A 1,153,433-nucleotide genomic window follows, 5' to 3' on the forward strand; every position below is an offset into this window, starting at 1 on the left:
AGTCCCAGTGGAAGCATGGGAAGTGCAATTTTAGCTTACAGTGGATTTGTTTTGCTTTGTTAACATTAAGTGTTTACTTACATTTTAACCATTGCCTGGCAATACTTTATTTTGATATTTCTAAAAAAGTGCATTGAAAGTTTGCACTTTGTAAAATGAAATATTATGTAAGCTATAACCACCCTTTTACTGTGCAAAGTAGTAAAAACAACAACTACGAAAGATAAATCTACTATCTACTGTATATCGTAAAAAAATAGAATTCCTCTTGAGAAGTAAAATTACAGGTATATAATAAATAAGCACTTCAAGGTCGATAGGGCCCATAGGACAAAAATTGTTTAGTCCCCTTTAATTTTTCAGTAGGGGTGAAATAGAGAGTAGTGCTGTAATAATACAAGCAAACTGAATACTTTACCTAGTCCTAATGATACTGCCTAAGAAATGGCACTATATAGTGATTAAAAGCCGTATCATATTTTGCCCATATTAGGCAACTTGAAGAGGCCTGGTAGAGGCCCACAGGCAGACCTACATTCCCATGTTATTTAACAAGCAGAATGAATTTATTATACATTTTTTTGTTTCTTACATAGTATAATAGTAATATAGGTCACAGTATGCCTTGGTCTCCAATGAGTCTTAGGCTGGGTTAACACTATGTTTTTTTTAAGTTCATTTAACATATCCGTTTAATGAAAAAGTGCATCATGGGGAAATATATGAAAGTGATGATAAATAAAGGGAGGGGGGAGATCACATTGAGAAGGCTTCACATAGCAATAACAAGTACTTGCAGAAAGGACACCTCTTCAGAACTTTATGGGTGGTAAAAGATAAGAATAAAGCCTCAATTACTTGTCAGGCACAGTGTGGACCCTCTGGAGAAGGCAGACAGGCTCAGCTTGCAGACACAGTCCAAGATTTTTCCCATACATCAAAACATCTTTTAGCACCTTATATTTCCTTGATACAGCATTTTTTTTTACAAAAAAGGATTTGTATTTTTTTATGATGGAGATTGTCAGACTAACACAGACACAACCAGACAGTGGGCTCTATCTGAACCACCCACTGTCTCTGCCTAATTGCCTCAGCCGACCCTAGGCGGTCGCGGACAACCACGGAGACGTTCCCTGCGCTATATACGTGATACACAAAACAATACGGACAGACGAACACAATAAGGAATAGTAAACCAGGCCGGGTCAAACCACACGGGCAACGTAGTACAAAATCAGTAATCCAAAAGAGTAGTCACAAGTCAGGCAGGAGGTCAGAAAAACGAGTCGAGCAGTAGGAGGGATAGGACGGGGAGCGCAGGAATATACAAGGGAGAGCTGGGACCAGGAATACACCTAATTAGCCAGCGCTGGGACTCAGCCTGTGCTTAGCTTTTATGCTGACCAAGAGCCCGGTCTGGATCCTTATTGGACCGGCGCTCTGATCTTCCAGGTACAGACAGGCAGAGAAACCTGTCAATCACAGCAACAACACAGGTGTAAAATCAAGACCAGGAGCTTCTCAGCTTAACTCCTGCATAGCCAGAAGCTGAGAAGCAATCGGGTGTGGCACACAAAGGAAAAACACCAGGTCCAGTTCACACAGGCTACTGCAGATTCCTGACAGAGATATTGTGCCCTAGAACCAGTGCTATAACAGCAGTACATAGTGGAGTTTTTTTTTCCTTACAGATTCCATGGCAACCTTTTTTGCCCAATATGTTTTAAATATACTAAAATGTATTGTAGTATATAATTTTATATAAGTATACATTATTGTGTGTGATCTCAAATTTAAGTCATGCATATTAGTTCCAGCTGGGAAATGGCCTAGGCCACAGTTTTATGTCATGACAGTGTAATGTTGTTATGGATACAAGGATGTCTGTCAATGTTATTAGTCACAATGTCTATAATCAGTTAAAGAACAAACTTGATTTGCAATGTACTAACCTGAACATTTTTTTTATTAGTTCAGCTACTGCCTTACCTCTGTGTAGCAAATTTCATTCAGAACTAATGTCTGATGTAAAATTCATCACAGGCATGTTCTCGGTAGTGGAGTGCTCTGCAGACACTTCTCAGCTACAGTAATGCGGTATCTCTGGGCCTAGTGAAACTAGTCAACAGTGTGACGAACTCTTCTGTCCATAATGTTATGCAGAAATATCCCCAACTCTTCGAAGTCTTAGGTAAGCTGAAAGACTTTCAAGTGAAATGACACATTCTATGCAGATCTGTTCCCAAACAGGGAAGCCTGATGGTGCGTTTACACGAAACGATAATTGGCCCTATTCGTACGATTAACGATGTCGGAGTAACGATTTTTTTCATAACGATCAGCGTTTAGACGGTATGATATATCGAACGGAAAAATCGTTTTGCAATCGCGCGCCCGCAGCCCGTCACCCCGCCCGCAGCCCATCCCCCCGCTCGCAGCCCGGCCCTCCGCTCGAAGCCTGGTCCCCCGCTCATCTGCAGCCCGGACCCACGGTCAACTGCAGCCCCCTGTGGGGGTGGAGATTGAGCCGGCGCAGGGAGCTGCGGATGAGCGGGGGGCCGGGCTGCGAGCGGGAGGCCGGGCGGCGGGCGGCCGGACTTTCGCGCGACGACCGTTTACACGGAATGATCGGCGAATTTTTTGCCAATGACGAACGACGATCGTTCGCTGCATTTACACGTACGATTATTGTTTGAATTCGATCGTTATCGTGCAAATTCGCACAATAATCGTTTCGTGTAAACGCAGCATGAGAGGGAAGACTTTGCTGTTGTGTGGGAATGCCTTCATTTCCATCTTTACCTTTTTGGTTGTCTATTCACAGTAGAAAGTGGTAATAAATAGAGACGATCGAACATTGGAATATCGTAGGTTCGATCGAACTCGAACATTCTGGAACATTCCGCATTTGATTGCTGATGCCTTCCCGGTCCGTGAGGAAGCAGGAGTGTGCCCAGGAACTGCCTGGAATTCTGGGATTCAGCCTAGGTAGTAGGCTGAATCCCGGAGATCCAGGCGGTCCTCAGGCACTCTCCTCCTTCCCCACGGACCAGAAAGGCATCAGCAATCAAATGCAGCAGGTTCGAAAATGTTTGAGTTTGATCGAACCTACGATTTTCCGATGTTCGATCATCTCTAGTAATAAACCACTTATTGCAATCTTCATTAAACATTCTTCAATGCCACCCCAGCTGGCTACTCCGACTACAGAACTACTACTTTCATTTGAGATACGAGGCAGAAGCTGGGAACCCTGCAGATTACTTTTCAAGTCATCCTTCACCACAATCTGCCAAGGATGACTTGGCTGCCTGCAACTGTCTTAACTGAGGAGCATGTAAATTTTTTTGTTGCACATTCTGTACCAAAAGCAATGATCTTGAAGAAAATTAAGCAATGGAGTCTGATTCCCTACACCAGTTAGTTATTGACACTGTTTGGTCTAAGAACTGGAGCGCTTTTCTAGCTGAGGTTCACCTTCAACCATAGGATCAAATTGCAGATTCTCAGGCCTTCTTTAATGCAAGACATTCCCTCTCTGTTTCTGATTTTGAGTTGTTCTCTGTTTCTGTTTCTGAGTTGCTACTTCGTGACAATCATGACTCAGAAACTTCAAGCCAGAGTGCTTCACCTGGCTTATGAGGCTCATCAAAGCAACTGTTTAGAGAGAGAAAGTTTCCAAGACTAGATAAAAAAAAATAGAAGCACTCATTGAAACATGTATACCTTGTCAAGCAACTATAGTTGACCATAGTCACTCTCGGTAATGATTCCCGCTGTCTGCTCGCTCCGTTGAGAGGGTGGATACAGCGGGAGGACCGCCTGGAAAACTGGGATACAGCCATAGCCATAGGCTGTATCCCAGTTTTCCAGACGGTCCTCCTGCTGTATCCACCTGCTCCACGGTGCGGGCAGACAGCGGGAATCTGATGCCGAGCGTTTGGGTTTATACGAACCCGAACCTCTGCAGTTTCGGACCATCTCTAGTTTCCAGTCATCGAACCTGTTTCCACCACCTCTGCAAGAACTGTTATACAAAAACTGCACAAGATCTTCTCGGCATATGACATACCTGAAACAGTAAAGACTGACAATGGGCTGCCTTTTAATAGTGCAGACTTTAAGCCTTTTGCAACTTATCTTGGTTTCCCCTAACTTATCTTGGTTTCTCATGATTGCCACAATGGAACACAAGGATTTACAACAAGAATTGTACAGATTCCTACAAGCAAATGTGCTTTTCAATGGCCTGCTGCACATTAAACTTTTGGAAATCCCAGTATACAGTGTCAATATTAGGACATAGTCACAAGTCAGAGTGAAGAATCATTTTTACACAAGTGTGACACTTTACTCTGATAATCTGTGTATTGACACCTAAATTCTAATAACTGAGTCCTGATAACTGACTTCTGACTACTGACTTTGACTACTGACGTCTGACTTTGACTGTTGACTTCTGACTACTGACCATTGACACCTGACAACTGACCTCTGATGAAATAATTTGTAATATCTGGTCTCTGAAATGTCAGTAGTTAAGTATTAAGTAGTTAAGTCCCTATTCAGTTTGAGTTTCACTTTCACTTAAAGTGCCAGGCAGCCCCTAGCTTGCATTATTTAGGTAACAAAATGAAGTGATATCTGATATCTGATATCTGACTTGTCATAAGTGAGAAGTCCTATCTCATTTGCTCATTGCATACAGAGCTGAGTTTTGAAGCATTGTATTTGTTACAGTTTCACAAATAGCTGACTTAATGCATACTGACACCACTGCTCTGTCTGCAGCTGCGGGGATAATGCTGACAGGGATGGTTTGTGTGTGGCTGGACTTGCTATTCCACAGCTGGATGCTGCTGGCTGGAGGAAGAAAATGTTGTTAATCACTTAGTTTTAAAGTCAATCACTGCGACTGGCGACCCTTGCCCATCCGTTTTGGGTGTTAGCCTGAGACCTGAGCTTCTTGGGGGCCCATGGTTTCCTAACCAAATTTATGTTTTCAGTGGACAAACCAGGGCAAAACTGCAGCCAGGAGACAATTCAGTAACATTAGAGAACATATGGAAGGATCTTAACATGTGACTATGATCTCCTCACAGGTCCTTTACAGTCTGCACTTTGGAGGAGGAAGACTAAAGCTAGTGATGCCATAGTTACAGTGGGGTTGGGGGCCCAAGCTTAGTGAACAGCCCGGGGACCATGGTAAAGATAATCCGCCCCTGCCCATGCAGTCCCCAGACTTCCATGGTGGTAAAAATGGCCCTGCACAGACAGAAGTCAAAGTCAGAAGTCAGTAGTCAAAGTCAGTAGTCAAAGGTCAGTTATCAGAATTTAGTTGACAATACTCAGAGCATCAGAGTCAAGTGTCACGCTTGTGTCAAAATGATTCTTGACTTTGACTTTGTTGTAGTGATGAGCGAGCATGCTCGTCCGAGCTTGGTTCTCGTTCGACTATTAAGGTACTCGAAGGTGCTCGATGCTTGGACGAACATCTTGTAATACTCGACACGATGGCAACTTCCTTTTCCTGTATGTTTAGCATCATGCAGGAGAGATTTTGGGAGCTCATAGCATCACGTGGGAACCAAAGATGTCTATAGCAGTGATTGGCTGGTCAGATCAGATGACCTGGGCATGCAAGAATCTGGGCCGGTGGTGCTCGCCTCACATGCATGCTGGAAGAGATTAGGGAAAGAGCTGCTGATTGTCAGGGAGAGTGTTAGGGAGGGAATTAGTGTTCCTGTAGGCAGGAATACTAGACAAAGAACACAACAGACCTTATAAGGGCTTAAAATGTTTATTTTGTTTGAAGTACTCCAGGCTGCACACTGTGGTGATCGACTGCTGGCAGAAAGGGGACAGAAGGTGGTGCATACAGACCACAAAGAAGTCCTCAGTGCTATTATTTTTTTGTGGCTGGGGCTGCTGTTGTACATTGTATTGCTGTGATTTGTTGTACAGCTGCATAGAAACTCACTGCTTATTGTCCTGTTAAAGAGGGGGGATACCTGTGCCACGCCAGGATGAGCAGGGAAGCCCCCACTACCAGCATGTGCAGGCATATGAGTGCTAAACACCCCACTCAGTGGAACCAAGACTGTTCACTTACTGCATGTCACACCCCTGCTCCTTCCCCTGTGTCACATGGTGGGTCTGTTAGTCCCCTGCCCAGGCCCCAGACACAAGCGCCTCCCACCCCACACTAACCCCTTCCACTCCACTATGCTTCAAACCCTCCAGAAAGGTGTCCAAGCGCAGCGTTCAACTGTCCCAACAACAAACCTTTGAATGGAAGCGCAAATACAGTGACACTCACCCACATGCACAGGAGGAGGAAGAGGAGCAGACTGTTGCCGAGATTGAAGAGGGTACCTATGCTCAATCCTTATTATCTGTTGAGCGTATATGGGCTGAAGAGGAGGACTTGGTGGGGGAGGAGGATATGAAAAGTCAGCCTACTGAGAAATTCTTGCATGTTGGAAGTCTGGGGCACATGACTGAATTCATGTTAGCCTGCCTTTCCCGTGACCCTTGTGTGCGAAACCTTTTTGCCAACAATGATTACTGGGTATTCACCATCCTGGACCCCTGGTACAAGAAAAACTTTTTCACTCTCATTCCTGAAGAGGAAAGGAGTATGAGAGTCAAACAATATGAACAGGCCCTGGTGCAGAAGCCTAAACAATACTTCCAGTCTGACACCACTAGCGCCAGTGGACGTAGTTCTGTGGGCCAAAATGGGGGGGAGAGGAGGGGTGGAGCAGGCAGCTTTTCAAGCACTGGAAGGGGAACACTCTCCAAGGCCTTTGTCAGTGACTATGTCACCCATCCCCAGTCAAGACAGAGAAGGAGGGAGTTCTTCAGAAAGATGGTGAGGGAATACCTAGCTCACCATACCAACGTCCTTCGTGATCACTCTGCTCCATACACTGCTTGGTTGCAAAGCGGACATGTGGCCCAAACTGGTGCTTTACACCTTGGAGGTGCTTGCCTGCCCTGCCGCTAACGTGTTGTTAAAGGCGGGTCTTCAGTGCAGCTGGTGACATCATCACTGATAAGCGTACCTGACTGTCAACTGACAGCGCTGACAGGCTTAAAATAAATAAAGTCTTGATTTCACCAAAATTTAACTGTCCAACAGGGGAAAGCAGCTCCACATGAAAATTCTTTATGTATCCTCTCCTCCTCCTCCTGCAGTTTCTATTCTAAACCAAACACTGACCCACCATCCAATTTTTCTAAGGGCCAACTGTGTCAGTCTTAATTTTTGGCACATTCAACTGCTACTTTATCTACCTTGTTCACTGAGTTCTCACCGCCATGCTGTGTCAGGCATAATTTTTGGGAGGTTCAACTGTTGCCTCATCTACCTTGTTTACTGAGTTCTCACCGCAATGTTGTGTCAGGCCTAACTTTTGGGAGGTTGAACGCCTGCGTCATCTACCTTGCTCACTGATTTCTCACGGCCATGCTGTATCAGGCATAGATTATTATTAAGATACTTCTGTTGTCCATTTCGAACCATATCATTTATAGATATAAACTTGCTGTGGATGTTCTTTGTAGCTGTTTCAAAAGCAGAAGTCAGCAGCTCGGTAAAGGCCACTTAATCAGCTGTTTTTCTAATCTTCGATTTAAAATTTCAAATCAAATTGACTTCAATTCAACTACTATTTTGCAGGGTTGTCTGGTCATCTATTGTATCGCCAAGATACACGCCACAGCTAAAAGGAACAGACAGTGAAAATGGTGGAAAAAGTCACTGTTTAGCAGGCAGGATCAATCAGGATGGTAGAGGCGGTAGAATTGGGTGGTTTTTCGATCAAATTCAATTTAAATTTGCCTTCTCTTAGATACTCTTTAAAGGATTAAAAGTGTATTTGTTCAAATTCCGGTGCCTCTTAAGAAGATTGTATTGTTATTTCTCCGTCCCTACCTCCAATGATTTGCTTGTCATGCACAACTGCATGAGGGTGTGAGGCTAAATATAGCCATAATCCAGCTAATTTTATTGGATGATTGCATCGTCTATTTCATACCATGTTATTGCTGGATACAAACTTGAATAAATAAATAATATTAAAAAAAAAAAAAAAACTTCAAACTCTAAATTTAAACTAATTCGAATTCAAACTTAAATTTTAATTCAAACTCTAAATTTAAATTATAATTTAACCCTTAAAGGACCAGGCCAATTTAAATTTTTGCATTTTCGTTTTTCCCTCCTTGTGCTTAAAAGGCCATAGCACTTGAATTTTTTCATCTAGAAACCCACATGAACCCTTATTTTTTGTGTCCCTAATTGTACTTTGCAAAGACAGGCTGAAGTTTTTCATAAAGTACACTGTGAAACCAGAAAAAAATTTAATGTGTGGTGAAATAAAAAAAAACAAAAAACGCATTTCTTTTATTTGTTTTTTTTTTCCTTTATACGCCATTCGCCCTGGGGTAAAACTGACTTGTTATACATATTCCTCAAGTTGTTGCGATTACAATGATCTGTAATATGTATAACTTTTATTGTATCTGATAGCTTGTAAAAAATTCAAACCGTTGTTAACAAATATAAGTTCCTTAAAATCGCTCTATTCCCAGACTTATAGCGCTTTTAATCCTTTGGTCTATGGGGCTGTGTGAGGTTTGATTTTTTGCGCCATGATGTGTTCTTTTTATCGGTACCTTGATTGCACATATGCGACTTTTTGATCGCTTTTTATTACAACTTTTCTGAATTTGATGCAACCAAAAAAAGCGCAATTTTGCACTTTGGGATTCTTTTGCGCTTACGCCATTTATCGTGCGAGATCAGGAATGAGATTAATTAATATTTTTGGCGATTACGCATGCGGCAATACCTAACATGTTTATTTATTTTTATTTATAACATGGGAAAAGGGGTGTGATTCGAACTTTCATTAGGGGAGGGGGCTTTTTACTAATAGCAACACTTTTTTTTTTTTACTTTTTCACTTATACTAGAAGCCCCCCTGGGGGACTTCTAGTTTAAGTACTCTGATTTCTCATACAGATCTATGCTGCATAGATATGCAGCATAGATCGATGAGATAGGCACTTTGATTGCTTCCGGCTGCTGCAGCCTGAAGCAATCAAGTGCCGAGCTGGGATCAGCGCCATTACGGCGCAAAGCCCGTCCGGAAGAGGATGTGTGGATCGCTCCTCCGGGACAATGTCCCGGAGGAGCAATCCACCCCACTAGACACCAGGGATGGCTGCATACAAGTAATCGGATACAGCTGTCAACTTTGACAGCTGCATCCGATTATTTTTTTAGCGGGCACGGTGATTGGTCCCGGGCTACAAGCAGCACCCGAGAGCGCAGCGGTTCAGAGCGTGGCCACCACGCAGCCCCTCCCTGAACACATGGAGGCGGCCCTGGATGTACGGGTACGTCCAGGGTCGCCTAAGGGTTAAATAAATAAAAAAAATAATAATAATAATTTTAAATTCGGTCACCAGAGCGAACCAAACTTCCGGATTTTTTTTTAAAGGTTCAGTTCGACCGAATTTCAGATTTCTTCGGATTTCACAGTTTAAAGCATCTATATGATACGGGGGTAGTGTACTTGGTTGAATTTAGGGCTTTACATGTCAGTAACATCGTTATCTTTTCAATATCTCAAAGTCTTTTTTTTTTAAGACTTCAATATTCACCTTTTACAGGGACTATGCAGGAAATTCACCATTACAGGGTCTATGCAGGAAAAAAGTTTGATTCTACACACATGCACAAGGTATATATTTGTGCCTCAGGAAAACATCTATGTCATAAACACTCTCGCAAGGGTGCCACTATACTGTAGTACTTTTTTTTTATAGTTTTATGCTACACACATTCACCTGGTATATTTGTCTCTCAGGATAACACGTATGTGATAGACACTATCACAAGGGTCCAACTATAGGAATTGCCTATCTGTATAGCACTTTGTTTTATAGTTTTATGCTACACACAAGCACCAGGTATATTTGTCTCTCAGGATAACACGTATGTGATAGACACTATCACAAGGATCCAACTATAGGACTTGTCTATCTGTAGTGCACGCTTTGCTCTCCTTTATTGGGACATTTGTAGAAAAAGATGTGGTTTTTATTACTTTGTATGCCATTATTAAGGAAGCTTTTCCAAAACGCGTTGGCGTTCATGATACTGTCATGTACAGTTTTTAACATGCAACAATAAAGAAAAGATTTTATTATTTGGAGCCGGACAGCATCTACTTGATTTGATATATGCATCGGGAGTCGGCCCGACTTAAATCTTCCATGCATCATGTTTGTTGGTGCCTAAACTCATGGACTAAGGGTGAGCTGATACTATCCTCCTTTTTCATACTTTGCTCTCCTATGCCTAATATATCTATCTTTTGCCCTCTCTATATTTCTCTTTCAATCACTATACGTTTCTCCTCTCCGCTTTCCTAATCTTTTGGTCTTTGCTTTTCTACAATATCTTCTCAGTAGTCAGTAGTACAGCAGCACCAGCAGCGTTTTGACAATGACGAGCTCTGTGCACTGCTAGTCTCCTTTCTCTCTCTCTCTCTCTCTCTCTCTCTCTCTGCAGACTGCGGTCATGTGCCCGCTCCTATTAAAGCAATACCGAAGTCACACAGGGGGTGGGCTACTGCAAGATCCCTGCTGATTGGATTTGTTCCTGGCATCATGGGAAAGCACTTTTCCCGCCCGGAACACTTCCTCTCTCTAAAATGGTGGCTGCCATTTTAGAAAGCAAGAAAAAAAATCGTAGCAGACCGGTTTGCTCATCTCTAACCAGAACAGAAGAAGTGGGGAGAAGTGGGGAGTGACATGATACTGGGAAAATTACCCCAACTGCTAAAGTAGTCAGGGGGTGTCATGCCCCAGCCCTGGTCAGTCTAGTAACTTAAAAAGACAAGTGAATTATTAATGGGGAGGAGGGGCTTAGTCAGCTTGTAAAGCACTGGCAGGGGAACACTCTCCAAGGCCTTTGACCTTCAAAGTGACCTTCAGGCTATCGACCTTGGTTGCATGTGCCTTTACCATCTTGGTCTGGGTCAGCACTATTTTCTTGAGGTTGACCACCAGGCTGTTACCCAGAATTTGGAGTAATGGTGCGATTAGGCAGCCTCAGAGGCATCCATGCATGCTGTTCCTGCTGTTTCCTGTCCATTTCCATGGTGTTTCCATCATTTTCTGAGGTTGACAGGTTTTCACGCAACCTTCTCTGGGCCGAGCTTGGGTCCCCTGCAAAAATGCTCGAGTTTCCAATTGACTTTAATGGGGTTCATTACTCGAAAAGAGCACCCGAGCATTGGGAAATATTTGTCTGGAGTATCGAGCACCCGAGCATTTTAGTACTCGTTCATCTCTACTTCTATGTCCTAATCAGGGGTACAGGTGTCAGACTTGTGTATAAATGATTCTTCACTCTGACTTCTGACTATGTTCTAATATGGACACTGTACCAGTAGTTTCTTTCCAGACTCAATTAGTTCTTAATGATTCCACTGCTAAAGAAAATGTGAAGAAATATGTTGATAAGGGCAGTTATCACAGACAATAGCTGAAAGTAGGAGATTGGGTCCTTGTTAAAGACTAAGACCCAGTGACAAATTATCGTCCACATATCATTAAGACTACTTATTCTGCCCAGCAACAGTGATGTATTAACCCCTTCGGGACCAGGCAAATTTTCGTTTTTGCGTTTTTGTTTTTTCCTCCTTGTGCTTAAAAGGCCATAGCACTTGCATTTTTACACCTACAGACCCACATGAGCCCTTATTTTTTGCGTCACTAATTGTACTTTGCAATGACAGGCTGAATTTTTGCATAAAGTATACGAAACCAGATAAAAATTCAAAGTGTGGTGAAATTGAAAAAAAAAAAACGCATTTATTTTATTTGGGGGGGAATGTGTTTTTACGCCATTCGCCCTGGGGTAAAACTGACTTATTATGCATGTTCCTCAAGTCGTTACGATTAAAACGATATATAACATGTATAATTTGTATTGTATCTGATGGCCTGTAAAAAATTCAAACCATTGTTAACAAATATACGTTCCTTAAAATCGCTCTATTCCCAGGCTTATAGCGCTTTTATCCTTTGGTCTATGGGGCTGTATGAGGTGTCATTTTTTGACCCATGATTTGTTCTTTCTATCGGTACCTTGATTGCACATATACAACTTTTTGATCGCTTTTTATTATATTTTTTCTGGATTTGATGCGACCAAAAATGCACAATTTTGCACTTTGGGATTTTTTTGCGCTGACGCCGTTTACCGTGCGAGATCAGGAATGTGATTAATTAATAGTTTGGGCGAATCATGTTTATTTATTTATTTGTTTACTTTTATTTATAACCTGGGAAAAGGGGGGTGATTCAGACTTTTATTGGGGGAGGGGGCTTTTTACTAATGACAACACTTTTTTTTTTACACATATACTAGAAGCCCCCCTAGGGGACTTCTAGTATATACACTTTGATCTCTCATTGAGATCTTTGCTGTATAGATATACAGCAAAGATCAATGAGATCGGCACTTGTTTGCTTTCGGCTGCTGCAGCCGAATACAAACGAGTGCCGAGCCGGGGACGGCGCCATCTTGGACGAGTCTCCGGCCGGCATCAGACAGACGTTGTCCCGGAGGAGCGATCTTCGCCACTAGACACCAGGGAAATGCTGTATCCAGTAATTGGATGCAGCTGTCATGTTTGACAGCTGCATCTGATTACTCTATTAGCGGGCACAGCGATCGGACTGTGTCCGCTAATACCAGCGGTCCCGGGCTACAAGCGGCACCCGGGACCGCCGCGCGGCCCCACTCTGAAAGCCCGCACCCGCGCGAGGACGTACAGTTACGTCCTTGTGCGGGAAAGGGTTAAGGGAGGAGGAGCTGAGCTAGGGGAAGGAGATGCTAGACTGGAAGCCATAGTGGAAGCATGGAATAAAGTGTTCTGATCCATCAGATTCTTATCACAGAGTGGACTTATTTAATCCTTACCTGCATACTTACTACAGTATAACAGACAGCTTTTCTTTTTATTGAATTCATCAATTGATTTAATCCCATTCATTGTTGAACTACAGACATGAACAGGAGTGTGGGGCAACACATAGCAATGCATTGAATTCAATAAGCAGTGGAATGATTGTTTATAGAAATCCCATAGTGTGACTTAAAAGTTGTAAAAAAAATATTTTAATAACACATTTCCCCTTTTTACAGATAAAAATATATAAAAAAAGCTACATATATTTGGCATTGCCATGTGCATAATTACCTGAACTATTAAAATATAACATTATTGTTCCCACATGTTAAATGGCGCAAACAACAAAAAAGCCAAAAACAAACGGTAGAATTGGATGAAAAAGTCTCTTTTAAATTAAAAAGTACAAATCAGAGCATTTAGCAGTCTAAAGTCAGAAAATTTAGTCCCATAAGGTCAGAATAGAGCAATTTAAAAATATATATTTTTTTTTTTACAAAAATTTACATTTTAAGTACTTAAAGTGATTTTTTTTTTATGTGAATAGACCAGCTCCGGCATAGGTATGTCAGTGCTGCAGTCCTTTTTTTGAACTGCGACCTGGTTTCTGTGCTTGGCGCTGGTCTATTCCTAGGCACTAGCCAGTCTATTCTTGGGAAACGGCCCAGCCTGAAGCACTGGGCGGTCCCACCTCCAGTGCCTAAAGCTGTGCCGGTGCCCAGGAATAGACCAGTGCCATGCCCTGGGACCTGGGCTGCAGTTAAAAAAAAAGGGACTGCAGCACCAACATCCCTATTCCGGTGCTGGGCTATTCATATAAAAACTTAAAGCAATGTACCTGATGGTACATTCGCTTTAAAATTGTTTTTCAAATAGTAAAATATAACAAGGGATATATATGCCATTGTTGTTATCACATTGATCCACGGACTACAGATAACATGTCTTTTTTTATATCAACTTGAATAACATAAAACTGAATTTTCCTCTCCAGAATTCTTTTTTGTTTGTTTCAAAATTGCATTTTTTTTTCCACTTTGATCCCATGCATAAGAAAGAACACATTTCCATATGGCTCTGTAGACAGTATAAATGAAAAAGTTATGGCTTTTAGAAGGCAAAAAATTTAATTGGCTGAGAATTGAAAGGGTTAACAACTTGTTAAAAGCTAATAAAATCAAAGAAAACCACATACAGTATGTAAAAATAAAGACTTTTTTTTTTTAATATTGTTAATTGTTTCTTTTCTAAATTGCTCTGCTATCCATTTGAAGTCTGCACATACTTCCCATTACATTTTTACAAGTGGATGCTTCATGGTAACACATTTTCAGATTTTGTGATGTTTTGATTAGATGCCATGTGCTGCTCTTTATTGCCCAGCCCAAACAATTAACAGTATAATTTCACAACACATCTGACCTGACAGTCCATGGCTGCCAAATGATATTGGTGATTGGGTTTCCTAAATTAGAAACCACCTGCATGTTTATGGCACAGAGAGATTAATTTAACCACCTGGATGTTGCTTGTTAAATACCTTAAACCTCCATTGCTTTAGTTTGGCAAGAAATAGTGTATTTCACACAACATATTTACACAAGCTAATTGACTTATTATTGGACCGGTTTCTCCCTGAGTTTGTGGACTCTTTTATGATCTACTCAAATGTGAGGTTTTTCAAACAAAATTAAGTGTGTATTTTGCTAAATATGGATACAAATTATCCACCTACCTACCTATCAACCAATCAGAATACATGCAGATAGGTAGAATAGATTTAAGGAGTTACTACATTGTGCATTCTACATTGTATGATGGTTTTGGGACATCTATTTGATGTATTTTGTAATTTGCTTGCACAATTATTGAATCTAGTATGAGAACAGTAAAGAGGGGAAACTATATATATATATATATATATATATATATTAATAAAGAGCCTATATTTACTATGCTGCACTCCCCTGATGTTCTCCTACCAGTCTCCACGTCCGTTCGTCCGTCCCCCCCAATGGTAAATGTATGGTTATGTATCATATATATTCTAGATTACATTATCACACATTTCCAACTAACGCAACCTAGGGGGGTAACTGTCTGTTCTGGTCATCACAGGAACTGCTAAGTAGGGATGATCGAACCTTGGGATTTTGCAGGTTCGATTACCTAGGCTATATCCCGGAATTCCAGGCAGTACTCGGGCTGTCTCCTCCTTTCCCACGGACCAGGAAGGCATCGGGAATCAAATGCTATAGGTTCAAGAACGATCAAACTCGCAAAATCTCAACGTTCGATCATCTCTACTCCTGAGATGAACTCGCTATCCTCTCTTATACTTATATCCGACTAATATCCACCTTTCTTCTGATCGTATTTGTTGTACTTAACCCCTTAAGGATGATGATATGTTGTTTTTATTTCTACCATTTAAATGTAGATGGGACCCCTGATTGCTTTTTTTTATATTTTTGCTCTGACCAAAATACTCTGGCATTCTATTTTTTATTTTTACTTATACGCCTAACACCATATAGGATCAAAAACATTATTTAAAATAGTTTGAACAATACAACATGTTTATTTTTATTTAGTTTAAGGGTGCATTAACACTGCAGGATCCGCAGCAGATCTGCAGCAGATTTGATGGTGCAGATTTAATGCTGTGTTCAGTTATTTAGATCAAATCTTCTGCAGATCTACGATACTGTGTGTGTGAAGTTACTCTAAAAATGTTTGTACTATTGCTCATAAGGATCAATATAATACTATAGTAGTACATTGATCCATTACATCTACACTCTATTGCTACAGACTGGCTATGCCAGGCTGTAGCAAAAGATTGGTCTCGACAGCCATGGAGTCTTATTGCAGGCCCCGGGTTGTCATAGCAACTGATTGAGAGCCGATCCAACCCACTACACCACCAATGATATAATTTAAACAGTAGTGATGAGCGAACATGCTCGTCCGAGCTTGGTACTCGTTCGATAATTAGGGTACTCGATGGTACTCGTTATTTGGACGAGCATCTCGGGATACTCGAGAAAATCTCATCATTCATTTCCTGCAAGTTTCGGGGCAATTCTCAGCCTATCAACATGCAGGAGACTCTTTGGTACATCCTGCGATCATGTGGGACCCATACATGTCGATAGCAGCGATTGGTTGGCCAGATGAGATGACCCTGGCATATAAAAATCTCAGCCGCAGACACTCGGCTCTCATGCATGCTGGAAGAGATTAGGGACAGAGCTGCTACTTGTCAGGGAGAGCGTTAGGGAGGTAATTAGCATTCCAGTAGGCAGGGAATACTAGCAAAAGAACCAAACAGCCCTTGTAAGGGTTTAAAATAATTTTTTATTTGTATTACTCCAGACTGCTGGCTGGGACTTGCAGTGCAGCTACCACGATTTCAGCAGCACACTGTGGTGATCGGCTGCTGGCAGAAAGGAAACATTAGGTGTTGCATACAGAAGAAGTGCTCAGTACTCTTTTACTATTTTGTGGCTGGTGGTGCTGCTGTCATAGATTGTATTGCTGTCATTTGCAGTACACCTGCATAGAACTTCACTGCTCATTAATAATAATAATAATAATAATAATTTTTATTTATATAGCGCCAACAGATTCCGCAGCACTTTACAATTCTGGAGGTACATACATAGACAAAAAAATCGACATTACAGAGATACATATAATTATCCATACATGAGGAGTGAGGTCCCTGCTCGCATGCATGAGCTTACATACTATCAGGAGGGGGTGCGAGACAAAATGGCAGAGGGGCAAAGTGCATCGTTGTTCTTATGGTCCAGCCATCTTTATGAATAAGGCAGTGCGGGTAAGGGGGGGTGAACCTGTCACCAGCCAATGCCTGCATGCACAGGTCTAAGTGCTTAAATGCTTGGTGTGTGTGTGTGTGTGTGTGTGCGTGTATGTATGTGTCTGTGTGCGTGGTGGAGGTGTGTGTGTGTGTGTGTGTGGAGGGGGGGTTGAGGGTTGAGTCAAAATTAGGGAACCTGGTAAGCCTGTTTGAACAGATGTGTTTTGAGGGCACGTTTGAAGCTTTGGGTATTGGTGGTGAGTCTGACAGTCTTGGGTAATGCATTCCATAGAACTGGTGCAGCTTGGGTGAAGTCCTGGAGACGGGAGTGAGAGGTGCGGATCAAGGTGGATGTTAATCGTAAGTCATTAGAGGAGCGTAGGGCACGGGTAGGGCGGTAGACAGAGATGAGGGAGGAGATGTATGGAGGTGCAGCACTGTGGAGAGCCTTGTGGGTGAGCAGGAGGACTTTATATTGTATCCTGTGTTTAACAGGGAGCCAGTGTAGTGACTGGCACAGGGGGGAGGCATCAGTATAACGGCTGGACATGGGGATGAGCCTGGCCGCTGTATTGAGAATGGACTGGAGAGAGGAGAGTTTAGAGGAAGGAAGGCCGATTAGTAAGGAATTGCAGTAGTCAAGACGGGAATGAATCAGAGCGACAATGAGAGTTTTAGCAGATTCGACAGGAAGGAAGGGACGGATTTTAGAGATGTTTTTTAGATGCAGATTACAAGAACGTGAAAGAGATTTAATGTGAGGAGTGAAGGAAAGATCTGAGTCAAACATAACCCCAAGGCAGCGGGCTTGCTGTGTAGGGGCTATGGTCGCACCACAGACAGAGATGGAAATGTCAGGTGGAGGGTGTTTAGCAGAGGGAGGGAAGACAAGAAGCTCAGTCTTAGAAAGGTTTAGTTTTAGGAATAGGGAGGACATAGCGTTGGAGACGGCAGACAGACAGTTACTGGTGTTCTGTAGAAGTGCGGGGGTGATATCACGGGAGGAGGTATATAGCTGGGTATCATCAGCATAGAGATGGTACTGAAAACCAAACTTGCTGATGATTTGTCCGATGGGTAAAGTGTAAAGTGAGAAAAGGAGAGGGCCCAGGACTGATCCCTGAGGAACCCCAACTGTAAGGGGGAGAGAAGATGACGTGGAGCCAGAAAGTGATACACTAAAGGAGCGGTCGGAGAGATAGGAGGAGAACCAGGAAAGAGCAGAGTCCTTGAGGCCGATAGAGCGGAGCGTGGAGAGGAGGAGCTGGTGGTCTACTGTGTCAAAAGCTGCAGATAGGTCCAGGAGGATGAGAAATGAATGGTCACCTTTAGATTTGGCGGAGAGGAGATCGTTAGAGACTTTAGTAAGGGCAGTTTCTGTAGAGTGGTGAGGACGGAAACCGGACTGAAGGGGGTCAAGGAGAGAGTTGTCAGAGAGGTAGCAGGTTAGGCGGGAATAGACCAGACGTTCCAACAGTTTGGAGATAAAAGGAAGATTAGAGACAGGTCGATAGTTGGCAGCACAGGAGGGGTCTAGGGAGGTTTTTTTCAGTAAGGGAGTGATAATGGAGTGTTTGAAAGCCGAGGGGAAGATGCCAGAGGAGAGGGAGAGGTTGAAGATTTTAGTAAGGTAAGTAGTGACAACAGGAGAGAGAGACTGGACAAGGTGTGAGGGAATAGGGTCACTAGGGCAGGTGGTGGGACGAGATGAGGAGAGGAGTCTGAAGACTTCCTCTTCTGTTACAGGTTCAAATACTGAGAGGGAAGAGGAGGAAATACAAGAGGGAATGAGATCATTGTCCTGTGTAATAGACCACAGACCACCACTTACACCCAGACTCTATACGACGGCCTCCAAATACTAGTGTGACAGTGACCACCAGTATATTTACTTATTTCTGTTTTTCTTACTGAAGCCATACCAGAGCTCAATGCAAATTGCTCTGTGTTAGGGGGTGTGACTCAGTGTATAGGTGCAGCCACCAACAGATTGTTTTCCACAGCCTCCAAAGAACTAGTGGGACCACTAGTATATCTTCTGATTTCTGTATTTCTTAGTCAAGGCATATCTAAGCTCACTACTGATTGTCCAGTGTAAAGGGGTGTCACAGAGTATATAGGTGCAACCACCAACAGATTGTATACCACAGCCTCCAAAAAAACTAGTGGGACCACTACTATGTTTTCTGATTTCTGTATTTCTTACTCAAGGTATATCTAAGCTCACTTTTGATTGCCCAGTGTAAGGGGGTGTCACACAGTGTATAGCTGCAGCCACCACTAGCTTGTATACCACAGGCTCCAAAGAACTAGTGGGACCGCTAGTATATTTTCTGATTTCTGTATTTCTTACTGAGGGCATACCCGAGCTCACTGCAAATTGCCCTGTGTTAGGGGTTGTCATACATCGTATAGCTGCAGTCAGCAACAGATTGTATACCACAGCCTCCAAAAAAATAGTTTGACCTGACCACCAGAATATTTCAGAATTTCTTACTGAGGGCATATCCAAGCTCCCTGCTAATTGCCCTGTGTAAGTGCTGCTATACACCATATAGCAGCGCTTACACACAGACTCTATGCAACTACCTCCAAAAGTAGTCTGAGTAATATATTTTCTTGGCTTGCTGTGATCTGTAGTGCAGCTATTTCAGTCTTGACTGTGCAGTGTCCATAAAATAGTGAAGCCCAGGGGTAAGGGTCGAGGACGAGGGCGTGGAGTTCCAAGCGATGCAGTGGGCAAAGGCTGTGATTCTTGGCAGGGTTACACAGCAGCACCCGTTGAGGAAAAGCAGTGGCACACCGCAGACTTTCACTCCCTAGCTTTTTCTGGCAACTTATGGGGTCTCAGGGTACACCACTATTGAAAATGCAACAGTGTGAACAGGTGCTGACGTGGATAGCGCATACTGTGTCCAGTAACTTATCCACCACCCAGTCTTCCATGCAGTCCACCCACGCTAGCCAAGGGAGGGGAACCCTTGCTCCAGAAGCTCAGCCTTCTTCCCCACAGCCTGTCACCACCAGTATATTTTCTGATTTCTGTATTTCTTACATCTCCAAGCTCACTACTTAATGCCCTGTTTAAGGGGGTGTCACACAGTGTATAGGTGCAGCCACCAACCTCCAAGCGCAGCGTTCAACTGTCCCTACAACAGACCTTTGAACGTAAGCGCAAATACACTGCAACTCACCCACATGCCCAAGCCCTAAATGTGCACATAGGCAAAAGTGAGGGAGAGGAGGGGTGGAGCAGGCAGCTTGTCAATGGGCAGGGGAACACTCTCCAAGGCCTTTGACAGTTTCATGGCACCCCAGCAAGATTATGTCACCAGTCCCCAGTCTTGAGAAAGTAGGGGGTAGGACTTCAGAAAGATAGTGAGGGAGTACCTTGCTGATCATATCTGTGGGTAACTGCAGCTATATAGTATATGCCACCCTCTTACATAGGGCAATTAGCAGTGAGCTTGGATGTGACTGCAGTCATGAAGAAATAAGAAAATATACTGGTCACACTAGTTTCTGGAGGTTGTCGTATACAATCTGTGGGTAACTGCAGCTATATAGTATATGCCATCAGGGGCGTAGCTAATGTCTCCTGGGCCCTGGTGCGAGAGGTCAACTTGCCCCCCCCCCCCTTTTCACGACCAAGACCGATATTACCAATAACACCAGCCTATAGAAAGAGAACATTTTATCACCATACATATTACCGCCATACTGTTATTGACCAAATCCTGTACACTGAGACCAATATTACCAGTATATAGGAAGGAAATATTACCGCTACACCACACCCACTACCATCACCACCATATTGTTACTGACCAAATCCATACTGAGACCAATAAAACACAGTACCAGATAAAAGTAACAAATATTACCACCACATACTGACTAACACCACCGCTGCTACTGAATAATCCACTGTACACAGATCACTATCCCCTTATCCAGTCATATAGAGGCTGACCCAGCCCTACACAGGCTCTGTACACCATATACATTATAGTGCAGTTATATCAGGTGACTCACAAGGGGCGTCTTCTCTGATCAGAGTCGTTTTAATTTTCTCCTCCATCCGTCCTGGGCCGTTATGAGAACTTCTCCGAGCCATGAATCCACAGAATCTGCCAGACAAACATATTAGGCTCCTCACTCCATTAGGCACCATCCTTATCTCTCTACTAACTGCATATCTGTATTGGTCCCTATATGCCCTCATTTAGTGGGTAGGCTGACACTATGTGATCCCCCTTATAGTATATGCCCCCCTCTGTGTAGCCTCCTTATAGGCCCTCTCCCCCCTTACTTATACCCCCTTATAGATGGCTCCCCTCTCCCCCCTCCTTATAGATGGCTCCCTTTCCCCTCTGCTTACAGATGGCACCCAACTCCCCCATAGATGGCTTCCCTCTCCCCCCTCCCTTATAGATGACTTCCCTCTCCCTCCCCCTCCCTTATAGATGGCTTCCCTCTCCCCTCTTCTTAGATGGCTTCCCTCTCCCCCCATTATAGATGGCTTCCCTCTCCCCCATTATAGATGGCTTCCCTCTCTCCTCTCCCCCATTATAGATGGCTTCCCTCTCCCCCCTCCCCCATTATAGATGGCTTCCCTCTCCCTCCCCCCATTATAGATGGCTTTCCTCTCCCCCTTCTTATAGATGGCTTCCCTCCCCCCCCATTATAGATAGCTTCCCTCCCCCCCCCTCCCCCATTATAGATGGCTTCCCTCTCCCTCCCCCATTATAGATGGCTTCCCTCTCCCCCTTCTTATAGATGGCTTCCCTCTCCCTCCCCCCATTATAGATGGCTTCCCTCTCCCCCTTCTCATAGATGGCTTCCCTCTCCCCCTCCCCCATTATAGATGGCTTCCCTCTCCCCCCTCCCCCATTATAGATGGCCTCCCTCTCCCCCCTCCCCCATTATAGATGGCTTCCCTCTCCCCCCCCATTATAGATGGCTTCCCTCTCCCTCCCCCCATTATAGATGGCTTCCCCCTCCCCCCATTATAGATGGCTTCCCTCTCCCTCCCCCATTATAGATGGCTTCCCTCTCCCCCTTCTTATAGATGGCTTCCCTCTCCCTCCCCCCATTATAGATGGCTTCCCTCTCCCCCTTCTCATAGATGGCTTCCCTCTCCCCCTCCCCCATTATAGATGGCTTCCCTCTCCCCCCTCCCCCATTATAGATGGCCTCCCTCTCCCCCCTCCCCCATTATAGATGGCTTCCCTCTCCCCCCCCATTATAGATGGCTTCCCTCTCCCTCCCCCCATTATAGATGGCTTCCCCCTCCCCCCATTATAGATGGCTTCCCCCTCCCCCCATTATAGATGGCTTCCCTCTCCCTCCCCCCATTATAGATGGCTTCCCTCTCCCTCCCCCCATTATAGATGGCTTCCCTCCCCCTCCCCCCATTATAGATGGCTTCCCCCTCCCCCCTATTATAGATGGCTTCCCTCTCCCTCCCCCCATTATAGATGGCTTCCCTCTCCTCCCTTCTTATAGATTACCCCCCTCCTCTCCTCCCCCTGTGCACAGCAGATAACAAAAAAAAAAAACTCACCTGCCATCCGTTCCCACGTCGAACCTCTCGCCTCCTGGTCCGGTCCCCAACTGATGCGCGGCTGCCGGGGGTGTCCCGTCCTATCCCCGGCAGCGCCACGCATCAGTGAACTCCCTGTACGCCGGGGCTGGGACTTTCGGCACAGGAAGCGTCTCTGACGTGCGCTTCCTGTGCCGGAAGTCAGGGCCCCAGCCGGCATAGGGAGATTACTGATTCGCCGCGCTGCCGGGGATAGGACGGAACACCCCCGGCAGCCGCGCATCAGTCGGGGAACATAGAACTCTTGTGACCGCAAGCAAAATTATGCTTGCGGTCACAAGAGAGTGCAGTGGCGAGGGGAGGCCTCGCGGGCCCCCCCTAATGGCGGGCCGGATCGCAGCGGCGACCGCTGCGACCCTGGTAGCTACGCCACTGTATGCCATCATCTTTCACAGGGCAATTAGCAGTGAGCTTGGATGAGACTCACCACTTCTCCACCGCTGATTCGAGTTTGAGTTTGAGTTTGACTTGGAGGTGCTGGGCTTCCAATGCAGCTGGTGGCATCATAAGCTCACCCGCCTGCACCTGCGCTGACAGGCTGACGTTTATTAATTTTCTTATTTCTTTATTTCTAATTGCAGCCAAATCCAAGCTCACTGCTAATTACCCTGTGTAATTAGCAGTGAGCTTGGTTGCGTGTGACAACAGGTGGAACCTGGTGGCGGCTCAGCATCTCAGCAGCCTCACACATGTACCATGCCTGGCATACGTCTTCAACCTAGCGTTGCTGCGGTTTCTTAAAACCTACCCCAATTTGGCTTACTTGCTCACCAAGGTGCACTGCATCTGTGAACATTTCCGCAAGTCAACCAGGTAAAGTTACCCCAGTCAAATTCAAAGTCAAATTCAAACTCAAAACAGCGGTGGGGAGAAGTGTTGAGTCACATGATGCAGGGAATGTTACCCCAACTGCTACAGTCAAATTCAAAGTCAAATGTCATCTTACTGGTGTCCTCTGCCGTCCTTTCACCAGTACCTTCTACCTTCTTTGGATATTGTAGCCGTTTTGAAGGCAGGATTGAATACTGACCAGGTATTTTTAATAAAATTCCTTGGCCTCTTAAGAAGACTTTATTGTATTACCTTGTGTAAATAGCAGTGAGCTTGGTTGCATATGACAACAGGCGGAACCTGGTGGCGGCTCTGCAACATGGTAGCCTCACACATGTACCATGCCTGGCCCATTTCTTCAACCTAGTGTTGGTGCTGTGTTAGGCAAAATTTTGGGGTTGTTCATATGCTACCTCTGTTTTAATAATTTTCTGTGTCCTCCCCGCCATGCTGTGTCAGGCCTAATTTTTGGGAGGCTCACTTGCTACCTCACTTTTAATGGTTCTCTGTGTCCTCACCGCCATGCTGTGTCTGGCTAAATTTTAGGGTGGTTCAAATGCTACCTCTGCTTTAATGGAACTCTGTGTCCTCACCGCCATGCTGTGTAAGACCAAATTTTTGGGAGGCTCACTTGCTACCTCATTTTAATGGTTTTCTGTGTCCTCACCGACATGCTTTGTCAGGCTAAGTTTTTGGGGTGCTTCATATGCTACCACTGTTTTAATGGTTCCCTGTGTTCCCTCATATATATATATATATATATATATATATATATATATATATATATACATTTATACATAAATATATAAATACAGGTATATAAATATATAAATAATATAATATATATAATATATATAATATATTATAATAATAATATTATATATATACACTACCATTCAAAGGTTTGGGGTCACATTCAAATGTCCTTTTTTTTTTTTTTTTAAAGGAAAAGCACTGTATTTTTCAATAAAGCTTTAACTTTAAACTAGTCCCAACTTTAAACAAATACACTCTATACATTGCCAATGTGATAAATGACTATTCTAGCTGCAAATGTCTGGTTTTTGGTGCAATATTTACATAGGTGTATAGAGGCCCATTTCCAGCAACTATCACTCCAGTGTTCTCATGGTACAATGTGTTTGCTCATTGGCTCAGAAGGCTAATCGATTATTAGAAAACCCTTGTGCAATCATGTTCACACATCTGAAAACAGTCTAGCGCGTTACAGAAGCTACAAAACTGACCTTCCTTTGAGCAGATTGTGTTTCTGGAGCATCACATTTGTGAGGTCAATTAAACGCTGAAAATGGCCAGAAAAAGAGAACTTTCATCTGAAACTCGACAGTCTATTCTTGTTCTTAGAAATGAAGGCTATTCCATGAAAGAAATTGCTAAGAAATTAAAGATTTCCTACAACGGTGTGTACTACTCCCTTCAGAGGACAGCACAAACAGGCTCTAACCAGAGTAGAAAAAGAAGTGGGAGGCCGCGTTGCACAACTATGCAAGAAGATAAGCACATTAGAGTCTCTAGTTTGACAAACAGATGCCTCACAGGTCCCCAACTGGCATCTTCATTAAATAGTACCCGCAAAACACCAGTGTCAACATCTACAGTGAAGAGGCGGCTGTGGGATTTTGGGCTTCAGGGCAGAGTGGCAAAGAAAAAGCCATATCTGAGACTGGCCAATAAAAGAAAAAGATTAAGATGGGCAAAAGAACACAGACTTTGGACAGAGGAAGACTGGAAAAAAGTGTTGTGGACGGATGAATCCAAGTTTGAGGTGTTTGGATCACAAAGAAGAACGTTTGTGAGATGCAGAACAAATGAAAAGATGCTGGAAAAATGCCTGACGCCATCTGTTAAGCATGGTGGAGGTAATGTTATGGTCTGGGGTTGCTTTGGTGCTGGTAAGGTGGGAGATTTGTACAGGGTAAAAGGGATTCTGAATAAGGTAGGCTATCACTCAATTTTGCAATGCCATGCCATACCCAGTGGACAGTGCTTGATTTTATATTTAGTAATATATATACTGCCATGCTGTTTTAGGTTAAGTTTTTGGGTGGTTCATATGCTTTCTGTTTTAATGGTTTCCTGTGTTCTCACTGCCATGCTGTGTCAGGCTGAGTTTTTGGGTGGTCCATATGCCTACCTCTGTTTTAACCAGGCTGTTGCCCATAATTTCTGTTTCCTGTCCATTTCCTTGGTGTTTCCATCATTTTCTGAGGTTGATGTCAGGAATCTGCAGTAGCCTGTGTGAACTGGACCTGGTGTTTTTCCTTTGTGTGCCACACCCGATTGCTTCTCAGCTTCTGGCTATGCAGGAGTTAAGCTGAGAAACTCCTGGTCTTGATTTTACAGGTTTCTCTGCCTGTCTGTTCCTGGAAGATCAGAGCGCCGGTCCAATGAGGATCCAGACCGGGCTCTTGGTCAGCATAAAAGCTAAGCACAGACTGAGTCCCAGCGCTGGCTAATTAGGTGTATTCCTTGTCCCAGCTCTCCCTTGTATATTCCTGCGCTCCCCGTCCTATCCCTTCTACTGCTCGACTCGTTTTTCTGACCTCCTGCCTGACTTGTGACTACTCTTTTGGATTACTGATTTTGTACTACGTTGCCCGTGTGGTTTGACCCGGCCTGGTTTACTATTCCTTATTGTGTTCGTCTGTCCGTATTGTTTTGTGTATCATGTATATAGCGCAGGGAACGTCTCTGTGGTTGTCCGCGACCGCCTAGGGTCGGCTGAGGCAATTAGGCAGGGACAGTGGGTGGTTCAGATAGGGCCCACTGTCTGGTTGTGTCTGTGTTAGTCTGACATATTAGCCAGCCCTATATACTGCCATTGCCACATGGACAATAGGACCGCCATGTCGAACATCATGGACCAAATGCAGCGGCTCAACACCATGGTGCAGGAGCTTGCTGTAAGGGTTCAGGATCAGGAGACGACACCCCGACAAATCACGGTGACCCCTCTGCCACCTCCTGAGCCACCCGTTTAGCTCCCGGATAAGTTCTCGGGGGACAGGAGGAGGTTCCGTGTGTTCAAGGAGGGGTGCAAGCTGTTCTTTAGATTACGCCCCCGCTCATCGGGAGACGAGTCTCAGAGGGTCAGCATTATCATATCCCTTTTCCAAGGGGCACCTCAAGAGTGGGCATTTTCCTTACCACCTGCTTCACCAGAATTACTCTCAGTTGACCAGTTTTTTGGGGCCTTGGGTTTACTATATGATGACCATGACAGTGCCGCCAATGCTGAGCGTCAGCTGACAGGGTTAAGGCAGGGCAGGCGACCCGTAGAAGAATATTGTTCTGAGTTCAGACAGTGGAGCGTCCTCTCCACTTGGAATGACTCAGCCCTCCGATTCCAGTTCCCGGCAGGGTTAAGTGACCGACTAAAGGACATGCTGGTAGCTTATCCCACTCCTGACTCACTCGAGGAGAGTATGACGTTAGCCATCAGGGTTGACCGACGTCTGAGAGACAGGCAGAGAGAGAGAGGTACCCCAGACCTTCCCAGAACCCCAGTGACTCCAGGCTCCTACCCAAAACCTTCCCCTCCTGTTACGCCCACACCAGAAGAACCGATGCAGGTGGACTCCACTGACGCCAAGGCCAGACGAACACATCGGTTACAGAACAACCTATGTCTGTATTGTGGGAAGGCAGGACATCGCGTGCGGCAGTGTCCGTCCAGGCCCGGATCACCGCCGGAAAACTTCAGCGCCTGAGAGACTATCGAGGGGGTCTCTCAGGCGCACAGGTAACCTTCAAGAATAAATTGTTGTTACCTATTTCTTTGGTAATAGGGAATAGGAGTGTTTCAGGTTACGCCCAGATCGATTCTGGGTCGTCAGCGAACTTTGTTAACCCCATGTTTTTTTCCGGTTTAGAGGTATGTCCCCTCCGGCTCAGGTGCCCAGTGAATGTTACTGGGGCTGACTCGGCTCCTTTTGCCCAGGAGGACGTACGATACATAACCCCACGCTTGGAAGTCAAGGTGGGATCTGTTCATGTGGAGCATCTTGATTTTCTCCTTATGCATAATTTGTCATCAGATGTGATTCTGGGATTGCCTTGGCTAAAACTGTATAACCCTGTTTTTGATTGGTCTAGTAGGGAACTTACTCGGTGGGGTCCTGAAAGTAGTTCCCATTGTATCCCGGTGTCGCTGGCGGAATGTTCCCCTGGGGAGGGAGAGATTCCAGAATTCCTGTCTGACTACGCGGATGTGTTCGATGAAAAGGCAGTAGAAGTATTGCCTCCTCATAGACCGTATGATTGTCCTATCGATTTAATTCCTGGTGTAAAATATCCTAGAGGTCGTATTTTTAATTTATCATGTCCTGAGAGGGAGGCTATGCGAGAGTACATAAGGGATAGTTTACGTAAAGGCCATATTCGTCCTTCCTCCTCTCCTTTGGGGGCGGGCTTCTTTTTTGTCGGTAAAAAAGACGGTGGGCTTCGGCCTTGCATTGACTACCGGGAGTTGAACAAAATTACGGTTAAAAATCAACACCCGTTACCCCTCATTCCGGATTTGTTTAACCAAATTGTTGGTGCCAAATGGTTTTCTAAGGTGGATCTACGTGGAGCTTATAATCTTATAAGGATCCAGGAGGGGGATGAGTGGAAGACCGCCTTTAATACCCCAGAGGGACATTTCGAGTATCTTGTTATGCCCTTTGGGTTATGTAATGCTCCGGCGGTCTTCCAACACTTTGTGAACGATGTATTTCGTGAACATTTGGGACGATTCCTTGTTGTCTATTTGGATGATATTCTGATTTTTTCACCTGATTGGGCTTCTCACATATTACATGTACGTACAGTAATGGACCTTCTGAGGCAGAATAATCTGTATGCCAAGTTATCGAAATGCCAGTTTGGTATCCAGGAAGTCTCGTTTCTTGGTTACTACATTACCCCTAATTCGTTTGGTATGGACCCCCTTAAAGTTACTGCCATTGAAAACTGGGAGCGACCCAATAACCTGAAGGCCCTGCAAAGGTTCTTGGGATTTGCAAATTACTATCGAAAATCTTCTCACTGGTAGCCAAACCCCTTACGGATTTGACTAGGAAGGGGGCGGACTTAGTTAACTGGTCCCCAGAAGGAATCATGGCATTCGATAAACTTCGGCGATGTTTTACAGAAGCTCCAGTGCTGGCTCAGCCTGATTTTGAGCGCCCCTTCATAGTGGAGGTGGACGCATCTGAGGTGGGTGTGGGAGCAGTGTTATCCCAGGGATCTAGCACTTTTACCAACCTTCGTCCTGTTGCCTACTTCTCCAGGAAGTTCTCCCAGGCCGAATGTAATTATGATATTGGCAATAGAGAATTATTGGCTATCAAGGTGGCGTTTGATGAGTGGAGACACTTCCTGGAGGGTGCCAAAAATAAGGTGGTCGTGCTTACTGACTATAAGAACTTGATGTACTTAGACAGTGCTAAACGTCTCACCCCACGTCAAGCCAGGTGGGCCCTGTTTTTCTCAAGGTTTAACTTTGAGATCACGTACCGGCCTGGTTCCAAAAATGTCAAGGCTGACGTCCTGTCTCGTAGTTTTGACAAAGAAAATTCTCCCATGAACCAGCCCGATACGATTTTAAAACCCGGTGTGGCGGTGTCTGTCCTACAACAGGACCTGGTGACCCAGATCGCTGAGTCTCAGTCCTTGGCACCCCGAAATACTCCGGACTCCTGCTTGTTTGTACCTCCGGATCTTCGTCTCCGGGTCTTGGAGGAGATTCATAGCTCTGTGTTGGCTGGACACCCAGGGGTGGCAGGAACCAGGTTCTTGCTCTCGCGCCACTACTGGTGGCCTTCCTGGGCCCGAGATGTGAAAGCTTTTGTTGAGGCATGTGAGACTTGTGCTAGGTCCAAGGTCCCTCGAAGGCCACCTGAAGGATTATTACATCCGCTACCGGTGCCTACGAGACCATGGACACATATATCGATGGATTTCATTACTGACCTGCCCCTGTCCAGGGGAAAAACTGTCATTTGGGTAGTTGTGGATAGATTTTCCAAGATGTGCCATCTTATTCCTCTGTCTAAGCTACCTAATGCTCGTACTTTAGCTACGCTCTTTATTAATCATATTCTACGTTTGCATGGCATCCCTGAGAATGTTGTTTCCGATAGGGGTGTTCAGTTTGTGGCAAAGTTTTGGAGAGAATTCTGTGAAAAGTTGGGTATCTCGTTATCTTTCTTGTCTGCCTTCCATCCGCAGACGAATGGTCAGACCGAGAGAATTAACCAGTCCCTAGAGCAATTTCTGAGGTGTTTCGTGACTGATGCCCAGGACAAATGGAGAGACTTTATATCTCTAGCTGAATTTGCCTTAAATAATCATGAACAGCGCTCACTTGGTATGTCGCCATTCTTTTGTAATTTTGGTTTTAATCCTAGGTATTCCTCTACTCATGCTGCTGAATCAGTTAACCCTTCCGCTGAAGCCATATTCTCTAAACTGTGCACAGTTTGGGCCCAAGCTCATCAGAGCTTGGTTAAAGCCCAAGAGCAATACAAAAAACATGCTAATAAAAGACGCATACCTGGCCATCAATACATAGTAGGGGAAAAGGTCTGGTTGTCTACGAGAAATCTGAGGTTAAAGGTACAATCCGGTAAACTGGCACCTAAATATGTTGGACCATACACTATTGTGGAAGTGATTAACCCTGTTACCTTTAGATTAAAACTGCCGGCATCATTTCGCATACATAATGTGTTCCATAAAGCACTTCTGAAAAAGTATGTTCCTCCGGTTGCGCCGTCTTCTCCTCCTGCTCCCCTGGTCATCCAGGGGGAGTTGGAGTATGAGGTAGAAAAAATTCTAAATTCTCGCTGGGTACAAGGGTCTTTGCAGTACTTGGTCCACTGGAAGGGTTATGGCCCAGAAGAACGGACGTGGGTTTCGTGGAAAGACATGCATGCCCCACGTCTGGTTCGACAATTTCATGCACGTAATCCGTCTAAGCCAGGTCCGTTCAATAAGGGTCCTGAGGCCCCTCATAAGAGGAGGGGTACTGTCAGGAATCTGCAGTAGCCTGTGTGAACTGGACCTGGTATTTTTCCTTTGTGTGCCACACCCGATTGCTTCTCAGCTTCTGGCTATGCAGGAGTTAAGCTGAGAAGCTCCTGGATTTTACACCTGTGTTGTTGCTGTGATTGACAGGTTTCTCTGCCTGTCTGTTCCTGGAAGATCAAAGCGCCGGTCCAATGAGGATCCAGGCCGGGCTCTTGGTCAGCATAAAAGCTAAGCACAGACTGAGTCCCAACGCTGGCTAATTAGGTGTATTCCTGGTCCCAGCTCTCCCTTGTATATTCCTGCGCTCCCCGTCCTATCCCTTCTACTGCTCGACTCGTTTTTCTGACCTCCTGCCTGACTTGTGACTACTCTTTTGGATTACTGATTTTGTACTACTTTGCCCGTGTGGTTTGACCCGGCCTGGTTTACTATTCCTTATTGTGTTCGTCTGTCCGTATTGTTTTGTGTATCACGTATATAGCGCAGGGAACGTCTCTGTGGTTGTCCGCGACCGCCTAGGGTCGGCTGAGGCAATTAGGCAGGGACAGTGGGTGGTTCAGATAGGGCCCACTGTCTGGTTGTGTCTGTGTTAGTCTGACAGTTGACAGGTTTTCACACGACCTTCCCTCTACCGAACTTGGGTCCCCTTCAAAAATGCTCGAGTTTCCCATTAACTTCAATGGGGTTTTTACTCGAAACGAGCACTCGAGTATCAGGAAATATTTGTCTCTAGTAACGAGCACCCGAGCATTTTAGTACTCGCTCATCACTATTTAACAGTTAACTGACATCACAAAGCAATTGCTCCATGCAGGCTTTTAGCAATGATTCTTTGCTGCTACATAGAGCAGAAAGCCACAGAGAGCAGGCAGGACTCCCGAACATGATCCATACAGCATGCTCCATACACCCTTAGCAGCCCCATGACATACTCATGTAATGGTGGACTAAGAGGTTAAAGATTCTGAATATCATTTTTTATTAAAAAATATTGCAATCACAGTAAACACAGATTCTCTCTTCTATCTGAATATACCCAGTTTGGTCTGTTGCCTCTCCTGTCTATTTGTAAAGCTCCTAGTTATGAAGTATTGTGGGACAATGCAGTCCTAGAAGCAGGAGGAAGTATTATACTGTATCTGCACTCATCAGTAGACACTTTTCAGTGTTCCCAGACAGCTATCTCCTCATACCTTTAAGGTACATTTCCACTTTAACAGCTCAACATTCCACAGTTGCTATCCCTGTCTTTAATCTTGCTGTTTAGTTCTGCATTAAAGTATCAAAGAGCTGTGGCCTATATGATACTCCGATGTACTGCAGACCCCCAGGCCATGCCTTTTTGACACTTCCTAATCTGGAATTCAACAGCACCTGTGTATTCTTTACTTGCATTGGCTTGTCCTTTCTTTTTTAAATACAAATGACCACAGATTATAGAAATATCATTGTTAGGTTATGTTCCCAAAAACTGCATGAAAAACTGCAGTTATTTACATTATGACATTTGTTAATGAGAGTCATGATAATTATTTTACACCAACATTTTAAAATAACGGACATTATTTCACCTAAAAAGATGTTGTGGAAAGCTAAACCTTCTAGTGTAGAGTTTTTGTTGGGTCTATGTGAGAGTTCAAAAGGCCCTCTCAATATGCAGGATACTATGTGCCTATGCTTGTCAGTTTTCTCTGGCTCTAAATTAGGTAACAAGGTAAGTAGAGATGACTTTCACTTGAATTCTAACCGGAGGGCCATATTCTCAAAAAGAAGTTTCAAAGTTTTAATAATTTCTAAAGCTGGGGTTTGCTAATAGATAACATTGGCTGAATAGAGCTAAAATTGTAAACAGATGAATGAAAGGGATCTCTGAAAATAAAAATAAGTGAGCCTTTGTAATGTCACGCTTACAAACACAAACAGATAATTGGTAAAAGATATGTAACAAAATATAATCAATGTTTTGACATGAAGCTTGTGACCTACTGAGTACTGTGTGTTCATACAGACAACTTTGATGTTATGATAATTGCTTTGAATTATAGAACTATCAAAAAACATATCTACAAGGGGATATGCCACTAGAATTTTGATATTATTATCTGATTGCTGCAAAATATTGAACTTGAATAGGAATCACCACTTAAATTAGCATTTTTTTTCAGTGAATTATTTTGATGTGGTTAGTGTAATACCTATATAAAAGAATTACAATGACTATAATACCAATGTATGCAAACAACAAAAGTGCAACATTTTTTCACATTATTTTCCTAATATCTAGTGAAGCGCAATTTGAAAATCTGTTTGCATGATCCAGTTATTGATAGCTAATAAAGTGTTCTTGCTAACAAAAGCCTCTATTACACAGAGTGACGAGAGGGAGCAAGCGAGCGCTGACCTTCCCTACTTGCTGCCGTGTTGAAAGCCAGAGGGGGTCAGTGAAGATAGCAGCGTGCTAGCCTGATCGTTGATTTTTCTTTTTCTTTTTTTTTTTAAACTTTATTTTATTTTTAGATAAATACAATACAGAGTGATAGTTCACCTCACAAAGAAGAGTGAATTCAGCAATTATACAATTATACAACCTTATGTCACTAATAGGCTGGGTTCACACTATGTATATTTCAGTCAGTATTGTGGTCCTCATATTGCAACCAAAACCAGGAGTGGATTAAAAGCACAGAAAGGATCTGTCCACACAATGTTGAAATTGAGTGGATGGCCGCCATATAATGGCAAATATTTGCTGTTATTTTAGAACAACGGCTGTTGTATTGAAATAATGGCCGTTATTTACTGTTATATGATGGCCATCCACTCAATTTCACCATTGTGTGAACAGAGCCTTTCTGTGTTTTTAATCCACTCCTGGTTTTGGTTGCAATATGAGGACCACAATACTGACTGAAATATACGTAGTGTGAACCTGAACTCAAAGTGTGTTTACATATTCCATCATCCCTAGAATGTGCATAAGGTTTATTGTTATTTAGTAAAGTTAGAGGTGAAGAGAAAATAAGGGACGAATAGAGAGGAGGGGTAGAAGGAATGGAGGGGCTGGGAATAAGGGGAAGGAAGAAATAAGAGAGGCAGGTACATTTAAACTGTATGAGCTATAGTACGAAAACACACATAGAGAACTGAAAACTAAAACCATTCTCCAGGCAAGGAGATGTAACTTTATCGCAGAGTAAACTTGTGATTGCATGTAGTACAATCAAGAATCATTCCACCCTAGAGTTAACCAGTAGTCCAGGCCGTCCATTAACACATAAACTTGGCTTGGAGGAACTTAGGCGCCTAGCTATAAGGTCCTCTATAAAATGGTTTGCTTGTACTGTATTAAGGAACTGAGCCCACAAAGGAATTTCAGTTGTTCAGAAGGAAGTTCAAAACGTGTTGAAGGACAACGATCAGCTGACTTCGTGCATGGCTGATCGTTGTCTTCTATTACACAAATAGCCGTAACGGTCGGTGTCAGCCAAATACAGCTGATAATCGCTTTGTGTAATAGGGGCTTAATACAGTCCTGGGATCACAGCAGTCAGGGCTGCTTCTACCATGAGGCGAAGTGAGCACTTGGCCTCAGATGGCAGATTCTCTGATGTCTGAGGGGGCGGCAACTGGGCCTGACATAGTAAAGTCAGTCAGATCAACTATCTTAATGTTCCTTTAAGTTCCCCCGATGTGCACAGCGGGGCAGCAGCCTCCCAATGTTTATAGCATGTGCTCTTCTTCCTCCCTGCCCAAGCCACCCCTGCAGTTAGAATAATAAAGTTGAGGACCTGCTAAGTGTCACACACAGGTCCTGAACCTGATTTGTGGTTGGAGGCGGGGGCTGTGTTTGCTGGGCACTCTGGTCCGGCTCCTGATATGTCAGGACGTTCCTCACAGTGCAGAGCAGACTTGCTGGTATCCCCCTCCCCCTTACTGACCACACTGCTGCTGCTGTTGTCGTTGTCCTCCTCCTTGGCTTCTGATGCTACTGATGTCATCCTCCTCTGGGCTGGTGCTGGCTCTGGAGGCTGCTGTGAGGTGAGTGTTCACAAAGGTGTCAGGGAGGTCACAATTACTGCACATGAAACAGAAAGTGCTGATTCCCTGCTCTGCTCCTGGGACACAGTTTACACCCTGCAGCCCCATGACATTCATTCAGTGTGTGTTCCCCTCTTCATACTGTTTCACCATTACAGGGAAGCTCGTTGTGGTTAGGTACAAGTGAATGGAGCCATAATTTATTGTGAGACACTGCCCCATCTCAGTAGGGCACTTAACCTGATTTTGTTGGCTCCCATTTAACATTATCATTTTCTTAGGGCCCTAATATATTTTAAATTAGTAATGGGGGCACAGTAGTTTTCACTTTGCGTGTTACAGTATTGGTGTGTTACAGTTCAGGGGGCACATTGTGTCTGGCACTATTTAAATCAGAGGGCAGAGGTATGTGGCAGCAGTATTTTCAGTGGGCACAGCATGTGGCACTATTATTTTCAGTGAGCACAGCATGTGGTACTATTATTTTCAGTGAGCACAGCATATGGCACTATTATTTTCAGGGGATGTGGTAGGGGGCACAGCATATGGTCTTGTTCAGGGGAAAAGTTGTATGTGGCACTATTATAGTAAGAGGGCACGATATGTGGCTGCATTGTATTCAGGGGGTACAAAATGTGGCACTATTCATGGGGGACCATCAGGGGCATAGCTAGGATTCACGGGGCCCCATAGAAAAATTTGTAAGGGGGGGCCCCCCTACGCACAACACAAAGCACTGCACACCACACACACACACACACACACACACACATATATATATGCTTTACTGCTGGTGCACTGTTAACCCCTGACCTCTGCATGGAGCTCTGCACATTTTCCTTTCCTACTTGATTGCCAGCTGGAGAACAGAGGTCAGAGGTTATCAGTGAAGTGAAGCAGAGATCTTTGTCTACTGCTTGTTAACCCTTTTTTTTGTGTTGCAGCTTGTAAGTAAACATTGGATCACTTACACACTGCAGCACATAAGGGGATAAGCAGAAGTACACACACTCTTACCTTCTCCTCCAGGCCCCCCTCCTGCATGGGCCCCATAGCAACTGCCTACCCTGCCTCTATGGTAGCTACGCCACTGGGGACCATGTGTGGCAGCATAATATCCAGGAGGTGCAGTGTATGATAGTATATTTAGTGGGCACAGTGTGTGGCATTTCTAGAGTTCCATAAGTTCCATTGAAATGAATGGAGCTGCACTGTAATACCACACACAATCTGAGGACAGGGGTGGAACTATTTTGCAAGAAAGTAGCTGTGTTTAATTCTGGAAAACCCCTTTAAATTCATGATAGTTACCCACACATTCCTGTTCCCATGGGAAAAAGCACAAGCAACTACTGATTAATGCCCGCACAGAAGCTACTGTCAACTGAAAAACAAGAGGGGGAGAGGGGCGCCATTTCAATTCTCGCCTCAGGCAGCAGAAAAGCTAAAATCGGCCCTGACAGCAGTATTAGTACTGATAAGCTAAAAAGGTTATCCAATGTTAGAAAAACATAGCCACTTTCTTCCAGAGACAATTAAGCTCTATTCACTTCAGTGGAACTGAGTTTCTAAACCCCACCAAACTGGAGAAAAGAGTGGTGCTGTCTCTGAAAGAATGTGGCCCTGTTTTTCTAACAATGGATAACCCTTTAAGGGTGCCTTCACACATACCGGATTCACAGCGGATTTCACGCTGCGAGTTTGCAGTGAAATCCGCTGTTAATCCATGTAGTGTGAAGTTCAATGTTGTTTTATACCCGTCGTGGAATTTTCATTCCGCTGCAATTATGTAACCTTGCCCCTTTAACCCCCCGCAGCCCACAGCCTGGAGCATAAATTACCTGCTAGGCGCCGCGGCTGCATGTGAGGCTCCCGGCGGTCCCCATCAGCCAATCAGTGCTGCCCGTGCAGCTGTGGCGCCAAGCAGGTAATGTATGCTATGGCCTGCGGGCGGTGGACTGCGGGGGGTTAAAGGGGCTGGCATACATTCTCCTAGAGGAATGAAAATTCTGCAGCGGGTATGTAACCCCATTGAACTTCACATTACATGCATTTGCAGCGGATTTCATTATGTAGAATGATGCTCTTAATATCCTTTACAAAGTGTCAATGAGGCTTTCCAACCTCTTGAAATGCTGTAGGCTGGAATGTATTCTTGCTCTTCTCCCATATATTACCCTGCTTAGAACTCCACCTTAGAGCTTCCACCTCATTGTCAATCAGGCAAAGATAGGGATTGGAGGTGGAGAGAGTAGCCAATACAGCTTGCAGCATTTAAGGAACTTGAATAAGACTCTTTGACACTGCACAACAGAATAAAAGTATTTTTTTACATTCTGGAAGCACAGATAAATATAAAAAAGGTATCATGTGTCTCCATGACCTAACAGCTATCGAACAGTGTCAGCAGTTTTTAGAACCTGAATTGAAACTGATAGATTCCCTTTAATATGAGCTAGCAGGCTTGTAGAAAGTTGACCAGAGAATGGGGTTTAACTTCACTTACTTTGTAACAGTTTAAACCAGTGCTTCTCAATTCCATTCCTCAGGCCTCACCAACAGGTCATGTTTTGAGGATTCACTTAGCATTTCACAGGTGGTATAATTATCCTCAGTGCATCAGGTATTCTCACAGGTGTTCTTTGTATGGGATATCCTCAAAACATGACCTGTTGGTGAGGCCTGAGGACTGGAATTGAGAAGCACTAGTTTAAACAATGGCAACTTCCTGTTAGTGGATTAGTATAAAGCAGAGGCTTTAATGGAAATTCCTTAAATTACTGTTAATACACTTGTGTTATACCTAAAGGGGTACTCTGGCAAGTTTGTTTTTCTTTAACACCAACTGGTTTCAGAGATTCAGAGATTCAAGTTGTATATATTTGTAATTTACTTCTGTTTAAAAATCCTCCAGTACTTATCAGCTGATTTATGTTCTGCAGGAAATGGTGTTTTTTTTTTCCTGTCTGACTGTTCTCTGCTGCCAACTCTGTCTATGGGCGGGTTCAGAGTACAGAATTCACGCGGATAAAATTTAGTAGATTTTGTTGCCTGTACTCGCTCACGGCCTCACGCCTTTCCGCCGGCTCCATAGACACTATTCTATGGACCAGCCGATTTTGCTATCTGCTCAAAGAATTGACGTGTTAATTCTTTCAGCGAAATGCGGAATCCGCCCGTGCATAGAATGGTGTCTATGGCACAGGCGAAGAGGCGTGCGGCCGTGAGAGTGTACAAGCAACGGAATACGCCGGATTTTATCTGCACGAATTCCGTAGTCTGTACACACCCTCTGTCAGGAACTGTCCAAAGCATTGCCATATCCCCATAGAAAATCCCTCCTGCTTTGGGCAGTTCCTCGTGGAGTGGTGAATCTAGATCATTGTGTGCAGTTGAAAGTCTAGATCATTGTGTGCAGTTGAAACCCCGCCTGAAGGGATGAGTCAAATAGTTGCACAATGTAGCCACAGCGTTGGAGCTATTGGAAATTGTGTGCAGGTGAAACTTGCCCTTTTACACAAAATGATTATCGTCCGTGTTCGGCAGATACCGGCACCATGTCCCAAGGGTGCTATAAAAAAGATCATTTGGCTCCTATCTGCCCAGTTGTAGGCTTATTCAGCCCAGGAGAGGCCATTGCTAGTGTGAAAATGCTAGAGTAGGGACCATGTCTCGAGGACGCCTTAACGTGACGACATCGTACACTCTGATCAAATAGGTTACTAAGATGCTCACTTTTTAATATCTACAGGGCAGGTGTTTACTGTGTGTACGCTGGGATTAGTATATACAGTAAGCCCTTGCACCTCTCGGTTGATGTTGATGTTGTAACTTCTGTTTTTTTTGTCTGTACTTAAGTCACAAGCAGCGTGCAACCTGCAGTGTGAACAAAGTCATAGATGTGTGGCCAATTTTTTCTTTTTTTTTGTGTTATTTATTACGTCTTTTTCTCTTTTTTGACTCTGTTGAGTCAGATTTTGTCAAGATTTATTTAAGAGTTTACTTTTAAGGATATCTAAACAGTCCTGATTATACAATAATTGTATCAAGACAACAATAATTTACAATAGACATAAAACACAATGGTACTTATATTCAGGATTTGACATTTTGTATCAATGTCAGTTCACAATTCCAGTGATGACACATTGAGCCGCAATAGCCTTTAATTCGTTAAACTTTCTTTTTCACTCAGCAGAAGTGAATGAGAGAAAAGGAAACTAGCGACTTCATTTATAATTAGGTGCATTAAAAAATAGACAGCTGAACTCTATTAAGGAATCATTATATAGTTTCTGGTTCATGATTTTTTTTACCCTTGGTTTGGGTAACAGCTCCTGATGATAATAAGTTGAGTTCTAACTGCAGTCACAACATGATCATGCTGTGTAAGTTTAAAAATGCTCCATGCTTGCCTGCTTATTTTGCTGGCTGTATTACACAACAGGAGCACAAATGATTTAAAGCCCAGATGCTGTGCAATTTGAGATGCAGAAGCTCCCTACAGTGAAGCAATTATTGCCTTTGAGGGTCTTATTATCATCATCATGCATTGAATTCTGTAAAAAGTAAACAAGCATTTAATGTCATGTATTTATCTAACTTAACTCAAACTCCAAAAAAAAGCTATGTTTCTTTATCTAGTATGTATCCTTATGTCACTGCTTATGGCTTTTGATTTTCCAATGAAATATTTTACATGGTTTATTCTTAGGGGGAGGAGGGGGGAGCAATTGCTATTAAACATCCTGACATATAGTTCCTATTTTTCTTCTATTGTTAACGTATACAAAAGAAAGAGGCTTGGAAATGGACTCCATAAGTGCATATGCCATAAATAAAAAATGCTGTCAGTATACTAGGTCAAGGTATTTTAAACTGGTATAGAAACATATTGAATAATTGATGCATAGTGTATATTTTTTGCTAGTTTGGGATATAACCTTTTCATTCTATGTTAGAACATATTCAGAGTAAAGTATATTTGTTAATGGAAAACACATATTTGCCCTCTCAGGTCATGCAGCACTTTTAGTGTGAGATGAAATTGTCAGGTAAGCTTGGGTTAACTTCATTTTACATCTGCAAAGATAAAAGAATAACATTGGGGTTTGCATCAGGTACAGTATGTGTCCCTTTATTGTCAAGTTTTTTGTCTAATATTCCTGCAGAGCTTTTACAATTATTATCTTACAATTATCCATTTTATTTGAAGGAAAATTACTGTTTCAGAAAAGTACACTGACTACTTATATGTCTCCCAATTGAAAAATTCCATGTTTACTTCTAGTGGATGAAAATCCCTCCTAATCATGTGATCTTTTCATGACAGATCCCGTAGATACTCACTCGTATTTTATAGGGCACTGTTCCATCGCACTCTTCTTCTTCAGAGCTGGTCACTTACATGTACCAGATATCAGTAGAACAGGGCGGCAGATCTCTCTATATATTTAGCACAGGTTTTACTGGAACCGTTTTTACCCACCATATACATGTGCAGTACTCCCCCATGGTATCAGTGTGAAAAACGTTGAGAGGCGGTTTCTGATGTCGTATGTAAAATCATGTGACACTTTCCCGAAAGGTAAAGTGAGATGTAGTATCCACTCACCTTATCAGGTTGCGCTAATAGTAGGCACACAACTCTAAATAAACGCTTAAGGTCAGACCGCAACTTGCAGGGGGACAACCAAGGACGAACCCAAGTGTAGCAGATCAGGAGCCAAAGAAAGCTGGATCGGACCAAACTAGCAAGCAGAATTTCCCCAAAGGTCCACAATCACAGGTGTGGGGAAAGGAGCATTAAGATGTCCCATTTTTTTCCACAGAAGCTCAGAACAGCAGGGATATCCACTGTAAAATATGTATTTATTTAAAAATCAGCAACGTGCTTTGGCTCAGTATCACTTTTGAGCCTTTCTCAAGATGCTTATATGTTTTACTGTGGATATCAGTGAGTCCCTGCTGTTCTGATGATGAGCTTATATGGAAAATACAGCACATCTGACACACCTTTCTACACACCTGCGCTTGTGGACCTTTGGGGAATTCTGCTTGCTGTTTTGGTCCAATCCAGCTTTCTTTGGCTCACATGGTATCGGGGAAGTAAAAAAACACCCATTTTGGAAATTACATCCCTCATGGAATTAATGTTGAAGTGCAGTAAACATTAAGACCCCTATAGATGTTTGATGAAAGTTTTTGGAATTAGGCCATGAAAACGTAAATTAACTACTATGGCTTTCTTTTTTTTTTTTTAGAGTGGCGCGTGAAACGCCAAGCTTAATAGATGTGCCCCATAGTATTTAAAATGCAATAAATTTATTAGGAGATGCTTACCACTTAATATTCAAGATCTGTCTCTAGAGTATAAATTAATAAGCGTTAGGTTTCATCTAATGAGGACTTTCCCTTTTAAAACCAGATTAAGCTATCAAATAGGACCTGGCAGCTTTTCAAAGACATTTTCTGACCTTCTAGTATTCTGGCCCACATTAAATTTTAATAAGATGCTATATATCTGCAGGGTCTAATAGAAGTCCTCAGCAAAGTATGTAGTAGTATTATTTTATCTTATTTTTTCATTAAAGTACTGAAGCAGAAATCGGATGTATCCAAATTCATGGCATAGTTCAGTTATACAAAATGATGCTAAACAGCTATATGAGTATCAGATTTCAGTACATCTTTATTTATACAATGGGAGATTTATCACTGTTCTGTACCTTAAGTAATGCATATATTTGTCGCAAATCGTTTCCCAACCACTTGTATTGCTAAAGAAATTTGTGACTTTTTGAGATTTCTAACACATAAAACTGGAAGTTTCAGTGTCGTTCGTGGTTTCATGTGCCTCACACCTGATTTGTGATTTTTTTTTTTTTTTTTTGCAAAAAACATTTCAGTCTAAAAAGTTCATGATTCCAGAAGTTTAAGGCATGTGCCACAGAAGTTTAAGGTATAAATAAGAACTAGAGTAAGAACTAGTGTGAGAAATGCCACAGGTGATACATGCCACCCAAAGTTAAAGGGATACTGCAATATAAGGTAAAATAAAAAAAATAAATAAAAAAAAGGCATGTAGCATTGCGTACCTATCTGTCTGAACCAACCAAAAACCCATTTGTTTGGGGGGTCTTAGTTCTGTATTTTGTGGTTGTACTTCCTTGTTAAGAAGTTGTTTAATAGTACTCAATTTCTCAGAAGACATTGATCACCTTAAGTTCCTCATCACAGTCCTCCCACCCCACCTAATCTCTCCCCCAGCACTCCTATCAATTCCACGCCAAAAACATCTAATTTCAATGAACACTATTAGGCTAGGTTCACACTGCGTTTTCAGCATCCGTTTAACGGATCCGTTTTTTTTAACGTCCAGAAAAATAGGGTCAGCAACGTTTTTTGGTCCGTTTTGGTCCGCCAAAAAAAACGGATCCGTTTTTTTTTATAATGGAAGTCAATGGAAAAACGGATGCACACAAATGAATCCGTTTTTTGCAATCCGTTTTTCATGCGTTTTTTGCAAAAAAAACGGATGCGTTAAACGGATGCTGAAAACGCAGTGTGAACCTAGCCTTACTCAGTTAGTGAGCTTGCAGCCCCTGCTCATTATTTGACACACAGCAGTATGGTATAATCACTTCTCTCTCTACATAAGACTGTGTTCACAAACGTTGGCATCTCACTGCAGTACTATTGCGCCACTGTAGTGTTTTTACAGAAGTAATGCAGTACTACAATAAAATCATGCAGTACCACAATGAAATATTGCAGTACTGCAAATTTTGATGCGTTTTAGACAAAATCATGGCAAAAATGGCACTATTTTACAGCGGTAGTGTGATTTTTTTTTTTTGTCAAAATACCAGGAAAATCGCAGCGAAAAACACTTGTCATATACACATACATTATACATATATATCTTCTTTGTGACATTAAAGAGGTTGTCCAGGCCTAAAAACATGGCTGATTTCTTTCAGAGTTCCACTCTTGTCCTCAGTTTGGGTGGGGTTTGGAGTTCAGTTCCATTGAAATGAATAGAGCTAAATTGTAATACCACACACAGCTTGGGAAAAGAGGTAGAGCTGTTTTTGCAAGAAAGTAAAACAATGCCTGGAATGGATTTGAAAATGGGAGAAATGTCAGATTTTCCTTTATGACCAGTCCACCATTTTTATCTCTTTCAGGCTTTGGCTTCAAAAATTGCAACATGACTTTATAAACACATTCTATGGCTATGTTCACACACTGGCTAAGTGTCCGATTTTACTGGATTGCCGTTTTAAAAGAACAGGCATTATTCGTGCAATATCAGATTTTATTTGCTGTTAAATGTAATTTATCCTATAAAAACAGCTGTATGTGGGAATATAGCCTTAACCCCTTAGGGACCAAGCCTGTTCGGGCCTTAATGACCAGGCTCATTTTTCGAAATCTGACCTGTCTCACTTTTTGTGCTTATAGCTCAGTGATGCTTTAACGTATGCTAGCGATTCTGAGATTGTTTTTTTCGTAACATATGGTACTTTATGTTAGTGGCAAAATTTGGTCACTGTCTTGTGTGTTTTTTGTGACAAACATCAAAATATAATGAAAAATTTGAAAATTTTGCACTTTACGAACTTTGAAATTCTTTGCTTCTAAAAAAAAAAGGCACATGACAAAAATTAGTTAGTAAGTCACATTATGAATATGTCCTCTTTATTCTGGCTTCATATCGTAAACACATTTCACTCTTTTAGGGTGTTACAGGGCTTAGAAATGTATCAGCAAATTATCAAATTTTCATGAAATTTCCAAAACTGATTTTTTTAGGGACCAGTTCTTTTTTTAAGTTGATTTAGGAGGATTGAATACTAGAAACCCCCATAAGTAACCCCATTTTGGAAACAAGACACCTTAAAGAATTAATCAAGGGATATAATGAGCATTTTAACCCTACAGGGGCTGGAGGAAAGTATTCACAATTAGGCCGGAAAAAAATGGAAAATAGAAATTTTCCAATAATATATTTGTTAAGATTAAAGTATCTCATTTTCATAATAAACATGAGAGAAAATGCACCGCAAATTTTGTAACGCAGGTTCTCCTGAGTACAATGGTACCCCATATGTGGGCGTAAACCACTGTATGGGCACACAGCGGGGCTCAGAAGGGAAGGAAAGCCTATTAGCATTTCCAGTTTAGATTTTGCTGAAGAAGTTTCTGAGCGCCAGGTGCATTTGCAATGCCCCTGTAGTGTCAGCAGAATATAACCCCCCCAAAAGTCACCCCATTTTGGAAAATACATCCCTCAAAGAATACATCTTGGGGTGTGGTGACCATTTTGACCCCACAGGTATTAGGGGAAAGTATTTAAAAGAAGACAGTAAAAATAAAAAAAAAATAGAATTTTTCCAATAATATGTTTGTTTAGTTTGAAATTTCTCAATTTCACGAGGAACAGGGGAGAAACCTCACCGCAATATATGTAACGCAGGTTCTCCTGAGTAAAACGGTACCCAATATTTGGGCATAAACCACTGTATGGGCACACAGCAGGCCTCAGAAGGAAGGGAGCGCCAATTAGCATTTTCAGTGCATGATTTTTCTGAAGAAGTTTCTGAGCGCCAGGTGCGTTTGCAGAGCCCCTGTAGTGTCAGCAGAATAGAACCCCCCCAAAGTCACCCCATTTCGGAAAGTGCACCCCTCAAAGAATTCATCTTGGGGTTTGGTGACCATTTTGACCCCACAGGTATTAGAGGAAAGTATTCAAAAGAAGACAGTAAAAATGAAAAAATAGAATTTTTCCAATAACATGTTTGTTTAGTTTGAAATGTTTTTCAATTTCACGAGGAACAGGGGAGAAAACTCACCCCAATATATGTAACGCAGGTACTCCTGAGTAAAACGGTACCCCATATGTGGGCATAAACCACTGTATGGGCACGAAGCCGGGCTCAGAAGGAAGGGAGCGCCAATTAGCATTTTCAGTGCATGATTTTTCTGAAGAAGTTTCTGAGCACCAGGTGCGTTTGCAGAGCCCCTGTAATGTCTACAGAATAGAACCCCCCCAAAAGTCACCCCATTTTGGAAATTAAACCCCTCAAGGAATTCATCTTGGGGTGTGGTGAGCATTTTGACCCCACAGGTATTGGAGGAAAGTATTTAAAACTAGACCGTAAAAAATGAAAAAAATTGAATTTTTCCAATAACATGTTTGTTTAGTTTGAAATTTCTCAATTTCACTAGGAACAGGGGAAAAATAGCACCCCAAAATTTGTAACGGAGGTTCTCCTGAGTACAATGGTACCCCTTATGTGGGCATAAACCACTGTATGGGCACACAGCAGGGCTCAGAAGGGAAAGAGTGTCATTTTAGTTACAGGCAATATGTGGGTGTTTACTGGTTATCTGGGGTGGTAATGGACAATCTTGGGGTGTTTACTGGCTATCTGAGGTGGCAACAGGCAATCTGGTGGGGTTTTGGGCAATCTGGGGTGGTTACGAGCAGTCTGTGCCAATCTGGGGTGGTTACAATCAATCTGCGGTGGTCACGGGCAATCTGGGGTGGTTATGGGCAATCTTGGGGTGTTTACTGCTATGTGGGGTGGTTATGGGCAAACTTGGGGTGTTTACTGGCTATCTGGGGTGGTGATGGGCAATCTGGGGGTGTTCACTGGCTATCTGGGGTGGTGACAGGCAATTTGGTGGTGTTCACTGACTATCTGGGGTTGCAACGGGCAATCTGGGGTGGTGACGGGAAATCTGGGGTGGTTGCGAGCAATCTGGGGTGGTTTCAGGCAATTTGGGGTAGTTACAGGCAGTCTGTGGCAATCTGGGGTGGTTATGGGCAATCTGTGGTGGTTATGGGCTGTCTGGAATGGTTATGGGCTATCTTGGGGGGATAAGGGCAATCTGGGGAGATTAAGGGCAATCTGGGGAGATTACGGGCAATCTGGGGAAGTGACTGGCAATCTGGGGAGGTGACTGGCAATCTGGGGTGGTTATGGGCAATCTGGGGTGGTTATGGGCTGTCTGGGATGGTTATGGGCTATCTGGGGTGGATATGGGCAATCTGGGGAGATTACAGACAATCTAGGGAGATTACAGGCAATCTGGGGTGGTGACGGGCAATCTGGGGTGGTGACGGGCAATCTGGGGTGGTTAAAGGTAATCTGGGGTGGTTACAAGTAATCCAGGGAGGTTACAAGTAATCCAGGGTGGTTACGGGTAATCCAGGGCACTTGACTTTGGTGACAGGCGTAAAAAAGTGCCGGCACCATTTGGAACAAGCAATCAGTGGTATATAGTATATACCGCTGATCACTTGTACTGGGACCACACCCGGTGGTCACCGATCATTGCCCCATGCTCTCCACCACCGAAGCTTTGATCATTTTTAGGAATCCATCACTGTGAACAGAGTCTGTTCACAGTGATGGCGGCGGCCATCTTGGATCAGATGGCCACCCTGGGAGGGGAGGGTCAGTGACCAGGTCACTAGGGTTAATTCTGGGGACAGGGGGGGACATGTTCTTATCTCCTCTCACTGTGTATTCACGGTGAGAAGAGATGAAAGCGTTCAGCTGCGCTGGCAATGTCTGTTACCGGTGGCCGCCGTTATACTGATAATAACGGCAATCGCCGGTGAGGGGACTTGCCTGGACTGACCCCACACTATGCCCCAACCCCTCAGCTACCTCTGGTAGCTGAGAGGAGGGGGCTGCGGGCATTACCGGCGCCGCTGCACTATTCATAAAGAGCTAATGGCAGCAGAATAGAGCTCATTAGTGATCGCCGTAAAAATCCGTATTGGCGGTCACTAAAAACATAATACATGTATTCTCTGGGTCGCTACGGTTACGGCGATACCACATTTGTGTAGGTTTTTTTTAACTATTATCACTTTGGCGCAATAGAAACTATCTTCCTAGCAAAAACCCACAAAAACTGTCGCCGCATTGCAAGATCCATAGCGTTCTTATCTTTTGCGCGACAGAGCTGGTTTTGCGCTTATTTTTTGTGGGAAGATCTGTAGTTTCTATTGATACCAAGTTTTATATGTATATGACTTTTTGATCTCTTTTATGACGTATTTTCTAAAGTGGATTGATAAAATACAGATATTCTGGTACTGTTTTTTTTATTTATTTTTTTACAGCGTGTGTCTTGCGGTGTAATTATTGATACAGTTTTATAGATTGGGTCGTTACAGACATAACGATACCAAATATGTATATGATTTGTGTTTTTGATCACTTTTATGTCACGTTGGGTATAAGGAATGTAATGCATCTTTATTATTGGGGGGGCTGGGGGGGGGGGCTGTGTTGTGTTTGGTGCACATTTTTTTTTCACTTTTTTTTACTTTTACACTAGTGTACATTACTTTACACTAGTGTAAAATACTTAGATCATTGATACAATACATTGCAGTACCTGATGTACTGCAATGTATTGTATCATGCCTCATGCTGAAAGGCAATAGCCACGGCCACCCCTGTCAGCATCAGGCATCTCCATGGAGACCCTGGGGACATTCATTAGGACCCCCGGATCACCATGGAGACATCGGAGGACCGGACGGCGCCGCGGGACATCGCGATCACGTAAGTGACCCACGGCGCCGTCCGGGATCCACCGGGACCGTTAGATGCCACTGTCATGGTTTGACAGCGGCATTTAACGGGTTAAACTCCGCTCCGGGCAGTTACAGGAGGGTGTCAGCGGTCACACTGACCGCTGATCCCCCGTCCTGCAGCCGCTGCCGGGCGGTAATTTATTCCGATGCGCGCGCCGTTAAAAGCCGTACGCATCGGAATAAAGCCCATGGCCGCCGTGAAAAGGCAGCATGGCGGTCACTAAGGGGTTAATGTCCATAGCCTTATTGTACAATGTGCATATGGTGAACCTTATGTGATCAAGAGAGCTTTTTGACTCTTAAAAAAACAAGTTATATTTGTGCATCTTTAATAAACGCCTTCGCTTTTTTTCTGAACTACATCTGCGAATCCTGTGATCCTTTGACAGCACTGGCCTCTACAGAAGTTTTTACCTTTTTTTCTGCTTTTCCCAAGATCCAGCCAAGCCTCCTGTGACATCAAATGCATTGTCTACAAAGAGAGGGTAAAGCTGGCAAGCTGTAGACCAGGGGTCTCAAACTCAATTTACCCGGGGGCCGCTGGAGGTAGAGTCTGGGTGAGGGCCGCATCAGGTTTTCCACAAGAAAAGCTCTTACAAAAACATTCCAATGTCATCAAATGTTTTTATTTTTTCATCTGTTAAAACCACATATAGTTGCTGACTATAGAAATCTAATTATTATTATTCAGATTCAAATGTCTCTATTGACAGTTCCTTAACATTTAATGTATATAAGCCCCCCTGTGCAGCATCCCCCCCATGTATATAAGCCCCCCTGTGCAGCATCCCCCCATGTATATAAGCCCCTCTGTGCAGCATCCCCCCATGTATATTAGCCCCCCTGTGCAGCATCCCCCCATGTATATAAGCTCCTCTGTGCAGCATCCCCCCATGTATATAAGCCCCTCTGCGCAGCATCCCCCCATGTATACAAGCCCCTCTGTGCAGCATCCCCCCATGTATATAAGCCCGTCTGTGCAGCATCCCCCCCATGTATATAACCCCCCCTGTGCAGCATCCCCCCATGTATATAAGCCCCCCTGTGCAGCATCCCCCCATGTATATAAGCCCCCCTGTGCAGCATCCCCCCATGTATATAAGCCCCTCTGTGCAGCATCCCCCCATGTATACAAGCCCCCCCTTGTGCAGCATCCCCCCATGTATTTAAGCCCCCCTTTGCAGCATCCCCCCCTGTATATAAGCCCCTGTGCAGCATCCCCCCCTGTATGTAAGCCCCTCTGTGCAGCACCCCCCCCATGTATATTAGCCCCCCTGTGCAGCATCCCCCCCTGTATATAGGCCCCTCTGTGCAGCACCCCCCCATGTATATTAGCCCCCCTGTGCAGCATCCCCCCCATGTATATAAGCCCCCTGTGCAGCATCCCCCCCATGTATATTAGCCCCCCTGTGCAGCATCCCCCCTCATGTATATAAGCCCCCCTGTGCAGCATCCCCCCCATGTATATAAGCCCCTTTGTGCAGCAAACAAAATAATAAAAGCCTACTCACCTCTCACAGCGATCCTCAGCAGTGTCCCTCTCCATCCTGGAGCTCCGGTCCCATGCAGCTTCCTGGACTTCTTTCCTCTTCTGACCTCCTGGCCTCCACTCCTTGTTCCTCCGTGCCGGCGTGCATCCAGGAAGTGATGTCACTGGGAGGGGGATGCTCTAACAGAAGTGCCTGTGTGTGGTACGTCTGCTGCCATTGGAGGGCAATTTAAAGAGGCAGGGCGGCCGCGGTCCGTCCCGCACACAGACTGTCGGGCAGGGCTCCCAAACATTAATACAGTGCTGTTGTGTCTGACGCTTGGGTCTAGTCAGGTGGTGACAGCAGCACTGTATCACTGTCTGGGGCCCATCCACCAGACAGTCAGTATGCAGGGGAAGGGGCCGCACTTACAGTAAAATTAACATTGAGGTGGGGGCCGCAAACTAGTGTCCCGAGGGCCGCAGTTGGCCCGCTGGCCGCGAGTTTGGGACCCCTGCTGTAGACAATACTGTTTGTAGTCTACATATAAATTAGATTGTACATATAGATTATAGATTGTAAGCCCTTGCGGGCAGGATCCAGTCTTCCATTTGCTTTTATGTAATGTGTTTAGATTTTGTATTGTTCCTCTTTGTTACCCCTATCGCTTTTATAGCGCTCTGGAATTAAGGGAGCTTTATAAATAAACAATAATAATAGTCCTGCTATTTTCTATTTCCTGTTAGGGGTAAAGCATGCTGAAGCACATTAAAGTAAGTACTATTAGTCATAGCACTATGTTAGAAAGTTATATATTTTGCAATTATAGTTTTATTTAAATCCAATTTTTCTTATACCTGACAACCCCCTTTAAATGGTTTAACTGCCAGGACCCCTTTCTGCAGAATGCCAGATGAGAGGGTGACTGGGAAAAAAAAATAACATACACTTACCTCCCTGGCTCCCGCAAGCTGCTCTGGTCCTTGATGTGCCACCAAGTTCAGTGGGTTCTCTGGAAAAACATAAAACAGGTGAACTATGACTAGAAGAAATGAGGGACCTAAAGCCTGTGGTTGTACCTATGCTTTCCAGCTTTTCTTTAGCACTGCATCCATCTTCTTCAACCAAAATTGTTTAAATAGAGAGTTTTTAGGTTCACCCAAATCTGAACTTGCTATAAATTCTCTTACTTTTCTCTTACTTATGGATGCCTGGTTCATCTATTCTGCCTTTATATTATTTTCTTAATTATTATCTTAGGATAAATCTATGTTTATCCCAGGCATGTTTAAATTCAGTTATTGTGGATTTCCCTACCAGATCTGTTGTTACAACTTGAGCCGCATGACTCCTGGCTTTGCTGAAGCGCATGGCCGAGCTTGTGGTGACGTTGACGACGTCCCTGGTAACCATTAAGCCAGTTTCTGGGGGCGCGCTGATGGGGTCCTCAGCAACCAGCCTGCTTCTGTATAGCACTTCAGTGTTTCCCTTTGATGTAGCTGCGGCTGGGGTTTCACTGCCCCCGGCCAATAAGCATAAGGTGTTTGTTATATGTGTTGATTGACTGACAGCTGACACACTAGTCAGCTTTCAGCACCTGGGCCAGAGCTGTAGCCTTAGCCCCTATTGCTACTGCGGCTGGGACTCCAGGTGCCATAAATATTTTCCCCTCTGCCTCAGTCCTTGCCTGCGATAGTGCCTTGTTTACTAGTGTATGTTGAAGTAGCATTTATCCTGCATTGTATTTCTGGTTATCTGACTTCTGACTTTTGACTACCCGCTTGGACCTTTTTTTTGTACTGCACCGCTCGGTTGTTATTGTTTCGGATTTCTGACTTTGCTTTTATTGTGTGTTTGTCTTGTTTTGTTCTGTGTTGCAGTTTGATAAGATCAGGGATTGCCATCCAGTTTTCTGTTGCTGCTTAGAGCATCTGAAGCAAGTAGGTAGGGACAGAGGGGCAAGTGCCAGTGTCAGAGCTCACCTGTCCTTGTGTCTTTCTGTCCCTATCCTAACATCCACTGCGAGTTTGTTCCGAGCAATTCTTTCAGTAAAAATATATTTCCTCAGATTGTTCCTTATTTCGCAGCCAACTAACCTCATATTGTGGCTTCTTGTTTTAATGTTTTATTGCTAAAAACACTTCCCTCCTGAACTTTGTTTAAGTACATTTAGAGGTTAAAAAAAAAGAAACTTCTGCAGAAGCATAACGCATAACTTACCTGTCTATCCCAGTTTTAAAACTACCAAAAATCCATTTGTTTGGGGGTGTTTTGCTCTGTTTTGTGTTTCTGTTCTTCCTGGTTTGGCATTTCCCAGAATGCAATGCGTTTCCTCATGTGATCATCACAGCCCCCATCCATTACAATCAGTAAAATTAGTGCAGCAGCTGCTTCTGTTTGGTCAGAGATGGTGAATCAGCCAGGGGATTGGGGGATCCAGCCAAGCCTCCTGTGAAATCACACCCTGCCCCCCGTCTGCATCATCAGCAAACACACACAATGTGAGACAGAGGCATGTAAAGTTTGTCTCCTAGGGAGGGGGGATAGCAGGAGCAGGAGACAATGTGAATTGGCACAGGGGCCATTTTTTTTTCCACTTCCTGGATTTCTATCAGCTACCAGTGTGGCAGATCTGTACAGATACAGTAATAGGCTGGGTTCACACTACTAATGTTGAAATTGAGTGGATAGCCGCCATATAACAGTAAATAACTGCCATTATTTCAATATAACAGCCGTTGTTTTAAAATAACAGCAAATATTTGCCATTAAATGGCGGCCATCCACTCAATTTCAACATTGTGTGAACAGAGCCTTTCTGTGATTTTAATCCACCCCTGGTTCTGGTTGCAATATGAGGACCACAATACTGACTGAAATATACGTAGTGTGAACCCAGCCATACATTGTATAGACACATCTATATAACTTTTAATGTACTTTTAATAGAAAACAAGTTTTTCTTATCTGGAGTTCCCCTTTAAAGTTTTCGATCATTTCCCCCCTTCATTTCCTCCTGCAACACTGGACGACAAGGAGGTTTGGAGAACAACAAAAGGAGTATGTGAAGGACAAATAAGTCTAGGAGGGGAGAAAGGGTCTGGAAGGGATAGAGGTGTCTAGAGGGGAACAGAGGAGTCTGGAGGGGGACAGAGTGGGATGGAGAGAGACAGAAGTGTTGGGGGGGGGAGAGACTAAAGGGAACCCATCAGCCCAATCGGGCTGATATGGTTCCCTGAACTGCTGTATACAGCTCCTACAGCAGCTACGGCTGTTAGCTGTATACAAAAAAAAAGGACTTTAAAAGGGTTGTCCAGCGAAAATCTTTGTCTTTCAAATTAACTTTTGTCAGAAAGTTATATAGATTTGTAATTTACTTCAATTAAAAAATCTCATACTTATTAGGTACTAAATGTCATGCAGGAAATATTGTTTTATTTTCAGTCTGACACTGCTCTCTGCTGACATCTCTGGCCCAGACAGGGGGACACTGAGAGACAAAGGGCACTGGAGGGACACTGAGCATCCCTTTGCCATCATCCTTTCCAGCAGCCACAGCCTGCACAGCTCTGGGAGTCAGGTCGTGACATCATCATTTTATCCAGTAAATGAAGCCTTCATGCAGTAGTAAGTGCAGGGAAAAAGCACTTCATAAGCATTTCCCGTAATAAGTGTATTTTGATAATTTGTATAACTTTTGGGGGGCAATACAATACTTTAATAAAATTTTTCACCAGACTTTAAGATCAAACTTCAGCAATATGGCAAAATTGCAACTTTTCATTTGCACTGTGAAAATCTACATAATGGAAGTCATAGCTAGACTTCTGTAAGGCAGTGTGCTGAGTGCAATGTCATGAGGGAAAGCTGGTGAGTGTCACTGAGGGGAGGACTACAACTCACAGAACAGCACAGCTGTAGCAATTCCATTGTACACACAGCACTCACCATCAGATGTCTGATGAAGGTGTCCTTCCTCCATGTATGACAGCACCCTAGTGTTATTATTTTAGGTAACTGTTACTGCATCACCTCAAAGGCAGACTACAACTTCCAGCATCACATACTTACTATGCACATAGTACTGTAGCAGGTGCCCCCCTCCTCCCTCCATGACTGACAGCATCCTGCATAGTTGTGAGAGCAGGTTACCATAACATCTGCTGGAGCTCTGTATCTAATCCCAGTGTGTGTGTGTGTGTGTGTGTGTGTGTGTGTGTGTGTGTGTGTGTATGTATGTGTGTGTGAGAAACCATCTGCAGGGGTGCAGTATCTAATCCTACTCTGTGTGATACCATACGCTTAGGCACTGTATCTACTCCCACTGTGTGAGATACCATCTGCTAAGGCGTTGGTCAGCAGTCAGTGGATAGAGGGACTCAGCAAGGGAGATGAGGCCACGTCTACTTTCAGACAGTTAAGCCAAATAACTAGAGATATCTCAGCTAACACACAAGCTATCAACACAATATAGTGCTCTTTTCAAAGGGTAACATGTGGGGCTTTTTGTCATTTTTTGGTTACTTAACCCTTTAAGGACATGGCCCATTTTCGTTTTTACGTTTTCGGTTTTTCCTCCTTGTGTTTAAAAGGTCATAGCACTTGCAATTTTCCACCTAGAAACCCCCATGACCCCTTATTTTTTGCGTCACTAATTGTACTTTGCAATTACAGGCTGAATTTTTGCATAAAGTACACTGTGAAACCAGAAAAAAATTCGAAGTGTGGTGAAATTGAAAAAAAAAACGCATTTCTTTTATTTGGGGGAAATGTGTTTTTACGCCATTCACCCTGGGGTAAAACTGACTTGTTATGCATGTTCCTCAAGTCGTTACGATTAAAACGATATATAACATGTATAACTTATATTGTATCTGATGGCCTGTAAAAAATTCAAACCGTTGTTAACCAATATACGTTCCTTAAAATCGCTCCATTCCCAGGCTTATAGCGCTTTTATCCTTTGGTCTATGGGGCTGTGCGAGGTGTCATTTTTTGCGCCATGATTTGATCTTTCTATCGGTACCTTGATTGCCCATATACGTCTTTTTGATCGCTTTTTATTACATTTTTTCTGGATTTGATGCGACCAAAAATGCGCAATTTTGCACTTTGGGATTTTTTTGCGCTGACGCCGTTTTCCGTACGAGATCAGGAATGTGATTAATTAATAGTTCGGGCGATTACGCACGCGGCGATAGCAAACATGTTTATTTATTTATTTATTTGTTTACTTTTATTTAAAACCTGGGAAAAGGGGGGTGATTCAGACTTTTATTAGGGGAGGGGGCTTTTTACTATTAACAACACTTTTTTTTTTTTTTTTACACATATACTAGAAGCCCCCCTTGGGGACTTCTAGTATATACACTGTGATCTCTCATTGAGATCTCTGCAGCATAGATATGCTGCAGAGATCCATGAGATCGGCACTCGTTTGCTTTCGGCTGCTGCAGCCGGAAGTAAACGAGTGCCGAGCCGAGGACGGCGCCATCTTGGACGCGTCCCCGGCCGGCATCAGTAACGGAGATCGCTCCTCCGGGACAAGGTCCCGGAGGAGCGATCTCCCCCACTAGACACCAGGGAAACGTTGCCTCCGGTAATCGGAGGCAGCTGTCAACTTTGACAGCTGCCTCCGATTAGCTAATTAGCGGGCACGGCGATCAGACCGTGCCCGCTAATAGCGGCGGTCCCGGGCTACACGCGGCACCCGGGATCGCGGCACTTCAAAGCGGGGCCGCCGCGCGGCCCCGCTTTGAAGTGCAAGGGAGGACATAGGACGTACCGGTACGTCCTATGTCCTTAAGAGGTTAAATTATAGTTAGTTTGGCTTATTGGCATAGCGATTAAACGTATAATATATCTCTGTGATTGAAGGGTTAAATATTATTATAAAATTATGTACAGACTCAAATTCAGAAGGCCTATTAATCCATCTCCATAGTTTATACACCAAAAACATGCTTTGACATACTATACCTTCATTGATAGCTTGGCTTTGAAATATGATGCCAATGTAGCACAGTCAGATTTTATAGGCTACCATATTACGTGAAGGAGCCTCTTCTTGCCTTAGAAGCAGTATAGGGATGAGCAAACCAGCTGAGGTTCGGGTTTGTATGAACCTAAAATATCGGATTCTGATTCCCGCTGTCTGCCCGCTCCGTGGAGAGGGTGGATACGACCTTGAGGACCGCCTGAAAAACTGGGATACAGCCATAGGCTGTATCCCATTTTTCTAAGCGGTCCTTAGACTGTATCCACCCTCTCCACAGAGCGGGCAGACAGTGAGAATCAGAAGCCGATAGTTCAGGTTCATACGAACCCGAACCTCAGCCGGTTTGCTCATCCCTGAAGTAGTACTATCAAACATGAGCTGCATCTTTCACTTGGAAAGGTGGTTCAATTCAACCCAGTCTGTCTGAAACAAAAATCAGACACATTTCTGTCACAAATAGCAACCAATCACAGCTCAGCTTTCATTTCTCAACATAGAATATGATTGGTTGCTCTATGTAACAATGTAAATGTGAACACTTTTATTGTTGATAGTATTCTTCATCCACTTTTATTGTTGATAGGTATTCTCCATCCAGGAACCTAAGCAAATAGGGTAGAATACATTTGGCGTAAGCAGAGTCTTTCTCAGTTTAAGGGGAAAGTTGTACAGAGACCCTTGGACATTTCTAGTCACCATCTTTACTGGTTTCTGGCCTGGCCTAGGCCTATACAGGTTGAAGCTAAGTAAGACTTGCCAGCTTCTATTAGAAGAAATCTATCAAAACTTCAACCAGATGTCCTGCCCCATCCAAAATCTTCTACATTTGAGGGAGCTGTAAATTTCCCAAAATTCCTTGGAGTGGTAGATGAATAGCATGTGTGAATAATAAAAACAACCAAGGGTGGTTCAAACTTCTACAATTATAAAAAGTTCTGCTCAATAGTATTAATGGTCATAGCAAATGCAGAGTATACGTTTGTAGCTGTACACATCAATGCATTCAAAAAGGAATGATTCTCTACACTTTAAGGAATCCAATGTAGGCAAAGGCCTATACAAGAAACAATAGGTATATACTTATTCAAAACCCTTACTTGGAACACAAGGAGCATGTATAACATTAGTATTTGGAAGATATGAAGTGTTTCAAATGTGTGAGAACCTTTTGAAACAATATTCAAGCAGAACTTTCACACCAAAATGCAGAATATTGAATTATTGCCTCTGCTAGCCCAGAATGTCAGCTCCCATAGCAGACCACTATTTCGGTAATTAAGTAATCATCACTTTAGAGAGCCATGTAAATATTCATGAAGAAAGAGCTGGCAGGTGGGTGGATCAGTGCACTGAGGGGGAAAGAACTATCCCCAGTGCACCACACCCTAATGTATCAATAAAAAATTTGATCTTAAAAAAAATGGTGCAGTAAATAAAGACAATATTAACCCCTTAAGGACCGCGGCCGTATATTTACGCCCTACGGTCGGTAAGGGAGTTTAGAGCGGGGGCAGGCAGCAACCCTGCTCTGAACTGCGGCTATTAGCGGGCACGGTCCGATCGCCGTGCCCGCTAATCAGGTAATCAGATGCAGCTGTCAAAGTTGACAGCTGCATCCAAATACTTTATGCAGCCTTTCCCTGGTGTCTAGTGGGGTGGATCGCTCAGTTGTCCCGGAGGAGCGATCCACACATCCGGTTTGGGCCGGGGTCTGCGCCATAATGGCGCTGATCCCGGCTCGGCACTCAGTTGCTTTCAGCTGCAGCAGCCGGAAGCAATCGAGTGCCTATCTCATTGATCTATGCTGTACAGGTCCTTCTCAAAAAATTAGCATATAGTGCTAAAGTTCATTATTTTCCATAATGTAATGATAAAAATTAAACTTACATATAGTTTAGAATCATTGCACACCAACTGAAATATTTCAGGTCTTTTATTGTTTTAATACTGATAATTTTGGCATACAGCTCAACAGAAAACTCAAAAATCCTATCTCAAAAAATTTGCATATTTCATCCGACCAATAAAAGAAAAGTGTTTTTAATAAAAAAAAAAAAGTCAACCTTCAAATAATTATGTTCAGTTATGCACTCAATACTTGGTCGGGAATCCTTTTGCAGAAATGACAGCTTCAATGCGGCGTGGCATGGAGGCAATCAGCCTGTGGCACTGCTCAGGTGTTATGGAGGCCCAGGATGCTTTGATAGCGGCCTTTAACTCATCCAGAGTGTTGGGTCTTGCGTCTCTCAACTTTCTCTTCACAATATCCCACAGATTCTCTATGGGGTTCAGGTCAGGAGAGTTGGCAGGCCAATTGAGCACACTAACACCATGGTCAGTAAACCATTTACCAGTGGTTTTGGCACTGTAAACAGGTGCCAGGTCATGCTGAAAAATGAAATCTTCATCTCCATAAGGTTTTTCAGCCGATGGAAGCATGAAGTACTCCAAAATCTCCTGATAGCTAGCTGCATTGACCCTGCCCTTGATAAAACACAGTGGACCAACACCTGCAGCTGACAAGGCACCCCAGACCATCACTGACTGTGGGTACTTGACACTGAACTTCAGGCATTTTGGCATTTCCTTCACACCAGTTTTCCTCCAGACTCTGGCACCTTGATTTCCAAATGACAGGCAAAATTTGCTTTCATCAGAAAAAGTACTTGGGACCACTGAGCAACAGTCCAGTACTGCTTCTCTGTAGCCCAGGTCAGGCGCTTCTGCCGCTGTTTCTGGTTCAAAAGTGGCTTGACCTGGGGAATGCGGCACCTGTAGCCCATTTTATGCACACGCCTGTGCACAGTGGCTCTGGATGTTTCTACTCCAGACTCAGTCCACTGCTTCCGCAGGTCCATCAAGGTCTGGAATCGGTCCTTCTCCACAATCTTCCTCAGGGTCCGGTCACCTCTTCTTGTTGCGCAGCGTTTTCTGACACATTTTTTCCTTCCCACAGACTTCCCATTGAGGTGCCTTGATACAGCACTCTGGTAACAGCCTATTTGTTCAGAAATTTCTTTCTGGGTCTTACCCTCTTGCTTGAGGGTGTCAATGATGGCCTTCTGGACAGCAGTCAGGTCGGCAGTCTTACCCATGATGGCTGTTTGGAGTAATGAACCAGGCTGGTGGTTTTTAAAAGCCTCAGGTATCTTTTGCAGGTGTTTAGAGTTAATTAGTTCAGATGATTAGGTTAATAGCTCGTTTAGGGAACCTTTTCATGATATGCTAATTTTTTGAGATAGGATTTTTGGGTTGTCATGAGCTGTATGTCAAAATCATCAGGATTAAAACAATAAAAGACCTGAAATATTTCAGTTGGTGTGCAATGATTCTAAAATATAGGAAAGTTTAATTTTTATCATTACATTATGGAAAATAATGAACTTTAGCACTATATGCTAATTTTTTGAGAAGGACCTGTATATCTATACAGTATAGATCTCAATGAGAGATCAGTGTTCTTATACTAGAAGTCCCCCAGGGGGGCTTCTAGTATAAGCTTAAAAAAAAAAGTTTAAAAAAAAGTGTTGTTATTAATAAAAAAAAAAAAATCTCCCCTAATGAAATGGTTTTGCAGTGTACTTTATGAAAAAAATTCAGACAGTCATTGCGAAGTACAATTAGTGGTGCAAAAAATAAGGGCTCATGTGGGTTTCTAGGTGAAAAAATGCAAGTGCTATGGCCTTTTAAGCACAAGGAGGAAAAAATTAAAACGCAAAAATTGGCTCATCCTTAAGGGGTTAATATCTTCTAACTCAGTGCCCCTGTCTTGTAGAAACATACCAGCAGGTTTAATTCATGTATTATTCTAAGCAGTATTTTATAGTTCTATGCCACCTTAATTAAATAAATGAAAATATATATATATATAAATAAAAAAGGCTAATAAAAATTAATCTTTATTTAATAAAATACCCAGCACAAAGATAATTCACATAAATAACTAAATAGAGGTAATAAACACAATCACATTTGCAAAAAAAAATTAAATAAAAATCACAATATCACTTCATATATCATAGATCATTTACTTCAATTATAGAGGAAAAAAAACAGTAACTTTTATTGTATAAGGTCCACAACCAAACTATCACTTAAGTAGATATAACAATTCTAATACACAAATGCAGATTTCAACCATCATTTTCTAATTTTGAAAATAACTGCTAGAAATGGGTAATTAACTTAAGTAAAGGCAGTTCGGACACAAACTTACGTTAACCATAAAAGCTAATTTTCGCCAAAAATGTGTTTTAGATTTCAAGGCTTTGAGCTTGTTTTTGAAAATTTTAAGCAGTTTATTCTAAAAAAGAAAGCTGAGAATTGTGAAAACACAAATGGATTACTATCTGTCATAGACAAACATGGCTACAAATATAAACAACAGTTTTTAAAACTAGAGCTTCACAATGACTTTGCCTGCAAATATATGTGCATTGCACACTTGGGATTATACAGTATTGCAGCTAATATAGATGAGTGGGGTCACATTGTTGTTGTTGCAGTGACCTAACAGCCTCAAGAAATTGATCACGGATGGATTTCTTACAACTGTCGGGTCTCTAATGCGGCCACTTGTGACCCCATTCAAATACATTATCTATATTATCTGTAATGCAGCATGATCATTGGGATGTGACATTGTGATCTTTTATTGTGTAATCTATTTTATGGCCAAAGTTGTTACATAGCTCTAGCCTAAAAATAAAGTGACTGTCAGCTGCTATTCACGTTTCAAACTGCTGACACTATTAGATAGCTGTTTTAAGAGGCATAATTTACCTATTTTACATATCTGTCTGTGCTTCATGAACATAGAAAAATGATAAAGAGCTTTTCCTGAGCTTTTGATCTGCACCAAGCTGTAACACCTCCTCACGTCCCCCTCGCCATACTTGACCCTGCTTTGGCATTCAGGTGTTAATGAAGCAGGGGGGGGGGGGTGAGAGGAGGCATTCCAGCTTACCGTTATTCAGGAGCCTGGAAAAGCCTCGTTGACTCTTTATACCAGAGAATAAAAGCATATTCTACGCTCTGGAAACACAGACCAATATATGAAAGGCAACTTGTGTCACATTGACCAAACAGCTATTTAAAGGGGTACTCCGGGCCGGGGGGGTATTTTGGAGGATCGCCGGGGAGGGGGTGGAAATTGAAGCCGGAGGTCACTTACCTCAACCGTTCCAGCGCCGGTGTCCGGATCGCACCGCCTGGTACTCCCATCCCACGGCCGCTTCCTGGTCAGAGCTGCCGCATGAGAGGTGACTTCTCAAGGCAGCTCTGCCAATCAGCGGCCGTAGCAGAGTCCTGCCCGGAGTACCCCTTTAACACTGTCAGCAGTTTGGGACATGAATAACAGCTGAAAGATTCCCTTTAAAAAAAAAATAAACTACATGAAATTGAGATTTTATTTTTAATATGTCTTTTCCAACAGTGTGAACATGGCTGCAAAGCTACTGTATGTATGTAAACAAAATATTAAACATTAAATATTGACTGTGTGCATGGAGATAAGCTATTAAAAGAATGGTGAAGATGCTTAAGAGGAGCCTGGACACTTTATAGTAAAATAGTTCAGTGTACAGTATTAGTAACTGTACTCGCTGTATATACTCACAACAGCTCCCTGTGTACCTCATAGAGCTAATATCAGATTCCCCTCCTCCAGGCTGTGCTGTCCTGCTCTGACCGTAAGATGGCTGACGTAGAGGAGCATGTAAACATGCCCTGACCCCCAGTGTCCACCACTGAGCCTGTATATGCCTATGGAGGACACTGGGGCATGGTCACATGCTCCTCCATGTTGGCCATCTTATGGACAGAAACACCACAGAGCAGGACAGCACAGCCTGGAGGAAGGGGTGTCTGATTTTAGCTCTATGAGGTACACAGGGAGCTGCTGTCACTATACACAGTGAGTACACTCACTAATATTGCTTACTGGACAATTTCACTATTAAGTGGCCAACCCCTTTAAAGATTATGCTTAAAGCCTTGAATGTTCACAATACAACCACAATTGTACTGAGCCAAACTTAGATCAACATATGGTTATACAGGGATCTTAGCTTTCTTTAAGAGGCTTGAAGCCATGATACAGACCCTAAAATATTTCTGTCTGAAGCTTCTACTTTATGCACCTGAATAAGAATATCTGTAGACAGATTTGATTGTGTGATTTTCTTTGTCTTAAATAAACATTTAAATCATGGAGGTGTGATCCTTTCTTCTTTTTATTTCTTGTCTTATATCTATCCTTATAGTAGCGCAAAGCTGTTTTGGTGGCATGAGGGGGGGGCTATCACAGTATTCTGCAGGTGGTTTTAATTTCACAGTTGATCGGTGTAAGGATATTTTAGGAAATTAAGCAGAATGTTAGACTCTAAAACTATCATGATGTTAAAGGATAAACATTCGCTTTAACATAAACAGGCTATCCTATCCGGAATGAATTAAATTACACCATTTACTGTTGATTTAATAGAGTGAGAAATATTTCTATTTGAAATGATGACGCTTTGTACAAATAAACAAAATTATGCTTGTATCTTTGCAATCTTTATAGATTAAAAAGAAAAAAGAAATCACCTAACCAAGCCCCCAATTATTCTTTTGTGATTGAATTTTGGATTTTCATGCACTTCTGAAAACTGCTAGAAACCTCATCCACTCAGACATAAATAACACAAAAAAACAATAAAATTTATAAAAATACTTTTTTCCTGTTAATAAATCATTGGAAAGATGTCCCATTTCTTTACAAGGACTTATTAAAGGGGTTCTCTAGCAAAAATATTTTTCTTTCAAATTAACTGGTTCCTCAAAGTTACATAGATTTGTAATTTACGTCTATTTAAAAATCTCCTGTCTTTCAGTACTGTTTTTCTATGGACAGTTCCATGCTGCTCAGGACAGTTCGTGTCTCAGACAGAAATGTCAGCAGAGAGCACTGTGTCCAGGTAGGTTCACACCACGGAATCCACACAGATAAGTTCCAGCAGATTCCGTGACTTGTACCCGTTCATGTTGGCTTGCATATCCGCCCGTACCATTGACACCAGACACCGGCCATAGAATGGTGTCTATGGTACGGGCAGATATGAGCGTTACCGCGAACGGGTATGAGCAACGGAATCCACCTGAACTTATCCGCATGGATTTCGTAGTGGGAACCTACCCTCAGACTGAAAATAAAACAACATTTCCTGCAGGACATACAGCAGGTAAGTGTGGAAAGACTAGAGATTTTTAAATAGAACTAAATTACAAATTTATAAAATTTCTGACACCAGTTGATTAAAAAAAAAAAGAGTTTAGCTGGAATTCCCCTTTAATGATATATGCACAAAAACCCAAGAAAGCAGTTGAAATATTATTAATGTAGAGTTCTTCAGTTAGGAAAATATCAGTTGCTTTTCAATCTTTTGCTTTACTATATACTTATCAAATATCTCATCAGAAGAATAACCTACGATAGAAACCAATGCAAAGCAAATCTGTAGGACTGACTTTTAGATTATAACACCTACACAATTGCTTCACAAGTCATCAGGGAAGAAAAGTAAACTTGTCCAATTTTTAATGAAATTCAGACTCTGTTTCATCACATTGTATGAAATAACAGTCACCTGTGTGCAGGAATTTATATTAAGATAGAAACTCTGCGTGGGTTTACTGTTTGTGGTCTCATAGAAAATTTCATAGAGCTTTACCAGTTCATTAAATATGACCTTTACTGAATTTATTTAAAATAATATGTATGTGGTTATAGGCTAAAATAACCTGTTAGTCTTTTTCTTCTGAGTCAAACTCAAATAGGTGTAGACCTTCTTTGAGATATAACTGAGCAGAGTTAATACAGTTCAACACCTCTTGCAAAGCTGTCATAAAGGTTTCATTTGACTTTGTAATCTTGCTATGTTCTTGTGCTACTTGGAGTACTGAAAACTGAGTTGATGTTTCATCCAATCTATACAACAGATTTCTAAAAGTAAAAAAAAAAGAAATATGAAAATGTTAATACCATGTAATGTTCTGTAAATTTATAGGGAAATACTGGACTAGGAAACATTTATAAAAGGTGTCATAGCTACATAGACATTATAAATGCAGTAGATGCAAGAATATAAACCATGCAAATAAATGTGACGTTTTCTATGCTCAGTTCAAAATGACGTCCGTTATTTTGAGTCGTCACGGACGTCATTTAGCTATTTAGCCTTCCCTTAGTGCAATGACGGCTGTTGGCACATTATTCTAGTATGGGTTACTAATTGGCCTTTGGATGTGGCTTAATTGAAAAGTCCATTGAATTTAATAGTAAAAACGGAGAAAGAACAGTGAAAAAAGAAAAACTGTGTTAACTACTAATAAAAAATGTCCATGGTTTGCAAAAGACGTCCGAAAATAATGATCATGTTCATTATTTTGAAGTTTGCGGTAAAAACGTCCGTTATTCAATACACTGTGTGCATTGGACGTCCGTCTTCCCATTGACTTCAGTGTATTGCATTGCAGTCAGTTAAATAGCGGCAAAAACTGATGTTTTTTTAAATAGCGAAATTGGTCGCTTTTTCTCTATTTTTGACGTCGTGTGAACATAGCCTAACTCTGAAACATAATGGATGCTAATTTCAAGTGCTCTTTACAAGCGACTTATCAAGAATTTTAAGAGTGTTAAATATTGGGCAGAAAACCATTCCACTTTATAACTTTTTATAATGTTTCTATTTCTTGTGATATTTATGCCTATTGCACTTTATTTGGGAATATTCACCTATGCTGCTATTTTATTACATAGGAGTTGTATTTGAGAAAGAAATCTGCACTGCATCTGCATCTCTGTCTGGTGGCCATTTTGAAGATACTCCACAGATAAAAGACTTTTACTTGTTGTACTAAATGTTCAAGTAAAGTAACTGTTGAACCATAATAGCCTGTCTCCCTGTTAGTTGATTTCTACTGCACCTCATCAACACCAAAGAGTGCCACTGGGATGACCTCAGACAACAGTATCAGGAACTTGATCCATGGGGATTCTCTAAGATCCATAAATATTGTCAAGACTTAGGTGCAGTCCCCCTTCACCCTTTGTGGCCAATCTCCTCAGGAGAGAAATTAATAGGAACTGAACTGTAACAAGACTTTATTATTGGTTCAACACACTCCCTCCTTATTATTAGGGTTAACTTCACCAAGGAGAGTTGTTGACAAGTCAATGTGTGCCAGTTATCCACACATTGTCCACAGCTCTCTTTAGTGAAGTTAACCTAGTAAGTCACCTGTCAGGTTACTTCAGGTGGCCTGTTCTAACGCTGTGTCTGGCAGCAGAATAAGCGCCATCGACAATGACACTTATTTTGCTGGCAGACATGGTTTTAGGACAGGCCACCAGAAGTAGAAATGTACCTCATAGAAATTCTGGATATGGCATATGCTTTTACATTTGTACTGCTGAATGGCCGGATGGATCCCTGCCTATCTGGGGAGAGGAAGCCAGGAGTGAAGTTCTTCAGTCTGAAGTCATGAAGCTAAACAATGGGCTGCACTTCGATGGAACTGACTGCCTGAACTCGGAGGACCCTCTATCTTATTCTGCCCCTCCCCAATGCCCCTGGCAGCATGCACTGCATCCCCCTGTGTCTGACAACTGCTGTACTAAATATTATATATATATTATATAAGATATATAATTCATTATATATATTATATAAGACATATATACACATTTTTAAATACAAATAGTTCAGGTTCACACAACCCTAAAAGCTCGCTTTTTAAATGTTAATGGTTGGAGAAGATGGTTGCATAGGCTGCATCCATCTTCTCCAGCCACTAGGATTGTACTGTAATTATGCAACTCTGTGCTCCATATAGTAGTTAGGCCAACCCCTGTGCTCCCCTACATAGTCCCCACAAAGTGTATAATCCCCACACAGTATAGCCCCCACATAGTGTATTGACCCCACATAGTGTATAGTCCCAACACAGTATAGACCCCACATAGTGTCTCCACCCCCCCCCCCCCCACACACACACATTGTGTAGCCCCCATAGTGTATAACCCCCAAATACCAAATATAGTGTATATCTGGTCCGCGGGGAGCTGTTGCTGCTGGAGGATGACACTGTCTCTGCCCATGAGGAGAAGGTGGAGTGGAGGATCATACTGCCCATCTGTGTCTGGTCCGGGGGAGGACCATTGGGGTTGGCTTAGAATGGTGGAGTTGTAGTTCTAACACAGCCACACAGGAGCATGCTGGGAGTTGTAGTTCTACCACACCCACACAGGATCATTCTGGGAGTTGTAGTTCTACCACAGTCACACAGGATCATGCTGTGAGTTGTAGTTCTATCTCAGCCACACATGAGCACTAACACACACATACACAATCCATTAGCACACACACACACACACACACACACACACAGATACATACTTATACATATACTCACCCACACAGCAGTAGCAGTGGAGGATGACAGGAAGAGGCTGTGGGGGGCGGGGTATGGGGCCAGGCTGCAGTGTCCGGGGTGAGAAGCTTTCTCATTGCTGTCTCTCAGCAAGGCTGCTGCGCAGAGGCGGGGGCCATGTGAATGGCCTAAGGGGGCTACATGTGCCCCCTGTTTTGTACCCCCTGTAATTAACCACCAGATGGCACCCTATGCCATCACCTACCCCTGCCTACCCTTTGTCCGGCCCTGAGAGCAAGTATAAAAATGATTGAATTTTATTACTTGAGTTGAGTATTTTCAAAGGCTCAACTGCTCGATTTAAGTAATTAAAATCAATGGGATACTGAATTGACTTCAATGCACTGCCGCCCCTGCAGTATAGAACGGACGCTGAGGCCATTGCAATCAGTGTCCGTTTTCTACTAATAAAAGACGATGTGTGAACCTAGCCTTAGACTGTTGCACTATGACACTGGATTGACTGTATAATACTGACACTATACTGTATGGCAGAATATTTCTTCTAGTCCTTAAAAGGACTTTTGGTTAGTTGTGGATTACTGATTATTACGTGCTATATACCAGTATATACTATTCCTTAGAATGGTGATACAGTATGTTGTATAGAATAAGCTTTTTTTCAGGTGACAGACTACTAGTCCTGAAATTAGGGAGCACTTGAAAGTAGAACTTGTCCCGCAAAAATGAAAAAATATGTGGCTTGTGGAACACATGAATGAACACATTTATTGTATTTAAGTTATACAATCTATTCACAATATTGTATGCGTGCTTGTAGTTGAAAATATAATTGTATGTGAACTGGTATGAATAATACTCTGGAAATTCTAGACTTCTGAACACTGACTCATATTCATGGCTAAAACAGCACCCACAAACAATAGAAGATGTGGGTAGCTCAATTATTGTTAAACATCATAAAAACTGGGTAATTTGTGGTTCTCTGTCGGGCAAAACTTTTCCTAGAATTTTTTTTTTCTCTTTAGCAATGACTATGCTTTCCTAGTATTTACTGGTGTGAAAATTAGATACACTCACACTTAAGTGATGCGAAAATCAGGCTGTACTAGTTTGCATGCTAGTTTCCTCAATAGTCACTTAAAACAGAAATATGGAAAGACTATGGCAGATCATCTGGGACTTAACTAGTAAAATATTTGACACACCACGACAGGATGCCCATAAAGGGATTCCTATGCATATATAGTTTGACAGAAGGATGATGCTATATATATTAATTCTATTTCCAACAAGGGCTACCTTTATATAAATAGCCATAAGCTTTGCAAGTGCAGTTCTTTACTGTGTGTATTTCCTAGCCATAAGGGCGGTATCTTTTTCTTTTTTTTTCTCTGCTTATAATGACTACCTGTTCTATACATAAGCCAGATAATTACATTAAAAGAATCTCTTGAGCTTTGCTGTGTATGGCTATGTTCACACAACGTCAAAAATGGAGAAAAGGCGGACGATTTTGATATTTTAAAAAAAAAACAGTTTTTGCCGCGATATGCCTGGCTGCAATGGCAATGCAGTCAATGGGAAGACGGATGTCAAATGCACACAATGCATTGAATAACGGACGTTTTTACAGCAGACATCAAAATAATGAACATGATCATTATTTTCAGACATCTTTTGCAAACAGCCGATTTTTTTTTATTAGTTGTTTACACACAGTTTTTCTTTTATCTTTGTTCTTTCTCTGTTTTTACTATTAAGTTGAATGGACTTTTCAATGAAGCCACACCCAAAGTCCAATTACTAACCCCAAACTAGAATAATGTATAAACACAGGGGAGGTCAGACCGCTAAATGACATATGTTATTTTAGACTTAAAATGATGGGTGCAATTTTAAACAGACCTGATAAAACATTCTGTGAACATAGCCTATGTTTAATAAAAGTCACAATTTATACTCCAGATAAATTCACAATATTTACAATAGATAACAGTACTGTGTTTGGTTAATTTAAATGGGTTATTCTTGAATAAAGCATTAAATTATAAACAAATTATATGTTTAACTCCTGCCAGATATGGATGTCTGTACATTCATTTTGGCAGTATATTAAATGAACGTATGACTAAGATGCCATGATTACTTTTGGCCTCTTTACCCACCAGATGTTATGGTTATAGTAGCCACAATATCTAAGTGGTACACAGCATCCTTTCCTCAGAGATTTTCTGAAATCAGGTTTTTGGTAAGTTATCATCATCCAGGGGCCTCAAAAGGCCTGACTTAGCTGTATGTTTCGGTAACAAGCTATTAGATTATCTTTCGGTTTTAAAACAACAAGCTATAATGATCCTACAGTCATGGCCAAAAGTTTTGATAATGACACAAATATTATATTTTCACATGATCTGCTGCCCCCTGGTTTTTATGTGTGTTTGTCAGATGTTTTTATCACATACAGAAATATAATTGCAATCATATTATGAGTAAAAAAAGCTTATATTGACAGTTAGAATGAGTATATGCAGCAAGTCAATATTTGCAGTGTTGACCCTTCTTCTTCAGGACCTCTGCAATTCTCCCTGGCATGCTCTCAATCAACTTCTGGACCAAATCCTGACTGATAGCAGTCCATTCTTGCACAATCAATGCTTGTATTTTGTCAGAATTTGTTGTTTTTTGTTTGTCCACCCGTCTCTTGATGATTGACCACAAGTTCTCAATGGGATTAAGATCTGGGGAGTTTCCAGGCCATGGACCCAAAATCTCTATGTTTTGTTCCCTGAGACATTTAGTTATCACCTTTGCTTTATGGCAAGATGCTCCATCATGCTGGAAAAGGCATTGTTGGTCGCCAAACTGCTCTTGGACAGTTGGGAGAAGTTGCTCTTGGAGGACATTTTGGTACCATTCTTTATTCATGGCTGTGTTTTTAGGCAAGACTGTGAGAGAGACGATTCCCTTGGCTGAGAAGCAACCCCACACATGAATGGTTTAGGATGCTTTACAGTTGGCATGAGACAAGATTGGTGGTAGCGCTCACCTCGTCTTCTCCGAATAAGTTGTTTTCCAGATGTCCCAAACAATCGGAAAGGGGATTCTTCAGAGAAAATGACTTTACCCCAGTCCTCAGCAGTCCACTCGCTTTACTTTTTGCAGAATATCAGTCTGTCCCTGATGTTTTTTTCTGGAGAGAAGTGGCTTCTCTGCTGCCCTCCTTGAGACCAGGCCTTGTTCCAAGAGTCTCCCGCCTCACAGTGCATGCAGATGCTCTCACACCTGCCTGCTGCCATTCCTGAGCAAGCTCTGCACTGCTGGTAGCCAGATCTTGCAGCTGAAACACTTTTAAGAGACGGTCGTGGCGCTTGCTTGTCTTTCTTGGGCACCCTGGAGCCTTTTTGGCAACAATGGAACCTCTCTCCTTGAAGTTCTTGATGATGCGATAGATTGTTGACTGAGGTGAAATCTTTCTAGCTGCAATACTCTTCCCTGTTAGGCCATTTTTGTGCAGTGCAATGATGACTGCACACGTTTCTTTAGAGATAACCATGGTTAACAGAAGAGAAACAATGATGCCAAGCACCAGCCTCCTTTTAAGTGTCCAGTGGTCTCATTCTTACTTAATCATGACAGATTGCTCTCCAGCCCTGTCCTCATCAACACCCACACCTGTGTAAATGGAGCAATCACTGAAACAATGTTAGCTGGTCCTTTTAAGACAGGGCTGCAATGATGTTGAAATGTGTTTTGGGGGATAAAGTTCATTTTCTAGGCAAACATTGACTTTGTAAGTAATTGCTGTTAAGCTAATCACTCTTTATAACATTCTGGAGTATATACAAATTGCCATTTTAAAAACTGAAACAGTAGACTTTGTAAAAATTTATATTTTTATCATTCTCAAGACTTTTGGCCATAACTGTAGTACACTGAATATATGAAAGCTTTACATAAGCAATAAAATAATTGCAATGTAAATTATGTGTATCGCAAAGTCTTATTAAAAAAAGCTGCATATGGTACACATATGTAAACTAAAAACAGACAAAAAAAAAACAAAAACCTGCGTCCAGAAATTCTGTAACTTAAAGGGGTAAAAACAGGTAATATCATTCTTAAAGATTCCAGCTGTCTGTTTATATTGAGAAGCCCCAGTAATTATGTTGAATTCTACAATATAAACAGCAGCAGTCTGAGATGTCTTTATCACCACCATTAGTATGGAAATGGGCTACAATTTCCAGTCTTTTTTGCACTTTCAACTCCATTGACTGTATCACAGTGACTATGCAACAACTGTGATTGGTAATTGAAGATGTTCCTGATGATTAAATAATGACCAATGCTATACCCATCCACAAGAACTAAATTGCTTTTCTGTTCTTTTTAAAATGTTTGTAAGTGAGAAACCTCCTTGTAAAAAGCGCTCTGACATCAACAACAGAGACTGGCACCGTCCCTTGCAACAACAGAAAATGCAGCACATGTCCCCACATACTACAAACAAACACAATCTGCATCCCCAATACACAGCGGGACTATACAATCACCACTGCTTTCTCATGTACATCCTCCAATGTGGTCTACATGATAAAGTGTACACAATGCCCCACAGGGATTTACATTGGGGAAACAAAACAGAAATTACAAACTAGAATGAACTTACATTACATACAATAAAAAGAAGTCTCAACACCCCTGTAGGCAAACATTTCTCAGGACTGGACCATAGAATAACAGATTTAAAGGTTATGGTACTCATAGGTCACTTCCAGAGTGACAGAGAGAGGAAAGTGTGGGAATTCAAATTGATAAAAACATTCCAGTCATTAAAGGACAACTCCCATAACTTTGTAATGTGGTTAAATACCCGGTCTGGCCCCCTTCCCCCACTTTCGGACCCCCCCCCCCCCCCGGAAGTTAAAGAATGTATACATTACCTATTACGATCGTCACGGTCCTCTTCTCCCGGGCGGCATCTGGTGACGACGACGGCGTCTTCATTGAAAGTGAATGGGAGAGAAAAGGCTGCTGGTGCACATGCGCACCAGCAGCCTTTTCATTGGCTGGAGCGCATCACATGGCTTCCAGCTTGCTCAGCCCTGATTAGCTGAGCTTGCTGGAAGCCATATGATGCGCTCCAGCCAATGAAAAGGCTGCCGGCAGCCTTTTCTCTCCCATGGACCCGGAAGTAAGAGACATCACTGGACGGCGGACGCAGGTGACGGTGAGGCCGACGGCGGGCGAATGGAGTGGCGATTGTCACCGGAGGGATGGTTTCTGTGTGTGTCTGTTTTTTTATTTTTGGGGGTCCCGCCGGAGTTGTCCTTTAACACAAGGATTAAACCTGACACCTGGATTTTTTACCCACTACATGGACACACTCCACAGATAAGACTGAACTGACCAGGAATATTGGACTTCAAAATAAGCTTTAATTTACAACAAGTCCTTTTTATTGCCCTGGCTTATCTATAAGATGTATTTACCCCCCCCCCCACTCCCCAATTCACAGATGTCTCTCTTTTCTTGCTTGTAACATCCCTATAATGTTCTGCTGTTTCTGTAAGTTATTCATTTGTGAACTTGTCTGACGAAGGGATCTTGTGAATCCCGAAAGCCCACAGCTGTAACAATTTTTTGTTGGCCAATAAAGGTTCCACTCCTAAAATACTTTGATTACAAGTATTTACCTCGATATAAGTGACAAAAGAGAAGGTTTGATAAGTAAGGTTGATATTCTTGGAGGTGAGAGGTGTGATTAATATGGAACACAATTTAACTTTACTAGATAAGTAGTTCAATGATTTCAAATGTAAAATAAATTTTGGGGGAAATAATAATTATGTCCTACTAGAAAATGTACCCGGCGCTGCACGGGTATAAAGTGTCAGTGTGTTAATTAGATTTGTACTAAGGTGCCCAGGAGGCCAAGCTAAAGGTATTGTTTCATCTGAGTTAATCAGTGGAATTAGTGTATACCTGTAGTGCATAAGTGGAGGGGTTCTGTATACCCACAATGTATAGTTTTTAGGGGTCTCGCATATCTGTAGTGCATAGTTGGGGGGGCTGTATACCTATAGTGTATAGTTGAGGGAGGTCCTGTATACCTGCAGTGTACAGTTGGTGAAAGTCCTGTATACCTGTACTGTATAGTTCGGGAGTCCTGTATACCTGTAGTATATAGTTGGTGCTGTATACCTGTAATGTATAGTTGGTGAAGGTCTTGTATACCTGTAGTGTATAGTTTGAGGGTCCTGGATACCTGTAGTGTATAATTGGTGGAGGTCTTGTATACCTGTAGTATATAGTTCGGGGGTCCTTTATACCTGTAGTAAATAGTTTGAGGGTCCTGTATAACTATAGTATAGAGTTGGTGGAGGTCCTGTATACCTGTAGTGTATAGTTTGGGGTCCTATATACCTGTAGTATATAGCTGGTGGAGTTCCTGTATACCTGTAGTATATTTGGGGTCCTGTATACTTGTAGTATAGAGTTGGTGAAGGTGCTGTATACCTGTATTATAGAGTTGGTGTAGGTCCTGTATACCTGTAGTGTATGGTTTTGAGGTCCTGTATACCTGTAGTGTATAGTTTGGGGTTCTATAAACCTGTAGTATATAGTTGGTGGAGTTCCTGTATACCAGTAGTGTATAGTTTTGGGGTCCTGTATACCTGTAGTGTATAGATTGGGGTCCTGTATACCTGTAGTATATAGTTGGTGGAGGTCCTGTATACCTGAAGTATATAGTTGGTGGAGGTCCTGTATACCTGTAGTATATAGTTTTGGGGCCCTGTATACCTGTAGTATATAGTTTTGTGAAGGTCCCGTGCACTTGTAGTGTATAGTTTTGGGGTCCTGTATACCTGTAGTGTCCTGTATACCTGCAGGGTTGTATTTACCCGTATGGCAGTGTTATTCAGTCACAGTGTGTCGGTATTGGTCATGTCTGGTATGGGGGTGTTATCCAGTCACAGTATGGCGGTATTGGTCAAGTCTGGTGTGGCGGTGTTATCCAGTCACGGTATGGTGGTATTGGTCAGGTCTAGTATAGCGGTGTTATCCAGTCACAGTATGGCAGTATTGGTCAGGTCTGATATGATGGTGTTATCCAGTCACAGTATGGTGGTATTGGTCAGGACTGGTGTGGCAGTGTTACCCAGTCACAGTTTGCCGGTATTGGTCAGGTCTGGTATGGCAGTGTTATCCAGTCACAGTATGGCGGTATTGGTCAGGTCTGGTATGACAGTGTTATCCAACACAGTATGGCGGTATTGGTCAGGTCTGGTATGGCAGTGTTATCCAGTCACAGTATGGCGGTATTGGTCAGGTCTGGTATGACAGTGTTATCCAGCACAGTATAGCGGTATTGGTCAGGTCTGGTGTGGCGGTGTTATCCATTCACAGTATGGCGGTATTGGTCAGGTCTTATATGACAGTGTTATCCAGTCACAGTATGGCGGTATTGGTCAGGTCTGGTATGACAGTGTTATTCAGTCACAGTATGGCGGTATTGGTCAGGTCTGGTGTGGCGGTGTTACCCAGTCACAGTGTGGCGATATTGGTCAGGTCTAGTATGGAGGTGTTATCCAGTCACAGTATGGCGGTATTGGTAAGGTCTGGTATGGAGGTGTTATCCCGTCACAGTATGGCGGTATTGGTCAGGTCTGGTATGGCAGTGTTATCCAGTCACAGTATGGCGGTATTGGTCAGGTCTGGTATGACAGTGTTATCCAGCACAGTATGGCGGTATTGGTCAGGTCTGGTGTAGCAATGTTACCCAGAAACAGTTTGGTATACCTGTTGTGCCCTGTATATACTTGTACTGTATGGATGGAGTAGGGGGTCCTGTATATACATGTACTGTATAGATGGAGTAGGGGGTCCTGTATATACATGTACTGTATGGATGGAGTAGGGGGCCCTGTATATACATGTACTGTATAGATGGAGTAGGGGGTCCTGTATATACATGTACTGTATAGATGGAGTAGGGGGCCCTGTATATACATGTAATGTGTAGTTGGAGTAGGGGGTCCTGTATATACATGTACTGTATAGATGGAGTAGGGGGTCTACCAGTTATTACTGTGGATGTTGTGAGGCAGCTGCCCTAGCAACCATTGCTCCCTGTGAAAATGAAAGCAGTAATCCTATTGGTTGCTAAGGCTCCAACTGCAGTGTCTGCTGCAGCTAATTATATCACCTGTGTTTGCAGTGAGGAGATTTTCCCATTCATCTCTATGGGGCGCCTCTCTTTCCCCTCCCCCTCCCCTCCTGTACATCTGGCGGGGACGGGACCTTCGCAATAACCTTCCCGGGCACCCAATGTATCTGTGGGCCAAATTTGGGGTCAAACGGTTCAGGCGTTTGGAAGTCTATAGAGGACAGACAGACAGACAGAAGGACAGACAGACAGACTTTGATTTTTATGATATAGACTAGAAAATGTACCCGGCGTTGCACGGGTATAAAGTGTCAGTGTGTTAATTAGATTTGTTCTAAGGTGCCCAGGAGGCCAAGCTAAAGGTATTGTTTCATCTGAGTTAATCAGTGGAATTAGTGTATACCTGTAGTGCATAGTTAGAGGGGTTCTGTATACCCACAATGTATAGTTTTTAGGGGTCTTGCATATCTGTAGTGCATAGTTGGGGGGGCTGTATACCTATAGTGTATAGGTGGGGGGGTGGGTCCTGTATACCTGTAGTGTGTAGTTGGGGGGGCTGTATACCTGTAGTGTATAGTTGAGGGAGGTCCTGTATACCTGCAGTGTACAGTTGGTAAAGGTCCTGTATACCTGTACTGTATAGTTCGGGGGTCCTGTATACCTGTAGTATATAGTTGGTGCTGTATACCTGTAATGTATAGTTGGTGGAGGTCTTGTATACCTGTAGTTTATAGTTTGAGGGTCCTGGATACCTGTAGTGTATAATTGGTGGAGGTCTTGTATACCTGTAGTATACAGTTCGGGGGTCCTGTATACCTGTAGTGAATAGTTTGAGGGTCCTGTATAACTATAGTATAGAGTTGGTGGAGGTCCTGTATACCTGTAGTGTATAGTTTGGGGTCCTATACACGTGTAGTATATAGCTGGTGGAGTTCCTGTATACCTGTAGTATATAGCTTTGGGGTCCTGTATACCTGTATTATAGAGTTGGTGTAGGTCCTGTATACCTGTAGTGTATAGTTTTGAGGTCCTGTATACCTGTAGTGTATAGTTTGGGGACCTATATACCTGTAGTATATAGTTGGTGGAGATCCTGTATACCTGTAGTGTATAGTTTTAGGGTCCTGTAAACCTGTAGTGTATAGTTTGGGGTCCTGTATACCTGTAGTATATAGTTGGTGGAGGTCCAGTATACCTAAAGTATATAGTTGGTGGAGGTCCTGTATACCTGTAGTGTATAGTTTTGGGGTCCTGTATACCTGTAGTGTCCTGTATACCTGCAGGGTTGTATTTACCCGTATGGCAGTGTTATTCAGTCACAGTGTGTCGGTATTGGTCAGGTCTGGTGTGGCAGTGTTATCCAGTCACAGTACGGCGGTATTGGTCAGGTCTGGTGTGGCGGTGTGATCCAGTCACGGTATGGTGGTATTGGTCAGGTCTGGTATGGCGGTGTTATCCAGTCAAGGTATGGTGGTATTGGTCAGGTCTGGTATGGCGGTGTTATTCAGTCACAGTATGGCGGTATTGGTCAGGTCTGATATGATGGTGTTATCCAGTCACAGTATGGCGGTATTGGTCAGGTCTGGTATGGCGGTGTTATCCAGTCACAGTATGGCAGAATTGGTCAGGTCTGATATGATGGTGTTATCCAGTCACAGTATGGCGGTATTGGTCAGGTCTGGTATGGCGGTGTTATCCAGTCACAGTATGGCAGAATTGGTCAGGTCTGATATGATGGTGTTATCCAGTCACAGTATGGAGGTATTGGTCAGGTCTGGTGTGGCGATGTTACCCAGTCACAGTTTGCCGGTATTGGTCAGGTCTGGTGTGGCAGTGTTACCCAGTCACAGTATGGCGGTATTGGTCAGGTCTGGTATGACGGTGTTATCCAGCACAGTATAGCGGTATTGGTCAGGTCTGGTGTGGCGGTGTTACCCAGTCACAGTTTGGTATACCTATAGTGCCCTGTATATACATGTACTGTATAGATGGAGTAGGGGCTCCTGTATATACATGTACTGTATAGATGGAGTAGGGGCTCCTGTATATACATGTACTGTATAGATGGAGTAGGGGCTCCTGTATATACATGTACTGTATAGATGGAGTAGGGGCTCCTGTATATACATGTACTGTATAGATGGAGTAGGGGCTCCTGTATATACATGTACTGTATAGATGGAGTAGGGGGCCCTGTATATACATGTACTGTATAGATGGAGTAGGGGGTCCTGTATATACAGGTACTGTATAGATGGAGTAAGGGGTCCTGTATATACATGTACTGTATAGATGGAGTAGGGGGTCCTGTATATACATGTACTGTATGGATGGAGTAGGGGGCCCTGTATATACATGTACTGTATAAATGGAGTAGGGGGTCCTGTATATACATGTACTGTATAGATGGAGTAGGGGGCCCTGTATATACATGTAATGTGTAGTTGGAGTAGGGGGTCCTGTATATACATGTACTGTATAGATGGAGTAGGGGGTCTACCAGTTATTACTGTGGATGTTGTGAGGCAGCTGCCCTAGCAACCATTGCTCCCTGTGAAAATGAAAGCAGTAATCCTATTGGTTGCTAAGGCTCCAACTGCAGTGTCTGCTGCAGCTAATTATATCACCTGTGTTTGCAGTGAGGAGATTTTCCCATTCATCTCTATGGGGCGCCTCTCTTTCCCCTCCCCCTCCCCTCCTGTACATCTGGCGGGGACGGGACCTTCGCAATAACCTTCCCGGGCACCCAATGTATCTGTGGGCCAAATTTGGGGTCAAACGGTTCAGGCGTTTGGAAGTCTATAGAGGACAGACAGACAGACAGAAGGACAGACAGACAGACTTTGATTTTTATGATATAGATGAGTGTTGTATTGTCAGTTCTGTTCAAGCAAAGATTTCAGAAAAGAAGGATTTAGGGGTAGTGAGGATTCTGACAGCCTTATAGTGAGTAACGAGTGCAGCCAGATGGTAAGGAAAGTTAAGTAAATGTGGGGCTGTATAGCTCGAGGTACAACCAGTAGGCAGAGGGAGATTGTGATCCCGCTATATGGAACTGTAGTGAGCGCTCCAGTAGTCCTTTACTCTCTTCCCTGCACAACTATCATGTTGTTTCTACAATAAAGCTGTCATGCAAGATAAAATGTTAGTGCCGCAAGCTGTTTTTTCTAGAGCTCTAGTGAGACCATACCTGGAAAACATATCAGGAAAGAGTTAAAGGGAACCTGTCACTTACCCCATCTCGCCAAGTCCTGCTCCTGGAGCCAGTTCCGGGCACAGAGATATCCTCGACGGAAGCCCGGCGTGTGCGCTGCATAGAAGAGTCCGATGCACATAAGAGAATGAATGGAGCAATCATTTTCTATGGGCATTGGACTATGCAGTGCGCGCCGGGATATCCGGAGCTCTAGCGGAGGGTCGGGCAGCCTTCACCCAGGCATGGGGGTGACAGGTTCCCTTTAGGTTTAAATCTGTATAGTCTGTTGAAAAGATGGGAATAGAGGGAAACAAATTTGCCTCTTGGGGTGGGTGAACAATATTGTTAGTCTGTAAAATGGCATCCATGCATGCTTCACCTGCTGCGCCAGTTCCATTTCTGTGGCGTTTCCTTCACTTTGCAGTATTTTTTACACTTATACTGTCAAACATTTAAAAATTAAATGTAAATTTAGAATCCTTGGCCTCTTATAAAATGCTGTTGTCCAAAATGTAATCCTCTATGTACTCTGCAGCACTACAATGCTGTACTCTTTTAGCACTGGGGCGGTGTCATGATGTAAGGAGGTGCAGATAGAATTATATACAGAATAATGAACAGTGGAATGGGTCACTTAAAGGAATCTGGGTTGGTATTCTTTTGATTTTAAGTATGCTTCTTAATCTCACCACAGCCTTGCTCTATAAATTGTTGCTTTATTTAACTCTGTTCATTTTCTTCTACACAATCACAATTCAATAGTCAAGAATACGTGCATTCTGAAACGATAACATTAAAGCGCCGGTATGTAAAGGACACAAAGCAAAATGTCATGAATTGTGCGGTTAACACAATCATACCTCCACCTGCATAAAGTTCATACTTCTTATCTATTGTATGAAAAAGTAAGAAATATGGACTGTGTATCACAATGAATAATGTAACTCGTACAGCACAAAGTTTTATACAAAGTTAAACATGACTGAAATTCATAGAATGTGTCCTAGAAAAGTGATGGATCATTTTCAGTGATTAGGAGAAGCTGAAAATGGTTTAGAAACCAACTTTCACATTGATTTTGGTGGCACGGACACACAGTTAAAGGGGTTATCCAGCGCTACAAAAACATGCTCACTTTCCCCCTACTGTTGTCTGCAGATTGGGTGGGGTTTTGAAACTCAGTTCCATTGAAGTAAATGGAGCCTTATTGCAAACCACACCTGAACTGAAGACAACAGTAGGGGAAAAAGTGGCCATGTTTTTGTACCGCTCGATAACCCCTTTAAAGTGTACCTGTCATTTAAACAAATATCTGACATGTAATAGCCACATGTCAGAAGTTTGTATCGGTGGAGGTCCGGGTGCTGAGACTCCCAGTGATCGCTGAAATGAAGGGGCACTTAACCGTGCATGCTCTACTCCTTAACCCTTTGAGGACCAGGCCCAAAATGACCCAGTGGACCGAGCAAATTTTGATCTTAGTGTTTTTGTTTTTCTCTCCTCCCCTTCTAAGAGCTCTAGCACTTTTAGTTTTCTATCTACAAGGCCATGTAATGGCTTGTTTTTATAGCTGTACTGTGTAATGACACCTTTCATTTTACCATAACATGTATGACGGAATTCCAAAATTATTATTTATGAAGATATAAATAGGTGAATTCGTAAAAAAGAAGGCAATATGGTAACGTTTGGGGGGGGGGTCCTGTGTCTACATAATGCACTATATGGTAAAAGCGACATGATATCATTATTCTTTAGGTCAGCCCAAACACAATCATATGCAGGTTTACACAGATTATCTAATGTTATATATATTTTTTAATGAAATCCTTTTTTTGGGGCAATTAGCTATTAATAAAATGGGCCTATTGTGACACTTTCACCTACGGGGCTGTATGGGGTGTAATTTTTTCCGCCATGATCTCTAGTTTTTATTAATACCATATTTGTGAAGATCGGATATTTTGATCACTTTTTATTTAAATTTTTTTTATATATAATGTAACATCAATTCGGTAATTTGCGCACATTTTTCCCTCTTTTCGTGTACGCCGTTCACTGTTCGCAACGACGCTTGTTATATTTTAATAGATCGGACAATTACGCACGCTACGGTATATTATATGTTCATTTATTTATTTTTATATGTTTTATTTATATAATGGGAAAGGGGGGTGATTTAAACTTTTATTGGGGGAGGGTCTTTGGGGTAGTGTATTGGTGTTTTTAACTTTTTTTTACATATTTAAAGTCCCTTTGATCAGTGTAATAGGCGATCTGCTCATTGAGCCTGTCTGTGCAGGCTCAGTGAGCAGATCGCCGATCGGACCACACGGAGGAAGGTAAGAGACCTCCGGCAGTCCGATACAGCGATCGGGACCCCCGCAGTAACACTGCGGGGGTCCCGATTGGTAAGTGACAGGGGACTCCCCCCGTCACTCACACCTAAACGCCGCGGCCGCGCCACGATCGTGGCATTTAAGGAGTTAATGACACGCTGCAGCGTGATCGCTGCAGCCTGTCATTAACGATGAGGTGCCGGCTGCTCACTGCAGCCGGCCCCCACCTCCTATGAAGCGCGCTCCGCTCCGGATCGCACCCTCTATAGCAGGAGAAATACCCAGGATGTACAGTTACTTCCAGGGTCGTCTGGTGACAGGGGTTAATTCTGCTCCTTCATCTCTGCTCTTACTACTAAAGTAGCAGTGGATGGAATTATAATGGAGCCCATGAAACTTTCTGTAAACACGAGTGGCAAAAGTTTCATAGGCACCATTATAACTCCGCCCACTGCTACTTCAGCAGTGAAAGCGGAGATGAAGGCATAGGGCACAATGCTAAGTGATTTTGCCCCTTCGTTCTACCAATCAGCAGGGGTCTCAGCAGAGTTCTGGCAAGTGGCTATAACATGTCAGAAATTTGTTGAAATGACACGTACACTTTAAGTTACAGTTAAGTTCTGCCAATACTTAGACCCACTGTACCCTTTATATTAAAGACATTGATGCAGAAGTGTCAGAATGCAGCAGAAACATCATCATTCACACATTGTTGGAGAATTAATAGGGAACTTCAGCTATTTTCCTTTTTTTTTAAATTAACTAGTGCTAGAAAGTTGTATAGATTTGTAACTTACTTCAATTAAAAAATCTCAAGTCTTTCAGTACTTTTCAGCTGTTATTTGCCCTACAGGTAGTGGTTCTGTCTTTCCAGTCTGTGGTTCTGCTGCCACCTCTGTTCGTAACAGGAACTGTCCAAAACAGGAAAGATTTTCTATAGGGATTTGCTACTTCTCTGGACAGTTCCTATCTTGGACAGAGATGGCAGAAGGGAACACTGTGTCAGACTGGAAAGAAAACATGACTTCTTGCTGGACATACAACGGCTGATAAGTACTGGAAGACTTGAGATTTTTAGATAGAAGTAAAATATATATATATATATATATATATATATATACATAGAATATAATATATCAACATATTTTATATTTATATTTATATAAAAGATTTGTAAATTACTTCAATTTAAACATTTTAAGTCTTTCAGTACTTATCAGCTGTTATTTGCCTTAAGTAATGACTGGGCTCCACCATTTGCCCAGTCTACCCTTTATTTGACTATTAACTCTGTATCAAATTAAAATCAGTAAAAAAAAAGTCAAATTCTAGTCTGTTTAAGAGTCTAATAATGTGAACTGACAACTATCAGTTCAGGTCCTCAAACCTGCAGTCAGGCTGGGAAATGCAGAGACAAAAATGTGGCTGAGAGAATTTTTTTTTACTGCTCTTTTAACTTTTTATGGCTATGACTCTGTTTTTGCTTTGCCACAATTGCAAAAAAAAACAAAACAATTTTAATACATCCTTTCACTACTGTAGCTTTATAGGGGTGTGTTTTCTACATTGTAGTAAAATAGTATTACAATTATTTAAAAAAGTGATGCCGTCCTTAATTAAATAAAGGAATTTGCAAAAAACTGAAACTGCCTCCCCAGCTGCACCTCACCAGCATCTAGGGGGCACCTAACTAGTGAGGTCCGCCTCACAGTTTGTGGAGCCCTGCATTAATAGACATCTACTGTCAGTCTAATATACTTACTCTCGCATATAATAAATCTGGAGCTGTAAGTCATATTTCAATTAGAATGTCTGGGGTTAACCATGTCTAGTCACAAATTTCACTTTTTTGGTTTGATTGCATTTGTTGTTAATGTAATTGCCTTTCTTGATCAATTATCATAGAAATCAACCAAAAGCAAAAGCAAACTATAGTATGTGTATAGCAGTGCTCATTAGCCTTTTCTGTTGTTATAAATTTCTCCCCTTTGGAATCCACTGAATTTTCAGGAGTGTGTATTTGCTTCACTTACTGTGATATACCAATAGTCAGTTTCTATAGTCACTCATATTATGTGCAACCAGCTGGGCTATTATTGGTCAGTGTAACAACACAGTGCTTTAGGAGAAGCCCCAAGCAAACTGATCACAACACATCAGCCAGTCTTTCTTATGTCTTGTTTTTTTTACGGTTTGTGCACAAAGTATGACATTCCAAGCTAAAATGATATATATGTGCAAGCACATAATAACAAAACAGATTAAATAGTATCATATATGAGAAGCTAAATGTATTAGATTTTAAATGTTGAATTGTAATCCTGTATAATTTATTAACCTAAATCCTGTTTTATGAAATGTTCTCTAGTGTTCTGGTTTGTTCCATCATTACTAACAGCTAGGTGTTAATGTAAAAAGATGCTGCATTTCATAGAAATACTTTTGTTTAGCAGTGGCACTAGGGAAGTGTCTGGGAGGGGGTTTCCCAAGTTTCTTTCCATTAGGCTTCACATGATGAAAAGGGCTCTCTTTATGATCATACAATGAATATGTTAAAAAAAATGATTGCTGTCCTTGTCTCCTGTAATCTCTTTTCAAGGACATTTTAAAGACTGGGAGATGACCTAGTTTTAGGCTACAGATTACAGCTGCATATATGTGTCCATACTATGGTTGCAAATTCCAGTCTGTCCATGAGTCTGATAACATAAACTGACAGCTGTCAGTTCAGGCCCTCTAACCTGCAGTCAGGCTGGGACATACAGACAAAATTTGGCTGCAAAAGCCCTGTGAGGACCATTCATCACTTTTTATGGACACAACTTTTTGCCTTTGCTTCGCCATATCAGCAAAAAAACAAAACAAAAAAAAAACAAAACAACCCCCCCCCCAACTATTTTAGTACCTCTAACTACTGTAGCTGTATAAGGGTAAGGTTTCTGCATTGTAATAAAATACTATTAGAATTATATAAAAATAATTAAATTGAAGCTTAAGCTTTGACTTGTCTTTTTAATGCCCTTAATTGAGTGAAGTAATTTATCTAACTAGGGGGTTATACGAAGGTATTACAGTGAAACCTCCTAAAACCATTTTCCTCCCATTATAGTCTATGGAAGCTGCTCTTCTATAAGAAACTCAACCTTTAACCTAGCCATGATTGCTACTTATATTTTTTGGGACCAATAAGGCCCAGTACTGAAACATGGAGGAGAGAGGGGGGGGGGGCTTAACAATGAACAGTGCTTGTTATGCTGCCTTTACACAGAATGATTATTGTTATCGAATTTTTGCAATAGCGATCGCATTTGAGAGTTAATTGTTCCATGTAAACACAGCAAATGAAATAGTTCATTTTGATCTTTCAACATGCTCTCAAATTGTCGTTCATCGTTCACTAAATATTCGCAGATCGCTTTGTGTAAACAGTCTTTCAAAGATTCACCCTATGTGAAAGATGGGCCTAAGCGATCTTAAAAACAATCGCAATAACATTTTTTTTTACTAATTTTCTAACAATTTTTCTAATCATTTATTTGTCTAAACGCTGAACGTTATAAATCGTTGCTTCAAAATCATTAAATGATCGATTAGGCAAATAATCGCTTTGTGTAAATGCAGCATTAGAGTGTGATGCTTATTGACGACAGGCTGAAGCCTGCAATTCAAAGCAAACGCTGAGGGCAATTGTTGGAAGAAAATGTCTTGTTGCACGAGAATACTGCTGTCCATACTCTTAAAGCCCTTCAAAGAAAATTAAGTTTGATTTGCTCACCCTTTATATGGGCCCCATCTAATAACTCCAAACTAAAGATGAGCGAACCGGGTTCGGGTTCGAGTCCATCCGAACCCAAACGTTCAGCATTTGATTAGCTGTGGCTGCTGAAGTTGGATAAAGCCCTAAGGCTATGTGGAAAACATGGATATAGTCATTGGCTGTATTCATGTTTTCCAGACAACCTTAGAGTTTTATCCAAGTTCAGCAGCCACTGCTAATCAAATACCAAACAATCGAGTTCGGATGGACCCGAACCTGGTTCGCTCATCTCTACTCCAGACTATTACCCTACTGGTCGATTTAAGGAGACACTAAGGGGCCATTGATTAACTTCAGAACAAAAAGTCAAAAAAGTAGGGCCTGGAAGGCTTGATGCTTACCTGCTCAGTGCAACAATGGAAAGTATAAGCTTAAAAATAAGGACTATGTTGAAAATTAATATTACTGTATAAGTTCTCTGGGCCAAGCTAAAATAACTCTAAGTTGTTGAAATTTTTAAATCTGCTTTCAGTTAAAAAGACCCATCTACTGTATGTATTAATACCTCAAATATGACAAAAGTAATAATGTTGATAACAGATTAAGATGTCATGTGATCTCACGGGGACCCTCCAGAAAATGTGTTTCTGTGCACTCAATGGGGGTCTCCATCTCAACCAGAACATCCTACTGTAAATATTGGACTGTTTTACACAAGCTCTGTCACATAGTTATAATTTATTTATTGACATGTATAGCCTGACTCTATAGTTATGGTGCTTTAGCTGATTTAGAGAAATATAGAGATTATTACAATATCCTCCCAACAGATTGATAAGTACTGGCTCTAGCAGCCAATGTCATGCTGTGCTAATGCATTATGAAACTGAGAGCAGATTCGAAAGAGATGCTACAGTTTCCAATGAGAAAGTTAAGATGGTGGCTGTTGCGAGGTCAGATGTGTATTAACATGTATGGATGCTGCAGATCTGCAATGGAACAGATGAAAAAGCATAAATAGCAGTAGTGTAATTTGGGCCAAAAAAAATTGCAGGAGTGCATCTTTAAAGGGAACCAATCACCTCAAAAATGCATATAAAGCTAAGTACATGTGCTGTTAGACCACAGAGCATACTTCCCACACATGTTTTCATAGCCTCCTTGCCTCCCCCGTGTAAGCCACAAAGTCACTTTATAAAACTGGCGCCCTGTATGCAAATTACCTGAGGTAGTCATCAGGGCGGTGTGCGGATAGCAGGTAGTCACGGTCTGCTGGGCGTCTCCTATCGTCCTGGGCATTCTTCCGCTTTAATCACGCCCCTATGGGCGTGATTCAAATTGCCCAGTAGCTGTGACGTCACTCAAGAGCGCGCCGTGCCCGACTTCGGCTCGCCTACGTTGTGACGCCGCTGCGCATGCGCAGTACAGCCGATTCCAGACCGTGACTACCTGCTATCCGCACACCGCCCCGATGACTACCTCAGGTAATTTGCATACAGGGCGCCAGTTTTATAAAGTGACTTTGTGGCTTACACGGGGGAGGCAAGAAGGCTATGAAAACATGTGTGGGAAGTGTGCTGTGTGGTCTAACAGCACATTTACTTAGCTTTATATGCATTTTTGAGGTGATTGGTTCCCTTTAATTACGACAAAAAAATAAAAAAAAAATTTATTACACTTTTGAAAACGAAACATATGGTGAGCAGAAGAATCCTGTACAATGATGTGAAAAAGCAGCATGTGTGTTACTTTGCTCATTAAAAGTTCAGCTGCTATATTGAGATGTCAGAAAATAGCAATAAAGGAACAAGTACTGGGGCTGCTATGGTCACACAACATCAAAAATAGAGAAAAGGTTTGCTATTTAATATAACGTCTGTTTTTGCCACTATTTAACTGATTGCAAAGTAATGCATTGCAGTCAATGGGAAAATGGACAACCAATGCACACAATTAGGGAGATTTATCAAAGGGTGTAAAATTTAGACTGGTGCAAACTACCCACAGCAACCAATCACAGCTCAGCTTTAGGCAGTGCTGAAAGGAAAGCTGAGCTGTGATTGGTTGCTGTGGGCAGTTTGCACCAGTCTAAATTTTACACCCTTTGATAAATGTCCCCCAATGTATTGAATAACAGATGTTTTTACCATGTACGTCAAAATAATGATTATGACAATTATTTTCAGACATCTTTTGGAAACAGTGGACTTTTTTTTATTAGTTTTTCACACACACTTTTACTTTTGTCACCATTTTTTGGCTAAAATAGAGAAAAGGTGTCCACTTTTGCTATTTAAAATAACGTCCTTTATTGTCGTGATTTAACTGACTGCAATGCAATGCATTCAAGTCAATGGAAAGACTGACATCAAATGCACACAATGTATTGAATAACGGATGTTATCACCGCAGATGTCGAAATATCGATCATGACAAATTTTTTCAGACATCTTTTTCAAGCAGTGGACGTTTTTTATTAGTTGTTCACACACAGTTTTTCTTTTTTATCGTTCTTTCTCGGTTTTTACTATTAAATTCAATGGAATTTTCAATTAAGCCACACCCAAAGGCCAATTAGTCCACCTAAACTGAAATAATGTGCAAACACCAGTCATTGCATTTCTCTGGGATTCCAAGCTTGGGCAAGGTTGCCAGTTTGGTTATTTCTAGCAAAAAAATCATAGACAGCTAATCACTGGCCTATCAGTGATCAGTGTGAGCAATCCATTGTATGTATATAGTAGTCCACTAGGGGGACTAAAAAAAGTGTAAATTAAATAAATAAATGTTTTAAAAAATGTGCCAAAACTCCTCCCCTAATAAAAATCTAAATCAACCCCTTACAATTTTATAAATAAAACACACCAAAAATATAAAAATAAATAATTAAAATATTAAATAACATAACAATATTGTTCCCACATGGGGAACGGCATGAACAAAAATAGGTTAAAAAAAGCACCAGTATTGCAGATTTTTTACTACATTTTATATATAAAAAAATAATAAGTGATTAATACTTCCGATCTACAAAAATATATTAATAAAAAATGGCACAAAAAATGACACCCCATACAGCCCTATCGGTGATAAAAGCTCTACAGGAGTCACAATAGGGCCATTTTAAATATACCTATTTGTTTTACTGTTACTAAAAATAGTAAAACATTAGAAAAGCTGTAAACTTGCATATCACTGTATTCAGACCGATCTATAGAATAGAAATAAAATGTAATTTTAACTGTAAAGTGCATTATGTAAAAACGGAAACCCCCTAATAATTGCGGAATTGCATTTTTTTGGCCCAAATTCACCCCACAAATGATATTTTGCTAGTTACATAATTAATTTTATGGTAGATTGAAAGAAGCCATTACAAAGTACACCTGTTCCTGACAAAAAAAAAACTTACATTGCCCTGTAGATGGAAAAATAAGAGATTTATAGCTCCTAGAAGGTGGGGAGAAAAAAAATTAATTGACCCCCTCTTATTATTTTCCAAATAAAAACAAAAAATGAGCCTTCACACAGCCCTATAGACAAGAAAATAAAAAAGTTATAAGAATCAGAAGAGAAATTTTAAACATATTTTTAAAAATGTTTTAATTATTTTTTAAAAAGTAAAATAAAAATTATATAAATTTGGTATTGTTTTAATCATACTGACTTGAAAAATATAGATAACAAGTCAGTTTTATCACACCGTAAACATGAAACCCACCGGAAAGTTTTTTTTCAATTTCACCTCTCAAACCCTTTTCTTTTTTATGTTTCGCAACATAACTTTATGGAAAAATGAATCTTATTACAAAGTACAATTGATATTGCAGTGTTATGTGAAGAGGAATAAAAAAAAAAGTTCAGATATAAAAATTGGCAGTGACTGTAAGAGATTTATTTACTTGTTTGTTTTAAAGAAGAGTCTGCAGTCTGCACAACCCCTAATAAAATTTGCAGGGTTGGTACACTTTACACATACAGAATTTCAGTTAATCATTGATGTCCTTGAAGTTGTGAAGCCTCCTATAAAGAGTAATACTATTTTCAACGGCTAAAAATTGGAAACTACAATTTTCAGATAAATAAAGGCATAAAACAACTAGAAAGAATTTATTTGGACTTACTTGCCCTGTATTATGCCATTATGATTACTATGGCAACACATAGTACATTGTGAACATAAATGCAATAGTAATCATTGTTCGAGGTCTAGAAACACACTTCATAAATCAATACAGATGTAATTTTAGTACATAGAAAAACATATTTCTTACTCTCCAAGTTTATCATTTAATTATATTGCACTTGACAGGATTTATTACATATACAGACTTAGGCTATGTTCACACAACGTCAAAAATAGAGAAAAGGCGTCCGATTTTGATATTTAAAATAACGTCTGTTTTTGCCGCGATTTAACTGACTGCAATGGCAATGCATTGAAGTCAATGGAAAGAGAAACGTCCAATGCACATAATGTATTGAATAACAGACATTTAAACTACAGACGTCGAAATAATGAACATGATCATTAATTTCGAACACCTTTTGCATACACAGGACGTTTTTAATAGTTGTTCACACATAGTTTTTATTTTGTCACCGTTTTTTACCTGTACGTCCAGGGCCACACTCTTAACCGCCGCGGTCCCGGGTGCCACTTGTAGCCCGCTAATTAAGTAATCGGATGCAGCTGTCAAAGTTGACAGCTGCATCCGATTACCTTTTGCAGCCGTTCCCTGGTGTCTAGTGAGGTGGATCGCTGCTCCGGGACATTGTTCCAGAACAGCAATCCACACGTCCAGCTCGGGAAGGGGTCTGCGCCGTAATGGCGCTGATCCCGGCTTGGCACTCGATTGCTTCCGGCTGCAGCAGCCGGAAGCAATCGAGTGCCTATCTCATTGATCTTTGCTATGTAACTATACAAAACCAAAAAGAACAAAATTTAGTAATGTAGCAAGACACAAAACTCGCGTCGGGGTTGTGGCGCGTTGGGATGGTGGCGTCCTAGAGAGTGAACAGATTATTTGACCCTCTGATTCATATATGGGGTGGGACGGGATTGTATGGCAAGTATAGGATATTTTTCCAATGTGACAGTTATGCACTTAGCACTTTATATCCGGTCCCAGTGTTCTTTTTTATGAATTGCTCCTGTATAATCATGTTACATGTGACATCTCTCCAGGATTGCCACCCTGTTTTTATAGTGTTGATTCATTTCTTGGTATTTTTTTGTATTTTAAATATTATCTGAAATAAAATTCTTGCTACATTACTCAATTTTTTTCTTTTAGGTTTAGTTTGGCTATGTTGAGGTAGCATTACGGCTCAGGCATCACTTACCAATTTACATCCATTTAGGGATTTTACACATAACAGTGGTTGCCTATAGTTTATGTAGTTTTGGCTAATGTATAACTATACAGCATAGATCTCAATGAGAGATTAGTCTGCTTATACTAGAAGTCCCTCAGGGGGGCTTCTAGTATAAGTGTAAAAGAAAAAAAAAAGTGTTGTTAATAAAAAAAAAACCTCCCCTAATAAAATGTCGAATTACCCCCTTTTTCCATGTTATAAATAAAAATAAATAAATAAATAGACATATTTTGCATTGCCGCGTGAGTAATCGCACGAACTATTCATTTATCACATTCCTGATCTCGCATGGTAAACAGCGGAAGAGCAAAAAAATCCCAAAGTGCACAATTGCGCATTTTTGGTCGCATCAAATCCAGAAAAATTGTAATAAAAAACGATCAAAAAGTTGCATATGCGCAAACAAGAAACAGTTTGAAAGTAAACTTCATGACGCAAGAAATGACACCTCACACAGCTTCATAGACAAAAGGAAAAAAGCGCTATAAGCCTGGGAATGAAGCAATTTTAAGGAACATATATTTGTTAACAATGGTTTGAATTTTTTACAAGCCATCAGATAATATAAAAGTTATACATGTTACATATCGTTGTAATCGTAACAACTTGATGTATATATATATATATATATATATATATATATATATCAAGTCAGTTTTATCCCAGGGCAAACAGCGTTTAAAAAAATTTCCTCCAAATAAAAGAAATGTTTTTTTTTCACCACACCATGAATTTTTTCCTGCTTTTGCAGTGTACTTTATAAAAAAATTCAGCCTGTCATTGCAAAGTACTATTAGTGGCGCAAAAAATAAGGGCTCATGTCGGTTTCTAGGTGAAAAAATGGAGGAAAAAACGAAAACGCAAAAATTGAAATTGGCCCTCTCCTCTAAGGGCTAAATTCAATGGACTTTTTAATTAAGCCACACCCAAAGGCCAATTAGTAATCCCAAACTAGAAAAATGTACAAACACCAGTCATTGCAGTCAAGGGAAGACCAGAAAGCTAAATGACATCCATTATTTTAGACTCAAAATGATGGGTGTCATTTTAAACAGAGCTGAAAAAACGTTGTGTAAACATAGCCATACATACACTAAGGGCCCTATTCCACCGGACAATTATCGTTTGCATAATTGTTAACGATTAACAATCTCAAATGACCGCTATTGCGAAAGACCTGAAAACGTTCACTCATTTCCATGGAACGATAATCGTTACTTATGATCGTAATTGCGATAATTTTTCTTCGCTATTTATTCACTATTGCGTTCGTATCTATTGCAAACGACCGAACAATGTCTTATTCAATGCGAACGATTTGCGAACGTTTTGCGAACGAGCAACAATAAAAATAGGTCCAGATCTTATAAAGCGATCAACGGTTTCTCGTTCGGTCGTTAATCTTTAACTGCATTTCAACCGAACGATTTTTGTTTAGATTTAACGATAATCTGAACGATAATAATTCGGTGGAATAGGGCCCATACACCTTCAATTTTATTTGTCTGTTCTGTCTTGATGGCATTGTCAGCCATATTGATAGGTATTGTGAACTCAGGACAAATTTACACAGGTGCAAACCAACTCTACTGCCTGCCATAACATTGCCCACATACAAATCACAGCCACATACCTCACAACTTTTTTGTATGGCCGAGAAAAAGACACACTGTGAACGATCCAGTTTTGCATGCATGTATACTTACAATAATCATTTACATATTATTGCAAAAATCCCCTAATGGAGATATTTGTTTAATGCAATAGTATAACACCATTAATCCTGCTGTTCTGTTTGGTTCTACTATACACATATAATGTTCTGGTCATTTTTGACCAGGCCAACAGAAGTCTGGATTTTTAACTAATTTTAGTGTTTTATTTGAATTTCTTTTGCATTATTATACTGTTTGTGAACATGGTTGTTCATAAACAAATTTAGGCTGGGTTCACACTACGTATATTTCAGTCAGTATTGTGGTCCTCATATTGCAACCAAAACCAGGAGTGGATTAAAAACACAGAAAGGCTCTGTCCACACAATGGTGAAATTGAGTGGATGGCTGCCATATAACAGTAAATAACAGCCATTATTTCAATATAACAGCCGTTGTTTTAAAATAACAGCAAATATTTGCCATTAAATGGCGGCCATCCACTCAATTTCAACATTGTGTGAACAGAACCTTTCTGTTTTTTCAATCCACTCCTGGTTTTGGTTACAATATGAGGACCACAATACTGACTGAAATATACGTAGTGTGCACCCAGCCTAAAAATGAAATAAAAAAACTTAATTTTTTTTTTTGTGTCAAAAAATGTTACATGGCCTTATTGCATTATTCATGCATATTGCACATTTGCAAAAAAAAATTGGGTCTATTTCATGCCATAACACAAATGCATTGTACACCAACACATCAAGAATGTTATAAAAAAAAAAGAAACAGCAATTGGCCACCGATTAGTTGTGCGTTTACAGGTGTAAGTGCCTATGGGTTGATCGAGAGTATCAGCTGCCCCTTTTGTGGCATTGTAATGTAAAATCCTGTCTGGCTTTCTGCCGTCTCGGTTACTGGTTGCATTATCATCATTATCAGAATGACACGTTTGTGTTTTTTGGGAATGTAAGAAACTACTGTTGTATAATAAAACGTAGAACTATAAATGTCTCTCTTACTGAGGATACCTTGCAGCAGTTTTTGCTTATATTTTCTAACAGTACCCAGCATGGTCATTTTTCTTTTCAGCAACATTTGCCCCAGTTGGTGTGAGGTGAAAAAATGTCACATGTAACATTTTTTGATTGAACAGAACAGCAGGGTTAAATGTAACACAACTTAGAGTCTAATAGGAGCCTGTCAAATACATGAAGAGCTCTTATAAGATCAATAATGCAAATCTGTTTATGGCTATGTTCATGTTTCAGCTCCGTTTTTGAGGCTAAAATAATGGACGTCATTTAGCTGTCTTTCCTGCCCTTAGTGCAATGACTGCTGTTGGTACATTATTCTAGTTTGGGGTTACTAATTGGCCTTTGGGTGTGTCTTAATTGAAATGGAAAAGTCCATTGAAGTTAATAGTAAAAATGGAGAAAGAACATGAAAAAAAATAACTGTGTGTGAACAACTAATAAAAAAAAGTCCGCTGTTTGGAAAAGACATCCGAAAATAATTGACATGATCATTATTTTGACGTTCACGGTGAAAGCGCCTGTTATTCAAAACATTGTGTGCATTGGACGTCTGTCATTCCATTCATTTCAATGCATTGCATTGCAAAAACTGAAAATATTTTAAATTTCAAAATCGGACTCCTTGTCTCTATTTTTGATGTTGTGTGAACATCAGTTTTAAATTAAGGGATGTTTGAGGATAAAGGAGAGATAGGGGTATTTGGGTCAAAAGTAGACATTGTACCTAAAAAAAAAACAAACTTAGGCACTAAGGAAGTGTTTTTTTTTTTTTAATAATAAAATAAACATTTTTTTTTTTCAAATGGAGAAAACACCAATACCATAATTGTTTTTTGTTTAACAGTGCTCATTGTGTGGTATATAATACCACATAATGCTGCACTAGATTTATCACCGTGGCTTCTATCTATGTGCATCTCTTAGTAAATCTGGCATTTGGGTGGTGCATTTGGGTGGTTTCAGGTCTTAAAAATTGGCTGTATGAAGATACAGCCAGGGATGGATCACGGCAGCAGTGCAATCCACTTCCTGGATGCTCATTATTTCTGCCACTTTAGTCCAGAAATGGGGAACCTCCGGCCCTCCAGCTGTTGAAAAACTACAAATCCCATCATGCTTGGACAGCCAAAGTTTTGCTTTGGCTGTCCAAGCATGATGGGAATTGTAGTTTTGCAATAGGTGAAGGGCCAAAGATTCCCCATCCCTGCTTTAGCCAATTATAGACTGTAAGGGTAAAGTGTCAGAATAAGCAAATGGCCAGGGTGTGGATCGCACTGCCACAGTACTCTGTCCCTGGCTGTGTCTTCGTATTGCATCAGACCTCAGAAGAAAGACTTGTTGCAATCAATAACTTTTGATGTGCCTGATGACTTTTTAAAAGTTATTTATGATGACAGGTACTCTTTAAACATTGTTTCCCAATGATCCAGTAAACTTAGTGCATTTGCCACAAAAACAAATAATTACAGTGGTATAGGGCAGGTTCACCAATGGAGCTGTGGTGTATCTGTGGCGTGACTGTCATGACTGGATAGCCTAGGTTACTACTGTTCATTGGGGTTGAAAAGGATTATATTTTAGAAAATTTTATTATTTTACCTAATAAATATATGTTTACCTGCAAAATCCAGGAGGGGAGGAAGTGACCAGGAAGTTCTTTTCCATATTTTGTAGAATGTCATTCAGCATTCTCACTCTGATGGGATCTCTTTCTTTAGGGTCATTTGCTGGTCTCATTTCATTAGACTGGAACAACTCTGCTGTTTCTCTTAAATGCTTTGCCATTTGTATTAAATCCGTGGAAACATCAGCCCCTAAAATAGATGACAATATAAAAATCTCTTTTTATATTATTTGATTATTAAAACAATTTTAACTCAAGGTTTACTTGGTCAGAATGTTCAGATTTACACAAAGAATTCTTATTCCCAATGAAGATACTTGATTTATGTTTATTTTGTAAGAGAAATGTAGAGTTGCTGTTCAGGAAATATGAGAATGGAACATTTTTATGAGTTCTGAATTACATGGAGCAGTACAACCAGTGATAAAATTGTTGAATTTACACTGATAACAAAATGGAAACATGGTAGGATAACACCTATAAATTATGTTAACATGCTGTTTCATATTAAACAACTTTATTTATGGGTTAAAATGCCTTCAGTTTTAATAAGCAGGAAATAGGATCAGCATAAAGGTGATAAATATATTGTATCCCTAAACAATGAAGTCATTTTTTTTCCAAATAAATAAAAGCATAGTTAATAGCTGGCTTGACACAATACTAAATTTGTTCCCAAGGGTGTCCAGACTGTTATAGTATTTAATGGCACAGTCCTTGGAAGTTCTAAGATGGGATTTGAAGATTATTCTATTTTAAGAAACTTAAATCAAGGTAAAGGTAAAATAATAATAATAATAATAAATATATATATATAAATATATATATATATATATATATAAATATATATATATATATATATATATATATATATATATATATATAGCCAAAAAAGGCCAATGTCTCAGATATTCACCTGGCCAATACTGCAGTATTGGCTGGGTGAAAATCACTTCAGTTTAATGCGAGTGCAGGAGCATTTGGGTGCACCCGCACTCCAATTAGCCATAGAGCACAATGTAAGGTACATCCGGGAACTGCACTTTATATTGTGATCTTGTGCAGCTGCTGTTCAGTGAATACCGGCCCCACAACACAAACCTGTCAACAGTTTTGTGCAGCCGCATGGAACACCGGCCGCAGTGTATACAGCGTGTATACACTACAGCTAGTGTTCTATACATACTAGTGTGATATCACACTGTCAATAAACAAAATACAGTTACTGTGAACGTGGCCTTACACATGGATTGCTTATCTAAACTAATGCTTACATATTGTTTTACTTGTTCGCGCCTGCGTTTTACCTGTACATTCCAAGAAGTCAATATTCTCGTAGATACTCAGCTGCTATATTTCCATTATTATCTATATAAGTTTTAAAGCGACTCTGTACCCACAATCTGCCCACCCCAAACCACTTGTACCTTCAGATAGCTGCTTTTAATCCAAGATCTGTCCTGTGGTCCGTTCGGCAGGTGATGCAGTTATTGTCATAAAAAATAATTTTAAAATTGCAGCCCCGTGCCCTACAGGCGTATCTGTGCCCTAACTTTGCACCACCCCTCCGTCCCTCCTCCCCACCCTCTTCATCATTAGGAATGCCACTGGAACATTTACTTCTGTTTGAACATTACACAGGTGTCTTAATGATCCAGCCCATGTGCTGTGGTAACACAGATGGTGAATAATAGGCAATCTGCCTGGAGCATTCCTAATGATGAGGAGGGCGGGGAGGCGGAGAGGAGGGGTGGTGCAAAGTTAGGGCACAGATATGCCCGTAGGGCACGGAGCTGCAATTTTAAAAGTAATGTTTTATGACAATAACTGCATCACCTGCCGATCGGACCGCAGGACAGATCTTGGATTAAAAGCAGCTATCCGAAGATACAAGCGGTTTTGGGGGGGGGGGTCAGATTATGGGTACAGAGTCGCTTTAATAGTAACAGGGTGACATGGATAATTGTCATGCTACAAATTTATTTCAGACATTTCTGCAACTGCAAATAAGGTCTTTTCAAAATAATTGTAATATTGCGGAAGGCACAGTAATTTCTGTGAGCCCCATTCAGATAAGGATGTTAAATCAGGGATTTATTTTGACTGCCATAGTGGAGTCGGGAGGGAATTTTTCTCCCTGCAATGAAGCGATTGGCACCTGCCTCATGAAGGTTTTTGCTTTCCTCTGGATCAACACAGTAGGGTTATAGGTTAAACGTTATTAGCGTTTGTCTTTTTTCAACCATATTAACTATATAACTATGTAGAAGTCCTAGAAATGTCACTGTAGTCTTAACCACTGTTTATTTCTATTAACTGTCAGTGTCCTAATTTATCATAGAAAATAAGACCCTGCAATAGTTTATTGAGCAAATGACCCATACTTGAATGATTATATAGCAATATGCAAGATGTAATAGGATGCAACTGCATTTAGGTGTTAAATAAAGTGCCCCTCTTTTAAAAGTACCTATAATGGGCACATAAGCTTCAGAGCTGGACCATGTAGTTATAAAAAGGAGGCTAGGTCAGAAGAACTGCATTTAATTTAACATCATGTGGATGGTGGGGTGTATTTCTTACCTGGAGAAGAGATGGATGATCTAGATGTGCTATGAGAAGAAATACTGACAAAGCAGTGGGATATTCTGGGTGATATACTGCTGAGAAACCACAGGTCTCAGACAGCCACAGGGGTATAACTGTGACACTTTGCACCTTCTTTAACATTATTGCAGACTGAATACATTTAGAATTATGTGGTTTTCTATATGTTTACCCATGTGTTCTTTCTTTCAGACCTCTCAAGATCTATAAAATCAAGATGTTTGTATGTTGTTCTATTTAATACTCATCCTTTATTGATCTGATACTAACATATCTAGCTATTATTGTATCCTATATTATTTATGTGATACTTACCTTGTATCATTTTGCTACTAATTTTCTGATGCTGTTTATATTGTTACTATTTGAATTATATTATGTTTGATATGTCTACTCTACATATATCTGATGCAGGAGAAGGGATGGCAGGTGGTGCATGAGGTATGGATGGTATCCAGACAATAGTAAAGAAGGATCTTGGGGCACCAGCTCTTCTGTATGCTTATTTCTTTAGTGCAACAATAAGGCTATGTTCACACTACGTAAAAGTACGGCCATTGTTGCTATAGGCAACAACGGCCATACTTTGTACAGAGTGGAACACTGCCTATTCTTCTATGGGATCCCGGCCGGAGCGTATACACTTAATATACGCTCCGGACGGGATCCCATGCGGTGCCGCAAAGAACTGATATGTCAGTTCACACAATGAAGCGAGTGGCTCCGGCCGCTTGCTTCATTGTGTGCTATGAGAGTTCTGATGCGGACGCACGCTAATGCGCCCGCATCAGAACACTGTGGCCGGAAAGATCTTCCGGCTGGTACTGCAGTACCGGCCAGGATGATCTTTGCAGAGACTGGACGTTCCGTGACCTGGCCGGGTCACGGAACGGTCGGTCCTATACAACGTGTGAACATAGCCTAAGCAGGTACAAGGAGGATGCATTTTGAATACATTGCCTTCATCAGCTTTAGGAGCTGATAAAGGCAAAGTAAATAAGTATACAGAAATGCTGGTGAGCCTCCGAAACCTTCTTTACATACATCAGATGTCATACTCAAGCGCTACTGTGTATATACTGTAGATAGGAGAGCCATTTTCCATGTACAGTATTAGGCAGCTTAGGAAGGTGTAAGCCAAAAAATGTGCTCTACGTTCATTTGACTACAAAACAATGTGAATAAAGGACTATTTCATTAGCAAATTGTGATTTCCGAGACCTTTTTATTCTTGTGTTATATTGTCTGATCCAATGGACCACCAGCAGTGATGTGTTGACGCTTTTATTGGTTCATATTGAACACTGTTAGGGCACACACCTTAAAACACAGTTCTACCATGTTGGTTAGTGGACCCTAGTTATTTTGACCCACAGATGCTCCAGAATATCAGATAGAACTACAGATTATACCATAAAGCGAGGAGATTAGATTATTTAAACCTAGCTACTATCTGTCTGTCTCTCTGTCAGTTTTGCTCATCCTGACAAAACTGTCTTGGTGATATGCCACTCTTTGTGTAATTTACCTTTTATTTCCCTTTTTATTATTAATCCTGATATTTGTTTCTAAATTAAAAGTGTTGAAAATAGATGTGCACCAGAACCAGTGCATTAAAAATACCACAGAGTTATCATACTTTATGCAAGCACTGTCTCACTAAGCACTGCTAAACCAGAAAAGATCATGGCTCAGCCTTCCTACAAACACAGAGCGTTAACTAATCATTAAATTATATGCTGGAGACACCAGCAGATTCTGCTGACCTAATTACCTGCAGCATGATTACATAAGATTCTAAAATAGAAGAAATAAGTATATTAATGAGACTGGCCCTAAGCAAACTACTTGTGTGATCTGCATCATTGGCTGCGCATAACTTCTCACTACAGCATTTTTCATGCAGTTATAGCTTATCTGGCTGAGAGATAAAGAAGGGCTTGCATAGAAGTTAGAAAGAGGTGTCACAAAAATGCTATTACTATAAATGTTTCTTTGGGCTATATTCCGTAAACTTTAAAGATGTTATGCTTAATAAAGTCATTTGTAAGTTTTCCCCCTGAAGGGCACATTCAGTAGAATGTAACCCTCAATGTGCTGTCTAACTAGTATTTAAAATATGGCATCATTTCCCCCTGGTGAAAAGTGTAAGAAAAAACCCCAAGCATTCAATGTCCATATAAAGCGGAACTGTTCAACCTCAGTCACTCGGAATAATGTCAGCAATGATTTTAAAATAATTTGTGAATTTTAGGCAATAATCTCATATGATTATTTTTTATGTTTACAGCGTTAAGGAAGCAAGCGTTTACAGCGTTAAGGAGTTGTTGTTTTTTTATATCAAAATTGGCTGCCTTTTCTCTATGTTTGAGGTTGTATGAACATGGCCTTAACCCCTTAAGGTCAAAGCCAATTTTCGTTTTTGCGCTTTTTCCATTTTATGTTTAAAAGTCCATAGCGCTTGCATTTTTTCACCTAGAGACTTATATGAGCACTTATTTTTTGCGAAACCAAGTGTACTTTGTAATGACAGGCATTCTTTTTCCATAAAATATGCTGCGAAACCGGAAAAAAATCATTTGCGCTGTCAAATTGAAAAAAAAAAAATAATTTGTTTTGATTTCGGGGAGTTTTGCATTTACGCCGTTCGCCCTATGGTAAAACTGACCTGTTATGCATGTTCCTCAAGTTGTTACGATTACAATGATATGTAACATGTATAAATTTTATATTATTTGATGGCTTTTAAAAAATTTAAACCATTGTTAACAAATATATGTTCCTTAAAATCGCTCTATTCCCAGGAATATAGTGCTTTTATCCTTTGTTCTATGGGGCTTTGTCAGGTGTCATTTTTTGCGCCATGATGTGTTCTTTCTATCGGTACCTTAATTGCGCAAATACGATTTTTTGATCACTTTTTATTACATTTTTTTCTGGATTTGATGCGACCAAAAATGCGCAATTTTGCACTTTGGATTTTTTTTGCACTGACGCCGTTTACTGTGCGCGATCAGGAATGTGATTAATTAATAGTTTGGGCGTTTACGCACGAAGCGATAGCAAACATGGAAATCTATTGCCGAGCCGGGATCAGCGTCATTGCGACGCTGAGGCCCGGGCCGGCCAGAAGAACGGATCTCTCCCCCGCAATCGCATCGCGGGGGGGAGATCCGACCCACTAGACACCAGGGATGCTGTGTACAAAGCACTTCAATGCAGCTGTCAGGTTTGACTACTGCATTGAAGTGCTTAATTAGCCGGCGCGGCAACGGGACCCGCGCCGGCTAATAGAGGCACTGCCCGGCTGCAGATTGCAGCTGGGAGCGGTGCCGTTCAGAGCGGGGTTGCAGAGGTACGTCATGGGTCGCTAAGGGGTTAAAAAGAATTTTAGGGTGCAGGGACTGGGAGGGAAAATAATGAAAAAACTTACAGTCCAATTCTAATTATTACTAAATAATCATGGGGGCTTTGCTGCTATCCTGAAGAATCATACTGCCCAGTCTTTTAACTTGATAGTGAAGAAATTGTTTTAGCTGTATGGCTTTGTTCCCACAACGTGTGGTACTGGAAAAGACATCCATTTTTGCAGCATTTTATTCGACTTCAACGCAATGCATTGAAGTCAATTGGAGGACAGGCGTCCAATGCACACAATGTATTAAATAATGGATGTTATAACTGCGGACATCAAAATAATGATCATGACAATTATTTCCGGACGTTTTTGCAAACAGCGGACTTTTATTAGTTGTTCACACACAGTTATTTTGTGTCACTGTTCTTTCTCTGTTTTTACTATTAAATTTAATGGACTTTTCAACTAAGACACACCCAAAGTCCAATTAGTAACCCCAAACTAGAATAATGTACCAACAGCTGTCATTGCACTAAGGGGAGGCTAGACAACTAAATGACGTTCGTTATTTTAGACTTAAAATGACGGACGTCATTTTAAATGGAGCTGAAAAAAACGTTGTGTAAACATAGCCTATCCAAGGATTAGTAAAGTCCCAAAAGTGTGCAGGAAGATTTACTCCCCTTTACAAAAGATCCTGTGCCTTTAAAACTGCTCTCCCAAACTTGTAGTGACAAAGAAGCTCTCATTTTTACATTTAATTTTTAAGTGTCAACTCAGAAATAAGTGATGAAAATATATAGCTATAAGTGATATAAATAACTGATTTATACATATGTTTTACCTTAATGGAAGATACAGATTCAGGCTATGTTCACACTATGTAAAACTACGTCCGTTGTTGCGGATGCCGATGGCCGATGCCTTAGTTTCATAGGGATCCCGACCAGAGCATTTATACATTGCATATGCTCCGGCCGGGATCCCGTGCGGCCCCGCAAATAACTGACTATGTCAGTTTTCTGCGGCCGCAATTCAATGAATTGCGGCCGTAGAAAACCCTGTCAGTTCACACTATGAAGCGAGCGGCTCCAGCCGCTCGCTCCATAGTGTGCAGGGGGAAGCTTCGATGCAAGCGTGCGCTGATGCGCCTGCATCAGAGCTCTGCGGCCGGACAGATCATCTGGCCGGTACTTAAGTACCAGCCGCGATGATCCGGGCAGAGACCGGCCGTTCCGTGACCCGGCCGGGGTCACGGAACAGCCGGATGTTCACGTTGTGTGAACATAGCCTCACAGTACTACCCTGTACTATAACAGTGACACTAAATATAATATAAGCAGATAAGGAAAATGACAGCAAACAAATGTGTGGCTATGTTCCCACAATGTCTTTTTAGGTGAAAAACTGCCATTATTTGCGAATATTTACCATTTTTAATGATAATGATAATTAATAACGGTCAACATTAAAAAGATGTTATGAGAATATTGCCTATGTAAGGAATGAAATTTTGTTTTAAGGCTATGTTCATACTATGTTCTTTTTCAGTAAAGAATGGATGCTGATTGCGATGGAATTAGCGTCCATTCTTTACTGCAGGGGCGGCATTGCATTGAAGTAAATTCAATGCTGTCCCCTGTATGCACACATTGTTATTTTAATGCCTGTTCTTTAGATTGGGCGTTAAAATAATGTACATGCCTATTATTTCCAAAGACTGTCAATGAACAACGTCTTGAAATAATAGCTGTTCCCACAATATAAAGTGCAGCAGCGGCCGTACTTTACATTGAAGAGAATGGCTAATTGTCAATTTTTTTAAAACGTTTCTGCAGCCAATGCAGCCTGGCGGTTGGAAGTTTTAACAGCGTTCTTTGCTGTGCAACGGATGCTTTTAAACGTAGTGTGAACATAGCCAAATGAAGCAAACTTACTGAAAATAGTAGACTCCTGCCCAGTAACAACAAATCCTCAAATTTAAAAGTTGAATGCAATAGTTGTGAGAACAAGAGTAATAAATAGAACAATTTAAAGGTTGACAAATGGACTGCAGTTTGAGTTCATGTATGCTGGCAGAATACTCATTCCTGTTTTTTCCTTCATATTTGTCCTACAATATCAAGAGTGAAGACAGTTTTTATTTATTGCATCCTATTTCAGATACAGTATTGCCTTCTAGTCTACCAGGCAGGTTCTTGCTCTTATATCATTCAAGATTTGTAGCGCTATTTCCTGTGATTTAAAGTAGACTAGTACAAATGAGTACAAAGTGGCAGACTAACCATTTGTTTTCATCATAGTATAAGATATAATCTTTGCTTCTATCCAAAAATAATTTGTCCTTTTCTTAACCAAATACCTAGACCAAGGTCATTCATTTTCAGAACACAAAGCTTTCAAATATAGCCCAATAAATCAACTGCAACAAATTACTCAGCAGTAAATTATCTGTCCTTCCTGTAACTATAAGAATGGAGTGATCTGCCGCTGCAAGTCTTTGTAAAAAATATATGAAGGGGTGGTCACTTATCATATGTACTAAACTACAAGCTATAAACAGAATGGGTCCTCAGTGTACGAATACAGTATATATGTGGCGTGAAAAAAGAAAAAAAAAATTTTTACACTGAAACGTTGTTCTAGCCTTCAATTTTTCATTTTCACAAAGGGATATAAGGAAAAAAAACACAAAAAACATGTAGCGCAGTTTCTCCCGAGAAATACCCCACATGTGGACATAAAGTGCCAAGCGGGCGCAGGACGAGCCTCCAAAGGGAAGGAGCGCCAATTGGCATTTGGAAGCTGGATTTCACTGGAATGGATTTCAAGGGTCATGTCGCATTTACAGAGCCCTCATGCTGCCAAAACACTGGAAACCCCCCACAAGGGACCCCATTCTGGAAACTACACCCCTCAAGGAATCTAACAAGGGGTTCAGTAAGCATATGGACCCCACTGGTGACGGGCACAAATGTGGAACAATGTGATGTGAAAGTAAAAACATTCATTTTTTCACTTTCACGGTACAAATGTGCCTGTTATCAAGGGGTCCATATCCTCACTGCACCCCTTGTTAGGTTCCTTGAGGGGTGTAGTTTCCAGAATGGGGTCACTTGTGGGGGGGTTCCAGTGTTTTGGCAGCACGAGGGCTCTGTAAATGCGACATGGCCCATGAAATTCATTCCAGTGAAATCCAGCTTCCAAAATCCAAATGGCGCTCCTTCCCTTCGGAGGCTTGCCCTGCACCCACATGGCGCTTTATGTCCACATGTGGGGTATTTACGGACTCGGTGGAAATTGCTCTACACATTTTGTGTGTTTTTTTTCTCTTTTAACCCCTTGTGAAAATGAAAAATTCAAGGCTAAACCAACATTATAGTGTAAAAAATGTAATATTTCATTTTCACGCCACATTGTTCCACATTTGTGCCCGTCACCAGTGGGGTCCATATGCTCACTACACCCCTTGTTACATTCCCTGAGGGGTGTAGTTTTCATAATGGGGTCACTTGTGGGGGGGGTTAACTGCTTTGGCAACAAAGGGAGTTTTTAAATGCAACATGGCCCTTGAAATCCATTCTACCCAAATCCAGCCCCAAAAAGCTAAATGGCGCTCCTTCCCATTGGAGGCTTGTCTTGCGGCCGCATAAAGTCCACATGTGGGGTATTTCCGTATTCGGGGGAAATTTCTCTACATGTTTTGTTCTGTTTCTTCTCTTTTAACCCCTTGTGCAAATGAGAAATGTCAAGACTAGATCAATGATGTTGTGTAAAAATTTTTTACACTTAAACATTGGCCTAGCCGTGAATTTTTCATTTTCACAAGGGTTTAAAAGAGAAAAAAACCACAAACCACAGTGAAAAATTTCCTTTTTTCATTTTCACAGCACAAATGTGCCCGTCATCAAGCGCTCCATATCCTCACTGCACCCCTTGTTACATTCCTTGAGGGGTGCAGTTTCCAGAATGGGGTCACTTTTGGGGGGGCTCCACTCTCTTGGCAACACAGGGCCTTTGTAAATGCGACATGGCATTCACCATCCATTCTAGCCAAATGGCTCTTCCTCCCTGCGGAGGCTTACCCAGCATGTGGGGTATTTTCATACTTGGGGGAAGTTGCGCTACACATTTAATGTTTTTTCTTATCTTTTAACCCCTTGTGAAAAAGAAAAAAATAAAGACTAAATCAATGATTAAGTGTAAAAAATTTTTTTTTTTTTACACTAAATGTTGGTCTAGCCTAATTTTTTTTCATTTCCACAAGGGGTTAAAAGAGAAAATAAATGCAAAACGTGTAGGGTAATTTCCCCTGAGTACGAAAATATCCCACATGTGGATATAATGTGCCATATGGGCACAGGGCAAGCCACCAGAGGGACAGAGCGCCATTTAGAGGCTGGAATGGAGGATGGAGGCCATGTCACATTTACAAAGCTCCTGTGCTGCCAGGACAGTATAAACCCCCCACAAGTGACCCCATTTTGGAAACTACACCCCATAAGGAATCTAACAAGGGGTGCAGTGAGCATATGGACCCCACTGGTGACGGGCACATATGTAGAACATGTGCTGTGAAGATGAAAAATATATTTTTTTTTCATTTTCACGTCCCAAATGTGGCCGTCACCAGGGGTCCATATCCCCGCTGCCTCTTACGGGGTGTAGTTTCCAGAATGGGGTCACTTGTGGGGGGTTTGTACTGTTCTGGCCGCTCAGGGGCTTTCTAATTGCATCATGGCACGCCTCTAATGGGAATGGGGGCCATGCCTTTTTAGTTGGGGAAAAAGGACAATTTTAATTAATTTGGGGGTATTGGGACAATTATTAGTTTATAAGGTTGAAAATGACAGAAGTCCATCAAATTCAACCTGTGTTGATCCAGAGGAAGGCAAAAAACCCTCGTGAGACAGACAACTGTAGCCTTATCACAGGGGGAAAATTCCTTCCCGACTTCATAATGGCAATCAGAATAATCCCTGGACCAACGTGACCCCTGAAATAGGAATAAGGGACAGAATTTAGATAATTTAGAACTCCAATGACGTGTGGTACGCCTTGAAGCAATCCTTTATGTAGAGGCAGGTCAGGTCAGGACAGGTGTCACACTGGTAAATGGTGTCCTTCCTGATCCCCTTTTACGGCACACTCTGCACTTCTTTTGGGATCTCCCCTTTTTTCCAGTGTGGGGGACTTCACCTGGAAAATGTTGTCCCTGTATGATACGGGGTCCTTCATATCCAGAAGCGCTGGGGCCCACTCCGTGGCTGCCGAATATCAGGGCTTTGGTTACTGCTTCCTGGAAATCAAGGAATTTCCCTGGGTGGCCGGCATATCAGTACAGCACAAAAGCGTTGTACATCACTGTCTGTACCAGATATACGGCCACCTTTTTGTACCACCGTCTGGTTTTTCTTGTGGCGTTATATGGTTTCAGGACTTGATCTGAGAGATCAAAAGGACGCTGGTTCACCTCAGGGGGATCAACCAAAACACCGCAGAGACACCATCACGTGTCTCAACGTCAGTGTATTCTAGAACATTGCCCCCTGGGAAATCGAATATGCAAAAGAACACTGCAGAGACACCATCACATGTCTCGACGTCAGTGAACTAGCCAGACCTTCCCTCCGGGAAGGAACAACCAAGCCAAAGCGTTCTCCAGTCAAGGAAACCACCTCAGCAAGGTATCCATCCACAGACAGCTGTTTCGGGGTTTTAAACCCCGAAACAGCTGTCTGTGGATGGATACCTTGCTGAGGTGGTTTCCTTGACTGGAGAACGCTTTGGCTTGGTTGTTCCTTCCCGGAGGGAAGGTCTGGCTAGTTCACTGACGTCGAGACATGTGATGGTGTCTCTGCAGTGTTCTTTTGCATATTCGATTTCCCAGGGGGCAATGTTCTAGAATACACTGACGTTGAGACACGTGATGGTGTCTCTGCGGTGTTTTGGTTGATCTCCCTGAGGTGAACCAGCGTCCTTTTGCATGCACTTACTAGTCATTGCTCCCACTAGCCAGAAACCTACTCCACACTGATGAGGGGCAAAAACCCCGAAACAGCTGTCTGTGGATGGATACCTTGCTGAGGTGGTTTCCTTGACTGGAGAACGCTTTGGCTTGGTTGTTCCTTCCCGGAGGGAAGGTCTGGCTAGTTCACTGACGTCGAGACATGTGATGGTGTCTCTGCAGTGTTCTTTTGCATATTTGATCTGAGAGATCAACTCCTCCCATATACTGATTGTAGTCTAGAACACAATCAGGTTTGTTCACCACGTTTGTGGTACCACGTACAGTGACAGGGGTGACGCTATTCCTGTGAATTGTGGTCAGAATAAGGACATCGCGCTTGTCCTTATATTTGACCAACAACATATTTTTTACAGGTATAGGCCTTGCTCTCCCCCCTTTTCATTAGTTGTCTAACAGGGTGACTTGGGAGGCCTCTTTGATTTTTTCGGATCGTGCCGCAAGCTACAGTAGCTCAGGCAGCGAGGGACCGAAACAGGGGGATGCTGGTATAAAAGTTATCAACATACAGGTGATAACCTTTATCCAGCAGTGGGAAGATCAGTTCCCAAACGATCTTCCCACTAACTCCGAGGATGGGGGGGCATTCTGGGGGCTGAATTTGGGTGTCCCTACCCTCATATACTCTAAATCTGTAAGTGTACCCAGAGGTACTCTCACAGAGTTTGTATAGTTTCACGCCATACCGCAATCTTTTATTGGGAAGGTACTGGCGGAAATGAGCTTCCTTTCAAGCTCAGGAGGGACTCATCTACTGAGATGTATTTCTCTGGGATATACATCTCAGTAAATTTGGCTGAGAAGTGCTCTATGACCGGCTGTACAGTCGGTCATATGAGGGATCATCTCGTGGGGGGCACCTTGCATTGTCATTGTAATGCAAGAATTTTAGGAGGGCTTCAAATCGAAACCGTCCCATGGCCATACTGTAAAGTGGGGTATTATACATAATATCCCCACTCCAGTATTGCCGAATTGTGTTTTTTTTTTACTAGGCCCATGTGCAGCAGGAGCCCCCAAAATTTTGTCATTTCGGCTGCATCAGTAGGGGTCCACGCCATGGGCCTAGCAAAGAAGAGGAGGGGTTCTGGGCCAGGAATTTGTGCGCGTACAAGTTTGTTTGCGCCACCATCAAATTTACAAAGTCATCAGAGAAATAGAGCTTGAAAAAATCTATTTCTCTGAGACCTGTGGGGTTAATTTGGATTCCCGCCGTTGCCATAAAGCCAGGAATCCAGGGCTGATGATTTTGGGGGTCTGGGGTCCATATGGGGTCACCTATCTGGGGGGCGGGGGGCAGGATGGGGTCACCTGTCTGGGGGGCAGGGGGCAGGATGGGATGACGTGTCTGGGGGGCGGGGGTGGGTTGTGATGACGTGTCTGGGGAGCAGGGGACGGAATGGGGTCACCTGTCTGGGGGGCAGGTTGCGGGATGGGATGACGTGTCTAGCGGGCAGCCAGAGGCATCCTCCTTGGACGCCTAGGTGGAAAGTCATCATCACTGGATGATGATGATTCTAATGATAATGATGATGAGGATGAATGGAGGAAAGAAGGATTCCCCCATTCATCCTCACTGGCCGTTTCGGTGTCGGAGGTAATAAGCGCGTATGCCTCCTCCACCGAAAACACTCTCTGGGACATTATTCAGGGATTGGTGTATGGGAGGTATGTAAATGTGATGTAGTGTAGTGGTGTAGTGTAAAACTTTATTTCAAGTAGTGTAACGTGTAATGTGGGGTAGTGTAGTGTAATGGAGTTTTTTATATGTGTTTTTCACAGTAAGGGGGGGGGGGAAACCTACGCCAAAAAAAGAGTTGCTGATAAATGCCGCACTTATGTGCGGTACTTATCAGCTGACAGTGGCAGCAGGATATAGAAAAAAAAGGGGGGGGAGGGGGAAAAAACCCGCTACGCCAAAAGAGAGGAGTTGCTGATCAGCGGCGCATTTGCGTGCGATACTGGTCAGCACTCAGCGGCGGAAGGCCGCAAAAAAAAAAGAAAAAAGCTACTTCTTTACCCCAAAGCCACTGATTAGTGTATGATATACAATAGTCAGCCGCTAGGGGGCAGTACAAGTACCTGGACGAAGATCTCCGAAGAAAAACGACGAAAACCGACGGGAGCCGAGCGGAGCCGAGGGAAGACGACGAAGAACGACGTGGGACGCAGCGGGACCGCAGATCTTCTCTCCAGCGCCGGGATCCGGTGAGTATGGTGCTCACACACCACACACACTTTCTCTGCACCTCTTAGCTAACTAGCTGAGGGGTGCAGAGAAAAGTAATAATATTTATTTTTACTGTGATCGCCGCCAATGTCCGGCCGAGGCTGGCCGGCCAATAGCGGCGATCTGGGGGGTGGCACCATGGCCCCCTTCACTATACACAGTAATGGTGATTAGTGCTGTCTCGGACAGCACCAATCACCATTGATTTCCAGGGCCCCTGGTCACCGATGACCCGGGAACCGGAAAATCGCTGTAGTTGGCTGATTTGAATAAATCAGCCAATTACAGCGATCGTCAGCACAGGGGGTGTAATCCACCCCCCGTGCCAACAAGCTACGATGGTCTGCTGTGTATTACAGCAGTTATCGTTACCGGATCGCCGTGTGTTTACACACAGCGATCCGGTAAACATCAGGCGTAAGTGTACGCCCGTTTGCGTTAAGTACCACGCTGCGGGGGCGTACACTTACGCCCGATGTCGTTAAGGGTGCATTTACACGTACCGAGTTCGCAGCGGATTCCAGGCTACGAGTTCTGCAGTGAAATACACTGTGATACTCTGTACTGTCCTTATCTATGACTCTACATTCTTGCAGCGGATTTGCATTCAGCTGCAAGAATGCAGCCACTGCCCACTTAACCCATCAGCTGCCGGGCTAATACATTACCTGCACTCCTGCCTGCTCCTTTGCTCCCGGGTCCCTGGCGTCCCACTCAGCCAATTATTGCACTGTCCCACCGCAGCCACTAAATCGGTGAGCGCCATCCTTTGCAGAATGAGCAATGATTATTATCAAGGCTCGCTCTGCTAGTAACTTTAGCATAATTATCAGTTAAAGAAGCTATTCTATGTGGTATGTACACTACCATTTAATTTCCCATTGACTTCAATATTCACTTTTAGGCTATGTTCACACAACTTTTTTCAACTCCGTTAAAAATGACGTCCGTTATTTTGAGTAAAAAATAACTGACATCATTTAACAGTCTTGCCTCCCCTTAGTACAATGACTGGTGTTGGTACATTATTCTAGTATGGGGTTACTAATTTGAATTTGGGTGTGTCTTAATTAAAAAGTCCATTGCTTGCAAATAAATATTTTCTATAGAAGTAGTTCCAAAAATATATTTTGGAACACTTTTAGGCTATGTTCACACAACGCTTCTTCAGCTCCGTTAAAAATGACGTCTGGTGATATAAGAAAAACTGTGTGTGAACAACTAATAAAAACGTCCCCTGTTTGCAAAACACGTCTGAAAATAATGATCATGTTCATTATTTTGACACTGCAAAAACACCCGTTATTCAATGCATTGCGTGCATTGGACGTCTGTCTTCCCATTGACTTCAATGCATTGCTATTGCAGTCAGTTAAATCTTGGCAAAAATGGCCTTTTTTTAAAAAGTATGAAAATTGGCCGCATATTCCATATTTTTGACGTTGTGTGAACATAGCCATATGTAGAATACAGACATATTTTTACCTCAAAATTTGAACTATTTTACCTTTATTTTATAAGGCTACAAACCCACTTGGCGGGTCTGCAGCGAGTCCCCTTGCTGCAGATCCCGGCCCTATACTTTTAATGGCAGACAAAAACGCAGCCGGGATGTACATCCCTGCTGCGAGTTTGTCTGCAGCCCACCCCATTAACCCCCCGGCCGCCGGAGCTGATACTTCACCTGATCCTGGCTCCGGCGGTTCCCGATGTCTTCAGCAAGCCGGAGCGGGGACCAGGTGAAGTATATGCTCCAGCCAGCCGCCCGCAGCCCCGGCCGCCCGATCGCCCCCCCCCCCGGTGCGCCGATCGCACGCCCCCCCCAAATGCCCCCCCGCAGCACCGATCGCTCGTATGCCCCCCTGCAGCCCCGGCCACCCGATCGCCCCCCCCCCCGATGGGGGCTGCAGGGGGGCGATCGGTGCTGCGGGGGGGGGGGCGATCGGGTGGCCGGAACTGCGGGCAACTGGCTGGAGCATATACTTCACCTGGTCCTCGCTCCGGCTTGCTGAAGACATCGGGAACCGCCGGAGTCGGGATCAGGTGAAGTATCAGCTCCGGCGGCTGGGGGTTAATGGGGTGGGCTGCAGACAAACTCTGTCTGCCATTAAAAGTATAGTGCCGGGATCTGCAGTGAGTCTCGCTGCAAATACGCAGCAAGGGGACTCGCCAAGTGGGTTTGTAGCCTAAATGTTGAGATGATGATGATGATGATAAAGAAATTGCATAAATGTCTTTACAGACAGACCAACAAACATACACAAACATAAAAAAAGCTGGGATACTTCTGAAACTACCTGAGTTTGGAGAACTCTCAAAGTGCACTAAATGTAGCCTTATTAATATTTCAGCAATACTTTTAGCTTTTGAATTTCATAGGGTAGAATATAAAATTGCCTTTGCTTCTACAAGTACGTTCATTTTAACATTGTACTCAGAGATTTTGACATAATGACTCCAACAGAGTGTAACCTTTAGTTACCCTTTTATATGGAATTGTTGAAACCGTTCGATTGACAAACCATTTGTTTTTAGCGAGCCTAGGGAAAAAGGAATATGTGTTTAAACTACATAACAAAAATGCGCATCAGTTTCTTCTTCCTACACATTAAACAATCTATTTTAGCAAAGAAACAATAATGCATAACAGAGCACCTTGTGTATTACCTTCAATTTGCTTCTGAATTTCTAATGCTATATCCAGTGCATTAAAGGGCAAAACTGGATCACTTGCTATTCGCAGAACCATTTCTGAGGTTAGCTAAAAAACAAAAGAACAAAATACCAAGTTCAAAGAACAACTATTGTTGCTGTGCATAAACATACTTAGGAAATATCTCAAAACATATTCTTTTTAAACAAAACAGCTACAATCTAGCATCCTTTACAAAATATTAAGAATTTGGATTGTTAGATTTTTTTTTTAAATGCCAGTTCTATCAAAATGTCATAGAAATTACTTAACATTGTGGCTTTTGCAAAAAGTTTATTTATAGTTTGGGGGTGGGGGTGGCGGCTGGGGAGATGGAGGTCTGAAGTGTAAGTACACCCTAAGTAACTATATGTTTATTTCACAGCCTTGTGAATGATATATATAAAGCAAATGTACCATCAGGTACTGTACATCACTTTAAGATTTTTACATGAATAGACCGGCACCGATTCTAATGGAGGGGAGGGGATTTTGTCACACTGGCCGTGGGCCTGGGAGTGGGCATATTCTATAGTCTATTTATGTAAAAATCTAAAAGCAATGTACCTGATGGTACATTCACTTTAATCTAGTATATGGGACTCAAATAAATAGAGTTACTGTGTCATAATTTATGTAAAAGCACCATCGGTATAATACCTTGCATTCCTGGTTGTGTGGATGCTCCCAGGTTCCAGGGTCGTGAAGTTGGAGGCCTCATCTGCCAATCAGCAGAGGACACTGCTGTAGCCACTGACTGGCTGGGTGGGCCTGCAATTTCACAACCCCAGAACCTGGAAGTGGTGGGATATCCTGGAACCCCAGAACCTGGAAGTGGTGGGATATCCTGGAACCCCAGAACCTGGAAGTGGTGGGAAAACCTGGAACCCCAGAACCTAGAAGTGGTGGGAATAGTGTTATGATACAGGTGGCATTAAAGCCAGTAAAGAAGCTAAAGTTTATCATTTCCAATCAATATCGCCTACTACATACAGCTTGGAACTCCCTTGCTTGGACAGACCCTTTAAAACTAAACCCCGATTCCTTAACAAGTAAATATGAGATGTAAATTTGCCTACCATGTGCATGCTCTAAAAATAAATAATGCAATAATTAATGTGAAGTATAATATATTTACTGATATACAATATATTATAAGGTTATCAATGAGGCCTCTGACAATATAAATACACAGGAGCAAATGCTCAAGGGTTTTTATTTTAATGACAAACAACCAAGGCAAACTATGTAACCTCAGCTTACATGCATTTAGATTCACTTTTACTGTACAGAATCCATAGAATGTTTTTTGTTTAATTTTGTTTTGTTTACCTTCAAAATTGTTTGGATGACATAATTATTTATATTTTTATATATTTCTATAAAGATATCTCTGTAGGTGTTATTAATTCCACTGACTTTGCAATTTATATGGATATGGACATTATTGTCATTGTTTTATCATCAATATTTTGGCTAATTTGGCGTTTTTGTGTATGGCTAAAACTTTATGCAACATTTATAGAAACATACAAGATTGTCGGCAGAAGAAGGCGACTGGGTCCATCCAGTCTGCCCTTTTAGTATTTCCTTTCTTATTATCTTAAAATAGGTATATGTTTATCACAGGCACATTTCAATTCTGTTAGATTTACCAACCACATCTGCTGGAAGTTTGTTCCAAGTATCTATTACTCTTTCAGTAAAAAAATATTTTCTCACATTGCTTCTGATCTTTCCCCCAGATAACCTCTTATTGTGTCCTCTTGTTCTTGAGCTCATTTTTTTTTTGTTTTACTAAAAACACTTCCCTCCTAAATCTTATTTAGTCCTTTAACATACTTAAAGGTTTCAATCATGTCTGCCCTTTCCCTTCTTTCCTTCAGACTATACAGATTCAAATCCTTAAGTCTTTCCTGATATGGTTTATGCCTCACACCCTCCACCATTTTTGTAGCTCGTCTTTGGACCTGTTCTATTTTATCAATGTCCTTTTTTAGGTGAGGTCTCCAGAACTGGGACACAGAATTCCCGATGTGGTCTCACAAAAGCTCTATACAGTGGAATCACAATCTCCTCTTTCTACTGGTTATACCTCTAGCTTTACAGCCCAGCATATGATTTGCTTTCCTCACCGCCTGGTTGCACTGGTGACTCATTTTAAGGCTGTCAGAAATCACTACCCCAAAATCCTTCTCTTCTGAAGTTTTTTTTCCAACACAGAACTGCCGATGTGATACTTGAATAGAGGATTCCTCCTCCCCAAGTGCATTATTTTACATTTGGAAACATTGAACTTCAATTTCCAATGTTTGGACCACTTATCTAGCAAAGCAAAATCATTTTCCATATTACTGACTAGAGATGAGCGAGTAGTGAAATATCCGACTTTCGAGAATTCGAATCGAATAGGCACCGATAGTTGACTATTCGAACGAGTATTCGATCCCATTATAGTCTATGGGGAAAAAAAAAATTGGCACTTGGAAATCGAAATTCGACCACTTGGAGGTCACCAAGTCCTCCATGAAACCTCCCTAAACGATGCCAACACCTCCGGAATGACACTGGGACATTAGGGGGAGCATGCCTGGGTGCACCCAACACCCCAAAATTGCAGTATAGTGCCACTCTCTGCAGTTGCGAAGGAAAAATATTTGCGAATGCTTTATGAACATTTATAGCAGTGTTCACACATTTTGTTCGTATCTCTTGTGCAGTGTTACATACATGATTCCAATGTGTGTCCGCAGAGTGTCATGTTATTTGCGCGTGCCTTTTTCTGGGCTACTGGAACAATATGTATGACGTGCCTTTTACTGGGCTACTGAAACAGTATATATCAGGTGCCCTCAGTGGGCTACTGGAACAATATGTATAACATGCCCTTAGTGGTGTTAAACAGGGACACTATAAGACACTTGTACACACAGGGTACTGGAATGAATACACCTGCTGATACTGGTGCTGCTGCTGTTATATCATCTATTTCTTAGCACTGAGAAGTGCTTTTGATTCAGAGATGACTTTTTCGCTTGAACTTAGCCCTGAAAAGGACTTTTGGGTTCAGTAGTAATCCTGCCTAACCAAAAACCTATCTCTACCTGCTCCAAGAACTCTCCCTGACTAGGTTAAAAGCACATCTGTGGTCGAGAGGCGGGAGCCAAGTATTTACGATTCGAGGTCATGTGGTTCAGCTATCCAATGAGGGTAGATGCCATTTTCGCGCTGCGTGCGTACTCCCAGGATCCCTCACGGCCTCCCTGCATGGTGATTGGATTAAAAAAAGCGCCAACTGCAATGGGAGGGCTTTTGAATGTTTCCCCCGTATTTGCCTAAATTGAATTCAAATCTTTTGAATACCACAATATTCGATCGAATACCTACTCGATCGAATCATATTCGATCATCTCTATTACTGACACCTCCAGGAACATCAACCCTATTGCAGACTTTTGTGTCATCAGCAAACAGACAAACTTTACCTATCAAACCTTCTCCTATGTCACTTACAAACATATTAAAAAGAATAGGACCCAGAACAGACCCTTGTGGCACACCACTTGTAACTAATCTCTGCTCGGAATATACACCGTTAGCCACAACCCTCTTATATCTATCCTTCAGCCAATTCACTCCATTCAAACTGCATTTCGAAGCCCTCGGTGGTGAGAGATGTGCTATCTATTTTTGACTCTGATCGGATTTTTCATTTTTAAGAAATTTACTTTTAAAGACTGCTAATTTCCCATAGAAAATAATGGCCCATTGGAAATAATGGCCACACTCTAACCGCTAACAGCCAATAACAGCACATATGCAAATAGATGAAATATAGCAGACAATAGAAATTCTAAGGTCTTGTCAGGCAATGCCTCACAACATCCACACAGTCACATGTCCAATATTGGCCAATAGAAGATGTAGAAGATGGAAGGTCCTTAATGTGTTGGTCTCACTGACATGAGTAAGATTGTCATGGTAACCGAGCAATGATTTTTACCAATATAAGTAGCAGAGCCACTCTTAAAGAGACGGTACCCAAGCCGCTCTTAAAGGGGCGGTACCCAGGTCGCTCTTAAAGGGACGGGACCCAAGTTGCTCTTAAAGGGACCCAAGTCGCTCTTAAAGGGTCCTAAGTCGCTCTTAAAGGGATCCAAGTCTCTCTTAAAGGAATGGGACCCATTTTGCTCTTAAAAGGACGGGACCCATGTCCCTCTTGAAGGGACGGGACTCAAGTCGCTTCTAAAAGGATGGGACCCAAGTCACTCTTCAAGGAACCCAAGTCGCTCTAAAATGACCCAAGTCACTCTTAATGGGTTCAAAGTCGCTCTTAAAGAGATGGGACCCATTTCGCTCTTAAAGGGAAGGGACCATTGTCGCTCTTAAAGGGCTGGGACCCATGTCACTTTTAAAGGGACGGGACCCAAGTCATTCTTAAAGGGACCGGACCAAAGTAACTCTTAAAGGGACCCAAGTCGCTCTTAATAGGAACCAAGTCGCTCTTAAATGGACACAAGTTACTCTTAAAAAGACCCAAGTCACTCTTAAAGGAACCCAAGTCGCTCTTAAAAGGACCCAAGTCACTCTTAAAGGGGCGGAACCCATGTCACTCTTAAAGGGACGGAACCCAAGTCACTTCTAAAGGGATGGGACCCAAGTCGCTCTTAAAGGGACCCAAGTCGCTCTAAAAGAACCCAAGTCGCTCTTAAAGGGATCCAAGTCGCTCTTAAAGGGGCGGGACCCATGTCGCTCTTAAAAAGATGGGACCCAAGTCACTCTTAAAGGGGTAGTGCGGTGCTTAACAATTATTCACAACATAACACACATTACAAAGTTATACAACATTGTAATGTGTGTTATGTATGTGAATGGCCTCCTTCCCCATGTTTCCCCCCCAGCCACGCTAGACCCAGAAGTGTGGTGCATTATACTCACTGCATCTTGTGTCGACCCCCGTCCGCCATCTTGGGACAATGATGTAGTCTTCGGGAGGCCAGCCGAACTGCTCCATCCGTCCCTCATGCCGGCCCCCCTCTGCCGCATCATAACTGTGCTCAGCCGCGTGTGGCTGAGCACAGTTATGCTCAGCCAATCACGCCTAAGCTGCTGATGACGCGGCAGGGGGGGGCCGGCATGAGGGACAGATGGAGCGGTTTGGCCGGCCTCCCGAAGACTACATCATTGTCCCAAGACGGCAGACGGGGGTCGACACGAGATGCGGTAAGTATAATGCACCACACTTCCAGGTCTAGCGTGGGTGGGGGGAAATACGGGGAAGGGGAACATTCACTAACATAACATACATTACAAAGTGGCATAACTTTGTAATGTGTGTTATTTTGTGAATAATTGTTTAGCGCCGCACTACTCTTTTAAAGGGACCCAAGTCGCTCTTAAAAGGACATAAGTTGCTCTTAAAGGGACCCAAGTCGCTCTTAAAGGGATGAGACACATTTCATTCTTAAAGGGACGGGACCCATATCGCTCTTAACGGGATCGGACCCATATCGCTCTTAAAGAGATGGGACCCATGTCGCTCTTAAAGGGACGGAACCCATGTTGCTCTTAAAGGGACTGGACCCAAGTCGCTCTTAAAGGGACCCAAGTCGCTCTTAAAAGGACCCAAGCCGCTCTTAAAGGGACCTAAGCCACTCTTAAAGGGACCTAAGCCACTCTTAAAGGGACCTAAGCCACTCTTAAAGGGATCCAAGTCACTCTTAAAGGGACCCAAGTTGCTCTTAAAGGGACGGGACCAAAGCCGTTCTTAAAGGGACCCAAGCCTCTCCTAAAGGGACAGGACCCAAGTCGCTTCTAAAGGGACAGGACCCAAGTCGCTCTTAAAGGCACCCAAGTCGCTCTTAAAAGGAACCAAGTTGTTATTAAAGGGATGGGGCCCATGTCGCCCCTAAAGGGACGGGATCCAGGGTTAAAGTTTTTCTTAAAAGGAAGTCGCTGTTAAAGGGGCGCTCTTTTCAAGCACTATGTATTTCCCTGGAAATGCATATCTAGTTGTATATATAATGGGGGAGGGGATACATATTTGCCACACTGCTAATTTGGTGTGTGTGTGTGTGTGGGGGGGGGGCAACATTGATTTTCAGCTTCCTCCGAAGGTTTTCTATTGGGTTCAGATCCGGAGACTGGGTAGGCCACTCCAGGACCTTAAAATGCTTCTTACGGAGGCACTGCCTAGTTGCCCTGGCTCTGTGTTATGGGTCATTGTCGTGCTGGTAGACCCAGCTACTACCCAGCTTCAATGCTTTTACTGAGGGAGAGAAGTTGTTTGCCAAAATCTCAAAATACATAGCCCTATCAATGCTCTCTTCAATACAGTGCAGTTGTCCTTCTCTTTTTGCAGAAAAGGACCCTGAAAGTATTATGGTTGGAACTGTGTTCTTGAGGTTGTACTCATCCTTCTTTTTCCTCCAATTACAGCAAGGGTGGGTCATACCAAAATGTTTTATTTTGTTTGTCTTATTTGCCTAAATGACCTTCTCCCATGCCTCCTCAGCATCATCTAGATCGTCATTGGCAAATTTCAAACAGGCCTGGCATACCCCAGACCAAGGAAGATTGAAAGTCATTGTGTGTTTCTTCCATTTTCTAATAATGGCGCTAAAAAAAAAAAAATCTTTCTAACAAAGCTGATTGCCTATTGCCCATGGGAAGGTATACAATTTAGTCCCTGGTGTCCTCCCTATAAAAAAAATGTCTCCCGCTTTGGACAGTTCCTATCCTGGACAGAGTTGGTAGCAGAGAGCACTGTGTCAGACTAGAAAAATACACTAGTTCCTGCAGGACAAACAGCAGCTGATTAGAATTGGAAGACTTAAGATTTTTCAAATAGAAGTACATTACAAATATGTATAACTTTTTGATAGTTGAAAGTTGATTTGAAAGAGAGAAATGCTGGAGTACACCTTTAGTTAATGCACACTGGAAGTTTATAGCAAACAAACAAAATAAACTTCCAATTAAATTTATTTAAATGAATTTAACATCAAATTGAAATTGAATTATTAAAAAAAGTGATAAATTAAAATTAAAATAGAATTGAATGGAAATTGAATTTAAAAATTAAAGTTAAACTTCAAATTAAATTGAACTTGAATAAAAAAAAACTAAATGGATTCAAATTGAAATAAAATTGAAATTAAAATAAAATTGACACTTAAATTGATGCCACTTAAATTGTTGCCACTTAAATTGACTAGACAAAGGTTGCCACTAGAGATGAGCGAACCGGGTTCGGGTTTGAGTCGATCAGAACCCGATCGTTCGGCATTTGATTAGCTGGGGCTGCTGAACTTGGATAAAGCTCTAAGGTTGTCTGGAAAACATGGATACAGCCAATGACTATATCCATGATTTCCACATAGCCTTAGGGCTTTATCCAAGTTCAACAGCCACCGCTAATCAAATGCCGAAAGTTCGGGTTCGGATCAACTTGAGCATGCTTGAGGTTCGCTCATCTCTAGTTGCCACACAATGGGGAAATTAAAGGGTACTTGAAAGGGAATTGGAACGTGAGAAATGTTTTATTAGAAAGCTTGCCGATTTTATACAGCTGATACACCAATGTCCACTGCTGTTCATAGTGGAAATTGAATGATTGACATTTTTTTTTTTAATGGTCATTTTCTAATTTTTTTATACTGTAAAAACATCTGTTGAATAAAATTATTATTCTTTAATAGTCCCATTATAGTTACTCTGATTCGCGCATTCAAATTCTCGACCCTGGCAAAACTAATTTTCAGCTGCTACATAGACTTGACAGAAGGGCATGATTTATTGTAAAAAGCTTCTGTTTTTTTGGTTTTAGGCATTTCTCATACTATGTATTTTTTATTAAAAGAATGACCGTTGTTGCCGTTTAAAACAATGGCAGTCTTTGTCCTAGAAACATAAACAGCATTTAAATCAATTGAAACAATTTGCCGTTGTCCACAGTGTACTGAACAATGGTCGTGGAAATAATTGACCTCTGTTTTCACACAAGTGTGACTGAGAATCAATGCTAAAAGGGGTTGGCTACTTTATAAAAAAAATTGTTCAATGTACAGTTTTAGTAAGTGGACTCACTGTCTATACTGACAGCAGCTCCCTGTGTGCCTCATAGAGCTACCCTCCTCCAGGCTGTTGTGCCCTGCTCTGTTGTGAGTCTGTCAATAAGATGGCCGATATGAAGGAGCATGTGACCATTCCTCACTCCCCAGTGTCTGTCTCTGAGCCTGCATTTGCCTGCAGAGGACACTGGAGGTGAGGCATGTTCACATGCTCCTTCATGTCGGTCATCTTATGGAGAGCCTAACCAAACAGCAGGGCCACACAGCCTGGAGGAGAATCTGATTTTAGCTTTATGAGGTACACAGGGAGCTGCTGTCAGTCGTTACAGTGAGTCCACTTACTAATACTGTACACTGAGTAAAATAGTTGGAATTCCCTCCTGCTTTCTATGCCTCTGGGAGGGCCCCAGAGGGTGCATCCACACATACAGGATCCGCAGCAGATTTGATGGCGCAAATTTGATGCTGTGTTCAGTTGTTTAGTTAAATCTGTTGCACATCTGCCCCATCAAATCTACTGCGGATTATGTACATGTAAAGCTACCCTAAGGGTACAAACCCACTTGCCGGATCCGCAGCGAGTCCCCTTGCTGCGTATTTGCAGCGAGACTCGCTGCGGATCCGGCCCCTATTCTTTCAATGGAAGACAAAATCTGCAGATTTTGTCTGCAGCCCGCCCCATTAACCCCCTGGCTGCCAGACATTATACATTACCGGGTCCCCGTTCCTGCTTGCTTTGGGGCTCCTTGTGTCTTCACGGCCCGCCCGGCAAATCAGTGCGCTGCGGCAGGGCAGCGCACTGATTGGCCGGGCGGGACATGCCAGGAGCCGCCGAAGCAAGCAGGAACCGGAACCGGGATCAGGTAATGTATATCCTGCCCGCCCCCCTGCAGCCCCGATCGCCCGCAGCCCCGATCGCCTGCACCATTGCCCCCAGCCCCCGGCCACACAATCGCCACCAGCCCCCGGCCGCACGATTGCCCCCAGCCGCACGATCGCCTGCAGCCCCCGGCCGCCCCCCCTCACCAGGCGATCGTGCGGCCGGGGGCTGCGGGCGATCGTGCGGCCGGGGGCTGGTGGCAATGGTGCGGCTGGGGGCAATCGTGCGGCCGGGGGCAATGGTGCGGCCGGGGGCTGCGGGCGTTCGGGGCTGCAGGGGGGCGGGCAGGATACAGTATACATTACCAGGTCCCCGCTCCTGCTTGCCAAAGCAAGCAGGAATGGGGACCCGGTAATGTATAATGTCCGGCGGCCGGGGGGTTAATGGGGCCGGCTGCAGACAAAATCAAACAGGGAGGTACATCCCTGCTGCGATTTTGTCTTCCATTAAAAGAATAGGGGCCGGATGCGCAGGGAGTCTCGCTGCAAATACGCAGCAAGGGGACTCGCTGCGGATCCGGCAAGTGGGTTTGTACCCTAAAGGTCATGAAAGTGCAGATTTTGCTGTGCAGCGTTAAATCTTATGCGATCTGGTAAGTGTGAACTCAATCAAAGCCAAGAATGGACTTGAAAAATCTCAGTCTTTCCTTTATTACCTGTTCCCTGCTTAGTCTGTTTCTGGCAAAAATTTGTCAGATAAATCTCTCTGTGTAATGACACAAAGGCTATGTTCACACAATGTTGTTTTTATGTAAAGAAAGGAGGCCGATTGCTATGAGATCAGCGTCCGTTCTTTACTGCAGGGGCGTCATTGCATTGAAGTCAATGCAATGCCATCCGTTGTATGCCCACATCGTTATTTAAACATCTGTTCTTTAGAATGAGAGCTAAAATAATGTACATGCCTATTTTTTCCAGATGCTGTCCACTGAACAGTGTCCGCAAATAATAGCTGTTCACACAATGTAACATGTTTAATAACTGCAATTAATGCAATGAAATATTGCAGCATTGCAATGAAATGATCACATGCACTTTTATTGCATGTGTAAACACAGCCTTAGTAGGCTAGATAATCTTCCCCAAAGTTTCTTGTATTCACTGAAGTTTGCTGAACATTTAAATTTTTTTTCGATTATATATGTTGCATTTTAATTTTAAAAATTTTTAGCCTCAAAAAGTACCCCAACCACATAAGAACATATTTAATAATATAATTTGATCAGAGCACTTTACATGATAAATATATTAACCCCATGCTGCAAAATGATGTTCCCAAAACGTCATGTAAAGCAGGTAGTCCCTGCCTCCCTCTGCTATCCCTAGCGGCGATCAAGCAGCAGGAGGAGGTTGTGTCACACAGCCCACTCCCTCCAGGCAGTTAACTCCATAGGACCGCAGTGTCTATAGGACACCCCCTTTACCCTCCATGGAGCCGTGGCTCCTGGGGGAGTGTTTACCATAGCAACCCAAACGCTGCTTTATGCACTGGGAGGCTGGGACCTGATTGTATGAATGAGCTGTCAGCGTTCTGACAACTCATTCACTCTATAATACAGTACAGCACAGATCCTGTGCTGTAATGTATTACAGATGTACCTGTAAAGTGAAAGTTAAAAACACACACAATTACACACATAAATAAGTATATAAAAATTAAACAAAGAAGTTAAATAAATAAATAAAGTTAATAAATTTAAATAAATAAATTAAAAAATAAATAAATATTCACATTCTTTAATTCCCCCTCCCCTTTATAAATGATCCCCTATGAAGAAGATATACATATTTGGTATCACCACATCCGTAATGACTAGAGATAAGCAAAATTTTCAAAAGTGCGTTCCGACCGGACTTTCTGATTTTTTCGGAAATTTTGGTCCGACCAAATTTCGGATTTCTTCAGATTTCATAGTTTAAAGCATCTATATGATACGGGGGTAGTGTATTTGGTTGAATTTAGGGCTCTACATGTCAGTAACATCATTATCTTTTCAATATTTCAAAGTCATTTTTTTTTTTACTTCAATATTCACCATTACAGGGTCTATGCAGGAAACTCACCATTACAGGGTCTATGCAGGAAATTCACCATTACAGGGTCTATGCAGGAAAAAGGTAAAAAATGCAGTGAAGGAGCATCAGTAGTCATTGGAGGCCAGTGGAGGTCCAGCAATAGTCATTTGAGGCCAGTAGAGGAGCAGCAGTAGTCAACATGGAGGCCAGGCAGGAGCAGCAGTAGCCAACATAAAGAACAAGAAGGAGCAACAGTAGCCAACATGGAGGCAAGGCAGGAGCAGCAGTAGCCAACATGGAGGCCAGGCAGGAGCAACAGTAGTCAACATGGAGGGCAGGCAGGATCAGCAGTAGCCAACATGGAGGCCAGGAAGGATCAGCAGTAGCCAACATGGAGGCCAGGCAGAAGCAGCAGTAGCAATCATGGAGGACAGGCATGAGCAACAGTAGCCAACATGGAGGCCAGGCAGGAGCAGCAGTAGCCAACATAGAGGCCAGGCAGGAGCAACAGTAGTCAACATGGAGGGCAAGCAGGATCAGCATTAGCCAATATGGAGGTCAGGCAGAAGAAGTAGTAGCCAACATGGAGGCCAAGCAGGAGCAGCAGGAGCCAACATGGAGGCAAGGGCAGGAACACCAGTAGTCAACCTAGATGCCAGTTAAGGCCCATCAGTAGCCAACATGGAGGCAAGGGCAGGCACACCAGTAGTCAACCTAGATGCCAGTTAAGGCCCAGCAGTATCCAACATGGAGGCAAGGGCAGGCACACCAGTAGTCAACCTAGATGCCAGTTAAGGCCCAGCAGTAACCAACAAGGAGGCAAGGGCAGGCACACCAGTAGTCAACCTAGATGCCAGTTAAGGCCCAGCAGTATCCAACATGGAGGCAAGGGCAGGCACACCAGTATTCAACCTAGATGCCAGTTAAGGCCAAGCAGTAGCCAACAAGGAGGCAAGGGCAGGCAGAGCAGTACTCAACCTAGATGCCAGATAAGGCCCAGCAGTAGCCAACATGGAAGTAAGAGCAGGAACACCAGTAGTCAACCTAGATGCCAGTTAAGGCCCAGCGGTAGCCAACATGGAGGCAAGGGCAGGCACACCAGTAGTCAACCTAGATTCAAGTTAAGGCTCCCCAGTAGCCAACAAGGAGGCAAGGGCAGACACACCACTAGTCAACCTAGATGCCAGTTAAGGCCCAGCAGTAGCCAACAAGGAGGCAAGGGCAGGCACACCAGTAGTCAACCTAGATGCCAGTTAAGGCCCGTCAGTCCATGTGGCGTTCATTTTGATGAAGTCAGACGTTCCACACTATCACAGGACAATCTGGTTCTCCTGGGACTGACAATATGACCTGCTGCGCTGAAAACTCGCTCGGATGACACACTGCAGGCCGGACAAGAGAGTATGTCTAAAGCAAATTCAGCAAGTTGTGGTCAGACAACTAATTTTCCCATCCAGTAGTCCAGGGGCTCAGGGACATTAGGTGGCAAGGTAGAGTCCAAAAACACCTGGACTTGCTGTTTGAGGTTTCCCCTTATGTCCTGCTGCTGTGCGGGTGCTCCTGTTACCCTGGCCTATGGCTGCATGAAAGCGTGCATCATGGACATCAGGCTCAGACTGGTGCTCACGCCACCCAAGCTGCTAGAGGAGGAAGTGGAGGAGGCAGCACTGCTGGTGTGGCCCTGGTGGGAATGGCGTGAATGAGAGTTCCAAAGGCTGCCACTAACTGTGCACCCAGCTCCTCTCTATAATAATAAATTTTTTCCTCCCGTTGGGAAGGGTGAATGAATTCACACAGCTTGTTGCGATACCGTGGGTCCAGTAGTGTGGCCAGCCAGAACTCGTCCTGTTGACAAATCCTTTGAAAGCGCGGGTCAGCCCGAAAGCATATCAACATGCGCTTAGCCATTTCCACCAGGGAGCGGGAAGGAGCCCCCGCCTCCGTCTCCACAGCATACTGCCAATGGGTACTGCCTACATCCTCCTCATCCTCCTCATAGCCCTTCATATCCTCCTCTGGCCCCCCTCTGGTGTGGCAGGAAGGCTCATCTCCTTCTCCTCTACCCGTCTCCCCTAAGAGTTCCTTTGCGTTCAGGTCCTCCTCCTCCTCAACTTCCTCTCCCTAATCTTCTGCCAAGCTTTCCTCCAGCGACCCATGCTGCGACAGTGGTAAGACCTCTTCCCCCTCGCCACTGAGTCGCATCAGCTTCAGTACATGAAGCATGGGTATGATGGCTCTCAGTCCTGTGTCTTGCCCACTGACCAGAAAGGTGGCCTCCTCAAAGGGTCATAGCAAGTGGCAGGTGTCACGCATGAGCTGCCCCTGCCCGAGCTCCAGGTTACACAGGGGAGTCACCGTGTCTGCCTGCATCAAGAGGAAATCAGTCAAGGCCTTCCTCTGCTCATAGAGCCGGTCCAGCATGTGGCGGGTGGAGTTCCACTGCGTGGCTACATCGCAAATGAGACGATGGTTGGGAAGACCATTCCTCCGCTGCAGGTCGAGGAGGATGTGGTGAGAGACTTGAATGGCTGAAATGCTTACACAGCTTTCGAGCCATTGACAGGACAGTCTTTAAATGGGATGTAGACTTTAGAAAGTGTGTAACTATTAGGTTTAAAACATGTGCCATACATGGGGCATGCCTCATACCTCCTAGACGCAGCGCGGAGAGAATGTTGCTCCCATTGTCACTCACCACCGTCCCAACTTTAAGATAGCGGGGAGTCAGCCATGAGAGGATTTCCGTCTCAAGCAGGTGGTGCAGCTCTTCCCCTGTGTGTCTCCTTTCACCCAGGCAGGCTAGATTCAGCACAGCGTGACACCTCCGTGCTATACCCAAGTGGTACAAAGGAGGAACACTGGCGGTTGAGGAGGTTTTGGACCTACTGGAGGAGATGGAGGAGGACCGCGACAGAGGAACCCTGCTGTGACAACAGGGTGGTGTCATCGTCCTTCCCTGGCCAATTTGCTGGGGGTTCGCCGGCCATAATACATTTACCCACTGAGCAGTAATTTACAGATACTGCCCTTACCCATAATTACAGCTCCAGATGTCTGTGGTAAAAGGTACATGTCTGCTCACTGAATGGCTCAGCGAGTCAGCAACCTTTTCGCGAACATTGCTGTACATGGCCGGGATAGCTGTATTGAAAATGTAGTGTTGACTCGGACCCTTTCACCATGGCTCCGCACACGATATCAGTTCAGGGAAAGGTGCAGAGTTGACAAATTTAAACGGCAGAGCCTGGAGCACCAGCAGCTTGGCCAGGTGGGCGTTCAGCTTGACTGCTGCGGGATTGCTGGGTGCATATGTCTGCCTCTGGTATAGGGACTCCATGATGTCAGGCTGCCTACTGCTAGCAATACAGGGACCACCAGCCGAAGAAGGGAGTGAAGCCACACTCCCTTCCACAGAGGAGGTCTGACTCTGTGAAAGGCCCCCCTGACTACTGCTGCTTCCTGCTGCTGTTGACCACGGCTCTGCCTGGGCCTGCTGTGTTTCTCCCAGGCTGAAAGGTCATGGCGCTTCATATGTGCAGCCATGGCACTGGTACCAGGATGGCAACTCTTGCCTCTTTTAATGAGCCTGTCGCACAGGTGACAGATGACCACATAGGTATCCTCCGGGCACTTTTAAAAAAACTGCCACCCAGGCGAGGTGAAGAGTCTAGTACCAACAGGCTACGAGGATGGGCGCGCGCTGACGATACTAGGACCTGCAGTGGAGGAGGGTTCCACAGTGGTCATCTACTTGTCCCGGCTACGCTTCCGACTTGTTAGTTGATTGCTGCTGCCTGTCTGCTTTTTAGTTGTGGCGGGCCTGCTGGCGGACGGATTCCCGGTTGAAGAATCCGTCGAATAACCCAAATCCTGCCGTGAATCCCATGTAACATTCGATTGTAGCATCATCCTGTTCCACAATTATGCTATCATCCTCATTAGGCTCCTGCCCAGCCCTCTCTCGTCTACTGCCAACTGCTCTCCTGCCAGACCAAACATGGACCTTCTCTGATATCGCATCCGACACAGCTATGCCCTGCACTTGATTGTCCCCTGTCTCTTCCCCCATGTGCTCATCGTCATCAAAGAGCAGTTGGCTGCTCTTAGACGCCAACAGTTCCCTTGCAGGCGGCGGGTAAAAAGTTAGCGGGATGTTGCTGAGGATGTCAGATGGAGGACGTGGGGGAATTGCTGCGTGCCCGTGCCAAGTCAGGGTCGTGTACAAGGTACCCACAGATACCTGGCTGGCTGTCTCACTACTCATCCTTGTGGGCGACGAAGTGTGAGCCAGCCACTCCAGGACTGTGGAATTAGACGTGTGGACATGACCCTGGTGTGACAAAGGAAGCTCAGGCCTGCCACTGGACCCTCTTCCTGCGCTACTTCCTCCTCTGCCCCTTGAGCCAGACTCTCTGCCCTGCCCTCTGCCTGAAAAGCTTTGTGAGGTTTCCTGCTTTGCCATAACTTTATATTCAAATTCTGATTGCTACACTTGGTAGATGAGAACAGTATTTTCTGTAATATATAGGACTTGTGTGTGTGTATATATATATATATATATATATATATATATATATATATATATATATATAGGACAAGTATAGAAATTGTCTATATATATATATATATAGCACTTTTTTAAAGATATAATGCTATACACCTGCACCAGGTATTTTTGTCTCTCGGGATAAGACGGATGTGATATACACACTATCAATCAGAAGGGTCCAAGTACAGAAATTGTGTGTGTGTGTGTGTGTGTGTATATATATAGCTATAGCACTTTTTTAAGATATAATGCTTATACCTGCACCAGGTATTTTTGTCTCTCAGAATAAGACAGATGCGATATACACACTATCAATCAGAAGGGTCCAAGTATAGAAATTGTATATTTATATATATATATATATATATATATATATATATATATATATAGCAATTTTTTAAGATATAATGCTTACACCTGCACCAGGTATTTTTGTCTCTCAGTATAAGACGGATTTGATATACACACAGAAGTATAGGACTTGTATATCTGTACAGCACGTTTTGGTTCTGTGCACCCTTTGCTGTCCTATGCCTAATCTATCTATCTTTTGCCCTCTCTATATTTCTCTCTCAATCACTAGATGTTTCTCCTCTCCTCTTTCCTAATCTTTCCTTTCCCACAATATCTTCTCAGTAGTCTGTAGTACACAACAGCAGCTTTCTTCCTCCCTCTCTCTCTCTCTCTCTCTCTCTCTCTCTCTCTCTACAATGCGTAGTGCGGTCATGTGACCGCTCCTTTTAAAGCAATACCGACTTCACACAGGGGGTGGGCTAGTGCAAGATCCCTGCTGATTGGATGTGTTCCGGGCATCATGGGAAAGTGCTTTTCCCGCCCGGAACACTTCCTGCTTTCTAGAATGGCGGCTGCCATTTTAGAAAGCAAGGGGGAGGGGGACAGAGCGGATTTCCAAAAATTGTGTTTTTTATTCGTACCACCTCATAAAAAAATAAATAAAAATGATCAGGGTGTCACATGTCCCCCCGAATGGTACAGATGGAAACGTCAACTTGTCTTTCACAAATATTTTGCCACTGCAAGTCCTCTGTGACATGGTATAATGGCTAAAAAAAACCCTGAAATAAAAAAGGTCCCAAAATTCACCAGGCCTCTGTCATGTCTGAGGCCTGTGGTTGAGTCAGGTGACGCACTGCGGCCACATATTTTTATAAACATTGGAATAAGCGGAATAAATATTCAGTTCCATTTCTCAGTTAGTATTTGCTGTGTTAGAGGAAAAAAATGGATTAAAATAACATTTCTTCAAAAAAAAAAATTAAAAGTAAATTTTCTCCTCCAACCTGCTTAAATTTCTATGAAAGACCTAAAGGGTTAATAAACTTATGAAATGTTACTTTGAATGGTTTACAAATGCACTTCAGAACTGAACTGGTCCCTAATAAAATCAGAATTTGAAATCTTTCTGAAAATTAAAAAAATCGCTGCAAAATATCGAAGCCCTCTAACATCCTTACAAGTAAAAAGACATTCACCAAATGATGTCACCATAAAGTAGACATGTTGTAGATGTTGCAGTAATAATTAGTTCATGTGGCATGACTATTTTTCTTAGAACAAGATAATTTTGAATATAAAGAAACATACATTTTTCAAGTTTTTGCACAAATGTGTTTTAAAAAAAAAACTACTTAATGTAGTTAAGTATGCATACTACTAACTTAAAGAGGAATATGTCACGAAAAAACATTCTCAGAATAACCGCGGTAATTAAAAGCATCGCAGAGTTATCACTACATATAGAGAGACAGGTCAGATTTGAAAAATAGGCCCTGGGCGTTAAGGCCAAAACAGGCTGAAGAAGCAAGGGGTTAAACATATTGATCTCATTGGTCTCCCAGTAAGCAATATTATGTAATGATAAAACTAGAAACTGAAATTGGGAAAGAAAGTCTGCCTGTCCTTGTATTATATTTGCATAGCACCATACTGTACCTCTGGTAACAAGTTAATTGTAGTATTCATTGAGTCATGTATGTTGAGAGTTAACACAAAGCAATCAATCTAGGAGAAAGATTTCTGCATTGATTCAAGCAGAGTGACTAATAATGCCACAGAAACATACTTGAAATCTGTGTAATGCATTTGGACAGAAGAGTCTGCTGATTTCTTATTTATGGCTTTATTTTTTGATCCCTGGAGTGCAACATTGAATACACACACAAAATGAAGAAGCATTTCTCTCTCACTAATACATGAATGAGACTGACTGATAAATAATTAAATACAGACATATTAAGGTTATGGGGGAAAGGGAAGTTTCTATGACTCTGGTTTACTGCATTTATATTAGATAAATATCTATATTAAATTATCTATATATTTATATTTATATATAGACCGCAGCAAGTATGTAGTGTATGGGAACTGCCAGGACCTGCCGGGCTCGCAGCGAGAATCTCGCTGCGAGCCCATTCGTGTGAATATAACCTTAAAGAGTAAAACAAAAAAATTAGGTTATACTTGATTTAACACAGCAATAGGCTAGGTTCACACACTGTCTTTTTTTGGCAGTTTGACAGCCATCTCTGTGAACGTCGACCATGTTGAGGCCAAATAACATCCATTATTTTTAAAATAACAGACATTATTTGGCCTCAAAATGAGAGATGTCTAAATGGCCACAAAAAAAGAAGAAAAAGACCGTGTGTGAACCTAGCCACATGCTGTCAAATGTAATCATGGTAGATCATCATCTTAATTACCTTAAAAAAATGCTATTATTATTATTATTTTTACATGTTTATGTTGTTGATTGCTGTTTTCAATCTGGAACAGTAGAAAGAGCTACAAGTGATTATGAACACATACAGCACACTTGTAATTGCGTTTGGATTAATATTTTTTATGTTTGTTTCTTTCAACATTAAAACCCTTAAATTCTAAATCTGGCCACTCTTCAGAGATTCATCAAAGATGAATAGTCTGGATTTCAAAGTCATCTTTTAAAGCATTTTTCCAAAACTAGATATTCTTTGTAGTGCTTTAAGCCTCACAGCTATAGTGATTTGCTTTTATACTTTTATAAAACAAAGATATTCATAGCCTCCCAAAGAAACTCGAGATCAAAATTTTATCTTAAAGTACATAAAGTGTATTTGGGTCAGTAACAGGGCTTGATAATATGCAAATATTTTAATTAGGGAAGTATTAGTGTAAATGTTACTATTTTTGATTAGCAATACACTGTGTGTCAGATCTGACAGAATGTAAGAATAAATGCACAGGTAGCAGAAATGCTTAAGATTTTCCATACAAATTTGTAGACAGAAACCAGCAATGGATTACTGTACAGTAAATTCAGATTTCCTTCACAGTGCAGAATTGTATCACATATGCAGTGTTGGAGGTCATTGTTGTGAATTTACACTACAAATATAGATCTTTTAAGTGTAGAAGAATAAATTCAGCATAAAAAAATTAAAAAGTGTTACTGAATTACATTGTTTCAAAAATGTCTACTATCCTCTACTAATTTACAGCTAAAGTGTTTTCAGGCCAAGACAATATATTAACAAGGTTGGAAAGCAAAAATTGGAGGAAAACTACAGAAAGAGGACCTTGCATTGGGTTTGGCCTCCAACAGATTTATTCACATACATATGCACAACAAGACCTAGAAAAAATGTTTTTGTAGAAGAAAAATATTTTTATGTTCTTCAAAAACAAAAGTCTTTTTGCAGGCGTCCAATTCAAAGATTGCACCTGGGTCCTACGGACTGAGAGGCTGATTCTCACCCCAGCACTGTGACATAGCTACTGTATGCACATTTTCTTTTGGCTTTATTACTGTGCTCATATCACTGTGCACTATTTCTACTGTGACATCACTGTCAGAAAAATATGTTATGTTCACACAATGTGAAAAATAGAGAAAAGGCAGTCGATTTTGATATTTAAAAAAACGTCAGTTTTACTGACTGCAATGGCTATGCATTGAAGTCAATGGAAAGATGGACGTCCAATGCACACAATGTATTGAATAACGGACGCTTTTACCGCGGATGTCAAAATAATGATCATGACAATTATTTTCGGATGTCTTTTGCTAACAGCGGACATTTTTTATTAGTTGTTCACACACAGCTTTTCTTTTGTCACAGTTCTCTCTGTTTTTACTATTAAATTCAATGGACTTTTCAATTAGGCCACACCAAAAGTCCAATTAGTAACCCCAAAGGGGAGGCCAGACAGCTAAATGATGTCTGTTATTTTAGACTCAAAATAACAAACATCATTTTAAACAGAGCTGAAAAAACGTTGGGTGAACATAGCCTACGACTGTCTAATGTTTATTATTTCCTTGCTTCATTGTGGTTCTTAGCCACTATCCATTACATCAAGTTTATTATCTCAATTTCTTGTAAAAGTATTGTAATAAGTTGAAACAATTACCACATTGTGCATCATCCATGTACTGTACTCATGCACTGTTACTGTACTTTGTGTTATCTCTTTACTGGGTAAGTGTTACATCACTATATTTGTTATGCTTGTGGATTATTATTACATTGCTTGTTGGATTAATATGAGCTTATTCATGTCTGTGACATAGTTGTTAATGTAGCAAGAGCTTTTGAAGAGGTAGAAGTTACCCCTCAGATTATTGAAGGTGGGGGTATTAAGTAGGATGCTATGGAAAAAAAAATAAGTGAGAGTATTTACCGTAAAATCTAATGCCAGGAAATGTTAATGCTTTTAAACTGAATTATGAAAACTTTAAAAAATGATGGACTCTTCCTCTCGGTCATTGTGAAGGAGAGTTACTGTTACTAGCTTATATTATACTCTTGGTGGAAACCACAAATGAGAATGATATTAGCAGCCATATGATTTAAAGACCAGCTTTCTTGTAGGACAATATAATTCATTTGTAGCACACTCAGGGATTGTCACATTAAATACTGTTCTAAATACCTCACTTTGCAAGGCATTAATATAAATCAGTGGAATACAGCAACAATTATATAAAAAGGCCTATAACAAATCCCAGTTCTATTATTTTCTAATTTCTTATACACAAAAGTGTTTGAGATTTATGGAAATTCTTTGCATCACATTTCTAGTTTGTTTTCCTTGCATATATGGTACTGAGTAAAGCCAGAATAATGAAGATATGTATTAATATTAATGTATGATTATTACAGTAAACAGTCGGGCTCCAACTGTAACTGATTGTGTAGGTAAGTCTATTGAGCCCGCCTGATGTCACATGACACAGAGTCGGTAGAGGATTGCACTTAGGGCACTCTTCTGGTTCTTCAGATAAGTATAGATCTGAACACTTGTTTGCACCATAAGGCTATGTTCACGCAACGTATGTTTGCATAAATCACGGCCATTGTTGCACTTTGCAAGAAAGGCCATGACTTATACAAAACATACGTTGTATTGGAATGAATGGAATCCCGGCTGGAGTGTATACACATAGGGGGACATTTATTAAGTCCGGCGTTTTCTGTGCCGGGCTTAAAATGTCACTGCAACCCTGACAGTACGCTGATTTATGTAGGCACTGCTTCTACATAAATCCCATGCACACCAGTGTTGGCGTAGGTTTCCTTATCATTTTTCGGCGAGAAAAATGATAAATTAAGCCGACCCAGAGTCCAAACCACCTGTTGCAACCCCTCCGCACCCCCTCCCTGTCCCCCTGGTGAAGCTTGCGTAAAATGGCCATATGCAAAAATGTATTCATAAGACGCCCATTTGCAAATGAATTTATTCCCATCTGGCCATTTTCCGCAGAAAAATACACCCTTTTTAAGATGTAAAATGTCCCCCATAGTGTACGCTCCAGCCGGGATACCATTTGACCACACGAAAAACTGTCAGTTGTCGGCGGCCGCTATTCAATGGATATTGGCCGCACAAGACATTGGCCGCACAAGTCAGTTCACACAATGCAGCGTGCATCTCTGGCTGCATGCTCCATTGTGTGTAGCAGTGAATTGGGATGCGGGCACACATGGGTGCACCCGCATCCAAATTAACCAGAAATTAGAATCGTCCTGCAGTACCAGCCAGGATGATCTTCGTTAACACCATCCGCTCTGTGGCTCTGTGACTAAAAAGTCCCTGTGTAAAATGCCCCCTGACCGCTTACTTAATAATGCAGCAAAATGCTAATAAAGAATGTTAGCATATGATGGCATATTTGTAGGGGGCACAGTTTGGTGGCATATCTGCAGGAAGGTGAAGTGTGGTGCTATCATATCTGCAGGGGTGCAGTGGTGTAGCATATCTGCAGGAGATACTGTGTGGTGGCATATCTGCATGGAGAACAGTGCACTGGCATATCTACATGAGGGTACAGTAAGGTGGCATATAAATCAGTATGTGTCCTATTATCAGGTGGTCTTATAGTCCAAAAACTACAATATATAAGAAACATGAATACTGTGGATTATGATACTGTTTGACCTTTATAGAATGAACCCCCAAAGAATCCCCAATGTATGTTATAATCTTGCATTTTCTTAATATATAATACATGTTTACAATAAATTAAATTTTTCATTAAAAAGGCCATCACTTGAATCTTTGTGAAGTAGTTTTACCTAAAGAACTTGGCTGGCAAACATAAAAATAAACATAAAAATAATAAACATAGAATCCAGACGTAAACCAGGGGAGGTCCAGGATCTTTAGCGCAACAGCTGTGTAGGACAAGAGGATGTGAGTATAGCATGTTTATTACTTTTACACCAGACCTAAAGCTAATTTCGTTTTTTGCCCAGCCAACCCCATTAAATTACATATATAAGTACTAATGAGGCACATTTAAGATAAAGACATTTGCCCACATTTCGTAATATTTTTTTTTCTTAAAATTTGGGAAACAATGAGAATTTTGAGTAGTATGTCTTTTGCAAGACTGTGTCCACTGTTCGCATATCTTTTCACAGTTGACAAGGGAAAAAAAAACAAAAATATTAAAGTTATGCCAACAGGAATTAATAAATGTCAGCCAATATAGCAAGCATTACCAGAAAAGACTATTAACATAATGTTAAACTTTTGTCTACATTATTTGAAAGCTAAATGACAACTCTGGCAAAGAGATACATACAGTAATTCATTCTAGAGGAATTATTCAGGCTCTAAAATCAACCTTTTTTTTCTAACCATCACTTTACTTCATGTTTAGAGTTTTGCTTGTAATTTTTAAGTAAAGAACGGATGCTGACTGCAATGGAATCAGCGCCCGTTCTTTACTGCAGGGGCGACATTGCATCATAGTCAATGCAATGCCACCCGCTGTGTTCATACATTATCATTAGTGATGAGCGAGCATGCTCGTCTAAGCTTCGTACTCAATCGAGTATCAGGGTACTCGATGATACTCGGTACTCGGACGAGCATCTCACAATATTCGAGAAAATCTCATCATCCGTTTCCTGTAAGTTTGGGCGCTATTTCTCAGCCAATAAACATGCAGGAGACTCTTTGGTACATCCTGCAATCACGTGAGACCCATACATATCAATAGCAGCGATTGGTTGGCCAGATCAAATGACCCTGCCCTATAAAACGCGCAGCCGGCAGTGCTCACTTCAGACGTATGCTGTGAGAGATTAGGGACAGAGCTGCTGCTTTTCAGGGAGAGCGTCGATGTAGGATTTAGCGTTTCAGTAGGCAGGGAATACTAGCAATACAAACAAACAGCCCTTTTCAGGGCTTCAAATAGTTTTTTAATAGTATTACTACAGACTACTGGCTGGGACTTGCAGTGCTGCTACCACGATTTAACCAGCACACTGTGGTGATCGGCTGCTGGCAGAAAGGGGACATAAGGTGTTGCATACAGACCCCTAAGAAATGCTCAGTGTACTCTTTTTTGATTTTGGGGCTGGTGGTGCTGCTGTGCTACATTGGATTGCTGGGATTTGTAGTACACCTGCATACATCTTCCCTGCTCATTGTAAGGGGGTATCACAGAGTGTGTATCTAGGTTCAGCCATTAGACTCTAGGTCTATTCACTTATGAGAATAAAGGAATACTGTATATAAAGCAGCTTCTCATGTGTGCGCAGTGGATGCAGCCTGTCTCCAGCCTCCATGTCCTAAACTACTCACAACTAGACTAGATGGAGCAGGTGGTGACTAGATGGAGCTTTTCCTGGTGACATTCTTCTATGTTTCTAACTAAATATTCACCATACTTAAAGAAACACTGCTAACAATGCCAGATCCCTGTAATATAGAGGTCAGCTATAGTGATATACAGGGGGTCACACAGTGATATAGAGAGGGGTCACACATAGTGATATAGAAGTACCACAGTGATATAGAAGGTCACTGTGGGGGCACGCAATAGCACACACACACACACACACAGCCTGCTGCAGCCACAGCATACACACACAGCCTGCTGCAGCTATAGCACATACACAGCTTGCTGCAGCCATAGGGCACACCACACACACACACACACACGCTCGGCTTGCTGCGGCCATAGCACATATACACACAGCCTGCTGCAGCCATAGTGGACACACAGCTTGCTGCAGCCATAGCACACATACACACAGCCTGCTGCAGCTGTAGCACACACACAGCCTGCTGTAGCCATAGCATACACACACAGCCTGCTGCAGTCATAGCACACACACAACCTACTGCAGCCATAGCATGCACACACTAGGGATGATCGGACTGTCGGACTTTTGGTCCGATGGCATCGGCGCTCTACGCCTTTGATCCCGGCTGCATAGTTGCGATTCCACGAATATGCGGCCAGGATATTCCAGGGAATTCAACAGCGATTATGTTGAAGCGCAACTATGCGGCCGGGATCAAAGACATGATGAGAGAGCGAACTGCTTTCAGACCAAAAGTCCGAGCAGTTCGCTCATCTCTAGCGCACAAACACACACACTGCTGCAGCCATAGAACACTGAAGAAAAACACACAATCTTCTCCCAGAGAGAAAACACCAAACTGAGGACAGAGGTTACTGCTGCACGTCTTCTCCTCCTCTATATTACACAGGATATCTTAATATTACACTGCTGCTCATATACAGTCATCCAGCATCCAGGAAGAGAACAGCACAGATCTCCCCCCACACAACGGACTCTTCCACCTCAGAAACAAACTGCCAAATAGTGACCGACAACTTTTCCATGACCACCCTTATGTAATAGGGCCAGTGTCCTATTAGAATGTTGCTCATAATATATATTCATGAGCTAAACTTGTAAAATTTAGGGAGTCGGAGTCAGTACATTTTTTTCCGACTCCAACTCCGACTCCAGCCAAAACTAGCTCCGACTCCAGCTAAAACTAGCTCCGACTCCACAGCCCTGGTTAAACGCTGTCCATAATTTTAGACTCAAAATGACGGCCGTTAATTTAAACAGAGCATAGAAAACGTTGTTTGAACATGCCATTATTTTTATTTTTTATCCTATTTTTATTGTTGTTATATTATTAGGGTTATATTAATAATATGGTATTTATGTGGCTTAAAACAAAGAACCTTACTGTATTTAATTTTATAGTCTTTGATATATACAGTATATGTATCTGTTTGAAAAATATAATTATACAATAATTATAAACAATAAAATAATTATTGTTGTGGTTAAACAATACCAAATCTGACATAATCAACTGTTCAACTGCTTAAATTCCAGTGGTTGTATAAAACCGATATGATACATTTTAATTTTATAAATATTCTTATTTAGTTAATCACTATTTGGTTTATCATGAAAATTTTATTTTATGTTGCAAAGTTTAACATAAAAAAAGTTCTCTGACAAAATATACTGGACAGAAAAGAATTTTGTTTTATATTTTGGGTTTGTATGTATTGACTTTGACAGCACAGAGCGCATGGTATATTCTGACAACAATATTCTTGGCTTGAAATCAGAAGCAGCAATAAAAAATGTGGCAATGACCTTTTTCAGAACACAAATAATTCACTATTTGGGTACATGTGAATAAAAATCATAAATATAAATTTGGACCTTACATTTAATTCTCAACTTTTTTTTCTGAAGGCTGAGAGGAATCATTGTAGAATTTAAAAGAAATGTAATTAATATCTATGACTTAAACAACGCACATTTTTGTGTAATGCATTTTTAGACTTTTCTACATCAAAAGACGCCCTTTGTGCATCAGATACAAGTGACTGCTGGATGCAAGTGATATTTTACCATAAGACATGGAGGCTGTGGACATTTTTACAACTGATCCGTGTTAGGCTATGTTCTCCTAACGTCTTTTCTTATGTAAAAAATGTCCACCTCAGATCAGATCATGATCATTAATAATGTTTATCATTATCAGAAGGACATTTTTGATGTTGTTGGAACATAGCCATGTAGGCAAAATTATAGACAATTCTAAACAGCAAATATAAAAATGTTTACCTTTTTGCATTTTTAGTTTAATTTCATTAATTCAATATTTCAAGATAAAACAAGTTTAGTGTTTACCAAAAATAAGGCTTACCTAGTTTTATCATTACATAAGAAACAACATAAAAAGAACCTTTGAAGGCTCTGGTGCAAAACATAACAAACAACCCATTCTTACCTTTCTGCACTCCACAGGTGTCCTTCTATATAATCTTCAAGTCCCTGTCTCCAATCCCACCTCTACTTCCAACATGGACTCATCCGGCAGTGACAGCCCACTCAGCCGATCACTGGCTGCTGTGCTGTCCCTTCCAGACAAGTCTATCTTGGAAGTGAAGGTGGGATGTCTCAGCCAGGGACCTGAAGATGACATAGGAGGACATCTGTGGAGCGCAGAAAGGTATAAATAGGCTGTTTTTTATGTTTTGCACCAGGGCAACAACATATTAGAAATTTTCCTAGGGCAGAATACCCTTTTAACCGCTTAGTTATAAAGCTAATTTTTGTTTTTGCACACACACACATATACAGTATATATAATTTTTTTTTTTTTTTTTTTTTTTTTTTTTTTTTAGATTTTGGGGAGTTTTGTCTACACTGTTTGGCTATGTTCACACAACGTCAAAAATAGAATAAAGGTGCAGTTGCAGTTTAAAAAACGTCCATTTTTGCTGCGATTTAACTGACTGCAATGGCAATGCATTGAAGTCAATGGAAAGACTGATGTCTAATGTGCACATAATGCATTGAATAACAGATGTTTTTACCACGGACATAAAAATAATAAACATGATTTTTCATTATTTTCGGATGTCTTTTGCAAACAGCGGATGTTTTTTATTAGTTGTTCACACACAGTTTTTCTTTTGTCACCGTTTTTTCTTAGTTTTTACTATTAAATTCAATGGACTTTTTAATTAAGCCACACTCAGAGTCTAATCAGTAACCCCAAACTAGAATAATGTACCAACAGCTGTCATTGCACTAAGGGGAGGCCAGGCTGCTAAATGGCGTCCGTTATTTTAGACTTTTGAATGGAGCTGAAAAAATGTTGTGTGAACATAGCCTCAGCCATGTGGTAAAACTAAGATTTTTAGCATCTATATCTATATATGTACAATATCAAAAAAGTATATATATATATATTTTTTTTTAAATAAGAAAAGTGGGTGATTTAAACTTTAAACTAAACTTCTCATGTTTTTTTAATAATATTTAAAAATTTTGCTATAGTCCCATTTTAAAAGTCTCTCTAGGGGATAAGCAATGCATTGATTGCTTATAGGCATCAGTGCAGTACATGTGTACTGCATTGATCCAATTTTTTGTCACTCAATTGCTACAGGCTTCTTAAGGCAGCCTATAGTAATCACTGACTACTGGCAGGCTGGAAAGCCTATCAAAGGCCCTGGGCTGCCTGTAGAACAGGTTGGCTCCAAACGATCTCGGAGGAGGAAGCTAATCTATGCCACTGAACCACCAATGAGGTTTGGTCGTGCCTTTTAAATGCAGCTGTCAGTTTTAGGCTATGTGCACACAACGTCGAAAAAAGAAAAGGTGTCCGATTTTGATATATATATTTTTTTTAAAGTCAGTTTTTCCTGTGATTTAACTGACTGCAATGGCAATGCATTGAAGTCAATGGGAAGACGGACGTCCAATGCACGTAATGCATTGAATAACAGATGTTTTTACCGCGGACGTAAAAATAATTAACATGATCATTATTTTCGGAGGTCTTTTGCAAACAGCGGACGTTTTTTATTAGGTGTTCACACACAGTTTTTCTTTTGTCACTGTTCTTTCTTAGTTTTTACTATTAAATTCAATGGGCTTTTCAATTAAGCCACATCCAAAGGCCAATTAGTAACCCAAACTAGTATAATGTACCAACAGCCGTTATTGCACTAAGGGGAGGCCAGGCTGCTAAATGGCGTCCAATATTTTAGACTCAAAATCATGGACGTCATTTTGAACGGAGCTGAAAAAAAATGTTGTGTGAACATAGCCTCAGCCATGTGGTAAAACTGAGATTTTTAGCATCTACAGTATATGCTACAATATAAATAAAAAATATTTTTTTCTTTTTTTTTTTTATTCAAAAAATAAGAAAAGGGGGTGATTTAAACTTTTCTCATGCTTTTTTTAAAATAATATTTAAAACTTTTTTTTGCTATAGTCCCATTTTAAAAGTCTCTCCAGGGGACTTCTATAAGCAATGCATTGATTGCTCATAGGCATCAGTGCAGTACATGTGTACTGCATTGATCCATTATTTTGTCACTCAATAGCTACAGGCTTCTTAAGGCAGCCTATAGTAAACGCTGACTACTGGCAGTCTGTAAAGCCTATCAAAGGCTCTGGGCTGCCTGTAGAACAGGTTGGCTCCAAATGATCTTGCAGCAGGAAGCTAATCTATGCCACTGAACCACCAATGAGGTTTGGCCAGGCCTTTTAAATGCAGCTGTCAGTTTTAGGCTATGTTCACACAAGGTCAAAAAAAGAGAAAAGGTGTCCGATTTTGATATGAAAAAAAAAAAGTTAGTTTTTCCTGCGATTTAGCTGACTACAATGGCAATGCATTGAAATCAATGGGAAGACGGATGTCTAATGTGCACAATGCATTGAATAATGGACGTTCTTACTTCGGACGTCACACCCAAAGAGCAATTAGTAACCCCAAACTAGAATAATGTACCAACAGCCGTCAAGGGGAGGCCAGACAGTTAAATAACGTCCGTTATTTTAAACTCAAAATGATGGACGTAATTTTAAATGGAGCTGAAAAAACATTGTGTGAACATATCCTTAGAATGAACAATGCAATAGGTGTGCCAGGCACTGTACTCTCTTCCTCGAAGGCAGTGCCTGGTTAATTCTTGAGTCTTCCATTGAGTTGAGCACTTGAGAATTTTAATGCTCACTTAACACTAGTCTTCACTATTACTTGAATATTCATAAAATAAATTTGTACTTTGAAGAAATAAAACATCTTGTGCAGGGCTATTTACCATTCACTGCCATAGCCATTCACTATTTACCAGCACAGTACAAAATGCTAAACAAGGAACAGAAGAGAAAATTATACTCATACTTTATATGATTTGACATTTATTATGTTACTATGAACCATTGATTTACTGGAATTATAGGAGGAATACACTTTAGAAATAATGTATTAGTAGTCTTATAGCATTAGTGAATAATTAGAAAAATGTGCTGTAATGTCATCCAACATGCCAAGAGAAATGGTACCACTGAGACACAGGAGAGCATAGCATGTGCTTCAGGATGTTTAGGCATAAAAATGTTCTTTAACCTAGACATTGGAAAGTGTCATCTCTGTCTCAAGAGGAATGTAATTTGCATAAACACAGAATCCATTGAAGGATAAGTAAATTTAGTTGGCAAGATATGTAAACCATTGGTGAGTATCACAGTGGTCAAACTGTTTATTTCTAGCTTAATATCTTATCCATTCACTAACCATATATTCCATATTTTTATTCGCACATTTTACTGAAGATCTGTTTTGTTTTCATTACATGCTGCACACAGACATTCAATGGGTTTGAAATGGAAGCCCATGGCAGCTTCTAAAAGTGTTAATTAATTAGAACATCTTTTACAGCAATATTTCAGATCCACATGACAGATGTATCTCTGATAGTCTTTTGGCAGGCTTGGCTATAGGCAAATAATATGACAGGTGCAACCCTGTGCTTCGTGTCTTAAAAACTGGGGAAGGGGAAAAAAAACTGACTTCAATGCTGCAGTAAAGAACGGACACTGATTCCATTGCAATCAGCGTCCGTTATTTACTCAGAAATTACGTAGTGTGAACATAGCCTAGCAGAGGAACTGGTACATTTATGGTTACATTTTTTTTTAATCAGTCATTTTTTTAGTAATTAGTCATAACAGTAAAACACTGACAGAGCAGTAATAGAAAGGGGTGAGAAGACATGGGAGGAAATTAGGAAAGTTGCACAATGGTCACAAAGTAATTGTGCCTTTTTGTCTTTTTATGCCACCAACATTTCCAAAACAGTTGGTGGGGTTTAACCCCTTCACGTCAGCCATCTGTATATATACGTTCCTATTGCACATGCCCCGTGCAGTAGGAATGTACATATACGTTCCTGACTTGAGGGGGCTTTGTGATGAGAACGGGATTGCTGCAGGGACAGTGATCCCGCTCTCATCTGTGTACAGCACCGGAGATAATGAGGATCAGCTGCGATTCCGCAGCTGACCCCCATTAACCCCTTAGTGACCGCCGAAACGGTGGTCACTAATGGGCCGGTGCCACCGCTGTATTTCATCTCCCCCCACCGTGAATCCACGGTGGGGAGAGATGAAATAAGTAAAAATTAGACCCCAGATCAGCCCCCTAGTGCCCCAGTCACTAACCCCCCCTCCCGCGGCGGCCATCGGATCCAAGATGGCCGCCGCGATCACTGTGAACAGACTAATGTCTGTTCACAGTGATCAAAAAAGAAAAATGAATGAAAGCCCCATGCTCTCCGCCACCGGAGGTAGCGAAAAGCATGGGGCAGTCATCGTGACCCCCCCCCCTGTGGGGTCCCGGTACAAGCGATCAGCGGTATATACTATATACCGCTGATCGCTTGTGCCATGTGCCTTTTTATCCTGTCACCATGAATGATTGGTGACAGGGGATAAAAAGTGATGTCCCCCCCACCCCCCAAGTCGCCCCCCCACCCCCCCAGTCACCCCCGTCCCCGAGTCACCCTCCCCTACCCCATATACTCACCTGCTCCTGGAGCTCCTTCCTCTTCCGTGTCCTGGCTGGTTATGAAGTGCGCATGCGCTCCACAACCAGCCAAGCTCTGAAAATTTAAAGTGAAAGAGACCAATTTGGTCTCTGTCACTGAACTATGATTACTGTGATAGAAAATATCACAGTAATCATAGTAATACAGTGAACATGAATGTATAAAGTACAAAAAGTGACAAACATACAAAAAAATAAAACACACACTTTTTATTATAGTAATAATTGCAGTTTACTCCCAAATTACCCCTTAACCCCCCCCCAGATTACCCGTAACCACCGCAGGTTGCCCGTAACCAACGCACGTTGCCCATAACCACCCCAGGTTGTCCGTAATCACGTCAGATTGCACGTAACCCCCCAGATTACCCGCAACCACCGCACGTTGCCCATAAGCACCGCACGTTGCCCGTAACCACCGCACGTTGCCCGTAACCACCACACGTTGCCCGTAACCACCACACGTTGCCCGTAACCACCACACGTTGCCAGTGACCCCCTCCAGATTGTCCGTAATCACCCCAGATTGCCTGTAACCACCCCAAATTACATATAAGCACTTCACTCTATCCGTAACAATTCTAGATTGTCTGTAACCCCCCCAGGTTGCCCGTAACCACCCCAGGTTGCCCGTAACCACCCCAGGTTGCCCGTAATCATGCCAGATTACATGTAACCCCCCAGATTGCACGCAACCACCGCACGTCGCCTATGACCACCGCACGTCGCCTATGACCACCGCACGTCGCCTATGACCACCGCACCTTGCATCTGACCACTGCACCTTGCCTCTGAACACTGCACCTTGCCTCTAACCACCCCAAATTGCCAGTAACCCCCTCCAGATTGCCCGTAACCACGCCAGATTACAGGTACCCACCTCAGATTACCTATTAGCACTTCAGTTTATCCGTAACCAAAGCAGGTTGCCTGTAACCACCCCAGATTGTCTGTAACCACCCCAGATTGTCCGTAACCACCCCAGATTGTCCGTAACCACTCCACGTTGCCCGTAACCACAGCAGGTTGCCTGTAACCACCCTAGATTGTCTGTAACCACAGCAGGTTGCCCGTAACCACCCCAGGTTGCCCGTAACCACCCCAGATTGTCCGTAACCACCCCAGATTGTCCGCAACCACCCCAGATTGTCCGCAACCACCCCAGATTGTCCGTAACCACAGCAGGTTGCCTGTAACCATACCAGATTGTCTGTAACCACAGCAGGTTGTCCGTATTCACCCCACGTTGCCCGTAACCACCCCAGGTTGCCTCTAACCACCCCAGGTTGCCTCTAACCACACCAGATTGCCTGTAACCACCCCAGGTTGTCGTAACCACAGCAGGTTGCCTGTGACCACCCCATGTTGACCGTATCCACCCCAGATTATCCGTAACCACCCCAGATTACCCGTAACCACCTCAGACTGCCCATAACCACCCCAGATTACCCGTAACCACCTCAGACTGCCCGTAACCACCTCAGACTGCCCGGAACCACCTCTAGATTACCCGGAACCACCCCAGACTGTCCGTATCCACCCCACATTACCTGTAATCTAATTTTTTTTATTGTATTTTAGTAACTGCGCTATTCTAATAACTGTTACTAGCTGCGGTTTTGCTCCAGCAAATTGGCGCTCCTTCCCTTCTGAGCCCTGCTGTGTGCCCATACAGTGGTTTATGCCCACATATGGGGTACCGTTGTACTCAGGAGAACCTGCGCTACAGATTTTGGGGTACATTTTTTCTCCTGTTCCTTGTGAAATTTAGAAATTTCAAACTAAACCAACATATTTTTGGAAAAATTCAAGTTTTTCATTTTTACTGGCCAATTTTGAATACTTTCCTCTAATACCTGTGGGGCCAAAATGCTCATCCTACCCCAAGATGAATTCTTTGAGGGGTGTACTTTCCGAAATGGGGTGACTTTTGGGGGGATTCTATTCTGTAGACATTACAGGGGCGCTGCAAACGCACCTGGCGCTCAGAAACTTCTTCAGCAAAATCTGCATTGAAAAAGCCAATTGGCACTCCTTCCCTTCTGAGCCCTGATGTGTGCCCATACAGTGGTTTATACCGACATATGAGGTTTTTACTCAGGAGATCCTGCGTTACAAATTTTGGGGTACTTTTTTTCTCTTGTTCCTCGTGAAATTGAGAAATTTCAAACTAAAGGAACATATTATTGGAAAAATTCGAGTTTTTCATTTTTACTGTCTACTTTTGAATACTTTCCTCTAATACCTGTGGGGTCAAAATGCTCACCACACCCCAAAATGAATTCTTTGAGGGGTGCACTTTCCAAAATGGGGTGACTTATGGCGAGATTTTACTCCGCTGGCACTACAGGGGCTCTGCAAACACACCTGGCGCTCAGAAACTTCTTCAGCAAAATCTGCATTGAAAAAGCTAATTGGCGCTCCTTTCCTTCTGAGCCCTGCTGTGTGCCCATGCAGTGGTTTATGCTCACATATGAGGTATATTTTTACTCAGGAGAACCTGCGTTACAAATTTTGGGGTACTTTTTTTCTCTTTTTCCTCGTGAAATTGAAAAATTTCAAACTAAACGAACATATTATTGGAAAAAAAATTTCATTTTTACTGTCTAATTTTGAATACTTTCCTCTAACACCTGTGTGGTCAAATTGCTCATCCTACCCGAAGATGAATTCTTTGAGGGGTGTACTTTCCAAAATGGGGTGACTTATGGTTTTTTTTCTCTCTGCTGACACTACAGGGGCTCTGCAAATGCACCTGGCGCTCGGAAACTTCTTCAGCAAAATCTGCAATGGAAAAGCTAATTGGCGCTCCTTCCCTTCTGAGCCCCGCTGTGTGCCCATGCAGTGGTTTACGCCCACATATGGGGTACCGTAGTACTCAAGAGAACCCGTGTTACAAATTTTGGGGTGCTTTTTCTCTCATGTTCCTTTTGAAAATGAGAAACTTTAATCTAAATTTATATATTATTGGAAAATTTTAATTTTTCATTTTTTTACGGCCTAATGGTGAATACTTTCTTCCAGCCCCTGTAGGGTTAAAATGCTCATTATACCCCTAGATTAATTCTTTAAGGTGTCTAGTTTCCAAAATGGGGTCACTTATGGGGGTTTCCAGTATACAAACCTCCTAAATCAACTTAAAATAAGAACTGGTCCCTAAAAAAATCAGTTTTGGAAACTTTCACGAAAATGTGGTAATTTGCTGATAAATTTCTAAGCCCCGTAACACCCTAAAAAGTAAAATATGTTTATGAAATGAAGCCAGAATAAAGAGGACATATTGGTAATGTGACTTAGTAACTAATTTATGTAATACAACTTTCTTTTTTTAGAAGCAGAGAATTTCAAAGTTCATAAAATGCTATTTTTTAAAATTTTTCATGATATTTTGATGTTTTTCACAAAAAACACACAAAGTAGTGACCAAATTTTGCCACTAATATAAAGTGCCATATGTGACGAAAAAACAATCTCAGAATTGCTAGCATACGTTAAAGCATCACTGAGCTATAAGCGCATAAAGTGAGACAGGTCAGATTTTGAAAAATGAGCCTGGTCTTTTAGGTGCAAATAGGCTTGGTCTTGAAGGGGTTAATGATAAGCAGGGGGCTTCTGCAGCCAAAAGTGTATTAAAAAAACATGGCTTACAACAGAATATGGCCAGTTAAGCCAGAGATCTATTCCAGCTTACAACTCACATGCAATACAGTTATTATGCCTCTTAATTTTTTACATCTGGCATACCTTACACCAGAGAACTTTTATGTACTCACAGATTGTTGCACATGTAATGTGTTATAACTGATCAGTAAGAGTGCCCATGCTGATCTCTGATCCCTTTAAAAACAACTACAATGGCCATTTGAGCATTAGAACTGAACCATAAAGTGATGGAATAAGGTGAACAGGATGGATGAATCATGTTTTCCTTTAAATGGACACTGTCATTACGAATAAAAAATGTTGAATTAGTAGGGAAGGATTAGTACATATAGATATACTACATCTTTGGAATTTGCTTCATTTATTTTTTGCCAAGTTTCTATATGAAACACAATGCTTTAAATCAGGTCACTTGACATCTTACTGGAAAACTGCAGTTGAGGCTGTCACTAAAGCCATTTAGTCTTCAGTTAGCGCAAAAAAAAAAAAAAAATAACTAATGCAGGAAGGGATGTCACTTGTCCCTCTGATCAGCACAGACTGGCCCAGTGAATATTAATGCTGATTGGTCAGCAGCTGTACAAACCCCTGTAACGCCCTGTGCACTGCTGCAACAGAACAAGCTAACTGATCTCTGGTCTAGGTCGAAAGTCATTAAGAAAAAGTGTTTTGTTTTTTTGGCCTCCAAATTCTCCAGATTTGAATCCCTTGAAACATCTGTGGGATGTGCTAAAAAGCACTGACAATAAGTCAGGGCTGAATTAGCAAAAGAGGGACCTACACAATTTTAGGTAAGAAAATTTAGGACTTTTGCTCGACACGTTATACAGGATAGTTAGTAGTTTACCGAGTATCACTTGTATGATCTCATTGGTATAATGTAATCTTTTTTCTAAAGATTTCATTGACATGGTGCTTGCTAAACATCAGATTGATCTTTGTGACCTTGAGGTTCTTTTTTAAAAGATATCATTTAGGACATCATAATAAACCTAAATGTTAATATGGTGTGCCATTTGTAATTGTAGATCATCATTATATACAAAATACACTTTTGCACTCACTCATATTTTGTGTCACTTTCGTTCTTTACAGCTAAGTTTAGTTTATGTGTTTGTCATAAAACCATTGAGGTTTCCCTATGAATGTTGATGAATGGACAATGTTCTACTGATGGCACAGAAAATGAAAAATAAATTACAGGGCAGGCTATGATCTCTGAACAAATTAGTCTCACGGACTATGGTATATATCAACTAGCTTTGTCAGTATTAATGTACAGTCCTGTCAGTTGCATTTCTCCAATGATGAACACACAAGTTGAGAGGCTATAAAATGTTAAGGAATGCTTTCAAATTCTGTGTAATAAGCCACAGAGAAATGTAATGAAAACCAAGCCTGAAAATGTTAAGTTAAAATAGTAGACTCATTATATATATACACACTTTACTAATAATCTGATATAAATTATGCACATTAGAGTTAATTGAAGGGCACCTGTCTGCAGCACATTATTATTATTTAAAGTACACCTGTCTGCAGAACGTTATTTGGCTATATATATGTATATAAAAAAAAAAATATATATATATATATATATATATATATATACACACACACAAGAAAATGTACCCGACGCTGCCCGAGTATAAAGTGTCAGTGTGTTAATTAGATTTATTCTAAGGTGTCCAGGAGGCCAATCTATGTCCTTTTTTTTGTTTAAGGGGAATACCTGTAATATATAGTTGGTGAAGGTGCTGTATACCTGAAATGTATAGTTGGTGGAGGTCTTCTATACCTGTAGTTTATAGTTTGAGGGTCCTGGATACCTGTAGTGTATAGTTGGTGGAGGTCTTGTATTTTTTTTTTTTTTTATATATTTCTTTATTTCATTTTTTAAACTTTAACAAACTTTCAAGAAAAAACATAAAATGAATTCATCAGTCCAACATTTTGAACTACATTATTCACAAAATATCCTGCACTTATAAATATACAAATATAACAAACCCACCCTACAAAACCCCCCCTCCTCCCCCCACCCTACCCTTCGCCTGACGGGGAACAAAAAAAAAAAAAAAAAAACTACTATACAACAACCCATGTTATTAATCAATAAAATTTCTCATATATTGTCATAAGTCTTTCCCAACAATACACTGAAGGGGGTACCGGGGAAATCCAGCTCTTAACCAGGGCCAATTTCACATAAAACAGCATCCTAAGTATACTCTTTATTTTACCCTTAGGCATCCTCAATCCAGAGATGTCACCCAATAATGCTACCTGGGGGGTTCTAGGTATATCTACCGCATGCTTTACTTTAATTGTATCGAACACATAATTCCACAGTTCTGCTATTTTTTTACAGCTCCAAAGTAAGTGTATATACTCTGTTCCCTCCAGTCCACATCTGGGACATCTATCATGCGACCATCTTCCAATTTTACACAAGAAGACCGACGTATAATAAACTTGGTGTACAATATTAAATTGGATAATCCGATGGTGAGCTGCGGATGAAACCCTCCTTATATTTTTATATATGACCGACCAATTCAAAGACTTTTGTCCTATTAATTCGGATTCCCACTTCCTCCGACTTTTAAACACATGATCCCTCTGACTCATAATATAATTATATACAAATGCTATAGATTTTTTCTTAATTAACTGTCCTCTTAACCTACTTATCAATGGATCCGAACTACACAGCTGAACTTGACCAGTCTTTATCAATGGATTTAACGCATAACTTAATTTTGCATACTCAAACCATGCTTTATCTGAAACATTGTATTCCCTTTTCAATGTCTGCCAATCTTTCATTCCTCCCACCCCCATTACTTCTCGAATAACCGTAATTCCTGCTTTCTGTAGATATTTTAGGGTCCCTAATTCATATACGGGGTATAAGTTAGAGTTGTACCACAATGGAGGTCTTGTATACCTGAAGTAAAAAGTTTGGGCGTCCTGTATACCTTTAGTATAAAGTTGGTGGAGGTGCTGTATACCTGTAGTTTATAGTTAGAGGAGGTCCTGTATAACTGTAGTGTATAGTTTTGGGGTCCTGTATACCTGTAGCATATAGTTGATGGAGGTCCTGTATACCTGTAGTGTATAGTTTTGGGGTCCTGTATACCTGTAGTGTATAGTTGGTGGAGGTCCTGTATACCTGTAGCATATAGTTGATGGAGGTCCTGTATACCTGTAGTGTATAGTTTTGGGGTCCTGTATACCTGTAGTGTATAGTTGGTGGAGGTCCTGTATACCTATAGTGTATAGTTTTGGGGTCCCGTATACCTGTAGTGTATAGTTTGGGTTCCTGTATACCTGTAGTATATAGTTGGTGGAGGTCCTATATACCTGTAGTGTAGAGCTGGTGGAGGACCTGTATACCTATAGTGTATAGTTTTGGGGTCCTGTATACCTGTAGTGTAGAGTTTGGGGTCCGGTATACCTGTAGAATATAGTTGGTGGAGGTCCTGTATACCTGTAGTGTATAGTTTTGGGGTCCTGTTTACTTGTAGTGTATAGTTGGTGGAGGTCCTGTATACCTATAGTGTATAGTTTTTGGTTCCCGTATACCTGTAGTGTAGAGTTTGGGTTCCTGTATACCTGTAGTATATAGTTGGTGGAGGTCCTGTATACCTGTAGTGTAGAGTTGGTGGAGGACCTGTATACCTATAGTGTATAGTTTTGGGGTCCTGTATACCTGTTGTGTAGAGTTTGGGGTCCTGTATACCTGTAGAATATAGTTGGTGGAGGTCCTGTATACCTGTAGTGTATAGTTTTATGGTCCTGTATACCTGTAGTGTATAGTTTGAGGTCCTGTATACCTGTAGTATAGAGTTGGTGGAGGTGATGTATACCTGTAGTGTATAGTTATGGGGTCCTGTATACCTGTAGTATATAGTTGGTGGAGTTCCTGTATACCTGTAGTGTATAGTTTTAGGTCCTGTATACCTGTAGTATAGAGTTGTTGGGGGTGCTGTATACCTGTAGTATATAGCTGGTGGAGGTCCTGTGTACCTGTAGTGTATAGTTTGGGGTCCTGTATACCTATAGTATATAGTCGGTGGAGGTCCTGTATACCTGTAATATATAGTTGGTGGAGGTCCTGTATACCTGTAGTGTATAGTTTGGGGTCCTTTATAACTGTAGTATATAGTTAGTGGAGGTCCCGTGCACTTGTAGTGTATAGTTTTGGCATCCTGTATACCTGTAGTATCCTGTATACCTGCAGGGTCTTATTTACCATTAGACACTCGTGGTCGGCCTAGGGCAGCACCTTGCATGGGGGCAGCACCAGGGAGCAGGGGGAAGGAAACAACTTTTATTTTTTCTAGTCTTCCACCTCCTGTTCAGACTTGCCCGAAAGTCTAGTGTCTTTTCGAAGGGGGGTATGGAAGTATTGGTCAGGTCTGGTATGGCAGTGTTATCCATTCACAGTATGGCGATATTGGTCAGGTCTTGTATGGCAGTGTTATCCATTCACAGTATGGCGATATTGGTCAGGTCCTTTATGGCGGTGTTATCCAGTCACAGTATGGTGGTATTGGTCAGGTCTGGTATGGCGGTGATATCCAGTCACAGTATGGTGGTATTGGTGAGGTCTGGTATGGCAGTGTTATCCATTCCCAGTATGGCGGTATTGGTCAGGTCTGGTATGGCGGTGTTATCCAGTCACAGTGTGGCCGTATTGGTCAGGTCTGGTATGGCGGTGTTATCCAGTCACAGTGTGGCCGTATTGGTCAGGTCTGGTATGGTGGTGTTATCCAGTCACAGTATGGTGGTATCAGGTCTTGTGTGGTGGTGTTATCCAGTCACAGTATGGTGGTATCAGATATGGTATGGCAGTAATATCCAGTCACAGTATGGTGGTATTGGTCAGGTCTGGTGAGGCGGTGTTATCCAGTCACAGTGTGGCAGTCTTGTTCAGGTCTAGTTTGGCGGTGTTATCCAGTCACAGTGTGGCGGTATTGGTCAGGTCTGGTATGGAAGTGTTATCCAGTCACAGTGTGGTGGTATTGGTCAGGTCTCGTATGGCGGTGTTATCCAGTTACAGTATGGCGGTATTGGTAAGGTCTGGTATTACAGTGTTATCCAGTCACAGTATGGTGGTATTGGTCAGGTCTGATATGGTGGTGTTAGATGTGACCTCTGGAGCTATTACCTACCAATCTATCATGATGCTAATTAGTGAGTGAGGATGGGGTGTCATCAAGTTTAGTGCTTAGGGCAGCAGCAGTTGGTAATACGTCCCTGTATACATGTACTGTATAGATGGAGTAGGGGGTCTACCAGTTATTTCTGTGGATGTTGTGAGGCAGCTGGCCCTAGCAACCACAGCTCCCTGTGAAAATGAAAGTAGTAATCCTATTGGTTCCTAAGGTTCCCAACTGCAGTTTATTGGTGGGCAGAGCTGCAGCGCTAATTATATCACCTGTGCTCTACCCCCTCCCCTCCTGTACATCTGGCAGGGACAGGACCTTCGTTCTAACCTTCCCGGGCACCCAATGTATCTGTGTGTTCAAGCGGTTCAAGCGTTTGGAAGACTATATGGGACAGACGGACAGACGAACAGACTTTCATTTTTATGATATATATATATATATATATATATATATATATATATATATATATATATATATATATATCCAAATAACGTTCTGCAAACAGGTGCACCATAAATAATAATATTTTCATGATATATTAGTTATTTTGTAGTAAAGATTGAAAATAACTTTAAATTTATTAAATTTACTCTTTGGTCACATATGAGTCCAGTGGATGGTCTAGTAAAAATAATTGAAAGTTATTTTGTTATGTATGTTACATATTTAGGCTATGTTCACAAAACGTTTTTTTTCAGCTCTGTTTAAAATTACATCCGTCATTTTGAGTCTAAAATAACGGACGTCATCTAGCAGCTTTGCCTCCTCTTTGTGCAATCTCTGATGTTTGTACATTATTTTAGTTTGAAATTGTCCTTTGGGTGTGGCTTAATTGAAAAGTCTATTGAATTTAATAGTAAAAACGAAGAAAGAACGCAGACAAAATAAAAACTGTGTGTGATTGACAATTAAAAAACGTCCATTGTTTGCATAAGATGTCCGCCAATAATGATCATGTTCATTATTTTGACATCTGCGGTAAAAAACGTCCGTTATTCAATGCATTGTGTGCATTGGACGTCCGTCTTCCCATTGACTTCAATGCATTGCCATTGCAATCAGTTAAATCGCGGCAAAAACTGACTTTTTTAAATATCAAAATCGGACGCCTCTCTCTATTTTTGATGTTGTGTGAACATAGCCTTAGGTTTATATTGTTGAGTAAGGCTTGACTAAGATTTTTTTTCCCACTACGTTGGGACACTGACGCTGATTGCAGTGAAGTTGGCGTCCGTACTTTTCTGCAGTTTCAGTATTGCCTTAAATTCAATGTAATGCCGCCCACTGTGTTCCAACTTCTTTATTTTGACATCCGATCTTTAGAACAGACGTGAAAATAATGAACATGCCTATTATTTCTAGACACTGTTCCGTGAACAGCATTCAGAAACGAGAGCTGTTCACACAATTTTAAATACGGCTGACGCACTTTACATTTTAGTCAATGGTTAATTGAATTGCGTGCACACTCAACGGTGCCCACAATTCAGTTGTAAAAAGATAATTTTCCTGCCACAGATACAGCAGTATCAGCTGCAGGAACGTACCGAACGCTGCCCAGTGTCCAGCAGTATAACACCATTTGTTTATTATTATACTAAATGTGAACATAGCCTAGCTGCATTCTGCACTGAAAATAAAATAAAAAAAGCTATTTTTTTCATAAAAGGTTATTAACATGTTAAACAATAGTAACTTAAAGTATCCACTAAGGCCCCCTACACAAGTCCATGACTGTTTTTATGGTCAAAAAATACTGATCAGGAAGTCTTTCTGGAGGCTTCAGGAAATACTATTTTCTGACTGTAATATCCGAAAGGTGAAAAAAAAAGAAAACACATGCTTATCTGCAAGCAGCAACGGTGCTCTTCAGCTCATCTTCTCCTCTGGCGTGTCAGAGTGCTGGTCTACAGCAAGGAAAGTGAATAATGAGGTAGGGAGCCAAACACATGGCCCTATTTAACTGTATGAGCTTTTTAGTGCCTACAGTTAAAGTACCAGATGCAGCACTCAGTGACACGTGTCTGGGTGCTGAAACTGGGGCCTGCTGGCAGCACATCCGGAATCTGGAATTCCAGAATTCCGGATGCAGCCATATAGTGCTATGGGGCCAGATGGGACACATATATATGGGATATATAAAATCCTATCCTTTTTTCCAGAACATACACTCGTCAGGAAAAATTTTAAAGGGTGTTTATGCCTTATACAAACGTATGGGTCAGGAAAACTATCTGGATTTTCTGATAAGAAATCCAGATAGATTTTATATGAGATAAGCATTGGTCTATATCCCATTTGGAGGGCCGAAGAAATACTCTTAAGGCAATGTTCACACATACTATCTGGTCAGTATTTTGGCCAGTATTTTTAACCAAAACCAAGTTAGGGTTGAAAAGAAAGATGCAAATTCTATCCATTATAATTTTTCTCTGTTACACACCTAGTTTTGTCTAAAAATACTGACCAAAATACCATGTGTAAACACAACTTAAGGCTCATGGTATGAGAGATACAATTTTACATGCATTTCTATGGGCGTAAATAATTTTTCATTTATATAATAAATCACAGTTCATCTCCATATACCAATTTAAACATACAATGTGATGGAGTAATGGAGTAAGATGAGGCAGCACTTACCAATACAGCTTGTGCTCTTTATTGTAGCATAAACATACACCGATCAAACACACCTGGGAGATACAATGGATGCGGGAGCTTGCCACCAGTGGAACGCCCCCGCATCCATTGTTTCTCCCATGTGTGTTTATCGGTGTGTTTATGCTACAAAAAAGACCACAAGCTGTATTGGTGAGTGCTGTCTCATCTTCTGATGTTTATTATGCCATAATCTACATCTTACAAGGCAGAGCACCGTGACTGAAGGTCTCCCGATCTTTATTGCAGTGAGCTGGCTGCTAACTGTTTTACTGCTGTAAGGAGTAGAAGCATGTTACAATTGAGAAGGCTGCACCAGGATTTGTTTCTCACTGCTAGTATGTGATGGAATCATATGAAATCTGGGGTCTTACATACAGTTAGGTACCAGATAGACAGGGAGAGAGAAACTTTGGTGGCCAGTAGGGACTGTCCCTACAAACGAGGAACACTTATGCGTGTCTTTCATTATTACAGCCCGAGTCCCACCTTAAAAACAGGAATACAACCTATGGCCCAGGCTGAATTCCTGTTTTCCAGGTGGGACTCGGGCTGTCTCCACCTTCTCCTACGGAACGGGAAGACTGCGGTAGTCAAATACTGATGGTTTAAGTTCATTTGAACCTGAACATTAGCGCTATTCAATAATCTCTAATTGTAACCCCCCAGGTCCTGATCAGTCAGTGACAGGAGCTTATCCTGTCACTGACTTCCTTAAATGCCATGATCGCTATGCATCATAACGTTTAAAGGGAATGTACTATTAGTACATTGCTTTTTGTTATTTACATTAACAGACCAGCACCGGAATGGGGATGCTGGAGTCATGGTCCTTTTTTTTAACCACCTCCTGGTTTCAGGAGGTTGTATTCCTGTTTTCCAGACGGGACTCGGGCTGTCTCCACCTCCCCCATGGAACGCGAAGACTGTGGTAGTCAAATGCCGATGGTTCAAGTTTGTATGAACCTGAAAATTAGCGCTGTTCGATCATCTATAATCGTAACCCCCCCAGGTCCCGATCAGTCAGTTACAGGAGCTTATACTGTCACTGACTTCCTTAAATGCCATGATTTCTATGCATCACAGCGTTTAAAGCGAATGCACTATTAGTTCATTGCTTTTTGTTATTTACATTAACAGACCAGCAACCGGCGTGGGGATACTGGAGCCATGGTCCTTTTTTTAACCACCTCCTGGTTTTAGGGCATGGCACCGGTCTATTACCAAGCACCGGTGGGGCATGGGGGGAAGGGGTTTGTCACACTGGGGTACAGTGGGCCTGCCTCCAGAGCTTCCTGGCCAGTGGTTGGTAATAGACCAGTGCCATGCGCGGTTCAAAAAAAGGACTGCGGCACTGGCATTGCCACACCAGCACCAATCTGTTCATGTAAGAAAAAAAAAAAAAAGTGAACACAGTAAGGTTATATGTTGAACTTGATGGACTCTTTTTTTTCAACCCTTTTAACTATGTAACTATGTATTATAGTATTTTACTACAAATGTTTACTATTGTAATTGTTTATCACCAGAAATATAAATTATATCCAAAAGTATATACGACACACAGCTTTATCAACAGAATTATTCAAAGAACGAGCGTTTATACGGTTTTACGGATGAGGCAATAGAAGTTTGGGTTTCTTTTTAAAGGCACACCTGGTTGGCTGCCAAGTACTTTGTGGTCCTTACTGCAGCTCTCATTTGGCAAAAAGTATCATGAGGTGTCTCTTAGCCAATTATACTAAGAGGTGCCACTATTAACAATAATTGGCAATATAGCTTATTAGTACTAGCTGAAATACTTTTTAAAGAGTATTTTATGGCTAATCTTTTTATATTAATTGCAAAATCACTTTTAAGTAGTTACAAACTAGGGTTATACATTATGTGTTTGTTGATGTAGTATAACCCAAGTTTACCTCTTCCAAGGAACTTCTAAAATCTTCCACATTAAACTTCTACTCCCTGCTACAACCTTTAACAATGTAAAGAATTTTTATATTCTTTAGCAGGAGTATTTACTGGCTTACAGCCATTTGGATAATGGTATGACAGAAGATGAAGTCAGCTGAGTTTTCCTATCCATACCATTAAACCTCCATCCATCCGTTTACTCCCCATATCTTATAGTGTGAAGCACAAAGTTAACATTCTTTTTAGAGACTGCATTTTAATATTTTTATGATAGATCAACAGCAAGGAAAATAATAAAATTATGACAAATTATTATATCTCATATAATTGTATATAATCAAACCAGAAATCATGTTATAAAGAGCTCATATAGTTTTGAGCATTTCTGCTTTTTATTTAGCATTCATCTCTTCTCATATCACCTTACTTCAGCTCATAAAAATGTGATTGATCCTGAGCACATATAATCAGTGAATGAGGATTTCTATCAAGTTGGATACAGCTGACAATTGTTTTATTAGCCACATAAACAAATATGCAAAGTAATAGCTTTGCTGACAAGCAAATAAAAACAATGGAATAAAACTCTACATCTTCATTGTCCAATCCAATTTTACAGTGGACAACTATTCTCCATGGAACCAAGCTTTACACTTTGAGAAATTACTTTTTGTGCGTGTTTTGTTTAAAAACTATGCATTTAAGTTACCATCATTCGATTTGTAGAAAGTCATTTGGAAAAAAAAATAATTAAAAAGATAATTCCATGACTCTAGAAATAATCTGTGTAAGATGTTTATTTCTAAAACAGCACACAATTAAAATTCTGATGTTAATTGTCAGGACAGAATCAAAGTTAAGGCAGTGAGCGTGACTATTTTTTTTTTTTTAATTACTATTATTATTTTTAAGAAAGATGATAAGTTACAAGTCAAAGCAAATAATCACCGAAGGCTGGGAAAAACATTTTATTTGGATACTGTCTGAATTAAGTAGGTTCAGAAAAAGAAAGATTGATTATAGTGGCTGGTACATATAAGAGAATTTTTATTGACAGCATCTCCTTTACCTTTATTACCACTGTCTTCCATCATTTGTCTTTCAGTGTTTTATTCACTACCCAGTCCTGTCCATCTCTTTCAGCCTTCTGATGCAATTCACCACCACATCGAGCAGCTGTACAACCAGCAAATTAAAGCTCCTGGGTCCAAATGCAAATTCTGTAACATGCCCTGTAAGCTATCATGTGCTATTTAGAAAAATGTTGTATTTTATTTATTGCAGAGGATCATTTTAACCCAGGAACCAGGATGAGGAAGCAGCAATTATCTCTGGACCCCTTATAGCTATACCCTATAAACTGCAGTAAATATTTGTTGAAACTATAAGGCTATGTTCACACTTGCACACATAACACTGTCCGCTGGGGGAAAAAATATTACAGTTGAATTGAGTGCCTGCATTTCATTTTACTTGTAGTTGGGCGTACTTTACATTGCATGAACAGCTATTGTTTACGGACGCTGTTCGGCAAACAGCGTCGGGAAATAAAAGGCATGTTCATTATTTCAACACTGTTCTAAAGAATGGATGGCACATAGCGGGCAGCATTGAATTCAATGCAATGCTGCCACTGTAGAAAAAAACGGGAACTGATTTCATTACAATCAGTGTCTTTCCTTTTGTAAAAAAATAATAAAAAATCCTGTGTAAACTTAGCCTAAGGATATATTCACACGTTTTTTCAGCTCCGTTTAAATTAACGGTAATTTAACTGTCTAACCTTCCCTTAGTGCAATGATGGCTGTTGATACATTATTCTAGTTTGGGATTACTAATTGGCCTTTGGGTGCGGCTTAATTGAAAAGTCCATTGAATTTAATAGTAGAAACGGAGAAAGAACGGTGGCAAAAGAAAACTCTGTGTGAACAACTAATAAAAATCTCCACTGTTTGAAAAAGACATCTGAAAATAATGATCATGTTCATTATTTTGATGTCTGTGGTAAAAACGTCCATTATTCAATACGTTGTGTGCATTGGACATCCATCTTTACGTTGACTTCAATGCATTGCCATTGCAGTCAGTTAAAATTTCAAAATCATACATTTTCCAGACTGATTTGCTCTGGTAGTTATTTCTATATACAGATTAAAAAACAAAAAACAAACAAACATTATGAATATGGCTTAATTATTTATTTTCTTCTATATTCTTAGTATGCCACTTAGTCAAGATAGTCTGTTTACTATAGGACTTCATGTTGGCTGGAGTTTTCAAATGCCCACATATTGTAAACAAAACCTCAGATCTACTGTTTGGAATCCACTAGAAGGTATGAGTTACACATCGGAGGAATGTCTACTCATTCCTGTAGATGTAGAAATGTTCATCATTCTAAAGTGAAAATCTGAATTTGTTTTAAGGTTTAGGCAAAAAATCTGCCAATTCAGCTATAACAACATGTGAAGATATACTTGTTCATATGAAAGAGATTTAATCAAAATGTATTAAAACAGTAAAATTGAAAAGAATCAGGCACTGATTGAGGACCATAATACAATTTTGCAAAACAACAATCTTCAAGTCTACCTTCATTTCCCATTACTTTTATATAGTAAATAATATTATCAACATAGTATAAACATCTCTAATGCTGGTTTCACGCTGCCCTAAAAGCATGAAAAAAATATGACAATATAATTTTTTGTTGGTGTTTTTTTCTGATATTTCTTTGGAGGCCAGAAAAAAACACCACAAAAAATGTGTGAAGCCAGTTATGTGCTGCATGTTACTTCTAAAAGGTTTTTACATGTTTTTTTTAGTAGCAAGCCTCATTTTCCTCATTGAATCTTTTAAAAGCTAAGCCTTTTTATTTAGCTTTAGATTGTTTTTTTATTGGTAATATTTATTTTAAAAAATTTTTGATGTCCTGCTGATATACAATGGTCAGTAAAGTAGGTAATTGTTTGATCTTATGTCTTTGCTTAGACTTTGTATAGTTATTCTAATTGCTACTTTGCCTTTTTTTGCTATTTCTTTATCCCATATCTGTGGTTCCTTCATAATGTTTCTGCTGTTGTTTTCCCATGTCATCTTGATTCTGATATTTCTGCTTTGTCTGGTTGTACTTTAACCCCTTCCCCCAATATGACGTCCAGGGACGTCATGAAAAGCAGTGGCAGAATGCATCATGACGTCCCTGGACGTCATGCTTTCCCTGCCTCCCCCTTCTGTCCCTGGGTGAGATCGGGCAGAAGGAGGAGGCTGTGTCACACAGCATCCTCCTGCTGCCACTGCCCGGAGGGGAGCCGCGCTCCCCCCCGGGCAGTTAACCCCATAAACGCCGCGGTCAATGCGACCGCAGCGTCTATGGGGAGATGCAGTGTCCCCCGCCGATCGGGCGGCGGGGGGAGGCTGCAGAACGCTGCCTCCCCCCACCGCCACTCAGTCTTTGTCCCCCGGCCCCCTCCCCTCGTCCTCCGATACCGGCGGATCGCCGCTACTACCTCTTTAGCGGCGATCCGCCGGTACCGGGCATTACCGGCGCCGCCGATAGCTTTCATCTCCCCCCACCGTGAATCCACGGTGGGGGGAGATGAAAAATGTCCCCTCAGACCCCAGATCAGCCCCCCGATCAGACCCCAGATCCCCGTACCCGGGCGGCCATCAGATCCAAGATGGCCGCCCCCATCCCTGCGATGTTTGTTCGCAGGGATGGATATAAAATAATGATCAAAGCCCCATGCTCTCCGCCACCGGAGGTAGCGGAGAGCATGGGGCAGTGATCGGGGACCCCCCCGTGTGGTCCCGGAGCAGGCGATCGGCGGTATATACTATATACCGCCGATCGCCTGTTCCCAGTGCTGCCGGCACTTTTTATCCCCTGTCACCATAAATCATTGGTGACAGGGGATAAAAAGTGTCACCGTGCCCCCCCCCAAGTCGCCCCCCCCACCCCCCCAGTCACCCCCCCTTCCCCACATACGTTACCTGATCCACGGAGCTCCGTCCTCCTCGACGTCCAGGCTGATTCTGAAGTGCGCATGCGCTCCAGAAGCAGTTAGCTCTGAAAATTTAAAGTGACAGAGACCAATTTGGTCTCTGTCACTGAACTATGATTACTGTGATAGAAAATATCACAGTAACCATAGTAATACAGTGATAATTAATGTATAAAGTACAAAAAGTGAAAAACATACAAAAAAATAAAACACACACTTTTTATTATAGTAATAATTGCAGTTTACTCCCAGATTACCCCTAACCACCGCACGTTGCCCATAACCACCGCACATTGCCCATAACCACCGCACGTTGCCCATAACCACCGCACATTGCCCATAACCACCGCACGTTGCCCATAACCACCGCACATTGCCCATAACCACCGCACGTTGCCACTAACCACCGCACGTTGCCACTAACCACCGCACGTTGCCACTAACCACCGCACGTTGCCACTAACCACCGCACGTTGCCCATAACCACCGCACGTTGCCACTAACCACCGCACGTTGCCACTAACCACCGCACGTTGCCCAAAACCACCGCACGTTGCCACTAACCACCGCACGATGCCACTAACCACCGCACGTTGCCCATAACCACCGCACGTTGCCCATAACCACCGCACGTTGCCTGTAACCACTGCACGTTGCCTCTAACTCACACACGTTGCCAGTGACCCCCTCCAGATTGCCGTAACCACCCAAAATTACATGTACCCACCCCTGATTACCTATAAGCACTTCCGTTTATCCGTAACCACCCCAGATTGTCTGTAACCACCCCATGTTGCCCGTAACCACCGCAGATTGTCTGTAACCACCCCATGTTGCCCGTAACCACCGCAGATTGTCTGTAACCACCCCATGTTGCCCGTAACCACCGCAGATTGTCTGTAACCCCCCCAGGTTGCCCGTAACCACCGCAGATTGTCTGTAACCACCCCATGTTGCCCGTAACCACCGCAGATTGTCTGTAACCACCCCATGTTGCCCGTAACCACCGCAGATTGTCTGTAACCCCCCCAGGTTGCCCCTAATCACATGTAATTCCCCCCAGATTGCCTCTGACCACCGCACGTTGCCTCTGACCACCGCACGTTGCCCCCGACCACCGCACGTTGCCCCCGACCACCACACGTTGCCCCCGACCACCGCACGTTGCCTCCGACCACCGCACGTTGCCCCCGACCACCGCACGTTGCCCCCGACCACCGCACGTTGCCCCCGACCACCGCACGTTGCCCCCGACCACCGCACGTTGCCCCCGACCACCGCACGTTACAGGTTCCCATCCCAGATTATCTATAAGCACTTCAGTTTATCCGTAACCGACCCACGTTGCCCGTAACCACCCCACGTTGTCCGTAACCACCCCAGATTACCTGTAACCACCTCAGGTTGCCCGTAACCACCGCAGATTATCCGTAACCACCCCAGGTTGCCCGTGACCACCGCAGGTTGCCCATAACCACCCCAGATTATCCGTAACCACCCCACATTACCTGTTATCTCATTTTTTTTTGTATTTTAGTAACTGCGCTATTCTAATAACCATTACTAGCTGCGGTTTTGCTCCAGCAAATTGGCGCTCCCTTCCTTCTGAGCCCTGCTGTGTGCCCATACAGTGGTTTATGCCCACATATGGGGTACCGTTGTACTCAGGAGAACCTGCGTTACAGATTTTGGGGTACATTTTTTCTCCCATTCCTCGTGAAATTGAGAAATTTTAAACTAAACGAACATATATTGGAAAAATTCGAGTTTTTCATTTTTACTGTCTTATGTTGAATACTTTGCTCTAATACCTGTGCGGTCAAACCGCTCACTGCACCCCAAGATGAATTCTTTGAGGGGTGTACTTTCCTAAATGGGGTCACTTTTGGGGGGGTTCTCTTCTGCGGACACTACAGGGGCTCAGAAAACGCACCTGGCGCTCAGAAACTTCTTCGGAAAAATCTGCACTGAAAATGCTAATTGGCGCTCCTTCCCTTCTGAGCCCGGCTGGGTGCCCATACAGTGGTTTATGCCCACATATGGGGTACCGTTCTACTCAGGGGAACCTGCGTTACAGATTTGGGCATGCAGCTTCTCCCCTGTTCCTAGTGAAATTGAGAAATTTCAAACTAAACAAACATATTATTGGAAAAATTCAAGTTTTTCAATTTTACTGTCTTATTTTGAATACTTTCCTCTAATACCTGTGGGGTCAAAATGGTCACCACACCCCAAGATGAATTCTTTGAGGGTGCACTTTCCAAAATGGGGTGACTTATGGGGGGGTTCTCTTCTGCGGGCACTACAAACGCACCTGGCGCTCAGAAACTTCTTCAGCAAAATCTGAACTGAAAATGCTAATTGGCGCTCCCTTCCTTCTGAGCCCTCCTGTGTGCCCATACAGTGGTTTATGCCCCCATATGGGGTACCGTTGTACTCAGGAGAACCTGCGTTACAAATTTTGGGGTGCGGATTCTCTCATGTTCCTTGTGAAATTGAGAAATTTTAAACTAAACGAACATATTATTGGAAAAATTCGAGTTTTTCATTTTTACTGTCTAATTTTAAATACTTTCCTCAAATACCTGTGGGGTCAAAATGGTCACCACACCCCAAGATGAATTCTTTGAGGGGTGCACTTTCCAAAATGGGGTGACTTATGGGGGGGTTCTCTTCTGCGGACACTACAGGGGCACTACAAACGCACCTGGCGCTCAGAAACTTCTTCAGCAAAATCTGAACTGAAAATGCTAATTGGCGCTCCTTCCCTTCTGAGCCCCGCTGTGTGCCCATACAGTGGTTTACGCCCACATATGAGGTACCGTTGTACTCAAGAGAACCTGTGTTACAAATTGTGGGGTGCAGATTCTCTCATGTTCCTTTTGGAAAGGAGAAACTTTAATCTAAACATATATATTATTGGAAAATTAAAATTTTCGATTTCTTTAAGGCCTAATTGTGAATACTTTCCTCCAGCCCCTGTAGGGTTAAAATGCTCATTATACCCCTAGATTAATTCTTTAAGGTGTCTAGTTTCCAAAATGGGGTCACTTATGGGGTTTTACAGCATACAAGCCTCCTAAATCAACTTAAAAAAAGAACTGGTCCCTAAAAAAAAATCAGTTTTGGAAACTTTCACAAAATGTGATAATTTGCTAATAAATTTCTAAGCCCCATAACAGCCTAAAAAAGTAAAATATGTTTCCCAAATTATGCCAGAATAAAGAGGACATATTGGTAATGTGATTTAGTAACTAATTTATGTGCTATGACTTCCTTTTTTAGAAGCAGAGAATTTCAGAAGTTCATAAAATGCAAAATTTTCAAATTTTTCATGATATTTTGATGTTTTTCACAAAAAACACACAAAGTAGTGACCAAATTTTGCCACTAATATAAAGTGCCATATGTGACAAAAAAACAATCTCAGAATCGCTAGCATACGTTAAAGCATCACTGAGCTATAAGAGCATAAAGTGAGACAGGTCAGATTTTGAAAAATGAGCCTGGTCATTAAGGCCAAAACAGGCTGCGGAGGCAAGGGGTTAAATCAGAAAACATTCTGGTCTCAATATCCCTACTCAGTTCCTGTATCTTGTCCTTGTCAATGTGAGACTTCCAGCATACACTGACCTTGTTAGAGTTTATTTTTATTACTTAGCAAAAAATAATTATTTTTAATTTGCTGTAATGCCTAATCTCCTGCAGAGGTAACATTGTCTGGGCTTGAATTGCTGTCGTGGGTAGTAATTCTATAGTATTTGACTTTATCTTTTGTCAGCCAGTCTACTTGCTTCCATGCTGTCATGCTGTTGATGTGTGCAACGTCCTGTTTAACTGTGCAGGATCCTGATTTTCTACATGATAATGACTTGGTCTTATGCTACGTTTACACGGAACGATTATCGGGCGAATTTTTGCGATAACGATCGAATTTGAACGATAATCGTACGTGTAAATGCGGCGAACGATCAATAAATCGTTCATTTTGATCTTTCAACATGTTCTTAAATCGTCGTTCGCAAAAATTCGCCGATCGTTCCGTGTAAACAGTCGTTGCGCCACCCTCGCCGCCACCCCGATCACCCCCCCGCCGCCACCGCTCCGATCGCAAAAAAAATTTCCGTACGATATATCGTACCGTCTAAACGCTGATCGTTATTAAAAAAAAAAGGTTTTTCCAAATCGTTAATCGTACGATCGGGCCAATTATCGCTCCGTGTAAACTTAGCATTAAGGTTCATTTACACAGAAAGATTATCTGACAGATTATCTGCCAAAGATTTGAAGCCAAAGCCAGAAACAGACTATAAACAGAGATCAGGTCATAATAGAAAGCCTGAGATTTTTCCTTTTTTCAAATCCATTCCTGGTTTTGGCTTCAAATCTTTGACAGATTATCTGTCAGATAATCTTTCTGTGTAAATGGACCCTAAGGGGTGTTTATACAAACAAATTTATCTAACAGATATCTGACACATTATTTAAACCAAAACCAGGAATGGATTTGTACAGAGGAAAAATCTTAATCTTTCATTCATGACTAGAGATGAGCGAGTAGTGAAATATTCGAAAGCTCGAAATTTGATTTGAACAGACCACACTGTTCGACTATTCGATCGAATTTTGAACCCCATTAAAGTCTATAGGAGAAAAATATTTGTTTCTTGGCGACCTCCAAGTGGTGGAATTTAGGTTTCCAAGTCCACAATGACACGTCAAAAATTTAAGTGCACACACACACCTCTGGAATGAAACAGGGACAGCAGGGGAAGCATGCCTGGGTGCATTTAACATGCCCAAGTGACAGTATTACACCACTATCACAGGTTCTCAACGAAACACTCCAAACACAATATATCCAATACATATCCACAATATATCCAATAAATCCTCCCTCTCCCTGCTTCAATATGTCTCTTTGACTACCTTCAAGATGGCATCTGATGAGCAGGAAAAGCCAAATTCTTATACTCTGGAGGTCAGATGAGTAAGCCAGCCTATGAATGGAGACGATGTTCTTGCGATACCATCATAATCGTAGGGCCTGTCACACAACACCCCTTCATAGTTATTGGCTAGAAAAAGGTGCCAGGCAAGGTGGGAGGAGAAACAATTTTTACAGCATTTTTGGTTGGCTGTCCGATTAAAAGCAAGTATTTTAGTGTAGTATTCGATCGAATAGCTTGTCGATCGAGTACTACTTGCTCATGTCTATTTATAACCTTTTCTTTTTTATAGTCTGTTCCTGGCTTTGGCTTCAATAATGTGTCAGAAATCTGCCAGATAAATCTGTCTGTGTAAACACACCCTTTGAAAATGATTGACTGCTAATGATCTGTCAGGTGCAACAAATAACTGCAGTCAGGGTGCATATGTCATACACTAGTCAGACCCTGGATAAACAATATAATAGTTAAATCACAAAGGACCAACTGTGTGGAAGCCCCCACAAAACAGAAGTTCACAAACACCAGTGCTATGATAGTCTTGCAGCTGTCAGGCTGGGAGCCACCTATTTTTCTCCACAAATAAATAAGCTACTGATAAATACTAAAGTGCCAAGCGCAAGTAAACATGTGCTGTAGTACTACAAGTGCAACAATATGCCTCTTTTTCAATAATTGCACGCTGCATGTCACTGCAAAATAAATAAAAGTGGACTATTAAATAAATACTAAAAGTGTCAGGCGTACATAACATATGCTGCAATACTAGAAATGCAATAAGTGAACTCTTTTATAGTAGCACGGTAGATATCACTGTGGAATAGATGAAAGTACATGTATGAGTCGTGCAATAAAAGCTTCATAGGCGCAGTAGTCCTCCAATGTTGGTGGTAATGGCAGACCGAGATCCGGTAAGTTGGCTCCAAGGTCCAATTATGGTGCAAATATGTGCAATATCTTTCCCAGGCTGTTTGGATAGGGATGCCCTGCCCTGATGCTTATCCTTCTAAAAAAGAAACCGATGTGAGCACAAATCCAACTGGCAGGTTTATGGAAACATGTGACGTCACACTTTTCCTCTATGGGCCCCCGTAGAGGCTAAAAAACCAATTCAGCATTTCAGCAAAATAAAGCATTTGCCTTCATAAGTTTTTTACTAAACACATGGGGTATATTTACTAACAATTCTAAAAACTCGATTTTGTCAAAGATGTTTTGGCATAATTTACAATCTAATGTGTTTAGTCAAATTTATGTAAATTGTCTAATAGCATAGTAAATGTGTATTTTAAATGTGTCTTTTAAAAAATGTCTTTTAATTTGTCTAATAAATTCACCTGGTTCGGAACAGACGTAGCAATGCGATTTTTTAAAAGATTGCGCAGTTAATAAATTGAGCTAAAAAAGAATTCTGGCGCACTTTTGATTTAATTAACAACAAAAAATCTAATTCAAAAAGTCGCATCTAATTTGGATAGTCTTGTCTAAAAAAGCTTCATAAATTCATATTAGATTTATTTTGAGCTCAAACTAGATATATTAGACTAAAAACAGGCGCAATTAGTTTGATAAATGCCCCCCATTAATTCCAAACGGCCTGAATGCCGATTTAGAGCTTTTTGCTTTTTTAGAATAAAATAAAGTAATGGTCTTTTAGCTTGAGTTCTGTTACATTGTCAAGTAACTGATATAGTTTTTAATCTAATAAAGGTGAACAATATTTAGCTGCACAGTGTGTAACTAAAAGAGGATAGCTACTGTATGATACAAAAGTAGGTAAAATTTCATTGAACTCCAAGAAGGAACTGGGAGCGCTAGCGACATCTAGAGATATTAAACATTTTAGCTGATTTGTATAAAGTGATATTACACATTTTAGCTGATTTGCATATAGTGATATTGCACCATTTAGCTGATTTGCATATAGTGATATTGCACAATTTAGCTGATTTGTATATAGTGTGACGTGAAACACTGCAATGAAACCGCAGCATAAAGACAGAATTATAGAGTTAGATGGAGGATGCCAACAAGGAATAAGTTTTTATTACCAAGAAAGGCAGATTCCTAAAAGGTTTGAATAGGAACTCTCAATATGTAAGATGGAATGTGCTGAACCCATGAAGGATGGAACCCCTGTCCATAGCCTCAACCCTGATGAAGGTATTTTAGCCTCTACAGGGATCCATAGAGGGAGAGAGTGACGTCACTCGGTTCCGTGCTCACATCGGTTTCTTTTTTGGAGGGATTAACCACCGGTTGGGGCATCCCTATCCAAACAGCCTGGATAAGATACTTCACATATTTGCACCATAATTGGGCCTTGGAGCCACGCCAACTTACCGGATATCGGTCTGCCATTACCACCAACATTGTAGGACTACTACGCCTATGAAGCTTTTAATGCATGCTGACTCTTACTCATACAGATACTTTCATCTACTCCACAGTGATATCTAGCGTGCTACTATAAAAGAGTTCAATTATTGCATTTCTAGTATTACAGCATATGTTATTTATGTCTGGCAATTTTTTGTATATACAGTAAGGGTATCCCAGGAACAACTTTTTTTTTTAGCTTTTTTTGACCTCCAACAAAATGCCAGAAAAACTGCCAAAGATTATTTTGGGATTCTTTCTGGCATTTTTAACTTTAGGTGTGATTGTCTTTTTTTTAACGTTTTTGAGAAGGAAAGAAGAAAAATCCATTAAACTCTATTGTAGAGAAACACCAGCATTTGCAACAAAAAATGCAAAACCCTCACTATGTTGCGTTTCTAGTTGTAATGATTATATGAGAATACAAATTTGGCTTTGTTTACACAACCTTTTTGAGCTCTGTTTAAAATGACGTCAGTCAGAGTCTAAAATAACGGACGTCATTTAGCAGCCTGGCCTCCCCTTAGTGCAATGACTGGTGTTTGCACATTATTCTAGTTTGGGGTTACTAATTGGACTTTGGGTGTGGCTTAATTGAAAAGTCCATTGAATATAAAAGTAAAAATTGAGAAAAAACTGTGGAAAAAGAAAAACTGTGTGAACAACTAATAAAAATCATCTGCTGTTTGCAAAAGACGTCCGAAAATAATGATTAGTGATGCTCCGAACCTGCCGAGGTTCGCATTTGTATGAACCCGAACGCTCGGCAGCAAATTCCCGCTGTCTGCCCGCTCCGTGGAGCAGGCGGATACAGCGGGAGTAACGCCTGGAAAACTGGGTTACAGCCTATGGCTGTGGCTGTATCGCAGTTTTCCAGGCGGTCCTCCCGCTGGATCCGCCCACTCCACGGAGCGGGCAGACAGCGGGAATCATTACCGAGGGTTCGGGTTCGTACGAACCCGAACCGAACTCTTTTCGGACCATCACTAATAATGATCATGTCTATTATTTTGACGCCCACAGTTAAAATGTCAGTTATTCAATACATTGTGTGCATTGGACGTCCATCTTTCCATTGACTTCAATGTATTACCATTTTAGTCAGTTAAATCATGGTAAAAACGGACGTTATTTTAAATAGCAAAATCGTCTGCCTTTTCTCTATTTTTGACTTTGTTTGAACATAGCCTCTCTCTATGTAACAAAAACAGATCTCTGATGGAGCCTGAAAGGTCCTTTGTGATTCCAATTTTAAGTCTCATTTTAAGTTTATATAACAATTTAGCGTACAAGTAATCTGTTCACTCAACTTTAAAATACCCATTACATAAAATCTTCCAGGAGATTGTGCATAATTCAAGTCAAACCAGTCACCAAAAGTCAAGAACGTAATCTGAAATGTATTTTCTTCTACATAAGTGACTTTAAAAAGCTCGTTTTAAGGCGAATGTTAATCCGATGTGACATTTGGCCTTAAAAATTGTACTTAAATACAGAGAGATTGCTTTAATAATAATATATTGGGTGGAGGTCTTTGCTAGGGGACTTGTACATCATTAAAGAAGATAAAAATATTCATAGCTTTTCTCTGTCTTTAATTTATTATCGAGGAACTTTGTAAGTGGTTTCAAACCTCTAATCTTGAATATATATATATATATATATATATATATATATATATATATATGTACAGTACATTTTTATATCTTATGGCTGCTAGTTTGCTTAAAAATGTAATGTTCGACAGAAACCAAATCTAAATTACTGTATTTGTTATATTATTTAATATACAAAAGTTAAACCAATATTGCAATTTACTGTACATGAATTTGCTGACCTGTGTCTAAGCTAAAGACTCACAATGCGAGCCCTCTGTATACCTGGTGGCTCCCAGCTGCTATCAAGAGCAGGGGGACACCATTAATAGCCAGCACAGAGCAATCGTGCCTTGAATTTAAACAATTGGATGCAGCTGTCAAAATTGACAGCACCATTTAAATGGCCATAACATAAATGCATTGTTGGTCTGTTGGCCAAATCGGCTCCAGACAGCGAGATTCCAGGGAGCCGATCCAATGTCAGTGCAGCCCTTTAGTTCTTTAGCTTGCCTCCAGAAGGCTGAAGCAAACGAGCCCTGAAATAATTGAGCAAAGCAGTGCACATGTACTGCATTGATCTCTATGAGCAATAAAGGTATTGCTCATAGAAGTGAACTACAGCGACTACAAAAGTGTGCAGAAAAAAGTTTTTTCCATATTTAAATAAATCCATAGTTAAGTTAAGTTAAGTTAAAGGAGAACCCTGGAGACCGACACAGTTTTCCCCCCAAATACATTGGTTTAATAACGTTATATTACTTAGTAATACAACTTTATAAAAAAAAGTATACTTTTTTTATTTGCTAACACACTTCCGTTGCCAGAAAGGGCAACACAGCCCCTCTGCTGCAACCACTGTTTGTGTCAGGATTTCCTGAGCTATAATCCCTTCAATTCCTCATTATCTGTTCTATTCTGGTGAAGCATATACTATATATTCTTATATACTTTTAGGACTCGGGCCGTGTGTTCGGCTCGGCGTCCAATTCAGCCATAATTCTTTTTATGTTTTTTCACATACTCTGCTCTGCGGTTCTGTGATGTAGCAGAGGCCAGGGTTTTACTCCCCTGGCTGGTCAGCATAGGTGTTTTGAGTGTTCACTGATTGTTGACTGACAGCTGACTTACCAGTGAGCTGTCTTTATCTAGACAGGACCTGGAGCCTCAGCCCCAATCAAGTCTGGGGGGGGGGGGGGGGGGAACTCCAGGCTCCATAAGTATCAGCCCTGTGGTCTCATTTCTTGCCTGCAATAGAATCTGATTTCTCCTGTGTATCTTGACCTAGCATTACTCTGACTTTGTACTTCTGATACCTGACCTTTTGGCTTGGACCTCAACTATTCTTTGGATCACGATTTTGTACCTATACTGACCAGCTGTTACCGACTCGGACCTCTGACTTTCGTTTGCTTGTTTGTTAGTCTTGTCTCTGTTTTTTGTGTATTTACTTTGCCAGGTTAGGGAACGCCGCCCAGTTGTCCGCAGCTACTTAGGGCTGTTGTGGCAAGTAGGTAGGGCCAGCTGGGGTGGGGGCCAGTTCTAGGGCTGCACTTGTCTTGTTTTCCCAGACCCCCTACCTGACACAACACATAAAGGGGAAGCTGCCCAACACAATCCCGTTGTCCTGGAGCCTCTGCACTGTGATCAGTGAATTCTGTCAGCCAGGAGCGGATTAACTTTACCATAGGCCCTGGGCTGTTCAACAAGCCTGCCCCCCCCCCACATCCCACTGTAACTATGGCAGCGCTAACGTGGTGTTCAATGTCCAGGATAGATAATGTCATGATGCCCTGATTTGTGTAAAATTGAGGTAAAAAAGCAGCCATTGTTTGCAAATTATGGCAGATCTGTAGCCAGAAGACATTTCACCACTAAAAGTATGTCTGTTTGGGCAGCCATTGGCCCCCAGGAGCTCTGGGTCCTGGGCTCCTGCCCAAAAAGGACCTATTATAATCCCCTTCTGCTTTCATCACTCACTGGGCTTGAAGCAGATAGAACTGTCCCTTCACCATTTTTTCTGCAGAGGCCGCCAAACATGACGATCGTGTTGGGCAGCCTTCCCCTCGTGTACTGTGTATAATAATACACAGTACATGGGGAAATGAACCCTGCTTTGTTTAGAACTAGAACAGAGCCGGTAATCAGGAACTACAAGAATTATAGCCATGCAGTTCCCAATGCAAAGGGTGGTTGCAACAGAAGGACCCATTAAATCACCCCTCTTTTCCTATTTGTTTAATTAAAAAAATTTGGACATAAAATACACATATTTGGTATCCCTGCACGTGAAATTGCCTGAATTATTAAAGGGTTATATTCCTAATCTTGCACGGTAAATAGTACAAAAGGTCACCAAAGTGCAAAAAAGTTGATTTTTGGAATATTGATAACATTCCAGTTTCACAGTATTGCGGACAGCACAAAGCATAAAGAGTGTTGTTATAAACTACAATTACAAAGTACTGATATGGGTCTATACATAAAAAAATTTAAATTAGCTTGTTCACTAATCAACTAGTTATTACTTATCTTGTGGATTAGAGATGAGCAAACCTCAAGCATGCTCGAGTCGATCCGAACCCGAACTTTCGGCATTTGATTAGCGGTGGCTGCTGAACTTGGATAAAGCCCTGAGGCTATCTGTATCGCTCATCTCTATTGTGGATAGATAATAACTTTAAATCTTGGGCTAACCCTCAAAAAGGCTTCATTTTACCCTGAAATTATATGATCATATTTTGCCCATCTCCATAAACCACTAATAATAATCTAAAAATGACTGGGGAAGATGGCCGGCCAGAGCTGCTACTCAGAAAATGAAGTTTTTATACTGCGTATGTCCAGTTGAGTGGGAGCTACTATTTTCTAGTGGCCTTCCTCTGTTGGGTTAAGAAATTGTCCTGTTCTGACTCATTACAGGATATAAATACATGTTCTCCCAATAAGACAACCCCTTTATTCCTTCTTTTGGAAAGAGGATAACCTAGCTCAATTTACACAAAGAAATAGTATACCGGTGTAGCAGTTTAAGGAGCCACCGTTATCATCTTTTCCAGAATATGCACTTATGAGAAGAACTTATATAAATAATATAGCATTTTGAGTATATGGAATCTGGTATCTTAGTAAAAACATGAGACTAAACTGGCCAATGCATTATGTACGAATGAAAAATATATATTTGATATGTATAAAATACCTTCTGTTGTATATTCTATATGGATTGTGGATGTAAAATTTCATCATAGACTTTAATGCTATATGAAATTTGGTGCCAAATCCCATAGCAAATATCCTACATATTCTACAACAGTAATTCCACTGTGTTTTGAGACAGAGTGGCTTTCACAACTATATGTTAAGCACATTAAGGCCAGCTCTTAAATACAGGTCATATTAAGAAATTATACCTATAAACAGATTGCCATTAGTACTCCCTTTAGAATGAACAGATTGTTCACCTTTATGAAGTCAGGATATTATGATCACAGCTGTCCAGCATAAAGCAATACAGAAATCAAATAGTAAATCTCTTAGCACAAAAAATTGTTGCAAATAAATTGAGAATAGAATGGGTTTACTATGTTTTACTCCAAAGAAATAATGAATTCTTTGCACCTAAAATGCTCTCATTGAATCTTGTGAACTTTTATATTATTGTGATGCCTAGAATCGGGGTATTTCTTTTACAGTCAGAAACAATTAGCTAGATAACCCTGTGCACCCAAAAGAGTGTATAGAGCTCTAAACCCGCTTAAAATATATTTTTACATATAAAAGTCTTAAAATGTTGCAGAAATGCAGAAACATTTATTTGTGCAATTCTGCTCAAGATAGTGGTAAATTGGAAATTGTATATTCACCTTTCAGCCTACCCCCCCCCCTTCAGTATTACAGAGCCAACTTAAGTAAACATAAAATACAGAAGAATAAAAAAGTGTCCAGCTGCAAGTAAATAGTAACTGAAATCAGACTTTTAGATTGCAATTCGAGAGTTTGGCTATGTTCACACAACGTTCTTAGCTCCGTTTAAAATGAAGTCCGTCATTTTGAGTCTAAAATAACAGACGTCATTTAGCAGCCTGGCCTCCCCTTAGTGCAATGACTGGTGTTTGTACATTATTCTAGTTTAGGTGAACTAATTGGCCTTTGGGTGTGTCTTATTTGAAAAGTCCATTGAATTTAATAGTAAAAGTGGAGAAAGAACGGTGACAAAAGAAAAACTGTGTGAACAACTAATAAAAACAGTCGCTGTTTGCAAAAGACGTCCGAAAATAATGATCATGTTCATTATTTTGACATCCGAGGTAAAAACACCTGGTATTAAATACATTATGTGCATTCGACGTCCGTCTTTCCATTGACTTTAATGCATTGCAATTGCAGTCAGTTAAATCGCGGACGTTTTTTCAATATTTTTGATGTTGTGTGAACATAGCCTTTTGTAGAATTGTTTTTATTCAGTGATAAAAGAGTATGTCAATGAGGTCTACAATAGTTCGGCTCTTATACAACTGGGAAGCACAAAAGCTTTGATCTAAGGGTTGATTGTCATATTGTTTTTATTCAAGGAGCTGCAATAAAACTTAAGCTGCCCAAGATGCCCTGTAGGGAGGCCTCTCTGTAGTTAGTATCTCCCTCGTATGTAGTATCTGCTCTAAAGTTAGCTCCTATGGATAATATGCCACCTTTAGATAGATTTCACAGTCATCCTGTAGGTAGTAGTTCTCAGGTATGTATCCCCCTAGTAAGTAGTACACACATTCTTGATTAATAATAAATAAAACACCATACTCACCTTCCATTTAATTATTTGCTCTTTCAAGCTATGTGCTGTATTTATTTGTAGAATGATTACAGACCCAGATTTTTTAAATATGTGTGAAACAAAAACTAGTGTAATTTGGCCATAGCAACCAATCACCACTAAGCTCTTATATTCTTACACACTTTGGGGAAATGAAACCTGAGCTGTAAATGTTTTTTATTGCTTCCTCCCATCATTGCTCAGTTCTTGACATCTACTCTGGTTTGTACTGGTTTGCAAATTTGTACTGGTTTGCAAATTTCTAGGGTAGTGCACTAGAAGTGGGCCCAGCACCCCCAGTGCACTTATACCTTGCGATGCGACAGACTTGATTCTTAAGGAGATTCTGAAGATGGTGTGTCACTAAGTGGAAAATATATTGTTGTACTAAGTGTGCTGAACCTGCCTCCAGTGCAATAAACCAGATATTTGTATAAGTACAAACCGAAGGAGATCTCAGGAGCCAAGGAGCAATGGGACGATGGACAGTTCCATTACAATGTGCGTGGTGGAGACAATCTGGTATTATTGAGATCTTAACTGAATAGTTATAGTGGTACATTTGCTTTAACATTATGAAAATTCATAGTTTATTGGTAAGACGCCGTTGTACAGACTTTTCTTACCTTAGCAACATACTCATGAAGATGGAAGGAAGTATCCATTTGCTGGCTTGTTTTTTCCTCATTGTTTAACAATACATCTGGGAAAATGTGTGGGATCTGAAACAAAATATTGTTATTAGTATTATTACATAGTGCACATTTTAGTAGTAATTAAATAAGTGGCAATAGCAATAATAGTGCTATTAATGTACATATATAATATAGAGATACAGTTAAATAACTAAATTTGAACTATACGTGTGTATATATGAGTGTGCTAACACTTTGCAATTGTAACCTTCAAAACTGAGTAATTGGGTAGCACTACAAAAATATACATAGCTGTCCATGTTCTTGATTGTAATACAAATTGATCTAAGCCATATGGCTCAGTCATTAAAATGTATATCATAATCATTAAATTCTATAGAATCTATGATTACATGTAATCAATTAAAGGTTTTGTTCTTTCACATAAAATTAGTGTGAAATAGCAATCCATCATATTACTGCAGAGGAAAACGCCAGATGATTACATGATTGATGTTGACAGACCCAGAGATGGAGAAAATCAGGCTGTGATCTTAATGAGGAAGCAGCTTGTGACAGAAAGGAAAAAACTATTTATGTTTATTGCTAATTACTTTATCTTAAAGAGGTAATAACCTTTCCTAGCAGTGTTCCCAATCAATGGATTACTAAATTAACCAATAATGTTAGTAAACTACTTGGTTTCTTTGAATATGGCAATATCCTATGTTTTGTGTAGATTTTAGGCGATTGATACATTTCAAAAGGTGTTTTTGTATAGTTTTTAAATTAAATTAATAATACAAATTTCTATAGATTCGATTTGTTAGGTTTCTCTTTGCATTTTAATATCAGACATTCATTGTCAGTACTGTACTGCACCATGGTTCAATGTTTGCTCTGACTGTACATTGTTGCCATTGTGCTATATGTCTGCAAAGTTTCTACACGGCAGCTACTTATCAAATGAAGACTGTTCGCACAGACAAAAAGAATCATATATGTTAACCCCTTGCCCCTGCAGCCTTTTTGGCCTTAATGCTCCAGGCCTATTTCTGAAATCTGTCCTGTAGCTCTTTATGTAGCGATAACTCTGCGATGCTTTTAACCATTACAGTTCTTCTGAGATAGTTTTTTCGTGACATATTCCTCTTTATGTTTGTGGTATACTTTGGTTGATACACTTAGTAGTAGCCAACATTTGTGAAAAAACTTGAAAAATTTACATTTCTTTATATTCAAAATTATCTTGTTCCAAGAAAGACAGTCATGCCACATATACAAATTATTACTACAACATCTACAACATGTCTACTTTATGGTGACATCATTTGGTGAACATCCTTTTACTTGTTAGGATGAGGATGTTTAAATTTTGCAGCGATTTTTCAAATTTTCAGGAAAATTTCAAATTCTGATTTTATTAGGGACAATTTCAGTTCTGAAGTGGATTTGTGGGGCCTGAAGGTTAGGTTCCCCATAAATCTCTCTACTGTGAAAAAAAAGTTTATTAGCCATTTAGGTATTTCATAGAAATTTAAGCAAGTTGGAGAAGAATTTTTAAATTTTCTTTTTTATTTTTTTGCTGATATTCCATTTAAATCCATTTTTTCCTCTAAGGCTATGCTCACACAATGTCAAAAATATTGAAAAGGCGGCTGATTTTCATATTAAAAAAAAACATCAGTTTTTGCCACAGTTTAACTAACTGCAATGGAAATGCATTGAAGTCAATAGGAAGACAGAAGTCCAATGCACACAGTGTATTGAATAACGGAAGTTTTTGCTGTGGACATCAAAATAACATAATAATAACAAAAATAACATAATAATAACAAAAAGAACATAATCATTATTTTCGCATGTCTTTTGCAAACAGTGGACGTTTTTATTAGTAGTTCAAACACAGTTTATCTTTTGTCACTGTTCTTTCTCTGTTTTTACTATTAAATTCAATAGACTTTTCAATTAAGCCACACCCAAAGGGCAATTAGTAATCCCAAACTAGAATAATGTACAAACACCAGTCATTGCACTAAGGAGAGGCCAGACAGCTAAATGACGTCAGTTATTTTATGGGGGGGGGGGGGGGGGGGGGGGGAACAGACGTCATTTTAAACAGAGCTGAAAAAATATTGTGTGAACATAGCCTAACACAGCAAATACTAACTGAGAAATGGAACTCAATATTTATTCCCCTTATTCCAATGTTTCTAGAAATCCCCCATATGTGGCCACAGTGCGTCACCTGACTCACAGGCCACAGGCCGCAAACATGACTAGAGATGAGCGAACTTTTCCAAAGTTCGTTCCGACCGGACTTCCGTTTTTTTTTTTGAAAAGTTTGGTTCGACCGATTTTCGTATTTCTTCGTATTTCATAGTTTAAAGCATCTAGTGTATTTGGTTGAATTTAGGGCTCTACATGCCAGTAACATCATTATCTTTTCAATATCTCAAAGTCAATTTTTTTTTTTTAAACTTCAATATTCACCATTTCAGGGTGTATGCAGGAAATTCACCATTACAGGGTCTATGCAGGAAAAAGGTCACAAATGCAGTGAAGGAGCCGTCTCTCCACTACACTCTCTCAAGGGTCCAACTATAGTACTTGTATATCTGTATAGCACTTTTTTTTAGAGTTTTATTCTACACACATGCACAAGGTATATTTGTGTCTTAGGATAACACGCATGTCATATACACTCTCATAAGGATCCAACTATTGTACTTGGAATATCTGTAGAGCACTTTTTTAGAGTTTTATTCTACACACATGCACAAGGTATATTTGTGTCTTAGGATAACACGCATGTCATATACACTCTCACAAGGATCCATCTATTGTACTTGGAATGGATATCTGTAGAGCACTGTTTTTTAGAGTTTTATTCTACACACAAGCACAAGGTATATTTGTGCCTCAGGATAACACCTATGTCATATACACTTTCGCAAGGGTGACAGTATAGTACTTATATATGTGTATAGCACGTTTTTGTTCTGTGCACTCTTTGCTCTCCTATGCCTAATCTAACTATCTTTCACCCACTCTATTTTTCTCTCACAATCACTATATGTTTCTCCTCTCCGCTTTCCTAATAATCTTTTGACCTTTGCTTTTGTACAATATCTTCTCAGTAGTCAGTACAGCAGCGTACAGCAGCAGCAGCGTTTTGTCACTGATGAGCTCTGTGCACTGCTAACAGTCTCCTTCCTCTTTCTCTGCAGACTGCGTCGTGCGGTCATGTGACAGCTCCTCTTAAAGCAATACCGACGTCACACAGGGGGTGGGCTAGTGCAAGACCCCTGCTGATTGGCTGTGTTCCGGGCATCATGGGAAAGCGCTTTTCCCGCCCAGAACACGACTGCCATTTTAGAAAGCAAGAAGAAAAAAAAAATTGGAGCGGACTTCCAAAAATCCGAATCCGACCGGACTTTTGGAAAAATCCGAAATGGATCCCATACTGGCCGAACCAGTTCGCTCATCTCTAGACATGACATAGACCTGGGGAATTTTGGTGCCTTTTTTATCTCAGTTTTTATCTCAGTTTTATCTCAGGCCTTGGGGTGCCAAAATATTTGTGTACGCCAAGTCGTACCATCTGTACCATTCTGGAGGACATGTGACACCCTGTTCATTTTTATAAAAAAAATTTTATGAGGTGGTACAAATAAAAAACACAATTTAGCAGCTGTTTTTCCTAATTATTTTTGAACGTCGTTTTTTATACGTCACATATGACATGTTATCTTTATTTGTCAGGTCGGTACAATTACAGTGATATCCATTTTATACAGCTTTTGTTATAGTTTATGGCATTTATACTATAAATAATGTTTGTGTCTTGCATATTATAAGAGCAGTAATATTTTAAATTTTTCCACAAAGGAGTTATGTGAGGGCTTTTTTTGCAGAATAAGCTAGGGTTTTTTTAGTGGTACACCTTTTAGGTACATGTGATGTTTTAATAGCGTTTTTCTATATTTTTTTAGGGAGCGGTATTAATAAAACATTTTAATTTTGGTTAGGTTTTTTTTACGGCATTAATCAGGCGGGATAATTAATGTAACGGGTAATGGACAGGGTCATTACGGACGTAGTGATACCAAATATATGTATTTTATTAATGGGGGATCATTTCTAAAGGGGGGGATCGGAAATGTGTATATGTATTTATTTATTTATTTTATTAATTAATTTATTTATTTAATTAAGTATTTTTGTGTGTGTGCTTTTTTTTAAATTTTTCAGGTACATCTATAATACATGCATTATACAGTGTATGAACTGTAAGCATTACACTGACAGCTCATTCAAACAATCAGACCCCTGCCTCAGTGCAGGGGCCTGATCGTTCTCCCCATAGCAGCTCAAACGCATTGGGCAGCATCTGGGTTGCTATGGTTACCCCCGCGCAGCTTCGGCGTGGTGAAGGGGGGGTCGAAGGGAGTGGATCTCCTTTCCGATTCCCCATAGACCCTGTGGTCCCATGGACCGCGGCGCCTATGGGGTTAACTGTCCGGGGGGCAGTGCGGCTCCCCTCCGGGCAGTGGCAGCAGGGACAGCGTGGGGAGGCAGGGACACCATGACATTCCAGGAACGTCATGTTGCAGGAACTACCTGCATTACATTAATCTAACTTCTGATGACACTGCTAATCAAATGCCAGACCCTCAGGTTCAGATGGGCCCGAGCATGCTTGAGTTGCGCTTATCTCTTATCATGACGTTAAACTACAATAGCTTGTTTAAAATCTTCCGGGCCCCAATTTTTTTTTTTTTGCTGGGCCTGTGGCATACCATTTGCACTATTATTTGATTTAACTGACTGCAATGCAATGCATTGAAGTCAATGGAAAGACAGTTGTGCAATGCACACAATGTATTGAATAACAGATGTTATTGCCATGGATGTCAAAATAATGATCATGACAATTACCTTCGGACGTCTTTTGCAAACAGTGGACGTTTTTTATGAGTTGTTCAAACACAACTTTTTAGTTTTTCACCGTTCTTTCTCAGTTTTTACTATTAAATTCAATGGACTTTTCAATTAAACAGCACCCAAAGGCCAATTAGTAACAGCTAATTGATGTCCATTATTTCAGACTCAAAATGACGGACATCATTTTAAACGGAGCAGAAAAAAAAGTTGTGGGAACATAGCCTTTCTGTGTAAAACCCAAGGGTTTCTTGGCCCATCATGATTAAGGCCCAAATGTGAATGCCACCATACCATAATCTACGGGTATGTCCAAAATGTCCTTAAAAAAGAATAGTAAAGCCGACCATAATATTTAGTATATACTATTTAGTTCCCCATACTGAAATTCTGTGTATAAAAGTACAGTTTCTTAGATATAGTAAATTTAAGCAATAATGTAAAAAAGGTTTACTGCTATATCATAGAAGTACATACTGAATCTTTATTCTAAGTTAAAATACACAGTGATAAAAAAAAAATAATTGGTAGGTAGAATGGCGATCATTTTTTATGTTTCCTCAGATGAACTATTTCTCTAGAGAGCAACTGGAAAGCCAGACTATACAATATATTATTAGTTCATGTAAAACTATTGTTATGTGTTATTCATTAAAATTGAGGTTAATTTCTCTTCTCTTAATTATGCAGTTTTTCAGTTACAACTAAAACATAATGTGTAGATAGGTTACATTTAAAATATTTCCCATTTCAGGAAAACCTTCAGCCCGATGGTTAGTAATTCAGTTTGAAGACAACATTAAAAAGTCAAAACACATCATTATATTCCTGCATGCCTGAAACAATATAATAAAGGAGATTCTAATACTGCAGTGCAGAATAAGCAGGCTCCATTTTGTAAGCTGACAGCCAATAAATGTGAGTTAGTGATCCATAACAATATTTTTCATATTCTTTATATCAGGCTACACCAGAATTCCATAAGCAAATGTAATTTTCATGTATCTTAAATAGTATAGTAATTATATATGCACTTCTAATTTTGTCCCAGAATGCATCAGTACATATGTGTATATATATATATATATATATATATATATATATATATATATATATATATATATATTTGCATGATAAAATTAAAAGATATTAAAATGTAATATTTACTTGGTTTTATCTGTTTTAAATTAGAGGTGTTTACATATTTATTACCAGTAACTGTGTATGATACTAAAGACAGAAATTATATTCATCCTGGTGGAAATTAGCACAATGTTTTATAAACCTTGTATAGACTGAATTACTTGAAAATGTTTATATTACTCATTCAAGTTCTCTGTCCTTAAAACGCTTAATTCAAATAAAAATGATTTTTTTTGTGCTTCAGATATTGCTGCTTAGTTTTATACATTTTTTTCCAGAGCAGTCTTCATTTTTATTCTGCATATATGAAAAAAAAAAAAAGTTGAGAGAGAGAGAAAAGAAGAAGAAGAAGGGGAGGAAGGAGAAGAAGGAGAAGAAGAAGGAGAAGAAGAAGGAGGAGAAGAAAGAGGAGAAGAAGAAGGAGGAGAAGATTACTTTATCCAGACCCTAAAAACAGCTTGACATCATGGAAACAAAAAAGGCAGGTGTATGACAAATTTGTTATTGCCGCAATGTAAGTAACTTTAAAGCAATGCATTGACGACTAGAAAATGATAGCTGTCCAATGCACACAGTGCATAAAATGATGGAAATTGTCTGCATAAATGTCAAAATAATGATCATGACGACAGATAAGCAAAGCAGCCTGAATTTTGTTTCACTAGCTTAGTGAATTTGCGGTCAAACTCGATTTGCGAATCTTAACTGATTTCATTAAAAACAGCCAAAACTATAGTAGCTACAATACTGGGACTATTACAGAAGGGCATATTTGTTAAAGCATGTTGTTGTAAAAGTGTAAAAAAAAATCAGAAAATCACAATTTTAAATCCAATTTCCTCAATTTCTCTCCTCTCTGTCCATATATGACCCCGTCTTTTTTTTTTTGTTGTTGCAAATTTCCTTAAGTCAGCGTGACCCCATCAGTTTTACCATAGGGTGCATGGCGTAAATACAACCCCCCCTCCAAATAAGAAATATTGCAGTGTATTTTTAATTTCACCACACATAATCTTTTTCTGGTTTCGGAGCACATTTTATGCAAAAATTAAGTCTTCATTGCAAAGTACAATTAGTGGGGCAATAAATAAGGGCTCCATTGGGTCTGTAGGTGAAAAAATGCAAGTGTTGTGGCCTTTTAAACACTAGGAGAAAAAACAGAAACGCAAAAACAAAAATTGGCCTGGGAGGGAAGGGGTTTAGCAGGTGTGGATAATACATGCTGTGTTAGAAATGTTTTGGCATGGAAACAAAATTTATGATGAAGGATGAAGCTTTTTCAAAAGGTTGTAAAATAGAGCAGTTTCAGTTGCCCCCAGCAACCAATCAGATCCCACTTTTCATTCTTCACAGATAAGAAAAACTGGTTGCTAGGGGCAACTGGGCCAATTTTAATTTACATCAATTTCATCAATCTTCCCCAGGATTTTTAAAATATTTCCATTATATAATTTTATTATTTTCTTCTCCAATACAATAATAAAAAGAATAAAGGAGCATACCAATGTAGCACACCAATATACAATTTTTCCTTATTTCCTTGCCTCCATTACCCTAATCCCAACATTGGTAATTAGAAATTCCAGGTACATAATATTTATACACTGTTATCTTCCTTCAGAGGGGCGGCCCCTCCGGCACCCGAGCGCCCAAAGGTACATTAATACTCTATACTAATACCATACTCCCTTTCCCTATCTACCACCTGCTCTATCTACCCTAACTATCCTAGGCCAGGGTACCGGGCAATCCCCCCACCAGTGACGCACAGAGCTTATGTAACAGGAGAGCCCACCAGTACACAACTATGTTCTTCTTTCCCCTTTCCTCCTGTTTTCCTTTCCAAGAAGGATCAAACTTTATTATAGCAATTTGAGAAAATATTTCCAAATTGACTATGAGTATTTGTTACAGGGTTATCCTATTACTTTTAGTCGGTTAATATTTTATTGAGGACTTTACTTTGATGGAGACTGGCCTGTGCCCTGGAGGTCTCTGTTCTTCCAGTCAGTGGGGTAGTGGAGCTATATATATATATTCTGAACCATAAAAGTGGTGCCGGGGTTTGGACCCAAACTATGACCCACTTTATGGTCACAAATGTTACATGTGGCAGAATGGTCTTTTCCATCACCAAGACAGAAGAACTGCCATACTGCTGATGTCAGTGGGTGGTTCTTCCGAGTAGGCACACTGATAGCCTCTTATGGACTGCCGCTGCTGCCTTCTGGTAACCGTTGATGGCAAGGGCCTTCCTAACAGCTTTTGGCTGATGCTCATCATAATCTGGGACAACTTTGTCCTCTCCCAAGCTTAATTCCTCCATAGCCATGTAGTATGATCACTTACTGCATCCAGAAGCTTCCCCTGCCTGGCTCTTCTCACTGCTCTGTGATGTATCTACTCCGGGAATCTCAACGCTTCTTCCAAAGTTCTGCCTCTCAGGAGATTACTCCAATAGATTCACCAAATACAGTGCCAATCTGCTAGGCTTGCCAGCGTCGTACTTATGGTACTGGCAATTAAAACTGGGTTTCAGACACCCAATCACCACTCCTATAAGTCTGTCTTTGCCTGGGACAACCTTCTGTCCCTCCTTGACCGCTGACACTGGCTGTACCCCAAGAAGGGACAGATTTTTTTGCACACTTGAACATCTTTGGTTTATTTTTTAAATTGACCCGAACTTTTTTTTATTTTTTTTTATTGGAATGCAAAATATCTTAACAGCACCCAGTGACTTGGAAAAATGCACAACCAGCATTCAGTTATTGGTATGCGCACCCAGTGACTTTGTATAATGTAAAACCAGCGATTTGCTATAATGCACAAAAAGCACCCATTAACTTTGTATACTGGATACTGGCAGCACAGCTCCAACAGAAAACCACCCACAATCTACCCAAAATCAACCAACAATTCACCTTCCTATTCTCTCATCTCTGTCCCAGTCTTTCTGTATTTCTCCTAACTGCCTGCCACAACCTACTCTTCAGTACACATACAGCCGATACAGGGAGTAGCTAAACCTAAGTAGAGGGGGAAGTGCTGAAATCACAGAGTGGCTTGCAGGTGATTGGATGGGCACAAGGGATTATGGACAATTCCATAATCACACGATACAGGGAGTAGCTAAACATAAATAGAGGGGGAAGTGCTGAAATCACAGAGTGGCTTGCAGGTGATTGGATGGGCACAAGGGATTATGGACAATTCCTTGGTCCTGCCCAGTGATAGTACACAAATAAGCTTGACTTGATAACAGCTATTTGCTAATGTGCTATCCCTGCTGCTTTCTCTATAACTATGTAACTTAAAATTTCACATTCATGTCATTCTGATTGGAGAAGATGAGAAGATTGAGAAGTGAAAATATTTCTTTTTTTTTTACAGAAAGAGAGTGGATAGTGATGAGCAAACTTGGTGATTGGTAAGGCAGGACATGTGACTCCACTGTATTATAATGACAGTCATGCATCCCATCTCTATTATGCTGCTGGTTAGTGTAGGGAGAGGTTGGCACTGGTTGCATGGGATTAATAATAGCTAGGCAAATGGAAATGAGTTTGGAGCCAATAACATAGTCCTATGAAGTGTATTACAAAAAAAAGTCTATGCTGCATGAAAGTAACCATAGCTAGACTAATAAAAAAGAGTTTGTGGCCACAGTGTTGGCCAGTAGAAAAAGAGAGTTTTTCCTGAAAAAGAGGGAAGCAGAATGGACCTAATTTGGCCAGTGAACACAAACCTCTCTTAGTCTTGGCTAATCTTGGCAAATCTTTCTTGCATTTAAGGAACTGGAGTGGGTCTAATTTTGTCAGTGACCACAATTTTTTTTCAGTCTTTTCTAAATTGATGTATTATATCTACATATTTTTGTCTTTTTATTTAATGTATGCTGAAATGACTACCAGTGGACAGTATTGCCACATCAATTCCATAACTGTTCAAGCATTTTTTGTGCCACTTTTTGGGGCTTGCTTTTCTGCCTGCAATCTTCTATGTTTCTGGAAAGCAGTTTAACCCCTTCACGTCAGCCATCTGTATATATACGTTCCTATTGCACATGCCCCGTGCAGTAGGAATGTACATATACGTTCCTGCTTTGACGGGGGTTTGTGATGAGAACGGGATCGCTGCAGGGACAGCGATCCCGCTCTCATCTAAATGAGGCACCGGAGATAATGCGATCCCGCAGCTGACCCCCATTAACCCCTTAGTGACCGCCGAAACGGCGGTCACTAATGGGCCGGTGCCGCCGCTATATTTCATCTCCCCCCACCGTGAATCCACGGTGGGGGGAGATGAAATAGTTAAAATCAGACCCCAGACCAGCCCCCCTAGTGCCCCGGTATCTAACCCCCCTCCCCGCGGCGGCCATCAGATCCAAGATGGCCTCCGCGATCACTGTGAACAAACTATTGTCTGTTCACAGTGATCTCTTTGTAAAAATGAATGAAAACCCCATGCTCTCCGCCACCGGAGGTGTGGGGTCCCGGTACAAGCGATCAGCGGTATATACTATATACCGCTAATCGCTTGTGCCATGTGCCGCCGGAACATTTTATCCCCTGTCACCATGAATGATTGGTGACAGGGGATAAAAAGTGATGTCCCCCCACCCCCCCAGTCGCCCCCACCCCCCCAGTCACCCCCGTCCCCGAGTCACCCTCCCCTACCCCATATACTCACCTGATCCTGGAGCTCCTTCCTCCTCGGTGTCCTGGCTGGTTATGAAGTGCGCATGCGCTCCACAACCAGCCAGCTCTGAAAATTTAAAGTGACAGAGACCAATTTGGTCTCTGTCACTAAACTATGATTACTGTGATAGAAAATATCACAGTAATCATAGTAATACAGTGAAAAAGAATGTGAAAAGCACAAAAAGTGACAAACATACAAAAAAATAAAACACACACTTTCTATTATAGTAATAATTGCAGTTTACTCCCAAATTACCCCTAACCCCCTCAGATTACCCGTAACTACCGCAGCTAGCCCGTAACCACCCCAGGTTGTCCGTAATCACGTCAGATTGCACGTAACCCCCCAGATTACCCGTAACCACCGCACGTTGACCGCAACCACCGCACGTTGACCGTAACCACCGCACGTTGCCCGTAACCACCGCACGTTGCCCGTAACCACCGCACACTGCCCGTAACCACCGCACGTTGCCAGTGACCCCCTCCAGATTGTCCGTAATCACCCCAGATTGCCTGTAACCACCCCAAATTACATGTACCCACCCCAGATTACCTATAAGCACTTCAGTCTATCCGTAACAATTCTAGATTGTCTGTATCCCCTCCAGGTTGCCCGTAACCACCGCAGGTTGCGCATAACCACCCCAGGTTGCCCGTAATCATGCCAGATTACATGTAACCCCCCAGATTGCACGCAACCACCGCAGGTCGCGTCTGACCACCGCACGTCGCATCTGACCACCGTACGTCGCCTCTGACCACCGCACGTCGCCTCTGACCACCGCACGTCGCCTCTGACCACCGCACGTCGCCACTGACCACCGCACGTCGCCACTGACCACCGCACGTCGCCACTGACCACCGCACGTCGCCACTGACCACCACACGTCACCTATGACCACTGCACCTTGCCTCTGACCACCGCACCTTGCCTCTAACCACCCCAAATTGCCAGTGACCCCTTCCAGATTGCCCGCAACCACGCCAGATTACAGGTACCCACCTCAGATTACCTATTAGCACTTCAGTTTATCCATAACCACAGCAGGTTGCCTGTAACCACCCCAGATTGTCTGTAACCACCCCAGATTGTCTGTACCACCCCAGACTGTCTGTAACCACCCCACGTTGCCCGTAACCACAGCAGGTTGCCTGTAACCACCCTAGATTGTCTGTAACCACAGCAGGTTGTCCGTAACCACAGCAGGTTGTCCGTATTCACCCCAGGTTGCCTGTAACCACCCCAGGTTGCCTGTAACCACCCCAGGTTGCCGTAACCACAGCAGGTTGCCCGTGACCTCCCCATGTTGACGGTATCCACCCCAGATTACCCGTAACCACCCCAGATTACCCGTAACCACCCCAGATTACCCGTAACCACCTCAGACTGCCCGTAACCACCCCAGACTGCCCGTAACCACCTCCAAATTACCCGGAACCACCCCACATTACCTGTAATCTAATTTTTTTTTATTTTATTTTAGTAACTGCGCTATTCTAATAACTATTACTAGCTACTGTTTTGCTCCAGCAAATTGGCACTCCTTCCCTTCTGAGCTCTGCTGTGTGCCCATACAGTGGTTTATGCCCACATATGGGGTACCGTTGTACTCGGGAGAACCTGCGTTACAGATTTTGGGGTACGTTTTCTCTCATGTTCCTTGAGAAATTTAGAAATTTCAAACTAAACCAACATATTATTGGAAAAATTCAAGTTTTTCATTTTTACTGGCCAATTTTGAATACTTTCCTCTAATACCTGTGGGGCCAAAATGCTCATCCTACCCCAAGATGAATTCTTTGAGGGGTGTACTTTCCAAAATGGGGTGACTTTTGGGGGGGGGTTCTATTCTGTAGACATTACAGGGGCGCTGCAAATGCACCTGGCGCTCAGAAACTTCTTAAAAAAAATCTGCACGGAAAATGCTAATTGGCGCTCCTTCCCTTCTGAGCCCGGCTGTGTGCCCATACAGTGGTTTATACCCACATATGCGGTACCGTTCTACTCAGGAGAACCTGCGTTACAGATTTTGTGGTGAATTTTCTCTCCTGTTCCTTGTGAAATTGAGAAATTTTATACTAAAGGAACAAATTATTGGAAAAATTCGAGTTTTTCATTTTTACTGTCTACTTTTGAATACTTTCCTCTTATACCGATGGGGTCAAAATACTCACCACACCCCAAAATGAATTATTTGAGGGGTGCACTTTCCAAAATGGTGTGACATATGGCAAGATTTTACTCCGCTGGCACTACAGGGGCTCTGCAAATGCACCTGGCACTCAGAAACTTCTGCAGCAAAATCTGCATTGAAAAAGCTAATTGGCGCTCCTTCCCTTCTGAGCCCGGCTGTGTGCCCATACAGTGGTTTATACTGACATATGAGGTACCTTTTTACTCAGGAGAACCTGTGTTACAAATTTTGGGGTACTTTTTTTCTCTTGTTCCTAGTGAAATTGAGAAATTTTAAACTAAAGGAACATATTATTGGATAAATTCGAGTTTTTCATTTTTACTGTCTATCTTTGAATACCATTACTCTAATACCTGTGGGGTCAAAATGCTCACCATACCCCAAAATGAATTATTTGAGGGGTGTACTTTCCAAAATGGGGTGACTATGGGCGAGATTTTACTCCGCTGGCACTACAGGGGCACTGCAAACGCACCAGGCGCTCAGAAACTTCTTCAGCAAAATCTGCATTGAAAAAGCTAATTGGCACTCCTTCCGTTCTGAGCCCTGCTGTGTGCCCATACAGTGGTTTATGCCCACATATGAGGTACCTTTTTACTCAGGAGAACCTGCTTTACAGATTTTGGGGTGAATTTTCTCTCCTGTTCCTCGTGAAATGGAGAAAATTCTAACTAAAGGAACATATTATTGGAAAAATTCGAGTTTTTCATTTTTACTGTCTAATTTTGAATACTTTCCTCTAACACCTGTGGGGTCAAAATGCTCATCCTACCCCAAGATGAATTCTTTGAGGGGTGTACTTTCCAAAATGGGGTGACTTATGGGGTTTTTTCTCTCTGCTGACACTACAGGGGCACTGCAAATGCACCTGGCGCTCGGAAACTTCTTCAGCAAAATCTGCAATGGAAAAGCTAGATGGCGCTCCCTTCCTTCTGAGCCCCGCTGTGTGCCCATACAGTGGTTTACGCCCACATATGGGGTACCGTAGTACTCAAGAGAACCTGCGTTACAAATTTTGGGGTGCGTTTTCTCTCATTTTCCTTTTGAAAATGAGAAACTTTAATCTAAACATATATATTATTGGAAAATTGTAATTTTTCATTTTTTTACGGCCTAATGGTGAATACTTTCCTCCAGCCCCTGTAGGGTTAAAATGCTCATTATACCCCTAGATTAATTCTTTAAGGTGTCTAGTTTCCAAAATGGGGTCACTTATGGGGGTTTCCAGTATACAAGCCTCCTAAATCAACTTAAGAAAAGAACTGGTCCCTAAAAAAATCAGTTTTGAAAACTTTTACGAAAATGTGGTAATTTGCTGATAAATTTCTAAGCCCCATAACACCCTAAAAAAGTAAAATATGTTTATGAAATGAAGCCAGAATAAAGAGGACATATCGGTAATGTGATTTAGTAACTAATTTATGTGATACGACTTTCTTTTTTAGAAGCAGAGACTTTCAAAGTTCATAAAATGCTAATTTTTAAAATTGTTCATGATATTTTGATGTTTTTCACAAAAAACACACAAAGTAGTGACCAAAATTTTGCCACTAATATAAAGTGCCATATGTGACGAAAAAAAATCTCAGAATCGCTAGCACACGTTAAAGCATCACTGAGCTATAAGAGCATAAAGTGAGACAGGTCAGATTTTGAAAAATGAGCCTGGTCTTTTAGGTGCAAATAGGCTTGGTCTTAAAGGGGTTAATCTTTTTGCCAGTGTGAATCAAAGGCTAAAAATAATTTTTTCTAATGTAAAAATCTCTACATGTATAAATTTTTATTCTTATGCAAATTAGGATCAGCACTTTCTGTTTGTTCATCCTAGAATAACACCTCCAAATTCTGTAAATGTGTAATAAATAAAAAATGGCAACAAAATGTATCTTAAGCTTTCATTTTACAGTCACATCAACGCTTTGACAGAACTTACATACATAAAATTTAAATAAGCTAAGCTGAGAACTGTTGCTTTCATGTCACATTTACAAAAGAAACCTCCCGTTATTTTCCTTCAGATTTTTTGCTTCATGTTAACAAAGTGATTTTTTCATAAATACAACAATGAAACCCAAGAGTATAACAGAGAACAATGAAAGGTGGACAAATTCCCTATAGCATGAAAGAAAAACCCACAAATCAATTATGACTTAAGATGCCTTATGCATTTTATTTATTTTTGAGACAAAATGCCTTGCCTTTCGAGCTCAGCAATGTGACTTAAAAGTAACCTTCAAAAAGTTATGCAGATTTCAAGAGAAATAAAAACCACTCTGCATGTGCTTTAAAGATGATACAATGTCAAACTGTCAAAATCCAAACTGCCTGATATATATTACTTATGATATACCATTCTTTAAAAGTAAACTTCATCTTCTTTGAGGATTAGCTTCATGGGCCATATAATTATGCAATACTATTCAAGGCAAGCCAAAATATGGCAGGCGGAATTTACAGTTCTCTTCTACTGGTAACTTTCTTTCGAATATACACTAAACAACTTTTTATTGTTTAGATGGTAAAACCTAGTGTTCTGTAAGTTAGACTTAGTCATTCACTGGACGTAAAAGTGGAAAATTTATGTCAGTAGAAAATATTATAATATAATCTGACAAACGACAAAATTGTACAAAGGGCATAAAAAGGAATTTTGTTAAAAACCTTGCAAGTGTTTGATAAATTGCCATTGCTGTTAACCAAAGGCAATAAACTTATACTTGTCAGAAGCCATGGGAACCTGCTTTTTACCTTTAGCAACTATTTACAAAGTTTTACAGCGATTTTCTTTACATTTTTCACAACTTGAATTATATTTATTTATGTATTAGGTTATGTTCACACACCGTTTTTCAGCTCCATTTAAAATTACTTTTGTTATTTTGAGTGTAAACTAACGGATGTCATTTTGCAGCCTTGACTCCCCTACCCATTTAGGATGCATTCACACATAACGGATCCACAGCTGATTTCACACTGCGGATCCCTTAACTGTCATTTTACATACTCGCAACAGAATTGTCATCCCGCGCCAATTGTACTAGCAGTACATTCACTTTACGTTTCTCACATGGCTAGAATTGCGCCAGCACAGGAAAGCTGGTGACACTGTCCTTTTTCTGAACCATGGCCCGGTTCCCGCGTGCAGCAACATTCTATTCCCAGGCATCGGCAGGGAGTAAAACCATCTCCCCTCTATGACACGGCTCCATTAGAATCAATGGAGCCACATCAGAGAGGGGCAGGGGTTTCCTCCTACTGGTGTCGGGCTGGCCCGCCTCCAGTGCTTCAACCCCGGCCAGTGCCCGGGAATAGAATGGCACCTTACGCGGGAACCAGGACAAAGTTCAAAAAAGAAAGGTGGCACTGGCTTCCCTGCATCGGCGCTGTTCTATGCATGTGAGAAACTTAAAGTAAATGTACTGCTGGTACATTCGATTTAAATGCATTTGATTTCGCACATCAGTAAAACAAGTGAAAATTACACTGTTACAGGAATAGTTCATTGTGACATTTTTTATTCAGACAAGTTTAAAACTCTAGTTTCATTTAGCTCCTGCAAACAGAGATGTGAAAAAAGCTGAATTATTATTATTATTATTATTAATTAATTAATAAAGGTGATACCTTCAAACTGTGAGAACGCCTTGGAAATTTTGCAGGGCTTAATTATAATTAGACATAGGGTGCCAATAATGGTATTATGCTGCTCCGTCTTAAAAAAAAAATCTCTGGATGCAAAGTATTTTAAGTGATTCTTTTTAATACCAGTACTCTATTCTTTAATATAGTCATTTTTATATATATCTCAGCCTCATCTGTTCTGTCAATTTAAATTATCTATGCATATCACTTTTAAAAAGACAGATACAACCTACGAATGAACCAATGCATGTGTTATCCTACGGAGGAGTCCATTCATTTCTATTAATTATAGACTAGGTGGTAAATTTGAAGATCTGGAGCACAAACTGTTGAACAGCTGTTACATGACAGGAAAAATGTGCATTCAACCAAAAGCTTGTCTTAAACATTGCACTCTAATCAGCAAGCATCTGCTTTATCCTCTCAACCTCAGCATTATATTTCATTTAATGTAAATATTTATTTATTTCTTATTTTTTTCCGAACAGGTGCAGCAGCATATAGAAATTGAAAACCTCCTCATTAACTTAACACTTTCATGCATAGACATTTCTATTAACAATGCATCTTTCGGAAAAAAAAAAAAAAAATTGTTAGGGAAGTTGGCAAAGCCTAACTTGCTATTCATTTAAAAGAGTCAATTATTGGAAAATTAGCAATAAAGATGCCAAAAAATACTTGTTGTTCTAGCTATAATCTGCAAGGTTTACTTAGCTCATAAAAGAATGTTTTTTTTTTCTTTTTTTAGATCTTACCTAAATAGTAGTACATAAAATGAAGGCTTTATTGCAGCTTTGTAGGCTTTCAAACTAATTAAATGTTATACATTTTAAAAGGGAGCTATCAACGGGTTAGACGATATACATACATACATACATACATATATATGAGCTTCAGTGTTTATAGCCCTCTCAACGTTGCATGTAATATATCACTCATAGGCTATGTTCACACAACATCAAAAATTAAGAAAAGGCGCCCGATTTTGATATTTAAAAAAAATGACAGTTTTTGCCGCGATTTAACTGACTGCAATCGCAATGTATTGAAGTGAATGGGAAGACGAACATACAATGCACACAGTGTATGAAATAACTGACATTTTTACCGCGGACGTCAAAATAATGAACATGATCATTATTATTTTCAGACGTCTTTTGCAAATAGCAGGCGTTTTTTATTAGTTGTTCACACACAGTTTTTCTTTTTCCACCGTTCCTTCTCTGTTTTTACTATTAAATTCAATGGACTTTTAAATTAAGCCCCACCCAAAGGCCAATTAGTAATCCAAAGTAGCATAATGTACAAACACTAATTGCACTAAGGGAAGGCCAAGCTACTAATTGACGTCTGTTATTTTAGCCTCAAAATAACAGACTTCATTTTAAACGGAGCTAAAAAAAACGTTGTGTGAACATAGGCATGAGCTATGTTCACTCTAGGTTTTTTCCTCTCCATTCTCTCCATTTTTAGTTCAAAATTACGTCTGTCTTTTCGCTGTTTGGTCACCCTTAGTGCAGTGACTGCTGTTGGTATATTATTCTAGTTTTGGCTATGTTTACACAACGTTTTTTTCAGCTCCGTTTAAAATAACGTCTGTTTTTTTTAGTCTAAAATAACGGACAATTTTAGCAGCCTGGCCTCCCCTTAGTGCAATGACTGATGTTTGCACATTATTTTAGTTTGGGTTTACTAATTGGACTTTGGGTGTGTCTTAATTTAAAAGTCCATTGAATTTAATAGTAAAAACGAAGAAAGAACGGTGACAAAAGACGAACTGTGTGTGAACAACTAATAAAAAGCGTCCGCTGTTTGCAAAAGACGTCCGAAAATAATGTTCATGTTCATTATTTTGACGTCCGCGGCAAAAATGTCAGTTTTTCAATGCATTGTGTGCATTGGACGTCTGTCTTCCCATTGACTCCAATGCATTGCCATTGCAGTCGGTTGAATCGCGGCAAAAACTGATATTTTTTTAAATAGCGAAATGGGACTTTTTTCTCCATTTTTGATGTTGTGTGAACACAGCCTTAGGTGGACTAATTGGCCTTTGGGGGTGTCCTTAATTGAAAAACTCAGTGAATTTACTAGTAAAATTGGTGAAAGGGCAATGAAAAAAGAAAAACTGAGCAACTAAAAATAATGTCAGGTGTTTGCAAAATTAATTGTCATGATCAATATTTTGACGTCTGTTCTGACATCCGTTATTTAATACACTGTGCATTGGCCGTCCATAATTCCATTTACTTTAATGCATTGCATTGAAATCAATTACATCGCAGCAATAACGGACATATTTTAAATAGAAAAATAACATGGATAAAACATAACCATATGCTCCATACAAACTAAATTATGAATCATGATGAAAACTCTGCAATTTTATAGCACTTTCCTGTAAAATGTCTGTGGTATTAAAAAGAAATGAATGCAATGTAAGTATTCTTCTTAACCCTTAGAGGAGACTGCCAATTTCAATTTTTGCGTTTTTGTTTTTCTCTCGTTGTGCTTAAAAGGCCATAGCACTTGCATTTTTTCACCTAGAAACCCACATGATCCCTTATTTTTTGCGCCACTAATTGTACTTTGCAGTGACAGGCTGAATTTTTTCATAAAGTACACTGCGAAAGCAGGAAAAAATTCAAAGTGTGGTGAAATTGAAAAAAAAAAAAAAAAACGCATTTTCTCGTTTTTACGCCATTCACCCTGGGGTAAAACTGACTTGTTATATATGTTCCTCAAGTCATTACGATTCTGACCATATGTAACATGTGTAACTTTTCTTTTATCTGATGGCCTGTAAAAAATCCAAACCATTGTTAACAAATATATGTTCCAAAAAATCGCTCCATTCCCAGGCTTATAGCACTTTTATCCAAAAATGCACAATTTTGCACTTTGGGATTTTTTTGGCGCTTATGCCATTTACCGTGCAAGATCAGGAATGTGATTAATTAAGAGTTTGGGAGATTATGCACGCGGCAATAGCAAACATGTTTATTTATTTGTTTATTTTTATTTATAACACTCGAAAAGGGGGGTGATTCTGACTTTTATTAGGGGAGGGGGCTTTTTACTAATAACAATACTTTTTTTTAAACTTTTACACTTATACTAGAAGCCGTCCTGGGGGACTTCTAGTATAAGTGCACTGATCTCTCATTGGGATCTGTCCTGCGTAGATTTGCAGCACAGATCCATGAGATAGGCACATTGATTGCTTCCGGCTGCTGCAGCCGGAAGCAATCGAGTTTCGAGCCGGGATCAGCACCATTACGGCGCTGACCCCGGAAGGGGTAACATGCGTGGATCGCTCCTCTGGGACAACGCTCGGAGGAGCGATCCTCCCCACTAGACACCAGGGAACGGCTGCATTCGGTAATCGGATGCAGCTGTCAACTTTGACAGCTGCATCCAATTACTGTATTAGCGGGCACGGCGATCAGACCGTGCCCGCTAATACCTGCGGTCCACGGCGGGACCACGCCATGCGCCCCCCCTCTGTACGCGGTGAGGCGGCCCTGGACGTACGGGTACGTCCAGTGTCGCCTAAGGGTTAACTAGAGATGAGCGAATAGTATTCGATCGAATAGCTATTTGATTGAATACTGCAGTATTCGAAAGATTCGAGTTCGATCGAATATGTGATCGAATATTCGAATCTAAATTAACTTTTTACAATTATTTAGCTGTTTTAATAAAGTTTAATGCTCTATGGGAAAGCAAGGAAGCAATATAACAGAGATAGGTGTTACCGTGGTTAGCGATCCCCGGCAATAATGCCGATCCTGAAAAAGTTAATATTTAATTAATAAAAAAAAGTTCAGTTCTAAAAAAGTTATATTCATTGTTCAATAGCTTAATAAAACTGAATCCATGCTTTTGCAATTAAATATACTGTTAATAAAAAAATATTTATATAAATAAATAAATGTATATAACCCGAACTCGGTAATTATTCCCGCTGTCTGCCCGCTCCGTGCAGCGGGCGGATCCAGTGGGAGGACCGCCTGGAAAACTGGGATACAGCCATAGCCATAGGCTGTATCCCATTTTTCCAGGCGGTCCTCCCGCTGTATCCCCCGCTCAATGGAGCGGGCAGACAGCGGGAATCTGATGCCGAGTGTTCGGGTTCATATGAACCCGAACCTCGAAGGGTTCGGGCCATCCGTAATATATATATATATATATATATATATATATATATATATATATATATTTACAGTATATTTAATTGCAAAAGTATGTATTCTTTTTAATTAAGCTATTGAACAACAAAAAAAACGAAAATGTGTTTTATTAATAAAATATTAACTACTACAGTAAGCTCTATTGCCGGCAAAACCTATTGCTAGTAATATAGCTGAATGTAATAATTCATACTTTAATTAAAACAGCAAATGTTTCTTCTAATGATGCTATTTTTTTATCACAATAGCAACATTAGAAGAAACATTTAGATTTATATGTCCGCTCCGCTGATTGGCTGAGTGAACATATAAAGAGCCGTTCCCGTCTTACTAAGCTCAGTGTGTCGAGGACCGGCAAAGAGAGGATAGAAGAAAGAAAAAAGAAGATATAAGACATTGGAGGGTGAGAAGAAAAGCTCCCCCCTGCACTACACCCATCCCAGCAAGGAAGGGGGCTTACTTAACCCCTTCCTTGCTGGTATGGGTGCAGTCTGACATCAGTCTGACCCCGAAGGTGTTAAGTGGGGGCCATTACTTAGCCCCGTGGGGGTTAGATTGTTCAGTATGGCACCCAAAGGGTTAAAGGGGGATGCAATGGATCCTCCTTTAACCCCTTGGGTGCCACACTGTAAGCAGCGATTTGTAAACATGCTGCATACTGTAAGATGCACAACACCGCTCACAATGATGGGTGTTGTGCTCCTGTTTGTGTGGTTTTTTGTGTGTTTCTCGGTTTTTGTTTTTCAGATATTGGTATCCTGTGGATTGTAACGGATTCAATGGTCTACCTTGATGACCAGTGGTTGTTGGGATTTTTTAAAAATAAAATAGTCAAGGGGTGTGGGGGTGTTTTTATTCGAATAAAAATATTTTTCACTTGTGTCGTGTCTTTATTTCTTTACTATATAGACTTAGTAGTGGAAGCCGTCAAATAGACGGAATCCATTACTAAGTCAGGGCTTAGTGTTAGCTGGTATAAAATGGCTAACTCTAACCCCCCATTATTACCCCAGTACCCAATGCCACCAGGGGTACTGGGAAGAGCTGGGTGCCAGTGGTCCTGGAGCGTCAAAATTGGCACTCCTGGACTGGGCGGCAGCAGGCTGGTAATATTAAGGCTGGGGAGGGCCAAAAACAATGGCCCCTCACACCCTGGTGTTACTAGGCTGCTGTTGCTTGGTTTTTAACCCAGCTGGTTATGAAAATAGGGGGAACCCTATGCATATTTTTTTTATTTATTTATTTATAAAAAGAAAACGTGTAGGGTTCCCCAATTTTCATAACCAGCCGGGTTAAAAACCAAGCAATAGCAGCCTAGTAACACCAGGGTGGGAGGGGCCATTGTTTTTGGCCCTCCCCAGCCTTAATATTACCAGCCTGCTGCCGCCCAGTCCAGGAGTGCCAATTTTGATGCTCCAGGACCACTGGCGCCCAGCTCTTCCCAGTACTCCTGGTGGCATTGGGTACTGGGGTAATAATGGGGGGGTTAGTGTTAGCCATTATATACCGGCTAACACTAAGCCCTACGGATGATGGCAGGGGGACACTGAGGGACACAGAGCACTGGAGGGACACTAAGCATCCCCTGCCATCATCCTCTCCAGCAGCCACAGCCCGCACAGCTCTGGGAGTCGGGTCGTGACATCACCATTTTATCCAGGAAGCGAAGCCTTGATGCAGTAGTAAGTGCAGGGAAAAAAAGCACTTTATAAGCATTTCCCATAATAAGTTTATATTGGTGGCTTTTATAACTTTTGGGGGGCAGTATAATACTTTAATAAAAATTTTCGCCGGACTTCTCCTTTAATAGACTATGATTAGTGTAGGTGAAGTAGCCTGGAATCTACAAATTCTGAAGTGTACTGAGAATCTTAACCCCTTCCCCCAATATGACGTCCAGGGACGTCATGAAAAGCAGTGGCAGAATGCATCATGACGTCCCTGGACGTCATGCTTTCCCTGCCTCCCCCCTCTGTCCCTGGGTGAGATCGGGCAGCAGGAGGAGGCTGTGTCACACAGCATCCTCCTGCTGCCACTGCCCAGAGGGGAGCCGCGCTCCCCCCCGGGCAGTTAACCCCATAAACGCCGCGGTCAATGCGACCGCAGCGTCTATGGGGAGATTCAGTGTCCCCCGCCGATCGGGCGGCGGGGGGAGGCTGCAGAACGCTGCCTCCCCCCACCGCCACTAACAGTGTGTCCCCCGGCCCCCTCCCCTCGTCCTCCGATACCGGCGGATCGCCGCTCCTACCTCTTTAGCGGCGATCCGCCGGTACCGGGCATTACCGGCGCCGCCGATAGCTTTCATCTCCCCCCACCGTGAATCCACGGTGGGGGGAGATGAAAAATGTCCCCTCAGACCCCAGATCAGCCCCCCGATCACCCTACCCGGGCGGCCATCAGATCCAAGATGGCCGCCCCCATCCCTGTGAACAAACGATGTTTGTTCGCAGGGATGGAAATGAATAAGTGATCAAAGCCCCATGCTCTCCGCCACCGGAGGTAGCGGAGAGCATGGGGCAGTGATCGGGCACCCCCCCGTGTGGTCCCGGAGCCGGCGATCGGCGGTATATACTATATACCGCCGATCGCCTGTTCCCAGTGCTGCCGGCACTTTTTATCCCCTGTCACCATAAATCATTGGTGACAGGGGATAAAAAGTGTCACCGTGCCCCCCCCCAAGTCGCCCCCCCACCCCCCCAGTCACCCCCGTCCCCCAGTCACCCCCCCTTCCCCACATACGTTACCTGATCCACGGAGCTCCGTCCTCCTCGACGTCCAGGCTGATTCTGAAGTGCGCATGCGCTCCAGAAGCAGTTAGCTCTGAAAATTTAAAGTGACAGAGACCAATTTGGTCTCTGTCACTGAACTATGATTACTGTGATAGAAAATATCACAGTAATCATAGTAATACAGTGAAAATGAATGTATAAAGTACAAAAAGTGACAAACATACAAAAAAATAAAACACACACTTTTTATTATAGTAATAATTGCAGTTTACTCCCAGATTACCCCTAGCCCCCCCAAATTACCCGTAACCACCGCAGGTTGCCCATATCCGCCCCAGATTGCCCGAATCCACCCCAGATTGCCCGTAATCACCGCACGTTGCCTATAACCACCGCACGTTGCCCATAACCACCGCACGTTGCCACTAACCACCGCACGTTGCCACTAACCACCGCACGTTGCCACTAACCACCGCACGTTGCCACTAACCACCGCACGTTGCCACTAACCACCGCACGTTGCCCATAACCACCGCACGTTGCCTGTAACCACCCCAAATTGCCAGTGAGCCCCTCCAGATGGTCCGTAATCAGCCCCGATTGCCCGTAACCCCGCATATTGCACCCCTCCAGATTGCCGTAACCACCCAAAATTACATGTACCCACCCCTGATTACCTATAAGCACTTCCGTTTATCCGTAACCACCCCAGATTGTCTGTAACCACCCCATGTTGCCCGTAACCACCGCAGATTGTCTGTAACCCCCCCAGGTTGCCCCTAATCACATGTAATTCCCCCCAGATTGCCTCTGACCACCGCATGTTGCCTCTGACCACCGCACGTTGCCTCTGACCACCGCACGTTGCCTCTGACCACAGCACGTTGCCCCCGACCACCGCACGTTGCCCCCGACCACCACACGTTGCCTTCGACCACCGCACGTTGCCCCCGACCACCGCACGTTGCCCCCGACCACCGCACGTTGCCCCCGACCACCCCACGTTGCCCCCGACCACCACACGTTTCCCCCGACCACCGCACGTTGCCCCCGACCACCGCACGTTACAGGTTCCCATCCCAGATTACCTATAAGCACTTCAGTTTATCCGTAACCACCCCACGTTGCCCGTTACCACCCCTCGTTGCCCGTAACCACCGCAGGTTGCCCGTTACCACCGCAGATTATCCGTAACCACCAAACGTTGCCTGTAATCTCATTTTTTTTTTTTATTTTAGTAACTGCGCTATTCTAATAACCATTACTAGCTGCGGTTTTGCTCCAGCAAATTGGCGCTCCCTTCCTTCTGAGCCCCGCTGTGTGCCCATACAGTGGTTTATGCCCACATATGGGGTACCGTTGTACTCAGGAGAACCTGCGTTACAGATTTTGGGGTACATTTTTTCTCCCATTCCTCGTGAAATTGAGAAATTTTAAACTAAACGAACATATATTGGAAAAATTCGAGTTTTTCCTTTTTACTCTCTTATTTTGAATACTTTCCTCTAATACCTGTGGGGTCAAACCGCTCAATGCACACCAAGATGAATTCTTTGAACGGTGTACTTTCCTAAATGGGGTGACTTTTGGGGGGTTCTCTTCTGCTGACACTGCAGGGGCTCTGCAAACGCACCTGGCGCTCAGAAACTTCTTCGGAAAAATCTGCACTGAAAATGCTAATTGGCGCTCCTTCCCTTCTGAGCCCGGCTGGGTGCCCATACAGTGGTTTATGCCCACATATGGGGTACCGTTCTACTCAGGGGAACCTGCGTTACAGATTTGGGCATGCAGCTTCTCTCCTGTTCCTCGTGAAATTGAGAAATTTCAAACTAAACAAACATATTATTGGAAAAATTCAAGTTTTTCAATTTTACTGTCTTATTTTTAATACTTTCCTCTAATACCTGTGGGGTCAAAATGGTCAACACACCCCAAGATGAATTCTTTGAGGGGTGCACTTTCCAAAATGGGGTGACTTATGGGGGGGTTCTCTTCTGCGGACACTACAACGACACTGCAAACGCACCTGGGGCTCAGAAACTTCTTCAGCAAAATCTGAACTGAAAATGCTAATTGGCGCTCCCTTCCTTCTGAGCCCTCCTGTGTGCCCATACAGTGGTTTATGCCCCCATATGGGGTACCGTTGTACTCAGGAGAACCTGCGTTACAAATTTTGGGGTGCGGATTCTCTCATGTTCCTTGTGAAATTGAGAAATTTTAAACTAAACGAACATATTATTGGAAAAATTCGAGTTTTTCATTTTTACTGTCTAATTTTAAATACTTTCCTCTAATACCTGTGGGGTCAAAATGGTCACCACACCCCAAGATGAATTCTTTGAGGGGTGTACTTTCCAAAATGGGGTGACTTTTGGGGGGGGGTCCTCTTCTACGGACACTACAGGGGCTCTGCAAACGCACCTGGCGCTCAGAAACTTCTTCAGCAAAATCTGAACTGAAAATGCTAATTGGCGCTCCTTCCCTTCTGAGCCCCGCTGTGTGCCCATACAGTGGTTTATGCCCCCATATGGGGTACCGTTGTACTCAGGAGAACCTGCGTTACAAATTTTGGGGTGCGGATTCTCTCATGTTCCTTGTGAAATTGAGAAATTAAAACTAAACGAACATATTATTGGAAAAATTCGAGTTTTTCATTTTTACTGTCTAATTTTAAATACTTTGCTCTAATACCTGTGGGGTCAAAATGGTCACCACACCCCAAGATGAATTCTTTGAGGGGTGTACTTTCCAAAATGGGGTGACTTTTGGGGGGGTTCTCTTCTACGGGCACTACAGGGGTGCTGCAAACGCACCTGGCGCTCAGAAACTTCTTCAGCAAAATCTGCACTGAAAATGCTAATTGGCGCTCCTTCCCTTCTGAGCCCCGCTGTGTGCCCATACAGTGGTTTACGCCCACATATGGGGTACCGTTGTACTCAAGAGAACCTGTGTTACAAATTGTGGGGTGCAGATTCTCTCATGTTCCTTTTGAAAAGGAGAAACTTTAATCTAAACATATATATTATTGGAAAATTAAAATTTTCGATTTCTTTAAGGCCTAATTGTGAATACTTTCCTCCAGCCCCTGTAGGGTTAAATTGCTCATTATACCCCTAGATTAATTCTTTAAGGTGTCTAGTTTCCAAAATGGGGTCACTTATGGGGTTTTACAGCATACAAGCCTCCTAAATCAACTTAAAAAAAGAACTGGTCCCTAAAAAAAAATCAGTTTTGGAAACTTTCACAAAATGTGATAATTTGCTAATAAATTTCTAAGCCCCATAACAGCCTAAAAAAGTAAAATATGTTTCCCAAATTATGCCAGAATAAAGAGGACATATTGTTAATGTGATTTAGTAACTAATTTATGTGCTGTGACTTCCTTTTTTAGAAGCAGAGAATTTCAGAAGTTCATAAAATGCAAAATTTTCAAATTTTTCATGATATTTTGATGTTTTTCACAAAAAAACCACAAAGTAGTGACCAAATTTTGCCACTAATATAAAGTGCCATATGTGACAAAAAAACACTCTCAGAATCGCTAGCATACGTTAAAGCATCACTGAGCTATAAGCGCATAAAGTGAGACAGGTCAGATTTTGAAAAATGAGCTTGGTCATTAAGGCCAAAACAGGCTGCGGAGGCAAGGGGTTAATACTGTTGGATGTTTTGTAAGGAAAGTACAAAGTGGGAAAAGCCTCATTTTTTTTTTACATATATATATATATATATATATATATATATATATATATATATATATATATTTTTTTTTTTTTTTTTTTTTTTTAAAGATTTTTATATTTAACAGTTTCAGTGGAATGATTCTAGGTTTTAACAGCTTAGTTCTGAATTATCTTCCTTTGTGGGTATCCCCACCACTTTTACTAGTCCTACTATTGTGTACTCAACTAAACAGGCTATCTAACGATTTAGGCCCCCTTTACACTTTAGGAAAATCTGTCCAGATTTCATATCAGGAAATCTTGACAGATTTCCTGACCCATATGGTTTTACTGGGCACTGACACCCTTTAGGATTTTTCCTGAAGGGTGTCTGTTCTGGAAAATAGGTAAAAAAAAATTATAGAACTTAACCTATTTTGTCCAGATTTTATAAACAGATGCTCCCGTAGAAGTTTATAGGAGCAACAGGAATTACTGACTTTGGGTAGGTTCACACTACGGAATCCACCCAGATAAGTTCCAGTGGATTCCGTAGCTCGTACCCGTTTATGGCGGCGCACCTACCCGCACGTGCCATAGACAACATTCTATATCCGGGCAGATTCTGTATTCTGCCAAAAGAATTCTGCCACGGAATCCACCAGAACTTATCCGGGCGCATTCCGTAGTGTGAACCTAGCCTTTATAATTATCTGAAGCATCCAGAAATACTGACACTAGAATGCATTTTTAAGGAGAGAATGACCCTTGCTGCTGGATTACAGTATACCAGATCCTTTTTGGGACCATAGGCTGGTACTTGGGGGTTGTAAAGTTTTCTTCTAAATTGTAGATGTTACTATGGTCCAATGCAGTTTACTTTCCAAATGAAGATTATTGCAGCTTCACTTTAAGATACATGTAACAAATTATGATATACCTTAGCTTTGTTATCTTCAAAAACAAATTGTGCAGCTGGGATTCCAAGTTGGTTGATGAAAAAGTCAGCATCTCCTTGTACTTGTAAAGAACTAATATTGGCCTTGTAGCAGGCTTCCTTAGGAGCACAGCTTAATTGCATCTAAAATAATAATATAAAAAAACATAAGATGTAATTTAAAAACTAACCTTGTTTATAAAAGCTGATCTAGCTATATGTTGTTTAAAGTGACTCTATACCTACAATCTGCTTACCCCAAACCGCTTGTACCTTCAGATAGCTGTTTTTAATCCAAGATCTGTCCTGGGGTCCGTTCGGCAGGTGATGCAGTTATTGTCCTAAAAACAACTTTTAAACTTGCAGCCCTGTGCCCAATGGCCGTGGCCTAGAGTGACTATGCATTAGGCTGGCAAAGCCTTTTTGTCCTACCTCCCCACCCTCTTCATCATTAGGAATGCTCCAGGCAGGTATTTTCCTATTCATCAGCTGCGAGAACACAACACATGGGCTGGATCGTTAAGGCACCTGTGCAGTTTTCAATGCAGAGGAATAGCAAAAATCTTGCCAGTGGCATTCCTAATGATGAGGGTGGGGCGGAGGGGTGGTGCAAAGTTAGGCCACAGATAATCTATACCACAGCAGTTTAAAAGTAGTTTTTTTAGGACAATAACTGCATGACCTGCCAAACGGACTGCAGGACAGATCTTAGATTAAAAGCAGCTATCCTAAGGTACAAGTGGTTTGGGGGGACAGATTGTGGGTACAGATTTGCTTTAAACGTATATACAGTATACATGTACTGTATGTAGTTGAAAACTGCTTCTTGATTACACAGATGTCATTACTGGAAGTTTCTGGACAGAATGTTTGCTGCAAAGTAGCAAACTGTTTACATAACAATGTTATAAAACAATCCAGAAAAAGACAGTGTTGATTAGTAAAGAAACAAATTCCCTTGATTATCTAGGCATGCTTTAAAAGCAAATTGTAAAAGCGGTGTCAGGCTATGTTCACACGTTTTTTTCAGCTCCATTTAAAAGGACATCTGACATTTTGAGACCAAAATAACGGATGTCATTTCGCTGTATAGCCTTCAATTACTACATTGACGGCTGTTGGTACAATATTCTAGTTTAGGTGGACTAACTGGCCTTTGGGTGTGGCTTAATTGAAAAGTCCATTGAATTTAATAGTAAAAATGTGGAAAGAACGATGAAGAAAGAAAAACTGTGTGTGAACAACTAAAATAATGAACATGTTCATTATTTTGACGTCCGCGGTAATAACATCCGTTATTCAATACATTGTGTGCATTGGACGTCCTTCTTTCTATGGACTTCAATGCATTGTCATTGCTGTCGGTTAAACAGCGACAAAAACGGATGTTATTTTAAATTGCAAAAGTGGCCACCTTTTCTCTATTTTTGACATTGTGTGTAACATAGCCTCACAAATACATTTTTTGTGACCAGCATTGGATTGACAGTCCACTGTTTGGCTATATTCCCACAAAGTTTTTTCTTGTCCGTTCATAATTTTCAAAATGATGTCTGTCATTTTAAGTCCAGTTATTTTGAGGATTGGTCGTTTAGGCCTACGTTTTTATCTTTTGTAACTTTTTATATGCCTCATAATAAAGACAACAAAACTTTTTTTGGACGCTGTGGATCTTCTCCTCCTTTTTAATTGAAAAGTCCATTGAATTTAATAGTAAAAATGGAGAAAGGATGGTGAGAAAAGAAAAAGTGTTTGTGAACAACTAAAAAATAACATCCACTGTTTGCAAAAAAAGTCCGAAAATAATTAAGATGATCATTATTTTGACGTCTGCGCAGATAACGTCCGTCATTTATACATTGTGTGCATTGGATGTTCGTCATTCCATTGACTTCAATGCATTGCAGTCAGTTAAATCTCAGCAAAAACGGACAATGTCTTTTTATAGAAAAAGCGTATGCCTTCTCTTTTTTTGACATTCTGTTTACATAGCCTTTCAGTGTATTAAAAATGTTGTTGCCATAATTTCATACAAAGGATACGTAGGCCCAGATTTATTAATCTATGTTTCCTGTATGTAAAATTAAAATACAGTCAAGCTATGTTCACACAATGTTTTATCAGCTCCGTTTAAAATGACATCTGTCATTTTGAGTCTAAAATAACGGACTTCATTTAGCAGCCTGGCCTCCCCTTAGTGCAATGATGGCTGCTGGTACATTATTCTAGTTTGGGGTTACTAGTTGCTCATTGGATGTGGCTTAATTGAAAAGTTCATTGAATTTTATGGTAAAAACGGAGAAAGAACAGTGCCAAAAGGAAAACTGTATGTGAACAACTAATAAAAAACATCCGCTGTTTGCAAAAGACGTCCTTTATCCAATGCATTGGACATCCGTCTTTCCATTGACTTTAATGCATTGCCATTGCAGTCAGTTAAATCGTGACAAAAACTGACGGTTTTTTTAATATCAAATTGTCCGTCTTTTCTTTATTTTTGATGTTACGTGAACAAAGCCTCATAGTGTATTTGTGATCCTACTCCTATCTGAGTTGTTCAGTGATCACTGTCCCAGATATATTCTGCAATCACCTGCTATCTTTAGAATGGCTTAAAATTGGCTCTGAAATCCTAATTATACTGCATCCTAAGTGGTTGGGGGACCTGTTGAATACTATGGGCTACCTGGAGGTCATATGATATTCCTTCTTTTTTCTGCTACATGACTGACAGTATCTTAGCACACTTCTATATATGTTAATTTTCCTTATTTTCCTTTGCTTGTATAATGCCAATTTTTCACAAAATTGTTCAGAGACTGTCACCATTCACATTTGACATCAATGGGTGCAATATTTCCCTGTCTGAGATACACATTCTAGTGAGGACAGGGATGGATGTGAATGATAACAATTTGAATATCATAAGCCTTTGTCATTAGTGTTTGTATAAATCATAAGGTTTTCCATATGGCAACTATAAATGAAGCAATTGAATTTCTGTGCAGTGACAGATCATAACATTACTGGCTATATTAACAATAAAAGTAATTTAATATATTAGCCATTACAAGTAAAAGGTCAGTGTTACTTGTTGCTAAGTCGCCATTAACATGCTGTGTACTCTGTTTTTTCATGCTAGTTAATGATGCTCTTGCATCTAAGATCAAGGTGAGACAAAAATATTTATATAGATATTTTTGCATAATGCATGTTTCCTTTCTGCATGTTAATGAAGCCCTGAGCTCATTGTAGACATTCAACTCTTTCATTAGTCACCTTTACCATGTTCTGTGTGACATTTCTTTGAAACAATTCATGATCCCAGCATGTCCCTACAACCACAGATTCAGATAGGCCAATTAGGTTTTTCTTTTTAAAAAGAACAAATACTCAATATATTTAGTAATAAATTAGGCATAGGCAGCTCAGCATGAACTGGACGATATGTTCTGTTGTCCAAGAAGAAAAAAAAACCCTAAAGACTCACTAATTACAGAGCCATGAGATTACCTCCTAAAATAATGAAAAAGTGTCTGATTGAGCTTTGCCATTGTCAAGGATTTGTTTTCGGTTACATATTAAGAAAGGTCAGCACTAATAACTATCACGAGGTGCCACAGTATTTTTACAATGCAGAACCATTTGGAGCTTAATTTAGAACAGACAACCTTTTATCCAAGTTTATTTTTTGAATTTAATTATTGCTAAATTATTTTCTGATAATCATTTAAATAGCCTTTGCCCTAAAATTTATAATGGTAATAGCAATGTCTTGTTGATATCAACTGTTAGGCTATGTTGACACTGTGTAAAAAAAAAAAAAATCTTCTCTTTTCTTTTCTTTTTTTTCTTTTTTAAATAATATTCATTATTATGAAATTGTAATTAAAGTCAAAGGAATGCATTTAAGTCAATAGAATAATGGCGCCCAATAATACACGCAGGGGGAAATTTATCAAGGGTTTTACACCTGTTTTTAGGTGAATACTAAGATTTTTTTGGTTCTATTTATGAACCAGTATTTAACTTTTAAATATTTCTTAGATGTAACTTTTTTTTAACCCTTTAACAACCTGGGGTCATTGATTCCTCGTTTTAGGACCTTAGCTTATGGGTTCATAATGATCCCATAAACTGATGTCCCTGTGTCTGCCCCCTCTCCTCTGTCCCCTGCCGCTGTTACAATCTTGTGACAGCGGCAAGGCAAAGAGGGGAGGGGGCAGAGCTCAAAGGTGCATGCCCCGCGCCCAGCCTTCCCTCCTCCCGCCGGCCTCCGTAGCCAGGAAATCGGAATCCTGAGGCTTCCGGTTTCCATGGCTACAATTGTACCAGGGAGAGGGAGAATTCTCTGTCAGGAACCCTATAGATCTATAGGGTTAACTTTCATCACCGAAGCGCGGCTCCAGTGCTGAGAGTTGCGGCGGGTCTCCAGCTATCACTCAAGAAACCACAACAGCCATTAAAAAAAATTCACAAGTACCCTATCAGGAACCATTGTGCGAGCTCTAAATACCCTTGTGATATCTTGGTAAAATATACACCCAACAGCTTGCTATAATGCACAATCTGCACCCAGTCACTTGTTATGCATACCCAGTGGCTTGAAATAATGTACACCCAGTGATTTGTTATAATGAACAACCAGCACCCACTTACTTTGTATACTGGGCACTGGTTGCACAGCTCACACAGAAAACCACCCACAATCTACGCACAATCTACCCTTCTATCCTTTCCTCTCTGTCCATATCTCTCTGAACTTCTCGGAACTGCCTACTCCAGCCTACTCTCAACTACACACCCAGCCAACTGCCCACCTCCACAAAGCAAAACACCCTATATAGAGGGTGAGGAGGAGGTTCTGATATCACACAGGGCCTTGCAGGTGATTTGACAGGCGCAAGGGATTATGGATAATCCCTTGCTCCCGCAAGGGACAGTACTGTAAGCTACACATGTGCAGCCGCACATGTTAGCGAGTTTGGTAAATCATGTCAGCGAATTTGGCAAAGAATCACTGTGATTTCGCTTCACTCATCTCTACTCAATAGTGAAGGTCCCTCATAGTGTATTAAATAACTGATGTTGTTTGCACGGATGTCAAATGAATGTTCATGACAATTACTAGCTGAGGTAATTAAGCAAACAGTGGATGTTGTTTTTAGTTCTTTACACACATTTTTTTCACAGTTTTTACAACTTAACCCATAGCTGCACCAGGACGTTACTGAACGTCCTCGTGCCGCTATTGGAGTTCAGAGGGGGGTCTCCGCGATCCCGGGTGCCGCATGTAGCCCGGGATCGCGGCTATTAGCGGGCATGGTCCGATCGCCGTGCCCGCTAATTAAGTACTTAGAAGCAGCTGTCAAAGTTGACAGCTGCTTCTAAATACTTGCTCATCTCCATCCCTGGTGGTCTAGTGGGGGGATCGCCCCCCTGCGGCGCGATTGCGGGGGGGCGATCCCCGCATCCATCCCGGGCCGGGGTCTGCGCCGTAATGGCGCTGATCCCGGCTCGGCATTCTATTGCTTTTGGCTGCAGCAGCCAAAAGCAATAGAACACCGATATCATGGATTCATGCAGTATAACTATACTGCATGGATCTCTATGAGAGATCAGAGTGCATATACTAGAAGTCCCCCAAGGGGGCTTCTAGTATATGTGTAAGGTAAAAGAAAAATGTATTTTTAATAACACAAAATCCCCTCCCCTAATAAAAGTCTGAATCACCCCCCTTTCCCCATTTTATAAATAAAAATAAATAAATAAACAAACATGTTTGCTATCGCCGCATGCGTAATCGCCCGAACTAATAATTAATCACATTCCTGATCTCACACGGTAAACGGCGTCAGCGCAAAAAAAATCCCAAAGTGCAAAATTGCGCATTTTTGGTCGCATCAAATCCAGAATAATTGTAATAAAAAGCGATCAAAAAGTCGTATATGCGCAATCAAGGTACCGATAGAAAGATCACATCATGGCGCAAAAAATGACACCTCACACAGACCCATAGACCAAAGGATAAAAGCGCTATAAGCCTGGGAATAGAGCGATTTTAAGGAACATATATTTTCTTTAAAAGGTTTTAATTTTTTACAAGCCATCAAATCAAATAAAAGTTATACATGTTACATATCGTTGTAATTGTAACAACTTAAGGAACATATATAACAAGTCAGTTTTACCCTAGGGTGAACGGAGTAAAAACAAACCCCCTCAAATAAAAAAAAAAAAAACATTTTTTTTTTCAATTTCACCACACATATAATTTTTTTCTGGTTTCCCGGCACATTTTAGGCAAAAATTACATCTGCCATAGCAAAGTACAATTAGTTGCACAAAAAATAAGGGCTCATTTGGGTCTCTAGGTGGAAAAATGCAGGTGCTATGGCCTTATAGACACGAGGAGGGAAAAACGAAAACGCAAAAATGAAAACGGGCTGTGTCCCCTAAAGATTAATCCAATGGACCTTCAAAAAAGAAACCTACCTATAAAGGGTAATTGGTGACAGGGCATTTAAAAGGCTAAATGACAGGTGTGGCATTTGACAGAGTCCCACTCAGCACCCCACAACACAAACGCTAGGTGCGAAACTGCTACCATGGTACCCAGACGCATTCTGAAGATTTATTTGCTTGATACTGTATATAGACATTGCCTCAATCGGATGGAACTAACAGAGTGCCAACATCAGATTCTTCTGTACTATTATTCCATATGGCTATAGTTATGTACTGTACATATGAAACACTTTCCCAGCATTCCCCACACTTTTTGGCAGAGAATCAGAACAGCATATTCTATAATGTGACACATATATACCAATACAGATACATTTTAATAATAGGTTTATATTGTATAAAGAGAATCTCTAACTTATTGGTTTATCAATTTACATTTTATTTTAATGTTATGTATATTTACCTTTTTGGCTAATTCACTTGACAATTGCTGGAGAGATGGGGATGAGAATGAACGGAGGCTGGCATTACCACTAACTGGATTTTGCAAACCAATGTACGCAACTGCATTGCTGGCAAGGATTCTCTTAAGTTCCTATAACAAGAATTACATCATTTTATTTGCTTCAGAAATAGTGCCATTTGACCAAGATCCACACGTATACGGCTATTTTAAACACACCCATTTGCTTTTCAAGGGTTCTGAAGAGAATATAATTCACATTTACCTGTAACAAAATCAACGTATCCACTCAGCATTTACTTAAAAGCATAGAGTGCCAAACTATTACAATGCTCAGCCAGCTGAAAGGATTTTAAAATATGTTCTTGACACAAGGAACACATCAAGCGTGGTCATTGCTAATGCATTTTGTTCCTTTCTAGAAATCCACATTCCCACTCTCATTGTAATAGCAACTATAAATTCTTATTTTCAAAAAGACCTAACTAAGGAATCAGTTGTATGAATCATTTGATTTCACCATGCTAATCTCTTAGTACAACAATGAGACAATTTGCATGAAATAATCACAGTATAGTAGAGGCAGTACATCAGGGTTACATTTACCTTGAATAGGTGTCACAAAATGTCTGCTAAGATAGAAAATATACTGGGATTTGTTTTATTCATTTTTTTTATATATACAGGGAAATAATAGTGAACATAGTTTTTTAATTTAAAAGTGCTTCAATTTTTCTTTCCATGTTTTTTTCATCACTAAGCAGTGTGCACTTTTTAGTATATAATGTTGACAGTTTTTTTTTTTTTTTTTTTTTAGAAGTGTCCCTCCTTGACCAAAGTCAGATCTTAAAGCGACTCTGTACCCACAATCTGCCCACCCCAAACCACTTGTACCTTTGGATAGCTGCTTTTAATCCAAGATCTGTCCTGCTGTCCGTGATGCAGTTATTGTCCTAAAAAATAACTTTTAAACTTATAGCCCCATGCCCTACGGCCGGGGCTTAGAATATGTGCCCTAAATTTGCACCACCCCACTGTCCCTCCTCCCCACCCTCTTCATCATTAGGAATGCCACTGGAACATTTTCTCCATGCTGAACATTTGCACAGGTGTCTTAAAGATCCAGCCCATGTGCCGGGCTGACACAGCTGACAAATCGTAGGCAATCTGCCTGGAGCATTCCTAATGATGAAGAGGGACAGAGAGGGTGTGCCAACCTAATGCATACACAATCTAGGCCACTCACGTATGCATCACCTGCCAAATGGACAGATCTTGGATTAACACCAGCTATCTGAAGGTACAAGCGGTTTTGGGGGGGGGGGTCAGATTGTGGGTACAGAGTCACTTTAAATAATGTTGAGTGGACCTGCTAAATGGTTCAGGTTTGGCAACATTATCTGGACACGGATACTCAGCATTTGACTCCCAGAGGCTGGAAAACTTGGATGCTGCCCTGTATCTATGTTTTCAAGGCTTCCCTAGGGTGGCATCGAATTTTTCCTGCAGCTGGTAGTCAAATGCTGAGTGTTAGAATTTTACCAAACCCAAACAATTTGGCAAATCTGCTGAACATTTGTCATAAAGTGTTTTCTGACAGAAGATATTAAATTTCCCTAAAGTGCTATCACTGAGGAAAATAAGCATGACAAATCAATGGGCCAAGCAAATACTATAGGTCCAGATTTATCAAACTGTTTAAAATAGACGCGAGTGTAAGCTGCCCATATCAGCTTATCACAGGTTCACTTATTGCACCATAATTTTTTAATTTTTTGTTACCACACTGGTATAGGCTAGGTTCACTCTATGTAAGGCTATGTTCACACAGTGTCAAGAAAAGAGAAAAAGTGTCTGCTTTTTATATTTAAAAAGACATTTGTTATTGCCACAATGTTATTGACTTCAATGCAATACATTGAAGTCAATTGAATGACGGACTTTCAGTGTGCACAGTGTATAAAATGATGGACCTTGTCTGTGCGGGGACTGTTTTCTAGTTGTTCACACAGTTTTCAATTTTTCACCGTCCTTTCACCATTTTTACTATTAAATTGAATGGACGTTTCAATTAAAGATACACCCAAAGACCAGTAATTCTACCTAAACTAGAATAATGTACCAACAGCTGTCATTTCACTGACGGCGGCCAGACAGTGAAATGATGTAATGACGTAATTTTTTTCTTTTAAAAAACAGAGAAACATAGTTTAAAAATGACTGTTGTCTTTTATAACAACAGCTGTGATTGTGTAAATAACGTCCGCTATTTTCAAAACAACGTCTGTTATTTGCACAATTATGGCTGTTATTATAACAGATGGACTTAATTCTTACATAGTGTGAACCAGGCCATAGAAGGAAATTTTTGATCACTTTGCAGTCATCTTTTTCTGATAATGTGACAAAAAAGCAATTCTGATGTTGTTTTCTTTTTTCCTTTCTGTGTATGAAAAATATCTATATATTTTTGTGGTTTGGACAAATACACATTTTTGCATATTCTATTAACATATTTTTATTTGTAAAATGGAAAAACTTTTTTTTTTAATTTAACTTTAATGGCTTCTAAAAGTTGAGGAGGATAAAACAAAAACATATTCATGAAAATTGGTGCTGTCTACAAGACCAGAACCAACTGTGTCCTTAAGGAATTAAACATACACTTTTTTAAATTTATTTCTTTATACCCTAATAGGTCTTAATGTACTATATTACTGAGGGTGAAAGGAAGGTTCAAGATTTAGCTTATGTAGAGTATATTATAAAAGGACTGAAATGGTTTTATTTCATATAAGTTTATTTTTTTTTCCTAAGCTTTTTTTTTCTGTACAGATCACAGAACTCGCACATAATTACTTTCCTACCTTGCCCCATTTGTAAGAACCAAAGTTGCCAAATGGATTTCCTCCCCATGAGCAGAAAATTATTGTTCTGTGGGGTCGCCATCCATTCTTCACTTTTAACATTATAGAGCTGATAATGGAAGTCATTGCAGCTACACCACTGATCCACTCTTGAGTGTTTCTTCCAAAGACCTCAGGATGGGGGCCACCAAGTATGATGTACCTGTCTGAAGAAACACAGGTGAAAAGATATTAACTCACAATTACTGCTGCAGGAGGAAAATTGAAGACAAATCAAAAAGACGTATAATACAAATGGTAACAAAAGAGGCCGAAAAACTTCAAAAGAGATTAAAGGGGTACATCCATCTCAAGGAACATCAGTGTCAGATCACACCATCCGTCATTTGAGCTAAAGTGGACTTTATGGGAGATGACCAAGGAGGACACCATTGTTGTAAAAAATATCATAAAATAGCCAGACTGGAACTTGCCAAACTATATGCATCTTTGGAAGTAACCTTTTGAAAAAGGCACTCTTTAACCCCCTAGCGTCCCATGACGTACCTCATACATCATGGCGGTTCAAGGGGAGTTGAGAGAGGGGTCCCGTTGGGACCCCGCTCTAAATAGCGCCACTCCCGACTCCTGTGTGCAGCCAGGGAGCAGCTCTATTAGCTGACGCAGGTCCTGTGGTTGCACCAGCTAATTAAGCATCTAAATACAGCTGTCAAACCTGACAGCTGCATTTAAATGCTGTGCTCTCAGTCTCCCAGGTGTCTAGTGGGACAGATCTAGTGGGTGAGATCCATTCTTCTGGCTGGGCCTCATCGTCGCAATGACACTGATCCTGGCTCGGCAATACATTCCTCTGGTCTGCAACAGGCGAAAGCAATGTATCACTGATCTAATGGATCATTGCTGGGTATACACACAGCATCGATCTCTATGAGAGATCAGTGCTGTGTATATAGAAGTCCCCCAGAGGGCTTCTAGTTAAAGTGAAAATGTTTTTATATTAATAAAAAATCCCCTTTCCTAATAAAAGTCCAAGTCATCCCCCTTTTTCCCATTTTATAAATATAAATAAATAAGTAAATAAACAAACATGTTTGGTATCGCTGCGTGCATAATTGCCCGAACTATTGAATTAACTCATTCCTGATCTCGCATGGTAAACGGCGTATGCGTCAAAAATTCCAAAGTACAAAATTACTAATTTTTGGTGGCATCAAATCACAGAAAAAAATGCAATAAAAAGTGATCAAAAAGTCGCATATATGCAAACAAAGTACCGTTCATGGCGCAAAACACCTGACACAGCCCCATAGACCAAAAAATAATAGCGTTATAAGGATGGGAATAGTGCGATTTTGAACACATTTAGTTTTTTAAAAAAAGGTTTGATGGGAGGAACATACATAACATTTTCAATTTGACAGCACTAATGATTTTTTTTTTCAGTTTTGCAGCATATTTTATGGGAAAATAAAGTCTCTCATTGCAAAGTAAAATTGGTGTAGCAAAAAATAAGGGCTCATATGGGTCTCTAGGTGAAAAAATTCAAGCGCTATGGCCTTTTAAACTTAAAGTGGAAAAAGCAAAAGCAAAAAAACAAAAATTGGCTTTGACGTTAAGGAGTTAAACACAAGACAACTGGAGCAGTTTTCTTTTTGAGGAGTGGGCCAACATACCTGTCGAGAGGTGCAGAAGTCTCATTGATAATTACAGGAATTGTTTGTTTACAGTGATTGCAGAGAAGTTATTCCTGTTTTCATTGTGGGTTTTCTTTTCATTAAACGAGGGGTACCAACAGTTTTGACCACAAGTGTATGTATATAAAATATTAAAAAATTATACCATACAGAATGTACAAAGAAAAAAAATTGCACAGTTCTACCAACAAATAAATGAATAACACTTAAAAACAGTGTGTTGACTAGAAAATAATATCATTGCCTTATTTATAATCATAGAGCTGACGTTAGAAATAAGTCATGAACCACAGCATATCTAAGCTCTGTACTCAAGAACATGAGGAAGCCCAGCACAGGTTCGTTCAGCCATCAGTTATTGAAGGTGTTTGGCCACCTTGGACCACATGGGGCTCAGTTGAGCATTAAGCTTGATCAAGCACCCTAATGCTCAATCGAGTACTATGCTCACTCATCTCTAGTTTATACTAGTGACAAAGCAAATGTTTTCAAGTTTTGTTTTAAAAATTTGTGAAAAGAAAACCATCATATGCTCACCTGTCTGTAATCCCCCTGGTGTCCTCCTTTGTCTCCGATGTCTTCAGCCATCTCCAGCTCCCTCAGAAAGTTACTGACTGAGACAGGACAGCAGGACGGACAGTGATTGGTGGCCTGTCTCTCTCCAGACAAGAGTCATAACCTGCTAAGATAATCACTGGCCACTGTGCTGTTTTATCTTTGTCAGTCACTGATTGGCTGAGCGGGCTGTCACTCTCATCCTTGGTGAGTGGGCTGGAAGTGGCTGAGGATACTTGTGACACAGAGAAGGACACCAAGGAATCGTGGACAGGCAAGTATTTCACCAAAACTGCACAAAAACAGCTAAACAAATGTAATTCTTAAGGTTCGGTTAAGCTTAAAAAAAAAATTAAACTTGGCTAACTGAATTTTTGCAAACTTTGCTCATCTCTAGTGTGCACCCATGAAGACCTTTAATGATAACACTTGAAACAGTGCCTACAGAAATCAATCCAGCTTTTCCAGCACAAAACTGATATTTCTCTGATCGATCACTCGGTAAGTTCTTTGGTGGATTAAAGCAGTTTAGCCAATTAAAGGACCTTTTAATACATCATAGTGTTGTACCTCCAGTGGCACAACAGAAATAGGTGAGTGCATATAACCAGGGGGAAAAAAGCTCTGTTTCTTCGAGGATTATTTGAGGGAAAACTCTTAGCACATGCAACAACTGGACCCTTAGGGTCAGTTCACACGTACAGACTCGCAGCGTAAATCTCGCTGCGAGTCTGTCAGGTCCTGGAAGTTCACTGTCATTACATACTCACAGCTGTCTGAACGGCCGCTGCGTGTATGTAATTCTGCCGGCCCCTTAACCCCTTCTGCTGCCACCTGGCTCCCGCTCCGTTCCCTCTCTGTATACATTACCTCCCCTCGCTGCATAGGGTCCCGGCGTCCTGCTCTCCCGCCCGGCCAATCAGTGTGTTGCCCAGCCCCAGCCACTGATTGGCCGGGCGGGAGAGCAGTATGGCGGGACCCTGTGCAGCGAGGAGAGGTAATGTATACAGAGCGGGAGCCCGGCGGCAGCAGAAGGGGTTAAGGGGCCAGCAGAATTAATTACACACATCGGTCGTTCAGAAAGGGTCCAATTCCCATACACACAGTAAATGGGACCCATTCAGCTTCACACTACTGGATCTGCAGAGGATTTTGCTGCAAACTCGCAGTGTGAAATCCGCTGTGGATCCAGTACATGTGAAGCTACCCTAAAAGGGGTTTTCTGGAAACCAAAAAAAGGTCCTAACTGTTCTGTTCTCTGGCACTACGCTTTCCGTCTCTGATGATTGCTTCTGAAATAAGAGGTAGAAAAGTTGCATGTTGCAAGCCTTGCATGCAGGCAAAACCATGCCTGCACACAATGTCCAATAACTGTCTGATGTCATCTTGATATTGGTAACATCGGACAGCTATTGGGACAAAACATTGCCCACAATATGCTAATTCCCCCCTCTTGTTTCAAAGTTATCAGAGATGGCCAGATTAAGGAACTGTCATGTCGTTAAGCAAAACAGGTAGGACCTTTCTGCTCCACAGACATTTACATGGCACATGCCAAAATAGTATCCTTTTGACATGTTCCAAACCAAAAAAAATGTGTGCCTATATATTTTCTTTTACTGTATGTTATAGCTTAGCAGACCATGCTATTCTACTTTATAAAAAGAAATATAGTAAGAAATAGTATACTGCAATGTATAACTTTTTTTTTTTTTTTTTTTTTTTTTTACAATGGGAGCTTATTGGCTTCAAAAACTTTCCTGGTGTATACCTCCAATGGTAGGATCAAATACAATGTAGACAAAGCCCAATGCACAAATACAACCATTTTCTAAATAAACATAATGTTATTGTCATCATTTCAAAGTTTATTCTTCTGTCAATAGTAGCAGCCATAGAGCAGAAGGTTTTTACTTTAGGTAAATACTAATCGAAGGATAACGCCACCGCAGATTCACAATAGCTCAATAGTAATAAACAAGCTTGATAGAATTCTGCCTTTGCCTGCCTTTTTTATATTATGTCTTTGCAGTAAAGCTTCTGACATGTGTTTACTGTTATGTTTCTCTGCTCTAGCATTTGGCTTCTTAATTAATTGCCCCATTACTACAACAATTTTAAAGTGAAGTTCTCCAAGACAAAAAAGTTTTAGTTTTTAACCTTCATTGCCTAATTTAACATTTCTTTTTTCTTTTCCATCATTTAATTATAAGCCACAACAAGAATAATACAAATTTTAAACTCTTTAGTTTGTTTTAGCTGCTTAAAAGTAAACCAAAGAACTATAATTGCACAAGTAACATATTAAAATTAGGTCTCTAAAAAGAAAATATCATTTGGATTTCCAAACTTTTCCGGTTTTATAGTTTCATTTATATATTTATTTAATTTCTATAAACAAACAAGATTTCATTAAATTCTATATCAAGTTTGAAATTATAGCTGCTGCATACATTCGTAAACTAATTTACAAAGTAGACATTTAATTCAGAAGTGCTACATTGTCTGGTATTCTGATCCACAAAAGTAAAAAAAAAAAAATAATAATCTGAATTTATTAATCCAAGTAATAGATTCATTTAACATCACTTTTCAGTCAATTCAAAATCGATGGCACTTTTCAGTAGAACAACATGCCAGTGTGATTATAAGCCTTTTCGTTGTTGTACCTTGGCTGTGCTATGGATGTGTATGTCTCCCCTTAGAGATTGAGGAAGTTTGTTGCAGTATTTACTATGACTGTTCCATTTGAACGGAACTTGCAGAAGTCTATTCACATGGTGCAGACACAACCCCATTCAAGTATGGAAAATACCTGTAGTCTTTTCCATAGTTCCGCCTGTTCCATAGACTTAATGATATCCTCAAACTAAATCTGCCATCAGTGGATGGCGGATTTAATTTGAGAATATCATTGTTTCTATGGGACAGGCTGAACTTCCGCCCATATTTTGTAGTGTGCACATACCCTTATACAGTTAGATGCTTACCATGAGACCAATTGACAATCTTTCCTAAAGGCCCTATTGCATGAAATGATTATCAGCCGTATGCGGCTAATATCGGCCGATACGGCCAATGATCTGCTTGTGTAATAGAAGACAATAGAAGACTAATTGTTGCAGTCGTTTGTCTTTCAACATGTTGAAAGACAAATGACTTAGAGGCGATATGCTGCTGTAGCACCACGGCAGCAGACTGCTGTTATCTGCTACAGACTGCCTGGCCGATCTAGCGGTCACCCGACCAGCCCCCCCCCCCCCCCCCCCCCCCAACTTCCTGGGGAGACTGCTGGCATAATGTATACAATATTCTTATATTTTACAGGAATGTCATTTGAACTCTTGAACCCCAGAATTGTGAAATTCTTTGTGGTTATATGAAATTCCCAAATTGAACCAGAGGTCTTGAAGGACTCAGAAGAAGAAAAAAAAAATCGAGTAAAGTACTAATGTACACTGAAAGTTTACTAGTGACAACATAGAAAAAGACTGCCACTGCTTGGGGACTAAAGGAATACAATGATTTTCAGCCTAAGCATTGGGCTCACTGTACTCAGCATACCTGAGCCAAAAGTCCCATGTTTTCAATGCAATGCAAAAAAAATATATGAAGTTTTTTTTTCTGCATACTATGGATGCCCTGGGTATCACGTTGACCAATGATATAAGACAAAGATGTACTGCATTGTCATGATTGGACATTACGCAGAAGCCATTCTGCCATTACATAACTACAGTATCTCAAAATATAAAGGTTGGAAAGATATAACAAAATACTTTTATTAATGAAAACATTACTATATTCTTTTTATATGATTCATCTTTTTGTGGAAGTGTAATGGGCAGGTTCAAGCAGTAAATGGGCCAGAAATAGCACTGTCACTTATTTGCGCTGAGATTCTAAATAAAGATTAGTGGTGCAGCACAAACTGCTTAAATGAGTTTAAGATGATATAGATTGCCGTTTTAGTGGAGCATTCCAATTTTTCCAAATCACAGGCAATCTATCATGGAAAAATAACAGATTCATATCTATGAAATCAAATTAGTTGCCAGTTTATCCTTTCAACAGGAAGCTCTTTGCACTCCTCAGTCACAAATCATATGGAGAAGTGTGTTATTATGAATAAATACACCAATGAATACAACATATTAAGCAAAAAAGCCAGAGGTTGCTGTCAAGACTGATTGAAGATATAAAGTTTAATTATTAAAAGCAGGTGCTTAACATGGATTGCATTCAATACTGGAAAGTAATGATCTTTACTGGGAGACTGAGATGTACTGTATTGGGGAAAACGTTTGTAACATATACATCAGAGTAAAAATGCATATGTTCTTTTGCTATTACCTTCATCAATATGAGGTGTGACAACAAAAAAAATGATATTCAAATGTGAGGAGAATATGAGCATTCATTGGCTGATGGTACCCTAAATATTTCAAGTCTTCTCCATCTGTAAACAATCTTCCAGAAAGAGGAATATTTGATGGTTGATAATTATTAAGCTACTAGAAAATGTACCCGGGTGCCCGGGTATAAAGTGTCAGTGTGGTGATTATATTTGTTCCAAGGTCGCCCAGGAGGCAAATCTATGCCCTAATTTTTTTTTTGTTAAAGCGTAACTGTCATATTTTTTTTTTATTGCAGAAATCAGTAGTATAAGCGATTTTAAGAAACTCTGTAATAGGTTTTATAAGCCAAAAAAGCCTCTTTCTGTACTCAAAAAGCAATTTCCCAGCCTCCCCCCCCCCCCTGACTTCTTATCTGTGCATTATCAGGCAAACACGTCTTAATTACAGAGAAGCCAGTGTAGACGGGCTCTGCTCTCTCCATTCTATCCTTATGGAGGGGGGAGGGGCCGAAGGAGATGAGGGAGCAGGAAGAGGTGACATGAAGGTCAGCTGTTTCTAAACTGTCTGGGCATCTAAACCGCAGAATTCTGGGGTCAGAAAGGTCAATGCTTATCTATGAACTTACTGAGAGAAGATTGCAGGGTGTTGTGCTGTGCAAGACTGCTCCGTCACTCCTAACAGCCCCTTCCCTCTCCATTGCCACATAATGGAATCAAAAATCCTGCTTCTTCTTATGTGAGGGGGGAGGCTGGGAGATTGCTTTTTCAGTCCAGAAGGAAACTCTTTTGGTTTATAAAACCTATTACAGAGTTTCATAAAATCGCTTGCACTATTGATATTTAATGTTTTTAAAAAAATGACCCTAAAATGACAGTTACGCTTTAAGGGGAAATCACCAGGAGCCCTTTATACCCCTTTATACGCTATATACCCCAACAGTTCTGCACTGTTTATGTAAATTGTAGGTTAGAAATAAACTAAAAACTTTAAAGAAGAAGTTCGGCGAAAATTTTTATGAAAGTATTGTATTGCCCCCCAAAAGTTATACAAATTACCAATATACACTTATTATGGGAAATGCTTATAAAGTTCTTCTTTCCCTGAACTTACTACTACATCAAGGCTTCACTTCCTGGATAAAATGGTGATGTCACGACCCGACTCCCAGAGCTTTGCGGGCTGTGGCTGCTGGAGAGGATGATGGCAGGTGATGCTTAGTGTCCCTCCAGTGCCCTGTTTCCCTCAAGGTCCCCCTGCAATCATCCTCTCCAGCAGCCACAGCCTGCACAGCTCTGGAAGTCGGGTCGTGACATCCCCATTTTATCCAGGAAGTGAAACCTTGATGCAGCAGTAAGTGCAGGGAAAAAAGGACTTTCTAAGCATTTCCCGTAATAAGTGTATATTGGTGATTTGTATAACTTTTGGGGGGCAATATAATACTTTCATAAAATTTTTTGCTGGACTTCTCCTTTAAACATCCTAAATACCTAATAGCCAAACTGAGATGCCATCATGTGATCAGACTGTATACAAAGCCTGGTTATATACAACATTGGCAGTTTTATATACAGAGCCTGGTTATATACAGTACAACATTTTCAGTGTTATATACAGCCTGATTATATAGAAACATTGACACTGTTATACAGTACACAGCCTGGTATACAACATTAACAGTGTTATACTGAGCCTGGTTATATACAACATTGGCAGTGTTATTTACAGCCTGGTTATATACAACATTGGCAGTGATATCTACAGCCTGGTTATATACAACATTAGCAGTGTTATATACAGCCTGGTTATATACAACATTAGCAGTGTTATATACAGCCTGGTTATGTACAACATTGGTAGTGTTATGCTGAGCCTGGTTATATACAGTACAACATTGACAGTGTTAGTGGAGGTCCTGTATATCTGTAGTATATAGTTGGTGGAGGTCCTGTATACCTGTAGTGTATAATTCTGGGGTCCTGTATACTTGTAGTGTGTAGTTTGGGGGTCCCCCCGCCGACGGCAGATCGTGTGTGTGTGTGCAGAAAACCTGCAGCTTATAAAAATAAGTGCATACACAATCCTGCATCATCATAATCTGGCCCTCTTAGGCACTACCTTTCATCCTTGGTGAGGACAACACAGAAGAGGTTTTAAAGTTTCTAATACTGTATACACTCCCCCCCCCGCCTTGCAGGTAGCCCCTGTACTGTATACACTCTGCCCCCCCCTTGCAGGTACTCCTATACTGTATACACTACCTCCCTGCAGGTAGCCCCCATATTGCATACACTCCCCCCGCAGGTAGCCAAAATACTGTATACACCCCCACCCCTACGGGTAGACCCCATACTCTATACACTCTGCCCACTTGCAGGTAGCCCCCATACTCTATACCCCCCTGCAGGTAGTCCCTATACTGTATACACTCCACCCCTGCAGGTAGCCCCCATACTCTATACACTGCCCCCCTGCTTGCAGGTTGCCCCCATACTGTATACACTCCACAGGTAGCCCCCATACTGTATACACCCCCACCCCTGCAGGTAGCCCCCATACTCTATACACTCCCCCCACTTGAAGGTAGCCCCCATACTCTATACACCCCTACCTTGCAGGTAGCCCCTCCATAATCTATACACCCCCCCTTGCAGGTAGTCCCTATACTGTATACACTCCACCCTCCTGCAGGTAGCCCCCATACTGTATACACTCCCCCCTTCTTGCGGGTAGCCCCCATATTGTATACACTCCCTCCTGCAGGTATCCCCCATACTGTATACACTCCCTCCTGCAGGTATCCCCCATACTGTATACACTCCCTCCTGCAGGTATCCCCCATACTGTATACACTGCCCCCCTTGCAGCTAGCCCCAATAGTGTATACACTCCCTCCTGCAGGTATTCCCCATACTGTATACACTGCCCCCTTGCAGATAGCCCCCATACTATATACACTCCCCCTTCAGGTAGCCTCCATGCTGTACACACTCCCCCCTGCAGGTAGCCCCATACTGTATACACTCCCCCCCTGCAAGTAGCCCCCATGCTGTATACACCTCCCTAGGTAGCACCCATGCTGTATACACTCCCTAACACCCCCCTACTGTATACATTTCCCAACACCACCTACCGACAAGTAAGCCCCTTACTGTATATACACTGTATACTGTTAGGGTGCCTTCACACCTACCGGATCCGCAGCGTCCAGTGTCATTCAACCCTATGACACTACATACTCGCAGCGGGATTGACATCCCGCGGCGAGTATGTAAATTAACCCCCTTGGCGGCCGGAGCGTAACTTACACTGACAGAGGCCCCCATCATCCCGCCCACACAGACCGCTGTTCGTGCAGGCTCCCCTCCAGTGTGTTTAGCGCTGTGCTGCTGCTGCGGGGCACAGCTCTCTCCTCACGGCTCTTGGCATTTCCCCCCAAAGCAAGCTGGAGCAGTGTGTGCAGTGCCCAGAGCCGTGAGTAGAGAGCCATGCCCGGCAGCAGCAGCACAGTGCTGAACACACTGGAGGGGAGCCTGCACGATCTAACAGCGGTCTGTGCGGGCAGGGTGATGGGTGCCTCTGTCAGTGTAAGTTACGCTCTGGTCGCCAAGGGGCTTAATTTACATACCATCCCGCTGCGAGTATGTAGTGTCATAGGGTTAAATGACACTGGATCCTAAGCAGATTTCGCTGCAAATTCGCACTGGGAAATCCGCTGTGGATCCGGTAGGTTTGAAGGCACCCTTATTGTATTTATTTCTTTGGATCTGTTAAGAGGCAGCTGGCCCTAGCAACCAATCAGATTCCAGCTCCCTGTGAAAATGAAAGTAGTAAACCTATTGGTTGCTAAAGCCTCCAACTGTCTCTTCTGCTGTAGCTATTTATATCACCTGTGTGTGCAGTGTGGAGATTTTCCAATTCATCTCTATGGGACGGTCTTCCCCCTCCCCATCCCCTCCTGTAATCTGGCGGGGACGGGACCTTCGCTCTTACCTGCCCAGTCACCCAATGTATCTGCCTGCCAAATTTGGGGTCAAACGGTTCAGGTGTTTGGAAGTCTATACTGGACAGACAGACAGACAGACAGAGATACTTAAATTTTTATGATATAGATATGAATCTAGGTAGGATAGAATACATTTTAACAGCAAGAATAATAATAATTAAAAAAAAAACTTTAAAATAGGACATAGCCCACTAAGATCCTCTTTAACTCCTCACACAGTATTGAAATAGAAGTAAGTAGGTACCCCCTGCTCCACAATTAATTGCTACTCTGGAGAATGGGTGGCTCAACAGCTGTAGTCATGCCATTAGCTACTGGTGTCAGCTGTAACATACAGCTTACACCCTGCAGCAATGATCAGAATAAGGTTCTATGTTCTAACTACAGGATTAGAGCGGGGAAAGATGGCCAGCTTGTAACATTGATGAACGTAAATAATGATCATGGGGGTTATTTCTTATCCGAGATCAACTTGGGCACTCCACAGCCCCATATACAGCAACCTTTGATGCGCTGTGTGTTATGACACCTTGCTATGATTGCATTATGTTTGTCAGCTAATTGTGCCACAATAGTTATTTTAAAGCATCGCAACAGATGGGCTGGTCTTTGCTCTTCATAGACATTAACCCCTTCCCCCAATATGACGTCTAGGGACGTCATGAAAAGCAGTGGCAGAATGCATCATGACGTCCCTGGACGTCATGGTTTCCCTGCTTTCCCCCTCTGCCCCTCTCTGAGATCGGGCAGCCCCTGTACGGAGGGGATCCGCGCTCCCACTGGACAGTTAACCCCATAAACACCGCGGTCAGTGCAACCGCAGCGTAAAACTGTCTCAGAATAACTGCGATAGTTAAAAGCATCGCCGAGGTATTACTACATAAAGAGAGATAGGTCAGATTTGAAAAATAGGCCCTGGGCATTAAGGCCAAAACAGGCTGTGTAGGCAGGGGGTTAATGATCCTTTTATAGCTCTGGGATTGTTTACTGGTTGTCTTTACTGTGACGTGGGACCACTACATGCTGGAAACAGCCCAAACAAATCTTACACTTTGAGATATGATTTAGTTGTCGATCCGTTACAATTTGTCAATTTACAGTTGTCAGTGTGAAGGAGAGCAGTAGCACAGCAGGCATTAAAGGGGTACTCCCCCCAAAATTATTTTTGCATTAATACGCTGCCCACCCGTAGCTTTCCATCTTTCCAATATAAAGTTATTATGGATTCTGCACAGTTTTGCTGTTATCCAGCTGCATTCACCCCCACGGATTGCATAGAATCATCAGACCTCAGTCCAACCCGACACACTCCCTGCTCCTTGCCCCCACCCTCCGAGACGGCATCACGTGTCCTCAGTCCCAGCACAGTGAAGTGACTGAGAACACTGATGGGGTAGCTGCTGTTAGAGAGGGAGACAGTGATCAGCGCAGTTGTCACTGTCTCCCTCTCTAACAGCAGCCACCCGGTCACCCCCATCCCAGAGCTCACCCCCTGTATCCAAAGCCTCCCGGCGCACCGTCCAGCACTCACCCGCAACACACAGCCCCCCGCCCCACAACCAACCCCCCCCCATCACCTGTTGCATCCCTCACTCACCCGCAGCATAGCCTCCGCACTCACCCGCGGCACCCCCCCCTCGCCCGCGGAAAGATCCGCCCCCGCAATCGCCCGTGGCAAGCTCCGCCCCCGCAATCGCCCGTGGCAAGCTCCCCCCCCCCGCGGCAAGCTCCGTCCCCCCAGATCGCCCGCGGCAATCTCCGCCCCCCCAAGATCGCCCGCGACAAGCTCCGCCCCTTGCAATCGCCGCATCACCGCCAACTCAGCTCTGCTATGCCGTCACTGCCAACTCAGCTCTGCTACGCCGTCACCGCCAACTCAGCTCTGCTACGCCGTCACCGCCAACTCAGCTCTGCTACGCCGTCACCGCCAACTCAGCTCTGCTACGCCGTCACCGCCAACTTAGCTCTGCTACGCTGTCCCCTCAGCTCTGCTACGCCGTCCCCTCAGCTCTGCTACGCCGTCCCCCCAACTCAGCTTTGCTACGCCGTCACCGCCAACTCAGCTTTGCTACGCCATCACCGCTAACTCAGCTCTGCTACGCTGTCACCGCCAACGCAGCTCTGCTACACCGTCATCCCCAACTCAGCTCTGCTACACCGTCACTTCCAACTCAGCTTTGCTACACCGACACCGCCATCTCAGCTCTGCTACATCGCCATCATCAGGCAGAAGCATTGCATGATGGAAAATGTAGTTTCCTATCTTGGATATAGATTGGCTTTTAGAAAAACTTGTAACTCAGCAATGGCAGGAACGGCAGCAGCTAGAAAGATGGAAGACAACTCAAAATACTCAGAAGGACTTGGCGAGTAAGACCAGCTAGGTTTGGGAGCATTTCATTTTTTTAGCTCTTGGGGGGAATACCCCTTTAAGAGCTCAGTAGAGCAGGGAAATAAATAGAGAAAGATAGGGATAGAAAGGAGAGTATATTGTGGGTGGTTGTCTGTGGGAGCTTTAAAGACGGTGTTCAGTATACCGAGTGCAGGGTGTGCATTATACCAAGTCTCTGGGTGTGAATTATACCAAGTCCCTGGGTGCTGGCTGTGCATTATATCAAGTAGCTAGGTGTGCATTACACCTGGTCATTGGGTTCTGGGTGTACATTATACCAAGTGGCTTGGTTCTGCGTTTGCATTATACCAAGTCGCTGGGTGCTGGGTGTGCATTTTAGTAAATCCCTGGGTGCGCATTATACCAAGTCACTGGGTGCTGGTTGTGCATTATACCAAGTGAACTCTAGAGTTCCATGCTTAAGCCCCTATTACACAGGGCGACTATAAGGAGCAAACGAGCACTGTTATCGCTCGTTTTCCCCACTATTACACGCGGCAGCAGCGAGCGGGTGAAATCCCGGGGGACCACAGAGAGGTGCCGGGGGGAGAGTTACCCGGGGGATTGCTTGATCGTTCGGGCAACCCATAAGATATAGCATTGTTGCTGTATGAGTCGTTTGTCTTTCAACAATATTGAATGACAAATGACTGCAACAATCAGCCGACATCAGCTGATCATTGCCTTCTATTACATGGATTGATTATCTGCCGTAATGGCCAATATCGGCCGAATACGGCTGATAATTGTTCCGCATAATAGGGCCTTTAGGTGCACCCAATGTGAGACAGAGAGCCACATAGAGTTTCCAACCTTCTTCTGCTGGTATGCAGAGATTGAATAGTCTTGTTGGCAAAGAAATGCCCACTTGGCACTCTCTATCTCAGTTGTGCACAATCCATCAGGTTACTAAATGGCTTTGACTCCACTAACTGGAATGGGAGAGCCTGCAATAATCCTAGCCACGTGGGAGTTTATAGTAGTTTGTTGTATATTATAGTGGATATAGTTGATTAATATGTTATGGATTATGGTTAATAGTAGTTAAAGTTTTAATGAGATACATGGTAGATATACAGTGGGGAAAAAAGTATTTTGTCAGTCACCAATAGTGCAAGTTCTCCCACTTAAAAAGATGAGAGGCGTCTGTAATTTACATTATAGGTAAACCTCAACTATGAGAGACAAAATGAGAAAACAAATCCCGGAAATCACATGTCTGATTTAGTAAGAATTTATTTGCAAATTATGGTGGAAAATAAGTATTTGGTCACCTACAAACAATTAATATTTCTGTCTCTCACAGACCTGTAACTTCTTCTTTAAGAATCTCCTCTTTCCTCCACTTATTACCTGTAGTAATGGCACCTGTTTAAACTTGTTATCAGTATAAAAAGACACCTGTGCACACTCTCAAACAATCAGATTTCAAACTCCACTATGGTGAAGACCAAAGAGCTGTCAAATGACACCAGAAACAAAATTGTAGCCCTGCACCAGGCTAGTAAGACTGAATCTGCAATAGGCAACCAGCTTGGAGTGAAGAAATCAACTGTGGGAGCAATAATTAGAAAATGGAAGACATACAAGACTACTGATAATCTCCCTCGATCTGGGGCTCCATGCAAAATCTCACCCCGTGGGGTCAAAATGATCACAAGAACGGTGAGCAAAAATCCCAGAACCACACGGGGGACCTAGTGAATGAACTGCAGAGAGCTGGGACCAATGTAACAAAGCCTACCATCAGTAACACACTACGTCGCCAGGGACTCAGATCCTGCAGTGTCAGATGTGTCCCACTGCTTAAGCCAGTACATGTCTGGGCCAGTCTAAAGTTTGCTAGAGAGCATTTGGATGATCCAGAAGAGTATTGGGAGAATGTCCTATGGTCTGATGAAACCAAAGTGGAACTGTTTGGTAGAAACACAACTTGTCGTGTTTGGAGGAAAAAGAATACTGAGTTGCATCCATCAAACACCATACCTACTGTAAAGCATGGGGTGGAAATATCATGCTTTGGGGCTGTTTCTCTGCAAAGGGGCCAGGACGACTGATCCGGGTACATGAAAGAATGAATGGGGCCATGTATCGTGAGATTTTGAGTGCAAACCTCCTTCCATCAGCAAGGGCATTGAAAATGAAACGTGGCTGGGTCTTTCAACATGACAATGATCCAAAGCACACCACCAGGGCAACGAAGGAGTGGCTTCGTAAGAAGCATTTCAAGGTCCTGGAGTGGCCTAGCCATTCTCCAGATCTCAACCCTATAGAAAACCTTTGGAGGAAGTTGAAAGTCCGTGTTGCTAAGCAACAGCCCCAAAACATCATTGCTCTAGAGGAGATGTGCATGGAGGAATGGGCCAACATACCAACAACAGTGTGTGCCAACATTATGAAAACTTACAGAAAATGTTGACCTCTGTCATTGCCAACAAAGGATATATAACAAAGTATTGAGATTAAATTTTGTTACTGATCAAATACTTATTTTCCACCAAAATTGAAAATAAATTCCTACAAAATCAGACAATGTGATTTTCTGGATTTGTTTTCTCATTTTGTCGCCCATAGTTGAGGTCTACATATGGTGTCAATTACAGGCCTCTCTCATCTTTTTAAGTGGTGGAACTTGCACTATTTGTGACTGACTAAATACTTTTTTTCCCCATTGTAAATTGTATAGGTTGTTAGTGGGGAGAAATCTGGAATCGCCACTACAACAAGCCTGCAACATCCAATGCCAAGCAAACTCACCAGCACCATAAACTTGACTAGTGGGTGAGCTACGTTTTTCCTTAACCAATCAACCAATCAATTAATATAAAAGTTATACATGTTACATATGATTTTAATCGTACCGACTTATATATATAATAACAAATATAATATATATATAACATGTCAGTTTTACCATAGCACACATGGCGTAAAAACGAAGCGCCTTCCCAAAGAAAAAGAATTGAATTTCATTTTTCAATTTCACTGCGCATATAATTTTTTTCTGGTTTCGAAGCATATTTTATGCAAAAATTCAGACTGTCATTGCAAAGTACAATTAGTGACGCAAAAAATAAGGGCTCATGTGGGTCCGTAGGTGTAAAAATGCAACTGCTATGGCCTTATATACTCAACGAGGAGAAAACGCAAAAACGAAAATTAGCCCGGTCCTTAAGGGGTTAAGGCCATTAAAGAGCATGGTCCGTCAGTTGAACTGTTACCAGACTGCACCTCATGCTAGATCACTCTACACCTAAAACCTACTTAGAGAGGTAGAGTGAGTCCACGGATGTAACACCTTCTATGCCCCACTGTCGTCTTCTTCTTCCAACGGCCTTGAACTGAGTGCTAAATTATAGAAGTATGGTCTCATATCACATGTAACTAGATTGATTACTTCCTATATGGCAATTCCCTGCAAATAAACTGAGGGCGCTGAGGACCCTTCAGATGATTGCTGGCTCTGGCATCGACTACTGACTGTTGTGGAGCTGAAAATTTGAAGGATCCTTTCCACAGTACCAACCTGGCCAGTATTCACCTGATCACTAAGTCTTATTGGGAGATGCAACCTTTGTCCATTTCCTTGCAGAGGACAATTTATTTCAATCTAAATTAACTTCATAAACTTCCAAATTAAATAAATTGAAACAGAAATTAAATTGACACTTGCATTAGTGCATCTTAAACTAACAGGTTATACAAAGGGTGTCGAACAAGGGGAGGTGAAAGGGTACTTAACCCCTTGCCTCTAAAGCCTGTTTTGGCCTTAATGACCAGGCTCATTTTTCAAAATCTGACCTGTCTCACTTTATGCGCTTATAGCTCAGTGATGCTTTAACGTATGCTAGCGATTCTGAGATTGTTTTTTCGTCACATATGGCACTTTATATTAGTTGCAAAATTTGGTCACTACTTTGAGTATTTTTTGTGAAAAACATCAAAATATCAAGAAAAATTTGAAAATTTAGCATTTTATGAACTTCTGAAATTCTCTGCTTCTAAAAAAGGAAGTCATAGCACATAAATTAGTTACTAAATCACATTACTAATATGTCCTTTTTTATTCTGGCATAATTTGGGAAACATATTTTACTTTTTTAGGGTGTTACGGGGCTTAGAAATTTATGAGCAAATTATCACATTTTGTGAAAATTTCCAAAACTGATTTTTTTTAGGGACCAGTTCTTTTTTTAAATGGATTTAGAAGGCTTGTATACTGAAAACCCCCATAAGTGACCCCATTTTGGAAACTAGACACCTTAAAGAATTAATCTAGGGGTATAATGAGCATTTTAACCCTACAGGGGCTGGAGGAAAGTATTTACAATTAGGCCGTAAAAAAATCGAAAATTTAAATTTTCAAATAATATATACGTTTAGATTAAAGTTTCTCATTTTCAAAAGGAACATGAGAAAAAAAGCATGCCAAAATTTGTAACGCAGGTTCTCCTGAATACAACGGTACCCCAGATGTGGGCGTAAACCACTGTATGGGCACACAGCCGGGCACAGAAGTAAAGGAGCGCCAATTAGCTTTTTTAATGCAGATTTTGCTGAAGAAGTTTCTGAGCGCCAGGTGCATTTGCAGAGCCCCTGTAGTGTCCGCAGAATAGAATCCCCCCAAAAGTCACCCCATTTTCGAAAGTACACCCCTCAAAGAAATCATCTTGGAGTAGGATGAGCATTTTGACCCCACAGGTATTAGAGGAAAGTATTCAAAATTAGACAGTAAAAATGAAAAACACGAATTTTTCCAATAATATGTTTGTTTAGTTTGAAATTTCTCAATTTCACGAGGAACAAGAGAAAAAAAGTACCCCAAAATTTGTAAAGAAGGTTCTCCTGAATACAACGGTACCCCATATGTGGGCATAAACCACTGTATGGGCACACAGCCGGGCTCAGAAGAAAAGGAGCGCCAATTAGCTTTTTCAAAGCAGATTTTGCTGAAGAAGTTTCTGAGCGCCAGGTGCATTTGCAGCGCCCCTGTAGTGTCCGCAGAAGAGAAACCCCCCAAAAGTCACCCCATTTTGGAAAGAACACCCCTCAAAGAATTCATCTTGGGGTGTGGTGACCATTTTGACCCCACAGGTATTAGAGGAAAGTATTTAAAATTAGATAGTAAAAATGAAAAACTTGAATTTTTCCTATAATATGTTTGTTTAGTTTGAAATTTCTCAATTTCACGAGGAACAAGAGAAAAAAAGTACCCCCAAATTTGTAAAGAAGGTTCTCCTGAATACAACGGTACCCCATATGTGGGCATAAACCACTGCATGGCCACACAGGAGGGCTCAGAAAGAAGGGAGCGCCAATTAGCATTTTCAGTTCAGATTTTGCTGAAGAAATTTCTGAGCACCAGGTGCGTTTGCAGCGCCCCTGTAGTGTCCGCAGAAGAGAACCCCCCCAAAAGTCCCCCCATTTTGGAAAGTACACCCCTCAAAGAATTCATCTTGGGGTGTGGTGACCATTTTGACCCCAAAGGTATTAGAGGAAAGTATTCAAAATAAGACAGTAAAATTGAAAAACTAGAATTTTTCCAATAATATGTTCGTTTAGTTTGAAATTTCTCAATTTCACTAGGAACAGGGGAGAGGCTGCATGCCCAAATCTGTAACGCAGGTTCCCCTGAGTAGAACGGTACCCCATATGTGGGCATAAACCACTGTATGGGCACACAGCCGGGCTCAGAAGGGAAGGAGCGCCAATTAGCATTTTCAGTGCAGATTTTTCCGAAGAAGTTTCTGAGCGCCAGGTGCGTTTGCAGTGCCCTTGTAGTGTCAGAAGAATAGAACCCCAGCAAAAGTCACCCCATTTAGGAAAGTACACCCCTGAAAGAATTCATCTTGGGGTGCAGTGAGCGGTTTGACCCCACAGGTATTAGAGGAAAGTATTCAAAATAAGACAGTAAAAAGGAAAAACTCGAATTTTTCCAATAATATGTTCGTTTAGTTTAAAATTTCTTAATTTCACGAGGAACAGGAGAGAAAACGTACCCCAAAATCTGTAACGCAGCTTCTTCTAAGTAAAACGGTACCCCATATGTGGGCATAAACCACAGTATGGGCACACAGCCGGGCTCAGAAGGAAGGGAGCGCCAATTTGCTGGAGCAAAACCGCAGCTAGTAATAGTTATTAGAATAGCGCAGTTACTAAAATACAATAAAAAATTAGATTACAGGTAATGTGGGGTGGTTACGGGCAACCTGGGGTGGTCACAGGCAACCTGGGGTGGTCACGGGCAAACTGGGGTGGTCACGGGCAACCTGGGGTGGTTATGGGCAACCTGGGGTGGTTACAGAGAATCTGGGGTGGTTACAGGCAACATGGGGTGGTTACGGGCAACGCGGGGTGGTTACGGGCAACGTGGGGTGGTAACGGGCAACGTGGGGTGATAACGGATAAACTGAAGTGCTTATAGGTAATCTGGGATGGATACCTGTAATCTGGCGTGGTTACGGGCAATCTGGAGAGGGTCACTGGCAATTTGGGGTGGTTAGAGGCAACGTGCGGTGGTTATAGGCAACGTGCGGTGGTCAGGGGCAACGTGCGGTGGTCAGAGGCAACGTGCGGTGGTCAGCGGCAGCGTGCGGTGGTCAGAGGCAGCGTGCGGTGGTCAATGGCAACGTGCGGTGGTCAGAGGCAGCGTGCGGTGGTCAGGGGCAACGTGCTGTGGTCAGAGGCAACGTGCGGTGGTCAGCGGCAGCGTGCGGTAGTTACGGGCAATCTGGAGGGGGTCACTGGCAATTTGGGGTGGTTACGGTCAAGATGTGGTGGTTATGGGCAACGTGCGGTGGTTACATGTAATCTGGCGTGTTTACGGGCAACCTGCGGCGGTTACGGGCAAACTGGGGCGGATACGGGCAACCTGCGGTGGTTACGGGTAATCTGGGAGTAAAACGCAATTATTACTATAATAAAAAGTGTGTTTTATTTTTTTTGTATGTTTTTCACTTTTTCACATTTACACTTTTTCACTTGTACTTTTTTCACTTTCATTTTCACTGTATTACTATGATTACTGTGATATTTTCTATCACAGTAATCATAGTTTAGTGACAGAGACCAAATTGGTCTCTGTCACTTTAAATTTTCAGAGCTAACTGCTTCTGACGCGCATGCGCACATCAGAAGCAGTCAGGACGTCGAGGAGGACGGAGCTCCAGGATCCGGTAACGTATGTGGGGAAGGGGGGGTGACTGGGGGACGGGGGTGACTGGGGGGGTGGGGGGCGACTTGGGGGGGGGGGCACGGTGACACTTTTTATCCCCTGTCACCAATGATTTATGGTGACAGGGGATAAAAAGTGCCGGGCAGCACTGGGAACAGGCGATCGGCGGTATATAGTATATACCGCCGATCGCCTGCTCCGGGACCACACGGGGGGGTCCCCGATCACTGCCCCATGCTCTCCGCTACCTCCGGTGGCGGAGAGCATGGGGTTTTCATTCATTTTTTATTTCCATCGCTGCGAACAAACATCGTTTATTCGCAGCGATGGGGGCGGCCATCTTGGATTTGATGGCCGCCCGGGGAGGGGGGGGGTAGTGATCGGCCACAAGGGGGCTGATCTGAGGTCTGATTAATACAGCAGCGGCGGCGCCGGTACTGGCGGACCGCCGCTATAACGGTAATAGCGGCGATCCACCAGTACCGGAGGGGGAAAGGGAACTGCCGGGGGAGGATCTGTAGTGGCGGCGGGAGGAGGCAACATGCAACAGCCCCCTCCCGCCGCCCGATCGCCTCCCAATGCAAACATATCCCCATAGACGCTGCGGTCGCATTGACCGCGGCGTCTATGGGGTTAACTGCCCGGGGGGAGCGCGGCTCCCCTCCGAGCAGAGGCAGCGGGAGGAGGCTATGTGACATAGCCTCCTCCCGCTGCCCGATCTCGCCTCGGGACAGCGGGGGAGGCAGGGAACACATGACGTTTGGGAAACGTCATGTTGCGGGAACTACCTGCTTTACATGACGTTTCCCAAACGTCATTTTGCGGCAAGGGGTTAAAGGGGGATTGGAACGTGTTAAATGGTTATTTAGAAAGTTTATATATTTTATGCCGCTGATCAGGAGCTCTGGCCAACTAGTATATTGAATACTTCTTCTTTTTCTACTTGACCAGGACAACCACAGGATTTACAGAAGTTCATTTTTATAACATATTTTAGATATGGTTATATCCTAGAGTAAACTTATGGGTGAAATCAATCTAATCTAATGAGAGCTCAGCTTTTATTTCTCAATGGACACTGTGATTGGTTGTTATGAGAAAACCAGTTTTGCTGTTTTATCTATTCCCCCACTGTGTCACCTAACAAGATATTGGGCCTCATTTACTAACAATGTGTCAATTTTAAGCTGTTATGCTGTTATTTGTGTCTTTTTTTTTTTTTTTTACATCAAATTCATTAATGTAGGGCATTCCCCATGTAAATCTGGAAGGTTTTTCACTGGACAAAGTTTAAACTAGACCTCTAGAAGTATCTGATATTTAGCAAAGAAGACCCATAAAAAATAAAAAAAATAAAATTAAAATTAAAAAATTGGCTTGCTTAATAGATTTGTCGGTTGTGGCAGGTTTTAAAGGATAAACCCATGACACATCTATGACATGCCTACTTTTTGGACAAAAATGACGGGTATATCAGGTTTTTGGAAAAAAATGTGTTGCACACCATTAGTAAATATGTCCAAACACTAAACCTACAGGGAAAATGGACAAAAAAACTGCAATTTTAAGCCTGGAACATGTTAGTAAACCAGGCCTGCTATGTTTAAAGGAGACTTACCAGGAAGCAGTGATCCCCTTAGAAATCCAATAGAATTTGATATTTCTGTGTATTTCTTGACAGAATTAATACATAGCGTGATTCTTAATTGATCTTTAAACAAATAGAAAAATTACCAAATTAGAAATACAGAACATATTATTTTTTCATTGTTTCGTTTGAGAAAAAAAAAATCATCAGAAATTTGTGCTTGTGTGATTATGGTTAAATCTTTTTTATTAAACCAGGTAGTAGAAACAGAATAAAGACACAAAGGGCATTTACATAGAAGGCACATCAGGTGACAAGGATCCCATATGATAACATGGATACATCAACTGGTATATATAAATGCAAAGTAATAATGCAGACAATGGATTAAAGAAAAGTAGACAAGATGGTAAGAGTGCAAGTGTCCATCGGTAAAGGTTTAGTACAGCAAGGGCTAGCAAAAAGAAAACCCTTAAGGCAGAATAAATGAACTATTGGTTTTCTTGCCTCTACACTATGATGGAACAACACATTCATGTTGCCAATAACATTGGGAACATCTGGTTTCAATTATAAATATATTATAAAGAGGTGACATAAAGATCCAAGATCAAAAGGAAAGAAGTAGAGAAGGGGCAACAGAAGAAAGGGGGACCAGGAAAAGGTGAGACAGGAAAAGGAGGGAAGAGGGGGGGGGGGGAGGGGGAATAAGATTAGTCGAAGGAGAAGATGACCACCTATAGTATAGAGTGAAGAGAAAGGCCAGGCATTGAATGACCAGATCCTCTTCTGATGCCACGCCCTAAATTTCACCGTGTCCCTGTACAGGTCCTACTGTAACCAGGTCTGCTTAAATTGAGCTTGTTTATCAGTGTCATCGGAAACAATCTCCTCCATTCTGCGAACACTGTTCAGGGTTTCCACGAATTTCAGCTTAGAGGGTGGATAGGTTTGTCTCCAGAGGCGTGGGATGACGGCTCTGGCAGCGCCCATTAAGTGTCGGAGCAGTCCTTTCTTTACAAGGTGGGAAGGACCAGGCAGTAAAGAAAGGAGTGCTATCTTAGGATTCAAGGTAACCGAAGAGGCGGTGACCTTGTTAAATATCTGAGATACAGAGGCCCAAAACGGGGCGATTTTGGAGCAACTTCACCAAGTATGGAGGTAAGAACCAACAGCTCCTCTGCATCTCCAACATGTAGAGGGCACGGAGGGGAACATGGAATGCAATCAGTCAGGGCACCTGTACCATCTGCTAAGCAGTTTGTAGTTCCGTTCCTGAATTCTAGAAAAAAGGAAGCCTTGTGTGTTAACATAAAGATTTTTGACAGCTCCTACTCTGTGAAAGAGCAATTTAGGTCCTGCTCCCAGGAAAGAATAAACCCGGGTTTGGGTACCTCTTCCTCCACGTAGACTGAGGAACTCGTGTGGGTAGGAGGGTCAGATTGTGTACATAGTCATTCAAAAGAAGTAAGATATCTGTATATCTGGGTTTGGGGTGAGAGGGAATTCAGGTAATGGACCAAACAGCCTCAAAGGAGCCAAGCCCCTGGATGAGGCGGTGGATCATTGGGAAGGGGGCACACCTGTCCACCCGAGAGCACCTATCTTAAGTGTGGTCTGTCATGAAGTGGTATGTCTAGGATGGCTTGCGCATCTGAGTTTATAGGAAACTGGGGATTGCTAAAGAAAGGGGTGAGGGGACCGGGTCTGGAGGAGAGGCCCATCTTATTAACCCCTTAAGGACAGAGCCTGAAATGGCCTTAAGGACAGAGACAAATTTTATGAATATGACCTGTGTCACTTTAGTCATTAATAACTTCGGGATGCTTTTACCTATCTGGCTGATTCTGAGATTGTTTTCTCGTGACATATTGTACTTCACATTTCTAGTAAAATGGAGTCGATACTCATAACGAATCTTTATGAAAAAAAACCAAATAATGTGAAAAAATGCATTTTTCCAACTTTGAAACTTTTTTGCGTATACAGAAAGTGGTTATACCACATAAATTATATATTAAATAGCATTAGCAACATGTCTAATTTATGTTGGCAGCATTAATTAAACAATCTTTCATTTTTTTAGACAATAGGAAGCTTAACCCTTAGGGGACACAGCCAGTTTTCATTTTTGCGTTTTCGTTTTTCCCTCCTCGTGTATATAAGGCCATAGCGCCTGCATTTTTCCACCTAGAGACCCAAGTGAGCCCTTATTTTTTGCGCAACTAATTGTACTTTGCTATGGCAGATGTAATTTTTGCCTAAAATGTGCCGGGAAACCAGAAAAAAATTCAAAGTGTGGTGAAATTGAAAAAAAAAAACGCATTTCTTTTATTTGGGGGAAATGTGTTTTTACGCCATTCACCCTGGGGTAAAACTGACTTGTTATGCATGTTCCTCAAGTTGTTACGATTAAAACGATATGTAACATGTATAACTTATATTGTATCTGATGGCCTGTAAAAAATTCAAACCGTTGTTAACAAATATACGTCACTTAAAATGGCTCCATTCCCAGGCTTATAGCGCTTTTATCCTTTGGTCTATGGGTCTGTGTGAGGTGTCATTTTTTGCGCCATGATGTGATCTTTCTATCGGTACCTTGATTGCGCATATATGACTTTTTGATCGCTTTTTATTACAATTATTCTGGATTTGATGCGACAGAAATTGCGCAATTTTGCACTTTGGGATTTTTTTTGCGCTGACGCCGTTTACCGTGTGAGATCAGGAATGTGATTAATTAATAGTTTGGGCGATTACGTACGCGGCGATAGCAAACATGTTTGTTTATTAATTAATTAATTTATTTTTATTTATAAAATGGGGAAAGGGGGGTGATTCAGACTTTTATTAGGGGAGGGGGTTTTGTGTTATTAAAAATACATTTGTCTTTTACTTTACACATATACTAGAAGCGCCCCTGGGGGACTTCTAGTATATGTACTCTGATCTCTCATAGAGATCCATGCAGTATAGTTATACTGCATGAATCCATGAGATCGGTGTTCTATTACTTTTGGCTGCTGCAGCCAAAAGCAATAGAATGCCGAGCCGGGATCAGCGCCATTACGGAGCAGACCCCGGCCCGGGATGGATGCAGGGATCGCCCCCCCGCAATCGCGCCGCAGGGGGGCGATCCCCCCACTAGACCACCAGGTATGAATAAAAGCAAGTATTTAGAAGCAGCTGTCAACTTTGACAGCTGCTTCTAAGTACTTAATTAGCGGGCACGGCGATCGGACCGTGCCCGCTAATAGCCGCGAGCCCGGGCTACACGCGGCACCCGGGATCGCGGCAGTTCAGAGGGTGGTCGCCGCGCGACCCCCCTCTGAACTCCCATAGCGGCACGAGGACGTTCAATAACGTCCTGGTGCAGCTATGGGTTAAAACATTAGCAGCAAATTTCCAAATTTTCAGTAAAATTTTAAAATCAGATATTTTTAGGGACCTGTTCAGGTTGAAGCTGGGTTCACACACTGTATACTTCAGGCAGTATTTGGTCCTCAAGTCAGGTCCTCATAGCAACCAAAACCAGGAGTGGATTGAAAACACAGAAAGGCTCTGTTCACACAATGTTGAAATTGAGTGGATGGCCGTCATATAACGGTAAATAACTGCCATTATTTCAATATAACAGCCGTTGTTTTAAAATAACAGCAAAAATTTGCCATTAAATGACGGCCATCCACTCAATTACAACATTATGTGAACAGATCCTTTCTGTGTTTTCAATCCACTCCTGGTTTTGGTTGCTATACAGCCTCACAAATACAGCCTCAAATATACATAGTGTGAACCCAGCTTTATAAAAGTGTATTTGAGGGGCCTGTATGTTAGAAAGCCCCACAAAGCACCCCATTTCAGAAACTGCACCCCCAAACTCTGCAAAAGCATATCCAGAAAGTGTTTTATCCCTTTAGGGGAGTCACAGAAATAAAAGTCAAGTGTGTAAGAAATTTGAAAATTTTAATTTTCTGTGCAGAGATTTTATTGTAATCCAATATTTTTCATAATTATAAACCTATTACCAGAGAAATGCACCCCAATATTGATTGCCCCCTTTTCTGCAGTTTATAGAAATACCCCATATGTGGCCCTATTGCGCTATTTGACGCAACCACAAGCCTCAGATATAAGGGAGCGCCTAGTGAATTTCAATGCCTCAGTTATATTTGGTCATTTTTGACTGTACCACTTCAGGTTGGCAGAGGCTCTGGGGTGCCAAAACCTAAAAAACACCCCTAAAGGGACACCATTTAGAAAACTACACCCCTCAAGGAATGTAACAAGGGGTGCGGTGAGCATTTGGACCCCACAGGTGCTTCACAGATTTTCCGAACAATATGGCGTGAAAAAAGAAAAAAATATTTTTTACACTAAAACGTTGTTCTAGCCTTCAATTTTTCATTTTCTTAAAGGGATAAGAGGGGAAAAAAGACACAAAATGTGTAGCGCAGTTTCTCCCGAGTACGGAAATACCCCACATGTGGCGATAAAGTGCCAAGGGGGCGCAGGATGAGCCTCCAAAGGGAAGGAGCGCCAATTGGCTTTTGGAAGCTGAATTTCACTGGAAAGGATTTCAAGGGCCATGTCGCATTTACAGAGCCCTCGTGCTGCCAAGACACTGGAAACCCCCCAAAAGTGACCCCATTCTGGAAACTACACCCCTCAAGGAATCTAATAAGGGGTGCAGTGAGGATATGGACCCCACTGGTGACGGGCACAAATGTGGAACAATGTGACGTGAAAGGGAAAATTTTCATTTTTTTCACTTTCATGGCACAAATGTGCCCGTCATCAAGGGGTCCATATCCTCACTGCACCCCTTGTTAGATTCCTTGAGGGGTGTAGTTTCCAGAATGGGGTCACTTGTGGGGGTTTTCCAGTGTCTTGGCAGCACGAGGGCTCTGTAAATGTGACATGGCCCTTGAAATCCATTCCAGTGAAATCCAGCTTCCAAAATCCAAATGGTGCTCCTTCCCTTCGGAGGCTTGCCCTGCGCCCACATGGCGCTTTATGTCCACATGTCGGGTATTTTCGGACTCGGGGGAAATTGCTCTACACATTTTATGTGTTTTTTTCTCTTTTAACCCCTTGTCAAAATGAAAAATTCAAGGCTAAACCAACATTATAGTGTAAAAAAAATTTATATTTCATTTTCATGCCACATTGTTCCACATTTGTGCCAGTCACGAGTGGGGTCCATATGCTCACTACACCCCTTGTTACATTCCCTGAGGGGTGTAGTTTCCATAATGGGGTCACTTGTGGGAGGGTTTCACTGTTTTGGCAACACAGGGAGTTTTTAAATGCAACATGGCCCTCGAAATCCATTCTACTCAAATCCAGCCCCAAAAAGCTAAATGGCGCTCCTTCCCATTGGAGGCTTGTCTTGCGGCCGCATAGCGCCTTAGGTAAACATGTGGGGTATTTCCGTACTCGGGGGAAATTTCTCTACAAGTTTTGTTCTGTTTCTTCTCTTTTAACCCCTTGTGCAAATGAGAAATGTCAAGACTAGATCAACGATGTTGTGTAAAAATAAAATTTTTAACACTAAAACATTAGCCTAGCCGTGAATGTTTCATTTTCACAAGGGTTTAAAAGAGAAAAAAACCACAAAACGTGTAGAGCAGTTTGTCCCGAGTACAGAAATACCCCACATGTGCACATAAAGCGCCATGCGGCCGCAAGACGAGCCTCCAATGGGAAGGTGCACTATTTGGCTTTTGGAGGCTGGATTTGGCTGAAATGGATTTCAAGGGCCATGTTGCATTTACAGAGGCCCTATGCTACCAGGACAGTGGTAAACCGCCACAAGTGACCCCATTTTGGAAACTACACCGCTCAAGGAATCTAACAAGGGGTGCAGTGAGCATATGGACCCCACTGGTGACGGGCACAAATAGGGAACAATGTAACGTGAAAGTGAAAAATTTCCATTTTTCATTTTCACAGCACAAATGTGCCAGTCATCAAGCGGTCCATATGCTCACTGAACCCCTTTTTAGATTCCTTGAGGGGTGCAGTTTACAGAATGGGGTCACTTTTGGGGGGCCTCCACTGTCTTGGCAACACATGGCCTTTGTAAATGCGACATGGCATTCACCATCCATTCTAGCCAAATGGCGCTCCTTCCCTTCGGAGGCTTACCCTGCACCCGCCTGGCGCTTTATGTTCACATGTGGGGTATTTTCATACTTGGGGGACGTTGCGCTACACATTTAGTGTTTTTTTATCTTTTAACCCCTTGTGAAAAAGAAAAAATAAAGACTAGATCAATGATTTAGTGTAAATTATTTTTTTTTTTTACACTAAATGTTGGTCTAGCCTTAATTTTTTTCATTTCCACAAGGGGTTAAAAGAGAAAATAAATGCAAAACGTGTAGGGTAATTTCCCCTGAGTACGAAAATACCCCACATGTGGATATAATGTGCTATATGGGCACAGGGCAAGCTACCAGAGGGACAGAGCGCCATTTAGAGGCTGGAATGGAGGATGGAGGCCATGTCACATTTACAAAGCTCCTGTGCTTCCAGGACAGTAGAAACCCCCCACAATTGACCCCATTTTGGAAACTACACCCCATAAGGAATCTAACAAGGGGTGCAGTGAGCATATGGACCCCACTGGTGACGGGCACATATGTAGAACATGTGCTGTGAAGATGAAAAATACAATTTTTTTCATTTTCACGTCCCAAATGTGGCCGTCACCAGGGGGCCATATCCCCGCTGCCCCCTTGTTAGATTCCTTACGGGATGTAGTTTTCAGAATGGGGTCACTTGTGGGGGGTTTCTACTGTCCTGGCCGCACAGAGGCTTTCTAATTGCATCATGGCACGCCTCTAATGGGAATGAGGGCCATGCCTATTTAGTTGGGGAAAAGGGACAATTTTAATTAATTTGGGGGTATTAGGCCAATTATTAGTTTATAAGGTTGAAAATGACAGGTGTCCATCAAATTCAACCTGTGTTGATCCAGAGGAAGGCAAAAAACCCTTGTGAGGAAGACGACAGTAGCCTCATCACAGGGGAAAAATTCCTTCCCGACTCCATATTGGCAATCAGACTAATCCCTGGATCAACGTGACCCCTGAAATAGGAATAAGGGACAGAATTTAGAAAATTTAGAACTCCAATGACGTGTGGTATGTCTTGAAGCAATCCTTTATGCAGAGGCCGGGGTGATCAGGACAGGTGTCACACTGGTAAATGGTGTCCTTCCTGATCCCCCTTTTACGGCACACTCTGCATTTCTTTTGGGATCTCCCCTTTTTTCCAGTGTGGGGGACTTCACCTGGAAAATGTTGTCCCTGTACGATACGGGGTCCTTCATATCCAGAAGCGCTGGGGCCCGCTCCGTGGCTGCCGAATATCAGGGCTTTGATCACTGCTTCCTGGAAATCAAGGAATTTCCCCGGGTGGCCGGCATATCGGTACAGCACAAAAGCGTTGTACATTGCTGTCTGTACCAGATATACGGCCACCTTTTTATACCACGTTCTGGTTTTTCTCGTGGCGTTATATGGTTTCAGGACTTGATCTGAGAGATCAACTCCTCCCATATACTGATTGTACTCTAGAACACAATCAGGTTTGTTCACCACGTTTGTGGTACCACGTACAGTGACAGGGGTGACGCTATTCCTGTGAATTGTGGTCAAAATAAGGACATCGCGTTTGTCCTTATATTTGACTAACAACATATTGTCACAGGCATAGGCCTTGCTCTCCCCCCTTGGCATTACTTGTCTAACAGGGTGACTTGGGAGGCCTCTTTGATTTTTTCGGATCGTGCCGCAAGCTACAGTAGCTCGGGCAGCGAGTGACCGAAACAGGGGGATGCTGGTATAAAAGTTATCAACGTACAGGTGATAACCTTTATCCAGCAGTGGGAAGATCAGTTCCCAAACAATCTTCCCACTAACTCCGAGGATGGGGGGGGGCATTCTGGGGGCTGGATTTGGGTGTCCCTACCCTCATATACTCTAAATCTGTAAGTGTACCCTGAGGTACTCTCACAGAGTTTGTATAGTTTCAAGCCATACCGCGATCTTTTGTTAGGAAGGTACTGGCGGAAATGGAGTCTTCCTTTGAAGCTCAGGAGGGACTCATCTACTGAGATGTATTTCTCTGGGATATACATCTCAGTAAATTTGGCTGAGAAGTGCTCTATGACCGGCCATACTTTGTACAGTCGGTCATACGAGGGATCATCTCGTGGGGGGCACCTTGCATTGTCATTGTAATGCAAAAATTTTAGGAGGGCTTCGAATCGAAACCGTCCCATGGCCATACTGTAAAGTGGGGTACTATAAATAATATCCCCACTCCAGTATTGCCGAATTGTCGGTTTTTTTACTAGGCCCATGTGCAGCAGGAGCCCCCAAAATTTTGTCATTTCGGCTGCATCAGTAGGGGTCCACGCCATGGGCCTAGCAAAAGAAGAGGAGGGGTTCTGGGCCAGGAATTGATGCGCGTACAAGTTTGTTTGCGCCACCATCAAATTTACAAAGTCATCAGATAAATAGAGCTTGAAAAAGTCTATTTCTCTGAGACCTGTGGGGTTAATTTGGATTCCCGCCGTTGCCATAAAGCCAGGAATCCAGGGCTGATAATTTTGGGGGTCTGGGGTTCAGATGGGGTCACCTATCTGGGGGGCGGGGGGCAGGATGGGGTCACCTGTCTGGGGGGCATGGGGCGGTATGGGATGACGTGTCTGGGGGGCGGGGGGTGGGTTGGGATGACGTGTCTGGGGAGCAGGGGACGGGATGGGGTCACCTGTCTGGGGAGCAGGGGGCGGGATGGGATGACGTGTCTGGCGGGCAGCCCGAGGCGTCCTCCTTGGACGCCTAGGTGGAAAGTCATCATCACTGGATGATGATGATAATGATGATGAGGATGAATAGAGGAAAGAGGGATCCCCCCATTAATCCTCACTGGCTGTTTCGGTGTCGGAGGCAATAAGCGCGTATGCCTCCTCCACCGAAAACAGTCTATGTGACATTATTCGGGGATTGGTGTATGGGGGGTATGTAAATGTGATGTGGTGTAGTGTAAAACTTTATTTCAAGTAGTGTAATGTGTAATGTGGGGTAGTGTAGTGTAATGTAGTATTTTATACGTGTTTTTCACAGTAAGGGGGGAAAAAACCTACGCCAAAAAAGGAGTTGCTGATAAATGCTGCACTTATGTGCGGTACTTATCAGCAGACAGTGGCGGTAGGATATAGAAAAAAAAAGTGGGTGGGGGGAACCCTACGCCAAAAAAGAGGAGTTGCTGATCAGCGGCGCACTTACGTGCGATGCTGATCAGCACTCAGCGGCGGAAGGGCGTAAAAAAAAAATTGGGAAAAAAAAAAAAAAAGCTACCTCTTTACCCCAAAGCCACTGATTAGTGTATTATATACACTAGTCAGCCGCTAGGGGGCAGTACAAGTACCTGGACGAAAATCTACGAAGAAAAACGACGAAAGCCGACGAGAGCCGAGCGAAACCGACAGGAGCCGAGCGGAGACGACAAAGAATCACGTGAACGCCGCGGGACCGCAGATCTTCCGTCCGGGCGCCGGGATCCGGTGAGTATGGTCCTCACACACCACACACACCTTCTCTGCACCTCTTGGCTAACTAGCTGAGGGGTGTAGAGAAAAGTAATAATATTTATTTTTACTTTGATCGCCGCTATTGGCTGGCCGGGCTTGGCCAGCCAATAGCGGCGATCTGGGGGGTGGCACCATGGCCCCCTCCAGTATACACAGTAATGGTGATTGGTGCTGTCTCGTACAGCACCAATCACCATTAAATTACGGGGCCCCGGGTCACCGATGACCCGGGAACCGGAAAATTGCTGTAGTTGGCTGATTTGAATAAATCAGCCAATTACAGCGATCGTCAAGCTACGATGGTCTGCTGTGTATTACAGCAGCCATCGTTACCGGATCGCCGTGTGTTTACACACAGCGATCCGGTAAACATCGGGCGTATACACATACGCCCGATGTCGTTAAGGGGTTAAAGAAGCCATCCCAGATTGGAAGAAGAACCCTTGTCACATAAGGAACAGTGGTAGCCGCGGGACGATCAGAGAGCTGGATCCATGGGAGGGCAGAGGGATGGGCCTGGGAGAGAGCTGTCTCAAAAGCCACCCATCTTTTGGTAGCTCTGTGATGGCATAAGTCCAGGACACGAGTGCAAATAGCAGCCTGGTAGTAAAATTTAAAGTTTGGGAGGCCCACGCCACCCCTCTCCCTGGATCTGATGAGGACTAGGGATGGTCCGAACAGAGTTCGGTTTGGGTTCGTACGAACCTGAACTCTCGGTAATGATTCCTGCTGTCTGCCCGCTTCGTGGAGAGGGTGGATACAGCAGGAGATCCGCCTGGAAAACTGGGATACAGCCATAGCCATAGGCTGTATCCCAGTTTTCCAGGCGGTCCTACCGCAGACAGCGGGAATCTGATGCCGAGCGTTTGGGTTTATAGGAACCCGAACCTCGGAAGATTCGGACCATCCCTACTGAGGACTTTATGGGAAATGCGCAGGTTCATAGGATGCCACAGAAAGTGAGATGTTAGGGTCTTAAATTTAGCCAGAAATGTCCCCGGGATGGAGCAAGGTAGGGCCTGCATGAGATAGAGGATCTTAGGTAAAATGTCCATTTTCAGGGCTGCCATCTTACTGAACCACGACAGGGTGAGGGAGGTCCAAGATTGAAGCTCTGTCTCAGTAGACTTTAGGAGTGAGGGGAAATTGGCTCTGAAAAGGTCGTTCAGGTCACTAGTAATATTGATCCTAAGGTACCTCAGTTGCTTAGGTTGGACCTTAAAGGAAAACTGTTTGGCTATCCAGTCAAATTCCCCATGCAAGCAAGGAGACATTCAAAAGTTCAGATTTATGGGGGTTGACCTTGTAATTAATGAGGGAGCCAAATTCCTCAAACTCCGTGAGGATGGCGATCAAGGATGTACATGGGGAGGTTAGTTATAATAGCAGGTCATAGCCCATACCCATCTCCTCAAGAGATAATTTCATGAAGTCCCATCCTATTCTGTCAAATGCCTTTTCTGCGTCAATGGAGAGCAAGCATATGGGGATTTTATGTTGTTTGGCGGCAGCCATGAGAGAAAATGTCATGAAGGTATTGTCCTTGGCCTCCCTCCCAGGCACAAAACCAACTTGCCATCAATGTTGACTACTGGTGTGCCTGCCCTTGCCTCCTTTTGGCTCGGCATTAACTGGCATCCATGTTGACTAATGCTGGACCTACAGTTTACTGGCGTCCCTAATTTTGCCTCATTGTTTTGTTCATTTTGTACCAAATGATTTGTGGTCCATATGCCTACCTCTGGCATCCATGTAGACTACTATTGTGCCTGCCCTTGCCTCGTTGTTGCTGGGCCTTAGCTGGCATCCATGTAGACTAATGGTGTGCCTGCCCTTGCCTCGTTGTTGCTGGGCTTTAACTGGCATCCATGTAGACTACTGGTGTGCCTGCTCTTGCCTCGTTGCTGCTGGGCCTTAACTGGCATCCATCTTGACTACTGGTGTGCCTGCCCTTGCATCCTTGTTGCTGGGCCTTAACTGGCATCCATGTTGACTACTGGTGTGCCTGCCCTTGCATCCTTGTTGCTGAGCCTTAACTGGCATCCATGTTGACTATTGCTGGGCCTTAACTGGCATCCATGTTGACTACTGCTGTGCCTTAACTGGCATCCATGTTGACTACTGATGGGCCTCAACTGGCATCCATGTTGACTACTGCTGGGCCTTAACTGGCATCCATGTTGACTACTGCTGGGCCTTTACTGGCATCCATGTTGACTACTGCTGGGCCTGCCCTTTCATCCTTGTTGCTGGGCCTTAACTGGCATCCATGTTGACTACTGCTGGGCCTTAACTGACATCCATGTTGACTACTGGTTTTGGACAACACAGATTACTGGGTGTTCACTCTCCTGGACCCTTGGTAGAAACCGAACTTTTCCACTGTAATTCCTGCCGAGGAATGCAGTATGAGAGTGAATCAATATCAACAGGCCCTGGTGCAGAAGCTGAAAATGTACTTCCCATCTGACACCACTAGCGCTTGAGGACGTAGTTCTGTGGGCCAAAGAGACACCCCAGCAAGAGACACAGTTTCAAGGCACCCCAGCAAGACTATGTCAACCGTCCCCAGTCTAGACAGAGTAGGGGGGGAAGCCTTCAGGAAGATGGTGAGGGAGTACCTTGCTGACCATACCACCGTCCTTCCTGATCACTCTGTTGCCTACAACTACTGGGTTTCAAAGCTGGATACGTGGCCCCCAACTGGCGCTTTACGCCTTGGAGGTGCTGGCCTGCCCTGCCACTAGCGTGTTGTCAGAGCGGGTCTTCAGTGCAGCTGGTGCCATCATCAATGCTAAGCGCACCCGCCTGTCCACTGACAGCGTTGACAGGCTGATGTTTATAAAAATGAACAAAGCCTGGATTTCACCTGAATCAAACTGTCCACCCGGGGAAAGCAGCTGAATATGAAGATTCTTGGTATCTCCTCTCCTCCTCCTCCTCTTCCTACAATTCTCAGCCAACTGCCAAGTCTTCTTCCGCCATGCAGGGTCTGGCCTAATTATTGGGAGGCTCTATTGCTTCCTCACTCCTAATGGTTCTTTGTGTCCTCACTGCCATGCTCTGATATCACACTATGTCTGCGGAGGAGCGGGACTGGTTGCCCGCCAACCAGCCTGGTGTTTTATTTTATTTTTTTGTGTAGCCGTGGCCTCACCACCCCCGGTCGAGAGGCATCAAGTGTACCCTTGATGGTGAGTGCTGACTGACAACTGGCCTAGCCAGTAAGCTGTCAGCACCTGGGTTCATGTCCACTACATATTCTAGCCCCTACACTCACTCAAATTTTTGGGAGGCTCACTTGCTTCCTCACTGACTTGTAATGGTTATCTGTGTGTTCAAGGCCCTGCTGTGTCTGGCCTAATTTTTGGGAGGCTCACTTGCTGCCTCACTTACTTGTAATGGTTCTCTAGGTGCTCAATGCCATGCTGCTTCTGTCCTAATTTTTGGGAGGCTCACGTGCTTCCTCACTCACTTTTAAGGATTCTCTGTGTGCTCAATGCCATGCTAGGTCTGGTATAATTTTTGGAAGGCTAACTGGCTACCGCTTCTACCTTGTTCCCTCTGTTCTCACTGCCATGCTGTGTCAGGCTGAATTTTTGGGTGGTTCATGATATGCTACCTCTGTTTTAACCCTTTGAGGACCAGGCCCAAAATGACCCAGTGGACCGCGCAAATTTTGATTTTAGTGTTTCCGTTTTTCCCTCCTCCCCTTCTAAGAGCTCTAGCACTTTCAGTTTTTTATCTACAAGGCCATGTAATGTCTTATTTGTTACAGGAATAGTTGTACTTTGTAATGGCATCATTCATTTTACCATAACATGTATGATGGAATCCCAAATATATTATTTATGAAGATATAAATTGGTGAAATCGCAAAAAAGAATGCAATATGGTAACGTTTGGGGGGTTCCTGTGTCTACGTAATGCACTATATGGTAAAAGCGACATGATACAATTATTCTATAGGTCAGCCCGAACACAACCATATGCAGGTTTACACAGATTCTCTAATGTTATATATTTTTTTTTAAATGAAATCCTTTTTTTTGGCAATTGATTATAAATAAAATGGGACTATTGTGAAGCTTATAACGGTTTTATTTTTTCACCTACGGGGCTGTATGGGGTGTCATTTTTTCCACCATGATCTCTAGTTTTAATTAATACCATATTTGTGTAGATCGGACGTTTTGATCACTGTTTATTAATTTTTTTATATATATAATGTAACAAAATCGGTAATCCGTGCACTTTTTTCCCTCTTTTCGTGTACGCCGTTTACCGTTCGCAATGACGCTTGTTATATTTTAATAGATCGGACAATTACACACGCTACGGTATATTATATGTTTATTTGTTTATTTATTTTTATATGTTTTATTTATATAGTGGGAAAGGGGGGTGATTTCAACTTTTATTGGGGGAGGGGTTTTGGGGTTGTGTGTTAGTGTTTTAAACTTTTTTTACACATTTGAAGTCCCTTTGGGGGACTTTTACATCCAGTACTTGGAATTTTACACTGATCATTGCTATGCCATAGGCATAGCATTGATCAGTGTTATCGGCGATCTGCTCATTGAGCCTGCCTGTGCAGGCTTAGGGCAGCAGATCGCCGATCGGACCACACGGAGGCAGGTAGGAGACCTCCGGCAGTCTGTTTTACTGATCGGGACCCCCGCAGTCACACTGCGGGGGTCCCGATCGGTAAGTGACAGGGGACTCCCCCTGTCACTTACACTTAAACGGCGCGGTTGCGCCGCGATCGCGGCGTTTAAGGAGTTAATGACACGCGTGTCATTACCGGTGAGCTCCCGGCTGCTGATTGCAGCTGGCCCCCACCTGCTATAAAGGGCGCTCCGCTCCGGAGCACACTTCATAGTGGGAGAAACACCCAGGGCGTACAGTTACGCCCTAGGTCGTCTGGGGACAGACTTCCATGGCATAACTATACGCCCTGGGTCGTCTAAGGGTTAATGGTTCCCCGTGTTCTCAAATTCCAGGGCCTCTTTAGAAGACTGTATTGTTCTATGTTCTCTACGTCACACTACGTCTGCAGAGGAGCGGGACTGGTTGCCGGGGGCCCGCCGATCGCGCCCCTGCCAACCAGCTAGCTGTTTTATTTATTTATTTTTTTGTCTAGCCGTGGCCGTGGCCTCACCACCCCCGGTCGAGAGGCATCAAGTGTACTCTTGATGGTGAGTGGTGAGTGAGAGCAGGCCTAGCCAGTTATCTGTCAGCACCCGGGTTCATGTCCACTACATATCCCAGCCCCTGGACTCACTCCAATTTTTGGGTGCGTTCACTTGATTCCTCACTCACTTGTAATGGCTCTCTGTGTGCTTAATGCCATGCAGTGTCTGGCCTAATTTTTGGAAGGCTCACTAGCTTCCTCACTCACTTGTAATGGTTCTCTGTGTGTTCAAGGCCCTGCACTGTCTGACCTAGTTTTGGGGAGCCTCACTAGCTTCCTCACTCACTTGTAATGGTTCTCTGTGTGCTGAATGCCATGCTGTGTCTGGCCTAGTTTTGGGGAGCCTCACTAGCTTCCTCACTCACTTGTAATGGCTGTGTGTTCAAGGCCCTGCAGTGTCTGGCCTAGTTTTGGGGAGCCTTACTAGGTGTTCCTGCTCTTGCCTCCTTTTTGCTGGGCCTTAACTGGCATCCATGTTGACTACTGCTGGGCCTTCACTGACATCCATGTTGACTACTGCTGGGTCTGCCCTTGCCTCCTTTTTGCTAGGCCTTAACTGGCATCCATGTTGACTACTGTTGGGCCTTTACTGGCATCCATGTTGACTACTGCTGGGCCTGCCCTTGCCTGCTTTTTACTGGGCCTTAACTGACATCCATCTTGACTACTGCTGGGCCTTTACTGGCATCCATTTTGACTACTGGTGCGCCTTTACTAGCATCCATGTTGACTACTGCTGGGCCTTCACTGGCATCCATGTTGACTACTGCTGTGCCTGCCCTCTACCGAACTTGGGTCCCCTGAAAAAATGCTCGAGTCTCCCATTGACTTCAATGGGGTTCGTTACTCGAAACGAGCACTCAAGTATCGGGAAATACTCAGCTTGAGGAACGAGCACCCGAGCATTTAAGTACTCGCTCATCACTAGTGGACAAACAAAAAACAACAAATTCTGACAAAATGCAAGCGTTGATTGTGCAAGAATGGACTATCAGTCAGGATTTGGTCCAGAAGTTGATTGAGAGCATGCCAGGGAGAATTGCAGTGGTCCTGCAGAAGGGTCAACACTGCAAATATTGACTTGCTGCACTAACTCATTCTGTCAATATAAGCTTTTGTTACTCATAATATGATTGCAATATTTCTGTATGTGATAAAAACATCTGACAAACACACATAAAAACCAGAGGGCAGCAGATCATGTGAAAGTATAATATTTGTGTCATTCTCAAAACTTTTGGCCATGACTGTATGATGTCCTCATTTACTAATGTCCACTGCTTTCCCGGCAGAAAATTTATATTACGCCACTGATCCACCAAGGTCCACTACTGTCCGTGGTGGAAACTGAGTGACTGACTGATTGACATTTTTTTTTATTGTCATTTTCCAATTTTTGACACTGTAACAACAACGCCAGTTGAAAAATTTGCTCCTCTGTAATAGTCTCACTATTGTAGCTACTATAGTCTGGCTGTTTTAATGAGATTCTTTGTATTTATTATACAAATATTATCGAATCCACCCCAAAATTCACAAACTTCACCAAATGAAAACATTAAAGATATATATCAGGGAGCCTTTCAACATGTAATTCAGGGGCAATTTTTATTCCTAATCTGGCCTGATAAACAGACCAGTGGTTTTCTAAAATTAAATGCACTTTTACCTTAAACACTTTTTGATGCAGTTATATTTTTCTTTATTTATTTTTATACCACTAAATAACTAGAAACTTTTAAACTTATGCTTTAATTCAATTTCTTAACATCAATATATACTGTACTTAATTGGCAATCCGACCAGTTAATTTATATGTACACCTGATATATTTGTTTCATATGGTTCCTTGTGCCATGTTTCTATTGCACTATATGTCCTAGCAAACTTAATAATCTTATTACAACTTTGGGTTTGGATCATATTGTACAAAACCTTATTGCATTTAATGCCCCAGTAAACTACCACACAGGTGATAAATAATTCTTATATGTGCAAAGCAATAATTGCCCTGGTCTCAGTGCGGTGTCCATATGACGTTTGATCCTATGCATTTCCAAAGCCACTTGTCTTCAAGTGTCCTATTTGGCATCCATTTATTGCAAAGACAAACCTTTGTACAGCTCTGATGGTGCCACACCCTGAGCTCCTTGCCTTCACTATTTATAGTATACTTTAGCCCTGGCTCTTATCTATCACGTCACTACACAACCTTATTACTCTACATAACTCTCTTTGGATGGACCAATTAGATAGTGAAGAACAGACTATTCTCTCTGTTTACTAGGTAACCTTAGATACCTACATGCATTGCTATCACTATCTATCTACAATAGGAACTTATAAATGTCAGAACTAACTAAAAAGGTAGACATGACAGCCACTTATAAGTTCCCATTGTTTGCTATGGAAAGTTATAGTGAGGCTTAGTAGACATGTCAGTATCCAAGGTTGCTAAGTTAAAAGTAAACATAGAAAATAGTCTTTCTTCTGTGATCCAATAAGTCCATCCAAAAAGAGTTACATAGCTTAATCAGATAGGCTGTGTAGTGACGTGATAGGATTAGTGGCAGACTTAAAGTATAAAAAGTTAGGAGTTCAGAGTGTGGCCGTCATCAAAGCAGTTTGCATGTACAATGTTCGGCTTTGCAATGAATGGAAAAAATGGATGCCAAATAGGACCCCTAAAATAAGTGTCTTTGCAAATGCGTAAGATCAATAACGCTATATAGACTCTGCACCCAGGCAAGTATTGCTTTGCACATATAATTATTGTTTACCATTTTGTCTGAAGTTTACTAGGACATTGAATGTATTAAGTTTTTGGCACACTACGATCCAGAGCCAAAGTTGCAGTAAGACTTTTAAGTTTGCTGGGACATATAGTGCAATAGAAAGATTGCACAAGGAACCATATGAAACAAATATTACTGTGAACTGTTCACATTTTACGGTTTGTGTGAGATACAGCTAACTACACTTTAAAAATAGAGAAGGATGGCAGATGATTAAGTACAGTATTTCACTAGTATTGCAATTTCAATAGTATTGCAATATATCTATTTTAAAAGTTTGAATAAAAGCATTACATTTATTATTACTAGTTTTCTACTTATTCGTTACTATATCTTAACAAAAGTGAGAAAAACAATATTTAATTAAATATATATATACATATATATATATTTATATTATTTAACCCCTTAAGGTCAAAGCCAATTTTCGTTTTTGCACTTTTGCTTTTTCCAGTTTATGTTTAAAAGTCCATAGCGCTTGCATTTTTTCACCAAGAGACGTATATGAGCGCTTATTTTTTGCGAAACCAATTGTACTTTGCAATGACAGGCATTATTTTTTCATAACATATGCTGCAAAACCGGAAAAAAATCATTTGCGCTGTCAAATTGAAAAAAAAAAAAAAAGGAATTTGTTTTGATTTCGGGGAGTTTTGCATTTACGCCTTTCACTCTATGGTAAAACTGACTAGTTATGCATGTTCCTCAAGTCGTGACGATTACAACGATATGTAACATGTATAACTTTTATATTATCTGATGGCTTGTAAAAAATTCAAACCATTGTTAACAGATATATGTTCCTTAAAATCGCTCTATTCCCATGCTTACAGCGCTTTTATCCTTTGGTCTATGGGGCTGTGTGCAGTGCAATTTTTTGTGCCATGATGTGTTCTTTCTATCAGTACCTTGATTGAGCTTATACGACTTTTTGTTCACTTTTTATTACATTTTTTCTGGATTTGATGAGATAAAAATGCGCAATTTTGCACTTTGGAATTTTTTTGCGCTTACGCCGTTTACCGTGCGAGATCAGTAATGTAATTAATTAATAGTTCGGGCGATTACACGCGCGGTGATACTAAATATGTTTATTTGTTTATTTATTTATTTATAGTTATAAAATGGGAAAAGGGGGGTGATTTAGACTTTTATTGGGGGAGGGGATTTTTTATTAATAAAAATAAAAATTACTTTTATTTTTACTTTAACTAGAAGTCCCCCTGGGGGACTTGTATATAAACAGCAATGATCTCTCATAGAGATCAATGCTGTGTATATACACAGCAAAGATCGATTAGATCGGTCATAGATTGCTATGGCCTGCTGCAGGCAATAGCAATCTATTACCGAGCCGGGGTCAGCGTCATTCCGACGCTGAGGACTGGCACGGGCAGAAGAACGGATCTCCCCCCTGCAATCGCATCGCAGGGGGGAGATCCGTCCCACTAGACACCAGAGACGTGAGGTCTGAAGCCTCTTAGTGCAGCTGTCAGGTTTGACAGCTGCACTTAGAAGCTTAATTACGTCATGGTGCCGCGGGGGGTGTTCACATGTGCAGCCGGGCAGTGCCTCTATTAGCCGGCGCGGGTCCCGTTGCCGCGCCGGCTAATAGAGGCACTGCCCGGCTGCACATGTGAACACCCCCCGCGGCACCATGACGTATCAGATATGTCATGGGTCGCTTAGGGGTTAATATATATTATTTTTACTTAGATGTATATTAATTTTAAATTAATAGTTTTAAATTAGTAATATTTTTTAAAAAAATTGCTAAGGGTTTCTAAATAAAGTCTTGATAATTATTTTCATTAATTCAAATATTTGGCATTATGAAGAGGAGGAGCCAAAGCATACTCCTAAACTCATTGACCACGCTCCTGATGATGAAGGCCCTGAGGTGTGAAAGAGACTTTTGTTTGCCTTCTAATAAGGGCAGTTTTTCATTTTCGATTATTAGATATCATTTTTTTGGCCACTCATTTAAATTTATTGAGAAGTAGGGGAAAATTTGAACTTTTTAAATGAGTAGCGGCAGAGGCGGAAGGACAAAATGAGGATATGGGAATTGGAAGATAAAAAATGGGAGGCGTTCCATCAATAGGAATACAGACAAGAGCGTATAAAGAACTTAAGAAGTGAGGTCATCCCTAGATAGTACTCCCTTCTGGTATAAGAGAAACCTGATAGAAATAGTCAAACTTAAGGTGCTAAGATTATGTGATAACGCAGGAATAAAAAAAGTAACATATATTTGCCAACAAGGCCAGCTGAAAAGAAGGGATAGATTAAAGAGATAGTATTGAGTATTGGCTAGATGATAGGGCATGGCTGGAATACAAAGGCTTCCATCATGCACTTAGACATTCAGTGAATAAAGAGATATATGAAATAGTAAACACACAGGATATTATCAGAAGTCTAAGGGTTAACGCAAAGAGGAAGAGAGGACTATCAAGAATATAGAGGAGGATATGTAAAGGGAAAAGAACATTTGAGCAGAGGGAGTAGTAAGTCGGATGAAGATGTAGGTGAACTAAAAGAATGGAGAATAAATGGAATAGTAAGTGGGATGAAGATGTACACTACCGTTCAAAAGTTTGGGGTCACCCAAACAATTTTGTGTTTTCCATGAAAAGTCACACTTATTCACCACCATACGTTGTGAAATGAATAGAAAATAGAGTCAAGACATTGACAAGGTTAGAAATAATGATTTGTATTTGAAATAACATTGTTTTTACATCAAACTTTGCTTTTGTCAAAGAATCCTCCTTTTGCAGAAATTACAGCATTGCACACTTTCGGCATTCTAGCTGTTAATCTGTTGAGGTAAGCTAAAGAAATTGCACTCCACGCTTCTAGGAGCAGCTCCCACAAGTTGGATTGGTTGGATGGGCACTTCTGGCGTACCATACGGTCAAGCTGCTCCAACAACAGCACAATGGGGTTCAGATCTGGTGACTGCGCTGGCCACTCCATTACCGATAGAATACCAGCTGCCTGCTTCTGCTGTAAATAGTTCTTGCATAATTTGGAGGTGTGTTTAGGGTCATTGTCCTGTTGTAGGATGAAATTGGCTCCAATCAAGCGCTGTCCACTGGGTATGGCATGGCGTTGCAAAATTGAGTGATAGCCTTCCTTATTCAGAATCCCTTTTACCCTGTACAAATCTCCCACCTTACCAGCACCAAAGCAACCCCAGACCATCACATTACCTCCACCATGCTTAACAGATGGCGTCAGGCATTCTTTCAGCATCTTTTCATTTGTTCTGCGTCTCACAAACGTTCTTCTTTGTGATTCAAACACCTCAAACTTGGATTCATCCATCCACAACATTTTTTCCAGTCTTTCTCTGTCCAATATCTGTGTTCTTTTGCCCATCTTAATCTTTTTCTTTTATTGGCCAGTCTCAGATATGGCTTTTTCTGTGCCACTCTGCCCTGAAGCCCAAAATCCTGCAGCTGCCTCTTCACTGTAGATGTTGACACTGGTGTTTTGCGGGTACTATTTAATGAAGATGCCAGTTGGGGACCTGTGGGGACCTGTTTCTCAAACTAGAGACTCTAATGTGCTTATCTTCTTGCTTAGTTGTGCAACGCGGCCTCCCACTTCTTTTTCTACTCTGGTTAGAGCCTGTTTGTGCTGTCCTCTGATGGGAGTAGTGCACACCGTTGTAGGAAATCTTCAATTTCTTAGCAATTTCTCACATGGAATAGCCTTCATTTCTAAGAACAAGAATAGACTGTCGAGTTTCAGATGAAAGTTCTTTTTTTCTGGCCATTTTGAGCGTTTAATTGACCCCACAAATGTGATGCTCCAGAAACACAATCTGCTCAAAGGAAGGTCAGTTTTGTAGCTTCTGTAACGAGCTAGACTGTTTTCAGATGTGTGAACATGATTGCACAAGGGTTTTCTAATCATCAATTAGCCTTCTGAGCCAATGAGCAAACACATTGTACCATTAGAACACTGGAGTGATAGTTGCTGGAAATGGACCTCTATACACCTATGTAGATATTGCACCAAAAACCAGACATTTGCAGCTAGAATAGTCATTTACCACATTAGCAATGTATAGAGTGTATTTGTTTAAAGTTAGGACTAGTTTAAAGTTATCTTCATTGAAAAGTACAGTGCTTTTCCTTCAAAAATAAGGACATTTCAATGTGACCCCAAACTTTTGAACAGTAGTGTAGGTGAACTAAAAGAATGGAGAAAATGGAATAGAATATTGGAGAATATAAGAAAGGTCTAAATAAATATTAATCACCATGTAATACAATATAATATTGTTAGAAGAGTGTATTATACCTCAAAGTTCCTGTTTAAGAAAAATAGAAAGGAATGTCAAAATGTGTAAGATGTGGGAGAGAGCACAATTGATGGCTACATTTCATGTGGTCATGTCCACCATACTGGAAAAATGTTATTAAGGAAGTGGAATGGGAATAAAAGGGCCTTTCTCCTCTATGTTGTGTTTGTTGGGAGAGGATACAAGATATAAAAGGGTAAGAAAAGAAGAAAAATTAATTCATGGTTCTCTGTGGCAAGATTACAAATGATCAAAAAAAGGATACCACTGGCACAGTATCTTTAACGGTATACAGATGGAAAAAGTGATTAAATTTTATGAAAGATCTAAAGAATAAGAAGGATCAGTTACAATGGAGAGAAGAAAAGCAGGGGGAGAGATGGGTAGGATGGGGGTGAAAGTGAAAGAAAAAAGAAAAAGAGGGAAGTAGTAAAAAAAAAAAAAAAATCTCATTATTTGTTGTTTCTTGTCCTGTCAGATCAGGAAGGAGGGTGGAGAGAATGGGAAGGTACAATGAAGTATTGATAGTAGGAAATAATGGAATGCAAAATTTGGATAGTTATTAATAATATTAAATGTTGTGATGGGATTGAGGGGCGTAACTCTTTAAAACCAGCTGTATAGATATTTTTCTTGTTCCATAAGGGAATAGTATGGATGGGAAAGGTAAATGAGTATGCCCCCCTCCCCCCACTCAGAATAGGCACATAGAGAAGACACAATAAGGATTCTGGTTTGTCCCTTTCGAAGTATACCACTAGACCAGATATAACAGTGATATGAGGTGACCTTGAATATAATGAGATGCGGTTGTGTAACATAAAAAAAGATAAATAATATCTCTAATAGGAAAGAAAAGAAAATAGTTTGTGCTAATCCTGTGGTGAGTGAGGCTGGTGCACAGAAAGAAATGTGCCCAGTAAGGTGGTATGGACCTACATAATAGATGTGGGACAGATCACCAGAATAAATGATATAAAAAGACATCTCTGGGGTAAAAACCTGCTCACTTTCGGGCCTGGGTATCCCGGAGAGGAACTTGTTACAGTGTCGGTAAAGAATGTGGAGCAGGATTGGCAAAAGAAATTGAAGAGGTGTAAAAGTAAAATGTAAATATATAAATAGAGAATTAAAAAGGTGGCAATACAGAGAGCATAGCCACCCAGAAATGAGTTTTCAGGGCTCATGATGGGGTGAAAACTTGAATCATCAATCTTAAATATAAAAGAAGAATAGTCAAACAATATTGGGGAACAGAGTTGGGATCATGGGCTTTAAAGGGAACCTGTCATCCAGCATTACGGCGCAGACCCTGCCCGACCCCCCGGATGGAGCCCCGGATACTTACCCTTTGCTGCAAGTCCCGCTCCTGGACCCGGTCCCGGGACGGAGATTTTATGTTATGATAAATAAAAGTGTGTGGGAATTAGCTGTGGTATACGCAGGATTGACTCATTTGGCAGACAGAGACAGGGACACTCAGGCATAAAGTCCAATAATAAAAGTCCAGTTTATTGTGGTGCCGGCAAAATAAACAGCCTTTACACATCAGGCAGGTTCAATGGCAAAACACAAAACAAAACCCTGCTCGTCTGAGCACTAACTAAACAGTTAACTACTAACTCCAGCACCTTACTACCGGGCACTGGTACAGCTACTCACATAGCAGTGTGGCACCTTCAGGCATGACACAGGACTGAGGAGGAGGCTGAACACTCTGCCTGGCTTCTCTATATGCAGCGGCTGCAGGTGCAGCTGATTAGGCCTCAGCCTTGACCACTACCAGCAGTGGACTATGGATTGGGGAACCCGCCCAACTCTTTTTCCTAATCCAGAAAACTCCAGGCCCTATTTTGGCTTCCTTGCAAAGCTAGATAAGGTTTTACCTAAACACACACTGAGCACTCCCTGGAGCTATAACACATATGATAGGAATCTTGGAGAAACATACCTGCCATCTATTATTTTCCCCAGTCACTATCTCACATACCCTCCTCCTCTGTTCGAACCTGTGGGGTCGGACAACTTTAGCTACAAGACAGTGGGATCTGGACAGAGCATCTGCATTTCCTTGTAGCTTCCCTGCTCTACGTTCCACCGAAAAATAAAAATTTTGTAAAGTGAGGAACCACCTTGTGACCTGGGCATTTTTTTCTTTTGCTTGGCACATCCACGTAAGAGGAGAGTGGTCTGTGATAAGTTTGAAGTGACGACCCAATAAGTAGTATCTAAGTGATTCTAGGGCCCACTTGATTGCCAAGCACTCCCGCTCTACAATACTGGAATTTCTTTCAGCGGGAGTAAGCTTTCTGCTTAGATACGTCACAGGATGTTCCTCACCCCTAACCTCTTGTGACAGAACTGCACCTAGTCCCACATCAGACGCATCTGTCTGGACTATAAACTGCTTTTTGAAGTCTGGTGTGACTAGGACCGGCTGTTTACACAGAGCCCGTTTTAATTCCTGAAATGCTCTCTCTGCATCTGCATTCCACTTCACCATAGTAGACTTGCTGCCCTTGGTAAGGTCTGTTAATGGGGCTGCTATACTGGCAAAATGTGAGATGAATCTACGGTAGTACCCAACAATGCCCAAAAAAGCCCTTACCTGCTTTTTGGATACTGGACGCGGCTATTCCTGGATAGCCTCTATTTTATTTACCTGAGGCCTTACCACTCCCCTGCCAATTATGTACCCCAGGTAACGCGCTTCTTCCAGGCCCAAATAACACTTTTTAGGATTTGCTGTTAGGCTTGCTCTCCTTAGGGAGTCCAATACAGCTTGTACTTTTGGTAAGTGGCTTTCCCAGTCATCACTAAAGATAATGATATCGTCTAAATACGCAGAAGCATACCGACGATGGGGTTTGAGCACTATGTCCATTAACCTTTGGAAAGTAGCTGGGAATGTAACCCAAAAGGTAAGACAACATATTGGAATAGACCCTCTGGGGTAACAAATGCAGTTTTTTCTTTGGCGCTTTCTGTAAGGGGAACCTGCCAGTAGCCCTTGGTAAGGTCAAGGGTGGAAAAATATCTAGCATGTCCAAGTCTCTCAATAAGCTCATCCACCCTCGGCATCGGATAAGCATCGAATTTTGACACCTCATTCAACTTCCGGAAGTCATTACAGAAGCGTAATGTGCCATCAGGTTTAGGGATTAACACTATGGGACAGGCCCAGTCACTCTTTGACTCCTCGATGACTCCCAGGTCTAGCATTTTCTTCACTTCCCCTGATATGGCGTGTCTACGAGCTTCAGGGACCCGATAAGGTTTTAAATGGACCCGTACCTGTGGCTCAGTGACAATATCATGTTTAATGACATTAGTGCGACCTGGTAACTCTGAGAAGACGTCAGTGTTCCTCTGCACCAACTCCTTGGCCTCCTGTCTCTGTGACTTTGACAGGGAATCGGACACATACACTTCAGGAGTAGCACTGCAGGGGACACCCACAGCTGTCAGAGTTTCTCTGTCCTTCCAGGGCTTAATGAGGTTTACATGGTATAGTTGTTCTGGCTTTCTCTTGCCAGGCTGGTACATTTTATAGTTTACCTCACCCACTCGTTCTACAATCTCATATGGCCCCTGCCACCTAGCAAGAAATTTGCTCTCTACCGTGGGCACTAACACCAGCACACGATCCCCAGGGTTAAAAGTTCTTATTCTAGCAGACTTGTTATATGCTCGGCTTTGCGCCGTTTGAGCCTGTTCTAGATGTTCCTTAACAATAGGCATAACGGCGGTAATTCAGTTTTGCATCAGGGATATGTGCTCAATCACACTCCTGTATGGGATAGACTCTTGTTCCCAGGTTTCCTTCGCTACATCTAGGAGGCCCCTTGGATGTCTACCATACACAAGGTCAAAGGGTGAGAAACCTGTGGAGGATTGAGGAACTTCACGGATGGCAAACATCAGATATGGCAAGAGACAGTCCCAGTCCTTTCCATCCCTGCTGACTACCTTCTTCAACATACCCTTTAGCGTTTTATTAAAACGTTCGACCAGACCATCCGTTTGCGGGTGATATACAGAAGTGCGCAGATGTTTTATTTTCAATAGTTTACACAGTTCCTTCATGATTTTGGACATGAAGGGGGTACCCTGGTCAGTAAGTATTTCTTTGGGTATGCCAGTACGGGTAAACATGTTGAACAATTCTCGGGCAATGGTCTTGGAAGAGGTGTTTCTCAATGGGAATGCCTCAGGATAACGGGTGGCGTAATCCAACACCACCAGGATATACTGATGCCCCCTAGAGAACTTAATTAAAGGGCCAACTAGGTCCATGCCAATCCTCCCAAAAGGGACCTCTATAACGGGCAGAGGAACCAGAGGACTCTGGAAGTGTGGCATGGGAGCAGTCAGCTGACACTCAGGGCACGACTCACAGTACCTTTGCACTTCAGTATATACACCTGGCCAGAAAAAACGCTGTAGAATGCGTTCTCTGGTTTTGTTGCAACCTAGGTGTCCACCGAGCGCATGCTTATGAGCTAGGTCTAACACCATTTTACGATATGGCTGTGGAACTACAAGCTGTTCAACCATGCCCCCACGAATTTTATCGACTTGGTACAACAGCTCATGGTTAACAGCCATGTGGGGGAATGTTTTATCAGCCCCTGGAAATTGTGGCACCCCATTTATGACTTTTCACATTTTCCCTGGCTTTTATTAACGTGGGATCTCTGAGTTGGGCAGTACCAAAATTATCACGGGAGACCTCTAACTCAAGCATCTCCCTACTATCCTCTGTATCACCAGCAAGAACCTCTAGGGGAACATTATCAGGATCATTGGTCACCCCTACTGCTGGCACTTCTACATCTGTGTTAAAGGGTTCAGGGCTTATCACAGGGCACACATTGTCATCACAAGCACTTACAGTGGAGGTTACACTTTTAATTCCCCACAAGTTCCAGAACAGGGGAAAGTCTCTCCCCAGGATCACACTGTGCATTAAAGTCTTGACCACGCCCACTTCATGACATGCAGTTCCATAATTCGTCTCTAGGGTGACCAAGGCTGTAGGATATTCTTTAGTGTCCCCGTGTATGCACAAAACCCCTATGCAATGTCCTCTGATAGTGTCGGGGTCTATCAGACTGGCATGCACCAGAGTGACCAAACTTCCAGAGTCGAGTAGTGCATTTACCGTACATCCATTCACTTTTATTGTGCACAGATGCTGTTCAGTCTCAGTAACAGTCTCAGCAGTACACACAGGTCGTGCAAACAACGATAGTCGTCTGGCTGAATCACACTCCATAGGCTCAGTAGTCAGGGGACAGCAATATGACCATATCCACGACACCGCCAACACTGTATGCAGCCCTGGTCCCCAACCTGAGAACCTGGTCTGGACATCTGAGTCCCTTTGGAACCCCCATGCTGCTGCACCCCCTCTGAGCCACCTCTGTTAGCAGAGTTTTTCACCCCTTTAGTAAAAGGAACAGTCTTACCGGGTGATCCGGACGTTTTGCTATTCCTGGGGTTACTACGTCCAGGAGGCATTTCTTGGAGTAGATCCTCAGTCGCTCTGTACCTCTCAATCAGGTTGACCAGCTGATCAGCATCTTTTGGATCTCCTTGACCGACCCAGCGTTGGATCTTAGGGGGTAAGGAACGGATGTACTTGTCCATCACCACTCTCTCGATCATCTGTGCAGGAGTTGACTCCTCCGGCTGTAGCCATTTTCTCACCAGATGGATGAGGTCATACATCTGTGACCTAGCAGGTAGGTGCTCAGCAAAAGTCCAATTGGGCACCCGTCGTGCACGAAAATTTAAGTTGACACCCAGATGGACCAGAATCTCTGCTTTAAGCTTGGTGTAGTCCTTGGCATCCTGCTCACCCAGGTCAAAATAGGCTTTTTGAGACTCTCCAGTCAGGAAAGGTGCCACTACGTCAGCCCACTGATCTGCAGGTAACTTCTCCCGCTCCGCCACACGCTCAAAGACCATGAGGTAGGCCTCGACATCATCTGTGAGGGTCATTTTTTGCAGCGATGTCTGAACTGCAGCACAGACTGTAGGAAGCCCTGTTTGGGGCCTCTGAACTCTCTCAGCTTAAGTCTGCATTTGCTCCTGCAGTTGCTGATTAATCTGCTGCTGTTCCTTAACCCCTTCGTGCTGCAGCTAGTTTGGGCCTTAATGACCAGGCTAATTTTTCAAAATCTGACCTGTCTCACTTTATGCTCTTATAGCTCAGTGATGCTTTAACGTATGCTAGCGATTCTGAGATTGTTCTTTCGTCACATATGGCACTTTATGTTAGTGGCAAAATTTGGTCACTACTTTGTGTGTTTTTTGTAAAAAACATCAAAATATCATGAAAAATTAAAAAAATTTGCATTTTATGAACTTTGAAATTCTCTGCTTCTAAAAAAATAAAGTCGTAGCACATAAATTAGTTACTAAGTCATATTACCAATATGTCTTCTTTATTCTGGCATAATTTGGTAAACATATTTTACTTTTTTAGGGTGTTACGGGGCTTAGAAATTCATCAGCAAATTATCACATTTTCGTGAAAGTTTCCAAAACTGATTTTTTTAGGGACCAGTTTTTTTTTTTAAATGGATTTAGAAGTCTGGTATCCTGAAAACCCCCATAAGTGACCCCATTTTGGAAACTACACACCTTAAAGAATTAATCTAGGGGTATAATGAGCATTTTAACCCTACAGGGGCTGGAGGAAAGTATTTACAATTAGGCAGTAAAAAAAATGGAAAATTAAAATTTTCCAATAATATATACGTTTAGATTAAAGTTTCTCATTTTCAAAAGGAAAATTAGAGAAAAAGCCCCTCAAAATTTGTAACGCAGGTTCTCTTGAGTACAACGGTACCCCATATGTGGGCGTAAACCACTGTATGGGCACACAGCAGGGCTCAGAAGGAAGGGAGCGCCAATTAGCTTTTCCAATGCAGATTTTGCTGAAGAAGTTTCTGAGCGCCAGGTGCGTTTGCAGTGCCCCTGTAGTGTCAGCAGAGAGAAAAACCCCTATAAGTCACCCCATTTTGGAAAGTGCACCCCTCAAAGAATTCATCTTGGTGTGAGGTGAGCATTTTGACCCCACAGGTATTACAGGAAAGTATTTAAAAGAAAACAGTAAAAATGAAAAACTTGAATTCTTCCAATAATATGTTTGTTTAGTTTGAAATTTCTCAATTTCACGAGGAACAAGAGAAAAAATGTACCCCAAAATTTGTAACGCAGGTTCTCCTGAGTACAATGGTACCCCATGTGTGGACGTAAACTACTGTATGGGAACACAGGAGGGCTCAAAAGGGAAGGAGCGCCAATTAGCTTTTTCAATACAGATTTTGCTGCAGAAGTTTCCGAGCGCCAGGAGCGTTTGCAGCGCCCCTGTAGTGCCATCAAAGTAAAATCTCGCCATAAGTCACCCCATTTTGGAAAGTGCACCCCTCAAAGAATTCATTTTAGGGTGTGGTAAGCATTTTGACCCCATAGGTATTAGAGGAAAGTATTCAAAATTAGACAGTAAAAATGAAAAACTCAATTTTTTCCAATATTATGTTCTTTTAGTTTGAAATTTCTCAATTTTATGAGGAACAAGAGAAAAAAAGTGCCCCAAAATTTGTAACGCAGGTTCTCCTGAGTGAAAAGGTACCTCATATGTGGGCATAAACCACTGCATGGGCACACAGGAGGGCTCAGAAGGAAAGGAGCGCCAATTAGCTTTTTCAATGCAGATTTGGCTGAAGAAGTTTCTGAGCGCCACGTCCGTTTGCAGCGCCCCTGTAGTGCCAGCAGAGTAATATCTCCCAATAAGTCACTCCATTTTGGAAAGTACACCCCTCAGAGAATTCATTTTGGGGTGTGGTGATCATTTTTACCCCACAGGTATTAGAGAAAAGTATTCAAAATTGGCCAGTAAAAATAAAAAACTCAAATTTTTCCAATAATATGTTGGTTTAGTTTGAAATTTCTCAATTTGACGAGGAACAGGAGAGAAAACATACCCCAAAATCTGTAACTCAGGTTCTCCTGAGTAAAACGGTACCCCATATGTGGGCATAAACCACTGTATGGGCACACAGCCGGGCTCAGAAGGGAAGGAGCGCCAATTTACTGGAGCAAAACCGCAGCTAGTAATGGTTATTAGAATAGCGCAGTTACTAAAATAAAATAAAAAAAATGAGATTACAGGTAATGTGGGGTGGTTTCGGGCAACCTGGGGTGGTTATGGGCAACCTGAAGTAGTTACAGGTAATCTGGGGTGGTTACGGACAACATGGGGTGGTCACGGGCAACCTGCTGTGGTTAAGGCAACCTGGGGTGGTTACGGGCAACCTGCACTGCTTACAGACAATCTGGGGTGGTTACGGGCAACGTGGGGTGGTTACGGGCAATGTGGGGTGGTTACGGATAAACTGAAGTGCTTATAGGTAATCTCGGGTGGGTACCTGTAATCTGGCATGGTTACCGCAATCTGGAGAGGGTCATTGGCAATTTGGGGTGGTCAGAGGCAACCTGCAGTGGTCGGAGGAAACCTGCGGTGGTCAGAGGCAACCTGCGGTGGTCAGAGGCGACGTGGCGTGGTCAGAAGCGAAGTGAGGTGGTCAGAGGCAACGTGGGGTGGTTACAGGCAACATGGGCTGGTTACGGGCAACCTGCTGTGCCTACAGACAATCTGGGATGGTTACGGGCAACGTGGGGTGGTTACGGGCAACCTGCAGTGTTTACAGACAATCTGGGGATGATACGGGCAACGTGGGGTGGTTACGGATAAACTGAAGTTCTTATAGGCAATCTGGGGTGGATACCTGTAATCTGGCATGGGCACCGCAATCTGGAGGGGGTCATTGGCAATTTGGGGTGGTCAGAGGCAACGTGACGTGGTGAGAGGCAACGTGCGGTGGTCAGAGGCAACGTGCGGTGGTCAGAGGCAAAGTGCAGTGGTTACGTGCAATCTGGGGGGTTACATGTAATCTGGCGTGATTACGGGAAACCTGTGGGGGTTATGTGCAACCTGGAAGGGTTACAGACAATCTGGGATTGTTACTGCTAAACTGAAGTGCCTATAGGTAATCTGGGGTTGGTAAATGTAATTTGGGGTGGTTACGGGCAATCTGGAGGGGGTCACTGGCAATTTGGGGTGGTTACAGGCAATGTGCAGTGGTTACGGGCAACGTGCGGTGGTTACGGGCAACGTGCGGTGGTTACGGGCATCGTGCGGTGGTTACGGGCATCGTGCGGTGGTTACGGGCAACGTGCGGTGGTTACGGGCATCGTGCGGTGGTTACGGGTAATCTGGGGTAGGGTTAGGGGTAATTTGGGAGTAAACTGCAATTATTACTATAATAAAAAGTGTGTGTTTTATTTTTTTGTATGTGTCACTTTTTGAACACATTCATTTTCACTGTATTACTATGATTACTGTGATATTTTCTATCACAGTAATCATAGTTCAGTGACAGAGACCAGAGTTTGCTGGTTGTGAAGCGCATGCGCACTTCATAACCAGCCAGGACGTCGAGGAGGACGGAGCTCCAGGATCAGGTGAGTCTATGGGGAAGGGGGGGGGGGGGGGGTGACTGGGGGACGGGGGTGACAGGGGGGGTGGGGGGCGACATCACTTTTTATCCCCTGTCACCAATCATTTATGGTGACAGGGGATAAAAAGTGCCGGCGGCACATGGTACAAGCGATCAGCGGTCTATAGTATATACCGCTGATCGCTTGTACCGGGACTGATGACTGCCCCATGCTCTCCACTACCTCCGGTGGCGGAGAGCATGGGGCTTTCATTCATTTAAACTTTTCCATCCCTGCGAACAAACATCGTTTGTTCGCAGGGATGGCGCGGCCATCTTGGAAATGATGGCCGCCGGGGGAGGGGGGTTGGTGATTCCCTACTAGGGGGGCTGATCTGGGGTCTGAGGGGACACTTATTTCATCTCCCCCGCCGTGGGGAGATGAAAAGCAGCGGCGGCACCATTAATCCCCTTTACCGACGGCCGCCGCTATAACGTTAATAGCGGCGATCGTCGGTAAGGGGGGGGGGACAGACCCCACACACTGCCCCAACCCCTCAGCTACCTCCGGTAGCTGGGGGGATGGGGTGGGGGCCGTTCCGGCCCCGCAGCCTTATTCTCTGCCATCGCCCTAAAAAGCTGATGGCAGCAGAATAAGGACCTTTAGTGACCGCCGTAAAAAGCCGTATCGGCGGTCACTAAGGGGTTAAAGGCCAGTTTATTGGACTCGAGCAGCAAGGAATTGGTTTCCGCCTGGGCACGCATGGCTTCCTCATGTACCTCCCGCTGGGTAGCGTTGGCTTCTTGTAGGGCTGCACTGACCTGCATCTGGTTGGCAGCAGCCTGTTGGAGACTTGCATTAGCCTGCAGCAATTGCTTCAATATTTCCTCCATTTTTAGCATACTGCAGCAAAGTCTCTTAATGCTGTGCATGTCTCTTTAAGAGTCTGCCCACATCCGAAGCACCATATGTGGGAATTATCTGTGGTATACGCAGGATTGACTCATTTGGCAGACAGAGACAGGGACACTCAGGAATAAAGTCCAATAATAAAAGTCCAGTTTATTGTGGTGCCGGCAAAATAAACAGCCTTTACACATCAGGCAGGTTCAATGGCAAAACACAAAACAAAACCCTGCTCGTCTGAGCACTAACTAAACAGTTAACTACTAACTCCAGCACTTTACTACCAAGCACTGGTACAGCTACTCACATAGCAGTTTGGAACCTTCAGGCATGACACAGGACTGAGGAGGAGGCTGAACACTCTGCCTGGCTTCTCTATATGCAGCGGCTGCAGGTGCAGCTGATTAGGCCTCAGCCTTGACCACTACCAGCAGTGGACTATGGATTGGGGAACCCGCCCAACTCTTTTTCCTAATCCAGAAAACTCCAGGCCCTATTTTGGCTTCCTTGCAAAGCTAGATAAGGTTTTACCTAAACACACACTGAGCACTCCCTGGAGCTATAACACATATGATAGGAATCTGGGAGAAACATACCTGCCATCTATTATTTCCCCAGTCACTATCTCACAAGTGATACAAGTTGATTTGGGATTTTATTTCTAAAATACCAATGCTATAGTAAGGAAAAAAGACATGATTTTAAATATGCAATGTAATGGAATGAGATTTTTAATGTATTATCTTTAATGTAAAGAAAAAATATTAAATATTTTTGGTATTTGTTTTGAACTAATTACTTAGTAACTGCTACCAATACCATAGACTGCCACTAAATCAATAAACAGGAACAGGGACTCCTGTCAAGTGACAGTCCCTGTTCTTAAACCCTGACTGACGAGACACACACTGCTTGAATTGATCAAAACAGGCCTTGGTGAAGAAAATGGAAGAAATTTAATGTGGTTGTATGGTCAACTACAAGAAAACCTCCTAATGGGAAGCAAAAAGAAGCAGCCATTTTTTCTTTTGTTCTATTTTTTTTTTCTTTTTCTATTGTTTGGAACTCAATTTTAGCACATAGAGAAATAAATAATGTCTCAACAAGACAAACATAAGCAAACTAGTATGACAAGTAAATTGCAGAACAATGCTTTTATGTTGTTTATGAAAACTGTTATGTGGTAAACTGAATGCATGTATTACATAAGTTTTGGTAAACTACTTTATTCTGAGATATGTGGTGACAGCAAAGCAGAAATCTAAAAATTCTTCCTTTTTTTTACCTTTTTACATAGGAAAACTTAACAACAGAAGCTAAAATGACCTATCTATTTTTTGTAAACCAACCCTGATCACTAGGAGATTCAAGTGGAAACAGAGTTAGTGATGCAGAGTGCTGGCCAATCGCCGCATCGACTGCGGCATCTATGGGGTTAACTGCCCGGGGGGGAAGCGCGGCTCCCCTCCGGGCAGTGGCGGCAGGAGGAGGCTGTGTCGCATCTAGGGAAAGCATCTAGGGAAAGCATGTCGCATCTAGGGAAAGCATGACGTTTCTGGAACGTCATTTTGCGGCAAGGGGTTACCTGTTTTACATGACGTTCCAGGAACGTCATTTTGCGGCAAGGGGTTAAACAATGTATGGGCCAGCATTTTCAGGAAAAATCGGCCACTTCTTCCTATCTGATTTAAGATACTTCATTTTGATTCTTGTCTATTCACATCATTATTTTGTTGATTTGTCTGTTCCACAAAAATAAACCTCTTTTTTCATCTAGAAAATGAGTGTCCTAAGGCACAGATCTAGAAACGTTACAGATGTTTTGCAAGTAGAAAGCCAAGATCAAATTAAAGAGTACATAAAGACAGATCTCTGTAAAGAGAAGTAAATAAATGTATGCTGGAGGCACTAGTGCGGAGAGCCTGTGGCTTTAATTCTAGTAATGCCAGATGAAATGATTCAATCATAGCCTTAGTTGTCCAGCAATAAATCACTTTGCTGGTCTTCGGTCTGCCTATGGTGATTGCTAGTGCTGAGCGGGCACTAAACTGCTTGAGTGCTCATTATTGGAGTCGAGTTGGTGTATAGGGTGGGCTGTAGAACAACATCTCCCAGCATGATGTGTGGTAATATGCAGGACTACATCTCCCAGCTTGGTGTGCGGTAATATACAGGACTACAACTCCCAGCATGGTGTGTGGTAATAATATGCAGGACTACATCTCCCAGCATGGTGTATAGGGTAGGCTGTAGAACTACCTCTCCCAGCATGCTGTGGAGGGTAATATGCAGGACTACATCACATAATATGAGTTGTAGTCCTGCAACAGATAAGATGATGACAAGGTACATGAGGGGGTGATGGTGGCACAGTACAGTAGCGGCTATATGGGTACATGTGTACAGTACATATAGGGCTCACAACAGGTTGCTGGAGGCAGCGTTTCTTTCAGGAGTATATTGGGGAAGGGTGGGGGCATACAGTTTTTTTTGCTATGGGGACCCATGAATCCTAGTTACGCCCCCTGCCCGTCTCTTAAAAGTGGATGAGAACCTGGTGTAACTCTGTCAGATCTGTATTTTTGCAGAGCTTGATGCGACCCTCGGCCCACGCCCCATGATTTTCTTGTATTTCTACTTTTTCTGTGTTTTGTTTTGCATTTTTTTTTTTTTTTAAAGATTTGATTTATACTTTTGCATAGAGAAAATACACAGTAACATAAAAACATAAACGGGCACAGTCCGCCCTATTTAAACTTTGAGGGTGTACACCTTCAGGGAGCAGCAATGAACAAGTATGGTCATAATACTGGATAACCCAACCAAGATGGTAACATCAGGGATGTATCACCCAAGGACTACCGGCCGCACTAACACGTGACCGTATAGCTAGAGGCGGACAGAACATGTAGACCTCTCATACACTCATTCACACACACACAGAAACACAGCGGCACCCCCCCCTCTATGGGCCATAAAGAAGCTTAATCATCCACCGTCACATCGAGCATGAGCTAGTGAATCCAGATTTTCTTGAACTTCCTGGGACATTTACGATGCTCATAGAGGGCCTCATATAAGGAAGGAACATCGGTGCATTTCCATTCCATCGATATAATTTTCTTAGCCCAAAATAGAAGAAAACGTATGAACACCCTGTAGTATTTGTTTTGTGTAATCTCATTAATAATACCTAGTAAACAGACCTTGGGAGTGCAAACAAACGGAAAATCAAAGTGGTCGGACAGGAATTGCAGAACCGAGCGTCAAAAGGCCTGTAGCTTAGGGCATGACCACACTGCATGAATAAAGGTACCAACCTCTTGACATTTAAAACAAGTATCCGAGGTAGATACCCCCATCTTCCTGAGCCTCTCCGGGGTATAGTATGTTCTCATTAGGAAGCGAAACTGAATTAATCGGTCCCTAGCACTGACTACCGTAGGATAATAGGTGTTCACCACCTCCTTCCACTGCTGATCACTCAGGGAAGGGATATCTACCGCCCATCTCACATAGGCCTTCTGGAATGGGGAAGTATCTTCCTACACAACAGTAGATAACTATGCGTCAGAATTTTGTCAAGATCTGGTGAGCCCAGCAGCTTCTCAGCTGGTGTGAACTCCAGGGGAACCGTGAGACTACCAAACTGGGTCTGGACTGCATGCCGAAGTTGGAGGTAGTGAAAAAAAGCTGTACGAGGTACCCCATAGAGCTCACACACGGCAGAGAAGGGGTGGAATACACCATCTGAGGAAAAAAGATGAGATAGGTAGCGGACCCCATGTTTACCCCAAAGAGAAGCACCCGGAAGGCCGATGAGCTCCGGCAGATGAGGATTTAGCCACAAAGGGGTGCGGGGGGGAAAGAGCAGTGGAGGACACCTGTTTTTGCACCGTCGACCACACCCTCCAGAGGAGGAGTCCAGGACGCAGAGGGGGTATACCTATACAGAGTATTGGTTAAGCCTTCATAGGATCCCACCAATGCCCCAGCTAGTGCCACCGCCGCGTTGCTGAGATCCAGATCCAACCACCAGTTTGCATAGACCAACTGGGAGGCCAAAAAGTATTGATGCATATTAGGAGCTGCCAGGCCCCCCTGATGTTTGGGCGCTAGGAGGTGTGCATATCCAATTCTAGGTGACCTGCCCTGCCAGTAAAAGAATCTCAGAATCCTGTCCAGATCTGCAAAGGGGGAAGTACAGGGGAGGCATGAAACAGGTAGAGGAACTTAGGTAAGAAAATCATTTTGAAGATGTTGATTCTACCCAATAATGACAACGGAAGCGATCCCCATTTCTGTAAGCGGAGGTTGGTTGTTGTCAGGAGAGGTGTTAAGTTTAGGGGCACATAGCTATCAATCGAGGCCGTAACCTCCACACCCAGGTAACGGAACTGACGGGCCACCAACAGACTATCCGGGAGGCTAACGGGCAGGGGGAGGGAAAGCGCCAGGGGCATCAACACTGATTTGGACCAGTTAACAACTAAACCGTATATACGACCAAAGTCTTGTATGCAGGACATTAGGGCTAGGAGGGAGGGGCCCACATCCGCCAGGTACACTAGGGTATCATCCGCATAAAGCGACACCTTTTCAACTATTGATTCCCTCTGGAGGCCGCGGATGGAGGACGAGGCACGGATGGCCGCCGCCAACGACTCGATGGCAATGGCAAAGAGCAGGGGCGATAGCGGGCATCGCTGCCGGGTCCCCCGCCCCAGGGAGAAAGAGGTGGAAATATCCAAATTGGTGCGGATCCTGGCCGTGGGTTCAGTATACAGAAAGCGAACCCAAGCCTGGAACCGCGGGCCAAACCGCATTCTGCCAAGAAGAGACCACAAATACGGCCACTCGACAGAGTCGAATGCCTTATGTATGTCTAGGCTAAGGACATACCCTGGAGCCACATCAGACACGCTGGCAGCAATATTCATAAATAGGCGGGAGATGTTAACATCAGTGACTCTTCCCGGCATGAACCCGGTCTGGTCAGGATGGATCACTGAATGAGCAACTGCATTCAGCCGCACCGCCAGTACCTTAGCCAGGATTTTGACATCTATGGTAAGAAGCGAAATAGGCCTGTATGAGGATGGGGATAGCGGATCTTTACCCGGTTTTAAGAGCAAGACTATCAGGGCCTCTCGAAGGGAACTCGGAAGACGGCCCACCTCCAAAGAGTCATTATACATATTAAGGAGATGGGAGCCCACAGTCCCAGCGTTATTTTTGTACCAATCTATGACTAAACCGTCCGTACCTGGCGTTTTCCCCAAGGGCATGGATTTAATTGCCTCCATAATCTCCTCGACAGTGAGGGGGGCGTCTAGAAGTTCTGCCTGCGAGGAGGTCAGGCACGTTATGGGAACCTGATCTAAGAAGGCCGCCCTGGCTGAGGGGTCGTCCGGACAATGGGGAGAGTATAGGTCACAATAAAAGGCCCTAAAAACTGAGTTAATCAGAGCGGGATCGGCCACTATATCCCCGCGGTCATTAAGAACACCGGGAATGGAAGCCGTCGGGCGCTCCGCTCTCGCCAGGTATGCCAACAGTCTACCATTTTTGTCTCCAAACTCGAATATAGCCGCCTCCGTAGCAAAGAGTTTTTTCCTGGTGCTTTCTTTTTGCAGGATCAAGAGATCCCTCTGGGCCCTAATCCACTCCCTCCTTTTATCCTCTGCCCCAGTGCTAGCCACCACCGGTTCTAGGGATTCTATGAGGGAAGCCAGAGAAGCTTCCCTTGCTCGGAATATAGATTTTTGGGTGGTTACCCCAGTAATGTATGCCCCTCTGATAGTTGCCTTATAGGCGTCCCATTTAAGCAACGGGTCCGGGAAGTCAGCATTATGCTCCCAATAAGTGGAGTGGGCAGATGACAAAGCCTCCTGAACCAACTCTGAAGTCAACCATCCGGGTTGCATACGCCACAGTCTGGAAGTGAAAGGGGCAGAAAGTTTAAGGGAGACTAATAAGGCTGAGTGATCTGAGATTCCCCTACTGGTATAGGTCACCTCCCCTATGCGGGGTAGTAAATCAGGTGAGGCAAAGGCTAGGTCAATCCTAGAAAAGGTGCCATGTACTTGTGAGAAGTACGAGTATTTTACCATCTGAGGGAACCTCCAGCGCCAGACATCTGTTAAATGGAGGGCAGCACTCCAGGCATTGAGATGGGAAGAATCCGGATCTACACCACTCGTCCGGTCCACACGGGGGTCATGGACTGCATTGAAGTCTCCAACAACCATGACAGGATCTGCAGGGAAAGAGGACAGGTGAGCAGAGATACCGTCTAGGAGTGACTCAGAGAAGGGCGAGGGTACATACAGCGCAACCAGAGTAAATGACAGAGACGCACATGCACAATGGAGAATCACAAACCAACCAAACTGATCGCAAACCACCTGGGAAACAGACAGGGGCAGGGCCTTAGAGACTAGTACCACCTCTAGAGATTGTAGAGTACGTGGCATGAAACCCTTTGGCAATTCAGGCTCTCTTCAAGGCTAATGTTTTCTGTCCGACCACATGAGTCTCCTGTAAACAAATAATATGAGGGGAGTGTTGTTTCACAAAATTTAGTACAAGGGCTCTTTTAAACTTAGAATTGAGGCCCCGGACGTTCCAACTAAGAATTTTAAGGGATGCCATCATACAGACCAAGAGAGATGAGTGCCAACCAAGGGGGGAGACCGCACCGCCATTCACTCCACCAGACATTCCACACTCCCAACCGGACAAACAAAGGACAAACACAAAACGTGAAACAGGCAAAGAGAAAAAAGAACATCCTAGTCAACCTGACTGGGTACCCAACTCCCTGTCTAACACTATAAAACTAGCAGTGCAGACCTTAGACCCTAAATAGAACTACTTGCGGACCTGGCTACCGCCTTAGCCAAACTGTCTTGCTAACTCCCACAACTGACCCTCCTCCCCCCTGACCAAACATGTATACACAGGTAACTGTGTAACCACTATCTAGGGACCCAGCATTTATGCAGGTTGTAAGGACAATCCTAGATGAACAGGATACGGGACCGCCAGGAACCAACCGGGCCGGAGCCCTCAGTCCGGAGGATGAACATGCGGAGCAGCCTCCACCCACTCCAGAGCCGCAGATGTGGATGTGAAGAACTTTGTGGTATTGCCATCCACCACTCTAAGGCGAGCCGGATACATCATAGCATACTTGTAACCTTTAGCTCGAAGTTTGGTGCGAACCTCTGTGAATTGTGTGCGTTGTTTCCGTATTTCAACTGAGAAATACGGATAGAAGGATACTCTATTATTATCCACTATTACTTCACCCATGATCCGGGCTGCTCGCAGGATTGCATCCTGATCATGGAAATGCAGCAGTTTAACCAGGAAGGGACAAGGAGGGGCTCCCGGTTGCGGGGGCCTGGCAGGGAGACGGTGGGCGCGTTCAATTGTGAAAAATTCAGAGAAAGTCTCGGCAGGTAGAGTCTCTCGCAGCCAACTTTCAGTGAATGCCACAGGATCCGTGCCCTCTGTTTTCTCAGGAAGCCCCACAATGCGCACATTATTCCTACGCAGCCTGTTCTCAAAGTCATCAGCACGAGCCATGACAATCTTCACCTGCTTTTGTGGATCCACAATTTGTGTCGGAATGGGGCGGATAGTGTCTTCCGCCTCAGAGACGCTCCTCTCCACTTCTGAAGTTCTTTCTCTGATCTTTTGGGTTTCATGTCTGAGGATAACGAAGTCTTGGCGAAGCTCATCCACCTTTGAGACCAGCATTGATTGGCAGGTGTTAATCGCAGCCAGGATTTCAGAGAATTTCCCATCAATCGCCGTGGCCGAGTATTGAGACCTTTCCGGGGAATGCAATCTGGGTAGGCTGGGGGAGCCCTCAAAACAAGACTCACGGCTTTCAGGAGAGGCATCTCTGCGGTGTTCTGCAGGTCTGGAGAAGCGTTCAAGTTGTTTGGCCGCCTGGGTCTGCACCTGAGCAGCAAGCGGGCTGCGTGACCCCGAGGCCCCGTCCATGTCCTCAGACCCAGAGTCCACGTCCAATGGAGGGCGGGAGGGAATAACCTGGGACGCCTTCCCCTTTTTATTTTTATTGGAGTTGTTACCCCCCCTGGAGCCTCCCATATTTCACAAATGATGAAAAAGGGAACACAGTCACTGGTTGAGAGACAGGAGGCAGGAGTGTGAAGCGCAGGCCCCAGTATATGTACCACACAGTTCAGCAGCTAAGGGCTCTCCCCTCTAGATGTAAAAAGGAAACACAGTCACTGGATGAGAGGCAGGCAGGAGTGTGAAGCGCAGGCCCCAGTATATGTACCACACAGTTCAGCAGCTAAGGGCTCTCCCTCTAGATGTAAAAGGGAACACAGTCACTGGAGGAGAGGCAGGCAGGAGTGTGAAGCGCAGGCCTCAGTATATGTACCACACAGTTCAGAAGCTAAGGGCTCCCCTCTGTAGATGTATAAAAGAGCACAATCACCTAAAGAGAGGCAGGTAGGGATGTACAGTTCAAGCCCCAGTATACACCCCCTACAGTACCACAGCTAGAAAATTCTCCCCTGTTGGAGGGGGCAGGCAAAGGCTCTGCTAACAAGTGCAGGCAGGCAGGCAGGGGATCAGGACACACACCGGTGGAGACAGGTGGAGGGTCTCAGCTCCGTTTAGTCCAGCAGCTGCAGTGTGACTGGGGGGGAGGCTACCTCATATCCAAGATGGCGCCCACAGCGGAGAGAAGATGGCGGGAAGAGGAGGAGGCCGCACTGTCCGTGGCGCCCCCGGCCTGCGATCCGGTCCCGGAGGCAAAGAAGAGGGCCCGAGGGAGACTGCCGCCAGAAGCCTCCTAGTTCCACCAGGGTAAGAGGGGGCCGCCTGTTCCGGACAGCAGCAGCGGGCGGGATGCCGCGCGGTGTGCAGGAGGGGAGGGGGGCAGAGTCACGCTCACCCGTGCTGCCGCCCCCACCACCCCCGGGAGGCACCAGAGGAGGCTGAGAGGATGATCTGCCGCAGCCGGGCCGCCAACGGTGGTAAGTTGGAAGGGCCCGTGCACCCCGGCCACTCCGAGGCTCCGGGTCCCGACTTAGGCCTCAGGCATTGGGGGGGTCCCGATCCGGGTAATCACAGCACGAGACCTCCAAAAGGATCTCGGGGGTCTCCTGGCTCCTTGGGGGTCCGATGGGGTCAGGAGGGAAGCTGGTTCAGGATAGATGAACAGGGTAAAGAGCCAAGGGGTGCAGGAGCTCCTGTGAGGCACGTCTACCTCAGCCGGCCATTAAACCACACCCCCCGTTTTGTTTTGCATTTATCTGAACACTGGTTTATTTTGTCTGCTCACTTGATTTCATGGACACATGGACTATGCCTGCTCCAGAGCAGGAGCAGCTTTTCAGCATTATTTACTACTGCTAGCAGACATAAATCATGATAAATAAGGTGCAGGAGGAGGCCATGCCTTTTCCCAGTCTTGCCACACACCCTGCCTACCCTTTGGGTGAATGGGGCTGCTCCAGGTGAATGTTTTAAAAATAAGCACAGATTTCTGCGCAGAGCAGGTGCATTACAGGAAAATTTGAAAAAGTTAAAAGTATTTGCCTAGAGCAGTGCTGATTAATCTGGGCTAAATGTCCTTCATTATTTATATACAACATTTTATCTTTTTAATCATTTTATTTCGCTTTTTTTCAGTATTAAAGCTGTACTCTGGAGGAAAATAATTTTTTTTGCTATAAATTCGTGTCAGAAATAACACATATTTGTAAATTACTTTTATTTAAAAATCCCAACCCTTTAAGTACTTATCTCCACTGTAGGTCCTGCAGAAAGTTGTGTATTCTTTCTAGTTTTACACGGTGCTCGCTTCTGCCTCCTCTGTCTGTAACAGAGCAGTAGCAAATCCCCATAGAAAACCTCTACTGCTCTGGACAGTTCTAGCCAGAGATGGAGTTGGCAGCAAAGAGCACTGTGTGAGACTGGAAAGAAAACTCCACTTACTTCAGAACATCCAGCTGATCATATATACTGAAAACTGATAAGCACTTGAGATTTTTAAATAGAAGTCATTTACAAATCTTTATAATTTTCTAACACCATTTTTCTTTGGAGAACCCCTTTTAGGCTTCATTGTGTGAACTGACAGGTCTTTCTGACATGTCAGTTCTTTGCGCAGCCGCTTGGGATCCCGGCCGGAGCATATACTATGGGGAAGATGTATCAATGTAAAAAATGCATATTTTTTGTCAAAAATGGGCCCGATGCGAATAAATTTATTTGCAAATGGCTGTTTTGTGAATAAATTATTCGCATCGGGCCCATTTCCGACTGGTACGCCAGAGGGGCGGGAAGGGGGTGTGGAGTGAGCTGGGAGGGGGGCACGGACTCAGAATCCGCGGTATTCATCATTATTTTGGCGTAAAAATAAGCAGGAAACCTACTCCAGTTCTGAGCTGGCGTAGGTTTCCTGCCGCGCGCAACAGAATTTATGTAGAAGCGGTCCGCCTCTACATACATCTCCGTACCATCGAAGCTGCGGGGACATTTTTACGTTCGGCACAGAAAACGCTGGACTTAATAAATGTCCCCCTATGCTCCGGCCAGGATCCCCTAGAAGATAAGGCAGTGTGTTTCAATGTACAAAGTGCTTTTATGTGTGATGTGTGAACATAGGCTTACACTATGGACAAAAACACCTTTGCAGGCACCACAACAAAATGCAATGCAATTGGATGCTAGCCACTAGCTCAAACTACACAACATGAAAACAAAAACCAAGGGAAGCTAGAAAACAAAGTGCTGCACACTATACATTATAGAGAAATTAAATGACATATTTTTTTTTAATTAAACACAACTGCTGTATACAAACTTTTAAAAACACTTAAAACCAAACAAATGACAGCCACAGAAACAAATAAGATTCAATGTGCAACCACAAACCCTCCTAACCAAAATAGTACTGGGAGCTTCTATCTCCATTGGACCATGACAAATCAGGACAAAATATATTAAAATATAAGAAAAAATGATGGGTGTCCCAAATATTACATGTCAATATATGAGAGACAACAATTCAGGTCAAAAAGATGATAACCCATAACCATAGAAAGGATAAAAGTACAAAAAAGTCAAAATGCAAGAAATGTTGGAGTACAAAACTAAATCACATGTCCTAGCTCTCAGTGGGGTAAGTAAAACATAGTCCCCACGTGTTCCGTCCTTAAGATTTTATCAGGGGTAAATGACTATAGGGGTAGCCAGCAGCCACCAGCAGCTTGTGCCATCAATGTCTGGTTGTTCCCAAACACCGACATGGAAGGAAACAATAGGAATATACAATTAATAAGTATACGGTCCCACCATCTCCATGCCTCCGATCCACATTCACAAAATCAACGCCGCGCAGCATAAGGCGGAAGTGTTGCTGAGCCGTGTCACCTGGAGAATATGCAGCACCTCATCAATCACATGATAATATTACTGATCACGTGGTGTAGGGGCGAACACCAGAGTAGAACTGAAAGCAGATCGGAACTCTCTATGCGGCATATCGTTAATAACATGAAAGGGTTGCTAGTCACATGGTGTAGTGACGAGTAACCGAGTGAGACCGAGAGTGAATCGTAGACACTCTGTACGTCACCCATCACATGACAATATTCTTAATCACATGATATGGCGCTGAGTGCCCGAACCTTGCTGAAGGTTGATCAGACCACATACATCGGTATCGTATATGTGCATGCGCTGAGTGAATACAGCACTAAATAAGCCAAAATACGTAGTAACAAATGACGGCACATCAGGACACCCATCATTTTTTCTTATATTTTGATATGATTTGTTCTGAATTGTCATGGTCCAATGGATATAGAAGCTCCCAGTACCACAATTTTGTTTAGGAGGGGATGTGGTTGCACATTGAATCTTATTTGGTTCTGTGCCTGTCATTTGTATTTTTGTGTTTAAATGTTTGTATACAGCAGTTGTGTTTAATAAAAATGATGTCATGTAATTTCTCTATATTACATGGTGTGCAGCCCTTTGTTTTCTAGCTTCCCTTGGTTTTTGTTTTCAACATAGCCTTACAATTACATCTTTTACTTTTTACACTTACATCTATCTGAACACATGATTGGAATTATGAATTCAAGTCTTTAACCCCTTAACGACATCGGGCGTAAATTTACGCCCTCGCGCCCTGGTACTTAATGCATCAGGGCGTAAATTTACACCCGATGTTTCCTCGATCGCTGTGTGTTCGCACACAGCGATCGGGGAAGATGGCCTGCTATAAATCATAGCAGGCCATCTTAGCTTCTCGGCACGGGGGATGGTTAACACCCCCCGTGCTTACGATCGCCGCTATTGGCTGATCAATTCAGATCAGCCAATAGCGGCGATCGGAACCTTTCCGAGTCATCGGTGACCCGATGACCCGGAAAAAATGGTGGTCGGTGCTGTCCGAGGACGGCACCGACCGCCATTACTGTAAAAAGTAATGGTGGTCAGTCACGGTGCCACTAGGTAGCTGAGGGGTGCCACTAGGTAGCTGAGGGGTCCACTAGGTAGCTGAGGGGTCCACAGCAGGTATTTGTACATTGCTCACCTGTCCCGGGGTCCTGATCGGCGTCCTCCGTCTTTCCATCGGGTTTTCGGCTATTTCCGGCGGTCCCCATCGGCTTTTTTCGGCTTTTTTCGGCTCCAGCCTCGTCTTTTTCCGGATTTTGCGCTCTGCTGCCCTCTAGCGGCTGATATGTGTAATACACTTATCAGCAGCTACAGAGTTGTTCAGAATGTAGAAAAAGTTTTTAGTTTCTTTTCCAAATTTCTTTTTTTCTATTTTCCGCACCCTATCGTCGCTGAGTGTTGATCAGCATCGCATGAAAGTGCGCTGCTAATCAGCAACTCCTCCTTTTTGGCGTAGGGTGTTTTTTTTCTATATCCTACTGCCACGGTCTGCTGATAAGTGCCGCACATAAGTGCGGCATTTATCAGCAACTCCTTTGTTGGCGTAGGTTTTTTTTTTATACTTACTGTAAAAAAACACGTAAAAAACACTACATTACACCACACTACATTGAATAAAAATTGACACTACACCACTACATATCCCATATACCAATCACTGTATAAAGATGGCCCCCAGGGTGTTTTCGGCGTCGGACGCATACGTTATTATTGCCTCCGACACCGAAACAGCCAGTGAGGATGAATGGGGGGATCCTTCTTTCCTCCATTCATCCTCATCATCCTCATCATCCAGTGACGTGTCTGGGGGTAGCGTAGCGTACGCTGCCCCCCAGACACGTCTTTTCCGCCAGTACTGTCCCAATAAGAGATGACGGTATGAAATTCTACAAACTCTGTGAGAGTACCTCAGGGTACACTTACAGATTTAGGCCAGGTTCAGACTATGTAACTGTGCGGCTGTATTTGCGGCTGTAATTGTGCGGGGGTATTTTTGGTGGTTCATGCGTACGCTTGAAAGTATAGGATATACGGCTGCACAGTGCACACTATATATGAATCTACGGCCTGATCGTAAACGGACCCGTAAAAAATGAACAAGACCATTGTTTGCGGCTGGAAACGCGGCCGTGGATTGACAGGCGGTCCGTACGGAGTACTTCAAAAATAGCCGGCAATTATGCCGAATGCCGATGCCTCTAATAGTTAATATATTAAATTAATAAAACACATTTTCTTTGTAATAAAGTCCCTTTCGTTGGTCAATAATTTAATTCTAACGAATCCATCATTTGGCAATTAAATATACTGTTAAAATAAATAGATATATAAATAATTCGTTAGAATTAAATTATTGACCAACGAAACTGAATTTATTTAATCGAAAATGTGTTTTATTAATTAAATATTAATTAGTACAGGAAGCTCCATAAGCCGTTAATTCATATGCCGGCAATAGAGCTTTCTGTACTAATCATCACTTTACTTTAATGAAAACATCAAATGTTTCTTCTAATTTTGTTATCACAATAGCATTATTAGAAGAAACATTTAGAATTATATGTGCTCAGTTGATTGGCTGATCGGCTCAGCGCACATATAATTAGCGGGTCCGCAGTACAGTGACTTCATTGTGCTGCGGACCAGCGAAGAGGACACATCGGGGTGAGTATAGAGCTCTCCCCACCCCCTCCCCAGCACTGCACCCCTCCCAGCAAGGAAGGGGGGGTCAGTTAACCCCTTCCTTGCTGGGATGGGTGCAGTCTGACATCAGTCTGGCCCCCAAGGAGTTAAGGGGGGATGCAATACATCCTCCCTTAACCCCTTGGGGGCCAGACTGTAAGCAGCGATCTGTAAAGATGCTGCATACTGTAAGGTGCACAACACCGCTCACAATGATGGGTGTTGTGCTCCTGTTTGTGTGTTTTTTGTGTGTTTCTCCCTTTTTGTTTTTCAGATATCGGTATCCTGTGGATTACGTCGGATTCCGTGGACTACGTCGATGACCAGCATTTTTTTAATGTTTTTTTTTAATAAAATGGTCAATGAGGGGTGTGGGGGTGTTTTTATTTGAATAAAAAAAAAATTAACTTGTGTCTTGTCTTTATTTCTTTACTTTATAGACTTAGTAGTGGAAGCCGTCTAATAGACGGAATCCATTACTAAGTTGGGGCCTAGTGTTAGCCGGTATAAAATGGCTTACACTAACCCCCTATTATTACCCCAGTACCCAATGCCACCAGGGGTACTGGGAAGAGCCAGGTGCCAGTGGTCCCGGAGCGTCAAAATTGGCGCTCCTGGACCGGGCGGCAGCAGGCTGGTAAGATTTAGGCTCGGGAGGGCCTAAACCAATGGCTCTTCCCACCCTGGTGTTACCGGGCTGCTGTCGTTTGGTTTTTAACCCGGCTGGTTATAAAAATAGGGGGGACCCTATGCGTTTTTTTTTTATTATTTATTTATTTTTTTAAAAAAAACGCAGGATACCGCAGGATCCACAGGATACCGATATCTGAAAAACAGGGAGAAACACACAAGAAACACACAAACAGGAGCACAACACCCATCATTGTGAGCGGTGTTGTGCACCTTACAGTATGCAGCATCTTTACAGATCGCTGCTTACAGTCTGGCCCCCAAGGGGTTAAGGGAGGATGTATTGCATCCCCCTTAACCCCTTGGGGGCCAGACTGATGTCAGACTGCACCCATCCCAGCAAGGAAGGGGTTAACTGACCCCCCTTCCTTGCTGGGAGGGGTGCAGTGCTGGGGAGGGGGTGGGGAGAGCTCTATACTCACCCCGATGTGTCCTCTTCGCTGGTCCGCAGCACAATGAATTCACTGTGCTGCGGACCGGCTCATTATATGTGCGCTCAGCCGATCAGCCAATTAGCTGAGCGCACATATAATTCTAAATGTTTCTTCTAATAATGCTAATAATGATAACATAATTAGAAGAAACATTTGATGTTTTCATTAAAGTAAAGTGATGATTAGTACAGAATGGTCTTTTGCCGGCAATATGAATTAACGGCTTATGGAGCTTCCTGTACTAATTAATATTTAATTAATAAAACACATTTTCGATGAAATAAATTCAGTTTCGTTGGTCAATAATTTAATTCTAACGAATCCATCATTGTGCAATTAAATATACTGTCAAAAAATAAATATATATATATAAATATACATTTATTTATATATCTGTTTATTTTAACAGTATATTTAATTGCAAAATGATGGATTAGTTTAAATTTAATTATTGAACAACAAAAGGCACTTTATTACAACGAAAATTTGTTTTATTATTTTAATAGATTAACCATGAGAGACATCGGCATTAGTGCAGAGGATCGCAAACCCCGGTAATAGCAATTCATGTAAACTGTGTTCCCTGCTTTCCCAGATGCATCCAGAGGTGTTTGCATCACTTTCTTAAGATTTTATTTGTTATTTTTAGTTGAACCAGATTTCAAAGTAAATGACCGTATGTTTTGAGCCGCATGTCTATTTTTTCCCACTGCCGGAGTTTCATCCGCACATTTACAGCCGCATAAAAAATACAGCCGCACAGTTACATAGTGTGAACCTAGCCCCCGGGTACGTGCACACTGCGGAATGGCGAAGGAAAATCCTTCGTGCATTCCGCAGCTGGCACCCGCCGGCGGACTAATGCGGGCGCGTGTCTCCACCCGTGTAATAGACTCCAATCTATGCATGGGCGGATTCCATCGTCCATCCAAAGAATGAACACATTGGACGGAGAGCGGAATCCGCCCGTGCATAGAATGGAGTCTATGACACGGATGGAGACGTGCACCTGCATCAGTCCGCCGGTGGGTGCCAGCTGTGGAATGCACGAAGGGTTATCCTTCGCCATTCCGCAGTGTGCACGTACCCTTAGAGTGTATGTAGGAAGGGACACACGAATCCTGCATACCCCCCCCCCATCCTCGGAACAAGTGGGAAGATCGTTTGGGAGCTGATCTTCCCACTGCTGGATAAAGGTTACCACCTGTACGGGGATAACTTTTATACCAGCACCCCCTCTTCCTGTCCCTCGCTGCCTGAGCTACTGTAGCATGCGGCACGATTCGAACATATCAGAGGCAGTAATAGAGCCCTAATATTTAGCAGCCATGGAGCGCACCCAGCGCTTCTGGATATGAAGGACCCCGTATTGCACCAGGGTAACATTTTCCAGGTGAAGTTCCCCACACTAGAGAACGGGAGACCCCAGAAGAAGTTCAGAGTGTGGCGTAACAGGGGGATCAGGAAGGACACCATTTTCCAGTGTGACACCTGTCCTGATCACCCCGGCCTCTGCATACTGGATCGCTTCAAGGCGTACCACACGTCATTGGAGTTCTACATTATCTAAATTCTGTCCCTTATTCCTATTTCAGGGGTCACGTTGATCCAGGGATTATTCTGATTGCCATTATGGAGTCGGGAAGGAATTTTTCCACTGTGATGAGGCTACTGTTGTCTGCCTTACGAGGGGTTTTTGCCTTCCTCTGGATCAACACAGGTTGAATTTGATGGACACCTGTCATTTTCAACCTTATAAACTAATAATTGGCCTAATACTCCCAAATAAATTAGAATTGTCCCTTTTCCCCAGCTAAATAGGTATGGCCGCCATTCCCATTAGAGACTTGCCATGATGCAATTACAAAGCCTCTGTGCGGCCAGGACAGTAGAAACCCCCCACAAGGGACCGCATTCTGGAATCTACACCCCATAAGGAATCTAACAAGGGGGGCAGCGGGGATATGGCCCCCTGGTGACGGCCACATTTGGGACGTGAAAATGAAAAAAAAAATGGTATTTTTTATTTTCTCGGCACATGTTCTACGTAAGTGCCCGTTACCAGTGGGGTCCATATGCTCACTGCACCCCTTGTTAGATTCCTTATGGGGTGTAGTTTCCAGAATGGGGTCACTTGTCGGGGGTTTCTACTGTCCTGGTAGCACAGGAGCTTTGTAATTGCGACATGGCCTCCATCCTCCATTCCAGCCTCTAAATGGCGCTCTGTCCCTTTGGTGGCTTGCCCTGTGCCCATATGGCACATCATGCCCACATGTGGGGTATTTTCGTACTCAGGGGAAACTACCATACACGTTTTGTGTTCATTTTCTTTTTTAACCCCTTGTGGAAATGGAAAAAATCAAGGCTAGACCAACATTTAGTGTCATTTTTGTAAAATTTTTACTCTAAATCATTAATCTTGTCATGATTTTTTCATTTTCACAAGGGGCTAAAAGATAAAAAAAAACACACTAAATGTGTAGCGCAATTTCCCCTGAGTACGGAAATACCCCACATGTGGACATAAAGCGCCATGCGGGTGCAGGGTAAGCCTCCGAAGGGAAGGAGCGCCATTTGGTTTTTGAGGCTGGATTTGGATGGAATGGATTTCGAGGGGCCATGTTGCATTCAAAAGGCCCCTGTGTTTCCAAGACAGTTGAAATTCCCGACAAGTGACCCCATTATGGAAACTACACCCCTCAAGGAATGTAACAAGTGGTGTAGTGAGCATATGGACCCCACTGGTGACGGGCACAAATGTGAAACAATGTGGCGTGAAAATGAAATATTACATTTTTTACACTATAATGTTGGTTTAGCCTTGAATTTATCATTTTCACAAGGGGTTAAAAGAGGGAAAAAAACTAAATGTTTAGAGCAATTCCCCCTGAGTCCGTAAATACCCCACATGTGGACATAAAGCGCCATGTGGGCGCAGGGCAAGCCTCCGAAGGGAAGGAGCGCCATTTGGATTTTGGAGGTTGGATTTGGCTAGAATGGATGATGAACGCCATGTCGCATTTACAGAGCCCTCGTGCTGCCAAAACACTGGAAACCCCCCACAAATGACCCCATTCTGGAAACTACACCCCTCAAGGAATTTAACAAGGGGTGCAGTGAGGATATTGACCCCTTGATGACGGGCACATTTGTGCCATGAAAGTGAAAAAATGAAAATATTCCCTTTCATGTCACATTGTTCCACATTTGTGCCCGTCAACAGTGGGGTCCATATGCTCACTGAACCCCTTGTTAGATTCCTTGAGGGGTGTAGTTTCCAGAATGGGGTCACTTGTGGGGGTTTTCCAGTGTCTTGGCAGCACGAGGGCTCTGTAAATGCGACATGGCCCTTGAAATCCTTTCCAGTGAAATTCAGCTTCCAAAAGCCAATTGGCGCTCCTTCCCTTTGGAGGCTCGTCCTGCGCCCACTTGGCACTTTATGTCCACATGTCGGGTATTTCCGTACTCGGGAGAAACTGCGCTACACATTTTGTGTCTTTTTTTTCCTCTTATCCCTTTAAGAAAATGAAAAATTGAAGGCTAGAACAACGTTTTAGTGTAAAAAATAAATTTTTCTTTTTTCACGCCATATTGTTCGGAAAATCTGTGAAGCACCTGTGGGGTCCACATACTCACCGCACCCCTTGTTACATTCATTGACGGGTGTAGTTTTCTAAATGGTGTCCCTTTAGGGGTGTTTTTTAGGTTTTGGCACCCCAGAGCCTCTGCCAACCTGAAGTGGTACAGTCAAAAATGACCAAATATAACGGAGGCGTTGAAATTCACTAGGCACTCCTTTATATCTGAGGCTTGTGGTTGCGTCAAATAGCGCAATAGGGCCACATATGGGGTATTTCTATAAACTGCAGAAACGGCGCAATCAATATTGGGTGCACTTTTTTACGTTATTTGGGGGGTTTTCATAAAGATTCGTTATGAGTATCGACTCCAATTTTCCAGAAATATAAAGAACAATAGGTCACGAGAAAACAATCTCAGAATCGTCTGGATAGGTAAAAGCATCCCGAAGTTATTAATGAATAAAGTGACACAGGTCATATTCATAAAATTTGTCTCTGTCATTAAGGCCATTTCAGGCTCTGTCTTTAAGGGGTTAATTGTGAAGCATGGATTTTTTGGTCAGTCATGATTTCTCTACTTTTGTATACAGTTGTATTATATAATATTTACATTTTATTATGCACTCATTTTTAACTGGTTATTGTGAGTTAGCGTCTTTTAAACTTAAAGCCATTACCTGTTTCATGGACTTTGATAGGAAGACACTGATCTGCCATTGTATTCACTGGCCAAGTAAATAATCTTTTCAGAAGTGATATAGTTACTGGCTGCACCAACAATGATGTAACATTGGGTTTAATTTCCCAGGAGTTTCCATCTAAATAAAAGAAAAGCACATTTAGAAAACATTTAAATCCTGATAAATTCCCACAAGGAGGAGAAACCATCTGTCTTCATGAGGAAATTGTTTATTAACATATTGTGTAACCCCTAACTCTTTCATATTCCATGCTGCTGTTATTTAATTGTACATTTATTGCCGCACAATTTGTATCTTAATTTTTTAAATTATATATATATATATATATATATATATATATATATATATATATATATATATATATATATATATATAACTATAATTAGACTAACTATAATTAGACTATCATATATGATTCTTAATATTAATGTACATGGCTATGTTCACACAACGTCAAAAATATAAAAAAGTGGCCGATTTTCATATTTAAAATAACGTCCATTTTTGCCGAGATTTAACAAACTGCAATGCAATGCACTGAAGTCAATGGGAAGACGGATGTCCAATGCACACAGCGTATTGAATAACGGATGTTTTTGCAGCTGGCGTCAAAATAATGATCATTATTTTTGGACGTCTTTTGCAAACAGCTGAGGTTTTTTATTTGTAATTTACACACAGTTTTCCTTTTGTCACCGTTCTGTCTTCGTTTTTACTGTTAAATTCAATGGACTTTTCAATTAAGCTACATCCAAAGTCCAATTAGTAATTCCAAACTAGAATAATGTACAAACACCCGTCAGTGCACTAAGGGGAGGTCAGGCTGCTAAATAACGTCCGTTATTTTAGACTCAAAATGACGGACTTCATTTTAAACTAAGTAAAAAAAAAATGTTGTGTGAACATTCAAAGTAACATTTTATAAGTTTATTAACCCTTTGGCTATCTTCACACAACGTCAAAAATGGAGAAAAAATGTCAGATTTCGCTATTTAAAAAAAATGTCCAATTTTGCCACGATTTAACTGACTGCAATGACAATGCATTGGAGTCAATGGGAAGACGGACGTCCAATGCACACAATGCATTGAAAAACTGACGTTTTTGCCGCGGATGGCAAATAATGAACATGAACGTTATTTTCGGACGTCTTTTGCAAACAGCGGATGTTTTTTTATTAGTTGTTTACACACAGTTCTTCTTTTGTCACTGTTCTTTTTTTCCATTTTTACTATTAAATTCAATGGACTTTTAAATTAAGACACACCCAAAGTCCAATTAGTAATCCCAAACTAAAATAATGTGCTAACATCAGTCATTGCACTTAGGGGAGGCCAGGCTGCTAAAAAACGTCTGTTATTTTAGACTCAAAATAACGGACGTCATTTTAAACAGAGCTGAAAAAACGTTGTGTGAACATAGCCTATAGGTGTTTCGTAGAAATTTAAGAAGGTTAGGGGAAAAATTAAAAGTTTTCGTTTTTTGGGGGGGCAGATAATCAATTTCAATCCCTTTTTCCCTGTGAATTTTGGGGCCAATTTTTTTTTTTTTCTCTTAGCCATTATACCATGTCACAGAGGCCTTGCGGTGCCAAAATATTTGTGTAAGACAAGTTGACGTTTCCATCTGTATCATTCGGGGGGACATGTGACACCCTGATCATTTTTTATTACATTTTTTATGAGGTTGTACGAATAAAAAACACAATTTAGCATCTGTTTTTAATCACTTTTTTTGTACGCCGTTTTACTATACATCACATATGACATCTTATCGTTATTCGTCAGGTCGGTACAAATATAGTGATATCCATTTTTTCATAGCTTTTATTATAGTTTTTGGCACTTATACTATAAAAACTGTTTGTGTCTTTCACATTGTAAGAGCAGTAATATTTTTATTTTTTTTCGCCAATGGAGTTATGTGAGTTTTTTTTGGGGGGGGCATAAGCTGACGTTTTTAGCGATATACCTTTTGGGTACATGGGACGTTTTGATAGCTTTTTTCTATATTTTTTAGGGGGCGGGATTAACATAAAAAGTCATTTGGTTTTTTATTTATTTTTTTAATAAAATAATGTAATTAATTAATGCAACTGGTTAATAGACGGAGTCATTACGGACGTGGTGATACCAAATATGTGTATTTTATTCCTAGGAGATCATTTACAAAGGGGGGTGAGGTGGGGAATGTGTATATTTATTTAATTAATTAATTAATTAATTAATTAAGGTACCTCTATAATACATTGCAACACATGATCAGTGCTGTAATGTGTTATAGAATAACTGAGCAGTCAGAACACTGATAGCTTATTTAAACGACCAGACCCCTGCTTTAGTGCAGGGGCCTGATCGTTATAATCCATGGCAGCCCAGACGCATTAAGCCGGTTGCTATGGATACCCCCCCTGGAGTCGCGCGAAGAGGGAGAGGATCCAAGGATCGTGGCGCCTATGGGGCCAACGGCAGGTTCAGCAGGAGGAGGCGGCGTGACATGCGATTGCCACTATGGCCGGGGGGTGGTTTAGGAGGAAGGGACAGCATGACATTCCTGGAACATCATGTTGCACAAACTACCTGTAAAGCAGTACAATATATATATATATATATATATATATATATATATATATATATATTCACTACCGTTCAAAAGTTTGGGGTCACATTGAAATGTCCTTATTTTTTAAGGAAAAGCACTGTACTTTTCAATGAAGATAACTTTAACCCCTTAGCGACCCATGACGTATCTGATACGCCATGGTGCTGCGGGGGGTGTTCAAACCTGACAGCTGCATTGAAGGGCTTCAGACATCACATCCCTGGTGTCTAGTGGGTCGGATCTCCCCCCCGTGATGCGATCGCGGGGGGGGGAGATCCGTTCTTCTGCCCGTGCCGGGCCTCAGCATCGGAATGACGCTGATCCCGGCTCGGCAATAGATTGCTATGGCCTGCAGCAGGCCATAGCAATCTATGACCGATCTCATGGATCTTTGCTGTGTATATACACAGCATTGATCTCTATGAGAGATCAGTGCTATGTATATACAAGCCCCCCAGGGTTGCTTCTAGTACATGTAAAAAAAAAAGTAAAAAAGTGTTTTTATTAATAAAAAATCCCCTCCCCTAATAAAAGTCCAAATCACCCCCCTTTTCCCATTTTATAAATATAAATTAATAAATAAACAAATAAATAAACATATTTAGTATCGCTGCGCGCGTAATCGCCCGAACTATTAATTAATCACATTCCTGATCGCGCATGGTAAACGGCGTCAGCGCAAAAAAATTCCAAAGTGCAAAATTGTGCATTTTTGGTCGCATCAAATCCAGAAAAATTGTAATAAAAAGTGATCAAAAAGTCGTATATGCGCAATCAAGGTACCGATAGAAACAACACATCATGGCGCAAAAAATGACACAGCCCCATAGACCAAAGGATAAAAGCGCTATAAGCCTGGGAATGGAGCGGTTTTAAGGAACGTGTATTTGTTAACAATGTTTTGATTTTTTTAAAAGCCATCAGATACAATAAAAGTTATACATGTTATATATCGTTGTAATCGTAACGACTTGAGGAACATGCATAACAAGTCAGTTTTACCATAGGGCGAACGGCGTAAATGCAAAACTCCCCGAAATCAAAACAAATTCGTTTTTGTTTTCAATTTGACAGCGCAAATGATTTTTTTCCGGTTTCGCAGCATATTTTATGGAAAAATAATGCCGGTCATTGCAAAGTACAATTGGTTTTGCAAAAAATAAGCGCTCATATAAGTCTCTCGGTGAAAAAATGCAAGCGCTATGGACTTTTAAACATAAAATGGAAAAAGCAAAAGCGCAAAAACGAAAATTGGCTTTGACCTTAAGGGGTTAAACTAGTCCCAACTTTAAAGAAATACACTCTATACGTTGCTAATGTGGTAAATGACTATTCTAGCTGCAAATGTCTGTTTTTTGGAGCAATATCTACATAGGTGTATAGAGGCCCATTTCCAGTAACTATCACTCCAGTGTTCTAATAGTACAATGTGTTTGCTCATTGGCTCAGAAGGCTAATTGATGATTAGAAAACCCTTGTGCAATCATGTTCACACATCTAAAAACAGTCTAGCTCGTTACAGAAGCTACAAAACTGACCTTCCTTTGAGCAGATTGTGTTTCTGGAGCATCACATTTGTGGGGAGAACTTTCATCTGAAACTCGACAGTCTATTCTTGTTCTTAGAAATGAAGGCTATTCCATGCGAGAAATTGCTAAGAAATTGAAGATTTCCTACAACGGTGTATACTACTCCCTTCAGAGGACAGCACAAACAGGCTTTAACAAGAGTAGAAAAAGAAGTGGGAGGCCACCTTGCACAACTAAGCAAGAAGATCACATTAGAGCACATTAGAGTCTCTAGTTTGAGAAACAGACGCCTCACAGGTCCCCTACTGGCAACTTCATTAAATAGTACCCGCAAAACACCAGTGTCAACATCTACAGTGAAGAGGTGGCTGCGGGATTTTGGGCTTCAGGGCAGAGTGGCAAAGAAAAAGCCATATCTGAAACTGGCCAATAAAAGAAAAAGATTAAGATTGGCAAAAGAACACAGACATTGGACAGAGGAAGACTGGAAAAAAGTGTTGTGGACTGATGAATCCAAGTTTGAGGTGTTTGAATCACAAAGAAGAACGTTTGTGAGACGCAGAACAAATGAAAAGATGCTGGAAGAATGCCTGACGCCATCTGTTAAGCATTGTGGAGGTAATGTGATGGTCTGGGGTTGCTTTGGTGCTGGTAAGGTGGGAGATTTGTACAGGGTAAAAGGGATTCTGAATAAGGAAGGCTATCACTCAATTTTGCAACGCCATGCCATACCCAGTGGACAGCGCTTGATTGGAGCCAATTTCATCCTACAACAGGACAATGACCCTAAACACACCTCCAAATTGTGCAAGAACTATTTACAGCAGAAGCAGGCAGCTGGTATTCTATCATAGGTAATGGAGTGGCCAGCGCAGTCACCAGATCTGAACCCCATTGAGCTGTTGTGGGAGCAGCTTGACCATATGGTACGCCAGAAGTGCCCATCCAACCAATCCAACTTGTGGGAGCTGCTTCTAGAAGCGTGGGGTGCAATTTCTCCAGCTTACCTCAACAGATTAACAGCTAGAATGCCAAAAGTGTGCAATGCTGTAATTGCTGCAAAAGGAGGATTCTTTGACAAAAGCAAAGTTTGATGTAAAAACAATGTTATTTCAAATACAAATCATTATTTCTAACCTTGTTAAGTTGTTTATTACCTTCCTTAAATAAATCAACAGATGCATGATGAAGATAATATATAATCTTCAACCCTCCCTCACCAAAAAAAAAACCAAAAACTTTAATTTTATTTGAGACACCAATCAATATACCCATACAAACATTTAGACAAGACCAGGGTCTCCTGCTAACATGAGACAATTATATCCATCAAGTCAGGCACCTAACATATATCTATATAATCACAATTCATACATGAATAGGAATAGCAGCAAGTTCTAGATTCTAGAAGCATTAATTCTGGCAGTCACATCAATCTACACTGTATTGTATAGTAGCCAATTTGCAAATAGTCACTCAGTCATTTATTGGCCTGGTAGCCATGGATCCCAGCTCCTCTGCTCCATGGAACTACTATGTTATAGATTGATGTGACTTAGTTTTTCACACATGGTAATACGCAATGCGTACAACAGAACCAGCACTTTAGTATTGTTTGTCAGATAGCTTCTATGTGTGGGGGGTAGTGCAATGTAAAGGGGTTGTCCACTTTATAGAAAAATAGTTTACTGTTCACTATTAGTAAGTGTACTCACTGTATATGCTGACAGCAGCTCCCTGTGTACCTAAAGAGCTAATATCAGACTCCCCTCCTCCAGGCTGAGCTGCCCTGCTCTGTGGTGTTTCCATCCATAAAATGGTTAACATGGAGAAGCATGTGACTATACCTCACTCCTGGTGTCCACCACTCAGCCTTTATATGTCTATTGAGGACACTGGGGGCTCCTCCATACGTATGCGACTGCATAATTTACGCTTTGCACGTGATAATCTGTACGCATGTGTGTAGACTGAAACGTATGCTTCTACTGTACGTTGATTATTTGTTCGTGAATGTTCAGGGAACACTAACAGAACACAATCATTTTAAAATTTTCGTGTTCGGAATCCGGACCGAACATCGGATGTGCGCTCATCATTACTGAGCACCACCAATCCCTCACTAGCTTCCCGGTCGGGACTTGGGCTTACTACTGTATATAGTGCTCCTACAAGAGCTAAAGTTGCTGGTAGTGCCAGTTATCTATGTATGTAAAACTATTTACAACTGTATCAGAAAAATGTGTTCTTATATTTCTGAAATCGTAGCAGATGCTTGGACCAAATGTGCAGTAGCTGTCATTGACAAATTAACAGTAATTGAACTGTTTGGGATTCTATTCTCGGGAAAAAGAAAAAAAAAAAGGAAGAGCAGATCTAATAGAATTGCTAGTCTTTTTATGATGTCCATATCCAAGCATATTTTATGTTTCTATGTTTAAATGTCCAACCCACAAAATATGCACGGACTAGTACCAGTTCTACTGAAAAACAGGAAGAGCCTATAATTAGTCAATTTTAGAAGTGAATTCTTACTTCTCATGCAGTGGGGAATATATCGGGTATTCACAGTAAGGACACAGTGGGTGGCATTTTTAAAATGATTCATTTTAAAAATCAAATAGTTCTGTCATTAGGTTTTTTAAAGGATAGATCTACTATAATGGTTTCAAAAGAATATGTCATTCAGTGAAGCCAATTAGAGTGACCAACTAAAACTACTTTATTTATTATCTCCTATGTAAGTCTTAATATCACAGCTTCATATCACTTTAGACCTTAATTAGATGAAATTGTTTCAACCTTATTTTCTTCAGACAAAATGACAGTAAATGTACTGTAAAGTATAGACTAAATTTAAAGAGGATAATTTTACTGCAAGAATTGTGGAGTTTATATACCAGATTTAAAGGGTATTAAAAGAACATTTAAAAAATAGATACAAATGACAGTTCACTGCAAGCTGTAAGACTCTCATAGTGGTGGCCACTGTACAATATTATACGCACTGCATGCACATGTACACCCATCCTGTACAGAGGTTGAGTGTGCATTTAACCATTGTGTACTCTGTCTCTGTCAATTGTATTGAAGAGTATGTCAATTTTACCACATCAGTCAACAAGTGTGGCCAATAATATAAATAAAAAGAAAGAAGAAAGAAAGAAAATACAGCTTTAGGCTATGTTCCCACTACGTAAATCTACAGCCGTAGTTCTCGCTGCAGAACCATGGCCGTAGATTTGCGGTGTGGACACAGCCTCAGTTTCAATGGGATCCGGGCAGAGCGTGCACACATCGTCTACGTTCCGGACGGATTCCATGAGGTGCCGCAAAAAACTGACAGGTCCATTATTTGCGGCCGGAAATCAGTGAGTTCCGGCCGCAGAGGACCTGTCAGTTCACACTGTGTGCTATGGGAAGCTCTGATGCGGGCGCGCGCTGATGTGCCCGCATCAGAGCTTCCCGGGCGGATAGATCATCCGGCCGGTACTTGTACCGGCCGTGATGATCCGGGCTGGGACTGGCTGTTCCGTGACCCGGCCGGGGTCACGGAACTGCCGGATGTTCACGCAATGTGAACATAGCCTAAATAAGAGAAGACATCACTTTGGGGTGAATGTAAATTCTGTCTTTTCATGGTCTGAAGCCAAATGATGGGTGATGCCATTTTTGAATAAACTTTCAGCATAGCTTTAACTTGTATAGCTTTACCTTTACCTTTACCTTGTATCTTTACAATGTATGCTGCTATTCCAGATGATACAAAGTATAAGGGCTTTTGTAAGCTGAGTTAAGAGGCTGAATTTAAGAGCGGAGTCCGAGTGGTGGATTCTGCCTGTAATTCTGCCTGTCCTATTTCTTTAATGGGATTTCTTTTGCGCCTCTCTTCTCCGCTCAAAGACTTCATTCTTTGTGCAGAGAGGAGAGGCGCAAGAGAAATCCCATTGAAGAAATAAGACAGGCAGAATTACAGGCAGAATCCACCTCTCGGACTCCGCTCGTACATTTAACTTCTTTTACTCAGTGTGCAAGGGCCCTAAGTGTAGCAAAGCAGCGATAACATTAACCTTATCACTAACATCACTTCTGATCTTATGCTATCATGTTTATTAGTGTTACTACCAAAACTAATGCTTAGGTTTGGTACCATTTTTTGTCAATTTTCATTCTGGTATATTATTAAACTTGCTTCTAGTAATTTATTTACTTTCTTCTGATATATATTTATACGCTGTGAAGGTGGTATGGCATCTGCCAACATGAGAGATGTTTCATCTAATTTTATATATATATATATATATATATATATATATATATATATATATATATTCCAAATAAGTAGAGAGGGGATGAGGGCACTCACCCATACGTTGCAAAATTCTTCATGCAGTTTAAAATTCCATGAAACATCTCTCATGTTGGCAGATGCCATACCACCTTCACAGCGTATAAATATATATTCACTGTGTATCATTCCAGTTCCATTATTATTTATGTACTGTACTGATTTTGCTTTGACATACTGCTTATGTAATAAACTTGATTCTGGTACTATACAGTATTTATATAATCATCTTTTGTTCAAATGTGTTTAGTTCTAGAACAGCACTACATTACTGTGCTTAGATTTGGAATGTTGTTTATTTGTTTTTCTTGGTTCTGGGGCCATTTGTATTGTATATGTGTATATGGCCATTGTATTGGACATTCGGGCCACTTACCATAGCTACATGTTATTTTTCTGTACTCATTAGCATGGAAACAGAAAAATAAATGTGTGCGAGGGGGAATTGGCTCTAATGTAGTCACAAGTTGACTTTGTTAAGATCAATAATGGATTGGACCTTCTGCTTACCACATCTGTATTATGTCAGTATACGTCTACACACCTTTTTGACAGTATACTAATATATAGTTGGGACATACTGTACAGCAAAAAATGAGAAAATAAAAAATTTTAGGGGTGAGATATATCAGATTTATAAAAGGGAATCATTGTTGGTGTACCTGTTTCTGTAAAGGAATTAAAATATGTATTAGGTGGAATAAAACTGACATAAATAATGTGTGTGATTTGTAGATATATATTCTTCAATGTATTTCAGCTGTAGTATGTGTAAAAAGGAGTCCTGCAAACAAAACAAAATAAAAAATATGTACATATTATGTAGTTAATGTTTTAGTTATTTACTGTGCATGTACTGTGTTCATGTCAGGTATGATGTTTATTTACTACTACCGTGTTTAATTCTACAAATAATGACCTACACATTTTTTTTTTAAATCATAAACACGTCTTTGCTCTATACAATGCCTCACAAAGCTAAAAAAAACAAAAACAATAAAAAAACAAAAACAAAACAACAACAATAATAATAATAACTTGGAAAAGCAGTAACTGGTATTCATTCATGGTCAAAGGAACATGGCCGCACTTCCTGTGCTCTCCCCATTCCAGTAAGCCTTGATTTATAGCCTCTCTGCTTCTCTCTGCACTCAGAATGTTCCTTACCATATACAATTTGCAATCTGGCTGGGAAACTGTATATTGAGGAAATTTTTGGTTGCAATAAATTGTAAGAGGACACTCCCCGGCAGCCACTACATGTGGTGGCATGCTCCAGAAACCTGGCTTGGTACATTGTTACCTGGCTCTGTTTAACAAACTCTTTCTCTATAATTTTCTACAAATGCACACTTTGAATAAGATACTCTATATGGGTTAAACAACAGTCATGTATATATGCACTCTCTGAATAGGCTATTGTCCTTTGTGGTACTCTAGCTGGGTAACTGCATAATAGGGTGCTTTCTAGGAGGCACTAAATTAAGGGATACTGTTTTAGGCTATATTCATATGATGGCTGCTGTTTGACATGCTCCTGTGGCCAATACTGCCATATCAGCCGCAGGGACAGTATATTATTTTATTTGGATTGAAGGCCATTTGGGTGTGCATGCAATCCAATTTACCATAGCGTTCAATGCAATGTACGGCCATTGAAACGACCATACATTATGTAAACAGAATGTGAACAACGGCCATTGTTTACCCTTCTAGCAGCTGGAAATAATTGACGAGTCATTTTTTCCGTGGCTCTATTTGAACTAAGGCTGTTGTTCAACACACTGGGGGACAAGCGGCAAAATCGTTTTGTTTTGGCGGAAAGTGCCCATTTGCGAATAATTTTATTTGCAAATGGCCGTTTTGAGAATAAAATATTCACAAATGGTCACTTTCTGCCCAGTACGCCAGGGATGCGGGGAGGGGGTGTGGAGGGGCGGTATTTTTAGATTCACTAAAAAATAAGCAGGAAACCTACTCCCGCTCTCAGCTGGCGTAGGTTTCCTGCCATGCACACCGGCGCGCACGGGATTTATGTAGGGGCAGTCCGCGTATACATAAATCTTCGTAGTGCCGGAGCTGCGGGGACATTTTTAAGTCCGGCGCAGAAAATGCCGGACTTAATGAATGTCGTGTCCCCCCCCCCCCCCCCGTGTGAACAACCAGCGCTGTTCCCCAAAGACTTCACTGCACTGCGTTATTTCAATACAAGAATGGCATTTGTTAATCGCAAACAAAGGCCGTTCTTGTCTTAACCCCTTCGGGACAGGCTAATTTTCGTTTTTGCGTTTTTGCTTTTACCTCCTTGTGCTTAAAAGGCCATAGCACTTGCATTTTTACACCTACAGACCCACATGAGCCCTTATTTTTTGCATCAGTAATTGTACTTTGCAATGACAGGCTGAACTTTTGCATAATATATGCTGTGAAACCAGAAAACCATTGTTAACAAATATATGTTCCTTAAAATCGCTCCATTCCCAGGCTTATAGCGCTTTTATCCTTTGGTCTATGGGGCTGTGTGAGGTGTCATTTTTTGCGCCATGATGTGTTCTTTCTATTGGTAGCTTGATTGCGCATATACGACTTTTTGATCGCCTTTTATTACAATTTTTCTGGATTTGATGCTACCAAAAATGCGCAATTTTGCACTTTGTGATTTTTTTGGCGCTTATGCCGTTTACCGTGCAAGATCAGGAATGTTATTAATTAATAGTTCTGGTGATTAAGCACGCGGCGATAGCAAACATGTTTATTTATTTATTTACTTTTATTTATAACCTGGGAAACCTGGCTTTTAATTGACAACAACACTTTATTTTTATTTTTTTTTACACATATACTAGAAGCCCCCCTGGGGGACTGCTAGTATATATACTTTGATCTCTCATTGAGATCTTTGCTGTATACTTATACAGCAAAGATCAATGAGATCGGCACTCGTCAGCCGAAAACAAACGAGTGCCGAGTCGGGGACGGCGCCATCTTGAAGCGGTCCCCGGCAGGCTTCAGTAACGGAGATCTCTTCTCCGGGACAACGTCTTGGAGGAGCGATCTCCCCCACTAGACACCAGGGAATGGCTGAATCCGGTAATCGGAGGCAGCTGTCATCTTTGACAGCTGCCTCCGATTATCTAATTAGCAGGCACGGTGATCGGACCATGCCCACTAATAGCCGCGATCCCGGGCTACATGCGGCACCCGGGATCGCGGCGGTTCAGAGCGGGGTCGCCCACACCCGCACGAGGATGTACAGTTACGTCTTCGTGCAGTAAAGGGTTAAAGAATACACTGTGTTAACATTCTAGGCACTGCTTAAGATGTCAACCTAGCAGGCAATAGTTAGACCGGGAAACTGCAGTGCCCCATAACCTAAATTCCTATAGTATGCACCCTAACCATTATTGTTGTAATGGTTGGGGTATAACTTTGGTCCCTATTTCTCACAGCAACAAATTGAATTCCGAGATCTCCTGATCTACCATGACAACTACCGATTTCTTGCAGCCACATATTTTAAACCGTCACATTCAAACAGTTATTTAGCTTAATAGCAACCACCAAAGAAGATGGAAAGCTAACATCCCTTTCGGACAGTTTAGAAGAGTCATAAAAAACTGCACCAGCCTTGAGACATACAATGAACAAGCAGAAATCATAAAAAAAACTATTCTCTTCTAAAGGATACCCCCCCCCCCAAAAAAAAAAACAAAAAAAAAAAACTGATTGATGGAGCAGCATCCAAAGCGGCAACTCTATCACAGGATGATTGCCTAAAAGAACCCCCCTCAACCCAGGAGCCTGCAATTAATAATTGGAATTTCACTACAACCTATACCACAGACCACAAAAACCTTAAGGACATTCTGAATAAGCATTGGCATTTTTGGGTCCCCTCCTACCTACCCAAACTAGAGTAACATACAGAAGAGTGTCAAACCTTAAAGGCCCGAGCAGAATAATGGAACATAATGACAAACAACCAGCAAATGATTCCAAGGCAAGCGGGGTGTTCTGATGCAATAAAACGTTGCCTGTGCTGTGAATCCATTGCAGAAGGAACAAAAAAAAAATCCAAAATCAAGCACCATCTTACATGCACCTCCAGTTATGCTATCTACATGATAGAGTGTATTAGGACACCTTGCAACCCAATGGCCTTAATGAGTTGACCAAAATCTCGGATTAACTGGTCTAAACACCAATCCTCCATAGCCATTTAGGTTATGTGGAGCTTATGGAGATGAATATATATAAATATACCTTTTCATCTGGCCAGATCATGTTAGTAGAAACTCAGAACGTCTACAAGATTTCCATCAATCCATTCCTTAAATTTCATTTTAACCATGACTCATCATATTACAGTCCACTATACAGATACCAATTACTATGTATTGCATTAATCAAAACCTATTATACTGGGTAATTAATGAAGAACAGTGTACCCAATCCACATAATTTCCAAAATTTTTCCTCTTTCTTTTTCTCCTTTTAAAAAATTCTCTAAACGTAAAAGATTTCTGGGAAACTGAACTCAGGAACCCCCCATATCACAGACTGGTGACTTACCTAAGCACCACCAGTGTCTTCCGTTTGTGTAAGGATCTCTGAACATAATAATATACTGTAGCTATCTTCAATATGAGGTTAGCTCCATTTCAGGTCACAATGAAGTATTCTTTATGTTGCAGAACTCTGAATACTTTTTTGTATATATGTTTTTAATATGCTTTTATGAGTTTCTCTGGTCAACTCTTTACAATTATATAACTTTAACCGCCCAATCAACACTGAAACGGTAATCTCCAACTGTCCAATCACAGCCAATCACAGCCCAATGTCGAATCACCATATATAAAGAATGAGGGGGGGGGGGGGGAGTTGCTGACATCACAGAAGAGTTTGCAGCTGATTCGATGATTATGGATAATCCCTTGCTGCCACCAAAAGACAGTTCTGTAAACCAACATGTTGTGGTCACCAAAAAATGACCTGTTAGTGGGACTGAAGTAGAGAAACACTGGTCATTGGGACAACATCGCTGTCCTTGCTATGGAAATTTGCTACAGGGTTGTTATGTAACCCCATCTAATGGGTTACAGTGTTGTGTAAACATTGGCCTGTGTATGGCCTTTTAAGGTACTGTAATTGATAATGTACTTTAAAAAAAAAAGAAAGAAGAAAAAGAGGGGCCAAAAATGCAGTTTATTTTCTGTTTGTTTTGAATTACGATTTTTATTTAAGTAAAACACTTAGGATAATGTTCGTCTGGTTACTCAATTTAATGCCAAATAAATTTTAGTTTTGTATTTAAAAAATAACAAAAAACAGTTTGATGCCCATAAGATTAAAAATGGTCCATTACATTTTCTCGAAAAGTTGTTAAGACTCAAATTATACTGATAAATGTGAACATATTTTGGGAATGGGAAATCAATTTTTGCAAACTCTTTGTCAGATTTAACTGTGAAGCATGACATCAAAAATCCTTTTCCTTTTTTATAATAACCACAGTCCTTTTTGCTTGCTTGTAATAATCCGTGATGATTTACCATGAAAATAGTGAATGGTCATGAAATTATACATTGAACTTTCTATATTTAAATAATATGATATTTAAGTCATATGATATTTCACGGCAGAGCAAATTCATGTTCATTTTTCTTTTGAATAACATCAGGCTCCTTATAAGGCACTTAGGGGCACTTGTATCATTGTTTTTGTGCAATTATTCTGGCATTTCCCAGGTTTTTGTACAGGTTTTTTACGCATCATTTATTAGGTAGTTTGCACTATTATTTAGACGTTTACATTGGCTGCACCAATTTTTTTATTTTTTTTTGAGGAGACGTGGTGGGTTTGTGGTTTTAGGCTAGCTACTTTTAGGCCACATTTATCATGTGCCTTTTTTGTTGTGCACAAAAAAAAAAAAAAATGTGCAGCAGTACTCTAGTCAATTTGCGGCATAGTTTTTTTCTCAATCAAAAACCAGTGTACGTATTGAACACCATAAACATAAATGTCAGTCACTGACTATTAGAGGCTGCCAAGTTATATCAAGCAAGGCCACAGCGGCCCCTGTTAGTCTGCCACTGTGGGCGAACAGGAGAGGATCCCTAGACTCTCAGTGAAGTGCAGGGGGACACTATCTACTTATGAGATCAGAAATTAACACTAGACTTTTTTGCATTCTAGGCTGACACTTGGTGTAGGCACGCACTCATGACTGGACCTTACAGGGACACAGCAACTGTCCCATATATTTATTTCACTTTGTGAAATGAGTATAACCGGACATGTGTTTCATGCTGTTTTTTTTTCATGTACTGCATTTAAAGGGGGATATAGCTATAACCATACACATAAAGTATGCCAAATGTTTATATTATTCCAAATACCGTACCAGCCTCATAGCCCCTGATGAGGTCACCAATAGAGATGAGCGAACCTCGAGCATGCTCAAGTCCATCCAAACCCGAACTTTCGGCATTTGATTAGCGGTGGCTGCTGAAGTTGGATAAAGCCCTAAGGCTATGTAGAAAACTTGGATATAGTCATTGGCTGTATCCATGTTTTCCAGACAACCTTAGAGCTTTATCCAACTTCAGCAGTCACCGCTAATCAAATGCCGAACGATCGGGTTTGGATGGACTCGAGGAGGTTCGCTCATCTCTAGTCACCAACATTCGATGACCGAAACGCATTAGCTGAGGTGACAGGCAAATACATAGTGAGATATGGTATGATGGTGTCACTCTAGAGGTCAGATGACGAGCTAATCCTGACGTATTGACACTTGGTTGGTCACAGTGGCAAAACGTGGGGTGACTCATACCTACCTACTTTGAGACACATGCCCATATGATGGGTTTACCCATTGTGGTAATAGTCAGCCTGTCTTTTGTGGCATATACACTGAGCGATACAATGGTGTCGTAAGGACCGACATGGGTCCTAATATTGGTGACTTTCATGGTCAGGCCGACACGGATGTGACTATACTTTTTTGGTTAGACCGACTTGGGTGTGACTGAACATCTTTCACTGTGACAGTAACAGTTAATTTTGTCTTGTTTTACTAGGAGTAACTTGGTTCATAGTTTGTATACCAATTACTTTCTGTGTACTAACTACACTTCTGTTGTATATTCAATAAGTGATTTATGGTTAAGCACATCCCTTTTGTTTTTTTGGTTTTTTTTGGTTTGGTATTTTTGGGGCCCCCCCCCCCCCCCCGAGCTATTAGCCTCCCCTTCCCCCAACCCCCATTTCCCCCCCCCCAAAAAAAAAAAAAAAAGGGCAGGGGGGATTATGCAAGATTTATCAAGGCCCATTCTCCTGATGATATATTTTGTTAAAGCCGAATGTCCATTTCAACCACTTGTAAAGCTCCAATACGGACCTATGTGTCTTTAAAGTTAAACACTATTAATGAAGGCTGTCTAACACAATCTTTGCCACAGTGTAAACTGACAGAGGTGTAATCTAGCAGATCGGTACTCTTTTACACAGCTTGATGATCATGGATTATTATTTGACCCGTTTAACCTCTTAAGGACGCATGACGTACCAGTACATCACGCGTCTGCAAGAGGTATTCAGAGCGGGGCCATGCGGCGACCCCGCTCTGGACCGCCGCGATCCTGGATGCCGCGTGTAGCCCGGGAAGTTGACAGCTGCATCCGAATACTGTATGCAGCACTTCCCTGGTGTCTAGTGGGGTGGATCGCTCCTCCGGGACGTTGTTCCAGAGGAGCGATCCACACATCCTACTCCTGCCGGGGTTTTCTAGGGGGGCTTCTAGTATAAGTGTAAAAAAAAAAAAGTGTTGTTATTAGTAAAAAGCCCCCTCCCCTAATAAAAGTTTGAATCACCCCCCTTTTCCCAAGTTTTAAATAAAAGTAAATAAATAAATAAACATGTTTGGTATCGCCGCGTGTGTAATCGCCTAAACTATTAATTAATCACATTCCTGGTCTTGCACGTTAAACGGCATAAGCGCAAAAAGTCCCAAAGTGCAAAATTGCGCATTTTTGGTCGCATCAAATCCAGAAAAAATGTAATAAAAAGCGATCAAAAAGTTGTATATGCGCAATCAAGGTACTGATAGAAAGAACACATCATGGCACAAAAAATGACACCTGACACAGCCCCATAGACCAAAGGATAAAAGCGCTATAAGCCTGGGAATAGAGCGTTTTTAAGGAACATACAGTATATTTGTTAACAATGGTTTGAATCTTTTACAGGCCATCTCGTAATATAAAAGTTATACATGTTACATATCGTTGTAATCATAACAACTTGAGGAACATGCATAACAAGTCAGTTTTACCCCAGGGCAAATTGCATAAAAACAAATACCCCCAAAATAAAAGAAATGCGTTTTTTTGTTCAATTTCACCACACATAGAATTTTTTCCTGGTTTCGCAGTGTAATTTATGCAAAAATCCAGCCTGTCATTGCAAAGTACAATTAGTGTTGCAAAAAATAAGGGCTCATGTGGGTTTCTAGGTTGAAAAATGCAAGTGCTTTGGCCTTTTAAACACAAGGAGGAAAAAACGAAAACGCAAAAACGAAAATTGTCTCTGTCCTTAAGAGGTTAAAGTGAGACATCAGCTAATTACCAAGCGTTTGCTTGTGATTGCTAACTCTATTATACAGGAAATATGTGGCAGGCAACCGCTCTGTTTAATACAGCCTTAAAGGGGTTATCCAACGCTACAAAAACATGGCCACTTTTCCCCCTACTGTTGTCTCCAGTTCAGGTGTGGTTTGCAATTAAGCTCCATTTACTTCTATGGAACTGATTTTCAAAACCCCACCCAAACTGGAGACAAGAGTAGGGGGAAAGTGGCCATGTTTTTGTAGCGCTGGATAACCCCTTTAATACCTGTTCAGCTTGATCTTGCATTCATGAGTTTAACTAGCCCCCAGCTCCCTCTTCTTGCTAGCCTGTGAAATAATGAAATGCATTTATCCAATTTTACCTGAAACATCATTTTGGCTTTAACTTGAATGCATTTTAATTATATTTAAATGAGACTGGTGTGTATTATTATTATTATTATTATTATTATTATTATTATTTTATTTTATTTTATTTTATTTTATTTTCAGAAGAAATATATCCAAAGCTAATGTTTCCTTTTAAAAGATCTCAAAGAGAACAATCAGTGTTGTGTAGTCAGCATTATTAGTTTAGGAAAATACATAATATTTAGGGTATTTGATCTTAAATGATTATATATAGCCTATACAGTAATTTGCCATACAAAAAGTGTCACAAGGAAAGGAATACACAGTATATGATATTTTTTGACTACTAGATTTCCATGGCTGAAAATTTATCACACGCCATCTGAAAAGCCATATAGAAATTTTTGCTCTAGGTAAAAAAGATAATATTTTAATGGCAATTTTCTTGTTACTGCAAAGGTTTATTGAGTTAGTAAAATGAATTGAGACATGAACTGAGAATGTGTTGTTATCTTTTTATAACACCATGCCTTATAGTAACTTTTCTTTTGAAGATATTCTTTTATACAACATATAACAATGCAGAAATGTTTTTAATAATTAATTCATAATTATTTCACAATATTAGAAATCAGTAGCCGAAACCCAAGGAGATTAATTATTATTTACGTAGAAGTTATTGACAACAACTTTCCCGCATTGTGTAGTTTTACTTTGCAGTAGCTGTCTTAATGCTGGAATCACACACAGCTTTTTTTTTCATTTTTTTTTAAACTGCCACTGAAGTATTTGAGCCAAAGCTATGAGCTTTACACAAAATGCCAAATATAAAGGAAGGGCTTATACTTCTCCTTCCTGCAGAGTTCACGTCTGAATTTGGCTCTAAGGCTATGTTCACACAAATTATTTTGGTCAATATTTCTGTCAGTATTTTGGTCAGTAATTGTAGCCAAAATCAGGAGTGGAATGTACAGAGAAAAATTATAATGGAAAGATTTACATGGTTTGGCTATGTTCACACTTGGTTTACCAGCGTCTGTTGCATAGCAACGGACGCTGTTAAACTGTCGGCTGTGATGAGCTGCAGGAATGTTCTTCTTTTGGCATTGACTTGCGGCACCACCAGCAAATCAATTAACCATTCACCTCAATGTAAAGTGTGGCCGCCGCCGCACATTACATTGTGTGAACAGTTATTTCTCGATGTTGTTCGGTGGACAGCATCCGGAAATAGGCATGTACATTATTTTAATGCCTGTACTAAAGAACAGAGTGTTAACATAACACTGTGTGAACTTAGTGGGCGCCACTGCATTAACTTCAATGCAATGCCACCCTGCAGTGATTCCATTGCAACCAGCGTCCGTCCTTTACTTATGCTGTGTGAACATAGCCTTTCTATGTTTTTTTTAACCCACTCCTGGTTTTAGGTAAAAAGAAATAGAAAAAAAAATACTGACTAAAATACTGAGCATAATAATGTGTGTTAACATAGCCTAAAACTGTAGTGTCAGTCCAAAATAAAAACTGCCAGGTGTGACAGCAGCATTACAGAGGTGTTGTATAATGTCCATATGTTCAAAGTAGGCACATAGATAAAAGAGGTCTTCATAAGCCAATTTATTTAATAAGTAATGATTTATTTTAGAACTATACTAATAAAAAGGCATTATGAGTAACAATATGCTGTTTTGTTTTCTCCTATTAGTTTAGAGGGTCTCTTCTTTCTTTTTAAAAACAATGTCTACTATTTCCACATTTTGATTGACGTCAAAGGAATGCATTGAAGTTGATGGAATTATGGCAGCCAATCCACATACTGTATTATTTAATGGACGTTGTTTGTGTGGACGTCAAATTAATGTTCGTGACAATTATTTGCAGACTTTTTTTTTTTAAACAAAGGACGGTATTTTTAGTAGTTTACACTTTTTTTTTTACTGTCCTTTTACCATTTTTGCTATTAAATTCAATGGACCTTCAAAAATGAATCACAACCAAAAGGCCTGAACTAGAATAACATACCAACAGACACCATTGTAATGATTGGCACCCAAAACGCAAAAATGACTGATGTCATTTGGAACTCAAATGCCTGACATAATTTAAAAACTGAAAAACTGAAAAAAAAAAAGTCAAAAGACCTCTGTTATTGCAGTGATTTAATTGACGTCAATGCACTGCATAATTTTTTTTTTGTTTGTTTTGTTTTTGCAACTGGTTTGTTGTTTTACAGTCTAGCTCTACTCTGTGTCCTGGGGGTATATGAGCACTGAAAGCCACGGGTAGAACCCAGGAAAGAGAACTTCTAAAGGTTGAAACCCTTAATATTTACCTTAACAAGGCTACATTATTCTAAGGTACAGTTACTTAAAGTGCATGTATTATTACAACCATTTTATAACGGTTTGAGAGATAAGGTTTGTACTTTTTCTTTCAGTGTATATTCAATCTAGCTATTACAACTGAATTGTGTTCCTGTTTCAAGCTGCCATACTTCACTAGAATGCAGAGAAAACAATATGACTATACAGTGGTACCTTGGTTTAAGAGTAACTTAAATTGAGAGCATTTTGCACAGTTTTTCAACATTGTAACTGGGTTTAAGAGCATTAATTTGGTTTCAAAACTCACTGTACTGGGTCGGAGGGGAAAAAAGTGAGTGGCAGGGTCTGCACAGTGGGGTCTCCATCACCTTCCAAATCATAGAAGATCCACTTCAGGCTGGGGCTTGCATCAGGGGACAGGACTGTGAAGGTAATCTCTCGATAGCGTTAACCCCTCTCTCGCTACTGCTGCTGCTGCTATACTGTGCTAACATATGCCCTACTCATTCCTTTATGCTCCCTGCAGTCTGTTAGCCTTTGTGTTTCCCGTACTCACCATTCCTGCTATACTGTGCCTGCACTTACACTCAGCAATTCACACTGCTGTATAGAGAAGTTTCTGTCACTGTCCTCCTGCACAGCTCTGTGATTCCCATTTCCTGATTGGTCCATGCTGAAGACACACCCCTTCCTCATTGCTGACATGTGACCACACAGACCTCTGACAGCAGCCCTGCTTCTCTATTCTAGCCTTTTATACTACACTACTGCATTATGAGGATCTGCAGTTCCATCCTGTATCTACAAAATGCTGCTGTGTTCAGGTTTATGCAGTTACTATACATTATATTCCACATGCCAATCAACATATTCAGCTGTTTCTAAATGATTGTTCCTGTCATGAATGTGCCTGGGATGAACTCCGTGCGCCCCTCAGCTCGTGCTGCGCGGCTGAGATGGCGCTGATATTCAGTGTTTTTGTATGTTTGTGCAGTGTCCTGAACCTTGTCTGAACACTGGCCTATTTTCTCTGGGTTTGTTCAGCCACACCTGCTTTGCTTGAGATACTCCTAGCTACTCAGGAGTTAACTCTGATGCTGGTTAGCTTGTCTGATAGACTGTTCTCCCTGCCAGTCAGGTTGCTCTTGCCCCAGGTGTTCTGAGGAGATTAGGGGTCTGATCCAATCAGCTTCTGCACTGGACCTCTGGTCTCCTATATAGTGTCTGCCAGCCTGCCTCTCACTGCCGGATATTGAGCTTGTCTCAGCCTGCTTCTGCCTCTGTTTAGTTCTGTGTTTATTCTATTTTTGCCTTGTATTCTGACTATCCCTGCTTGCTGCCTGCCCCTGACCATATTGCCTGTTTATTGACCTTGCTTTTTGGATTGTGATTTTGTACTGCGCTGCCCGATTGTTGTGACCCAGACTGTCGACCATTCTTTATTGTGTTTGTCTGTTTTGTCTTTGTGTCTCACCAAGCCAGTACAGGGACCGCCGCCAAGTTGCCCGCCGCCATCTTAGGGCGGATTGCCGCAAGCAGGTAGGGACAGTGGGCGGGGTTCAGCATCAGGGCTCACTGTCTTGTATTGTTCTGCTGTCTGGTTCCTGACAGTTCCATTTTTTTTTACATGTTATTTAGGATAGAAAATCATTATGTTTGGGTGTGGAACCAATTGTCTGCATGTCAATTATTTGTAATGGAAAATTTGCTTTGGTTTAAGAGTGATTTGGATTACAAGCATGGTCCCGAATTTATTTATGCTCGTAATCTAAGGCACCACTGTATTTGTATTATTCTTACATTTTTATCATTATGATAATTATAAGAATTTGTTATATATGTGGTTTACATATTTAAATTGAATCTGCCACCACAATAGACCTCTGTAACTTATAATATCTCTAATATTCCCCCCAAAAAACAAGCTAGCATAACAAAGCACACTTTCAAGTAACACCCCAAATGGGAGTTTACTAAAATATGATTAGAACAGTAACAATTATTATTTTTTTAATCTTACATTCAACTTAGTTTTGAACAAAATGTTAAAAACCTTCAACAGTAATATATGTGCGTCTCTCTTTCTTTCTCTCTCTCTCTCTATATATATAAATATATATATATATATATATATATATATATAGATATATGTATATATAGAGTTATACAGTCATACCTTGGTTTAAGAGTAACTTGGTTTAAGAGCGTTTTGGTTTAAGAGCTCACAGTTTTTCAAAATTGTGACTTGGTTTAAGAGCATTGCTTTGGTTTAAGAGCTCCCAGTACGTGGTTGGAGGTGGAGTGGGGGAAGGACAGGGTCTGCATAGCGGGGTCTACAGCCCTGTACTCTGACCCAGGAAGTCTCCCTCAGCTTTCAAATCATGGTAGATCCACTTCAGGCTGGGGCTTGCATCAGGGGACAGAACTGTGGAGGTAATCTCTTCATAGCTGTAACCCCTCTCTCCCCGGTCAGAGAGCGCTGCATGTATGTGCCCACATCTGTCCTGCTCATTCCTTCCTGCTCCCTGCAGTCTCTGTCAGTCCTTGTGTTTCCCATTCTCTTCATTACTGTACAGTAACTTATAATATCACATATTCTGCTGTTTCTAGATGTTTGTTTCTTTTGTGTTACATGTTATTCAGAATAATAAATCATTATTTTTGGGGTGTGGAACCAATTGTCTGCATTTCTATGATTTACTATGGGAAAATTAGCTTTGGTTAAAGAGTGGATTTGGATTACAAGCATGGTGCCGGAACGAATTATGCTCGTAATTCAAGGCACCACTGTATATACACTCACCGGCCACTTTATTAGGTACACCTGTCCAACTGCACGTTACCACTTAATTTCTAATCAGCCAATCACATGGCGGCAACTCAGTACATTTAGGCATGTAGACATGGTCAAGACAATCTCCTGCAGTTCAAACGGAGCATCAGTATGGGGAAGAAAGGTGATTTCAGTGCCTTTGAACGTGGCATGGTTGTTGGTACCAGAAGGGCTGGTCTGAGTATTTCAGAAACTGCTGATCTACTGGGATTTTCACGCACAACCATCCCTAGGGTTTACAGAGAATGGTCCTAAAAAGAAAAAACATCCAGTGAGCGGCAGTTCTGTGGGCGGAAATGCCTTGTTGATGCCAGAGGTCAGAGGAGAATGGGCAGACTGGTTCGAGCTGATAGAAAGGCAACAGTGACTCAAATAGCCAACTGTTACAACCAAGGTAGGCAGAAGAGCATCTCTGAACGCACAGTACGTCCAACTTTGAGGCAGATGGGCTACAGCAGCAGAAGACCACCCGTTACTAGCATGGTGTACCTAATAAAGTGGCCGTTGAGTGTATATATATGTATGTATATGTATATATGTATGTATATCGTGTATATATATATATATATATATATATATATATATATATATATATAGTTATCATAAAAATGAAAGTCTGTCTGTCCGTCTGTCCTCTATAGACTTCCAAACGCCTGAACAGTTTGACCCCAAATTTGGCACACGGATACATTGAGTGCCTGGGATGGTTATTGCGAAGGTCCCGTGCTTGCCAGATGTACAGGAGGGGAGCAAAAGGGGGAAGAGCGCCCCATAGACATGAATGGGAGAATCTCCACACTGCACACACAGGTGATATATTTAGCGATGCAGCTCTGCCCAGCAGAAATAGCAGTTGGGAGTCTTAGCAACCAATAGAATTATTACTTTCATTTTCACAGGGAGCTGGAATCTGATTGGTTTCTAGGGCCAGCTGCCTCACAACAGATCCACAGAAATAAGTACAGTAAAGGGTACAAACACACTGGGGGAGATTCCAACCAATCAGATTCCACCTTTCATTTTCCAAACAGTCTATGAGGAGTACAATATTTGATAAATCTCCCTCTATGACTACTTCCATCATCACAACATAATGACTAATACCACTATACCAGGAGTGTCAAACTCCCAGCTCCAGCTATTTCAAAACTACAATTCCCATCAAGCCGGGACAGACAAAGCTTTAGCTGTCCAGGCATGATGGTAACTGTAGTTTTGCAACAGCTGGCATGGAGGGCATATCCTATAAGTAATCATAGTGCAGTTACATCCAGTGACTCAAAGGGGGCGTCTTCTCTGCATGTCATTGACATTTTTGCCAAGTTGTTTACTTTTCTTTTTTCCTTTATCTGGCTCTGTCATCATGAAGGCTTCTCCTGAAGATGCCTCGAAACTGCCAGACAAATATTTTGGGCTCCTTACTAAGGCACCATCTCTGTTTATTGCTCCTCACTGTTGCCCACTGTATGCCCCCATGCAGTATTTAGACCTGGTCTTAGCCCTCATATATTATGCAAGCTCCCCTTATGCCCTCATATAGTAAAAAGGCCACCATCTACCCTCATATAATAGATTACCCCCTGCACCTCCATAAAGAAGAAAGACCCCCTGTGCCCCCCATATAGTAGTCAGGCCCCTCTTTGCCTTAATATAGTAGTTCAGCCTTCTCTGGGCATCCACATAGTAGTTAGACCTTCTGTGCCCCAATATAGTAATTATGTCCATCTTTTTCCATGTAGTAGTAGTTAGGGCGCTCTGTTCCCCTATACAGAAGTTAGTGGCCCCTGTGCATCTATATAGTATTTAGCCCTCTCTGTGCAGGCAATTCCCCCACCCCCAGAAGGTAGTTTCCTCCATTTAGGCATCCCCCTTCAGCACCATCTCCCATGTAGTATTCCCTTAGTATGTATTTCCCATGCAGGCATCCCCCCTGGCAGACTCCCCCTCCCCAACAGTAATGTCCCACAAGGCGACATTGTCCCTGTGTGGCTGCAACACTCTAATCTTCTGGCATTACCTCTCTCCCTGCTCTGCAAGCACACAAGTGATGTCACTTGTGTGCAGCAACCCTAAGGGAGGGAGTGGCCCTTCCAGTGATTGGCAGCGGGGAGAGTCAATGCTCTTGTTGCTTTGTCAATTAGCCTGCCATCCTTAATTGTATGTGCTCCTCAGGAGAGCATACAGTTAAATTTTGGGGCACAGCACCCAGTAGTCGAGTGGGCCCAACAGGTACAGGGGGTCTGCACTTACTGGATGCTGACCAGGTGTCCATTAAGCCAACAGACATTTTAAGGCTGCCTGAAAAACAATAGCTTTTGCAGACAGCATTAACTAATTAAATTTTCAGTGCCCCCCCCCCCCCCCCCGCCTATGTGGGACTGTGAGCAGCCGCCCCCTCTGCCCCCACCAAATTACGCTACTGATGACAACCCTTATAAAGTTAGTTTTATCTGTCAGCAGAGAGAAGCTCTCCAACTGTAAGGGATGGGTGATGTATAGTAGGTGATGGACAGGTAAAGATTTGTTATTACTGTTATATTATGTTTTTAGTTATTTTAGACCTTTTGGGTGCTTTTAACCTGATGAAAGCATCAACAATTCTGATACTCAGAGTAATATTTCTCAATGTTGCACCAATGGTGTATGTCAGGGTGAAGGCACAGATTCGCCTTTTCTCTCAGGTGAATGCATGCCATATCCCCTGCTCGCTTAATGGATAGGTAGCCTGATTGATCATGATTTACACCTACTCATAGGCGTAAAACCTGGAAGAAATCTACACCTGCTCAAGAGTAGGTTAGACACAGGATAGGCCAGATTCAGTTAGAGACTGGAAAATTGGGGGCAGGCCTAATGGAAGACCAGCGTATGAGTATGCTAATCTTCATAAATATCCCCTTCAGTGTATAAATCAATGCACTTATACTGTTTGTGATATAATATGACCTACCATTGGGTGTGGCTTATCTTAAACTTTTAAGTTCAAGCTCACATTTATAGTAATTTAGTACACAGTAAAAAAAAAAATAAAAAAATATTTAACCTCTTAGGGACATATGGCGACCCCGCTCTGAACCACCACGATCCCGGGTGCCGCGTGTAGCCCGGGACCGCGGCTAATCAGGTAATCGGAGGCAGCTGTCAAAGTGGACAGCTGCCTCCGATTACCGGAGGCAGCCGTTCCCTGGTGTCTAGTGGGGGAGATCGCTGATCTTTGCTATATAACTATACAGCAAAGATCTCAATGAGAGATCAAAGGGTATATACTAGAAGTCCCCCAGGGGGGCTTCTAGTATATGTGTAAAAAAAAAAAAAGTATTGTTATTAGTAAAAAGCCCCCTCCCCTAATAAAAGTCTGAATCACCCCCTTTTTTCCCATGTTTTAAATACAAGTAAGTAAATAAATAAATAAATAAACATGTTTGCTATCGCCGCGTGCGTAATCGCCCGAACTATTAATTAATCACATTACTGATCTTGCACGGTAAACGGCGTAAGCGCAAAAAAAATCCCAAAGGGCAAAATTGCGCATTTTTGGTTGCATCAAATCCAGAAAAAATGTAATAAAAAGCAATCAAAAAGTCGTATATGCGCAATCAAGGTACCGATAGAAAGTAAACATCATGGCGCAAAAAATTACACCTGACAGCCATATAGACCAAAGGATAAAAGTGTTATAAGCCTGGGAATGGAGCGATTTTAAGGAACGTATATTTGTTAACAATGGTTTGAATTTTTTACAGGCCTTTAGATAAAAGAAAAGTAATACATGTTACATATCGTTTTAATCGTAACGACTTGAGGAACATGCACAACAAGTCAGTTTTACCCCAGGGCGAATGGAAAATTGGCCCCGTCCTTAAAGGGTTAATCACAATGAGTAACTCAGTATATAAATCAGTATAATACCACTAAAGTAGTGTGTCCATTAAATCAATGAACGCTAACTGCAAGAAACAAATGACAGAATCTTTTCATGAAGTAGTAGTTAGTAGATGCCACTACCATCCATTTTCAAGTTTTATCCCCTAAGTGATATTAAGAGAAGATAATAGTTGTGTTTGTTTTCAATTCAGTTTTAGTTACTGTGCTGGCTATTACTGTTACAGAGTGCAAGTATCACTTGCCAAGAAAACTGCCCTAATTTTAACATGATCCCTTCTTTGAGACAATTTTGGTCTTTGTTCACACAATTTTTTGCCCAAAATGCCAGCCGATCAAAAATATGGCAGAAAGCAAACACTGTGTAAACTCAACCTTAGGCTATGTTCACACAATGTAAGTTCCGTAGTAATCACAGCCTTTGTTTAAAAATCGGCAACAAGGGCCATGATTACTACGGAACTTACATTGTTCTGCAGCTGAGGGAATCCCGTCCGGAGTGTATACACATTGTATACACTCCGTCCGGAATCTCTAGCGGCGCAGCAAAAAAACGACATGTCAGTTTTCTGTGGTCGTTATTTATTGAATAGCGACCGCAGAGAACCTGTCAGTGCACACAATGGAGCGTGTGGCTCAAGCCGCATGCTCCATTGTAAGCAGCGGGGATGCGCCCACATCCTAAATAAGCGGCAGTGAAGATCATCTGACCAGTACTGCAGTACCGGATGGGATGATCTTCTCTGACACCGGCCGTTCCGTGACCCACCCGAGTCTCACGCTGTATGAACATGGCCTTATGGTGAAGTCACACATACAGGATCTGATGATTTGATGGTGCAGATTTGATGCTGTGTTCACTTATTTAGGTAAAATCTGCTTGGGGTCTGCAGCGGATCTGCAGCATAAAATCTGCTGCAACACAATGTGTGTGAAGCTACCCTTAAAGTATGCTCACATTACATTTTTTAGGGTGACAAAATGGCTGTATTTTAATGATTGCTGCCATAAATGGTGATTTATGGCCCTATTTTCACCTCAGAAACATTATGTTAACATATTTATAACTATAATAATAATTATAACGCAAAAAAATTCCATTATACAAAAGCAATCTTAGGAAAGTTGCACAGTAAGGCCATGTTTCTGTGACCTGGCTGGATCACAGAATGGCCGATGTTACTGAAGATCATCCCGGCCGTTACTGCAGTAGATGATCTTCACTCCTGGTGGATCCTACATACTTTAAAAATCCTAAATACCTAATAGCCAAACTGAGTGAGTTTTATATACAGAGTCTGGTTATATACAACATTGTCAGTGTTATATACAGCCTGGTTATATGCAACATTGTCGGTGTTATATACAGCCTGGTTATATGTAACATTGTCAGTGTAATATAAAGCCTGGTTATATGCAACATTGTCAGTGTTATACAGTATACAGTCTGGTTATGTACAACATTGGTAGTGTTATGCTAATCCTGGTTATATACAACATTGGCAGTGTTATACAGTATACAGCCTGGTATGCAGCAATAACAGTGTAATACTGAGCCTGGTTATATATAACATTGGCAGTGTTATACACAGCCTGGTTATATACAACATTGGCAGTGTTTTATACAGCCTGGTTATGTATAACAATGGCAGTGTTATATACAGCCTGGTTATGTATAACAATGGTAGTATTATGCTGAGCCTGGTTACATACAACATTGACAGTGTTAGTGGATGTCCTGTATACCTGAGTATATAGTTGGTGGAGGTCCTGTATACCTGTATTGTATAGTTCTGGGGTTCTGTATACCTGTAGTGTAAAGTTTGCCCACACAATCCTGCATCATCATAACCTTGCCCTCTTAGGCACTACCTTTCATCCTTGGTGAGGACAACACAGAAGAGGTTTCAAAGTTTCTAATACTCTATAATCCCGCCTTGCAGGTAGCCCCTGTACTGTATAAATCCCCCCTCTTGCAGGTACTTCTATACTGTATACACTCTCTCCCTGCAGGTAGCCCCCATACTGTATACACCCCCCACCCCTGCGGGTAGCCCCCATACTCTATACACTCCCCCCACTTGCAGATAGCCCCCATACTCTATACACCCCCTAGCCCTTGAATGTAGTCCCTATACTGTATACACTCCACCCCCGCAGGTAGCCACCATACTCTATACACTCCCCTCCTCTTCTTGCAGGTTGCCCTCATACTGTAAATACTCCACCCCACAGGTAGTTCCCATGTTGTATACTTCCCCCAACCCTTGGGGTAGCCCCCATACTTTATACACTCCCCCCACTTGCACCTAGCCCCCATACTCTATACACTCCCCCATTTGCAGGTAGCCCCTATACTCTATACACCCCCTCTGCAGGTAGTCCCTATACTGCCGCTGAGAGTTTGTCAGCAGCCCACCCAGTTAACCCCCCATCGCCGGAGCTTCGGGGATTCCCGGCACGTCCCACTTGTCCAATCAGTACGCTGCCCCGCCGCAGTGCACTGATTGGCTGAGCGGGACATGAAGACACTGGGAGCCCCGAAGCAAGCCGGAGCAGGGAGCAGGTGATGTATACACTCCGGCGGCGGGGGGGGGGGGTAACGGTGCGGGCTGCTGACAAACTTGCATCGGGATGTCCATCCTGCTGCAAGTTCGTCTGCCCATAGAGTGTACAGGGCAGGGATCCGCAGCGGGCCTCGCTGCAAATTCGCAGCAAGAAATGCGCTGCGGATACGCCCAGAGGGGGACATTTATCAAACATGGTGTAAAGTGAAACTGGCTCAGTTGCCCCTAGCAACCAATCAGATTCCACTTTTAATTTTTCAGAGTCTGTGAGGAATGAAAGGTTGCTAGGGGCAACTGAGCCAGTTTCATTTTACACCAGCTTGATAAATCTCCCTTTTAGGGTTAAAGTATTGTTTGCATAATTGTCTTATGTTAACATTTTATATATATGTGAGTATTATTATACATTCTAAAATGTGCTGTAGCATTTAACTAGTGTATGTGCCCCATGCTAGGCCCATCAGATATGGTGTAGTGCTCATGCTGTCTGACATATAGATTTGTGATAAAGAGATTAGATAGATGATAGATAGATAGATAGATAGATAGATAGATAGATAGATAGATAGATAGATAGACAGATCTATTTTAAAGCAGTGGTTTGAAACATGTCTGATGGGTAAATTAATTCACTACTTTTTTTTTTTCTCAAGTACATTTTGGAGTGTTGCAGCTTATTTTTGTTTTCCTGGCAGCTACTGTACAGTATGTTTTTCCATTTCCGGATAACCCCTTTAATTTTTACAAAGTTATGTACAGTATGTGAACTGCAGAAAGCGTTGTACACTCTTCTCAATCCCTATTAATTATAAGTAATATAGCAGAATATACCTATTATTATTATTATTATTATTATTATTATTATTATTATTCGGAAAGCATTGTTGTCTGCTGCGGTTCCCTGTAGGTAACAATTGGTTGGGGGCCCACGGAGACTCACTCGCCCCCCTTAGGCTGAACTCCCAGCTACACCCTTGGTTGTCATGTGTGCTGAAAGCCTGGCAGGACAGTTTCTGAGACAGCGGTTTTACACTAGGAAACTATTCTGTATTGCACACATGTCTTATTATAAATGTAAAATGTATATGAAACTTGCTTGCCAATGAATGGTTGTCTTCACAAATGGATAGCCTCTTTGAGGATTATTTTTATTTTGTTACAATTTCCTTTATCTTGTGCAAAGTATTGTAACAAACTGAAAACATAGACAATGTAATATTATCACTCTTTCCTATAACAGTTATTTTTACCCCTTGCCTCTAAGGGTATAAACCCACACACCGTATATGCAGCGTATTTACTGCTGCGATACGCAGCAAACTCGCAGCAAACTCGCAGCAAACTCGCAGCAGATTAGATCTAAATAACTGAACACAGCATCAAATCTGTACCAACAAATCTGCTGCGTATTTGTTGCATATCTGCTGCGTATATGGTGTGTGGGTTTATACCCTAAGGGCTCGTTCCCACTGAGGAAAGGTAGCGGAATTCCGCGACGGAATTGTCCGCCGCGGAATGCCGTTAGCCTCCCGCTCATAATGGGAGTCTATGGGAGGCGCGCGCTCCTGCCCTGTCCGCGCTGAAGAATGAACATGTTCATTCTTCAGCGCGGACAGGGCAGGAGCGCGCGCCTCCCATAGACTCCCATTATGAGCGGGAGGCTAACGGCATTCCGCGGCGGACAATTCCGTCGCGGAATTCCGCTACCTTTCCTCAGTGGGAACGAGCCCTAAAGCCGGTTTTGGCCTTAATGACCAGGCTCAGTTTTCAAAATCTGACCTGTCTCACTTTATGCGCTTATAGCTCAGTGATGCTTTAACATATACTAGCGATTCTGAGATTGTTTTTTCGTCACATATGACACTTTATATTAGTAGCAAAATTTGGTCACTACCTTGTGTATTTTTTGTGAAAAACATCAAAATATCATGAAAAATTTGAAAATTTTGCATTATATGAACATCTGAAATTCTCTGCTTCTAAAAAAGGAAGTCATAGCACATAAATTAGTTACTAAATCACATTACCAATATGTCCTCTTTATTCTGGTATAATTTGGGAAACATATTTTACTTCTTTAGGGTGTTACGGGGCTTAGAAATTTATTAGCAAATTATCACATTTTGTGAAAATTTCCAAAACTGATTTTTTTTAGGGACCGGTTCCTATTTTAAATGGATTTAGAAGGCTTGTATACTGGAAACCCCCATAAGTGAACCCATTTTGGAAACTAGACACCTTAAAGAATTAATCTAGGGGTATAATGAGCATTTTAACCCTACAGGGGCTGGAGGAAAGTATTTACAATTAGGCCGTAAAAAAAATCGAAAATTGAAATTTTCAAATAATATATACGTTTAGATTAAAGTTTCTCATTTTCAAAAGGAACAAGAAAAAAAGCATGCCAAAATTTGTAACGCAGGTTCTCCTGAATACAACGGTACCCCAGATGTGGGCGTAAACCACTGTATGGGCACACAGCCGGGCTCAGAAGGAAAGGAGCGCCAATTAGCTTTTTTAATGCAGATTTTGCTGCAGAAGTTTCTGAGCGCCAGGTGCATTTGCAGAGCCCCTGTAGTGTCCGCAGAATAGAATCCCCCCAAAAGTCACCCCATTTTTGAAAGTACACCCCTCAAAGAATTCATCTTTTGGTAGGATGAGCATTTTGACCCCACATGCATTAGAGGAAAGTATTCAAAATTAGACAGTAAAAATGAAAAACACAAATTTTTCCAATAATATGTTTGTTTAGTTTGACATTTCTCAATTTCACGAGAAACAAGAGAAAAAAATTACCCCAAAATTTGTAAAGAAGGTTCTCCTGAATACAACGGTACCCCATATGTGGGCATAAACCTTTGTATGGGCACACAGCCGGGCTCAGGAGAAAAGGAGCGCCAATTAACTTTTTCATTGCAGATTTTGCTGAAGAAGTTTCTGAGCGCCAGGTGCGTTTGCAGCGCACCTGTAGTGTCCGCAGAAGAGAAACCCCCGAAAAGTCACCCCATTTTGGAAAGTACACCCCTCAAATAATTCATCTTGGGGTGTGGTGACCATTTTGACCCCACAGGTATTAGAGGAAAGTATTTAAAATTAGACAGTAAAAATGAAAAACTTGAATTTTTCCAATAATATGTTCGTTTAGTTTAAATTTCTCAATTTCACAAGGAACATGAGAGAATCTGCACCCCAAAATTTGTAACCCAGGTTCTCTTGAGTACAACAGTACCCCATATGTGGGCATAAACCACTGTATGGCCACACAGGAGGGCTCAGAAGGAAGGGAGCGCCAATTAGCATTTTCAGTTCAGATATTGCTGAAGTAGTTTCTGAGCGCCAGGTGCGTTTGCAGTGCCCCTGTAGTGTCAGAAGAATAGAACCCCCCCAAAAGTCACCCCATTTTTGAAAGTACACCCCTCAAAGAATTCATCTTGGGGTGTGGTGACCATTTTGACCCCACAGCTATTAGAGGAAAGTATTCAAAATAAGACAGTAAAATTGAAAAACTAGAATTTTTCCAATAATATGTTCGTTTAGTTTGAAATTTCTCAATTTCACTAGGAACAGGGAAGAAGCTGCATGCCCAAATCTGTAACTCAGGTTCTCCTGAGTAGAACGGTATCCCATGTGTGGGCATAAACCACTGTATGGGCACCCAGCCGGGCTCAGAAGGGAAGGAGCGCCAATTAGCATTTTCAGTGCAGATTTTTCCGAAGAAGTTTCTGAGCGCCAGGTGCGTTTGCAGTGCCCCTGTAGTGTCAGAAGAATAGAACCCCCCCAAAAGTCACCCCATTTTTGAAAGTACACCCCTCAAAGAATTCATCTTGGGGTGTGGTGACCATTTTGACCCCACAGCTATTAGAGGAAAGTATTCAAAATAAGACAGTAAAATTGAAAAACTAGAATTTTTCCAATAATATGTTCGTTTAGTTTGAAATTTCTCAATTTCACTAGGAACAGGGAAGAAGCTGCATGCCCAAATCTGTAACTCAGGTTCTCCTGAGTAGATTGGTACCCCATATGTGGGCATAAACCACTGTATGGGCACCCAGCCGGGCTCAGAAGGGAAGGAGCGCCAATTAGCATTTTCAGTGCAGATTTTTCCGAAGAAGTTTCTGAGCGCCAAGTGCGTTTGCAGCGCCCCTGTAGTGTCAGCAGAATAGAACCCCACCAAAAGTCACCCCATTTAGGAAAGTACACCCCTGAAAGAATTCATCTTGTGGTGCAGTGAGCGGTTTGACCCCACAGGTATTAGAGGAAAGTATTCAAAATAAGACAGTAAAAATGAAAAACTTGAATTTTTCCAATAATATGTTTGTTTAGTTAAAAATTTCTTAATTTTCACGAGGAATGGGAGAAAAAACGTACCACAAAATCTGTAAAGCAGCTTCTTTTGAGTAAAACGGTACCCCATATGTGGGCATAAACCACTGTATGGGCACCCAGCCGGGCTCAGAAGGGAAGGAGCGCCAATTAGCATTTTCAGTGCAGATTTTTCCGAAGAAGTTTCTGAGCGCCAGGTGCGTTTGCAGCGCCCCTGTAGTGTCAGAAGAATAGAACCCCCCCAAAAGTCACCCCATTTTTGAAAGTACACCCCTCAAAGAATTCATCTTGGGGTGTGGTGACCATTTTGACCTCACAGGTATTAGAGGAAAGTATTCAAAATAAGACAGTAAAAATTGAAAAACTAGAATTTTTCCAATAATATGTTCGTTTAGTTTGAAATTTCTCAATTTCACTAGGAACAGGGAAGAAGCTGCATGCCCAAATCTGTAACTCAGGTTCTCCTGAGTAGATTGGTACCCCATATGTGGGCATAAACCACTGTATGGGCACCCAGCCGGGCTCAGAAGGGAAGGAGCGCCAATTAGCATTTTCAGTGCAGATTTTTCCGAAGAAGTTTCTAAACGCCAGGTGCGTTTGCAGCGCCCCTGTAGTGTCAGCAGAATAGAACCCCACCAAAAGTCACCCCATTTAGGAAAATACACCCCTGAAAGAATTCATCTTGTGGTGCAGTGAGCGGTTTGACCCCACAGGTATTAGAGGAAAGTATTCATAATAAGACAGTAAAAATGAAAAACTTGAATTTTTCCAATAATATGTTTGTTTAGTTAAAAATTTATTAATTTCACGAGGAATGGGAGAAAAAACGTACCACACAATCTGTAAAGCAGCTTCTTCTGAGTAAAACGGTACCCCATATGTGGGCATAAACCACAGTATGGGCACAAAGCCGGGCTCAGAAGGAAGGGAGCACCAATTTTCTGGAGCAAAACCGCAGCTAGTAATAGTTATTAGAATAGCGCAGTTACTAAAATACAATAAAAAATGAGATTACAGGTAATGTGGGGTGGTCACGGGCAACCTGGGGTGGTTACGGGCAACCTGGGGTGGTCACGGGCAACCTGGGGTTGTCACGGGCAAGCTGGGATGGTCACGGGCAAGCTGGGGTGGTCACGGGCAACCTGGGGTGGTTATGGGCAACCTGCGGTGGTTACAGACAATCTGGGGTGGTTACGGGCAACGTGGGGTGGTAACGGGCAACGTGGGGTGGTTACGGATAAACTGAAGTGCTTATAGGTAATCTGGGAGGGGTACCTGTAATTTGGGGTTGTTACAGGCAATCTGGCGTGGTTACGGGCAATCTGGAGAGGGTCACTGGCAATTTGGGGTGGTTAGAGGCAACGTGCGATGGTTATAGGCAACGTGCGGTGGTCAGAGGCAATGTGCGGTGGTCAGAGGCAACGTGCGGTGGTTAGAGGCAACATGCGGTGGTCAGAAGCAACGTGCGGTGGTCAGAAGCAATGTGCGGTGGTTACGTGCAATCTGGGGGGTTACGGGCAATTGGGGCTGATTACGCACCATCTGGCAATTCGGGGTGGTTACGGTCAACATGTGGTGGTTACAGGCAACGTGCGGTGGTTATGGGCAACGTGCGGTGGTTATGGGCAACGTGCGGTGGTTAGAGGCAACGTGCGGTGGTTAGAGGCAACGTGCGGTGGTTAGAGGCAACGTGCGGTGGTTAGGGGCAACGTGCGGTGGTTATGGGCAACACGCGGTGGTTATGGGCAACGTGCGGTGATTACGTGCAATCTGGCGTTATTACGGGCAACCTGGGGCGGATATGGGCAACCTGCGGTGGTTACGGGTAATCTGGGGGGGTTAGGGGTAATTTGGGAGTAAACTGCAATTATTACTATAATAAAAAGTGTGTGTTTTATTTTTTTGTATGTTTTTCACTTTTTGTACTTTATACATTCATTTTCACTGTATTACTATGATTACTGTGATATTTTCTATCACAGTAATCATAGTTCAGTGACAGAGACCAAATTGGTCTCTGTCACTTTAAATTTTCAGAGCTGGCTGGTTGTGAAGCGCATGCGCACTTCATAACCAGCCAGGACACAGAAGAGGAAGGAGCTCCAGGAGCAGGTAACGTATATGGGGAAGGGGGGTGACTGGGGGACGGGGGTGACTGGGGGGGTGGGGGGCGACTTGGGGGGCGACACACTGACACTTTTTATCCCCTGTCACCAATGATTTATGGTGACAGGGGATAAAAAGTGCTTCTTTGCACTGGGAACAGGCGATCAGCGGTATATAGTATATACCGCCGATCGCCTGCTCCGGGACCACACGGGGGGGGGTCCCCGATCACTGCCCCATGCTCTCCGCTACCTCCGGTGGCGGAGAGCATGGGGCTTTGATCATTTATTCATTTCCATCCCTGCGAACAAACATCGTTTGTTCGCAGGGATGGGGGCGGCCATCTTGGATGTGATGGCCGCCCGGGGAGGGTTAGTGATCGCCCACTAGGGGGGCTGATCTGGGGTCTGATTTATACATTTTCATCCCCCCCTGGATTCACGGTGGGGGGAGATGAAAGCGATCGGCGGCGCCGGTAATACCCGTTACCGGCGGATCGCCGCTATAACGGCAATAGCGGCGATCCCCTAGTTTCGGGGGACGCGGGGGGGGGGGTGGGGGACAGTTTAGAAGTGGTGGTGGGAGGAGGCAACGTTCTGCGGCCTCCTCCCGCCGCCCGATCGGCGGGAGAACACAAATCTCCCCCATAGACGCTGCGGTCGCATTGACCGTGGCGTTTATGGGGTTAACTGCCCGTGGGGAGCGCGACTCCCCTCCAGGCAGAGGCAGCGGGAGGAAGCTGTGTGACATAGCCTCCTCCCGCTGCCCGATCACCGTCAGGGACAGCGAAGGGAGGCAGGGAAGACATGACGTTTGGGGAACGTCATGTTGCGGGAACTACTTGTTTTACATGACGTTCCCCAAACGTCATTTTGCGGCAAGGGGTTAAAGAGCACTTTTTTTTTTACATTTCTTTTACATTCATTACATAGATTTTTTACTTTAAAAAAAATAAATAAAATGAATATATTAAGTTATAATTTATCTGATCCCATACATGGTGCCCTCAGCTTAACAACTCAATTTTTGCCATGCAACAACTCAATTACTTGGTTCAGCACAATCCACAGCTATCATAGCTCCATCATACAGAAATCGAATCCCCACACACACATATATTTATTGGAACTTGTGTTGAGTGGTTTTCCAGAATATTTTTATTATTTATTATTTCTGTCTGTTGCAGTCTTAAGTGAAAAATTATCAAATATGACATCAGCCACTTTTATTGTATTATTCATCTGACAGATGTAAATTTTTTTCTCATAGACTTCTATGGAGGAAAAATGCAAATGTTTTTGATGACTTTTTATCTATATGGCTGTACCTACAGTATATTTTCCAGGCAGCCCTAGGGCTGCATCTATCTTCTCCAGGCAGTGGAATTCAAATGCAGAGCATTCGGGTTCATGCAAACTTGAATTTACAGTAAGTTTGCTCATCTCTAGTAGCATTATTTTCATCTCTGTTACATGGAATGATTGAATCTTTGACTAGAACATGATTAAAGTTATGAGAAGCAAAGCTAAAACTTGTAAAGCAAGATCTTATTTTAACAAAAACATAAAACATTAAATTTTACAATGTTCTTTAACCTCCTGTGGCACTGAATGAGTTTTAGAATAGACGCTTCCAGGTAGATATTCATGGCAGTGTGAAATCACAAGGCATGTATATTCAGATTCTTGGAGCTTAATTCAGCTGCAATATTTCTTCCAAGGGAGAAGAATTGCTCTATGACATTTATTAATATTTCTATTAATACATATTATATCCATTTTGTGTGTCTATACAACAAATAAAATATATAGGGAATATGAAAAACATAAAAGGAACAGTGAAACCAAAGAAGCCTAAAATAAGTAACAGTAAACCTCCTATATCCAAAAATGTTAAACCAAACCGAAACCAATCCAAAAATGGACCAAAGATAGGAGTTTAAGAGAAAGGCAAAATAATTTTTATTGAATCAAATCATATACAACACATATAAGTCACAAATAGACAAACACAAAATGACATAAAAGCTGGTAGCCTGATAAAACAGAATAAGGAAAAAATCGGTAAGGGGTCAGGAGCAGAAGAGCATGTGGCACTTCAGTGTGGTAAGAAGTAAATATGCTCAATTTGGAACCAGGGCACAGAGGAAGTGTACCTAGCCTAAGACACTGAAGAAATAAATTACTGTGCACTCATGAAAAAAAAACAAAAACCTCATCATATCTTGGTAAGAATATGTCCATAATGGACTCGTTCGTGGTAGTCCCTAAGCTGCGAGTAATTTGGTGAAAAAGTTTTCTGCCAAATCTGGCACATACAAGGTCCTGAACACTTAATCTGCTCAACATAGACAACCCAAACCATAGTCGATGTACATTTCACACAAAATGGATTTTTCCAGGGTGTCTAAGAAACTCTGTATTAGGTTTTATTAGGCAAAAAAGTACTCAGAAGGCTGTTTTCCACCCCCACTCCCCTCAATTCTTATCTGTTCATTACCAGGCAAGGCAAGTCATCTACGTTGCAGAGAAGCAAAGGGAAGATGAGTTTTCTGTGTCAATTATAATCTATTAGGGGAGAAAGGATAAAGGGGAAAAGTGAGCAGGAAAAGGAGAGAACCAACGCTGCAGTTTGGAGACTGTCTAGTCACAGAAAACACTGGATTCACAGGTTAAAGTGCTCAGTGCTTGTCTGGGAACTGTCAAATTTTCTATTTTACAGTTGCAGATATATTTTAAGGGGGGGGGGGGAAATCACATGACATCTTATTTATCTTTATTGGACTTGAATGAAATATTTTGATTGAACCAGAGACATATTATATCCTTTTGAACACTGAATCTTTAGTTTGCATATTTTCCCGTAAAAGAGAAACGCTGTATCAATAAGTAAATTCTTTTGTTTTTGGTCCTTTAAATTGTGTCTATATTTACCTCCTTCCAGAGGTCTCCCATTACTGCCTAGTATATTTGTTAAACTGAATGGCTTCTAATTTTAACAAAATAAAACATTTTCTGCATGACATACAGCAGCTGATAAGTATGGGAAGACTTGAGATTTTTTTTTTTTTTTAATAGAAGTAAATTACAAATCTATATAACTTTCTGACACCTGTTGTTTTGAAAGAAAAAGATTTTTTGCTAGACAACCCCTTTAATCATTGTAATTGTTATTGTTGAATTATGGCACTATGTCATATATACTGTATATATTGTTAGTTATGTAGAATATAACAATGTATGTAAATTACTATTTTTTTTTCACTAGTGCAAAATGATATGTACTTGCCATTTGAGAGTTTGCCTAAAAGTATTAGAAATTAAAATTCCAATTACCTGTTTTACAGAAGATTAAGGAACATGCTCAAAAATGGCAAGTTATGGTTTTAGGAAGAGCTGTAACTATCCCTTAATGACCATTCAATTTACGGAACAGTGAAAGGGTCTGGTGTGAACATCTTTTGAGGGTAAGGGAAAGATTTATCAAAGCTTGTGAAATGATCAAAGAAAAGAAGTTCACATTAATATTTATCAAAGAAATGCTGGGAGCTGCATGTAAGATCTAGAAGAAGAGTACATCATGCTGTTAATAAAGACATGGTTGAAATACCTGGAGGTGAACTATGGGTAGATATCTGAATTCCGACAGTTTTTACAAAATTAATAAAATCATTCCTAAAATGTAAGCGAACACCTTTTATTATTAGTTACCTAAAAATAAAGTAAATTATTCACCATTAAGCATATATCTTGGTTAGTTAACATTGTATTAAACTGTTTTCTGGAAGAAGAGCCAGATAAGTGATTTACTATATGGATAATATACTATATACCCTATTAAATATTTTACAAATTTGTACACAATGTTTTGTAATAATAATAATAATAATAATAATAATAATAATAATAATGCCCAACCATAGCATATGTGCCAATAGACAATAGCCCAATAACAGTATCAATAAGAACACACACACACACACACACACACATATATATTTTTTATATGATCCAACTCAAATTGTACAAAAAACATTATCGTTCAATTGAGGAAAGGCAGCTGCAGCATACATAGTTAGGCTATGTTCACACTGCGTATCATTCCGTCCGTAGTGCGAACCGCGAAAATACGCACGTAGTTTTGAGGTTGATGTGTTCGCTTGAAAGTAAACGATATAGGCCCGCACAATGCACACTACGTATGAGCTTACGGCCGGATCGTATACGGCGCCGTGAAAAATGAACAAGACCATTGTTTGAGGACGGAAATGTTGAAATCCACGGCCGTCCCGTCATGCGGTCCCGTACGAAGTACTTATTTCAGTTAAATTTAACTTGATTTTTCGATCCAAAAGGTTCTGTGTGGTTTACAGGGATGGGCGGAGATTTCCAAGTAAATGACCTGCCTCAGATCGCTTCAAACAAGCTAGGGAAGCATAACTGTACTGGGACGCATCCGGCCGCATGTCTATTTTTCCCACGCCCGTAGTTTCAGCCGCACATGTACGGCGGCGTACGATCTACGAACAGAATCATACGCAGTGTGAACATAGCCTTAACATGCATAAATTATCCATACAATAAAACAAATACATCAATACCAGTCTATCATAAGAATGCTCATAGGTTGCTAACCAGAATATTAACAGACCCTTTTTCCATCTAAATAATGGTTCTCAGCACCCCCAGGATTTAGGGTAGCCAAAAAGATAGTGGGATCAGCAGCCATGAAAGAAATTCATACAAACTTGCATCAAATGTCATAAAAAACAAATTGCAACTCACCATTAGATGTGGAAGTAGAATTCTTGAAGAGAGTTGTAGTTATACAAAATGGGTCAACCATAGTGCAATAAATATTTAGCAGGGCAGCATAAACTAATAGAAATTCAAGTTTACAATCATAAAACTCACAAAACAGAATTCTGCATTACACCAGAGAAACATATAAAGTCAAATTCTAAAGCCCAAATAAAAAGACTGGACATTTACCAAAAGGGCACATGGCAGCAAAGAACCAACCAAACTAATATACATATACAGTATATGTACTTTGAACCAGGAACAACAAAAACTTGCTACACCTACAACACATGTCTGCCTAAAAGGAATTATCACACATTTACAACCAAAAGTGGAAAAATATGAAAATCTAAATACTATCACTAAATACTATCACAACAAAACAAAATAAAAACAAGACTTGGGGAGGCGGGAGGCCATGTTACTGAGACAGATCCTGTTAAATTAAAGTGCAAGTGCATCATTACAGGTTTACAAATTCATTCATACAGCATAATTGCATGTAATAAACTGCAAGTGCCACAAAATGTCATGCTATCAGTATGCTCAACAAATCATAGACCATATTGTTTATAAAAATGCACAAAAGCTAGTGCAGTGATATCAAACCTGGTGTCCCAGAATAATGGCCTCCACCTCACACTCCCAATGCCATTTTGCTCCTGCTTCATCCTGCTTCATCAATAAAAACTTAGCATGTACCATGCTGCAACAAAAACTAACCTTGTTGATAGCAACTATATAGCAACTATATATAACATAGCTAGTCCTGCTATGCATTAAATCTATGTGCATTGATTGTACAGAATGTAGTACAGCATCATATTAGAACTACAAGGAATAGCTCCTAACATGGGAGAAATACTAAAAGTCTTTGCATAAAATCTTAAATCATAAATCTTTGCATAAAAAAAAGAGAAAAAGGGCAAGAAAGGGACGGGAATATTTATACATGATGGCTATGTTCAACGTTTTCTATGCTCCGTTTAAAATGACGTCCATCATTTTGAGTCTAAAATAGCAGATGTTATTCAGCTGTCTGGCCTTCCCTTAGTACAATGACTGACGTTTGTACATTATTCTAGTTTGGGGTTGCTAATTGGCCTATGGGTGTGGCTTACTTGAAAAGTCCATTGAATTTAATAGTAAAAAAGGAGAAAGAACGGTGGAAAAAGAAAAACTGTGTGTGAACAACTAATAAAAAACGTCCGCTGTTTGCAAAAGATGTTCGAAAATAATGATCATGTTCATTATTTTGCCGTCTGCTGTAAAAACGTCCGTTATTCAATGCATTGTGCGCATTGGATGTCCGTCTTCCCATTGACTTCAATGCATTGCCATTGCAGTAAGTTAAATCACGGCAAAAACTGATGTTAGTTTAAATATCAAAATCAGACGCCTTTTCTCTATTTTGGACGTTGTGTGAACATAGCCAATCTTAACTTGTCTCAGCTACGAATTGTAAGGAATAATCCTGTTTAACCCCTTAAGGACGGAGCTAGTTTTCATTTTTTTGCTTTAGTTTTTTCCTCCTCATGTTTAAAAGGCCATTGCGCTAGCATATTTCCCCCTACAGACCCACATGAGCCCAAATTTTTTGCTACACCAATTATACTTTGCAAATACAGACTTAATTTTTCTATAAAATATGCTGCAAAAGCAGAAAAAATATATATGTGCGGGGAAATAAAAAAAAAAAAAGAAGATGCAATTCCTTTTATTTTGAGGGGTTTTGTATTTACGCCGTTCGCCCTATGGTAAAACTGACTTCTTATATATGTTCCACAAGTCGTTACTATTACAATGATATGTAACATGTATAACTTTTATATTGTTGGATGGCTTTTAACATTTTTTTACCTTTTAAAGAAAAGTAAATGTGTTTAAAATCGCTCTATTCCCATCCTTATAACGCTTTTATTGTTTGGTCTAACGGGGCTGTGTGAGGTATCATTTTTTTGGCCGCAATTTTTTCTTTCTTTTGGTAGCTTGTTTGCGTATATGCGACTTTTTGATAACTTTTTATTACATTTTTTCTGGATTTAATGTAAACAAAAATTTCCAATTTTGCACTTTGGCGGGTTTTTACGCTTACACCGTTTACCGTGCAAGATCAGGAATGTAATCATTTAATAGTTTTGGTGATTACGCACATGGCAATACCAAATATGTTTATTTATTTATTTGTATTTATAAAATGGGAAAAGGGGGGTGATTTAGGGGAGGGGGTCATTTATGAACAAAAACACTTTATTTTATTTTCACTTACAGTAATTAGAAGACCCCTGGGGGACTTCTATATACACAGCACTGATCTCCCATTGATCGGTGCTCTATTATAATGGTTTGCTGCAGACCATGTAAATGGATGGCCGAGCCGGGATCAGCGTCATTCCGACGGTAAGCCCCGCCAGGCTCAGTACAAGTGATCTCCCCTACGCGATCGCATCCCACTAGAAACCAGGGAGAGGGGCCACATACACTATTCAAATGCAGCTTTCAGCTTTGACAGCTGCATGTGAATAGTCAATTAGCCGCGGTCCCTGGCAACACATAGCAACTGGGGACCGTGGTCTGCAGAGAGGGCTCAAGCCGGGAGCCCTCTCTGATGCCCCTTAATGGCCGCATGACGGGTATAAGATGCTGAATATTGGAGACCATTATTACTAGTTAATAGAGATGAGCGAACCAGGTTCGGGTTCGAGTCGATCCGAACCCGAACGTTTGGTATTTGATTAGCTGGGGCTGCTGAACTTGGATAAAGCTCTAAAGTTGTCTGGAAAACATGGATACAGCCAATGACTATATCCATGATTTCCACATAGCCTTAGGGCTTTATCCAACTTCAGCAGCCACCGCTAATCAAATGCCGAAAGTTTGGGTTCGGATCGACTCGAGCATGCTCGAGGTTTGCTCATCTCTACTAGTTAACCGTGAATCCATGGTTCTCATTTACACCAAGTTTGGGTAATTGCATGTTACATGAGCACATTATCTATTGCCCTCTGGCATCATCCTTCTGAAGGCATTTATATATTAACCCATGAATCTATGCTCCAAAAAGTGTTGGTGTTCCATATGGATATCCCTGTTTTTTCCTTTTTGATGTTTTTGTAATAAACTTTGGAATTTATCACTTACACTAGAGCTGGAAGATATTTTATACTGTATATAGATATAACATGCCCTAATGCTAAACTTAATGACTGATACACCCTGCCTGACACAGCAAGATTTCCGCCCTAACAAGGGTGATGCCGATACTACTCTTAATAGACAATGTTAAGAATAGGGATCTCTTGGGGTCCCTATTTCTAACCCTGTCTATTAAGAATAGTAAGACGTTAAATAAAATGTAAGAAAATCGAAAGGAAAAAAAACATGATAATGATTGATATGGCAAAATACACAGATTATATGTAAACTATACCACATGATGTTCCAATTTCACATAGTATTGTTCCTTTGGCCAAAAAAAACTGAAGGTGCAGCAGCAACCCACAGGTGCAAGGGCTTACCGTATATACTTCTCCCAGCGTACACACAGTAAACACCTGCTCTGTAGATATTAAAATTGAGGATCTTAGCAAACTATTTGATCAAACAGAGTGTACCATGTCGCCACGTTAAGGCGTCCTCGAGACATGGCCCCTACTCTAGCATTTTCACACAAGCAATGGCCTCTCCTGGGCTGAATAAGCCTACAACTGGGCATATAGGAGCAAAATTATCTCTTTTATAGCACCCTTAGGACATGGGTGGAGTGCAAGCCAACAGGAGGTAGCCACGGCCAACTTTTTCTTTTTTTATTGTTCCTTTGGCAATATATAAAGATCATGCATTAAAATAGCACATGACTATGATTTATATTAGCAGAGAATATAACATCACATATTAAACCTCCAACGTGTTTCTCTGTGTATGAACAGATGTTCACAGATCATCAGGGAGAAAAATTATGATGGTACCAATATGTGGAAAAACATTAAAGTCAGATTACCCATACATAAAACAGAAGCCAACTAGAATACAGATTACATTATTTAAGAATGTAAGTGATTTTTATACAGCACTATGGCCCAATACCATGTGCAACAAAGATATTGGATTAAAAAAATAATAATAATAATAAAAAAATATATATATATAATATATACATACAGATAACATAGAATATACATGATTTTAGACTTTACATGATCTTACACCACTATGAACTTATATCATGTGCAACAGAGATACTAGATAATCATAATAAACCAATTGTATATAGCATTATAAAGCATGGCTACAGTAAACGCATTCATGGATGGTGTAACTGATGCAAACCAGCCAGGTCAGAAGATGCAATCTTGGATCCCATCACAGTCTAAAATACCTGTCTATTTTACTAAGGAATATCTCACACAAGATTAAGGGGTAGGCTATGTTCACACAACGTCAAAAATAGAGAAAAGGCGGACGATTTTGATATTTAAATTAACGTCCGTTATTGCCGCGATTTAACTGACTGCAATGGCAATCAATTGAAGTCAATGGACAGGAGCAAAAAAGTGAATCCAACAGCATCCAATCTTCTAAAGACTCTTCAAAACTTTATTGTGCTCACAAGCAGATACGACGTTTCGACTCATAATTAGTCTTTGTCAAGTTTGTCAAGTATACTTGACAAAGACTCATTGTGAGTCGAAACGTTGTATCTATGAGCACAATAAAGTTTTGAAGACTCTTTAGAAGATTGGATGCTGTTGCATTCGCTTTTTGTTCCTGTTCATACACCCACCTACTGAGATAGTGGGCCCCAGTGTGCATCCGCATATTGAGCCATCTAAAGGGACTGTCTAGTGCTTCTGGACCTCCACCGATTATTGAATGGGAAGATGGACATCCAATGCACACAATGTATTGAATAACAGACGTTTTTACTGCAAACGTAAAAATGATGAACATGATCATTGGTTTCGGACTTTTTTTGCAAACAGCGGACATTTTTTATTAGTTGTTCACTTAGGTTTTTTTGTCACCTTTCTTTGTCTGTTTTTACTATTAAATTCAATGGACTTTTCAATTAAACCAAACGCAAAGTCATTGCACTAGGGAGGCCAGGATGTTAAATGACGTCCGTTATTATAGACTCAGAATGACGGACGCCATCTTAAACGGAGCTGAAAAAAACGTTGTGTGAACATAGCCGTTTTCTGGTTTGGACATATATTTCCAAAAACTACATTTTGGCATTGTTATGTAATTAAGTGGAATTCCTTACTTTGGACTTCTATTAATAAGCCAGAGTGGGAGGCAGCTATAAAGAGTGTCTCTGTTTTTAGTGGCCTCCAAACATCTGTACAATCCAAGGACATACTGTACTTTTCACTTAAATGGGCACCCTACTTTATTTTCTTTGTGGTGGAGATGCTCATAGGGAGTGTCCTATAATTACAGTTAATCTCTTGAGGCCTCCACAATTTAAGTGGGCTTCTTTTAATAAATGTTTGGTTATTTGCTGGTCCCATGTCTGTACGTTTATTTGAACATTATTTTTGCAAAAATCGAAATGTATCTCAGAAGCGGTTGTCAATATTTGCAAACACATAGGACTTTTCTCATACAACATATTGGAAGATTTAAGGAATTGCAATTTACTGGGTAAACCACAGACCAGAATATAGCCCATAATGCCTTGTGTGAATATATTCTCTTACAGTATTTGTTGGTTTCCATTATGTTTTACATAGTTTTTAGAATGCCCTGTATGTAAATATATATCCATACTGTGAATTTCCACATTACATTTAATGCCTGATACTAAAATATATACAGTAAGTAAATGGAATTGCTAGTGGTATGATTCAGTCAGACATTTTTAAATGCAATTTGGCTTCACATAGTTACCTCAAACATAAAAATCTAAAACTAACTTGATGGTACTGTTAATAAGAGTGTTTTGCATTCGAAAAGTGAATATGCTTAGAGTTTGCAAAACATACCAAGCTTTGAAAAGGATAATTAGACATGGCACTTTACTTATAATCACAATTCTGTAACACTGCCATTAATAGGTCCTCAATAAAACATTGTAGGTAATAAAAAGGCAATATATGCTCTATTGTCTCGTCTAGGTTTTAATCATAAGTACCAATAATACTGCGCACATCTTAAGTGAAGCAAATAAATGCAATCAGAAGGTAGAATTTGAAACTGCTGCAAAGCATGACAACATTCATTCTGGGATTTAGAGGAGAAAATAAAATTCTATTTGGTGATGCTTTCTTCAATCTACCTGTACTAATAACTACTGGTCCCTGTGGAAATTCATACATATGACATATTTTCAGCAGAATAATAGGTGATAAAAGCATTGTAATCTTGTTGATAGCATTCAACTTTTTCATTTTTCAGTTCACTTTATTTCTCAGTTGAGGAAACACTAGTCATTTATATAATGCTATAAAATATTTTATTAGATAAACTGTGCATAAAACACAGAGAAAACTAGATTTACCAGTCTTACCAACATACCAAATAAAGTTTGTCATCATGTTCCAGCAATAACACCTAGGAAGGTTATTAGTGAGGAGCACAAGACATGCCCCTTCAGTAGTTTTTATATTATAAGTATTTTATATAGAAACTACTATATGCTAATCTATACTATGACCAACAAATAAGAAAAGAACCTCAGATAGAACAAGATCACACTCCCCAGTCTTGCATATGCTGTATATGTATGGTGCCTGCACTTTTCTTGGCTTATAGTCTATAACTAGAGATGATTGAACAGGGCCGAGGTTCAGGTTTGTACGAACCCGAACCATCGGCATTTGACTCCCGATGCCTTTCTTTTCTGTGGGGAAGGTGGAGACAGCCCGAGTACCACCAAAAAAACAGGGATACAACCTATTTCCTAGGCTGTATCCCTGTTTTCCAGGCGGTACTTGGGCTGTCTCCACCTTCCCCATGGAAAGGGAAGGCAGCGGGAGTCAAATGCCGATGGTTCGGGTTCGTATAAACCTGAACCTCGGCCCTGTTCGATCATTTCTATCTATAACTGCAGGATCTCTTATAATTGAGTTTTTCTATACACAATTCTGAAAGATCTGTCAGGGGACCAAGTATATGTACATTGGGCAGGGAAAAAATGTGCTGTTTATTTGCATGACTCCACTTCAAATGTCCCCATAACAGTAATACTGGATACTAGAGATGAGCACAACTCGGATACAACCTGTATCCATGTTTCCCGAGACTTCCAAGGACAGCATCCAACTTTTTTAGCCTCTGATATTCAGGGAGGATATTCGAGGATGCTTAAGTTACGCTAGTGGATACAGTTAGTGCAAAGCTATGCCTTCTTCATGATTGACCATGCTTCTGACCTGCTTGCTCCTAAAATGTTAATTAGCATTTAGGAAGTGTCAGTCCTTATAAATTTTCCACCAAAAGGTGGTGATAGGCACACAAACGCAAAACTACAAGTGGATTATCTTCTAGTCTTTATAAATTTAAAATATGACATGGGGGTTGGGGATTAAGAGCTCTGACACAGATTTTATATTGGGGTCCATGAACTTCAAGTTATCCTATGAAAAAAGACTAATAAAACTAAACTCAACTAAAATTTTATTAAGTCAGGGTTGTATAACCAAATGTACAGTTAGTAAGCACAAGTTTTCAGGAGGTGGGGCTAATCCCCTCAAATGCTGCAGCATCGCTCACCTTCTTGCACCCATCACACGTTCCTCTCCTACTTGGATGACATAGACTGCTTAGCTTCCTCAAGGAGGTGAGCGATGCTACGGTACTTGTATGACTCACCTCCAACTCCTGAACACCTGTGTCTGCCAGATAAAGTTGACTTTATAAAGCATCCATGGATCAAATACTGCAACATTGGTATGTCTAATTATATTTCCTATTATCAGTGCTATGGCGTTCGTAACTCAAAAAAATAAATAAAAAAAGCCAGCAGATTTTAAATATTAAAATATACAGTAACTATATGTATTTAGAATAAAGAAAATACTTCTTAGAATGACTTACTAACCAAATAATTGCCACACAGTTAACAAAAGTCTATTACATTTCTATAATGTTTGAGGAAGATATTTAAGTCTTAAAGTTCATGAATTGCAAACTTCATATGTAAAGAATATAAAATAGAGCACATAATAAATATTCAATTTTTTAGGTAATCCAACAACTGTGTAATAACAGCTTTGTGTCTTAGAAGAGAGCGTCTTGTCACAATAATGAAGACCTGTCACATCATGTGTGTATGTGGCAGTTATCGGTTAAGAATCTGGAATAAAAGTGAAATGTTTGCAGATATCTAGACTGACACCAGCATATAATGTTTATAGCTGCATGACATTTTTGCACGTATTATTAAATGCAAGATGATAGCTTTGTTTCTTATATGCCTCCGGATGTTAGAATACCGTATACTGTACAAATATGACAGAACTACATAATTTCTTCTGTCTTATGTTAAGGGTTTTCTGCCCTTAAAAATATGTTACTTATAACTAGTTTCTGTGAATGTAACTATTTAATATTTTCTAGTAAGGTTTAACTATTGAGATATAACTAATGATGTATAAAATAGATGGGAACACTAAGGGTGCATTGACATGTACAGCAGATTTGTTGCTGTTTTCAGTTATTTAGATCAAATCTGCTGCGGATCCGCAGTAAAAAATCCGCTGCGATACGGTGTGTGTGGAGCTACCCTGATTGTGTACTTCTATATTAAAGGAGAAGTACAGAGAAAATGTTTATTAAAGTATTGTATTGCTCCCCCCCAAAATCACCAATACACACAAATTATGGGAAATGCACATAAAGTGCTTTTTTTCTTGCACTTACTACTGCCTGAAGTCTTCACACCCTGGATAAAAATGGTGATGTCACGACCCGACTCCCAGAGCTGTGCAGACTGAGGCTGAGTAGGTTCCGCCAGGCGGCATGGGGAGCGGGCACACTGGGGAAGGTTCTCCGAGCTGGGAGGGAGCAGGGCAAGTCACGATGGGGTGATGTCCCCTTGCCATCATCAGCTATAAACAAAGAGAAGGTGGGAGCTACTACAAGTCTCTAAATGGGATGCTGCCAATGTCCTTAAACCAGAACATATACCAAACAAGACAGAAAGACAAAGAATGGCGCACCCACAATATAATAATGAATAAATCTAATATCTTTATTGTCAACACATAAACAAAACAGCAAATGGACATACACTTAAAAACACCTAAAAACCCAATCCGGGTAAACCATCACAGGGAATACTCGTTGTAATATAAGTTTCCCTCTATCCGCAGCCCCAGTGGCAAATAAATATCAGGCCCTGTATCCTGTCTAAACAATAGAATCGGAGACCCTGACTATTCAAAGTGCATATATCCTAAAGTGCACGTGCTCACAAAGATAACATGAACTAATTCATAAACAAATAAACAATCATATATGAAATATCAAAATACTGAAAATCATGAAAATCCCCTCCCCACAAGGAAAGTGACCAAGTGCATAAACTATCCTATCATTTCAAAAAGTCAGGGTCAAAGCCATACAGAATAATCACATATCACCCAGGGCTCTGAAATGGGGCTCCAGCCTGTAACCCTACGCGTATCGTCACCTCACGTGACTTCGTCAGGGGTAATGGTTCAACATTCAATACAACTTTTTATACCCATTTGCCCAAAAAAAAACATTTAATAAAATTACATACAGGTGTCCATTACCATGTCCACTGAGGGAGAGCGTCCACCGGCCCCCATCATGGCGGATAGCGGCGTGCGTGTCACACAGTGCGCATGACCGGAAGTGCGTTCCACCACGTTATCTCCGGAACTCAACCTTGCGTTCCATCCGGAATCACATGTCTGCACATGCGTTCCACAAAATCACATGACCACTATACGGTGAACACATGATCACATGTCACATGATCGCTAAACACTCTACACTACTTACATAGATAGTACCGTACATTACATGGATTACATAGATAATACCGTGCATTAACTTAGTGATGTATAATTAATACTGGCGAGATAATAAACATAACTTCTCCAACATGTAATTCTACCAACTCACATAATCACTACATTATAACCCTCCTGTAAACATCATAAGTTACGTTACTCACATAACACACATGCTCTATCCATCTCCCTTGCCATCATCCTCTCCACCATCCATAGCCTGGATAGCTCTGGGAGTTGGGTCGTGACATCACCATGTTATCCAGGAAGTGAAGACTTAAGGCAGCAGTAAGTGCGGGAAAAAGCAAGCTAAGCATTTCACTTTGGAAGGTTCTTTCCTGTCCCAGTTGGTTGCTGCTGGGAATTCGCTCTACTGCTACTGTCTTCACCTCCCAGTTTATCCGTGAGGCACCTGTAGCCGGCTGCGGTGTTATATTGAGCTATTGATAGTGTTGTGCCTACATATGCACAACCTGTACAGGTAAGCATACACTCTGTTCACCTCTTCTGCTTATTTTAAGCTGACCTTAATTACTGCACTAGAAGGTGACCCGCTTCTGTGTTTTTTAAGCAGTTCACGTAATACATTTATATTGGTGATTTGGATAACTTTTGAGGGGCAATACCACAATAAAAAAAAAAATAACAGACTTCTCCTATAAGTTCTCTTCCCTTTGTAGTTCTAAAATGTCTTCTTTAGCCTTATAATGCATGAGAAAAACAGTGAAACCATTAAAAGACCAGATGTGTATACTTTTATGTAGAAACTTGGGGAACATTTATGATTGGCTGCATGACTGGCTTACTTGCCCCTTCTCCCTGGGACACGTGGCCTCTTCTCAATGCCTGATTTGCCATGATTTACACCTAGCAGAAATCATGGCTCAGGAGCAGATGTAGATTTCTGTGCTCGCCGTATAGCAGACACAGGTCTGGCTGGATTCACTAAGAGGAGGGGCCTAATTTTGGTAAATGACATAGATTGCAATTTTTTTTTTCTTGTTGTTAAAATCTGTCTGCGATTTGGTAATATTTTAATGAAAAAGGGAGATTGAAAGGCCATTTAAACTAATAGCAACAAAACTGGTAGCAATCCATTCTGACCTCATTGCCTCTCTCAACTCAAAGCATAATTTAGAACCACAAAATTTAAGTGGAAAACATGAATATGCATAGAGGCCATGTTCCCACTGTGTAAGTTTCGTAGTAATCACGGCCGTTGTAACAACGGCCGTTATTACTACAGTACTTACGTAGTGGTACCTCCTAAGGAATCCCGGCCGGAGTGTATATACAAAGTACATACTCTGTCCGGGATCCCTAGCGGCGCATCAAGAAACTGACATGTCAGAAACCCTGTCAGTTCACACAATGTAGCGTGCGGCTCTGGCTGCATGTTCCATTGTGAGCAGCGGGGAATCCAGTTGCGGGCGCATCCGCATCCGAATTCAATGGCTGTAAAGATAATCCGGCCAGTACTGCAGTACTGGTCGTGATGATCTTTCCTTACACCAGCCAGTGTTTTACAACGTGTGAACATGGCCACAATGTAATGAAAATTTAAAGCTTACTAAAAAACAAACCAAATAACAACATGAGAATAGATCTTAACTGAAGCCAAACAGCATTAGCATCTTAAAAAAATACCAATGAACTCAATAGAAATATTTACATAAATATTTGCAAACTTTCATTTCACAATTTAAAAGGTTGACAATGTAACATACTTTAACAAAAAAGCTCAAAAGTAAAACATTATAAAATAGAAAATTGCTAAATCATATCAATCATCAATAGTAATGCAAAATTTTACTGTTTTACATCACTTTACATTCATTTTGTAAATATATTTCCAGGTACTATGAATGACAAGGGTAGTGATTGTGAATTTTCGTCTACATAAAATCAGCTGCTGAAAGCTTTCAGTAGAAATTACAGACTGTTCAGCATTTATTGAACTGCTGCATATATTTTGTGATTATCAAGTGTAAAATACCTGATTGTCCAATTTGAAAACATCACCACACTTGTAATATATTATAATTCATGCAAATGACTGGAAGTTGAAGTTGTTGGTCTTTCACACAATTGCTTTAACTAGAATATTTTTGTGAGTTTTCCTACCCAGCATGGTTAGGTGTAAATCAGATGTATGTCCATTTAACAGACACACTGAACAATCCAATCAAGCTCTTGACCTAAGAGCTGGTACATATTCAGAGAGCCATAACTAAGTACAGCCTGATTCTACAGCTTCTGTTACGTGAAGATATGGTCTAATGTAGAAAGCCACTTAGCTAATGAATTGTATTAAATATTGCACAGCTACAAAACAAGCTAAATACACTCACTCTGATGAATTCTGGTAAAAGGAAAAATCAGTAAATTGGGTTCCTAAAAATGATACCGTTTGAATTATATGGTGCATGACAAACACACAAAGCTTGCCATGCTTATTTTATTTATTTTTACAATGAAAAAGTTAGTGAGTGGCTCATTATTTATGCAAACATATATTTATAGAAAAAAAAAAAAAAAAATATATATATATATATATATATATATATATATATATTTATTTTAAAGCAACACATAATGCAGAGTTATAAAATTAAGGCCAGAGCACATCCCATTTCAAAGAAAGAGTAGTACATTCAAAAAGGCAGTGTACGGCATGTTTAGTAATTGTAATAGGTGAAATCTCATATCGCATCAGGTAAGACATTAACATTTAATTTTGTCTCAATACAGTAGAAACTTAAATTTTTTTCTAAACAACAACTAAATAGGATGGTAATAGCCAAGTCCACAATTTCCACCATAGACTTTCTTTCTAAGGTAAAAAAAAAATCTAATCCTCTGAGATAGGGATGGTCCGAACCTGGTTCGTACGAACCCGAACCATCCGCAATGATTACCGCTGTCTGCCCGCTCTATGCAGCAGGCGGATCCAGCGGGAGGAACGGCTGGAAAACTGGGATACAGCCATAGCCATAGGCTGTATCCCAGTTTTCCAGGCGGTCCTCCCGCTGTATCCGCCCGGTGCACGGAGCGGGCAGACAGCAGGAATCTGATGCCGAGCGTTCGGGTTCAGCCGAACCCGAACCTCGGCGGGTTCGGACCGTCCCTACTCTGAAACCACTTATTTTATATGAATCTAACATGTGAACCACAGTACAAATTTATTGCTTTACAGAGTGCAGTTCTAGGGATGCCACATTGATGACGTGCTAACTATATGGCATGAGTCTCAAACTGAGATGGACTCATTTAGGCCATGGTTGAATCATAATTCTTAAAATTTTACAATTCCCTTTTAGAGCCTCAAATATTTAGATAAATTGATATATAGCAGAATATAGAATTGCTTAAAAGAGCAAATATCTAAATCAAATCTGTACCCAAGCTCTGCCTTTGACCATAGATATATATGGACTGGCTCTATTTACTTGTTATTCTGTTCATTACCTGTTATAATGGCAAAATATTTGTCTTGCGGTTTGGATGAGAGTCCAAAGGAGCTCTGGTCTTTAAAATTAACCTCTATGTGAAGGTTTACACTATGCTATGGGGTATAGGATGTATCGATGTTTCTTACAGAGGAGTTTGTGGTTTGATTTTATCCTGAGTGGGTACAGAGCCCATTTTTGACAGTCTGCATTGTAGATCCACTCTTTTTCAATAATCTCTTCATCTGTTAGATGTATTTTCTTTAAGCCAAGGTTTAGGCTATGAGTTCTTCCATGTTTACAGTTTACTGTTCTGGAGGATAATTACAGTTTTTCCTACATATAGGTGTCAAAATTAACCTGGACATCTCCCATTGAGGAGATCCCCCTGCCTTTATTTCATTTTTTAGCTCTTTCAAAGGCAGAAGCCAGCAGCTCGGTAACAGCCACTTTATCGGCTGTTTTTTTTTTTTTTTTATCTTCGATTTCAAATCACATCAAAAGAACAGACAGTGAAAATGCAGCATGGTCATAGTAATGCTTGACCTCAGTGATTGCTGTGTTTTGCAAATTGAATGCTCCCGAGGGCCACAAAATCCATTTTTGTTTTTAGGTCGAAAAAGTCACCGTTTACCAGGCAGGATCAATCAGGTCGGCAGAGGCGGTAGTAGTGGGTGGTTTTTCCATCTAATTCAATTAAAATGTGCCTTTTCTTAGATACTCTTTAAAGGATTTAAAGTGTGAACATTCAAATTACATGGTTTCTATGACAACCACACCACTGTAGAATGTGTCTGACCAAATAACACACAGACAATGACAGTTAGCGATGGGTGCTGTTCGCAGGGGAAGCATGCCTGGATACATCTAACACTAGTGATGAGCTTTAATTGAAGCATATGTTTCAGTCTAGCGTGAATAGCATACTATTCGCTCATCACTAAGTGAAGTATTTTACCGTCTTAATTTTTTTTCTGTCATTCTTAGAGCCAAATTTTCTTAACTAAGTTGTTCCATGTATCCAGTTTCCTCTTCTGGATGGTAATTACAGCTTCCCCTCGCCTGTATAAGTATCAAAATTAACCCAAACATCTCCCATTGACTTAAATGGGATTCGAGTTCAAGACGAACTTCGAACCAAACTTCACTACAGTTCGAGGTTCGACTCGAACTCAAACATTTTACTGTTCGCTCACTAGTTACTAGTCTGTAGTCATGACTTCCGGTCTGTAATCACTCCCCTCCCACAGAGGGGAGTAATTAAAGCCCAGGAGTGTTGATTTTCATACAGTGCAGGGAGGTACTACTACAATTCATTATGTTTCTGTAACCTGAGGTAAAGGTTTTACACCTCGAAACGCATTGTTTTTGGACCTTTAATAATCTCACTTATTTTTACAACCTGCGTCGAGTGATTTTTTATTTTATTTTTGGCATTCAGGCTGCTCAACACATTACAGTGCAGTATACAGGATCAGAAGTTCCTGCTGTTTTACAGCCATTCTGCCTCCTTCCCATGATCTAACAAAAAAAAAATAATAATTATTTGAGGGACAACCCCTATGAATGGGAGAGACATAATTTAACTCTAACTGTAATGTAGTAATACATTTCAGTACACTTGAAAAATATTCTTTTCCTGCAACCTATCATTCTGAGTAACAAAAAAAAAAAACTAGAAGAGCACCGCATGCCTGGATAAAGTCACACTGAGAGGCTCTACAGGGGATTAAATGAAAAGTAGAATCTTTCAGGTTTCACAGATAAAAATTTTTATAAGATCTAAAGGATTGGTTGAAGTACAATTTAAACCTAGCTATCCTGACTCATACCATTTACTGCATTACTGCATCACTCTCTCTCTCTCTCTCTCTCTCTATATATATATATATATATATATATATATAGTGGTGCCTTGGATTACGAGCATAATTTGTTCCAGGACTGTGCTTGTAATCCAAATCCACTCTCAGACCAAATCAAAACTTCCCATAAGAAATCACGTAAATGCAGACAATTTGTTCCACACCCCAAAAATAATGTTTTTTTTATTCTAAATAACATGTAAAATGAAACAAAGATTTAGAAACAGCTGAATATGTTATAAGCTACTGTACAGTATAGCAATCAGCATGTGGAGTATAATGTAGAGCAAGTGCATAAACCTGATAACACAGCAGCAGTTTGTAGATACAGGATGGAGCTGCAGATCCCCATAACGGCGAGGATGGGAAACACAAGGGCTGACAGAGACTGCAGGGAGCATGAAGGAATGAGCAGGCAGATGTGGGCACGTAAATGCAGCACTCTCTGTCTGGGGAGAGAGGGGTTACAGCTATAGATTACCTCCACAGTCCTGTCCCCTGATGTAAACCCCAGCCTGAAGTGGATCTTCTTTGGAAGGTGAAGGAGACTTCCTGGGTCAGAGTACAGGGCTTAAGACCCGGCTATGCAGACCATGCCCCTCCCCCGCTCCACCCCCTACCCAGTACAGGAAGATCTTAAACCAAAGCAATGCTCTTAAACCAAGTCACAATTTTGAAAAACTGTGAGCTCTTAAACCAAAACCCTCTTAATCCAAGTTACTCTTAAACCAAGGTACCAAATGTAGTAAAGCGTTAATATACTGTATCTACAGACATATCCAAACCTGAGTACAGGGATTCTCCTTTCAAGTATCCTATTTAACACACATCCCAGCAAAGTACTGTTACTACTTAGACAAGGGCTCCTATAAGGCCCCTATACTAGCCTCGCACACAAGCTTGTTTTCTTCTTATCTCAAGCCTACCTCAAGTTTCTACTGTATTTTTGACTAAGCACCTGTGAGCACTGTTTCCCGTTATACTTTGTATTGCACTAAAGCTTTCAAGTAAAGTTAAACCACTGTTTAAATTAGGACTATGTCATCATTGGCGCTACACCTTGCACCTGCACCTCACACCAGTTCTACTAAGGTCTGGAGCGTGTGTGTGTGTGTGTGTGTGGGGGGGGGTAGAATGGAGAAGAAGAATGAACGGCACAAGAGCAGTGATTGCAAGATATTTAAACTGTAGCACCAGGGGAGCAGGTGAGGTAAGTATTAGAGATGAGCAATTTGACCAAATATCGAACCCCATTAAAGTCTATAGGAGAAAAAGGCTAATATCTTGGAAACCTAAATTTAACCACTTCGAGGTCACCAAGTTCACAATGACACCTCATAAAATGAAACAAACACCACTGGAATGTACCTAGGACAGCATACCTGGGTGCATCTAACATGTCCAAGTCACAGTATTACGCCACTATCACCGCCTATGAACAATACACTCCCAATATAACCACTATATAAAGTGGAAAAAATAGAAGAACATTTTCTTTCCTCTACATTAACATGAACAGAAAGTCAAATTGTAAGCACAGCAATCGGCTAGAAAAAAGGGGCCAAGAAAGGTGGAAGGGGAAACAAATTTGTACTGTGTTTTCATTCGGATGCTCGATTGAAAACAAGTATTTCAAATTGTGTAGTATTCGATCGCATAGCTACTCGATTAAGTACAACGCGTTTATCTCTAATAAATTTGGAGGTGTTTATTGTTTTAGTGCATGGGGTTAACTTTTGAGATTTTCTTGAAAACTCCTTTAAGTGGGAGCAATCTAAGTAGATTACATATAAGAAATGCTGCCTAGAGTAACCCTTTAAGCCCTTTATGACCAAAAGGTTATTAATGCATTTATGCATGAGCTGGTTGGGAGTCATTCTTTGTGCCATGTTGTATAGTTTTATTATTACTATATTTGTGTAGATGGGAGTTGTTGGTAGATTTTTATGAAATATGGGCACCTTCTTCCGGAGACAAAACCACTCTTGTCTCCAGTTTGGGTAGGGTTTGCAACTCAGTTCCATTGAAGTGAATGAAGCTTAACTGCAAACTACACCTGAACTAAAGACAAGAGTCTCTTGGAGAAAGTGGCCATGTTTTTTTTTTTTTTTATGCTGCATAATCCATTTTTTTTTTTTTTACTCTGTTTACTGAGCAGGAACAATATTATTATATGTGAATTGTTTGGACAATTCCACATGCTATGATATTATTATTATTATTATTATTATTATTATTATTATTTTTTTTACAAATTTGTATTTGTAAAATAGAAAGGAGATTATTTTAACTTTAATTGGGAGAGGGACTTTGAAATAAAAAAAATAAAATAATATATATATATATATGTATATATATATATATATATATATGTATATATATTGTGGACATGTCACTGGTAAAGTGCTCGAGGGGATGTACATCTCACCCAGGTTGATACATAGTGTGAGATGGTGAGTCCAGGAGGCATCTGTGCTCAGCAGTGTTATGCTGCTGAGCTATTATTTATTATTGCCGGGCCTGGACTTACATGGAATGGCAGGTAGGTTTTGGTAGTGGGACTTGCCATTCCCTCCCCCTCGATCCAGTGTGGGTTTTGGGATCAGGTGAGCTCTGATCCCAATCAGCCTGAGAAGGCAAAAGGTGGGCTCAGTATACAGGTCTCTCTCTCTCAGCCAGGAGTGAACAGCCTGCATGCTGTTTGGTGAGAGCTGGGAAGACAGCAGCTGTTGGGGCCTGTTCACACCCCGAAAAACTGACCACTGAAGTGCCAGAGAGGTAACCTGCGTTGTTAGTTAGCGCCCAGACGGGCAAGACCTTTTTGTTTTGTTCTTAAAGCACAGTGTTGCTATATTTCTGTTATGGACTGTTTATGCTGAAAATAAACGCCAAGCTGTTGTTTTACAAGTCCAAGTCTGCTGTGAACTGTGTCCAAACACACCATCCCCCGGGAAGATCCCTACAATTGGTGCTGCGGAGCGGGCAAAAGGGTTGCTAGGGGCAACGGTGTGCATCAACTTGGCTACAGCGGCATATGTCCTGGGTGAAGGCTGCTGCTTCACTCCAAAAACAGACAAGCAACATGGAGGAGATGATGAAGCAGTTAATGCAAGTGAGTCTGCAACAGCAACAGGCATTGGCCGCACAACAACAGGCTCAGGCAGCCGCTAAACAGGATCAGGAGGCCGCTAACCTGCGCCATGAACAGGCTAATAGGCAGCAACAACAGGCTCTGACAGACGCTAACCTGCGCCATGAACAGACAATGGCTGCACATCAGCAAGCAATGGCTCAACAACAGAGACTTATTGAGCACCTGATAGCAAAGCAAGAGGCGTCTGCAGGTGCTAATCCCCAGCTGGTGGCAGCAGCCGCGCCAGAGACTTTGTCTGTAAGAAGAGCTGTGCAGCGTGCGCTGCAAAAGATGACTGCTGATGACGATGTTGAGGCCTACTTAACTGTCTTTGAGCGTGTGGCTGAGCGAGAAAAGCTACCCTCCACTGAATGGGCAGAAGTGATTGCGCCCTATTTAACAGGCGAACCTCAAAAGGCCTACTATGACCTCAGTGAGCAAGAGGTCAAGGACTATGCTCGGCTAAGAGCAGAGATACTCGCCCGACTAGGAGTTACTGCTGCTGTCCGTGCCCGGAGGGTCCGCAACTGGAGCTACAGTCTGGACAAGTCAGCGAGGTCCCAGATGTACGACCTAATTCATCTGGCAAGAAAATGGTTGGAGCCAGACACTTCTACTCCTGCACAGATCCTAGAGAGGGTCATGATGGATCGCTACCTCCGTGCCCTTCCTGCTGATCTACAACGCTGGGTGGGACAAGGTGACCCTAGGAGCGCCGACGAACTTGTCAGCCTTGTGGAGAGGTTCCAGGCGACCGAGGACTACCTCCGTGATGTTCCTGCAGCACCGTCACCTCCCCGGAGTGCCAGACCCGTGCCGTCAGCTGGTAAGAGACTTCCATCTATTGGGGGAGTGTGGAGGGGTGCTGATAGAGGGAAGAGCGCTCAGGAGGCGTCTCAGGGGCAAAAGACTGGTGATGGTCCCCGGTGGCTAAGTGGCCCTAAAAAGGACTCCCTGCCAAGGAGACCAGGCCCTATCCAGTGCTGGAGATGCCATGAGACGGGACATATGTCTGCCCATTGCCCTCTTACCACTGAGCCCATGGAGTGTGACGCTAGCCGGCGTCAGTCGCTATTTGCGGAACCGTCTTTTGTTGCGGTCACTGGACTAGAGACTGAACCGCAAATCTGCAACATTACTGTAAATAACTTTCCTGTTAAGGCGTTGCTGGACTCAGGAAGCCTTGTCACCCTGGTGCATGCCAGTCTGGTGACTGGGGACTTTGTGCCAGCAAGACATATGAGTGTGGTATGCATACATGGTGATACAAAGGTTTACCCTATAGTACTGGCTAATGTCGGGACTGAACTAGGCGCTGTACAATATGAAGTGGGTGTGGTTAAAAATCTTATGCATAATGTGATATTGGGGCGTGATTTTCCATTGTTCTGGGCTCTATGGGGAAAACAACAATCCCCTGAAAGGAGTGAGGAGACCCCTAAGTCTATTGCATTACCCACGGTAAATGATAAAAATGTACAGGATGAAAATGATGCTTTTCCTTTGCAGGTCCTGGCTGGTGAGGAAGAGGCTCCTCCCACTGCGCAGAATGTTCCAGACTTAGAGGTGTCTAGGGATAATTTTGGTACTGCACAATTACAGGACCCCACTCTCAAAAATGCGAGAGAGCAGGTCACTGTTATGAATGGGGTACCTCAGGAACCAGAAGCTGAGAGAAAGTTTCCACATTTTTCTATGGCTAATGATCTCTACTATAGAGTCACTAAAATTAATGATGAGGTTGTGGAACAGCTCCTGGTGCCTAAGTCGTACCGGCGTCAGGTACTCGACATGGCCCATAATCACGTCCTTGGGGGCCACTTGGGGACAGATAAAACGCAGGAGAGAGTCCTCCAGAGGTTTTATTGGCCTGCGATTTATGCTGACATAAAAAAATACTGTGAGTCGTGCCCCACATGTCAGCTTAGCGCTCCAGTGTCGCATTTCCGCAGTCCTTTGGTCCCACTCCCCATCATAGAGGTACCTTTTGACCGGATCGCAATGGACTTGGTGGGTCCCATTGTAAAGTCAGCTAGGGGTCACCAGTACATTCTAGTTGTGTTAGACTACGCGACCCGCTATCCTGAGGCTGTACCCCTAAGAAACACTGCCTCTAAAACAATTGCACGGGAATTGTTTTATATGTTTTCCAGGGTGGGGATCCCCAAGGAAATCTTGACTGACCAAGGTACCCCATTTGTGTCAAAGGTGATGAAAGAGCTATGCAAACTGTTTAAAATCTCACACCTACGTACCTCTGTATATCACCCACAGACAGACGGGTTAGTGGAGAGGTTTAATAAAACCCTGAAACATATGTTAAAAAAAGTGGTGGAAAAGGATGGTCGTGATTGGGATCACTTACTACCTTACCTGATGTTTTCTATTAGGGAAGTACCCCAAGCGTCCACAGGGTTCTCTCCCTTCGAATTAGTCTATGGTCGTCACCCTAGGGGTTTGTTGGATATAGCGAAAGAGACATGGGAAAGTGAGTCCACCCCATACAAGAGTGTTATAGAGCATGTAGCACAAATGCAGGACCGTATAGCCACTGTAATGCCCCTAGTAAGGGAACACCTCCAGAGGGCGCAAGAGGGCCAAAGCAGAATTTACAATCGTTCTGCAAGAGTCAGGACATTTAGCCCAGGTGACCGGGTACTCATACTTGTTCCCACGGTAGAAAGCAAATTCTTAGCCAAGTGGCAGGGTCCCTATGAAATTGTAGAGAAGATCAGTGAGGTCAACTACAAGGTACACCAACCAGGTAGAAGGAAGCCTTTCCAAGTTTATCACATAAACTTGATCAAGCCCTGGAAAGACAGGGAATCCTTGGTGGCGACAAAGCCTGTTGGTCATCTGTCACCACCAATCCCTCCGGTCAGGATTGGTGACACCCTATCAGTATCCCAGAAGCAGGAAGCTAAGGAGTTCCTGCAGAGAAATAAAGACAAGTTTTCTGACCTACCAGGGCGTACGCATCTCATTAGTCATCATATTGAAACTGAGCCTAGAAGCAGAGTAAACCTGAAGCCCTATAGGATACCAGAAGCACGGAGGGAGGCGGTATCATCTGAGGTAAAACGTATGCTTGACCTAGGAGTCATTGAGGTGTCCCAGAGCGAGTGGTCCAGCCCGATTGTGTTAATCCCAAAGCCCAATGGAACTTGGAGGTTCTGTAATGACTTTAGAAAGGTAAATGAGATCTCCAAGTTCGATGCCTACCCCATGCCCAGGGTAGATGAGTTGATAGAAAGGATGGGTAATGCCAGGTACATAACTACCCTCGATCTCACTAAGGGCTACTGGCAGATCCCACTCACTCCTGAGGCTAGAGAGAAGACTGCATTCTCCACCCCTGATGGGCTCTTCCAATACGTAGTGATGCCATTCGGGTTACATGGAGCCCCTGCCACTTTTCAGAGGTTGATGGACTTGATTCTGCGACCACATCGTGATTACTCTGCTGCCTACCTCGATGATGTGGTCATTTTTAGCCCGGATTGGGAAAGTCACCTCTGTAAGGTCCAGGCGGTGTTAAATGCCATAAGTGATGCGGGGTTAACCATCAATGCAGAGAAGTGTGCACTAGCCTTAGAGGAGGCCAAATACTTGGGCTACGTTATTGGGAGGGGGTTAGTGAAACCACAACTAAATAAAATCGAGGCAATACAGAATTGGCCTCAACCCCTCACAAAGAAACAGGTCAGAGCTTTCCTGGGTATTACGGGCTATTACCGGAGGTTTGTGCCGAATTTTGCTTCAGTTGCAGCCCCACTAACTGACCTGACAAAGGGTGCAAAGTCTGCAATGGTGACATGGACTCCAGAGGCCGAGAAGGCTTTTCAAAGCCTTAAGTCTGCCCTGTGCCAACAGCCTGTGCTAGTTACCCCTGACTTTAGGCGAGAGTTTTTGGTACAGACAGATGCCTCTAACACAGGGTTAGGTGCCGTCCTCTCACAGGTCGTGAATGGCGAGGAGCACCCGGTGATGTACTTAAGCAGGAAACTATCCCCGGCCGAGAAAAACTACGCCATAGTTGAGCGAGAATGTCTGGCAGTGAAGTGGGCCCTAGAATCCCTGAAGTACTACTTACTAGGCAGGAGGTTTAAGTTAGTGACAGACCATGCCCCCCTAACATGGATGAAATTAAACAAGGAGAAAAACGCGAGGGTGACTAGGTGGTTTCTTTCCCTCCAAAACTTTAATTTCATGGTGGAACACCGGCCAGGGAAATTACAGGCAAATGCTGACGCCCTATCTAGGGTACACTGTCTGTGGGGACAAAATGCTCAGCCCTCCGGTCTGAAGAAGAGGGGGGGGATATGTGGACATGTCACTGGTAAAGTGCTCGAGGGGATGTACATCTCACCCAGGTTGATACATAGTGTGAGATGGTGAGTCCAGGAGGCATCTGTGCTCAGCAGTGTTATGCTGCTGAGCTATTATTTATTATTGCCGGGCCTGGACTTACATGGAATGGCAGGTAGGTTTTGGTAGTGGGACTTGCCATTCCCTCCCCCTCGATCCAGTGTGGGTTTTGGGATCAGGTGAGCTCTGATCCCAATCAGCCTGAGAAGGCAAAAGGTGGGCTCAGTATACAGGTCTCTCTCTCTCAGCCAGGAGTGAACAGCCTGCATGCTGTTTGGTGAGAGCTGGGAAGACAGCAGCTGTTGGGGCCTGTTCACACCCCGAAAAACTGACCACTGAAGTGCCAGAGAGGTAACCTGCGTTGTTAGTTAGCGCCCAGACGGGCAAGACCTTTTTGTTTTGTTCTTAAAGCACAGTGTTGCTATATTTCTGTTATGGACTGTTTATGCTGAAAATAAACGCCAAGCTGTTGTTTTACAAGTCCAAGTCTGCTGTGAACTGTGTCCAAACACACCATCCCCCGGGAAGATCCCTACAATATATATATATATATATATATATATATATATATATATATATATATATATACAGTGAGTTCAAGATGTATTTGATCCCTTGCTGATTTTCTTTGTTTGCCCACTAATAAAGTCACTATCCTTCAGCACTTTTAATGGTAGATATATTCTAACATGGAGAGACAGAATATCAAGAAAAAAATCCAGAATATAATTTTAAAGAATATATTTTAATTAATTTGTATTTCAATGAGGAAAATAAGTATTTGATCCCTCTTGCCAAACACACTCAATACTTAGTGGCAAAGCCTTTGTTTGCAAGCACAGCGGTGAGACGTTTGTTGTAGTTAACCACAAGTTTAGCACACACACCAGGGGGAATTTTGGCCCACTCTTCTTTGCAGATTCTCTCTAAATCATGAAGGTTGGTGGGCTGTCGCTTGGCAACTCTGACCTTTAGCTCCCTCCATAGATTTTCGATCGGATTGAGGTCTGGCGACTGGCTGGGCCACTCCATGACCTTAATGTGATTTTTCTTGAGACAATCCTTTGTTGCCTTTGCTGTATGTTTAGGGTCGTTATCATGTTGGAAGACCCAACCACGGCCCATTTTCAGAACCCTGGCAGAGGGGAGGAGGTTGTCCCTCAGGATTGTGCGGTACATGGCTCCATCCATCTTCCCAGTGATGCGGTGAAGTAGCCCTGTACCCTTGGCAGAGAAACACCCCCAAAACATTATGCTTCCACCTCCATGCTTGAAGGTGGGCACAGTGTTCTTGGGGTCATAGGCAGCATTTTTCTTCCTCCACACATGGCGGGTGGAGTTGAGGCCAAAAAGTTCAATTTTGGTCTCATCTGACCACAAAACCTTCTCCCAATAACTTGGTTCATCTTTCAAATGATCATTGGCATACTTGAGGCGCGCCTTCACATGTGCTCTCTTCAGCAGGGGTACCTTTCGGGCACTGCAGGATGTGAATCCATTGTTGCGCAAAGTGTTGCCAATTGTTTCCTTGCAAACTGTGGTCCCAGCTGCCTTCAGGTCATTTGCTAACTCCTGCCGAGTGGTTGCAGGACGATTTCTGACTGTTCTCAGCATCATTGCCACCCCACGAGGCAAAATCTTCTTTGGAGCATCGGGCGAGGTCTGTTGATTGTCATGTTGTACTCTTTAAACTTTCTGATAATTGCACCAATAGTTGTTACTTTCACATCCAACACCTTACTAATCTTTTTGTAGCCCATTCCAGCTTTGTGAAGGTCAACAATTCTGACTCTGAGGTCCTGTGACAGCTCTTTGGTTTTACCCATGTTGGAGACTTGAAATATGTGTGATCTGTCTGATTCTGTGGACAGTTGTTTTTCACACAAGTGATTAGTGAGAACAGGTGGCTTCAGGTCAGGTAACAAGTTGATTGGGAGTGTCTAACTGGTCTGTAAAAGTCAGAACTGCTAATGAATACTAAGGGATAAAATACTTATTTCACTCCATGAAATACAAATCAATTAATATATATTCCTTAGATTTATTTTTTTATAAGCCATTATTAAATTGCTCATACTAGTCAATGCTATGCTATTGCATAGCATTGATCAGCAGAATCAGGAGTTGACTACTAGAGCCTGCCTGAGGCAGACTGTAGCTACAGATCACCAATCGGACAGGATGGTGCTAAATTGTAGATCTCTGGCTGTGAAGGAAAGTGATCGGAACCTTTACAGTCACACAGCAGGGATTCTGAGCCATAATGGCAGACAAAGTGCATCTTTGTTGGTGTCAGTCCGTCATTGTACAGGCTTCTGGCACTAGTGGAGAGAGCCAGCCAATGGGAAAGAACAGCACTGCTCACATGCTCACACTGAAGCAACACCAAACACATTAAAGTCCTCTCTCAGCATCATCATGAATAAATGATGATGCCAAGAACTCCAAACTCCATTCTGTTGCACATTATTGGTGTACATGTAACGTGTAACTAAGACCTTAGCTATCTAAGTTCAACTTTGCTGCATATGTATGCTTTAACCAACCAAAATTCAGCTCTGCTACATCTGTATGCTTTAACTAACCATAGTCACCTCTGCTACATCTGTATACTTCAACCAACCAAATTTAGCTCTGCTCATTATGCCATATAGAACCTTTGTGCAGCATAATTATTGCTTTATTGCTCGTTAACCCTTTAAGGACATGGCCCATTTTCGTTTTTACGTTTTCGGTTTTTCCTCCTTGTGTTTAAAAGGTCATAGCACTTGCATTTTTCCACCTAGAAACCCACATGACCCCTTATTTTTTGCGTCACTAATTGTACTTTGCAATTACAGGCTGAATTTTTGCATAAAGTACACTGCGAAACCAGAAAAAAATTCAAAGTGTGGTGAAATTGAAAAAAAAAAACGCATTTCTTTTATTTGGGGGAAATGTGTTTTTACGCCATTCGCCCTGGGGTAAAACTGACTTGTTATGCATGTTCCTCAAGTCGTTACGATTAAAACGATATATAACATGTATAACTTATATTGTATCTGATGGCCTGTAAAAAATTCAAACCGTTGTTAACCAATATACGTTCCTTAAAATCGCTCCATTCCCAGGCTTATAGCGCTTTTATCCTTTGGTCTATGGGGCTGTGCGAGGTGTCATTTTTTGCGCCATGATGTGATCTTTCTATCGGTACCTTGATTGCGCATATACGACTTTTTGATCGCTTTATATTACATTTTTTCTGGATTTGATGCGACCAAAAATGCGCAATTTTGCACTTTGGGATTTTTTTTGCGCTGACGCCGTTTACCGTACGAGATCAGGAATGTGATTAATTAATAGTTCGGGCGATTACGCACGCGGCGATAGCAAACATGTTTGTTTATTTATTTGTTTACTTTTATTTAAAACCTGGGAAAAGGGGGGTGATTCAGACTTTTATTAGGGGAGGGGGCTTTTTACTATAAACAACACTTTTTTTTTTTTTTTTTTACACATATACTAGAAGCCCCCTGGGGGACTTCTAGTATATACACTTGGATCTCTCATTGAGATCTCTGCAGCATAGATATGCTGCAGAGATCCATGAGATCGGCACTCGTTTGATTTCGGCTGCTGCAGCCGAAAACGAACGAGTGCCGAGCCGAGGACGGCGCCATCTTGGACGCGTCCCCGGCCGGCATCAGTAACGGAGATCGCTCCTCCGGGATCTCCCCCACTAGACCCCAGGGAAACGTTGCCTCCGGTAATCGGAGGCAGCTGTCAACTTTGACAGCTGCCTCCAATTAGCTAATTAGCGGGCACGGCGAACAGACCGTGCCCGCTAATAGCAGCGGTCCCGGGCTACTCGCGGCACCCGGGAGCGTGGCACTTCAAAGCGCTTTGAAGTGCAAGTGAGGACATATGACGTACGCATACGTCCTATGTCCTTAACCCCTTAAGGACAGAGCCTGAAATGGCCTTAATGACAGAGACAAATTTTATGAATATGACCAGTGTCACTTTATTCATTAATAACTTCGGGATGCTTTTACCTATCCGGCTGATTCTGAGATTGTTTTCTCGTGACATATTGTACTTTACATTTCTGGTAAATTGGAGTCGATACTCATAACGAATCTTTATGAAAAAAAACCAAATAATGTGAAAAAATGTGAAAAACTGCATTTTTCCAACTTTGAAACTTCTTTGCGTGTACAGAAAGTGGTTATACCACATAAATTATATATTAAATAGCATTAGCAACATGTCTACTTTATGTTGGCGGCATTTATTAAACGATCTTTAATTTTTTTTAGACAATAGGAAGCTTAAAACATTAGCAGCAAATTTCCAAATTTTCAGTAAAATTTCAAAATCAGATATTTTTAGGGACCTGTTCAGGTTTAAAGTGTATTTGAGGGGCCTGTATGTTAGAAAGCCCCACAAAGCACCCCATTTCAGAAACTGCACCCCCCACACTCTGCAAAAGCATATCCATAAAGTGTTTTAACCCTTTAGGGGAGTCACAGAAATAAAAGCTAAGTGTGTAAGAAATTTGAAAATTTTAATTTTCTGTGCAGAGATTTTATTGTAATCCAATATTTTTCATAATTATAAACCTATTACCAGAGAAATGCACCCCAATAATTATTGCCCCGTTTCTGCAGTTTATAGAAATACCCCATATGTGGCCCTATTGCGCTATTTGACGCAACCACAAGCCTCAGATACAAAGGAGCGCCTAGTGAATTTCAACGCCTCCGTTATATTTGGTCATTTCTGACTGTACCACTTCAGGTTGGCAGAGGCTCTGGGGTGCCAAAACCTAAAAAACACCCCTAAAGGGACACCATTTAGAAAACTACACCCCTCAAGGAATGTAACAAGGGGTGCGGTGAGCATCTGGACCCCACAGGTGCTTCACAGATTTTCCCAACAATATGGCGTGAAAAAAGAAAAATGTATTTTTTACACTAAAACGTTGTTCTAGCCTTCAATTTTTCATTTTCTTAAAGGGATAAGAGGAAAAAAAAGACACAAAATGTGTAGCGCAGTTTCTCCCGAGTACGGAAATACCCCACATGTGGCGATAAAGTGCCAAGGGGGCGCAGGACGAGCCTCCAAAGGGAAGGAGCGCCAATTGGCTTTTGGAAGCTGAATTTCACTGGAAAGGATTTCAAGGGCCATGTCGCATTTACAGAGCCCTCGTGCTGCCAAGACACTGGAAACCCCCCACAAGTGACCCCATTCTGGAAACTACACCCCTCAAGGAATCTAACAAGGGGCACAGTGAGCATATGGACCCCACTGGTGACGGGCACAAATGTGGAACAATGTGACGTAAAAGTAAAAAATTTCATTTTTTCACTTTCATGGCACAAATGTGCCCGTCATCAAGGGGTCCATATCCTCACTGCACCCCTTGTTAGATTCCGTGAGGGGTGCAGTTTCCAGAATGGGGTCACTTGTGGGGGGTTTCCAGTGTTTTGGCAGCACGAGGGCTCTGTAAATGCGACATGGCGTTCATCATCCATTCTAGCCAAATCCAACCTCCAAAATCCAAATGGCGCTCCTTCCCTTTGGAGGCTTGCCCTGCGCCCACATGGCGCTTTATGTCCACATGTGGGGTATTTACGGACTCGGGGGAAATTGCTCTACACATATTGTGTGTTTTTTTCTCTTTTAACCCCTTGTGAAAATGATAAATTCAAGGCTAAACCAACATTATAGTGTAAAAAATGTAATATTTCATTTTCACGCCACATTGTTCCACATTTGTGCCCGTCACCAGTGGGGTCCATATGCTCACTACACCCCTTGTTACATTCCTTGAGGGGTGTAGTTTCCATAATGGGGTCACTTGTGGGGGGGTTCAACTGTCTTGGCAACACAGAGGCCTTTTGAATGCAACATGGCCCCTCGAAATCCATTCCATCCAAATCCAGCCTTCAAAAACGAAATGGCGCTCCTTCCCTTCGGAGGCTTACCCTGCACCCGCATGGCGCTTTATGTACACAAGTGGGGTATTTCCGTACTCAGGGGAAATTGCTCTACACATTTAGTGTTTTTTTTTATCTTTTAGCCCCTTGTGAAAATGAAAAAATCATGACAAGATTAATGATTTAGAGTAAAAATTTTACAAAAATTACACTAAATGTTGGTCTAGCCTTGATTTTTTCCATTTCCACAAGGGGTTAAAAAAGAAAATTAACACAAAACGTGTAGGGTAGTTTCCCCTGATTACGAAAATACCCCATATGTGGGCATAATGTGCCATATGGGCACAGGGCAAGCCACCAAAGGGATAGAGCGCCATTTAGAGGCTGGAATGGAGGATGGAGGCCATGTCGCAATTACAAAGCTCCTGTGCTGCCAGGTCAGTAGAAACCCCCGACAAGTGACCCCATTCTGGAAACTACACCCCATAAGGAATCTAACAAGGGGTGCAGTGAGCATATGGACCCCACTGGTGACAGGCACTTACGTAGAACATGTGCCGAGAAAATAAAAAATACCATTTTTTTCATTTTCACGTCCCAAATGTGGCCGTCACCAGGGGGCCATATCCCCGCTGCCCCCCTTGTTAGATTCCTTATGGGGTGTAGTTTCCAGAATGGGGTCACTTGTGGGGGGTTTCTACTGTCCTGGCCGCACAGAGGCTTTGTAATTGCATCATGGCACTTCTAATGGGAATGGCGGCCATACCTATTTAGCTGGGAAAAGGGACAATTCTAATTTATTTGGGGGTATTAGGCCAATTATTAGTTTATAAGGTTGGAAATGACAGGTGTCCATCAAACTCAACCTGTGTTGATCCAGATGAAGGCAAAAAACCCTCGTGAGGCAGACGACAGTAGCCTCATCACAGGGAAAAATTCCTTCCCGACTCCATAATGGCGATCAGAATAATCCCCGGACCAACGTGACCCCTGAAATAGGAATAAGGGACAGAATTTAGATAATGTAGAACCCCAGTGACGTGTGGTGCGCCTTGGAGCGATCCAGTATGCAGAGGCCGGGGTGATCAGGACAGGTGTCACACTGGAAAATGGTGTTCTTCCTGATCCCCCTGTTACGCCACACTCTGCACTTCTTCTGGGGTCTCCCTTTCTCCAGTGTGCGGGACGTCACCTGGAAAATGTTGTCCTGGTGCGATACGGGGTCCTTCATATCCAGAAGCGCTGGGTCCGCTCCATGGCTGCTAAATATTAGGGCGCTATTACTACTTCTGATATGTTCGGATCGTGCCGCAAGCTACAGGGCAGCGAGGGACTGGAAGAGGGGGTGCTGGTATAAAAGTTATCCCCGTACAGGTGGTAACCTTTATCCAGCAGTGGGAAGATCAGTTCCCGGACGATCTTCCCACTTGTTCCGAGGATGGGAGGGGAGGGGGCATCTGGGGCTGGATTGGGGTGTTCCTTCCTACATACACTCTAAGGGTACGTGCACACTGCGGAATCGCGACAGATAACCCTTCGTGCATTCCACAGCTGGCACCCGCCGGCGGACTGATGCAGGCGCACGTCTCCACACGTGTCATAGACTCCATTCTATGCACAGGCGGATTCCGCTCTCCGTCCAACGTGTTCATTCTTTGGATGGACGACGGAATCCGCCCGTGCATAACATGGAGTCTATGACACGGGCGGAGACGCGCCCCTGCATCAGTCCGCCGGCGGGTGCCAGCTGCGGAATGCACAAAGGGTTATCCTTCGCCATTCCGCAGTGTGCATGTACCCTAAATCTGTAAGTGTACCCTGAGGTACTGTCACACAGTTTGTAGAATTTCACACCATACCGTGATCTCTTATTGGGACGGTACTGGCGGAAAAGACGTGTCTGCGGGGCAACGTACGCTACGCTACCCCCAGACACGTCACTGGATGATGAGGATGAATGGAGGAACGAAGGACCCCCCATTCATCCTCACTGGCTGTTTCGGTGTCGGAGGCAATAATAACGTATGCGTCCGATACCGAAAACACCCTGGGGGCCATCTTTATATGGGGACTAGTATATGGGGTATGTAGTGGTGTAGTGTCAAACTTTATTCAATGTAGTGTGGTGTAATGTAGTGTTTTTTACGTGTTTTTTTTACAGTAAGTATAAAAAAAACCTACGCCAACAAAGGAGTTGCGGATAAATGCCGCACTTATGTGCGGCACTTATAAGCAGACCGTGGCAGTAGAATATAGAAAAAAAAACACCCTACGCCAAAAAGGAGGAGTTGCTGATTAGCAGCGCACTTTCGTGCGATGCTGATCAACACTCAGCGGCGATAGGGTGCGGAAAATAGAAAAAAAAAAATTTGGGAAAAAAAAAAAAAAAAAATTTATATTCTGAATATCCCTGTAGCTGCTGATAAGTGTATTACACTTATCAGCCGCTAGGGGGCAGCAGAGCGCAAAATCCGGAAAATGACGAGGCTGGAGCCGAAAATAGCCGAAAGAAGACGACGAGGACCGCCGGAAAGACCCGAAGACCGAACGGAATGACGGAGGACGCCGCGAACCCGGAATCCGCCGATCAGGAGCCCGGGACAGGTGAGTAATGTACAAATACCTGCTCTGGACCCCTCCGCTACCTAGCTGAGGGGTCCAGGGCAGGTATTTACTATTTTGTGGGACTCTGATCGCCGTGCCACCGGCCCGATCGCCGTGAACGGCCGGCCGGCCGTTCACGGCGATCGGGCCGGTGGCACGGCGATCAACATTACTTTTTACAGTAATGGCGGTCGGTGCCGTCCTCGGACAGCACCGACCGCCATTTTTTTTCCGGGTCATCGGGTCACCGATGACCCGGAAAGGTTCCGATCACCGCTATTGGCTGATCTGAATTGATCAGCCTATAGCAGCGATCGTAAGCACGGGGGGTGTTAACCACCCCCCGTGCCGAGAAGCTATGATGGCCTGCTATGATTTATAGCAGGCCATCTTCCCCGACCGCTGTGTGTGAACACGCAGCGATCGGGGAAACATCGGGCGTAAATTTACGCCCTGATGCGCTAAGTACCAGGGCGCCAGGGCGTAAGTTTACGCCCGATGTCGTTAAGGGGTTAAGAGGTTAATGCACATTTGGACACACATTGACATTACTACCCTCACCATGCATTAAAATGTAATGGTGGGAGTTCTAAATGAATTGTCATGTAAGCCCAAATGTGTGCGAAGGCCAACTCCCCTGCTCTGGTGGGTCAGTTTATAGACCAATGCCCTAGTCATAAATTGTCACTAATATACTAGTGTACTAATTTTCTAGTTCCCAGGACCTCAACCAACCCTTATCTGGTCTTGCTTCTACTATACACTAAACAAATTGCACATACTATATGTTGGAACACGTTTTTTTACTGATGTATATCCACCATGGATCAACTAATGTTTTCCATAAATAGAGATGAGCGAACCTCGAGCATGCCGATCGTTCGGCAATTAATTAGCGGGGGCTGCTGAAATGATATAAAGCCTTAAGGCTATGTGGAAAACATGGATATAGTCATTGGCTGTATCCATGTTTTCCAGACAACCTTAGAGCTTTATCCAACTTTATCAGCCCCCGCTAATCAAATGCCGAATGTTCGGATGAACTCGAGCATGCCCGAGGTTCGCTCATCTCTATCCATAAATCCTAATAAAACAGGAGGGGGTGGCCCTGATCTAGACCCTTGTCTATGATCTCAGTTATATATGCAGTATCGGAGCCAAGCACAGGAGAGGACTGTATTACTGGCCATTACTAGCTGTATACCAGTATCACAATTCCATATAATACTGGTATATTGTACCAGTATTATAAGTAGACTACTAGTCCTAAAAAGTACTGTTAGGTGTTTTTGTAATCTAACCACCTGCCTTACTAACCACACTAAGCCCTTAACTTGTGCCATCCCTGCTCCAGCAGCTCTCCCTGTGTTAGCTAACAGGCCGCAAGTGAATCGAGCATCAGATGACCTGGGTCTATATACACCCAGGTCATCTGATTCAGCCAGCCAATCACTGCTATGCTTGCAGCCAGCATGGCTGTGGCATTGCAGGATCCCTTTCCTATTTTCCCATTTTTATTGGCTAATTAAACCCACCAAACATGCAGTACACAGATACTCAAGTGAATAGTGAGCTCAAGCAAGTATGTTCACTCATCTCTGCCTAATGAACATTTAATTGAACATATTAGCTTTTGTAAAAGTTTTGACATCCTTGGCATTCACACCTAAACTCTGCATTCACACAGTCTATGTTGCTTGTCTTGTAGTCATATCTACTTTAGCAAATAGTTTTGTAATACTAATAATAAAGATTTGTGTTTTAGGAGTTCTATTGGTCCTCTGGATCCTCTGTATACTTGCAGGACCTGTTAATTACTGTTCTTCTATGTGAAGCATATAAAGTATGCATAAGCGTCACCCTTAAAGTATCTACACTCTTGATAGTATTATACGCTTGATATGGTATTATTATCCACTCACAATTGTACATCAATAGAAGACTCCTGTAGGCTTAAATAGGATGTACTACCAGGTACATCCCCTTGAATTTAACACACCGATAGAACGGCACCGTCATGGGGAAGCCGGTGCCGCAGTCCGTTTTCGAACCGCGGCCCGTTTCCCGTGTTCTCCCGGGCCGTGCTGAAGCACTGGAGGCCTTGTTCTCCCGGGCCGTGCTGAAGCACTGGAGGCCGGCCGGCCCGCCCCCAGTGGGAGGAAATTCCCTGGCCTCTATGACGCGGCTCCATCGATTCTAATGGAGCTGCGTCATAGAGGGGAGGGAATTCCCTCCCACGGGGGCCGGGCCGGCCGGCCTCCAGTGCTTCAGCACCGGCCGACACCGCTGGATAGAACAGCAAAATACACGGGAACCTGGGTCGTTTTAGGGTATCAGCTTATGGGATCAAAATTATCCCATAAACTGATATCCCAGTATCTTCCCCTTCTCCTCTGTCCTCTGCCGCTGTTACAATCTTGTGACAGCGGCAGGGGAGAGAGGGGAGGGGGCAGAGCTCACGGCCGCTCACCTGGACCGCGCCCTGCCTTCCTGCAGCTCCAGTGCTGAGAGTTGTGGCGGGTCCCCAGCTTTCACTGATAGCCGGGACCTGTTGCGGATGACACAGACGCAGCTCCGGCGCCTGTGTAATCCTGCAGCATAAATTAACATCGCTGCAGCATCAGGCATAGGCTGACATTAATTTACTGCCCAGCGGCGGGAGGAGGTTAATATTATTTATGGGGTAATAATGGGAAAAAGTGCAATTTCCCAAATTTTGGGGTGTTTCCTTGTTTACATAATGCATTTTATGGTAAAACTGACATGATATCTTTATTCTATAGGTTAGTTGGAAAATAGCAATATGATACATGTGATACATGCATGCTTTTATTTTTTTCATCTACGGCGCTGCATGGGGAATTATTTTTTGTGACAGGTTCTTTTTATTAGTACCATATTTGTATTTGTATCGGACGTATTGATAGGTACCTTTAATATAAAATGTATTAAATTCTTTAGTGACATTGTAGTTCGCCACTATATTTCATACGGACATAGGTAGTTAGCAAAGGCTAACAACAGTAGTGACTGTGTGATCATTATTGGTGTGAGACCCTAAGGCTATGTTCACACTGCCGATGGCAACAACGGCCGTAGTTTTTGTGTAGCAGAACACAGCCTATTGGGATCCCGGTACATCGTATACGCTCCGGCCGGGATCCCGTACAGGGCCGCAAAAAACTAACATGTCAGCTTTCTGCGCCCGGAATTCAGTGAATTCCGGCCGCAGAAATACCTGTCAGTTCACACAGTTAAGCAAGCGGCTCCGGCTGCTCGCTTCACTGTGGGCGATGGTAAGCTCTGATGCGGGCGCGCGCTGATGCGCCCGCATCAGAGCTTTGTGGCCGGAAAGATCACCTGGGGTCACGGAACGGCCGGTCTCATACGTTGTGTGAACATAGCCTAAGACTGTTCCATGCATGTATAAGACAAGCAGGATTTCCACCATTTTCCCATAGGGACTATAGGGACTGTGTGTGGTGAATGATGATGCAGAGATGTAAAAGGAAACAGCAGAGACGTTGTCCAGTGTGCTGGGTTGAAAAAAGCAGCGTAAGGCCAGGTTCACAAACAGTAAGACAATGGCCGTTCTGTGGCCGGTGTCAGTGAAATTCATCCCGGACGGATAAACTTAATTTCTGTTGAATTGGGATGTGGGGGCATTCATGTATGCCCGCATCCCAATTCACCATAGCACACATAGTGGCAATGTTGCAATTAGCAACAATGGCCATGATTAATAGAAAATATATGTTGTGTGAACATAGCCTAAGGCTATTTTTATTTGAAAGCCGTCATTTAATGCCAAATAACCGGCCATTTATACCATATTCACAATTGTAGAGGTGTCTGTGGAGGTGTGTGGTCCAAATAATCTTGTATTGAAGCACAGCAGCCACCATATTAAGTAATTAAAATCAATATAACTATTTTTTTTTTTAGATTTTAAAACACAAGTAGAAGAACAGCAGCATTAAAGGCAATCTGGCAACTTCCTTTCAGGATAGGAAGTGGGGGCACTCTCAGAGAGCTGACAAAGACTGCACACGTGTTTTGTGTAATGGGTTCCTGGTAACTTAACACTCCTGGAAACAAAAGTGAGTACACCCCTAAGTGCAAATTAACAAATGATGTCAAATTAGCCAGTTTCCCTCTTTGGTGTCATGTGACATGTTAGTTTTACAAGGCTTTACGTGTGAATGGGGAGAAGGTCTGTTAAATTTGGTGTTATCACTCTCACACTCTCTCATACTGGTCACTGAAAGTTCAACATGGCACCTCACGGCAAAGAACTCTCTTAGAATCTGAATGGGCTCAGCATCATATCCAGAGAGATTTTCTTATCAAAATATAGGTATGAGTGCTGCCAGCATTTCTGCAGAGGTTAAGGGAGGGGGATGGGGGTCAGCCAGCCAGTCAGTGTTCAGACTATATGCCACACACTTCATCAAAAAGGTCTGGATAGCTGTCATCCAGAAGAAAAGCACTTCTAAAGATGATGCACAAGAAAGCCAGCAAACAGTTTGCTGAAGAAAAGAAAAGTAAGGACATTGACTCCTGGAACCATGTCCTTTGGTCTGATAAGGCCAAGATAACTTATTTAGTTTTGATGGTGTGAGGCGTGTGTGGTTGCAACCAGGTAAGGAGTACAACTTTAAGTGTATCTATCCTACAGTCAAGTAAATGCCCATACAAAACATAAATTGTAATATAAAAAGTAGAGATGAGCAAAGAAAGCTTTGTTCTACGAAGTGAATTCCCGCCCATTTGTTAAGGAAATTCATAAAAGTAACAAAATGGCTGCCAAACATGGGGCACACATGGGCGTCACTGCACGGTAGAAAAGGATTAACCATAATCTCTAGCGCCTGTCAAATCAGCTGCAGTCCCCTCTCTGATGTCAGCACCTCCCCCTGTGATGTCAGTACCCTCTATATAAGGCAATTTGTTCACAGAGATGGCCAGTCCACTGTATGTGGAGGAGTGAGCAGAATTGCAGAAGGCAGTTAGAGCAAAGAAGGGAGAGACTAGAAAGGCTGATTGTGGGGGATTGCTTGTTGTAACTGTCAACCAAGTTTCCAGTTTACCAAGAAACTGGGTGCCAATAAGAATTCACTGGGACCTGGAACCCATGGATAGCTTCACAGTAGGTACTGGCTCCCCCCCCCCCCCCCCTCAGACCACCGCCTCCCCGGGTGAATCTCAAGCCCCATCAAAGGCCTCTGGACATTAAAGGATTGCTCCTTACCCCTCCCGTCCTGTTAACACGAACTCCCTCTATAAACATCCCCTCCCTGTTCTGGGTCAGCGAGTCAGGCTTACTCCCTTCCCATTCCCCCCCCCCCCTCATCTCTCCACTTTCCTCCCTCTTTCTAACCTTACACTCTCTTCTCCTCTCCTCCACCACAAACCCACACATTCACTTAACCTCCACCCTACCAAGTTAGATCTTACCCTCTGGGCCTCTTTTTCTCATTTTTTTTTTTTTTTTTTTCTGTTTTGTTATGTTTTTCCTCTTACTGGTTAAGGTTCATACATATCCTCTATTTTGGCGGTCCTCACACCCAATTTGTTGGACCTCCGCTACAAAAGAAACCTGTTACATGTTACTGTCGTTCATATGTACAGTTCTTTATGATCCTGTTGTTGCAACGACCTTTATCATTGTATGACCTGTCAAGTTTTGACCTCTTTTAATATGCCTCTTGAACAGGCATTTTTGCTATCTTGTTAATATATTGAAAAACAATCAAAATCTTGAATTGAAAAAAAAAAAAAAAAAAAAAAAAAAAAAGAATTCACTGGGACCAGTGAAGAAACAGTCCATATTATTCAAGCACTGGGCACTGTAAACTCCTGTAAACTCCTATTGAGTTATACCAATTTACTGTAATCAGTGAATTGAGTGTGTGTCTTACATAATCATTGGTCACACTGCATTCTTACTGTGTTATAAAAATTTGGTTTTATTACTGAACTGAGTATGCGCTTGACTTAATCAGTGCTCGCACTCCACCCCTACTGTGTTATACAAGTTGGGTTTCATTACTGAACCGAGTGTGTTCTTTACTTAATCAGTGTTGCACTACTCTCCTACTGTGTTACAAAAGTTGGGTTTCATTACTGAACTGAGTGTGCCCCTAACATAATCAGTGGTCGCACTCCACACCTGGATGATTGGCTGGCTGACATTTTTTTTTAAATTGTGATTTTTTTTTAAAGATTTTTGACACTTTTACAACAACATGCTTTAAAAAAATTTTGCCCTTATGTAATAGTCCTAGTACTGTAGCTACTATAGTCTTGGTTGTTTTGATGAAATTAGTTAAGATTTGATTCACAAACCTTAACGAGTTTGACCCAAAATTTGCGAAACAATTTTCTGTCTGCTTCCCTCATCCCTTATAAAAAGCATAGTGCAAATATTTTGCAGGGCTAAACTAATGTATACAAACAAATATAAGGATGGTGGGGCAAAAGAAAGCCTACCATTTACCTTAAATAAACCTCCAATGGGAGAAAAAAATTCAACCATATGTGGGTATCTACGATGTAACAAAAGGGAGTCTGGAGCTTAGAGAGCCGACAAATGTTTTGCTGCTTTACGCAAACGATTTCCAGTTTAATTTACTTTCCATTTTCATTAGAAGTATTATTTTATCAACCTCATGGTGCTGGGGTTCTTAGCAAATTACTTTTTTAACCCCTTAACGACATCGGGCGTAAATTTACGCCCTCGCGCCCTGGTAATTAGCGCATCAGGGCGTAAAATTTACGCCCGATGTTTCCCCGATCGCTGCGTGTTCGCACACAGCGATCGGGGAAGATGGCCTGCTGTAAATCATAGCAGGCCATCTTAGCTTCTCGGCACGGGGGGTGGTTAACACCGGTCTTCGGCTCCTTCCGGCGGTCCCCGTCGTCTTTTTTCGGCTATTTTCGGCTCCAGCCTCGTCTTTTTCCGGATTTTGCGCTCTGCTGCCCCCTAGCGGCTGATATGTGTAATACACTTATCAGCAGCTACAGGGATATTCAGAATGTAGAAAAAGTTTTTTTTTTTTTTCCAATTTTTTTTTTCTATTTTCCGCACCCTATCGCCGCTGAGTGTTGATCAGCATCGCACGAAAGTGCACTGCTAATCAGCAACTCCTCCTTTTTGGCGTAGGGTGTTTTTTTTCTATATCCTACTGCCACAGTCTGCTGATAAGTGCGGCATTTATCAGCAACGCCTTTGTTGCCGTAGGTTTTTTTTATACTTACTGTAAAAAAAAAACACGTAAAAAACACTACATTACACAACACTACATTGAATAAAGTTTGACACTACACCACTACATACCCCATATACTAGTCCCCGTATAAAGATGACCCCCCAGGGTGTTTTCGGCGTCAGAGGGATACGTTATTATTGCCTCCGACACCGAAACAGCCAGTGAGGATGAATGGGGGGATCCTTCTTTCCTCCATTCATCCTCATCATCCTCATCATCCAGTGACGTGTCTGGGGGGTAGCGTAGCGTACGCTGCCCCCCAGACACGTCTTTTCCGCCAGTACCGTCCCAATAAGAAATCACGGTATGGCATGAAATTCTCCAAACTCTGTGAGAGTACCTCTGGGTACTCTTACAGATTTAGGGTACGTGCACACTGCGGAATGGCGAAGGATAACCCTTTGTGCATTCCGCAGCTGGCACCCGCCGGTGGACTGATGCGGGCGCGCGTCTCCACCCGTGTCATAGACTCCATTCTATGCACAGGCGGATTCCATCGTCCATCCAAAGAATGAAAACGTTGGACGGAGAGCAGAATCCGCCCGTGCATAGAATGGAGTCTATGACACGTGTGTGCCTGCATCAGTCCGCCGGCGGGTGCCAACTGCGGAATGCACGAAGGGTTATCTGTCGCGATTCCGCAGTGTGCACGTACCCTTAGAGTGTATGTAGGAAGGGACACCCGAATCCAGCCCCCAGATGCCCCCCCCCACCCTCGGAACAAGTGGGAAGATCGTTCGGGAACTGATCTTCCCAATGCTGGATAAAGGCTACCACCCGTACGGATAACTTTTATACCAGCACCCCCTCTCCCGGTCCCTCGCTGCCCGAGCTACTGTAGCTTGCGGCATGATCCGAACATATCAGAAGTAGTAATAGAGCCCTAATATTTAGCAGCCATGGAGCGGACCCAGCGCTTCTGGATATAAAGGACCCCATATCGCACCAGGACAACATTTTCCAGGTGACGTCCCCCACACTGGAGAAAGGGAGACCCCAGAAGAAGTGCAGAGTGTGGGGTAACAGGGGGATCAGGAAGGACACCATTTTCCAGTGTGACACCTGTCCTGATCCCCCCAGCCTCTGCATACTGGATCGCTTCAAGGCGTACTACACGTCATTGGGGTTCTACATTTTCTAAATTCTGTCCCTTATTCGTATTTCAGGGGTCACGTTGATCCGGGGATTATTCTGATCGCCATTATGGAGTCAGGAAGGAATTTGTCCCCTGTGATGAGGCTACTGTCGTCTGCCTCACAAGGGTTTTTTGCCTTCCTCTGGGTCAACACAGGTTGAATTTGTTGACACCTGTCATTTTCAACCTTATAAACTAATAATTGGCCTAATACCCCCAAATAAATTAGAATTGTCCCTTTTCCCCAGCTAAATAGGTATGGCTGCCATTCCCATTAGAGGATGCCATGATGCAATTACAAAGCCTCTGTGCGGCCAGGACAGTAGAAACCCCCCACAAGTGACCCCATTCTGGAAACTATACCCGATAAGGAATCTAACAAGGGGGGTAGCGTGGATATGGCCCCCTGGTGACGGCCACATTTGGGACGTGAAAATGAAAAAAATGGTATTTTTTATTTTCTCTGCACATGTTCTACGTAAGTTCCCGTCACCAGTGGGGTCCATATGCTCACTGCACCCCCTTTAGATTCCTTATGGGGTGTAGTTTCCAGAATGGGGTCACTTGTGGGGGGTTTCTACTGTCCTGGCAGCACAGGAGCTTTGTAAATGCGACATGGCCTCCATCCTCCATTCCAGCCTCTAAATGGCGCTCTGTCCCTTTGGTGGCTTGCCCTGTGCCCATATGGCACATTATGCCCACATGTGGGGTATTTTCGTACTCAAGGGAAACTACCCTACACGTTTTGTGTTCATTTTCTTTTTTAACCCCTTGTGGAAATGGAAAAAATCAAGGCTAGACCAACATTTAGTGTAATTTTTGTAAAATTTTTACTCTAAATCATTAATCTTGATTGTCATGATTTTTTCATTTTCACAAGGGGCTAAAAAATAAAAAAAAACACTAAATGTGTTGCGCAATTTCCCCTGAGTACGGAAATACCCCACATGTGGACATAAAGCGCCATGCGGGTGCAGGGTAAGCCTCCGACGGGAAGGAGCGCCATTTGGTTTTTGAAGGCTGGATTTGGATGGAATGGATTTCGAGGGGCCATGTTGCATTCAAAAGGCCCCTGTGTTGCCAAGACAGTTGAAACCCCCCACAAGTGACCCCATTATGGAAACTACACCCCTCAGGGAATGTAACAAGGGGTGTAGTGAGCATATGGACCCCACTGGTGACGGGCACAAATGTGGAACAATGTGGCGTGAAAATGAAATATTACATTTTTTACACTATAATGTTGGTTTAGCCTTGAATTTATCATTTTCACAAGGGGTTAAAGGAGGGGAAAAAAAACAAAATGTGTAAAGCAATTTCCCCCGAGTCCGTAAATACCCCACATGTGGACATAAAGCGCCATGTGGGTGCAGGGCAAGCCTCCGAAGGGAAAGAGCGCCATTTGGATTTTGGAGGTTGGATTTGGCTAGAATGGATGATGAACGCCATGTCGCATTTACAGAGCCCTTGTGCTGACAAAACACTGGAAACCCCCCACAAGTGACCCCATTCTGGAAACTACACCCCTCAAGGAACCTAACAAGGGGTGCAGTGAGGATATGGACCCCTTGATGATGGGCACATTTGTGCCATGAAAGTGAAAAAAATGAAAATTTTCCCTTTCATGTCACATTTTTCCACATTTGTGCCCGTCACCAGTGGGGTCCATATGCTCACTGCACCCCTTGTTAGATTCCTTGAGGGGTGTAGTTTCCAGAATGGAGTCACTTGTGGGGGGTTTCCAGTGTCTTAGCAGCACGAGGGCTCTGTAAATGCGACATGGCCCTTGAAATCCTTTCCAGTGAAATTCAGCTTCCAAAAGCCAATTGGCGCTCCTTCCCTTTGGAGGCTTGTCCTGCGCCCCCTTGGCGCTTTATCGCCACATGTGGGGTATTTCCGTACTCGGGAGAAACTGCGCTACACATTTTTTGTCTTTCTTTTCCTCTTATCCCTTTAAGAAAATGAAAAATTGAAGGCTAGAACAACGTTTTAGTGTAAAAAATAAATTTTTCTTTTTTCACGCCATATTGTTCGGAAAATCTGTGAAGCACCTGTGGGGTCCAAATGCTCACCTCACCCCTTGTTACATTCCTTGAGGGGTGTAGTTTTGTGGTGGGGGGAGGGGGGAGAGGCACTGTGGATGTGGTAGCATGTTGTTTTCGGGAACTCATCTATGTCGATGAGACAGAAGGGTGGGGAGGGGAGGGACTCCTCGGGGAGTGGTGGGCGTGGGTGGCAGATATGTTTTATAGTGTTGTGATCCTTTCCAAGGCTTCAATGTTGTCAGGAAAGCATCATAAGTCAAACTGTTAATAGTTCCTTCTATTTGTTTTCAGAGGAAATAAGTGGACATTCCCACCATATGTGAGAGTAAAAGCCCCTATGTTGCAAGCATCTACAACATCGATCGGATGGGGAAAGCTTATAAGCATTTAACCATTCTGGTGTCTTATACCACCTTGTCAGTAATTTATAGTGATTTTCCCATTAGGAGATGTAGCCAGGTCGGAAGTGTATGAGTTTTCTATTAGTAATTTGTAGAAAGCCGAGACAAAGCAGTGTTTTAAGGAAAAACACCACCAAACTCCAACAACGGGGATCCAGGTGCAGGTCCGAGTAATGGTCTCCTCTGGCCACCATTAGTCGGACCTGCACCTGAGTCCCCGTTGTTGGAGTTTGGTGGTGTTTTTCCTTATTATTCCCTTGGTGTAGTTCGGGAGTGGCTGCGGTTCTCAGGTTTATATTTTTCATGCTATTCAGAGAGGGATACCAAATTCTATCCCTTCACCCTTTTTAGTCCAGCTGATCCGCGCCATGGATCGCTGTCCCTTGTTTTTATTTTAAAGCAGGGGTTTGGCTGTGCTTTTAAGCATAGCATCTCAAACTCAGTAAGATCCCTCAATGTTTTATTTTCTTTGAGTAGTCCATTAACCCCTTAACGACATCGGGCGTAAACTTACGCCCTCGCGCCCTGGTACTTGGCGCATCAGGGCGTAAATTTACGCCCGATGTTTCCCCGATCGCTGCGTGTTCACACACAGCGGTCGGGGAAGATGGCCTGCTATAAATCATAGCAGGCCATCTTAGCTTCACGGCACGGGGGGTGGTTAACACCCCCCGTGCTTACGATCGCCGCTATAGGCTGATCAATTCAGATCAGCCAATAGCGGCGATCGGAACCTTTCCGGGTCATCGGCGACCCGATGACCCGGAAAAAAATGGCGGTCGGTGCTGTCCGAGGACGGCACCGACCGCCATTACTGTAAAAAGTAATGGTGATCGCCGTGCCACCGGCCCGATCGCCGTGAACGGCCGGCCGGTACCGGCCGGCCATTCACGGCGATCGGGCCGGTGGCACGGCGATCAGAGTCCCACAATATAGTAAATACCTGCCCTGGACCCCTCAGCTAGGTAGCCGAGGGGTCCAGAGCAGGTATTTGTACATTACTCACCTGTCCCGGGCTCCTGATCGGCGTCTTCCGGGTTCGCGGCATCCTCGTCTTCGTTCGGGTCTTCGGCTTCTTCCGTGACGTCACGTTCGGCTTCTCTCGGCTATTTTCGGCTCCAGCGTCGGCTCTTTCCGTATTTTGCGCTCTGCTGCCCTCTAGCGGCTGATATGTGTAATACACTTATCAGCAGCTACAGGGATGTTCAAATGTAGAAATTTTTTTTATTTTTTTTTTTTCAAATTTTTTTTTTTCTATTTTCCGCACCCTATCGCCGCTGAGTGTTGATCAGCATCGCACGAAAGTGCGCTGCTAATCAGCAACTCCTCCTTTTTGGCGTAGGGTGTTTTTTTTCTATATTCTACTGCCACGGTCTGCTTATAAGTGCTGCACATAAGTGCGGCATTTATCAGCAACTCCTTTGTTGGCGTAGGTTTTTTTTTTTATACTTACTGTAAAAAAACACGTAAAAAACACTACATTACACCACACCACATTGAATAAAGTTTGACACTACACCACTACATACCCCATATACCAATCCCCGTATAAAGATGGCCCCCAGGGTGTTTTCGGCGTCAGAGGGATACGTTATTATTACCTCCGACACCGAAACAGCCAGTGAGGATGAATGGGGGGTCCTTCGTTCCTCCATTCATCCTCATCATCCTCATCCTCCAATGACGTATCTGGGGGTAGCGTAGCGTACGCTGCCCCCCAGACACATCTTTTCCGCCAGTACCGTCCCAATAAGAGATCACGGTATGGTGTGAAATTCTACAAACTCTGTGAGCGTGCCTTAGGGTACACTTACAGATTTCGGGTACGTGCACACTGCGGAATGGCGAAGGATAACCCTTTGTGCATTCCACAGCTGGCACCCGCCGGCGGACTGATGCGGGCGCGCGTCTCCATCCGTGTCATAGACTCCATTCTATGCACGGGCGGATTCCATCGTCCATCCAAAGAATGAACACGTTGGACGGAGAGCGGAATCCGCCCGTGCATAGAATGGAGTCTATGACACGTGTGGAGACGTGCGCCTGCATCAGTCCGCCGGTGGGTGCCAGCTGTGGAATGCACGAAGGGTTATCTGTCACGATTCCGCAGTGTGCATGTACCCTTAGAGTGTATGTAGGAAGGGACACCCGAATCCAGCCCCCAGATGCCCCCCTCCCCCCCATCCTCGGAGTTAGTGGGAAGATCGTCCGGGAACTGATCTTCCCACTGCTGGATAAAGGTCACCACCTGTACGGGGATAACTTTTATACCAGCACCCCCTCCTCTGGTCTCTCGCTGCCCTGTAGCTTGCGGCACGATCCGAACATATCAGAAGCAGTAATAGCGCCCTAATATTTAGCAGCCATGGAGCGGACCCAGCGCTTCTGGATATGAGGGACCCCGTATCGCACCAGGGCATCATTCTCCAGGTGACGTCCCCCACACTGGAGAACGGGAGACCCCAGAAGAAGTGCAGAGTGTGGCGTAACAGGGGGATCAGGAAGGACAACATTTTCCAGTGTGACGCCTGTCCTGATCCCCCCGGCCTCTGCATACTGGATCGCTTCAAGGCGCACCACACGTCATTGGGGTTCTACATTATCTAAATTCTGTCCCTTATTCGTATTTCAGGGGTCACGTTGATCCAGGGATTATTCTGATCGCCATTATGGAGTCAGGAAGGAATTTTTCCCCTGTGATGAGGCTACTGTCGTCTGCCTTAAGAGGGTTTTTTGCCTTCCTCTGGATCAACACAGGTTGAATTTGATGGACACCTGTCATTTCCAACCTTATAAAGTAATAATTGCCCTAATACCCCCAAATAAATTAGAATTGTCCCTTTTCCCCAGCTAAGTAGGTATGGCCGCCATTTCCATTAGAGGATGCCATGATGCAATTACAAAGCCTCTGTGCGGCCAGGACAGTAGAAACCCCCCACAAGTGACCCCATTCTGGAAACTACACCCCATAAGGAATCTAAGAAGGGGGGCAGCGGGGATATGGCCCCCTGGTGACGGCCACATTTGGGACGTGAAAATGAAAAAAATTGTATTTTTTATTTTCTCGGCACATGTTCTACGTAAGTGCCCGTCACCAGTGGGGTCCATATGCTCACTGCACCCCTTGTTAGATTCCTTATGGGGTGTAGTTTCCAGAATGGGGTCACTTGTGGGGGGTTTCTACTGTCCTGGCAGCACAGGAGCTTTGTAATTGCGACATGGCCTCCATCCTCCATTCCAGCCTCTAAATGGCGCTCTGTCCCTTTGGTGACTTGCCCTGTGCCCATATGGCACATTATGTCCACATGTGGGGTATTTTCGTACTCAGGGGACACTACCCTACACGTTTTGTGTTCATTTTCTTTTTTAACCCCTTGTGGAAATGGAAAAAAATCAAGGCTAGACCAACATTTAGTGTAATTTTTGTAAAATTTTTACTCTAAATCATTAATCTTGTCATGTTTTTTCATTTTCACAAGGGGTTAAAAGATAAAAAAAAACATTTAATGTGTAGAGCAATTTCCCCTGAGTACGGAAATACCCCACATGTGGACATAAAGCGCCATGCGGGTGCAGGGTAAGCCTCCGAAGGGAAGAAGCGCCATTTGGTTTTTGAAGGCTGGATTTGGATGGAATGGATTTCGAGGGGCCATGTTGCATTCAAAAGGCCCCTGTGTTGCCGAGACAGTTGAAACCCCCCACAAGTGACCCCATTATGGAAACTGCACCCCTCAAGGAATGTAACAAGGGGTGTAGTGAGCATATGGACCCCACTGGTGACGGACACAAATGTGGAACAATGTGGCGTGAAAATGAAATATTACATTTTTTACACTATAATGTTGGTTTAGCCTTGAATTTATCATTTTCACAAGGGGTTAAAAAAAAAAAAAAACACACAATATGTGTAGAGCAATTTCCCCCGAGTCCGTAAATACCCCACATGTGGACATAAAGCGCCATGTGGGCGCAGGGCAAGCCTCCGAAGGGAAGGAGCGCCATTTGGATTTTGGAGGTTGGATTTGGCTAGAATGGATGATGAACGCCATGTCGCATTTACAGAGCCCTCCTGCTGCCAAAACACTGGAAACCCCCCACAAGTGACCCCATTCCGGAAACTGCACCCCTCAAGGAATCTAACAAGGGGTGCAGTGAGGATATGGACCCCTTGATGACGGGCACATTTGTGCCATGAAAGTGAAAAAATGAAAATTTTCCCTTTCACGTCACATTGTTCCACATTTGTGCCCGTCACCAGTGGGGTCCATATGCTCACTGCACCCCTTGTTAGATTCCTTGAGGGGTGTAGTTTCCAGAATGGAATCACTTGTGGGCGGTTTCCAGTGTTTTGGCAGCACGAGGGCTCTGTAAATGCGACATGGCCCTTGAAATCCTTTTCAGTGAAATTCAGCTTCCAAAAGCCAATTGGCGCTCCTTCCCTTTGGAGGCTCGTCCTGCGCCCCCTTGGCACTCTATCGCCACATGTGGGGTATTTCTGTACTCGGGAGAAACTGCGCTACACATTTTTTGTCTTTTTTTGCCTCTTATCCCTTTAAGAAAATGAAAAATTGAAGGCTAGAACAACGTTTTAGTGTAAAAAATAAATTTTTCTTTTTTCACGCCATATTGTTCGGAAAATCTGTGAAGCACCTGTGGGGTCCAGATGCTCACCGCACCCCTTGTTACATTCCTTGAGGGGTGTAGTTTTCTAAATGGTGTCCCTTTAGGGGTGTTTTTTAGGTTTTGACACCCCAGAGCCTCTGCCAACCTGAAGTGGTACAGTCAAAAATGACCAAATATAACGGAGGCGTTGAAATTCACTAGGCGCTCCCTTATATCTGAGGCTTGTGGTTGCGTCAAATAGCGCAATAGGGCCACATATGGGGTATTTCTATAAACTGCAGAAACGGGGCAATAATTATTGGGGTGCATTTCTCTGGTAATAGGTTTATAATTATGAAAAATATTGGATTACAATAAAATCTCTGCACAGAAAATTAAAATTTTCAAATTCCTTACACACTTGGCTTTTATTTCTGTGACTCCCCTAAAGGGTTAAAACACTTTCTGGATGTGCTTTTGCAGAGTTTGGGGGGTGCAGTTTCTGAAATGGGGTGCTTTGTGGGGCTTTCTAACACACAGTCCCCTCAAATACACTTTAAACCTGAACAGGTCCCTAAAAATATCTGATTTTGAAATTTTACTGAAAATTTGGAAATTTGCTGCTAATGTTTTAAGCTCCCTATTGTCTAAAAAAAATGAAAGATAGTTTAATAAATGCCGCCAACATAAAGTAGACATGTTGCTAATGCTATTTAATATATAATTTATGTGGTATAACCACTTTCTGTATACGCAAAGAAGTTTCAAAGTTGGAAAAATGCATTTTTTCACATTTTTTCACATTATTTGGGTTTTTTTCATAAAGATTTGTTATGAGTATCGACTCCAATTTACCAGAAATGTAAAGTACAATATGTCACGAGAAAACAATCTCAGAATCAGCCGGATAGGTAAAAGCATCCCGAAGTTATTAATGACTAAAGTGACACTGGTCATATTCATAAAATTTGTCTCTGTCATTAAGGCCATTTCAGGCTCTGTCCTTAAGGGGTTAAGGACCCTAGTAATGTGCTCTTTATGTAGAAAGGAGAGGTTGAATGACTCCAGGATCTCCCAGAGGCAGGTTGTGTTGAGTTCTGAGTCTTTTGTGAGTAGATCCTCTAGATGGAAAACCCTAAGTTTGACCCATATGTTTGCATATGTGTTAAGTGTAGCAGAAGTGAAATATTGGGCTATAGCAACGGGTAGGATAGATGATGGAAAGGGCCCTAGAGATGGTGAGAGTGCCTTCCTAGTTGCTTTAATGCAGTCAGAAAATCTGCCGTCAGGAGACTGGACCTAGATTTCTGGTAAGTTCAGCTTTGTATTACAGAATGATAACAACAAAAATAATAATGAATGTATATTGCAAACTTGCTTTATATCACATCTTCTGTTGATTTAGATTTTAAAACTTACAACGACAGTGACACTTTAACCTCTTAAGGAGATATGACGTATCCGTACGTCATATGTCCTCATATGTCCCGGGTGCCGTGTGTAGCCCGGGACCGCCATTATTAGCGGGCACGGTCTGATCGCCGTGCCCGCTAATTAGCTAATCGGAGGCAGCTGTCAAAGCTGACAGCTGCCTCCGATTACCGGAGGCAACCTTTCCCTGGGGTCTAGTGGGGGAGATCGCTCCTCCGGGACGTTGTCCCGGAGGAGCGATCTCCGTTACTGATGCCGGCCGGGGACTCGTCCAAGATGGCGCCGTCCCCGGCTCGGCACTCGTTTACTTCCGGCTGCAGCAGCCGGAAGTAAACGAGTGCCTATCTCATTGATCTCTGCAGCATATCTATGCTGCAGAGATCTCAATGAGAGATCAAAGTATATATACTAGAAGTCCCCTAGGGGGGCTTCTAGTATATGTGTAAAAAAAAAAAAAAAAAAAAAGTGTTGTTTATAGTAAAAAGCCCCCTCCCCTAATAAAAGTCAGAATCACCCCCCTTTTCCCAGGTTTTAAATAAAAGTAAACAAATAAATAAATAAACATGTTTGGTATCGGCGCGTGCGTAATCGCCCGAACTATTAATTAATCACATTCCTGATCTCGCACGGTAAACGACATCAGTGCAAAAAAATCCCAAATTGCAAAATTGCACATTTTTGGTCGCATCAAATCCAGAAAAAAAGTAATAAAAAGTGATCAAAAAGTTGTATATGCGCAATCAAGGTACCGATAAAAAGAACACATCATGGCGCAAAAAATTACACCTGACACAGCCCCATATACCCAAGAATAAAAGCGTTATAAGCCTGGGAATGGAGCAATTTTAAGGAACGTATATTTGTTAACAATGGTTTGAATTTTTTATAGGCCATCAGATACAATATAAGTTATACATATTTTGTATCGTTTTAATCATAACGACTTGTGAAACATGCATAACAAGTCAGTTTTACCCCAGGGCGAATGGCGTAAAAACACAATTCCCCCAAATAAAAGAAATGCGGTTTTTTTTTTTCAATTTCACCACACTTTGAATTTTTTTCTGGTTTCGTAGTGTACTTTATGCAAAAATTCAGCATGTCATTGCAAAGTACAATTAGTGGCGCAAAAAATAAGGGCTAATATGGGTTTCTAGGTTGAAAAATGCAAGTGCTATGGCCTTTTAAACACAAGGAGGAAAAAACGAAGGGTGCGTTCACACATACAGGATCTGCAGCAGATCTGCAGCAGATTTTATGGTGCAGATTTGAAGTTGCAGATTCAATGCAAAGTAACTCTGGGCCATCAAATCTGCTGCGGATCTGCTGTAGATCTGCTGCAGATTCAAATCTGCACCATCAAATTTTGCAGCAGATCTGCTGCAGATCCTGTACTTGTGAACGTACCCTAAAATAATAATTCAACTTGTATGTTGTTTAAAGCGACTCTGTACCCACAATCTGCCCACCCCAAACCGCTTGTGCCGGGCTGACAGCTGACGAATAGTAGGCAATCTGTCTGGAGCATTCCTAATGATGAGCAAGGCGGGGAGAAGGGACAGCCTAATGCATACACGATCTAGGCCACTCCCGTAGGGCACGGGCTGCCAGTTTAAAAGTTGTTTTTAAGGACAATAATTGCATCACCTGCCAAATGGACCGCAGGACACACCTTGGATTAAAAGCAGCTATCTGAAGGTACAAGCGGTTTGGGGGGTCAGATTGTGGGTACAGAGTCGCTTTAATAGTACATTAACCCCTTGCCTATTCAGCCTGTTTTGGCCTTAATGCCCCAGGCCTATTTTTCAAATCTGACCTGTCTCTCTTTATGTAGTGATAACTCTGCGATGCTTTTAACTATGTTAGTTATTCTGAGATTGTTTTTTCATGACATATTCCTCTTTATGTTTGTGGTATAATCTCTTGATACACTCAGTAGTTTTTTTTTTTAAAAAAATCACAAAATTTGCACAAAAATGTTAAAAATTTACGTTTCTTTATATTCAAAACTCTTCATGCCACATGAACTAATTATTAATGCAACATCTACATGTCTGCTTTATGCCCCAGTGCAGGGCCTGATCACTGTCATCCATAGCAGCCCAGATGCGGGGGGGGGGGGGGGGTCGGATCTCCCTCCGGCTGCTCCATAGACACGGCGGTCGCCCTGACTGCGGCGCCTATGGGGTTAGAGGCAAAGGGAGGAGGCAGTGTGACAGAGCCTCCTCCTGCTGCCCGATGGCTGCTAGGGACAGAGGAGGAGGCAGGGAGAGAATGACGTTCCTGGAACGTCATTTTGTGGGAACTACCTGCGTCCCATGACGTTCCTGTAACGTCATATTGCGGCAAGGGGTTAATAAACCTCAGCTTCTTTAACTTTGAGCTCTACTTATCCTTGTAGTCTTATTACTATAAGTAGTGGCTGTAAAGCAGAGAAGCATTGTCCTTTTCAAGTAAGCAGTACCTTGCTCTGCTGTTACAAATATGAGGATTGCAAAGACAAAGGGTGAGATTTATCAAACTGGTGTATAGTAGAATTGTTAACCAATTGTAACCAATCAGATTCCACTTTTCATTTCTCACAGATTCTTTGAAAAAGGAAAGGTGGAATCTAATTGGTTGCTAGGGGCAACTAAGACAATTCTACTTTACACCAGTTTGATAAATCTCCCCCAAAGTGCTTAAAAAAAGCTGTAGTGCTTGGTCCCTTCAAGCAACTGACCGGAAAGGCAGCTAGGAGTCAGACTGATCTACAGTAGTAATAATGAGCTGTCCTGTGATTAGGCTATCAATTTGGTAAGACTGGATAACCCCATCAACAATGAAAACAGTTTGTTAAATACAAGTGCGTGTTTGTGTGTCTGAACACCATAATGCACATAAAAAACAACTTGGTGTCATTTACTTGATAATTTTAAAAGGACAGATGGGTTGGCGGCTGTACAGAACACTTGTTCAAGTCATTATGATTTGCAGATATTCTCTTGCAAAAAGCATCCTTGATGTATTATTAAAGAAAAACAAAGCTGTTAAATTAAGATTTCAGCTTCGTAAAATATGGTTACATTCCAGAGCAAATCATCCTAATCCTGCGGGGTTCCTAATGACACATTCACTGGAACAATAATTTACTTCTCTTTCCAAACCTTAATTTCTCCTCCTGAATTCTTAGACATTAAATTAAAAAGAATTAAATATGTCAAATATGTTAAATAAAGCTTTCATTAGACATATGCATGGTTATTATCTACTTGTTTGCAAAAAAAAAAACAACATACTGCTCAAAAATAAATAAAGGAAAATGTCAGTCTCGGATATGGCAAAAGGCAATTTAACAAGACATGAACAGTGAGCTCTTAGCTGACCCCACCCACCATCCCTTCCTTCTTACCACAAGACAGTCCTAGATGACTGCGGACAACCATGATGACAGTCCCTATACCCAATAGGGTGAAACACAGAACAGCGGTAAACAAACACAATAAATCCAAGGTCCACAATTTGGGTGGGTGACGACAGGCAGAAAAAATACAAAATCGACAGACAAGTTGGGTTAACGAGACTGGGCAATATGTCAGGGCAAGCGTAGACAGGATAGAGAGGTAACAGGCAAGGATCAGAGAAACACACAGCAGATAACAGAGGGACTATGCTTAGCCTAGATTGTTCTAATAGCCAGTGACTAGCTGCTGGCCATGCTGACCACTTATGAGGACCAGGAGCCTGGTCCAGATCCCCATTGGACCGGTACTCAGATCCACAAAGTCCCTAACTGGCAGAGGTATCTTTCAGTCAAAGGAAACACCACACTGCTCAGCCTCAGGAATCAAGTTAGCAGAGTAAGGGTCCTATTACACCAACAGATTATCTGACAGATTTTTTTTGGAGCCAAAGCCAGGAATGGACTATAAACAGAGAACAGGTAAAAATGGAAAGACTGAGATTCCTTGTTTTTTCAAATCCACTCCTGGCTTTGGCTTTAAAAAAATTGTCAAATAATCTGCTGGTGTAATAGGACCCTAACTCTTGCCTTGCCTTGAACAAATAAAAAGAGAACCCTGTTCAGACCAAGTTCAGTGTTTTCTGCGCTGCACAACCCGAACTGAGGAGCACAAAGGCACATTCCTGACAGGAAAACTCAAATAACACATCCTAGATCTGAATAAATGAAATATTCCCATTTAATAATTTGTTCTGTAAAAAGTTGAATGTACTGATAAAATCACACAAACATCATCGATGAAAATCAAATTTATTAACCAATGGAGGCCTGGATTTGGAGTCACACACAAAAATTAAAGTGAAAAAAAAAAACTATAGGCTGATCCAATTTTGATGTAATGTCCTTAACCTGTTAACGACTGATGACGTACATTTACGCCATCTCAGCAATAGGTGAGTTCAGAGGTGGGCCACACTGCGCCCACACTCTGAACTGCAGCGATCCCGGGTGCTATCTGCAGTACGGACAATCACTGCTCCCGCTTATTAAGACCATTAAATGCAGCTGTCAAACATGACAGCTGCATTTAAAAGTCTTACGCGCGGCCTTCCCTGGTGTCTAATGGGGGGATCCCCCCCCGCGCGCAATGCGATCGTGGAGGGTAGATACCTTCATCTTACTGCCTCGGGGACTCAGCGTCGGAATGACGCTGATCCCGACTCAGTATTCTAGAGATGTGGTCTGCAGCAGACCAGACCAATAGAGCTCCGATCTCATTGATCGGTGCTGTAAAAAGCATACTACACTGATCCCTATGAGGTATCAGTGTAGCTATATTAGAAGTCCCACAGGAAGACTTCTAATTACTATACAATTAAGAAAAATAGCAAGGAACCCTACGTTCCTCCCAATAACAGGTACGTATGGTTAGCAGTTTTAACAAAATGGAAGTTAAAGAACAGAACAAAGCCGATGCTTAAAAGTATAGCCACAATTCAATGTAAATAGAAATGGTGTATATAGAGGGCATGGAGGGACAGGGTTGGTATGCTTATTTGGCACCTTTTCTTTTTCGATGAAGCAGACATATGATAATTGGTCATTTAGGCCTTGTGGCTCAAGTGTCTTGAGGGAAAAAATCCATCTTGCTTCCTTCTTGAGTAGGAGAGTATCAAAGTCTCCTTTTCTGGCTGTAGCTTTGACAGTTTCAAGTACCTGGAAGGAGAGCTCATAGGGGTTGTTCAGATGATATCTTCGAATATGCTTGGCGATTGGTTTTGGTCTATGATGTCTAATATCCCCTATGTGTTCCAGGATTCTTCTTCTAAGTTCCCGGCTCATCTTGCCTATGTAATATAATAGGCATGTTGTCATATATATGACCCCTTGGGTCTTGCAATTGGCAAAGGTTTTATCTTCAAAAGGTAAAAAGTTTTATTTTCAAAAGGTAAATGGGCGACTTGGAAGGTCCTCGATACCTTAATATAAGGACACGCTTGGCATCCACCACATTTGAAGGTATCCTTGAGATGTTGGTGATCAAGCCAAGTCCTGGTCCTAATGGGGGGAGGTGTAAAATGGCTTTTAGTTAAGTCATCCCCTAGTTTCTTCCCTCTTCTGAAGGTCTGTCTAGATTTCCAATGTCTGGGTCCATCCTAAGAACCGGACAGTATTCCTCTACGATTTTTCTGATAGATGGAACTGTGTTATCATAGGTCCCTATTATTCTCATTGGACCTCCTTCTGTGTCTTCCTTTGTGCGTGGGATAAGCAGGTCACTCCTGTTTTGATGTAGCACATGTTGATAAGCACGTTTTAAGATCTTGTTTGGATAGCCACGATCTTTGAATCGTTGTCTTAGTCTGTTGGCTTCTTCTTGGAATGCCGCCCAATGTTGAGCAGTTCCTGCGGATTCGTAGATATTTGTCCTTGGGGATGCCTGAATGCATAATTCCTCCTCATGTATCTCCGACGTGAATTTTAGGCTAATGGTGTACTGGTTAAGAGCCTGAATAAGCTCGGTAAAATGTGTCTGGGGCCCTAACCAGATGATAATCATGTCATCAATATATCTTCCCCAGTACGTGATGTTATCATGATATGTGGCAAATAGTTCACTAAAAACTATGGTCTCCTCCCACCAGCCCAGGAACAGATCAGTGTATGTGGGAGCCACAGGACTCCCCATAGCTGTGCCCCTGAGCTGGTGAAAGATCTTGCCGTTGAATAGAAAAAACTTGTGCGTCAGGACGTAATCCATGGCTCGTACGATAAACTTATTGTGATCTTGATGATGGATACTTCTTGATCCCAAGAAGTATTGGATCGCCCGTAGTCCAAATTCATGTGGGATCGGGCTGTAAATCGCTTCTATATCGATGCTGCAGAGAAACGATTCATCCTCCACAGTGACGTCCTCTAGTTTCAGAAGGAGGTCCATCGTATCCCTCAGATATGAGGGTAAGCTGGTGACAAAGGGTCTTAGAATTTTATCCATATACACACTTAGGTTCTGTGTAATGTTGTCGATGCCAGATACAATCGTCCGACATTTAAGTGGGTACTTAGGATGTACCCAGACATTGGAGATCTAGTACCGGACAGACCTCTACTCACATTCAGAAGAGGGAAGAACCTAGGGGTTGACTTAACTAAAAGCCATTATACACCTCCCACATTAGGACCAGGACCTGGCTAGATCACCAACATCTCAAGGGGATCTTCAAATGTGGATGCCAAGCGTGTCCTTATTTTAAGGAATCGAGGACCTTCCAAGTCGCTCATTTACCAGTGACTTTTGAAAATAAAACCTTTGCCAATTGCAAGACCCAAGGGGTCATATATATGGAAACATGCCCATGTCCATGCCCATTATCTTACGAAGGCAAGACGATCCGGAAACTTAGAAGAAGAATCCTGGAACACATAGGGGATATTAGACAGCATAGACCAAAACCAATCGCCATGCATATGCAAAGATATCATCTGAACAACCCCTATGAGCTCTCCTTCCAGATACTTGAAGCTATCAAAATTACAGCCAGAAAAGGAGACTTTGATACTCTCCTACTCAAGAAGGAAGCAAGATGGATTTTTTTCCCCTCAAGACACTTAAGCCACAAGGCCTAAATGACCAATTATCATATAACTGCTTCATCAAATAAGAAAAGTTGCCAAATAAGCGTACCATCCCTGTCCCGCCATGCCCTCTATATACACCATTTCTATTAACATTGACTTGAAGCAAATATCTATCAGTATGGGCCTTTACATCTTACCACTCTCTCAGCCCTCCCATTTGGATCTAATCTAATCACACATACTTCCCGTTTATCCATCCTTGATCTTATATCTATAAGATCTCCAGAGGTGTAGCTAGGCTCTCCTGCAACCGGGCAAAGATTCAATTTGCCCCCCCCCCCCCCTTGTGTGCACAGTAAGCACAGGGGGGCCCATGTTGTCCTTTCACTGCTGTTATAAAACATATATATATATATATATATATATATAATTTTTTTTTTTTATAGGTGTTTGGTGTTCACAAAATGGGACACATAATGTCATATTTACTGTTTACCTGGAATGTTTTTATGAAGAATGATTATCAGACAGCTCTGGGCTCAATCAGAATTTTTTTTAAAGTACTTCCATTTTTCCTATTTAAAATTTGGTCCCTAAGTACCTTAACGGAGGCGCCGTTGTCTCCGCTCCCTGCTGACTGGACCTGTGAATTAGGAGGCAAAGCTTCCTGATCTATCTCCAGTGTGACACCCAGTGTAATGTGATCCTTTGGTGCTGTCTCCTAATGCACAGGTACGCTCAGCAGTAGAGTTGATCGAACCTCGGAAAATCCTAGGTTCGATTGAACTCGAACATTCACGAACCTGCCGCATTTGATTGCTGATGCCTTCCCGGTCCGTGGGGAAGGAGGAGAGTGCCCGGGTACCTATTACCTAGGCTGAATCCCGGAATTCCAGCCGATACCCGGGCACTCTCCTCCTTCCCCACGGACCAGGCAGGCATCAGCAATCTAATGCGTCAGGTTTGTGAATGTTCGAGTTCCATTGAACCTAGAATTTCCCAAGGTTCGATCAACTCCACTCAGTAGTGGAGACAACAACAGCAATACTTCCAGTAAAGTATAGCCTCACCAAATTCAAAATAGAAATAATTTAGAAAAATGACTCTTGTATCATGGTCGCTGTTAGGGATGAGCGAAATTTTGAAAAGTTCGGTTCGATCCGGCGAACTTTCGTGAATTTTGGATCGGTCCGAACCGAACCGAAAAAGAACCTTGCTCTAACTACAATAGTGGGAGTGTGATAGGGTATAGTTTTGTTTAGTTTCAGTTGCTATTACAATGAAAAAAGTGGGAATTTTTTTTTCCAAAAATAATGAGAAAAAATAAAATAATAATAATAATAATAGGAATAAAATTAATAAAATATATTGAATAAAAGTGCCAAAATAGTGAAAAAAAATATTGGAAAAAAAAGTTTACAAGGAGGATGCGGCAGCACTTGATTGCACCCAGGCCAGTATTGTTGAGAAGAGACAAGTCGAGAACCAGGAGGAGGCAGCAGTAGATTGCTCACCTCTCAGGCCAGTATTGTTGAGAAGAGACAAGTTGAGCAGCAGGAAGAGGCAGCAGTTGATTTATTCCAGTCCAGTATTATTGAGGAGCGGCTACTTGAGGAGGAGGCAGCAGTTGATCGATTCCAGGCCAGTATTATCAAAAACAGACTACTTCAGGAGCAGGAGGCAGCAGTTGATCGACTCCAGGCCAGTATTATCGAGGAGAGGCTACATGATGAGGAGGAGGCAGCAGTTGATCGATTCCAGGCCAGCATACTTAAAAACAGACTACTTGAGAAGCAGGAGGAGGCAGCAGTTGATTGATTCCAGGCCAGTATAATCGAGGAGAGGCTACTTGAGGAGGCAGCAGTTGATCGATTCCAGGCCAGTATTATGGAGGAGAGGCTACTTGAGGAAGATGAGGCAGCAGTTGATTGATTCCAGGCCAGTATTATGGAGGAGAGGCTAATTGAGGAGGAGGAGGCAGCAGTTGATTGAGTCCAGGCCAGTATTATTGAGGAGAGGCTACTTGAGGAGGATGAGGCAGCAGTTGATCGATTCCAGGCCAGGATTATCAAGGAGAGGCTACTTAATGAGGAGCAGGCAGCAGTTGATCGATTCCAGGCCAGTATAATTAAAAACAGACTACTAGAAGAGCAGGAGGAGGCAGCAGTTGATTGATTCCAGGCCAGTATTATCGAGGAGAGGCTATATGAGGAGGAGGCAGCAGTTGATCGATTTCAGGTCAGTATTATTAAAAACAGACTACTTCAGGAGCAGGAGGCAGCAGTTGATCGATTCCAGGCCATAAAAGTAGAAGGAAATCACAGCTCCAAAAAAACGTGAAGGAGTTAAAATGTCCAAAAATCTTTATTCCAAAGCATATTAAAAAACAACAACCATGTTAAAAACAGCACGTCTACGCGTTTTGGGGACAAGCCCCATAATCATGACGATTCCAGGCCAGTATTATTGAGGAGAGGTTACTTGAGGAGGAGGCAGCAGCAGTTTATCAATTCCAGGCCAGTCTTATCGAGGAGAGGCTACTTGAGGAGGATGAGGCAGCAGTTGATCGATTCCAGGCCAGTATTATTGAGGAGAGGCTACTTGAGGAGGAGAGCTGACCACAAACAAACAAACAAACAAACTTTAAAAAAAAAAAATTTAAGGTTTTTTTTTTTTTTTACTTTTTTTGTTGCGGGTGGCTAGAGGGTTTTGACGGCAACCAGCAGAGCACAAACGGACAGCTTTTGTGGGGCGCTGACTTTGCCTCAAATAGAACAGCTGATCACAAACTAATACTAACTAATAATAGGAATAAAATTAATAAAATATATTGAATAAAAGTGCCAAAATAGTGAAAAAAAATATTGGAAAAAAAAGTTTACAAGGAGGATGCGGCAGCACTTGATTGCACCCAGGCCAGTATTGTTGAGAAGAGACAAGTCGAGAACCAGGAGGAGGCAGCAGTAGATTGCTCACCTCTCAGGCCAGTATTGTTGAGAAGAGACAAGTTGAGCAGCAGGAAGAGGCAGCAGTTGATTTATTCCAGTCCAGTATTATTGAGGAGCGGCTACTTGAGGAGGAGGCAGCAGTTGATCGATTCCAGGCCAGCATACTTAAAAACAGACTACTTGAGAAGCAGGAGGAGGCAGCAGTTGATTGATTCCAGGCCAGTATAATCGAGGAGAGGCTACTTGAGGAGGCAGCAGTTGATCGATTCCAGGCCAGTATTATGGAGGAGAGGCTACTTGAGGAAGATGAGGCAGCAGTTGATTAATTCCAGCCCAGTATTATGGAGGAGAGGCTAATTGAGGAGGAGGAGGCAGCAGTTGATTGAGTCCAGGCCAGTATTATTGAGGAGAGGCTACTTGAGGAGGATGAGGCAGCAGTTGATCGATTCCAGGCCAGGATTATCAAGGAGAGGCTACTTAATGAGGAGCAGGCAGCAGTTGATCGATTCCAGGCCAGTATAATTAAAAACAGACTACTAGAAGAGCAGGAGGAGGCAGCAGTTGATTGATTCCAGGCCAGTATTATCGAGGAGAGGCTATATGAGGAGGAGGCAGCAGTTGATCGATTTCAGGTCAGTATTATTAAAAACAGACTACTTCAGGAGCAGGAGGCAGCAGTTGATCGATTCCAGGCCATAAAAGTAGAAGGAAATCACAGCTCCAAAAAAACGTGAAGGAGTTAAAATGTCCAAAAATCTTTATTCCAAAGCATATTAAAAAACAACAACCATGTTAAAAACAGCACGTCTACGCGTTTTGGGGACAAGCCCCATAATCATGACGATTCCAGGCCAGTATTATTGAGGAGAGGCTACTTGAGGAGGAGGCAGCAGCAGTTTATCGATTCCAGGCCAGTCTTATCGAGGAGAGGCTACTTGAGGAGGATGAGGCAGCAGTTGATCGATTCCAGGCCAGTATTATTGAGGAGAGGCTACTTGAGGAGGAGAGCTGATCACAAACAAACAAACAAACAAACAAACAAACTTTAAAAAAAATTTAAGTTTTTTTTTTTTTACTTTTTTTGTTGCGGGTGGCTAGAGGGTTTTGACGGCAACCAGCAGAGCACAAACGGACAGCTTTTGTGGGGCGCTGACTTTGCCTCAAATAGAACAGCTGATCACAAACAAACAAACTTTTTTGAATTTTTTTTTTGAATTTTTTTTTTACTTTTTTGGTTGCTGTTGGCTAGACGGGTTTGACGGCAACCAGCAGAGCACAAACGGACAGCTTTTGAGGGGCGCTGACTTCGCCTCAAATAGTACAGTTGATCACAAACAAACAAACAAACTTTTTTTTTTTTTTTTTTTTAACTTTTTTGGTTGCGGGCAGCTAGCCGGGGTTAACGGCAACCAGCAGAGCACAAACGGACAGCTTTGTGAGGCGCTGACTTAGCGTCACCTACAACAGCTGATCACAAACAAACAAACGTCTAGCGTCTCCTCTCTGTCACGGAACAGTAGCTGGTTCAATGCTATGTGTCCTGAGTGACTCTTCTCACTTTTCTCTCCCTATTTCTTTTTTTTATCTCCCTATTTCTCCCTAGATATCACAATTTTTGAGTTAGATTGCTATCTCTCCCTCTCTCTACCTAACTCTTGATTTCTCAGCCTCTTTCACTATGTATGAGCTTATCAAGCTTTCCCTGGATCTTGCGATTTTTTTTTTTTTATCTTCTTCTCTCCTGCTTCTCTCACAAACAATATATACTCCTTCTCTATCTCTCCCTGTACTTATCCAGTTGTTTGGATATGTAATCTATGTGTTTTCCCTCTCTGCCTAGCGTACACCTCCTTTCTCTCTGGCGTCTGGAAACACAATGAGGAACTGCAGCCAGGCTCAAGCACTTCCTGTTCCTGGAGTGACGTCACACACCTTGATATTCACATAAAAACAGGATACAAATTATTATAGGAGTAATAATCCCTTGTAGCCTGTTCTATTCTCTGATTAAAGTACAGTTTTGCGACGCCGTTGCGATTTTAACGAACTTCGTCACAAACTTTTTGAAAGTTCGGTTCGGTACCGAACCAAACTTTTTGCAAAGTTCGTAACGAATCTGGTTCATAATGGTTCAGTTCGCTCATCCGTAGTCGCTGTATATACAAATAAAGGTGCTTTATAGATTGGCGTAGGGAACCTTGGCTCTCCAGCTGTTGCAAAATTACAACTTCCATCATACATTGGCTGTCCAGACATGATGGGAGTTGTAGTTTTGCAACTGCTGGAGAGCCAAGGTTCCCTACCCCTGCAGATAGAAGGTAAGGTTTTATAAATGTGATATATATTTGGAGAGGGCAGTTATTAAGTATAGAATAATGTACAACCAGAGCAGACCCCTTAATAGACACTGGACACTCTCTTGTGTGTCTCCCCCCATCCCAGACTGGAGTCACCCTGTACCTCCCTGTCCTCCTCCCCACTCCAGACTGGGCACCCTTCACCCCCCTCCCCAGACTGGTCACCCTGATTGTTCTCCCCTTTCCACACACCTGTATTTTCTTTCTTCCTCCTCCATAGTGCAGTGTACATACAGGACCTGCGGTGACATCATAGTCACATGACAAGGTCTTTTACCATCTACACAGTAACTTTGCTGTACTGTCTCCTGGCTGCTGTTTAGCCCTAATTATCTGAAAATCTCGATAAAAACGCAGCAATTTTGCACAAATTATAGCTAAACAGCAGCCAGGAGACAGTACAGTGTGGAAAATACCTCTTTTGATCAAATTTAAATCGTCTCCTGTCTCCCCACACTGACTGAGGGCATCATTATCTTATCATATTGATATCATGCTGTACAGTTGTTTCACTCTACAATAGCATATTGGGATTAAAAAACAGGATACCGAGTTAGCAGCTGTATGATCATCTCCATAAGCAGTCTATGAGGATCTCTTATTCCTTCTCAATGTAGACTCCATCTCATGCATTCAAGAGATAATCCTACATATCTAATATATGGCTATCAATTTTGCTCATCCTGCACAAAGCCATGCAAAAATATAGTAACCATATCTATTGGGATTGTCTACTCCGACTTGGGCATATACAGTGACCCGCTCCCCATAACCTCAGTAATAATATATCTTCCTCTAGTTACATACTTGCCTTGTTTGATTGGGGACAATTACTATATGAATACTACTATCGGGAAACACAGTTAAGCTCCTATGTCCACTATCTGACCAAGTTCCCTGAGTCCTGATCACGTGAACGTGCCCTAGCAACCATGACGCCTCATCTAGCAATTCACAAGGATCCGAATCACATGACTAATGGCCTCCTAGCTACCATAACGCCTCAGCCTACCAACACATGTCGCAACTGCAGGACGTGTACCACGTGACTATATGACTCACTGTCACCCAATCACGTGACTCACTATCATCTGGGTGAACACCACTTTCCAATCACGTGATCACAAGACACATGCTGACGAGACATAGGGATTTCAGTGACGTTAGCACGTATGGATAGGAGGAGCCGAGTCACGTCACTCCACATCTACGGACGTAAATAGACGGGGAATCGTCTCTCACAAACACGCTCTTCATACCACGAGATGCTGTCGAGTGACCTACATCGCATCTTCGAGCCTATATGTAAGTAACCAATTCTTCCTCTGTTGCTATTTGTTTACTTATCATCCTAGAGGCATGACTGTCCATTTTTTGACTGGTAGACATATGCTACTTTATATTTATCCTTTCTTCAGCTGACAGCTATTTATCAATGGTGGAACTGACTTCCCTCACAAGAATATAATATCCTGTATCCTAGACGCAGGTCACCAACATCCTCCATTATCAAGGTACTGATCCTTCTACCACATCTGACATGAATAATACAATAAATAGTTGGATCATTACATACATTGTCATTTACCAATATTTCAGGAGGACAGTGATCACACACTACATGTAACTGCATAAAAGAGCAAGGACAACTATGAAATATTGTCTACAGGACATATGCCAGGATACAGTATGTGTTTAGTTCCCATTATTAAGGTAATCCACATACGTCTGTATCTTTATACAATCCCTATATGCTTTCTATATCTATTGTTATGCAGGCCAGCATATTCACACAACCCCACATTTTTACTAACAGATATCACCATGAAGACATCTTATGACTGTCTTACTATGGACACCCATACTCCCTGATGAACCCATATATCTTGCAACTTAAATAAGGGGGAAACGCGTTGGAAAATAGGGTGTTGCTATTTCCCTGTTGGACTCCTGGCATGCGTATCTTGCACTGGAGTCCCATATAGGACACCATAATACACTGAATTTAACCAAATGTGATAGCACCAATGCTTATGTGTTGACTTTGCCTAAAGTCCAATTACTGTATCCATTTATCTACAAGACATGTATAGTGTCGTGTTTATCAATGATCATTATTTTCTGTTGTTTCTCTATGTCTCCAGCATAGGGACATCCCCTGCAATGGGCAGCGTGGGGACGCCCATACCGGGGGGGACATACTCTAGTTGTGAGACAGGGACATAACAGGCAACTGTACATTTGTATAAACTATATGAATTGCTGTGATCCACTTCTGTACATAATAAAGCTTGCACTACATATAAATTGTGGCTACAGGTTTAAGCAGTGGCTTTGTTCTGTTCTTTCACTTAATTACTGTACAAGTTAAAAAAATATATATATATATTTCTATTAGTTAAAAAAAATCCCTGCCTTAATAAAATTCTGAATTGCCCTCCTTTTCCCATTTTATACATTAAAAAAAATAAATAAACATGTTTGGTATCACCGTGTGCGTAATTGCCCAAACTATTAAATTATCCCATTCCTAATCTTGCTCGGTAAACAGTGTAAGTGCGGAAACCCACCAAAGTGCAAAATTGCACATTTTTTGTTGCATCAAATCCAGAAAAATTGCAATAAAAAGTGACCAAAAAGCCGCATATACGCAAACAAGGTACCGATCGAAAGAACAGATCATGGCACAAAAAACGACATCTCACATCCTATAGACTAAAGGATAAAAGCGTTAAAAGCATGGTCATAGAGCAATATTAAGGAATGTTTATTTTCTGTAACAGATTTTATTTTTTTTAAAGCCATCAAATAATATAAAAGTTATGCAAGTTGCATATCATTTTAATCGTACCGACTTGACATATATAACATGTCAGTTTTAGGACAAACAGCTAAAAACAAAGCCCACCCAAATAAAAATTCTTTTTTTTTTTCTTTTTTTCTTCAATTTTACCGCACATATGATACTGGTTTTGCAGTGTATTTTATGCAAAAGCTAAGTCTACCATTGCAAAGTAAAATTAGTGGCGCAAAAAATCAGGGCTCATTTGGGTCTTTAGGGTAAAAAATACAAGTGCTATGGTCTTTTAAACAAAATAAGGATCAGTATTGTGTGTGGCCTTCACCTGCCTGTATGACCTCCTTAAAACGCCTGGGTATGCTCCTGATGAAATGGATGGTCTCCTGAGGGATCTCCTCCCAGACCTGTCCTGAACTCCTGGACAGCTTGTGGTGCAACGTGTCACTGGTGGATGGAGTGTGACATGGTGTTCCAGATGTAATCAATCAGATTCAGGTCTAGAAAACAGGTGGACCAATCCATAGCTTTAACCCCTTAACGACATCGGGCGTAAACTTACGCCCTGGCGCCCTGGTACTTAGCGCATCAGGGCGTAAGTTTACGCCCGATGTTTCCCCGATCGCTGCGTGTTCACACACAGCGGTCGGGGAAGATGGCCTGCTATAAATCATAGCAGGCCATCATAGCTTCTCGGCACGGGGGGTGGTTAACACCCCCCGTGCTTACGATCGCTGCTATAGGCTGATCAATTCAGATCAGCCAATAGCGGCGATCGGAACCTTTCCGGGTCATCGGTGACCCGATGACCCGGAAAAAAATGGCGGTCGGTGCTGTCCGAGGACGGCACCGACCGCCATTACTGTAAAAAGTAATGCTGATCGCCGTGCCACCGGCCCGATCGCCGTGAACGGCCGGCCGGCCGTTCACGGCGATCGGGCCGGTGGCACGGCGATCAGAGTCCCACAAAATAGTAAATACCTGCCCTGGACCCCTCAGCTAGGTAGCGGAGGGGTCCAGAGCAGGTATTTGTACATTACTCACCTGTCCCGGGCTCCTGATCGGCGGCTTCCGGGTTCGCGGCGTCCTCCGTCATTCCGTTCGGTCTTCGGGTCTTTCCGGCGGTCCTCGTCGTCTTCTTTCGGCTATTTTCGGCTCCAGCCTCGTCATTTTCCGGATTTTGCGCTCTGCTGCCCCCTAGCGGCTGATAAGTGTAATACACTTATCAGCAGCTACAGGGATATTCAGAATATAAATTTTTTTTTTTTTTTTTTTCCCAAATTTTTTTTTTTCTATTTTCCGCACCCTATCGCCGCTGAGTGTTGATCAGCATCGCACGAAAGTGCGCTGCTAATCAGCAACTCCTCCTTTTTGGCGTAGGGTGTTTTTTTTCTATATTCTACTGCCACGGTCTGCTTATAAGTGCCGCACATAAGTGCGGCATTTATCCGCAACTCCTTTGTTGGCGTAGGTTTTTTTTATACTTACTGTAAAAAAAACACGTAAAAAACACTACATTACACCACACTACATTGAATAAAGTTTGACACTACACCACTACATACCCCATATACCAATCCCCGTATAAAGATGGCCCCCAGGGTGTTTTCGGTGTCAGAGGGATACGTTATTATTGCCTCCGACACCGAAACAGCCAGTGAGGATGAATGGGGGGATCCTTCTTTCCTCCATTCATCCTCATCATCCAGTGACGTATCTGGGGGTAGCGTAGCGTACGCTGCCCCCCAGACACGTCTTTTCCGCCAGTACCGTCCCAATAAGAGATCACGGTATGGTGTGAAATTCTACAAACTGTGTGAGCGTACCTCAGGGTTCACTTACAGATTTAGGGTACATGCACACTGCGGAATGGCGCAGCTGGCACCCGCCGGCGGACTGATGCAGGGGCGCGTCTCCGCCCGTGTCATAGACTCCATGTTATGCACGGGCGGATTCCGTCGTCCATCCAAAGAATGAACACGTTGGATGGAGAGCGGAATCCGCCTGTGCATAGAATGGAGTCTATGACACGGACGGAGACGTGCGCCTGCATCAGTCCGCCGGCGGGTGCCAACTGCGGAATGCAGAAAGGGTTATCTGTCGCGATTCCACAGTGTGCATGTACCCTTAGAGTGTATGTAGGAAGGAACACCCGAATCCAGCCCCCAGATGCCCCCTCCCCCCCCATCCTCGGAGTTAGTGGGAAGATCGTCCGGGAACTGATCTTCCCACTGCTGGATAAAGGTTACCACCTGTACGGGGATAACCTTTATACCAGCGCCCCCTCTTCCAGTCCCTCGCTGCCCTGTAGCTTGCGGCACGATCCGAACATATCAGAAGTAGTAATAGCGCCCTAATATTTAGCAGCCATGGAGCGGACCCAGCGCTTCTGGATATGAAGGACCCCGTATCGCACCAGGACAACATTTTCCAGGTGACGTCCCCCACACTGGAGAAAGGGAGACCCCAGAAGAAGTGCAGAGTGTGGCGTAACAGGTGGATCAGGAAGGACACCATTTTCCAGTGTGACGCCTGTCCTGATCCCCCCGGCCTCTGCATACTGGATCGCTCCAAGGCGTACCACACGTCACTGGGGTTCTACATTATCTAAATTCTGTCCCTTATTCCTATTTCAGGGGTCACGTTGATCCAGGGATTATTCTGATCGCCATTATGGAGTCGGGAAGGAATTTTTCCCAGTGATGAGGCTACTGTCGTCTGCCTCACGAGGGGTTTTTGCCTTCCTCTGGATCAACACAGGTTGAATTTGATGGACACCTGTCATTTCCAACCTTATAAACCAATAATTGGCCTAATACCCCCAAATAAATTAGACTTGTCCCTTTTTCCCAGCTAAGTAGGTATGGCCGCCATTCCCATTAGAGGATGCCATGATGCAATTACAAAGCCTCTGTGCGGCCAGGTTAGTAGAAACCCCCCACAAGTGACCCCATTCTGGAAACTACACCCCATAAGGAATCTAACAAGGGGGGCAGCGGGGATATGGCCCCCTGGTGACGGCCACATTTGGGACGTGAAAATGAAAAAAATGGTATTTTTTATTTTCTCGGCACATGTTCTACGTAAGTGCCTGTCACCAGTGGGGTCCATATGCTCACTGCATCCCTTGTTAGATTCCTTATGGGGTGTAGTTTCCAGAATGGGGTCACTTGTCGGGGGTTTCTACTGACCTGGCAGCACAGGAGCTTTGTAATTGCGACATGGCCTCCATCCTCCATTCCAGCCTCTAAATGGCGCTCTATCCCTTTGGTGGCTTGCCCTGTGCCCATATGGCACATTATGCCCACATATGGGGTATTTTCGTAATCAGGGGAAACTACCCTACACGTTTTGTGTTAATTTTCTTTTTTAACCCCTTGTGGAAATGGAAAAAATCAAGGCTAGACCAACATTTAGTGTAATTTTTGTAAAATTTTTACTCTAAATCATTAATCTTGTCATGATTTTTTCATTTTCACAAGGGGCTAAAAGATAAAAAAAAACACTAAATGTGTAGAGCAATTTCCCCTGAGTACGGAAATACCCCAATTGTGTACATAAAGCGCCATTCGGGTGCAGGGTAAGCCTCCGAAGGGAAGGAGCGCCATTTCGTTTTTTGAAGGCTGGATTTGGATGGAATGGATTTTAAGGGGCCATGTTGCATTCAAAAGGCCTCTGTGTTGCCAAGACAGTTGAACCCCCCCACAAGTGACCCCATTATGGAAACTACACCCCTCAAGGAATGTAACAAGGGGTGTAGTGAGCATATGGACCCCACTGGTGACGGGCACAAATGTGGAACAATGTGGCGTGAAAATGAAATATTACATTTTTTACACTATAATGTTGGTTTAGCCTTGAATTTATCATTTTCACAAGGGGTTAAAAGAGAAAAAAACACACAATATGTGTAGAGCAATTTCCCCCGAGTCCGTAAATACCCCACATGTGGACATAAAGCGCCATGTGGGCGCAGGGCAAGCCTCCAAAGGGAAGGAGCGCCATTTGGATTTTGGAGGTTGGATTTGGCTAGAATGGATGATGAACGCCATGTCGCATTTACAGAGCCCTCGTGCTGCCAAAACACTGGAAACCCCCCACAAGTGACCCCATTCTGGAAACTGCACCCCTCAAGGAATCTAACAAGGGGTGCAGTGAGGATATGGACCCCTTGATGACGGGCACATTTGTGCCATGAAAGTGAAAAAATGAAATTTTTTACTTTTACGTCACATTGTTCCACATTTGTGCCCGTCACCAGTGGGGTCCATATGCTCACTGTGCCCCTTGTTAGATTCCTTGAGGGGTGTAGTTTCCAGAATGGGGTCACTTGTGGGGGGTTTCCAGTGTCTTGGCAGCACGAGGGCTCTGTAAATGCGACATGGCCCTTGAAATCCTTTCCAGTGAAATTCAGCTTCCAAAAGCCAATTGGCGCTCCTTCCCTTTGGAGGCTCGTCCTGCGCCCCCTTGGCACTCTATCGCCACATGTGGGGTATTTCCGTACTCGGGAGAAACTGCGCTACACATTTTGTGTCTTTTTTTTCCTCTTATCCCTTTAAGAAAATGAAAAATTGAAGGCTAGAACAACGTTTTAGTGTAAAAAATACATTTTTCTTTTTTCACGCCATATTGTTCGGAAAATCTGTGACGCACCTGTGGGGTCCAAATGCTCACCGCACCCCTTGTTACATTCCTTGAGGGGTGTAGTTTTCTAAATGGTGTCCCTTTAGGGGTGTTTTTTAGGTTTTGGCACCCCAGAGCCTCTGCCAACCTGAAGTGGTACAGTCAGAAATGACCAAATATAACGGAGGCGTTGAAATTCACTAGGCGCTCCTTTGTATCTGAGGCTTGTGGTTGCGTCAAATAGCGCAATAGGGCCACATATGGGGTATTTCTATAAACTGCAGAAACGGGGCAATAATTATTGGGGTGCATTTCTCTGGTAATAGGTTTATAATTATGAAAAATATTGGATTACAATAAAATCTCTGCACAGAAAATTAAAATTTTCAAATTTCTTACACACTTAGCTTTTATTTCTGTGACTCCCCTAAAGGGTTAAAACACTTTATGGATATGCTTTTGCAGAGTGTGGGGGGTGCAGTTTCTGAAATGGGGTGCTTTGTGGGGCTTTCTAACATACAGGCCCCTCAAATACACTTTAAACCTGAACAGGTCCCTAAAAATATCTGATTTTGAAATTTTACTGAAAATTTGGAAATTTGCTGCTAATGTTTTAAGCTTCCTATTGTCTAAAAAAAATTAAAGATCGTTTAATAAATGCCGCCAACATAAAGTAGACATGTTGCTAATGCTATTTAATATATAATTTATGTGGTATAACCACTTTCTGTATACGCAAAGAAGTTTCAAAGTTGGAAAAATGCAGTTTTTCACATTTTTTCACATTATTTGGGTTTTTTTCATAAAGATTTGTTATGATTATCGACTCCAATTTACCAGAAATGTAAAGTACAATATGTCACGAGAAAACAATCTCAGAATCAGCCGGATAGGTAAAAGCATCCCGAAGTTATTAATGAATAAAGTGACACTGGTCATATTCATAAAATTTGTCTCTGTCATTAAGGCCATTTCAGGCTCTGTCCTTAAGGGGTTAATGCCTTCATTTTGCAGGAGCTGACATACTCCAGCCACATGAGGTCTAGCATTGTCCTGCAATAGGAGGAACCCATGGCCAATCGCATCAGCATATGATCTCACAAGGGGTCTGAGGATCTCATCTCAGTACCTAATGGCAGTCAGGCTTCCTCTGGCAAGCACATGATGGGCTGTGTGGCCCTCCAAAGAAAAGTAACCCCACACCATTACTGACCCACTGCCTGCTGCTCTCCACAGCTTCTTCAGACTCTGTCAAATGTGCTCAGTGAAAATCTGCTTTCATCTGTGAAGAGCACAGGGCACCAGTGGCGAATTTGCCAATCCTGATGTTTTCTGGCAAATGGCCAGCGTCCTGCACAGTGTTGGACTGTGAGCACAACTGTGGACATCGGGCCCTCATACCATCCTCATGGAGTCAGTTTCTAACTGTTTATGCAGACAAATGCACATTTGTGGCCTACTGGAGGTCATTTTAAAGGCAGAGGTAGTGGTCCTGCTGTGTGGTTGTTGGCCTCCTCCATGTCTTCTGGTGTACTGGCCTGTCTCCTGGTAGTGCCCCACGACTCTGGACACTAGCGGTAGCTATGCAGGAGCACTGAGTGCTCAATCAATTGCTGACCCACTGACAAGTTATCCTGGAAATATATATATATATATATATATATATATATATATATATATATATATATATATATAGTTTGTTTACTTTTTTTAGTTAACCAAATCTACTCATATTCTGTACTGTACGATCCATACTGCCTGCGGATTGAACAGCATTTTCAAAGTGACCAGTTCCCTAAGACAGCTTTTATGTTCTTTGTATTTCTGGTTATTATTATTATTATTATTATTATTATTATTATTATTATTATTATTAGCTTTTCTGTAGAACTTGAAAAAAGTACCATAAATCAGTTTGTAGAAAACTTGACATACATGCCCATTTATAAAATTAGTTTATATTAAAAAAAAAAACATAAAAATAATGTGTCAAAGAACCTTTTTCACATAGTATTTTGCTCAGTATTTGTAGACAAACCAGTCATAAATACATTATAGTTTTTCTTCGGGTTGGTTCCTGAAGAGGGTGGGGAGGAGGGACGGAGGGGTGGTGTAAAGTTGGGGCACAGATATTTTAAGCCACGCCCGTTGAGCACGGGGCTGTAAGTTTAAAAGTTGTTTTTAGGACAATAACTGCATCACCTGCCAAACGAACGGCTGGACAGATCTTGGATTAAAAGCAGCTATCCAAAGGTACAAGTGGTTTGAGGGCAGGGTCGGACTGGGCCACCGGGGATCCGGGGGATCCCCCGGTGGGCCCCACCCCCTCCTCCCTCTTGCAGGGCCCTGCCCCTGAGCCAGAGAAGGGCCTCCCGTTTGGAAGCTGCCTGGAATCGGGAGCTCAATGGGCCCCCTGCTGGCTCCCACACTGCTGGGTGAGTTCAGCACGGCATCAGGGCCCGTTCTCTCTGTAATCATGGGCCCTCCCCTCCCCCTGCTCACCTGACTCCCTTACATCAGCTCTGGGCCTCAGCGCTGACCTCTTCCTGCCTGTCAGGAGAGCGGCAGCAGCAGCAGCAGGGCCTCCTCCATCCCCCCCTCCCCTCTGCAATCACGTGACTCTCCTGTTGCTATGTGTGCAGTCGGTGCACAGGAGATGGGGAGAGGCTGCAGGCTGCCCGGCCTGGCTGGGAGAAGAGAAGATGGAGACAAGAAGACTGAAGCTTCCTGCCCTGCTGAACATGTGAGTGTTTGTGTATATACTTGTCTATCTGTCATCAGTGTGTGTCTGTACATGTGTCATGTGTTTATGCATGTGAGTGATATATATGTGTGTTTTCTATCATGTATATAGTGTATATTATGTAATGTAGTTCTATAGATGGTTTATATGTGTAATCTGCATGCTTTTGTATCTGTGTATCCATGTTGGTGAGTCTGTGTGTGTTAGTATGATTAGATGTATATATGTAAGGTGTGTTGTGTCTGCATGTTTGTGTATGTCTGCAGTAGGTCTATTTGTGTATATATGTATACAGTGTGTATGTCTGCAGTATGTCTATTTGTGTATATATGTATACAGTACGTATGTCTATTTGTGTATACATGTATACAGTATGTATGTCTGCAGTATGTCTATTTGTGTATACATGTATACAGTATGTATGTCTGCAGTATGTCTATTTGTGTATATATGTATACTGTATGTATGTCTGCAGTATGTCTATTTGTGTATATATGTATACAGTATGTATGTCTGCAGTATGTCTATTTGTGTATATATGTATACAGTGTGTATGTCTGCAGTATGTCTATTTGTGTATATATGTATACAGTGTGTATGTCTGCAGTATGTCTATTTGTGTATATATGTATACAGTGTGTATGTCTGCAGTATGTCTATTTGTGTATATATGTATACTGTATGTATGTCTGCAGTATGTCTATTTGTGTATATATGTATACAGTGTGTATGTCTGCAGTATGTCTATTTGTGTATATATGTATACAGTGTGTATGTCTGCAGTATGTCTATTTGTGTATATATGTATACAGTATGTATGTCTGCAGTATGTCTATTTGTGTATATATGTATACCGTGTGTATGTCTGCAGTATGTCTATTTGTGTATATATGTATACAGTATGTATGTCTGCAGTATGTCTATTTGTGTATATATGTATACCGTGTGTATGTCTGCAGTATGTCTATTTGTGTATATATGTATACTGTATGTATGTGATGAGAAGTTCACACTTTGGAGGTCCAGTTGTGCAGGAGATCCGTGAGGCTTGGGCTATAATCAGCTGAGGATTCTCACATCGAAGATGATAGGTGTTGTAGTTGATATAACAATAAGACTTTAATCAATGGATGACGGGTTTCATCAGATGAGATCATCAGATCTATTGAGGATTCCCTTAGAAACACATTATCCATTGATTTAAATCTTACTCCTACATCTACTACAACACCTATCATCTTTGATGTGAGAATCCTGAATCAGCTGATCAGCGCCCAAGCCTCACGGATCTCCTGCACAACCGCCATTTAATGGCAAATAATTGGCGTTATTTTAAATTTTAACAGTGTGTGAACAGAGCCTTTCTGTGCTTCAAATCCACTCCCGGTTTTGGTTACAAAAAAATGACCAAACTACTGTGTGAACCCAGCTGTGTGACACCATGCTTACCGCTTTCTTTCCACTGAAAACTTTTGACATCATGCAGACATGTGAAATGTTTTGATCAGTCAGTGTCAGTGCTGAGACCTCCTGTGGTGGCTAGATCATCACTCCATCAGTCATGTTACACATGACGGGCCCATAGACTATAATGGAACCCATCTCCTATAATGAGTGCTCAGCCCCTCACTTGCATTGTGATGGACTGAGTGACATTCTGGCCATTGTTGGGTGTCTCAACCCTGAGACAGATTAAACTTTTAATCACATCTGTCTGACATTTTGTATTGACCTTAAAGGGGTACTCCGGTGAAAAATATTTTTTCAAACTAACTGGTGTGAGGAAGTTATACGAATTTGTTTATTACTTCTAATTAAAAATCTCCAGTCTTCCAGTACTTTTCAACTGCTGTATGTCCTGCAGGAAGTGGTGTATTCTTTTGAGTCTGACACAGTACTCTCTGCTGCCACCTCTCTCCATGTCAGGAACTGTCCAAAGCAGGAGAGGTTTTCTGTGGGGATTTGCTGCTGCTCTGGACAGTTCCCGACATGGACAGAGGTGGCAGCAGAGAGCACTGTGTCAGACTGGAGAGAATACACCACTTCCTGCAGGACATACAGCAGCTGATAAGTACTGGAAGACTGAAGATTTTCAATTAGAAGTAATTTACTAATCTGTAACTTCTGACATCAGATTTAAAAAAAATATATATATTTTTTTTTACCAGAGTACCTCTTTAACGCTTTAATGACCACTGATATGCCTTTCATGATGGTCCTTTAAAGTCTTATTCTAGCCCAACACCTTGTGGTGAGGCAAAACCGTCATGGGTCTCCTCTGCTGGAGATTGTAATAGAGGAGCAGACTAGATGGTCATTCTTTCCTTCATCTTCTGAGGCTGTGTTCACACATGACATTTTTTATGTGTTTTTACAGCAATATTGTTGGAATTTCATTAAAGTTTCTACATAAATGGTGCAGTTTTACCACAATTGCATAAATCAGTAACAACTGTATAAGTGACTGGCAGTGCACTAGTATCACTGGTCACATACACAGCTCTATGCAAAGTCGCTGTACTAACGTGAAAGGTTTGGCGCTGATTATGTCTTTATATGTTGGGTGGGCCCCAAGAATCAGTTTCCCTGGTGGGCCAAGGTACCCCAGTCCGACACTGTTTGAGGGGGTCAGATTGTGGGTACAGAGTCGCTTAAGGATATATTCACACGAACGGGCTCGCAGCGAGATTCTCGCTGCGAGCCCGGCAGGTCCTGGCAGTTCCCATACACTACATACTTGCTGCGGTCTAAACGACCGCAGCGAGTATGTAATTCTTCCGCCCTTAACCCCTTTTGCTTCCTCCCGGCTCCCCCGCTGTAAGCATACTTTACCTGTCCTTGCTGCACGGGTCCGGCGTCCTGCTCTCCCGTCCGGCCAATCAGTGTGTTGCCCAGCTTCAGCCACTGATTGGCCGGACGGGAGAGCAGGACGCCGGACCCGAGCAGCAAGGACAGGTAAAGTATGCTTACAGCGGGGGAGCCGGCCGGGAGCAGAAGGGGTTAAGGGCGGCAGAATTACATACTCGCTGCGGTTGTTTAGACCGCAGCAAGTATGCAGTGTATGGGAACTGCCAGGACCTGCCGGGCTCGCAGCGAGAATCTCCCGTTCGTGTGAATATACCCTAAAGCTGTTCTTCAATTAACAATGGTGTATATAACCTGGGCTGTTCAGACTTACTATGTCTAATATTAATTTTTTTTTGTTTTTACAGATCAGAAACCGTTTATCGTGACAAATATGTAATAATAGATGTTATCTGTAATGGTAGAAATTATTTTTGACTGCACCATTTATGAGTACAAATTATTAACTGTTTTTCATAAATGAAGAAACTTGTATCTGTCCACTAGGTAACAAAACATCTTAAGGTTGAACCTGTAAAAGGTAATCTATGTGGCTCACAAGCTAAAAATGAACAGGCCAGAGCTAAAGTGCTTGATTTAGTTTAGAAGCTCCCAGGGCACTTTACAGAACATCAGGTCAGGTATAGTAAGATATTGAGAAAATGTACAATTATTTTCCCACTGAGCTGTCAAGGTACTTCATGCTGTGAATATCTAACAACCTTGTCTGACAGCCAGGAAATGGCTTCAAGTTTTCCTCCATTCTTGAGTTTCCTCTAGACATGATGGTTGATTCTTGTGTCTCACCAGGATTCACAACAAAATCTGGACAATCTTTAAAAAGAAATTAGATTGAATGTGGTGCTAGATATTAACTTATTAATATTTCAGAAATAGCCCATCTTTTATCTTTAGCAATAGTCACACGTTTGCAATATGTGATTATTTTCTGAGCAAATGTGAATCTTGACATGTCGCCACATCTTTTAATAACATCGGAAAGATCCAGAAAATATTGCAATTTCTATTCTCCTGTAAGCATTACAATAGGCTGAGATGAAAAATGTTGTCTGCATGTTGTAATTTACTGGAATTAGTCATCCTACCATCTTTCTTTTTGATACCACAGCTGAGCTTTATGACAATTTAGGTTCAATTCTAGTGATTCTTTGGCTCTATATGCTGTCTGTGCTTCATCTGCTTTAAAAGCCTAGTAACGAAGTAACTTCGTATTTTTATGTATGTTGTATTCTAAACATTTTCTGCCTTCATACTATAGACTACCCTCCCCCCACCCACCCTTAAAAATATATTATGTATGCTTCTGAAGCTAAAGGCTCATAGTACTAAACTGAGAGAAAATGTGTGTGTATATATATATATATATATATATATATATATATATATATATATATATATATATATCATCAATAGCAACTGTACTAGATACCTAAAGGGGAAAAAAGAGTAAATCATGACACTGCATTGAAATCTGATTGGCTTATAACAATTTAACACATGCCTGATTCCCTACTGTCTTGAGGCTGTGTTCACACATGCACTAACGCAATGAAAATGCAACATGAATGCTTTATTTAATTGCAGTGCTGCATCATTTCACTGCATCACTTCACGGTAGTAATTTTATCGCCTAGCTGTCCTTCATTGTGTTAACGCAATATAACCCCAACATGTGCAAACATACCCTTTTGGGTGCAGTTTTGTAAATTATACATAATTTAAATATCCCAAGCCCAATCTAGCATGCAAGGACTTACCATAATTAGAAGACTCAGATGTGTATGGGAATCCTTCACTTTTTAAAGACACCGAAAATGTTTTGCCTTGATCTTTTGTCTCTGGAATGTCACATGGATCAATATAAATAAGCACTCCTCCAAATCCAGTTTCCTCCAACAATGAAAGCTAAATCGAAAGCAAACACATATGATTAAACATTTTTTCTAACCTGCAATATATTATTTAGACAGTAATAGAAGGTTTTTCTTGCCTACTTGTTTTTCCTTAAAAAGACTAGTGCAATTAAGACTAAACTTCCTAGAACCAATAAAGCAAATCTGTCAGCTGCCATTCAGGTTGCAAACTGCTAATACTGTTAGGGGTAAGAGCAAAAGGACACATGGTAACTTTAAGTACAGATGAGAAAATATACAGTAGAAACTAAGTGAATCGGTGGGAAAAGATGGATCCAGTTTCCCAGGACTGGATCCTTTCTTTTCCCAGCACCTGGGTAGTAGTGGCAAAGAGCAGAGCAGACTTCAAAGCCCGCAGCCTGATAAGCAGAATGCAGATAGGAACAAAATGACTCACTTCATTCCTACTGTAATTTTGCTAATCTCTAACCATCAGTTACAACGCTTTTTTTTTTTTTTTTTTAACATGAGCCAATCGGTGCCAGTATGGCGATCCCCCATGGGGCGTTCCTTTTTTTGAAACATTGCCTGGTTCCCATGCTCTGTGCCATTATTTTGCCATGCACAGGCCAGGCATGAGGCACTGGAGGAGGGCCCACCACCCCTAGTGGGACAATATCCCCTCCCCTCTGAGATGCGGCTCCATTGGAATAAATAGAGCCGTGTCACAGAGGGGAGGGGAATAGTCCCACTTGGATGGGGGGACGCGGACTACAAAGACTACAAAGGGGGACATTTATTAAGTCCAGCGTTTTCTGTGCCGACTTAAAAATGTCCCCGCAGCTCCGACAGTACAGATATTTATGTAGAGGCATACTGCCTCTACATAAATTCCGTGTGCGCAAATGCGCACGCCAGGAAACCTACGCCAGCTCAATGCTGGCGTAGGTTTCCTGACTATTTTATTGTAAACAAAATGAGGAATTGAGCGGACTCTGAGTTTGTGTCTCCCGTACCGCCCCCTCCACATCCCTTCCCCGCCCCCCTGTCGTATCGGGCGAAAAATGGCCAAATGCGAATATTTAAAAGAGGCATTCCCAAGTCCCTGAATTGGTACAGGCTAGAATTCCTTCATGTTCCTGTCTTAAATCTACCCCTGCTTTATTGACAGTCAGAGCTTATCTTTCAGCTTAGTCATTCAAGCAAGGATAGGGATTGGAGGGGTTCCTGAAGGAATTTGGTCTGCAGCACTTCAGGAGCTTGGTAAAGTCTTTTTGTCTCATTGCAGTAAAAAATTAAAACCATTTTCTATGTTTTGGAAGCACAGACAGACATGGAAAGACAGGAAAGGTACCTTGGGGGACATTTATCAAGACTGGCGCACTAAATGGGGACCTTTTCCCTAGATAAATCTGGCCGGCTGTTCACCTAACCCTGTGTAGATATGAAACATAATTTATGCCTGCGAACAGGTGGAAATCATGACAAATGAGGCGTGGGAGGAGGCCCCGCCTCTTCCCAGCCTTGCCACTACCCCATCACCCCTTGCCCAGCCATCAGGCGATCAGGGGATACGTGATAGGGGTATGCCAAGGAGAAGGGGTGAATCTGCACCTTCTCCCTGGTGTATGCCTCAAGCGCAACAATGATAAATCCCCTTATGTGCCTACCTTTACCTAAAAGCTATCTAAGGCTGGGTTCACACTGCGTTTTTGCAATCCGTTTTTGCAATCCGTTTTTTTTTGTTGCAAAAAACAGATGTAAAAAAAACAAATGCATTTGTTTGCATCCATTTTGATCAATTTTTTCATTGACTTCCATTATAAAAAAAACTGATTCGTTTTTACATATAAACGTAGCTGACCCTACTTTGTGTCCATAAAAAAAGCATCTGTTTTTATCATCCATTTTTTGCAAAAAACGGATTGCAAAAACCTAACAGTGTCAGAAATTTGGAACCTGAATTCCACCTGACAAAGTTACTATGAGACTACGTCCACACACAATATTTCGCTCAGCATTTTGGTTATTATTTTTTCAACGAAAACCAGGAGTGGGTTAAAAACGCAGAAATGGTCTTTCCATTATATTTTTTCTTTGTCTTTTTTACCCCTGATTTTGTCATAACTACTGAATTCAATACTACAGTATGTGTGAACATAGCCTAAAGTGTTATTAGAATATATTATTCGTCATTTCTCCATGTGGAATTGTCTGAACTATTAAAATATAATATTCATGGTCAAAGAAATAGATGCAAAAATTGCAGAGTTTTGGTAAAGTAAAATAAAGTAATCAAAAAGTCACATCTTTACAAATGGTGGTACTGACATATGCCATATGCTTACAATTCAAGTCAGAAAAATTAGCCCTCACACATCTCCTTATGTAGAAAAATTAAAAAAATAAAGGATCAGGAACAAAATGACTTTTTTTTTTTTTAATAGTGAAATAAAACAAAAAGTAAAGTTTGGTATTACTGGATTCAGCAAGTCAGTTTTACCAAACAGTGACATAAATTAGCCTACACATTTGTATAATTGCATTTTTTTTTTTATTATTTTGCTTTCCAATTTTTTTATGGCTTAACAATACATTATGTGGTAAATAAATAAATAAATTAAAAAAGGTAACTGGTAAAAAATACAACTTAGGCTATGTTTACACAGCGTCAAAAATAGAGAAAAGGCGGATGATTTTCTTATTTAAAAAAACTGACATTTTTGCCACGAATTAACTGACTGCAATGGCAATGCATTGAAGTCAATGGGAAGACAGACGTCCAATGCACACAGCGTATTAAATAACGGACGTTTTTTTCCGCGGGCATCAAAATAATGAACATGATCATTTTTTTCGGACGTCTTTTGCAAACAGCGGACGTTTTTTTGTTTTTAGTTCACACAGTTTTTCTTTTGTCACCGTTTTGTCTCTGTTTTTACTATTAAATTCAATGGACTTTTCAATTAAGCCACAGCCAAAGTCCAATTAGTAATTCCAAACTAGTATAATGTACAAACACCCGTCAGTGCACTAAGGGGAGCTCAGGCAGCTAATTAATGTCCGTTATTTTACTCAAAATGACAGACGTAATTTTAAACAGAGATGAAAAAATGTTGTGTGAACATAGCCTTATTCTGCAAATAATAAAGTCTTTGCCCTCTTTTACAAATGAGTTTTATACTGTCCCTAATTATGGAACCCCAATTGCGGACAGTATAGTACCCATGGATTTGAATGGACTTTTTACACATCTACAGTTGCTATGGATCCGTAAAAGGGCCAAAGATACAGACCTCCCAATAAAATTTATGGGTCCCTACAAATGTGAAGGGGGAGGGATTCACAAAAATAAAAATAGTATGGAATTCACATGGTTGGGACAAGTTTGAACACTCCAAATTTATACACTGCTGAACATACATGATTCAGCTAGCCAATCAATGTACTCTAAATTAACCCTTTAAGAATGTTTTTGCGCTTTAATTTTCTCCTTGTGTTAAAAACACCATAGCGCTTGCATTATTTCACCTACAGACCCACATGAGCCCTTATTTTTTGTGACACTAATTGTACTTTGCGTTGGGTTGTGTTTACACCGTTCGCCCCATGGTAAAATCGGTACAATTACAAGGATATGTAACTTGTATAACTATTAAAAAAATTAAACCTTTTAAAGGTTTTTTTCCAGTGAAAGGGTACATTATTTTCATATGGGTCAGAAATGTTGTACAAAAAAAAAATCACAGAATAATAATATACTGTATACTGTAATATACTGCACATTTTCCCAGCATATCCAAACCCTGCACATAGGGGAACATTTACTATGGAGTCTAATGTGTTTAACCCCTTGCCTCTAAAGCCTGTTTTGGCCTTAATGACCAGGCTCATTTTTCAAAATCTGACCTGTCTCACTTTATGCTCTTATAGCTCAGTGATGCTGTAACGTATGCTAGCGATTCTGAGATTGTTTTTTCGTCACATATGGCACTTTATATTAGTGGCAAAATTTGGTCACTACTTTGTGTATTTTTTGTGAAAAACATCAAAATATCATGAAAAATTTGAAAATTTTGCATTTTATGAACTTCTGAAATTCTCTGCTTCTAAAAAAGCAAGTCATAGCACATAAATTAGTTGCTAAATCACATTACCAATATGTCCTCTTTATTCTGGCATAATTTTGAAAACATATTTTACTTTTTTAGGGTGTTACTGGGCTTAGAAATTTATTAGCAAATTATCACATTTTGTGAAAATTTCCAAAACTGATTTTTTTTAGGGACCAGTTCTTTTTTTAAATGGATTTAGAAGGCTTGTATACTGGAAACCCCCATAAGTGACCCCATTTTGGAAACTAGACACCTTAAAGAATTAATCTAGGGGTATAATGAGCATTTTAACCCTACAGGGGCTGGAGGAAAGTATTCACAATTAGGCCGTAAAAAAATCGAAAATTTAAATTTTCAAATAATATAAACGTTTAGATTAAAGTTTCTCATTTTCAAAAGGAACATGAGAAAAAAAGCATGCCAAAATTTGTAACGCAGGTTTTCCTGAATACAACGGTACCCCATATGTGGGCGTAAACCACTGTATGGGCACACAGCAGGGCTCAGAAGGAAGGGAGCGACAATTGGCTTTTTTAATGCAGATTTTGCTGAAGAAGTTTCTGAGCGCCAGGTGCGTTTGCAGAGCCCCTGTAGTGTCCGCAGAATAGAATCCCCCCAAAAGTCACCCCATTTTCGAAACTACACCCCTCAAAGAATTCATCTTTGGGTAGGATGAGCACTTTGACCCCACAGGTATTAGAGGAAAGTATTCAGAATTAGACAGTAAAAATGAAAAACACGAATTTTTCCAATAATATGTTTGTTTAGTTTGAAATTTCTCAATTTCACGAGGAACAAGAGAAAAAAAGTACCCCAAAATTTGTAACGCAGGTTCTCCTGAATACAACGGTACCCCATATGTGGGCGTAAACCACTGTATGGCCACACAGCCGGGCTCAGAAGGGAAGGAGCGCCAATTAGCTTTTTCAATGCAGATTTTGCTGAAGAAGTTTCTGAGCGCCAGGTGCGTTTGCAGAGCCCCTGTAGTGTCCGCAGAATAGAATCCCCCCAAAAGTCACCCCATTTTCGAAACTACACCCCTCAAAGAATTCATCTTTGGGTAGGATGAGCACTTTGACCCCACAGGTATTAGAGGAAAGTATTCAGAATTAGACAGTAAAAATGAAAAACACGAATTTTTCCAATAATATGTTTGTTTAGTTTGAAATTTCTCAATTTCACGAGGAACAAGAGAAAAAAAGTACCCCAAAATTTGTAACGCAGGTTCTCCTGAATACAACGGTACCCCATATGTGGGCGTAAACCACTGTATGGCCACACAGCCGGGCTCAGAAGGGAAGGAGCGCCAATTAGCTTTTTCAATGCAGATTTTGCTGAAGAAGTTTCTGAGCGCCAGGTGCGTTTGCAGAGCCCCTGTAGTGTCCGCAGAATAGAATCCCCCCAAAAGTCACCCCATTTTCGAAACTACACCCCTCAAAGAATTCATCTTTGGGTAGGATGAGCACTTTGACCCCACAGGTATTAGAGGAAAGTATTCAGAATTAGACAGTAAAAATGAAAAACACGAATTTTTCCAATAATATGTTTGTTTAGTTTGAAATTTCTCAATTTCACGAGGAACAAGAGAAAAAAAGTACCCCAAAATTTGTAACGCAGGTTCTCCTGAATACAACGGTACCCCATATGTGGGCGTAAACCACTGTATGGCCACACAGCCGGGCTCAGAAGGGAAGGAGCGCCAATTAGCTTTTTCAATGCAGATTTTTCTGAAGAAGTTTCTGAGCGCCAGGAGCGTTTGCAGTGCCCCTGTAGTGTCCGCAGACGAGAAACCCCCCATAAGTCACCCCATTTTGGAAAGTACACCCCTCAAGGAATTCATCTTTGGGTGTGGTGACCATTTTGACCCCACAGGTATTAGAGGAAAGTATTCAAAATAAGACAGTAAAATTGAAAAACTAGAATTTTTCCAATAATATGTTCGTTTAGTTGGAAATTTCTCAATTTCACGAGGAACAGGGGAGAAGCTGCATGCCAAAATCTGTAACGCAGGTTCTCCTGAGTAGAACGGTACCCCATATGTGGGCATAAACCACTGTATGGGCACCCAGCTGGGCTCAGAAGGGAAGGAGCGCCAATTAGCATTTTCAGTGCAGATTTTTCCGAAGAAGTTTCTGAGCGCCAGGTGCGTTTGCAGCGCCCCTGTAGTGTCAGCAGAATAGAACCCCCCCCAAAAGTCACCCCATTTAGGAAAGTACACCCCTCAAAGAATTCATCTTGGGGTGTGGTGACCATTTTGACCCCACAGGTATTAGAGGAAAGTATTTAAAAGTAGAGAGTAAAAAAGAAAAACTCAAATTTTTCCAATAATATGTTTGTTTAGTTTGAAATTTCTCAATTTCACGAGGAACAGGAGAGAAAATGTACCCAAAAATTTATAACGCAGGTTCTCGTGAGTAGAACGGTACCGCATATGTGGGTATAAACCACTCTATGGGCACACAGCAGGGATCAGAAGGAAGGGAGCGCCAATTAGCATTTTCAGTGCAGATTTTGCTGAAGAAGTTTCTGAGCGCCAGGTGCATTTTTTAGTGCCCCTGTAGTGCCAGTGTAGTAAAATCTCGCCATAAGTCATCCCATTTTGGAAAGTACACCCCTCAAAGAATTCATCTTGGGGTGTGGTGACCATTTTGACCCCACAGGTATTAGAGGAAAGTATTCAAAAGTAGACAGTAAAAATGAAAAACTCGAATTTTTCCAGTAATATGTTCCTTTAGTTGGAAATTTCTAAATTTCACGAGGAACAGGAAAGAAAGCGTACCCCAAAATCTGTAACGCAGGTTCTCCTGAGTAGAACGGTACCCCATATGTGGGCATAAACCACTGTATGGGCACACAGCCGGGCTCAGAAGGAAGGGAGCGCCAATTTGCTGGAGCAAAACCGCAGCTAGAAACAGTTACAGTTACTAAAATACAATAAAAAAATTAGATTACAGGTAATGTGGGGTGGTTCCAGGTAATCTGGAGGTGGTTACGGGTAATCTGGAGGTGGTTATGGGTAATCTGCGGTGGTTACAGACAATCTGGGGTGGTTACAGGTAACCTGCTGTGGTTACGGCCAACGTGGGGTGGTTACGAACAATCTGGGTTGGTTACGGATAAACTGAAGTGCTTATATGTAATTTGGGTTGGTTACGGCAATCTGGAGGGGGTCTTTGGCAATTTGGGGTGGTTAGAGGCAACGTGCGGCCGTCAGTGGCAACGTGCGGCCGTCAGTGGCAACGTGCGGCCGTCAGTGGCAACGTGCGGCCGTCAGTGGCAACGTGCGTCCGTCAGTGGCAACGTGCGGTCGTTACGTGTAATCTGGCGTGATTACGGGCAACCTGGGGCGATTAGGGGCAACGTGCAGTGGTTACGGGTAATCTGGTGTGATTACAGGCAACCTGGGGCGGTTAGGGGCAACGTGCGGTGGTTACGTGCAATCTGGCGTGATTACGGGCAACGTGCGGTGGTTACGGGCAATGTGCGGTGGTTACCGGCAACGTGCGGTGGTTACGGGCAACGTGCGGTGGTTAAGTGTAATCTGGCGTGATTATGGGCAACCTGGGGTGGTTACGGGTAATCTGTTGTGATTACATGCAACCTGGGGTGGTTAGAGGCAACGTGTGGTTGTTACGGGCAATCTGGCATGATTACGGGCAACGTGCGGTGGTTACGGGCAACGTGCGGTGGTTACCGGCAACGTGCGGTTGTTACGTGCAATCTGGCATGATTACGGGCAACGTGCGTTGGTTACGGGCAACGTGCGGTGGTTACGGGCAACTTGCGGTTGTTACGGGCAACGTGCGGTGGTTACGGGCAATGTGCGGTTGTTACGGGCAATGTGCAGTGGTTAAGTGTAATCTGGCGTGATTACGGGCAACCTGGGGTGGTTACGGGTAATCTGTTGTGATTACATGCAACCTGGAGTGGTTAGGGGCAACGTGCGGTGGTTAGGGGCAACGTGTGGTTGTTACGGGCAATCTGGCATGATTACGGGCAACGTGCGGTGGTTACGGGCAACGTGCGGTGGTTACGGGCAATGTGCGGTTGTTACTGGCAACGTGCGGGGGTTAAGGGGAATGTGCGGTTGTTACGGGCAACGTGTGGTGGTTACGTGCAATCTGGCGTGATTTCGGCCAACCTGGGGCGGTTATGGGCAACGTGCGGTGGTTACGGGTAATTTGGGAGTAAACTGCAATTATTACTATAATAAAAAGTGTGTGTGTTTTTTTTTTTTTGTGTGTTTTTCACTTTTTGTACTTTATCCATTCATTTTCACTGTATTACTATGATTACTGTGATATTTTCTATCACAGTAATCATAGTTTAGTGACAGAGACCAAATTGGTCTCTGTCACTTTAAATTTTCAGAGCTGGACGCTTCTGGCGCACATGCGCACATCAGAAGCAGCCAGGACACCGAAGAGGAAGGAGCTCCAGGATCAGGTAACGTATAATGGGAAGGGCGGGTGACTGGGGGACGGGGGTGACTGGGGGGGTGGGGGGCGACTTGGGGGGCGACACTGTAACACTTTTTATCCCCTGTCACCAATGATTTATGGTGACAGGGGATAAAAAGTGCCGGCAGCACTGGGAACAGGCGATCGGCGGTATATAGTATATACCGCCGATCGCCTGCTCCGGGACCACACGGGGGGGTCCCCGATCACTGCCCCATGCTCTCCGCTACCTCCGGTGGCGGAGAGCATGGGGCTTTGATCATTCTTTCATTTCCATCCCTGCGAACAAACATCGTTTATTCGCAGGGATGGGGGCGGCCATCTTGGATCTGATGGCCGCCCGGGGAGGGAGCGGGTTAGTGATCGGGGCACTAGGGGGGCTGATCTGGGGTCTGATGATTACATTTTCATCTCCCCCCACCGTGGATTCACGGTGGGGGGAGATGAAAGCTGTCGGCGGCGCCGGTACCGGAGATTGCCGGTATAACGTTGATATCGGCGATCTCCGGTACCGGCGGCAGTGGAAGGGGGGCCAGGGGACACTGTGACAGTGGCGGCGGGAGGAGGCAACGTCCTGCAGCCTCCTCCCGCCGCCCGATCACCGGCAAACACCACATCTCCCCCATAGACGCTGCGGTCGCATCGACCGCGGCGTTTATGGGGTTAACTGCCCGGGGGGAGCGCGGCTCCCCTCCGGGCAGAGGCAGCGGGAGGATGTGGTGTGATACTGCCTCCTCCCGCTGCCCGATCTCACTTACGGGCTGCGGGGGGAGGCAGGAACAACATGACGTTTGGGGAACGTCATGTTGCATTAACTACCTACTTTACATGACGTTCCCCAAACGTCATTTTGCGGCAAGGGGTTAACTTGTCTAATGGGGATTGGTGGATATTTTGTTCCAATATCTTGTGACTAATTTATTAAAATGTAGCACTGCCATAATGAATGTATCTAAGTAAAAAGTTTTAGAAAAAGTAAAAAAAAAAATGCTAAATTGCGCAAACATATTCACCTGGCACTTACCAGACGTAGGCATTCACCTGTTTGTGTGACTTTTCAAAAAGTCGCAAATGATAAATAGTTCTAATCCCAGACTATGCAAACTTTTTGGTGAATACTCAAAAAAAAGGCATCTAAAAAATATTCACCCATTAAATACTGGTTCTTAAATAGAACTTAGACCAAAAATGGGTGAAAAATCCAATTATTCACCTAAAAATAGGCGCAAAACTCTTAATAAATTCCCCCCATTGTATATTAAAAAAGAAAATTGTCTGCGCAAATGTCAAAATAATTATCATGATTTAGTCCACCTAAACATGAATAATGTACCAACAGCTGTTATTGCACTGACGGTGGCCAAACAGCAAAATGACAGACGTCGTTTTTTCTTTTCAAAAACGAAGAAAAAACATTGTGTGAACATATCCTAAAGGTGGTCTTAGCCAGGCATATTGTATGAACTTTAACATCAATCCTACTGTCTTCTAAATTTTGTCATGTATCAATTAAATTTACTAATTATTGTGTAAGTATTACCTATATCACTAGAGAAACAATGTGGGACATTTACTAAGGAGTCTTATTAGTGCAACAATTCTAATGGGGATTGGTGTTTATTTTGTTGTAATATCTTGTGACTGATTCATTAACTTGTAGCACTGCCTTAGTAAATGCATCTAAATAAAAAGGTGCAAAAAAGGCACAACTAAGAAAAAATTGCTCAGTTTTATTCACCTGGTTCGGACCAGAAGTAAGCTCGCACCTGTTTTTGCGACTTTTTAAAAAGTCGCAAATGATAAATTGGGCACTAATCCTGGATTATGCGAACTTTTAGGTGAATACTTAAAACAGGCAGATTAAAAAAAAGTTGCATCTTAAAATATTCACCTGTCGAATATTGGTTCATAAATAGAACTTAGACCAAAAATGGGGGAAAAATGCAGTTATTCACTGAAAATTTGGTGCAAACCCCTTGATAAATGTCCCCCAATATCTACAATTTTACAGTATATCTAACACACAAGTATTTGAATTAAAATACCTTTATGAATGTATAGGTAATTAGCACTTAAGATATCCGGTGACTTAAAAATGACCAACAGTTACTGGCCTACAGGCATTAATATTTAATGGACACAGGATTATTATTTTACAACATCATAAAGTTTTATGCTTTAGATATGTTAAATACAGTGACACATATAAAACTACAGATTAAATCATTTTCCTCAAAGAAAAAAATGTTTTTGACATATAGGCTCAAGTAAAATATTATTGTAGTCATACAATTTTAGCGTACCTTTATTATATTATATTATATTAATTCAATGCATGATATACTGTACAATAGAAAATGGGAACCAGAAATTATTTTACATGGCACTATAACACAGATTAGAGATGAGCTTTGTTAGCTTGGCAGTCGGCTTATTAGCCTTTTAACTCAGTGCCGTTCTGTGCCACTTCTCCTAGGGTGCCTGGGAAAGCTGGATCCAATCCTGGTAAACAGTTTCTCAGGACTGGATCAAGCTTTTTCAGGCACCAAGAGCAGAGTGGCATGGAACAGCACTGAGTTTAAAGGCTGATAAGCCGACTGCCGAGCTGACAAAGTGATAACTGCATGCTCACTCATCTCTAACAAAAATGACTCAAATAAGTGAACATGTATAACATTTCTTAAAATATTCAGATTTTAACTGAGCCTATAATTTTGTCATTTGCTTGTGGCAAATCACTTAAAATGGCATCAGGCATCTTACAAGTAGGAAAAAGAAGAATCAAATGATATCAGTCAGAAGCCTGGCAGGCTTCTTGATAATGCTATGATTTCAACCCGAATTTACAATATAACAGCCAATTATGAGGAATAAAGATAATCAAACCCCCAAAACTCATTTCCAAAGGTTTCACTCAAATTGGCAATCAAATTTATTTTTTATTTGATGGCAAACTCAAAATGGCCCCTTAACCTGCTGGTGTAAGAGGTCAAGTGGTGATCTTCAGCATTGTTGCTTACCCCTTGGTCCAGACAGTAAGTAATGATAAAGAGAAGATCACCACTTTTTGTACAGGATAGGTAGCATAGAGTTAGTGAGCGGTAACTCAGGTAAATAGTATATGGTCATTTAGTTTGTTTCATAAAGAAGAGAAGAGAATAGATAAAATGAATAGGGTGATTTTATAGAGACTAAGTTTCAATGTGTTTTGTAGACAAAAGTAAGGCACAAGCTGCCATTGCTGTTACTGCAGCTGTAACGTTCAATTTGTGAATATTTTCTTCAACAGTATCTTAATAGCTGAAAGCAGGTATTTATGCAGGGTTTACGTAGGGTTATTATAATTCAGTATAATATAGTTATAATTATAATTCAGTAGCAATTTAAATACTCTTGTTGATAGTACCATACAGTCATGTTTTTTAACCCCTTCCAGCAAAAGGACCGCAATCCCGGCTTTCTACAGCCCAGGACCATGGCTGTACCCGCTAAATAGGACAGTTAAATGCAGCTGTCAAACATGACAGCTGCGTTTAAATGCCCTGTGGACGGGGGATGCCTTTTAATAGGCCGGCTGGGACTCAGCGTCGGAATGACGCTGATCCTGGCTCAGCAATCTATGTATCTGATCTGCAGCAGGCCAGAGTAATAGAACACTGATCTAATGGATCAGTGATCTATTATATACACAGCATTGTTCTCAATGGGAGATCAGTGCTGTGTATATAGAAAAAAAAACATATTTGGTATTGCCAGGTGTGTAATCACCTGAACTATTAAGTGATCACATTTCTGATCCGCCACGGTAAACGGCGTAAGCGCCAATACTGCACATTTTTGGTCGCATCAAATCCCGAAAAATTGTGATAAAAAGTGATCAAAAACTTGCATATACTGTAACTGATAGTAAGTACAAATCATGGCGCAAAGAATTACACCTCACACAGCCCCATAGACCAAAAAAATGAAAGCGATATAATGATGGTAATTAATTTTTTAAAAGCCATGAGATAAAATAAAAGTTTTACAAGTTACATATTGGTGTTATTGTACCAACTTGACAAACCTAGATAACAAGTCAGTTATACCATAGGGTGAATGGCATAAATACAAATCCATCCCAAATAAAAAATATTGCATTTTGTTTTCAATTTTACCATACATATAAATTTTTTCGGGTTTCACAGCATATTTTATGTAAAAATTAAGTCTGTCATTGCAAAGTTCAATTAGTGGTGCAAAAAATAAGGGCTCATGTGGGTCTGTAGCTGAAAAAGTGCAAGCGCCATAGCCCTTTAAACACAGGGATGAAAAAAATAAAACGCAAAAAAGACAATTAGCCGAGGAGGAAAGGGGTTAATAGTGCTACAAAAAATTTTATTGTTCTTCATGGGGTATTTATACCCATCAATTAACAGTGGGACAAATGAAATAAAACTTTATCAGGGAAACAGTTGTGTTGCATCTGAGCTCTCAATTGGCCAAGTTACTATAGGTGTCTGGAGACAAAAGCCCCTTATAATGGGACCCAACTAAAATAGTCCCGCCCTAAACAAATATGTCTATATTGAGGTAGGAGCGAATTACAGCTACTTTTATTGCTAAGTAACATCTCTTTGACACTCTATTGGACAGGTGACCATTTGTTTGGGGCAGGCCTGACTAGACCAGGCCACATATAAGGAGAAGGTGACCATGGGGGGGGGGGGTCGTTGATAGCAATTCTTCCTGAGGATACTGTGGGCACAGCAAAACATGATGAGGGGGCTATAGACAGATTTTAAATAGCAACAGCACATTGCTCGTCCATATTAAGTGATCCAGACCTGTTTTGGTCCTGCTGCAAATGGTTTATATTGTAGCAATTCGACTGTTGTACTTTTAACATTTTCTCTCTACCACTTGATACACAGATTTTATTCATATGCAAGATTAAAAGTTATATTGTAGTTGGGTCCCCAAGTGCTTAGCCTGAGGGATTGGGAGTATATTGTATTTGTAACCGACCAGAGGGTGAAGTTATTTTTGTTAGTTACTATAGGTGCCAGAACTGCTGCACAGGTTATTGGACTACAGTACTTTTAGACAATTGATGGAATAGGTTTAGCCTTGAAACCTAGCTATGTCCATTTCTCAAAGAACTATGTCCCTCTTATACTTTCATATTGTGGAGAACCCTCATAAAATGTAGCTGTAGATGTAGCTGAAGATGTACAGAAATGTAGCTGTACACATACATGAGAATTACTGTAGATTTCAGCAGTCTAGATCCATAAATGTACAGTATTTCTAGGAGGGACACACAAGAACATCTAAACTGAGGCGTAGGTTGAAAACTAAATATCTGAGGGGTTAAAATATATTTATGAATAAAGGTTGCAGGCTGAAACTTTCCCCAATTTTTTTTATTACTCGGAGAATGAGTTTTAAAAATAGCCAAGACAGAATACCAGCAAGAGTGAGAAAGTGTAAGTGATTTTTTTTTTTTTAAGGGGTGTGTGTGATTACATTCGTACAGAGCAGATTAGATTATAATTTTCCATGTAGATTGCAAGATTCCCATACAGATAAAATTAGTTATATAATGTTAAATATCTCTAAGGCTATATTCACACTCTGTATGTGTGCGGCTGTATTTTTTATGCGGCTGGAAATGTGCGGCTGAAACTACGGCCGTGGGAAAAAATAGACATGCGGCTCAAAATATACGGTCATTTACTTGGAAATCTGGTTCAACTAAAAATAACAAATAAAATATTAAGAAAATGATGCGAACACCTCTGGGAAAGCATTGAAACAGTTTATATGAATTGCTATTACCGGGGTTTGCGATCCTCTGCAGTATGCCGATGCCTCTCATGGTTAATATATTGAATTAATAAAACACATTTTCGTTGTAATAAAGTCTCTTTCATTGTTGAATAATTTAATTTAAACGATTCCATCATTTTGCAATTAAATATACTGTTAAAATAAATATATATATATAAATAAATGTATAGTTATATATATATTTATTTTTTGACAGTATATTTAATTGCACAATGATGGATTCCTTTAAATTAAATTATTGAACAACGAAACTGATTTTATTACAACGAAAATGTGTTTTATTAATTAAATATTAATTAGTACAGGAAGCTCCAGTAAGCCGTTAATTCATATTGCCGGCAATAGAGCATTCTGTACTAATCATCACTTTACTTTAATTAAAACATCAAATGTTTCTTCTAATTATGTTATCACAATAGCATTATTAGAATAAACATTTAGAATTATATGTGCGCTCAGCTGCGGACCAGCGAAGAGACAACATCGGGGTGAGTATAGAGCTCTCCCCACCCCCTCCCCTGCACTGCACCCCTCCCAGCAAGGAAGGGGGGTCACTTAACCCCTTCCTTGCTGGGATGGGTGCAGTCTGACATCAGTCTGGCCCCCAAGGGGTTAAGGGGGATGCAATACATCCTCCCTTAACCCCTTGGGGGCCAGACTGTAAGCAGCGATCTGTAAAGATACTGCATACTGTAAGGTGCACAACACCGCTCACAATGATGGGTGTTGTGCTCCTGTTTGTGTGTTTTTTGTGTGTTTCTCCCTTTTTGTTTTTCAGATATCGGTATCCTGTGGATTACGTTGGATTCCGTGGACTACGTCGATGACCAGCGGTTGTTTGTTGTTGTTTTTTGTTAATAAATTGGTCAATGAGGGGTGTGGGGGTGTTTTTATTTGAATAAAAAAAAATTTCACTTGTGTGTTGTCTTTATTTCTTTACTTTATAGACTTAGTAGTGGAAGCCGTCTAATAGACGGAATCCATTACTAAGTTGGGGCCTAGTGTTAGCCAGTATAAAATGGCTAACACTAACCCCCCATTATTACCCCAGTACCCAATGCCAACAGGGGTACTGGGAAAAGCCGGGTGCCAGTGGTCCTGGAGCATCAAAATTGGCGCTCCTGGACTGGGCGGCAGAAGGCTGGTAAGATTTAGGCTGGGGAGGGCCTAAAACAATGGCTCTTCCCACCCTGGTGTTACCCGGCTGGTTATAAAAATAGGGGGGACCCTATGCGGTTTTTTTTTAAATTATTTATTTATTTAAAAAAAAAACACGCATAGGGTCCCCCCTATTTTTATATCCAGCCGGGTTAAAAACCAAACGACCGCAGCCTTGTAACACCAGGGTGGGAAGAGCCATTGTTTTAGGCCCTTTCCCAGCCTAAACCTTACCAGCCTGCTGCCGCCCGGTCCAGGAGCGCCAATTTTGACGCTCCAGGACCACTGGCACCCGGCTCTTCCCAGTACCCCTGGTGGCATTGGGTACTGGGGTAATAATGGGGGGTTAGTGTTATCCATTTTATACCGGCTAACACTAGGCCCTGACTTAGTAATGGATTCCGTCTATTAGATGGCTTCCACTACTAAGTCTATAAAGTAAAGAAATAAAGACAAGACACAAGTTAAAAAAATATTTTATTCAAATAAAAACACCCCCACACCCCTCATTGACCATTTTATTAAAAAAAACAACAACAAACAACCGCTGGTCATCGACGTAGTCCATGGAATCCGACGTAATCCACAGGATACCGATATCTGAAAAACAAAAAGGGAGAAACACACAAAAAACACACAAACAGGAGCACAACACCCATCATTGTGAGCGGTGTTGTGCACCTTACAGTATGCAGCATCTTTACAGATCGCTGCTTACAGTCTGGCCCCCAAGGGGTTAAGGGGGGATGTATTGCATCCCCCTTAACCCCTTGGGGGCCAGACTGATGTCAGACTGCACCCATCCCAGCAAGGAAGGGGTTAAGTGACCCCCCTTCCTTGCTGGGAGGGGTGCAGTGCTGGGGAAGGGGTGGGGAGAGCTGTATACTCACTCCCATGTGTCCTCTTTGCTGGTCCGCAGCACAATGAAGTCACTGTGCTGCGGACCAGCTAATTATATGTGCACTCAGCCGATCAGCCAATCAGCTGAGCGCACATATAATTCTAAATGTTTCTTCTAATAAAGCTATTGTGATAACATAATTAGAAGAAACATTTGATGTTTTAATTAAAGTAAAGTGATGATTAGTACAGAATGCTCTATTGCCGGCAATATGAATTAACGGCTTACTGGAGCTTCCTGTACTAATTAATATTTAATTAATAAAACACATTTTCGTTGAAATGAAATCAGTTTCGTTGTTCAATAATTTAATTTAAACGAATCCATCATTGTGCAATTAAATATACTGTCAAAAAATAAATATATATATAAATATACATTTATTTATATATATATTTATTTTAACAGTATATTTAATTGCACAATGTTGGATTCGTTAGAATTAAATTATTGAACAACGAAAGGGACTTTATTACAAAGAAAATGTGTTTTATTAATTTAATATATTAACTATTAGAGGCATCGACATTCGGCATCATTGCCGGCTATTTTTGAAGTACTCCGTACGGACCGCCTGTCAATCCACGGCCGCATTTCCAGCCGCAAACAATGGTCTTGTTCATTTTTTACGGGTCCGTTTACGATCGGGCCGTAGATTCATACATAGTGTGCACTGTGCAGCCGTATATCGTATACTTTCCAGCGTACGCATGAACCGGAAAAATCCGGCCGATGATTTACCGCCCGCAATACAGCCGCACAGATACAGAGTGTGAACCTAGCCTAAATCTGTAAAAACATATGGCAATCATAAAAACCTGTAGCACATGCATAGGTAATCGCATGTGTTGGGATATTGCTTCAGATTTGAGAAAGATTTTAATTTTTCCCAAAATGTCTGTCTCTGTTACATACCCTTAGGACTTTCTGCACATTGTCAGCACATTCAGTTTTTATTGAAGTATTGAAGTACACTTCATGAATAAGGCAACAGGAATGCACATTATCAGCAGATATGCAAAGTAAGGAACAAAAAAAAACAGAAAATTATGGGGAGGAATGGACTGGGGAAGAGGCAATAGAAATTTTAAAAGAAATGTTAAGTGTCAGGGATAACTGGACATGCGTGTTGTTTTTCCCATGCCTAGTGTGGGCTGTTTATATCTGCATTGTGCAGTGACTACAACCCTGATAAGCATAAACATCTTAAGAAACAACAGAAAAGCAGAGAAAAGAGGTCTATCATGTAATTATATTAAAATGCTAGCTACAGGTTCACCAATGTGGATGCAAAAAGCACTTTGTAATCATCTATGCTCATAAATTTCGTCCAAGCGGACCAAGTAGCTGTGTTTTTATTGGTATATTTCCACTACCAGCTCTTCTATCCTATAAAGAAAGGCTACCTTGGCGAGCCAGACTTGAATTTTAGGAGTTTTTGCAGATTTTCAAAATGTATATACAGTACATGTGTAATTTATAAGATACATGGATATTGTTTTTTGCATTCACTAATTTCTACTTTATAATCTATATTATAGAGTATATTTAGAGTAATTATAGAGTATACTTTATACTCTATATTAATATACAAGTTGCCTGATACAAGAGCAGATGCTGAACACAGATAAAATAAACAGGTTATTAATGGATCAAAGGTTTGTTATTTGTTCATAAAAAATTATTACAGAAATACAAACCTTCAGAAATGGGCAAAAGCAAACACAGTGCAATAAATTATTATCTTTTATGTAGTTATAAGAAGTAATGCATTACAGTTTGTTTTTCCCATCTCCCATTTTAAGTATTATTGCCTATACTAAATTTAGAATAAGACATGGTAGAATAGGTAGCATAGGGTATACACACACACACACACACACACACACACACAGGTGTAAAGAGAGAGTAAGAACCCCAAAACCAAGAATTAGAAATGATTCAGAGAGTGAAGCGAATCTCACAAATTCAGATTTGCAGTGGATCAAGCATTAAATACACCTCGTTGTTATTCGCAAATTCAACAGATTCGCTTTGTTAATCATTTGCTGTAATTTCATATTCGTTTGCTGTAATTCCACATTCTTTTGCAGTTATGCCGCATTTGTTTACTAATCGTTCAGTGTAATTTCACACTGTTCATTCTTTTGCTGTGATAAACGATTGCAGTAACAAACATTATAACAATCATAACTAATGGCTATCATTCTATGTGAGATTAATTTGTATGCGATTCACATAAATTCACAAATTCGCGCAAATATTCACGAACTTCGCAAAACGTTTTTCCGAGTGATTCCGAGTGATCTCTAACAAGAATGTTCCAGTAAATACAGCCAAATTTTTATTTATGTATTTATTTATTTATTTATTTATTTTACAAATTCCTGTAATGTTAATAAAAACATTAAGTACAGGTAATAAAACAAAGCGATACATTGTTCTCCCTTTTCCTTAAAGGGGTTGTCCGGCGAAAAAAAATTATTCACAGAATAACACACATTACAAAGTTATACAACTTTGTAATGTATATTATGTCTGTGAATGGCCCCCTTCCCCGTGTCCCACCACCCCCACCCGTGTACACGGAAGTGTGGTGCGCTATACATTACCTGTCGCGTGCCGACCACGGTCTCCGATCGTCAGCAGTGACGTCTTCTTCGGGAGCTTGGCGGATCTTCCCGAGTGCCGGCCGCCCTCTGCAGCGTCATCCGAAGCTCAGCCGCGATTGGCTGAGCATAACTGTGCTCAGCCAATCGCGGCTGAGCAGCTGATGACGTGGCCGCGTCATCAGCCGCTCAGCCGCGATTGGCTGAGCACAGTTATGCTCAGCCAATCGCGGCTGAGCTTCGGATGACGCTGCAGAGGGCGGCCGGCACTCGGGAAGATCCGCCAAGCTCCCGAAGAAGACGTCACTGCTGACGATCGGAGACCGTGGACGACACGACATGCGGTGAGTATAATGCACCACACTTCCGGGTCTAGCGTGGGTGGGGGGAAACACGGGGAAGGGGGCCATTCACAGACATAACATACATTACAAAGTTGTATAACTTTGTAATGTGTGTTATTCTGTGAATAATTTTTTTTCGCCGGACAACCCTTTTAAGACTTTAAAATTCAAGCTCAACATCTTATTTATATAGATAATCGTTTTTTTTTTTTTTTCAAACATATATTTATTTATCCAAGACAAATTCACAGAAAACAAAAAGAACAGTCATCATCGGCAAGCATATATGGCAAACAGAGTTTTATCTAGGTAAAATTTTTGTTTTTCTTCCCCAACATACAAGAGCCAACCCCGCCCTTCCCCCCTTATCCCTCCCTCCCAACCCACCCTTTCCTGCAAAGTGAGGCACAGGACCTAAGCTTCAGGCCCTCCAAAAACTTAATCAGGGAGGCGCAAAGCACCAAGGGAACCTCCTACATCAGCTTGAAGATACCATTTCGTGTTACGGAATGGCCGAACCACCTCACATATCTCCTCGGGTTCCAGAAAAGAAACAATAAATTTTCTCCATTTTCTAAAAAAAGCTTTGGCCTTTTTTTCCCGCTGGGGTTCTGCATCAATCTGGTCCATTAACAGGTATTTCTTAACCTGCTGGAAAACATGGGATACAGAGGGCATCTCCTGAACCAACCACCTGGCTAATAAAGCCCTCTTGGCTACCAACAAAAATACATGTATGAGAGGGGAGATTGTGGAATCTTCCGGGGAGATATGTAATACTACCAGATGTGGATCCAAGGGTAAAGTCACCTTTAGTTTGGCTTTTAGAAAGTCTAGTAGGGCCTGCCAAAATATCTGCACCCTCGAGCAAGTAAAGAGCCCATGATACAGATCAGTCAAGGGGTCACCGCAATTAGGACAAGCAGTAAGTCGCTCTGAGTGGTCCGGAGTTCTGGGAATGTTAAACTCATATGTCGCATGGTGGATTAGTTTGAAATGCGTTTCCCGCCACTGTTCATTGATTATTGCTGCCCGAACAGTTGCCCAGCCCTTAAGTACTTGCTCAGTTAAGTTAGTTAACGGCAATTTCTCCCCCCAATATTTGAATAGGGATGACTCTAGTCCCTTTGTGAGGGCATTCCGCATAGTGACATTTAAAGAAGACAGGGAGTGTATTGGTGATGATGTAGTAACATATATGGACAAGATATTAGAGGAAAGTTCTCCCCCCAAATCACGCAATCTAGAAAGCAAGAAGCTCCTGACCTGACCATAAGCCAAGAAGTGACAGGGGCCCAATCCATAGGTTGTTTGAACCTCCTAAAAAGTCATATATCTAGACTCCTGCCTCATGATCAGGTCAGAAGCAACCCCTATCTCAGCCCTCTTCCAATATTTAAAATTAGGGTGAGATTCTGCATGGACAAATTTGGGGTGATTCCAAAGGTCCATATGTACACTCATAAGCATAGGAAGGCCTAATAATTTACGGCCGTGCTGCCAGCCTTTTATTGTATCTCTAAGTAGCAAACTATTCCTGGCAATGGGAGGCAATTTTGCAATGCTAGTATGAAGAAGACCATTTAAGGACCAGGGCATCACCAAATGGGATTCTAAGGCATAGTTAGAATAAATGCTGGACCCTCGCAACCAGTCTATACCGTGGCGAAGCAAGCACGCTAGATTATAGCACCTTATATCAGGCAAGTTGAGCCCCCCTTTCAATATTGGGAGCGTTAGCTTCTTCCGCGATATCCTGGGGCGTTTTCCGGCCCATATAAATTTAGTAAAAGCTGAAGTGAGGGAGACTACATCCGAGTGCTTGAGTAGTACCGGTATAGTCTGGAGAGGGTACAGTAGCTTCCCAAAGCCCATCATTTTCAGTAGGGATACCCGAGCCAACAATGGGAGAGGAAGGGCTGACCATCTGGAGAGGTCTGACTGCAATTTTCTGAAAAGGGGAGGAAAATTTAAAAAATATAGTGAACCTGCGACTTTTCCCACCTTAATCCCTAAATATGTGATGTGGTCCGAAGCTACTTTTAATGGTAGTGGAAGGGGATCTCACCGGCTCGATGAACCAGGGAGTGAGAGCAGTAAAAGCTCACTTTTATCCTTGTTTACTTTAAAACCCGACTGGGAACCAAAGATCTCAAGGTGCCAAAAAACAGCCGCCAAATCTGAATGGGGATGTTCCAAAAAGATGAGCAGGTCATCGGCGAAAAAGATGGCCTTGAGCTCTGTGTTTCCCACCATTATTCCCCTAAAATCCTCCGCACTCTGCAATCTACGAGAAAGGGGCTCTATAGCCAGGTCGAAAAGTAAGGGTGTATCCGTGCATGGGGAGAAGAATATAGACCCTTAATAAATGATAGAAATGCCTCACTGAAACCCATAGCCCCCAATACCTAAAACATCCATCCCCAGCTCACACTATCGAACGCCTTTTCAGCATCAATGGACAGGAGAGCTGGGAATGGATGTTCACAAGGTCTCATCTTGATCTCATCCAACACGGCCATCACCTTGCGGACATTGGCAACTGCCGAGCGACCCTGTATAAATCCCACCTGGGCTGGAGAGATAAGAGCAGCCATTAGGCTCGCCAACCTGTCCGTCATGATTTTAGAAATAATCTTTAGATCTAGGTTTATTAAAGATATAGGTCTATACGAATTAAGGTTCAGGGGGTCTTTACCAGGCTTCAAAAGCACCTTTATGTATGCCGTATTGGATGAGACCGGAATCGACCCTCCCTCTAAGTAATAGTTATATAGGGATAGCAATGTAGGGGTGATATCCTCCCTAAGAATCTTTAAAAAATCTCCCGAGAGGCTATCTGGACCCGGGGCTTTATTGACATTTATATTAGAGATCACGCGCTTAATTTCTTCTGCTGACACGGGCACATTAAGTAAGGCAGTGCCCTCTTCAGAGATTTGCGGGAGATTTTGCAGCAGGTTCTGGGGAGCAGCTGGGGAAATAACATCTGTAGAATATAGTTTATGATAAAATGACTGCAGAGTGTCAGTGATTCTTTTGGGATGGTTTTGGATCGTGCCCACCATATCTCTCAATTGAGTAATACGTTGGGACGAATGGGGACCCCTAGCATATCTTGCCAGTATGCGCCCCGCCTTGTTCCCATGTCGGAACAAGAGAGACTCATAACGGGTATGGTGCATGTCCTCTCTCCTCTCCAACCATGTCTCATAACTAGTACGTGCCTGTTGCCACTCTTGCCGAGTAGTATCCGAGGGAGACCGAAGGAAATTGGTATTTACTTCCCGAAGGGCCGCACTATGAGCTGCCACTGCCGAGGCAATTTCTTTTTTTTTTTAGGCCTTATACGCCATAATGCGTCAACGTAAGACCGCCTTTGCAGCTTCCCAAAATAATTGGGGTTGGTCAGTGTGGGACATATTATAAAGGGAATATTCCATCCACCAGTGTTTGAGTAGTTCCTTAAAACCATCATCCTTTGCCAATCCCACTGGGAACTTTCAAAGAAAGTCCGTGCCTCTAGGCAGATGAGAGGTAAAGGAGCAAAATAAGGGGAATGATCTGAAATAATCATATCCTCTATAGAGTGTGTCCGTAGTCTTGGCAACCAGGATTGAGAAGTTAAGACATAATCAATCCTTGACCAAGTATCATGTGGGGCCGAGTAAAAGGAATATTCCCTTGCGTCCGGGTTAAGGTGTCTCCAGGTATCCGTGAGTGGTACATTATGACACATGGTGGAGAGAGGGGAAGGACGGGCACCTGTTCCTGATGTCGCAGTCGTGCCGGCAGTTCTGTCCTCTGAGGAATGCATCATCATTAAAGTCGCTCGCCACGACCTTATTAGGACAGGCGTCCAACAGGAGTTGAGACGTGAGCTGTGAGAAAAATGTAGAGTTATTACTATTAGGTCCATATATGTTATAAACCATGACCTCCTCATTCAGTAAGCGTAAATGAAGTGTGCATATTCTGCCCTCAGCATCATGTGAAGAGCTTAAAATTTCCCCGGGAAAAGATCTATTTATCAGAATTAATACCCCTGCCTTCCGCTCCACTGCAGGAGAGCCATAGACCTCCTTGACCCAGAATTTTTTCATTCTAAAAAAATCAGTAGAGTCTAAATGGGTCTCCTGCAGCAGGGCTAAATCTGGCTTTAGCTTTTTAAGATGACGCAGTACTGCCGTCCTTTTATGCGGTGACCTAAGACCCTTGACATTCCATGTTACTAATTGGAACATTGCAAAACTCTATATGAATCATACGACCAGAGGAACCCCAGTCCAGAACCCCACTTCGCAGGAAAACCCGCCCTCCCCAACCAGTCCCAATTAACCTCCCTCCCACAACCCCCCCCCCCCCTCTAAACTTATAACCAAAAAGAAGAATAACAATAAGAAAAAACCCCAACGACCAGTTGCCGAAAGGCTGTTGTCAGGGTCCCGGAACCTTTTTTCTGACATCACTTTTTTCCACACAATAAAGGAGCAGCAGCATAAAAAAAAGAAAAAAATATAGAACCTTGCAGTCCATCTCTAATATAGACCTAGCTCCCATGTAGAGGCAAACCATAACTAGAAACTAAAGCAGTCAATATGATGATATGAAACTGTAGCCCCCTAAAATAATAAACCTGAATAACTCAATGCGCTTAGGACCGTGTCCCTCAGAGTCCCACATCAGGCAGGGAGGATCTGCGTTTTCTCTGTTCCCTCGGAGCAAGGAACCAGTCCGTCTCACGCTGGGTCCCCGGCCTCGGGGTGCGACTTCCCGATCGTACAGATGGATCATGACGGTTGTTCCCAATGTCATCTCGGGAGGGCCAGGTGTTCTCATCAAAGTATTCCTGCAGGCCTTCCTTAGCCTCATCTGGTGTACGGAACGTGGACATGGACCTATCTGGATGAAATATTCGTAGAATAGCAGGATGCAACAAAGCAAAACGTATTTGTTTCTTGAATAGCATAGAGCATAACGGAGAGAACAGCTTGCGGCGTCTTACGGTTTCCGCAGAATAATCGCCAAATATCAGTAACCTGGCCTCTTGTAGCAGCAGATCAGAAGTTTTACGTCTGAAAGCCCGCAGAATCTCGGTTTTGTCCACAGTTCTCAGGCGAACTCTCTGCTGTAGAGCAGGGTGAGAGACTTCAGGGGCAGCGTCTTGTAAATCTGGACCCAGGCAGTGCGCCCGCTCCACCTTGCACATACGGTTCAGGCCTAAGAGGTTAGGAATGGTTACCTCACATAAGGCCACCAGGTCCCGTTGCTGTACTGACTCTGGAACTCCAATTACACGCAGGTTATTTCGCCTGGAGCCGTCTTCCAGGTCCTGTAGTTTGTCCCAGAGTCTGCGAATCTCCCCCACCAGGTCAGTGAGCTTAGAATTCGCCGAAGACGAGGATTCCTCCAACGTAAGTATACGAGACTCTGCTTCCTCAATACGTCGGCCACGATGGGCAATCTCTGCCTGTAGTTGTTGCAGCGAGGAGGACACTGTGGCTACCAGGGTTTCCTGAATGTCCGGGGCGATCCTTTTCTCCACTTCAATTGCCAGCTTTTTGTAGTCCAGGCGTACCGGATCCTCGTCCTCGTCAGAGTAGCAGGCAGATGAGTGAGCAGGGGATCCAGCGCGAACCAGGAGCCGAGGCCAACGCCGCCATTTCTGTGCCACGCGTCTTCTGCTTCCCTGCTTTTCCCTGGCCTTTACTTCAGGTTTTCTGGCCCATCGTTTGGACAAAGCGGTCCATCCAGTCTCCCACAGGTAAAGGGCCGGTGGTATGCAGCTTTAGAGGTCAGTTGTGCGGGTCAGTGGCTGAATAATCTGCTGCCTCACACGGAGCTCCGGTCTAGCGCGTCTTTACTGCATGGCGCCGGAACCGGAAGTCTGATAATCGTTTTAATAATGTTTACAGAGATGCACAAATAGCAAATTGTTGGCACGTCACATCCCAAATTGGCAGTGAAAACTATAACTAACTAAAAAAAAAGCCCTGATCACTGCCAGAATACCCACTATGAAATATTTACAGCATCAAAGGAGTTATGGAGAGCTTCTCGAAAGTCTTGTATAGTTCCTTCTAACCGTACTTCAGAATTTGAAGGTTGTGGCTATGTTCACACAACGTCAAAAATATTAAAAAGGTGTCTGATTTTCATATTTAAAATAACGTCCGTTTTTGCCGAGATTTAACTGACTGCAATGCAATGCATTAAAGTCAATAGGAAGACGGACGTCCAATGCACACAGCGTATTGAATAACAGACGTTTTTGTCGCAGGCGGCAAAATAATGAACATAATTAATTTCCGGCGTCTTTTGCAAAACAGCGGACGTTTTTTATTTGTAGTTCACAGTTTTCCTTTTGTCACCGTTCTGTCTACGTTTTTACTATTAAATTCAATGGACTTTCAATGAAGCCACAACCAAAGGCCAATTAGTAACCCCAAACTAGAATAATGTACAAACACCTGTGCACTAAGGGGAGGTCAGGCTGCTAAATAACGTCCGTTATTTTAGACTCAAAATGACGGACGTCATTTTAAACGGAGATGAAAAGACGTTGTGTGAACATAGCCTATAAGTGCATTTGAGTGTGGTGGCCTTTGGTAACATTTGTATCCGATAGGAATAGTGGACTTCTATTTGTAGCAATAAAGGAATCTTGGGTTCAAGTATTTTAATCAAAGTGATTGGGAACCGATAGATTTATGGTTCTACTATTTTTGTATTATTTTGATTGGTAGTTGGAAAACTAATAAAGACTTTATTAAAAAAAACAAAAAAAAGCAGTGCAGGTTCATTCATCCATAGGCACCTACTGGCTCGTCTTTATAGTCTACAAACATAGTCAGGATACATATTATATTATATTAAATTATAGCTTTATAATGTTTCTGTAGGAACAAAACAGAAAATGCACAATACAGAGTTCTGTCTAAAGATTCTCCAGAATTGTTATTTTATGCAGAATGCAAGTATTTACCAAAAATGAGAATTAAGAATTAAGAAGAGCTTATGGGTCCTCTATAATATTCAAAGCCTCTCCCTCCATGCACAGGATCCCCCCAAACCCCAACCCCACAACCACACACACACACACACACACACACTTCTTTTTATATTTGGAACCTTGTGTGACCTCTGCCTGATCTCTTTTTTTCTGAACAAGCTGTGTACATCCAGAAACTTATTACAACACTCCTACTGATTTTTGCCCCACTGGACCTTGACATAGGGCTTGCAAAATGATGAAGTCTATAGGGTCACTAGTAAATAAGCCACAAGTAATACTGGCAGTTGCAAGACTGCACTTCACTTTCACATTAAAGAAAACCTAATTGCAACTGACTTATTCAGTCTGAGCCTTTTACTCATGCCTCACTTTTGATTGACCTCTCTTGGCCCACAGACTTAGAACAAAGGAAAATTGAACCAATTAGCTGTTTGATAGGAGATAAGATCCTTTATACTGTAAGTAGGGCTAGCCGAGTATGTTATCTGATAAAAGAGGCCAGTGCTGTTATCATTCTAAAGGTATAAAACAGTATGGCTCTCTTGTATATGTGGTATATATCTGCTTCCACTCCTCAACCTTATTCTGGAGGTATTTGCTTCTTCCACTATTTCTGTGGAATGGCCAACCTACTCTATAAAGGCCTGAATAACCAGGCTTTATCTGAAATTGTGAACCACTGGTTACTTTTGACTTTCTGATTGTTTCCCTTTGGCACAAGAAGTTAATGCAATTTCTTAAAGGGGTACTCTGAGGATTTTTTTTAATCAACTGGTGTCAGAAAAGGAAACAGATTTGAATTATTTTCACACAACATATCAACAATGGCTATTGTTTTGCCCTCAAAAACAATGGCCGTTGTATTGAGTGTCAAACAAAAGCTGTTGTTGCATTGAAAATTGCACTGAAATCAATGCAAAACGAAATCATTTCAACAACTTGTTCAATACATTGTTTGCATTGACTTCAATGCAGTACATTTCACTATGAAAAGTGTAGCCATTGCTTTAATTGAAACCAATGGCTGTCCTTTTTTTTTTTTTTAATAAAATTTACAATGTAAGAACATAGCCTTGTAATTGACTGCTATTTACAAATCTTTGCAAATCAGCTGGTGTATGTCCTGCAGGAAGTGATGTCTTTCCAGTCTGACACAGTGCTCTCTGCTGCTACCTCTGTCCATGACAGAAACTTTCCAAAGCAGTAGCAAATTCTTATAGTAAGGCCTTATTAGCACGTCCCGTGAATTTGTCCGTGGTCTTGGATCCGCAACCACTAACAATTTTAGTGCCAATTGAAGTAAATGTAGCCATTCACATTATCCATTCCGTTACCCACGCCTCAAAAAAATAGGACATGTCCTAGTGTGAATTTTAGCACAAATAATCCCCCCCCCCCGCCCCCCGGCCGCAGAGATGACAGGAGAGCATGATGTGCTCTCCTGTCATCTCATCTACTACTTACCTTCTCCCCATGCTGACCGGCTTCATCTTCACCAGAAGTGGCCTGGACTGCTTTCTCCAGGCAGCATTGTCCAGGCCACTTCTGGTGAGCGTGTTTAGCCAGTCAGCGCTGGGAGTAGGTGAGTAGTAGATGAGCACATCATGCTCTCCTGTCATCTCTGCGGCCAGGTGGGGGGATCTGGGGCGGGCGGCGGTTGGGGCTCCAGCTAGGGGTTCCGTTCCGTGATCCTCATCCAGATTTCAGCACGGATAGGGTGAATGAGCCCTAAAGCTCTCCACAGTTCCTGTCACAGACAGAGGTGGCAGCAGAAAGCATTTTGCCGAACTTGAAAGAATACACCACTTCCTGTAGGACATACAGCAGCATTGTTTACAAGCTACTTATGGAAATGTATTAGTTCCAATTTACTGATATTAAACTGGTCAATAGACCTATTAAAGCCTAAGACCTGGCCAGACCTTTCCTCAACTGAGAGTTTTCCTGGATATTCATGTGGAATGTTATGCATCCCAATAGGCCAAAATATTGCTTTCATCTGTTTCTGCATTTTTTGTGTGTGTGACTTTGATCTTGATATTTATTTTTTTGTGATACTCTATGCTTAAAATAGTGTCTGTTACCATTAGTTTTTATTAGTTTTATTGCTAAAACCAATAGTCACTTGAAAACACTCTGCACACTAGATTATTATTAACTCCGTAGTAATCACTGATATGGCTTTCTACAGCGGTCACTAATGGGCCTTATTGTGATCCTGTTTGCTTGTTACGGCGGGATAAGAATAATGGTGCATTTACACAAAGAGATTTATCTGACAGATCTTTGAAGCCAAAGCCAGCAACAGATTATAAACAGAGAACATAAAGGAAAGATTGAGGCTATGTAACCTTAATAAACGCACCCCAAGGCTCTGATACTTTTCTGCCCCAGTATCACAGCAGACGAGCTGTCATTTTGACAGCTGGTCTCCTACTGTAACTGTGCAAAGTGGAGAATCTTCAGCTCCTGGTAGTTTAACCCATTACATGCTGCTGTAAAATCATGACCACAGCATGTAACAGGTTCTGATGGTATCAGGGTGTAATACCTATCCATCAGAAGTCCAGTGGTGTGGTCTGGCTTCCGGTTGGTTACCCTGGCAGTCCTGGGGGCATTCTGAAGGCCCCTGGACCTGCCATGGGTATGTCTCTACACAGCTACACATTAAAAAAGCACACAGCACTCAGTACATGTTTGGTATCGACATGTTTTAAGCTATAAAACGATTCCGTTATTGATACTGCATGGTACAAACTGTAATTGGTGTGTTTTGTCAATTTGCCTCAGTAAAAAACATCAGATGAAACTGATCACACAAAAGATAGTAATGCTTTAAAAAAATTTTTTTTTATTCGGGTATAAGTGGTAATAGTTTAAAAGAATATAAAAAATTTGGTATTGCTGTAATCGTAGTGACTCAGAAAATATAATACAATAAATTATAAAATACATTTATCATGTAACTTTTACTGCATGCTGAAAAGCATAAATTTAATATTTAAAAAATAAATTAATTATAATTTTTAAAATTTTTCATGAAATTTTGAAGGTTTTAACAACAAACACAAGATTGTGACACAATTTTGTTACTAACATAAAGTCCAATATGCCACGAAGAACAATCTCTAGCATAGAATTGCTAGCATACATTAAAGCATCACAGAGCTATGACCGCATAAAATGAGACAAGCCAGATTTAGAAAAAAGCTTGGTCAAAGGCCCAAACTAGCCGCAGCGTGAAGTGGTTCAAGGCCATGTCAGCTAAATGGAGTTATCTGACCATACTTTTATATTCAAATCTCAAAGAATGATTTATCTCTTTGTTTAATTCTTGCAAGGAATTCCTCACAGCACAGCTTAGAATTCAAACATTGTGATTTATTTCATATCCAAAGCAGCAATAAACAGTGCAACACAGCAAGTTGAGTCTGATGCGAAGTTTCTGCGGCCTTCGCCGCCTTTGTCAAGCATGCTTGAGAAAGGCGGCGGAGGCCACAGAAACGTCGCATCAGACTCACCTTGCTGTGTTGCACTGTTTAATGCTGCTTTGGATATGAAATAAATCACAATGTTTGAATTCTAAGCTGTGCTGTGGGGAATTCCTTGCTATATTCAACAGGCTCCTGGTCAAAGCCGTCCCTGCTGGCACTCAGATCCACTACTGGTATAGTGCTACCTATATACTGTGATATTTGTTTAATTCTAGCTACATTCTTGTCTTACATATTACAACTGTATATACAAAATGGAAAAAAAAGAAGTAAACAACTTATTCTTAAATTCTCAAAACATCAGTAAACACTTCTTCACTTAATAGCACTTATTGTTCCAATCATCATAAAGCATGCTTAAAATCAATAGTAAAATGATAATACATATATAATACATAATACATCTGTGAGGCTATAAACATTTTTATTTGGATTTTAAAAATCTAAGAGAGAACTCCGGGACACTTTTTCTTTTTAAATGCCCGTGGAAGGTGGTGAAAAAAATAATATCCACTCACCTCCCTGGTGTAGTGCTGCCCCCTGCATTACATTGATCTGGTCCCCTGTGTCCACCACTTACTTGTCTTGAGAAGGGATTCGGGACATGATGTGACAGGCCCACCCAGCCATTCAGCAGCTGTAGTGAGGCCCTGTCTCTGCTGCTGAACGGTTGAGCAGGCATGCCTTTTCATGATCCAAGTCCTATCTCAAGACCAGGAAGCAGTCAGACACCAGACTTCTAGACTCTAGAAATGTCAGCTGACCCCCCCCCCCCCCAAGTTAATCATCAAATTTAAAGTATTTAAACTTTTTATATTGTCCTTAAATTGTTACTTATTGACAACAGATGCAAATTATTTGATGAATTCAAGTGGTTCAATTTTCTGTAGCCCTGCTCCCCAAGGGACAAAACATAAACTTACTAGTCTCCAGATGATAGGTCTAGGTAGGTTTATGTTGATACCTGCATACTGTATGTTATCACTGGACATGGGTCGCTGAACTTTAATGCAAAGTTATGCTGCGTTTACACAGAGCGATAATTCGGGCGATCGTACGATTAACGATTTCGAAGTAACATTTTTTTTTATAACGATCAGCGTTCAGACGAAACGATATATCGTACGGAAAAATCGTTTTGCTCATCGCTTGATCATTCCCTGCATTTACAGGTACGATTATCTTTGGGATTCGATCGTTATCGCTCAAATTTGCATGATAATCGTTCCGTGTAAACGCAGCATAAAGATCTCTTATTGTACTTACCTTTCTCGCTCCCTTGATGTCCATCTTCTTCATTGACAGTCTGCTCAATCACTAGCCGCGGTGCTGCCCCATCCCAGTCATCCATGATTCCTTTCATTTTGTAATAAAACCTCAAGTTATTTCCAACCAGTTGTTCATGCCATGGGCATAGAAACAGCTGTGAGTCTTGTTGCTCAGTAAAAATTAACTGACTTATAAGGCATACAGTTGCCTTACTTAATTTGTTTAGTTTAAAGGACAACTCCGGCAAAAAATTTTTTTGGCTTATTTAACACACATTACAAAGTTATATAACTTTGTAATGTGGTTAAATACCCGGTCTGGCCCCCTTCCCCCACTTTCCGACCCCCCACCCCAGAAGTTAAAGACTATATACATTACCTATTACGGTCGTCACGGTCCTCTTCTCTGGTGTCGGGTGATGTCAGAGCTGGGGGCGGTCCGGGTCTTCTTCCTCCTCGGCGTCTTCATTGAGAGTGAATGGGAGAGAAAAGGCTGCTGGTGCACATGAGCACCAGCAGCCTTTTCATTGGCTGGAGCGCATCACATGGCTTCCAGCTTGCTCAGCCCTGATTGGCTGAGCTTGCTGGAAGCCATGTGATGCGCTCCAGCCAATGAAAAGGCTGCCGGTGCGCAAGCGCGCTGGCAGCCTTTTCTCTCTCATGGACCCGGAAGAAGGAGACATCGCTGGACGGCGGACGCAGGTGACGGTGAGGCGGACGGCGGCCGAATGGAGTGGCGATCGTCACCGGAGGGATGGTGAGTATGGTGTCTGTGTGTGTCTGTGTTTTTTTTTGGGGGGGGGGGGGTCCCGCCGGAGTTGTCCTTTAAGATCAATTGGTCCATGTCTATCTGTTTACTTTTTTTTTAATTAATATCTAGGTTTTGTGTTGGTTTAAGAGAAGAAATCCTTATGTGCAATTAGCTCTTGGTCTAAAAAACTCAGATTTTAGGCCCTCACTTACAATGAGGTTTTCAACTTTAGATTTAAGCAAATGTAAAAGTAAATTAGGATAAAATAGATTAAAAAGCAAATTGAAATTACTTTTATATGGCTAACAAACAGAAAGACATTTATTTAACTCAAGCATAAAAATTTGATAAAAAGACAAACATTTATATCCTGTTAAAGATTTTATATTCTAATAATACATTTTAAGCATTTTCCCTTGCACAGTAAACCATGTAATTATTTTGCCTCTGAAATAAATTTAAAAAAATTTATTGACTTTAATCTGCATTTGTTTCCTGGGGATTGTAGTTCCATTTTAGTTGATTAGAATTGGAAAAAAAAACACAGATTTTAGGCAGGAGAAACCAGCCATGTGTAAAACATACTCTAAACATGGCAAGGTAACATGCCTTAAAGCAACAAAGTTTTGCTGCTACTACCTTTTGAAGGCTCTTACATCCCATTTAGGGGCGGATTAACTTTACCATGGGCCCCGGGCTGTTCACCAAGCTTGGACCCCTTGAACCCACTGTAACTATGGCGGCAATAGCTTTAGTCTTTTTCCTCCATAATGCAGCCTGTAAAGGACCTCTGGTGACATCTTTGTCACACGATAAGGTCCTTCAGTATGTTCTCTAATGTTACTGCATTGTCTCCTGGTTGCAGTTTTGCCCTGATTTGTGCAAAATCAAGAACCCTTCCTAGAGCCTTATACCACTTAGTTAAGCATGAGGGCAGTTAAAACATTCGCACAATCATGCAGAAGCATGTTTGGAAAAGTAGAACACTAATAAAAATATTCCTTGGTATAAGTGCCTTTAATGAAACCCCACAGCTTTCGTTGGGGGGAAATGAACCATAGTCATGGGACTTGTTTTGAATTATACTGTTCTAGGGGCATGGGTTGCACAATGCAGTCTGGAGAGCCATTAAGCTAGTGAGTAGATATATGCATGTGTTAAAAATTGTTTAATTCGGCCTTACCATGGGCATTGATGATGGGGTTCTGTTTATGGAAATATATTATAATTGACCGGGTTTTTTTACCAGATTATAATATTAACTTGGGTCTTAGGAGGAACATTACTTGATAGTACACTGCCTCTGGAACAGATGAGTAGAGAGTTCAAATCCCCAATTCGATAGATACTTTTATGTGCATTATTGCTGAGTGATGATTAACTCATTAACATAAGGCACAGGGGCATCCAGTGTTATCCAGACTTGGTGCAACTTAATGAAAGTTAGCCTCTCCACACTGTGGCAAGAAAGCAAGAGAGACATCTATTATGCTGCCAGACACGGTTTTATTAAAGAACTAAAGATGTAATCTGACAGGTAATTAACATGCTTAAATTCACCCAGGAGATGTGTGGACAGAGTATACTGGCACACAATGTGAAGGGCAGAGGCAATATCACTGCTACACAGTATACACTACTAATTTTCTCACACTTTCCGCTATCTGTCCCTGGTACCTAATCAACTGTCTCTCTACGTTCCTCTCCCTATCTCTCTCTACCTAATGTATGTGTGTGTTCAGTTCACTGTACAGAAGCTAAGTGGCGGGCTGCCAGCACACTCCTGAATATATAGTGAAAAAGAAAGTGTAATGTTGCAGGCGGAGGATTGCAGCCGATTGGCCACCTGCAAGGGATTATGGATAATCCCTTTCTTCCAGGCTTTTATTATAACTTAATGTGAAATGTTTGACTAACATCTTGGACATCTTGGTTTAGGAAGTTTGGTTACTTTGACTCTGGGCTGTGGACACAGACATGTAGGATAATTAAAGGGGTTATCCACGATTATACAAAAATAACTGCTTTCTTACAAAAACAGCACCACACTTGTCCTCTGGTTGCATTTGGTATTGCAACTGTGCTCACTTCATGCACTTCAATGAAAATGAGCTGCAATACCACACACAAAGGGGACAGGTATGGTGCTGTTTCTAAAAGAAAGCAGCAATGTTTTAGATAACTCTTAGGACTTATTGAAATTTTACTTCAAATTCAGCAACATATCATGTATGACCTGCATATTGTTCTTTTGGCCATTTTTCTTTCAGAATTTAAAAGCAAAGTCAACCATTGCATCGTGGTTATTTGAATGTACCGATAATATAGCCACGTTTTAGACTGGCTGAAAGCTTCATGTGAGACAGACATGTAACACAAGAGTTTAGAACAGATTTTTTTTTTTCTTTTTTTCTTTTTTTTCTTTCCAGATAAACATAGATGTTATCTGATGGATGCACCCAGGGGAAAGTGTTTTGTATCATACAACCATCATATGAAAGTGATTGTTATAACTGGAACATTGTTATCTCAGCACTCTGTGGAATCTGAAAACTCCATTGGAAGTAAAGAAACAAAGCCAGTTCTCAATTTTCCAAAGGTCAAAATGAGGTTATTACTGCAGTGGTCAGCAAGAGCTGGTACTGTAAATCTCCTCAAAATAGCTTGCCTTTTAAACACCATATATAACAAAGCTTGTTCTTAAAAACAAAGATAAGCGTATCAATACCTTTAACACCTTTTAAGCTAGAAAAAAAAAGCATAAACAGTATAGTATCATTGTAGTGAAATTGAAAAAATAAAGTCAGGTATGTTTTCTTTTGTAGGTGTTGTTACTATATAGAAAAATAAAGAGGGGCGTGGCTTGGCTGCTAAGGCAGATGGACGTGTAGTCCCTGTGCTCCGCTCCAAGCGCTGACAAACCGACAAAATTCTACTTTGCCTGGGACCCGGCACATACTGTACCCAAGATGGCGGCGGCGGTGCGACTAGGAGATCCGCTTCCCCTGCAACTGATCCAGGCAGCCCGAGCCTCACCAAAGACACCCGCCCGCTAGACAGGAGACGTTCAACCTCGGACTCGGCACTACAAACAACATCCAGACTAGGGATGGTCTGAACCGAGTTCGGTTAGGGTTCGTACGAACCCGAACTCTCGGTAATGATTCCCGTTGTCTGCCCGCTCCGTGCAGCGGGCGGATCCAGCGGGAGGATCGCCTGGAAAACTGGGATACAGTCATAGCCATAGGCTGTATCCCAGTTTTCCAGGCGGTCCTCCCGTTGTACCCACCCGCTCCACGGAGCAGGCAGAAAGCGGGAATCTGATGCCGAGCGTTCGGACCATCCCTATTCCAGACTATGACACAGTTGCCATCCAAAAGCCCAGCAAAAGAGAGACAAAGACTGTCCTCAGATATAGTAGAAGATACTGCCTGGGTTCTACAGTCTGAAAGCTGTAATCGAGACCTAGAAGCCATTTCATCCCTGGCTGTATCTGACAAACCACCAACAGGCACAGAAATGTGGCAGATGCTACTGGCATTAAAGCAGTCTGTACAAAGGGATGTGAAAGAGATAATTAAACCCTTAAGCTCCACAGTGGACAATCTAGGGTCACGAGTGGATCATATTGATCATAGATAACCTCCCACTCTTATTTTTAGAACAATGTGCTCCAAAATTGTCATTACAATCCTGGTCGCAACACGGGATAAAAACGGTTAGTGACATAAAAGAAAATGGAATATTAAAACAATTCAACATGCTACAAACTGAGTATGTACTCCCGAAATCTGATTTCCACATATATTTACAAGTTCGCTACTTACTCTCCCAACTGGAACCTTAAGGCCTACAAATAAATAAACAAATATTTCTATATATGATGAATAAAACCAAAGGTCTTTATTAAAAAATGGCTGAATTGGGAAAAATCACCTTATTTCAAGACTTAGACCCTTACACACACACACACACACACACACACACATACGTAAGAAATATTTTGTGATGCACTTAAAGTTCAGTTGTTTCCTTTTTTTATTTTGTTTATGAGCTATCTGTTTGAGATCTTTGTAACCAGTTAGCAATTTACTTCTTACGTTCTCTGATGCTTATTCAGAAAAACTATGTTCATGTTAATGTGCCCGTTGGGCGCTGTTTTCATACTGTTTGTTAAAAAATTTACCTTTGAAAAAACAAATAAAAACTTATTGAATCAGAAAAATAAAGAAAACTTAATGATAATGGAAAATCACATTTTATTGTGGAGGTCTGCCATAGAGGTTGTGAGGGGGATGCACCTCGGTGGTTAACTGAGGTACTTGTAGTTACCCTGGGGCTCTCTCTATTACTGCTGTCTGAGGTGTTGGTGGAGAGGCCCATGATATTGATAAAGTGCAGAGTAAAACGGACAACAGAATTTTTTTTTTATGAAAAAATTATAAAATTAGCATTTATCTCAACGTATCTGCGTTCAGTGTGTCAAATAAATCTGTCTGTGTAAATGCTCTATTAGGCTAAGCCTGATCAGCTTCCATAGCTGTGACACATGAGGCCTTGGGGAACCCTCCTGACGTCACAGCAACCAGTGGGGCGCTGTGATAGCTGTGATAGTTTCATCCAGCCCTGATGTGGAATAAAGGGAGCATTCTCCCTTCTTTCAGCACTATAGGTGCAGCACCTATAGGGTTAACTATCTTTAGAAAGTGATGCAAACACCTCTGGAATGCATCTGGGAAAGCAGGGAATCAGTATTACAGGAATCGGTATTACAGGGGTTAGTGATCCCCGGAAATAATGCTGATTCCTATAATAGTTTATATATATAATTAATAAAAAAAAAAATTGTTCTAAAAAAGTTATTTTCGTTGTTCAACAGCTTAATTAAATCCATGCTTTTGCAATTAAGTATACTGTTAATAAATAAATATGTATATGTGTAATTGCAAAAGTACGTATTTGTTTTAATTAAGCTATTGAACAATGAAAATAACTTTATTAGAACGAAAATTTGTTTTATTAAATATTAACTACTACAGGAAGCTCTATTGCCGGCAAAACCTATTGCCGATAATACAGCTGAATGTAATAATGAATACTTTACTTTAGAAGAAACATTTGCTGTTTTAAATAATGATCCTATTTTTTTTTATCACAATAGCAACATTAGAAGAAACATTTAGATTTATATGTCCGCTCAGATGGTTGGCTGAGTGGACATTTAAAGAGCCGGTCCTGTCACACTAAGCTCAGTGTGCCGCGGTCCGGCGAAGAGAGAAGGTAGAAGAAAGAAGATAGAAGACATCGGAGGGTGAGGAGAAAGCTCTCCCTCCACCCCCTGCATTACACCCATCCCAGCAAGGAAGGGGGGTCACTTAACCCCTTACTTGCTGGTATGGGTGCAGTCTGACCCCCAAGGGGTTAAGTGGGGACCCTTACTTAGCCCCCTGGGGGCCAGATTGTTCAGTATGGCACCCAAAGGGTTAAGGGGAATGCAATGCATCCTCCCTTAACCCCTTGGGTACCACACTGTAAGCAGTGAACTATAAAGATGCTGCATACTGTAAGGTACACAACACCGCTCACAATGATGGGTGTTGTGCTCCTGTTTGTGTATTTTTTGTGTGTTTCTCCCTTTTTGTTTTTCAGATATCGGTATCCTGTGGATTACAGCAGATTCGATGGACTAAGTCGATGACCAGCAGTTGTTGGGATTTTTTTTTTAAATAAAATGGTCAACAAGGGGTCTGGGGGTGTTTTTATTTGAATAAAAAATATTTTTCACTTGTGCCGTCTAATAGACGGAATCCATTACTAAGTAAGGGCTTAGTGTTAGCAGTATAAAATGGCTAACACTAACTCCCCCATTATTACCCCAGTACCCAATGCCACCAGGGGTACTGGGAAGAGCTGGGTGCCAGTGGTCCCGGAGCGTCAAAATTGGTGCTCCTGGACTCGGCGGCAGCAGGCTGATAATATTACGGCTGGGGAGGGCCAAAAACAATGGCCCTTCCCACCCTGGTGTTACTAGGCTGCTGTTGCTTGGTTTTTAACTCGGCTGGTTATGAAAATAGAGGGAACCCTACACTTTTTTTTTTTTAAATAAATAATTTAAATAAACACGTAGGATTTCTCCAATTTTCATAACCAGCCGGCTTAACAAACAAGCAACAGCAGCTAAGTAACACCAGGGTGGCAAGAGCCATTGTTTTTGGCCCTCCCCAGCCTTAATATTACCAGCCTGCTGCTGCTCAGTCCAGGAGCGCCAATTTTGACGCTTCGCGACCACTGGCACCCGGCTCTTCCCAGTAGCCCTGGTGGCATTGGGTACTGGGGTAATAATGGGGGGGGTTAGTGTTAGACATTTTATACCTGCTAACACTGAGCCCTGACTTAGTAATGGATTCCGTCTGTTAGACGGCTTCTACTACTAAGTCTTTATAGTAAAGAAATAAAGACACGACACAAGTGAAAAATATTTTTAATTCAAATAAAAACACCCCCAGACCCCTTGTTGACCATTTTATAAAAAAAAAAATCCCAACAACCGCTGGTCATCGACGTAGTCCATCGAATCCGCCATAATCCACAGGATACGGATATCTGAAAATCAAAAAGGGAGAAACACACAAAAAAAACACACAAACAGGAGCACAACACCCATCATTGTGAGTGGTGTTGTGCACCTTACAGTATGCAGCATCTTTACAGATCGCTGCTTACAGTGTGGCACCCAAGGGGTTAAAGGAGGATGCATTGCATCCCCTTAACCCTTTGGGTGCCATACTGAACAATCTGGCCTCCAGGGGGTTAAGTAAGGGTCCCCAGACTGATGTCAGACTGCACCCATACCAGCAAGGAAGGGGTTAAATGACCCCCCCCCCTTCCTTGCTTGGATGGGTGTAGTGCAGGTGGGGGGGGAGCTTTGTTCTCACCCTCCGATGTCTTCTATCTTTTCTCTTCTTATTTCTATCCTCTCTCTTCGCCGGTCCCCGACACACTGAGCTTAGTGTGACGGGATCAGCTCTTTATATGTCCGCTCAGCCAATCAACTGGGTGGACATATAAATCTAAATGTTTCTTCTAATGTTGCTATTGTGATATAAAAAAAAGATACAGAAGATACAAGATACTTTTTAAAGTAAAGTATTAATTATTACATTCAGCTGTATTACTGGCAATAGAGCTTCCTGTAGTAGTTAATATTTAATTATTAAACACATTTTCAATCTATTAAAGTTATTTTTATTGTTCAATAGCTTAAATAAAACGAATACATACTTCTGCAATTAAATATACTGTAAATATATATATATATATATATATATATATATATATATATATATATATACATATATATATACACATTTATTTATATATTTATTTTTTTAATTATAAGTATTAATTAAGTATAATTAATTGCAAAAGCATGGATTCGATTAATTTTTTTAAAAATAATTAAATATATTAACTATTACAGGAATCGGCATTATTGCCAAGGAACGCTAACCCTGTTAATACCGATCCCTGTAATATTGCTTCCCTGCTTTCCCAGGGAGCAGTAAACTTTATTAAAACAGCTAAATAATTGTTAAGCTGTTTTAGTAAAATTAATTTAGATTCGAATATTCGATCACATATTCGATCGAACTCGAATCTTTCGAAAACTCTTTGCTCATCTCTATCGCACATCCATTTGCAGGGACGGCTGGCAGATTAGTACATGATTTTGCAGCAAGGGGTTAATAAAATACCCATCAATAAAGTGCATTTCATATAAACACACATACAACAATAAGTGCTTATAAATCACTAAAATTAATCCCTTACTGCTGCAGCTAGTTTGGTCCTTAACCCCTTCAAGACCAAGCCTATTTGCACCTAAAAGACCAGGCTCATTTTTCAAAATCTGACCTGTCTCACTTTATGCGCTTATAGCTCAGTGATGCTTTACCGTATGCTAGCGATTCTGAGATAGTTTTCTTCGTCACATATGACACTTTAAATAAGTGGCAAAATTTGGTCACTACTTTGTGTGTTTTTTGTGGAAAACATCAAAATATCATGAAAAATTAAAAAAAATTGCATTTTATGAACTTTGAAATTCTCTGCTTCTAAAAAAAAGAAAGTCATATAACATCAATTAGTTACTAAGTCACATTACCGATATGTCCTCTTTATTCTAGATTCATTTCATAAACATATTTTACTTTTTTATGGTGTTACAGGACTTAGAAATTTATCAGCAAATTACCACATTTTCGTGAAAGTTTCCAAAACTGATTTTTTTTAGGGACCAGTTCTTTGTTTAAGTAGATTTAGGAGGTTTGTATACTGAAAACCCCCATAAGTGACCCCATTTTGGAAACTACACACCTTAAAGAATTAATCTAGGGGTATAATGAACATTTTAACCCTACAGGGGCTGGAGGAAAGTATTCACCATTAGGCTGTAAAAAAAAATTAAAAATTAAAATTTTCCAATAATATATATGTTTAGATTAAAGTTTCTCATTTTCAAAAGGAACATGAGAGAAAAAGCACCCCAAAATTTATAACGCAGGTTCTCTAGAGTACTACGGTACCCCATATGAGGGCATAAACCACTGTATGGGCACACAGCAGGGCTCAGAAAGAAGGGAGCACCAATTAGCTTTTCCATTGCAGATTTTGCTGAAAAAGTTTCCGAGCACCAGGTGCGTTTGCAGAGCCCCTGTAGTGTCAGCAGAGAAAAAAAAACATAACTCACCCCATTGTGGAAAGTATACCCCTCAAAGAATTCATCTTGGGGTAGTATGAGCATTTTGACCCCACAGGTGTTAGAGGAAAGTATTCAAAATTAGACAGTAAAAATAAAAAACTCATATGTGGGCATAAACCACTGTATGGGCACACAGGAGGGCTCAGAAGGAAAGGAGCGCCAATTAGCTTTTTCAATGCAGATTTTGCTGAAGAAGTTTCTGAGCACCAGGTGCGTTTGCAGTGCCCCTGTAGCGCCAGCGGAGTAAAATCTCGCCATAAGTCACCTAATTTTGGAAAGTGCACCCCTTAAGGAATTCATTTTGTGGTATGGTGAGCATTTTGACCCTACAGGTATTAGAGGAAAGTATTCAAAAGTAGACATTAAAAATGAAAAACTAAAATTTTTCTAATAATATGTTATTTAGTTTGAAATTTATCAATTTCACGAGAAACAGGAGAGAAAATTCACCCCAAAATCTTTAACGCAGGCTCTCCTGAGTAGAACGGTACCCCATATGTGGGTATAAACCACTGTATGGGCACACAGCGGGGCTCAGAAGGGAAGGAGCGCCAGTTAGCATTTTCCGTGCAGATTTTTCTGAAGTAGTTTCTGAGCGCCAGGTGCGTTTGCAGAGACCCTGTAGTGCCAGCGGAGTAAAATCTCGCCATAAGTCACCCCTATTTTGGAAAGTGCACCCCTCAAAGAATTCATTTTGGGGTGTGGTGAGCATTTTGACCCCACAGGTATTAAAGGAAAGTATTCAAAAATAGACAGTAAAAATGAAAAACTCAAATTTTTCCAATAATATGTTCCTTTAGTTTGAAATTTCTCAATTTCACGAGTAACAGGGGAGAAAACTCACCACAATATATGTAATGCATGTTCTCTTGAGTAGAACAGTACCCCATATCTGTTCATAAACCACTGTATGGGCACACAGCTGGGCTCAGAAGAGAAGGAGCTCCAATTAGCATTTTCCATGAAGATTTTTCTGAAGAAGTTTCTGAGCGCCGGGTGCGTTTGCAGTGCCCCTGTAGTGTCTACAGAATAAACCCCCCCAAAAAATCACCCCATTTTGGAAAGTACACCCCTTAAAGAATTCATCTTGGGGTAGGATGAGCATTTTGACCTCAAAAGGTATTAGAGGAAAGTATTCAAAATTGGCCAGTAATAATGAAAAATTAGATTTTTTTTCCAATAATATGTTGGTTTGTTTGAAATTTCTCAATTTCACAAGGAACAGGAGAGAAAATGTACCCCAAAATCTGTAACGCACGTTCTCCTGAGTAGAACGGTACCCCATATGTGGGCATAAACCACTGTATGGGCACACAGCGGGGCTCAGAAGGGAAGGAGTGCCAATTTGCTGGAGCAAAACCACAGCTAGTGATAGTTATTAGAATGCTTCAGGAAGATACAGGTGCCGGCACTGTCTGAATACTGCTCAATCAGTAGCTGTGCGCTGGAGTCGGATTAAAGGCTAATAAACTGCACTGGTAAGTAGCCGCGGTGCTCGAACAGAGACAAGGGCAGTACGGTGTATAAAATAGAAAATAAGTCCAAGCACTCACCGGATGAAGGGATCTCTTTGTGCGTTTATTCAGACATCACAGGGAGGGAGCGGTGGCAAGGGTGCGGGAGCGTGTAGCAGACAACTTGTCTGCTACACGCTCCCGCACCCTTGCCACCGCTCCCTCCCTGTGATGTCTGAATAAACGCACAAAGAGATCCCTTCATCCGGTGAGTGCTTGGACTTATTTTCTATTTTATACATAGTTATTAGAATAGTGCAGTTACTAAAATAAAATAAAAAAAAATGAGAATACAGGTAATGTGGGGTGGTTATGGACAGTCTGGGATGGTTATCTGGAGGTGGTTACGGGTAATCTGGAGGTGGTTTTGGTCAACACGGGGTGGTAACGGGCAACCTGCTGTGGTTACGGCAACCTGGGGTAGTTACAGGCAACCTGGGGTGTTTAGAGGCAACCTGGGGTGGTTACAAGAAACTTGGGTTAGTTACAGGCAACCTGGGGTGGTTAGAGGCAACCTGATGTGGTTACAAGAAACTTGGATTAGTTACAGGCAACCTGGGGTGGTTAGAGGCAACCTGGGCTGGTTACGGGCAACGTGGGGTGGATACGGACAACCTGCTGTGGTTACAGACAATCCGGGGTGGTTACGGACGATCTGTGGTGGTTACGGACAATCTGGGGTGGTTACAGACAACCTGGGGTGGTTACGGACAACCTGAGGTGGTTACAAGAAACTTGGGTTAGTTACAGGCAACCTGGGGTGGTTAGAGGCAACCTGGGCTGGTTACGGGCAACGTGGGGTGGATACGGACAACCTGCTGTGGTTACAATCTAGAGTGGTTACAGGCAACATGCTGTGGTTATGGGAAACATGGGGTGGTTACGGGCAACGTGGGGTGGATACGGACAACCTGCTCTGGTTACAGACAATCTGGGGTGGTTACGGACAATCTGGGGTGGTTACAGACAATCTGGGGTGGTTACGGATAAACTGAAGTCCTTATAGTTAATCTGCGGTGGGTACCTGTAATCTGGCGTGGTTACGGGCAATCTGGAGGGGGTCATTGGCAATTTTGGTGGTTAGAGGCAAGGTGCGGTTGTCAGTGGCAAGGTGCGGTTGTCGGTGGCAAGGTGCGGTGGTCAGAGGCGACGTGCGACTTGGGGGACGAACACATCACTTTTTATCCCCTGTCACCAATCATTTATGGTGACAGGGGATAAAAAGTGCCGGCACCACATGGCACAAGCGATCAGCGGTATATAGTATATACCGCTGATCGCTTGTACCGGGACCCAACAGGGGGGTCCCCGATCACTGCTCCATGCTCTTCGCTACCTCCGGTGGCGGAGCATGGGGCTTTCATTCATTTTTTCTTTTTGATCACTGTGAACAGACTTAGGTCTGTTCACAGTGATGGCGGCGGCCATCTTGGATCTGAGGGGAGGGGGGGTTAGTGACTGGGGCACTAGGGGGGCTGATCTGGGGTCTGAATTCACTTATTTCATCTGCAGTACCAGCCGGGATGATCTTTTCTGACACAGGCTGTTCTGTAACTGTGATAAGGATGATCTATTTTATAATGGATCCTTATAAACAGTCCATTGAGTCTCCATTTTTTTCCCCAAGAGCAATACTACTAAGGTCATCAGAGAGCCACAGAAACCTTGTGGTATAAACCCCAGTGTGAATGTGAACATAGAAGTATTCCACAGTATGCTTGCATTTAGCTTTTACTAACCTTGTATAATAATGGCGAAAATCCTAGTTTTAATAAAGCAATAGATTTTTTGGTGATATGCTTTGTCTGTGTTACTCTCAGTAGATCTTCTACTCTTCCATATTGCACATCTATAACTTCACCCTGAAAGGAAAAAAAAATAAAAAATAAGCATGCGCATACTCAAGTTTTGTGATAGATATCAGGGAATCATATAAGTACTTTCAAAATCTCTTTTAGGCTAGGTTCATGGCATGACATAATCGAAAAACCACTGTGTAGAGATGAGCTAAGCAAGATTCGCTGCAAATCGCGCTGTCAGCTCGCTTTGTTCATCGAACCAAATTCACATTGACTCATTCAACAAACTTGCTAAACATGGTGGCCGCACATTCTAGCTTGCAGTACTGTCTTTTGGCTGAAGCAAGAGATTATCCATGATTGGAGATGAGCGAACCTCGAGCATGCTCAAGTCCATCTGAACCCAAACCCAAGCGGTGGCTGCTGAACTTGGATAAAGCCCTAAGGCGATGTGGAAAACATGGATATAGTCATTGGCTGTATCCATGTTTTCCAGACAACCTTAAAGCTTTATCCAAGTTCAGCAGCCCCAGCTAATCAAATACCGAACGTTCGGGTTCAGATCGACTCGAACCCGAACCCGGTTCGCTCATCTCTATCCATAATCCCTTGGGTCTGTCCAATCAGCTGCAAACCCAGCTGTGATGTCAGCAAGCAACCCCACCCTCCAACCGCCCTCTAAATATTGGGAATCACTTCCTGGAGGCAGTCAGTCAGTTGTGGATGGTAGGCTGCAGCAGGCAGTAAGAGCAGAGAGAGAAATACAGAGGGATAGGAAAAAGGAGGAGAGAGAAAAGTATAAGAGGGTGGATTGTGGGTGGCTTTCTGTATGAGCAATGATGCCATTGTCCAGTAAGTCACTGGGTGTTGAGTGTGTATTATAGGAAGTGAGAGTGAACACAGTGTCCATCTTAAAGGAGAAGTCTGGCAAAAATTTGTACTAAAGTATTGTTTAGCCCCCCAAAAGTTATGCAAAGCACCAATATACACTTATTATGGGAAAAGCTTACATAGTGCTTTTTACTTGCACTTACTACTGCATCAAGGCTTCACTTCCTGGATAAAATGGTGATGTCACGACCCGACTCCCAGAGCTGTGCGGGCTGTGGCTGATGGAGGGGATGATGGCAGAGAGATGCTTAAAGTTCCTCCAGTGCCCTGTGTTCCTCAGTGTCCCCCTGCCATCATCCTCTCCAGCAGCCACAGCCCGCACAGTTCTGGGAGTCAGGTCGTGACATCACCATTTTATCCAGGAAGTAAAGCCTTGATGCAGTACTTTATGTGCATTTCCCGTAATAAGTGTATATTGGTGATTTGTATAACTTTTGGGGAGCAATATAATACTTTAGTAAATATTTTCAACAGACTACTCCTTTAATAACTCACTGGGTGCTCATTTACCAATGTTGACTGCTGTCCTGTGATTTAGAGAGGGTTCACAGTCAGGGCCGTATTACCAGCTGCTGCGGCCCTAGGCACTAAACCTGAAGACGCCCCATCTCACTCACCAATTGGCATCATGTTTTTCTAGTTTCTGATCATCATATTGATATCTGATCATTCTTAGGCCACGTTACTGTACGTCACTACATGCAGTCGATACTTTGAATGGATAACATCGCCATACTGGAACTGACCAATACCACCATACTGTGACTGCATAACACTGCCAGACATGACCAATACCACCATACTGTGACTGGATAACATCACCATACCAGATCTGACCAATACCACCATACGTTCCCCCCCTCCCCCTAAAAAAGGCACCAGATTTACTGGCAAGTCTGAGCAGGAGGTGGGAGACTAACAAAACAAAAAAAGTTTTTAAAAAAAGATAAATACGGCCCTGTTCACAGTGTCCCCTCTTTGAATCTCTCTGGTGGTGCCAGTGCCATTGCATACTCTTACGTCAAAGGTAATCAAGGGGTTAAAGGGAAACTGACAGCTCTTTCATGTTCCCTAGCCATGGCTGTTATTAAGAAATGAGTCAGAATTTGGCTATAGAGAAAACTATGATTTACACTGCCACATTCAGGTTTTTCAAATAAATCATAGCTTTAAAAGCATTTGGGAATACTTCTATTTAACATATAAGCCTATTGAAGAAAGATTCCTATAACTTGGTATTCATTGGAGGCTTCCATCAGGGTCATACATCGGGAAAGTATTTAGGCTATACAATAGACAATATGTAAGCTCAATAGCTGTTTTATTTAGCTATGTCAATATTTATCAGAATGTAAAGTACATTAATTTTAGTGTTATTGGGGATATTCATTTTTAATGCCAAATCCACACTTGCTGTTCTTATTATGCTGTCTTTGCAAGAGATTCACAAATATATAAATATATTATATTTAAATGACAGTGATAAATAGCCACATTACCTCCAGAGTTCCATTGGCAGAGAAGGCAGTGTATGTGTACAGAATTTCCTGACTTTTGGTCTCTTCATCACATTGCTGTCCGTTTGGATAATAGCATCGGCCATTGTTCAGAGTGATTGTATTTGGAAAAGAGCCTGGTAGGTCAAGTAAGACTGAATAATTTACTAACTGAACTTCTTTTAAGCCTATTGAAGTCCATAGAAGTGCAATATTTTTTGCTGGGTCTGAGTCTGTTTTATTGACAGAAATCGTTGTGAAATATCTGGAAGGTAAAAAGAAATTTTACATTAGATCTGCAATGTATTTAAAAATGTATGATAGACCTTTCTTTCATATGGGGCCCTAGTCTATATAAAAAGAAAGGCAGATCTTCCTTCTCTTCTGTTTTTATCTATTGATTTGTAAATAACAAGCAAAAATATGGGATTTGCTGCATTCTACACACTGAAAAGACCACAATGAATAACTTATAATCTACTCTATTAATAATATATCATACAACTAGGTGTAATGTTAGCAATTTTCTTCATTTATTGAAAATTAGCCATACAAGTTAACATTATGAAAGCGCAGATATAGCAACATTTTGTGTACAAGAAAGAGGAAGAGTTGTGCGTGGGAGGGATTGCACTATTAGAACTATGTAAAAGAAAAACAGGAGATCAAAAATTTTGTTTGTGTGGGTTTCTTCCGGGTATTTTGGTTTCCTCCCACACACAAAACTTACAGACAGATAAATTTAGATTGTGAGCCCTATTGGGGACAGGGAGCAATAATTGCTTCTTTAATTTTGGCATCACAAACATTATGGTCTGTAAATGCAGAGTAAAAGAATCTGTAGGTGAAAAAATTCAAGCTCTATGACCTTTTAAACATAATGAGGAAAAAACTAAGGTGCAAAAATAAAAATTAGCTCAGTCTTTAAGAGTATGTTCTGTCAATAACAATCCTCTGTTTTCTATCTCTCAGCCAGCTACTTAATAATTTACTTGTATATTCCCTGAGTCCCAGCATTTTCATTGTATGGACCAATCTTTCATATGGAACTGTATCAGATGCCTTTGAAGAAAATTATTAGGACAGTACACAAGACTATTTGAATTTGTATGGTATACTGTTTTATTATTGAGTTTGTCGAATGACAGTATGCGTTAAAGGGGTATTCCAATCTCAAATTACATAGTCATACTTGCAGAGCTCATGAAGTGAAATATTTTGCAAATACAATTATTTAGTAAATTTGCCTCCTTTTCCTTTCCTCTTGTTTAGGTTACTGCTCCAAAAGCAATGACCTGGTGTGTGTATGTGTGTACACATGGGGGAATCCTCTGGATTTTTCAAGAGGCTCATAAGGTAGCCTCTGAAATCTACACCAGCAGGCATAGATTTTACCCACAATTTTCACCTGGGGCAGGCATAAACACGAAAAGCAATCTTGCGCATAGCACTGGCCATCCCCCCCAATAAGTCAGACCACTGCTTTTAGAGTGCTTATTGGTGACCTAGACAACAAGCTCCCAACAATGGAAGGGACAGTGTATACTTATCAGACGGAGGCAAGTTTGTTAAATTAATGTATTTGAAAAAATATGTATTTTATGTAAAAATATGTAAATTTTAGCTGAGATGGGAATGTCCCTTTAAACTTCCATGCTTCCTCAGACAGCAGACAGCATTTTTTCAGTTTTCAGAAAGAACTATGTTCATTAAGATTCTTCGTTCTGTAAGGGGCAAAGTTTAGGAACAGATATAAGGATACATGCAATAATTCACATTAGAAAATTAATTAATCCTTTTGGCTTGTGCATATTTTATGTATTCTGTCCCTTTTTTCATTGTGGCTAGCACTCGTGCTGTGTAAGACCCATGTGATCCAAATTAGCAGGAAGCACCTGTGTACATAAGGGGAGGATCTCCTAGTGTTCTCCCATTCTACCTGCAGAGGAATGGAGAGAGGTAAGAGCTTGTTCACACTTGTGTTGCTTGGCGTCCACTTTTTCCGCCGGTGGCGCCTGCGGGGTTTGGGGTGCCCTTTTGGTTCTGGTCCTGTGACAATGGGGTTGCAGGGCCATTCCGTGGCCCCTCTTCTCTGCTTGCGCACGTTTTGCGGGGATTGTGGTCGCTGACCGGCACAGTGATGAGGTTTGGTTAGGGACTCATGTGTATAAGAAGACCTGCACGTGGTACATGAGGCAATATGGTTTGGCCAAATTATATACTAACTTCTGATGTTGGTTTTAAATGTAGCTGAACAAGCTTTCGTGTCAGCCATGGGTGCGATGTGCAGCCATTTCTGTCCTTTTGGCTTGTGCATATTTTATGTATTCTGTCCCTTTTTTCATTGTGGCTAGCACTCGTGCTGTGTAAGACCCATGTGATCCAAATTAGCAGGAAGCACCTGTGTACATAAGGGGAGGATCTCCTAGTGTTCTCCCATTCTACCTGCAGAGGAATGGAGAGAGGTAAGAGCTTGTTCACACTTGTGTTGCTTGGCGTCCACTTTTTCCGCCGGTGGCGCCTGCGGGGTTTGGGGTGCCCTTTTGGGTCTGGTCCTGAGACAATGGGGTTGCAGGGCCATTCCGTGGCCCCTCTTCTCTGCTTGCGCACGTTTTGCGGGGATTGTGGTTGCTGACCGGCACAGTGATGAGGTTTGGTTAGGGACTCATGTGTATAAGAAGACCTGCACGTGGTACATGAGGCAATATGGTTTGGCCAAATTATATACTAACTTCTGATGTTGGTTTTAAATGTAGCTGAACAAGCTTTCGTGTCAGCCATGGGTGCGATGTGCAGCCATTTCTGTCCTTTTGGCTTGTGCATATTTTATGTATTCTGTCCCTTTTTTCATTGTGGCTAGCACTCGTGCTGTGTAAGACCCATGTGATCCAAATTAGCAGGAAGCACCTGTGTACATAAGGGGAGGATCTCCTAGTGTTCTCCCATTCTACCTGCAGAGGAATGGAGAGAGGTAAGAGCTTGTTCACACTTGTGTTGCTTGGCGTCCACTTTTTCCGCCGGTGGCGCCTGCGGGGTTTGGGGTGCCCTTTTGGTTCTGGTCCTGTGACAATGGGGTTGCAGGGCCATTCCGTGGCCCCTCTTCTCTGCTTGCGCACGTTTTGCGGGGATTGTGGTCGCTGACTGGCACAGTGATGAGGTTTGGTTAGGGACTCATGTGTATCAGAAGACCTGCACGTGGTACATGAGGCAATATGGTTTGGCCAAATTATATACTAACTTCTGATGTTGGTTTTAAATGTAGCTGAACAAGCTTTCGTGTCAGCCATGGGTGCGATGTGCAGCCATTTCTGTCCTTTTGGCTTGTGCATAGAAAATTAATGTTAGAACTACAATAGTAATCTGCTTGAATCGTAACGTATCTGCTTGAATCAGCTTGACATAGTTCATTAGATGTGGCCTAATTTTAAGCTATGTATTCAGTAGGACTTTGGCCTGGAAGAAATTCAGCTTTGGAGTAGCAAAATTAACATTGTGCTTAAGATTATTGAGCTTTGGTAAATCATTAAACATTTTATTGAATCACTAGAGCAACATGAGGAGCCACAGAGGAACAGTACAATTTTTTAACTTCAGCTTTCCACATTGCTTGTTAGCAGTAAAACATATTGGCCTAGATTCATCAACAGTTACTGGAGGAGAAATAGTCCACTTCAGTGCATAATAAATCAGCTTCCTAGAATAGTTATGACTTATTTTGGACACTGATGAATTAACACAAGAGAATGCAAAAATAGGACAGGTGTATAAACCCTTTGTCCCGCATTTTAGCATTAATCAATAGCTTAAAGACAGTAAAATGACATATCAGGGGGTATTGCCAAGCAGGCTTCAGAAAAACAACAACACAATTGTCATCTTTATTTCTGACATTCAAAATGATGTTCAAAGATGTTTTGCTGCTCTACATAAGAATAAAAAAAGATGCTATGGCAATTTAGTTTAGTTAATTAGATTAGTCTGCAGAAGAAAAATATTATCTGTTCTTACTTTTTTTATGTAGCTAGATTTTAGGGGAAAAAATAATTCTGAGGATCCACAGGGGCGGATTGCCCTTGGGGTGTCCAGATCTCAAGTCCTTCTAAGGAGCCACACATCCTACATACAGGGGAAAATTACATACAGGAGGGTCCTAGCTACAGGGGGATATCACTCACAGCTGGTCCTAGCTACAAGGGTCCTATCTACAGAGTGCTACCTACAGAAGGATGTTTAATACAGATTGTCTACAGGGGGGTCCACATACTGAAGAAATTGCTTATATCATCACCTTTGAGTTACTGCATGTAACCGCACTGTAAACATATCCTATGGAAAATTTAAAGGAAATATCCTATGCATTTGATATTAGTTTAGTTAAAGGGATATTTCAACTTAAAACTAACCACAGGGTAGGGGACAAGTAAGATATTATGGGGGTCTAACCTACATACCCCCCCCCCCCCTCTGGCAATCCCCAACATCTTTATTTTGAATAGAGGTGCGGGTATGGCATGTGACCCTTGCCTCTATTCATTCTCTATGGAGCCACTGGAGAGAGCCGAGTACAGTACTCAGCTCTTTCCGGCGGCTCTATAGAGAATGAATAGAGCCAAGGGTAACATGCCGGCTCTAGTCAAAACAATTGAGCCAAGGGCGATCTGGAGATCATCGGAGGTACGAAGAGAAGGCCTCTCCTCAATCTCTTACTTGTCCCCTATCCTGTGGACATGTTAGTTTTAAATTGGAATATCCCTTTAAGTAGATACGTTTACAGAAGTAAATTAATCTCTGTTCTTTTTTATGTAGCTATCTTTTATTTAAAAAAAATCCTAATCCTGGAGATCCACAGAGACAGATTATAAGGAAAACAATATGGGCTACTGGCCAGGCCCTTGCTCCAAGGGTGTTCAGATCTTGAGTCATTTGAAGGAGCCTTTGGCTCTTTGCCCCGTTCACATCCAGACACTCCTGGCCTTTTATGCCCTCAGAGAAGAACATACTTGTTGCTTAGATTGCACTCACTAAGTTTGGAAAGCGGACACACAATTCACTGATCCCAGGAAGTTGGTAAAACACACTATGAGTTGAGTGTGCCCACTGAGTTTGGAAGGAGGACCTGGTCTTCACTAATGAAAGCCAACTGGTATAACACAGTATTAGTATAGTGCACCCACTAAGTTTGGAAGGTGGACGCTGTGTTCACTGATGTAAGCAAATTGGTATAAACACACTATGGGGGACATTTATTAAGTCCGGCGTTTTTTACGCCGGACTTATAAATGTCCCCGCATCTCCGCTGCTACGGAGATTTATGTAGAGGCGGACTGCCTCTACATAAATCCCGTGCGCGTCGGTGCGCACAGCCGAAAACCTACGCCACCTGAAAGGTGGAGTAGGTTTTCGGCGTATCTTTGTGCGGAAAAAATTATAAATCGCGCGGACTCTGAGTCCGCGCCCCCCCGTAACGCCCCCTCCACACCCCCTCCCCGCCCCCGGCGTACTCGGCGAAAGTGCCGATATGCGAATATTTTATTCGCAAATCGGCCATTCGCGAATAAAAAAAATACGCAAATCGGCACTTTCCGCTGAAAATCATCCGTATCCGATACATGTCGCCCTAGGAGTTTACTGCCCCCAATCAACAAAATGGAATTTGTCTTCATTGGTCCCAGTAACTTCGTATAATGCACATGGCAATAAACAGGCACCCAGTTACTTGGTAATCTGGATATTTGCTTGAGACTTCCCACAGAAAATCACTCACTGTCAACCAAAAATCCACCCTCCTATCCTATCCTCTCCTCTTTGTCACTATATCTCACTATTGCTCTCCCTGCTCTGTTCTTACTGCTGCCTCCATGAAGGAAATCACCCATTATAGAGGGTAAGGGGGGGTTGCCAACATCACAGTGTGATTAGCAGGTGATTGGATGGGCACAAGGGATCATGGATAATTTCTTACTCCTGCCAAAAGACTGTAAGCTAATATGTGCGTCCGCCATGCTTAGCAAATTTTGTTAACAAATCACTATGAATTAGCTTTGCAAAACAAAGTGAATTGACGATTCACAGAGAATTTTGCTTTGCTGGATTCGCTTCACTTATCTCTAGATGGAATCTAAAGTAATTTACTTCTATATCTGTCAAACATTACAAGCTAGACAACAATGAGTTCAAACCATGGCAATACTGTGCTAATGTTAGCTTTATCTTTCCTGCCCATAAGGAGTACTGATTTGAAGTCCCAGATGTTGTGCTGCTGTAGTATAATCAGGAAAACCTAAATTTTAATTTCCTGAAGTCTGTAGGCAGCACAAGCTTTCCACCTTTGAGTACTTGTTATTGCAATATGGAAAATATATTGGTTCCTTGTCTGGTGATCAGTGTTACAGGGTGGATACTTAAAGTGACACGGTCACCCCCTTTTTGCATTCTGACTTCTCTTCATAGATGTAAAGAGTAAATTTAGCAGTTTTCATACCTTACGATGCATCATACGTCATGGTGCTTGTTCAAGTAAAAAAAAGTATCATCTCCAGAATGTGCTAAGTGGGCACCGCGCCAACTGCACCACTTAGCCCCACCCACAGCACCACCGTAGGCCTCCGTGACATCATCGACACATAAGCCCCCCCCTCATTGACCAATGGAAAAGGCTGGCCTAAGGTCTAGGCCCCACCCCCTCTAGGTCAGCCCATACCAATGGGCGTAGAGGGGGTGGGGCCTATGTGCAAATGACATCACAGAGTGGCGGGACCAACAGAAGCGCTGTGGGTGGGGTTAAGTGACGCAGTTGCCATGAGGCCCCGCCCACTTAGCACAATCTGCAGTTGATAAAAGATCACTTTTACTTGAACAAGCACTTTTTCTTGTTGTTAAAAAAATCCCGAATATATTAAAAATGTAAAATTACTTTTCCCTTATATTAACCGCTAGACGACCCTGGGCGTACCCGTACGTCCTGGGTCACCTAGGGAACTTCAGAGCAGGGCCGCTGCGGTCCCGGGTGTCATTTGTAGCCTGGGACCGCGGCTATTAGCTAGCATGGTCCAATCGCTGAGCCCGCTAATTAAGTATTCAGAGGCAGCTGTCAAAGTTGACAGCTGCATCTGAGTACTTCTTGCAGCCGATTGTTGGTGGTATAGTGGGGGGATCAACCCCCGCTACATTGTCGCGGAGGAGCGATCCCTAAGTCAACCACCTCTGCATCGTAATGGTGCTGATCCCGCCTCGGCACTCGATTGCTTTCAGCATAGATCTCAATGAGAGATCAGTGTACTTATACTTGAAGTCCCCCAGGGGGGCTTCTAGTATAAGTTTAAAAAAAAAGAAGAGTGTTATCTATATCATAAAAATTTCTAGTCTGTATAATAAAAATGAAAGTCTGTCTGTCTTTCTGTCTGTCCCAAATAGACTTCCAAACGCCTGAACCGTTTAACCCCAAATTTGGCACACAGATACATAGGGTGCCCGGGAAGGTTATTGCGAAGGTCCCGTCCCTGCCAAAGGAGAGGGGGAGGGGAAAGAGCGGCGCCCCATAGAGATGAATAGGAAAATCTCCTCACTGCAAACACAGGTGATATAATTAGCTGCATGTCTCCAGCAGTAAACGGCAGTTGGGAGCCTTAGCAACCAATAGGATTACTGTTTTCACAGGGAGCTGGAATGTGAATGGTTGCTAGGGCAGCTGCCTCACAGCATCCACAGAAAAAACTGGCAGACCCCCTACTCCATCTATACAGTACATGTATATACAAGGCACTACAGGTATACCAAACTGTGACTGGGTAACACTGCCACATCTGACCTGACCAATACCGCCATACTGTGCTGGATAACACTGTCATACCAGACCTGACCAATACCGCCATACTGTGCTGGATAAGACTGTCATACCAGACCTGACCAATACCACCATACTGTGACTGAATAACACTGTCATACCAGACCTGACCATTACCGCCATACTGTGCTGGATAACATTGTCATACCAGACCTGACCAATACCGCCATACTGTGCTGGATAACACTGTCATACCAGACCTGACCAATACCGCCATACTGTGACTGAATAACACTGTCATACCAGACCTGACCAATACCGCCATACTGTGCTGGATAACACCGCCACACCAGACCTGACCAATACTGGCACACTGTGACTGGATAACACTGTCATACCAGACCTGACCAATACCACCATACTGTGACTGGATAACACCGCCTTACCATACCTGACCAATACCGCCACACTGTGACTAGTAACACCGCCATACCATACCTGACCAATACCGCCACACTGTGACTGGTAACACCGCCATACCAGACCTGACCAATAGCGCCATACTGCGACTGGATAACACTGCCACACCAGACCTGACCAATACCGCCATACTGTGACTCGATAAAACTGCCACACCAGACCTGACCAATACCGCCATACTGTGACTGGATAACACCATCATATCAGATCTGACCAATACCGCCAAACTGTGACTGGATAACACCACCACACCAGACCTGACCAATACCGCCATACTGTGACTGGATAACACCATCATATCAGACCTGACCAATACCACCATACTGTGACTGGATAACACTTTCATAACACACCTGACCAATACCACCATACTATGACTGGAAAAACTGCTATACCAGACCTGACCAATACCGCCATACTGTAACTGGATAACACTGTCATACCAGACCTGACCAATACCGCCATACTATGACTGGATAACACTGCCATACCACACCTGACCAATACCGCCATACTGTGACTGGATAACACCACTATACCAGACCTGACCAATACCGCCACAATGTGACTGGAGAAAACCGCCACACCAGACCTGACCAATACCGCCATACTGTGACTGGATAACACCGCCATACCAGACATGACCAATAGCGACACACTGTGACTGAATAACACTGCCATACCAGACCTGACCAATACCGCCATATTGTAACTGGATAACACCGCTATACTAGACCTGACCAAAACCGCCATACCCCCCTTGAAAAGACACCAGATTTTCTGGCAAGTCTTAACGGGAGGGTACTGCCCCTCTGCAAGGTGCTACCCTATGCACCAGACCATGGGTGCCTAATGGTAAATACGACCCTGCAGGTATACAGAACACTAGAGGTATACAGGACCCCAAAACTATACACTACAGGTGCACGGGACCTCCACCAACTATATACTACAGGTATACAGGACCCTAAACTTTACACTACAGGTATACAGGACTCCAAAACTATACACTACAGGTATACAGGACCTCCACCAACTATATACTTCAGGTATACAGGACCTCCACCAACTATATACTACAGGTATACAGGACCCCAAACTATACACTACAGGTATACATGGCCTCAAAGCTATACACTACAGGTATACAGGAACTCCACCAACTATATACTACAGGTATATAGGACCCCAAACTATACACTACAGGTGTACAGGACCTCAAAACTATACACTACAGGTAAACAGGACCTACACCAACTCTATACTACAGGTATACAGCACCTTCACCAACTCTATACTACAGGTATACAGGACCCCAAAGCTATATACTACAGGTATACAGGAACTCCACCAACTATATACTACAGGTATATAGGACCCCAAACTATACACTACATGTATACAGGACCTCCACCAACTCTATGCTTCAGTTATACAGGATCCTCAAACTATGCACTACAGGTATACAGGACCCCCGAACTATATACTACAGGTATACAAGACCTTCACCAATTATACACTACAGATATCCAGGACCCTCAAACTGTAAACTACCGGTTATACAAGACCTTCACCAACTATACATTACAGTTATACAGCACCAACTATATACAACAGGTATACAGGACCCCCAAACTATACAGTACAGGTATACAGGACCTTCACCAACTGTACACTGCAGGTATACAGGACCTCCCTCAACTATACACTACAGGTATACAGCCCCCCCAACTACACACTACAGGTATACAGGACCCCCCCAACTATACACTATAGGTATACAGCCCCCCCCCCCCAACTATGCACTACAGATATACGAGACCCCTAAAAACTATACATTGTGGGAATACAGAACCCCTCCAACTATGCACTACAGGTATACACTAATTCCATTGATTAACTCATATGAAACAATACCTTTAGCTTGGTCTCCTGGGCACCTTAGAACAAAAATTGCACATTTTTGGTGGCATTAAATCCAGGAAAATTGTAATAAAAAGTGATCAAAAAGTCGCATATGCGCAAACAAGGTACTGATAGAAAGTAGACATCATGGTGCAAAAAATGACACCTCACACAGCCCCATAAACCAAAGGATAAAAGCGCTATAAGCATGGTAATACAGAGATTTTAAGGAACATATATTTGTTAACAATGGTTTGAATTTTTTAAAAGCCATCAGATAAAATAAAAGTTATACATGTTACATATCGTTGTAATCGTAACGACCTGAGGAACATATAGAACAAGTCAGTTTTACCCCAGGGTGAATGACGTAAAAACAAAAATCCTCCAAATATATATATTTTTTTTCTGGATTTGCAGTGTACTTTCTTAAAAAAAATTAGCCCATTTTCGCAAAGTACAATTAGTGGCACAAAAAATAATGGCTTTTGTGGTTTTCTAGGTGAAAAAATGCAACTGTTATGGTCTTTTAAGCACAAGGAGGAAAAAACGAAAATGTAAAAATTTAAATTGGCCCAGTCCTCAACACAGTCACCAAACTTTTAATATTCAACATTATTAATCCCACGTTATGAATGGTGTTGGAAAAAAATGACAGAATTACTGGATTTTGACAGCATCACATATCAAAAAGGAATATAATAAAATGGGGTCAACACCTGCACAAAAATGGTACTGATAAAAAACTATAGATCTTGGTGCAAAATATGCATTAGAAATATGTTTAGTGTAGTACACAATGATTAGGAATAAAGTGAAAAAGGCATTTATCTTTAATAAGATATATAAAAAAAGGTCATTGTTAATGATGAGCGAGCATGCTCTTCCGAGCTTGGTACTCATTCAAGCATTAGGGTACTCGATGGTGCTCGTTACTTGGACGAGCATCTCTCGATACTAGAGAATGCCATCTTCCTCTTCCTGCATGTTTGATGGCTTTTTCTCAGCCAATTATCATGCAGGAGAGTCTTTGGGAGCTCATAGTATTACGTGGGAATCGTACATGTCGATAGCAGCATTTGGCTGGCCAGATCAGATGACCTGGGCATATAAGAATCAGGTCCCGTGATGCTCGCATCAGACGCAGGCTGGATGAGCATAGGTAGAGAGCTACGGTCTGTTAGGGAGACTGTTAGGCAGGGAATTAGTGTGCGGTTAGGCAGGAATACGACACAAAGAACCCAACAGTCCTTCTAAGGGCTTATAATTCTTAAAACTTTTTTTTTTTTTGCTACTCTTGGCTGCTGGCTTGGACTTGTAGTGCAGCTGCCAGTAGTCAATTTGTTCTGTTGCTGAAATTCTCTTGGCTGGCTGGGACCTGTAGTTCAGCTATACCTATCCTCACTGTGCTGTGTGTGAGTCAGCAAAATTGTGTTGAGGGCCACCACCCGGCTGTTGCCCTTAATTTGGAATAATGTCGCTATTAGCCAGCCCCAAAGGCATCCATGCATGCTGCCCCTGCTTTTTCCTGTCCATTTCCATTGTGTTTCCATCATTTTCTGAGGTTGACACGCAACCGTCCTTGTGCAGAGCTTTGGTCCACTGCAAAAATGCTTACGTTTCCCACTTAACTTCAATGGGGTTCATTACTCAAAACGAGCACCCGAGCATCGGGAAATATTTGTCTCGAGTATCAAGCATTAGAGTATTTTAGTACTCGCTCATCTTTAGTTATTGTATTTGCAAATACAAAGTTAGGCTGGGTTCACACTACGTAAAAAACACGTCCGTATTTCATAACAATGGGCATGTTTGCGCAAACACGCCCGTTGTTATAAAATATGGCTGTATTTTTTACGAAGTGTGAACATAGCCTTAATCTTGCACATTTCTTTCAGAAGTTTTTCTGTCTTAGAAGTTATCTTTTATTATATTTTATTCGGCATTCATATATTAATTAAATATTACTAGTACAGCATACTTAAAACAAAGTTTAATATTTCTTCAATTAAAAACTCTAATTTAATTCTTAATAGGTAGCACATTGGGTGAGGCATTAAAGTAAAATCTTGTTAATTCAACAGTTATATCTTATATTCTACAACAGTTGCAACATGATCTCCTGTAATTTATGTTATACTGTGCTGGTTGAAGTTTTTTTTATTCTTGGATGATTTTTATGTTTTCATTTATTGGATTTATCAAGAGCTGGTCTATGATGTGCTTATTATGGTAAATATTTCTTTCCTCATCAAACAGGGTAGTGCCTGAAATGTTTGTGGCACTTTGGTGTGGATTATTGGTGGGAAATAAGACAATTATTGTGGATTTAAAGTTGGACAAGTCTGAATATAATTTATTACTCACTCATAAAAAATTTTTGGCACCTTAAGGCTTTTTTAACAACACAGTCAAAATGATAGCCATTTAACTGCAAATAACAGCCGTTATTCCGAAAACAGTCATTGTTTTGAAACAACAGCCATTATTTGCTGTTAAATGGCGGCCGTCCACTAAAGACAGCTGCTATTATGATAGTGTTTAAACATAGCCTTAGACTATGTTCACACTACGTAAAAGTACGGCTGTTGTGGCCATCGGCAACAACAGCCGTACTTTGTGCGGTGTGGACATAGCCTTATCTTCTGTGGGATCCCGGCCGGAGCATATACACATCATATATGCTCTAGCGGTGATCCTGTACGGGCCCGCAAATAACTGATATGTCAGTTTTCTGCAACCGCAATTCACTGAATTGCAGCCGCAGAAAGACCTATGAGTTCACACAATGAAGCAACCGGCTCCGGCTGCTTGCTTCATTTTGTGGTGTGGGAGGTTCTGATGCGGGCATGCACGGATGCGCCCGCATCAGAACCCTGCGGCCAAAAGATCATCCGGCCGGTACTGCAGTACTGCAGGTCACGGAACGGCTGGTCTCTTCACGTAGTGTGAACATAGCCTAAGGGTAGACTTACAATAGGATTTTTTTTCCTCAAAAACAACAATAAATACATAAAAATTAATGCATACAATGTCTATATGCCTTTTTTTTTTACTGGTATTTTGCCCCCCCCCCCCATTTCTTCAATTGAAATCATGTACTCATGTAATCATGTATGTCAGATGAGAACATGCCAGAAAGACTGATACCTATATACAGCATTGATCCATCCACTTGGGGCTCCATTGGTACAGCCTTTCATTATTAGCAATTAAATGTTTACTTATTTTTATATTTTGTAATGTGTTTTTTGTTGTTGTTGTTGTTTTTAGCTTGTTTATAAAAATTGATGACTGTTAGGGATTTGTTTATGTTATCCAGGAAAAAAAAATAGGTTAGGCTAGGTTCACACTGCGTTTTCAGCATCCGTTTAACGGATCTGTTTTTTTTTTAACGTCCAGAAAAATAGGGTCAGCAAAGTTTTTTGGTCCGTTTTGGTCCGTCAAAAAAAACGGATCCGTTTTTTTTATAATGGAAGTCAATGGAAAAACAGATGCACACAAATGAATCCGTTTTTTGCAATCCGTTTTTCATGCGTTTTTTTGCAAAAAACGGATGCGTTAAACGGATGCTGAAAACGCAGTGTGAACCTAGCCTTAGCAGCTCTGATCAAGAGGCCACCATTGACCACACAGGTGTATGGAGAATAGTGAGTGTTCACTTGTGCATATACTCCTAGTTGTAGTAAAACACACTGGAAATATTGTTAAATCAAGTTAAAGACCAAGGTTTGTGTGTTCATAGCCATTATTAATATATCAAACATTTAAACAATGGTACATTTGATCAACTACTCTGTAACACATCTATTATATTTTTTATTGTCTAAGAGAATATTACATTTATATAATATGGAATATATTTTAGAAAGTGGAAGAAGTGGAGCATTGGAGAGAGGCCATATATGTAAAATATAAGGAAGAACAGATTCATATTCAAATCTAGTTTACAACAACTAACCTGCATTTGTTATTTCAGGATTTCTGAATGATTTAAAAAAAAACACAGCCTGGGACTTGACAGAAAGGAAACAAGATGTTTGGAACACAACCTAAATTCCTACCCCTGGTCATGTCTAGCTACAGTTCAAGTTGTCTCCTGCTAGATGAAGCATGAATCCTGAGAGGCATTGCTACAGTGGTGTACCTTGAAATAGGAAGCAATCCACACTCAATGTCATTCATGAAAAGCCTCAGAGGAAACTCAATAGTCCTTTTCAGCTTTCTCTCTTAAAGAAAAACACACCTGTACATCACAATTATTCTTTGGCTTTGTTTATTGTATACATAATATATATTTTTTATATATATATATATATATATATACATAATATATATATATATATATATAAAAAATCTAAAACAAGGTAAAAATATAAGCAGCATATTAAATTGTTAATTGAAAAAGAATCTTGCATATAAAAAGGAGTTGGTAAGATATAAGAACATATGTACACTGACCAGCCATAACATTAATACCATTGACAGGTGAAGTAAATAATACACGGATTATCTTGTGACAATAGAACCTATCAAGGGGTAGAATTTATTAAGCAGAAATTTGTCATTTATGTAGTTGATGTGTTTGAAGCATTTAAAACTGGCAAACAAGACAAGGGCTAAACTGTAATGGCCTGATAATTGGGTCAGAAAATCTTGTGGTGTGTTTCTGCCAGACAGTAGTTAGTACACATGAAAAGTAAATAGGATCAGCTTAGCCAATTTGTAGCATTATATGCACAACCTTGACATTTAATCCTCAATGCTGATGTTCAGTACTTGGATGAAATTCTCCATTGACAAGCTGTTGCAATGAAGTATTTTGGTATCCAGTACTTAACCCCTCAAGGACCATAGAAGTACCTTTTATGTCTTGGAGTCCCTAAGGAGTTACCAGGAGGCCTCATGACGTAAGCCCTCTCGGTAACGATCAGCTGCTGGCTGCTGTAAGCAATTCTGCATGCCGACTAATTAACTGTTTAAATGCTGCTGTCAAAACAGCAACATTTAAATGACTTTTAAATGCCATCCATAGTGGTTTAGTGTGTGTGTGTGTGTGTGTGTGTATGTGTGTGTGTGTGTGGGGGGGAGGGAAGACGGGTGACGGCTCCTAGGTACTGCATTGATCTCTATGAGCAATTATAGTATTGATCATAAAAGTCCCCTAGGGTGAATGAAATAAATTATCACTTTCGTGATCTCAGACGGTAAGCGGAGTAAGGGCAAAAACCCTCCAAAGCACAAAATTGCTGATTTTTGGTCATATAACATTCAGAAAACATTGAATAAAAAGTGATTAAAAAGTTGCATGTATGCAAGTGAGGTAACGATAAAAAGTACAGATTATGGTGCAAAAATTATAAGGATGACAATTTTAAACACTTTCTTTTTAAGCTCTAATTTCTTAAAAGCAGTAAAATAAAGGAAGTTATATAAATTGCCTATCGTTGTAATCGTACTGACTTGAGTTTTACCAGAGGATAAACGGCAAAAATTGCCCCACCCAAAATATTTTTTTTAATTTTTTTAATGTTTTGCTGCACATTTTAAGAAAAAAATTAACTGTGTCATTGCAAAGTACAATTGGCGACTTATATGAGTCTGCAGTTATGGCGCTATGGCCTCTTAAACATGAGGAGGGAGAAAACTAAAGTGCAAAAATTTTAATTGCCTTTTCACTAAGAGGTTAAGAAACTGTGCATACCTTATGCTTTTTTTTTTTTTTTTTATTGAGAGTATGCAGTGAAACCAACATGCTTTGCGGCTTCATGGAGATCATAGGTTTCTAGCCATGTCCAATGGTTCTTGATAACGATTAAAAATTAGCACAATTCACGCAAGCTCAAATCTGATTATTCGGCATTTGAAAATCAGTGGCCGAAGTTATATGCAGCAGAGTGCAGGAAAACATGTATACAGCCATAGGCTGTCCCTGCTCCGGTACAGGAGTAGCAAGTTCCACATTTGTAGTTTCAATGGTAAATTTATTACAAAGCTATACGCTATAATCATAGCACACTTTGCAAGGAGCAAAACATACTTTCCATTGCACCCAATTTGTTTAGGGTAAAGGAAAAGAAACCGGGACATCAGTGATTTCTTTGCCACTTACTAAACAGTAAATTAAAAGAGGCAGTAGTCAGAACCTGTGTTGGACCAAGAGGAGGTAAGTATAATATTTGTTTTGTTTACTACTTTCCAATATATTTTGTTTGTTTGTTTTTTTATTTAATAAGGTGTATATGGACAAAATTCCCTGGGACAAATTAGTGCTCTGGGGGTAGTAATCCCGCCCTAGTGCTCTAAAGCGCCCAGTTAGCCTGTAGATATAACTACTAAATACACAAAAATATCACTCAGGATGAAAGTAAGGGACACGATTCAGGACCGCACACCTCTGCCACTAGGATGGGTGCTTGGCAACTGGTTATTCAACCGATAATCATTTTTGAATAGATAAGCCATGGCACACCAATTTCAGATGCAAGTGAGAATGTTTTTACAGTGCAAGTAGACAATTGTAGTCTTTTACTCAAGCCAGGGTAAGTTTATAGGTACAGAACATGAGACAAAAATGAGTTATTAACTTCTCTGACAAAAATGAGTTATGGGTCTCTATGTGGAGGAGAAGCACACCGGTCTGGGGGAGAGACCAGACTTCACCTGCTATAAAGCGGGCTCTGCTCTTGAGCGCAGGTACATCCTGGGTTGTCTGGTGACAGGCCACCAGGGTGTACCTGTAAGTTGTCTAGAGGTTAAACATCTGGGCCTACTTAATAGAAAAAATAACTGCCCAAAGGGTGCAATCCACTAGCCTCTCTATTCTTGGTCCCAGTGCTCCAGCCTCCTGGGGACAGACAAAGTGGGTGGCAACACACCTGGGTGAGTTATGGCTACAACCCACAGTCTATGCTCTTCAATGACAGTGTACTGCACCTCTTCAGCGGGTTCCAGGTTTACATGCGATTCGGGAGGTTGTCCCTTTTTAACAGAGCCCCCAACAACAAAAATGGTATGGCCATGTACTACATTTATAAGAAATCCACAGCCTTTAACTCGGAACTCCTGGGCGGTAGCTATCGTCTATTCAGATCACACTTTACTTGGTTCTGGGTGCTCCAGATGTCTTCTGATGGCCCACTCCTGCTCCTTCATCTGTCCAAACCACATGCGAACGTTTGGACAGATACTTAAGCATGCCTTTCCAATTTGGCTTGCAAGTATGATTGGGGTGGAACATGTGCACGTGCCTACTTATCCCAGCCTGACTCAAAAGCCACCCAGTAGCTGAGCAGTAGTGATAAGGACACTGATGTTAAGGGCAGTGGTTAGGAGGGCACAGCTTGCCACTCATCTTCATCTTCATTCATCTTCTTTAAGTCATCCCATAAACAGTTGTAGATTCCAGGCATCCTCATTCCCCTTAGGATAAGGACTGCTACACGACAGGACTTAAGGTTGGTAGCTCGCTAAAGAGCTCCTGTAACACCTACAGCCAACCAGATGCCATACTTTCTCATTTCATGTCACTTTCATGCAGAGAGAAAAAACAAGGGCAAGGCCTAAAGCTTTTCTTGCATCGGCTTTCATGCGTTTGTGTGTGTGTGTGTGTGTGTGTGTGTGTGCTTAGAGCAATTCTGTGGGCACTTTTGCTACATAACTCCCCTTGAGTTATGTAGCAAAAGTGCACACAAATGCTAGAAACAGCCACTTTCCCCATAGAACTTTTTTGCAATGAAGAAACATGATTTTTGTCAGTGTTTTTTGCTGCAGAAGAGCCCCAGTAGTCCCACTAGTGTTGCAGCCATGGTTTAGCTGTTTTAGTGAGATTCATTTAAGGTTTGGCTCAATCAAACCTGAATTTTACACCAAAAACTTGCAAACCTTCACTAATGATTACCTCTTTTTTTATTGGCATGGTAATGATTTTTTAAGTTGTATTTACTTTCGCATTATGCCAGATCCATGGACATATAATCAGGTCTGTATGGGTTCCAGTGAGGTTTTTAGGGTTTTGACAGCACGAATAGTGTTGTTGTAAGGATAGGGCCAGGGAAACACAAGGACAGGTGAGCCCTGACACTGGCACCCGCATCTGTCCCTACCTACCTGCCTCAGATGCCCTAAACGGATAACTGGACAGCAGTACCTGATCTATCCAAAAGTGCAACACGGAACAAAACAAGACAGACAAACACAATGGGAGCATAGTAAGAAATATGAGTCAATAACAGCTGAGTGGTTCAGTACAAAAATGTGTCAAAGGGATAGTCAAAAGCCAGAAGTCAGATAACCAGAATATAAAGCAGGAAAAACTCTAGGTCAAGATACACTAGTAAACTAGGCACTATCGCAGGCAAGGAACATGAGACAAGTGAGGATACTTTTGGAGTCTGGAGTCCAAGACCCAAGCGTGACTGGGGCTGAGGCGAGACTGGTGTGTCAGCTGTCAGTCAACAATCAGTGAACACACTACACCGTATGCTGATTGGCCAGTGAGTGAAATCCTGGCCACTTCTACAACAAGGAATAGCAGAGCAGAAGAAGTAGTCTGCCCAAAAAGAACATTACAAAACAGCATTTATCTATAGTGTAATGCATGGTATTACTTTTTTTTTTCTTTTTTTTACAAACCAGCACACTACTGTCCTGTGTGATTACACTAGAATAGTAGTTGTTTAAAAGGGTACTTTAATTTTCTAGCAGCATGTACAGATATGAAATAACAAGTAAGTGTAACATAAAATATATAACAAAGTGTGAGATCATTAAGCTTTATAATATATCATCAATACGTCCCTCATGATTTACCTCATATATTTCTGTAAAGGTGTTTGCGCGATAATAAATTCAAACGATAATCGTAGGTGTAAACGTCGCGAAAGATCAAACGACGAACGAGAAATCGTTCACTTTGATCTTTCAACATATTATCAAATCGTCATTCGTCGTTCGCTAAAATTTCACAGATCATTCCGTGTGAACAGTCGTTCGCCGATTTAACCAATGTGTGAGATAGGCTTAAAGGATCGCAACGATCGCAAAACGATTTTCCGTACGATATATCGTACCGTCTAAACGCTGATCGTTATGGAAAAAAAAATTGTTACTCGACATCGTTAAACGTACGATCGGGCCAATTATCGTTTCGTGTAAACGCACCTTAAGGGTTGCAGGCTGTCAGAGTATGCTAGGAGATGTAGTGTGAATATCCTTAGACCACTGGTGTAATTTATTACTTGATGGACTAATTGACTAATATAAAAAAAAAAAAAAAATCTTTAACATCTTTACATTTTGAAAAGAAATCTAATTAAAAAGCAGGAGCATTCAATCCTGATTTTATTTATGTATTTATTTATTTTTAAGAAACTCAGTTTATTGCATTACACATGGCAGATGAAGTATACTTGGTGTGCACTGCCTTTCTCATCTTGAATTCTTGAGCATAAGTCAAAATCTTGCCACCAGATGGAGTTCAGATCATGTAACACTGCCAAATACTATCTCACAAGCGTATAGGTATAACAGTGAGCATCAGCAGCAGACACAGCCAAGCATAAATATAATGAATAACCTCTGAAGGCTCATAACCAACTTATCATATTATGCCAATATCAATTAGTCAAGAATTTCATGATTACAGTTCTAAATATATCATAAATGTCAAGGTATATTTCTAGACAACCAGAACCCTGCTCTGTCCTGACAATAGGGTAAGATCCCCAAACAGCTGTCTTTAGATTAGTTGCTCTTCTTTTTGGAGTCCATTCTGGTATCATTTAAAATCCCTAGTTATGGTTTAGCGATCTTTAACCCCTAGACGACCCAGGACGTAGAGTTACGTCATGGAAGTCTGTCACCAGACAACCCTGGACGTAACTGTACGTCCTGGGTGGTCCTCCCGCTATGAAGGAGGTGGTGGCCGGCTTCATAGGAGGTGGGGACCGGCTGCAGTGAGCAGCCGGGACCTCACCGGTAATGACACGCTGCAGCGATCGCGCTGCCGCGTGTCATTAACCGTTTAAACGCCGTGATCGCGGTGCGACCGCGGCGTTTAAGTGTAAGTGACAGGGGGAGTCCCCTGTCACTTACCGAGTCACACTGCGGGGGTCCCGATCGTTGAAACGGGCCGCCAGAGGTCTCTCACCTGCCTCCGTGCGGTCCGATCGTCGATCTGCTACACTGAGCCTGCACAGGCAGGCTCAATGATAGCAATGGTCAGTGTAGAAATCAAACTGGTGTATGTAAAAGTCCCCCAAAGGGAATTCAGATGTGTAAAAAAAAAAAGTTCACTATTACACTACCCCAAAACCCCTCCCCCAATAAAAGTTGAAATAACCCCCCCTATCCCATTATATAAATAAAACATATAAAAATAAATAAATAGATAAACATATAATATACCGTAGCGTGCATAATTGTCCGATATTAAAATATTACAAGTGTCATTGTGATCGGTGAATGGTGTACACGAAAAGAGGGAAAAAAGTGCGTGGATTACCGATTTTATGTTACATTATATATTTTTAAAAAATCAATAAAAAGTGATCAAAACGTCAGATCTTCACAAATATGGTATTAATAAAAACTCGAGATCATGGCGAAAAACATTACACCCCATACAGCCCCGTAGGTGAAAAAATAAAACTGTTATAAGTGTTACAATAGGCCCATTTTATTAATATTTAATTGCCAAAAAAAAAGGATTTCATAAAAAAAAATATATATATATATAACATTAGAGAATCTGTGTAACCTGCATATGGTTGTGTTCAGACTGACCTATAGAATAATAGTATCATGTTGCTGTTACCATATAGTGTATTACGTAGACACAGAAACCCCCCAAATGTTACCATATTGCATTCTTTTTTACGATTTCACCTATTTATATCTTCATAAATAATATATTTGGAATTCCGTCATACATGTTATGGTAAAATGAATGACGCCATTACAAAGTACAACTATTCATGTAAAAAACAAGCACTTACATGGCCTGTAGATAGAAAACTGAGAGTGCTAGAGCTCTTAGAAGGGGAGGAGGGAAAAACGAAAACACTAAGATCAAAATTTGTGTGGTCCACTGGGTCATTTTGGGCCTGGTCCTCAAAGGGTTAATGGGACTAATATTGCTTACTTATTTAAGAAAAAGTAAGGCACTAGTGTAATAGGTGTCAGAGTAGGAAATTTTCTTTTGACATGTCTGTAAGTCACAGTAGTATGAAATTCAAATTGACAATGATACCGGGAAGAGCGTTGTTACATAAGTACTGCTTATCTCTTCCTGCAGAGGTAAACTACAACTGATCAATTCTGCAGAAAAATATTTCTCCTGTGTCAATCTCTTACTGAGTAACAGATAGCACTACCTCTCCTTAAACAAAAAATTTAAAGCAGTTTGTCAAGAGCTAAAGTTGTATCTACAGATTAGCGAAGTGAACCTGGTGAAGCAAGATTAGCTGTGAATTGCAACATGAATTCATTTATTCTGCTAAGCTAATTCACAGAGATTTGTTACTAAATTTGCTAAACATGGCGACCGCACATGTTAGCTTAAAGTACTGACACTGGACGGGAGCAAAAGATTATTCACGATCCCTTGCAATTGTCCAATCACCCGCATGCCTCTCTGGGACATTGCTTCCTAGAGGCGGGCAGTCGGCTGTGTACAGTGGAGAGTAGGTTGCAGCAGGCAGTTAGAGCAGAGCGGGGAGAGCAATAGCGAGATATAGGGACAAAGAGGAGAGGGTAGGAGGTTGGATTGTGGGTAGATTGTGGGTGGTTTTCTGTGAGAGCCTTGCAGCCAGTGTCCAGTATACAAAGTAACTGGGTGCTGGTTGCAAGTCACTTAGTGTGCATAACAAGTGACTGGGTACTGTGAAGAAGGGTGTTTCACTTAATCAATCACTGGGAGCTGTGAATACATTTGCATTACAATAAAAATATTTATTTTGTTCTCTTTAAAAATAAATACATAGGGGGAGATTTATGAAAGGGTGTAAATATACACTTGGTGTAAACCAAGTCCAAGTCCAGTGGACATCCTGGGGACGGACATTGACTCAGTGTACACGTATAACTATCTGGATGTGGTCCTCAATAATAAGCTGGACTGGGCTGATCACATGGACACACTGTACAGAAAGGGGCACAGCAGGCTCTACCTGCTCAGGAGGTTGAGGGCCTTTGGAGTCCAGGGGGCACTTCTTAGGACATTATTTAACTCTGTAGTGGCATCAGCAATCTTCTTTGGAGTGGCCGCAATCTTCTTCAGAGTGGCCTGCTGGGGGAGCGGCATATACACCAGCGATAGGAACAAACTGGACAAGCCTATCAGAAGGGCCAGCTCTGTCCTTGGAAGCCCCCTAGAACCGATGCAGGTGGTGGAGGAGTGAAGGATTTTGTCAGTGGTCAGCTCCATACTGGAGAATGACTCCCATCTTATGCACGAGACCATGATAGCACTAGGCAGTACTATCAGTGAACGTTTAATTCACCCAAAGTTCGAGAAGCTGTTTACTTTTCAGCAGAGATAAGCGAATTGCCTGTTTAAACAAAGCAAAGTGTTTCGCTTCTTTTAGATGAGCGATTCACTCATCTCTACTTTTCAGGAAAAGGTTCGGAAGCAACTCAGGTTTGTATAAAGAGAAATAATGTATGCACAGGTGCAGTGATTGGCAACCTTTCCAGCTTAATGCTGGAAATACCAAGGAGATGGTGGTGGATTTCCGCATGCACAAATTTCCTCCAAGTCCAGTGGACATCCAGGGGACAGACATTGACACAGTGTACACATATAAATATCTAAATGTGGTCCTCAATAATAATCTGGACTGGACTGAAGCCCCCTGGAACCAATGCAGGTGGTGGGGGAGCAAAGGATTTTGTCAGTGATCAGCTCCATACTGGAGAACGACTCTCATCCTATGCACAAGACCGTGATAGCACTAGGCAGTATTATCAGTGACCGTTTAATTCACCCAAAGTGTGAGAAGGAGCTATTTCGGAAGTCCTTCCTTCCTGAAGCAGTTAGGCTGTACAACCAACACCGACCTATGCAGAGATCACTTTACAAAAAACATAACAAAAATAGTCTAATGTTTTTACTGTATCTTTTTTACCTTTTCTTCTCTTTGTCTACTTTAACCGTAATGGTTTACCTTACCTTTTTAGCTTTTTGTATGTGTAATATCTATGCTGCTGTAACACACTGAATTTCCCCATGGTGAAACTATTAAAGAATTATCTTATCTTACCTTGTGATGTGGAGCATGCATCTGGAAGTATGTGGGGTGGGATACGTGGGGCAAGCCAGGCCTCCAAGCACTGTCAGGGGCTGCGGCTGTAGTCATTCATGGTATACATCTGTATACTTCTCTGTATGAGGCCATGTGTCAGCGAATATGGCTACATATGTCAGTGCTGACAAAGGTGTCATAGGTTCGCCATCACGACACTAGTACATTAAAGCATATATCCCACGAAATGGAGCTCTAAAGTAATACATATGACTAATTTAACACTATCCATGTGAAAACAGCTGCTCTCCAGTATCATTCTCTGGTCCCTTCACATTATACAGGCGGACCCCATGTGGGCATGTGATTGTGTGACCAGGAGGCAACTGTATTTCCCTGGAGTGCATTGCAGTCTTTAGTAACTTTTAGTTACCACAGTTCTGTTTCCCTCCACTGACTAGTGGTAAAACCAACAGTCCCAACCATTTATCCTTTTTATTATGTTTGCTTCATATATTTCATGTTTGCACTTATATAGACTTGTGTAAGTAAAAAGAGAGAAAAACAGTATTACCATAGATCCATATATTTCCTCTCTCTCTCTTTCTCTGTCTCTGATATATTTCTATAAATTGCAATTTAATACAGTTTTACACACACACACACACACACACACACACACACACACACACACATCTACCGAAGTGCATAAGTATATTATGTGTTGTACATATGTATCAATGCACCTGGTAAGAAGACAGCACTGAAATTTATTGCTAGAGATGAAATATTTATTTTAATATATACTTATTCCATTTTACGGAAACATTTATAGTTTTAGGCATATGTTTCAGGGCCTCGGGGAACAAAGAGACACAGACAAGTGAGCTCTATGGCTAACACCCCGCACGCTGTCCCTACCTACTTGCAGTACAGGTCCTATCTGACCGTCCACAACTGGGCGTCAGTCCCTGCACTCAAATAAGTGCAAAACACAGACAAACAAAATACAGACAAGACACAGTACAGGCGAACAAGGTACAATGACAGTAGACAAGGCAAAGTTACAAAGACACACAGAAGTACAGGACCAAGAAGGCAGCAAGGAACGGAGGACCAAACAAATGGAGGACAAAAGCCAGAGATGCAACAAGATGAACTAATGACAAAGCAAGAAACACTGAGGACTAAGCGAGGCACACTAAGAACTAAGCAAGGCACACTAAGGACTAAGCAAGGTAAACTGAGGACTAATCAAGGTACACGGAGGACAAAGCAAGGCACAGAACCAAAAGACAAAGACTGGTAAGAAACAGGCCAGGGTCAGGAAACCAACAAGGAAAATCGCTGGATCAAGCTGAACAGACAAGCTGGACAAAGCTATCAAGAGCCCAGACTGAAGGGAGAAAGACACCTATAAGGGAAACCAAGTCCCGGACACAAAGCTCATAGATTAGGCAGGAGAAACACAGAAAGCTAGAGGTGAAGAGACCTGTCCATTAAAACACAGCAGAGACAATCAGTGAAAAGGCCACAGCAAGGCAAGTGAAACAAAGAAACATGGAATGGATGACAGAAGACATGAACAAAGAACATAATAAAATCAGGAACAAACTTAAAGCCAAAAGCACAGTCTTTGGCGCAGAGATCGAATGTTTGCCGCAGAGGGTGGCACTGATGCCTTTTCAGGCACGATCATTACAATATGTTTATATAGTCATCAATAGAGATGAAGGAGCTGTGTCTCCCAAACCCAGGTTTGTTCAGAACTTTACAAAAAATTTGGTTTGCTACCAAGCCAGCTTTTTGCAGCGTTCGGAACAAGTTCAGAAAGATTGAGGTCGCCCATCTAAAAAACAAACAAAAAAAGATATTCTCACCTGTCCAAGCTTTCCTGGCATCCGCTTGTGGGTCTCCTGTGTCTTTAGCTGTCTGTGGAGTGATGGCCCGCTTGGCCGAAGACTGGCTGACTGGGAAGGGACAGCACCGCAACTAGTGATTGACAGAGCCGGCTGTCACTGGAAAAGATGGGACTGGGGCAGAGAAGAAACACACCAAAGGACCATGGACAGGTAAGTATGATAAGCCAACTTTTGGGTACATGAGCGAGGAAAGGAAAGGAGAGGTAAAAAGAGTCCACTAAGTGGACACATAGGTAGAAATTTATCAAAGGGTGTAAAATATAGACTGGTGTAAACTGCCCATAGCAGCCAATTACAGCTCAACTTTTAGCGCAGTAAAATGGAAGATTTGCTCTGACACTTACAGAAGATGTAGGCAAAAAACATATGCAAGAGAAGGATCAGCTCACCCGCTGCACGTTATTGTCCGGCTCCAGGCTTGTAGAGAGGATGGGTGGGGTACACGAGTCCTGGCATGTGCCAAACGCTGCACTTGAAAGTAACTAGTAGATCAATTGTGAGTAGGCCAGCACTCCCGAATAGTGAAGATAAGCTTAAAACATTTAATTTAACATTTAACTTTTAATTTACAAAAATTCATTAAAACCAATGCGTTTCGCGCTACCGCGGTTAATCATGGTCACATATATCACATATATGTGACCATGATTAAGCGCGGTAGTGTTAAACGTGTTGGTTTTAATGAATTTTTGTAAATTAAAAGTTATGTTTTAAGCTTATCTTCACTATCCCGGAGTGCTGGCCTACTCACAATTGATCTACTAGTTACTTACAGAAGATGTACCAAAATGACAAATTCCATAGAATGGCCTTACCACTTACCAATATAAACAACTAACAGCACCTACAGGTCAGAATGAAAAATAAAATATCTTCAAAATATAGACCTGAGGTTGACTTGCCACATGTCAATGAGTTGTGCCACAAAAAAAAGCTCAACTATACTCTATCTGCACCATCCAATAACTTAGATTGGCTTAGCAAAATAAATTAAAATAGAATTTGGTTTAAGTGATTTCAATTGGTAAAGCTCTAGTTCCCCTGTGAAGCCAATATAAGCAGAACATCTGTTTCTTATTGCCAATTGTGCATAATTATACATATATCTATTTAGATAATATTAGTAATACATTTGGGAAATAATTACTAATAATTTTGTAAAGATTTTTATGAAAATAAGCGCACAGCATCAGTATCAGCATTAATGCATTTTAGCATCTGTATCAAAGGGGTACTCCGAGTAGCCTTGTTAAAAGACAAAAAATAACAATTTCTCAACAGTGCAACAAGTTCTCTTACTATTCCTATTCCTGTACACTGCTATCAGACTACATTTTCCAGTAGTAGAGATGAGCGAACCTGGAGCATGCTCGAGTCCATCCGAACCTGAACGTTCGGCATTTGATTAGCGGTGGCTGCTGAAGTTGGATAAAGCTCTAAGGTTCTCTGGAAAACATGGATATAGCCAATGACTATATTCCTGTTTTCCACATAGCCTTAGGGCTTTATCCAAGTTCATGTCTGTTTTATTGCATGAATTGCTGTTTTATAGTGTATATACTGTATGTACGCAAGCAAGCTACCGATAGAAATTACACATCATGGTGCCAAAAAATTGCACCTCACAAAGCCCCATAGATTAAAAATAAAAAAAAAAGGTATAAGGATGGTAATATAGCAATTTTATAAACATTTTTTTTAAGTTTTACATTCTTAAAAGCAGTCAGATAAAATAAAAGCTATACATGTTGCATGTTGTTGTGATCATGTTGACTTGAGGAACATAGATAACATGTCAGTTTTACCATAGGCCGAATAGCGAAAACACAAAACCACCCAAAATGGTAACAACAATTTTTTTTCATTGCAATATTCAATGGGAGGTGCAAAAATAAGGGCTTATGTAGGTCTGTAGGTGGAAAATGCAATATCTATGGCCTTTAAAACATGAGAAGGAAAAAAAACCCTAAATTTAAAATTAGCCTTGTCCTGGAGGGGTAAAACTTATTCCTCCTAAATTGGGGAATCCTCCTTAAATCAGAATCCCAAATAAGTTAATTTATGATGATTTTATATATCTTCATGCTGTTCTCAGCTGTTTGTTTTTTTTTTTGTATCTGGATAATCCCTTCAATCAAAGCCCTTGGTTTAAAAGAACTAGGTTCTATGTTACTTTGGTATTTGCATAGTTTGACTGCCTGCATCCACTCTATTTCCTCAAAGTGTAAACTGTGCTTCAGTGAAAGGTATAATGCGAAATAATCTATGCCAAAAGCCTGCAAAAAGAAATCCCAGCTAAGAGTACACTGTGGCCCTTCTAACTTGGCCCTTAAAGTGGACCAAAGCAGAAATAAAAACCATCAGTGGCTAAACCTGTCCCCATCCATGGCACGTGGCATGGCATCCGTTTAAAAAGGCTTATTTTACATAGGGGTGTTTGTTTTAGACAATGTCAACTGGATCTCTATAACAGCACCACAGATATGCAATCAGTAATGTCTCCATAGTTACACAAAGGCAAATCCCTGTATCTACTCAGCTTTTAGAACTGAGACAAGCTGCTATAATTTATTGTTGAGGTGCACCATTTTGCTGTATTCATATCTTGGATTTATAGCTAATCCATGGTGGGCCTGGATTCCCAAACCTGACAGTTTTACTTGCAATTATCACCTTTCAGACTGGCCCTCCTCCAAATTTGCTCTCTTTTCCACTTAGGGTACAAACACACATGATGGATCCACAGCAGATTTCTCGCTACAGATTCACAGCAAGATCTGCTGCGGATCCCTGCCCTGTAATGTCTATGGGCAGACATACTCGTAGCGGCATTGAAATTCTGCTGCAAGTATGTCAGGATACTGCTCCGTTAACCCCCTGCCAGACAGAGCTTATACATAACCTGCTCGGCCATCCGGCTTGCTTTGGGGAGTCCCGGCTAGACATCCCCGCCGCACCACACTGATTGGCTGAGTGTCACGTCTAGCTGGTAATCCCCGGATGGCGAAGCAGGAGTTAACGAGATGTCAGGCTGTGAGTATGTCTGCCGATAGATATTACAGGGCAGGGATCCGCAGCGGATCTCGCTCCCAATTTGCAGTAAGAAATCTCCTGCGGATCCGTTGTGTGTGTTTGTACCCTTAGACAATGTTCAGACACCGGCCGTTCCTTAACCCGGCGGGGTCACAGAACGGCCGGTGTCAGAAAAGATCATTGCAGCCGGTACTGCAGTACTGGCTGGATGATTTTTAGCACCGCTAAATTCTAATGCGGGCACATCCGTGCCCACCGCATCAGAATTCCCCACAGCTCACAATGGAGCTTGCAGCAGGAGCTGCACGCTCTATTGTGAGCACTGACATGTCAGTTTCTCGCAGCGCCACTAGGGATCCCGGTCGGAGTGTATACTATGTGTATACACTCCGCCCGGGATCCTATGCTTTCAATACAACGTGTGTGCTGTATATATCACGGCCGTTGAAACAACACATTCTACAACACATACGTGTGAACATAGCCTTACAGTGGCTATACATGCATTTAATATCTGTCCCCCACCTGTCCTGGTTCAACCCTATGTGGTATTTTTCTCTACAGCCTCAAGTGACCATATATAGTGACAGAAAACACTGTTTTATTGTTGCATAACGATGTAATCATACTGACGTGGGAAATATAGATCACATTTCAGACTTACCATAGGGTGAATGGCATAAACACACAACTTCCCCAAATAAAGAAAATGCGTTTTATTTTCAAATTCACTGCAAAATCTTTTTTTTTTTTTTTGTTTTCTGGTTTTGCAGCACATTTTATGAAAAAATTAAGTCTATCATTACAAGGTACAATTAGTGGTGCAAATATTTAGAGAGGAGCAAAGCGAATCTGATGAATTTCGATTCGCAGCCAATCAAGCATTTAATTAGCTTTGCAAATTTGCTAAACATTACATTACACAGTTGCGTACATCACGAGATAAACGATTGCATGTTCAAAAATGATTGTTATAACCATTCTGATCATTGAACAAATTGTTCGTATGACCGAACACAAAACATTAGCGTCATTTTCGTAAGAACATACAAACATTTACGAATTCGCTCGCTTGCCACTATTTTTATTATTTGTATGCAATTGGCGAATATTTGAGAATTCGTGCGAAAAAATGGAAGCTCGTAAAAGAAAATTGGCTTGGTCATTAAGGGGTTAGGGAGGGCTTATCTATTTTCCTCTGCCATACACTGGAGATGCCAGAGGTGCCTTATGGTACTTTTACACGGTGCGATAATTCGCCCGATCGCACGATTAACAATTTTGAATGAACAATGTTTTTTTATAACGATCAGCGTTTAGACAGAACGATACATTGTATGGAAAATTCGCTATGCGATCGTTTTGCGATCATTTAAGCCTATCTCACACATAGGTGAAATCGCTGAAAGAATGTTTTACACAGAACGATCTGCGAATTTTTAGCGAACGATCAACGATGATTTGAGAACATGTTGAAAGATCAAAATGAACGATTTTTTGCTCGTCGTTTGATCGTTCGCTGCGTTTACACGTACGATTATCGTTCGAATTTGACCATTATCGTGCAAAAACGAACGATCAATCGTCCCGTGTAAAAGGACCATTAGTTTCAGTGTCTCATGTCTGTTCCAAACATAATAATTATTTATTCCTCTAAGTGACCAATTTATTGTTTGCACTTTTGCCAACCTGTATCATTCCTAAAATGTTATGCTTAAAAAAATTTGAAAAAAGCAACCTGACCTATTTCTTAGCCCACAATATCTTATATTGCAAACCTGCTACCTAATGTAAGAAAAATTAGCTTAAATAGACACTGTCAGCAGGTGTATGCTTTCCTATCTCAGGATAGCATAAACTAGTTACACAGAAGCTGAACAGAATGATGTATCACTTACATTGTTCTGTGCAGATGATCCAGAGATATCCCTAAAATAACATAGACAATAAGTAGTCCTCTTCATTATGTGTATAAGCTCAGAAGTCCTCAGTATTCAAACTCTGCCTGCCAGCTGCTGATTGGCAGTTATTTATCCATGCTGTGTATAGGCAGTCAACTGTCAATCAGCAGCTGGAGGGAGGGGGGAGAGGTGTGGCAAGAATTCTCCTGCATAATAGGAGAACAGCTGAACAGAATGATTGAATACACAGATCTGTTCAGCATTTCTGTAACAATTTTATGCTGTCCTCATTTTAGGTGAGATAAACCTAGTGACAGATTCCATTTAAAGAGAATTAACCCCTCAGTGACAGACAATTTAGTGCTTTTTTTTTTCTTTTGTTTCCCTGTTGCATTCTAAATAGGGATTGTCCGAACCTGTTTCGGTTCGGGTTCGTACGATCCCAAACTCTTGGAAATGATTCCCGCTGTCTGCCCGCTCCATGGAGAGGGTGGATACAGCGGGAGGACCCCCTGGAAAACTGGGATACAGCCATAACCATAGGCTGTATCCCAGTTTTCCAGGCGGTTCTCCCGCTGTATCCACCCGTGGCATAGAGTGGGAAGACAGCGGGAATCTGATGCCGAGCGTTCGGGTTCATACGAATTCGAACCTCGGCAGGTTCGGACAATCCCTAATTCTAAAACTTGTTGCTTTTTTATTTTTCTATTAACATATCTATATGAAGGTTTACATTTTGTCGGACATAGTGTATTTTTAATGGCATCATTTTAGGGCTCATATAACTTATTGAGTAACTTTAATTTTTGGGCAGTGGAAAATGGGAAAAATGCTAAATTTATGACAGTCACTATGCAGTAATAGTTACAAATATAAAAAAAAATTACTACTTTGGCGCTATTTGAACTCTTTTATAAGTTTTTTTTTTTTAAAGGGGTATTCTCCCCAAGAGCTAAAAAAATAAAATGCCCCCAAACCTAGCTGAGTATTTTGAGCCATCTCCCGTCTTTCTAGCTGCCGCCCTTCCTGAGTTACAAGTTTTTCTAAAGGTGCTGGCAGGGAAGCTAGATTTTCCATCATGCATTGCTTTTCCCTGATGAGCTGATGTTGTAGCAAAGCTGATGATGTTGTAGCAGAGCCCATGCTGGTGAACGAAGGGGGAGGGATACTGGTAGCCAGTGATGGTAAAGGTAGAGAGGTGGAGATCGAGGGATGCTGGTGGCAAACAGGGTGTCACAGTACTGAAGACGTTATTTAGGAGGGGGGGGGAGTCCGAGGGGGCCGTGGCTGATGCACTCAGTGGGGGGGCGTGTGGGATGTCGGGTCCGCAGCAAATGAATGTGCCGGAGCTGATGCACTGAGGATGCCAGCAGCTGATGTGTGGGAGGTGCGTGGGTGCCGCGGGTGGCCGGCCACCAGCTGATGTACAGGGGTTCCCGCGTGCGGCCGGGCAGCAGCTGATTTGTGTGTGTGTGTGGGGGGGTGCTTTGGCCGGGCAGTAGCTGATAAGCGGGGGGGGGGGGGGTAGTGCCGCGGGCATCCGGGCAGCAGCTAATGTGCAGGGGGGGCTACTGCCGCGGGCGTCCGGGCAAGAGCTGATGTGCGGGGGTAGTGCCATGGGCGGGTGGGCAGCAGCTGATGTGCGGGGGGTGGGGGGTGCCGCGGGAGGCTGGGCAGCAGCTGATGTGCGGGGGTTGGGGGGTGCCGTGGGCAGCCGGGCAGCTGCTGATGTGCTGGGAGGTGGGTGCCGCAGGCGGCCGGGCAGAAGCTGATGTGAGTGTGGGTGCCGCGGGCGGACGATCAGCAGCTGATGTGCGGGGGGTGCCGCGGGCAGCCGGGCAGCAGCTGATGTGTGTGTGTGTGTGGGGGGTGATAGTGCCGCGGGAACTGGGCAGCAGCTGATGTGCGGGGGGGTGCTAGTGCTGTGGGAGGCGGGGCAGCAGCTGATGTGCGGGGGGAGAGGGGTGCCATGGGTGGCCGGGCAGCAGCTGATGTACGAGGGGGGGGTGCTTGTGCCACGGCTGGCCGGCAGCAGCTGATGTGAGGGGGGGTTGCCGCGAGCGGCCGGGCAGCAGCTGATGTGCAGGAGGGTGCCGCGGGCCCGGTAGCAGCTGATGTGCGCGGGGGGGGGGGGGGTTAGTGCTGCGGGCGGCCTGGCAGCAGCTGATATGCGTGGGTGGGGACTGGGGGGATAGTGATCTCGGGCGGCCGGGCAGCAGCTAATGTGCGGGGGTGGGGTGCCGTGGCCCACCGAGGTGGAGCACACTGTGGAGGGGGCTGCTTTTAGAGCGGGAGACAGTGATCAGCAGCAGCTGTCATTGTCTTTATTGTCCTCCTTCACTTCAATGAGTTGGGTTAGAACCGCTAACCCAGCCTATTGAAGAGAGGGAGGACACGTGATCCCGACTCCGAGGGAGGGGGCCAGGAGCAGGGAGTGGTGTCGGGTTGGACTGAGATTTCATGATTCCATGTGGTTCAGTGGGGGTGAATGCATCTAGATAACAGCAAAACTGTGCAGAATCCATTATAACTTTATATTGGAAAGATGGAAAACTATGGATGGGCAAATTAATGCAAAAATCATTTGGGGGGAATACCCCTTTAATCTAAAATGAGATGTGAAAACTGTACAAAAATGCACTAAATTTTGGTAAAATTTCTAACAAGCATTAGGCACCAGCACCTTAGTAAACCTGCCTCAATGTTTTTACATGCAAATGTAGCATGTATCAAAAGAACAGCAATGTTTTAATGAAATAGCATACCTAGAGCTTTCTTGGTAGTTGCTACATCTGTGAATGTTAATTCCCAGACGTATTCAACTATTACATTCCGTTATTCTGTAATAATATATGAATCATATTTATGACCATTATTACAGGAATGTACTTTTTAGTGCTTGGCAATTAAAATTTGATATGTTTAACTATATTTTAGTAATAAGTAATTATGTTTTATCTGTTTCCTTTAAATTCTATTTTTACTTTATTTAAAGGGGTAGTAAACAAAATAAATAAAAGTTCTTTCAAAAAACTGGCGCTATAAAGTGCCAGAGATTTATAATTTACTTTTAGAAAAAAAATGGTGGGTCTTCCAGTACTTATCAGCTGCTGTATATCCTGCAGGAAGTGGTGTATTTCCTCTGGTCTGACACAGTGCTCTCTGCTACCTCCTCTGTCCATTTCAGGGTCTGTCCAGAGCAGTAGCAAATCCCCACAGAAAACCTCTCCTGCTCTCTAGACTGGAAAAAATACCACTTCCTGCAGGACATACGGCAGCTGATAAGTACTGAAAGACACACAATTTTTTAATAAAAATAAATTACAAATCTCTGGCACTTTATGCCAACAGTTGATTTAAAAGAAAAAAAACTTTTGGTGAACAACTCCTTTAGGCTATGTTCACAAACAATATAACAACGGCCATTGTTAAAGCTTTTTGAAAGGCTGCTAAAAAATGCCTTAAAGGGGAACTCCAGGTAGAGGTAAAAAAAAATAAAACTTCTGCAGAAGCATATAACAATACTTACCTATCTATCCCAGCTTTGAAACTGCCAAAATTCCATTTGTTTTGGGGGGGTTTGTTCTGTTTTGTGTTTCTGTATTTCCTGGTTGAGCAGATGTACTCAGTACTACAGGTTCCAGAATGCAATGCTTTCCCTCAGCTATTCCATCACAGTCCTCCACCCTGCACATTTCCCACCCAAAGCTGTTGCAGAACATCTAGGCTGTGTTCACACATTGCAGTTTAATTGTGTTACTGAAATATTTGCAGTACTTTATCATTTTATTGTGGTCCCACTCGCACAGCGCTGTATTCTCTACCGGTAATGCTGATATTGGAATAAAGCAAAGAACTTTTTAAATTTAATTTTTTTTTTTTTTTCCTTTTCATCTCCACTCACATATTATGATCAAGCATCTTTTATCTTTGAAGTTGATTCCCGCAATAAGGAAATTATCCCATATTATCTTACATGGGATATACCGTTTGTGCTTTGTTTTTTGTGCAGGTGGGATTGGCAGTGCCGGCTCGTATCCTCTCTGCCGTTTAGCATTATCTATTTGTGTTACTGCATCATTTTTGCGCAGATACTGCAGTACTGCAATGACACTCCAACATGTGTGAACATAGCCCTAATTTCTTTGTAGACTTTTGCACAATCAGCAAAAGTTGAAACACCTGCTGAGAAGAGCAGACTGAGACTAGCAGACACACACAATATGAGACAGAGGCATGGAATATTTGTCTCCTAATGGGGGACAGCAGAAAGAGCAGGAGACAATGTGGATTGACACAATTGAGGCAATTTTTTTTTTCACTTCCTGGATTTCTATCAGCTACCAGTGTGGCAAAACCATTCAGATACAGTAATACAATGTATAGACACATCTATATAATTTTTAATGTACTTTAATAGAAAACAAGTTTTTCTTATCCGGTGTTCCCCTTTAATTTTCAACATCCACTGCTCTATGTTAACATAACGGCAGGTTAGAGTCTTCTAACTTGCGGTTAGTTTCTCTTTTATATTATCAGTTATGTCTATATGTTTTAAAAGTTGGTTAATGCAATTAATTTAAAAATAAATTTACAAATAGTCATGACCATGCTATGGTGTTCTTGGTTTTTGGACTATAGAGAAATAGTAGAAATAAAGCTCTTTTTACACTGAATCTGTGCATTGTTCAAGAAATTTCATGATACGTATTTCCAATACACATAGCAAATGTACACCAATAACACAATGTAAAAAGAGCCTCAGAGGACCTATTTATAACTGAAAGGGAACAAAAGCTAGATAATATCAGGCTGTCATATTTATACAAGAGAATGCAGTAAAATGAATCAAAACGGATAACTATATATAATAAACTGCAGTCACAGAGTATACATAAGGTTTTATTTACTATGTGCAGGGTATATCGGTTTACTGTTTCATATGGTTCAACCATGCATATTGCATAATACTACTTGTGCAGTGTGCATCATTTATTTATATCCTGATGTTTATTTAGTGCAAACATACAGTATTCCTTATTGCTTTACAGAATGTGTCATTACTCACATCAGTTCTTTGTCACCAATGGGATGTACTGAAGAACCAAGATGATATCCACACAGACATGTGAGAGCATACAACCATCTGTACAGAAGTTGATTTATTTATTTTTTTCACACAGGAAATGGGTTTATGACTGTAATATGAATAAAAAATCATCCAGGCATGTTACGGATGAATACCATCAGTATATCATCCATATTTAATCAGTTAGGCTGGGTTAACATTGCCGTTTTACTATCCATTCAGCGTATCCGTTTTTATTGGTTACTTTTAACGGACAGAAAAAAGTAGTCAACAAGTCATAAATTTGTTAAAAACATGAACAAGAAGGGCAAACCACTCATGCACTGCCATTACTCTTAGCTTCACACATTTTAAGGCCATTTTCACATGGCGTAAGACATCGGCTGGAGTCGGAGAAGTTCATCCTGACCGGTAATGCAGTACCGGCCAGATGATCTTCACTGCTACTGAATTAGGATGCGCCCACATCCGAAATTCGCCGCTGCAAAGAAAGGAGCATGCGGCCAGAGTTTTTTTTGGCGCTGCTAGGGATCCCGACCGGAGTGTATACTATGTGTATACACTCCGGCCGGGATTCCATAGACGGCAGCGCTACATAAGTTCCGTAGTAATCATTGACGTTGTTGCAAATCGGCAACAACAGCCTTGATTACTACGGAACTTACGTAGTGTGAACATAACCTAAAACTAAGTAGCACTGAAAGAAATATAGAACTATTTGATCCTTGCTCATTTATGTTAAGAGAAGGACTTATAAAAAATAATAATAACAGAATGAGCTGGAGGACTGTACTATTTTTTGCAGGAATAATTAAAAATAATTGTTACTGCTTCTATGCGGTAATACTGTAGGTCATTGATTCACGTATTTTAAAAGTACCATGTTCGAGCTGTAGACTATGTTCACGCTGCATAGCAACAGACACTGTTAAACTGCCGTCCGCTGAGCTGCATTCAGTACGTTTCTGCAGCTGACAACTCTGTATCGCATGCAGGAACGCTTTTTTTCCCTATTGATTTGCGGACATTGTCGGGTGTGCCCGCAAATCAATTAGCCATTTACTTCAATGTAATGTGCAGACGCTGCCACACATTACATAGTGTGTACAGTTATTATTTCAGGATGCTTGTCACTGAACAGTGTCCAGAAATAATAGGCAGGTACATTATTCTAAAGAACGGGCGTTAACATAACAATATGTGAACACAGACTTCAATGTAATGCCGTCCCTGCAGTAAAGACCTGATGCTGATTCCATTTCAATCAGCGTCCGTTCTTTACTAAAAAATTACGTTGTGTGAACGCCATATAGTAAATTTATTGAAAACATACATGTCAGAGTTTATGTGCTTAGTAGCACTTGTACTGCCTGTGTTTAGAAGCTGTACAAACTCTACTAGGCCAAACAATGCTTCCAACAAAAAAGCAAAGGCATTAAAATTATACTATTATAATTTTGCTGATTGTTGTAATACAGCTGTGTCTAGAAGACCTGAGTAGTCACCTTCCATTCCCATTTTTTGGTATCTACAGTACTTATTCTTAGGGTGCGTTTACACAGACAGATTTATTTGACAGATTTTTCAAGCCAAAGCCAGGAACAGACTATAAACAGAGAGCAGGTCAAAAAGGAAAGAATGATATTTCTCCTCTTTACAAATCCATTCCTGGTTTTGGCTTAAAAAAATCTGTCAGATAAATCTGTCTGTGTAAACGCACTATTAGGTAATAGCTAACATTCTTAGCCCAAATAAAAAATGTTAGGGACCTATTTACATATTAGGGCTCTGTTCACACAACCAACAGACAACAGCCGTTGTTTGTCACTCAAAAACATCATCCATTTTATTGAGTGTCAAATAACGGCTGTTGTTGCACTGAAAATTGCATTGAAATTAATGCACAACGGCCAGAAATAATTATGTTAATTATTTCAATGGCAGTATCAAACAACGGCCATTGTGCAATACATTGCGTGAGCAACGGCCATTGTTTGCATTGACTTCAATGTAACACATTTCACTATGAAAAAAAGTCTATTCTTTTCAATTAAAACATAAAATAAAATGTACGATGTGTAAACATAGCCTAGAGCTGTACAGCAACACACATTCTGTATGGCTCCATATTATAGGCCTGCAATCTGCAATCACATGCTGCATTGTATTACAAAGGTAATCACCAAGAGCAATATTTATTTTGAAGAGTTCATAATGTGGCATCTTATATGCCACATATTTTATGCCATACATTGTCTATACAACAACAAAAAATGCATTTCTTATTATTAAATCAAGGCATGCAGAGGCTTGACATGCCTCTACAGTTGTGACATGGCTCTGTACAACTTAGAACAATATCACAACGAGCATGAGAATGTTATGAAAATTCTGTATCATTTGAATTTCATTGGCAGTTTGTAAAATAATTATTTCCATTATATGCTATGAAAATTTCACATGTAAAATGTGATTTTCAGAATGATTACGCTTCCTGCTTCCACTATTGTGGTAGTCAATGTTATTAAAAGCTGAAATAAAAACATTTTATCAACAATAACATTCATGATGTTTCTCAATAAAAACAACAATTCTATTCCTTTACAGCCTTCAGCATCTAGAAGTGTGATTTCAGTCTAATATTCAAATAAAGCATGCTATCTAGAAGATAATAAGTATAATCAATCACTGATCACATTTCGTGTATTTCAGGATGCACTAATAATATATTTCGGACACAAAAAATGAACCTTAGCCAAGCAAGGAAATGGATATTGCCTTTTACTGAATGTGCTAAGTATTTATATAACAGCTACATAAAGACAGGAAGGATTAAAGTGTTATAAAAATTAAAAAAAAATAAAAGATTATTTTTTTTAAATGGAGATTCTTACTATCTTCCTATTCTAACATTATTGACAATTATTGTATCTACATAGTTTTATTTCTTATTATAATCCATGACGACAAATGTTTTTCCTGTATTTAATCAAAATCTACTCTATGGCTATGTTCACACAACGTCAAAATTAAAGAAAAGGTTCCCGATTTTGATATTTCAAAAAACGTCCTTTTTTTGCTGTGATTTAACTTACTGCAATGGCAATGCATTGAAGTCAATGGGAAGACGACGTCCAATGCGCACAATGCATTGCATAATGGACGTTTTTACCGCGGACGTCAAAATAATAAACATGATCATTATTTTTGTACGTCTCTTGCAAAAAGCGGACATTTTTTATTAATTGTGCACACACGGTGTTTCTTTTCTCCACGTTCTTTCTCCGTTTTTACTATTAAATTCAATGGACTTTTCAATTAAGCCACACTCAAAGGGCAATTAGTAACCCCAAACTAGTATAATGTACCAGCAGCCGTCATTGCACTAAGGGAAGGCTAGACAGCTAAATAATGTCCGTTATCTTAGACTCAAAATAATGGACGTAATTTTAAATGAAGCTGAAAAAACATTGTATGAACCTAGCCTTAATGTGTATGTGTTTTTATGTACTGTATTTACAAAGATTATATTGTTTACTATCACTAAACCAAATGTGCAGAATTTTTTTCTTCTTCTAGATTTAAAGTCTACTTTCTGAATAAAATGCACTACAATGAAATCCAAACAATTATATTTGTAATATTATATGAGGTGTTTTACCAATTATGGTTTTGATTGATTTGATTTCTTAAATATTTTTTGTATTAAATATTTTTTTTTTGTCTTAACACTGTTCTCCCTGTGGTATAAATGGTATGTTATCTATGTTCTTCAAGCCAATACAAATACATCAATAGGCAATTTGTATAGCTTTAATTTTATTTTTCTACTTAAAAAAAGGATGCCTTTACAACTAAATAGATAAATGTGTTTAATTGACAGCTGTTTCTTTGGGTGTTTTGATGCTAAAATGACGTCTATCAGGAGTCAGTCAAAAATGTCATTGTGTGAACATAGCCTTATAATACTTATTTTTTTTGGTCTTTGAGGCTATTTGAGACAACATATGAGATGACGTATATGCAACTTTTTGATCACTTTTTATTCATTGTTTTGTGGATGTCATGTAACCAAAAATTAGCAATTTTGCTTTTGGCAGAATTTTGCGCTTAAACTGTGAAATTTCAATAGTTCGGGTGACTCTGTATGTGGCTATAGCGAATATGTTTATTTATTTATTTGTTTATTTATAAAATGGGAAAAGAGGGGTGATTTAAATAAAAGAAAAATAAATGCCATGTGTGAACACAGCCTAAACGTGTGCAAACATACCTTAACCCCTAAACAGCCTAAGACAGCGGTGGGGAACCATCCGGCCCCTGAGACCTCCCGATACGGCCAGCGGCTCCCCAGTGATGTCCGCCGCTCTGGTGGGGCAGGAGTCAGCATGCACAGCATCTTCCTGTGTCTGTGACAGCTGCTAGGCATAGGAGGATGCTGTGAGTGCCGTCCCCTTCCCCACCAGAGTGGTGCATGTCTTCCTTCTTCTGCGGGTCGCGTGCGATGACGTCATTTCATTGTGTGCCGCATGCAGGAGAAGGCAGGCACAGGCTAGAGGGGAGAGAAGAGGACCTAGGCAGTGTGGGAGCAGAGGAAAGGTGAGTGGGATGTTTATTTTTTTTTTATTTTGGACACAGGTACTGGGGGGTTGACTAGGCTACCAGGGACATACCTGGGGGGTGTTAACTAGGCTAGAAGGGACATGACTAGGGGGTTAGCTAGGCTACCAGGGACATGCCTGTGGGGTTAACTAGGCTACCAGGGACATGACTGGGGGGGGTGTTAACTAAGCTACCAGGGACATCACTGGGGGGGAGTAATTAGGCTACCAGGGACATCATTGGGTGTTAACTAGGCTACCAGGGACATCACTGGAGGGGGGGTAACTAGGTTACTAGGTTACCAGGGACATCACTGGGGGGTTAACTAGGCTACAAGGGACATCACTGAGGGGGATAACTAGACTACAAGACGACCCCATAGACGACTGGGGGTTAACTACAATAGCAGGGGCACTAGGGGAACAATACTTTGCCTTGCCCCGGGTGCTGCAAACCTACACTACTAACTGCCGCGCACAGTATCCGGTACCAAGGGGACTTAAAATGTGTAAAAAAAAGATAAAATGTTTTTTAAAAATACCCCAAAGCCCCTCCCCAATAAAGATTAAAATTACCCCCTATCCCATTATATAAATAAAAATAATAAAAAAATACACATATTATATACCATAGAGTGCGTAATTGTCTGATATATTAAAATATAGCTATCGCCATCCCCTACGGTGAACAGCGTAAACGAAAAGAGGGAAAAAATCACTAGGATTACCGATTTCTTGTTACATTATATATGAAAAGTTTAATAAAAAGTATTGTCTTACTTTTTATTAATCTACGCCAATTTACACAAATATGGTATTAATAAAAAGTAGAGATCATGGCGCAAAAAATTACACCCCATATAGGGGAGAAACTAAAACCGTTATAGGAAAAAAAAAAGAATTTCATTAAAAAAAAATATTTTCATAAATAATGTTTTTGGGGTTCCATCATACATGTTATGGTAGAATAAAATGTTGCCATTACAAAATACGCTTATTGTGTAGAAAAAATCGAAATAGAGAAATGGAGGTGTTATAGCTAGAGATGAGCGAAGCAAATTATTCCATTAATTAGTTTTGTGCTTTAAAGCGCATTTGTTTACAAATTTGCTAAACATGCGACAATGATGGCCGCACATGTTAGCTTACAATATAGTCAGTCATTCACTCGGCGAGAGAAAGGGATTCATAATTGTAACCGGTTGCTTTTGATAATAGTCTGAGAAGGCTATAACCACACAGAATTATAGAAAAAATAAGAGATTTATTACAGAAAACAATACTTAGCTGCAGTTACAGATGGTACAGATGCATAGATGTTCCTTCCACAATGAAATGGGGAGCCCCATTGTATATTATGGACTAATATACACCCATCTCGCCCGATGACAGGGTGCTGGGCACCTTCCATCCATGGTCCCAGCTGAGGCTGACTAGAAGCTACATACCCCCGATCTTTATAGTAAGTTTGGGTGGGGGGTGATGTGCTTCCAGAAATGTCTATGTAGACCACTGATGACCATGAATGGAAGTTTCCCAGGCTTTGTACATGTTTATCAAGCAAAATGTGGTTGTTCAATTTCAGCTAGATGCATTTGGGCAATAACAACAACTGTGTCCTCCAATGTTGACACTACTGGGGAGGTTTATGGCCGAACAGTTGACATAACAATACATCTACCTATTCCCATGCACATAGCTAAATACAAACCAATCCCACTTACACAGCCAGCTAAGATAGATAGATAGATAGATAGATAGATAGATAGATAGATAGATACAAATAAGACATGAAAACACTACATTCCTTCCTATCACATGAATAAGACACTTTAACAATCTGAAATAAACCCATCTAGTTACAATAATCCACAATCTTTTATCCCTTGCACCCATCCAATCACCTGCAAGCCCCTCTGTGATGTCAGCACCTCCCCCACACCCTCTACATAAGGTGATTCTGTGTAGTGTTGGTTCAAGTGAATCTTTACTGTACTACCCTGAAAAACACACGTGACAAAAAATATTACAAAATGCATTTAAATCCCCATCAAATTCCTTCAAACCTCTCTACAATAAATATTTACCCCTGCCATTCCCAGTGGATCCCCCCAAATAGGTTACAATCATGGCCTTTCCCATTAATTGAGGCACCGGTAGTGGCACTATCCCTGATATAAATAAATTATTTGTCTCCCTTTTAAGATATTTGGCTCCCTTAAAGCGACTCTGTACCCACAATTATACCCCTTATTTTAACACATTATTAGTTTATGGCATTATATTAAACTGCAAGCTTGTTTAGGTAAATGTAATACAGTTACTGACTTTATGGACAAAATGGACATGTTACTACCCAAATAAATCAATAGCAACTTTGTATGCATTGCCAGTTTGAAACCTCTAACACAGCTCACATTCCAGAAATATTATTCCCCTGATGTTGTGTCACTTCAAAAATCTTCTACTTCAAGAAACTTAGAGCAGTTTGTTCAGAAATCTTTTCTCTTAGTTTGTAACTCCCTGGAAACTCACTTTTTAATGTTTTCTTACTTGCTTTTGAAGCATCCGAGTTCTCACTGGTAAAGGTTAAATATGATGGACGTAACCCCAAAGGTTAGTGGTGTCAGAACAAATGAAATGGTGTCTCAGATTGGTTACTTCAGTGCAAACATAGGGAACCGTTTGCAATTTGTTATGACTATTCGATAGGAAATAGGATGTTTTATTAATAATAATAATAATATATATATATATATATATATACACACAAATTAATATGTGTGTGTTACAAAGTAAAGTAAAACATAAAATTATTATATTTCTAGAATGATCACTTAATTCAAAGTGAGTCTAAAGTGGAAAGTGGAAATATCCCCACAAAAGATTACAAATTTCTAGCTCATAGTTGCACATGAACAGGGGTATCAAAGGTACATGTAATAACACTGTACTTTATTTGGCTCTTAGTGAGTAACAGGGTACATGAGAAGAGGTCCGAGCACCCTGAATGTGTATGTATGTATTTTTGTTCTTGTTTTTTTTTCTAGTGAAATTAAACTTATTTTGCCTTCTGTGATTATTTTCAGTTCTTTGTAGTACAATATTTTGTTAGCTGGATACTTTTGCATGATTTCATCTAGAATGTGCAAATCTCCCAAGATTCATTTTGTTTCATTTTGTTTGTTTCGATTATGATTTTGTACAGATTTAGATCCCAATTCAGAATTTCTCTGATTTTCCTGCAATCGTTCACACAAACTACGGACAGGAGCACTTCTGTCAAAGACAGGACTCCCTGCTCCTATACAGTACACTGAGTGGCTGGAGAGAAGAGCAAAGTGATAATTTCCTGTCCACATAGAATGTTAGCAGCAGCGCTGGATTTTATATAGAGGTGTACGCCTCTACCCTGTTTCCCCGAAAATAAGACAGTGTCTACTTTTTTCCTACCAAAGATGCACTAGGTCTTATTTTCAGGGGATGATTTATAATTCTATGAAGAATTCACATTTATTGTTGAAAAAAATACAGTCTGGAGACTGTAATGATCTCCCAAAGCAGTTCCTGCACCACTTGTACAGCCCACTCATACAGCACAGCAGGGACAGCATACAGTATGGCGGCAAGTGACGCTATTACAGCAGACTGTGTGCAGCTCTATTTCTGGCGGCAGGGGACAATGGGGATGGCGGCGGGTGATGGGCCTCTTGATACATTGCCTGCACATTTGCAAGTGACAGCTGAGAAAGGGAACATTAGGGTTGGTGGCAGGTGACGGCCTTCATGTCCTGCATACAGCTACTCTGCAAAGGAAGGTGAAGGTAAGAAACAACCACAGCCGGATGCATCTCCTGGTGCAGCTGCATGTCTTGGTGATCTGTTTGGCGGGCACGCTTCTAAACAAAAACTTTGCTAGGTCTTACCTTTGGAGGAGGCCTTATATTTAGCAATTCTACAAAACCTCTACTAGTTCTTATTTTCAAGGGATGTCTTATTTTGGGGGAAATAGCGTACATAAATCCAGCATGGCCATGTGCTGGCAGGATTTTTTAAGAATCTCTGGTCTTGATAAGTTCCATGCAATAACCTTAAAAACCAAAGGTGCCTAAACTTTTTAAAGCTGATATTCATTTTTATCAGAAACCTTTGCTTAGCTAAAGTAACTTACCACATTTTCATAAAAAAACAATAAAAATATTAAAACAAGAGAATATAAAAAAAAATGACAAAAAAGTATAAAGTGTAAATTATTGGCAAAATTAATTCTGTATGTCATAACGCCTATCCCTCAGTACACTGTCTCCATTCTTCTCTCTTATATATTGAGTCTATCCTCCTGCCCTTCGGTACAATGGGGGGGGGATTAATCAAACTTAGTGTAAAGTGAAACTGTCTCAGTTGCCCCTAGCAACCAATCACATTCCAATGTTGACTCTTCACAGACTCTTTGAAAAATGAAAGGTGGAATTTGATTGGTTTCTAGGGGCAACTGAGCCAGTTTCACTTTACACCATGTTTGATAAATCTCCCCCAATGTCTATATTTACTTGTCCTCCTCTATACTCTTATTCATCTGTATACTGCCAAGGGCTAAGTTTATAGGCTCTTCCACACTCTACTGTCAGAGAGACCTGTAATCATTGGTGCTTACAGTAAGCATAAGCCCATGAAGAAAGCAGTCCTTGGATTGGCACAGCAATAAGTGACCTACTGATGCATGTAGGCAGAGGATAGGACAAGATTACCTCACCTTACTGCAGGCAGGCAGAGGAAGTAACAGCACTTCACTACTGCTGTTTTAATCAGAGGATTGCAGTGCTGTGAGACCACCCTGAAGATCTTCTCACAACCCCCCATGGGGGTCACAACCAACACTTTAGGGAAGGCTGATCTAAACAAACCGTTTGCCCTTAACCCCTAGACGACTAAGGATTTACTTGTACGACCTGGAAGTCTGTGCCCAAACGACCCTTGGCGTACCGGTGCGTCCTTTCTTATGAAGGAGGTGAGGAGTTATAGGAGGTGAGGGCTGGCTGCAGTGAGCAGCCAGCCCTCACCGTTAATGACAGGTTGCAGCGATCGCGCTGCAGCGTGTCATTAACCCCTGAAATGGCGCGACCTCAGCATTTAAGTGTAAGTGACAGGGGGAGTCCCCTGTCACTTAACGATCGGTCCCGATCATTGTAACGGACCACCGGAGATCTCTCACCTCCTCCGTGCGGTCTGATCGGTGATCTGCTCATTGAGCCAGCACAGGCAGGCTCAATGAGCAGATAGCCTATCACACTGATTAATGCTATGCCTATAGCATAGCAGTGATTAGTGTGTATAATGTAATAAATGAAGGTAAAAGTCCCCCAAAGGGACTTTAAATGTGTTCATAAAAAAGTAAAAATCATTATTACACTCCCCAAATAAAAGTTTAAATCACCCCCTTTCCTATTATATAAATAAAACATATAAAAATAAATACACATATAATATACCGTTAAGTGCGTAATTGTCCGAACTATTAAAATATAACAAGTGACATCACTAACGGCGAACGGCGTAGACAAAAAGAGGGGAAAAAAAGCGCCAGGATTACCAGGATTATAAAAAAATAATAATAAAAACAGATCAAAATGTCCGATTTTCACAAATAGGTTATTACTATAAACTAGAGATCATGGTGGAAAAAATGACACCCCATACAGCTCTGTAGGTAAAAAAATAAAACCGTTATAAGCGTCACAATAGGCCCATTTTATTAATAATTGATTGCAAAAAAAAAAGGATTTCATAAAAATATACATATAACATTCGAAAATATAAGTAAACCTGCATGTAGTTGTGTTCGGACTGACCAATAGAATAATGGTATCATGTCGCTTTTACCATAAAGTGCATTGCGTAGACACAGGAACCCCCCAAACGTTACCATATTGCATTCTTTTTTACGATTTCACCAATTTATATCTTCATAAATTATAATTTGGGGGTTTCATCATACATGTTATGGTAGAATGAAAGACACAATTACAAAGTTCAACTACTCCTGTAAAAAACAAGCCCCCACATGGCCCTGTAGATAGAAAACTGAAAGTGCTAGAGCTCTTAGAATGGGAGGAGGAAGAAACAAAAACGCAAAACTGAAAATTTGCATGGTTTACTGAGTCATTTTGGGCCTGGTTCTCAAAGGGTTAACCTGCCATCAGCATTAGGTATGAAAGCTTTCAAGTCTTTAGTACTTTAGTAGGTGGAGACTTTATGATATTTATGAAATATCACAGTATCTTGCTTTGAATGGTATTTGATCATCAGACAGGCAGAACACATACTTTACTTTTTAATTTTAATATAAAATATTACACCTTAATTATGGCCAATATTGAACATCATTATCACTTACCTGGGGTTCTAGTGACCTGTATTAGTCTCATCTGCCTTATGCAAATGACTAAATCTATAGGTGAGACAAACTTCAATTAATCAAAATTCACAACTGGATGCACATAAAATGTTACGATCAATAAATCAGCTAACATGTAGCCAGTAGTCAGACAAGTGTTAAATGTAAGTGAAAATTTTAGATATTACATTGATTCATGAACCACTCAATTGCATCAAGAAATTAGCTCTTCTGTTGTTAGGTAGATGAACGGTGAATTACCTAATTAATCATGTGAACAGAAAAGCCTTGCACTTTACTTTTTTTTTTTTTTGGGGGGGGGGGGCAACAACAAGGTTTAAATAAAAAAAAAAATACATTATATAGTACATTATATAATTAATAAACATAAGTAGATATGAGCAAATATGAGAAAAACCACTTTGCATTTTGCTACAGGGTGAGTTTCCTTTTCCTGATCTTTCATTCAGGAGATGTGGGAAATAAATAAATTGCATGTATGTCTCTGTATGTAAATCTAACAACTGATGCAAAAAAAAAAAAAAAAAAAAAGACCGTTTGCTGAGCAACCCCTTCTGCACACAAAAATCTGGCGAATGCGCACTTGTTGCACAGGATTATATATTGGGCAAAACTCTAGTATAAAATATAGCCAATGGACAAGAATGATGTTGTTTTTGTAAAAAAAAGACAGCTTTTCTTATCAGAGACATCCAAAATATGCTTTAGGGCATGTGTTTTATGTGCTTATATGTCCAGATTCTATGTACAGTGGATGGGCTATTCGCAAATTCAATGGAAATCATTGAGTTTGAAAATAATGTCCGTTATTTTGACTATCAAGTAACAGCCATTATTTAACAAAAAAAGACAGTGTGTAAACATGGCCTAAATATAATTAGAGGGGTTGTCCGAGATGTGGCCCGGGCAATGTGAAATAGCTGCACAGTGTCTCCAATATTGTAAAGACACTGTACAGCTATTGGACATCTTCTGCAAGCATGTTTAGTTTGCATGCAATAATTGTGAATTAGCCCCGCCCCATATTGCAGCGGTTTCAATACTTGGTAGCAGAAGGCTTTAGCTGTCTTCTGCTACCAGACAACCCCTTTAAATCAGCACTGCAAGGAATTTTCTGCATCTTTTCTGTCAGTGCAAAAACTTCATTGCAAGTATTGTACCACTTTTCTTTTTTCTTTTTTATTGGTACACTAATTGTTGTGAAAAAGCTGTACCTAAAGTTTTTTGTGTCTCTTCTAAACACAGTCTGTATTTATGCTAGTTAAGAGAGTCTTTTTTTGTGGTACACTAACAGCATGGGGCTGCAAAAAATTTATAGCTCTATAAACATGAAGACATGTTTATCTTCTCTTGATGGTGTACATGTACAAACTACAGTCTCCATGCCCACCGGGAGCTCTTGGTAGCTGGGCTCCAAAGTTCCAAACTATCTGAGCTGGCCAAGATGGCCCTAGCGCCATTTTCCTACATGTCCCACTCTGCTTTTTACCACATACAGTGATGGCTGAGCCCTTCCAGCCTCATTAAAACATGCCCCTCCATTTCTTTTTACTTCCCTCCCACAGTAGTGTGGCTACATCATCTCTGCTATCTCCTTCCCCATGTTATAATTCTCAGTCTGCAGCATGCTTCTAAAGAGTTTTGTTTATATTGCCCAAATGGTTGCAGCAGCAAATTCTAGATTCAGAAGCCGATCATACTGATAAGGCTAAAGAAATAGTAAAAGTACATTCTTTTCATCCCATACTTCTCTAACATAAGTGCCCTGTTCCCTAAGCAAATATATACCTAGTAAGGATACAGTCACACATACGGTATCTGCAGCAGCTTTAATGCAATGTTTCATTATTTGGTTACATTGATATTTTCAGCATACAATCTGAAAAATCAAATGTGCTGTAGAATTTGTACATGTAAATGGACCCAAAAGGTTCATCCAGGGTGAGTTCTCACATGGTGTATCACAGTGATTTCTTACCCATTGATTTTAATGGTCAGCAAAACTCCAAGCAAACCTTTGAGCTTTATATTCTGTGGGTCAAGTGTAGAGTGCCCAACCCATGGAGGGTGAGGAGCAAAAGTGGCACTCCTGCACTTTAAAAATTTTACATATTGCTGCCCCTTTATACAACGTAAAGACATGTCACCTCACCCGCTTTCCCAGAGTGCTCCAAATGAGTCTGAGGAACGATGGTGCTGCCACTTTTGAAGACACCAGTCAGTTCAGGCATTTCAGCCCGCTCAGCCAATCAAAGGCCACTGAGCTATCCCTTCTCAGTTAGACATTGGTTGAGCGCGCTGCCACTGCCAAGTCGAGTTTGGCTCAGAAGTGGCAGCGTTCAGCAGGGGACCCGAAGATGTCACAGGAGGACCCCAGGGGAGCATGGTGAAGTAAGCATAACATGTTTATTATGTTGTATATTGGGGCAGCAAAACCTATTTAAAAAAATGTAGAGGCCTAGAGTACCTCATTAAGTGGTGATGCAATAGCATAGATATATGCATATCTGTCCCTGAGAGTTGGAGAATGTAGCCTAATATTCCAGAGTGAGTGCCACAATAGAATATGAGTGATTTGAGCAGCCATTGTCCCCCTTTGAGCCCTAACCCTCAGAAGGTCACCCAGACTACCCATATTATCTATCATGTATACATGTACACAACAAATGTGCACAATATAAAATGTACATGCATGCATACACACAACACCCATATTGTACATGAGTGCACATTACATACACACACACACACACACACACACACGTTATTTTGATTTAATGTACAGAGGCATAACACAACCATGTGCAGGCAACGATGGCACAAAGAGACAAGTTAGTAAAGTGGCATATGAAAGCCACTCACTAGCTCATGCAGCAGCTTGAGGGATGAAGCTGATATAATAAGAAAAAAAAACTCCAAAGGGTCACAACTGATCCAGTGTTGATGTAGTTATTAACTTCTTTCTCGCTATCTCTCTCTGTCTCTCTCTATCTCTCTCTCTCTTTCTCTTACCAAAGATTCCTCCATAATACCCCATGAATAGTCATTCTGACCTATGAGTGCTCTCCTATAAACCACACTGAGCTCTTTAGCTGTACTTTCCCATTTATAAGCAGTGTGTGTTTTATTTGCGGTGTATGTATATACAAGGATTTATAGCAACTTTTTGGACAAATATAGTGTGTTATTCCTGAGTTCTAAGGATAACCATATCTCTATGAAGCTCCTTGTCTTTATAAGGCCTGAAGAATCATATCACTGAATACAATAGATCAATCTATATACAGCTACAATAAAACATGCTAACAGCCTATATTGTTTCAGCATCTCCATCTATGATAAATGACCACAATAATGATATTTTATTTATACCCTTGAACGATTCTGCTTTTTGTTTCTATGAATCTATGAAAATGTAGAATAGGATGACATTACTAAAATAATGTGTATATATATATATATATATATATATATATATATATATATATATATATACCCTGCTTGTTGTTATGGGAACCAGTTATATCTTCCTCAGTGATTTGGTAGAAGATGCGTTAACAACCAAGTTTAATATTTGTTTGATAGCTCCATGACATATTCACTTCATAAAAACAAGGGGTTTACTAAAGAATCAGAAGACATTTTAATCAAATGAATAAATCACTAACATCTCCCAAATTACGTCAGAAACCTCATCACAAGAAAAAAAGACAAGATGAACTAAAGCTGTAGCTGCAAACTCTGTAATTTAAAAATGTTAAGAAGGCAAATGTAACAGTTCACCCAAATAAAAATAACATTTTCTAATTGGATGACTAAAATTGAAAACCTTAATGTATGGACAACGCATCTGTAGTCTAAAGATTATTATGCATTCATCATTAAACACAATGAACAGGAAAGCATCACCTTCAAGAATACCTCTCATGAAAAATAACTTTTGACATGTCATCAGGCAAGTCAAAACTTTTTGCCCACAGCGGGTCTCACTGCTGAAACTCACTGTGATGAGATATACAGCAACCAGGGAGAGAGTGTGGCAGCAGAGCGATCCACTCCTAGGCTGCATCTCCATAACGGCCAATTCTGACTATATAAGTCTGGGAGGCTACATTGTCAGAATTAGCCAGTGCCTAGGGGAAAAAATGCCATGTGTCTAGATGTAACCAGCGCGGCCGGAGCTCCGGCCGCGCTGGTTACATCTAGACACATGGCATTTTTTCCATTTCCACCACCCCCCTAAGTATACCAGTTGAAAAAGGTCATATTAGACCGAAACGTCCGTTATGGTATATGTTCTATGGATGAATTGTGATATAAAAATGCATGTGTTCAGTCACGGAGCCAACTTGTGTGTATACATATTGGAATAAAATATGAAATAAGAAACAAGCAAGATTACTGTTTCCGGGTGTGCAGTTGGTCTTAGCAGTGAGATTCACTCTGATCAATAATATTTTATTCATTTTTCATGACATAAAGGGGCACTCCCATCAGATACACGTATATTTTTTACTTATTATTTAGGGAAACAATTTATTTTAGCATTTTTATTGGCAGTTCTATGCAAATAAAAACTAAATACAAATGTTTGTACTTTTTACAAGCAGAAAGCAGTCCAGCTTCAATCTGCTGAATAATAGGGGAAACTATAATCACTTTAATGCTAGAATGAGTGGAATGACTGTGACAGCTCTATTGTTCTCTTGATAAACATGGTCCGGACGGACAGTATACCGTTTTACATTTAGATCCTCTTGTTCATATTTATTCAATCGAAATATACAAAAGATACAGGGGGAGAATTATAAAAGGGTGTAAAACTGCAAAGTGTATATTCATGAGCGTGGCCATGCATATATGCAAGACTGTGGGGGAGATTTATCAAAGGGTGTAAAATTTAGACAGGTGCAAACTGCCCAAAGCAACCAATCATAGCCCAGCTTTCAGCTCTGGTGAAAGGAAAGAGGAGCTGTGATTGGTTGCTGTGAGCAGTGGCCACGCTCATGAATATACACTTGCACGTGCACATTAACACAAGCATATGGTGAAGTAGATGGTCTGTCCCTCCACTCCGCAAAAGGGTGTATAACAAAAAATACATAGGCTATGTTCACACTACGTTTAACAGCATCAGTTGCATAGCAGTGGGCGCTGTTAAATTGGCCGCCCATGGGCTACATGGGCTCAAGACATTTCTGCAGTCGATACCTCTGTATTGACTGAAGGAACGTTCTCTTTTTACTATAGATTTGAGGACACTGTCGGGTGTGAACGCAAATCAATTAGCAATTCACTTCAATGTAATGTGCAGCCGCACATTACATTGTTCGAACAGCTACATTATTTTAAAATAACGTACCTGCCTATTATTCCTGGAGGCTGTCCACCGAACAGGCAGGTACATTATTTTAACATAACGCTGTGTAAACACAGCAGGCAGCATTGCATTGACTTCAAGAGACGCTAATTCCATCGCAATCCATATCCGTACTAAACAATTACATTGTATGAACATATCCATAAAAGGCTAACACATGAACGACTATTTTCTACATAATGATTTCCTACATAGACAATTTTCTACATAGACAATGTTCTACATAGTGATACAAATACCAAATGCTGAAAAGAGGAAAAAAAAGAAAAAGGCACTGGCGCCTAGTGTGATACCAAAGGTAGGTAGACGGAGGGGTGAGGGAGGTAGTACGCTCACCTTGCAGCCACTTGGGCTTGAAGCATATCACCTAAATATGGGTACTGGATACGTTGCACTGTCCGGCTGGAGAAGACGGTGAGAGCAGTCAGTGGCTGCCAAATCTAGGTGTACACATGGACGGGATGCTTCCTGAATGGAGGCCCGTAGTGAAAGTGATACTTGTGGAAAAGAGAAAAAATGTAACGGGTACAAGATTCCAGCGCTGCCACTGCATGCAGACCAATTGCATCCACGTATTAGAAAGCAAAATTGCACTTTATTTAAAGTAGGCACGAGGTTAACATGTTTCGGGAGACACTTTCCCTTCCTCAGAACAATGTGCATACACAAGGATCATACAGTCAGGGTTTAAAAACAGTTTTAAACCGTGATTAATTGTTATTTTTAATGTTGCGCTAACATAGCCTATGGCAGCACATTGAAAGCCTATGTTGCCTTAAGATAACATGCTATTTCATGCTGTACTATGCCTGGATAAAAACCTAAAGGTTTTTTTTTCCTGTTGAAATACATTTTAACATTGGGCCATAATTTTACCTGATTAAGTGGGATATTGTAGCCTGACAGCATGGCAGAACAAACTGAATTAGCGGGCACGGCGATCAGACCGTGCCCGCTAATAGCCGCATTCCGGGGCTACACGCGGCACCTGGGATCGCGGCGGTTCAGAGCAGGGTCGCCACGCGGCCCCGCTCTGAACACCTCTTGCGGACGCATAAGGTACCGGTATGTCAGCGTCCTTAAGAGGTTAATGAATAGCGGACACAGAAAAGTGACATGTCAGTTGTTTGCGGCATATACTATGTGTATACGCTGTGGCGGGATCCCATAGACAGTAAGGTAACATATATTTTCGTAATAATCATGGCTGTTGTACAATGGCCGTGGTTTTACGAAAATATGTGCTTGAACATAGCCTTATAATTTTAGACAGTATGAGGTTAGTGCTAGTGTAAATCTATCTTTAGGTAAAAGTGTATTTTAATAGAAGTCAAGTAAAACAGTTCTCTGCAAGATGTAATGCTCTCACGGGAGCTTACAATTTGCCAAGGAAATGACAGTTTTGATTAATTGAAAACAGGGGTGTAGCTAGGGGTTCAGCCTAGGGGGGCGAGTGAGTCTCAGTGGGCCCCCAACCAATTATGTTACCCATAATTATGGTAACCATGTAAAAATTAAAGGGGCTATCAAACATAAGCTGCCTTTTTCCAGAAACAGCGCCGCTCTCCTCCAAAGCTTGAATGTGGTAGTGCCGCTCAGTTCCACTAAAAGAGAATGGACGTTGTGATACCACACACAACATAGAGAAGCTATGGCGCTGTTTTTGTTTTCTGATTAGCCATCCATCCATCCATCCATCCATTCTTCTACAACCAAGTTGTAATACCACACACAACATAGAAGAAGCTATGGCGCTGTTTCTGTTTTCTGATTAGCTATTTATCCATTTTTCTATCTCTTTATCTCACATCTATCCGTCTAATATCTATTGGGCAGCATGAGGACACCATAGCTAATGGTCAATGACCAAATAAGCAACATCCGAAGGGGATACCCGCAGTACCAATAGAGTAAATGTATAGTACAAATGCTGGGTCATAACAATAAATAGTCCCATGCAGTTCAAGGCAACTATACTAAATATTCTATATGCAAAAAAGCCAGACTACTGCAACATAACTAAGTGGAATAATTACTTTATTAATCCATAGAAACAATACATGACAATACGTTAAAATGTAGGAGAAATCAGCCCCGATAATCATGCTGTACAGGGCATATAAGAGCAGCCAATTTATGCCTCCATGTAGTATTTAGACCCAATTTTAGCCCTCATATAGTTCGCATTGTCCCTCTATGCTCTCATATAGTAAAAAGGCCACCATCTATACCCTAACATAGTAGATTATCCCTCTTGTTGCTCCATTTAGAAGAGAGACCCTCCCTGTGCACCCCCATATAGTAGTCAGGCCCCTCTGTACCTTTATGTTGAAATTCAGTTTCTCTGTGCATCCATATGGTAGGTAGGCCTTCGGTGCCCCAATAAAGTAATAATTTCCAATTTTCCTCTGTTTCCATGTAATAGTAGTTAGGGCCCTCTGTGCCCTCATATAAAAGTTAGACTCCCCTCTGTGCATCTATCTAGCATTGAGACCTCTCTGTGCAGGCAATCCCCCCAAAAAAGGTAGTATCCTCCATGTAGGCATCCCTTCTAGCATCATATCATCTCATGTAGGTAATTCCCCCCGGTATGTATTGTTTTGATTGTTCTTTATTAATTTTTTTCTAATATATAATTTTTAAAAATCAGCAATCATGTGTTTTTTTTTTTTTTTTTTTCATTTACACTGTTCACCGTGCAGGAACAATATTGTTATATTTTATTAGATTCGACAATTTTGCACTCAAAGATATGTAATATGTTTATCTTTTATATATTTTTTATATTTTTATTTCTATAATGGGAAATGGGGTAATATAAATCTTTATTGGGGCATTTTATTAGGGATGTTTTTTAAATACGTTAAACAATTTTTTTTTTTTTTACTTTTTTTTTACACATATTATATTGCATATATAGGTCCCTTAGGGGACTTAAATATATACATTGCTCTGATTGACATAGCATAGCATTTATAGGCGATCTGTACATAGATTCTGCCGGAAAGCAGGAAAGTATGCATAATAAAATCACAAGAACAAATATCTAGTATTCCCATTAAGCCACAAGTAATGAGGGAAAGGAGAACAAAATTGTGCGGCGACAGTTCTTCATGTGCATGTACAAGAGGTTGCGATGAACAACAGCAACCTTTGACATACATGCATGTGAATTTGTGGGAATGGGTTAACATAATCTTTTTCGAGTGGCATGTGACAGGAAGTGTGAGAGTAAAAATATACAAGACGCAAATCCAATAATGAATCTATATACATTTTATATATGCTGATGTTGTGGACAGGCGCTGTAGTAACTTTTTCATGCAGGGTCTCCATAATGGAGTCACAATGTATGCTACCCAAATGTGAATGATTTATGTTATTAGTGGTACTTATTGGAATACAGCTGTCATATATATTGTATTGACAAATGTCACATTGTAAAGAAAGAAAGTTAGCACTGTAGCCTTGCAGCACTGGGGTCCTGGGTTCTAATCCCTCCAAGCACAACATCTGCACAGAGTTTGTATGTTCTCTCTGTGTTTGCGTGGGTTTCATCCAGTGGGTACTCCAGTTTCCTCCCATACCCAAAACATACAGAAAGGTGAATTTAGATTGTGAGCCCTATTGGGGACAGAAAGCAATAATTGGCAAAACTATGTAAAGTGCTGCAGAATCTGTGTGCGCTATACAAATAATAAAAAAAAACATTCAAATAATGTATGCATTTGTTATATTGCACAATATGCATTTTAACTGAATTTGATATAATCTGTATATTGATAACTTATTTGATATTAATTGTACTGTCTGTATACATACTCCCATATTTCCATATTTCCCGCCACATGCTGCTTAAAAGACTCCAAGATGGAGATCAAACATCATTTGCATTTTTAGATGGAATAAACAGTTCACATTTCACCCCACCAAACGGATTGCTACAGTTTTCTATCCTTACTACTACAAAGTCCTAACCAGCTGGTACCCATTCCAATTTGAGTTTATTCCAGTAGTGCTGCTTCCTGCATTTTATTTATCTTTCTGTCTATTTATTTATGTTTATTTCAGGTAAATCTATACAGGAACAGACATTTCAGGAAAAGACTTTTTGTGCTTCATCACTTAGTGCAGAGTGCAGAGCGCGTACAATGTATGCTTCATTGTTCAGTCCATAGTTTCCATAGTGCTCCAGCACAGCGTGCTGCGCAAACACTGCTTACTGTTTTTGGCCAAGGAGTTCCCACCAACACTCCTTACACTCACTAAGCATCTGGTCCAGTAAAAGTTCAACAAACAGCACTGTATTCAGCACATGTTTCCTGCTCAATATGCAATAGCCGTGGAGACCTATTGTATGGTGCCATGAAAACCATGTAATAGGAGCAGGGACCTTCACATCATTGCTTACTAGACTACCTAAGGTAGATAAGTTGTCACCACTTACACTCACAATATACAAAAAAATGTTTTACATTAACCCCTTAGTGACCGCCGATACAGCTTTTTACGGTGGTCACTAAGGGGCCTTATTCTGCTGCCATCAGCTTTTTAAGGCGATGGCAGAGAATAAGATAGCAGGGCCGGGAAGGCCCCCACCCCATCCCCCCAGCTAACGGAGGTAGCTGAGGGGTTGGGGCAGTGTGTGGGGTCCGTCCCGGCCGCCCCCCATACCGGCGATCGCCGCTATTAACAGTATAGCGCCGGCCGCCGGTAACGGGCATTGCCAGAGCCGGAGCCGCCGCCTTAATAAAACACATAATTTTTTATTATAGTAATAATTAAAGTTTACTCCCAAATTACCCCTAACCCCCCTCAGATTACCCGTAACTACCACAGATTGCCCGTAACCACCTCAGGTTGCCCGTAACCCCCCCAGATTACCCGTAACAACGGCATGTTGCCTGTAACCGCCGCAGGTGTCCTGTAACCGCTCCAGGTTGCCCGTAATCATGCCAGATTACACGTAACCACCACACGTTGACCATAACCACCCTAAATTGCCAGTGACCCCCTCAGGTTGCCCGTAATCACTTCAGATTACATGTAACCCCCCAGTTTGCATGAAACCACCGCACATCGCCTCTGACCACCACACGTCGCCACTGACCACCGCACGTCGCCTCTGACCACCGCACGTCGCCTCTGACCACCGCACGTCGCCACTGACCACCGCACGTCGCCTCTGACCACTGCACGTTGCCTTTGACCACCCCAAATTGCCAATGACCCCCTCCAGATTGCCGTAACAACGCCAGACTACAGGTACCCACCCCAGATTACCTATAATCACTTCAGTTTATCCATAACCACTCCAGATTGTCCGTAACTACCCCAGATTGTCCGTAACCCCCACAAATTGTCTGTAACCACAACAGATTCTCCGTAACCACCCCATGTTGCCCGTAACCACCCCATGTTGCCCGTAACCACAGCAGGTTACCTGTAACCACCCTAGATTGTCTGTAACCACAGCAGGTTGTCCGTTTCCACCCCATGTTGCCCGTAACCACCCCACGTTGTCCGTAACCACCCCACCTTGCCTGTAACCACCCTAGGTTTCCGTATCCACAGCAGGTTGCCCGTGACCACCCCATGTTGACCGTAACCACCCCAGGTTGCCAGTAACCACCTCTAGGTTGCCCGTAACCACCCCATGTTGCCTGTAACCACCTCCAGATTACCCAGAACCACCCCAGGTTGCCCGTAACCACGACCACATTACCTGTAATCTATTTTTTTTATTTTATTTTAGTAACTGCGCTATTCTAAAAACTAATAATAGCTGCGGTTTTGCTCCAGCAAATTGGCGCTCCTTCCCTTCTGAGCCCCGCTGTGTGCCCATACAGTGGTTTATGCCCACATATGGGGTACTGTTTTACTCAAGAGAACCTTCATTACAGATTTTGGGGTACATTTATTCTCCTGTTCATTGTGAAATTTAGAAATTTCAAACTAAACCAACATATTATTGGAAAAATTAGAGTTTTCCATTTTTACTGGCCAATTTTGAATACTTTCCTCTAATACCTGTGGGGTCAAAATGTTCACCACACCCCAAGATGAATTCTTTGAGGGGTATACTTTCTAAAATGTAGTGACTTATGGGGGGGGGTCACTCCACTGGCACTACAGGAGCGCTGCAAACGCACCTAGCGCTCAGAAACTTCTTCAGCAAAATCTGCACTGAAAATGCTAATTGGCTCTCCCATTTTTCTGAGCCCGGCTGTGTGCCCATACAGTGGTTTATGCCCACATATGGGGAACCATTCTACTCAGGAGAACCTGAGTTACAGATTCAGGGGTGAATTTTCTCTCCTGTTCTTCGTGAAATTGAGAAATTTAAAACTAAAGGAACATATTATTGGAAAAATTCGAGTTTTTCATTTTTATTGGCCAATTTTGAATACTTTCCTCCAATACCTATGGGGTCAAAATGCTCACCACACCCCAAAATGAATTCTTTGAGGGGTGCTCTTTCCAAAATAGGGTGACTTATGGCAAAATTTTACTCTGCTGGCACTACAGGGGCACTGCAAATGCACCTGGCGCTCGGAAACTTCTTCAGCAAAATCTGCATTGAAAAAGCTAATTGGCGCTCCCTTTCTTCTGAGCCCCGCTGTGTGCCCATGCAGTGGTTTATGCCCACATATGAGGTACCTTTTTACTTTTTTTCTCTTTTTCCTCGTGAAATTAGGAAATTTCAAACTAAATAAACATATTATTGAAAAAATTCGAGTTTTTCATTTTTATGGTCTAATTTTGAATACTTTCCTCTAATACCTGTGGGGTCAAAATGCTCACCACACCCCAAAATTTATTCTTTGAGGGGTGAACTTTCCAAAATGTGGTGAATTTTGGGGGGGTTCTATTCTGCTGACACTACAGGGGCACTGCAAACGCACCTGGTGCTCAGAAACTTCTTCAGCAAAATCCGCATTGGAAAAGCTAATCGGTACTCCTTCCCTTCTGAGCCTCGCTGTGTGCCCATACAGTGGTTTACGCCCACATATGGGGTACCTTTTTACTCAGGAGCATCTGCGTTACAAATTTTGGGGTGCTTTTCTCTCTCATGTTCCTTTTGAAAATGAGAAACTTTAATCTAAACGTATGTATTATTGGAAAATTTTAATTCTCCATTTTTTTTACGGCCCAATAGTAAACACTTTCCTCCAGCCCCTGTAGGGTTAAAATGCTCATCATACCCCAAGATGAATTCTTTAAGGTGTCTAGTTTCCAACATGGGGTCACTTAAGGGGGTTTTCAGGATACAAGCCTTCTAAATCCATTTAAAAAAAGAACCGGTCCCTAAAAAAATCAGTTTTGGAAACTTTTACGAAAATGGGATAATTTGCTGATAAATTTCTAAGCCACGTAACACCCTAAAATAGTAAAATATGTTTTCCAAATTATACCAGAATAAAGAAGACATATTGTTAATGTGACTTAGTAACTAATTTATTTGCTACAACTTTTTTTTTTAGAAGCAGAAAATTTCAAAGTTCATAAAATGTTTTTTTTTTTCATGATATTTTGATATTTTTCACAAAAAAACACACAAAGTAGTGACCAAATTTTGCCACTAACATAAAGTGCCATATGTGACGAAAAAAACAATCTCAGAATCGCTAGCATACGTTAAAGCATCACTGAGCTGTAAGTGCTTAAAGTGAGACAGGTCAGATTTTGAAAAATGAGCCTGGTCATTAAGGCCCAAACTAGCTGCAGCACGAAGGGGTTAAGATTTTACATTTATTTTTAATAAACAATAAATGACAAAAACTTAAAACAACACTCCTTGAAATGTAACTATAATCATCCTTTTATGTTCAGGCACAAGTCAAGTCTTTTACTTAGAGGCCCAATATGTGTATCTAAATTTCCCTTCACTGAAGCCTTTTTATTAAAAACAATTTTCTTATTATTTTTTTTCCTCTCAATTACATCTGTCTATTGACAAATTGGTTTCTAGACCTCTGAAAAAAAGAAAAGCAAGATAGTCTTCTACAGAAGACACTTTTATAACATACAATTACTTATATGGATTTATACTTTGACAATATCATTTCCATTACTCTAGATCGATTCATGGCAAAACTCCTTAACAGCTTTCATACATGTCACTTCAGATTGAGCACAGAAAGTACAATAGATTAATGCAGCAAAATAAGATGCTTGGAGTTACACTGTGCTCGCCAGTAGTTTTGTACCAACCATAACCGTAATGAGCCTTATCTGTAAGGTAATAGTTGCCTGTCATTCATTGCCATCTCCTAATATTTTGTAATCACACACACACTTTAATATATATATATATATATATATATATATATATATATATATATATATATATATTTATTTTCCCCTCTACTGCAATTTGTTATTACGAACTGTGGTATTGTGAGCTTCCTATTTAGACAGATCTTTAGTTTTGCAATGTTTGTTTTGGTAAACCTATAGACTTAAGGCCCTATTACACGTAGGGATTATCATGTAAAAGATTTGATATAATGATCAATCGATAGCTATAACTAGCGATTTAGTAGCGAACAATTCTGATGTTATTACATTTACCGATTGCTGTTATAAGCTATATAAACGATAATTTTTGCTGTCGTTAATCATTCCTCAGGACAACCCACACAGCTTGTTTCATCTGTTAAAAGGCTTATTAGACAAACAGATTTGCGAACGATTAGCGCACTACCAGTGATAACTTTTGTACCATTGGACTACTTCTTCCACCAGTTATTCAGTTGACAGTCAGCAAGTATTATGGTGATTACTGTTTAAGGTTTCTCTTGCAGCCTTGTGTCAGTCTAGCCCAGGGATAGGGAACCTTGACTCCCCAGCTGTTGCAAAACTACAACTCCCATCATTCATGGACAGTCAAAGCTAAAGCTTTGGCTATCCAGGCATAATGGGAGTTGTAGTTCTGTGACAGCTGAAGAGCAAAAAAGTTCCCTACCCCTGGTCTAGCCGATGCCAAAGATTTAGGGGCCTGACACACCGGGGCTGTTTGCTATTAATGGCCAAATTTAACAGTACTACTGTGATCAGGGGATAAAGAAAGAGACAGAGAGAGCGCATGGCAGGAGCATAATCCCCTCCCTGGCAGGTACTAATTCTGACAATGTAGTCTCATGGCCTTACATTGTCGTAACTAGCTGTTACGGAGACACGGCAATGGAGTGGATCACACTGCTGCCACACTCTCTCTCCGGCTATCAATAACTTTTGACATGCCAAAAGTTATTTTAATAACAGGTACTCTTTAAAGGCATGGTTTTACTCATATTTACCGATATATAAGTGGCCTTGGCTACTGAAGGAAGGTGCAGTATTGCAAAATGGGCTTCATATTATTATTATTATTATTATTATTATTATTATTATTATTATTTGCAGCCATGAAAAGAATATATTTAGCACATTTAACTGGCTTTCTCTGTCATGCTTCCTTAAGATTTCTAGTTGCCAAAAGGTTAAAAATTGACATGGTTACATTCTCCAACAAACACAAATGTGTTATACAAACACCACTTGAAACATGATACACTGTCTCTTAACACTGTACTGTACAGTACATTGTGTTTTTATCTCCCTTCAAAATGACACCGATATGTGTCTAGCACATGAATATTTTAGACTGTAGAAACAAGAGTAAGAGTTTTGTTTAGAGAAATGTAGTTTAGATATGAAAGAGTGTTTGGGCTCTATTGATTCCTTTAATGCCAATCTGCGTTAAGCCAGCAATGACTAACCTTAAAGTGATATAAATAGTTAAGTACATCTTAAGTCTCTAAATAAAATGTTATCAACATATCATTTCTTTTACAGAATGAAATAGCTATTCTTAAGTGTGTTCTCTATCCAAATTTACAGATGTAGCAAGTCGGTGCATTTATTCCCAAAATGAACATTAAAAAGAAATAAAGTCAATAATATACCTTCTGGGGCAAATCTGCTTTGTTTCACTAATGTGTGTTATTCAAAATTGCACATAACTATTTTATGAAGTGTTTTGTAGCTCCCATGGAAAGCTAATATAGTGCCATAGGCAGAAAAACTGCACAAGAGAATAATTAATAGCTTGAAGGTTTCAAGTTAAAATCAATTTTGATTTGGTTCACTACTATTCTACAAAGGTAAACTTCTTGGGAAATGTAACATTGTATAGTTTTGTTTGATGTTTCTTTTTTTTCTCTGCGCCACGTTAGGTGGCTTATTTGCATTCACATTGAATTCCAATCTATGTTATTTTAGCATTAGAAAAATCGGTACCAGGTGCTTAGATTTTCAATATAATTGTTCTAATGTCTGTATTGCTTTTCATTAGGGAATAATGTACAAGAGGCTGCTGGAGCTCAATATTTAACAATGCGTGAATTACTAGCTTTTATATATTTTATTATACATAATAGTAAAAGAAATATTGAAAAATCCTCATTTCTGTGCACAGCAGGTCATGTATATGTTAATAGATTAGGATGTTGTTTGGTAAACAATAATCAATTTACATGTCCTAGAAAGAAATAGTGGGTAGCATGGTGGCTCAGTGGTCCTGGGTTCAAATCTCACCAAGGTCAACATCTGCAAGGAGTTTGTATGTTTCCCTCAATGATTGTGTGGCTTTCCTCCCACACCAAAAAAACATACAGATAGGCGAATGTAGATTTTTGGCCTGAATGAGGAAAGGGACAAAAATTGGCAAATCTATATGAAGTGCTGCAAAATCATTTTGCACTATATAAAGGAATAAGTAATAGAACACCTTGAGAAAATTGAGACAGAGTATGTCAGATTTCTTAAGTAAAACGGTTGCACTTTTTTTTTTTTTTTTTTGCATCTCTTCATAGCTGCAATCCCTCTCTCCCCGCATAGAGAGTGCTGAATTTATGTGCCCACATATGTCCTGCTCATTCCCTCATTCCTTCCTGCTCCCTGAAGGCTCTGTCAGCCCTTGTGTTTCTCATCCTCTCCATTACTGTACAGTATATATATATAATTTTTGGGGTGTGGAACCAATTGTCTGCATTTCAGTAATTTATTCTGCTTTAGTTTAAGAGTGATTATATATATATATATATATATATATATATATATATATATATACGAACAAAACACAACAATCACTGAACTCAGGGAGAATAGTGAAAAATTCCAATGGAGTACTCATTTACAAGTCTCCATTGATTGTCCCATACAAAATTTGAATATACAAAAAAGGGGTCCGTGGAGCCTCAGTTACGAGTCTCAAAACACGGGAATAGCCAGATATCCCTCTCTCCAGAGAAGGAAGCCCATTGCCAAGGGGTGCCTCCTAGTGGGGAGAGCACCAAACCACCCTGATACGTAGTCCCTCAGGTCCTCACTCTGTTGCGAGCTTTAGGACCCAAATAGGGAAACACCAGGGATAAATAGATACATTGCCCCAGTAGCCAGAATCCTGCTCCATACTGACGAGGGGCAAATACCCCGAAACTGCAGTCTGTGGATGGATGCCTAGCCTTGGTTACCCTTGTCTTATGTCGTTATACTCGCCACAGAGTTAGACTTTGACTCATAGAGGCCACCCTGGTGTTTCCCTATTTGGGTCCTAAAGCTCGCAACAGAGTGAGGACCTGAGGGACTACGTATCAGGGTGGTTTGGTGCTCTCCCCACTAGGAGGCACCCCTTGGCAATGGGCTTCCTTCTCTGGAGAGAGGGATATCTGGCTATTCCCGTGTTTTGAGACTCGTAACTGAGGCTCCACGGACCCCTTTTTTGCATATATGTATATATATATATATATATATATATATATATAAATATAATATATTTTTTACACTCACTACATATACATATTAACATACATACATATAGTACACACACATACAGATACAGTAGATTTGTGGTATCCCACTGTGGGTGTTGCTATCCTTTACACCCCTTGTAAAAGTCTGTACTTGTTTGTGGTCTTGTCACAGCTAGAGAGTTACCAGAGATGACCACTAGATGTCGCTGTATCGTATAACTAAGGTCTAGAAGCTGCACGGCTGAAGTACCCTAAAGGGTTATTGTTTGTGTGACTCCTAGATTCTGTTAAAGAGTAGGATTTCTCCTTTCCTCTCTCCTATCGTCTCTTTTTTTTCCTGTTTCGCTATTGCACTCTTTCCACCCAACCACAGCGCATCTTACACTCTGGTTAGAAAGTTAGTCCCTTGGGAGGAGTCTTTGCTGAGCCTTGGTGGAGAAAGGACGCAACTCAGCTCTCCATCGTAGTTCTACCTAGGCCCTGGCCTTCTGCCTTGTCCCCTCTACAGAGGAGTCTTAGTCAGTGCCCGGCATGCGTAGGACACAGAACAGAGCCCTCTGACAAACGTTTCTCTTGAAGCACCACACACGCTGTGTGATGCACTGTTAAGCCCTTCAAGAGAGGACTAGCCAACAGATAACCTCAACCCACTCCAAGGACAAGAAGTAACTACAGTGCAGGACAGTATCCACAAGAGAGCCAAAGAGTTAGGAAATGATGCGGATGGAGCAAAGTTACATAATGTCTATGAACTCCATCTCGCAGCGTGGGTGTACTTAGGATTTCCTAACCATTTCACTCATTCCAGGTAACAGGGTCTGAGGTCTGTGTCACCCATTGTTACGGTTCGGCCAACGCTAGTGGGCATCAGGTGGTGTAAAGACTATAGGAAAGGTCAAAACACAGGCACAGGTTGTTGTTGTTGTTGTTTCTTCTTCTTCTTCTACAAAGTATTATTCTCGACACTCCAACATACCGGCAGAGCACATTACTAATTGGGTTGAGACTCTCACGGCACTCTCCTCTCTGCTATGCTACCTCAGTACAACTTTATCAACTCTACTACATCCTACTAAGCACTTATCTCACAGATCTGGTTGTTCTATGTCTGTGTATTTATCGGAACTCTATCAAGTGCATTTCAAGATCCGTTTTATTACCTGCTGCACATTTACAAGTAGTAAACCAAGTCAACGTTATCATCAGAGTCTCTGATTATTTGCTGCCGCCTGCACTGCAACCTTGGGACATTTCCCCTTTCTGTGGGGGGCGGGTCCTACCACTATTTGGGAAGGTTATTATACCGCTCAGGCAATCTGTGTCTATATCACCTGTGACAACACTATCCCAAGGGACCCTGCAGCAACCCAACAGGACACTGACCACAGGGGAGAAGGGTACAACCGGCCTTACACCTTGAAAACAGGTGTGCCATCACGCCTGTGTGCCCAACAGGCACTGGTGTCATGTGACAAAACCCTAAGGTCCGGCTGTATCTTGGCCATCCACCACAGTGGTGGTGTCACACTGCAAGTGACCGGCTGTCCCACTGCTACAAAATCATCAGGGGGCATACCACAGAACTGGTGACATGAACAGGAATACAAGCCTTGTTGCTGTCTATTGTTGCTGCCTAAAATGCTGTGTATGGTGTGTATTTCACTGTTGGAACTGTATACCAAGTATTGCACCACCTATTGCCCTGAAGATAATTACTACCCTACAGTGCTCATAGAAGTGGGGGAGCCATCTTTATTGCTTGGAAAAACAACTGCGCCATCAATCACTACCAAGAAAGCCCGCAAAAAAGAGAAAAGTGTGGGAAAAACTGCCTTAAAGCACGTCAAAAGCTCAATACCGCCCCCTTGTGGAACCGTGCAGCACAGAGTTGTTTCCGGTAGGACCCCTGATGGTGAGACACCTCCTTTCCTCTACTACCGGCGTGGCCATGTTACTGGAGGCCAACGCCCATGTACGTCCCCTGCGCTCCACCGGAAGTGACGACTCCGCCCTCAGAGACCAAAAGATGGCGAATCAAGAGCAGCAGGTCATTGACGTGGCTACCAGAGCCATTGCTGAGATTGTCGGAGCCCTGGCCCGCTGATGATCCACCTCCGCAGACAAGCAGCTGGACCCTGCCACACCGTCTTCCACTCCAGCCCAGTAACCAGCGATCACTGGTTACACAGCCGATGGCCTGGGATGCTCTGCCATCCACCACATCACACTTCCATCTAGCAAGTGACCGGCCGCCCCACTGCTACAACATCATCCAGGGGCATACTACAGATACATACACTCAAATACATACAAATACATACAGCACTTAGAGCTCTGTCTTCCTTATCTTACTCTCTCTAGTCAGACTGTGTTGCTCCACATTGTAACTCTTAGGACCTGTGGGTCATGTGACTCAGGTCTTTCAGCCACTCCCTTTCTGTATGCTGGACTATAAACTTAATTCCCTCCCCCTTCAGTTGCAGCAGAGCGTGTGTGAGGCAGAGACATCACCCTGCTTCAGGGCCCTTAATAATAATAACTATTGGCATTAACTTAAAAAAAAAAAAAAGTGCAGTAAATACAGTAATTTCACTTGTGGATGAAAATGGTTCCAATTATTCAACAAAACTAAAACTTTTTAATAAGTTTCAGTGTAAGCCCATTACAGTATATACAAAAAATGAAGTGGCACTTTTAGGATTATGTGTGTATGAGCTGTAAATAGGAGGTCAGTTTACAGCCTTTATGAAGCTAACAGTAAACAAATTTAGTCTTTTGGGTTGACATCTTAAGGTTGTATTTTGCTTAAATAAATATCCATTTTACCATTTTTATTTGATCTCATGTTTCCTAGAAAATATTTTCTTTTACATTTGTTATCTCATAAATCATCTGACAGAAGATAATTCGTGGTAGCCAATCCTTCTATGAAGTTATTGTTCTTCATAAAATGCACTAATTCAAGCATCTGGCCATAAGTCTGGGTAATGGATACAATACTTTGACTAGAAGTTCTCACCACAAAATATCATTTTTTTTTTTACTTGAATGATGTATTTAGAATAGATAGTTTTATTTTACTTGATTATTTAAGTGTTTTGGCCCATACAAGTGTTGGCCAAATATGTATTCTTTTGTGATGCTAGTACATTTCCACAGTATTTTACATAGCTTGGGTACACACCCAAAACGATTGTTCCAGGACGTGCACTTACACCTGCATATCTGCCTCCCTGCTTTGGCATGTGCTGAAATAAATAGATCTATTTTACTGCAAAGGGTGAGCGTTGGATTTTTCTTACTTATGATGATTTTACATAGCTTGTTACTGCACATAGCTCTGCCAGGTTTGCTGAAAGCATCTAAAGTGGTCAAAGACTATTGTTATATTGCATTATTGTGTTGAAAAGATCTATTTAGGCTAAGTTTACACTACAGAATTTTTCAGCCATCATTGCCGACCGCCATCAAAAAGATGTCTGTAATTTGCTAATCATCATGATTATTATAGATGACCATCATTAGTGATTATCGGACATATTTATGACGGCCGCTGGCAATGATGGACGGAAAATCACATAGTGTAAACTTAGCCTCAGACTGAAAAAGGATACAAAAAGAATGCACTTTATTATTCTTATTTTGCATTCTGTATTGCTAATCTATAATACAAAATTCACCCATACCATTATACAATCACCTTGCAATGCCGACAAGATTCATGACAGGATGCAGTATTGATAGGTGTACCTTGCTTCCGGTAAAGACACTTTTCTAGTGGTCTACAGAGCAGCTTGCATGGTATTTATTATCATACTAATATTGTCTTTACTATCTATTTTTCGGCATTAAGCTACATTTCCACTTTAGGAAAATATCGGGGAAGGCTTTGATCATTATGAGCAGCTGTCTATTTAACAAGGCCGACGATATTATCACGAAGTGGGAACATAGCCTTAACGTATAACTGACATTTTATTGTGGTAGCAGTACACTGTGGCATTCTGCTACTACAATGACTGTGCAAGGTCGCACCAAAGATGGAGTTCTTCCAGAACTGCCGTTGTATACAATGCAGTCAACAGCACTTCTGGAAAAACTGTCTCTGATGCGAGCCTACACAGAAACTGTAGAGGCAGAATTTTAACAGGACATCTGGCCACCACAAAGAAATGCCAGTTACACTTTTAGGCTATGTTCAAACAATGTCGTAAGGACAACCATTATTCTTCAGTATGGCATACTGGAGCATCCGGAAAATTCAATGTGAATCCAGCCTTCTTTCTACTAGAAATGTATAATTTAATAGCCAACTGGTTAGGGATCAGGGTGGGGCATGTCCCTATGTTTTCTGAGACTATCCAATTAAAGTTGACAGTGTAAGGGGACGCCTCCAACTAATAACATGATTGGCTATTCAGTCCTACATTTTTAGTAAGATTGTCAGAAGAACAGCTTAACACAAAGCTATAAGAGAAGATGATCCAGAACTGTTGTCTCAAGGAAAACAAGTATTTTCTAAAACAGACAGATCAGGAAAGATCAAAGGTCTTTTTTAACAGTTAAAATCAATTTATTTTTAACAGAGAACCTCCTAAGCAGTTTTCAAAGAAAATTTAGCTTTTTTTTTTTTTTTTTTTTACAGTCAACACTCAGTAAATTGTACCTCACAGGTATTTACAATTGAATTCTTTTAATTAGCTAAAAAAGAAATAGGGAATACTTTGACATCTCCTCTCTTTTAACTCATATTCATAAAAAAAAACAACCATGGGCACGCTGCCAGTTGTAATTACCAAGCTAAGGCAAGGGGAGGATAGACCAAGCTGTTTCAGAGTTTGAGTGTTTTCTCATTAGAATAGCTTTTAACCTTTTAAAATCATGAAAGCATATAGTAAAACTATCCTTGAAATTTTCAATGTTATGATTCAATGTTCATCTTAAGGCTATGTTCACACTATGTATGTGTGCGGCTGTATTTTTTATGCGGCTGGAAATGTGCGGCTGAAACTATGGCCGTGGGAAAAAATAGACATGCGGCTGAAAACATACGGTCATTTACTTGGAAATCTGGTTCAACTAAAAATAACAAATAAAATCTTTAGAAAGTGATGCAAACACCTCTGGATGCATCTGGGAAAACAGGGAAACAGTTTACAGGAATCGCTATTACCGGGGTTTGCGATCCTCTGCAGTAATGCCGATGCCTCTCATGATTAATATATTTAATTAATAAAACACATTTTTGTTGTAATAAAGTCCCTTTCATTGTTCAATGATTAAATGTAAAGTAATCCATCATTTTGCAATTAACCCTTTCAGGACCAAGGCAAATTTTATGAATATGACCTGTGTCACTTTATTCATCAATAACTTGGGAATGCTTTTACCAATCCTTCTGATTCCAAGATTGTTTTTTTGTTACATATTCTACTTTATGTTAGTGGTAAATTTGAGTTGATAGCTTTAGAATTTTTTTGTGAATAACTCCAAAATGTTGTTAAAAATGTAAAAAAAAGCGCATTCTCTACATTTGAAAGTCTCTGCCAATAAGGAAAATAGTAATACTACATTCATTATTTTTAATTCATATCTATAACATGTCTACTTTATTTTAAAAGCATTTGGTGAACATGCTTTTACTTATTTAGGATGTTAGAGGCCGTAAATGTTTAGTAGCAATTTTCAAAATGTTCGTGAAAATTTCAAACTCAGAAATTCTTTAGGCACCAGTTCAGTTTTGGAGTATATTTTAGAGGCCTATATACTAAATCCCCCCACTATTCAACCCATTTTGAAATCTTCACTCTTTCAAGCATTTAAATTTACATTCATTCAGTTATTTAACCCTTCCTGCATTTCACAGGAATAACTGCAAAGTAAGAGGGAAAAGTTAAAATCTGCATTTTCTTTCCAGAGATTCCAATGTAATCCTATGTGTTTTTTACAAAACCAATTACCGTTACTGATCCACCAAAGCCAGCAATTGCCGATGCTGGATCCCCTTTGGGGGTCCAGTGGCGGTTACACTAAACTGTCAGCTATCAGCTGAAAGTTTAGTTGCGGCTCCCGGTCACTGTTTTTCTAAACAGCGAGCTTCTGAAGCAGGTCAGTAAATGTACTGACTTTTGCTTGAAAGGGTTAAATATACTGTTAAAATAAATAAATATATATATATATATATATATATATATATAAATAAATGTATATTTATATTTATATATTTATTTTTTGACAGTATATTTAATTGAACAATAATGGATTCGTTTAACCTCTTAACGACGCATGACGGGTATACCCGTCATGCGGCCGTTAAGAGTAAACAGAGAGGGTTCCCGGCGTGAGCCCTCTCTGCAGCGCGCGGTCCCCGGTTGCTAAGTGCAGCCAGGGACCGCGTGTATTAGCCGGCGCGGCTGATCGCCGCGGCCGGCTAATTAACTGTTCAAATGCCGCTGTCAAAGCTGACAGCAGCATTTGAATAGCAGCTGTGCCCCCTCTCCCTGGTGTCCAGTGGGGGATTTCCCCCCCGCGATGCGATCGCGGAGGGGAGATCCGTTCTAATGAGCCGGCCGGGGCTCAGCGTCAGAATGACGCTGATCCTGGCTCGGCAATCTATTCAGATGGTCTGCAGCAGACCATTATAATAGAGCACCGATCTGATGGATCATTGCTCTATTATATACACAGGATTGATCTCAATGGGAGATCAGTTCTGTGTATATAGAAGTCCCCCAGGGGGCTTCATATTACTGTAAGGGAAAGTTAAAAAAGTCTGAATCACTCCCCTTTTCCCATTTTACAAATAAAAATAAATAAATAAATAAACATGTTTTTTATCACCGCGTGCGTAATTGCCCGAACTATTAATTAATCACATTCCTGATCTCGTACGGTAAACGGTGTAAGCGCAAAAAAATCCCAAAGTGCAAAATTGCGCATTTTTGGTCGCATCAAATCCAGAAAAAATGTAATATAAAGAGATCAAAAAGTCGCATATGTGCAATCAAGGTACCGATAGAAAGAACACATCATGGCGCAAAAAATTACACCTGACACAGCCCCAAAGACCAAAGGATAAAAGCGCTATAAGCCTGGGAATAGAGCGATTTTAAGGAACGTTGTTACGCCTGGAGTAGTGGATCCACTGGACCGTCACTAGCGATGGCACTAACCTCACCAGGGAGCGGAGTCTAAGGGGCCGCTGGTTTTCACCAGAGCCCGCCGCAACGCGGGATGGACTTGCTGCGGCAGGCGACCCCCAGGTCGCTACCCCTGGCTTGGTTGCTAGTGGCGGCAGGCGAGGCGTGGCAGGAGCAGTAGGCAGGAGATAGTGCCGGCAGAGGACTGTAGACGTGACCGCCGGTGGCGGACAGGACTCAGGAACAACAAGAAGGCAGCGGGCAAGGACTAGGGACAAGGACTGAAGACAGGAACAAGGGACAAGCACTAAGGTCAGGAACAACAGGGAGCTGGGCCAAATGCTATGGGAAGCATGTAGAGGCTCCAACACCTGTAGTGGGGCAGGGTTGGAATTTATAGGGAGTGATTGTGTGTAACACCAATTAGGGGCGGACTGGCCCTTTAAATCTGAGACAGCCGGCGCGCGCGCGCCCTAGGAGGCGGGGACGTGCGCGCCGGCCGACACAGATGGAGACAGGAGCGGGGCGAGGTAAGGCGCCCCCTGGGGCCGAACATGTAGCAGCGGCGGGTCCCTGCACAAGGACCCCGGCAGCTGCATGGGGCAGAGAAAGGTCGCGGCGGCGGCCCGGAGCACGGGATGCCGCCGCGGCCGTGACAAACGTATATTTGTTAACAATGGTTTTAATTTTTTACAGGCCATCAGATACAATAAAAGTTATACATGTTATATATTGTTTTAATCGTAATGACTTGAGGAACATATATAACAACTAAGTTTTTTCATAGGACACACGGGGTAAAAATGGAGCCCCCCCAAAGAAAAATAATTGCGGGTTTTTTTCAATTTCACTGCGGCTAGAATTTTTTTCTGGTTTCGCAGCATATTTTATGGAAAAATTCAGCCTGTCATTGCGAAGTACAATTAGTGAAGCAAAAAATAAGGGCTCATGTGGGTCTGTAGGTGTAAAATGCAAGTGATATGGCCTTTTAAGCACATGGAGGAAAAAACGAAAACGCAAAAACGAAAGTTAGCACGGTCCTTAAAGGGTTAAATTAAATAATTGAACAACAAAACTGATTTTATTACAATGAAAATGTGTTTTATTAATTAAATATTAATTAGTACAGGAAGCTCCATTAAGCCGTAAATTCATATTGACGGCAATAGAGCATTCTGTACTAATCATCAGTTTACTTTAATTAAAACATCAAATGTTCCTTCACAATAGCATTATTAGAAGAAACATTTAGAATTATATGTGCGCTCAGCTGATCGGCTGAGCGCACATATAAAGAGCCGGTCCGCAGTACAGTGACTTCATTGTGCTGCGGACCAGTGAAGAGACAACATCGTGGTGAGTATATAAATCTCCCCACCCCCTCCCCTGCACTGCACCCCTCCCAGCAAGGAAGGGGGGTCACTTAACCCTTTCCTTGCTGGAATGGGTGCAGTCTGACATCAGTCTGGCCCCCAAGGGGTTAAGGGGGATGCAATACATCCTCCCTTAACCCCTTGGGGGCCAGACTGTAAGCAGCGATCTGTAAAGATGCTGCATACTGTAAGGAGCACAACACCGCTCACAATGATGGGTGCTGTGATCCTGTTTGTGTGTTTTTTGTGTGTTTCTCCCATTTTGTTTTTTAGATATCGGTATCCTGTGGATTACGTCAGATTCGGTGGACTACGTCGATGACCAGCGGTTGTTTGTTGTTGTTTTCTTTTAATAAAATGGTCAATGAGGGGAGTGGGGGTGTTTTTATTTGAATAAAAAAAAAATTTCACTTGTGTGTTGTCTTTATTTCTTTACTTTATAGACTTAGTAGTGGAAGTCGTCTAATAGACGGAATCCATTACTAAGTCGGGGCCTAGTGTTAGCCAGTATAAAATGGATAACACTAACCCCCCATTATTACCCCAGTACCCAATGCCACCAGGGGTACTGGGAAGAGCCGGGTGCCAGTGGTCCCGGAGCGTCAAAATTGGCGCTCCTGGAGCGGGCGGCAACAGGCTGGTAAGATTTAGGCTGGGGAGGGCCTAAACCAGTGGCTCTTCCCACCCTGGTGTTACCAGGCTGCTGTCGTTTCGTTTTTAACCCGGCTGGTTATAAAAATAGGGGGGACCCTATGCGTTTTTTTTTTTACTAAGTCTATAAAGTAAAGAAATAAAGACAACACACAAGTGAATTTTTTTTTATTCAAATAAAAACACCCCCACACCCCTCATTGACCAATTTATAAAAAAAAAACAACAACAAACAACCGCTGGTCATCGACGTAGTCCACGGAATCCGACGTAATCCACAGGATACCGATATCTGAAAAACAAAATAGGAGAAACACACAAAAAACACACAAACAGGAGCACAACACCCATCATTGTGAGCTGTGTTGTGCACCTTACAGTATGCAGCATCTTTACAGATTGCTGCTTACAGTCTGGCCCCCAAGGGGTTAAGGGAGGATGTATTGCATCCCCCTTAACCCCTTGGGGGCCAGACTGATGTCAGACTGCACCCATCCCAGCAAGGAAGGGGTTAAGTGACATCCCTTCCTTGCTGGGAGGGGTGCAGTGCAGGGGAGGGGGTGGGGAGAGCTCTATACTCACCCCGATGTGTCCTCTTCGCTGGTCCGCAGCACAATGAATTCACTGTACTGCGGACCGACTCTTTATATGTGCACTCAGCCGATCAGCCAATCAGCTGAGCGCACATATAATTCTAAATGTTTCTTCTAATAATGCTATTGTGATAACATAATTAGAAGAAACATTTGATGTTTTAATTAAAGTAAAGTGATGATTAGTACAGAATGCTCTATTGCCGGCAATATGAATTAACGGCTTAATGGAGCTTCCTGTACTAATTAATATTTAATTAATAAAACACATTTTCGTTGTAATAAAATCAGTTTAGTTTTTCAATAATTTAATTTAAACGAATCCATCATTGTGCAATTAAATATATTGTAAAAAAAAAATATATAAATATACATTTATTTATATATATATATATATATTTATTTTAACAGTATATTTAATTGCACAATGATGGATTCGTTAGAATTAAATTATTGAACAATGATAGGGACTTTATTACAAAGAAAATGTTTTATTAATTTAATATATTAACTATTAGAGGCATCGGCATTCGGCATCATTGCCGGCTTTTTTTGAAGTACTCCGTACGGACCGCCTGTCAATCAACGGCCGTCAATTTGCACATTTCCAGCCACAAACAATGGTCTTGTTCATTTTTTACGGGTCCGTTTACGATAGGGCCGTATATTCATACATAGTGTGCACTGTACAGCCGTATATCGTATACTTTCCAGCGTAAGCATGAACCGGAAAAATCCGGCCGATGATTTACCGCCCGCAATACAGCCGCACAGATACATAGTGTGAACCTAGTTTAAAGAAGCATTCTTGCATTCTTGCATTCTTTTTATTATTATTCATTATAGAGCAAGTTAGTCATTCCCTCTCTCTCTTAAGTTGTTGTCAGGACGGGGAGGTAGAGACAAGACAAGACAGTGGACCCTAAGACGGAACCCACCCACTGTCTCTATTTGCCTCAGTCGTCCCTAGGCGGCTGTGGACAACCACAAAGACGTGCCCTACACTTAATAAGTGTAACACTGAACAAGACAGACAAACACAACAAAGGACAGTCGGCAAGCCAGGTCAGAACCAAACGGACAACACAGTACAAAATCAGGGATTAAACAGATGGTCAAAAAGATCTAGCGGGAGGTCAGGTAATGAGTCAAGCGAACAGAGAAATTAGGAACAGGGTTTGCAGGAGTAAACAGGGTGAGCTGGGATGAGGGTATGAACCTTAATTGCCAGTAGGGAATAACTGGCTCTGCTTTCATTTATGAGGATCAAGAGCCCGGTCCAGATGCCTATTGGACTGGCACTCTGATCCTAAAGGTTCCGGACAGGTAGAGGCATCTGTCAATCAAAAAATTGCTCAGCTGCAGTGATCAAGGCTAGCTGTGACCAGTGAAACTCCTGCATTGCCAGGAGGCTGAAAGAAAAGCATGTGTTAGACAAAAGGTAAAAACAGGCCCAGTTCACACCAGGCTCACTGCACATTCCTAACAGTTGTTCCTTTATATATGAAAATTCCTGGCGTTCTTTCTTGGTTTCAGTTTGCTCACAGTGACCCCCTGAAAATTGTTTTTTAATCTCTCAATTGGCAAACCATTTTAGTTAGTAGAACTTTCTATATGATGGAGCTGCAGGGACTGTTCCACATAAGCTCAAGCTCCCACAGAACGGAGACAAAAACTCCCATTAGAGTTGCTACTGATGATTATAAAGCTCATTCAAATTGATTTGATGACAGTTTAACCTGACTGTATACCAATAGTATTTTAGAGATAAAGATGAGGACGAGTATGTTGCCCTTCCAAAAAGGCAAAAATTCCACAAACCTCCATATTCAACAGATTTCATCTCTTGTGCCATCACTCCAATAAACACCCTAAGGCCATGTTAACACGTTAGTAATCACTAATCACGGCTGGTGTTGCAACGGCCGTGATTGGTACAGAACTTACGTTGTGCTATATATATATATATATATATATATATATATATATATATATATATATATATCATAAAAGTCTGTCTGTCTGTCTGTCCTTCTGTCTGTCTGTCTGTCTGTCCTCTATAGACTTCCAAACGCCTGAACCGTTTGACCCCAAATTTGGCACACAGATACATTGGGTGCCCTGGAAGGTTATTGCGAAGGTCCCGTCCCCGCCAAATGTACAGGAGGGGAGGGGGAGGGGAAAGAGAGGCGCCCCATAGAGATGAATGGGAAAATCTCCTCACTGCAAACACAGGTGATATAATTAGCTGCAGCAAACACGGCAGTTGGAGCCTTAGCAACCAATAGGATTACTGCTTTCATTTTCACAGGGAGCAATGGTTGCTAGGGAAGCTGCCTCACAACATCCACAGTAATAACTGGTAGACCCCCTACTCCATCTATACAGTACATGTATATACAGGACCCCCTACTCCATCCATACAGTACATGTATATACAGGGCACAACAGGTATACCAAACTGTGACTGGGTAACACTGCTACACCAGACCTGACCAATACCGCCATACTGTGCTGGATAACACTGTCATACCAGACCTGACCAATACCGCCATACTGTGACTGGATAACACTGCCAGACCTGACCAATACTGCCATACTGTGACTGGATAACACTGCCAGACCTGACCAATACCGCCATACTGTGACTGGATAACACCTCCATACCAGACCTGACCAATACCGCCATACTGTGACTGGATAACACCTCTATACCAGACCTGACCAATACCGCCATACTGTGACTGGGTAACACCGCCACACCAGACCTGACCAATACCGCCATACTGTGACTGGATAACACTGCCATACCAGACCTGATCAATACTGCCATATACTGTGACTGAATAACACTGCCACACCAGACCTGACCAATACCGCCATACTGTGCTGGATAACTCTGTCATACCACACCTGACCAATACCGTCATACTGTGACTGGATAACACTGCCACACCAGACCTGACCAATACCGCCACACTGTGACTGGATAACACTGCCAGACCTGACCAATACCGCCATACTGTGACTGGATAACACCTCCATACCAGACCTGACCAATACCGCCATACTGTGACTGGATAACACCTCCATACCAGACCTAAACAATACCGCCATACTGTGACTGGGTAACACCGCTACACCAGACCTGACCAATACCGCCATACTGTGACTAGATAACACTGCCACACCAGACCTGACCAATACCGCCACACTGTGACTGGATAACACTGCTATACCAGACCTGATACCAACATACTGTGACTGGATAACACTGCCATACCAGACCTGACCAATACCGCCATACTGTGCTGGATAACACTGTCATACCAGACCTGACCAATACCGCCATACTGTGACTGGATAACACTGCCGGACCTGACCAATACCGCCATACTGTGACTGGATAACACCTCCATACCAGACCTGACCAATACCGCCATACTGTGACTGGATAACACCTCCATACCAGACCTGAACAATACCGCCATACTGTGACTGGGTAACACCGCCACACCAGACCTGACCAATACCGCCATACTGTGACTGGATAACACTGCCACACCAGACCTGACCAATACCGCCACACTGTGACTGGATAACACTGCTATACCAGACCTGATACCAACATACTGTGACTGGATAACACCTCCATACCAGACCTGAACAATACCGCCATACTGTGACTGGGTAACACCGCCACACCAGACCTGACCAATACCGCCATACTGTGACTGGATAACACTGCCACACCAGACCTGACCAATACCGCCACACTGTGACTGGATAACACTGCTATACCAGACCTGATACCAACATACTGTGACTGGATAACACTGCCATACCAGACCTGAACAATACCGCCATACTGTGACTGGATAACACTGTCATACCAGACCTGACCAATACCGCCATAATGTGACTGGATAACATTGCCACACCAGTCCTGACCAATACCACCATACTGTGACTGGATAACACCATCATATCAGACCTGACCAATACTGCCATACTGTGACTGGATAACACCGCTATACCAGACCTGACCAATACCACCATACCGTGACTGGATAACACTGCCACACCAGACCTGACCAATACCGACACACTGTGACTGAATAACACTGCCATATGGGTAAATACAACCCTGCAGGTATACAGGACACTACAGGTATACAGGACCCCAAAACTATACACTACAAGTGCACGGGACCTCCACAAAACTATATACTACAGGTATACAGGACCCCAAACTTTACACTACAGGTATACAGGACCCCAAAACTATATACTACAGGTATACAGGACCTCCACCAACTATATACTTCAGGTATACAGGACCTCCACCAACTATATACTACAGGTATACAGGACCCCAAACTATACACTACAGGTATACAGGACCCCAAAACTATACACTACAGGTATACAGGAACTCCACCAACTATACACTACAGGTATACAGGACCTCAAAACCATACACTACAGGTATACAGGACCTACACCAACTCTATACTACAAGTATACAGGACCCCAAATATACTACAGGTATACAGGAACTCCACCAGCTATATACTACAGGTATATAGGACCCCAAACTATACACTACAGGTATACAGGACCTCCACCAACTCTATACTATAGTTATACAGGACCCTCAAACTATAAACTACAGGTATACAGGACCCCCGAACTATATAATACAGGTATACAAGACCTCCACCAATTATACACTACAGGTATCCAGGACCCTCAAACTATAAACTACAGGTATACAAGACCTCCACCAACTATACATTACAGGTATACAGCACCAACTATATACTACAGGTATACAGGACCCCCGAACTATACAGTACAGGTATACAGGACCTTCACCAACTGTACACTGCAGGTATACAGGACCTCCCTCAACTATACACTATAGGTATACAGCCCCCCAACTATGCGCTACAGATATGCGAGACCCCTAAAAACTATACATTGTGGGTATACAGAACCCCTCCAACTATGCACTACAGGTATACACTAATACCACTGATTAACTCAGATGAAACAATACCTTTAGCTTGGCCTCCTGGGCACCTTAGAACAAATCTAATTAACACACTGACACTTTATACCCAGGCAGCGCCGGGTACATTTTCTAATATATATATATATATATATATATATATATATATATATATTTATATATAGCCATGATTGTGGTGCAAATGGTTCACATAAATATGGCATAAATATGGTGTAACTAATAATTTAATAGTTTTATGCACATTAAGGCTGGGTTCACACTACGTATATTTCAGTCAGTATTGTGGTCCTCATATTGCAACCAAAACCAGGAGTGTATTAAAAACACAGAAAGGATCTGTTCACACAATGTTGAAATTGAGTGGATGGCCGCCATTTAATGGCAAATATTTGCTGTTATTTTAAAACAACGGCTGTTGTATTGAAATAATGGCAGTTATTTACTGTTATATGGCGGCCATCCACTCAATTTCAACATTGTGTGGACAGAGCCTTTCTGTGTTTTTAATCCACTCCTGGTTTTGGTTGCAATATGAGGACCACAATACTGACTGAAATATATGTAGTGTGAACCCAGCCTTAAATACATAACCTATAACAAAAAAAATCTCATGAATATGACTGACAGACTTGTTCAGCGGGAGAGAGGATGTGGCATACAATCTATAAGTGAAGAAGAAAGGCTACAGTAGGTAAGATCTTCTCGCCATAGTGCAGCCTGTAATTTGTTGAAATTAAGTCTTATTCAGTGACTTAAAGGGAAGACTAGCTTTCTGTTACATGGAAAGCTGATTAAATATTGGAGTTTTTAGATGTTCTACAGACATAAATAATATGTCAATGGCTGGCACATGTAACAAAGTCTTGCAACATCAGGTTACTATGACTGCAGTAGAAACAAAGAACAAAAAAAAAGGTAAAGCGCCTCATAGAGTAGTACCTCTGGATTGAAATAATGATCTAACACATGTAAAAAATCACTGCTCACCTTTTGGGGTTGTGGAAACAGAGTCACAACACCCAACAGCACATGTAATGGTGTGTCCAACACACCTCCCAGGGATTGGGGTAGCAGCAGACTTCACAACAGGTCTAAACCGGGCTCCTTGTGCAAGGACCCGTGGAGTCAGGTAAAACCAAAAGGTGCTAAAAATGACAAAAATGTAAAAAAAAAAAAAAAAATATATATATATATATATATATATATATATATATATATATATATAATTTTTTTTTTGTCATTTTTGGCACCTTTTGGTTTCACTATGACTGCAGTGTCACCAAATCTTATTGTATGCACAAACCCGACAAGCGCCAAAGACAATGTACTTCATGGGACTGGCGACAATACAATCATAGCAAAATATTTTATTTTATTATTTCTTAAAGGTTTCATGAATTTTATTATTTTGTCTTCCATATGTTCATTCAAAGAAAACGAACAGTCTGGTGCAGCAGGAAAGACCATTTCTTGTTGTATTACATTCTATGTTGTATGTGAAGCACAGTGCAGACCTGTTTTGCATATCAATACTAGCGGCTTCCTTGAAATATTGTCTTATGAAAAAGTGTGCATAATTTTAATTGCAAGCACATTATTTAATGTCATTTATGTAATCATGCAGTGTAATGCACCATTTCAGTTTTAAGCATGCACACAACATAATTTACACGAGTTTAAAAGATTTGCAATACACAGTAACCTAAGAAACTACTTTACATAATTTTCTATTCTAAGCATACCTGCTTTTAAGTATGCTTTGAATGTATTAAAGATATTCTCTTAGAAGAAAGGATGTTAAATTATAACAGCCATGGTTAAGGTGCAGTAATCCCATGGCAAAGAAAAATTGCTACAATGAAGGACATCATAATGAGGGTGAATGATTTCCTATACTGAGTTAATGATATTTTAGTTGGCTGGTTCATAACCTTCAGTGGACAAGCCATATAAAATTATAATGAAAACATGTTTTGTTGTATATCATACACTGAAAGATAAATAGATAAAAGACTATTACACAAGTAATAAAATGAATCAAAGCCATGGGAAAGAATAAAAGATGTAGGCTCTGCCAAGAATGGGTTTTTAGAGTATGAGTTTTAGAACCATCAGTGGCACTTATTTTGGAACCAATGCCATTGTGGTGTCACTTTCATGTTACTATTTCGTTCGAAAGTTTAGATATTATGGCACAAAAAATAAAACATGAAACTGTCTAAGCATATCCATTAATTCAAAAGATTTTTAAAGCCTGCATAGCTATTTGTAATGCTCTCCATTTCAGGGGTTGAGGTCAGAGGTGGGCTGTTTGCAAGTAGTACACATACCTGGACTTTCTTTCCCTTACTTCACTGGCCAATTACAGCACATACCCCTCTCTTCTATGCCATGTCATAATGCTGGTGACAGTTAGTAAGTAATTAGTTCTTGGTAATTTTAGGTGAGACACACTCTGAATTTAAGGTCAGGACTTGCCTTGGAAACTGGAACTTGGAGTATCTATTACTATGTTGAAGCAGGAAGTTTAAACTGAGGCCAACATTCCTATACTGGCAGAGAACCTGGAGTATTTGCTGCCGCTTTTGCCCAGTAAGTGAAGCTTCTCCTGTGGACTTTACCAGAGAGGAGAATAGTTGTTTATAGAGGTCTGATATTAAATCTTTGGAAAAAGCACTTTTAAGGCCCAGGCATTCAAAGTAGGTAAGCTGAGGACATGTTAGCGAGTCAAACGAAGCATCATCGCAAGTGAATATGTTTAAAGAACTTAAAGCCCATTGTAAGTACAGTGGCATTGTAGAGATCAAGAAATATAATTTGTACTTTATGCAAAACATGGTAAATGGCAACAATTCTGCTTAACATAAAGACGGAAGAGTATTAAAACTAAGTCCATACATGTCCAGTCCATACATGTATCTAGTTCAGACTCGCGATCTGGAAGAGATTAATTAGTCATGCATAGTAAACCTGCATTAGTCAACATCAAAGTTTAGTGATCACATCAACAGGCTAGAATGCCTTTACAGTGAAAGGCAAAGATGTCAGTGGAGATTGGCACTGCACCTCCCACACTTTATGATACTTCTTAGGACATTTCCTTTGCTTATACAATGCATTTTCAAAAGCAGTTATCTTATCAATTTGGGTTCTCTATAATTGCACATTTGAGGGTTGGGGATCCATCCATCTGATTGTTATTATTTTAATAGCTATAAACAAGGCTTCTTTTAACATAATACATGTGTAGTGGGCCCACTGTCCTCATCTAGAAGTCCAAAAAGACATACTGAGGGATTAATGGGTACTGAAATTGAGACTTCTGAGGGCAGAATTTAAATCACCTCATGCCAAAAAGATGCAATTTGTGGGCATGCCCATACCATGTGCCAAAAGTTGCAGGCTCATGTTGACATTAAGCAGGGGTAACTATGAGACCAATAGAGGCATGGAGTATGTTTAATGGATATAACAAAATTGTGTAAGCTTATTGTTAACAGCAGGGGACACATATTTATGTGACTCCAGGAGGTCCCTTACAATCTTCCTTGTCAAGACTTGGAATCAAGGACTTCCACTTATCAAGAGCAGGAAGAGGAGTGGATGCCCCCACTGCTTGTATCAGGTAGGAATAAAGGGAGGACACTAGACCCCACGGTCCCTGGGTTCATATAACTCCTATTAACGGATAAGAAAAGATGTTATGTGCAGGGGAAGGGAACCAATGCCAATGCATGGCAAATCTGCAGAATTCGCAGAATGTTTTGTGTAAACAGTCTTTCAGACTAAAAGGGGTCATATGAAACCCAGTTGACAGTAGATGATCTGGCAGTCTCAAAACTTAGATTTCACAGATGTGAATGATGCCTTGGTCTTTTAAAGTGCTGCAGAAAAGTCAAGGAAAATCAGGATATTGGAGTTTTTGTAGGGGACTTTGCCTAGTTTGCGTGCTGCTGGCAGGACAGAGTCCCGATCATGGTTACTAAGCAAACTAATAAGAAAGGGTCTTGGCAGTGCCCCAGGTGGTGATGGTCTGGAGGAAACCCGGTGAGCAAGCTCCACCGCAAAAGTGGGAGAAAGGCTGGATCTGGTAGCAAGTCCTTGGGCTATTGTTCTGCAAAGAAGTATGAATTATCTGCCCTCCGCCCTCTCTGGTAGGCCCAGGATTCTTAAGTTGTTTCAGCGCAACCAGTTTTGTAGGTCATCAGCCCACTTTGCCCGTTAAGCTGCCGCCTTATCCAAGCTGGATATTTTAGCTGGAAGAGGATTGGTAGAGTCCTCCAGCTGTGAAATCCTGGATACTGTCTATCTGAGCTGTCCACGCGGGTTCTGCATATCATGTCCCAGCAGGATCACGGCCATTTTAACCTTGTCTATCTCCCCTGTCAGTGAAGTGGTGGAGGCTTGTATAGTGGTGAGGAGTTGTGCTGATACTTGTGACAGCGCAGGTTCAGGTTTCAGAGCTGCAGCAGTCATTCTCGCACAGTGTCCCTGAGCGTATGTAGTTGACTAGCCCATAAGGGCCACACAATCTCCTCAAGCTTTCCTGCCACTGATCACTGCCTCATGTGGTTCATAATGTGGCCTGGGGATTTCTAAAGCTTTCAGCATCTGGTAAGGGCAAGTAGGCAGCAAATATGGCTGGGATAACACCAGTTAGCTCACATCAGACGTGTCTGCACTGATAGGCTTCTGGCCACCCTATCCTTATTGAAAAGGTTTTTTTTTTTACATATGATTTACCATAATACAAAAATTTACCCAAGTATTCAAAGGCCAATTGGATTATAACTTTGTAAATGAAATCAATGAATACAGTCCAACTGCATACAGGAAGACAGGTTGAATGATGTACCTGATGTTAAAATAACAATTGCTGAATGTTTAAAGTCAAACGATTTGCTTGATCCAAAGGAGCATAGATTTATTGAAGAAAGATCATGTCAAACAAGTCAAATTGATTTTTTTGTCTCTACAAGTCCAGAGAGAGAGGTTACGGGTTTAAACTATCTAGGACTAAGCACAGCATCTGACATACTACGTGCCGATTTATAAATTGCAGAGGTTAAAATTATCTTCAATTCCTGTTCATCAAGTGTTGTTTGCTAGTGGATACAGAAAAGTGGTGGACTGTTGAAGTCAATAGGGCATAAATGCCAATAAGCCATAACATTCTAACCAATAACAGGTTAAGTAAATAACATTGATTATTTCATAACAATGCCCACTATTAGGAGATATAATATATAAAGCAGCAACAGTACAGTAAGTCCTTGAAGTTAATGGTAAATGGCCAAGCAGAATAAAATTAAAATTTTGACAAGTTCCAATTTCTGATGGCATGTCTAAAACTACAGATCTTTTGGAGTGTTCCTAGAGTATGGAGTGGTTCCTAAAAGTGGTCCTGGTAAACTAGTCAAAGTGACACATTAATGTATTTTTTCCCAACTCAATAGTCAAAATCTCTCCTAAATGCAAAAGTTACCCAACTGTAGATAGCTATTTTGAGATCCTTGCCCCTTATCAGTACAGAGCATAATCAATAGCACAGGAGAAAACTGTAGTTCAGCACTACCATACAGTCAATACAATGCAGAGGGCGCTCAATCCAAGACCCAGAGGAAAATACTATTAAGCAAGATATTGGAGGTGCTCAGCTATAATAGACGAAGTCCAGCCAATGTATCCAGCATAAGCAAATAAGAGCGGTTATTTTGGGTGCTTGGGCACTTCGTCACGGCATCGGGACCCAGCCATGATGAAGTGTGCAAGCGCGCGGACCGGCCATCGCTCCATCACCACCACTGCTATGAAATTATTGTTTTTTTCTACAATAAAGCGAGAAGATTACAATTGCCGGTGAGTGCTGCTTCTATTTACTTATGCTGGATATAGAGCATAGTTATGGCTGTCTGGCAGAAAAAAACTCTAGTTTGCATATAAATCCCTGGTCATGCTGTATGACTCTTTAGTAGGTTCAACATTGATTTGTGGGGATGTTACATCTTAGAGGCAGCACCAGAGAACAGGCTCTTTCCCTATGGTAAGCTACTTTAATATCTTTTTTTCTCAGATACAGCTGGGGCCCTCCTGTGATCCCTGCACGTGGGGCCTGCAATTCCGTATTCTAGAGGCATTGCGAAAAGACGTTGGCCTAGAATAAGGACCCTTAATGACCGCTGTAAAAAGGCGTATCAGAGATCATTACGGAATACTGTTGAGTGAAGTAGTTTTTTCACATCTTTCCCATACAATGTACATAGCATGGAAGAGAGAGAGAGCTGAACAGTAACTTCCTCTCTCTGCCTGATCAGATCACTCAGCCAGAGGAAGTGCTGCACGACAAGAAAGTGGTCTGTCGAGTGCAGCATCTTCTTTCTTCTTCTGGATTCTACCTGCTGGAAGTTTGTTTCAAGATTTTGTGAATACAATTAAACATATAAAATAATTTAGAAAAACCCACTTAATTTATGTTAAACATGGATGATTAGACATACCTGTAAAATGTTTCAATTTTTTCTTTGGTGATATCATTTACTATTTCATTAATATTGTGAACGTCACTTGAGGGTCCAAGTTCATTTGGTAATAAACAGCTACTGGAAGGTAAATTTCTTCTTGAAAAATATCCTATTAAAATCCCAATAACAAATGTAAACATAAATATAGAACATGTTTTTACAATTGTGCAAAACTTCTGGGAGGTCTTTGGTTTTGATTCTGTGTAATGAGAAAAGTATTCTGGCTCTTCCTCTAATCTTTGAAAACGTCCCTTGGGTGAAATGGACAGTTGATTAGAGGCAATTGTGTGTGACTGAATTGCAGTATTGTTTTTCTCATGGCAGTGAATGAAGCCATCTGATTGAAATTGCTCGGTTCCAAGTTCTTCTAGTTCTGTTTCCATGTCCCATTCTAGTTCCAAGGTAGAATTGGGGATATCATCATTCTCTAGATAATGCAGGTCTGGAGTCCTTGTGTCAAGTCCAAGTTTTTGATATGACAAATCATTTCCTGTAAAAATAATAGAGGAACACCTTTGTTATGGAGAGAACTAGAACTGTTTATAGTTTATTTTTTCCTAATCTTGGTCAATCACTTAACCCTTTAAGGACAGAGCAAATTTCGATTTTTGCGTTTTCGGTTTTTCCTCCTTGTGCATAAAAGGCCATAGCACTTGCATTTTTCCACCTAGAGACCCACATGAGCCCTTATTTTTTGCGTCACTAATTGTACTTTGCAATTACAGGCTGAATTTTTGCATAAAGTACACTGCGAAACCAGAAAAAAATTCAAAGTGTGGTGAAATTGAAAAAAAAAAACGCATTTTGTTTATTTGGGGGAAATGTGTTTTTACGCCATTCGCCCTGGGGTAACACTGACTTGTTATATATGTTCCTCAAGTCGTTACGATTAAAACGATATGTAACATGTATAACTTATATTGTATCGGATGGCCTGTAAAAAATTTAAACCATTGTCAACAAATATACAACACTTAAAACCGCTCCATTCCCAGGCTTATAGCGCTTTTATCCTTTGGTCTATGGGGCTGTGTCAGGTGTCATTTTTTGCGCCATGACATGTTCTTTCTATCGGTACCTTGATTGCACATATACGACTTTTTGATCGCTTTTTATTACAATTTTTCTGGATTTGATGCGACCAAAAATGCGCAATTTTGCACTTTGGGATTTTTTTGCGCTGACGCCATTTACCGTGCGAGATCAGGAATGTGATTAATTAATAGTTCGGGCGATTACGCACGCGGCGATAGCAAACATGTTTATTTATTTATTTATTTACTTTTATTTATAACCTGGGAAAAGGGGGGTGATTCAGACTTTTATTAGGGGAGGGGGCTTTTTACTAATAATGACATTTTTTTTTTAACTTTTACACTTATACTAGAAGCCCCCCTGGGGGACTTCTAGTATAAGTGCTTTGATCTCTCATTGAGATCTCTGCAGCATAGATATGCTGCAGAGATCCATGAGATAGGCACTCGTTTACTTCGGGCTGCTGCAGCCGGAAGTAAACGAGTGCCGAGTCGGGGACGGCGCCATCTTGGAGCGGTCCCCGGCCGGCAGCACACATGGAGATCGCTCCTCCGGGATAACATCCCGGAGGAGCGATCTCCCCACTAGACACCAGGGATGAAGCTGCGTCCGGTAATCGGATGCAGCTGTCAACTTTGACAGCTGCGTCCGATTACTGTATTAGCGGGCACGGCGATCGGACCGTGCCCGCTAATACCTACGGTCCCGGGCTACACGCGGCACCCGGGACCGGCGCGGTTCAGAACTCCCTTACCGGCATCAGGGCGTAAATTTACGCCCGATGTCGTTAAGGGGTTAAGTAGTCGTCCTTTCCATTGTTAGCTATTGTGCAAGCAAATACAGTGCAGCATATTTGATCATAGTTATATAAAACAACTAAATACAGTGCAGATGAGCTCATATTTATCAGGACTAATTAAAGGGGAACTTTGGTGAAATGTTTTTCTTTCAAATCAACTGATTACAATTACTTTAAATTAAATTACTTCTTTTTAACCACTAGACGACATTGGACATACTGGTACACCATGGGTGACTGCCCCCAAATGACCCTGGCCTTACCGGTACGTCCTGTGCTATGAAGCGCGCTCTGGAGCGGAGCGTGCTTCATAGGAGGTGGGGGCTGGCTGCACCGAGCAGCCAGGCCCTCACCGTTAATGACAGCCTGTTTCAGTGTAAGTGACAGGGGCAGTCCCCTGTCACTTACCGATCAGGACCCCCACAGTGTGACTGCGGAGGTCCTGATCACTGTATCAGACCACCGGAGGTCTCTTACCTTTCTCCATGCAGTCCGATCGGCGATCTGCTCATTGAGTCTGCCACAGGCCTATAACACTGATCAATGCTATGCCTATGGCATAGCATTGTACAGTGTATTCAATCTGATGATTGCATGTAAAAGTCCCCCAGGGGGACTTAAAATGTGTAAAAAAAAATAAGTAAAAATGTTTTTTATAAATAAGTTAAAATCACCCCTCTTCCCCATTATATAAATAAAACATATTAAAATAAATAAATAAAAAAACATATGATATACCGTAGCATGCATAATTGTCCGATCTATTAAAACATAAAAATTGTCATAGCAAATGGTGAAAGGCGTAAATGAAAAGAGGGAAAAAAGCGCCAGGATTACAGACTTTTTGTTACATTATATATAAAAAAAATATCAAAAAGTGATCAAAACTTCTAAGTAGGGATGGTCCGAAACTGCCGAGGTTAGGGTTCATATGAACCCGAACTCTCGGCATTCGATTCCCGCTGTCTGCCCGCTCCGTGTAGCGGGTGGATAAAGTGGGAGGACCGCCTGGAAAACTGGGATACAGCCTTTGGCTATGGCTGTATCCCAGTTTTCCCGGAGGTCCTCCCGCTGTATCCACGCTCTCCACGGAGCGGGCAGACAGCGGGAATCATTGGCGAATGATTGCCAAATATGGTATTGATAAAAACTAGAGATCATAGCGGAGAAAAATGCCACCCCATACAGCCCTGTAGGTGAAAAACTAAAACTGTTACAAGAGTCACAATAGGGCCGTTTTATTATTAATTGCAAAAAATAAAATAAAATAAAAAGGATTTCATAAAAAATAAATAAATAACATTAAAGAATCTGTGTAATCCTACATATGGCTGTGTTAGGACTGACCTATAGAATAATGGTTTCATGTCCCTTTTACCATATAGTGCATTACGTAGACACAGGAACCCCCCAAAAGTTACCATATTGCATTCTTTTTTACGATTACACCATTTTATATCTTAATATATAATAAATAATATTTTGGGGGTGCCATCATACGTGTTATGGTAGAATAAAAGATGCTATTACAAAGTACAAATATTACTGTAAAAAAAAAAACAAGCCCCCACATGGCCCTATAGATAGAAAACTGAAAGTTCTAGAGCTCTTAGAAGGGGAGGAGGAAAAAACAAAAATACAAGAATTTAAATTTGCGCGGTCCACTGGGTCATTTTGGGCTTGGTCCTTAAAGGGTTAAAAGTCTCAAGTATTCTAGTACTTATCAGCTTCTGTATGTCCTGTGGGAAGTTATGCTTTTTGTTAGGAATGACAAAATGCTCTCTGCTGCCGCCTAAATCCATGACAGGAACTGCTCAAAGCAGGATAGGTTTTCTTTGAACATTTGGTACTGCTTTGGACTGTTCTTGTCATGGGCAGAGGTGGCAGCTGAGAGCACAGTGTCAGACTGGAAATAATACACCACTTCTTGCAGGACATACAGCAGCTGATGAGTACTGGAAGACTGGAAGATTTTTAAATATAAGTAAAATTAAAAATCTTTATACTGTAGCTTTATGAAACCAGTTGATTTAACTTTTTGGTACAAATATAAAACATCTATACCAGGTTATTTATGTCAGAGATCCCCTCCAAAGATTTAAATGAAGAAGCAGAAACACACATCTATTCGTGTTGTTTTCCTTTATCTTCATTCAAAACAGGAAGTCCTCTAGACTTTCATTATAGGTGCACACCACTTGCTATAGCTGTTTATGGTACAGTGCATGCAGATGTGTGCTTCATTCTAACCATTGGAATGAGCATCGGCTCGCTCAACCTACTGACACAGACTTCACACATGTCACAAGTCATTACTTAAAAAGTGTTTAGAGGAAATTGAAGAAAATAATGATTCTTAATTTTGCCGCTCAGATTACAGAGGATAGAAATCATTTTCCAAAGAGTCTGTGAGGAATGAAAATTGGAATCTGATTGGTTGCTAGGGGCAACTGAGCCAGTTTTACTTTACACCATGTTTGATAAATCTCCCCCTATTTGTGTATATTGAAAAAAGGCTACATTGTGCAAATACAATTTAACCCCTTCATGACCAAGGACATACCTGTACATCCTTGGTTGGATAGGGGAATTCAGATCGGGGTTGCTGCGTGGCTGCGGGACTGCGGCTATTAGCGGGAGCCAATGAGCCATTTAGATGCAGCTGTCATGGCTGCGAGCTGCATCTAAATAGCTCTTTATTCCCCTCCATGGTGGTCTAGTGGGTGGAAAGCCCCACTTCCGGCAATGCGATCGTGAAGGGGGCGATCCGTTTAACCCTTAATCTCATTGATCTATGCTGTATTACTATATACAGCATAGATCAATGAGAGATAAGAGTGCTTACACTAGAAGTCCCCCAGGGGGGCTTCTAGTATAAGTGTAAAAATAATAAATAAAGTGTTATTAATAAAAAAGCCCCCTCCCCTAATAAGTTTGAATCACCCCCCTTTTCCCATGTTATAAATAAAAATAAATAAAAAAATAAATAAACATGTTTGTTATCACCATGTGCGTAATCGCCCGGACTATTAATTTATCTCATTCCTGATCTTACATGGTAAATGGCGTAAGCGGAAAAAAATCCCAAATCGAATCCAGAAAAATTGTAATAAAAAGCGATCAAAGGTGCCGATAGAAAGAACACATCATGGCGCAAAAAATGACACCTAACACTGCCCCATAGACCAAAGGATAAAAGCGTTATAAGCATGGGAATGCAGCAATTTTAAGGAACATATTTTTGTTAACAATGGTTTGAATTTTTTACAAGCCATCTTATACAAGAAAAGTTATACATGTTAAATATCGTTGTAATCGTAACGACTTGAGGAAAATATATAACTAGTCAGTTTTACCCCAGGGCAAATGGCGTAAAAACAAATACCCCCAAAATAAACAAAATGAGTTGTTTTTTTTCCAATTTCACCACACATTGAAATTTTTTCCTGCTTTTACAGTGCACTTTATGAAAAAATGCGAAGTACAATTAGGGGCGCAAAAAAAAAGGGCTCATGTGGGTTTCTAGGTTAAAAATTGCAAGTGCTATGGCCTTTTAAGCACAAGGAGGAAAAACGAAACTGCAAAAAAGAAATTGGCCCGGTCCTTAAGGGGTTAACTTACACGGCCGAACCTCAGCGTTGGAATGACACTGATCCTGGCTCGGTATTCTGCGGTTCTTGTCTGCAGGAGACCAGACAAACAGAGCACCGATCTCAATGTGATGTGCTGTTTTTTCATTAATAGCCCCCCCCCTAATGAAAATTTTAATCACCCCCCTTTTTTCATTTTATAAATAAAATAAATAAATAAACATATTTGGTATCGCCCGATCTAATGAATTATCACATTCCTGATCTTGCACGGTAAATAGCGTAAAAGCAAAAAATCTACCAAAGTGAAAAATTGCACATTTTTGGTCGCATCAAATCCAGAAAAATTGTAATAAAAACGTATCAAAAAGTTGCATATACACAATCAAGGTACCGATAGAAAGTACACATCATGGCGCAAAAATGACACCTCACTCAGCCCCATAGACAAAAAAATTAAAGCGTTATAAGAATAGGATCAGAGCAATTTTAAACACATTTACTTTTATTTAAAAAGGTTTTAATTTTTTAAAAATCCATCAAATTAAATAAAAGTTATAGATAGCATGTCAGTTTTACCATAGGACAAACAATGTAAACATAAAAGCCCCCTAAATAAAAAAAAGATTTGCATTTTATTTTCAATTTCACTGCGCAAATATTTTTTTCCCAGTTTCGCAGCATATTTTATGGAAAAATTAAGTCTGTCATTGCAAAGTACAATTAGTTGCTCAAAAAATAAGGGTTTGTTTGGGCCTGCAGGTGAAAAAAAGGAAGTGGTACAGCCTTTTAAACGCAAGGAAGAAAAAACGAAAGCCCACAAAACAAAAATTTGCACATCCTGAAGGGGTTTTTGAAGGACAACATTCTAAACTTTAGAAGAGTGTAGTTAGAAGGATACTGGATGACAGCATTAAATAAATACATATATATATATATATATATATATATATATATATATATATATATATATATATATATGAAACCCCTATGCTTGTGCAATTAATAGACTTTAATGTCTCCATGTGCACGAGTACAGTTATATTACCACCAACGTAATGTTATTTCCTTTAGTATTTATAGTGAGATGGATAAAAAAAGACCCCACACTAAGTAAAATGTAATGTGCTTAAAAAATTCTGTTTTTTTTTAAACCACATTCAACCTAAGAAATATTTTTTGAAAGCCAAGGTGAACATTTGCTTAAACTGTCACAATGATTTAGGGTCTGAAAGAAATGAGCAAAAATGGATGATGTTCTTTTTATCATAATGCTCAATCCCAGTCGATGCTAAGTATTAGAATTACTTACTCATCACAATCACATTTAATGGGAAAATCTTTTGCTTTTGGAGAAAAAAAATGAAAAATCAACTAAAAATGACTTCAATAATCTTTTGAAGCCACAAATCAGCATCAGGAGTGTTGGGACATTGTACCTTATGTAGATAATCACAGCAGGCTAGACCTTAAGACAGAAAATGTTTCATTGATTGACTGTGCTGACCTGCATAATACTGTATTAACATTCCCTATTTTTCAGAGATACTTTAAGAAGTAATCAAACTAATTCCACTGGTTTAAGTATACTGCTCTTCGTGTTATGACATAGTTTACCACTTTAAGAGCCGGGAGTTTGCTTTGAAGAAAAAAAAAAGGCGAATCAGCGCCCCCTATCATTGAACTAATTGTTTGGGTCGGCTCTTGGACTCAAACGCGCCTGTGTTAATAAGTGGGGGTTAAGTGTGGGGGGGGGGTCAATTTTCATACTCACCATCTGATGTATTCTGCTGAGCTAATCAGTGGCTGAGGTGCTGCAGGAGCCAGAGCCTGGCACACATCAAGCTCAGTTCACCTGGTCTGGTGAAGACATTGGATGGTGAGTTTGAACCCCCCCACCCTGCACCTTGCACCCTGACTTAACCCCCTGAGGGCCATAATGTTTTTTACTTGCTGTTCTAAGCTCACTGTACCCACCCTAGCAAGGATGAGGTAAAATTACTTAACCCCTTTCTTGCTAGGGCAGGTGCAGTGCACTCAGCATAGTATAGTGGACACAGTCTGGCCCCAAGGGGGCAAAATGATAAGAGTTTTTTTCCTACCTTTTCTTTTGTGTCTCTCCTTTTTGTTTTTCAGATATTGGTATCCTGAGGAGCTGGGTCAATGCACCAATGACTTTAAGTCAAGGATAAATGATACAATGGATGCATCAGATGTGAGTAAAGAGCGACTTACTAAATATGGCAGATGCATTAAGATTGAAATGTTACGCATATTGTATATGGAGATGACAGTGAAATGTAAAGGTTTCTTTTTTTACATTTGTTAAAATAAAAAGAGAAACAAAAAAAGATTTAAATGTGATTGATAGGCTCACTTCACTCTTCCAGACAACCTATGGCTCTGTGAGGTGTCCCCTCTCTGTAATGCTGTTTATTATAATGTGCCTTATTTTCTCTGGTCTAGTCCAATGTACACTATCTAATAATATTATTGCAACCAGGGAATTTTTTTTTCTGTATTTTATTTTAAGTTTTATTACTAACCTTTTTTTCTATTTATTGCCTTACTTCTATGGGCAATTTGTGATTTTGTTTACTACCACTCTTTTAAGGTGTTTTTATACTGTTTCGGTATATTTGAACCTAACTAAAGGTCATTTTACCCCATCAGGTACCATGATTTTGGTTACTACTACACTTTGGTGATGTTTTTATACTATTTCAGTATATTTAAGCCTATTTAAAGGTTATCCGTGGTTGGATATATCATGCTGTCCTCCCCTGGAGCTCTGAAATTATTGTTTATAAGGTCTACTCCAAGCAACAATTTGGAATATATTTCCAATATGTTTTATTTGCTGTTCTACTCAGTTGTTCTTTACTACGAATATTTACTATTTATTGTTTTATGTCCACCAGTTATTGAGATCAACAGCCACTAATGTAGCTATAAAGCTGACATACTGTCATCACAATTTACTAATTTTAGCCTCCCCTTTTACTGTCCAGTGCTATGTTCACACATATTCTTATCTTTCCCATGGCATATGCCAGCCGTGATTGAAAGATGCTGAAAAGGGGGGAGGGAGGTGTGGCCTCCTACCGGGCTGGATTTATCAGGCATTTCAAGCTCAAAAAAGAAAAGACCGTATAATATATAGAAAAATTGTCACACCATTATGTTGTGTAGATAAAAGTCCTTTATTTAGGCAGGTACAAAAGCTAACAATACAAATGACCCATATCACTCAAAACAATCCTAAACTTTAGGAAAGCATCGGGCAAGATGTGATCCAGGGACACAACCCCTTAATTTGCAATATACTAACCCAAATGAATCTGGTACTCACAGTACAAAGCTTTAGTAATCATAGTCCACATAATCTCAGCGCATATAAAATGTATACAACAAAAATAATGATATACAAATGAGTGCAAATCGTGCGAAAAAAATTGCAGTGAATAAAATGAGCAATGACAAAGCTAAATGTCACCATGGTATAGGTAATGGGGAATAGAATGTGGTGTCGTCTAGAGAGCCCCACACGTTCCATCCACTCACCCGGACTTTACCAGGTATAAATCATGGCAGAATCAGGAGCAAGTGTAGATTTCTGAACCCACCATGCTGTGCGGTAGGCAGAGGTCTCGGAGGATTCACTAACTGTTTCTTTTACAGTTTGTTCAACTCCTCTGTTATGCTTATGCAGTATTGTCTATGATCAATACTTTATAACAAGGCTTGCTGTGTGGAGGACAAGGTCATGGGGGTCCTTTAGCTTTTGAATGTAAAGGAGAATGTTTTAATTTAGTGACAGCGAGAGAGAGAGATAAAAGACAACTTGCAGTACAGTAATTTGCTAAACAATGCCATATACAAGATTAATAATGGACAGATATAATGCCACTCCATATGTACACAATCAGGACAGCTTATCCTTAAATTTTATTGAAACTATATGTATACTTTAACTAAGCCAACTCATACTTGGTCCAAGCTTAGGTTAGGCAGTCTAAACCTGAATTTTTTGTAGACTGTCTAGTCTAAATAACTGTCTAACTGTAAGATAGCAATATTAAAAGGTTCAACAACACCGTTTTATTATTCAGTAATCTCTTTTTGTATACATAGAATTGGAAATACTCTTAGGGTGTGTTCATACATACAGGATTCACAGCAGATCCGCAACAGATTTGGTGGTGCAAATTTAATGCTGTGTTCAGTTATTCAGATCAAATGGGCTGTGGATCTGTACCATCAAATCCGCTGCAATACAGTACTTGTGAAGCCACCTTTTGGCCGTGTTCACATGGTTTAAGTCACCAGCCGTTCTTTGACCCCGCCGGTTCACAGAGAGGCCGGTGTCAGAGAAGATAATCCCAGCCGGTTTTGCAGTACCAGCCGGATCATCTTCATTTATAATGGATTGGGATGCATGCACAACCGCATCCCAATTCGCCGCTGCACACAATGCATCGTGCGGTTCCAATGTGTGAACTGACAGGTTCTCTGTGGCCGCTATTAAATGAATTGCTGACCCAGAAAACTGACATGTCCATTTTTTACGTGGCCACTAGCAGGGGCGTAGCTAATGTCTCTTGGGCCCTGGTGCAAGAGGTAAACTTGCCCCCCCCCCCCTTACCACATACTGACTAACACAACCGCTGCTACTGAATAAAATCCTCTGTACATAGACCAATATCACCTCATCCAGTCATATAGAGGTGGCCCCAGCTCTACACAGGCTCTATACACCATATACATTACAGTGCAAATATATCAGGTGACTCACAGAGGACGTCTTCTCTGATCAGAGTTCTTCCCCTTTCATCTTCTCCATCTGCCCAGGGCCATTATGAGAACTTTTTGGAGCCACGAATCCACAGAATCTGCCAGACAAACATATTAGGCTCCTCACACTGACACCATCCTCATCTCTCTACAAACTGCACATCTGTATTGGCCCCTTTACACCCTCATTTAGTGGGTAGCCTGACTCTATGTGACTCCCTTATAGTACATATCCCCCTATTGTATACACCCCCTGTGTAGTCCACCTTATAGATGGCCCCCCAATGTTTCCCCCTTATAGATGGCCCCCTGTGTTGTCCCTATTATAGATGCCCCCCATGTTATCCCCCATATAGATTGCCCCCATGTTATCAACCATATAGATGCCCCCCATTTTATCCCCCTTACAGATGCCCCCCATGTTGTCCCCTCCTCCTGCCCCTCCATCATCATACTACAACCACCTCCACCATAATACTACTACCCCTTCATCCTCCTGCCCTTTCATCATCATACCACTTCACCCCTCATCATCCTCTTGTTCCATCATCATCATACCACTACATCCTCATCATCCTCTTGTCCCATCATCATCATACTACTACATCCTCATCATCCTCTTGTTCCTTCATCATCATACCACTACACCCCTCATCATCCTCTTGTTTCATCATCATACCACTACACCCCCCATCATCCTCTTGTTCCATCATCATCATCATCATCATCATCATCATCATCATCATCATCATCATCATACCACTACATCATCATCATCTTCTTGTTCCATCATCATACCACTACACCCCTCATCATCCTCTTGTTCCTTCATAACCCTCTTGTTCCTTCATCATCATACCACTACACCCCCCATCATCCTCTTGTTCCATCATCATCATACCACTACATCCTCATCATCCTCTTGTTCATTCATCATCATACCACTACACCCCTCATCATCCTCTTGTTCCATCATCATGCCACTACACCCCCCATCATCCTCTTGTTCCATCATCATCATACCACTACATCCTCATCATCTTCTTGTTCCATCATCATACCACTTCACCCCTCATCATCTTCTTGTTCCATCATACCACACACCCCTCATCATCCTCTTGTTCCATCATCATCATACCACTACACCCCCATCATCCTCTTGTTCCATCATCATACCACTACACCCCTCATCCTCCTCTTGTTCCATCATCATCATACCACTACATTCCCATCATCCTCTTGTTCCATCATCATCATACCACTACACCCCTCATCATCCTCTTGTTCCATCATCATACCACTACACCCCCCATCATCCTCTTGTTCCATCATCATCATACCACTACATCCTCATCATCCTCTTGTTCCTTCATCATCATACCACTACACCCCTCATCATCCTCTTGTTCCATCATCATGCCACTACACCCCCCATCATCCTCTTGTTCCATCATCATCATCATCATCATACCACTACATCCTCATCATCTTCTTGTTCCATCATCATACCTCTACACCCCTCATCATCTTCTTGTTCCATCATACCACTACACCCCTCATCATCCTCTTGTTCCATCATCATACCACTACACCCCTCATCCTCCTCTTGTTCCATCATCATCATACCACTACATTCCCATCATCCTCTTGTTCCATCATCATCATACCACTACACCCCCCATCATCCTCTTGTTCCATCATCATCATACCACTACACCCCTCATCATCCTCTTGTTCCATCATCATACCACTACATCCCCATCATCCTCGTTCCATCATCATACCACTACACCCCTCATCATCCTCTTGTTCCATCATCATCATCATCATCATCATACCACTACATCCTCATCATCCTCTTGTTCCATCATCATACCACTACACCCTCATAATCCTCTTGTTCCATCATCATGCCACTACACCCCCCATCATCCTCTTGTTCCATCATCATCATCATACCACTACATCCTCATCATCTTCTTGTTCCATCATCATACCTCTACACCCCTCATCATCTTCTTGTTCCATCATACCACTACACCCCTCATCATCCTCTTGTTCCATCATCATCATACCACTACACCCCCATCATCCTCTTGTTCCATCATCATACCACTACACCCCTCATTTTCCTCTTGTTCCATCATCATCATACCACTACATTCCCATCATCCTCTTGTTCCATCATCATCATACCACTACACGCCTCATCATCCTCTTGTTCCATCATCATACCACTACATCCCCATCATCCTCGTTCCATCATCATCATACCACTACACCCCTCATCATCCTCTTGTTCCATCATCATACCACTACATCCCCATCATCCTCTTGTTCCATCATCATCATACCACTACACCCCTCATCATCCTCTTGTTCCATCATCATACCACTACACCCCTATCATCCTCTTGTTCTATCATCATCATCATACCACTACACCCCTCATCATCCTCTTGTTCCATCATCATCATCATCATCATCATCATCATCATACCACTACACCCCTCATCATCCTCTTGTTCCATCATCATACCACTACACCCCATCATCCTCTTGTTCCTTCATCATCATCATACCACTAAACCCCTCATCATTCTCTTGTTCCATCATCATCATACCACTACACCCCATCATCCTCTTGTTCCATCATCATCATACCACTACATCCTCATCATCCTCTTGTTCCTTCATCATCATACCACTACACCCCTCATCATCCTCTTGTTTCATCATCATACCACTACACCCCCCATCATCCTCTTGTTCCATCATTATCATCATTATACCACTACATCCTCATCATCTTCTTGTTCCATCATCATACCACTACACCCCTCATCATCCTCTTGTTCCTTCATAATCCTCTTGTTCCTTCATCATCATACCACTACACCCCCCATCATCCTCTTGTTCCATCATCATCATACCACTACACCCCCATCATCCTCTTGTTCCATCATCATACCACTACACCCCTCATCCTCCTCTTGTTCCACCATCATCATCATACCACTACATTCCCATCATCCTCTTGTTCCATCATCATCATACCACTACACCCCTCATCATCCTCTTGTTCCATCATCATACCACTACACCCCCCATCATCCTCTTGTTCCTTCATCATCATACCACTACACCCCTCATCATCCTCTTGTTCCATCATCATGCCACTACACCCCCCATCATCGTCTTGTTCCATCATCATCATCATACCACTACATCCTCATCATCTTCTTGTTCCATCATCATACCTCTACACCCCTCATCATCTTCTTGTTCCATCATACCACTACACCCCTCATCATCCTCTTGTTCCATCATCATCATACCACTACACCCCCATCATCCTCTTGTTCCATCATCATACCACTACACCCCTCATCCTCCTCTTGTTCCATCATCATACCACTACACCCCCCATCATCCTCTTGTTCCATCATCATCATACCACTACACCCCCCATCATCCTCTTGTTCCATCATCATCATACCACTACACTCCTCATCATCCTCTTGTTCCATCATCATACCACTACATCCCCATCATCCTCGTTCCATCATCATCATACCACTACACCCCTCATCATCCTCTTGTTCCATCATCATCATCATCATACCACTACATCCTCATCATCCTCTTGTTCCATCATCATATCACTACACCCCTCATCATCCTCTTGTTCCATAATCATGCCACCACACCCCCCATCATCCTCTTGTTCCATCATCATCATACCACTACATCCTCATCATCTTCTTGTTCCATCATCATACCTCTACACCCCTCATCATCTTCTTGTTCCATCATACCACTACACCCCTCATCATCCTCTTGTTCCATCTTCATCATACCACTACACCCCCATCATCCTCTTGTTCCATCATCATACCACTACACCCCTCATCCTCCTCTTGTTCCATCATCATCATACCACTACACCCCTCATCATCCTCTTGTTCCATCATCATACCACTACATCCCCATCATCCTCGTTCCATCATCTTCATACCACTACACCCCTCATCATCCTCTTGTTCCATTATCATCATCATCATCATCATCATACCACTACATCCTCATCATCCTCTTGTTCCATCATCATACCACTACACCCCTCATCATCCTCTTGTTCCATCATCATGCCACTACACCCCCCATCATCCTCTTGTTCCATCATCATCATCATCATCATCATCATACCACTACATTCCCATCATCCTCTTGTTCCATCATCATCATCATCATCATCATCATACCACTACATTCCCATCATCCTCTTGTTCCATCATCATCATCATACCACTACACCCCTCATCATCCTCTTGTTCCATCATCATACCACTACATCCCCATCATCCTCGTTCCATCATCATACCACTACACCCCTCATCATCCTCTTGTTCAATCATCATACCACTACATCCCCATCATCCTCGTTCCATCATCATCATACCACTACACCCCTCATCATCCTCTTGTTCCATCAACATACCACTACACCCCTATCATCCTCTTGTTCCATCATCATCATCATCACCATACCACTACACCCCTCATCATCCTCTTGTTCCATCATCATACCACTACACCCCATGATCCTCTTGTTCCTTCATCATCATCATCATCATCATCATACCACTACACCCCTCATCATTCTCTTGTTCCATCATCATCATACCACTACACCCCATCATCCTCTTGTTCCATCATCATCATACCACTACACCCCATCATCCTCTTGTTCCATCATCATCATACCAGTACACCCCCATCATCCTCTTGTTCCTTCATCATCATCATACCACTACACCCCATCATCCTCTTGTTCCTTCATCATCATCATACCACTACACCCCTCATCATTCTCTTGTTCCATCATCATCATACCACTACACCCCCATCATCCTCCTGTTCCATCATCATACCACTACACCCCCATCATCCCCTTAAAAACAAAAAAATCTATACTCACCTGCATGATTTCTGTAGCCCCCAGGTCACACGCGCTGGCGGGCTTCCCTCGGCGGGAGGCGGGGCTTAGCGCGGAGGGGGCGGAGCTTCGCGGGACCTGTTTTTTTCTTAACACGATGCTCCCTGCGCTGGAAGTACTTACCCCCCCCCCCCCCCGCCGCACACAGAGCTCCCTGGGGGCCGCAAGACAACCGGGGGCCCTGCCTCTTGTGATCGCAAGCAAAACATTGCTTGCGGTCACAAGAGGGAGTGGGAGGCGGGCAGTGCAGTGGTAGCGGCCCGGTCGCGGCGGCGTCCCCTGCGACCGCGGTCGCTACGCCACTGGCCACTAGTGATCCCGGCTGGAGTGTATACTATGTGTATACACTCTGGCCGGGATTCCATTCATTGCAATACAACGTATGTTGTGCATAATTCATGGCCGTTGTTGCAAAGTGCAACAACGGCCATGATTAACCCCTTAAGAACCGCGGGCATAAATGTAAGCACCCACAGCCCATGCCTTAATACAAAGGGTTTACCCGATCGCTGTGTGTACACACACAGCGATCGGATAATGATGGCTGCTATAATCTATAGCAGGCAATCTAGGCTCAATTCAAACCAGCCAATAACAGCAAAATACAGCTTTCTGGTTCATCGGTGACCGGGTGATCCAGAAATCAATGGCGATTGGTACTGTACGAGACAGCACCAATTGCCATTAGTGTACTGTACAAAGATGGCGACTGTGCCACCCCCACGATTACCGCAATTGGCCGGCCAGTACTGGACGATCGTGGCGATAAATGTGTAAAAATAAAGTTTTACTTGGTTTTGCACCCCTCAGCTAGGTAGCTGAGAGGTGCAGAAAAGGTGTGTGTGCTGTATTGCACCATACTCACCTGATCCAGGCGTCCGTAGTGAAGATCCGGCGGTCTCATGTCGTCCTCTTCTCCCCGTCGTCTATCTTCGGCAGCTTCGCTCTACTGCCCCAGAGCGGCTGATCAGTGTATATTATACACTAATCAATAGCCTTGAGGTAGGTAGAGTGTTCTTTTTTTTTTTTTTTTTTAGCCAGTGTCTGCTGATAAGTACCGCACATAAGTGTGGCATTTATTAACAACTCCTTTTTTGACGTAGATTGTTTTTCTTACTGTTAAAAATAAAACGTAAAAAACACTCAATTTCACTACACTTCATGAAATAAAGTCTTACACTACACTACATTACACATTTACATACCCTGGATGGATAAAGCTCTAAGGTTGTCTGGAAAACATGGATACAGCGAATGACTATATCCATGATTTCCACATAGCCTTAGGGATTTATCCAAGTTTAGCAGCCACCGCTAATCAAATGCCACACGTTCGGGTTCGGATGGACTCGAGCATGCTAGAGGTTCACTCATCTCTAATCATCATCATCATCCTCATCCAGTGCTGATGAATATCCACGTAGGCGTCCAAGGAGGAAGCCTCGGGATGCCCCCCCAGGCACGTCATGCCATCTCGCCCCCTGACCCCCAAACACATCATCCTATCTCGCCCCCCAGACAGGTGACCCCATCTGGACTCCAGCCCCCCAAAATTATGAGCCCCAGATTCCTGGCTTTGTAGCACAAGCAGGAATCCTAATTAACCCTACAGGCATCAGAGAAATAGACTTTTTCAAACTCTATTTCTCTGATTACCAATTTTTCAAACTTTATTTCTCTGATGACCAATTTCTAGCCCAAACCCCTTCTTTTCTTTTTTCATTTCCGCTGCATCAACAGGGGTCCATGCCATGTGTGGACCCCTGTTGATGCAGTGGAAATGGAAAAGAATTGGGGGCTCCTGCTGCACATAGGCCTCAGGGTACACTTAGACAGATTTAGATTAGAAGGGAAACTGAAATCCAACCCCCAGAATGCCCCCCCATCCTCAGAGTTAGTGGGAAGATTGTTTGGGAACGATCTGAAAATATCAGAAGCAGTAATAAAAGCCCTAATATTTGGCAGCCATGGAGCGGGCCCCATCGCTTCTGGATATGAAGGAACCTGTATTGTACCAGGGAAACATTTTCCAGGTGACGTTCCCCACAGTGGAAAACGGGAGATCCCAGAAGTGGGGTCCATATGCTCACTGCATCACTTGTTAGATTCCTTGAGGGTTGTAGTTTCATGAATAGAGTCACTTGTGGGGGGTTTCCAGTGTCCTGGCAGCACAGGGGCTTTGTAAATAGCCTCCATCCTCCATTCCAGCGTCTAAATGGCGCTCTGTCCGTTTGGTGGTTTGCCCTGTGCCCATATGGCACATTATGTCCACATGTGGGTTATTTTCGTACTCAGGGAAAATAACCCTACACATTTTGAATTTATTTTCTCTTTTAACCCCTTGCGGAAATGGAAAAAATCAAGGCTAGACCAACATTTAGTGTAAAATATTAAAATTTTTTACACTAAATCATTGAATTTGTCTTGTTTTTTTATTTTGACAAGGGGTATAAAGATTAAATTAAAAAAAAAATGTGTTCAGCAATTTCCCCTACATGTGGACTTAAGGTGCCATGCGGCTGTAAGACGGTCCTCCAAAGGGAAGGAGCGCCATTTGGCTTTTGGATACTGGATTTGGCTGGAATGGATTTTGAGGGCCATGTTGCTTTTAAAAGGTCCCTGTGTCCAAGACAGTTGACTCCCCCACAAGGGGTGTAGTGAGCATATGGACCCCACTGATGATAGGCACAAATGTTGAACAATGCGGCGTGAAAATCAAATATTAATTTTTTTACACTATAATGTTGGTCTAGCCTTGAATTTTTCATTTTCACAAGGGGTTAAAAGAGAAAAAATATACAAAATGTGTAGAGCAATTTCCCCTGAATCCCTAAATACCCCACATGTGGACATAAAGCACCATGTGAGCGCAGGACGAGCCTCCAAAGGGAAGGAGCGCCATTTGGATTTTGGAGGCTGGATTTGGCTAGAATGGATGATGAATAACATGTCGCATTTACAAAGCCTCCGTGCTGCCAAAACAATGGAAACCCCCCACAAGTGACCCCATTCTGGAAATTAAACCCCTCAAGGAATCTAACAAGGGGTGCAATGAGCACTGAGGATCTGGATCCCTTGATGATGGGCACATCTGTGCTGTGAAAGTGAAAAAAATGAAAATTTTCACTTTCACGTCACATTATTTCACATTTGTGCCCGTCACCAGTCCATATGCTCACCGCACCCTTTTTTAGATTTCTTGAGGGGTGTAGTTTCCAGAATACGGTCACTTGTGGGGGGTTTCCACTGTCTTGGCTGTATGGGGGCTTTGAAAATGCGACATGGCCTTTGAAATCCACTCTAGTAAAATCCAGCTTCCAAACGCCAATTGCGCTCCTTCCCTTTGGAGGCTCGTCCTGCGCCCGCTTGGCATTTTATGTCCACATGTGGGGTATTTCTTGGGAATTAAATTAAAAATGAAAGGCTAGAACAATGTTTTATTGTAAAAAAAAATATTTTTCCTTTTTCACGCCACATTGTTCTAAAAATCTGTGAAACACCTGTGGGGTCCAGATGCTCACTGCACCCCTTGTTACATTCCTCGAGGGGTGTCGTTTTCTGGCACCCCAGATCCTCTGCCAACCTGAAGTAGTACAGTCAGAAATTATCAAATTCATTAGGTGCTTCTTTGTATCTGAGGCTTGTGGTTGCGTCAAATAGTGCAAAAGGGCCACATATGGGGCCACATAAACTGCAGAAATGGGGTGAATTTCCCTGGAAATAGGTTTATAATTATGAAAGATATTGGATTACAATAAAATCTCTGCACTGAAAATTAAAAATTTTAATTTTGTAACAAACTTAGCTTTTATTGCTGTGACTCACCTAAAGGCTTAAAAAAACTTTCTGGATGTGGGTTTGCACAGTTTGGGGGGTGCAGTCTCTGAAATGGGATGCTTTGTGTGGATTTCTAGCATATAGTCCCCTCAAATACACTTTAAACCAGAACAGGTCCCTAAAAAAAAAATCTGATTTTAAAATTTTTGTGAAAATCTGGAAAATTGCTGCTAAAGTTTAAACTTCCTACTGTCTAAAAAAATGTAAAAAAAGGTTTAATAAATGCTGCCAACATAAAGTAGACATATTGCTAATGCTATTTAATATATAATTTATGTGGCAAAACCATTTTCTGTACAAGCAGAAGCGTTTCAAAGTCGGGAGAATGCAATTTTTCACATTATTTGTTTTTTTTTCATAAAGATTTGTTATACATATCAACTCCAAATTAACAGTAATGTAAAGTACAATATGTCTCGAGAAAACATTCTCAGAATCAGCCGGATAGGTCAAAGCATTCCCAAGTTATTCATGAATAAAGTGACACAGGTCATATTCATGAAATTTGCTTCAGTCCTTTAGACCAGGGGTGGGGAACCTCCGGCCCGCGGGCGCATCCGGCCCCTGAGACCTCCCGATGCAGCCCGCAGCTCCCCAGTGATGTGCGCCGCTCTGGAGGAGGAAGGAGCCGGCATCCACAGCATCCTCCGGTGTCTGTGACAGCTGCCGGATACAGGAGGATGCTGTCTGTTTTGGCTCCTTCCCCACTAGAGCGGTGCGTGTCTTCAGTCTCCTTCGGGCCGCGCGCGATGACGTCATTTCATCGCTCGCCGCCTGCAGGAGAAGATCGGCACAGAGGACCTGAGAGAAAAGAGGACCTGGGACAGAAGAGGACCTTGGACAGAAGAGGACCTGGACAGCATGGGAGCGGAGGTAAGGTGCGTGGGATGTTTATTTTTTTTATTTGGGGGTTAACTAGTCCACCAGGGACATGACTGATGGGGGTTAACTAGGCTACCAGGGACATGACTGGGGGGTTTAACTAGGCTACCAGGGACATGACTGATGGGGGGGATAACTAGGCTACCAGGGACATGCCTGATGGGGGTTAACTAAGCCTACCAGAGGCATCACTGGAGGGGTTAACTAGGCTACCAGGGACATGACTTGGGGGTTAACTAGACAACAAGGGGCATCACTGGGGGTTAACTACAATAGCAGGGGCATCACTGGGGGTTAACTACAATAGCAGGGGCACTAGGGGAACAATACTTTGCCTTGCCCCGTGTGCTGCAAACCCACGCTACTAACTGCTGCACACAGTATGCGGCCCTCCAATGATTTTATTAATGCCGACCGGCCCTTGACATGAAAAAGGTTTCCCACCCCTGCTTTAGGCCATTTCAGGCCCGGTCCTTTAGGGGTTAATACACAACATACTTTGAGGGAACATGGCTTTAATGTGGGTTATATCGAAAACAGAAGGCTACAGGTTTACATGTGGCATATAAATATAGTGTAGTGTAGAGTAGAATATGTTTGAGTTTAGCACATAAAACTGTAACAGAAATTGTATGTTATCCTTTTTTCATACAGACAGTTCTTCATGATTCTGATTACCTTCTAGTCATGTCCTACATGTTATCTGACACTGTATCACTTCATCAACTGATCTTTACTATGAGATTATCACATCAGTAATCATGTCACATTTTCTACAATATATTTAACTCAACTTATTACAGTGTATAAGACATAATTATATAGTAAGAAAATAACAGTGTTTAACCCCCTTGTACAGTAAAGATTTTCAAGTTTTTATTGAAATGATTTTTCCTTCCTTGTATTCCAAGATTTAAAACATTTTTTTTTTTCTTTTATTGACAAAGCCACGAGAGGGCTATTTTTCTATGGGGCAAGCAGCTGCACTCACTTGTTAATGTGGTACACTGGATAGGAGGTATTTATCAGCTGTTGTATTCCCTTTTCTGCTCTTGACAGTTCCTGTCACAGACAGAAGTGGCAGCAGAGAGCACTGTGTCAGACTGGAATGATTTTTTTGCAGAGTATACAGCAGATGAAGTACTGAAAGTCTTGGAGCCATTCATTTGGCCATATATTGTATTACAAATCAGATATTTGTGGAGTAATAGAGATAAAAAATAGACAGAACAGAGCTGTGTGAAAGGGCCAAATATTCTCCCTCTAAGAAAACGCAAGAGAAAACTTGCATGTATAATACAGAGGGGGCTGTTATGAGAGTGAGAGGCTAGTTTCTTATTTAGCCACACAATGCTTGCATTCTTGTAAATATTGTGCATTATCTTTTTTTTCTTATACTGTATATGAATTATTTAACATTTTTCTAAGTTTGATTAGTTTATTTCTGGATATGGAGGAATTACGAGAAAAAAATGTGGGCAGTGTATTGTGATACCTATGTAATGACCTGAAAACTTTCAAATGCAAACCTTTGCCAAGATTAAGTGCACTTGCATGAAGCATATTGATCTTCTCTGGTGAAGTTTCTATGAGGAAATCTGTCAAGTGAAAACAGTGTTTGTCATGTATACTTACAGCAGATTTTTACGTAAACAACAGAATGGTAAAGTTAATAAAATGTGTTGTCATAGTAACTGGGTTATAAAATTGAAATTCTGGAAAGAAATAACCAATCTACAGTACAGTACAAGATTGTTTGTAAAGGTTCATTATTCCTAGGAGCTAAAAGTAGAGCCTCCACCTCCAGGCCATGTTTGCTATGAAATATATCAGTGAGAGTTTGGGGCAAAATAGCTGCCAAGACTTTACAGAGCACTGTAGCTATAATATGCTTTAGTAACCTTTAACCTTGCTTCAGACTGCGTTGAAATGAGCTGTCATATTTGAGAAATGTCAGCTCTTGGTCATTTGGTCCTGTCAATGTTTATACCATAGAAATATTTAGGAAATGTACCATCTGTTAGTACCTATAACTCGAAAATCATATAGTGGTCATTGTAACTAAATTAAAATATTTCCTGCATAGCTATAATAAGCTTCTAAAAATCCAGAAAAAAATGTTTTCTGGACAGACTTCTTTTGAAAGAATTTTAACACTGTATTCAAAATAAAGGAAAATGTTACAAAACTGCAGGTAGACTACTGTCAGGGAAGGGACAAGGTGGACACAGACAGAGAACCCTAAACTTGTCCATGCCCACTCTCCCTGCCTACCTCCCGCGGACAGTCCTAGATGACTGTGGACAACTTGGCGACCGTTGCCTAACATGCAATAATATAACACAAAATACGGACAAGACAAACTTACATATAAGGATTAATCAACAGCCTGGGGTCAAACAAATGGGCAGCAAAGTCAAGATTGAAGTCAGGAAAGCCAAATAAAGCAGATAAAGATATCAAACACATTGAACACAACAATAAAGTAGTCTCATAGCCAGTGAGGGTTAACAGACTAAGGGGAAGTTAGATAGGAAGTAAGGAATCTGGTCCAGAACTTGATTGGACCAGCCACTGATCTCCAAGCAAAGGCATCTGTCACAAGATACAGTCACTGGCAAGGAAACTAGCCTCTCACTCTCATAACACCATACACAGAGGTAGATTATGTATCCATGTTTACCAGGCATCCTTAAGTATTTTCGACTCTGCTTTAGGGCATTACATAACTTCAGCAACCACTGCTAATCAAATGCCGCAAAATCAGGTTCAAGGGAATTCGAGCATGCTCGAAGTTTGCTAATTTCTGATGGGAACCTTTAGATTATGTTGACGCAGTAAAAAAAGACAAAATATGGCCGTGATTTTTAATGTAATAATGTAATATATTGAAGTCTATGGGGAATTAACCATCAGTTCCCACTAAGTAGAAAATAGTAAGTGAAAAACAGCTGTAATTGAGTCTAAAATTAATGAACATGCTCATTATTTACCACCTGTTTTTGTAAAAAATAAAAAATAAAAGACTTTGGCTGTATTCTGGTAATATTTTTCTGTGTGTGAACTTAGCCTTGTCGTTTACTTCAACAATGGTCTGATCAAATAGTATGGGCATAGACCAGCATGGTGTACTACATTAAATCATGTGACCTGAACTTTATAGATGAATTGTCTATATGTAAATAGAATACTAAGAAGTTATCCCTTCCCCCTCCCATAAACAGTGGTTATATGAGTGGCTATTTTTCAGTGTTTTGCACCTGTGTGACCTCTCCCTTACAACAGTGTGGCTTTCTGCAAGGATCTCTGAATTTATTGTGGTTTTATTGTAGAAGAAAATCTGGCCTGGTCATGTGATGATCATACAAGTGCATGGATACCTGCACTATAACTGGAGTAAGCCATATACCTGTGTGATTAGGAAATTTTGTGATTAGGAAATTTTGTATCAAAAGAAAAACGCATTTATTTTATTTGGAGGTTTGTTTTTTTATGCCGTTCGCCATGGGCTAAAACTGGCTTGTCATATATGTTCCTCAAGTTGTTACGATTACAGCAATATGTAACATGTATAACTTTTATATTATATGATGGCTTGTAAAAAATTCAAACCATTGTTAACAAATATATCTTCCTTAAAATCGCTCTATTCCCATGCTTATAGCGCTTTTATCCTTTGGTATATGGGGTTGTGTTAGGTGTCATTTTTTGCGCCATGATGTTTACTTTCTATCAGTACCTTGATTGCACATATGCGACTTTTTGATCGCTTTTTATTACAAATTTTTCTGGATTTAATGCGAGCAAAAATGCACAATCTTGCACTTTATTTTTTTTTGCGCTTGCGCCGTTTACCGTGCGAGATCAGGAATGCGATTAATTAATAGTTCGGGTGATTACGCACGCAGCAAAAACAAACATGTTTATTTATTTTTATGCATAACATGGGAAAAGGGGGTGATTCACACTTTTATTAGGGGAGTTTTTTTTTTCCCTATTACACATATACTAGAAGCCCCTCCTGGGGGACTTCTAGTATAAGCACACTGATCTCTCATTGAGATCTATGCTGTATAGTAATACAGCATAGATCAATGAAATAGGCACTGGATTGCTTCCGGCTGCTGCAGCCGGAGGCAATCGAGTGCCGAGCCGGGATCAGCGACATTATGGCGCAGACCTCGGCCCGAGCCACCCAGAGGAGTGATCCACCCCACTAGACACCAGGGAACAGCTGCATAAGGTAATCGGATGCAGCTGTCATCTTTGACAGCTGCATCCGATTACCTAATTAGCGGGCACGGCGATCGGATCGTGCCCGCTAATAGCTGTGGCTCCGGGTTACATGCAAAACCCGGGACTGCAGCAGTTCAGAGCGCGGCCGCCACGAGGCCCCGCTCAGAACACCCGTAGGCAGCCCTGGACGTCCAGGGACGTCCAGGGTCGCCTAGGGGTTAACTGAATGGCCGCAAAAAAAAAAAGGATTTTGAAAACTATATGGTACCAGTAGCAAAGCAAACTGGAAAGTTGGACAATGTTTCATAATAAAAAAAAAGTACATTTTAGTGAAATCAAAATATCCCTTTACTTTAACTGTATGAAAGACTTATGAAAACAATAACGGGAGGGGTGAGCTTCAGGCTGTTAGTAGACAGAAGTCAAATATATTTTTAATGACTTTTTGAAGTAGCAGACGAGTTTTGTGGCTTTGGGGCCTTTGTTGTGCAGCTCCTAATTAGCCACCCCCATTCCATGTGTCCAGTATTGAGTGACACCATAGTTCTTGGCACCATCCTGAAACAAAGCACATCTCCGATTCTTATTGCCTGACTTGTCTTTTTCATTGCTCATCTCTAAGGCATCTAAGAAGACTAAACTGCCTTGAGAGTCTAACAAAGGATGGATTTTGAGGGATAATCAGAACAATAACCTGGTTTATGGTTAGGCTTAGATTTACACAAAATAAATCCATGTTTCCATGATCAAGGTTCCTGAATAAGTAGGCTAGACAGCAACAGACCATCACTTTCACTTTTCTAAACTTCTTGTCAAGTTTGAAACAGAACTGGTCATATAATTTCTAAATGATCAAGAATGGTTATTTTATGTTTTCATGCCATTGTCATTTAAAATGACAAATAATATGACTATTTTTGTGTCTGCCACAACAAATCACAGTGGTCAATGTCTCTGTAAAACAAATGCACCTGGTTATCAAATTTGATCTAGCACTCTAATTTTTAATTAACCATTGTGTAACCATTTTAAATGTTGGTCGTAAATCGCTAAAAGCATACATTTTGGGCAAGTTGGTGTTGCCAATTTCATTTTATATTTTATCACACAGTTATTTCGTCTGCAACTTCTCATTTAAGCTATTTACGTTTAAAGTTCAAAACTAATTTGAAGGTTAAGTTTGGCGTTTTATTTGATAATTTTGGTTAGTAAATGAAAGTATGAGATTGGGAGACAGCTTCCCTTAAATTATGAGTATTCACTGGAAGCCATAAATTAATCCTTTCCTCTGAAATGATATAAATATAACAGTGCTGACTTTTTCAGGACCAAAATATTGCTATGAATCTAAAAAAATATTGTTTTCTGATTGCAGAGAAAGAGTCTTAAATTACTTGCAGCAGTGAAATGCTGGGAAATGTAATTCTCTTCTTAAGCAATCATTCTTAAAAGCTACAGTTTGCTATATGAATCGCTGATAGCTGTCACTACCTCAAAATTAAGTAACTTTGATGATCTTTATTTTTAACAAAACATTTGGCTGAATACTGCACTAAATGGGCCTGTTTCCACTAGTACAGGACATGAAGCTCTGGTCTAATACTGTACATGTTACATATGTTTACTTACAGTTTTATTCCTTCTTGTGAGAAAAATACATTTACATTTACATTCAATTTAAATATGGCACTGCATGAGTGTCAACCATAGCCCCATTTTTAAAATAGCAAATTTTTACTATAAAACCATATGCAATCATACGTACTTAAAAAGGTAATGTGGTTCCAGCTCAACAATATAGGTCCCTGGTCATCAAATAATAATAAAATAAGTAAAATAGGTAATAAGCCCCATTTCCTGGATCCTTTAGCCAGCATCCATCATCCGATGCTGCAGGGCACCCCAAAGCAGGGTGATACAAATAAAGCCCAAGAGGCCCAAAAGGGAGAGTTAGAGATGAGCGAACCAGGTTCGGGTTCGAGTTGATCCGAACCTGAACGTTCGGCATTTGATAAGCGGTGGCTGCTGAAGTTGGATAAAGCCCTAAGGCTATGTGTAAAACATAGATATAGTCATTGGCTGTATCCATGTTTTCCAGACAACCTTAGAGCTTTATCCAAGTTCAGCAGCCACTGGTAATCAAATGCCGAATGATCGGGTTCGGATGGACTCGATCCCGAGCCCGATTCGCTCATCTCTAGTGAGAGTCCATCTATACTTTTATTTCACACATTTGCACGCAACAGGATTACACCAGGCGCCATCCTCCCGGATCCTTCTTTTCCTCTTGTCTTATTTCATGTAAACTATGGCATGGTGTGGCTTCAAATATGTAATAACCAGCTCTCTAAGCTCTCTATAAGCCTTACATATAATACCAAACTAAGTGGCTTGGACCAACCACAGTTAAAGGGGTAGTGCTGCGTTTTTCTTTTTTTCTGCTTAATTGACACACATTACAAAGTTATATAACTTTGTAATGTATGTTAATAAGCTGTCTGTCCCCCACGGAAGTCAAATAAAGTATACATATCAAAACACCGTCAATCCCGTCCTCTTCTCCCAAGTGCCATCTTGGGTCGATGTCAAAACACCAGTGGGCGGTCCTTGTCTCCTTCCGCTTCGCTGTCTTCCACAGCAGTGAATGGGAGAGGAAAAGGCTTCTGGTGCACATGCACACCAGCAGCCTTTTCATTAGCTGGAGCGCATCACATGGCTTCCAGCTTGCTCATCCCTGATTGGCTGAGCTTGATAGAAGTCATGTGATTCGCTCCAGCCAATGAAAAGGCTGCCGCTGTGCAGCGTATATTTTCTGTGTATGTCTATATATATATATAAAAATGTGATTCATAATGAAGACTTAGCAACAGTCTTCTCCATCAGGTCATCAATCTGATGCTAAGTGCTACGTGGTCAAAACACATTGTCTCAGCTATAAGTAATTTCCCTGCATCTGTCTCTAATCTCTGATTCCAGCATATGGTTTAAACTCCTGTGCCACTCAATTGAATTGGCTTTGGGCCACACCAGGGAACAGAGTATAAGTATCCACTAGGTCTTCAACTTTTATCCCACACCAGTGATGTGATGTGAAAGTTGGACTTTTGTGCCCAGAGGGCACCATGTTGCTTACAAGTGTGGTCAGTGCTGGGCACAGAGAAACAGGCCATCTATATGTTAGCAAGCTGAGTTCTCAGCAGGAGAGTCATCACAGTACCAGGAATGAGATGGATATCATAGTTATGGAGGCAAAGAGTCAGGAAAGGTGGCTTCAGAGGTAGGTCAGGCAATTTGAGTTGGCAACAGGAGAGGCACACGTACAGATAGGGGTTAGGAAAGCATTATGTGAAGAATAGGCATGGGTAGGGATACATGAGAATATAGCAGAAACAGCAGAAAACAATCTTTATTTGGAATGCAAGAATCCAACAAAGCTCAGGCAGGGAGGGTCGAGCTAGTTTAAATAGGTTTAGGCGGCTCTGGATTGGTTGATGACAGCAGTAGGTGAAGACAAGCTGCATCTATAAATGCAGAGCAGTTGACCAGAGGTGTCACTGCAGCAGAAGGAGGAAGACACCAGTAAGACTTGTCTTTCAACGTAACATGTAAGTTATCATCTGAAGCACCTCCTTTCTTTACATATCCGGATTCCTTCTTTAATAATGTTATCTTGCAAAAAGCACTACCACTGTCTTTAGGTTTTGTGCGGTATTGCAATTAAGCTATATCCACTTCTATAGAACTGAGTTGCAAAACCACTGCCAAAATGAGAAAAAGGTGTCACAGTTTTTTAAACAAAGTGGACACGTTTTTGTAACTTTGGATGACACCTTTAGAGTGGTTATCTAGTGTTAACCAAAAAAAAAACATTGCACTTTCTTCCAACATGACTCTTGCCTCTAGATCATGTGCAGTTTACAATAAAGCTCCATTCACTTCAATGGAACGAAGTTGCAAAACCTCACCCAAACTGGAGACAAGAGTGGTGCTGTTTCTAGAAGAAAGTGGCCATGTTTTTGTAGCGCTCAATAACCAATTTAAGTTTCTGGCCTCTGTGTCCACTGTTGTGTACACACACAATTGCACATTGCATGACGTTATGCACATTGCAGAATGTATGGAACAAAGTCTATTTGACAGCACGTTATTACTGACCCATACAACTACACTTGCTGCTGTACAGGTTCCATAGGGCTTAGTATGCACAGTACAGTACAGTACAGATCTTCCACAGAAAAAAGTACTTTTCTATAAATAAGATACAATTAAGACTGGGACTACCCTGAGAATATATTAATCAGTATGCAACAAACACTGCTGTAATTTACCAATGGCAACCAATCAAAGCTCAGCTGTCAAATATTAACGGGCCCTGGTAAAATGAAGTTTTGTTTGTTTCACAAAACCTGATAAATCTGAGCCTTGGTGTAACCCTACTCATTAAGTTTAACTTTTAAGTGACAGCTGCTGTCCAAAGGGAAGGAGCTGTGTACATCTATATTCCAGTCTTAGTTAAATCCCCACCATGATGCCCCATGCCAGAGAGGCGCACATCTTATGTGAATGCTCTCTATCTATAGTATTGTGCTTTTATAAGGTCAAAGAACTCTTCACCGACTTTTGATATTCTTTAGAATTTACAGTAAGGGATATAGTATACAATAAATTAGGACAGCATTTATTCTCTATCTTTGTTATGAAAATAATTGAAGATAAACTTTCTTATAAGATAAATGAACAGATAAAGACAACATAAGGCAATTAAAAATCTTATACTGAGAACTTCAGTGATAATAATTTATAGCTGGGAACATAATAATTCACAGCTGTTAAAATGAATTACTTATCACAACATAGCAGCATGCACTTGTATGTATATTATAGATGGAAATATGTTATAGCAGTCACATATGGGAAAAGAATATAAATATATAGAAGTATGAAATGAACAAGCTTCTTGTTACCCAGTGTGCTGTTTTCTTTCCTAACATTATTGTAAATGTAAAATCAACATAATGAGACTAAAAATGTTTTATAAGACCTAGATAGTAAGGCTCAGTCAGCTATAGCTGACATTTTAGACTTCTTAAAAGAGAATAATCACCATTGCAGCTGTAAAAACCCTAAATAGATGTGTTCTCACTTCCCATGTTTAGCCTTATTTAAGTATATTCTCCTAAATAAATATTCAGTGTGTGTGCCTGGAAAATTCATATTCCATTGCCTGCCAAGAATAACACTCCACAATTAAAATGGACTTAAAAGAAAACAAAATGTTTTGTAGAAGCTTCAGTGGTGCATGCAACGTCATTGTCCCATCATGTCACAATCAGATATAAATAAACAGTTCACTCATGCATATAAACTCACAATTAAGTTTTAGCATAAAAAAATAAAATGGCTGCAATAGAACAGTATATTCAGAGATATCATTATAAGTATCATGATAGTGGTGCATCACATACTGTATATATTTAATGCCCATTCACATATATCTGGCAATCCAGCTCAGTTTCCCTCCAATGCAGTAGCAAAGCCAAACTGACGTTTGAACTGATCCCATTCAATGATCCCATTCAATCTGGATGCCAGATGGGTGGACAAGAAGGATGCAATAATGTATCTTGCATCATTCTTCTGTCCGGCGTCCCCAACAAATGATGGTTAATTAAAAAAAAAAAAAAAGCATAGGATGCCTGATGACAACCAATGAATCTTTACAGCAGCAGTTGTAATTAGCTTCTGGTAAAATAAGAATGCCAGACTGCCTGATATATGAACCCAGCCTAAAGTGAAATAATATCAGCCTTTGGGTATAAACACACACACCGTATACGCAGCGTATTTACTGCACCAAATCTGCACCATCAAATCTGCTGCAGATTTGCTGCGTATTTGCTGTGTATCTGCTGCGTATACGGTGTGTGTGTTTGTACCCTTTGCCAATGTTTTGTTGACACATTGAAATTAACCTCTTAAGGACATATACCATACCCGTACGGCATATGTCCGCAAGAGGAGTTAAGAGGGGGGCTGCGCCGCGACCCTGCTCTGAACTACCGCAATCCCAACTGCTATCTGCAGCACGGGACCGTGGCTATTAGTGGGATCGGCCGATTGCCGATCCCGCAAATTAAGACGGTTAGATGCAGCTGTCAAACATGACAGCTGCATCAAACCGTCCTATTTACAGCCCATCCCTGGTGTCTAGTGGCAGCATCCCCCCTCCCGCGATGCGATTGCAGAGAGGGGATCCCTTGGTCTTACCGGGTCGGGCAGAATGACGCTGATCCTGGCTTGGTATTCTATTGTAATGGTGTGGAGCAGACCAAAGCAATAGAGCAAAAGTGCAAATATTTCATATTTTTGGTCACATCAAATCCAGAAACATTGTAATGAAAAGCTATCAAAAAGTCACATATGGGCAATTAAGGTACATCATGGTGCAAAAAATGACACCTCAATCAGCCCCATAGACCAATTTTAAGGAACTTTTTTTTTCCGTAGAAGGTCTTATTTTTTTAAAAGCCATCAAATAATATAAAAGTTATGAAAGTTGCATATCATTTTAATCATACCGACTTGAGGAACATATAAAACATGTCAGTTTTTCTATAGGACAAAAGGCGTAAGAACTAAAAAAAAAAAACAAAGAAAATCGGTTTTGTTTTGTTTTTTCAATTTTACTGCGCATATAATTTTTTTTATGGTTTCGCACCATATTTTATGCAAAAATTAAGGCTGCCATTGCAAAGTGTGATGCAAACAATAAGGGCTCATGTGGGTTTCTAGGTGAAAAAAAATGCAAGTGCTATGGCCTTTTAAACACAAGGAGAAAAAACCGAAAATGCAAAAACGTAACTTGGCTCCGTCCTTGAGAGGTTAAAGGACAACTCCGGCCAAAACATATTTTTTAATATGTTATTACATAAGTAAAGGTAGACAAATTCCTAATGTACATTAATTATGGGAAATGCACATAAACTGCTATTTCCCTTAATTCAGTAGATCAGACAGGGTTCAGATTCTGTAAAAAACCTTGACGTCACAAATCAGTTGTAATTCCTATGGAGTGTCCAGCTGGGGGTGCTTTATATAGAAGTCTATTGACTGTATTGTATATGCAACTGTATGTAATGTATCACAGGGACGCAGGGCAGAGAGGCATCAGGCTCACCTCGGGAGAGAGGGAAATAGATGGCACTGAGCAGGGAGGGAGAGATGTGCCCGTAAATCTAACTACCTTCCCCCTCCCTACTTGGTTTGTGGGACACATACACACAGTACTACTCCTCCCATCATCTTCTCATAGTATGTCTGCCGGGGGTAAGTGTGGCTCTTGTGAGTGCTCCAGTGGCCACAGGGGGGTGGGGGATGGGGGGATGGGGCGGATGTTGGATGGAGGGACGTATGTGGGGTGGTTTTGGTGATTGGGATCGGTCTGGTACAACTCCCCCATCATCTGCGTGAGGAGCTTCCTGATGAAGTGAATGAAACATACCTCGGGCTATCTGTGCTGGAGAGTGGTAAGATGTCAGTTTTAGATTGTTAATTTATATACTCAGATTGATTTATTTAGTCACATATACCCCACTGACATACGTCCCCCTCTCCAGTTATTGTACTTCTGTGTATCTTTTATCTCATGCTTGTTATTATGTAATTAATCATTGGTCTAAATAAAGAAATATATGCTTTATTCATTTATTAGTTCTGCAATTTTTTCTTTGGTTGGTGTAAATTGAGGGAAATAGCAGTAAATGTGCATTTCCAATAATTAATGTACATTAGGAATTTGGAAAGTAATAACATATTAAAAAATACTTTTGGCCGGACTTCTCCTTTAAGTCCTAAAATCTGAAATTGTTGACATAAGAACTAACTGGACAGATATTTGCCCATACTTAACAATTCAGTACTTTGTTCTGCTATTTCCACCAGGCTAGTCTAATAAAAGAAAAGTTGTTAATAGAGAAGTTTACTCTATGGAAGTGTAAGTGTCTCATCGTTCAGCACTTCAGAACTAGACAGTCCAACTTTGGCAAATATCTGGAGAATGCCACCAAAAATACAAATAGTAGAATTTTCAGCTATGTCTCTTATTTTATATGAAGGATAACATGAAAGGGGATGTAGCATAAAGAATATAATTTACAGTTGAACCCATCCCCAAATTATGAACAATTTTTTCCTTTTCAGTTGTTACAAAAATGCCCATATCACTAAATATTCCTAGAATAAAGTTAGAACAGGTGCCACAGGTGCCACCTTTTGTTTCTTTTCAGTAGCTTTTTTGTGTCCAACTCAATAAACTTTTTTTTTTCTTTTTTTTTCTGAAAGACTGGATTATGTGAATCATAAATAGGTGTTCTAGATGTACAGTTAGTACTGTATTTGCTGTAAAGCAACCCCTTCAATGCTATGGCATAAAAAGATGTTATACAAAGTGAAAACTATAAAAAGACTGTTTCCTGGGGCCAGTATACTATAACTTTACCTCTTTGGCTGCACAGTGCAAAGTGCCCTGACCAAAACTGATACTTCAAACTGAAAGGACACACATTCACACAGTGACACTTCAAAATGTTGTAAAAAGCATTCCCAAAAATGATGACTGTTATACTGGAAAAACTCTATATTATTGTCCTTAGTTTTAGAATGAGACACCTAACAAGCCTGTATACAGATGCTAGGCTTGACTGAAAAAATCAAGTTTACTTATTCTGCCAGTTGTGCCCTGGCAAGTGCCAAGGAGGTAGGCACTTTTCCTTTGGTGCCTAAACCTGCTGAGGGTTTTCATGACCCCTCCTCTGAGCTATGATTGATAGCTTTAGCCACCTTACAATTGTAATCTACAGTTGTCATTTATAGCTTTGGGGTTACATGGGGATTAAACAATGTTTTTAGTAGTCATAAAGTTTCATGATGATCAAGGCATCAAGTATTATTTGCTCCCTGAATATCTCGTGTAACTGGCAGCTGTCAAGGAGTGAAATAGGCAGCAAGTGAACCTTCAGTTCTATAAATTAATGTGTTGTTAAAATGAGAAAGTATACATATCTGAGTGACTTTGCCAAATTATTCTTTTGACTTGATTGTGTCAGAACATCTTGAAAGCAGCAGGTCTTGGGAGGTGTAAACAGCAAATAATACCAACCAAAATGTGCATTGGGTTAGGAGGCCCCACTGAATGATATGTGTGGCGTATGAATGATACCTCATCTGGTCCAATGTCTAAAAATATTAATACTGGCTATAAAAAAAAGGTGAAACACAGTACATCCCAGCTTACTTTGAATGTTGCTGAGTAATTGCAAACCAGAATGCCCACACTAACCCATGCCCTTTGCAAAAAGCTATTAAAATGGGCGTGTGCATCAAAACTGGACCAATGATCAATAAAAGAAGTTGGAGTTTTCTTCTTAAAAGGGTGCTTCAGAGAAACTAAATCACAGACAAAGGTGCTTCTTCAGAGTTACCCTTTAGGAGTGCTAACACACACGACTGATGCACAGCAGATCTGCAGCAGATTTCATGGTGCAGATTTGATGCTGTGTTCAGTTATTTACATCAAATCTGCTGTGTATCTGCTGCGTATCTGCTGCGTATCGCAGCAGAAAATTAATTGCGATATGGTGTGTGTGTTAGCACCCTAAATATTAAAAATTTCTTTATCGCAATGCTATCCCAAATGGCTGTTGACTGTTGCAGAGGAATAACTGTGGTAACCAAGGGATGGTTACTGATGTTGTGCAGGGCTAGTTGGGTGTGGTAGTGCTCTGTATGTGTCACATGGCCGGTTGGCATTGCTATTGTAATGTCCCTAGGTAATCTGCACTCTTTATGAATGAGCTTTTTCAGTTGTGCAAAGTGCAAGCTATTACTCTTGACACTAGGATTCTTTAAAACAACTGTAAAACCCTACTGAACAGTCTCTGTGTAGCAATATGAATAAAAAGTTCTGAGATGACATGTCACCTCTTTGACAAGAGAGGTGCGGGAGCCCTCCCATTCAAACAGATAAAAGGCAGGATTCGATGCCGTGTCTGCGCAGGGGGGTTCTGCACAGAATTTCTATGCCGATTCCGTAGTGTGAATGGGGCCTTATGCCAATGAAGTTAGGTAAGGAATGAGAGTCCTTGAGATTCTCTTTCTCTCTTATGCCACTACAGCCATGAGAACATAATATCCCTATAGAGTGGAGTGTAGGCAGCCTTGGACGAATCACCTGACTCCACACAATACTGTGATTCAACATGTACAGTGTATGTGACCCAGATCTCACCTGTATCAAAGGCAGCAACTGGAGCAGGTTATAAGATTGTAAGCTGTTACATCTCCTAAAGCATTTCTATTTCCAGTGGTGTGTATAAATGCATTTTTTTTCCTTTAGGATTGCTATTACTACATTGACCTGGACCCGGAGAGCCATACTACATTAGTGCTGCTAACATGAATGTACAACTCATATTTCTAATCCATACTCTACTAAGGGTATAGTTGTTGCTGTTTTTTTGTTGTTTTTTTTTAATCCATCCTATATTTTTTTTTTTTCACAATATTTTTTTCCTTTCCATTTAAGTGTTTCGGGAGCTGAGAGTACTACCAACATGTACATGCTTTTATGTTAAAAGCAATTCTGCAAGAATCACTATCATCTTGGCTTTAATAGGCTTTCAGAGATCCTTCCTTTAGTAAAATGATAGAAGTTCTAACAATAGAAGTCGTAATGTTGTCTTTTTGTCTAATGGTGTCCTGTCCAAACTCCTCACATTCTAGTGGCTTATATACCTGGCATTAGAATAATTACAAGCATTCAGCTGCAATCACTAGTGCATTCTTTACAAATCATCCATCATCTCTTTACTGTCATCACAGACACATACTGGAAGCGAGCGCCAAGAGGTCCTACTGTAATCATGTGCAGATCATGCAGAGATTGTTTAGAAATTGCTTGTGTGTCACACCTACTTTACATAGGATTTCTAAGCTTGTGCATCTGTCAGGCAAGCGGGCTGGAGCTTCTTTGCTGAAACCGATATTTGTTTTCAGCGACAGTCCCAGCATCATCATTTATTTGAGACAACAGGGGGTGTGAGAAGGGCAGGCATGCAGAGACAGACACAGTGATTTGATAATCCTCCCTCTCCCACAGCAAACTTGAATAATAATGAAAAAGAATAAAATATGCAAAGGTTGGGAGAAAGAATATGAAACATATTTTCATTAGTTGGAGATGGTAGTCCCCAGGCTATTTCTCTTAGAATGTGAACCTTGTTATGCACAGTGTGTGAGCATTCAGTATAAACACATGGGATAGCAAAACATATTAATGCACAGCAAGGATTGCGTAGAAGACAGTCTGCTAACAACTGCTCCATGCCAGACATGCAACCCTTAGAGTACATTATTGCTTTAAAATTTTACATCATATTCATTATTTGAATTCTACAAGACTCATCTGGTTTAGCAGCTGCCGAAAACACAGCAGTTCTGCTCTTATTTGCTGTTATTACAATATTCGCTGAAAGTTCTATATATTAAAAGATGGTAAACAGGTATGCAAGAAATAATTCATTTAAGATGTGTGTTACAGATGTACAGGGTAGCTGCATAGAGTCGGTACATTGTCATGCAGTGTAACATAGATCATGAGCACTTGCAGCATGTACCTATTCTGACAACATCTTCTCGCCAGCTACTGAGTTTATTTACAAGAACTATGCATGGGAAATTATAAGTAGAAGGGTAATGGGCAAAATACTTGAAAAAAAAAAGTGGCTGTCCACATTTCTTGTTCTGCCAATAGGGCCAGGTAAAGGTTGGTCAAAAAATATGGTGGGGGCTAAACTCCTTAAGGCTATGTGCACACTTGGTAAGAGACTGGCCTTTCCGTGACCCATCCGGATCGCGGAATGGCCGGTCTCAGAAAAGATCATCCCGGCCAGTACTGCAGTACGCGCCCGCATCAAAGCTTTATTGAAATGCATGAAACTTTTTTTTTCTTCTTTTTTTTTTTTTTTACCAAGGAAAGGGACGACCTGGGCAAGGAAAGCTGATTGAACTGTGAGTAAAAACATGTGACTATACTGTATCTGGCTTTTTTCTACACCTATGGCTGGAGATGGCTATTTTGGAGAACATTTGCAATAATGAAATAATATAAACACCATTCCCCTTTACGTGTTTGAGGAGGGAAGGGTTATCCATGCCCTTATATGTGGAAAATGGGAAGTTAAGGAGTCATTCAAACTGAGAGGAACGCAAGCCTGTTCAGAATGGGGGAAATGTTTTCCTATTTTAAAGATAGAATTGTCTGGTTCCCAGGATGTGTTCAGAATATGGAAAATGTTTTGTGGTCTCCAGCCGCAATCCTTGTGTTGGGAAATTTAAAAGAGAAGTAGTTTGATGGTAATTAAGTTTCCTTCTCATAACAGACTGAACATAAAGTCTTAAGGGGTTCTTCGCTACGTGAGAGGGGGAAGGAGGATTTCCTCTGACTGATCCAGAATTTGCACGAAATTGGTCCTTGTAAATGCCCAACTTCATCAAGTACTCTGTTACGTCCGTATAACTATTGCAGTCATATGTCATATTTGAGATCTCTTATGAACTAATAGTACCATTTTTTTGTTGTGGCCATATGTAGGGTCTTGACCGCATATGTGTTTAAAGTGGCACTTTTAGACCCTCATGTTATGAAAAGATAAAGGGATTTGGACGGATCTATTTTCCAGGATTAGGTATTGAGATCCTTGTTAGAAACAACTGTTGCTGTTGCATTCTTTCCTCTATTTTTTCTTCTTTTTTTTCATGTTTTTTTCATTTGTATCATACTTACCATTCTGTGTATGATTGTCAAGATTGTCTTCTGTACATACTAAAATGGGGACACAAGGTTATACAACAGGCTGAAAAAAAAAAAGACAAAGTGAACTAAGCTCCATATCCTAAATGGGTCCCAAAGCGGTAGGGAAAAATACAGCTAAGTCCCCCAGGGAAAAGACAGACCCAAATAAAATAAAAAAAAAAAAAATTAAAATCTACCCCGGCCACCAAGAAAGGTGGTACTAAAGATAGATTATCACTTTGTTCGGGCCTAGGGGAATCCTCACCCGGTGATGATCTGGAGGAGAGTAAGCCACAACCAGACTTGGGGGATTTGTTTTGCATGAAGTTCAAAATTGTGTTAAAACTATTGGTAACTCATCTGAACAAATTTCCCAAAATTTTAAAGAAAGAGAATCTAGAGATCAGATCAAAATTGCAGGACTTAGAGGACCGGGCTAGGAGATGCAATATTAGAATTGTGGGTCTCCCAGAAGGATCTGAAAATGGTAATGCCCCTGACTTTTGCACAAAATGGCTAAGGGAAATAATAGGAAAATCTGAGTTATCCCCAATGTTTGGTGTGGAGAGGGCACATCATATACCAGCAAAGCCACCTCCCCCTGGCTCCTCACCCCGTACATTGATAGCTAAAATATTATGTTCTAGAGATAGAGACCTACGTCTAAAGAAAATAAGGGAAATTAGAGATCTATTGTACAATAGCAGTAACGTTGCCATATTCCCAAACTTTTCTAGGTCCACTCAGATACAGAGAGCATCCATTATAGGCAATAAAAAAAGGTTACATGCAGCTGAGATAACATTCTCACTTCTTTTCCCAGCCAGGCTCAGGGTTATGTATAAAAATACAGTTATCTTCTTCAACAGCTCACAGCTAGCCTCTGAGTGGTTGGAACAGGAGGGACTTTAAGGGGGGGGGGGATTGGGGGTTGGGGGGGGTTAGGGGTGGGAGGGATGGCTGGAGAATGCTTAGAGTAGAGACCTTTTCATGTTAGTTCAGGGGTCGGTAAGGGGCTGGGGAGGGGGGAGGGAAGTCTGTGGCGGGGGGGGGGGGGTTCAGGCCGGGGAGAGTTGGGTTTTGCGGTTTCTTTTTTTTTTTTTTTTTCTCTCTCTCGCTCTTTCTCTTCCCCTTTCTCTATTTAGAAAATGGTTAGGGTAGTAGCATTGAACATCTGGGGGATGGGAGATCGTCATAAAAGGCTTAGCGTGTTTGACCGTATAGGCTCCTGTCTCCCAGCCATTATCTGTTTAATAGAAACGCATCTTACTAAACAAACTGCTGAACTAACTAATAGGCGTTGGTCCTTTATGGTATACCACTCTCTCGGTTCCTCCTACTTGGCCGGTATAACAGTTTTGGTACACAAAAAAGTAGATTTAGTGGTTAAAAGTGTTGTGATGATAGAGGGAGGTACATATTCATCTGGGGCAACCTGGAGGATGTAAGTAAGGTTTTAGCCTTTATATACATTCCCCCTCCTTTTTCTATAGAGGTTCTAATAGAATTGCTGAATTATGTTAAAGATAAGGAATATGTAAACATCTTTATTTCTGGAGATTTCAACTGCATTATGGAACAGCGAGACAGAAAAACATCTAAAGGTAATGTAGTTAATATAGGTTCCCCACTTAAGAAAATATGCGAGGAAAGTGGATAGTATGACGCCTGGAGAATAATGCATCCAATAATGAATGAATTCTCTTGCTTCAGCACCTCCTATAGGGCGGCCTCTAGGATCGATCTGGTATTATGTAATCGACCGGCCTTGAGGGATCTGGTAAAGGTCAAATATGCCCCTAAGACGGTCTCACACCATTGCCCGCTGATCTGGGAGATTGCTGGGAGGAAACAACAAAGAGGAAAGATCAGACCCTTCCGCATACATCCGCACTGGTTTAAGTTATTAAACAATGAGGAGGTGGTGAAGAGAGATATTGAGCAATTTATGGAAAATAATTTAAACTCAGCCAAAATACAGATAGTGTGGGATACATTCAAAGCTTATCTCCGAGGAGTGTTTATCAAGGAGATCAGGAAAAAGAAGAAGCAGTTTAAGGCCAAGGAGGAAGATCTGATCCAAAAGATAGAATTGGCCCGCAAGGAATATTCAGGGGATCAGCGAGAGGTTATAATGGATAAATAGCAGCAGAAAATGAATATACCCTATATGTTAGGGAAAAAATACACAACAAAACTCTCTTTGCCAATCAGAAGGCCTTTACTGAAGGGAATAGGCTGGGAAAGATGTTGGCTAACGTCATACGCAGCCAGCAGGAGGCCCCTGCTATTAAAACTATTAGGGGGAAAGGGGGAATATATGTTATACACAGGAAAAGATCCAGAGGGAATTTGTTAATTTTTTTTTCAGGGCTTTATACATCCTCCGATCCAAATTTAGAAGTACTACAAAATGACCTTTTCGATCAGGTTGATCTCTCCAGGTTGTCTCCAGAACAGGTAGATTCCCTGGAGAGACCAATATCATTGGAAGAGTTAGAAGAGGCTCTTGGTTCTATAAAAGGAAATTCTGCCCCTGGCCCAGATGGGCTGCCCTTTGAAATATATTGTTAATACTCTAAAACCCTGCTACCCATTATGTTACAGGCTTTAAATGAATCCTGCCAAGAGGGAAGCCTACCTAGCTCCATGGAGAAAGCAAACATTAGTTTAATCAAAAAGAAAGTTAAAGATTAGCTTGAGATGGAAGCCTACTGGCCTATCACATTACTCAACACCGACTACAAAATATTTGCAAAGTTACTTTCTATTAGACTCGGGAGGGTGATGGAGTCCCTAGTGTCAGAAGATCAGAGAGGGTTTATTCACGGGAGGACTACAACTAACAATATAAAAAGAGCCTACTTAAAAACGCAAGTGAGTAATGGACGGTCCAAGGCCTTGGTGGCACTTGATGCGACCAAGGCCTTCAACCGAGTAGGATGGTCCTACCTGTGGAAGGTGCTGAAAAATTTTGGATTCGGAGGTAACTTCCTCGGTATGATCCAATTGCTCTATAGATCCCCCCAGGCATCTGTTATGGTTATTGGGTCCCCTTCACCCTCCTTTAAAATCCATAGAGGGACTAGACAGGGCTGCCCCCTCTCTCCTATGCTTTTTTTAAAATATATTGAACCAATAGCAGAATGGATAAGACAGTGTTGTCCGTATCAGGTCTTTGGAGTCAGGGGGGTTAAGGAAAAAATATTACTTTATGCTGACGACCTACTTCTTTTTGTCTCTGACCCTTGTGCCTGTTCAGAAATGGTGATGGAAAGTATTCAGAGAGTTGGTGCTCCGACAGGGTTGGAGATAAATCGGACCAAGTCGTCAGTAGTTAGATAAAGATACTATGAGATTAACAGGAGGGTTAAACATAATCCCAAAAGGGGAGGGAATGGAATATTTGAGAGTTGTGCTTTCGGCTACGCCACAACAATATGTAGACCTCAATCTGAAACCTGTACTGAAAAAAATAGAAGCAAAGATCGGAGTATGGATAAAGATGCCATTGAATATGTCAGCCAGATTGGCATTAATTAAAATGGTGGTTCTTTCCCAGATCAACTACTTTGTAGCTGCATCTCCAGTATGGATCAGTGAGAAGTGGTTCGGACGAATAGAACAGGTGTTGAATGGGTTGATCTGGGGAAGAAAGAGGGTCAGACTTAAGTATTGGGAAACTTTTTAGTAAAGTTTGGAAAGAGACTAAGAGAGTATGTAAGGTATAAAGTAGTTTGGTGATCACTGAGATATGGGATAATAAAAATGTTGAAGAATTTATTAAAATACAGTCACAAAGTTATTGGAAAAGAAAAGAGTATGTGAGAGTTAGTGATTTTTTTTTTTTTTGGGGGGGGGTTCCTTAAAAAATATAGACACATTGGAAAATGATATAGAATTACAATGGGCGCACAAATTTAGGTACTGGCAACTAAGAAATGCATATGAAGCTTCACATAATAAGGATTTGTTTAGAGTCACTTATAACGAGGGTATACAAAACATCTTAAATATTAAAAAAATATTGCTTTCACAGAAATATGATTTCATCACTAAAATGCATGAAACCTTTAGTTGCAGAAATGTCTTCAACAAATTCGCTATGTGTGGACATCACTGTAATAAATTTACTGACATTTTTTATAACAGTGCCTGTACTTTTTTTTTTGCTTCTCTTCATATTTTGGGGGGAATTTTTTCCAATACACTTCCTGTTATTCATGGAAAGGGACATTTTTTTCCATTTTTATATAATCTGATTTTATTGAAGGTTTTCCACTTTTTACATTGAATCACAGAGAATAGCAACTGCACACAAATAATAATCGCAAATCACTGCAGACTCTAGAAGTGCATTAGTTTGGCTACAGGTATATACAATGAATGTTGTGTTGTAGTACACAGATTAGATCTCGAACAATATATGAAAATGATGACTGAGTTTAAGGTGGGAATAATAAGGAAATAAAAGGCTTGTAAAGTTAGCTTACATAACAAATAGTCTTTAAAATATAGACTCCAGCTACATGTGCAGTTAAAGGGGTTATCCAGCGCTACAAAAACATGGACACTTTCTTTCAGAGACAACACAACTCTGCCCAAGCTGGAGACAAGAGTGGGGCTGTCTCTGGAAAAAAAATTGGCCATGTTTTTATAGCGCTGGATAATCCTTTTTTTGTGACCTGCAGGAGTCCACTTAATAGTATAAATCAAACTTATTAGGCCACATGAAGTCAAAGTGTACTTCTGATCCCTTTGTGCTGCAGCTAGTTTGGGCCTAAATGACTAAGCTCATTTTTTAAAATCTGACCTGTCTCACCTTATGTAGTTATAGCTCTGTGATGCTTTAACATATGTAAGACATTCTGAGACATATTTTACTTTAGGTTAGTGGCAAAATATGGTCACTATCTTTTGTGTTTTCTTGTAAAAAACTTCAAAATATCATGAAAAAAAAAGTAAAAAAAAAACAAAACCATAAATATATTCTCTAGGTCACTTTGATTACAGCAATACTAATTTGTATAATTTTTCTTTAAACTATTACCACAAAAGAAACAATCTTCCTGAAAAAATGTCAACAACTGTTGCCACATTGCAAGATCCATAGCATTATCGTTCCTGTTCAGGAGCTGGTTTTTGGGTAATTTTTTTTGTGGGAAGATGTATAGTTTTTATTGATACAAAGTTTTACATATATGACTTTTTGATTTATTTTATGACTTTTTTTCAGAGGCCGTTTGACAAATTACAGCAATTCTGTAGCTATTTTTTTTTACAGACTTGGGTCTTTACGGACATGGCAACACCAAAAATATAGTATCCTTATAGTTTTTTTTTATGACTTATGTTTTATGTAACTGTTTATTTTGAATTGGGAATACAATATTTTTTTTATGTTCACTGTTATAATACACTGCACTACTGTAGTCTTCAGAAGGACCCCGGGATTGCTACGGACATAGACATGCCATGGAGACAATCACCGCTGGACTTTCAATCGGTAAGTTTTAAGCACTAACACCACCGGAACCTGTTACACGCCAATGTCATGATTTGACAGCAGCATGTAATGAGCTGAATAACCTGGGATGGAGGATTCTCTGCTCCGGGTAGTTACAGCAGGAGATCAGCTATTTTACTGACACGTGGTCTCCTGTGATGGCAGTGAAGGATCATGGCAGTAAATCCTTATTCTGATCCCACTGCAAAAGACAACAGGGTCAGAATAATGCCCATTAGTGACCACCGTAGTATTCTGTATTTGCGGTCACTAAGGGGTTAAAGTGGCTGTCCAGGATTAGAAAAAAAGGCATCTACTGTCTTGCAAAAGCAGCCCCACTCCTGTTCACAGTTTGTGTGTGGGGTGTATTTCAATTCCTTTTACTTTACTGAAACTTTACTTAGGGCAGGCTGTAGATAGGAAGGAAAGCAGATACAAGGTGGTTTTAAGTGAAAATCACATTTTCTGTGTACAAGTGTAGAGAAAAAGCAGAGAAAGCACAACAAACTGGAGAATGCTGAACACACAGCCCTCACATGCAGCATATGCAGCTTGGAAGACACACTCACATAAGAGTTGTCTTAACTACTTAAGGATCCATGATGTACCGGTACGATACCGAAGCCTGTCACTTAAGAACCCATGATCAGTGTATTAAATGTAATGTAAAAATGTTAACGTCCCCTAAGGGGACTTAAAAAGAGTAAAAAATTAAAAAAAAAAAAAAAAACACCATAGCCTCTTCCCAATAAAAAAAATTGCATCACTCCCCTTTCCCAATTTATAAATAGAACACATACAAATAAACAAAAAAAATCAACATATTGTATACAGTATCATGCGTAATTGACCGCTCTAATAAAATAAAACAATATTGTTCCCGCACGGTGAATGGGGTAAAATAAAAGCGCCAAGATTGATGATTTTTATTACTTAAAATTATTTTTTAATAAAAATTGATCAATACATGTCATCTACACAAATATGATACTAACAAAAACTTGAGATCATGGCACAAAAAATGACTCTCCAAATGTGAAAAAATAAAAGTGCTACAATAGGGTCATTTTTAATCACACCTATTTGCTAAAAAAAAAAAAAAAAAAAAAGTTTTGCTGTTAAAAATAGTAAAACATTAGAAAAACTATATAAATTGAAATTTGCTGTATTCAGACTGACCTATAGAATCAATATATCGGCTTCCAGTTCCAGCGTGCACAGGATGGCAGCACTGTGAAGGAGCTCCCACAATAACTCACTATAGACTCGGCTCCCAGCTGTTACCCGTTACCACGGTAAATACCAGAACACCTGACATACTCCTCTACCCATTAGGGACATGGAGAAACAACAGCAGCGCGCTGGGAAGCAACACAGAGCCCCCTCTTCCTCTATACCTCTCCCACAGAGGGAGAAAACAAAATCCAAGATGGCTGTGTCTCCTCACACAGCAGCGCAGCACATCACCACAGGAGACACACATATAAATCATTCACCTCCTGCTTCTTCTGAAATGGTCACAAATGACCCCAACACTGAATCTTTTATTCCTGGACTGTCTATTTCCTGTAAATCACTAGCCATAGAAGTGGCCAAAATAATAATACCAGACATTACTGCTTCCTTGGAAGCCACTATAATGACCTCACTATCTGCTATACAGGGAGACATTTCTCATCATACCTCCCAAATACATGAATTAGAAGAGCGCCTAGGGTTAGTGGAGGATGAACTAGCCACGACTAAATCTAAGCTACAAACAACTATGAAACTTACTGCAACATTAAGGGACAAGACAGATGATCTAGAAAATAGATCAAGACGGAGTAACCTTTGCATAATAGGTCTGCCTGAAAGCATACCACTGTCACAATTATCCATTATCTGTACCTCAGAATTACCACAGACCCTAGGTTTACAAGGCTCTTGTCAAGTAGAAAGGGCACATCGTATAGGCCCTCTAGCAAACACTTTAACCCCTTCTAAAAAGGCGACTACTAACAAACCGAGACAAGTGATAGTCAAATATCTTAATTATGCAGATAAAGCTTCAAGATGGTGAATCCAAAATAATAGTAGGAGGTGACCTCAATACAGTTTTACACCCGCATGAAGATAGGAAACGTTCCACTCCTCTGACAAGGGATTCTCCTCCTCCTGAATTATTTTTAACAAATTTATTATCTAGTACTCATCTAGTGGATTCCTGGCGTCCTCTTCATCCTGAAGAAAGAGAATTTTCTTTTTTCTCACATTCTCAGATGGCTTGGTCCAGACTTGACTATATGTTAGTCTCACAGGAAGCCTTGAGCCTACTAGATGACTCTGTCATAAATGATATGGTTATATCTGACCATTCTCCGATTACTTTAACCTTACGTGATTCTTACCCTAAAGGAACAGACATTATTTGGAGATTCCCAGCAGTTTTAGCTTCAGATGAAGTCTTCAAAAATCTTCTTAAAAAATGGTGGTCACAGTTTTGCGACACTAATTCGCAACATACCACAACTCCTATACTGTTTTGGGAAACTGCCAAAGCCGTACTAAGGGGCGATATAATCTCATATCTCTCTGCACGTAAAAAAGAAGCTACCACCTCTTACAATACTCTTACTACTAAACTTTGTAATGCATACACTACATTCTTATCTTTACCTTCTGAACAAAATAAATCCCTTTGGTGTATAGCAAAAAAGGAATTTGAATTAGCTCAAGAAAAACTTAATAATTTATATAAAGATCACTATTTTTCTCGTCTTTATAAATATGGTAATAAAACAAGAAAATTATTAGCTAACTTAGCAAAGAGTAAACACCCTATTTCCCATATCAAAAATATGAAAGATCATAATGGTTTATTACATTCTGATCCAAAAACTATTTCTAATATTCTTCAACAATTTTACCGATCCCTTTACTCTTCTGATCTTATAGAACCTTCAGCGGGTCAACAGTTTCTCCAGTCTCTGAATCTTTCCAAATTGGATGAATCTCTCCTGAGGATATCTCTAAAACAATATCTTCCCTTCATAATAATAAAACACCAGGGCCAGAGGGATTTAGTGGAGAATTGTATAAAGTTCTAAATACTGATCTGGTTCCAACTCTCCAAAAAGTATATCAACATATAATAGATAATAAATGCATGTTACCTTCAGGGGAAATGGCCTATATTAGATTACTCCATTATGGTGCGTTCACACCTACAAGATCTGCAGCTGATTTTCTGCAGCAGATTTCAGTTAAATAACTGAACACAGCATCAGATTTGATGCTGTGTTCAGTTATTTAACTGAAATCTGCTGCAGAAAATCAGCTGCAGATCCTGTAGGTGTGAATGCACCCTAAACAAGGAAAAGACCCACAACTTCCTCATATCGGCCTATTTCTCTTATAAATCAAGATTTAAAAATTCTTACGAAAATTATGGCTGACCGGCTTGCTTTATTTCTCCCTAAGTTGATTAGTAGCCACCAAGTTGGCTTTATAAAAGGCCGCTCAGCGATAACTCATATTAGGACAGTTCTAACAGTACAGGAAGTAGTATGACGGAGGGTAAATCCAAACCATTCACCAGGACTGCTTTCCTTAGATGCTGAAAAGGCATTTGATAATCTTAACTGGGAATGGATGTATATAACCCTCTCTCGTTATGGCATTACAGGACCTTTTAAGGATCTTATCTCTACCATATACAATAATCCAATAGCTCGCATTCATACACCTGGATTCTTGTCTGACACTTTCCCAATCCTTAAAGGAACCAGACAAGATTACCCAATGTCCCCCCTTCTTTTTGATTTAGCATTAGAGCCCTTAATTAGATTTCTTCTCCTCACACCAGAATTTAAAGGCATTCAAGTAGGCAATGAAGAAGTACGTATAGCTTGCTTCGCTGATGACACCTTATTATTCCTAGAAAATCCCACATCACACATCCCTGGTGTTTTAAAAATCTTGAAAAACTTTGGCTCATTTTCTGGTTTTAAAATTAATATTACTAAAAGCCAATTGTTACCCTTAATACCACACTTGGCTCCCCATATTTACCCTGAAGGTATAGGTATAGCAAAACAACACCTTTTATATTTAGGAATTAAAATTGGACATACCCCTTCTTCTCTCTACTCATTAAATTATATCCCAATCTTCCAAAAAATAGAACAAGAACTTGATAGGTGGAAAAATTTACCCCTTTCAATCTTAGGCCGTATTCATCTCATTAAGATGATGTCATTTGCTAAATTATTGTATCCCTTACAAATGATCCCCTTACTACTAAAACATAAGGATATTTCTCGACTCAGATCAGCCTTTACCAAATTTATTTGGAGGTCAAAATGACCAAGAATAGCATATGATACTCTCAGCCTCCCCAAACATAAGGGTGGTGCTCAATTACCTAATATCAGATTCTATAATTTGGACTCCATTTTCAGACACATCAGAGACTGGATTAACGGTACTTCTTTCTTTTCTAATTATTCCTTGGAGTCTGCTCTTTCTTCTCCGTGGCCTTTGGCTTCGCTTCTTCACTTCTCTATTTCAGAACTACCCTCACATTTAAAACACAATGTTATTATCGCTGATACCGTGGCCACATGGAAAGCTTTAAGAAAATTGTATAAACTCCCATTTAGTCTTTCTAAGTTTTTCCGATTATGGGACAATCCCCTCTTTCTACATGGTAACATCAATGCTGACTTTATGATATGGAAACAAAAACAAATCACTCACTTAAGTAACTTACTGGACTCAGATAAGGGAGAGTTGTTATCTTGGGAAAAATTTAGGGACATGTATGATATCCCTCCCCATCACCAGGTTTTATTTGAACAACTGTGTTCTTTTGCTATTAATAGAGTTAAATCTTGTGCGACGGCAGAAAAAACTAATGATTTTGATTTTCTATGCTCCAATTCTTCTCCCACCTTATCTCTTTCACAAATATACCGTAGGATATGTGTTGATTCCTTACACAAATCTCCTCCCCCTTTTCTCCGGAAATGGTCTGCAGAAATACAAACAGATAATTTGGAACAAAAATTGCTAAATAGCATCCGATATGTTACTGCAGCCACTCCCAGTGTGAAATTGAGGGAAATCCACTTCCGGCTACTCCATAAGGCAATTTACGCTTTTAACTTTTTTTACTCCATCATGCCAGATGATTTCTTGACATATTGTCCAAAATGTAAAGAACCTAGCGCAGATTTATTACACTGTGTTTGGTCTTGTTCTCAAATTCAGACATACTGACAATTAGTACAAACCTTTATTCAGAATACATGGAATGAATTCATACCTCTAACTCTACTCAGTTATGTTTTTCATGTTGTGGTGGCCAGGGATGGAGATCCCTCTGAAAAACCTATAGCCTCAAAATGTATTCATCTTACTCTGTTATTGGCCTTAAAAGGCTTACTAAACCACTGGATCTCTGACACACTTCCCACTATTTCTGAGCTAATAACCTCGCTTAAAGAAACTCTTCATTGGGAAATGCTGGATGCAATCCGCAACAAAGATGTTTCCACAAAAAATTTCATTAAAAAATGGAAATTTTTTTCTCATAAAGGTTATGTCACAGGAGGAGAGAGAAGCTGTTATGAAACACTTTTGTAATACTGTTTGGTATCAGACGGCGGAGGCAAAGGGCACCCTAGGAGTACTCAGAGTTCCTTAATTATATTAAAGATAGAGATTCTTTATCTACATTTCTTTCGATCCTGTAGAGCATGGGTCTCAAAATCAAATTTACCCGGGGGCAGCTGGAGGTAGAGTCTGGGTGAGGCTGGGCCGCATCAGGTTTTCCACAAGAAGGGGACTGGGGGGAGCTGGGGGTGACACAGGGGACTGGGGGGAGCTGGGGGGTGACACAGGGGACTGGGGGGAGCAGGGGGGTGACACAAGGGACTGGGGGGAGCTGGGGGGTGACACAGGGGACTGGGGGGAGCAGGGGGGTGACACAGGGGACTGGGGCAAGCAGGGGGGTGACACAGGGGACTGGCGGTGACAAAGGGGAATGGGGGGTCCCTGAGAGGGGACTGGGGGTCTCTGAGAGGGGACTGGGGGTGACACAGGGGACTGGGGGGAGCAGGGGTGACAGAGGGGAGCTGGGGGGTGACACAGAGGACTGGCGGGAAGAAGGGGGTGACACTGAGGACTGGGGGTGACAAAGGGGAATGGGGGTCCCTGAGAGGGGACTGGGGGGTGACACAGGGGACTGGGGGAGCAGGGGGGTGACACTGGGGACTGGGGGTGACAAAGGGGACTGTGGGTCCCTGAGAGGGGACTGGGGGTCTCTAAGAGTGGACTGGGGGATGACACAGGGGACTGGGGGGAGCAGGGTTGACAGAGGGGAGCTGGGGGTGACACAGGAGACTGGGGGGAGCAGGGGGGTGACACAGGGTACTGGGGTTGACAAAGGGGACTGGGAGTCTCTGAGAGGGGACTGGGGGGTTACACAGGGGACTGGGGGGACCTGGGGGGAGCTGAGAGGGGACTGGAAGAAGCTGGAAACACCCCTCCCCCTCCTCTCACCCCCGGCACTGGCGCACTCCTCTCAGCCGCACATGCAGCTCCTCAATCTCTGGAGGAGGAGGCCGCGGGGACTGCAGGGTGAGGTGATCGCATCGCTGCAAGTCCTGGGGCTGTAAAGCAGGATCGGGGATCTGCACTGCATCCCCCGCTCCTGCTGAACAGCCCCAGGACTTGCAGCGATGCGATCACCTTGGAGTCCCTGCGGCCTCCTCCTCCAGAGACCGGGGAGCTGCATGTGTGGCAGGGACGCTAGGGGGCGGCTGGTCTGCCAGGAGGCTGTTGGCCCCTGCACTGCACAACTCTCCTCCCACCACCGCTGCCCACCTCTCCGTCGTCTTCGGGAGGCCGGCCGAACAGCTGCAGCCGTCCCTGATGCCGGCCCCCCTCTGCCGCGTCATCAGCTGCTCAGCCGCGATTGGCTGAGCATAAAGTTAAGCTCAGCCAATTGCGGCTGAGCTGCTGATGAGGGCCGCACTTACAGGGAAGCTACCATTGAGGTAGGGGTCGAAAACTAGTGTCCCGAGGGCCGCAGTTGGCCCGCGGGCCGCGAGTTTGAGACCCCTGCTGTAGAGCATTCATTTTTGTTCTTTAGATTCTATTGTTCTTTATTGCAAAATTGTTTTCAAACTAACTATATTGTATCCTATTTATGTCTTCCTTTGATATGTAACTGTATTGTTATAGATAAAATTTGAAAAATCTAATAAAAATATTTGGGAAAAAAAGAATTAATATATTATGTTAGATTTACCATAAAGTTCATTATGTACACAGAGAACTCCCCAAAAAAGAATTGGATTTTTTTTCCAGTTTCATCCCATAAATAATATTTTGGGGGTTCTGTCATGTATGTTATGGTAGATGAAAGGCTCCTTTACAAAGTACACCTGTTCCTAAAAAAAACAAGCCCTCATATTGCCCTGTAGGTTAAAAAATAAAAGAGTTATAGCTCTTAGAAGGCGAGGAGGAAAAAACGAAAATTCGACTGAAAATTGGTCTGGTCCTTAAGGCCATTTTGGGCTCCGTCCTTAAGGGGGTTTACCTAGGAGCAACCTGTAAACTAAATTTTAGGTGAATTTAAAAATGAATAAAGATTGAAAAATCAAATTTAGACAGTCTAAAACCTCCTGTACACTATTATATATTTCTATCCATATACTGACTGCAATTATGGATCCCCAGCTACAGACAATGCATATGTGTGTGTGTGTGTACATATATATATATTTATTTTATTTTATTTTTTTAATAGGACATGTACATATACCATTGGATCCCAAACTTATGTACCTTAATAGTCACATTCAGCACAGAGATATGGTCACAAAGCACATTTGACATAAAGCTATTGCAGAAGTCAATTAACTGACAGGAAAAAATTGAAATGTTTCTAAACAACAATGCAATGAAGGCATTAAACTTAAAGAGGATGTACCACCAGGTACATCCTCTTTAACCTAAACCCACTGATCGAACGGCATCGGCACAGGGAAGCCGGTGCCGCGGTCCAATTTTTTTACCGAGGCCCGGTTCCCGTGCACGGCGCCATTCTAAGCACCGGAACCGGCCGTTGCTCAAGCACTGGAGGCGGGCCGGGACCCCCCAGTGGGAGGGAATTCCCTCCCCTGTATGATGCAGCTCCCTTAGAATGAATGGAGCTGCGTCATACAGGGGAGGGAATTCCCTCCCACTGGGGGCGGCCTGGCCCGCTTTCAGTGCTTGAGCATCGGCTGGTTCCGGTGCACAGAATGGCGGCGTGCACGGGAACCAGTCCTCGGTCCAAAAAACGGACCGCTGCACCGGCTTCCCCATGCCAGCACCGTTCGATCAGGTGGTTTAGGTTAAAGAGGATGTACCAGGTGGTACATCCTTTTTTAACAGCATAGGGCACCATAGTAACTAGAGGCAGAAAACTAGGGATGCTTTGTGCATCATTATTTTACTGTCAGTAAATTCTTAGAGTCAGGCGCACTGACCCTGGGAATCGATTTCCTATGCAAACTGCACCAAGCCAATGACAATACAGTGTTGGCCTTCTATCAACTGCCTGCAACCACAAGGTTTCTAGGACAAAAGAAGAACAACACACAGACTATACGACAACCTAGTGTGACCTGTATCTTTTGTCATCTACAGCCAGTCTGCAGGGTTGTTTCCTTTTTAAGTGCAGCCATATCTAACCTCACTGTCTTGAGGGTCACCACCAGGATGTTGCCCAGAATTTGGCGTAATGGTGCGGTTAGGCTAGGTTCACACTGCATTTTCAGCATCCGTTTAATGGATCCATTTTTTGCAAAAAAACGATTGCAAAAAACGGATACATTTGTGTGCATCCGTTTTTGATCCATTTTTCCATTGACTTCCATTATAAAAAAAAAAAAATGGATGAGTTTTTTTTACGCACAATAAAGTACTGTTGACACTACTTTTTTGACCATAAAAAAAACGGATCCGTTAAACGGATGCTGAAAACGCAGTGTGAACCTAACCTTAGGCATCCATGCATGCTGCCCCTGCTGTTTACTGTCCATTTCCGTGGTGTTTCCATCATTTTCTGAGGTTGACAGGTTTTCAAGCAACCTTCCCTAGGCCGAGCTTGGGTCCCCTGCAAAAATGCTTGAGTCTCCCATTGACTTCAATGGGATTTGTTATTTAAAACGAGCACCCGAGCATCGGGAAATATTCGACTCGAGTATCGAGCACCTTAACATTTTAGTACTTACTCATCACTAGTGTCTATTTTTTTTTCTTTTTAATCTGATGGCTGTAAGTAAATATGACAGAATTTTTTTTACACAAAAGGTTAAATGCATTAAGCCATGAAGTCTACCAATTCTTACGAATGAAATTGTAGCAACTCACCCTTAGTCACCCTTAGAATACTGTATATTCAGTCCAATATTTGTTATTTGATTTGGTGTGGATATTCTGTGGTATACCTTTACCTTTTATTTAAAGAGGCATTCACAGCTTGTAAACTTTTACTGTTTGGTAGATAATGCAAACGTTTTCGATTATTTAGGCTATGTTCACACTACGTAAAACTACGATTGTTGTCTTCTATTACACAAGACGATTATCGGCTGAATATGGCCGATAATCGTTTTGTTTAATAGGGGCTTAAAGCGACTCTGTACCCACAATCTGACCCCCCAAAACAGCTTGTACCGTCAGATAGCTGCTTTTAATCCAAGATCTGTCCTGGGGTCCGTTCTGCAGGTAATGCAGTAATTGTCCTAAAAACAACTTTCAAACGTTCAGCCCTGTGTCAAATTGGTATGGCCTAGAGTGTGCGCGCCCTAGGATTGCAATGCCCCTCCATCCCTCCCCCCAGCAAGATTTTTCTTATTTATCACCTGTCTAAATACTGCACAGGTACCTTAACAATCCAGCACATGTGCAGTGTTAACACAGGTGATGAATAGAATAAATTGTTCTAGGGGTGTTCCTAATCATGAAGAGGATGGGTAGGAGGGACAGTGGGGTTTTGCAACCCTAGGACATGGCTACTCTAGGCCACGCCAATGTGACTCAGGGTACGCTTTAAGTATACTTGACTTTCCAATTGTTGCATGTCTTATAAAATAAGTACACACATAGTTACTTAAAGGAGTTCTAACCTATATTTATATATTCAATTAGGTAACACAGGTCTTATAAAAGTCCCTTGCTTGGGGCTCCTACCTCCCACAAGCCAGCGAAGAAATAGTAAATCTTTTTAGTTGTAGTTACCATAAAGAATAGTAATAATGCATTAATACATTGGTAAATTATGTCGCTATTGATGTATATATGGAAGGCAACTTTAACCCCTTAAGGTCAAAGCCAATTTTCGTTTTTGCACTTTTGCTTTTTCCACATGTTTAAAAGGCCATAGCACTTGCATTTTTTCACCTAGAGACGTATATGAGCTCTTATTTTTTGCGAAACCAATTTTACTTTAAAATGACAGGCATTATTTTTCCATAAACTTTAGCATAACATAAACTTTTCCATAACATATGCTGCGAAACCGGAAAAAAATCATTTGCGCTGTCAAATTGAAAAAAAAAAAAAGGAATTTGTTTTGATTTCGGGGAGTTTTGCATTTACACCATTCGCCCTATGGCAAAACTGACTTGTTATGCATGTTACTCAAGTCGTTACGATTACAACGATATGTAACATGTATAACTTTTATATTATCTGATGGCTTGTAAAAAATTCAAACCATTGTTAACAGATATATGTTCCTTAAAATCGCTCCATTCCCAGGCTTACAGCGCTTTTATCCTTTGGTCTATGGGTTTGTGTGAGGTGTCATTTTTTGCGCCATGATGCGTTCTTTCTATCGGTACCTTGATTGCACATATACGACTTTTTGATCACTTTTATTACATTTTTTCTGTATTTGATGCGACCAAAAATGCGCAATTGCGCGGCGCAATGCGCGGCGATACCAAACATGTTTGTTTATTTATTTATTTATTTAGATTTATAAAATGGGAAAAGGGGGGTGATTTGGACTTTAAATAGGGGAGGGGATTTTTTTTATTAATAAAAAAAACATTTTTACTTTTATTTTTACTTTAACTAGAAGTCCCCCTGGGGGACTTGTATATAAACAGCATTGATCTCTCATAGAGATCAATGCTGTGTATATACACAGCAAAGATCGATTAGATTGGTCATAGATTGCTATGGCCTGCTGCAGGCCATAGCAATCTATTGCCGAGCCGGGATCAGTGTCATTTCGACTCTGAGGCCCGGCACGGGCAGAAGAATGGATCTCCCCCCCGCGATCGCATCGCGGGGGGGAGAGCCATCCCACTAGACACCAAGGACAGGGAGAGCACAGCATCTAAGTGCAGCTGTCAGGTTTGACAGCTGCACTTAGAGGCTTAATTAGCCGGCACGGCAACGGGACCCGCACCAGCTAATAGAGGCACTGCCCGGCTGCACATGTCAGCCGGGATCAGCGCCGTTCAGAGCGGGGTCCCTGCGGGACCCCACTCTGAACACCCCGCGCGGCACCATGATGTATCAGATACGTCATGGGTCGCTAAGGGGTTAAAGACTGTGAAAAAAAGATTGTCTCGATTTACATGAAGCAATGCATAGGGCATTTTCACGTTTTCTTGCAGTAGACAACTGTGTGAGATTAAATCATTATTATTGTAGTGATTATGATTTTTTGTTCATTTGTACCTTGGAACCTATACTGAGACCTTAAACTTAAAAAGTCAGGCCTTGATATGGCTTTAATCTAAATCCAGTTCCTTAACCCCTTCGGGACCAGGCTAATTTTCGTTTTTGCGTTTTCGTTTTTCCTCCTTGTGCTTAAAAGGCCATAGCACTTGCATTTTTACACCTACTGACCCACATGAGCCCTGATTTTTTGCGTCACTAATTGTACTTTGCAATGACAGGCTGAACTTTTGCATAAAATATGCTGCGAAACCATAAAAAAATTATATGCGCAGTGAAATTGAAAAAAAAAACACAATTCTTTTTCTTTGGGGGGATTGTGTTTTTACGCCGTGTGTACTATGGAAATCTGACATGTTTTATATGTTCCTCAAGTCGTTTTGATTAAAACGATATGTAACATGTATAAATTTCCTTTTATCTGATGGCCTGTAAAAAATTCAAACCATTGTTAACAACTATATGTTCCTTAAAATCACTCCATTCCCAGGCTTATAGCGCTTTTTTTCTTTGGTCTATGGGGCTGTGTGAGGTGTCATTTTTTGCGCCATGATGTGTTCTTTCTATTGGTACCTTGATTGCGCATATGCAACTTTTTGATCGCTTTTTATTACAATTTTTCTGGATTTGATGCAACCAAAAATTCGCAATTTTGCACTTTGGGATATTTTTGCGCTTACGCCGTTTACCGTGCTAGATCAGTAATGTGATTAATTAATAGTTCGGGCAATTACACACGTGGCGATAGCAAACATGTTTATTTATTTACTTTTATTTATAACCTGGGAAAAGGGGGGTGATTCAGACTTTTATTAGCCGAGGTTTTTTTTTTTATTGCCAACAACACTTTATTTATTTTTTTTACACATATACTAGAAGCCCCCCTGGGGGACTTCTAGTATATACACTTTGATCTCTCATTGAGATCTTTGCTGTATACTTATACACTAAAGATCAATGAGATCGGCACTTGTTTGCTGCTGCAGCCAAAAACAAGCGAGTGCTGAGTCGGGGACGGCGCCATCTTGGAGCGGTCCCCGGCCGGCTTCAGTAGCGGAGATCGCTCGTCCCGGAGCGATCTCCCCCACTAGACACCAGGGAACGGCTAATTCCAGTAATAGGAGGCAGCTGTCATCTTTGACAGCTGCCTCCGATTATCTAATTAGCGGGCACAGTGATCGGACCGTGCCCGCTAATAGCCGCGATCCCGGGCTACATGAGGCACCCGGGATCGCGGCGGTTCAGAGCGGGGTCGCCGCGCGGCTCCGCTCTGAACGCCCGCACCCGCACGAGGACTTACAGTTACGTCCTTGTGCGGGAAAGGGTTAACAATGGTGCTTTTCATGTGCTAACAGAAATCACTTTATATTTTATAGAATTAAGATAAAATAAAAGACACCCAACAATAGACTGGGTTTTAAAAATATTTTCTATAAAGTATATATCTAGTGTTTTCCTCAGGGTATAGTAAAAAAATGTTATATGTTTTATTGACAAATACTGTGTCTTACTATACTATTACATCTGTTTGACTTCTGCTTCCATTTAAATTAATGAAAGTGATAAATTGAGGAGTTTGCATTGCTATTCCTACCAGTACATATGCCAATTCTCAGCTCTCTCTCTCTCTAAAAAAAAAAAATCTTTTTCCTTACATACCAAATGAGCACAGAGGCACAGAGAACACGTGTTTCACTACCACAATGTTGTTCTGTTCTGTGCGTTTTTATATTAACCTTTTCAGAACACAGTGTATTTTGGCCTTAAGGACCATGTCAATTTTCTTTTTTTTGTTTTTTCCCCCACGCCTTCTAAGAGTCATAGCACTTTTATTTTTCCACCTACAGAGCTGTTTGGGGCACCATTAGCCCCACTCTCTAGTTTTTTTTAGTATCATATTTACGTAGACAGGAGATTTAGATTCTTTTTTTAAATTTTTTTTCCTGATGGATAATGTGACAAAAATTGTTTATGCCGTTTACCATACAGGAATATATTTTAACCCTTTAAGGACAGAGCAAATTTCGATTTTTGCGTTTTCGGTTTTTCCTCCTTGTGCATAAAAGGCCATAGCACTTGCATTTTTCCACCTAGAGACCCACATGACCCCTTATTTTTTGCGTCACTAATTGTACTTTGCAATTACAGGCTGAATTTTTGCATAAAGTACACTGCGAAACCAGAAAAAAATTCAAAGTGTGATGAAATTGAAAAATAAAACGCATTTTGTTTATTTGGGGGAAATGTGTTTTTACGCCATTCGCCCTGGGGTAAAACTGACTTGTTATATATGTTCCTCAAGTCGTTACGATTAAAACGATATGTAACATGTATAACTTATATTGTATCGGATGGCCTGTAAAAAATTTAAACCATTGTCAACAAATATACGACACTTAAAACCGCTCCATTCCCAGGCTTATAGCGCTTTTATCCTTTGGTCTATGGGGCTGTGTCAGGTGTCATTTTTTGCGCCATGATGTGTTCTTTCTATCGGTACCTTGATTGCGCATATACGACTTTTTGATCGCTTTTTATTACAATTTTTCTGGATTTGATGCGACCAAAAATGCGCAATTTTGCACTTTGGGATTTTTTTGCGCTGACGCTATTTACCGTGCGAGATCAGGAATATGAATAATTAATAGTTTGGGCGATTACGCACACGGCGATAGCAAACATGTTTATTTATTTATTTATTTGTTTACTTTTATTTATAACCTGGGAAAAGGGGGGTGATTCAGACTTTTATTAGGGGAGGGGGATTTTTACTATTAACAACATTTTTTTTTTAACTTTTACACTTATACTAGAAGCCCCCCTAGGGGACTTCTAGTATAAGTACACTGATCTCTCATTGAGATCTCTGCAGCATAGATATGCTGCAGAGATCCATGAGATAGGCACTCGTTTACTTCCGGCTGCTGCAGCCGGAAGTAAACGAGTGCCGAGCCGGGGACGGCGCCATCTTGGAGCGGTCCCCGGCCGGCTTCATTTACGGAGATCGCTCCTCCGGGATAACATCCCGGAGGAGCGATCTCCCCACTAGACACCAGGGATGACGCTGCGTCCGGTAATCGGATGCAGCTGTCAACTTTGACAGCTGCATCCGATTACTGTATTAGCGGGCACGGCGATCGGACCGTGCCCGCTAATACCTACGGTCCCGGGCTACACGCGGCACCCGGGACCGGCGCGGTTCAGAGCGGGGCCGCCGCGCGGCCCCGCTCTGAACTCCCTTACCGGCATCAGGGCGTAAATTTACGCCCGATGTCGTTAAGGGGTTAATAGATCAGACAATTGTGCATGCTACAATAGTAAATATTTTACTTTTACATGTTTTATTTGTAAACTTGTAAAGGTAAGGGACTATTACAAGAAATAATTAGATTGGTTAGATTGGTCAGTGGTATGACATTGTCTGTGTACTTCAAATCCTCAAGAAACGTTGCATTAGTGTGAATACAATCTCACTTTGATGATTGGAAATATGCACTGGTACACCAATGTAGGAACTTTATGTGCCATCAGATGGTGCCTGAATATGCTTTTAGGGGAGCATATCTACATAATACTTACACATAAATAAATAAGACAGCATAGTTTTCTCTTGGATTACACATGAATCAGAGGCATAAAGTGATACAGTATGGCAATATATTATTACACCCTAACCTTTCTTTCAGTTTGGTTGAAAATGGCAATCTCTCATGAAACCAATTGAACACCATATCACAACATGTTCCCAGGCATCTCTAGGTGTCCACACATAGGCAAATACAGCATATGCATCTTATGACAGACTATCACTAAGTTATATTGTTAAAAAACTGGTAGTCTCCTCATCATACATCTCTGAACATAATGAGTTTGAATACACGTTTATAGCTCCATACATCTTCAAACATGTACAGACCCATAATAGGGTAATCTGCATGAGGCCTGAGAACAAGCATACAGTACGTATAGAATAAGTTGTATGTATAAGGAATCTAAAAATGTAGCTACTAATAGAGAACCATTATCCACACATTTAATCTTGTACAACATCTTATTAACAGCAAATACAAATGCCAAAAATATCCTTATACAATCTCCATCCGTTGTGCACATTACCCTGACACAACGAAGTGTTTACTTTCTTATAACAACAACAAAACTCTCACAAAAGTACTAACATCTGTATTTATAAATAGAATATAAGGAGTTTTCTATCAGATACACACATTTGTCACCACACAAATTATATGCTCAAAATACATGAATCATCCAGGGAATATCTTTCTAGGAATGTGATTTATCTCATACAACACGTCTATTAATACATGTTCATTTACCGTCCCTGCACCATACTGTGCAGGCATGAATATGCACCTGGCCACTACTGATATCAATGTCTTGATTGTTATGTATGTACCATTTAGGTTCCAGCTGTCAGATTTCAGCTTAATTGATGTATCCTTTATTTTGTTTATCCATAGTCTCATGCTGTTTATTTGTAGGATAGCTGTTTCCATTTGCCTAATTTATGCCTTTTTTGACAAATAAACTGATATATTTTATTTAACCCTATTTCCAGAAAACATGTGTACTGGGCCTTGCATGAATTAAAGACATTTATGAATAATGCCGTACATAAAACATCCTTACACAAAGCTATCTCTTTTCAAATAAGCAGCTGCTACAGGCAATTCAGGCCAAGCTGACAGTGGTGATGTGTGCATTAGATGGAAAGCCCAGATGTTCTTCAAGATGGCACCATGTCTCTTGTCTACTTCTCAAAAGAATCACTATTAAGGCAGGCAACAAATAAGAATCAAAAAAATGAGTAAAACAACAGGCGACATATAACCTAAGATTCTGAATGTTAATCAATGAGCAACATGTAAATAATTTTAAAAATATGTTGAAATTTACAAACACTGGATGTTGCACAAGTTATATTTACATGGTGAATAAAAATGAGTGAATGAGAGACATTTTTGCATACCTCTGAGGACCAAACAGTAAACAGTGAAAGATAGCATGTGGCTCTTTACTGTTGGGAGCTGAGACTCCTGTCAAAATGACAGGAGTGCATGCTCTCTGCACAAATTAAGTAGCATACTACACTACACAGTGTAGGTTATGCACTGATCACAGAACATAAGACCTATAAATCCTGCCCAGAGAATATTCACTGCTTACTGGAGAGTGGTGGCTACAGGAGGTGCTCCTTTTTTTTGCAATACTCACCACTTCCACTCTGGTTCAAAAGCATTCTGAGCATAGGTCTGGCTGCTCAGTAAGTACAGGGGCATGGAATCCCTGTCTTTGCTTGTACAAGAATCCACAAAGGGAATCACAAAATGTCATATTTATATGAATCTGAATTTATTTAAAATAATTTATAACCATTACCTTGTCTATAAGTTGCTATAAGTTCTCTATGTGCTCCTTCTCAGCACAGCAAGTATATAGACATGGCTTCAACAGCAGCCCATTTGGGTAGCAGACTATGAATACCATCATAAATTGCTGACATTTATTCCAGACTTTTGTTCTTTGTTTATATCCCTTTGATTGCTAAAGAGCAAATCTCCAAACTATTCTGAAGTTCATATTGTGCTCCCCACTGCTGAGCTTTTAACATTATTTTCTAATTCAGATTATCAGCTGCCTTATAGAAAGACAAGCTCACCTTCCTGTAGATTTTAGTACTGTGACTGAACATGAGCAACCAGAAAGCTACAAAGCTATAAAGATATAGTAATCCCAGGCATAAAGCTATAACAATATAGTAATCCCAGGCAAGTAGCATTTTGAACCTGTAGGTAAGGACAGATTATGTGGGGCACTATTCAAAAGATTTGATTAATATACTGTCTATTGAGAAGTTTTGTATAGAATATGCATTTTAGACTGGGTTAACATTATGATTGTGCCTCCTGAGGCACCCTGCTGATCAGGCATTAATGGCCTATTCACATGAAAAGTTGTCAATATTATAAATTCAGAAAACTCCTTTAACTTTAGCAATTGGCGCCAGGCAGCTGCTGCTAAGCCAGGTAAAAATATTAGATGCATAATTACATTTTGAAAAGCTTCGAAGTCTGAATGAACTCGACGGGAACATAATTTTAGCTGTAAGAAAATTATTAGTCAGACTGTGCATGGAAAAGTTTTGAAAACCTTTGTTTTATAGTAGGTTCTAAAATGCAGGAATAAATATGACCACACACAATAAGAAGTAATAAAAGCAAGAAAAATATAAAGATATAGAAATACAAAGCTAAGTCAGATACAGTAAAATGTACTCAGCTATCCCTAGTATGTATATTGAATTACGTTTCAGTTCCTACCTGAACATCATACAGTGTCTAGGGTTACAAAAAGAGACAATAATTTAAGCAAGCCTACATCTATAGAAGATTTCTGCTTATTTCTTAAGGTGTCACTGTGGTTAAAATTTTTATTGCAGAAATCAATAGTAGAGGCAATTTTAAGAAACTTTGTAATTGGGTTTATTAGCCGAAAAATGAATATTTATCATGAAAAAGCAGTTTGAAGCTCTCCCCCTGTCTTCATGATTTTCCTATGGAGAGAGAAAGTAAAAGCAGCAAAACAGGACAGCAAAGAGTTAATTTACATTCACATACGGCTCTCTCCTCTGACAGTCACCAGGGACCTCTCTGACCTCTAATTAGGGCTCTGAATAGCTCCCCCACTGAGCAATCCTTTGTTCTCAGCTGCCCGCTAATCTCGCTCCTTCCCCCTCCCCTCTTCATAGAACAGACAGGATCCGACTGATGAAAAAACTGTCCAGATTTCCTGATTCTGAGGAGTGGATGACAGAAAGGAGAGGAGGGGGGGACCTGGGAAAAGGCTTTTTACATGCAGGTAATGACAGATTTGGCTAATAAACCCAATTACAAAGTTTCTTAAAATCGCCTGGACTATTGATTTCTGCAAAAAAAAATTTTTAAGGACAGTGACGACCTAGGACATACCGGTACGTCCTGGAAGTCTGTGCTCAGACGACCCTGGACGTACCGGTACGTCCTGAGCTATGAAGCACGCTTCGCTCATAGCAGGTGGAGGCTGGCTGCAATCAGCAGTCGGCACCTCACCGTTAATGATACGCGCTGCAGCGGGACATTAACTCCTTAAACGTGGCGTTTAAGTGTAAGTGACAGGGGAAGTCCCCTGTCACTTACCGATCGGGACCCCCGCAGTTTGACTGCGGGGTCTCGATCATTAAAACAGACCGCTGGAGGTCTCTCACCTGCCTCCGTGTGGTCCGATCTGCGCTCTGGTCACTGAGCCTGCTCAGGCAGGCTCAATCAGCAGATCGCTGATAACACTGATCAATGCTATGCCTAAGGCATAGCAATGATCAGTGTATAAAATAAAAGTAATCAATGTACAAGTCCTCCAAAGGGACTTAAAATGTATTTAAAAAAGTTAAAATCACTAACACATTACCCCCAAACCCCTCGACCAATAAAAGTTTAAATCATCATATAACAAAAAAAAAAAAACATATAATATACCGTAGCATGCATATAATATACCGTAGCATGCATAATTGTCCGATCTATTAAAATGTAACAAGCGTCATTGCAAACGGTGAACGGCGTAGACAAAAAGAGGGGGAAAAAGTGCGCGGTTTACCGATTTTATGTTACATTATATACTTTAAAAAATTTATAAAAAGTGATCAAAATGTCCGATCTTCACAAATATGGTATTAATAAAAACTAGAGATCATGGCGGAAAAAATGAAATCTCACACAGCCCCGTAGGTGAAAAAGTAAAACTGTTATAAGCATCACAATAGGCCCATTTTATTAATAATTAATTGCCAAAAAAAAAGGATTTCATAAAAAATATAAATATATAACATTAGAGAATCTGTGTAAACCTGCATATGGTTGTGTTCGGACTGACCTATAGAGTAATAGTATCATGTTGCTTTTACCATATAGTGCATTACATAGACACAGGAACCCCCAAACTTTACCATATTGCATTCTTTTTTTACGATTTCACCTATTTATATCTTCATAAATAATATATTTGGGATTCTGTCATACATGTTATGGTAAAATGAAAGACGCCATTACAAAGTACAACTATTCCTGTAACAAACAAGCCCTTACATGGCTTGTAGATAGAAAACTGAAAGTGCTAGAGCTCTTAGTAGGGGAGGAGGAAAAAACAAAAGTGCAAAGATCAAAATTTGTGCAGTCCACTGGGTCATTTTGGGCCTGGTCCTCAAAGGGTTAAAGGTACTTAGAACAGCCTTCCTGCTTAGTTCCATTAAAAACTGTGCTCTAGTGTACCTCCTAACGAATATTCATCTGACACCCTGTAGGGATGAGTGGCAGAGTGGCATCACTGCAAAGTGCCGCTCCAATGGTTATTAGGGGGGCCGAGTTAGCAGGGTAGATTGATGCATTGAGGATATTAGTCTCGCCCCCATGACAATCAAACAATGCTCAGCTCCTGTTACTCAGAACTGGCTATGATTGATTTTTGCCTCAGAGAGACTGATAAATCTGGGCCATTGTGCTTGCTCCTTTTCCAAATCGGAAGATTACTGGGAGTACCATTAGCTCAGAACTGCCTATTTCTTCCCAAAATGGTAAATCAGTTCACACAAACATCTCTACACAAACATGATTGAAATGGCCATATGCTTTAATTGGTCAGGAAATCCCACCATGTTAATATAACTTGTGATTGTGGATGAAAATTTAGAAAATGAAGTTAGAACTGACTCCTCCTTTAAACAAACTGCACTAAAACAGCTAAACAATTGCATATATTTAGCTGTTTTAGTGTAGTTCAAAATATTTCATCTATGCTTATACTGTATGTCTGTGCGCCCACAATGTACTTTTTCTTTAGTGTCTGGCGTCCTTCGCAGCTGCCAAAATCTTTTACAGTGCCCTGGCCAGTGACTGGCTGAGCAGCCTGTCACTCTTGAGGCACCAGTGACCCGGAAGAGGATACCAGGAGAGGGCAGACAGGTGAGAAGACCATTTTTTTGTTTTTCAAATGTAAGGATGCCATTTTTCTGAACTTGTTCCAAACTCTGCAAAACATTTGGCTCTGGGAAATGTGGCTCGCTCATCTCTACTGATAAACCAATTTTTAAATATCTGGCTGTAATAAGAGGCATTTTCTTTGCTGATGCTGAGGCAATTAATGAAGAAACAGTGAAACAATTGGTGGAAATTTGGGGCTTTATTTTAGTAAAAGAATTTGGGGATTTGGTTAGGATTAATGGCATCCTCAATGGATGAAGAGACACAAGGGTTTATGTAAACATTCATCTACATTAGTGTGGTTAGTTCTTCATTATTTTTGGAACAGTCTTACTGTTGAGTTCCTTAACCCCTTCACGTCCACAGTACATTTATGTATTGTAAGCTCCTGCTGCCGATGCCCTGTGCAGCAGCAACATGTATAAAAGTTTCTGACTTCAGGGACGTGTGCGGGACCACTGTGGTGTAAGCGATCTTAAAGCTGCCTGTAATTAACCCCTTAAACGCTGCAATCTATAGTGATCACGGCATATAAGGAAGTCAGTGACAGGTTAAGCTCCTGTCACTGACTAATCGGGACCCCCGCAGCCACGCAGCCGATCACATGTACCGACTGGGGAAAGCCACTTACCTCTGTCCTGTTGGATGGGTGATCTGTGCATAGAGTCTGCTCTCAGCCAGGCTCTATGTACAGATCACCAAAAACACTGATCTCTGCTATGCTATGCCATAGCATAGATCAGTCTATGCAATCTAATGTTTGCATGTTTTACAGTGTAAAAAACCGTGTAATTATAAAAAGTTTTAAAAAGTATTAAAAAGCCTTATAATACCTCCAATTGCCTTTTAGAAAAATATGTAATATGTAAAACATATTATATATCGTAGCATGTGGAATTGTCCGATCTATTAAAATATAACATTATTTATCCCGCACGGTAAACAGCATAAATGGGGAAAAAACACACCATAATTGCTGATTTTTTTAAATTATATAATCAGGAAAAAATTTATATAAAGCAATTAAAATTTTTCTTTTACACCAATATGATATTAATAGAGATGAGCGAACCAGGTTCGGGTTCGAGTCCATCCGAACACGAACATTTGGCATTTGATTAGCAGTGGCTGCTGAACTTGGATAAAGCTCTAAGGTTGTCTGGAAAACATGGAAACAGCCAATGACTATATCCATGTTTTCCACATAGCCTTAGGGCTTTATCCAAGTTCAGCAGCCACCGCTAATGAAATGCCAAATGATCGGGTTCGGATGGACTTGAACCCGAACCTGATTCGCTCATCTCTAGATATTAATAAAAACTTAAAATAATTGTGCAAAAAATGATACCCCAACCAGCCATGTAGGTCAAAAAATAAAAGCACTATGGCTCTTAGAAGGAACATTGCATTAATTTGACCCGGACATTCGAGAACCAATGACTTTGGTCGTGAAGAGGTTAAAAACTGTGTGCGAGTGTACCAAGGAGAATTCAAGCTGTTTAAAGGGCTTTTAAAGGCATTCCCTTTTCATGTAGTTTACTGTTAAGGAAAAAAAAAATAATAATAAATAATAATAAAAAAAAAAAAAAAAAAAACGTGTGCACAGTACTCCTTTTAAAATCTTTATTTTCACTTTTTCTTTCTCTAGAAACATGTTGGATATATACATAAACAGGCCAAATGAGATCTAAAGGATTTGCCCTGGTTGTTTCCTATGTATTTAACAGAGGTGTTAAAGGTGATAATTTTCTTCTACTATTTTCCATTTTTGTCTAACAAATCACTGAGAGGGCACAGTTTTGCATTATTATTGCAGTCACTTTTTCAAATCAACAGACAAGAATATGAGAAAGAGGATTGTGAAATTGCGGATCCCTTGAAGTACACAGATAAGAATCCTTTTACACTGTTTTCTAGGTTTTAATTGCAATGTGATTTAAAAAAAATGATAACTGCAGTGGACAAGATGAAAGAAGAAATTGCCAGAATTCTTTTTCTTTCTTTTTTTCCCCTTTTTTGTGTTCTTATGTTTAGTATAAAGTGAGAAGAAAAAAAAGTGGTATATTGTATGGCACAGTAATTGTGTTTATAAAGAATGTGTTATATTATGTAAAGCAGATATTTGATTGGAATAGATTATGTACTGCAAAAACACATATCGGAATTAAACATTGTTATAAGCAGCATTGATGCATGTTTACATATATTATCATGTAAAAGCTGTGAGAGTATTTATGATTCCCAGACAAATTAGAACTATCAGGAATGCTACCAAGAACTGATTTAAATGTTCCTCATAGCTGTTATATTTTATGAACAGGGACATTATTAAAAATAAAAGATCTCCACTGGCACATAAAAGAACACTGTTAAGAGATTAAATGTCAAGCAAAAGCCACATAAAGGCAGAATTTAGTGAGTTCCAAAAGGATTATCAGAGAACTTTTCTATGACCTGCATGTCACTTACAATAAAACCATCTGCACTGAAATAATGCAAAATTAAATGCATATTTAATTTCAAATGTAACAATAGAACAAAAATAGCCAAAGGATTTAACTGTCATTTTGTATTCTGTTGTTTTTATGCTTTAGGGGATAATGTCACAAGAACAAAATAAGTGCCAGTATTAAAGGTCATGTCCTATACAAATAAAAATGGGCTCCAAAAGCGTGGCATGCTAGCTCAACAAAGGAGAATATTATCACACATTTACTTTTTACATAGCCAGACAGTAAATGTTAAGTAGCATTGCAAGAAAATAAAAAAAAAAGGAGTCCATCAATATCAAATCTCTGTTTATCCATGAGAAAGTTTAAACAAAATCCTTGTAATGTTAATTTATTCTTAGAAAATCTTAGTAATTTTAGGGCTCACTCTAGTATCATGGCTTCCTTTTTTTTATCAGAGCAATGACAGCTTTGAAGAGGACAATGAATCCCATTATTTAATAATGTTTCTGTTAAAGGGGTACTCAGGTATCAGAAAATATATAAATGTATTTTAACTAAACTGTCACCCCAAGATATATAACTTGCCAATATAGTGTTAGGCTATGTTGACATAACGTTTTTTTTAGCTGCATTTTAAATGACATAGGTAATTTTCAGTCAAAAATGAGGTCCGCTATTTAAAGGATTGGCCGCCCGTCAATAGTGCAATAACAGCTGCTGGTAAATTATTCTAGTTTAGGTGGACTAATTGGCCTTTGGGTGTGTCTTTAATTGAAGTCCATTGAACTTAATTGTAAAACGGAGAAAGGACAATGACAAAAAGAAAAAAACTGTGTGAGAACAACTTAAAAATAAGGTCCAGTGTTTGCAAAAGACATCCGAAAATAATTCACACAATCATTATTTTGGCATCTGCGCAGATAACATCCGGCATTTTATACACTGTGTGCATTTGATGTCCATCATCCCATTGACTTGCATCACATTGCAGACAGTTAAATAGCGGCAATAACCTCTTTTTAAATATAAAAAAGCGCATGACTTTTATCTTCTATTTTGACGTTGTGTGAACATAGCCTTAGTGACAAGAAATTGAAAATAGAAGGACTACAAAACTTATATTGATGGTGAGTTCTCCCTCTCTGATGCTTCATCCTCTGATGTTACATGAGACTTGACTGGATCTTGTCTGAGTGCTAGTCCCACCCCCCTGAGTGACTTATTCATCTCTGACCAGCCCTTCCAGCCTACATCTTGCAGACAAGTGGTGAGAAGCAGGTGTTGCAACTTTACTGTTGGTGCAATAGTCTGCAGTGAAATTAGATGTTCTGCAACAGCTTTGGGTGAGGAACTGGAAGAATGCTGGGAGGAGATGGGTAGGAATGATATATGCTACTGTAGCATGTTTTTTTTAAGCTTATGTCGTAGAACCCCTTTAGGCTATGTTCACACTACGTGAACATCCGGCCGTTCCGGGACCCCGGCCGGGTCACGGAACGGCCGGTCTTAGCCGGGATCATCCCGGCCGGTACTTAAGTACCGGCCGGGTGATCTTTCCATCCGCGGAGCTCTGATGCGGGCGCATCAGCGTGCGCCCGCATCAGAGCTTCCCATAGCACAGAGTGAAGCAAGCGGGCGGGGCTGATGCTTCACTGTGTTAACTGACAGGTCCTTCTGCGGCCGGAATTCACTGAATTGCGGCCGCAGAAAACTGACCTGTCATTTTTTTCCGGCGCCGCACAGATCCCGGCCGGAGAACTACGGCCGTAGTTTTACATAGTGTGAACATAGCCTTAGTGTGAACATAGCCTTAAGTAGTAGTATTAGTAGTAGTGGTTCATGTGTGTGCTTTTTTTTTTTTTTTTTACACTCAACAGTTGCCATATATGACTGAATAAATGTACAGTTGCATTGTTCCACAGCATATGTTCAGATATAGTCTTAAAATGTTCTCAATGGATAAAAACCCCAAAACATGATGTCAACAGAGGCTTAAAAACACCACTTCACATGCCATTTCTTTACCTTCTATACAGTATCTTCTATCGTCCATATTGTATATGATTGGACAAACCCTCAAAACATATTATTTAGTGGACTATATTTTTTATATTAACATATTTTATTATTTTTACTTTGTATATAAATATATACATATATAAATAAATAGTTTCAGGATTTTTTTTTTTTACATCATTTTACACAACCGTATCTATGACAAATCTTGTGGGTATCATGCTATAGGACATTTCTATAGAGATCTGCAGCTCCTGCCTACTGATTATTGAGGACCCTTAAAGCTAGTTGTGACTCCTTATAGTTTAACAATGTGAGCATGTCTATAAATAATGTATTTCTACCATATGAGGTGTTTTGTAGCTTTTTCTTTCTCTGTTCCTATGTCTATTTCAAGTCTTGTCTTTCTTTGGTCCTGGGGTCAAGAAACAGTAGACCAGTCAGTTAAAAAATAACTGACTAGCGGTATGGATGTTGTAGTGATAAAGGTGTTCTAGGTGGAGTTGCTCCTGTATCTATAGTCTGCAGGATGCTGTGATTCTAATTTCATCTGCAAAAATACTAATTTAAAAAATGAAAAAATGTATTCTAAATTATGAATTGTAAGTAGAATGAAGGAAAATTCCAAGAGGGAACGAGCATGCAGTTTCTTGTTGGCTATCCCACAAGTTATTGCATTTTTAATGGAAGAGTATTTAATGAAGCTTTCATTTTTCATCCACAGAGGATCATAAAGAAACATGTTCTGACGATGGATAGCGAGCATCCTAATTAAAACTGCATATGTCATCACTCGTTGTTGTTTAACACTTGCTATTATTTCCATGGGAATATAATAGATTTTGAATAATTGTGCATAAATATTTCAGATTATAAACTAGCTTCAGAGACAATGAGTATCCAGTTATTCAAGAGGATGTAATCCCAATCGACCTTTCATTTGCTGCTAGGTTACATTGGCATAGTGCACAGTTTTGCATTTTTGTTGAACAATGAGAGATAATGGATAAAGTCAACAGGTCTATATATATATATATATATATATATATATATATATATATATATATATTTATTATCTTTGTTAAAAAAAAGTCTATTCACATATTTGAACAATACATTCAGATTGGAATAATTGGATCTATTTTTTACAGTGTGTACACAAGCTATTCAACACTGAGAGAGACCGTATCAATGTAAGATAAAGCAATTTGCATCTAGGCATTTCCTTTCTTTTCTTTTTTTCCCTTATTATCAATTTGCATAATTAAAGGCAATGTAATGTCATGTAAAACAGATTGTACTGTATATGCTTACATGAAATAACTAGGACATGTGTCAAACAGGCACAGGCACACTTTCTGAAGGACAAGGAAAGACAGGTTTGTGCACTGTACAATCTCTTATGTAAAAAATAAGCCTAAAAAAGTAAATCAAATTTTACAATAGGTACTGTATGTAAAGGCCCTATTACAAAAAATGATTATCGGCCATATTAGGCCGCTATCGGCTGTTACGGTCTATAATTGTCTTGTGTAATAGAAGACAACGATGAACCAACATGACCAATGTCATCAGATTGTTGCAGTAACTTCTCTTTCAAGACAAACAACTAATATAGCAACGATCTGCTGCCGTCACTCTGTGGAATAGGAGTGGCGTCAGCAGACCGTTGCTATATGCTATGGGCTGTCCGGACGATCTAGTGATCGCCTGGGCAGCCCCCCGCAACTTCCCGCAGCCCCCCCCCCGTACTCACGCGCTTGCTGCTGACGCATGTAATAGCGGTGGCAGCGAGCAAGGAACAAGGAGCAAATGAGCGCCGACAGAATTCTCTCTTGCCCCGACAGCGTTCTCTCTCGCCCCGTGTAATAGGGGCTTTACTTAGGCACATTTATTGGTATAATGGTCAAGACTTGTCAAAATGCATATATTGATATGTTCATTGAAATCTAAAATAGAGATACAATGACACAGTGTGTGTTTCAAGGTAGTGTTTGTCAAACCATGCCTTTCCTCCAATACACCAATTCCAATTCCAATTCCTCCCACCTATACAGTTACAACTAGTATCTCCAGTATTCCAGCCACAATTTCCCATTCATGCATGTGATTAGATAAGATTATTTCCCACACACTGCCTACATAAAAGTATGCCACAGAATGTCCACCTATATGACCCCAAAAACAGGACAATCCATGTTATGGTATGCAGATGTGTCCTTACTAGAGATGAGTGAGTAGTGAAATATTCGACTTTCAAGAATTCGAATTATCGAATATCGAAGTATTTGATCCCATTGTAGTCTATGGGGGAAAAAATTTGCGGCACTTGGAAATCAAAATTCGACCACTTGGAGGTCACCAAGTCCCCCATGAAACCTCCCTAAACTATGCAAACACCTCCGGAATGACACTGGGATATTAGGAGGAGCATGTCTGGGTGCACCCAACACCCCAAAATCGCAGTATAATGTCACTCTCTGCAGTTGCAAAGGAAAAATATTTGTAAACGCTTTACAAACATTTATGGCAATGTTCACACTAAATGTATTCTCGTATTTCTTGCGCAGTGTTACATACATGATTCCAATGTGCGTCTGCAGTGCGTTATTCGCGCGTATCATGCATAATGCTGTACGAACATTACTGGAACAGTATGTATGATGTGCCTTTTTCTGGGCTTCTGGAACAATATGTATCATGTGCCTTTTACTGGGCTACTGAAACAGAATATATGAAGTGCCCTTATTGGGCTACTGGAACAATATGTAAACCGTGCCCTTAGTGGTATTAAACAGGGACACTATAAGTGACTTGTACACACAGGGTACTGGAATGAATACACCTGCTGATTCTGTTGTTATATCATCTATTTCTTAGCACTGAGAAGTCCTTTTTGATTCAGAGATGACTTTTTCGCTTGATCTTAGCCCTGAAAAGGATTTTTGGGTTCTGTAGTAAACTACTAAAACCTATCTCTCCCTGCTGCAAGATCTTTCTCTGGCTAGGTTGAAAGCTCATCTGCGGTCGAGAGGCGAGAGCTAAGTATTTAAGATTTGAGGTCATGTGGTTCAGCTATACAATGAGGGTAGACACCGTTTTCGCGCTGCGTGCGTACTCCCAGGGTCCCTCACGGCCTCCCTGCATGGTCATTGGATTAAAAAAAGCGCCAAGTGCGATGGGAGGGCTTTCGAATGTTTCCCGCGTATTCGACTCACTACCCGATTGAATTCGAATCTTTCAAATACCACAATATTCGATCGAATACCTACTCGATCAAATCGTATTCACTCATCTTTAGTCCTTACTTTTTTCATCAGCTAGGTAATGTAATGCAGTTTCTGGGGACATAATACTGGCATGCTATCAGAATGCTATAAATACTGGCAATCACATGACAGATATCAATTAACATCAGAGGTAAGTTAGGTTTGGACATAAAACTATTCCAACTCTAGTTACAGTTCTAAAGTACAATATTTTCTTTTTACAGTATATCATAGCATTAGATGTATTAATAAATCAAATACTAAGGTTTTTTTTCTTAAACATTATGCTGAATAAAGTATTTTTAGTAAGAACTTTTTTTCCTGTTTGGTTAGAAAAAAATCTAATCAGTTTCTAGCCAGCTATTACCTAGTATTTGCATAATGTTCTCAGCTAGAAATATAGATTTAAAGGTTGCTAGTGCCATTGCGTGTGAGGACCCTTATTGATCTAACATTCTAATTCCCTTTCCTTTTTGACTGGTTTTATTGGCCTTATAGAATAATGAGTTCATTATCGTGGTATGCAATGTATCCATTTGAGTAGAAATTCCTACCATTTCCTGTGCAGCTTTCTAGGTCATCATATAAAGTGTACAGAATAAAAATATAGAGGTAATTCTCTAATTAATAACGAATTTTCAGTGAGCCATTCAAATAGATTATCAAAAATGTCAAAACCTTCTTTTTAGTGAACCTGTAAATGATGCCACTCAGGGCCAGACTGGCCATAAAGAATTTTGGGCAAATGCCATACGCCTTGGACCCCTCCGTGGGCTGTGCAGCTGCAAGTAGGTTTTAGCCGCAGGCTCACTGACCAGGGGTGTTCCCCTTTTAGGATAGCTGCCTGGCTCAGCTACTCCTGTTTACTACTGCCTCAGCCACACAAAAGAGTGACACACACTCCACCTGCACACCATCACAGGTCCTCCCGCTTTCCTAGGCAGTCCAGTCTATTAAAGAGGTAGTAGAGTGTGACATTTGTGAAGAAGTCAAAAGAATGATGGTTGACCTCAGGGAGATCAATCAAAACACTGAAAAGACACCATCACATGTTTCTGAACGTCGGTGAATCTAGGAACACTGCTTTCTGGGAAATACTGCGAAGACACCATCACATGTCTCAATGTCAGTGAGCTAGCCAGACCTTCTACCAGGAAGGAACAACAAAGCCAATGGGGGCTCTCCAGTCATGGAAGTCTTTGAATTTTTAAGCATTTTGTTTGTAAAATGCATTTCACTGTAAATCTTGAAGTGTCCCTGTTGTTATAACTTTCAAAATCTAAATCAACAGTAGATGTGAAATAAAGCAAGTTTTCAATAAACATTCATTATTTTATTTGCTGTTATCATGCTGTAAAACAAAGCTGAACTTACCAGAAATCCAGGTCCAGTCTCCTGAAGGTAGATTTTCTGACTGGTTGAAAGAAAAAACAGACTAAACACAGGAATTCCGGCCAGTACAGAGAGTCACGGCTCAATGTGTCTGTCAATCACATGACTGACTTCTCTCTGTGAGCGCTCAGGTGGCCTGGGATACACAGGACTTTCTGTGTATGTAAATTGCTAATTTGCTTTATTTCCCATCTACTGTTGATTTAGATTTAGAAAATTATAATGACAGTGACAGGCACCTGTGCAGTGTTCAGACAAGTGATGATTAGGAGAAATGCCAGTATGGTGGCTTAGTGGTTAGCACTGTAGCCTTGCAGTAGCCACCAAGGCCAAAGAATTTGTTTGTTCTCTCCGTGGTTGCGTGGGTTTCCTCCAGGTACCCTGGTTTCCTCCCACACCCAAAAACATACAGATTGGTAAATTTAGATTCTAAGCCCTTATGGGGACAGGGAGCAATAATTGGCAAAACTATGTGAAGTGCTATACAAATAAAAGCATTATTAAATGCCTCCCAGGGCATTCCTAATAATAAAGAAGTCGAGGGGGAGGAGGGACACAGAGGCGTCACAGGCCTAGGGCCCAGACACTCTAGGCCGCGCCAATTTGACACAGGGCTGCAAGTTTAAAAGTTGTTTTTTATGACAATAACTGTACACCTGCTGAACGGACCCCAGGACAGATCTTGGATTAAAAGCAGCTATCCGATGGTACAAGCAGTTGGGGGGGGGGGTGCAGATTGTGGGTACAGAGTCACTTTAAGGGGTTAATCAAGGCAAGTGGTAATTGCCAATACAAACAGCAATATAACCAATATTATGGTGAAAATATAGTGGTTAGAGGATGTATTGGCCACACAGGAGGTCTTCAGTGTATTACTGCTGTACACCAGTGACTAATATGTTACAAGTAGAATACACAATAATTACAGATATGTAAATGTTTACCTTCTCTTTAGTTATGTTGGTTTCACACATGTAAATTTTTTAGAAAACTGTCACTGCATATTTTTGAACTAAAGCCAGGAGTGGATCAAAGTGGTGTAAAGTAGAACTAGCTCAGTTGCCCCTAGCAACCAATCAGATTCCACCTTTCATTCCTCACAGACTCTTTGGAAAATGAAATGTGGAATCTGATTGGTTGCTAGAGGCAACTGAGCCAGTTTCACTTTACACCATGTTTGATAAATCTCCCCCAAAGTGCTTCTTTTACCCATTACTTTTAATACACTTTTAGTTTTGGCTCAAAAACTGCAATGGCAGTTTTCCAAAAAACTGCTATGTGTGAAAGCAGCATTAAGGATTTAATTTTTTCATGAAAATAATTAAACACAATTTGACACATTTATTAAGACCGACACACTCATACGCTGGTCTTAATTTAGACCACATTGCCATTTACCTCCACAGCAGGTATAGATTACTGCCATGATTTCTGCCTGCTAGCAAATGAGGCCCAGGAAGAGGCCACACTTTCTCCCTGCCATCAGACGAGTATGACATGCAGTACCATACATTTTTGCATCTTTTTTTATTTATTTTTTTACATTTTAACATAAATGTTAAACGGACAGAGTGTGAACCCAGACTTACATAGTGTTTATATTTAGAATTAGACAATATTCACACACAGTATTTTCATCAATTTTTGGTCAGCATTTTTCAACCAAAAGAGGAGTGGGTTGAAAACACCAAACATGTGCAGATCTTTTCATTATAATTTTGCCCTGTCAGTTCCACTTCTGATTTTGGTTGAAAAAAAGTCTTACCAAAAGATTGATGGAAATACTGAGTACAAACAGCAAAATAACCAATATTATCATGATATGGTAAAAATATAGTGGTCAGAAGTAGTAGTGGCCACAGAGAAGGTCTTCAGTGTATTATTGTTGTATGCCAGTGATTAAAATGTCACAAGCAGAATACGCAAGAAGTACAGATATGTAAATGTTTACCTTCTCTTTAGTTATGCTGTTTTCACACATGTCAGTTTTTTAGTAATCCAGTCTGCACTCCACTTCTAAAGTGAGGGTAGTACGGACCTGAGAGAGGTGCCATAGATTGCACTGTAATATACAATGCCGACTTTGGAGCTTTCCACAGGACCACTGCTGAAACAAGAGCTGTCACTCTAGAGACAAGAGTAACAACCCGCTCAGCCAATCATAGGCCACTGGGCACCCGTGGTCTAGTGCCTAGGGCAGCACTGTTTAGGGGGGCAGCACCAGGGAGCCGGGGGAGGAAACAACTCCCCCCCCCCCGTTTCCCACCTCCAGTTCAGACTTTCCAGTAAATCTGGTGTCTTTTAAAGGGGAGGGGGATATGGCAGTATTGTTCAGGTCTGGTGTGGCAATATTATCCAGTGACAGTATGGCGGTATTGTTCAGGTCTGGTATAACGGTTTTAAATGTGACACTTGGAGCTATTACCTACCTATCTACCAATCCTGTGGTGAGAATTCCTTCAGACAATATGCACACTGCTCTTATCATTGATTCAATGTGGAAATTTGTTTTAAGCCGTTAAAAAGCATGAATAACGTGATTCAGACAATGTTTATACATGTAGAGAAATGCATATGGCTGAAACCAGACCCCCATTTCTTCCCCAGTAGTCATGTGCTGTTACCAGGATTTTTGGCCAAACGTCTATTGGTTACCACATGAGGGTCTGGTTTCGGCTGCATGTGGTGACGTACAGTAAATTGGGAAACGCGGCCTAAGACTGATCAGATATCAATATGTTCAGAAACTAGAAAGTCATGATGCTAATTGGTGAGTGAATATAGGGCGTCTTCAGGTTTAGCGCCTAAGGCAGCAGCAGCTGTTTATACAGCCCTGCTTATAAGGCTGGTGCTGAAAAACTTTGGAACCAGACTGTAGAATCAGCAGTAGCTGCATACGGTGGGGGAAGCTCTAAGTCGGCCACATCCCCGTCATATGGGGTGACCGTATAAGGGCAGAGCAAGCTGTAGGCTGCCGGGGTAAGGAAAAAAGAAGTTATGGTAGAGTGGTGTTGTGCTCAGAAAGACACACCTCTCTTAACCCGACTGGCCCACCCTTCCTACCGGTATTACTGTACCTCTTTCTCTGCCTCTCATATCTCGCTGCAGTCTGATTTCTTATTAATTTTTATTTGGTGTGCGGTGGAAGAGTCTTATAGGGCGAGTATATCACAAACTCTATATTTTAACTGAAAAAGTTGGGCATCGTCTTACACGCTCAGTTGTCTTACACGCCGGAACATATATATATATTTTTTTTTTTATATACATTTTTAAAAGGAAAACACATTCGCACATAACTTTGTGTCTAAGCAATCTGGTAGTTGCTAATTGACTTCATATTTGCCTTTTCATACTTCTCAGTGATCTGACAAAAGAATTATCCCAGTTTTAACTATTTTGCATGTAATGTCTTAATGTCTTAGTGAAAAAAATCCTTGCTAAGTATGTTAAATATTCTGTTGTATTAAACAATACAAATTACTTATTTATATTTACATTATGAACTATACACAATATGTTTTTTTTTAATCACAAATATATAATATTAAACAATATACAATGTAGAATGTTAAGCGTAAGCTCTAATGATTAAATTAGCTGTAAACAGCAGGGTTATGGTTGCACAAAAGCCATTTTTAGGGCAACTATCTGTGAAGATGTTAAAGGACCTATTTCCCCTTAAGGCACTGTACTGAATCATAGGCAAAGCAGTAAACATCTTATTAAACAACAAGTGCAGAAAAGCAAAAGACAGAAGCCTCTAGAGTCATGTTAATTATCTCAGGGTCGGTGTCAGTAAGAAGGCTGTCTGGCAGTTTCTAAGGCAGTCAGATGGTAATGCCAACATTTAAACATCCCCAAGGTCTTGCAGTTACAATACTGTCATATTTCAAATGACAGGTAATACTTATGAACATAGCAACACTAACCTCTTCAATTATATTCAATGTCAGACAGACAATCTCTAATTGTAAGTAACTACATAAAATTAAAGGAGAAGTTTGGCCCAATGCTAGCATACAAATTATAGCAGCATACAAATTCTCAATATAAACTTATTATGGGAAATGCACAATAAGGGTGCCCTCACACCTAATGGATACGCAGCGGATTTCACGCTGCGGATCCGCAGCGAAATCCGCTGCGGTTCCGGTGCCATTCACCCTATGAAAGCACATACTCATAATGGGATTGACATCCCACTGTATGTGAGTTAACCCTCTGCCGCTCGCAGCCCATTGACGGGAGCATACATTACCTGCTACGCACCACGGCTGCATGTGAGGCTCCCGGCTCCCATCGGTCCTGCTCAGCAAATCAGTGCTACCGTGTTCTTATTGGCTAAGCGGGACCGGAGCCAGGAGCCTCACATGCAGCCGTGGTGCGTAGCAGGTAATGTATGCTCCCAGCGGCGGGCTGCGGGCAGCAGAAGGTAACTCACATACTCACAGCGGGATGTCAATCCCGCTGTGAGTATGTGCTCTCAGAGGGATGAATGGCACTGGATCTGCAGCGTGAAATCTGCGGAGGATCCTTTACGTGTGAAGGCACCCATAGAGGGAGATTTATCAAACTGGTGTAAAATAGAACTGTCCCAGTTGCCCCTTGCACCCAATCAGATTCCACCTTTCATTTTCCAAAGAATCTGTGAAGAATGAAAAGTGGAATCTGATTGATTGCTAGGGGCAACTGAGCCAGTTCTACTTTACACCACTTTGATAAATCTCCCCCATAGTGTTTTTTCCATCCACTTACTCATCAACTCTTTAGTTCGTTGATCAAATGTTGACATCACAACACACTATATAAGTCCCCTTTGCTGCGGGGTGTGCGATGACAGCAGCCTGCCTAACATCCTGATTTCTGGGACCTTCCCACCTTGTATATAATCAGCTGGATCCTCGTCTGGTGTCGGCCAGTCTGACTCTATCTCCCTTTGTCTATTCATGCCTCCTGAAGTGGAGGAAAAAAGCACTATGAGGGAGACTTATCAAACATGGTGTAAAGTGAAATCAGATTCCACCTTTCATTTTCCAAAGAGTCTGTGAGGAATAAAAAGTGGACTCTGGTTGCTAGGGGAAACTGAGCCAGTTTTACTTTACACCATATTTGGTAAATGTCCCCCTATATGTGTATTTCCCATAATAAATAACTATTGAGAATTTGTATAACTTTAATGTGGCAATAACATACTTTAATTTAGCTTTGGGCCAGACTTCTCCTTTTCCTCCAATTCTCCAACTGGAAGCAACTAAAGTATTCACCATCAGATAATCAAACATTCTATGACCATAGCATTATACTTGTACCATTTATAATACACCTTAGCTCAGCTTAATTTAAATAGACTTTCACAATAAAGAACCAATTCACATATAAAACATAATATCTCAGACTTTATCTTGAAGGAGGGGAGGGGGTGCCAGGAAGGAGGGCTAGTAAACAACTCGGCCAAATTGTTTAGAAACAAGGCTACAGCAGCAAATAAATGCTGTGCTCTAATTAAAAGAAATACCCAATATAATTTGCTAATATAGTATTAGAATATTTAACATGAGTTTTCTGGTCACACAGGGAGAATGCCATAGAGAATTTAAATTCCTATTGGCATTACTGTCAGTTTTACCACAGGCTGTATTTGCTATTCTATAGAACTGGGGCCTTGACATTATATATTATTAGATAGTTCCTGTTTGCAAATAATTTATATGGAAAATTGTTTTATCAGCTACTTCCAAAAGTAAAGACATACAATAGATGTGTATATTTAGGCTATGTTCACACTGCGTATGTTTCTGTCCGTAGTGCGAACCGCGAATACACACACGTAGTTTTGAGGTTGATGCATTCGCTTGGAAGTATACGATATATGCCCGCACAATGCACACTACGTATGAGCTTACGGCCGGATCGTATACGGCGCTGTGAAAAATGAACAAGACCATTGTTTGAGGACGGAAATGTTGAAACTTACAGCCGTGGATTTCAATGCGGTCCCGTACAAAGTACTTATTTCATCCGAATTGAACTTGATTTTTCGATCCAAAAGGTTCTGTGAGTTTTATTGGGCTGGGCAAAGATTTCCAAGTAAATGACCTTTTTCAGATCGCTACGAAACAAGCTAGGGAAGCATAACTGTACTATGGGCGTATGTTCGCGGTTCGTTTGCATCCGGCTCCCTCACAGCGTCTAGGAAACACTGAAGAAGCGATGGGACCCTGTCTGTGGGGTAAGGCAAAGGCGGGGGGTGAAGGAGGGGTGACAATTGTGCTGGCTGACAGCTGAGGTGCTGTAGAGGCCACACTGAGAAGACACTGCCTCTGATGGGCAGGAAAGGTGAGCGAAGCAAGCACCCATGGATGCAGGCCATGCTGTGCTAAGAGGGGGGCGCCATTGCCACTCACTATGCAGAATCCCCGCCCAACACACACACACTACCACCCTGCCCATCGCTCACTGTGCAGCCCCCAAGTGATCAAAAATAAATGCAAGCACACACTTACTTGGCTCCTCAGCGGCATCTCCCTTCTTCTGGAGCCTGGCTGCACTCGCTCATCTTTTTCCCCGCTGGCTCCTCTGAGGTGCATCTGAAGTAACATCAGCCGTCAGCCTGCGCGTTGCACGTCTGCTAAAATGGCTGTCATTTTAAAGGGGCTGAGCGACCTTAAAGGCCGTGGCCCCGAAGAGCACTGGGGGGAGCTGAGCACAGCACCTGGTGTCTAGAGGGACCCAGTCCGAGAGTGCAGAGTGCAGGCTAAAGATTTGGGGCAGTGACCTTCCTATTCAGGGCACTGGCCCCGAATCTTAATGTCTAGCGACACCACTGCTGGTATGTGTGTCTGTTCTACCTGCTTACTCCTCTGCCTCTACCCCCCCCCCCCCCCATAGGTTATAATGGACTCAGCAGAACCCATCTCCACTCTGAAGTTGGATTTGCCTGATAATGCATAGATAAAAAGTGAGGGGGGGGGGGGGAGAAAAAGCCTTTTGAGCACAGAAAGAGGCTTTTTTGCCTAATAAAATTTATGACAAAGTTTCTTAAAATCGCTTATACTATTGACTACTGTAAGAACAAACAAACAAACAAAAAGATTAAAAAAAAGACAGTTAACCTTTAACTCTTTTCCCCCTCGTCTTCTAAGAGCTACAGTATAACTTCTAAGAGCTAAAACAAGCCATGCAAGGGCTTGATTTTTTCCGGAACAGGTGTACTTTGTAAAGGTGCCTTTATATCTACCATACCATGTATGATGGAACACCCAAAAGATCATTTATGGGTTTAAATTGGGGGGGGGGGGGGGGGGAATACAATTCTGCAAATTGTGGGGGGTTCCCTGTTTACGTAATGCACTTTACAGTAAACTAACATTATCTTTATTCTTTAAGGCAGTGTGAATACAGCGATATACAATTTACATAGTTTTTCTAATGTTTTACTATTTTTATTAACACAAAAATTTTTTAGCAAATAGGTATCATTTTTTGACCGGGGGTGTATGGGGTGTAATTTTTTGCGCCATAATCTCTAGTTTTCATAAGTACCTTATTTGTGTAGATGAGACATAATTGATCAATTTTTATTCGTTTTATTTTAAATAAAATGTAATTAAAATAATCAATCCTGGCGTGTTTTACCACTTTTTTATGCCGTTCACAGTGCGGGAACAATATTAATTTATTTTATTAGATTGGACAATTACACATGCTACCGTATATAATATGTTTATTTGTTTATAAATTTTTATGTGTTTTATTTATAAAATGGGAAAGGGAGGTGATTTAAACTTTTATTGGGGAAGAGGCTATGTCATGTTATTTAAAACTTTTTAAACATTCTTTTTACACTCTTTATGTCCCCTTAGGGGACTTTAACATTCTTACATTACATTACATACACTGATCATTGCTATGCCATAGCATAGCTTTGATTAATGTAATCTGCGATCATTGCAGAGAGCCTGCCTGTGCAGACTCTATACACTGATCACCGATCTTACTGCCTGGAGGAAGGTAAGAGACCTCCGGCAGTAAGATAGAACGATTGGAACCTTCGCAGGGGTCCCGATTGGTCAGTGACAGGAGCACAGCTCCTGTCACTGATGTAAGTAAGATTTAAGTTTGCAGCACTACAGGGGTTAATGGCGGGCAGCAGTGCGATCGTGGTGGCCCATCATTAACAGTGAGGTCCTGACTACATATAGCAGCCGGTCCCCACGTGCTTAGCTCCTGAGCTCACTTCAAAGCACCACCAGACTCCATGATGTACAGGTACAGCATGGGTCCTTAAGTGACAGGATTCCATGAAGTACCCGTACGGCATGGGTCCTTAAGGGGTTAAACTAAATAATAATCTGTAGGATTGAATTTAACATCAGACAATTCTTTTAGCTAACCACTTAAAGAGTGTCATCATCTCAAAAGAAGTCCACTATGTTTCAAATTTTCATCTGAAACTCATTCCACTGTGTGCACTGACAGGGTTTTCTGCGGCCGCTGTTCAATGAATAGCGGCCGCATAAAACTGACATATCAGTTTTCTACGGCGTCACTAGAGATCCCGTCCGGAGCATATACTATGTGTAGACGCTTCGACCGGGATTCTATAGACGGCAAGGTAAAGTACATTTCTGTATTAATCACGCCCATTGTTGCAATGGGCAACAACAGCCGTACTTTTACGAAAATATACATTGTCTGAACATGGTCTGAAACTGCTGGTCATGTTATGCCAAAATGCTGTGTAAAGAATATAAACAGCTTATTTTTAAATATAGTTAACTAAGTGTTAAGTCCCCTTCAACATAATTTCTCATTAGTTCTCCATTTATGCGTATTTCAGAGACCCTGCAGTGATATTTCCTTTTTATCTTGAAAACAATTATGTACTGTAATCTGCTTCATCTTTTTAGTAAAATGTAATATCCGAGTAGATACCCTTTCCTTGTACTGATCTTATCTTTGGTACTATTTAAGTGTTTAGCGCAGATAGTTGACAAGTTTAATTGATCTAGACTTTTGAAAGCAAACTTTCAACACAACATGAATATAATGTGCATAATAGGCAATAAATAAAAAAAAGATACAAAATATAATATATATAAACAAAAGTGACACATGCTGCTTAGAATTTAGAGTCTACAACTATATCTTAATAAAAAATAAATAAATAAAAAGACTTAAAGGCCCTCTGACACAAAGCGATTATCGGTCGTATTCAGCCAATACCGAACGTTATGGACGATAATAGCTTTGTGTAATTGAGGACAACGATCAGTCGACATGCACTTTATTGGCTGATTGTTGTCTTTCTACTAGCGCTAACTGGTCGGCACACGCTTGCTCTCCACATCACCCCATGTAATAGGGGTTTTACAGAAAGAAACTCCACGAAAAAATCCACAGTCCACAGAACAAATAAAAGAATCACTAGATTCTATACATTTTACTGCTAGGACAACATCCAGACATCCACCCCCGTCTGCTGCATCTGTTATTAGAGATGCCCAATGCTGGCATGTTTTGTTCCCTGTAATGCTCCATAGCAGATTAGATCATTTTGGTGTAATGTCACAGTATAAGTGATGTCAAAATTGATGATAGGTTTTGTCAATTATTTATGGGAGTATCCTCTACATAGGGGATGTAAAAGGGGTAGTGATACTATATTTGACCTTGTCAGGGGCATTACTTAATGTGTCCTTTTTAGGGGCCTTGCACAGATGGTACAGTCAGATGACAGGCAGGGACATTACTACCAGAAGGGTCAGTTCTATAAGTAAAGACTGGTTTCATGTGAGTATTTTATATTAGTATTTTAGCAAGACCTGGCCGGACTACATTTGTGATGTCAGTTTTGGTAATCAGAAACAAGGTCAGGCCAGGCCTTGCATGCATAATATGGACACAAAAATACACATTTAACAAGCTTGTATCAAATCCCTAGTTTCTAGACAGCTACAACTGCTGCACCTAGAGTCTGCATGGTCTATGCTGGAGGTGTAGCAAATATATATTTTTTGGCTCCATCACGAAAGCACTTTACGATAAAGGCACTCAAGTCTTATTTTCTTTATAGCCTGTCTGCCAACTCAGGCTTACAAACTTACCGTATCATTATACATTTTTAATAATTTTTACCATTCTTTGGTATATGGAGGTTTCCATGTTTAGATTTCACGCTATATTTTACATGCAGAGCATTCACGAAAATAGTTTTACATTGCTCGGATCTCTCTGCTTCGAAAGTCCCAAAGCACTTAGTTCAAAAAGCTGAAAGAAATAACAACTGATTTTCCAAACATGCTACCTCACTTCTGAGACTGGTGAGACTGTAAAGTATATTTCATATTAGTTCTGCAATAATAATCTTGCTAATCTCTTTACTAAATTATTAAAAAGTGTAGCAAGCAGTGCTGCTGTTAAAAGTTTGTTAACATGCATTTTAAAGGGGAATCATTATTCAAACGAAATAAATTCCAACATTTCTGTCTACTACTTAGGTTTTTATGCATCATGTACTGTACACTAACTTTGGTTTTCAGGGGAAAAGTTTTGTGCTCAGACTTCTATCTTATGATTGCTAGTAGAGATGAGGGAATAACGCTGTCAATTCACTTCGTTCAACGAAGCAAATTCACAGCAATTCATTTCAACAACAGCTTACAAAACTGTCATTGGGCAGGTGAAAGGGATTAACCTTAATCCCTTGCACCCTTCCAATCAGCTGCAAGGCACTCCGTGATGTTAGCTTCTCCCCTTTACCCTCTGTATACGCTAAACTATTCCCTGGAGGTGGGCAGTCAGCTGGTTGTGTAGTTTCAGCAGGCAGTTAGAGCAGAGAGATAATAACAGAGACATAGGGACAGAGAGGAGAGAATAGGGGGATGGATTTGGGGTAGATTGTGGGTGGTTTGCTGTTGTGCAGTTGCTGTGCAGCCAGTGTCCAGTATTTAAAGGGACTAGGTTCTGTTTTTGCAATATAGCAAGTCACTGTGTGTACATTATACCAAGTCACTGGGTGTGCATAAATAGTGACTGGCTGTTGGTTCTGCTTTATAGCAAGTCAGTGTGTGTACATGATACGAAGTCACTGGCTGTGTATAACAAGTGATTGGCTACTGGGTTTGCATTACAACAAGTCTCTGTGTGTACATTATACCAAATCACTGGGTGTTGTGAAGACAGGTTTCATTATATCAAGCCACAGGGTATTGTAAAATAATGTTGTATTCTCAATCAGTGGGTGCTGTGAAAACACTTCTAATTATCAGTCATTGGGTTTTGTAAAGCTAGTGTCCATTATCATCCATTATGTTTCTGCTCAGTGGAGTTCCTACTTAGTCAGATTAATGGGTAGTTGGTTCATTTAAATCTTTACTGTACTGTCTTTAAAAACATGTGACAAAAATACAAAAAAACACATTCAAATCCCAATCATCATAACCCCAAGGCTATAGTAACAACAAGGAAAACATATTCATGGTCTATGCCGCCACCAATTGGACCTTGCCAACGTCTACTAACTGATGTTGTACACCTTCCTCTTTTTCCTCCTTTTTGTTATTTGTTCTGTGGTATTAGGTTATGTTCAATGCAAAGGGAGTTCACATTTAGTTATATTGGTTCATAGTATATAGTATATAGTTTATTAATATGTTATGGTTAGTGGTTAAAATTTGTGGGGATATATTGTAGATATAGATTGTTAGGGCCCTTTTCCACAGGACGATTATCGTTCAGATTATCGTTAAATTGTTCAAATCTAAATGATAACACTGGTCAACAAATTTTCAAAAGTTGTTTGGTTAAGAAATAAAATTATCCATTTCTTAATGATTTTTATGGGCTGAATTCAAATATCACAAGGAAAAATGTTAATTGGCTCTAGTTTCTATGATATGGAAGAGTTCTCATGCTACTGTTTTGTGAATTGTATAGAATACAGTATAATAGCCTACATATTTATTACTTCTGCAATCATAAGGAAGCAAGTTTACTGTTCACAAACTTTTGAAATATATTCATAGGAAACTTAGTTCTGTCTGAAATCAACTACAATTTACAAATTAACCACTTCGTGTTGCAGCTACTTTGGGCCTTAATGACCAGGCTAATTTTTCAAAATCTGACCTGTCTCACTTTATGCTCTTATAGCTCAGTGATGCTTTAACGTATGCTAGCGATTCCAAGATTGTTTTTTCGTGACATATGGCACTTTATGTTAGTGGCAAAATTTGGTCACTACTTTGTGTGTTTTTTGTGAAAAACATCAAAATATCATGAAAAATTTAAAAAATTAGCATTTTATGAACTTTGAAATTCTCTGCTTCTAAAAAAAGAAAGTCGTAGCACATAAATTAGTTACTAAGTCACATTACCAATATGTCTTCTTTATTCTGGCATAATTTGGTAAACATATTTTACTTTTTTAGGGTGTTATGGGGCTTAGAAATTTATCAGCAAATTATCACATTTTCGTGAAACTGATTTTTTTAGGGACCAGTTCTTTTTTTAAATGGATTTAGAAGTCTGGTATCCTGAAAACCCCCATAAGTGACCCCATTTTGGAAACTACACACCTTAAAGAATTGATCTAGGGGTATAATGAGCATTTTAACCCTACAGGGGCTGGAGGAAAGTATTCACAATTAGGCAGTAAAAAAATGGAAAATTTTAATTTTCCAATAATATATACGTTTAGATTAAAGTTTCTCATTTTCAAAAGGGATATGAGACAAAAAGCACCCCAAAATTTGTAATGCAGGTTCTCTTGAGTACAAAGGTACCCAATATGTGGGCGTAAACCACTGTATGGGCACACAGCAGGGCTCAGAAGGAAGGGAGCGCCAATTAGCTTTTCCAATGCAAATTTTGCTGAAGAAGTTTCTGAGCGCCAGGTGCGTTTGCAGTGCCCCTGTAGTGTCAGCAGAGAGAAAACCCCCCATAAGTCACCCCATTTTGGAAAGTACACCCCTCAAAGAATTCATCTTGGTGTGTGGTGACCATTTTGACCCCACAGGTATTACAAGAAAGTATTCAAGAGAAGACAGTAAAAATGAAAAACTCGAATTCTTCCAATAATATGTTAGTTTAGTTTGAAATTTCTCAATTTCACGAGGAACAAGAGGAAAAATGTACCCCAAAATTTGTAACGCAGGTTCTCCTGAGTACAATGGTACCCCAAATGTGGGCATAAACCACTGTATGGGCACACAGGAGGGCTCAGAAGGGAAGGAGCGCCAATTAGCTTTTTCAATGCAGATTTTGCTGCAGAAGTTTCCGAGCCCCAGGTGCGTTTGCAGAGCCCCTGTAGTGCCAGCGGAGTAAAATCTCGCCATAAGTCACTCCATTTTGGAAAGTGCACCCCTCAAAGTATTCATCTTGGTGTGTGGTGACCATTTTGACCCCACAGGTATTAGAGGAAAGTATTCAAAAGTAGACAGTAAAAATGAAAAACTCAAATTTTTCCAATATTATGTTCTTTTAGTTTGAAATTTCTCAATTTTATGAGGAACAAGAGAAAAAAAAGTATCCCAAAATTTGTAACGCAGGTTCTCCTAAGTGAAAATGTACCTCATATATGGGCATAAACCACTGCATGGGCACACAGGAGGTCTCAGAAGGAAAGGAGCGCCAATTAGCTTTTTCAATGCAGATTTTGCTGAAGAAGTTTCCGAGCGCCAGGTGCGTTTGCAGAGCCCCTGTAGTGTCCGCAGAGTAAAATCTCCCAATAAGTCACCCAATTTTAGAAAGTGCACCCCTCAAATAATTTATTTTGGGGTGTGGTGAGCATTTTGACCCCACAGGTGTTTGAGGAAAGTATTCAAAAGTAGACAGTAAAAATGAAAAACTCGAATTTTTCCAATAATATGTTCCTTTAGTTTGAAATTTCTCAATTTCTCGAGGAACAGGAGAGAAATGTCACCCCAATATATGTAAAGCAGGTTCTCCTGAGTAGAACGGTACCCCATATGTGGGCATAAACCACTGCATGGGCACACAGCCGGGCTCAGAAGGGAAGGAGCGCCAATTAGCATTTTCAGTGCAGATTTTTCTGAAGAAGTTTCTGAGCGCCAGGTGCGTTTGCAGAGACCCTGTAGTGTCAGCAGAATAGATTCCCCCCAAAAGTCACCCCATTTTGGAAAGTGCACCCCTTCAAAGAATTCATCTTGGGGTGTGGTGACCATTTTTACCCCACAGGTATTAGAGGAAAGTATTCAAAATTGGCCAGTAAAAATGAAAAACTCTAATTTTTCCAATAATATGTTGGTTTAGTTTGAAATTTCTCAATTTGACGAGGAACAGGAGAGAAATCGTACCCCAAAATCTGTAACGCAGGTTCTCCTGAGTACAACGGTACCCGATATGTGGGCCAATTTACAGGAGCAAAATCGCAGCTAGTAATGGTTATTAGAATAGCGCAGTTACTAAAATAAAATAAAAAAAATGAGATTACAGGTAATGTGGGGTGGTTACGGGCAACCAGGGGTGGTTATGGGCAACCTGAGGTGGTTACAGGTAATCTGGGGTGGTTACGGACAACATGGGGTGGTCACAGGCAACCTGCTGTGGTTACGGCAACCTGGGGTGGTTACAGGCAACGTGGGGTGGTTACGGGCAACGAGGGGTGGTTATGGGCAACGTGTGGTGGTCACGGGCAACCTGCTGTGGTTACGGCAACGTGGGGTGGTTACAGGCAACGTGGGCTGGTTACAGGCAACGTGGGCTGGTTACAGGCAACGTGGGCTGGTTACGGGCAATCTGCTGTGCTTACAGACAATCTGGGATGGTTACGGGAAACGTGGGGTGGTTACGGGCAACCTGCAGTGCTTACAGACAATCTGGGGTGGATATGGGCAACGTGGGGTGGTTACGGGCAACCTGCAGTGCTTACAGACAATCTGGGGTGGTTACGGGCAACGTGGGGTGGTTACGGGCAACCTGCAGTGCTTACTGACAATCTGGGGTGGTTACGGGCAACGTGGGGTGGTTACAGGCAATGTGGGGTGGTTACGGATAAACTGAAGTTCTTATAGGCAATCTGGGGTGGATACCTGTAATCTGGCATGGGCGCCACAATCTGGAGGGGGTCATTGGCAATTTGGGGTGGTCAGAGGCGCCGTGGCGTGGTCAGAGGCGACGTGTGGTGGTTAGAGGCGACGTGCGGTGGTCAGAGGCGACGTGCGGTGGTCAGAGGCGACGTGCGGTGGTCAGAGGCGACGTGTGGTGGTCAGAGGCATCGTGGCGTGGGCAGAGGCATCGTGGCGTGGGCAGAGGCATCGTGGCGTGGGCAGTGGCATTGTGGCGTGGTCAGAGGCAACGCGTGGTGGTTACGTGCAATCTGGGGGGGGGTTACATGTAATCTGGCATGATTACGGGGAACCTGGAGAGGTTATGTGCAACCTGGAAGGGTTACAGACAATCTGGGATTGTTACTGATAAACTGAAGTGCTTATAGGTAATCTGGGGTGGGTACATGTAATTTGGGGTGGTTACGGGCAATCGGGAGGGGGTCACTGGCAATTTGCGGTGGTTACGGGCAACGTGCGGTGGTTACGGGCAACGTGCGGTGGTTACGGGCAACGTTCGGTGGTTACGGGTAATCTGGGGAGGGGTTAGGGGTAATTTGGGAGTAAACTGCAATTATTACTATAATAAAAAGTGTGTGTTTTATTTTTTTGTATGTTTGTCAGTTTTTGTACTTTATACATTCATTTTCACTGTATTACTATGATTACTGTGATATTTTCTATCTCAGTAATCATAGTTCAGTGACAGAGACCAAATTGGACTTGGGGGGTGGGGGGACATCACTTTTTATTCCCTGTCACCAATCATTTATGGTGACAGGGGATAAAAAGTGCCGGGAGCACATGGTACAAGCGATCAGCGGTATATAGTATATACCGCTGATCGCTTGTACCGGGACCCCACAGGGGGGGTCCCCGATGACTGCCCCATGCTCTCCGCTACCTCCGGTGGCGGAGAGCATGGGGCTTTCATTCATTTTAACTTTTCCATCGCTGTGAACCGACATTAGTCGGTTCACAGCGATGGCGGCGGCCATCTTGGAAATGATGGCCGCCGGGGGAGGGGGGTTAGAGATCGCCATACTAGGGGGGGCTGATCTGAGGTCTGGGGGACATTTATTTCATCTCCCCCCGCCGTAGATTCACGGCGGGGGGAGATGAAAGGCGGCGGCAGCACCGGTAACCCCCTTTACCGACGGCCGCCGCTATAACGTTAATAGCGGCGATCGTCGGTAAGGGGGGGGCCGGGACGAACCCCACACACTGCCCCAACCCCTCAGCTACCTCCGGTAGCCGGGGGGATGGGGTGGGGGCCGTCCCGGCTCCGCAGCCTTATTCTCTGCCATCGCCGTAAAAAGCTGATGGCAGCAGCATAAGGACCATTAGTGACCGCCGTAAAAAGCCGTATTGGCGGTCACTAAGGGGTTAATTATGTTTATTGAACTCTGGAATGTAGGTCCTTATTTAATGGCTACTCGGTGCATTTACACATGTCTTTTGTATTCATACATGGGATTGTCTCTGATAACTGTCCAACAGTAATCTGCAAGCATTGATGGGTTCCATTTACCCAGATACCTTTTTTCCATAGTTGCAATTTCCTAGTGAAATTATACTGATAATTATCTGAAATTATATTATACAGTATTGTATCACAGGCTGTGAGAAATATAGAAAGTATGTCTATATCTTGAAAATTAGAGCCAAGGGAAAAGACGCAAGTATTGATTGGTTCTATTTACCCCAATACCTTAGGCTAGGTTCACACTGCTTTTTTGCAATCAGTTTTTTGCAAACGAATGAAAAAAACGGATGCATTTGTGTGCATCCGTTTTGATCCGTTTTTCCATTGACTTCCATTATAAAAGAAAAACTGATCGGAACGGATCTGTTTTTTTAACGGACACAAAAGTAGTGTTGACATTACTTTTGTGTCCGTTAAAAAAAACGGATATGTTTTTTTTTTTTTATAATGGAAGTTGTACCCAAACTTTACTGAATAATTTATGTGAGGGCCAGACACTCAAGCTAAATAAACCCCCTTCCAAGTTAACTAAAAGATTCTTCCCCTTCCCACTAGAGTGCTTAACTAAGGGAGCTCCAATGTGTGTTTCATGAAGACTTTTAACTTTCGCTAACTGAGCTGCCAGGAAATACACTCTAAGATTAGGGAGGGCAACCCCCCCACTATCTTTCAGGAGGCATAGAAAATGTTGCTTTAGTCTTGCTCTTTTCCTGCCCTAAATAAGTTGATTGAGTATCCTCTCAAGGTCTTTAAAATACTTGTCTTTTATCCAGACAGGGGATGCTCTAAAAAAATACAACAACTGCGGCAAGATAACAATCTTTACCAAAGCGATTCTATCCGCCATAGACAGGGGAAGAGTACTCCAAACTCCAACCTTTTTCCTTACCCTGTCTATGGCAGGACCGAGATTGAGCCTGGCATAGTCCGCCAGATCTCCAGAGATACGTATCCCCAAATATTCCATACTATCTTTACTGCACTTAACTTCCAGACTATCTCTTAGTGCAACCTGTCCCTCTTCCAACAATAATAGGGTGGACTTCTGCCAATTAATCTGAAGTCCAGATAGGGTACCATACTTCTCATTAGCCTGCACAATCAATGGGACAACTTTTTGTGGGTCTCTTACAAACAGGATAATGTCATTCGCGTAAAATAGCAGTTTCTCCTTTTCCCCTTCTATCCCAAATCCATTAAACTCTTTAACACCTCTGACAGTCCAGGCTAATGGCTCTATAAAGAGCGCGAACAATAAGGGCGAGAGGGGACACCCCTGCCTGATTCCCCTTTCTAATGAGAAGGCATCTGTTAATACTCCATTTATATTAATTCTAGCGGTGGGCTGATTATACAAAATCTTTACCCATTTAATAAAATATTCTCCCTGTCCAAATTTTTCAAGAGTGGGGAAGAGGAAGGTCCACTCGACCCTGTCAAAGGCCTTAGTTGCGTCCAATGACAGGATCGAGCTAAGCCCCTCCCCCCCTCCGTTTGGATATTATAGAATGTTCGATCGATGTTATGAAAGGTTGTTCTCCCAGGGATAAACCCATTTTGTATTTCTCCCACAATAGTTTTAATATGGGCAGCTAGTCTCCTAGCTAAACATTAAGCAATTAATTTAAAATCAGTATTCAGTAACAAGATTGGGCGATAAGACCCAACCTCATTCTCTGCTTTACCCTTCTTTAAGATGAGAACTATCGTTGCTTCACTCATTGAGGCAAGGAACACCCCCCCTTTAACCCCTTAACGACATCGGGCGTAAACTTACGCCCTCGCAACCTGGTACTTGGCGCATCAGGGCGTAAATTTACGCCCGATGTTTCCCCGATCGCTGCGTGTTCGCACACAGCGATCGGGGAAGATGGCCTGCTATAAATCATAGCAGGCCATCTTAGCTTCTCGGCACGGGGGGTGGTTAACACCCCCCGTGCTTACGATCGCCGCTATAGGCTGATCAATTCAGATCAGCCAATAGCGGCGATCGGAACCTTTCCGGGTCATCGGTGACCCGATGACCCGGAAAAAAATGGGGGTCGGTGCTGTCCGAGGACGGCACCGACCGCCATTACTGTAAAAAGTAATGGTGGTCACCGTGCCACCGGCCCGATCGCTGTGAACGGCCGGCCGGCCGTTCACGGCGATCGGGCCGGTGGCACGGCGATCAGAGTCCCACAAAATAATAAATACCTGCCCTGGACCCCTCAGCTAGGTAGCGGAGGGGTCCAGAGCAGGTATTTGTACATTACTCACCTGTCCCGGGCTCCTGATCGGCGTCTTCCGGGTTCGCGGCGTCCTCCATCTTTCCGTTCGGTCTTCGGATCTTTCCGGCGGTCCCCGTCGTCTTCTCTCGGCTATTTTCGGCTCCAGCCTCGTCATTTTCCGGAATTTGCGCTCTGCTGCCCTCTAGCAGCTGATATGTGTAATACACGTATCAGCCACTATAGGGATGTTCAGAATGTAGAAAAAGATTTTTTTTTTTTCCAAAATTTTTTTTTTCTATTTTCCGCACCCTATCACCGCTGAGTGATGATCAGCATCGCACGAAAGTGCGCTGCTAATCAGCAACTCCTCCTTTTTGGCGTAGGGTGGTTTTTTTCTATATTCTACTGCCACGGTCTGCTGATAAGTGCCGCACATAAGTACGGCATTTATCAGCAACTCCTTTGTTGGCGTAGGTTTTTTTTATACTTACTGTAAAAAAAAACACGTAAAAAACACTACATTACACCACACTACATTGAATAAAGTTTGACACTACACCACTACATACCCCATATACCAATCCCCGTATAAAGATGGCCCCCAGGGTGTTTTCGGCGTCAGAGGGATACGTTATTATTGCCTCCGACACCGAAACAGCCAGCGAGGATGAATGGGGGGTGTCCTTCTTTCCTCCATTCACCCTCATCATCCTCATCATCCAGTGACGTGTCTGGGGGGTAGCGTAGCGTACGCTGCCCCCCAGACACGTCCTTTCCTGCCAGTACCGCCCCAATAAGAGATGACGGTATGGCGTGAAATTCTCCAAACTCTGTGAGCGTACCTCAGGGTACTCTTATAGATTTAGGGTACGTGCACACTGCGGAATGGCAAAGGATAACCCTTCGTGCATTCCGCAGCTGGCACCCGCCGGCGGACTGATGCGGGCGCATGTCTCTACCCGTGACATAGACTCCATGTTATGCACAGGCGGATTCCGTCGTCCATCCAAAGAATGAATACGTTGGACGGAGAGCGGAATCCGCCCGTGCATAGAACGGAGTCTACGACACGGACGGAGACGCGCGCCTGCATCAGTCCGCCGGCGGGTGCCAACTGCGGAATGCACGCAGGGTTATCTGTCGCGATTCCGCAGTGTGCACGTACCCTTAGAGTGTATGTAGGAAGGGACACCCGAATCCAGCCCCCAGATGCCCCCCCCCCCATCCTCGGAACAAGTGGGAAGATCATCCGGGAACTGATCTTCCCACTGCTGGATAAAGGTCACCACCTGTACGGGGATAACTTTTATACCAGCACCCCCTCTTCCGGTCCATCGCTGCCCGAGCTACTGTAGCTTGCGGCACGATACGAAAATATCAGAAGTAGTAATAGCGCCCTAATATTTAGTAGCCATATAGCGGACCCAGCGCTTCTGGATATGAAGGACCCCGTATCGCACCAGGACAACATTTTCCAGGTGACGTCCCCCACACTGGAGAACAGGAGACCCCAGAAGAAGTGCAGAGTGTGGCGTAACAGGGGGATCAGGAAGGACGCCATTTTCCAGTGTGACACCTGTCCTGATCCCCCCGGCCTCTGCATACTGGATCGCTTCTAGGTGCACCACACGTCATTGGGGTTCTACATTATCTAAATTCTGTCCATTATTCCTATTTCAGGGGTCACGTTGATCCGGGGATTATTCTGATCGCCATTATGGAGTCGGGAAGGAATTTTTCCCCTGTGATGAGGCTACTGTCGTCTGCCTCACAAGGGTTTTTTGCCTTCCTCTGGATCAATACAGGTTGAATTTGATGGACACCTGTCATTTCCAACCTTATAAACTAATAATTGGCCTAATACCCCCCAAATAAATTAGAATTGTCCCTTTTCCCAGCTAAATAGGTATGGCCGCCATTCCCATTAGAGGATGCCATGATGCAATTACAAAGCCTCTGTGCAGCCAGGACAGTAGAAACCCCCCACAAGTGACCCCATTCTGAAAACTACACCCCATAAGGAATCTAACAAGGGGGGCAGCGGGGATATGGCCCCCTGGTGACGGCCACATTTGGGACGTGAAAATGAAAAAAAATTGTATTTTTTATTTTCTCGGCATATGTTCTACGTAAGTGACTGTCACCAGTGGGGTCCATATCCTCACTGCAACCCTTGTTAGATTCCTTATGGGGTTTAGTTTCCAGAATGGGGTCACTTGTCGGGGGTTTCTACTGACCTGGCAGCACAGGAGCTTTGTAATTGCGACATGGCCTCCATCCTCCATTCCAGCCTCTAAATGGCGCTCTGTCCCTTTGGTGGCTTGCTCTGTGCCCATATGGCACATTATGCCCACATGTGGGGTATTTTCGTACTCAGGGGAAACTACCCTACACGTTTTGTGTTCATTTTCTTTTTTAACCCCATGTGGAAATGGAAAAAATCAAGGCTAGACCAACATTTAGTGTAATTTTTGTAAAGTTTTTACTCTAAATCATTAATCTTGTCATGATTTTTTCATTTTCACAAGGGGCTAAAAGATAAAAAAACAATAAATGAGTAGTGCAATTTCCCCTGAGTACGGAAATACCCCACATGTGGACATAAAGCGCCATGCGGGTGCAGGGTAAGCTTCCGAAGGGAAGGAGCGCCATTTCGTTTTTGAAGGCTGGATTTGAATGGAATGGATTTCGAGGGGCCATGTTGCATTTAAAAGGCCTCTGTGTTGCCAAGACAGTTGAAACCCTCCACAAGTGACCCCATTATGGAAACTACACCCCTCAAGGAATGTAACAAGGGGTGTAGTGAGCATATGGACCCCACTGGTGACTGGCACAAATATGGAACAATGTGGCGTGAAAATGAAATATTACATTTTTTACACTATAATGTTGGTTTAGCCTTGAATTTATCATTTTCACAAGGGGTTAAAAGAGAAAAAAACACACAATATGTATAGAGCAATTTCCCCCGAGTCTGTAAATACCCCACATGTGGACATAAAGCGCCATGTGGGCACATGGCAAGCCTCCGAAGGGAAGGAGCGCCATTTGGATTTTGGAGGTTGGATTTGGCTAGAATGGATGATGAACGCCATGTCGCATTTACAGAGCCCTCGTGCTGCCAAAACACTGGAAACCCCCCACAAGTGACCCCATTCTGGAAACTGCACCCCTCAGGGAATCTAACAAGGGGTGCAGTGAGGATATGAACCCCTTGATGACGGGCACATTTGTGCCATGAAAGTGAAAAAATAAAAATTTTTACTTTTACGTCACATTGTTCCACATTTGTGCCCGTCACCAGTGGGGTCCATATGCTCACTGTGCCCCTTCTTAGATTCCTTGAGGGGTGTAGTCTCCAGAATGGGGTCACTTGTGGGGGGTTTCCAGTGTCTTGGCAGCACGAGGGCTCTGTAAATGCGACATGGCCCTTGAAATCCTTTCCACTGAAATTCAGCTTCCAAAAGCCAATTGGCGCTCCTTCCCTTTGGAGGCTCGTCCTGCGCCCGCTTGGCACTTTATGTCCACATGTGGGGTATTTCTGTACTTGGGAGAAACTGCGCTACACATTTTGTTTTTTTTTTTTCCTCTTATCCCTTTAAGAAAATGAAAAATTGAAGGCTAGAACATTTTAGTGTAAAAAAAAAATTTTTTCTTTTTTTACGCCATATTGTTCGGAAAATCTGTGAAGCACCTGTGGGGTCCAAATGCTCACTGCACCCCTTTTACATTCCTTGAGGGGTGTAGTTTTCTAAATTATGTCCCTTTAGGGGTGTTTTTTAGGTTTTGGCACCCCAGAGCCTCTGCCAACCTGAAGTGGTACAGTCAGAAATGACCAAATATAACGGAGGCATTGAAATTCACTAGGCGCTCCTTTGTATCTGAGGCTTGTGGTTGCGTCAAATAGCGCAATAGGGCCACATATGGGGTATTTCTATAAACTGCAGAAACAAAGCAATAATTATTGGGGTGCATTTCTCTGGTAATAGGTTTATAATTATGAAAAATATTGGATTACAATAAAATCTCTGCACAGAAAATTAAAATTTTCAAATTTCTTACACACTTAGCTTTTATTTCTGTGACTCCCCTAAAGGGTTAAAACACTTTCTGGATATGATTTTGCAGAGTGTGGGGGGTGCAGTTTCTGAAATGGGGTGCTTTGTGGGGCGTTCTTACATACAGGCCCCTCAAATACACTTTAAACCTGAACAGGTCCCTAAAAATATCTGATTTTGAAATTTTACTGAAAATTTGGAAATTTGCTGCTAATGTTTTAAGCTTCCTATCGTCTAAAAAAAATGAAAGATCGTTTAATAAATGCCGCCAACATAAAGTAGACATGTTGCTAATGCTATTTAATATATAATTTATGTGGTATAGCCAATTTCTGTATACGCAAAAAAGTTTCAAAGTTGGAAAAATGCAGTTTTTCACATTTTTTCACATTATTTGTTTTTTTTTCATAAAGATTCATTATGAGTATCGACTCCAATTTACCAGAAATGTAAAGTACAATATGTCACGAGAAAACAATCTCAGAATCAGCCGGATAGGTAAAAGCATCCCGAAGTTATTAATGAATAAAGTGACACAGGTCATATTCATAAAATTTGTCTCTGTCATTAAGGCCATTTCAAGCTCTGTCCTTAAGGGGTTAAAGGATTCATTATAGACTGTCAGAAGAAACGGGAGTAAGATCTTTCTATGTCGTCTATAGATCTCGTAGGATATCCCATCCAGATCCGGGGATGAATTACCTGAGATGGAGTTTAAGGTATCTTCTAACTCCCCCAGCGTAATCGGCTTATTCATATTTTCCTTACTTTCTAGGCTTCCACCCCCTTGACTGCTACCGCTCCTGCTGCCACTAGCCAAACCCTGAAAAGGGCCAGAAATCTTTAGACACTTCGACATCCTTTCAGAAGACAATTTATTGCAACACAAGGGGAGTTAAAAGGGTTCATGAAAGGGTGTTTGAAACTTGTTAAATTGTTTATTACCAAGGGATAGGGTGTGTTATGTCATCATAACAGGAAGAGATGCTGGAGGCACACGAAGAGCTGCCTAAATACTGGCCCCAATTTAACCTAGTCCAGAGTGGTGTGACCTCTCCCTCATGAGCAGTGTTCATAGTGATGAACGAAAAATTTAAATTGAACTTTGAATCAAATTGAAATTGAATTAACAAAATAAAATTAAAACTTTGAATTGAATTGAAATGGAATTTACAAATCAAAACAAATCTTTTAATTCAATTGAATTTAAAGAATAACAATTAAAATTTGAATGGAATTGAAATTGAGTGTATAAATATAAAATGAACTTTTAATATAATTGAAATTGAACGTTAAAATGTTTAAATAAAACTTACAATTGTATTGAAATTAAATGTAAAAAAAGCGTAAAAACAAAATAAAAAATTGTTTTTATTTTTCCATTTTCACCACACATTTAATTCTTTTCTACTTTTGCAGTGTACTTATTGAAAAAATTTAGCCTGTCATTGCAAAGTACAATTAGTGGCGCAAGAAATAAGGGTTCATGTAGGTATCTAGGTGAAAATAATGCAAGTGCTATGGCCTTTTAAGCACAAGGAGAAAAAAATGAAAACGCAAAAATTGAGTCCTCTAACGGTAAAAATTTTAAAATTTATGAAATTCATGGCAATCAACTTAGCCACTTGTCCATTCATCATGTTTGCCATAGGGTGGGTGCCAGCGTAGTGCTGTCTGATTGTGATGGCTTCAGGCAGCTACTGATGTCTTAGCAGTGGCGATATTTTCCCCTTCTGGTCCAGATGGAGGAGACAGAGGTAAAAGTGAGGGACTTACTACGTCCAGCCAGGGCTGCATAATCCCTACTTACAGAGATAGGGCTGTGCAATGGTAGCTGCAGCTGTTGTATTATACTGCTGACACGGTTAGATGTTAGCTGTTAGGACAAGGAGACATATGTTACCTTTTATACATCCGTCTGTGCATAAATAACCTAGTAAAATGCTTCAATTCTCCAGTTCAAAGAGCCAAATAGGCTCTCCAAGCTCCTGAACTGCTGAAGGTAACTAGAGATCAGCAAACCTCGAGCATGCTCGAGTCCATCCGAACCCAAACGTTCAGCATTTGATTAGCGGTGGCTGCTGAACTTGGATAAAGCCCTAAGGCTATGTGGAAAACATGGATATAGTCTTTGGCTATATCCATGTTTTCAAGACAACCTTAGAACTTTATCCAAGTTCAGCAGCCCCCGCTAATCAAATGCTGAACGTTTGGGTTCGGATCGACTCGAACCCGAACCCGGTTCGCTCATCTCTAGTTGTAACACATCCCCCCATAACTTAGCCTGTTTTTGACTCAACTTTCAGCTGACTGTCCATTAAGCAGAAAAAGGAATGGGGGGGGAGGAGGAAGCATTCTAGCTTTTTGCACTATAGGAGCTTGGGAATGCCTCTTTGACTCTTTTCACAGAAAATAAAAGCATTGTTCATTGTTATGGAAGCACATCTACATATATGAAAGATACCTTATGCATCTCACAACTTTACAGTAGAAATGATATGTTATATGTACCGCATGGTTCAGTATGATTACAACAATACACAATGGGGAAATATATCATTAGTGTAATCTTTGTTGTGCTTGCACACTTTTTCTGTACTGTGCAAAAATCTTTGGTCCATGTGCAAAAATTATCATTAAGAGTGTTGGCCTTGACAAATATTGTACATCTGTATAAAAAATAAGTTAACTTAAGAAACACTTCTAAAATGCCACCTTTGAGTGAAGATTTCAAAAATAACGCAGCCAATGTAAAATGCTCAAAAACAGTGCACACTGCTTTATAAATGATGCGCAAAATGATATGCCAGTATAATGGCGCAAAAAGAATGATACATTTGTTCCAATGTACATAACTTTGGTGATGTCCTCCTATGGAACAAATTTAAGCAATCTTTACATTACTAACATTCCTCAATGCTATTTATTTGTATAGCGCACACAGATTCCGCAGCGCTTCACCTATCTGTATGTGTTTGGGTGTGGGAGGAAACTGGAGTACCTGGAGAAAACTCTTTGCAGATGTTGCCCTTGGTGGGATTTGAACCTAGGACCATGAGCCATTTGATGCTTTTCAATTCGATAACCTTGATCAGTTAGATTGCTGTTCTGCTGGTAAACTCTTTCGCAAAATTAATGTATACTATGGCTAGAACAGAGGCCTAGTAAAGGCCTCTTGCTGCCATAGTAATAAACAGGCTTAGCATGATCGCACTGTGGAGGTGCCTATTGGGCACTGGGAGCACATTTGACAGGATAACAAAGGTATTATTACTATAGGACAGTTTGATACATCTCTCTTCTGTACTAACTCTTGTAGTTAGCCCAAATAACTGCAATAAAAACAGCACGTGTGATTCCAGCCCTATAGCAAAACCAATACTATATTCCCACTAAATTACAGTAAGCTATTAATCTGGCATACATTTAATCAGTAATGCATAGTATACCTTATACAGTTGCATACATATATCTTTAATTTCAATGTGAAATATATATATATATATATATATATATATATATATATATACTGTATATATATATATATATATATATATATATATATGTCATCCAATTGCATTGAAATGTTATATAACGATAAGATGCTTATCTACATTTTAATAGTAGCATCAATCAGAAAAATTATATGCATTTAAGATAAATAACACTACATTAGCTTTAATGTGGAGAATTAACATGTCGAAAAGTTGAAAAGGCTTTTCCAGCTTTACATGTGTACTCTTAGTACCTAATTAACAGATAATACATTTGGAGCTTCTAAGGTACAACTCAAGTGCCTTGATTCCTAATGGCTTTAGTATTCTGCAAATAAATCTTCATGACAATTACATCCCTTGCTGCTATGAAAATGCTACCATACTGATGTAATAACCAAATATAATGGAATAAATGCCACTAATCAAGAGGTTATTCTTTAAATAATTACAAGATTTAGAAATAATGATCGGTAAAGATAAAATGTTTTACAAAACTTTTCTGTGTACACAATTAACCACTTTTAAGAAATATTGTGATTGCTGCTTGAAGTAGTTTCAAAAATGAAACTTGAAAACAGAGATTTTTTTTCCAGATATGTATAGTAAACTTTTTTTTTAGATTCAAAAGAAAAAGCAAATCATGGTATTGATAATATTAACAAGATAGCATTGGAAGTATAGAGAAATTCCGTACTTCTGTAGAGGAATCTAATCTTCTGTGGTTTAAGAAAGTTTGCTTTTTTGTGCATAATTTTAGAATAAATATGCCTATTATAGTAGATTCTTCTGAGGGATTGTTGACTGGTGTTTCAAAAATCTCAAAAGTATAGTAAACTGTAATTGGGAAGTCATCTTCTGTATGCAGATATAAGAATTCTATATCTTTAATGATTCCTGAACACTGTGAAAAGTTGCATATTTACATTTCTGTTAAAAAGTGCTGTCCTATTGTTTTTCTTTTTATCTTTTTTTTTTTTTCTTGCTACCTATGTCAGCATGAAGAAAAATGCTGGACATCTAATACAAAATTACATGATATTGTTTTTGTTACAATGATTACATACATGAAAGAATACATGCGAAACTTGCGTTGGGTAAGGTGGAGGGAGGAGGTATTATACCGGCAACATGTTCTTATTCTACTTGTTTACATTGTGCGGGACCATTGTGCACTTAGCAAGTTACATTGTTAGATTATTTTGTGTGTTAGTCCTGCCTGTGTGTGTATACATATATACATGTTTACTAATATACATATGTGCCCGGTGTCACTGTCTTAGATGCAATATGTAGCTTATTTAGCACCTCATTTGTATACCGTCACCTCCCTTCCTTGAGACTTTTCGTTGCTCTAATCCCCCTGTCACATGTATGTTTTTTATATTTCCTTTTTTTCTTTTATGCATGTAATCATTGTATCAAACAAATATCACATAATTTTGTATTAGATGTCCTGCATTTTTTCTTGTCTTGGGTATTGCAATTTTTGCTTATCTGATGCATATGGACTGTTAACATTGAGGTATATGTTTGGTATTGATAACTATGTCAGCATGTACCTGGTATGTGGGCACGTACACATTATTGGGAGCTCTTGAAATTCATCAATATTGGTATATTTAGTTAGAGCAGTCCATATTTTTGTTTAATATATAGTCTTAATCCTTCTGGAAAATCAGCGAAATATATTCATAAAAGGAATATTATTTTCTTTCTACCTATTTGTCAAGCATCTACCAATGTCTCTCTCAACAGGCCTCTGAGTAACCACTTTCTTTAAAGAGAACCAATCATCTAAATTTCACTGTCCCTAATATTAAAGTATATCTTTCCCTAAGTCTATCTATGAAGATACAGACTGCCTTTGCAGTCTGTATCTTATGCCTTACCTACTCTTTCGTTTCTGTGTAAGCAAGGCCGGGCGCCGCCATCTTGATGACGTCATTTGCATTCCACCGCTGGAACGCAAGTTACATCATCAAGATGGCGGCGCCTGGCCTTGCTTACACAGAAACAGAGGATTAGGTAAAGTACAAGATACAGACTGTAAAGGCAGTCTGTATCTTCATGAAGACTATTTATGAAGATACAGACTGCCTTTGCAGTCTGTATCTTATGTCTTACCTACTACTTCGTGCTGGTGCAGCAGGGCCAGCGCCGCCATCTTGATTAGGTCCTTGCGTTCCACCGCAAGATGGCGGCGCCGGCCCTGCTGCACAGGCACGGAGTAGTAGGTAAGGCATAAGATACAGACTGCAAAGGCAGTCTGTATCTTCATAAATAGACTTCATAAAGATAAAGACTGCCTTTACAGTCTTATACTTTATCTAATCTGCTTCTTTGGTGCAGCTAGGCCAGGCGGCCGCCATCTTGAGGACGTCACTTGCGTTCCAGCGGTGGAACGCAAGTGACGTCATAAAAGATGGCGGCCGCCCGGCCTTGCTGCTGCTCTGCATGACGGGAGTTTCCTGCCTCACGCCGTCTCTTTTGAAAAGAGCCGGCACGAGGCAGGAAAGTAAAACGCGAATATTTAAAAAACAAAGCTGTAAACATGTTGGTAAAATCATAATTTACATCTAATTAGGGAATAAAAAAAAAAAATCATTTTAGTCCATGATTGGTTCTCTTTAAGCGTCTGAGTCATCTTTGATAATCTTCCTGTTAAGTCACCTTAATGGATTAGTAACAATTCTACATGCTGATTGGTACAGAGTTTTAGAACATTAAGAGAGTGAAAAAATCCATTCTGTTTAACCCCCTACAGTTATTCTGGGGCCCTTCCAACAAGAACAGCAGAGCAAGTCCAACTGTAATCCTTTAGATGATGTGGTCAATAGAGACCATGCCATGTAAAGAGAAAATACAGAGGGAGCTTCCTCTGTCCCCATGCTGCAGCAGCAGGATCCCAGCTGTAATACACCCAGGATCTTGCTAATACTGCCAAGATGCTGGGCATTCAGTAGTGACAACCTAGTGTATGGAGGATATGACAGGGTGAGGGAGTGAATATATTTCTAGATTTAAAATAGCCTCCAATACAACCTAAAACATGCAGATTCTTGAGTGGGCACCCAGTCCCAGAGGTGCCCTTCTACCTCTATGAATGTAAGTCTGCTAGTTCAGAGCACTGGAGGAATGCTCAGTTTCCCCAGTGCACAGACAACTGCTCCCCTCATTGATCTACTTTTATCTGAATCAAACCCCATCGCCAGCCTAGCTTAGCATGAAATCTCGCTGAAGACAGGATTACAGAGGCATCAGTAGTGTAATTAAGTGGGTGCCGAGGGGGCAGCCGCTCCCAGGCCCACACAGACAGGGGGTCCACTGAAGATTTTGCTAGTTAATGCTGTCCGCAAAAACTATTGCTTTTGCAGAAAGACTTAAATGGGTTATCCAACGAAATTTTTTTCCTTTCAAATCAACTGGTTTCAGAAGGTTACATAGATTTGTAATTTACTTCTATTTAAAAAGCTCAAGTCTCCCCATACTTATCAGCTGCTGTTTGTCCTGCAGAAAGTGGTGTATTATTTATAATCTGACACAATGCTTTCTACTGTTAGCTCTGTCCATGTCAAGAACTGTCCAGAGCAGGAGAGGTTTTCTACAGGGATTTGCTGCTCTAGACAGTCCCTGACATGGCAAGAGGTGGCAGCAGAGAGCACTGTGTCAGACTGGAAAGAATATACCACTTTATGCAGGATTTACAGCAGCTGATAAGTACTGGAAGACTGGATATTTTTAAATAGAACTAAATTACAAATCTATTTAGCTTTATGAAACCAGTTGATTTGAAAGAAAAATATTTTTGTGGGATACCCTTTTAACAAATGTCTATTGGCTGTAGGTGGCCCCTGGCCACCAACCAGTGCTCCTAGGGGTCCCACACGGCTACTAAATGTTGTGTCTGACCATTTAGCTGTATGCACTTGTATGTGTGGAGAACATACAGTTGAACGCAGCAGGGTGATTGACAAGGCAAAGAGAGATTTGGCTCTCCACCCTGCCAATCACTGTTGTAGCCACAAGAGGTTGTTCCCTTCTTTGGAGCTGAGGGACATGGGTGATGTCACTTGTGCGCTCACAGAGCAGGGAGAGAGTTGATGTCAGAAGACTACAGTACTGCAACAGCACAGAAGGTATGTTTTTTTCCCTTAGTTATAGAGGAGGAGACCTATGTGGGTGGGTGGGTGGGTGGGGCTAACTCCTGGAAAGCATGTTCTCTATGGTGGTTGGGGTATGGGATGTGTTGGCTAACTGAAAGGGGGGTACCTAATCTGGAGGTACAGTCTACTCACAGTGGCGGTGTCTAACCACCAGGAGAATTACCAGGGGGATTACTGCTGGGGAAGGGGGTGTCTCTGCATGGGGTATACATACCAGGGGGATTACCTACATGAGATGGTGCTGGAGGGGATGTCTACATGGAGGATACTACCTTTTTTTTGGGGGGGGGGGGATTGTCTGCACAGAGAGGTCTAACTACTATATGGATGCACAGAGAAGCTGAATTTCAATATGAAGGTACAGAGGGGCCTCACTACTATATGGGGGTGCACAGGGAGGGTCTATCTTCTATATGGAGGAACAAGGGAGATAATCTACTATGTTAGGGTATAGATGGTGGCCTTTTTACTATTTGAGACCACAGAGGGACCCTGCAAACTATATGAGGGCTAGAATTGGGTCTAAATACTACATGGAGGCATAAATTGGCTGCTCTCATTCACCCTGTACACCCTGATTATCGGGGCTGATTTCTCCTACATATTTAATCATTTTTTCTATGTTTCTATGAATTAATAAAGTAATCATTCAATTTAGTTATGTTTCAGTAGTCTGGCTTTTTTGTATATAGTTTATTTAGTATAGTTGCCTAGAACTGCATGGGACTATTTATTGTTATTACCCAGCATTTGTACTACACATTTACTCTATTGGTACTGCGGGTATCCCCTACTGGTGTGGCTAATTTGGTCATTGACCATCAGCTATGGTGTAGTCCTCATGCTGCCCAATAGATATTAGACGGATAGATGTGAGATAAAGAGATAGAAAAATGGATAAATAGCTAATCAGAAAACAGAAACAGCGCCATAGCTTCTTCTATGTTGTGTGTGGTATTACAACTTGGTTCCATTCCCTTTTAGTGGAACTGAGCTGCACTACCACATCTAAGCTTTGGAGGAGAGCGGCGCTGTTTCGGGAAAAAGGCAGCTATGTTTCTGCAATGCTGGATAACCCCTTTAATTTTTACATGGTTATATATGTAGAAAGTCTTTTCCACTGTTCTCAGTCCCTGTTCACTATGAATAATGTAGTAAAAAAAAAAAAAAAAAACCTTTATTATTCGGAAAGCAATGTCATCTACTGAGGTTCCCTATGGGTAACATAATTGGTTGGGGGCCCACTGAGACTCACTCGCCTCCCCCAGGATGAACCCCTAGCTATGCCCCTGAGGGGCATCATGTCACTGACTGGAGCATATGTCGATGCACTGGGGGTGCTGGGTCCACCTCCTGTACACTGAACTGGCAAACTTACATTCATATAGATAGGACATCTCTGGAACCAGGCGCTCACCCCCCAGCCCCAGAATTTGCATATTTTAGCTTCTTTTAAAGGCTATTTTAATAAATCTAGCTATGCATTCACTTTAACTCTTCACATTCCATGTGGTCAATATCGAAAATACAAAAATAAACAAAAAATAGTAAAAAAAATAAAAATTGCTGTACCACCAAGTTAGAAACGTGGGCCAGGCATGGTTTGTGAGGGAGTTTGCCAAGCTTCAGAGCCGCTACCAGATTCTGGCCATTATCACACACAGCTATGCCCTGTCCAAGGTGCAGCGGCGAGAACAAAAAATCAGTCTGCTGCATTATGGCGTGCAGTCCCTCTGAGGTGCTGTGCTTCTTCTCACAAAAGCTGATGAGCTTCAGCTCGGCCTGCCAGCATCTTTTTACTACAAAATAATTCATATTTATTTGATGCCAGATATTGGATTCAGTGCAGTGGTGTTTCTACTCTCCATCACTACCTAAACTAACAATGTAATTCTAGGGAGAACAATTCATTTTTTCTGTGTCTAATCCATTTTCCTTGGACGTGCAGTGATATGGGAGATTCATTGATGAAATTCTGATCATTTGGTCTGGAAATGTGTCTCTGTTCATGCAATATCTTAATGGTAATAATTACAATCTTGATTTAACACATTATTTGAATCAAAACATCATAACATTCTTGGATTTACAGTTGAGAGGTCAAGATGGTAAAGGTATTATGTCCACTACTTATAGGAAGACATTATCGGGTAACACTCTACTAAGGGCTAATAGCAATCATCCTTCACATACAGTAAGGGTAATACCGGTGGGGGAGTACACGCGCCTAAAAAGAAATTGTAGTGATGACTCACTTCACTTCACTCAGGAACATTTATGCTCTATTGCTGATTTAAAAATGTATGGCATAGAAAAAATGTTATGCAGTATTCTGGTATAGACATAGTTTTAAATGTGTAACACACCAGTATCTCATTACTTGTAATTTCTAATAAGCACACATGTGTATTTAAATATCTGGTGGAAGTAGCTATGTTGTCAATGATCGAGAAATCAGTTGTGGTCAAAACATATCACGTGTACCCCTGTGGTGTGCTGCATCATGGTGTTAATTTCCTGTATTTTAACTTGGATTCAGAATAAACATATTCATTTCACTGGATTGCTGGATCATCTGTTTACTATATTGGACTGCCAAGCACAAGCCAAGTGCAGATCCATGCACTGGAGCACGGGTGAGCTGGAATTCTTATTTTACTATTACTCATGGTGTGCCAGGACATGTGCTGGTGCAAGGTGGGGAAGGCACAGTGGGAAACATAGTGATGGCTAAGGACCGAATGCCGAGGGACGGCATCTGCCATAAGGTTGCAGAAAAGTTTCCACAAGCCTAAATGACTTCTGTTTTCACAAGCCAAAGCTGTAACATCTCCAAGGCCAGCAGTTTGGAGATATGGCAGTTTAAGGCTTGCGTTTGTGGGTGAGTGGACACGTACTTCCACCAGCGATTAAATGCCTGGGATATGGACATCTGAAGGGGTGCAGGCAAAGGGGCAGATGCAGATGACGGGAATGCTGAAGAGGAAGGGGAAGGAGCAGAGAAAGGTAAAGGGGCAAAATGTGTGCATGTGTCCTGGCTAGTGGACAGGACTGCAGTGCCAGCACCCAAAACAGGGGAAGAGACAGTGGTGGCACCCAACTGTCAGAGGTTTTTGTCTGTTTGTTCTTTCCCACTCAGTTCAGTGCTTAGCTTCCAAGTGCAGGCGTATGAAGGTAGTTGTCATGTTGCTCTTTTGAGAGTTCCTACTCAACTTTGAATGGCAAAGTGCGCAAACTGTGCCCTATTTGTCATCCATGTTAAGATATCTCCACACCAAGAAAGAATGAGCCTTTGATGGGGGAGCTTTGCAGGAGGAGCTGCTATGGGGAAGAGCTGTGCCCTGCTGCATCTGGCCTGCCTTCTCTGTGTGGACTGTCCTCTGCCTCTGTACACCCCACTGTATCTTCCTGCCTCTTGTGGTGCTGCCCATGCCTCCACATTTGCACTTCTTTCCCCACTAGACATGACACTTTGAAAGGTCGGGTCACTCACTTCGTCATCCACCACCTCCTCTTCCATTTCCTCACTCTGCTACTCCTCCTGTCCACAAAACATATGAACAGCCTCCCTTGCTGACAACTATGTATCATCATCATTGCTCATCATTTCACACTTAAGTTGCTGGTCCATACTACATAAATTACCAGGAGATTGTGAATGCTCCAGTGTATGGGCATCAGTACAAACAAAATCCTCAGGTACCTCCTGTTATTCTTGAGACTGGACTGTGTGGTTAACTGTGTGGTGAACAGCTGACTCGAATATTGTTATCTGTTATACATTTGATCACCTGCTCCCTCTGCTCTGGCTTCAACAGAGGTGTACCATGCCCCCGCTTAACTTGCGGATGAAACCAGGGATGCATACCAAGTGTAATCCTGGCTGTCTCTCAACAGCAGGCATTATTTCCCCATGTGCTTGCCAGTGGATTGTGCCTGCACCATAATTTCTGCCCTCCTGTACTCGCCCCCTTTGTGCTAGCCTTTAACATTGCAAAAGTTATAACTTTACACAAAGTTCCAGGATAAATGATGTTTTGTATTGTAATGCAATTAACTATAAAATGGCCAAGAAATAATTAGCAAAAACAGACAAATGTATGAACTGTAATACTGTAATAAACTGTCCTGCGGCAATTATTATTTAACAGGAACTCAACTAAGCCAACACTGGTGTATATAGTATGCTTGTAAATTTTACGTAAGGCAGCAGGTGATACATAACAGATTTTCTTTTTTAAAACTTGCTGAGAGTGCAATAAACTGTCCTGCAACTATTTTTAACTAACAGGAGCTCAACTAAGCCAACATTGGCAATTACAGTATGTTTATAAAGTAGTACATTTGGCGGCAGCTGGTACATAACAGAGGGTTTTTTTTGTTTGTTTTTTTAACGTAACGCAGAGCACAATAAGGTGTCTTATGATAATTTGAATGTAACACAAAAAAGGCCAACACAGGTGTATACAGGAGAAATATAAACTGCCTGCCAGTCTAAGTAGCTTATGTGCTGGTAGTCTATGCACTGTATGACAGAGCTGTAAGCTATGCTGTGTAGCAGCCCTAACAAGGGCTTTTAGGGTTTTGCCAGCCTAAAATCTGTGAAAACCCTTACTGTCCCTACTCCAAGGTTTCTCCCTCAACTTTTCCTCCAACATTTGGGGGCCAATTCCACGGAGCCATAATCGGCCAAATCGGCCCGATTCGGCCGATTATCGCTCGGTGGAATAGAGAAAACGATCAGCCGATGATCGTGTCATTGGCTGATCGTTTATTTAGGGCCAAACCTAAAATTATTGGTCACCCACCACACATCACTTTGTGGAATAGTGGTGCGCTTGGGTAACCGACAATTTGAGAAGCAGCATACATTACCTAGCAGGGCTTCTCCTCAGCTTAATCTTCCTCCCTGTGTCCCGCGGTGCAGCATCAGCTTTGGTGCGGCCTGACTGAGCTGTCAGACTGCTCAGCCAATCATTGGCCGCGACCGCCGCTGCTAGGTAATGTATGCTGCAAGGGCTGCAAGGACATCGGTAACAATGTCCCTGCAGCCCTCGCTAATGATAGTCGATCAAAAACGAATATATAAAATAGTGTAATATTCGATCAAATAGATACTTAAGTAAAACTTGCCCATTTCTAATGAATACATTTTAATTTCATTAAACTGTGACCATGAAAGGGCTTACTCCCCAAAGTGTTCAAAGTCATTCATCCATTTATTATTACGGCAAACAGATCACTGATCTCAGTGAGACCAGCCAAAGAAGACACTGTCGACTGCTGGTTAAAGTACTCAATACAGTGAAATCCTAAGTGAATTGCCCACAGGGAAACATAACTATGCAAAAAGGTCCTTGGAGCCTTGTTAATCATGTCCGGAGATTCATTTGTCATGAAATACACTCCCACCAGCCTAGAAGCAAGTTGGCATAGGTGAAGGCCTACAAGCTTTCCATCATCGTGCCCCTGAACTAATTTCAACTGTTAAACAAGAAATAATTCCTCATATTCGAGAATTCTCAAAACCACAATATTATAGTTTTAATCAGCTCCTCACTGTATTTCAATGGGGTCTTCAAAAAGAATCTCCTATGTGTTTTTGTCATTCTGTGATACATCATGATATATTGTTAACTGTTAAAGAAGACAATGCTGCCCTCCTTTTGCAAGGATTTGATAATGAGAAGAGCAGGAAACCTAAACAGGGGAACTGTAAGGGTGGTCTATAAAAGATACAGCAGCAGGATACATGTGGGGAGAGCAAGGATAGAGGCTGTAGAAGTGTACAAACGTAAAATTTAGAAGGGTTCATAATGGACATCTAGCAAGGCACATATGAACTTGTACATATTAACCTCTTAAGGACCCATGACGTACCGGCACGTCATGGATCACTGTCACTTAAGGACCCATGACGTACCGGTACGTCATCCCTTTAAACGGGCGCCGCGGCCGGCCGGGTCCCGATCGGGGGAGATAGCCTGCTATAATACATAGCAGGCCATCTCTCCCTGTCGGCATGGAGGGTTGTTAACCCCCCCCATGCCGACGATCGCCGCTATTGGCTGATAAGCCCATAGCGGCGATCGGAACCTTTCCGGGCCATCGGTGGCCCGATGACCCGGAAAAAAATGGCGGTCGGTGCTGTCCGAGGACGGCACCGACCGCCATTACTGTAAAAAGTAATGGTGGTCACGGTACCACCGTCCCGATCGCCGTGAACGGCCGGCCAGCCGGCCGGCCGTTCACGGCGATCAAAGTCCCCACAAGTAATAAATACCTGCTCCGGACCCCTCAGCTAGGTAGCTGAGGGGTCCGGAGCAGGTATTTGTACATTACTCACCTGTCCCGGGGTCCTGATCGGCGTCTTCCGGGTTCCCGGCGTCCTCTTCATCTTCGGCTTCTTCCGTGAGTCCCGATCGGCTTTTTCCGGCTCCAGCGTCGTCTATTTTCGTATTTTTCCGGCTCCAGCGTCGTCTATTTTCGGATCTTGCGCTCTGCTGCCCCCTAGCGGCTGATAAGTGTAATACACGTATCAGCCACTACAGGGATGTTCAGTATGTAGTAAAAAAAAAATTTTTTTTCCCAATTTTTTTTTTTTCTATTTTCCGCACCCTATCGCCGCTGAGTGTTGATCAGCATCGCACAAAAGTGCGCTGCTAATCAGCAACTCCTCCTTTTTGGCGTAGGGTGTTTTTTTTTATATCCTACTGCCACGGTCTGCTGATAAGTGTCGAACATAAGTGCGGCATTTATCAGCAACACCATTTTTGGCGTAGGTTTTTTTTGTATACTTACTGTAAAAAACACGTAAAAAACACTACATTACACCACACTACATTGAATAAAGTTTTACACTACACCACTACATACCCCATATACCAATCCCCATATAAAGATGGCCCCCAGGGTGTTTTCGGTATCGGACGCATACATTATTATTGCCTCCGACACCGAAACAGCCAGTGAGGATGAATGGGGGGTCCTTTGTTCCTCCATTCATCCTCATCCTCCTCATCATCCAGTGACGTGTCTGGGAGTAGCGTAGCGTACGCTGCCCCCCAGACACGTCTTTTCTGCCAGTACCGTCCCAATAAGAGATGACGGTATGGCGTGAAATTCTACAAACTCTGTGAGAGTACCTCAGGGTACACTTACAGATTTAGGGTACGTGCACACTGCGGAATGGCGAAGGATAACCCTTCGTGCATTCCGCAGCTGGCACCCGCCGGCGGACTGATGCAGGGGCGCGTCTCCGCCCGTGTCATAGACTCTATCCTATGCATGGGCGGATTCCATCATCCGTCATTCCATCAACACGTTGGACGCAGAGCGGAATCCGCCCGTGCATAGAATGGAGTCTACGACACGGACGGAGACGTGCGCCTGCATCAGTCCGCCGGCGGGTGCCAGCTGCGGAATGCACAAAGGGTTATCCTTCGCGATTCCGCAGTGTGCACGTACCCTTAGAGTGTATGTAGGAAGGGACACCCGAATCCAGCCCCCAAATGCCCCCAGATGCCCCCCCCCATCCTCGGAGTTAGTGGGGAGATCGTTGGGGAACTGATCTTCCCACTGCTGGATAAAGGTTACCACCTGTACGGGGATAACTTTTATACCAGCACCCCCTCTTCCGGTCCCTCGCTGCCTGAGCTACTGTAGCTTGCGGCACGATCCGAACATATCAGAAGTAGTAATAGCGCCCTAATATTTAGCAGCCATGGAGCGGACCCAGCGCTTCTGGATATGAAGGACCCCGTATCGCACCAGGACAACATTTTCCAGGTGACGTCCCCCACACTGGAGAACAGAAGACCCCAGAAGAAGTGCAGAGTGTGGGTTTCCAGTGTGACACCTGTCCTGATCCCCCCGGCCTCTGCATACTGGATCGCTCCAAGGCGCACCACACGTCACTGGGGTTTTACATTATCTAAATTCCTTCCCTTATTCCTATTTCAGGGGTCATCTTGGTCCAGGGATTATTCTGATCGCCATTATGGAGTCGGGAAGGAATTTTTCCCCTGTGATGAGGCTACTGTCGTCTGCCTCACGAGGGGTTTTTGCCTTCCTCTGGATCAACACAGGTTGAGTTTGATGGACACCTGTCATTTTCAACCTTATAAACTAATAATTGGCCTAATACCCCCAAATAAATTAGAATTGTCCCTTTTCCCCAGCTAAATAGGTATGGCCGCCATTCCCATTAGAGGAGGCCATGATGCAATTACAAAGCCTCTGTGCGGCCAGGACAGTAGAAACCCCCCACAAGTGACCCCATTCTGGAAACTACACCCCATAAGGAATCTAACAAGTGGGGCAGCGGGGATATGGCCCCCTGGTGACGGCCACATTTGGGACGTGAAAATGAAAAAAATGGTATTTTTTATTTTCACGGCACATGTTCTACACATGTGTCCATCACTAGTGGGGTCCATATGCTCACTGCACCCCTTGTTAGATTCCTTATGGGGTGTAGTTTCCAGAATTGGGTCACTTGTTGGGGGTTTCTACTGTTCTGGCAGCACAGGAGCTTTGTAATTGCGACATGGCCTCCATCCCCCATTCCAGCCTCTAAATGGCGCTCTGTCCTTTTGGTGACTTGCCCTGTGCCCATATGGCAAATTATGTCCACATGTGGGGTATTTTCGTACTCAGGGGAAATTACCCTACACGTTTTGTGTTCATTTTCTTTTTTAACCCCTTGTGGAAATGGAAAAAAATCAAGGCTAGACCAACATTTAGTGTAATTTTTTTAAAATTTTTACTCTAAATCATTGATCTTGTCTTGATTTTTTCATTTTCACAAGGGGTTAAAAGATAAAAAAAAAACACAATGTGTAGAGCAATTTCCCCTGAGTACGGAAATACCCCACATGTGGACATAAAGCGCCATGCGGGTGCAGGGTAAGCCTCCAAAGGGAAGGTGCGCCATTTGGTTTTTGAAGGCTGGATTTGGATGGAATGGATTTCGAGGGGCCATGTTGCATTCAAAAGGCCCCTGTGTTGCCAAGACAGTTAAACCCCCCACAAGTGACCCTATTATGGAAACTACACCCCTCAAGGAATGTAACAAGGGGTGTAGTCAGCATATGGACCCCACTGGTGACGGGCACAAATGTGGAACAATGTGGCGTGAAAATGAAATATTCAATTTTTTACACTATAATGTTGGTCTAGCCTTGAATTTATCATTTTCACAAGGGGTTAAAAGAGAAAAAAAAACACAAAATGTGTAGAGCAATTTCCCCCGAGTCCGTAAATACCCCACATCTGGACATAAAGCGCCATGTGGGCGCAGGGCAAGCCTCTGAAGGGAAGGAGCGCCATTTGGATTTTAGAGGTTGGATTTGGCTAGAATGGATGATGAACGCCATGTCGCATTTACAGAGCCCTTGTGCTGCCAAAACACTGTAAACCCCCCACAAGTGACCCCATTCTGGAAACTACACCCCTCAAGGAATCTAACAAGGGGTGCAGTGAGGATATGGACCCCTGGATGACGGGCACATTTGTGCCATGAAAGTGAAAAAATGAAAATTTTCACTTTCACGTCACATTTTTCCACATTTGTGCCCGTCACCAGTGGGGTCCATATGCTCACTGCACCCCTTGTTAGATTCCTTGAGGGGTGTAGTTTCCAGAATGGGGTCACTTGTGGGGGGTTTCCAGTGTCTTGGCAGCACGAGGGCTCTGTAAATGCGACATGGCCCTTGAAATCCATTCCAGTGAAATCCAGCTTCCAAAAGCCAATTGGCGCTCCTTCCCTTTGGAGGCTCGTCCTGCGCCCGCTTGGCACTTTATGTCCACATGTGGGGTATTTCCGTACTCGGGAGAAACTGCGCTACATGTTTTGTGTTTTTTTTTTCCTTTTATCCCTTTGTGAAAATGAAAAATTGAAGGCTAGAACAACATTTTAGTGTAAAAAATACATTTTTCTTTTTTCACGCCATATTGTTTGGAAAATCTGTGAAGCACCTGTGGGGTCCAAATGCTCACCGCACCCCTTGTTACATTCCTTGAGGGGTGTAGTTTTCTAAATGGTGTCCCTTTAGGGGTGTTTTTTAGGTTTTGGCACCCCAGAGCCTCTGCCAACCTGAAGTGGTACAGTCAAAAATGACCAAAAATAACGGAGCCATTGAAATTCACTAGGCGCTCCCTTATATCTGAGGCTTGTGGTTGCGTCAAATAGCGCAATAGGGCCACATATGGGGTATTTCTATAAACTGCAGAAACGGGGCAATCAATATTGGGGTGCATTTTTCTGGTAATAGGTTTATAATTATGAAAAATATTGGATTACAATAAAATCTCTGCACAGAAAATTAAAATTTTCAAATTTCTTACACACTTAGCTTTTATTTCTGTGACTCCCCTAAAGGGTTAAAAAACTTTCTGGATGTGCTTTTGCAGAGTTTAGGGGGTGCAGTTTCTGAAATGGGGTGCTTCGTGAGGCTTTCTAACACACAGTCCCCTCAAATACACTTTAAACCTGAACAGTTCCCTAAAAATATCTGATTTTGAAATTTTACTGAAAATTTGGAAATTTGCTGCTAATGTTTTAAGCTTCCTATTGTCTAAAAAAAATGAAATATAGTTTAATAAATGCCGCCAACAAAAAGTAGACATGTTGCTAATGCTATTTAATATATAATTTATGTGGTATAACCATTTTCTGTATAAGCAGAAAAGTTTTAAAGTTGGAAAAATGCATTTTTTCACAATTTTTCACGCTATTTTGTTTTTTTTCATAAAGATTCGTTATAAGTATCGACTCCAATTTACCAGAAATGTGAAGTACAATATGTCACGAGAAAACAATCTCAGAATCAGCCGGATAGGTAAAAGCATCCCGAAGTTATTAATGAATAAAGTGACACTGGTCAAATTCATAAAATTTGCTCCGGTCCTTAAGGCCATTTCAGGCCCGGTCCTTAAGGGGTTAAGCTGTAGTCTTCTATCCTTACAAGTTACAAAAAAAAAAAAAACAGCAAAGGGACTTTACACAAGTGATCACAAAAGTATGGAAAAAACATTTCTAAGAAATGCCCAAACAATTGTTTAATGTTAAAAAACATCCCAATACTGCCTTTTTTCAATTGAATGACACTGAATTCAATGGTAAAAATGTCCATAAATACATCCCAAAAATGGCATTTGCTGCGGCGTTAATAAATAAATAAATAAATAAAAGAGAAAGAAAAAAAAGACAATGACTCTTGGAAAAAAATATGTAACAAAAAATGTAAAACACAGCTCAAAAAACATTACAAATGCCAGAGAAACTCATTTGACGTGTACAAATGTAGGTTTTTGTTAGGCTCAAAATGAGTGTGAAAGAAGACTTATGACCCTGTTCTTGGCTTCACTAGGGCCCCCAGAAATCATTGACTTAGGCCCCCTTCACACGTCCGGAAAAAACACTTGGATTTCCTATCAGGATTTCCGGACCCATGGACTTGCATTGGTCACGGACCCCCTTCCGGTTTTTATTTCAGCAGCGACACCCCCCCCCCCCCCCGAATCTTGAGGGCCGACACCTCCCCTCCTCGACCTGAGCAGCGCTGCCTGATGTCCAAATCCGGCCCCAGGACTTCAGCCCATTTCTCCCCCCCCCCAGACCTCAGCAGCGTCGCCCAACAGCCGCAGCCCAACTGCCCTCCACGACCACGTTGCTGGGGGGCAATCCCCCCCACTAGACACCAGGAAAGGGGAAAAGCAGCATTTTATATGCAGCTGTCAACTTTGACAGCTGCATTTAACCCCTTAACGACCGCGGGCGTAAGTGTACACCCCCAAAACCCGTGCCTTAACGCAAACGGGCGTACATTTACGCCCGCGGTTTCCCCGATCGCTGCTAATGTATAGCAGGCCATCCCTGCTTGTCGGCACGGGGGGTGATTAACCCCTCCCGTGCTGACGATCACCGCTATTGGCTGATCAATTCAGATCAGCATATGGCGGCGATCTGCAGCTTTCCGGGTCATCGGTGACCCGATGGCCCGGAAAGCAATGGCGGTCGGTGCTGTCCGAGGACGACACCGACCGCCATTACTGTTAAAAGTAACGGTGGCCACGGTGCCACGTCCCGATCACGGCGATATAAGTACCCCATGAAAGGGTTAAATACCTGATGTGGACACCTCAGCTAGGTAGCTGAGGTGTCCAGAGCAGGTATTGACCCATACTCACTGGATCCAGCGTCCCGATCGCGTCTTCCGGGTTCCGAACGCGTCTTCCGGGTTCCGAACGAGTCGGCGTCTTCGTCTTTTTCCGGCGGTCCCCATCGATAATCATCGGCTCCAGCGTTGTCAAACTTCGGCTTTTTCCGGAATTGGCGTTCTACTGCCCCCTAGCGGCTGATAAGTGTATATAATACACATATCAGTAGCTATAGGGTTGAAGAAAGATTTATTTTTTTTTTTTCCCCAATTTTTTTTTTTTCTATTTTCCGCACCCTATCGCCACTGAGTGCTGATCAGCATCGCACGTAAGTGCGCCGCTGATCAGCAACTCCTCCTTTTTGGCATAGAGTGTTTTTTTCCTATATCCTACAGCCACGGTCTGCTTATAAGTGCCGCACATAAGTGCGGCATTTATCAGCAACTCCTTTCTTGGCGTAGTTTTTTTTTTTATACTTAATGTTAAAAAAACATGTAAAAAACACCATTACACTACACGGAATAAAGTTTTACACTACACCACTACATACCCCATATACCAATCCCTGTATAAAGATGGCCCCCAGGGTGTTTTCGGTGTCGGACGCATACGCTATTATTGCCATCCAGTGAGGATGAATGGGGGGTCCTTCGTTCCTCCATTCATCCTCATCCTCATCATCCAATGACGTATCTGGGGGTAGCGTAGCGTATGCTGTCCCCCAGACACGTCTTTTCCGCCAGTACCGTCCCAATAAGAGATGACGGTATGGCGTGAAATTCTACAAACTCTGTGAGAGTACCTCAGGGTACTCTTACAGATTTAGGGTACGTGCACACTGCGGAATGGAGAAGGATAACCCTTTGTGCATTCCGCAGCTGGCACCCACCGGCAGACTGATGCGGGCGCGCGTCTCCACCCGTGTTATAGACTCCATTCTATGCACAGGCGGATTCCATCGTCCATCCAAAGAATGAACACATTTGACGGAGAGCGGAATCCGCCCGTGCATAGAATGGAGTCTATGACACGGACGGAGACGCGCGCCCGCATCAGTCTGCCGGTGGGTGCCAGCTGCGGAATGCACAAAGGGTTATACTTCGCCATTCCGCAGTGTGCACGTGCACTTAGAGTGTATGAAGGAAGGGACACCCGAATCTAGCCCCCAGATGCCCCCTCCCCCCCAATCCTCCGAGTTAGTGGGAAGATCGTTCGGGAACTGATCTTCCCACTGCTGGATAAAGGTTACCACCTGTACGGGGATAACTTTTATACCAGCACCCCCTCTTCCGGTCCCTCGCTGCCCTGTAGCTTGCAGCACGATCCGAACATATCAGAAGTAGTAATAGCGCCCTAATATTTAGCAGCCATGGAGCGGACCCAGTGCTTCTGGATATGAGGGACCCCGTATCGCACCAGGACAACATTTTCCAGGTGACGTCCCCCACACTGGAAAACAGGAGACCCCAGAAGAAGTGCAGAGTGTGGTGTAACAGGGGGATCAGGAAGGACAACATTTTCCAGTGTGACGCCTGTCCTGATCACCCCGGCCTCTGCATACTGGATCGCTTCAAGGCGTACCACACGTCACTGGGGTTCTACATTATCTAAATTCTGTCCCTTATTCCTATTTCAGGGGTCACGTTGATCCAGGGATTATTCTGATCGCCATTATGGAGTCGGGAAGGAATTTTTTCCCTGTGATGAGGCTACTGTTGTCTGCCTTACGAGGGTTTTTTGCCTTCCTCTGGATCAACACAGGTTGAATTTGATGGACACCTGTCATTTTCAACCTTATAAACTAATAATTGGCCTAATACCCCCAAATAAATTAGAATGGTCCCTTTTTCCCCAGCTAAATAGGTATGGCCGCCATTCCCATTAGAGGATGCCATGATGCAATTACAAAGCCTCTGTGCGGCCAGGACAGTAGAAACCCCCGACAAGTGACCCCATTCTGGAAATTACACCCCATAAGGAATCTAACAAGGGGGGCAGCGGGGATATGGCCCCCTGGTGACGGCCACATTTGGGACGTGAAAATGAAAAAAATTGTATTTTTTATTTTCACGGCACATGTTCTACATATGTGCCTGTTACCAATGGGGTCCATATGCTCACTGCACCCCTTGTTAGATTCCTTATGGGGTGTAGTTTCCAGAATGGGGTCACTTATGGGGGTTTTCTACTGTCCTGGCAGCACAGGAGCTTTGTAATTGCGACATGGCCTCCATCCTCCATTCCAGCCTCTAAATGGCTCTCTGTCCCTTTGGTGGATTGCCCTGTGCCCATATGGCACATTATGTCCACATGTGGGGTATTTTCGTACTCAGGGGAAATTACCCTACACGCTTTGCATTTATTTTCTTTTTTAACCCCTTGTGGAAATGGAAAAAAATCAAGGCTAGACCAACATTTGGTGTAATTTGTTTTAAATTTTTACTCTAAATCATTAATCTTGTCTTGATTTTTTCATTTTCACAAGGGGCTAAAAAATAAAAAAAAGCACAAAATTTGTAGAGCAATTTCCCCTGAGTACGGAAATACCCCACATGTGGACATAAAGCGCCATGCGGGTGCAGGGTAAGCCTCCAAAGGGAAGGAGCGCCATTTGGTTTTTTGAGGCTGGATTTGGCTGGAATGAATTTCGAGGGGCCATGTTGCATTTAAAAGGCCCCTGTGTTGCCAAGACAGTTGAAACCCCCCACAAGTGACGCCATTATGGAAACTACATGCCTCAAGGAATGTAACAAGGGGTGTAGTGAGCATATGGACCCCACTGGTGACGGGCACAAATATGGAACAATGTGGCGTGAAAATGAAATAATTACATTTTTTACTCTGTAATGTTGGTCTAGCCTTGAATTTATCATTTCACAAGGGGTTAAAAGAGAAAAAAACACACAAAATGTTTAGAGCAATTTCCCCCGAGTCCGTAAATACCCCACATGTGGACATAAAGCGCCATGTGGGTGCAGGGCAAGCCACTCAAGGGAAGGAGCGCCATTTGGATTTTGGAGGTTGGATTTGGCTAGAATGAATTATGAACGCCATGTCGCATTTACAGAGCCCTTGTGCTGCCAGGACAGTGGAAACCCACCACAAGTGACCCCATTCTGGAAACTACACACCTTAAGGAATCTAACAAGTGGTGCAATGAGGATATGGACCCCTTGATGACGGGCACATTTGTGCCGTGAAAGTGAAAAAATGAAATTTTTCACTTTCATGTCACATTGTTCCACATTTGTGCACGTCACCAGTGGGGTCCATATGCTCACTGCACCCCTTGTTAGATTCCTTGAGGGGTGTAGTTTCCAGAATGGGGTCCCTTGTGGGGGGTTTCCAGTGTTTTGGCAGCACGAGGGCTCTGTAAATGCGACGTGGCCCTTGAAATCCATTCCAGTGAAATCCAGCTTCCAAAAGCCAATTGGCGCTCCTTCCCTTTGGAGGCTCGTCCTGCGCCCGCTTGGCACTTTATGTCCACATGTGGGGTATTTCCGTACTCGGGATAAACTGCGCTACATGTTTTGTGTTTTTTTTTCCTTTTATCCCTTTGTGAAAATGAAAAATTGAAGTCTAGAACAACGTTTTAGTGTAAAAAATACTTTTGTCTTTTTTCACGCCATATTGTTGGGAAAATCTGTGAAGCACCTGTGGGGTCCAGATGCTCACCGCACCCCTTGTTACATTCCTTGAGGGGTGTAGTTTTCTGAATGGTGTCCCTTTAGTGGTGTTTTTTAGGTTTTGGCACCCCAGAGCCTCTGCCAAGCTGAAGTGATACAGTCAGAAATGACCAAATATAACGGAGCCATTGAAATGCACTAGGCGCTCCCTTATATCTGAGGCTTGTGGTTGCGTCAAATAGCGCAATAGGGCCACATATGGGGTATTTCTATAAACTGCAGAAACGGGGCAATAAATATTGCGGTGCATTCCTCTGGTAATAAGTTTATAATTATGAAAAATATTGGATTACAATAAAATCTCTGCACAGAAAATTAAAATTTTCAAATTTCTTACACACTTAGCTTTTATTTCTGTGACTCCCCTAAAGGGTTAAAAAACTTTCCGGATCTGCTTTTGCAGAGTTTGGGGGGTGCAGTTTCTGAAATGGGGTGCTTTGTGGGGCTTTCTAACATACAGGCCCCTCAAATACACTTTAAACCTGAACAGGTCCCTAAAAATATCTGATTTTGAAATTTTACTGAAAATTTGGAAATTTGCTGCTAATGTTTTACGCTTACTATTGTCTAAAAAAATGAAATATAGTTTAATAAATGCTGCCAACATAAAGTAGACATGTTGCTAATGCTATTTAATATATAATTTATGTGGCATAACCATTTTCTGTATAAGCAGAAAAGGTTTAAAGTTGGAAAAATGCATTTTTTTACAATTTTTCACGTTATTTTGGTTTTTTCCATAAAGATTCGTTATAAGTATCGACTCCAATTTACAAGAAATGTGAAGTACAATATGTCACGAGAAAACAATCTCAGAATCAGCCGGATAGGTAAAAGCATCCCGAAGTTATTAATGAATAAAGTGACACAGGTCATATTCATAAAATTTGCTCCGGTCCTTAAGGCCATTTTAGGCCCGGTCCTTAAGGGGTTAAAAGGCTAATTAGCAGGCACACCATTCAGACTGTGCCAGCTAATTGACGCGGTCCCGGGCTGCAGATAGCACCCGGGACCACAGCAGTTCAGAGCGTGGTCGCTGGGCACCTCTCTCTGAACGCCCCCAACCGCATGAGAATGTACAGTTACGCCCTCATGCGGGAAGTGGTTAAAATAGCTCGAGGGAAAAGATAATAAAAATGTATTTTAAATAGAGATTTGAACAATTGTTTATTTGACAACCAACAAAACTAATGAAAATTGGATTGAATTTATTTGCAGCCGTCAACAGTTGATAAATGTTTTTTTAAGTAGGAAGTTCAAGGGTAAAGTCTTCATTTCCTATGGTAGTAACCACTCTAAACAATTACTAATTGCTTGGTATACACAGTGTGTTATTTGTTTCATTTGTCTTCGAATTTGAAATTACAATTCTTTTCTACAAGGCAGTGAAGCAGTACAATCCTGACATTACATAGATTACTTGCATTAATCTTCTGGATTTATTGCCAGGTTTTAAAGGTGAATTAAAATTAATAATATGTAAACAAATGTAAGCATTCAGGAAGCATGAAATCAGACCTTTGTACCACATACCACATGAATTACAACAGGATCCGCTTTCTTATAATAAATAACTATGTCATTTTTCCCCTTCCCCCATTGATTTGTTGATCTGAGGATAAACATTGATACACTAGGGTATACTAGTATTGACCTAATAGTATGATTTTGGAGAAATTATAGTCAGAAAATTACCTTTTGTTTAAAATAAATCTGTCAATTATTTATGCTGCCCTGTATGAGGGCAACATAAACTAGTAATCACAGAGACTTTCTCCTGCAATGCAAGAGAACAAGTGCTGTGCTCTCTGCCTACCAGACTTTGATTGACAGCATCATAAATAGTACAGGAGGGCAGTTAGAATATATGACAACTAAGGGTAATTTTAAATTCCTCAATGTGACCCGTGTGTGGTTGAAAATAAATGCTGATCAGTAGCAGCAGCTGTCATTTGTGGTGCCTGTTCAGGGTAAAATTAATTGTGCCTTGTTATTGGCCATACATTCCATTTAGACAGAGAGATGTGAGGCCAATAACCATTATTTTACTATACACACAAAAGATCTACTTAGCTCACTCGTTGGCTCATAGCTGGCCGATTGTCGACTGATTAACACAATAGATTTTTAGGTAAATGGGCTTGCCTACAGACGCTCATTAATTATAATCGACCCATGTAAAAGGGCCTTAAGCGCTCGCACATAATGGGGAGGACTATCAATGAGATATCTTTTACAATGACTTCACAGGGCCATATACTGTATTTTCCTGCATATAAGACTACTTTTTAACCTAGAAAAATCTTCTTAAAAGTCAGGGGTTATTTTAGATGTCGAGTGTTGTTTTATAGGACGGGTGCTGAAAAACTTTGGAACTGGACTGGAGAATCTGCAGCCGCTGCATACAGTGGGGGGAACTCAAAAATGCCCACATCCCCGCTGTATGTGGCAACTGTATGAAGGGAAGAACAAGCTGCAGGCATTTGGTGTATAGAAAAAAGTTATGTTAGAGTGGCGCTTTGCCCAGAAAAACACACCTCTTTAATCCGTCTGGCCCCCCATTGTATCCTACTGGTATAACTGTACCTCCTTCTCTGCCTCTCAGATAGCTGCTGCCTGAGCATTTTTATCAATTTTTATATGGTGTGGGTTGAAAGAGGAGTAGTCTTATACAGAAAGCATAACTCAAACTCTATATTTTAACTGGAAAAGTTGGGGGGTCGTCTTATACGCCAGAAAATACGGTAAGTATTACATCCTAATTCTGGTCAACACTTCCGTCACTAATATTATATTGCAGGTATTTTTTTTATTTGCAAAACAGGAGTCTGTGAAGCCTCGGTTGCGAGTCTCAAAACACGGGATAGCCAGATATCTCTAGCCTGTTGCCACGGGGTGCCTCCATGATAGGTAGAGCACCACACCACCCTGATAAATAGCCCCTTAAGTCCCACTCGGTTGCGAGTATTGGAACATAAATAGGGAAACATTTATGTTCCAATACTCGCAACCAAGTGGGACTTAAGGGGCTATTTATCAGGGTGGTGTGGTGCTCTCCCTATCATGGAGGCACCCCGTGGCAACAGGCTAGAGATATCTGGCTATCCCGTGTTTTGAGACTCGCAACCGAGGCTCCACGGACTCCTGTTTTGCATATTTACATTTTTGGGGGCATCAGTGGAGACTCTTGATTGAGTACTTCATTGGAATTTTTTTCACTGTTCTCCTTGAGTTCAATGATAACTGTGTTTTGTTGGTCGATTTTTATTTATTTATTTTTTATTATTTTTTATCCATGTCACTATGTAGAGAGAAAAAAATGCCATCTGTCTGGAGCCTTGCAATACATTGACTTTTCCTGTTGTAGCAATCAAAAGCTAGTTGATAATGAAAGGTAAGTGAAGCAGCTAGGCAAAGCTGTCAATGTAACTCATAAGTATGGGCTTGCCCAAACCTTTCTTAAGAGGGAACACAGAAAAGGAATGATAGGCATGGACGTTATGAGAAAATACATTTTTAATACACCTACCGATGCATGAGATCGTATTACAGTTCTGTGTTGTTAGAGATTAATAAAACAGCATCCCCAAAAATATAGGCCTAAACTATCTCTTTTTATGCCTCCAAGAATGATTATAGAGATTTTATTTTCTAATGCACGTATACAGAACATTGAATCTGTGAGGAAAAAAGGCATTTCATGTTGTATTACATACTGTAGGTAATCTCTGCTAGCTCTCAGGGGACTGCAGTAGTTAGGTGCTGTACACCAATAAAGAGAGCAACAAGATAGCTTGTTTTGGCACTATCCTCAGCAGACTAAAGGGCAATAGCAGCTGTCCTCACTTAATCTCACTCGGAGCCCAGGCTAGTATACTCCAACTTTACAAAAGAGCCTTCTAGGTGGTGCTCAACATTATATAGCATACTTGAATAGAAAGTTTGTAGAAATAAAACTGTGGCACTCACCATCCGCTTACAAACCTACTTTATTTATTCCAGTATGGTCTTGGTGTGGAGGAATACAGGCTACGGCCATTTAAGCGAAGCGCGGGAGTGTACACGTTAAACGGCCGTAGCCTGTATTCCTCCACACCACGACCATACTGGAATAAATAAAGTAGTTTTTTAAGTGGATAATGAGTGCCACAGTTTCATTTCTACGAACTTTCTATCCAAAATAGAGAGCAAAATATAGAACCATAGAGACTGTACATGAGAGTATAGAAAGAAAAAAAAAAGAACGGTAGGTAGAACAAATTGCCTGCTCAGCAATTGCCTGTTTTTACAATATGATGATTATAGCAAGATTCTCAGACAATCATCATTACACCTATTTTATTACAGCATAAATGAATGGTTACTATATCACACTTGTATTAATGCCTGGTTTCTGTGAATGAAGTCTGCTGGCCAGGCGACTCCACGCTGGTGGTAACATAATATTGAATCAGGATCATTTCCATCTTGACTCATTACAATATCACTGTGATGAATTGCCTAGAGTTGGCTGCCATAACCTGGGTGCCAGTAAATCGTACAGCTGCAACACCTGCCACATTGATAAATCATGCCCTGTGTCTGCTTCGAAATAAGTCATTTGCATATATTATAAAATATATTTTTGATAAACTTCACAATTTTACTTGATAGCAGGGAAACAAAATGACTCTTTATTTCCATCATGATGCAAAGACAATGTGCTGTTTTATTCACCTCTAGCGATAGTGTGGCGTTATGGGACATTTAAGGAAAAATACTTATTTGTTAAGTACAATTCCTGCAATGTTAGTGGCAATGCTGGATTCTCAAGTCACAGCTGTTCTACTGTAATAGCCCGAGGGCCAACCAACACTTTGGAAATGAGAGGCATATGTAGATTCAGGCAAGAATACAAAGGCAATATTTACAAGGGAAAATGTGATGCAAACATCTCTGAGAAAACTGCTCTCAGCAAACCGCAACATAAATTAGAATTTAGATGATTATTAGCATATTTCCATGGGGGATCTTTTGCAGCCTTTTATATGCTATAGTTTTCCATCCAAACTTCATTACTTTCAGAATTATGTTTATGGTAGAAAGAACTGAGATTTACACACTATTATAGCTTTAACTAATTTCTCCATGGTTTATACGTCCTGGAATTTAAGTCATCTTAAAGTCTTCGGAAACATCGGTCATAGTACAGTGTATGGTATGACGTTCATGTACACTGTAGATACACAGTAGCTACACTTTGGCGTACATGGAACACTGTAGATAACAACCAGTAGAACTTGTCAGATGTGTTAAAGAAGCGAGAGAAAATCTGTTAGTCTCTATTATTGTAAGTATATGAAGTGTAGTGCAAATTTTGCACCATGTTAATTACTAATAATGACTAGTGTTGAGCAGGCATTTAAATGCCCAGGGGCTTGGTACTCGACCTTTTTTCAATGCTAAACTGCTCGACTCAAATAACGAACCCCTTGAAATCAACGGTAGATTCAGCATTTAACCAAGTGCCCCTGGAAGTGCAGAGGGAAGGTTTTGCATTCTAACTTTTGTATATTTCATCCCTTTGAAGGGTTGTTTAAACAAAATATATAAAAATTAGGAAGGAAAAATCTAATCGGTTTCTGCAAGACATTAGAACTTCAGTGGGATACAGTCAATTGCACCGCATTTTGTAAAACCTAAGATGCTATGCAGCAGCTACTGTAAAACACAATAAAGCAGCCATACTTACATGTCCACACTCCTCCTGATGCCCTCTGGCACCAGCTCTGGTCCCCCACTCAGGGACATCCCGCTGAGCCAATCACTGCGCTGTCCCACCACAGTCAGTGATTGGGGGACCAGAGTCAGCACCAGAGGGCATTATTAGGAGTGTGGACATGTAAGTATGGCTGATCTATTTAATAATCTATTATTTATGTATTTTCATTTTATTTATTTATCATTTCTCCTAGATTATTAAGATAATAGAAAGGAGTTGGCTGGGGCTGGGGAAGATCCCTTCTCAGGTAGTAACGGAGCTACAGTAGATGGATGTTTGCTTCTGAAAATATTAATATCAATAAATTCATATGGAAAAACATCAAGAATATGAAGAGAAGACAGTGGAGAGAAAGGAAGGAGAAGGGAAGGGGGATAAAGGGAAAGATTTGGACCATTTTTATGTAGATGTTTGGTATAAAATAAAAAATAAATTGAAATTGAAAAAAAAAAAAAAGTATGGCTGTTTTATTGTTTTCAATGTGAAGGTACCAGAATGCTTGGGGTGCTTCTTATATATATTTCCGAGCTCACAGCATCATAATGAATGATGATGAAAGGAGCCTCAAAACTGTTCAAATATTCACACTAGTGTACTGACTTACTGTGTCACAACAGCAGCAAAATTTTTTCAAAGCGCTCCAAACACCCAGATGCTGAATTGAGCTCTATGCTTGACCACACATGCTCACTCAATGACCAACCTACTGCTGCTATTTTTATACAACTAGAAAAAAAACTATAGGGGAGAATTATCAAACTGGTGTAAAGTAGAATTGTCTAAGTTGTCCCTAGCAACCAATCAGATTCCACTTTTCATTTTCCAAAGAATCTGTGAGGAATAAAAGTGAAATCTGATTGGTTGGTAGGGGCAACTAAGACAATTCTACTTTACACCATTTTTTTTCGCCCTACAGTGTATGTGATTGCATCAAGCCATAGTCTGGATTGATTTTGTAAGAATACTCACTTTTTCATATTGGTTGCACATGGGTAGCAGTAATATGCTGATTTTATTATATTTCCATATATTTTATGGCATAATTTAGGTGCTGACTTGGCATGGGTATTTGTGTATTGAATGGAAGTTAGATAGTACCCAGGAGGGTTTGAACTTATATATCCCAGTGCAGGTTAATAATATGGCCTAGCAAACTATTTGCATACAGCTTTTGGAGTTGTCATGTTGACAACTTTAGGAGTCTGAGCACCAGCAGATTAGGGGCCACTGAAGTGCATTGACTGTAAATTAAAGGGCCAGTGTATACATTTTTATGTCTCCCTGTCTGGTATTATATCTTTAATTCTGCTCCTTTCATTCACCTGTGCCTTAGCATTATTGTGGTCTTTCCTTAGTAAGGCTATGTTCACACAACGTATATATTTTCATAAAATCACGTCCTTTGTACAACATCCATGTTTATTCCGAAAATATAAGTTACCTCCCTAGCGGCGCCGCAAACAACTGACGCTGTTCACTGAAGAGTGGCCGCAGAAAACCTGTGCACACAGTGGAGCAAGCGGCTCCGGACGCTCATTCCATAGTGTGCTGTGGGGAGTTCTGATGCGGGCGCGCACGAATGCGCCCGCATCAGAACCCTGTGGCCAAAAAGATCATCTGGCCGGTACTGCCGTGATCGGCCGGTCTCTTACAGCGTGTGCACATAGCCTAAAGATTTAGTATTCCTGACCTGTGCTTTATTACCGGACATTGCCTCTGCTTGACTCTTGTGTACTGCTAACTTACCCATGCTTAACCTGGGTTAACAACACTGAACCTGTGCCTGTATTTAGCTGGCTTTTCATCCTGCTACCACCAGAATGTCTTCAGCTCTCCTACCTCCATACCTTTTGGATGCTTAACCCTTTTGGATGCTAATGGCAAGACATAAATCCAACACCAATATGAAAATTACTAAAAGCAGCCCCTCCTAACTGCTAAAGAAAATTTCCATAAAAATAATGAGGCTCTTTGCATATAATATGTACCATCCCATCTTAGTAAGGTGACCTCATGCCTGGGATGGAACCTCTGGCCTCTCCTTGACTAAAAGTAAGCCTATACTCTGGGCATGTAGTATCCAACTAATACTGGCAGGTGGAATGTGTGAAATGCATGACCAAATAGAGGCTGCCACTCCACCCATCTGGAACAAGAACAAACAACAAATTTGGTGAGCTCTATTAACCCTAAGGGGACCTGGCCAATTTCAATTTTTGCGTTTTCGTTTTTCCCTTCTTGTGCTTAACCTCTTAAGGACCCATGACGTACCGGCACGTCATGGATGACTGTCACTTAAGGACCCATGACGTACCGGTACGCCGGCCCTTTAAACGGGCGCCGCGCGAAATCGCGCAGCGCTGCGGTATAGATGGCTGCTGATTCTATCAGCAGCCATCTTCATGTGTCACGTAGGGGTCAGTTTCCCTGCCCCCCGTGACGACGATCGCTGTGATTGGCAGATGACTTGTCATCTGCCAATCACAGCGATTTGCTGCATTTCCGGGACCGGACCCCGGCACAGAGCTGTGATTGGTGCTGTACGAGACAGCACCAATCACAGCTGTCCCTGGGCATCATCTGCCCGTGGGTGCCGGCCCCCGATCGCCCGTGATTGGCCGGCTGCCGCCAGCCGGCCAATCACAGGCGATCCACACTACTACTGATGATGGGGGTGCTGAGTCCCGGCGCTCGGTGCGGTCCTGCAGTGTGCCGGGCGCCGGGTGCCTCCTCCCTCCGTGCTGCCTCCTCCTCTGGTAACAGGGAGATGATCATCTATCTCCCTGTTACCAGAGGAGGAGGCAGCACGGGGGGAGGAAGCACCCGGCACACTGCAGGACCGCACCGGGTGCTTCCTCCTCCTTCCCCCGTCCTTCCTGCTCCCTCCTCCGGTGGCGATCTCCGGCATCCTCCTCCTGCCAGCCCCCTCCGCCCCCTCCGTCCCGGCAGCCCCCCTCCCCTCTGTCCTGGCAGCCCTAACCCTAACACCCCCCCGTCCTGGCAGCAACCCCCTGTCCTGGCAGCACCCCCCCTGTCCTGGCACCCCCCCCTGTCCTGGCAGCACCCCCCCCTGTCCTGGCAGCAACCCTCCTGTCCTGGCACCCCCCCTGTCCTGGCAGCACCCCCCCTGTCCTCTGGCAGCACCCCCCCCTGTCCTGGCAGCACCCCCCCTGTCCTGGCAGCACCCCTCCTGTCCTGGCAGCACCCCCCCCCTGTCCTGGCAGCACCCCTCCTGTCCTGGCACCCCCCCTGTCCTGGCAGCACCCCCCTGTCCTGGCAGCACCCCCCTGTCCTGGCAGCAACCCCCCTCTGTCCTGGCAGCAGCCCCCCTCTGTCCTGGCAGCCCCCCCTCTGTCCTGGCAGCCCCCCCCCTCTGTCCTGGCAGCCCCACCCCTCTGTCCTGGCAGCACCCCCCCCCCGTCCTGGCAGCACCCCCCCTGTCCTGGCAGCAACCCCCCCCTGTCCTGGCAGCAACCCCCCCTGTCCTGGCAGCAACCCCCCTGTCCTGGCAGCAACCCCCCTGTCCTGGCAGCAACCCCCCTGTCTTGGCAGGCCCCCCCCTGTCCTGCCAGCGCCCCCCCTCCGTCCTGCCACCCCCTCTCTCCTCCCACCCTCTCCCCTCCGACCTGCCACCCTCCCCTCTTACCCTCTCCCCTGCCACGCTCTCTCCTCTCCCCTCCGTCCTGCTGCCACCCTCCCCTCTTACCCTCTCCCCTGCCACCCTCTCCTCTTACCCTCTCTCCTCTCCCCTCCATCCTGCCGCCCCTCTCCCCTCCCCTGCCACCCTCTCCGCTGCCACCCTCCCCTCTTACCCTCTCCTCTTACCCTCTCTCCTCTCCGTCCTGCCGCTTTTCTCCCCTGCCACCCTCTCCGCTGCCACCCTCCCCTTTTACCCTCTCTCCCCTGCTACCCTCTCCTCTTACCCTCTCTCCTCTCCGTCCTGCCGCCCCTCCCCTCTTACCCTCTCCGCTGCCTCCCTCCCCTCTTACCCTCTCTTCTCTGCCACCCTCTCCTCTTACCCTCTCTCCTCCGTCCTGCCGCCCCTCTCCCCTCCCCTGCCACCCTCTCCGCTGCCACCCTCCCCTCTTACCCTCTCCACTTACCCTCTCTCCTCCGTCCTGCCGCCCCTCCCCTGCCACCCTCTCCGCTGCCACCCTCCCCTCTTACCCTCTCCTCTTACCCTCTCTCCTCTCCGCTGCCACCCTCCCCTCTTACCCTCTCCTCTTACCCTCTCTCCTCTCCGCTGCCACCCTCCCCTTCTAAAATACACACACGAATAAAATGTAAAAACAGTACATAAAACACTAACACTTACACGTGTAAAAGCATAACACTTACACACCCCTCTAAGGTTGCCTTCCCACACACCGGATCCGCAGGGGATTTCACGCTGCGGATTTGCAGCGAAATCCGCTGCGGATCCAGCGTCAGTGCATCCCTATGAGAATACATACACGCAGCAGGAATGACATCCCGCTGCGTGTATGTAAGTTAACCCCCTGCCGGCTGGAGCATACATCACCTCCTCCCCGCTCTCGTTTGCTTCGGGGGTTCTCAGCTGGACATCGCACTCAGCCAATCAGTAGCTGCGGCGGGGCAGCTCACTGGCTGCATGGGATGCGCCGGGAGCTCCAAAGCAAGCCGGAGCAGGGAGGAGGTAGTATGCTCCGGCTAGCGGGCTTTAACTTACATATATGCAGCGGGATGTCAATCATGGGGATGCACTGACGCTGAATCCGCAGTGTGCCAGCTTTGCACTCTGTGTCCACATGTGGGGTACTCCTGTAATCGGGGGAAATTGCGCTACTTGATTAGGGGTTCATTTTTTTTTTAACCCCTTGTGAATATGAAAAAGATTTTAGTGTAAAAAAAAAATTATTTTTCATTTTCACAGCACATTGTTCACATTTGTGCCTGTTACCACTGGGGTCCATATGCTCACTGCACCCCTTGTTAGATTCCGTGAGGGGTGTAGTTTCCATAATGGGGTCACTTGTGAGGGGTTTCCAATGTTTTGGCAGCACGGGCACTCTGCGAACCCGACATGGCCTTCGTCCTCCATTACAGCCTCTAAATGGCGCTCTGTCCCTTTGTTGGCTTGCCCTGTGCCCATATGACACATTATGTCCACATGTGGGGTATTTTCATACTCAGGGGAAACTACCCTACACGTTTTGTGTTTATTTTCTCTTTTAACCCCTTGTGGAAATGAAAAAATCAACATTTAGTGTAAAAAAAAAATTAAATTTTTACACTAAATCATTGATCTAGTCTTTATTTTTTCATTTTCACAAGGGGTTAAAAGATTAAAAAAAACACAAAATGTGTAGAACAATTTCCCCTGAGTCCGTAAATATAAATGCAGGGTAAGCCTCAGAAGGGAAGGAGCCATTTGGCTAGAATGGATGGTGAATGCCATGTCACATTTACAAAGGCCCTGTGTTGCCAAGACATTGAAAACCCACCAGAAGTGACCCCATTCTAGAAACTACACCCCCCATGGGATCTAACAAGGGGTGCAGTGAGGATATGGACCCCTCAATGACAGGCACATTTGTGCTGTGAAAATGAAAAAATGAAATTTTTCACTTTCACTTCACATTGTTCCACATTTGTGCCCGTCACCAGTGGGGTCCATATGCTCACTGCCCCCCTTGTTAGATTCCTTGAGGGGTGTAGTTTCCAGAATGGGGTCACTTTTGGGGGGTTTCCAGTGTTTTGGCAGCACGAGGGCTCTGTAAATGCGACATTGCCCTTGAAATCTATTCCAGCCAAATCCAGCCTCCAAAAGCCAAATGGAGCTCCTTCCCTTCGGAGGCCCGTTTTGTGGCCGCATGGCGCTTTATGTGCACAGGTGGGGTGTTTCCGTACTCGGGACAAACTGCTCTACACGTTTTGTGTTTTTTTCTCTCTTTTAAACCCTTGTGAAAATGAAAAATTCATGGCTAGGCCAATGTTTAAGTGTAAAAAATTTTATTTTTACACAACATCATTGATCTAGTTTTGATATTTCTCATTTGCACAAGGGGTTAAAAGAGAAGAAACAAAACAAAACATGTAGAGAAATTTCCCCCGAATACGGAAATACCCCACATGTGGACTTAAGGCGCTAAGCAGCCGCAAGAGGAGCCTCCAATGGGAAGGAGCGCCATTTAGCTTTTTGGGGCTGTATTTGGATGGAATGGATTTCGAGGGGCCATGTTACATTTAAAAACTCCCTGTGCTGCCAAGGCAGTAAAACCCCCCACAAGTGGCCCCATTATGCAAACTACACCCCTCAGGGAATGTAACAAGAGGTGTAGTTAGCATATGGACCCCACTGGTGACGGGCACAAATGTGGAACAATGTGGCGTGAAAATAAAATATTACATTTTTTACACTATAATGTTGGTCTAGCCTTGAATTTTTCATATTCACAAGGGGTTAAAAAAAAAAAAACACATAAAATGTGTAGAGCAATTTCCCCCGAGTCCGTAAATACCCCATATGTGGACATTAAGCGCCATGTGGGTGCAGGGCAAGCCTCCAAAGGGAAGGAGCGCCATTTGGATTTTGGAGGCTGGATTTGGCCAGAATGGATGATGAACGCCATGTTGCATTTACAGAGCCCTTGTGCAACCAAAACACTGGAAACCCCCCACAAGTGACCCCATTCTGGAAACTACACCCCTCAAGGAATCTAACAAGAGGTGAAGTGAGGATATGGACCCCTTAATGATGGGCACATTTGTGCCGAGAAAGTGAAAAAATGAAATTTTTCACTTTCACGTCACATTGTTCCACATTTGTGCCCGTCACCAGTGGGGTCCATATGCTCGCTGCACCCCTTGTTAGATTCCTTGAGGGGTGTAGTTTCCAGAATGGGGTCACTTGTGGGGGGTTTTTAGTGTTTTGGCAGCATGAGGGCTCTGTAAATGCGACATGGTCCTTGAAAACCATTCCAGTAAAATCCAGCTTGCAAAGGCCAATTGGCGCTCCTTCCCTTTGGAGGCTCGTCCTGCACCCCCTTGGCACTTTATGTCCACATGTGGGGTATTTCTGTACTCGGGAGAAACTGCGCTACATGTTTTGTGCATTTTGTATCCCTTTGTGGAAATGAAAAATTGAAGTCTAGAACAACATTTCAGTATAAAGAAATAATTTTTATTTTTTCACGCCACATTGTTCTGAAAATCTGTGAAGCACCTGTGGGGTCCAAATGCTCACCGCACCCCTTGTTACATTCCTTGAGGGGTGTAGTTTTCTAAATGGTGTCCCTTTAGGGGTGTTTTTTAGGTTTTGGCACCCCAGAGCCTCTGCCAACCTGAAGTGGTACAGTCAAAAATGACCAAATATAACGGAGGCGTTGAAATTCACTAGGCGCTCCCTTATATCTGAGGCTTGTGGTTGCGTCAAATAGCGCAATAGGGCCACATATGGGGTATTTCTATAAACTGCAGAAACGGGACAATAATTATTGGGGTGCATTTCTCTGGTAATAGGTTTATAATTATGAAAAATATTGTATTACAAGAAAATCTCTGCACAGAAAATTAAAATTTTCAAATTTCTTACACACTTAGCTTTTATTTCTGTGACTCCCCTAAAGGGTTATAGTATATGCTGTGATCAAGGCTCAGAGCGGGCTCAGAGCGGGCCGAAACGCGTCTAGAATTTTATCCATGTTGCAACGCCTGATCACCCACAGGTGAGGTCCTTTGCAGTCCTATTCCGGGAAAGAGAATAGCCAGCTATATTGCAGCAAGTTAAGCATATACGGAGTAGCAGCGGAAAAAACTTTTGCTTTTAAGAGCAAAACTACCAGTGTAGGTTTAAGTTACCAGAGCTGTTTAATATATAAAAAATTAGCTTTGATTGGTTCTTCTGGGAAGGTCGACTGTCAGTTTTTATTCATTCCTTTATTCACTAAAAAGCTGTCAAAAAGTCACATCTACCCAATTAATTTGCTAATAAAAGACAAAGCTTTTTTTGCACAAAATGAGCAATTACACAGCTCTGTAGATGGGAAAAAGTTTTTTCTTCAGGCAGTTTTGATAAATAAAGCCCATTGTCATCAAAATAAACGGATTAAAGTGATGCAAAATCCATTATGAAAATAAATTACTTTTTTTATTTTGTCCATCTGTTCATTCCTATAATTCACAAGATCTAATGCATTGCTACAATATAGTATTGTACTCTGAAACTTCAATATTGTTGATCTCTTTTAAGCTTCCATTTTTAGCTAGTTGTGGGTCTTATTTGTCAGATAAAGTTACAAAAATAAAGTTATAAGATAAAGTTAACGTGACACTGTCACCCCTTTTTGCATTCTGACACAAGGGTAAAGGGTACATTTAGCAGTTTTTATACCTTATTTTATATCATATGTCATGGTGCTTGTTCAAGTAAAAAGTGATCTTTTATCAACTGCAGATTGTGTTAAGTGGACAACAGCGCCACTTAGCCCTGCCTACAGCGCCACTGTTGGTCCAGCCCCTTTCTGATGTCATAGGCCCCACTTCCTCGCAGACCATTGTAACAGGCTGGCCTTAAGGTCTATGTGCCTATGATGTCACAGAAAGGAGGGGCCAATGGTGACACTGTGGTCGGGACTAAGTGGTGCTGTTGCTGTGAAGCCCCGCCCACTTACCACAATCTGCAGTTGATAAAAGATCACTTTTTACTTGAACAAGCACCATGATGTATGATATAAAATAAGGTATGAAAACTGCTAGATTTACCCTTTACACCTGTGTAAAGAAGTCAGAATGCAAAAAGGGGGTGACAGTGTCACTTTAAGATAAAGCAATGACGCTGATCCCGGCTCGGCAATAGATTGCTATGGCCTGCAGCAGGCCACAGCAATCTATCACCGATCTGATGGATCTTTGCTGTGTATATACACAGCATTGATCTCTATGAGAGATCAGTGCTTTGTATATACAAATCCCCCAGGGGGGCTTCTAGTTTATGTAAAAAAAAGTAAAAAAGTGTTTTTATTAATAAAAAATCCCCTCCCCTAATAAAAGTCCAAATCACCCCTCTTTTCACATTTTATAAATATAAATTAATAAATAAACAAATAAATAAACATATTTGGTATCGCCGCGTGTGTAATCGCCCGAACTTTTAATTAATCACATTCCTGATCTTGCACGGTAAACGGCGTCAGCACAAAAAAATTCCAAAGTGCAAAATTGTGCATTTTTGGTCGCATCAAATCCAGAAAAAATGTAATAAAAAGTGATCAAAAAGTCGTATATGCGCAATCAATGTACCAATAGAAAGTAAACATCATGGTGCAAAAAATGACACCTCACACAGCCCCATAGACCAAAGGATAAAAGCGTTATAAGCATGGGAATAGAGCAATTTTAAAGAACATATACTTGTTAACAATGGTTTGAATTTTTTACAGGCCATCAGATAGAAGGAACGTTATACATGTTATATATCATTGTAATCGTTTTCTCTATACCACCGAGCGATAATCGGCCCAATCGGGCCGAATGGGTCCGATTCGGCCGATTATCGCTCCCGTGGAATAGGCCCCTTAGACTAAAAAGAAAACAACATTTCCTGCAGGACATACAGCAGCTAATAACTATGGGAGGACTGATTTGAAAAATATTTTTGCCAGAGTACTCTTTTAATATTCAATTTAAAAACACACTTCTGTTTTAAAGAAGAAAACATTTTAATTAGTTATATATACAGATAAATGCAGTGAAGCTAAGCCTGTGTTTTCGAATAAAGAAAATAGTAAATGCCTGCAGGATGGAACAGGTAGAAATAAAACATAGATATGGTTATTGCACTTATGAAAAAACATGCTTTTTATGTTCTTCACACTATGAACAATTACAGCAGTAAATCACCTTGAGATTCAAAAGAAATTGAAACAGAAAGATGAATCTGTTTTCTCCAGATTATGAGAGATATAAGTCAAGATAAAGTAAAAATGTCCTCCTATAAAATATTCCAGCTGAAATTGTTGGCTGAAGTAAAAACACTGTCAAGTGAAATAGTTTGCCCAGCAAAAAGTCACTTCCTACAAGAGACATATTTACCCATTAAAAATTAAACCAAATATGTTTCTCTAAACCTGGAGGTTATTTACCAAAGACAAAAACAAACAAAAAAAATTACATCAAGACATAAGGCAAAGTTATTCAATGTACTATACTGAAGGTGACATTTCAGGAGTACAACTTGTTAACAGAACTAAATATTATAAACAAAACAAACTGCATAACCTTATATAAAAATCACAGACAATAATAAAACAAAACTAGTAACCTAAGAAACTAAAGAAGCATTTTCCATGTAAATATGATGTGTTAACCCCCAGACGACCTAGGGTGTAACTGTACGCCCTGGGTGTTTCTCCCGCTATGAAGCGTGCTCCGGAGCGAAACGCGCTTCATACCAGGTGGGGGCCGGCTGCAATCAGCAGCCGGGACCCCACCGGTAATGACACGCTGCAGCGATCGCGCTGCCGCGTGTCATTAACTCCTTAAACGCCGCGACCGCGGCGTTTAAGTGTAAGTGACAGGGGGAGTCCCCTGTCACTTACCGATCGGGACCCCCGCAGTGTGACTGCGGGGGTCCCGATCGGTAAAACGGGCCGCCGGAGGTCTCTCACCTGCCTCCGTGCGGTCCGATCGGCGATCTGCTGCACTAAGCCTGCCTATGGCATAGCATTCATCAGTGTAAAAATCCAAGTACTGGATGTAAAAGTCCCCCAAAGGGACTTCAAATGTGTAAAAAAAAAAAGTTAAAAACACTAACACACAACCCCAAAACCCCTCCCCCAATAAAAGATGAAATCACCCCCCTTTCCCATTATATAAATAAAACATATAAAAATAAATAAACAAATAAACATATAATATACCGTAGCGTGCGTAATTGTCCGATCTATTAAAATATAACAAGCGTACGGTAAACGGCGTGCACGAAAAGAGGGGAAAAAGTGCGCGGATTACCGATTTTATGTTACATTATATAAAAAAAAATGTTATAAAAAGTGATCAAAACGTCCGATCTTCACAAATGACACCCCATACAGCCCCGTAGGTGAAAAAATAAAACCGTTATAAGCGTCACAATAGGCCCATTTTATTTATAATTAATTGCCAAAAAAAAGGATTTCATTTAAAAAAAATATATAACATTAGAGAATCTGTGTAACCTGCATATGGTTGTGTTCGGACTGACCTATAGAGTAATAGTATCATGTCGCTTTTACCATATATTGCATTACGTAGACACAGGAACCCCCCAAACGTTACCATATTGCATTCTTTTTTGCGATTTCACCAATTTATATCTTCATAAATAATATATTTGGAATTCCATCATACATGTTATGGTAAAATGAATGACGCCATTACACAGTACAACTATTCTTGTAACAAATAAGCCATTACATGGCCTTGTAGATAAAAAACTGAAAGTGCTAGAGCTCTTAGAAGGGGAGGAGGGAAAAACGGAAACACTAAGATCAAAATTTGCGCGGTCCACTGGGTCATTTTGGGCCTGGTCCTCAAAGGGTTAAATAACGTTAAGGCTATGTTACAACAATGGCCACGGATAATGATCATGAATAGGGATGACCTAATCAGGCTATTTCCGTTTGTTCTACAAAGTAAATTCATCACGCTTCGTTAACTAATTTGCTAAACATGGCGGACGCACATTTTTATTACAGTGCAATCAGTGGGCCCGTGCAAGGGATTGATTATCCATAATCTCTTGCAACCATCCAACCGCATGCATGTCTTGCCTTTGATGTCAGCACACATCTATCACACTCTACATATAGTATGGCACTTCCTGGAGGAGGCAGTTGGCTGTGCGTGAAGGGAAGTGAGAAACTGCCGCAGGAACTCCTGCTAAAAGGCAAGGAGAAGGAAGAGTTAAGCCACTGTCCAGTTAATCCAGTGCGGGTCTTGGGGGTTAAGTTAAGCCAGTGTTAATCTGGTGTCCAGTTAAACTAATGTGGGTCCTGTGGATGATGTTAAACCCTTTTTTCTGCTTATTGGAAATCCTGCTTTGTGGAGAGTTGGATTACTTCTATTCCCACAGCAAACTTCCCCCAATTAGATCTGTGGCCTATCCCATCTCCTAAGGCACCAATAGTGGCATTAACCCTGTATTTAAACATTTTTTTACAATAGGGTACCGTTGTACTTAGGAGAACCTGCTTTAAAAATTTCAGATGCTCCAACTCCGCGATTGCCGATCCCGGGTGCTACGAATAACAGCGGGTGCGGTCTGATCTCTGCGTTCGCTAATGAGCCATTTAGATGCAGCTGTCAAAGCTGACCGCTGCATGTAAATTGCTATTTGTCCCCCTCCATGGTGATCTAGTGGGCAGATTCCGGACCCCCAACGCGCGCGCGATGCGATCGCAGAGGAGAGATCCGTTTAACTTACCCAGCCCGGCCTTAGCTGCGGAATAACGCTGATGCCGGCTTACTATTCTATTGATCTGGTCTGCAGATCTAATGGATCGGTGCTCTATTATATACACAACAATTATCTAAATTGGAGAGCAATGCTGTGTATATAGAAGTCTCCCAGGGGACTTCTAATTACTGTGTAAAAAAAGTTTTTTCATTAATAAAAAAAAAAACCTCCCCTAAAATAAATTTGAATCACCCCCCCCCCCCTTTTCCAATTTTATAAATAAAAATAAATAAACATATTTGGTATCGCCGCATGTGTAATTGCCCGAATTACTAAATTATACCATTCCTGATCTCACACAGTAAATTGTGCAAGTGCAAGAAAACAACAAAGTACTAAATTTCACATTTTTGGTCTCATCAAATCCAAAAAAACTGTAATAAAAAGGGAACAAAAAGTCGCATATACGCAATCAAGGTACAGATAGAAAGTAAACATCATGGCACAAAAAATGACACACAAACAGATCCATAGACCAAAGAATAAATGCGCTATAAGCATGGTCGAAGAGCAAGGAACATTTCGATTTTTAAAAAGGTTAAAAAGTCATCAAATAAAAGTTACACAAGTTACATATCATTGTAATCGTACTCACTTGAGGAACATAGATAACATATCAGTTCCCAAAATGTCTTTTTTATGATGCATACAATATAGTCTGCCCTAAGTGCAAATAACTCTCTATTGCACCTGGTCTCTACAAATATGGAATAATGGTATGTAGCCGACTATTCCCATAGCAAAATAAAGTGCCACATACCACTCACCAACTCCCACTTCCCCTATACAGTACAGTGGTACATATATATATATATATATATATATATATATATATATATATATGTACACTAGTACACTACCGTTTAAAAGTTTGGGGTCACATTGAAATGTCCTTACTTTTGGAGGAAAAGCACTGTACTTTTCAATGAAGATAACTTTAAACTAGTCCTAACTTTAAACAAATACACTCTATACATTGCTAATGTCGTAAATGACTATTCTAGCTGCAAATGTCTGTTTTTTGGTGCAATATCTACATAGGTGTATAGAGTCTTCCTACACAGACCAAAAATATATATACCAGGCTATCTCTGAAACAATAAGCTCCTACAACAACTGATAGCTCACACCAGAATATGATAAATAATATACACTTTATTGGAAATTCATATGACATACATAAAAACACATATTAAAATTTTAGAAGTAATGGTATTGACAGATTTACACAGATAACATAGGTTGGCCACAGTGCACAGTGTTGCAGGGCCCAGTGTCCAATGTAAACAATCTAGCAACAGAAAGGGATATACACTAAAGTGCACAGTGCTGAGAAAATGCTATATACAGAGTCCCTGATGTATCAGCGGCTATAGTAATTGTCAGCATATAGGGAAATAGCAACAATGCCTAACCAGCTTCCAAATTCAAGTGCAAAAGTGCAGGGTATACCTCAAGTCCGGTGACTGCATGGTCCTCCTCCTCCCCAACACACGTTTCTCGTTTTCTCCAGAAGCGATGGTGCTTGTAGACCCCGTTTTTTTTATATAGATACCAATTTTGTAGCTACCATTTTGTAGCAAGCTTACAGTAGTTTACCTAAAGACTGGCATGTAAAATGCTGGTCTTTAGTGAGTCTGACCATAGTCTTATAGAAGATTGTAGCCTGGTAGTTGACACCTTGTAAGACATAACATTTTAAGGTATAAACTGGACTAAAGAATGTAAGCATTTTTCTGCTTCAGTAGTCAGAGCACATATTATGTATATTAATATGTAATGGGAAGTATATTACGGAAAAGAAATTATATTATGAAAAGCAAAATGATCTCATTCCCATAGTACACATGTAAAATAAGCTGCTATAGTTATATCATACAATTGACAGGCTATTACTTTCTTACCTAATACCCTACAGAACAAATAGCAAAAAAAATCAGCTGACACACGTCTCTATCTATGGCAGAATGCCACAAAATTATCTTCGGGCATCTGTTTGATCTTGTCCTCATACATCATCTTTTCAGCTCATACTTTCAACACTGTCATATGCAAAATCATCAGTGACTGCCTGCCAAGAGGGTTTATTTTTAACAGTTTGGACCTATTTCAAGTTGATTACTTTTACTTTTACTGAATTTAAAATTATTTGACTTTCACTGTTCTCAATATTTACTCCCCCCCCCCCCAAAAAAAAAAAAAAAAAAGCTTTTTTTTTTTAAATAAATAAATACATACTGTAGGTACAACCAATTAATTTACAGTATGTGGCGGGACACTTGGGGGATTCTCAAGAGTAATGTAGAATACTAGACGTGGTTGGTAGATATGGTTGGTAATTTGACCATCATGGGGAAAATGGTGAGTAGGGGGAGTAGGCAACCACCTAAGTTGACATTAAGATGCAATCTATGGAATAAGGGAAGGAATTAGCAGAGAAGCTATGTTAGCTACAGACATTACAAATAAAAGCCAGCATAACCTGCTTTTAGACCTGCATATGGAAAGAGGGGATGAGGATAGACAGAAATGTGGAGTATTATTATATTTAAGAATATAAGGGCTGGGGGAAAGGGTTGCTAAAAATGTAATGAATAATTTTAAACCTTACAACTATGATGTTGTATTTAGGTTTCAGGGGAGAGTGTATTCTAAAACCCTGCCTTGACCAATAACCGTTTTCTTCCTGTGCAGCGGCCTATTCTATTCACTAGAGGCAGGCCTGGCATCCCTGGTGTAATGATATTCCCTCCCATTGGAGGCGCAGCCAGGCTTTATTCTAATTACCTCATTGAGGGGAGGGGATATCATTACACTGGGGGCGCCAGGCCTAGAGTAGAGTAGAGAATCATATGGGACAATATCAGGAACTGCATTTGTAAAGACTACTTTGATGCTCGGGCAGTGCATAAGAGGCCTTGTCGACTTTAGAGCGGTAATGACATCAACATTAGAATCGGCCCAGGAAGTACCATAGTTTTGCATAGCCTGAGAGTCTATTTTAAGGGCCCTATTACACACACAGATTTATTTGACAGATCATTGAAGCCAAAGTCAGAAACAGACTATAAACAGAGAACAGGTCATAAAAAAGATGGAGATTTCTCCTCTTTTCGGATCCATTCCTGGCTTTGGTCTCAAAAAATTATTTGTCAGATAATCTGTGGATGTAAAAAGGCTCTAAAAATGTTAACCACTTTGCTGTAGGGTTAAGCAGTATATTCAGACAGGACAACACAGAAGTAACCCAGGAACAAACATTGATATGAACAGGCCATCAAGGTAAATCCTGGCAGCAACATAAGCAGAAATTTGTTTCCTGTAAACTAGGAGGATGCATTGGTGAGGAGAGAAGTGAATAGTAATGCAAAGAGCACAAGGGTATGTTTGTCTAGTGACATGTGCTTGTTTTATTCAGAAGGATGCTAGACCTACAGAGCTTATGTTAAACATTGTGAACCACTGTCAGCTATGATGTAAAAAAAAAAAATACTAATAATAATAACAGTTAGAAAATAAGACATTATCGGTTACAGTAATGTAATTTGGGATTACTTTTCTTGATCCAGCTTCCATATTCATGCACTAGACTCAGTGAAACTTTTGTTATGCTACATAAATAAAATCCATAGAAACAAATGAACACTTCATCCTTTTCTGCAGCACATGTTTATTCCATCACCTGAGTTTAGGATGTAGAGGCATGAAATTGCATCATTTACTACTTAGTGGTTCTTAATTTCAAGCATGAACTAACTGACCAGATGATACAGTACCAGGTAATATATACATTTCAATGTTTATTTCCGATCCCAGGATGTAGACTAAGATTTATACTTACTAATTTTGAAGTGGAAATGACATGCATTGTAGTAACGAGAGTCAAATGGTAGAGCTGATGGAGTACAAAAGGAATAATTTTTCACTGTGCCATTTTCTTTCCTTGAGTAACTATTTCAATCTTTTCCAGGAGAATAGACAGATTTATCAAACTACATTTTCAGAGGCAATGAATTATACAGCTGAAATTAAATTCTTGAACCCTCCAACTATTTTTGCTTTGTGATGAAGATGCATTTTGCTAAAGTATAAAACCACAGATGCAGTAGAACATAATGCAAAGAAGAAGAAACCATAAAAGCTGTTTTGGGTTTGAAGCATATAAAACTGCTTTGTAAAATAAATATTAAAATGCCAAAATCGTGTCAATGTAGCGCCACATAAGTTAAAGGAATATTCCTTTCTTGTCTTCCTAGTTTATCTTCTAAAGTGCACCTGTCCACATAGAAGTTTTATCCTATAATATGTGCATTCATTTGTGTAAACTGCTTATAAACAGCATGAAGAATGTCACTGTCACAATGATTATTGATACGGGACATCATTTCAAACAGATTATGTCTACAGATCATTTATGTTCAAAGCAGAGCATTATTCATTGTGACTGTGGGTAATGTATAGTCACAGATCAGATGTGATCTGTGTGGACAGTAACAAGTTGTCACACTGATCAGGATATAAAATGGGCTATACTTTGGTGTAGATACAATGACAATCACACATCAAAGAGAATGTATCATTACATTTTCTTTTATTGTAATATGGATGTAGCCACATTGCCTGACCTACTGCTTTCAACTGTGAACATCAAATTCAGATAGTTGCTTTACAGTAGGCCCACAGACATCAATTCTACATAAAATTATATATATATATTTTTTTTTTAACTGCTATAGGAGAGAATGATGTGGGCTTGATATGTGACCTGTATAGAGATTATTCTGTAGGGAGAGGGAGGACATGAGCCATCCCCATCATCTACTTCATGTTGCAGTCTGAAAAGAATAAATGAAAGACAATGAAAGACAACTGATCAAAAATGGTTTCCTCTTAAATAGCAAAATCGATTTTAAACCAAATTCTAATGTAGCTTGGCTAAAAGTCAGGCCTATCTATAAATGTCCAACAGTATGGGGAATGCAGATTTGATTGGATCATTGTTTTACTCTGATTACCAAGTTAAAACAATAAAGCTACGTTTACATATTTCCATCAGCCTTTTGATCAATGATTTTTCAACAAAAATCAGGAGTCGAACTGACAGGGCAAGGTTACAATGGAAAGATTTTTACAGTTTGGCTATGTTCACACATTTTTTCTTGTTTGTTTATAATACTTAAAATTATGTCCGACATTTTGAGTCCAAAATAACGTCCGTTATTTTGAGGATTGTCCGCCCATTAGTGTAATAACAGCTGCTGGTACATTGTTCTAGTTCAGGTAGACTAATTGCCCTTTGGGTGTGTCTTTAATTAAAAAGTCCATTGAATTTAATAGTAAAAACAGAGAAAGGACAGTGAAAAAAGTTGAGCACTGTTCACTCAACTGTGAGTGAACGGCAAAAAATAGCATCCACTGTTTCCAAAACACGTCCAAAAATAATTGACGCAATCATTATTTTGACAACAGCAGATAACGTCCGTCATTTTATACATTGTGTGCATTGGATGTCTGTCATTCCATTGACTTCAATGCACTGTATTGCAGTCAGTTAAATAACGGACGCCGTTTTAAATAGAAAAAGCGAACACCTTTTCTCTTTTTTTGACGTTGTGTGAACATAGCCTTAAACTGTATGTGTATTTAGATACATTTATGGTGCTTTTCAATATTAAAAAATTGTTTTTTTCCCCTACAATAAAAACAAAATATTCTATTATATAGTGGTGCCATATTTTCATTTTTTAGAATTTTGTTTAATTTAAAGGAATATTCAGGCCAGGACCCATTTAAAAAAAAAAAAATGCCAATGGAAAGGGTGACCCTGTTAAAATTGTGGATCAGAGCCTTTTATGACCCTTTTAAAATTGTGGATAAGAGCCTGTTTTGATTCTGTTAAAAACTGTGGGTAAAAGCCTGTTTTGACCCTGTTAAAAATTGTGAGTAAGACCCTGTTGTGACCCTTTTAGAAATTGTGGGCAATGGGGGTCGGTACAAAGCAGGAAGCAGTGGTGTCACCCGCAGGTGCTCATTGAGGAGCAAAGCCTTCAGTCCAGTTATTTGGGTGCATCACTAACATGTGCCAACACATTCTGGTGGGTGTCAGCCCTGCTGATCTTCGCACAGCAGTTAACCACCATGCACGTCAACACCAGGCTGTGCTGCTCTGCATTGAGTAGTAGTGTTGTGCATGCCTCTGCTAACTGGGAGTGATGGACAGGGATCTTGCATCAACCATGGTGTTGTTGTGCCTTAGCAGAAGGCTCTGATTCAACATGCCTAGGTTTATGTCTGGTGCCCAAACTCTCATCAGTATGTCCACATCCTCATCTCTTTACACTACTTTTTCACATTTATTTTTTATCTGATTACAACAAGTAGTATACAACGGCGTATACTTCGTCACCAACACTAGACTGTCACATTATCACACTGGTTACAATGTAAAATACTGTAAGCCAGAGTTTTTTTTTTTTTTTCTAGTCCTAAAATGGACTTTACTATACTGTAGTTGTGGAATGTGGATATAACTGAAAATTACTACCTATATACCACTATACTATTCCTTACAATTAGTGATGAGCGAATCTACAGTAGGAATGAAGCAAATCGCTTCATTCCTATCTGTATTCTGCTTATCAGTCTGTGGGGCTTTGAAGTGTGCTCTGCTTCCTGCTGCTCCTCTCTGGGTGTTGGAAGATCTATTTTTTCCCAGCACATGGGGAGGAGTGGCAGGAAGTGGAGCACACTCTAAAGCCCTGCAGAATTTTTTTTATTTTTTATTAGACACTCAGGTTACTTGTCCTAAAAAGGACTTTGGAATAATTATGGATATATAACTGAGTGACTATTAATAGCTATATAACCGTAAAGTAGTACTAGACTAGTCCTTGAAAGGACTTTTGGGTATGTTTGTAAGCTAACCGCCTACCTAACTAGCCATAATCTAAACCCTAAACTTGCTCTGCCCCTGCTTCAGCAACAACCTGTAAGTTAACAAAAGGCGAGTGAATCAAGTATCAGATGACCTGGGTGTAAATGCACCCAGGTCACCTGATGCAGCCGATGAATCACTGCTATGACAGCAACTAACATAGTTGCTGCATAGCAGGGCCTCCCAGTCCCTTCCCCGCATGTTTGTTTGCTGATTAAAGCTACCAAACCTGCAGGGAGGAGATTATGAATGTGATTCGAGCACCATGCGGTATTCGTTCGAGTATCAAGTACTTTTGGGTACCATAATACTTGGGCGAATAGTGAGCTCAAAATCACTAAATGTTCCAAATACCAGAAAAAAATGTCTGAACATGAGAGACTCGTTTTTTGTGTGTGCTGATATAGCCTAAATGGTATTGTATTCTGTATTGATGTACTGTTTAAAGATAGACAAGAAGAAACTATACTTTGCAACTCATAGAATTTATGATATACTTTATTAAATCCTAGTTTGTTTGTTTTTTTTAAATAGCACTCAAGTGCATTGTTCACTTACATTATTATGATAACACATGTTATGAGCTGGATCAGTGGGTATAAAAGGTGTGATAAATAGGTCATTTATCACAGCTCCAAAAAGGGATGATTATGGGGCTTCGTGCCAAAGGTGGCAAAATTTTTTAAACTGCACAGTTCTGTTCTGCACAGTTCTGCACTGTTGACATTTTTATCATAGCAACATGTGATGAGTGGACAAATAGCACCATTGAGAATAAGAAATGTGGAATTGCAAGGCACAATTTGTCATTTATATAAGAGGTGGTCATCAGCTATGAAGGTGTGTACTCATTCTCTTTAGTGAGTGTGCAAGAGCAGTGAGACACAGAGCTTAGCCAAATGCTTTTCCCTGCTGGATTTTAGGATCGGTGGAGGCCTCAGCCCACAGACCCACTCCAATTAAAACTTTTAACATGTTAAAAGTTTTCAGATATAGTTACTCTGTCATTGCAGCCTTTGAGAATGATAAAATCTTACAATGTGGTCCTTGGAACATAAAAGGTTCCGTACTGCTGACATATATGGTTCTTGTGTAGAGATGAGCGAATAGTGAAATTCGAAATTCAATTCGAATAGCCCCTGATATTCGACTATTCAATCAAATATTGAATCCCATTATAGTCTATGGGAGAAAAAAATGTGGTGAGCCCTCCAAAAATTACTTCAAATTCTTTATAGGACACACAGTGCGCAAATCAGCAGTGCCCAGATAATAGTTTTTATGACACTCTCACAGTATACGGCTATGTTTACACTATGTACAGTGCAACAATGACTGTGATTAATATGAAAATATACGTAACATCACCGCCTATTTAATCTCGGCCAGAGTGTATACACAAAGCATAGTATACACATAGCCGGAATCCCTAGTGGCACCGCCAGAAACTGACATGTCACTTTTCTGCGCCCGCTATTCATTGAATAGCAGCCGCAGAAAACTCTGTCAGTGCCCACTGTGGAGCGAGCGGCTCCGGCCGCACACTCCATACTGTGCAGTGGGGAGTTCTAATGGGGGAGCACACGGATGCGCCCGCATCAGAACTCTGTAGTAGAGATGATAGAATACTGTTCGATTGAATAGATATTCGATCGAATAGTAAGGTTTTCGATAATATCGAATATTATCGAATAGTACGCCGAATATTCGATAAATATTCGATAAGTGTTTAAATCCCCCTTTCCTTTTCCTGAGGTGCCATTGTGGACATGGTGAACCTCCAAGTGGTCGAATAGATGTTTTTCAATAATCGCATACTAGACTTTAATGGTATCGAATATTCGATCGAACGTTCGAATATCTGGGAGATATTCGTACGAATATTGAATATTCGAATATTTCACTATTCGCTCATCACTACTCTGTAGCGCTAAAGATAATCCAGCTGGTACTGCCAGTCTTTTCTTAGACCAACCGTCCCATGACCAGGCCGGGTCAGGGAACGGCCGATCTCTTACAGTGTGTGAACATAGCCTACAGCCGTATACCGGATATATAATCTTTTTAGGATGCCAAACAAAAAAAGTTGTTCAAATTCTTTATAGGACGCACAGTGCGCAAATTAGTAGTATACAGCTGTATACCCTATCTCTACAGTAGACACTACAGCCTATTGCTCACACTGCACTGCCTGCCTGTCTGAACACACTGCCTGTCTCAAAACACCTTCTAAATCTCTGCTTTCTATACTTTTGGCCCTTTCAAGGGCTTTTGGGGGGTCCCTTCCTACCTAACTTCACCTTAAAGATAACTCTCCCTGGTATACAGTCTCTCCCTCTCTAGCTCCAACCAGCAAGTGACACGAATCTGAAATCCCCCATTCTTATACTCAGGAGGTGACATAGTTTAGCCAGCCAATCATAGTTAAAGTTTCTTTTAAGCCCTGCTTAGTCCTAGTGCCTGCCCCCCCCCCCCCCCTGCAAGTTTATTTTGAATAATCAATTGAAAACAAATAGTTCGAATAGTGTAGTATTCGATCGATTAGCTATTCGATTAAATAGTACTCGCTCATCACTATCCTTGTGTAGTAGATTGTCCTGGGGGAAGAATTTGGGTCACACACGATAGATGTGATCATATGAATATGATTCTCATTATTAGCCTTTATTGCACAAAAAAAAGATATATGATGAGAGAAGAAAGTGATGAATTGAAGGCCACTGTCATACAATAAGGGAAAAATACCAATTTCCACAATCGTGTATCAAATTGTTTTTAATAATCCACAACTTAAAGCTGTTCTCAGTTCCACATAATAAACTATAGTACATGTAATATTCTAGTAATTACAGCTTTAGAGCAGACATTCTCCAAAATACTTTAAAATAAGATGAAAGAATCCCCATTTCTTCTTACTAAATGTTATTTTCATCGGATACATGCAACAAGAGATGACATGTGTTGTCCCTGAAAGCATTTTCGGGAATATGAAAACATCCATACTATACTGCTTCTACCTCTTACTTTGATCAGCTTTTAAGAAAGGAATTTAAGCTCTATGAGGAAGATGATATTCAAATTGACCCTATATATTCAGCAGGAAAAGAATGTGAAGCATAACAGAGAAAAAAATTCCATTTACAGAATGGGGTTGAATGCATAAAATACATTTCAAAGCAATAATGAAGAAAACTTTTCTTTTTCCTTCAATCCAAAGCCCCATTGGTTAAAGGAGAATTCCAGCAAAATTTTTTTATTTAAGTATTGTATTGCCTGCCAAAAATTATACAAATGACCAATATACACATACTGTATTACGGGAAATGCACATAAAGTATTTTTTTTCCCTGCACTTACTACTGCATCAAGGCTTCACTTCCTGGATAAAATGGTGATGTTACGACCCGACTCCCAGAGCTGTGCGGACTGTGGCTGCGGGAGAGGATGATGGCAGAGGGATGCTCAGTGTCCCTCCAGTGCCCTGTGTCCCTCAGTGTCCCCCTGCCATCATCCTCTCCAGTAGCCACAGCCCGCACAGCTCTGGAAGTCGCGTAGTGACATCACCATTTAATCCAGGAAGTGAAGCCTTGATGCAGTAGTACGTGCAGGAAAAAAAATCATTTTATGTACATTTCCCATAATAAGTGTATATTGGTGATTTGTATAACTTTTGGGGGACAATACAATAATTTAATAAAAATTTTCGCCAGGCTTCTTTAAAAAGAGAAAATGCAGTATTAGGCCATGTTCACATGGCGTAAGTCACAGAGCTGCTGGTGTCAGAGAAGATCATCCCGTTCATTACAGTAGTACCGGCCAGATGACCTTCACTGCTGTTGATAACACCCGCATCCGAATCCACCGCTGCACACAATGGAGCGGCCGGAGCTCCTAGTGCATGCCTATGGAGGATGAAAGCTTAGGTTAAGAAACATTTGTTCTGGACTATGAGGATGATGATGCAGACCCCACATGGAATCTCAGTTAACAGATGTCATGCTTTGTGTCAGCCTCTGTGGATAATTCTCTGTTTCTGCCAAGATCCAGGCATTCAATGGATACTCCCAAGGCAACGGAAACACTCCACAACAGGCTACCAGTGTGCCTGCTCCTGCCATTCCCCTCCTGTCAGTTTCAATAGGACTACATACTCACAGCATAATTGTCATCCAGCTGTGAGTATTTAAGAGGCCCCTTGTAGGTCTGGCGCATACAATATTCGGCCCGCTCTCCGGCTTTTTCTGTGGCTCCCGGCCAAGAATATCCAACAAAAAAGAGACATATAAGTCCTCCCTTTATATTTTACATCCCATTTTAATCCACTTCTTGTTTTGGCTCAAAGACTGCATTGGCAGTTTAAAAAAAACAAAAAAATACTGTTGTGCGTGTTACTAGCCTAAAAAGGCTCTTGAGCTACCATTTTCCACAGTTGCATGTACAGAACTGCCGGCTTTACCAGGAGTATCACTAGCATCCAGAAGTCTCGCTCAGCCGATCAGGATGCTGGGATCCCCCGAAACAACCAGCAATGTATACACTGGGCCGCTGTGGGTTAAGCTGGCCAGCGTTTACATACTGTACTCGCAGCAGGATGAAATTTCCACTGCGAGTATGTAATCCTATTCAGAATGACATAAAGGACCCGCAGCTGATTTAGCCAAATCGACTGTGGATCAGTTACATGTGAACCAACCCTGAACCATCAAAGTCAATGGTGCAAAATAAAAATTATTAAAAAAAAGGCCAAATTGTTGATGTTGATGTTGATTTTTGTATGAACCAGAAAAAATTAAAAACAAACAGCAACAATAGATCTCTCAGACAGCTCCAGAGGCAGAAAAATTAAAAGGAGGAGTTAGAACATGGCAATTCAAACTTTTTTTTTTTAAGTAAAACAAATATTCAAATTTGGTATTGAATTATACTGTCCCATTAGCCTGTCAATTTTAAAGCGACTCTGTACCCACAATCTGAACCCCCAAACCGCTTGTACCTTTGGATAGCTGCTTTTAATCCAAGATCTGTCCTGGGGTCCGTTCGTCAGGTGATGCAGGTATTGTCCTAAAAAAACAACTTTTAAACTTGCAGCCCTGTGTCAAATTGGCGTGGCCTAGAGTGTGTGTGCCCTCCTCCTCACCCTTCTCATCATTAAGAATGCCCTGGGCAGGATTTTTTCTATTCATCACTTATGTGAACACTGCACATGGGCCAGGTGATGAATAAGAAAAATTCTGTCCAGAGCATTTCTAATGATGAGGAGGGTGGGGAGGAGGGATGGAGGAGCGGTGCAAGGCTTGGGCACACACACTCTAGGCCACGCCAATTTGACACAGGGCTGCAAGTTTAAAAGTTGTTTTTAGGACAATAACTGCATCACCTGCCGAACGGACCCCAGGACAGATCTTGGATTAAATAATAGCAGCTATCAGAAGGTACAAGCGGTTTGGGAGGGTCAGATTGTGGGTACAGAGTCGCTTTAACACAATGAAGGATACTAGTAAAATGAAGGATAATAGTAAAAAGTACACTCTAATACCATAAAAAAAAAATAGTGCAATATGGGTCTTAGAAGGTGAGGAAGAAAAAAAAAAGAAATAATAACAATTCAGGGGGCTGGGAAATGGTTAAAGATTGCTTAGACCCAAATACTGAAACATGTTCTTTTTTCCAATATGTATATATTCTGATTGTATTTTTTTCACATTATTATGGTAGCTACCATTTTGTTAGAGCTGTTTTTAACAGCATTTAGTAAAATGCTTTACAGCATGGCAACAGGTCCCTTTTTAGTAGCCTCCTGCCTATCAACAAACAAAACTAGAAGTCTAACCTTAATATTGGACCTAATACCCAGACTAAATACTACAATATTTCAGGGCTATAGACAGTCAAATGGAAAATTAGAAGGAAAAGAAAATTCACCAAAAATCCTTAAAAAATTTAAATACATTTAAATACTCTGTTCCTCATGTCCCTTGTGTTTAGTGCGATTGCAGGGGGAGATCCTTTCTTTTGCACTGGCCGAGCCTCAGCGTTGCACTGACGCTGATCCCGGCTCGGCAATATATTGCTCCAGGCTCACTGATCTCATTGTACAGTGCTGTATATATACACAGCATTGATCTCTATGAGAGATCAATGCTGTGTATATAGAAGTCCCTCAGGGAGAATTCTAGTTAAAGTAAAGTAAAAATGTTTTTTTTATTAATAAAAAATCCCCTACCTTAATAAAAGTCCAACTCACCCCCCTTTTCCCATTTTATACATATAAATAATTAAATAAATTAATTAATTAACAAATATATTTGGCATCGTCGCTTGCGCAATCGCCCGAACTATTAAATTATCACATTCCTAATCTTGCACAGTAAACGTCGTAAGCGCAAACAAAATTCCAAAGTGCATCTTTGGTCTCATCAAATACAGAAAAAATGTAATAAAAAGTGATCAAAAAGTCACATGCAAGGTACCAATAGAAATCACAGATCATGTTGCAAAAAATGACACCTCACACAGCCCCACAAACCAAAAAGTAAAAGCATTATAAGGATGGGAAAAGAGCAATTTTAAACACATTTAAAAAAAGTTATGCAAGTTGCATATTGTTGTAACTGTAATATTTTGAGGAACATAGATAACATGTCAGTTTTACTATAGGGTGAACGGCGTAAACATGAAACTCCCTGAAATTAAAACAAATTCTTTTTTCTTTCTTTCTTTTTATTTTTTATTTTACAGTGCAAATGATTTTTTTCTGGTTTCGCTGCATACTTTATGGGAAAATAAAGTATGTCATTGCAAAGTAAAAAAATAAATAAAAAAAGCTCATATGGGTCTCTAGGTGAAACAATGCAACTGCTATGTCCTTTTAAACATAAAGCAGAGGAAGCAAAACCGAAAATTGGCTTTGATCTTAAGGGGTTAAACCCTTAACTGCTTGCCGCTGTATACATTACCTGTCTTCAATTCGACTTGCTGTTCCAAATTCCTGTTCTCTCACTGAGCCAATCAGTGGCTGCGGCTGGGCAACGCACTGATTAGCTGGGCGGGAGAGCAGCAAGTCGGGAGCCCATGCAGCAAGTCAGATTAAAGACAGGTAATGTATACATTGGCAGCCGGTTAAGAGGGTGGCTGATTTACTGTATTTTCCGGCGTATAAGAGACTTTTTAATCCCCAAAAATCGGGGTTAAAGTCAGGGGTCGTCTTATATGCCGGATATGGTCGCCCCATATGGTGGTGGGGGTTCAAAAATGGTCCCATCCCCACCGTACCACTATAAAAAAAAAATTAACTCAACTAGGCCTCTGCGGGCCTCCGTTGCCGTTTCCGGCACAGGCAGTGTGACGTACACTACCTGCATCGGAGATCGCTGAACCTCTCCCTAGCAGCCTCAGAGAGGCTCAGAGACGCTCAGCTGCCCGGAGAGCTTCGGAAGAATAAGAGAGGCTTCGGCAACTTCTGAGCCTCTCTCATTCTCCCGAAGCTCTCCCGGCAGCCGAGCGTCACCGAGCCTCTCTGATGAGACACTCGGCTGTTAGAAAGAGGTTCGTCGATCTCCGTCTCCGGTGCAGGTAGTGTACGTTACACTGCCTGCGCCAGGAAGGGCATCGGAGGCGCGGAGACATCGGGAACGGGCCCTAGGTGAGTTAAATGTTTGTTGTTTTTTTTTTAATTCAGCTGCAGTTAACCCCTGCCCCATGCAGGGGTTAACATTTTCAGGCGTATAAGGCGAACCCCTGACAATCTGCTTAAAAGTCAGGGGTCGCCTTATACACCGGAAAATATGGTACATAACCACAGCAGTCTGAAAGAATTGTCAGGATCTTAGATCGTAGCGCATCTCGCTGCAAAACTCGCAGCGTGATTTCCTCTGTGATGTGTCCTGTGTGAAGCTGCCCTTAGAGTTAATCACCATGTTTTTCCCACTAACTGAGGTTCACACCCTGTTTTTGTAGTTTATTCTATTCTTTCCAGTTCCAGTTGGCCCTAATCCTTCCCTTTAATTCTAACAACTGACTGGGGTTTTAGCCCCTGAACTCCACTAATACAAACTACTGACATCTCACTATGACATTTCAAAAGATTATCCACATAATCTTTTCAAAGATCCACACTTTATCCCCTACTCCCAATTTACATAAATATTTTTAACAGTTTAAAAGGTCTTTTATTTTCATTACAGTGTGAATATTTTTTTGCAGTAGACTTTAGAAAATCATCAGCAACAATAAAATAGCAAACAGTACACTTATATTATCCTCTAGTTCATGTATCATTGTGGCAAGCAGAAAGGGAGTTTGATTTACTATAGAATTCAATCGCTTTCACACAAATATAAACGAGATAGAATGCAGTTGACTATTTGATATGTAGTTACAGTAGTTTTCTTTTATGACAGGGGAGAGAGAATGCTATGTTAAATAATAAATATATTCACCCATACGTGCTGACTTTAAGTATTTCTGCTGTACCTGAACACAAATTAGTTCTACTGAATAAGCAAGCAATGTTAATGAACAGTAAGTGGTATAAATGTCACCAGTCTGTCATCTACTTAGTCACCATGATTTAAACTAGAGACACTTAAAATGAATGTACACGAGCCTAAGGAAGCATTACTTTAATAGCTCCTATTAGGCACAATAGAGGTTTCTAAAATGCTCCTAAACACATACAGTACATCAGTGCTTCATGCACATCATAGACTATTTTTAGCTTATGTCTATTACTTCATTGGCAGCTCTTAAACCTCTACCTAAATTTGTTATAAAAATACATTTTGAGATTTTTGATCTCCTATTTATCTCCTAATTATCTGCCTTATTTAGGTTCTAACTACCTAGTAGGACCTCTACCTAATGGGGGCTTTTACCTAACAGGGTAAAGTATCTACCTACTGAAGACTTCTATCTTATTGGGGGGGCTCATGTACCTAGGGGCATTTCCCTAATAAAAGGGGAATTCTCTAACTATTGGTGGCATCTACCTTATATGAATAACTGGGCTAAATATTGCATATATCCTACCCCCCCCCCCTTCCCACCCCCTGCAAGCTCACATCCAAAATCTAACATCAGAATTTTGTTCGGTTTTAGTTTATTGGTGTTATTCCATGACTATGTGGTGGTAATGGTAGTGGTAATGGTATGGCACAATTATTTGTCCTGAGTACAGTGGTATTATTGATGGAATGGCACAAGCCTAAAGAACAGAAATGGCTGCACATCGCACCCATGGTTGACACAAAAGCTTGAGGTTTGGTCCTGTGACAGTGAGGTTGCAGGGCCATTCTGTGGCCTCCCTTCCCTGCTTGCGTTTGCTTTGCGGGGTCACTGATCAACACAGTGTTGATTTAGTGTGGGAACTCATGTGGGCCAGGGGACCTTCACATGGTACATGAGGCAATATGTTTTGATCAAATTATATACCAACATCCTGGTGTTGGTTTTTAAATGTAGCCGAGAGGCATTGGTGCCAGTCATAGGTGTGATGTGCAGCAGCTCCTTTCTCTCCATGTCTGTATTATTGATGAAATGGGGCTGTGTATAGTGATTTGTATTTAATAACTGTATAATTATACTATTTAGTCACCATGTTGGCCTGATGTGGTGGAATTTTTTTAAATTTAGGTTTTAAATACACTTTATAAATTGCCATTCTATAATATTAACAGGGGCAATATATTACCTTGCCCCAGGTGCTGCCAACTCATGTCATGCACCACTGGGTGGAGATGACCCAGCATGGCAGCCTAAATAGATCAAACTGCAGAAAATGACCAGAAGCCCTGTCTGCTTGCTGTCTGTATCATGAGTTCCACACTCCTCCTCACAGCCACATTCCTGCCTCTGCTCCTTGTCACTTGATTAAATGTAAAAGGACTGTCATCTTTACTACAGTATTAGAGATGTGCGAATAAAAATTTGCTTGCATGCTAATATTCACAAACTTTGTGAAACAAATTTCTGAGTGATTTGCACATCTCTAAACAGTATATTGTATGAATGTCTATTTTTGTGTTTGTATATTTGTGTGTGTATCTGTATAAATGGTGTGTTCACATGTCTTTAGCTGTTTTTGTCTTTTTTTCTTTCTGTAATATCAAAAGTAGGAATTAGAATATTAAAATTTTGAATTTATCAAAATTGTTCTGAATGGGTAGTAGTCATTATGCCTTTTGCCATTAGATTGCTATTTTCCCACACCAAATTAATTACACTTTACCATCATAAATTTGACAACTTCACCATTGTTGAACTTCACCAGTGTTGAACCTCAGCATGTATACAGGAACGGCCTTAGGGGTGTGCGAGCATTGCACTCCCAGCAGGAAGTGTGTGCCACCTGTGGCCCCCTGAGGCCATTTATCCGGCCCGTCTTGGCACAGCAGCCTTGCTGAGAGACAGCAAGGAGAAACCTCCTCTACCCCGGACATGTGACTGCAGCTTGGCACCTAGAACTAAAACTCCCAGCATGATCCTGTGTGGCTGTAGTAGAACAACAACTTTCAGCATGCTAATGTAGGGCTGTAGTAGAATAACAAAAACTCACAGCATGATCCTGTGTGGCTGTGGTAGAACTACAGCTTCCAGCATAATCCTGTGTGGCTGTGGTAGGACAACAACTCCCAGCATGATCCTGTATGGCTGTGGTAGAACTACAGCTCCCAGCATGATCCTGTGTGGCTGTGGTAGAACTGCAGCTCTCAGCATGCTCCTGTGTGGCTGTAGTAGAACTACTACTCCATCCTAAGCCACCCCCAATGCTCCTCCCCATGGACTAGATATAGCAGCAGCATATAGTCCGTCCCTCCTCTGGTCTAAAAGGACAGAGAACTGGCCCCCTGTCTAAAAAAGTTTGGGAATCCTGCTCTAGGGTATATATGTGCCTACTTGTGTGTATATGTGACTGTACATGTGTCTGTGTAAGCAGTATATACATTGTGTGTCTGTGTAAGCAGTATATGCACTGTGTGTCTGTGTTAGCAGAATATACAGTGTGTGTGTCGGTGTAAGCAGTATATACAGTGTGTGCCTGTGTAAGCAGTATATACAGTGTGTGTCTGTGTAAGCAGTATATACTCTGTGCACCTATGTAAGCAGTATATGCACTGTGTGCCTGTGTAAGCAATATATATAGTTTTTCTGGGTAAGGAGTATATAAAGTGTTTGCCAGTGCAAGCAGTATATAAAGTTGTGCCTGTGTAAACAGTATATTCAGTGTGTGTTTGTGTAAGCAGTATGTACAGTGTGTGCCTGTGTAAGCAGTATATACATTGTGTGCCTGTGTAAGCAGTATATACACTGTGTGCCTGTGTAAGCAGTATATACACTGTGTGCCTGTGTAAGCAGTATATACACTGTGTGCCTGTGTAAGCAGTATATACACTGTGTGCCTGTGTAAGCAGTATATACATTGTGTGTCTGTGTAAGCAGTATATACACTGTGTGCCTGTGTAAGCAGTATATACACTGTGTGCCTGTGTAAGCAGTATATACACTGTGTGCCTGTGTAAGCAGTATATACACTGTGCTTGTGTAAGCAGTATATACACAAGCAGTATATACACTGTGGGCCTGTGTAAGCAGTATATACACCGTGTGCCTGTGTAAACAGTATATACAGTATGAGTCTGTGTAAAAAGTATATACAGTGTGTGAATGAGTGTCTGTATGTATGTGTATATGTGCTTGAATGTATGCCTGTGTACATATGTGACTGTATGTATGTGTCTGTATATGTGTCTGTAAGGCCTCTTCAGCTTCCTCACACCCTCAAGCCCAGGCACCATACTTTCACCTCACAGCATCTCACACCACATGGGCTCCAAGACATAGACTGGGGATGGGCTGGCAATCAGCTTGGGGAGGGCAAAACAATATTTTGCACAGGGCGCCATTTACCCTAAGGCCGGCCCTGCATACATACTTCCTCTCCCCACCCCCTCTCTGCCTCGACTGATAGATATACAGAGCTTTATTCCAGCACTGAGCCATGCAATTCAGTCAAAGCAGAGAGGGTTACAGGAGGACAGGGACATAGTCTCCCTGACCTTTTAGCGCTGAGCATGATCTAGAGGTGAGTTTTCCTTTTAATGTCTGATTTATGGGGTACCAAATGTGATTATTTAATAGTTTGGGCGATACCCGAACGTTGTGATACCAAATATTTTTATTTATTTAATTTTATTAATAATGTGGGAAAAGTGGGGTGATTTAAATTTTTATTAGGGGATAGGATTTTTTATTAATGAAAAAAACATTTTTTTAAATTTACACAGCAATTAGAAGTCTCCTTGGGGACGTCTATATACACCTCTATATACACAGATCAATGCTGTGTATAGAATAGAGCATTGATCCATTATATCGGTGCTTTATTGGTCTGTTCTAATGCAGACCAGATCTATCGAATACCGAGCAGGGATCAGTGTCATTCCGGCGCTGCCGGGGAAGTTGAACGGATTGCCCCTCTGTGATCGCATCGCAAGGGGGGGGGGCTATCCATCAACTAGACCACCATGGAGGGGGAGAAATGGACATTCAAATGCATCTATAAGCTTTGACAGATGCTTCTAAAGGCTCATTAGCGGGCATGGTGATCGGACCGCGCCCACTTACTTCTGTGGTCCCGGGCAATTAATAGCAGCCGGGATAGCAGCAATTCAGAGCAGGGTCACCGCGTGACCCTCCTTTGAAGTCTCCTACATGACCCAGGACGTACAGTTGTGGGTTGTGAGGGAGTTAAAGCTGCTTGTTCCCAAAGCATGGAGGAAAGAAAAGAATTGTCATAGACATTGAAGCCTTTCTCAATAGCAATGAAACTTATTGCTCATAATACACACACACACACACACACACACACACAAACACATGCATATATACACACATATATATATATATATATATATATATATATATATATACATATATATATATATATGCAAGCGAAGGACAGCATCTCCTCAATAAGGTGCTATCGCTTTATTGTGGGCTGCAACAAGATGCTGTCCTCCTCTCCCAATACTAGCAGGATTAACAGGCGCCGCTACTCCCAACAGATGCCAAGCATCTGATGAAGAGACCAGTCCGGTCTAGAAACGCGTAATGATGAGTCTTTTATACATGTTTTTATTATTTTAATAAAGTAGTTTGGGAGTAGCTGCGCCTGTTATACCTGCTGGAATTGGAGGAGGAGGACGGCATCTTGTTACGGTCCTAGCATGGGTTTGCAGGAAGGCCGCACACTGGTTCCCTTCTTGAGTATGTGCATGGAGAGTTGTGCCTCAATCTTGCACAACTTAGCCAGGGGACCCAGTTTTACTCCATTACTGGAATTCTATCAATCCTATTGAATCAGGTCCTGCACATGGAGCGCTGTCTTTGTTCTCTTTTACTCTAGCATCACTTTATTGTGCCAGTCTGGACTGTCATTACATTATGAAATAGAATAAATATATATATACACTACCATTCAAAAGTTTGGGGTCAACCAATTTTGTGTTTTCCATGAAAAGTCACACTCATTCACCACCATACGTTGTGAAATGAATTGAAAATAGAGTCAAGACTTTGAAAAGGTTAGAAATAGTGATGAGCGCATACTGTTCGATCAAATAGATATTCGATCGAATAGTGAGATATTCGAATATTCGATATTCGTACGAATATCCCACGAATATTCGATAAATATTCGATAAGCGTTACAATCTCCCAGCTTCCAGTTTCACCCTCCAAAAGGTCAAATAGATGTTTTTCACTAATCGAATACTTGTTCCCATAGACTTTAATGGGATCGAATATTTGAATATTCGCGGGATATGCGTACGAATATCGAATATTCGAATATCTCACTATTCGCTCATCACTAGTTAGAAATAAATAGTTAGAATAATGATTTGTATTTCAAATAACATTGTTTTTACATCAAACTTTGCTTTCGTCAAATAATCCACCTTTTGCAGTAATTACAGCATTGCACACCTTTGGCATTCTAGCTATTAATCTGTTGAGGTAAGCTGGAGAAATTGTACCATACGGTCAAGCTGCTCCCACAACAGCTCAATGGGGTTCAGATCTGGTGATCCGCTGGCCACTCCATTACCGATAGAATACCAGCTGCCTGCTTCTGCTGTAAATAGTTCTTGCACAATTTGGAGGTGTGTTTAGGGTCATTGTGCTGTTGTAGGATGAAATTGGCTCCTATCAAGCGCTGTCCACTGGGTATGGCATGGCGTTGCAAAATTGAGTGATAGCCTTCCTTATTCAGAATCCCTTTTACCCTGTACAAATCTCCCACCTTACCAGCACCAAAGCAACCCCAGACCATCACATTACCTCCACCATGCTTAACAGATGGCGTCAGGCATTCTTACAGCATCTTTTCATTTGTTCTGCGTCTCACAAACGTTCTTCTTTGTGATCCAAACACCTCAAACGTGGATTCATCCGTCCACAACACCTTTTTCCCAGTCTTCCTCTGTCCAATGTCTATGTTCTTTTGCCCATCTTAATCTTTTTCTTTTATTGGCCAGTCTCAGATATGGCTTTTTCTTTGCCACTTTGCCCAGAAGCCCAAAATCCCGCAGCCGCCTCTTCACTGTAGATGTTGACACTGGTGTCTTGAGGGTACTATTTAATGAAGATGCAGGTTGGGGACCTGTGAGGCATTTTTTTCTCAAACTAGAGACTCTAATGTGCTTATCTTCTTGCTTAGTTGTGCAACGCAGCCTCCAACTTCTTTTTCTACTCTGGTTAGAGCCTGTTTGTGGGAGTAGTACACACCGTTGTAGGAAATCTTTAATTTCTTAGCAATTTCTAAGAACAAGAATAGACTGTCGAGTTTCAGATAAAAGTTCTCTTTTTCTGGCCATTTTGAGCGTTTAATTGACCCAACAAATGTGATGCTCCAGAAACACAATCTGCTCAAAGGAAGGTCAGTTTTGTAGCTTCTGTAACGAGCTAGACTGTTTTCAGATGTGTGAACATGATTGCACAAGGGTTTTCTAATCATCAATTAGCCTTCTGAGCCAATGAGCAAACACATTGTACCATTAGAAAACTGGAGTGATAGTTGCTGGAAAGGGGCTTCTATACACCTATGTAGATATTGCACCAAAAAACAGACATTTGCAGCTAGAATAGTCATTTACCACATTAGCAATGTATAGATTGTATTTGTTTAATGTTAGGACTAGTTTAAAGTTATCTTCATTGAAAAGTACAGTGCTTTTCCTTCAAAAATAAGGACATTTCAATGTGACCCCAAACTTTTGAACGTTAGTGTATATGTATATATATATATATATATATATATATATATATATATATATATCATTGATTATAATGAGCACTTAATATATTTTGGCAGCACTTAAGATTACATTTTGCAAATAAACCGCTGGATCACAGCATGTACAGGCACCTTCAGGCTACATATGCTGAACAACAACAGCTAATTAGAGATGATGCAAGTAATTAGAGCATTGTAAACTGAAACAGAGACAATGCACAAAGCTGGATGTAAGAATCCAATACATATACAACAGGTAATTCATCAATACTTGTATTGTATGTATATATTTATGTCAGCACCTTTTTGTGTCACCCTATAAGCTTTTATGTGGTCAAAGAATTAAAGTCAACTGACCGTGTTTTCTTCAGATATCAGAAATATGTAAATACAGTTGATTTTTTATTTATTTTTTTTACATTGAAATTGATATTTCTATAAAAAAAAATTCTAGTGAGACCATATCTGGAATACTGAGTCCAGTTCTGGAGACGAAAAGATATTGATAAAATAGAACGGGACCAAAGAAGGTCCACATGCCACAAACAGGTGGACAGTCCTAGGGAGGCATGGTTACTAAAGATGTTTCCAGCCAGTCGTGACTAGTTAGCTGGGGAATACTGCCCGATGCCTACATATGATTTACATATAGTATAGGAAATTTACAAAGTGTAATTTCAGGCTATATAAGTAACGCTTATAGTAATCTCTAATATAGTTGGAAACAGTGCTGGGGGCCATATACCGTATTTATAGCTGAATAGGCAACTTTTGCATTATTGGTTCCTTTTAAGGATCTAAAATAAAACATTATGCTATAGGACTAAATAAGTTTCAGGACGAAAGTAAAGAGCGTTTTTAATAAAAAAAAAATACATAAATATCGGAACAAGGGGACACAGAGGTTAGTTGGGGGTAAAGATCAGAAACAACACAAGAAATTATTACTTTACTGAAAAAGTAGTAGATACTTGGAAAAAGCTTCAAGCAGATGTAGTTGATGAATGTACCGTAGCTGAATTTGAAAATGCCTGGGATACCAAGTGGTCCATCTATATTTATATTTAATCTTCTAAAATTCTATTGCACAAAAGCTTGTATAGATTATGAATATCACACAGATATGAAACTTTGACGAATACAACAGATTTTTTTCACTTTCTACCAACTATGATAAGAATATAGTCATCAAACACAATAAAAAAGATTGAATACTTATTATTACAAAATAATAATTATAATAATAATAATAATAATAATAATAATAATAATAAAATACAAGGAATATTATGTGAATAATAGCTTTATATTAAGGACCTACAATGCAAGAGTACAAAGAAGTCTTGAACTAATTATTCCTAGTAACAAAAACAATAAATATGTTCAGAAGAGCTTATGGGGAAATAGACTGTTGAGAAAACAATAGTTAGTTCAGACTGAATTAATTGAGGAAATTTTCTAGGGAAATACAGTTTTACAGCGCTACAAAAACATGGCCACTTTCTTCCAGAGACATCCCCACTTTTGTCTCCAGCTTGGGTGGGGTTTTGCTGCTCAGTTCTATTGAAGTAAATGGAGCTTAATTGCAAACCGCACCTGAACTGGAGACAAGAGTCGTGTTGTCTCTGGAAAAAAGTGGCCACGTTTTTGTAGCACTGGATAACCCCTTTAATATCATGTATTTTCCCCTCTAACATGAATGACAGCTTGAAGTCTTTTGTGGTAGTTGTGGATGAGGCTCTATATATTCTCAGATGGTAAAGCTGCCCATTCTTTTTGGCAAAAAGCCTCCAGTCCCTGGAAATTCCTGAGTTTTCTTGCATGAACTGCGTGCTTGAGATTTCCTCAGAGTGGCTCAATGATATTGAGGTCAGAAGGCTTAAATAGTCACTCCAGAACCTTCACTTTGTTTTGCTGTACCAGGTCCACTCGACTTTGTGTTTTGGATCATTGTAATGTTGCAATGTCCAAGTACGTCCCATGCGCAGCTTCGGAGCTGATGAGAGCAAATTTGCCTCTAGTATTTGCTGCATTCATCTTTCCTTCAACTTTGATCAAGTTTCCTGTGCCTTTGTAGCTCACACATCCCCAAAACATCAGTGATCCACCCCCATGCTTTATAGTAGGAATGGTGGTCCTTTCATCATAGGCCTTATTGACACCTCTCCAAATGTAACGTTTAATTTTGGTCTTATCATTCCAAATTACCTTGTTCCAAAAGTTTTGAGGCTTGAGGTATTTTTCTCCTCCTCCTTATCGTACATCTTAAAACAGCCACACCTCTATTTTTCAGAGAGTCCTGTATTTAAGCTGATGTTATTTGTGGGATTTTCTTTGCATCCCAAACAATTTTCCTGGCAGTTGAGGCAAAAAAATTGTTGTTCTACCTGTGGTTTGGTTTTTACCGAGCCCCTGATTTTTCATTTGTTAATCACAGTTTGAACACTGCTGACTAGCCTTGTCAGTATCCTGAATATCTGAACAAAGTTGAGGTTCTGGAGTGGCCATCTCAGTTTCCTGACCTCAATATCATAGAGACACTCTGGGGAGATCTCAAGTGCGCAGTTCATGCAAGACAGTTCAGGAATTTACAGGAACTGGAGGCTTTTTGCCAAGAAGAATGGGCAGCTTTACCGTCTGAGAAAATAAAGGGCCTCATCCACAACTACCACAAAGGACTTCAAGCTATTATTGATGTTACAGGGAAAATACATGGCATTAAGAACTGGGATATGTAAACTTTTATCTTGCTCATTTGGATGTTTTGGGCTGTCATTATGATAAAAAAACAAGAGAGTAGTTTGATAAAAAATGGCTTCACCCAACCACTAACCATGAATGTTATCATTCATATTCTCTGAAAAGATAACTAGAAGGAAAACATTTTGCCGGAGTATGTAAACTTTTGGGCACAATTTCAGATAGATAGATAGATAGATAGACAGATAAAAATAAATAAAATAACAGTACATTCTTGCTGCTGCCTTTTTGATGGTGCCAAGGCCCTGTTGATATCCACTGCATGATATCCGGTGGGGGCTCAATCACCATTAGAAACGCAGCACTAGAGGACTGGGCGGCTCTACTTTTATTTAATATTATTATTATTATTATTATTATTATTATTATTATTATTATTATTATTATTATTATTTATTTATTTATTTTTAACAAAAACCCTTTCAAAATGAAGACATTGTAAACACATTGACTAAGCCATGAACATTTTACAAACACTATAGAATAGTTAGTATTTCACAAGATATAATGCACATATAAAATATTCAGTATTGGCTTTCAAGTTATCATGATTTTTAAATTTCCTTTTTAGTTTCCTAATTAATTACATGAATGAAATACAGAAAGTAGTAAACTGCAGAAGGTTATTAACAGTATTCCTATGAAATATAGCTAATTACCGCAAAGTTATATGCTGAGCTTTATTATTCTTGCTTAGCGCGGGCTCATAAACTCTACCCTCTGCTGTCTTGACTTATGTACTGGCAGTTTACAGATGTTTTACTCACCTAATTTGTTCTTCTATTCAAAAATAAAACATAGTTTCCCTGGAAACGGCCACATTACATGATAGTTGAGTTATCTCTCTGCTGCAGAATGTTTCCTTAACTAAGAACAAAACCCACACACATTGATGTTGCATGCAGTCAACTACAATTTATCATGATTTCAGAAAATATACCTAGCCCAGGGTGTATTTTGGTAAACACATACCTCTTTAATGTTAATTAATTTGCATTAAAATGACTAGTTTCTCATTATTTATGGTGCTTCTCATTTATCTGCACACATACAATTATTTTGCTGGTATGTATATATATATGCATATATCCACTATGTAAGAACACAAAAATATAGAATATTTTAAGAGGAATGTTTCCTTATAATATAAAACTCCTTTGTCATTTACTACTATGCTGTACATGCTGTGTATGCTGTACATGCTGTTGAATGCATGCTGGTAGATGTAGTTTTCTGTCTGGCTGTCTTCATGTAAAATTGGTATAATTTATAAAAATTGGAATCCAGGGCTAGGAGCTGTATAGACAAGTGAGAAAGGTGTCAAACAATCGGGGGAGGATCTGTGAGTGTACCTATATGCTTCTTATATACATGAGCCCTTATTTTTTGCGCCTAATAGCACTAATTTTACTTTGGCAATGACTTAATTTTTCCATACAATGTTCCGTGAAACCAGACAAAAATTATTTGTGCAATGAAATAAATAAAAAAAAAATAAGAAATTTGTTTTCATTTTGGGGTTTTTTGTTTTTGCGCCATTCGCCCTATGGTAAAACTGATGTTATGCATGTTCCTCAAGTCATTATGATTACAATGATATGTAACTTGTATCACTTTTATTTTATCTGACAGCTTTTAAAACTGCTCTATTCCCAGCCTTATTTTTTGCACCATGATCTGTTCTTTCTATCGATACCTTACTTGCGTATATGCAACTTTTTGATTACTTCTTTTTTTTTTTTTTTTTTTTTTTTTACTGACAGTTACCTTTTATTTTTAAACCTTTTTATTTTTCAATTTTCCAAAGCATCATCCCCCCCCCATTCACAAACACCCCCCAGAGGCGGAAAACGGGTGAAGAAAAAAAAAAATTATATTTTACCTCCAAGTACTGCTCCCCCGTAGTCTTTCAAATTTGCTAACACAACCTTCCCATTCTTTAATAACCGGGCCCTTAGAAGCAACCCATTTCCTTGCAATCACTAATCTGGCATAAAATAACAGCCTGACAATCTTTCCTTTGATTTTTTGCTTTACAGTAATAGGCTATGTTCACACAACGTTTTTTCAGCTCCGTTTAAAATGATGTCCGTTATTTTGAGTCTAAAATAACGGAAGTTTTTCGAAGCCTGGCATCCCCTTTACATTAGTTTAGTTTGAAGTTACTAATTGGCCTTTGGTTGTGGCTTAAATGAAAAATCCATTGAATTTAATAGTAAAAATGGGGAAAGAACGGTGACAAAAGAAGAACTGTGTGTGAACAACTAATTAAAAACGTCTGCTATTTGCAAAAAACGTCCGAAAATAATGTTCATGTTTATTATTTTGACGTCCGCGATAAAAACGTCTGTTTTTTAATGCATTGTGTGCATAGGACGTCCGTCTTCCCATTGACTCCAATGCAATTGCATTGAAGTCAGTTAACCCTTAGGCGACCCTTGACTTACCCGTACGTCCAGGGCCGTCTCACCGCGCTCTGAACTGCCGCGGTCCTGGGTGCCGCTCGTAGCCCGGGACTTCAGGTATTAGCGGGCACGGTCCGATCGCCGTGCTTGCTAATACAGTAATTGGATGCAGCTGTCAAATCTGACAGCTGCATCCGATTACCGAATGCAGCCGTTCCCTGGTGTCTAGTGGGGAGGATAGCTCCTCCGGGACAACATCGATACACACATCTTACCCCTTCCGGGGTCAGCGCTGTAATGGCGCTGATCCCGGATCGGCACTCGATTGCTTCCGGCTGCAGCAGCCAGAAGCAATCAATGTGCCTATCTCATGGATCTATGGATGCATAGATATGCAGCACAGATCTTAATGAGAGATCAGTGTACTTATACTAGAAGTCCCCCAGGGGGGCTTCTAGTATAAGTGTAAAAGTTCAAATAAAAGTGTGGTTATTAGTAAAAAGCCCCCTCCCTTAATAAAAGTCAGAATCACCCCCCTTTTCCCATGTTATAAATAAAAATAAACAAATAAATAAACAAACATGTTTGCTATCGCCGCATGCGTAATCGCCCGTACTATTAATAAATCACATTCCTGATCTCGCACGGTAAATAGCGTAAGCGCCAAAAAATCCCAAAGAGCAAAATTGTGCATTTTTGGTCGCATCAAATCCAGAGAAATTGTAATAAAAAGCGATCAAAAAGTCACATATGCGCAGTCAAGGTACTGATAGAAAGAACACATCATGGCGCAAAAAAATGACACCTGACACAGCCCCATAGACCAAAGGATAAAAGCGTTATAAGAATGGAGAATGGAATGGAGCGATTTTTAGGAACATATATTTGTTTACAATGGTTTGAATTTTTTACAGGCCATCAGATACAATGAAAGTTATACATGTTACATATCGTCGTAAAAAGTCAGTTTTACCCAAGGGCGAACGGCGTAAAAATGAAAAAAAAAAAAAAAAAATAAAAGAAATGCAGGTTTGTTTTTTTTTCTATTTCACCACACTTTGAATTTTTTTCTGGTTTCGCAGTGTACCTTATGAAAAAATTCAGCCTGTCATTGAAAAGTACAATTAGTGGCTCAAAAAATAAGGGCTCATGTGGGTCTCTATGTGGAAAAAATGCAAGTGCTATGTCCTTTTAAGCACAAGGAGGGAAAAACGAAAATGCAAAAATTTAAATTGGCTGGGTCCTCTAAGGGTTAAATTGCTGCAAAAACGAACATTTTTTTAAAATAGCAAAATCTGACATTTTTTCTCCATTTTTGACGTTGTATGAACATAGCCATAGAGGTGTCCCCTAAGACTCTCAGTTCTAATGTCTTCGGTAACTTCAACCCTACCCTCGCAGAGGTTCTGACGAATACCTTTTCCCAGAATATACTTAACTCCGCACACCACCATATCATATGACCAAAGCCTGCTTGTCTTGTACCACATCTAGGACAGTCATCCTCTTTCCTCTTATTTATTTTGTACAAAAAACAGGGGTATAATACAAACAATGTATGATATTAAACTGTGTAACCCTGTGGTTCCCAAAAAATGAGACTTCCTTCAGATTTCCACATATAGTTAACCATTGAATTTCCCCTATCTCCCCAATTTCTGCCTGCCATTTTTGTTTACTATTCTTTACCCCCGCTATCACATCCACGAGACTTTTATAAATTATTGCTATACATTTTTTTGTGTAGGGCTGTTTTCTTATTTTATCTATCAAGGAGTTACATCCATGAAACCTACATCTCCCAGATGATACCATGGTCTGAAGGGCATGTCTCACTCTTTCATATTTATACCAAGCACTTTGATGACACAAAATAAAATTATCTCTTATCCTGTCCCAAATGTTAATGCCACACTCATCCCAAACATCCTCAACACATTCTATTCCACTACCTTTCATTTCTTTTAATATCCCAATCTTTGTTTCCTCATTCAAATTATTATTTTCTTAAAGGGGGGCAAAACCTAACATTCCTTCTATTTCAAGCACTCTTTTTAACTCCTTTTATACTTTAAAGCGTAACTGTCATATTTTTTTTTTTATTGCAGAAATCAGTAGTATAAGCGATTTTAAGAAACTCTGTACTAGGTTTCATTAGCCAAAAAAGCCTCCTTCTGTACTCAAGAAGCAATCTCCCAGCCTCCCCCCCTGACTTCTTATCTTCTTATCTTATCAGGCAAACACGTCTTCATTACAGAGAAGTCAGTGAAGACGGGTTCTGCTCTCTCCAGTCTATCCTTATGGAGGGGGGAGGGGCCGAGGGAGATGAGGGAGCAGGAAGAGGTGACATGAAGGTCAGCTGTTTGTAGACTTTCTGGGCACCTAAAACGCTGGATTCTGGGGTCAGAAAGGTCAGTGCTTATCTATGAACTTACTGAGAGAAGATTGCAGGATGTTGTGCTTTGCAAGACTGCTCCGTGCTCAGTCACTCCTAACAGCCCCTCCCCTCTCCATAGCCACATAATGGAGACAGAAATCCTACTTCTTCTGCAGTGAGGGGGGAGGCTGGTAGATTGCTTTTTCAGTCCAGAAGGAAACTCTTTTGGTTTATAAAACCTATTAAAGAGTTTCTTAAAATCGCTTGTACTATTGATATTTAATGTTTTCAAAAAAATGACCCTGAAATGACAGTTACTGTACGCTTTAACCAATAAAACCAACATACTACATTCTCTCCAATCTTTCCCTTCAAGCCACCCAGATTTCAAAATCCGAAAGATATCCATCTCACCTCCACCCTTGCTATTACACAAGATTTTAAAGAAGTGACTACTCTCCCATTTTAACAGCCAAAACACTTGCGAGGATAAAAAAATACTTACTTACTTCAGGAACACTCAAGCCCCCCCTCTCTAATGGGACACACATCCCCTTTAACTTCATCCGAATTCTCTTTTGTCCCTAAATTAGAGCATTAAACAATGCCCTAATTCTTTTAAAGATTTTGTTCTCTATCCACACCAGAGAGGCACAAAATATATATAGAAGCTTTGGCAGACAGATAGATCAAAGCAATTCTGTCAGCTTTGGAAATCGGTAGATTTTGCCACACACTTATCTTTATCTCCAGCTCTTTTACACATCGTTTAGTATTAAGATCATGAAAATCATTTATTCTCCTGGACACACAAATCCCTAAATATACAAATTTCCCCCCCACCCCCAAAGTCAGTAACAGAGGAAAAAACATCAGGCTACCTTGTTGAAGTGGCATCAAACTTTTTGATCACTTTTTATTAAAATTTTTCTGGATTGGATGTGACAAAATATGCACAATTTTTGGCACTTTGGTGGGTTTTTGTGCTTACGCCATATGCCGTGCAAGATCAGGAATGTAATAATTTAATAGTTTGGCCGATTACGCACGCAATGATACCAAGTATGTCTGTTTGTTTATTTATTTTTATTTATAAGATTGAAAAAGCTGGGTGATTCAAACTTTTATTGGGGGGGGGGGGTATTTTTATTAATAAAACCACTTTTATTTTACATTATACTTTAACATTCAGTCCCCCTGGGGGACTTTCAGTATTACTGCAGTGATCTCCCATAGAGATCACTGCAGTATACTTTATACAGAAATGATCGATCAGATCATTACTGTATTACTATGGTGTGCAGCAGACCAAAGGAATCGAATTCCGAGTAAGGTTCAGCGTCGGGGCGACGCTGAGTCCCGGCCCGGTAAGCACAAGGGATCTCCTCTCCAAGATTACATCCCCCACTAGACACCAGGGAAAGGGGGCCAGGAATACTTTTAAATGCAGCTGTCATTTAAAAGTATAATTAGCGGTCCTGGGTTACACATGGCACCCGTGATCACGCATCACCCTGATGCGGGAAGGGGTTAAAGAAAGTTGGACTTTCTTAAATACAGTTTTGATATTCCCATTCTTTTGTACACTCTATGGATAAGTTCACACAATGTAAATTTTCTATTAACCCCTTAAGGTCAAAGCCAATTTTCGTTTTTGCACTTTTGCTTTTTCCACTTTATGTTTAAAAGGCCATAGCGCTTGCCTTTTTTTTAACCTAGAGACCCACATGAGCCCTTATTTTTTGCGACACCAATTGTACTTTGCAATGACAGACTTTATTTTCCCATAAAATATGCTGCAAAATCGGAAGAAAATCATTTGCGCTGTCAAATTGAAAACAAAAAAGGAATTTGTTTTTATTTCAGGGAGTTTCATGTTTACACCATTTGATTGCACATATGCACCTTTTTAATGCTTTTTATTAAATTTTTTCTGGATTTGATGTGACCAAAAATGCACAATTTTGCACTTTGGAATTTTTTTTTGCACTGACGCTGTTTACCGTGCGAGATCAGGAATGTGATAATTTAATAGTTCGGGCGATTACGCGTGCAGCGATACTAAATATGTTTATTTATTTGTTTATTTATTTATTTATAAAATGGGAAAGGGGGGTGATTTGGACTTTTATTAGGGGAGGGAATTTTATATTAATAAAAAAAACATTTTTACTTTTTTTTTTTACATTAACTAGAAGTCGCTCTGGGGGACTTGTATATACACAGCACTGATCTTTCATAGAGATCAATGCTATGTATTGCCGAGCTGGGATTAGCGTCATTTCGACGCTGAGTTCCGGCCCTGCCAGAAAGGTCCTCCCCCCACGATCGCATCGCGGGGGGGAGATCCATCCCACCAGACACCAGGGACGTGCGAGCAAAGCCTCTAAATACAGCTGTCATGTTTGAAAGCTGCATTTAGAGGCTTAATTAGCCGGCGCGGCAACAGGACTGGCTCCGGCTAATAGAGGCGCTCCCTGGCTGCACATATCAGCCGGGAGCAGCGACATTCAGAGCGGGGACCCGGAGGGACCCCTCTCTGAACACCCCCCGCGGCACCATGACGTACCAGGTACCTTATGGGTCACTAAGGGGTTAATCATGGCCTTTATTTTCCTGCAGTCATTGAAATACCGTCCGGAGTGTATACACATAATATACACTCCGCCCGGGATCCCTAGCTGCCATAGGGAAGGCTGACATGTCAGTTTTGTGCGGCTGCTATTCATTGAATAGCGGCCACACAGAACTGTCAGTTCACACAATGGAAAGTGCGGCTCTGACCCCACTTCCCATTGTGTGCTATGGTGAATTGGCATGCGGGCACACATGGATGCGCCTGCATCCCAATTAAGCACAAATGAAGTTTATACAGCCAGTATTGCAGTAACATCCATATGACACCTACATACTACACCTACATATGACATCTACATATGACAAGCTACATACTTCCTCAAGTGGCTTTCTATATATTGGGCTTTTTTTTTTTTTTTTTTTTAGTTTTTTGAAGTTTACCTTTATCTTCATATTAGTTCAATCCTCATTGAAACTAAATTAAAAAAAATATATATACAGTACACCAGAATATAAGAAAAAGGAATCCATTTATAAGGCATAAAAGGTGGTCAAATAAGCCTCAGACTGCATAAAGAAACATTTGAATGATGGCTACCTTCACAGTTCAACACAGCCCTCAATTTGTTGCTTTCTTACTGTTTTCTAATTCAAAGCTTCATGTGATTGATGGTTTCTCTATTCTTTGACATTTTTAATACACTGACAGGTTTGAACTTTCCTCCTATTACATTTGCCTTTCCATTGTCCTGTGCTCTTAGGTTGTCCTTGAGATAACAAATCTACTTCATTCATATTTTAATCTCTTCAGGAGTGCTAGCCCTTTGCCCAGGAATGTTTCTTGTGACTTAATGCGTAAATGTAAATGTTGGGTAAGCTGCTTTATCTACATGTAGCTTGTGATATCATGAGAGTGATATTAGTGATTAAAATTTTACCCTAAAAGCTCTTCCTTCAAGAAAATCATGAACCCAGTATTAAGATAAATAATTGTCTTCAGTCTTTGTGTAACAGTAAGCTAATTTTATGTACACTGAACAAAGCTCCAGCATATCTTTCCAGCTAAAGTTATACTGAATATTTGTGGGCAAACATTCGGTATAATGCAGTTTATTCATTTAACACCTGCCCATTCTGGTCTTATAAATATAGAGATAGAACTTCTCTTATGCATATTGATACACACACAGGATAGGCTGTAACACACTATGAGATATACAAAGGTCAATCAAGCCCAACCTATAATCTACCATATCAATTCAATGAAAGGTAAAGCCCTCTTTGAGGTGGAAAATAATTTCTTTCTGAATCCAAATATAACAATTAGCATAAACCCCTGATGAATATCCTATTTTTGATGTATATAAGAATATTTTTCAGGCAATCATCTGTACCTAAAAACACAACACCTCTTACACAAGGCCAAAATAGCCCTGAGCATGTAAATGCTAAAGAGAAGGGAAGTAGAATTCACAAAGGTTTTTGTCCAGATTCAACTTTTAGGAACAACCTCAGTTTGTCAGTAATGCAAAAAAAAACAAAAAAAAAAACGGGTTGCTAAACGCCTGAGTAGGGATGAGCGAACCAAACTGCTACGAACCAGTTTCGTTACGAACTTTGGGAAAAGTTCGGTTTGGGACCGAACCGAACTTTGAGAGTTTACGAATCTGGTAAAAATAACAACAGCGACACAAAATTGTACTTTTGTCACAGAATAGACCAGGATTCAAGGGATTATTACTCCTATAAAGGGATTACTCCTATAATCCCTTGTATCCAGGTTTTCTGTGAATATCAAGATGTGTGATGTCACCCCTGTTAGGGTGAGACCTTAAATTAGTCTCCTCAGATAAACCTGGGTGCTCCCTATTAAAAAATGTAATGTGACAGCTGTCTGTGAGTATTAACCAAGACACATGAAAGCAATTTTAGTGTTCAAGCTTATCGAATTTATTAAGGTAAAATCATTTCATATCTTTAAAATCAGATTAAAAAAATAGAAGAACCCCGTTTAGCTGCAACAACAAAAAGTTTTTTTTTTTTTAAGTCCAAAAAAAAGTCCCATCACTGTCTGAGAAACAACAAAAGTCCCTAAACAAAGTCCCATCACTGTCCCAGAAACATAAAAAGTTAAAAAAAAAAAAAAAGTCCCATCAGCTGTCCTATCACCTGTCCCATCATTGCACAGTTGTGTAGAAAAATGTTGGCGACTCCTGGGGTATCTTGGTGTTCAAGACCGTGCACCCCACTGCTAATGTCTGGTCCTTTGTTTATGGGCAAGGGCAGTACGTCTGTTACTGCCCATTGGGTCAACATTACCCCAGAAGACCACCAGAAATTTAGCCCATTCTTGCCACTGTCACCTTCCCAGTGTTTTAGGGGGCCAGTTCTGCACAAGTTCTGCCTCCACCAGCTTGCAATCATTCACCACTTTGACTGCAGTCCAACCTGCCCCGGTGTCTTACCAACATCAGGCCTGGCGCTCTCAGGTTGTCCTCCATTTTGTGAGCCTGGGTGAAGGAAGCCACAGTGGGCAGGAGCTCCTCCGGACCATCAGTTAGGAGATAGTTGACCTTGGCTCAGCCATTCTTTTAACGATATGAAGTGTTGTAGCCCTCAAAGGGAGGAACCTTTCTTCTGCAGTGCAGCAGGGAGGGCTGTGTCATACATATTGTATGGCACATGTGATTAACCTCATAGTGCACAGGTTTCTTTGAACATGACCTGCCAATTGTTGATCCCTTTTGAGGACGCGACTTTGTGAGCAGGCATCAAGGACATCATCCCACTCGTCAGTATTCTGGAAAGTGCGATAACCAACATCATCAGCGAGGAATCCCCGGCCACCACTCCAAGGCTGACAATCCTCCTCCATGAATAGTCTGTTCACAATCATACTGGCCTGGGTGCAATCAGGTACTGCCTCCTCCTCCTCAAATAGTCTGTTCCCAATCATACTGGGCTTGGTGCAATCAAGTGGTGCCGCCTCCTCCAATAGTCTATTTTCAACCATGCAAAAAACAAAGAGTGGTCAGCACTCGCAACGTAAAGGCCCCTTTAAATGGAATGTGGTGTTCTTGTTTTGGCTGTATGCCTCTCCACGAGCACGCGAGAAAAAAACCCCGGACCCAAGGGCATCCAACAAGGTATAAGCATAAAGGTACTCTCCAGCTCGCTTGATTGCTTTTAAACCTTTATTGTGTGATATTTAAAAGGCCTTTTAAATATCACACAATAAAGGTTTAAAAGCAATCAAGCGAGCTGGAGAGTACCTTTATGCTTATACCTTATTTTCAACCATACTGGGCTGTTTGCAATCAAGTGCTACTGCCTCCTCCTCCCCCCCTCCTCCCCACTGGGTCCAATACAGTACAATTACTGCTGCTGGTTTCACTGTCAAATGTCTGTTTTCCACCTACTGGGTCCAAGGAACTTTGTGTCCTATGTCCTGTGTAATCACTTACACCTTGGCTAATTTTTGTTCCCACTATTCTTGCACTTTGATTATTTCCCCTTTTTTCATTGTAATAGCAACTGCAACTAAACAAAACTATACCCTATACCCTTATTCAGCCTTTATTGCAAGGTTCGTTTTAGGTTCGGATCGTACAAATCCGAACTTCAGGAAAGTTCGCCAGATCGAACCGAACCAAATTTTTCAAAAGTTCGCTCATCCCTACTCCTAAGCAGTTGATATCAGAAAAGCATTACAATTTATTGCACTGTAGTGTATATAACCGAGTTATAAATCTCAGTTTGCATTCTTTGCAGTTCTTAGCAGGTCAAAAGGATGCAAACTATTCTGAAGAGGCAAGCAATGTATCTAGCAGTCCTGTTAAATATTTGGATAGCTCCTGTCAGCTAACATGAGTGATCAATTAACAATTATAAAGCAGGGATTTGTTGTTTTAATTTAGTTTAAAATGCAGCAATTATTTAGAAGTGGTCATTTCATTATACCTTTCTTTCCTACACAGCTGTTTAGTAACTCCCAAAAGATCAGCACACTCATTTCTTCATATACTCTGTATAGCTCTGAGCACGTACTAAATATGAAGAAATAAATGAAAACCTTTTTTTTAGAAATTACAGCGTGTTGCTTTTACAGTAATGGTGACCATACACATTTTATTTTGATAAGCAGATACTGACAATATTCAAAAGATATTTAGAAGCTTTTCATTGCCTACCAATTTGCTAAAATGGCATATAGCACATGCAAGCAGAAATGGTGTTCAGATGTTATCTACCCTAAGGTTATTAAAAAACTCAGATCAGTGATTGCTGCCCCCAGACGGATCTGTATAACCAATCCCTCCTAACAGGAAATGTTCCTAATGGTTGGAGAACGGTCAATGTCACGGTCAATGTCATCCACAAGTAGGGGAGTAGAGAGCCTAGTGACTACAGACCAGTTAGCTTAACATCTGTAGTAGCAAAAATTATGGAAGCACTTCTTAAAAAGAAGATAATTGATCACCTAAAAACCAATAATCTGAAGGCAGATAATGGCTTTACTGAAGCAGATCATGTCAGACTAAACTTATTGACTTCTTTGACTTTGTCACAAAAGGGCTGGATGATGGTAGTGCCGTGGATGTCAGCTATCTGGACTTCAGCAAAGCCTTTGATACAGTTCCCCATAAAGAGCTGATATTGAAGATAAGGAAAATTAGACATAATCCCTGGATAGTTCACTTGATTTGTGGCTGACTGAAGGATAGATATCAGAAGGTTGTTGTTAATGTATATTCCAAGCAGGACCAATTAAGTTATGTGTTACAAGAGCATATTTTAGATGTAATATGTGGAATATGTTTGTAAGTGACATAGGAGAATGTTTCATAGGTAAGGTTTAAATGTTTGCTGAGACAAAAGGGCGCAATACTGTTAAAATTCCTGAAGGTGTCAGTAATATGGAAAATGATTAAGCTTTATTAGATGTGTGGTCAAAACAATGGAACTGCAGTTCTAATGTTCTAATGTAAAATAATATTCTTGGGGGGGGGGGGGGGGAGAATCCTCTATCCAAGGATCATATAGGCAGTTCTGTGTTGGCAAAGATTTCAGAAGAGAAGGATTTAGGGGTAGTGATTTCTGACAGCCTTAATGAGTCACTACTGCAACCAGGTGGTGTGGAAAGCAAATTGTATGCTGGGATGTATAGCTAGAGGTATAACCAGTAGGAAGAGGGAGATTGTGATCCCACTGTATAGAGCTCTAGAGTCCAGCTCTAGAGACCTCACTTACACTTACGAAAAAGATATTGTTAAAATAGAACAGGTCTAAAGACAGGCTACAAAAATGGTGGAGGGTGTCAGACACATCACACCAGGAAAGACATTTGAATCTGTATAGTCTAGAAGAAAGAAGATAAAGGGGGGACATTATCAAAACCTTTCAATATGTTAAGGGACCTAATAAGGATCAAGAGGGAAGAGGTTTTTTTTTAATGAACTCAAGAAAAAGGGGACACAGTCAGAGGTTAGTTGGTGAAAAGATCAGAAGCAACATGAGAAATTATTACTTTACTGAAAAGTAGTAGATGGTTGGAACAAGCTTCCAGCAGATGTGGTTGATAAATGTGCAGCAGCTGAATTTAAACATGCCTGGGATAGGCTATGTTCACACAATGTTTTTTTTTTTTTTTAGCTCCGTTTAAAATTACGTCCGTTATTTTGAGTCTAAAATAACGGACATTATTTAGCTGTCTGGCCTCCCCTTAGTGCAATGACTGGTGTTTGCAATTTATTTTAGTTTGGAAATACTAAATGCCCTTTGGGTGTGGCTTAATTGAAAAGTCCATTAAATTTAATCGGGAAATCAGAAAAAGAACGGTGACAAAAGAAAAACTGTGTGTGAACAACTAAAAAAAAAGTCTGCTTTTTGCAAAAGACGTCCGTTATTCAATGCATTGTATGTAGGGATGGTCCGAACTGAGTTCGGTTCGGGTTCGTAGGAACCCGAACTCTCAGAAATGATTCCCGCTGTCTGCCCGCTCCGTGGAGAGGGTGGATAAAGCGGGAGGACCGCCTGGAAAACTGGGATACAGCCATAGCCATAGGCTGTATCCCAGTTTTCAAGGCGGTCCTCCTGCTGTATCCACCCGCTGCACAGAGCGGGCAGACAGCGGGGATCTGATGCCGAGCGTTCGGGCTCATACGAACCCGAACCTCGGCAGTTTCGGACCATCCCTAATTGTATGCATTGGATGTCCGTCTTCCCATTGACTTCAATGCATTGCCATTGCAGTCAGTTAAATCTCGGCAAAAACATACATTTTTTAAAATATCAAAATTGGGCACCTTTTCTCAATTTTTGACGTTGTGTGAACATAGCCATAAACAAATATCAGTCCTTAGATAATAGCAAAGGAATTACTAAAAGGGCCGACTAGATGGGCGAGGTGGTCTTTTTCTGCCGACAATCTTCTATATTTTTATGTTTATAAATACTTCAAGGATATCCAAAGTGAAGCCCTCTTTATTCACTCCATCAACATTTAAATTTTAAAACCTCCTCAAGAAAGGTGTTAAATTTAAACATTGTTTGTGTGAATATAGAAGAGTTCAATGTGGATGTGCTGCCTTGGAGTCTTTCTTCTTACATTGGTGGTTGGTGGGACCCAGGTCCTGAAGAGTGGGCAACCCTGAGAAGGATACACATTTACCAGTGCTACACCCTGTACAGTACATTAAGTGCATCTGAATGGTCTTTAGACTTTTTTTTTTTTTTTTTGGGGGGGGGGGGGGCTTCTTATGGCTCTTTAGATTAAAAAATAAATTTACGTTTATAAAGCTATGTTTCCCTCCCATGGGGCTTGGTGGCCTGAATTTGTTCTGTTGTTTCTTGAGGTTAACAATCTATCACAAAAAGACAGACATCTAGTGTGCATACTCTTTATAATTATGAAATTTGTGATAACTAGACATTGGAAGTCTCCAATAGCCCCCACAGTTGCAGAGGTTTTACAAGCAATCAAACATATAAATATGAGAAGATAACAGCTAAAGGAAATGTGGAATATGATGTATTTACTAAGAAATGACATTCTTGGGAACACTCCTCTTATTTTAAAACCTAGTATATCTAATTTGTGGTGTACATTTTGAAGATCTATTATCTACCTGACACCACTCTATTGACCAATTACAGTGAAAACTACCCTTTCAATCACTCTTAAAAAGTCAAAGATCCAGTCAATCATTCAGTTTCTACCATGGACAGCAGTGGGCATTGGGGGATCAGCGGTGTAAAATCAGAGGGGGGTGGTGCTAGTCTCACCAGGAGCTCTCTTTCTGACATCCCTGGCAAGCAGAATTGGGTCTGAAACAGCACAGGAGACGGGACAGAGGAGAAATCCTAATCTTGCCATGTAATGGTGGTGGCACTACTCTAGGACAACCCCTGTGTTGATTGATGTCTCCGGGATTGGCTACTGCCTGCCATGGAGATGGAACTTCGAAGGATCCAGTGAGAAATCTTAGCCTGGCTAGTGTTTACTTGCCCATTAGTTGTAAATGGGAGCTGAAACCTTCCTCCAATCCAGTTAGGATCATCACTTCCATGACTCTGTCTTCCACTGGGACCACCCTGTGTTGCACCTTGGCCGCTGACAATGGCCATACATTGAGAAGGGGCCTGATGATTTTTTTGCTCACTTGGACATAGTGCTGTTTTTCATAATTTTAGAGGGACCAAAATAAAATTTTGGATGGTGGATAGTGCCACTGATTTCAGAGCACCCACTTACTGATAGTAGGAATTGTTTTAGCTGCTCCCAGTGAATTGTTAGAAAAGACAATGTATTCACTGCTCCCAGTGACTTATAAGAATAGACAGTGTCTTCAATGCTGCCTGTGACATGTAAGAATGGACACTGTCTTTATTGATCCCAATGACTTGTTAGAATGGACTGTGTCTACCAGTGACTTATAAGGTGGTATAGTGCTGCTTCCAGTGACTTGTTACTGGACACTAACTTCACTGCTCCCAGTGAATATGTTTAATGCACACAGTTGTCACTGCTTTTAGTGACTTATTAGAATGGACAGTGTCTTCACTACTCCCAGTGAATTGTTAGAACATACAGTATCTTCACTGCTCCCTATGACTTATTAGAATTAATAGTGTCTTCACTGCTTCCAGTGACTTGTTAGAATAGACACTGTCTTCACTTTTCCCAGTGACTTTTTAGAATGGACAGTATCTATACTGCTCCCAGTGACTTATTAGAATGGACAGTGTCTTCACTGCTCCCAGTGACTTGTTAGAATCCATACTGTCTTCACTGTTCCTAGTAACTTAGAATTAGAATTGACAAAGTTTTTGCTGCTCCCAGTGAGTTGTTAGAATGGATACTCTATTCACTGTTGCCAGTGACTTATTACAGTGAACACTGTTTTCACTGCTCCCGTTAAAATGTACCAGTTACTTGGCATAATGTACACTCAGCACCCAGTAAATTGGTAAAATGCACAACCAGCACCCAGTTACTTGGTATACTGGATACTGTCTTTACAGCTCACACAGAAAACCACCAATAATCTACCCACAATACACCCTCCTATCCTCCCTCTCTTTTACTATGTTTTTCTATTTCTATAAGAGAAACAGATCACTGATCTCAGGAAGACCAGCCACACAATAACAATGTCGGCTGCTAGTGAAAGCGCTCAATGCAGGGAAATCCTTAGTGCATTGCCCCCTGGGAAACCTGAATATTGGTTTTTCCCTTGCCATTACGTAAACTTATAGGGCCACTTAATATGGTGGTTTCCTTACAGGAGCCACCCCTTGGCTGGGTCCTTCATGAAGGGATATCTGGCTAGTCCTGTGTTTTGAGACTCTTTAATGAGGCTCCATGGGCTCTTCCTTTGCATATTCAAGTTTCCCAGGGGGCAATGCACCCAGGATTTCACTGCATTGAGCGCTTTCAATAGCAGCCGGCAGTGTTACCATTTGGCTGGTCTCCCTCAAACTGTTTCTCTTATGGCTCTACTAGGCATTGCTCCCACCTAGCCAGAATCCTGCTCCACAATGATGAGGGGCACACCCCAAAACAGCTGTATGTGGATGGTTACCTGGCCTTGGTTTTTCCCTTGTCATTACATTGATTAATATGATGGTTTTGGTGATTTCCTTACAGGAGCCACCCCTTGGCTGGGTCCTTCCCGGAGGGATATCTGGCTAGTCCTGTGTTTCGAGACTGTTCAAGGAGGCTCCACGGGCTCTTCTTTCTATTTATCTACCTGCTTTTCTCTGCACTAAATATCTGCTGCAACATACTTTCCCCTATACACACAGCCGACTGCCTGCCTCCACGAAGCAAAGCACCCTATAAACAAGGTGAAGGAAGAGGTTTGCTGACATCACAGTGGGGCTTGCAGATGATTGTATGACCGCAAGGGAGTTTTGCACGACAAAACAAATTGGAAGCATGATTCCCAGCAAATCAGTTCTTTCAAAACAGACTGATGTGCCCTATTATTTCCCAGAACACATATCCCCTAAGTTAGTCCTCTTGATGAAAATGTTGTATCACAGTGAATATAATTAAAAAGAATCCTACTTAACAATAACTTGCTGCAAGTGAAAAGGTACAGTTTTCATATAAAAAATAATGAGCAACACATACGTTATAGATTAATATTAAAAATATATATTCTTTAAAAAATATGAACAAATAGTACAGTAGAATGTAAATCAGAAAAGGGGTGTTGAGCATACTGCTCCGTACTGCAGGGGCCTATTTGTTTCAGTAGTTTTTATGCATGATTGCAGAAAAAGGCCAATTAAATGAACATTCATTTTCTTAGGTTCCCCTGTGTAATACTTTTTTTTAGAAAACAAACCTTGTACACGCTAAAAGACGATATTTCTTACATTTCTCTTAACCAAATTAGTACAAAGTGAAGCTTGCAAAAATATGCTGATTCTTCATCTTGCGTGCAGTAACAAGGCTATAGAAAGTTATGGTAAAAGGAAAGCTAACTGAGTAAAGATTTGCTAATAATTTCAGTATGAAGAAGAGAAATTCAGATGGTATTAGAATATAACTCAATGACTATTCTGCAGTTGAATGCAGTTGAACGCAGTCTCATTGTTTCAATACCAGTGATGGCAGGGTTTTAAGATAACGCGCATACATATTTTCTTTGTAAGGTACTTCACTATATTTACAATATTTATGTACTTCAAGGCAAGATTGTAGTTTCAGGCACTAAAGAGAGAATATAATATAATAAATAGAGAATTTATATGGAGAACCTGTCTGTGTATCGCCTTGCCATCAGCTCATCTTCTAGGTAATAAAGAATATACAGCGTGCATCATAAATATGTCCAATCAATTTGCTGTAATAATAATAATAGGTTGTAAGCAAACCACAGTCCCACCATATAATACAGTATATAGAGAATGCATTTTTTTTCCTAAGTAAAACTTCACCAAGAAGACAATAATCTGCCTTACTATTTAAGGATAGGGGAAAGCTGTGTGATTGTGAGGGAGACATTCTTTTACTTCCGTCAAGCCCCCCCACAATCTCAAGCAATGGGAACCGTGCACTCTCCATTCTCTGTGAGGTCTGCACAAATTGTAGAAAAACCCCTTTAATATTGCCATGTATTCAATCCAACTTTATTTACCATAAACAAGCAGTATTGTGGAATATGGTGTACATCTGTATACTCCAATATACACTGCGGGGGTCCCGATTGTTAATACGGACCACCGGAGGTATCTCACCTGCGGTCCGATCGGCAATCTGCTCACTTTCCCATTATAAAAATAAAACATATAAAAATAAATACATAAATAAACATAGCCGTCATTCGGCCATTCGCAGTAGGGACGAACGCAATAACGACAACAAGACGACCGCAAGAACAATCATAAGTAACGATTATCGTTCCGTGTAAATGGGTGAACAAACTTAGGTCATTCGCTATAGCGGTCATTTAAGATTTTCTATTATTTATTGTTAACAATTATGAGAACAAATATTGTCCTGTGGAATAGGGCCCATAGCTCGAGTCCTGAGCACTCTCCATACACACCTAACTTAATGATCACATAAAGTTACGTGATTATGTGTTGAGGGGTTAATAAAGCCCATTTTCACAGAATTCCAACTAGACCAGAATAAACAAATAGCATATAATTATTGCTGAGCTCTAGTTTGCCTTTTCAGAACTGGGAAATAAACAAACTATCTGCCTTTTGGTTCATTAGACCATAGATTAAACTTGTGTATGAAGATGTAAACCCAGATTTACTAATAAAAAGATAAGCCTCTTTTCCATCTTAAAAAAATTGTAGGGCTTCAAAACTTGAAAAAGTCCTGCAGATATGCTGTCCTCTTCTGACACAAACAATGGATGAAACTCCAGGAAACCCTGTAGACTGCATCGTAATACAGTTACAATGTAGTCTCTGAGGCTTCCAGGAACTCCGTCTACCACCCCCATCAGAAAAGTACACCATACCTGCTAAAGTTTTTTTTTTTTTTTTAAACTTATCCTGCCACGTGTCCAAATAATAGGTATGCTTTAAGGTAGGGTTTATTTATTTATTTTTTTTCTTTATAGGGTCCCTAGGATTTAAAAGCTTAGAAAAACCTGGCATATTTAAATTTGGTAATGTATGAAAACTGAAGGAACAATAATGTATTAATATATTCCCCTGTATAATTTTAAAATGTTCTTGTTTCTAGAAAAGATGACTTAATACGGTTAAAATATGTCAAGAGATTTCATGAGAAAGTGAATGAGAATTGACCACAGCTATAGTAAATGTGTTCAGTCATTTGTCATACTCATTCTATACTATATATTGGGTCCTGGGTAATAGTACATTATAGATTCATGTAACACAACCTCACATTCATCTATAACAATAAAAAAAAAAAAACCTTTTGAACAAATTTAAGCTCAGCACCTATAACCTTCCTGCTAGAATGATACTGGTATATACTGCTTAGAAGTTTATTGATCCTGAAATGAATGAACCCTGCTAATTCCCATTAGTTTACTAAATATATCACAACATTCAAATGATTTATCAAAACAGAGAAGGTTCCACAATGTGAAGGGAATTTATTTCTTGGATGTTCACTTGAATCTCCAAGAAAAAAATAAGCATTCAGCTATCAATTATTGAAGTTATTATTAAAGACAATATTCTACTGATGAAGCTTCTTTGCCGTTGCCAGGAGAACTCACTAAATGTCAGCAGGATACTGACGAAATTATTTACACTCACTGGTTATTCACTGTGTCACTGTCTGAATATAGACACATCAATTACTGTTGCATGAAATTGAACTTTATCAAGAGTATGATGTTAGCGATGGTCAACAAATTGTATAGCATAAAGTAAATGTTTATCTTCAGATTGTAATTTATAAATTTATGCTCCAGCAGTTCAAAGGGAATGCAGAGAAAAGACGGGTCCAGTTTGTAAACAGATGCAAAGACTTTAAAATAGGATCAATATCGGTGACAGCCTTTTATTTAATAGCTATGTTGATCATTTAGGATGAATACTTTGATTTATTTGTTGGCAACACAAAATATTTGCTGTTGGAAGTTATAGGGGTTGTCGTCCAAATTTTCTATAGCTGGAGATATCATTTAAAAAAACAAAACAAAACATTATTTAACCCCTTAAGGACCGGGCCTAAAATGGCCTTAAGGACCGGAGCAAATTTTATGAATATGACCTGTGTCACTTTATTCATTAATAACTTCGGGATGCTTTTACCTATCCGGCTGATTCTGAGATTGTTTTCTCGTGACATATTGTACTTCACATTTCTTGTAAATTGGAGTCGACACTTATAACGAATCTTTATGAAAAAAAAACAAAATAACGTGAAAAATTGTAAAAAAATGCATTTTTCCAACTTTAAACCTTTTCTGCTTATACAGAAAATGGTTATGCCACATAAATTATATATTAAATAGCATTAGCAACATGTCTACTTTATGTTGGCGGCATTTATTAAACTATATTTCATTTTTTTTAGACAATAGAAAGCGTAAAACATTAGCAGCAAATTTCCAAATTTTCAGTAAAATTTCAAAATCAGATATTTTTAGGGACCTGTTCAGGTTTAAAGTGTATTTGAGGGGCCTGTATGTTAGAAAGCCCCACAAAGCACCCCATTTCAGAAACTACACCCCCCAAACTCTGCAAAAGCAGATCCAGAAAGTGTTTTAACCCTTTAGGGGAGTCACAGAAATAAAAGCAAAGTGTGTAAGAAATTTGAAAATTTTAATTTTCTGTGCAGAGATTTTATTGTAATCCAATATTTTTCATAATTATAAACTTATTACCAGAGAAATACGCCCCAATATTTATTGCCCCGTTTCTGCAGTTTATAGAAATACCCCATATGTGACCCTATTGCGCTATTTGACGCAACCACAAGCCTCAGATATAAGGGAGCGCCTAGTGCATTTCAATGGTTCCGTTATATTTGGTCATTTCTGACTGTATCACTTCAGCTTGGCAGAGGCTCTGGGGTGCCAAAACCTAAAAAACACCCCTAAAGGGACACCATTCAGAAAACTACACCCCTCAAGGAATGTAACAAGGGGTGCGGTGAGCATCTGGACCCCACAGGTGCTTCACAGATTTTCCCAACAATATGGCGTGAAAAAAGACAAAAGTATTTTTTACACTAAAACGTTGTTCTAGACTTCAATTTTTCATTTTCACAAAGGGATAAAAGGAAAAAAAAAACACAAAACATGTAGCGCAGTTTCTCCCGAGTACGGAAATACCCCACATGTGGACATAAAGTGCCAAGCGGGCGCAGGACGAGCCTCCAAAGGGAAGGAGCGCCAATTGGCCTTTGGAAGCTGGATTTTACTGGAATGGATTTCAAGGGCCACGTCACATTTACAGAGCCCTCGTGCTGCCAAAACACTGGAAACCCCCCACAAGTGACCCCATTCTGGAAACTACACCCCTCAAGGAATCTAACAAGGGGTTCAGTGAGCATATGGACCCCACTGGTGACGGGCACAAATGTGGAACAATGTGACGTGAAAGTGAAAAATTTCATTTTTTCACTTTCACGGCAAAAATGTGCCCGTCATCAAGGGGTCCATATCCTCATTGCACCCCTTGTTAGATTCCTTGAGGGGTGTAGTTTCCAGAATAAGGGTCACTTGTGGGCGGTTTCCAGTGTTTTGGCAGCACGAGGGCTCTATAAATGCGACATGGCGTTCATCATCCATTCTAGCCAAATCCAACCTCCAAAATCCAAATGGCGCTCCTTCCCTTCGGAGGCTTGCCCTGTGCCCACATGGCGCTTTATGTCCACATGTGGGGTATTTACGGACTCGGGGGAAATTGCTCTAAACATTTTGTGTTTTTTTTTCTCTTTTAACCCCTTGTGAAAATAATAAATTCAAGGCTAGACCAACATTATAGTGTAAAAAATGTAATATTTCATTTTCACGCCACATTGTTCCATATTTGTGTCCATCACCAGTGGGGTCCATATGCTCACTACACCCCTTGTTACATTCCCTGAGGGGTGTAGTTTCCATAATGGGGTCACTTGTGGGGGGTTTCAACTGTCTTGGCAACACAGGAGCCTTTTAAATGCAACATGGCCCCTCGAAATTCATTCCAGCCAAATCCAGCCTCAAAAAACCAAATGGCGCTCCTTCCCTTTGGAGGCTTACCCTGCACCCGCATGGCGCTTTATGTCCACATGTGGGGTATTTCCGTACTCAGGGGAAATTGCTCTACAAATTTTGTTTTTTTTTTTATTTTTTAGCCCCTTGTGAAAATGAAAAAATCAAGACAAGATTAATGATTAAGAGTAAAAATTTAAAACAAATTACACCAAATGTTGGTCTAGCCTTGATTTTTTTCCATTTCCACAAGGCGTTAAAAAAGAAAATAAACGCAAAGCGTGTAGGGTAATGTCCCCTGAGTACGAAAATACCCCACATGTGGACATAATGTGCCATATGGGCAAAGGGCAAACCACCAAAGGGACAGAGCGCCATTTAGAGGCTGGAATGGAGGATGGAGACCATGTCGCAATTACAAAGCTCCTGTGCTGCCAGGACAGTAGAAACCCCCGACAAGTGACCCCATTCTGGAAACTACACCCCATAAGGAATCTAACAAGGGGTGCAGTGAGCATATGGACCCCACTGGTGACGGGCACATATGTAGAACATGTGGTGTGAAAATAAAAAATACAATTTTTTTCATTTTCACGTCCCAAATGTGGCCGTCACCAGGGGGCCATATCCCCGCTGCCCCCCTTGTTAGATTCCTTATGGGGTGTAGTTTCCAGAATGGGGTCACTTGTCGGGGGGTTTCTACTGTCCTGGCCGCACAGAGGCTTTGTAATTGCATCATGGCATCCTCTAATAGGAATGGCGGCCATACCTATTTAGCTGGGGAAAAGGGACAATTCTAATTTATTTGGGGGTATTAGGCCAATTATTAGTTTATAAGGTTGGAAATGACAGGTGTCCATCAAACTCAACCTGTGTTGATCCAGAGGAAGGCAAAAAAAACCCTCGTGAGGCAGACGACAGTAGCCTCATCACAGGGGAAAAATTCCTTCCTGACTCCATAATGGCGATCAGAATAATCCCTGGATCAACGTGACCCCTGAAATAGGAATAAGGGACAGAATTTAGATAATGTAGAACCCCAGTGACGTGTGGTGCGCCTTGGAGCGATCCAGTATGCAGAGGCCAGGGTGATCAGGACAGGCGTCACACTGGAAAATGGTGTCCTTCCTGATCCCCCTGTTACACCACACTCTGCACTTCTTCTGGGGTCTCCTGTTTTCCAGTGTGGGTGACGTCACCTGAAAATGTTGTCCTGGTGCGATACGGGGTCCTTCATATCCATAAGCGCTGGGTCCGCTCCATGGCTGCTAAATATTAGGGCGCTATTACTACTGATATGTTTGGATCGTGCCGCAAGCTACAGTAGCTCGGGCAGCGAGGGACCGGAAGAGGGGGTGCTGGTATAAAAGTTATCCCCGTACAGGTGGTGACCTTTATCCAGCAGTGGGAAGATCAGTTCCCGAACGATCTTCCCACTAACTCCGAGGATGGGGGGGGGAGGGGGCATCTGGGGGCTGGATTCGGGTGTCCCTTCCTACATACACTCTAAGTGCACGTGCACACTGCGGAATGGCGAAGGATAACCCTTTGTGCATTCCGCAGCTGGCACCCACCGGCGGACTGATGCGGGCGCGCGTCTCCGTCCGTGTCATAGACTCCATTCTATGTACAGGTGGATTCCGCTCTCCGTCAAATGTGTTCATTCTTTGGACGGACGATGGAATCCGCCCAAGGATAACATGGAGTCTATGACACGGGTGGAGACGCGCGCCTGCATCAGTCTGCCGGCGGGTGCCAGCTGCGGAATGCACAAAGGGTTATCCTTCGCCATTCCGCAGTGTGCACGTACCCTAAATCTGTAAGTGTACCCAGAGGTACTCTCACAGAGTTTGTAGAATTTCACGCCATACCGTGATCTCTTATTGGGACGGTACTGGCGGAAAAGACGTGTCTGGGGGGCAGCGTACGCTACGCTACCCCCAGACACGTCACTGGATGATGAGGATGAGGATGAATGGAGGAACAAATGACCCCCCCATTCATCCTCACTGGCTGTTTCGGTGTCGGAGGCAATAATAGCATATGCGTCCGACACCGAAAACACCCTGGGGGCCATCTTTATACGGGGATTGGTATATGGGGTATGTAGTGGTGTAGTGTCAAACTTTATTCCGTGTAGTGTAATGGTGTTTTTTACATGTTTTTTTAACATTAAGTATAAAAAAAAAAACTACGCCAAGAAAGGAGTTGCTGATAAATGCCGCACTTATGTGCGGCACTTATAAGCAGACCTTGGCTGTAGGATATAGGAAAAAAACACTCTACGCCAAAAAGGAGGAGTTGCTGATCAGCGGCGCACTTACGTGCGATGCTGATCAGCACTCAGCGGCGATAGGGTGCGGAAAATAGAAAAAAAAAAAATTGGGAAAAAAAAAAAAAATCTTTCTTCAACCCTATAGCTACTGATATGTGTATTATTTACACTTATCAGCCGCTAGGGGGCAGTAGAACGCCAATTCCGGAAAAAGCCGAAGTTTGACGACGCTGGAGCCGATGATTACCGATGGGGACCGCCGGAAAAAGACGAAGACGCCGACGAAGACGATGACGCGTTCGGAACCCGGAAGTCGCGTTCGGAACCCGGAAGACGCGCTCGGGACGCTGGATCCGGTGAGTATGGGTCAATACCTGCTCTGGACACCTCAGCTACCTAGCTGAGGTGTCCACAGCAGGTATTTAACCCTTTCATGGGGTACTTACATCGCCGTGATCGGCCGGCCGCTCCTGGCCGGCCGGTCCCGGCGATCGGGACGTGGCACCGTGGCCACCGTTACTTTTAACAGTAATGGCGGTCGGTGCCGTCCTCGGACAGCACCGACCGCCATTGCTTTCCGGGCCATCGGGTCACAGATGACCCGGAAAGCTGCAGATCGCCGCCATATGCTGATCTGAATTGATCAGCCAATAGCGGCGATCGTCAGCACGGGAGGGGTTAATCACCCCCCGTGCCGACAAGCAGGGATGGCCTGCTATACATTATAGCAGGCCATCTTCCCCGATCGCTGCGTGTGTACACGCAGCGATCGGGGAAACCGCGGGCGTAAATGTACGCCCGTTTGCGTTAAGGCACGGGTTTTGGGGGCGTACACTTACGCCCGCGGTCGTTAAGGGGTTAACCATTATTACCCCTATGACACAATGCAACTCTACTTTGGCTATACCTGTCCTTTTTTAGCGGATTGCTCTAATAGTTTGTGGATCCGCAAGATAGTTTGTTTATTAAGCGTAATTTATGAATGGAGACTGATAAAGGAATACCCCCTGTTTAGTGACCTTTACCTATCACATTACTTACTGATTGACACATGTGTTAACCAATCACAACCAATTTTGTAATGTGTGAACCTGAATATAAGGATTCATTGTCACTTGTTATGCTTGATAAAGATAACATTGAGGCCATTGAAATGTTGCATACACATTTGTTTGCTCTGCTTAATCACAGTGCAATAAATTTCACATTTTGCATTCTATCTGTGGGTGCTGTGGGTGATTTCTTGGAGGATAGATATGTAGATAGATACTGTGTGTACTGTTCAAAGTAGAAGCAGATTAGACAGTGGTGGGCAGATACTACAAGACAGATTCTGGTACCTGGCAGTTGGTTGTGAGGTGCAATGCATGATGGAAGATGTAGTTTCCTAGGCGGGTACCATGTTGTAAAACTGGGATCATTTATGAAAGTTTGAATCTGGGACTAGGAGCACATAGTAAAGAGGAAAAGGTGTCAAGCAATTGGGGATTGGTGAGTGCACCTATTAGCTTTTGCATTTTATTTTTTATGGAATTGCTGGAGGTCCCCTTTAACAGTCTTGGGCTCAGGGTACATTCACCACTGTTCATGACATCATTCACATGACCTGCTGTAGGGATCAGTGTGGGTGCTGATTGGACTTCCACCACTTACATTAAAGCGACTCTGTACCCATCATTTGTCCCCCCCCCCCCCCCCCCCCAAACCTCTTGTACCTTCGGATAGCTGCTTTTTATCCAAGATCTGGCCTGGGGTCCGTTCGGGAGGTGATGCAGTTATTGTTATTAAAATAACTTTTAATCCGGCAGCGCTGTGTCTAACGGCCGGGCTTTCATTTGTATGTTTGAGCTTTGCACCGGTGTATTAACGATCCAGCCCATGTTCATTATGCACAAAGGAAGCAATCTGCCTGGAGCATTCCTAATGATGAGGAGGGCGGGGAGGAAGGACAGAGAGGTTGTGTCAGCCTAATGGTTATACAAACGTAAGCCCCGGCCGTTAGACACAGCGCTGCTGAATTAAAAGTTGTTTTAATGACAATAACTACATCCCCTGTAGAACGGACCCCAGGACAGATCTTGGATTAAAAGCAGCTATCTGAACGTACAAGTGGTTTGGGGGGGTCAGATTGTGGGTACAGAGTCGCTTTAATGGCCTATGTGTAAGATGGGCCATCAGTGTTTAGAGGCTAAATAACCTATTTAATGAATACATAGACTTCAGTGATTGAGGTATGTTCATAAAAACAGATGTAGAGTGAGCCCTGTATCTTTAGCATTAGGGCTAAATTACAGAAGCATAAAAATTACAAGTTTAGAAAGATCTTTCTGTAACACTGAAAGCTCTGACTGTTGAGACGCCATGCGGGATGCTGTGAAAATCATACATCACAGATCTTATAAGCAGTGTTTTATTTTTAATGAACATCAATCTCTTGTCTGCAATAAATCTGTATGTGTAATAACAAGTGTGTCAGTCAACTTAGGCTATACATTAAAACTAAACGAAAGTAATAAGAGGGTTGTCTTTTTTGTACTTTATATATGGCTATGCTATTATTTCCTTCCTTCTGAGATCACCACTGCAGTAACTCCTCTAATTCGCCCTCCTATTTTATCACATCAGGGTCATATAGATACTGCTAGCATACTTATAATATTAGTCATTACCCAACATGCCTGATGCCCTGTGTGATCCCATTAGGACAACATCAACAGAGGGGAAATGCCTGCATGAATGTAAACAGAAAAAGGCATCTTGTTCTTCAGACTGCAGGGTCAAAGTCATTATGAATTGCTTAAAACTGCTTCTGTTTGTTTACTTTGTGTCCTTTCAATGTTATATTTGGTCCTTTCATAGTGTCTTTTTTTATTATGTGGTTTCACACATCATTTTAATAAAACTTTTGGAGCCAACATCTTAAAAAGTGTTGTGTATAGTACCTGTCACTATTTGCTGCCTCGTCCCCCCATAATCAGTAGTGGAAAGTTGCAGTTCATCCGAGGGATAGTGGTGCAGAGGGAAGTCCTAATTAATAAGGCTTCTGCTCTGAACTCACTAGGGTGGGACACCTCCTTGGCAACTAGATGCTCACAACCTATCACTTTTGAAACAATAAAGATAACACAAATTATGCTCAAGTTTTCAAGATTCTATCATGTTCACTTACATATCGCAATGTGCCAACTGCCAAAACATCTATTTAGATTTACATAGTACTTGCCATGGTCCAGGACGCGTGCTCGGCTCCTGGCACCACCAGTTGTCCCTGGTTACAAGGGTTGCTAGGGGCGTGGCGACGTCCTCAAATCTTGCCGAGACAGGGCTTCACTGCCTCCGGCTGAGAAGCACAGCTGATCTGCATTGTGTATAACTGACTGGTGCTTGAAGTATGTCTCATGAGGCTGGAGTCTCATCCCCAATCATGCATGGGGCTGTGACTCCAGGCCCCGAAGTATACTACCCTGTCTGCCATTCCCTGCCTGCGATAGAACCTTGTACCCCCGAGGGTTTCTTGACCTAGCATTCCTACTGACTGTTAAGCTGGGTTCACACTACGTATATTTCAGTCAGTATTGTGGTCCTCATATTGCAACCAAAACCAGGAGTGGATTGAAAACACAGAAAGGCTCTGTTCACACAATGTTGAAATTGAGTGGATGGCCGTCATTTAACCCTTAGGGGACACAGCCAGTTTTCATTTTTGCGTTTTCGTTTTTCCCTCCTCGTGTATATAAGGCCATAGCGCCTGCATTTTTCCACCTAGAGACCCAAATGAGCCCTTATTTTTTGCGCAACTAATTGTACTTTGCTAAGGCAGATGTAATTTTTGCCTAAAATGTGCCGGGAAACCAGAAAAAAATTATATGTGTGGTGAAATTGAAAAAAAAAAAACGCATTTCTTTTATTTGGGGGAAATGTGTTTTTACGCCATTCGCCCTGGGGTAAAACTGACTTGTTATGCATGTTCCTCAAGTCGTTACGATTAAAACGATATATAACATGTATAACTTATATTGTATCTGATGGCCTGTATAAAATTCAAACCGTTGTTAACCAATATACGTTCCTTAAAATCGCTCCATTCCCAGGCTTATAACGCTTTTATCCTTTGGTCTATGGGTCTGTGTGAGGTGTCATTTTTTGCGCCATGATGTGATCTTTCTATCGGTACCTTGATTGCGCATATATGACTTTTTGATCGCTTTTTATTACAATTATTCTGGATTTGATGCGACCAAAAATGCGCAATTTTGCACTTTGGGATTTTTTTTGTGCTGACGCCGTTTACCGTGTGAGATCAGGAATGTGATTAATTAATAGTTCGGGCGATTATGCACGCGGCGATAGCAAACATGTTTGTTTATTAATTTATTTATTTATTTTTATTTATAAAATGGGGAAAGGGGGGTGATTCAGACTTTTATTAGGGGAGGGGATTTTGTGTTATTAAAAATACTTTTTTCTTTTACTTTAGACATATACTAGAAGCCCCCCTGGGGGACTTCTAGTATATGCACTCTGATCTCTCATAGAGATCCATGCAGTATAGTTATACTGCATGAATCCATGAGATCGGTGTTCTATTACTTTTGGCTGCTGCAGCCAAAAGTAATAGAATGCCGAGCCGGGATCAGCGCCATTACGGAGCAGACCCCGGCCCGGGATGGATGCAGGGATCGCCCCCCCGCAATCGCGCCGCAGGGGGGCTATCCCCCCACTAGACCACCAGGTATGGAGATTAGCTAGTATTTAGAAGCAGCTGTCAACTTTGACAGCTGCTTCTAAGTACTTAATTAGCGGGCACGGCGATCGGACCGTGCCCGCTAATAGCCGCGAGCCCGGGCTACACGCGGCACCCGGGATCGCGGCAGTTCAGAGGGTGGTCGCCGCGCGACCCCCCTCTGAACTCCCATAGCGGCACGAGGACGTTCAATAACGTCCTGGTGCAGCTATGGGTTAATGGCAAATATTTGCTGTTATTTTAAAACAACGGCTGTTATATTGAAAAATTGGCAGTTATTTACTGTTATATGGCGGCCATCCACTCAATTTCAACATTGTATGGACAGCCTTTCTGTGTTTTTAATCCACTCCTGGTTTTGGTTGCAATATGAGGACCACAATACTGACTGAAATATACGTAGTGTGAACCCAGCCTTATTGTGGTTTTCTGTGACTTCTGGCTTTTGACTTCTGACTACTCTATTGGATTAAGTTTTTGTGCTTAGTAGACCGCTAGTTACCGACCCGGATCTCTGCCCACAAGTATTTGTATTTCTGTGTCTTTTTTGTATTGTCCTTGTTCAGTGTTGCACCTGGATAAGTTAGGGACTGTCGACCAGTTTTCCATTGCTGCCTAGGGCAGTTGAGGCAGTTAGGTGGGAACAGCGGGGCGGGTGCCAGTGTCAGGGCATCACTTGTCCAGTGTTGTCCAGTTTCCTAGACCTCCTAATAGTATTATAGATCTTTAGAAAGAATGGAGTTCACATGCACTGTGCTTACTGATTCTCCATTCAAACAAACAGGAAACTCCAACTAAGCCAATCTGTGACTGAGGTGGGTCACCAGAAAAGTCAATAATTGGCACAGTGGGCATTTTCTATGTACCGGAATAGGGCAGAAGAACTGAAAGCTCTTACAGTGGGGACAAACACTGCCAGAACTCACGAGCAGATAGATGAATGGCAGGTTAGTACTCTTCCCAACCTGAGCACATTTAGATATAAAAGTATTTATTCAGAGAACCACTTTAATTTTAACCCATATCAATGAAATGCATAAAGTACTGAAATGTTAGATTTACCATTAAATATTACTTTGTGTAGGTAGTAAAAGTTTTGTTTTAAATTTACCATGAAAACCTTCCAATCTTTTTTGGGTCTGACAAATACAACAATTACTCAGTTCCTGGAGATGTAATAACTGTGGGTAATTAAGGCATTACCATAGAAACCTGTCTTTATTTGGAGGTTGTACAAAATAAGACTGTTTTACAATTTTACAATTTATTTAGATTATTTAACATATTCTCTTTATTCCTGCCGAGAAATACAGCTTTATATATACATAAGTATATAGATGGTAAACATCATTTTTTTCTGTCACCTATGGAAAAATATATATACGAGGCGGCGCAATTTGATTTAAGGTATGAAGTCATACATATTAAATATTTTAATAAATGTGCACAGCTATAACAGGCATTTCCTATACAATGTAACATTCATAAACATCATTTAAATAACATAAAGTTTAGCCCCTTAGCGACCCATGACGTACCTGGTACGTCATGGTGCCACGGGGGGAGTTCAGAGAGGGGTCCCGCCGGGACCCCGCTCTGAACGGCGCCGCTCCTGGCTGCAATCTGCTCTATTAGCACCTCTTATTAAGCACTTCAATGCAGCTGTCAAACCTGACAGCTGCATTGAAGGGCTTTATACTTGATATCCCTGGTGTCTAGTGGGTCGGATCTCCCCCCTGCGATGCGATCACGGGGGGGATATCCGTTCTTCTGCCCGTGCTGGGCCTCAGCGTTGCAAAGACGCTGATCCCGGCTCAGCAATAGATTGCTGTGGCCTGCAGCAGGCCAAGGCAATCTATCACCGATCAAATGGATCTTTGCTGTGTATATACACAGCATTGATCTCTATGAGAGATCATTGCTGTGTATATACAAGTCCCCCAGGGGGAATTCTAGTTAAAGTAAAAATAAAAGTAAAAATGTTTTTTTTTTATTAATAAAAAAATCCCCTCCCCCATTAAAAGTCCAAATCACCCCCCTTTTCCCATTTTATAAATATAAATAAATAAACAAATAAATAAACATATTTGGTATCGACGTGCGCGTAATCGTCCGAACTATTAAATTATCACATTTCTGATCTCGCACGGTAAACGGCGTCAGCGCAAAAAACCTCCAAAGTGCAAAACTGTGCATTTTTGGTCGCATCAAATCCAGAAAAAATGTAATAAAAAGTGATCAAAAAGTCATATAAATGCGCAATCAAGGTACCGATAGAAAGAACATATCATGGCGCAAAAAATGACACCTCACACCCCATAGAACAAAGGATAAAAGCGCTATAAGCCTGGGAATGGAGCGATTTTAAGGAACATATATTTGTTAACAATTGTTTGAATTTTTTAAAAGCCATCACATAATATAAAAGTTATACATGTTACATATCATTGTAATTGGAACGACTTGAGGAACATGCATAACCAGTCCGTTTTACCATAGGGCGAACCGCGTAAATGCAAAACTCCCTGAAATCAAAACAATTTCTTTTCTTTTTTTTTCAATTTGACAGCGCAAATGATTTTTTTCCGGTTTCGCATCAAATTTTATGGTAAAATAATGCTTGTCATTGCAAAGTACAGTTGGTTTCGCAAAAAATAAGTACTCACATAGGTCTCTAGGTGAAAAAATTCAAGCGCTATGGACTTTTAAACGTAAAGTTGAAAAAGCAAATGCGCAAAAACGAAAATTGGCTTTGACCTTAAGGGGTTAACCAATAAACAAGTAAACAGAAAAAACATTCAACAATAGAATCTATAAGGTGACCCTCTGGAACCACTGCATAAGGAATAAGATTATGGGAGAAAAATTGTGCCTTAAGCCAGTAGTGCAGTGTTATGTCAGAACTATAAGTCTTCACCGTCACCATAAATGTATGGGGATTCTCTTTTGCAAACAATAAGATATAACATTTTGTTTCTGTTTGCCTTTGTTATCCATGAGGCCAAATAAAAGGAAACATTGCAAGTAAAAGAAGCTGTAAAATATGACTTCTTATAATGCTACTAACATAATATGCGGAAAGAGAATCTCAGTTTCTGAGAAGCTTGTTGTAAATATGAGCAATTCATTCAAACCCATTAAAATAAAGTGTGGATCTGCTGCTCATACATAAGCAGCTCCTCTGCTTACAAAATGTTTGAAGCTACTTTGTGTACATGTTAACATGGAGGTAGTAATTTATTTGCATGTGTCTCTGCATGGAGTAGGAATTTTTTCTTGGAATGTCAGTTTCTCCTGGAAAATGTCCTTGTATAGTAATATGAAAATATGATCACATAAAATATCTAAATATGAGCATACTATTTTCTTATTAGTGCTAAACCTTATGATGTTTAGGCTGTGTTCAAACAATTTTTTGACATGGTTACAGTAAAATAGTGCCATTTTTATCATGATTTTACCCAAAATGTTATATGGTAACACAGCACAATGTAAATGAGCACCGATCTGCTAGATTGTTGCTCATTTACTAAGCCTATTACACAGCTAGATAATCTTTTAGCCCTTGCCCTAAACTGTTAATAAATTACCTTTCCTGGCTCCTGGTGTTAGCCTGCCCTGTGCCTGCTTCCTGGCGCCGCAGCTGCAGCTTCAAAGTGATCTCTGAGCTGACTGAGCTAATCACTGTCTGGAACCTCTGTGGCTAGTGATTGGCTGAGTGGCCTGTCAGCTGAAAGCCCATTTTGAAGCTGAGGGAAAGCAAGCAGAGGGCAGGGTAAACACTGGGAGCGTGGAGAGGTAATGCATTAACCCCTTAGTGACCGCCGATACGGCTTTCTACGGCTTTCTACGGCGGTCACTAATGGGCCTTATTCTGCTGCCATCAGCTTTTTACGGCGATGGCAGAGAATAAGGCTGCGGGGCCGGGAGGGGTTGGGGCAGTGTGTGGGGTCCGTCCCGGCCCCCCCCTTACCGACGATCGCCGCTATTAACGTTATAGCGGCGACCGTCGGTAAAGGAGATTACCGGTGCCGCCGCCGCCTTTCATCTCCCCCCGCCGTAAATCTATAAGTGTATATCAGACCCCAGATCAGACCCCCCTAGTGCCCCGATAACTAAACCCCCTCCCCCGGCGGCCATCATTTCCAAGATGGCCGCCGCCATCGCTGTGAACCGACTAACGTCGGTTCACAGCGATTAAAAAGTTAAAATGAATGAAAGCCCCATGCTCTCCGCCACCGGAGGTAGCGGAGAGCATGGGGCAGTCATCGGGGACCCCCCTGTGGGGTCCCGGTACAAGCGATCAGCGGTATATACTATATACCGCTGATCGCTTGTACCATGTGCTCCCGGCACTTTTTATCCCCTGTCACCATAAATGATTGGTGACAGGGGATAAAAAGTGATGTCCCCCCACCCCCCAAGTCGCCCCCCACCCCCCCTGTCACCCCCGTCCCCCAGTCACCCCCCCTTCCCCATATACTCACCGGATCCACGGAGCTCCTTCCTCCTCGACGTCCTGGCTGGTTATGAAGTGCGCATGCGCTTCACAACCAGCCAAGCTCTGAAAATTTAAAGTGACAGAGACCAATTTGGTCTCTGTCACTGAACTATGATTACTGTGATAGAAAATATCACAGTAATCATAGTAATACAGTGAAAATGAATATGTAAAGTACAAAAAGTGACAAACATACAAAAAAATAAAACACACACTTTTTATTATAGTAATAATTGCAGTTTACTCCCAAATTACCCCTAACCCCTCCCCAGATTACCCGTAACCACCGCACGTTGCCCGTAACCACCGCACGTTGCCCGTAACCACCGCACGTTGCCCATAACCACCGCACGTTGCCCGTAACCACCGCACGTTGCCCATAACCACCGCACGTTGTCCGTAACCACCGCACGTTGCCCGTAACCACCGCACGTTGCCCGTAACCACCGCACGTTGCCCGTAACCACCGCAAATTGCCAGTGACCCCATCCAGATTGCCCGTAACCACCCCAAATTACATGTACCCACCCCAGATTACCTATAAGCACTTCAGTTTATCAGTAACAATCCCAGATTGTCTGTAACCCTTCCAGGTTGCACATAACCCCCCCAGGTTCCCCGTAATCATGCCAGATTACATGTAACCCCCCCAGATTGCACGTAACCACCGCGCGTTGCCTCTGACCACGCCACGATGCCTCTGACCACGCCACGATGCCTCTGACCACGCCACAATGCCTCTGACCACCGCACGTCGCCTCTGACCACCGCACGTCGCCTCTGACCACCACACGTCGCCTCTGACCACCACACGTCGCCTCTGACCACCCCAAATTGCCAATGACCCCCTCCAGATTGCTGTGCCCATGTCAGATTACAGGTACCCACCCCAGATTGCCTTCAGTTTATCCGTAACCACCCCACATTGCCCGTAACCACCCCACGTTGCCCGTAAGCACCCCAGATTGTCAGTAAGCACTGCAGGTTGCGCGTAACCACCCCACGTTGCCCGTATCCACTTCAGATTGTCTGTAAGCACTGCAGGTTGCCCGTAACCAGCCAACGTTGCCTGTATCCACCCCAGATTGTCTGTAAGCACTGCAGGTTGCCCGTAACCACCCCACGTTTCCCGTAACCATCCCAGATTGTCTGTAAGCACAGCAGGTTGCCCGTAACCAGCCCACGTTGCCCGTTACCAGCCCACGTTGCCTGTAACCAGCCCACGTTGCCTGTAACCAGCCCACATTGCCTGTAACCAGCCCACGTTGCCGTAACCAAAGCAGGTTGCCCGTGACCACCACACGTTGCCCATAACCACCACACGTTGCCCGTAACCACCCCGCAATGCCTGTAACCACCCCGCGTTGCCTGTAACCACCCCACGTTGCCTGTAACCACAGCAGGTTGCCCGTGACCACCCCATGTTGTCCGTAACCACCCCAGATTACCTGTAACCACCTCAGGTTGCCCGTAACCACCCCTGGTTGCCCGTAACCACCCCACATTACCTGTAATCTCATTTTTTTTATTTTATTTTAGTAACTGCGCTATTCTAATAACCATTACTAGCTGCGGTTTTGCTCCTGTAAATTGGCGCTCCTTCCCTTCTGAGCCCTGCTGTGTGCCCGTACAGTGGTTTATGCCCACATATGAGGTACCGTTTTACTAAGGAGAACCTGCGTTACAGATTTTGGGGTACGTTTTCTCTCCTGTTCCTCGTCAAATTGAGAAATTTCAAACTAAACCAACATATTATTGGAAAAATTCGAGTTTTTCATTTTTACTGGCCAATTTTGAATACTTTCCTCTAATACCTGTGGGGTAAAAATGGTCACCACACACCAAGATGAATTCTTTGAGGGGTGCTCTTTCCAAAATGTGGTGACTTTTGGGGGGAATCTATTCTGCTGACACTACAGGGGCTCAGCAAATGCACCTGGCGCTCAGAAACTTCTTCAGAAAAATCTGCACTGAAAATGCTAATTGGCGCTCCTTCCCTTCTGAGCCCGGCTGTGTGCCCATGCAGTGGTTTATGCCCACATATGGGGTACCGTTCTACTCAGGAGAACCTGCTTTACATATATTGGGGTGACATTTCTCTCCTGTTCCTCGTGAAATTGAGAAATTTCAAACTAAAGGAACATATTATTGGAAAAATTCGAGTTTTTCATTTTTACTGTCTACTTTTGAATACTTTCCTCAAATACCTGTGGGGTCAAAATGCTCACCACACCCCAAAATAAATTCTATGAGGGGTGCACTTTCCAAAATGGGGTGACTTATTGGGAGATTTTACTCTGCGGACACTACAGGGGCTCTGCAAACGCACCTGGCACTCGGAAACTTCTTCAGCAAAATCTGCATTGAAAAAGCTAATTGGCGCTCCTTCCCTTTTGAGCCCTCCTGTGTGCCCATACAGTGGTTTACGCCCACATATGGGGTACCATTTTACTCAGGAGAACCTGCGTTACAAATTTTGTGGTACTTTTTTCCTCTTTTTCCTCGTGAAATTGAGAAATTTCAAACTAAAAGAACATAATATTGGAAAAATTTGAGTTTTTCATTTTTACTGTCTACTTTTGAATACTTTCCTCTAATACCTGTGGGGTCAAAATGGTCACCACACACCAAGATGAATACTTTGAGGGGTGCACTTTCCAAAATGGAGTGACTTATGGCGAGATTTTACTCCGCTGGCACTACAGGGGCACTGCAAACGCACCTGGCGCTCGGAAACTTCTGCAGCAAAATCTGCATTGAAAAAGCTAATTGGCGCTCCTTCCCTTCTGAGCCCTCCTGTGTGCCCATGCAGTGGTTTATGCCCACATATGGGGTACCATTGTACTCAGGAGAACCTGCGTTACAAATTTTGGGGTAATTTTTTCCTCTTGTTCCTCGTGAAATTGAGAAATTTCAAACTAAACGAACATATTATTGGAAGAATACGAGTTTTTCATTTTTACTGTCTTCTTTTGAATACTTTCCTGTAATACCTGTGGGGTCAAAATGGTCACCACACACCAAGATGAATTCTTTGAGGGGTGTACTTTCCATAATGTGGTGACTTATGGGGGGTTTTCTCTCTGCTGACACTACAGGGGCACTACAAACGCACCTGGCGCTCAGAAACTTCTTCAGCAAAATCTGCATTGGAAAAGCTAATTGGCGCTCCCTTCCTTCTGAGCCCTGCTGTGTGCCCATACAGTGGTTTACGCCCACATATGGGGTACCGTTGTACTCAAGAGAACCTGCATTACAAATTTTGGGGTGCTTTTTGTCTCATATTCCTTTTGAAAATGAGAAACTTTAATCTAAACGTATATATTATTGGAAAATTAAAATTTTCCATTTTTTTACTGCCTAATTGTGAATACTTTCCTCCAGCCCCTGTAGGTTTAAAATGCTCATTATACCCCTAGATTAATTCTTTAAGGTGTGTAGTTTCCAAAATGGGGTCACTTATGGGGGTTTTCAGGATACCAGACTTCTAAATCCATTTAAAAAAAGAACTGGTCCCTAAAAAAATCAGTTTCACGAAAATGTGATAATTTGCTGATACATTTCTAAGCCCCATAACACCCTAAAAAAGTAAAATATGTTTACCAAATTATGCCAAAATAAAGAAGACATATTGGTAATGTGACTTAGTAACTAATTTATGTGCTACGACTTTCTTTTTTTGGAAGCAGAGAATTTCAAAGTTCATAAAATGCAAATTTTTTTAATTTTTCATGATATTTTGATGTTTTTCACAAAAAACACACAAAGTAGAGACCAAATTTTGCCACTAACATAAAGTGCCATATGTCACGAAAAAACAATCTCAGAATCGCTAGCATACGTTAAAGCATCACTGAGCTATAAGAGCATAAAGTGAGACAGGTCAGATTTTGAAAAATTAGCCTGGTCATTAAGGCCCAAACTAGCTGCAGCACGAAGGGGTTAACCTCTTAAGGACAGAGCCCAAAATGGCCTTCAGGACCGGACCAAATTTCAGGAATATGACGTGTCACTTTATCTGTTAATAACTTCAGGATGCTTTTACCTATCCGTCTGATTCTGAGACTGTTTTCTCGTGACATGTTGTACTTAATATTTCTGGTAAATTGGAGTCGATACTTATAACGATTCTTTATGGGAAAAAAAAACAAAATAACGTGAAAAATTGCATTTTTCGAACTTTGAAATTTTCTGCTTGTAAGGAAAATGGTTATGACACATAAATTAGATATTAAATAGTATTAGCAATATGTCTACTTTATGTTGGCAGCATTTATTAAACTTGCCTTCAATTTTTTAACATAATAGAAAGCTTCAAAGTTTAGCAGCATTTTTCCAAATTTTCACAAGAATTTCAAAATCAGATTTGCAAGGGACCAGTTCACGTTTGAAGTGGATTTAAGGAGGCTGTATGTTGTGAAGCCCCACAAAGCACCACATTTCAGAAACTGCACCCCCCAAACTGTGCAAAATCAATTCCAGAATATTTTTTTTAACACTTAAGGTGAGTCACAGAAATAAAAGCTAAGTGTGTAGGAAAACTGAAAATTTAAATTTTCTTTGCAGAAATTATATTGTGATCCAATATCTTTCATAATAGAAAACCTATTTCCCGAGAAATGCACCACAATTTTTATTGCCTCGTTTCTGAAGTTTATAGAAATATATGATATGTGGCCCTACTGCGCTATTTGACTCAACCACAAGCCTCAGATACAAAGGAGAGCCTACTGAATTTTGAAGCCTCCATTACAATTGGCAAACTTTCAAAGTACCACTTCCAGTTGGCAGAGGCTCTGGGGTGCCAAAACAAAACAAACACCCCTAAAGTGACACCATTTAGGAAATTTCACCCCTCGTGGAATGTATCAAAGGGTATAGTGAGTATATGGACGCCACTGGTGGCAGACACAAATATGGAACAATGTGCCGTGAAAATGAAAAATTTATTTTTTGACACTAAAACGTTGGTTTAACTTTGAATTTTTCATGTTCACAAAGGGTTAAAAGAAAAAATAAACCACTAATAATGTAGAGCAATTTCCCCCAATTATAAGAGCACCCCACATGTGGACATAGACTGCAAAGCCAGTGCACGAAAAGCCTCCAAAGGGAAGGAGCGCAATTTGGATTTTGGAAGCTGGTTTTGGCCAGAATGGAGGACGAGGGCCATGTCGGGTTCGCAGAGCCCCCGTGCTGCCAAAAGATTGAAAACCACCACAAGTGACCCCAATATGGAAACTACACCCCTCAAGGAATATAACAAGGGGTACAGTGAGCATATGGACCCCGCTGGTGACAGGTAGAATTGCGGAACAATGTGGCGTGAAAATGAAAAATTACATTTTTTACACTAAAAAGTTGATGTAACTTTGAGTTTTTCATGTTCACAAGGGGTTAAAAAAAAAAAAAAAAACATAAAACTTGTAGAGCAATTTCCCCCAAGAACAAAAATACCCCACATGGGGACATATTGTGGCATGACGGCGCAGGACAGGCCTCGAAAAGGAAGGTGCGCCATTTGACTTTTGGAGGTTGGACTTTGCCAAAAAGGACAGAGGTCATGTTAGGTTTACAAAGCCGTTGTGCTGCCAAGACAGTGGAAAGCCCCCACAATTGACCCCATTATGGAAACTACACCCCTCAAGGAATATAACAAGGGGTATAGTGAGCATATGGACGCCATTGGTGACAGGCAGAATTGTGGAACAATGTGACGTGAAAATAAAAAATTTAATTTTTTTACACTAAAACGTTGAGGTAACTTTAATTTTTCATGTTCACAAGGGGTTAAAAGAAAAAATAAAGCACTAAAAATGTAGAGCAATTCCCTTTACAATTCCAATTACAGGAATATCCCACATGTGGGCAAAAAATGCAAAGCCGGCGCACGGAAAGCCTCCAAAGGGAACGAGCACAATGTGGATTTTGGAAGCTGGATTTGGCAAGAATGGAGGACGAAGGCCATGTCGGGTTTGCAGAGCCCCCATGCTGCCAACTCATTGGAAACCCCCAACAAGTGACCCTATTATGGAAACTACACCCCTCAAGGAATGTAACAAGGGGTAAAGTGGACATATAAACCCCACTGGTGACAGGTACAATGTGCCGTGAAAATGCAAAATTAAATTTTTTTACACTAAAATGTTGGTGTAACTTTGAATTTTTTATGTTCACAAAGGGTTAAAAGAAAAAATAAACCACTAGTCATGTAGAACAACTTCCCCCGATTACACTAGTACCCCACATGTGGACACAAAGTGCAAAACTGGCGCAGTGAAAACCTCCAAAAGGAAAGAAGCGCAATTTGGATTTTGGCAGCTGGATTTGGCCAGTAATGGAGGACGAATGCCATGTCGGGTTCGAAGAGCCGAAACATTGAAAACCCCCCAAAAGTAAGCCCAAAAAACTCAAGAATCTGTGGTTGGTAGGGGTTGGGGTCACTTGAGGGGGCTTGTGGGGCCTCCTGGGGCGGCGCCTTGGGGGCTTGTCATCACTAAATGGTGAGGAGGAGGAGGAGGAGGAGGAAGAAGAAGAGGAAGAAAGGAGGGACGAGGAATTTTCCTCTTCTCCCTCACTGGTTGTCTCAGTATCGAAGGCGATCCAGGCGTATGCCTCCTCAGCCGAGAACAACCTGTGGGCCATTTTTTTGTTATTTTCTTTGAGATGCCTTCACACACACCAGATCCACAGCGGATTTCATGCTGTGGATTCGCAGCGAAATCCACTGCGAATCCAGTGTCATTGCATCCCTATGAGAATACATACTCGCAGTGGGAATGACATCCTGCTGTGTGTATGTAAGTTAACCCCCTTGCTGGCTGGAGCATACATCACCTGCTCCCCACTCCGGCTTGCTTCAGGGCTCCCGTCGTCTGCTGATCCCGCACAGCCAATCAGTGTGCTGCCTCGCCGCAACCACTGATTGGCTGAGCAGGAAGTCATGCCAAGAACCCCGAAACAAGCAGAGTGGGGAGCAGGTGATGTATGCTCCGGCCAGCGGGGGTTAAGTTACATACACGCAGCAGGATGTCAAGCCTGCATGTATGTATTCTCATAAGGTTGCACTGGAAGGCATCCTTAGAAGGGTGTGTAAGTGTTATGCTTCTACACATGAAAGTGTTAGTGTGTGTGTGTTTTATGTACTGTTTTTAAATATTTTTTTTAACTTGGGGGGGGGGCGCCACACCCGGAGGGGGGGGGGGAGCGACACAACCGGTGGGGGGGGGGGGCAGGAAGAAATGGAAAAAAAATTACACTAAAGAAAAGAACACAGTAAAGGGCAGAGGGTGGCAGAAGAGGAGAGAGGGTTGCAGGAGAGAGGTGGCAGGACGGAGGGGAGAGTGGCGGCTGGACGGAGGGGAGAGTGGCGGCTGGACGGAGGGGAGAGGGGCGGCAGGACAGAAGGGAGAGGGTAAGAGGAGAGGGTGGCAGCAGAGAGGGGAGAGGGTGGCAGGAGAGGCGGGAGAGGTTGGCAGGACAGAGGGGAGAGGGTTGAAGGACAGAGGGGAGAGAAAAGGGTGGCGGCAGGACAGAGGGTGGCAGTGGAGGACAGAGGGTGGCAGTGGAGGGTAAGAGGAGAGGGTGGCAGCAGAGAGGTGAGAGGGTGGCAGGACAGAGGACGGTAAGAGGAGAGGGTGTCAGGAGGGAGAGGGTGGCAGCAGGGAGGGTGTGTGTCAGGAGAGAGGGTGGGTGGCAGCAGCAGGGAGGGTGGCAGGAGGGTGGGCGGCAGCAGGGAGGGAGGGTGGGTGGCAGCAGGGAGGGAGGGTGGGAGGATGGATGGATGGGTGCCAGCAGGAAGGGAGAGTAGGTTGATGGGAGGGTGCCGGGAGGGTGCCAGCAGGGAGGGAGGGAAGGTGGCAGAAGGAGGGAGGGTGGTTTGATGGGTGGGTGCCAGCAGAGAGGAAGGGAGGGTGGGAGGATGGGTGGGTGCCAGCAGGAAGGGAGGGAGTGTGCCAGCAGGGAGGGTGGGTTTGTAGGTGGGTGCCAGCAGGGATGGAGGGAGGGATGGTGGGTGTCAGCAGGGAGGAAGGGAGGGATGGTGGGTGCCAGCAGGGAGGGAGGTAAGGTAGGTTGATGGGTGGGTGCCCGTCGGAAGGGTGACAGCAGGGAGGGTGCCAACAGGGAGGGATGGTGCCAGCAGGGAGGGAGGGTGGGTTGATGGGAGGGTCCCGGGAGGCTGCCATCAGGGAGGGAGGATGTCAGCAGGGAGAGTGTCAGCAGGGAGGGAGGGTGCAAGCAGTAAGAGAAGAATAGAAGGTGCCAGCAAAGAGAGTGCCAGCAGGGATGGAGGGTGCCAGCAGGGAGGGAGGGTGGGTTGATGAGAGGGTGCTGGGAGGATGCCAGCAGAGAGGGAGAGTGCCAGCAGGGAGGGAGGGTTGACGAGAAGGTGCTGGGAGGGTGCTAGCAGGGAGGAAGGGAGGGTGCCAGCAGGGAGGGAGGGTGGGTTGATGAGAGGGTGCCAGCAGGGTGCCAGCAGGGAGGAAGGGAAGGTGCCAGCAGGGAGGGAGGGTTAGTTGATGAGAGGGTGCTGGGCGGGTGCCGGGAGGGTGCCAGCAGGGAGGGATGGAGGCTGCCAGCAGGGAGGGAGGGTGGGTTGATGAAACGGTGCCGGGAGGGTGCACGCAGGGAGGGAGTGGCGGCGGAACAGGGAGCAGGAGGAAGCACGGAGCGGCCGGTGGGGAGGAGGAAGCAGGGGCAGCATGGAGCTTCGGCGGGGAGGAGGAGGAGGCGGGGGCAGCGTCGTTACGGGGGGGGGGGGGGGGGAACTGACCCCTACGTGACACAGGAAGATGGCAGCCATCAGCAGCCATCTTACCGGGAGCGCCACGTGATTTCACGCGGCACCCGTTTAAAGGGCCCGCCGGTACGTCATGGGTCCTTAAGTGACAGTGATCCATGACGTACCGGTACGTCATGGGTCCCCAAGAGGTTAAAGGTTTATTCAATGATTAGCTGTCATCTGTGCATCACTATAATAAATAGTGATGCTTAGTCAGTAGTTGATAATTTTGGTGTCAAATCATTTGACACAATCAGCTGATGATCATTGTCATCAGCTGATCTTTCTCTCTATTACATAGAGTGATAATCGGCCAAATTGGCCTGATTTTGCTGATTATCGCTCTGTGTAATAGGGCCCTTATAGTCAGTAAATAATTGATTGTGATAGCTGGGATATTCAGGTCTATTTGTCTCCAAGGTTACTGACTACAGACAAAATCTGTGAAGTCAGATTATTAAGAAGAGAAAGCAAAAGACATGGTACTAGTGTTTGTTTTATTTATTTTTATTTTATTTTTTTAGTTTGTTGGCAATAGGAGACATACGTAGACTCATGAGCTGTAATCACAAAATGGTAGGCTATTTGTATATGCAAAATTCATGACTAAATCAAGGCCCAGATTTTAAACTGGGAAATGTAAAGATAAATACAGTGGTACCTCGATTCTCAAACTGCTCGTTTCTCAAACTGCTTGGAACTCAAACTGTATTTTCAAGAAAAGTTTGCTTTGGTTCTCAAACTTTTGCTCGGTTCTCAAACACTTTTTGAGCCCCCAGTCTTAAAGTACTCGTTATCTGAACGTTTTTGCGAACGTGGATATTGGGTTATACCTGGTGAGTTTAGCACTGGTGAGCACGTATGGTCCGAACCTGCCGAGGTTCGGGTTCGTATGAACCCGAACACTCGGCAGCAGATTCCCGCTGTCTGCCTGTTCCGTGGAGCGGGCGGATCCAGCGGGAGTAACGCCTGGAAAACTAAGATACAGCCTATGGCTATGGCTGTATCCCAGTTTTCCAGGCGGTCCTCCCGCTGGATCCGCCCCCGCTCCACGGAGTGGGCAGACAGCGGGTATCATTACCGAGGGTTCGGGTTCGTACGAACCCGAACCGAACTCGGTTCGGACCATACCTACTGGTGAGGCCTCACATACAGTATACTACTGTATAAGATTGCTGGAGTGCATATACAGTACAGTAGTAGTACAGTCAGTTCACCACCATCTCCCATCTGTTACAGTGCTGGGATGGGAAACTCTATACAGTAAAGGATGAGTGAGGAGTCGGTGACTACTGTACTATAATTGTTGGTTTTGTTGAATGTTTCTTGTGTATAATGTACTGTACAGTATAGTGCTGTTCTGTACTGTAGGGATTATACTGGGCACTTATCAATGTAATTCATGGGTACTGTAGGTAATTATTGGTGGCTGCTGGAACCAATTAAACACATTTACATTATTTCCTATGGGACACTGCTTGGTTCTCAAACTGCACAGTTCTCAAACTGCCTTCCGGAACCAATTAAGTTCGAGAACCGAGGTACCACTGTAATTGTTCCTGTGGGTCCAGCTGACATAAATGTGTGAAAGAAGAAAGAGAATATGAAAGATTTTACTAGATGTGCAGAAAAGGCAGAATACTGAAGCAAAAGTGGGCGAAATGCAGTCAGACTTCTCACTATACTGAACCCCTTCTAAATGTAAAGTCACTGCAAATTTGAATTTGTACAATGATGTAAAAAGACAAGCTTAAAACTACTTATTCATGTGAAGCACCTAAAATTCTTCAAGCCATACTTTATCCTTCTTCATGCCTCTAATTACAGAGGCTTTGATCCCAAAATATAGAGCTAATACCATATGAAAACTACAGTAACAATGTGATATGAATTGCAGTAAGGGTAAGTGAAGCTCCCATTGCCTTCAATAGAAGCTTCAGTACTGACCCACTGACCCACACTGAATAGAGGTGACATGTCAATTATTATCATCATCATCCTCCTCCTCAATGGTACGTATCCCTACACATTGTAAGAAAATATGTTTGGAGGTATTATAAGTATTTACCAGAACAAAACTGACTGAATAACTTTGTATACCTCCTATGTAGACAAAATGATTTAACATTACACATTTACTAACAGAAACATACAGGCCTAGACTATCAACCTGAAACCAAAATTGCAACGAATCAAAGCTCAGCTTTCATATATTTACTCCTTCTGGACTGCGCCACATGAATTAATGGACTAGGCATGGGAAGAGGTGTATGAAGCAAGCTTAGGAGTAATGTTGAGTGAACCTGTCAAAACGTTTGTCATTGGCAATGTTATCTGAAAACAAATGCTTAGTGTTTGACTGCAGAAGATAAATTTCATCCTAGGGCTGCCAGGAAAACATGGACACATCTAGGCCAGGAATTGCAAAAATACAATTTCCATCATGCCTGGACAGGCAAAACTAAGGCTTTGGCTGTCCAGGTATGATGGAAATTGTATTTTTGCAACAGCTGGAGGGCTTAAGGCTCCCCATCCCTGATCTAGGTCATAGTATGAGTCATGTAGAGAACAGGAAATAATTGCTACATTGCAGAAAACTTGAAATAAAGGTGTAAATGCACTGTTCAACATTTTTCTCTTAATTATTCCTTTTTTTATTTTAATTTCAGCGAGTGCTTTATTTACTTGAGTGGAGCAAACAAAAATGGGAAATAGAATTTCAATGCACAAAACATTTTCATAATCACCTGCATTACCTGATAGATTTCTAGCGTACCTAAGTCATTTACAAAATAAAAGACTTCACACAAAAACAAACAAACATTGTTTTAAGCAAGAAGTTAATAGATTTCTTTACTATTGATTCTCATGTGTTGAGTATTTCTAGTAAACATATTACTTTACAAAGAAAACATGAATTCAGTCATTTCAAATTGTATTTTTACCCACAATGCCTGGAAGTAGTATAAGAAATGACTAAAACCAATATTAACAGTGATGTTGCTTATAACAGCATTACAGAATTTATTTCGTACAATCTTCATTTGCAGACAGTTATATTCATCTGGTCCGGCATCCTAACGGCCTTAATTTTATTACTATTGACATTTCAATTTAGAAAGTGGAATGAAAACATTAAATTTCAAATTATGTGTTTGTATGATAAAACAAAATATATAAATATTATGTTAGGAAACAACAAACTTAATGCTGATTCCTCATCTTCTGTACAGTTTCAGCTTTTCTATAAGGTATAATATCTATTTTATATTAGGTATACATTTGAGTTTGTAATATGTTGAACAATAGAATTAATGGTTTCTTACGTAGTTCTACAATACAAAAGACTGTATAAATTTGGGTAAATACATACTATACCATGAATATGAAAGGTATTGGCCCTCATTTACAAAGATTGTCAGGTTTTCAAGAACTCTACACATTACAGTTTTAGTATCTTAAAGCGACTGTCCAATAGCTGCTTTTAATCCAAGATCTTTTCTGGGGTCCATTGGGCAGGTGATGCAGTTACAATCACAATCCTAGGACATGGGTACTCTAGGCTTCGCCACATAACAAAAAAAACATCACTGTGCCGGTCAGCGACAACAATCCCTGCAAAACGTGCGCAAGCAGAGAAGGGGGGCCTCGGAATGGCCCTGCAACCCCATTGTCACAGGACCAGACCCTAAAGGGCCCCCGGACCCCACAGGCGGAAAAAGTGGACGCCAAGCAACACAAGTGTGAACAAGCTCTTACCTCTCTCCATTCCTCTGCAGGTAGAATGGGAGAATACTAGGAGATCCTCCACTTATGTACACAGATGCTTCCTGCTAATTTGGATCACATGGGTCTTACAAAGCACGAGTGCTAGCCACAATGAAAAAAGCGTCAGAATACATAAAATATGCACAAGCCAAAAAGACAGAAATGGCTGCACATCACACCCATGGCTGACATGAAAGCTTATTCAGCTACCTTTAAAACCAACATCAGAAGTTAGTATATAATTTGGCAAAACCATATTGCCTTTTTGGTTAGGGACTCATGTGTATCAGAAGACCTGCACGTGGTACATGAGGCAATATGGTTTGGCCAAATTATATACTAACTTCTGATGTTCATTTTAAATGTAGCTGAATAAGCTTTCGTGTCAGCCATGGGTGCGATGTGCAGCCATTTCTGTCTTTTTGGCGTGACCAAGCTACAAGTTGTCACCAGTATAAGAAAAGTTGCTGCTAAGATGGTTTTAAGAGTGGATGACTAACAAGATAGGCAAGAAGAGGGGTGAGGAAAGATGCTTGATAACAGGATAAAAAGTAATATGCAGACAACACTTAAAGAATGCTGAGTTTATTCACTAATGTGCATGACATCTATCTATCTCTTTTCTCTCTCTATCTAATATTGGGCTCCTCTCTCTGTAAACTTTTTGCAAAGTTTGTAACAAATCTGGTTTGTTACGTTTCGGTTTGCTCATCCTTAGATACAATACACACAACACAATCCAAATATATGCAAATGTGTTACACTCCAATTCAATAAATAATATCAGGGCACAATAATCATCAAATTTTTAATGACAAACATGTTTATATTTAATAATCTGCTATCACGATCTTAATACTGTGTCCTGTTAAATGTCCCTATGATTCCTACTCTGGCCATACACATTTCTTAATGCCATGGCTAGACATAAGTGAACTTTTTAAAACTTCAGCTTGGCAGGTGCGCCAAACTTTAACCCCTTCACGTCAACCATCTGTATATATACGTTCCTATTGCACATGCCCCGTGCAGTAGGAATGTACATATACGTTCCTGACTGACAGGGGCTTTGTGATGAGAACGGGATCGCTGCAGGGACAGCGATCCCGCTCTCATCTGAGTGAGGCACCGGAGATAATGAGAATCAGCTGCGATCCAGCAGCTGACCCCCATTAACCCCTTAGTGACCGCCGAAACGGCGGTCACTAATGGGCCGGTGCCGCCGCTATATTTCATCTCCCCCCACCGTGAATCCACGGTGGGGGGAGATGAAATAGTTAAAATCAGACCCCAGACCAGCCCCCCTAGTGCCCCGGTATCTAACCCCCCCTCCCCGCGGCGGCCATCAGATCCAAGTTGGCCGCCGCGATCACTGTGAACAGACTAATGTCTGTCACAGCGATCTCTTTGTAAAAATGAATGAAAACCCCATGCTCTCCGCCATCGGAGGTAGCGGAGAGCATGGGGCAGTCATCGGGGACCCCCCCTGTGGGGTCCCGGTACAAGCGATCAGCGGTATATACTATATACTGCTGATCGCTTGTGCCATGTGCCGCCGGAACATTTTATCCCCTGTCACCATGAATGATTGGTGACAGGGGATAAAAAGTGATGTCCCCCCACCCGCCCAGTCGCCCCCCACCCCCCCAGTCACCCCCGTCCCCGAGTCACCCTCCCCTACCCCATATACTCACCTGATCCTGGAGCTCCTTCCTCCTCGGTGTCCTGGCTGGTTATGAAGTGCGCATGCGCTCCACAACCAGCCAGCTCTGAAAATTTAAAGTGACAGAGACCAATTTGGTCTCTGTCATTAAACTATGATTACTGTGATAGAAAATATCACAGTAATCATAATAATACAGTGAAAAAGAATGTGAAAAGTACAAAAAGTGACAAACATACAAAAAAAATAAAACACACACTTTCTATTATAGTAATAAATGCAGTTTACTCCCAAATTACCCCTAACCCCCCCAGATTACCCGTAACTACCGCAACTAGCCCGTAACCACCCCAGGTTGTCCGTAATCACGTTAGATTGCACGTAACCCCCCAGATTACCCGTAACCACCGCACGTTGACCGCAACCACCGCACGTTGACCGTAACCACCGCACGTTGCCCGTAACCACCGCACGTTGCCTGTAACCACCGCACACTGCCCGTAACCACCGCACGTTGCCAGTGACCCCCTCCAGATTGTCCGTAATCACCCCAGATTGCCTGTAACCACCCCAAATTACATGTACTCACCCCAGATTACCTATAAGCACTTCAGTCTATCCGTAACAATTCTAGATTGTCTGTAACCCCTCCAGGTTGCCCGTAACCACCGCAGGTTGTGCATAACCACCCCAGGTTGCCCGTAATCATGCCAGATTACATGTAACCCCCCAGATTGCACGCAACCACCGCAGGTCACGTCTGACCACCGCACGTCGCATCTGACCACCGCACCTTGCCTCTGACCACCGCACGTCGCCTCTGACCACCGCACGTCGCCTCTGACCACCGCACGTCGCCTTTGACCACCGCACGTCGCCTCTGACCACCGCACATCGCCACTGACCACCGCACGTCGCCACTGACCACCGCACGTCGCCACTGACCAACGCACGTCACCTCTGACCACCGCACCTTGCCTCTGACCACCGCACCTTGCCTCTGACCACCGCACCTTGCCTCTAACCACCCCAAATTGCCAGTGACCCCCTCCAGATTGCCCGCAACCACGCAAGATTACAGGTACCCACCTCAGATTACCTATTAGCACATCAGTTTATCCGTAACCACAGCAGGTTGCCTGTAACCACCCCAGATTGTCTGTAACCACCCCAGATTGTCTGTAACCACCCCAGACTGTCTGTAACCACCCCACGTTGCCCGTAACCACAGCAGGTTGCCTGTAACCACCCTAGATTGTCTGTAACCACAGCAGGTTGTCCGTAACCACAGCAGGTTGTCCGTATTCACCCCAGGTTGCCTGTAACCACCCCAGGTTGCCTGTAACCACCCCAGGTTGCCTGTAACCACCCCAGGTTGCCGTAACCACAGCAGGTTGCCCGTGACCTCCCCATGTTGACGGTATCCACCCCAGATTACCCGTAACCACCCCAGATTACCCGTAACCACCCCAGATTACCCGTAACCACCTCAGACTGCCTGTAACCACCCCAGACTGCCCGTAACCACCTCCAAATTACCCGGAACCACCCCACATTACCTGTAATCTAATTTTTTTTATTTTATTTTAGTAACTGCGCTATTCTAATAACTATTACTAGCTACTGTTTTGCTCCAGCAAATTGCCACTCCTTCCCTTCTGAGCCCTGCTGTGTGCCCATACAGTGGTTTATGCCCACATATGGGGTACCGTTGTACTCGGGAGAACCTGCGTTACAGATTTTGGGGTACGTTTTCTCTCATGTTCCTTGTGAAATTTAGAAATTTCAAACTAAACCAACATATTATTGGAAAAATTCAAGTTTTTCATTTTTACTGGCCAATTTTGCATACTTTCCTCTAATACCTGTGGGGCCAAAATGCTCATCCTACCCCAAGATGAATTCTTTGAGGGGTGTACTTTCCAAAATGGGGTGACTTTTGGGGGGGTCTATTCTGTAGACATTACAGGGGCGCTGCAAATGTACCTGGCGCTCAGAAACTTCTTCAGAAAAATCTGCATTGAAAAAGCTAATTGGCGCTCCTTCCCTTCTGAGCCCGGCTGTGTGCCCATACAGTGGTTTATACCGACATATGAGGTACCTTTTTACTCAGGAGAACCTGTGTTACAAATTTTAGGGTACTTTTTTTCTCTTGTTCCTCGTGAAATTGAGAAATTTTAAACTAAAGGAACATATTATTGGATAAATTCGAGTTTTTCATTTTTACTGTCTACTTTTGAATACTTTCTTCTAATACTTGTCGGGTCAAAATGCTCACCACACCCCAAAATGAATTATTTGAGGGGTGTACTTTCCAAAATGGGGTGACTATGGGCGAGATTTTACTCCGCTGGCACTACAGGGGCACTGCAAACGCACCTGGCGCTCAGAAACTTCTTCAGCAAAATCTGCATTGAAAAAGCTAATTGGAACTCCTTCTGTTCTGATCCCTGCTGTGTGCCCATACAGTGGTTTATGCCCACATATGAGGTACCTTTTTACTCAGGAGAACCTGCGTCACAGATTTTGGGGTGAATTTTCTCTCCTGTTCCTCGTGAAATTGAGAAAATTCAAACTAAAGGAACATATTATTGGAAAAATTCGAGTTTTTCATTTTTACTGTCTAATTTTGAATACTTTTCTCTAACACCTGTGGGGTCAAAATGCTCATCCTACCCCAAGATGAATTCTTTGAGGGGTGTACTTTCCAAAATGGGGTGACTTATGGGGGGTTTTCTCTCTGCCGACACTACAGGGGCACTGCAAATGCACCTGGCGCTCGGAAACTTCTTCAGCAAAATCTGCAATGGAAAAGCTAGATGGCGCTCCCTTCCTTCTGAGCCCTGCTGTGTGCCCATACAGTGGTTTACGCCCACATATGGGGTACCGTAGTACTCAAGAGAACCTGCGTTACAAATTTTGGGGTGTGTTTTCTCTCATGTTCCTTTTGAAAATGAGAAACTTTAATCTAAACGTATATATTATTGGAAAATTGTAATTTTTCATTTTTTTACGGCCTAAGGCTGGGTTCACACACAGTATATTTCAGGCAGTATTTGGTCCTCATGTCAGGTCCTCATAGCAACCAAAACCAGGAGTGGATTGAAAACACAGAAAGGATCTGTTCACACAATGTTGAAATTGAGTGGATGGCCGCCATATAACAGTAAATAACGGCCATTATTTCAATACCACAGCCGTTGTTTTAAAATAACAGCAAATATTTGCCATTAAATGATGGCCATCCACTCAATTACAACATTATGTGAACAGAGCCTTTCTGTGTTTTCAATCCACTCCTGGTTTTGGTTGCTATACAGCCTCACAAATACAGCCTCAAATATACATAGTGTGAACCCAGCCTAATGGTGAATACTTTACTCCAGCCCCTGTAGGGTTAAAATGCTCATTATACCCCTAGATTAATTCTTATTAATACTTATGGGGGTTTCCAGTATACAAGCCTCCTAAATCAACTTAAGAAAAGAACTGGTCCCTAAAAAAAATCAGTTTTGGAAACTTTTACGAAAATGTGGTAATTTGCTGATAAATTTCGAAGCCCCGTAACACCCTAAAAAAGTAAAGTATGTTTATGAAATGAAGCCAGAATAAAGAGGACATATCGGTAATGTGACTTAGTAACTAATTTATGTGATACGACTATCTTTTTTAGAAGCAGAGAATTTCAAAGTTCATAAAATGCAATTTTTTTCAATTTTTCATGATATTTTAAAGTTTTTCACAAAAAACACACAAAGTAGTGACCAAATTTTGCCACTAATATAAAGTGCCATATGTGACGAAAAAACAATCTCAGAATCGCTAGCATACGTTAAAGCATCACTGAGCTATAAGCGCATAAAGTGAGACAGGTCAGATTTTGAAAAATGAGCCTGGTCTTTTAGGTGCAAATAGGCTTGGTCTTGAAGGGGTTAACATAAATTTGAAGTTCCTTCAGTGTCTCCTACAACCACCAAACTACTGTTTTTCTACGTATTGAAAAAACGGGTGCAACTGTGTGCATTCGTTTTTCCATTGACTTCCATTTTAATTTAAAAAAATGGTTCCGTTTTTTTTTTTTTACGGACACAAAAACGTGGTCGACCATGCTTTTGTGTCCATAAAAAAAACTGATCCGAGAATGGAAGTCAATGGAAAAATGGATGCACACAGTTGCATCCGTTTTATTCCATCCGTTTTTTTGTTGTTGTTTTTTTTTGCCAAACACGGATTGCAAAAATGTACTGTGAACCCAGCCTTACTCTTGCCTCGAGAATGACAACCTGCTCAGCCAATGACTGTCTGTGCCTCTGTCCCTTCTCAGTCTGTCAATGATTGGCTGAGCAGGCTGTCACTTTCTTGCTCAGCCAATTACTGACTGAGACAGGGGGGATGTTACTTGCAAAACTTGCAAACATTTTTTGCTCATTACTAGTCAGAGCATCTGCAACTATGTCTTCGATGACATCACAGGCCGCCTGCGACACCTGACGCAATGCCCACCAGCACCCAATGGAAGTGGGTGGGCACATCGAGCGGGAAAGCTGATGGTGCTCAGGCTGCTTTGCCTGTCAATCATCCCTGAACTGGGCGCTGACAGACAGCCATGACTATCCAGCCCAGATTACTAGTTGACACCTATCTCCTGCCCTTGCGCTCCAAAATAAAACTACTTTTTCCCCATGTAAAGCTACCTCTGTAGATGTGGCTGGTAGCATTGGAGAGGTGCACAATAAATTTATACTGTGCAGCTAGGAACCATATCATCACAATCCTGATGATTGGTTCCCTTTAATACAAAAATTGAGTTACTAAAGTAGCAAATGTCTAAACTTTTGGGTAAGCACAGAAAGATGTAATGTTCTGTATTTTTTTTTAATAATTAACACAAAAAGAATGCTCATGGAAATGCCTTGTTAAATTTTTCTTTCCCTCGACTTTTGTGCTTTTTATTATTATTATTATTGAAGATATTATTTGTTGACAAAGCAAGTTCTTTTCTGAAGACAGTAAAGGTCAATATGCTATTACATTTATTGAACAATTAAACTATGCAACAAGCAATTTTAACTTAAGCCTGAAGGCAAGACTTAAATTATTAAATAATGCATAGCTGTGTTGTGTTCCTTGTATTATGTTTATGAAGAACATAATAACCATACATTCTTTATTAAAATTCACAAGAAAAATAGAGAGATCATTTTCTGTCACCTTCAATGTGTGAAAATGTAGTAGTATTATAGTTCAAATGAGAGATGAAGGATAAAACAAATTTAAGGTGGGTTTGCTATAATTTCATGAAAGGTACACATTACTTTTGTTCATTGACTTTAAATTGCCTAGTGTGTACAAATGCCTCCTGGAAACCCTCATACATGTGCCTTGGGGTCACAGGCATTTGTTGTCATGCTGGTCAAATGCTGTATGAACTTGAAAATAACAAATCACATATCACACAAAATATTTTAATATACTACACTGTACAGCAAGGTACTACAACAGTTTCTTATTAATTTATAGTACTTGTCCATGTTTCCACTCTGTAAGAGACTGGCCGTGTCGTGACCTGGCTGGGTCACGGAACAGCCGGTGTCAGAAAAGATCATCTGCAGTACTGGCCGGATTATCTTTACTGTCGCTGAATTCAGATGCGGACGCATAGAGTGTGTGACTGGAGCTGCACGCTCCATTTTGTGAACTGACAGGTTTTCTGTGGCCGCAGAAAACTGACATGTCAGTTTCTTGTGGCACGGCTAGGGATCCCGGACGGAGTGTATACTATGTGTATACAATCCGAACGGGATTCCCTCAGGTGCAGTACTACGCAAGTACAGTAGAAACCGCGGCCATTGTTGCATCAGCCGTGATTACGTCGGTACTGACGTAGTGGAAACATGGTCCTAATTTGTTTTCTTCTTTTACAGATTCTCAAGATCTTTTTGGACTATATCTGATTTGGTGGATAACATAAATAACTGGAGGTTTTTACGTAGGTTTTTTTTTACGCTTGAAAAGATATGGTGGTGGGATATATTATCAAAATCCTGCTCCTACGCTGGCTGTTCAGGTGCTCCTGACAGTGGCGTAGCTACCATAGAGGCAAAGTAAGCAACTACTATGGGGCCCATTCTGGAGGGGAGCCCAAGGGAGAAGATAAGAGCCGCCCTGTGTCCTTTTGCTTAATCCCTTATGTACTGCAGTGTGTAAGTGACCCAATGTTTCCTGCAACACAGAAAAGGGGTTAACAAGCAGAAGAGATCTCTGATTTACTGCTTTAATAACCTCCTCCTAATGAGCCCTAATAGATAAGAACAGTAGACTGACAGAGAAAGTAGCCATTGGTTCCCTGCTCTGCCAGTGGCAGTAGCCAGGATTCTTCCTCTGGCCACACACAAGAGATTACTTTTTTTAGCCACATCACTGAATATATATGGACACAGAATTTGCAATTCAATGGTGTTTCCAGGAGAATTCCATCTCAAGCATGCACCTGAATTGTAATCATGATATTGACATACTGCTGCCAATATACAAAGATAGGTATGATTTAATAGATAGTCAACAACAGATGTGGATGTTTTTACTTCTGTATTTTTTCCAATGGTGTCTTGTATGTTTTGTTTCACTTTACAGTCTTAGTAGTGTAGACGTCTGATAGAAAACTCTGATGCCGTCTAAGGCTAGGTTCACACTCTGTCTCTGTGCGGCTGTATTGCGGGCGGTAAATCATCGGCCGTATTTTTCCGGTTCATGCGTACGCTGGAAAGTATATGATATACGGCTGCACAGTGCACACTATGTATGAATCTACGGCCCGATCGTAAACGGACCCGTAAAAAATGAACAAGACCATTGTTTGCGGCTGGAAATGCGGCCGTGGATTGACAGGCGGTCCATATGGAGTATTTCAAAAATAGCCGGCAATGATGCCAAATGCCGATGCCTCTAATAGTCAATATATTAAATTAATAAAACACATTTTCTTTGTAATAAAGTCCCTTTCATTGTTCAATAATTTAATTCTAACGAATCCATCATTGTGCAATTAAATATACTGTTAAAATAAATATATAAATAAATAAATGTATATTTATATATATATTTATTTTTTGACAGTATATTTAATTGCACAATGATGGATTCGTTTAAATTAAATTATTGAACAACGAAACTGATTTTATTACAACGAAAATGTGTTTTATTAATTAAATATTAATTAGTACAGGAAGCTCCAGTAAGCCGTTAATTCATATTGCCGGCAATAGAGCATTCTGTACTAATCATCACTTTACTTTAATTAAAACATCAAATGTTTCTTCTAATTATGTTATCACAATAGCATTATTAGAAGAAACATTTAGAATTATATGTGCGCTCAACTGATTGGCTGATCGGCTGAGCGCACCTATAATTAGCGGGTCCGCAGCACAGTGACTTCATTGTGCTGGGGACCAGCGAAAAGGACACATCGGGGTGAGTATAGAGCTCTCCCCACCCCCTCCCCAGCACTGCACCCCTCCCAGCAAGGAAGGGGGGTCACTTAACCCCTTCCTTGCTGGGATGGGTGCAGTCTGACATCAGTCTGGCCCCCAAGGGGTTAAGGGGGATACAATACATCCTCCCTTAACCCCTTGGGGGCCAGACTGTAAGCAGCGATCTGTAAAGATGCTGCATACTGTAAGGAGCACAACACCGCTCACAATGATGGGTGTTGTGCTCCTGTTTGTGTGTTTTTTGTGTGTTTCTCCCTTTTTGTTTTTCAGATATCGGTATCCTGGGGATTACGTCGGATTCCGTGGACTACGTCGATGACCAGCGGTTGTTTGTTGTTGTTTTATAAAATGGTCAATGAGGGGTGTGGGGGTGTTTTTATTTGAATATTTTTTTTTTTTAACTTGTGTCTTGTCTTTATTTCTTTACTTTATAGACTAAGTAGTGGAAGCCGTCTAATAGACGGAATCCATTACTAAGTGTGGGCCTAGTGTTAGCCGGTATAAAATGGCTAACACTAACCCCCTATTATTACCCCAGTACCCAATGCCACCAGGGGTACTGGGAAGATCCGGGTGCCAGTGGTCCCGGAGCGTCAAAATTGGCGCTCCTCGACCGGGCGGCAGCAGGCTGGTAAGATTTAGGCTGGGGAGGGCCTAAACCAATGGCTCTTCCCACCCTGGTGTTACCAGGCTGCTGTCGTTTGGTTTTTAACCCGGCTGGTTATAAAAATAGGGGGGACCCTATGCGTTTTTTTTTTAAATAAATAATTTAAAAAAAACGCATAGGGTCCCCCCTTTTTTATTACTACTACTACTAAGTCTATAAAGTAAAGAAATAAAGACAAGACACAAGTTAATTTTTTTTTTTATTCACATAAAAACACCCCCACACCCCTCATTGACCTTTTTATTTAAAAAAACAACAAACAACCGCTGGTCATCGACGTAGTCCACGGAATCCGACGTAATCCCCAGGATACCGATATCTGAAAAACAAAAAGGGAGAAACACACAAAAGACACACAGACAGGAGCAAAACACCCATCATTGTGAGCGGTTTTGTGCTCTTTACAGTATGCAGCATCTTTACAGATTGCTGCTTACAGTCTGGCCCCCAAGGGTTTAAGGGAGGATGTATTGCATCCCCCTTAACCCCTTGGGGGCCAGACTGATGTCAGACTGCACCCATCCCAGCAAGGAAGGGGTTAAGTGACCCCCCTTCCTTGCTGGGAGGGGTGCAGTGCTGGGGAGAGCTGGGGGTGGGGAGAGCTCTATACTCACCCCGATGTGTCCTCTTCGCTGGTCCGCAGCACAATGAAGTCACTGTGCTGCGGACCCGCTAATTATATGTGCGCTCAGCCGATCAGCCAATCAGCTGAGCGCACATATAATTCAAAATGTTTCTTCTAATAATGCTATTGTGATAACATAATTAGAAGAAACATTTGATGTTTTAATTAAAGTAAAGTGATGATTAGTACAGAAAGCTCTATTGCCGGCAATATGAATTAACGGCTTACTGGAGCTTCCTGTACTAATTAATATTTAATTAATAAAACACATTTTCGTTGAAATAAAATCAGTTTCGTTGTTCAATAATTTAATTCTAACGAATCCATTATTGTGCAATTAAATATACTGTCAAAAAAAAAAAAATATATATATATATATATATATACATTTATTTATATATATATTTTTTTTTTAACAGTATATTTAATTGCACAATGATGGATTCGTTAGAATTAAATTATTGAACAACGAAAGGGACTTTATTACAAAGAAAATGTGTTTTATTAATTTAATATATTAACTATTTGAGGCATCGGCATTCGGCATCATTGCCGGCTATTTTTGAAGTACTCCGTACGGACCGCCTGTCAATCCACGGCCGCATTTCCAGCAGCAAAAAAATGGTCTTGTTCATTTTTTATGGGTCCGTTTACGATAGGGCCGTAGATTCATACATAGTGTGCACTTTGCAGCCGTATATCATATACTTTCCAGCGTACGCATGAACCACCAAAAGTACCGCCGCACAATTACAGCCGCAAATACAGCCGCACAGTTACATAGTGTGAACCTAGCCACATAGTGTGAACATAGCCTAAAAGATGAAGAGGACCTGTAAAAGTAAAAATAAATATATAAATAAACTATCCTTGGCTCCAGTATAAGGAGTGAAGTGGTGATGCACAGCACCAGCCCATAACTTCTTTTGAACCAAAAAGTAGAGATGACAGAATCACCCATCTAAACATAGCACATAGCTTTGTTTGATCAGCAAGCCTCTTATCAGCCACCTGCCTTTAAACTCTGTTCCTTTCCCTGCTGCTCCACCCTGGGTGTCGGGAAAAGCTAGATCCAGTCCAGGCAGACTGAGAGAAATTTTCCAGGACTGGATTCAGCTTTTTCTGGCACTCGCGGAGTTGCAAGGAGTGGAACAGAGTTGAAAGGCAGTCGTCTGATAAGTGATTTGCTTATCCCTGCCAGAAACAGTAGGCAGCAATATGTGACCTTGCATAAAGCATATGCCTTACTGTTCAAAATTCTCAAGTAAATGCACAAAATATTGACCAAATACAAATGTTTTGGACAATTTGGAATACATTTTGTTGGTTGTAAATTAATTCCCAATTAATAACACCTGGTTTTTTTTGTGTGTGTTTTTTTTTTAAATATGAGTTGCTCAAAACACAATGGAGCACTTTGATTAAGATTTCCAGTGCATAGAATATACTGTAGAATGAATAGAACCAGCCATAACATTCTTTGGCATTAATCTGTTCTACATTTTATTTTCAGCTGTTCAACATTGATCAGGTCTATAAACCAATGCTGAATTCAGACAATAACATAGATGCTTACATGAATTGCCAAGAAGGATGGACCAGACTTCTTTAACTGTCCTTTAATAAAGTCATTTTTCTACTGTAATCACTCAGTATGTGACCTCTGTCAAAGTCTTCATTCTGCCATCCATCTTCCCTGTAATGGTTTACACAATTGATTCTAAAAATAAGCCTCAAACATAACAAAGTCTCTTGTATTTGAATATCTAAAATTGTGAGGATTAGTAGTCAATAGGCTACTGAAATAAACAGAAATTGTATGTATTTAATGTCTGCAGCTAGACATATTTAAGAAAATTGTTAAAGATACTTTAATGACAGGCATCAAGAAAACAATGATAATATTGAGAAATTATTATCTGTACGGAAAAAAGACAAGAAGTCAAAAGAAAATTTTATCTTTTTCTTTATCTAAACGGCAAACCAAAAACCTCAAGACCTAGACCTCATCTATAAAAGACTATAAGAGAGGTAGGTGGAGTAACATTTTTTAATTACAATCAAAATAATATCTTGTCTTGTCCAATTTTAATGCCTAAAAGGCTGATAATGTTGTTAGTTTCAGAGGTACTGGAGCAAGGAGTATAGGAATAGTACCTGTCACACATTTACTATGTTTACACTACGTTTTTTCCTCTCCATTTAAAAAAAAGAAAAATATGACGCGTGTCAGTTTCAGTTCAAAATTACGTCCGTCATTTTACTGTTTGGTCATCCGTCACTGCAATGACAGTTGTTGGTACATTATTATTCTAGCTTAGGGTTACTTATTGCGCTTTGGGTGTGTCTTTAATTAAAAAGTACATTTAATTTAATAGTAAAAACTTGGAAAGGACAGTGAAAAATTAAAAACTGTGTGAACAACTAAAGTATAACAAAAGACGTCCAAAAATAATTGTCACGATCATTATTTTATCCTGTAGAGAAAAAAGCATATGCACAATACTGGTAGCACATCACAAAAGATGTTTATTAAATAACAAATATAAATATAAGAAGACTACACAGAAGTACAAATGTACAAACTGGGAAAAATAATAGGAAAAAGTTCCCCATTTGCAGTCCAACAAAGATAAAGAGAGGGTTAGATGGGTTCAGAGACCACCCCACGCGTTCCACTGTCCAAACGGCTTCTTGCTCTGAGGAAGCCATTTGGATGGCGGAATGCCTTTGTTGGACTGCATATGGTGAACTTTTACCTATTTTTACCCCTTCATTTCATCACCATCTTTGTTCTATTGTGCTATATTGGTCTTTTGTTGGATAGGGATGTTAATGCATATAAAGTCCTAGGTCAAGTTGGTAGATTAGTCCTGGCTGGAACGCCAGCACGATTATGGCTGACATTGTAAATGATTTTAATGTAGAGTAAAATTTGGGGTTTTGTCTCCCTGAGTGTACTGCTCCTGTACGTTTGTATTTAAGTGTGATCTTCTTATATTTATATTTGTTATTTAATAAAGATCTTTTGTGATGTGCTACCAGTATTGTGCATATGCTTTATTCTCTAGAGGATTTTGTACTTTTTATATGCATTGGTTTAGCACTCTATTTGTATTGAGTGGTGCCCAATAGCTTTGTATTGAGTGGTGCCCAATAGCGTTGTATATATAAATGATCATTATTTTGACATCCGTGCAGATATCGTACGTTATTTAATACAATGTGGTACATTGGACGTTCATCATTCCATTGACTTTAATCTATTAATCTGTTAAATTGCAGCAATAATGAACGTTTTTTTAAATAGAAAAAGCGGACACATTTTCTGTTTTTTAGTGTGTAGTGTGAAGATAGCCATAAATAGTAGACAAGAGAGTGCTTTAACTAATAAGCATTTACCTGTTCCTTATAAAGAACATTGGCTGCTTGAAGAAAGCAAATAACATTGCTAGGATTGTCTCAGATTGTCTTGGGCAGCAAGAGAGAAAGTCCTTCTCCTGATGCATACACACTCAGTTTAGCATTTAAAGCTTTAAATACTGCCAAGTTTTCACGTAATAAAGGCTGAAAATTTCTGCGATTCAGCTCATTTTTGTATTTTATTTTTTTAGCCATACTAAATTTTTGCACAGCAAATGCTATTATGAAATTTACAAACCTGCTGATTTTATGGGGAAAAGTGGCTCAAAAAAGGGCAAAAGAGTTACAAACCAAATAGCTGAAATAAAGGATTTTGCACTTAATTTTATGGTCTTACAATTTTACAATTTTTCTATTGAGTGTAGTTTGAGTAAATATTTCAAAACATGCAGTTTGTAGCATTTGTTTGAGCCATAAACGTTCCATTTTTCGTCTGGTTTACCACTCACAAAAAGGTACTTTGTGTGAAGATACCTTAGGCTAAGTTCACTCAACAGGAAAATTCATTAAACACCGGTCGTAGTTGCAGTTTTGAATACACTCTGGCTGGGATTCCAAGTAGCCGCACAAAAAACTGACACGTCAGTTTGTACGCCTGCTATTTATTGAATAGAGGCTGCATAAGACTGACATAGCAGACAATGTAAAGTGTGGCTTCAGCCGCACTTTACATTGTTGGCTATGGTTAATGGAATGCGGGCATGTCTGAATGCACCTGTATTCCAAATAAAAAGAAATTAAGTTCATCTGGCCAATTTTACAGTACCGACTGGGATGAACTTTATTGACAGCGACCGCTGTCATATAGGGTGTGAACCTGGCCCTAGTGTGCAGAAGATCCTAACATAATAAATGAAAAAATCATGATCCCGGAGAAAAGTAATTTGTATCCAGCCAATCCATGCTGCCACCCTGCCAGGGGTATGGCTGACATTGTTAGAATGTTATGTGACTTTTTTTTAATATAGGAGACAAAAGGTATGAGCTGAATATGATATGAACTTCTTTTCTGAATCAACTTCACTGTTTGAGTCTGAGGAATTTTGGTTTGACTAACATTAATGCTAGCTATACAGAAAAATCTCATCTATATATGATTAATAAACATAATTCTTTTCCAAGTTACAAACAGATTATAAATGAAACATATATATATATTCCTTTATTACTTCTTATACATAATAGTGGACATATAGACTGTAATTAGAGATGCATTATACAACTGGAGTTGAAAAGAAAGAATATTTTACAAGTACTATTCATAAAACACAGACAGGCCATTTATGAAGTGTCACTACTAATTTCTTGGCCAAAGTGAAAAGGGCACTATGTGAATTCCTACGTACTCTAGTAAGATGAGGAAATCAATTTTTCCTCCCATGTGACTGAACTCCTGTGCAATAGATCTTTAAATGCCACCACTTATTGTAGGGGACTTGAATCTTAAAGGAAAATATTATTAATTAGGTGAGCATTGAAATCACAATTAGACATTTTGTCAATAAGATCAATACCCAGACAAACAATTAATTATTTAAGGAGATTCTGGCTTTTATTTCACATACTATACATTAATAATGAATAATATTTCATCATTGGTATCTTGTCTCTTTATTTTTAAGTTGGTATATAATATGACAGTATAACAATATGATCAGATGAAAAAAGCTGCTTCACCCTTTACAAGTTGAAATGCATGATACAAAGTACATGAGATGAGCAAAGCAGTCAAAAAATTGTTTTGCAAGGTTCTTGAATATTGGCTTGGAGTCACGAATATTTGTAAATAGCATGAAAACAAATCTCAATAAAACAGCCAATTATAGCAACAACAATAGTGGTACTATTACAGAGTAATTTTTTCTTCAACAAATGCTGTTGCAACAGTTTAAAAAATGTATGTAATGACAAATTAAAAAAAAAAGTCAATCAATCAGCCAGTTAATCATTCAATTTCCACCATGGACGTTGGAGGGCGTTGGTGGACCAGCAGGGTAAAATCAATTTTCTCCCATTAGAGCAGTGGATATTGTTAAATAAGTGCTGTAAAATGACACTTTCTCCCAGGACAGCAGTGAACATTAGTGGACCAGTGGCCTCAAATTAGACTCTGGGGGAGTCACCAGGAGCTCTCTTGCTGACAGCCCTGGCAAACGAAACTGGTCTGAGACACCACAGGAGACTGGGCAGAAAAAAGATCCTTGCCATGGAATGGCGGTGGCACCAGCCTGGCTGGCTGTAACTGAGAGCTGAAACTTCCTCCAATCTGGTTAGGATGACCACTCCCATGATCCGGTCTTTCACTGGGACCACCTTATGTGGTACCTTGACTGCTGACACTGGCCATACCTTGAGAAGGGCTTGTTTTTTTTTTTTTTTTTTTTTGCGTACCTGGACATATTGCTAGTTTTCTTAATTTTAGAGGGACTAAAATATATATTTTTTTTTTGGATGGTGGATGGTGCCACCGATTTCAGAGCACCAACTGACTGATAATAGGAACTGTTTTCACAACACGCAGGGACTTATTAGAATGGACACTTGGCATAATGAACATACAGCACCCATTTACTTGGTATAATGCATACTCAGCACCTAGTGACTTGTTAAAATGCCCAACCAACACCCAGTTACCTGGTATACAGAACACTGGCTTCACGGCTCACACATAAAACCACCTACAATCTACCCACAGTCCAACCTCTTATCCTCTCCTCTCTGTATCTATCTCCATCTATTTCTTTACCTGCTCTACCTGCATGATTCACATTGAATCTTGCTTCACCACATTTGCTTTGCTCATCTCTAATGTCAAGTAAATATTTACCCTTCAGGTAACAAGATAAAAATAAAACTGAATAATAGGTATATGGCTGGAATTTAACTATTCATGTTAAATGCCTTGTTCCTAAAGTATTGATAGAATCTAAGCCTGTGGGTGCTCTACTACTGTATGCACATGAATTATGCAAGCACTGAATGGGAAATGGTATATGACAGTGATCAGTATTGATCACAGTATTGTGTCTTATTTACATTTTAAAGCCTTTTGTGTATTATTGTGATTCTGAACATAAAAGGCATGAGAAGACTATAAGATGTAAAAAATCTGAATACATTCTTTCACATCTGGAGAACACATCTCTATGGTTAATGACTGATCATGTTATGTAATGTTACTGAAAAGCATTACATATTAAAAATATTGCATTAACAAATGAAACAAATGGACTGATTTCATGTGATAAATAAACATGAACTTAGATACCCTGTTTCTACAAAAGTAAGTCCTACCCCTCAGAGAACCATGGTGGTTAAATATACAATAGGAAAATCACTGCAATACTAAAGGTAGACGTACAACCAAAGCTGTCTTTTATCACAAATTCATTCATACAGAATCCCAAATTCTGGAGTGCTGTAGGGATTCTCCTGGTAACTATTTAAGAACCTAGATGTAGTTGCACACCTCTACTCTTGGAGAAGTGCTACTATTTTTGGATTTGCCTAGCTAGATAGATGCAAGAAATGTGGATGCAGAAAAAAAAAAAAAAGGAGTTGGTGCCCAACTATACATATCCAAAACAATGTTTATAAAATAATACATGACCACAAGATGAGATTACATACATTATTCGTTTGTAGGCTATAATAATGAAAATCCAAGTCTGCTTAGGAGAAGTATGCACAAAACAGTAGGACCTATAACCAATACTTTTTGCAAAATTGCTTTATTTGTATATTTTAAAAACATTGGAATAATCAATAACATTTGCAAATGTGAAAGTGGCCTTTAAGGTTGTAACACAATTATATTTTGTACTTGGATACACTTACAAAACCATGCAGTTATAGGTACTGAAACTCTCTAGGTGAAGTAATTATCTCCTGGATGTTTAGTATACCATCATGTGTAATAGGGGATGATTACCGGTATTCTAGATACAACCACCAGCATTCCATAGTTCTTCATTTTGTTTTAATGGGAAAATTACTTCAAGTGGGAAATACAGTTCTAGTGGTATAAAAGCATGTTTCCAATAATCTCAGCTGTGAAAGCGATGGCGCGATGGTTCAGTGTATTTTAACACTAACTATTTTAGCTGTTTTGTAGTACAGTGATGCATTCAAAACCGATCAAGGCAACAATTCCACAGAGTTTATACAGAATGTTTTAAATGTTTCTCTGTCAGGTAGCTTTAGGCGCTGTACTACACTCAAGAGTAATCTATTCTTTCATTGGCTTTAACCTTATTCTCCATGTATTGAATGCTACATTTTTATTTATTTTATTTTACAAAGAATTATCAATGTTTTTTTTTTGTCTATATGATGATTTGGAGTTATTTTTTCATTATAATAAAAAAGGTAGAATAATTTCAATTTAGAACATTATATGTGTTTATGAAAAAGAACACACAATCATAAGCATTACATTACCATAAATGCAGTTACCTATTATGTATAACAAGGAAGGTAACAAGAGGTCATGTCTGCACACATGACTGGAAGGCGCTTATAATTCATGCAGACAATTGAAGAAATGTAACGTGTCTAAGGTGTAATACTTAGAATTCATAGTCAGCTATACACGGTAAGGATTTACCCACATTTCATAGTCCAGGAGACATAGTAACATTACAGATTGTAAAAACTCTTGGCATAAAAGGAAAAGGATATCATTCCACAGATAGTGTAACAGTAGTAAGCATGACATCTCAAGAAGATAGATGTAAGATGAGGAGAAAGATGTTCCAATCAGAGATGAGCGAACTTTTCAAAAGTTTGTCCCGACCGGACTTACAGATTTTTTTGAAAAGTTTGGTTCAACCGAATTTCGGATTTCTTCGGATTTCATAGATTAAAGCATCTATACGGGGGTAGTGTATTTTGTTGAATTTAGGGCTCTACATGTCAGTAACATCATTATCTTTTCAATACATCAAAGTCAATTTTTTTTTTAGACTTCAATATTCACCATTACAGGGTCTATGCAGGAAATTCACCATTACAGGGTCTTTGCAGGAAAAAGGTCACAAATGCAGTGACGGAGCAGCAATAGTCATTGGAGGCCAGTGGATGTCCAGCAATAGTTTTTAGAGTTTTATTCTACACACATGTACAAGGTATATATTTATGCCTCAGGAAAACACCTATGTCATAAACACTCTTTCAAGGGTCCAACTATAGTACTTGTATATCTGTATAGCACTTTTTTTTTTGTTTTATTCTACACACATGCACAAGGTATATATTTGTGCCTCAAGAAAACACCTATGTCATATACACTCTTCCAAGCGTTCAACTATGGTACTTGTATATCTGTATAGCATGTTTTTGTTCTGTGCACCCTTTGCTCTCCTATGTCTAATCTATCTACCTATCTATCTTTCGCCCTATTTTTCTCTCTCAATCACTAGATGTATCTTCTCAGTGCAGCAGCAGCATTTTGTCACTGACAAGCTCTGTGCACCGCTAACAGTCTCCTTCCTCTCTCTCTGCAGACTGCTCCTCTTAACCATTAGGCAACCCTGGTCATCACCAAGGGCCACCCACAGGTGTTCAGAGCGGGGCCGCGCTCTGAACCGCCACAGTCCTGTGTGTAGCCCAGGACCGTGGCTATTAGCGGGCACGGTTGATTGCCGTGCCCGCTAATTAGATAATTGGATGCAGCTGTCAAAGATGACAGCTGCATCCGATTACCTGATGTAGCCGTTCCCTGGTGTCTGGTGGCGGAGATCGGAGGAGCGATCTCTGTGTCTGTTACCTGCCGGAGTCTCTGCCAAAATGGCGTGGATCCCAGCTTGGCATTCAGTTGCATCCGGCTGCAGCAGCCGGAAGCAATTGAGTGCCTATCTTATCGATCTATGCTGCATATCTATGTAGCATAGATCTGTATGAGAGATCAGTGTACTTATACTAGACGTCCCCCATGGGGGCTTCTAATATAAGTGTAAAAGTAAAAAAAAAAGTGTTATTATTAGTAAGCCCCCTCCCCTAATAAAAGTGTGAATCACCCCCCTTTCCCCATGTTATAAATATAAATAAATAAATAAACATGTTTGGTATCGCCGCGTGCGTAATTGCCCAAACTATTAATTAACCACATTCCTGATCTCATACGGATACGGCGTAAGTGCAAAAAAATCCCAAAATGCAAAATTACACATTTTTGGTCGCATTAAATCCAGAAAAATTGTAATAAAAAGCGATAAAAAAGTCACATATGCGCAGTCAAGGTCCCGATAGAAAGAATATATCATAACGCAAAAATTGATACCTCACACAGCCCCATAGACGAAAGGATAAAAGCACTATAGACCTGGGAAAGAAACATATATTTGTCAATGGTTTGCCATCACATAATATAAAAGTTATACATGTTACGTATCATTGTAATCGTAACGACTTAAGGAACATACAGTAACTAACAAGTCAGTTTTACCCCAGGGAGAATGGCATAAAAAAAATACCCTCCAAATAAAAGAAATGCGTTGTTTTGTTTTTTTTTCAATTTCACCACACATTGAATTTTTTTCTGGTTTCGCAATGTACTTTATGGAAAAATTCAGTCTGTAATAGCAAAATACAATTAGTGGCGCAAAAAATAAGGGCTTGTGTGAGTTTCTAGGGGAAAAATGCAAGTGCTTTGGCCTTTTAAGCACAAGGAGGAAAAAACGAAAATGCAAAAATTGAAATTATCAAGGTCCTCTAAGGGTTAAAGCAATACCGACGTCACACAGGGGGTGGGCTAGTGAAATATCCCTGCTGATTGTATGTGTTCCGGGCATCATGGGAAAGTGCTTTTCCTGCCCAGAACACTTCCTGCAAGGGAAAAAAAAAAAATCGGAGCGGACTTCCAAAAATCTGAATCCGACTGGACTCGGACTTTTGGAAAAATCCGAACCGGATCCCATACCGGCCGAATCTCTAATTACAATCACCCATGTTACAAAATATTAGTATTGCAACAGTCCTTTTTATTATAATTATTTAACAAAGGTTTACTCTGTGTTAATTCTATACATTGTTGCTATAAGTTGTCAATTTTAAGAAAAGGTACACTCTTAAAGTAACACTTTCACCCCCTTTTGGCATTCTGACTTCTCTACACAGGTGTAATGGGTAAATTTAGCATTTTTCATACCTTATTTTATATCATACGTCACGGTGCTTGGTCAATTAAAAAGTGATCTTTTATCAACTTTAGATTGTGATAAGTGAGTGTGACGTCATCTGCACATAGGCCCCTCCGTTGGCCAACCATTGGAACAGGCTGACCTAAAGGTCTAGGCCCCACCCCCTCTAGCTCGGCCCATACCAATGGGTGTAGAGGGGGTGAGGCCTATGTGCCGATGTTTTCATGGAGGGGAGGGGCTAATGGTGGCACTGTGGGTGGGGTTACATGGCGCTGTTGTTGTGAAGCGCCGCCCACTATAATCTGCAGATTATAAAATATCACTTTTTAATTGAACAAGCACCATGACATATGATATAATATAAGGTATGAAAACTGCTAAATTTACCCAATACACCTGTGTAGAGAAGTCAGAATGTCAAAAGGGGTGACAGTGTCACTTTAAGCACTGCAGAGGGGTCAGTTTTCTTAAATGGCTTGACCATAGTCAGTTAACATATACATGTTAGGCTATGTTCAAACAACGTCCAAAAAAGGAAAAAGGCGTCCGCTTTTTGTTTTAAAAAGACATTCGTTATTGCATTATTTTAGGTGACTTGAATAAAATGCATTGAAGTCTATGGAATAATGGATGTCTTCTTTACACATTGTATTGAATGACAAGTGTCTTTTGAGGCGGACACATTCACTACAATGTGTGAAAAAGACGTCCATTATTCCACAGACTTCAATGCATTTTATTCAAGTCACTTAAAATAATGCAATAATGGACGTCTTTTTAAACACAAAATGTGGACGTCTTTTCCTTTTTTGGACGTTATGTGAACATAGCCTTAATTTAATTAGCATTCAATAGCACAGCACACCGTGTTATTGAGTCCTGCAGGTGTATACATGTGGAAAGTGGACTGAATTTATCCACCAGTTTACTATGTTTAGGCCAGTAAAGTTAAAGGGACCTCTGCCAATATGTCATCAACATTCCTATTTTGACAGGATGCCAACATATAACTAGGACAGACTTCATTAATGCAGTGTGAACGCAGTCTAAATTGACTAACTTTGCTGTTCCTAACTACATATGACTTACATGTACATCGTGGCTTCCTGGTACGTAATACACCAAGATGTATGCCATAGTGCTGCAGATGGTCTATGAATCAAGCTTAGGGTCTGAGCTTGCTTCATATATAGTCGCTAACAGTCAATGACTGACTAAAGTCAGTAAGACATTATGCATTTAAAGGGGAACTATTGGCAGATCAGGTGAATCTAACCTTTTTTATAGCCCCCTATTGCTCCCAGAACTCTAAGAAGGAAGGTATGTCTGTTACCTTTATCCTTCCCTTTAGCCAGTCCCATCTGAATGATCTGCTCTGAGGTACGTTGTAAGGAGCACTGCTATGTCCATGAGCTTGCTCACTCCATTCATTATCATTAGAAGAAGTGGGACGATGCTGCAGTGCTCCTAACAGTGCACCGGAACAAAGATTACTCCCACCAACAGAGTGGGAGCGGTGCAGAGGAAGAAGGTAACGCACATACCTTTCTCCTCAGTGTCCCAGGCACTGTAAGGGGCTATCAGCAGGTTAGACGAATCTAACCTGCTGATAGTACCCCTTTAAAGGGGTTGTACACCAAAATATTTTTTATTTCAAATCAACTGCTGCCATAAAGTGCCAGAGATTTGTAATTTACTTCTATTAAAAAATCTCAAGCCTTCCAGTACTTATCAGCTGCTGTATGCCCAACAGGAAGTTGTATTATTTCCAGTCTGGAGAGCAGGAGAGGTTTTCTATGGGGATTTGCTGCTGCTCTGGACAGTTCCTGACATGGACAGAGGAGGCAACAGAGAGCACTGTGTCAGATAGGAAAGAAAACACCATTTCCTGCAAGACACACAGCAGCTGATAAGTACTGGAAGACTTAAGATTTTTTTATAGAAGTGAATTACAAATCTCTGGCACTTTATGGAACCAGTTGATTTGAAAGAAAAAAAAATGGTGAACAACCCCTTTTAGAGGTTCACTGACAGCTGCTGCGCCTGTCAGTGCTCCAATCATGCTTCCCCGACCTGCTTTTTTCGCAGAAAAAAAAAAAGAAAAGAACACATGAATTGCAGATTTTGATATATATATATATATATATATATATATATATATATATATATATATATATATATATGTATATAATATATTTGTCATATATATCATGGGAAAAATCCCATTGACACCTACTGTTTATGACAAGTCATTTAGCAAAAAAAAAAAAACTTCTAAATATTGTTTTTTTTTTGTGTGTATGTTTCATTTTTCAATTTCACTACACAAATAATATATTCTTGTTTTTTATTTTCATAAGGAAATGAAAGGTGTCATTACAAAGTGGAATTGACTCCAAAAGAATAGGCCTTATACAGCTCTGTACATGGAAAATTAAAAGAGTTATGGCTGTGTCATTAAAGGTTTAATAAAAATTAAGAAAAAAAAATATAATTTGTTATTTTTCACAATATCTAATACCTTGTTAGTAACTTACATTTACAATTACTGAATTCATCATCTGCATTGTTCTTTAACAGAGTAGGGGTGTAGCTATGGGGGATGCAGAGATACTATAGAAGTTAGGACCTTTATAAGAAGAAACATCTGTAGAACAGCCCCTAACTAAACATTGCATGCATGGAGCTTAGTAAAACTGTGCACTTAGAGTCTTGGGACAGCTCCCAGTGTACCCAACATGTTAATTTGAATAATCTGATTTTTTTTTTCTATATCTTTGGAATGGCCAAACAGATTTTATTAAAGAAAAATAAGGGCGATAAAAGCTCTTTACATTCATAACTGGCCAGTCTATGAAATCTTTCTTTTTGCATTTTCAGTAAAAGTTTACTGTATTTATCGTTAAGATTTACAGCAGCCTTAATCATGAAAGTTGTAGCAGTAAAAGAACCAGTACAAGAATACTATATGGTAGACAAAGTTTATTTGCTTAGTTTGACAATACAGGGAGTAAACCAGTTTAACCTGTTTGGAGCAACTGTTCCTGTTGAATAAGCCAGAATGTTAAATCCAGTGGCTTAAAGGCCAAATGTCTGCAAAATAGAATTTTACTTTACATATAGAAGGTGTTCGTGGGAATTGATATACCGCTACTAATGTCAAGTGGATCTATTAGATCTGCCATGTTCCACTAAGTGAGGGCAGCATAAAAATGTATTTAAGTCTTGAACTATTTAAGTCTGAACATGTTTTAATTGTTGCATTTAGTTTTTTAATCCTTAGCTTCTGAGAACCATAATTTACTGTGCCATAAACTGACATGTTAAATTTACTGAGAGTTGGTGCAATAGTGTTACTCAATTTATATAGTTTATGTTTTGTTTTACTACTTTTTCTTGCCTGGGAAGCCGTGTGAGGTCATTTATTTGCCAAGTGATCTGTTATTTTTATTGGTTAATGGGAGGCAGACAAAGAAAAAAAAAAATCTTCTATTGGGTATCTTTATTCTTTTTGCCATTCACTTGAAACCACTAACCTCTGTGATGTACTATGTTTCTTTTCAATTCTTTAAAGGGGTTATCCAGCTTTAGAAAAACCTTTTTTTCCAGAAACTCTTGTCTCCAGTTCAGATGTGGTTTACAATTAAGCTCCATTTACTTCAGTGAAACTTAGCTGCAAAACCCCACACAAACTGGAGACAAGAGTGATGCTGTCTCTGGAAGAAAGGTGCCATGTTTTTCTAATGCTGGATAACCCCTTTAATTATTACAACTTTCTCAAACAGGGTTTGGGTCCATGAACCCTCTGTTTCTAAATTGTAGTTGCTGGAATAAAAATATATAAACAACATGTAAAAATAGATAGGCTGTCTTTATTGCAGTCTATGGCTATGTTCACACAACATTTTTTCAGCTCCACTTAAAATAACGTCCGTCATGGACGTCATTTAGCAGCCTGGCCTCCCCTTAGTGCAATGACGGGTGTTTGTACATTATTCTAGTTTGGGGTTACTAATTGGCCTTTGGGTGTGCCTTAATTGAAAAGTCCATTGAGTTTAATAGTAAAAACGGAGAAAGAGCAGTGACAAAAGAAAAACTGTGTGTGAACAACTAATAAAAAACGTCCGCTGTTGGCAAAAGATGTCCGAAAATAATTATCATATCCGCGGTAAAAACATCTGTTATTCAATACACTATGTGCATTGGACGTCCGTCTTCCCATTGACTTCAATGCATTGCGACTGCAGTCAGTTAAATTGCGGCAAAAATGGACGTTTTCTTAAATATGAAAATTGGCTGCCTTTTCACTTGGAGTTTTAAAGAGTATCCATAGCTTTTTTTTTTTTTTTTTTTGCAGACCTCGACTTTTCCACCATTTTAAATGGGTGGAATTCACAGCTCACCTGTAGCATATGGATATTGTACACAGTTACCTGGAAAAATGTTGTTTAAATTAGTTTTACAGTGGAAGGCCATCGAGAGCTGGTGCTGTGACACCTGATATTCCTACCTGCACAGCAATGGCACTGGAAGTAAACACAGTGTTACAAGCTGGAAGAATTGGTTCATTTATGTTGTACTAGAAAATGTACCCGGCGCTGCCCGGGTATAAAGTGTCAGTGTGTTAATTAGATTTGTTCTAAGGTGCCCAGGAGGCCAAGCTAAAGGTATTGTTTCATCTGAGTTAATCAGTGGAATTAGTGTATACCTGTAGTGCATAGTTGGAGGGGTTCTGTATACCCACAATGTATAGTTTTTAGGGGTCTCGCATATCTGTAGTGCATAGTTGGGGGGGTCCTGTATACCTGTAGTGTGTATTTTGGGGGGCTGTATACCTGCAGTGTACAGTTGGTGAAGGTCCTGTATACCTGTACTGTATAGTTCGGGGGTCCTGTATACCTGTAGTAAATAGTTGGTGCTGTATACCTGTAATGTATAGTTGGTGGAGGTCTTGTATACCTGTAGTTTATAGTTTGAGGGTCCTGGATACCTGTAGTGTATAATTGGTGGAGGTCTTGTATACCTGTAGTATATAGTTCGGGGGTCCTGTATACCTGTAGTAAATAGTTTGAGGGTCCTGTATAACTATAGTACAGAGTTGGTGGAGGTCCTGTATACCTGCAGTGTATAGTTTGGGGTCCTATATACCTGTAGTATATAGCTGGTGGAGTTCCTGTATACCTGTAGTATATTTGGGGTCCTGTATACTTGTAGTATAGAGTTGGTGAAGGTGCTGTATACCTGTGTTATAGAGTTGGTGTAGGTCCTGTATACCTGTAGTGTATAGTTTTGAGGTCCTGTATACCTGTAGTGTATAGTTTGGGGTCCTATATACCTGTAGTATATAGTTGGTAGAGTTCCTGTATACCTGAAGTATATAGTTGGTGGAGGTCCTGTATACCTGTAGTATATAGTTTTTGGGTCCTGTATACCTGTAGTGTAAAGTTTGGGGTCTTGTATACCTGTAGTATATAGTTTTGTGGAGGTCCCGTGCACCTGTAGTGTAGTTTTGGGGTCCTGTATACCTGTAGTGTCCTGTATACCTGCAGGGTTGTATTTACCCGTATGGAAGTGTTATTCAGTCACAGTGTGTTGGTATTGGTCATGTCTGGTATGGCGGTGTTATCCAGTCACGGTATGGTGGTATTGGTCAGGTCTGGTATAGCGGTGTTATCCAGTCACAGTATGGCAGTATTGGTCAGGTCTGATATGATGGTGTTATCCAGTCACAGGATGGCGGTATTGGTCAGGTCTGTTGTGGCGGTGTTACCCAGTCACAGTTTGCCGGTATTGGTCAGGTCTGGTATGGCAGTGTTATCCAGTCACAGTATGGCGGTATTTGTCAGGTCTGGTATGGAGGTTTTATCCAGTCACAGTATGGCGGTATTGGTCAGGTCTGGTGTGGCAGTGTTACCCAGTCACAGTTTGGTATACCTGTTGTGCCCTGTATATACATGTACTGTATGGATGGAGTAGGGGGCCCTGTATATACATGTAATGTATAGTTGGAGTAGGGGGTCCTGTATACATGTACTGTATAGATGGAGTAGGGGGCCCTGTATATACATGTACTGTATAGATGGAGTAGGGGCTCCTGTATATACATGTACTGTATAGATGGAGTAGGGGGTCCTGTATATACATGTACTGTATAGATGGAGTAGGGAGTCCTGTATATACATGTACTGTATAGATGGAGTAGGGGGCCCTGTATACATGTACTGTATAGATGGAGTAGGGGGTCTACCAGTTATTACTGTGGATGTTGTGAGGCAGCTTCCCTAGCAACCATTGCTCCCTGTGAAAATGAAAGCAGTAATCCTATTGGTTGCTAAGGCTCCAACTGCCGTGTCTGCTGCAGCTAATTATATCACCTGTGTTTGCAGTGAGGAGATTTTCCAATTCATCTCTATGGGGCGCCTCTCTTTCCCCTCCCCCTCCCCTTCTGTACATCTGGCGGGGACGGGACCTTCGCAATAACCCTCCCGGGCACCCAATGTATCTGTGTGCCAAATTTGGGGTCAAACGGTTCAGGCATTTGGAAGTCTATAGAGGACAGACAGACAGACTTTGATTTTTATGATATAGATAGTAGTGCACTGGTTTAATGAATCTTGGCTCCCATTCACTTCAGTGCAGATCTGAGTCCTCTGGCTCTGTACACTGTATTTACTTCCAGTTATACAGAACAGCTGATTGGTGGGAGTTGGTGGCAATCAGCTATTGATGGCCTATCCTGTGAATAGGCCAGGTTAGGAACACTGCTTAGGCCATACAAACATCACCTCAATGAATTAGACCAGTCCCATTGACAATGAAAGACTTTCACACTGTTAGAACTGTCCAAGTATTTAGTGGTAAATCATCTTTATGAGACAACCCCTTTAATTAATATTTTGGGTCTACAATTCACTTGCTAAGAGATTTCTTTTATATGCTTGTCAAACCTTCCTTGCAAGAATATTTATATTCCTGACTTTTTTTTTTATATCAAATACTACAAAAATGGATTTCTCTATAAATTCACCGACTGTCGTCTGACCATAGATTCGGCATTTGGAAGTTAGTGAAATGAATATTTTGCCTCCTATAATATAGCGTGCACATTGATTTTTATTTGTTTAGTCAGAGATGTTTAACCATCACACCCTGTAAGGACGCTTTACCCTACTAAATGTAAACAATACAGTACAGGATCACTGGAAGAATGCCCAACACTCTAAGGAGGTTGTAATGTGGCCACTGCAGAAAGAAAATCATGTATCTCCTTGGAAAATGCAGTGACAAAGAATGACCTTGTAATTGCTGCCAGATCAATGGCTTGTCCTGGCTGATCTCCACAGTATGTCAAACTGAAGCAGGAATACGTTCTCAATGCCCTATTACCAGACCTTTCCAGCAGGTTAATACAAAACTATGTTTCTATACAAGTCAGAAGCACCTCTTAGCAGAGAAGAAAAACACACAGCAGAATATAAACGTTCTTCATGTCACTGTTTACAGTATATAAAGTACTGGTGCATTTAACTCTATGCTTTGTAGCACAGGATACCAACAGACAGTGCTGTGAACATCAATACAACAGAGTCAGGCATACCTAAGGGGATTAGAGATGGTGTATTCTGTTTTAATAAAGAGTAAAACTACGACTACTAAACTACTAAACAAAAAAAAAAAATCACCTTGAGTTGTCCTTGTGTCTTCTAATATTTTGGAGTTACAGTAGATTGGTGTGACAGATGTTAGAAGTTAAAACAACACAGTCAATACACTGTCCATAGAGATGTCACCCAGCCTTTTACATACAAAAGGCATTGTTAGGGCTTGTTAACATTAGAGTTTTTAGTTTTCGTATATTGATATTTTGTATATTTTTTTATTTTTAGTTAGTCTAACTTTCATATTTAGTTGCAATACAGCTGATTTTCCACAGCAGATAAATGCAGATTTTTAAAGCTAAATTTAGCATGATTTTACAATGGGTTCCTGGCACAGAAAGCAAAAAAAAATTGCAGTTGTTAGTTATGCAAAAATTGGTGACTTTTTAGATGGTTACATGCATTAAATTTGAAAAAGTAGGGGGAGTGTCGCTTAAAAAAGTTGTGACTAGACATGAGTCAACTGGTAGGGAAACAGTTATGTCCATAATCCTGCTCTGGGTATTTTTACACGTCTTATATTATACTGGAGTGCCAAGAAGTGTAGTATGACATACAGACATACATTGTAAGATATCCGACTTCAATAAAATGTTATTTTCAGCTGGAGGTAATAACTGAAGTTTTTGGAATGCCTTCTGTGATAGCTCTTATTACACCAACTGAATATGTTAAATAAATACAGAAAATCATAGGGAATGGGTGGTGAGTAAATAGCTGTGGCAGAACAAGTGATGTGTGTGTGTGCTCAGGTATTTCCACTGCATAGTGAGAACAAAAGTATGGTACGCTCAGGTTACATGCCAAATCAGACGGGCACTGAAACACTTCTGGCATCTTGTGTAGGACGGTTTGTGAACAGAGCCCCGAGCCCCAGACGAACAAATGTTTATTTATACTTTAATAAGAAAAGTCAGTGACAGAAAAGTGCAAATACATCCAGTGGTATATAGTAAGAATAAGACAGAGAATAATACAGAGAATGTTAGGGATATCTTGAAGTTTAGGTTATACTGAACTCTATTCTTTAGGCTGGAGTCACTCATGCAGTTTCTTTTCTTAAATCAAACTCAGAACTGAATGCAAAAGAGAGGACAAGTATAAGTGTCTGTGCTATACTATTGTTTAATTTTTTTTTTTCAGATCCAGTTTCATGTTTAGCTCAAAAATGCATTTAAAACTTCCATGAAAAAACTGCATGTGAGATTTCAGCGTAAGAGATTTTTTTTTGCTGCAGGAGTTAGTAAATTATACCAGCTATTAGGGTACAAACATTACAAATGAATGGACCGAACTGTTTTGACAGCTATAGAATATGCTGTGCAAGACCCTAAGCAGCCCAAATGGAATGTAGATGGAACATTGTGAAAGAGGCCTGCAGGGTGGCTGAGGCTTTTTGTCCTCAGGCCAGTTGCAGTCTGTGACTTAAAGATTACAATTGCTTGAGGGTTTCCCCTATGCTCCTTACGCTCAATAGGATAGCACAGTGAGAGTGGGTTGCATTACAGATGGCGTTACTACCCTTGGTGAAAGGGTTAATTAAGGAGAAAGAGGAAAGCAGTGGTAAGGCAGATAGACACCAGAGGAAAGCCGGCAGAGTTGATCAGATAGCAGTGGATTAAAATAAATGGGTTATCTACCCAGTAAAGTATCAGGACACAGGGGGACTTGTATTAAGAAATCTTGCTTGTTTACCGAATTACAATTTAGAAATTATTAGTTTGTCTTGCAGAAATAAGTACTGGTACGCGCAGCTTTATTCCTCCTGTCACAAAAGGTCATTTTGTTGCTCTGCTCTAGAGTGAAATGCCAATAGAGGAGACAGGCACAAGGCGGGAAAGAAGATAGAATACTGGAGGAGCCAGGACCCAGCAGAAGCTAGGTAGCTAGGTGAGTATGAATGTTTTTTTTGTTTTTGGGCAGTGGGGGCCTGATACCACTGTATTAAGCTGTGTGTGTGTGTGTGTGTGTGTGGGGGGGGGGGGGGGTGCACTAATATTAAACAGGGTCAGCAGAGGTGGTAAATACTACTATATAGGGGTTGCAGGGTGAGGGCTAATTCTATATGGGTAGAGGGCACCTCATACTATATGTGGCCTGCAGAGAAGGGAGGGGCTAATAATATGAGGATGCAATGTGGGCATTGGAACTGTATGGCCCCGTTCCCACTGAGGAAAGGTAGCGGAATTCCGCGACGGAATTGTCCGCCGCGGAATGCCGTTAGCCTCCCGCTCATAATGGGAGTCTATGGCAGGCGCGCGCTCCTGCCCTGTCCGCGCTGAAGAATGAACATGTTCATTCTTCAGCGCGTACAGAGCAGGAGCGCGCACCTCCCATAGACTCCCATTATGAGCGGGAGGCTAACGGCATTCCGCGGCGGACAATTCCGTCGCGGAATTCCGCTACCTTTCCTCAGTGGGAACGGGGCCTATAAGTCAGAGAACTGTTCAGCTCACCACACCTGCCAAAGATCCACTTGTTCGGGGCACGGCAGTGCAAGCTTCACCAGGTATATGAACAGTAATGCCAGCAATCCTGGATTCCATCCAAATTCTTCATTTAAGTCTTCACATTTAAAAACAGATTTAATAGCTTAGCTGACGCGTTTCGGCCGGAATAGCTATGAGTAAGGCCATCTGGCCGAAAGCGTCAGCTAAGCTGTTAAATCTGTTTTTAAATGTGAAGATTTAGATAATTTGGATGTTATCCAGGATTGCTGGCATTACTGTTCATTGGAACTGTATAGGGGTTGCGATGAGGTAAACCATGGCGCTGACACCATATGGGGAATGAACCTGAGGAAGCCTGGTACTATATGAGAGCTGCAGAGGGGGAAGCCTGATATTATATAAGGGCCGCTCAGGGGGTCTTTACTATCTGGGGTTGTAGAGAGGGGTTTCATACTATATTGGGGTTAACAGAGATGTTTGATACTTGATATGAGGACTGAAAAGAGGGGCCTATAACATACAGGCACCAGGGACATATGCAGGTACAGGGGGGCCTAACTACTAAATGGGGACACAGGGGACCTAACTGCTATATGTGCTGGAGCAAGGAGCCTAAATTGCTTCTCTTGCAGATTCTGGAGAGAGCATTAATTGCCAAGGGAAGACTTCAAGATGGCCTGGGTTCAATGGAGAGAAAATGAAGCTCTCCACTGCGGAATCCCGACACACTCAGTGTCCTGCTTTGAGTGAATGAGAGGGCGTGCAATTCAGCTTTCTGCTCAAAGAAGTGACATGTCACTCCGCCGCGGAATTCCACCATTTTTGCTCAGTGGGAACAGGGCCATAGAGTCTGCAACGATAGTGATAGTGATCATGGTGTGGTTGTATCATTGGTAATATCTGTTTAGTTTAGAAGCAGTATCAAGGCAATCACTGTATGGTGGTAATATTTATCCCAAAACTATAAATTAGTTATTACTATGTATGTATTGGGACACTTGATACTGTGTGGGGGCACTTTAAGGGCAATATGCTGCATGTGGAGCACTAAATGAGGCATTATACAGTATGTGCCCTTTAGGAGGTTTATGTGGGCATAATAACAATAAGCCGTGCACTCCCTAGGCTGAAAGCGCCATCTATCTTAAGGCTGGCCTGGATTAAATCTTTCCAAAGTGTCGCAAAAGAATGCATGCATACTACAACGTTCACTGATACAATATAACAATATAAAAGTATGTAAACAGTACAAACAGGAAGGACCACATAAAAAATAGAATATGATAGTTTAATTTCTGCACCTGGGGGAGTGAGAGAGGAATGCTACAAAACATGTTTGACATACTGCTCTAATGGCTTATTTTTTTTTTTTTTTTTTTACCTCACATTCTTCGCTCACGCACCCTTTTTGGAACTTTTTTGTTTAAAAAAATAAAATAAAAACTTTTTTTGTCTGTTGAATTTATTTCATGAAAATAGAGCAATAATACAAGTACAAAAGAACTTTTTCTGCAAACTGCACACTTTTCAGTGGTCAACACTGTGGATTAACTGCAAAAGCACCACTCACATTGAACCCATCTGACAAGCAGTAGCTTTCTATAATATCCTGCATCCCAGTGTATATGAATGCCTGTCTGTTTCTTTATACACCATTTTGAAAAATGTGGCATGATTTGCTCTATTTTATTGATCGACAATTTACCCAATTTTGTATTGTTTTTTCAGTTTATTTAAACCATTTAGAAAGTTTTAGTATGACTACGCAAATCCCATATTACAAGGCTATATTCACAAAGTGAAAACCCACTGCAAATCCATGTAGTGTAAAGTTGAATGGGGTTACATACCCGGCGCAGAATTTTCATTCCGCTACCAGTATGTAACCCGCCCCTTTAACCCCCCCCCACAGCCCGCAGCATATATTACCTGCTCAGCGCTGCAGCTGCATGTGAGGCTCCCGACTCTCGTCGGTCCTGCTCAGCCAATCAGTGCTGCCGTGCCCCCTGCAGGTATGTAACCCCATTCAACTTCACTGTACAAGGATTCACAACTGATTTTGCTGCAAACTTGCAGTGTGAAATTGGCTGCAAATCCGGGACATGTGAAGCTACCCGTAGGCCATGTTCACAGAATGTAAAGGAATAAGAAAACTACAGCTGTAGTTGTCATTAAAAACTACGGCCGCAGTTTTCAGCATGCATTCATTTACATTGGTTTTGAATTAACAAACGCTATTGTTGTGAACACTATGTAAAACACAATGGCCGTTGTTCTACGGTGCCGTAAATATAAATGCCATGTCAATTATTTGCGGTCGTTGTTTGGAAACAACGACCGTAAATAATTGACAGTTTACACACTGTATGGCTTTTATGCCGGCCGTAGTGTAAATAAAAGTCAATGGTTAATTGACTTTCAGACATTCCCATACGATCAACAGTTTACAATAACCCTTAAATAATATTCCTCCAACCTATAATGCAGTATCCGCCAGAGGAACACGTTAAGCAGCGGCCGTTGTTTGACACTGCAAGCAACAGCCACTTTTTTATAGCATCTGAACATAGCCTTACACATAACTAGATCAGCATAAGTACTTTTCATTATTACTGTTAAATCCAACACCAGAGTTAAAAAAAAACAAAAAACACAGGTAGTTTATACTTGGCTTAAAAATGGCTGAAAGTTACTGGAGTGTCAATGAATCCTTACCAAACCAAATTTTGGGACTTTATGTATTGCTTACATTCCTGTCACTCAAAGTATTAGAAACTTCATGCTAGAAAATAAATGCTGATAAACACGAGCCTTTCCAAGCATTATATTTAACCAGTCCCTGAATAATCAGCACAATGCAAAACACCAGTAACTGCAGAAAGAAAAACTAAAGTACAAGTAAAGTAAAACAACAAGTAAAAAAACTATTCCCTCACTTTGTCTACAAAACATCCCAGCAACCTTAATAACATGATTAAATGACATTGCATTTATGATCCAGCTGAACACAACGTGACATTACTAATGCAAAACATAAGAGCCGTGATAACAATGTGCACAGGTACAAGGGCCTGTCAAACTGACAGGTGCAAGACGACTGAACTGTAAATTTCCAAGAACGGGGCATGCCAGCTCTAGCACAACACTGCGGATCATGTTAACACTCATACATTACCTTAACAAAGTGCGACAGAAAAATACCATTACTCAGAACACTTTCTTTCTTTCTATCACAGCACATTTTCAATTAGTCCTGCTTTAGGTATGAAAACACCAAACACATACTGTTGCAAAAGGCAATAAAAATCTCACAGGTTGCAGAGACTAATCTAACACCTGAACTCTGGAAAATCACTTAGCAAAGTGTTGAACTTACCTTGCAGTGAAACGCCTGCAGAATTTGATTCCTTTTCTCCCATTGTGATTGTGATGTAAAAAAAAAAAAAAAAACTAGCGCAAGGTAGTATGTTCACTTTGAATAAGTCACTATGTAGGCTGTGACCTCCGTCTTGTGTAGTGTACTGTAGTGCTGCAATAATATACCTATTTAGCTAGTGAATAATTAGCAACCTGTTTCCTGAGTTACCTGGGCTTGCCTGACCTGTTTCTATCAACTGACATCATATCCTTTGATCTACAGTGCCCAGCTCTAAACAGCATGTCTTTGTTTCTCTTGAGAAAAAAGTGTATTTGCTTTAATGGATTGGGGTTATTTAATATTAGTGGAATTTATAATGTTTTTCTTTTTTTTTTTTTTTGCTTGTTCTATATTTAGCTAGATTTGTACTTTAAATTAAAGGTACATAAATATACTTTGCAGTTTACGTGCACAGGATACCTTATGAACAATTTTATATTGGTGTACAGGTGCATGTTTTAAGCATCTTTAGAAAAAAAAAACTGCTTCTGCTGTATTTGATGCTGTTTTTAGGTCAAAAGCTGAGGTGGAAAGGTGGAACGGAATAAGGGTACTCCAGCTAAATAATATTGTAATATAACTTTATTGAAGAAAATGTAATTTACTTTTTTTTTTAATGGTTTCATTGACAAGCAGCAGTAAGGAGGTGGTCCGTTAAGTTCCATAATTACGATCTGCGCACAGAAGATGTGCTATGAATCGGAATGCAGAACTTCCTGCATGATGATTCATTATGATGCCGGGGGCTGCAAAACTGTTTAAGGGTGCCTTTACACTACCGTATCGCTGCTTATTTCTAGCACAAAACTCGCATCAAACTCGCATGAAAGTAGCTGCGTTTTTTGTGGTGTTGAACTTACCTTTTAAAATCATACGAAATTCAAAACTTGCATGTAAAAATCGCACCAAACACACAGTGAGAATACACACACATTAGCTTGATAACAATCAGTATCACTGTGGATTTATGTGCAAGAAACTCGCAGCGATAAATACACAGCGATACGGTACGTGTAAGGGCACCCTAAAGGGGCTATCCAGCACTACAAAAACATGACTACTTTTGCACCTCTCTTGTCTCCAGTTCAGGTGTGGTTTGCAATGCAATTGAGCTCCATTTACTTTAATGGAACTGAGTTTCAAATCCCACCCCAAGTGGAGACAAGAGTTGTGCAAAAGTAGCCATGCTTTCGTAGTGCTTTATAACCCTCTTTAAATTTTCTTGCTACAGTAAAGTAGCACAAAGATTTAGATGGGATATCAAGTGTTAGAAAAACATGGCTACTTTATTCCAAAGACAACACAACTTGTTTCCAGTTCAGGGGTGGTTTACAATTAAGCTCTATTCACTTCAATGGAACTGAGTTGCAAAACCCCACCCAAACTGGAGACAAGAGTAGTGCTGTCTCTGGAAGAAAGTGGCTGTTTTTCTAACACTGGATAACCCCTTTAAAGGGTTTTGGAGCTACCTGAATCATGATGTCGGGAGCACCAAACTTTATTCTATGCACATTGTCCATGTTTATGGATCATGCACAGAACATCATGCACAGAACATGTAAATTCATGTTCATGCCTACAGGATCTGCAGCAGATTTGATGGAGCAGATTTGAAGTTGCAGATTCAAAGCAAAGCAAGGGCTACACATACACCTTGCTGCCAACATTGGCTGTATCTGGAACTACAGGTATCCAGAAGCCCTGATCCTAGAATTGTTAGATATTAATCTGACTGCGCATTGAGCGTTCGTAAAAATGAGCCTCCTCTAATGTCTATTCTAATCCAAATTGATGCCATATAGTTTTTTTTATTAAATGTTGAGTTTTATTCCACTTAAATACAGTTTGTTTTTATGTTTTAATTTTCTCCCAAAATACTGTGTATGTTAGTTTTGTTTTTTTTTTGCTTAAAAGAGAGGTTACTAAAAATTGGACTAATGCAAAATAGTCTGCAGTTCACAAAAGGCCTCATTTTCAAGAGTCCAGTAGTGAAACAATGTGGGCTTTTTATATAGGTGCCAAAATCAATGGATACATATTATTGGTCAAAACCTAATGACCATATACAAAACACATGTGCAGTGACAGCGTGTGCATATACTTCATATAAACATTCACATCCGTGTTAGGATCGCATGATCGTGAAAAGTCCAAAACGCTCAAGAGTCCTTAGTGTAAAGAACTTGAAAATGTCCAGGAGAAACCATTCTGATTTATATCCGTGTCCGAACTTAGAAAAATTACCAGGGACTTCTGAACTCACCCATTTCACAGAAACGCTTTTCAGTAACACACGTGACCAGGTCATTCATGTTGAAGGGATAAAGGCTGTATTACTGATGATAATCGTTTTGTGTAATAGAAGACAACAATAAGCACACATGCACGATGTTGACTGATCATTGTCTTTCAACCGGCTGAAATTCCAACAATCAGCCTGTAAACAATCTGCTGCCCTCGCCCTGTGTAATAGGAGCGGCGACAGCAGACTGCTGCTGTCACCTATGGGCTAGCCCCCCACTCCCATTTTTCACCTGCTCCTCCTCACTCGTTAACAGCGTGTGTAATAGTGGCAGCAGGCGGCAGAGGAGACAGCGAGTGATTAACTGACAGGTCGGCGCTCGCTTGCTCTCTATATCACCCTGCGTAATAGGGACTTAAGACGCCTCCCAGTCACATGGTACGTAACTTCATCCATTCGTAAAAATGTCATGTCTGGATAACTGTATAATGAAAAGCCTACCACACTTACAAACCTAAACAATTTGTTCCCTTTTTTTAAACCTATTTCACACATACTTTACTTTTTTGTTTCATTGAAAAAAAAAATTAAAAACATGAATTTTAAACATTTTTCACTGTACTCTTTATGTCTTTGTCTTTTTTATTTACCGTATAATAGAAACTTATTTAATACAATTACTTTGAGTCATACATGCTATTTTTCTGCTTTGTTCGCAGTTCTGTCTGAGCACATCAGGGTTAACACACACTCAGGGCCGGATTAAGGTTGGTGGAGGCCCTGGGCGACATTTTTGTTGGGGCCCTCCACTTCCCTCCCCCCAAAAAATAAACTATACCACAATCTATACAGATGGCAGCTTACTATAGGTGACTTAGCACAGACCCCCTCCTCACTCCTGGTTGTATGGCTCAGCATCCTCCTGTGTTTGGCACATTAAGGTCACTATAGGCTGCAGTGCAGAGGAAGATGCCAGGCCCTAGAGACATGAGCGTTGAGGTGCTCGCTTACAGAGCCTATTATAAGGCTCGATCAGCTATCGGTCGCACATAACTATTAAAAGTAGCGATGCACTGACGGTGGCTAATGATTTTTGAACATGTGGAAAGACATTGATCAGTTAATGGGGGGATTTTGCTAGGGAGAAGCAGTGTGAGTATCATGGCTTAGAGCAGTATATCCTATTTATTTTTTTTTTTTTAACCTCAGCCCACCACTACCGAATAATGTTCTAAAAATACAAAACAAACGCCATTCAGTGACTCACAGGTAACATCTTCTTTGATGTGAGGCATTAGTTTCTGTTTCCTCTCCATCTGGCCCAGATCACCATGATGATTTCTTGCAGCTACAATTCATATCTTCAAAACCTGCCAAACATCTTGGGCTCTGCAATTTTTCAGCAACTTCCTTCCCTTTTTCCAACCCATAAGGTCCCAGACAGTAGTAATTTCACTTTTTGGTGTGATTTCCAGTAAAGTCAGTATGTATGTGGGTTGTCCCCTGTATGTAGGATCCCCTGCTGTGCCCCCAAATAGTTATAAAATCCCTATGTCCCCATATAATAATAATGCCCCCTGCTGTACACTCCATATAGTAATAATGTCTCTGCTGAGCCTCCATATAGGAATAATGTCTCCTGCTGTGCCCTCCATATAGTTATAATGTCTCCTGCTGTGCCCTCCATATAGTAAGAATGCCCCCTGCTGTTCCTCCATATAGTAATAATGTCCCTGCTGTACCTTCATATAGTAATAATGTCCCCTGCTGTGCCCTCTATATAGTAATAATGTCTCCTGCTTTGCCTCCATATAGTAATAATGCCCTGTGCCCCCATATAGTAATAATGGGGGCGCAGGTCAGCAGGGAGGCCGCACTGTCCGGGGGGCCACGGGTGAGCAGGGGAGGCCACACAGTGCGGGGATGGGGTGCAGGTGAGCGGGGGGGAGCGGTTGGGGCACAGTGTTGGAGGCCGCATGTGAGCTCAGGGGTGGGGGGCACACAGTGCTGGGAGGGAGACAGTAATCAGTAGCAGCAGCTGTCACTGTCTAAGTGTCCTCCTTCACTTCAATTGGCAGAGTTAGAATCGCTAACCAAGCCCATTGAAGAGACGGAGGACACATGATCCCGACACTGAGGGTGGGGGCCAGGAGCTGTGAGCGGTGTTGGATTGGACTGAGACTTAATAATTCTATGCCTTTAGTGGATAACAGCAAAACTGTGCAAAATCCATAATAAATTGATATTGGAAAGATGGAAAACTATGAGGTGGTCAATGTATTAATGCAAAAATAATTTTTTGGAGAATACCCCTTTAACCCCCAGTGATGAACCTGGCCACTGTAGTCCACCCCCCGCCCCCCCAGTGATGCCTCTGGAGGCTGTAGTCCATGCCCCCTCCCCCCAGTGGTGTCCTGGTAGCTGTAGTTAACCCTCTCCCCAGTGGTGTCATGGTAGCTGTAGTTCACTTCCCCCCAAGTGGTGTCCTGGTAGCTTTGCCTCCCCTCCCCTCCCAGTGGTGTCCTGGTAGCTGTAGTTTACCCCCTTCCTCCCGGTAGTCAGTGCCAAGTAAAGACCCAGTGATGGTAGTAAAAAAACAACAAACATTCCCCTCACCTTCCTTCGCTTCAGAGCTAGCCGGGTCCTCTGCTATCTCCTGCAGGGCACATCTTCTCTGGCAGGCGATGAAATGACGTCATTGCACGCAGTCTGCACGAGAGAAAAAACGTGTGCCATTCTGCCTCACAGTAGCTGTCAAGCAGCACTCTCCTGTGTCCTGTGGCCGCTAGACACAGGAGAGCGCTGTGCGCACAGGCCGCATCAGGAGGCGTCAGGAGCCTGATGCGGCTTACAGAATAGAGCTATCCCCATCACTGCCATAGATGCACCAGCCTGAACCCGGAACCTTCCGGGTTTGAGCTGGTGGACGCCCCTAAGTGTGCCCCAGATGCCCTCCCTTTAATCCGCCCCAGCACACACTACTCATATACATTTAGACATATTTAGACATATACATTTAGAGTAATACAATTCACATTGAGAATGTTCCAGGCTTGGGTGGAGTTTAGCTTCAGTACCTCCTATTTATCTTATTTTATCTTCAGTACCTTATATTTATCCTATTTTTTTTTCAGTACCTCCTATTTATCTTATTTTATTTTCAGTACCTCCTATTTATAGTCTTCCACGCTTTTGAGTTCTACACAAAAGAAGTATCTATCCGGAAAATGGACAGAAAATAGTCACAAAATGACTATTTTCTGTCCATGGCTACGTTCACACAAAGGCTTTTCAGCTCCGTTTAAAATTACGTCTGTGATTTTGAGTCTAAAATAACGGACATCATTTAGCTGTCTGGCCTTCTCTTAATAATAGTAAAAACATTGAGAAAATAAAAACTGCGTGTGAACAACTAATAAAAAATGTCCGCTGTTTGCAAAAGACATTCGCAAATAATGTTCTTTATATTGACGTCCGCAGTAAAAACGTTCATTATTCAATACACTGTGTGAACTGGACGTCCGTGCTGGGTGGCATTGGCACTTTGTTTTAGCAAATGCCTAGCACTTTGCCCATCTACTAATTACAGTAATAGCTGCTTTCATCTAACACATAAATATAGAACAATAACATAGTAAGACAATTTTCTATGAATGATAATATCATATATGTCCTAGTAGGTCATACAGTTCCCTAACAATACCAGTGTACCAGTATAGTTATCACCACCATAGTGTTACTGAGAAAATTCTATATACTGAGACCAATAATAGCAGTATACATGTAACAGATAATACCACCATGTAATGATTAATACCACTATACTGCTAATAAATAAAATACACTATATAAACACAAATATTACCAATATCACCAGTACATGCAGGACAAATACAGTCGTACCATGACCACTAACATTATCACATATAGTGACTGGAAAATACCACTCTACTGCCACTGAATAACATGCTAAAGACTAGAGGTGAGCAAACTTACAGTAAGGTCCCTCATCTTTAATAAAGACAATATTCTCCCTAAACAGCGACCATATAGAGGTAGAGTATATAATAGTATTACTGTCCCCTGTGCTGTCCCAATAGTAATACTGTCCCCTGTGCTGTCCCAATAGAGATACTGTCCCAATAGTAATACTGTCCCCCGTGCTGTCCCAATAGTAATACAGTCCTCTGTGCTGACCCAATAGTGATACTGTCCTCTGTGCTGACCCAATAGTGATACTGTCCTCTGTGCTGACCCAATAGTAATACTGTCCTCTGTGCTGTCCCAATAGTAATACTGTCCTCTGTGCTGTCTCCACAGTAATACTGTCCCCTGTGCTGTCCCAATAGTAATACGGTTCCTTGTGCTGTCCCAATAGTGATACTGTCCCCTGTGCAGTCCAAATATTAATACGTTCCCTGTGCTTTTCCAAAAGTGATACTGTCCCCTGTGCTGTCCCAATAATGATACTGTCCCCTGTGCTGTCCCAATAGGGATACTGTCCTCTGTGCTGTCCCAATATTAATACAGTCCCCTGTGCGGTCCCAATATTAATACGGTCCCCTGTGCTGTCCCAATAATGATACTGTGCCCTGTGCTGTCCCAATCGGGATACTGTCCTCTGTGCTGTCCCAATAGTAATACAGTCCCCTGTGCTGTCCCAATAGTTATACTGTCCCCTATGTTGTCCCCTTATAGATGCCCCCATCTACCCCCTTACTTATACCCCCTTATCGATGGCCCCTCTCCCCCTCCCTTATAGATGGCCCCCTCTCCCGCCCTTACTTATACCCCCTTATAGATGACCCCCTCTCCCCCCTTACTTATACCCCCTTATTTATGGCCCCTCTCCCGCCCCTTACAGATTGCCCACTCCCCCCCTTACTTATACTCCCTTATAGATCTCCCCCTTACTTATACCCCCTTATAGATGGCCCCCTCTCCCCCTTACTTATACCCCTTTATAGATGGCCCTCTCTCCCCTCCCCTTTACTTATACCCCCTTATAGATTGCCCCCTCTCCCCTCTGTGCACAGCAGAATTTTAAAAAAAACACACAACTCACCTGACAACCCACTCCCCTGTTGAGCCTCTCTCCTCCTGGTCTGGCCCCGGATGATGCGCGTCTGCCTGGAATGTCCTGTCCTATCCCTGGCAGCGCGCACATCAGAGAGCTCCCTGTGTGCCAGGGCTGGGACTTCCGGCTCAGGGAGCGTCTTTAACAAGAGTTCCCTGTGCTAGAAGTCACAGCCACAGGTGCACAAGGAACTCTCTGATGCGCGTGCTGCCGGGGATAGGATGGGACACCCCAGGCAGCCGTGCATCAGCAGGGGGCGAGTAAGAGCCAGCCTCTTGTGACTGCAAGCAAAACTATGCTTGTGGTCACAAGAGAATGCAGTGCAGTGGCAGTGGCTCAGATGAGCGCAGACTTGGGGGGTGGGGTGCGCAGTCTGGGGGTGGGGGGCGCTGAGTAGAGATGAACGAACCTGCCGAGATTCGGGTTCGTATGAACCTGAACTCTCGGCTTCTGAATGCCGCTGTCTTCCCGCTCTGTGGAGCAGGTGGATACAGCGGGAGGAAACGCCTGGAAAACTGGGATACAGCCAGGCTCGCACATGGTCCCGGACGTCCACAGTCCTCTCCTCATCCCACATGTGTGTGAGTCCCCGTCTCCTAGGGAGCGTGTGCGCCGGCTCCAATTAAACTTAAAGGAACAGTGTATTCCTAATTGGCTGTGCACATAATCACCTGCCTATAAAGCTGCACCTGCCCTCTGTTGGAGCCTCTGCATGCTTTCCGTGTGTGTGTGTGTGTGTTTGTGTGTGTGTGTGTGGTCCCAGCTCACTGTGTTTCCTGCTTGTGTATCCTGTCTGTGTATTTCTGCCTGTGTATCCTGCCCGTGTATCCTGCCCGTGTATTCCTGCTCATGTATCCTGCCAAGCGGTTCCAGCCATTCCTGGTTCCTGCCATCTGACTGCTGTCTCAGTTCCAGCCGAGACTCCTGCTAAATTCCAATCTATCTGCCTACTTGTCTCCTGCTGCACCTCGCCACCGCTACTAGCAAGCCAAGCCAGGGGTAGCGACCTGGAGGTCAACAGCCGCAGCAAATCCATTGTGCCTTGCAGTGGGCTCTGGTGAAGAATAGCCGCCCCTAAGGTGGTACAGTGGATTCACGACTGCATCGGTATACTACTCAGGATATTTCCCCCCATCTACAGTGGGTAGTCCCTCTGATAAATACCCCCCCCCCCAGTAAATTGTATCCTTTCTCTATAGTAAACTCCTCATGTAGGCAATGTTCCCCAGAGAAAATCTTTCCCTGTGGTAAGCCCCCCATCCATTGGCAATCCCAATTATACATCTCACGAACAGTGTGGTGTAACACAGGATAGAAACTGCTAACCACATGCTGACTGCCCACAGATTATAAATGCTTAGGCAATAAGCAATTAATTCTACATTGACATGCAGAGTATTGCAGCGCACAGCAATGATGCTACTGAAAGAGGGAAGATTCAGCAGTCAGCAATAACTGGGCTCTCCAGAGAGAAGACATGGATGGTGTATTACCATTCCCACCTTTCTGATCACTGTGTACATAGAGCTCAAAAAGCCCTGTGTATACAGCTAAGCAGAAGCAATACTGCTTTCTGCTCCCAGCCCTGAGATCATGTGATTACCGATGATGGGTACCTGCAGGTCCAGATCAGATTTACAGACAATCTCAGGTAGCTGTTCTTCCAATGCAAACAGGGGAATCAGAAATAATAAATGTAAAAAAGAAATGTATTTTAATAACAAAGTGCCCATTGAAGGAAGGTCTTTTATGGACGGTACATCATATAAATAATAAATAAATAAATGTTTAATTTCAGAATCTCTGAAAATCTGCACCAAATATTATAGATTTGTTGTGAATTTGCCCTGTAAACTATGTACAGCAATGTCATAAATTGACATGTTGCCTATTAAAAATTATCTCAGTAGGTCAAGTTCTGCACAGAATTCAAGATTTTCTGCAGTATATTGATGAGTTGCTTCAAACCTCATCCATGCTGCGTGTACTGTAAACACTGCAGAACACCAATGTAATACAGTTCTGTGTAAGATTTGAGTTCTGTGGTACTCTAATATGGCACTCATAGAGGTGCATTGGACCATATAATATCTCCATATGCCTCTGATGTATAGAGGGTTTTTTATTTGACTCCCGTAAGAATACAACAGGAAAGTGTGCTGGCATGCTCTATCAAGTGCTGTAAAATGTAGCTCTGTACACTTGGCACTCTACAGAGACACCATGCAGTGGCGGTGCTTACAGCTGACAGTAAGTTTTATCATGTCCTCCTCTATGTAAAAGCAGTAGTGGATTTGGAGTAGTTTGGGGTCTATTTATTAATATATTTACTCTAGCCTGGTGTAAATACAGTTTATCTTTAGCACATAGTCGGACATAGTGCAATTATTACATGCTGTGTCGCATTCCCATGTATACTGTGCAGGTGGTTGTTATTTATTGAGTCTTTTGTCTTTGAGCACGATTTATATTCTTATTCTGTTACGTTTTTAATGGTATTAAATAAAGATATTAATATTTTTTAAAAGGAAGATATTGCCCATGTGTTTTGTTCTGGTGGATAATGTTTTGATGGGTTTCCAATAATTGTATAATAGTGATGGATTTATAGGATGCTGATTTCAGTGAGACCGAAACTATTACGGTGTTGCCGTCACACAGAACTATTTTGTATAATCATTTTCTTTGTGTTGTTTTTAGCACACAGTTCTGCGTCCAATATGGACTTCAGAGCCCGGGACCAGTCGTGGCTCACTCAGTTGAATGAGGTGTTTAAAGATAAATATGGTTGAATCCAACGGTTTGGATATGAGAGAGTCCATCAGTGACTTAAAGGGAGTCCTGAATAAAAGGACCAAGGTCTGGTGGAACAAGGCATTTTTGGAGAGATATTTATTGAAAGGTCTCATACCCCGTAGACTCAGAGTACAGGTGTTCCCCTCATTCCCTATAGAAGATGAACAATTTAAATCAAAATGGGAGGAGTTATTGTCCAATTGCTCAAAGGGATATATGGGATTATTAGTTAAACTCAATCAAGACATGTTGTGTGAGTTAGAAAAGGAGGCGGAAGAAATTCAGAGTAAAATCAATGAAGGACTGTCCAAAGAAGCCTTGGAAAATCTAAACAAGGAATTGGACAGTGACTTTCAAAAATGGGAGAAGGACATTTGCAGTGTAAAAACAAAAAATTTCAGAGAGACCTGACAGATTCACAACAAAATAAGATGTATAGATGGAAGACACAAAGGGACCGATCTAGATCAATATCTAGATCACGGTCCAATTCAGTAACATCTAGGGTAGCGATTGATGATCGCCCTAGGGTCTGGGTGACGAGAGGTACCTCTGAACAGGGCGGTAGACCACTAGGAACCAACTATACACGTACAAATAGAAGCCGCAGTGTGAAGAGAAAGGAAAGGCAATACTTCCAACATGAAAATAAAGCCAAAAGGAGTCTTGAGGTAACTAATCTTTCCTCTAGATGTCTTACAGAGGCCCAACTAGAGGTTCTCTCTAAAGGGTTAACATTTACACCTAGTAACCGTTTTGACTTCTTTACAGCTCTAAAGGATTTACATCTGTTTTCTCGAAAATTATTACTGATGAAATTACACGCAAAGAAAGATGTTGGATTTGGGGATTTTAATCAAACTGAATGGGACGCAATTGCAACCCTAGAGGAATTACTCCAAGAACAGGAGGGTCAAGGAAAAGGTAGGTTCCCTCCAGGTGTGGTTCCAAGGTCTAAGACGTTCCCCCCATTGTTCTTATGTCCGCAAATTGAGATATTCACAAAGATGGTTGAAAAAGATTTGAAAGGTGTTACATCTACCCTCCGTAATGACAACTTAACAAAGGCCCAGCGGCAGGCATTGAAGGAGTTACAATCTTTCGATGACGTTGTCATCAAGGCTGCGGACAAGGGGGGGAACGTCGTACTATGGCCCACTGAGAAATATGAGAGGGAAGCATTGCGACAATTGCGTGATAAAAGTACATATAGAAAACTTACATCTAACCCTGCAGTGCCATATTCGATAGAGTTGGAAAAAATACTACAGGCAGCCCTGGACGAGGGTATTATCCCTAAAAAGATATTTGATGGGTTGATTCAGAGATTCCCGCAGATCCCTACATTCTATTTACTTCCGAAGATCCATAAAGATCCCCTCAATCCTCTGGGGCGTCCCATTGTATCAGGCATAGATGGGTTATGTGACCCGATATGCAAATTTGTAGACTACTATCTCAAACCCTTGGTGGAGAACTTACCATCGTATATTAGAGATACAACGGACGCCCCGGCAAGGATTGATGGGATCTTTATGGAACCAGACATGATTTTAGTTACTGCGGACGTAGAGTCCCTGTACACATGTATAGGACACCAGCATGGACTACGTGCCGTAGAATATTTCCTTCGTATGAGCAGCTGGGATTCTGACACCTGCACATTGATTCTTACGCTGTTAAGATTTATTTTGACTCATAACTTTTTTTTTTAAGGATGTTTTTTACTTACAGCAGCGCGGCACTGCCATGGGGGCGGCCTGTGCGCCCTCGTATGCCAACCTCTTTCTGGGACTATGGGAGCGGGAGGTGTTCCAGGAGGGGGGTGGCGGGGTCGGGTGGGCCGTTCCCCGTGTGCAGTGCTGGCATCGTTACATTGACGATGTGCTTATGATTTGGCAGGGGTCGGTCTCCCAGCTGGAGGATTTCATGAAGGAATTGAATTGTAATCAGTACAATATCAGGTTGACATATAAATACAGCAGACAACAAATTTTTTGGATGTGTCCATAGAATGTGACTGTAGGGGACAAATACAGACAGACGTATTCCGCAAACCCACATCTGTAAACTCTCTGTTACACGCCACCTCAGCCCATGTACCCTCGACAATCAGAGCGATCCCTGTGGGTCAGTTCCTGAGGATGAGAAGGATCTGTTCCACAGAGGACCGCTTCCAAGCACAATCACAAGCTCTTAGAGATAGATTCAGAGAGAGGGGATATGGCAAGAAAACGATTGAGAGAGGATATAGAAGGGCTGTAAACACACAGAGAGGGGAATTATTACAAACAACAGCAAGACAGAAGGAATCCAACCAGACAATACGATTTATTTCACCTTATAACGATAAATGGCACTCTATGCGTCAGATCCTGAACAAGCACTGGCCAGTCTTGTTCACGGATACGACCTTAGCCTCTCGTCTCCCAGAAACTCCACAACTCACTGCAAAAAGAGGAAAGAACTTAAAAGACCTTTTAGTCAGGAGCCATTATGTGGCCAAAACTAATAACCCCTTCGGGTCCAAAGGGCAAAGAACAGGATGTTACCCATGTGGGGATTGTATGGCCTGCAAAAATATGGACAGGACAAACAATTTCACATCCGCAGATGGTAGCAAAACTTACCAAATTAGGGACTACATTTCATGTAGTACTACATACGTTATTTACTACGCAACCTGTGGATGTGGTAAAATATACGTTGGATTGACATCCCGGGAACTGCGGATAAGAGTGAGGGAACATGTTAGAGGCATAATGGCAGCATAATATGTGCTGTGCCCTGCTTATATGTTGTGAATGAGGAAATATGACGGTGTGTGGAGACCCACTAAAAGCAAGAACTGAAAGAGAACAAGAGGAAAAGAGAAATACTTTTTATTTAAAAAAAAAGACTCTGGGATAGATATACCGTCAATATGGGCCCTCTTTATCTATATCATGTTTGTAAATTAATTGCTTTATGAACTTATCATGGTTTCAGTATAATTCCTCTCCTTTCCCCCTTCCCTTTTTTTTTTTTTTTTTTTTTTAGGTGTGTTCACATTGTATGTGGTTTTTATGCGTTTTATATGCGTTTTCATGATTTTTGCTTGTAATTGTGTCTCAAACACATGATAGTAACATTTTTATATTGCTCACATACTTTTATAACTGTATTACGTTTTATGTATATTTTTTCACTTATAGATATAATTGCACGTATGTGCTATGGTTATAATTCCATATGCACCTTACTTGATGTATTTGCACTTGCACTTTCTAAGAAGGGGTTTAGTTATTTATCTGAAACAATAGATTTTGCTTTTTTGTTTATAAATATTGGTAAATTTGAGTATGGCCCTTCTCCCTTTAGACATAATGTAGTTGGTATCCACTGGGCACCCGAGATATGGGCGCTGGAGTAGCGTCGGTTGTGGCCTCAAGATGTCTCCTGCGCATGTCCGGGAATTCCGGGTCCCGCGCATGCGCTGGGTGGCTGAGTGGTCGCGGGTGATGTGATGCCGGCATCCTGTTTCCGGTGGTGCGTATGATGACGGAGATGTCGCGGCGGAAGTGACGCGAGCGCCATACTTCCGGTTGCACGCACGGTAGATCCACCGGGGTTAGATTTCCTCATTTGGGGAACAGCATAAAAGGAATTAGAGCAGTGGTGAGGGTATGCCCCCTGGAGGAAGCATCATACGCGAAACGCGCGTCGGGGTGATCGCCATCTTCACAGTCTAACATGGGTAAGACCATGCTACAACTCTACCATTTGCACATATGTTGATATTTGGATGTAGTCATTACGATGATGGGAGAGGAGTTCTAGTATAGGTTATATAATATAATGTTTGGGGTGTGAAGGACTGGATAGTGTTCAGGTTTACTTCTGTCACACTTTACTTACCATACATATTATCTTTAGCACATAGTCGGACATAGTGCAATTATTACATGCTGTGTTGCATTCCCATGTATACTGTGCAGGTGGTTGTTATTTATTGAGTCTTTTGTCTTTGAGCACGATTTATATTCTTATTCTGTTACGTTTTTAATGGTATTAAATAAAGATATTAATATTTTTTAAAAGGAAGATATTGCCCATGTGTTTTGTTCTGGTGGATAAAGTGCTGTAAAATGTAGCTCTGTAATAGGCACTCTACAGAGACACCATGCAGTGGCGATGCTTACAGCTGACAGTAAGTTTTATCATGTCCTCCTCTATGTAAACGCAGTAGTGGATTTGGAGTAGTTTGGGGTCTATTTATTAATATATTTACTCTAGCTGCCTGGTGTAACTACAGTATATTGTAAAGTATTGCATTCATACTCTTTGGATTATCGTCTGGTGTTAGCTGCTCCTTGGCTTGAGTTACTTATACTACACACTTATAGATGTGGTGCCTGTGTGCATGATAAAACCAAGTGAGCAGAAATATACTCTACCTTCTACTCCTGGTAATGGCACATGCAAAAACCTTACTCTTTTTTTTCTTCCTATACATGCTCATATCAACCAATCATATGCAAATAGTATACTCAACTACCCACATGTAAAGTGCTGCTAGAGAACCATACCTACCAAATTTCTGCAGGACAAAGGCAAAATCATACAACCCCTGAAATATTAACATTGCAATGCTCCATAAATATTCTTGCAATACATTCCTTGCTTCATAAATGCTCCATAAATATCAAACTTTTAAAATCCTGACACATATGCTCCTCAATTCTCAAATATCCTCTCTGTTTTGAACTAATCTGGGAATTATGTTAGGGGTTTTGTGTAATTTAGTGATACTTAAATCTAAATAAGTGAATTATTTACTAGTGGAAGAATCTGGCCATAGTAACAGCAGTCTGTCAATAAACTGCAGCATGGAGTTGGTGGGTTTATACCTGATGATTAACCCTTGCAGTGATTTTCACTATAGTTTCTACATACCGTATGCTTCAATAGATAATGGAATAATTATGGGTAGAGAGAAAAACCTGAATGGTCACTGCTATTCCAAATTTACCTCCATTTGATTATCTAACATATTTGTCATTTCAAACATTTGCAAATCACATAAGTTACCAGAATGGACTCCTTACCCCAGAAAAAAAAAGCTCTAAAGTCTTGTCCACTAGATTTCTTAGGGCCGCACAAACTGCTGTCCGCTGTTGGTCATTACAAGAATTTTATTAGGATAAAATTAAAAGCACTCAATGCTGATGCGTCCGCATCACAACACTGCTGATGCACCCGCATCAGAACACTGCGGCCAGAAAGATCATCCAGCTGGTACTGCAGTACCGGCCGGGATGATCTTTGCAGTGATCGGCTGTTTAGTGACCTGGCCGGGTCACGAAACGGCCGGTCCAATATGTGGTGTTAACATAGCCTAAGGGCGTATAGCCTGAAACATGTAGGTGTTACAAGGACTATGGAGGGCTTTTAGTTGTATCCTAATAAACTTCATTATATGAGAAACCGGATTTGGAGCTGGACATCCGTCTTTTCCTGTCTCCTGAGCGGCTGTAGCCTAACAGCGCTTCCGTGCACCGATCTGAGTCTCTCTAGAAGAAGGCTGAGCTGCATATTTCCTCACTCTTGTCATACTCAGAGAAAGAATCAAAGTTCATTGAATTGCTTTTCTGGATAAATTTCTCACAAGACCACATTAGTAATTCACACAAATAGCTGTACATATGTCTTTTTACAAGTGTCTTTTAACATGGAAAAAGAGAAAAGTTCATTAACAGTATGACTAATAATTATTGACTAATCCACAGATAGAATACTATGAAATAAAACTGTAGTGCAACATAAACTAGAGTAAAAGATAGATAGATAGATAGATAGATAGATAGATAGATAGATAGATAGATATAAAGATAGATAGATAGATAGATAGATAGATAGATAGATAGATAGATAGATAGATAGATAGATTATGTAGGTAAATGCATTTGTGGGAGCAATAAACTCACCTGTTGGATTTTCATCCGGAGTGCTGCGGTGATTTACCTACAGTATACAGTTACCACGATTGGTTCACTTGTGGACATTGACATTGACTTTTGACATTGAGTGCTGCATCCGATATACTTTGCTTAGATAGATAGATAGATAGATAGATAGATAGATAGATAGATAGATAGGAGATGGATAGATAGATAGGAGATAGATAGATAGAAGATAGATAGATAGATAGATAGATAGATAGATAGATAGATAGATAGGAGATAGATAGATAGATAGATAGATAGGAGATAGATAGATAGATAGATAGATAGATAGGAGATAGATAGATAGATAGATAGATAAATAGATAGATAGTAGATAGATAGAAGATAGATAGATAGAAAAAAAAACACTGCTATTGGACCATTGGATTACAAAGAAAAAAAGAGTGGATTGAAATGTTGCACTGTAATGTTGTACATTATATTGCATTAGTCTTGGATCTTGACCTGTGTGCACCCATGTGAATTGGAGCATATGCTGTGCTGCTGCTGATAGATATTTTTGTGTTAGATTTATACAGAATTGGACAGAAAGAACCGGAAAAAAAACAACTCTGGATACATATATAAAATTGAAGGCATATAAAGGTTAAAAGTCATAGAAGTATATGTGCACAAGGCTATAATTTGCATAGGTCATAAAATTAATCCTATAAGTAATGTTTTGATTTCTTTATAAAAGTTATATAATCTTTTCACTCTTTGCTTGGTGTATGGTTGGATAGGCAGTTCAAGTCTTGGAAAAAAGAGTGAAAACTTCATTCTTCCATGCTAGTTACAATCCTTCCATGCTGTGCCTTTGGGGATAAGCCTCGATCAGTTAAAAAGTGACAGACTGAAAGTTCTGAAATAAATAAGAGAAATAGAAATGTCTTCCTGTATTGCAATACTTAAAAGGTTTCTATAGAAAACATTTATATTCATGTTATGGCTATGTTCACACAATGTAAAAAAAAAAAAAAGAGATTTTAAAAGATGTCAGTTAATGCCGTAACGTAATTGACCAGTGCAATTCAATGGAATCAGTGGAATGCCAGACGTCCAATGCACACAGTGTAAAAAAATGATGCACCTTGTCTGCGCAGACGTCAAAATAATGATCAAGACAATTATTTTCAGATGACGTTAGTAGTGTTGATCGAACTGTTCGAGAAAAGTTAAGTTCGAGTCAAACATCTTGATTTTCTCGAACCCGAACCGAACTTTTTGCTGTTTGTTCAAGTTAGTGCTCGATTTCAGGTTCAAGCGCCTTTTTGCCAGCCAGTCAGTGCAGAGCACATAGAATGTATATATATATATATATATATATATATATATATATATATATATATATCTATCACTGTGATGATGTGTTATGGGTGCCAATTTCTGCTCACTCACTGTGCTGTACAGACTGCTCTCTGTCTGTCTGCTTGTCTGTCTGTCTGCTTTAGCGAGCTCAGGGACCTAGGGACAAGCTTAGGGACTTGGAGACGAGCTTAGGGACTTAGGGAGAAGTGTAGACTTAGTTACATGGCATTTTTTTTCTCCATAGACAGCAATACTTACGTTAGGTAAAGCTATTTTTTGTATTTTTTTGTATTTTTTGTGCTGAATAAATAGTACAAAAATATGTCTTCCCATCTATCATATGCATCTTTCAATCATACATAGGAGTTGCTTAGTTAAAAGTTCATTTTTGTCAGTTTTGGGGTGAAATACTGTTCAAATATACTGTGATATACTAAGGTAGTCCAATAGAGAAATCCACTGCACTCACCGGATCAGCGAAGTAGATGCTTTATTTCAGGAAGATAATTACAACATATGCAGGTGCGTTCCACCGAAAGGAGCTCCTTTCGGTGGAACGCACCTGCATATGTTGTAATTATCTTCCTGAAATAAAGCATCTACTTCGCTGATCCGGTGAGTGCAGTGGATTTCTCTATTGATAATCCTCCAAAGAAAAAAAGAGACCCTTTGTGTAATGTATAAATCAAAATGAACTAGATTCTTATATAGTAATCCATACCTTTATTATCTAAAATCATGTATAACAATAAATTGCAGTAAAAAATCAGAGAACCACACATGGAAGACAACAACCCAGGAAAAGCAGTTTAAGGTAACCTCATGGTACAGTCTGCACAATGCTGTGAAGTAGTGGATGAGGTGAAAACATCGCACAAGTCACCGTGTAAAAATAAATAAATATCCAATCTTTCTAATACATGGAATCATGAATGAAATGTATAAACAGCCATCTACAATAAAGTGACTAGTGCTATATAGATAAATAAAGCAAAGTGCAGAGCATACCCATAACACAGTATTACTGCTCGTCCTGGATGCCGCCAAACCCCGACGTACGTTTCGTCTCCTTCATCAGGGGGTGACGTCATTACAGCAGGACGGATGTTATATACCCGATCACCACGATTTCTTTATTGGACTACCTTACTATTACTGCATCTTGTGCTTTACCCACGAGCACCACCACAGCGAGTCAGTTGTTAGCGGTGCTGTGTCTGCGGGACCTGATAGCCGTAGTGCCTGCTATTTCTCCCTCTTTTTGCTGATTTACTGTGTGATATACAGTATATATATATATATATATATATATATATATATATATATATTTATTTATATTTATTTTTCTTATTTTTATATATATTTTATATATATATATATATATATATATATATATATCATGTATTACTGTCATACAGTAAAACTTTGTTCTACTATACAAGATGGTAGGAAAGCTGGGTGACCTCCATTATACTGACTACTATAGAAGATGCTAGGGAAGCTAGGTGACCTCCATTATACTGACTACTATACAAGATGCTAGGAAAGCTGGGTGACCGCCATTATACTGACTACTATACAAGATGTAAGGAAAGCTAGGTAACCTTCATTATACTGCCGACTATACAAGATGCTGGGAAAGCTGGGTGACCTCCATTATACAAGATGCTGGGAAAGCTGAGAGACCTCCAATATACTGACTACTATACAACATGCTAAGAAAGCTGAGTGACCTACAATTGGCGTCACTGCCACCTCAACTCTGCTATGTCACTACTGCCAAAACTCTGCTACATTACTACCGACTCAACTCTGCTGCGTCAACACTGCTACATCACTACCTTACTACCTCGACTCTGCTATGTCAATACCTTACTACCTCAACTGTGCTACAGATAGACAACCATACAAAAAAACAGTGAAGCACTATAGTGTAGTATCTTCAGTGATCAAGCAACAGGTGACATTTAGTAAATGGAAACTAATGTGGTTAGGTTGTGCTGAATTAGGCACAACTCTATGAAGCATTTGTATTGAGCAGAAGTACCGCAGCCCGGCTTGTTATCCCGAAGTTGTCATCCATCACGATGAAATTGCCTAAAGTACACCAACTTACATCCACCAATTGGATCAACCTTACAGCTTTGGCGCAGGAATAGGGACTCTTGTTACTAATAAAAGCACCACTTTATTGCACACTCTGATAAAATGTACAGTAGAAAAGAGAAACGCATTTCAACGCCGATTTGGTGTTATTATCAAGCTCATAAAAACTTCTACTGTTTTCCAAATCCTTATATATATCCATTAAAAGGTTGTAGCTAAAATCTGGCATAAGATCACAATCAAAATCCGGCATAGATCAAACACTATTCATAAAACTGCTAAAGATCAACAAACATACTCAAGGTTCTTATATTACAGCTGGTCAGACCTTCCCAAGTACTGTATCACAACGAGAGCTCCCCTGTGGCTCAAATGAATATTCCCATAGTAGCTTTGTTTGTTGTCACTGAATGAAAACATCCAGGAGCCTTGTTTTCTGTCACTGAATGGAAACACACAGTAACATTGCTTGCTGTCAACTTAATGGAAACACCCAGTAACCTCGTTTGCTGTCAATGAATGGATACATCCAGTACTCTTGTTTGCTGTCAATGAATGTAAACACCCAGTAGCCTTGTTTGCTGTCAAATGGAAACACTCAGTGTCCTTGTTTGCTGTCACTGAGTGGAAACACCCAGCGGCCTTGCTTGCTGTCACTAAATGCTAACACCCAGTAACCTAGTTTGCTGACACTGAATACAAACACCCAGTAACCTTCTTTGCTGTCACTGAACAGATATAATATGGCAGAATAGCATGCTACCTCAGTTTTCCATTGAAAGGAATGAAGTATTTTACCCTCTTAATTTTTTTTTCTGGCATTATTAGAGCCAAATTTTCTTCACTAAGTTGTTCCATATATCCAGTTTATTCTTCTGGATCGTAATTCCAGCTTCTCCTCACCTGTCTAGGTATAAAAATTAATCCGAACATCTCCTATTGACTTAAATGAGGTTCAAGTTCGAGTCGAACCTCGAACCAAACACCACTACTGTTCAAGCTGAGTTGGGAGGAAGGGGTGTGGAAGTCGGCACTCCGGGACGTAGAAATATTAAAACATAACTTTTATTCGTGCATGTTAAAATACAGCGGGTGGCATAGCAGGACCTACGCGTTTCGCGCTACTGCGCTTAATCATGGTCTAGTAGCAAGTGAGAATAGTGACGAATAAAAACAAGTGACCAGCCAATAGGAGGATCCCTACGTCATGGATCATGTGTTACAACAACACAGGTTTAGCATGATTGCAACTACCACTAATTACATATGTAACGGGGTTGATTCCCAAAAATTTACAAAGTGGGAGTGCATGCTAGGATACAAAAAATTATGAAAGATTAAATAAACTACTAATAGTGAAAAAGTAAGTCGTTTCTATAATTCAAGCCTTTTGGATATCTAGTATCCAGGCGGAAGATCATTTCTGCCTCTTTATTCAAGACCTGTTTGTGCCAGTCACCTCCTCTAAGGGGTTTTTTAACCCTTACGATTGCACATGTGCTGAAGGTGCTGACATCTCCTCTATGGATTTCAATAAAGTGCTTTGCTGCCCCTGATATGTTGGTTATGTGTGACTTTTTAATACTTGTAAGGTGTTCACTTATACGTTGTTTAAATTTTCTTATAGTACAACCCACATAAGATAAATTGCAAGCTGTGCAGTCGATGGTGTAAATAATGTGATCACTATTACAGTTGAGGAAATCCCTAATTTTAAAGGTTTTTTTCTCCAGAGCTGTCACTGAAGGATTCCCTTTTATGTGGCATAAACTTGCAAATTGGGCAGCGTATGTCCCCACATCTGAAACAGCCCATAGGTTTATGGCTGTTCAGTGATATATCAGGGCTTAACATGCTGGGTGACAGCAGGTCCCCTAAGGATTTGCCCCTGCGTGGTACGCACCTGAAGCCTAGGTCCAAAATCTCGGACAAGGCTTCATCCTGCCGCAAGATGGAGATGTTTTTCTTAAGGATGCCCACAATTTGGTCATATTGGGGTGAGTACGTGGTAGAAAACGTAATTGGAGTGGTAGAGTCTTGCGCAGATTGTGCGTTAGTCGCTGATTTTAACAACAGGGACTCGCGGTTCTTAGTGGAGACAATGCCCTCGGCTCTGCGTATAGTCTGTCTATTATAGCCTCTTTTGGCTAGACGGGTAGCAGTTTCTCTGCATTGTGTTCTGAAAACCGCATTGTCTGAACAAATACGTCTCACCCTCGTGAACTCCCCTACTGGAATAGCTTGTATTGTATGGAGGGGATGTTCACTTGTGGCATGCAGTATAGTGTTGCCTGAGGTGGGCTTGCGGTAAACAGAGGTGGTGACAGATTTCTTAGTAGCTAGGGCATGCAAGTTTATGTCCAAGAAAGTGATTTCTGTTTCATGAGTATGGAAAGTGAATGAAAGATTAAAAGCATTGTTGTTTATATACTGGATAAACTTGTGGGCCTGCTCCTTTTCACCTCCCCAAACCAAGAGCAGGTCGTCAATGAAACGACCATACCACTTGATATGGCAAAAAAATGGATTGGTTGGAGTGAAGATGTACTGCTCTTTCTTTTGTACCGTCCAGCCGTTTTGACATGTTCCGCACTCTCACGGACATTAACCGCTTCGCCAGACTACTCACAGTAAAAAGGCATTTTTTTCATTCCTGCCTAGAGCCCTCTCCTATGCTCACACAGGCTCAAAATGCCCCCAACAATGAATTTGCGGAACTACTTTTCCAAGAGGGCATAGCCTTAGGCATAATGGAAGAAAAACAGTTCAATCACCTAGTGCCTGCAAATCCTACCTTGCCAATATTTTATGGCTTACCCAAAATCCATAAGGGAGCCAGCCCCCCTCCTTTACGCCCTATCATTGCGGGGGTTGGCTCCCTAAATGAAAAAGTTTGCGCCTGGCTGGACTCGCTACTTCAGCCCCTGGTAGTGAGAGTACCGGGTTATCTGAAGGACTCAGGCTCAGTTTTGAACATTTTTAAGAATTTTGTATGGGACCCCAATTTTTCCTGGCTAAGTTGTGATGTGACGGCCTTATATTCATCAATACCTCATGACCTGGCCATCACTGCGCTGTCACATCACCTGTACAAATACAGTAAATACAGCCACGAATTGAAAGAATTCATTGTTGACCTCACCACATATTTACTGAAACATAATTACTTCCTTTTCAACAATGAATTCTTTCTGCAGACTAAAGGAGCCCCTATGGGAGCCAAATTCTCCCCAACCCTGGCAGGCCTCTACATGGCATGGTGGGAGGAGCAGTACATCTTCACTCCAACCAATCCATTTTTTTGCCATATCAAGTGGTATGGTCGTTTCATTGACGACCTGCTCTTGGTTTGGGGAGGTGAAAAGGAGCAGGCCCACAAGTTTATCCAGTATATAAACAACAATGCTTTTAATCTTTCATTCACTTTCCATACTCATGAAACAGAAATCACTTTCTTGGACATAAACTTGCATGCCCTAGCTACTAAGAAATCTGTCACCACCTCTGTTTACCGCAAGCCCACCTCAGGCAACACTATACTGCATGCCACGAGTGAACATCCCCTCCATACAATACAAGCTATTCCAGTAGGGGAGTTCACGAGGGTGAGACGTATTTGTTCAGACAATGCGGTTTTCAGAACACAATGCAGAGAAACTGCTACCCGTCTAGCCAAAAGAGGCTATAATAGACAGACTATACGCAGAGCCGAGGGCATTGTCTCCACTAAGAACCGCGAGTCCCTGTTGTTAAAATCAGCGACTAACGCACAATCTGCGCAAGACTCTACCACTCCAATTACGTTTTCTACCACGTACTCACCCCAATATGACCAAATTGTGGGCATCCTTAAGAAAAACATCTCCATCTTGCGGCAGGATGAAGCCTTGTCCGAGATTTTGGACCTAGGCTTCAGGTGCGTACCACGCAGGGGCAAATCCTTAGGGGACCTGCTGTCACCCAGCATGTTAAGCCCTGATATATCACTGAACAGCCATAAACCTATGGGCTGTTTCAGATGTGGGGACATACGCTGCCCAATTTGAAAGTTTATGCCACATAAAAGGGAATCCTTCAGTGACAGCTCTGGAGAAAAAAACCTTTAAAATTAGGGATTTCCTCAACTGTAATAGTGATCACATTATTTACACCATCGACTGCACAGCTTGCAATTTATCTTATGTGGGTTGTACTATAAGAAAATTTAAACAACGTATAAGTGAACACCTTACAAGTATTAAAAAGTCACACATAACCAACATATCAGGGGCAGCAAAGCACTTTATTGAAATCCATAGAGGAGATGTCAGCACCTTCAGCACATGTGCAATCGTAAGGGTTAAAAAACCCCTTAGAGGAGGTGACTGGCACAAACAGGTCTTGAATAAAGAGGCAGAAATGATCTTCCGCCTGGATACTAGATATCCAAAAGGCTTGAATTATAGAAACGACTTACTTTTTCACTATTAGTAGTTTATTTAATCTTTCATAATTTTTTGTATCCTAGCATGCACTCCCACTTTGTAAATTTTTGGGAATCAACCCCGTTACATATGTAATTAGTGGTAGTTGCAATCATGCTAAACCTGTGTTGTTGTAACACATGATCCATGACGTAGGGATCCTCCTATTGTCTGGTCACTTGTTTTTATTCGTCACTATTCTCACTTGCTACTAGACCATGATTAAGCGCAGTAGCGCGAAACGCGTAGGTCCTGCTATGCCACCCGCTGTATTTTAACATGCACGAATAAAAGTTATGTTTTAATATTTCTACGTCCCGGAGTGCCGACTTCCACACCCCTTCCTCCCAACTCAGCATTGCATGAGGCGTCTGGCCAACGCCTCGAAGATCGAGCACCCTTCTCAGCCTAACCTGTTGCTGCTACAAACATTCTACGGTGAGCTGTATCTCTTTTTGTTTTTTACCTTTTATATTCGCTAATACTACTGTTCAAGGTTTAACTCGAACTCGAACATTTTACTGTTCGCTTATCACTAGTCGTTAGCAAACAGAGGACATTATTTTTTAGTTGTTCACAGTTTTTCTTTTTTTTTCTCACCGTCCTTTTACTCTTCTTACTATTAAATTCAATTGACTTTTCAATTAAAGACACACCCAAAGGCCAATTAGTCTACCAACCGTCATCATTGCACTGGTCATTGGACAGGTGACCACATAGCGAAATGATGGACGTCATTTTAAACTCAAAATGACGGATGTCATTTTTTCTTTCCAAAAATGGAGAGGAACAAATGTTGTCTGAACATAGTCTATAAGGTTAAATATTAGGACATTATGAACGTCTAAACTGTGCTAATCCTAACCCATATATTGACTGATTGCTAGTACTTTTTAAGTATTCTAGTTGGTTAACTTACCATACAGCAATCCAGTGCAATTTAAAGAAAAATATGTTGAAATGATATGACTAATGCAGCAATACAAAGTACACATTATACTGTACACGTCTATATCAGCTTGTACTGTATGTATCCATCTGTTTTAAGATGGACTTTAAAGACAGGTAGTTTTAATCATATAGTTGGTCACATGGACTCCCTGCTCCCCGAGAGATGTTTGTTTCTATGGTGACCTTTCCTACTTGCATTTTGGATTTCTTGACAATGGCTGTGTAGGCAGAGGAACAGCATGACTGATATAAATGTCATTTGTCGTCAGCTTGCTCCTTTTTCTTTCCCTAGTTGTGCTGGTGATTGTTATGAGACAAATAACCTTCCACCTCGTTTTTATTCCCTGCTGCTCTTTCCCCTCCATCACTTTGGGAAAAGATTCCATCTCAGAATATTAAATGTTGATGGCCGTCACAAGGGTTGATGTTACATAAGACTGTGATGTAGGAAGAAAGGTTTATTTCTTACTGCAGGATTGCTGATGTCACTGTGTATAAGAACACTAGCTAAATAGAATAAAAAATTTAATTGCCTTCACCCTTGTATAGTTGCCTTCTACTTTGTGGGTTACTAATTTACTGTCTGTGCTGCCATCATATATTACAGTCAAGACCTAATTATATCCACAATAGCGTGATGCCCACTTAGTTTCTTGACAAGACAGTGCTGTCTTGTATGCCTCTTGGTTGCTAAGGACAACCAAATTAATTCAATCCCTGATGTCTGCCAATTTAAATATAGAAAACAAGACAAACCTAAATTAGAATAAATAGAGAACTTTGTATGGAAAGACAGAGACCACATCCAAATTCTAGAATTACTTCAAAATATAGTTTGTGTTCACTTGATATTAGAAAAAGTAAGCTCTTTCACAACTTTGCCTTGGGCAACATGCATTTCGTCCTAATATAGTTGTTAGAGATGAGCGAACCTGCCGAGGTTCGAGTTCCTATGAACTCTCGCCGTCAGATTTCCGCTGTCTGCAGCCTCAGTGAAGAGGGTGGTTATAGCCGGAGTGACCCCGGCAGGTTTGCTCATCTCTAATAGTTGTTTATACATCTCCCACCTAATATAGTAAGGAATTAGAGGTTATGTGCAATAGGAAAAGGAAAATCTGTAAACTGGGACTCTCAACCATTACACCTCACATAGCCCCATAGAGCAAACATTACAAGCGCTATAAGGATGGTAAAAATTGACTCAGTCCTTAACTGTACCCCGCTCTGAACCGCCGCGGCCCCGGGTTTGGCATGTAGCCCGGGACCGCTGCTATTAGCATGCACGGTCCGATCACCGTGCTCGCTAATTAAGTCTTCAGAGGCAGCTGTCAAAGTTGACAGCTGCATCTGAAGACTTACTGCAGTCTCATCCCTGGTGTCTATTGTGGAGATCCCTGCTTCTGGTGCCGGCCGGGGTCAGCGCCGTAATGACGCTGATCCCGGCTCGTCATTCTATTGCTTTTGGCTGCAGCAGCCAAAAGCAATAGATCACTGATCTCATCAATCTATGCTGTATAACTATACAGAGATCAGTGTGCATATACTAGAAGTCCCCCAGGGGGGCTTCTAGTATATGTGTAAAAAAAAAAAAAGTTGTATTATTGTTATGATTGTGCCGAAAAAGACATTAGTGCCACCCTCTGTGGTGAAGATCCGACCTCTGCGCCAAAGACTGCGCTTTTGGCATTAAGTCAGTTCCTGGTTTTGCTATTTTCTTTTCTTCTGTGATCTGTTTCACGTTTCCCCAGTTCTCCCTGCACTTTCCTTGTTGTGGTCTGTTCACTAATTGTCTCTTCTGTGTTTTGATTGACAGATCTCCTCACCTCTGGCTTTCTGTGTTTCTCTTGTGTGTTTTCTCCTGTTCAGCCTATCAGCTTGGAGTCCGGGACTTCTGTTCCCTTTTAGCTTGGCCTCTTCACTCTGGGCTCTTGATAGCTTTGTTTAGCTTGTCTGTCAGCTAGATCCAGCCTTTTCTCATATTATCTGTATTCCTGGTTTCCTGATCCCTTTGCTTGTTTGTTGCCTTTCTTTGTCTTTTGATTCAGTGTTCTTCCTTAGTTCTCAGAGTTCCTTGCGCTGTCCCCAGTTCATCTTGCTACATTCTCAGGCTTTGGCTCCACCGTTACCTTGTTGTATCTCTAACTTTGGCTCCACCGTTACCTTGTTGCATCTCTGGCTTTTGTCCTCCATTGGTTTGGTCCCCTGTTCCTTGCTGTCTTCTTGGTCCTGTCCTTCTGTGTGACTTTGCTTTGTCATTGTACCTTGTTCCTGTACTGTGTCTTGCACTTATTTGAGTGGAGTGATCGCCGCCCAGTTGCTCGCCACCATCTTAGGGTGGATTGTGGCAAGTAGGTAGGGACAGCGTGGGGGGTGTTAGCTATAGGGCCCACTTGTCCTGTGTCTCTCTGTTCCCAAAGGCCCTGACAATTATTAATAAATAATACCCTCCACTAATAAAAGTTTGAATCACCCCCCTTTTCCCATTTTATAAATAATAATAAACAAATAAACATGTTTGTTATCTCCGCACGCCCAAACTATTAATTGATCACATTCCTGATCTCGTATGGTAAACAGCGTAAGCGCAAAAAAATCCCAAAGTGCAAAATTGTGCATTTTTGGTCGCATCAATTCCAGGAAAATGTTAAGAAAAAGCAATCAAAAAGTCTCATATGCTCAATCAAGGTACCGATAGAAAGTGAAGATCATGGCGCAAAAAAATGACACCTCACACAGCTCCATAGACCAAAGGATAAAAGCGTTATAAGGCTGAGAATAGAGCGATTTTAAGGAACGTATATTTGTTAACAATGGTTTGAATTTTTTTACAAGCCATCACATAATCTAAAAGTTATGCAAGTTGCATATAGTTTTAATCGTATCGACTTGAGGAACATATATACCATGTCAGTTTTTCCATAGGATGGCGTAAAAACAAAGCCCCCCCCCCCCCCCCCCCCCCCCAAAAGAATAAGAATGTTTTTATTTTGTTTTGGTTTTTTTTTAATTTCATTGCGCATGTAATTTTTTTCTGGTTTCACAGCATATTTTATGCAAAAATTCAGCCTGTCATTGCAAAGTACAATTAGTGACGCAAAAAATAAAGGCTCTTGTGGGTTTCTAGGTATAAAAATGCAACTGCTATGGCCTTTTGCTACCTACACACTATTTGCTGTTGATAGATCTCTTTATGGCAACAAATTATTGTAATCAATTTTTAAACATGCATTTTTTTTAGATTTACATTTTTAGTTGCTTTTTACTGTTTTATATCATCTTTTAAGTTTAATGTACTGACGTAGCCTTAAATACTAGTGCATTAAAATCATGCTTAGTAATCTGTTAAAGTAAACTAAAAACCTCAAGGTCTTACTCACACATTCCAAAATTGTGTTAATATTGATATCTATAGGGCTATTGACACCATCAGTAGATTGTAGTAAGTCTTCATTCTGATCTGCAAAAAAAGGACATGTCCTAGTGCAGATCCAAGGTTTTAACGGATTCACGAATATAAGTCAACGGGAGTCGTTATTTTTTAAAGATTGTAACTTTTTGGTATCTGCAATTGGCAAACTTGTTACTAGAGATGAGCGAATAGTGAAATATTCGGTGACAACACCTTTGGAATGCATATGGAACAGCAGGGGAAGTATACCTGGGTGCATCTAACACTAGTGATGAACGTAAATTAGAAGCGTACATTTCGGTCTAGTGGTATGCATTTGCGTAATATTAGCGTATATATTATATAAATATATGTTACATATATATTATAATATATAAAATATATTAAAATGAAAGAGCTCTTCAACTCCTTTACAGGATGCAGACTGTGCAAATCAGTAGGAGCAAGATAACAGGTATTATCCCGCAATCATAGTATACAGCCATATACCAGATGTATAATTGTTTTTTTTTACAATAATAAAATGAAAGAGCCGTTTAACTCCTTTACAGAACGTAGACTGCACAAATCAGTAGTAGCAAGATAACAGGTATTATCCCGCAATCACAGTATAGAGTCATATACATCAGTAGATGTCTGAATACACTGCCTGTCTCACAACAGCTTCTCAAAAAAATGTTTTTTATACTTTTACTCCTAACAAGGGCTTTTGGGGGTCTCTTCCTACCTAAATTCCACTGAAAGCTAACTCTCCCTGGTATACAGTCTGTCCCTCTCTAGCTCCAACCAGCAAATGACACGAATCTGGAATCCACTATTCTTATATTCAGGAGGTGACATAGTTTAGCCAGCCAATCACAGTTAGAGGGTTTTTTTTAAGTCCTGCCCATTCCTAGTGCCTATCTCTTCCCCCTGCATGTTTATTGGCTGGAAAAAAGTGCCAGGTGGGTGGGAGGGCGAATCAAATTTTTACTGCGTTATCGTTCGAATATCCAAATCCATTGAATAGCACGAATAGCGTACTATTTGATCGAATAGCTCTTTGATCAAATACTATTCGCTAATCACTACAGGTTACATCTTTTTAATAGATCCACAAAAAAATATGGATTGCCTCCGGCGACTGAGAGGCTGAAGGGGAGAGAATAGGTCAGAAGAGAGGAAGACAGTATTAGGTGAGTATAATTTTTTTTTTTTTTTTTTGAGCAATGCAGGAGCACATTATTAGTTTATAAGGGGAAAAATTCAGGGGGCATTATAACTATATGAAGGCAATGCAGGAAGACAGTATTATTACTATATGGAGGCAATGCAGGGGAACATTATTAGTATTAGTAGTATATGGGGGATATTGCAGGGGGACATTATTAGTATATGGGGACAATGCAGGGGGACATTATTAGTATATGAGGACAATGCAGGGGGACATTATTACTATATGGGGACAATGCAGGAGGACATTATTAGTGTATGGGGGACAATGCAGGGGGGGCATTATTAGTATATAGGGACAATGCGGGGGGCATTATTAGTATATAGGGGACAATGCAGGGGGACATTAGTATATGGGGGACAATGCAGGGGGACATTATTATTAGTATATGGGGACAGTGCAGGGGGACATTGTTACTATATGGGGACAATGCAGGGGGACATTGTTACAATATGGGGACAATGCAGGGGGACATTATTACATTATCGGGGCAATACAGGGGGACATTATTAGTATATGGGAACAATGCAGGGGGACATTATTACTATATGGGGACAATGCAGGTGGACATTATTATTAGTATATAGGGACAATGTAGGGGGACATTGTTACTATATGGAGGGACAATGCAGGGGGACATTATTAGTATATGGGGGACAATGCAGGGGGACATTATTAGTACATGGAGGCATTGCAAGGGAACATTATTATTACTATATGGGGACAATGCAGGGGACATTATTACTATATAGGGGAAAATGCAGGGAGCATTATTACTATATGGAGGCAATGCAGGGGAACATTATACTATATAGGGGACAATGCAGGGGGTATTATTACTATATGGGGACAATGCAGGGGAGCAATATTATTAGCAATATTATTATATGGGGACAATGCAGGGGGACAATACTATATGTGGGTCATGCAGAGGGACAATAATAGTATATGTGGGCAATACAGGGGGACATTATTAGTATATGGGGGACAATGCAGGGGGACATTATTACTATATGGGAGTGTACAGGGGGACATTATTAGTATATGGGGGACAATGCAGGGGGTTATTATTAGTATTTGGGGCAATGCAGGGGGACATTATTACTGTATATGGACAATGCAGGGGACAATATAACTATATGAAGGCAATGCAAGGGGACATTATTATAACTATATGGGGACAATGCAGGGGGACATTATTACTATATGGGGGAAAATGCAGGGTGAAATTAGTATATGGGGGCAATGCAGGGGGACATTATTAGTATATGGGGACAATGCAGGGGGACATTATTAGTAGTATATGGGGACAATACAGGGGGACACTATTAGTATATGGGGACAATGCAGGGTAACATTATTAGTATATGGGGACAATGCAGGGGACATTATTACTATATGGGGGACAATGCAAGGGGACATTATTACTTTATGGGGGACAATGCAGGGGGAGGGGCGAATTAACTTTATCATAGGACCTGGGCTGTTCACCAAGCCTGGGCCCCCGAACCCACTGTAACTATGGCAGCACTAGAGTGGTGTTCATAGTACAGGATAGATAATGTCATAATGCCCTTAATTGTGCCAAATTGCTATAGGAAAGCCATGATTTTTTGCTAATCATGGCAGAACTGTAGCCAGGAGACATTTCACCGCTGAAAGTATCAGTCTTTTGGGGGGGCCATGGACCCCCAGGTGCTCAGGGCCTCGGGCTACCGCCCGAAAGGGACCTATTAAGTTCTGCTACTGTGAAGGAGACATTATTATACTATATGGGGACAATGCAGGGGGACATTATTAGTATATTGGTGACAATGCAGGGAGACATTACTAGTATATGGAGGTACAATAGGACACATTATTATATAGGAGCACAGCAGGAGATATTTTTACTATATGGGGGCACAATAGGAAATATTATTATTATTATTATATGAGGGCAAAGCAGGTCATCCTACATACAGAGGGCAATCCACATACCTAATGACTTTAGTGCAGAATTTCTACAGTTTGGAACCCTATAAGTGGGAAAAGTGGAAGGAAGTTTCTGGATAAGTGAGAAGCCTAAGATGTTTGTCTGGCAGGTTCTGAAGAAACGAATTTGTAGCTGCAAGAAATCGTCCTGGTAGCCCGGGCCAGATGGAGGGGAAAAGGAAAGTGACCCCTCAGATCAAAGAATACGTCACCTGTGAGTTACTGAATAAGGTTTTTGTATTCAGTAGAACATTATTTGGTAGGAGTGCAACACTGCTCTATGCCGTAATACTCATACGGCTTCTTACTAGTAACCTGATTCCTGATACCCCCCCCCCCCCTGTTGGGCGCTTTTATCGAGATTCGCCCTGTTGCCAAAAAAAACCTAGAAACTTCCCTGCCAAGGGGAAGGGTTGCCATTGGAGTTGTCCAAGCTGAGTTTAGTACAGGCATGGGAGTAAATAACTCTAGGGAGTTTGCTTCGATTGTGGAGAAAAAGTCAGCTGTAGTGAGGACATATCTGATGGCAGAGAAAGACTTCTGTCTTAGTAGGCCAGCATGGATGACAACAGTGAGATTCAGTTGCACTGCTGGTCTGTAGAGTGGCCTGGATAAATAGATCTGAAGAATGGTCTAGTTAGTGATATCTGAAATGGCCTGGCAAGGGCAGCCAAGAGAGAAATGGGATAGGCTCAGTGAATAGTAATAGGGATAGTAGGGCCCCTAAAATTGGAGGTCCTTATAACTGAGTCTATCCTCTTGCCAAGAAGGGATTTTAAAGGCAGGCAATGGAGAGACATAGAGCTGCCAGAAGAGGGATATTGCTTAATAAGTAGTATATTGGTGGTAGGGGGGGAGTTATGAGGACAGAACTATTAAAAGTGAAGTCTAAAATGAAGGTAAAAATGGTTATCAGATACATGATAGGGAGTCTAAGAAGTTTGAGGGGTGGCCCCTGTGGAGAGAATATGGGTCTAAAACAGATTCTATACTGTTGCCTATGGTTATACACAATTATAATACAATTAGCATTCCTAGCAATAGTACTACTTGTAAATGTAACCATTAAAAAAATACCTAATATTTTGTTTATGTGGCAGGATACCTTTCCAAACTCCCATAGCTCTGTACTCCATCCTAAAGCAAGCATAGCATGGACCTGCTGGAAGCTCCATAAGCTGCATTCTAAGTGTATTACCATGCAGAATATGGAGCTACGTGCAGGTCAATGCTACCCTCTACCCTTTACAGTGGAGTGGAGTGGTGTACACTGCCGGGATGAGCTTGTAGAAGTAAAGTGAGGAAAAGAATACCCATACCCGTTTACATAGTATGCTATCTGACTGCCTTCTGTCCAACTAGTTTAGCGAGTGCCAAGCTGGGTAGTATGAGCCCCAGACCTTTACAACTGGGTGTAGCAAACTTTCTGAGACTTCCCAGAAGAGCAGGATGCAACAGCTTCCAGCTATTTGTCCTCCAGGGGGTCAGTATCTAGCTGCGGTTACTGCCCCGAGAATAAAGGAGAGGGATCCCAGATATGAATAAAGTTTCCTCAGAGGACAGGTACTCCTCCTGAGGGTATAGAACTTCATACTTGAGCAGGTCACTTGCTTGAGGAATCTATAAAGGTTTCTGGTCCCTGACCCTGGGTCCTGGTCTAAGCCAGGTCCGGCTTCTCTCTCTCTCTCTCTCTCTCTCTCATTCTGTCTCCTCCCACCAGAAGCTGTTCCTGGGATTGTTGAGGCTGCAGAAGAGAAGAGAGAGAGAAGGAAGGAAGAGGTAGAAAATTGAAGGAAACCACCTGCATCTGTGATTGGTTAAATAACAACATTTGACAAAACACACAGTAAAACCTAGTGGGGAAATAAGAATTAGCACCTTCATCCTCTTTAGTGTAATACCTGACAGAGGCACTTTGCCCAGATAACATAAAGACTTAGTGGACCACCCGACTGAAACTTATTGGGTTTCTTTCTTCTATGGTTTCCCTCCTATATTTGACAGTTTACTGTCTAGGTTACAGACCACCACTTTGCTCTAAAAACAGCATGATGCAATTGATCAGCTTGCTGTTTGGCTTGAGTTTTCTGAGGTGTTTCAGCAGCTCGAGCAGAAGCATGCTGTATTTTATTGATTCTCTGACATGCCTAAGTTTCCTGAGATGTTTAAGCAGCCCTAGCAGCAGCATAATACATTTGATCAGATTGCTTCCTGTTTTCTTAGGAATTTCAGAAGCTTTAGCAGTAGCATGGTGCATTTGATCAGCTTGCAGTCGTGCAGGAGTCTCCGCAGCTTATGATGCAGTTTTCCTCATGGTCATGCAAGATTTCTTGCCAAATAAGTACGTTTTCTTTGGAGGCATTTTGCCAAATTAAAGTTAATGTTAGTGCTTAAAGATGTAGTGGTGACTTAAAAGCCAAGTACAATACACTCTACAAAAGTAAAGTCAAATCTCATAAACAGAGTAGCTATAAGTCAGTACTGGTCTTGATTTAACTTGCAAAAGATGCGTGCGTGCAAAAGATCAGCTTCAGTTTGCAAGCCCTCTCTGATATATATCGAAAAAAAAAAAAAAAAAAAACTGTATTAAGTGTCCAAAGAGTAAAAGATAGAATGGGAAATGTTTTCACTGAATTACTGTAAAAGAAAAATGAGCCGCCCCTAACAGCCAATCAGATTCCATCTCCCTTTGAAAATGAAAGTAGCAATTATAGTGGTTGTTAATGCTGGGTTTACACGAAACAATAATTGGCTTGATCGTACGATTAACGATGTCGGAGTAACATTTTTTTTTTCATAACGATCAGCGTTTAGACGGTACGATATATCGTACAGGAAAATCGTTTTGCGATCGTTTTGCAATCGCACGCCTGCAGCCCGGCCCCCCGCTCATCCGCAGCCGGGCTCCACGGTCAACCGCCGCTCCGATGCCCCCCCCCACTGCTCCGATTGCCCCGCCGCCACTCCGATCGCCCCGGCCATGAGCATACGTTACCTGCTCCGCGTAGCAGGTCTTCGAAATCCCCGGCTCCCCTCTTCAGTGCATTGATTGGCTGAAGAGGTGAGCCTGGAATTTCAAACGGCTCCTCTTCAGCCAATCAGTGCTCCTCTTCAGCACTGATTGGCTGAAGAGGAGCCATTTGAAATTCCAGGCTCACCTCTTCAGCCAATCAATGCACGGCAGCACTGATTGGCTGAAGAGGAGCCGTTTGAAATTTCTGGCTCCCCTCTTCAGCCAATCAGTGCTGCCGTGCCGTGCAGCTGGGACAGCAGCTATTAGTGGGAGTGGCCAATCGCTGCTCCCCCTAATTAAGACCGTAAAATGCAGCTGTCAAACATGACAGCTGCATTTAAAAGTCTTCTGTGCCCCTGTCCCTGATGTCTAGTGGGGATATCTACCCCCCGCGATGCAATCACGGGGGGAGATCCCTTCATCTTACCACCCTGGGACTCAGCTTCAGAATGACGTTGATCCCAGCTCAGTATTCTGCTGATCTGATCTGCAGCAGGCCAGATCCAATAGAGTACTGATCTCATGGATCGGTGCTGTATAATACAAACTACACTAATCTCTATGGGTGATTAGTGTAATTGTATTAGAATTCCCCCAGGGGGACTTCTAATTACTGTGTGAGTTAACAAAAAAGTGTTTCTATTAATAAAAAATCCTCTCAACTAATAAAAGTCTGAATCACCCCCCTTTTCCCATTTTCCAAATAAAAATAAATATCTTTGGTATCACTGTGTGCGTAATTTTCTGTAAACTATTAAATTATTCCATTCCTGGTCTTGCATGGTAAACGGTGTAAGTGCAAAAATCTGTCAAAATTTTTAAAAATCTGTCAAAAGTGCAAAATTTTGCATTATTGGTCGCATCAAATCCAGGAAAATTTTAATAAAAAGCGGCCAGAAAGTTGCATATACGCAATCAAGGTACCGATTGAAAGTACAGATCATGGACCAAAAAAATTACACCTCACACAGCCCCATACACCAAAGGATAAAAGCGTTTTAAGCAATTTTAAGGAAAGTTTATTTTCTGTAAAAGATTTTATTTTTTCAAATGCCACCAAATAATATAAAAGTTATGCAAGTTGCATTTCGTTTTAATTGTACCGACTTGAGGAACTTATATAACGTGAGTTTTTCCATAGGGCGAACAGCATAAAAACGAAGCCCCCCCCCCTATAAAAATATTTGCGTTTTTGTTTTTTCAATTTCACAGCGCATATAATTTTTTTACGGTTTTGCTGCATATTTTATGCAAAAATTAAGTCTGCCATCATTGCAAAGTAAAATTAGTGGTGCAATAAATAAGGGCTTATGTGGGTCTGTAGGGGGAAAAATTCAAGTGCTAAGTCCTTTTAACCACAAGGAGGAAAAAGCGAAAATTGGCTCTGTCATTAATGGGTTAAGGGATACATAAAAGAAAATCTAGTATGACGACATAGGCTATGTTTACACAACGTCAAAAATAATGAAAAGGCAGATGATTTTCATATTAAACAAATGCCGTGTTTTTACTGACTTCAATGCATTGCCATTGCAGTCAGTAAAATCACAGCATTTTTTTAATGGTAAGACAATGCACACAGTGTATTAAATAACGGACGTTAATAGCAAACGTTAAAATAATGAACGTGATCATTATTTTTGGATGTCTTTTGCAAACAACTGACATTTTTTATTAGTAATTCACACATAGTTTTTCTTTTGTCACCGTTCTTTCTCTATTTTTACTATTAAATTTAATGGACTTTTCAATTAAGCCACACCCAAAGGCCAATTAGTAACCTCAAACTAGAATAATGTACAAACACCAGTCACTGCACTAAGGGGAGAGAACGCTGCTAAATGACGTCCATTATTTTTGACTCAAAATAACGGACGTCATTTTAAACGGAGCTGAAAAAATGATGTGTGAACATAGCTAAATACATATCTGTAGCATTTTTATGTGACAAAATCAGTTAAAGGCAATGTTCACACAACGTCAAAAATTGAGAAAAAAAATGTCAGTTTTTGCCACAATTTAACTGACTGCAATGACAATGCATTGCAGTCAAGGGGAAGATGGATGTCCAGTGCACACTATGCATTGAAAAACTGACGTTTTTGCAGTGGATGTTAAAATAATGAACATGAGCATTATTTTCGGGCGTCTTTTCCAAACAACGGATGTTTTTTATTAGTCATTAACACACAGTTCTTCTTTTGTAACTGTTCCTTCTCCGTTTTTACTATTAAATTCAATGGACTTTTAAATTAAGACACACCCAAAGGGCAATTAGTAACCCCAAACTAAAATAATGTGCAAACATCAGTCATTGCACTAAGGGGAGGCAGGCTGCTAAATGACGTCCGTTGCTTTAGACTCAAAATAACGGACGTCATTTTAAATGGAGCTGAAAAAGACGCTGTGTGAACATAAACAACCACTGGGATATATATATATATATATATATATATATATATATATATATATATATTTATTTTATTTATACATACATATTTTTGTTTGTTTGTTTGTTTTTTTTCAAATACAATATTTGCCTGATGTTTGTAAAAAGCAATCAATTCAAGTATAAAATTAAAAACCTTAACGCTGTTTAACCAGTTAGTGCCTAGAATTCTAGAAAACTCTTTAGACATTAAGGCCTAGTATTAGGCTATGTTCAAACATAGTATTTCTGTCAGTCTTTTGTTCAGTGATTTTTCAACCAAAACCAGGGAAATGACAGAACAAAATTATAACTTCTGTGTTTTCAATCCACTCCCGGGCTTGGTTATAAAAAAAACAGAAATACTATGTGTGAACATAACCTTATAGTGTTAACCCATATTTGTTGCAGGCAAATTTTGACAAGATAATATTGCCATCATAATACTGTATTTGGAGAACACATATAATTCAATAGAAATGGATTTAGCAGCAAACATTGTAAGTGAAAATATTGTAATTCAGTCTTTCAGCCAGCTGAATCCTATTAGAAATGTACAATGCTTATAAATCAGACAGGCACGGAAATGCAGACATTTCCAATAGGATGCAATTTCTGAAACATTTTCAAGAACTGTATGTAAAAGTAAAGAATTATAACATGTTCCCAAGCTGAAGTCTGGCGGTCGCTTTGCAGCTTTATTTTGGGGGTTTCAAGGTTTGCTAACCCTAACGTAGTATCACACAATGTACTAAACCTTCAGCCATGTACTGTTCCCTGTGTTTAAGTAAGACCCTTGACTTTCCTGGTAACTTGTATTATGATTAATTTATCCGCCATATAATTCCCTACAGAGCCAAAGATTATTCTGTATGAGCAGGAGAGAAGTGCTCTTTATAGCAAACTCACATTTTTGAATGATTTGTAAAATCCTTGATTTATGGTTCTCTATGTTATGTACAATAACCAAATCAATCACGTTTTCTGGCACTATATCTAGTTCTGAAATTACAGTAATCCATGTGTAGGAAACTCTAACGTATTGATGTCTTTACCTCTGGGGTTCCCACCATTTCTTGTTTTTAGTTTGTTAAGCCTCAATGCCTCCTTTAAAACAAAAAATGTCAGGCTCCCTATATCCCTTTATAGGGAGGGGGCTTCTAAGAATGTAACTAATAAGGTATACCAATAGTTAGTGCTAGAGAGGCTATTGGGGATATAGACATTATGGATTGGGGAGTTTAAGCTGTTCATGTGTTACAGGATGTCAATTAATCTGACTTAATTTCATGTAAAACTACAGCAATCAGTCTTGTGACAATCACTACAGCAATCAGTCTTGTGACATCACTATAACCTCTGTGATCAGTTGTGACTTGCAGCTAGAATTAGCTACTCCTCTTTCCTTTATTCGTTTTCTGGCCCTCTTTGCTATTTATTTTGACCTATGTTTTGTAAAATAGAGTTCACATTAAAAAGGGCTCTAATCTGTGGTATACATTGTCATACATGAAGTGTCACAGTGGGCCCACTTACTTTAAAGGGGTACTCCAGCAATGGAAAACTTTATATATATATATATATATATATATATATATGTATATACACTGCTGCTGTTCTGTACAACATAATAGAAATGCAATTCATTTACCTTTACTATGCTCCTCTGGTGTCCTCTTTTGGCCTCCTCAGGTTACAGTGACAGCCAATCACTTTTCCCTGGCTGGAGTACCCCTTTAATCAGCAAAATCTAGTTCATTATTGACTATGTTGAGTCCATTTTGCAAGCATACACTTTCATTTGTGGGACAGAAAAGTGTGACCTCTTGCCTTAAACAAGTTCATCAACAATCAATTTATACATTTGGAAACATACTAATTTTGGAATACTTCTGAAATAAATGAGTAGTGAGTAGCGAGACTGTGGAGCAATAACAAAATAAAATGGCCGAAACTCTTTCCAAATAGGGTTTCAAATTAAACTGTCTCACCTTTAACACACATACATACCACAGATCATCGCATTGATAAAACTATATGAAGATAAAGTAAATATTACACATGTTCCTTTTAAAGGGGTATTCTGGGCTTTCAAAAAATTTTATTACGTCCATAGGGGTTGGAAGGAGCTGACAGGGACACAGATAGATGAGTGTTACTTGTTTGTTATTTTTACTCTGTCTCCAGCCACTTATGAAACATTTTGTTAACCTAGAGTATCCCTTTTGAGTTTTGAACCCCTTCGCTCCACAGGATGTACTGGTACGTCTTGCAGTGGAGGTTCACAGAGGGGCTGGAAGGCGACCCTGCTCTGAACCGCCGTTATCCCAGCTGCTTTTTGCAGCCAGGGACCATGGCTATTAGTGGGTGCAAACAATCGCTGCACCTGCTAATTAGGACACTTAAATGCATTTGTCAAACATGACAGCTGCATTTAATGTCCTCTTTAGCCCCCCAGCCCTGGTGTCTAGTGACGGAGATTTTTTTACACCGGCCACACCGGGGCTCAGCGTCAGACGCTGGTCTCGACTCGGCAATCAGTGTATCTGGTCTGCTGCAGACCAGAATAATAGAGCAATGATCTGATGGGTCAGTGCTCTGTTATATACACAGCATTGATCTCAATGGGAGATAAGTGCTGTGTGTATAGAAGTCCCCCACTTCTAATTCTAATTGGGACTTCTAATTGCTGTGTAAAAAAACAAATAAAGTTTTTTCATTAATGAAAAATCCCCTCCCCTAATAAAAGTTTGAATCATCCCCCCTTTTCCCATTTTATGCATAAAAATAAATAAACAAATAAATTAACATATTTGGTATCACCACATCCGTATTCACCTGAACTATTAAATTATCACGTCTCGCTCGGTAAATGGCGTAAGCGAAAAAAAATTCCAAAGAGCAAAATTGTGCATTTTTGGTTAAATCAAATCCAGAAAAAATGTGATAAAAACTGATCAAAAAGTCGCATATACGCAAGTAAGGTACCGATAGAAAGTATAGATCATGCAAAAAATTACACCTCACACAGCCCTATAGACCAAAGGATAAAAGTGCTAAAAGAGGATGGGAATAGAGCAATTTTAAGGAACATATGGGGGGAGATTTATCAAACATGGTGTAAAGTGAAACTGGCTCAGTTGCCCCTAGCAACCGATCAGATTCCACCTTTCATTTTCCAAAGAGTCTGTAAGAAATGAAAGGTGGAATCTGATTGGTTGCTAGGGGAAACTGAGCCAGTTTCACTTTACACCATGTTTGATAAATCCCCCCCTTAGTTTTTTTAAAAGGTTTAAGTTGTCTAAAAATTCTAAAATAAAATAATGTTTAGAAATGTAAAGTAATGCAAGGTACATATCATTGTAATCGTATTGACTTGAGGAACATAGATAACCAGCCAGTTTTACCATAGGGAGAATAGCGTAAACGCAAAACCACCCCAAATAAAAAATATTGCATTTTATTTTCAATTTCACCACTCATAATTTTTTTTCTGGTTTTGCAGCATATTTTATGCTGCAAAAATATGCCTATTATCTGTATTGCATGTGCTATATACTGTGATATAATTAAACATTTCTACCTGCAGGATTATACCCAACGGAGAAATGCACTAGGACATTTCTACTGAATATTTCAGTAACTGTAAAATGATGATTGTAACCTTTGTAAATATTAGTTAGGAATAAACACGTTAAACCTGGGCTATCATTTGTCATCTCAGCAAAGATAAAATACAGTGTATACTTAATCACGTTTCAGAAAAGAGTCTTGATACTTAATGCACAGGAGATTTACTGAACTAGATGATATATCTTTTGGTGTTTTGAAAAGTGATGAACTAACCTGACATTTTTATCCACAGAAATGTAATTTACTTCAATTCAACTAACCCAAAGGGAATATTGGATGTTTAGAATAGGCCAAGTGAATAAAGCTATACATGTGCTTCAAGTTCTTTCCAGAAATAGGTGCATCTGAAATGATGTATATCATAGTCTCTCATGTTCATGAATGAGAGTTGCTTAACATATTCCTTTTTGGTATTGATTTTACATTCATTGTCAATTTCGACTCATTTTTTTGCCTCCAGAAACCTATTGGATATGTTGCCATCAGTTCCAGAAGGATGAGTAGTCTTATTACCATTTGACTTTTAAAAACCATTCTCCCAGTTTAAAGCACAACAAAGGCAATTTGTTTCCTGTAAAATATTGCACAATAAGCAAGAACTTGGCTTTCATGCACTAACCCCAAGTTAGTATGAAGATAACATTGATAATATTGTAATCCCTTCTACTGTAACACAATGAGTCACTGTGTAATATGCATTAAATTAGAAAAAAAATCAATATTAACTGAGAGAAAGCTGCTGTAATCCACTGAAAACACAGTAGTAGGTGGATAATGAAGAAGCAATTTTAAATGGATAGCAAAGGCATCTTCTAGGGCTTAACTTAGAAACTCACATCGGGATAGAGATCTATAAAGCCATCAGCAACATTTAGCTTTGCTTTTAAAGGATCCAAATAGTATCAGATGGAAAATGCTGGAGAGGTATAGCTTACTAGAACTTCTGTTCCCCGCATTATTGCATTCAACTGTCAATAATATTGATCATGATTACACATGTAACCTCAGAATTAGAAAATAGGTTAGATGTTTTTGGATTATGATTGGATTTTGCCTTTTCTTTTCCTAATAGATTTGCATAAAACTTACATACAATTTTGATAGTTTTGAAAGTTTGGTAAATTATAAAATTGTAAAAATGTGTAACTAATATGTAATTTATAACTAACCTACCTAAATCTAAAACATTGTACTTTGCATTGCTACCAAATTGCACTCCCTCAAAATAAAAGAAATAATAATAATAACCCTTTACCCAACATCACTCTTGCAAAACAGACTGTTACCCTCTCTGTATCTCGAACGAATAAAAGAAGATTGCTTCAGTGCTTAACCTCTAGGCGACCCTGGGCATACCCGTACTTCCTGAGCCACCTAAGGTTGTTCAGAGCGGTGCTGCACGGCGGCCCCGCTCTGAACCGCCACGGTCCCGGGTTCCCCTCGTAGCCCAGTTGACAGCTGCATCCGATTACTTACTGCAGCCCATCCCTGGTGTCTAGTGGGGTGGATCGCCCCCCCCCGGGACAAGTGCAGAGTGTGGCGTAACAGGGGGATCAGGAAGGACACCATTTTTTAGTGTGCCACCTCTCCTGATCCCCCCGGCCTCTGCATACTGGATCGCTGCAAGGCGTACCACACGTCAAGGAGTTCTACCTTTTTTAAATTCTGTCCCTTATTCCTATTTCAGGGGTCTCGTTGGTCCAGGGATTATTCTGATTGCCATTATGGAGTCGGGAAGGAATTTTTCCCCTGTGATGAGGCTACTGTCGTCTGCCTTACGAGGGTTTTTTGCCTTCCTCTGGATCAACACAGGTTGAATTTGATGGACAGCTGTCATTTTCAACCTTATAAACTAATAATTGGCCTAATACCCCCAAATAAATTAGAATTGTCCCTTTTCCCCAGCTAAATAGGTATGGCCGCCATTCCCATTAGAGACTTGTCATGATGCAATTACAAAGCCTCTGTGCTACCAGGACAGTAGAAACCCCCCACAAGTGACCCCATTCTGGAAACTACACCCCATAAGGAATCTAACAAGGCAGGCAGCGGGTATATGGCCCCCAGGTGACGGCCACATTTGGGACGTGAAAATGAAAAAAAAATGGTATTTTTTATTTTCTTACCACATGTTCTACATAAGTGCCCGTCACCAGTGGGGTCCATATCCTCACTGCACCCCTTGTTAGATTCCTTATGGGATGTTATTTCCAGAATGGGGTCACTTGTGGGGGGTTTCTACTGTCCTGGCCGCACAGGAGCTTTGTAATTGCGACATGGCCTACATCCTCCATTCCAGCCTCTAAATGGCGCTCTGTCCCTTTGGTGGCTTGCCCTGTGCCCATATGGCACAATATGTCCACATGTGGGGTATTTTCATACTCAGGGGAAATTACTCTACACGTTTATTTTCTTTTTTAACCCCTTGTGGAAATGGAAAAAATCAAGGCTAGACCAACATTTAGTGTAATTTTTAAATTTTTTTTACTCTAAATCATTGATCTTGTCATGATTTTTTAATTTTCACAAGGGGCTAAAAGATAAAAAAAAAACACAAAATGTGTAGAGAAATTTCCCCTGAGTATGGAAATACCCCACATGTGGACATAAAGCGCCAGGCGGGTGCAAGGTAAGCCTCCAAAGCAGTGGCGGAACTACCGCCATAGCAGCCGTAGCGGTTGCTATGGGGCCCGCCGCATCAGGGGGCCCAGGCCCCCTGATCAGACACTCGCGGGTGCTGCAAATGCCCAGCTGAACATGAGGGACTTTCACTGTGAGCGCTCCTGGGGAGCTCGCAGCTAAATGCAGCGCCGTGATTGACAGGGTCAGGAGCCAATGTCTCCGGGCCCTGACAATCACAAAGTGTCCCCAGCGGCTCCCGTACAGCGACCCCTTTGGCTCCGCCCCCGTACAGCGTCCCATGCGTCTCCCGAGATCCCGTGTGGCTCCGCCCTCATACAGCGTCCTGTGCGTCCCCGCCCCCATACAGCGTCTACTGCGGCCTCCCGTGTGCCCCCTGCAGCCCCCCCACCTCCCGTACAGTGTCCCCTGCAGCCCTCCACCTCCTCTACATTGCCCCCCACCCCTGTAAAGCATTCCCTGCGGCACCCACCGTCCATGCAGTGTCCCAACCAGCACCCCACCCCCCCCCCCGGCACCCCTTCCCCAGCGTCCTAGGGCCAATCGCCCCTCACCCCTCCAGTGTCCCAGGACAACCCCCACCCACCCCCTGGTGTCCCAAAGCCAATACCCCCCCAAATTTCCCAGGAGCACCCCACCCACCCCCACAGTGTCCCAAAGCCAATCCCTCAATGTCCCCAGTGGCCCCTGTGCAGTCTGTATCCCCCCCTCCCTTACAATCTGAGCCCCCTCTCCCCCCCCCCACACACACAAGAGAGAAGAGGAAGGTGGGCACAGCAGCCACACAGGACCGGAGGACAGAGCAGGAACCAGGACAGGTGAGATTACCCCCAGAGAACTACAACCCTCACAATGTCCTGTTAACAGTTCATGGTGAGATTTGTAGTTTAGCAGCCTGTGGACAGTCAAGTTGCAGAACTACAACCCCCATCATGCCCTATTGACAGTCCATAATGGGAGTTGTAGTTCTGCAACAGATCAGAGGATGACACAGTATAGGAGGGGGAGGCAGTGGCACAGTAGAACTACATCTCCCAGCATGTTGTGTTGTAATATACAGGACTACATCTCCCAGCATGGTGTGTGGTAATATACAGAACTACATCTCCCAGCATGGTGTGTGTGGTAATATACAGGACTACATCTACCATCATGGTGTGTAATAATATACAGGACTACATCTCCCAGCATTTTTTGTGTGGTAATATACAGGACTACATCTCCCAGCATTTTGTGTGTGTGGTAATATGCAGGACTACATCTCCCAGCATGGTGTGTGGTAATATACAGGATCACATCTCCCAGCATGGTGTGTGTGGTAATATACAGGACTACATCTTCCATCATGGTGTGTAATAATATACAGGACTTCATCTCCCAGCATTTTTTGTGTGGTAATATACAGGACTACATCTCCCAGCATTTTATGTGTGTGGTAATATGCAGGACTACATCTCCCAGCATGGTGTGTAATAATATGCAGGACTACATCTCCCAGCATTTTTTGTGTGGTAATGTACAGGACTACATCTCCCAGCATGGTATGTGGTAATATACAGGACTACATCTCCCAGCATTTTGTGTGTGGTAATATACAGGACTACATCTCCCAGCATTTTGTGTGTGTGGTAATATACAGGACTACATCTCCCAGCATGTTGTGTGTGGTAATATACAGGACTACATCTCCCAGCATGTTGTGTGTGGTAATATACAGGACTACATCTCCCAGTATGGTGTGTGTGGTAATTAGGGATGGTACGAACCCGAACTCTCGGTAAAGTTTCCCGCTGTCTGCCCGCTCCGTGGGGCTGGCGGATCCAGCGGGAGGACCGCCTGGAAAACTGGGATACAGCCACGGCCATAGGTTGTATCCCAGTTTTCCAGGCGTTCCTCCCGCTGTATCCGCCCGCTCCACGGGAATCTGCTGCCGAGCGTTCGGGTTCATACGAACCCGAACCTTGGCAGGTTCGGACCATCCCTAGTGGTAATATACAGGACTACATCTCCCAGCATGGTGTGTGTGGTAATATACAGGACTACATCTCCCAGCATTTTGTGTGTGGTAATATACAGGACTACATCTCCCAGCATGGTGTGTGTGTGGTAATATACAGGACTACATCTCCCAGCATTTTGTGTGTGGTAACATACAGGACTACATCTCCCAGCATGTTGTGTGTGTGGTAATATACAGGACTACATCTCCCAGGATGGTGTGTGGTAATGTACAGAACTACATCTCCCAGCATGTTGTGTGTGGTAATATACAGGACTACAGCTCCCAGCATGGTGTGTGTGGTAATATACAGGACTACATCTCCCAGCATGTTGTGTGTGTGCTAATATACAGGACTACATCTCCCAGCATGTTGTGTGTGTGGTAATGTACAGGACTACATCTCCCAGCATGGTGTGTGGTAATATACAGGACTACATCTCACAGCATGGCGTGTGTGTGTGGTAATGTACAGGACTACATCTCCCAGCATGGTGTGTGTGTGGTAATGTACAGGACTACATCTCCCAGCATGCAGTGTAAGGTTATGTGCAAGACTATGTCACATAATAGGAGTTGTAGTTCTACAACAGATAAGACGATGACAGGGTACATGAGGGGAAGACAGTGGCACAGTATACTAGCTTCTATGTGGGTACATGTGTACATGCAGTGCTCGCAACACATTGCTGGAGACTGCTATGCACCTACAGCCATAACAGCCCCCATACACATACGTATCTTGCCCAACGCTGCGTTTCTTCGTTCTTACAGTTCATTGGCGCTCAAGAGATGCGCCGGCCCCGGTTGAGTATGTTGGGGAATGGGAGGGGGGCCCAAAAAGTTTCTTGCTATGGGGCCCCATGAATCCTAGTTACGCCCCTGCTCCAAAGGGAAGGAGCGCCATTTGGCTTTTGGAGGCTGGATTTGGATGGAATGGATTTTGAGGGGCCATGTTGCATTCAAAAGGCCCCTGTGTTGCCAAGACAGTTGAACCCACCCACAAGTGACCCCATTATGGAAACTGCACCCCTCAAGGAATGTAACAAGGGGTGTAGTGAGCATATGGACCCCACTGGTGATGGGCACAATGGAACAATGTGGCGTGAAAATGAAATATTACATTTTTTACACTATAATGTTGGTCTAGTCTTGAATTTATCATTTTCACAAGGGGTTAAAAGAGAAAAAAAAATAAAATAAATGTGTAGAGCAATTTCCCCCGAGTCCATAATTACGCCACATGTGGACATAAAGCGCCATGTGGGCACAGGGCAAGCCTCTTAAGGGAAGGAGCGCCATTTGGATTTTGGAGGTTGGATTTGGCTAGAATGGATGATGAACGCCATGTCGCATTTACAGAGCCCTCATGCTGCCAAAACACTGTAAACCCCCCACAAGTGACCCTATTCTGGAAACTACACCCCTCATGGAATCTAACAAGGGGTGCAATGAGGATATGGACCCCACTGGTGTCGGGCACATTTGTGCCGTGAATGTGAAAAAATGAAAGTTTTCCCTTTCACATCACATTATTCCACATTTGTGCCCATCATGAGTGGGGTCCATATGCTCACTGCCCCCCTTGTTAGATTCCTTGAGGGGTGTAGTTTGCAGAATGGGGTCACTTGTGGGGGGTTTCCAGTGTCTTGGCAGCATGAGGGCTCTGTAAATGCGACATGGCCCTTGAAATCCATTCCAGTGAAATCCAGCATCCAAAAGCCAGTTGGCGCTCCTTCCCTTTGGAGGCTCGTCCTGCGCCCGATTGGCACTATATGTCCACATGTGGGGTATTTCTGTATTCGGGAGAAACTGCGCTACACGTTTTTTTTTTTTTTTTTCCTTTTATCTCTTTGTGAAAATGAAAAATGTAAGGCTAAAACAACGTTTTAGTGTAAAAAATGTATTTTTCTTTTTTCACGCCACATTGTTCTGAAAATCTGTGAAGCATCTGTGGGGTCCAAATGCTCACCGCACCCCTTGTTACATTACTTGAGGGGTGTAGTTTTCTAAATGGTGTCCCTTTAGGGATGTTTTTTATATTTTGGCACCCCAGAGCCTCTGCCAACCTGAAGTGGTACAGTCAAAAATGACCAAGTATAACAGAGGCGTTGAAATTCACTAAGCGCTCCTTTGTATCTGAGGCTTGTGGTTGTGTCAAATAGCGCAATAGGGCCACATATGGGGTATTTCTATAAACTGCAGAAACAGGGCAATAATTATTGAGGTGCATTTCTCTAGTAATAGGTTTATAATTATGAAAAACATTGGATTACAATAAAATTATAATTTTCAAATATCTTACACACTTAGCTTTTATTTCTGTGACTCCCCTAAAGGGTTAAACACTTTCTGGATGTGCTTTTGCAGAATGTCAGGGTGCAGTTTCTGAAATGGGGTGCTTTGTTGGGCTTTCTAACATACAGGACCCTCAAATACATAAAACCTGAACAGGTCCCTAAAAATATCAGATTTTGAAATTTTACTGAAAATTTGGAAATTTGCTGCTTATGTTTTAAGCTTTCTATTGTCTTAAAAAAATGAAATATAGTTTAATAAATGCTGCCATCATAAAGTAGACATGTTGCTAATGCTATTTAATATATAATTTATGTGGCATAACCATTTTCTGTATAAGCAAAAAAGTTTCAAAGTTGGAAAAATGCATTTTTTCACAATTTTTAACGTTTTTTTTTATTTTTTTTTCATAAAGATTTTGTATCGACTCCATTTTACCAGAAATGTAAAGTACAATATGTCACGAGAAAACAATCTCAGAATCAGCCAGATAGGTAAAAGCATCCCAAAGTTATTAATGAATAAAGTGACACTGGTCAAATTCATAAAATTTGTCTCTGTCCTTAAGCCCATTTCAGGCTCTGTCCTTAAGGGGTTAAAGAAAAGGCCCCCAATTTTGATATTTTAAAAATGTCCATTTTTAATTGATTGCAATGGCAATGCATTGAAGTCAATGGGAAGACGGTCGTCCAATGCAAACAACGCATTGAATAAAGAACATTTTTACCGCGGACATAAAAATAATGAACATGATCATTATTTTCTGATATATTTAATTAGTTGTTCAGACACTTTCTTTTTACACTGTTCTTTCTCCTTATTTTATTAAATTCAATGGACTTTTTCAATTAAGACACATCCAAAGGCCAATTAGTAACCCCAAACTAAAACTAGATTTCCATTTCCAGGGAAATACATAGTGCTTGAAAAGAGCGCTCTTTTAACAGTGACTTCCTTTTAAGAAAAACATTAATTCTGGCATCGTCCCGCATCCCTTTAAGAGCGACATGGGTCCCGTCAATTTAAGAGAGAAATGGGTTCCATTCCTTTAAGAGCAACTTGGGTCCCTTTAAGAGCGACTTTGATCCTTTTAAGAGCGACTGGGGTCCCTTAAAGAGTGACTTGGGTCCCATCAATTAAAGAGCTAAATAGGACCCATCCCTTTAAGAGCGACTGTGGTCCCTTAAAGAGTGACTTGGGTCCCATCAATTAAAGAGCTAAATAGGACCCATCCCTTTAAGAGCGACTTGGGTCCCTTTAAAAACGACTTGGGTCCCTTTAAGAGCGACATGGGTCCCTTTAATAGCGAATTTGGTCCTATTAAGAGCGACTGGGGTCCCTTAAAGAGCGACTTGGATCCCGTCAATTAAAGAGCGAAATGGGTCCCATCCGTTTAAGAGCGACTTCGGTCCCTTTAACCCCTTTTGCACTTCAGTTTTTTTCCTCCTTGTGCTTAAAAGGCCATAGCAGTTGCATTTTTTTCACCTAGAACCCCACATGAGCCCTTATTTTTTGTGCCCTAATTGTACTTTGCAATGAAAGGCTGAGTTTTTTTCATAAAGTACACTGTGAAATCAGAAAAAAATTCAATGGCAAAATTCAATTGGCAAAAAAAAACAAAACAAAAAAAAAACAACGCATTTTGTTTATTTGGGGGGTATTTACGCCGTTTGTCCTGGGGTAAAACTGACTTGTCATATATGTTCCTCAAGTCGTTATTATTACAACAATATGTAACTTGTATAACTTTTCTTTTATCTGATGGCTTGTAAAAAATTTAAACCATTGTGAACATAAATATGTTCCTTAAAATCACTCTATTCCCAGGCTTATAGCGCTTTTATCCTTTGGTCTATGGGGCTGTGTTAGGTGTCATTTCTTGCGCCATGATGTGTTCTTTCTATCGGTACCTTGATTGAACATATGCAACCTTTTGATTTTTTTTTTATTACAATTTTTCTGGATTTGATGTGATTAAAAATGAGCAATTTTCTACTCCCTCCCGACTCCAATAGCAAACAGAATAATCCCTGGATCAACGTATCACCGGAAATCCAATGCCCATAACTTGTAATTATTGTTCAAGAAAAGCATGCAGGCCTCCCTTGAACTTATTTAATGAATCGGCCATGACAACATCATGTGGCAGAGAGTTCCACAGTCTTACCGCTCTTACAGTAAAGAACCCGCGTCGGTGCTGATGATAAAATCTTCTTTCCTCTAGACGTAGAGGATGCCCCCTTGTCATGGTTACAGACCTAGGAGTAAAAAGATCACTACAAAGATCTCTGTACTGTCCATTCATATATTTGTTCATTGTGATCAGATCGCCCCTAAGACGTCTTTTTTCCAGCGTAAATAACCCAAAGCTTGATAACCTGTCCTGGTACTGTAACCAGGGCCAGCCTTAGGGTAGATGGGGCCCTGTGCAGAATATTCTTTTGCCCCCCCCCCCCCCCCCCCGGCTGATTGTAGCCCATCCCAAGCCCATCTCTTGGGAACACGAGGCTGTATATACTGCTTACACAAACAGATACAGTCACATATACACATACAGACACACTTATACTGCTTACACAGCCACACACAGCCACACAGAAGCATGCTGGGAGTTGTTGTTGTATTCCACACACACCACACAGGAGCATGCTGGGAGTTGTTGTATTCCACACAAACACACACACACACACACACACACCACACCACACAGGAGCATGCTGGGAGTAGTTGTTGTATTCCAAACACACCACACAGGAGCAAGCTGGGAGTTGTTTTCCACACACACCACACAGGAGCATGCTGGGAGTTGTTGTTGTATTCCACACACACCACACAGGAGCATGCTGGGAGTTGTTGTTGTTGTTGTATTCCACACACACACACCACACAGGAGCATGCTGGGAGTAGTTGTTGTATTACACACACACACACACACCACACAGGAGCATGCTGGGAGTAGTTGTTGTATTCCACACACCACACTGGAGCATGCTGGGAGTTGTTGTATTCCACACACACCACACAGCAGCATTCTGGGAGTTGTTGTTGTATTCCACACACACACACACACACACACACACCACAGGAGCATGCTGGGAGTAGTTGTTGTATTCCACACACACCACACAGGAGCAAGCTGGGAGTTGTATTCCACACACACCACACAGGAGCATGCTGGGAGTTGTTGTATTCCACACACACCACACAGGAGCATGCTGGGAGTTGTTGTATTCCACACACAACACAGGAGCATGCTGGGAGTAGTTGTTGTATTCCACACACACCACACAGGAGCATGCTGGGAATTGTTGTATTCCACACACACACACACACACACACACCACACAGGAGCAAGCTGGGAATTGTATTCCACGCACACCACACAGGAGCATGCTGGGAGTTGTTGTTGTATTCCACACACACCACACAGGAGCATGCTGGGAGTAGTTGTTTTATTCCACACACACCACACCGGAGCATGCTGGGGATTGTGGTTGTATTCCACACACACCACACAGGAGCATGATGGGAGTTGTTGTTGTATTCCACACACACCACACAGGAGCATGCTGGGAATTGTTGTATTCCACACACACACACACACACACACACCACACAGGAGCAAGCTGGGAATTGTATTCCACGCACACCACACAGGAGCATGCTGGGAGTTGTTGTTGTATTCCACACACACCACACAGGAGCATGCTGGGAGTAGTTGTTGTATTCCACACACACACCACACAGGAGCATGCTGGGAGTAGTTGTTGTATTCCACACACACCACACAGAGGCATGCTGGGAGTTGTTGTTGTATTCCACACACACCACACAGGAGCATGCTGGGAGTAGTTGTTGTATTCCACACACACACACACACACACACACACACACACACACACACCACACAGGAGCATGCTGGGAGTAGTTGTTATATTCCACACACACAAACAGATACAGTCACATATACACATACAGACACACTTATACTGCTTACACAGACACACACACAGCCACACAGGAGCATGCTGGGAGTTGTTGTATTCCACACACACACACCACACAGGAGCATGCTGGGAGTTGTTGTATTCCACACACACACACATACCAGGAGCATGCTGGGAGTAGTTGTTGTATTCCACACACACCACACAGGAGCATGCTGGGAGTTGTTGTTGTATTCCACATACACCACACAGAGCACTAACACACACTCCACTAACACACAGACATACACACAGACACATACATATACTCACACCGAAGGATCAGTGGAGGATGTCTCTGCCCATGAGGAGAAGTTGGAGGAGGTAGAGCGGAGGATCACATTGCTGATGTCTCCGTCCGGAGGGAGAGGGGGCGGGGCATCTGTGAGGCGGGAGACGCTGTGGGGGCGGGGGCCCGGGCTGCAGTCACATGTCTGGGGGAGAGAAGGCTTCTCCTTGCTGACACTCAGCAAGGCTGCTGTGCCAGCGTTATATGGCCTCAGGGAGAAGCGGGTGGCGCCCCCTTTCTGCTGGGAGTGCACAGCGCCCTGTGCAGCCGCACTGCTTGCATACCCCTAAGGCCGGCCCTGACTGTAACCCACCCATTCCCTTAATGACCTTTGTTGCCCTCCTCTGCACCCTCCAGTGCAGCTGTGTCCTTCTTATATACCGGTGCCCAAAACTGTACACAATATTCCATGTGTGGTCTGACCAGTGATTTATAAAGAGGCAAAACTATGTTCTCATCTTTAGCATCTATGCCTCTTTTGATGCATCCCATTATTTTATTAGCCTTGGCAGCTACTGCCTGGCACTGATCACTAAAGTTGAGTTTACTGTCCACCAATACCCCCAGGTCCTTTTCGGAAGTAGTTTTACCTAGTGTTTTATTATTTAGCACAGAACTATACTTATTATTTCTATGGCCCAAGTGCATAACCTTACATTTATCCACATTAAACTTAATTTGCCATTTCACCGCCCAAGCCTCTAGCTTCTCCAAATCCCTCTTTAATATGATATTATCCTCCTCTGTACTGATTACTTTACCCAGTTTAGTATCATCTGCAAAAATGGAGATTCTACTCTGTAGCCCCTCAACAAGATCATTAATAAAAATATTAAAAATAAGTGGACCTAACACTGACCCCTGTGGTACCCCACTAGTAACTAAAACCCAATCTAAATATGTTCCATCAATGACCACCCTCTGTTTTCTATCTCACAACCAGTTACTTACCCATTTGCATACGTTTTCCCCGAGTCCCAGCATCCTCATTTTGTAGACAATCTTACTCATGTCAGTGAGACCAAATCGTTAAGGACCTTCCATCTTCTCCATCTTTTATTGGCCAATAGTGGACATGTGACTGTGTGGGTGTTGTGAGGCATTGACTGACAAGACCTTAGAATTTCTATTGGCTGCTATATTTTAACTATTTGCATATGTGCTGTGATTGGCTGTTAGCGTTTAGAGTGTGGCCATTATTTCTAATAGGCCATTATTTTCTATGGGAAATTAGCGGTAAGTTTTTTACGTGAGTGACTTCAGCTCCACACACAAAACCAGGGGCAAATCAGCTAGTCCCCCTGCAGTGCAACAGGGCTAAAACCAAGTTACTGTAAAAAAATATATATATTAAGGGCTGCTTAGCTTTATTCTGCTAATTATCTATCTTCGTAAAGAACATTATACGTTGGTGTGTCATGTTAAAGTCATCTACGTATAAGTACTGTGTGTGTGTGTGTATATATATATATATATATCCTCAAACCTGCAACAAGATGTATAGAGCGATAAGCCAGGGATGGGGAAAGTGCTGCCATTTGCTGTTACTGGCTATATCTAGTGAAATGCTGATATTGGCTGATCCTTGCTATATCTAGAGACTAGTGGGGGTCTTAGCACTGAGACCCTAACAGATTATAATGTTTGACAGGTCAAAAATTTTTATAAATTACAGTAACAATTTAAGTAGACATTTGCACTATTCTAACTGGGGCAGAAATGGCAGTAGTAACTAGAATCTAGCTTATTATACAATAATTGAAAAGAAAGAAATGCATTTCCAAGATAAGACATTTTATCATTGTATCATCTGTCAGGAGGCACAGAGTAAATTTACACATGCAGCTGTACAACCAGGTATGTTGGCCTGTGACCAGAACTCATAAATAGGTCCCTTTGCACACATAGGCTCATATTTAAAGTCTAGAAAATGTAATTATTCTGAGCCTCTATAATTTTAAGGGAAGATGTGCTAGCATTAAGTAACTCAATTTACAGTGTAGCTAAATAATTTTGAAACTACAATTACTCATTTTCCTATATGCATACTACAGTATCTTCAAGCATCAGTATGGTTATATAAGCAATAGGTTTAGAAGTTTACTATTCTAGCAAGAGATTTCCCTAATGTCAATGTGTTTTTTTTTTGTGTGTGTGTATCTAAATCAAAACACAGCACCGGGATGAATAATATTTGTTTATTATCTTCAGCTTTTCATTTACTATATTTGAAAATAATTTTCATTGAAATAGAGCAGTAAGTGATGTAGTATGATATATCACTAAGAGAGTTTTCCCAGACAAGCTGATTCTCACATCAAATCCCAGAACTACAAAGACTAATAAATATTAAACATTTCTTTTTTTGTAGGAAAAGACAGCATAAAATTCAGATTTTTCATTTTTCGTCATACGAAAATGAGAGCAATGTATTCTACAATATAGCCGCAGGATGCTTTGTAGCACCCACAAAATATAATCCTCTAGTTTATGTTGGTTCATATGGGTCAGTGGATGTCTTTTATTATACATGGGCAATAATAGGCAATTTTATGGCTAAAATATTGTAGATGTTTTGTCGCTTTTCAAAATGACAGAAATTTAGAGGGTAGTTGTTGTTTTTTTTTTGCTGAACATTTGCATTCTTTTGACTTCTTAATTTGTTGTGGATTCAGGAACTGATAAGCCCATCTCAACTGGGAAATATATTTGATAGATTTGTAACCCATTTTCCCTGTGCATAATAAAGTATGTTGCAAAATATGTGCCAGAAAATAGCAGTGTAAAGCTTTCTGAGGTTTCTACTTGCAGCCTTTTAAAGTGTAGGGTTCCAATAATTCTACTTCTGCACTTTTGCTTGGGTACCTGTGTCACTTGTTCTCTAAGCTTTAAAATTCTGTGGGCTTCACAGTTAAGTTCTCCCAATATTCTGCATTGTGTAAATAGTGCAAATGGCACTGGTAATGGTTAAATGGCATTTTTTTACAGGAAAAATGTTATGGCCAGCTGTTAGCTGTAAGTCAATGGACTTTTATGAAATACTATTGTTACTTGGCAATTTTATGTGGAATTTTTTGGGGTCCATAAAAATGCCAGAAAAAAAGCTGTGTCTGGGGTTCCCCTTACAGGGTAAGGGCCCTATTCCACGGGACTATTATCGTTTGAATTATCATTACATCGTTCAGATATAAATGATAATTGTTCGGTTAAATAGCAGTAAACGATTAAACGACGAATGAGAAATCGTTGGTCGCTTAATAAGACCTGGACCTATTTTTATCGTTGCTTGTTCGCAAATCGTTCGCATTGAATAAGACGTTGTTTGGTCATTCGCAGTAGCGACAACAAGACGACCGCAAGAACGATCATAAGTAACAATTATCATTCCATGTGGGATTTCAGGCCATTTGTAATAGCGGTCCTTTGAAATCGTTTATCGTTAACGATTATGCGAACGATAATCGTCCTGTGGAATAGGACCCTAAGGCTACTGTATGTTTGCATGTATGCCGATTTGCAACAACGGCCATGATTACTATGGAACTTACGTAGTGCAGCCATGACATCTATGAAATCCCGGCCGGAGTGTATACACATAGTATATACTCCGGCCAGGATCCCTAGCAGCGCTGCAAAAAACTGACATGTCAGTTTTCTACAGCTGCTATTCATTGAATAGCGGCCGCAGAGAACCTGTCGTTTCACACAATTGTGTGCAGCAGCGCATTGGGATGCGGGCGTGTGCGGATGTGCCCGCATCCCAATTCGTTAGAGTGGAAGACCATCCGGGATGATCCTCTCTGACACCGGCTGGGTCACAGAGTGTCTTACGCCATGTGAACATAGCCTAAGTCTGTCAAAAAGTTTACTGGCTGTTCTTGCCCATGTTTTTCTTACACTGCCAGTCCCCACTGCGCAATGTCTGCTTCTGTTAAAAGAAGCTCTAATTATGTTAGAAATGGCATTTTTTATTTTATCATATTATATATTGATTACTAAATATTTGTGTAGTAGAGTAAAAAGAAGTGATAAAATAAGAAATGTGTGTGTGAGGGGGTTATAGTGTTAATGGTAAAGGGGCTTGCCTCCCTATGCTGTAAAACAACAAATGCCCCTTGGTATTGCATCTTATAATTGCAGCTTCTTCCCCCACTGGAACACAGGCAAAAAAATTAATTTGGTCAGCTCTCCTACAACACTATTCACACTAGGCAGGTGCACATTGCTATGGCTGAGATTTCAGACACACAAAAAAACACACAAGCACCAATGGAGCTTGAGGTGTTTGTTGTTTTAACGCATAAGGATAACTGGGATTTTTACAGAAAACTTCTTTAACTATATTTCACTTTAAAATATGTATAGGTTTCAGAACTTTTTAAAGTTATTATCTATTTTGTGGGGAGAAGAGATGACCGAATAAAACAGCAATTGTGGGTATTTTATTTCTTTACAATGTGTAACTGTGTGAGATTAAAAGAAACACTATATTTTATTAGTTTGGACATTTATGAATGAGGTAAAACTAAATGCAATTTTTTTTTAACCCTTTCACGACCTGGGGTCAATGATGCATCAATGCCCAGGTCGTTTTTGGAGATAAGTTTTTGGGACATAATGATCCCATAAGCTAATGTCCCTGTGTCTTCCCCCTCTCCTCTGTTCCTTGTCGCTGTCACAATCTTGTGACAGCAGCAGGGAAGAGAGAGGGGAGGGGGCAGAGTGCACAGCCATGCGCTAAACCTTCCCTCCCTCCCCCGTCGGCCTCCGTAGCCAGGAAATCGGAAGCCTGAGACTTCTGGTTTCCATGGCTACCATCGGGGCTCTGCGATCACTTTGCAGAGCCCCAATGGACACAGCCTTAGGCTATAGGCCTTAGGCATAGGCTGCAGCAAAGTTAGTTTACTGTGCAGCAGCAGAAGGTGGTTAAAATGGAAAAAAGAGGCATGTTTTAAATTTAAACTTATTTTTTCTTTCTATTTTTAAAACCCTCAATTGCAAATTTATTCCCCATACGTACACTGGAGTACTACTGTTTTGCTGTATACTGTCATTGTGCTGATATACTTTTTATACTCTTCCTCTAGCAGGATGTTTTGGATGTACATGCCCTGACGCCTTCACTATGCCCCTAACTGCTATGACAAACCAAAACCGCAATGCCTACAGTGGTTGACCTGATGATAGAAACCACCATGTCTAACCACCAAGGGATTTTAAGGGCCAGGATGAAGCTTATTTTTAAATCTGTCTGCTAAAGACAGCAGTCAACTGCACTACACAGCTAGTACCTACAGTACATACATCATGAAACTTTAGGAAGTTAACAGAATGAATTGTGGACTCTGACTGCTAGTAGTGTCCATTTTACTACATAAAACTTATGTTGTACAATGGCATTAAGTGATTAAGCACACAGCACAGCCACACACATAGGTTCTGTATGTCAATGCACAGAAGTTGTATAGCTCCTTAGTGTAGTTGTTCATTCACTCTGCACTGCCAAACCAGCTCTGTTGTGCATCTCTGTACATGTATAGTAGTACCCCGTGAAGAACGGTTCAGATAACATATATTAAAATTTTTAGAGAATTTTATACAAAAACTGTGTAATCATTAATATGAGGATAATTGGAGAAAAAGTGGCGTACATTTGATCCCCCTCAAATCAGTCATATTATGGTTAAATTCTTTAAACCTTGTGTCATATCTTTTTTGCTTCCTTTCATATAATTCCTACAATTATCAGACCAGTATCGATAGACTCCAATCTAAGATGTAGCAAGGCGTCATGAATTGATTATATTCTTTCCTGGGAATGACCACAGTAATGTCAATTCTTGACTCTTTACTCTCTTTTCTTCATGTACAGTGGGGAAAAAAAGTATTTAATCAGTCACCAATAGTGCAAGTTCTCCCACTTAAAAAGATGAGAGGCGTCTGTAATTTACATCATAGGTAGACCTCAACTATGAGAGACAAAATGAGAAAACAAATCCCGAAAATCACATTGTCTGATTTTGTAAGAATTTATTTGCAAATTATGGTGGAGAATAAGTATTTGGTCACCTACAAACAATCAAGATTTCTGGCTCTCACAGACCTGTAACTTCTTCTTTAAAGTGTCACTGTAGTTAAAATTTTTATTGCAGAAATCAATAGTCCAGGCGATTTTAAGAAACTTTGTAATTGGGTTTATTAGCCGAAAAAAGCATTTCTTTTATTTGGGGGAACTGTGTTTTTACGCCATTCGCCCTGGGGTAAAACTTGTTATGCATGTTACTCAAGTCGTTACGATTAAAACGATATATAACATGTATAACTTATATTGTATCTGATAGCCTGTAAAAAATTCAAACCATTGTTAACAAATATACGTTCCTTAAAATTGCTCCATTCCCAGGCTTAAAACACTTTTATTCTTGGGTCTATGGGGCTGTGTCAGGTGTCATTTTTTGCGCCATGATGTGTTCTTTCTATCGGTACCTTGATTGCGCATATACAACTTTTTGATCGCTTTTTATTACATTTTTTCTGGATTTGATGCGACCAAAAATGCGCAATTTAGCACTTTGGGATTTTTTTGCGCTGATGCAGTTTACCGTGTGAGATCAGGAAAGTGATTAATTAATAGTTCGGGCGATTACGCACGCGGCGATACCAAACATGTTTATTTATTTATTTGTTTACTTTTATTGAAAACCTGGGAAAAGGGGGGTGATTCAGAGTTTTATTGGGGGAGGGGGCTTTTTACTATAAACAACACTTTTTTTTTTCTTTACACATATACTAGTAGCCCCCCTAGGGGACTTCTAGTATATATATACTTTGATCTCTCATTGAGATCTTTGCTGTATAGATATACAGCAAAGATCAATGAGATCGGCACTCGTTTGCTTTCGGCTGCTGCAGCCGAATATAAACGAGTGCCGAGTCGGGGACGGTGCCATCTTGGATGAGTCCCCGGCCGGCATCAGACAGGGAGAGCGCTCCTCCGAGACAACGTACCGGAGGAGCGATCTCCCCCACTAGACACCAGGGAACGGTTGCCTCTGGTAATCGGAGGCAGCTGTCAACTTTGACAGCTGCCCCCGATTAGCTAATTAGCGGGCATGACGATCAGACCAAGCCCGCTAATAGCGGCGGTCCTGGGCTACACGCGGCACCCGGGACCGCGGCGCTTCAAAGCGGGGACGCCACGCGGCCCCGCTTTGAAGTGCTAATGAGGACATATGACGTACGGGTACGTCATATGTCCTTAAGAGGTTAAGGACGGGGCCACTTTTCGTTTTTGCATTTTCGTTTTTTCCTCCTTGTGTTTAAAAGGCCATAGCACTTGCATTTTTCCACCTAGAAACCCACATGAGCCCTTATTTTTTGCGTATTTTTTGCATAAAGTACACTGTGAAACCGGAAAAAAAATCATTCGCCCTGGGGTAAAACTGACTTGTTATGCATGTTCATCAAGTCATTACGATTAAAACAATATATAACATGTTTAACTTTCTTGTATCTGATGGCCTGTAAAAAATTCAAACCATTGTTAACAAACGTTCCTTAAAATCGCTCCATTCCCATGCTTATAACGCATGGAGCGGTCCCCGGACGGCTTCAGTAACGGAGATCACGAAGGAGCGATTTCACCCACTAGACACCAGGGAAATGCTGCATCCAGTAATCGGATGCAGCTGTCATGTTTGACAGCTACATCTGATTGCTGTATTGGTGGGCACGGCGATTGGACCGTGCCTGCTAATACCCTCGGTCCCGGGCTACAAGGGGCACCCAGAACCGCGACGGTTCATAGCGGGGTCGCTGCACGGCCCCTCTTTGAACACCTCTTACGGGCGCATGACGTACGGAGGTTAAGAGGTTAAGAGTCTCCTCTTTCCTCCACTCATTACCTGTAGTAATGGCCCCTGTTTAAACTTATCAGTATAAAAAGACACCTGTGCACACCCACAAACAGTAAGACTCCAAACTCCACTATGGTGAAGACCAAAGACTGTCAAAGGATACCAGAAACAAAATTGTAGCCCTGCACCAGGCTGGGAAGACTGAATCTGCAATGGGCAACCAGCTTGGAGTGAAGAAATCAACTGTGGGAGTATTAATTAGAAAATGGAGACCAACAAACCCACTGATAATCTCACCCTGTGGGGTCAAAATGATCACAAGAACGGTGAGCAAAAATCCCAGAACCACGCGGGGGACCTAGTGAATGAACTGCAGAGAGCTGGGACCAATGTAACAAAGCCTACCATCAGTAACACACTACGCAGCCAGGGACTCAGATCCTGCAGTGCCAGACGTGTCCCACTGCTCAAGCCAGTACATGTCCGAGCCCATCTGAAGTTTGCTAGAGAGCATTTGGATGATCCAGAAGAGTATTGGGAGAATGTCCTATGGTCTGATGAAACCAATGTGGAACTGTTTGGTAGAAACACAACTTGTCGTGTTTGGAGGAAAAAGAATACTGAGTTGCATCCATCAAACACCATACCTACTGTAAAGCATGGGGGTGGAAACATCATGCTTTGGGGCTGTTTCTCTGTAAAGGGGCAAGGAAGACTGATCCGTAAACATGAAAGAATGAATGGGGCCATGTATAATGAGATTTTAAGTGCAAATCTCCTTCCATCAGCAAGGGCATTGAAGATGAAACGTGGCTGGGTCTTTCAACATGACAATGATCCAAAGCACACCGCTAGGGCCATGAAGGAGTGGCTTCGTAAGAAGCATTTCAAGGTCCTGGAGTGGCCTAGCCATTCTCCAGATCTCAAACCTATAGAAAACCTTTGGAAGGAGTTGAAAGTCCGTGTTGCCAAGCGACAGCCCCAAAACATCACTGCTCTAGAGGAGATCTGCATGGAGGAATGGGCCAACATACAAACAACAGTGTGTGTGCCAACCTTGTGAAAACTTACAGAAAACGTTTGAACTCTGTCATTGCCAACAAAGGATATATAACAAAGTATTGAGATGAAATTTTGTTACTGAACAAATACTTATTTTCCACCATAATTTGCAAATAAATTGGTGTCAATTATAGGCCTCTCTCATCTTTTTAAGTGGTGGAACTTGCACTATTGGTGACTGACTAAATACTTTTTTTTCCCCACTGTATGCCTTATGTTTACATTCACTGCCATGAAAATAGGTGGAATTTAGTGTAACATTAAAACTAAACAGTTAATTTATTGCTTTATAAGAAAAAGGACAGGTTCACAATTGCCTTCCAAGTGATTTACTTCGTAAAGATATATGTTTGACTAAATGTACAATAAGAATTAGCTTCTTAATGTTAAAAATGTGTTTTTAACTTGCTGCTAACTTATGATTTTTTTTTCTTTACTGCATCTCTGTTGATTGGCTCAGTGCTTCTTTTCCCATGTACATCCATCTTATACTAACAGAGCCCCTAGAGTCATTCTTACAAACAGGTTCATGGGGCTAAAAATATACATACAAAATATCGAACATACATAACATTGACAAGATAAAAATTGGGAGGAAAAAAACAGCATTAGAAATAGAAATCTTGGGTTTCATTTAAGGCTATTATATTGTTGAGCATATGGCAATGCTACAATTTATTTCTATGGTAACTTAGTAACTGCAATATCTTCACTACTGTTGCTATAGACGTAAAGAGATTTTTAGGATTTTTTTTATTTTATTTTAAACTACATTACTTACAATTAAAGATCTATGCTCTGATGATAAAACTGCAATACAGTATTACATTTATGAATTCAGTTTCAGACTGAAAAATACATTTTTCCTTATTGCTATTTAAGTTAAAATGTAAATTAAATTGCATAGGGCTCAATTGTTGCTTTGTTATGGCTTCAAGTGTTACTGTCATTTGCAATAACTAGAGATGAGCGAACCAAATCTTATGAACAGAGATTTGTTACAAACCTTCCGAACCAAACTTTTTTTGCAAACTTAACGAGTTTGTAAAGATGGAGTCCAAACAGGTTAATACACATAAAAAAAAAACAAAAAAAAAAAACAGGGGAGCGTGGACAATTATTAATTAATTAGCAAACTGCACTAAAACAGCTGAACGTTTGAAATTGTTAACCTTTTTTAGTTTGGTTCAGTTAGGACAAACCAAACCTAACTTTTGAAAAGTTTACTCATCTCTCATAGTAACCTTTTACATGTCATTATTGCTGAGACCCTCTGTGATCCTGAGATAGAGCCAGGGAGAGAGGATGGCAGTTTGCATCCCAGCACAGCTGTCTATTAAAGGGAATCTGTCAGCACTCGGACACGACCAGAGTTTCTGTCATTTTTATATAGGTTACAGCAGCTGACAGTGCTGACAGATTTTCTTTAAAAACTCAGTTGTGTCATTCATGAAGCAAAAGAGTTAGATCTTCAACTAGCCAGGGAGTTCCGTGCAAATAAAGCAACAACTAAATTTGCTATGGTTAAAGGGGTTATCCAGTGCTACAAAAATATGGCCACTTTCTTTCAGAGACAACACAACTCTTGTCTCCAGTTCAGGTTCAGTTTGCAATTAAGCTCCATTCACTTGAATGGAACTGAGCATCAAAACCCCACCCAATCTGGAGACAAAAAAGGTCTGTCTCTGGAAGAAAGTGGCTATGTTTTTGTAGCCCTGGATAACGGCTTTAAGTTCAAAAACAACCATAGACTATGTTCACACAATGTCAAAAATAGGAAATTACATGTACTCACCCCAGATTACCTATACGCACTTCAGTCTATCCGTAACAATTCTAGATTGTCTGTAACCCTTCCAGGTTGCCCGTAACCACCGCAGGTTGTGCATAACCACCCCAGGTTGCCCGTAATCATGCCAGATTACATATAACCCCCCAGATTAAACGCAACCACCGCAGGTTGCGTCTGACCACCGCACGTGGCCTCTGACCACCGCACCTTGCCTCTGACCACCGCACATTGCCTCTGACCACTGCACCTTGCCTCTGACCACCGCACCTTGCCTCTGACCACCGCACCTTGCCTCTGACCACCGCACCTTGCCACTTACCACCGCACCTTGCCTCTGACCACCGCACCTTGCCTCTGACCACCGCACCTTGCCTCTGACCACCGCGCCTTGCCTCTAACCACCCCAAATTGCCAGTGACCCCCTCCAGATTGCCCGTAACAACGCCAGATTACAGGTACCCACCTCAGATTACCTATTAGCACTTCAGTTTATCCGTAACCACAGCAGGTTGCCTGTAACCACCCCAGATTGTCTGTAACCACCCCAGATTGTCCGTAACCACCCTAGATTGTCTGTAATCACCCCACGTTGCCCGTAACCACAGCAGGTTGCCTGTAACCACCCTAGATTTTCTGTAACTATAGCAGGTTGTTCGTATTCACCCCACGTTGCCCCTAACCACCCCAGGTTGCCATAACCACAGCAGGTTGCCTGTAACCACCCCAGATTGTCCGTAACCACCCCAGATTGTCTGTTACTGCCCCACATTGCCTCTAACCACAGCTGGTTGCCTGTAACCACCCCAGATTGTCTGTAACCACAGCAGGTTGTCCGTAACCACCCCATGTTGGCCGTAACCACCCCAGGTTGCCTCTAACCACCCCAAGTTGCCTCTAACCACCCCAGGTTGCCGTAACCATGCCGTAACCAAAGCAGGTTGCCCATGACCACCCCATGTTGACCGTAACCACCCCAGATTACCCATAACCACCCCAGAATACCCGTAACCACCCCAGATTACCTGTAACCACCCCAGATTACCCGTAACCACCTCAGACTGCCCGTAACCACCTCAGACTGCCCGTTACCACCTCCAGATTACCTGGAACCTCCTCAGACTGTCCGTAACCACCCCACATTACCTGTAATCTAATTTTTTTATTTTATTTTAGTAAATGCGCTATTCTAATAACTATTACTAGCTGCGGTTTTGCTCCAGCAAATTGGCACTCCTTCCCTTCTGAGCCCTGCTGTGTGCCCATTCATGGGTTTATGCCCACATATGGGGTACCGTTGTACTCAAGAGAACCTGTGTTACAGATTTTGGGGTACATTTTTTCTCCTGTTCCTTGTGAAATTTAGAAATTTCAAACTAAACCAACATATTATTGGAAAAATTCAAGTTTTTCATTTTTACTGGCCAATTTTGAATACTTTCCTCTAATACCTGTGGGACCAAAATGCTCATCCTACCCCAAGATGAATTCTTTGAGGGGTGTACTTTCCGAAATGGGGTGACTTTTGAGGAATGTCTATTCTGTAGACATTACAGGGGCTCTGCAAACACACCTGGTGCTCAGAAACTTCTTCAGAAAAATCTGCACGGAAAACGCTAATTGGCGCTCCTTCCCTTCTGAGCCCGGCTGTGTGCCCATACAATGGTTTATGCCCACATATGGGGTACCGTTCTACTCAGGAGTACCTGCGTTACAGATTTAGCGTGAATTTTCTTTCCTGTTCATCGTGAAATTGAGAAATTTCAAACTAAAGGAACATATAATTGGAAAAAATTCGAGTTTTTCATTTTTACTGTCTACTTTTGAATACTTTCCTCTAATACTTGTGGGGTCAAAATGCTCACCACACCCCAAACTGAATTCTTTGAGAGGTGCACTTTCCAAAATGGGGTGACTTAGGCGAGATTTTACTCCGCTGGCACTACAGGGGCACTGCAAATGCACCTGTCGCTCAGAAACTTCTTCAGCAGAATCTGCATTGAAAAAGCTAATTGGCGCTCTTTTCCTTCTGAGCCCTGCTGTGTGCCTATACAGTGGTTTATACCTATATGCCACAAGAGAAAAAGACTGAAAAAATTGGACTGCACCTCACAAACAATGCAAAATGATAGAAATTTTATTATACATAAATGTCGGGAACAAACAAAAACCATAAAAACAATTAAAAAATACCACCAAACCACCGGCCCGATACGGCCAGGTGGCACCCAGACCACTGAAAAATGTATTAGGCGATGACCCTACTCTTCATCAAGGAATAAATAAATAAGTAGGTATATAAATAAATATGTGAATAAACGACTATATTGAAGCCAATAAATGTATACAATGACCAGACACAATAGTGTGTCAAATCCCCTGTGCTAAAGCACACTAAATCACATGAATAAATACATCATAACAATGCAAGTAATCAAAAGTGCAAGTGCAAGCAAAGTGCAAAGAAGAGGGGGTAAGTATAATACAACCACTTATGGCCATCACTCAGTGGGTAGAGGAGAACATCCCACGCGTTCCGTCACATGGACTTCCTCAGGGATGAATGCTATTGTCCCCAATGCTACTATATATAGGCAGTAAGATAAATCAATACATGCTGAACAGGTGTATGGCTTAAACAGTACTCACAGACACATGTGGAGGACACAAATCGGCGGACCCCGCATGGACCCGGCGCCATCTTTTTCCGGTCACATGATGTATCACATGACGGAGTGATCACCTGATATCTGTCATGGTGTGCGGGAGGTCAGGATGGAACATAGTTTAAGTGCACAAAAATGTGCACAGCGCATGCGCAACAAGAACAGAACATACAGTGGTTTATACCGACATATGAGGCACCTTTTTACTCAGGAGAACCTGAACCTTTTTTTCTATTGTTCCTCGTGAAATTGAGAAATTTCAAACTAAACGAACATATTATTGGAAAAATTAAAGTTTTTCATTTTTACTGTCGAATTTTAAATACTTTCCTCTAACACTCTAACACAAAATGCTCACCACACGCCAAAATGAATTCTTTGAGGGGTGCACTTTCCAAAATGGGGTGACTTATGGTTTTTTTTTTTCTCTGCTGTCACTACAGGGGCTCTGGCGCTCAGAAACTTCTTTAGCAAAATCTGCAAAGGAAAAGCTAATTGGCGCTCCCTTCCTTCTGAGCCCCGCTGTGTGCCCATACAGTGGTTTACGACCACATATGGGGTATCGTAGTACTCAAGAGAACCTGCGTTACAAATTTTGGGGTGCTTTTTCTCTCATGTTGCTTTTGAAAATGAGGAACTTTAATCTAAATGTATATATTATTGGAAAATTTTTCCTCCAGCCCCTGTAGGGTTAAAATGCTCATTATACCCATAGATTAATTCTTTAAGGTGTGTAGTTTCCAAAATGGGGTCACTTCTGGGGGTTTTCAGTATACAAACCTCCTAAATCAACTTAAAAAAAGAACTGGTCCCTAAAAAAAACAGTTTTGGAAACTTTCACGAAAATGTGGTAATTTGCTGATAAATTTCTAAGCCCTGTAACACCCTAAAAAAGTAAAATATGTTTATGAAATGAAGCCAGAATAAAGAGGACATATTGGTAATGTGACTTAGTAACTAATTTATGTGATACAACTTTCTTTTTTTAGAAGCAGAGAATTTCAAAGTTCATAAAATGCAATTTTTTATTTTTCATGATATTTTGATGTTTTTCACAAAAAACACACAAAGTAGTGACCAAATTTTGCCACTAATATAAAGTGCCATATGTGACAAATAAACAATCTCAGAATCGCTAGCATACGTTAAAGCATCACTGAGCTATAAGCGCATAAAGTGAGACAGGTCAGATTTTGAAAAATGAGCCTGGTCTTTTAGGTGCAAATAGGCTTGGTCTTGAAGGGGTTAATGATTCCAGTAAAATTATTTTTTGCCAAAAGGAACATGGGGGTATAAGCACACGAAAATGTGTTATTCTATTTCTCTTGTGTACAGTTGCATTTTTCTATGCTACAGTCTATGCTACTGTCTCTTTAACCTAACAGCTATCTAACACAGTCTGGATTGCAGTTCACAGAATCTTTTAAAGGGGAACTATTAGCAGGTTATACAAATCTAACTTGCCTATAGCCGTGTATTGTGCCAGAGATGCTAAGAAGGAAGGTATGTGCCTTCCCTTCCTCCTCTGCGCCGTTCCGGCACTGTCAGGGTAAACTCCACTTTGGAGCATTGTTAGGAGCACTGCCGTGTCATCCAGCCTGCCCCGTCTAATGATAATCAATGGAGGGGGTGGGATGGATGACACAGCAGTGCTACTAAAGGTGCTTCAGAGTGGAGTTTACTCCCAAATAACAGCGCGGGACCACCACTAAGGAGGACAGAAAGGAACATACTTTCTTCCTTAGCGTCTCAGGGCTAACAGTGGGTTAGATTTGTCTAACTTGCTGATGGTTCCCCTTTAAGCAGCTTTATATTATCTATGACTGTTCATGACTGCAGTGCAATATTTTAGTATCCAACAATAAAGAGAATAAATATGGCTCTCACCAGGTGGCACTCATCTCAACGAACTGAGAGGAAACGCTTCTTGTTTGTGTGTGAACCGGCTTTTAGCCATGCGCTCATCTACTCCATCCTGTGACCTGTTTGAATATAATGTAGAATAAATACAATTTTGCCACATTTGGTGAGTGCCATGTTCATTCTCTTTATTGTTGGATTCTATGACAAGAACTGAAATATTTAAGTTGAACATTATCTGTAGTGAGGGGACCTAGTCCTTGTTCACACTGTTGATTTGTAAGTAGCATTGGGCTTCTTTGTCTGTGGACTTTGGTATTCTTTTACAGTAGTTCTCGTCCTAAAATGTTGTTTCATGCATCATGTTTTCTTGCTAAAATGAGTAGGCAAATTTATTTCTTCAAACATATTGCAAATATCTTTTAGAGGAATAAAACCTGACAGACTGAATTCCCTTTGCATGTCTGTGAACTTTAAAAGGTATTAGGAAAAGACTTGCATAACACAAATCCCATGTGTAAATTGCTGCACTGAAATCCTTTAACCTGTTATATATTACCTGTATTTTTTTATAGGAGAAGTTCACATACAGTATTTCCATCAGTCTTTTAAAGTCTTTTTTTTTTACAAAAAACAGGAGTGCGTTGAAAACACAGAAACCAAATTTTTCCATTATCAATTTTCTCTGTCAGTTCCACTCCTGATTTTGCCTACAAATACTGTGCAAAATACTGACAGAAATACTGAGCAAAATACTTTAGGTGAACACAAAGAAGGTTGTGGCTTCTAAACTCCACTGTGATTTAAATTAAAATGCACACAAGAATTGTGACATAGTATGCATTCTCATTTACAGTATATAACAGGGCCAGAGTAACTGATCATGGAGGGAAGTGTCCATTGCTCTCTGGCCTGCCAGTCTTGAGTGACGTGCAATATTCAGGATCTACCTAGTGATATGACATTTTTGCTTTTGGCGGGAATTTTATCTGCCCTTTGCACAGTTATATTGTCTTTGACTTCCATGATGATATACCTACAGATGATAAATCTTACTGTGAAAAAAAAATGGATGACTGAAATGATGAACCTTCCTATTTACATTATACAACCCCTTTTTCAGCTATTCATTTTCCCATGATGGCCTTTGGATGAACCATCAGTTTCATTATTTTACTCAAGGAGTTTTCAATATATTGAAGGGGGAAAAGATTTTCCAAGAGTCATGAAGAGGTTTTTTTTTCTTTTTGTTTTTTCCAGAATTGCTACTGTTTGTAGATGGAGCAACGCCAATAATGTTAAATGAGGAAACTCTTGATTATGCAATTCAGAAAATGGAATTTGAAGTGCATTCAATTGAAATCATCACCTAATTTATAGTCTATTAAGGAGTTAAAGTGTACAGTGGTTTGTCTCTGCAAATAACAAAGCAAATATGAACAATAAAAATTATATTTTATGTCTATGATTATGCATATTCATATGAACAAATGTACTATGAACTGTTAGGCCAGGTTTGCATATATAAGTTGTAACCATTTCAGTTTTTTTTTTCTCTTTAGAAACTGACCACAACTGATGTCACAGCTGATGCTAAAAGGCATCAGTTACCATCAGGTTTTATTTATCTTTTTTTTTTTCCCCCAATAAAAACCATCAGTTGCCATCAGTTGTCATAAGTTGGCATGAGTTTATTCTATCAGTTGTCATCATTTTGTTCTTCTATTAATTCAAAAATCTTCTATACATAAAAAGCAAAAAGGGGCACTGCTAGCGAGACAACAAACAGGGGCAACATTGCGGGGGACACCTTATAGAGAGCAGCAGCACTGGGGGCCATTGCCTTTAGGGGTACACCACACAGGGGGACATATACTAGGGTCAGCTACAATAGGAGGCAGCACCAGAGCGAGAGATCTACTATAGGGGGGACAACTCACATTGGAGCAATCTACTGTGGGCATCAGGACATGGGGACATCTTCTATAGGGTGCTGCACATGTATAGAGGACCAAGGGAGTACCAAGAAGTTGCCCCTGCAGGGGCCACTCTGCTGCATGGCTGGGGTCACAAGGGACAATTGAGGGGGCACTAATGACTTACATACATTATTGGGAAAAAAAAGTCGGAGGATCCATAATACATGCATCTGTGTATGGCCATGCCTCTGTCGATCCATAACCTTTAATGGATGGAACGTTGGATCATGAGGCAAACCATACCAGAGAACGATGCAAGATACCTTCTGGGGTACAGTCTATCCAGCTATCCGGCGGCACTATTACCTTAGCGGATGCTTTAAACTATCCCATTGACATGAAGCGGATCAGTTCAATGATGCGTTTCTCTCCAGCGCTTTTCTACTGCGTCAGAGGAAAAAGTAGCCGGATCAATGTAAACCTATCCTAAAAATTCCAATTCAAACAAATTGTACAAGCACCTCCCACCATAAAAACACTAACCTATTTTCTACATGACCTTCAATGCTTCCAGCAGGATATTGTGGTATAAACTCTTTATGCATGTATGAGTACCAGGCGTTAACAAAAGATGTCATTTTTCCATTTTTTATTTTGCATTGACCTCTATATATAAATTACGTAAAGAAAAGTAGAGGACAAATATTTATTATAAATAGTTGAAAAGCTACACTGTAGAAAACTGATGTGTTCTTAGAAATCCTAATCTGTTAACAATGTTTTGCTTACAACAGCATCATACTGTTGGGTGTCAGTTTTCCAAAAAATTTTCCTCACTACTACAGGTACAGTACACATGACTGATCACTTCTGGGGAAACATAAGTAAATTAAAGTGTCACTGTCAAGTTAAAGGGAACCAATCAGCATGTTTGGGCTGATATGGTTCCCTTGAGCATTGTATAAAGCACCTGGAGCGACCCCGGCACGTACAGGCCGCGGCCGCAGCAGGTGCTTTATAACGGAGAAAATTAAGCTCAGAGGGGATGATTGACAGGCAGAGAGGTCCGTTACTGTCCTCTCTGCCTGTCAATCATCCCGCCGACAGGCAGAGCGCAGTGACTAGATACGAGCAGGGAGCCGCCCACCATGACTACTTTCCCGCTCGTATCTAGTCACGAGCCGGGGAATAAAGCACCTGCTTGCCGGGGCCGCTCCAGGTGCTTTATACAATGCTCAAGGGAACCATATCAGCCCAAACGGGCTGATTGGTTCCCTTTAAGAGAAACTCACTTCCGTATCTGACATAAGGCAATATGTGTCTTTAACAACCCTATACCCAGAATTTGTAACATTACCTCAATAAATGTCCAAAGTGTGATAAGCCACAAGCTGACCTTTCCACTGTATATGGCTTTGCCTATCTATACAATCTTATGGGCAACTAATTAAATCTTTTATACATGATACCTGGAGATTAACGGCTCCTTTACATATTTCATGGTAAAAATGATAATATACTGTAGATTCTTCTATACCACAAAAAACACTCCCTTACCTTATCATTGGCCCTCAAATGTTTACTAAATCACTGGCCCGAACCTACTATACTGACTATTTCTGAACTGGTTAGTAAATTAAAAGAAACTTTACATCGGGAGATGTTTGAAACTGTACGTAATAAGGAGACCTTCACAATTTCATTTATGAAAAAATGGGAGTTATTCTTAAAATATGCTTTAACTAAAGAAGAAAGAGAGGTACCATAAAATGAGGTTAACTGATTCTTTAGAGACGTTTCTGATTTAGATATGAAATCGATGTTCCCATAACAATTCACATTATCTTTAAGTTTACGGCTAGTGTAATATTTATGAAATACCGCTTGCCAACTTTGTTGTTGTTATTATTAATTACTATTGTTTACAATGGATAATCTATCATAATTTACTTTGTAATACTACCCTTTTTCCTATACGGGATCTGTTTTCTTAAAATCCAATAAAACTTTGTTTGAAAAAAAAAAGTGTCACTGTTGTTATAACTTTCAAAGTCTAAATTAACAGTATATGGCCTTTGGGTGTGTCTTTAATTGAAAAGCCATTGAATTTATTAGTAAAAACAGTGAACGGACGGTGAAAAAAGAAAAACTGTCTGAGAACAACTAAAAAATATCATCCATTGTGTACAATAGATGACTGAAAATAATTGACATGATCATTAATATGCCATCCGCACATACAACATCCACCATTTTATTCACTTACATTGCTACAATAATGGATGCCTTTTAAAATAAATCTTTTTTTGACATTGTATGAACATAGCCAAAGTCTGGCTAGTACAAAGTGTTACAGCTCAATGTGTCCATCAAACACATGACTGTTTTCTCTGTGAGTGAGCAGATGTCCTGAAAAGTGCAGGACTTCCCGTGTTTAGCCTCTTCGAAACAGAAAAACAGTCAGAACACTGGAAGTGAATGTAAATTGCAAACATGCTTTATTTCACACCTACTGCCGATATTAGATTTTGCAAGTTATGACAGTTGCATTTTAAAGGGGTATTCCACCCAAGAGCTTTTAAACTATGTTTCCCAGCATGCATCTGCACCTGAGACCCAACTACCAAGTATCTGCCTATTGCTGGCTGAATTTGCTTCTGTTTTTCACTGTAAATGAAATATCTATCAATCTATCTGTTATGCTCATGCCACTCTTATGCTATGGCAGTTTGGGGTATTGTCAGTTCTTTGAGATTTTGAAGGAATTTGGGAGTGGACCTTGGATCAGGTCCCTTAAGCGTATCCTTTTTATAGCATACCTCCTGAAATGCAGGCTCCATTGTGGTGCAGGTTAATAGGATTTATTCAGGTATATTCAGTAAACTCCAACAAAAAGAAACATCAATGATGACGAATGCTTCCTAACACCCACACAGTCTGGCTGCTCCTCACTGGGAGGATACTTGAAGAAACCTGAGTCTCACCAGTGCTATCATGTAATCCATCTGATTCAAACTGTGCTGAATTTTCTCCCCTTGTGGCAAATCCAGCTCCTGTGCTGTGATCTCTGACTTCTGTTTCCACATAAATCTGTCTTTCCCTGTCACTGTTTCTACCTCACACACAAGACATTGCCTCCTTTTACTTTACAACACACTGACTGACTTGAGTTCCTTCCTGATTCTTCTATGCTCCTCCTCTCCCAGCTTGCACAGCTCTCTTGCACAGTTATCTCCCTCACTGCTGGATAACTAGCAATGTTGTGTGCTGGCACTTCTGGCATTGTCTAACTGCCAGACAGAGGTATTTAATAGAGATGAGTGAACCGGGTTCGGGTTCGAGTCGATCCGGACCCGAACGTTTGGTATTTGATTAGCTGGGGCTGCTGAACTTGGATAAAGCTTGTCTGGAAAAAGGTTGTCTGGAAAACATGGATACAACCAATGACTATATCCATGATTTCCACATAGCCTTAGGGCTTTATCCAAGTTCAGCAGCCACCGCTAATCAAATGCGAAGGTTTGGGTTCTGATCAACTCGAGCATGCTCGAGGTTCGCTCATCTCTAGTAATTAATTAACCCTTGACAGTGACAGTCAAGCTTATCCTGGGAAACATATCCATCTACATAGATATATTAGAAAGAGAGAGACAGAGGGAAAAATAGTTCCCTTTCCCCTGTACTTGTCAGGAGGCTCTCACTTTTCTGTTGTTTTCCTGCCCCTGAGCCTGGTGCTCACTGATTGGTGTGATGTCAGTGGTGGGCTGGGTTAGAGATGAGGTGTTACAGCTTGCCTGGCTACAAAAGAGACTGAGTTAATGTGACTTTGGTCTTAGAAGAAAGGGGTAGGACAGGGGAGCCGAGACCACGTGGACCAGGAAGGGAAGAATTTCTGCAGCTTTGGGGTGTGAGTCAGGATGTGCTTTAGAGAAACGGCCCAATTTATGCAATAGAAACCTATTGCAAACAAACTTAGATTATGGGTGGGGATGGAACAAGGTTGAATTTTATTAAATGGAGTACCCCTTTAAACTTGAGCTTAGGAGAACTAAGGATTTACTTTTCACCATCTCTAATCACTACCCAAGTAACCAAAACCTGTAAGTATCATTGTTAGGTAATGAAAATTGTAGCTAACATCTATCTATCACCAGGATGCAGTACCAAGAGAGTAGAGTCAAAGCAATGGTTGAGGCAGGCAGAGTGTATGATAGTGAGACAGGGGTCATGACTGACAACAGATATATGTGGTCAAAATTGCTAGCTAGGTTAGTAACCCAATAAAGCGGAAGGCAAATTGTCCTTGTTTAGATCCAGAGCACTGTAGTAAAGGTGTATAACATGGAACAGTATGAAGACTTAAAGGGGGACTGTAAACATTGCTTTTTGACAGGAAAAAAAATGTTAAATTAAAAGCACTAAATTATACCTTAACTGTCCAGCCAGTCAGAACACCATAGTCTCATTTACTGAAGAAGGTCGAAAGATTGTAATATTTGTTATTTAATTGGAGGAGAGTTCAAGGAAAGGAATCTTATTTTGTTCTTTCATATGTATACTATGATTTGTGTACAAAGTCTATCTTGTCATTTTGTCCTTACTTTACTTACTCATCTCTACAACATTATTTTCACACTCCAGCAAGCGTACAGAAATTCTCCAGTGCATCAAAACCTATATGAGCCGTCCTGAATTAATTACCTCCTTCAATCTCAGTTCAGTAATAAGTCTCTGTGGGAATTGATAGAATTAAAAAAGTTCCTGGCAGACTAAGTTGAAACAGTGTTGACTATTCTGTTAAAGTGTAGAATTTTATTTTTTTGCCATACAGATAACATGCCATCATTTTTACTCTGTTGCAGAAAGCACAAATAAACCTGTTGTTCTGGAAGAAGTACATTCGGATACATTGATATCTCTGTTGCATTAAGTGAAAGCAAAGTTTCACAACACAATTTTCTTTAGAGTAAAGAGAGTTTAAAACAGTTAGCTGTAGAGACCACAGGGAATTGTCATCTAGAGACACCGAAATACAGTACAATGCTGTACAATACACTGCTGCCAATGGTGTCAGAAGGCATTATTAATTCTCATATGAATATTATATGTTGTTATTATTATTATTATTATTATTATTATTATTATTATTATTAGTATCCCCTTAACCACCAGGGGCACACAATTACACCCCCGCAGGCTGGGCCTTAATGCAAAAGGGTGTAAATGTACACCCCGCAAGGGGGGCTGTGCTATGAAGCAAGCTCAGGAGCTGAACTTGCCTCCTAGCAGGTGGGGACTGGCTGCAATCAGCAGCCTGGCCCCCACAATTAATGACGGGCTGCTAAAATTGTGCAGGCGCCCCCGACATTAACCCCTTAAATGCCGCAATCGCGATGCAGCAATTATGTGTAAGTGACAGGAGCACCTCCTGTCAACTTACCGATCGTATGGCCTAACTGCCGGAGGTATACTCCTTACCCTCATGGTCTGATCTTCTGATCAGAAAATTATCTGATCAGAAAATATCAGAAAATTGCAGATTACACTGATACCTTCTATACTATGGCATAGCCGTGATCAGTGTATGAAATCTAATGTAATAATGTAAAAGTACCCAAAGGGGACTTAAAAAGTGTAAAAAACAAACAAACAAAAAAAAAAACATTAAAAGTGTTAAAAGTTCCCCTATAGCTTTTCCCTCCAAAAAGTGAAAATCACCCCATTCCCATTTTATACATAAAACACATAAAAATAATAAAGTTAATTAATATATAATATACAGTAGCGTGCCCAATCGTCCAATCTATTAACATAAAACAATATTATTCCTGGACGGTGAACAGCATGATTAAAAGCAGTAAAAAAAAAAAACACAGAGATTGCTCTTTTAAAATTACATTTTATGTATAAAAAAAATTCTAAAAAGTGATCAATACATCTAATCTAGAAAAAAATGTAAGGGCTATTTTAAATATACGTATTTGCAGTAAAAAAAAAAAAGGTTTACTGCTAATAAAAATAGTGAAACGTTAGAAAACCTAGTAAACATGAAAAAATTGTCAAATTTTCCGTAAAGTGCATTATGTAAACATGCCCCCCCCCCAAAAAAAAAAAAAAATAAATAAAATAAATAAATAAAATTTGCGGTATCACATTTTTTGACCCAAATTCACCTCATAAATAATAATTTGGGAGTTCTGTCATTCATTTTATGATTGAAAGATGCCATTAAAAAATACTCCTGTTCCTTGAAAAAAAACAAGCCCTCACATAAAGACGGAGAAATAAAAGAGTTATGGGTCATAAAAGGCGAGGAGGAAAAAACAAAAACACAAAAGAAAATTGTCCCGGCCCTTAAAGGACAACTTCGGCGGGACCCCCCCCCCCCAAAAAAAAAAAAACACAGACACACACAGACACCATACCTCCGGTGACGATCACCACTCCATTCGCCCGCCGTCCGACTTCCGGGTTCTGGGGATGGAAAAGCGCACTTGCAGCCTTTTCATTGGCTGTAGCGCATCACATGGCTTCCAGCAACCTCAGCCAATCAGGGCTGAGCAAGCTGGAAGCCATGTGATGCGCTCCAGCCAATGAAAAGGCTGCTGGTGCGCATGTGCACCAGCAGCCTTTTCTGTCACATTCACTCTCCATGAAAACGCCGAGGAGGAAGAAGACCCGGACCGCCCCCTGGCTCTGACGTCATCGTCACCAGATGCCGCCCGGGAGAAGAGGACCGTGACGACCGTAATAGGTAATGTATATATTCTTTAACTTCCGGGCGGGGGGTCGGGGGTCCGAAAGTGGGGGAAGGGGGCCACACCGGGTATTTAACCACATTACAAAGTTACAGTATATAGCTTTGTAATGTGTGTTAAATAAGCTAAAAAAAAAATTTCGTCGGAGTTGTCCTTTAACCCCCTTAACCTTTTCCCAGGTTGTTAATAAAAGTAAATAAATAAATAAACAAACATGTTTGCTATCGCAGCGTGCGTAATCACCTGAACTATTAATTAATCACATTCCTGATCTCGCACGATAAACGGCGTCAGCGCAAAAGAATCCCAAAGTGCAAAATTGCGCATTTTTGGTCGCATCAAATCCAGAAAAATTGTAATAAAAAGTGATCAAAAAGTCGTATATGCGCAATCAAGGTACCTATAGAAAGAACACATCATGGCGCAAAAAATGACACTTCACACAGCCCCATAGACCAAAGGATAAAAGCGCTATAAGCCTGGGAATGGAGCTATTTTAAGTGACGTATATTTGTTGACAATGGTTTGAATTTTTTACAGGCCATCAGATACAATGAAAGTTATACATGTTACATATCAGTGTAATCGTAACGACTTGAGGAACATGCATTACAAGTCAGTTTTACCCCAGGGCGAATGGCGTAAAAACACATTTCCCCCAAATAAACAAAATGCGTTTTTTTTTTTTTCAATTTCACCGCACTTTGAATTTTATGCGGGTTTCTAGGTGGAAAAATGCAAGTGCTATGGCCTTTTAAGCACAAGGAGGAAAAAATTAAAACGCAAAAATCAAAATTGGCTCTGTCCTTAAGGGGTTAAGGGGTTATTGTTGTTTTTTTTTTTTTTTTTAATAATCTCTTTATTTGCATTTTGAGACAAAACAGGAATACAAATAACAGTTACATAGAAACATTGCCAGTGGTACAACAACGATCGATCATACGTATACACCAAACATTTCAAGATTGCCAGTGTCAGAGTAGACCCTCTCGAGCTCAACAGGGGGCGAGTGATAGTACACTTTTCTACTTATTATTTTCTGTTTTCTATTCTATTTCCCCCAAAAGACAGGTAGTGATATGGACCTTACAGTTATGGAAGTTTCAGCGGGCCTAGGGTGCCTGCTATATCAGCTTTACAATACCACTCAGTAAAGCGGAACGGCTTCATTATATCTGCTATAGAGCGTTGGTCATAGTGTGTTGTAATAAAGACTCTCCATTTCTGGAAAAACTGTTTGGTTGATTTGTTTTTGTGCCGTTCTGTGTCGACCCTGTCTACATTCAGAAAGATTTTCAGCTGGTCTATAACCATGGGGATGTCCGGGGGAGAGGAGGACAGCCAACTGAACAGTAAACAGCGCAGAGCTACTACCAGCACCACATGTACTAACTGGGGGGTATAATTAACGGCGTCAGTGTCATCTGGGGGGCGGGGTTGGTGGAACAGGAGGACCTGCGGGGTCAGTGGGAGTCGTATCTTCCAGTGAGTGTGGATATAGTCTGTCACCTGTTGCCAGAACTGGGAAGTGAATGGGCAGCTCCACACCCCATGCCACAAGTTAGTCAATGGCAGCTGGCACTTGGGGCATGCGGTGATCCTGTCTGGGAAAGAGGGAGATGGCAGGATGTTGAATCCATAAAGGGCCCCATGAGCCAGTTTAAAGTAGGACTCCCGCCACCTCTCATTTATAATGCATTTTCTGACCCTGGCCCACCCCTCTAAAATAGTGTCCGCTATGTCAGGGTCTTGTGTCCAGGTCGCCCAGGTCTTGAATAGGGAGGTTTTGTCAGGTCGTTTAGCATGTACTTCATTTCGGATAGCAGTATACAGTAAGGATATAGAGGGTTTGTGAGGTGTGGACCCTATAATGCCATCAAGAGCATGTGTAGCTGCTTCTTTGGAGAGATCCGACAACCTGGCGTTACAGAAGGAATGAGCCTGCCTCAAATACAATAAGCACGACGGTGGGAGTTGGAATTTGGCTCGAAGATCAGCCGGAGTAAACCATTTGCGAGTATCATAGTTTATGAGACCCCCACTGATGTTGGGCCTTGCTGCGATCCATGTCTTATCCATGGGAACGATTGTCCCTGTGGGAATTCCGGGTGGTGTGTCAGCGCCATACGCTTCGATACAAGGAAGGGGAGACCAAAGGCCTTCCTTATTTCCTTCAACGTGACAATGGTGTCACGGAGAAGGACTGACCACTTTACAGAGGAAGGTAGTTTGGCATAGGAGGTATGGAGAAGGCTTCGGACATCCCATGGATGGGCGAAGGCCTGCTCCAGTTGCATATTGGAGAAGAAGGAGGAACCGTGTATCCAATCGAGTACGTTCCTGAATAGACAGGCAAGGTTGTACCCGCGCACATTAGGGAGATTCATGCCTCCATCTGCTTTGTTAAGCATAAGCTTTGTCAGCGATATTCGCGGACGCTTTCCCCCCCATATGAACCTAGTGAAAGACCTGTTGAGTGTGATAACATCTTTATGTTTGAGTAGGAGGGGTAGGGTCTGGAGTGGGTAGAGCAGGTGAGCAAAACTAATCATTTTTATTAAATGACATCGACCAGCCAGGCTCAGAGGCAGGCTCTCCCAGTTTTTTAGTTCTGTGATTATTTTCTTAATGAGGGGATCATAATTGAGAGTATATAAGGTGCCTGCAGTCTTTCCAATTTTCAGGCCTAAGTATGTCACCGAGGAGGAGGCAACCCCGATATCTAGATGGTTTAGGTGTTTAACCCAATCTGGTCTGTTTAGGCCAAGAGGCAATAGTTCACTTTTGTTCACATTAATTTTGTAGCCCGAGAAGCTTTCAAAATGGGCTAAGAAATCTAGTACTTTCGGGAGATGTTGGTCTGGGCTACTAAAGAAAAGGAGAAGATCATCGACAAACATTGTTAATTTAATCGCTTGTGCGCCTATTTTGATCCCCTCAAAAAGGGTCGATTGTATTAGATGCCTAGCAAGTGGCTCAATAGCAAGGTCGAAAAGGAGAGGAGACAAAGGGCACCCCTGCCTCGTCCCCTTTTCCAACGCAACGGGGGCGGATAGAAGACCCTGGGTGTGCACACATGCCGTTAGATCCGTGTACAGACCCCCCAGGAAGGTGCGGAACGCGCCTGTGACACCAAACTTGTCCAACACCGACCCCAGCCAGTCCCAACGCACGTTATCAAATGCTTTCTCCGCATCCAACGTGAGGATAGCGGGGTGCTCGTCTGGCTGGGGGCGGTGACGGACCCGATCCAGTACCATAATAACCTTGCGGATGTTAGTCACTGCTGATCTGGTCCTCACGAAGCCCACCTGGTGGTCCCCCACTAAGTCTGGCAGCAGGCTAGCCAGCCTGTCAGCCAGGATTTTAGATATAAGCTTGACATCCTGGTTTATAAGGGATATGGGTCTGTAGGACCCTGGGTCTAAGGGATCTTTCCCGGGCTTCGGAGAACCTTGATGTGCGCCAGTCTAGCAGAGGCGGGGATATCACCTGTGTGAAGTATGTCAGAGATAATCTGCTAACACTGGAGAAATTTGCGTTGTGAGAATTTTATAGAACTCACCCGGGTAGCCATCCGGGCCCGGGGATTTCCCGTTGTGCAACATTTTTATAGCGGCCGTCACCTCCTCCTCCGTGACATCAGCATTCAGCATGTCCCTCTGTTCCTGTGACAAGGAAGGGAGGGTCAGGCTGTTCAAGAAGTCTAATCCTACCGATTCCTCAACCGGTGTAGATTTATAGAGGTTAGCATAGTAATTCCTCAACAGGGAGTTGATCACTAGGGGTTGCTTTTGCACTCGACCTGTCGGGTCTTTTAGTTCTACAATATGGGAGGGGGGAAACCGGCCTCTGGCCAGCCTAGCTATCATCCTTCCAGCTTTGTTGCCTTGTCTAAATAAGTCAGTGTCAAAATGTGTGCGATACATGCGTTCTCTCCTATCAATCCAGAGCTCAAACCCTGAGCGAGCGTTTTGCCACTGAAGTTTAGTATATGTCGTAGGGGATCTCACAAACTAGGAATACGTCTCACGGAGCTGTGTACTAGCTTTAGTGTATTCCTGATGAATTTTCCTCTTCATGGAGGAATGGTATGCCAGTAGCCTGCCTCGGAGAACGGCCTTCGCCGTCTCCCAATAAAAGGTTACGTCACTTCTGTGTGCGGCATTGTCCGAGGCAAACTCTAGCCAACATCCCTGAAGAAGTTCCTGGAATGCGTCATCTTTGTATAGGTAAGTGGGGAACTGCCATTTGAAGTAATTGGCTTTCGGGGCGGAGGTGTGGAAGGTGATAACAACTGGCGCATGGTCGGAGATAACTAGGACTTTGACCTCTGCCGACATCAACCTGTTGCAAATCGGTGTGCTCGATAGCAGGTAGTCAATGCGTGACCAGGTTGAGTGAGCATGTGAAAAATGTGTGTAATCGCGGCCGTCTGGGTGCAACAGCCGCCAGCAATCTCGCAGATCAGTGGAGGAAATGACTCGTGGTAGAACTTTGTCTCTCTGACGTGGTGCCGTGGTTAAATTGTTTGCGTTACATCTATCTACTGTCCAGTCCAACGTCGTGTTCATGTCACCCCCTACAATCTTCCATGGCACCGCATCAGACTGAATAGTGGCAATCAGCCCATCAAAGAAACTTTTGTTTTCTCCATTAGGGGCGTAAACATTATACACACTATATGTTTCCCCATTGTGTTCTAACACCAGGTGAGATAACCTCCCTTCCTGATCGCAAGAGTGGGATAGAAGTGAAAAAGAAAACGATCTGTTAATAAGTGTGACAACCCCGGCTTTGCCCTCAACTGCTGAGGATCCAAAGATGTGTCCAACCCATAGCTTCCGCAGCCTGAAATAGTCATCAGTAGTCAGATGAGTCTCTTGAAGTAATACAATATCGGGTTTCAGGCGCTTTAAATGTCGGAGTGCCTTAACCCTCTTTTGTGGAGAACGGAGACCTTTGATATTCCAGGTCACAATGGTAATAGAGTCAGCCATTATCTGGAGACTGCAATGGACCTATACACGTGTAGTGGGCATAGCTCAAGAACAACGGGTTGGACACATCACCCCGGAACTCAACATGTTCCCTAGAACCAGTCATGAGAGGTGTAATCGTCACCATTTGGGTTACAAAAAAATTACTGGCTACAGAAATCAGAACGAGCAACATACAATTCAACAATAACATCAAAAACTGCAGAGAAGAGAGGTTGGGACAAACAGGGAATCCCGGTAAAGTGTCGAAGATAGTGAACATATAACACTTTACAATGTGGTAGGGGCCTTCATTTTTTCAGGCATGTGGCACAGGAGAACCGACCCGCCTACCCCATTGTATGCAAACATTAGGCAGTCATATGTGGATAGGGTTAAACAGACATAACATCATACATATCCATCTAACATGGCATGAAACATCAGACGCGTGTGGTTCCAGCGTGTTATCTCCCTGGATGCGGAATGCTGCCAATCATTGTCCAGTCTGTCAGCGTCTTAATAACACCCAAAAAGCATGCGCCATGTTCGCTGCATAAGGCACATGACCACCCCAAACCTGAACAGTGAAGGTGGGAGTGACAGCTAAACCATTAATAAAATGAACAATACGTTACGTTTCAGGCCGCCAGCTGCTCAGTCCGGTGATGGTGATCGCTCAGTATCGGAGCGACGTGCCAAGGATCTCCTACGTTTCTTACGATCCAAACGGGATTGAGGACGGCTTTGTCTGGCTCTGGAAGATGAGGAAGCCCGTGCTTCCATGGGGGAGGAGGAGCGGTGACGATCCTGTCGCTGAGAAGATCGCGGCGGGGAAACATCTATGTTCAGAGCTGAGCTTGCTTCCTCTGGTGACACATAAGTTGAAGTAGATCCATCGTTGTGGAAGATCCGTAGTGTGGCTGGGTATTGCAATTGGAACCTTTTGTTGGATTTGTAAAGGTGTGAGCAATGGTGCTGAACGCCCTCCGGCGCTTGGTAACTTCCACGGAAAAATCCTCGAACAAGAGAATCCGCATCCGATGAAACGTGAGTGGCTCTCGTCGTTTACGGAAGGCACGTAGCAGGTCAGTTTTGTCGTTGAAATCTAGTAGCTTGAAGATCACCTGCCTCGGTCTTTGTGAAGCTTTGTCAGCCGGTCTCTGTACATTCGGCCGCTGGTCAGAAGGGGGTCCCAGCCTGTCTACCCTGCAGGGATGTTGAAGGCCTAGCGCTTTTGGCAAATCGCGCTCGCAAAAGCGCTGGAGTTCCGCTGGCGTCACCTTCTCACTGACCCCAACCAGTCTCAAATTGTTCCGGCGGGACCGGTTCTCCAAGTCCTCCATTTTATCCGTGGTCTTAGCCAGTTCATTTTCCAGGGTGAGTAATCTATCAGTCACCTCTTTATTATCTCCCTCCAGCACCGTGACCCTTTTTTCCAGCTCAGTTATGCGAGCAGCATGATCAGTCACTTCAGCTTGTATGTGCTGCAGTGTGGCTGTAATGGCAGTCTCCACTGTCCTCTGTATTTCAGGGGCTAGCAACCGTGCCACCTCTAGAGCCAGCTGTCTGTGGTCTAAGGTCCCTGCCTGGGACATAGAGGTCAGGTCCTGTGCTGGCTGAGATAGTGCCCCAATTTGGGAGAGAGAGGGGCTACTATCGCTGCTGCAGGGTATCGAGTGTTGTGTGACATGCAGCTCCTGTGAGGCTGACAGGTTAGGAGCCGGCTCGTCAGGCGCCATTTTAGCTGCAGCGTGCGGCATTGTGGGCTGCCCTCCCGCCTCCGATAGCTGCCTCTGGGTACCTTTCAGGACAAATTTGTCCATTGACAGGGGTGCCGCTGCCACCAGGAAGGTGCGGGACTGCTGGTCGGTCGTCCCGGGAGGCCGGTTATTGCGGTACGGGGCGGCGGGTACGGGAGCTCCTGCGCTCCGATGCTTACATGCCCGCGCCGGAACCGGAAGCCCGGGTTATTGTTGTTTATTATTATTGTTGTTGGTGGTGTGGTGGTTGTTGTTTTGTTCATAATAACAAAATAATAATAATAATAATAATAATAATAATAATAATAATAATAATAATAATAATAATAATAACAACAATTATTTATTTTTTGCAGAGCAACAAAGTGACAGATTTATCAAGCAGTCTTACACTAAGGTTGTCTTTTGTTGTCCATATCAACCAATCAGAGCACAGTTTTCACATATTCATGTGCTCTGGTTAAATTGAAACTTCAAATCTCATTGGTTGCTATTAGAGATGAGCAAAGCAAGTATTGGGAAGTCAGATTCGCTGCGAAATCTACTAAGCAAATTTACAGTACTTCACAGCGAATTTGCAAAACATGGCAGCCGTAATGTTAGCTTGCAGATGTTAGATTGACAGGAGCAAGGGATTATCCATAATCCCTTGCGCCTAATCAATCATCTGCAAACCCCACTGTGATGTCAGAAACTCCACCCCCCTCATCCTCTTTATAGGGTGATTAATTTGTGGAGGCGGGCAATCAGCTGTGTAGTGGAAAGCAGGATCGCAGCAGGCAGTTAGAGCAGAGCAGGGAGAGCAATAGCAAGATAAAGGGACAGAGAGGAGAGGATAGGAGGGTGGATTGCTGGTTGATTGTGGGTAGATTGTGGGTGTTTTTTATGTGGGAACTGTCAAGCCAGTATCCAGTTTACCAAGTTACTGGGTCGTGCCCGTTGTGAAGTCACTGAGAGCATTGAAAACATAATCCATATAATTAACTCACTGGGTGCTGTAAACTCATAGGGGGACATTTATGAAGCAAAAAATGCATATTTTTTGGCGGAAAGGGGCCAGATGCGAACAAATTTATTCGCAAATGCCCGTTTTGCAAATAAAATATTTGCATTTGGCCACTTTCTACTAGGTATCCCAGGGGGGTGGGGAGGGGGCAGAACTGGGGCGGAACTCAGAGTCCGCTCTATTCAGCATTTTTTCCGCCAGAAAATAGTCAGGAAACCTACCCAGCTCTGAGCTGGCGTAGATTTTTTGTTGCGCGCACTAGTGCGCACAGGATTTATGTAGAGGCAGAACTCAGTACTCAGGCAGAAAAGCTGGACTTAATAAATGTCCCCAATAGTGTGTTGCACTAATTCACTAGGATCAGTGAAGACATGATCCGCCTTAATAACTTAGAGGGCACTTTAAACCCATAGGGCCACATGTATCATCCGGCGAATGGATAATTTTCGGCGGAAAGTGCCGATTTGCGTCTTTTTTTAAGCAAAAATGGCGGATTTGCGAATAAAATATTCGCAAATCGGCACTTTCCGCCGAGTACGCCAGGGGGCGGAAAGGGGGCGGAAAAGGGGCGGAGAGTGGGCGGAACGGAGGGCGCGGACTCAGAGTCCGCGCAATTTATCATCCGTTCCGCCAAAATGTACGCCGAAAACCTACTCCAGTCCTCAGCTGGCGTAGGTTTTCGGCGGTGCGCAACGACGCGCACAGGATTTATGTAGAGGCAGTCCGCCTCTACATAAATCTCCGTAGCGCCGGAGCTGCGGGGGCATTTTTACGTCCGGCGTAAAAAACGCCGGACTTAATAAATGCCTCCCATAGTGTGTTATACCAATTTGCTTGGATCAGTGAAGACAGTATCGGCCTTACTAACTTAGTGGGTGCTGTAAACTCATAGTGTGGTATACCGATTTAGAATCTGTGAGGAAATAAAAGTGGCATTTGATTGGTTGCTAGAGGCAACCGAGCTAGTTCTACTTTACACCAGTTTGATAAATCTTGGAATTATGTCCAAGTGTATATATAAAAAAAAAAATCTGGCACTTTTCAGGCTGGTGCCAGTGGAAGACAGAGGTGTGGGAGTAGTAATTTGAACTGTATTGGAAGAAGATTTCAGCTACCAGTTACACTTAGTTGACAGACGAACACCAGCCAGGCTGGTATTGTTGACTTAATCTTTCAAAGTTCAAGCTCTATGCTAGATTGTAGCCAATCCCAGAGACAGCAGTCAACAGAGAGGTCGTCCCAGAGTAGTGCCACCACCATTCGTTGGCAAGGTCAGGATGTTTCCTCTGTCCGTCTCCTGTGGTGTGTACGAAACACTTACACTTACGAGGGCCATCAGCAAGAGAGCTCCTGGTGAGCCTAGCACTCCCCCAGAGTCTCTAATTTGATGTAACTGGTCCATCAATGTCCACTGTTGTCCTGGGAAAAAGTGTCATTTTATACCGCTCATTTACCAATGTCCACGGCTATCATGGGAGAAAATTCATATTTACTCTGCTGATCCACCAAGGTCAAGTGTTGTCCATGGCAAAAATGTAATGATTGACTGGCTGATTGACATTTGTTTTTCAATTGTCATTTTCTATTTTTTGACACTGTAACAACAAACCCTTGTTGAAAAAAAAAAGCTATTCTGTAATAGTCCCACTGTCGTAGCTACTAGAGTTTGACTGTTTTAATGATATTCATTTGTTTTCTATTTGCAAATTTTTACTAATCCAACCAAAAATTTGCAAACCTTGCGAAGTGAATATTCGCCTCCTTTGCTCATCTCTAGTTGGTATAGTCAAAAAGGACATCAGTAAGACTGCTTGATTATTCAAATCTTCTCCCACTTTTTTGTGGCAGTGTTACAAAATGTCAGCATTATTTTTTTGTGTATTTGCAAAAAAAAAAAAAGAAAAAAAAATTAGCACTACAACAATAAACATGAAAAAAAATTCCCTAGAACTGTAAATAGTGGATATACTTTTGAGAAATTAGACTGCTTTCAGGTACAAATTTGATAAGCTTGTGTTAGTGTTACTGTAGGGGCCATTTTGAATGAGGACCTCTTGCCATGGTCAGAAAACCCAACTTTTGGCCATGCATTTGCGCTTACTCTGTGTTTATTTGTCTGAGCACTGTCTGAACACTGTTCTGCTCCTTCTGTTCTGCTGATTTATTCACTTATTTATTTATTCAATTTTCATTCTGCAGCGGGTATGTAACCCTGGCCCTTTAACTCCCTGCAGCCTGCCGCCCTCTACCCGCAGCCTGCGCCCAGAGCATACATGACCTGCTCTGATTGGCCTGCCGTGCCCTGATTGGCTGATGGAGACCAACGGGAGCTGGGAGCCTCACTTGCAGCCACTGCACCTAGCAGGTAATGTATGCTGCGAGTGTGGGCTGCGGGCGGCTGGCTGCAGGGGGTTAAAGGGGCTGTGTTAATAAAAATTTTCATGCGGGTATGTAACCCCATTCAATTTCACACCACATGGATTTGCAGTGGATTTCGTTTCAAACTCGCAGAGTGAAATCCGCTACGAATCTGGTACATGTGAAGCTACCTTAAAAATTATATAGATTTGTCTATATATGTATTACAATATCTGTGCGATAATGCCACAATGGTGTCTGACATCCAGGATGTGAAGAAAACAGGCCTCTGTGCCAATCCACATTGTCTCCTGCTCCCACTGCTCTCCCACCTTAAGAGACAAAGATTCCATGCCTCTGTCTCACATTGTGTGTGTTTGCTGGGCACAGGCTGATGATGTAAACAGGGGGCAGGGAGTGATGTCACAGGAGGCCTCGCTGGATTCCCCAATGCCATGAGTGATTCACCATCTCTGAACGGCCTCTTTAGCCTTTAGCAGTGGCAGTCTTTGGCACCAAGCACACCAAGCGATCGCTTGGGGCCCCCAACATCCAGGGGGGCCCCACGCCCCGCTCTTGTGCTCAAGACCGCTGGACAGGGCCGCTGCCCCGCTCGCTGCTGCCATCTGAACTGTAACTATGAGCACTCGTAATGAGCACTCATAGTTACATGCAGCAGCACTGACAGGGCGGGAGACATTGGCCCCCTTCCTGTCAGTCACTCTAGTGGCCGCAGGAAGGGGTTTCCCTGCCATCACAAGTGTCAGCTTTGTCCTTGTGGTGCCGGGACAAGGGGAGTGCGGCCTCTTGTGATCGCAGGGAAAACCCTTCCTGCGGCCACAAGAGTGAAGAGAAGAGGAGACGCCCGGACCCAGGTGAGTATAAGTGTTTGTTTTATTGTGTTACATACTATATGGGAGGGGGAGCACACAGGTGTCTGTTTAACTGGGGGAGTGCACATCGGGGGTCTATATAAATGGGGGAGCACACAGGGGGGTTATATAACAGGGGGAGCACACAGGGGGGCTATAGACTACTGGGGCTTCACAGAGGGGTCTATGTACTACTGGGGGAGCACACAGGGGTCTATATACTACTGTTGGGGCACACAGGGGGTCTATATACTACTGGGGGAACATACAGGGGGTCTATTTACTACTTGCGAGGCACACAGGTGGTCTATATATAACTTGGGGAGCACACAGGGTTCTTTATACTACTGGGGCATCACACAAGGGGTCTATATAATACTGGTGGGGCACACAGGGGGTCTATATACTACTGGGGGAACCACACAGGGGGTTTATATACTACTGAAGGAGCACACAGGGGTCTATATCCAAGTGGGGGAGCACACAGGAGGTCTATATCCAAGTGGGAGAGCACACAGGGGGGGCTAAATACCCCTGAGGCAGCACACAGGGGGCCTATATACTAGTGGCGGAGCACACGGGGGGTGTATACAACTGGGGGCAGCACACAGTGGGTCTATATACAACTGGGGCAGCACACCGGAGGTCTATATACTTCTGGGGGAACACACAGGGGGGGCTATATATAACTGGGGGAACACACAGGGGTCTAAATACTACTGGGGGAAGCAAACAAGGGGTATATACTACTGGAGGCAGGACACAAGGGGTATATACTATTGAAGGCAGCACACAAGGAGTATATATTACTGGCGGTAGCGCACAAGGAGAATATACTACTGGGAGCAACACACAGCGGTCTATTGTTTTGGAACGCGTGTCGAGGGGGGGCCACAGACATAACTTCACTTGGGGCCCCAGAAATGCCAAGACCACCCCTGGCCTTTAGTCTATACCTAATCAGGCAAGGAGTGACATAAGTAGCTGCTGCAACTTCACTGATTGTGCAGACGTCTGCAGTAAAATTAGGGCTATGTTCACACATGTTGGAGCTTCATTGCAGTACTGCAGCATCTACACAAAAATGATGCAGTTACACAATTAAATGATGCTAAACAGTACAAACAATAAGAGCCCACACTGCCAATCCTACCTGGACAAAAAATGAGGCATAAACAATATATCCCATGTAAGATAATATCGGATAAGGTCCTTATAGTGTCGCTCAACCTAAAAGATGAAAGATGCTTGATCATAATATGTGCGTGGAGATGGAAAAAAAATCATAAAGTTATTTACTTTATTCCAATATTGGCATTACAAGTAGTAACAGTGGCTGTGAGAGTGGGAACACAATGATATAATAAATTACTGCAATTAAGGGTTTTCTGTCGCATTTCCGTAGTGTGCATGCATTCAGTAACACAATGAAACTGCAATGTGTGAACACAGCCTCGATGTTTTGCAGCATATTTGGCGGGGAATGGGTAGGGTGGAGGACTGTGATAAATAGCTGAGGAAAAGCATTGCATTCTGGAACCTGTAGTACTGTGTACAACTACTCAACCAGGAAGTACAGCCGCACAATACAGAGCAACCCTCCCAAAAAACAAATGGATATTTGGTAGTTTCAAAACTGGGTTAAGCTAAGCTAGGCTATATACTTCTGCAGCAGGTTTATTTAAAAAAAAATTTACCTCTAGAGTTCCCTTTCAACCCCTTAGTGACCGTCGATACGGCTTTTTACGGCACTCACTAAGTGTCCTTATTCTGCTGCCATCAGCTTTTTACGGCGATGGCAGAGAATAAGGCTGCGGGGCCGGGACGGCCCCCACCCCATCCCCGCAGCTACCGGAGGTAGCTGAGGGGTTGGAGCAGTGTGTGGGGTCCGTCCCGCCCCCCCCCCCCTTACCGACGATCGCCGCTATTAACGTTATAGCGGCGGCCGTCGGTAAAGGAGATTACCGGTGCCGCCGCTGCTTTTCATCTCCCCCCGCCGTGAATCCACGGTGGGGGGAGATGAAATAAGTGTCCCCTCAGACCCCAGATCAGCCCCCCCTAGTAGGGAATCACTAACCCCCCTCCCCCGGCGGCCATCATTTCCAAGATTGCCGCCGCCATCCCTGCGAACAAACAATGTTTGTTCGCAGGGATGGAAAAGTTTAAATGAATGAAAGCCCCATGCTCTCCGCCACCGGAGGTAGCGGAGAGCATGGGGCAGTCATCGGGGACCCCCCTGTGGGGTCCCGGTACAAGCGATCGGCGGTATATACTATATACCGCTGATCGCTTGTACCATGTGCCACCGGCACTTTTTATCCCCTGTCACCATGAATGATTAGTGACAGGGGATAAAAAGTGATGTCCCCCCACCCCCCAAGTCGCCCCCCACCCCCCCTGTCACCCCCGTCCCCCAGTCACCCCCCCCCCCCCCCTCCCCATATACTCACCTGATCCTGGAGCTCCGTCCTCCTCGGCGTCCTGGCTGGTTATGAAGTGCGCATGCGCTTCACAACCAGCCAAGTCTGGAAAATTTAAAGTGACAGAGACCAATTTGGTCTCTGTCACTGAACTATGATCACTGAGATAGAAAATATCACAGTAATCATAGTAATACAGTGAAAATGAATATGTAAAGTACAAAAAGTGACAAACATACAAAAAAATAAAACACACACTTTTTATTATAGTAATAATTGCAGTTTACTCCCAAATTACCCCTAACCCCCCCCCAGATTACCCGTAACCACCACACGTTGCCCATAACCACCGCACGTTGCCCGTAACCACCGCACGTTGCCCGTAACCACCGCACGTTGCCCGTAACCACTGCGCATTGCCCGTAACCACCCCAAATTGCCAGTGACCCCCTCCAGATTGCCCATAACCACCCCAAATTACATTTACCAAACCCAGATTACCTATAGGCACTTCAGTTTAGCAGTAACAATCCCAGATTGTCTGTAACCCTTCCAGGTTGCACATAACCCCCCCAGGTTTCCCGTAATCACGCCAGATTACATGTAATCCCCCAGATTGCACGTAACCATTGCACGTTGCCTCTGACCACGCCACAATGCCTCTGACCACCGCACGTTGCCTCTGACCACCGCACGTTGCCTCTGACCACGCCACGATGCCTCTGGCCACGCCACGGCGCCTCTGACCACGCCACGTTGCCTCTGACCACCCCAAATTGCCAATGACCCCCTCCAGATTGCGGTGCCCATGCCAGATTACAGACCTTCAGTTCATCCGTAACCACCCCACGTTGCCCGTATCCACCCCAGATTGTCTGTAAACACTGCAGGTTGCCCGTAACCACCCCACGTGGCCCGTAACCACCCCAGATTGTCTGTAAGCACAGCAGGTTGCCCGTAACCAGCCCACGTTGCCCGTAACCACCCCACGTTGCCTCTGACCACCTCACGTCGCCTCTGACCACGCCACGTCACCTCTGACCACGCCATGTCGCCTCTGACCACCGCAGGTTGCCTCTGACCACCGCAGGTTTCCTCCGACCACCGCAGATTGCCTCTGACCACTGCATGTTGCCTCTGAACACCCCAAATTGCCAATGACCCCCTCCAGATTGCGGTAACCATGCCAGATTACAGGTACCCACCCGAGATTACCTATAAACACTTCAGTTTATCCGTAACCACCCCCACATTGCCCGTAACCACCCCACGTTGCCCGTTACCACCCCAGATTGTCTGTAAGCACTGCAGGTTGCCCGTAACCACCCCAGGTTGCCGTAACCACAGCAGGTTGCCCGTGACCACCCCATGTTGTCCGTAACCACCCCAGATTACCTGTAACTACCTCAGGTTGCCCATAACCACCCCAGACTGTCCGTAACCACCCCACATTACCTGTAATCTCATTTTTTTTTTATTTTATTTTAGTAACTGCGCTATTCTAATAACCATTACTAGCTGCGGTTTTGCTCCAGTAAATTAGCACTCCTTGCCTTCTGAACCCTGCTGTGTGCCCAAACAGTGGTTTATGCCCATACATGAGGTACCGTTTTACTCAGGAGAACCTGAGTTACAGATTTTGGGGTATGTTTTCTCTCCTGTTCCTCGTCAGATTGAGAAATTTCAAACTAAACCAACATATTATTGGACAAATTCGAGTTTTTCATTTTTACTGGCCAATTTTGAATACTTTCCTCTAATACCTGTGGGGTAAAAATGGTCACCACACCCCAAAATGAATTCTCTGAGGGGTGTACTTTCCAAAATGGAGTGACTTATTGGGAAATTTTACTCTGCTGGCACTACAGGGGCACTGCAAACACACCTGGCGCTCGGAAACTTCTGCAGCAAAATCTGCATTGAAAAAGCTAATTGGCGCTCCTTCCCTTCTGAGCCCTCCTGTGTGCCCAAACAGTGGTTTACGCCCACATATGGGGTACCAATGTACTCAGGAGAACCTGCGTTACAAATATTGGGTACTTTTTTTCTCTTGCTCCTCGTGAAATTGAGAAATTTCAAACTAAACAAACATATTATTGGAAGAATTCGAGTCTTTCATTTTTACTGTCTTCTTTTGAATACTTTCCTGTAATACCTGTGGGGTCAAAATGCTCACCTCACACCAAGATTAATTTTTTGAGTGGTACACTTTCCAAAATGGGGTGACTTATGTTTTTTTTTCTCTCTGCAGACACTACAGGGGCACTGCAAACGCACCTGGCGCTCAGAAACTTCTTCAGCAAAATCTGCATTGGAAAAACTAATTGGCGCTCCCTTCCTTCTGAGCCCTGCTGTGTGCCCATACAGTGGTTTACGCCCACATATGGGGTACCGTTGTACTCAAGAGAACCTGCGTTACAAATTTTGGGGTGCTTTTTCTCTAATTTTCCTTTTGAAAATGAGAAACTTTAATCTAAATGTATATATTATTGGAAAATTTTAATTTTCCATTTTTTTACTGCCTAATTGTTAATACTTTCCTTCAGCCCCTGTAGGGTTAAAATGCTCAATAAACCCCTAGAATAATTCTTTAAGGTGTGTAGTTTCCAAAATGGTGTCACTTATGGGGGTTTTCAGGATACCAGACTTCTAAATCCATTTAAAAAAAGAACTGGTCCCTAAAAAAATCAGTTTTGCAAACTTTCACGAAAATGTGATAATTTGCTGATGAATTTCTAAGCTCCATAACACCCTAAAAAAGTAAAATATGTTTACCAAATTATGCCAGAATAAAGAAAACATATTGGTTATGTGACTTAGTAACTAATTTATGTGCTACAACTTTCTTTTTTTAGAAGCAGAGAATTTCAAAGTTCATAAAATGCAATTTTTTTTTATTTTTCATGATATTTTGATGTTTTTCACAAAAAACACACAAAGTAGTGACCAAATTTTGCCACTAACATAAAGTGCCATATGTGATGAAAAAACAATCTCAGAATCGCTAGCATACGTTAAAGCATCACTGAGCTATAAGAGCATAAAGTGAGACAGGTCAGATTTTGAAAAATTAGCCTGGTCATTAAGGCCCAAACTAGCTGCAGCACGAAGGGGTTAACCTCTGTTTTCTTTAGGTGATTGACATCTGGTTTCTCCACTCACTCTTGCTGGATTCTGGACTTCTGCTCCACTCACATTCTGACTGGACCCCTGACCTCCTATATAAAGATGAGCAAATCATTTAAAAATTCGTTTTGCAAAGTTCGCAAATATTTGTGCAAATTCGCAAGTATTTGTAAATTGTATACAAACAAATTTTTATTAAAATGGGCAAAATTGGAAAATGTAAATTTAAAAAAAAAAAATGTCAGTCAGCCTGTTAATTAATCAATTTCCACCATGGACAGTAGTGGACATTGGTGGATCAGTGTTGTAATATAAATTTTCTCCCAGAACAGCAGTGCACATTGGTAAATAAGCACCCAGTGAGTTATTAAAATGGACGTGCCTTCACCGTGACCTCCTATAACACCCAGCACTGCATTAAATAGGTTGCATGTAGTACTGGACACTTACCACACATGTAGAAAAAGCTAAATAAATAAAACCCTTAATAACTAAAGAGCTTAAAAAAATAAATAAATAAATAAAATATATATATATATATATATATATATATATATATATATAGTAATTTCTATTTAAGGTAACTAAATGACAAATGCCAGTGTTTCCTATTGTTCATTTATTACAATATAACAGATCATCAAAGTGCCTGTTTTTTTCTAAATGCTTTTCAAAGATCATTAATAGAGATGAGCGAACCCGGTTCAGGTTCGAGTCGATCTGAACCCGAACGTTCGGTATTTGAGCAGCGGTGGCTGCTGAACTTGGATAAAGCTCTAAGGTTATCTGGAAAACATGGATACAGCCAATGACTAAATCCATGTTTTCCGCATAGCCTTAGGGCTTTATCCAAGTTCAGCAGCCACTGCTAATCAAATGCCGAAAGTTCGGGTTCGGATCGACTCGAGCATGCTCGAGGTTCGCTTATCTCTAATCATTAAGTAAGATCTATTTATGGCTGCAAATTATTTTCATCAACATTGAAAATAAATAGTTTGATTGTCTTTAAAACTTCATACATTCCAAATAGCACAACCTAATGAAACTTGCAATAATAAAATATGAAGATACCCTTAAAATAGTGAGTAGGCATAAAGCATACCTGTTCTTTCAAAATATTTTTCTAAACGTCATGAATTGTTTAGAGGTATATAATGTTTTGATTGTGGTGACAAGGTAATTTTAGTGCTCTCTCCGCAGTTGAGCCCCTTAGAGCCCCTTCCATGCATAACTATTCCTCATTCTTTCCATTTCTGGAGACTGGACCAGAGCTGGTCTGTTTGCTAGTAGTACACACAGAAATTACTTTCACTTACTTCTCTATCTAACTACAGCTCAACTTCCTCATGCTATATTATGACTGCTTTTGCTCCAATCTTTTACAGCTCCATATGTTCCCAATTCTCATAGACAACTCCTTATCCCATCATCTCATTCACACTGTTCCTCATGCTTACATCTCTCTTTCAGTCTGCCTCAAATGCCCCTATCCCTTAAAGCTGCTTTATACCAATTTCTCAAAAACAGATGCCATTGTGAGGTTTCAGACCAAGACTGCCCCCCCCCCCCCGCCAATTGACTTCAATCAATTTAAAAAAAAAAAAAAAAGACTGCAAAGTTTCTGACAAACCTATTTTGCTTTATGTATGATGACAGGGCTGTCATATGGTTGTGAAGACATAAAGCTAGTTTAAACCTGGCATGTCATGGAGTTCATGGAGTTCAGCGGCACAATGAAGTGAGCTCAGGAGCTGAGCTTACTTTATAGAAAGTGGGGATCGGCTGCTATATGCAACCAGGTCCTCACTGTTAATGATGGCCGCCGCCATTAACCCCTGCAATGCTGAGATTGTGGCACTTACAACAGTAAAAGAAGCTGTGCTCCTGTCACAGTCCAATCGGGAACCCTGCAGTGTAATGTTGGAGGTCCCTTACAGAGGTCCCTTACCGTCCTCCCGGCAGTCAGATCGGCTCTATGCAATGATTTCAGATAACACTGATCAATGCTATGCTATAGCATAGCAGTGATCAGTGTTAGTAATGTAACGTAAAAATGTTAAAGTCCCCTAAGGTGACATAAAAAGTGTAAAAAAAAGAAAATAAAAAAAGTTAAAAAAAAAAAACATGCCACAGCCCCTCCCTCAAGAAACATTTTTTCACCCCATTTTCACATTTTATAAATAAAACATATAAATTAAAAAATAAACAAACATATATACTGTAGCATGTTAGTGGTAAACAGAAGAGGTTGGTGGGATTTGTCTGGCGCAACCACCCCTATTGGAACACCGGCCACGTTCCCCTGTAACTTCTCTGAATGAGGAGAACTCCTGGCACTGGTGTGAAGTCAAATTCAGGCTTTTATTTGATGCAACGCGTTTCGAGGGTGCAATCCCCTCTTCATCAGGCATACTGTAGCATGTGTAATTGTCCTATCTATTAACCCCTAGACGACCCTGGGTGTACCCGTACGTCCAGCGGTTGCTAGGGGAGTTCTGAAGTGCCGCGGTCCCAGGTGTCGCCGAAGAGCGATCCCCGCATCCAGCACCGGCCGGGGTCTGCGCCAAAATGGCACTGATCCCGGCTCTGCACTCTATTGCTTTCAGCTGCAACAAAAAAAACTGTTATTATTAATAAAAAGCCCCCTCCTTTAATAAAAGTTTTAATCACCCCCTTTTCCCATGTTATAAATAAAAATAAATAAATAAATAAACATGTTTTATATCGGCATAATCGCCCAAAATATTAATTTATCACATTCCTGATCTCACACGGTAAACGGAGTAAGCGCAAAAAAATCCCAAAGTGCAAAATTGTGCATTTTTTGTTTCATCAAATCCATAATAATAATCAAAAAGTCGCATATGCGTAATCAATGTACCAATAGAAAGAACACATCATGGCGTAAAAAATGACACCTCACGCTGCCCCACAGACTAAAGAATAAGGCTATGTTCACACTGCATAAAACTACGGCCGTAGTTCTGCTGCGAGAACTACGGCCGTAGTTTTGCGGTGTGTAACATAGCCTTATGTGCAATGGGATCCCGGCCGGAGCGTACACACATCGTATACGCTCCGGCCGGGATTCCATACGGTGCCGGAAAAAACTGACAGGTCATTTTTCCGCGTCCGGAATTCAGTGAATTCCGGCCGCAGAAAGACCTGTCAATTCACACAGTGAAGCAAGCGGCTCCGGCAGTGGTCTCACTGTGGGCTGTGGGAAGCTCTGATGCAGAGCTGATCGCATCAGAGCTCCACAGCCGGACAGATCATCTGGACGGTACTTAAGTACGGGGTCACGTAACGGCCGGTCTAATACGATGTGGGAACATAGCCTAAAAGCGTTATAAGCATGTTAATAGAGCGATTTTAAAGAACATATATTTGTTAACAATGGTTTAAATTTTTTACAAGCCATCAAATAAAATAAAAGTTATATATGTTATATATCGTTTTAATCGTAACAACTTGAGGAATATATATAACAAGACAGTTTTACCCCACGGCGAACGGCGTAAAAAAATATATGTTTTTTCTTTTTCCAGTTTCACCACACATTAATTTTTTTTTATGTTTTGCAGTGTACTTTATGAAAAAATTCAGCCATTCATTGCAAAGTACAATTAGTCGTGCAAAAACTAAGGGCTCATGTGGGTTTCTAAGTGAAAAAATGCAACTGCTATGGCCATTTAAGCCGAAGGAGAAAAAAACGAAAATAAATCAATATTATTCCCGTGCCTTGAACTGCATAAACAAAAACCAGTAAAAAAAATTACACCAGGATTGATTATTTTTATTACATTGTAAAATTTTAAATAAAATTAATAAAAATTGATCAATGTGTCTTATCTACACAAATATGATACTGATAAAATACTAGGGATTATGGCGCAAAAAATGATACCCCATACAACTCCATAAGTGAAAAATAAAAACTCTATAAGAGTCAAAAAAGGGCCCTTGTAATCAGACCTATTTGGAAAAAAATGTCACGGCCACGGCGGCGTCCCGTGCTCCGGGACGTGACATGCAGCTGCTGGGGTCCATGTTCAGGGACCCGTCGCTGCTACTTGTTCGGCCCCGGGGGGCGCCTTACCTCGCCCCGCTCCTGTCACCCGCTGTACCGGCCGGTGTGCGCGTCCCCGCCTCCTAGGGCGCGCGCACGCTGGCTGTCTCAGATTTAAAGGGCCAGTCCGCCCCTAATTGGAAGTTGCACTAATCACCTCCTATAAATTCCAGCCCTGCCCCACTACAGGTGTTGGAGCCTCTACATGCTTCCCATAGCGTTTGGCCCAGCTCCCTGTTGTTCCTGATTCCTGTCCGCTACCTGGTCCCTAGTCCTTGTTCCTGATTCCTGTCCGCTACCTGGTCCCCAGTCCTTGTTTCTGGTTCCTGCTCCTCTGTCACACTATCGCTCCTGTGTTCAGCCTGTCACCTGCGGCTACGCCTACAGACCTCTGCCAGCACCATCTCCTGCCTACTGCTCCTGCCTTGCCTGCTGTCACTAGCAACCAAACAAGGGGTAGCGACCCGGGGGTCGCCTGCCGAAGCAAGCCCATCCCGCCTTGCGGCGGGCTCTGGTGAAAACCAGCAGCCCCTTAGACTCCGCTCCCTGGTGCGGTTTTGTGCCATCGCTAGTGTTGGCTCAGTGGATCCACTACTCCAGGCGTTACAAAAAAACAAAAAAAAAAAAAACGTTTTACTGTTAATAAAAATAGTAAAACATTAGAAAAGCTTTATAAACTGCATATCACTGAACTCAGACAGACCTATAGAATAAATATATCATGTTAGTTTTACTGTGAAGTGCATTAAGTATACGGAAAAATTCCCCAAAATCAGCAGAATTGTATTCTTTTTCCCAATTTCCCCCCATAAATGACATCTTGGATGTTTCATCACACATGTTATGGTAGATTGTAAGGTGCCTTTACAAAGTACAGCTGTTCATAAAAACAAAAAAGAACAATAGTTCTTAGAAGGCAAGGAGAAAAAAAAAACGAAAAAGCAAAATTGAAAATTGTAAAGATCCCTAAGGCCATTGTGGGCTCTGTTATATGTTATATGTACAGTATATGTGGTTTAAGGGGTAGGTAATCATTCCATAAATGTGTTCCCATGCTCACATAAAATGGGCAATTCACTTGGGTTATGTAACACTATAAGGAAAAGATAGTGAAGAGCGCTGGAGAGATTTAAAGTGTGTTATTCTCATTGTAATGGATGGCAATGGATGGGTGAGCATGTACACTCTAATTGGTCTTTTGCTTAATGTCTTGTCTTAAGCAATTTCACGAAAATAATGCCGCATAAAACCTCACCCTCTGCGAGCAGATGTTCCGGGGAACACTTGAAGGACCACCTGATATGGCCCGCCTTGTCCCACTGGCCACACCACTGCCTATTGCAGCCAGCGCTGTGGATTCCTCCTCACTCTGAAATGCTGGGTCTAGTCAGCTCACCAGTTGGACCAGTCAGTTCCTTTTCCATCCTCTCACTACATGAGACAACAGAAGGTGAATGCTTGGGGAATCATTGAGCATGATCTATAATGGTGACTCCTGAACCGTAATTTCAAACTGCATGGTGACAAACTGAGTGGCTGCATTATCTGCCAACCATGTCAACACTTGCTTACACTGCTCTGCATTCAGTTGTGGTGTACTAGGTGTCCCTGCTAACCAGGCCATGGATCCTGCATTAGCCATGTTCTTGTTATTTCTCAGCCCAGGCCCATGGCTTTTGTCCACACTCTCATCAGTACACCCATGTCCTCGCCCACCTCCTAATCCCTGTCCCTTTCTACTAGTCTTTTCAATGTTTTCTGTTATTAGCAGATTTACTAAGTCACCAATGCTAGACTGTCGCACTATAACACAGGTTAGACAGTACTGTATGGCAGATTTTCTTTCTATCTAGTCCTAAAAATGACTTTTGAATAGTTGTTGGTAACTGACTATTACTAATTATATACCAGTATACTATTCCATACAATACCGGTATATTGTATGAAATTAGCTTTTTTTTCAGTTTCAAACACCCCAGTCCTTTAAAAGACTGTGGTGTTTGGTGAACCTAATCGCCTGCCTGACTAACTACACTAAGCCTCCACTACCTCTGTCCTTGTTCCAGCAGCTTTGACAACTAACTGCAAACAACTGAGTCAAGCATCTTAAGACCTGGGTCTATATACACCTAGGTCACCTGATGCAGCCAGCTAATCACTGCTATGCCAGCAGTGTGTCCCGGCCCGTTCCCCACGTTTATTGGAGGAGATTATCCATGTTATTCAAGCACCACACAGTATTTGTTCGAGTATCGAGTACTTTCAAATACTGTGATACTTGAGAAAATAGTGAGCTTGAATGAACATATTCGCTTATCTCTAGTGTTGATACAATATAGTGATAAGTATGCAGAACATATTTAATTGCTATATATTCCTTCACCAATGGTTCTAGCACTTCCATATTTACCTATTATGGTTATTGACTGAAAAACATTGGTAAATCACATTCTATTGACAAGTAAAGCAAACTTGAATAGAATAAAAGTAACTATATTACAGTTATCAGAGAGACTCATTACAATCTGCTTTTCAAGTGTTCATTTCAAATTATCCAAGCTTACTTCCTGGTTATTAAAAAGTTAATTCTGTTGTTCTGTTGCAGTTGGTTCTCATTTGCACATTCAAATTTTGTGATACTAGTAAAGCTTCATTAGTGTTTAGTGTAATCGTAAAATAAAAATTGCAAATTGTAAGTAATATTCTATTAAGCCTGTTCTAAGTATTATAAGACATTTTCAAGTAATTTTCTCTAGAGAAGAATAATAACTCTATATGAACACATTAGGCAGTATCTTAAAGAGAACCTGTCACCCCCCCCCCCCCCGTGTCGGGGTGAAAGCCGCCCAACCCTTCCGCTAGAGCCCCAGATACTTACCCCATCTCGCCAAGTCCTGCTCCTGGAGCTGGTCCCGGGACTGAGATATCCTTGTCGGAAGCCCGGAACTCGTGCTGCATAGATGTGTCCAATGCCCATAGAGAATGAATGAAGCCGTCATTCTCTATGGGGGTCGGACTCATCTATGCAGCGCACGCACTGGGCTTCCAAAAAGGATAGAGATGAGAATACTCCTTTAGGAACAAAGGTAAAAGAAAAAAAAATCACCAGCAAAGGTTATATGTCTATTTTATGGAGTCTGATCCCAAAAGTATGCTTAGTTTTGTTCTATCACATAATTTTTCAGCAATAGAAGCATTTTTGTTACTACGTATTTCTGCATTTTCAATGGTTCTTCCTATATTATTCCCATTTATTTGCTTACCTTACTTGTAAATTTTCTTAGAGGGACAACATCAGTAAAGGTTTTAGTGAGTTTTTTTGGGGAGGGATTTTTTGTTATAGTTTGTCACCAGCATTAAACTGAACTTAATCTACTATTTCATCTGATTTAAAGGAGAAAAATGACCTGACAGTGAATCAATCATCTGATCAGATTTTACTATGTGTGTGGTTCTTTTACACCAAAAGGCCATATATGTTCAATCCTTCATGATATTAAAAAGATGTACCAGATGTTCTTTAAGTGTCCATTTGGTAATGAATATAAAGGCTAGTCCCCTCATCTGATATGCTCAAGTTGTTCAAATGGTCTTCGTGACTGGTTGAATATGAAAAAAGTGGCCATGTCATTTGCTGTTCCCATAGTTTGGAGAGAACCCAAAAATCATAGAGATTACTGCTACTTTTGTTTTGTTAAACTGAAGGGCTTTTCTACAATGAACAAATATAAGATTAATTATCCTGAACTTGAATCTGAAGTTAGGCCAGTTCTACAGGATGGTACCTTGCCAGTTCTGTACCACCGTTGTGTGGATTGGATGTTAATGAGTATGTCCTTGATGGAGCAGCTGAGCAGTCAGAATGCTTTACTCAACATGAACTTAATGATCTCCCAGAGACCTTTCATTGTCAAAAGATAAAAACAAACTTCTTGCATGTACAGTAGGTTAAAACAGAAGAATTTTCTTTATGATGATGTCAAAGTGTTGGTGGGACTGGCTGACCAATTGATATGGGGTTTTCTTGACTCTCCGCTGATAGTACATCTTGGAGGAGAGAACAATTTGCAGTTGGTCTTCAATATGTCCAGTCCTTTTGTTTATAGGGAGATAAGTCATGATCAGAGCTGCATGGCATCTGCTTACTCCTCTATCATCACTCAGAACACATGTCTTTATGGCCAAGCTGAGTATACATATACTGTGCATTAGAAGAGGCAGTTGTCAGCCTAACAAGCATTAAGCTAGCCTAACAAGAATTCAGCTAGCACCTAGCATCTAATGCGTACAATTATTACTTATAGACAAGGCCATGGAATACTTCATCTTTGCTTTATTTTTTTTTATTTCTTCCTCGCTTAAATCCTGAAAGAAAAGAACAGGAATAATTGATCTCGCTTCCGGATAATCCAAATACAGGAGCATGTCATCGGCATAGAGACTGATTGTATCTTTTATGCCCTTTACCCCAAACCCCTCTATCCTATTATCCCTTCTTATAAGCATAGCAAGTGGTTCTATTGCAAGAATGAATAACATTGGCGACAGTGGGCATCCCTGCCTGGTTCCTCTTTTAAGCTCGAAACTATCTGATAACTCATCATTCACTGTTACTCTGGCTTTTGACTGATTGTATAGTAACTTTACCATATTTATAAATGAGTCCCCCAAAACAAATCTATACAATACATCTCATAGGAAATCCCACTCAACCCTGTCAAACGCCATTGCCGCGTCCAGTGACAGGATGGAGTGGGATCCCCCCACAGAACCCACCTGCATATTGTGGTACAATCTGGCTAAATTTTAATTTATACTGTATGTCTACCCGGGACAAACCCCTTTTGGTCTGGATGAATCAGCTCTTTAATTACTGTTTTTAGTCTTTTTGACAGTAATGTGGCATAGATCTTAATGTCCACATTTAATAGTAATATTGGTCTGTATGCTTCCACCTTTGTCTTATCCTTCCCTTCCTTCTTTATCAGAATAATTCTGGCTTCTCTCATTGAATCTGGTAACAGACCCTCCCTACCTGCCTCCAGCAAGACTCGGCGAAGTCCTGGGAGTATTCATTATACCTACAATAGGTCTCATACGGGAGACCGTTCAAACCAGGGGCTGAATTACCTCTTATGTCCCGCAAAGCCTCTTGTAGTTCTCCAAGAGTCAGAGGAGCGCCCAATCCCTCTTTCTGCTTTTCAGACACAACCGGAAATTGCAGCGTTTCTAACATATCTTTCTGTGCAATTTCTTCCTTCCTCTAAGGTATACAGTTCTTTATAGTACTTAACAAAACACCCCATAATTTCCTTTTGTGTCTTAACCATCCTACCCCCTTTCGCTTGAACTGCAGATATGAGATTTTTACCTCTCTGATTTTTAATTAGGGAAAATGATTGTTTACTTGGCTTACTTGATGTAACGCCCGGAGTAGTGGATCCACTGGACCGGCACCAGCGATGGCACAAACCTCACCAGGGAGCGGAGTCTAAGGGGCCGCTGGTTTTCACCAGAGCCCGCCGCAAGGCGGGATGGACTTGCTGCGGCAGGCGACCCCCAGGTCGCTACCCCTGGCTTGGTTGCTGGTGTCGGCAGGCGAGGCGTGGCAGGAGATGGCACAGGCAATAGTCTGCAGATGAGAGAGCACGTGACAGGCTGGACACGGGAACAGGTGGAGTGACAGGGGAACAGGAACCAGGAACAGGGACTTGGGACCAGGTAACGGACAGGACTCAGGAACAGGGACTTGGGACCAGATAACGGACAGGACACAGGAACAACAGGGAGCTGGGCCAAACGCTATGGGAAGCATGTAGAGGCTCCAACACAGGGAACAGGGCAAGCTGGGATTTATAGGGGAGTGATTAGGTGCAACTACCAATTAGGAGCGCACTGCCCCTTTAAATCTGAGACAGCCGGCGCGCGCGCGCCCTAGGAGGCGGGGACGCGCGCGCCGGCCGGCACAGCGGGAGACAGGAGCGTGGAGAGGTGAGGCGCCCCCCCGGGGCCGAGGTGATAGCAGCGCCGGGTCCCCGACTATGGGCACCGGCTGCTGCATGGGGCAGGAAGCGGTCGCGGCGGCGGCCCGGAACGCGGGACGCCGCCGCGGCTGTGACAGTACCCCCCCCTTTGGCCTCCCCCTCTTTCTTGCCTGCAGATGGCACAGGAAGCCACAAAGTCTTTGACATCTTGAAACAAACTGGACCACCAGTAGTGGCGAGAGATCCGTTGGCCGGTCTTACGGACTCCAGGGTGCCCGGCCTCCAACGAGGAATGACCCCACTTCAAAATACCTCTTCGAAGCGCAGGGTGAACATGAGTCTTTCCGGGGGGTACTCTCCGAAGCGAGGAGGTGACGACTGGTGCTAGGCGATCAGGCGGTAAAACATGGCAAGGGACTGTGGGTCTGTGGACGAGGACCTTCTGTAAGTTCTCCCGGTGGTGAGAGGACCCGACCTTAGTCTTGGGTACGGAGAGAGGGTACACCTCGGCAGAGAAGGCATCCGCCGAGTCTTGGTCTTCTGCCGGTAGGTCGGATAGAGGCTTGGCTGGGACAGGAAACGACATAGTACACTTGGTCTGAGGTGACCTGAGACACTGGTTGGAACAGTCCTGACCCCAACTGAGAATCTCCCCGGTTCTCCAGTCTAGTTGAGGGGCATGTTCTTGCAGCCACGGGAGTCCCAGGAGGACCGCGGGGGAAGAATGGGGCAGGACGTAGAAGGATATCTCTTCTTGATGTAAAGGACCCACCTGGAGGACTAAAGGTGCGGTCTGGTAGTACACACGGTCGGTAAGAATTTCGCCTGTGACCGAGGAGATAGTCAGGGGCCTGGCTAGTCGGGTCACGGGTAGCCGCCATCTTTGGACCAATGTTGCCGCAATAAAACTGCCTGCTGACCCAGAATCGAGGAAGGCAGTAGTCTGATGATTTCGTCCTGAGAGAGTCCGGATGGAAACTGGCATAGACAGACTTGGAATGGTGGCATTCACACCTAGGGACACCTGTCCCACCGGACCTAGGTGCGAGCATTTTCCGGATGTTTGGGGACGTAGGGGACATCCCAGCCGGAAGTGATCGGAACCACCGCAATAGAGACAGAGATTCTGCTCCAGGCGCCGGATTCTTTCATCAGGCGTCAGGTGAGCCCGTTCCACCTGCATAGGAATCTCAGGAGAGGGTTGGGACATCGAAAGGTCAGGATTCTGGAAAACCGGCGCCAGCTGGGGATGGCGACGGGAACGGGTTAGTAAATGTTCATGCCGAACCTCCTCCTCCCTCTCCGAAAAACGAGTATCAACTCGGGTGGCCAGTAGAATGAGTTCGTTCAGGGAGGTAGGCAGGTCTCGGGCAGCGAGCACGTCTCTCACCCGACTAGACAGGCCCTTCTTGAAGGTGGCCAATAGGGCGGCCTCGTTCCAGTCCAATTCGGCTGCCAGGGTGCGGAACTGGATGGCGTAGTCACCAACAGAGGAGCTGCCTTGAGAGAGGTTGAGGAGAGCAGTCTCGGCTGAAGAAGCACGGGCAGGTTCCTCAAAGACGGAGCGAAACTCGAATAGGAAGGCCCGGAGATTGGCAGCAACTGGATCATCACGGTCCCACAGTGGCGTGGCCCAGGCCAGGGCTCTACCTTCTAATAGGCTGATGATGAAAGCCACTTTAGAGCGCTCGGTGGAAAACTGACTACTCAACAGTTCAATGTGCATGGTGCACTGAGTCAAGAATCCTCTGCACAACTTAGAGTCCCCAGAGTACTTGCTTGGGAGGGCCAGTCGGAGTGAAGAAGAAGCGTCAGGAGGTGGTGTGCGCAGGGCAGTAGTCTGCTGCTGTAAGGCGGCAGTGAGTTGCTGGATCTGCTGTGACTGTTTGTGGATTTGTTGCGCCTGCTGAGTGACCACTCTGGCGACGTCACGGAGATCGGGCACCTCGCCGGGATCCATGGTTGGAGCCTACTGTAACGCCCGGAGTAGTGGATCCACTGGACCGGCACCAGCGATGGCACAAACCTCACCAGGGAGCGGAGTCTAAGGGGCCGCTGGTTTTCACCAGAGCCCGCAGCAAGGCGGGATGGACTTGCTGCGGCAGGCGACCCCCAGGTCGCTACCCCTGGCTTGGTTGCTGGTGTCGGCAGGCGAGGCGTGGCAGGAGATGGCACAGGCAATAGTCTGCAGATGAGAGAGCACGTGACAGGCTGGACACGGGAACAGGTGGAGTGACAGGGGAACAGGAACCAGGAACAGGGACTTGGGACCAGGTAACGGACAGGACTCAGGAACAGGGACTTGGGACCAGATAACGGACAGGACACAGGAACAACAGGGAGCTGGGCCAAACGCTATGGGAAGCATGTAGAGGCTCCAACACAGGGAACAGGGCAAGCTGGGATTTATAGGGGAGTGATTAGGTGCAACTACCAATTAGGAGCGCACTGCCCCTTTAAATCTGAGACAGCCGGCGCGCGCGCGCCCTAGGAGGCGGGGACGCGCGCGCCGGCCGGCACAGCGGGAGACAGGAGCGTGGAGAGGTGAGGCGCCCCCCCGGGGCCGAGGTGATAGCAGCGCCGGGTCCCCGACTATGGGCACCGGCTGCTGCATGGGGCAGGAAGCGGTCGCGGCGGCGGCCCGGAACGCGGGACGCCGCCGCGGCTGTGACACTTGACCCTAAATACTGCATTCTGATATCAGTCTGTGAGACTGCCAGTGCATCACTGCATAAATAACTGCATCCTGATATCTGTCTGTGAGACTGTCAGTGCATCACCGCATAAATAACTGCATTCTGATATCAGTCTGTGAGACTGCCAGTGCATCACCGCATAAATAACTGCATTCTGATATCAGTCTGTGAGACTGCCAGTGCATCACTGCATAAATAACTGCATTCTGATATCTGTGTGTGAGACTGCCAGCGCATCACTGCATAAATAACTTCATCCTGATATCTGTCTGTGAGACTGCCAGTGCATCACCGCATAAATAACTTCATTCTGATATCAGTCTGTGAGACTGCCAGTGCATCACTGCATAAATAACTGTATTCTTATATCTGTCTGTGAGACTGCCAGTGCATCACTGCATAAATAACTGCATTCTGATATCTGTATGTGAGGCTGCCAGGGCATCACCGCATAAACTACTGCATTCTGATATCTGTCTGTGAGACTGCCAGCGCATCACTGCATAAATAACTGCATTCTGATATCTGTCTGTGAGACTGCCAGCGCATCATCGCATTAATAACTGCTTCCTGATATCTGCCTGTGAGACTTCTAGTGTATCACTAAATAAATAACTGTATTCTTATATCTGTCTGTGGGACTGCCAGTGCATCACTGCATAAATAACTGCTCCCTGATATATGTCTGTGAGACTGCCAGTGCATCACTGCATAAATAACTGCACTCTGATATCTGTCTGTGAGACTGCCAGTGCATCACCGCATAAATAACTGAATTCTGATATCTGTCTGTGAGACTGCCAGTGCATCACTGCATTCTGATATCAGTCTGTGAGACTGCCAGCGCATCACCGCATTAATAACTGCGTTCCGATATCTGTCTGTTAGACTGCCAGTGCATCACTGCATAAATAATTTCATACCGATATCTGACTGTGAGACCACCAGTGCATCACCGCATAAATAACTGCATTCTGATATCTGTCTGTGATACTGCCAGTGCATCACTGCATAAATAATTTCATACCGATATCTGACTGTGAGACCGCCAGTGCATCACCGCATAAATAACTGCATTCTGATATCTGTGTGTGAGACTGCCAGTGCATAACCGCATAAACTACTGCATTCTGATATCTGTCTGTGAAACTGCCAGCACATCACCGCATAAATAACTGCATTCTGATATCTGTCTGTGAGACTGCCAGCGCATCATCGCATTAATAATTGCTTCCTGATATCTGCCTGTGAGACTGCTAGTGCATCACTGCATAAATAACTGTATTCTTATATCTGTCTGTGAGACTGCCAGTGCATCACCGCATAAATAACTGCATTCTGATATCTGTCTGTGAGACTGCCAGTGCATCACTGCATTCTGATATCAGTCTGTGAGACTGCCAGCGCATCACCGCATTAATAACTGCATTCTGATATCTGTCTGTGAGACTGCCAGTGCATCACTTCAAAAATAACTGCTTCCTGATATCTGTCTGTGAGACCGCCAGTGCATCAACGTATAAACAACTGCTTCCCGATATCTGTCTGTGAGTCTGCCAGGGCATTACGTGTTACCTGAGGTGTTAGAATGAGTCGTAAAGCAGGAAAGTCAGAGAGCCCGATTAAAGAAAATAAAGGGACAGGAAAAATGGAAAAATTCTTTTCTCCTGGTCAAACTATGGGCAAACAACGCAATATGAGAGGAGCACAACAAGAAATAGGAGAAGGATCAGATTCAGGGGTTACATTGGAAAAAATTATTTTGTCAGTTACCCAAAGCAATTCGTCCCTAGAAGATCTAATGTGTACAATTATTACTTATAGACAAGGCCATGGAATACTTCATCTTTGCTTTAATTTTTTTTATTTCTTCCTCGCTTAAAGAAAAAAGAACAGGAATGTATGTATGATGTATTTTTATTTCTTAGACATTTGGATTGGTTTACGAATATCACAAAGTTCATGAAAAGATTTAAGACTAACTTTACATTTTAAATCCGAACACTTTTTAATACCTAATTTAACTTTTAATTAAGCAATTTCTGCTCAATATGTCTCATACATTTCCCTTTTAGACTCAAGTCATCAAGCACTTTTATTGTCCATGATTTAATTTAGATGCCGAACATGTAAGTAGCAGAGAATCACATTAGGACATATGTTTATACAAGATTGCATTAGTAAAGCAAAATATTGGTCTACTGATCTTTGTTCATCAATCTGTCAAAGCATCTATTTGTCAAGGCCACATTTTACATTGAAGTTATAAATTAAACTGGCAATGTATTTATTTATTTATTTTGAACATGATATTGTATAATCTTTTGTTTCTGCCTCTCATTTCCACATCAATTATCATTATCATTAGTTTTTGTGGCAAGCCCGAACAAAACTTAAATTGTTAAAAAAAAAACAAATTTTGAAAAATTAATCATTACAGACTATTTGAACAATTATAGTAAAAGGATGGTCAATTAATTTGCCTAGATCTTTTAATCCTCAAGGCTATGTGTACTAAATAAAGGTAAAATAAGGATATAATGTTAATGTAAAAAAACAACAACATGTTTTCAGTATAATAACACACTCCGACATATTATAACTGATTGTGCATATTGATTACAGAGCAATTAAACTGAACTACTTTTTTATTAATGCTAATGAATAGAATAACAAAACACAGCAATCGCTGAACTCAGGGAGACCAGCGACAAAAAAAATCAGATGGAGTACTCACTAAAGAGTCTCCACTGATGCATTGCCCCCTATAAATTTAAATATGCAAAAGAAGGGTCCGTGGAGTCTCAGTTACGAGTCTCAAAACACGGGAATAGCCAGATATCCCTCCAGGGGAGGGAAGCCTATTGCCAAGGGGGTACCTCCCAGTGGGGAGATCACCAAACCACCCTGATACGTAGCCCCTTAAGTCCCACTCGGTTGCGAGTATTGGAACATAAATAGGGAAATACCAGGGTGGTCCCTTATACGTCAAAGTCTAACTCTGTGGAGAGTGTTGCGACATGACAAGGGTTTACCAAGGCAGGCATCCATCCACAGACGATCGTTTCGGGGTAGTTGCCCCTCGTCAGTGTGGAGTAGGATTCTGGCTAACAGGGGCAATGAAAAATAGACCAACAAAACACAGCAATCGCTGAACTCAGGGAGACCAGCGACAAAAAAAATCAGATGGAGTACTCACTAAAGAGTCTCCACTGATGCATTGCCCCCTATAAATTTAAATATGCAAAAGAAGGGTCCGTGGAGTCTCAGTTACGAGTCTCAAAACACGGGAATAGCCAGATATCCCTCCAGGGGAGGGAAGCCTATTGCCAAGGGGGTACCTCCCAGTGGGGAGATCACCAAACCACCCTGATACGTAGCCCCTTAAGTCCCACTCGGTTGCGAGTATTGGAACATAAATAGGGAAATACCAGGGTGGTCCCTTATACGTCAAAGTCTAACTCTGTGGAGAGTGTTGCGACATGACAAGGGTTTACCAAGGCAGGCATCCATCCACAGACGATCGTTTCGGGGTAGTTGCCCCTCGTCAGTGTGGAGTAGGATTCTGGCTAACAGGGGCAATGAAAAATAGACCAACAAAACACAGCAATCGCTGAACTCAGGGAGACCAGCGACAAAAAAAATCAGATGGAGTACTCACTAAAGAGTCTCCACTGATGCATTGCCCCCTATAAATTTAAATATGCAAAAGAAGGGTCCGTGGAGTCTCAGTTACGAGTCTCAAAACACGGGAATAGCCAGATATCCCTCCAGGGGAGGGAAGCCTATTGCCAAGGGGGTACCTCCCAGTGGGGAGATCACCAAACCACCCTGATACGTAGCCCCTTAAGTCCCACTCGGTTGCGAGTATTGGAACATAAATAGGGAAATACCAGGGTGGTCCCTTATACGTCAAAGTCTAACTCTGTGGAGAGTGTTGCGACATGACAAGGGTTTACCAAGGCAGGCATCCATCCACAGACGATCGTTTCGGGGTAGTTGCCCCTCGTCAGTGTGGAGTAGGATTCTGGCTAACAGGGGCAATGAAAAATAAACCAACAAAACACAGCAATCGCTGAACTCAGGGAGACCAGCGACAAAAAAAATCAGATGGAGTACTCACTAAAGAGTCTCCACTGATGCATTGCCCCCTATAAATTTAAATATGCAAAAGAAGGGTCCGTGGAGTCTCAGTTACGAGTCTCAAAACACGGGAATAGCCAGATATCCCTCCAGGGGAGGGAAGCCTATTGCCAAGGGGGTACCTCCCAGTGGGGAGATCACCAAACCACCCTGATACGTAGCCCCTTAAGTCCCACTCGGTTGCGAGTATTGGAACATAAATAGGGAAATACCAGGGTGGTCCCTTATACGTCAAAGTCTAACTCTGTGGAGAGTGTTGCGACATGACAAGGGTTTACCAAGGCAGGCATCCATCCACAGACGATCGTTTCGGGGTAGTTGCCCCTCGTCAGTGTGGAGTAGGATTCTGGCTAACAGGGGCAATGAAAAATAGACCAACAAAACACAGCAATCGCTGAACTCAGGGAGACCAGCGACAAAAAAAATCAGATGGAGTACTCACTAAAGAGTCTCCACTGATGCATTGCCCCCTATAAATTTAAATATGCAAAAGAAGGGTCCGTGGAGTCTCAGTTACGAGTCTCAAAACACGGGAATAGCCAGATATCCCTCCAGGGGAGGGAAGCCTATTGCCAAGGGGGTACCTCCCAGTGGGGAGATCACCAAACCACCCTGATACGTAGCCCCTTAAGTCCCACTCGGTTGCGAGTATTGGAACATAAATAGGGAAATACCAGGGTGGTCCCTTATACGTCAAAGTCTAACTCTGTGGAGAGTGTTGCGACATGACAAGGGTTTACCAAGGCAGGCATCCATCCACAGACGATCGTTTCGGGGTAGTTGCCCCTCGTCAGTGTGGAGTAGGATTCTGGCTAACAGGGGCAATGAAAAATAGACCAACAAAACACAGCAATCGCTGAACTCAGGGAGACCAGCGACAAAAAAAATCAGATGGAGTACTCACTAAAGAGTCTCCACTGATGCATTGCCCCCTATAAATTTAAATATGCAAAAGAAGGGTCCGTGGAGTCTCAGTTACGAGTCTCAAAACACGGGAATAGCCAGATATCCCTCCTGTTAGCCAGAATCCTACTCCACACTGACGAGGGGCAACTACCCCGAAACGATCGTCTGTGGATGGATGCCTGCCTTGGTAAACCCTTGTCATGTCGCAACACTCTCCACAGAGTTAGACTTTGACGTATAAGGGACCACCCTGGTATTTCCCTATTTATGTTCCAATACTCGCAACCGAGTGGGACTTAAGGGGCTACGTATCAGGGTGGTTTGGTGATCTCCCCACTGGGAGGTACCCCCTTGGCAATAGGCTTCCCTCCCCTGGAGGGATATCTGGCTATTCCCGTGTTTTGAGACTCGTAACTGAGACTCCACGGACCCTTCTTTTGCATATTTAAATTTATAGGGGGCAATGCATCAGTGGAGACTCTTTAGTGAGTACTCCATCTGATTTTTTTTGTCGCTGGTCTCCCTGAGTTCAGCGATTGCTGTGTTTTGTTGGTCTATTTTTCATTGCCCCTGTTAGCCAGAATCCTACTCCACACTGACGAGGGGCAACTACCCCGAAACGATCGTCTGTGGATGGATGCCTGCCTTGGTAAACCCTTGTCATGTCGCAACACTCTCCACAGAGTTAGACTTTGACGTATAAGGGACCACCCTGGTATTTCCCTATTTATGTTCCAATACTCGCAACCGAGTGGGACTTAAGGGGCTACGTATCAGGGTGGTTTGGTGATCTCCCCACTGGGAGGTACCCCCTTGGCAATAGGCTTCCCTCCCCTGGAGGGATATCTGGCTATTCCCGTGTTTTGAGACTCGTAACTGAGACTCCACGGACCCTTCTTTTGCATATTTAAATTTATAGGGGGCAATGCATCAGTGGAGACTCTTTAGTGAGTACTCCATCTGATTTTTTTTGTCGCTGGTCTCCCTGAGTTCAGCGATTGCTGTGTTTTGTTGGTCTATTTTTCATTGCCCCTGTTAGCCAGAATCCTACTCCACACTGACGAGGGGCAACTACCCCGAAACGATCGTCTGTGGATGGATGCCTGCCTTGGTAAACCCTTGTCATGTCGCAACACTCTCCACAGAGTTAGACTTTGACGTATAAGGGACCACCCTGGTATTTCCCTATTTATGTTCCAATACTCGCAACCGAGTGGGACTTAAGGGGCTACGTATCAGGGTGGTTTGGTGATCTCCCCACTGGGAGGTACCCCCTTGGCAATAGGCTTCCCTCCCCTGGAGGGATATCTGGCTATTCCCGTGTTTTGAGACTCGTAACTGAGACTCCACGGACCCTTCTTTTGCATATTTAAATTTATAGGGGGCAATGCATCAGTGGAGACTCTTTAGTGAGTACTCCATCTGATTTTTTTTGTCGCTGGTCTCCCTGAGTTCAGCGATTGCTGTGTTTTGTTGGTTTATTTTTCATTGCCCCTGTTAGCCAGAATCCTACTCCACACTGACGAGGGGCAACTACCCCGAAACGATCGTCTGTGGATGGATGCCTGCCTTGGTAAACCCTTGTCATGTCGCAACACTCTCCACAGAGTTAGACTTTGACGTATAAGGGACCACCCTGGTATTTCCCTATTTATGTTCCAATACTCGCAACCGAGTGGGACTTAAGGGGCTACGTATCAGGGTGGTTTGGTGATCTCCCCACTGGGAGGTACCCCCTTGGCAATAGGCTTCCCTCCCCTGGAGGGATATCTGGCTATTCCCGTGTTTTGAGACTCGTAACTGAGACTCCACGGACCCTTCTTTTGCATATTTAAATTTATAGGGGGCAATGCATCAGTGGAGACTCTTTAGTGAGTACTCCATCTGATTTTTTTTGTCGCTGGTCTCCCTGAGTTCAGCGATTGCTGTGTTTTGTTGGTCTATTTTTCATTGCCCCTGTTAGCCAGAATCCTACTCCACACTGACGAGGGGCAACTACCCCGAAACGATCGTCTGTGGATGGATGCCTGCCTTGGTAAACCCTTGTCATGTCGCAACACTCTCCACAGAGTTAGACTTTGACGTATAAGGGACCACCCTGGTATTTCCCTATTTATGTTCCAATACTCGCAACCGAGTGGGACTTAAGGGGCTACGTATCAGGGTGGTTTGGTGATCTCCCCACTGGGAGGTACCCCCTTGGCAATAGGCTTCCCTCCCCTGGAGGGATATCTGGCTATTCCCGTGTTTTGAGACTCGTAACTGAGACTCCACGGACCCTTCTTTTGCATATTTAAATTTATAGGGGGCAATGCATCAGTGGAGACTCTTTAGTGAGTACTCCATCTGATTTTTTTTGTCGCTGGTCTCCCTGAGTTCAGCGATTGCTGTGTTTTGTTGGTCTATTTTTCATTGCCCCTGTTAGCCAGAATCCTACTCCACACTGACGAGGGGCAACTACCCCGAAACGATCGTCTGTGGATGGATGCCTGCCTTGGTAAACCCTTGTCATGTCGCAACACTCTCCACAGAGTTAGACTTTGACGTATAAGGGACCACCCTGGTATTTCCCTATTTATGTTCCAATACTCGCAACCGAGTGGGACTTAAGGGGCTACGTATCAGGGTGGTTTGGTGATCTCCCCACTGGGAGGTACCCCCTTGGCAATAGGCTTCCCTCCCCTGGAGGGATATCTGGCTATTCCCGTGTTTTGAGACTCGTAACTGAGACTCCACGGACCCTTCTTTTGCATAATGAATAGAATACTCTTAGTAATTTCAATGGATAGATAATGTGTCTTTACTAGAGATGAGCACAACTAGAGCATACTTGAGTCCCATTGTTTGGCATTTGGATACTGGTGGCTGAAAAAGTTGAAGATAGCCCTAGGGAGTCCCGGAAAGCATGGTTAGAGCCATAGGCCTCCGTAAAGCTGCATCCAATTTCCTCAGCCACCGGTATTTAAATGCTGAATAATCGGACTCAAGCATGCTCTAGTTGCGCTCATCTCTAGTGAAAACACATCCATCCATCTAGTAAAGACACATATCCATGTTTTCCAGGACCTCCTTGGGCTGCATTTATCTTCTTCAGCCAATCTTCGGACAGTCTTTCCCATGGACACCAATCTTTTTCTTAGCTACAGAGTCAGGAAGAAGCGACTACTATTTTTGAAAGTTATTTTCAGACTTGGCACCCAAATGTCTTTATTTTTTTAAAGTGCTTTTTGGTCAAAATGAAAGAAGCATCAAGTTTCAGCAGGAAATATGTCTGGTTCTATGAGTATCAGTGTTAGCAAGCTGGACATATGTTCTGTATGTGTTCAGTGGTGTTTTTTATTACAGTATTTACTAATACTGTTTGATGTCTAGCATCCCTAAGACATTTTTGTAATTGATTTCTTTCCTTAAAGTGTGCCAAGGGCATTTGAAAATTATTAATAAAACCATGCAAGCTGTTCACATTTATTTTACTCATTATGCATATTAGGTGGTATTATACTCCATAATATAGTAAATTTGGCAGCATTCAATTTGAAAAATTATAATATAGTAATAGTCAGTGGAGGTTTTCTCCATGCATATAAATAGGAAATATATAATATTTTTGTTATAATATTATTGTCTAAGACAGACTGCTTATTGTAATGGATGTTCTTATTTTCATGCTTCCTACTCGGCCTTTAGCAGGGCACTGTTTCTGGGACTGCACAAGGCATTTGTTATTGGCACTATTACATAGTTACATAGTCAATACGGCTGAAAAAAGACACATGTCCATCAAGTTCAACCAAGGAATACAGGGAAGGGGGAGGGGTGATAGGTTCTATACATATGCATTTATATTATTTTGGTCTAAGACTTGTCTAGCCCTGTTTTGAAGCCCTCTACTGTTTTTGCTGTGACCAGATCCTGGGGTAGACTGTTCCACAGATTCACAGTTCTCATGGTAAAGAAGACTTGTCGCCTCCGGAGATTGAACCTTTTTTTCTCCAGGCGGAGGCAGTGCCCTCTTGTCCTTTGAGGGGGTTTTACCTGGAACATCTTTTCCCCATATCTCTTGTAGGGGCCATTTATATATTTAAATAAGTTAATCATATCTCCCCTTAAACGTCTCTTCTCCAGACTAAACAAATGTAATTCTTTTAATCTCTCCTCATAACTAAGATGCTCCATTCCCCTTATTAGTTTAGTTGCCCGTCTTTGTACCCTCTCCAGCTCTAGAACATCCTTTTTATGAATCATGTTCCAAAACTGGACGGCATACTCCAGATGAGGCCGCACCAAAGCTTTATAAAGCGGTAATATTATATCCCTGTCCCGAGAGTCCATGCCTGTTTTAATGCATGACAATATCCTGCTGGCCTTAGAAGCAGCTGACTGACATTGTGTACTGTTCTGTAGTCTATTATCTACAAGTACACCCAGATCCTTCTCTATCAGTGACTCTCCCAGAGTAACTCCCCCCAGGACATATGATGCATGCGGGTTATTAGTACCCAGGTGCATAACTTTACATTTATCCACATTGAACCTCATTTGCCAAGTGGACAACCAAACACTCAGTGTGTCTAAGTCATCCTGTAACATCTGCACATCCTCCATAGACTATACTGTACTAGAAAGCTTGGTGTCATCTGCAAAGATAGAAACATTGCTGGTAATTCCATTCTCAATATCATTAATAAACAAGTTAAACAGAAGAGGGCCCAGTACTGACCCTTGGGGTACACCACTTATTACCGGGGACCATTTGGAGTAGGAATCATTGACCACCACTCTCTGGGTACGATTATTAAGCCAGTTTTCAATCCAGTTACACATTAAATTTTCCAAACCGATAGACTTTAACTTACCCATCAGACGTCCATGAGGAACTGTGTCAAACACTTTTGCAAAATCCAGGTACACGATATCCACAGCCACGCCGCCATCCAGGCTTCTACTTACCTCTTCATAGAAACATATTAGGTTGGTTTGACAGCTTCTGTCCTTAGTAAAACCATGCTGGTTATCACTTATAATACTATTAGCCACTACATATTCCTGGATGTAGTCCCTTATAAGCCCTTCAAATAGTTTCCCCACAATGGACGTTAAGCTTACGGGTCTATAGTTACCTGGGGAAGTTCGAGAGCCCTTTTTGAAGATCGGCATTACATTTGCCTTACGCCAGTCCCTCGGCACAATACCAGTAAGCAAAGAATCACGGAATATTTCATACAAGGGTAGAAAAATTACAGAACTGAATTCCCTAAGAACTCTGGGGTGCAATCCATCAGGCCCTGGAGCTTTGGTTACATGGAGTTTGTTTAATTTATCTTGGACCATATCTATAGTAAACCAGTTCAGTACATTACATGTGTTAGCAGCACTGGCCCCACCTACCTCAGTACTGGCCCCACCCACCACAGCTCCATCCTTTTTTGTATATACAGAACTGAAGAACCCATTAAGTAACTCAGCTTTCTCCTGATCCCCAGTTATTAATTCCCCTTCACTATTATTTAGGGGTCCTACATGCTCTGACCTTGGTTTTTTTGCATTAATATATTTGAAGAATTTTTGGGGGTTTCTTTTGCTTTCTATAGCTACCTGCCTTTCATTGTGAATTTTTGCTGCTTTTATTACATTTGTACAGGTTTTGTTGACTTCTTTGTAATGTTTAAATGCTACAGCTGACCCCTCTGATTTATATTTTTTGAATGCCCCTTTTTTCTCATTTATAGCCCTTCTAACCTCGGTTGTAAGCCATGTGGGATTGGATTTTAACCGTTTATATTTGTTACCCATAGGAATATATTTGGCAGTACAGTTATTTAATGTGGATTTGAAGATTTCCCATTTATTAGCTGTATCCGTATGTGACAACAGCCGCTCCCAGTCTATGCCCTGAAGTTCTGCTCTTAACCCAGGAAAATTGGCCCTTTTAAAATTAAGAGTTTTTGCCCTCCCAACATGTTTTTTTTTCTACACTTTAAGCTAAAAGTCACTATATTGTGGTCACTATTACCCAGATGTTCATGGACAGTGACATCCCCAACCAGCTCAGCGTTGTTAGAAATAACCAGATCCAACAAGGCATCACTTCTAGTTGGCTCCTCAACAAACTGGCCCAGAAAATTATCCTGCAGGAGGTTAAGAAATTCCCTCCCCTTTGTGGTTTTAGCTGAACCGTGACCCCAATCTATATCTGGGTAGTTGAGGTCCCCCATTATCACTACTGTTCCCTCCCGGGCAGCCTGCTCTATTTGTCTATTCAACTGGCCATCTACCTCCTCAGTAATGTTGGGGGGTCTATAGATTACACCAAGAATAATTTTTTCACTCTTTACCTCCTTCTGTAGTTCTACCCATAATGCTTCCACATCATCACAGTCATCGCCCACTATTGCATCTTTTACACTCACTTTAATATCATTTCTGACATACAGACATACTCCTCCTCCCCTTCTGCCCACCCGGTCCCTTCTGAACAATGTAAATCCCTGAATATTGACAGCCGAGTCATGTGAGGAGTCCAGCCATGACTCAGTCTCACCAACCACATCAATGGACTCCTCCAGAACCAAGGCCTCTAGCTCCCCCATCTTGCTGGCTAGACTTCTGGCATTAGTAACCATACACTTTATATTACCATCGAGTTTAACCGCTTCATTATAAGAAATAGGATTTATTACTGTGCTGTGGCTACAATCATCCTCACTGTTCATCCGCAACATATGGATCTCCCTATGCACTGCTCTTATCCTCCCCCCACAGGACCCTTCTCCTCCCTCCTCATTGTTCTGTCCCCTCTCTAACCTATCTGCCACTACATTACATACTACATTGTCCCCCCTCCACATCCCTAGTTTAAAAACCCCTCCACCCCTTCTAGGATTCTCTCCCCCAGCACAGCGGACCCCCTTCAATTAAGGTGCAAATTATCTGAGGAAAACAGTTTGTACCCCAATGAAAAGTCAGCCCAGTGCTCTAAAAACCCTAACCCTTCTCCTCTACACCATGACTTGAGCCATGCATTTAACTCCCTAAGCTCCCGCTGTCTTTCCTGCGATGCGCATGGCACAGGCAGTATTCCAGAGAATACCACCTTGGAGGTCCTTCCCTTCAACTTAGCACCTAGTTCTCTAAAATTATTTTTAATAGACCTCCACCTACCTTGTATCCTGTCATTGGTTCCCACATGGACCACGACAGCTGGGTCATCCCCAGCCCCTCTAAGTAATTTATCCACCCTTTCCACCACATGCCGAACCCTGGCACCAGGGAGACAGCAAACCATTCGGTTGAGGCGGTCTTGGCGACAAATTATTCTATCCGTCTTTCTGATTATAGAATCCCCTACAACCACTAGCTGTCTAGGCCTACCTACAATACCATCCCGCCCACTACTAGTTGGACTGTTCCCCCGGCTGTTAGGGAGAACAGGTTCCACTAGAGCTGCCATTGCTGACACGGATGCCCTTGCATCATCACCTAACTTGGCAATTTTGCTTGGGCATATAGTAGGAGAAGTGGCCTTCCTTTTCTTGGATCCCTTTACTGGTCCCTCTAACTACATTAACCCAGCTACTTACTTGGGCCTCCTGATCTATATCACCACCCTTCATCTCTAACCCACTAACTTCCTGCTCAGTGAGCCGAAGTTCCCTCTCAAGGTGGCCAAGTTCCCTCAGTGTTGCAATATGCTTCTCCAGATCTCTAACTCGAGCTTCTAGATGGGCAACATGCTCACATCGGCGGTACTCACCCTGGAACACCTGCTCCAGTTGTGCGTACATGCGGCAGACTGCGCACTGAATGAATCCTTCCATCTCGTTAGCCATCATCCTCAGTGCAACAAAAACAGTGAAAAAGAAAGAGATTCAGCACTTACCAGATATTGAAACTCCTTCTTTTAACTCCTTTTTTAAACTCCACTTATTTTCAACCACCTGTCAGCAAGCACAGTGAGCAAGTATTATGAGGAGTACTTAGCTGGAAATGTTAAAGAGGAAATATCACTTGCCCTGTTTTGTATATTTTATATAGGAGAGATAGGGAATGTATCTATACTCGCATACTGTCTGCATGGTCGAGACCCTTCCTCTGTGCAGTGTGCACACTTTTCTGAAGAATATAGCATGGACATCTGCTGAACACAATGTCACGTCAGACCGTGGGAAAAAAAAAAAAAGATAAACAACTCCTTGACAGTTCTTGACACATTTAGACATGTCAGAGAAAGAAAGTGGTGCTAGGGATTAAAGAGTCACTTTGTTTTTTTTTTTTTTGCAGAAATCAATAGTCCAGGCGATTTTAAGAAACTTTGTATTTGGGTTTATTAGCCAAATATGCCATTACCTGCATTTAAAAAGCCTTTTCCCAGGTCCCCCCTCCTTCCTCTTTTCCATCCACTGCAAAAAATCTGAAAATTGTGACTTGTTGCATGAGTCACACTCTGTCTGTTCCTATAGAGAGGGGAGGGGGGAGGAAGAAGGAGGGAGTTAGCTGGCAGCAGAAAGCCCAGAACAAAGGGATTACAGGCATGGAGCTGGGTGACAGCTGTAATCAGAGCTCAGTGCTGATGGTCAGAGGAGATACAGGGTGAGTTATTTGTAGATTAACTCTTTGTTGCCCTGTTTTGGTCTTTTATTTAGCTCTCTCCATAGGAGAACAATGAAGACAGGAGGGAGAGCTTCAAACTGCTTTTTCATGATAAAAATGCTTTTTTTGGCTAATAAACCCAATGACAAAGTTTCTTAAAATCGCCTGTACTATTGATTTCTGCAAAAAAAAAAAAATCACGACAGTGACACTTTAACCTCTTAAGGACCCATGACGTACCGGCACGTCATGGATCACTGTCACTTAAGGACCCATGACGTGCCGGTACGTCATCCCTTTAAACGGGCGCCGCGGCCGGCCGGGTCCCGATCGGGGGAGATAGCCTGCTATAATACATAGCAGGCCATCTCTCCCTGTCGGCATGGAGGGTTGTTAACCCCCCCCATGCCGACGATCGCCGCTATTGGCTGATAAGCCCATAGCGGCGATCGGAACCTTTCCGGGCCATCGGTGGCCCGATGACCCGGAAAAAAATGGCGGTCGGTGCTGTCCGAGGACGGCACCGACCGCCATTACTGTAAAAAGTAATGGTGGTCACGGTACCACCGTCCCGATCGCCGTGAACGGCCGGCCAGCCGGCCGGCCGTTCACGGCGATCAAAGTCCCCACAAGTAATAAATACCTGCTCCGGACCCCTCAGCTAGGTAGCTGAGGGGTCCGGAGCAGGTATTTGTACATTACTCACCTGTCCCGGGGTCCTGATCGGCGTCTTCCGGGTTCCCGGCGTCCACTTCCTCTTGTCGGGACTTCGGCTTCTTCCGTGAGTCCCGATCGGCTGTTTCCGGCTCCAGCGTCGTCTATTTTCGTATTTTTCCGGCTCCAGCGTCGTCTATTTTCGGATCTTGCGCTCTGCTGCCCCCTAGCGGCTGATAAGTGTAATACACGTATCAGCCACTACAGGGATGTTCAGAATGTAGTAAAAAAAAAACATTTTTTCCCAATTTTTTTTTTTTCTATTTTCCGCACCCTATCGCCGCTGAGTGTTGATCAGCATCGCACGAAAGTGCGCTGCTAATCAGCAACTCCTCCTTTTTGGCGTAGGGTGTTTTTTTTTTTATATCCTACTGCCACGGTCTGCTTATAAGTGCCGAACATAAGTGCGGCATTCATCAGCAACACCATTTTTGGCGTAGGTTTTTTTTGTATACTTACTGTAAAAAACACGTAAAAAAACACTACATTACACCACACTACATTGAATAAAGTTTTACACTACACCACTACATACCCCATATACCAATCCCCGTATAAAGATGGCCCCCAGGGTGTTTTCGGTGTCGGACGCATACATTATTATTGCCTCCGACACCGAAACAGCCAGTGAGGATGAATTGGGGGGATCCTTCTTTCCTCCATTCATCCTCATCCTCCTCATCATCCAGTGACGTGTCTGGGAGTAGCGTAGCGTACGCTGCCCCCCAGACACGTCTTTTCCGCCAGTACCGTCCCAATAAGAGATGACGGTATGGCGTGAAATTCTACAAACTCTGTGAGAGTACCTCAGGGTACACTTACAGATTTAGGGTACGTGCACACTGCGGAATGGCGAAGGATAACCCTTCGTGCATTCCGCAGCTGGCACCCGCCGGCGGACTGATGCAGGGGCGCGTCTCCGCCTGTGTCATAGACTCTATCCTATGCATGGGCGGATTCCATTATCCGTCATTCCATCAACACGTTGGACGCAGAGCGGAATCCGCCCGTGCATAGAATGGAGTCTACGACACGGACGGAGACGTGCGCCTGCATCAGTCCGCCGGCGGGTGCCAACTGCGGAATGCACAAAGGGTTATCCTTCGCGATTCCGCAGTGTGCACGTACCCTTAGAGTGTATGAAGGAAGGGACACTCGAATCCAGCCGCCAGATGCCCCCCCCCCCATCCTCGGAGTTAGTGGGGAGATCGTCCGGGAACTGATCTTCCCACTGCTGGATAAAGGTCACCACCACCCGTACGGGGATAACCTTTATACCAGCACCCCCTCTTCCGGTCCCTCGCTGCCCGAGCTACTGTAGCTTGCGGCACGATCCGAACATATCAGAAGTAGTAATAGAGCCCTAATATTTAGCAGCCATGGAGCGGACCCAGCGCTTCTGGATATGAAGGACCCCGTATCGCACCAGGGCAACATTTTCCAGGTGACGTCCCCCACACTGGAGAACAGGAGACCCCAGAAGAAGTGCAGAGTGTGGGGTAACAGGGGGATCAGGAAGGACACCATTTACCAGTGTGACACCTGTCCTGATCCCCCCGGCCTCTGCATACAGGATCGCTCCAAGGCGCACCACACGTCACTGGGGTTCTACATTATCTAAATTCTGTCCCTTATTCCTATTTCAGGGGTCACGTTGATCCAGGGATTATTCTGATCGCCATTATGGAGTCGGGAAGGAATTTTTCCCCTGTGATGAGGCTACTGTCGTCTGCCTCACGAGGGGTTTTTGCCTTCCTCTGGATCAACACAGGTTGAATTTGATGGACCCCTGTCATTTCCAACCTTATAAACTAATAATTGGCCTAATACCCCCAAATAAATTAGAATTGTCCCTTTTCCCCAGCTAAGTAGGTATGGCCGCCATTCCCATTAGAGGAGGCCATGATGCAATTACAAAGCCTCTGTGCGGCCAGGACAGTAGAAACCCCCCACAAGTGACCCCATTCTGGAAACTACACCCCATAAGGAATCTAACAAGTGGGGCAGCGGGTATATGGCCCCCTGGTGACGGCCACATTTGGGACGTGAAAATGAAAAAAATGGTATTTTTTATTTTCACGGCACATGTCCTACACATGTGCCCATCACTAGTGGGGTCCATATGCTCACTGCAACCCTTGTTAGATTCCTTATGGGGTGTAGTTTCCAGAATGGGGTCACTTGTCGGGGGTTTCTACTGTTCTGGCAGCACAGGAGCTTTGTAATTGCGACATGGCCTCCATCCCCCATTCCAGCCTCTAAATGGCGCTCTGTCCTTTTGGTGACTTGCCCTGTGCCCATATGGCAAATTATGTCCACATGTGGGGTATTTTCGTACTCAGGGGAAACTACCCTACACGTTTTGTGTTCATTTTCTTTTTAACCCCTTGTGGAAATGGAAAAAAATCAAGGCTAGACCAACATTTAGTGTAATTTTTTTAAAATTTTTACTCTAAATCATTGATCTTGTCTTGATTTTTTCATTTTCACAAGGGGTTAAAAGATAAAAAAAAACACAATGTGTAGAGCAATTTCCCCTGAGTACGGAAATACCCCACATGTGGACATAAAGCGCCATGCGGGTGCAGGGTAAGCCTCCAAAGGGAAGGTGCGCCATTTGGTTTTTGAAGGCTGGATTTGGATGGAATGGATTTCGAGGGGCCATGTTGCATTCAAAAGGCCCCTGTGTTGCCAAGACAGTTAAACCCCCCACAAGTGACCCTATTATGGAAACTACACCCCTCAAGGAATGTAACAAGGGGTGTAGTCAGCATATGGACCCCACTGGTGACGGGCACAAATGTGGAACAATGTGGCGTGAAAATGAAATATTAAATTTTTTACACTATAATGTTGGTCTAGCCTTGAATTTATCATTTTCACAAGGGGTTAAAAGAGAAAAAAACACACAAAATGTGTAGAGCAATTTCCCCCGAGTCCGTAAATACCCCACATGTGGACATAAAGCGCCATGTGGGTGCAGGGCAAGCCTCCCAAGGGAAGGAGCGCCATTTGGATTTTAGAGGTTGGATTTGGCTAGAATGGATGATGAACGCCATGTCGCATTTACAGAGCCCTTGTGCTGCCAAAACACTGTAAACCCCCCACAAGTGACCCCATTCTGGAAACTACACCCCTCAAGGAATCTAACAAGGGGTGCAGTGAGGATATGGACCCCTGGATGACGGGCACATTTGTGCCATGAAAGTGAAAAAATGAAAATTTTCACTTTCACGTCACATTTTTCCACATTTGTGCCCGTCACCAGTGGGGTCCATATGCTCACTGCACCCCTTGTTAGATTCCTTGAGGGGTGTAGTTTCCAGAATGGGGTCACTTGTGGGGGGTTTCCAGTGTCTTGGCAGCACGAGGGCTCTGTAAATGCGACATGGCCCTTGAAATCCATTCCAGTGAAATCCAGCTTCCAAAAGCCAATTGGCGCTCCTTCCCTTTGGAGGCTCGTCCTGCGCCCGCTTGGCACTTTATGTCCACATGTGGGGTATTTCCGTACTCGGGAGAAACTGTGCTACATGTTTTGTGTTTTTTTTTTCCTTTTATCCCTTTGTGAAAATGAAAAATTGAAGGCTAGAACAACATTTTAGTGTAAAAAATACTTTAGTCTTTTTTCAAGCCATATTGTTTGGAAAATCTGTGAAGCACCTGTGGGGTCCAGATGCTCACCGCACCCCTTGTTACATTCCTTGAGGGGTGTAGTTTTCTAAATGGTGTCCCTTTAGGGGTGTTTTTTAGGTTTTGGCACCCCAGAGCCTCTGCCAACCTGAAGTGGTACAGTCAAAAATGACCAAAAATAACGGAGCCATTGAAATTCACTAGGCGCTCCCTTATATCTGAGGCTTGTGGTTGCGTCAAATAGCGCAATAGGGCCACATATGGGGTATTTCTATAAACTGCAGAAATGGGGCAATCAATATTGGGGTGCATTTCTCTGGTAATAGGTTTATAATTATGAAAAATATTGGATTACAATAAAATCTCTGCACAGAAAATTAAAATTTTCAAATTTCTTACACACTTAGCTTTTATTTCTGTGACTCCCCTAAAGGGTTAAAAAACTTTCTGGATGTGCTTTTGCAGAGTTTAGGGGGTGCAGTTTCTGAAATGGGGTGCTTCGTGAGGCTTTCTAACACACAGTCCCCTCAAATACACTTTAAACCTGAACAGTTCCCTAAAAATATCTGATTTTGAAATTTTACTGAAAATTTGGAAATTTGCTGCTAATGTTTTAAGCTTCCTATTGTCTAAAAAAAATGAAATATAGTTTAATAAATGCCGCCAACATAAAGTAGACATGTTGCTAATGCTATTTAATATATAATTTATGTGGTATAACCATTTTCTGTATAAGCAGAAAAGTTTTAAAGTTGGAAAAATGCATTTTTTCACAATTTTTCACGCTATTTTGGGTTTTTTCATAAAGATTCGTTATAAGTATCGACTCCAATTTACAAGAAATGTGAAGTACAATATGTCACGAGAAAACAATCTCAGAATCAGCCGGATAGGTAAAAGCATCCCGAAGTTATTAATGAATAAAGTGACACTGGTCAAATTCATAAAATTTGCTCCGGTCCTTAAGGCCATTTCAGGCCCGGTCCTTAAGGGGTTAACCCCTAGACGACCCTGGACGTAGGGTTACGTCATGGAAGTCTGTCCCCAGACGACCTATGACGTAACTCTACGTCCTGGGTGTTTCTCCCGCTATGAAGCTTCATAGGAGGTGGGGGCCGGCTGCAGTGAGCAGCCGGGACCTCACCGGTAATGACACGCTGCAGCGATCGCGCTGCCGCGTGTCATTAGCCCCTTAATCACCACGATCGCGGCGCGACCGAAGCGTTTAAGTGTAAGTGACTGCGGGGGTCCCGATCGTTGAAACGGACCTCCGGAGGTCTCTCACCTGCCTCCGTGCGGTCCAATCGGCGATCTGCTACACTGAGCCTGTACAGGCAGGCTCAATGAGCAGATCGCCGATAACACTGATCAATGCTATGCCTATGGCATAGCAATGATCAGTGCAAAAATCAAAGTAGTGAATGTACAAGTCCCCCAAAGGGACTTCAAATGTGTAAAAAAAAAAAGTTCAAAACACTATTACACTACCCCAAAACCCCTCCCCCAATAAAAGTTGAAATAACCCCCCCTATCCTATTATATAAATAAAACATATAAAAATAAATAAATAGATAAACATATAATATACCGTAGCGTGCGTAATTATCCTATCTATTAAAATATAACAAGCGTCATTGTGATCGGTGAACGGCATACACGAAAAGAGGGGAAAAAGTGTGCAGATTACCGATTTTATGTTACATTATATATTTTAAAAAATCAATAAAAAGTGATCAAAACGTCCGATCTTCACAAATATGGTATTAATAAAAACTAGAGATCATGACGGAAAAAAATGACACCCCATACAGCCCCGTAGGTGAAAAAATAAAGCCGTTATAAGCGTCACAATAAGCCCATTTTATTAATATTTAATTGCCAAAAAAAAGGATTTCATGAAAAAAAAAATATATAACATTAGAGAATATGTGTAAGCTGCATATGGTTGTGTTCGGACTGACCTATAGAATAATAGTATAATGTCGCTGTTAACATATAGTGTATTACGTAGACACAGGAACCCCCCAAACGTTACCATATTGCATTCTTTTTTACGTTTTCACCTATTTATATCTTCATAAATATCTTATGTGAAATTCCATCATACATGTTATGGTAAAATAAATGACACCATTACAAAGTACAACTATTCCTGTAAAAAACAAGCACTTACATGGCTTGTAGATAGAAAACTGAGAGTGCTAGAGCTCTTAGAAGGGGAGGAGGGAAAAACGAAAACACTAAGATCAAAATTTGCGCGGTCCACTGGGTCATTTTGGGCCTGGTCCTCAAAGGGTTAATTAACCTAGAATTTGCCCCAAACATCATATTTTACAATATAACTATGCCACAAAACTGTCAATCCTGACCTGTATAAAAGCCCCTGATCTGCTACATTTTTATGGTCACAAATATACTTTGTGATTCAAAGTGTACGCATAATACACAATGTGGGGCAGTATATCATTCATAAAACGCCCAAACTGTACAACATGAGAAAATAAAATGGCAGACAATGCAAACTCCCCCCCTTCTCCCCCCTACTTATATCCTTTTATTTATAGGCAGCTGTGCTTTGTTTTGTAGAAGAGACTAGTATGTTTGCCTTCTGAAAAGTAGGTTTTTACAACTTTATTTGCCTAGTTTCAACATCATTTCCATTGATTAAGATAATTATTTATGGTCATCATTGAAATGACTGTGTTTATTTGTCAAGAAATTTTATAGCAAGGAATTTCATGAAAGTCATAAAATGGTAAGCAAATTATGCATCCCCATCAAACTCAAGCTATTAAAAAGAGCGCTGCACTTCTAAATAGTGCCAGCATCATGTCCATATGTTGGCAAGCATAATGCACAATAAAACAGAGTAACATAAACAGCAATCCAAAGTAAATATCTTGAATTAATTACTCTCCATGAAGTTCTCACATCAGGCATTGAGTATACATATGGATGAGAAACAATTCAAAGTAGGAGTTTTACTCTGACTTTAATTTCAAAGGTTTGTGTGTTGATTTTAAATTTTTGCTGCAGTGTAGCCTTGTATTAACATCAACAGAAGGAGCAAATGTAGCTAATGCATTACACAATCAACTTTATTCTAAATAAAAAATGTTATTTTGCAAAACAAATAGGTAAAATATTTGTGGTTATGAAGGAGGTTTAATGTGTGCGGGAGTGCTCCAATGTGAGAGGTCCCATACACAGCAGACTCAATGTGCAAATCCATGCGCAATTGTCCAATCTATTAAAATATAACAATATTGTTTCCACATGGTGAACGACGTAAACAAAAAGAGGGAAAAATATTTTTTTTAAATTATACATCAGGTACAATTTTTTTTAAAAAGAAAACGGTCAAAGATTTTCTTGTACACCAGTATGATACCAATAAAAACTAGAGATCATGGTGCAAAAAATTACACCCCTTATGGCTCTTATTTGGCTTTTAAGGAGGAGAACACAACTTTGTGAGCTCGGATTGGCTGCTATGGGCAACAAAGGGCATTCTATAAAAGTGCTTGATAACTCTCCTGCATTGTGTTTTTATTTTTTATTTTTATACATATTAGCAACTTTCAAACTGTCAATGAAAGGGGTTGCCTGGAATTGTGTGGTTTTTTTTGGTGTGACTGGAGCTTAGTTGCAATACCAGTCATTGTCTATAGAAAATAGTCGTGCGGGTACTGGGGAAAAAAAAATCTCTTTTTCCAATAGCATCACTTCCTGAGGATATAATTAGTGTTTTAACTGCAATCATCATGTACAATATTGATCACTTCACTGATCAGTGAATATAACTGGTCATCCCACAGCGTTATAAAAGTAAAATAACATAATGTCAAGGGGACTGTGGTTTTTAACATTTTGGGGGTGGGTAAGGGTAAAAAATAACGATGTTATCGACATATGTAATTACTTTTATTTTGTATGCTGAATTGTATGTAAAATAAAAACTAAAAAAAAAAAAATTGTCTACAATATTTTATAACTATGACTACAATAAAAATTTAATTTTAAGTTAGGTTCTAATAAGGAGGCCTTTTTTCCCCTGGGCCTTTGTGCCTGACGGATTGGTCATTTTTGGGAATGATACATTTCCACAAAAGTCTCCCATTTAGACAATCTTCTGACCAAATTATTTATAATTTGAACACATACTTTGTTATATCTGACAGATTGGTTGAGGCTTACATAACTGTACTCATTGTAGGTTTAAAAAAGGAATAGTGGGCGATTTATATTTTGAAACTTGAAGACTTAAATATTTTTGAGGACTATATCTACTTTCATAACGATTTTCATTTTATCTAAACTAAAGAGCAATTTTTTAAATAACCTTGTTTATAAATCACCTACTAAATTCTGCATCTCTTAACCATGCCCATATATCTCTATTATATACTGAAAAGAAAACCAGTGTAGTCTGATCCTGAAGTCCATCTTTTCTAATCCATCTTTTCATAACTTAAAAATTTGTCATAATAGGAAGAAGTAAGTGACAGATGGAAGCAATATAGCTACAGAATCAGATTATTAGGAGTTTTGTTGTAGCCATGGAGATGTACAGCCCTGTAGCTGTAGATGGAAAACTTTAGTAATTAAGACTAGGGATGAGCAAAGCGAATGTGACTAATTCCGGTTCGCAGGTAATCGAGCATTTAATTTGGCTTGTTGTGATTCGCCAGGCTCTGAAAGCTTTCTAAGTACTTAAATAGCTAGAGGCCTGCTGGGTCGTGGAAGTCATCACACTTCCGGGCCGGTGACGTCACAGAACCACGTGACTCATGTAAAACTTGAGAGAAAGAGACAAAATTGATAATAGAAACCAATGAGATATACTAATTACATTACAATACAAATCAGTAGAGTGAATGTTAAAATAATCCGGAATACCCCTTTAAGTATAATGTTTAATAGAAAACTGCCTGACCTCTTTATTCACAATCTCAGTCTTGAACATGTTCTCTAAGCACTTACACCATGCCTTCTTCCACTAACACCCGCTGTCAAACTCCTGTGTGCCTATCTGTGATTGATAATGGATAATAGGCAAGGTCTGAAGCATCTTTTTTGGGCTCCTATTGGTTGCTGAATATATAAATGTAGCATCACTAGCTTTGCATACCAACTAATCAAATACACCAGCATACATGTGTTAAAGAATAGGAAACACGAGTAGAATCAAATCAAGATTAGAGTTGCATGTGTGACATCATAAAGTATATAATGTGCTTTAATAAAGAGTCATAAAAAAAAGTGTGCACATATCTCAGAATGTCACATTACACACACTGCATAAATGATTGTTCCATCAAATATCAAATTGCAGTCACTGCTAAACAGAAACTAATGAAGAGTCTCCCATATAGAGAACAAATGGGTGAATGATTATGATGAGAGCTGTGTTATGATGGATGAATCACTGATGTGTTACTGCTGTGTCAGTGCAGACATGCACTGTTAGTGGCATTCCATATTTATAAGAAATACAATAAAAAATATAACAATCTGATAGACCCATAATACAACATAGATAATGCTATTTTAGTAGGACTTTTGCAATATCACTATGCAGAACTCTTTTTATTGTTCCCTAGTTATTTATTTATTGTAACTTATATTTTATTGAATTTTCATATATAAACAAATCAAGGCAAACACATGCCCAAAGGTAGCTTAACAGAAACTCAGATACCTGTTGTTATAATATGCGTACATATCAATATTAGAGATAAGAGAGTAATAAAATATACAAAAGCTCAAAATTCTATTTAAACGAACTGCGATGTTTGACTATTCAATCGAATATCGAACTCCATTAAATTCTATTGGAAAAAATGTTCATGACTTTGTGAACTCTACCCAACTCTATCCCTATTTGAAGTTTCATATTCCTTCAGACAGCTGAAAAATATGTAAAGTGTCACTGTCATTATAACTTTTAAAATCTAAATCAACAGTAGATGTGAAAAAAAAACAAGTTTGCGATACGTATATTATTTTTTCTTGTTGTTATCATGCTAAAAAAAGCTGAACTTACCAGAAATCCAGGTCCAGTCTTTTAAAGGCAGATTTCTAGACTTGCGCTGATTGAAAAAACAGACTAAATACAGGAAGTCTAACTAGTACAGAGAGTCACAGCTCAATGTTTCCATATGTCTAATATAAACACATTATTTAAACCAAAAGTCAATTTCTAATGATACATTTCCTTTAACCCCTTCAAGACTAAGCCTATTTGGGCCTTAATAACCAGGCTTATTTTTCTAAATCTGACCTGTCTCACTTTATGCACTTATAGCTCAGTGATGCTTTAACATATGCTAGCAATTCTGAGATTGTTTTTTCGTCACATATGGCACTTTATATTAGTGGCAAAATTTGGTCACTACTTTGTGTGTTTTTTTTGAAAAAACATCAAAAAAACATCAAAATAACATTTTAAAAAAATTAGCATTTTATGAACGTTCAAATTCTCTGCTTCTAAAAAAAGAAAGTCATATCACATAAATTAGTTACTAAGTCACATTATCAATATGTCCTCTTTATTCTGGCATAATTTCATCAACATATTTTACTTTATTAGAATGTTATGGGGCTTAGAAATTTATCAGCAAATTATCAAATTTTTTTGAAAGTTTCCAAAACTAATTTTTTTTCGGGACCAGTTCTTTTTTTAAGTTATTTTAGGAGGCTTGTATACTTGAAACCCCCATAAGTGACACCATTTTGGAAACTAGACACCTTAAAGAATTAATCTAGGGGTATAATGAGCATTTTAACCCTACAGGGGCTGGAGGAAAGTATTCACTATATGGCTGTAAAAAAAAGAAAATTAAAATTTTCCAATAATATATACATTTAGATTAAAGTTTCTCATTTTCAAAAGGAATATGAGAGAAAAAGCACCCCATAATTTGTAACGCAGGTTCTCTTGAGTACAACAGTACCCCATATGTGGAAATAAACCACTGTTTGGGCCCACAGTGGGGGTCAGAAGGGAAGGAGCGCAAATTAGCTTTTTTAACCCCTTAAAGACAGAGCCAATTTCGATTTTTGCGTTTTCGTTTTTTCCTCCGTGTGCTTAAAAGGCTATAGCACTTGCATTTTTCCACCTAGAGACCCACATGAGCTCTTATTTTTTGCGTCACTAATTGTACTTTGCAATGACTTTGCAATGTACTTTGCTGAATTTTTGCATAAAGTACACTGCGAAACCAGGAAAAAATTCAGTGTGGTGAAATTTAAAAAAAACAAACACATTTTGTTTTTTTGGGGGAACTGTGTTTTTACGCCATTCGCCCTGGGGTAAAACTGACTTGTTATATATGTTCCTCAAGTCGTTACGATTACAACGATATATAACATGTATAACTTATATTGTATCTGATGGCCTGTAAAAAATTCAAACCATTGTCAACAAATATATGTCACTTAAAATTGCTCCATTCCCAGGCTTATAGCGCTTTTATCCTTTGGTCTATGGGGCTGTGTTAGGTGTCATTTTTTGCGCCATGATGTATTCTTTCTATCGGTACCTTTATTGCGCATATACGACTTTTTGATCGCTTTTTATTAAAATTTTTCTGGATTTGATGCGACCAAAAATGCGCAATTTTGCACTTTGGGATTTTTTTGCGCTGACGCCGTTTACCGTGCGAGATCAGGAATGTGATTAATTAATAGTTCGGGCGATTACGCACGCGGCAATAGCAAACATGTTTATTTATTTATTTATTTACTTTTATTTATAACCAGGGAAAAGGGGGGTGATTTAGACTTTTATTAGGGGAGGGGGCTTTTTATTAATAATGACACTTTTTTTTTTCACTTTTACACTTATACTAGAAGCTCCCACTGGGGGACTTCTAGTATATACACTTTGATCTCTCATAGAGATCTCTGCAGCATAGATATGCTGCAGAGATCCATGAGATAGGCTGCAGCCGGAAGTAAACGAGTGCCGAGCCGGGGACGGCGCCATCTTGGAGAGGTCCCCGGCCGGCTTCAGAAACGGAGATCGCTCCTCCGGGATTACATCCCGGGGGAGCGATCTCCTCCACTAGACACCAGGGATAAGCTGCGTCCGGTAATCGGATGCAGCTGTCATGTATTGTATTGCTAATACCTGCGGTCCCGGGCTACAAGTGGCACCCGGGACCGCCGCGGTTCAGAGTGGGGTCGTCGCGCGGCCCCGCTCTGAACTCCCTTACCGGCAATAGGGCGTAAATATATGCCCTTTGTCATTAAGGGGTTAATGCAGATTTTGCTGAAGTTTCTGAGCGCCTCAGAAGGAAGGGAGTGCCAATTAGCTTTTTCAATGCATATTTTGCTGTAGATGTTTCTGAGCGCTAGGTGCGTTTGTCGTGCCCCTGTAGTGCCAGCGGAGTACAATCTCGCCAAAAGTCACCTCATTTTGGAAAGTGCACCCCTCAAAAAAATTCATTTTGGGGTGTGGTGAGCATTTTGACCCCACAGGTATTAGAGGAAAGTATTCAAAAGTAGACAGTAAAAATGAAAAACTCGAATTTTTCCAATAATATGTTCCTTTAGTTTGAAGTTTCTCAATTTCACGAGGAAAAGGAGAGAAAATTCACCTTAAAATCTGTAACGGAGGCTCTCCTGAGTAGAACGGTACCCCATATGTGGGTATAAACCACTCTATGGGTACACAGGAGGACTCAGAAGGAAGGGATTGCCAATTAGCATTTTCAGTGCATGATTTATCTGAAGAATTTTCTGAGCACCAGGTGCGTTTGCAGTGCCTCTGTAGTGTCAGCAGAATAGAACCCCCCCAAAAAAATTCACCCCATTTTGGAAAGTGCACCCCTCAAAGAATACATCTTGGGGTGTGGTAAGCATTTGAACCCACAGGTATTAGAGGAAAGTATTCAAAATTGGCCAGTAAAAATGAAAAACTTGAATTTTTCCAATAATATGTTCCTTTAGTTTGAAGTTTCTCAATTTCACGAGGAACAGGAGAAAATGTACCCCAAAATCTGTGATGCAGGTTCTCCTGAGTAGAACAGTACCCCAAATTTGGGTATAAACCACTGTATGGGCACACAAGAGGGCTCAAAAGGAAGGGAGCGACAATTGGCATTTTCAGTGCATGATTTATCTGAAGAATTTTCTGAGCACCAGGTGCGTTTGCAGTGCCTCTGTAGTGTCAGCAGAATAGAACCCCCCCAAATGTCACCCCATTTTGGAAAGTGCACCCCTCAAAGAATACATCTTGGTGTGTGGTGAGCATTTTGACCCCACAGGTATTAGAGGAAAGTATTCAAATTGGCCAGTAAAAATGAAAAACTCGATTTTTTCCAATAATATGTTCCTTTAGTTTAAAGTTTCTCAATTTCACGAGGAACAGGAGAGAAAATTCACCACAAAATCTGTAACGCAGGTTCTTCTAAGTAGAACGGTACCCCATATGTGGGTATAAACCACTGTATGGGCACACAGGAGGGCTCAGAAGGAAGGGAGCGGCAATTGGCATTTTCAGTGCATGATTTATCTGAAGAATTTTCTGAGCACCAGGTGTGTTTGCAGTGCCTCTGTAGTGTCAGCAGAATAGAACCCCCCAAAAGTCACCTCATTTTGGAAAGTGCACCCCTCAAAGAATACAGTTTGGGGTGTGGTGAGTATTTTGACCCCACAGGTATTAGAGGAAAGTATTCAAAATTGGCCAGTAAAAATGTAAAACTCAAATTTTTCCAATAATATGTTGGTTTAGTTTGAAATTTCTAAATTTCACAAGGAACAGGAGAAAAAAATGTACCCCAAAATCCGTAACACAGGTTCTCCTGAGTAGAACGGTACCCCATATGTGGGCATAAACCACTGTATGGGCATAAACCACCTGTTGGGCACACAGCAGGGCTCAGAAGGGAAGGAGCGCCAATTTGCTGGAGCAAACCCGCAGCTAGTGATAGTTATTAGAATAGCACAGTTACTAAAATACAATAAAAAAATGAGATTACAGGTAATGCAGGGTGGTTACGGACAGTCTAGGGTGGTTCCGGGTAGTCTGGAGGTGGTTACGTGCAACATGGGGTGGTTACGCGTAATCTGGGGTGGATACTGACAACCTGGGGTGGTTACGGGTAATCTGGAGTGTATATGGACAACCAGGGGTGGTTACGGATAATCTGGGGTGGATACGGTCAACATGGGGTGGTCATGGGCAACCTGCTGTGGTTCCGGCAACCTGGGGTGGTTACAGGCAATGTGGGGTGTTTACGGGCAACGTTGGGTGGTTACGGATAAACTGAAGTGCTTATAGGTAATCTGAGGTGGGTACCTATAATCTGGCGGGGTGCGGGCAATCTGGAGGGGGTCATTGGCAATGTGGCAACGTGCGGTGGTCAGAGGCAACGTGCGGTGGTCAGAGGCAACGTGCGGTGGTCAGAGGCAACACGCGGTGGTCAGAGGCAATGTGCGGTGGTAAGTGGCAATGTGCGGTAGTAAGTGGCAACGTGCGGTGGTAAGAGGCAACCTGTGGTGGTCAGTGGTAACCTGCAATGGTCAGAGGTGACGTGCTGTTGTCAGAGGCAATGTGTGGTTGTCAGAGGCGACGTGCGGTTGTCAGAGGCAGCATGCGGTGGTTAGAGGCAACGTGTGGGGGGTTACGGGCAACGTGCGGGGGGTTACGGGCAGCGTGCAGTGGTTAGTCAGTGTGTGGTGGTTACGAGCAAAGTGCGGTGGTTACGGGCAACCTGCGGTGGTTACGAGTAATCTAGGGGGGTTAGGGGTAATCGGGGAGTAAACTGTAATTATTACTATAATAAAAATTGTATATTTTATTTTTTTGTGTGTTTTTCACTTTTTGTACTTTACACATTCATTTTCACTGTATTACTACGAAACTGTGATATTTTCTATAACAGTAATCATAGTTTAGTGACAGAGACCAAATTGGTCTCTGTCACTTTAAATTTTCAGAGTTGGCTGCTTCTGGAGCGCATGCGCACTTCAGAAGCAGCCTGGACACCGAGGAGGAAGGACCTCCCAGGATCAGGTAAGTTTAATGGGAAGGGGGGGTGACTGGGGGACGGGGGATGACTGGGGGGGGGGGGGCGACTTGGGGGACGGAGACTAACACTTTTTATCCCCTGTCACCAATCATTTATGGTGACAGGGGATAAAAAGTGCATCCCTGCACATGGCACAAGCGATCAGCGGTATATAGTATATACCGCTGATCGCTTGTAACGGGACCCCACAGGGGGGTCCCCGATCACTGCCCCATGCTCTCCGCTACCTCCGATGCCCTTCTAGGGGGGCTGATCTGATTGACCTATTTCATCTCCCCCCACCGTGGATTCACGGTGGGGGGAGATGAAAGGCACTGCAGCGCCAGCCCATTAGTGACCGCTGTATCGGCGGTCACTAAGGGGTTAACTGTTGGGATCCGGGCACGGCCCAGATCTCGGAAGTTGCGGCGGGTGCCCGGCTATCACTGACAGCCAGGCCCCGCCTGGGATGACAGGAGTGCAGCTCCTGCGCCCCTGTCGTCCCGAGGACGTACCGACACGTCCATCTGCAGGAACAGGCTGCAGATTTGGACGTGCCGGTACGTCCTTATGCGGCAAGGGGTTAAATATAATTTCAGCTGCAGATCGTGTTATGATCTGCAGACACTTCTAGATGACTGTTCTGGCTGTAACATATACCATTCCTTCAAGCTCTTCAATAGTTCAAAAGTCAAAGAGGCAGTCCTGAGCCCCATGGCCTTGATTTCCTCTCTGCAAATCTTAGATTTGCATGGAGAGTGTACAAGGCCACTCCCCACAGTAAGAAAACTCACTGTGCATGTACCATATATGTGTGAGATGCCACAGTTTGGAACACTGGGATCATGTGTCAAAATCTTGTGCAACTTATGTTCTTTACCAAAACCCACATGCTTCACCAAAAACACCATATGTTTTTCAATGTACACAGCATTTCAGGATGTCTTTTGAGCAGCAGAAAATCTATTAGTAAACAGAGTAAATGTGGCAGAATTCTGAGTGAAACTTTCTGCCACAAAATCCTGCCTGCCTCAGTGTGCCATAGCCTGTCAATGAGAGGGCTTGCGCGCCTCCGCACGAGCCCTCTTATAGACAGGCTATGGCACACTGAGACAGGCGGAGAGTTCTGCTGCGGAATCCCAACATATTTACTCAGTGTGAACATACCCTAAGCAAGAAGTGAATAAAGCCAGCACTGGCCTATTTTTAAGTAGAGCAACAGACTACTTTCAAAGTTTTTGTAGTTCTTTATGCTGGCAGGATGGCACAAAAGCTACTTTGTAAGTGACCAAGGATTTGTATGCATCCCCAGTCACACACAGCTCTACATCAACTGTGCAGATGTATATTACTGTAGCCAACACTGAAGATGTCATGGTGGTGTACTGTGGCCTCAACATTTTTGGTGCTGGCTACATTATGTTAAAATGTTCTACTGAACAAAGTTATACACCCACAATTACATTAGGAATTTTACACAATTTTCCTATTCCTCTATTAATGGATTATTAACCCCTTAAGGACGGGGCCAATTTTCATTTTTGCGTTTTAGTTTTTTCCTCCTTGTGTTTAAAAGGCCATAGCAGTTGCATTTTTTCACCTAGAGACCCACATGAGCCCTTATTGTTTGAGTCACTAACTGTACGTTGCAATGACAGGCTGAATTTTTGCATTAAGTACACTGCGAAACCAGGAAAAAATTCAAAGTGTGGTGAAATTGAACAAAAAAACTATTTTTTTTTTATTTAGGGTTTTTTTGTTTTTACGTCATTCGCTCTAGGGTAAAACTGACTTGTTATGCATGTTCCTCAAGTCGTTACGATTACAACGATATATAACATGTAAAATTTGTCTTTTATCTGATGGCCTGTAAAAAATTCTAACCATTGTTAACAAATATATGTTCCTCAAAATCGCTCCATTCCCATACTTATAACGCTCTAGATCCATTTTTTTCTTCTTGAATTGTTGAACAAAGACTGGCAAAAAGACGTTTTAGTTTTCAATTTCCTGATCACAAAGTGTCATAAAGTGATCTGTAGATAAACTCCTTCATTGTAATGATGGATCCTGAACTAACTGACCAACAATGGTTACTTACTAAAGTTATTACAGTCACCTACAAACTGCCAAGTAATACTGCCCACTCTACAAGAACATCTAAGTCCCTTCTCTGGTTGCACAACATAATAACCTTGAGCAGGGGTGCTCAATGTCACCTTTTCACCAATAAGTGATTTATGGCCTATTCTGAGGATAGACAGGCAGTCATTTAATTCTACAAAAAAACCTTAATGCTTATGCAGTATGCAGAACATATTAAGAACTGAGTGACTGAACATAGAATGAAAATATAAACAAAAACAGTCAGTACATGAATAGCGATAAGTGAGTACAGAACATTTTGGGGGAGATTTCTCAAACATGGTGTAAAGTGAAACTGGCTCAGTTGCCCCTAGCAACCAACCAGATTCCACCTTTCTTTTTCCAAAGAGTCTCTGGGGAATGATAAGTGGAATCTGATTGGTTGCTAGGGGCAACTGAGCCAGTTTCACTTTACACCATGTTTGAGAAATCTCCCCCAAAATGTTCTAAAATCTAGAAGAATAGCAGCTAGGTTTTCCAGAATCTGAGGCAAATATTTGTAGGCTTTGTCAATTGCTCAGATGGTGAGACTCCCAATAGCAGCTACATATTCCCTCTCAGTGGTACATAATGTCACATTTATGCATCTTAGGTTCATCCTAAATTTCACCCACAATATAAATATCCGAACTGTTTGTGAGTGGTGTTTGCTGGAAAGTAGATTTCCTTAAAATAAATGCAGCAGTAAAACTTCTATCAAATGATTGCTTCATAGGTTATTTTTGGAACTCCACACAGAACTTACGGTATGCTGGCTAAAAAGCTTTATTGTAATGAAATAAGACAAAATTAATTAAGTACAAGTAAACAAGGTTATAATGCATATCAATTTTAGAATAAACTAAATTTCAGGACTCAAATGAATCTTGTAAATTGAGACCTCTGCTTAAAGGGATGGATTCACCTAGCAGAACCGCAGAGCAATGATGCAATCATAAACCACACAGACTTACTGTTTGGCAGAGTTCTCTAAGTGACTGTTAAAGGCCTCATGGTTTAGAGAGTAAAACTGCTGTTTATCTGAGAAATCATGTAGCCATTATTGAATAGACTGCATGGCTGCATGATTTTTCAGGTGAAAAGCTGGCAAAACTACACATCCATTGGTAATCAATAAAAAAAGAAGTCATACAATGCATTTCTACATTTTTGTATCACATAGCAGGCCCACTTTGCCGCATTGTTTCTGCAACTTGAGGCCATGCTATAAAAGTTATAGAATAGAATTCTAGGGAAAAGAAAAAAACTTCAGGTCCACAATCTTACTATACTAATGCAGTACACAGAAAATGATACATTTTTTCATATGGAACCTTTGTTAAATGTTTACATTAAAGTTTTTCTGATTTCAAATTACAGATACCGAAATTTGAATGTCATACAAACACTATAGTGATGTATTTTCTAAGTGTCACAGAAAACTCTCATCAGTAATGATCTTTACATGAGAAAAGACAAGCATCAATTATATAGTTTTATCATTTCTACTACCCCAATTAGACAACATAATTGTATTTCCATGAAAAATGCAAATGAGTCCATCCTTTCAAGTGTACTCGGAAATCATAATTGTATCATTTGTTGGAAACAGTGCATAAAAATAAAATGCTAACTACTAGTATTCAGTGGTTCTAAATTACAGCTTTAGCTTTCAGTATCCATCAATGTATAACTGGATGATGTGCTTATGTCTGAAAACAAATTCCAAGGTTTTCTCTCTCTTTAAGTTTTCTTCTGGCTGTTGATTTCCCATGACTGCTGACAGGAGGTCCTAAAAGTTTTTAATTAATGTAACGTTATCATTTTTTATTTTTTTTTTCTAATTAGAATTTATAGTAGATTATAGTAACTGACAGGGAGGCTGTCTGTCAAGAGCGCTGTGCGTAGCAGCCTCTGTACAGTGAGTGGTGATCCTCAGAAAGATTGCCCGCAATAAATGTTAAGCTTACCTGTCTATAGTTACCTGGGAAAGAACTAGGGGACTTTTTGAAGGTTGACTCTGCGCCAGTCCATCATCACAATACCAGTCACCAAAGAATTTCTGAATATTACATACAAGGGTACTGAAATTACAAACTCTGTTCTTCTATTCTTGGATGTAATACATCAGGTCCTGGAGCTTTACTTACATTCAACTTATAGAATATATCTTGGACTATATCTATGCTAAAGCAGTTAAGTATATTACCTGACATATTATCCTAACTTGCCCTAATTACCTCAGCTCATCCTTCTCTTTTGTATTTTCACAGCTATAGAACCCATTGAACAGCCCTGCCAACTTTTGACCCCTTGTGATCAACTTCACATCACAATTATTTAGGGGCTATATGCTCTGCCTTTGTTTTAGTTTTTTTGCATTTATGTCTTTAAATCATTTTTATAAATTATTTAGCTTTCTTTAGTCATCTGCCTTTTTTGCCGCTTTGATTACCTTTTTACTAATTTTATTGAGCTTTTTCTAATATTTAAAAGTTACCACTGGGGGCATGGCTTAGCCTTCAATGTTAGTGAGTAAAAAGAAAGTGGTTAACAATCTGTCTTCGCTGCTAACGGGAACGTCATGGGATGCAGGTAGTTACAGCAAAATGACTTTCCCGGAACGTCATTCTTTCCCTGCCTTCCCCCCTGTCCCTAGCAGCAATCGGGCAGCGGGCGGAGGCTTTGTCACACAGCCTCCTCCCGCTGCCTCTGCCCGGAGGGGACACCACGGTCGGGGAAATCGCAGTGTCTATGGAGCAGCCGGAGGGAGATCCGCTCCCTCCGACCCCCCCCTTCACCCCCCGGAGCCGCGCGAGTGTTCGCGAGGGTCGGGGTGTGTGTTACCATAGCAACCCAGATGCTGCTTCCTGTGTCTGGGCTGCTATGGATGACAGTGATCAGGCCCCTGCACTGAGGCAGTGACCTGATCTATGAATGAGCTGTCGGGTTCTGACAGCTCATTAATTCTCTATAATACATTACAGCACTGATCATGTGCTGTAATGTATTATAGAGGTACCTGTAAAGTGAAAGTGAAACACACACACGAATACAGAAATAAATAAACACACAAATAAATAAAATAAATTAAATAAATAAATAAATATACATACACATTCCCCATCCCCCTTTAAAAAGGGATCTGATCTGATATATTAGCACTGATGCCTAAATTGGGTTTCTGAGATGCATACAATGTTGCAACTGTTTCTGATTCACTGCAGGTTTACAATATGCCTAGGTCTTCACATAGAATAGTTGTGCACCCCTAGTCTATGATATGGGGCAGAAGATGCACATACTCTTAATTTGATCTGAAGTTATACAGCCCTTGAAGGTTGAATAGAATTAAGAGAGACATTATGATAATACATGACTCAAATTACAATGCATCAGTAACACAAGACAAGCAGATAACGTATATACAGAGGAGACTGGACAAAATCAGTAGCCAATGTAGTGAAACAAGGCAAAATGAAACAATTGTAACAAAAACTGAGCTGTGGCCTGGGAGGGTGTTAAACACCTTAACTGGAGATGGTACTCATCTGTGGACACACCCAGGTGGATAGAATGGGAAAATAACAGCACAATGAACATTCTAAGCAAAGCATAAAGGGAGGACCCTGGTCACTTCAAAGCATTCCTGACAAAGGCAATAGTGATTGCAGAAACAGGTAGGATAAACTTTCTGACCTACACAAACCTCTGTAGCCCAATCTAGAGACATCACTAGCTGCTCACACTTGACATTCTGTGCTGGTAGAAGCAGTGCCGCCGGCTGGGGAGTGCTCCCAGCGAACATACAACCCATTGGACTATACACCAAACTACCATCTTCATAAGGATTCATTGCAGCAAAGTCTGAATACATGAGAAGATCTCCCATAGTGAGTACTGATACCCTTTATTATAACATCATTGCAACTCTGCATATGTACATATGACATCTAGTGGCCAGTTAGTGGGGCTCTTAATGCAATATTAAATATATCTGTATTTCCCTTATATTGTCAGCACAGGACTGGCAAAAGGCATTTAGAAGTCTACACTACCTGAAAGCAGAGTGTTGTGTATAGACCCATACCTTTTAGGTGTAGAGTCCACTTTTGAGTCCTTGGGTTTTAAAAGGAAGAAGTTTAGAGTTTTTAAACTTTACTTGTACTTTACAGGTGAAGACTGGTACTGAAGCCCATGTGGGCACGGATGTTACAGTGTCTTTGTACATCTGGGAGATTGTGGGTTGGGTGTGGTTGGGTGATGATGTTTTTGACTTCTTGTGAGGTCTGCATTGTTTTGTTTTTTTGTTTTAAAAAAAAATTAATAACAAATTTAGATTGAGAAAAATCACTTGTTGGTTTCTCGTCAAACTGGCATGTAAAATTATTCTGCAATGTATAAAGAAATATTCTCCCCGTTTTAGCTAAACAGTGAACCTTAACACCAAACTATATTTAGATATTAAGATTTCCCTTCACCTCCATATCAGGGAAGTAACTACCACCATAGCAGACATAGCGGGTGCTAAGGGGCCAACCATATAAGGGGGCCCAGTGGCCCACTGGTGAAATAAACTGACGTGTTTGTGGTCAGTCAGGCTGGAAGAAGGGGTTCAATCAAAAGTTTGCTATGGGGCCCAGCCATTTCTAGTTACACAATTGGAGTTTTTTTGTTTTTTTAATTGATACTCTATACTCAATATGATCAAATAATTTTATATTTGCTTGTACTTGTGCATGCTTTATTTTTCATACTGGCTACTAGGTTTTACAACAGTATGCCATGACCTCTACAAACAGCTGATTATAACAGCATAGCAATGGGAGTGCTAAAGCCCCTATTACACAGGGCAAGGTTGTGGAGCAAATGAGAGCTGTCAGCGCTGCTTGTTCCCTTCTTGCTTCTGGTGCTATTAAACGCACTTGCAGTGAGGGGGTGAGAGTAGGCACATGGAGCGATGGCAGCAGATTGTTGCTATCTAAGTCATTTGTCTTTTAATATGTTGAAAGACAAACAACAGACATTGATTATTGTTTTGTCTAATAGGACCTTAAGAGTTGTGCCTGACTGCTTTTGATGACCTTTTCTGAAGATTGGCCATCAAGTGTTATGCAATAAATTAAACAATTAAGTGATTAACAAAATATTAAATTTATACTAATAATAAAAGTCAAAATACCTTTCTTTTGCCTACCACATTCTAGTAAATTGAAGTGGTTGTCTGAAATTGAAAAGATAAGTTATTTTTATTATCCTTGAAATAGAACCACTCTTGTCCATGGGCCATCTACCATTGCCCACACCGTATAGATGACCAAAGCAGAAGACAGAATTGATCACAAATGTTCCCTTTAACAATAACATGCACAGGATAGACATTCTCAACATTAGTTGCTAATGCCATTGTTTGTTCGACTATGATATATACCCTTTAACTAGACCGTTCATAAAAGATTGTTACATATGTAAATTGTTATAGATAAAGAACTAATAGTTTAGTATTCAATGATGATGATTTCCATTATACACTTTATATACTATGTTTCTTGGACATTATAATGTTATTGTTACATGTAACTATTTTACCATGTCTGCTGCATGCTTTTCAGCATATTTTTTACATATCTATGTAAAATTGATGGGCCAATCATAGAAATCCACTTACTTTGACTCATATGTCTTTGATTAATGAAAGTTTTTCCGTCACTTGCTGTAACCTACATTTTGCTTAATGCCAGTGCATACAGCAATAAATCAATATGATGGTTCCATCATTCATGATAATATTTTATGCAGTTTGTCCTCAAGGAATATCTTGTGAAAAACTTTGTCTTCATCTCAAGGAGATCTCTTATGAAAGGTCCCCATAAAAATTCATAATGCATTTGTGGAAATTCACAAAACGTATTACAACCCAACAGCTCAGCAGAATCAATTTGTAGATTTTATTTCTTCTATGTTATATGAGATAAACAAATACAATATTCAATAAAATGTGATAAAACAAATGGTTAACAATTTTCACATGCTGAAGGATATTCTCAGAATTTAAACATGGCATTGCTATACCAATTTCTAGGATATGTCTATATGTATGCTCAGGTCCGCTTCTGCCATGAGGCAGAATGAGAGTTCCCCTTTAGGCAGAAAATTCTAGGGTTCAAAAGGAGGGGGGAAGGGGGGCACAATCCTGCCCTGTCATTTTAGTAAATTAGACTGACCTACGTAAATGTCAGGGCCCGGCAGACTAATCTGTGCAAAGAAGCTTGCTGATCTTTGCAGGGCTTGTTGGCTCTTCTCCTAAAACACATGTTAGACAGGAGGGAAGTGACATAGGAAGAAGCCATAACAGGTCCCTAGGGTAGAGATCCCTGGGGTGGGATGGGCACTGAACACCTCTGGCACATCACTAACATTATTGTGTTTTGCACCTATGTGCAAAAAATCAAGGTAAAATGGTAGCAATTTTGTGCAAATTTGTCAGACTTCAATAATATGGGTGATGTGCAAAGCTGATGAGTCTGCTCAGAGGTCATAGGGTTCCCCTAAACTCTTGTTATCTACCTGCAAGGACCTAAATTGACCTTTCTTACGATGTCATCAGGTCCTTGTAGGCAGCATACAGAAGTAATGTACATACAGCAAACACAAAACCGCATACGTAAAAAAGAAGCTAATAGTGAAAGGGTAGGGGGTGGGAAACAAGTCTATGGGAGGCAGTATAAAGGGAACATTATATGGGAAACAAAGGGCCATGGGGATATATATATATATATATATATATATATATATGAAGGAACCGGTGGGAGCAGTATCTGGGGTGACAGTATATAGGGTGCATTATATGTAGCAGCATGGAGGGGGCATGGTAACAATATGGGAGCAGTATATAGGGGAAAGGGCGTCTCTGAGGATAACAGTGTTATTGGGATACTGAGGTTGACAGTAATTGAGAAGTCTCAGAGACTGGCACTATTAGGGGATCTCTATATGCCACCACCTCTGATTCTAGGGGATTATTCCCACATCCTGAGCACTACAGACAGGGAAGATCTGTAATGGAGTATTTCCCCGCAGAGCAGAGAAACTCTTTGAACCTCCGCTCCCGGCGCCCAGGCTCGTCGGCGCCATCTTGGGAGTCATCTCTAGTAAAGTCTTTCAGGCGGTCTAGCCCCTGGCGTTCTTTATTCCTGTTGTAATCTTGCCTCCCGATCTTCCCCATGACTGTCAGCAACAAGTCGTGCGGTGGATATCAGGATAACTCACAGGATAAGCAGTGTTTCACGGGCTCAGGCTGGGAGCTACTCCGGCATGCGTCTGCTCTCAGTGTGCGCCAAGCCACGCCCCGTCATGCTATCTTCTAGTGAGTCAGGAGGGGAGTATGCCACCAACATATCCTTCAGCCGGTCACTAAGACCTACCTGAAACTGGAATCGGAGGGCAGAGTCATTCCACGTGAAAAGACCACTTCACTATCTGAACTACGAACAGTATTCTTCCACTGGACGTCGGCCCTGTCTCAACCCAGTCAACTGACGCTCGGCATTGGCTGCACTGTCCGGGTCATCATAAAGTAACCCTAATGGCCCTTGGAGGAGGGATATAATGATGCCCACCTTCTGAGACTCGTCTCCCGATGAACGAGGACGCAATCTAAAAAATAACTTGCACCCCTCCCTGAATGCACGGAACCTCCTCCTGTGCCCCCGAAAACTTATCTGGGAGCTGAACGGTCAGCTCAGGAGGTGCTGGGGAGGTCACCGTGAGATGTCGGGGAGTCGTCTCTTGGTCCTGGACCCTTACAGCAAGCTCCTGAACCATAGTGTTGAGCCGCTGCATTTGGTCCACTATATTTGACATAGCGGTCCGGTTGTCCATGGGCAACGACAGTATAATTACTGGCTGGCTATTCTGTCAGGAACGGACAAACACAACCAGACAGTGGGCCCTGATCTGAACCTACCCACTGTCCCTGCCTAATTGCCTCAGTCGACCCTAGGCGGTCGTGGACAACCACAAAGACGTTCCCTGCACTGAGTATGTGGGACACAAAACACGACAGACAAAACACAATAGAGAGTAGTGAACAAGCTAGGTCAAACCACACGGGCAATGCGGTACAAAATTGGCATACAAAAAAATAGTCACAGGTCAGGCGGGAGGTCAGGAACACGAGTAAGCAGGCAGAAGGGAATTAGGAGGGGAAACGCAGGAATAGACTTGGGAGAGCTGGGACCAGGGGTTACCTAATAGCCAGCGATTTCATACTGGCAATGATTAGACTTTATACTGGACAAGGAGCCCGGACCAAAGGCTGATTGGTCCGGCCTCCTGAGAACAGTCTCACTGCAGCTGGTGCACTGCAGGCTGAGTGGCCGGGCGACCTGTCACTCAGCCTGAGTGTAAGACACTGCAGCTGCGTGCCGGCCGGCTGACAGTCACGTGAGACTACGGAGTCCCCGGTTGCTAGGGACGCCGTCGGGTCTCCGTGACGTCACTCGGCTCCGGCGGGCCGAGCGACGGCGCGCTCCCGAGCCAACCGCCGGAGCCTAGCTGGAAGGAGATGCCGCTGGAGCCAGGCAAGGTAAGTTCCTGACACTGAGAGACAAAAATACCTGGTGCAGGTGTAAAGCAGAATATCTTAAAAAAAGGGCTCTATATATATATATAGAGAGAAAGAGAGACAATTTCTATACTGGAACCCTTCTGATAGTGTGTATATCACATCCGTCTTATCCTGAGAGAAAAAATACCTGGTGGAGGTGTAGATCATAAAAGTCTTAAAAAAAAGTGCTATATATAGACAATTTCTATACTTGTCCCATATATTACAATATTACAAGTCATATATATATATATAAATATATATATATATATATATATATATATATATATATATATATATATATATATATATATATGCTGTATATATATATATATATATATATATATATATATATATATATATATATATAAGAAAATACTGTTCTCATCTACCAAGTGTAGCCATCAGAATTTGAATATAAAGTCATGGCACAGCGGCAGCAGGAAACCTCACGAGAGAGGGCTGAGCAGGAGCCTGATGAGGATGATAGCATCATTCTGGAACAGTACAATGCTACATCGGATGTTACATGTAATCCACGGCAGGATTTGGCTTATTCGACGTATTCGTCAACCGAGAATCCGTCCACCAGCAGGCCCGCCACAACTAAAAAGCAGACAGGCAGCAGTAGTCAACTAACAAGTCAGAAGCGTAGCCGGCACAAGCAGATGACCACTGGGGAAACCTCCTCCACTGCAGGTCCTAGTATCGGCAGCGCCCGGCCATCCTCGCAGCCTGTTGGTACTAGACTCTACATCTCGCCTGTGTGGCAGTTTTTTAAAAAGTGCCCGGAGGATACCTATGTGGTCATCTGTTGCCTGTGCGACAGGCACATTAAAAGCAGCAAGAGTTGCCATCCTGGCACCAGCGCCATGGTTGCCCATATGAACCGCCACCATCTTTCCGCCTGGGAGAAACAGGGTGATAGTGGGTCACAGCAAGCCCAGGCAGACCCGCGGTCAACAGCAGCAGGAAGCAGCAGTAGTCAGGGTGGGCTTTCACAGAGTCAGACCTCCTCTGTGGAAGGGAATGTGGCTTCACTCCCTTCTTTGGCTGGTGGCCCCTGTGTTGCTAGCAGTAGGCAGCCTGGCATCATGGAGTCCCTATACCGGAGGCAGACATATGCATCCAGCAATCCCTCAGCAGTCAAGCTGAACGCTCACCTGGCCAAGTTGCTGGTGCTCCAGGCTCTGCCGTTTAAAGTTATCGTCTCGGCACCTTTCTGTGAACTGATGTTGTGTGCCGAGCCACGGTGGAAGGTGCCGAGTCGACACTACTTTTCCAACACAGCTATCCCGGCCATGTATAGCTATGTTTCAGAAAAGGTTGCTGACTCGCTGAGCCATTCAGTGTGCAGATATGTACATTTACCACAGACATCTGAAGCTGTAATTACGGGCAAGGGCAGTAAATGTCCATTACTGCTCAGTGGGAAAATGTAATATGCCCGGCGGACCCCCAGCAGCTTGGCTAGGGAAGGGACATGACACCACCCCGTTGTCACAGCAGGGTTCCTGCTCCACCTCCTCCAGTAGGTCCAAAACCTCCTCAACCGCCAGTGTTCCTTCCTTGTACCACTTGGGTGTAGCACGGAGGTGTCACGCTGTGCTGCATCTAGCCTGCCTGGGTGTAAGGAGACACTGCTACTGCTGGGCCTTAACTGGCATCTAGGTTGACTACTGGTGTGCCTGCCCTTGCCTCCTTGTTGGTACTGCTGGGCCTTAACTGGCATCTAGGTTGACTACTGGTGTGCCTGCCCTTTCCTCCTTGTTGGCTACTGCTGGGCCTTAACTGTCATCCAGGTTGACTACTGGTGTGCCTGCCCTTGCCTCCATGTTGGCTACTGCTGGGCCTTAACTGGCATCCATGTTGGCTACTGTTGGGCCTTAATTGGCCTCCATGTTGACTACTGCTGGGACTTAACTGGCATCCATGTTGACTTCTGCTGCTCCTGCCTGGCCTCCATGTTGGCTACTGCTGCTCCTTACTGGCCTCCATGTTGGCTACTGCTGATCCTGACTGCCCTCCATGTTGACTACTGTTGCTCCTGCCTGCCCTCCCTGTTGGCTACTGTTGCTCCTGCCTGGCCTCCATGTTGACTACTGCTGCTTCTGCCTGCCCTCGATGTTGGCTACTGTTGCTCCTGCCTGGCCTGCATGTTGGCTACTGCTGCTCCTGCCTGGCCTCCATGTTGGCTACTGCTGATCTTGCTTGCCCTCCATGTTGAATACTGTTGCTCCTGCCTGCCCTCCATGTTGGCTACTGTTGCTTCTGCCTGGCCTCCATATTGGCTACTGATGATCCTGCCTGCCCTCCATGTTGGCTACTGCTGGGCCTTAACTGGCATCTAGGTTGGCTACTGTTGGGCATTAATTGGCCTCCATGTTGACTACTGCTGGGACTTAACTGGCATCCATGTTGACTTCTGCTGCTCCTGCCTGGCCTCCATGTTGGCTACTGCTGCTCCTTACTGGCCTCCATGTTGGCTACTGCTGATCCTGACTGCCCTCCATGTTGACTACTGTTGCTCCTGCCTGCCCTCCCTGTTGGCTACTGTTGCTCCTGCCTGGCCTCCATGTTGACTACTGCTGCTTCTGCCTGCCCTCGATGTTGGCTACTGTTGCTCCTGCCTGGCCTGCATGTTGGCTACTGCTGCTCCTGCCTGGCCTCCATGTTGGCTACTGCTGATCTTGCTTGCCCTCCATGTTGAATACTGTTGCTCCTGCCTGCCCTCCATGTTGGCTACTGTTGCTTCTGCCTGGCCTCCATATTGGCTACTGATGATCCTGCCTGCCCTCCATGTTGGCTACTGCTGGGCCTTAACTGGCATCTAGGTTGACTACTGGTGTGCCTGCCCTTGCCTCTTAGTTGGCTACTTCTGGGCTTTAACTGGCATCTAGGTTGACAACTGGTGTGCCTGCCCTTGCCTCCATGTTGGCTACTGCTGATCCTGCTTGGCCTCCATGTTGGCTACTGCTGCTTCTGTCTGGCCTCCATGTTGGCTTCTGGTTCTCCTGCCTGGCCTCTATGTTTACTACTGCTGCTCCTGTACTGGCCTCAAATGACTTTTTCTGGACGTCCACTGGCCTCCATTGACTACTGCTGCTCCTTCACTGCATTTGTGACCTTTTTCCTGCATAGACCCTGTAATTGTGAATTTCCTGCATAAACCCTGTAATGGTTAATATTGAAGTCTAAAAAAAAAAGACTGAGATTTCAAAAAGATAACAATGTTACTGACATGTAGAGCCCTAAATTCAACCAAATACACTACCCCCGTATCATATAGATGCTTTAAACTATGAAATCCGAAGAAATCCGAAATTCGGTCAAACCGAATTTTCCGAAAAAATCTGAAACTTTTAAAAAGTTCGCTCATCTCTAGTACATCGGTGGGGGCGAAATCAAAGTAACTAGTGTCAGAAAATTATATGGATTTGTAATTTAGTTTTATATAAAAATTTCAAATCTTCCAGTACTTAGCAGCTGCTATATGTCCTACATGAAGTGATGTATTCTTTCCATTCTGACACAGTGCTTTCTGCTGCCATCTTTCTCCAAAGCAGTAGCAAATCCCAATAGAAAACATTTCTATTTGAGCAGTTCATGTCACAGAAAGAGGTGGCAGCAGAGAGCACCGTGTCAGAAAGAAAACTTCATTTCCTATAGGGATTACAGCAGCTGGTAAGTACTAGAAGACTTTGATTTGATAATGTCTTGGGAATTTCAGAATTTTTGTTTTTAACAGGCGTTTCTTGGAAGAAGGACTTCTTGCAACAGAGAAATAATGTAATGCCTTACGTTGGGTGAAATTAAACCCTTACATTAAAGAGCATATGGCTAGAACTGTATGCACACATTGGACCACTGGAAGGTATTGGATGCTTGGTAGGGTATGACCATGTGCATAAATGGTCAAGCTTTAGATTTACCTAGCATTAAAGACAGCTGAATAGGTAAAGGGGCTAATCTTTGACATATTGCTGCTGATGAGTTACATCAACAGAGACATATGGTGTAATTCCACTGAGGACTATTAAAGAGATAAAATAATCGAAACAGTGAACTTGATTCAGTAGTTGGAAAAACATTTTGAAACTTGTAGCTAAAGAGTGTGTGAGATTAAAAATTAAACTCTATATTGTTCCCCTCAGACAACAGAAGGTATTTGGAGGGTTTTTTCCTGATTTTTAGGCATTTTGGCCCGGATGCAGTATTACATGATTTAAAACAGTAGTTTGGTTCTCAAGCCATTCCATCTGCAACCAGAATAAGTGAGGATTGGTGCAGTAAAGTCCAGGCCTTTTCAAGGTCAACTGAAATATGTGGAAAATCAAGATCCATTCTTAATTACTATTATGATTGGTTACTGGCTTTTAAGGCCTTATTTTACGGGCCGACGGAGAAGAGCAAAGATCGCTAGGGCAGTCCATAGAGGATAGCTGCGGTCTTCCTCCGCCGCTCGTGTTTCACGGTGCAACGGCAGCAGAGCACTGCTATATCAATCGCTTGTTTTTCAACATGTTTGAAAAACAAGCGACGCAACGAACAGCCGACATGAACAATGTCTGCTGATTGTTGCCCTCTATTTCACAGGATGATTATCGTCCGAATACGGCCGATAATCGTTCCATGGAAAAGGGCCTTTAGAACATCCAGGAAGGATCTAATTTAGTAGTACCTCTTGGTGTCATTTTACACAAGCCACTTACTGGCAGGCAGGAAGGCTCATTACCAACACTTGTCCTGTGTAAAAAAAAACAGCCAACAAATGAGAAATTTCTAATTCATGGACTGATCAGATCTTTTCTGCAGGCATTTCCTTTATCGCTAGTCACATATACATCTTCCTGTGCAGATAGTACTGTGCGGATAACTATAATGAAGATAATAGGCCGCACAAATCATTCAACAATTGTTTGTACTGAACCCCCCCCCCCCCCACGACTGAGCCTTGTAAAGGCTCTGCAAATGAACGCTAATCTTGTTGCATTAAGTGCATCATTGGTCCGTGTAAAAGGCCACAAGAAAATGACCCATTTATTGTTTGTTTTTGTTTTTTTACTGCTCTAGTGCCAATGGACAAATGGAAAGGTGGTGTCGATGTGAAGTATCTTAAAGTGACTGTACCACCAGGCCCAGGCTGAAGCACTGGAGGCGGGCCGACCCACCCCTAGTGGGAAGAAACCCCAGCCCCTTTATGATGTGACTCCATTAGAATCAATGGAACCCTATCATAGAGGGGCTGGGGTTTCCTCCCACTAAGGGTGGGTCGGCCCGCCTCCAGTGCTTCAGCCTGGGCCTGGTGGTACAGTCACTTTAAGAATCAGATGTCAACAGCCTCCTTCCCCACCTCCAATATTTAAATAAGCAGGATTGGTCATGACTAAAGCCTTTGGTTTATGATATTTGTTTATTTATGATGACAATATTATGTGTGTATAGGTGTTACATATATACGTTGTATATTTGTATATAGGTGTTACATATATACGTTGTAAATAAGTAGTGCAGAGAATTAACTGTTTCAGAGATCAAGGAAGTGCCATAGCTATAGAGGTTGCAAGGGGCAAAGGCCCCGATTACCTGATTGTGTGCAGCTGTAACAGCACCGATGGGGCGAACAGACCTAGTGATATAGTAAGCAGATTGGTATCTGTTAGGAGCAGGGGTGGGAAGGGGGGGGGGCATGAAGGTAGGGGCAAGGGAGTCACTAACTGCCTCAGCAGCACAGATACTCATTACGTGACAGGCCCCAATTTCCGATGTGTCTGTGAATGGAGAGAGGGAGGGCAGAGTAAAGCAGGAGAACAGCGCTCCCCCCCTTCCCTCAGCTCTGTGTGCTACAAGCCGGCCTGAGGCCTGAAATGCTGTGCCTGCAGCTGCTGGTTGGGACTCTACACACTGCATACAGTATCTCATTGCTTTTATTTTTTTATGTTCAGAAACTGGTGCCTCATGCCTAATTTTTGCTCTGCATCTCCCATAGTGAGCCTCCCTTGTGCTGTGCACCTCCCATAGTGTGCCTCTCTTGCGCTATACATCTCCTTTAGTGTGCCCCTTTGTGCTGTGCATCTTCAATAGTGTGCCCCCTATGTGCTGTGCATCCCCCAAAGTGTGCCTCAATTGTGCTTTGCATCTTCTATAGTGTGCTTCCCCTGTGCTGTGCACCTTCCATATTGTGCCCCTTATGTGCTGTGCATCTCCTATAGTGTGCCTCTCTTGTGCTGTGTATCTCAAATAGTATGCCCCCATGTGCTGTGAATCTTTTATGGTGTGCCCCCCCCCCCCATGTGCTGTGAATCTCTTATGGTGTGCCTCCATGTGCTGTGCATCTCCTATATTGTCCCTCCACTATGCACTGCCTATCCCATATTGTGCATTCCATGTGCTGTGCCTCTCCTCTATTACGCCTCCCATGTTCTGTGCAACTTCCATATTGTGGTAAAGATTAATTGGGTGGAGCCCAGGGCCCATGAACTTCTAGCTACATCCCTGGCTCAGAGAAATTTTAGCTCTCATTTCTGGGTAGTAAGGGAGATATTTTTATTAGTGTTGTACAAGCTGTGCTTGTATTGTATTGTCTTCAGCATCTAATAGGATGAATCAGTTGTCAAACCACAATCAGAGGCCACGCCATCCCCCCAATCATCTGTGGCACCTGCCTGGGAATGTGGCACCTGCCTGGGAATGTTACTTTTTTCTTCCTTCTTCACTAACAAGAAATTGTTCTTATTGCCTTGTGTGTTACACAAAAACTGAATCTTCAATCCAGACACCAGTCAATGTTTTAAGGTTATTAACTCATGCAACAGTCCATAGTTTGATATTCAAATTAGCTATATGTTTCCCTTAATGTCACACATTCCCTGTGCAAGCAAATACCCACATTGGAAAAGGTCCTAAAATAACATGCTTGCAAATGCCAAATGTAAAACTTTTTTTGTTACTTTTTATTTGGAAATACAAACATTAAATACTATTTAAAAGGATCCAATTTCTTAAAGTAGTTTACCTTTAAATAATGAATGCCGAAACAGTGTTGCAAATATATATTTTTTTCTATGTCTGTCTGTCTGTCTGTCTGTCTGTATCTATCTATCTATCTATCATGGAACAAGGCTTTAAAACAGTACTTTTTATTAACAGACATTTTATTAACCACTTTGTAATAGAACTACAATGACTTTTAAAACTCAAAGTAAATAAACATTCTAAACATTTTATAAAAATGAATTGTTGCTGTTGCTAGGTAGCCATAGTTTAAATAGTGTGTTACATTGCTACATCATAAAATATGTAAACAGTTTATTCCCCGGATTGCTTTACTGTGTGACAGACATGTCAGTCCTGTCATTACAGGTCCAGTAAGCACCATAATGACCTCCACTGTGGCCCAATGCTCATTATATGTTGCTACAGTCATAAATCACCATGCAGCATAAATTCATGAACATAAAATATAAACCTTTGGGAAGAAGCACATTCATTTGGTCAAAAGAATATGGTAAATGGTTGAGTTTTACTTTGATATGAACAACACAGGAAATGTTATACTTTCTCTGCAAAAAATACGTTTTCTGGAGCCCCGTCCAAACGATTTATATCATCCATCACCTTGGCTCTACCCAGCCTGTTGTATTTCTAGTCAAATATGTATTATTTCCTGTAAGGCAGTTGTTTTTTTTCAGACTATGGGTTGTCTAAAGATATTTCTAATGAGAATGTCACCCTTTTAGCTGAGAAAGCTATCACCAGAGTATTACATGACCTCCACCTTACTAAATCCCAGAGACGCTGCTCTTGTCTCATTTTGCATGGTTCTCTGGCAGCCCTTGACTTTATGGACCACTCACTTTTCCTAAACACTTCTTATTCCCATGACACGTTAAACATTAAACTAAAGCTGAAGGTAGAAAAATATATATGAATTAGAGTCCCTGACATTTTACAGATTTTTACTGCCATTTTAGTTGGATAGTTTTGTCATTTTGGATAAAAAATGTTTACTTTTTTTTTTTTTTTTTTAGAGAAATAATAAATTTATATTAAGCATAATCCAGTACTACATATGTTGATGCAAGTATTCTTTTTAAATTATTACAAATTATTATTATTTTTTTTTATTGGTGGCTCCACAATTTAGTGCACATTCAGTTAAGACAAAAAGAATATCTTCAGACCCTATTACAAAGATCAATCCACAGGAAGGGGGAAATAAAGATGCTATTGTCTTTGCCATTTGTGTCATCCTTTGCAGATCACTTTAAAACAGCCCCCTATTATTATCATTGACAAGGCAGAAAGTATTGGCTTAGTTTTAACCCTGGTGGCCAACTCGCAAACTGTAAAATTTCGGAATTATTTTACAATACAGAGTAAAATTAAAAATTAAAACATCACGTTATGTCCGTGCCTGCTCAGACCTCAGCCCAGTCCTCTGCCCATACCGTATGGTAAAGACTGCACTTTTGGCCATGCTTCCGTGCCTGAATTGGATGTTTCCTAGGTACCAGTCTGAACTCCGATTCTAGTTCTTGCTGTGTGGTGAATGTCATGTTCTCCACCACTCCTGTCTGGTCCTTCTGTTAGCCCTAGTGCTAGGCTATAGAGGGTTTAGACTGAATATTTCTTATTGGATAGTACTGCTTGTATTTCTGAGCTCTTTTCTTGTTCTTCTGACTTTTCTGCTTTTTGCACTGTTCTGTTATCTTTAATTTGACCTGCATCTGCCTGACTATTCTCTATTGTGTTTGTATTTCTTATTCTGTATATCACCTAATTAGTGAAGGGAACTAAGTCTTGCTGGGGGGGGGGGGAGGAGATAGTGCTGGGGCTCACACTGTATGTCTGTTGCTGTCTTCTATCCAGGTCCTTAAACATCATTAAGAATTCTTAAGGAATTCTAAAAAAATATGTTAAACATAAAAAACTTTAAACAATAGGTCATTTTCTGATGACAGATTCCCACTTTTAGAGTTTTCTCTTATTCTAACTGTTATTTTTCACAAACAGCTGAAAATAGTGAACATGCTTATTATTTTAATGGTGGTTGGAATTACAGCCATTTTGATTTACACAATACTGTATGTGCACTGATGACCACTATCTGAAGGACTAGCTGAAGAAATATGTAGAATCCCTAGAGAACAACTGTTTAGTGAGAGAGAGAAGAAAAATGAGATGCAGGGTTATGTTTCAAAATTTGATACGCATATTAACATCATAAAGAGTACTGTTCTAAAACACTGCTCCATGTTGAGGCATGATGGAAAATATAGAAAAGGTAGGTCTACTGCTAATGTAGTATTAAGATGTGACATGAACAAATACTAAGACGTAACAGATGAAATTACAATACCTTTCCATGTTTATCTTTCCAAAACTGCAGCAATATCATTAAAGGGAACCTGTCACCTGGGACGACCACGCAGAGCCCGCCTGACCCTTCGGTGCAGCCCCGGATACTTACCCTTTCCTGCAAGTTTTGCTCCTGGACCTGGTACCAGAACGAAGATATCCCCGTCGAAAGCTGTGCGCGCGCTGCAGAGGTTAGTCCGATGCCCATAGAGAATGACGGCTCCAGTCATTCTCTATAGGCATCGGACTCACCTCTGCTGATTAGCATGCCGATGTCTCCGTCCCTGTTCCAGGAGCGGGACTTGCAGGAAAGGGTAAGTATCAGGGGCTGCACCAGGGGGTCGGGTGGGCTCTGTGTCCATGTCCCGGGTGACAGGTTCCCTTTAAAGGTGATACAGTAACGCATCCACATAGCGGTCAGGCCCTACCAATCAGAGGAATGTAAACTTGCAACACCGCATGTGTTGAATATATTCTCAAGTGCCATGTGGCCTAGTATTGTAGGCCATCACGGGCTGTAAAAATAAAATTAAACAAGTAAACTGTAGATTGGTTATTTGCCTGTATGAACAGTGTCTTAGAAAGGAGAATGTGATAATAAAAAAAAGATGATCAGAAGTGATTTGGAGAAACGTCAGTTGCTCGCCATTTCTTTATGGAGTGATATTTTTCTATGGAGTCTTTGTGATCATAATGGTTTTGCATATTTTTTCAAGAATAAAGTTATGTCAGTGTCTTACTTTTGCATTATTAGATCTGGAGGGCTATCAATGCCCACTGCATATGTGGGACCTTGCGAGGATCAATTGATTGCCTTGTATACTGTACCAGTGAACTTGCATGGTAAGTCATGGGTAGCAAGGAAGTACCTGGTGGGTGTCAGAGTGCATTCAGCAGAGTGTAAGTCAGTGATTAGGTAACTAAAGCATTTAAGTGTTCTGATAGCATGTTATAATATTGTATTGACATTTATTCATGAAAATTTAAATACTTAATAGTGATGAGCGAATAGTGAGATATTCGAATATTCGATATTCGTACGATTATCCCACGAGTATTCGAATATTTGATCGAATATTCAATCCCATTAAAGTCTATGGGAACAAGTATTCGATTAGTGAAAAACATCTATTTGACCATTTGGAGGGTGAAACCGGAAGCTGGGGGATTTAAAGGCTTATCGAATATTTATTGAATATTCAAGGGATATTCCTACAAACATCGAATATTCTAATATCTCACTATTCCATCGAATATCTATTCAATCGAACAGTATTCGCTCGGAGATCAATATCGGGACTGTGAGTAACCTGGGGCACCCCTCCCCCCTCTCTGACTGCGGCACCTGGACTATACACAAGGGTCACAAGGGGCTCCCCGCCATCCTCTCTCCTTCTTGCCGGATGAGGACCTGGGACCTGATAGCAATATATGTTCCCCTGCTCTGTAACTTCTTAACCCCTAAAGCGCCTCTCCACTGCAGCCATCCTAATCATATCTCTGCAGTAAGTACTGGCTGAAATAAAACAATGGGTGGGACCCCAATCCTCAGAAAAAAAACTCTTTGAAAGCACTGCACACTATAACTTGTAACAGACGTCTCTGCGATAAGACTGCATAAACTTCAGTGTGCCCTTGCTCCAGTGGGTGCATTTCCCCCATCCTGGCCCGCGCATGGACCGTTACATATTAAGAAGCAGCTCTAAAATGCCAGACCTGGACATGGAGCTCGGGCCCACCATACACCCCAGAGTGACGCCATCTCTGTCGCAGCCCCCGACCACTCCAGGAAGACATGACGAGACGGTTGGCATATCCACACAGCAGGACCTCTTTGCCAGCGGCTCGCAACAGATTCTTCAACTGGACTATGCCCGCCTGGCTGCAGAAATGGCACAGAAACTGGTTCCAGAAATTCAACAGGCGGTGGAAACTACAATACAGACCATGCTGACTAAGCTGCAGGCGGATATAATGGCAACTGCCACCAGACTTGACGCGACGGAGTCACGAGCGACTCAGATGGAGCGGTCACAGGAGACCGCGGCTGCCACTGTAAAGGAGCTATGACAGGAGAACACTAGGCTATGGCAGAAAATGGAAGACCTGGAGAACAGGACAGGGCGTAACAATCTACGCATGGTGGGGTTGGCGGAATCCGCCGCAGCTGCAGACCTGCATTCTATATGCGAGAAAGAACTACCAGGAGCATTGGGGCTCACTCACTATTGCAGAGTAGAACAAGCTCATAGGATAGTCCGAGACCCGACCTTCTTGAATGCCCGAGAAATACAGCAGGAGGCCCCGAGACCTAGGCAGGTCATCATGAAACTGTTAGATTTCAACAACAAACAAGAACTTTTGCGGGCCTTTAGGAGACGCAACAACCCTTTACTGATCCGGGGGTGTAAAGTACTCCTCTTCGAAGATTTTTCTGCAGATGTGGCGAGACGTCAGCGGGCATTCAGTGAAATATGCACAGAACTGTATAGACGTCGGTTATGCTTTCAACTACTTTACGCCACCGTACTGAGGATTCATCATGAGGATGGCTCTGCTACGATCTGTCAGAAATTGGAGGAGGCCGAGTCTTGCAGGGAGGAGATGCTGAGGGGTGGGGACAGCCCCGCCCACCCTCGCCGTGGGGAGTACCCTCCGGGTCCAAGAGAGAAACAGATTTGGCCGCCCCGGACCACGTTGATGGATGGAGCGTCTGTCTCCGGAAATGATCCTGCCTGATCTCGTGACATCAAACATTTGTGGTTCCCTTAAGGGGGACGTTGACGCCTTGCTTAGAAGCATTGTCCAGAGAAAGGGTTGCGGGAGGGGGGTTTTTGAGCTATGCATCTTCTAACTTAAAGCGGGACATTGCTTAATGCACCAAGTAATTCTGATGGTGCTGGAGAGTCGCTGACTCTTATATGTTTCTGGTCCACGACTCACTACGGGATCAGGGTTGGTTGGCTGGGAGGGGTGTGGTATCTGTACTGTGGTACCTGGGTTAGAGACCACCACCTTGGCAGGGAACATGTTACCACCCGACAGAACTGCACTTCTTGCTATTGTGGTGAGACTTCGTTACTACACCCTAGATTTGTGACACTTGCAGTTCTACTGGGATGCTTGATGGGTCACCTTACAGTTTAATTACTGACACCTTCAGTGCGGTTACGGCCCTTACATTACTCATTTGGTAGATGGGGTCAGACAGGCTCATCCCCATGTTAGAAGAAAGGAAGTCATTACTACGGTGTCGAAGGTGGTAACATCTCCCTTCCTAAGTAAACTCTGTGGATTTAGTGTATAAGTTAAATTCTTGCGGTTGTACCGCCTTACAAATCTTCTAGGCTATTTTACTCTTTTAGCCTCACTCTCTCCTCTCTCTTGTGTCTCTTATTTTTCCTCTGCTTCTTTTTCTACCTCTTATCCCCCCCCCCTTTTTTTTTTCCTTCTTCTTTGGTACCTCCCCCCCCTTTTTGTTCCCCATGAAGGTGGTGTCCTGCAATGTGAAGGGCCTCCGCTCTCCCAATAAAAGAATCCAGGTTTTGCGACATCTCAAGAGGCTACACGCTGATGTGGCTCTACTCCAATAAACTCATCTCCAGACAGACGACATGGTTTGTATGAAAAAACTATGGGTGGGGGAGATTTTTGGGTCTGCAGCTGTAGACGGGAAAGCGGGGGTTCTTATTTTGCTCAGCAGTCGGAACTTTGGTTGCAATGTGGTTTCACATAATAATGACATGAATAGCAGATGGGCGCAGGTGACAGTGACGGTTGAGGGCATCGACTATAGTATATACAATGTATAAGGTCCCAATAGTGACAACAGAGCTTTTTTTCATTCACTTAGTAGCCACATCCTTAGCGACGTAACAACACATAAAATAATGGGCGGAGACCTTAATACGGTACTGGAGGTGAGGGAGGACAGAAGAGGCCCCACGGGCTTCTTGAGGGCTACTCGGGCGACGGACAAAATTCTCTCCCCCTTTCTGGACCTAATTGGCCTCCAGGATGTCTGGCGTTTACAGCATCCTGCTGACCGCGAATTTACATGCGCATTTACACGCGCAATTCAGACACGCATTTAGCATGGTCACGAATTGACTATCGGTGTGTTAATCAATTGTTGGTAGATAAGATAGAAGGATCAGAGATCCATGACATGATGATATCGGACCACGCCCCTATATCCCTCATGATTGCCACCGCATATACAAGGAGGCAAGAATATGTATGGTGTTTCCCTGGTTATATGATAAAAGACGAGTTGTTCCTCCATCGTCTTAAAGCGTGGTGGGCAGAGTTTTTGTCTAATAACCGTGACCATGCCTCAAATGTATATTGGGAAACGGCCAAGGCGGTCTTGAGGGGGAGAATCATAGGCTACATGTCTAACATCAAAAAGCGCATGGTCAAAGAATATCGACAAGCTAGTCACAAGTTGCGGGCGGCATACTCCACATACCTTGAAAACCCTTCCGCTACTAACTGCGACAACTGGAAACTTGCAAAGTCAGAGTTCAATTTATGGGTGGAAAGAAAGGTCAAAGCTTCTCATGATCGAATAAGAGCGGAATTCTTCTGTTACGGTAACAAATCAGGCAGGTTGTTGGCCAAAATAGCCAAAGGATGCTTTTCCCCGCAACTTGTGACGGCTCTGAGGGATGGGACAGGAAGTGTGCAGCATTACCCAACTAAGATCCTACAGCTACTGGAGGAATATTACAGGGACCTCTACAAGCCACCTCACTCAGTTGGACAAATCAGCAAGACATTTCTAGACTTTACCCTTGCCCTCCATTTCCCCAGAACAGCGCGATACCCTGAATGCTGACTTCTCAGAAGAAGAGGCCAAATCGGCCATTAAAAGTTTAGCGAATAATAAGGCACCGGGTCCCGATGGGTTCTCCGGAGAATTTTTTAAATCTGTGAGTGAGGAAATCATCTCCCCTTTGACAGCCTATTTCAATTATTTACTCCAATCAGGCACTGTCCCCATCCATGCCAACACTGCCCATATCAAATTGCTATTAAAGCCAAACAAAGACCCTTTGGCTCCGTCATCGTACCAGCCAATATCACTTATCAATGTGGACCTGAAAATTCCCTCCAAGATATTAGCAGACCACCTGAACTTATTGCTACCCAACCTTATCAACCCCACACAGGTGGGCTTTATAAAAGGCCGCTCTGCTGTCTATAACATTCGTAAAGTCCTTACCATTTTAGACAGGGTAAAGCACCATCCCAAACCAGGGGAATCACCAATTCTGATAGCGCTAGATGCTGAAAAAGCGTTTGATAATGTGAGGTGGGACTGGCTCGGGATGGTGCTTGACAGGGTGGGGATCACTGGAGCATTCCGCACCTTTCTGGGAGAGCTCTACGGGGACCCAAAGGCTCGCATAGCCTTACCTGATCAATTGTCCCCTAGCTTTTCCCTCCATAGAGGGACCAGACAGGGGTGCCCGTTGTCTCCTCTCTTATTTAATTTAGCTTTAGAGCCTCTTGTGTGTCATTTATGTAATTCATCCCTCTACCAGGGCATTAAGGTGGGTAAATCGGTCACCAAACTGGCGTTATTCGGTGACAATGCGCTACTATTCCTATCTAACCCGAAACAACAACTACAGGAGCTCCTGCAATCTATCTCTCAATTTGGCCCATTATATGGATATAAAAATCAATCCTTCCAAAAGCGAAATACTGAAATTGGGTGCCAAACTATCCAGACAGTTCTGGTCCTCCCTAGGTCTGGGGGAGGCCTTAAAATCCCACATCACCTATCTAGGAATAAAAATAGGAGCTGACCCGGTGACCCGGGTGTACCAACTAAATTATCCACCCCTAATAGCTTAAATATGTGATGAACTGAAGAAATGGTTTCACCTGCCCATCTCCTTCCTTGGTCGCTGTCACTTGGTGAAAATGATGAGTTTTTTCAAAATGTTATATCCCTTAAAGACCATCCCCCTACTACTTAAACATAGAGATATCACCAAACTGAATTCGGAGTTCACCCATCACATCTTGGGTGGCAAAAGGCCCCGTATCGCACTCCAAAAGCTGATGTTGCCCCGCTGTGATGGCGGAGTCAACTTTCCTAACTTAGGAGGCTATAATTTGGCTTGCCTTTTGAGGCACGACATAGACGGGACCCATAACATAAGTAATTACTCCAACCTCCTATTGGAGGCAGAGCTAGCCACCCCCTGGTCTCTGAAATCCTGCTTGCATACCAGAACCCCCCTCCTACCACCTCTGCTGAAGAAGTCGTTAATAGTCCTTGATACAGTGTTGGCATGGAAGGCGGTGCGCAGAGCCTTTGGACTTCCTTTCCTAATGTCCAAACACCTGTATTTATGGGGGCACCCCGAGTTTCCTCAGGGAAAAGATAATGCCCTTTTCCAAGAATGGAGGGACAAGGGTATATATCAGGCTGGCCATCTCAGGCATGACAGGTAGAAGCGCTGGCTTTCTGCCAGCGAGATTAAGGACAGGTATGACCTGGATGACCGACATTTTCTCGCCATCAACCAAGTAACCTCCTTCTGTAGAAGAAGGCTAGTGGACCTTTCCAAAGAGCTGACCGCAAACGACTTTGACAACTACATTGGACCTGACCCCAGACGTGTGATGTTGTCTAGTACTTATAGAGCCCTAAACGACTCTTTCCTGACCTTGGACAAACAGAACATATTTGCAAAATGGCAGGATAGATTGGGGGGGAGAGGATGTCAGGGACAAGATTATGAACCTGCCTCCTGTCCCAGACATTCTGGCTGAATGTGCAAGACTATGTGAGCCGACATTGGAAGCTGAAAGTCCCGGTTGAGCCATTAAATATGGTCTTTCAGTGTATTGAACAAACAGTGGTGGAATCCTCAGGCATGACAAAGGTGCACGCTATGGTACATGTCATCCTTCTGATTGCAAAAAGGGCTCTCCTGCATGAATGGCTAAACCCATCCATGCCTACCGTGGCTGCAATAATAGACAATCTGAATCAGTTCCTAGCTGCAGATCATTTGGAGGCAGAGCGTGACACTGAAAAGTAGGCGAAACGCTTTTTCTCAAAATGGAAGACATTTTTGTTGACCCACTACACAGCACAACAAATCTAGGCTTTTGTCAGACCATTTAGATTCTCGACATGGTACTTTAAAGAGGACCTAGGGGGCACATTGGGAGGCCTACGGCTGCCTGATTGACGAACGCTGGGCCCCTACGGACACCCTATCCCTTTCCTGAGATGGAGGAAACTTCTGCATCCCACGACATCGCCTCAATCCTCTCCCTCCCCCCCTCCTTGTTAGCAATGTTATTTTTTCCTCTCCTTCCCTTTACTTCTTTTCTCTGTCTCTCTCTTCTTCTCTCAATTTTCTCTCCTTCTCTCCATCTTAGGAGGTTAGGACGCCTCTCCTAAAGGCGTGGTTTAGAATTGGTTTCATCTTGACGATTTAGGTAATCAGTCATTGACTATGTTTGATACTGTTCATTTGTTTACTTATCATGATTGTACTACAGAAAAATTTGAAAAATGAGCGCTGCGACGCTATAATGGTTTGTTGTCCATTCTGTTGAAGCTCTAATAAACAGTGATTTAAAAAAAAAAAAATAGATACCAAGTGCTTTTAAAATTCCATCAGCTCTGATGACCTATAACACTTCCAGTTATAGACAGAAACCTACATAATAGCTATGCAATATAATATAATATATATATATATATATATATATATATATATATATATATATATATATAATATATATAAAAATGTACCTCCTCCTTTGGCCTTTAAGCAACTATTCATTTGGTATATGGTGGACTGGGAAACAGAGCGGGGCACAGCGGACCCCTGCGCTGGAGCCAGGGAGATAGGTGCATGTTGTTATGTTCAAGCACCTCCTCTCCTGCTCTTTTGAAGAAAATGTCCAAACTTCTGATTTAATGGAACTCTGTACCCACAATCTGCCCCCCCCAACCGCTTACACTGTTGGATAGCTGATTTTAATCAAAATCTGTCCTGGGTCCGTTCGGCAGGTGATGCTATTATTGTCCTAGAAAACAACTTTTAACCTCTTCAGGACAAAGCCAATTTTCGTTTTTGCTTTTCGTTTTTCCTCCTTGTTTTTAAAAGGCCATAGCACTTGCTTTTTTTCACCTAGCAACCCACATGAGCCCTTATTTTTTTGCATCACTAATTGTACTTTGCAATGGCAGACTTAATTTTTGCATAAAATATGCTGCAAAAGCAGAAAAAAAATTTTTTTTTTTTTTGGGGGGGTTTCTCAAGTTAGTACGGTTAAAACGATATGCAACTTGCATAACTTTTATAGTATTTGATGGCTTTTAAAAAAATAAAACCTTCTACGGAAAAGAAATGTTCCTTAAAATTGCTCTATTCCCATGCTTATAACGCTTTTATCCTTTGGTCTATGGGGCTGATCGAGGTGTCATTTTTTGCGCCATGACGTGTTCTTTCCATCGGTACCTTGATTGTGTATATCGACTTTTTGATTACTTTTCATTACAATGTTTCTGGATTTGATGCGAACAAAAGTGCTCAATTTTTGAACTTTGGCGCTTACGCCGTTTACCGTGCGAGATCAGGAATGTGATAACTTAATAATTTGCGCGATTACGCATGCGGCGATACCAAACATGTTTATTTATTTATTTATTTATTTTTATTTATTAAATGGGAAAAGGGGCTGATTCAGACTTTTATTAGGGGAGAGGGTTTTTTATTAATGAAAAGACTTTTTTTTTTACTTATACAGTAATTAGAAGTCACCTGGGGGACTTCTACATACACAGCACTGATTCCCCTGGGGGACTTCTAATACAACTACACTGATCTCTCATAGATTGGTGCTCTCATGAGATCGGTGCTCTATTGCTATGGTCTGCTGCCGACCATTGCAAAAGAATACCGAGCCGGGATCAGCGTCATTCCGACGCTGAGGCCCGGCCCAGTAAGACCAAGGGATCCCCTCTCCGTGATTAATTATGCCACTAGACACCAGGGATGGGCTGCAAATAACACTGTTAGATGCAGTTGTCATGTTTGACAGCGGCATCTAACAGTCTTAATTAGAAGGAGTGGCGATTGGCCTGCTCCCACTAATAGCCGCGGCAGATAGCAGTCAGGATCGCGGCAGTTCAGAGCAGGGTCACGGCGCGGCCCCCCTCTGAACTCCTCTTGCGGACATATGCTGTACGGGTACGGCATATGTCCTTAAGAGGTTAAACTTGCAGCCCTGTGTTAATTTGGCCACGGCCCATCAATTTAGAATGCAGGTAAAGTAGTTTTCTTAAAATGTAAGTAGACAAAAAAGTCTTTACTCCAACCAGGGTAAGTAAGTAGTTACAAAGATATGAGACCACAATGGGTACAATGTTTCGGTCCTAACCAGAAAAGGAGGAGAAGGAATTCTGGCTAGTGGAGAGTCCTTCTCCTCCATTACAGAGACCACTATGTCTGAGGAATATCCTGGTTAGAACCGAAAAGTCGTACCCATTTTGGTCTCATATCTTTGTAACTACTTTCTGACCCTGGTGTGAGTAAAGACTTTTTTGTCTACTTACACTGTAAATAAACAATTTCAACTGCATTCTAATTTTGTGTTCCGTGGCTTATCTATCTATGATAATCGGTTGAAGACCCTCTTGCTACAAGAGCACCCATTCTAGTGGTAGAGGTGTGCAGTCCTGTTCCCTATTCCCTGTGTCAAATTGGTGTGGCCTAGAGTGTGTGCACCCAAGGATTGTGACGCCTCTCCGTCCCTCCTCCCCGCCCTCCTGATTAGTAGGACTGCATCGGGCAGGATTTTTCCTATTTATCACTTGTCTGAACAGTGCACACATTAAGGGTATAAACCCACACACCGTATACGCAACAAATACGCAGCAAATACGCAGCAGATGTGATGGTGAAGATTTGATGCTGTGTTCAGTTATTTAGATCTAATCTGCTGCGTATTTGCTGCGTATCGCAGTAGTAAATACGCTGCATATACGGCGTGTGGGTTTATACCCTAAAAGCAGCTATCTGAAGGTACAAGCGGTTTTCATGCATAGTAGATGCATGACATTTTTAAACATGATGTGCTCCTGCAGTATGGGACAGGGGAGATGGTTTTACTGGTATGGTTTGCTCACAGAAGATACTGTACATTGTAATGCCTTGCTTTTATGCATTGCACATTTGGTCAGTATTTTGCATCAAATTTTGTAAGCCACAACTGGCAACAGATGTAATACACAGAACATGTATAATAAAAAGATTCATACAACTAATATATGTCTCTTTAGGGATGTTTCACACTATTCGATGGTATACAAATGGTATGCTAAAAACCTCATTTTTTTCTTTAGCATTATTGCAATTCAAACATATCTACAGTATATTATCCATATATATTTTACATTTTCAGCTTGCTGTTGTACTTGTTTGTGTTTGTATTTCATCAATGGCAGTATGCACCTATGTTGTCACAATAGTTCTATTGGATGTGTTGGCCATTTTTTATTATTTATTTATTTTTTTAATCCCAAGTGTCCAAGTGACATTTGACAGGGAGACATGCCTTACAGTGGAGCCTTAATCAACAAATATCTGGCCTGGGAGGAGACAGGATAACTAGACAGGAAGAGAAGGCAAAGAACATTCTCCACGGTGACTATAGAGAATGAAAAAGACTACAGGTACATATTATCAGGTTCATGGGTACGAATCTGCTGTTTTTGGCCTCGTGGACCCAGCAAATTATCATTTTTGCCTTACCCAGTGTATGACTCACAGACATCCCCTCCACCCCATTCTATATTCTGCTTAACCAGGTACAACTAGGAAAGGCTGAAATAAGATTTCCAAAACACATAGGGGGACATTTATTAAGTCCGGCGGTTTTTATGCCGGACTTAAAAATGTCCCCGCATCTCCAGCGCTACGGGGATTTATGTAGAGGCGGACTGCCTCTACATAAATCCCGTGCACGTCGGTGTGCACAGCCGAAAACCTACGCCAGCTGAGGACTGGAGTAGGTTTTCGGTGTTCGGTGTAGGTTTTCGATCTTTTAGCGGAACGGATGGTGAATCGCGCGGACCATGAGTCCGCGCCCTCTGTTCCGCCCCCTTCACACCCCCTCCCTGCCCCCCCCCCCCGGCGTACTCGGCGGATATTTTATTCGCAAATCGGCCATTTGCAAATAAAATAATGCGCAAATCGGCACTTTCCGCCGAAAAACATCCGTACGCTGGATGATACATGTCCCCCATAGATTATTAGTAGTTTCAGAATTAGGCAGACAGGTAAGCAATCCCATAGGCTTTTGCAGATGCTGTATGTGTATACATAAGCTTTTATAAGAAAATTTGGTAAAATTGTCTCTGTCTTTTTAGTTTCTGTCAGTCTCAGTATAGGATAACACAAACTTTTCTTTGCCAGTGATCCACCAACATTCATAGCTCTCATGACTGAAGTTAACTCTGTTAATAAGGAGAATTTATGTTGAATTATAAATAAAGTCTTGTCACAGGCCACTTTCTGTAACTATATTTGAAGAGATCTGCCATAGAGGTTGAAGAGGGTAGCAGCACCTAAGTGTTGGTGATATTGATGGATCTTGTCATTTCCCCCCAGGTCAGCTCCCTAATACTGTTGTCTGAGGTGATCACAAGGACACCTTTAGTGTTGGTGAGATGCAGAAAAAAATAAAGCAACACGGAGACAAGGTGTTATGGTTCAACAGTGACTTTACTCGAACATCAGGTACAACCAGTTGCAGTCTTTAATCTGTGAAGTACCTTCAAAATGGCTACCAGCCATATATCAGTAACTTAAAATAATCAATTTCTGAATCAGTCTCTGGTATACAATAAATTAAACTCACATCAACATTCACATAAATATGTAACACAGGCTCCATGTAAGCCCAACCTTAGGAACTTAACTTTAGTACACTGGAAGTACCCTCTCTTTAAAAAAGCCATCCTTGATGACTGACTAAGGCGATGATGGATCTTGGAACCGCACATATTCTAAGGAATTAAATATATACTAAATACTAATAGCAATGTTTGCGATTTATTCATAAGGCACTTGTAAACAGCACTTGTAAACAATGTTGTCTATGGTACAGAGGATTCCCTTTAGAGGGATTATCCAATGTTAGAAAAACATGGCCACTTTCTGCAAAGACAACACAGCTCTTGTCTCCAGTTTGGGTGGAGTTTTGCAGGTTAGTTTTTTTTTTTTTATTGCAAACCACACCTGAACTGGAGTTGTACCTGCCGGGTGATCTTTTCAGCCGCAGTGTTCTGATGCGGGTGCATCAGCGTACGTCCTCATCAGAACCTCCCACAGCAGACAATGAAACAAGCGGCCGGAGCTGCTTGCTTCATTGTGTGAACTGACAGGGTTGCGGCCATAAAAAACTGACATGTAAGTTATTCGCGACACCGCACGGGATCCCGGCCAGGGCATATACAATGTGTATACGCTCCGGACAGGATCCCATAGAAATGTAGGCAACGTTCCACACTGCATAAAGTACGGCCGTACTTTTATGTAGTGTGAACATAGCCTAAATATGACATTATGTATCCCATTTTGTGAGCACCACACTAGTGCTGCCAGTAGAGATGAGCGAATCTCTGTGAAACCGACATGGCCTTCGTCTTCCATTCTGGCCATATCCAGCTTCCAAAAACCAAATTGCGCTCCTTCCCTTTGGAGGCTTTCCGTGCGGCGGCTTTGCACTTTGTGTCCACATGTGGGGTACTCCTGTAATTGGGGGGAATTGCTCTACTTGATAAGTGGTTTATTTTTTCTTTTAACCCTTTGTGAACATTAAAAATACAAAGTTACACCAACGTTTTAGTGTAAAAAATATTTTTTTTCATTTTTACTGCATATTGTTCCACATTTGTGTCTGTCAATAGTGGGGTCCATATGCTCACTATACATCTTGTTACATACCTTGAGGGCTGAAGTTTTCATAATGGGGTCTCTTGTGGGGTGTTTCCACTGTTTTGGCAGCACTGGGGCTCTGCGAACCAGACATGGCCTCCGTCCTCCATTCTGGCCAAATCCAGCTTCCAAAATCCAAATTGCACTCCTTCCCTTTGGAGGCTTTCTGTGCGCAAGCTTTGCACTTTGTGTCCCCATGTGGGGTTATCCTGTGATCGAGGGAAATTGCTTTACAAGGTTAGTGGTTTATTTTTTCTTTTAACCCCTTGTGAAAATAAATTTTTTCATTTTTACTGCATATTGTTCCACATTTGTGTCTGTCAATAGTGGGGTCCATATGCTCACTTTACTTCTTGTTACATTCTTTGAGGGGTGTAGTTTCCGTAATGGAGTCACTTGTGGGGTGTTTCCACTGTTTTGGTAGCACAGGGCTCTGCAAACCAAACATGGCCTCCGTCCTCCTTTCTGGCAAAATCCAGCTTCCAAAAGGCAAATGGTGCTCCTTCTTTTTTGAGGCGTGTCCTGCGCCCGCATGATACACTATGTCCCCATGTGGGGAAATTTCTCTACAAGTTTTATGTTTTTTTTTTCCTTTTAACCCCCTGTCAACCTGAAAAATTTAAGGCTAGACCAAGTTTTAGTGTAAAAAAAAAAAAATTAATTTTTTCAATTTCACGGCACATTGTGTCTATCACTAATGGGGTCCATGTGCCCACTATACCCCTTGTTACATTCCTCGAGGGGTGTAGTTTCCTAAATGGTGTCCCTTTAGGGGTGTTTCTTTTGGCACCCCTGAGCCACTGCCAACCAGAAGTGGTACTTCAAAATTCACTATGCGCTCCTTTACATCTGAGGCTTGTGGTTGCATCAAATAGCGCAATAAGGCAACATATTGTATATTTCTATAAACTTCAGAAATGGAGCAATAAAAATTGTGGTGCATTTCTCTGGAAATAGGTTTTCTATTATGAGAGATATTAGATCACAATATAATTTCCGCAAAGGAAATTTTTAATTTTCTCACACACTTAGCTTTTATTTCTGTGATTCACCTAAAGGGTTAAAAAAAACTTTCTGGAATTGATTTTGAACAGTTTGGGGGGTGCAGGTTCTGAAATGGGGTGCTTTGTGGGGCTTGATAATATATAGCATCCTCAAATACACTTCAAACGTGAACTAGTCCCTTGAAAAATCAGATTTTGAAATTCTTGTGAAAATTTGGAAAAAGTCTGCTAAATTTTGAAGCTTTCTATTGTCTTAAACAATTGAACACAAGTTTGATAAATGCTGCCAACATAAAAAAGACATGTTGCTAATGCTATTTAACATCTAATTCATGTGGCATAACCATTTTCCTTACAAGCACAAAATTTAAAAGATAGAAAAAAACAATTTTTCACGTTATTTGGGGTTTTTTCATAAAAATAGGCTGTAAGTATTAACTGAATTTTACCAGAAATATAAAGTATAACATGTCACGAGAAAACAATCTCACAATGAGCCAGATAGGTAAAAGCATACAGAAGTTATTAATGGATAAACTGACACATGTCATATTCCTGAAATTTCCTCCGGTCCTTAAAGCCATTTTGGGCTCCGTCCTTAAGAGGTTAATGGGTGCAAACTTTAAAACAAAAAACAAACAGACTGATATCTAGCTTGATTTTCAAAAACATTGTGTGAAAAAAACCTTATATACATGTATAAACATAACCTGCATATACACATGTATAACATTACACATTTATTCAGTGCACATTACAGAAATAAACTACTCACAAAAAGTTAGGGCTTGCTGTTGAAATTTATGGAAAACATAAAAAGTTCATGCTACAGTGAGGTCATTACAGTAGAGCATTTAGGTAAAAGCTTGCAATGGTGATTATCTCATCTCAAACAATTTACCGATTTTGTTGTTCATTGATAAAAGTCAATTCACGCTGAGCAGAATTGATAGCTGCCAATGATGTTGGAGACATCAAGGGGAGTACTATCCATTAGTCACTGTTGTCACCAGATGAGTCTTTAGTAATGGTGGTACAGTGTGGACAGGTCTGTCTAGTCAATAGTCAAAGGGGGACATTAATCAGGACTGGAGTTCTTGTACACTGGTCTTAAATAAATCCCCGTCCCCAATTCCCCGTCTGATTTACAAAGAGGTGCATGCCTTTGGTGGGACTTGGGCTTGCACAAAAATCTTCACCTGCTCCAGAGCAGGTGTAGATTTCTGCCTCAGTTGTTGCACCCTAACCGCCCACCCCACCCTCTTGTCTGCCCATGAGACGAACGGGGCTTTCAACTGGCGTACGCCATGGAAAAAATGCAAATCTCTGCCTTTTCCATTACATATGCCAGAGGCACTTGTTTGATGAATCTGCCCCAGAGTGTTAACTGTGCCTCCCCAGATCTCATTCAGAATGAGTAAAATAGGGATGTTCTAGACAAAACAGCTTTAGAGGTCTTGTACAGTCTAGGATTCAAGATCTGTTGAGATCTACACAGTATTAGGCAGATGATTTTTAATGAAATGGCTGATTTATATTGGTAGCTAGTATAACATGATCAGAAGAAGCAAGTCATTTTAAAAAGAAGTGTTTTTTTTACCCACCCTAGATGACTTTTACATGCAATAATGTTATTACTTATGCAGATCAACAGAATGCTCAATAGAATGCACATTGATTAGGGAAATTAGGGACCTATTAACACAGCATGCCTGAGGCAGGCTGTACTAGCAGGTCTACTACGTCAGGTATGGAGGCCTTCAGCTGCCATGGTGACTTTTTAGAACACCGCAATTGCATTGATGCACTGCCAGTTGGAAGTCGGACAGGTACAGGATGAAACAAGCTTCTTAATCAAGTTAAAGGGGTAGCTGGTGCCAGAAAGTGACAAAGCTTTGTAATTTACTTCTGGTAAAAAATCTCAAGACTTTAAGTACTTTATGTCCTGCAGGAAGTGATGTTTTCTTTCCAGTCTGACACAGTGCTCTCTGCCGCCACCTCTATCCATTTCAAGAACTGTCCAGAGCAGCAGCATATTCCCATAGAAAACCTCTTGTGCTCTTCAGACTGGAAAGAATACCACTTACTGCAGGACATACAGCTGGACATAAGTGCTGGAAGTTTCTGGCACCAGTTTATTTTTGTGAACTAGCCCCTTAAATGGTTGACAATATTCACAAAAACCTCTTAGAGAATAAATGAAGTACTATGCATGCACGTGTTTTTCCATTACATTCAATTGGCAGACAAGTGACCTCTATGATCTGAGCTGGTGAGGGTCCCAGCAGTCAAACCCCCCACCAATTAGCTTGTTAATCTCCTATTCTGTGAATAGGGGATATCATTTAATTTTAGGATTTTTTTTTACATTTTCCCTTTATTGCACAAAATTAATAAAAAAAATTACCCATATAAAAGTTACTTAAAAATAAATCCCTATGTCAAACAAAAAATTCAAAAAATAGTTGAACACAAGAAAACGTATAGTTTTCAAAATTTTTATAATAATAATAATAATAATAATAATAATAATAATAATTAGGGAAAGAGGGAATTGGTTCTGTTTAGAAGTTGTTCAACTATTAATAATCCTAAACTACTATTTCAATACAGCCAAATAAATGTTGTGGAATAATGCCGCTTTCTCTATGAACACAGGATATGCTATTAAATAAGCTCACAAAGCACAAGTGTCTTCTAATCTCAGATCCAGGGAACTGTGTGTGAATGTTAAACCTTGCTTGATAGCACAGAAAATACTTTCATTCCCACCAGATGTTTGTACGTTGTCATATAAATCTCAAAGGATAATATGAAGGCAACTTTAAGCTTTACAGCTGCTGGGGTCATCATAGTTGTAGAGGCTGTACAAAATGTATTACTGAGTTTTAGCAGGTTTATTTTTAATATATGTTATTGTGTGACTGCTGTCTTTACCAAATTTAGATGTAATGTTTAATAAATGTCTGGCTTTCCTTGCCCTAAGAGAATAAAAGCTAAACTCTAGCTTCTTAAAAATGTATATCTATAGCTACAGTGAGTAATACATAAACTAAACACAGAAATTGCACAATTTAGTATTTGTGTGTAACAGTGTATGTTGTTATGATAGCAATGTCACAAGTATCCTACCCCTATATAATACTGCTGTTTTTAAAGCTTTCTGACAGTAAACATGCAAAGTAAAATAAAATCTAAATACAACCGCCATTTTGTGAACAGATGAAAAAAAAAATGGAATATTTTGCAAAAGCAGGTGGTAAATACTGAGCATGTTCATTACATGGCTGGTCATAGTCATTTACGGCTGTTATTCTATAAGATGCGTATGTGCACTGCCTCCCAATTTCCCATTGACTTCAATGGAGAGCATTATTATATTGAAAATACAGTCATATTTCAACCTCATAATTTTGGCTGAATTTTTCTATTATTTTATGTTTGAACATAACTTTATGTTCTAAAGTCAAGTTGAAACGTAAGTAATCCTTTGGAAATTATATAATGATTCTTCATTTGCTTGAGCTGTGATGTAATGTAGTTACAGATAATAAACCCTACCTGATCAGCGTATTCAAGGCCATTCAAAATTATGACATCATGGGTGAAACAAAAATTTGAGAGGAGATTATTTCATGACATTTTAGATCATGTTTACACACCACTGAAATGATGGCCATTTTTATTGGATGGCCGTCATTTATATGAAAATAATGGCCTCTATTTTATAATAATAATGTCCGTCAAAATAAAATATTGTCTGTTATCTGTTGTGAAATAACAGCCGTCCAATAAAAACAGACGCCATTTTGATGGTGTGTACACATAATTTTAAGGATATTATGTATAAGAAGATTTTCAAAACATTTAACATTCCAAGGCTATGTTCACACGTTTTTTTTCAGCTCCGTTTAAAAAGACGTCCATCATTTTGAGTCTAAAATAACGGACATCACTTAGCAGCCTTGCCTCTCATTGCAATGACTGGTGTTTGTACATTATTCTAGTTTGAGGTTACTAATTGGCCTTTGGGTAAGGCTTAATTGAAAAGTCCATTAAGTTCAATAATAAAAAACGAAGAAAGAACGGTAACAAAAAAAACCTACATATAAAATAATAAAAAATGTCTGCTGTTTGAAAAAGACGTTTGAAAATAATGATCATGTTCATTATTTTGATGTCCATGATAAAAACGTCCGTTATTCAATACACTGTGTGCATTGGATGTCCGTCTTCCCATTGACTTCAATGCATTGTCATTTCAGTCAGTTAACCCCTTCACATCAGCAATCTGTATATATACGTTCCAATTGCACATGCCCCGTGCAGTAGGAATGTATATATACAGGGGGCTTTATGATGAGAGCGGGCTCGCTGCAGGGATAGCGATCCTGCTCTCATCTGAGTGAAGCACCGGAGATAATGAGAATCAGCTGCGATCCCGCAGCTGACCCCTATTAACCCCTTAGTGAACGCCAAAACGGCGGTCACTAATGGGCCGGTGCCGCCGCTGTATTTCATCTCCCCCCACCGTGAATCCACAGTGGGGGGAGATGAAATGAGTAAAATCAGATCCCAGATCAGCCCCCCTAGTGCCCCGATCACTAACCCCCCCTCCCCATGGCCGCCATCACTGTGAACGGACTAATGTCTGTTCACAGTGATTTAAAGTAAAAATGAATGAAAGCCCCATGCTCTCCACCACCGGAGGTAGCGGAGAGCATGTGGAAGTGATCGGGGACCACCCTGTGGGGTTCCGGTACAAGCGATCAGCAGTATATACTATATAACACGAACTGGAGAGAGTGGAACGGCTGCACATCCCATCTATGGCTGATACTAATGCCGCTAGGCCTATATTAAAAATCAACACCAGAGTGTCTGTATATGAATTGATCAAGCCATATTGCCCCGTGTACAACCGCGCAGGTCCTCTGGTCCACACGGGTCCCTACGCTAACTCCACACCGTGTCGGTCAGCGACCGCCAACCCCGCAAAGCGTGCACCTGCAGGGAAGGGAGGCCATGGAACGGCCCTGCAACCCCAATGTCACAGGACCAGACCCCAAAAGCCCCACCAAAACCCAGCCAGCACCACCGGCGGGGAAGGCTGCCCCCAAACGACACAAGTATGGATATGGTATTACACTTACCATTGCTGCTCTCACAGAATGGGGAAGACATAGGGTCCAGACATGTGAGCACAGGCATATCCTGCTAATTTTGGTCATGTGGGTCTTATAAAGGAGTGCTAGCTGTTCAGAGAGGGAGAACTGTAAAACACGAACTGGAGAGAGTGGAACGGCTGCACATCCCATCTATGGCTGATACTAATGCCGCTAGGCCTATATTAACCCCTAGACGACCCTGGACGTAGGGTTACGTCATGGAAGTCTGTCCCCAGACGACCCATGACGTAACCTTACGTCATGGGTGTTATTCCCGCTATGAAGCGCGCTCCGGAGCAGAGCGCGCTTCATAGGAGGTGGGGGCCGGCTGCAGTGAGCAGACGGGACCTCACCAGTAATGACACGCTGCAGCGATTGCGCTGCCGCGTGTCATTAACCCCTTAAACCGCAGCGTTTAAGTGTATGTGACAGGGCGAGTCCCCTGTCACTTACCGATCGGGACCCCCGCAGTGTGACTGCGGGGGTCCCGATCGTTGAAACGGACTGCTGGAGGTCTCTTACCTGCCTCCGTGCGGTCCGATCGGCGATCTGCTACACTGAGCCTGCACAGGCAGGCTCAATGAGCAGAGTGCCGATAACACTGATCAATGCTATGCCTATGGCATAGCATTCATCAGTGTAGAAATCAAACTAATCTATGTACAAGTCCCCCAAAGGGTCTTCAAAAGTGTAAAAAAAAAAAAAGTTCAAAACACTATTACACTACCCCAAAACCCCTCCCCCAATAAAAGTTGAAATAACCCCCCCTTTCCCATTATATAAATAAAACATATAAAAATAAATAAATATATAAACATATAATATACCATAGCGTGCGTAATTGTCCGATCTATTAAAATATAACAAGCGTCATTGCGACCGGTAAACGGCGTACACGAAAAGAGGGGAAAAAGTGCGCAGATTACCGATTTTATGTTACATTATATATTTTAAAAAATCAATAAAAGTGATCAAAACGTCCGATCTTCACAAATATGGTATTAATAAAAACTAGAGATCATGGCGGAAAAAATGACACCCCATACAGCCCCATAGGTGAAAAAATAAAACCGTTATAAGCATCACAATAGGCCCATTTTATTAATATTTAATTGCCAAAAAAAAGGATTTCATAAAAAAAATATATATAACATTAGAGAATCTGTGTAACCTGCATGTGGTTGTGTGCGGACTGACCTATAGAATAATAGTGTCATGTCGCTGTTACCATATAGTGCATTACGTAGACACAGGAACCCCCCAAATGTTACCATATTGCATTCTTTTTTACGATTTCACCTATTTATATCTTCATAAATAATATATTTGGAATTCCATCATACATGTTATGGTAAAATGAATGACGCCATTACAAAGTACAACTATTCCTGTAAAAAACAAGCACTTACATGGCTTGTAGATAGAAAACTGAGAGTGCTAGAGCTCTTAGAAGGGGAGGAGGGAAAAACGAAAGCACTAAGATCAAAATTTGCGCGGTCCACTGGGTCATTTTGGGCCTGGTCCTCAAAGGGTTAAAAATCAACACCAGAGTGTCTGTATATGAATTGATCAAGCCATATTGCCCCCGGTGGTGCTGGCTGGGTTTTGGTATGGCATTTTCGGGTCTGGTCCTGTGGCATGGGGGTTGCAGGGCCGTTCCATGGCCTCCCTTCCCTGACTGTGCACGCCTGCGGGGGTGGTGGTCGCTGACTGGCACAGTGTGGACTTAGTGTAGGGACCCATGTGTATCAGATACCTGCACGCGGTACATGGGGCAGTGTGGCTTGATCAATTCACATACAGAAATCTGATGTTTTATATACAGCCGAGAGGTACTAGTATCAGCCATAGGTGTGAGGTGCAGCACTCTTTTTCTTCCCTGAACAGTATATACTATATACTGCTGATCGCTTGTGCCATGTGCTCCCAAGCACTTTTTATCCCCTGTCACCATAAATGATTGGTGACAGGGGATAAAAAGTGATGTGCCCCCACCCTCCAAGTCGGCCCCCACCAACCCAGTCACCACCACCCTACCCCACATACTCACCTGATCCTGGAGCTCCTTCCTCCTCCATGTCCTGGCTGGTTATGAAGTGCGCATGCGCTCCACAACCAGCCAGCTCTAAAAATTTAAAGTGACAGAGACAAATTTGGTCTCTGTCACTGAACTATGATTACTGTGATAGAAAATATCACAGTAATCATAGTAATATAGGGAAAATGAATGTATAAAGTAAAAAAAGTGACAAACATACAAAAAAATAAAACACACACTTTTTATTATAGTAATAATTGCAGTTTACTCCCAAATTAGCCCTAACCCCCCCCAGATTACCCGTAAGCACCGCAGGTTGCCCGTAACTACCCCAGGTTGTCAGAAATCACGTCAGACTGCACGTAGCCCCCCAGATTACGCGTAACCACCGTACGTTGCCAGTGACCCCCTCCAGATTGTACAAAATCACCCCAGATTGCCTGGAACCACCCCAAATTACATGTACCCACCCCAGATTACTTATAAGCACTTCAGTCTATCCGTAACAATTCTAGATTGTCTGTAACCCCTCCAGGTTGCCCGTAACCACCGCAGGTTGTGCATAACCACCCCAGGTTGCCCGTAATCATGCCAGATTACATGTAACCCCCCAGATTGCACGCAACCACCGCAGGTTGCGTCTGACCATCTCACGTCGCCTCTGACAACCGCACCTTGCCTCTGACGGCCGCACGTCGTCTCTGACCAGCGCACGTCGCCTCTGACCACCGCACCTTGCCTCTGACCACTGCACGTCGCCTCTGACCACAGCACCTTGCCTCTGACCACCGCACGGTGCCACTAACCATCGCACCTTGCCTCTGACCACCGCACCTTGCCTCTGACCACCACACCTTGCCTCTGACCACTGCATCTTGCCTCTAACCAACCCAAATTGCCAGTGACCCCCTCCAGATTGCCCGTAACCACGGCAGATTACAGGTACCAACCTCAGATTACCTATTAGCACTTCAGTTTATCCGTAACCACAGCAGGTTGCCTGTAACCACCCCAGATTGTCTGTAACCACCCCAGATTGTCTGTAACCTTCCCAGATTGTCCGTAACCACCCCAGACTGTCCGTAACCACAGCAGGTTGTCCCTAACTGTAATGCCTGGAGTCGTGGATCCACTGGACAGTCACTAGCGATGGTATTAACCGCACCAGGGAGCGGAGTCTAAGGGGCCGCTGGTTTTCACCAGAGCCCACCGCAAGGCGGGATGGACTTGCAGCGGCAGGCGACCCCCAGGTCGCTACCACTGGCTTGGTTGCTAGTGACAGCAGGTTAAGCGTGGCAGGAGCAGTAGGCAGAAGAAAGTGCAGGCAGAAGTCTGTAGGCTTAACCGCAGGTGGCAGACAGTACTCAGGAACAATGGGTAAGCAGCGGACAGGGACTAGGGACTGGGACAGCGGACAGGGACTAGGAACAGGGACTGAGGTCAGGAACAACAGGGAGCTGGGCCAAACGCTATGGGAAGCATGTAGAGGCTCCAACACCTGTGGTGGGGCATGCTGGGATTATATAGGGAGTGACCAGAGCAACTACCAATTAAGGGCGGACTGGCCCTTTAAATCTGAGACAGCCAACGCGCGTGCGCCCTAGGAGGCGGGGACGCACGCGCCTGCCGACACAGCGGGTGACAGGAGTGGGGCAAGGTAAGGCGCCCCCCAGGGCCGAACTAGTAGCAGCGCCGGGGTCCCTGCACATGGACCCCGGCGGCTGCATGGAGAGGTCGCGGGGGCGGCACGGAGCACGGAACGCCGCCGCGGCCGTGACAGTACCAACCCCTTTGGCCTCCCCCTCTTTCTTGCCTGCAGATGGAGGCAAATCAGTGATGAAGTAACATCCCTATGTGGCGCCAGGGACGGTCTGGAACTGGCAATGGCTGAAGTAGACCGGCAGGTCTTTGACAAGGTGACTTGTTTTTGTCACAAACGGCACAGCAGGCCACAAAGTCCTTGGCATCCTGGAGGAGATTGGGCCACCAGTAGTGGCGAGAGATCAATTGCCCGGTCTTTTGAGCTCCCGGATGTCTTCGTCTTCGAAGTGCAGGGCGCACACAGGTCTTTCCGGGAGGCACTCTCTGAATAGTAGAGGTGGCGATTGGCACTAGGCGATCGGGAGGTATAATGTGGCGAGGGGATGTGGATTTGCGGATGAAACCCTTCTGTAAGTTCTCCTGCATGTAGGAGGACATGGCCTCAGTCTCGGGTACGGAGAGAGGGTACACCCGACCTTGTGGAGGAGAAGTTCCAGGAAGGAGGTCTATGGGACAATCGTACGCCCGATGAGGTGGTAGAGAGTCTGACTCCTTGGCAGAGAAGGCATCAGGCAATTCTTGGTATTCCGCCGGTAGGCCGGATAGAGGCTTGGCGGGGTCGGGTGACGACAAAGAGTACTTGGGCTGAGGTGACCTCAGACACCAGTTGGAACAGTCCTGACCCCAACTGAGAGTCTTCCCGGTTCTCCAGTCCAGCTTAGGGGCATGTAATCACAGCCAAGGGAGTCCCAGGAGGATGGTGGAAAAAGAATGGGGCAGGATGTAGAAGGAGATCTTCTCCTGATGTGAAGTGTCCACCTGGAGGACTAGAGGTGCGGTCTGGTAGTGCACATGGTCGGTAAGAATCTCGCCCGTGACCGAGGAGATAGTCAGGGGTCTGGCTAGTTGGGTCACGGGTAGCCGCCATCTTTGGACCAATGTTGCTGCAATAAAACTGCCTGCTGACCCAGAATCGAGAAAGGCAGTAGTCTGGTGATTCTGTCCCATGGGTGTCTGGATGGAGACTGGCATAGACAACCTTGGAGAGGTGACATTCACACTTAGTGAGGCCTCTCCCACCGGACCTAGGTGCTGGCTTTTCCCAGACGCTTGAGGACGTCGGGGACATCTCAGCCGAAAGTGATCTGGACCACCGCAGTAGAGGCAGAGATTCAGCTCCAGACGACAAATTCTCTCATCAGGCGTCAGGTGAGCCCGTTCCACCTGCATAGGAATCTCAGGAGCCGGCTGGGACACCGGAACGTCAGGATTCTGGAAGATCGGCGCCAGCTGGTGGTGGCTACGGGACAGGCTTAGTCGCTGTTCATGCCGGACCTCCTCCTCTCTCTCAGAAAAACGAGTATCGACCCTGGTGGCCAGTAGGATGAGTTCGTTCAGGGAGGTAGGTAGGTCTCGGGCGGAAAGCACGTCTCTTACCCGACTGGACAGGCCCCTCTTGAAGGTGGCTATTAGAGTGGCCTCATTCCAGTCTAATTCTGCTGCCAGGGTGCGGAACTGGATGGCGTAGTCGCCAAAGAAGGAACTCCCTTGTGAGAGATTGAGTAGAGCAGTCTCAGCCGAAGACGCACGGGCAGGTTCCTCAAAGACGGAGCGAAACTCGGCCAGGAAGGTTCGAAAATTGGCAGCAGCAGGGTCATCTCGGCCCCACAGCGGCGTAGCCCAAGCCAGAGCTCTACCCTCCAATAGGCTGATGATGAAAGCCACTTTAGAGCGCTCGGTAGAAAACTGACTACTTAAGAGTTCAATATGCATGGTGCATTGAGTCAGGAATCCTCTGAACAACTTGGAGTCACCACCGTATTTGCTTGGGAGAGCCAGTCGAAGTGTCGAAGAAGCAGCAGGAGGTGGTGTGCGCTGGGCTGTAGTATGCTGCTGTAAGGCGGCAGTGAGTTGCTGGATCTGCTGCGACTGTTGCTGGATTTGTTGAGCCTGTTGGGAGACCACTCGGGCTACGTCACAGATATCAGGCACCTCGCCGGAATCCATGGTTGGAGCCTACTGTAATGCCTGGAGTAGTGGATGCACTGAACCGTCACTAGCGATGGTATTAACCGCACCAGGGAGCGGAGTCTAAGGGGCCGCTGGTTTCAACCAGAGCCCGCGGCAAGGCGGGATGGACTTGCTGCGGCAGGCGACCCCCAGGTCGCTACCCCTGGCTTGGTTGCTAGTGACAGCAGGCGAGGCGTGGCAGGAGCAGTAGGCAGAAGATAGTGCAGGCAGTGGTCTGTAGGCTTAACCGCAGGTGGCAGACAGTACTCAGGAACAATGGGTAAGCAGCGGACAGGGACTAGGGACCGGGACAGCGGACAGGGACTAGGAACAGGGACTGAGGTCAGGAACAACAGGGAGCTGGGCCAAACGCTATGGGAAGCATGTAGAGGCTCCAACACCTGTGGTGGGGCATGCTGGGATTATATAGGGAGTGACCAGAGCAACTACCAATTAAGGGCGGACTGGCCCTTTAAATCTGAGACAGTCGGCGCGTGCGCGCCCTAGGAGGTGGGGACGCGCGCTCCGGCCAGCACAGCGAGTGACAGGAGCGGGGCGAGGTAAGGCTCCCCCCGGGGCCGAACTAGTAGCAGCGCCGGGTGCCTGCACATGGACCCCGGCGGCTGCATGGAGAGGTTGCGGCGGCGGCCCGGAGCACGGGACGCCGCCGTGGCCGTGACAGTAACCACCCCACGTTGCCCGTAACCACCCCAGGTTGCCTGTAACCACCCCAGGTTGCCTCTAACCACTCCAGTTTGCCTGTAACCACCCCAGGTTGCCGTAACCACAGCCGGTTGCCTGTAACCACCTCAGATTGTCTGTAACCACCCCAGATTGTCCGTAACCACCCCAGATTGTCTGTAACCAACTCAGATTGTCTGTAACCACCCCACAATGCCTCTAACCACAGTAGGTTGCCTGTAACCATGTCAGATTGTCTGTAACCACAGCAGGTTGTCCGTATCCACCCCACGTTGCCCGTAACTACCCCAGGTTGCCTGTAACCACCCCAGGTTGTCGTAACCACAGCAGGTTGCCCGTGACCACCCCATGTTGACTGTATCCACACCAGATTACCCATAACCACCCCAGAATACCAGTAGCCACCCCAGATTACCCGTAACCACCCCAGATTACCCGTAACCACCTCAGACTGCCCGTAACCACCTCCAGATTACCCAGAACCATCCCAGACTGTCCGTAACCACCCCACATTACCTGTAATCTATTTTTTTTATATTTTATTTTAGTAATTGCGCTATTCTAATAACTATTACTGGCTGCGGTTTTGCTCCAGCAAATTGGCGTTCTTCCCTTCTAAGCCCTGCTGTGTGCCCATACAGTGGTTTATGCCCACATATGGGGCACCGTTGTACTCATGAGAAACTGCGTTACAGATTTTGGGGTACAATTTTCTCCTGTTACTTGTGAAATTTTGAATTTTCAATCTAAACCAACATATTATTGGAAAAATTAAAGTTTTTCATTTTTACTGGCCAATTTTAAATACTTTCCTCTAATACCTGTGGGGCCAAAATGCTCATCCTACGCCAAGATGAATTCTTTGAGGGGTGTACTTTCCGAAATGGGGTGACTTTTGGGGGGGTTCTATTCTGTAGACATTACAGAGGCTCTGCAAACGCACCTGGTGCTCAGAAACTTCTTCATAAAAATCTGCACGGAAAATGCTAATTGGCGCTCCTTCACTTCTGAGCCCGGCTGTGTGCCCATACAATGGTTTATGCCCACATATGGGGAACCGTTCTACTCAGGAGAACATGCGTTACAGATTCAGGGGTGAATTTTCTCTCCTGTTCCATGTGAATTTGAGAAATTTCAAACTAAAAGAACATATTATTGGAAAAATTCGAGTTTTTCATTTTTACCGTCTACTTTTGAATACTTTCCTCTAATACCAGTGGGGTCAAAATGCTCACCACACCCGAAAATGAATTCTTTGAGGGGTGCATTTTCCAAAATGGGGTGACTTATGGTGAGATTTTACTCCGCTGGCTCTACAGGGGCACTGCAAACGCATCTGGCGCTCAGAAACTTCTTCAGCAAAATCTGCATTGAAAAAGCTAATTGGCGCTCCTTTCCTTCTGAGCCCTGCTGTGTGCCCATGCAGTGGTTTATGCCCACATATGAGGTACATTTTTACTCAGGAGAAACTGCGTTACAAATTTTGCAGTACTTTTTTTCTATTTTTCCTCGTGAACTTGAGAAATTTCAAACTAAACGAACATATTATTGGAAAAATTAATGTTTTTCATTTTTACCTCAGAAAACGCTCAGAAACTTCTTCAGCAAAATCTGCTATGGAAAAGCTAATTGGCGCTCCCTTCCTTCTGAGCCCCGCTGTGTACCCATACAGTGGTTTACGTCCACATATGGGGTACCGTAGTGCTCAAGAGAACCTGAGTTACAAATGTTGGGGTGCTTTTTCTCTCATGTTCCTTTTAAAAATTAGAAACTTTAATCTAAACGTATATATTATTGGAAAATTTTAATTTTTAATTTTTTTACGACCTAATGGTGAATACTTTCCTCCAGCCCCTGTAGGGTTAAAATGCTCATTATACCCCTAGATTAATTATTTAAGGTGTGTAGTTTCCAAAATGGGGTCACTTATGGGTGTTTTCAGTATACAAACCTCCTAAATCAACTTAAAAAAAGAACTGGTCCCTAAAAAAATCGAAAATATGGTAATTTGCTGATAAATTTCTAAGCCACGTAACACCCTAAAAAAGTAAAATATGTTTATGAAATGAAGTCAGAATAAAGTGGACATATCGGTAATGTGACTTAGTAACTAATTTATGTGATACAACTTTCTTTTTTAGAAGCAGAGAATTTCAAAGTTCATAAAATGCTAATTTTTTTAATTTTTCATGGTATTTTGATGTTTTTCACAAAAAACACACAAAGTAGTGACCAAATTTTGCCACTAATATAAAGTGCCATATGTGACGAAAAAAACGTCTCAGAATCGCTAGCATATGTTAAAGCGTCACTGAGCTATAAGCGCATAAAGTGAGACAGGTCAGAATTTTAAAAATTGAGCCTGGTCTTTTAGGTGCAAATAGGTTTGGTCTTGAAGGGGTTAAATTGCAAAAAGTGATGTTTTTTTTTAAATAACAAAATCGGACGCCTTTTCAATATTTTTGACGTTGTGTGAACATAGCCTAAGAGATATTAATAAAAGGAAGTTTAGAAGTTTAAAATTTATGGAACAGCTGCAATCCTTCCTGACCTCAAAGAAAGCGCAACATTTTATCAAGAACACTTAACAGCTTAGTCAATTAAGCTTAGGACAGTTAAGAGTGCAAGACACCTACAGGATGACATGATAAAGGCTGATACAAGTGCTTCATAGGAAACTAAATTACATTATAAATAATAGTTTCATGTCTGGACTCCAAGACAAACTCCACCTTTGACTACAAGAAAAACTAGAATAACATAAGGCTATGTTCCCACTAAGGGATATTATCAGGAAAAGGCGTCTATTGATAATGACGATTGCAAATAATGATTATGGTCATTATTTCTGTCAGTCATTATCAATAGATAACCACCTTTTGCCATTAAATTGCAGGATGTTCCCGTAGTGGGAACATAGTCTCTAATGTATCATTAGCACAATTTTTTTGCGCTTGCACACTTTTTCTATGCCATGCAAAAATCTCTGGTCCATGAGCAAAATGTATCATTAGGCACATAGGCCTTGAGAAATCTTACACAATTTATGCATGCTTATGGGCTGCGTTCACACTATGTATATTTTAGTCAGTATATGTATATTTCAGTCAGTATATTTCAGTCAGTATTGCAACCAAAACCAGGAGTGGAATAAAAACACAGAAAGGATCTGTTCACACAATGTTGAAATTGAGTGGATGGCCGCCATTTAATGGCAAATATTTGCTGTTATTTTAAAACAACAGCTATTGTATTGAAATAATGGCAGTTATTTACTGTTATAAACCACACGCCAACTATGCCCCATCAGATCCAATAATTTGAAAAAGGGCAGAGCCGCCATAAACTGTTCAAAAATAGTCCAAATGGCTTTATAAATGCTGCGAAAAAATATTTGACAGGAGAAAAAAACACCTTTTGGGGGGCAAAATAATGCTGCAAATAATATCATATATGCAGAAGGCCCACTACAAATTTTTGGGAGGCAGTTTCATGGACTGATGAAACCAAAATGGAACTGTTTGTACATATAGACCAATGGTGTGTGAAGTGTGCGAAAGGCCAGGCTTATAATTAGAAGAATATTTGCCTTCAGTCAATCATGGAGGTGGGTCAGTGATGATCAGAGGCAGTTTTTTTTGTTTGTTTGTTTTTTGCTGCAGCAGATACTGACAGTCTTGATTGTGTACCTTTCATCATGAATTCTCAGTAATACCAGGCCATTTTAAACAGAAATCTGTTGCCTGCTTTTGACAAATTTAAGCTTCCAGCATCCCAAGCAAATTGTCCCAAGCAAATCTCCAAGACAACTAAACAGTTGGTTGAGAAATCAATCCTGGAATATTTATAAGTGGCCTTCTCAGTAACCAAATTTAAATCCATTGAAAATCTTTTGTGGGATTTGAAGCCATTAAACTCCACTGCTTATGGCAGGCTGTGATAGAAATTATATCATGGCAGCAAAGGACGCCTTTAGAAGACTCTTGACTGCCATGATCACTGATCAACATTCCACAATTGTGTTGTGGAGGGGGCAATTAACCCCTTCACGTCAGCCATCTGTATATATACGTTCCTATTGCACATGCCCCGTGCAGTAGGAATGTACATATACGTTCCTGCTTTGACGGGGGTTTGTGATGAGAATGGGATCGCTGCAGGGACAGCGATCCCGCTCTCATCTGAGTGAGGCACCGGAGATAATGAGAATCAGCTGCGATCCCGCAGCTGACCCCCATTAACCCCTTAGTGACCGCCGAAACGGCGGTCACTAATGGGCCGGTGCCGCCGCTATATTTCATCTCCCCCCACCGTGAATCCACTGTGGGGGGAGATGAAATAGTTAAAATCAGACCCCAGACCAGACCCCCTAGTGCCCTGGTATCTAACCCCCCCTCCCCGCGGCGGCCATCAGATCCAAGATGGCCGCCGCGATCACTGTGAACAGACTAATGTCTGTTCACAGTGATCTCTTTGTAAAAATGAATGAAAGCCCCATGCTCTCCGCCACCGGAGGTAGCGGAGAGCATGGGGCAGTCATCGGGGACCCCCCCTGTGGGGTCCCGGTACAATCGATCAGCGGTATATACTATATACCGCTGATCGCTTGTGCCATGTGCCGCCGGAACATTTTATCCCCTGTCACCACGAATGATTGGTGACAAGGGATAAAAAGTGATGTCCCCCCACCCCCCCAGTCACCCCCGTCCCTGAGTCACCCTCCCCTACCCCATATACTCACCTGATCCTGGAGCTCCTTCCTCCTCGGTGTCCTGGCTGGTTATGAAGTGCGCATGCGCTCCACAACCAGCCAGCTCTGAAAATTTAAAGTGACAGAGACCAATTTGGTCTCTGTCACTAAACTATGATTACTGTGATAGAAAATATCACAGTAATCATAGTAATACAGTGAAAAAGAATGTGAAAAGTACAAAAAGTGACAAACATACAAAAAAATAAAACACACACTTTCTATGATAGTAATAATTGCAGTTTACTCCCAAATTACCCCTAACCCCCCCAGATTACCCGTAACTACCGCAGCTAGCCCGTAACCACCCCAGGTTGTCCGTAATCACGTCAGATTGCACGTAACCCCCCAGATTACCCGTAACCACCGCACGTTGACCGCAACCACCGCACGTTGACCGTAACCACCGCACGTTGCCCGAAACCACCGCACGTTGCCCGTAACCACCGCACACTGCCCGTAACCACCGCACGTTGCCAGTGACCCCCTCCAGATTGTCCGTAATCACCCCAGATTGCCTGTAACCACCCCAAATTACATGTACCCACCCCAGATTACCTATAAGCACTTCAGTCTATCCGTCATAATTCTAGATTGTCTGTAACCCCTCCAGGTTGCCCGTAGCCACCGCAGGTTGCGCATAACCACCCCAGGTTGCCCGTAATCATGCCAGATTACATGTAACCCCCCAGATTGCACGCAACCACCGCAGGTCGCGTCTGACCATCTCACGTCGCCTCTGACCACCGCACGTCGCCTCTGACCACCGCACGTCGCCTCTGACCACCGCACGTCGCCTTTGACCACCGCACGTCACCTCTGACCACCGCACGTCGCCACTGACCACCGCACGTCGCCACTGACCACCGCACGTCGCCACTGACCACCGCACGTCACCTCTGACCACCGCACCTTGCCTCTGACCACCGCACCTTGCCTCTAACCACCCCAAATTGCCAGTGACCCCCTCCAGATTGCCCGCAACCACGCCAGATTACAGGTACCCACCTCAGATTTCTATTAGCACTTCAGTTTATCCGTAACCACAGCAGGTTGCCTGTAACCACCCCAGATTGTCTGTAACCACCCCAGATTGTCTGTAACCACCCCAGACTGTCTGTAACCACCCCAATTTGCCCGTAACCACAGCAGGTTGCCTGTAACCACCCTAGATTGTCTGTAACCACAGCAGGTTGTCCGTAACCACAGCAGGTTGTCCGTATTCACCCCAGGTTGCCTGTAACCACCCCAGGTTGCCTGTAACCACCCCAGGTTGCCTGTAACCACCCCAGGTTGCCGTAACCACAGCAGGTTGCCCGTGACCTCCCCATGTTGACGGTATCCACCCCAGATTACCCGTAACCACCTCCAAATTACCCGGAACCACCCCATATTACCTGTAATCTATTTTTTTTTATTTTATTTTGGTAACTGCACTATTCTAATAACTATTACTAGATACTGTTTTGCTCCAGCAAATTGGCACTCCTTCCCTTCTGAGCCCTGCTGTGTGCCCATACAGTGGTTTATGCCCACATATGGGGTACCGTTGTACTCGGGAGAACCTGCGTTACAGATTTTGGGGTACTTTTTCTCTCATGTTCCTTGTGAAATTTAGAAATTTCAAACTAAACCAACATATTATTGGAAAAATTCAAGTTTTTCATTTTTACTGGCCAATTTTGAATACTTTCCTCTAATACCTGTGGGGCCAAAATGCTCATCCTACCCCAAGATGAATTCTTTGAGGGGTGTACTTGCCAAAATGGGGTGACTTTTGGGGGGGTCTAATCTGTAGACATTACACGGGCGCTGCAAATGCACCTGGCGTTTAGAAACTTCTTCAGAAAAATCTGCACGGAAAATGCTAATTGGCGCTCCTTCCCTTCTGAGCCCGGCTGTGTGCCCATACAGTGGTTTATACCCACATATGCAGTACCGTTCTACTCAGTAGAACCTGCGTTACAGATTTTGGGGTGAATTTTCTCTCCTGTTCCTTGTGAAATTGAGAAATTTCAAACTAAAGGAACAAATTATTGGAAAAATTCGAGTTTTTCATTTTTACTGTCTACTTTTGAATACTTTCCTCTTATACCGGTGGGGTCAAAATGCTCACCACACCCCAAAATGAATTCTTTGAGGGGTGCACTTTCCAAAATGGGTCGACTTATGGCGAGATTTTACTCCGCTGGCACTACAGGGGCTCTGCAAACGCACCTGGCACTCAGAAACTTCTGCAGCAAAATCTGCATTGAAAAAGCTAATTGGCGCTCCTTCCCTTCTGAGCCCGGCTGTGTGCCCATACAGTGGTTTATACCGACATATGAGGTACCTTTTTACTCAGGAGAACCTGTATTACAAATTTTGGGGTACTTTTTTTCTCTTTTTCCTCGTGAAATTTAGAAATTTTAAACTAATGGAACATATTATTGGATAAATTTGAGTTTTTCATTTTTACTGTCTACTTTTGAATACTTTCCTCTAATACCTGTGGGGTCAAAATGCTCACCACACCCCAAAATGAATTATTTGAGGGATGTACTTTCCAAAATGGGGTGACTATGGGCGAGATTTTACTCCGCTGGCACTACAGGGGCACTGCAAACGCACCTGGCGCTCAGAAACTTCTTCAGCAAAATCTGCATTGTAAAAGCTAATTGGTACTCCTTCCGTTCTGAGCCCTGCTGTGTGCCTATACAGTGGTTTATGCCCACATATGAGGTACCTTTTTACTCAGGAAAACCTGCGTTACAGATTTTGTGGTGAATTTTTTCTCCTGTTCCTCGTGAAATGGAGAAAATTCAAACTAAAGGAACATATTATTGGAAAAATTCGAGTTTTTCATTTTTACTGTCTAATTTTGAATACTTTCCTCTAACACATGTGGGGTCAAAATGCTCATCCTACCCCAAGATGAATTCTTTGAGGGGTGTACTTTCCAACATGGGGTGACTTATAGGGGTTTTTCTCTCTGCTGACACTACAGGGGCGCTGCAAATGCACCTGGCGCTCGGAAACTTCTTCAGCAAAATCTGCAATGGAAAAGCTAGATGACGCTCCCTTCCTTCTGAGCCCCGTTGTGTGCCCATACAGTGGTTTACGCCCACATATGGGGTACCGTAGTACTCAAGAGAACCTGCGTTACAAATTTTGGGGTGCGTTTTCTCTCATGTTCCTTTTGAAAATGAGAAACTTTAATCTAAACGTATATATTATTGTAAAATTTTATTTTTCATTTTTTTACGGCCTAATGGTGAATACTTTCCTCCAGCCCCTGTAGGGTTAAAATGCTCATTATACCCCTTGATTAATTCTTTAAGGTGTCTAGTTTCCAAAATGGGGTCACTTATGGGGGTTTCCAGTATACAAGCCTCCTAAATCAACTTAAGAAAAGAACTGGTCCATAAAAAAAATCAGTTTTGGAAACTTTTACGAAAATGTGGTAATTTGCTGATAAATTTCTAAGCCCCGTAACACCCTAAAAAAGTTAAATATGTTTATGAAATGAAGCCAGAATAAAGAGGACATATCGGTAATGTGACTTAGTAACTAATTTATGTGATAGGACTTTCTTTTTTAGAAGCAGAGAATTTCAAAGTTCATAAAATGCTATTTTTTTTCAATTTTTCATGATATTTTTATGTTTTTCACAAAAAACACACAAAGTAGTGACCAAATTTTGCCACTAATATAAAGTGCCATATGTAACGAAAAAACAATCTCAGAATCGCTAGCATACGTTAAAGCATCACTGAGCTATAAGAGCATAAAGTGAGACAGGTCAGATTTTGAAAAATGAGCCTGGTCTTTTAGGTGCAAATAGGCTTGGTCTTGAAGGGGTTAAACACTGGAAGTGAATGGATACAGCTAACTGGCATTGGCAGAGCCATTTAGGTGGTTAAGACTTCCATGCCTCCCATGATAGCAGCTGGCAGTCACTGGTTATAGAAAAGGCTCTATACACTTTTTATTGGGTTATCCAGGATAACCACAAAAAATGGCAGTCAAACTGCCAAAAAAGTCATATGTTTATATGAACATGCTCAATATTTATGACATGATTTAGGAAAAGAAGTCTGTTTATTTTTTATCTGTCCACATATTGTTTTATTTCCACTTAAAATTATGACCTTTTTTTCCTGTGCGAACATAACCTCAAAGTGTTTATTTGTACCCTACTTTTCTACCAAAAATGCACAATTTTTCACCCAAAAAATCCAGGTTTTAGTTTTAAAACACCCAAAGTCCTATTGGGTTTATGACTTTTTTTTTGGCACAAATTTTTTCGCAAAGTTTGGCAAATTGGCTTAAACTTGGAAAAAAGTATCGTAAAAAGCTTAATTTATTCCCTCCTATGTGTCTTGCAGTGCCTGTCATGTTGCTATATTTCAGACCAGGCTACTGCAACATATTTGTTATTTACTCTCTGATGTAATTTTTGTATTTTCCTTTCTCTGAAAAGTGATGTCTGTCAAACATAAAATTTGTCTCTAAAGTCACACCAGTGCAGCAGACACCTGCCAAATGACTGAAGTCATTCGCTCAAACAATCCAGCAAGCAGAGAGGATTACAGTAGCTCACAACTGCTGCCACTATCAGTGAAACAGCAAGTAGCAGACAGTTAATTTTACAAAAACTTAATGGAGCGCACGACTCTAGCTGTTTAATACAAGCACTGTCAAGGCATGTAAGCAAAAAGTCTCAGCTGTCACCAATGACAAGCTGAGCAGAATTATTTGTCATGCTAGAACAGATAAGACATTGGTAATATAATGCGTTACCCTGCTTCCATAGGGCTGCATGATGTTGCCTTGGGTGCAGAACCATGCATACTATATACTGTTCACACTACTATTTCGTCTGATCCTAACGCTATAATTTAAAAAGTATAGACATGTAAACATTGTGAATTTGTTTTTTCATTTACCACAGTACTTTACACAGTAGCTATTTCCCTGAATACAGGTGGAAGGGATAGGATTTATTGCCCTCTAGTGTCTATTTCTTATTGGTCCCTCAGGAATATTAATCTTACACCCATTTATTGTGCTGGTAAGCACAGAAGATATAAATAGAAATAAGAAGTTGTATCTATTATCTGAAGTGAGTACACAGTGAATGTCAACACAAAAAATACTAGTACAATCTTTATATGCTATTTATTTTTAAGGATTTTGTTAACCCCTTCATGAATGAGGTGTCTGGATGTCTTGGTCAAATTAATGCAATCTTCCTCCTTGCCTTCTAAGAGCCATAGGGCGTTTATTTTTCCACCTTCAGGTCTGGTTGGGGTGTCACTTTGTGTGCCATAATATCTAGTCTTCATTAATATCATATTGGTGTAAAAAAAAAAAAAATTGATCACTCTTTATAGGTTTTTTTTTCAAAATCAGCGGTCCTGGTGTCCCCCCCCCCCTCCCCCCGTTTACATTGTTCACTGTGCGGGAACAATAATGTTATATTTTAATAGACAGTTCCACACACTATGATATTTATATATTTAATTTTATTTATTTTTTTACATATTTTTATAATGGGCATGGAGGTATTTTAAATTTTTATTGAGGGGAAGTTATAAGGTTTTTTTTATACTTTTAAAACCTTTTTTAATTACACTTTTTTTTTAAACACACTTTTATTCACTGTAAAGCATGCAATCATTAGATTCCATGCCATTGTATAGCATAGCTCAGTGTTATCTGCGATCTGTGAATAGAGCCTGCCTGAGAGCAAACTCTATACACAGAATGCAGATCCATCAGGACAGAGGTAAGTGGCTTACCTCCACCTGTCGGTACAGGTGATCAGGACCCCTGCAGCATGGCTGCGGAGGTCCCAATCAGTCAGTGACAGGTCCTTAAAGGGGTAGTGCGGCACCCAGCAATTATTCACAGAATAACACACATTACAAAGTTATACAACTTTGTAATGTATGTTATGTCTGTGAATCGCCCCCTTCCCGTGTCCCCCCACCCCCGCACGTGTACCCGGAAGTGTGGTGCGATATACATAACTTACGCGTGTCGACCCCCGTCTTCTGTCGATGCAATCTTCGGGAGGCCGGCCAACTCGCTGCAGCCGTCCCGCATGCCGGCCCCCCTCTGCAGCGTCATCAGCTGCTCAGCCGCGATTGGCTGAGCATAACTATGCTCAGCCAATCGCAGCTGAGCACAGTTATGACGCGACAGAGGGGGACCGGCAGGAGCGGGTTGGCCGGCCTCCCGAAGATGATGTCTTTGAAGATGGCGGACGGGGTCGGTCAACACGGATCAGGTATGTATAGCGCACCACACTTCCAGGTACACGTGCGGGGGTGGGGGGACACGGGAAGGGGGCGATTCACAGACATAACATACATTACAAAGTTGCTCCCTGTATGTAGGATTCCATGCTGTGCCCCTATATAGTAATGAGGCCCCATACTGTGCATCCACAAGTTGTAATAATTCCCTCTGCTGTGCACCTGCACATAGCAAAATGCTCCCTCCTGTGCCCCCATAATAATAATGCTGATGTCCAATCCCATATAGTAAAATGCCCCCCCCCCACCATAATAATACAGCCCCCATGTTTTGCATGGCCACCTAGTGAAATGCCCCCTTCTGGGCTCTTATTGTAATTGCTATGTCCTCCATAATAATGCCCCCCTGCTGTGCCCCTCACAGTAATAATATTATATCATTGTGCCTATGAGAATAAATGGAAATGAGCTATGTCAATATTCTACTTCTCCATTCTGTTCACTCTAATGGCCAGCCCGCTCACCCTTCTCTTCATCGATGTTACAGGGAATGGTCTGAACACAACAGTGAGCAGGGTAGCCCTACAAGCTACAGTTACTCTGGAGAATCGCTGTCATAAGGCTTTTCTCAGATAAAAATTTTGCACAGTGTTTTTTGGGGGCTGGAAAAAAAAGGCTACAAAAACCAGCCAGCAGTTTTTCCTGTTTCTTGGTGTGTTTTTTTCTAGTGTTTTCTTACTTTAGTACATATTACTGTAGGTGGTGTTATCCCTTGCATTTTCCCTTGAGGGTTTTTAATGTGATTTTTCAATCACATGATTCTAGTTTTTCTCTTGGAGAATTGGGGTGAAAATGGACGAAAAACACCAATATGCATAAACGCATTACATTTTTTCTTGCACTTTAGCCCCCCCCCAATAGAAGCCTAAGATGCCAATGTTATAAAATGGTTAATGAGGGCTCTGCTGTGATTCATCAAAACTACAAATAAGCTAAAAAAAAAAAAAAAAGCTAAAGTGTTCTAATTTTTTTTTTTTTTTTTACAACAACACTATACCAAAAAATGCATTTCATCTTTCCCCATTGATTATTTTCACAAACATTGTGGGAAAATAGCATGAATTTGTGAGAGAAAAATAGAAGCTACACACATACACACACACACAGCTTGTCCTTGGGTTGATTCTACTGTTGAAGTTCCAAGCACAGACCATGCACATTTACTGTTTTTTTCCTGGAAAAGAAAGAAAGAGAAAAATAAAGTGCTGGATAAGTCAATTGTTAATCCGGAAGTTTGGGTATCATTAGATTGCAATGGAGGTCACACACATTTTGGTCACATGTAGTTGGTAAGCATGGGTAACTGAACCTCCTGTTTAGGAGTCAACTTTGCCGCTGATCCAGCACTAATCGTGCTGGCAGGTACCCTTTAAATGCATGTCTTTATCCTGTTTGACCCTACCATGTTTTCTTGTTTGAAAGTGTTTCTTATACTTTTAGAGCTATGAAAAGATACTGTATAATGCATTTGATTCGTACAATATTGAGTGTAGATATTACGGGTAAAAAGTACATCTGATGGCACGTATTTACGGGAACAGTTAGATAAATGTGGCTTTCAATGCTGCTGAAAATTATCAGCAGTCATTTTGGATATTCATATCTGGAATCTGCTTAGTTCCCTGTGTTCCATTGTGGTTAAGGTTCAGTCTGTCTGACCTAGTCCATTAGATAATCAGACTCTACATGAATACTTAATGCTCATTACACCTTCAGACTGTACAGCACCTGGTTGCAAATATAATTTGATTGTTAAGCTACGAATATTGAAGTATGACTTAGCTTTGAATTTTAATTAAGTTAATCTGGCCTTTCCACCTTTCCCCATACATTACTTAAGTTACAAGCCATCCTGTATTTGATCTAGTGTCCTGAGTGAAATTGCCCATGCATTAGTCATTTATTCATCAATCCAAATGAAACCCTAAAACTTCTGTAGATCAAAATCCCCAAAAGAGCTGTGATCTGATCTCCTTACACGGACTTAACAACCCATGTTTATAGGGAATATTGTGTTATGTGTAAAGGTTCAATAGATTCTGTCTTTAGATGACACTCTTGATACTTTATTTATAAATTCTAATTTGCTCAATCAGGCTTTTAAGAGGTGTTTGGTAATGAAGGTAATACATTCTATCCAATTTGAAATAACAACTGAACTCAACTGTATGACCAGTATGAAACATTATTTATAGGTTCATAAACAAGGACGAATCATTTCATACTGTAGTTATGCACATGTTGTGCGATGCACTATACCCTGTTAATTCCCAGAAATACAGAATAACACCTTCCGCCATTCCATTAATATAATATGCTTTTCAGATTTGTTCCACAATATGGAATTGCTTCTCCAGATAAATCGTACCAGGCGGCACAATTTTGCAGGGCCTAATACAATTTGTTGTCATGAAATAGAAGACAGCATAGGGATGAACTGAAAACATAATTATTTTTTACTTTACTTGAGATGGGGAACAAACTATCGCTTAAACCTTACCACAGATATATTACACTTAACAAGTTCTCTTGAGAGACATGGCAGAAAAGCTGTTAAGCTTTTAGACCTAATGCTGAATGGCATAACTCCCATGGGCATTCTTAAATTAAAAAGAAAAAAAAATGTATCCTGTGGAGAAGTCTTATGTAACTGTCTAAGAAAAAAGTATTTTCTTTTTTTTTTCATTTTTCTTCTATTACGGAAGAATTTGCGTTTTACATTAAGCACATAGTAATATATAAGATAGTTACACTGTCAATTACTGTATGTTATCATTCCAATCCGAAAGCCGCTTATTTTCAAAAATGTGACAAAAAATTAAAAAAAAAAAAAAATTAAGGTATTTAAAAGTAAAGAAAAATATGGCAATAATTTTGAGATTAAAATATTGCTGTACTTTCAGTACAACAATGTGCTCTATTAAAATCAATGGGAAATCATTTGTGTGTTCATATACATGTATTGTTATCAGTCTCACATCCCCTGTTTAGACAGAGAAATGTGTTACCAATAAATAGCCCCTTATGGGTCTTTTACATGGCCCCGTGTGCTGCTGTGTGTGGCCAGTGAATAAGTGCTGATTACAGAGATCCGTACTTGTCTTAATCCAGATTCATACGTACCAAATCCGCAGAGGTTTTTACTCTGCGAATTCACAGCCTAATCCGCTGAGGATCCGTTGCCTGTTTCTATCAGAAAGAATCCATACTCGCTGCAATAATGTCACCCACTTAACCCCTGCCCGCCAGAGCATACATTACCTGCTACACGCTCTGACTTGCTTCGGGGTCAGAGCTTAGAGCAGGTAATGTATGCTCCGGTCAGCAAAGGGTTAAGGGCAGGGGCGTAGCGAAGGGGGAGCGGGGGGGGGGGGCAGCTGCCCCAGGCGCAGGGCTAAAGGGAGCACCATCAGAACAGGTGAGTGCAAGATCTACTCACCCATCCATGCACCTACCACAGTTACATAATGTGTCAGGGCAGGAGCACACAGACAGCGTCCTGCAGCCTCTGGCAGGGATCAATGGCTGCAGCTAATGGCTGCTATCAGGGGTCACACAGAGGCTGAAGGATGCTGGGCTGCGGGTGTGTGGTCCCTCCCCTTCCTCCTACATCATGTGTCCGCCCTCTGCCCTCCTGGTGAGACTGGTGTACTATTACAGCAGTTGGGACAATGGAGGAGAGGGCTGCAGTGAGAGGATCATAGCCTGCTGCTGCTGCCATGGAAAAGGACCACTACACCCAGCATGCTGTTAGAGGGAGTAAGTTTGCTGTATATGTAGCGTGTAATGTGTAAGAATGTAGGTGTATGATGGATGAATGTTATATGTGATACATGTCATGTGTATAGTGTATAGACCTCATCAGTCCTATGTAATTGCTGCAGGTGACCACTGAGGCCAGTGATTGGCTGCAGCCCCTATGTATAGCCTATGATGATGTCACTAAGGCAATACAGTGTGTTTTATTGAGATTGAGGAAAAAAAGGTGGGGGCAACTACCTAGAGGGGACTACCTACAGGAACCTAACATTTCCTGGGGCACTAGCTACAGTGGGGGAGTACCTACAGGGGCCTAAACTTTACTGGGGTACTAACTATACAGGTATACCATTTACTGGGGTACTAACTACAGAGGCATACCATTAACATTTACTGGGGTACTACAGGGGCATAACATTTACAGGGGGCTACTTACAGGATACGACATACAGGAGGCTAAATGGAGAAAGAAAGGGATTTAAAGGGGCACAAAGGGATTTAAAGAGTACCTGTCAGGACAGATGCTGCCGGACTAGCAGCAATGTCGACTCCTAATCCGGAAGTCCATGTATCCTTGGAAACACACCACATGTGATTCAATGGAGGTTGCGTGCATTTTTGTCATGCGTGGTGCTTTACCAAGAATACCCAAACTTCTAGTCCGGCAGCATCTGTCCTGACAGATATGCTTTCACTATATAATAGATGCACAGAGGATGCCTTCCTTTTTTATTGGGGACACCCTAGAGGGGGATGCCCTAATGGATACATAGGGTGGGACAAATTACTATATGGGGGCACAGAGGAGACCTAGGTACTCTATGAGATAAAGAGAAACCCAACTAGTATATGAGGGCTCAGAGAAAACCTGTTATATGAGGGGACAGAGTGGGCTAGGCAACTATAAGGGGCACAGAGGAGCCCTAATACTATATGTGCTGGAAACTAAGATATTTCTCTGGCAGATTCTGATAAGAATAGTCATGACCTGGCACAGATGGAAAATAAAAAAAACTGCGTGACTCTGATCAGAGAAGACGTCACTTGTGAGTCACTGGATATAAGTCAATGTCACCATCTGTACAGTGTAGAGCTTGTATCTACCAGTATATGGTATTGTATAGGGGGATAGTTGTCTTAGAATACTATAGGATTTTATTCAGTAACAGTATGGCAGTATGGTGGTCAGATCACTGGTCATATTGAGGTGATATTATTTGTATACTGGTATTATTGCAAATACTGGTCTCGTTAGCAAATAACACACTGTAATCTAAAGTAGTATCGTAGTGCTGAAACCAACCAATTTATTTCTGCACCGTGGTTCTGGTTTATTGCTGGTAGAGGAAAAATATTTGGCTGCTTTGACAGTGAGCTGAAGCTGCTCTCTGAGAAGTAGAGTTGCTGAGGCCACTGACACAATACTCAGCAGGTATCGTAGTATCAGCAGGTATCGTCTAGTGTGCAGTTACGGTGCTGAGAAGTTTGTGTCTTGGGGGGGGCGCCAAACTGAACCTCTGCCTCGGGTGCAAGAAGAGCTAGCTACACCTCTGGTTAAGGGGGCAGCATTTACATACTTGCAACAGAATAACAATCAGGCAACGGATCCGCAGTGAATTTCGTTGCGACATCGCAGCATGAAATCCACTGCAGATCCAGTACAAATGAATCTGGCCTTACACGGCATGATTAATCATTTAAATGCAGTCTTAGCTGTTTAGACAGAGAAATGTGCAGTCAATAACAATGATTTTACCAGCTGCACAAAAGATTAAGTCAGCTGATGAGTGATCGCTGGCCCTTTTACACTAGCCAAATATCTGGAAAATGAGTATTTTTTGACAATATTCTGCTCGTGTAAAACAGCCTTTACTCACTGTTTAATTTGAGGGCATATAAGATAAGCTACAGGCAATCTGCAAACACCATGAAAATGACAGTCATTGTGATTGGATGACTGTCATTTAACCACAAATAACACCAGTTACTTTTTAACAGCGCCCGTTATTTTACGGAAAAAAAACACCATTGTTATAAAAATTTTATGGTAAAGTTACAAATGTTCAATAAAAATGGCCATCATTTTGACAGTGTGTGAACTTTGACACAACATGTAAAAGCAGTTTTAGCCCCTATTTACAAAGGTAACCAAATACTACTGTACTTGTATAGTGCTTAGTCATGCAGGTGCTAAGTAATAATACAGCCAGTAATGAGACAACACAGGGCTCCAGAAGAAAGCAGATGTTCCTGTCTCTAGAGACCAACTTGTTCACCTGATGTCTAGTCAGTACAATTAAGGTCTAAAATGATAAGAGAGCTAAATTTTCTTTTAAATGGCCTACAGAGAATTGTGGAGTGTTTTGTGTCGTAGATAACCTGTCACTATTAGTTAACATTTTACAGTACTTCCACATACTTATCCTGATCTGACTCATAGATATTCTTAGAATTCAATTTTTATTCTGAATTTAGGTCAGTTTTCTCAGGGTTTTTTTTTTTATATCAAATTATTTGACACTTGCTATTTACTCATATAAAGTATGTAATTTACAGGCTAATATAAATTGCCACACAATTAGAAAACAATGGACAACTTGCACATAAATTCTATATAGCATATTGCTTAACTGTTAAACAAGTATACCAATGTACATGATTAGTCTTTGAGGATATTAGATTTATGCATTACATTGTTTGCATCCATATTCCCCCTATTTATCAGTAAAAAAAAATATCTGCCACATTATTTCTATTCTATTTACAAAAATTAGCCTAAGGAAACATCACAGAATTACTTTTTAACCAAGCTAACACACTGCTGATAACCTTCAGTCTAAAAGATGTGAATTAAGCAAAGCAAAAGATGCAAATATAGAACAAATATTATTTATTTACAAACCAAACATTACCAATAGATGTGTTTTTATTGTATGAAAAGATTGATAGTGTGTAAGTAAAATCTTAAAATGTACTGTATTTAAAAGATACTATCAGAGAGATCATTCTTATTTTTTATTTATTTCCTTTTTTACCTGTTAGTGACCAGTCTTGTTTGTCTTTACAGGGGATAACTAATGGACCTAAGGTTAGGCTGCCACCTTTCTTTTGCTGCAGCATAGACTCCCTACTCAGGCTTCCTGTATCAGGATCATGGGAATCAGTTGTCAGAATGACAGCACTAATAGCCAGGCCCAGAAAAATGTCTACTTGATTGTTTAACCCCTTACATGCCACAGTCATATTGTGACCATGGCATGTAAGGGATTTGTAAGGCTTTGCACAGCACGGGGAGTCTGGTGCCATAGCTAAGTGCTGATGGGTTTCCAAGGCAGCCAAGGGCCTTATAACGACACACAGATTTAGCATGATTGCTCCTGCAGACATTGAGCCAGTCCAGATATGTGGCTATATACATTGCCTGGCAGTAATGCAATGCTGCAAGCACTGCAGTGGAGTAGTAGTGCAGTGTAAGATATGAGCAAACAGAAGATCGCAGGTGAAAGTTCTTTTATAGGACTAATTGAAAGGTAAAACTAAATAAAATAACTAGAATATTAACCTGAGCTATAAAAGTAAGAAATTCACTTCCGATATCCGGGGTTCAAAATAAAAACATGTTTTTTTTCAGCTTATTAAATAGCAACAATTTAAATATGTACAGTACCATAGTCTTATGTGTTTGGGGTTTTCAATCAGCCCCATGCTATGATTAAGTTTGTTTGTTTTTTTAGGAGGCTGGATGTGGATTTCTTATTCATACATTTGCTGCCTTAATGCAGAAACTCCATGCACAGGTGTTCTCTATCAACCTTAGCAGTGGTGGCCTGTTTTTTTTTAACCCTTAGACGACCCAGGGCGTATAGTTACGCCATGGAAGTCTGTCCCCAGACGACCTAGGGCGTAACTGTACGCCCTGGGTGTTTCTCCCGCTATGAAGCGCGCTCCGGAGCGGTGCGCGCTTCATAGCAGGTGGGGGCCGGCTGCAATCAGCAGCCGGGACCTCACCGGTAATGACACGCTGCAGCGATCGCGCTGCCGCGTGTCATTAACTCCTTAAACGCCGCGATCGCGGCGCGACCGCGGCGTTTAAGTGTAAGTGACAGGGGGAGTCCCCTGTCACCTACCGATCGGGACCCCCGCAGTGTGACTGCGGGGGTCCCGATCGGTAAAACGGGCCGCCGGAGCTCTCTCACCTGCCTCCGTGCGGTCCGATCGGCGCTCTGGTCACTGAGCCTGCACAGGCAGGCTCAATGAGCAGAGCGCCGATAACACTGATCAATGCTGTGCCTATGGCATAGCATTCATCAGTGTAAAAATCCAAGTAGTGAATGTAAAAGTCCCCCAAAGGGACTTCAAATGTGTAAAAAAAAAAAAGTTAAAAACACTAACACACTACCCCAAAACCCCTCCCCCAATAAAAGTTGAAATCACCCCCCTTTCCCATTATATAAATAAAACATATAAAAATAAATAAATAGATAAACATATAATATACCGTAGCGTGCGTAATTGTCCGATCTATTAAAATATAACAAGCGTCATTGCGAACGGTAAACGGCGTACACGAAAAGAGGGAAAAAAGTGAGCGGATTACCGATTTTATGTTACATTATATATATAAAAAAATTAATAAAAAGTGATCAAAACGTCCGATCTTCACAAATATGGTATTAATAAAAACTAGAGATCATGGCGGAAAAAATGACATCCCATACAGCCCCGTAGGTGAAAAAATAAAACCGTTATAAGCGTCACAATAGTCCCATTTTATTTATAATTAATTGCCAAAAAAAAGGATTTCATTTAAAAAAAATATATAACATTAGAGAATCTGTGTAAACCTGCATATGGTTGTGTTCGTACTGACCTATAGAGTAATAGTGTCATGTCGCTTTTACCATATAGTCCATTACGTAGACACAGGAACCCCCCAAACGTTACCATATTGCATTCTTTTTTGCGATTTCACCAATTTATATCTTCATAAATAATATATTTGGAATTCCATCGTACATGTTATGGTAAAATGAATGACGCCATTACAAAGTACAACTATTCCTGTAAAAAACAAGACCTTACATGGCTTGTAGATAGAAAACTGAGAGTGCTAGAGCTCTTAGAAGGGGAGGAGGGAAAAACGGAAACACTAAGATCAAAATTTGCGCGGTCCACTGGGTCATTTTGGGCCTGGTCCTCAAAGGGTTAATATATAGTTTGAACTATAAAAGTATACTATTTTTTATTGTGCACAGTAAAAGCTTAAAAAAATCATCAACTGATCCCTTAAAAAATCATATTTGGAAATGGTCATGAAAATTATCTGATTTTCTGCCAAACTTGGCTCTTTAAGATCCTAAAAAATAAATGATATTTACCAAATGAGGCCAGTGCCAATACAGTAAACATATTGTAAGTGTGAATTATTAGGAATGACTTTATTTAAAAATAAATGCTGTTTTTCATAAATCATCGCTAAAGGTCATTTTTTTGTATCCCTAACATAAAGTACAATGGCCTACATTTACTAAAATTGTCTAAGTGCAAACTTAAATGGGGCAATCCTTAAATGTGCCAGATTTACAAGGCTGTTTGGTAAATCTGTCACACTTAAAGACTTATGGGCCTATTACACCGGTCGTTTAGAGGAGCAAACGAGCGCTCTCAGTGCTCGTTTGCTCCTCGTTCCCCGCTTGCTGACGCCGCTATTTAACGCGGCTGCAGCGAGCGGGTGAATGCGGGAGGGGGCTGCAGGGGGGCTGCCCGGGGGATCGCTGATCGTCTGGGCAGCCCATAGGATATAGCAGCGTCTGCTGCCGACGCTCCTATTCAACGGAGCGACGCCAGCAGATCGCTGCTATATCAGTCGCTTGTTTTTCAACATGTTGCATGTTGCTGATCGTTGCACTCTATTCCACGGGACGATTATTGTCCGTAGCGGCCGATATCGGCCGAATACGAACGATAGTCGTTCCGTGGAATAGGGCCTTTACAGGAAACAGATGACTGATCTCAGGGAGACCAGCCAAAGATAGCAGTGTTGAGGATTTTGATCCTTCACCTATTGGGAGGTACTGTCTTGACAGTAGTGTATTTTTGCCCTAGAGCAAAAGAAATACCTTTGTTTCCCCAATGGGATAAAACTTAACTTTTATTCATGGTCTATTAATATTGTGGTAGTGCACGTGTATATACAGTGCTATATTAAAGATAACAGCGCTATCATGGTATGTCCTTCGTAATGTGTATAGTGTACAGTAGCTTCACAATTAGTTTCAGGATTTGGAGTCTGTGGAACACGGCAGTCATGGGGTTAACTTCACCTCCTACTGAGTCTGGCATGATATAATAATCCTGTACAGCAATTCTCTTGGATGTGGGACTGCCGAACATGCAGTAAGTAACCTTGGTTTTTAATATATACTGTATTTGCCATATGAGGCTGGATGATGTTAGTTATACCTCAGGTTACTGCAATGGTTTTTTTTTGTATTGGTATGTCCGCCGGACACTATTCACATTAAACTCTGCAGTGTATGTTGCCACTTGTGGATTGTCCTTGGTGAGATTACACGTCACTCCCCATGGGCAGGAGGTACAATAAAGAGACTGCAGAGTACATTATGCTAGTGGGGTGCGCTAAGGAGGTGGGGGTTTCCCCTAGTGTGGTGACGTATTACCATTCATGAAGAATCTCTGCATATTGTAGTTCGGCTTATCACACAATAACTATGCATGCAGGTTTTGTGGTAGCTTAATCGGGGTGGTATTGCTTCCTCCGTATGAAAAGCTCACCAATATAGCAAGTCTTGCATGCACAAGTTAGTGAAGATGTAACTGTGCCACTATGAGACCACAGAAGACGGCTTGGGTCTTGTCACAGGACAATATATAAAAATGCACAAGCAAATAATTGATAGATTGCAATGTTTTTGAGCAGTCCTTTTTCCTTACCAGGTCAGATCATCAGGTCAAGAAAAAAAAAAAAAGATAGCTAAAGTGATCATTAAACCACGCAATCCCAAACTGAATGATTTTGTATTACTAATGAATTTGACAATGTTATGAATCTGTGAAGGTCATTTAAGCATGTGAATAACAATTGGACAATGTATGACACTAAATTCAAATGAAAATACATTGGACATATTCAATACTTACTAAATTGTCAACTGCAAAAGGTCATATTAAGGAGAATATGGAGAAGTAATTATCCAAGTAATTCATTTGTTACAGAACTAAAAACACTGCTGACCCTTGAAATTATTTTTGTGGTAAGTTTAACTTGTGTTAGTGCTATTCAACATGAACTTGATTTTGCTATTTTTCACACTAATAATTTAACAGAAATCTTATTATGAGAAGATAGAGAAATGATAACTTAAACAATCTTGATGCTTAAAAAAAAAAAGAAAAAGAAAAAAGATTTTAAACTTGCTTGTACAGTTTAAAATGCATCAAAGCAACCTAACAATGTGCTGGCAAAATGTTTGAAAAATTAGTGTATAAAAGTATTTTTTTTATTTTTTGACTATGCTACTTTTAATAGAATACCTTACATATGATATTGCTACCTATGTGACCTTCTAACACCCACACTAGTAACTTTCATCTTGCTACATACAAATATTTGCTGAAAAGCAGAAAGTGAAAATAAACCTGCTAATGCCATTTTCTCTCTTTTTTGTTTGTTTTAGGGGAGGGTTGAGGGAGGAGAGGGGGTAGAGGAAAGGTAGTAGAGTGGAGATTAGAGATTAGGGGAAAGTGCAAAAGATTGATATAAATAATAAAATCTGTAGAATAGAATGTATTCTAAACATGGGATGCACTCTCCGAGAACAGAGGGTATTATTATAATAACGAAGAAAAGAAGATGATAGTATGGAGGGGGTCAGGGTGACTCTGGGAACTGGGGCAGGCTCCCGGTGTTGATTCTTCCTACTGTGGGCTCTTACCAACCAAGGGGACTAGTCTCCTCTGGAAGGGGTAACTACGAGAGACGGAAGGAATAAAATACTGAGTTAAAAACAATAACGAATGGAAGATAACACATGAATGTACATTGGGAGAAGTGGATGGATGATTACTGGGATAGGTGATGAAGACATGGTGTATAAATACTGTTGACTCATAGCCACCCCAGGAAGATGCTCTTAGGCTACATTATAAATGTAGTCTGGAGTATCAGAGTGAATAAAGAGGAGTTGAGAATAGGGAAAGGGGCCTTTATAAGGTCTGGCTTGCTCGAAGACTCCTGTTTAAAGGGAAGTTGCAATATATGGTGCAGTCTATTAATATTGAATTTTTTTGGAAAAATATAATATATAACAAGTATATGTAATAAGATTATTTAATTTAAATAGGTGTTTCCCCTCCTGTGGGTATTGGATTACTGGGTGTTGGAGGTGCCCCAAAGGGGGATGTGGAGAGAGATCGGAGGGGCCTTAACCAGGTTCTTATCCAGAGCCCTCTAAACCAATCTTTAGTAAGGAGAGACATGAGAATAGAACATAGATATAATCATAAAAGAAATATCTAGAGGTATATGAGTCGGAACTCAGGAGGTGCATCCCATGGTAAATAATTAAATGTATGTTTAGGGATTATAGATAAGCAAGAGAAACATAGACATTTTCTTTTACAAATGATGAGAAACTCTAATCTCTGTATTTTAAGATTTGTTGAGCTTTGTTTTATATATATAAGATCATGTTAAATAAAGAGGATAATTTTAAAAAAAGGATATTGCTACCTCTGTGATCTTCTAACACAGCCCACACTAGTAACTTTCATCTTGCTACATACAAATATTTGCTGAAAATTAGAAAATGAAAATAAACCTGCAAATGCAATTTTCTCAGACTGCCCCAGTCCCCAGACTTCTCTTTTAAGCTACAATGAATTCTAATTATAAAGGAAGTAAAAGAGTACTGATGGATAACCATAGCAATATATATCTTTAACTTGTATTAGCACATTTGTGCTAATACAATCGGTTATCGGTTACTTGCAGGGTCCTTATTTTCCTCAGGCTGTCCTCTGTGGCTATATTTGTGCTGTCCCTTTTACACCCGGAGTAAAAAAAAAAAGTACATTTCTTTTCCACCAAAGAACAGAGCCATTTTCCCTCACTTCCACCCCATTAGTAGTCAATTTAGTGCTCAGTGTATTGCCTACCTATAGAAACATATTACCTTTCAAATATCTGTCTGTGATTTCAGAACAAAAATGCTTTTATTCTATAGTATGAAGAGTCAAAGAGGTTTTCCCAAGTTCCTGAAGTGCAGCCAGCTGTAATACCTCCTTGTTCCCCTATAGCTGACGATGCTGGGGCTTCCAAGAGTCAATCAAGCAGGAAGGGAGAATGAGGAAGCATTCAGCTTGCAGCTATTCAGGAGCTTGGAAAAGCTTCTTCGACTTGTACCAGAGAATAAAAACATTTGTCTACATCCGAGTCCATCCATGTCCAGACAGCTAACAGTGTCAGCAGTTTGGAACATTAATTACAGCTAACAGATTCCCTTTAAGTATGCAAAACTAAGCCAAAATGTTACAAACTAAAACTGGACAGTCTTAGGATGCACCAGATTTTTAAACAACCTGGGCCACATTCAAAAATCTGGTCCTTTTGGAGAATGTCTAGTCCAAGCTAAGAAATAAGACACTTTGAAATGTCTTCCCCCTACTGTTCTATATATGATTATACAAAACATGTAACTGAGGTATGGTTTACCATCTCTGCTTCTCTACTTAAATGCTGATGTCCCCTAAAAGCACGTCATGTGAACCGTTTAAATATATGTCACGTTCATTGAAAGAGTAGCTAAAAGCAATGGGGTAATATAGCCTTTAGCAAAGCAAAACTAGCAGTGCATAGAGATTTTACCTAATCTTTATTAGTAATTCGGTAATAAAGGTTTTCTGTTTGTAAATCTAATCCACGTAGACATATGAAGATATAGCTGATGAATACACCATGCTGAGTCTCTCCACAGAACAACGATTAAACCTCCACATGCTAAGAGAGTAGAGCTTTGTCATAGATTCATATTACCATGTGAATTCCCAAGTATGCAGCTCCAGTTTAATGGCTCTATTTGATGTTCTTTGTCAGTTTTGAAGAAAATTGTATTCCCCCGGATTTCTAGCCAGAAGGTAAAACTGCTAATCTTTCCCTTATCTAATAGATTTTTATTGTTTCATTTAGTTAATACCCTTCTCTGTGGAGTTGATCTGTGTCTTTCTTCTTATACTGAATGAAAAGTGTTGCTGTATATTTTTAAGTAAATATAAAAAATGGATATATATATATATATAAATATATATATATATATATATATATATATATATATATATATATTTCCATTTTTTATATTTACCTAAACATATATTTACTATAACAGACAATGTGGAAAAGTTGTGGATGGAGTCTATATTTCCCCAAGTTTTATCAGAATGTATGCAGTAGGTCTGGTGTAAAGCCTGGTAATGTGTGTTGATGTCCAGGCCACAGCTAGACAGTCCGGGTTTTAGAGTTCTGAGGCAGAGTAATCAGGACTCAGGTGGGATGGCCTTATAAAAGTCTGCTAGGTGCTCAGATCTCTCTCTCTTTTGCTACAACATGAGAAATAAAACTGGCTGCGGTCAGTTATACCAAACCTTGGTGTGGACTGACTCCTGCATGTGTGAATGCCAGAGTGCCTGTCTACCCCAAGAGACCCTTTCCTGCTACCTAATCCCTTAAAAAAAAAAAAAAATATATATATATATATATATATATATATATATATATATATATATACAAAAAACTTGGTCTGGGTCCACAGAAACTACACCAATGGATGCACAGTCCTCCCAGGGTACGGCTCTATCCCCCAATGTTTATGCAGAAAAGAGGGAGATTGAGGACAGCATCGTCTTCCAAAACACGTGCTAATTCTTTATTGTGCCAGTTCGCATAGTACAGTGCAACGTTTCAGCTCTTTATCTTGAGCCTTTTTCAAGCATAAATAGGGGTTGTACAAAACATCATTATATATATACAACTACCAATCACCTGGAACAAACAATTAAAAGGAGACCAATCAGCAGCATGGAGTAGGCGGTACAATCACATTCATAGTAAATAACAGATAAAAAGCTCATCATATATCATCAGTAAATATTACATATCTTATATAGTCTATCCAGACCTTCCATTAGAGTCCATACTGCCCACCGATCTCTCCGGTACAGTGATACCTTGCCGCCGCGATGACCGTGTTCGGCTTGTAAACAAAACAACAGCGGTTGCGCACTGGAAGCATTGTGATAGGTGGACTCCCAGTCGTCACTAGCGCGTCATCTTTCTTTCATCCAATCGCGCATACAATGCAAGGCGTCGTTACAGCAACCTGCGAAGCTCATCGACAGCCGACATCTTAGTCATACTCAGTCCAAATGAATCCTTTCTTATCGTAAAAGAGCCGCTTTCGTTGCCATAGGGATCTAGACGCTTTACAAGGTGAACTGTTTACATATGTTTCCAAAGTGGAGACACTTCTAGCTCAGCCGAGCCCATCTCATCGCTCCCCCGCTCAGCATACTCAGTCCAAGTGAATTTTTCGGGAAGCCGCTCCCGTTGCCATAAGGATCAAGATGTTTCATATGTTTGTTCCAGGTGATTGGTAGTTGTATATATATAATGATGTTTTGTACAACCCCTATTTATGCTTGAAAAAGGCTCAAGATAAAGAGCTGAAACGTTGCACTGTACTATGCGAACTGGCACAATAAAGAATTAGCACGTGTTTTGGAAGACTGTCCTCAATCTCCTTCTTTTCTATATATATATATATATATATATATATATATATATATATAGACACTACCGTTCAAAAGTTTGGGGTCACCTTTGCACACCTTTGGCATTCTAGCTAATAATCTGTTAAGGTAAGCTGGAGAAATTGCACCCCATGCTTCTAGAAGCAGCTCCCACAAGTTTGATTGGTTGGATGGGCACTTCTAGCGTACCATGCGGTCAAGCTGCTCCCACAACAGCTTAATAGGGTTCAGATCTGGTGACTGCGCTGGCCACTCCATTACCGATAAAATACCAGCTGCCTGCTTCTGCTGTAAATAGTTTTTGCACAATTTGGAGGTGTGTTTAGGGTCATTGTCCTGTTGTAGGATGAAATTGGCTCCAATCAAGCGCTGTCCACTGGGTATGGCATGGCGTTGCAAAATTGAGTGATAGCCTTCCTTATTCAGAATCCCTTTTACCCTGTACAAATCTCCCACCTTACCAGCACCAAAGCAACCCCAGACCATCACATTACCTCCACCATGCTTAACAGATGGCGTCAGGCATTCTTTCAGCATCTTTTCATTTGTTCTGCGTCTCACAAACGTTCTTCTTTGTGATTCAAACATCTCAAACTTGGATTCATCCGTCCACAACACTTTTTTCCAGTCTTCCTCTGTCCAATGTCTGTGTTCTTTTGCCCATCTTAATCTTTTTCTTTTATTGGCCAGTCTCAGATATGGATTTTTCTTTGCCACTCTGCCCTGAAGCCTAAAATCCCGCAGCCGCCTCTTCACTGTAGATGTTGACACTGGTGTTTTGTGGGTACTATTTAACTAAGATGCCAGTTGGGGGCCTGTGGCGTCTGTTTCTCAAACTAGAGACTCTAATGTGCTTATCTTCTTGCTTAGTTGTGCAACGTAGCCTCCCACTTCTTTTTCTACTCTGGTTAGAGCCTGTTTGTGCTGTCCTCTGAAGGGAGTAGTAAACACCGTTGTAGGAAATCTTCAATTTCTTAGCAATTTCTCGCATGGAATAGCCTTCATTGCTAAGAACAAGAATACACTGTCGAGTTTCAGATGAAAGTTCTATTTTTCTGGCCATTTTGAGCGTTTAATTGACCCCACAAATGTGATGCTCCAGAAACACAATCTGCTCAAAGGAAGGTCAGTTTTATAGCTTCTGTAATGAGCTAGACTGTTTTCAGATGTGTGAACATGATTGCACAAGGGTTTTCTAATCATCAATTAGCCTTCTGAGCCAATGAGAAAACACGTTGTACCATTAGAACACTGGATTGATAGTTGCTGGAAATGGGCCTCTATACACCTATGTAGATATTGCACCAAAAAACAGACATTTGAAGCTAGAATAGTCATTTACCACATTAGCAATGTATTGAGTGTATTTGTTTAAAGTTAGGACTAGTTTAAAGTTATCTTCATTGAAAAGTACAGTGCTTTTCCTTAAAAAATAAGGACATTTCAATGTAACCCCAAACTTTTGAACGGTAGTGTGTGTGTTGTGTGTGTATATTTACACACACACACACACACACACACACACACACACACACACACACACACACACACACACACACACACACACATATCAGGACCTCATTTGTGCAGCTTGTGAAGAGACCTGGTGTCCTCTAGCAGGGGTTAGTAGCACAACAGTTTAGTAGCACAGCAGTTCCACATCCTCTGCCCGCTACACATCCTTGCACTTCTAAGAGCCCCTTCTGCTCATGTCCCTATATCCTGTCCCAAGGTGCTTCCATGTCCTGCTTCAACAGCAGTAAGGTAAGGCAACTGTATGTAAATATCTATAAAGGATTAAGGCTATGTTCCCACAGCATATCTTTTCGAATAATTGCGTCCCTTGTTGCAATCGGCAACAACTGCACGCTGCCTTATCTTCTATGGGATCACATAGTACACGCTCCGGCCGGGATCTCTCGCGGCGCCGTAGAAAACTGCCATGTCAGTTTTCTGCGCCCACTATTCAGTGAATAGCAGAAAACCCTGTCAGTGCACACTACGAAGCAAACGGCTGCGGCCTCACTCTCCATAGTGTGCTGTGGGGAGTTCTGATGCGGGTGTGCTCAGATGGGCCCGCATCAGAACTCTGCGGCGTGAAAGATCATCCAGCCAGTACTGCAACGTCTTTTACGTGTGAACATGGCCTCAGACTGTGATTAGGATGTCAAGGTCTATCCGAGTGAATTTGCATAAGAAGGTGTGTGTGTGTGTGTGTGTTGGCATGTCTATATAAAGGCCCTTTTACACAGGCTGATTATTAGGTGAATGAGATTTTCTAGGAACTCTTCTTACAGTCAGCTAGGGTAAAAGACCTGACCTGACCTGTAATGTAGTGTAATTTAGGGACCTGATCTGAGGTCTGATACATTTTTGGGATTGGGTTACTGATCAGGAAAAGTTGTCATACTAATGTGAGTCAAATAAATAAGAAATGGATAGAGAATGTCTACAATCAGTGAAGGCTTTACATATGAGTTACCAGATGTATTAGTGATATAATCTGTCACTGCAACTGATCATTGCGGTATACTCCTCCATACTGTCATGATAAAATAAGCAGGTTGCTTTTATAGATCCACAATTTTTTTGCGCAAGGACCCCCTTTGTGTAAAAAAAAATGTGCAGTTTGGGGGAGAGGAGGCAGGGAGAGGGCACAGCATTGTACGTGGAGATGTGTATCCTGCCCATACACAAAATGTATTAATATTTTTGTCTGGGTCAAAAAATAGGCTAAAAATTGTCTTTTTTTTTACTGGTTGCTACAACTGAGCCTGCCCGACCCCCCCCCCCCATGCAGCCCCCGATGAAGCCCCTGGATACTTACCCTTTCCGGCGAGTCCTGCTCCTGGAGCCGATCTCGGGATGAAGATGTCAGCGCAGGAAGCCGTGCACGAGCTGCAGAGGTGGGTCTGATGCCCATAGAGAATGATGGCTCCATCGAACTCATCTCAGGCAATGAACTCATCTCAGGCATCGAACTCATCTCAGGCAATTTGTATAGAGCGTGCACACAGCTTCAGGCGCTGATAGCTTTGTCTCGGGACCAGCTCCAGGAGCGGGACTCGCCGGAAAGGGTAAGTATACTGGGGTCGGACCGGGGGGGTCGGACGGGCTCTGTGCCCGCGTCCCCAGTGACAGGTTCCCTTTAAAGTGTCACTGTCGTTAAAATTCTTTTGCAGAAATCAATAGTCCAGGCAATTTTAAGAAATTTTGTAATTTTCCCAGGTCCCCCCTTCTCTCCTTTCTGTCATCCACTGCTCAGAATCAGGAAATCTCGACTGTTTTTTTTATCAGTCGGATCCTGTCTGAGCTATGGAGAGGGGAGGGGGGAGGAGGAAAGAGCGGGATTAGTCTGCAGCAAAGAGAAGAAGACAAAGGATTACATAGCGGGGGAGCTATTTAGAGTGCTAGTCATTGGTCAGAGAGGTCAGTGGTGACATTAGAGGAGAGAGCTTGGTCATGTAGCTGTAACTTAACTCTTTAACAACCTTGACACTTTAAGGTTGAAAGTGGGGACGAGTATAGTATGGGATAGTATAAGATAGGCTGGGCAAAAATGGCCGGTGGAAGAACAAGAGGTCTTTATGTGAGAACCAAGGGGGATTAATATGTGGATAGAAATACCTGAGGGAGGAAGGAGGCAAGCCAGGGAGAGGAGAGTGTGATGGTCATGGGTATAAAGCTAAGGTAGCCTGATCAAAAGCAGGACACATTTTTCAAATCTCTCCCATCCACCCTATTTTCTTGTATGGTTTATGCAATTGTCATTTTATTATGTTAAAGGTTGTTGATGCAGGGATTTATTCTGACTCTGCCATTTTGGAGTCAGGAAGGAATCAGAACTTCCCATAGCACACAGTGAGGCAAGCGGCCGGAGCCGCTCCCTTCACTGTGGGAACTGACAGGGCTTTCTGCGGCAGAAAACTGACATGTCAGTTATTTGCGGCCCCGTATGGGATCCCGGCCGGAGCGTAAACGATGTGTATACGCTCCGGCCGGGCTCCCATAAAGAAACAGGCATTGTTCCACCGCTACAAAAGTACGGCCGTTGTTGCCATCGGCAACAACGACCGTACTTTTACGTAGTGTGAACATAGCCCAACTATGTAACTATTATGTGAGGTGCGATCCTTCATTCAAGGTTATGGCGGTTGTATTAGGGATCCCTTGGCAGGGACAGTTGTGCTTTGCAGTAGCACTGCCTTCAAGGGGGAGGGCCTGTTTGTGGAACTACCCCCAGAAATGGACTATTTTAGTTTTTGGGATGACTGGTCGTGATTTGTATCGGGCCTCCCCATTTGTACTTCAATGTTTCAAATACAGTTGTGTTCAAAAGTTTACATACCTCGGCAAAATTTTTGCTTTCTTGTCCTTTTTTTCAGAGAATATGAATGATAACATAAAAACTTTTTTTGCCACTTATAGTAAGTGGTTGGGTGAAGCCATTTATTGTCAAACAACTGCGTTTTCTCTTTTTTAAAATCATAATGACAACCAAAAACATCCAAAAGACCCTGATTGAAAGTCTGCATGTCTTTTGTGGTAGCTGTGGATGAGGCTCTTTATTTTCTATTTTCTAAGATGGTAAAGCTGCCCATTCTTCTTGGCAAAAAGCCTCCAGTTCCTGTAAATTCCCGGGCTGTCTTGCAGGAACTGCGTGGAGTGGGCATCTGAGTCTCCTGACCTCTATCATTGATCCACTCTGGGGAGATCTCAAGAGCACAGTTCATGCAAGATTTAAAAAGAGAGAACACAATAGTTTGTCAATAAATGGCTTCATCCAACCACTAACCATAAGTGTAAAAAAGTTTTTGTGTAATCACATTCATATTCTCTGAAAAAAAGAACAAGAAAGACAAAATTTCTGCTGGGATATGTAAACTTTTGAGCACAACTGTAAAATGCAGTGTATGCTGCAATATTTTCTGTGCTGTGTTTGTATTTATTAGGGTTTGTATCGTACCCCCTCCTAATAGTCTGTAAGCTCTTGCCAGCAGGGCCCTCATGTATGGATAATTATATTTATTCCTCTGTAATGTCTGATTTTTGCCTAAGTTTGTACCCCCAGAATTTTAAAGTGCTGCAGAATCTGTTGGCACTATATAAATGAAATCTATCTATCTATCTATCTATCTATCTATCTATCTATCTATCTATCTATCTATCTAATCTATCTAATCTATCTAATAGCTCACAATAGAGTGAGGACCTGAGGGACTACGTATCAGCGTGGTTTGGTGCTCTCCCCACTAGGAGGCACCCCTTGGCAACAGGCTTCCTTCTCTGGAGAGAGGGAAATCTGGCTACTCCCGTGTTTTAAGACTCATAACTGAGGCTCCACGGACCTCTCATTTGCATATTCAAATTTTGTAGGGGACAATCAGTGGAGACTCGTAAATGAGTACTCCATTGGATTTTTTCGCTGTTCTCCCTGAGTTCAGTGATTGCTGTGTTTTGTTGGTCTATTTTTCATTGCCAACGGTAGGCAGAATCCTACTCCACACTGACGAGGGGCAAATATCCCGAAACTACAGTCTGTGGATGGATGCCTAGCCTTGGTAACCCTTGTCTTATGTTGTTATCATCGCCACAGAGTTAGACTTTGACTTACAGGGGCCACCCTGGTGTTTCCCTATTTAGGTCTCAAAGTTTACAACAGAGTGAGGACCTGAGGGACTACGTATCAGCGTGGTTTGGTGCTCTCCCCACTAGGAGGCACCCCTTGGCAACAGGCTTCCTTCTCTGGAAAGAGGGATATCTTGCTATTCCTGTGTTTTGAGACTCGTAACTGAGGCTCCATGGACCCCTTCTTTATATTTATATATAAATATATATATATATTATCACCATACTGTACCTATCAACATACCATCACACTGTTACAGACCAAATCCAATACACAAAGAATAATAAAACTAGTATATAAGAAACAGAAATATTACCACACCGTTATCACAACCATTACAACCACATAGTGACTAATACCACCATACCATTACTGAAATCCAGTATAGCAAGACCAATAATACCAGTATATAAGAAACAGATATTATCACAACACCTTCACTACTACCATTAACACCCCCATACCATAGTACCCTTCTCATCAACATACTACTACCCCCTTCGTCTGTATTTAAAACAAAAAAAGCTATACTTACCTCACCTGTATGGTTTCTCTAGCCCCCCAGTGACTCCTCTCCCTGCTCTGAATGAGTGACATCATTCACACTGGCAGGGGGCGGGGCTTTCCACGGCAGGGGGCGGAGCTTCCAGGGACATAGTTTTGCCGGGGCTGTCTCCTCAGAATCGGGACAGTCCTGACAAAACTATGTAATTAGCTAGTGAAGCGCAGACTCTTGCGGCTGGAGGCATAATGCTGCCTCCAGCCACAAGAATGATTGACACAGCCAGGAGACAATGGCTCCGATGCTGTGTCAATCACATCCTGGCCCAGGAGGAACTGTATGCGCTCATTAGGAGTGCAAGCACATACAGTTCCGACATGCAGTGTGCAGAGAGGAAGGGGGGGTGGGGCTGGAGTCCAAGGATCCTCCACCACCAGCAGGGCTCCTGATGGCCTGACAGCTGCGGCAGCATCCGACGCTGGGGCTCACTGAGGACAGGCAGCATCACTCTGTGGCTGTCTGGGGGCCTCAGCTGCTGAATGGTCATTGGGAGTGGGGAAGGGGCCCACCAGAGGGTCCTCTGGTGCCCCAGTCTGACACTGGCAACATTACATTGAAATGCAGATCTATATTGCATTGTAATGTGCCTGTAAAATAGGCAAAGCTGAACAGCTTAGGGCTGATCCTGATCAGCCGCCATAGTTATGACACAGGAGGCTTAAGGAAAGCCTCCTGGTGTCATAGCAACCATTGGGGCCATGCGATCACTTCTGCACAACCCCGATGGAAATAGAGGGAAGTTTCCTCCTCTATTCTACAGTATAGGTTCTGTGATCAGCACCTATAGGGTTAACAGTCGCGATCCGCGCTCAGTACAGGTTGAGGCGGGTGGCTAGCTTTCACTGACAGCCGGGACCCGCCACGGGATGGCATGGACGCAGCTCCTGTGGCCATTTTAACCCAGGACATAACTGTACGTCCTTGAGTGGTAACTCACCGCAAAAAAAGACATACAGTTATGTCCTTCGTCCTGAAGGGGTTAAGGAGTGGAGTTAACAGGTTCACCCCTTATTGTTCACAAAGCTGGTAGTAAATGTAACTCCATTTAACATTCCTGTAGTAGACTATTTGCTTTTTGCTGTCGTTTGATCAATGTGTTGTGAGACTGAAATGTCACAATGTGGTACAATTGTTAAATTTATTTTGAATTATCATGAGATAAAGTGGTGAAAATTGTACACAGTGTCTGCTGTAGTCTCAAAGCACCATGCTGTGTTCGCATTGGTGCAAATACTGCTTTTAGAGATAATTTTTTACAATATTTTCTGAACTGACTTGCAGATGTGCCCATAACACAATTTTGCTCCATTCAATAAAAAGTTTATGTTTATAAAACCTTTAAAATATATTTTTTCTTTTAACAGATAGCTGATGAGTATTTTATAAATGGAATCCATTGGGTGTTTTCTGTTTTTTATTGTAGTGCAGTACTAACGATTAACGCAATCCAGCATTTTAGTCTTTGCTTAATGTTACTTATAACTGCTAAGTGCCTCCTCTCAGTATAGGTGCCCCTTGTGTTCTTTTTATGTCCCCTCACAGTAAAAGCATTCTGTTCATGCCACCTCATAATTTAGGTGCCTTCTTCATGCCCCCTTAGTTCATCGTTACACTTCATACCTCCCTTTCATACCTCCTTACAGTATTCTGCCCTTTAGTTCCTTTTTAATATATAGGGGACCCTTTTGTGCCCCGTGCAGTATAGGAGTCTTTTAGTGTGAGCTTACATTTCACATTTCAGTAATTAAAATAATAAAATGTACATTATCCTAGCCTCATTAGAGTGGCGGGAGGAAATAAAGTAGTCCAGCTTTACAGATGCCTGTGTTGCACTCCATCCTGTATTGGTGTCCTGTCCCAGCATTACTATAGGTTATATGTATATAGGTAAAACTATGTCTATAGCTTATAAGCCACTGGAATTGGACCCCATCAATGGCTCTGACCTACAGTACTCATGGTCCTGGACAGCTCCTGGACCTCCGGGCTCCTCTTTTATGCCATTGCACAAGAAGTTTGCAGGGCTGCCACTCTATGCCGGCCCTCATCCACCTTCTGCAGGTGTAGCCGTACAGGGGCTCCTGCCGGGGGATTCCCTCGCTCCCCGGGCTCCGGTAGATTCGGCTCACCTAACTTACTCTCCACTAGTAGATTTCCTGACAGCAGACTCTGTGCCTGCTCCTGCTGCATTAACCCCTCCCTGCCCACCAAAAATCCTCCATGTCCCTCCAGCAGTTCCCCAGCCATAAATGTTTTGATATGCTGCAATCCCCTGCTCCCTCTCATTTTTACATGTAATTTCTACACTATACTGCGCCCCCTGATGATCTACTAAATTTAGTGAAATAGCATTATAAGTGCATTTCCCATAATTAGTGTATATTAGGATTTTGTCTTACTTTGTTTATGTAATATTAAAAAAATATATTTTGGCCAAAGTTCTCCTTTAACCCTTGCACACCCTAAAACCTCAGTGTATACACATGGGTAGCAATACAGAAAGAATGAAGTAGACAAGTTTAATTAACAATACTCAGACAGGATTTAGCTATAAGTATAAACTCTGTTCCATACAACCCTTGTAGATGGGTACAAGGACACTGCATTAGCAATCTGAGATGTCATTACTTCTTTGGTTTCCTAGATACATTTTGCTAAAGTAATAAAAAAACACTTGAAATGTCATTGCTGGAGGCCTGGTGGACAGAGACTTGTTGGGGATCAGATAAGGGAAGTTTATATATTAGGGAAAAAAATCTATCTGGAACAAATAAAATTTACTTCAATAATTTACTTAGTCAGAATTCAAATTTTTGTGATTCAGTTCAGACGAATAGATTATATGCCTGTAGCTCAGTTTAAATGCATTGGGCTGGAGAAAGAGTGCCCAGTCCAGTGGATGTGTGCCACCTTGAGGACTGTAGCAATGCTCTATGCAATACCACTTACAGACTATGTTTACACTAAGTAAAAAAAGAGAAAAGGTGTTCAATTTTTCTTTTTAAAATTACATCCTTTATTGTTTCATTGTAAATGAAGTCAATGGAATGCTTTAAAGTCAAAGGGCAATCACTAGAGTAATGTTCCAGCAGCCATCATTGTAATGACGGGCATCCAAAACTGAAATGAATTTTAAGAAGCAAAAAAACAGAAAGAAAAAAATGTCATGTGAATATAGCCACACTCTGACACATATGCATTGTTGCTAACTTCTCCTGGTCACAAGAAGGGTAAGTGTCAATGTTTGATGCCCAAGGAAGCGAGTGTTCACTAAACAGAAAGAATACAGTGTATACCTCTGGCTCAGTAAGTGACTTCAATGGTGCGCCGGAAAAGGACGCCATAGAAGAGCAGAGACTTCTATACTGACTTCTGACTTCCTGACTTCTTTACAGTAAGAACATTGCTGCATGTCCTAGTACCCAAATGAAGTAAATGTATCTCCTTATACTTGCTCTTTACTTTGCCCCTGTCCTGAAAGTGTAAGGCAAAATCTGAATTAGTCATCAAACCCAAATCAAATTTGATGGCCAATTAAATTTTGTTTAATATTGATTTATTTTTATTTTTTTTACTGTATGTGTGGATTTTGGTAATGGGTAAGATGGAGAAAATGTCATAGTGTTTCTTTGTCTCTCTATCTGTTGTGACTTGTAAGATCAGAGGACTAAACTTGAAGTGACTAAATATTTTGTTTCAACCTAGTGACTATGCTAACATATGATATAGCTACTAAACTCCTTATATAGCTCTCAATATTCTCTTTTTATCATTTTACTGTTAGGCAAAAACTAACCAATATATAATCTTCTTTGCCTGTCTTGTTGAACAAGTCTGTATGGTAAATAATATGTTACAATAACAATAGTCTGTGATATTTAATTGGTGAAGTGCAGCATCTACTGTACATACTCACCCAGAGCTTCCTCATCAGTAGAATGTAAAACTAACAGGGAATAAATGTTATTGAAAGCGTACCAAAAGATCACAGTCAATGAGCTGTCCTTAGGTCAAGGGATACGTTCTGGATCATCAAAGCTGTTTTCAATGTCCAGGAAAAAAAAGTGAAAAGCAGAATAATACAGACAGTTTGTGACAAAGCTGACACCCTGTACTCCAAAAGGAATGGAATCAATTGTGACATTTTTCATTTATTTGTAAATGCCTCTTTGGCAGTACACTCACTCAAAACGACAATTGCCTCTTGCAGAATAAGGGAGGTGATGGCAAAATAGAGGAATCCTGACAGTTGTTTTAATGAGATTCTGCATTAGGGCCACTTTCTTACACTTTCCCCCGACAAGGAGCATGCCCTTCACTTTCAATCTCATATCCTAGTAATTTAAAAAACGTTAACCCTATGAAAAACTAAACTAACCTCTTTTTAATCTGCATGACTGGTCTATTTTTTCATCATATCATACAATTATATGTGAAAGTAAGGAATCTCAATGTATTTTTAGCGCATTTGTTTACATTTACACTATGAAGAGGATACAGTGTAGCATGCAAGCTTAACCCCTTCAAGACCAAGCCTCTTTGCACCTAAAAGACCAGGCTCATTTTTCAAAGTCTGACCTGTCTCACTTTATGCGCTTATAGCTCAGTGATGCTTTAACCTATGCTAGCGATTCTGAGATTGTTTTTTCGTCACATATGGCACTTTATATTAGTGGCAAAATTTGGTCACTACTTTGTGTGTTTTTTGTGAAAAACATCAAAATATCATGAAAAATTAAAAAAAATGCATTTTATGAACTTTGAAATTCTCTGCTTCTAAAAAAAAAAAGTCGTATCACATAAATTAGTTACTAAGTCACATTACCGATATGTCCTCTTTATTCTGGCTTCATTTCATAAACATATTTTACTTTTTTAGGGTGTTACGTGGCTTAGAAATTCATCAGCAAATTACCACATTTTCGTGAAAGTTTCCAAAACTGATTTTTTTAGGGACCAGTTCTTTTTTTAAGTTGATTTAGGAGGTGTGTATGCTGGAAACCCCCATAAGTGACCTCATTTTGGAAACTACACACCTTAAAGAATTAATTTAGGGGTATAATGAGCATTTTAACCCTACAGGGGCTGGAGGAAAGTATTTCTCATTTTCAAAAGTAACATGAGAAAAAAAGTACCCCAAAATTTGTAACACAGGCTCTCCTGAGTAAAAAGGTACCTCATATGTCGGTATAAACCACTGTATGGGCACACAGCAGGGCTCAGAAGGAAAGGAGCGCCAATTAGCTTTTTCAATGCAGATTTTGCTGAAGAAAATTCTGAGCGCCAGGTGGGTTGGCAGTGCCCCTGTAGTGCCAGCAAAGTAAAATCTCGCCATAAGTTACCCTATTTTGGAAAATGCACCCCTCAAAGAATTCATTTTGGTGTGTGGTGAGTATTTTGACACCACAGGTATTAGAGGAAAGTATTCAAAAGTAGACAGTAAAAATGAAAAACTCGAATTTTTCCAATAATATTTTCCTTTAGTTTGAAATTTCTCGATTTCACGAGGAACAGGGGAGAAAATTCGCCCCAAAATCTGTAATGCAGGTTCTCCTCAGTAGAACGGTACCCCATATGTGGGCATAAACCATTGTATGTATATATTGGCAACACAGAGGGCCCCAGAGAGTATCCCCGAATGACGGATAAAACGTAACTTTTAATAATTAAAGAGTAAAATAATGATGTGAAATTGTAAGATTAAAACCACTACACCACAGTCCAACCATAAACTATCTATGTTCACTATAAAGTGGTACACGTGTAACTCAAGTTATCTGCAGACTAACTGAGCTTTAATGGACTATGGTAATATAATTTTAAAATCCAAACACCGCCTCCACAACTAGTTTCACTCCACACAGGAGCGTCTTCAGGTGTAGGGCAAATGGCGGCGTCCCTGGCACCGTTTGGTCTTTTATAACCTATGTGCTAATCAGGCTTATAGGCGGGGACTGCCAATGGCCAATCTTGATGTCCGTACTGAATGACATATAACAAAAAGACCACCCCAAACTGAACCACAAACAATCACCTGTCTATACCTGTGTTGCGTCACTTCAATGCGCATCACAAACTAGTATTTATTCTCCAAGGGGCCCTCGTACAACCACTGTAGGCTTTCCAAGTACACCATGTGTCACCACCTCCAGTACAGGAGTGTCTCCGTCTCTTGTAGCCCCAACTATACATACCTCTACACAGTATGGCTCATCCAGTGCCACCTCTATGGACTATTCTCAGAATCCTGGATCAACACAAAATTTGAATACCAATGTGACAAATCAGAATATGTTATCTACTATAGGGGTGCAATCTACAGGACAGATTCCCAACTCAGTGACTTTTCCGTTTCCAACAACTCCTTTCTTTAGGGGTGAGTTTACCTCCACGCTTACCGAGAGATCGAGCACCATAGGAGGCAATTCTACCGATACACTACAAATCTATAATTTATCTTCATTTACCTTTTCAGAACAACAAATCAAACTTCTAACTCCTTTACGCCTACCCCCAGAAGGGATACTTTTAATTGGGTAAAGGATGTCAATCTTTTTGTTAGGAAGGTAGCCCTACATAAGTGGCACCTACAGCATGAACGGGACGGTAGGGCTTTGTTAAGACGGGAGCAGGAAGCACAGAGTACCCTAGTGGATCTCTTGCTGGAGAATGAGAGTCCACAGGCGAGCATCCCCCAGACTGACTTACAGCCGAGGTCCACATTTACTCCTAACCTTTCCATGTACCCCAATTTAGAGACATTTCTGTCGTTGGTAACGGAGTATCTTAGGAAATTACCAACTAGGAGAGATCGGATCTTCCAGAATCTTACTATGGAAGAACAAGTGGCACTGGAACAAGTCTAATTCAGAGCTTATACTTAAGCCCTCCGATAAAGGAGGAAATATCGTTGCAATGGATAGAACTGAGTATGTGAGGATGGTTAAGGCTCTCTTGGATGATGCAAACACCTTGTCAGGGCCCCCGGGAACAAAGACACACAGGACAAGTGGGCCCTATAGCCAAGACTCCCCACACTCTCCCTACCTACTTGCAGTGCAGGTCCTAAACAACCAGTCCGCAACTGGGCGACGATCCCTGCACTCAAATAAGTGTAAACACTAAACAAAACAAGACAAACTAACACAATAAAGAATAGTCGGCGGGCAAGGTTGGCAACAAACGGGCAGCAGAAGTACAGAGTCAGAATCCACAAGCAAAGTCGAGGTCACGAAATCCTGGTCAGAAACACTAATAAACACGGAACAGAGATACAAGGAAAGGTACAAGGAACTAAACGCAATAACAGACAGTAAACAAGATACAGGGAGAAACAGAAACCAGAGACAATAACCAGGTAACTAGAGGACAAGGCAAGGAACAAGCAAAGGGATCAGGAAAACAGACAATAAGGCAAGAGGCTGGATCTAGCAGAAACAGACAAGCTGGACAAAGCTATCAAGAGCCCTGAGTGAAGGGAGAGGCACAGGTATAAGGGATCAGAAGTCCCGGACTCCAAGCTGATAGGCTGAGTAGAAGAAACACACCAGAGAATAACAGAAAACCAGAGGAGAAGAGACCTGTCAATCACACCACAGCAGACACGATTAGTGAACAGACCACAACAAGGAAAGTGCAGGGAAAACTAAGAAAACATGGACCGGAACACAGAAGACACAAGCAGAAAACACAGAACGGATCATGGCCAAAAGCGCAGTCTTTGGCGCAGAGGTCGAAACTTCGCAGCAGAGGGTGGCACTGATGCCTTTTCAGGCGCGATCATGACACACCTACTCCATATTACCTCAAGATCCCACAAAGCCTTTCCTGCAGGATCTAAAAGTTCTGCTGGATGAAGCTAAATCATCTAAAACGATTATGGACAAGGAATATAAATACATCTTTAATCCCCGGCCAACAGTGGCAACCTTTTATGCACTTCCTAAAGTGCATAAAGATGTTACACCTATACGTGGTCGCCCTATTGTGTCGGGAAATGATTGCCTGACTCAGGGAGCCAGTGTATATGTCGACAGGGTCCTCATGCAGTTTGTTACCTCTCTCCCTTCCTATTTATGCGACACGAAAGACACGGTCACTAAGATCACTAATCTCACAGTTTCTGATAACACTTTCCTCGCAAGCCTTGATGTAGAATCAGAACTAAACACCTATAAGACCCATCCGATATACAAATGATAAAAAATATCAAATGAATTGGTACAAAAGAACTTTATTGAGAAATATCGCAACAACAAATAAGGACAAGAAAGAAAAATTAAATATAAAAACAAACAAAGACCTGGGAGGTGGGAGACCAAGCATGAGGGGAGGTATATGTTTACAAAATAAAGTGCAAATGCATATATGCCGTACTTATAAGTTTTCAGTATGCAGCCTGGTTATAAGCATATTATAAAGTGCAAGTGCTCAAACATGACCAAAAACACAAGCTGCATAGCTAAATCTAGCAAGGTATAGGCAGGTGCACCTAAACAACATTACCTGAAGAAGCGAATAGCGAAACGACGTTGGAGGAGTGTGAGGTGGGAGTCCTGAGGGGCTGGGAATCATATCCCTGGGTAATGTTGTTTAGGTGCACCTGCCTATACCTTGCTAGATTTAGCTATGCAGCTTGTGTTTTTGGTCATGTTTGAGCACTTTCACTTTATAATATGCTTATAACCAGGCTGCATACTGAAAACTTATGAGTACTGCATATATGCATTTGCACTTTATTTTGTAAACATATACCTCCCCTCATGCTTGGTCTCCCACCTCCCAGGTCTTTGTTTGTTTTTATATTTAATTTTTCTTTCTTGTCCTTATTTGTTGTTGCGATATTTCTCAATAAAGTTCTTTTGTACCAATTCATTTGATATTTTTTATCATTTGTATATCGGATGGGTCTTATAGGTGTTTAGTTCTGTTTCTATTGCCATTCGGTTATCTTTTTTTCCCCCCCTTATCCCTGTTGTCTTTTGGGGTATAGGACGTTTATCATAAGAATCCAGAATTTATAGGTGTTTTCCTTGATGTAGAATCACTTAACACTAATATACAGCACCACTTAAGTTTAGAGGCGGTATCACATTTCCTTAACACTAGAAGTAGACACTTGGCAACACACAATTCCTTTGTCTTGTCACTTCTTAATTTTGTGTTGACTTAATTATTTTCTTTTCAATGACACTTTTTACTTTCAGAAGAAGGGGACCGCCATGGAGAGTATTTGTGCACCCACTTATGCAAATTTGTTTTTAGGGTGGTGGGAGTTTTTTCACGTGTTTAATGAGGATCTTAATTTTTTTACCAGTCACATTCTTTTCTGGGGTCAGTTCATTGAGGATGTTTTGATTTTGTGGGAGGGAGAGAGGGACCTGTTTGAGGACTTTGTCGATATTCTGAACCAGAATGATCTGGGTATGCATTTCACCCATGAAATTCATAAGAAATCCATCAATTTCTTAGACATTACCATTAGCATTGATGACAATCTCCTGATTCAGACAGAAATTTTCCGTAAGCCCACAGCTACCAATAATCTCTTGCATTGGGCCAGTTGGCATCCCACTCCGTTGAAGAGTGGTATACCTACGGGTCAATACCTCCGTGCAAAACGGAACTGCTCTAAGGAACAGGATTTTGAGCGAGAATGCAAGAATTTATATACACGTTTCACTACTCGCGGGTATCCAAAGAAATCCCTCAAAAAAGCCTACCATAGAGCATGTACAAGCGACCAGACGGTCCTATTGGCAAATAACACAGGGAGGCAAGAGAATGGTAAAGTCATAAGATGCATCGGTACATACGATGCTGATGCTGTAGAGGTTAATAAAATCTTACAGAAACACTGGAGAATTTTAACACTGGATGAGGATGTGAAGGATGCAGTGGGGCAGAGACCTAACATTACTTACCGCAGAGGCAAAAATCTTAGGGACATGTTAGTTCACAGTCGCCTGTCAAGTGGACATATGGTAACTAATCCAACAATGACAGGCTCATTTCCGTGTAGGCACTGTACATTTTGCCAATATATGCCTAAGATAAATGATTTCACAAATCCAGTGGATGGCAGGATCTACACCGTTAGACATTTTATTAATTGCAGCTCCAAAGGAGTTATTTATGCCATAAAGTGTGGTTATAACAAACTCTATATTGGCAAGACCATTCAAGAACTGAGAAGACGGCTGTCGAAACATCTCAGTTCCATTAGGACATCTCAAGATACACCATTGTCAAGACATGTACAAGCGTTCCATCGGGGTGATTTTAGTCATCTGAGAGTTTGGGGTATATGCCAATTAAAATTGGGACCCCGGAAAGGGGATCTGGACAAGCTATTACTTCGTGAAGAAGCAAGATGGATTTTTCGCCTATTGAGTCTTAGTCCAAATGGTTTGAACGAAGGTTTTTCCTATGCCGCTTTTTTATAATATTAAGGATAGTATGTCAGCATTTATTAATTATTCGTTTCACAAGTTTAATAACAGTGATGTGATTTGTCCCTTTCCCTGGCATAAGTATTAAGACTGGGTGGCATACCACCATCCAGACTATGTGTTAGTTTAGTGGGAGGTAATAGTTTCTTCATGGGCTCTTTGTGGAGACTTGAAGTTATGGACAGTTCACTAGTTATTGATTGATTACAGGCATTAGATGTTTGATATAGTCTCTATACTTACCTTTATTTAGCCCATTCTTTGGTGGCAGTCAATAATTAGCAGTCAGATGGGTATTAGTTATATCATAGTAACACTCTAATTGTTTGTTAATGGGTTTCTATATCTTCATTCATTGCTTGTTAGTAAAGCTATTCTGTTATTCTTTTATTAGTTACCATTTTTGCCATTTTTGTAAGCAGGTTATGATTAAGGCTCACAATGAGGTCCCCCCTGATCTACTTTGACAATTATCCACACATTACCTGGTAATTTAATTTCAATTTTATTGGTGGCTTTGTTATGCCACTAGACGGTTCACTGTTGATTTCTAAGTTCGCGCGCATGAGCGAGTCATTACATGTAATGTGGTCTGGTTTCTGGCGCAGGCGTGGTGGTGATGTCCAGGGTCACTATGTTTCTAAGTTCACACGCATGCGCGAGTGATGTCACTCTGACACCTCTGTTCCGAGACGGCGGACACAACTTGATGACGCCGTAAATGCTATCCATGATTGGACATTAGCGCTCGTGATGCGCATTGGAGAGATATCTCTGTATGGGCGGACCATTGAAGTGACGCAACGCAGGTATAGACAGGTGATTGTTTGTCGTTCAGTTTGGGGTGGTCTTTTTGTTATATGTCATTCAGTACGGACATCAAGATTGGCCATTGGCAGTCCCCGCCTATAAGCCTGATTAGCACATAGGTTATAAAAGACCAAACGGTGCCAGGGACGCCGCCATTTGCCCTACACCTGAAGACGCTCCTGTGTGGAGTGAAACTAGTTGTGGAGGCGGTGTTTGGATTTTAAAATTATATTACCATAGTCCATTTAAGCTCAGTTAGTCTGCAGATAACTTGAGTTACACGTGTACCACTTTATAGTGAACATAGATAGTTTATGGTTGGACTGTGGTGTAGTGGTTTTAATCTTACAATTTCACATCATTATTTTACTCTTTAATTATTAAAAGTTACGTTTTATCCGTCATTCGGGGATACTCTGGCTTTTTTGGGCCCATGGCCCTCTGTGTTGCCAATATATATATATATATATATATATATATATATATATATATATATATAAATAGCCAGTAATCCCTGATTAGTAAGGCACATTTTCTTTGAGTTTGTTTAAACCATTGTATGGGCACACAGCCGGGCTCAGAAGGGAAGGAGTGCCAATTAGCATTTTCCGTGCAGATTTTTCTGAAGAAGTTTCTGAGCGCCAGGTGCGTTTGCAGAGCCCCTGTAATGTCTACAGAATAGAACCCCCCCAAAAGTCACCATATTTTGGAAAGTGCACCCCTCAAAGAATTCATCTTGGGGTAGGATGAGCATTTTGGCCTCACAGGTATTAGAGGAAAGTATTCAAAATTGGCCAGTAAAAATGAAAAACTTGAATTTTTCCAATAATATGTTAGTTTAGTTTGAAATTTCTAAATTTCTCAAGGAACAGGAGAAAAAATGTCCCCTAAAACCTGTAAAGCAGGTTCTCCTGAGTACAACGGTACCCCATATGTGGGCATAAACCACTGTATTGGCACACAGCAGGGCTCAGAAGGGAAGAAGCACCAATTTTCTGGAGCAAAACCGCAGCTAGTAATAGTTATTAGAATAGCGCAGTTACTAAAATACAATAATAGGTAATATGGGGTGGTTACGGACAGTCTGGGGTGGTTACGGGTAATCTGGAGGTGGTTACGGGTAATCTGGGGTGGATACGGGTAATCTGGGGTGGATACGGTCAACATGGGGTGGTTACAGGCAACCTGGGGTGGTTAGAGGCAACCTGGGGTGGTTATGGGCAACGTGGAGTGGATACGGACAACCTGCTGTGGTTACAGACAATCTAGGGTGGTTACAGGCAACCTGCTGTGGTTACGGGTGGTGATGTGCGAATAGTAAGATATTCGTACGAATATCTTGCGCATATTCGAATATTCGATCGAATATTCAATCCCATTAAAGTCTATGGCAACAACTATTCGATTAGTGAAAAACATCTATTTGATCATTTGGAGGGTAATAGTGGAAGCTGGGGGATTTGAACGCTATCGAACATCGAATATTTGAATATCTCACTATTCGATTGAATATCTATTCGATCGAACAGTATTCACTCATCACCAGAAAATCTGGGGTGGTTACGGACAATCTGGGGTGGGTACGGACAATCTGGGGTGGTTACAGACAATCTGGGGTGGTTACAGGCAACCTGCTGTGGTTACGGATAAACTGAGGTGCTAATAGGTAATCTGAGGTGGGTACCTGTAATCTGGTGTGGTTACGGGCAATCTGGAGGGGGTCACTGGCAATTTGGCGTGGTTAGAGGCAAGGTGCAGTGGTCAGAGGCAAGGTGCGGTGGTCAGAGGCAAGGTGCGGTGGTCAGAGGCAAGGTGCGGTGGTCAGAGGAAAGGTGCGGTGGTCAGTGGCAACGTGCGGTGGTCAGTGGCAACATGCGGTGGTCAGAGGCAAGGTGCGGTGGTCAGAGGCGACGTGCGGTGGTTACTGGCAAGGTGCGGTGGTTACGGGCAACGTGCCGTGTTTACGTGTAATCTGGGGGGTTACGTGCAATCTGACGTGATTACGTACAACCTGGGGTGATTACGGGCAACCTGCGGTGGTTATGGGTAATCTGGGGGGGTTTAGGGGTAATTTGGGAGTAAACTGCAATTATTACTATAATAAAAAAGTGTGTGTTTTATTTTTTGTATGTTTCACTGTATTACTATGATTACTGTGATATTTTTTATCACAGTAATCATAGTTCAGTGACAGAGACCAAATTAGTCTCTGTCACTTTAAATTTTCAGAGTTGGCTAGTTGTGGAGCACATGCACACTTCATAACCAGCAAGGACGTTGAGGAGGAAGGCGCTCCCAGGATCAGGTGAGTATATGGTGTAGGGGGGGTGACTGGGGGACGGGGGGGACTGGGGGGGGGGGCAACTTGGGGGGTGGGGGCACATCACTTTTTATCCCCTGTCACCAATCATTCATGGTGACAGGGGATAAAAAGTTCCGGGGAGCACATGGCACAAGCGATCAGTGGTATATAGTATATACCGCTGATCGCTTGTACCGGGACCCCACAGGGGGGTCCCCGATCACTGCCCCATGCTCTCCGCTACCTCCGGTGGCAGAGAGCATGGGGCTTTCATTCATTTTTTCTTTTTGATCACTGTGAACAGACTTAGGTCTGTTCACAGTGATGGCGGCGGCCATCTGGGATCTGATGGCCGCCGCGGGGAGGGGGGGTTAGTGACTGGGGCACTAGGGGGGTTGATCTGGGATCTGATTTTACTTATTTCATCTCCCCCCACCGTGGATTCACGGTGGGGGGACATGAAATACAGCGGCGGCACCGGCCCATTAGTGACCGCCGTATCGTCGGTCACTAAGGGGTTAATGGGGGTCAGCTGCGGAATCGCAGCTGATTCTCATTACCTCCGGTCCCGGACACAGATGAGAGGGGGATTGCTATCACTGCAGCGATCTCGCTCTCATCAGTAACCCCGTCAGTAACAGGAACGTATATATACATTCCTACTGCACGGGGTATGTGCAATAGGAACGTATATATACATGTTACTGACGTGAAGGGGTTAAAATCTGCCTATAGCTCCTTCAACATGTTTTGCTGCATTCGCAGTGAACCATTGCTATCAAGCCTCCAATAGTAGAAGAGAGAGCCATAGAACATAGGAGGCTTAATAGCAACTCTTCCTGGTTACACTGTGGATGCAGCGAAACATGTTGAAGGTGCTATAGATTTTATTCGTATTTAAGATTAAAAGCTATATTTTCGTTGGGTCCCATTACAGAGGACGTTTGTCCCTAGGCGTTTAGCCTGAGGAATTAGGAGTAGATTATGCATTTCCAAAGCTTCATGATTGGCTTTCAGCATGTTTCTTTTTTTTTTTTTTTTTTTTAAACCGAGCACTCAGGCACTACAATGTGATCAGTTGAGCAGCAAGCTTTACCAAGCAGCCAAACGTTTGATTGAGCGCTATGCTTAATAGAGCATTGTTGAAGGCTACTCATGAATCATCCATTAATTATACAAAATATGCAAAAGACTTGGCCAGCTTTATCTATCTATCTATCTATCTATCTATCTATCTATCTATCTATCTATCTATCTACATCTATCTATCTATCTATCTATCTATCTATCTAGATCTGTGCTTCTAAAATTGTGTCATGCTGTTGAGGCAAATATATTATTTATTTATTTATTTATTTATTGCTTAACCCATTTCGCACTTTTGATTAACGTGTGTCATCATATTGGGTCTAGGAACCACAAATGGGTGTGGTGATGACAGTATATCCAAATATCATATCTAGTCAATTGCTGCTTATCTAGTCAATTGCTGCTAAGCAAAATTTACAAAAGGAATTTGAAGTTTTTAACTGACATTTGATCAAACTGTATAATGCTGCGTTTACACGGAACGATTATCTTTCAAATTTGCACGATAACGATCGAATTCAAACGATAATCGTACGTGTAAACGCAGCAAACAATCAAGCAACGAGCGAGAAATCGTTCATTTTGATCATGTTCTCAAATAGTCGTTCGCAAAAAATTTGCAGATCATTCGGTGAATGACTGTTTACACGGATTTATCATATGTGCGAGATAGGCTTAAGTGATCGCAAAATGATCGCAAAACGATCGCAAAACAGGTAATTGCCTAGGGGTTAGGGTCCATTTACACAGAAACATTATTTGACAGATTATCTACCAAAGATTTGAAGCCAAAGCCAGAAATGGATTTGAAAATAGGAGACATCTCAGGCTTTCCTTTATGACCTGATCCCTGTTTATATTCTGTTTCTGGCTTTGGCCTCAAATCTTTGGCAGATAATCTTCAGATAATCTTCCTGTGTAAAACTTTCTGTGTTCTGTGGACCCTTACTCGTTTTTTTACTACCAAACTATTTTTGGACCCATTTTTTAGCAATAAACTTGAAATTATCCTTTAGAGAGTCTGTATGTCACATAGTACACAGATAAACTACAGAGGCCATAACATTTTGATATCTATTATTTGCCTCCTCATTGAATTTATTTATTGCTATTATACATATCTTTAACCCCTTGTTCCAAAATGAACATCATGAAGTTCCTGGGACATCATAATGTGCAGGGACTCTATTATGTTCCCAACAATGTTATAAAACAAGGGAGTTCCTTTATCATGATCATCCTGGAATGTCATGATGTGCAGGGGCTCTATGAAGCAAACCTAGTAGCTGAGCTTGCTTCATAAAGCATAAAGACTGATAGTAGCCGGGTCCTTACTGTTAATGACAGGTCGCTGCCATCATGCAGCCGTCCACCATTAACCCCTTCAGTGGCACACCATTTAACTGTCAGTGAGAGGAACTGCTCTCCTGTCACTGTCCAATCGAGGACCTCTGCAGTGTGTTTCCAGAGGTCCCGATCAGTTTGTGCGAATGCGGGAGATCATACACTTAGCTCTCTGTGGTCTGACAGACGATCTTCTAATAGAGTCTGCCTAAAAAATCGCTGATAGTACTGATACTAAAAAAAAAAAAACATTGCAGATCTTTTTTGACACATCAGAAAAAATGATCAAAAGGCACTGTAGGTGGAAAAATAAAAGCGCCATGGCTCTTAAAAGACAAGGAGGAAAAAAATTAAACAGCTAAAATGAAAAATTGCCTGGTCATTTAGGCCAAAATAGGCAAGGCAAGGGGTTAATGAGTTTATTGAAAGTACACACATTAACTGTTATTTACTTTCAGCTAACTAGAGATGCATCACAACACAAGGACCAATCTAGACCAATCCCTGCTGTAGACATTTACTTTTTTTTGTTGTTCAAATGCAGTTGTGCATATATGAGAACTTCTTCTGGATGATGATTTACTCCGCCTATCTAATCAGTCGCTAAGGGGTCTCCAAGAAAAGCTGGCTCTTTGCTACCAGACCACAGTGATGGTGTGATTAGTAGAAGATACACAGGGATAGGGTGACTGGTAGCTGTTTTTGTGTCACACTGTAAACACTCCAAAATAAATGGTTGTAAACAAGTCTGGGGGTGCTACCCAGTAATTCAATGCCAGAGAAAACACATGAATGCATGAGGTACTTCCACTGGATAACATTTTCCTCGTGCTGGCTGGGAATGGAGAATGATCAGACAATATCCTAACTCCAGCACCAACTCCTCCTTACTGTGGTATCAGAATCTGACCTCAGCATAAGGTCCTTGCTAGTGATGAGCGAGTACTAAAATGCTTGGGTGCTCGTTACTCGAGACGAGTATTTCCCGAAACTCGAGTGTTCGTGTCGAGTTACGAACCCCATTGAAGTCAATGGGAGACTCGAGTATTTTTGCAGGAGACTCAAATTCGGTAGAGGGAAGGTTGTGTCAACCTCAGAAATGGATGGAAACACAGCGGAAATGGACAGGAAACAGCAGGGGCAGCATGTATGCATGCCTCTTAGGCTGCCTAATGGCACCATTATGACTACCTGTAATTCTGTGCAACAGCCTGGTTAAAACAGAGGGACAGCAATGCATTCTGGAACCTGTAGTACTGAGTACAACCAGGAAATACAGAAACACAAAGCAGAACAAAAAAACTCAAAACAAATGGATTTTTGGTAGTTTCAAAACTGGGATAGATAGGTAATAAATAATGCTATATGCTTCTGCAGAAGTTTCATTTTTTCTTGCCTCGATCCAGAGTCCCCCTTTAAGAAAAAAAATATATATATTAAATTAAGAAAAAAGTACAATATATCTATACATTGTGTCTTAGTAAGGGGTGGTGTGGTACATCATAGAGCAAATGTTTGGGGGGGAAACACATATCCTTCTAAACTATCAAAGTGGTAAAAGTGAACTCAAACTGCAATCAAACAACAACAACAACCAATAAAAAGTGAGATAAGTGCAGAGGGCCCTCAGCAGAGTGCGGCATCTGTTCCTTCCTGATCATCACTTCCCGATAGACAAACAGAAACAAAAAGGTGATGACCTGACCACCTCTACCCTATTTTGGCAACTGTTGGGGGTAAGGAGGCTGACATGTCAATATGAAAGTTATAGTTATGTCAATCGTTCTATGAAGTGATAGTTACCCTCCCCTTTAAGGCACAAATAGCATTACCAAACTATTAACTGTGGCGGTGTGTATCCTAAACGTCATTTTTGTCAACTCAATTTCCTCACTCTCCTCTTCACTTTGAGTTACATCCTTGACAACAACCTCACTGTCTGACAACCGGGTCTCATCGTCATCATCAGACACCTCTTCCAACTACGCTTGCAAGTCCCCACTCTCATCACCCACTGACTGCGTGAGCTGCATAGTTTGGGCATCAGGACAGATCGACTGCTCCGGTTGCTGTGACTCAAGGAAGGGTCCAGAAAAGAGTTCCTAGGAGCATGGTGGTGGATCTGAATCCCTTCTTTCCCTTGACGGGCCAGGCTGTGGGGAAGGAGGCTGAGCTAATGGCTGGACCTACTGTAGATACACGCTGTGATACCCCCTTACAATGAGCAGTGAAGTTTTAGGCTATGTTAACACTAAGTAAAACTACGGCCGTAGTTCTCGCCGAAGAAGTGGCCGGAATTCAGTGAATTCCTGCCGCAAAAAGCCCTGTCAGTTCACACAGTAAAGCAAGCGGCTCCAGACGCTTGCTTCACTGTGGGCTATGGGAAGCTCTGTTGCGAGCACGCGCTGATGCTCTGCATCAGAGCTCCGTGGCCGGAAAGATCACCCAGCCGGTACTTAAGTTGATCCGGGCTGAGTTGATTCCGGGGTCACGGAACGGCCGGGTGTTCATGTAGTGTGAACATAGCCTTATAATGGTGTAGTACAAATCCCAGCAATACAGTGTAGTACCCACTAGTTTAGGGTGGGCTGTACAGTACTATCTGGTACTGGCTGGACCTAGATGCACACTGTGATACCCCCGTGATACCCCGTCAAATGAGCAGTGAAGTTTTATAAAGGTGTACTACGAATCCCAGCAATACAGTGTAGTACCCACTAGTTTAGCCAATCGCGTCTGAGCAGCTGATGACGCTGCAGAATGCGACCGGCACTAGGGACGGTCGAAGCGGTTCGGCCCGGCCGGCCGAAGATGACGTTTGGCACAAGATGACCGACATGAGCGACACGGATCAGGTATGTATAATGCACCAACACTTCCGGGTACACGTGCGGAAGTGGTGGAACACGGGAAGGGGGGGGGGGGCGATTCACAGACATAACATATATTACAAAGTTGTATAACTTTGTAATGTGTGTTATTCTGTGAATAATTTCTTAGCGCCGCACTACCCCTTTAAAGGGAAATTTAAAAAAAAATATATTAAATAAATCAGAATTCTTAAACAACAATGATTTATTGTTGATTATTTTTTAATTTTCTATTTGGCTATTTATATTTTTAAATAATCCTAAATTTTGCAGTTAGGAAGCTAAGGGGTTATCCACGGCTACAAAAACGTGGCCACTTTCTTTCAGACACAGCACCACTCCAGTCTCCAGTTCAGGTGTGGTTTTCAATTAAGCTTTATTCATTATATTTGTTATTTGTTTAATATCACACCTTGTTGATTTGATAATAGTCTGTTTTTAAAGATAGAAGTACAGTATTAATGAAGACTTATTTATTAATGTAGACTTGTTTGGGGGGAGAAAGCGAGTTTGAATCAAAATAGTTTTTTTGTTTTTGCCTACTTCAAAGTCCAAAAAACAATTTTTGGTCTCTCAGCTGAATTTATTATCTAAAAGAGTAAATACATTTATTCGACTTTTTGGTCAGAAATATGAAGGGTAACAAGACTATTCTAGAGGTACTGGAATCAGGAAAGCTGAAGAAAGAAAGGTCGAAGCTCTGCTCCTCAGTTAAAATGCTGGTCCAGAGTTTCAATTTGTTTCAATTTAAGTTCATCACTAGTGTTAAATGTATCCAGGCATGCTTCCCCTACAAACAGCACTCACTGCTAACTGTCATTGTGTTTGTTATTTGGTCAGACATATTCTACAGTGGTGTGGTTGTCATAGAAGCCATGTAAGAGACCCTGTAATTTGAATGTTAACACTTTAAATCCTTTAAAGAGTATCTAAGAGAAGGCAAATTTAAATTGAATTAGATGGAAAAACCACCCACTACTACCGCCTCTGCCGACCTGATTGATCCTGCCTGGTAAACAGTTACTTTTTCGACCTAAAAACAAAAATTGATTTTGTGGCCCTTGGGAGCATTCAATTTGCAAAACACAGCAAGGAGATCAGTGAAAAAAGTCCATTGAAGTACTCCATCGAAAGTCTCCACTGATGCCCCCAAAATTTAAATATGCAAAAAAAAGAGTCTGTGGAGCCTCGGTTGCGAGTCTCAAAACACGGGAATAGTCAAATATCCCTGTTGCCAGGAGGTGCCTCAAGTATTCAAGTTGATTAGATTGAAAAAATAAATAAATAAAAATAAATGAAAGATTGAATTAATTTGATGAGTAATAAACCATACTAGAGAATCATTATACTAATTTTCTAAAGGAAATTATTGAAATGGATAGCTGTTACTATGTGTACCTAAAATACAGAAGAGAACTGCGAGAATGTGAAGATGTTCTAAAGCATCACTATGACCATGCTGCATTTTCACTGTCTGTTCTTTTGATTTGAAATCGAAGATTAAAAAAAACAGCTGATAAAGTGGCCTTTACCGATCTGCTGGCTTCTGCCTTTGAAACAGCTACAAAATGAAATGAAGGCAGAGGATACCCCTCAATGGGAGATGTACGGGTTATTTTTGACACCTATATTTAGGAGAAACTGTAATTATCCTCCAGAACAGTAAACTGTAAACATGGAAGAACTCATAGCCTAAAATCTGGCTTTAAGAAAATACATCTAACAGACGAAGAGATTAGTGGGAAAAAAGGGGATCTGCAATGCAGATTATAAAAAAATGGGCTCTGTACCCACTCAGGATAAAATTAAACCACCAACTCCTCCGTAAGAAACATTGATACATCTAACAGATGGAGAGATTATTGAAAAAAGTGGATCTTTAATGCAGACTGTCAAAAATGGGCTCTGTACCCACTCAGGATAAAATCCAACCACAAACTCCTCTATAAGAGACATTGATACATGTCAAGAATAGCAGGTAAGACAAGACACCAGACAGTGGGCCCTGAATCTGACCCCACCCACTGTCACCTGCCTACTTGCCTCGGTCGACCCTAGGCGGTCGCGGACAACCACGAAGACAATCCCTATGCTGTATACGTGCACAACATAAAACGCAGACAGACAGACAAACACAATGCGGGAAGTCAACTAGCCAAGTCAGAAACCGAGCGAGCAACGCAGTACAAAATCAGAACCAAACGGAGAGTCAGGGGACAGGCAAAAGGTCAGAATCCAGGCAAGACAATAGAGAAAGGATAAAGCAGAATGCAGGGAACTGGGGAGCTGGGATCAGAGACAACTAATAGCCAGCGAAGTGAGCTGGTCAGTGAATCATACTTATACTGGGTCAGGGGGCCAGATCAGCACACCATTGGCCCGACCCCCTGATCCCAAACACACATCAGCTGTCATGCTATGGACTGAGTGTGGAAGCGATCCGCCCCTCAGCCCGAGCATGATGCCGTTCAGCTGAAGCGTCTGGACGGCCGCCGCGAGTGACTCGGAGCCGCGGCGTCCCTGGTAACCAAGGACGCCGTCGGGTCTCCGTGACGTCACCCGGCTGGCGCGGCCGCGTCGGCACTGAGTCCTAGCGCCGACCGACGGAGCCGGGAGAGCAGATGACGCCGCAGGAGCGCTGGCAGGTGAGTTCTTAACAATACATCTAACAGATTAAGAGATTATTTTAAAAAAAGTGGACCTGCAATGCAGACTGTCAAAAATGGACTCTGTACCCATTTAGGATAAAATCAAACCACAAACTCCTCTGTAAGAAACATCGATACATCAAAGAGATGAAGAGATTATTTAAAAAAAAATATATGGATCTGCAATGCAGACTGTCAAAAATCGGCTCTGTACCCACTCAGGATAAAATCAAACCACAAACTCCTCTGTAAGAAACATCAATACATCCAACAGATGTAGAGATTATTGAAAAAAAATGGATCTGCAATGCAAACTGTCAAAAATGTGCTCTGTACCCACGCAGGATAAAATTAAACAACAACATTCTCTGTAAAAAAAAAAAAACATCGATACGTCTAACAGATGAAGAAATTTTTAGGAAAAAAAAGTGGATCTGCAATGCAGACTGTCAAAAATTGGCTTTTTACCCACTGAGAATAAATTGGTACCATTGGTGGCAGCGAGAAGAGCCCAGCGGGGAACTTGCAGGTTGCTGTTGAACTAAATCAAGTAGCAGGAGAGAAAGAGGCATTTAAAAAAATAACCATTTTAAGGAGAAAGAGGATGTATGTAGTGCGCATCACATTCATACAGGTGTGTTTTTCAAAAATATATTCTGTTAAAACACTTGGAATTCTAGCTGTGACCTTGACCGTGCTTACTGGTCTGTGTGTCTGTAGTCAGATGGACCTTGGTGGACACAGCCAACGCGCTTGAGATATTTGAGACTGGCAGCTGTACGGCATGCAGGTCACAGTGGTGGTCTGCCATGTTGGTGGCGGTGGGGAGGGTCCGACCGGGTCTTTGAGTGGAGATAGTGCTTGGTCTTGCTGCACCGGCACATCGGCAGAATAGGGACACTTTGGCTTGGAAGTGGAGGAGGCGGCGGTAGATGTGACGGTAGTGCCAGGGCCAGAACGTGGGGGAAGCACTACCTTGTGCACTACTTCTATCTCCCCTTCCTACACCTGATATCGCTCACTTACCACCTCTGGTTCTCACCATGTTCACAAGATAGATATGAAATCTTAGAAAGAAGATAAAAAAAAAAATCAAAACCAAAATTGGTATGAGGGAAAGATGTTAAAAAGAACTCCCTATCCAACAGATATATGCAAGACCAAATATTAAAATTAAAATTATTGTTCTTTATTAAATATATTTCAAAAAATCAACATTAATAAAATGCATATAATAAGAGCTGGAGCCTATACAAATCCCCAATAAATACAAATCAATAGGTAATTTACATACATGTGTACTGGACACTGTGCATATATAGGACAAGTAATATAACTTACAGTGGATAAGGGTAAATGGATCACATCAGGAATCAATATACATTACCGCCTAGTGTGTCCCTAGCACATGTAACCACCGCACCACTCATCCAACGCGCGTTTTGCGTATTGCTTTATTGAGGGTGATGTCACAAGTACTGATCTCTCTCTTTTTATATCCCATTAGACAAATCAGGTACATACCCCCACACGTGTGCCACTGCAGGCTTGTAATGAAAAGCTGTCCTATGTATCCCCGGTAAAACCGGAAATTATGTAACTGGGTCACCGGGTCATTTCTATAGGCTCCAGCTCCAATTATATGTATTTTATTATTGTTGATTTTTTTTTTTAATATATTTAATAAAGAACAATAATTTTCTTCTATTTGGTCTTGCATCTACAGTATCTGTTGGATGGGAGGTTCTTTTTAACATCTGTCCCCTTATACCCTTTTGGTTTTGTTTAAAGAGTAAAGTGTGCAACTTGCAAATTGGAGCCCTTTATACAAAAAAAAATCTACTGATCTACCCACTCTTGATAAATCCACGTACACAAATCAGATGTACAATTTATTCCTGGGTATAACAGATGTGAAGTATTCTGTATTTTTTTATGACGGACAAAGAACGTATGTCAGCTGATCAGAATACAGCTGTAATAACTAAACAAATGCAAGACGCAATTGAGGTGTACGTTTAATCACTATAACAGATGTCTACTATTTCAAATTTTTCCGAACGGACAGAGGACGTTTTTCAGCTTATTGGAATACAGCTGTAATAACTCAAGAAATGCACGTACACAAACAAGATGTACGTTTAATCACTGTATAACAGAGGTCTACTATTTCGTATTTTTCCTGATGGACAGAGGACGTTTTTACAGCTTATAGGAATACAGCTGTAATAACTCAAGAAATGTACGTACACAAGCAAGATGTACGTTTAATCTCTGTATAACAGATGCCTACTATTTCTCAGCACAGTGAGTGAGTGAGTAAGGAGACAATGGCGTCCAGAACACAGCACAGCGACTAATCGAACTGGCAGCATGCAGGCAGACGATGGTACATTGAGATTGCCGTCCATACACCACGCTGAATGAGGAATAAATGGTGCCCAGAACGTGGCACAATGACTTTTATGTGACATGGTCATGTGATTTTAGCAGCCAATGAGACCCCTATACCTCAGCAATTGACGTTTCTGCTCTACACTGATTGTCTGGCAAAAGAGGCGCTCGAACGCTAACTCGAACTAGCACTAACACTAAGGAACAAACAAGAGAGAAGTTGGAAGAACTGGGAAAAAGAGGTGTGTGAGAAATTAGAGGAACAGTGGCTGGTTTCATCTAATGACAATTATCATATAATTCAATTCAATATTATCCATAGTTTATACTGTACCCCTTTTTTCCTGAAATAAATGAAAGAACTATGTTGTAAGTTCTTGACAAGACTTCAGATGGTCAGAAATTGCTGCAAGTCACCCATTATTTATTTAAATATATTTATTATTTTTTTTCTTTTTTGTTTCCTTTTTTTTTTTTTTTTTTTGGGGGGGGTGATCATTATATGAAATATATTGTAAAGGAAAGCCATTTGGAATCTATATTTATAACTTTAAAGATATGTCATGTAAATGGCTTTGTATAAATGTATTGTTTATATGGAAATAAAAATACAATGGAAAATGGAAAAATATGATTAAATTCCTGTGCCTGCCACATCAGCTAAAACACTAAAACAGGTAAGCAAAAGGCATACACATAAATCCCTACATTACTCTCTATTAATAACCTATGCAACACTTTATAAGCAAAAAAAGTATTTAAATAAATAGTTTTATATTCATAAGATAAACATTGCATAAAATAACATTGCTTATTTACTTTATCCAGAATCATCCTCCACCCTATTCTGGCCTGTTTTGGAGAGAAGCAGCAAAATCTACCTTGTTAGCACAGTAGTATTTATGCTTCCTGACATGCAGCGGAACTTCTCTCTGCCTAACCTCAGATTGTGGCCCAATGTTTTTGTGTTTAGTTTTTTTATAAAAACATTTCTTCAGAACCTTATTCAACCCATTAACATATTTGGGCTATTTTTTACACACCATTTTTTGGGGGATGTTTGATGGCTGTCCTTTAGGATGACAGACGTTTTGAGGCCAAATATCTGTTATTTTATAATGATGGTCATTATTTTTACAATCACAGATATCGTTATAAAATTATAAAAGGACGTTATTTGGCCTTTCTAAAGGAACAGCCAAAAAAAAAATGGCCAAAAACCTAATGTTTGGCGGAGGTAGGGGGAGGTAATGGAGTGGGGTGGGGGGTTGACAATCTATTTAGTAAAGTTAAATCATTTTCTATATTACAGGAACAATCAACCCTATTGCACATTTTTTGTGTAACTGCCAAACAGGTAAATCTTACCTGCCAAACCTTCTCCTACATCTCTTAACCCCTTAAGGACCGGGCCTGAAATAACCTTAAGGACCGGAGCAAATTTTATGAATATGACCTGTGTAGCTTTATTCATTAATAACTTGGGAATGCTTTTACCTATCCGGCTGATTCTGAGACTGTTTTCTCGTGACATATTGTACTTCACATTTCTTGTAAATTGGAGTCGATACTTATAACGAATCTTTATGAAAAAACCTGAAATAACATGAAAAATTGTAAAAAAAAGCTTTTTTCCAACTTTAAAACTTTTCTGCTTATACAGAAAATGGTTATACCACATTAATTATATATTAAATAGCATTAGAAACATGTCTACTTTATGTTGGCGGCATTTATTAAACTATATTTCATTTTTTTAGACAATAGAAAGCGTAAAACCTTAGCAGCAAATTTCCAAATTTTCTGTTAAATTTCACAATTTTTAGGGACCTGTTTAGGTTTAAAGTGTATTTGAGGGGACTGTATGTTAGAAAGACCCACAAAGCACCCCATTTCAGAAACTGCACCCCCAAAACTCTGCAAAAGGACATCCACAAAGTTTTTTTTAACCCTTTAAGGGAGTCACAGAAATAAAAGCTAAGTGTGTGAAAAAATTGTAAAATTTAAATTTTCTGTGCAGAGATTTTTTTGTAATCCAATATTTTTCATAATTATAAACCTATTACCAAAGAAATGCACCCCAATATTTATTGCCCCATTTCTGCAGTTCATAGAATACCCCATATGTGGTCCTATTGTGCTATTTGACACAACCACAAGCCTCAGATGTAAAGGGGCGCCTAGTAAATTTCAATGGCTCCGTTATATTTGGACATTTCTGACTGTACCACTTCAGGTTGGCAGAGGCTCTGGGGTGCCAAAACCTAAAAAACACCCCTAAAGGGACACCATTTGGAAGACTACACCCCTCAAGGAATGTGACAAGGGGTGCGGTGAGCATCTGGACCCCACAGGTGCTTCACAGATTTTCCAAACAATATGGCGTGAAAAAAGACAAAAGTATTTTTTACACTAAAACGTTGTTCTAGCCTTCAATTTTTCATTTTCACAAAGGGATAAAAACAAAAACACAAAACAAGTAGCGCAGTTTCTCCCGAGTACGGAAATAACCCACATGTGGACATAAAGTGCCAAGCGGGCAGAGCACGAGCGTCCAAAGGGAAGGAGCGCCAATTGGCTTTTGGAAGCTGGATTTCACTGGAACGGATTTCAAGGGCCACGTCACATTTACAGAGCCCTCGTGCTGCCAAAAAACTGGAAACCCCCCACAAGTGACCCCATTCTGGAAACTACACCCCTCAAGGAATCTAACAAGGGGTGCAGTGAGCATATGGACCCCACTGGTGACGGACACAAATGTGTAAAAAAAATCTGACGTGAAAGTGAAATTTTTCATTTTTTCACTATCACGGCACAAATGTGCCCATCATCAAGGGGTCCATATCCTCATTGCACCCCTTGTTAGATTCCTTGAGGGGTTGAGTTTCCAGAATGGGGTCACTTCTGGGGGGTTTCCAGTGTTTTGGCAGCACGAGGGCTCTGTAAATGCGACATGGCGTTCATCATCCGTTCTAGCCAAATCCAACCTCCAAAATCCAAATGGCGCTCCTTACCTTTGGAGGCTTACCCTGCTCCCACATGGCGCTTTATGTCCACATATGGGGTATTTACGGACTCGGGGGAAATTGCTCTACACATTTTGTGGTTTTTTTTCTCTTTTAACCCCTTGTGAAAATGATAATTTCAAGGCTAGACCAACATTATAGTGTAAAAAATTTAATATTTCATTTTCACGCCACATTGTTTCACATTTGTGCCCTTGACGAGTGGGGTCCATATGCTCATTACACCCCTTGCTACATTCCTTGAGGGGTGTAGTTTCAATAAAGGGGGAGTTTCAACTGTCTTGGCAACACAGGGGCCTTTTGAATGCAACATTGCCCCTCAAAATCCATTCCAGCCAAATCCAGCCTCAAAAAACCAAATGGCGCTCCTTCCCTTTGCAGGCTTACCCTGCACCCGCATGGCGCTTTATGTCCACATGTGGGGTATTTCCGTACTTAGAGGAAATTGCTCTACACATTTTGTGTTTTTTTTAAATCTTTTAGCCCCTTGTGAAAATGGAAAAAATCATGACAAGATCAATGATTTAGAGTAAAAATTTTAAAAAAATTACACTAAATATTGGTCTAGCCTTGATTTTTTTCCATTTCCACAAGGGGTTAAAAAAGAAAATAAACACAAAGCGTGTAGGGTAATTTCCCCTGAGTACGAAAATACCCCACATGTGGACATATTGTGCCATATGGGCACAGGGCAAGCCACCAAAGGGACAGAGCGCCATTTAGAGGCTGGAATGGAGGATGGAGGCCATGTCACAATTACAAAGCTCCTGTGCTGCCAGGACAGTAGAAACCCCCCCACAAGTGACCCCATTCTGGAAATTACACCCCATAAGGAATCTAACAAGGGGTGCAGTGAGCATATGGACTCCACTGGTAACAGACACATATGTAGAACATGTGCCGTGAAAATAAAAAATATATTTTTTTTCATTTTCACATCCCAAATGTGTCTGTCACCAGGGGGCCATATCCCCTCTGCCCCCCTTGTTAGATTCCTTATGGGGTGTAGTTTCCAGAATGGGATCACTTGTGGGAGGTTTCTACTGTCCTGGCCGCACAGAGGCTTTGTAATTGCATCATGGCATCCTCTAATGGGAATGGCGGCCATACCTATTCAGCTGGGGAAAAGGGACAATTCTAATTTATTTGGGGGTATTAGGCCAATTATTAGTTTATAAGGTTGAAAATGACAGGAGTCCATGAAATTCAACCTGTGTTGATCCAGAGGAAGGCAAAAAAAAACCTTGTAAGGCAGACAACAGTAGCCTCATCACTGGGAAAAAAATTCCTTCCCTACTCCATAATGGCAATCAGAATAATCCCTGGATCAACGTGACCCCTGAAATAGGAATAAGGGACAGATTTTAAAAATTTAGAACTCTAATGACATGTGGTACGCCTTGCAGCGATCCAGTATGCAGAGGTCAGGGTGATCTGGACAGGTGGCACACTGGAAAATATTGTCCTTCCTGATCCCCCTGTTACCCCACACTCTGCACTTCTTCTGAGGTCTCCTGTTTTCTAGTGTGGGGGACGTCACCTGGAAAATGTTGCCCTGGTGCGATACGGGGTCCTTCATATCCAGACGCACTGCTCCGCTCCATGGCTGCTAAATATTAAGGCTTTATTACTGCTTCTGATATTTTCAGATCATGCTGCAAGCTACAGTAGCTCGGGCAGCAAGGGACCGGAAGACGGGGTGCTGGTATAAAAGTTATCCGTACTGGTGGTAACCTTTATCCAGCAGTTGTAAGATCAGTTCCCGAACTATCTTCCCACTAACTCCAAGGATGGGGGGGGGCATCTGAGGGCTGGATTCGGGTGTCCCTTCCTTCATACACTCTAAGGGTACGTGCACACTGCGGAATGGAGAAGGATAACCCTTTGTGCATTCCGCAGCTGGCACCCACCGGCAGACTGATGCAGGCGCGCGTTTCCGTCCGTGTTATAGTCTCAATTCTATGCACTGCGGATTCCGCTCTCCGTCCAATGTGTTCATTCTTTGGACTGACGATGGAATCCGCCCATGCATAGGATGGAGTCTATGACATGGGTGGAGACACCCGGCGGGTGCCAGCTGCGGAATGCACAAAGGGTTATCCTTCGCCATTCCGCAGTGTGCACATACCCTAAATCTGTAAGTGTACCCTGAGGTACTCTCACAGAGTTTGTAGAATTTCACTCCATACCGTCATCTCTTAATGGGACGGTACTGGCGGAAAAGACGTGTCTGGGGGGCAGCGTACAATACGCTACCCCCAGAAACGTCACTGGATGATAAGGATGAGGATGAATGGAGGAAAGAAGGATCCCCCATTCATCCTCACTGGCTGTTTCGGTGTCGGAGGCAATAATAGCGTATGCTTCCGACACCGAAAACACCCTGGGGGCCATTTTTATATAGGGATTGGTATATGGGGTATGTAGTGGTGTAGTGTAAAACTTTATTCAATGTAGTGTAGTGTAATGTAGTGTTTTTTTTAACATTCAGTATAATAAAAAAACCTATGCCAAAAATGGTGTTGCTAAAAAATGCCACACTTATGTGCAGCACTTATCAGCAGACCGTGGCAGTAGGATATAGAAAAAAATCACCCTACGACAAAAAGGAAGAGTTGCTGATTAGCAGCGCACTTATGTGCGATGCAGATCAACACTCAGCGGCGTAAGGGTGCGGAAAATACAAAAAAAAAAAATTGAAAAAAAAAAACATTTACTACAAGCCGAACATTCCTATAGCTGCTGATAAGTGTATTACACTTTTCAGCCGCTAGAGGGCAGCAGAGCGCCGAAAAAAAGTCGAGGACATCCGAGGGGCCAATGGAAAAGGCCGAAGACCCAAACGGAAGAAGATGATGTCACGGAACCCGGAAGACACCGATCGGGACCCCGATCACGGCAATCGGGATGTGGCACCGTGGCCACCATTACTTTTAACAGTAATGGCGGGCGGTGCTGTCTAGGACAGCACCGGCCACCATTATTTTTCAGGTCATCAGGTCACCGATGGCCCGGAAAGGTTCCGATCGCTGCTATTGGCTGATCTTAACTGATCAGCCAATAGCAGCGATCGTCGGCATGGGAGGGGGGTTAACAACCCCCCCATGTCGACAGGGAGAGATGGCCTACAGTGTATTTCAGCAAGCCATCTCTCCTGATCGCATGTGGCCGGTCCGCGGCGCCTTCTTAAAGGACCCGCGTACCGGTACGTCATGGGTCCTTAAGTAACAGTGATCAATGACGTACCGGAACGTCATGGGTCCTTAAGAGGTTAAAAAGATATTAAAAATAATAGGATCTAGAACAGACCCTTTTGGCACACCACTTGTAGCCAATCTTCAGAAAACACACCTACTGTATTAAAGAAAGTAATCTGCTAAAATGTTTCCATGGCACAGGGGATACTGAGTAAAGCCCCTATTAAACGGGGTAAATAGAAGGAGAAAGCGAGCGCCGACCTGTCAGGTAAGTGCTCGCCTGCTTCTCGTTTCCCACTCGCTGACAGCGCTATTACTGAAAGCACTGAAAGCAAGCAGGTAAGTCCCGGGGGGGAGGGGGTTATGGCGCGGAGAGCTGTGTGTGTGTAGGGGGGTGCCCATGGGATCCCTAGATCGTCCAGGCAGCCCATAGAAAATTGTGGCAGTTTTCTGCTGCCAATTCTTTTACATGGAGCTATGGCAACAGATCGCTTCTATCCAGATCATTTATGTTCAAACATGTTGAAAGAAAAAGATCAGCTGACATTGTGCATGTTGCTGATTGTTGATTCTATTACACAAAGCAATTATCAGCCGTAACGGTCTATATGGAACAAATACAGACGATAATCGTTTTGTGTAATAGGGCCTTAAGAAAAAGGTAGTTTGTACCTGGGTTAAAAGGGGCATTCCAATAAAGGGCTAAAAATGAAATTTTCTCAAAACTAACTGGGCATACTAACCAAGTCCCCCTGAGTTTTTTGAGGCATATGCCATCTTTCTAGCTGCTGCCGTTCCTGAGTTACAAGTTTTCCTAAAAGCTGATCCATATCCAAGATGAGGCCAGCTAGGAAAGTACATTTCCCAGCATGCATTGCACCTCAGAGCCAACTGCCAAGTATGTGCCTCATCTTGAGGTATCTACCCATCGCTGGCTCAATCTTGTTCTGTTTTACACTGTAAAAAAAATACTGTATCTATCAATATTTCATTTTTTTTCACACACCACTCTTATGGTATGGCAGTGTGGGGTATTGTAAGCAAGGTGAGTTTTTTTAGATTCTTAGAGAATTGGGTCGGGGGTGGGGGTGGGTTGCCTTAGATCAGGTCCCTTAAGTGTATCCTCTGCATAGCACACTTAATAAAGATAAGCAGGCTCCATTGTAGTGAAGTTTAACCTCTTAAGGACCCATGTCGTACCGGTACGTCATGGATCACTGTCACTTAAGGACCCATGACGTACCGGTACGCGGGTCCTTTAAGAGGGCGCCGCGGACCGGCCGCATGCGATCGGGAGAGATGGCCTGCAGAAATACACTGCAGGCCATCTCTCCCTGTCGGCATGGGGGGTTGTTAACCCCCCCCATGCCGACGATCGCCGCTATTGGCTTATCAGTTCAGATCAGCCAATAGCGGCGATCGGAACCTTTCCGGGTCATCGGTGACCCGATGACCCGGAAAAAATGGCGGTCGGTGCTGTCCGAGGACGGCACCGACCGCCATTACTGTAAAAAGTAATGGTGGCCAGGTGCCACCGGCCCGATCGCCGTGAACGGCGATCAAAGTCCCCAAATGTTATAAATACCTGCTCCGGACCCCTCAGCTAGGTAGCTGAGGGGTCCAGAGCAGGTATTCATACATTACTCACCTGTCCCGGGGTCCTGATCGGCGTCTTCCGGGTTCGCGGCGTCCTCGTGGTCTCGTTCGGGTCTTCGGCTTCTTCCGTGACGTCACGTTCGGCTATTTTCGGCTCCAGCGTTGAGTTTTCGGGATTTTCCGCTCTGCTGCCCTCTAGCGGCTGATATGTGTAATACACATATCAGCAGCTACAGGGATGTTCAGTATGTAATAAAGTTTTTTTTTTTTTTTTCAATTTTTTTTCTTCTATTTTCCGCACTTCTATCGCCGCTGAGTGTTGATCAGCATTGCACGAAAGTGCGCTGCTAATCAACAACTCCTCCTTTTTGGCGTAGGGTGTTTTTTTTCTCTATCCTACTGCCACAGTCTGCTGATAAGTGCCGCACATAAGTGCGGCATTTATCAGCAACACCATTTTTGGCGTAGTTTTTTTTTTTTATATACTTACTGTAAAAAAACACGTAAAAAACACTACATTACACCACACCACACTACATTGAATAAAGTTTGACACTACACCACTACATACCCCATATACTAGTCCCCGTATAAAGGCGTCAGAGGGATACGTTATTATTGCCTCCGACACCGAAACAGCCAGTGAGGATAAATGGGGGGATCCTTCGTTCCTCCATTCATCCTCATCCTCCAGTGACGTGTCTGGGGGTAGCGTAGCGTACGCTGCCCCCCAGACACGTCTTTTCTGCCAGTACCGTCCCAATAAGAGATCACGGTATGGCGTAAAATTCTACAAGCTCTGTGAGAGTACCTCAGGGTACACTTACAGATTTAGGGTACGTGCACACTGCGCAATGGCGAAAATAAACCTTTGTGCATTCCGCAGCTGGCACCCGCCGGCGGACTGATGCAGGCGCGCGTCTCCACCCGTGTCATAGACTCCATGTTATGCACAGGCGGATTCCGCTCTCTGTCCAACGTATTCATTCTTTGGACGGACGATGGAATCCGCCTGTGCATAGAATGGAGTCTATGACACGGACGGAGACGCGCGCCCGCATCAGTCCGCCGGTGGGTGCCAACTGCGGAATGCATGAAGGGTTATCCTTCGCCATTCCGCAGTGTGCACGTACCCTCAGAGTGTATGAAGGAAGGGACACCCGAATGCAGCCCCCAGATGCCCCCCCCCCCCTCCCCCCATCCTTGGAACAAGTGGGAAGATCGTCCGGGAACTGATCTTCCCTCTGCTGGATAAAGGTCACCACCTGTACGGGGATAACTTTTGTACCAGCGCCCCCTCTTCTGGTCCCTGGCTGCCCTGTAGCTTGCGGCACGATCCGTAAATATCAGAAGCCGTAATAGGGCCCTAATATTTAGCAGCCATGGAGCGGACCCAGCGCTTCTGGATATGAAGGACCCCCTATCGCACCAGGACAACATTTTCCAGGTGACGTCCCCCACACTGGAGAACGGGAGACCCCAGAAGAAGTGCAGAGTGTGACGTAACAGGGGGATCAGGAAGGACACCATTTTCCAGTGTGACACCTGTCCTGATCCCCCCGGCCTCTGCATACTGGATCGCTTCAAGGCGTACCACACGTCACTGGGGTTCTACATTATCTAAATTCTGTCCCTTATTCCTATTTCAGGGGTCACGTTGATCCAGGGATTATTCTGATCGCCATTATGGAGTCAGGAAGTAATTTTTTCCCAGTGATGAGGCTACTGTTGTCTGCCTCACGAGGGTTTTTGCCTTCTTCTGGATCAATACAGGTTGAGTTTGATGGACACCTGTCATTTTCAACCTTATAAACTAATAATTGGCCTAATACCCCTAAATAAATTAGAATTGTCCCTTTTCCCCAGCTAAGTAGGTATGGCCGCCATTCCCATTAGAGGATGCCATGCAATTACAAAGCCACTGTGCGGCCAGGACAGTAGAAACCCCCCACAAGTGACCCCATTCTGGAAACTACACCCCATTAGGAATCTAACAAGGGGGGCAGCGGGTATATGGCCCCCTGGTGACGGCCACATTTGGGACGTGAAAATGAAAAAAATGGTATTTTTTATTTTCACGGCACATGTTCTACACATGTGCCCGTCACCAGTGGGGTCCATATGCTCACTGCACCACTCGTTAGATTCCTTATAGGGTGTAGTTTCCAGAATGGGGTCACTTGTCAGGGGTTTCTACTGACCTGGCAGCACAGGAGCTGTGTAATTGCGACGTGGCCTCCATCCTCCATTCAAGCCTATAAATGGCGCTCTGTCCCTTTGGTGGCTTGCCCTGTGCCCATATGGCACATTATGCCCACATGTGGGGTATTTTCGTACTCAGGGGAAATTTTCTACCTGTTTTTTGTTCATTTTCTTTTTTAACCCCTTGTGGAAATGGAAAAAAATCAAGGCTAGACCAACATTTAGTGTAATTTTTTTAAAATTTTTACTCTAAATCATTAATCTTGTCATGATTTTTTCATTTTCACAAGGGGCTAAAAGGTAAAAAAAAAACACTAAATGTGTAGCGCAATTTCTCTGAGTACGGAAATACCCCACATGTGGACATAAAGCGCCATGCGGGTGCAGGGTAAGCCTCCAAAGGGAAGGAGCGCCATTTGGTTTTTTGAGGCTGGATTTGGCTGGATTGGATTTCGAGGGGCCATGTTGCATTTAAAAGGCCATTGTGTTGCCAAGACAGTTGAAACCCCCCACAAGTGACCCCATTATGGAAACTACACCCCTCAAGGAATGTAACAAGGGGTGTAGTGAGCATATGGACCCCACTGGAGACGGGCACAAATGTGGAACAATGTGGCGTGAAAATGAAATATTACATTTTTTACACTATAATGTTGGTCTAGCCTTGAATTTATCATTTTCAAAAGGGGTTAAAAGAGAAAAAAAAACACAAAATGTGTATAGCAATTTCCCCCGAGTCCGTAAATACCCCACATGTGGACATAAAGCGCCATGTGGGCGCAGGGCAAGCCTCCGAAGGGAAGGAGCGCCATTTGGATTTTGGAGGTTGGATTTGGCTACAATGGATTATGAACGCCATGTCGCATTTACAAAGCCCTTGTGCTGCCAAGACAGTGAAAACCCCCCATAAGTGACCCCATTATGGAAACTACACCCCTCATGGAATCTAACAAGGGGTGTAGTGAGCAAATGGACCCCTTGATGACGGGCAAATTTGTGCCGTGAAAGTGAAAAAATGAAATTTTTCACTTTCACGTCACATTGTTCCACATTTGTGCCCGTCATCAGTGGGGTCCATATGCTCACTGCACCCCTTGTTAGATTCCATGAGGGGTGTAGTTTCCAGAATGGGGTCACTTGTGGGGGGTTTCCAGTGTTTTGGCAGCACGAGGGCTTTATAAATGCGATGTGGCCCTTGAAATCCATTCCAGTGAAATCCAGCTTCCAAACGCTCCTTCCTTTTGGAGGCTCGTCCTGCGCCCGCTTCGCACTCTATGTCCACATGTGGGGTATTTCTGTACTCGGGAGCAACTGCGCTACACTTTTTGTGTCTTTTTTTTCCTTTTATCCCTTTGTGAAAATGAAAAATTGAAGGCTAGAACAACGTTTTAGTGTAAAAAATACTTTTGTCTTTTTTCACGCCACATTGTTCGGAAAATCTGTGAAGCACCTGTGGGGTCCAAATGCTCACTGCACCCCTTGTTACATTCCTTGAGGGGTTTAGTTTTCTAAATGGTGTCCCTTTAGGGGTGTTTCTTATGTTTTGGCACCCCAGAGCCTCTGCCAACCTGAAGTGGTACAGTCAGAAATGACCAAATATAATGGAGCCATTGAAATTCACTAGGCGCTCCTTTGTATCTGAGGCTTGTGGTTGCGTCAAATAGCACAATAGGGCCACATATGGGGTATTTCTATAAACTGCAGAAACGGGGCAATAATTATTGGGGTGCATTTCTCTGGTAATAGGGTCATAATTATGAAAAATATTGGATTACAATAAAATCTCTGCACAGAAAATAAAAATTTTCAAATTTCTTACACACTTAGCTTTTATTTCTGTGACTCCCCTAAAGGGTTAAAAAACTTTCTGGATGTGCTTTTGCAGAGTTTGGGGGGTGCAGTTTCTGAACTGGGGTGCTTCGTGGGGCTTTCTAACACACAGTCCCCTCAAATACACTTTAAACCTGAACAGGTCCCTAAAAATATCTGATTTTGAAATTTTACCGAAAATTTGGAAATTTGCTGCTAATGTTTTACGCTTTCTATTGTTTAAAAAAAATGAAAGATAGTTTAATAAATGCCGCCAACATAAAGTAGACATGTTGCTAATGCTATTTAATATATAATTTATGTGATATAACCATTTTCTGTAGAAGCAGAAAAGTTTTAAAGTTGGAAAAATGCATTTTTTCACAATTTTTCACGCTATTTAGTTTTTTTTCATAAAGATTTGTTATAAGTATCGACTCCAATATACTAGAAATGTGAAGTACAATATGTCACGAGAAAACAATCTCAGAATCAGCCGGATAGGTAAAAGCATCCCAAAGTTATTAATGAATAAAGTGACACTGGTCATATTCATAAAATTTACTCCGGTCCTTAACCCCTTAACGACATCGGGCGTAAACTTACGCCCTGGCGCCCTGGTACTTAGCGCATCAGGGCGTAAATTTACGCCCGATGTTTCCCCGATCGCTGCGTGTTCACACACAGCGGTCGGGAAAGATGGCCTGCTATAAATCATAGCAGGCCATCATAGCTTCTCGGCACGGGGGGTGGTTAACACCCCCCGTGCTTAAGATCGCTGCTATAGGCTGATCAATTCAGATCAGCCAATAGCGGCGATCGGAACCTTTCCGGGTCATCGGTGACCCGATGACCCGGAAAAAAATGGCGGTCGGTGCTGTCCGAGGACGGCACCGACCGCCATTACTGTAAAAAGTAATGTTGATCGCCGTGCCACCGGCCCGATCGCCGTGAACGGCCGGCCGGCCGTTCACGGCGATCGGGCCGGTGGCACGGCGATCAGAGTCCCACAAAATAGTAAATACCTGCCCTGGACCCCTCAGCTAGGTAGCCGAGGGGTCCAGAGCAGGTATTTGTACATTACTCACCTGTCCCGGGCTCCTGATCGGCGGCTTCCGGGTTCGCGGCGTCCTCCGTCATTCCGTTCGGTCTTCGGGTCTTTCCGGCGGTCCTCGTCGTCTTCTTTCGGCTATTTTCGGCTCCAGCCTCGTCATTTTCCGGATTTTGCGCTCTGCTGCCCCCTAGCGGATGATATGTGTAATACAGTTATCAGCAGCTACAGGGATATTCAGAATATAGAAAAAGTGTTTTTTTTTTTTCCCCAATTTTTTTTTTTCTATTTTCCGCACCCTATCGCCGCTGAGTGTTGATTAGCATCGCACGAAAGTGCGCTGCTAATCAGCAACTCCTCCTTTTTGGCGTAGGGTGTTTTTTTTCTATATTCTACTGCCACGGTCTGCTTATAAGTGCCGCACATAAGTGCGGCATTTATCAGCAACTCCTTTGTTGGCGTAGATTTTTTTTATACTTACTGTAAAAAAAACACGTAAAAAACACTACATTACACCACACTACATTGAATAAAGTTTGACACTACACCACTACATACCCCATATACTAGTCCCCATATAAAGATGGCCCCCAGGGTGTTTTCGGTGTCAGAGGGATACGTTATTATTGCCTCCGACACCGAAACAGCCAGTGAGGATGAATGGGGGGATCCTTCTTTCCTCCATTCATCCTCATCATCCAGTGACGTGTCTGGGGGTAGCGTAGCGTACGCTGCCCCCCAGACACGTCTTTTCCGCCAGTACCGTCCCAATAAGAGATGACGGTATGGTGTGAAATTCTACAAACTCTGTGAGAGTACCTCTGGGTACACTTACAGATTTAGGGTACGTGCACACTGCGGAATCGCGACAGATAACCCTTTGTGCATTCCGCAGCTGGCACCCGCCGGCGGACTGATGGAGGCGCGCGTCTCCATCCGTGTCATAGACTCCATGTTATGCACGGGCGGATTCCGTCGTCCATCCAAAGAATGAACACGTTGGACGGAGAGCGGAATCCGCCCGTGCATAGAATGGAGTCTATGACACGGACGGAGACGTGCGCCTGCATCAGTCCGCCGGCGGGTGCCAACTGTGGAATGCACGAAGGGTTATCTGTCGCGATTCCGCAGTGTGCATGTACCCTTAGAGTGTATGTAGGAAGGGACACCCGAATCCAGCCCCAGATGCCCCCTCCCCTCCCATCCTCTGAACAAGTGGGAAGATTGTCCGGGAACTGATCTACCCACTGCTGGATAAAGGTTACCACCACCTGTACGGGATAACTTTTATACCAGCACCCCCTCTTCCGGTCCGTTGCTACCCGAGCTACTGTAGCTTGCGGCACGATCCGAACATATCAGAAGTAGTAATAGAGCCCTAATATTTAGCAGCCATGGAGCGGACCCAGCGCTTCTGGATATGAAGGACCCCGTATCGCACCAGGACAACATTTTCCAGGTGACCTCCCCCACACTGGAGAACAGGAGACCCCAGAAGAAGTGCAGAGTGTGGCATAACAGGGGGATCAGGAAGGACACCATTTCCAGTGTGACGCCTGTCCTGATCACCCCGGCCTCTGCATACTGGATCGCTCCAAGGCGCACCACACGTCACTGGGGTTCTACATTATCTAAATTCTGTCCCTTATTCCTATTTCAGGGGTCACGTTGGTCCGGGGATTATTCTAATCGCCATTATGGAGTCGGGAAGGAATTTTTCCCATTGATGAGGCTACTGTCGTCTGCCTCACGAGGGTTTTTTGCCTTCCTCTGGATCAACACAGGTTGAGTTTGATGGACACCTGTCATTTTCAACCTTATAAACTAATAATTGGCCTAATACCCCCAAATAAATTAGAATTGTCCCTTTTTCCCAGCTAAATAGGTATGGCCGCCATTCCCATTAGAGGATGCCATGATGCAATTACAAAGCCTCTGTGCGGCCAGGACAGTAGAAACCCCCCACAAGTGACCCCATTCTGGAAACTACACCCGATAAGGAATCTAACAAGGGGGGCAGCGGGGATATGGCCCCCAAGTGACGGCCACATTTGGGACGTGAAAATGAAAAAAATGGTATTTTTTATTTTCTCGGCACATGTTCTACGTAAGTGCCTGTCACCAGTGGGGTCCATATGCTCACTGCACCCCTTGTTAGATTCCTTATGGGGTGTAGTTTCCAGAATGGGGTCACTTGTCGGGGGTTTCTACTGTCCTGGCAGCACAGGAGCTTTGTAATTGCGACATGGCCTCCATCCTCCATTCCAGCCTCTAAATGGCGCTCTGTCCCTTTGGTGGCTTGCCCTGTGCCCATATGGCACATTATGCCCACATATGGGGTATTTTCGTAATCAGGGGAAACTACCCTACACGTTTTGTGTTAATTTTCTTTTTTAACCCCTTGTGGAAATGGAAAAAATCAAGGCTAGACCAACATTTAGTGTGATTTTTGTAAAATTTTTACTCTAAATCATTAATCTTGTCATGATTTTTTCATTTTCACAAGGGACTAAAAGATTAAAAAAAACCACTAAATGTGTAGAGCAATTTTCCCTGAGTACGGAAATACCCCACTTGTGTACATAAAGCGCCATTCGGGTGCAGGGTAAGCCTCCGAAGGGAAGGAGCGCCATTTCGTTTTTGAAGGCTGGATTTGGATGGAATGGATTTTAAGGGGCCATGTTGCATTCAAAAGGCCTCTGTGTTGCCAAGACAGTTGAACCCCCCCACAAGTGACCCCATTATGGAAACTACACCCCTCAAGGAATGTAACAAGGGGTGTAGTGAGCATATGGACCCCACTGGTGACGGGCACAAATGTGGAACAATGTGGCGTGAAAATGAAATATTACATTTTTTACACTATAATGTTGGTTTAGCCTTGAATTTATCATTTTCACAAGGGGTTAAAAGAGAAAAAAACACACAATATGTGTAGAGCAATTTCCCCCGAGTCCGTAAATACCCCACATGTGGACATAAAGCGCCATGTGGGCGCAGGGCAAGCCTCCAAAGGGAAGGAGCGCCATTTGGATTTTGGAGGTTGGATTTGGCTAGAATGGATGATGAACGCCATGTCGCATTTACAGAGCCCTCGTGCTGCCAAAACACTGGAAACCCCCCACAAGTGACCCCATTCTGGAAACTGCACCCCTCAAGGAATCTAACAAGGGGTGCAGTGAGGATATGGACCCCTTGATGACGGGCACATTTGTGCCATGAAAGTGAAAAAATGAAATTTTTTACTTTTACGTCACATTGTTCCACATTTGTGCCCGTCACTAGTGGGGTCCATATGCTCACTGTGCCCCTTGTTAGATTCCTTGAGGGGTGTAGTTTCCAGAATGGGGTCACATGTGGGGGGTTTCCAGTGTCTTGGCAGCACGAGGGCTCTGTAAATGCGACATGGCCCTTGAAATCCTTTCCAGTGAAATTCAGCTTCCAAAAGCCAACTGGCGCTCCTTCCCTTTGGAGGCTCGTCCTGCGCCCCCTTGGCACTTTATCGCCACATGTGGGGTATTTCCGTACTCGGGAGAAACTGCGCTACACATTTTGTGTCTTTTTTTTCCTCTTATCCCTTTAAGAAAATGAAAAATTGAAGGCTAGAACAACGTTTTAGTGTAAAAAATAAATTTTTCTTTTTTCACGCCATATTGTTCGGAAAAATCTGTGAAGCACCTGTGGGGTCCAAATGCTCACAGCACCCCTTGTTACATTCCTTGAGGGGTGTAGTTTTCTAAATGGTGTCCCTTTAGGGGTGTTTTTTAGGTTTTGGCACCCCAGAGCCTCTGCCAACCTGAAGTGGTACAGTCAGAAATGACCAAATATAACGGAGGCGTTGAAATTCACTAGGCGCTCCTTTGTATCTGAGGCTTGTGGTTGCGTCAAATAGCGCAATAGGGCCACATATGGGGTATTTCTATAAACTGCAGAAACGGGGCAATAATTATTTGGGTGCATTTCTCTGGTAATAGGTTTATAATTATGAAAAATATTGGATTACAATAAAATCTCTGCACAGAAAATTAAAATTTTCAAATTTCTTACACACTTAGCTTTTATTTCTGTGACTCCCCTAAAGGGTTAAAACACTTTATGGATATGCTTTTGCAGAGTTTGGGGGGTGCAGTTTCTGAAATGGGGTGCTTTGTGGGGCTTTCTAACATACAGGCCCCTCAAATACACTTTAAACCTGAACAGGTCCCTAAAAATATCTGATTTTGAAATTTTACTGAAAATTTGGAAATTTGCTGCTAATGTTTTAAGCTTCCTATTGTCTAAAAAAAATTAAAGATCGTTTAATAAATGCCGCCAACATAAAGTAGACATGTTGCTAATGCTATTTAATATATAATTTATGTGGTATAACCGCTTTCTGTATACGCAAAAAAGTTTCAAAGTTGGAAAAATGCAGTTTTTCACATTTTTTCACATTATTTGGGTTTTTTTCATTAAGATTTGTTATGATTATCGACTCCAATTTACCAGAAATGTAAAGTACAATATGTCACGAGAAAACAATCTCAGAATCAGCCGGATAGGTAAAAGCATCCCGAAGTTATTAATGACTAAAGTGACACTGGTCATATTCATAAAATTTGTCTCTGTCATTAAGGCCATTTCAGGCTCTGTCCTTAAGGGGTTAAGGCCATTTCAGGCCCGGTCCTTAAGGGGTTAACAGGATTTATTCAGTTATATTCTTTCTCACTGTTTTTACCTCACACACACACACATTGGTTTATTTTATCTCACAACACACTGACTGGACTCCACACAAGATCCTTCAGTGCCCCCCTCTTACAGCACAGCTCTCACTGTTAACTTCCTTACTGCTGGACAACTTGCAATGTTGTGTGCTGGCACTACTGGCTTTCTCTAACTGCCAGACAGAGGTTATTCATTAACCCTTTAAAGTGGCAGATATTCTTACCCTGGAACATATGTCCCTTTTCATAGACATTGATAGACTAAAAAGAAAAAGAGAGAGATGAAATAACCGTGTTTCCTTTTTCCTATACTGCTCAGGAGTCTGTGACTGTTCTGTTGTTTTTTGGTGCCTCTTGCCCAGGTACGAACTGATTGGTGGAATGTCAGTGGTGGGCTGGGTAAGAGATGAGGTGTAACAACTTGCCTGATAACAGAAGAGACCAAGTTCATGTGACTTTGGTCTCAGAAGGGAGGAGGACTGTATGGACCAGGAAGTGAGGATTCTTTGCAGCTTCAGGCTAGGTTCACACTATGTAACTGTGCGGCTGTATTTTTTATGCGGCTGTAAATGTGCGGATGAAACTATGGCCGTGGGAAAAAATAGACATGCGGCTGAAAACATACGGTCATTTACTTGGAAATCTGGTTCAACTAAAAATAACAAATAAAATCTTTAGAAAGTGATGCAAACACCTCTGGAATGCATCTGGGAAAGCAGGGAACACAGTTTACATGAATTGCTATTACCGGGGTTTGCGATCCTCTGCAGTATGCCGATGTCTCTCATGGTTAATATATTGAATTAATAAAACACATTTTCTTTGTAATAAAGTCCCTTTCGTTGTTCAATAATTTAATTCTAACGAATCCATCATTTTGCAATTAAATATACTGTTAACCCCTTGCCGCAAAATGACGTTCCTGGAACGTCATGTAAAGCAGGTAGTTCCCGCAACATGACGTTCCAGGAACGTCATGGCTTCCCTGCCTCCCCCCGCTTTCCCTATAGAAGATCGGGCAGCAGGAGGATGCTATGTCACACAGCATCCCCCTGCTGCCTCTGCCCGGAGGGGAGCCGCGCTCCCCCCGGGCAGTTAACCCCATAAACGCCGCGGTCAATGCGACCGCAGCGTCTATGGGGAGATCGGGCGATCGGGCGGCGGGGGGAGGCTGCAGCACGTTGCCTCCCCCTACCGCCACAACTAGTATGTCCCCCGGCCCCTCCCCTTGTCCCCCGATACCGGAGATCACCGCTATTACCGTTATAGCGGTGATCTCCGGTACCGGGAATTACCGGCGCCGCCGAGAGCTTTCATCTCCCCCCACCGTGAATCCACGGTGGGGGGAGATGAAAAATGTCCCCTCAGACCCCAGATCAGCCCCCCGATCAGACCCCAGATCCCCGTACCCGGGCGGCCATCAGATCCAAGATGGTCGCCCCCATCCCTGCGATGTTTGTTCGCAGGGATGGATATAAAATAATGATCAAAGCCCCATGCTCTCCGCCACCGGAGGTAGCGGAGAGCATGGGGCAGTGATCGGGGACCCCCCCGTGTGGTCCCGGAGCAGGCGATCGGCGGTATATACTATATACCGCCGATCGCCTGTTCCCAGTGCTGCCCGGCACTTTTTATCCCCTGTCACCATAAATCATTGGTGACAGGGGATAAAAAGTGTCACCGTGCCCCCCCCCAAGTCGCCCCCCACCCCCCAGTCACCCCCGTCCCCCAGTCACCCCCCCTTCCCCATATACTCACCGGATCCTGGAGCTCCGTCCTCCTCGAAGTCCTGACTGCTTCTGATGTGCGCATGCGCATCAGAAGCAGTTAGCTCTGAAAATTTAAAGTGACAGAGACCAATTTGGTCTCTGTCACTAAACTATGATTACTGTGATAGAAAATATCACAGTAATCATAGTAATACAGTGAAAATGAAAGTGAAAAAAGAACAAGTGAAAAAGTGTAAATGTGAAAAAGTGAAAAACATACAAACAAAATAAAACACACTTTTTATTATAGTAATAATTGCGGTTTACTCCCAGATTACCCGTAACCACCGCAGGTTGCCCGTATCCGCCCCAGTTTGCCCGTAACCGCTGCAGGTAGCCCGTAAACACGCCAGATTACATGTAACCACCGCACGTTGCCCATAACCACCACATCTTGACCGTAACCACCCCAAATTGCCAGTGACCCCCTCCAGATTGCCCGTAACTACCGCACGCTGCCTCTGACCACCGCACATTGCCTCTGACCACCGCACGTTGCCCCTAACCACCGCACGTTGCCTCTAACCACCGCACGTTGCCCCTGACCACCGCAGGTTGCCCCTGACCACCGCACGTTGCCCCTAACCACCGCACGTTGCCCCTAACCACCGCACGTTGCCCCTGACCACCGCACGTTGCCCCTGACCACCGCACGTTGCCCCTGACCACCGCACGTTGCCCCTGACCACCGCACCCAAATTACAGGTATCCATCCCAGATTACCTATAAGCACTTCAGTTTATCCATTACCACCCCACGTTGCCCGTTACCACCCCACGTTGCCCATAACCACCCCGCGTTGCCCGTAACCACCCCACGTTGCCCGTAACCACCCCACATTGCCCGTAACCACCCCAGATTCTCTGTAACCACCCCAGGTTGCCCATAACCACCCCAGGTTGCCCATAACCACCCCAGGTTGCCCGTGACCACCCCAGGTTGCCCGTGACCACCCCAGGTTGCCCGTGACCACCCCAGGTTGCCCGTGACCACCCCACATTACCTGTAATCTCATTTTTTATTGTATTTTAGTAACTGCGCTATTCTAATAACTATTACTAGCTGCGGTTTTGCTCCAGCAAATTGGCGCTCTCTTCCTTCTGAGCCCTGCTGTGTGCCCATACAGTGGTTTATGCCCACATATGGGGTACCGTTGTACTCAGGAGAACCTGCGTTACAGATTTTGGGGTACGTTTTCTCTCCTGTTCCTCGTGAAATTAAGAAATTTTTAACTAAACAAACATATTATTGGAAAAATTCGAGTTTTTCATTTTTACTGTCTTATTTTGAATACTTTCCTCTAATACCTGTGGGGTCAAACCGCTCACTGCACCCCAAGATGAATTCTTTCAGGGGTGTACTTTCCTAAATGGGGTGACTTTTGCTGGGGTTCTATTCTTCTGACACTACAGGGGCTCTGCAAACGCACCTGGCACTCAGAAACTTCTTCGTAAAAATCTGCACTGAAAATGCTAATTGGCGCTCCTTCCCCTCTGAGCCCGGCTGGGTGCCCATACAGTGGTTTATGCACACATATGGGGTATCGTTCTACTCAGGAGAACCTGCGTTACAGATTTGGGCATGCAGCTTCTCCCCTGTTCCTAGTGAAATTGAGAAATTTCAAACTAAACGAACATATTATTGGAAAAATTCTAGTTTTTCAATTTTACTGTCTTATTTTGAATACTTTCCTCTAATACCTTTGGGGTCAAAATGGTCACCACACCCCAAGATGAATTCTTTGAGGGGTGTACTTTCCAAAATGGGTGGACTTTTGGGGGGGTTCTCTTCTGCGGACACTACAGGGGCTCTGCAAACACACCTGGCGCTCAGAAACTTCTTCAGCAAAATCTGAACTGAAAATGCTAATTTGCGCTCCCTTCTTTCTGAGCCCTCCTGTGTGGCGATACAGTGGTTTATGCCCACATATGGGGTACCGTTGTATTCAGGAGAACCTTCTTTATAAATTTGGGGGTACTTTTTTTCTCTTGTTCCTCGTGAAATTGAGAAATTTCAAACTAAACAAACATATTATAGGAAAAATTCAAGTTTTTCATTTTTACTGTCTAATTTTAAATACTTTCCTCTAATACCTGTGGGGTCAAAATGGTCACCACACACCAAGATGAATTCTTTCAGGGGTGTACTTTCCTAAATGGGGTGACTTTTGCTGGGGTTCTATTCTTCTGACACTACAGGGGCTCTGCAAACGCACCTGGCACTCAGAAACTTCTTTGTAAAAATCTGCACTGAAAATGCTAATTGGCGCTCCTTCCCCTCTGAGCCCGGCTGGGTGCCCATACAGTGGTTTATGCACACATATGGGGTATCGTTCTACTCAGGAGAACCTGCGTTACAGATTTGGGCATGCAGCTTCTCCCCTGTTCCTAGTGAAATTGAGAAATTTCAAACTAAACGAACATATTATTGGAAAAATTCTAGTTTTTCAATTTTACTGTCTTATTTTGAATACTTTCCTCTAATACCTTTGGGGTCAAAATGGTCACCACACCCCAAGATGAATTCTTTGAGGGGTGTACTTTCCAAAATGGGTGGACTTTTGGGGGGGTTCTCTTCTGCGGACACTACAGGGGCTCTGCAAACACACCTGGCGCTCAGAAACTTCTTCAGCAAAATCTGAACTGAAAATGCTAATTTGCGCTCCCTTCTTTCTGAGCCCTCCTGTGTGGCGATACAGTGGTTTATGCCCACATATGGGGTACCGTTGTATTCAGGAGAACCTTCTTTACAAATTTGGGGGTACTTTTTTTCTCTTGTTCCTCGTGAAATTGAGAAATTTCAAACTAAACAAACATATTATAGGAAAAATTCAAGTTTTTCATTTTTACTGTCTAATTTTAAATACTTTCCTCTAATACCTGTGGGGTCAAAATGGTCACCACACACCAAGATGAATTCTTTGAGGGGTGCACTTTCCAAAATGGGGTGACTTTTGGGGGGTTTCTCTTCTGCGGACACTACAGGGGCGCTGCAAATGCACCTGGCGCTCAGAAACTTCTTCAGCAAAATCTGCATTGAAAAAGCTAATTGGCGCTCCTTTACTTCTGAGCCCTGCTGTGTGCCCATACAGTGGTTTACGCCCACATATGGGGTACCGTTGTATTCAGGAGAACCTTCTTTACAAATTTTGTGGTACTTTTTTTCTCTTGTTCCTCGTGAAATTGAAAAATTTCAAACTAAACAAACATATTATTGGAAAAATTCGTGTTTTTCATTTTTACTGTGTAATTTTGAATACTTTCCTCTAATGCATGTGGGGTCAAAATGCTCATCCTACCCAAAGATGATTTCTTTGAGGGGTGTACTTTCGAAAATGGGGTGACTTTTGGGGGGATTCTATTCTGCGGACACTACAGGGGCTCTGCAAATGCACCTGGCGCTCAGAAACTTCTTCAGCAAAATCTGCATTAAAAAAGCTAATTGGCGCTCCTTTACTTCTGAGCCCGGCTGTGTGCCCATACAGTGGTTTACGCCCACATATGGGGTACCGTTGTACTCAAGAGAACCTGCTTTACAAATTTTGGCATGCTTTTTTTCTCATGTTCCTTTTGAAAATGAGAAACTTTAATCTAAACGTATATATTATTTGAAAATTTAAATTTCGATTTTTTACGGCCTAATTGTGAATACTTTCCTCCAGCCCCTGTAGGGTTAAAATGCTCATTATACCCCTAGATTAATTCTTTAATGTGTCTAGTTTCCAAAATGGGGTCACTTTTGGGGGTTTCCAGTATACAAGCCTTCTAAATCCATTTAAAAAAAGAACTGGTCCCTAAAAAAAAATTAGTTTTGGAAATTTTCACAAAATGTGATAATTTGCTCATAAATTTCTAAGCCCCGTAACACCCTAAAAAAGTAAAATATGTTTCCCAAATTATGCAAGAATAAAGAGGACATATTGGTAATGTGATTTAGTAACTAATTTATGTGCTATGACTTCCTTTTTTAGAAGCAGAGAATTTCAGAAGTTCATAAAATGCAAAATTTTCAAATTTTTCTTGATATTTTGATGTTTTTCACAAAAAATACACAAAGTAGTGACCAAATTTTGCTACTAATATAAAGTGTCATATGTGACGAAAAAACAATCTCAGAATCGCTAGCATACGTTAAAGCATCACTGAGCTATAAGAGCATAAAATGAGACAGGTCAGATTTTGAAAAATGAGCCTGGTCATTAAGGCCAAAACAGGCTTTAGAGGCAAGGGGTTAAAATAAATATATATATAAATAAATGTATATTTATATATATATATTTATTTTTTGACAGTATATTTAACTGCACAATGATGGATTCGTTAGAATTAAATTATTGAACAACAAAAATGATTTTATTTCAACGAAAATGTGTTTTATTAATTAAATATTAATTAGTACAGGAAGCTCCAGTAAGCCGTTAATTCATATTGCCGGCAAAAGAGCTTTCTGTACTAATCATCACTTTACTTTAATTAAAACATCAAATGTTTCTTCTAATTATGTTATCACAATAGCATTATTAGAAGAAACATTTAGAATTATATGTGCGCTCAGCTGATTGGCTGATCGGCTGAGGGCACATATAATTAGCGGGTCCGCAGCACAGTGACTTCATTGTGCTGCGGACCAGCGTAGAGGACACATCGGGGTGAGTATAGAGCTCTCCCCACCCCCTCCCCAGCACTGCACTCCTCCCAGCAAGGAAGGGGGATCACTTAACCCCTTCCTTGCTGGGATGGGTGCAGTCTGACATCAGTCTGGCCCCCAAGGGGTTAAGGGGGATACAATACATCCTCCCTTAACCCCTTGGGGGCCAGACTGTAAGCAGCAATCTGTAAAGATGCTGCATACTGTAAGGAGCACAACACCGCTCACAATGATGGGTGTTGTGCTCCTGTTTGTGTGTTTTTTGTGTGTTTCTCCCTTTTTGTTTTTCAGATATCGGTATCCTGGGGATTACATTGGATTCGGTGGACTACGTCGATGACCAGCGGTTGTTTGTTGTTGTTTTTTTTTTATAAAATGGTCAATGAGGGGTGTGGGGGTGTTTTTATTTGAATAAAAATTTTTTTTAACTTGTGTCTTGTCTTTATTTCTTTACTTTATAGACTTAGTAGTGGAAACCGTCTAATAGACGGAATCCATTACTAAGTTGGGGCCTAGTGTTAGCCGGTATAAAATGGCTCTCACTAACCCCCTATTATTACCCCAGTACCCAATGCCACCAGGGGTACTGGGAAGAGCCGGGTGCCAGTGGTCCCGGAGCGTCAAAATTGGCGCTCCTGGACCAGGCGGCAGCAGGCTGGTAAGATTTAGGCTGGGGAGGGCCTAAAACAATGGCTCTTCCCACCCTGGTGTTACCAGGCTGCTGTCGTTTGGTTTTTAACCCGGCTGGTTATAAAAATAGGGGGGACCCTATGCGTTTTTTTTTTCAAATAAATAAATACTTAAAAAAAAAACGCATAGGGTCCCCCCTATTTTTATAACCAGCCGGGTTAAAAACCAAACGACAGCAGCCTGGTAACAGAATGCACAGAATGCTCTATTGCCGGCAATATGAATTAACGGCTTACTGGAGCTTCCTGTACTAATTAATATTTAACCCCTTAACGACAAAGGGCGTATAGGTGCGCCCTATTACCGGTAAGGGCGTTCAGATCGGGGCCACGCGGCGACCCCGCTCTGAACCGCGGCGGTCCCGGGTGCCGCGTGTAGCCCGGGACCGTAGGTATTAGCGGGCACAGTCTGATCGCCGTGCCCGCTAATACAGTAATCAGATGCAGCTGTCAAACATGACAGCTGCATCCGATTACCGGATCCAGCATCTCCCTGGTGTCTACTGGCGGAGATCGCTCCTCCGGGATGTTATCCCGGAGAAGCCATCTCCGTTTATGAAGCCGGCCGGGGACCGCTCCAAGATGGCGCCGCCCCCGGCTCGGCACTCGTTTGTTTCCGGCTGCAGCAGCCGAAAGCAAACGAGTGCCGATCTCATGAATCTCTGCAGCATATCTATGCTGCAGAGATCTCAATGAAAGATCAAAGTGTATATACTAGAAGTCCCCCAGGGGGGCTTCTAGTATATGTGTAAAAAAAATAAGAAAAGTGTAGTTGTGAATAAAATGCCCCCTCCCCTAATAAAAGTCTGAATCACCCCCCTTTTCCCAGGTTATAAATAAAAGTAAATAAATAAATAAACAAACATGTTTGCTATCGCCGCGTGCGTAATCGTCCGAACTATTAATTAATCACATTCCTGATCTCGTACGGTAAACGGTGTAAGCGCAAAAAAATCGCATCAAATCAAGAAAAATTGTAATAAAAAGCGATCAAAAAGTCGTATATGTGCAATCAAGGTACCGATAGAAAGAACACATCATGGCGCAAAGAATGACACCTGACACAGCCCCATAGACCAAAGGATAAAAGCGCTATAAGCCTGGGAATTGAGCGGTTTTAAGTGACGTATATTTGTTGACAATGGTTTGAATTTTTTACAGGCCATCCGATACAATATAAGTTATACATGTTACATATCGTTTTAATCGTAACGACTTGAGGAACGTGCATAACAAGTCAGTTTTACCCCAGGGCGAATGGCGTAAAAACACATTTCCCCCAAATAAACAAAATGAGGTTTTTTTTTTTCAATTTCACCACACTTTGAATTTATAATATTTATTTATTTATATATTTATTTATTTTAACAGTATATTTAATTGATGGATTCGTTGGAATTAAATTATTGAACAACGAAAGGGACTTTATTACAAAGAAAATGTGTTTTATTAATTTAATATATTAACTATTAGAGGCATCGGCCTGTCAATCCACGGCCGCATGTCCAGACAATGGTCTTGTTCATTTTTTACGGGTCCGTTTATGATAGGGCCGTAGATTCATACATAGTGTGCACTGTGCAGCCGTATATCATATACTTTCCAGCGTACGCATGAACCACCAAAAATACCGCCGCACAATTACAGCCGCAAATACAGCCGCACAGTTACATAGTGTGAACCTAGCCTCAGGGTGTAAATCAGGATATGCTACAGACAAACGGTCCAAATCATGTAATACAAACCTATTAAAACCAAGCTTAGATTATGGGTGGGGATGGGACAGGGTTAACATTTATTAAATGGAGTACCCTTTTAAACACAAACCAGACCCACTTTATAATCTCAGATGCTACAGATGGCATCGTGTTTCTTTATGCCCCTGACACAGAAAAACTGTCACACTATTGATCGCAGTGGCAGGTACTTTGTAGCAGGCTAGACTGTTGTTGAGCCCTGCCGGTGTCTAGGGGTACCCCTCAGGTGCCTGTGCCTTCCTGAACACCAGTCTGTCTACTGGATGATGCTGTACCCTCTATTACCTCTGGAACAATGATCTGTAAATGGGACCTGACGCTGGCTTGGTGGAGGAAATCCAAAGATCTTTAGGGTAGATTGGCTGAGGCCAGGGTAGGGTGGATGGTCCTTCAAAGCTGACTTGGAGCTGAGACATGACAGAAGACAGGGTAGATGAAACGTCCTGCCATTGGCACAAATTGGTGTTGACACTGCTTCTTGAGGACCCTTCTGATTAGTGCTGGCTCTGGTACTGACTACTGACTGCCATGGAGCTGGAACTGTGAAGAATCTTTTCCACAATACCAGCCTGGTCAGTATTCACCTCACCACTGGATCTTACTGGGAGCTGCAACCTTCATCCAAGCCTGTTGAGATCGCCACTACAACAACCCAAGTCATTCCTGAAGGCTGTTAACAAAGATAGCCTGTCAGTTGAACTGTTACCAGAATGCAGCTCAGGCTAGGTCACTCTAAATCTACATAAAAAGCAAAATGTAATATTTGAAATCTAAATTAAATTGGCACCTATATTACACTAGGACAATACAAAGGGTGCCTAAGAATTGACATGTCACTTCATTTTAAGTGTAGCTTTAAAACTTAAGTTTTGGACGCTTCTCCAATTGAAATCAATGGGATTTGAAAACTTTTTTTTTCTGGGGGAAAAAACACATTCTTTTGAGGGTTTTTTTTCTGCAATAGAGCCTATAGTCCCACTATTGTAGCTGCAATCATTTAGCTGTTTTAATGTGGTTCTTTAACCCTTTAAGGACATGGCCCATTTTCGTTTTTACGTTTTCGGTTTTTCCTCCTTGTGTTTAAAAGGTCATAGCACTTGCATTTTTCCACCTAGAAACCCACAGGACCCCTTATTTCTTGCGTCACTAATTGTACTTTGCAATTACAGGCTGAATTTTTGCATAAAGTACACTGCAAAACCAGAAAAAAATTCAAAGTGTGGTGAAATTGAAAAAAAAAACGCATTTCTTTTATTTGGGGGAAATGTGTTTTTACGCCATTCGCCCTGGGGTAAAACTGACTTGTTATGCATGTTCCTCAAGTCGTTACGATTAAAACGATATGTAACATGTATAACTTATATTGTATCTGATGGCCTGTAAAAAATTCAAACCGTTGTTAACCAATATACATTCCTTAAAATCGCTCCATTCCCAGGCTTATAGCGCTTTTATCCTTTGGTCTATGGGGCCGTGCGAGGTGTCATTTTTTGCGCCATGATGTGATCTTTCTATCGGTACCTTGATTGCGCATATACGACTTTTTGATCGCTTTTTATTACATTTTTTCTGGATTTGATGCGACCAAAAATGCGCAATTTTGCACTTTGGGATTTTTTTGCGCTGACGCCGTTTACCGTACGAGATCAGGAATGTGATTAATTAATAGTTCGGGCGATTACGCACGCGGCGATACCAAACATGTTTATTTATTTATTTATTTGTTTACTTTTATTTAAAACCTGGGAAAAGGGGGGTGATTCAGACTTTTATTAGGGGAGGGGGATTTTTACTATTAACAACACGTTTTTTTTTTTTTTACACATATACTAGAAGCCCCCCTGGGGGACTTCTAGTATATACACTTTGATCTCTCATAGAGATCTCTGCAGCATAGATATGCTGCAGAGATCCATGAGATCGGCACTCGTTTGCTTTCGGCTGCTGCAGCCGGAAACAAACGAGTGCCGAGCCGAGGACGGCGCCATCTTGGACGCGTCCCCGGCCGGCATCAGTAACGGAGATCGCTCCTCCGGGACAAGGTCCCGGAGGAGCGATCTCCCCCACTAGACACCAGGGAAACGTTGCGTCCGGTAATCGGAGGCAGCTGTCAACTTTGACAGCTGCCTCCGATTAGCTAATTAGCGGGCACGGCGATCGGACCGTGCCCGCTAATAGCGGCGGTCCCGGGCTACACGCGGCACCCGGGATCGCGGCACTTCAAAGCGGGGCCGCCGCGCGGCCCCGCTTTGAAGTGCTAATGAGGACATAGGACGTACCGGTACGTCCTATGTCCTTAAGAGGTTAAGTTTCATTTAGATATACCCAATCTATGCGCAAAGTTTGGCTAATCTGCTAAACCAAACTTTCAAAAAGTTCTCTCATCTCTTAATATCAACTCCAGTGCACTGAACCACATAATAAGTATAATAATAAAAGGGAAGACTTCAGAAAAACACTGCTGTGGATGAAGGTTATTAAACTACCTTCTTCTTAAAAATAGCAACAGGTTGGATTCATCACTATATACTGTTTTTTTTCCCTTTAACAATAACCTTCTGATATCTATGCTTTGGCCAACTGCAAATCCTCTGAACTATCCAGGGATTAAGTTCAATTTTCAATAAGTTATCTACCAGTTGTTGATGTGAAACTGTATCAAAGGCTTTGCTGAAGTCAAGATAGGCAATATCTGTAACACCACTTTCATACAACATGTTTGTTACAGATGTCATAGAAATCAATGAGATTTGTTTGACATGATTTACCCTCAGTAAAGCCATGATGCTTTGGGTCCTACAGGTTGTTGGTATATAGGTGGAAAATTATACTTTTTGTAGAAGAGTTTCCATCATATTTTTACCATCATTACAATAATAATTACTCCAAGGAACTCCGGTAAGGATATACCTTACATTCAGTTTTTTTTAAGATATTGATTATAAGTATTTTATATATATATATATATATATATATATATATATATATATATATATATATACTAGAAAATGTACCCGGCGCTGCCCGGGTATAAAGTGTCAGTGTGTTAATTAGATTTGTTCTAAGGTGCCCAGGAGGCCAAGCTAAAGGTATTGTTTCAGTTAATCAGTGAAATTAGTGTATACCTGTAGTGCATAGTTGGAGGGGTTCTGTATACCCACAAATGTATAGTTTTTAGGGGTCTCGCAAATCTGTAGTGCATAGTTGGGGGGGCTGTATACCTATAGTGTATAGTTGGGGGGGGTCCTGTATACCTATAGTGTATAGTTGGGGGGTCCTGTATACATGTAATGTGTAGTTTCGGGGCTGTATACCTGTAGTGTATAGTTGAGGGAGGTCCTGTATACCTGCAGTGTACAGTTGGTGAAGGTCCTGTATACCTGTAGTGTATAGTTCGGGGGTCCTGTATACCTGTAGTATATAGTTGGTGCTGTATACCTGTAATGTATAGTTGGTGGAGGTCTTGTATACCTGTAGTTTATAGTTTGAGGGTCCTGGATACCTGTAGTGTATAATTGGTGGAAGTCTTGTATACCTGTAGTATATAGTTCGGGGGTCCTGTATACATGTAGTGCATAGTTTGAAGGTCCTGTATAACTGTAGTATAGAGTTGGTGGAGGTCCTGTATACCTGTAGTGTATAGTTTGGGGTCCTATATACCTGTAGTATATAGTTGGTGGAGTTCATGTATACCTGTAGTATATAGCTTTGGGGTCCTGTATACCTGTAGTATAGAGTTGGTGAAGGTGCTCTATACCTGTAGTATATAGTTGGTGGAGTTCCTGTATACCTGTAGGGTATAGTTTTGGGGTCCTGTATACCTGTAGTGTATAGTTTGGGGTCCTGTATACCTGTAGTATATAGTTGGTGGAGGTCCTGTATACCTGAAGTATATAGTTGGTGGAGGTCCTGTATACCTGTAGTGTATAGGTTTGGGGTCCTGTATACCTGTAGTGTAAAGTTTGGGGTCCTGTATACCTGTAGTATATAGTTGGTGGAGGTCCCGTGCACCTGTAGTGTATAGTTTTGGGGTCCTGTATACCTGTAGTGTCCTGTATACCTGCAGGGCCGTATTTACCATTAGGTACCCATGGTCTGGTGCGTAGGGTAGCACCTTGCAGAGGGGCAGTACCCTCCCGTTCAGACTTGCCAGAAAATCTGGTGTCTTTTCGAGGGGGGTATGGCGGTATTGGTCAGGTCTGGTATAGCGGTGTTATCCAGTCACAGTTTGGCGGTATTGGTCAGGTCTGGTATGGCAGTATTATTTAATCACAGTGTGTTGGTATTGGTCATGTCTGGTATGGCGGTGTTATCCAGTCACAGTATGGCGGTATTTGTCAGGTCTGGTGTGGCGGTGTTCTCCAGTCACAATGTGGCGGTATTGGTCAGGTCTGGTATAGTGGTGGTATCCAGTCACAGTATGGCGGTATTGGTCAGATGTGGTATGGCAGTGTTATCCAGTCACAGTATGGCAGTATTGGTCAGGTCTGGTATGGCAGTGTTATCCAGTCATAGTATGGCGGTATTGGTCAGGTCTGGCAGTGTTATCCAGTCACAGTATGGCGGTATTGGTCAGGTGTGGTATGACAGTGTTATCCAGTTACAGTATGGCGGTATTGGTCAGGTCTGGTATAGCAGTTTTTTCCAGTCATAGTATGGTGGTATTGGTCAGGTGTGTTATGATAGTGTTACCCAGTCACAGTATGGTACTATTGGTCAGGTCTGGTGTGGCGGTGTTATCCAGTCACGGTATGGTGGTATTGGTCAGGTCTGGTATAGCGGTGTTATCCAGTCACAGTATGGCGGTATTGGTCAGGTCTGATATGATGGTGTTATCCAGTCACGGTATGGTGGTATTGGTCAGGTCTGGTATGGCGGTGTTATCCAGACACAGTGTGGCAGTATTGGTCAGGTCTGATATGGCAGTGTTATCCAGTCACAGTATGGCGGTATTGGTCAGGTCTGGTATGGCAGTGTTATCCAGTCACAGTATGGCGGTATTGGTCAGGTCTGGTGTGGCAATGTTACCCAGTCACAGTTTGGTATACCTGTAGTGCCCTGTATATACATGTACTGTATAGATGGAGTAGGGGGTCCTGTATACATGTACTGTATGGATGGAGTAGGGGTCCTGTATATACATGTACTGTATAGATGGAGTAGGGGGTCCTGTATATACATGTACTGTATAGATGGAGTAGGGGGTCCTGTATATACATGTACTGTATAGATGGAGTAGGGGGCCCTGTATACATGTACAGTATAGATGGAGTAGGGGGCCCTGTATATACATGTACTGTATAGATGGAGTAGGGGGTCCTGTATACATGTACTGTATAGATGGAGTAGGGGGCCCTGTATACATGTACTGTATAGATGGAGTAGGGGGCCCTGTATACATGTACTGTATAGATGGAGTAGGGGGCCCTGTATATACATGTACTGTATAGATGGAGTAGGGGGCCCTGTATATACATGTACTGTATAGATGGAGTAGGGGGCCCTGTATACATGTACAGTATAGATGGAGTAGGGGTTCCTGTATACATGTACTGTATAGATGGAGTAGGGGGCCCTGTATATACATGTATAGTATAAATGGAGTAGGGGGTCCTGTATATACATGTACTGTATAGATGGAGTAGGGGCTCCTGTATACATGTACTGTATAGATGGAGTAGGGGGCCCTGTATACCTGTAGTGCCCTGTATATACATGTACTGTATAGATGGAGTAGGGGGTCCTGTATACATGTACTGTATAAATGGAGTAGGGGGTCCTGCATTTGATTTACATGGGGGTACTTAAAAACAGTCTTGCATAAATTTGGCTTCTCATTTTTATTCTTGTCTTTCAAAATGTTCCTTTATACTCACCCATCAAGAAGGGTTTATACCTCTGGTGCGCTGTCATCCCCCTTCCAGATTATAAATGCCACCAGACAGGGGTGCCTACTTTTACACCTCATGCTTGTGATTGTCACAGACCCATTTGGCCAGTGCATAAAGTCATCCCGCTTTTTTTTTTTTTTTTGCATGTTAGATCATTTTACAACTTTTTGGGTAGGCAGCATCTGTAATTTTTTTTAAACCAAAAAATATCTACCTTTTCTTCAAACCTTTAGTATCAATATCTTACCTGCTTATTATATGTCTCAATCAAGGTCATGGTAAAGGTCAAGAATTTACATGTATAGAGTTGTTTGATGACAGCTAGGAATATTTTATGGCAGCACAGACTAGTCTTTATCTTATTATTTCACACAAATACATAAATACACAATCATTTATATTTGTCCCTAATTTCCAAGTTTCATAAATCATATGAACCATTTCTTTACTCTTTACAAGGCCACCAATTAGCATTGAAATCAATACAGCTTTTTAGATGTAAACATAGGGTCATGTCACCACAGATAAATTATTTAACTAGTCAACAAAAACTCCTTCAGGCATTTTATTTAAGTTTTTTTTTTTTTTTAACAACCAAACAGTTAAAAGAGCAAACAACATTAGATACCATTCTCTGCTAAATACTTTTCACTCAAGAAACTTCTATTGCTAAGTACACTGATATTATTTTATCAAGCTCGAAAAAAAAAAAAATAGTTCACAAACAGATTGTGTTTGACAAATTACTGACCATTTATACATGTTTTTATGGTGGTCACTTTGGCCTAGGAGCTTTAGGCTAGTCTGTGGACTGTTTTATGACAGCAGTATAGCATTCTGGCACAAGTCTTATACTGACAGACAATCTCTTATATAGCCAAAACTCCTCACAGTTACTCTTACATACCTTGGGCATGTAATGCATCTGGAGGTGCATCTGTTCTGCATATGTCTATTCAGACCTTGGCACGGTACTCGGTTTGTGGTATGTGGCCGAGGCTGTGCTCTTAGTCATGGTTTTGTGTTTGCAGTCTATGTTTTATTTGCACTTCTCTAAACAGTAAACAGACCTCTACTCCTTCTGCTCTGTTGGTTGAATTCTTACCACACCCATTTCTTCCCTGCTAGTTCCCTCTGGCCATTTAACAGTTAACCTCTGTCTTGCTTAGGAGATTGACATCTTGTTTTTCCATTCTTTCTTGCTGTTTCTGTTTCTTCGTGTGTATAGTCCAAACACATCCTGGACCAGGTCCCTGATCTTGAGTGTATGATTACACTGATATCCACACTGGCTATTAGACTAGTTTTTCTAGTGTGCAAGCATCTCCCTATCTTTTTCTATATTGTTACCTGGCTTACCTGACCTTGGCTCTGTTACCTGACTATTCTTTTGAATCCTCTATTTGTATGTTGCTGGCCATTTGGTTTGATCACATCCTGTTGACTTCCCCTTGTATGTAAGTTTGTCTTGTACTTTTTTTTTTGTAATCACCGTATTGCAAGTAGAGACTTTGTCCCTGTTTGCCTGCAGTTGCCTTGGACTATTGAAACAAGTAGGCAGGGTCAGTTGGTAGGACAAGATTAGGACTTACTGTCTTTAGCCTCCCCCCCCCCCCCCCTTCTTAGGCTATCCTTTTTATGGTTGTGTCACTTATCCAAGTGGCAGAACAGCAATGCAATCATCAGATGCCTATGGGTTTCCATGGCACCAGGGGCCTTCTACAGGCCCCTAAGTCTGCATTGTATATGCCTCTATACAGCTATGGCAGAGGCATATAAAGTAGTAGTGCAGTGTATTATATAAGTGATTTGAGTATTACAAGTTAAAGGGGTTATCCAGGCTAAGGGCTGGTTAGCAGGGTTAGTGAGTGCTGATCTTCTAGATCAGCGATCGCTTACAGTGCCTATTACATGGCTCAATTATCGTGCGGTAAGGGCTGCACGAGCATACAGTAGTTTGCAATGCCCATTCAGCTATTGCTCACCAGTCAAGGCTCCCCTGCTATCTTACTGCCATTTCCCTGATAACAGCAGCTGTTACTGAAGCCATATATAGAATGATAGGCCACTCACTGTAGGTAACCACTGGCTAAGGCACAGTCCCATGTCAGCCAGTGATTGACTGAGCGGCCTGTCACTTCCGAGATGTCTTGAGAAGCATCAACAGTATCTGTAGTCACCAGAAAACATGGACAAAGGCAGCAAGACACCAGGGGAACCTAAAAGTAAAATCATCAGCTTTTACCTGTGTATCACTAGCAATGTCACCTGTACGCATAGGAATGCACAGTTGGCGGTTATTGATTTTAAAACTTGCTGAAAGACAGCGATCAGTCGATGATTGTCTCCTTGGCCTGATTTGTCACATATTCACTCCGTGTAGTAGGAAACAGCATGACTCCTGTAGCTCACAGGCAGGACACCAAAGCAGTCACTGACTGTCTAAGCAGACAGGACTATGCAGGAAGGCGGAAGAAACAGAAGACTGGCGGCTGTCAGAGAGTTGGTGATGCTGTGCTGCGAGGGCATAAAGATGGGTAAATAAATATACATTCTGGTTAGAAACTTTTGTGGGTGCTGGTTTGACCAATCGCTTTTGTGTGGAACGTGCACACAGAGTGACAAGTAGGAGAAGGGTGGTGGGAGATGCGCCCTGTACTATAATCTCCAAAATGCAATACTATAAGGATAAGGATTGGATCATCAGAAAGGCTGAAGAAATGTGGGCAAAAACATACTAAGAGCAGAACCTTGGAATTTTAGAAATAAGGGAAGTTTTCAGAATACACAAATTTATGGAGGAAGTTTTGGGGCAAAGAAGGTGTGGACACCTGAGAAGGGATTGTAATAAACAGAGATGAGCGAATCGTTCAAGGTTCGGGTTCGTGTGAACCTGAACTCTCGGCTTATGATTCCCGCTGTCTGACCGCTCCATGGAGAGGGTGTATACAACCTTGAGGACAGCCTGGAAAACTGGTATACAGCCATAGCCATAGGCTGTATCCCAGTTTTCTAGGCGGTCCTCAGGCTGTATCCACCCTCTCCATGGAGCGGGCAGACAGCGGGAATCATAAGCCGAGAGTTCAGGTTCATACGAACCCGAACCTTGGCCGGTTCGCTCATCCCTAGTAATAAATCATATGAACCTTTTTGTTTAGTCTTTACAAGGTCATCAATGAGCACTGAATCCAATACACTTTTTTAGGTGTAAACATGGGGCTTTGTCACCACAGATAATGATTTAACTAGTCAACAAATGAGAACTCCTTCAGGCCTTTTATTTAAGTTTTCTTTTTTTTAAAGAGCAAAAATTAGACACCATTCTTTGCTAAATACTCTTCACTCAGATTGTTATCTAGGAGGTGGAACATTTAGTGTATTCTTGGGAGTTGATAGGTGTTTGTTTGTTTGTTTATTTTCCTTTCTTTCCAGACTGCTGGTGGGGTGGGGGTGCGGGGGGCTGGTGAGGTAATGAAGAGATCAGAAGGTATATAAATAGAGATGAGCGAACTGGGTTCGGGTTTGAGTCGACCCGAACCCGAACGTTCGGTATTTGATTAGCTGGGGCTGATGAACTTGGATAAAGCTCTAAGGTTGTCTGGAAAACATGGATACAACCAATGACTATATCCATGTTTTCCACATAGCCTCAGGGCTTTATCCAAGTTCAGCAGCCACCGCTAATCAAATGCCGAAAGTTCGGGTTCGGATCGACACGAGCATGCTCCAGGTTCGCTCATCTCTATATATAAACAAGGAGTGAATATGGTAAAAGTAAGAGATGTAAACAGAAGTTGGGATTGGTGGTACAGCAGTATATATACTAATATAAAGGAGGGGAAAATAACCCCCAGACAGGAGTAAGTAGTACCAGTAGGAAGCAAAGCGAATGAGTAGGTCGGAGTTACGGTCGAGGCAAAAGGTGACTAAAAGGATGTAAGAATGGTGATTGGTGGTACCTGATGGAGATTAATAATAGCTGGTGCGCAATAATACAATAAAAATTTAAGCACAAAATAGAGAAGCTTCAAAATGTATGTACTTTACTAGGGACCTGCTTGGCTCATAGGGTTCCATTATATATGGACCTATAGATTTGAGTTTGAAATCCAGTGAACCTGCTGATATGTGCCACCTGCTATTTACCTCCGGGTTCCAGGTCTGTACTTCATATTCCTGAGGGCTCCGGTATAGCGACATTTTCCACTAATTGCTAATATGCTAATGAGTGGTCCTGGATCATTTGGGGCGTTCACCATGCTCCCGGAGCATCCACTCGGACAGCCTAGCCCGCCTCCTCCTGGCCTGCCCCACTATGCATATTCAAATATGCATAGCTAGGCCGCTTGTTACGGCGCATGTGCAGGGAGCAGCCCGTTACAAGCGGCCCAGCTATTCATATATGAATATGCATAGTGGGGCGAGCCGGGACAAGGCAGGCTAGGCGGCCCAAGCGGGTGCTCCAGGAGCATGGGGAATGCCCCAAATGCTTCAGGACCGCTCATTACCATATTAGCAATTAGCGGCAAACGTGGCTATACCGGACCCCTCAGAAATATGAAGTACAGCCCTGGAATCCGGAGGTAAATAGCGGGTGGCACATATCAGCAGGTTCACTGGCCCGAACCTTCTGATAATGCCACTTTAAGTGCCCTACATGGTCCACAGTTAAGTGGAAATTGTTGAGACCCTTTGGATGGGAGCTGGGAAGAGCCGGGGTCCACACTGGGACTACCTGTCGGTGGCTCAAGGAGGGGCCTTGGGCTCTGGCCTGGGTAAAGATTAAATATGAATGAGAGGCTAAAAGTGATATAGAAAGAGGATATAATAAAAGAATGTGGATGAGTGAAAAGGGATATCGGCAGAGAATTAAAGTAGAATATGGCAAGGAGAAGGGTGTCAGAGTTAAAGGTAGTATAGTACAGTTCAGTTCAGTATGGTAATAAATTAAAGGGTAAAAAAGGCCAGAGAAACCAGACCTGCTTCTGGGAACTGACAAATTATAATGGCTGGATAACCATACCTGGGATAGCAATTTGATATACTCAAGTTATATACTTGAGTGATGTAAAGCTATGTCAATACCTCTGATCCCGCAAGGGGATGATGTAATTGTTTTGTCTTTTTTGGAATATAAAGAAATTTAAAAGAGGGGGGTGGGGTGGGGGGGTGTATACACTCTTTATTTTGCTCCCCCACCCCTTGTCTGCAAAGGAATTTTACATTTGGTAGGAGGTCCCCTTTAATTTTAAACTGATTACTATGGTATCTAAACCAAATTTATACACAGTTCTCACAGTCAAGTTTTTAAAGATCAAAGTGATATATAAATGAAATAAAGATATGTTTTGCCCTCTGTAAGATCAGAATTGTTCCCTCCATTAGCCTATCTTAGTGTTCCAAGCACAACTGAGTCCTTTGAATCACAACACAGTCCTGTGTAAATCACTTTCACTAAATATATATCGCTGTCAGAAGGTAATCTTATTTATTACAGAACCACGGTTTCTCTATTATAGTGATGTGATAATAGTATTTTGCTGTACTTAACAAACAATAGAAAACCTGTGTCTAGTCTTTTGTCGGAGACTGGTTCGACCTTGAGTTTAAAACCTTCCAATTCCATGATCTTGCTTGACCATGAAATAGTAGCAAAACATCTTTATCTCCAAGATGCTACAAATACTCAGCTACTTAAAGTAGACAGGCGGCACTATTAAAGAGGAGTGACTGTTATTAACTGCTGTGTAATTGTTCTGTTTCTCATTTTTGCTTCTGCTGGTGCTTGACAAGCTAAATATTTCTAAATACAATAATACAATCTATAGATGTATTTAATATTTTTTATTATTTAAAATGAACAAAATTCAATTAAATAGAAAATAATTAGAGGTAAGCAAACTGATTCTTAAAGGGGTAGTTCATAAAAAAATAAAAAATAAAACTTTCAAATCAACTAGGGCAAGATAGTGCCAGAGATTTGTTATTAAAGGAAATCTGTCAGCACCTGGTCAGATCCTGAGGTGCTGATAATGTAGTGTAGATGTGTTCCCTCTATTGTGTCTCATATCTTTCTTTAAGCACGCCTAAAGATGACGTCAGGAGGAAGTAGGAGGCCGGGCTGAATTAATATTCACGCCAAATAGGGAGGAGGTAGTAGTGGTAAGATGTACCAAAGTGTGTCAAAAAACGCCTAACCGCTACTCCTCTTTGAAACTTGCTTCCAATGTATCAGGACGGATTGTGGAAAAACTACAGCACCGATGGTTAAAAGTAAGGTATGAGACACAATAGGGTGAACACATCTAAACGATACTGTCAGCACCTTGGGACTCGACCAGGCGCTGACAGATTCCCATTTAACTTTTATTTAAAAAAATCTCAAGTCTTCCAGTACTTATCATCTGCTGTTTGTCCTGCAGGAAGTGGTGTATTCTCTCCAGTCTTACACAGTGCTCTCTGCTGCCCCCTCTTTCCATGTCAGGAACTGTCCAGAGGAGTAGCACATCCTAATAGAAAACCTCTCCAGCTCTCCAGACTGGAAAGAATACACCACTTCCTGCAGGATGTACAGCAGCCGATAAGTCGTAGAAGACTTGAGATTTTCTAATATAAGTAAATTACAAATCTCTGGCACTTTCTTGCCCTAATTGATTTGAAAGATAAGATTTGCATAAATATTAGGCATAGTGAGAGTGCCTAAAGTGTGCACACACAAAACATACTTTGTGCAGCAGATCTGGCATATCGGGGTAATGTGCCAGGAAGATCTGAACCAGCAAGTTCAGCACATGAGCCACACAAGGTATGTGCTCCAAACCAGCTTTGCCCAGAGCCACTACCAGATTTTGCCTGTTGTCGCCCACCACCTTCCTGGGCTTCAGGTTCAGCAGTGCAACAATTGGCTTGTCTTATGCTCTATCCCTGCCCACAACTCCTGCGTGAAAAAATTAACTGTGAATTATTTTTGGCATGCTCAGCCGCTTGCCATGTTTGCCATCACTGGCCAAGATACTGACCACAGGCCCTCTGCTGCGATTTTCCCCCTTCTCCTTCTTCTGCTCTTTTTCTGGGGCTTGCTCACCACTACCTCTTCTTCAGGACTGACAGTCCATGTGAGGTCATCACTAGAGATGAGCAAACCGGGTTCGGGTTCGAGTCCATCCGAACCCGAACGATCGGCATTTGATTAGCTGGGGCTGCTGAACTTGGATAAAGCTCTAAGGTTCTCTGGAAAACATGGATACAGCCAATGACTATATCCATGTTTTCCACATAGCCTTAGGGCTTTATCCAAGTTCAGCAGCCACCGCTAATCAAATGCCGAAAGTTCGGGTTCAGATCGACTTGAGCATGCTCGAGGTTCGCTCATTTCTAGTCATCACCCCTCAGGTCATCTTCCATCCACTCTTAGACACTGCCCTCTGTGACTGTCTCGACATAGCTAAAAGTGTCCTCAATTGGCAGTTGTGTTTAGTCAACATCTGACAAATCCGGTGCTAGTTGTCTGACCATTTGCAACACTCTTCCCACGTCCTCATGAGTGGTTGGACAATCGTGCATTTCAGGCGTCCAGCTGGTTTAAGGAGCATTAGAGATTGCTCCATAATCTGGGGCTCATGGCGTTTAGAAGATTTCCAAGGGGGTGAAGCTGAGGGATCAATAGTTTCAATGGCAGAGATGCTGGTGGAAGACAGCTCCATCGAACTTTGTACCATGAAGTCAACTAAAGCCTTCACTTGCTCATGACAGACCATTTGCTTGCTGCTACTGGAGCCTAGGAAGTTACACTCTAATCTCTGCCACCTTTGTGCACTAGAGACAGGCACAAATCTCCCCTGTTTACTCTCTACAACAGCAGAAGCAGCTCTATCACCACCAGCTGCTGTACCACTGCCACATCTATACTTTGTGGCTTTTTTCATGTTTGTGTCAAAACAATTGCCTAATCCTGGCAGAACTCTGAATATTAACAAAGACGGCACTTGTGGTTCAAGTAGACATTTTTTTTTGGAGGTGATACATAGGACACAACTTTGTCACAGGCCTCCCACTTTTACCAAAGTCTGCACTTGTGGTTCAATTTAAAGAAAAATCTGTTTTTAGGGTACAGTGGATACAACTATGTCACGGGCCTCCCACTTTTAACAAAGATGACACTTGTGGTTCAAATAATATTCCTACGGCTGATATAGCAATGTCAGCCATAGGAACATGCCAAATAACGTCAGCTATTTATACGTTGTGTGAACATAGCCTAAAGAAAACACCTTTCTTGTGGTTTAAACAGTGAACCAAACTATGGGCCCTATTCCACAGGAGCGATAATCATCCGAACCGCCCCATTCGGCCCCATTCGGCCCGATTTGGCCGATTTTCGCTCGGTGGAATAGAGAGAGCGATCAGCCGATGATCGTGTCATCAGCTGATCGTTCATTTAGGTTCAGACCTAAAATCATCGTTCGCCACCAGCGCATCGCTACGGTCAAATAGCGGTGCGCGGCAGCGACCTACGATTTCAGCAGAACCATACATTACCTGTCCGGGCGCAGATCTTTTTCTCCCGTGCCACAGCATCGGCTTCGGAGTGAACTTACAGACCGCTCAGCCAATCACTGGCCGGAAACGCCGCGGCCAGTGATTGGCTGAGCGGGCTGTCAGTTGACACAGCCCCGCTCTGAAGCCGATGCTGCGTCGCGGGACCGGGAGAAGAAGACCTGCACCCATGCAGTTAATGTATGAAGCAAGGGCTGCAAGGACATTGATAACGATGTCCTTGCAGCCCTTGTTTCACGATCATCGGGGCCGTGGAATAGGCCTAGTAAACGAGCGCCGATCTAGCAGATTCTCCGCTCCGGGCAGTTTAACCCGTTAAATGCAGCTGTCAAAGCATGACAGCGGCATCTAACGGGTTCTGGTCGGCGAAGTCCGGTCCCCCGACGGTCTCCATGGTGATCCTGGGGTCCTAATGAAGGCCCCCGGGCTCACCATGGATATGCCTCTGCTCGGCCATACAGAGGTATGGCCGAGCAGATGCCTGTCTGCAAGTATACACAGTACACTGCATTACATTGGTAATGCAGTATATTGTATCAGCGATCACTGATCAGTAATACACTAGTGTACAGTAATGTACACTAGTGTAAAAGTGAAAAAAAGTGCACCAAACACACAAAACACCCCCCCAGCCCCCCCCATAATAAAAATGCATTACATTCCCCATACACTATAAAATGTTACATAAAACTGATAAAAAACAAAAATCCTATACATATTTGGTATCGCCACGTCCGTAACAACCCAATCTATAAAAATCTATCAATAATTATACCGCACGACACACACTGTAAAAAAAACAAAACAGTACCAGAATAGCTTTATTTTATCAATCCACTTTAGAAAATACATCATAAAAGAGATCAAAAAGTCATATACATATAAAACTTGGTAGCAGAAGAAACTACAGATCTTCCCACAAAAAATAAGCCCAAAACAAGCTCTGTCACGCAAAAGATAAGAACGCTATGGTTCTTGCAATGTGGCAACAGTTTTTGTGGGTTTTTGCTAGGAAGATAGTTTCTATTGCACCAAAGTGGTAATAGTTAAAAAAAAAACGACATAAATGTGGTATCACCATAACCGTAGTGACCCAGAGAATGCAGGTATTATGTTATTAGTGATCGCCAATACAGATTTTTACAGTGATTACTAATGGGCTCTATTCTGCTGCCATCAGCTCTTTATGGCGATGGCACAGAATAGTGCAGTGGCGGCGATAAGGCCCGCAGGCCCCTCCTCTCAGCTATCGGAGGTACCTGAGGGGTTGGGTCAGAATGTGGGGTCAGTTTCGGCCAGTCCCCTCACTGGCTATCGCTGTTATTAACAGTTTAACGATGGCCACCGGCAACAGGCATTGCCAGCGCAGCTGAATGCTTTCATCTCTTCTCACCATGAATCCATTGTGAGAGGAGATGAAAACATGCCCCCCCCCCTGTACCCAGAATTAACCCTAGTGACCTGGTCACTGACCCTCCCCTCCCTGGGTGGCCATCTGATCCAAGATGGCCACCGCCATCACTGTGAACAGACTCTGTTCACAGTGATGGATTCTTAAAAATGATCAAAGCCCCATTCTCGCCACCACTGGAGGTGGCACAGAGCATGGGGCAATGATCAGGGACCACCCGGTGTGGTCCCAGTACAAGCTATCAGTGGTATATACTATATACCACTGATAGCTTGTTCCAAATGGTGCCAGCACTTTTTTACCCCTGTCACCAAAGTCAAGTTCCCCCGGATTACCCGTAACCCTCCTGGATTACCTGTAACCACCCCAGATTACTCATAACCACCCCAGATTGCCTGTAACCACCCCAGTTTACCCGTCACCACCCCAGATTGCCCATTACCACCCCAGATTGCCTCTCACCACCCCAGATTGCCTGTCACTACCCCAGATTGCCTGTAACCAACCCAGATTGCCCGTAATCTCCCCAGATAGCCCGTAACCACCCCAGATTGCCTGTAACCACTCCAGATTGCCTGTCAACCTCCCAGATAGCTCCTAACCACCCCAGATAGCCCGTTACCGCCACAGATAGCCCGTAACCACCAAAGATTTTCACAGACTGCCTGTAACTACCCCAAATTGCTCACAACCAACCCTGATTGCTCGTAACCACCCCAGATTGTCCATCACCACCCCATATTGCCCGTCACCACCCCAGATTGCCCATCACCACCCTAGATCGCTCGTTGCAACCCCAGATAGCCAGTGAACACCCCCAGATTGCCTGTCACCACCCCAGATAGCCAGTGAACACCCCTATATTGCTCATCACCACCCCAGATAGCCAGTAAACAGCCCCAGATTGCCCGTTACCACCCCATATAGCCAATAAACACCCCCAGATTGCCCGTATCCACCTCAGATTGCCCATAACCACCCCAGATTGGCACAAACTGCTCATAACCACCCCAGATTGCCCATAACCCCAACAGATTGCCTATCACCACCTCAGATAGCCAGTAAACACCCCGAGATTGTCCATTACCACCCCATACAGCCAGTAAACACCCACATATTGCCTGTAACTAAAATGACACTCCTTCTCTTCTGAAGCCGGCTGTGTGCCCATACAGTGGTTAATGCCCTCATATGGGGTACCATTGTACTCAGGGAAACCTGCGTTACAAATGTTGGGGTTCTTTTTCTCCCATTTTCCTAGGGAAATTGAGAAATTGGAAACTAAACTAACATGTTATTGGAAAAATTATTATTATTATTATTTTTTTTTTTTTACGGTCTAGTTTTGAATACTTTCTTCTAATACCTGTCTGGTCTGCTCACCACACCCCAAGATGAATTCTTTGAGGGGTGCACTTTCCCAAATGGGGTGACTTTTGGGGGGGTTCTATTCTGCAGACATCACAGGGTCACTGCAAACGCACAGAAACTTCTTCACAAAAATCTGCACTGAAAATGCTAATTGGCGCTCCCTTCCTTCTGAAGGCCTGCTGTGTGCCCATACAGTGGTTTATGCCCACGTATGGGGAACATTGTACTCAGAAGAAACTGCAATACATATTTTGGGGTGCTTTTTCTCTCCTGTTCCTCGTGAAATTGAGAAATTTCAAACTAAACAAACATATTATTGGAAAAATTCTATTTTTTTTCATTTTTACTGTCTTATTTTGAATACTTTCCTCTAATACCTGTGGGGTCAAAATGCTCACCACACCTGAAAATAAATTTTTTGAGGGGGTGTACTTTCCAAAATGGGGTGACGTTTGTGGGGTTCTATTCTGCAGACATTACAGGGGCACTGGAAACGCACCTGGTGCTCAGAAACTTCTTCAGCACTCTTTACCTTCTGAGCCCCACTGTGTGACCATACAGTGGATTATGCCCACATATGGGGTACCGTTGTACTTAAGAGAACCTGCGTTACATATTTTGTGGTGCATTTTCTCCCACGTTGCTTGTGAAAATGAGATGCTTTAATCTTAACAAATACATTATTGGAAAATTTATATTTTCCATTTTTTTTACAGCCTAATTGTGAATACTTTCCCCCAGCCCCTGTAGGGTCAAAATGCTCATTTTACCCCTAGATCAATTCTTTAAGGTGTCTAGTTTCCAAAATGGGGTCACTTATTGGGGTTTCCAGTATACAAGCCTCCTAAATGAACTTAAAAAAAAGAACTGGTCCCTAAAAAAAAAATCTGTTTTGTAAATTTCATGAAAATTTGATATTTTGCTGATGCATTTCTAAGCCCCATAACACCCTAAAAAGGTTAAATATGTTTACGAAATGAAATCAGAATAAAGAGAACATATTGTTAATGTGACCTAATAATTTTTGTCATGTGACTTTCTTTTTTTAGAAGCAAAGAATTTCAAAGTTCGTAAAGTACAAATTTTTCAAAATTTTCATGATATTTTGATGTTTTTCACAAAAAAACCCACTCAAGACAGTGACCAAATTTTGCCACTAATATAAAGTACCATATGTTACGAAAAAACAATCTCAGAATTGCTACCATACATTAAAGCATAAAGTGATACAGGTCAGATTTGAAAAATGTGCCTGGTCATTAAGGCCATTGGCTTGGTCCCTAAGGGGTTAATCCGCACCTCACACTCCCGTCTCCAGGACTTTACCAGAGCTGCACCAAGTTCTATGAAATGCGTTACTTAAGACTGTAAAACTCACCTCCAATACCCAAAGCTTCAAACGGGCCATCAAAACGTAACTTTTCAAGCAGGCTTATAAGGTTCCCTAATTTCCCCGCTACTTCCCACACCCCCTATCCACCAACACTTATGCATGTGTCAAGCATTTAAAGCACTTAGACCTGCAGCATGCAGGCATTGGTTGGTGACTGGTTCATACACCTGTACCTACATTGCCTTATGACATGGCCGGACCATTAGACCAATGTAGCACTTTGCCCCTCTGCCTTTTGTCTCCAATCCCCTCCTTATAGTCTGTAAGCTCATGCATGCAGGGCCTTCACTCCTCATGTATTTTCATAGTCATGAAAATATAGAAAACTCTTTGAATGAGAAGGTGTGTCCAAACTATTATTATTATTATTATTTATTATTATTATTATTATTATTATTATTATTATTATTACTTGCCAGTATAGTGGAAACCCTTGAAAAATTATTACATTTTGCAATCTGCACCCTCATACAATTCAAGTAATTGAATAATGAGCACTTTGACCCCACATCAACAAGTTTTGCAAAAAAAAAATATATATATATATATGCAAATCAGTTTTTTTTCTCACAGAAACCACAACAACAAAAAATATGTTTACAAGTTTTTGTAAAATGAAACCTGAACTATGAATAGTTGTTACGGTAAAAAGAGCCAGTGTAGGTTTCAGGCAGCTTGATACATTGGGGCCAGTGTTGTTAAATTAAAATTTGAGTAATTTTGAGAAGTAAAGAAAACATTTTTTTTTGAACAAACCAAAGTATCGCAGGATATATATTGCATATAAGCATATGTTTTAATGTCATCATTGGTATAGCATTTTATAGCATACATGTTATGAATTGCACTACAACCATAACATTATGTCTTTTTTTTAAACAAACAAAAAAAGTTTCTTTGAATCTGTTTATCTAGCGTTATTGTTAACTTTAATTGCAAATAGAAACATTGTGCAATAGTCAGGATGGCACAATTTATTCAACACATTAAAAAAAAGTACTAGAGGATTGCAGAAAATAATTTAACAGGATAATTTCATCTCACGTTGATGTTCTATATGTGTAAAATGTCACATTTTGTAAAATAGAGAACATCTAGGCTATTCATTACTATGTAAACCATCTTTGCACACTGCAAAGCACACTGAACTAAGCTATTTTGAAAAAGCTGGACCTTCAAAGAGTGATAATGCTGTGTCTGAAACTTAAATGTTTCTTTAAAAAATAACATCATTGCTTATTCATAAAAGGCCATTTGGCCCATATAAAATTGCATTACTGAACAAGATCACTGTTTCATTTGAAGTTAGTGAATAATTGAAAGGACAATAATACAATAAGGCACAATATTTTCAACAGGTAAATTCATTCTACATGCCACAGAACATAAAATGCTGAAAAGCACTAGAAGCTTATTGCAGCCATTAGTTATCAATTGAACAAAGCAACTCAGGCTGAAACAAAGGCTTATTTATCTGTTCAGCCATTAGTATCTAACAATAATTGCACAAATAATAGAATTAACAATGATGATAATAATAATAATAATAATAATACAGAGAACTTTGGATAAAGCATAAAAATAAATATAATAAAATTAAAAGGGCATTTAAAGGAAATAATTAAGCATTGTTAAAAGAACTGCTAATAGAAGAATACTTAGGGACACATGTATCAGTAACTGTTTTTTTGTTGTTTTTTTTTTGTTAAATTTCCCTGGGTTTGCACGGCTGGATTTGTCTAGAGCACCATAAGCAGGGTAAAGATATCTGTACCACATCTGGCATTTTTAACTAGTTTTTTCCTTGTTGAGATAAAAAAAAAATATTTATATATATACATATATATATATATATATATATATATTTAGCACGTGGGAAAGATACGTCTCTGCGCATGCAATTCCATGCCAGTGGATTTCAGCAAAGCCTTTAATACAGTTCTCCATAAGGAGGTGATAGAGAAGTTAGAGAAAATTGGACATAATTCCTGTATAGTTCAGTGGATTTGTGGTTGGCTGAAGGATAGATATCAGAGGGTTGTGGTTAATGGTGTATATTCCGAGCAGTACTAGAGGGCAGACTAGTTTGACCAAGTGGTCTTTTTCTGCTGGTCTTTTTCTTCTCTGTTTCCATGCCCCTCTCCGTGCACATGGCGAATGGGGCAAAAAAAAAACATAAAAAAAGTTACACAATTTTGGAATAAGATTTTTATAGCTGAGTTGATAGAGGGAGTGTTGCCTGTGTGTGGAGAGTACTGGTCCTATGGTGGCTTCAGCCGCCATCACAGTACAAGTACTCTCCACACTCATCTCAATTAAGCAATCTCTCACCTTTCTTTATTGTGTACCACAATTATATACCTGGCTGAGAAAGGTCAGAATGACTGAAACGTCCTGTCTGGGATATGCGAACAACATGTGAGAGTGAATTAACTTATGTAAGATGTGCATGTACCTGAACTTCTTGCCTTGAGAGTGCGATAAATAAAAGATGGCTTCATTAGAATACTTTTTTTTTAGTTGTGTGCGATTGATACAACAATATATAGCCTTGGATCACTTCGGCCAGCACCTCACAGACATAATCCCATTATCAGGTCTGAACAGTGAAACTCACTGCAATCAATCTGATGATATGTCAAAAGTTATTACAAATGACTCTAACGCTTTAAGCCATCCAAGATTCACACCCATACAATATATGATTACGACTGTCACTTTATTGAACATGCTCATTATTTTGGACCTGCATTTGCAAAAAAAACCTGCTGTTGTTTAACCTGTTTACACATGATTTATTCTCACTCTCAATAACATCCATATTTCAATGTTTTTTTTACTGTGTGTGAACAAAGCCTTATATTTATTCAATTGTTATTGCTTACATTTCTTGTCATAGTAATATCATTATGATTAACCAGAATTAGGAGTAACCTTTATGAAACAGGAACTTCTATAGAAATTCTTGCTCCCAACAAAGATGCTATGGGTATGCTCTGTATATACATACATAAGCAGTTTTGATTGGGCTTCATTTATTAAAAATTGCAACAATCTTTGACAATAGAGATTCATTATATATATACATTTTCTTTCCTGTATTGGAGCCATTTAATCATTGCTTGACTGACCACGGGTAATGAACTTATTATCTGTACTCATTCAATACAATTTTAAAATAACTTTTACATAATTATCGCTGTATATTCCATTCTCCAGACCAACGAATAAGATAACACAAGTTATGCATATCATACATTTGTACAGTATAGTGCTCTCCTCTAATTCATACCAATGTGACATTGGCACATAATATAATTTAGTGTTATTTCTTCATTGCATATACAATATAGCTAGTTTTTTTTATCATAACATTTGCATACAGAAATATTTGGTTTGATTTATTTCAGTAGACATAAATGAAACTGTGAGAGATGAGGTAAGTAATGGTATTCATCAATGAGACTTAGGTACCTGACAGGTCTACAAAATGTGTTTCATTATTCCGGTATAAGCCTAGTATTTTACATAAACATACAGTACTTGGGGGTTTAGTCAGCGGGAGTTATTTACAAACACTGTCAACTGATTGATGCAGCATTTACTACTGGCCGAGCAGATACTATGCATTGTAGAGAAAATTTATTACACGTTAATGATTAGGAGTCTGAGATAAAAGAATTCATTATAGGGGACATTGCACATACAGCATGCAGCCTGGGATCCAAGAACTTTGTTGTGTATTTATCACAAGAAGTATACGTGAGATACACAGTAATTTTTAAAAACTAAGCTTTAAACAGCCTATTTATTATGTGTCAACATGGCCTAAGAGGCAATTATACAGCTTATATTTTTATATATTTTTATTTTTGCAAAACCGGTGGGCTCAGAAGGAAGGAGAAGTTTTCTACTCCTTTTGACTTCACTTCTGATTTTGGCTCAAAGAATAAATGAATAACTAACACAAAATGCTATGTATGAAACCACCTTTGCTTTATAGGTTTGTTTTCTTTTTAAAAACATATATTGAATCAAACTTTTACTATACATATAGTGTAGTATATTATTTACAATTCTCCATAGAAATTAATGCAAATATCTTTGAAAAATAAATACATAAATCACCACCATAATTTTGTATTCTGTAAAATTTTAATCTTTGACATTTACTAGGTAATTGTGATTCCTATAAAGAATCTTTTCTAAAATGATATTACAAGTAAAGACCATAATCTATATTCTGCACATTAAAGAGAAAAAAAAGCTTTTATTGAAGAACATACTGTTCTGGACACTAAAATAAAAGTGATTACTAATAGACAAATTGTGCTTGGCATAGAAATGGTTGCAGCCCACTGATTCCTATAAATAAGCATTCTAAACAACAATGGAATATTTTGTTCTAATGTATAAAACATACAATTCATACAGGCAAAAGGAAACTACTTTTTTGAGATCTAAGTTGAACTGTAGAACTATGTTGGGTTAGAAGTATAATTTTTTGTTTAATTTATATCTTTTTATTTTTCCATTATTTAAAAAAACACAGCAAAAATAAATACATATGTTATATACAACAAACCTATATGACATCCCTTATAATACCCATCCAATCCCCCACCCCAATCCCTGTCCACGAAGATAGAGAGGGAAAATAAAGAAAGGAGGAAAAAACAAGAAAGAAAAATAAATAACCAAGAAACAACCTACCAGATAGGAGCTGTTGCATATATTTCTCTTCGCTTTCACTCTATCACTCAACTACCCTTAGGCATTTCTTGTTTGCTTTGTTAAATTTCTTTAAGAGATTTACCTAACTCTCTAAATTGCATGATCTCTTTTTTAATTAAATCAACCTCTCAATTTACGCTAATTATTTAGATGTTTCTGATATGCTTTCTTAGATTTCTTTTTAACCAATAGCTCTTCATAGAATTTATTCTTCTCCACCAGTGCTCAACATTCCTCAAAAGTGGTGGTGGACTAGACCATTTCCTAGAGATCAGCCCCTTCACGAATGAGAACAACCTATTCATCAGAGAACCCTCTTTCGCATCATTCGGGACGGCTCCCAGGATAATCTTACTGACCTCTTCTCCACAGTCTCAATCAGCAATGTCTCCTTTATAAACTGAATCACTTTTGCCCCAAATTCCTAAATTCCTTCAAATTCCCATAATAAGTGGAAAAAAATCTGCCTACTCTCTCCCACATTTTGGACATTCAGATGACTTTCTACAGCCACGACTAAATAAACTTAAAGTGTCACTGTCGTTATTTATTATTTATTTATTTTTTTGCACAAAATAATAGTCCAGGTAATTTTAAGAAACTTTGTAATTGGGTTTATTAGGTAAATATGCCATTATCTGCATTCAAAAAGACTTTCCCCAGGTCCCCCCCTCCCTTCCTCTCTCTCACCCACTGCTCATTATCAGGAACTCTCGACTAGTTTACATCAGTCGGACCCTGTCTGTTCTATGCAGAGGGGAGGAGAGAGGAGGGAGATTAGTCACCAGCAGAGAGCACAGAACAAAGGATTACACAGCAGGGAGCTTTTTTAAACTGGTATTAAGAGGTCAGAGAGGTCAGTGCTGACGTTAGAGGATATAGCCTGGTGATGTAGCTGTAAATTAACTCTTTGCTGTCCTGTTTTGGTGCCTCATCTCCCTTAACCCCTCCCCTCTCTATAGACAATCATGAAGACGGGGGGAGAGCTTCAAACTGCTTTTTCATTATAAAAATGCATTTTTCGGCTAAAAAACGCAATTACAAAGTTTGTTAAACTCACTTGTACTATTCATTTCTGAAAAAAAAAAATTACGACAGGGAGAAAAATAAATCTTATAGAGAATATTCATCTGAATAAGCCTATATGAAGAGCTCATCGAGGAGTATTTTACTTTTCTCACTACATTCTGCCAAAGGGCATCTGTTAATCCCTTAACCGCTACCTCCCATTTCTCCCTCAACTACTCCATCAAGGTCCTCCCTCTCTCCCTGATCATTATTTTATAAATAGATGACAGATATTTGTTCCCTCCTCTCCCTAAAATTATCAACTCATGTATATTAATCACTCTAGGTTGCCCGTATGTGTATATGCATTCTTGATTTGAACATACCATAGTTTCTGTGTTTCTCTAAGTCCAAAAGTACTCTTACATTCATAAAATGTAATTATAACAAATCTAACATCTCTCTGTGTCCAAAACTATGCAAAATGTATTTTCATAAACTCATCCAGATTACTATTAACTCCTAATAGTGAAAACATCCAACAAGCCAGCTGCATGGACTTACCAAAAAATTCACAGGTGCCCTGCCCTTTCATTGATACTGATGGCATTAAACTTGCTCTTAACTCTGCAAGAATTTGAGTTTTGAACATCTGTTTGCAGATGTTTTTCCAATCTATGATGTAAACAAGAAAACAACATCCTTTAACTTGCAAACTTTGGTAACAGATGACACTACCAAATCCACATAAAAATATATTCCCCTTTAGAACTCTGTAAAGCCTAACATAGCACGCCCCTAAAACAAATGAACAGGTTTCTTAATAGCAATATAAACTGACTACGGGGGAAAAGGGGGGGGGGGTAACTGTTATGACAATTGTGTCAGCAAGAGTTCAATTTGAGTTATGACAAATAGGGGTATTGTAGTTATTTTATCCAGCCCTTGTAGTAAATCCATGCAAGTACAGCACTTAGCTAAAGAGACAAAATCTTGTGTGAATGAGTGTGGAAGATAGGATGAAAGTGACATTCAATGAAGAATTTAAAGGCTACATTGGCTAAGTTGATGACACTAGAACCTTTGTCTAAAGCTGTTCTTATAAAACAGACACACAGTACTCAAAGAAAAAATACCCCAAATTAACAATTATGATTAGGAAGCACCTTAAAACCTTCCTTATTTAGTAGACCATTTATACGTAAACACCACTAATTTGAGAGGTCCTTGAGGTCCTCTAATTTGCGAAGTCCTAGAGGGCAGCCAGCGAGTAGTGCCAATGCTGCATCTTGTTATTATTCAACAAACTGTGTGTACTAAGGCTTCAACTAATTTGTCATGGGCTTTTGAGAGAGATGGGGGGGATTTATCTATCTATCTATCTATCTGTGTATATGTGTGTGTGTAATATCTGAGTGACTCCATTTTTTCCTGCAAATACACCAGCCATAAATTGAAATATTTAATTGATTTATTTTTCCTTTTTTGGAACATGTTTCACAAAGCCAGAATGTTGAGCTATTAAAGCTCTTTTGTGTCATGCACTTGCTACAAAGTAAAGAAGTTGGATAAACACGTTGTACATATGGTAATATCATAGTTTTTCTCAGAGCCTAAAAATTACTTCTTTAATAAAAAAGACCAATTTAGGAAAACTTTTAATGCCTAGCTCACCATTCCATTTATTTATGCATGCACTTCTCTTCTTTTCCTCCTATAATTTGCTATGCTGTTTTACTGTAATCTTTTTTTGCCTATTTTATCACTGTCCCTCTACCAAGTTTACTTTCCACATCTTTAATCTGACTTTTCTTCTTTCCTCTAGGTTGCTGTGCTATTACGTTTTTTGTTTTTTTGTTTTTTTTTACCCCAGTATTCCTCACATCTCTTGATTATTGAAGAAATAAACAAAGCATCTCAACTGTTTTCACAGTTGCAATTTTAGAAGTACAGTATTCCCTCTAGTTCTGCCTTGGCAAAGATGGAAATGATGCTGTTTAAGATGCACCTGAATCTGTTCTCCTAGGCACAATCAGCGGGCTACGGAGAGGAAAAAATATACCAGGAGGGAGAGATCACAAAATGTGACAGTAAAATACCAATAAATATTTAGATATTCTAAAGCAAACACTTTATTTTTCATGTACTATACATGGCTTGAACTTAGTAAACACATCAGACTAGATACAATGGTTTCAGTTCAGTATAAAAGAAACATATTACTGCACAATAAATTGCTTATTTTAAATGTTTCTTTGTTATATATGAACCATATTATTATTATAACAATATTTATTATAATAACAACTTTGTTGCACCTATTGCCTTAAAGATAAAGGAAGTCCTTATTAGACAGGCTGATGGTAGCCCTATCAATAATATAAATGAGAGCTCTGCTACATCTGCTAGATCGGCGCTTGTTTACTGAGTCTATTACATGGCTTGATTGTCATTTAGCAAGGGCTGCGGGGATATCGTTAGCAATGTCCGTGCAGCCCATGCAAAAACTTTTCATACATTACCTCTCCCCGCTTCCAGTCTCCTCCTGCCTTCTGCTTGCTTCCTGGCACCACGAAATGCAGCTTCTCTGAGTTGACAGGCAGTTCAGCCAATCACCGGCTTTGGCGGTTTTGTCAGTGGCCTGTCAGTGTAGAGAAGCTGCAGCAGCAGTTGTCAGTGGCAAGCAAAAGGCAGGAGGTGACCGGGAGCTTGGACAGGTAATGTACTGTATGAACAGTTTATTCATGCATTGTTATTACACGCAGAGATGTGTGGTCGACAACCAATGATTTTAGATCTGAATGTAAAGAAACGATCACCTGATGATTGTTCCATCAACTGATCATTGTCTTTATTACACGCCCAATTATGTCTCTGTGTAATATGGCCCTAATTGGGTTTAGCTAACCATCACCACCATTTTTTCTTCTACAAATGTATTATTTTTATTGGCAAAAGAATGCAAGAAAACAACAGTACTGAGGTGGGTGGGGCCAGTGCTGCTAACACATGTAATGTACTGAACTGGTTTACTATAGATATGGTCCAAGATAAATTAAATAAACTCAATGTAACCAAAACTCCAGGGCCTGATGGATTACACCCCAGAGTTCTTAGGGAACTCAGTTCTGTAATTTTTCTACCCTTGTATGAAATATTCAGTGATTCTTTGCTTACTGGTATTGTGCCGAGGGACTGGCGTAAGGCAAATGTAATGCCGATTTTCAAAAAGGGCTCTTGAACTTCCCCAGGTAACTACAGACCTGTAAGCTTAACATCCATTGTGGGGAAACTATTTGAGGGGCTTATAAGGGACTACATCCAGGAATATGTAGTGTCTAATAGTATTATAAGTGATAACCAGCATGGTTTTACTAAGGACAAAAGCTGTCAAAACAACCTGATATGTTTCTACGAAGAGGTGAGTAGAAGCCTGGATGGGGGCACAGCTGTGGATATCGTGTACCTGGATTTTGCTAAAGCGTTTAACACAGTTCCTCATGGACGTCTCATGGGTAAGTTAAAGTCTATGGGTATAAACACACACACCGTATACGCAGCGTATTTACTGCTGCAATAAGCAGCAAATATGCAGCAAATACGCAGCAAATATGCAACAAATATGCAGCAGATTAGATCTAAATAACTGAACACAGCATCAAATCTGCACCATCAAATCTGCTGCAGATCTGCTGCGTATCTGCTGCGTATACGGTGTGTGTGTGTGTGTTTGTACCCTATCGGTTTGGAAAGTTTAATGTGTAACTGGATTGAAAACTGGCTTAATAATCGTACCCAGAGAGTGGTGGTCAATGATTCCTACTCCGAATGGTCCCCGGTAATAAGTGGTGTACCCCAAGGGTCAGTACTGGGCCCTCTTCTGTTTAACTTGTTTATTAATGATATTGAGAATGGAATTAACAGCAATGTTTCTATCTTTGCAGATGACTTCAAGCTTTCTAGTACAGTACAGTCTATGGAGGATGTGCAGATCTTACAAGCTGACTTAGACACACTGAGTGTTTGGGCGTCCACTTGGTAAATGAGGTTCAATGTGGATAAATGTAAAGTTATGCACCTGGGTACTAATAACCCGCATGCATCATATGTCCTGGGGGGAGTTACTCTGGGAGAGTCACTGATGGAGAAGGATCTGGGTGTACTTGTAGATAATAGACTTCAGAACAGCACAAAATGTCAGTCAGCTGCTTCTAAGGCCAGCAGGATATTGTCATGCATTAAAACAGGCATGGACTCTCGGGACAGGGATATAATACTTCCGCTTTATAAAGCTTTGGTGCGGCCTCATCTGGAGTATGCTGTCCAGTTTTGGAAACCGATTCATAAAAAGGAGGTTCTAGAGCTGGAGAGGGTACAAAGACGGGCAACTAAACTAATAAGGGGAATGGAACATCTTAGTTATGAGGAGAGATAAAAAGAATTAAATTTGTTTAGTCTGGAGAAGAGACGTTTAAGGGGAGATATGATTAATGTATTTAAATATATAAATGGCCCCTACAAGAAATATGGGGAAAAGATGTTCCAGGTAAAACCCCCTCAAAGGAAAAGGGGGCACTGCCTCCGCCTGGAGAAAAAAAAAGTTCAATCTCTTGAGGCGACAAGCCTTCTTTACAACGAGAACTGTGAATCTGTGGAACATTCTACCACAGGATCTGGTCACAGCAAAAACAGTAGAGAGCTTCAAAACAGGGCTAGACAAGTTCTTAGACCAAAATAATATAAATGTACAGAACCTATCACCCCTTACCCTTCCCTGTATCCATCCCCTCCTTGGTTGAACTTGATGGACATGTGTCTTTTTTCAACCGTATTGACTATGTAACTATGTAACACACAGTGATAATAAAGGAAGTAAGTTGCTTATACATATACAAATCAAGTTGATTTGCCTAGCAAAAGTTAGTAACCAAATCGGCAGGCAAGGTACACAGATCCCTTTCTATTAACCCCTTAAGGACAGAGACTGAAATGGCCTTAAGGACAGAGACAAATTTTATGAATATGACCTATGTCACTTTAGTCATTAATAACTTCGGGATGCTTTTACCTATCCGGATGATTCTGAGATTGTTTTCTCGTGACATATGGTACTTTACATTTATGGTAAATTGGAGTTGATACTTATAACATATCTTTATGAAAAAAAAAACAAAATAACGTGAAAAATTTTGAAAAAATGCATTTTTCCAACTTTAAACTTTTCTGCTTATGCAGAAAATGGTTATGCCACATAAATTATATATTAAATAGCATTAGCAACATGTTTACTTTATGTTGGCAGCATGTATTAAACTATCTTTCATTTTTTTTCAGACAATAGAAAGCTTAAAACATTAGCAGCAATTTTCCAAATTTTCTGTAAAATTTCAAAATCAGATATTTATAGGGACCTGTTCAGGTAAATGTATTTGAGGGGACTTTATGTTAGAAAGCCCCACAAAGCACCCCATTTCAGAAACTGCACCCCCCCCCCCAAACTCTGCAAAAGCACATCCAGAAAGATTTTTTTAACCCTTTAGGAGAGTCACAGAAATAAAAGTTAAGTGTATAAGAAATTTGAAAATTTTAATTTTCTGTGCAGAGATTTTATTGAAATCCAATATTTTTCATAATTTTAAACCTACTACCAGAGAAATGCAACGCAATATTGATTGCTCAGTTTCTGCAGTTTATAGAAATACCCCATATGTGGCCCTATTACGCTATTTGACGCAAGCACAAACCTCAGATATAAAGGAACGCCTAGTGAATTTTAATGCCTTCGTTATATTTGGTCATTTTTGACTGTACCACTTTAGGTTGGCAGAGGCTCTGGGGTGCCAAAACATAAAAAACACTCCTAAAGGGACACCATTTAGAAAATCTCACCCCTCAATGAATGTAACAAGGGGTGCGGTGAGCATCTGGACCCCACAGGTGCTTCACAGATTTTCAGAACAATGTGGTGTGAAAAAAGAAAAATTTATTTTTTACACTATAACGTTGTTCTAGCCTTTAATTTTTTATTTTCACAAGGGGATAAAAGGAAAAAAAAAACCACAAAGCGTGTAGCGCAGTTTCTCCCGAGTACAGGAATACCCCACGTGTGGACATAAAATGCCAAGCGGGCGCAGGACGAGCCTCTAAAGTAAAGGAGGGACAATTGGCTTTTGGAAGCTGAATTTCACTGGAATGGATTTCAAGGGCCATGTCGCATTTACAGAGCCCTCGTGCTGCCAAGACACTTGAAACCGCCCACAAGTGACACCATTCTAGAAACTACACCACTCAAGGAATCTAACAAGGGGTGCAGTGAGCAAATGGACCCCACTGGTGACAGGCACAAATGTGGAACAATGTTACGTGAAGGGGAAATTTTTCATTTTTTCACTTTCATGGCACAAATGTGCCCATCATCAAGGGGCCATATCCTCATTGCACCCCTTGGTAGATTCCTTGAGGGGATTAGTTTCCAGAATGGGGTAATTTGTGGGGGGTTTCCAGTTTTTCGGCAGCACAAGGACTCTGTAGATGCGACATGGCGTTCATCATCCATTCTGGCCGAATCCAGCCTCCAAAATTTAAATGGCGCTCTTTCCCTTCGGAGGCTTGCCCTGCGCCCACATGGCGCTTTCTGTCCACAAGTGAGGTATTTACAGACTCGGGGGAAATTGCTCTACACATGTTGTGTTTTTTTTTCTCTTTTAACCCCTTGTGAAAATGAAAAATTTAAGGCTAAACCAACATTATAGTGTAAAAAATTTAATATTTCATTCTCACGCCATATTGTTCCACATTTGTGCCAGTCACCAGTGGAGTCCATATGCTCACTACACCCCTTGTTACATTCCTTAAGGCGTGTAGTTTCCATAAAGGGGTCACTTGTGGGGGGTTTCAACGGTCTTGGCAACACAGGGGCCTTTTAAATGCAACATGGCCCTCGAAATCCATTCCATTCCAAATCCAGACTCCAAAAACCAAATGGCGCTCCTTCCCTTTGGAAGCTTACCCTGCACCCCCATGGCACTTTATGTCCACATGTGGGGTATTTTCGTACTCGGGGGAAATTGCTCTACACATTTTGTGTTTTTTTTAAATCTTTTAACCCCTTGTAAAAATGAAAAAATCAAGACAAGATCAATGATTTAGCGTAAAAATTAAGCATTTTTTACACTAAATGTTGGTCTAGCCTTGATTTTTTTACATTTCCACAAGGGGTTAAAAAAGAAAATGAACACAAAACGTGTAGAGTAATTTCCCCTGAGAAGGAAAATACACCCAAATGTGGACATTTTGTGCCATATGGGCACAGGCCAAGCGACCAAAGGGGCAGAGCGCCATTTAGAGGCTGGAATGGAAGATGGAGGCCATGTCGCAATTACAAAGCTCCTGTGCTGCCAGGACAGTAGAAACCCCCAACAAGTGACCCTATTCTTGAAACTACACCCCATAAGGAATCTAAAAAGGGGTGCAGTGAGCATATGGAAAAAAAAATACCAATTTTTTCATTTTCACTGCACAAATGTGTCCGTCACCAGGGGGCCGTATCCCCGTTGCCCCCCTTGTTAGATTCCTTATGGGGTGTAGTTTCCAGAATGGGGTCACGTGTGGGGGATTTCTACTGTCCTGGCCACACAGAGGTTTTGTAATTGCATCATGGCGAGTCTCTAATGGGAATGGCGGCCATACCTATTTAGTTGGGGAAAAGGGACAATTTAAATTTATTTGGGGATATTAGGCCAATTATTAGTTTATAAGGTTGAAAAGGACAGGTGTCCATCAAATTTAACCTGTCAACGTGACCCCTGAAATAGGAATAAGGGACAGAATTTAGAGAATGTGAAACTCCAGTGACGTGTGGTGCGCCTTGAAACGATCCTGTATGCAGAGGCTGGGGTGATCAGGACAGGTGTCACACTGGAAAATGGTGTCCTTCCTGATCCCCCTGTTACCCCACACTCTGCACTTCTTCTGTGGTCTCCCGTTCTCCTGTGTGCGGGACGTCACCTGGAAAATGTTGCCCGGGGGCGATACGGGGTCCTTCATATCCAAATGTGCTGGGTCCGCTCCATGGCTGCTAAATATTAGGGCTCTAATTACTGGTTCTGATATTTTTGGATTGTGCAACAAGCTACAGTAGCTCGGGCAGCGAGGGACCGGAAGAGGGGGTGCTGGTAAAAAATTATCCCCGTACGGGTGGTAACCTTTATCCAGCAGTGGGAAGATCAGTTCTCGAACAATCCTCCCACTAACTTGGAGGACGCGGGGGGGGGGGGGGCTCATCTGGGGGCTGGATTTGGGTGTCCCTTCCTTCATTCACTCTAAGGGTATGTGCACACTGCGAAATGGCAAAGGATAACCGTTTGTGCATTCTGCAGCTGGCACCCGCCGGCAGCCTGATGCAGGTACGCATCTTCTCTTGTGTCAGACTCCATTCTATGCATGGGCAGATTCTGCCCTCTGTCCAAAGAATGAACGTGTTCATTCTTTGGACGGACGACGGAATCCGCCCTTGCATAGAACGGAGTCTATGACACGGGTGGAGACACGCGCCCGCATCAGTCCGACGGCGGGTGCCAGCTGCGGAATGCACACAGGGTTGTCCTTCGCCATTCCGCAGTGTGCACGTACCCTAAGTCTGGGTTCACACTATGTATATTTGAGGCTGTATTTGGTCCTCATGTCAGGTCCTTATTGCAACCAAAACCAGGAGTGGATTGAAAACACAGAAAGGCTCTGTTCACATAATGTTGTAATTGAGTGGATGGCCGCCATATAACGGTAAATAACTGCTATTATTTCAATACAACAGCCGTTGTTTTAAAATTACAGCACATATTGCCATTAAATGACGGCCATCCACTCAATTACAACATTATGTGAACAGAGCCTTTCTGTGTTTTCAATCCACTCCTTGTTTTGGTTGCTATACAGCCTCAAACATACAGCCTCAAATATACGTAGTGTGAACATAGCCTTAATCTGTAAGTGTACCCTGAGGTGCTCTTACAGAGTGTAGAATTTCACGCCATACCGTCATCTCTAATTGGTACTGGCGGAAAAGACGTGACTGGGGGGCAGCGTATGCTACGCTACCCCAGACACGTCACTGGATGATGAGGATGAATGGAGGGAAAAAGGATCGCCCCATTCATCCTCACTGGCTGTTTCGGTGTCGGAGGCAATAATAGTGTATGCGTCCGACACCGTAAACACCCTGGGGGCCATCTTTATATGGGGATTGGTATATGGGGTATGTAAATGTGTCATGTAGTGTAGTGTAAAACTTTATTTCATGTAGTGTAGTGTTTTTTACGTTTTTTTTTACAGTAAGAAAAAATATCTCTACACCAAGAAAGTAGCTGCTGATAAATGCCGCACTCATGTGCGGCACTTATAAGCAGACAGTGGCGGTAGGATATAGGGGGGAAAAACGCCCCTATGCCAAAAAGGAGGAGTTGTTGATCAGCAGCGCACTTACGTGCGATGCTGATCAGCACTCAGCGGCGTTAGGGCGCATAGAAAGAAAAAAAATTGGAGGAAAAAAAAAAAAAAACCTTTTTAACCCAAAGCCACTGATCAGTGTATAATATACACTGATCAGCTGCTAGGGGGCAGTAGAATGAAGCTTTCAAATCCCGCCGAAGCCGCCCAAAGAGCCGAAGAATTCCGAAGTTAGACGAAGTATAACCCGGAAGTGACCGACGCACCGAAGAGGACGCGCGGACTGCGGATCATCGCTCCGGACGCCGAGATCAGGTGAGTATAGTGCACCTACACTACACACACCTGTTCTGCACCCCTTAGCTACCTAGCTAAGGGGTGCAGAACCCCGCAACAATTTTTTTTACACTTTACACCTATCACGGAGATCGTGGGGGTGGCATCGGCGCCATCTTTCTTGGGGACACTTATGGCGATTGGTGCTGTCTCGGACAGCACCAATCGCCATTGCTTTCCAGGTCACCAGGTCACCGATTACCCGGAAAGCTGTATTTAGCTGCTATATGCTGATCTGTATTGATCAGCATATAGCAGCGATCGTCGGCACAGGGGGGGGGGGGGGGTAATCAACCCCCGTGCCGACAAGCAGGGATGGCCCGCTATACATTATAGCAGGCCATCTTCCCCGATCGCTGTGTGTGAACACACAGCGATCAGAGAAACATCGGGGCGTAAATGTACGTCCGTTTGCGTTAAAGCCCACCCTGCTGGGGCGTACATTTACGCCCGATGTCGTTAAGGGGTTAATTAAAATAATTTAAAGGGGTTATCTAGGTTAGAACGAGCACTGCTCCTTTTTTTTTTTTTTGTTCTATTCACTTGGAACAATTCACAATGGAACAGAGCTACAAACTGCACCGAAACTGAGGACCAGGAAAGGGCCTCATTTCTTTTGTTCTTTATAAATCCTACAATTTTTCCTATTTTCAAATCTCTCAAATACAAAAGTTATAAAGAACTCCAAATACATTGATTGCAGGCATGCATAATTGACACCAGATGATAACCTTAATAGCAATCCATGACGTATTCATAAGCAAGCAAGCGCGAGGCTGTGCATACTCAGCAGCATATCTAAGAACCCAAATTTTCTGTCCCCACTTTGACAGTTGATCATAGCTAGCATTGTCGTCATTGTCATCATCATCATCATCATCATCAAATCTACCACAATGAGTATCACACTTATCCTAACCACACAAATAAAAATATAAATAAATAAAGTACAAAACACACATGATCTCAGAATAGCTAGGATAAGTTATAACATAACTGCACAAAGTTCATATTTCAAAAAGAACTTTCTTGACCGGTCGTGATGGTATTACACATGTGGATGTGAGACCAAAATCCTTTTTACTTGTTTCATAGTAAGTGGAATCATCTTGGGACATTCCAATCCATGTTATTAGATGACCTTATGCTACATTTACACAGAGCGATAATTTACCCAGTCGATCGTTTAACGATTTTGAAGCAACAATTTGTTTTTTATAACGATCAGCATTTAGATGAATAAATCGTTAGAAAAATCGTTTGAAAATTCGTAATAAAAATCGTTATTGCAATCGTATTTAACATTGCTTAAGCCCATCTTTTACATAGGGTAAATCTGTGAAAGACTGTTTACACGAAGCAATCTGCGAAGTTTCAGCAAACGACGAACGACGATTCAAGAACATGTTGAAAGATCAAAATGAATGATTTCTCGCTCTTCGTTTGATTGTTTGCTGTGTTTACACTGTACAATTATTGCTCAAATGCCATCGTTTAGGCGAAAATTCGAACGAAAATCGTTCCATGTAAACGCAGCATTAGGAATATCAATTTTGAAGTTGAACATGGCTATTATGAAGATAATCAGACTAAAAGAGAAAGGACAGCTTTAAAATCTCTAAAAAATAATACACAAATAGTACTTTGTTCAGCAGACAAGGGAGGTAGTACGATTTTACTTGAAAGATGTGCTTACATTCATGAAGCACATAGGATTTTAGGATTTTTTTTTATATTGAACTTGATGCAAACCATACTTTGAAGTATAAAATCTTCTTAAGGTTATGTTCACACAACGTCAAAAATAGAGAAAAGGCGGACGATTCATGAGCTAAAAAAAACAAAAAAAACAACATTGTGTGAATATAGCCTAAGGCTATGTTCACACAATGTCAAAAAAAAAGAGAAAAGGAGTTCACTTTTTCTATTTAAAAAGTCATGTGTTATTGCTGCAATTTAACTGACTGCAATGCAATGCACTGAAGTCAATGGAATGACGGACATCCAATGCACACAGTGTATAAAATGACGGGCATCATCTACACAGACGTCAAAATAATGATCATGTCAATTATTTTCAGACACCTTTTGCATTTTTTAGTTGTCCACACACAGTTTTTCTTTTTTCACTGTAGTTTCTCCGTTTTTACTACTAAATTCAATGAACTTTTCAATTAAAGGCACAATCCAAGGCCAATTAGTAACCTCAAACTAGAATAATGTACCAGCAGCTATTATTGCACTGATGGGCAGCCAATAGTGATGAGCGAGTACTTAAATGCTAGGGTGCTCGTTACTCGAGACAAATATTTCCCGATACTCGAGTGCTCGTTTCAAGTAACGAACCCCATTGAAGTCAATGGGAAACTCAATCATTTTTGCAGGGGACCCAAGTTCGGTAGAGGGAAGGTCGTGTGAAAACCTGCCAACCTCAGAAAATGATGGCAACCTCACGGAAATGGACAGAAAACAGCAGGGGCAGCATGTATCCATCCTGAGGCTGCGTAATCGCACCATTATGCCAAATTATGGGCAACAGCCTGGTTAAAACAGAGGAAGGCTTATGAACAACCCCAAAACTTAGCCTGTTGCAGCATGGCAGTGAGAACACAGTGAACCATTAAAACAAAGGTAGCATATGAACCAACCAAAAACCTGACACAGCATGGCAGTGTATATATTACAAAATATAAAATTATATTTAGAGAGAGAGAGAAAGATTATATATTATTAGAGATAAGCGAACCGGGTTCGGGTTCGACTCCATCCGAATCCGAACGATCGGCATTTGATTAGATGGGGCTGCTGAACTTGGATAAAGCTCTAAGGTTGTCTGGAAAACATGGATACAGCCAATGACTATCTCCATGTTTTCCACATAGCCTTAGGGCTTTATCCAAGTTCAGCAGCCACTGCTAATCAAATGCCGAAAGTCCGGGTTCGGATCGACTCGAGCATTTTCGAGGTTCGCTCATCTCTATATATTATATTTATATATTATATTAATATTATTATCATTATTATTATTATTATTATTATTTATTAGAGATGAGCGAACCTCGAGCATGCTTGAGTCGATCCGAACCCGATCTTTCGGCATTTGATTAGCGGTGGCTACTGAACTTGGATAAAGCCCTAAGGCTACGTGGAAAACATGGATATAGTCACTGGCTGTATCCATGTTTTCCAGACAACCTTAGAGCTTTATCCAAGTTCAGCAGCCACCGCTAATCAAATGCCGAACGTTCGAGTTCGGATCAATTAGAACTCGAACCCGGTTCGCTCATCTCTATTATTTATATATTTATTTACCTGTATTTATATATTTTTATATTTATATTTATTAATTTATATATTTAAATATAATTTTATTTATTTAACACATAGAGCGAAGGTACAGTGGGCACTCCGACACAGTTTATATGCGGCTGTCCCTTCTCGGCCCACGGGCTTAGTCAGTTTACTGGTGGTGCTCTACTAGGGCAGTAGAATCACTGAGCCAGTCAAAGCTCAGTAGCGCGATACGATCGTCGCTTCTCTGCTGTGGTATGCACTTGTTTGTTGCTCTGTATCTGACCTGAAATAAATCATCACTTTTATGGACTTGGTGAGTGCCACTATATTTTCTACGTTTGCTGATAAATTTATTTATATATGTGAGAACACAGGGAACCATTAAAACAGAGGTAGCATGTAAAGCACCACAAAAACTTAGCCGCCTGACACAGCATGGCAGTGAGAACACATGGAACCATTCAAACACAGGTAGCATATGAACCACCCAAACACTTTGCCTGACACAGCATGGCGGTGAGGACACAGAGAACCATTAAAAATGAGGTAGCAAGTGAGCCTCCCAAAAATTAGGCCTATGCAAAAGAAAAGCCAGTGGAGCCTCATTGAACAGTTTTAAAACACAGGACTAGCCAGATATGCCTCCGGGAAGGACCCAGCCAAGGGGCAGCTCCTGTTAGGAAACCACCAAAACCACCATATTAAGTGGCCCTATAAGTCAATGTTATGACAAGGGATAAACCAAGGCTAGGTAACCATCCACATACAGCTGTTTCGGGGTGTTGCCCCTCATCAGTGTGGAGCAGGATTCTGGCTAGGTGGGATCAATGCATTGTAGAGCCATAAAAGAAACAGATTGCTGAACTCAGGGAGACCAGCCAAACGACAACACTGCCGGCTGCTAGTGAAAGCGCTCAATGCAGTGAAGTTCTAGGTGCATTGCCCCCTAGGATAAACCTAGCCTTGGTTTATCCCTTGTCATTACATTGACTTATAGGGCCACTTAATATGGTGGTTTTGGTGGTTTCCTAACAGGAGCTGCCCCTTGGCTGGGTCCTTCCCGAAGGGATATCTGGCTAGTCCTGTGTTTTGAGACTCTTCAATGAGGCTCCACGGGCTCTTCTTTTGCATATTCATGTTTCCCAGGCGGCAATGCACCTAGGACTTCACTGCATTGAGCGCTTTCACTAGCAGCCGGCAGTTTTGTCATTTGGCCGGTCTTCCTTTAGTTAAGCTATTTGTTTCTCTTATGGCTCTACTAGGCATTGCTCCCACCTAGCCAGAATCCTGCTCCACACTGATGAGGAGCAATTTGACTTTGAATTTGACTGTAACAGTTGGGGTTACTTTCCCTGGTTGACTTGCGGAATTGTGCACAGATGCAGTGCACCTTGGTGAGCAAAGTCAGCCAAATTAGGGTAGGTTTATAGGAACCGCATCAACACTAGGTTGAAGAAGTGGGCCAGGAATGGTACATGTGTGAGGCTACCGAGTTGCAGAGCCGCCACTAGGTTCCACCCGTTGTCACACGCAACCAAGCTCACTGCTAATTACACAGGGTAATTAGCAGTGAGCTTGGATATGGCTGCAATAAGAAATAAAGAAATAGGAAAATTAATAAATTTTAGCCTGTCAGTGCTGTCAGTTGACAGGCGGGTGGGCTTATGATGCGCTGAAGACCCGCTCTGACAACACGCTTGGGGCAGGGCAGCCCAGCACCTCCAAGTCAAATTCAAACTCAAAATCGAATCAGCTGTGGGGAGAAGTGGTGAGTCACATCCAAGCTCACTGCTTATTGGCCTGTGAAAGATGGTGGCATATACTATATAGCTGTAGTTACCGACAGATTGTATACGGCAACCTCCAGAAACTAATGTGACCAGTATATTTTCTTATTTCTTCATTTATGACTACAGTCACATCCAAGCTCACTGCTAATTTTCCTGTGTAAGAGGGTGGCAAATACTATAAAGCTGCAGTTACCCACAGATTGTATACATTGATATGGTCAGCAAGGTACTCCCTCACTATCTTTCTGAAGGCCTAACCAGTACTCTGTCTAGACTGGGGACTGGTGACATAGTCTTGCTGGGGTGCCATGAAACTGTCAAAGGCCTAGGAGAGTGTTCCCCTGCCCATTGACAAGTTGCCTGCTCCACGCCTCCTCTCCCCCACTTTTTGGCCCACAGAACTACGTCCTCTGGCGCTAGTGGTGTCAAATTGTAAGTAAGGAGGGTGAACACCCAGTAATCGGTGTTGTCAAAAACTGGACAGGACAAGGATGTGCCAGTGCCTGACAAGCTGACTAAAAGCCTCTGTCCCTACCAGCCAATAGGGCAGCATCTCCAGGCTCAACAGTTTGCCTATGTGCACATTTAGGGCTTGGGCATGTGTGGGTGAGTTGCAGTGTATTTGCGCTTCCGTTCAAAGTCTGTTGTAAGGACAGTTGAACGCTGCGCTTGGTGGTTGGTGGCTGCACCTATACACCGTGTGACACCCCCGTACACAGGGCAATCAGTAGTGAGCTTGGAGATGCCTTGAGTAAGAAATACAGAAATCAGAAAATATACTGGTGGTCACAGGCTGTGGGGAAGGAGGCTGGGTTTCTGTAGCAAGGGTTCCACTCCCTTGGCTAGCTTGGGTGGACTGCGTTGAAGACTGGGTGGTAGATAAGTTACTGGACACGTTATTCGCTATCCACGTCAGCACCTGTTCACACTGCTGCGGTTTCAATACTGGTGTACCCTGAGACCCCGTAAGTTGCCAGAAGAAGCTAGGGAGTAAATGTCTGCGGTGTGCCACTGCTCCCTCCTGAACGGGTGCCGCTGTGTCACCCTGCCCAGAATCATGGCCTCTGCCCACTGCATCGATTGCAACCCCACGCCCTCGTCCTTGACCCTTACCCCTGGGCTTCACCATTTTATGGACACTGCACAGTCAAGACTGAGAAAGCTGCACTACAGATCACAGCAAGCCAAGAAAATATATTACTCAGATTATTTTTGGAGGTAGTAGTATAGAGTCTGTGTGTAAGTGATGCTATATGGTGTATAGCAGCACTTACACAGGGCAATTAGCAGTGAGCTTGGATATGCAGAAATAAGAAAATATACTGGTGGTCACACCAGTTTTTCCGAGGCTGTGGTGTACAATCTGTTGCTGACTGCAGATATACACTGACACCCCCTAACACAGGGCAATTTACAGTGAACTTAAATATGTCCTCAGTAAGAAATGCAGAAATAAGAAAATATACTGGTGGTCAGATCACACTATTTTTTTTAAAGGCTGTGGTATACAATCTGTTGCTTACTGCAGCTATATACTGTATGACACCCCCTAACACAGGGCAATTTGCAGTGAGCTTGGGTATGCCCTCAGCAAGAAATACAGAAATCAGAAAATATACTTTTGGACCCACTAGTTCTTTGGAGGCTGTGGTATACAATCTGTTGATAGCTCACCTATACATTGTGTGACACCCCCTTACACTGGGCAATAAGTAGTGAGTTTAGATATGCCTTGAGTAAGAAATACAGAAATCAGAAAATATACTAGTGGTCCCACTATTTCTTTGGAGGCTGTGGTATACAAGCTAGTGGTGGCTGCACCTATACACTGTGTGACACCTCCTTACATTGGGCAATCAGTAGTGAAAATAGTAAAAGAGTACTGAGCACTTCTTCTGTATGCAACACCTAATGTTTCCTTTCTGCCAGGAGCCGATCACCACAGTGTGCTGCTGAAATTGTGGTAGCTGCACTGCAAGTCCCAGCCAGCAGTCTGGAGTAATACAAATAAAAAAAGAATTTAAGCCCTTACAAAGGCTGTTTGGTTGTTTTGCTATTATTCCCTGCCTACTGGAACGCTAGTTTCCTGCCTAACCCTCTCCCTGACAAGCAGCAGCTCTGTACCTAATCTCTTCCAGCATGCATGTGAGCCGAGCGTCGGCGGGCGAGATTTTTATATAGCAGGGTCATCTGATCTGGCCACCCAATCTCTGCTATTGACATGTATGGGTCCCACGATATCGCAGGATGTACCAAAGAGTCTCCTGCATGTTGATAGGCTAAGAAATTGTGGTGAAACTTACAGGAAACGATGATGAGATTTTCTCGAGTATCGCAAGATGCTCATCCGAGTAAAGATTACCATCAAGTACCCTAATACTCGAACGAGTACCAAGCTCAGACAAGCATATTCGCTCATCACTAGTGGCCAATCTTCAAAATAATGAACTTCATTTTGGACTCAAAATGGTGGACGTCATTTTAAAAATTATAAATGAAACGGACAAGAAAAAAGGTTGTGTGAACATAGTGTGTGTTTACACGTACAGGATGCGCAGCACATTTGATGCTGTGTTCAGTTATTTAGTTACAGAACGGCCGGTGTTACTGAAGATCATCCCGGCCAGTACTTCATTTCTAGTGAACCCATGTGAGACCGCATCCCAATTCACCATTGCACACAATGGAGAGTGCGGCCGGAGCCACCCGCTCCATTGTGTGAACTGATGTGTCTGTGCAGCCGCTTTTCAATAAATAGCAGCCGCAGAAAACTGACATGCCAGTTTTACATGCGGCCGGATGGAATCCCAGCTGGAGCATATACTATGTGTATATGCTCCGGCCAGGATTCCATGAATTGAAACACAACGTATGTTTTGCATAAATCACGGCCGTTCTTGCAAATTGCATTAATGTCTGTGATTCATGTAAAACATATGTTGTGTGGACATGGCATAAGGTGGTGGAAATTGAAAAAAATATTTTTTTTTTTTTTTTTTTTCTTTGGGAGGTTTTCATTTTTACAACGTTTGTCCTTTGGATAAACTGACAGGTTATATATGTTCCTCAAGTCAGTAGGATTAAAACGATATGCAACTTGCATAACTTTTATATTATTTGATGGCTTTTAAAAAAAATAAAACCTTCTACAGGAAAAAAAAAAGTTCCTTATAATTGCTCTATTCCCAGCCTTATAACGCTTCTATCCTTTGGTCTATATGGCTGATTGAGGTGTTATTTTTTGAGCCATGCAGTGTTCTTTCTATCGGTACCTTGATTGCGTATATGCAACTTTTTGATCGCTTTTCATTACAATGTTTCTGGATTTAATGCTACCAAAAATGCACAATTTTTGCACTTCGGTGGGTCTTTGCACTTACGCCGTTTACCATGCAAGATCAGGAATGTGATAAATTGATAGTTTGCACGATGACGCACGCGGCAATACCAAAAATGTTTATTTATTTATTTGTTTTTATGTATAAAATCGGAAAAGGGGGGTGATTCAGACTTTTATTAAGGGAGGGCTTATTTTATTAATAAAGACCCTTTTTTTAACTTATACAGTGGGGGACTTCTAATACAACTACACTGATCTCCCATAGAGATCAGTGTAGCTGTATTATACAGCACCGATCCATGAGATCGGTGCTCTATTGATTTGGTCTTCTGCAGACCATTGCAATAGAATACCCAGCTGGGATCGCCATCATTCCGACGCTGAGGCCCGGCTCAGTAAGACCAAGGGATCTCCTGTTCGCGATTGCATCGGGGGGGGGGGGGGGGATTCCGCCACCAGACACCAGGGATAGGCTGCAAATAACACAGTTAGATGCAGCTGTCATGTTTGGCAGCTGCATCTAGCGGTGGTAATTATCTGGAGCGTCGATTGGCTGCTCCCGCTAATAGCCGCGGTCACGTGCTGCAGATAGCAGTCTGGATCGTGGCAGTTCAGAGCGGGATCGCGGAGAAGCCCCTCTCTGAACTCCTCTTCTGGATATATGCTGTATGGGTACAGCATATGTCCTTAAAGGAGAAGTGTGGCAAAAAATGTTATAAATTATTGTATTGCCCCCCAAAAGTTATACAAAACATCAATATACATTTATTATGGGAAATGCACATAAAGTGCTTTTTCCCTGCACTTACTACTGCATCAAGGCTTCACTTCCTGGATAAAATGGTGATGTCCTGATCCGACTCCCAGAGCTGCGGCTGTGGCTGCTGGAGAGGATGATGGCAGGGGGACACTGAGGGACACAGGGCCCTGGAGGGACACTTAGTATCCCCATGACTCATCTTTTCCAGCAGCCACAGCCCGCACAGCTCTGGGAGTCGGGTCGTGACATCACCATGTTATCCAGGAAGTGAAGCCTTGACGCAGTAGTAGGTGCAGGGAAAAAAGCAGTTTATGTGTAGTTCCTGTAATAAGTGTATATTGGGGAGTTGTATAACTTTTGAGGGGCAATACAATACTTAATACAACAATTTTGCCGGTCTTCTCCTTTAAGAGGTTTAAATAACGTCCCTTTTTGCCGAAATTTAACTGACTGCAATGCATTGAAGTCAATGGAAAGACGGATGTCCAATGCACACAATGTATTGAATAAGAGACATTATCACCGTGGACGTCAAAATAATGATCATGACAATTATTTTCAGACTTCTTTCTTTTTAGTTGTTCACACACAGTTTTTCTTTTGTCACGGTTCTTTCTCCGTTTTTACTATTAAATTGAATGGACTTTTCTATTAAACCACACCCAAAGGCCAATTAGTAACCAAACTAGAGTAATGTACCAAAAACCGTCATTGCACTAAGGGACGGCTAGACATCAAAATGATGCCCATTATTTTAGACTGAAAATGATGGATGTAATTTGTACGCAAAAAAAATGTGTCAGCATAGTCTAAAAGAAATTTAGGGTAAACATTTTTTACTTGCCATTTGTCAAAATATTTAGACTTTTTTTTTTTTTTTTTTTTAGAAATAGATATGTATATTACACTACCTGATATTACCTATACATTTTTTGTCAGTTGTCAGTTTATATGTCAGCGACCTATATTCCAATAATGATATGCACTTGGGTTTGGAAACTATATTATTTTTTCCAAAATCAGGTTGAAGTCTACCAGATTGCATTTGTTTATGATGGATTTAAATTTATATTGGAGTAGTTCTACTGTCAGGTTAAAGGCCGTGCGATTGGCACACAATTCACCCCTAGTTTGGGCAATGTTTTAATGGGCCTTTTTGAGACAGTGGACATCACACAGTCTCTCACCTACCTTAGACATGTTTTTTTTTCTATCGTCATTATATTGATATTCTCTTCCTTCTATGGTTAGAATTTGGTGTATTTGCTATTGAATTCCTTGATTAAGAGATTATAAAAACACCTGAAAATACTTTGTCACTCATAAATTCTTCGAGAGTGTTAGTAATATTTATCTCAAATGCACAAATTGTCATTTGTCCAAGTGGCTAAAAATTGTGCCTTTTCGGGTAATACCAACGAATTAGAAAAAAATGTATATTAAATAATGATATTCTTACACAATCCCAAATTTTACGAGATAGATTTGTTAAAAAAGGGTATCCAAGGAGGCTGTAGATGGATGTTTTAATAAAACAGAAAATAATACACAGAAGGATATTTTACAGAACATATAAATAGAGTGTATGAAGATCAATTTGAAAAGAAAGGTAAAATCAGAACAGACACAAAAAGAAAGTTTGTTATTGTTATGATAAAAAAGAAAGTTTGTTATTGTTATGTTAAAGCTTTGTTACTAAATATAATTGTGGAGCGAAATTTATAAGAAACGCCTTGTCTACACATTGGCCTATTTTATATAATGACGCAGTTTAAAAAGGGAGCTCCGACACACAAAGGTTTTCAGTAAATTGGCAGACTAGCATTCAGGAAGGCCAAGGGTACACTAAGGGGTACCCCAAGGCAGAGGCGTTACTTCACAGCAGTCAAGCAGTGCACCTCTTACAAAGACCCACCCACTGCAGTTAGAAGTGTGGGAATTTTTCCATCTCTTGGCAGCACAGACCATCTGTGATCAGAAAGTGTGTCAGGGTTTGGGTTCAAACCCGGGTACAACTGCAATGTTGCAATGTGGTAGCACATGGGATGCCAACCTACCAATGCCTGAAAGAACCAGGACCCTCATACCACATCTTGCCTAAAAGAACAAAAAGCTGCATTTACCATTGTGCATCCCCATCTCTGCAAATCAGGGACTGCTTCATTTGGAAACAGAAGGTCAAGAACATCTACCTCTGCCACCTCTGTCAGGACCAATGGGAAAACATTGTCACTGCTGAGATAACTGTCTCTGTGTGAAGCCTTCACAATAAGACAGCACTACCTCAGCATTCAGCCTACTGCAAAGATTTTTAAAAGACAACTGGCTAAGTTGATTGCCCTGTATTTTTTTTTTTCACCGTGGTCCTGGGTGGGGCTCGTAGCTATTAGCAGGTGCGGTCCGATTGCCATGGCAGCTTGACAGCTGCATCTGAAGACTTCATAGCAGCCTTATCCCTGGTGTCTAGTGGGTGGATGCCCCCCCCCCCCCCCCCCGTGACATAGTCACAGAGAGGCGATCCCTACATCCGGCACTGGCCGGGAGCTTCTAGTATAAGTGTAAAAAAAAGGTGTTGTAATTAATTAAAAATTCCCTTACCTAATAAAAGTTTGAATCACCCCCCTTTTCCCATGTTATAAATAAAAAAAATTAAAAAAAACATGTTCGGTATCACCGCATGCGTAATCACCCAAACTATTAATTTATCTAATTCCTGATCTCACACGGTAAACAGTGTAAGTGCAAAAAAATCCCAAAGTGCAAAATTGTGCATTTTTGGTCGCATCAAATCTAGAAAAATTGTAATAAAAAGCGATCAAAAAGTCATATATGCGCAATCAAGGTACCATATAAAAGAACACTTCATAGCGCAAAAAATGACATCCAACACAGCCCCATAGACCAAAGGATAAAAGCGCTATAAGCATAGGAATAGAGCGACTTTAAGGAACATATATTTGTTATCAATGGTTTGAATTTTTTACAGGCCATCAGATACAATAAAAGTTATACATGTTATATATTGTTGTAATTGTAACGACTTGAGGAACATATATAACAAGTCAGTTTTACCCCAGGGCAAATGGCTTAAAAACAAATACCCCCCAAATAAAAAAAAAAGTGTTTTTTTTTTATCAATTTCACCACACATTGAATTTTTTTCCTGGTTATGCAGTGTACTTTATGAAAAAATTCAGCCTGTCATTGCAAAGTAAAATTAGTGGTGCAAAAAATAAGGGCTCATGTGGGTTTCTAGGTAAAAATGCAAGTGCTATGGCCTTTTAAGCACAAGGAGGAAAAAAACAGAAGTGCAAAAATGCTAATTGTCCCTGTCCTCTAAGGGTTAACAGAACAAAAAAATAAAAATTAACAAAACATTCTAAACCACACCATAAGAAAAAAAAAAAAAAAAAAAAAAAACAGTCGATACCCACACTCATTCCTCCCCACTAACAGCCTATACAATATATACACACAATGGGGGGCATTTAAGTCCTTTTTTTTTTACGCCGGACTTAAAAATGCCCCCGCAGCTCCGGCGCTACGGAGATTTATGTAGAGGTGGACTGCCTCTACATAAATACCGTGCGCGCCGGTGCGCACCGCCGAAAACCTACGCCAGCTGAGGACTGGAGTAGGTTTTCGACATATATTTAGGAGGAACGGATGGTAAATCGCGCGGACTCTGAGTCCGCGCCCTCCGTTCCGCCCACTACACGCCCCCTTTCCGTCCCCCTGGCGTACTCGGCGGAAAGTTCCGATTTGCGAATATTTTATTCACAAATCGGCCATTTGCGTATAAAATAATACACAAATCGTCACTTTCCGCCGAAAATCATCCGTTCGCAGGATGATACATGTGGCCCAATATATCCAAAATATATTTTAACTAATACAAACCCTAACTTATTAATGAACTATATACACTACCATATAAAATAACTGAATGTGATGGACGAGTTGCATTGCGAATAACCTAATACCAAAGAAAATTAAATATACAAAAATAAAGTACAACTTAACAAGACATCATACAGCAACAAATTACAAGTAGACAATATATATATATATATATATATATATATATATATATATATATATATAGGACTGAGTTGGTCCTGCATCATATTCCCCCAGTAAATGATTGCCCTGTAGTCTTTCCTCTTACAAGCAGTAAAATCCATACCATTTAGGGAGCTGATGGCTTATGCTCAACCAAGATGAAGAGTGGCAAGTTGCCATTTATTGGGCCAATAAGGCAATTCCAGCACTACACAACTACCTGCAGAAGAAGGTTGGCAACTCCTTGCATCTCCGTGTCTCTAAATGGGTGCATCTCATTTCATTTGGGGCTATCATTCAAACACCCCATCATCTGACTCCAGCACCTTGTCCTGTCATCTCGACATACCACACCCTATCCCTATGCCATACCAATACTGCTAAACTCACCGCTGTCAGGCTGTCCTGCTCTTGCGCAGCCTGAGTGAAAGCAGCCAGACTGGCAGGAACCGCTTCAGTCCTTGGAGGACAAAATATTTAAATGGCTCACCACTTGACATTTGCAGGTGGGCGCTATAGTAGTAGACTATGGGAGGAACATTGTGTCAGCACTGCAGAAGGGATGGTTGACACACATTCCATGCATGGCTAATGTGCTAAACCTACTCATACAAAAGTTCCTATACTCCTTCTCACTCCTTCCCAGAACTTGGTGCGATGCCCTGGCCCCTAGGGGCCACTCCGCAGTGTAGATGTTGCTAACAGGCAGGAACCGGGGCAGCTGTAGGATAATGTGGTCACGGTGTAGGCACGAGGGTGATACAGCTGGAAACCGGGCTCCTGACCCTGCGGGAATACTGGGCATGCGATTCCTCGTTGTCCTTAGTCAGGGCACCAATTATCACACCAATGCCAAGGTTCAGAAACAACGGTAGTTGTATATTTATTGTAACGGTGGTAACTAGTAGCAACAGTCTCTCCGGATGCAACCGGGTATAAGGCAGACTTGAATAAAGCAGAATAATGGGTGATGCTGCAATAGGCTGTGAGATTAGCATGCTGAAAGATGGGAGTAGTAGTGAAACTGAAGATGAGATGCTGGGTGGAATAAGACTTGAATGAAATACTTGTTGTTGATGATTAGAGAAGATGATGATGAGAGGAACTGAAGAATGACTGAAGAATCGACACCCAGATGAGAATCTTGAGACTTGAGACAGGAACACAGCCAGTGGACTGGAGCAGCAGAGCACACGCAGGTCTCTCTCTTAGCAGGGAGAGTGGACAGACACACAACTTGTCTCCTATGGGGCAGGAGATAGACTGAGGTAGAACAGGAAGTCACATAGTAACCACAGCCAAAAGCTCGATGACCATTGGTGTTACCATGGAAGCAGGGCACAGTCACGTGACATCCAGCCATTGCATCATCACACCATTAGGCATATACAGAGAAATATACATGAGAAGTACCATACTTGAACACTAGGAGGCGACATAATACCATTAGGCACTGATACCTGAATACACATGCAATAAATGAATGAAATAGCAGACCTGAATACTGAGAAGGGTAACACAATACACGCAGTTTGCAGTGGACCATAGCTTTCCAGAACAGAACAGGTTATAATAAAAGTATGAGCATAAGAAGGGCTGTTCTGGGACACTGCATTGGATTAGCTGCTGAAGATGTTGAGGAAACGTTGCACCTACGTAAAGCCTTCCACCAGATCCATTGCTTCTGCGATGGGACAAAATGGTAGAACTTGGCTCTACACATGTTGGATCAGCTGTACAAACAGAGATCAGCGGTCTTCTAATTCCTTTTGACGGATTCAGGCAGCTTCACGCTAAACTGTAGTTGATTGCCCTCTGCCCCTCATTGAAAGCAGTAAACACCTGGCACCTGTCGCCATATGTTGTGTTTGGAGTGTATTGTTGAGAGGCTGTGATAGTGGTGTAATACTGCGACTTTGGTGTGTTAGATGCACCCAGGCATGCTTCCCCTGCTGTCCCAGTTGCATTCCAGAGGTGTTTGCATCATTTAATGAGGTGTCATTGTGGACTTGGAAACATCCCAGTCTGTTCGAATTGAATTTCAAACTTTTAAATATTTCACTACTCGCTCATGTCTAAAAAAGATCTTTACTTTATTCAAATATTGACGTTACAGGTAGAGAATACAGCACTCTGTGTGTGCAAGAACACAATTAAAATATGCAGGACTGCAAATGATGCAGTACTGCAATTAAATATTTCATTAACACAATAAAAATGCAGTGTGTGAACACAGCCTAGATGTTCTGCAACAGCCTTGGGCAGGAAATGTCCATGGTGGAGGACTGTGATAAACAGCTGAGGGAAAGCAATGCATTCTGGAACTTGTAGTACTATGGTCAACTGCTCAGTCAGGAAGTAAAACCAATATTGAACTAAGATCCCCAAAATAAATGGATTTTTGGTAGTTTTAGTACTCAGAACTGGGTCAGATAGGTAAAGAATGCTATAACTGGAGTACCACTTTAAGAATATGTATCTATATTTTTTGCTCATTCTATGTTCCTAGAATGACGAATCATACTTACTGATGTGGATTATATCTGACATCAACATATGTGGGTGTCCATTGGTCTAAGTGGTCTGAGTAGTTATTAGGATAGAACACTTGAAAAAGAAACATGTTTCAAAACCCGTTGTATTCTTATATTTTTAGTCTTTGAAATAAACATTGAACCTTATGAGAAACCTATTTTGTCCTTGTTGACCTGTGCCCAGATTAGTGGAAATTGTAGTGGAGGATATTTTTCTCTCTTTTTTGAAAAGAGTTGTGATCTGTTGTTCCCTCTTCTTGTTGCACAACTCACCCAGGTGAGAACCTATGTCCATTTTTTTACCATCCAACTTGTTTTCTGGTTATCTGCACCATGGGGCGCAATCAGTTCTTGCATTTCTTATTGAATGGCAAGGCTCCCTTTGCTGTCTGCATGCACCCATGATTTTATTGTTTCTTTGTAATGGTTGCCATTTTACCAGTTAGGAAACTTACAGTGTTACATTTCGAATTAATGTCTCTGTAGCATTCATCGACTGAACTCTTTAATTATTGCCCAGAGCGCTAATTTTCAGCCAAAAATGAATTCAGAATACAGCAGTGGTAAAGTGAAAAAGATAAATGTTTCCTTTTAAATGAGAAAAACCTAAGGGGTAGAATATGATATCACTGACACATTTTGCAATCATGTTATGTAATGCTTTTAGAGGCAGCTAATATTGTTCTTATTCTTAAAATCATTCTTTGTAAACTGTTTTTTTTTTCTAAATTATGCTTACCTTATCTCAACTTTCTACTAGAACAATTCTTTTCATAAATTCTCTCTCAGCAAAGTTTTAACACAAGCAACTCAAAAATTCCCAGAAATACTGATTTGAGGAATTATTTCAACTTGAACTACTCAATGTTTCTGTTTCTATAAAATAATTAAACTTTACCAACTCTGTTCTCCTAGAGAAGTACTCTGCCCCCCCCCCCACACACACACATAATGGTAATTTGCCACAAATATTTCCTGTAGTTTAGTTTGCATCAATACATCATGAAGCCTTAACTGAGTCATTTGATCTCAATTTTACAACTAGTGGATGTCAGTCTTCCCAATGTGGCATGTAAACTACTGTACAAGCATACATCATCACCTCTTATAAACTCTGGTAACATTTTATGTCCTTCCATGCGCTGAGGATATTATATAATTTCTTTCTTATCTATGTATTAGAGATGAGCGAGTAGTAAAATATTCGACTTTCGAGAATTCGAATCGAATAGGCACCGATATTCGACTATTCGAACGAGTATTCAATCCCATTATAGTCTATGGGGAAAAAAATTGCGGCACTTGGAAATCAAAATTCGACCACTTGGAGGTCACCAAGTCCCTCATAAAACCTCCCTAAACGATGCAAACACCTCCAGAATGACACTGGGACATTAGGGGGAGCATGCCTGGGTGCACCGAACACTTCATAATCGCTGTCTAATGCCACTCTCTGCAGTTCCGAAGGCAAAATATTTGCGAACGCTTTACAAACATTTATGGCAATGTTCACATATTTTGTTCGTATTTCTTGCGCAGTGTTACATACATGATTCCAATGTGCGTCCGCAGAGCATCATGTTATTCACATGTAATGCTATACGAACGTTACTGGAGCAGTATGTATGACGTGCCTTTTTCTGGTCTACTCAAACAATATGTATCACATGCCTTTTACTGGGCTACTGAAACAGTATATATCAGGTGCCCTTAGTGGGCTACTGGAACAATATGTATCACGTGCCCTTAGTGGTGTTAAACAGGGACACTATAAGTGACTTGTACACACAGGGTACTGGAATGAATACACCTGCTGATGCTGATGCTGGTTTTATATCATCTATGTCTTAGCACTGAGAAGTGCTTTGGATTCAAGGATGACTTTTTTGCTTGATCTTAGCCCTGAAAAGGACTTTTGGCTTCTGTAGTAAGCCCGCCTAATCAAAACACTACTAAAACCTATCTCTCCCTGCTGCAAGATCTTTCCCTGGCTAGGTGGAAAGCTCATCTGCGGTCGAGAGGCGGGAGCCAAGTATTTAAGATTCAAGGTCATGTAGTTCAGCTATCCAATGAGGGTAGACACCGTTTTCGCGCTGCGTGCGTACTCCCAGGGTCCCTCACGGCCTCCCTGCATGGTGATTGGATTAAAAAAAAGCACCAACTGCGATGGGAGGGCTTTTGAATGTTTCCAGCGTATTCGCCTCACTGCTCGACTTGAATTCGAATCTTTTGAATACCGAATATTCAATCGAATACCTACTCGATCGAATCGTATTCGCTCATCTCTACTATGTATTTAAGTTCGTACGATCATTATCTGCCAAGTTCTAAAACTTCCCTGACTTCCCTCATCCTCTAAGTGTCTATCCTCTAATGTGTCCAGTCATATGCAGCTTGACACTGCTCTCCTGCTTATAAGAGCTGACAGAAGGAAACCCAAAACAAAGAATATATTGAAGCTGCATCTTATATGATATGATATTTTATAGTATAAGTTATGAGACAGAAGATTTGTATGACTGACCTGTCACTCGCTGCACTTAGGTCTCACCTTATGTGCAGTGATAAGATTCTGTTTTCTTTCCCTCTGCAAAAGAATTGTGGAAACTACAGGTTGTGATATCACATGGGGAATATGATAGCAAACAATCCATGCATGACAAATAAAAAAGGTATATTCAAAGTTTGTATATATACAAACTTCTGTGGTGTTATTTAAAGGGGTATTCCCCTCACAACTAAATTAGTTAAACTAGTAGGGTTCAGCAAAGTAAATATTTATGCAAATACATTCATTTACTATACTTTCACTCTCTTTTGACAGTTTGTTGTCTAGGATAAAAAAAAACACTGCTGCTCTGCTCTAAAAGTGGTCACACTAAGATAGATAGATAGATAGATAGATAGATAGATAGATAGATAGATAGGTAGATAGATAGATAGACGAACAGCACTCTGTTCTTGTCGAATTCAAATGTGAGTTTATTTCATACAAAAGACCGCGAGAGGTGGTTGAAAGGTTGCAACTTTTTGTATGGAATAAACTCACGTTTGAATTCTACAAGAACAGAGTGCTGCTGGCTCATCCATTTATATACAACTTTACCTGCTGGCACCACCCAACAATTTAAAGTAGTGCTGCTCTCATCCTGAAGTAGATAGATAGATAGATAGATAGATAGATAGATAGATAGATAGATAAAAAATAAGAAAGTCCTGCAGCACTCCTCAATGTATAAGAAGGTGGGTGCCAAGCGGTCAGCACACGGGACCAATGGTGCGTAATATATAAACAGGTAGAAAACCGCAGCACTCGAAATACAGTCAAAAAAGCGTGAAGTTTATTCCACCCAAAACTTGCGACGTGGGAGCGAAACGTCGCAAGTTTTGGGTGGAATAAACTTCACGCTTTTTTGACTGTATTTCGAGTGCTGCGGTTTTCTACCTGTTTAGATAGATAGATAGATAGATAGATAGATAGATAGATCTTTAAGAAAGTCCACGGCACTCCAACGTTAGTAAAAAATAAAAATGTGTAGTTTTATCTCCATAAGTGAAGCATAAGAGATGCAATGTTTCAGCGGCTGCCTGACGCTATTTCCCAGTTCAAACCCTGTTTCCAGCATTCCCTCCTCCTTCCTATTTCCTCTATTATTCTGTACAGTGTTTGTTGTTGATTCTGTTGACATTTAGTCCTCAAAATAATAATTTCTCACTGTTAAAATATTTACTAAACTCAATCTTAATGGGTATAATCCCTACTATTTGCAGTTTGCAAATTCTAATACTCTTTATAATATCTATATGCAGTTATAATGAGAGAATATATTATGTTACATCGCTTTACAAAATTTCACATTTATTTATACAAATTTATTTCTAAATGTTCGGCCTTGTATTCTAATTAGTATCTGATGTTGGTTCTTTCTCAGTTAGAGGTCAATTTGCTTTTACAGCAAAATCACACAATTTGCTAGTTAGCCAAGCTTCTATACAATATAATGAGCAAGTGTGAGGTGCAAGTCAAATGCTTCTGTCTTTATGCTAATGTCTTATAGGTCTCAAGGGGAATTACTGTAAGAGTGATGTTTATTTCCAGCTATACCTCTGGACATATCATGAACTGACAGATCACACTATGTTCCGAATATTTACAGCAACTTTATTTCAACCTAAGCAATTTTACATCTGTTAACAACTAGTTGCCATACATAGTTTGGTTGCTTTTTTTTCTCTTTTTTTTTTTAATTCCCATCTTCCGAAATCTACAACTTAAAAAAAAAAATTCTGTCAACATAGCTATTAGGATTTAAGATGATAGAACTCAGCCCATGACTGCTACAACAACCAAATGGCACCCATGTCATGTAAATCAGATGAGATGAATTACGTAAAAATTATGTAATTCGTTCATTTGCATGTTGAAAATGCTTTGTTTCCTTACCGCTGCTTGTATTTCAAAGGAAAGATTATTTAGCTCCTTGTTCGGTCATGCAGACATTTTTTTTTTCTTTTTCAATAACACGGAGAAGGAAATACATTACATCACTCTTTAATAAAAGCGAAATTTCTATAAGTGATAATAGAATTTGCCACCAGAATCTTCAAATCAATTTTATTCTTGCAATGACAGCAAGAAATCTATATTATTATTGCAGATTTCCTTAAAGCTTTATTGCAGATATTGCTAGCTGTATAGAAAAGATCCTTCAATCCAAAGTAAATATTTCAGTTAGCCTTAGTTTCCATGGCAACACTGCCATCTGTAGTATTTATCCTTAGTACAAACACATATAAATATTCATGTGGGTAATTTAAAAAAAATGCATTAATAACCCATAACCTTTACTTGGCACGCACTTTCAAGAGCTTTAGATTATTTCATGTAATGGGTTATTTTAAAATTCTTCATAGCATTCTCATTATTTTAGTTCTGTATGTATATATATAGAGAGAAGGCATATACAGCATATACAGGACACATGACAACCTTTCACTTCAGCTAATCTTCACCAAATGCTCAGCTAGAAATAGGTAAGTATGAAGCAACAACTTTTAAGCACTATCTCTTACAGTGTTGGTGGGCACAGTTGTCCAGTTCCCACCTTCTTGTAGCAATATGTATATGCTGTGTATGGCCTCTAGGGGACTCACTACTTGTAATGTTCTTATTGTTCAACTGCACTGTAATATCTTGTTGGTTGGGGTTCAGTAGTTTACTTTATGTGTAATGGCAGCTAACTGGAGCACTGAATAAAATGTCTGCTACTCACAACACTGTCTGAGCCTCTGGATAAAGAACCAACAAACTGAACATGGTAGCAGCTGGGCACAGGACCTCTGAATAGAAAGTCTTCTGTCTGCAAATACAGATTGTGTGAAGATTAGAGATGAGCGAACCTCAAGCATGCTCGAGTCCATCCGAACCCGAACTTTCGGCATTTGATTAGCAATGGCTGCTGAACTTGGACAAAGCCCTAGGGCTATGTGGAAAAAATGGATATAGTCATTGGCTGTATCCATGTTTTCCAGACAACCTTAGAGCTTTATCCAAGTTCTGCAGCCCCAGCTAATCAAATGCCGAATGATCGGGTTCGGATCGACTCGAACCCGAACCCGGTTCGCTCATCACTAGTGAAGATACAACAGTACAGTGAATCACAGCAACTGTAAGTACAGATCCCCTCATATACTGCACTATGGAGAGTGGCCTGAAACCCCCTCAAACTGGATGTCACTTCTTCCAATATCTCACAGACATGGAGACACTGGAAGGAAGAGTTTACTCTGTATGTGGATCTAACAGTGGCCGCCAGAGATGAGCAGAGGAAAGTTAAGCTGTTTTACTACTTACTTGGGGGAAAGAATTCACAGAAGGGGGTGCACAAACTATATATTAAACCTAACGTTTATTAAATATACATAAAAATATACCCCACGTAAATAGACCAATACACAACACGCAACAAAAGATAATAAATCTGCAATCACTGTTCTCAATGATATACACCCAGAACCATAAGCTGTTGTCTCAATATACTGCTTCAGCTATGGTCATAGGTTACTATTCACACCAGGGTAGAAGGATACACTCGGGATAGGGACCATATAACCCTATTACGCCCTAACCGAGTGGTGTGTGTATACTACCCCTTCTCCCACAGGGGGGAGCAGGGCACTCGCCCTAACAAGGGCGACCCCTACCCTGGTCTACCCCTTGGTGAATCAACACCCTGTTATGCCCTAAAAGCAGTAACGCTGGTCCCTTACCCTCCGACGCGTTTCCTCCAGATAGCCGGATTTCTCAAGGAGGCAAGGTACAATGCAGGGAATAGTTGTAACTGGGGCTTAACTGTTAAAGTAAAAAAAAGCTTATCCCAGTTCCCCCCTCTCACTGGGGACTGCACCACCTCCAAACCCACAAATGACAATCCTGTCACTCTGCCCCTATGACATGCATTAATATGACAGGCTATGGGTTTGTCTGTTTTGTTGATCACATCCCTCAGATGTTCCCCTATCCTTCTACGGAATTCTCGTGTCGTTTTACCGATGTATTCCATACCACACTCACATGTGGCTTTGTAAATCACCCCACGAGATCTACAGTTAATGAAATTTCTAATTTTATACTCCTGTCCTGTGATGTTGCTTTTAAACACTCGTGTGCGTTCCACATGTTGGCATGCAATACACCCGCTGCATCGATAGCACCCTGGTTTTTGACGGGTTAGCCATGTCTCTCCTATACTCGGGGGTGTAAAATGACTCTTGACCAGACGGTCCCTCAGGCTCCGTCCCCTCCTATATGTTACTTGGGGAGTTGTCCCTAGCTTGTCCCTGAGGTCCGGGTCAAGCCTCAGTATATCCCAGTGTTTTTGCAGTACCTGTCTCACCCGCGTGGCTCCTGAATCATATGTGCCAATAATACGGGTTACGTTGTCACCACTAGGTTTGGGTCGCGGTGTCAGCAGTCCTGCTCTATCTCTACTTTTAGCTTCCCTAAATGCAGGTCTCAACACCCTATCCAAGTACCCGCGTGCATGAAAGCGTCTCCTGAGATCATCAGATTGTACTCTAAACTCATGTTCTGTAGAGCAGTTGCGCCTCATGCGCAAAAATTGGCCTTTAGGTATGCCTGTCAGTAGAGATCTTGGGTGGCTGCTTTCCCATGCCAGTAGGGAGTTGGTCGCTGTAGGCTTACGGTGCACAGTGGTGTTGATGTTACCTGTTGCATCGCGCCTTATTAGTACGTCCAGAAATGCCAATTCTTCCCTATGAATATCATAAGTGAATTTGAGGCCTATCTGATTGGTGTTCAATGTCTGAACAAACTGCACGAAGCTTGCCTCCGGCCCGTTCCATATGATGAAGACATCATCAATGAAACGGGCCCAGAGGCCAATACGCTCCGTGAACTGGACATTTTCTTCATTAAAAACCATCTTTTCCTCCCACCAGCCCAAAAAGAGATTCGCCACAGTGGGGGCACAAGGACACCCCATGGCAACTCCCCTGAGCTGGTGGAAGAGATGGTGACCAAACAAAAAGACATTCTTTGTCAGAATGAATCTCAACAATTCAGAAATGAATCTGTTGTGAGATCCGTACTGGCAGCCCCTGCTCCTTAAAAAGTAATCTACTCCTCTGATGCCTAGGTCGTGATCTATTGAGGTGTATAGTGCCTCCACATCAATTGAGGCCAACATGGACTCGTTGTCCAGGGTGACTCCGTCTAGTTTACACAGAAGATCTGTTGTATCTCTCACATAGGAGGGGAGGGAGGTAACAAAAGGTTGTAGAATCTGGTCTACATAGATGCCTATGTTTTGGGTGAGGCTATCCACCCCAGATACTATGGGTCTCCCTTTTAAGGGGGTTGTGCCTTTATGCAGTTTAGGGAGGGCGTAGAACGTGGCCGTGATGGGGTGTTTTGGAACCAAGAAATCTGCTTCATCTTTACTGATTAGTTGTTCATCCAGGGCTTTTTTTATCAGGCTCTGGAGCTCCACTTTATATTTCTTTGCAGGATTCTGCAGAGTGACAGGATTGTCATTTGTGGGTTTGGAGGTGGTGCAGTCCCCAGTGAGAGGGGGGAACTGGGATAAGCTGATCCTGAAAAAGGAATGTGAATGGATCTTCAGGATGAAGACCACAGCGCCCATGGGGCTTAATGAACAACTGAACTTTGCATGTTTTTTATGACAATACTTTGCTTACCCTCCCCCCCCCCCCTCTCTCCCTCCCTCCCTCCCGTGGAAATCACGAATTGAGATATAGTATCCTGATTGAGTATGATTGTCTCACCCTCCTGTTAATAATGTAAATAATGTACTGCATGTATATATGGTGTTGGTCGGTACTCACAACCCCAGCCCTCTGTTCTCTATTTCCCCATATCTGTGTTTAATAGCGATAGAGCACTGATACAGTATCTAGACCACCATAGAAATCCTCCTCATCTGAGTCGTTTATATGGACCCAGGAACGCTGTTACATTGTTTACAGCGTAACCAGGGTAACGCCGCTGCGCTCAGCTGACCGTCGCGGCATGTCACATGACCGGAAGTGACGTCGCGGATGGGCGGAAGCGCACGGCAATGGTGGATATCTTCCCCCGGACCAGGACTGCAGACGTCTGCAGCCACTGCTCCAGGACACACACTCAGTGTGCACACTTGCACGGAGTGTACCACGGTTTTTTGCTTACCACTGCAGCCGGTGAGTGTACCCCTCTTTTGACATGGTGTTACTAGTTTGTTTATGACGAATAGAGTAGATTTACACTTTGTCTTATTTTTTTTTTTTTTACTTTAACAGTTAAGCCCCAGTTACAACTATTCCCTGCATTGTACCTTGCCTCCTTGAGAAATCCGGCTATCTGGAGGAAACGCGTCGGAGGGTAAGGGACCAGCGTTACTGCTTTTAGGGCATAACAGGGTGTTGATTCACCAAGGGGTAGACCAGGGTAGGGGTCGCCCTTGTTAGGGCGAGTTCCCCGCTCCCCCCTGTGGGAGAAGGGGTAGTATACACACACCACTCGGTTAGGGCGTAATAGGGTTATATGGTCCCTACCCCGAGTGTATCCTTCTACCCTGGTGTGAATAGTAACCTATGACCATAGCTGAAGCAGTATATTGAGACAACAGCTTATGGTTCTGGGTGTATATCATTGAGAACAGTGATTGCAGATTTATTATCTTTTGTTGCGTGTTGTGTATTGGTCTATTTACGTGGGGTATATTTTTATGTATATTTAATAAACGTTAGGTTTTATATATAGTTTGTGCACCCCCTTCTGTGAATTCTAGGTTATAATAATGGGGTGCAGTTGAACACACTCCCCGAGTGGAGACGTGTACTGTGTTTTTTACTTGGGGGAAAAAGGCAGAGAAATAGCCCAGGCCCTGCTCCCAGACAGGACAGACAGTCTGGCACTGACAGACATACTGCAGGCATTTGATAAACACTGTGACCCCAAAAAGAATGAGACAGTGGAGAGATATAAGTTCTTCTCAAGGAATCAGGAGGCTGGAAAAGTGTGGACATATATGAGACAGAGAGACTCTCACCTCAGAGACAGGGTACTGTGTGGAATCAGAGACTCTCACCTCAGAGACAGGGTACTGTGTGGCATCAGAGACTCTCACCTCAGAGACAGGGTACTGTGTGGTATCAGAGACTCTCACCTCAGAGATAGGGTACTGTGTGACATCAGAGACTCTCACCTCAGAGATAGGGTACTGTGTGGCATCAGAGACTCTCACCTCAGAGACAGGGTACTGTGTGGTATCAGAGATTCTCACCTTAGAGACAGGGTACTGTGTGGTATCAGAGACTCTCACCTCAGAGACAGGGTACTGTGTGGTAGTAGAGACTCTCACCTCAGAGACAGCGTACTGTGTGGCATCAGAGACTCTCGCCTCAGAGATAGGGTACTGTGTGGTATCAGATACTCTCACCTTAGAGACAGGGTACTGTGTGGTATCAGAGACTCTCACCTCAGAGACAGGGTACTGTGTGGCATCAGAGACTCTCGCCTTACAGACAGGGTACTGTGTGGTATCAGAGACTCTCACCTCAGAGATAGGGTACTGTGTGGTATTAGAGACTCTCACCTCAGAGACAGGGTACTGTGTGGTATCAGAGACTCTCACCTCAGAGACAGGGTACTGTGTGGCATCAGAGACTCTCACCTCAGAGACAGGGTACTGTGTGGTATCAGAGACTCTCACCTCAGAGACAGGGTACTGTGTGGTATTAGAGACTCTCACCTCAGAGACAGGGTACTGTGTGGTATCAGAGACTCTCACCTCAAAGACAGGGTACTGTGTGGTATCAGAGACTCTTGCCTTAGAGAAAGATTACTGAGGGAGGAAGAACTGACATTAGAGAAATGTGTGCACATCTGCAGGGCTGCTGAGCTGACTAAAGTCAGCCTGAAGATGATGGAAGGGCCCAGTGATACCTCAGTACATGCAGTATCTGTGAAAGTGAAAGCAAGGTCCAGGTTCCCTGCAAGCTGCAGTGTCATACCTGTTACTCTGCTTAATTAACAGGTCACCATTGAGCCCACTGATAAGGTACTGGTGATGTACAACAAAAGTGTTTCAAAACCCATGGGAACATGTAAGCTAAAGTTAAGAAATCCATGTAACAGAAAGAGTTACAGAGTGGAGTTTACTGTGCTACAGGAGGGTGATCATGTTCCTTTGCTGGGAGTTAAAGCAGTTGAGGCTATGGACTTAATAAAGGTGAAGTCTCAGAATATTATGGTTCTGGAAGTTTCTGGAAGAGAAAGGATGTAGCAATATGTATATGCTGTGTATGACCTCTAGGGGTCTCACTACTTATATTGTTCATATTGGTCAACTGCACTGTGATATCTTGTTGGTTGGGGTTCAGTAGTTTACCTCATGTGTAATGGCAGCTAACTGGAGCACTGAATAAAATGTCTGCTACTCACAACACTGTCTGAGCCTCTGGATAAAGAACCAACTTACAGAACACTTCTGACCATACTGACAGGGTACTGGAGACAGGCAGGTTTTCATGCAGGAAGCTATGTATAGGATTGAAAAAAGTGCAACTAACAGAATTATTTGTAGTATGCATTGTATGCCATTTTAGTTTTATGCATCCTGTTAGCGAGATAAGTTAGATAAGGGAGAAAACTACATGTAGACTATCCAGCAGAGCAATAATCTGTGTCTAAATTCCCTATTACACGGGGCAATGAAGAGGAGCAAACAAGTGCTGTCAGTGCTCGCTTGCTCCTTGTGCCCTGCTTATGCTGGCACTATTACACGCATGGGCAGCGAGCGGGTAAGTGCACATAGAATATAGCAGCGGACTGCTGGCACCGTTCCTATTCCGCAGAGCAACGGCAGCAGATCATTGCTATCATAGTCGTTTGTCCTTCAACATGTTAAAAGACACCGAAAGACAACGATGAGCCGACATTCTTCTTGTCGGCTGATCGTTGTCTTCTATTACACGAGACGATTATCGTCCGTAACGGCTAATATTGGTCAAATATGGACGATAATCGTTTTGTGTAATAGGGCCATTAGCTGTTATTTTAAGAGTAATAAAAAAATGTTTGATGTATTGCTGCCTTTCTAAAAAACATAATAAACATGCTATTTTTACCTCACTACGCTTCCCAGTGTTTTCCTGTGGTGTCTCTGGGCTCACCACTGAATCATCCTGCTTCCACTTCCGAGATTGACTTGTATTAGCAGTGACAGCCTGCTCAGCCAAACACTGACTGAGATGGGTCAGCGCCAATGATAGGCTGAGCAGGCTGTTACTGACGAGACAAGTTTATCTTGGACGTAGCAGCAGGATGGACAAATTTTTTTTTCCCTGGAGTATCTTTAGTGGCATAAATGTTCATCATTTTAAATATGGCTTCAAAATGCTGTACTGTATAATTTGCAAGCCCCTAGCATGATGTTTTTGTTTTTTTTCAAAGACAGTTTTATTGGTTTTCAAGGATATAGCAGAAGGGCATAGGGGCAAGTCAACCCGACAATTTTTGGTTGGAGCAGTTCATCACAACAAAATTAAAGCTGACAAAGTATATAAACAATGAAATGCAAGTTTTACAATGCAATGTACTTTCTCAGTATGGTAATTGGATTCTCCAAGAGAACTCAGGTAGCTGTCAGGGAGGGGGTGTGGGTGGAGGGCGGTGGGGTGGGGGGTGAAGGGTGTAGAGGGAGTAGGAAGGGTGGGGGGGAAGGGGGTGGGGATAGGGAACATAAACAGTAAAACAACATTAACAGCTGTAATGGTTGGTTCAGCGCTGGACCTTAAATAATAATAGTAATATAGTGAAAGAGATTTCCTGGGTATAGCGTCTATTGACTTTTTGAGCTAATGGGGGAGTGAGTCCGCATGGGTCATCTGAGAAGGAGTTTTTCTGTAGGCTAGCCAAGGTTGCCACGTGCGTAGAAACTGGTCATGTGATCCTTTTTCCCAACTCACTAGTTCCTCCAGTCTAGCTAGTTGGTTACATTTAAGTTCCCATTCAGGGTGTGAGGGAGCCGAGGTATCATTCCAATGAAGTGGGATTAACAGTTTGGCAGCCGTTAAGAGATGTGTGAGCAAGTCATTTTTCTTAGGGAAAAAGGTAGAGGTAGGTAGCTATAAAAGTATTAATTTTTCATCTAGTTCTGTTGTTTTCCCAGCAATCTTACCCATTGAGGATTGTACCTTATCCCAGAAGGGTTTAATAAATGTGCAGTCCCACCACAGGTGTTTATATGTACCTGGTGCGCTTCGGCACCTCCAGCATAGGTCAGATGATGTTAGACCCGCTTTATGTAGGAACACGGGGGTCCTGTACCATCGTGTGCACAATTTTATGATTTTTTTTGAGTTTTTACACAGCATGAGAACCCATGTGAACTGTTTAATATCTGGTTTATATCATGTGGGGAAAAGGTATAGCTTAATTCCTGTTCCCATGCAATGATATATCTGGTAGCATGATGTTTTAAGCTGCATGTACATTGTGTCCATTCTCCTATTCTCCTAAGATTCACAGATTCACTAAGGATGTTTGACATATAAATGACTGGACTTCCTATAAAGTACAAAAGGCATATCCCTACGGGTGGGCATCAACAGCTAAAAATGTTACAGTGTTAGATCTGATTGACATACTGTATGGGGGGAAAATAATGCTTTTTCATTTTATAAGACACACTTTTTAGAAAGAAAATATCTGCACAGGCTTGTCTTTTCTTCTACAAGGCACTGATCTGTGAGATCAGTGCCAGGCAGGAGAGGAATTCTGGAATTCTGGATGTAGAAGATTCCTACATGTAGAAGCCCTGTTGCAACTTATCCAAAATGGGAACTGAAGGACTTGCAGGACCTTAAATATTGTCACAATCATGTGATAAGTCACTGGAAGAAGGGCTTCCTGTAGATACTGCAAGAAAGGACAATATGTATTAAATGTGTGTGTGTGTGTGTGTGTGTGTGTGTGTGTGTATACATATCCATAAGTATCTGTTTGCATATTGTGATGTAGCAGAGGTGTGTATGTCTGCATAGTGATGTTGTAGCAGTGTGTATGTCTGTAGGAATGTGTATGTTGCAGAGCTGGATGTGTATGATGCAGTAGAACTGGGTGTGTATTGTGCATGCTGCAGGGTTTTGTATGTGTAGGTATAATATACTGTCATGTAGAGTGTGTAGTGGCCCTGTGATTGCAATAAACTTTGACCCCTCCATATGGCATAGAAATTTAATAACTCATCAAGAACTTATAAAAAAAAGTCTCCAACTTTCTTAACTATATATATATATATATTTTTTTTTTCAAATGTGAATAACACAAGGGACCAGATTTTTCAAGCTATCTGAAACCCACACTGGTTTCCCCCAGCAACTAACTACAGATCATGTTTAATAGCTTAACAAGCTCTGTTACTATTAAACCAGAGCTTGATAAATCTGGGCCAAGGTGTTATTGTACCATGTCATGAATATACCCCTTGTGTATAAGGTATCATGTACTACATTGAGAAGTTAAATATATGTTTCAAGTAAAACTTGGTGGTTAAAGGGGTTGTCATAGCATTAGATCATTTTGCTTGTCATTCATGTCATAATTTGTGCATAATAGGTTGTTGCATGAAAGACCAGCCGAATAATCTAAGGGTCCTATTCCACGGGCCGAGGAGGGCCCCATCAACGATGTAAACGAGCGGCGATCTGCTAGATCTATTCAACTGTAGCGACGTGCTGTGGGGGAATGATGATTTTAGGTCTGGCCCTAAATAAACGATCAGCCGATGACACGATCATCGATCATCCTAGCAGTGGTAGTAGCAGGGTCCCAGCTACTTTACAGTGTTTTATAACCTTTATCATGTTGTTCTAATGCTGCAGAGTGACACAGAGAGCTCACTAAAGGGTTAATTATTGAATAAGAGTCGTAACAGGATCCCAGGTGTAAGTCAGAGACAGGCCTCTGCTGGTTGAATGTGGGGGTGCAGTAGCCTTAGATCTGTTTGGAAATAACTTGTAATGGCTTTATTCATCAGCTTGAGAAGAACTAGGGCAAAACAGTAAAGCGGTTAAAATCTCCATACACAGGATAGAATACACAAAAGCCAATGCGTTTAAAACTTATGGCATAAGGATTAAGGTTTGCCTATAAATCTTAAACACAACAGCTAGTGTGTGTTTTATCCTTTATATTTCAATGTGATTGGAGTAAGGCATTGATCTCCACTTTTCATGTTTTATATTATTTTTCATATAATAATGTCTACGTAGTAGTAGTAGTAGTAGTAGTAGTAGTAGTAGTAATGGCGTGTTTACACAGAGAGATTTATCTGACAGATTTTTAAAGCCAAAGCCAGGAATGGACTATAAACAGGGAACAGGTCATGAAGGAAAGATTGAGATATCTCCTCTTTTCATAATCCATTCCTGGTTTTGGCTTCCGAAATCTGTCAGATAAATCTCTCTGTGTAAACGCACCATAAGGCTATGTTCACACTACGTATATGTCCGGCCGCATATTTTTCGCAGCCGGACATATACGTGTAAAACTCCGTCCGGAATTTACATTTAAGTTGCGGCCGGCTACGTACGGTCCGCGAACTTACGCCCGTAAGCTACATACGCTTCCCGAGCGGCGTACGTAGCGATCTGACAGCGGTATTTTACTGGGATATCTTCGGCTAGCCCCGGGCACAGAACCTTTTGGATCGGCAAAACAAAGTGGAAAAAAGAAGAAATCACCACTCCATACAGGACCGCATGTTACGCTACGGGCGTAAGTTACAGCATTTCCGTCCCGAAACAATGGTCTGGTTCATTTTTTACGGTGCTGCATACGATCCGGCCGTAAGTTCGTACGTAGTGTGAACTGTGCAGCCGTAGATCGTATACTTTCCATTGTACACAAACTACGTAAATCTCCGTCCGCTTATTCACGGAGCGTGCTATGGCTGGAAACTTACGTAGTGTGAACATAACCTAAGAAAGTAATGATTATCGCAATGTCTGTCAATGGTTTTCTGAAAAATTACTATCAATTTACCCACAATTACCCAGGAATGAAATGAATGAGGATCTTCACAGATGTTCTCATTATTCCTTTTTGCTTCATGATGAGGATAGTTTAGAAAAGGGGGGCAAACAGACAAAGATTCACATATCTAAGGGCCCCAAAACTATATTATATCTATAGCATACTGATTGTTATATTACGGTATATAGAAATTGTGGAATTAGAAGTCAGGCATCATTAGAAGTGTTCTTGTTCTGTATTCAGATATTGTACAATCTACGTTAATTTGTGTTTAAAAAAAATATCAAGCAGTGCTTCAGTCACTGAAATAACTCACATAAAATGTCAATCTTAATATATAATGAAATCCTCCAGCTTTGCACACTGACTTTTCTTTCAAAAGATTTTCACAGAAAAATAGAATAAAAAAAGTGATGCTGTCATGAATTTTGATGTTTCAAATTAAACTGCATATGGTATGTGGGAGACTGCATTAAAGAAAGGAGGGGTGGGAAATATTTCTTTTTAAATCTTTATAAACACAAAGAAGAATTGACAAGGAAGCAAATAAGTCACTTTACAACTTTGCCCTGGGAAGAATAATATAGTAACAATTCATTTCTTATATAGTAGTTGAATTTTAGTAATACAATGTAATTCCTATCCTTAACTCTTTAAGTACAAGGAAAATACTAAACTACATCTAAACTTCAGATAACATTTCCCCAAAGGTATATTCAACAGTGTAAAAACACAGTGCAAAAACAGTGGATTTTTCATAGTTAAAATAGTTCAAATAAAATGAAAAGGCTTCAAAAACATGGTAAAAATTGCACTGTGTGAACAACAACAAAGGCACTCTAGGATGAAAACTATAAACACAGTTTTTTTTTAAATTGACGCATGTTCATTTAAGGGGGTATTCTTGTTTGGTACATAAAAAAAAAATATGTAGTGGAATTTTACATAGTCGAAGCAGTGATTGTGTCTTCTAGGTCCTTGAGGAAATTTAGGAATTGCGCTAATGTCAACTATAGTAAGAAGTACTGAAGCTTACAGAGACAAGGTGTCTGCTTGTAGCTTGTCACCTGCCAAACAGACCGCAGGACAGATCTTGGATTAAAAGCAGCTATCCGACGGTACAAGTGTTTTTTTTTTGGGGGGGGGGGGTCAGATTGTGGGTACAGAGTCGCTTGAAAGAGGAAACATATACCTTCACAGAAGTCTGGAACTTGTCCTCGAACTATCCTTTTTAGGGTATGTGCACACTGAGGAAAAGGCGAGGAATTCAGCTTGAAATTCAGCTTGAAATTCAGCTTGAAATTCCTCCCGTAAAATATGTACAGAGCAAAGTCCGATTGTGTTAAATGGGTTTTCTGCTCTGTTGTTCACACTGCAGAATTTCCGAGCAGAATTTTCTGCTGTAGATCTGCTAGAGGAATCCTATAGTAGTCAATGGGGGCTTAAATTCTGCTTGAATTCTGCCTGAAAACTTTCTGCTTCAATTCCTCGAGAATTGCTCAGTGTGCACATAGCCCTACTTGGCTTTCCCTGGTATACAGGATAGTGAGAAAACTTTAAAAACTGCTTAATTGCTTAGGAGTTTAACTAGCACATTGTAGTAGTAATTGTAGTAATCAGTGGAAAATACATAATAAACAATGAACAATAAACAGCGAACATTAAACATGTGAAGGTATGTAATATTAGTCTTAATTAGTATGTAATGTAAGTTATGTAAGTTGTAGTCCTAAGTTTAGCCTTTTCCTCCAATGTGTGTTAATTGAAACTGTAGTGTCTAATCTGCAAGAGGGACTGTTCTCATTAGTTGAGAGGTATCATGTGGCCAAAGCATCTTGCTTTTATACATGTGAACACTGTGGAAATGTTAACTCTTGTACAGACAATATACTTGAGTGTATGCTGTTAAACAGTGTGTAGCAGTATGACAAATAAAGTAGCAGTACATACAAAAAAAAATACATGATACCTGTCACGGCCGCGGCGGCGGCCCGCGTTCCGGGCCGCCACCGCGACCGCCTCCTGCCCCATGCAGCAGCCGGTGTCCATAGTCAGGGACCCGGCGCTGCTGTTACTTCGGCCCCGGGGGGTGCCTCACCTCTCCACGTTCCTGTCTGTCGCTGTGCCGGCCGGCGCGCGCGTCCCCGCCTCCTAGGGCGCGCGCGCGCCGGCTGTCTCTGATTTAAAGGGCCAGTCCGCCCTTAATTGGTTAGTTGCACCAATCACTCCCCTATAAATCCCAGCATGCCCTGTCCCTTGTGTTGGAGCCTCTACATGCTTTCCATAGCGTTTGGCCCAGCTCCCTGTTGTTCCTGATCCCTGTCCGCTACCTGGTCCCTAGTCCTTGTTCCTGATCCCTGTCCGCTACCTGGTCCCCACTCCTTGTTCCTGGTTCCTGCTTCCCCGTTATACTTCAGTTCCTGTGTTCTGCCTGTCTCGTGCGGTCTCACCTACAGACCATTGCCAGTATCATCTCCTGCCTACGGCTCCTGCTACGCCTCGCCTGCCGTCACCAGCAACCAAGCCAGGGGTGGCGACCTGGGGGTCGCCTGCCGCAGCAAGTCCATCCCGCCTTGCGGCGGGCTCTGGTGAAAACCAGCGGCCCCTTAGACTCCGCTCCCTGGTGAGGTTAGTGCCATCGCTGGTGACGGTCCAGTGGATCCACTACTCCAGGCATTACAGTAGGCTCCAACCATGGATCCCGGCGAGGTGCCTGATCTCCGTGACGTCGCCAGAGTGGTCGCTCAACAGGCGCAACAAATCCAGAAACAGTCGCAGCAGATCCAGCAACTCACTGCCGCCTTACAGCGCACACCACCTCCTGACGCTGTTTCTACACTCCGACTTGCTCTCCCAAGCAAATACTCTGGTGACTCCAAGTTGTGCAGAGGATTCCTGACTCAGTGCACCATGCATATTGAACTTTTAAGTAGTCAGTTTTCCACCGAGCGCTCTAAAGTGGCTTTCATCATCAGCCTATTGGAGGGTAGAGCCCTGGCCTGGGCCACGCCACTGTGGGACCGTGATGATCCTGTTGCTGCCAATCTCCGGGCCTTCTTATTCGAGTTTCGCTCCGTCTTTGAGGAACCTGCCCGTGCTTCTTCAGCCGAGACTGCTCTCCTCAACCTCTCTCAAGGGAGCTCCTCTGTTGGCGATTACGCCATCCAGTTCCGTACCCTGGCGGCTGAATTGGACTGGAATAAAGCCGCTCTAATAGCCACCTTCAAGAAGGGCCTATCCAGTCAAGTGAAAGACGTGCTTTCCGCCCGAGACCTACCTACCTCCCTGAACGAACTCATCCTACTGGCCGCCAGAGTTGATACTCGTTTTTCGGAGAGGGAGGAGGAGGTTCGGCATGAACCTCTACTAAGCCGTTCCCGTCGCCATCCCCAGCTGGCGCCGGTTTTCCAGAATCCTGACTTTCCGATGTCCCAGCCCTCTCCTGAGATTCCTATGCAGGTGGAACGAGCTCACCTGACGCCTGATGAAATAATCCGTCGTCTGGAGTTGAATCTCTGTCTCTATTGCGGTGGTTCAGATCACTTTCGGCTGAGATGTCCCCTACGTCCTCAAACGTCCGGAAAATGCTCGCACCTAGGTCCGGTGGGACAGGTGTCCCTAGGTGTGAATGCCACCCTTCCAAGTCTGTCTTTGCCAGTTTCCATCCGGACTCCCTCAGGACAAAATCACCAGACTACTGCCTTTCTCGATTCTGGGTCAGCAGGCAGTTTCATTGCGGCAACATTGGTCCAAAGATGGCAGCTACCCGTGACCCGACTAGCCAGGCCCCTGACTATCTCCTCGGTCACGGGCGAAATTCTTACCGACCGTGTGTACTACCAGACCGCACCTTTAGTCCTCCAGATGGGTCCTTTACATCAGGAAAAGATATCCTTCTACGTCCTGCCCCATTCTTCCCCCGCCGTCCTCCTGGGACTCCCTTGGCTGCAATTACATGCCCCTAAGCTGGACTGGAGAACCGGGGAGATTCTCAGTTGGGGTCAGGACTGTTCCAGCCAGTGTCTCAAGTCACCTCAGACCAAGTACTCTATGGCGTCATCCGACCCCGCCAAGCCTCTATCCGGCCTACCGGCTGGAGACCAAGACTTGGCGGAAGCCTTCTCTGCCGAGGTGTACCCTCTCTCCGTAACCAAGACTGAGGTCATGTCCTCTTACCACCGGGAGAACTTACAGAAGGATCTCATCCACAAACCCACATCCCCTTGCCACGTTATACCTCCGGATCGCCTAGTACCAATCGTCACTTCTACTCTTCGGAAAGTACCCCCCGGAAAGACCCATGTTCACCCTGCGCTTCGAAGAGGTATTTTGAAGTGGGGACATTCCTCATTGGAGGTCGGGCACTCTGGAGTCCGTAAGACCGGCCAACGGATCTCCCGTCACTACTGGTGGTCCAGTCTGTTCCAAGATGTCAAAGACTTTGTGGCTTCCTGTGCCATCTGCAGTCAAAGAAAGAGGGGGAGGCCAAAGGGGGGGGGTACTGTCACGGCCGCGGCGGCGTCCCGCGTTCCGGGCCGCCACCGCGACCGCCTCCTGCCCCATGCAGCAGAAGGTGTCCATAGTCAGGGACCCGGCGCTGCTGTTACTTCGGCCCCGGGGGGGGGCGCCTCACCTCTCCACGTTCCTGTCTGTCGCTGTGCCGGCCGGCGCGCGCGCCCCCGCCTCCTAGGGCGCGCGCGCGCCGGCTGTCTCTGATTTAAAGGGCCAGTCCGCCCTTAATTGGTTAGTTGCACCAATCACTCCCCTATAAATCCCAGCATGCCCTGTCCCTTGTGTTGGAGCCTCTACATGCTTTCCATAGCGTTTGGCCCAGCTCCCTGTTGTTCCTGATCCCTGTCCGCTACCTGGTCCCTAGTCCTTGTTCCTGATCCCTGTCCGCTACCTGGTCCCCACTCCTTGTTCCTGGTTCCTGCTTCCCCGTTATACTTCAGTTCCTGTGTTCTGCCTGTCTCGTGCGGTCTCACCTACAGACCATTGCCAGTATCATCTCCTGCCTACGGCTCCTGCTACGCCTCGCCTGCCGTCACCAGCAACCAAGCCAGGGGTAGCGACCTGGGGGTCGCCTGCCGCAGCAAGTCCATCCCGCCTTGCGGCGGGCTCTGGTGAAAACCAGCGGCCCCTTAGACTCCGCTCCCTGGTGAGGTTAGTGCCATCGCTGGTGAAAGTCCAGTGGATCCACTACTCCAGGCGTTACAATACCCACACTAAGTTTAAATTGCTAAGCAAAGTATTTCCACAACTTTATAGATAAAGTAGCAGGGAAATGGTTACCACAACATTGGATATTTACCTACTAAAAAAAATATTACAGCAAGGTGTCAAGAAAACAGCCTTAGGCTTTAACTAGCCAAGAGATAAAAGAGGTTGCAGATTCAAATGTAAAGACGGCTACTATAGTTAGAAAGTAAATAACCTAAATAAATTCTTATATAATTCTAAATAATATATTCTTAAATTAATTATAAATAAATATATAAGAAAAAAAGTGAAGTAAATTATTATTTGTGAACACCTAGTAAAATTATTTTAATATAAGTGATTATGGCACGGTAGTTAATCATTTTTAACGCTTTCCCGCACGAGGACGAGGCCGTGCGGTGACCCCGCTCTGAACCGCCGCGGTCCCGGATGCCGCATGTAGCTAGGGGGCCACGGCTATTAGCGGGCACGGTCTGATCGCCCTGCCCGCTAATTAAGTCTTCAGATGCAGCTGTCAAAGTTGACAGCTGGATCTGAAGACTTCAGAGCAGCTCTTCATTGTTGTCTAGTGGGGTGATCGTTGCCACGGAGGAGCGATCCGTAATGGCGCTGATCCCGGCTCAGCATTCGGATGCTTCCGACTGCAGCAGCCGGAAGCAATGGAGTGCCTATCTCATCGATCTATGCTGCATATCTATGCAGCATAGATCTGTATGAGAGATCAGAGTGCTTATACTAGAAGTCCCCCAGGGGGGCTTCTAGTATAAGTGTAAAAGTTAAAAATAAAGTGTCATTATTAATTTAAAAAAAAACCCTCCCCTAATAAAAGTCTGAATCACCCCCCTTTTTCCCATTTTATAAATAAAATTAAATAAATAAATAAACATGTTTGCTATCGCCGTGTGCGTAATTGCCCAAAATATTAATTTATCACATCCCTGATCTTGTACGGTAAACAGCGTAAGCGCCAAAAAATCCCAAAATGCAAAATTGCGCATCTTTGGTTGCATCAAATCCAGAAAAAAATGTAATAAAAAGTGATCAAAAAGCATATGTGCAATCAAGGTACCGATAGAAAGAACACATCATGGCACAAAAAATGACACCTCACACAGCATCATAGACCGAAGGATAAAAGCGCTATAAGCATGGGAATGGAGCAATTTTAAGGAATTTTTTTTTTCAATTTCACCGCGCATATAATTTTTTTCTGGTTTTGCAGCATATTTTAAGCAAAAATTCAGCCTGTCATGGCAAAGTACAATTAGTGACGCAAAAAATAAGGGCTCATGTGGGTCTGGAGGTGTAAAAATGCAAGTGCTATGGCCTTTTAAGCACAAGGAGGAAAAAACGAAAACGCAAAAACGAAAATTAGCCTGGTCCTGAAAGGGTTAAACCATGGTCTATCTGTGGCACACATTTATCCTTGTTCCCCTAGTCCTTCTTGATGTTTCAAAGGGTATATTACCTGGTTAGAACAAGTTTTTCCATTGTGTCCTACATCACCGTGTGCTTTCCTGGGTGCAGAGAAAGATGAAAATTACACTGAGCACAACTGCTGAAAATTAGCTAGTTGCTTTTAACATGAAAGTCAACTCCGTCATTTAAAGGGGTTGGCCACTTTTTAGTAAAATAGGTCAGTACAAAGTATTAGTAAGTGTGCTCAATGTATAAACTGACAGCAGCTCCCTGTGTACCTCACAGAGCTAAACCAGCCTGTACTGCCCTGCTCTGTTTTGTTTCAGTCCATAAAATGGCTGACATGGAGGAGCATGTGACCATTCCCTGTCCCCTGTGTCCTCCATAGACATATACAGGCTCAGTGGTGGACACTGGGGGGCGGGGCCTGATCACATGCTCCTCCATGTCGGCAATCTTATGGACCAAAACACCACAGAGCAGGGCAGCACAGCCTGGAGGAGGGTAGTTTGATATTAGCTCTATGAGGTACATAGGGAGCTGCTGTCAGTATATATGAATTGAGTATACTTACTAATACTGTACACTGAGCAATTTTACTATAAAGTGGCCAACCCATTTAACTTATTTAAATCACTCTATAATGGTCCTTTTACACGGAACGATTTATTGTTCGAATTTGCACGATAACAATCGAATTCGAACGATAATCGTATGTGTAAACGCAGCGAACGATCAAACGACAAGCGAGAAATCGTTCATTTTGATCTTTCAACATGTTGTCAAATTATCGTTGGTCGTTCGCAAAAAATTCGCAGATCGTTCAGTGTAAACAGTCTTTCAACGATTTCACCTATGTGTGAGATAGGCTTAAACGATCGCAAAACGATTTTACCGTACGATCTATCGTTTCGTCTAAACGCTGATCGTTATAAAAAAAAAATGTTCATTCAAAATCGTTAATCGTGCAATCGGGCGAATTATCATTCCGTGTAAAAGTACCATTAGTGTGGAACTCATTGGGGAACCTTCATTAACCTCTTTTTTTTCCTACTATGGGTAAAATTGGAAGACAAATTCACAGGACCTACACTACTAGGCACAAAACAGCTCTCACTGATTTGGACAACTACCTAAAGAAACCCTTGTATCCACTACTTCCTGATTTCAGGACAACAATAAAGAACAACTTTTCCCTGAATCTTAAGTTATCTTAAGTCTCCTGTTCCTTCATGAATCATCTCCTTGCCAGGAACCTGGATCCTTTGGTCAATAGAATGGCTGTATTTCAACACAATTTTCAATAATTAGGCCACATGGGGCAGACTCAAAAAATATCCCAGTCCACCTTAAAAGACCACTCCTCTTATGTTCTGAGGCCACCTCTTTCTTACAAATTCATGATTTTAACAAAATCTATCTGCCCTTAGAGACCGTGTAAGCAATAAAACAAGAACAAAAGGACAAGAAAAAAAATAAAAAATAACATGTTAGTAGGCTTATTTATTTGACCTAAAACATGAGGGGAATCTTTTATAGTTTTCAAGTGTTTATTAAAATTGCCATGTGTCCAGAGTTGAACTCTGAGGGCTAACTGTTGTGCTGCTGGACAGATAGATATAGATAGATAGATAGATAGATAGATAGATAGATAGATAGATAGATAGATAGATAGATATGATTTCCTTTGAAGTATAAATATTAATTATGGGCTGCCCTTATTGAATGAATTATCTTAATTATACAATATGTTGTTTCTCGTTGTAATATATTCAAATACTTTTTTATGTTAACCCCTTGCCTCCGCAGCCTGTTTTGGCCTTAATGACCAGGCTCATTTTTCAAAATCTGACCTGTCTCACTTTATGCGCTTATAGCTCAGTGATGCTTTAACGTATGCTAGCGATTCTGAGATTGTTTTTTTGTCACATATGGCACTTTATATTAGTGGCAAAATTTGGTCACTACTTTGTGTGTTTTTTGTGAAAAACATCAAAATATCATGAAAAATTTGAAAATTTTGCATTTTATGAACTTCTGAAATTCTCTGCTTCTAAAAAAGGAAGTCATAGCACATAAATTAGTTACTAAATCACATTACCAATATGTCCTCTTTATTCTGGCATAATTTGGGAAACATATTTTACTTTTTTAGGCTGTTATGGGGCTTAGAAATTTATTATCAAATTATCACATTTTGTGAAAGTTTCCAAAACTGATTTTTTTTTAGGGACCAGTTCTTTTTTTAAGTTGATTTAGGAGGCTTGTATGCTGTAAAACCCCATAAGTGACCCCATTTTGGAAACTAGACACCTTAAAGAATTAATCTAGGGGTATAATGAGCATTTTAACCCCACAGGGGCTGGAGGAAAGTATTCACAATTAGGCCTTAAAGAAATCGAAAATTTTAATTTTCCAATAATATATATGTTTAGATTAAAGTTTCTCCTTTCCAAAAGGAACATGAGAGAATCTGCACCCCACAATTTGTAACGCAGGTTCTCTTGAGTACAACGGTACCCCATATGTGGGCGTAAACCACTGTATGGGCACACAGCGGGGCTCAGAAGGGAAGAAGCGCCAATTAGCATTTTCAGTGCAGATATTGCTGAAGAAGATTCTGAGCGCCAGGTGCGTTTGCAGCGCCCCTGTAGTGCCCGTAGAAGAGAACCCCCCCAAAAGTCACCCCATTTTGGAAAGTACACCCCTCAAAGAATTCATCTTGGGGTGTGGTGACCATTTTGACCCCACAGGTATTAGAGGAAAGTATTCAAAATAAGACAGTAAAATTGAAAAACTTGAATTTTTCCAATAATATGTTTGTTTAGTTTGAAATTTCTCAATTTCACGAGGAACAGGAGAGAAGCTGCATGCCCAAATCTGTAAAGCAGGTTCCCCTGAGTAGAACGGTATCCCATATGTGGGCATAAACCACTGTATGGGCACCCAGCCGGGCTCAGAAGGGAAGGAGCGCCAATTAGCATTTTCAGTGCAGATTTGTCCGAAGAAGTTTCTGAGCGCCAGGTGCGTTTGCAGAGCCCCTGTAGTGTCAGCAGAAGAGAACCCCCTCAAAAGTCACCCCATTTAGAAAAGTACACCGTTCAAAGAATTCATCTTGGGGTGCAGTGAGCGGTTTGACCCCACAGGTATTAGAGGAAAGTATTCAAAATAAGACAGTAAAAATGAAAAACTCGAATTTTTCCAATATATGTTCGTTTAGTTTAAAATTTCTCAATTTCACGAGGAATGGGAGAAAAAATGTACCCCAAAATCTGTAACGCAGGTTCTCCTGAGTACAACGGTACCCCATATGTGGGCATAAACCACTGTATGCGCACACAGCAGGGCTCAGAAGGAAGGGAGCGCCAATTTGCTGGAGCAAAACCGCAGCTAGTAATGGTTATTAGAATAGCGCAGTTACTAAAAAACAAAAAAATAATGAGATTACAGGTAATGTGGGGTGGTTACGGATAATCTGTGGTGGTTACGGGCAACCTGCGGTGGTTACGGGCAACGAGGGGTGGTAACGGGCAACGTGGGGTGGTAACGGGCAATGTGGGGTGGTTACGGATAAACTGAAGTGCTTATAGGTAATCTGGGATGGGAACCTGTAACGTGCGGTGGTCGGGGGCAACGTTCGGTGGTCGGGGGCAACGTGCGGTGGTCAGAGGCAACGTGCGGTGGTCAGAGGCAACGTGCGGTGGTCAGAGGCAATCTGGGGGGAATTACATGTGATTAGGGGCAACCTGGGGGGGTTACAGACAATCTGCGGTGGTTACGGGCAACATGGGGTGGTTACAGACAATCTGGGGTGGTTACGGATAAACGGAAGTGCTTATAGGTAATCAGGGGTGGGTACATGTAATTTTGGGTGGTTACGGCAATCTGGAGGGGGTCACTGGTAACATGTGTGAGTTAGAGGCAACGTGCAGTGGTTAGAGGCAACGTGCGGTGGTTACGTGCAATATGCGGGGTTACGGGCAATCGGGGCTGATTACGGACCATCTGGAGGGGCTCACTGGCAATTTGGGGTGGTTACAGGCAACGTGCGGTGGTTATGGGCAACATGCGGTGGTTATGGGCAACATGCGGTGGTTATAGGCAACATGCGGTGGTTATAGGCAACATGCGGTGGTTATAGGCAATGTCCGGTGGTTATAGGCAACGTGCGGTGGTTAGTGGCAACGTGCGGTGGTTAGTGGCAACGTGCAGTGGTTATGGGCAACGTGCGGTGGTTAGTGGCAACGTGCGGTGGTTATGGGCAGCGTGCGGTGGTTATGGGCAACGTGCGGTGGTTAGTGGCAACGTGCGGTGGTTAGTGGCAACGTGCGGTGGTTAGTGGCAACGTGCGGTGGTTAGTGGCAACGTGCGGTGGTTATGGGCAGCGTGCGGTGGTTATGGGCAACGTGCGGTGGTTATAGGCAACGTGCGGTGATTACGGGCAATCTGGGGTGGATACGGGCAATCTGGGGCGGATATGGGCAACCTGCGGTGGTTACGGGTAATTTGGGGGGGCTAGGGGTAATCTGGGAGTAAACTGCAATTATTACTATAATAAAAAGTGTGTGTTTTATTTTTTTGTATGTTTGTCACTTTTTGTACTTTATACATTAATTTTCACTGTATTACTATGATTACTGTGATATTTTCTTTCACAGTAATCATAGTTCAGTGACAGAGACCAAATTGGTCTCTGTCACTTTAAATTTTCAGAGCTAACTGCTTCTGGAGCGCATGCGCACTTCAGAATCAGCCTGGACGTCGAGGAGGACGGAGCTCCGTGGATCAGGTAACGGGGGTGACTGGGGGACGGGGGTGACTGGGGGGGGGGTGGGGGGCGACTTGGGGGGGGGCACGGTGACACTTTTTATCCCCTGTCACCAATGATTTATGGTGACAGGGGATAAAAAGTGCTGATCAGCACTGGGAACAGGCGATCGGCGGTATATAGTATATACCGCCGATCGCCTGCTCCGGGACCACACGGGGGGGGTCCCCGATCACTGCCCCATGCTCTCCGCTACCTCCAGTGGCGGAGAGCATGGGGCTTTGATCACTTATTAATTTCCATCCCTGCGAACAAACATCGTTTGTTAGCAGGGATGGGGGCGGCCATCTTGGATCTGATGGCCGCCCGGGTAGGGTGATCGGTGGGCTGATCTGGGGTCTGAGGGGACATTTTTCATCTCCCCCCACCGTGGATTCACGGTGGGGGGAGATGAAAACTATCGGCGGCGCCGGTAATGCCCGGTACCGGAGGATCGCCGCTAAAGAGGTAGTAGCGGCGATCCGCCGGTATCGGAGGACGAGGGGAGGGGGCCGGGGGACACACTGTTAGTGGCGGTGGGGGGAGGCAACGTTCTGCAGCCTCCCCCCGCCGCCCGATCGGCGGGGGACACTGAATCTCCCCATAGACGCTGCGGTCGCATTGACCGCGGCGTTTATGGGGTTAACTGCCCGGGGGGGAGCGCGGCTCCCCTCCGGGCAGTGGCAGCAGGAGGATGCTGTGTGACACAGCCTCCTCCTGCTGCCCGATCTCACCCAGGGACAGAGGGGGGAGGCAGGGAAAGCATGACGTCCAGGGACGTCATGATGCATTCTGCCACTGCTTTTCATGACGTCCCTGGACGTCATATTGGGGGAAGGGGTTAAGTATCATGTATAGTAAAATTTTATTTTGTGCTGAACATTATATGCTACTAATTTATTTCACCCCTAGCTACCACCAGTCATCAAACCATTATTACAAAGAATGTCATCTTATAATAATAGTTCTCTTTATGTGAATTCCTTTCTTTTTTTTTTTTTTTTTTATCTTCTCTTCATTAGATATGTCATTGTGCCAGAAGGATACTAATCTTTCTCTTTGAAGAAATCTCATTATTTCTGAGTTTTGTTATTTTAGTCTAAATTCTATTTATTATGTTTAACATTCATAATTACTTATGATTATTGAAGAAATGTATATGGACGAAACACTTGGTATGTCCTTTTTAACAACAAAGAGTTAAGTTTTAGAAATTCAGTTAACCCCTCAGAACTAGGCTTTAGTGATGAGCAAAATTGACAAACATTTCAATTTGGCCAAACCCAAACACTCTTCATTTGATTTCCGGTGGCTGAAGTTGGATGCAGCCCTAGAGAGTCCCTTTTTATGGAATTTCTATATAATTCTAAATACAGGACTTTAAATTTTTTTTAGTATGAGAATCTTGTTCAGCCCTGCAGTACCAGCCATACTTTCTACAGAGAAAGGGCAGTAGTGGCAGAGGCAGAGGGCAGTAGTGAGAAGAACACCAGGGAGCGTGGACAGGAATATATAAAGTTTATTATTTTATATTTAAGGCAAGGACTGCACAGACATTGCTTGCAGATGTGCACTCGCTTACATTAGTGATCCACCGTGTAATACTCATCCACGTTAATTGATATACAACTTGCATGAAGGACAAGTGTCTTTTCTTGAGTGAGTGTGCAAAGCACTGTGACTTTCTGTGTTTGGTCTCATTTCCTGAACAGAGAAATAACCAAATATCAGTATAAGGACAGCATGGGCCACAGTTTGGCCATATGTATAAGGGTACGTTCACACTTACCGGATCCGCAGCTGATTTTCTGCTGCGGATCCGCAGCAGATTTCATTTAAATTACTGAACACAGCATCAAATCTGCACCATCAAATCCTTGGATCTGCTGCAGATCTGCTGCAGATCCTGTAGGTGTGAACGCACCCTAAAGCTGACTTAAACATAAAAAAGCCAGTATATTGCGAAACTGCTTGTGATCAGAATTAAAGATAAGCAAACCGAACTTCTCATACCTGGATTCATTAAAAACTTTGCAAAAAGTTTGGTTCATTATTGAACTTATCTTTATGTAAAGTTTGTTAGAACCTGGTCCAAGAAGGTCGCTGCTGATTTTATTTAATTTAACAGTACACTGTCCACTGTGTCCTCCATAGACATATACAGGCTCAGTGGTGGACACTGGGGGGCGGTGCCTGATCACATGCTCCTCCATGTAGGCAATCTTATGGACCAAAAGACCACAGAGCAGGGCAGCACAGCATGGAGGAGGGGAGTCTGATATTAGCTCTATGAGGCAAACAGGGAGCTGCTGTCTGTATATACAGTGAGTACAGTTACTAATACTGTACACTGAGCTGAGTTTACTATAAAGTGGCCAACCCCTTTAAGTTGTCATGATGCCAGTGCCCGTTGGGCACACAGGTATGCTAGCACCCCTGCTTTTATTTTAAAGGGGCTGTCTATATCCTTTCCCCTGTGGTCGGTGACCTGACTGGATGTGAGGGGGTGCATTGGGTACTATCATGGTGGTCCAGAGTAGAGTTATGACCCACCCAGACTATTGGTACTGCCACCCACAGCAAGGGTATATGACCCAAGGAGGAAGCAATGGCTGTGTAGGTGCTTAGTAACCACTAATAACCACTAAGACCAGTTAAAATAATTAAACTCTTCTTTACTGTAGGAAGACTCAATACAGTGACATATACTTAGATCTAGACTTGATAATTAGTGATGAGTAAGTACTAAAATGCTAGGGTGCTTGGTACCGGAGATGAACATTTCCCGATGTTCGGGAGCTCGTTTCGACTAACGAACCCCATTGAAGTCAATGTGAAACTCGAGCATTTTTGCAGGGGACACAAGCTTAGCCGAGGGAAGGTTGCGTGAAAACCTGTCAACCTCAGAAAATGATGGAAACACCACGGAAATGGACAGGAAACAGCAGGGGCAGCATGCATGGATGCCTCTGAGGCTGCCTAATTGCACTATTACGCCAAATTCTGGGCAACAGCCTGGTAGTCAACCTCAAGACAATAGTGCTGACCCAGACCAAGATGGGCAAGGCACATGCGATCTTTGTGTAAGTGGTGCTTTATGGTGTATGGCACCTGTTACACAGGACAATGAGCAGTGAGGTTGGATATGGCTGCACTAAAAAAGAAAGCAACCCTGCAGACTGGCTGCAGATGACAACAGATACTGGTCAGATTGTTTTTTGGAGGTAGTCGTATAGAGTCTGTGTGTTAGTGGTGCTTTATGGTGTATGCCACCTCTTAAACAGGACAATGAGCAGTGAGGTTCTATGCAGCTGTACTACAAATCACAGCAATACAATGTACAACAGCAGAAGCACCAGCCACCTGTATGCACCACCTGCTGTCCCCTTTCTGCGAGCAGTCGATCACCAAAGTTTGCAGCTAAGATCGTAATAGCTGCACTACAAGTCCCAGCGAGCAGCCTGGAGTACTCCAAACAAAGAAAAAAATTTAAGCCCTTACAAGGGCTGTTGCTTCCTTTGACTAGTATCCCTGCCTACAGAAATGCTAATTCCCTTCCTAACACTCTCTGCCAGCAGTTAATCACCACAGTGTGCAGCTAAGATCGTGGTAGCTGCACTGCAAGTCATAGCCAGTAGCCTGGAGTACTCCAAACAAAATAACAATTTTAAGCCCTTACAAGGGCTGTTGTGTTCTTTGTCTAGTATCCCTGCCTACAGGAACGCTAATTCCCTTCCTAACACTTTTTCTGGCAGCAGTCGATCACCACAGTGTGCAGCTAAGATCGTGGTTGCTGCACTGCAAGTCCCAGCCAGCAGTCTTGAGTACTCCCCAAAAAATAAAAATTTTAAGCCCTTATAAGGCTCTACAAAAGCCAGAGTAAGACTCCCTAAGGAGTGGCTACACTTCCTCTTCCCATGTGACTTCCTTCTACAGCAGTTATAAAGTGTGCTGTAAGTGGGTGAGAAGAGAGTGCAAGAGAAAGAGAAGGATAGGGTTAGGAGGAAATGATTCCCATTGGTGCACTGATCCTAAAACAACAACCCTTTAGTTACATCCAGCCATACAATACCTAGGTACATAATACACATAACAGTGTAATTTTGACCAGCATGGTGGCTCAGTGTCTGCCAGTTACTTATGTTATCAAATCAACTAGTTTTTTCACACTTTTACCTGTTCTGGGACTACAAACCCCAGCACACATGTACATGATAGGAGTTGTAGTCCTGGATTACATATACACTACAGTAGCCATCCTACTGGTGGGTGGGGTCTCAATGAGGCAGGATTCTGTTACAAGTTTACCCCAGCAATAGATTGATAGATTACATGGTGACTTCCATGAGGTGAAGTATCCTCTCTCCTCTCTATATTACACATAGCAGCAGCACTGCCCTAACACTGTACATCTTTACACTACAATAGTAACAATATAGGGGAAGATTTAGCAAAGTCTATGCGGGGGGACAGTTACCCATAGCGACCAATCAGATTGCTTCTTTCATTTTTAAAAAAGGCCTTGGAAAATGAAACCTAGAATCTGACTGGTTGCTATGGGCAACTGCTTCCCTGTTCCTCTGCACAAGTTTTGATAAATCCCCCCCTCATATTTCCTTTATTTACTGTTCATAGCTCCAACCTTTGCTGCAGTGCTGTACAGAGATTGTTGTCTGTCATGCTCTCCTTACTGCTACAGTTTCTTCTGGCCTCAGATTTTAGTTACATGTTGGGGTGTGGCTAAAGAAATATATGCATAACCCCACCCACCTGATGACTCACTCTTCCCTCACTGGCAGGAACAGGTAACAGAAAGGGAACAGAATTTCACAGGAAGTAAAGAAAACACAGGCAAAGTGGTCATGTGACTGAGCCTGAGAACATAGTAAATAAAAAATAGAAGTGTATGTAGAATATGCAACACCCACAGAGGTCAATGCAATGCTAGTTTATTGAAAAATCCCGGACAACCCCTTTAAGGTAAAGCTACTTTGCCTATCCATTCTTCCCAGATATGACACAAAAAAGTTTTGATTAACCCTTAACGACCATGAGCATAGATTAATCCCCCCCCCAAGGGCTGTGCCTTAATGCAGGAAGGTGTAAATGTACACCCTGCCGGGGGGCGCACTGTGAAGCAAGCTCAGGAGCTCAGCTTGCTTTATAACAGGTGAGGACCAGCTGCTATCAGCAGCTAGGCCCTAAACCCTTAAACACTGTGATCGCGGCGTTGAAGTGTAAGTGACAGGAGCATCTCTTGCCACTTACCATTAGGGGGCCCCGCAGCATGTCTGCGGGGGTCCAAATCGCATGGCCTTACTGCCGGGGGTCTCTTACCTTTCTCCATGCAGTGCAGTATAGTTTGCCACAGGCAGGCTCTATCAGAAGATCGCAGATAACACTGATCCCTGCATATATAGTATGGCATATCAGTGATCAGTGTGTTCAATCTAATATATGTATGCAAAAGTCTCATAGGGGGACTAAAAAAGTGTAAATAAAATAAAATAAATAAATGTTTTTAAAATGCCCCAAAGCACCTCCCCCAATAAAAGTCTAAAGTCTAAAGTCACCCCCCTTTCCCATTTTATAAATAAAACACATAAAAGTAATAAAATAAACATTTTATATGTTGTAATGTGCATAATCGTCCACTCTATCAAAATAAAACAATATTATTACCGCAAGATGAACGGCGTGAACAAAAAGTGGTTAAAAAATGCCAGAATCGCAGATTTTTTATTACTTTTTATATATATAAAAATAATAAAAAGTGATCAATATATCCGATGAAAACAAATATGGTACTAATAAAAAATAGAGATCATGGCAAAAAAATTAGGCCCCATACAGCCCTTTATGTGAAAAAAAAGCGCTATAGGATTTACAGTAGGGCAATTTAAAATGTACCTATTTGCAAAAAAACAGTTTTACTGTTAATAACAATAGTAAAATAGTAGAAAAGCTATTAAAAAAAGTGCATATCTTTGTATTCAGACTGACCTATAGAATAAAGATAAAATGTCAGTTTTACCATAGAGTGCATTACAGAAACACAAAACCCCCAAACTTTGCATAATTGCATTATTTGTCAAATTCACCCCATAAATGACATTTTGGGGGTTCCGTCATTAATTTTATTGTAGGCTGAAAGGCTGCCTCACAAAGTACATCTGATCCTGCAAAAAACAAGACCTCACATTGCCCTGTGGATGGAGAAGTATAAGAGTTATAGATTTTAGAAGGCGAGGAGGCAAAAACAAAAATTTAAATTGTTGCGCTCCTTAAGGCCATTGTCACATCCTCGGCCGCGGCACATACCTCTCACCGCGTTGCTGCTGCCCCATCTCCAGCTATGTGCCGGGGCTCCTCCTCCTCCAGCTCCCTGTCAGCTCGACGGGCGCATCCCTGTCTCCTAGGGAGTGCCCGCGCCGGCTCTGCTATAACTTAAAGGGTCAGTGTGCCTTTAATTGACTGCTGCTCTGAGACTCTCCTATAAATTTCAGCCCTGCCCCACCACAGGTGTTGGAGCCTCTGCATGCTTCCTAGTGTGTTTTGTCCCACCTGTTGTTCCTGCCTGTTATTCCTGTCCATTGTTCCTGCCCGTTGTTCCTGCCACTTGCGGTCCCTGCTCGTGACTGTGTCCGCAGCGATCGGGAAACGACCGCACCTAGGTCCGGTAGGAGAGGCCTTCCTAGGTGTGAATGCATCCTCTCCAAGGTTGTATGTGCCAGTTCGACTCCTTCTGGACAACAATTCCAGTCCACTGCTTTCCTCGATTCTGGTTCGGCTGGTAACTTCATTTTGGAATCATTGGTCCACAAGTGGCACCTTCCTGTGGTTCTGATTTCCAGGCCACTTTCTATCTCCTTGGTCACCGGCGAGTCGCTCAATACGGTCATCCGATTCCAGACCGAACCTCTGACGCTGCAAGTAGGGGCGCTGCATTCTGAGAAGATTGCCCTCTTCGTCTTGTCCAGCTCCTCGTCTGACATTCTGTTGGGACTTCCCTAGTTGCAGCTCCATGCCCCCAGCCTAGATTGGAGGACCGGAGAAATCCTGCTTTGGGGTCTTGGTTGCCTCAACTGCTGCTTGAAGACCCCTGTGATCCGGCCTATGTCTTCCTCACCAGACATGTCCAAGTCTTTGCCTCCCAGCTGAATATAAAGATCTTGCGGATGTATTCTCCGCCAAGGAGGCTGACGTCCTGCCACCACAATGGTCTTGCCCCATTGATCTCCTGCCGGGTGCGACACGTCCTCGTGGTCGAGTGTACCCACTCTCAGTCCCAGAAACAGAGGCCATGTCAGTGTACATCAAGGAGAATCTCCAAAATTCGTAAATCCACGTCTCGAGCTAGTGCAGGGTTCTTTTTCGTCCAGAAGAAGGACGGTTCTCTCTGCCCATGTATAGACTTTCGGGGTCTTAATAAGGTGACAGTGAAGAATCGGTACCCTCTTCTGCTAATCTCCAAGTTATTTGATCGTTTCCGTGGAGCTCGTATTTTTACCAAATTGGATCTTAGTGGAGCCTACAACTTGATCAGGAAGTGTGAGGGTGACGAATAGAAGACCACTTTCAACACCAGGGACGGGCACTATGAGTATCTGGTCATGCGCTTTGGCCTTTGTAGTGCCCCCCGCGGTCTTCCAGCAGTTCATCAACGATATCTTCCGTGACCTCCTCGTCTGTGTCATTGTGTACTTGGATGATATCCTCATCTATTCCCCTGATCAACAGACCCATGTGGCTCAAGTACGCCAAGTGCTATGTCGACTTAGGGCTAACCGCCTGTATGCCAAATTGGAGAAGTGCGTGTTCCACCAGCCCAGCCTTCCCTTTCTTGGATACATTGTCTCCGATCGCAGATGGACCATGCAAAACTCTCATCAGTTCTTCAGTGGCCATGTCCCGTTGGACTCAGGACGATTCAACAATTTTTGGGCTTTGACAATTATTATCGGCAGTTTATTCCGCATTTTTCCACCCTGGTAGCGCCGATTGTGGCTGTTACAAAGAAAGGAGCGGACCCTAAGCGGTGGCCTATTAAGGTTGAACAAGCCTTCACCACTCTGAAGTCAGTCTTTGCTTCTGCTCCGGTTCTGTCCCATCCGGATCCCACCAGGCTATTTTCTTTTGAAGTCGATGCTTTTTCTGTATGTGCTGGAGCTGTTCTCACACAGAGAGACTCTTCGGGCAAGGCCAGGACTTGTGGATTTTTCTCTAAGACTTTTTCCCCGGCTGAGAGAAACAACTCCATAGGGGACCGTGAGCTATTGGCGATTAAGTTGGCCCTAGAGGAGTGGCGTCATCTTCTAGAGGGGGCAAGGCATCTTCTCTACCTCCAGTCGGCCCAGCAACTTAATCCCAGGCAGGCTTGATGGTCGCTCTTCTTCTCCCGGTTCAATTTTGTCATCCACTTCCGTCCTGCAGCGAAAAACATGAAGGCCGACGCCATCTCTCGAGCATCTGACGTCCTGGGACAAGTGGAGACTCCTCGCCACATCATACCCCCTGACCGCCTAATGCCGGTCGCCTACTCAGTCCTTCAGAATGTTCCTCCCGGAAAGACCTTTGTGCCTACTGCACTCCGTAAGAGAATCCTGAAATGGGAACATTCTTCCTTGCTTGCCGGGCATCTGGGGTCCTTAGGACTAGGCTATTGATTTCTCATCTCTACTGGTGGCCAAATTTATCTAAAGACTTCAGAGATTTTGTGGCTTCCTGCACCACCTGTGCCCAAAATAAGTCCTCCCATCTAAGACCAGCTGGTTTTTCATTAGCATGAATTTCATCACTGATCTGCCCCCTTCTGCAGGGAACACAGCCATCTGGGTGGTTACAGATCGCTTTTCTAAAATGTCTCACTTTGTGGCTCTTCCTGGTCTGCCGTCCGCTCCTCGCCTGGCCAATTTGTTTTTTCAGCATATCTTCCGTTTGCATAGACTACCTCATCATATCGTCTCTGATAGAGGTTCACAATTTATCTCCAAATTTTGGCGTGCTCTCTGCTCCCAACTTCAGGTGAAGTTAGACTTTACCTCGGCTTACCATCCTCAGACCAACGGGCAAGTTGAGAGGGTCAATCAGGTCCTAGGAAATTATTTAAGGCATTTTGTGTCTGCCCGTCAAGATAATTGGTCCGGTCTACTTCCCTGGGCTGAGTTCTCATACAATTACCTGGACTCTACTTCCACGGGCAAGTCACCATTCTTCATTGTCTATGGACAACCCCCATGTCCCCCATTGCCTCTGTCCTTTTCTTCCAAGGTACCAGCTGTGGACGAACTGGTGAAAGACTTTAAGTCCATATGGGAGCAGACACAGCAATCCCTCGTACATGCTAAAGGTCAGATGAAGGCTAAGGCAGACAAGAGAAGGAGAACAGCAGTAACTTTCGCTCCTGGTGACAAGGTTTGGCTTTCCGCCAAATATATACGCCTCAAGATCCCCAGTTACAAGTTGGGCCCACGCTTCCTGGGACCATTCATGGTGCTGAGATGCATTAACTCGGTCACCTACAAGCTTCGCCTGCCTCCCACCATGCGGATCCACAACTCTTTCCACGTATTCTGAAGCCGGTGGTCCTTAAAGTGTCACTATCAATAGTCCAGGCGATTTTAAGAAACTTTGTAATTAGGTTTATTAGCCGAAAAATGCATTTTTTTTTTAATGAAAAAGCAGTTTGAAGCTCTCCCCCCTGTCTTCATTGTTCTCCTATGGAGAGAGCTAAATAAAAGACCAAAACAGGACAACAAAGAGTTAATCTACAAATCCATCGCCCTTTATCTCCTCTGACAGTCACCACTGACCTCTCTGAGCTCAGATTACAGCATTCACCCAGCTCGTGCCTGTAATCCTCTGTTATCTGTTATCTAACTCCCTCCTTCCTCCTCCCCCCTACCCTCTCTATAGATAAGACAGGGTTGTGACTGATGCAAAAAGTCACAACTTCCTGATTTCTTACAGTAGATAAAAAAGAGGAGGGAGGGGGGGGACCTGGGAAAAGGCTTTTTAAATGCAGATAATGGCATATTTGCCTAATAAACCCAATTACAAAGTTTGTTAAAATCGCCTGGACTATTGATTTCTGCAAAAAGAAAAAAAAAACGACAGTGACTAAGGACGGGGCCAATTTTCATTTTTGCGTTTTCGTTTTTTCCTCCTTGTTTAAAAGGCCATAGCACTTGCATTTTTCCACCTAGAAACCCACATGAGCCCTTATTTTTTGCGTCACTAATTGTACTTTGCAATGTCTGGCTGAATTTTTGCATGAAGTACACTGCGAAACCAGAAAAAAATTCAAAGTGTGGTGAAATTAAACAAAAAAAAACACGCATTTCTTTTATTTAGGGGCACTGTGTTTTTACGCCATTCACCCTGGGGTACAACTGACTTGTTATGCATGTTCCTTAAGTCGTTACAATTAAAATGACATATAACATGTATAACTTTTCTTTTATCTGATGGGCGGTAAAAAATTCAAACCATTGTTAACAAATATACGTTCCTTAAAATCGCTCTATTACCAGGCTTATAATGCTTTTATCCTTTGGTCTATGGGGCTGTAGATGAGATGTCATTTTTTGCGCCAATATGTTAACTTTCAATTGGTACCTTGATTGCGCATATACGACTTTTTGATCGCATTTTATTACATTTTTTCTGGATTTGATGCGACCAAAAATGCGCAGTTTTGCACTTTGGGATTTTTTTGCGCTTACGCCATTTACCATGCGAGATCATTAATGTGATTAATTAATAGTTCGGGCGATTATGCACACGGCGATAGCAAACATGTTTATTTATTTATTTACTTTTATTTAAAACCTGGGAAAAGGGGGTGATTAAGACTTTTATTAGGGGAGGGGGCTTTTTACTTATAACAATACTTTTTTTTACACGTATACTAGAAGCCCCCCTGGGGGACTTCTAGTATATACACTTTGATCTCTCATTAAGATCTTTGCTGTATACTTATACAGCAAAGATCAATGAGATCGGCACTCGTTTACTTCCGGCTGCTGCAGCCGAAACCAAACAAGTGCCGAGTCGGGGACGGTGCCATCTTGGAGAGATCCCCTGCCAGCAGCAGGTACGGAGATCGCTCCTCCGGGACAACGTCCCGGAGGAGCGATCTCACCCACTAGACACCAGGGATTAGCTGCGTCTGGTAATCAGATGCAGCATCCGATCGCCGTGCCCGCTAATACCCGCGGTCCCAGGCTAAAAGGGGCACCCAGAACCGCGGCGGTTCATAGCGGGGTCGACGCGCAGCCCCGCTCTGAACACCTCTTACGGGCGCATGACGTACCGGTACGTCATGCGTCCTTAAGAGGTTAACCCCTTAAGGTCAAAGCCAATTTTCGTTTTTGCACTTTAGTTTTTTCCCACTTTATATTTAAAAGTCCATAGCGCTTGCAGTTTTTCACCGAGAGACCCATATGAGCCCTTATTTTTTGCGAAACCAATTGTACTTTGCAATGACAGGCTTTATTTTTCCATAAAATATGCTGCGAAACCGGAAAAAAAAAATTGCGCTGTCAACTTGAAAAAAAAAAGGAATTTGTTTGGATTTTGGGGAGTTTTGCATTGACGCCATTCACCCTATGCTAAAACTAACTTGTTATGCATGTTCCTCAAGTCGTTACGATTACAACGATATGTAACCTGTAAAACTTTTCTTTTATCTGATTGCTTTAAAAAATTCAAACCATTGTTAACAAATATATGGAAATATAAAATAGGAAAAGGGGGTGATTTGAACTTTTAATAGGGGAGGGGATTTTTTATTAACGATTATCGTTCCAATTCGACCGTTATTGCGCAAATTCGCACGATAATCGTTACGTGTAAACGCAGCATTATTCTTGCCAATTAGGTCTTGGAGAAACTAATTATACAGTCATTTCTCTCTGCCCTATAAATATTTACATAATGTGGCCTCGAAATTGTTGCAAAAGTGTCGCAAAATGTTGGTTCTCTCTCTCTCTCTCTCTCTCTCTCTCTCTCTCTCTTTCTCTCTCTCTATACATAAATAGTGTTAGTAGTGTAAGTATGAATGTGCTAAAAAACACATGAACAGTACAATGTTAATGGTTAAAGAGTAACTATAATTTCAATAGCCAAAAAATTTTATTTCTCAGATAAAAAGCCCATGTGTTACCCTTTAAAAAGAGACCTAAACTGCATTGATAGCTTGTGCGCTCGCTGAGGCGTAATTTTTTGCGCCATGATGTGTACTTTCTATCGGTACCTTGTTTGCGCATATATACGGCTTTTTGATCACTTTCTATTAATTTTTTTCTGGATTTGATGCGACCAAAAATGCGCAATTTTGCACTTTAGATTTTTTTTGCGCTGATGCCATTTACCGTGCGAGATTAGGAATGTGATTAGTTAATAGCTTGGTCGATTACGCACACGGCGATAACAAACATGTTTATTTATTTGTTTTTTTATGTATTTATATTTATAAAATAGGAAAAGGGGGTGATTTGAACTTTTAATAGGGGAGGGGATTTTTTATTAATGAAAAAAAAACATTTTTACTTTTTTTTTTTTTTTTTTTTTTTACTGTAACTGATAGTCCCCCTGGGGGACTTGTATATACACAGCATTGATCTCACATAGAGATCAATGCTGTGTATATACAAATCAAAGATCCATTAGATCGGTGATAGATTGCTATGGCCTGCTGCAGGCCACAGCAATCTATTGCTGAGCCGGGATCAGCGTCTTTGCGACGCTGAGGCCCAGCACAGGCAGAAGAATGGATCTCCCCCCGCTATCGCATCGCGGAGGGGAGATCCGATTCACTAGACACCAGGGATGTGAAGTGTAAAGCACTTCAATGTAGCTGTCATGTTTGACAGCTGCATTGAAGTGCTTAATTAGCTGGCGCGGCAACGGGACCCGCGCCGGCTAATAGAGGCACTGCCCGGCTGCAGATAGCAGCCGGGAGCAGCGCTGTTCAGAGCAGGGTCCCGGAGGGAACCCTCTCTGAACTCCCCCAGCGTCAGCATGACGTACCAGGTACGTCATGGGACACTAAGGGGTTAATCCTCTCGAGGACATATGACGTACGGGTACGTCATATGTCCCTAAGAGGTTAACCGCTTCTCTCAGAAGACCATCTCTATTCCTCCACAAACAGCATCTTCTGACATCTACACTGTTAAGGACATCCTAGCAATAAAGATGGTTAAAGGAAGATGCTTCTTTTTGGTTGACTGGAGAGGTTTGGCCCAGAGGAGAGATCCTGGTAACCTGAAGCCAACATCTTGGATCTCGTTAAGAACTTCTTGCAGGCAAGAAAGCGGGGGAGGCCAAAGGGGGGGGTACTGTCACATCCGCGGCCATGGCACATACCTCTTGCCGCGCCGCTACTGCCCCAACTACTGCTCTGTGTAGGGGCTCCTCCTCCTCCAGCTCCGTCAGCTCGATGGGCGCGTCACTGTCTCCTAGGGAGCGCGCGTGCCGGCTCTGCTATAACTTAAAGGGTCAGTGTGCCTTTAATTGACTGCTGCTCTGAGACTCTCCTATAAATTGCAGCCCTGCCCCACCACAGGTGTTGGAGCCTCTGCATGCTTTCTAGTGTGTTTTGTCCCAGCCGCCCGTTGCTCCTGCCTGTTGTTCCTGTAAATTGTTCCTGCCCGTTGTTACTGCCACTTGCGGTCCCTGCTTGTGACTGTGTCCGTGTGTGCAGCTGCCTGCCTGCTGCCTCACTGTTCCTGCTACACCTCGTCCCGTCACTAGCAAGCCAATCCAGGGGTAGCGACCTGGGGGACGCCTGCCGCAGCAAGTCCATCCCGCCTTGCGGTGGGTTCTGGTGAAGACCAGCGGCCCCTTAGACTCCGCTCCCTGGTGCGGTTTACGCCATCGCTGGTGACGGTCTAGTGGATCCACTATTCCAGTCATTACAGCCATTTTGATCTCTGTCCTTTAGGGGTTAAGGGAATCTTTTTTCTGAGGGCAGTTAAAAGATTAGCTTTGCAGCATGAAACTGTTAAGACAGGGGGGAAGGAATGAGCCCTGATCTCACCACAACCTTTGATTCAGCCTACTTGCCAATCTTGCGCTAGGCCACAAGCAACAACTAGCCACAAGCAAAGCAATACACTAGATAAATGCACAACAAAGATGGAGAATGAACAACTCTGCAGACAAACAATACAGCAAACGGGTAAGCTAGCCAGGCCAAACTAAGAAGCCTCCTCTGAAAGTGATTGAAAACAAGCTCATCTTTAGCTGCTCTAGATTTCAATGTGAGTCAGCTGTTAATCACTCTCAGAGGAGGCCCTCTTGGCGTAACCTGGCCATCTTTGCTATGCAAAGGAGGAGGAAGCAGGGTTGACCTGAAGACAAAGTGGTGACTAAAGCACAGCTTTTGTGACACTGTTGGCCTGAAATAAAGAGCAATTGTTCTGAAGATGCAGGATCACAAAGACAAAACAAAAGAAACTACCTACCGCTAAGTAGGTAATTGAAAATAGTCAGTTTCCTTTTATAACCTTTAAATCCTCTTTATGATCTCTTCACAATAATATCACAGACTGCTGCTCTTACTTTCTCTAATGCTGCGTTTACACGTAACGATTATTGGCCTGATCGTACGATTAGCGATGTCGGATTTACGATTTTTTTTTTTATAACGATCAGCGTTTAGACGGTACGATATATCGTACGAAAATTCGCACTGCGATCGTTTTGCGATCGTTTAAGCCTATCTCACACATTAGTTAAATCGGCGAACAACTGTTCACACGGAACGATTTGCGAATTTTTTGCGTACGATGAACGACGATTTGCTGACCTGATGAAAGATCACGATGTACGATTTATCGTGCGTCGTTCGATTGTTCGCTGCGTTTACACGTACGATTATCGTTCCAATTCGACCGCTATCGCGCAAATTTGCACGATAATCGTTACGTGTAAACGCAGCATTATTCTTGCCAATTAGGTCTTGGAGAAACTAATTATACAGTCATTTCTCTCTGCCCTATAAATATTTACATAATGTGGCCTCGAAATTGTTGCAAAAGTGTTGCAAAATGTTGGTTCTCTCTCTCTCTCTCTCTCTCTCTCTCTCTCTCTCTTTCTCTCTCTCTATACATAAATAGTGTTAGTAGTGTAAGTATGAATGTGCTAAAAAACACATGAACAGTACAATGTTAATGGTTAAAGAGTAACTATAATTTCAATAGCAAAAAAATTTAATTTCTCAGATAAAAAGCCCATGTGTTACCCTTTAAAAAGAGACCTAAACTGCATTGATAGCTTGTGCGCTCGCTGAGATATTCCCAGCTGTTTGGCTAAAAAAAAAACAAAAAAAAAACTGGCTGACTGAAAGTGGGCATGGCCTGTCCCTCATCTCCCTAGTTGGGTCCCTCCATTCACTGACCAGCAGCTTAGCAGATGTATCACACACAGTGGATTTCAGATAGAGCCCCAGCAGATGGTATCACACACAGTGGGATTAGATACAGCCTCAGCATACAGTATCACACAGTAAGATTAGATACAGCGCCCCAGCAGATGGTATCACACACAGTGGGATTAGATACAGTCATCTGCTCTCATGGCGGATAATGTCCGCCATGGAGGTGGGGGGCACCTTTTGCAGACATCTTATAGTGAATGTTATATGTACTGTGAAAGGACTACAGCAATGTTGTGCTGGGACTTGTAGTCCTCCCCTCAGTGATTCACTAACTCTCCCTCATGCAGTACATTGGAGTCATGGCTGGCATATCCCTCCTGGGTGAAGCACTGGGTACTTGTCCCTCCATCCAGCTCTTCCCCTGCGCTGCTCCTCACACACAACACCCCCAGCTCTGCTAAGTCACCTTTGTGAGGGGAGGGGGGAGAACGTGCTGCTAGGAGGTGGGGGAGGAGATTTTGTTTATGCTTCTCTCTGTGTCAGGTCTGTTATCTGATGCTGCTGTCAGAGTCTGTACACTAGGTACGGATCTCCAGGGAGGGGCGAGTCCAGCAGGATTGCAGAAATACCTCAGTGGCAAAGAGAGCTCTGAGGGGACTTTATGCTTCATGTATTTAAAAAAAACTGTTCATTTTAGGTTATTAATGTATATTGCAAAAATTCTTATCATGACCTAAGCTAACTAAAACTAAATGGTCAAAATATTTTATAGTTACGCTTTAAGTTATATTTTGTTTGTAAGGCTATGCTCACACATCAAAAAAATAGAAAAGGAATCCTTTTCTATTTAAAAAGACGTTTATTATTGCTGCGATTTAATCAATTTCAATGCAATGTATGCAAGTCTATGTAATGACAGCAGTCCAATGCACACAGTGTATAAAATGACGGATGGTGTCAATTAAAGACACAACCAAAGGCCAATTAGTCCAACTTCACTAGAACAATGTACCAACAGCTGTCATTGCATTGACGGAAGGCAAAACAGTGATATGATGGACATCATTTTAAACTCAAAATGACGGACGTCATTTTTTCTTTTTGTAAAAACAACAGGGAAAAATGTAGTGGGACCATAGCCTAACAGTGACTTAGATAACAATCAGACCACATTTTCTTAGGAATCAATGCAGAAATCCAGTTAATTGGTTAATATATTTACTTTGCAACTGTGTCAGTGCACTATTTTGTAGCTCGTGGCAGCAAGGTGTGTTTATATGATGTATGGACTTTGTTAAGAGTTTGATTTATGCCTAGTATGCTCTCTGGTATTGATCTAACACAGCATCATGTGAAGGGTGATAGATAACTGTATGGCAATAACTTAAGTTAGCTACAGGAGAACAGATCTTTTGTGATAGCACATTACACAAGGGAGATTTTTTATAACCAACAATTTATGCATGCATAGTCTTCTGTGATGCACTGACTTCTGTGCAAATAAGCCAGCACAGTAAAAACAGCACTAGTTTTAGACCCAGTACTACATTAAAAACTGGATTTTTTTTCACTGTCACTGCCATATCAATATTTTTAAACTACTAAAAAATTATATAGTTGAAGACAAATTGAAAACTATGTTCAAAATCTCATTTTTTCTCCAGTGGGAATATATAATTTTATGCTTTTGTACTGTTGTAAAGATTCTCACAGTAGTCAACCTGATTTAACAAAATCTATTCCCATTGCTTACACTGCTAAAGAAAATTGATGTGGAATTGCCACCATGGTTCTCATACTCCTGACATTCTCTTTGCTACATGTAAAGCTCTGATATGGTTTACATCAATTGTTTTCTTTCTACCATTAACACTCTAATGGTATAGACTCTATAGAGTAATCTGTTAAGTAAATATCCCAAAACAGCAAGCGACGTGTCTTGAACTCCAGCTAAATGTGTGCGTGTTTCTACAAGTGATATTTTTCATTCTAAACACAGAACCTATTTGCATGCTCCTCAATTTGCTGAAATAACAGTTTGCTTTTGTTTTAACAACCAGACAGAAGCTTACACTAAAAAGGAAGAAAACAGTTTATCCTACTTTAATTGGCAAGTATGCATGTTCTGTACGTGAGATAAACCCGTTTTCCCTAGACAGAAGTACAACACTGAAAATTAGAGTCAAAACAGCATTTTACACATTTGCAGATGTTTTCACCTTCATGTCAGGATATACTTTGATGAAAAGTATGATATAACACTGCTATTAAATATGCATGCTATTATATAAGTTCGATGACATTTGACTGTTCCTAGGACTCAGAAAACTAGCTAGATGCAAAGAGAGAACAGCTTTATCAACATCTGGTGAAAAAACTCCAACTTGTAGGAAAGCTGGCTGGATACTCCAGAGACAACTATGGCAGAAGGAGGCTGCAAAATCACTTTATATTTGTGAACTTGAAGTGAATGTCAAAAAGGCACAACTTCAAAGCCTGCCCTACCTTAGCATTGATCTTTTGTATAGTTAATATTTTCCACTGGTACTGAATGCCTATATGCACATGCAGCCATAGAGCTACTAAGGGCAGGTAAAAGCTGTAGCTATCTGCCTAAAAGCATCATTGAGAGGACGGAAATAAAATATAGTATATAATAATAATATGCTTTTATATGTGTCCTACATCCAGACAATGTGTCTGATCCACTTACTTTAGGAATATAGACATTACAAAGAAAAAGTCTATGTTCTCATCTCACGCTGGAAATGGAACAGCTACAGACATGACCACTGTTATAGTCAAACGAGGGCACTTGGGGCATCAGTTGTCTTGATTAGTGATGAGCTAATAGTATTCGATCAAATAGCTATTTCGCTAATCGATTGCGTTCGAATATTCGAACAATTAAGTAGTAAAAACTTGATTCGCCCTCCCACATCCCCTGGCACTTTTTCCCAGCAAATAAACATGCAGGGGGAGGGACAAGCACTAGGAATAGGCAGGACTCTAAGAAACTCTAACTGTGACTGGCTGGCTAAACTATGTCACCTCCTGAATATAAGAATAGTGGATTTCAGATTTGTGTCAATTGATAGTGGGAGCTAGAGAGGGACAGACTGTATAACAGGTAGAGAAAGCTTTTAGGTGAAGTTAGGAAGGGACCCCCAAAAGCCCTAAAAACCATATATTTAGAAGCTGTTGTGAGACAGGCAGTGTGTTCAGACATCTACTGATATATATATATATATACGGCTTATATGGTTGCAGGGCCGGGACAAGGACTTTTGGTGCCCTAGGCAGAGAAGGCAAATGGCTGCTCCCCCAGCATTATCAGAATAATGCTGGGGGAGCAGTAGCACACAGGGAAACCTGCTCTTCCGGCAGGTCAGGGCCAAGGAGACCAGAACCGCCCTGCGCCCCCATAACCTCATCAAAGAGTGTTCCCCCATTCTGTGTGTATCCAGCTGGTGGAACACTACAACTCCCAGCATGCACTGACAGCTAACCTGTGACAACACTACAACTCCCAGCATGAACTGACAGCTAGCCTGTGACAACACTACAAATCCCAGCATGTACTGACAGCCTGTGACAACACTACACACACATTCACTATCACACACACATACACACACACACACATACTCACTCTCACACACACACTTTCAAACATACAAACAGGCACTTACATTTCGTGAGGGAGCTGCTTACATCTTCACAGCACCTGCAGATCCTCTGTCCTTCTCCTCACCGGCACCACGCTCTCCCGCCCCTCCCCCTTCTCTGCACGGACAGGAGACTAAAAGCCATGAAGTAAGGGGAGAGGCAGTGAGACCTCCACACAGCATAGGGGAGGAAGCAGGACCCCCAGAATGGAGCCTAGTAAGAAGAACAGGTCTGTAAAAGTCTGTTCTTCTCACTAAGAATTGCAGTGTACAGGCAGCAGCACCGGGCTCTCTCTGTGAGTCACCTGGCCTGGGCCCCTTACAGCTTCACTCCCAGCAATAATACTGCCCTGATGGTGGCCCTGGTTACAGTGCACAGCGAGCGAGCGGGCGGGCGGCAGGATGGATGGGTAAGTAAATTAATTACTTACCCATTCAGACTGCGGCCCCTCTCATTTTGCAACCTAGGCCACCGCCTACCCCAGCCTACTCTTTGTCCCGGCCCTGTACAGTTGTATACTGTTATTGCGGGATAATACCTGTTATCTTGTTACTACTGATTTGTGCAGTCTGCATCCTGTAAAGGAGTTGAATGGCTCTTTCATTTTATTATTGATAAAAAACATTAATATATCCGGTATATGGCTTTATACTGTGATTGTGGGATAATACCTTTTATCTTACTACTACTTATTTGCGCAGCCTGCATCCTGTAAAGGAGTTGAACAGCTATTTTATTTTATTATTATAAAAAACAATTATATATCTGGTATATGGCTGTATACTGTGATTGCGGGATAATGCCTGTAATCTTGCTACTACTGATTTGTAGTTATCATTAATTTTCGTTATTACGTATTTTACACTGCACCTGATACGTACGCAAGTGCATACCGCTAGAACAAAACATACACTTCTGCTTTATATTCGTAGTTTGTTCGTGAATAATCGGTGAACACGAACCCATCACAAACATTTTTTTTTTCATGTTTGGGATCCGAACCGAAAATTGGGATGCTCGCTCATGACTAGTGTTATACTGTATGCCTCCCATGCTGTCCCATATGCATTTCAGAGGTGTTGGCATAATTTCCTGGGATTTAATTATGCATTTGGTGACCTCCTAGTGGTCGAATATTGATTTCCAGGTCCTAAGAATTTTTCTCCCATAGACTATAATGGAATTTGATATTCGTTCGAATATACGAATATGGGGAGCTATTCAAATTGAATATCAAATTATCGAATATTTCACTATTCGCTCATCTCTAGTCTTGATCATTAGGGGTCCCAGCAGTAAAATACCCTCTGATCAAACACTTATTATTTATCCTCAGGTTTATACAGGGAAGGAGGGGAATCATCATCATCATCATCATCATCATCATCTTACATCTTAGTTATTGTAAATTCTCATGTGTCTCATAACTGAGGTGCAAGTCTTTATGCTATGCCTAGGGCCAAAAATTAAAATGATTTAGCTTTATTAGATAAATAGTTAAAACTATGGAAACTGCAGTTCGATGTTTTCAAATGTGAAATAATACACTTGGGGAGGAGGAGGGGGTAGTACTATGTTAGCAAGGACTGTAAACAAGAAGGATTTAGGGGTAGTGCTCTTTGACAGCCTTAAACAGTCACCATTGCAACCAAGTGGTGGGGAAAGCAAATATATGCTTGGCTATATAGCTAGAGGTATAACCAGTAAGAAGAGGGAGATTGTGAGCCAGCTTTATAGAGCTCTAATGAAACCACATCTGGAATACGGTGTCCAGTTCTGGATGTTAAGGATGCTGTCTGTTCAATTACAAAAAACAAGTGGCAAGTATATTTTATATTGTTTAAGGTTCCAAAACTTTATTTTTTAATGGGAATAATATATCCTGTGATCCTGTCCTATCACGGTGAGTGGTGGTGGTAAAGATCCTCGAATCTGTCTTTCCGTCTCTTTTGAGCCGCTCAAACTCCTGGCCTCAGGTTGTTTTTCGGGGTATGTTCACACTACTCTTTTCAGCCCGGGTGGCATTGCATTGAAATCATTCATTCTCACAACATACAACATACCGAACAACAGCCGTTGTTCAGTATGGCTATGAGAATAATTGTCATGTCAATTAATAACGGCTACTGTTGCATTAACAGCAGCCATTATTAGGTTAATTGATTTCCATACATACCACTAATGGGCCATATGGAAAACAAAGTTCTTGCAGCCGTAAAAGCCCTGGTGGCCGTAGGAACATTGTTTTCCATACAGCTCATTAGGCTGTACACTGGGCCACTATTTGCCCAGTATAACAATGGCTGTTGCTTAGCAAAGGCTGTTGTTATACTGTGTGTAAACATAGCCTCATGCCCCTAGTATCACCTCAGATATTGCTTTTTGGCTGTGTTCTCTCCAAAAGCTGTGGTTACAGGTTGACATCTAGCTAACCTGTAAAGACTATATGAATAAAGACACAGGCATACCTAAATGGGCCACCTGGCAGCTTTATCCATCATCCATGGCTTCTGGGGTTTTCTGTGCAAACCTGCAACTTGCGTCAGCTGCCTTTATAGCAGCTGTAGATCTATCTTGGGTGATCTGAAAGTATACCTGGAATTGATATAGACATCTGCAAAGTTATCTTCAACCATCTTATATGTCTCAGTGAATGTTTTAACCGCAGTTCTCTTTTTGAACCACCACCTGGTTCCTGCAAACGGTGCTAGTCTACCGGCCAGGCATGAAGCACTGAAGGCAAGCCCGCTGGCCCCCAGTGTCACAATCTCACTGGGGAGAGGGTTTTGTCACACTGGGGACCAGCGGGTCTGTTCATGTAAAAAAAAATAGAGATCATGGTGCAAGAAATTACATCCAATAAAGCCTTATATGTGAAAGAAAATAAAACCATTATAAGAGTTATAATAGGGGCAATTTTACTAATAATTAGTTGCAAAAAAATTATTATTATTATTATTATGCAAAATAATAAAAAAAAAACATTAGAAAATCTGTGTAAACTTGCATATTGTTATGCTCAGACTGACCTACAGAATAACATCATGTCACTTTTATCATAAAGTGCATTACGAAGACACAGGAACCTCCCAAAATGGTCTAAAATGCATTTTCCCTCCAATTTCACCAATTTTTATTTTCATAAATAATATTTTGGGGGTTCCTCATACACATAATGATAGATTGAAGAGTGCCATTACAGAGTACACATGTTCCTGAAAAAAAACAAGTACTTACATGGCCCTGTAAAAAAATTGTTATAAAGTGCTACAGCTCTTAGAAGGGGAAAACGAAAATGTAAAAATTAAAATTGGTGTGGTGAGTTAGGTCATTTTGGACTTGGTTATGAAGGGGTTAAGGAATTTAAACATCTCTACTTGTTTAGAAGGTCAACGCCATATTGTAATGGCTTCACTAAATATATAAAATATGGGATAAACATATATTTATCCTAAGATAATAAGAAGGGAACTACTAAAAGGGCATACTAGAGGGACCATGTGGTCTTTTTTACCGACTATCTTCTATGTTTTTTACTTTTCATCAAAGTTGCAAATCATAAATCAGACATGAAGTATGTGAAACCATGAATAACTTAAAGTGATACTGTCACCCCCTTTCTGTATAAGAACTTCTCTACACAGCTGTAAAGCCTAAATTCTGGCGTTTTTATACCTTACTTTATAATAGATTTCTTGGTGCTTGGTCCAGTGAAAAATGCTTTTTGTTGGCGGTTCACGGCTGCAGCGCCTTTTGGCCCTGCCCACATCCGTAATGTAGCCCACGCCCCCTGCAATGTCATCGGCATCTAGGGCCTGCACATTTTTCACTGGACCATGCACCAAGAAATCCATTATAAAGTAAGGTATGAAAACTGCAGAATTTAGGCTTTACAGCTGTATAGAGAAGTATTCATCCAGAAAGGGGGTGACAGTATTACTTCAAAGAAGTTGTCAGAGTTATTTTTACGCGTCCCATATCTAAATGAGGTCAAAAATCTGCTGTGAGTATGTAAACCCATAGAAAATGACAGGACACAGAATCTCAGCGGATTTCACTGCAGAACTCGCAGCGGATTGCTGTATGTGTGAAACTGGCCATCAGGTAAATAATTTAGACAAATACGTAATACAATTGAAATAAATAATTAATATTGACTTTATTCACTCCTTGTAATCTCAATTTTGAATGAAAATGAATGACTGCACAAAGCAAAGCAGACAATAAGCAGGCAACAAAGATTTATTTCTGGTTTTCTTCAGGCTATATCCGTTTTTCCTCATCCAGCCAGAGGGAAATTCTCATTTGCCTAATATTCTCCAGCAGAACAATTACATTGGACTAAATTGTGTGGTAGGATTGTATTTGTAGTATTTCTCTCTATAAGGCTTTCTAATTCCAGACATATCATTGAAACTGTAAAATGGCCACCAGTGCAAATTTCTGTAATGATATTATATGCCATTAAACTCAATGAAGTGAAAAGGTAAGCAAAGAGGATGAAGACATGTAGATTCTATTACTGATACCAAATATCATTACAAAGGAAAGATGATTCGGTCACTTAGTGGATGTAATTCTGTCAGAGTGGCTGAAAATTAAATGTGAAGATCAGAAGTGCTCAGAGATCATTTTCATCCCCTTTGACCATTATTCATTATTGGAGGATGCAGAAAGAGCTGAGGCTCATATATATGTATGCTTTGAGTAAGAACCAGCTACTTTCTGTAAAGATTTACTTTCACAATGTCATAAAAGATTTTCTGCCATGTAAATGTTGTAAGAAATAAGAACTGGCCAGTACCTGATTTGCATCCTAAACATAGTGAAATGCTCAATTGCTGCATTGAGGTCAGCCTCAGCTCCTGCCATTTTCTGCAGATTTACACATAGTTTTTAGTTTCCTGGATTAAATAATTTAGTATATTCTCCAAATTATTTTTCGGGGTATTTTGTCAATAACATGTAAAAGTGGGTAGAGATGTCAGTTTTAAGTTAAATGTGATTTTCCACCTAATTATTATTACTGAGTAAAAGAAACCTTAATAGGGAGCACATACTCAGATGATGTCATTCTGTGCTCAGAATCCCCGTTCCTCCACTGCCCAGCCATTTATTGATGGTCATGGGATTTGCCTTCCTGCACTGTGGGCATTTTTGTCTAAAACAGCTGGAGAGTCACAGGTTGGGGAATAATGTGCTAAACTGTTGCAAAACAACTTCTACCCCCATCATGGCTGAGGCTCTCCAAGCATAGTTTTGTTTTTTTCCCTTTCTTTCTTTGTTTTTACCTAAATGATTAACAAGGGGACAACCGGGGGGTTATGTTAGTATATTTTTTTATGTCAATTTTTCTTTTTTCCTTTATATTCATAAGTGGAAGCTTTGTAATAGACTGCATCCATTACTAAGACGGTGTGTGAGTGGCTATTCATCAATATCTTTTACCTGGTCTCTTTCCCCTATATCCTTGTGGGTTGTTGATATCTTGCCTGGAATTTAACCTATTCTCTGTGCTTTATAGATGCCTCATGTTTGTGCAAGTATAGTACAGGAGCCAGAAGCAGCTGTCTCTGCAAGCTAAGTTCTTTTATATTGCTATTTGTGAGCAAGTTTTGGAGCAAAAGTGTGTTTTTGTGTGGGACCTTAATATTCTGGGACTTTAGAGTCGAAGAATTTAGAGAAGAACAAATTGTTTATTTGTTTGCTTTTGAACAAATTGTTTGTTTTGTTAGTTTTTTTTTATTATTATTTATACTTTATATCCCCATAAAAATGAGCTCCATGTTTGAGAATGCGGTCTAATGTACACCTAGTGCAATGTATGCAATCCTTGATCAACTGATCGAGGGTGCATACCATTGTGGGAGATGTGTGCATGTTGCTGGTTTGGAAGCCCAGATCCTGGATCTAAATGAGCAGCTGCAAAGATTGAGATGCATTGGTATATTGGAAAGGGGTCTGCTGCTCACTGAGCAAGCGCTCCAAGGGGTAGATGGGGGAGAGAGTGATAGCATGGAGGTGCAGGAGGAAGAGGCAGCTAGTTGGGTGACAGTTAGAAAACAGGGTAAAGGGAAGAGTGTGATGGAGGCTACTCCTGATCTAGAACATCCCAACAAGTTTGCCAAATTGGGGGATGTTGATTGAGGGGTGGCATTGCTGCAGCAGGACACTGCCTTTGAAATCCAGGATGGTGTCTACTCCAGTAAGGTGGGAAATGGGAGTGCAGGGCAGGCCAGGCAGTTACTGGCAGTTGAGGACTCACATTAGGGGGACAGACAGGACAATTTGTCACAAAGATCAGCATCGTCGAAGGGTGTGTTGCCTACCTGGCGCTCGAGTTCGTCACATTGCGGATTGGGTTGAAAGATTACTGGGAGGGGCTGGCGATGACCCAGCAGTCATGGTGCACATTAGCACCAATGATAAAGTTAGAGGTAGGTGGCGGGTCCTTAAAAACGATTTTAGGGACTTAGGCAGGAATCTTAAGACTAGGACCTCCAAGGTGATATTTTCTGAAATATTACCTGTACTAAGAGCCACACCTGAGAGACAGCAGGAGATTAGGGAGGTAAATAAGTGGCTCAAGAGCTTGTGTAGGATAGAGGGGTTTGGGTTCATGGAGAACTGGGCCGACTTCTCGGTCGGTTACAGGCTCTATGGTAGGGACGGGCTGCATCTCAATAGGGAGGGTGCAGCCGTGCTGGGGGAAAGGATGGCTAAGAGGTTGGAGGAGTGTTTAAACTAGGGACCGGGGGGGAGGGCAACTACAATATTGTAAGTGAAGACAGAGTAGATGGAAAGCTGGGCCTAGATTATGAAACTGGGGGTGGAGTGGCGGGAGGGGATAGAACAGTCACTAGCGACAAGAGAAAAGGAAATATGAACACACATATTAAATGTATGTATACAAATGCTCGAAGCCTCAGTAATAAAGCTGAGGAATAAGAACTCATAATGGTGAATAAGAAATATGATATAGTGGGGATAAGCGAGACATGGCTGGATGAGAGCTATGACTGGGCCATTAATATCAAGGGTTATAGTCTATTCAGAAATGACCGTAAAAATAAGAAAGGGGGAGGGGTCTGTCTATATGTTAAATCCTGCCTTAAGCCCATTCTGTGGGAGGATATAAGTGATGATAATGTGGAATCCCTTTGCGTAGAAATAAGGGGAGGGACGAAGAGTAATAAAATTCTTATAGGAGTGATATATAAATCTCCAAGTATAATGGAAGAATCAGAAAATCTCCTTATAAGACAAGATAAATGCGCCAGCGAAGAAGAGTGAAGACTTTAAGTACATAACAAGGGGGCATCCTCTACGTCTAAAGGAAAGAAGATTTCACCATCAGCATCGACGGGTTCTGTACGAGCAGTAAGACTCTGGAGCTCTTGGCCACATGATGTTGTCATGGCCAATTCATTAAATAAGTTCAAGGGAGGCCTGGATGCTTTTCTTGAAAAATATAATATTACAAGTTATGGGCATTAGATTTCCGGTGATACGCTGATCCAGGGATTATTATGATTGCCATTGGAGTCAGGAAGGAATTTTCTCCCTGTGATCGGGCAATTGTCATCTGCCTCATAGGGGTTTTTGCCTTCCCTAGGTTGAACCTGATGGACTCTTGTCTTTTTCTAACCTTATTTACTATGTTACTACGTTACTATGTTACTAATATGCCACCTGAAAATGAAAATTAGATTTGTATATGAGTATTTTCTGCACTCTATCCTATTTTTGTATTTATTTATTTATTTACAAAATGTCTGTTTACCTAGTAGTCCCTAGAGTAGCCAGGTAGGCTTGGACTGAAAATCAGGTTAGTTTTTTGGTTACTTAAAATATTTTTGGAATAATATTATGAATTCAGTTATTGTGTGGGCTATTTGAGGTTGATTGTAACCCAATTAAATTTGTCAACTGTATAGGAATAATGAAAGAAAATAAGATACTACAAGCCATGTCAGATATAAAATACATTCAGTAAATGTCTATTTTCTGTTAGCTGATCCAAGTAACCTAAAAAACAAATGTTGCCTGACTGACACGCTATGAAATTAAACGGTAAAGAAAGAGCTATTTGACAGTAACAAACTAATCTGTAGTTTAACACCCTTCATTTGTCACTAAAGGTAAAATGTAATGTTTTAATTCATGAGTGAGTCAGCTATTTACATATAGAACTTTCACATCAATTGTCAGATACATTTCCGGCATAAAGTTATATCTCCCATTTTTGGTTGGAACAGTTTTAGATGATCACATGATAAAGTAGCTGATATTCCAAACAAACTTCTTGAATGCATACACTATGATTTCAATAAAGTCAAACTGATTTGTCATCATACAAGAATATATATTTTATAATATATAGGTAAATCTGGCAGGAGACTGAATAGTGTGAAATATTGGCATTTTTCCTGTATACTGTATATACTAAAGTCCGAATAAGTATCAAAATATCTCTGTGCGGGCTTTTATATAAGTCATAGGTTGGCTTCTCAATCTCCCACATGTTTCACTTCACCTGAAATACAATTAAAGTGTCACTGTCATTAAAAAAATTTTTTTGCAGAAATCAATAGTACAGGTGATTTTAAGAAACTTTGTACTTGGGTTTATTTTTGTCATGAAAATTCAGTTTGAAGCTTTCCCCCTGTCTTCATGGTTTTCCTATGGAGAGAGTAAGATAAGGCACCAAAACAGGACAAAACAGAGTTAAGTTACAGCTACATAACTAGGCTCTCTCCTCTGATGTCACCACTGACCTCTCTGACCTCTGAATAGCACTCTGAATAGCCTCCCCTCTGTGTAATCCTTTGAATAGCCTCCTCTCTGTGTAAAACAGTCGAGATTTCCTGATTCTGAGCAGTGGATGACAGAAAGGAGAGAAGGGGGTGGGAGGTTGGGAAAAGGCTTTTTGAATGCAGATAACGGCATATTTGCCTAATAAACCCAATTACAAAGTTTCTTAAAATCGCCTGGACTATTGATTTCTGCAAAAAAAAATTTTTACGACAGTGACACTTTAAGTTTGATGGAGAAGTTTATGTCCTTGCACTGCTTGGTTAGTACAGCTATTATCCATTACTCTTACCTTCATAGGATCGTTTCTTGTTACAGTCAGACCTGAATATTTTAATGAACTGGTTGTTGTAAACACAGAAATAGCCTAATGTGTTGGAATAACCCGGTTGGGTTCTCTGCGCTGTAGACAACCAATGGTAAGACACTGTGAATTTACCATGGATTGTGCTCATTTCCAAATAATGCAAAACTCAATAGAAAAGCCAGAGCAATTTGAGGGTATGTAACCAAGGAGGGTATGTATCTGTAAATGAACACCAATAACCACCAAGATGGTCAAATTGCAATATAAAACTAGTATATTTTATTAGATGCCTAAGGTAAGCTAATAACTTAGTTTAAGTCCTATACATATTACTAAGATACAATTTTTGCTGGGTCTGTTAAATCCTAGTACTAAAAAGGTGTGTAGCTGTTTTTTTATCAGTCGGATCCTGTCTGAGCTATGGAAAGGGGAGGGGGGAGGAGGGACAAGGGAGATTAGTTGGCAGCAGAGAGCAAAGAACAAAGGATTACACAGTGGGGGAGCTATTCAGAGGTCAGAGAGGTCAGTGGTGACATCAGAGGAGAGAGCCTGGTCATGTAGCTGTAACTTTACTCTTTGTTGTCCTGTTTTAGGGCTTCATTTCACTCTCTTCATAGGAAAACCATGAAGACAGAAGGAGAGCTTCAAACTGCTTTTTCATGACAAAAATTCATTTTTCAATTACAAAGTTTCTTAAAATCGCCTGTACTTTTCACAAAAGAAAAAGGAACGACAGTGACACTTTAAATACCAAATAGATTAGCACTGTTAAATTGTGATGCCATATCTAGCTTAATATATGATTTCCAGTTCATCTTGATACAATGCGTTTTTGTATTTACCAGATATTTGCCTTACTATAATTTTCTGATTGTTTTGCTTGACACAAATGTGCTATCACATTAGTGAGTCATTTGTGAAATAAGAAGAAAGACAGCATAACTATATTATACATTTATCATTTATAATATGTATTCAGCAAAATACAATAACAGCAATCATTAGAGGCCATTGCTTGCAGTAATATTAAAACGGTTGAACAACACTAGCATTTTTTAGATAACTAATTAACATATATATATATATATATATATATATAGAGAGAGAGAGAGAGAGAGAGAGAGAGAGAGAGAGAGAGAGAGAGAGACTAAAATGACTATGCAACATTAGTTTTTCTGGTGTGCCCATATTAAATGCCTATACCATACCATAATTTATCATTGTTTTACATGTGGTTTTTGACATAAAAAGTAAAAAATGTGACTTTCTTTAAAATGGCACACAAAACGGAGCAAATTGTTACAAAATGGCAGAAATGTGTTCCAGATCACACTTACAAATTATGCAAATTATGCATTAAATTGGTGCAAATGTGAAGAAGCTACTTTAAATCCACTCCAAATCTCATCTACTCCAAATTTATGATTGTGCTGTCATAAACTTACCTGCCAGCTTTCTAGCAATATTATTCTCTTTTGCTGCAGTGCTGGAGTTATGATGGGTTTGCATGGATTGAAGTACTGAATCTTGCGGACTCTGTTTGAGTGGCAGGTCTCTGTTAGACAATACAAAAATAATTGGACCATGTGATCCTAGAAGGATATGTAAATGAGAATAAGTGGTAGACCAAACACTGAAATGCAGTGTAGTTTAGATATTTATTAGATGCAAATATGTTCTATATACACAGTGAGAAAATAAACAAATAGCATCCGTACATTTTGCGTAGGTGACTAAGGTGTGGGTGTTCGTCCAGTATTAGACTAGCTGTTACACCCTGCCCTACTCTAAGGAATCACTTGGGTAGAGCATGCCCCATGCCCAGCTGATCACTTTCCCTATTGCTAAATAGGAGAGACCGTCTGGTTCATCAGATGATAGATGATAGAGACTCCTGATGGTGGGGAAATGTCAAGTGTTTGCTGTTTGGGGATCGTCTTGTGATTGGTTCTGACCATGTATAGTATGCACTTAGAGGTTAACCAATATGCAGGCTAATATTTAGAATAGAGATTAGGCTTCTCCACAATTCATCCGACGCATTTCCCCCTTAGTATCAGTGAGGATGTCTGGGTTCATTAGGGATGTACGTGGATATTCAGCCGTGCCAAATTAACATCAGGTGGTCTCTCAGGTACGTCAACCGGATAAGAGTGATGTCCACCACTAGATTTCTTGGTATATGAGATGATGTCACTTGGAAGTAATGAATATTAGAGCACAAAAGACTTAAGTTCCTACAATGGTGTTTGTGGGAAACTGCCCAAAGGTGATATTGTCCTGGCCTTAAAAAGGGCATAAGATGATCCCATATATTGAAGATAATTATGCCAGGAACGTTTCCCCATTTAGATGAGGGGAGTCCTGTGCAGCAGTCCAGACGGCAGGTGTGCGTTGAGACTATAAGCACAAATATGACGCGTTTCAAAGACCTGTGTCCTCTCCATCAGATAAAAAATAGTGCATAGCAAACAGAGGAAGCTGGTCTACTAAAAAAGGAGACACGTCCAGATGGGAGGGGTCTCATTAAGAAGTGTAAAACAAAATATAAATATATAAACATGCAGTTTCAATAGTATCTTTCTAGTTACTATGTGAATGACATGTAGTGTAGCAAGTATAAAAGTATATAAAAAGCTCTTTTCGGTTATATCCAAAATACAATAATAGTAGCAATCATTTTCTATTTATATTTACATCATGATCTCTTTTAGTTATGTTAGTTCTTAATTTTTCTCATAGAAAACACATAGATTATTACATTTGTATTATATATCTCTCTTTCAGTACATTCACATGGCACACTATATCACTGAGCGTCGCTTATCTTAGACTCCTTAATCTGAACCCAGGTGTTTACACATACTAACTACACAGGAAAAATAAATACACTCACAAAATCACTAGCAATGTAATATTACTTAATAATCATCTGTCCATAGAGACAATATAGCTAACAAGACTTTAAAAAAATGACAGTCTTTGTCTAGAGGCAGAATGTTGTCTGGTACAGGCAGGGTCGGATTAAAGGGAGGGCACAGGGGGCATGTGCCCAGAGGCCTACACCACTAGGGGGCCCCCACCAGCCCAAACCCGGAAGTGGTGTCTGGGAGCCAGTCCCACGTGCAAAAAGCATGTGGAAACCCTACCTGGACACAGCACTGGCCACACTGCATGCTTTCCAGGGAGGAAGGGAGCTGTAGGGTTAATCCTGTGTAAGCATCTCCCTCCCGGCAGGCTCAGACTCCCCCCTGGTGGGTCTTTGAATGGATTCTTCCTGTCAAGCTTCCAGGTGCCTATCTCCTGCCGAGATCCTCACTCCCCCTTGCCCCTTCCCCTCACTGAGGAGAGGACTGCGTGGGACCTTAGCAAGGAAACCTGATCTCTCCAGCAGGAATGTGACATCATGAAGCATGCTGGAGCATCTGTCACAGTGGCTGACAGGCTGAAGGAACAGAGAAGAGCCAGAGAAGACCTGTCATCTGCCCAGATCAGGTGAGTATGAGGTTTTGTTTTGTATTGGCACATCAGAGCAGGGGTATATAATATAGAGGCATATATCAGAGCAGGGATATATACTATAGGGGCATATATCAGAGCAGGGGTATATACTATAGGGGCATATATCAGAGCAGGGGGCATATACTATGGGGGCATATATCAGAGCCGAGGGCATATACTATGGGGGCAAATATCAGAGCAGGGGTATATACTATAGGGGCATATATCAGAGCAGAGGTATATAATATATATATATATATATATAAAATATATATATATATATATATATATATATATATATATATATATATATATATATGCAAAAAAGGGGTCCGTGGAGCCTCAGTTACGAGTCTCAAAACACGGGAATAGCCAGATATCCCTCTCTCCAGAGAAGGAAGCCCATTGCCAAGGGGTGCCTCCTAGTGGGGAGAGCACCAAACCACCCTGATACGTAGTCCCTCAGGTCCTCACTCTGTTGCGAGCTTTAGGACCTAAATAGGGAAACACCAGGGTGGCCCTTGTGAGTCAAAGTCTAACTCTGTGGCGAGTATAACGACATAAGACAAGGGTTACCAAGGCTAGGCATCCATCCACAGACTGCAGTTTCGGGGTATTTGCCCCTCGTCAGTGTGGAGCAGGATTCTGGCTACTGGGGCAATGATAAATAGACCAACAAAACACAACAATCACTGAACTTAGGGCGAACAGTGAAAAATTCCAATGGAGTACTCATTTACGAGTCTTCATTGATTGTCCCATACAAAATTTAAATATGCAAAAAAGGGGTCCGTGGAGCCTCAGTTTTGAGTCTCAAAACATGGGAATAGCCAGATATCCCTCTCTCCAGAGAAGGAAGCCCATTGCCAAGGGGTGCCTCCTAGTGGGGAGAGCACCAAACCACCCTGATACGTAGTCCCTCAGGTCCTCACTCTGTTGCGAGCTTTAGGACCTAAATAGGGAAACACCAGGGTGGCCCCTGTGAGTCAAAGTCTAACTCTGTGGCGAGTATAACGACATAAGACAAGGGTTACCAAGGCTAGGCATCCATCCACAGACTGCAGTTTCGGGGTATTGGCCCCTCGTCAGTAAATGAGTACTCCATTGGAATTTTTCACTGTTCTCCCTGAGTTCAGTGATTGGTGTATATATATATATATATATATATTATATATATATATATATATATATATATATATATATATATATATATATATATAAATCCAAGAATTTTGCGGCACATCCGTATAGTGAAAAAATGTTGTGGTATTTATTGGTACATCAAAAAGCAAGTGCAACGTTTCAGTCTCATCTCGAGACCTTTCTCAAGCAAGAAAGGTCTCGAGATGAGACTGAAACATTGCACTTGCTTTTTGATGTACCAATAAATACCACAACTTTTTTTCACTATACGGATGTGCCGCAAAATTCTTGGATTTATTTAGTGGAGATTTTTATCCAATCTCCGTTGCTTGGCACTCCAGCACTGGAACTGGGAGTGCGCTCTATTGTGGACATTATATATATATATATATATATATATATATATATATATACACTCACCGGCCACTTTATTAGGTGAACAATGCTAGTAACGGGTTGGACCCCCTTTTGCCTTCAGAACTGCCTCAATTCTTCTTGGCATAGATTCAACAAGGCGCTGGAAGCATTCCTCAGAGATTTTGGTCCATATTGACATGATGGCATCACACAGTTGCCGCAGATTTGTCGGCTGCACATCCATGATGCGAATATCCCATTCCACCACATCCCAAAGATGCTCTATTGGATTGAGATCTGGTGACTGTGGAGGCCATTTGAGTACAGTGAACTCATTGTCATGTTCAAGAAACCAGTCTGAGATGATTCTAGCCTTATGACATGGCGCATTATCCTGCTGAAAGTAGCCATCAGATGTTGGGTACATTGTGGTCATAAAGGGATGGACATGGTCAGCAACAATACTCAGGTAGGCTGTGGTGTTGCAACAATGCTCAATTGGTACCAAGGGGCCCAAAGAGTGCCAAGAAAATATTCCCCACACCATGACACCACCACCACCAGCCTGAACCGTTGATACAAGGCAGGATGGATCCATGCTTTCATGTTGATGCAAAATTCTGAATCTAACATCCGAATGTCGCAGCAGAAATCGAGACTCATCAGACCAGGCAACGTTTTTCCAATCTTCTGCCATCTTTCCAGCCCATCTGCCTCAAAGTGCGACGTACTGTGCGTTCAGAGAAGCTCTTCTGCCTACCTTGGTTGTACCGATTGGCTATTTCAGTCACTGTTGCCTTTCTATCAGCTCGAACCAGTCTGCCCATTCTCCTCTGACCTCTGGCATCAACAAGGCATTTCCCCCCACAGAACTGCCGCTCACTGGATGTTTTTTCTTTTTCGGACCATTCTCTGTAAACCCTAGAGATGGTTGTGCGTGAAAATCCCAGTAGATCAGCAGTTTCTGAAATACTCAGACCAGCCCTTCTGGCACCAACAACCATGCCACGTTCAAAGGCACTGAAATCACCGCTTTTCCCCATACTGATGCTCGGTTTGAACTGCAGGAGATTGCCTTGACCATGTCTACATGCCTAAATGCACTGAGTTGCCGCCATGTGATTGGCTGATTAGAAATTAAGTGGTAACATGCAGTTGGACAGGTGTACCTAATAAAGTGGCCGGTGAGTATATATATATATATATATATATATATATATATATATATATATATATATATATAGCCTGTGTGCAGCATATGACACGTAGCCTGTGTGCAGTGTATGGTATAGTCTGTGTGCAGTGTATGATACATAGCCTGTGTGCAGTGTATGGTATATAGCCTGTGTGCAGCCTATAATATATTGCCTGTGTGCACTGTATGGTATATAGCCTGTGTGCAGCCTATGATATATAGCCTGTGTGCAGCATATGACATATAGCCTGTGTGCAGTGTATGGTATATAGCCTTTGTGCAGCCTATGATATATTGCCTGTTTGCAGTGTATGGTATATAGCCTGTGTGCAGCCTATAATATATAGCCTGTGTGCAGTGTATGGTATATAGCCTGTGTGCAGCCTATGATATATAGCCTGTGTGCAGCATATGACATATAGCCTGTGTGCAAAATTGTTGCCCAGGGCCTCCAGCAACCTTAATCCGGCCCTGGGTACAGGAAAGAAAAAGAATGAAACAAACCTAAGAATCATGCATTTGTATGTAAAAATGTTTTGATACAGTGTGATAGGAATGACAGGAAAACATCAATCAGGAAAGTGACAGAGAACATATGGTTTCAGAGAGGTATAACTAAAAGTTTGTAATCTTTAATGCAAACTCCAGTCCTATCATGTGCCATTTATATTATTGGGTAACAATAACAACAATAACTGCTGCCTATAGACATTCTAAACCTTGGGTAAACTCAAAGCTGTTAATACTTAGGTCTGGCTCCAGAACTTGGATCTATCAGGATTATAGAGGCTACAATGTCTTGTTTGAAATGTAGTTTACCTTGCAAGACTAATCCATACTAATATGACTTTCCTGCAGTGGTGTAGCTGCCATGTAGGCAGACCATGCAACTGCTATGGGGCCTGGGCTCCCAGGGGGCCTGTAAAACTGCTTAAAGATCTCATTTCTGATAATAGCCCCTGCAGATGCTGAGACCAGTATAGACAAGCAGAGACACTCACTGGCTGTGCTGATTACTAGATGTCAGGGGGGCTGAGTGTTCTGCTCTCACTCTGTGTGTAGATGACTTGGTGACTTCTTCTCTTTCCCTAAACTGTTCCCTGCCCCACAATTACCTGACATAGACGATCACATAGATAATACCGTGGGCTTGAATTATCTGTCTCCCTTACATATCTAGACATAAGAAGTAGCTGCTCAATGCTGCCAGTATTACTGGGGTAATTCAGTGAAGGAGAGTCAGGCAGGTCTTATGGCCATATGTTCTCTCCATATGGTATGATTTTTAATACATTTCTGTAAAAAGAATACTGCAACACATTTCTATAGGATCAAAAGATGTGAACATATTCATTATGTAGCCCTGCTATATAGTAGATGGTTCAAGCATCTGAAGTCAGATGCAAACAAGGCACCTGACAGGGGCATACAATGTGAGGCTAAGTTCACACAATGTAGGTGTTCATTAAACAACGGCTGCTGTTGCAGGTTTGCAACAACAGCCGTTATTTAAAGAGAAGTCCGGCCAAAAGTATTTTTAATATGTTATTACTTATGGAAAGTTATGCAAATTCCTAATGTACATGAATTATGGGAAATGCACCTATAGGGCTATTTTCCTTGATTTAGTAGATCACGGAGTGTTGAAATTCTCAAAGATTCTGTGATGTCACGAATCAGGGTGTGTCACGGCCGCGGCGGCGGCCCGTGTACCGGGCTGCCGCCGCGACCTCATTCTGCCCCATGCAGCCGCCGGGGTCCTTGTGCAGGGACCCGGCGCTGCTGCTAGTTCGGCCCCTGGGGGCGCCTCACCTCTCCTCCGCTCCTGTCTCCGTCTGTGCTGGCCGGCGCGCGCGTCCCCGCCTCCTAGGGCGTGCGCGCCGGCTGTCTCAGATTTAAAGAGCCAGTCCGCCCTTAATTGGTTAGTTGCACCAATCACTCCCTATAAGTTCCAGCTCTGCCCCACTACAGGTGTTGGAGCCTCTACATGCTTCCCATAGCGTTTGGCCCAGCCCCCTGTTGTTCCTGAGTCCTGTCCGCCACCTGCAAGCACATATACTATCCTTCGCCTGCACTATCTCCTGCCTACTGCTCCTGTCACGCCTCGCCTGCCGTCACTAGCAACCAAGCCAGGGGTAGCGACCTGGGGGTCGTCTGCCGCAGCAAGTCCATCCCGCCTTGCGGCGGGCTCTGGTGAAAACCAGCGGCCCCTTAGACTCCGCTCCCTGGTGAGGTCAGTGCTATCGCTGGTGACGGTCCAGTGGATCCACTACTCCAGGCGTTACAGGGTGTAATTCCTATGTAGTGTCCAGCAGGGGGAGCACTATATATAGAAGTCTATGGACTATATTGTGTCAATGGGGCTGTATGTAATGTAATGGAGTGTTATGTTACTGTACTGTACACAGTGTTTTATTACGTTTATGGGATACTTTGGGGAGCAAGTGTCCTTGCTCCTCAAAATATTCCATAAATATGGACAACACTGAGCAGGGAGGGAGAGAGATGCTTGTGCATCTAACTACCTACCCCTTCCCTCCCTGCTCAGTGCTGCTGCCACATATACACTGTACTATTCCTCCCATCATCTGCTCATAGTATGAGCAGATGATGGGGGAGTAGTACCAGAGCCATGACCAGCATTCCGAGCCGCTGCTGCACAGCCCCCATTACCAGCATCCCCCCAACCAGCCCCTCCGCTGCCGCATGTCCCCTTAGATGACCAGCATTCCCCGCAACCAGCCCGCGTCGCCGCCGCCGCTGCTTTTACACCCGGATGCCCTCTTAGATTACCAGCATCCCCCGCAACAAGCCTGCACCACCGCTGCTGCCGTGGCAGCAGCATGTCCCCTTACATTATCGGCATTCCCCCAGCCAGCCGTCGCTGCTCCAAGCTCACTGCCGCTCCTGCCAACTCGTTCCCTGATGTCCCCCCCAGCTCTCATCATCCGCGGCGGCGCAAGTTGGTTTCGGGGGATGCTGGTAATCTAAGAGGGCATCCGGGTGCAGAAGCAGCAGATGATGGGAGGAATAGTACAGTGTATATGTGGCAGCAGCACTGAGCAGGGAGGGAGGGGGTAGGTAGTTAGATGCACGAGCACCTCTCTCCCTCTCTACTCAGTGACGTCCACATTTACGGAATACTTTGGGGAGCAAGGACACTTGCTCCCCAAAGTATTCCATAAACTTAATCAATAAAACACAGTGTACAGTACAGTAACATAACACTTCATTACATTACATACAGCCCCATTGACACAATACAGTCCATAGACTTCTATATATAGTGCGCCCCCTGCTGGACACTTCATAGGAATTACACCCTAATTCGTGACGTTACCGAATCTTTGAGAATTTCAACACTACGTGATCTACTAAATCAAGGGAAATAGCCCTGTAGGTGCATTTCCCATAATTAATTTACATTAGGAATTTGCATAACTTTCCATAAGTAATAACATATTAAAAATACTTTTAGCCGGACTTCTCCTTTATTTTTTTTTAATCAGATTTTAATTAAGTCATTTTCATTTTACAAAAAGCAAAAACAAAAACAAGAGCAGTGCAATCACACAAAACAGAAAGAGGGACAGTACAGTATCATAGCAATAAGGGCAGAAAGCCAGTACACATCCACTAGCTTGAACATTTGCAGGAGAACAGTGGTACGTCACTATACCCTGGTGTCCCTATAAACATTTTCAAGCGACACACCCAAGAAAAAATACAATAAAAACCAAACACATAGAACCCAGTACCTGCGGACGGAGAGGGAGTAATACATTCACTTTATTATAATTAACCCCTTGCCTCCGCAGCCTGTTTTGGCCTTAGTGACCAGGGCCTATTTTTCAAATCTGACCTGTCTCTCTTTATGTAGTGATAACTCTGCGGTGCTTTTAGCTATTGTGGGTATTTTGAGATTGTTTTTTCGTGACATATTCCTCTTTATGTTTGTGGGATATTTTGGTTGATACGCTCAGTAGTTTTTTGTAAAAAACACAACACTTGCGCAAAAATTAGAAAAATTTACAATCCTTTATATTTCAAATTCTCTTTTTCTGAGAAAAGTAGTTATGCCAAATGAACTAATTATTAATGCAACATCTACAACATGTCTACTTTATGAAGGTGTCATTTGGTGAACGTCCTTTTACTTGTTAGGATGTTAGAGGGCTTTGAAATTTTGCATCGATTTTTCTAATTTTCAGGAAAATTTCAAATTCTGATTTTATTAGGAACCAGTTCAGTTCTGAAGTGGATTTGTGGGGCCTGTATGTTAGTTACATGCATAAATCCCTCCACTGTAAAAACTGCACCCCTCAAAGTATTCAAAGTGACATTTCATAAGTGTATTAACCCTTTAGGTGTTTGGCAGAGGTTTAAGCAAGTTGGAGGGGAAATTAAAAATTCTCATTATTTTGGCAGATATTCCATTTTAATCCATTTTTTCCTCTAACACAGCAAATACTAACTGAGAAATGGAACTCACTTTTGATTCCCCTTATTCCAACGTTTCTAGAAATCCCCCATATGTGGCTGCAGTGCGTCCCGTGACTCAACCACAGGCCACAAACATGACAGAGACCTGGTGAATTTGGGGTCTTTTTTTATTTCAGGGTTTTTCTTAGCCATTAGACCATGTCACAGAGGCCTTGCGGTGCCAAAATATTTGTGTAAGACAAGTTGACGTTTCCATCGGTACCATTCTGGGGGACATGTGACACCCTGATCATTTTTTATTACATTTTTTATGAGGTGGTATGAATAAAAAACAAAATTTAGCAGCTGTTTTTCATAATTTTTTTGTACGCCGTTTAATATACGTCACATATGACATGTTATGGTTATTTGTCTGGTCGGTACGATTACAGTGATATCCATTTTATATAACTTTTGTTATAGTTTATGGCATTTATACTATAAAAACTGTTTGTGTCTTGCATATTATAAGGGCAGTAATAGATTTTTTGGTCAATGGAGTTATGTGAGGGCTTTTTTTTTGCGGCATAAGCTGACGCTTTTAGTGGTACACCTTTTGGGTACATGTGACATTCTGATAGCTTTTTTCTATATTTTTTAGGAGGCTGAATTAACAAAAATTTTTAATTTTGGTTAGTTTTTTATTTATTTTTTTAATGGCGTTAATTGGACAGTATATTTAATGTAACGGGATAACAGACAGGGGCATTACGGATGCGGTGATACCAAATATATGTATCTCATTTATAGGGGATCATTTATAAAGGGGGATGGGGAATGTGTATATTTATTTTATTTATTTGTGTATTTATTTATTTAATTTATTTGTTTTAATTATTTATTTATTTATTTATGTATTTGTGTGTGTGTGTTTTTTTTTACTTTTGCAGGTGTCTATATAATGCATTACAGCACATAAGCTGTGCTGTAATGCATTAGATAGTGAATGCGTGTCAGTGATATACACTGACACTCATTAAAACGATCAGGTCCCTGCAGCTGATTCAAACGATCAGTGCAGGGACCTGATCGTTCAGAATCGGCACAAGGAGAGAGACTTATCCGAGGGGGACTGGGGACAAGGAGAGGGACCGGATCGAAGGACAGGGGGAGCACGGAGGTGAGCATGGGGGGGAGAACGGAGATGGGCACGGGGGAGCATGGAGATGGACACGGGGGAGTACAGAGATGGGCACGGGGGAGCACGGAGATGGGCACGGGGGAGCACGGAGATGGGCACGGGGGGGTGAGCATGGGGAGTACGGGAGATGAGCACCGGGAGCACGGGAACACGGGGAGCACGGGGCGAAGCACGGAGGGGAGCACGGAGGGGGGAGATGGATCAGAGGAGGAAATGGATCGGTGCGGGGGGGAGCGGGACTAAATCAGGGCGGGGGCAGCAGGAAAGGACAGGGAGAAGGAAGAGGGACCTAGGGGGAGGACTAAAGCAGTGACAGCGGGAGGAGGCAACGTGCTGCAGCCTCCTCTCGCTGCCCGATCAACGTGCTACAGATAATCTCCCCATAGACGCTGCGGTTGAAATGACCGCGGCATCTATGGGGTTAATTGTCCTGGGGGGAGCACGGCTCCCCTCCAGGCAGTGGCGGCGGGAGGAGGCTGTGTCACACAGCCTCCTCCCGCTGCCCGATCTCAGATAGGGACAGCGGGGGGAGGCAGGGAAACCATGATGTCCAGGGACGTCATGATGCATTCTGGCACTGCTTTTCATGACGTCCCTGGACGTCATATTGGGGGAAGGGGTTAAGAACTGTCGTGGAAGACCACGTCGTTGTGCGTGAAAGAGGTTTAACTAGTTACCGGCTAACTCATTGCGCATTAATAACTATTTCGCACTTGGTTCAACATAACCTGTATCGGATTCCTACAACTATCCCACAAGGCCCTGGTGGGCAAACCGGCAGTGTCTATCCAGCGTCCCCATATTTTTTCAAATTTGTGTACGCATTTACGTTTAATGTATACTCCCCTCTCTAATCTAATTACACAGTTCACCTTAGCTATGTATTCTTGTACTGTGGGAGGGTCGGTCTGAATCAATCTGGAGGCGATGGTCTTACGGGCCTGGTATAGCATCCTCTGTATGGCAATAGTATCTCA

General features: G+C 41.9%; 1 protein-coding gene across 3 annotated transcripts; it reads right to left on the reverse strand.

The window, feature by feature from the left end:
• Positions 1–60,373: 60,373 nt before the first annotated feature.
• Positions 60,374–772,682, reverse strand: NAALADL2 (N-acetylated alpha-linked acidic dipeptidase like 2). Of its 3 annotated transcripts, none has more exons than XM_069975167.1 (14): positions 772,557–772,682; positions 529,996–530,509; positions 445,160–445,421; positions 442,710–442,832; positions 398,653–398,800; positions 283,003–283,143; positions 231,176–231,268; positions 209,382–209,587; positions 206,515–206,646; positions 199,587–199,727; positions 171,427–171,522; positions 108,916–109,009; positions 92,020–92,215; positions 60,374–62,412 (listed from the first exon to the last, which is right to left on the reverse strand). In XM_069975167.1, exons 1-14 carry the CDS (start codon positions 772,597–772,599, stop codon positions 62,214–62,216), a joined length of 2,388 nt encoding a protein of 795 aa, XP_069831268.1. In that variant the 5' UTR covers positions 772,600–772,682; the 3' UTR covers positions 60,374–62,213. The 3 variants fall into 3 exon arrangements, with proteins under 3 accessions (XP_069831268.1, XP_069831269.1, XP_069831270.1); XM_069975169.1 differs by lacking the exon at positions 60,374–62,412 and adding an exon at positions 108,731–108,788 and having other exon boundaries at positions 92,182–92,215; XM_069975168.1 differs by lacking the exon at positions 199,587–199,727.
• Positions 772,683–1,153,433: the final 380,751 nt, after the last annotated feature.

This window comes from Dendropsophus ebraccatus, chromosome 6 (assembly GCF_027789765.1).
Source record: "Dendropsophus ebraccatus isolate aDenEbr1 chromosome 6, aDenEbr1.pat, whole genome shotgun sequence".
NCBI classification, from domain to species: domain Eukaryota; kingdom Metazoa; phylum Chordata; class Amphibia; order Anura; family Hylidae; genus Dendropsophus; species Dendropsophus ebraccatus.

Bases quoted from the DNA above. Each gene is read 5' to 3' on its own strand.
- NAALADL2 (XM_069975167.1), bottom strand. From the start codon at position 772,599: ATGGGAGAAAAGGAATCAAATTCTGCAGGCGTTTCACTGCAAG. The intron at 442,833-445,159 runs GTAATGTGGCTA...TTTTCCTTTCAG, and splicing joins CTGCCAATGGAACTCTGGAG to GGTGAAGTTATAGATGTGCA. The intron at 209,588-231,175 runs GTAAGTCTCCTT...GTGTTTCTTCAG, and splicing joins AAGGGGATCACTGCTTCCTG to ACAGGTACATCATACTTGGT.